This window comes from Polypterus senegalus, chromosome 6 (assembly GCF_016835505.1).
Source record: "Polypterus senegalus isolate Bchr_013 chromosome 6, ASM1683550v1, whole genome shotgun sequence".
Taxonomy (NCBI): Eukaryota; Metazoa; Chordata; class Cladistia; order Polypteriformes; family Polypteridae; genus Polypterus; species Polypterus senegalus.
The window spans coordinates 21,962,512-22,997,500 of NC_053159.1; the positions used below are offsets into that span (position 1 = coordinate 21,962,512).

Below are 1,034,989 nucleotides of genomic sequence, written 5' to 3' on the forward strand. Positions count from 1 at the left end.
TAGAAATCATAGGACTGTGTAACAACTTTTTAGCACAGTTTCACATTCCATATGAAAGCCAATGACGTGCTGCCTAACAGAGTCAGTGCCCACGTGAAGGCTTTACAACAATGGTGAGTACAGCCATCATCATTGCCCTTTTTTTCTTTTTTTTCCATTTTGTCATGGTACTGAATACACGTGACACCAAACAGACGTGTCTCTCTTTGGTTTGTTAGGTGGAAAACACCCAAATTCCTTACTCCTCGTCGCTGCATTATATGCTTTGCACTTCTGGATGATCTCTCATTTATACACACATAAGCCTTCCCCTTTGACTTAAGACAAACTTAAACCTGTTTGATTTTGTTGGAACAGGTTGCAGACTAGTTGGAATGAGTTGCTGGGTATGTCAGACTACACGACAGAAAAATAATTAGAATAGGTTTTAATTGCATCCATCTCCCTATGATTATTTAAATGAAGTCTGCAACTGGAAGTTGCCTGAAAAGTCCTGTAATTATATGGATGAGATGGACAATGTGGCTTAGCCGTTTATTATTAACATACTGTAGAGGGATACTAACTGCAATTTTCAGCATACCTAAAAACAAAATGCCTGACAATAAAAAAATGAAACACGCTTTCACCTTGCTGTAATGTCTGGAATGAAGATGAGTGTCATTTTCATTCTTTATATGATGACATATGAACTGCATTGTAATTCTAGGTGTTGAAACTGACAGAATCCTGAAAACTAGATTGAAACAAGCCAGACATTCTTTTCCTTTTTGTAATGCAAATGACTGATGTAATGAGTGTTCGCGATGATCACAAGCAGTCATAAGTCTTTTTTACAGCCTCAAAGTGATGGGACGTCACCTGCCAGTGTTCACATCTTTGTCACCTCTTTGGTCCTCTTTTAACAGGAAGGACGTGAGTGCATTTAGAGAACTGCTGATTTCTGTGATTGCCCAACATGCTTTTTCCTTCACTTTTTCATCACAGTGCCAGCACCTTTTTCATGTAGCACCTTTCCTAAGTTATCTGGGCAGAAAAGAGAAAGGTTATAATTTATGGCAAGTTCTCATTTTTCTTTTTGTTGTTTTCAATTGTAGCTAATTATTCACTGTAAGCAGAAACATTCAAAGCAGCACAAAAGAATGTAAATGATTAACAGACCTTTAGAGGTTGTGTAAGATGAGTAGCAAGTTTGTATTGGGGCTTCTGTTTTTTGGTATACACCCTTTTCTCATTTTGACATTAAAATTATGCTTACAGTGATTGATTTAGTGGCATTAATCTTGGGAATCTAATCTAAAACTTTACATTTCCTCATCCCGAAATGGGACTCTGAACCCCACATATATTATAGATCTGGATTAAGAACATTTCATTTAATACTATAAGTTAATAAGGTACTCTATATGAGGGCGATGTCCTGTTGAGATAAATATATGGCATATTTCATAGCGCACCAGGTAGCAAAACACCTTCATTTAATACTTCACTATGCATATTGAGTATTTTCATTTTGCTTTATTTTCTTAAAGCATTTTTCTCAGTAGACCAGTTTGGCACACTGCAAAGATAATCAAATTATTAAAAATTACTAAAAATTATACAATTATATAAATATATATACAATTATATGTTTGTTTTCTTTGGAAGGCAAAAATACCTGCACAACTCTAAGGCTGAGAGTAGTAGGGGTAGTATATGAATATTCATAATTTGAGGCAACAGAATTCTTTATGCCTTGCGTTGAGTTCCAGTCATCAATAGCAACTGTTAATTTACTAGAAATACAATTGTGCAGCACTTGCTTATAATGTGTAACTAGTGTAAGAAATATCTCCAGTGCATCATGTATTTAATGTACAGAGTGTTTGTTTCGTGGAAGTCATTAGATATCTGGACTTTTGGAAATCACCCCTATTGACAATATGTTCACATCCTTTGATCAAGTGCATTATAAATACTAATTTCCCATTAACATCTAGGGTGGAATATATTTTAGATACTAATCAGGAAAATATGTTGTGTACAGAGTATAGTGAAATCCTAATTTGTATGTCTAACCAGCATGCACCGTGTCAGCACTCTATGCAACTACGATAAACAATTATGTATTAAAAACATAATTTCTTTGCATTTAATAGAAAACACACGTCAACTTGCCTGATGTAATCTTTTCCATTGTTTCCATGGCACTTTTTCAGTTATGCTTCCAGTACCAAAAACCTTGTGTAATAGTAAGTAGTATTGGTAAATTACTTCATACACAGTTAATTAGTCCATTACACTTTAAACTTTTAGTATACTGAGTGATTGACTAACTTTTTGTGTGACTTTAGATAAAGTTAGGCAATGCTGAAAAAGAGACCTTTCTATTAATACTGTATATCAGGGAAGGAAGGGAAATCAGTTATTTATACGATACAGTACATTTTTCATCTGTCTGTGCAAATCATACTATAATTCATCTTAGAACTGTGCATCGTATACATCTTTCTAGATTGAAATGATCCAAAATATATTAGGGACTGGACTGTAACTGTGAATGATATCATCTAGCCTCATTAGGTCATAAACTTAAGGTCAGTGCATAATAAAATCCATTTTGAGGGTAGATATTTGATTACCTATTAGATTTACAATTATTGTTAATCCTCTAATGGCCGAAAGGCTAAGCAATAAACTCACTGTGCTTTCATACACTCAACTGGCAGTGAGTTAACTGGTTGTTTAGTATAACACTGGTCTTGCTTAACTATAAGAAACCTAGTGTACCTTCCATTACCCAATGAAAAAGTAAGGTCTTTTCTAAAACTAGTAAAAAAAATCATTTTTTTCTGTATTGAAAGAAAGTTTTTAATTTCTTTTATTAATCTTGTTCCGAAATTGGTGTGGTAGGTCTCCACTCTGTATGGTGTTTCTTCTGGTATTTTAATTTGTATGAGGAACTTTTTTATAATGAGTCTTTTTCTTCTATAGCTCTCGGAACTGGGTAGGGGTAAGATTTTTAAGTGTTGATTATGATCCAGTGCATCTTGACTGTTTTTAATTGGGTTGTGTTTTACATATTGTGATGTGGTCTTTACAGGATTGTTTGTTTGATTGTTTTATTACAGCTGATTAATTATATTGCAATTTAGGAGATCAATGAAACAGAATTATTCCCTTAATGCAATTCAGAATTCAGAATCATGGGCATGCCAAGCATTGGGGGCAAGGCAAAATACAGCCTTGAACAAGATGTTAGTCCACCACAAGGCGTGCTTATACACATGGGGCCAATTTAGACTCATGAAGTAAATTTCCACACCTGTCTGAAAAGACATGTATTAAATTTAGAGTACCCAAAACCAAACTCCACTCAGGCAGTGACTGCATTCAATAATGTAAATGATGAGGCAGCAGGACTAACCATTGTCTAACTGTGCCACCTACTGTATTAGATTAATAAGCAGACAAATCATTGTAATAATAATAATAATATTAATAATAATAATAATAATAACAGCAAGCCAAAAAACAGATATGCCTCATATACATATATAAATAATACTTTATATACATACAGTATGGTCCTATAACTTTGGACATGTAGTTATTGTTGTTTGTAACTTCAGGATGTAAACTTAATCTTCATATAATGCTGTTTTCTTTTTTTTAATGTTTGGTGAGTGCCTGAAAGGAGGTGATCAGGCTGGATGATTCCCCATTTGTCTCTTTAGAATGAAGGTCACTATAATGTATTATAATTGTTGAACGGGGTTGGGAGTGTGAGCATATTAGAATTTGAAATGTGCCTTGTTTCAATATTGAGGAATGGTTGCCACTTTATATTATGCTATCTCTTCATTTCTTAAAGATTCAGTGAGTGCCTGAGGGGAGGTGGTGAGAGTGTATGATTCCCCAATAAAAATATGGAATTAAGGTAGGTGTGAATATTTTCCAATTTGGGATAGGAATAGGCTTATCATTAAAAACAAAAATGTGTGATTTTAAATTTCAGAAAATGCAATTTCCTTTTATCTATAATGATTTGAGGGTGCCTGAAGGGTGGTATCTAGAGTGGATGATTACCCTAAAAGCATTTAAAATGAAGGTTAATGTAAACAACCTTTTGAAAGGGGTTGTGAACGTACCATAATTTGCCGTGGTCTTATTGAAAAGGGTGTGATTTTAAGCTACATATACTATAATTTTATTAGTGAAGGTAAATATTAATATATTATAATTTAGATTGATAGTTAAGTTATGATTAAGAAATGTCTTTAAATGTTGCATAATGGTATTGGTGAAAATGGGTGGAAATTTATCATAATAAGGACAGCTATAGTCTTATTATTAAGTGAGGGGTATGACCTTATTAAGTTTTAAGTTGACCAGGGATGAGTAAGCATAATGTATGTAATTGTGATCCTGTGTTGGAGTGGTGACCTGTCTATGGCTGGCTTCCCTATAGAAACCAATGCTCTCTTTGACCCTGAATTGGATAAAACGGTTTAAAGAGGAAACCCTCTTTCAGTAATGTTTTGGTGAATTCCTGAGATGAAGTAGATACCCTATCACAATTTGGAATGAGGATAAATCTGAATATAATATTATTTGAAATTTGAGTGGTGTATGTATAATTATTGTTATCAAGCTTCATATAATGTTTTTTTTTCTGTAACAATTTGCAAGAACCTGAATGGAATTTACTAGAGTGAATGGTTAAAATATGAGATTCTGAAATGATGGTGTATATGAGTGTATTAAAATTGGGTGAAAGCAAGCATAGTTTATAATAATTAGGATAGTTATTATAATTACCCGGGGATTGAACCAAAACTCTTAAAAATTGATCTTATTTTCACTTATTTTTAACTGCCATCTTTATCCAAAGGGACGCACACAGAGTAAGTTGTTTCTTTGTAACTGCGTCGGCAGAACTTACAGGTCAATTGAAGCTTACTTACTGAGGCAGGGATTACTCTCAAGGGGATACAGATGCTATATATTTGGACTGCCTTTCAATATAAACACCAAAATAAATACAGTGACAATTCCTGCAATTATATAATTGAGAAATGTAAATAAAAGGACTCTACAAAGGTCTAGAAAGGATATATATATATAAAATCCCATATTATGTAAATTATTAGCTACCATTTAATATGTAACTGCATCACTCTATGACTCAATTTCACATCATATTCTGCTGACCAGAGAGGACACAGATAAGGAATTGTGTTTAACTTTACCAAAGAAGATATTTTAATGTATTTGTAAGGCATACTGAAGCTTCCTTCATTATCATCATCATCATCATCATCAAAGTGTGACACAGTTTGGACAGACAGCATGATGGAAGGTGTGTGCCTTTGGCTTGAAAAGAAAATAATTAGTCAATTAATCACCCAGTGCACACACTTATTTCAGCACCAGGCACTCCTCCTGCTCCCTTTGTAGTCACATGAGGAAACATACAGTCAGAGGTCAGGCTAGTTAACCGAGCCCTAGAGGTGTGTACTCCAAGCCTGTTTGTGAAAGGGCTGTGGGAACGAACGTGTGGGGCTCGCCTCCTGGCTAACAGGTTTTTTTTTTTTTAAAGACAGACAATCATATCCGCCTGACAGTGGCTAAGGTGTGGGAAGGTGTGTGTGTGTGAGGGGTGTTACAGTTAAATTGTGACGGCTGCTGACACACGAGCCTTGCTGGCGGCCACTATGGGAGGGATGCCCCTTCAGGCCCAAATGGCACCCTGCTGGCATACCGTGCAGTGCTGACTCTGTCAATTAAAGAGCTAAGGTGTGCTAAGGAGGAGTCAACGCTCAATCAAGCTCATTTTTCAGTCATCTCTGACAAGAGAAAAAAGTCCTGTTTTTTATCTATACTTCATACAGAGAATGAGGCAGGGTTGAACCTCATAGTACTTGCTTTTAAAAGCACTAAATACACAATAAGAGTTCACTGTTTGGAATTACTTTGTGATGATACAAAATATACAATATAAGATTAGCAGTGATTGCTCCGTAAGGGGAGCTGAGGTAGACTTGCTAAGAAAGGTACTATATCAAATATAATTGATTGAATATTTTATAAGGAGCTACTATTCATACAATATTAGTTGCAGGGAAAGAATCAATACTGGATTTGACATCAGTCAGTCACAATTTGCACTCACTCATACTGGTCTCATTTGAAATTATGAGAAAAATAAAAAAGCAGAAGGGTGGAAAATGTACAAGATCTACACAAACAGTAACCTGGCCTGGATTCACTCCCAGGATATTTAATGTGTGATTCAGCAGCGCAATCCACTGTGATACTCAGGCTAAAATATAACAACCATACATTTCAACCTAATTCAATTATATAGCACCTTTCACAGCACAACAGTTTACAGCACTAACCACTGAACCTCAGTGCCACTCACAAAGGGATTTTGTGAAATAAAAATAGACTGATATGTCTATAAGCAATAAAAAGAAGTTTATGAAATGAATTATGGGATAGTGTTTGCTGATACAAGACATTAGATTAAATTAGAACTAACTGATTGCCCCAAAGCACTTTGTGATGACTCTCCCCCTTAAAGAGACACTAATGAAAGTAGCAATTAAATTATGCTGCTTTCTGATAATTTAAAGTCTGAAAAATTCAGTATCAGATAAGGCTTCACAGATTGTTTTCTACAGCTCATTATAATAGTGCTCACTGTGAATGGTGCAGTATGAAGTGACAAAAGTTCATACTCTAAAAGTTACTATTTAATACAAAGGATATCTCATCATTGTAAGAGTGCCTTACATTAGTATTCATTGTAAACGGTGCTGTTTAAAATAAAGGCTGCTGAATAGCACAGTGGTTTGAGCTGCTCCTTTACAGCTTCAGGGAGTCCAGGGTGTTGAATTTTTGATCTGTCTCTCTTGAGCAATTTTGTGTTGGTATGTTTTTGCCACATGTACACCTGTTTCCCAGGAAACTAAATGTTAGGTTATTTGTTGAATCTAATACAGAAAATGTATAGTTATTTTGGTTTGCATACATTATGTCACACACGTGTGCATGGGAGGCAGCTAAAGGGCTTGAGTGAAGGCAGTTCTGAGGCATGTCGGGATGTGGCAGAGTGCATTGACTCTTTTTCTCCCTTTCCTGTAGACCATTCCTGGGAGATTCCACCTGGCTCTTTTGATGTCACTTCCGGGACCGAGCCAATGGAAGTAGACCTTACCAGCTCCAGTCCCTCTGATGTCACGTCCGGGCTTGATCCAATGGTTGATGAACTTGTGCCCGATCCTTATGACCTCACTTCCTGTCTTCCCCTTTAAAAGCCTGCCCTTTTTCCCTTTTCCCTCAGTCTTGATTTGGACTCAATGGTATGCACATCAGTGCTGTTTACTGTGAGAAATAACGACTTTTGCAGCCAGGATACCAGAATATATGGGTGGCTGCCCCAAACCTTCATCTGAGTATGTCTCATCTTTGTGACAATTGATATTGGTAGTAATGAACAATCCATTCATCCTTCCTTATTCACTACAGATCTGCAGGTAGCAGTATTTGATCTTGGCAACATAGTACACTTTATACATATACTGTACACACACACACACACACACATATACACACATACTTACTCTTACCAGGTCACATTTGAAATGCCTGCCCACCGAATGTGCTCCAGTAAAAATCAATGCCAATTAGAAAAAGATTTGAATTCTAATTGATAAAAAAGTGTTATATAAAAATGATAAAATGAAGATTAACTGTGTCAGACATGCATGTCTGTGGACCACTGCCGTAGGTATGTAATACCACTCCAGGGTCGAGAGGGGGCACTGACAGTAACATTCTCCTATCTTGTTCACATGGCAACACAAAAAAAGCACCCAGTGAGGGCAACTGACTCTGCCCCTTTCAATCTAGAAGCCATAAATCCTGCTACTTTGTGGAAGAGATGTTCAGTTTTGCACTGAACCAAACACAGGAAGAAGTTCCTTTCTGACTACCTTTCAACCACCTAGCCTGATAGCAGTCCTCTTTTGATGCTTTCCTGTTGGCGCACATAGCAGCCCTCATTTTTGTTTGACTTAGATATAATACTTTTGTTAGAATTAATGGGGATGACCATTTTCCAGTGACGACTTGCAATTAGTTCCTTTACGGATCCACAACTGATTGCTCTGAAAAATTCTTTTGGAAAATTCCCACTTCATAAAATAAAGACCGATTGATATATAAAATTATATAGATCTCAGTCTGAATGGTAAAAACATAACCTAGCATAACAGTCTTAAATCTGCTTACTCTAATTCAGGGTTCCGATGGGACTGGGGCTTCATTTATGAAGCTAGTATACAAAAAAAAAAGAGACTTGAAACATGCATGTGCAACTTCCCACACAAACGTTGGGATTTATAAAAGAAAAGGTGATGGGGAACATGCGTATATTTACAGTGGCTCTGACCTATGCATACGCAACATTTTGGAGGAACTGGAAAATAACAACACTCTTCATCAAATGGGTAAAACCAGCTAAATTCATAGTAATACATATCATCAAACTCTTACTATAATGTGTGTCAACATGACAAAAATATTACACCTCAAAAGTCATGAATATAATACACAGACTACATTTTAGTTCCCTTTTATGAGGGCCAATGCTTTGTGTTTGTAATGAAGAACTGTTTTGGTTTTTTGTCAGTTAATATTGGCTACTTATTGTCACTTCTCAGGGAACGTTCTGACAGGTCAGGAATATCTCAGCCGTTAACCAACTGGTGAGGTGCTACATTCAGGTTTCGTATGCTGTGGGTGCACATACATAAAACATAAAATGTTTTTGCCAACATAAAAAAGACAATTTGCAAAAGTGGCCGATTTTCCTAATGTAATGGGAGAAATTTACTGCACTCATATTGCAATAAGTGCACCTAACCTGAATTAAGCTGCTTTTGTTAACCGTGATTAGTGACATTCCATTAACACAAAAGTCATCTGAGATGCCAAGATGAGACTGAAAAGTGTTGTGGCTCAGTGGCCTGGGTCAACTCATGATTAACTTATTCTGAAACAAAGTAGCTTTGGCAGCTGTGAAGATGTATATGGTGTTTGGTTTATTGGTAAGGTAACTGGCTAAACCCTCAGTTTTTCATATGGCCTGTACTATTCATTGTAAAAGCAATCATGTCATTGCATGTGCCAGGTAATAGTGGCTACCTGCTCAGACGCCAGCACCTTACACCTTTCTCTGACCCCCCGAATGCAGAGGAGAGATGCTATAATGCTGAGCATCATCTTGCATTCTCAGATAATTCAGATAAACGTGAATGCAGGTGGCGGTGTCACAATGCATCAAGTGGGAAGTGTCTGCTGTACCAACAAATGAGGTTCTGTTGCATCGTGATTGCATATTTATAAGGTTAAATAGCATGTTCTATATATGGATATTTTAGGGCAGTGTTTGAGGCACATTCATGTAAAACACTTTTACAAAGTGATTGTGATTTATAAAGGGTAAATTGCATAAACATATCAGTATGCCAGGCTTTATTAATGTGATTTTTTTTTTTTTGCTATACACATTTTCCTGTGGTGTGCGCATATTTTTACATTAGAGTCAACACAAAGTTTTGCGAAAGAGACCACTGGACCGTAACCAGGCAACAACCAATCCTGGATGGAACTCCAGTTCATCACAGGGTGAATTCCTGCATTCAACGGGGTCCAATTTAGAATTTTCAATTACACCAATATGGACATCTTTGGAATGCCTGAGTAAACCTGAAATGCTTGCAGAAAAAAACAATGTAGACATGAAGAGAATGTGCAGGCTCCCCAGAGATGGCAAGCAGGCAGGCAGGAAGGCATCAGTTGTAGAATCTCTGTAACAAGAGTGCTATCCACAACATCTCCACACTTCCCACTCTGTGTGATGCTACTGTATATAAATTAAATATTGACTATTTGGTATCAGAGAGGTTTGTAGCAGTAATCACAGTGAATGGTGCTTTAAAATATATGCATATGATAAACAACATTCTCTAAAAGCATCAAGCTGGGCTCACATCACGTGTTTAATATTTTGAGACAAGTAAAAGAGTAACATTTGTCCAATTATTGCACTGAAGCAGTTAACCAGAATAATTAAGTAAATGAGTGCCTGTGAAGGTAAAAAATGGAAAATCTTGTCCACCTCCCCTGAAGGATTCAAGGCTAATAGGTATTAGACACAGCTTTAATGAGCTGATTACCAGCTGCTCAGCTATTAAATGATGGTCTCTAATGAGATGAACACAGAGGTTCCCTGTGCCTGACCATCAGGAAAGTACTAAAATCCTTTGAGCCCCATCCTCCCTCCCTCCTGCTCTTCCAGGTGGGCATTGCAAGTCAATGCCTAAATTCACAATGGTATTGTTCCATGGTTAAAAAAGAAAAGCCCAAACTGAGTGCCATGGATCAAGGATGGCTCCTGTCATGTCGTGTTAGGTTAATTACACCCGATGTTAGAGAGAACAAGGCTCTGAATGATCCTGTGCTTAAGGGAGCACGTTTTGTCTTGTGTTGTTCACACCACTTAACGGTTTTGATCTTAAATAATGCATAAGCCAGTCAGCTGCACAAGCCAGGGTGTCACGGGGTGCAGGTCACCCTTGAAATCAGTAATGGAGCATTGCATCTGGCAAGTGTGCGGCACCAGCTACTGTACTAACACATGGCCAACCCTCCGGACAGTCTGCCTTGTGTGAATGTGAATGACCATGTTTATGTGTGTGTGTATGTTTGCACTTGGTGTTGACTAATTATTTAATTAAAGAACATACACTTTTTATTATTGTTTATGCAAATAAGATTCACAAGTTTACAGACTGGCTCTAGAGATAAATATAATTTATTATCATTTTGAATAATAATGTAATTCCTATTTAAGGAGAAAAAATAGAAAAATGGCTGAATTGATGCTACTGATAATAATCAGAATAACAATTACATGTATTATTAATGAGCATTTAGAATGAATCTGAAATAGTGTATTGTAAAAATAAGTTCCATTCCCGTATGACTAATTTAGAGTTACACAGCATTCACATTAAATGGTGGATGGATGAATATTGTCATTACTTTGTTTTATACTTTTGTACTGTACAGGGTAGCTTTCTGCCTTGTGGTGCTTCCCTTTGACTCTAAACTGAACAAAGGGATTAGTAAATCAATGAGTGGTTGTGTTATTCAGTGACACAGTTGTGACACTGGTGCCTCAAAGGTCCAGGGAGCCATGTTCAATTTCCAGTTCCTGCACTGCGTGAGTGTGTGTGGGGAGAGGAGTTTTGTTCTCCTTGTGACCAAATAGATTTTAACTGAGTACTTTAGTTTTCTTCCACTTCCTAAAACTGTGCAGGTTAGATTGATTGTTGCCTTAAAATTGACAGGTTATCAGTGAGTATGGATGACGAGGTGGATTTCCATCCAGGATTGGCTCCAACCGTGCACTTTATGCTGCTTTGAAATGACTCTAAACTGGATAAGGGATAAGAAAATGAATTCATTTTTTCTACAGCATTTCTTCACATTCATGTTTATACTTATTTCTTTTTTTACAGTTTTTCAATTTTAATTTTAACCAGCGCTTTGTTGATAATGGAAAACAAGTTTCCAAATCCGACTTAAAAATAAAATTGATAAAACACTCTTTAAGAAGTAACCCATACACACAAGCAGAGCCCCCTTCTCACACACAATAGGTTTAAGTGTTACTTGATACATATGGTGTAATCAGTTTTCACAGAGGTGGGGCTTTGTGTTTTGGTCACAGAAATTAAAATAGTACAATATGTAGTTAATGAAAAATATGGATCTGACTGAAGAATTTTTTTTTTATTTTTGGCCTCCAGAAACAATCTTTAATATGGCAGGTCCACTTCTGCCCTGTAGGGGTCAGGACAGTTGGGCTACTAGCTCAGATTTTTTTCAGGGCTGCCTTACTACACAGTATTCTTTAAATGAATTTATTTAGCTAAGTTTTTTTTTATTTTTTTTGCACTTTCAAATTAAGAAGGAAGGCTACATGTTTTCATTATTTCTTCATTTGTAGCAGTGTTGGGCCTTAGTAGCTCACTAATGGTCAAAATAACAGTCAAGATTAATTCATGCTTTTGTGAAAACAATTCAAAGACAGATTATATGGATGGTTGAATTGTTTTTTTAGTTCAGAAATAAAGGAATTGATACATTATATACTTTAGTTCACCAAAAGTCAAAATACAGCAGCACAATTAACATTTGGGCATGTAGACCATTAAGTAACATTTTTTGTACATTACAAATGTTTTCATATTTCTGCAATTTACTAGGGTAAGTAATACAATCTGCCCTTTCCTGTAGTGTGCTTTTTATGACAATAACTGTGATGAAGTACTGAACTATCAAAATCAGTTTTGGTGGTAAAGTGGTTAGTGCTGCTCTTGCCTCTCATCACCAGGGATCAGAGTCCAAATTACAGCACAGTCACTAACTGTAAAGGATTTTTACCTCAGTCCTGCATTCATGTAGGTTTTCTCTTGGATGCTCTGGCTTCCTTCTATATCTTAATGATGATCTTATTATGATGGATGATATCAGTAAACCAGTTAATATTTCACATAAAACTTTTAAGAGAATCACCTTAAATCAGTCTATGCAACTTTAAATGTAATGTCAAATGAAATAAGCAATAGTTTTTGTGTTATATTTTATACTGTACATTTCATAATAAGCCATCAAAGAATAAAAAAACAATAATTCATATTGTCTTACTACCTGTTTATTACCTGTATAGCATTTTGCATAATGTACCAAATAAAGAAGAGTTCTTGAAAGTAGCCATAGAGAATAAGCAATGACAAATCAGCTCTTGTACAACATAAAACATTGTCTAGCAAACCATAATAGACGGCAGTTTTAAGAAGCAGCTATAATGTAATGAGCAATAGTCAACGTACAGTGTCTATGTACTGCAATGTATAGAACACTTTGCATTGTGCGTCAGATTTTAATACAGTTCATAGATGAATCAGAAAAGTGTTTTATACATAATGCCTTAAAAAGGAAACCTTATCAACCAGCACTTTAAAAAGCAGTCTTATTTTGAAGAGTCCCATTATAGTTGGTCATATATTTTACAACTGTGAAAACCAGTAATAAAGAATAACTAATAGCTAAGTTTATGTTATTATATAATAAGCCATATCACAAAATAGTTATAGTAGCAATAATATAAAACAAGGTGCCCTAGCCCTGGTATAATATATAGTAATATAAAAACAATAACAAATATTAAATCAGCCAACTTCTTTATATTTTATATAGTACTTTGTAATTGATGTAAAGATATTTATAAATAGGTTAATTGATTTTTATTTTGTATAACACCTTGAATGCAGTAAACAGTAAAAAGCAAGAATGAATCTAATAGCCTATATGTAGTTTACATTTTATTTAGAAGCTTTCATGGTGAACTATGTCAGTTTTCAACACAGATTTAAAATATTTTTAGAAAAACAGGTCCTTTAAAATGTATATGAGAAAGGCACCACATATTGGTGTGAATATTTACACATCACTTCATCTATTTTCTAACCTGCTTATCAAGTTCAGGATGATAAAGGCCTGTATATAGTATGTTGTATGTGGCGTCTTTTATGGTTAGCCGCATAAAAAGCACTTTTCAAAGTAGCTTTAAATGTAGCTTTTATGACCAGAAACTATATGAAAGATACTATATAATATCAGTGTGATTAAATTCTAATTAATTACAAACAAGTCAGCCCATACACAGTTTATTGCAATAGGCTTGTGTGGAAATACATTTTAAAAGCAGCTTTAAAAGATAATTAGAAGCACAAGCCATTTAATGTACGATAAAGTACATAAAATGAGCGAATCCATTCAAATGAATTCCAAAGTAATTAATCTATATGCAGTATATAGAACAATTAATCAAAAAAAGGTTTTTCAAATCAGCTTTAACAAATAATTGTGAACATGAATGGAACTATATAAAGTATTTGTGGCTGCCTTGTAATGTACTATTAAAGGAGCTCCAGCTTTCAGCAGAAGGCCTGGTGTTCCATTCTCATCGACAGTGCCCTATGCACATATTTTTTTGCAGTGATGTCTTTAGACAGCTGAGGAATTCCGGGTTTCTGTCCTGTAGTAAATCCCACACAACATAACGCCAGGCGACTTACGGCGCAAGTTTGGTATGGTCCTGTAAATGCTGCTCTGTTTTCATTGTGGAAAGGCCTCAGGGTACATATTTCTGTAATTAGGCCTTTATGCTCAGCACTTTTGCAGCTGTGATGACATTTGGGTGTCGCCCCCTTGTTTCTCACGGTCCAGGCTGCCAAAGCCATCCTGCTGCTGGTCGCCAGCCAAGGCGGAGGTCGGTGTGTCAGCCCCTGTTTCTTGTGTACACACTGAAAGAAGGTGCTTTTTTAATTCCTGGCAAGTGGAAGTGAGCTGTGATGACTTGTCAAGGTCATCTTTCATGCCTTAGCTTACGATACTCAAGCTGACAGGAGGAGAATAGATTAGAGAGAAACAGGCCTCCCTCCTCCTGTCCCTGGCTCTTTTTTTTAGAAATCCCACACACACACTTCAATTCTTGTTTTAGACGCTCGGTTAACCAGCACTATTTCCTTTGATTTCAGACTCTGTGTTAAGACTGAGCTTGCTAACGTGGGGGGGGCTAATGCGTGACTACTGGCAAAGGTGCGCATTGCCAGACACTGTTCTCCAGTTGTATGGTCATATGTGAGAAAGGGAGCAGAAGACTCCAAGGCGGCATTCCTTGAAATAAAACGGGATTAGTAAAGACAGCATGCTAACTGGCAGTCTGCTTGTAGGGCTGCTGGTTTCCCACGCGAGCGCTGCAAAGGAAGTCTAAGGGATTTCTGCAGGCCCCCCCCACCCCTTGCCTCAGCTGCCAGAACATACCACCAGCTTCACATGCTGCTGTATGTATTAAGGCAAGAATGACTCCTGGGGGAACACTGGGAATCCAATGTAGTGTTCAGAATTGGAAAATCCAACACTTTAAGATACAGAGCAGGAACTATTTCTGGAAAATGTGTGCAACAACTGTAGTTGGCTCAAACAAGAGTGTACATATAGTATGATGTGCTGTTCTTAAATTTGACCACACTGATAAGAATGGGCATCAAGATGTTGCAGTAATAAGCATTTCTGCCTTACAGATCTAGAATACTAGGTTAAAATCTTGGCCTAGTCACTGTGGAATATGTGTATGTGTTCTTCATGTCTCCATTGGCTGTACTCTGGTTTCTCTCCAACAAGCCAGGGATATACATGCTAGGTTAATTGGCTACTATAAACTGGCCTGAATAAAGGTGGGTGTGCCCATGAGAGTGACCTGCATTGCACTGGGTTAAGGAAATGAATGGATAAATGAATAGATCAAGGCTTCTTTAAAACTAGTCTGTGCTGATACCAAGTATATTTTCCTAAGAATATATATAGGGAATTTTTAAAGAGGCTTTTTTAGAATATATTCTTTGTAAATATCCTGCATTTATACTTACTCTTAATCAATAACAAATTAAACGATAATGCATCCATAAGAAATTGTACCAATCGATAAATCAATTAATAAGAAATGCAGAAAAATATACTGTATATAAATAAGATAAATACAGATTTTCATATTTTCTAACCATATTATTCCAAGTTGTGGAAAATATAAATTAGAAGTCATTCATTCATTTCCTATCCATTAATTGTCTGTGCATGCACTGTCCTTTTATTGGCTAAGTGAGTTGTAGCTTTTCCCATCAGGTTCAGAGGCAAGGAAGGATCCAGCTCTGGATTGTGTGCCAGTCTTCCACAGGAAAGATTCACGCACAGATACATAATTACTCACACCAGGCCAGTTTGGAGTTGCCAGTTAGCCAAATAATCAGATTGTGGAAGGAATCTGAAATACAAACCGGTAAAGACATGGAGAACATGCAAATAAAACACAGACAGTGATCAGGGGCCTCATGTATAAACGGTGCATTCACACAAAAATGTTACGTATGAATGTTTCCAAGTTCAAATCTCGATGTATAAAACCTAAACTTGGTGTAAAGCCACGCACATTTTCACAGTAGCTCATACCCTGGCGTACGCAAGTTCTGTGCTCGGTTTTGCAGACTGGCGGCGCCCAGCGTCAAAGCAGTGCTGCTGTTCCAGTGTGGTTTCCCTTTCTTTTTCAGATCCACATCCCTGACGCTGCTTTATAAATACACTGAAATGAACCGATTATTGTTTATTAGTTTAATGCATCTGATTGTAATTAACCTGTAACATTATAATGTTCCACGGAATGGTCAAACTATTCTAAATGTAATAGCTGCTTTAGTGTTGTTACTATCACTGCACCTTCTTCTTCTTCATTCAGCTGCTCCCGTTAGGGGTTGCCACAGCGGATCATCTTTTTCCATATTACTCTCACTGCACCACTCGGAGTATTTATATCACTGGATCTGAGCTGTACAGCAGCTGATCTAAAAGAGAATTATCAGTATACAGCATCAAGCACACGCTGCCTCAGCCATGCTGTCTATTGAACTGCTCTCACACGGCAAATGCTTCAGAGCCTTTCCTCGCGGTTCAGAAACAGTTTCATCCCAAGAACTATAAACACACTCAATCAGTCCATCAAGTGCTCCTTGTAAAACTGTTTGTACTTATAAGTATAATCACCTCACTGTAAACTTGCGATACAGTTATAATATTGCACAACCTGAGCCACTTTATAAATTGCGTATTTACATATGATGACAATATCATTTCTAAGATGAAATGCAGCAAAATAAAACTTTAACTTAATTTAAATAATCTATATTATTAATAAATAAACATGTGAGGACACGGTGTCGCAGCGCTAGCAAGGAGCTGACGCTTCATTTATGGATTGTTCCTGCCTCACACTGTATTCTTGCTGGGACTGGCGCGACACTGGATGGATAGAATAATTTAACATGTACTACGAAGATATTTCAATGTTCCTTAAAAGTTTTGCAGAATCAGCATTCTAAGCTTACAGATGGCTTAACATCTACTACAGAGCTGATTGTGTGGCGATTGGGTATTTGGAGAAAGAGAAGTAAGGACAGGAATTGGGAGTTAGTACGTTTGAAAGAGACAGTACTGCTACAATAAATTATTTCATCAAATGTAACACACAGCACAGCAAGCATCTTGCGTGAGGCATGAACAATCACTGTGCCACAGTGTTCCCATGTTTAATAACATGTTTTAACTCCTATCGTCATAAAAATGATATCACGTATACATCTTAGTAGTTTAATTATTCAGAGAGCTGTAATATCATGAATGTCATGGATTCTTTGTCCTGTCAGAGGAAGAGAAAGCTGTTTAAGAAGCACGTAGTGATTCACACACATACAGCACAAAGATCAAATACAAAACAAAGCATTTAACGTGCTACTTTAGTTATGACAGGATTTGAGAAACTAGTAAATTAAACGATTTTAAGATGAAGGTTATGATGTTCTACTTTAATGACAAAATAAATTACGTGATTAAAGTGGAAATTTAGAGATTAACGTTGACATTTTGTGCTTTTTTCCCCACTGTGTGTCTGTTTTTTTTTTCTCTGTACCCTAATAAGCTTTCACGTCTAAGATGGTGGGCTACAACTCGGCTTTTCACGGCAACTTTGATATCTGACAAATTCTTTTTTATTTCGGGAACTGTGCGATTTCGCTGAAATTCTTCTATTTCATCCTGTGCTTTTTCACAGAATGCTGAGCTTAAGGACTATATATATTGATTTGGTTATTCAAAGAGGCGTAATTCTGTGAGGAGACGGGGCGGGACAGCAGGCGCGTGCACGTGCGTTACTTTTCATGCAGAGTTAAAGATGCTAACATTTGCATTGGGTGTGACAAGGACGGATAGGATTAGAAATGAGGACATTAGAGGGTCATCTTAGGTTGGACGATTGGAAGACAAAGTCAGAGAGACGAGATTGTGTTGGTTTGGATATGTGCAGAGGAGGGTTGCTGAGTATATTGGCAGGAGGATGCTAAGGATAGAGCTGCCAGTGAAGAGGAAAAGAGGAAGGCCTAAGAGAAGGTTTATGGATGTGGTGAAAGAGGACATGCAGGAGATGGGTGTAACAGAGGACAGAAATGCGGGAAAAAAGGTGAAAAAAGAAGAAGAAGTGGTATGTCCTCAGTATCATAACATTTAACAAGAGAATTATACCATTGCAGTATCAACATTTAATAATACAGTTGAAAAAGATGCAAAGAAATTATTGTTTATAGCATTGCTCAGTCAATAGAAATACTCGGTTAACTGACAGCTTAATGGAACATGTTATGGCTCACACAGAACAGTATTTCAAGTAATAGCCATTACAAACAGTAAACTTCATTGAGAATGTTATGTCACACAAAATGTCTTGTGTTTGTCGTCCACCTCCTTTTCCAAATTCCTGGTTTGGTTATATAATTAATCATCTCACCTCATTTCATTTTCAGATTCCCATCTTGTCTAAAAATTTGGTCACTACTTGAAAATCTATTATTTTTTTAAACACACTGATCATGATGTATATCTTCAGAACTTTGACCTTCTTGTTTCATTTGCATTGTTTGCTTTTTAGTTAATCACTGAAATTTAAGGCAAAATGTATACTATTTATTATTGATAGTCTGTGGGGTAGGAGGGTAAGGTTTAAAGCAAATACATTGTTTTTTTAAACATCAATCAAAATACAGCTTCTAAAGGAGTGTTTGCTCAATCACTACATGGAGGTAGACATATTAGCACTTTTGAAATTTTAGTGTGATTTTTCACATGAATTAAAAACGCATTAAAACATCCATACATCCATATTCCATAGTAGTAGCTATAGATATCCTAGCAACACTGGATGAAAGATGTGAGCCAACCCCGAACAGAACTACAGTTTATCATAGTGTGCATTCCTTAACAGAGGGCCATTTAACTATTTTTTCTATGGTAAAGATGGTGCTTTATGAGTAGAGTTAAATTTTTTCTACAATATACTTCGCATTTCTCAAGATGGAGCATGGGCAGGTTAAGTATGCTATGGTTCACTTGCCCAGAATAGCTTAAGAGATGTGAGGCTTTCAGTAATAGGCAGGGAAGCACGCTTGAGACCCACCTGCCTGCCTAAAGTAGGTGCAACAAAAGGCAACCTAGCTTCCACTTGAGAGGCTGGCTTGGGCCTACACGAGACTTCTTTATTGTTAAACTTCAAAATATACTTTGAAATATTCCAAAATACTCACAAAATGCTCTACAAGGAAGGGGAAAGCCATCAGTCCTTGTCTAAGTTTAGAGCAAAGCAACATAACTTTTTATAAATTTATTCACAAAAACATCACAGAAAAACAAGAGCAAAAAGAGGAATAAAAGAGTTGCCTAAAGGCAATTCACTTCACTTCGTCTTTGTTAACCTAGAACAAGTTCACTGTTAATGATATCTTTTCAGTTGGTTGTAAAACTGAACATTTGTTGTGTTTCAAAGTAAAGCTCTACATTTCCAATTCTTAACAAAGAGAAAGTTAATTCCGGTACAGTCTAGGCATAAAACAGAAACAATTTATTTCCTGTGTAAACGAAAATCACACAAGGAGTGCCCCAATGGACTTTAACAAGCCCCTGTTTTGACCATTTCCCCATCCTTGACTCTCTAAGAAGACAAAACAAAGCTCCCAAAAAAAACATATTGGAAAAAAATGGAAGAAATCTCAGGAAGAGCAATTTAGAGAGAGACCCCCTTCCAGGTAGGTTGTGCGTGCAATGGGGTATCAAAAAATGAGGTAAACATGATACACGAGGCAGAACATAAGTAATCCTCTTCCCAGAGCTAGATGGCTAGTCTATCATTGCCTCAGAAATAAAATACATTAAAAACATGACACATGTCTGACAGTGGTGTAAAGATCTTTGTAGTCTATACTAGCATGAATATAGTGTGCATGTGCAGTGCACATCGGGCAGAAGACACAGATTGAATAGCCACAATCGCCTCCTCAAACATTTTGTGAAATGAAATGCCTGTCCTTTAAGACATTTACAAAATTTAAATACTACTTACTTAAAACAAATATGTAATTAAAGTAATGAAAATAATTAAGTCAGTAACTGAATATAAACTGTAACACAATGCATTAGTTTATTACTAGGAAATGTAATTAGATTAAAGTAATGTGTTACTTTGAAATGCATTATCCTCAAATCCAGGGGTAATTTTGTGTAAGACAATTAAAGAATTAACTCTACTGTTTATATAGTCCAGAAAAGACACTCTGTACCAGACACCCCATAGAACTATCCTCACAGAAACCTCTTACAAATGAAATCAAAAAAGAGGTCCAAGAAGCACCTAATATAGTGCCAAGCAACTCTCCAAACATACTATGGTAGGATCTTGTGTTTACCACTGCACTCCCCACAGTCAGTCTTTATTTTAATTACTTCCAGTGGTCTCAACAATCCAAGCATCTGTGTTGCCTGCAATTAGTGTGATTAGCCACGCTGCTGCTTTTTCCATCTGGGCTTTCCACTTGAAGCAATGAAGAGAGGACCCGCAACTGCTAATCGAATGCTAGGTTTTGTTTGACTTGAGAGTGGAGGTGACAGCCTGTCCATCACAGGCACTGGCTTAACCCGGTCACTTCAATGTGGCCTGAGTCTCTAGTGGCCCAGATATGCTCCTTTCCTCACAGGCTCATTGACCTTGGCTGGCCCCTGACCTCAGACTGAGGTCATACCTCACAATGAGATTGCTGTTTTCAGAATTCACAGGTATTCAATCTAGCTGTATTGCTCTAAAATATTCACAAACACACATTTATAACATATATGACCTTTTCTTTCACTAACATAGAGGAGAGACTCACACAAATAGGAAAGATCAAAGTAACAAAAATTAAAAAACAGAAAGAAAACTTTGGCTGCCACACTGAGTCTGCAAAGCTTCACCACACTTCACTGCTTATTAAATTCCGCACATCCCAAATACCAAAATGAAATGCTCTATCCTCTCTCCTTTTATCTTCCTCTCCAACTCTCCTGCCTGTGCTGGATGCATCTCGCTCAGCTTTGGCTTAAAGTAGTTTTAAATATCCTTTCTCCAGCAAAAGCCAATCCAAGCCCTAGAATGAATATGAAGTTTAGCTAGAGGTTTCTATTGGATCCCTATATTTTCCTTAAAGAACCGAGTCTTGAAGGCAGCTGTCTCACTGTGAGCTTTAATGGGGAAAATTGACTTTATGCTCTCCTGTGTTGTGCTGCACAAATATATGGAGCAATTTTTTAATATTTATGGGTGGCAAGAGACTTTAAAACAAGAATCTATGAGAGAAGTCAGGCAGTCTGGGTCAGCAAATGTTAGATTAACTAAAGCGACCTGAACCACTGGGGTAAGTTACAATCTTAAGTCTTTAAGCCAGCAGGAAAGAGATCAAAAGAAAACCTTAAAACAAATTAAGCAAATCTATTCAAGAAGCTAACCTTCTTGTGCTTATGAGTCTTTTTCTTTGAAATAACAAAAAGGGTGACAGTAAATGATCTACATCGCTGTCTTTTAAAGCTGACTAATGTGAGGACACAAAGCATTTACAACACACATCCAACAAATGTACCCATGACATAACATTCAGGTGCATTCAGGGATGAACTTAACTGGTATGAAAGTTGGAGTATTTCATTTTTCTTTCTTCATCCAAGAGCCAGTTATTTCATTTTTACCTATTAAATATTTTTATAACAATGAATTAATAAATAACAGTGCAAAAAGAATGCAATGACATGTGTTAGTAGACTACATTAAATATATGCTTTTTAACAGTACCTTACAAAGGAGTTAAAAACGGAGCACAAATAGGCTTGTTGTGGCTGAATAGCTTTCATATCAAGTATTGTGAAAAGGGCATCAATTGACGTGTGTGAGTAACATTTATTAAAATTTCTTAAAAATAATAGTTTTGAAAGTATGAGTAGAGTAGTAGCCAATAATTTCCAACTAGTAATTGTAACAAATTGACTCCAGACAGTCACAAAGGCTTGGGGCAGCCACCCGTAGAGTATGATCCTGGCTGCAAAATGTTTGAAAAGTGAGTTCTTTACAAGACAGAGTCCAAAACAGAACTGATTAAGTGGAGGTAAGATGGTGGTTTTAAGGGCTAGGTAAAGGAAATGATGTCATCCACACTGGAACCGGAAGTGACGTCTTCAGGACTGGAAATAACATAATCAGTGGGGCCGGAACTGGAAGTGACATCATCCTGGTGGGATTTCCCAGGAATGGTCTGCAAGAGACTGAGAGAGACAGTCAGCACACTCCGTCACCCCCTGGTCTGACGTATTATTACAGTTACTTAAGCCCTTTAGCTGCCTCCTAATCGCACATGTGTGAGCTTATACAAAATAATCTATACTAGTATAAAATAACTATTAATATTACGCTATGAACTGAGAAAAGCAACTGAAAAATGTTTCCATTCTAGCTAATTAAAACAGTGATTTGTTAAAATTATATAAATAAGTAAGAACTTAGAAATGAACCAAATCTTTATATAACAGGAATACAAACAGTGAGAATAATCTTAAAGTTTTTAACTCCAGTTTGTAGATAACACGGAAGCATAAGCGGCTCTTTGGGTACAGTTTAACTGTAGCACATGATCAGTTTGTTGAGTGTTATACCATTAAGTAATCAACACAGAGCAAAGAAATCCTGTTCTGTCCTACCTGTTAGAGGCAAGCGTTTTCTGATCTTCTTCCCACTGATCAACTGGAATGTCATTTCCAAGAGTGTACGTAGGGCTGGCAGGGATCAAGGTCTTAGCACCCGCTTTGACTCTGTACACGGATAAAAATCTGAAGAGCATGTGTCCAAAATCGAAGGTCACGTGTCTTATACCCTTGGGGTTTCACACAAGTCATATGTCTGTCTTAAATAAATTGTTTAACATTGATCAGGTGTGATCTGGGACTAAAAGATTAGAGGCTGTCTGCCAGAGATCAGGGGTTCCCCACCTCCCAATGCCACAAGATCCATTTTTAAACCTGTCCTATGTTTATATCAGTTGGAGCATCTGCACCATTTCTATGTAATTAATTACTTCAAACACTGTTCAGCATCAGGTTGGTTGTTTACAATAATAATCTGCAGATAATATTGATCAATCAGTTTAGTCTTATATACAGTATGCTTGCATAATTGCTTTCTCCTTACATTTATTTGAAGATTAGTAACTTTTTGTAGTCTAATGTTTAAGCTTACTTAAAGCAGCAGCAGATGGGGATTTTTGTGTGAGCTGCTTGTGAGCACGCTCTGCTATCCCAGGCATCTGACTCACTTGTATAGGGTCTAAAAGTGGTTCTTAGATGAGTAAAAGAGGAAAATGTACAAAATGTACATGCTCAAACAACTGCTCTCTATTTAAAACCGAAACAGCTTACTAATTTGTAATTGAAGTCATACAGAAAACTTCTTCGTTTTAAGATGGATGAGCTTGCAGATTCGCCAGTGCTTTTCAATGAGAAATTTGAAATTTTAAAACTTCGTACAGCATGATGTGTCTGAGATATCTCAAAGAAAATCGAATTGTCTCAGCAAATTTCTTTGAGGAATAAGCATGCAACATTTCAGCAGAACTGGTCTATGGATGGGCCTGACTTGTTTCAAGCAGAGATGCTTAAATGGATGGAAGGACCCACAGATAGACAGACAGACAGACAGGGCTATCGCAATAGGTGCTCGTTGCATTATATGCGAATGCACATAAAATGCAAAGTATCACCAGTTGCAGATTAGAGATTGGATTAGAAATTTTTATTGTCATATACACTGCAAGAGTTTAGTAAAATTGTTATGACACAATTGTGGTGATGTACAAACAAATGCAGTAAATAAATAAGAGTAGCAGAAGATAAATAAACAGCATAAATAAATAATAGTTTAAAAGGTAACATACAATACAAGTACACATAAACCAGCAAGTGGGTAGAATACAGAGTGCAGGGAAGATATGATTGGGTAACTGGGAGCTTAGCATAGATACATTATATATATATATATATACATACATTATAGCCTGGGTAAGAAGCTGTTCCTGAATCAATTTGAGTTAGTGGTGAGGCCTTAATAGCACTTCCCAGAAGGCAGAAGTAAAAAACAGGGGATGAGCTATATGGCTGTAACAGAGATGATCATCTCTTCTCAGACATCTTGCTGAGTAGATGGTATGAAGCTATGGAAGATCAGCCCCATTGATTTTCCAAATTGTCCAGACAGTCCTTTGGATGAGATTGTGGTCCTGCCAACTCAGACTATCATAACATACCAAGATGCAAAGTTCATAAGTGTTTTAGTTCCTAACCCAAAGATCTTCAAAATAATTTCTTTCTAGATGCCCTCTAAAAATATGTTGGGTTTATATTGGTCAAATGCTCATCCTCCTGGCTGTCAGCCTTAATTAGACAAAATCATTTCTTTTTCACTGGCTAGGAGCAATCTAGACCTCAGTCTTCCATGGCTTACTCTGTTTTCACAGAAGGCAGCTTCATTTCTCTTTCTATAAAATAAACTCCCTTTAGAAGTCATGCATCCTGGAGGTCTTCAATATACCCTAAACCGTGTGACTTTCTTTAATTTTTTTGCAGGTGGCTACTGTTCTTGCACTACCAAGGTGTAGCACTTCCCGCCTTCCCACACTGGCGTGTGGGTTTGCTAAATGTAGGCTCCCCTTGAGATTTTCTACAGTCCTTTAACACCTTGATGAAAGTGTTGTCCCAGCAGCCTTTTATAACCCAAGTACCCCTTTAAATTAAGTACAGTGTAATATATTGTATATACAGCATCCACTTGTGTTCTCATATAGACTTCACAACACAAGACCATTTCAGAGTCACCATATGACTTAATTCACACATGTTGTAGACGTGAAAGGAAACCATTACAACATGTGTCAAAGGTACACATTTTGAGCAGACAGTAGCTGGTTTGGTATTTGTACTTAAACATTTGGAACTGTGACACTACTAACACATAGTCACAAAATAAAATTAGAATAGGATAGAAGAGAGAGCAGTGTGGTGTTGCAATGGCTTAAGAATCCAGTTTCCAGGGTTGGAATCCAGCACCTGGTCATTGTCTGTGTGCAGTTTGCATGCTCTGCTTGTGACTGATTTTAGTTTTCCTCCAGGTGCTTGTTTCTTTCCTGCATCCTCAAAAACATGTTGATTTGTTTAATTGGTAATTCCAGATTGGCCCACGGTGGGTGTAGCCATGTCGGGCACAGAATAAATTGTTTCTAGATGTGCTTGATAACTCAAAATTGGATTAAGCAGATTTGAAGTTGTTACATTATTTATAATATAACCAGTAATGGCACACTGCAAGAACACACTCGACTTAGTGTAGTTTTCATCCTCTTTCTCTGTACGTTTAGCATTCGTTTGCTCAGAGGTTGATGCGCTTGCTACTTCCTGAGCAGCTCTTCTTTTCTCCACCCTTGTGACCCGCTTCTTCTCTTCTTTCGTCTGCATCTTTCTGCGTTAAAACTGATTAAGTCAGTGTTTGTGTTGCAATTACTTAGTACATTTTCTTTTATTTTTCACTTAAACTGGAATCTAAGTCTTCAATCTTTCTCAAGAATGATTTAAGATATGAAGAGGTAGGGGAAGTGATGGCAAAGGTAGTAAGAATGAGAATGGAGCCCATACACATATGCTGAAGAGCCCCCACTGGCTGCTGCCAACAGTTTTCTGTCCATCCATCCATCCATCCATCCTCTTCCGCTTATCCGAGGTCGGGTCGCGGGGGCAGCAGCTTAAGCAGAGAGGCCCAGACTTCCCTCTCCCCGGCCACTTCTTCCAGCTCTTCCGGGAGAATCCCAATGGCGTTCCCAGGCCAGCCGGGAGACATAGTCCCTCCAGCGTGTCCTGGGTCTTCCCCGGGGCCTCCTCCCGGTTGGACGCCGAACACCTCACCAGGGAGGCGTCCAGGAGGCATCCTGATCAGATGCCCGAGCCACCTCATCTGACTCCTCTCGATGCGGAGGAGCAGCGGCTCTACTCTGAGCCCCTCCCGGATGACTGAGCTTCTCACCCTATCTTTAAGGGAAAGCCCAGACACCCTGCGGAGGAAACTCATTTCAGCCGCTTGTATTCGCGATCTCGTTCTTTCGGTCACTACCCATAGCTCATGACCATAGGTGAGGGTAGGAGCGTAGATCGACTGGTAAATTGAGAGCTTTGCCTTACGGCTCAGCTCCTTTTCACCACGACAGACCGATGCAGAGCCCGCATCACTGCGGATGCCGCACCGATCCGCCTGTCGATCTCACGCCCATTCTTCCCTCACTCGTGAACAAGACCCGAGATACTTGAACTCCTCCACTTGGGGCAGGATCTCTCCCCCAACCCTGAGAGGGCACTCCACCCTTTTCCGGCTGAGGACCATGCTCTCGGATTTGGAGGTGCTGATTCTCATCCCAGCCGCTTCACACTCAGCTGCGAACCGATCCAGAGAGCTGAAGATCACGGCCTGATGAAGCAAACAGGACAACATCATCTGCAAAAGCAGTGACCCAATCCTGAGTCCACCAAACCGACCCCTTCAACACCCTGGCTGCGCTTAGAAATTCTGTCCATAAAAGTTATGAACAGAATCGGTGACAAAGGGCAGCCCTGGCGGAGTCCAACTCTCACTGGAAGCGGGCTCGACTTACTGCCGGCAATGCGGACCAAGCTCTGACACGGTTGTACAGAGACCGAACAGCTCTTATCAGGGGTCCGTACCCCATACTCCCGAGCACCCCCACAGGATTCCCGAGGGACACGGTCAATGCCTTTTCCAAGTCCACAAAACACATGTAGACCGGTCGGGCAAACTCCCATGCACCCTCCAGGACTCTGCTAAGGGTGAAGAGCTGGTCCACTGTTCCGCGACCAGGACGAAAACCACACTGTTCCTCCTGAATCCGAGGTTCGACTATCCGACGGACCCTCCTCTCCAGAACCCCCGAATAGACTTTTCCAGGGAGGCTGAGGAGTGTGATCCCTCTATAGTTGGAACACACCCTCCGGTCCCCCTTTTTAAAGAGGGGGACCACCACCCCGGTCTGCCAATCCAGAGGCACTGTCCCGATGTCCATGCGATGTTGCAGAGGCGTGTCAACCAAGACAGTCCTACAACATCCAGAGCCTTAAGGAACTCGGGCATCTCATCCACCCCGGGGCCCTGCCACCAAGGAGTTTTTTGACCACCTCGGTGACTTCAGTCCCAGAGATGGGAGAGCCCACCTCAGAGTCCCCAGGCTCTGCTTCCTCATTGGAAGGCATGTTAGTGGGATTGAGGAGGTCTTCGAAGTACTCCTCCCACCGACCCATAACGTCCCGAGTGAGGTCAGCAGCGCACCATCCCCACCATATACGGTGTTGACACTGCACTGCTTCCCCTCCTGAGACGCGGACGGTGGACCAGAATCTCCTCGAAGCCGTCCAAAGTCGTTCTCCATGGCCTCTCCAAACTCCTCCCATGCCCGAGTTTTGCCTCAGCAACAACCGCAGCGTTCCGCTTGGCCTGCCGGTACCTATCAGCTGCCTCCAGAGACCCACAGGACAAAAAAGTCCTATAGGACTCCTTCTTCAGCTTGACGGCATCCCTCACCGCCGGTGTCCACCAACGGGTTCGGGGATTGCCGCCACGACAGGCACCGACCACCTTGCGCCACAGCTCCGGTCAGCCGCCTCAACAATAGAGGCACGGAACATGGCCCATTCGGACTCAATGTCCCCACCTCCCTCGGGGCGTGGTTGAAGTTCTGCCGGAGGTGGGAGTTGAAGCTACTTCTGACAGGGGACTCTGCCAGCCGTTCCCAGCAGACCCTCACAACACGTTTGGGCCTACCAGGTCTGACCGCATCTTCCCCACCATCGAAGCCAACTCACCACCAGGTGGTGATCAGTTGACAGCTCCGCCCCTCTCTTCACCCGAGTGTCCAAGACATATGGCCGCAAGTCCGACGACACGACCACAAAGTCGATCATCGACCTGAGGCCTAGGGTGTCCTGGTGCCAAGTGCACATATGAACACCCTTATGCTTGAACATGGTGTTCGTTATGGACAATCCATGACGAGCACAGAAGTCCAATAACAAAACACCCTCGGGTTCAGATCGGGGCCATTCCTCCCAATCACGCCCTTCCAGGTCTCACTGTCATTGCCCACGTGAGCATTGAAGTCTCCCAGCAAAACGAGGGAATCCCCAGAAGGTATGCCCTCTAGCAACCCCTCCAGAGACTCCAAAAAGGGTGGATACTCCAAACTGCTGTTCGGCGCATATGCACAAACAACAGTCAGGACCCTTCCCCCACCCGAAGGCGGAGGGAGGCCACCCTCTCGTCCACCGGGGTAAACCCCAATGCACAGGCTCCCAGTCGGGGCAATAAGTATGCCCACACCTGCTCGCGCCTCTCACCGGGGCAACTCCAGAGTGGTAGAGAGTCCAGCCCCTCTCAAGGAGATTGGTTCCAGAGTCCAAGCTGTGTGTCGAGGTGAGTCCGACTATATCTAGCGGAACCTCTCGACCTCGCACTAGCTCAGGCTCCTTCCCCTTCAGAGAGGTGACATTCCACGTCCCAAGAGCCAGTTTCTGTAGCCGAGGATCAGACCGCCAAGGTCCCGCCTTCGGCCACCACCCAACTCACACTGCACCCAACCTCCTTGGCCCCTCCCATAGGTGGTGAGCCCATGGGGAGGAGGACCCACGTTACCTCTTCGGGCTGTGCCCGGCCGAGCCCCATGGGTGCAGGCCCGGCCACCAGGCTCGCCATCGAGCCCCACCTCCAGGCCTGGCTCCAGAGGGGGGCCCCGGTGACCCGCGTCCGGCAAGGGAAAGCGTCGTCCAAAGTTTTTCTTCATTGGAGGTTTGTTGAACCGCTCTTTGTCTCATCCCTCACCTAGGACCAGTTTGCCTTGGGTGGCCCTACCAGGGGCATAAAGCCCCAGACAACATAGCTCCTAGGATCATTGGGACACTCAAACCCTTCCACCACGATAAGGTGACGGTTCAAGGAGGAGTAAACGGAGTGGTGCAGGATCAAACTCGCAACTTTTTGATTTCAAGGCGAGAACTGATTCCATTGCACCGCAGAGGCAGCTACAGTTTTCTGTAAAAAAATAAAATTAAATTAAAAATAGGAACAACCTTGGAGGTCAATCATCACCCCGAAAGCGGATAGTAGACGTCACGAGGTACAGTATATGTATACCAAATTTCAGGTCAGTAGGTCAAACAGTTTGCAAGCTACAAGTAATTTAAAATCCTGGACAGACAAACGAACAGCCACGATAGCATATTATATGTAAAGATTTAATAGCCATCCATCTGTCCATTATCTATACAAGGCTGATCCAAACCAATATCCATTCATTTTCTTATACAGAGCAGTGCTACAGGGAAGCTGGAGCATATACCAGATACTGGGAAAAAGGCAGGAGCAATTCCTGGACAGGGTGCCAGCCAGTAACATGGTGAGCACAGAAACACAATTTAAGTGTAACCAACATACAGACTCCATGCAAGGAGCACCCAGGACTTGAACTACCGGTGCTCTATCCAGGGTTATTTCTTGTCTTAAGCCTGATCATGAGAGGGTAGGCTCTGTTTCTCAGCCACCCTACAATGGAATAAATACAATACATAATAAAATAAAATAAAATAAAATAAAGCATAATCTGGTCTGGCACGGTGGTGCAGTGGTAGCGCTGCTGCCTCGCAGTTAGGAGACCCGGTTTCGCTTCCTGGGTCCTCCCTGCGTGGAGTTTGCATGTTCTCCCCGTGTCTGTGTGGGTTTCCTCCCGGTACTTCCTAGTGTAATCAACCTGCTATATCCCAACCACAGAGTCATGGGAGTCTGATGGAGCCAATCCCAGTCAACACAGGGTGCATGGCAGGAAACAAACCCTGGGCAGGGTGCCAGCCCATGCAAACCCAGGTCTCCTAACTGTGAAGCAGCAGTGCTACCCACCGTGCCGCATAATATAATATGACCTATTTAATCCAGTTCAGTGGGACTGGAGCTGATTCTGGCAGCATTAGATGCAAGGCATAAGCTAGCTTTGGGTGGGGAACCTGTCCATTGACTAACTTATAAACACACCCACCAGGGCCAGTTTATACTGTAATTGTGAATTAACCTAACATACTGATCTTTAGAGAGATGGAAGGCCCCACAGACAAAATCCAGAGAGATGCTGGGAAAATACTGATTTTACTTTTCAGGGTTACCATACAATTGTTTTTTTCCGGAAACATTCTCTTTATAGGTGCCTATTCGAGCATCCGGGCAATTTTACTAAACTTTCAGTTTGTCCATTTTTTTCACGTTGTGGCCCATCATTCCCAACAAGTCTTACTTTATTTAATTCCCCTCATTTCCATAAAATGATTACATACCGTATTATTTTGAACGAACATCAGATGAACCTGCAGTGGCAATGCCATAAATGAGTGGTTCTCAAATAGTGTGCTGCACATATCACACAGAGATAAATTACAATGGGTAACCCAACCTGCAAGACTTTTTTTTGGCTCAGGAAATATGGTAACACTATTACTCAGACAACAAATAGATACTAGAATAAAATACAGGACACTGGATAAAGGAAGAATCAACAGGATGACTACTCATGATGCATTTTAGTCAGCAGCCACTAATACACCCTGAGGCTAGTGATGACAGTATATGCATGCATGTACACAATGACCATATACAAGGATAGAAGTTCTACAGTTAACCGAGGCAAAGGTCCTTTGAGATCAGCTTTAGCAACTTTAAATTACTTAGTGGGTGTGTCGAGCATGATTGGTCAAAAGAAGTTGCATGAAAAATATGTCAGAGAAAAAGAAACAAAAGTTCTGTTTTGTGCCATTATTTGGAAGTGCTTTAACAATGATGTCTTCTATCAACGTTAGATAAACTGAGATATAAACCAACAAAATGTACTTCTCTCCATCTGTATATCTTTACATGTTTTAAACACTGCATTCATGACATATTTGCATTAAAGAAAAGTGTCAGCCAACAGTGTGGTGGAGAATTCTAGTGTTACCAAATCATTGAGGGGAGCTTTTAAGTCAGCAAAGAAAGAAAAATAACAATTGCAGAAAGTCACATTGGTGTATCAGTAAAAACACTTTTGAATTAAAGTGCCATGCTAATTACTGATCTATCTATCTATCTATCTATCTATCTATCTATCTATCTATCTATCTATCTATCTATCTATCTATCTATCTATCTATCTATCTATCATAAAACCAGAGGATCTTTCATTTCCAAAAAATTTTAGCACTGGGCCAATGAGAGCAGCCTGGAGTTTCACACAGGGTCACTTCTGCATTAGCACACATAATATGTTTATAAGTGAGGCAAGAATAGAATAACCCATAAACAAAGTTGGAAGAAATTCACAGTGCTGCCAAAGATAATTGCATCAACACCGTATGAAAAATAAATTGGCAAGAACTGGGAAGAATACCAGTTAATTGGTGTGGAACTTCTGACCCTCTTAAATGGCCCGCTGTCCAGGGCTTCCCTTTTAATAAACAACCACGTGGCGTCGTAAGTGTCAGAGCGCTCAATGCAAGAGCCTTGAGACGCATTTAGAAGCACACAAGTGTAGAAAATCTGCAAACTCTTTGAAAAATCCCTGGTGAATTTGGGGCTTTAGGCCACTCATGGGCCTTGTGCTTCCCTTTCATTTTGTGCAAAATTGCTACTAATCTCTGACCCTTCAATAAGCTGCATTCAGACTTCATCAAATGCTAAAGAAATCGCATAGTCTGTTGGCTGCTTGAGGAAAGGATGCAAAGCCATGGGAACACTTTGTTAATTGTCCCTTTAAAGAATATTAAGCTTTGCCAGGGCACAGCCCTCTTGGCAAACAGACCGTTAAACGTGACAGTCCTTTGTGAAGAACACAAATGATGTCAAGGCTGCGTATTGCTTGTGATTCACAACTTCAATTACTGGTCATAATGAGTCCAATTTTTAAATCTGTTTATTTATTTGTGTAGCTGTTGATCGATTGGTCGGTTGATTTATTTATTGCTAAGGAATGTTGTGTGGTACAAGAACCAGCATGCTGACAACAGGCATTTTGCACATGAGTGTCTTGCTAGATGACGTCAAAAGACAATGCAACATTTTATATGAACCTCCATTATAGAGACAGACTCCTTATTGTCAAGAGTTGGGGGTAGGCTGGGAATCCTAAGTTTAATAGGCATTGTTCCGCATTATGTTTTAAGTCACGACTTGATGTGATGTACCACCTTCCAAGATGTAGAATATTTGTTTCTTTTTCTTTATGATGTTTCTACATCTGTTAGTTTTGACTTGTATATATCTAGGCAGTGGCAGCTGGTGAAAAAAATTTGAGCAGGGGCTCAGTTTTTGGGGGAACAGACTGACGCAGCACTTATCTATTATATAGTGCCTTTCATATCTATCTATCTAGTCATTCCACATGCTCTCATGGTACTTATAGTGCCTATGCACATCTTGGTCTGTCCTGTACCAGACCAATAGAGCAAATTCAGGCTAAAATTTATTATATCCTTTCAACCATACTGCCCATTCTGATGCCAGCCATCCCAGTTCTACTGTGCTCCAAAATGTCAGTCCATGACATCCACAGTCCCCTTATTCTTCCCATAACTTACCCTATAGATGTGGAAAAGAACAGGTGCATCTGCTGCCCAAATCTAGTGCTATACCTGTTTCTAAATTGCCCAATCCTCTCTGCCAGCTTGTCCAGTTTCCCATTCTGCCAAAACCCACATGTCTGCACCCCCACTTCCGTAATTTTCTAATAACATACTTCTGTCTGTCCTACAACACATCCATAGCATAAGTCCAATCCAAATCTTCGTCTAACAGAGTGCCCAGCACTTTGTCATTTCCACTGTATTCTATAAATCCACAATATTTAAGTCCTCTTATTTTTATGAAGTCTTGCATCCCAGTTTATCATTTACCACATGATAGAGTCATCCATCCATCCATTATCCAACCCACTATATCTTAACTACAGGGGTCTGCTGGAGCCAATCCCACCCACCGCAGGGTGCACACGCACACACAACACACCCACCCACCAAGCACACACCAGGGACAATTTAGAATTGCCAATCCGCCTAACCTGCATGTCTTTGGACTGTTGGAGGAAACCGGAATACCCCGAGGAAACCCACGCAGACACGGGTCTCCTAACTGCGCGGTAGCAGCGCTACCCACTGCGCCACCGTGCCGCCCTGATAGAGTCATTCCCCACCTAATTGTATTCTTCTGTGCAAGATTGCCAGGCTTACCTCACCTGGGCACAAATTCACATTGTAAGATTCACGCAGTCCCATGTATTAAAACATAACCCGCCTTCCAACCTGTCTTGTACTACATCCACAGGACAAGTCCAACCTCAATCATATTTTCTCTTTACGATCAGGATACCTATATTTCCTTGAACATTTCACTAAGCCTACCAGAATCATCCATCCATCCATTTTCCAACCTGCTGAATCCTAACTACAGGGTCACAGGGGTCTGCTGGAGCCAATCCCAGCCAACACAGGGCAGGAACCAATCCTGGGCAGGGTGCCAACCCACCACAGGGCACACACAAACACCAAGCACACACTAGGGCCAATTTAGAATTGCCAATCCACCTAACCTACATGTCTATGGACTGTGGGAGGAAACCAGATCGCCCAGAGGAAACCCACGCAGACACGGGGAGAAAATGCAAACTCCACGCAGGGAGGACCCGGGAAGCGAACCCAGGTCTCCTAACTGCGAGGCAGCAGCGCTACCACTGCGCCACCGTGCCACCCCAAAAGAATCATTTTCATACTATTGTCTAAAATAGATGATTGCGTCTACTTTCATGCCACTTGCATTTTTCAGAAAGATATTTCAGGTCTCGTACCCCTGTTGTTGTCTACAGCGATTCGACACTTTGAAACAGCAAATAGGGAAAACAAAAAAAGGCATTACTTATACCACATCCAGTTAGCCAACTTTGTTCATCATAGCAAGAGCAGAAAAACTGGTGTGTAAGCTCTTTCTCGATCACTTGCCTGTTGCTGAATAATTATATCAGGTCAGTCAGGTTCAAGCTCCATTATCTTCTTTTTTTCTTTAAGTAAACAATTTATGGAGGAGTATTTGATTAAAGAAATAACTGAATTTTCTTTGATTTCTGAAGTTCCTCTTGAAGTTGCCATCTCCATAAAGTCGCGCTCACTCATCTATAATTATGTTAATGGCAGGTGTGAACTGTGAACCATTGATGTGAAATTGAAATATAGTGCATCAGCGATTGTTCAATCACATTAGATTAAAAAAACCTAAACCAATACTAATTTGCTGCCAATAAATGTGAGAGTTTCTGGGGCACAGAAACCTGCCTATCCTGGCAGCACTGGGTCCAAGATGAAAATCAACCTTGATTATAGCTCACTGCGTGTCATGTACATCATTGGGATATAGGAGAAAAATCTCAGCAGACATGGGGAGAACATGCACGTTCTATACAGACAATAATTAGGTATAGAATTTGAACCCAAAAAACTGAAACTGTGAGGCAGTATAACTAAATAATTCACTACCTTGGCAATGAACATTGTTGAGTGAAATATCCATTTTTGATGTCACCTGAGAGTAGAGACACTTTAAAGACCTTCTCCCAGTGTCAAAGACAGCAGCTAGGAGCCTGTGATTATCCTTCTTTTTTTTGGTCAGCAATCCGCTCTGTGAAGTCATTCATGGCCACCTTGCCTGCCAGCACGCCTAATGCTCCCAGCACAGCCGTCAAAGCTCAAGTCACTCCGGCTTCTCAGAAGGATTGACCTCAGGAGCAGTTTGTTTCCATTGAGCCTAAAGGATATGGATCATCTTTCATTTCTCTCATCACTTGCTTCAAAAAGGCTTTGAGGTGCGAATGAAGGGAGTTAGCGGTTGCTCCCTGATGAGGTTTTTCTTTGGCTTCTCTTCTAGCTTTCTGTCATGTTTTTTTTTTAATCCACAGAAACTACAGGATGTATTCATAATGTATTAGAGTGCACTCAACTGTGTCTTGGTTGCATTCATTGATCAGCGTTCTAATAAGTTTGAGTGACTTACTCATAGCCCACACCTTTGCTTTGAATTCCTAGGAACTGCTGTCTAAATCTTGGCACCCTGCAGATGTTTACTTCTCAGCTGCCCCTCAGTTTTTATATACAGTCTATATACATAGACTTATGGAGCACAACATTCATAAACCAGACTTGACCTAGTTCAATATCTTCCAACACCTGGGTACTCTTGCACACCGTCAAGTCATTTGAGAGATATAATCCATCCATCATCTCTTAGGATTGTCCCTGAGTCTTCTTGTAGCACATTGAATGTGTTTACAAATAATACAATGATAATCTCTATAAAATTAGCAAATAGTGAGCTCTGTGAAACAAGCCACATAAAATCTTGAACTTTGGCCTATAATATGTCTGCCGTGAACAGTCTGTTAAGGCATATACAGTACCTTGGTGTCACAATGGTTAGTGGTACAGCTTCAGAAATCCAAGAGACTGGATTCAAATCCTGACCTAGTCAGTGTCAGGTTGGAGTTGGCATCATTAAATTCCATGAATGGTTAATCTGGGAATTTCCCAGGCCTTGAGAGTTAATATTGCTGACAAGGCCTGGAATTTATCTGTAATCACCATAGTACTAACATCATTCTGAAAAGGAGAAGAGGTTTGACAATATTGAATCCATCCAAAAATTATAGTCCATAGAGTGAAGAGAAAAATTGCACAAAGGATCTGTAAGTCCCTTCTACCATGTTAATGGGATTCATGATTGAGCAGCAACGTGGGAAACATTATTCAATAAGAAGAACACAGAAAGACCTGGATGACTCTCAACACTGTTAGAAACTGATGGGTCAGAAATAGAACCATCCAGGAAGCAATAGATCCTGATATAACTGGGCAGACCCATATACTACAATAAGAACCACAAATGTCAACTGTGGTGCTGAATCAGGACCTGGAAGATTTGTGAAACATGCTAGAGGAGAATGTCATGCAGTTGGAAAATAGCAGGATGATGACACGGGTCCGAGGTGTGAAAAACATCATCTGATCTACCAGAGATAGCTGAAATCAAAGAATTATTAAATCTGCTTATTAAATCTACTTTCAGAGGCATGAGGGCTAGACAGGGGACTAGTCCATTGACAGGCTGATGACAAGAATTTGTATTCAAAAGAGCCACAATGATGACACTTTACCAAAAATACATTACATGGAGGTGGTCCTCATGATACCTGGAACATCAAAGAATTGCTTTATGATTTATGGAGGAAAGCTTTGGTCACAGAGAAGCAATATACCAATCTACAAAGTAATGATGCCAGAACCCTTTTAAACAAAATTCAATTTTAAACTGTGTTTAAAGTAATCTGCTTTGTCTGGCTGTTCAGTGACAAGAAAGGTCACATCACTAGAGGCAGGCTATCTTAAACACTAAAAGGGTGAAAGTATGAGGAAAGGCAGCCTGTTGCTTGTTATCAGCATTCAGGTATGACAAAAAAGCTCTAGCCCCTCGGGGAGCCTGACATCACTCGTTTTTTTAATTTACAAAGCAGGTTGTTCCAAGGCTCATCTTGGCTGTTTTCTTTATTTTTCAGTTCAAAGAGATCTCACCCTTTCACAATTGTTTAAGTGAAAAGTTAATGAATGCATAACTTTACTAAACGGCTATCGTCACATATGCTCAACACAAGGAAGGTTCATAAATCAACAAGCAGTTAGTGGGAAAAAACCAGGATCCATGGAGGAACAGTGGGGCAAACTTCTGAAGCAGCAGCTTGAGCGCTTGAGTTTATTGTGCAGCCCAGTGGTGGAGGAATTCATCACGTTGTCACCCTTTTTTATCAGGCAGAAACAAAGCCACAGCCTTGAAATCAACTTTGTGTAAAATTGGCGCTCTGTCCCGCTTACAATGTGGGACAAAAGCTGGGGGCTGGTGGCCCAGCAGGAAGTTAAAGAAGCACAGCTGTGACCAATGCCAACACAGCTCTTCTCAATATGGAGTGACCCTCGCTCTCCAGCAACCTGCTGCTCGGCTCAGCTCCCAAAAGAAGGGCCGAACAAAACCTTTGTCATCCACTCCAAGGCTTTGCCCAAATCTTAACCATTTCATTGGGCTCTCTCTCTCACTCTCTTTTTATTAACCCCCTCCTTTTTCCAAAGTAGACATTCGGCTCTGTTAAGCCTTTGAGTCAACAAAGGGCTGCTCGAAATGTGTTTGAGTTTCTACATCGGCATGTTGGGCCACAAACGCGGATAATGTTTCATTTATCCAATTCACTAATGGTATGTGAATTGCTCTGCACATTTCAACTGACTTGTGAATATCTGAAATTTAAAATGAACAAAGACAACTGAAAGAGTTTAATTTATATTTTATTAAAGATAAAGTTTTCTTAATTTTGTTTTCTGATCCTATGATAATTGGCTGAAAAATTAAATCATGTGATATAGCTGATAGATAGATAGATAGATAGATAGATAGATAGATAGATAGATAGATAGATAGATAGATAGATAGATAGATAGGAAAGGCACTATATAAAAGATAGATAGATAGATAGATAGATAGATAGATAGATAGATAGATAGATAGATATAGTCAATTATATACTGCAGATCATATAAATGTTTTTTTCACCATAATGTACATTCCTTTGAAAAGAAAGGGATTCCTGTGTCTTTGTGGCAGCAGACACACATTCAGTCTCATACATTTATTAGACAATTTTTATTTCAAAGTTCTCCTCTAGGGTCTTGCTTTCTCTCTATGCCACAGTGATCAGAAAAATAAGGTTCAAAGGTCTATGCAGTTTCTTTGTAGAATTATATGAGTCGGGTGGTCTTAGATCAGCTTTACTACTGTCCAGTGTATTTCTTGTGCTGGCTGTCAGAGATTAATACTCACTGAAGTCACATCTGAACAATTTCTGCATTCTCTGACACCCTTAGTCACAATATTGTATTTAATGTTGGGAGTGCTAGTGAGCCCCCAAACCCCAGACATAGATGACCCAACACAACTTTGGGCTCAAATACACTAGTATTTAATTCCAGCATCTCTTCAAATCCAAAGAATAGGCAAAGAATGAACACAGCCATTAACCTGAATCACAAACAGTGCTTCCTTATGTACTCTCCTCACACTGAGTATCACCCACTGCCTCCTGACTCTGACTCTCCTTGCTATGACAGCAGACTCCTTTTAAGGTACACCAGGTAGCACTTCTGGTGATGTGATGTGGCCAGTTGGAAATACTTCTGGGTCATAAGAAAGCCAGGGAGGTCCTCCCTTGGCAACACTCTCTGTCGTCCCCAGAGATCCCTACAGGGCTGCACTTCCATACTCCAACTCCCATGCAGCCCTGCAGGTGTCCAGACTGGGACTCTATTTGAGGGACAATGCCATTTAGTATAGTGGGGGAAGAACTGCTCCCTGTCATTCTCACTTGCTGGTTCCTGTAGTCTTTGGGCTTCACAATCAGAATGGGAATTATAAGGCGTTCTAGCTGGGCATTACCCCTATTTAGTCCATCCTTCCATTATGGCATACAGGCTGGATAAGAAATCGACCTCTATCCTGGGTGGGACTACCATCTATCCTCTAGGGCATTTACGGTGGCGCAGTGGTAGCACTGCTGCCTCGCAGTTAGGAAACCTGGGTTTGCTTCCCGGCTCCTCCCTGCGTGGAGTTTGCATGTTCTCCCCATGTCTGTATGGGTTTCCTCCAGGCGCTCCGGTTTCCTCCCAGAGACATGCAGGTTAGGTGGACTGGCGATTCTAAATTGGCCCTGGTGTGTGGGTGTGTTTGTGTGTGTCCTGCATTGGGTTGGCACCCTGCCCAGGAATGGTTCCTGTGTTGGCTGTCATTGGCTCCAGCAGACCCCCGTGACCCTGTGTTTGGATTCAGTGGGTTGGAAAATGGATGGATGGTGTATCTCTCATTCTCACAGGGATCTTCAGTGTGCTATGGGTAATACTAAAATGTGCAATGACCCATAACTATAATGGTCATGATGTACAAACACTGTACCTTTGAACTGAATGGCACAGTGAAATAATGAAGTATTTGTCTGGTTTCAAATGAAGCATTGGTATTTTCATCACAAGGTGAAATGATTTACTTAATCAATTCCTGGATTTTATACCCTTTGCACCAACTTGTTGTCTGTTCTTGAAGCAAATAACAATCCATACAATCCAGTCAAACTTAAAAAAACAAAATTCAACCCCAACCCAAGAGAAAGAAAGGAGAGCCAACAACCAAAGCAAATCTTTAAAAGCAGAAAGGAAGTGTATCCATTTCCCTAATATAGATGTTTATTGTAAAATGTTATTGATTAGATCCTGCCATATTTTTAAGTGAGAATTTCATTTTTTTAAATTTCAAATAGTACTGAACACCAGTTACCCACCGACTTAAAAGAGATGGGGTGAAATTCTTCCATCTGAGCTAGATAAGTTAAACTTGCTGTCTGTTCTACTGACTTTTTGTGATTATATCCAGATCCACATTTTATCATTTACTGCATTTACATTTTAGTGTGTGACTTTAATAACATTTTTATTTTGTATATTGGTTAAGGTAATTCTCATTAAAATTTAAAATAAATTATATAATAGATGTTAAAACACATTGAGAAGTGTTTTACAAGAAAAAAGAAATGGGCTAGAGCAGTCAGGGACCTTGTGTTGATGGAGGAACCTAAACTGGTGACTGAATAGCTCCTCTGAGCTTTGGAGTGGATGGAGGCAGACTGTGTGAGTTATATAAGCTTTAGAAACAAATATTCAAAAAGTGTTATAACAAGACAAAGGTCACTAGGAAATAGAAGGAAACCAGGAAGACTTCTCCAACTCATCTGATGACATTAAAGGAGCACTGCTTCGGACATGTGAGACCTTGATCGTTAGAAAGAACAGGTAGTTCAGAAGTATCTAAGGTCCTTGAACTGAAAGAGAGAATTTAGGTTTGCAGAGCTCCAGGGACGTCTAGAGTGCATCTAATACAGAAAACACAGGATTGTAGAAGGACATCCATATTTTAAAACCTAAGCCAAGTGAAACTTAAAGAGCCTGTTTAGCTTCACAATCAGGAGGAGAGTTGAGGAAACAGACATAAATTAAGTAACAGTTGTGTGTGAAAAAGAAAGATAGAGAAAAAGAGCAAGCTACCATACTAGATCAATTATCCAAGGGTGACCATGTGAGTAGAAATCAAGTGAATTAATGTGTATATGTTGAAAATAGATGGTGTAGTTGTTAGGGATGTTGTCTCTCAGTTCCAGCAGTTCCTGAATTAAGGTCTTGCTTGTTGTTACTGTGTGAAACATGCATGCTCTCACTGTGACCTTATAGGTTTGTCTCTGTTTTTCCACCCAAATACTGTGCTAGGTTAATTTGACAATTCAGATTGGCCCTGTAGATTATAAAGTATAGCACTCACATATATAAACATCCCTTTTTAAATTGCTTAACTGGTTCAGGGGCACAAGAGGCCAATGTGAAACTTTGGAACATTGGGTGTAAGATGAGAATTAGCACCATAATATAATTTTTCATCAAGTGTTGTTTTATGCCTAAAACGTGTCCCTTGTACTCTTGCAACCCTGAAATTAATACCACTAAAAATTGATGGATGGTATGACAATATAATATAATCAAATATGGTGAACCATTAGTTGGTGTTGCTGCTTCATGGATCCAGCATCCTGAGTTTGAACTCATTAATTGTCTTTGTGGAGTTTGCACATTCTCCCCATGTCTGCATAAGTTTTCCACACATATCCATAATGATATGTAGGTTAGGTTAATTGCTGACCCTAAATTGGGTCTGTGTGAGTGTTGTTGTGTGTGGGATTGAGTCTTGTAATAGGCTGGTGCCCCGTCTAAGATTACCTCCTGTTTTGAGCCCAGTGCTACTAGGATGGACTTCAACCCCTGTGACCATAAATTGCATTACTTGGGTTTAGGAATTTTATGTGGCAATAAAATGTTAAGGCCCTGTCCTTCAGTGGTTATGTGTTAAATACACATATCTAAATAACCATATATTTTAAGTAAGCAACATAATTAATTTTGAAATGTGACATGGGTGTTTACAGGTACTGTAGCTGATCTTGTCTTTAATTATTTTTAATTAAGCATGTTAATGTTGGGGTTAGTGATTTAAGAAAAAGTGTGTGTGTTTTTTAGGCCTAGCAGGATTTAACTACTTTTGGAGGGTGTGAGTGTTTCTGATATTTGCACTTTATGTCTATGGATAGATAGATAGATAGATAGATAGATAGATAGATAGATAGATAGATAGATAGATAGATAGATAGATAGATAGATAGATAGATAGATAGATAGAAAGGCACTATATGATAGATAGATAGATAGATAGATAGATAGATAGATAGATAGATAGATAGATAGATAGATAGATAGATAGATAGATAGATAGATAGATAGATACTTAATTAATACCAATGGGAAATTCACATACTCTAGCAGCAGCATACTGATAAGAACAATATTAAAGAGTGATAAACTTATCTATGTGTGTGCATTTGGAGGTTTGGTGGGTCATGGAGTTTTTGTATTTAGAAATTCTTTTTGTGCTGCATTTTATGTATGCCAGTTTTTAATTGTGTATAGCATACTGGGCTTAAAAGTGGGAGAGTGTTTTATGGAACTTAACTGAATTTAACTGAATTCTAAGTGTGTACAAAGACACAGGGGGAGGGCAAACATTGATAAATACAAAGTCATATTTTGCTTTTATTTTTTTGAAATTCTAAAAAAAGAGAAAATAAAGATAACATTTGGGGAGAATAAGAAGACTGCTGAAGTTACAGGCCAGTGTGTTTGCCTACACAACCCAAAGAAAAACATCGTGTTAGGTCCTCAGGCATAGCACTTTAAAGAAGACCTTTTTGCTTATACATTTTTTTTTCTTAAAGTTTATAGATTTTTGATGTTGCAATTCATTTTTATTAGCATGTTGGACATTTTTTAATTATTGGCATTGAAGACAAAAATGTTATTTAAAGAAGACATACAAATACTATTTAGATGATATATTTAATTATGCAAATGAATCAGGAACATTAACCAAGTTAGAAAATGTAAGCATAATACCACATTCAATTGCATAAGGGGACTAAGTTTAAAAGCTGGAACATTTTATGTTTGTTATTTATTTAATTAATCAAATATAAGAAATCACCTGTCTTTTTATTAGATTTTTTTAACAATGAGCTATATTCCAAAATAAGAGTGATACTTGAATATTATTACATGTATTTGTAATGTACCGTATATACATAAAATACATGCTTTTTCGTAAAATTTTACAGTGTTTTGTAGTTATAACCTGAATACACATATGCTAATGGTGGATTCTATACAGTAGCTTTCAAAGTACCAGCTTCCGACTGAAGTGATGTAAAAACCGTACTTTTGATACTATTGTTAATTGTTGGTTGTGCAGCGTCTGTGACTACTTGTAGTTTACATTCCTTAAACAAAATTTTGGAAAGAAACACCTGATGGAGAAGTGAAATCTATGACATATATATGAAGGCGAGGTTCTGCTTCAGTTTTACTCTACAGGCTTTTCAATAACTTGTACAAAGAATTTGTTTTGACATCAGGAGCAGCCATTGGGCATGTAATACATAAAAATATACAAGTTGAAATAATCTCTATCAAGGTAAATTTGAAAAGATAAATCAATCAATAATCCATAACAGAATTTTTTCCTGTTTTAAGTCAGACAATTTAAAAAATTCTCAAATGCTTTTAGATGGAAGTTTGTGAAATTAAAATCAAATGTGTGCAGCATGCCATATTTGAGATACTTCATCTAAATCTTCACAACAAATTTCCAAGAATCCTTACATTTCACCAAAATCAGACCTCTGAAAAGTGGGAAAGGCAAACAGGCATGATAACAATAATTTGTCATTTCACATTAATTTACCTCAAAATGTAAAAAAGAGGAACATTTAACCAAAATGGTCAATTACTCATATTTTGCCAGTAGATTTGTTTCAGCATTTCTCCTGAGCCAGTCCTCTGGAGTTACTATGGCATATGTTATGAAAGTACTTAGGAAAAAATGTTCAAACATAACACCAGAGAACATTGTGTAAGCTGCATAAGTAGCACTTTATACATTACTCAAAAAAATAAACAGGCAAAGAAGAGAACTATGGTCAGCCGCCACGATCAGGCAGACAAAGCGCCGAGTTACAAATATTAAACACTTGTTAGCAGCTCTCCTGTGCGGTGGAAGCCAGTCCTTTCAGTGTGCACAAATGCTTGTGAAAAGGGCTCCCTTTTATTAGCTGGTTTAAACTGTCTTCTGGTGATAGGCTCCGGTATAAAGAGGAGCCATTGTTGCTGCCTTGATTTATCCACCACTCTATGGACCCTAATGAATAATTCAATGTTATCATTCAGTTTGACATTTGATTATTATGTTTTTATCCTTTTCACACGTGATGCCCCATGGCTGATAGGGGCAGTGTGAATAGGCCTCAAAGGAAGTAATGTATGGAAAACACAAAACAAGAATGGCTGTTGTCCACCACTCTGCTGTCAGTTTGATAAATATAATGTGTCACCAATTAAAAACTCATTGCTATTCTCTAATTCAGTAAGTGCCTTGTTAACGATCCATTGGTGGGGTGGCTTCCATAGACTGCAACAGCTCCAGCTACCAGCATTGAAAATAATAGCAGGACTGTTTTTTTCCCATCCTTTAACACTACATCACAGCCCATTGGGATGTAAATAAGATATTCATTCGACATCACTATTTTCGATGGAAAAAAATGACCATCACCATCTTTGATTTCATCTTTTTTTCCTCAAGGAAAACAAAGAATTGTATAGTTTCAGATTTTATTCAAGAAAACTTTTCTTCTCTTTTTTGGTGGGGGGGTGGGTGGTTGCTTTATGATGCAAATGGTATTGACACAACTCGGTGCAAAGGTGCTATAGCCGCATTTAAATCCTAGCAGGAGTCCATAACAAAAATGCCATTTAGCAATCTGTTTCAGCGAGAAAGTCAAAGGTTTGGGTCTTTTTTCTTGTGCTCAGGGGGGCGCACTCTGGGAAGATGGTTTTTTTATCTGCTCTATGATTGTCCTTTTGTTGTCGTTTAACAAAACGTTCATAAATAGTAGAGGGCAAACACATTTGGCTATTTAAATGCAATCCTATCAGTTAGGGCGTTCCGAGATCCTGCTACGACATATTTATAGATTTTTCAGTCTGAATTCAGCCATTAAAAATGCTGCCCAATATGGGCGATTTTATCATGCTCTGTGTTCAGAGATGTGCCACTGTGGCTTAACACAGAGCAACTGAAGCATGATTATGTTGACTGTTTCGCTTTATTTAAAAATCCTTTTCTAATTCTATTCTAGACAAATATTTGCAAAAGGATGCATTTTTTCTACTTTCGGAAGTGGTTGTCCGTGTGGTAACTAGGCAGACTTTTTTTCTTTTTTAAGTAGTGTATAGGAGCCAGTGGGGCCTTTTTATTGTGATTGGAGGTGTTTGAGGTTTGGGGGTTGGAGTTGCTTGGCATCTCATTGCCAATGTTTCACATCTTTTGCGCTCTTGGCTTCATTCCAGTTCTTCTCTGTTTTCCAAAGCTTGTGTTGCTTAAGCTTTTCTTTTCCCCCATAACCCACTTATAGTGCCTTGTTGATTGCTCTGGTATTATGTTTTTGCATCTCATTACAAGTGCATTCAATGTAAATTGGGTAGCTTCGTTGAAATTAAATCTATAAAGCTGTCACATATATTTAACTTATTAAACTGAGTATCTGAAATACTGGATCATCCATTCATACATCTTCTGAATCTGCTTACAATCATCTAGGATGATATGGGCTGCAAAGACATGTATCGATAGTCACAGATTCTTCCACACAAACCTACTCCATCCTGCACCAGTTAGCCATGTGACTGCTTGGCTTTGAATACCAAGTGGAAAAATCATAAAAAATCTGGTTAAGGGAGATGACATATAAAGTCCAGATGGATGTTAAACCCAGAATTTAAATCAAGGTCCAAATAATGTGAGGTGGCAACTGCTCGACCATTCCTTTACCCCTTTTCATTTTAATATTGAATTTTAGAAATACAGCAAGTATAAAAGTTATTTGTAGAAGTAGTAGTAGTAATGGTCAAGATGTTTTTTTTAAATAATTACATAAAAGGTAATAGATGGACAGTGTACTGCCACGAGTTGGAATTTGGCAGGCAAAAAGGGTAGGAGAGAAAAGGACATGGAGATGGAACCATAATCAAAAACACTAGCAGAAGTCAAATTTAAAAGAATGGATGAACTGTGTGTAACAGAAAACCAAAACTAGTCTTTTATTTTAACAAACGTCAAAATTATTTTTTGCGTATTTACAATCTGTTTTAAACAGTGTTGTACAAGGGGGGTGCAGGGGGTGTGAACACCATCAGAGGAGGTGACACCCAAATTACTATCCGTAAAATGTTTGTGCTGTGTTTCTGGCTGAAATCACCCAGTGTGTCCCCACCATCCATTTGAAGAACTGATTTAGTGTCTGTGCACCATTAATAGGGGGGATTACTTAGCTGTGTTAAATGGTCAGGTGTCTATTCATCAGTTCACCTGTGGAAGTCTTAATTCAGCCTTGGTTACCACACTGGGTGACACCAACCCTAATAATGCTACTGATTGATTTACTGGTTCTGGTACTCACAATGCTGAGTGTGTAAGAACCTGTCAATGCAATGTAGCCACGAAGTTGTGGCACCCATAGAAGAACAATATGGCATCACAATATTATAATATTAGAATTGAAGAAAAAGTCCCAAAACAAAGCAGAACTACAAAATGAAAGAGAAATTAAAATCAGCATGATTCAATACTCAAGAGGAAAAATGCAAAACTTCAGAAAAAAAATTATTACCAAAGATACATATTAATAAAATAATTTCACAAGTTCATAACAGATAGATTTTTAGATAAACAGATTAATATAAGCGGATATGAAAGGCACTTTATAATAGATAGATTAACAGCTAATGCCAATTTAAAAGGTCACTGTATCTGATTATCCCTTTGACCAGAAACTGTGCAGCTTTTATGTTTCTCATGTGTAAAATACAGGAAAACAAGGGATGTTCTTGTTAAGCCTGTCAATGGGTATTGTCTATTGGATATCCAAAAAGTGTAGTCAAATTTTATAAGACTTTTGAGTTTTTCAAATGCCAAAAATATTCTTGCACACCAAAAGCCTCAAGGACTTTCTGAACAATTACTTTTTGTGTTGTGTATCAATGCAGTGTAAACTTTACAGGCTGGCATTCCTATTCCTGTTTCCCCCTGTGGCTGAGTTGACTGCACACAGAAATAACAGACTACCATTTTTTCCACCTCTTTCCTGCTATACGTAAGATAACTGGATAAAATTAAGTGTGTTGGCCTGCTGTATGAGTGTCTATTTATGCGCAGCATTAATCATGTGGAAGTCATGTGATGGGAGAAACAAAAGAAATAAAAGAAGGAGCTTATCATTGGCACATTGCTCTAGCATTATACAATCTGCTTTGGAGAAAGCCTCTAATTGATTTTTTTTTTGTGTGTTTTTCTTATTTTTAGCATTTTGTTGATATTGGATTCTATGGTTTTGAATACTTTTTTCTGTGCTTCGACTGCAGTTTTGTGCCTTTTGCCAAATGTCTGTCTTTTCCATTGACGTTTATGTATAATGGACTTGTTAATTAATGATCACTGCCAATACTTAACTTTTTGTTTTTTTTGGTTCGTTCTAAAATGTACCTGAACCTAAGGTGGCAGGCACTGTCAATTACACTTTACTCTGCAGTGTGCTATGCTTTAGTACTGTGTGTTTCTGCCAAAGAGTGGAGTGTCATCTGTTTCTACCAATAAGAGAATATACTGGCTAATTCTTCTCTTCCCCATTTTAGCTATTTGGTCTTGAGGAAGTGTGTCTGGAGGATTCAGTTATTGCCGCCCACTTCAGCTGGTTTTCCCATTAAAACAGTGACATATGCAAGTGCCCGACTATAAGACAGTGGACTAATGTAAGTATGAAGTATTCAATCCCTGACTTGTCATTGCAATTGGATGTAACTAAAAGATTTACAGTACATTTCTTGTAGCAAACGTCATCTGAATATTCTAGTTTCACTTAAGTTTAACTGAGAAGCTTTTTTTTTAATGATAAAGGAGAGTTAACTAGTTCCAGCGCCTTGCAGGCTTTTTATGCTTTTCCTCCCTATACAGAGGATTGATTTCAAAGGTGTTTACCTGGAGCTGGAGGAGGTTTCTCCCTCTGTTTCACAGTATAGCTGAAAGATGAAATATAACTGATGGATCTACACTCACCTAAAGGATTATTAGGAATACCTGTTCAATTTCTCATTAATGCAATTATCTAATCAACCAATCACATGGCAGTTGCTTCAATGCATTTAGGGGTGTGGTCCTGGTCAAGACAATCTCCTAAACTCCAAACTGAATGTCAGAATGGCAAAGAAAGGTGATTTAAGCAATTTTGAGCGTGGCATGGTTGTTGGTGTCAGACGGGCCAGTCTGAGTATTTCACAATCTGCTCAGTTACTGGGATTTTCATGCACAACCATTTCTAGGGTTTACAAAGAATGGTGTGAAAAGGGAAAAACATCCAGTATGTGGCAGTTCTGTGGGCGAAAATGCCTTGTTGATGCTAGAGGTCAGAGGAGAATGGGCCGACTGATTCAAGCTGATAGAAGAGCAACTTTGACTGAAATAACCACTCGTTACAACCGAGGTATGTAGCAAAGCATTTGTGAAGCCACAACACGCACAACCTTGAGGCGGATGGGCTACAACAGCAGAAGACCCCACCGGGTACCACTCATCTCTACTACAAATAGGAAAAAGAGGCTACAATTTGCACAAGCTCACCAAAATTGGACAGTTGAAGCCTGGAAAAATGTTGCCTGGTCTGATGAGTCTCGATTTCTGTTGAGACATTCAAATGGTAGAGTCAGAATTTGGCGTAAACAGAATGAGAACATGGATCCATCATGCCTTGTTACCACTGTGCAGGCTGGTGGTGGTGGTGTAATGGTGTGGGGGATGTTTTCTTGGCACACTTTAGGCCCCTTAGTGCCAATTGGGCATCGTTTAAATGCCACGGGCTACCTGAGCATTGTTTCTGACCATGTCCATCCCTTCATGACCACCATGTACCCATCCTCTGATGGCTACTTCCAGCAGGATAATGCACCATGTCACAAAGCTCGAATCATTTCAAATTGGTTTCTTGAACATGACAATAAGTTCACTGTACTAAAATGGCCCCCACAGTCACCAGATCTCAACCCAAGAGAGCATCTTTGTGGTGGAACGGGAGCTTCGTGCCCTGGATGTGCATCCCACAAATCTCCGTCAACTGCAAGATGCTATCCTATCAATATGGGCCAACATTTGTAAAGAATGCTTTCAGCACCTTGTTGAATCAATGCCACGTAGAATTAAGGCAGTTCTGAAGGCGAAAGGGGGTCAAACACCGCATTAGTATGGTGGTCCTAATAATCATTTAGGTGAGTGTATTTCTGTCACCTGCTCCAAATGAGCAAACCATTTTTACTGAAGTAAGCCGTGGATGGATTAGAGCCTGAATAGGCACATACAGGACAAATGCACCTTCAGAGGTGGTCATCCTCTCATTGCTAGTCTCAGTGTTCTGCCACAAGGAAGATGGCATATCAAAAGTCAATTCAAGCATTTAAAACAAATCCACTAAACCAGAACAAACTCAAAGTTTCAAGCAGTAGTTCAATACCTAAGTGCTAAGAAAACTAGTAGAAATAATTGATTGCTGGATTTTTTGATTTTTCAAATATCCACAATTTTGGATGCCACATAAAAGGTAATGCAGGCTTATAAAGCATCACTAAACTGATGCTATGATGTACGGTCTCCAGAAGTCATGCGTGTAACAATGGCTTGTCTCATCATAGCAACCAGCAACAAAATAATTAGACATAATGTAAGTAAAAGCAAATTTGTTTCAGACAACATATTTCTACAAAATAGTTACATTTTTATATTATCTGAAGTTCATACCCCATAAAGAAAATATTTTGAACTTCAGAAAAAATGTAAATGTCCAGTAAAAATATGTAATTTGTCCAATCATAGCACTCAGCATTTAGGTTTTTTGATTAAAATAAAAACAAAGAGTTGCAATTAGGACCTCAAATTCCTATTATTTTTACTTTTCTTTTTTATTTTCCTTTTGTCACGATTATGTTTCATTTTTATTTTATTTTGCCTCTTGTTTGATTGTTTTTATTTGATGTTGTTTTACTTAGGAGTTTTGTTTCATGGAAAATGTTTCATGGTTCTTTTTGTCTAGTTAATATTTTTTCAGCTCTTGATTTTGTTGTTACTCAGCACCATTTTGTTTTCCATGGGCACTGGCAAATTATTGTCATTTGTTTATGGTTTCTAACTAGATTGCTGTATTAGGATGATGGGAACTGTGTGATGCATAATGTCATAATCACAAAGGTATAAACAACAGCATTGTGTACCTCCGTGTTGTCCAAGATCATAGCTATTTCCAAAAGAGTTTGCCATGTTTTTTTTAAATTAATTTTCTTGAATCTTGAACTTTTGTTTATGCATCTGTGGAGTTTGACATTTTCTTCAATGTTTTGGATTTGGTGCTCTATATTCTTTCTCGGGTGGCACGGTGGTGCAGTGGGTAGCTCTGCTGCCTCACAGTTAGGAGACCCAGGTTCGCATCTCGGGTCCTCCATGCATAGAGTTTGCATGTTCTCCCCGTGTCTGCGTGGGTTTCTTCTGAGTGCTCTGGTTTCCGTCCAAAGACACATGCAGGTTAGGTGCATTGGCGATTCTAAATTGTACTTGGTGTGTATGCCCTGCCCAGGGTTTGTTTCCTGCCTTGCGTGCTGGGATTGGCTCCAGCAGACTCCTGTGACCCTGTAGTTAGGATATAGTGGGTTGGATAATGGATGGATGGATATTAAGGGAAATTTCTAGGAACGTTTTCTACCATGTCTCATTACTAGAGCCTGGTGCACAGTTTAGTCTTCCTACTTTTGACCCTTGTTTGAATATTGACAGCACTTTTGTCTCTCAGTCCTTCAGTTTCAATTCTAATCTTTACTGTTGCTTTGCATGGGTACAGCTTTAGATTGTTAAACTGTCATTTTAATCTTTTGTTTTGTATTTCTCTGGTATTTCTGACTACTCCTTTTTATCTCAACTCACCATATAGCAGTCCATTTACTTTTGTTTATTTTTGAACATGCCAGATTACTTCTTGGCCATATAGATCAGTATTACAAAACAACTTGACAGTTTTGGGTAAACAAATTTATTAGTTAATTTCCAAATTGTTCCAGTGGGACCTGTCATCTAGAAGAGAGTTTAGGCACAGTTCTCCATAACATGCAAAAACAACATCGGTGTTCCTGAAGCCAGAGGATGCATGTGGAAGGATGGACAGGAGGCAGAGCTTAAGCCTGGTTGCCAGATTCGAATGGTCTCAATGAAATGAAGGATTTACAAAAACCTCTGACCTACCTTTGTTGAGCACACTGCTTTCCCTGAGATGAATGTAGAGTGTGGCTCTGCTGATACTTGTCAGTCAGTGTGACGAGACATGTGTAATCAAAGTCTTTTGGTTCATTAATATTGGAGATGTCCAAGATTTAGTTAACTTTTGTTTTCTTGAATTGAGAATTTCCTCTCGTTTCCCCTTATAGTGCAAATGGACAGTCTTTTGGGAAGCATTTCCTTTTTTCTTCCTGGCCATAGCTTGGCAGGCCTGGTTTACTTACTTTATGTATCCTGTTACCTGTTGTACTAATGTTTCACTTTATATATGAGTGAGTTACATATCTCATCTTGAAGTGGAACATGCTCTTTTCTCCTTTTTTGCCAAGTTTAAATCGCTTTCAAAAATCAATAACTGGGCCTGGTTGAAAATTCGATTTTTCCAGTATGGCTGTAGTTTTTCATCTTGATTAAGTATAACTGGTGGTCTACCAGTTTCCATTTCCTGCTTTACTTATGGTAACTAGTTCCACTGAGATCAACCCAGGATGAAGCTGAAAGTTAAAATTGCTAGTCTATATGATGAGGTATTGAATGCCATTATACCTGCCTTTGTTAAGTTTGGAGCTGGCTGCGTTTTAGCTATGTTTTAAATGGTCATTCTCATTGATTTGCTAAAATGAATGTTTTTAATTCTATAAGTCATATTATAGATCTTTTCATATGTGTAATACCAACAGACTGGTTTAAATTGAAGTAAGTTTTCATTATATTTAGTGCATTTCTGTAGTATGGTGCTTTACAAATAAAATTAATTCCACACTTGTATAGGTGGGCCATGATAGCTTAGGTTACTTTGCTTAGTATCAGGCTAAAGCTTACCAATCTAAAGCTTTAGGCACTGTGTCCCAATTTCTCCTATAGACCACCAAAGCACCCTTCAGATTTTTTTTGTGTCCATTTACCATTACTGAATGAAATATCTGGTTAGGCCTGTCTCACATCATTTACTGATGACTTATAAAACACATTGGGGGTGTCACTGGAATTCTTACACACCTAATGTGTGTTTTATTAGCTATGCACTGGCACAAGAATGCAAAAAATGCTCGCTGATTCAACAACGCCTTTGTCACAAGAGTGAGGTGGCACGGCAAGTCTTTTTTTTTCCCTTGCCCCTTGCCTGGTGGTGTAAAGAAAGCAAAGCCATGTCCTATTTGGCTGTAGAGCGGCTCACAACCATTGTCCAGGCAGCTGAGGATCTTGACACAGATGCTTGTGCCTAATTAAATTAGATATACTTGCTTGCCTATTTCAATGTAAAAACCATACAAATTGGAACCTTATTTTAACCAGAGCATTGGCTCTTTTCTCATTTGAACTGCTTTTCCAGCTTTGTGCTAAAGAACAAGGAATTACAGGCATAAAAGTGAGCTTCTTACAGCAGATGGCGGCCATTATGTTCCCATTTTGAACAAAACGATTCTTTTTGGCAAGATCCAAATGTCCTGACAATGCACCACTAAGCAGGCTGTCTAGTCACCAGGAAAAAAGGAAAACCGAAACAACTGCAAGACATCAGGCGCAGAGTCTGGTGTTTGTAAGAGATCAATCATTAATTAGCAGTAGTCATAAATCAGTCGATTCATCGATATTTTGTTATATTACTTTGAATTATAACTTTTTTTATAATTGTTTGCTCAGCTACCTAATGGGTGAATTTAAATATGCCTGCTCAAGTCATTTTCTCTGTTATAAAACATCACAAAAGTAATTGGATGATGTGATGAAGGCATTGTGTAAAGGATATTGTCACAAGCAATATTATGAAATCAAACAGTAATCAAGCAAGGAATCTTTACATAGTACTTTTAAAAGTTTGAATTGCAACAAGCTGTTTTACAAAATAGTTGTAAGGCACATGACAATAGAGTTACCATTTTGTCATTAATCGAACTGTTTTCTTTTCCTGCTTTATACCAGTTTGGAGCCTATTGTAAAGGTAATAGGCACATGGAGGGAAGCAATCCCAAGTGGCATTTTAGTAGATCCAGAAACAAACACATGGACTTAAGCAGAATGTGCAGACTTCATAGAGACAGGTGGAAATTTGAACCGAGTGCACGGAAGGCTTATACAACACCATAATTTACAAACAAGAGTTATATGTCCAAAATGAGCTTAATGTGTAAATATAATATAATATAATATAATATGGTGGGCGGCACGGTGGCGCAGTGGTAGCGCTGCTGCCTCGCAGTTAGGAGACCCGGGTTCGCTTCCTGGGTCCTCCCTGCGTGGAGTTTGCATGTTCTCCCCGTGTCTGCGTGGGTTTCCTCCGGGCGCTCCACAGTCCTAAGACATGCTGGTTAGGTGGATTGGTGATTCTAAATTGGCCCTGGTGTGTGGGTGTGTTTGTGTGTGTCCTGCACTGGGTTGGCACCCTGCCCAGGATTGGTTCCTGCCTTGTGCCCTGTTTGGCTGGGATTGGCTCCGGCAGACCCCCGTGACCCAGTGTTTGGATTCAGCAGGTTGGAAAATGGATGGATAATATAATATAGTTCATGTTGCTATCTCACAAATTCTCTGTCCTGGGTTAAAATCCCAATCCTTGTCAGTGCAACAAGGGTTCTCCCCAAGTCTGCAAGGGGTTTTCTCTCACATCCCAAAGTGACAATTCTAAATTGGAATTGTGAATATGAATGTGCATGAGGGCCCTGATAACATAGGCCTTTTGTGACCCTGAACTAAATTTTGTTAGTTTCACAATGATACATAATCATCCTTCCATCTATTAATTTTCTGTCCAGCTTAATCAAAATATTACAGGAAGTCTGATTGTATCTGACGTCAGTGGATGCAGAGTGCCAGTTCATTGCAGAATACTATACTATACCATACCACACTATACTATACTAGTGTATACTATACCATACTATAGTTCCTTACAGTATACTGTGCTATAATATACTACACTATACTGGAGTAGGGTCCCAGGTTTGAATACCACACCTGTTTTTTGTGTGTGAAGTTTGCAGATTCTCTCCATGTCTGACTGGGTTTTCCTTTAGGTGCTCTGATTTATCTCTCACATTTCCAGAGGTATGTGTAACCCATAAATTAGTGATTCCCATTTAGCTCAGTTCATGGTCATGGGGAGGCCTGAGCATATTCCGTTACCAATCAGGTGCAAGGCAGGAGTGAATCCTTATTTTAAATCAGAGTTCCAATCTCTGAATGTCACGAAAAGCTACCAAACATTTCTATATTGAAAGAAAACAGAAGTCTATTTAGAATATATCTTAAAGAGAAAATACAAGCCAAGCCTACTTTCTTATGAGTTTGTATAATTCTGCAAAATGCACTCTTTTCTGAAAAAAAAAAAAAAAGACATGCAAAGAGCTATATAAAATAAGTATTAGTTGATAGTGCTGTTGCCACTTCACTGTATTGGAATGAGCATTTTCTTAAAGTAAATTGGTTAAATAAATGAATAAATGAATGAATGATGGTAAATGTTTGTACATGAACACATTTAAGTACCATGAAACTCCAGCAAGATGTTTATGACTGGTATACCTTGGAGTGGCCCTGAGGTCACTAATAATATCAGAGGCAGGTCTGAGCATCCCTGTACATAGTCCCGATGAGTGCCACAAAAGACAAAGTGATTGTAATGAATACAACTAAAGAATAAAGCAGTGCTTCTTTCCAAGTCTCAGCTACAAGAAAGCAATTGGCACACTGTTTCAGGCTGAATAATTTCTCCAGTTTGTGTAAATGCATACATCCATGTTGTTCGTTTGGCCTACTTAATGAATCATGTTTAAAGAAGCACTTTTTTGCTAATAGATGACAGTATTATTAGCTGCTCTAACAAAAAAGCTGCTGCTGCGACTTTTGCCTTCTCAGTTCTGTTAGAATTTGCTGCTTGGTCTTTGAAGTCCCTGGTCTGAAAAAAAGACAAAGGGTGCTTGGCTCTCAACCCTGCTTGCTAATGTGATTGCAGTCCTTTTGAGGCAATTCCACCTTTAAAGAGAGAACTGAGAGAACTAAGCTGCCTGCTTATCGCCTGTCACTATATAATGTTGCTCCTCTCCCCCAGAAGGTCACTCTTGGACTGACACCGTAACCCTGAGGCCGGACTCAGCTTCTCCATCTTTAGAGATGCAGAGAGATGTCAGTGGTGTGACCACAAGTTTATTCATTAAGTTTCCTTGAGGTAACAGGAAGGGGACCTGAGAGGATAATCTCTGAATAATTGGGTCTGATGCTATTAGAGATATTTTTAGGATGTGTTGGTGGTCTTGCATTATTTAATTCCAGATGGACACTTCAGTTTTGTTCAGTTTAACAGGATTCTATACAAAATGAATGAGATAACAGGCTGTCAGTCAAATGGTTTTGACTGGCCAATTCAGCCTTAATGACTCATGCTTAGTCACTATCCATTAAAGGAAATGACGACACCACTGGTCTATGTGCCAATGCTGACTTTAAATGTTTCAGCTTGGAGTAAGCAGTGTGCTGGAATGGTCAAGTAATCAACAGCACAAGGCGAAAAAGCATTCTGAAAGCAATCAGGACACATTTTAGAAACAAATGAGGTTGTGCATTGCCTTCCCCAAGAGAGTCCTGAGGATTTTGTAATTGGAAGCAGAAAGCACACTAACATAAGCATATAGCCCAAAATAAATTGTAACAAAGGATCCATTCATTTACTTCAGGAGCTAGTCCTGGACAAGATGCCACTCTTTTGTAGATAATGCTTACTCATACATTAACAGGCTAATTAGTCAAAATTATATAAAAATATTGCATCTTTATACTTAAGCCATGTTAATTATTACTGCTTAATTATTGGTAGAAGCAACACACTTCTTTCTTCAATTAATAATGAACATGGGTATAAATATTCAAAAAATGTCCTTTAGGCTTTTTCATTCCAATTTTTTGCTGACCATGCATCTTTATTAAAGTTTTAGGTAAAAGTGTTCACTATGAAAGAGGCTTTCTACATTATTTAACATGTTGAGTGTTTTGCATTAACTTCCATATTCATTATATTTTGTTGTGAACCTTTTTGAATTGTCTGCTATAAAGACTTAGCATTGGCACATCTCATAAGGTTTAGGGTGTCCTTCGACGAGCTTTCCATTCTGCATCTGAATGGGTTAATGAGCAATGAATGGAAGTGACAAAAAGTCAAAAGAAAAGAAGATGTGAATTTGTTAACTCTAATTCATATCACCCAATTTGAGATTCCTGTTGTTTTAATGTAGACAACCAGTGTTCATATTTGTGGAATTGTGAATATTTCAAAATTCACCTGTTTTCAAAACGCACTAATCAAGTTTAGGGATGCAGGTACAGATATTATTCCAGCATGACCGGACACAATGCAGGAACCTACCCAGTCCATCATGGGGCACACACACACACTGGGCCAGTTTAGAGTGTCCCTTTAACCTGAGTGTTATTGTACTCGAGAAGGAACCTGAGCCTGCACTGACCCAGGGAGAATATTCAGACTCCACACAGCCAGTGGACCTATGACTCTGTAGCTGTGTGGCAGCTGTACTAATCACAATATTACAATTATGTAAATATTTCCATTCGAAAAGCTGGCTTGGTCTACAAAATATCTACCAGAATATATTGATTTCATTTATTTTTTATAAATTCAATGATTCCTACTCAGGTTATACTGCAACCCAGCCCACTGTCTGTGTGGACTTTGCATGTTGTCTTTGTGTCGGCATGGGATTTATCTCTAAACTCTCCATTTTATCTGCGTCAGCTGAAAGACTTTCAGAGTACACTAACTGGTGACTCTAAAGTGGCCCTATATGAGTAAGTGGTATTATATGTGTGAAAGTGCACTGTGTTGGATTGGTACTTACATCTACATTTGTTTCCCTCTTTTTGCTTGTAGGATAAATACAGTAGAGACTCTTTGTGACTCTGTATCAGAATTAGAGGTTTCACTACTACGTTTATTTGTTCTTTGGGAAGTAAACCTATTCCAGCAGACTCTGATGCAAATCAGGAAATAAGCGGCTTGATTGCATCTTGGTTTGTATGTGAAGCCTGTGCCAATGCAAATGTCAGTAAAGGAAGCAACAGTGATATCATGGTCACTGATTGGATTCTGTGGTTGCCATCACCTCACTCAAGTTCTGGTTCATGGTGTTAGCTGAAAGATGTATTTAATCCATGTATTCCTGCAGCATTGAGGGAACACATAAAATATAAAGATATTTGCTTTCACACAAAGATCATAAAATAGTATGCTTTCTGGTTTGTGATAATGACATATTTTTCACTACACAAATATTACAAACACATTGTGTTTCACAATGCTATGTGTTTTAAGATATAGATGTCAAATTAAGATATACAGTTTTTCATCATGATATGTGTTTCACAATCTAAGCCAATCTAAAACATTAATATCTTCTAAGAGATGTGTTTCATCATACAATGTGACAACCATATGATATGTTTCATGATACATTGATAACAATATGATGCATTTTATTATAGCATTTGTTTCACAATACAAACCCTAAGTGCCATACCCTAGGACATGTTCATCACCCCATATTTTTATCACAACGTCCACTTTATGCTTATCTGTTGTCATGTTTTCCACTTGCATGGCAGTAAATCTCAGGCCTGTTTAAACTCACTGACCTCATTTTTGAAACATCTTCAAAGACATGACATTACTGTTATGATTTCTTTCAAACAGGAAGGTATATAACATGAAAATCCTCCCAAAACTCAATAAAGCTACTACAATTAATTCAAACTAAGTTTAGAACATTACAACAATGCTGTAATGCCCTCCTCCGGTGGCATTAAGTAAGTTAGCTAATAGAGTACAAACAAAGTCACTTCTCTGGAAATAAATTTAATTTGATTTTTGGAGGATTTGTTTTCTAACTTGTATTACTGAGCAATGATTTCAGTGAGCGTTTTCGCGATTTCAGTTCACACGAACAGTACTTTGTGCTGCTTACGTCACCATACTCTTACAACGTTAAGAATGCGCCTGAGAATATCCAAATGGAATTGATTGAACTACAGTCAGATTCTATTCTGAAGGTAAAATACAACGAAGTTGGTGTGCCAGGCTTGTATGCTTACCTGCCACCCTTGTATGTGCAGATCCATATGTTGGCATCGAGAGTACTGTCTATGTTCGGAAACACTTACATTTGTGAGCAATTGTTTTCGTTAATGAAAGCTACCAAAACCCCACGTCGCTCAAGACTTACTGTCGAGCACCTTTCATCCCTCATAAAAGTTGCAGCTGCACAAGATTTCAAGCCTAATATTGACAAACTGGGTACTAACAAGAGATGCCAAGTGTCGGGACAAAAGAAATAAATCTCACACTGTAAGACTCCTATATAAGCAATGAATATAATATAATGAATATAATATAATAATATAAGGACCTAGCTAAGAGGCTAAGACTCTAATTGTACGCTGTTGTAGAGATTGTATGGAAATAAATTGCTTTTCTTTAAACTTTAAACATTAAGCGTTACATTTTTTAAAGTTTTCAGTATTGGAAAGAAAGCTACAGTAACTTTGCATAATAGTATAATAGTATTTGTTACAGTGCGGCATGCTGATGCACTTATGGCAGTCAAAGCGGCCCACCAATGGTAGTGAGTTTGACATTCCTGCTGTACATGATGGGTTTCTTTATATTTTTACACTATATTATTTATTTGTGTTTTGTCTAAAGCATCTAACCTGACAATCTTTGACAGTCATTTTGTCTATTTTATTATATTACAAGTTGCCTATGATCTGCTTCTTGCAACTGAGAGGGTGTGGCAAATGTTTGCCGACTGGCCAACCAATCACAAGCGCTACCTGGTAGGTGACCACCCAAACAATCAGATTGCGATTCAGACCTATGGATGGAATACTCCAATCTACACTGTTTCAAGTAAGCGAACTAGCTGTTGTGGTACAACATCTGATGTGCTGACGTCCGCGGTTCAATCACCAAAAGGGGAAGCAAATGGGCGTACACCTGATGAGCCCCAATTGGGGTGAAACACGTGCTGTGTATTCTTTGTATAATTTGACAGGTACTCTATAACATACACACACACGCACACATATATTTATATAAATATATATGTGTGTGTGTGTGTGCGTGTACAGTATATATAATATTTCAGTTCTCATTATTGACTGAAAACTGAGTATTGTAAACATTTTTAACCACCTGTGAATGTCTATTATTGACTACTTCTTTGCCAAAAGACACCCAGTAGCAGATCATTATACATAATCCACATGACTGCATAGTGCCATTTTGAAGGAAAGGAAACTGATTGTTCTGTGGCACTACAGGAAAAAAACAGGATATTTTAAAAACAGCACAGAATATGTTAGAGATTTCATTTTTGTTTTCACTGAAGTATATTAAGTATTGTACAATCTTTTGGGCACTCTCATATCTTGGTCACATAATTTACTAATTTGAGTCTATGTCCTGTTGTCACAAATAATGTGATTATCCATAGTATGTTATTTGTGCAGTGGTGCCTAGTGCTGGAGCCTCACAAATCCTGGACAATGGCTTTGAATCCCACACCTAGCTTCTATTGGTGCAGAGTTTCTCCCCATGTCTGCCAGAGCTTTCTCCAGTTACTTACATTTGACTGCTGACTGGTGACTGTATAATAACTCACTGTTTTCTGATGCCCTGTCTAATTCTGGCTCCTGCCTTGTGCAGACTGTGGCCCCATATCATCATGGATTTCATTAAACTTGTATAAGAATGTTATGCAATGATTTACTCCTACTTCAGCACTGAATTAAGCATTCATATACATTATTGAGCAGTGAAGAAATTTTTGCTATTCTATTGTGAACAATTTAATCAAGGACAAAACACATCTTGTGTATGTAAACATTTTCCCATTCCCATGATTTACTGTCTTTTATACCCTCTTTAACTTATCTCCATACTTGTGCCCTATTTGACATGATTTGATACCTGGTTTTCTAAGTTTACTGCCTAGCATTAATATGGCAGCTCATCTCGTTCTTACAGCACCTAATCACAGTTTTGTTGAGGTATCAATTTAGTTCCCAATCTCCTTCTAGTTACTCCCAAGTCTATCATCTGATTTTACCAATTTATGAACCAGAGGTCACAGCTCCTAATGTTGCTTTCACGATTTACCACCCTACTCAAGACTCCTGAAGTTGCGTTGACTTTGTGTTACATTCACACAATTTACTATCTTAATCTCACCCTTTATTATGTGTTATTATATTGTTCTTTCAAAGTATACCATGCACGAGACCTACTGTCTCATTCCATTGATTTACTATCTTTAATTATGTTTTTTTCTCAAATACACCCCAGGGGCATGGAGGTTTATGTTCATCCATTTATCATAAACTGCTTTTTTCCATAGTCAGGGTAGCAGAGAGTTGGGGCTTACTCCTGTAGATATATAGCTACACATTATATTGGTAAATATTTGTAAATTTTGTGTCCTTTGCGGATTTGTATTAATGGCAGTGCATTAGTGCCGTAATAACTCAGTACCAACTTTTAAATTTACAAAACACCCTTGCTATTGATATCAATTAATTTTTTTTCCATTGACATTGCCATAGTGGATAGAATCTGTGGCACGTCTCTTTCTTTTTTTTTCTTGACTTTTCTAATTTTTTGTCCTGTTGATTTTTATATATTTATTAGGGATGTCTGTATATTGATAGCATATTTCTGAAACCGGTTGCCATTTTCCTTGCTTCTTATGAAAGCCTCTCCATTGAATGAAGATTGATTAATTAATTGAGTGTTAACTATCCAAAAACCATCATTTATAATCTCATTAAGAAACTGTAAATCTAATTTTCACAAGGGCTTTATTCATAGAGTCCCAGGAAAATTAGCAAAAAGCATGATAAGAGGTGCCACTACAAATACACTCAAAAGTGTAAAATTAAAGGGCTTAAAAGACTGACCAAAAAAAACAGAGCAACCAAAAGGGCTGCCCTGCTAAGTTAATATTAGAGGACAACTTCACAAATCCACGTTGGGGAGCGCACAGAATTATAAAGCAATGATGGTTTGTAATTCCGTGAATTTAAACAAAGGAAGAAACGAATAAAAATCTATTAAAGTGACATGTGAATGGGCAAACAGACTGGTTATTGTTTGCAGGCAGGCTGAAGAATTTTGGAAAAGGAAGAAAGGGAATAAGGAGTTGGGCCTGGGGAGGAATTTACATCTGATTGGAGTTTAATGGGCCGCATCAAGCCTGCCATCTGATCTCTATGGAAACCAATCCTTTTGCAAGATTTTCAACAGGCTGAAATGTTCTTTTTTGTTTGCCCGAAATGTGTCATGTGAGCCCAATGGGGTTAGAGCTTGTATGTATCAATTTGTTTCTGTCTCAAGGCCTCTTATTGCCAGGCTATGAATATATAGGGTATTGAGCCTCGACAGACAATGGTCCCAGCTGATGTGGTCACCACGGATACACAGCCACACTATAGGTTGGAATGATGACATATGGTCTCATCATGACCTAGTTGCAAGGTCCCCAATAGCCTGCCACGTTGCTTGACAAAAAACCCTAAAGTTGCCTATTTATCCATGCTTACTCATTTCATGGTAAAATAAACTTTTTATAAAGTTTTAAGTGAGGATGCACAAAAAGTAAAACGCGACAAGAAAAGCCACCATGTAAACTGGAAGAATTCATTATGAACTGATTAACAAAAGGGGGCCGTCCACCTGCTTTAACATTTCTTACACACATACGGTTTAATGGATAAGAGAAAAACCCAGATGCCGCTAGTGTTTTAAAAATATGGAGAATGGCTTTAGTGAAGTGTAAAATAAGCTGAGAAGGGAAAAATGAGAGCATCTAGATAGATAGATAGATAGATAGATAGATAGATAGATAGATAGATAGATAGATAGATAGATAGATCATGGACATACCCATTATCATCAGTTCAATTTAGAGTTGCTGATTGATACAGTGTAATGCACATGTTCTTGGGTGTAAAAGGAAAATCAGAGTGTCAACTCAAATGCCCATGGAGAACAGGCAAGCAACACACATGCAATGACAGTGACAAGGCTAGTACAGGTATATGAACATATCTACTTGACATGCAAGATATTAACATAACCATGATGCCACACCAAAAATAATTACCTTAAGAATATTGTTGATTGCATATTATTAAATGAGAATAATTTTCCTTAAAGTTTCATGAGACCAGGAGAACAGTAATTTCTTAAATGTGATTATGTGATACAATACAAGCACCAACGTTTAATTTATTTTTGGCACAAAGCTATGTGTTTAAAAGTGCCCATTGGTGTACAAGTGGTTTTCATTTTTGGCCTGTTTCAAGATGCATTTGGAAGTGGTTGAAGCATTAACTTTGGTACAGTTCTGCTGTGTACTTAATTCTGAAAAAGTGCTGGTGATCAGTGTCTCATGACAGCAGTATCTTCAGCTTCACACCTCATGTTTTCAGCAGATTAAATGAAATAGACATGAGGAAAAAGACAATACAGTGTAGTGCTACAATATTTTCATTGTGACATTTTCTCACATGCTTGGCCACTTCCTGGCATAACTGAGCTTAGCATCCTTTTGTGGCCAAAAGGTCACCTAGAAAAGAAGCATACTGCCCAGTAATGTCCCTAATCGCAAGTACCAATCTTTTTTTTGTTTATTTGCATTTACATTTTAAGGTTATGATATGAATTTTTGAACACGTGGACCGGTTACTCTTTTTTTTAGCAAAACTGTTCACAGTAACACATCATTACATTTTGTTGTATCTTTTCAGCACAGTTGCTAGCCATAGTGCTTTTTTTGTTTATACCTCCATCTATTTTCACACCTGCTTAATCCAGTCCAGGATCATTGGGGCCTATCTTGGCTGAATAAGGTCAAAGGTGGAAAAAACACTGAAAAGAATGGCAGGGCCCACTTATGCACATGGGACTAATATAAAGTCTCCAGTTAACTAAACATGTCATATTTTGGGAGGGGCTGAGTTTGGAAGATCCTCCAAAATAAAACCTTGCAGACATAAGAAAATTATGCAGTACATACTTCACTTCTTCATCAAGCCTCTGGAATAGGGTATAAGATGTGGACAGTTGGGTAAGTTTCTTTTAATAACATTTCTGATTTGTATATAGGAGAAAAGATGTATAGCTGTGAAGTTAAATTTTGAGTGTAATCATTCATTAGTTGCAAGTATGTTGTCTATATAAAATCTCTAAGGATCTGAAGACCTTTCCATAGGTTGTATGCATGCATTCTAAAATATATATTCACTTTAATATACTTAGTGACATCATTTTCAGCACTCCTATCTAACAGGCCCGTGTAGTTGGATTTAAATCGTGGCTCACTCACTGTTTGCATGTTCTCCACATGTATGCTGGGATGTTCCTCAGATACTCAAATAAGTGCTTTTTAGGTTAACTACAAACATTAAACTGGACTTGTGACTGGCCAAGGTTATTTCAGGTCTTGTACCTGTTGCTGCCACAGTAGCTTATGGACCCCGTCAAGATTGAAATATGGGATAAGCTGGCTTTAAAAAAGGACTGATAGTTTATTTACAGATTTATTGCAAGTTGGTAAAAGAACTCTACTACTAATATGTTCAATTTGTCGGCAGTGAGGCACTACTTGGAAATGTATATACGTATTTGTGTAGGCTGTGTGCTCAGTCTGTGTGTGTTATGTACATTAACATTGTATTCCCAGCATTACTCTGGAGATTATTAAGATATTTGAATTCCTTTCCAACAACTAAAAATATGTAAATATAAATAACTAATTAAAGAATTTTCCTTGTAAGGTGTTGTGGATGTTACATTTTTGCCCATACAGTGTGTTTTCAGCTTTTACTTCAATCAAATCAAAATATTAAAAATTACAATATTATTATATCATGACCTAGTTATTGTAATAATTTCAGATTGTTGGGTCCAAATCAGATGACGTTATCCTAATACTTAGAGGTTACAGTATTATTGTGTTTTAAGTATTATGATAATATCAGTTTGTTGAGTTCCTGGTAAAACCCATTCCTACCTAATACAAATAGTGAAGTAAGAAGTGCAACCTCTATTGCTAATACCTGTAGAAATAAATAGATCACAATGACAGCCATTGTGCTGGGTGCTTCCCTTTGTAAAATGAAGGGTGGCCTCCCATTGCAGAGCTTTCATGAGGATTGAACACCAGTGCCAGGATAGGCTCCTTTTTAGAAGCAACAGCCTCACTCAATTTCTCAAGTCAAGGCTGGGACCACAATGATACCATCTGAATAAATCAGGTTTCACAGAGCTACCTTGAAGGGGTCAATCAGGACTACTCCATTCTGTCCAGTGATGACTCCAAGGTTCTTACTTTATCCATTACTTTCCTCAAAAGCCCAGTCCTGAACATGACTAAACTGACTGCTTGGGGTGACCTTTCTTTTCATTTCTTTTTGCCCTCATCTTGCAATTTCAGAATTAACCTGCTTATGGATGCTGTGATATGTTGGTCCCTTGCGGGGACTATTACTATTTTACTATAGGCAGTTTACATGGAAGAGAGTATGGTGTGAGTGACAATGAATGAACAGTCTTGACAGAACTTGTCATTTGCTCCAATAGTTGATTAGAATCAGGCATGACAAGTTTAAACATTATTAAGACATCAAAGAGAATGCATTTACAAAGCTTGGCTTTGTTAAAAGTCTTCAAAACAGACACTTTCAGATCATCCTGCTTCTTCAACTGTAAACATGAAGTCTGATTACTGGCAAGGCAGTGGCACAGAGTTTAGTGTGACTGCCTCAGAGATCCCCAGATCCTGAGATTAAATTCCTTAACACGATTACTGCTTACATAGACTATGCTTGTTTTGCGTGTTCCTCAATGTTTTTTCTCAAGCTCTTCTCATTTTCTTCTCCACCCTAAAGATGTGTGAATTAGGATAATGATTATAATTTCACACCTTGTGAGTAGGGGTATTAGGCCTTAAATGGTTTAAACTCCCTGGTTGGTTCTCGCATTGCATCCCAATGGCGCTGGTGTAGACTGCAGCCCCCTGGTGACTCTTAATTCATTAAGCAGGTCTGTGAATATTGTCTTATGATTGTGAGAAAGGATGCATAAGTGAATGGACCATATGAATGGACTGAATGACACCCTGTTCTGCTTTGCACCATTTGCTACTGGGATAGGTGCCAGTAACCAGTGACCTTGAATTTAATTAAGCAAGGTTGAGAATCTTACGTAATGTAAGTCCCATTGAGTTCTAGAAGAGAAGAAATATATTAGATTCTGACTGCAAATCTGATAACAATGCAAAACCATCAATCACTTGTGGACTCCAGGAAGCACAGTGAACATTGGTTTGAGACTAGTTCCAGTTATGAGATACTGGAATTGGGAATCTTTTTTCCCCAACTCAAGGTGCCATCTTTTGGATTAGATCTCCTTTAAAGATCTGGGCACTAGTGACAATACAGAAAAAAAATGAATAGTACCCTTCCTAACTTGAGGGCTGGCACTCTTTCACCTTTTCTGAGGCTGAAGAATTAAAGCCCGGGACCACCTCTCTGCCCAAAGGCCCATCGCCAAAGGTGGCCTTTTCACAACAGTCCACAAACCAGTGCCAGTTCTCATATTCTGAGGGACAGAAAGCGCCAGTTTACGGATGAAGGGCAGACATCATTGCCAGTTCTCAGATAAAGGAAGGAATTCCAGTGCCAATTCCCAGATAAACGGTAGACCCCAGTGCCAGTTTTCAAATGAACAGAAAGGCTGCAGTGCCAGTTCTCAGAAGGGTGCCAGTAGCCATGAAGATAAAGCCTTTTTAAACAATTATCCCATAATTCCTGCTTCACATGCAGAAACAATTTAAACAGCAGACAAAAGAGACTTTTACTTTTAAATGTTCAACTAAATTGAGACTGGCGAGTAAACCTAGACAGTGAGAAGAATGATTCCTTGCTAAAGAAGGCCCAGGATGCTCACCAGTAAAGTCAGGTCATTAAACTGCCATTGCTAATGTGATGCTAATCTTGAAGAGGAAAGTTCAGAGTAATATTAAAGTTTACTGACCCAGATGCAGCCATGTGCATGCCTCTTATATTTACTATATTGCATATAGTTTATTTTTTGCTACACATGATAAGTGAAGACCTTTTCTAACAGTTTGAAATATAAGAGGTGCTTTATCAATTAATCATTCATTTTCATAAACCCTTTTCCCTTGGATGGTCCCATAAAGCCAGAGCTCATCCAGGAAACACCAATCACAAATCAGGAATCAACTCTAAATGGGATTCCAGCCCATTGATGGGTACTCTAACACATGTATACTTAACCAAAGAGATGCCGATTATATTTAGCATATGACTTGGACATTTGGGAGTCACTGAGGTACCAAAGGAAAACCAGCATGAAAAACATGCAATACTGGCAGTGACAATCACGTGCTACCTCCTCATCATTCACTGTCCAAACCTGCGTAGGCCATTTTTGGGTCATGCTGTGCACCAGGTACAAGGTGCTGATACAGTTTCAGTCCATAAATGATGCACTTACAGGACGCACACTCCCACAATCAATTACTTATAAAACGCCAATTTAGAGAAGCTAATCAACCTTACTTGGGAAAAACCCATATGGACTGATCATGAATGAATCCCTCAAACTGTGCCACCCCAACAAATAATAACAAAAAAATCTGCATTTTAGTGAGACTCTTCCATGGTGTGTTGCATCAACTATATGCTTCTTTTGGTGAGATGTGGTCCCCATGGCCATGCCTTCACTCCAAGATAAAGCTCTAGGACTGTCAAGAATTTGCCAACCTCACCTCAGTGAAAAGCAATATGGCCAAGTTAGAAGCAAAATGAGGAGAAATGTAATTTTCAGATCACCCAAGCTATTTCTAACGATAAACAAAATATGAAGGAGACTATTGAATCAAGTAGTTTAAAAAGTGCCTGGGGCAACCAAACAGTCTTGATGGCCTGAATTGCCTTCTCTCATTTGTAACTTTTGTAATGTCTCTCTTTACAGTATCTCAGGGATGACTATGCTCTTAATTTAGTTCCCAATCTATGTACAACCACCCCTGGACTGAACCACTGCACAGTCTCAGCTTGTAGGATTCTTAGATGGAACTGTGAGCCCACTTCACATTCATCAAAATCTAGAAACCCACCTGGTTTACAGGAATCCATTACATTCAGATCTGACCTCCTCTAAACCTTGCAGTTAGCTGACTAGGCCCTCTGGACCTCCATGCTACCACCACACTATAGATATCAGGCATGTCACAAGATTGTTTGCAACTTGTCATCCAATGTTGCCAGTGCCAATTGGTAGCAAAACTGTTGTCTGAGGCTTCTCCTCCTAGATCTGAGGCTGTATCTGCGACTCTGAAACTTTATATCCTGTTGTCTCCAATGTGTAGACTGTACTTGATGATGAGCTCTGTGCAAGAACAAAATATTTGGTACTGTTCTAGTTTATTTCTGAGGTGCTAATGATAGGTGGGTCATCTATCTCTGTGAAGAGGATTAATTGTTTCTGTTTTGTGTACTGTATTTATCCCATTTTTGACACCCATTGTATGTCCAACCTACCAGGAAGGGGGTCTCTGTCTTAATTGCCAATATTTCTTCTATATTATTTCCTTGCAAGTTTTTTGGGGGTGTTTTTCTTGTCTACTTAGAAAGTCAAGGCTGGGGGGGCTGTCAAAAACAGGGCCTGTCAAAGCATTCCTTGTGTGATTTTGGGCTATACAAGAAATAAATTGTTGTTGCTGTTGTTTTTGGAGTGGGCAAAAGAGAAAATTGGTGAACTGGTGATATAACTTGAGAAAACTGTTCTTTTGTGTAAAAAGTTATGATAGCATCCATATAATGATTCTGTTTGATCCACTTTTTTCTTTACAGGATTGCAGAGGGAGACAAGCTTATTCCATCAGCTTCTAATGCAAAGCAGGAAGCATTAGAATCCATTACATGACACACTAGAACTCACTGGACCTTACATAGTATTGTGAATATTACTACTTCTACACAGGTCCAAGGACCTGTGTTCACTTCTTGATTGGTTTCAGTTGGCCTGTTCTCTTTGTGGACAAGCAGGTACGATCCTACCTTGCCCTATTCTTACTTATTTCAGTATATTTACATCTACCTTCAGTCTAAATGTTCTCCCTTGCCACTTCAAGGTCCCCTCTAATTACAAATAGAAAGAACAAACAGTTCTGTATTTGAAAAATGACTGAGCCTTTTATATTGTCAGTTATAAAACCAAGTCCCAGTCTCAACTATCAAAGACATGACAGTTTTGATATCAAAACCTCATACCCTCACCTCCATGACACCTAAAATTAGACATTGAGACTTGTCAGTCATTTTAATGCTTGCACATTTTCAGTAGATAGATAGATAGATAGATAGATAGATAGATAGATAGATAGATAGATAGATAGATAGATAGATAGATAGATAGGAAATGCACTATATGATAGATAGATAGATAGATAGATAGATAGATAGATAGATAGATAGATAGATAGATAGATAGATAGATAGGAAAGGCACTATATAATAGATAGATAGATAGATAGATAGATAGATAGATAGATAGATAGATAGATAGATAGGAAAGGCATTATATAATAGATAGATAGATAGATAGATAGATAGATAGATAGATAGATAGATAGATAGATAGATAGGAAAGGCACTATATAATAGATTAATAGATAGATAGATAGATAGATAGATAGATAGATAGATAGACAGATAGATAGATAGATAGATAGATAGATAGATATGAAAGGCACTATATGATAGATAGATAAATAGATAGATAGATATGAAGGGCACTATATAATAGATAGATAGATAGATAGATAGATAGATAGATAGAAAGTCGTACACGGAGCTGCTAGAAAGGCTGCCACTCGCGCCGGCGCCTGAGTCATATCCTCCAGTAATGCGAGGAAAGTCAATTACGTGAGGGTCAATTTGAGCCCACCACCAAGAACTTTTATCAAGTACAGTAGTTTTCACACAGGACTAATAGATGACCCCTCGTATGTTTAAACTCACTGTTTAGTCTTGTGCACTGATGATTTCTAAATCGCTGTAAACAAAATTGTCATTTAAATAAATGAACTGATATTCTGTCCTGAATGCATGTGAAAAAAATGAACATATCTCCCTAGAGGTTGCTTTGAGCACATTTTATTTTCTTTATTCTCATTATGCCCAACTGGACATCTGCAGATGTAGCATTGTAGGATGCAGAGAGTCAGAACAGCAGTGTGTTCAAGGCAGGAACCAATCCTGGACAAGATGCATGTTCACACTCACAGACTGTGCCAATTTAGAGTCACCAGTTCACCTAAAATAAACATCTGTGGATACTGAATGGAAATCAGAGATTCCAGGGAAAACCAAACTTATCACAGGCAGGGACTGGGGTAGGCCTCAAACCCAGATCTCATCAAATATGAGTTAAAGGTTTTAAACAATTTGCCATCCCAACATCAATGACATTTCCTTTGAAACGGTAATAACTGAGGGAGCGGCCCCAAGATCTTTAGTAAAATATAAGATAAGCAAGACATCTCACGAGCTGTCTCGCACGCTGCGGGCCTTCCTGAAGTGCTGTCGAGAGATGTAATTCTCACGGCTTTGTTATTTTCTTTACACTTTAGACACACTCGCTCTTTTCAGCCCATTCATCCCCCTACACAATGCTGGAATTCATTGCTTAGAGAGGAGGATAACTAGGCCTGTGGACAGGGGATTCAGACCAGCCATAGAAGCGGCAGGCCATTGCAAGCTGTACTTGCATTTAATCTGATTAGCATGAAGTGGCCCTGTGTGAAGAGAGCTCAAATAATTGACACAATAAAATAGCATAAGGGAGAAATAGCCACTGTCAATCAAAGCAAGTGTTTTGTTTAACAACAATTCATATTTAGGAGGTGGGGGTCTGGGGGTATCTTAAACAACTGGTTAGCAAGCCGAATTAACATTACATTTGTTATGAAAACAGAAGCAGAAGTCATCTAAATAAAATGAGGGCTGAAATGGATTTTTTTTTGTGAGTTTGATGTCTTTACTTTTTCTTTGGTATATGTGAGCAACTTTTAGCTTTTAAAGAGGTAGTTTCCACATCCATCTGTGAAATTCCAACTTGAGACCTCCAACTTTCCCCCAAATTCAGATTTCTATTAGACAGCAAAACATAATACCACAAGCTCTAAACCATTTGATCTATTTCAGAGATGGGGAAGCAGAATCTGTTCTGGCATCAATAGGCACAATGCATCAAACAGCCCTGGGCAAGGTGCCATTCTATCCCTGGACCAACTCACATACAAATCACACTTGGACAATTTGGAAGCACCAATTAACCTAAAGGAGAATGCAGAGAACACACACAAACACAGAGAGAATGTGCAAACTCCACACAGACAATCATCATATGTGGAAATCAAAAGCAGGATTATTGGTCCATGGGGCCGCACCCCTAACAACTGTTTCTCATTGCGGCACTGTGCCAAAATGCATACAGTATATAAAAATCCAAAATGCTTCCCAAACAGCAGTTTAAAAATGCGCAACGAGAGCACAGGTCAGTTACATGACTATGCTACGGTCACACTGTACACTGGAAGCTGAATTGCCTTGTAGAATCATCTTATCGCACTATAGTATCTGCTTGATCCCTTGTACATTGTAAACCTAAAAATGCTAATATTTAGCCAATCACAGCACAGGAGGCAATAATACTGCAAACAAAGCATACAGTAAGTGATAACATTTATGGCTTGGCAAGATGCCGCTGCTCATAGCTACACCAGGCTGAGTATAAACCATTTGGCCATGTTAGCTATTTATTCAATTATTTTCTTATTCTTTTATTATCCATCCATCCTCCAAAACCACTTTATCTTGAGCAGGGTCTTGGGGAAGATGGAGCCTATCCCAGCAAGTATACGTCCAAGGCAGGAACAATCTCTCCACTGGGCGCCAGTCCATTGCAGGATGAACACACACACACACACACACACACACATATACTCATACCCCAGGGCCAATTTAACATCACCAGTCCACCTAACGTGCATGTCTTTAGATTATGGGAGGAATCGAGCACCCTGGGGAAACCCACATATACACAGCAAGAACATGCAAAATCCAGACAGGGAGGACCTGGCCTCCTTCTTGTGAGACTGCAGTGCTACAAGTGTGCCACTATGGCACCATTATTATTATTATTATTATTATTATTATTATTATTATTATTATTATTATCATCTGCTTAAGAAGCTACATTTATTAATTGGATTAAACAGCTTTTGATATCAAATGGTTGATATACTTTATAGTTTTGTACTTTGGGAATCCATTAAGAATAAAATGACAGTAGTACACTGTTTTGACAGGAGAGGCTAAGTTTGAGAAGACATCAATAATCATAATAATAATTCATTACATTTATATAGCACTTTTCTCAGTACTCAAAGCACTATCCACACAGGGAGGAACCGAACCCACAATCTTCCACAGTCTCCTTACTGCAAGGCAGCAGCACTACCACTGCACCATTCACCTTCTGTACCGTCCATTTCCAGTATATGGTTCCAAAAACTTGACAAGTTTGTTTAGCCTTTTTGCCCCCTTTGTTCTCTTAATTCAAAATTGCTTTGTTCAATGATCTTAGAGGGCACAAGAACAAATGTCTTTTGGTTGATTTTAAGTTGTATGTATTATGTTAATTAACCAGAAAGATGGTTAACCAGAAAGCTGGTTAAATTCAGGCAAGCTGTTGTCACCTACTGTATGTAAAGATAAATAATGTTCTAAGTTGCTTTTTTTCTGCATTATCCCTTCACTTGGCCGAAAGGTCATGTAGTTTATTCTTGGTTGTGTTTATTTTGAGCAGGAACCAGGATCTCTTCTTTTATCTGGTAACAAACCCCCAAGTGAGATTATGCACCAAGAACAAACGCTGACAACACCTTCAACAAACCAAGTCCAGCGATGAGTTGAACAGTTTTGACCTGAAATAAAGTCAAATAAAGCACAAGATGAAGATCCCACTTAACACAAACTGATTATCGGGCAACCTCCTTTTTTGAAACCCAGTGATGCCAAACTCAGTACCCACTATAATGACTTATGTAAAATAAGCAACACATATCTTTCCTTAGCCAACCACAACTACTGTATTTGCCGCTTTTAGTTGTGACACAAGATAAATGGAAGTTGATTTAAAAACGTTACGCTTTTATATTGCATTTTACACTGACAAGAAAATTGTGTGCCACTCTGATAAACAATCGATCACTTAGCTAATATGTTTTAAATTATGACACAATAAAATTGTGCTGAAATTAAGTGCACCGTGTGCATATGCGTCGCATTGCAATGTAGTTAGATTCCATTTCATTTTGGCACAAATAATCTTCCATAGAAACTTAGTACACTTATTCTTCAAGGAAATATGTTGGAAAAGTTTACTTTAGGGATCTCATATAGACAATGCTGTAGAAATTTTTGAAATATTAAAAACTCTCAATTTAAATGTACAATATTTAAAGCCCATTTAAAATAGGGAGTCTGTTCTGTGACCTTAATTGTATATGTCACACATCTGTTAGCTGCTGCTGATGACAAAACAGATACCAAATAAAAGTGAATGAAATCCAGGCACAGAAATAACATATTTTAACTAGTCATATGTTACTTTTTTCAGATATGTTAGATTTAATAAATATGAACTACAATTAGCCATTGACTCGTCATAAAAAACAAATAAAAGCAGTGCATCAATCATTGCAATTCTTGTACCACTTCAGCTGAAATCTGCTGTCCCAGAAAACTATTTTAGCCTCAGCTTAAGTATGTTTTTTAAATACATACCTTTATTATAAAATGCTACCAGAATATGTTTAACTACTCTACTATTACATTTAATTACATTCTAAAGCCACATTTATCTTTGAATATGATTTATTGTTGTAAACACATTTGGTAAACAACTATTAGATGAAATAAATAAAATTGACCAAACATCCAAAACAGTAAATTAAGTCCATGAATGTGCCTGCATATTATCCTATCCAATACATTTTTAAATTGTCAGTGAATTAGTTTAAAAGTGTAATGCCTTTGTGGAATAGACTAATATCAATGGAGGATAGAGACTTACTCAAAGAGGACAGTGGAATGTAAAAAGAAAAAAAAAACTTTTTTCTGGAATGTTAAGGTGGAATGTCTCTTCATCAGAGAGCCAGGAAAATTGTGAAATTTGAAAAGTAGAAAAGAATTAAAGACTGGAAAGACTGACAAGATATTGAGAACAAGACATCTGGGAAATTCAGAGCAGAGTAAATAATTAAAAGCAATAATAGATAAACATTTTATACAATCTTAAGTCAGAGGATTTATGAAAAGCAAAGTGTAGGCAATCAAATAAACGATGATTTATGAACTGCATGAAGAGCAGTGAATGTTGACACAAATCGATGACAGTTGGATAGAGACTCTTTTATTTTGGGTGCTTTCACAAATATTTTATATAACGGCAGGTGCAGAAGTCAGTATCTCAACATATATAGTGCATTGTATATTTGTATATATCATAGATCGATTATTATTATTTTATAAAGTTGATGTTTTCACAAATAACAATATTTATTTCTATAGCACATTTTCATACAAGGCATATAGCTCAAAGTTTCTTTACAAAAAGTTAAAGAAAAAAATCACAAGAAAAAAAAGAAAAACAAATTTCAACAAATCCTTCCAGGGATTGTCCTTCCGTCCCGTGAGTGCTACGCAGGCGCGGAGTTTCACACACGCCCCGTCCATTTTGCAATGCACGATGGGATTTGTAGTTTCGTTTTTCCAGGTAAAAGATGATTTTCTACTCCAGACTGTGCGATATCTTCTTCTTCTTCTTTCTTACTATATAAAAGCGGTCGGGATTGTCCTTCTGTCCCGTGAGTGGAAAGCGTAGCGGTATTCCGCTTATCACAGACTTACTACTTGCAGCTTGCGGTACGAAGCGACATGATGTGAGCAGAGTTCTGGTGCTCCCATCATTCCCTTGCTTTTGTGCGCGATGCGCTGGAAAAATAGACAAAATTATGTCTCTGGAAATAATTAATGTTGATGGAGTACAAATGCCTCACCGTGTAGTAAATATCTGGGGGGTTCAAAAGGGCGACCTCAATATTGAAAAAAAGTTTAAATTTCATCACAAAAATAACAGAAACTACAAGTATTAAAGTAATACCGCTCCAATGCAATATAACCAAATTAATGAGTTTGTATAAAATACCAAATTGATCTACATATTGAATTGCCTTAAGAAGTGGTCAACTTAAAAGTCGGTCGCCTTAAAAGGCGGGTCAGCCTAGTTTGAAATAAAGTCTGTGCATAAATGAATAAAATACCAGAAACTGTAAACAAGAATAAATCAATGCGCATTTAAATAATACAAAAATGCAGGTAATACATAAAATGGAGTCCTTAATCAAACCCAAATCAACTCTTTCTTTCTTATTTTTTATATTTTTACATATTTCGTTCCGAGGAGTCCTTGTTTGAGTTCTGAACCAGTCATTTTCTGTGTGACGTTTGCTCATTTTTATCCCACATCCCAAAGACATGCTGGGTGGTCTAGTTGGCAACTGTAAACTGGCCTCTGTTTGTGCGTGACATGGTCCTGATGGACTGACACACTGTTTGTTTTCTGCCTTGCATCTAGTATGGACAGGACAGGCTGCATGCTGTCTATAAATTAATCTATTTATCCATCCATCCATTTTCTAACCCGCTGAATCCGAATACAGGGTCACGGGGGTCTGCTGGAGCCAATCCCAGCCAGCACAGGGCACAAGGCAGGAACCTATCCTGGGCAGGGTGCCAACCCACCGCAGTAATCTATTTATGTATAACAATATTCTTTTTATAAATTCACTTTGAAATGTATCTTTTTAAAAAATCAATTTTTCCTTCAGCCATCCTTCATTTCGCCCACTAAATCTATTTTAGCACCATGGAGGGCAAGAGCCTATGCTGACAACATCAGACACAAGCAGGACACCATTCACATCAATCTTTATTTAATATATTTTCCTTAATTGTTTTTCTAGTTTTAATTTATTAATGTGTTTTTTTTCCACTGGACAGTGATTTAGTGTTTAGCACTGGAGCCTCACTGCTCCAAAGTTCCATGTTCCACTCTTACGTCTGACCATGTCTGTATGAAGTTTGCATGCTTTCTTCATGTCTATAGGCACCTTCTCCTGATTCTTTGGTTTCTTTCCACATTCAAAAAATGTTCAGGCTAGGATGTCTTAATAGTCCCAGTTCAAGTGTACCCAGTCTTGCCTTTCTAGGTTTCTGTCCTTTAATTCTGGTGTGTTGAGTTGTGAGGCAACTGTAAAAACCAATGTGCTATGATGCTTCTTTACTCCAATTTATTAAATAAAGGTAAAATTTGAGGTGCTACCCAAACATCCTTAAATTCATGGTGAAAGAGTGTAAGGTTCATTAGCTTAGCCAGGCACAACACAGTCCACAAGCAAGTGACGCTGGAAAAGTGTCCAACATTTCTCTTACCATTCTTAGCTGATTTGTCTTAACTCACACATCCATGCTCACTTCCTGCAGTCACCCCCCACCCCTCCCAACGAATGGCCTGACAATCAATACAAAATGAAAGGAAATTCTCCCCATTCCTTCATGATGAATAGCAAGGCTGGCAGTGCTTGGTTGCTTCCATTGAGGAGTTTTAAAGTCCCCTTGGTGCGGAGGTGGCAGCATTTTCAGACCAGGTGCCTGTCTGAAATACATGAGACCACATTACAAGACACTTTTGTGGTTTCCCTTTCATTGATGGAGGCTTTATCTTTCCAATATATGAGCCCTCTTTTCGACCTGCAAAGTAACAAAGTCATCCAAAGGACTTATAATGATCATTGCTTCATATACACTGTTAATATTTTTTTCCAATATTATTTTAATTTTTTAACCTCTCTTTTGAAAAACACCAAAAGAAAAAGTGAAGTGATTGTATATTTCTTCTGGACACAGACTGTGGCTGTTTCAAATTTTCTTGTGTCCAGTGTCCTCACTTTTATTAGACTAGTATAAATGGAAAAGAAAATTACTTGATAGGAATTCCAACCATACAACATCAGTTCTGAAGGGCATACATACTCATAAGTGGTTACTCCCTTATTTATTTACATTTACATTTACGTATTTGGCTGAAGCCTTTGTCCAAGGTGACTAGGAGTGCATGTGTTATGCTTTAGCTATGGTCTGATTCCAAACTTACAGTATATGTAGGGGCTATGCTGACACCTATCTATCTATCTATCTATCTATCTATCTATCTATCTATCTATCTATCTATCTATCTATCTATCTATCTATCTATCTATCTATCAACAAAAATGCACATCCCTCATTTCTTTCAGGACACTCAAATACCAGCTGACTACTTACAGCTCTCCTGAGTGACGGACAGAGAGCTTTTCTGTTCTTCAGATTTACAATGCATTGGCAAATAAGAGCATATTGATTTTCCCAGGCAGAATAAAACAAAGGTCCAGGGTCTGGGAACCCTCGTTGTCTATGGAGCAGCACCTATGGCAGTTCCGCTTGACAATTTTCAATGCTCTTTGCTGAGGGTGCATAGGGTCCAGGAGAGGTGGTCTATTAAACAAACGCCCCTGAGCTGCCAATCACCTGCCACTGAATGCCACGCGTTCCCAGAGAGTGAAACCAAGTGTGAGAAAACAGGCGGAAGTGCTTTATTTTGGCATAAATGATGGAAAGGCTCTAGTGTGGCAGCCTGACCTGAGAGAGCGTTCCCCTTTTCAGAAATTTATTTACAGTCTCCCTGAAAGCACTGTTTGTTTTGGCTGTTGTGTGCTGTTCTCATCGCCTGCATTGTTCATTTCTTCGACAAGGGAATTTGCTGATGAAAAGAAGGTTATAAATTCAGGTGGCCATGTGGTGGGTAAATGGGGAGCACTCTTTAGTGGAGAGGCTACAGAGTGTCACTGCAAATATCAGCAGCTCTCCTAGAGTACACAGGAACCTCATTCAATCAGCCTATGGTGTCATGAAACTACATACACTGAGAGAACACAGGGGAGCAGCCTACATCCTCCACATCAGATGATCAGAGAAACACTACATAAATATTTCTGAGACTATGCTCTAAAGATGCTTGACAGATGCAGCAGGAACAGTTTTTCATCTATCTATCATATACTATTCCTTATTTATCTATTTGTGCCTTTGTTCATATCTATCTATCTATCTATCTATCTATCTATCTATCTATCTATCTATCTATCTATCTATCTATCTATCTATCTATCTATCTATTATATAGTGCCTTTCATATCTATCTATCTATCTATCTATCTATCTATCTATCTATCTATCTATTATATAGTGCCTCTCATATCTATCTATCTATCTATCTATCTATCTATCTATCTATCTATCTATCTATCTATCTATTATATAGTGCCTTTCACATCTATCTATCTATCTATCTATCTATCTATCTATCTATCTATCTATCTATCTATCTATCTAACTATTTTACATATTCATTTTTATCTATTTCTCTGTCCAAATGTTAATCAGCTGATTGGAAACTTCTAATGCATCTGTCAGTCTTTTCAAAGGATAATGGTCAGACACACCTATATAAATTCATTGTCATTCTATCCACCTAAATGTGTGTGAGAGTCAACCACAGCAATTAAGTAACTTTTTAATTTGAATCAACTGGCAACAATCTATATTTTAAGAGTTATTTTTTTTAATGTCTGTTAGAGGCAACTAAAAAATGAAGTCTCCATCAGTCTTTCAGTCTGCCATTAAGGTAATTTCAACTTTTTCAACATGTGTCTTTCTAGCTAGTAATGTTTAGAGATGGCCAGAGAAGTTTATTATTCATCTAACTCATCTGGAGTTTATTAATCGGTTGCAGTGACATTTACATTAACATACTTGAAAGTATATTTATATAATGCATGTAGAGTAAAATGTAAAAGAGAACTTCTGGAATACAGTTACAGTAATTGCTGTATAATTTATGGCCCTGACCATAAAAGGCACTGTACCCACTGGTTAATACTTTGATTATGAAAACATCAGAGCATCTTCATCCATCTCTTTTGTTTCTTCAGCTGATGCAGTAGGTCCACTTTTCTGTTTGATGGTAACCTGTTTTAGCATGTGACTTGGCATGTTTCTTTGGGCCCCATCTATCATTCATTGATTGGCTTGCACAAGTTCAGTTTCAACAGATTATTGACTGGGGACACCTTACCCCATGAGAGTAGTGTGTCTTTTGTCTGTTTTTCAAGAAGGCATCCTGGGGTATGAAACACTATGCACCATTGGAAGTCCACAGGGAAACTACTGGGCTTATGGCAGAGACTAACATCTAGATCTCAGGAATACATGATTTATTACACTATCTTCATGTGCTGCAGATAGCAGGGCACTGTGTCACCGTGCTTCCGAATTGCTGACTCTGTCAGCAGCTGCACGCCAGTAAACAGCACAAATGTTTCCTTCAGCATTCTCCTGTTTGCCTTTCTCAGGCCCTCACAGATCACTTCTACCTTTCAGCACAATGAGCCATGCAGAGGGTGTGTGCTGCCCCGGTTTGTTTTCTTAGAAATCTTATCATGCAGTCACTCCACACTGATTTATAACAAATCCCTACAAAGCTGAGAACAGACCCACATCGTCCGGCCAGTCAGAAGAGGTGTGTGCTGCTCTAGAAGTGAGGGTCTGAGGAAGTTGTAAGGTCAGCCGTCTTCAGGACACCAAAGTGATGACAGGCTGAGGAAGCAGAATGGAGTGCAGTTCTTACATGCCCTGCTTTTCTCTCCCCTAAATTTTGGCAATTCTTATTTGGATAGATGGGTCTCAGCAGTTTCAAGTGTGTGGCTGCTGTTGCTGAACCATGAAGCCCCTTCTCATGTAACCTTTATTGGTGCCAAGCAAGATGGTGTGAAAGGTCAGACAGTTTGTACATTTAGCACTGTATTGATTCTTAAGTTCTGACTAGACTGTTACTGTTTGGTGCCTTCAGATCCACTTTTACTAAAATAACAGGTAGAGGCCAAAAGATTATGGAAACCTACCGTTGCCAGGAAAACACATTGCAGTTGCTTCCATACAGGTGAAAGTTAAAGATGTAATTCACAACCAAGCAGATTCCCTGTATTTGGCCATAGGGGTAGGGGTAGGCTGAAAAATTTGAGATCTGTGTGCATGCTGATGCGCCTGAATGCCGTACAGCACCATTCAAAGGATTCAAATTTTTACAGGACTCTGATTTATTTACCACATCTTAATGCCCAGGTTGATTTTCTGGTAGCATCAGCTGAATGTATGATTATGTAATATATTTGTAAGTCATACCATTGCTGCAGTACTTTAGTACTTTATGCACTTAAGATGAAAATCTCAGAAGGTGCATAAGTGAGCCGAAAGAATTAGTTTTCCATGTTGCTGTTTCTGTCCAGTTATCTACATTTTTTATTACATGATATTAAGTGGGGCGGCACGGTGGCGCTGCTGCCTCGCAGTTAGGAGACCCGGGTTCACTTCCCGGGTCCTCCCTGCGTGGAGTTTGCATGTTCTCCCCGTGTCTGCGTGGGTTTCCTCCGGGCGCTCCGGTTTCCTCCCACAATCCAAAAACATGCGGGTTAGGTGGATTGGCGATTCTAAATTGGCCCTAGTGTGTGCTTGGTGTGTGTGTGGGTGTGTTTGTGTGTGTCCTGCGGTGGGTTGGCACCCTGCCCTGGATTGGTTCCTGCCTTGTGCCCTGTGTTGGCTGGGATTGGCTCCAGTAGACCCTCGTGACCCTGTATTCGGATTCAGCGGGTTAGAAAATGGATGGATGGATGGAAGTGTTCAGTAATGGTAAAATATAGCAATCCCTCCTGCACCACACTGCACATGCTGGAATTGGCCATATTTTCCTTTTTTAAAAATGCTAAATATTTGCTAGAATGTTTCCATTGTGTTGATAATAATTATTTTCTTTCTAATTGTTAAATATGTAGAAACATAAGCAGATTATGCCAAACCAAAGATTATACCATACCATACTCACTTAGATAAGTAGATCTCTAACAAAAACAAAGGTCTGTTTTGCTAGGGAGGTGAGCTGCATTTTTAACGTCTGATGTTACAGATTAAATGTAATTCTGTATCAGGCTTGTAGTAACCTCACTGATTCACCGATTATTCCAGTTAATGCCTTGCAACTTACTGCGTCCTAATCTTACAAAGACAGGATGGACAGTCTACCTTTTAATTAATTTTTGTTGTGTACAGTATATTTTTTTCATTTTACTTTTAATTCTTAACAGTGCAAGTGTACACAAAACAAGAAAAGAAATAGTGCCCTCTCAGGTGGCGTGATAGTGCAGATGCTGCTGTTGTCACCACAAGGATCCAGCCACCTGTCTTCGTCTATGTGGAGTTTATGCACATTCTCCCTGTGTGGTTTTCCTCTGGGTTCTCTGGTTTACCTCCCATATTTCCAAAGAAGTGTGTGTTAAGGCTAATTGGTGTTTCAAAATTCAGCCTGTGTGACTGTGGATGCAACATGGACTGGAGCTGAATCCATGATTGGCTCCTGCCTTGTGCCTAATGCTGCCTGGAATGACTGGCACCCCTAAATCCTAAACTGGATTAAGCAGATGTATGATTTTTATGTTGTGTTATAATTCACTCTAATGCAAGTGATGAATCAAAAGAAAGCCATTCTTTTGATACTTTCAGTTTAATTTGACTGTATATTTACTTCCAGTCATAAAGGAAAAAGTGCCAAGTAATTAATTTATTTCATGTATGTGACAGTTTAATGCAGCATAGTCAAGAGCAACAAATTCACATATCAGGGTAGAACAAGTATTACAAATAAAAACCAAGACAGAACCAAGTGTTGGTCATTTTAACCACAGGAATGACTTTGTCAAACTTTCTGAGGTCAACTACCTGCTCATTACTTAATGCCAGTAGTCTTAATGTTTAACATACCACTTTACCCCAAATCCTTCCATTCATCCATTCATTCAACCATCTATTCATCCATCATTTTACTAAACACACTTAACCCAATTCAGGGTCACAGGTAGCCTGAGTCTTTAACAGCAGCATTATGTTCAAGGCAGAAATAATTCCTGGATAGGAAATGATTCTTTCGTAGCTGATAGTCACTCATCCATCTATTCCATCCCCTCTACTGGTGTATGAGGTCTCCATAATGGTTTTCCACAACAGATAGCCTGCTGCTTTCCACCCATGTTAGACCACATCATATCAGTTCTTTCTTCACAGATTGGCGCCATGTCTCTCTGGGGTAACCTCTTCTGTGCTTCCCTTGTGATGTCCAATGTAGGTAGAGCTTCGGATTGTATGCAAAGGATATTGCTTAATCATCTCTGTCTTCTCATTTTGATAATTGCTGAGAGAAGTTCTCCATTGCCTGACTGGAGCAGGTCTTTGTTTTTCATGATATTTGATTCATCTGAGATATTTTGTCTGGTAAACACTCAGTTTTAGCCAGATAGTCTTTGATGCCTTCCAGCATTCTGGGCCATATAACAGGACACTGGGCACATTTGTTTTTTGAAATTTTTAAAACTTTTAATTTTACCACACAGGTTGTAGTGAAGCAAAGCCTGGGTGGCTTTAGCCAGTTTTACATTCAGTTCTTTTTCACTGTCCCCATGTTGGACTGTGCTTCCCAGGCATGTAAACATTTTCACTTCTTCAATGATTTCATTATTAACAGCTGCATTCAACTGATATGTTTATTTTTGTGTATTTAGCTGAGTTTAGGGCTGATACTGCTATCTATCTTGGAGAACCTCTGAGTTTTCTCTTGGATGTTTCTGTAGCAGTTGGAAAACAGGCCAATGTCATTAGCAAAGTCTCTCTTCTAATACTGATATCAATGTCCACTGGATACTCCTGTGGTTGTCATCTGTTGATTCTTTCATAAGCCAGTTCATTGCAAGGATGAAAAGCAAAGGTGAAACGATGCTTCCTTGCTTGACTCCGACGTCTACAGTGAATCTTTCTGTCATCTGATCACCGCAGACCACATGTTCAGTTTTTGAGTCATGGGGATCTGTAGTCTGTTCTAGTAGTATCAGACCAAATACAGGGACCAAAACTGAACAGGCTGGCAGTCTATGACTCATTTCCTTAACTTACCACTCCAACACATGGCCAAAGTGATGCCTACTTCAGAGGGATTGAGCACAAGACAGGAGAGAACTTGGAACAGGCTTCCAGTTCTTCATCATCTTCTGACTTTGCAACAGGAAAGGAGAAATTCCTAGGAAATGATGACTGCCAGGCCATCACAAGGCACATTTACCCACATCGGACCAATTTAGAAATGATCATTAAACTAACATGAATGTCTGTGGTATGTGAAGAAAAAACACACAAATATGGGAAGAATGTACAAATTCCACATAGAAAATAACCTGGGGTCCAAGACTCCAACCCATTCTTCTGAAACCATTGGCAGCAGCGTTAACCACTGAGCCACTTCACCTTCTTTCACCTTTCAAGTCAAATTTCATTTACTTTTTTTATTCATTTTTTAATTGCATAATGTCAAAGGAGACATTAAATGGAGTTTGCAGGTCTGCTCCTCCGCAACAAACAAGCTCACCAATAAAGAATTCAAACCTTCCAGGATGTGTGTCCAAGGAAAGCAGGATGATCCTGATTTTCTGTGGACGCAGCTGCCTTGTCTCAGCCCTGAGCTCCTGCTGATGTGTTTGGCAAAGGATTCAGTTTGTTGACGCTCTCTAAGGCCGGCTCTTTCTGCATAAGAATCATGGCAATAAAATCTTCAGTAGCTGGGCATGCCAGCAGGACGGCCTGCATCACGTCAGGCGTGTGGCTTGCAAAAAGCATTTCAATTCAAATTCTGCTCCCACCAGGGACAGCAAGTGTTTGTTGTGCTTGGAAAGCCATGATAAAGGAAGAAGGCTGCTGTTACTGCAAATGGATACTATGTGTGCTTATCAATAAATGAACACAGCACAGGGCCATGCCAACAATGATCCTGCTCATAAGGACAGGTGATTTAGGACCCTGCCAGTCACCTCTTTCATTCTTGTGCTATTTTCTCCAGTTCCCATTTATTTTAAGTCAGGATCTAACACCCATCCTGACAGTAACATTCACAAGGTAGGAGAAAGTCCAAGACAAAATACCTTATGCCCCATATTGTTGCATTAGGCTCTGACTCCTTGCCCACCCAAAATTACATAAAGCAGGCCCATTAAGTGGGCAGAGAGCAGGTTCAATATTTTAATATACAGATGCCGGTCATAAAATTAGAATATCATGACAAAGTTGATTTATTTCAGTAATTCCATTCAAAAAGTGAAACTTGTATATTAGATTCATTCATTACACACAGACTGATGTATTTCAAATGTTTATTTCTTTTAATTTTGATGATTATAACTGACAACTAATGAAAGTCCCAAATTCAGTATCTCGGAAAATTAGAATATCAATTAAGACCAATGCAAAAAAAGGATTTTTAGAAATGTTGGCCAACTGAAAGGTATGAACATGAAAAGTATGAGCATGTACAGCACTCAATATTTAGTTGGGGCTCCTTTGGCCTGGATTACTGCAGCAATGCGGAGTGGCATGGAGTCGATCAGTCTGTGGCACTGCTCAGGTGTTATGAGAGCCCATGTTGCTCTGATAGTGGCCTTCAGCTCTTCTGAATTGTTGGGTCTGGTGTATTGCATCTTCCTCTTCACAATACCCCATAGATTTTCTATGGGGTTAAGGTCAGGCAAGTTTGCTGGCCAATCAAGAACAGGGATACCATGGTCCTTAAACCAGGTACTGGTAGTTTTGGCACTTTGTGCAGGTGCCAGGTCCTGTTGGAAAATGAAATCTGCATCTCCATAAAGTTTATCAGCAGCAGGAAGAATGAAGTGCTCTTAAACCTCGTGGTAGATGGCTGCGTTGACCTTGGACCTCAGAAAACACAATGGACCAACACCAGCAGATGACATGGCACCCAAACCATCACTGACTGTGGAAACTTTACACTGGACCTCAAGCAATGTGGATTCTGTGCCTCTCCTCTCTTCCTCCAGACTCTGGGACCTTGATTTCCAAAGGAAATGCAAAATTTACTTTCATCAGAGAACATAACTTTGGACCACTCAGCAGCAGTCCAGTCGAGACGCTTCTGACGCTGTCTCTTGTTCAAGAGTGGCTTGACACAAGGAATGCAACAGCTGAAACCCATGTCTTGCATACGTCTGTGCGTGGTGGTTCTTGAAGCACTGACTCCAGCTGCAGTCCACTCTTTGTGAATCTCCCCCACAGTTTTGAATGGGTTTTGTTTCACAATCCTCTCCAGGGTGCGGTTATCCCTATTGCTTGTACACTTTTTCTACCACATCTTGTCCTTCCCTTTGCCTCTCAATTAATGTACTTGGACACAGAGCTCTGTGAACAGCCAGCCTCTTTAGCAATGACCTTTTGTGTCTTGCCCTTCTTGTGCAAGGTGTCAATGGTCGTCTTTTGGACAACTGTCAAGTCAGCAGTCTTCCCCATGATTGTGTAGCCTACAGAACTAGACTGAGAGACCATTTAAAGGCTTTTGCAGGTGTTTTGAGTTAATTAGCTGATTAGATTGTGGGACCAGGTGTCTTCAATATTGAACCTTTTCACAATATTCTATTTTTCCAAGATACTGAATTTGGGACTTTCATTAGTTGTCAGTTATAATCATCAAAATTAAAAGAAATAAACATTTGAAATACATCAGACTGTGTGTAATGAATGAATCTAATATACAAGTTTCACTTTTTGAATGGAATTACTGAAATAAATCAACTTTGTCATGATATTCGAATTTTATGACCGGCACCTGTATAAGGACAGGGTGACCTGGTGTTCATTTGGTTAGTGCTGCTGCCTCACATGGTGCCAATACTGCTGCACTTTTTCTCTGAGCAGTATGCATGTTCTGCCCATGTCACTGCTGGTTTTCTCCCACACAAAGATTCCAGTGTCAGACTGTTTTTAGATTATGAATTGGCTCAGTGTAGGGGTGTTTGCCTTGTAATGACTGGGTTCCCCATTAAGGGGGAACTCCTGCTGGAATAGACCCAATGCCACATAAATAAATTATTGAAGAATAAAACTTAAAATTAAAAGAGTAGAGTTACTTAACTATTTACACAAAATTCTGTTTTAAGTTTAATGTCTTGAAGTGTATAAATAAGCTGATGATGAGCGTTCCAAGGCTGAACATGTTTTCATAGTTGAAATCAACCCTACGCTAATTTCACAAATGATCTCTAAAGAACAATGTGGGCAGTTGAAGTGAGGAGCACAAAATACTCATTACATTTGTTGATGTATGCATGGAGGATAGAAGAGCTTAAACATATTAAATATGGGCAGAGACACTTTCTTAATGCCCTCTATCAATGAGCAAAAAGATGCAACAGGTCAGAGTTTTGGCAGATAATACCTGTATAAGTGGCCTTACAATAGAGGTGCTTCTTGGTTAAAGATTTGCTTTTCTAACAAGGGACGACCATGCCAATTTAGGTTTAATGCTTTTGGGCTTTCTCCTCTGTCTGTTTCCTTCCAGAATGAAACCAAGAACACAGAGGCCATGCACCCTGTCACCAAGTAGTCTAATGAATGTGACATTGAAGCCATCCATACAACATTATCTTATAGGTCTTCAGATCTGATTCTTAATGAGCATTCATAGTTGCTTCTGGAACGAGCTCCAAGATGCGAAACAGATTTGAGCTGATAAATATAATTTACCCTTCTGCACAGCTCCAGATTCTAGAAGACTCTGCAAAATGGTGATCTCAGAGACCTAAAAGATCTTACTTACTGAAGTGTCTTTCTTACTCAGCTTACTGAGTCAAAGTGACTCTACTCCATTGTGCCCTTGAGCAAGGCCCTTAACCTGCAATTACTCCGTCCTGGGTATGACGTTAATCTGCAGCCAGCCCTGCATGTAGGCCCTCCAACCTGCAGGGAAAAACCTGGGAGTTGGTGGCAGAATTGGCACTCCAGCTACCATAAAAAACCTCACACTGGCTCCATTCCATCTGAACTAGTTTGGTGCTAGGTGTCACCTGTTGCATGGCTGCACCCGGGTCCTCATCCTGGATCCTGAGTTGGTTTGTCATGTGGTGGGTGCGGCAATGCACTGTATCAGCGCATGCTCCTTACCTCCTCCTCCTCCTCCTTACTGAGTCAAGAGTCTTGGTGGGAGACTTCACTGCTTGTGTGAAAATATTACACCTGGATACCTGGAGGGATACATCAGAATCCAAGCAGTGAAATGAAATGTTATTTGTTTTTTGTACGAAATTTGGGTTGCCCATAGCAGGTGGCATTTTCAAACTTGTAAAGGAGATCCTTGGGTCAAAGGTCAATGATTACTGTAAGAACCACTCTTAGAAAGTTAAAGCCTTAAGTTAAACTCATATTAGTGGTTGCTTAATTTGAATAGAATAGAATTTTGTTTCATAGCTATATAGATTATGGTATAGCCTTTACCCCCTCTGGTTAACATGAAATAGAACCTTCTTGGCTATATCTGTAATACAGTGTTTTAATTGAGTCAGTTTGGAAGTAGTCTCATTGCTAGCATGGACTTATAGACCCATCTTCGTGTGTTGTGAATGTAGTGCGGCTGAATGCATGTTAAGGAGATGCCGTTGGATCATCTGCTGTCTTTCTGTTGCTGGTGAGCTGCCTGTTCTGCTTGTCTTGCTGCCTGATCATTTCAAAGCCTGTACAGCAGCTGTCCTTTTGCCACATAGCATCTCTGTCGCTCGCATTGTGAAGGGAGTGGGGTGGGGGGGAGAGGGTTATTTTGGCTGAATGCACGCTAAGGAGAAGCATTCTGATCATCTGCAGGCTTTCTGCTTCTGGTGAGCTGCGGGTTTTGCTTGTCTCTTGTCGTTGTTTTAAGAGCTGGGAGCACATGAAGCGTGTCTGCCAACAGCAATCCAACAGCTGCTAGGTTATGTGTCTGTGAACTTATTTTAAATGATGTCTCATTGCCTTGTCTCGCGTGACATTGTAAAAACAATATTTGTCCTTTATTTCTGGCCCGGGCTGGTTAAATCTCTTTCTCAGGACATATAATGCTGCTTGTGTTGTCGGGGGGATTGGGGTGGCTGAATGCATTCTAAGGAGGTGCCGTCGGATCATCTGCTGTTGCGCTGCTATCAGTCTTCCGTGCTGTACTCCGCCCTCCCTCAATCGGACCTAACAGTCACTTAAAACAAAAAAGGCTTCAATCTGGCTGGGATGCTACAATACTTTTGAATTTTACTGCTTTCATACTCTTTACCTTTCTCCGCATGTGTATCGTGCCATCGTTTGTTTGAACCTTTCGAATTCCACTGCTTTCATAATCTCTTATCTGCCTTTTTTTCTCTCCAACGCTTTTGAGTCTCTTTTCTCCGCGCTACTCTTTCTTCTTTGCTTAGTCGACATTTCATCTAGAATGCATTGTCCTTATAAGCTTTATATGTGCTGAAAGCACAGGATCTGTGTGTGCTACGTGCCTTTACACGACTGAGTGTTATTTGATATTGTTTGCGTCTTGTGGGTCTTTTAAGTGTCTTCCGAAAACATCCGAGAAGATCACGTATTGTCACCCTGCTTTTCCTTTTCAGGATTTTTTTTTTATAATAGAGAGATATCATTTTTTTATCTTTTTTTGTATGACCTTTTTTACCTTTCATTTTTACTAAAGCTTTTAAAAATACAGATATTGTTTCTGTGGAATCATTTCAACGTGTCATGCTATTGCCAGAATCCCATGAAGCAAACTAAAGCTGCACAACTTTGGTGATTTTGGGTAAACGCAGCTACAATTACCAATTAGTTTTTGTGTTCTGAATTCTCGAGAAAGCAAAGTCTAAAAGTACAGTACTGTTCGTCAAGGGGATGTAACTAAGAGACTGTGATTAGGTCTAAAGCCACTAGATGGAGCTCTACCCTGGTGTCCTCAGACCAAACAGAGCCTAGTCTTTGTGCTAGAATTAAAAAGAGACCAAAACTGCCCCTGATTGTGGTCACAGATTGAGGTTTAAGGGGCTCTTTAGGCCATTGATTAATGAGTATACAGTTAGGAGGACAGATGAAAGCAAGAGCTTGATTGTTGAGGGAAAGAGAGGCAAGTGACATGCTAGGCAGAGTGTTTCTAGTCTGTTGTGATTGTGTTAGGTACCTCACATTGACATTTAGAGATTCTGAGGCTAAGGATCTCTGTTGGTATCCCGAAGGTTGCCAGTTCGAATCCCTGTCAGTGCCAAAAAAGAGATCCTTCTCTGCTGGGCTCTTGAGCAAGGTCCCTAACCTTCAGTTGCTCCAGGGGTGCTGTACAATGGCTGACCCTGCGCTCTGACCCCAAGGGGTATGCGAAAAACCAAGTAATTTCCTTCGGGATTAATAAAGTATAATAAAATAAAAAATTAAAAAAATCTGTCTAGGTAGGCCATTGAAGCTGTCAGGTTTAGTGTTTCCTTATTGTTAGTCTTTCCTTATAATTATTTATTCTTTATCATTATTTCTCTTTTCTGTTTATTTTTGTAATAAAAACCACCTATTTTTATTCCTGCTTGGTCTTTTTGGTTCTTTTAGGGGTACGGTGAGAGCTGAAGAGAGCCCCCAACTCTCATGCCCCATTGGATCAACACAGTGTTTTTACTTTTGTAGCAAGTAACAGATTAATCTTAAAAGCATATAGATTAAACAGGCCAAAATATAGTAAGGACTAAATATCACCAATCAAATAAAAAGACAAAACTCAAAATTACTTGACGTCCAAAAATCAGAAAGTTAAATTGTTTGAGAAGTGTCTTAGGAACATCACATTAAGGACATGAGAGTTGTTCCTATAACAGTACGAAATTTGTGGGTGTTCCTAATGGATTGTATCTGTGCCAAAGTTATTGCAAATTATATGCACAATAGATTAGAGACTATATAGACACACACACACACATATATATATATATATATATATATATATATATAATGATCTACCCAAAATTAGAAACAAAAAAAAAATCAGGATTTTTCTCGAAATAACAGGCCTGCTGCCAAACTTGAGAAGCAGATTTGGAGGCTTGCATAGGTAAAAAGGAGCCAAGATTGAATTAAAAATGGAGGCAACCATGAAACTCTCTGGCCCAAAGGACAAAAACAAAGTTCATAACTGTAAACCAACAGGTACCAAATTCAAGTCCACAGTCCAAAAAACAGAATCTAAACTCCACGTAAAGTTCATAAACTGTACAATCATAAAACTTTTCACGAAATTCAGAACAGGAGTTGAAATCCAAAACTCCAAAATTCAAAAACAACACAGAGCTAGATAGACCTGAGCAAACATGAGTACACTACACTGGCCTATTTTTGCATGCTATTCAATTTCTGAATTTACCATTTAAGAATTGTGTCCACAATTGTGATGTAAAAAGAAGGGAAGATATTGGAATCTGCCAAGGGTGCATTTGGTCCCGTATTTGTGGTTAACATAAATGTGCTATTAAGTTACAGTTTGGAGAGTATCTGTTTTGGGGACTTGGAGGTTTTATCTCAGTTATCTGCAGGTGATTGCTATCCATTTGACTTCATATGACTTTGAGCCCAGATGTGTAATATAAAACAGTTGGTCTTTACAAGTGGCTTGGGAGCCACACTTCCAACCGAAGGAGTTAAATCTGGGTGTCTACTCTGCTCATTGTTAATTTGCATTATTAAGACTCAATGTATCAACCTCCATTGAATAAGATTAATTAATAAGGAAAGTGACAAAGAGAGTTAAGAACTTATAACTGTTGAAAAATTCACATATTTCCTAATTTCTCATGATGCAAGTCTCACACTGCTGTAATGTTGTAAATATAGAATAAAACAATAGAAAAAGACTAGCTAATTAAACAATTAGGTCAAATAAAAGTTAAACTATTTAGTAGGAAACAGGATGGAGCACAAACCTGCAGGCACAGGGGGTCACCCAGGACTGAAATAGGAAGTTACTTGAACAATGTGATTGCATTGTTAGCATCCAAGGAAGTTTCCTCACAAGTGGGAGATATTCAAACACCATGACAGGGCAAAAAACTTGACAATTCTGGAAGTTCTCAGGATTGAGATATGCGTTTCAAGTACTTTGTACCTCTAATGAGGATGCCTTTGGGTCGTCCGCAATGGAATTTCTACTGGATACACCATACTAGGACTTGATCCTTTAAGCCAGCGTTTCTCAGCCTTTAACTATTTGCGACCCGAGTTTTCATAACAGTTTTAATCGCGCCCCCCTCCCTAACATTTTTATTATACCTACTTAACTTTTATCGACATTTATCTAACTCTATATTTACTGTTCTAGTATCAGAATGTAGTTTAAGTTAATTTGTTTTGGTTTCAACAGATGTTTTTTTCATATTTTTGATTCTTGTTTTCTTTTTTTCACATCTTCGCGCCCCCCTTTTTGTTACTTCACGCCCCCCAGGTTGAGAACCACTGCTTTAAGCATACCCAGGACTTTCTGGGGGGATGAAACCTGAGGAATTGTTAAAATGTTGCAGTAGGCTATTTCTATGTATAAAGAAATCTTGTTACTACACCAACCAGTAAAGAAAATGAGAAAGTAGGCAAATAACATTTTTTTGTAGTTGATTGCAACAAACAGTGAATAATACTGTAAATGATTTGACTGTTTGAAATGTAGCCTAGTATTTCCAATTTCCCAATTTATCCATCCATCCATTTATTGTTCAAACCTTTTTAACCTATTTCAGAGTCGTGGGATTGTAGCCCATACTATTTGTGAGTGAAAAGTGTGACCCCACACCCTCGACTATTGACAGATGCGCTATCCCACACTGCACCAGTTTAAAATTGCCAGTTATCTTAACTTGCACATCTTTGGACTGTGGGATTAAATACCTGGCAGACAAGCAGACCCTGCAGAGTGTGCATAATCCACAGAGCAACTGACCAGTGTTAAATGAACACTTGAAATGAGTACTCCAATGTATACACTTTTATGAGTTGTTTGAATCAGCGTTTGAAGTGGAAAAAAGAAGAGGCATTACTTTAGGTGTTTCTGTTTCTTCAGGCCAGGCATGTGGCACCCTTATTCATATATAAAAATACAAGAGATTGGAGCAATTTTTGATAGGAGACTGGAGAGACGTCCCCATAGCTGCAGTTACCAGTAGATAACTACTGGTTAGCACATTTGACATTGTAGTACTAACAGGTTGTGAGGAATGCAGGTATGGAGTACTTCAAGAAAGAGTGACCATACTTTAAAGACTAAAAAAGAAGTCTTGGTTGCGTATACTGGTGAGCACCTGCTAACACCAAACAGTCCCTGTGTGCAGATAAAACTACATACTCCTAACAGCAATATATAGAAGTGCCAGTATAGAGTACTAGTGAGTGCTGGCCCACTTCAAGTACTGATGTGAGCACTGTAAAAGTTTATTAAGAACTGGAGATTTTACTGTGCAGTGAATGGGCCAGAATCTGGTGTTTAGAGGCAGCAACACTAACCACCACGCCATCCGTATTAATGGTTTATTACACCATTAAATCGTCAAGTAATTTGTTTGACCTGTCGTGCATGTCTTTGAGGATGTGGAAGGAAAATCAAAGTATCTAAAGGTAACTAAGTGTAGGATTCAAACCCAGTATGCTGGCTCTATGAGGCAGCAGCCCAACTCATTCTACCACCCAAGGTCCCAGTTTTGAATCTCATATCTAGCTCTTGTCCATATTCTCACTTATGTGTGTCGGGCCCTCCATCCACATTTAAAAAAAACATGCAAATTAGGATAATTAATGACTGCAAACAGGCAATAGTTTGGGTGTTTTCGTCAGTGTGCCTTGCAAAATAGATTGTGTGGCCTGTTCATGATTTTTTATGCTTTGAGCCCAGAGTGCTTCAAGGAAACTCTTTGGCCAAACTGTGACCCTGAATTGGATAACGTGGGATTGAGAATGGTATATTATATTAAGACTCTTTGTTCATTGTTTCATTGCTGAAACTCCACAAGATGCCCGTGGACAAATGTGTCATACAATCGAACACTTGCCTTGCTTAGTAGCCACAAACAACGAGAGTGATTCCTTAGTGGCAGCTTAAATACCAAGCATTTAAATACTAGTAAAACCTTTGACCCGCAAATGGCCATTACTTTCCACTTGGAATCTGTAAAATGCTGTGAGCCTAAACTGAACTGAGCAGTGACTGGGAAAAAGTAATGCACAGTGAAAAGTGAAACGTGAAAGGCAAATGCTTTAGGCCAAGTGACATGCAACTGTCTCGAAGAGCAACTGTCTATGGCATATCAAAATCTCCTGATACATGACACCCGGGCCTGGCAAATACAAAGTGATAGATGTTACACAGTTGGGGATAAAAATAAGATTGGTCGCATGGGAATTATTAAGAGACAGAGGCAGGATGTGTCAGAAAGGCACTGTCTGAGGAATATGAAGTGGCAAGACAGCCACGAAAAGTAGTCCCCTTGTAAAAACAGTTATAAAGCAGCAAGATTCAATCCTGAAATGAATGTCAGGAAACCCATGCCTTCAAAATATTTGAATGTGGTAGTAAGGAAAAAAATGTAAAATGTTTATATAACGTGTATAGTTACATCCACACACACATACAGTATATTTATATGAAATATGCAATGCCTATGGATTTGCATATACACTTCCATCCCATATATACCGGTGTAAACCATATACTGTATATTTATGTGTAGGTGTATATATATATATATATATATATATATAATTTTTTAATTGTGATTTAATACTGGAATTTATTTCAAGACATAGAAACTGAAGTATTTCATGGCTGAGAAACAGAACACCACGTTTAAAAATAACAAGCGTTCATTTCCTGACTAGAATGTGCTTCAGCAAGTGTCACTCTGAACAAGGAGACAGGTGCCCGGCTGAGAAGCCTTTTCAGCATGCCGCCGCCTTGCCCTGCCAAACTATGCTGGACACTTCCTTTCACAGTATAAAGTGTCCAGCTCTCATTTGCTGCTGGTTTTATGTATTCGCTCACTGATTTGAACCTGTAAGTAGAGGCTGGGAACAAACAAGGCTCAGTCATAATGTTCTTTACTGCACTGTCTGCCCCTGACAGCTCTGATCATGCCCTGCAGTGATGCCATGTTTCATCTGAAATGAGCCGATGTACTTCCTCATTAGTCAAAATTCCAGCATACCAATGACAAAGTGTTACTACATAACATAAAATTCTCAAACATTCCTATCCAGTTCATTGTTGTGGAGATGAAAAGTTCTTATAAATTTTAAAATTGAATTCCAGGTCTTGTGTTAATGTGGGTCCACATCTACCTGGTGGCCTACTGTGGTGCTTGCCCACATCTGGTTTTGAGTTTTCTTGGATCTGCTGGTTTTATATATTCTCTCAATGGTCTGGACCTGTTAGAAGATGCTGGGAACAAACATTTCTGTGTCACAGTGTTCCTTATTGAACTGACAACTCTCATGTACACTTTAATGTTTTATGGATTTCCCGATCATTTCTTGACCCTGAGGGCAATCTTAAAATGTAAAGCTTTTTTCTCCTGTGGGACAGCATGAATTAGTATAAGTGTATGGGAAACATTAAGGGAAGTTAGTTTCACAGTGTCTGACTTCTGAAAGGTGACATTTGTTCCTCAGGGGTAGAAAGACCTCTTTTCTGGTAACACAGCTATAAACATCACTCTATACTGTGCATCTATCCATTTACTTCTAGAGTTAGACAAAGTTTTAGCTTACCTCAGTAACACAGGGGACAAAGAAGGAACCTACCCTAGATGAGATTCCAGTAATAAAATAATTCATAACATTAATTAACAAAAAAAAAATTTATATATTACTGAACAGAATGTTAATATATGTACATTCAAGAAATTGTACAAGCCATTCAATGATAACACTTTGTATAATGCTTCTTTAAACCTTTACAAATTCAGTGACTCACTGGTTGTAGATATTTTTGCAGTACCTAATCTAAAGCTGAAACTATTCAACCAGTATAAAGGTTTGTAAAGGTTTATTAAATGAAAATAAATCAAGTTTTTATAAATTATTACCAAATAAGAGAATTTTTGGATTGTATACAAAATGCAGAATTTTATCAAGCAGCTTCAATAGCCAAATGGAAAAGTAATTTTTCAAAATACAAGAGTGTTCAGTTCGTAAATTGAATGGCTCACATATTGCGTGTCCCTGATCTGAATAGAACATCCTATCATTGTTGTGGAGTCTGCATGCTCTCCTGTGTCCATATATGCTTTCTGATTTTCCTCCCTCATCAAAAGACATGCATCTTATCTTAATTGGTGACTTCAGGTTGTTTCCTGTGATAGGAAGGTACCTTGTCCAGTGCGTGAAGGATGGGCTCCAGCCTGCTATGATCTTGAACTGGATTTAAACAGATTTGAGAAGGGTGCTGTATGTCAATATGAGGGAGTATGATTCAGGGTGTATAGTTATGGCTTGTCGTGGACTGGAATCTCATTTTAAAAGTTTATGGCATCATTGTTAGAAAATCCCAACCTGGTCACCATGTGTGTGAAGCATCTCCTTGTGAGAGAGCAAGGCATTTCCTACATATAGTATTTTTGTATGTTAGGTTGATTTGTGACTCAAAGCAGCCTACTAGGAGTGCGTGTGTCAGTGTGAGTGAATGTGCCTTGCTAAGGTTATGTGCCTGCATTGTACTGGAGGCTGCTGAAATAGACCCCAGCACTAATCTTTGACAGCTAGGAAGATGGAAAATGAATGGCTGGGTTAGTTTCTGTCTTGCACCCATTGCTGCGAGGCACAGCTTAGGCCTGTAGTGTTATGTATTGAAATAAATGTAACAATGATTGGTAGTATTCCCAGGCAGAAGGGGGCGCCAGAGTGGGGTTAAGAGATCTCTTGAACAAGTGGTTATGTTACGTTCTTAGTAAAAAGCCTACTGTGCAGTTAACTTCTGGCCTTAGTGTTTGTCATTGAATATCAGCCTCAAATTACCTAACACAGCATGTAGGAGATGGGAATTATGGAACCAGCCTCTCATTTTATGGACTACATTAACTCTCAATATATAAAAATCTATTCTTACACCTGCATAGTCACCATCCTCTCTATGACTCCCATTACACTGTGTATATCTTGAACTCGAATTTCCACCATGGTATTATTTTTTTTGCTTAATTAAATGGTATTTATTGTATAATTTGAGTAACTTTGTAAAGCACTTTGTATTTGAAGTTGGTCTTTAGTACTTGGGTGTTGTACCGTGTTAGTCATTATGAATGTAGAGAAAAGCCAAGCAACATGACACCTTTTATTGGCTAACTAAAAAGATTACAACATGCAAGCTTTCGGGGCAACTCAGGCCCCTTCTTCAGGCAAGATGTAATCATTACATCTTGCCTGAAGAAGGGGCCCGAGTTGCCTCAAAAGCTTGCAAGTTGGTCTTTAAAAAGAGGGCTATGTCCATCAATGATTAACTGATTGATTACTTCTCAAGGCCTTTATCCCAGAAGCTGCGGTGTCACTTGAAATGAATGCCATAAAATCAAGACAGCTGAAGGTAGGTACGATTTTATATTCTGCATCTTGACATAGATCTCATTTTGATACTTTGTGAAGAGCACATCTAAATGTGACCGACAATCAGGTTCTCTTTTGATATTTATGGGATGCAGTGTCTTCCAGATTTCATTCCAAATGAACATTATCTTCACCCCCTCACCTGTCCTTGGTGACAAATGTGCCCCACGATGAACTGATAAGCCTCTCCAGAGTTGCGTCTCACTTTGTTCCCAGTGGCTTCCAACATAAGCACTGACTCTTTGAGACCCTGGAATGAATAAGTGAGTTGGAAATTGGATAGATGGATGGATGAATTTCAGTTTCCACGCGTCAAGCTAACTATTCATTCTGTTTTTATTTTCTCCTTCTTTCAGAGTGATATCAAAGCAATTTGACAAACCTATCCAATAATTTAATGGTTGTTGCTATGTAAAATCTGAAGACTTCATGAAATCATCTGATTTTTCTACTTTGTATAAAATGATGGTGCCGTCCTTAAGCTATCGAATGCTAGTCGCCAGCTTTAAAAGCTGAGACACCTTCACTACTGAGCCGTGATTAGCTGATATCCAAAACAGAGTTGAAAAGAAAACAATCAATAAAGTCCTGCAAGACTCCATACATTATGGAAATATGCAGTTCATTATGAGATACTGGACATATTATAGATGTGTACAGTACATGAAGCAAGTCTATCGTTACATTCCGAAGACACATTAGCTCTTGGTTAAGAAGCCATCATCTCTAGACACAGGCTACATGTACACAAGTGAAAAGACAGCCCAGTTACACCTCACAGAGCCGGGGTGCACCCAGCTCATTTTTCATGGGTCAAGTGTCAGGGCTCGGCTGCAGCTTTGTCTTATGCTGGGGCTGCTCGCCAATGTCATTCATATGAGAAATGGTTCTAGCTTCTATGTGGCTTCAGATAAAAATAGATGAAGATGTTGCTAATTGATTTAAGACACGCAGGAATGGATCTCAGCTTCTCACTAGGTCATTCTTGCTGGCCCCAGACATTGCAAGAGAAGTTTCACCTGGCAATGTCATTCTGTGAGATTGGGAAGCGCATTTGAGTGCAAAAAACTACTAAAGGTTATACATGAAAGAGGGACAGAGAGAGCGACTGGCGACTTTGGTAAAAAATTATTTGTTATAATTGCTTTCCAGTTTAAAGCAAAAGAAAGAGCTAAAAGGCTTACAATGAGAAAATGAAATATTTTAACAAGAAATGGCACAATGTTTAGTGTTAGTGTCTAACAGCATGAGAGAGCTTGGGTTCAAATCTAGCTTAAGTATTGTTTGTGAGAGTTTTTTTTTTCTAACTGCACTAGTTTGCTCCCACATCTCAAACTGCTACTTATTAGGTTGACCGGAGGCCATGGAGTAGTGTGGCCATGTGAATGTGTTTGTATCTTGTTATAGACTGGCATTTCTTCCAGGTCTGAGTGCTGTCTTGCATCCAGCACTGCTGGCATAAGCTGCACTTGAATGAAAGACCCTATACTTGAGTAAGTGGGTACTTAAAAAATGGATGCAATATTAATAATTGTAACCATTTTTGTGTGTAATAAAAAAATGTTATCACATCAACAAGACAGATCATGTAAATTATTACATTATATTATTGATACAGTGATCATCCAGCTCCCTCACAGCACCAAGAAACAGATTTCAAACTCTGAGTCAAGTTGATTAGTATTTCTAAACTGGTCAAAAGTGAACAAGAGTGCATGTAGTATGCATTACAAATAAGTACGTTTGACAATAGTATAATATTATATTATTAATAGCAATAATATAACATATACTATGAGCCTGTAATTTGTTATCAGTGCTATGAAAGAGTAAATTGAATATACTGTGGTGAGTGGCTGGGGCTACTGCCCAGCCGGGACGCCCAGGAGGACAGGAGGAGGGCTTAAGCCTTCCCCAGACCACGTGGGGCAACTGCCCTGGTACCTTTGGGGGCCACGGGTACAGAGCTTTGAAGCTCAACCCTGTAGGGGCCTGTGGTCACCGCCAGGGGGCGCCCCAATACCTTGGAGAATCAGGGACACCCGGAGTGCTTCCGGTTTCACAGCCGGCACTCCAGCCACACTGGGGAGTGCCGGTGGAAGATTTTCAGGAGGCACCTGGAGCACATCCGGGTGACTATAAAAGGGGCCACCTCCCTCCGTTTAGGGGCTGCAGTCGGGAAAGGCAAAGGACAGAGCTCGAGAGGAGAAGCCAGGCGGCGGCCTGAAGAGAAAGAGGCAGTGTGGTGTTGGCCTGGACTTTGGAGGAGTTTGGGGTTTGTGGTGCACATTTGTAAATGGTGACTGCAAATAAATGTGTGGTGGTGCTTGAAACAATGTCTGCCTGTCTGTGTCCGGAGCCAGTTCCACATTACTTATATTCCAGTAGCACAGTACAATGCAGGAACAAACCTTGGATGGGATTCCAAAAGCAAAATAAGTGGACCCTTTTTTGATGATTGTAGTTTTTCAAATGTAAATAAATGGTCTAATAATATAAAAAAACAGTCTCTAGCTTGCAATATCTCAATACAGAACTAATGTTTCCAAATATACAGTGGTGTGAAAAACTATTTGCCCCCTTCCTGATTTCTTATTCTTTTGCATGTTTGTCACACAAAATGTTTCTGATCATCAAACACATTTAACCATTAGTCAAATATAACAAGTAAACACAAAATGCAGTTTTTAAAATGATGGTTTTTTATTATTTAGGGAGAAAAAAAATCCAAACCTACATGGCCCTGTGTGAAAAGTAATTGCCCCTGAACCTAATAACTGGTTGGGCCACCCTTAGCAGCAATAACTGCAATCAAGCGTTTGCGATAACTTGCAATGAGTCTTTTACAGCGCTCTGGAGGAATTTTGGCCCACTCATCTTTGCAGAATTGTTGTAATTCAGCTTTATTTGAGGATTTTTTAGCATTAACTGCCTTTTTAAGGTCATGCCATAGCATCTCAATTGGATTCAGGTCAGGACTTTGACTAGGTCACTCCAAAGTCTTCATTTTGTTTTTCTTCAGCCATTCAGAGGTGGATTTGCTGGTGTGTTTTGGGTCATTGTCCTGTTGCAGCACCCAAGATCGCTTCAGCTTGAGTTGACGAACAGATGGCCGGACATTCTCCTTCAGGATTTTTAGTAGACAGTAGAATTCATGGTTCCATCTATCACAGCAAGCCTTCCAGGTCCTGAAGCAGCAAAACAACCCCAGACCATCACACTACCACCACCATATTTTACTGTTGGTATGATGTTCTTTTCTGAAATGCTGTGTTCCTTTTCGCCAGATGTAACGGACGTTTGCCTTCCAAAAAGTTCAACTTTTGTCTCATCAGTCCACAAGGTATTTTCCCAAAAGTCTTGGCAATCATTGAAATGTTTCTTAGCAAAATTGAGATGAGCCCTAATGTTCTTTTTACTTTACAGTGGTTTGCGTCTTGGAAATCTGCCATGCAGGCCGTTTTGCCCAGTCTCTTTCTTATGGTGGAGTCGTGAACACTGACCTTAATTGAGGCAAGTGAGGCCTGCAGTTCTTTAGACGTTGTCCTGGGGTCTTTTGTGACCTCTCGGATGAGTCGTCTCTGCACTCTTGGGGTAATTTTGGTCGGCCGGCCACTCCTGAGAAGGTTCACCACTGTTCCATGTTTTTGCCATTTGTGGATAATGGCTCTCACTGTGGTTCGCTGGAGTCCCAAAGCTTTAGAAATGGCTTTATAACCTTTACCAGACTGATAGATCTCAATTACTTCTGTTCTCATTTGTTCCTGAATTTCTTTGGATCTTGGCATGATGTCTAGCTTTTGAGGTGCTTTTGGTCTACTTCTCTGTGTCAGGCAGCTCCTATTTAAGTGATTTCTTGATTGAAACAGGTGTGGCAGTAATCAGGCCTGGGGGTGGCTACAGAAATTGAACTCAGGTGTGATACACCACAGTTAGGTGATTTTTTAACAAGGGGGCAATTATTTTTTCACACAGGGCCATGCAGGTTTGGATTTTTTTTTCTCCCTAAATAATAAAAACCATCATTTAAAAACTGCATTTTGTGTTTACTTGTGTTATATTTGACTAATGGTTAAATGTGTTTGATGATCAGAAACATTTTGTGTGACAAACATGCAAAAGAATAAGAAATCAGGAAGGGGGCAAATAGTTTTTCACACCACTGTAAAGGCAGGGTGCCATGGCAGCCCAGTACTTGGTGCTGTTGCCTGATGGATCTGACATCCTGCACCTGGTCATTATCTTTGTGAAACTGACATATTATCCTTGTGGGTTTTCTACCAGGTCCTCCAGTTTTTCACCCACATTCACAAAGATGTGCAGGTTAGGTTAATTGCCATTTTGAGGTAGATATGCCCTGCACTCTTAAAAATAAATGTGCTGTTGAGGTTCTTCAGAGTGATGCCTTAGGGGTAGCCCAAGAGAACCGTCCAAATTAAGTTTCCAAAAAAATCCTTTATTAATTTACATCCCTAAAAGGTTCAATAAATGAACATGAACAGGTTATGGCAGTTTTGTGAGATACAAATGGGATCCTGATTTTAAAAGGAGTCTGACTGTATACAGTAATACAGGCTAAGTGCACGTTTTCTTTACTTGTTTGTATCAAAAGCAAAGAGCCCTCCCAGAAATACATGATTCTTTGCCAAGAAATAATTCGACAAGGAGCCCCAAAACCCAGTAAAATGCCATTACAAAACCATTCATTCTAAGAGTGGCGGTGGTCTGGTACCCTGTCTGAGGATGTTTGCTGCCTTGCACCTAGTGCTTGTTGGATAGGCTCTGGCCCCAAAGGACCCAGATCTGGACTTAACATATTTGAGAATGTTGTATTATATTACACATTTCATTAATCATATAAAAGTTCAAACTACAGAGAGACCATAAGGATTGTTTCAAGGCCAAGGCATCAGCTTTCTCACTTTTCCAGAGCAAAAGCCAAACATGAGTTCAAAATTCCTAAAGTGCTGCTTCAAGCACCGTTCTTTTGTTAGCCTTTTACATCAATTTACAACCATCTCTAAAAATATATTTTGCATAAAAAATTACTCTTACTTAGTTTGTGCCCTCAATAATAAAATTTGCTTTAAAGCAGAATTTTAAATCTGCACTTTAGTCATTTTCTTCATAGTTTTGAACATTTGTGTTTCCCTTTTTACTGTTACCGACCCTGCATGTCATCCGCTTGAAGCTCCTGTAAAGAACCAAATGCCATAAACTGTTATTGGTCAAAGACAAATTTGTGCTTATCTCAAGAGCTGAAGACAACATAAACGGGGATTTTATAAGTAATAATAATTTGTTACATTTATATAGCGCTCTTCTCGGTACTCAGTTCTCTTTGCTGACTCCACTTGTCCCCATAGGCTCTTTCAGCTCTGTCCTAAGTGGCGTTGCGAGTCGACCTGCCATCACATCAGAGACTGGCGCTTTCAGAGCTCCGCGATACGCTTCGGCTCCCAACGACTCTGCATTGGAATAAGGTTAGGTTAGTTGGGTTAGGTCAGGTAGACTATTACCCCAGTGGGAAATTTGCTTGCAGAAGTAAAGTACAAAACATAACACATTGTTACACAGATATACAAGCAAAGACACAAAAACTGACAACTAGTGTTATTACAAGTGCATATAACCAAAATTATATAAACATTATAAATATGGCTCAGAAAACGGATGGATAAGAGGGAGAAGAATAAAAAGGTGTTTCAGCGCCTATGTTCTTGTTAACTGCGTGATAAATGTTCAGAGTGCAAAGGCTTGTGAACTGCTAATAGCAGCCAATGGAGTGCTAACTGAATGTTACAGTATAATGTTTATTGGCCATTAAACGTTAGACAAGATTAAGGATTAATCTATATTAACAAATAAAAACTTTATAAAAACTTTAAAATCAGATTGTTTTATGTATTTATTTTTGTCAAATTAGGTCGCTAGACCGTAGGTAATATTTAGGTAATCATTGACTGGTCTGTTTAATCAAGCACTTCTGTCCTGTTTAAATTACAATGAAAGAACAGCGCGATATTTGTTTTGCGCACTACTGTGCACTAATGCACCTTATTACTGCACTTTAAGGAAGAAGTTACTGAATTTAAAAGACTAAGGGATGTGAAATGCCCTCGTGTGGATAATGGGTGTAATGCAAGTGTGTCTCGACTCCTGGGTCTTCTCGAAAATAGTTCGAAAGTTAAAAGATGTTTATACTGAAACAGTCAAACATAACAACAATACCACAAATAACAGCGGCAGCAACAACAACATCAACAGTAATAATGCTGCATGTATGAAATGTCCCTCCTACTATTTTCTGAAGTCGCTTTTTATTTGGAGAGCGTCGGGGAATTCAAAACGAATCAGACACAAAGTTCTTTGCTCTCATACCTATCCAAATCAAGTTTCCAAGATATATGTATGGATAGAGTCCTTGCAAATATTGTCTTCACTAGTGCCGTCGTATCGCACCATGCGATTCCTGCAAGTTGTTTGTTGTTGTGAGAATATACCAAATAAATTGAAAAAGCAAAAATGGATAGAAGAATAATAGCCGTTTTCCGAGTCCGCGTCTCCAGATATGTGCATGTTGTGGGTAATGAAGACTTTATAATATAATATAATATAATATAATATAATATAATATAATATAATATAATATAATATAATATAATATAATATAATATAATGCAAATGCACTCATCAAAAAGTTATATTTCGAATGTCATAAACATCCCGCTAGTCCTAAACCATGGCTTATAAAGGTATGTATGATCGTTTTTAACAAGGTGCAGTGTTTCGCTGTGCAGTGTGTCCCATGCTGCATTTAAAAACCTTCATAGGAGATACTTTTCTGAAAAAGAACACTCGGCAAACTAACCCTCTTTACGCCAACGTCATGTTACTGCGGGCTAGGCATCTTCACGGAGGGATTCTATTCGAGTGAAGTTCCCGGCAGTAGAAAACAAATCTAATTAAGCATTTTGGTGTGATGACCCTGACCTCCACTGAACGCAGTGCTCATGCTCATGATCAGTTTTATTATGTTTCTCGCCAGAGAACTTAGCTCCTAGCTCCAGTCTTTAAAAAAGTAAAGAGGAAAGACGCTTAACATGTGTGATAAGAAATCACATTTGGAGGGACGGGATGAGGTTTAGTGGGGTTTGTAGAAGCGTTACACAAAAAGATACGCAGAGATCTTGTAAAAGGTATGGAACTGATAACCTAAAAAGATGTCAGATTTCCTGAAAGACGGGACAAAGTTGGCATGGCTTTGGGGAATAGATAGATAGATAGATAGATAGATAGATAGATAGATAGATAGATAGATAGATAGATAGATAGATAGATAGAACAAACTGAAATGCACTATATAATAGATAGATAGATAGATAGATAGATAGATAGATAGATAGATAGATAGATAGAACAAACTGAAATGCACTATATAATAGATAGATAGATAGATAGATAGATAGATAGATAGATAGATAGATAGATAGATAGATAGATAGAACAAACTGAAATGCACTATATAATAGATAGATAGATAGATAGATAGATAGATAGATAGATAGATAGATAGATAGATAGATAGATAGCAGAGCGCTTCTGCCTCCTCACCCCGGGCACTAAACGGTTGGGTAGTAAGGGTCTAAAGGGGTAGGGGGCAAGATGAATTTACTGATTGGCTGCCCACCAAGCCGCTAGCCTCCGAGTTCGCTTCTTTCTCACGACCTCGACAACGCATAGGCATTAAAAAAAGCGCTCTGTGTATACGGGTTGAAACAGCCTCGATGAAGTACGCCACCTTTTCAGGAGGCACCTGGAGCACATCCGGGTGACTATAAAAGGGGCCACCTCCCTCCGTTTAGGGGCTGCAGTCGGGAAAGGCAAAGGACAGAGCTCGAGAGGAGAAGCCAGGCGGCGGCCTGAAGAGAAAGAGGCAGTGTGGTGTTGGCCTGGACTTTGGAGGAGTTTGGGGTTTGTGGTGCACATTTGTAAATGGTGACTGCAAATAAATGTGTGGTGGTGCTTGAAACAATGTCTGCCTGTCTGTGTCCGGAGCCAGTTCCACATTACTTATATTCCAGTAGCACAGTACAATGCAGGAACAAACCTTGGATGGGATTCCAAAAGCAAAATAAGTGGACCCTTTTTTGATGATTGTAGTTTTTCAAATGTAAATAAATGGTCTAATAATATAAAAAAACAGTCTCTAGCTTGCAATATCTCAATACAGAACTAATGTTTCCAAATATACAGTGGTGTGAAAAACTATTTGCCCCCTTCCTGATTTCTTATTCTTTTGCATGTTTGTCACACAAAATGTTTCTGATCATCAAACACATTTAACCATTAGTCAAATATAACAAGTAAACACAAAATGCAGTTTTTAAAATGATGGTTTTATTATTTAGGGAGAAAAAATCCAAACCTACATGGCCCTGTGTGAAAAAGTAATTGCCCCTGAACCTAATAACTGGTTGGGCCACCCTTAGCAGCAATAACTGCAATCAAGCGTTTGCGATAACTTGCAATGAGTCTTTTACAGCGCTCTGGAGGAATTTTGGCCCACTCATCTTTGCAGAATTGTTGTAATTCAGCTTTATTTGAGGATTTTTTAGCATTAACTGCCTTTTTAAGGTCATGCCATAGCATCTCAATTGGATTCAGGTCAGGACTTTGACTAGGTCACTCCAAAGTCTTCATTTTGTTTTCTTCAGCCATTCAGAGGTGGATTTGCTGGTGTGTTTTGGGTCATTGTCCTGTTGCAGCACCCAAGATCGCTTCAGCTTGAGTTGACGAACAGATGGCCGGACATTCTCCTTCAGGATTTTTAGTAGACAGTAGAATTCATGGTTCCATCTATCACAGCAAGCCTTCCAGGTCCTGAAGCAGCAAAACAACCCCAGACCATCACACTACCACCACCATATTTTACTGTTGGTATGATGTTCTTTTTCTGAAATGCTGTGTTCCTTTTACGCCAGATGTAACGGACATTTGCCTTCCAAAAGTTCAACTTTTGTCTCATCAGTCCACAAGGTATTTTCCCAAAAGTCTTGGCAATCATTGAAATGTTTCTTAGCAAAATTGAGATGAGCCCTAATGTTCTTTTACTTTACAGTGGTTTGCGTCTTGGAAATCTGCCATGCAGGCCGTTTTGCCCAGTCTCTTTCTTATGGTGGAGTCGTGAACACTGACCTTAATTGAGGCAAGTGAGGCCTGCAGTTCTTTAGACGTTGTCCTGGGGTCTTTTGTGACCTCTCGGATGAGTCGTCTCTGCACTCTTGGGGTAATTTTGGTCGGCCGGCCACTCCTGAGAAGGTTCACCACTGTTCCATGTTTTTGCCATTTGTGGATAATGGCTCTCACTGTGGTTCGCTGGAGTCCCAAAGCTTTAGAAATGGCTTTATAACCTTTACCAGACTGATAGATCTCAATTACTTCTGTTCTCATTTGTTCCTGAATTTCTTTGGATCTTGGCATGATGTCTAGCTTTTGAGGTGCTTTTGGTCTACTTCTCTGTGTCAGGCAGCTCCTATTTAAGTGATTTCTTGATTGAAACAGGTGTGGCAGTAATCAGGCCTGGGGTGGCTACAGAAATTGAACTCAGGTGTGATACACCACAGTTAGGTGATTTTTTAACAAGGGGGCAATTATTTTTTCACACAGGGCCATGCAGGTTTGGATTTTTTTTTCTCCCTAAATAATAAAAACCATCATTTAAAAACTGCATTTTGTGTTTACTTGTGTTATATTTGACTAATGGTTAAATGTGTTTGATGATCAGAAACATTTTGTGTGACAAACATGCAAAAGAATAAGAAATCAGGAAGGGGGCAAATAGTTTTTCACACCACTGTAAAGGCAGGGTGCCATGGCAGCCCAGTACTTGGTGCTGTTGCCTGATGGATCTGACATCCTGCACCTGGTCATTATCTTTGTGAAACTGACATATTATCCTTGTGGGTTTTCTACCAGGTCCTCCAGTTTTTCACCCACATTCACAAAGATGTGCAGGTTAGGTTAATTGCCATTTTGAGGTAGATATGCCCTGCACTCTTAAAATAAATGTGCTGTTGAGGTTCTTCAGAGTGATGCCTTAGGGGTAGCCCAAGAGAACCGTCCAAATTAAGTTTCCAAAAAAATCCTTTATTAATTTACATCCCTAAAAGGTTCAATAAATGAACATGAACAGGTTATGGCAGTTTTGTGAGATACAAATGGGATCCTGATTTTAAAAGGAGTCTGACTGTATACAGTAATACAGGCTAAGTGCACGTTTTCTTTACTTGTTTGTATCAAAAGCAAAGAGCCCTCCCAGAAATACATGATTCTTTGCCAAGAAATAATTCGACAAGGAGCCCCAAAACCCAGTAAAATGCCATTACAAAACCATTCATTCTAAGAGTGGCGGTGGTCTGGTACCCTGTCTGAGGATGTTTGCTGCCTTGCACCTAGTGCTTGTTGGATAGGCTCTGGCCCCAAAGGACCCAGATCTGGACTTAACATATTTGAGAATGTTGTATTATATTACACATTTCATTAATCATATAAAAGTTCAAACTACAGAGAGACCATAAGGATTGTTTCAAGGCCAAGGCATCAGCTTTCTCACTTTTCCAGAGCAAAAGCCAAACATGAGTTCAAAATTCCTAAAGTGCTGCTTCAAGCACCGTTCTTTTGTTAGCCTTTTACATCAATTTACAACCATCTCTAAAAATATATTTTGCATAAAAAATTACTCTTACTTAGTTTGTGCCCTCAATAATAAAATTTGCTTTAAAGCAGAATTTTAAATCTGCACTTTAGTCATTTTCTTCATAGTTTTGAACATTTGTGTTTCCCTTTTTACTGTTACCGACCCTGCATGTCATCCGCTTGAAGCTCCTGTAAAGAACCAAATGCCATAAACTGTTATTGGTCAAAGACAAATTTGTGCTTATCTCAAGAGCTGAAGACAACATAAACGGGGATTTTATAAGTAATAATAATTTGTTACATTTATATAGCGCTCTTCTCGGTACTCAGTTCTCTTTGCTGACTCCACTTGTCCCCATAGGCTCTTTCAGCTCTGTCCTAAGTGGCGTTGCGCGAGTCGACCTGCCATCACATCAGAGACTGGCGCTTTCAGAGCTCCGCGATACGCTTCGGCTCCCAACGACTCTGCATTGGAATAAGGTTAGGTTAGTTGGGTTAGGTCAGGTAGACTATTACCCCAGTGGGAAATTTGCTTGCAGAAGTAAAGTACAAAACATAACACATTGTTACACAGATATACAAGCAAAGACACAAAAACTGACAACTAGTGTTATTACAAGTGCATATAACCAAAATTATATAAACATTATAAATATGGCTCAGAAAACGGATGGATAAGAGGGAGAAGAATAAAAAGGTGTTTCAGCGCCTATGTTCTTGTTAACTGCGTGATAAATGTTCAGAGTGCAAAGGCTTGTGAACTGCTAATAGCAGCCAATGGAGTGCTAACTGAATGTTACAGTATAATGTTTATTGGCCATTAAACGTTAGACAAGATTAAGGATTAATCTATATTAACAAATAAAAACTTTATAAAAACTTTAAAATCAGATTGTTTTATGTATTTATTTTTGTCAAATTAGGTCGCTAGACCGTAGGTAATATTTAGGTAATCATTGACTGGTCTGTTTAATCAAGCACTTCTGTCCTGTTTAAATTACAATGAAAGAACAGCGCGATATTTGTTTTTGCGCACTACTGTGCACTAATGCACCTTATTACTGCACTTTAAGGAAGAAGTTACTGAATTTAAAAGACTAAGGGATGTGAAATGCCCTCGTGTGGATAATGGGTGTAATGCAAGTGTGTCTCGACTCCTGGGTCTTCTCGAAAATAGTTCGAAAGTTAAAAGATGTTTATACTGAAACAGTCAAACATAACAACAATACCACAAATAACAGCGGCAGCAACAACAACATCAACAGTAATAATGCTGCATGTATGAAATGTCCCTCCTACTATTTTCTGAAGTCGCTTTTTATTTGGAGAGCGTCGGGGAATTCAAAACGAATCAGACACAAAGTTCTTTGCTCTCATACCTATCCAAATCAAGTTTCCAAGATATATGTATGGATAGAGTCCTTGCAAATATTGTCTTCACTAGTGCCGTCGTATCGCACCATGCGATTCCTGCAAGTTGTTTGTTGTTGTGAGAATATACCAAATAAATTGAAAAAGCAAAAATGGATAGAAGAATAATAGCCGTTTTCCGAGTCCGCGTCTCCAGATATGTGCATGTTGTGGGTAATGAAGACTTTATAATATAATATAATATAATATAATATAATATAATATAATATAATATAATATAATATAATATAATGCAAATGCACTCATCAAAAAGTTATATTTCGAATGTCATAAACATCCCGCTAGTCCTAAACCATGGCTTATAAAGATGTATGATCGTTTTTAACAAGGTGCAGTGTTTCGCTGTGCAGTGTGTCCCATGCTGCATTTAAAAACCTTCATAGGAGATACTTTTCTGAAAAAGAACACTCGGCAAACTAACCCTCTTTACGCCAACGTCATGTTACTGCGGGCTAGGCATCTTCACGGAGGATTCTATTCGAGTGAAGTTCCCGGCAGTAGAAAACAAATCTAATTAAGCATTTTGGTGTGATGACCCTGACCTCCACTGAACGCAGTGCTCATGCTCATGATCAGTTTTATTATGTTTCTCGCCAGAGAACTTAGCTCCTAGCTCCAGTCTTTAAAAAAGTAAAGAGGAAAGACGCTTAACATGTGTGATAAGAAATCACATTTGGAGGGACGGGATGAGGTTTAGTGGGGTTTGTAGAAGCGTTACACAAAAAGATACGCAGAGATCTTGTAAAAGGTATGGAACTGATAACCTAAAAAGATGTCAGATTTCCTGAAAGACGGGACAAAGTTGGCATGGCTTTGGGGAATAGATAGATAGATAGATAGATAGATAGATAGATAGATAGATAGATAGATAGATAGATAGATAGATAGATAGAACAAACTGAAATGCACTATATAATAGATAGATAGATAGATAGATAGATAGATAGATAGATAGATAGATAGATAGATAGATAGATAGAACAAACTGAAATGCACTATATAATAGATAGATAGATAGATAGATAGATAGATAGATAGATAGATAGATAGATAGATAGATAGATAGATAGAACAAACTGAAATGCACTATATAATAGATAGATAGATAGATAGATAGATAGATAGATAGATAGATAGATAGATAGATAGATAGATAGATAGATAGCAGAGCGCTTCTGCCTCCTCACCCCGGGCACTAAACGGTTGGGTAGTAAGGGTCTAAAGGGGTAGGGGGCAAGATGAATTTACTGATTGGCTGCCCACCAAGCCGCTAGCCTCCGAGTTCGCTTCTTTCTCACGACCTCGACAACGCATAGGCATTAAAAAAAGCGCTCTGTGTATACGGGTTGAAACAGCCTCGATGAAGTACGCCACCTTTTGGCGACTTATATTTTAACATGATTTGGTCAACGGAAAAATGCTACTAATTCATATTCTCAAGAAATGCTATACACCAGTGAATGTTATAATATGACAGCTCTCACCTCTAAAATGTTTTAACTGTAAAATTACAGACACATGAAGCCATTTTACATTAGATCTGTCTCCATCTCTTCCGTTAGCATTATCGTTGTTTCGCACGTTTTTTATTTTATTAATCACTCAGTTTCTCAGTTATTATGGGTACTGTATATATGTATGTCCTTATGTTAAGTAAACAATATCTTGGTTATGCACTTTTCTCTCACTGTTTAGTAATTTATTTTTTAGTTTTCGAAGGAGAGAGCTATATAAGAATAAATAATAATACACATAGCGTGTATATTGATACTTCACTTATTTATTTTTACGTATACCATTAATAATAACTTTATATTGCAACCATTAATAATATTACATTACATTTTCACTCCATCTTAATCCCAATAAACGTCGCGTATCATATAGGAAACGACCTAGGACAGGCCGCCAGTTTATGACAGGGGTCCATTCACACTCAGAGGGGACCCGTTTAAAATCACTAACTGACCTAAAACGCACATCTTCGGGATTTTGGAGGTGAAAGATGAGTTGTACCGCTTTGGTACAGAGAGAACAGAAGAACATGCTCACTCATGACTGACGGTGATTGCGGACACAGGACATTGGATACGTGAAGCAATAGCGTTGATAACAGTGAATGTGATATTAATCTTGAGAGGATAAAAGCGACAAAGAATTTTCCTAAGTATGAAGCGTAGACAGATACTCTTTTGCTGTGTATATAGCACTTCGGATCAGTGACTATTGTTAAAATCATTACATGGCCTAATAATTGAATAATTTCGGTGAGTCCGACTTTGTTTTATGAACCCACCACTGGTTTATCCTAGTAGTTGTTGAGTGAAGGGCTGATAGAAGTGAAATCCTTGGAATTTCCGTATTTACTCGGCTTTCTGTTTTGACAGAAAGTTTATTTTTTTAAGTGTATTAATTCGTTTGTGTTTCGAATATCTAATTTAGGAAGTTGCTTAATATGTGCGTGCTTTAACGGGTAATCACATAACCGTGTCCTACTGCGTTCATGGATTTAACCAGCTTTAATCTCAGTCACATGCAAAAAAATACATTTGGTTTTCATGAATTGCACGAAATTGCACTAAACTCGGTCGTCGTTCGTTTGGAGTCTGCACGTTCTCCTCTTATCTCCGCGTGATTTCACACCCACATCCACCAAACACTGGGATAGGTTTGTTGTCAGATTCCAAAGTGGCCATTCAGTGGGTCGTGTGCGTGAGTGGGCCCTTAGATGCCTTAACTTTGTGTAGAGATGATTGCTGCCTTGCACCAAGTGTGCCAGGATAAACTCCTGCCAATACAACCCAGGACTAGATTACATGATCTGGAGAATGTTCGGAAAATGGATTAGTGGATGTAAATAACTTTATCCAAATAAAAATCACCAACAAAGCTTTACTAACCCTTCTTATATTCCGAATTTAACAATGAAATGCTTTCGCTGAAAAACTCTTAAAAGCAGTGCATTAATTTATTTGTAACTAAGGCAAAATCTTTGAGTGTCTTGCCGATGAATACGCATTTCATTTTTCAAACCCAACGATCCAACCCTTAAAACCCGGTGTTTGTAATTCAGAGCCGAGGAAAGCCATAGACAGTCGTGCTGCTCTGAAGCGAGTAAAGACGGACTCAGCCATAAACTATAGTCCTGTGTCTATCACAGGATACACTCACTGACCAGATACCGACACTGAAGTAAATAGCACGTAAGATCACCACGAAGCGAATTGGTGTCCTTGGTAATGAGAGACAACAGTCTTAACAAAAAAAGTGTCAGCAAGAGGCGCGGTTAAAAGCAAGCAAGAAAGAAAGCAAGAAAAAAGAAAGAAAGAATAGGACGGTGAGTCATGTCTTGCTGTTTTCTAATTCGCTTAATCCAAACCAGGGTTGCGGGGTCTACTGGAGCCTATCCCAGTTAGCATAGCGGGAGCAAACCCTGTACAGGGTGTCAGTCCATTGCAGGGATGATTAAATAATTTTTGAAAAAATAATTAAAGTAAACGAGGTTGCAGTGACGCTCCGCCATCCTGTTAACACATGTACAAGATAATTTTATTTTTATTCACTTTTGGAAAACTTTGACAGCACAACTTGCACTTTTGCATGTGTAATTTAGAATTAAAGCATGTGCTCTGAGGTATGATTTCACTATTGTGCCCAAATATACACACTCTAAAAACATATGTTTCAGGCTAACAACAAACATTAACACAACAGTTTGCTATTAACTTTTGAGTTATGTCAACGTCAAAATTAAGTAGATCCAAAACACGTAAAAAAGTGTGTAACAGTGAGAAAGGTAAATGGAGTTTTCCTTTACATTTACACGTATGTTTAATTACCACTTTTTAGTAGTATTAAGTTTTTAAGTTAGCTACACAAAAAAGGTGTCCAAAGTATTTTTTTTTTCTCAGTATGTAAAGGTATTTCGTGCATCATCCATTTTCTAAACCCACTTATCCTGGTTAATGGGCAGCTGGAACCTATCCCAGCAAGCAACAGGCAGGAACAATCATAGCGTCAACACGAAAACTTTATGGTATATTTAGAACCATTCGTGTATACCGGAATGTCTTTGGACCGTGGGAAGGAATCATTATGGACACGGGTAGAACATACCAAGCTGGCTTTGAGAGCACTCTGGACGCGAAGTCTGGCAGTGCTACCACTGCGCTATTTTGCCACCCAAGTTATGTATCATGCAGATAGTAAATATAAACAGGAATGTAGGTTTCTAACTTCACAACATTTTACACTTTAAGTTGTTTCACAAAGTTTTATCTCATTATTTGTTAGCATTTTCAAGTTAGAATGTGACATGGAGATAAATCACGTAGCCCGACCAACCTTCGTTTCCACAACATAATTTGTTTTTTAGTTAGTGATATATTGAATTGGAGTTCAAATTACTTATAATTTTGCGGTGGGCTGGCGCTCTGCCCGCGGTTTTTTCCTGCCTTGCGCCCTGTGTTGGCTGGGATTGGCTCCAGCAGACCCCCGTGACCCTGTAGTTAGGATAAGGCGGGTTGGATAATGGATGGATGGATGGATTACTTATAATTGCAAGTTATTGTAATTACTATTATTATTGTGTCTGCGAAATTCAGAAAGTTTGACACAATCGTTAAAGTTGAATTTTTACACAGCAACCATGCATTTATTTAAGTTTTAGCTAAAGGTCCCCTGACTTCGTGCATGTCACAAACGCACACACGCGCGCGCAGAGACGCATGCTCGGGCGCCCGACATCACGCCTGGAATGTGCGCTGCAGAAGAACTGCTTACAGTGAAAGAGGAGAGCGCTACTGGTAACAGAAGCCCGCACACCCGCAGTAAAGAGGCACACGCACTCGCTGTGCCGGCAGAGCTAGGAACGCGACCTGCTCCTTACATTTCGTGTTCATGGGGTTAGTCGTACACCTCAAAACTGACAAGTAAAGTCTAGTGGTATTAGAAGAGATGCTTACAAGTGGGACTCACACTATGTGCTAAGATTACATTGAAAAGAAATAGTGTATTGAAGAAAGTTGACATTTCTGTTTAGCAAGAGGCTTGCTGTGGGAGGTTTGTGTAAAGCGGGCATTAAAAAGTGTTTGGGCTTCTACCCAGCCTCATGTCTGCAAAAAAGCCCTGTTATGTCACTAATCAGGTATTCAGGGTGGAACTGGGCAATTGAAAATACAAAGGATGTTAAGGTTTCGTCCATCTTCTCCATCAATGTGGCAATCTGTTCGCGACATTAACCCCGAAGTTGAGTTCCCAGGATTTTCAATGGGGCTTTAGAGCTGTTAAAAGATCCCGCTGCATACTAGATGAGACCTTTTCACACTTTTAATTACCTTTCGCAAAAGAGAAATATTCTCCCGCCTTTGTAGCTTAACTCTATTATACTCTGTAGGCCTGAACATTTCCCGCCATTCCCAATAGTATGAAGCAGCATGCAGAAGTTTTAGACAATATCGCAATGCTGTGCAACAGCAGCTTCCTCATCAAGCGCGGAATCACATCTGTACGAGATCTTCCAAATAACCGGGATTTGAAGCTGGATATTTAATTTAGTGACAATTACCTTTTTGTTTGCATAGAATTGTCATTTCTAACTAAGGGCCAATAATCCTGATTGCAACTGACACCCTGGAAGCGTATTTAATACCCGTGGACATTTTTCAATAAAATGCTTACAGATCTAAAGGTCTCATCCAAGTGGCTTATTATTGAAGATTGTCACCGCGTGATTGATTCGTCACTGGACATTTTACGTGGGCGTAATTATTGATATTCATTCCCCCATTCTATTGAACCCACACCTGAATTCACATCCAGTAATGACAGAAAAGTTCGCTATATTTCAAATATTTTATTTCTTGTATCACCTTTAAACAAGGCGTTAGGGCACAAAAAAAAACTATAGAATACAAATAAAAAAGACTTTGGCATTAAACACCCATTTTAACAGGTTTATACAAAACTATATTCTCTCCAGAATAAAAACTTTTTTTAATATAAACATTTTCACGAAGAATGAAAATTGAACATACAGTAACACGGTCCAAATTTTGGACACCAAATAAATAATTAAACTCTCATAAAAGTCACTATAAAGAGCAAAGTATTCCTTAAAACGGAACTTCTTCCTCGCTTTGAGGTCTTGTTTCTGAGTCCATTTACCAGGGCCTCCAAACTGACTCGCAGTTGTCCGGACCCGTGCTGACCCCCATGGGACTGACCGCCTGCGATACGCCTGATAGACTGGGCCCAAATGACGTCATACCCTGGATTGGTGATGCCACGGTGGGTGCACTGTTGCCGTGCACCGGGCTGCTGTTTACAGTCATCGGCATATTAGCATTAGGATACAGCGGAATAACCGGTGTTGTCGTGGAGGCAAATGCAGGGTTAGGGATGAGGAAAGCGAATTGTCCATCTGTAGCAGGAACCAGCTGAAAACCTCCATACACTTTGGGTGATACGGCCTCGGCTGGGCTCAGTTTGCAAGGCATTGACACTCCGTTCATCGGGACAGCTGCTGCGGGAGGAAGCTGCACGTGCAAAGGCTGCGAGAGGTGGGCTGGCTGCTGACCGGCAGCCTGTGGGTAGTTGATGGAGATCATCTGGCCAAGGCAACCCGACAAGTGGTTGAGAAGACGGGACCTGATCTCTGTGTTAACTCCTTCGCAGGTGGACAGAAAGCGAGTCACTTCGTTCATGCACTCATTGAATCCAGCACGGTATTTTCCCAGGACTGTGGGGTCTGCCGTGAGAGCTGCTGGAAAAGAGGAAAAGACATTTGTTAAGAATCTTCATACATACTGATAGATTGATAGATACTTTATTAATCCCCAAGGGGAAATTCACATACTGTACAGATTTGTTTGCATTTTTGAGATGTAAGAAAATGTAGGAAAAAAATAATTCTGACAAAGCATACAAAATGGTGTTTATTTTATACAATCTGTCGGAGAATGACACGTTTTAAAAGTGCATTTTAAAATTAGTACGCAGATTAAAATGAATGTAGTACAGCATGTGTCTGTAACAGTTTTGTCTGGCTGTAATATGTAAGAGAATAGTCCTACAAATAGATTCTAATCCATTTCCTGAAACCATATGTATCCCATCCAAAAATCGCAGTGTGTCGGAGCTTATCCTGGCAGCAAGGAGACCCCACTCTAAGAAACGTTCAAACTCTATAATAAAGTGTCCGGTTCAAGGAACATGAAACAACATTTTTATTTGTGGCGCCACGGAGCCACCGAATTAAAATAAATGTGGTGTTAATAGAGGGGATACCTACCAGTCATCTGTGCACGCTGCAGGTTCCTCAGGTGTTTCACAGTCATTTCAAGAATGTCCGCCTTTTCGAGTTTTGAGTGTCTCGAGCTCTGTAAACGGATAACAAATTTGGACAGATGGTAAGTAGCAAGAAACGGAAGGGTTTATTGACTTGTATTCTCTCCCAAAACAATTTCACTTAAACATAAACACGGGAACTTACATCTTTTTTAAGAGCATCAAGAATTAAAGTCTTCAGTTGACCCAAGCTTTCGTTAATCCTGGCTCTGCGGCGCTTTTCCATGATGGGCTTTGAAGACTGCAAGATAAAAAATAAAAAGGAAGGTAAGTAAATGAATGAACGGACTTCAGTTTCATCAAAATGAGGCAGCACTGCACACTTCATAAGTTTAACGCTCGCTCAGACTTGAAGACATGTCCGATCGATAATGTGAATCCAGGTGCCATTACCTTTCTGTGTTCGCTGGCACTCTTTGGCTTATCCGGGGTGTGCGTAGCACTGGCGGGGGCACCGGCCACCGGGGATGCGTTCACCTTTTCCATGCTGTCAGTGGGCATCGTGAAAGGCGAAAAAAATCTTTCGGAATATGGGTATCCTTAAAACGTTGGTAACTGCTGGTCAAGTAACAACGTGTGGCAGCTTTGTGGCTTCAGGCGGCGGAAAGAGTCTGGCCGTCACTCATCAGTTTGAACCACAAGTACGCCAATCCTAAAAGCACGATGCGTGTCTGCGTTACTCTGCAGTACGCCAGCCGCGCGCCTCGCACTATTTATAGCTCGCTCGCCAGCTACCAGTTCGTGTGAAACCTTGTCTGCATTCTTTCCCACACTCACTGGGGCCAATCAGTGAGCGGACTCACCCATTGGGCGCGGGGCAGGCTGCTGATTGGACAACACCCCCGCGGGCTGTCAGTCACGCGCTGCTCAATCAGCCCTGAGGGACAAACAACAAAGCAGCCAGTGCAGTCGGCCCGGCGAACTACTGATAAGAGGAATGTGTTGGCTTTTTGCTAGCGACTTCTTTCACTTCGCCGCAGCGCACCCTTTATGCACCGCTGTCCTCTCGAGTCCAGAGGGACAAATGCATATACAGCAATGGGGAAAAGAACAGATATAATACATCACAGTTAAAGCTTTAAATATTTACAACCCTCATCATTACAAATTAACGTCTAGTCAACCTCAGAGTACAAAGATATGTCCAGCTTTTAAAAGTCACCTATCACGATGCAAATTGCGATGTGACTGTCTTTCATTTCTTTGGCATGATGACTATTCCCAAAGGTTGTCTGTTAAATTCGGAAGTAATTAAAGAAGATACGCTTTTGAGCTGCATAATCTATACACTTCTCCAATTTGTTAACAATGTCCATGAAAAAGCATTTTATATCAGCAACTTGAAAACGGGTCCCAAGTTTATTGTGAGGAGAGCACCTGTTGATTCTCGTCTGTCCATTTTCTCAACCCCGCTTGATACTGTTTTACCTTAAAAACAGACTTCATAAGAATTTTACACCTCTTCATTTTTCCGGTACCGACAACACAGAGTCCGAGATTATTCCGAAGGCACAGGGAACAAGGCCCAAACCAACCATGCAATATAATTTATGTCAACTACAACGATTTTAAATAAAATTTCCTAATGGCTAAATACATCCTGTTTACGTGTGTCCGTGAGTAGGCTATCTCCAGCAAAAGGCAGGCATCTTATGTAAAGCGAATTTAGATGCATCTAAACGAGTAAATGTCGTTAAAACGTATGGTCATCGTTACACCTTTTCTATTTACCGTTAATGTTTATATAAATCTTAGATTTAAACTGCATATTAATATTATTATTTCGACCCGCTGTGGCTTGGCATAAAGACTACTAGTTTCAATGGATGAAATCTAAAAAATCTTGATATTTCTTTATAGTCGTATACTCGCTTTAAATCAGTTACTTTGACATTTTATTATGGAGATTATCATTATTATTGTTGTTTTTGTTGTAGGATACCCAGTCGGTGTATATTCGCGAGGGTTTCCTCTGCGGGACTACTAAAACGAAAATCACGCTAGATAGTTTGTCTGGCTTTCCCTCATTTCAGGTAAATCTTCTGAGGCAGTTTTCCTTTTTCTTACTTTTTTTCAAATAAAATTCAGTAACAGAACAATTTAACTTTTTTTCTGCTTCTGTTTTACTTAATTAATAATTAAGAATGATTTCCCCGCTGAAAAAAGAAAACAAAGTCAAAGAAACAGTGTTTCGGCCTTATAGCCTTAATACAATTGAAACGTTTTGCTTTTAACCTTTTCTTTTTTTTTCATCGTGGAAATAACCAACTATTTTTCCTTTTTCAGTTTCACGTTGACACAACCGTTCACTAACTTCATTTCATTAATGACTAAATGGACAATTCAGATTTCTTCTATGATACGTCTTACTTTTAACGTAACAAAAATTACTTCAATGTATACCGTATGTGATAATTTGTTCCGAAGTTTCGATTAGAAATAGTTCATCTATTTATTCTTATTACACCATCTGGTTTAAAATATAATGCACATTAACGTACAAAATCGAATATAGATTCACATAAAACCGAAATTCCAATAATATGCGTTTAATATATTTAAACGAAACAACGTGCGTCCCTGGGGCCGCTACTGTATTCGGCTGTCGGATGCCATTGTTGATGCTTGTAACTTAGTTGCTCTTCTGCTCCAGCTGTTTTGCTTTGCTTTTTTTGAAGTCTCAGCATCGGCACGCGAGGCGGTTCACAGCAGCACGCTGTCAGCCAATCGGCGCACGGCGACCCTCTGTTAATCTGCCTGCGGTGAGCGCTCATTGGCCGGAAAGATCTTCGCACGTCAATCATCGCAGCAAGGAGTCTGCATCTGTCCGCGTGCCAGCCTGGCCGCGCGCGCCTTCTCCGTGCACTTCTGTCTGTCTGGAGCACGTGCCGCGGAGCAGTGGAACGCGCGCACACACACACGCAAGCACGCAGGCAGCCAAGAAAAAGCCTGGGAAAACCACACCTCCTCCTCCTCTCCAGAAATAATCTCACATTGTAAATACCGCCTAGTCGCTGTCTGATTAATGTAAACAGAGACTTGCCGGATCCGTTTTTTTTTTCCTTCCTCCCGTCAGCTAAGAGACTCGAGTCGGCGCGCAAGCGGGGTTGGTCCGGGGCAGTACTGGCGCGTGGCGGTCCGACCCCTTGCAAAAACATTAAGACCAAGGATTACGGCGTGTTTAAGATTGTCTTTTATTAATTTATTAGGTATGGCACATTGAACAAAATATTTATACATAGAAAATTTTATATTTTTGTTTCTTACATGGCCAAGAAAAACTGTTTTCAAAAGTGACCTAAAATGTTTAAATGGTTCCGAAGCGATTCATTTTGTTTTGTAGAAAATGTCACCTCCACAACTTTTCCATTGCTATCTTAACGAGATTTCCATCGCATTGACTTATTTACATTTTTGTAACAAATACAGCCTTTTAAAACCATTGTCACCACATTTCAATTATGCAAAGGCTTAACATATTTACAATAAGTATTTGTGTATCTGGAACGACGAGACCTGCGTGAAGTAGAAGTATCTGGATGACATACTAGGACAGTTTAGTTAACAGCGAAACAAACGAGCCTGATGGACTGAATGGTTTCCTCTCGTTCGTCAAATTTCTTATATTGCAATGTTTGTATGTATTTGTTGTTTTATTTTCTAATTGGCGATGCATACAGCTTTTTTCACCACATCGAATCAAATAACCTTTCTTAAGAAGTACAAATTTTCTTTCACTACTTCTGCTAAATCTTTTTTCTTGTTTTCTTTAAGAAGGAAACTAGCATTACAATTAATCAATGTTTGGAAAAAAATAACAAAATAACCATTTATGGTTGATAGATTCTAATTATTTTATTTTAGGAATACGTTGTTTCTATATGGTGATCATCACAGAGAGAGATAGATTATAAACTCGCATTTGAAATAACATTTGCAAGTTTTACTTTCTCACTAACATAAACTCCTTTTCAACGTTTAGTCATATTTCGTTTCAGCCACACGTTCCCCTCAATGATAATAATAATTGTCAAGGAGTTATTGGGTCTTGTGCTTCCACACAATAAACAATGTTACCGTTTCAGGCACACAGACTGACTTCTTAGACCATATACAGTATTACCTTTACAGACTTTAATGAGGTGTAGTCTCAATGCCCCAACACATTAGAGGACGGAATCAGACTCCCGAGTTAAAGAACTCCATTGAAAATAACATTTACAGAGCTGTTTAGTTTGATGTCCGGTCGCTTTCTGATCTGGAATTTGCACATTCTCCTTATGTCCGCGTGGATAAATGTCAAAGCCAAATATATAATGTTAGATTAAATTAGATTAACTGGCGATTTAAAGATGGCGAAGAGATAGTTGACGAGTGTGTCACGCGATGAACAATCTTACTATATGGGAAGGAATACAAATATGTGCCCGCATCAAAGGACATCGACTCCGCGACAAGCTGTGATTAAAAAAAGGTTCTTTTCTTAAATTGGGTCTATGAAGTGCTATTCCTAATTCACCTTATCCTTAAATGGATAAAATATTTTTTTTGCCATGATTGGTTTATTTTCTTATATATTTATACTAATCAACGAGAGCTAGATCATTTTCTGGAGATACGAGGTGTAGAATTTATACAGATTTCGGAGATCAAGCGCCATCTGTTGGAAGCTCAGTATAGTTTCAAATCTGCGCGTAATACTTCGTACCGTTACTAATACTGTATTCTTTAAACAGATAAAACAGTGCGATCATTCTATAATTATGGTTTCCTTAAACCATGAAGCATAAATGCTCATACACCTTCAACGAAATACATTATTTAAGAAAAACGAGTCACAATGACAAATCGAAAATTTGCAGCCTCTTTCGCAAGCGTTATTGTGCGGCAGTTTTAAAAGATGACAGTACATGAAGATAGTAGGCCGTACAAGTGAAATGCACGGTATAATGTAACCTTAAAGCAAATACATGAAAGCTATAAACACTCTGGATGGTGTCGACAAATCCTACTCGGATGCCGCTGGTTCAGGCGGTATCTAATTTCATTCTGTAATTAAATAGTTTTTTTTTGTTTTTTTTCAAGTGGTTTAATATTACAAGTCAGGTTGAATTCCTTGCACGTTTCAGCAATTCTCGTATCTCTAATCTTCTCAAATCTCTCCCAAAGCTCAAGGCATATCTTTAATCGAAAAACAAATAAAGTGCGTTTTACAGCAGGTGGCGCCAGTTATCAATCATCAAATACAATATTGATCCAGAGCGCAGTGGCGCATCCCAGTTATTTATTTTTGGAAACAATTACCGAACGTATCGCTAAACCCCTCGAAATAAAATGCACTGTCAGTTTACGGCGCGCTGAATAGAGATTTTATTTAAGTTATAATTTGTTAGCAAATTTTTCATGTCAACAAATATACACAATATTTGCGTATTTCGTGCATGTATAAACTGGAGAAACTAGAACCGTTTTGCACATAATTAAAAGGCACTTTTTCTTTTTTTTTGTAATAAACATATCAATGTACTACGAGGTGTAAGAACGAGCACGGATCATAGTGTATAAAATTGACGTTTGTGAGTCCTGCACCCCACAAGCCCCTTGATGTATGGTGTAAATCAATAAAATGTATTACAGCACCAGGTAATCTTAGCGGTTTATAGAGCTAATGCTCAGAATTAGTTAACATGTTTAATAAATGTACGAGTGTTCAAAAGCTATTCATGCACAACGTTTTGGAATAAGAAGAGTTTTCTTTATTTAAATCATTATATAAAAGAAAAAAGCAATTATGAAATTGTGCGAAAATCAAACATCACTGATAATAGTCCGTTATCATAGAGTAATCTAATCTAACACGCCAGATAGCGCAGCTGCATGGCTTCGACGTTCTGGGATTGAACTCCGAGCTTGATGTTGTCTCTACGTTTTTCCGTGTCGTCATGGGTTTCCATTATTATTAGACTGACGCTTTCATCCAATATTTGAGACGCAATTTGTTACATTTCTTTTGCTTCTATTTTTTTTTCAGTCGGAGCACGGATAAACTGGCTTGCTAATGGTCGCACGGTGTGAGTTGTGAGATCTGAACCCACAACCTCAGGGCACAGGGTACTTCTATAGCTGAAATGCTTGAAGTTATTTTATTTTACATTTTTCTTAGGTTATTAACAAAACATGCTTTTCTTTCATTCTGCATACAACCTTAACATTTTTTTTACAAAAGTGGTTCCTCAAAGCGATGCAAAAGAGAACCGATTTTGTTTCCCAAAGGAATTGTCTGCACATGAAGGTTCCAGAAGGAATTTTTATTTATTTAGATTCGTAGCAGGTACCAGAAATAACCATGAATAGATGATACTAGATTCGTAAAATTATTGCATTTTTATATTTGACGCCAGAGAAAACTTTATTTGTCCCCAGGGGGCCAAGGCGACCTACAACATTTGAGATATATACAGTTGGTTGCATGCCTTCTATGTTTCCAGAAGTAACACATGTAGGTGAAGTGACTTGCTCATGGTCGCACAGTGTCATATCCTGGTTTAAGTTCCAAAGTCCAAAGCCTTAACCACTACGATTGGGTTGCTGGTTTTAAAAGGACTGCTACATCGGGTAAATTCAGCTTTCTCTAATCTGTCGCGTACTATACATTCAAGATTTATGTTTTGTTCACACTTTTCAAAGCTCATGCAAAGATCCAACTTATTGCAAGGAACTCTTATCAGAGCGAAATAGTTCTTTGTTAAGCAAAGGTTCTAAGAAGAACTGCACGCCCCAGTGAAGTAGAGAACTGCATGTTAATAGTGTACTGTATACCTCCCGAGCAAACCTGCCGAGGTCGGAACGTTACACCTAGTGTGATAAGTCTTGTTGAGCCTATACTACAAACGGTATGTATTAAAATATACACATTAGTACACATCGGACATAATTATCGTAAACCGACCGATTTCGAGACGTTTACAAGAAATGACACGATTTACTCCGTGAGGTTGAAGTACATAATAAATAAGAATTGCTGCGTCAAATATTTGAAATATTAAGAGTGATTCGATTTAAACTTCTAATATTCTTATTTTAATAGAAATTGGCAAGTTTGTACCCGCTGATAGTAGTCTATACATACAATAATGGAAGTTTTGCTTGACAAAGAATCATTTAAAGAACCGTTTAATTCTGAGAAGAGTTCTATACATATGAAGTTGGTTCTTTGTGCTTTGAAAAACATACATTATACAGAAAAAAATACATACATTTTTAATGTATGAAATCTAGCAGGACACTAACAGATTAAGAAACCTTAACCTGCGTTACGTACGTATGTACCAAGAGTCCTTTTTGATCTTTTATTGAATTTATTAAAAGCATGTAACATTCCATACAATCAAGTCAAACTTAACAAAATGAAATTCAATTCAACTCCCACCCATGAGTCGGAGAGGAATGCCAACAGTCAGAGTAAAACCTTCTAATATAAATGCTTATTTTAAAATGTAATTGACTGGCTCCTACCTTGTCCTTTTGAAATTAACACCAAATGGTATTTCACCAAAGCTGTTATCATCAATTCATGATTATTTATGAAGCCTATTTCGGATATTAATTGAAGGTTCTTTCTGGAACCTTGACGTGGATGGATCTTTTGGGAACCAAAAATAGTTCCTCTATGGCACTGCTCTGAAGAACCACTCAGTACCTTAACTTTTAAGTCAAAAACAGCAACATATTAGTAATCAGTTACCTTGAAATAGTCTAAAACGATATCCCACATGCTTAGGTTTGGAATTTGTCAGTTTTAATATTCTAGGTGTGACTCTTAGAGGGCTAGGACATGTTCATGATCGGCAACCTCGAAACTTTTTTGAGGTTTCTTTTGACAAGGAATAATTTGACCCTTCGTATAACAATAGGCGGTGATCCCCTCTGGTTGGCTGATGATGCCTTTACAACTTCAAGTCTGATTATTTTTGCTGAATAAAGTCACTCCTTATAATAATGGTGTGATTTCCTGCTGCAGAATATGGTCCAAAATGGCCTAAAAAATATTTTTTTTTTTGTGTGTCTAGAGGGCCAAAACATACGTGGTGCAAACATCATGAGGCCTTACTGACACCAAGACAAGTCGAATGGTACATCATATGAGGGTTTCTAGTACCGGTGAGTCAGGAGCAACCGGCCAAAAAAAAAAAAAAAGCACAAAAGCACGAGTATGTATGTATGTATGTATTTAACATGTACTATACTCTCTTAAAAATATCGGTTCTGTATTGGCACTTTACCGGGTTGTGTGGCTCCTCTGGCTTGACAAACAACCATTTCTATCTTGGAAGGGTTCTTTGCCTATGAAGCTAACTCATAGGCTTTGAAAAGATTCATACAATTTTGGCAAAATATATAGCTGGCAACCTAGCAGAATGGTGATAGATCAAGAAAACCTGAACTTAGCCTGCTGTATTCGTGTATACAGGAAGAGTCCTAAGTTCTTCGCAAGTTCTCTTCGTGTGTATGAGCCTGTTTCCCTGCCAAGTCCAGGAGACATTGCGTTACTTGCCAACTCTAAACTGGCCCAGTGGAGTGAGTGTGGGTGTGTGTGCCAGGCGGTTCCTTAATCTCTATAGATAGATTTATGATCAGTTACAATGACAACGATTAAAACACAAATGGACATTGAGGGAAGTGCTGCCTTATTTATGGTCAAGATACTTTAGTTCCCGGGATCAGATAATTATCCGTGTGAAGTTCCTTTCTACATACGTTATTTCTCTTCAGTGACATGCGGATTTTTAACAAAATAGCTAAACTTTAGAACCGCAGCAGGAATCATTTAATATGTTGGATGAATGTGTCGCTTGGCGAAGCCTCTATCAGTTGTTTAAAGTACAGTAGTTATCAACAGATTGTCTTTAAATGAGGTAAACGTACCTTTTGTGAAATTTTAACTTTTTGATTCTGTGTACTTTCTCTTCTTGTCTATGTGGATGCGACTGAGAAGACCAATTAATTGTAAACCTTTTACAAACCTGACTAAATAAAACCCCTTTCAGTGTTGCTTCGTGCCATAGGTTAGATTATTTGATAACAGCTGGCTACTCCTGTGCCGATTAGGGCGGGCTCCTGTCTTGCCGTCGACGCCGCCATTGATTGGACTTCGGGTACCTGAAATTCTAAAATTAGAAAGGACTGAAGAGATAATGGGAGAGAGGAACGGACGAAAAACGTCGAAATCGACACCCTCGTCTCTGCCGTAAACAGTTTGTTGTGCTGCAGCGGTGACGTCATACGCGTTTTGAGTCGGAATCCCAGCCGGTTTGGTGTCGCTGTGGAAGTTGTGTGTTCTTTCGGGGGCTCTATAGGTTATCTTCCGACATAATCGGTCTCTTATGAGTGCGAGTGGAACGCACAGTTTGACTGGACCCCAAAATGGGTAAGTGGGTTCGAAAATGAACTGACAAAAGCAAGTGACATGACAACTGTGAAATTCACGAGCTTATATAGCGAAATCTTCATTGAATACCATAATAAAATAAAGGGGGCAATGATGCCATAGGCCAATGTTGGATCCCAAAGTACTTGAAATGAGGGTTACAAAAAGGACTTGTATTTATTTAGATCCATAATGGGTAACATCGATGACCGGATGATAAGAGATTTGTGAAGTGTCAGTGAATTCCTCCTGATTTTAAAAGGCTGCATAGAATAACACAGTCTGACTGCATGGATACTTGATATGCCTACTTTATACGCTCTTAAAAATAAAGCTGCCAGAGTGGTCCTTCAGAGAGATTCCATACGGGAACCGTTTTTGGTTTTTAAAATACCCATCCACATGCAGGTTCCAGAGAAAACTATTATTTATTACATCTATAGCATGCACCAAACATTAAATAACCATAATAAAAGGTTTGTGAAATACCAATTAACATGCTTTTAAAAGGACACATACGTTCAGTAACAGAGATGAAGTCCAGGTTTTTTATTCTGTTAGTTTTCTGAAGACTACCATAAATTAAAGATTTTATTCATTTATATTTATTTAACTGAATATTGGAAAGTTTTCGAAGCGCACTGAGTTAATTTCATATGCAGGGAACCCTTCACAGTATAAAATGCTGCTTTGACAAGCAATAGTCCTATGAACCACACAACCCCGTGAAGAACCATAAAGTGCCCTTATTTTTATCATGTACATAAAATATTTCTACATATTAGGAACCTTTTAAACACTGTTTTAAAGCCCAAGGAAACAATTTCTTATTTTAAGAACTCTTCCCCGAATAAAATGGTTCTTTGCCAAGCGAAGATTCTACGAGGAACCTCACAGTCCGGCGAAGTGCAATTAAGGAGCCATTATTTCTAAGAATGTAACATATAATTCCAATGAACTGGTCGCAAGCATTTAAATAATACATGGGTATAATAATAATAATATAAACCTAATATGTATTGCATTGATTTCGACACCGTTTCTATATATAAATATATAATCCTGTCCCCTTTAACGATCAGCACTCGTTTTCTGATTACATCTTGGCTGAAGAAGGTGCCCGAGTTGCCTCTAAAGCTTGCATATTCTAATTGTTTTGTTAGACAATAAAATGTGTCATTTTGCTTGACTTCTCACTACATCCATAATGGCCAATGGTTTTATTATGGTTATTTGATGTTTGGTGCATGCTACAGATGTACAGCACGCTAGTACTAACTTAACGACATATATTTGTAATTCTCGATCAAGAGTATAATCAGTGAACTATTCGAAATGATTTCGTAATGTAAAGAAAACGAAATTATGATTTGATTGCACTAAGCGTTTAGCAAGACATATATTCCAGTTAAAATTATACAATAAGATAAGAGCTTTAAATAAGCCGAGCGAATATGTACAAGTTTTACTGCCTCTTCTAAGACTCCCGTAGTTAATTTTTAACAAAGAAAATAAAGCGCCCGCAAGTTTTGGACGGGAATGCGCCCTCTGTGGGGCGTGGCCAGCTTTTCGCTCAGAGCCCTGAAGTGTCGCGCCGCGCTTGCCGGAGCTCGAGCCCCTTTCGCTTTGAGTTTCCGTTGGCAGGACTGTCCCTCCGGCCAATACACAAACCTTCTTTCGGAAGGCGTTTTCCGCTTGTGGCTTTCACGGAACATTCCGTATTTTTAATCGACCCAATATCATGGTCTGGCTGCGGTCTGCACCAGCTGAACATTGATCACTTGAAAAATGTACCCGCAACAAAGTTCAGATAGAGACATAAAAGACGTGTTTGTTAATTATTAAACTTTTATTTTCTTATAAGTTTCGATTTGATATACAATGCAGCAATTTCAAGCTAATCTTGAAAGACGGACGCCTACACTGATTTCAAAGTGTAACACTGGCCTATATTCAGATGTGAAGTTTATAGTTTCTTTGACAGCGTAGCAGTGAAAAGTTTTCTGGAATCTGAAATGCTTGCAAAAACATGAAAGGTCACAAAACATACAGATGAGACCTATAAACTCGAGGCGTGTGTGCGTGCGCGCTTTATGCTTAAAATATTGGAAAGGATTTTCATTACGGTTATTCGTTCTTGCAGCAATCGGTTTCACGAACCCCTTTTAATTGCCCATTCGTATATGTTCTGACCGCACATTATGTCACAGAGAATCGTAAAGTGTCCCAACAGTAACGGTCACAAGGCCGGACTCAATTTTTCACAGGGTGCCATTCCACCAAGACACGAGTGGCCGTCCGTTTTATAAGCCGACTTTTTCCTGTATGAGTTTGACGGATTGGTGTGTTTGGCAGCATCTGTTACAAGCAGCCAACTCTGGACAACAAACCAGTATAAAACACAAACAGGCAAACAAATAAATTAATAAATAAATAATGGTGACCGACTGGATCTTCAGAACGATAGGAGAACCATCCATATGAAGGTTCCAGAAAGATTCTTCATTCATTTAGATCCTTAGGAGGCTCCATAAATACACATGATGGAAAAACGGCAGATTTATAAATACCAATGAGTTCGTGATTTTAAAAGGACCCCATGCTAAATTCGGATTTTCTTGATCCGTCAGTATCCTGCTCCATAGCTTTCGCTCTGTTTTGTCTTCATACTGGGCACCTTTGACAATGACATTTGTAAAAACGGGCCACTTGGTTTCCACAATCCCATCAGGTTAGACGTTATGCAGAGATGTACTGTTTACAGCTGCACACCTACTGTTTCTTTAATTTACGTAATCTTTCTAATCTAAGAAATGCTGTTTCAAAGTCAGAATTGGAGATGCTTGTTCATTCTTTTATTTCCTCACGAGATGATTGCTGTAACGCTCTCATACAACTTTGAGCAAGTCCTCTCTCTCACGTCTTCAGTTAGTCCATATTGCAGCTGCTAGGCTCCTAACTCATGCTAGCCAGAATGATCATATCACTCCCATTTTGTACACACTACACTCGCTCCCAGTGTTTAATAGAATTCATTTTAAAGTTTTGGTACTTATATTTCAGAGCTTTGCTTGGACCGTGAGGATTGTGCCTTTTCAGTCTGTGGCACCAAGACTATGGAATAGCCTGCCTTATAGTCCTCCGGCAGCTGAGTCTGTCGATTCCTTTAAAAAACAACTGAAAACATTTCGTTTTAAACAGGCTTTTTATCAGTGCTGAGTAGTTCCTGTTTGTTTATTTATTTTTTTATTGGTTTTGTTTATGTAACTGTTGTATTTGTATTGTATTGCTGTTCAGCGCTCTGTGACCTTTTGTCTGTGAAGGGCGCTATATAAATAAACTACTACTACTACACCTCAGCAAACGTACCTGATACCATTAAGTGCAGCCAATGTGGAAGGAAATAAATAAAGCACAGGTTTTGAAGTAAAAATTAAAAAAATAAAATCGTCATCCCTCTTTCACAATAACCCCAATTGTTTTTCAATGAAGCAGTCTTTAAGCAGATTTTTAATGGTGCCGTTACCCATGTCTGAGTCACAGTACGGTGCAGTATCAAAAAACATGCATTACACACAGGAGACCATTTCAATGGACAGATTAATACATTTCAGTAAATGGTTTAAGATTAACGCTGACAAAACTGAAAACATTCCCTAGTGTTTATTGTTATTGGCATCAATCAACAGTGATGGTGATATGAGCAGGGCCTCTGCTAACTGTATTGGACTTGATGTTCATGCAAAGTTTACATGAAGTGAAAATGAGGAGGCCAACAGCTAGCAGACTCGTCCATTCCACTGTCACAGTCCACCAGCTGCTGTTCTTAGTCAGAGGGGACTGGGCGGTCTCGTGGTCTGGAATCCCTGCAGATTTTATTTTTTTTTCTCCGGCCGTCTGGAGTTTTTTGTTTTTTCTGTCCCCCCTGGCCATTGGACCTTACTCTTATTCTATGTTAATTAATGTTGACTTATTTTATTTTCTTATTGTGTCTTTTATTTTTCTATACTTCATTATGTAAAGCACTTTGAACTATTGTTTGTATGAAAATGTGCCACATAAATAAATGTTGTTGTTGTTGTAGCTGAAGAAAACTGGTCCGGCACCAGCAAGGAACGCTTTCAAAAAGTGTGGCACTGCTGCAAAAAGTAACTAAAAGTAAGGTACAGGAGGCCTTGACACATTTTTGTCATGGTCCGGGATGGGTGCCTTAATATCACGGTGGAACAAATAGGGGTAACAATTTGGAGATTATATCTGGAATAGTTTAGATAGTAAGGCACTATCATAAACTAATCATATCTGTTGTCTCTAACAAGTGAATGATAGATAGTGTGGCGGTAGAATAGGTAGTGTAGGTAGAATGCCCAGAGGGGACTGGGCGGTATCGTGGTCTGGAATCCCTACAGATTTTATTTTTCTCCAGCCGTCTGGAGTTTTTTTGTTTTTTCTGTCCCCCCTGGCCATTGAACCTTACTCTTATTCGATGTTAATGTTGATTTATTTTTTTATAATTATGTCTTTCATTTTTCTATTCTTTAATATGTAAAGCACTTTGAGCTACTGTTTGTATGAAAATGTGCTATATAAATAAATGTTGTTGTTGTTGTTGTGGATGGCTGGGTAAGGGACCTGGCTGAGACACCTTCACAATGAAAGGACCTGAGGAGAGAACGTGCACAGGGCATTATCTCCCCTGTTTGCTAGATGGCAGCTCCCTGTATTGCAGCAGTGCCTCAGATTCCCGCAGAGCACTCTGGGAGTTGGAGTTTGGTGGCTCAGCTCTGTTGGGTTCTCTGTGGGGTGCCACCAGGGGTGCAGCAGTGACTATGGACTTCATTGGGCTCCCACCTCACCCAGAAGTACTTCTGGACCATGCTAATGTGTATATATATATATATATATATATACACAGGGTGGCCCACGAAAAAGTAGCCCGCCTTCCTGCCAGAGTGGCGCGCCGATTGACTACCCTCATCACGAAAGCTGTGTAGACGTAGTGCAAACGTGTGAGTACGAGCTGAGCGACGTATTCCATTCCACAATCATTTTCAGCACTTTCTGTAAAGAGTGAGTAAAGATTTTTGCATTTCAAGTTCTTTCTTTACGGAAGGACACCTTTTTTCGCCAGGGAGGCGGGCTACTTTTTCGTGGGCCACCCTGTACTAGGGGGGCAAGCCCCCCTGGCGCCTTTGGTGCCCAACCCCCAGTTGCGGCCAGAATATTAGTAAAATCTGTAAATTTACAAAAGAAAAATGATTATTTACTGAAGACAAAATCAAAAGTTCTATAAATATGTAAAAGAAAAATGAATTATTATTTAACGGAGTAAAAGTGAAATGGGAATGAAATATTTAATTTCTTACCGATTGGAGTATTCTCATTAAACTGAGGTCCACTATGCTCGATGAGCTTTATAAGAGACTAAATAAACAATCCGTTTGTTTTAACTAACATTGTTATAGATAAAAAAAAAAAACTTAAAAAAAAAATGACTCTAATAAATAACAGGAAAAATCACATGAAAACTAAAGGGGTATGCAATGGGTCATCGTAACTCAACCGTCAGCTAGCTAAATTACCTAAATACAAACATTGGTGTTATGAATAGATAATTTTTTTAAATAGTTTGTTCCTGTGAAAGAAAGTTTACTCGATAAAAAATTAAAACCAAGACTTTCTTGATATTTTAGCTTATAATTTAAAAATGTAATAAGAATCTGAAAATCTAACAACATCACATTGAAGTTCGCTAAATTCTGAAAAGAATGATACCATACATATATATGTAGGTTTTAAAATAAGCCCAATTTAAAGTGTGACAAAAAACGTCACATAAAAACATTGCACAAAATTGTTGCACTTTAAGGCTTAGGATTTTATATACTGTATAGAGAGTAGATATACAGTATATATTTATATACAATCTATATAATAGATATTTTTAGTACGTGTGCTCACAAAATTGCACACATTTTTAGTGTAAATAGCTTTTGAACGTGAGTAATAATATTACAGTTCAAGCAATTGCTCTGAAGTACGCTAAGCACTTAAGACACTCCATAGTGAATTCTGTCATCCTACTTTTCTTTATATTATCATTGTAATGAGATTCCTATTTTTTTTCCCCTTCATCTCAGAGTCGTGCTGATCGGAGTAACCGGTCACCGGTCCTAATTGTCCTGTGCGAGTGAATGTGTATGTAGTTGTGGTTGTGCCCACTAATCTTCCATACAGCCAACCATATAAAGACCTGCAGAATCCAGCTCTGGGTCAGAGATCCTAGTCAGTCCAGAAATCAGCCCTGGTGCCAGTTTGTTGTCATGCCAACTCACACTGGGAAAAATTGGGGCCACAATTTAACTTCACATCCGTGTCTTCAGGCTATATTAGGAAAATCAATGCAGACATGAGAAGAACATGCAAAGTAAAAAATGGAAAGTGACAGGAATCGGATTCAAGCCCAAATCACAGAAGCTGTAAGTCAGTAGTTCTAAGCACTGTGCCACCTTATTAAGGCATCCATCTATTCATTTTCTGACCAGCTTGACCTAATTCAGAGTCCTCCTATCCATCCATCCAGCTCCTATCCATCCATCAATCTTTGAGTTATCAGACATGTTAAATCTACTCCAGGGTGGTGGGTGAAACAGCCTTTGCCTTTCCTATCGGACACGAGGCCAGAACCACTCCTGGTGGGGTGCTGGATAAAGGACATGGAGAAATGAGCACAATCGACACAGCCAGGATTTGATCCCATGTCTCTGGAGCTGTGAGGCATCAGTACCTTCTATTCTTCTACCTTTCTCAACACCTACTAAAGAAAGCTATTCTTTCTGCAACTACACAGAGTGAGACCCATACAGTGTTAAAATAATTTGGACCTGTTTGTCTTTTTGCTGAGGCTTATATCAGTATGGAAGGATGGCGTCCTGCTGGGCAGCAAGCAGGCAGGTGGAGAGTGAATAGATTGTACCTTGATGCTGTTCAGCGTCATTCACGTTTATTTTATCACCGACATCTGACATCTCCTCCTTCAATAACCATTTTTGTATAAGAAGGCACAAAATGTTCAATTTGCCTTTGGTAGAAAATGAATGCTTGGTCTTTACATTTGGATGAATTGTGACATGTCATAAGAAGATGGCAAATAAAATCCTTTGCTTTGGATTTTGGATGTGTGTGCCTGTGTAATGGAGTAGCGATCGATTTCTTTACTTCATAAGACTTACTTTGAGGTCCAAATCCGGTGCTAATTTGGAGAAAAGACCTCAAAGAAGAAGCTAATTCCAGCAGATCTGGTGGAGGACTGCTAGCTTTTGTTCATCTTGTACCGGTGGCCAAACTGTTTGCCGAGTATATTGAATGTGCCAGCTGTGTGTGCTGCCCCTGAATCTTGTGTTTGCCCAGGGATTTTAAACTGGCCCTGCAAATCTGCCCTGGAGTTTATCCTGCACAATCCCCAATCCGCTGCCCCATCAAGCCTTGGGATCAAGGGGCAAAGTGAAAAGAAAAATGAGGACTTCAAGGTAAACTAGAGACTGCGGGCCGGAATCTGTCCGACAGATTATGTGTCTAAATCCAGCTTTACAGGATTAATTAAAGTTATCAACATCGGCCTAATTAAACAGTGATTAGTCAAGGAAAAGGCGGTCCGCATTGGAATTCTTTGTCCACATGAGTTAAAAAACAAAGTTTACAGCCTCACTGGGACTGTTAGAGATAAGATTATGTTCTAATGTGGGCAGAAAGGTGGGCTTGTCGTGTTATTGGCTGAATACCACGTGTACAAGGACCGCCAGAACTCACTATTGATCAGGTCTGAATACTGACGAGGAAATAAAAAAATGAATGTGACAAACTGAGCATTTTGTTACAAGACATTTGGAAACTGCACACTCGCTGAAACAGTCTTCTATCACGAGTAACATCTTTGGGAATAATTTGAACTCGTGGAGCTTTTTTTGGGGAGGGTCTGATAATTGAACTCAAGGGTCTTCATGGTTGGTCCCAGAGGGCCACAGCTGCTGTGGCTTTTTGTTCCAACCCAATTTCTTCCTTCATTTCCGATAATGAAACTTGTTTTTTAATTTTACGACTTATTAGTGGAATAAATAGACCGGCTTAATGTCTGAACAAATTATTATTAGAGTAAGACTGGATCAGGAAACAAAAAGGGATTACATTTCTTTTTTGAAAGAACGAAGGCAGACTCATGCTGTAAATTCAGGAAATAGGTTTTTTTAGTTAACTAGTCCAGAGGTCCAAAATCTACATCTTTGTTTCTTTAGACTAAAGCAGAGATAGAAACCAAACTAATCAGAGATAGTCCTAACCAAAATAAACATGAACACACACAAAGATAGCCTTTTTAAGAGAATATCCAAATGCTGCTGCAACATCATCTTAAATAGCCTCCCACATGACGATGGCACAGTCATGTGGTGGCAACCATCGCAGTTACCAGCACACAATATGGCCGTGCTCATAAGAAAACCACACAAAATGGCGATGCAATCAGCAAATCTGGGTCCCAGAATGGCAGCAAAATAATATCATTGTTAAAATGATAAAAAAACAAGCAAGTAACAGGAAGTATGCATATTTATATAAAAAAATACAGTTCTGTGCAAAAGTAAAGACACCCCGTGTAAATTTTTGACTTCTTAAACATTTATGAATTGGTAATCATTAGAATTTCATGCAAACAGTGCCTACAGATAAAGAGATATAGTTGAACAAAAACAAAGGAATAGCCACTGTGGCGGACAGCTGGGGGTGGTACCCAGCCGGGACACCCAGGAGGACCAGAGGAGGGCTTGTGCCTCCTCCAGACCACGAGGGGGCGACCGCCCTGGTTACACTGGGGGCCACGGGTGCAGAGCTTGGAAGCTCAACCCTGTAGGGGCCCGTGGTCACTGCCAGGGGGCGCCCCAGTGCCTGAAGAGCACTTCTGCCACACCAGGAAGTGCTGGGGGGGTGGGAAGAGACTGGGGACACCCGGAGGGCTTCCGGGTGCGCAGCTGGCACTTCCGCCACACAGGAGAGTGTCCGCGGAGGAGTGTTGGGGAGCAGATGGAGCCCATCCGGGCTGCAATAAAAGGGGCCTGCTCCCTTCATTCGGAGTCAAGAGTCGGGTGGAAGTGGACAGGAGTGTGGAGACAGAGGAGTGGAGGCGGCCAGAAGACAAGCACTGGAGAGTGAGGCCTGGACTTTGGGAGACTGGTGCTGGAGGCACTGGGTTTGTGCCCGGACTTTTAAATTTGTAAATATTGTAAATAAATATGTGTGTGCTGGGTGACAAACCGTTGTCCGTCTGTCTGTGTCCGGGCCACGTTCCACACCACTCATTCCTATATTGTAAAGCCTACAGTGCAAATTAAAAGAGCAGGTTATTGTTTCACAAAAGATCTGTTTCATCCAAAAATGATGATGATGTTAATTAGTTCAGAAAAATAATAACATATACAAGCACCAAATGTGAGAACATACAAAGATGTTAATCAAAATTTCACAAGTAATAAATTATCTGGACCCAATATGTCAACGTATATGTATTTTGTTAATTATAAAAGATGTTGGCATTGGGAGCAGGAGGGAATGGATCCGGGTGATCTTTGGTGCCCAGGCCCTGATTTTTCCCTGTCGCCTCCAACTCTTTGTTCAACTTGCATGAATCTCCTCGGGGGACAAGTCAGTACCACCCGCTCTTCTATCCGACATTTTTATACCACTTGCACAAAACCTGAAAATGAGACCCCCGTCACCCCTTCCCCAACTCTTGGATATGACATCCACATATAAATCACGCAAAACACCGAAGAGGAAACTGCTCTTCGATGTGCAATAATATTTATAGCAATTTCCTTCAAGGCTCAGTGGTTTGGGCACAACATTTTCACCAATGAGTAAACCAGCAAATAAATGCCCAAGCCCTGGATTGTACGAATTAGAGCTAAATGGGTGGTATGCCAAGAAAAAGCCTTTGTTGTCCAAAAAGCATATTAGAGCAAGACCACAGTTTGCCATTGAACATCTAGAAAAGAGCAGGCCTGCTGGAACAATGTGATCTGGGGAGATGAATCAAAGATGCAGTTGTTTGGTCACAGTAACAAAAGACATGTCTATCACAAACCGAAGATGACATTTCAGGAGGAGATCCTCACACCAGCTGTGAAGCATGGTGGATGCAGTTTAGTGGTTTCAGGTTGCTTTGTTGCCTCAGTACCTGGGCATCTTTTAGTCATTGAGTCAACTGTGAATTCTGCATCATATGAAAGTGTGCTTGAGAAGAGCATGAGGCTATCTGACCAAAAGTTGAAACTGAACTGGAAATGAACCTCTAAACATGATAATGATCCAAATCACAGCAGCAAACCCACCAAGGAATGGCTCAAAGAAAGAAAGGAAGGTCATAGACTGGCCTTAGTCAAAGCCCTGATTTGAATCCTAGTGAAATGTTGTGGGGGATTTGAAATGAGAAGGACATACAAGAAAACCCACAAACTCGGTGCAACTGAAGGGAATTTGAATGGAGAAGTGGTCCAAAAGTTCACTGAGTCAGTGTCAGAGACTGGTGGGCAGCTCTGCTGTTTCTTCTAAAGGGAGAATACCAGCTTCAATGGCCAAAGGTGTACTTACATTTTCCCAAACAGATCACTACATCTATTTATATTGTTGTTAAAGGCCAGTTTTCCTTGTTTTTTATTATTCAGGCATATCACCTTTATCTGTAGGAGCTATTTGAATAAAGATCTACTGTTTGTTTGATTGTTCAAATATGTTTTAAAAGTTTCCATGTTGTGTACTTACTCCTTTACAGACTGTGTACAAAAACATAAACCAGAATACCAGTTAATGTTTTCCTTCTGCACATCAGTCATTCTTTTGTTGAAGATTTTTACCTTCCAGGATATCATCCATATGATTTATGGCCCAGAGCAAATTAGTAATTCTCAGTCCTTCACTTGTTTCATGTCTGTTTCTTTCCAAATGTTTTATTAAAAAAAAAGAAAAATACTCCATGATGAATACATTTGTACGTCAATGGGACCAAGTAAGATTGTTAACTGCTGTCTGCTTTGTCATTTGCAACTCATTATTAAAAGACTGGCCGTCCCCAGCAGCTTCACCCTTGTAGAAGTGAAACAGGGCAGCGAGCAGCGCCTGCCGGGCTCCCTACTCCTAACATCACACTTCTCCCTTTCCTTGGCCCGCAGCCTCTGTCTTGGATTAGCGCAAATAAATCGCTCCTGTAAACAAACTATGACACTTTGTGCAATGAGAGAAGTTGCAAAATCAACCGGAACGTTCAAGCAAATTCTAGAACAAAAAAACAGATCTAAATCCGTTAAGTAGTTCTCTCGTGAAAAGCGGACAGACAGACGTTGGATTTTATATATATAGAGATGGATGTTTAAGAAAATCGGAAGTAGTTAAAAACAATATATTCTGAAACACTGCTGCCTCGCAGTTAGGAGACCCGGGTTCATTTCTCGGGTCCTCCCTGCGTGGAGATTTGCATATTCTCCCCGTGTCTGCGTGGGTTTCCTCCCACAATCCAAAGACATGCAGGTTAGGTGGATTGGCGATTCTAAATTGGCCCTAGTGTGTGCTTGGTGTGTGGGTGTGTTTGTGTGTGTCCTGCGGTGGGTTGGCACCCTGCCCAGTATTGGTTCCTGCCTTGTGCCCTGTGTTGGCTGGGATTGGCTCCGGCAGACCCCCGTTACCCAGTATTCGGATTCAGCGGGTTAGAAAATGGATGGATGGATATTCTGAAACAAGATGGTGTTTGTTGCTTTCTGAAACAAAAGTGTACGCGTTAACACAGAGTTTCCCAACCTCGGTCCTGGGGACCCCCTGTGGCTGCAGGTTTGTGTTCCAACCAGCTTCGGCTTTTAATTGGACTCCTGGGCTAATTAAGTGATGTGTTATTTCTCAAGTTCTGTGTTTTGGGAACAATATAGAAATTAGAAAACTAAGTTTGGTAATATATATATATATATATATATATATATATATATATATATATATATATATATATATATATATATACTGCAAAAAATGCAAATGCAAAAACTAGACAGAAAAACTTTAAATGAGAGTTGTTTTGCTTTTATTTAGCAAAAAAATCTGCCAATGAGGTAAGCAAAATTTACTTGGCAAGAATTCTCAAAACATGCTAAATAATTGTAAATACAAGTTTTTTGACAAGTCAATAATTCTTACAATAAGAAAAAAAAGATTTAACGTCATGATATAAGTACTTTTCACTTGCTTAGATTTCATTTTTTGCAGTGTATATAACTAATTAGTGGGTCTGATGCTAAAGTAGTTGCAGCCTTTCATGATTCAGTGTTGTTTGCCAGCGTCTCTGCTCTGCTTATTTTTAATTGTCATTAATAAGATACAACAAAGGGGGAAAACTACACAGAGAAAGGGCGAAATATAATGAAATCAACAAAAGAGAGTTGAGCATTTAAATCGATAGCAAAAGCAGAAATATTTCTAAATGTCTTATATTGTGCTTTTCTGAATGTAAAATAAAAGAAAATGAATGCCAGCTAATTAAATGAGATCAGTGTTATTAGGTATTGTTACTGATTAGGAATCTGGTTGGAATGAAAACCTGCAGCCACAGGGGGTCCCCAGGACCGAGGTTGGGAAACACTGCCTTGACATACTGGACTGTATGTAGTTTTCGTAAAAAAAAGTTTAAGTAATCTTTCTACATTAGTGGTTCTAAAAATCTGAATATGTCATGTATCACATTATATAATAGATAGATAGATAGATAGATAGATAGATAGATAGATAGATAGGAAAGGCACTATATGATAGATAAATAGATATGAAAGGCACTATATAATAGATAGATAGATAGATAGATAGATAGATAGATAGATAGATAGTTAGATAGATAGATAAAAAGATATGTGAAAGGCACTATATAATGATAGATAGATAGATAGATAAACTTAGGAAAATAGGAAGATAAATAAATACACACGTACACACAATGGTCTGAACACACACCAGAATGACTAAAAAACGACTGAAATGACTGAAAAAAATCACTTCTGACTTGGCTGTCACATATTTTGCACACAGATGTTTATGTATCAGAAGAACTTAAGACCCTAAATAGGTGTTCCACTGGCACGGGAACCCGAACACAATCACAGTGACATTTTCCTTTTGTCTAAAGTGAGACATATTGTAACTTGTTCTTCAGCACTGCCATCTTGTTGCCTCTTTATCATTATTCATTGATTTTTTGCCCTGTTTTCAGGTTCAAAATGATAGGAAACTGATGCTTAACCCATCAGCATTGGGTGCAAGAGGGGCGCAAACCCTGAACTGGACCCCAGTCTGATTTTGAGGTTTTAGGATTCTTATCATTCTGTTTTTCACTTCCTCTTTCTTTGGAGTGTTTCATGGGTGTTCAGTGTTTTGCATAAGAACTCCAGAACCCCCAGTTACAGTGTCATTATTTTGAGATGATTAAGGTCTGAATTCAGGTATCAGATTTATTTTTTATAATCAACTCCATAAATGTTAAATTGTTAATTATTAGGGTCAACAGGATCCATTTCAAATGATGCAGTCACCAGGAACGTTTATTAATAATTAGATATATATTTATGCAAGGCATATGATTTTTCCATAAAACCTATAACATTATATACTATGGTTTTCTTAAGAGCGTTATGAAGATTGCTTTTCATGCCTAATTTGTATTGAAGTGTGAACCAAAAGAAGACATGCAGAAAGAATCAGACTACTTTTAAGGCATCTACATGCCACTCATTCTACAAAGAAAGAGGAGAAAAGTAAAATCACGTAAATTAGAAAATGCCCGACTTCCGGCTTCTGCAAAAGCACCCGCAGCACTGAGGCACTTGACTTCAAGATGACTGCAAACATTCAAAGTCTCCTTTTGGCCGATGGCTTTTTTCAGGCTGCCATTCCAAAAGCCTTACAACAACAATGCTGGATTGCCTTTCCAGACAGATGTCTCCCTCTCTGCCTTGCTCGCTCCTTCTTTCATTCATTTTTTTAAGTATCAAAGGGCTACCCGACTGCATATTTTCTGACTTAAGATAGGAAACATCTTGAGAAAGCAGCCGAGATGAAAGGAAAGCGACTAAAGCAGTACTGTGTCCAGATTTAACACAGACCAGAAGCCCATTCTCTTGAGCCTTCAGTGGCTGAAGAAGTTCCTTTGAGCTGAATCTTGTTAATTTGTTGGTGGATAATGGAGCTGAGTAACTACAATCCATGTGCGGAAAGCAGAAAATAGAGTCAATTATATCTGTATTAGAGAACCTTGCCAACCAAATCTCCTTACACGCTTTCCATGCACATTGCACTTAATTATGTTTACAGTGATTTATCCATCCATGCGTCCACTTTTTGTACCCAGGCACTGCAGAAACAAGTTGAAATTAAAATCTTCTGTGTTTGAATATACCGCCTTGGGAAAAGGATATACTGGAAAAGGGAAGAGGATCTGAATAAGTCAATATTAATATTATATCTTATATTAAGCAATTCAGGGTCTAACATCTATATACGTACATATTATACATACATACATATATATATACACACACACACATATATATACTGTACATATGTACATATCTATATATATTGTAAAATAAAAGGACTTTTATTTCTCTTCAGCTGGAGGGCACGTCTTCCCCGTAATCCCCCCAGCCACAACACAGTCCCAAGCACCAGTAACCACCAGTACAGCACAATCACTTTTCTCTTCCTTGGCACCAGCTCCACCACTCCTCCCCAGCAACCTTGTCCTCCTCCAGCCGACTCTCGCCGATGAGTGGTGGTTGCCGGCTCCCTTTTATAGGTCACCTGGAAGTGCTCCAGGTGTTTGATCACCAAGATCCGGCGGCACTTCCAGGTGTGATGAATCTGTTGCCCACACGGGCTCAGGAGTCCCAAACACAGCACCCCCTGGCAGTACCTGCGGGACCCAACAGGGCTGCCCTCAACTCCAATTCCCAGGGAGCCTTGTGGGAAACCGAGACACTACACCAGCCCAGGGGGGCGGCCATCTAGCGTCCAGGGGGAGGTATTGCACTGTCCAGGGCTGCTCCCCCTGAATATAGTGTGCAGGGGCATCCCGGCTGGGCATGGACGCCAGGCGCCTGTCACAATATATATAGATATATATATATATAGAGAGGGAGGGAGTTAAATAGAGATACTATATATATAAATATGTTTGTATAATATGTATATACAGTGTATATATAGATATATATATATAGAGAGAGAGAGCGAGAAAGAGAGAGAGAGATACTTTGATATATACTGTGGGGTGGCCGGAATCCTTATCCAGCCAGGATGCCCGGTGTGTGGAAGGGCTTGGGGAGAGAGTATTATCAGGACGGTTTCTTCCCTGGGCCAATAAAAGGCAGCCCCCTTGGTTTCCAGTGGATCAACAAGTTATGAGCATAGGAGTTCAACCCTGTTGGACCGCGTGGGCACAGCTGGGGGCGCATAGATCTTTCCAGGGCCTTATTTGGTCACGCTGAAGAAGCTCATTAAGCACCTGGAGTCCTTCCAGGTGCCCTATACAAAGGGGCCAGTCCCACCATTCGATGGCCAGATTCGGGAGGAGAAGACAAAGCCTGAGGAGGAGTGGAGGGAGAAGGACTGGCGGCAAGAAGGGACTGCTGTGTTGGCGATTTGTGCACAGTGTGTTTTGTTGTAAATCAGCTGGGTGTTCTGTGGAACCTGTGTCCTGCCTGTGTATGTCCGGGTTAGGGCAGCTATACGCCCCCTGGTGGCGTCACTATACATATATTTATATATACAGAATATAAGTGAAGGTCTGTAATACAGTTTGTATATTTCAAGCTAGTAGTCCATAAAGGGAGAAAATGAATCACATATCTTAAAATATTTTTTTATTCCCGAGCTTTCAACACCTACCAGGTGTCATCATCAGAGAAAAATGATAAGACATACAGGAATCAAAGACAATATAGAGCAAAAGAGGGGGTGGGATGTGTGTGTTTGGTGATAAAGTCTTATTTATTATGTGCATGTTCTCCTTTTTAAGCCTGCTTATGCTGGGTTCATGTCCAAGTGTCTGTTGATGGCGTTTTCATTTGAGAGCCACGATTCAGCCAGTTCTCTGGCACTTTTAGCTTTGACTTTTACTTGCATCGTACCCCAGTTAAATGTGTGTCCGGTTGAAAGTACAGGGTGGCCCACGAAAAAGTAGCCCGCCTTCCTGCCAGAGTGGCGTGCCGATTGACTACCCTCATCACGAAAGCTGTGTAGACGTAGTGCAAACGTGTGAGTATGAGCTGAGCGACATGTATTCCATTCCACAAAGAATCGCAATAGTGGAGGCGTACGTTCTCACGGGTTCCATTAAGGAAACGCGGGATATTTTTGCAACAAAGTTTCCTGCCGCTGGTGTCCCAGCAAAGCGCGCAATACAGCAGTTGGTGAGAAAGTGGCGTACGACAGGGTCAGTTGCAAACGCCAAAAAAGAATCACTTTACAGAATTACTTTCTGTAAAGAGTGAGTAAAGATTTTTGCATTTCAAGTTCTTTCTTTCTTTATGGAAGGGCGCCTTTTTTCGCCAGGGAGGCGGGCTACTTTTTCGTGGGCCACCCGGTATATATGCATATGTATATAGATATAAACATACACAGACACACACACACATATATTTATAATATTCATGCATATTAATAAAGTATCTATCTATCTATCTATCTATCTATTATATAGTGCCTTTCATATCTATATATTATATAGTGCCTTTCATATCTATCTATCTATCTATCTATCTATCTATCTATCTATCTATCTATTATATAGTGCCTTTCATATGTATATATTATATAGTGCCTTTCATATCTATCTATCTATCTATCTATCTATCTATCTATCTATCTATCTATCTATCTATCTATCTATCTATCTATCTATCTATATGTGTGTGTGCATGAGGACCCTGTCCAGTCTAGGGACCCTGACCTGGATTAAGCAGGTTTGAAAATCTTATAATAGGTGGTTAGTAAACCATTTTGAATTTCAGCGTGAAAGGAGGAAGTTATATTTTTGACATAATAACAATCGACCTGGCTGACAGACTGGCACAGCGGTTTAGGGCAGTTGCTACATACAGTAACTCTAGCAGACCGGATTTTCACCAAGTCTGCGTGGAGCTGTTTTATGTTTGACTATTTTGAGTTTCTCTCCCAACTCCACAGACAGCCTAATTGGCATCTGTCACTTGGCCTGAGTGTCAATGTGCGTCTTACAATGAGCTGGCATCCCATCCAAGCTTGAATCCTGCTTTGCAGGTCTTGCTGCCTGAGCAGGCTTTTAATTGTAGCCCTAGACTGGTGAAAGACGACTAAAATGTGTAAATACATAATCATTCATTTCTCTTACTGTAAGTATTTAAACCAGTGAAAGAGTGGGCTGACAACACATGATTTTCAGGAAAGCTTCTTTAGCTTGGAATTTCATTTCAATTGCTTATTTACAGTATGATCCTTTACGGCCAAACTTTATTTTTAAAAATTGCTATTTGTACATTTCATTTTGAGCTTTGCATTTCACATTTTCTCACAATTGCTATCCAACTTACAATAGTTATGTTGAATTCAATCTTGAAGTGTAAACTCATATTGCTCAACAATAGTTTCCAGTGTTAAATGTTACTTTGTGAAGAAAGTAAAGCAGATTGTTAACCTTTTATTTGGTAGGACACAAAATATAAGTTTAAGGAACATTGTTGTATATTTAAGCAGTGGCCATAACCAAGCAGATTTATCACAAGAAATTGATAACCAAACACAAAGTTGCTCAACAGTCCTGATCTAAACTACCAATACGTTGGCCAATGTTATCACTACTGCGTATTGTTAATAAGTATTTTTAATACAAAATTGCTTTTCCTTCACGTAAGTAAAGTTCGGACATGGAGACAGCGCAGTCCATCTCTTTATGAGTGGCTGTCGAGATGTCACTCGCCTGTCCAGGAGCACGGGATGTGTGTGAGGTGTGGTGGATCAGCTCGTGTCTTCAGTGATTTCATTGGTGTGGGCCACATGAAACACAAAACTTTAAATATAAGATAATAGTGCAAAACTATATTCAAATATCATCAGATCCAGACATCGCCGACCTGATGTGCTAAAAGAGATTCATTCGGATGTAACTGTTTGTTCAGCTACAACTGATGAAAGTACAGTAAAGGGATACGCTAATAGGATAAGAAATGACTGGAGAAAGATTTGCGTCATTTGTTATTGGCACACTTTACAGTCGTTGCCATCCATTTGCTCTTTATTTTGTGATCAAGTCCAGTTAATGAAATTTTCTTTACGTTATGGACAAACTATTTGATTACTATCTTCAGAACTTCACAGTTTGATTGATTGGCAAGGGTTGATCTCTTTGGGGATTTCCCATCTAAGTTTTATTGCTCTATTTTAATGATAAAGGATTATATTTCTGGATCAATGCCACATTCACATTTCACGCCTAACTAAATCTTTAAGATTGTTGGATAAAACCTGGCTAATTAACATTTAATGTCATACTTTAACTAATTATGATTACATTCTGATAGTTTCTATTGAATAAAATGAAGTTTTGTAATTTAACAAAAGATTCAGCAGACACAACGGAGAATCTAAACCCCACAATAAGTGAGCGGGAATGTGGTTTTTTTTTTTATCAAAAACTGGAAAAGTTCAATTCTTTTTGCAAGCACCAGTTCAAGAATTTTTTTTTTTTAGAGTCTGGTTAAGAATTTGCTCATTTTGAAATGAGCATGCCGGGTTTTTGCCAAATAGACATGAAGAACCACATTAAAGAGGACAGAGCTGCTGGGTGAGAGAAGACTGATGGAGTTTTAATTTTAGCACACAAGGCCTGCACTACTGTAATGTTTGCATGATTGTTCCTTTGGCTGAATGCTGTTTAATTATTTGTGTTATGTTTTCTGGATGAAAAAAATTGCACTGTCAAAAGCACATAAAATGAAGTTATATTTTTAAAGCATTTTGGTTTATCATGGCTCTGGAGATGGGAAACAAACTTTATGTTAGACCAGGGGTGTCGAACTCCGGGCCTGGAGGGCCGCAGTGGCTGCAGGTTTTCATTCTAACCCTTTTCCTAATCAGTGACCAGTTTCCACTGCTAATTAAATTCACTTTCCCTTCATTTTACTAGCCCTGTTTTTAAGGATTCAGCCCTCTGACTTGATTCTTTTCTTCATTAAATGACAGCCAAACAGAAATGAGATGTTAAACGAGACGACAGACGGCCAGCTAAACTGGGGCTTCAAACTCCGACTAATTTCACTCCAACCTGTTTCTTAATGAGAAGCTGATTCTTGCTGTTCATTAAACCCGTTATTTAATTCTGTGGCTTGTTGCTGCTCTCATTCTGCCTCAGCAGACATTTCTAAAACTGTTGATTTTCTGTTTTTTTCTAAGAACACCGTCAAAATGTTTTGTGACCTGAGAGACCTCAGGCCTTACTGAGACAATCACCTTTCTTTATTTCTAAATATTGTGTGATGGGTTATGTGGCGGCTTGTTTTGTGTCTCACTATTATTTGGCTGCTAATTAAGGAAAAAGAAAATACTAAGGGGTCTGAGTCAAGTTAATTAAAATGAATGCTAAAGAAGTTAATTAGCCGCAAAAACTTGTCACTAATTAAGAAAATTGGTTAGAATGAAAACCTACAGCCACTTCGGCCCTCCAGGCCTGGAGTTCGACACCCGTGTGTTAGACGCTTTGGCAAGTAACAAATGCACCGTACTATGGACACATGACAATATGACTATTACTACTACTACGAGTCAAACTTACAAGGTACATTGTGATATATGGCCGGCTGTTCATCTTGCCCAATACCCCCACGCCACCAGGTGGAGCCCTCCCTGCAGCATGGAGGTGCCCCGAATGTCAGCAGGGAATTATGGACATTTCAGTTTTCCTCTACAGCCCTGCTGGATACCACGGGGGCCGCTAGAAGGGGCTGCAGGGAGGAACTGCGATTATATTTGCCCTACACCTCGGAAGTACATCCGAGTCACATGGACAAGAGGAATGACGTGCTTCCGGGTTGAAGAAGAAGGACTTTATCTGACCCAGAAGTGTTCCTAGTCACGTGGACAGAGAGAGCGAAACACTTCTGGGTTGAGGACTATAAAGGATTGTGGGAAATCCTCAGACGATGGGCTGAGCTGGGTGGAAGGGTGGCAGCGCGTCTGGGAGTGGTGGATTGTGATTATTGATTTAGTATTGATTATTTAATGAGTATTGTGGAGTGGAGGGTGCTTTGTGCACTGTTGTTTATTAATAAAGTCAACTATTGGCCTTTTACCTGGTGTCTGACGTCTTGTCCGAGGGTTCAAGAGGACGAGAGCGCCCTGTCACAACAAATAAAAAGTTAATCTGCTTAGTGCAAATTTGAACTTCAGATATTTATGATATATATCATTTATATATATTGTATATTTGACTAATGAAAACTGAGAGACCTTTTCAATTGGTTTTGCATTCATTTATAGACATCTGCAATTATAATTTGATTAATCAAAATTCAAACGTACGTATTCAGCAGTTAAAATTTGAATGAAAGTCATCTTTATTTAGACTTTGGCAGCAATTGCAATGGTAAATACGCTATATAAACCAAACTGTGTTTCTGTACCTGCTTGCAAAGTAGTAGAAACGGTTTATGCTGCTGCCACACAAACCCACCTTTCCTGGATTCAGTCCCAGTGCCGGATCCTCTCCAAAGTTTGCAGTGGTGTGCCCCGAAGAGAACTGTGCCAGATCATCTGGGGAGCCCCCATTGGCCCAGTGTAAGTGTGCCCAGCATTGGTTTGGCATTTTGACCAGGACTACTTCTTGCCTGGCACTGACCTTGGTAGTTCGGCATTGAATGAAGCAGGTTTGGAAATGTTACATTTTAATACGTCACATTCAAACACGTTAAGTGTATAACTAATTCTTACTTAAAATACAATTAAATATAGTTCTCATTTGAATTTTCTCAGCAATTTATTGAACCCACTTAAACCAATGTAGTGGCCAGTGGAAATGAAGTGGTGTTAGAACTTACTCCAGCAGCACTGGACAGAGGACAGGGAAAACACCCGGGGTGGGCAGGGTGCCAGTCCGCCGCAGAGCCACCTCATGCACATATAAACGGGTTCCACAATTTGGATCAGGTATCTGCAGTCCAGCTTTCTGAGTAGTTTAATATCTGGAATTACGGAGATCTCGAATGCGAGTTTTGACTAGGCAATAATTCTCTACACATATCAGGAATAGGAATTTGCATGGGCAGTGAATGGTAAATTGCACACCATATTGGCTGTTGGTAGTGCACATCAATCAATCAATCAATCAATCAATCAACATTTATTTATATAGCACATATTCATACAAAAAATGTAGCTTTACAAAATGAATAGAAAAATAGAAGACACAATAAAAAATAAACATAAGTCAACATTAATTAACATAGAATAAGAGTAAGGTCCGATGGCCAGGGTGGACAGAAAAACAAAAAAACTCCAAAAGCTGAAGAAAAAAATAAAATCTGTAGGGGTTCCAGACCACGAGACCGCCCAGTCCCCTCTGGGCAATCTACCTATCATAAGTCAAACAGTCCTCTTTGTATTTAGGGTTTTCATGGAAGGACCTGATGATGATGATGGTCACGTAGACTTCTGGCTTTCAGTCCATCAATGTTGGTGTATCATGGCATATCTTTAATATTCACATTTGAGCTTGTACTCACACGTTTGCACTACGTCAACACAGCTTTGCGATGAGGGTAGTCAATCGGCACGCCACTCTGGCAGGAAGGCGGGCTACTTTTTCGTGGGCCACCCTGTATATATATATATATATATATATATATATATATATATATATATATATATATATATATATATATATATATATATATATATATACATTAGCATGGTCCAGAAGTACTTCTGGGTGAGGTGGGAGCCCAATGAAGTCCATAGTCACTGCTGCACCCCTGGAACCCAACAGAGCTGAGCCACCAAACTCCAACTCCCAGAGTGCTCTGTGGGAATCTGAGGCACTGCTGCAATACAGGGGGGCTGCCATCTAGCAAACAGGGGAGATAATGCCCTGTGCACGTTCTCTCCCCAGGTCCTTTCATTGTGAAGGTGTCCCAGCCAGGTCCCTTACCCAGCCATCCGCCACACTATCTATCATTCACTTGTTAGAGACAACAGATATGATTAGTTTATGATAGTGCCTTACTATCTAAACTATTCCAGATATAATCTCCAAATTGTTACCCCTATTTGTTCCACCGTGATATTAAGGCACCCATCCCGGACCATGACAAAAATGTGTCAAGGCCTCCTGTACCTTACTTTTAGTTACTTTTTGCAGCAGTGCCACACTTTTTGAAAGCGTTCCTTGCTGGTGCTGGACCAGTTTCCTTCAGCTACAACAACAACAACATTTATTTATGTGGCACATTTTCATACAAACAGTAGTTCAAAGTGCTTTACATAATGAAGAATAGAAAAATAAAAGACACAATAAGAAAATAAAATAAGTCAACATTAATTAACATAGAATAAGTAAGGTCCGATGGCCAGGGGGGACAGAAAAAACAAAAAAAAACTCCAAAAGCTGAAGAAAAAAAATAAAATCTGTAGGGGTTCCAGACCACGAGACCGCCCAGTCCCCTCTGGGCAATCTACCTATCATAAGTCAAACAGTCCTCTTTGTATTTAGGGTTTTCATGGAAGGATCTGATGATGATGATGGTCACGTAGACTTCTGGCTTTCAGTCCATCAATGTTGGTGTATCATGGCATATCTTTAATATTCACATTTGAGAACTTGTTAAAACACAAGTCCGGAGTGCGTGAAAATGTTACACTGGACATAAATCAACTTCTACCTTGTAGTGTGGAGGACTGAAGGGCACATTGCTGCCTAACACGATTTTTCAGAAATGTTTTGCATGCATCTGCAGGGGTTTGGATTTAGTGCTTCTTTTCTCATCGGCTGATGATGTATGACTGGCTCTGCTGGGCATCTTATAGCTTTCTTTAATAATTTAATTACTTATTTAGTCTCATGCGGAGAAAAATGAGACGATTCAGGCTTGAAAACTTCAAAGGAAAATGTTATCACAACTTCCATGTCAGACTCAGAGTTATTTTGCGTGCTTTATGCTGTTTTTTCTTTTCTTCTTACCCTTAATCTTATTAGTTTTTTGTTCCTTCTTCTACCTGCTAAAAACTTGCATCAATTATATTTGCTTCGCTTTTCAAATCACTCCTTGTCGTTGTGCCATCTGTGGGCCATCGTGTCCACAACAATACCCTCCTTTTAAAACCTCTCTGACTCCACGACTAAAAAAGAAGACCCCTTCGACCAATTCATGGCTTTCTTCCCTTTCAGAAGTCCGCTGATGAGGTTGGCCTAATCAGATTAAGTCAACTCAAATCAGCGACAGCACTTTGCTTTCAATCTAAAGGGGTTTCTGGCGGACCAAATACTTCTCTTGTGTGCACTTTCATCGCAGCAGCCAAACAAAAAAAAAAAACCCTTTTGTAAGCAGTTTCCAATGAACTCCTTAAAAAAACACACTCTGAAAAAGATAAAGGTTACTTAGAATGGGTCACTACACTGAAATACAAGAGAACGCACTTTAAAGCAAAGCACTGATGCATTGGGAGGTTTGACCAGTGTCACTAAAAAAGACAAATCGAATTTCCAAATAACTGGAACCTTTAATTTGATTCCGAAAATAAACATTTTGAGAAAACTAGTGTTCATTACACCTCCTAATGCAATAAGGTCTTGCATTTACTTTAATTGTCCCTAATTGCAATGTTTAGATTTAATGAGGTTGCATTGAAAGACAACGTAAATGGCCGCAATCACAATTTCATACCTTACAATTAAGCAGTTGAATTTTTAAACCTGTAACATGATAACATTAGAATTATTTTTGGTCACTTTATACTATCAGCGCACAAACTGTACACACGGAAGGCAAGTGTATTTAGTGAATCAACATGCCATGTAGTGCCGTTCACAACTCAAACAATTATAAGTGTCACCCATTATAAAGCCCATTTAAACCAGTTCAGGTTTGGACGCACCCAACTCCAGATGGGACCCCTTCTCTCTGTTTCGATGTGTGTTCATTTATTATTCTGTACTTTTATTTGCAAAGAATGTCCCCTCTCAAATGAAGGGTGTGTACAGGTGCTTGCTCTGCATTGGACTGGGTCACATTAATAGTTCATCCATCCATTTTCCAAACCACTGAATCCAAACACAGGGTCACGGGTGTCTGCTGGAGCCAATCCCAGCCAACACAGGAACCTATCCTGGGCAGGGTGCCAACCCACCGCAGGACACACACAAACACACCAAGCACACACACTCTACGGCCAATTTAGAATCGCCAACCCACCTAACCATCATGTCTTTGGACTGTGGGAGGAAACCGGAGTGCCCGGAGGAAACCCATGCCAACTCCACGCAAGGAGGACCGGGGAAGCGAACTGAGGTCTCCTTACTGCGATGCAGCAGCGCTTCCACTGCGCCACCATGCCACCACATTAATAGTTTATTATTACTAAAGCAGGCTCTGGAAACGGATGGACATGTTGACAAGTTGTCAAGATTGCATGGGGCAGCCTGCTTAGAGTCTGCATGTTCTCCTCATGTCTTCTCTCCAACTTAATATGTCTTTCTTCCATATCCGAAAAGTTTGCAGGTGTTACTCTAATCTCATTTGTTATCGGAGAGCCTAGATGTGTGTGTGTGTGTGTGTGTGAGTTGGAATGAAGTAGTCTGGCATCTCATTACCTGGATTAATTTTGGTAGGGCTGATTTGGATTGAATGGGCCAGAAAATGGATGGCACTATAGATGTATATGCATCTTTGTACAGACGTATTGCATGATGGCATGGTGGTTTTGTGATTTAACTGTGCAATACTTCGCATTCACAAAGCCGTAAACCTGTCATGAACGTCATTACAGATAGATAGATAGATAGATAGATAGATAGATAGATAGATAGATAGATAGATATGAAAGGCACTATATAATAGATAGATAGATAGATAGATAGATAGATAGATAGATAGATAGATAGATAGATAGATAGATAGATAGATATGAAAGGCACTATATAATAGATAGATAGATAGATAGATAGATATGAAAGGCACTATATAATGATAGATAGATAGATAGATAGATAGATACTTTATTAATCCCAAGGGGAAATTCACTTAATAAATAATAATTACAATAATTAAAATAAATAATTGCATTCTAACGTCCAAGTTTAAAAAGCAGTATGACAAAACCTACGACTCCTGGCTCTGATCTTCGTTCAGTCACTGTTTTCTTGGTAAAGCACTTTGAGTTATATTTTTTTTTGTATGAAAATGTGCTATATAAATAAATGTTGTTGTTGTTGTTGTTGTTGTGGAATTTAATTAAATGCAGTTAAATGTATTTTTGTATAGCAATCTTCAATAAATACAGTCTCAGAGTACTGCAACAAGTTTACAGGTAAAATACAAAGTGTAAATTTTTTAAATTTCACAATGTACAAGGATAAATGATAAAGGAAAGGCAAATTAAAAATTACACGCAAACTACAGCAAATACAAACTGATCCAATACAACACACGTTCATGGTGGCTTATGGGTAGTTTGAACACGCATAGTGCAGAACTCTTAGTTGAAGCCAAGGTCAAATAAACATGGATGTCCACCGCGGGGTAGCACGATTGTTGAACAACGCAGCTTAGTGAGTGAGATTTTTTTGGGCAGATGGTGTGAGACCTGCTAGAAATTCAGTGAATGAAGTGTAAACAGAATGGCTCAACAAAAAGGTTCTGACTGGGTAGAAATATTTAAAGTTTAATCTGGTTGGACATCAACATCATGCACTCAAACATTCATCAGTGAAGACTGAAGGATTACGTTGTCCACTGTTGCTGCACATTTGGATATCAGCTATGGATCTGCACCTGCCACACAACAAGATGAGTTGGGGTACCTTTAAAGTTTGCTCAAGATGGGTACCCTAACAATTTATTCATCTACCCAGGCAACAGCACGTGGAGGTTGTGACCTAACTATGTACTGAGATCTGTTATGAAGAAGATCTGAGTGTTTGGAAGCAGGTTGTCACTTAAGATGAGACATGGGTCATTCACTTTGAGCCGGGAAGAACGAGGCAAATCATGCCGTGGAAACAGTAAAGAAGAAATTCAAGTGACAGCCCTCTGCCAAGAAAGCCACAATGACCTTTTGAGACATGAAATATCCTATTCTGGTGCATTTTCAAGAACCTAGACAATCAGCACCCAGTGCAACACATTGTGCTGTACTTAGAGAGAAACTGAAACCTGCAATTCTCAGCCAAAGAAGAGAAGAACTGTCAAGAACCATCTTGCTGCTCCATGACAACACACATCCTCATGCCGCGGCTGCAATGGTGGAGGCACATCCCCTTCCCTTTACAGCCCTGATCTAGCAGCATGCAACTATCACATCTTTGGCCCACTTAAAGAGGCCCTATGTGGTCACAGGTTCACCTCTGATGATGAGGTTAAGAAAGAGCTGCAGAGCTGGATTCAATAGTAGCTAAAAAGCTTCTTCTACAAAGGATTGAAAACAGCGATATGACTGACCTGCAGGGAGACTATGTGGAGAAGTGACAGCACTGTTATGTGACCGGTACTAAAGGGTGTCTTTACTTTCTCCCATTCTCCCATATATGTGCATAAAGCTATAAGTTAAGTTATATGCACAGCAAAACAAATCATATGCAAATTAGCGTAACTGGATTATAACAGAGGAATGAAAAAACTCCAGTCAGCAGCAGCCCCAAGGGAATAAGCCACTGGGGACCTATGCTAAATGGCTGCCAACCTCCTCCGGGACGTTCTATAATGTTGTATAAGTTTGTGCGCGACAATCTAATATGACAACAATATTCTTTCATTCTTGGATCCCAAGCCTCCCAAGTATCGTTGGTGTCTGGAAATTAAGAGAATTGCATTTGATGTAAGAATTAAGCCAGGAAGCTTTTCTTTACACAAAGCGTTCTAGAAATCTGGAACAAACTACCAAGTCATGTAGCTGAAGCAGAAACTTTGACAACCTTAAAAAATTATCTTGATGAGATCTTGGAGCAGCTTAGATATTAGCTAACCACATGAGCTCGATGGACTGCGTGGTCTCCTCTCATTTGTTAAATGTCTTATGCTCTTTCCCATGATTAGGAGAACAGCTTGGCAGTATAGCTTTGGCCTCAAGTGCTCCAGCAGGAAACCAAGTCCTCTCCATGTCTGCTTGGGTTTTCTCTGGGTATCCCACTTTTCCTCACATATATCAGCATAGGTTTATAGCCTCATTAATGTCACAGGTACAGAGTACAGTGAAATTTGTATTTGCATGTGCTAACCACAGTGGCGTCGCTCGAGTTCGTGCCGCTCGGGGCGGGTCTTCAATTTGCCGCCCTCCAACATATCTGAATATGTTAAACTAGTTAAATAGAAAATTAAAATGACGTATAGAGAAAAATTGAGATACATTTTGCATAGGTTTATTCATATATAAAGAAACAGCAATAATTTTTATATACATTTATAAGCATCAACTAGACAAGAATATAGTATAGACGCACTGATAAGCCGTGTTCTAATTATTAGTTTAATATAATTACGCTACGAAAACCAGAACCAAAGTAGGGTACAAGTGATAGAGCAAGAACGCATTCGGATTAATAACGAAATTATAAATTGTAAATTAGTTGTTTATCTTCCTAGAAGTTATTATCGGTGTAACGTTTATTTTTGTCATTGCCGTATACATTTCAACTGCTGTGTCTGATGCAGATGGACAGTCTGAATATTATTTTTCAAGCATTTGTGGTTAAAAATCAGAGAATTTGACTTTTTTCATACATGAGTGATATTTTTCCGAACCCTGCTGCTTACACACGAATTGTACTGAGCCTTGTGGCCAATCATGCCGCCCCCAAAAAATGTGCCCCCCGGGGCGGACCCCCCCCAGCTACGCCACTGGCTAACTATTCTCCAGCACCAGGATCAGTTAGTATTATTACCTCACCTCAAAACTTCTGTCTTCCTTCAAAAAGTCATTGATAATAGACAAATTGCAGGTGCTCAAGAAGTGAGTTGCAAAATGGATGGATGAACAGATATTTTTGTCTGTCCATGACTGAGAGCATTGGAAAACATGGCTGTAGTTTTGTAATGCTTGTGCAAAATTAAATTTGAAAGGCAAACATAATAAACTGAAACCTTCTTCCACTCAGATGCTTGTGCTTGAAAGGTTGAGTTTAAGGGGGGTTTACAGATTAAAGTGACAACATACTTGACAATATAATTTAGCCATTAACTGTATGCACTTTGTTAATTTTTCATTCAGAAGACCAAAGCATTTTCTGCAGCATAAAGCAATCTAGACTTTAAATGCAATTTCCCTTTTCTTCCCATTCTGCTCCATCATTATTTTCGAGCTGTTTGTAGTTTTTAGTAATCTGATTCACCGTCTTAGAACAGGCTCCCTGAAACAATGGGAACAGCTGACAAAGAAAATTCCTTTTGTTTTCCTTAAGTGGACCTCGCTGTTTTGGAGCTGGCTTGAAGCTTAATGTGTGAATGGGCGCCACTGGCTCAATAATATGGCATGATGGATCTGTAAAAGGCAGTACAAATAATTTGATTACCTTTGTGTAAGGCAAATCCACCACTACTGAGCTATGACGATGGCAGCCGGCTACCCCATATCAGGGCTTCTGGCATTGGCATGAACTGCCACTATTATATTGTCAAAAATTAAAATTCTTGTAATCCAGTTGCAATGGATCAAAGAAAGACTAGAGAGAAGAAAATCAAATTATCACAGGGGGAAATTGGAGTTGGTCTGTCATGAAGTGAGCAGTCACTCATACATTCATTTTCTTCCCGCCGTGGTCCCGTTATCCACCAGCAGTTATACTGGCTACTGCATACAGGCCGTCATTAACTGCTGCCTCATTGGTTTTATGAGTGGGTTTGTTTATTGTTATTAGTTTTCAAGGTTGACTCTTGAACTGGAGTTTTATTATTTCCAAATGTGTGACGTCAAACCTTATCAAAGAATGGATGTTTTCAAGGAACATTTGGTATAAAATCTGTAGGAGTGGGTTTAATTTAGTGGACTGCATTTGCTGAATTTTGGAATACTGTAAATTAAACAAATAAGTGGATATTTATCATTATGGAGTTGAGATAATTGCCAATACTGTGTATATCATTGAATTTTGATAATATATATATTTTTTTTATTTTCAGGGAGACAATGATGAGCATTGTAAACAATCTTATGATGTTTTCTCATATAAGGAGAACAGCAGACGTTTGGAGGTAAGGTGGTTATACCTACTGTGAACCTCGCCCCGGACACAGACAGGCAGACACGTTAATGTCACCCACAAACACATCTTTATTCATCTTTTCCTCTTTTATAATTCCGCTCACCAACCCCAATACTCCTTAGTCCAGGCCACTCCAATGCTTTCTCTTTTCTTCTTCTCTTTTCTTCTTCTCTTTTCTCTCTCTCTCTCTCTTTCTTTTCTTCCTACCGCCTCCTTCCTCCTCCAGACGTTGCCACTCTTCCACCCGACTCTTGTCAATGACTGGAGGGAGGTGGCCCCTTAAATGGGAACCCAGATGGGCTCCAGCTGCTTCCCGGCAATCAGTCCTAGCCACACCCCAGTGTGGCGGAAATGCCGGCTGCGCACCCGGAAGCCGTCTGGGTGTCCCCTGCCGTCGTCTTCCCCCCAGCACTTCCTGGTGTGGCGGAAGTGCTGGGCTCCCGGGATATTCAGGCACCGGGTCGCCGCCTGGCGGTGGCCACGGGTCCCTACAGGGCTGGGCTTCCAAGCCCTTTACCCGAGGCCTCCTGCATAACCAGGACAGACGCCCCCTCTCGGTCTGGAGGAGGCACACGCCCTCCTCTGGTCCTCCAAGGCATCCCGGCCGGGCTCCAGTCCCGGCCGAGGACCACACAGGATAAACCGGCATCGGGGCGCCGCCTGGCGGTGGCCACGGGTCCCTACAGGGCTGGGCTTCCAAGCCCTCTACCCGAGGCCCCCAACATAACCAGGACGGACGCCTCCTCTTGGTCTGGAGGAGGCACAAGCCCTCCTCTCGTCCTCCTGGGCGTCCCGGCCGGGCTCCAGCTACTAATCATGGCATCAGATTGTGGCAAAATGTTGAATGTTGATTAGCACATGCATGTAAGAATTTCACTGTACCGTGTACAAATGACAATAATGAACCTATAAAGACTCTGTGGGCTCTATCAGTGACTCCTGCTAACCCAGGAGCTTGTCTGAGTCAATATAGGACATTGTTTGATATCTAATTGTGTCACACTTTTCAAGCATCTTGGCTGCTCTTATGCTTTCCATTTAAGGTTACAGCAGACTGCTGCGTTTATTGAGAAACATCTGAGCATGATTACCACACGGTGTGACCCTGAGTGATACATTTAGCCTGCCTGTGCTCCAATCGTAAATGCAAATTGAAACACTTCTATCAAACAGTGAACTTCTAAGGGACCTTGAATACAGACGTCAGCCAAATATACAGTAGTAACAAAGCTGTGTCTACTAATAGCTGTTCTGTCAAGGCCTAGCTGGTCAGGATCTGGCCCACTTTTACATGTCCCCCAACCGCCATTGGACCCACTCAGCAGTACCTGAGGAAGTACAAGATACAAGATACAAGAAGTTTATTGTCATATACACAGTAAAAACCATCCATCCATTATCCAACCCACTATATCCTAACTACAGGGTCCCGGGGCCAACACAGGGCACAAGGCAAGAAACAAACTCCAGTCAGGGCACCAGCTGACCACAAGGCACACACACCAAGGACAATTTAGGATCCCGCAGGAAACCCATGCAGACACGGGGAGAACATGCAAACTCCACGCAGGGAGGACCCGGGAAGCAAACCCAGGTGTCCTTACTGCGAGGTAGCAGCACTACCACTGCGCCACTGTGCCAGCTATGTTAAAACCATGTAATGAAATTCTTACTTTGCTTACTCACCTTCATATACAAAGACAGAAAGACAAAAGAAGTATAAAAACAAATAGCAATTACAATTATAAGAATAGAATAGGGTCGACTCGTCTGCCCACCTTAGAATGCTTTCATTGGGAAAGCAGGGTGAACATGATGATGATATGAACTCTTTACCTTTGTAAAACACTTCCTAATATTTGTATGATCTGCACCCTTTGCTAGCTGCCAAATGTGCCCCTCTATTCTCATTGAAGGAACCATTTTTAATAGCACAGTCTCCCTTCATAATTGTAAACACTTCCTACATGTCACTTCTTCAGCTTGTTCTTAATCAATTCCCTCAGTTTCTCCACAGTCCCGTATGTCAGGAGTTTGGAGGGCTGACCATTTTTATCGAATCACTTTGACACTCCAAAATCCCATTCCTGCTGTTAACAACAGTGTCATTTAATTAAATCTTCTGTTTCTGCTTTCATTCATCTGCATCAGGAATTCCATCCAGTATTTTCCAATTTGAGAAAATTAACAAGATAAGACCTTAGAATATCAGTAGCACCTCGGCTTTGGTTTCTCATATTTCTTCCTAAATATTACATTCAGGTATGTTATGATACACACATTGCAAGTCCAGGTTGTGCTGAGTTCCAGTAGCTGTGCAACCAAATGCCTCCTCACTATTACTAGATATTACTGTTACTTAAGGGGTTTTCATGCGGCACCCACCAATGATCTGCACCATCTCAGCGTGTTTTGTAGGCACAATACACTTGCTTCTACTGTATATTCCTACTGCATGAGAACATAACAGGAGAGATGACTTGTTCAGGTTGGTGAGTTGTGAGATTGCTCTGACAATCATCTGAATTTATAAAGTAACCATAAATTGTGAACATCATCATCTCATGGTGTTTTACACAGTAGATCCAGTCCATCTCTTTCCATATATCTCAAACTGAACTGAGATAACAGATGAAGTGATAGACTCACGGTGAATAGTCTGGTCTGTGGTGGGATTGCACTGACAATCATCTGATTTTACAGTACTGAACACTCATGAGCAGCGAGTATTGTTTCTATGAACATTGTTTTTCTGTTTATGGTCATAGAGTGACTACAATGACAGATGTGGTGACAGACTTCCTAATCTGGTCAGTGGTGGGATTCATATGACAATCATTTGGTTTATGAAATAGCCATAAATAGTGAACGTCTTATCAAGATGCTTTATATCATTGACTTGTTAAGGGTCACTAAGCTGGTCAGCTGCATGGACTGATCTGCAAATGTTTCATTAGTGAACAGAATCTCAACGTGTTTTTGTGGTTCCAGTCCACTGCTTTCCATATGTGTACAGCGTGACAGTACTGACAGGTGAAATAATTTCCACAGTAGCGGGGATTTGGCCATCAATCTTCTGATTTTTATAAAACAAAGTTTCAAGGCAATTCAAAGGTTCAATCCATGCCTTTGCATGTCTATAATGTGAGAGCAGTAACGGACGAAATGGCTGCTTCATGGTCATATAGTCAGTCAGTAGTGTAATAAGGATTGGTTTGAAAATCTTTGCTATCTGTATGGGTTACCTCCAGGTGCTCCGGTGTTCTTGCTTCCTATGTCCCCAAATATGTGCCTGTTAGGTTAATTGGCAACTTTAATTTGACACTAAATGACTGTCATGTCATGTTATATTATGTTATGTATGTTATGTTATGTTATGTTATGTCTGCGGTGTGCTGGCGCCCTGCCCGGGGTTTGTTTCCCGCCTTGCGCCCTGTGTTGGCTGCGATTGGCTCCAGCAGACCCCTGTGACCCTGTAGTTAGGATATAGCGGGTTGGGTAATGGATGGATGGATGTTGTTATGTTATGTTATGTTTGCATAGTGAATTGCATTTCAAAGTGTTTTACTTTTCTGATAAATCAGTTCACTTGTTTCTATGTTTCCATAATATGAGAGCAATGACTGACTTAGTGACTCGTTTAAGGCCACAATGACTTTCAGTAGTGAGGATGGACCTGACGGTCTTCTGGTTTTATAGAATGCTCGTATTTCATGAACATCTCAAGGTGCTTTACACGTTCAGTGTGTTCGTTTTGTGGGGAAAACCACAACACCTAAAGAGAAATCGACACAGGCAGTGACTACATCAAGATTTGAACCCAGAAGTCTGGTAATGTGTGGCAAGAATGCTAACATCTGTACCATCTCTGCCATCTTCTATATGTAATAAATGTCTCTGTTACTTGCACACATCCTGTTATTTATATGCCTCCATCTACACGGGTGCTTCTGAATCTCCTCAGGATTTGCTCTCAATAATGTGTTTCATATTAAACAACAAAGAATTCAATTTTTTGGGCAAAAATGACACAATTATTAATGATAAAATGTGAGTTAAAAATAATTGAGCCAAAATGACTTTTTGAAAGTTATAAAAAACAAAACCAATTAAAATGAATTATTAAAATATTAATTTCATTGTTAATCTTTAATATTATCACAATAGGACACCTAATCAGAAAATACCTTGATAAGACTGAAGACTCTCAAGGTGAAGGCCTGACAGAAATTTAATGCAAATAGTGAATGGAGCTGATGGCAACTACTGGATCAGAAAGATGAATGACAAAGGTGCTTGAATTAAAGACATGAAAGGAATTTGGGAATTAGGATTTAGACATGGGGAACAATTAAAAGACAATTAAACAAAGGACCTGAACCATATGAAAGGAGTGGACATAAAGACACAGAAAGTCATCGTATTAAGAACATCAGAGGCTTTAAGGACGAAGACCAGACACACATAAAAGAGAAAAGGAGGCCAGTGACACCAAAGGCTCACAGTTAACAGTTCAGAGAAGGGTTCTGAGAGCATTGAAAGTGTCATCTGTTGGTCAGTCATTGGCTATGAAACTCAGCCAAAGATAAGATCTTTTAGTTGCCATGTGTACAGATACCGACCTACAGGTACATAGAAATCCCTATGTGGGGAATCACTTAGCCAGTTTATTACACACAAACGGCACAAATCAGACAACACAGAACACGTATACAGAATGTGTGCAATGGACGAACAATACTGAGATACTGTAAATATAATTTTGTAAAATATGACAATGACACTAAAGTGTGTAATTTACTAAAATGTGTTACAGAAGAGGCCTTTGTAGGCATAAGAGATCTCCGAACTCCTTCCAAGTTTTATGACTGGTTGGGCTATGAACTTGGGATATGTTACCCCAGCCTGTACGTCCTAACCGACCAGTCTTATTGCAGACTGTTGTGGTAAAGCGTGTTAGGGGTCCAAGGTGGTACAAGTTTTAAAATAATGTTTTGGCTCTGTGGGTGTGGGTGAGTGCTGATGCGGGGCAACCACAGGGTGTTTCTTGAGAAGGAGCAGGAGCAGGAGCAATCAGAACAAGAGAATACAAAGAAAACGAGAAAGTGTGATGAAGAAACAGAGTGAACAGAATTAACTTGATGCCAGGGTGACCATGGAAGGCAGAAAAGCAGATAGGGGAAACCTTGTGGAGGAGCAGGGAGGGAGTCACACCTGAAGTAGATGGGATCGATGTATTGCATGTTGAAGAGCAGGAGCGACTGAGGAACTCCTAGGGATGCCATGGATTTGTGAGGCATAGGGAAGACAAGAATTGGATCAGTGTATCCAGGTGGATGCTGAAAGGTGGTGACTGGAATCGCGGGGAGTCACTTTTGTCAGGGTGTCGGCACAGCTGAGCAAACTTAGAAGAGGGGTGAGTGAGGAGAGATGAGAGTGAGAGAGAAAGAGCACCGGATAAAGAGTTTAAAGGCGAATGTGTTTGAATTTTATAGTTGTTTTAATGGAAAATGTTATTGATATTTATTTGACTTTTGAACTTCCTCACAATGCACTGGATTTTATTGAGAATTTTTTGTTTATGAAGAACTTGCACTGCACTATTTATTGGACTCTGTTTGTTTTGTAATAGAAACCAGCATGCTCTTTTTTAAGCAGCCTTTGCTTATTTCAGTCCCCACTGCACAAGTCCAGCTCAGTTTCATGACTATTGATGACCCCAGTTCAAGTAGGCGATGCCAGCTGCCAGCACCCTGTACATCACAGCTTTAAGAAGCAGCTGGTAAACCTGCTACCGTGACTTGTGAGCCTTGCAGGGCTCTGTGCCCAGATATTATATTTGCTGCCATGGCAGATGAAGTGGAGCATCTAAGATGGTGAGGAACTGCAATAATGGACTGTGCAGCAGCTATTGAGCAGAGACTCCATGATAATCTTTTCTTATGATTCACTGTAGGGCTTTGCTGAAGTCTTGTTATGTACCAGTAAGTCAGTAATAGATGCACTATGTGTGTCCCATATTCTAGGGGTGTCCATAGTGCTTTGAATGTCATACTATGACTTACTTTAAGGTCCTGTTACCAAGAACCAACAGACACATTTAGATCCTAGACTCTATTCCAGAGTGTTTCCAGGCATTTATGTGATATTCATAATAAAAAAAGGATGGATTTAAAGAAGCTTCATGGTAGTGCTGGGAGATATACCGGTTCATACCGAAAACCGTTTTTTATTTTTGTTGTGATATGGATTTTTCTAATACCGCAACACCAGTTTAAATAGCCTAAACAACATTCGGAACGTGGCGCAGCGGGAAAGTGTTTAAGAGGGGACCTTTTTCACTGCTACACCGCTAAACACGCATGCAACAGAGTACATGCGTTAGTGGAGGTATTGAGCGGTGAAAATGGACAGAGAATATTCCGAAACTGAAGCTGTAGCAGACGATAAAGTTGAACATGATGACACAGAAGAACTTTTGCTGAAAAAAGGAGCCGTGTCTGTTGCCTGGAGATACTTTGGTTTTAAAAGGTCGGATGTGGACCAAACAACTATTTACTGCAAATGCTGTCGAGCTAAAGTTGTCGCCGGAGGAGGCAACACAAACAATTTACTGCACCACCTTAGCCACAAACATGCTTTGGAGTACCATGAATGTATGGAACTAAGATTGGCACCCTCCACGTCCTCAGGTAAAACTGAAAAAGCTAGAGGACACTTGAGTCAGACGTCACTTGTAGACGTGTTTGCTAGAGGTACTAGATATGACAAAAAAAGTAAGCGGTGGATCGAGATAACCAGCGCCATTACAATCCGTGTAGCTAACGTGTCAGTGGACAGAGATTGTTAACATTAACAGAAAGTGTAGTTGGTTTACAAAAAGTATTTATTATTTACAGTAATCCCTCGCTATATCGCGATTCGACTTTCGCGGCTTCACTCCATCGCGGATTTTAAATGTAAGCATATCTAAATATATATCACGGATTTTTCACTGGTTTGCAGATTTCTGCGGACAATGGGTCTTTTAATTTATGGTACATGCTTCCTCAGTTTGTTTGCCCAGTTGATTTCATACAAGGGACGCTATTGGCGGATGGCTTAGAAGCTACCCAATCAGAGCATGTATTACGTATTAACTAAAACTCCTCAATGATATACGATGTGCTTCCCGCGTGGTGCTTGATTGTTTGCTTTTCTCTGTCTCTCTCACTCTCTCTGCACCTGACGGAGTGGTGTGAGCAGAGGGGCTGTTTGCACAGAGGCTGTTTGCTTAGAAGATATGGACGCTCCTCTAAAAAATGCCGCTTTATCGCGGTGCTTCGGCATACTTAAAAGCCCAAAAGCACGTATTGATTTTTTGATTGTTTGCTTTTCTCTCTCTCTCTCTCTCAGACATTCTCTGCTTCTGACACGCATTCTTTGAAGAGGAAGATATGTTTGCATGCTTTTAATTGTGAGAAAGAACTGTCATCTCTGTCTTGTCATGGAGCACAGTTTAAACTTTTGACTAAAGGGTGTTATTTCATGTCTAGAGGGCTCTAATAATGTTAACAGTGTGGGAGAGTTTATAAGGGCTTAAAATATATAAAAATAATCATACAAACATATGATTTCTACTTCGCGGATTTTCATCTATCGCGGGGGGTTCTGGAGCACAACCCCCGCGATCGAGGAGGGATTACTGTATTCCTTTCTAAGACATGTTCAATGCAATGCAACTTTTGACAAGCACCTCTGGATATTTTACTCAATGCCACCTTGGATGGTTGAAAATATGTTGTCAAAATTATAGTTTAAGTTGTCTGGAAAATGTATTCAGTAAAAAGGTTCTCTGTTTTGACTTCATCTGTCATGCAATGCGATTCCTTCTCTTCATTAGTGCCACCCCCTTACACATCACATTATGGGGCCATGCAAAGCTGTATTAATACTTGTGTGCACATTCAAAAGTTTTTTGTACAATGTACAATTCTCATGACGGTGGAATAGGTTATTCGTAGCCAGTCTACTGCAGTAATTGCAGTGGAAAATGTGGTTAACATCCAATCATGTTTGGGGAAAAAAATACTGTTGAATACTGTGAAACCGGTATAATTTTGAAAAATACCGTGATATATAATTTTGGTCATAACGCCCAACACTACTTCATGGACTCCACAGCAGAAACTCCAATTTCACAAGTACATGAATTAAAAATACTAAAGGCATTGGGAATCTAAGTTAAAATAATATTAGAAAAATTACCAATGATGGCGTAAAAAACACTTGAAAGGGTGACCTGTGGACTTCGAAAACAAATACGTTAATGACACCTGATGGATTCTGTAACACATATTTTGATGCTGTGGTATTGAAATTAATGACATCAGAGGGCTTAAAGGCTGAAAATCAACTTGAAGCAACCAAGTGGGACAATAGTGACAGCTTACCTAAAAACATTCAATTTAAGCAATTAAAGCCACTTATGGGCTGCATACCATAATCTATAAATTAATAGTTTCTTGATTTAAACACATGAAAGATGATGGGGACTTAGGCTGTCAAAAACACAAATGATCACCATGGTGGATCCGTAGACTTCAAAGAGACGTACACTATGGACTTAATGCCACTTTATGGATTCCTTAACAGAAGCTGTGATGCTGTATGCACTTTAATGAAGAACACCAGAGGTCTTATTGAATAAAAACGCCTGAAGGGAACACAGATGACAAGACAGAGTTGGAGTGTTGGGCTGAAGACACCAGATGTGATCATAGTGGGGACCCAAAAGGCAAAAATAGAGTGGACCTGTACATTTCTATGACATGCAAGGAATATAATGGAGGTCACCAGATGGATTCCAAAAGAGAAGCTGTAATGATGTGAGTATTTAAATTAGAGAGTTAAGGACTTAGTAAACTGAAAGCCCACAAAGGCGACAGTCAAAGAATCCATTGTAATATAGTTATACTGAGGTTACTAATTAACTAAGTCCTAAATACATTGCATGCCATTTCAGAACATCTTAAAGTGAGTGACAACATCGGAGGCCTGCACGGGTCTGAATAACAATCTTTGTAAACATCCTTCGAATGCCATCCTGCATGCCGTGAGCCTCCTAGACATTTTGAACATGCCGGAGGCTGTAGGCCCCCAGAGCTGATTCTGTTTTTATTAGGATGCACACAGAAACAGTTGAGGGGAAACAAAGCCTTTTTTGGAATTCTATACTCTTTTGCTGTAATTATCTCATTTATAGACTATTTTCAATTTAAAGGAAAACAGAACAGAATAGCTTAGAGGAGTGGAGTGGAGTTGGGAATAATTATTAAAGTGAAGATTCTGTGCACCCTTCAGAGGAAAAGGCTCAGCAGGTCTTGAATTACGGATTATATTTTCATCCCTTTCATGGTGAACAAAAGTTGCGTTTTATCCCTTCAAAAACCATAAAGGTTCCGAAACTCCTTCACAAGCCAAAAGTGCGACGCTTGTGAAAGCACATCTGTTGCCAATATAGCGTAAGTCTAATGAACACTTGACAAATGAAATATATTCCTCACATTTTTCACTTTTTCTATGCATCTCATAATAAAACATTTCACTCTTATTAGCGTTATTTGCATTTTTGTTGTCCACCTGCACAATAAATTCAAATTTGCAGCTTCCTCTCCTGTTTTAAAGCTGCACATTCCCTTAACAGGGGATGACATTGCTATGGATACTAAAGAAAGCAATAAATAAAAAGTGAAATTTATAATTTAGGTTACGTTTGTTTTTACGGTTTTACCTCATTCTTTTGAGCTGCCTGAAGAAAGAGAGTGACACTGGCCCTTTCGGTAGCGTTAATGCGTCACTATGCTGAAAATGCCTTCCTTTGAGAAAAAAAATCAAAGCAATTTGTGCCTTTATGGGTTTTGTTTTGAATAAATAATGTCCCCATACTTCTCTTGAAAAAGTATAGAATTTTTCTTTTTATTGGCTAGCGGGGAAAAAAGTGACCCCCCATTTAACAATGCCCCTTTTATAAGCTTTGCATTGTACGAGATGAGTTTTCTTGAAATCTGACTGACCAGCTCCCCAGGAACACCAACAGATGTTATTTGTGCCCTGTGAAAAATAAGGGCTTTTATTGTAACAAAGGAACGGAAAACAAGCCACACATTCAGCAGCAAGAGCAATTTTAGGAAGCTGCTTTGGTTAACAAATGATCAGGGTAGATATCACTGGCTGCCGATTTGCTCTGCAAAGTCCCATTGTCGAGGCTTTGATATATTGGCAATGGACTATCAGTTCCCACCAGTACTTTTCAGTAGTAATGAGAGCCTTGTCGATGAGCATTAACCCATCAGCCCGGTGCTGGCTACCTGCATCGACATGATGAATGTGTGAGCGCCTCTGGTAATAAAGCCCATCCAGACCGCCGGGGATTAGGAGTCAAGAACCTGACTCTTGTAAAAGTCTTGTAGTTGTCACTCCAATGTTAACTTTGCCTGTAGGCACTCAGTGCTGGCTCTGCTTGGCAGACTCATTTGGTCTTTCTTTTGTTTGCTAATTAACTAATACCTTTTATTTGATTTGCATATGTTCACTGAGTGAGCACTTTACAATGTAGGAAAACAGTCCCATTTTAGTCTATCAAGCTGTTTCTACATACAATACTAGTCTTCTTAGTTATTAAAATCATAAAGCAGTTCATAACATGACAAAGAATAGAAAATCACGGTTTTCTGCTGTTAGTGACATTAATTAAACCATATTGAAATCTGCATAATACAGCTGAGGCTGCTGGGTAAGAGCCAATACTGGCAGCAATGGCAGGGAATGTCCAGAGCCTGGTATGAGTGAGTGTGCCCTGTCAAGTAAAAGCGTTTCATCCATAGCTAGAGCCTACCTTTCACCTTCTGATGTTTCGATAGGCTGTTGTTCCTTGGCACCCCGAAATATTTTATTAATCTCATTCACTAAATGGATACATCTCTACATATGTACAGTATAATCCAACGTCTGCCTGTCTGTCTTTCACAAGAGAACTTCTTAATGGTTATAGATCAGGTTTTTTTTCTATAATTTGCTTGAGCGTTCTGGTTGATTTTTCTACCTCTCTCATCGCTCTAAGTGTCATAGTTCGTTTGCAGGAGCGATTTATTTGCGCTAATCCAAGACAGAGGCTGCGGGCCAAGGGAAGGGAGAAGTGTGATGTCAGGAGTAGGGAGCCTGGCAGGGCCCTCCTCGCTGCCCTGTTTCACTTCTACGTGGGCGAAGCTGCATTTTAATAATGAGTTGCAAATGACAAAGCAGACAGCAGTTACTGTAACAATCTTACTTGGTCCCATTGACGTGCAAATGTATTCCTTATGGAGTATTTTTCTTTTTTTTAACAAAACTTTTGGAAATGAAGAAAGAAATGAAACAAGTGAAGGACTGAGAATTATTAATTTGCTCTGTGTCATAGATCACTTGCAGTGCCGATTTATTTGCGAGAATCCGAGAACAGATGCAAATGGCCAAGGGGAGGAAGGGGGCCCTCCTCACTCACGTGTCACCCTCGGAGCATATCTTACATCCACTTAGTTAGCAAACGAGAGAACTACTTAACGGATTTAGATCGGGAGCCGCAGGGGATGGCTATTAATATAATATAATACTAGGCTGACGCGCCTTTTAAAGGCGACCGACTTTTAAGTTGACCACTTCTTAAGGCACTTCAATATGTAGATCAATTTGATATTTTATACAAACTCATTAATTTGGTTATATTGCATTTGAGCGGTGTTACTTTAATACTCGCAGTTTCTGTTATTTTTGTGATGAAATGTAAACTTTTTTTTCAATATTGAGGTCGCCCTTTTGAACCCCCCTGATATTTACTACACGGTGAGGCATTTGTACTCCATCAACATTAATTATTTCCAGAGACATAATTTTGTCTATTTTTCCAGCGCATCGCGCACAAAAGCAAGGGAACGATGGGAGCGGCAGAACTCTGCTCACATCATGTCGCTTCGTACCGCAAGCTGCAAGTAGTAAGTCTGTGATAAGCGGAATACCGCTACGCTTTCCACTCGAGGGACAATCCCGACCGCTTTTATATAGTAAGAAAGAAGAAGAAGAAGATATCGCACAGTCTGGAGCAGAAAATCATCTTTTACCTGGAAAAACGAAACTACTAATCCCATCGTGCATTGCAAAATGGACGGGGCGTGTGTGAAACTCTTTGCCTGCGTAGCACTCACGGGACGGAAGGACAATCCCGACCACTTTTATATAGAAGGATATATAATATAATATAATATAATATAATATAATATAATATAATATAATATAATATAATATAATATAATATAATATAACATCTGTTTTCTATTCTTTTACAAGGAATAAAACTCCAAGTCAGAATACTCTACTAAGGAAATCATACCTACTACGCTACCTTGCATAGCTTGCATTCAGGCTACAGTATGCAGATGTAATCATAACATTTCTGCTTTCCAGTCAGTCAATAGCCTCCTGTGGTCAGAGTTTTTGTAATTTAAAGGGACAAAAATATTTTGCATTCACTGGAGAATATAAGCCCAATGTTGAAAAAAAAGTTTTAATTAGATAGCTAAATAAGCAAGAGAAAAAGATCAAAAGGCCACATCACATGCAGCACAATAAACAGTAAATGTTGCTTAATGAAAAAAAAAGTTCTTAGATGGTAAAACAATGTGAGAATTAGCTATGCTACAGTATGTTATGTTACAAGCAGCACAGTACTGCAGTGTTAGGGCTGCTGTGTCATAACAAGGATTCCTGGGTGCTCCCGGAATGGAGGTTGCTTTTTCTCTCCTTCTCCACATTGGCCTGCTGTGGGTGCTCTGGTTTCCTCCCACAGTTCAAAGACATGCTGCTTAGATGGAGTGATGATGCTTATTTCACCCCTGATGGGAGTTTTCAGCATGCGATGTGTTGGTGGCCTGTCCAGGGATTGTACCTGCTTGTTGGGATAGGCTGCAGATTCTCCGCTACTCTGGATGAGTGGGTTTGGAAGATGGATGGATTCATTTTATGTTATGTTATCTCATCTTATGTTTCACTTGCCTCACTAACCTGAACTAGGGTGTCTTTGGGATGAGGAAGGAAAGCAGAGTATATAAAAGAAACCCACATGGCCACAGGGAGAGCATGCTCAGTCCTCACAAACAGCAAATGGGCCACGGATTGAATGCAGGTCCAGGTCCATGAAGCAAGGAGATAGAAGTGCTAACTGCTGTAGTCCCCACCAATGTTCTTTTTGTTCTCTTAATAAACATTATTGGGTTTAAAACTGTAACGCTATGTTGTACTATTAAGCCTTTTTGATTGACTCACATAGAATTACAGATGATTTGATGTAATGGGGAATTTTGTTTATTTTATCGCCAATGTTATTTTTATCAAAAATGTTTAAGTCTTATTTTTAGAACCTGACATTAATTGAACAGAATAACCTGTTCTGTTGATTGGCCAGGTAAAGCAAGTTTCTTTAGATAGACAGCATGTGTCTGACGTTACCCAGTTATGCCCTCTAACCCACCTGACTGATTAGTGCCAAAGCCCACTCGACCCGACTAATAAACAGGCTTACAATTCTCAATAATTCTTCCTTTTCATGAAATGCTGCCCGCCCCCTCAACATCTCCCCAACAAAACCTCAGTGTTTTCACCTTTTTGTTTCATGTTAGGTCATGATAGGTCAACAGTTCTGAAACACATTTGTCTTTCCGGATTCTTGCATAGAAAATGAACAGATCCTGGGAACCAAGCAATCTGTTTGTATGGGGCAATAATAAATTTATAGTGCCTCCTGCATTCAGCCTGGAGCACAGTAACCATCAAACTCAGCATTGCTCTGTCTCATTCAGCACCAATCCAGTCATCTTACATATGACAGAACGAGGACGGTCAAAAAAAAAAATCATTTTGTTAGGGTGTGTAAAGTTGGTGACATCGTCCATCTTCAGGTTAGTCCAAGGTTGCACCAGGCCATTGAAGAGCGCACCCACAAAGATATCTACATGAATTCCTACAGGGCCAGTCACCAACTAACCTAACATGCATGTCCTTGGGATTTGGGGTTAAAAACAGAATTCCCAGAGTAGAACCCACCATAACACAGAGAGAATTTGAGGCTCCATTTGTTCCCTACCTACAAACCAAGACACTATTATGGCTTCTCTGAATTATGTTTGCCCCTCAAAAAAGAGCCAATGTCTCCAAAGTAAAAGGGTCAGGATGTTTAATGTACTGTGTCTAAATTACTAGGATTATCTTAAATTATTTGTTATTTTGTGTTTTGTTTCCATTTTCACATATGGACTGACACATGTTGAATCACATTGTGCCACATGGACATGACTTTTCTTGTGCACGTGGCACCTGGAAGTAATAGTAATAGTATGGCTGTGTTTAAAGGCAAAGGTTGATAATACAATCATAGTTACTCCAAACTTGGATACATTTGTGCAAAGACAGTTCAGTAAATTTCGGCATTCATGGGATGGCTTTTTATTATTATTATTATTATTATTATATTATAAATAATATTGAGCAAAATGATTTGCGCAAAATTCAATCTGCAGCGAAAATCAAATGGCATTGACACAAGAGGAAATGGACTTGTTTCCTGCCTGGAAGTGTGTTCATGCATTAATTCTGCATGTTACTGCCTGCCATTTAGTTTTTAAATGAAAGATCCCTTGTGAAAAAAATAAAAATCACTCATTTCTTGTCACTTGTAGTCTCTGTGGCCATTAAAGATCCCTGGGCATCCTCTAAAACAGAACAGGAGAGTCCCGAGGCTTTGGAAAACATCTTGTATCACTCCTGTCCCAAAGGTATCACGTCCTAGTGAGCTGAATGACTTCCGGCCTGTTGCTCTGACGTCACATCTGATGAAGACCATGGAGTGGCTGCTGCTTCACCACCTGATGCCACAGGTCCGCCACGCCTTCGACCCTCTGCAGTTCACATACCAGGAGAAGGTGGGAGTGGAGGATGCCATCATCTACGGTATATGCTACACCGATCCCTCTCCCACCTGGACAGAGGCAGTGGTGCTGTAAGAATTATGTTTTTGGACTTCTCTAGCGCCTTCAACACCATCCAACCTCTGCTCCTTAGGGATAAGCTGACTGAGATGGGAGTAGACTCACACCTGGTGGCATGGATCGTGGACTATCTTACAGACAGACCTCAATATGTGCGTCTTGGGAACTGCAGGTCTGACATTGTGTGCAGCAATACAGGGGCACCGCAAGGGACTGTACTTTCTCCGGTCCTGTTCAGCCTATATACATCAGACTTCCAAGACTCGGAGTCCTGCCACGTGCAAAAGTTTGCTGATGACACTGCTATTGTGGGCTGCAACAGGAGTGGGCAGGAGGAGGGGTACAGGAAGCTAATCAAAGTCTTTGTTAAATGGTGCAACCCAAACCACTTACACCTTAACACCAGCAAGACCAAGGAGCTGGTGGTGGATTTTAGGAGGCCCAGGCCCCTCATGGACCCTGTGATCATCAGAGGTGACTGTGTGCAGAGGGTGCAGACCTTTAAATATCTGGGAGTGCAGCTGGATGACAAATTGGACTGGACTGCCAATACTGATGCTCTATGTAAGAAAGCTCAGAGCAGACTATACTTTCTGAGAAGGTTGGCATCCTTCAACATCTGCAGTAAGATGCTGCAGATGTTCTACCAGACGGTTGTGGCGAGTGCCCTCTTCTACGCGGTGGTGTGCTGGGGTGGCAGCATAAAGATGAAAGACGCCTCACGCCTGGACAAACTTGTTAAGAAGGCAGGCTCTATTGTAGGAGTAAAGTTGGACAGTTTAACATCTGTGGCAGAGTGACGGGCGCTAAGCAAACTCCTGTCAATCATGAAGAATCCACTGCATCCACTTAACAGGATCATCTCCAGGCAGAGGAGCAGCTTCAGTGACAGACTTTTGTCAACGTCCTGCTCCACTGACAGACTGAGGAGATCGTTCCTCCCCTACACTATGCGACTCTTCAATTCCACCCGGGGGAGTAAATGCTAACATTAATTTTATTTTAATTCTTTTCATTTTTATTACTATTTAATTTAATATTGTTTCTTTGTATCAGTATACTGCTGCTGGATTATGTGAATTTCCCCTTGGGATTAATAAAGTATCTATCTATCTATCTATCTATCTATCTATCTATCTATCTATCTATCTATCTATCTATCTATCTATCTAAAAAGAGTAGCGTTTATCTTGATGTCCTGGTTAAATTGCCCATCATGGTATCGTCCATTTCTGGCCCCCTAATGATCCCCTGTCTCTAACTGTCTCTCACCTCTTCATCACCTAATAAGCTAATGTGTGGCGAGTGCACTGGCACAATTATGGCTGCCATGGCATCGTCCTGGTGGGTGTTAGATATTGGCGGTGGTTGAAGTGGGTTCCTATTTGTCTATGTAAAACACTTAGAGTAGAGAGAAAAGCCCTATATACATTTAATTAATTATTATTTCTAGTAGTAGTAAGGTCACAGCCTATGTAGTAAGCATGTTGTCTTTTATAAGTCTATAGGATCAGGACTGTCACATGTACAGAGTACAGTGAAATTCTTACTTGCCTGTGAATCAACATTCAGCTACATTTAACATGCGTTGTTCCAATTGCATACTTAACTGGTGGCTTGGTATAAGAGCTAACTGACTCTGATTTCCACCTCGTGCCCAATTCTGCCAGCTTACAAGCTTTCTCTGGCTAGCCAGGCCACCACTTCATATCTGCTCCGTGACAGGTAAAGGTCAGCTCTGCGGTGGCAGAACATAAGCATAATGTGCTAAACGTTCAGATGTGAATCATGAGCACTATCTGAAAGTGAGCCATAACCAAAAGAAGACATCTGTAGGCTGTGTAACTAATTGAAATTACAAGATTGTATGTGTGATAACCTCTGCTCAAGCTTTGCAGTGCATCACCAAAGGCCACAGGCACTATAATGGTCTTCTCTCTGAAGCGCCATCTGCTCTGCTTGAAGACTAGCGAGTGAATGATGTTGTTTCCTCTTGCAGCGCAATTTTCACACATCTGGGCTGGAAGGGAAGGAGTCAGAGGCAGACTCTCAGTGACACTGGCCTTCATCCTGGTAGTGTTCATCCATACTAATGAGGGAAATGGATGCTGTATTAGTAACCGCTCCACACTCCCCACAATTCACCCTGGGTACTTGTGAAACTGCCCCCGGAAGAGACTCACTATGGGGGTCTAACACCAGGAGTTACTGACTATTGTACAGTATTCTATTTTATTATTTGTAAAGCATATAGGATCTAAAGAAGCACATAAGGAGCCCAAAGCACAAGGACCTGCACAACAAGGTCATCAAAACAAGCAAAGAAACCCAAAATGGATGGAACAAAGTCGTAACCCAAAATCATACCCCCACAGAAAGTTATAATTAATAACACATCAAATAACTCTCACAGCAGGACAAAGATCAAGAACTGACAGAGGGGTCTGCCTCTTTTTATTTCCCCCTTCTGCTTGATAAGAACCAATAACAATAAACAGAATAAGATGGGGATGCAGTAGGACATTAATGAGGGAAAAGTAAAGTTCAAAGCAATACATTATTCCAGGGTAGATGTCCAGTTCGCCAGATCCGACTCATGAAATATCCTTTTGATCAGAATCCGAAGACGCTCTTCTTGACAGTCCTGTTAGTTTTTCTCTGGTATCGGCGGTCCTCTGCTGCAGCCCAAGAGCAGTAACAGTAACAGGGGGTCATTAGCATTTACAGTAATGTGGAGCAGTTTTCAGCACTGAGGACAGCTCATTGTCCCTTTTGTCATTGATTGTATCCTTGTCCTGCTTCGTGCCTGATATGCCCCTTAACACTTCATGGTCGACAGGACAGAGGGTTTTCCTGAAGTTCAGAATGCAGGCACACATTGTCATTTTTCTTTTATTTGTTGCTTGATTTCAATCCTAAAACTGTAAAATAATTGATCAAATTCTTAAAATATTTGCTGGTCAATATTGTTTATTTCTGGGCCAAACTAAAGCAACAGGAATGAATTACATTGGAATTCATTCTTGTGGTTACCCATTCATTGTATAACTTAATCAAAAAAGGGCAGCATAAATATTTACAATTAACCTAACCACAAGGGCAGGACATTGACTCAGGTGTGATGGCTGTTGCTTCACACCTCCATAATGCTGGCTTCATATTCCAACCTGGACATGGTATGTGTCAAGTCTGCTCGTTTTCCACGTGCCCATGTCAGCTCAGTGTGTGTTCCTATCAGATCCCAAAGATGTGTAAGTTTGTTTGACTGGCAGCTCTTACACTGTATAAGTCCTGGGTGGTGTTTGATTGTGCCCAAGGATGGCCAAAGCTGTTAGGATAACTTCTGGCATCTTTGAAAATGGAAGGCAATACGTGAATGGAGTGACAGCACAGAACAAGTGTACAGCACAAAAGACAGCGCCCAGTAATGAAAAAAGATACATACCTCAGCACTTTATTGGGTTCTTAATTGAACGAGTTCAGTTCACTGGATTGTTTAACCCAAGGAAACCTAGATTTCCAACCATCTTTATTAACGAGTCAGTATACCAAGAAGGAGGTTCAGAGGTTAAAGGACTGGTGCAAAGCCAATAACCTGTCTTTGAACGTAGACAAAACAAAGGAGATGATTGTTGACTTCAGCAGACCTAGAAGTGGCCACTCTTCACTGTATATCAACGGCTGAATGTAGAGATCGTCATGAGCTTCAAATTCCTTGATGTTCACCTGGTGGAGAACCTCACTTGGTCCCTCAATAACAGCTCCATAGCCATAGAAAGCCCAGCCGCATCTTTACTTCCTGCAAAGGCTGAGGAAGGCCCATCTCCCATCACTCATGCTCATCACCTTCTACAGAGGGACTACTAAGAGCATCCTGTGCAGCTGCAGCACTGACTGGTTTGGGAATTGCACTGTCATGAATCACAAGACTCTGAAGAGGATAGTGAGGACAGTGGAGAAGATCATCGGAATCTCTCTTTCCTCCATCATGGATATGTGCAGTACATTCTGCATCTGCAAAGCCACCAGCATTGTGGAGGACCCGACGCATCCCTCACATAAACTATTCACTTCCCTGCTGACTGGAAAAAGGTAATGAAGCAGTCAGGCCTTCACTACCAGAATGTGTGATAGTTTCCACTAAACCCTCACCATTCAACGAGATCATGTATTTATATTTACTACTATATTTATTTTCATACTGTTACTTTCTTCCTTCTTCCAGTGTCATGTTTACATCTGTTCCTTCTATTAAGATATTGTCACATTATGGCACAACCTGCTAATTTCTGTACCTGTACATATCATTAACGAGCTGTCCCTCGTGGCCCTGCCCATGTAGTAGTGAAACAGGACAAATTTAAAAATCATAAAAAAATAAAAATGTAATAATTTGTATTGAGAAGAATTTATATTGATAGCTTTCGTATTGGAGGGCCTCTTGATATACAATATTTTTGGTTTTACTATCAGGGGCGAGAATGTAGTTGTGATCTCTTTGCCAAAAATATAAAAAGTTGGGAAGGTATCTCTTGCCAAGCAGAAGGTAGGTACACTATAACGCCAAACTTAGTCACTGTATCTGATTGAGTTCACCTCTGATGGGAGAGCGTCACCCGTGTGTGGAGAAGAGCACATGGTTGTGATATCTCTGCCAATGATCAGCTACCCTCTAAAACAGACGTAGCTCTGATCTCTCTCTCTTAAAAACGTCAAACGTTACTCTTTAACAATCTCTAGATGATAACGTCTTCTGAACAAACAGGTATCGCTAGCTATAAGCAGAGGCTTAAGCAGAAGCAACGCTCCAACACGCGGTGAGAGGTACAGCGACTCGAACAGAGGCTGGCGTGGCGTGCGTGAGAGTGAGGAGGGCCCCGCCCCCTCCCTACTCCTGAGGACCCAGGGCCCGCCCCCTCCCTACTCCTGAGGACCCAGGGCCCGCCCCTCCCTACTCCTGAGGACCCAGGGCCCCGCCCCCTCCCCTCGGTCTGCAGCCTCTCTTTTGGATTCATGTGAATAAATTGAGGCCTAACTAAAGTATAAAACTTAGCGCGATCAGAGAAGTCGCAAAATCAACTGGAATGTTCAAGCAAATTATAGGAAAAAACTAAACTAAATCCATAAAGTACAGTAGTTCTCTCGTGAAAAATGGACAGACATACAGACAGACAGACGTTGGATTTTAAATATATAGAGATGTGTCCAGGTTGGGGCTGCACTGTCTTCGTTTGTACCCCTGCTTGTCTTTGCACTGTCCTGCAATGTTTGCACACCCATTTTATGTTAAAATGTGTATATTTTTTCTGTAGTCTTATGTTCTGTGTAGCACTGTAGTCCTGGAGGAACGTTGTTTCGTTTCACTGTACAATACAATACAATACAATTTATTTTTTGTATAGCCCAAAATCACACAAGAAGTGCCGCAATAGGTTTTAACAGGCCCTGCCTCTTGACAGCCCCCCAGCCTTGACTCTCTATGAGGACAAGGAAAAACTCCCAAAAAAACCCCAGTAGGGAAAAAATGGGAGAAACCTTGGGAAAGGCAGTTCAAAGAGAGACCCCTTTCCAGGTAGGTTGGGTGTGCAGTGGGTGTCAAAAAGAAGGGGGATAATACAATACAATATAATAAATACAATACAATACACAGAACAGAACAAATCCTCAATACAGTTTACAAATACAAATTTTAGAAGTACGTAGCAGAATTTAACAATGGATGACATCACATAATATGATTTGGATTTGTTTATAATCCTGGAGACCTCATCCATCAAGCTGCCTCCCCCATTTGGCCAATCCACAGCTGAAACAGTGCTGAGCCAGCCAATCCGATAAAAGGACTGTGGACAGTACTAACTGCATATGGTTGAAATGACAATAAAAGGCTCCTGCTACTACTACTGTAACTAAGGCTGCCTCATGTGTGGCTCTTCATGGATCTGAAGCATCACACTGACACAAGTAAAGACCATGGAGGCACAAGTCTCAAAAATTCAAAATAGCGCACGTCAATAGCAGACGTGCCCCTGGGTGCTGTAGTGTGTCTCCATGTCTGATTACGCTCAGGGGACAGCATCTACCTTGAAAAATGCCAGAGAAAGGCTTCATGATGGTCAAGTGGAATATCAAAGAACCCAAACCAGCATCTATTCAAAGGAGTAATGCTTTGGGTTTTTGAGACAAAAGCAAGCCAGTTGATGTAGTGTTACAGTTTAAGCTCACTTGTGATGGGAATGTACGGTTTGCTTGCTGTGAAAAGAAAACACTCAAAAACAAAGTGAAATAGGGTACCAAGGGTGACCTCATTTCATAACCTTTGGATAGACAGAGAAGGAAAAAAATAGACATTTGTGGCAAGAAAATGATTCCACTACAGTCTACAACAGTGTGTCTTTTGGTGCGCTGCTCCAGCATTTATTGGCCACGTCTTGTCTGAGGAGTTTTACTGGACGTGGTCAGAAATGGGGCCACTGCTCTTCATCGAGCTTGCTGTCTTCTCCTCCAAGGGCAGAAGAGTAAAAGGAGTAAAGAAATTGTGTTTGCCTGTTCAGCATTTTATTACTGTTCAGCACGGCTCACAATCACTAATACCCGCCAAGTCTTTTTGCATCCTTGAACTGGTAATCAATGACCAGCTGTCCTTCACTGTCCATGTTACGAAGGTTTCTCGATCTTGCAGATTATTCTGTACAGCATCAGACCATATTTGGCAGAATTTGCATCACACCTCCTGCTCCAGGCTTTGGTCTGGTCATGTACAGTATGTGTTACCAAGCCACTGTAGATGATTGAAAATGCAGGTGGTAAAGTTTTCTAGGCCTACAGGAGAACACCATCAGCTCACCATTTAGACACGAGGTTTCCTTCTGATGCCTTCCTAAACCAGCCTGGCTTCCAACATTTCTCTGTTAATTATTTCTAAGTAGACTTTGGCAGATTTCCTCATTTCTTTCAAGACACAAAGTCCTTAGAAGTGTGCGGTCACAAAAGTGACCCAGTGCTCTCCGTGGGGCAGCAGGCCTCCAGGCTCTCTTATGAACAGCTCCACTTTGTCCTTGCAATAAACCCGCGTCTGTGCACTGCAAATGAATGATTTTGTCGAGCGGTACAAACAACCTCTGTGCTTTCATCTAAATATTTGGCCTTCAGTCCCCAAAATAAAATATTCTGTAACACAAAAAAGGTGCCTCCGAGTAGGAATGTAGAAAAAGGAGGAATGCTATAAATTATCTTAAAAGCAGTAGGATTACTAATGCTGAAACATAGAAGCCATCTTGTTAAAAATGTTTACCCAATCTTTTATTTAATCCTGTCTCCTGAGACATTAACATGCCTTATTGAAGTGAATAGTCTTCTTCAGGATGGTTCACCATCAGGAGAAGCCCTCCATGTCTTTATCGCTGTTTTGACGGTGCTCTCCTGTGGTCATCTGGCACAGTGGTTAACACAGCAGCTCCAGAGTTCTGAGTTTAAATCCCATCCTGCTCGCTGTCCATGTGGAGTCCTCCCTGGCCTGTGATGCCTCTTCCTCCAAACATTCAGTTTTCCCTTGTACCTCACATGACCAGCACTCCTGATGGTACCCAGTGCAAAAAGAGACATGCTCTTATCTTTGAACTGGCTTAAACAGGTTCAGTGATGGATGGCTGGAATATAAACCAAGGTGCAAAAAATGGCATGGAGGATCTGACTGTTGGGCAAACCTCAGATCCAGGAGGGATAATGCATATTTCATCCTGGACAGGTTTTCACCCTCACATGGATTCCGGAGGGTTCATGAGAGTTTGCCCGACCACTCTACATGTGTTTTGTGGACTTGGAAAGGCATATGATTGCATCCCTTGGGGGATAATTTTTGGGTATAGGGTACTGGGCCCACTGGTTCAGGCTGTTCAGTCCATGTACAACCAGAGTGAAAGCGTGGTTAGCATTGCTGCCAGCAAGTCAAACTCATTCCCAGTGGGCTTGAGACTCCACCAGGGCTGCCCTCTGTCACCAATTCTGTTCATTGTTTTTATGGAAAGGATTCTTAGGTGCAACCAGAGGTTTGGTGACCTCCAGATGATGTGGTCCTCCTGGCTTCATCATGCTGTGACCTCTGATGCTCACCGTGGCAGTTTGCTGCCGAGTGTGAATGGCCAGGATCAGGATCAGCACCCTAAAAGTCTGAGGTTATGTTTATTAGCCGGAAAAGGGTGGAATGTCCTTTCTTGGTTGGGGCTGAGGTGCTGTCTTATATGATGGAGTCTAAATATCTCAGGTTCTTGTTCATGAGTGAGAGTAGAAGGGTATCTACAGACAGATTGTTCGATCATGGTGGAACTGAAAGTTGAGCCAAAAGGGAAAGTTTGTGATTTATTGGTCGACCTCTATTCCATAGGTCATTAATGAAAGGCCTAGAATACAGATACAAACAACAGAAATGAGCTTCCTTGGCAGGGAGCCCGGGCTCAAAAGGAACACAAAGTTGAGCCGCCGCACCTCCACATCAAAAGGAACCAGTTGAGGTGATTCAGACATCTGATTTAGGATCCACCCTGGATGCCTCCCTGGGAAGGTGTTTCAGGCATGTCCAACCAGGATGAGACCTCTCAATGAAGACCCAGGATACACTGGAGAGATTATATCTCTCAGCTGGCCTGGGAATGCCTCAGTATCCCCCAGGAGGAGATGGATGGGGAAAATGGATGTCTTTCCTCAGAAAATTGCCCCCACAACCCAGACAAGTAACAGAAAATGAATGGAAGGATGGTGCAAAAAATGTGGAGTTTGGGACCCTCTAATTAACCCTTTGGATCCCCTGAAAGTCTGAAAATCAAAATTGTGGATGTTCATAAACTCTAAAAACATGTTATGGTGTTATAAATCTCTTTGTGTTCATTAGTGGATTTGTGATACAGCAATGCTGAAGTCAGCAGAAGGCCTTTAATTGGTGGGAAGGCAACTTTCTGGGAGTTTGTTTCAGGCTGGGCGGGGCTACATGAATGTGATGGGTGGGGCCGTATTCTTGAATAGCAGTACGTTTGGTTGAACCAGGTAATCGATTGTCATTTGGTGGGCGGGTCTTTGTTTTGGAGTAGTAGTAGGCTGGGAGGGGCCAGACGCTGGAGTGACAGTAGCACATCAGGGTGCGGCCCTTTGACAAGCCTTGAGAGTATTTAAGACAGAGGGTAACAGACTTAAATCAATGGAAGCATCACGCAGACATTAGTAGCACTTACTTGGGGTGATATGACCAGTGTTCCTGTTGCCGAGGAATGGTATGAGGCCGTATTTTCATTTGCTGTTATAGAGATGTCTCCTGTACAAAGTGAAGTAATCAGTTTTAGGCTCTCAGAGTACGATGTTGTTGTTTATTTGTATTAAATAAATAATTATATTACTGGTTAAACTCTCATTCAGTGTGTGCCTCAGTTCTTCCACCTTGGTACTCGCTACAATATACTCAAATACAAATTCACAAAAAGGTCATTTTTAGGTTTTTATCTTTTATTTTAGCATGCTTCACTCTCAAAATAGCATTTTTTTGCCTTCTGTGTGTTTAACTAACCACAGTAGCAGCACTGGTCTGTACCAGGATGGTGAACTGGTGCGTGGCACACCATTACTGTAATGTGTATGATGAAATAGCTCTGCACTTCTGCAGTATGTCATCGAGAGTGGATATGTTGTGTGATGCTGGAAAGAAGTATAAGGTGACGAGGCAGATTGCATATCCGTGTGTAATGCAATTTGTCTGCTTATAATATTCATATTCTATGTTCTGTGGTGGGCTGTCGCCCTGCCTGGGGTTTGTTTCCTGCCTTGTGCCCTGTGTTGGCTGGGATTGGCTTCAGCAGACCCCGTGACCCCGTAGTTAGGATATAGCGGGTTGGATAATGGATGGATATTCTATGTTTTAGCATTCTCCTTTACTAATTTATCATATATTCCACAGTAACACATAAAGATTTTGAAAATCAGCCAATAATGAAGCACTAATGGGACCCCAATGGAGTATTTCACACAGAGATATGCAATAAACCCCTAAATCAGTTCATCCACATCCATAACCTAATGATATGCAAAGTTTAGACCTTATCCATTGCCATTTACAAGAACAAAGCAACAAAATCCATTGTATGTGTTTTATTTCAATGTAAAATAAACTTTGATGTTGGTGTGGCAATTATGACCAATTTAGTCTAATAATAAATATATGCTAAACAAGCGCCCCCTTAGGGTTCACTTCAGGGCAGATTGTAAATGCCAACAAGGTTACAAATGTTATTAAAAATGAACATTATTTTATTATAAAGGAAAACAGCAGAGACAGTTTCGAATCACCAATCAAACAGCACATTACATATCCCCAAGTATGTGACACCATTCATGAAGAGCTGGAGAATACAGAATGGCTTGGTGGCACACTGGTTTGTTCTGCCACTTCACAGCTCCATGAGACTGTTTGGAGTCTGACGAGGTCACGTCTGTGTGTAGGCTACACTTCCATATTGGTTTGGTTCACACATCCCAAAGATCTGCAGGTTATGTTGGCCACTTACTCTGAATGGGCCTGATACGGGTGAGTGTGCCCAGTCGTGTAATGACAGGCACCATTCAGGGTTGGCCTATGCCTTGAACCTGAGATTACGCACACTCTGCACTGTAGTGCCACTTGTTTTCCACACCTTATTATTTAAAAAGAAGGACACAGTACGGCAAAACCAATCCAGCAAGGAGTTTTAAACAAGACAGCAGTTTATCAGAAAACAAATAATTTTATAGAAATACATTTTAAGAAACCTTATTGAGGAAATAATCTCTAGCGTAGAGGATGAACTTTGTTAATTTTACATGTGGCTTCTTGAATCAACCTGTCCAGGAATGCTGTGTAAAGGTGACGTCAGTTGTTTGCATATCCCGACTTGAAATGTTCAACTATAAAAACTTTAACTCATTACATTTTGTAATCTTATGAATATATATAGATTTTTGAACCAAACTGTCTGAGGAGTTGACCCTGAACTAGACAAGCGTAATAAAGGAGATGAGGATAACCAATTATAAAAATCAGGAGTGGTCTCCTCTCAACATTCTCGTTTACTCAGATATGAGGATGGATATTTAAGGAGTAAACTGCAAGACAGTAATTATATTTTTTTATTATGTACATTAAAGAACCATCAACAACAAATCAAATCAAATCAAATTAATAATACATTCAACAATTATTATAAAAGTAAAGTTGAATAAATCAAACTCTGCGGTTGCATGAATAAAAGGTAAAGTAGCACTTTCGGTTGGCGGAAACAGCCCAAAAGTTGATAGAAATCTACGTTTTGTACCTAATACTTGTATGCAAAATTTGGTTGACCTAAATGAGAGTGTACTCAGATTATCGTGTCTAGACACACAAACACAAATAGACAGACACACAGACAATATTCCAAAAATTGTATTTTTGGACTCAGCAAAGTGTTGCGATTCCTCAAAATGCTGACATCGAATTTTTGGATGATTATAATATTTTCCCTATATTTCATAAACGAGAAAGTAATACGCTGTAATTTATTCTATTGTTTTAGTTTCTAATACATACGGCTTCTTGAAACAACTTGCCTCTGTGAAAAGCCCAATAAAAAAGTAATATTGACTAATTAGTTACACTGTGCTTACTTGAAATGTCCACTTATAAAATAGCTGTAATTATATCATTTTTATTTTGCGAATACATAATGACTTCTTGAAACAGCTTGGCAAAGGCGTTCTCTATGAAAGGTGATATTGATTGACTGGATGTCTTGACTTAAAATGCTAAAGTGATTTATTTTTTGAATACGTAGGGGTTCTTGAAACGACTTGATTTTCTCTGAATAATAAAGGTGACTTGAAATGCTCAATGATGAAAAGCCATCCATCCATCCATCCATTATCCAACCCCCTATATCCTAACTACAGGGTCACGGGGGTCTGCTGGAGCCAGCCAGCCAACACAGGGCGCAAGGCAGGAAACAAACCCCGGGCAGGGTGCCAGCCCACCGCAGAAAAGCCATCTTTTATTTCATTTTTAATTTTCTGAATACGTATGGCCTCTTGAAACAACTTGTCCATCATTGTTCACAACGGTCTGCTCCTCATCATTTACACAAAAGAACCAAAGTTAAAGGAATGCACCACTCATACAGCACAGAGCCAGAGCCATTCATGATGGATCGTTTCATGTGATATACAGTAGTTTTTAAATTAAAGATGGAGTTTATTGTTCTTGTTAATCACATGAAAAGGCGCTAATGGAGAGTGGGCCTCATTTTCGTACACCCTATGGTGCTAACTGAGGCGGTTAATTGCTAATTGGGTATTGGGGGGTTAATTTAAAGGCTAAGTGTCACTGCATCTTGTATGTATTTATAGCTTCAGCCCAGACTTGCAAGTGCCCACCAAACATCAAAAGAGAGCCTTACCACACAAAGTGAAAAAGAAAATTAAAATGTGGGCAGACCCTCATTACGGACTCCAATTACAGAGGCACCTGATCTGACGACGACTAGCAGCCAACTGGCCTCTTTCCTTTCCTGAGCTCTTATAGCTGCTAATGCATTCAAAATGGAAAACGTCTGCATGTGTGTAATGGTAAACTGAACAAAATGCAACCCACTGAAACGCTTACAGTGTCATCCTCGCTTTCTTTCTTGGTAATTATTGTTTTATATTCATTAGATCTTCTCCGCTCCAGAACTCTAAACTGGACCAAACAGATTTGAGAATGGACAGATGAGTAGATGGGCCGATGCTCTGCACTGCCATAACTAAGACAAGTGTGGTGCCTTAATTAGAATGACAGAGCAAAGGGGTGCAAGTAGGAAGAAGGCAAGTAGGGCAAGAAAACTCTTCGTCAGAGACAGGCCAGAATAACGAGAGAGAAAACCAAACGAAAACTCCAAACTGCAAAACAAGAATCAAGGTCAAGGAACGTGTGGTGCCACAACTGGGAAAAAAAACAGATAACAACAAAAGAAAATAAATTGAACAAAGACCAGGGGCCTCGTGTATATATAAACGGTGCGTACGCACAGAAATGTTGCGTAAGAACTTTTCCACGTTCAAATCGCGATGTATAAAACCTACACTTGGTGTAAAGACACGCACTTTTCTACGGTACCTCATACCTTGTCGTACGCAAGTTCTCCGCTCGGTTTTGCAGACTGGTGGCGTCCAGCGTCAAAGCAATGCTGCTGTTCCTGTGTGGTTACTCATTATTTTCCTGACGCGGCTTTATAAATACACTCAAAACTTACCGCATATTGTTTATTAATGTAATGCATCTGATTGTAATTAACTTGTAACAATATAATGTTTCAGGGAATAGCCATAGTATTCCAAATACCATAACTGCTTTAGTGTTGTTACTCTCACTTCTTCTTCTTCTTCTTTTTCTTTCAGCTCCTCCCGTTAGGAGTTGCCACAGCGGATCATCTTTTTCCATATTACTCTCACTGCACCACTCAGAGTATTTATATCACTGTATCTGAGTGTGAATCACAGCAGCAGCTGATCGGAAAGAGAATTATCGGTATACAGCTTTAAGGACACGCTGTCTCAGCCACTGCAAAACGTTTCAAAGCCTTTCCTGTACGGACCTCGCGGTTCAGAAACAGTTTCATCCCAAGAACTTTAAATGCAGTCAATCAATTGCACCTTGTAGAACGGTTTGTACTTATAAGTACAATCACCCCACTGTAAACTTGCACTACAGTTATAATATCTCACAACCTGGGCCACTTTATAAAGCGCGTGTTTACATATGATGATGCTATCATTTTTAAGGTGAAATGCAGCAAAATATGTTTATTATATTATACAGGTAAAACTCTAACTTCATTTAAATAATCTATATTCTTCACTGTGACTGGCGTGAAGGATAGAACAATTAAACATGTACTACGAAGATATTTCAATGTTCCTTAAACGTTTTGAAGAATCAGCGCTCTAAGCTTACAGATGGCTTAACGTCTATTACAGAGTTGATTGTGTGGCGATCGGTTACTTGGGGAAAGAAAAGCAGTGACTGCAGGGGCGGCCACAACAAAATAGATTGAATATAAAACAGAAAGAGAAAATAACGACAAAGCTAAAAACGCAGCGGTAAATTTTGACAAAAGTTAAACGCTTGTGTCATGAGTTTGAGGCGGCTATGCAGTGTCCGCAACGGACGTGGCCTTCCACCGTGCATAAGCTAACATATTGACATTGGCGGGCGAAGGGGCCACCGATTCTTTCTCTGCCTAGAGCCGCCTATGAGTACTGCTGCAATAAATAATTTCATCGAAGGTTGCACACAATCACTGAGCCGTGAAACCCATGTTTAATAATGTGCTCTAACTCCTATAATCATGAAAATGATATCACGTATACATCTCAGTATTTTAGTTATTCAGAGAGCTGTAATATCACGAATGTAATGGATTCTGTGTCCAGTCGGAGGAAGAGAGCCGGTTTAAGAAACAAGTAGTGATTCACACACACAGAGCACATAGAAGATCAAATACAAAACAAAGCATTTAACGTGCTACTTTAATTACGATGTGATTTGAGGAACTGGTTAATTAAGCGATTTTAAGATGAAGTTTATGTTGTTCTACTTTAATGACAAAATAAACTACACGATTAAAGTGGAAAGTTTTTCCCCACTGTGTGCCTTTTGTCTCTGTACCCTAATAAGCTTTCATATGACACTCAGACGGTGGGCCACGACTCGCCTTTTCACGGCGACTTTGATATGTGACTTCTTTTTTAGTTTGGCATTGTGTGACTTTGTGAACTTGAGCTTTCAAGTTTCTCCAACACGCTATGTCACTCGATCAACTTCATTTTGTTGATTATACCACGGTTTATTTGAACAAATAGTATGTTTTTCCTTTGCCTCCACTTGGTATTCGCTGAAATTCTTATATTTTCCCCTGTGCTTTTCCCATTGTCTTTTCACAGAAGGCTGAGCTTAAGGCGATTTATATTGATTTGCATATTCAAAGAGGCGTAATTCTGGGAGGAGTTGGGGCGTTACATAAAGCGCGTGCACGAGCGTTAGTTTTCACGCTGATCGGGATTTATGTAGCGGAAGAACGTGGAAGTTGGAGTACACACAGATTCCAGCATCTGGATTTTTCTGTGCGTAAGCACATTTCGGCTTTTGTGCTTACGCCATGTTATAGTGCGAGTTCTACGCACGGCGTTATACATGAGGCCCCAGGAGAAGACAGAAAAAGCTGTGGTCAATGAAGGGTAGAAGCCAGTAAGATTGTTAGAACTGAGTCACCACCAAAAACAGAGACGACAGGAAAGTCCCAACTGCCTACAAAGATCTGCAAAAGCTGACACAATGTACGTTTGTTTAAAAAATTCAGAAACTAAAACAACACAAATCTTATATAGCACTAGGCTGGGGATGTCACACTTCAGACCTTCCAGTCGTCATATGATAGCAATGGAAAGAGTCAACGTGGTGCTGGTTTCTAAAACTTCTAAAGGTCTCCAGTGTCTCAGCTCTTTCAGTCTTTCAGTCATACGTGAATCATCCTAGCAGCTCTTCTCTTCTCTTCATTTTCTTTCTGGTTACTCTGATATTCCTGTCATCCACAAGGGCAAGCTAGAACTTCTGTAGTTTGTAAAAGAGGAAATTTAAATAATTAAAAGCAAAAGATAATACATACCAAAGACGCATCCACTGAGAATATTACTTATCTGCATGTTTTACATACAGCACAAAGAATGTACACTTACTGAGCAAATTCTTAGGACCACTATACTAATGCTGGGTGGGCCTTCTTTTGCTCAGATAATAGCTTCAGTTCTTCATGGCGTAAATTCCACAAGATTTTGTAAACACTCCACCACTGAAGAGCACTGAACTCATTGTCATGCTCATGAGTCCAGAGTGAGATGACTTTTACTTTGTGACATGGCGCATTATCATGGTGGAAGTAGCTAGCCATGGGAAGATGGGTAAATTGAGACCACTAAGGGATGACTGTGGACAGCAACAATACTCCAAGAGGCCGTGGAATTCAAGTGATGATTGATTGGTGTTAACCATCCCAAAGTGTGCCAAGTGAACATTCTTCACACCTTTATGCCAGCAGCAGCAGCCTGGACTGTTGACACAAGGCAGGCTGGCTACATGGGCGCACGTTGTCAGTGATTAATTCTGATCCTGGCCTCAGTGGACCAGGCTACATGTTTCCAATCTTCAGCTGTCCAGTTCTGGTGAGCCTCAGCTTTCTGTTTTTCTCTGCGGGGATTGGAACCCCAGGTGGTCTTGTGCTGTTGTAGCTCATCCACCTGAGGGTTTGATGTGTTGGTCATTCAGAGAGGATTTTCTGTTTATGACAGTTATACAGACTGCTATTCTGAGTTACCGTAGCCTTTATGTCATCTCAGACCATTCTTGTCATTCTCCTCAGACCTCTGTCATCAACAAGGTGACTTCATCCATAGACGTACCACTCATTGTTTGTTTTTTGTTTTATGTAACACTCTGAGTTAACTCTAGGGACTGCTGTGTGTGAAAATCCCAAGAGATCTGCGGTTACAGAAAAACTTAAACCAGCCTGTCTGGCACCAACACTCACACCATGGTCAAAATAACGCTGAGAACACATTTTATCCCAATTCGGGTGTTTAATATGAACATTAAATAAAGCTCCAGACCTGTGTCTGCAGGAGTTTATGCATTGCACTGCTGCCACATACTCGGCAGCTTAGATAACTGCATGGATTAGCAACTGTAAAGGTGGTCCTAATAATTTGCTCAGTGACTGTATAGTATAAAAAGTCAAGGATAATGTAACAGGCTTACTCCGACATGCTTCTCACAGCTCCTGGATAACTAATTTGGCCTGGTAAGTGTGCCTTGTGGTGGACTGGTACCCCAACCAGCGCTGGTTTCTGTCTTGTGCCCAGTGATGCCACCCAAGACCTCAAACTGGTTAACATGGGTGTAGTAAAGGTCGAGTTAATGGATAAGGTTTCCTTACATTGTTAAACATAATGCTAGATTTTATCACTGTAAAAAACATTTAGTTAATTACACATACAGAATATATTACATGCTGTAACCATGATTTAACGTTATTCAAATCACAGATTATTTTTTTATTGAAATTAATATAACTGGGTTAAAACAAATTGAAATGCTAAGGTATTACCAAACTAAAACCTGAATTTGGTCTAACCTAATATAATTTTATAAATCCAAACCAAATTTTCATTATAATGCTGCCTTATATTTTAGCTTAATGCAATCTAAAACTCAATTCATCCCTTTCCTCAACCTGCTTATCCAGAGCAGGGTCACAGGGCAGGTGGAGCCCATCCCAGGAAGCATAGGGTGCAAGGCTGGTACAATGCCTGGAGAAGGAACGGGCCCATCGTAGGGCAAACGCACACAAATGGGCTGATTTAGCAGCTCCAGTTCACCAAACCTGCATGTGTTTGGACTGTGGGAGGAAGTCAACTTGGACACAGGGAGAACATGCAGACTCCACCTGCAATGCAAACCCCAGCACTACCACTGTGCCACCATGCTGCCCGCAACCTAAACATCTACCCAAACTGAAATCCTTAAGTGGATCTGCCCACATTGTACATTTTATATGGCAACATCCAACAAAGTACTTGACAAACAAAATTAGTTTGCTTACAAAACACAGCAATAATGACAACATATTGTTGTCAAATCAATGTCATTGTATTAAAGCTTATAGTGTTTGGTGTTAGCAATATACAGTATGTTTATATTTTTTGACCTGCTCACTTGTAACAAAATTAGATTTAAAAAAATAATAATGCAGGGTTACTTTTGGAACAAATTATAACACAAAGGTCCCTCACTTGTAGCATTGATGCAGTTATTAACACTTAAATTTTTCTCATGCTTAAAAGATGTTATATTAAAGGTGAGGATTTCAGTAGTCTTTTGGTTCTTGTGAGAAAATGGAAGGAAATCACAACTCCAGAGACCCACCACCTGACATTTGTAGCCTCGTGACGAAGGGGAATGACAGCGTGGGCATGTCTTGTTTGTTCAAAGTAAATAAATTTGGTTAAATCAACATGATCTCGTTTTACGGTGAACAAACCTCACTATATTAGGTTACATGAAAGCGAGCAAATAAAAAGAGTCAGCTCAAACTGAAATATGGTCTTTAAAATAAGAAATACCAGTGTTAACTTTTAAATTGCACTGTATTTTAAAGACATATTTAAACACAACTGCAATCCCTTGTCAAAGAGTTAAGGATATTCCAAAAAAAGTTAAATATACAGTAAATCTGCCATTAGTAGCAAGAATTCAACTGCTTAGAATTAAGATTTTATTAAAGTGGTATCTTTTTAAAGAGATACTCCCCCCAAAAATGGCCTTTTTCATATGTTACATGACCCGTGTGGTTTGTATTTACTGTATAGCTGAGAAAACCTTTAATGTTGTGTGTTTTAATGGAGATAACAACCTTTCTGACGGAGTTTGTGAAACTTTTGCCCAGAGAACGAGGAGAAGACGTGGCTTGGTGTAGTGCCCTGATAAATTAACTTAGGAAAGCTAAATTAATTCTGATAATAGACACTGAAAAATCACCACTGTAGAAGGTTAAGGCAATTGTCCTTTTATCTATTGTAATAAAGGCGCTATATAGGCGCCTCTTGAACCCTCCGATGACACGTCAGACACTTGATATAAGTCCAATATTTGTATCTTTTATTATAATATTGTGCACAAGCACCACTATTCCACACTACTCCAATAAGCAATACAATAAACAATCAGTCCTCCACTCCTCCCAGCAGCTCTGTCGCACTTCCTCCCAACTCTGGCTCGGGTTGCTGGGGTTACCCATCGTCCTTTTATACTTCTCGACCCAGAAGTGTTTCTGTCCCTCAGTCCATGTGACTCTTAACACTTCCGGGTCAAGTGAAAACTCCTTTTCCTTAACCCGGAAGTACAACATTGCTTCTGTCCCCTCAACTGGGAAGTACTTCCAGGTTATAAGGCAAATAGAAGTCCCTGTGCCTCCCTGCAGTGTCCCCTGGCAGTCCCATGGTATCCAGCAGGGCTGTGAAGGGAAACTCCAAGATCCATGATGCTCTGCTGGAACCCGGGGCATCTCCACGTTACAGGGAGGACTCCACCTGGCGGCTTGGGGGTATTGGCCGGGATAAGCTGCCGGCCATAGTCCACACTATATATATAAAATTATTTTCGCGTTTGAAACGGAAATTATGTATGACCACGCAAAACGGAAATTACGTATGACCACAAAACATAATACAGGAACTAGTCAACAGCTTTGTATTTTCGGGTGGCGTCCTCTCTTCTCGCACTGTTTGTGACACTTCAAGGGCCCTGTCGGCTCCTGGGAGAGTGGAAATCTTTGCGAATGAGTGTAATCGGCGCCATCAAAGCAGGACTCTCTTTGTAAATTGTGCTTCATGACTACTTACTGGCCCTTAAGGTGAGTTCAGGTCACTAAAACCCTGCAACATTCAAAGTTGCTTTTGTGATTAATTCTTTTAAGAAGATGGAGGGTTTACATCTAAGAAGATGTACCGACCTCTTCATGCTAAGTTTTGGACTTGGGAATTGTTTGGACCTTCTGCCCGTTAAGCACGGAAGGGCAGCGTCCACATTTCTCAGAATAATTTTTCTCTTAAATCACAGGCACGTAGTGCAAGGTTGTCAGGCAGAAATTTGCAGGATCGCATAGAAAATGTATTTTCTATACCACAGCAGTCGTGTAGCGCCTTTCACAAGATATCTGCTACCGAGAGATGATCCAAATACATTTTAGCTGCTGTTAGTGCTACTTACCTGTTGTGTTATAGCGCCTTTAAAATGTACTTTACCTGAAAGCACTCCAGTACTGCTCAATATATCTTTACTTCTTACATGTTAATGTTTTACTGTTTAATAATTTATATACTACATTTTAGTTTTTTCCCTTGCACTCAGTGAGCAAAGCCACTGGGTAATCAGCTAGTATTTTATATAAAATAACAAAATGCAACCAGTAAGACATGGTTCAGTCAAGGATACACTCCCATGAGCAGTACAGCAGTAGATCTATTGTGTAAAAAACACACACGTAAAAAAAGTCCATCAAAGTAAAGAAGAAAGAGACAGAGGCTCAGAGGGCTATGTGACAGAAAGGCCCCGTGCGACTCATCCTACATTAAAATAAAAGCAAAGGTCAAGTTTAGACCAGTCAGGCTGATTTCCAATACCAATAATGAATTTGTGTTAAATTCTAAAAATATCTTATCTTTTCCTCAGAGTGACAATTCCATGTTTCCCGAGTTAAGGTAATGTTAGACTTTGCTTTCCCACTGAGTTATGAGAGATGGATTAGAATTCTTCCAGTTCAGCAAAGTGAGTCTTCATGTGAGCAATGCAGTGGAGGACACCGCAGTCGATTCTCGACGACATAACGTTGTCCCGTCTGCTGTTTCTCCAAATGGTGCTCTAACAGGATAAGGCGTGATCTTTCAGCAGAACAGAGGCTATCTGAGAGATATGTGAAGATGGTAGGCCAAAACGGTCTGAGCATGGGGCAGTCCTAAAACATGACCTATGAGATGGGCACCTGCTCACCGCTGGCACAATTTACATCTTCTCTTAGATTTATCTTAGACAGTTTTAAATGAGACATAAATGTCCAAAGTACAATTTAAGGGTGAATTATTGTCTTTGCACAAATTTGAATGTGTTTTCTGAGAAGACTGACTTCCTGAATTGTTCCATCTTACCTTCAGATCAGCAGCAGTACAGATGCTATAAATGTGACGCTCTCTAAAAGACTTCCAAAAGCATAATAATGGATAGTTTAGAGAAAGTTGGATGATACGGTCATTATGTACAGATATATCTGGTCCCAGCTTTAAAGTATATTCTAGCAGGTTTACCCAAAACTGCACCTTCCCCAAACGTTCCTTCCAAAGGTGTCCCCATTAGAAAACAACAAGTCACTAAAAATCGTTCAGTTGTTTCTGGATTGCCACAGACTTCAAAATCCATCATGCTGCTTTGTCAGAGTCTGGCAGCTGGAAGGACGCCATCCATAATGAAATAAGAATTAAGAATCGTTCTTGATTGAATGTATTATGGCAATAAGAGATTTCATTCTGCCACTTCAGTACCTCCATCAGTTTAATTAATAATTAATAAGCAAGGCCTGCTGCTAATTGTATATGCTTCATTTGCTCTAATTTTAACTGACCTGCCTTTAAATTTCTGAACCTTTGTTTCATTTTGCCTTCAGCAGCAGCCAAGTAATATTGGAACACAATACGAGACCAACAGATGACCACCTCACTCAGGGATCAAAATTCAGTTTCTGAAGGGGCGCTATTTTCACTCCAGCCACTTTTTTAATTACATTCCGTTAATGACACACGTTGTTTAATTTTGTGGCTTGTTAGCAGGGCCGGATTTAGACTTGATAAGGCCCTAAGCTATTTGAGACATGGGGACCTTAATAGGTCCAGATATTCTATGTAAGTGCCAAATATGAATTTTGGGGGGGCCCCCAAGAAGGCGGGGGCCCTAAGCTATAGCTTGTGTAGCTTATACGTAAATCCTGCACTGCTTGTTAGCACTCTCATTCTGCCACACCAGACATCTCTAAAACTGAACACATTAAACATGTCTTGCGGCCCAAAGCAGATAAATATTTCTGAGGCCTTCACTTTTTTCCTTTCAAATATTTTATCTAGATAGATATTGTCTGATGGACACAAGTATAAATGGGATTAAGTTAGATTGTCATCTGTTGGTCTCTTGGAAAAAAAAAATGAAACAATCCCTTTCAATTAACATGAAGCAAGTGTATTCAATTCATTGTTGGTTACTAATTAGGAAAGTATTTGGGTCACAGCCCAACAGGCCATGTTGCATTTCTAGTAGGGATGGACCTCAGGTCCCCAGTCCCATGGGCCTTTACCATCATACACCCTTCCTTGAGTGACTCGGCCAGAGGTGTTCAGTCTTTGGTCTGTGTCCGAAAAACCTTTGTGGACCACCAATCACCCCACCTGATCCAATGCCATCTGCAAGACCTTTTCTGTGGCCTATAATGAAAAGGTGTCTGAGGGTCCAGCATATGGACTGGCTTGCAAAACCTCTGCAGGCCACCGCCATTCGCCTACACTGAACATGCCCATAAACTGAGCTCTAAACATCCAGAGCTGTGGCCAGCAGTGTGGTGTAACTGAGCTATATTGTAGAGTTACAAATAATAACTTAGATAAATAACTCTCAGAATGATCTCTGTTTAATATCATTACTCAGTCAGGCAATGCAGGCAGGTACCCATCAGACAGTGAAAAACACAAGTATGGAGCAAATCTTCTTATATAATACGTTACCGTGGCTGTTTGTTTGTCTGTCCAGGATTTTAAATCACCTGTAGCTCGCAAACCGTTTCACCTATTGACTTGAAATTTGGTACACGTATACTACGTGACGTCTGCTATCCGCTTACAGGGTGATGATTTTTATTACTCTTCTAATTTTCATTTTATTTTATTGTAGAACCAGCTCTCAGCAGGGCAGCCGTGTGGCGCATGGGTATGGGCGCTGTTCTCGTTCCCTACCACCTTCGCTAATCATTCTTGAGGCAGATTGAAGACTTAAGTGCCAGCTTTAGTAAAAGTTTAAAGAAAACATACCAAGTCATTGCAACACAAACACTGACTGTTTGCAGTTTTAACGCGAAAAGATGCCAATGAAAGAAGAGAAGCAGCGGGCCGCTAGGGTGGAGAAAAGAAGAGTTGCTCAGGAAGCAGCAAGCGCATCAACCTCTGAGCAAATGAATGGTAAAGGTACAGAGAAAGAGGATGAAAACTAGGATTGCTCAAGGCAAGTGTATTCACTGCACATTATCATCATGCAGTACGCCATTACTGGTATAGAATAATAATGAATAAATCAGTTGTTCTACCTTACATAGTTCAATTCTGTCTTGTTTTCTCCTCCTTCATTAATAACATCATCAAAGTCCAACTTATTAGACAGTTCTCTCTATGGCAGGGGTGGCCAACTCTGATCCTGGAGGGCCGCATTGGCTGCAGGTTTTTGTTCTAACCAGTTGCCCAATTAGAAGCCGGTCCTCACCAAGAACAGAACTTATTTAATTTCATGGCTTGTTGGTGTTTTAATTCCGCCATGTCAGCTCATTCATAAATCATTGATTTTTTTTTTCCTTTCTAATGATGCATGTATCATACAAGTGATTTGAAGCCTAAAACTGATGAGTAATTTCCAGTTCTTCACTTTCTCTTCAGTTTCCTTCTGAATATTTAATTAAAGCAAATAGTGAATGATGAATACACATGGGTGGAAATGGAGACAAGCTAGATGGTTCCTGTGTCATGTGCATCTTATTGCTAATAAGGAGCAGTTGATTAAGACTGAAATAAGCAATTAAGGGTTCCACATCTTAACAAGTGAGACAACTAAAATAAAGCACTTGAGCAGTATGTGCTTCATCAGCACTTCTCATGAAGCAATTGGGTTGGAACAAAAACTTGAAGCCACTACAGCCCTTCAGGACCGACATTGCTCAAGCATCTGAGTGTTAAATAGGAAAAAAAAATTAGATGAAGCTAATTAGCAGCAAAAACTAGTCACTAATTAAGAAAATAGTTAGAATGAAAACCTGCAGCCACTGTGGCTCTCCAGGATCGGAGTTGGCCACCCCTGCTCCATGGACTTCATGAAACTCCGATGTCTAGTTGGTTTCATTTTCATGAGTGCCCCCTACCCTTGAATCCCTAGCCCTGGGTCTGACCATCAGCCCATTTAGGGATTCATGTATGCTCTGAGTTTGACAAATGTGCTAAAGATGGAGGTTTATAGGGTCACTATAGGGCTGTAGCTGTCACATGGACAGAGTGCGGTGAAATTCATACCTGCATGTGGTAAATCAACACAAAGTGCAAGGATTTATATCTCCCTAATATGGCATATTACCATTTACCCTCTCGTTATGAATCACTTTGCACATTGTATTTCCTCAGACAGCTGACAAAGTTTGGCATTCAGAGCTTTTCCAATTCTGTACATCCATTGCAGAGATCGTTCTGACTCTTCCATATCCATGTGGTCTGGTAGTATGGACGTCCTAATAAGGAAAAGTTCACTGCATACTCTTTACAGATGACTGCAAGTCCACTGTACCCTTAACTAGTGTGGACCCTTCACACCCTGCTCTGACTCCTTTCAATTGCTACCCACAGGTGGATGACTCAGATTACTTTAAAACTTCACGTTTCGGGGACGGCTTCATGTTGACTGCCGTTGGGCTGCTCAGCAATTAACATGCCATCAGTCATCGTGTGCTTAGCCATGTCCTCTGTCCTGTGCTACGTTTAAACTGTATTTACATTTACAGAGCATCTGTTTGACATTATCCACTATTTGTATGCCTGTAATTTATGTAGTGCTTGTTGTGTATCATCTGTCTGTGTTGTGTATTTAGACTTTGCACTGCTGATCATTTTGGTGCCAGTATTTATATTTTTATGTTATTGTCACTTTCCTGTAGCAAAGCTGTACCAACATCAGTTTCACCCTGCCTGGTCATATTCTCTTCCATTCTGTTTGATTGCAGGAGGCAGCCTGATAACCTTGAGGGGTCTGTGCACCCCCTATGTCCCCGGCTCATCCCTCAGGTGAGCTGCTTGTTTATGGGTAAAGACACATCAAAAAAGCCCTGTTTATTTGAGTTGCATGACAAAAGTGCATTCCTAGCCGACCTTTGTTAAAGGAATTGGACTGTTACATAGTCACAAAGACAAAATAAAGTTACGCCGCTGTTCCTGGGGCGAGCCCAATCGCACTCGGAGACGCTCTGTTCTGTCTCTTTGTACGCACTTATCAAAAATCTGTTTTTTGTTTAGACCCAACGTTTGAGTGTCTGCTTCTCACGCCAGGGCTGGAGACAAGGGGAGTCGTGTGGTAGCAGATCAGAGGCTTCTAGGCTGGCTGTGATGGAGCCAGACATTATTAGCCACCTCCTTCATGTGAGACACCAGTATGAGATACATTTTGAAAGAATCTGAGGAGGTTCAGCTTCATCTGGTCATTCTACCGTGTCTTAAGAGAGAAGTCAAATTTAAAGGCTCAATGCAGAAAGAGCTGATGCAGGCAAGGAGCTGAGCTGCTGCCTAGCATTCTGTCAGAAGGAAAGGACACTAAGCGCATAGCAGATTGACAGATAAGCGGCAGGCTGACTTAATCAAATTCAGATAACAGTGCTTGTGTGTTAAGCCTGCATGGGTTTGCAGCACTTAGGGTGCAATGTTTGTCGGAATCTTAGGGGTGATTAAAAATTGAAAAAGAAATGGAGAAATTGTGAAGTGAAGGTAGCAAAATAAAATGCAAAAATGAAAGCAGCAGCAGGGCCCAAAGCTGTAACCAAGGACTACTTTTATCCATCTGATTTTGGACATGGCTGCCTCCTCTGTAGACATTTTCCTGGCCTCATCACAAGGCACACACAGAAGCATCAAGCAAAGGTGGACCTTCAAACAAAAGTGAAATAAAATCCAAGCTAACACCCAACAAGGTACCTTCACCTTCTTACTGAACCAATCAGGAGCCACTGGTGAGCTTCAAGTGTTTGTCTTTGGGGGTGTGAGATGAAGTTGGAGTACTCGTTGGAGCATTTGAACCTACAGTAGGAGCTCCATGGAGCTGAGAGGTAACAGCTCAGAGTCCTGTGCTAAGGAATACGCAAGGGATATGTTACGTGTGTGAAGGGTGCCAGTAAATTATATACAAGGTTAAGAAAAATGAGCAGAACCCTCAGATACATCTGAAGCTTCTTTACGGAATCTTTTCAGTCACTTTCTGGATCCATTGTATCCCCATCAGGTGCCAGGAAGGATACGATCCTGGATAAGGAGTCAGTCCGTTGCAGCGTAGACTCATTCACACTCACAGTGAGCCGGTATTGATCAGTCAGTTCACTTGAAATGTCTGGAATAGCAATGATAGCTGAGGTCACAGGACAAAACCCATGTGGACGCAGACACACAGCGTAAGAAGGTCTGCACTTTAAATTTAGCCCCTGCTTCTAGAGCATTGAGGAGTCTTATGAGATGAAAATGTGGCATTAATAAAGAAGGCCCAGATCCACACTCCAGGGGAATTGAGCAATGCCAGCTAAAGTAATGCCAAATCTTTGGGGTGTAGAAGGGAATCAGAGCACCCAAAAGACAGCAAAATAAGACTGTGACCAGCTTCCAATATGAGCACATGTGTCTTCACCTGTGAGGCAGTATGGTTATGCAAAATCACCTGTTGTCCCTCAGGGTCATTCTGTTTTCCTCAGTTAGTATTCAGAACACAACTCTGTTACAGTAAGCAGGCTGAGAAAATGGCCTGCCAGCCCTTCACAAATGTACCAGGCTGATGTGAGGACAAGCGAGGACATTGTAGCTCACACACAAGCAAACTAACTCATGTTGTTTAGTCGCTCATCAATGGATCACACGCATCTTTTGACTGTTGCAAGGAAAGATGATAAAAATCCTATTTAGGGGACCTAAGTGTGAAAGGGTCTGAAGAGGTGAGTTAATGAGGGGAAAGCAAAAGGGATGAAAGAATTTATCTAACTTACAGTACATAGGTTGGTTATTTTGAAATAAACGTAAAACATGCAGTACACACAGCAATAAGTAAATAAGTGTCCAACGTGGTCAGATATTTGTTTGATACAATTTTAAGATCTGTTGGCTTATACAAATGAGCACTGAATAAACCAACAGCACTAAAGGCAAAGGGCAAGGTTGTTAAAAAGGTGCAAATGGCAAAGGATAAAAGTAGAAGTGTGGGTCCAGTGGAGAGAACTAGGCCAACTCACGTCACAAATGGCACATCAGTGATATGGGCAAAATATTCCTCATATGAAGAATCAGAAACAAGATGGAAACAGCTGATACATAAAGACTTGACAAACAAGCATAGAGCATTAAACAGCGGAACATTGGAACAGCCATGAGGAGAACAGGCCATTCAGCCCAGCAAACTCTCCATCCATTTCAAATTGCTTCACCAAAATGACATGAAGTTGAGATCTGGAGGTCCCTAAAATCCTGTTCTCCAGCACAACACCTCTATGACTCTATGGGTGAGTTCAAAGTTTTTAACATTTGTGCAAAATTTGCCCTTAGCAAGTTTTCATTGGTGTTCTTGTTGAAGAATTTATTTTAAAGTAGTAGGTGGGATCCACTGAACTGATTCCCCTCATAATTTTGGACACTTCATTCATGTCTCCTCTTAATCTCTGTTTGATTAATTTGAAAAGGTTCCACTTCTTCAGTCTCTCCTCAATGCTCATACCGCTCTGTGCCATAATCAGCCCAGTTGCACTTCTCAGGACTCTCTCTAGCGCTGCTATGTCATTGTTTAATACCAAGGCCAAAACTGCACACAGTACTCCAGATGAGGCCTCACTACTGAGTTACTTATCTTAAGCACAACCTCCCTTGACTTGTATTCCACACAGGTCGCCAAATATCCTAACATCCTATTAGCCTTGTTGACTGCTTCTGTACACTGCCTGGATGTAGATAAAGGCAATGACTTCTAGGTCCTTCTCATAAGGCTGTGTATTCAAATACCACATTTCTACTTCCTTCATATAATACTTTACTTTTAATTACATTAAATGTAATCTGACACGTATATATCCAAACTTGTTCGCCATTCAGGCCCCTTTTGATTTTGCATTATCTTCCCTTCCACTTACTTTATTAGCAGACGTAACCAGCTTTTTGATTAAATACAGAAGTGTTACCAATGAGGGTGGCATGACACCATGGCACAAGAGAAAACTAATGTGTTCAAGGGAAGGAAGCAAGGAAGAAGAAGAAAGCATAGCACATGTGTTTTGGTCGTGTGAGACTGCAGAAGAACTTTGGCAAATGAAGGAAACGAGATGGAATACGTTGCTTAAAAGAACTAAAGGCGTGGAAAACTGAAGAAGAATCACCAACCTGCAAAGTAAGCAATGGGTGATGCTAAATGTAGGAAACGAAGATTCAGGAGGGGCAAGAAACAGCATTATAAAACAAAGTACCAATTAAAGGAATATTTTCAGTGTAAAGGCAAAGCAAAATAATACTTGATAAGAAATAGATAGATAGATAGATAGATAGATAGATAGATAGATAGATAGATAGATAGATAGATAGATGTGAAAGGCACTATATGATAGATAGATAGATAGATAGATAGATAGATAGATAGATAGATAGATAGATAGATAGATAGATAGATAGATAGATAGATAGATTTGAAAGGCACTATATAATAGATAGATAGAATCCCAAGAGGAAATTCACCTACTCCAGAAGCAGCATACTGATAAAAACAATATTAAATTAAAGATTGATAACAATGAAAGTATAACAGACAGACAATAATTTTGTATAATATTAACGTTTACCCCCCCAGGTGGAATTGAAGAGTCACATAGTGTAGGGTCTCCTCAGTCTGTCAGTAGAGCAGGACGGTGACAGCAGTCTGTCGCTGAAGCTGCTCCTCTGTCTGGAGATGATCCTGTTCAGTGGATTCTCCATGATTGACAGGAGTTTGCTCAGTGCCCGTCGCTCTGCCACAGATGTCAGACTGTCCAGCTCCATGCCTACAATAGAGCCTGCCTTCCTCACCAGTTTGTCCAGGCGTGAGGCGTCCCTCTTCTTTATGCTGCCTCCCCAGCACACCACCGCGTAGAAGAGGGCGCTTCGCCACAACCGTCTGATAGAACATCTGCAGCATCTTAATGCAGATGTTGAAAGTTTCATACAAATATGAAGTTTTAGACGTATGGTTTATTAAACACAGGATAAGATGTTCCTATCCATTGTGTGATCATTTAAATAATGCTGGTGTTAATGACAGTGTAGAGTGGTTGGCACGGATGTTACTCAAGTGGGCATCCTGTTGCCATGATATTTCGTCGATTAGCCCACTACAACTTCTGCCATCCCAAAATTGTGTCCACCTCATCTTCAGCAACACTACTTTGCAGCCCAACAGAGGTCATCAGCCAAAGTCACCTGCAGATTTGATAGTTTGTTTTAAGGCCTGGTCCCAGATCCCCAGGTCTTTGAAAAGCCTGAAGGTATTGGCTGACATTAAAAAACCGCTGCATCCCACTTCCACTAGGCAGAGTTTAGCTTCAGCCCTGATGTTGTACTTCAGTATCAAGGACTGCATAGTGGAACTTCTTACGCTCAGATGCCTCATCCACTGATTCTTTCCAGGGTACAGTGAGCTCAATAATGTAAACTATACAGTATAAGAAAAATGACCACAAATAGGAAAAGTCTAAAGACTAACAATTTAAATGTGTGATGTAATATGGTGACGGCAGCACAGAAAGTTTGTGTTTCGTGTTCTTTGTTATAGTGGATCCAAGCATAGTGTGAATATTCTTCCACAACTAACAGGACCACTGTGAAACATTTAATGAAGTCAAAGAGACCGATAATGCACTGTGACGTGTCTTAAGCAATGGAGTCTAGACAAAAAAGTGTTTTAGATGTAGCAAGAGAATCCGAATATGGGGGAAAAAGCACAAGATAAAATAACTGAAATTAAGCTCAGACCTCCATTATGGTTGAAACATCCAAACACTGTAGAATATACACACTGAAAATGACAAATTATTGTAATGAATTTGAAGTGGGTGGGTGTAGAGAGAAATGAAGAGAACAGTCCAGAGGGAAGAGCATAAACCCGACTGGACTTTGTGAACATCAAGTGCTGACCGTTTTTACAGCATCTAAAGAACCAAAGAAAGGCCAGCAGTGTGGCCCCCTACTGGCAAGGCTCTTGAGTTGTCATCTCAAAGGCTGCCGAGCAGCACACTCCCTGGTGAACCCGCTAAAGGACACACAAACAACTGCATGAAGAATGTCCTGGGATACTGTGGTGCTCACCATGGAAAATGCACTTTATAAAATAATATGTGGCCACAAAGAGCAAGTGCCCATTTTGGACTGACTAGCAATGTCAGCGATTTTATTTGTTTAATGGGTTGTGCATTCCATCAACATTGACATTATTTAGAAGTGGTACCAAAAATATCAATGTTTTAGCTCTTTTGCAGAGTAAATACAGAAGGTTATCAAGCAAAGGGCAGAGAAGGGGCACAAGGCAGATGCCAGCAACGCTACGAAAGCAAACACCCGCCATTCCTCTAGAATTCTCTTTATTCCATATACTGTCCAGTATTCCTATGTCAGGCTTCAAAGTCCACCAAAAACGTGGCAGCACCCTCTGCCAAGTCTTATTGAGTTGAGAGGCAGACTGTGAGGTTGCTTTTACTTCAACCTTTTAAATCTAAATTGAAAGCTTCAGTTTCATCCATTTAGGTTTGCTACATGATTTTCCATTACGGGGAAAAACAGAAATTAAAGCCCATTTAAGTAGCATTAGGCACAAGGCAGGCAGCACACATGAACTGTGTCTTTTGTGACAAATACGGTCTGAGATTCTTCAGGCAAGGAAGACATAGGTCGGTGAAGTAGAAATACTCACTAACCGTGGCACCAGAGAGTGGCAATGTGTTGCATGTTGATTGGCACATGCCTGAAGGAATTCACTGTGCTCTGTACATGTGACAGTAATGAACCTGTAAACATAGAGACATCACAGAGCCCACTCACCCACACCCAGGAGTCTGGTGACACAAATTCACCCATCGTGCTCTGTGATCAAGTGGCATCTCACCCTGGTTGGGTTCCTGCTTTGTGCTCAGGGCTGCCATTTCTAGATAGGCTTCAGCCTCTCTTTGGCTGTAAAGCTGGGATAAGCAAGTCTAGGAAGTGAATGGATAGATGGAAATGTGCCTAATCTGACATTTGTGCGATGCAGTCATATGGGGATAATGCAATTCCTCCTCATACAAAGCCTATCCTGGGAACATTGGGCATGAGGCAGAAACCAGCCTTTAGAGGGGTGCCAGTTCATCTCAGGGCATACTCACACATACATCCCGGCTTACTCAATTGAACTGCCAATTAATCCAATGTGGATGTCTTAAGGAGGCAAGAAGAAAACAGAGACACCTGGAGGAAAACTCAAACAAAAAAAAATTCCCAGTGCTCATTCAGGGTGCTCAGGAAGACACTACTAGACGTTCCAGAACAAGTCTGATACTGTATGTTGGGAATTCACACAATAGAAATGCAGTATGGATAGGATGGAGCTTTATTTTCTGGTTTTCCCCCCATGTTTCCCTTTTAATTTGATTAATAATAATAATAATAATAATAATAATAATAATAATAATAATGAATTGTTACTCTCTGTCAGGTGGACTGCAGTTTGTCAGACTAAAGATCTGTGTTACTGATACAGATGTGAGCGACACTGGAGCATCACAAGGACCAGTTCTGTCTTCACTCTGTACACCTCCGACTATAAATATAACAACAGGTCACATCACTTCAGAAATTCTCAGATGATTCTGCAATTATGGGATGTGCTGATAAAGGGGTTGAGATAGAGGAGAGGAGTTGGGTGGAGAACTTTGTTTCTTGGTGCAAAAAGAATTGTCTTCAACTTAATTTAACATCAGCAAAATCAAGGAACTGCTTATTGACTTTCACCAAAGAGCCTCTGTGTCTGGTCACTATTCAATGAGAGAATGTGGGGACTGGGCGGTCTCGTGGTCTGGAACCCCTACAGATTTTATTTTTTTCTCCAGCCTTTGGAATTTTTTTTTGTTTTTTCTGTCCACCCTGGCCATCGGACCTTACTCTTATTCTATGTTAATTAATGTTGACTTATGTTTATTTTTTATTGTGTCTTCTATTTTTCTATTCATTTTGTAAAGCACTTTGAGCTACATTTTTTTTTGTATGAATATGTGCTATATAAATAAATGTTGATTGAATGTGGAGGTGGTCCACTCCTACAAGTACTTGGGGGTCCACATTAATGACAGGCTGGTCTGGTCTCATAACACAGAGGAACTGTATAAAAAAGGACAGAGCAGACTCTTTTTCCTTAGGAGACAGCGTTCCTTAAATTTGGGAAGTGACATCCTTCACATCTTCTTTAACTATGTATGTAGTGGTCAGTGTGATTATCTACACTATGGTGTACTGGGCCAGTAACATCACTTCAAGAGATGCCCACTGAATCAACAGGCTAATAAAAAGGGCAAGCTCAGTTATGGATCGTCTGGAGAGAATGAAAATAAAACTGAGTGCCATTATGAACAAAGTGGCATGTCCACTTTCAGCCAATGAATTATACATCAGAAGTGTGTGAAGAAACACTAGGGGGGCTTCTTTATACCAACAGCAATTTGTCTGCATAACACTTCACTGGGACTGGGACAGCCAAGTCAGAAGATTTTCTCTTTTCTTGCATTATAGTCATTCTGGTGTGTGTTCAGACCAAAGTGTGTGTGTACAGTATTTATTTTTGCTTTTACTTAGCTACTTATTTGTCTATTTATTTATTTAAAGAGCTTCTAGAAAAAATCAGATTTCCCCCTGGGGAAAAATAAATTATCTATCTATCTATCTATCTATCTATCTATCTATCTATCTATCTATCTATCTATCTATCTATCTATCTATCTATCTATCTATCTATCTATCTATCTATCTATCTATCTATCTATTACATACACGATCCATACATCCATTGTGTTGACTGCAAATGTCAAACGCTGACTTTAAGTTAGCTAGGAACTATATGATAGATAGATAGATAGATAGATAGATAGATAGATAGATAGATAGATAGATAGATAGATGTATATAGTGCCTTTCATATCTATCTATCTATCTATCTATCTATCTATCTATCTATCTATCTATCTATCTATTATATAGTGCCTTTCATATCTATCTATCTATCTATCTATCTATCTATCTATCTATCTATCTATTATATAGTGCCTTTCATATCTATCTATCTATCTATCTATCTATCTATCTATCTATTATATAGTGTCTATCTATCTATCTATCTATCTATCTATCTATCTATCTATTATATAGTGTCTATCTATCTATCTATCTATCTATCTATCTATTATATAGTGCCTTTCATATCTATCTATCTATCTATCTATCTATCTATCTATCTATCTATCTATCCATCTATCTATTATATAGTGCCTTTCATATCTGTCTCTATCTATCTATCTATCTATCTATCTATCTATCTATCTATCTATCTATCTATCTTTTATATGGTGCTTTTCATATCTATCTATCTATCTATCTATCTATCTATCTATCTATCTATCTATCTATCTATCTATCTAAGACAGTAGAAATGTATCAGAGTGGTCTTTTAGGCTATCTCGGTGGATGGAAGGTAAAAGGTGAAAAGAGTCAACAAATGAGTCTGACAGGCCCCACTGTCTCAGATAGATAGATAGATAGATAGATAGATAGATAGATAGATAGATAGATAGATAGATAGATAGATAGATAGATAGATAGATAGATAGATAGATAGATAGATAAAAAGAACTGGATTAATTTGATAAAGCAATGAATAGATGAACAGTAAGATCACAAGTCATATCTTTATCAATATTTATTTCTGTATCTTTATGTTTTCATGTTGTGTGGTAGGTGGCTCAGTGTTTCCTGCTTCTGCTGATCAGCATTTGATTCCTGGCCTGGTCATTACCTGTGCTGAGTAACTGGCATCCCATGCTGACTTTTTCCTCTGTGCCCAATGATGTTTGGTAGGCTTAGTTCCTCACATTATTGTAACTAGAAATAAAAAGGGTTCAGTAAACGGGTGGGTGGTAATGATGAGCAGCAGAATGTTTAGCAAACTGGGCTCAGTTCCTTTCCATGTTCTCTCCATGTCAACTTTCTCCAGGTATTCCAGTTTACCTCTCACTTCCTGACAACAGGTTTGTGTTAGATTAATGGGGAGCTCTGACTGGACAGGAGGACATTGTCCTTGTAGCCTTATTATTCCAGTGTCTTCCTACATCCCAAATGCTTGAAGGGTGATTGTGGGTGTATGTGTGATGGATTGACCATGTGGGGTTTGTTCCTATCTTGTGTCCTTTGAAGCCAGGATAAACTAAAGCTTATTAATGATCCTATGAGGTAAAAGGTGGGTTCACAGAATGAATGGATGAGTAAAGTATTGGTCAATACATAAGCAATGTTACTTCATTTACTCTTAATATAAGTTTAATTCTTGTTTAGGGTGCCCGATTGAGTCACACCTCTAAAAATCGGCCAGATGTTCATATGACCTTACGCACTTACCCAAGAGGTCTGAAGGCCCGGTGGCACAGTGGTAGAGCAGGACAGAGGCCAGGGTTCAAGTCATGGGTCCTCCTTATGTGGAATTTGCATGTTCTCCCCATGTGTTCCTCCCACTGTCCATAGACATGCAGGTTAGGTGACTTGGTGACGCTAAATTGACCCTAGTGTGTGCTTGGTGTGTGGGTGTGTTTGTGTGTGTCCTGTGGTGGGTTGGCACCCTGCCCGGGATTGGTTCCTGCCTTGTGCCCTGTGTTGGCTGGGATTGGCTCCAGCAGACCCCTGTGGCAGTGTGTTTGGATTCAGCAGGTGGAAAGATGGATGGATGGAAAAGAATATTCAGATTTTCATACTAAAAGTTTAATGGTGCCTTAATTGAACCAGGAAGGGAATCGCTGAATGAAATCCAACTCTGCATGCCATACTGTCAGACGATAAGTAAAAGAGCAGAAACGTGCAAACTGTGGTCCAATCAGCTGACACAACCACTGCCAATTGGCCACTTGCTACCAAAGCTTTTCTTTTCGTTGTGAGTTTCTTTGTGATGTTTTGCGGTAAACACTGGGCTGTTAAATGCCTGCTGTTTTCAGTTAAACAAAAGACAATCACCTTAACGTGTCCGTAGATTACTTTCAATTGCCAGACAACATCTCGCCTTGATGTTTACATTCAAAACAGAGAAGCTCATAGTGCGGCCTTGACAGCACACACACACACACACACCCACACACGCACACACACACACACACACACACACACTCCTCCTTCTAAATACTGCCTGTCTACTTGTGCTGTGTGCATCTGAAATTGGAGCATCCAGCTTCTCGTGGACTTGCAGGTCAAGCTGTATGTTGAATGAAGAACAAGAGAGGCTCGGTTCTAAATGAGAAGAATGTTTTATGTATTTGTAGTTACAAAAATAACAGTAAAGTGTTGAAAGCACACACTGAAATGGCACCAGAATAAGCTTACTGGCTCCTTCTCACCAGAAGTGATTGAGGCCCAGTCACATGGCAGGCACCTCGTTCTTTAGAAGCTGATTCAGCCGATCACCATTAAATGTGGTGCCTACAAAAAGTGTCCACACCATTGGAAGCCTTCATATTTTAATGTAATACAATGTGAAATCATAGTGGAGTTCATTTGGCTTTCTGCCACTAATTAATAGAAGAACACTCTTTAATGTCAAAATGGAAACAGATCAGTAGTCAAAATTAATTATGAATATAAAGCAGAAAATAGTTGATCACCATCTTTAATATGACATTCCAAAAGTATCACTGCTGCAGCCAGTTAGTTTCAGAAGTCACAGAATTAGTTCACCTGTCTGGGGGTTCAATTGTCTTAAATGCACTTGATCTGGAAGGGGAAACTTGTGGTGGGTTAGTATGGTGGTCTGACCCACACATAAAAGACGAACACTCCAAGCAACTCAGAGAAAATGGAGTTTGAAAAGCGCAAGTTAGGGAAAGAGTGTGGCACAGCCGTAGATCTGCTTAGAGTAATCCATCCACAACAGCGGAACGATTGTGCAGCACAAAGACTAGAGAGGGAGGCCACCAAGAGACCCCTGAGAACTCTGAAGGAGTTACAGGCTACAGTGTCTAAGACTGGAGAGACTGTGCAGACAACAGCTGCTGCCTGGGTGTGTCACCAGGAAAGTGACAAAGAAAAAGCCACTATAAAAAAAATGCATGTGACATCTCAGCCAGAGTTTGCCAGAAGGTACATGGCGAGCTTTGTTGGGCTGAATGGCCTGTTCTCATCTAGAGTGTTCTAATGTGAGTCTCGGAAGTCACCTAAAAGAAGGTTCTTGATTAGACACAACTTGAACTTTTTGGCCATCAGATTAAACCCCATCATTGGCATAAGTCAAACACTACACATTATCAAGAACAAAACATCCCACCGTGAAGGATGCTGGTGGCAACATCAGGCTCTGGAAAGCTTGTGAGGGCATAATGGAGGAAAATAAAGGAGAAATGCCTGATGCAGTCTGACAAAGATATGCTTTTCAGCAAGACAACAATATTGACATCCTGGAGTGGCCGAGTGGGCTTGCGAGTGTCGTGGATAAAAACCAAGATCCAGGCCTTTAAAGACATCTAAGGGCTCGTTTATACTTCACGCTCAGAATGCGTACGTGCATGCAGCATGGCTGCCACGCGTTCCCAGCGTTCATTTGACGTCTCCTCTGAGCAGGTCCTCAGAGATTAATGCGACGCGAGTTGCAGTACCAGCAAAATATCAGGGGGGCGCAGTGTGATAAAAGTCAGAACGTGACGTCAGAGTCTCTGCTTACTATCTACATGTGACAGAAAGCCGCTATGAGGATCCCACGAGATTGATGTGCGTGCTTCGATGTTTGATGAATGGTTCGATGTGGTAAGGCAAAATGTTGACATACAAATGCATTTGTGGTGCTTTTATATTTAAGTATCGCATATTCCTGATCTTAATGACACGATACATTTTAAAAGTCTCACATACCATCTTTTCTGCTGTCTTTTTTTTCTGGGGCTTCCTCCTGACCTGACAGCAGCGGCAAACAGCAATAGATCACCACACTGAACACATTAAATGTATGATATTCCAATGCTCTGCACATTTAGAACCCTTAGATTTATACTTGATATCACTTTCATGATGAAATGCATTAAAGTATTGTGAATAAGGCGCTATATAGCGCCCGACCCGGCACAGACCACGCAGAGGCACATGTTTACACTCAAGGGTTTTTATTTTATTTCTTCAGCCGTGGGCACATGTCTTCCCCGTGTCCCACAGGCCCAACACAGTCCAAGCACAAAAACCCACACAAACCAAACGCTTCCTTCCTCCACCACTCCTCCCAGGCAACCTCGTCCTCTTCCTCCCGATTCTGGCCCTGATTGCTGGGAGGCAGGCCCTTTTATACCCCACCCGGAAGTGTTCCAGGTGCCTGACCAGCTGGTCTTAATTGCACCTCCGGGTGGGGCTGATAAACCGTCCAGTGTGGTGGCTGGTTCTCCGCAGCACCCCCTAGCGGCCACCCCATCTCCCAACCGGGCTGCTGTGGTGGACTCCATGTCCCATGGAGCCACGGGGGAGATTGAGGAGGGATCCACGGCCTGGGAGACTGCCCCCAAGCGCCCCGGGGAAGGTACTGCAATGTCCATGATGGCTCCCCCGGGACGTATGCAGCAGAGGCGTCCCAGCCGGGCATGGGACCTGGCTGTCCGTCACAGTATCTTCTTCTTCTTCTTCTTTCGGCTGCTCCCGTTAGAGGTTGCCACAGCGGATCATCTATTTCTTGTCCGCATATTGATTTGGCATAGTTTTACACCGGATACCCTTCCTGATGTAACCCTCCTCATTTATCCGGGCTTGGAACATGAAATGCATTAAAGTATGTATATTACATTTTACAGATAAATCGTTAATTTCGTTTAAATAATGAATACTGTTAATAATTATACACATGGGGGTTGACACGGTGGCAGAGCGGTAGTGCTGCTGTCTCGCAGGGAGTTACGTTGCTGGTGTTCCCTGCCTGGAGTTTGTATGTTTTCTGGGTTTCTTCAGTGTGCTCCAGTTTCCTTCCAAAGATATGCAGATTTGGTGGCACTAAAATGACGGCAGTGTATGTGAGTGCTTGTATTCAACTTGCGATGAGCTGACGCCTTGTTCAGAGATTGTTTCTACCTCTTGCCCAATGCTAGCTGGAATGGACACATCCCTGGATTGATGGATTTAATCATTAAACATCCTTTTCAGAGATATTGTGGTAAGGTATCATCGGATTTTAATGGGTTTTCCAGGTAATTCACAACACAGCAAAGCCAAACCTGTTCTCACTGTGATAATATCTCGCACTGCCACTTGGTGGATTCTTCCAGATTTACGTAACATACACTTGCAAGTATAAACAGTAAAATTCTTGTGTAGCAGGAGCATCCGCTGGAGTATGCGTCACATCACATGAAGTATAAACCTGACCTAACACAGCCATCAGCAGTGTGTCTGTTTGCAGAAAGAGTGTCAGCCATGTCGAGAGGTTTACTTACCTCGGCAGTGACATTCATGTCTCTGGTGACTCTTCCTATGAAGTCAGTAGATGGATTGGGAGAGCATGGGAGGGTCATGAGGTCGCTCCCAATATCTATGCAAAAGGATGAAGGTCCAAGTCTTTAGAGTCCTGGTGCTTTTTGTCTTGCTATGTGGTTGTGAGACATGGACGCTATTCAGTGACCTGAGACAAAGACTGGACTCCTTTGGTACTGTGTCTCTTGGGTACCGCTGGTTTGACTTTGTGCTGAATGTGTGGTTGCTCATGGAGTCCCATTACCACATTACCCCTGAGGGAGCGTCAGTTACGTCACTACAGCCATGTGGCGCGATTCCACAAGGGTGATCCAGCTCGTAAGATCCTCATTGTTGGGGACCCGAGTGACTGGACCAGGCCAAGGGGATGCCAGTGTAACACCTGACTGTGGCAGATTAGAGGGTCATTTCTGGAGGGTGGGACTGGACCGTGTGTCTGCCTGGGGCTCGCTAACTGGGATCCCGAGCTGTTTCGTCATGTGGTGGGTGCGGCAACGCGTCGTACCAGTGCATGCTCCAGATCTAAATCTATTTGAGAATTTGTGGCTGGATTTGAATAAAGGCTGTTTGCTCATGAACTCCCGAGGAAACCTGAAAAAGCTTGTGTAGAAGAATTAGAAAAAATGGCAGAGTCCAGAGGCCTCATGTATAAACGGTGCGTACGCACAGAAATCTTGCGTAAGAACTTTTCCACGTTCAAATCACGATGTATAAAACCTACACTTGGCGTAAAGCCATGCACTTTTCCACGGTACCTCATGCCTTGTCGTACGCAAGTTCTCCGCTCAGTTTTGCAAACTGGCGGCACCCAGCGTCAAAGCAATGCTACTGTTCCTGTGTGATTACTCATTATTTTCATGACGCGGCTTATAATAAAGTATCTATCTATCTATCTATCTATCTATCTATCTATCTATCTATCTATCTATCTATCTATCTATCTATCTATCTAAATACACAGAAACTAACCGCATATTGTTTATTAGTGTAATGCATCTGATTGTAATTAACTCGTAACAATATAATGGTCCAGGGAACAGCCATAGTATTCCAAATACCATAACTGCTCTCACTTCTTCTTCTTCTTCTTCTTCTACTTCTTCTTCTTCTTCTTTCAGCTCCTCCCGTTAGGAGTTGCCACAGCAGATCATCTTTTTCCATATTTCTCTTACTGCACCACTCAGAGTATTTATATCACTGTATCTGAGTGTGAATCACAGCAACAGCTGATCGGAAAGAGAATTATCAGTATACAGCTTTAAAGACACGCTGTCTCAGCCACTGCAAAACGTTTCAAAGCCTTTCCTGTACAGACCTCGCGGTTCAGAAACAGTTTCATCCCAAGAACTTTAAATGCACTCAATCAATTGCTCCTTGTAGAACGGTTTGTACTTATAAGTACAATCACCCCACTGTAAACTTGCACTATAGTTATAATATCTCACAACCTGGGCCACTTTATAAAGCGCGTATTTACATATGATGACGATATCATTTTTAAGGTGAAATGCAGCAAAATATGTTTGTTAAATTATACACATAAAACTTTAACTTCATTTAAATAATCTATATTCTTCACTGGGAGTGTCGTGAAGGATAGAATAATTAAACATGTACTACGAAGATATTTCAATGTTCTTTAAACGTTTTGAAGAATCGGCGCTAAGCTTACAGATGGCTTAACGTCTATTACAGAGCTGATTTTATGGCGATCGGTTACTTGGGGAAAGAAAAGCACTGACTGCAGTGACGGCTACGCCAATATATATTGAATGTAAAACAGAAAGAGAAAATAACAACACAGCTAAAAATGCAGCGACAAATTTCGGCAAAAGATAAATGCTTGTCATGAGCACGAGGCTCATGAAACACATGTTTAATAACGTGCTTTAACTCCTATCATCATGAAAATGACATCACGTATACATCTCAGTATTTTAGTTATTCAGAGAGCTGTAATATCACGAATGTAATTGATTCTGTGTCCAGTTGGAGGAAGAGAGCCGGTTTAAAAAGCAAGTAGTGATTCACACACATAGAGCACATACGAGTAGAAGATCAAATACAAAACAAAGCATTTAACGTGCTGCTTTAATTACGATGTAATTTGAGAAACTGGTTAATTAAACAATTTTAAGATGAAGTTTATGATGTTCTACTAAATGACAAAATAAACTACGTGATTAAAGTGGAAATGTCGAGATTGAAGTTGACATTTCGTGCTTTTTCCCCACTGTATGCCTTTTTTTCTCTGTACCCTAATAAGCTTTCATATGACACTCAGACAGTGGGCTACAACTCGCCTTTTCATGGCAACTTTGATATGTGACTTCTTTTTTATTTCCGGCACTGTGCGATTTTGTGAATGTGAGCTTTCAAGTTTCTCCAACACGCTATGTCACTCGATCAACTTCCTTTTGTTGATTATACCACGGTTTATTTGAACAAATAGTATGTTTTTCCTTTGCCTCCACTTGGTATTCGCTGAAATTCTTATATTTTCCCCGTGCTTTTCCCATTGTCTTTTCACAGAAGGCTGCGCTTAAGGGCGATTTATATTGATTTGCATATTCAAATAGGCGTAATTCTGAGAGGATTTGGGGCGTTACATAATGCGTGTGCACGAGCGTTAGTTTTCACGCTGATCGGGATTTATGTAACGGAAGAACGTGGAAGTTGGAGTACACACAGATTCCTGCATCTGGATTTTTCTGTGCGTAAACACATTTCGGCTTTTGTTCTTACGCCATGTTATAGTGCGAGTTCTACGCACGGCGTTATACATGAGGCCCCAGATGTGCAAAACTGGTAGAGATGTTTGCATACGGACTGGTTGACAAAGGTGCATCTGCTAAAGATTGACTTGCAATCAATTGTTTTGTGGTTTATATTTGTTATTAATTCAGACCATTTCACTAAGATCTGTTTTTACTTTGACATTCTAGAGTCTTTTTCTGTTGATGTCAAAAAATCCAGATTAAATCCACTGCTGTAAGTCAATGTATAAAAATGAAATGTGAAAACATCCAAAGGGTGAATGCATTAAATGAGGGTGTGTTAAAAATAATCCACACTCCAGCTGTAGAATTTATTTTAATCAACTTTCAGAAAAGACAAATACATAATTTTTCGACTTAATCTCCGTGCTTTTCAATTCACTATGTCCATCTCTCAACTATCTTTCATATTCCTTCATTAAAAAAATGTTTTAGGCTGAGCTGCGAGCCACGAATGCATTGCTGTCTTCACCTCTTCATCAGACGTGAATCTTCATCCTTGTAGGGCTTCTTTCGAAACCCAAGTCTGTTGTGGATTATTGCATCGGCAGAGCCTTGGCTGATTTGTAAGTGATTTGCCACATCATCTACTGTCACTCATCTATTTAACAGAATCATTTCACGGAAGTGGACAGGCGTCCGGCTCCTTCTTCATGGCTGACACTTGTGCGACCTTCTCTATCCATTCATACACACTTCTTTGTGACAAAACACTTTCTCCATACTGTGCACAAAGTCTTCGATAAATATCGGCACCAGGCACTCCCTCAGACCACAAAAAACAAATCACTGCACGTTGCTCTTCTTTCATGCAGATCACAAGAGAGGCAGCCATTGTTTCTCACACCACAGTTACAAATGACCTGACGTAACACGTTCAGTGACTGGGGAGATGGGGACCTCATACACAAAGCACTGTTAAGACAGTGCTGCCAACAGACGTTTTAATATAACTGGAGTGTGGATAATTTTTGATTCCCCCTCATATATGCACATATTAGTTTGACCCAGTAAGGGGCCAAAGTGAATGAATTTCTAATAATGAAACTCCATAATGTTCCACACACATGTGGCTTAAACATATCAGTAAGCCCGTTGTTAAGTTGGGGACTCTGTGAGTGTGCAGGCCAATAAAACTGCAGGTGACTCTGGGCTCGTCCACCATTTCTGAACAGTTTATGTGACTGTGTATCAAATACTCGGACTGATCACTTCATATGAGAACACAAGTCACTGCCAAGCCTAGTCAGGGCTGTCCAAGTCATTTCTCTTCTAAACACATGGAAACCAACCAAACACTTCTTCATTTTGTGTCACAGTGGAGCCAAAATTCCTCTCTTCCTTCAATTCTCTGAAGTCACTTTCATCAGTGCAGTGTCACAGGACAATACAGCTAACGTTAATGAGGCTTGAGGAAGACGCCGGTCCTGAAAGGGACACCAGTCCATGGCCGACTGACCGTATCTGCTTGAAAAGGGATACTCAGATAAACCCTACACAGATGGGAGAGAACATGCAAAGTCCTGATTAGGCCGTAATTAGGTCGGCAGTGAAACCAACTTCCTCAGATGATGAAACAGCAAAACTAACCACTTCACCACAACACCAGACAGTGATGAACTGAAAGAAGGCTGACTCTTATTTTTCCATTTTTTTTTTCTTTCTATCAGAGGACTGGTGCCATGTCCATGTCTTGCACCAGTCCTGCCTGATTATGCTTTGACTAGTGTAGGAAATACCCTGTGATAATCAAGGGGTGCCATTAGTGCTCCATTGTTGGCTGAACACAGAAATTGAACTGTGGTATTTTAATGTTTAATATGGAGAATGGTGTCAGTTAAGATACGCATACTAGAACAGTTTTGAGCAGGCCATTCACCCCAACAAGCTCGCCAGCGCTATGCACCTAATTTCTTCAAAATAACAGCAAGTCTAGTTCTGATGGTAGTTCTGATGGTGCCTAAAGTCCTGCTGTCTACCACACTTCTTGGTCGCTTATTCCATGTGTCTGGGTTTCTCTGAGTAAACACACACTTTCTAATATTTGTACAGAATTCTCTCTTGTCAAGTTTCCATCTGTGTCCCCAGTTTCTTGTTGAAGAACTCATCTTATAGTAACAGCTGGAACTTTCTGCACTAATTCCCTTCATAATTTGAAACACTTTAATCAGGTTACTTCTTAATCTCCATTTGCTTAAACTGAAAAGGCTCAGCTCCTTCACTCTTTCCTTATTGTCTGTGCTCCATGGCCCTTAATCAGTCTAGCCACTCTCTTCTGGACTCTCTTTAGTTCTGCTATGACTCTTTTGTAATATGGAGACCAAACAAGTGTACATTACTCCAGACTAAACTCAATTTTTTGTTTTTTATTGTTTTTTTATCAGTATGCTGCTGCTGGAGTATGTGAATTTCCCCTTGGGATTAATAAAGTATCTATCTATCTATCTATCTATCTATCTATCTATCTATCTATCTATCTATCTATCTATCTATTATATAGTGCCTTTCATATCTATCTATCTATCTATCTATCTATCTATCTATCTATCTATCTATCTATTATATAGTGCCTTTCATATCTATCTGTCTATCTATCTATCTATCTATCTATCTATCTATCTATCTATCTATCTATATAGTGCCTCTCATATCTATCTATCTATCTATCTATCTATCTATCTATCTAACTATCTATCTATCTATCTATCTATCTATCTATCTATCTATTATATAGTGCCTTTCATATCTATCTATCTATCTATCTATCTATCTATCTATCTATCTATCTATCATATAGTGCCTTTCACATCTATCTATCTATCTATCTATTATATAGTGCCTCTCATATCTGTCTGTCTATCTATCTATCTATCTATCTATCTATCTATCTATCTATCTATTATATAGTGCCTTTCATATCTATCTATCTATCTATCTATCTATCTATCTATCTATCTATCTATCTATCTATTATATAGTGCCTTTCATATCTATCTATCTATCTATCTATCTATCTATCTATCTATCTATCTATCTATCTATCATATAGTGCCTTTCACATCTATCTATCTATCTATCTATCTATCTATATAGTGCCTTTCATATCTATCTATCTATCTATCTATCTATCTATCATATAGTGCCTCTCATATCTATCTATCAAATCAAACCAAATTTTATTTGTCACATACATACTAAACATAGGGCGGCACGGTGGCGCAGTGGTAGCGCTGTTGCCTCGCAGTTAGGAGACCCGGGTTCGCTTCCCGGGTCCTCCCTGCGTGGAGTTTGCATGTTCTCCCCGTGTCTGCGTGGGTTTCCTCCGGGTGCTCCGGTTTCTTCCCACAGTCCAAAGACATGCAGGTTAGGTGGATTGGCGATTCTAAATTGGCCCTAGTGTGTGATTGGTGTGTTTGTGTGTGTGACCTGTGGTGGGTTGGCACCCTGCCCGGGATTGTTTCCTGCCTTGTGACCTGTGTTGGCTGGGATTGGCTCCAGCAGACCCCCGTGACCCTGTGTTTGGATTCAGCGGGTTAGAAAATGGATGGATACTATACATACGTACAGTGTGATCTGTAGTGAAATACATAGTCAATCAACTCCAATGAATGTGCCTTTAAGAAGAACATAAAAGGACAATAACACGAGACTTTATAAATACAGGGGGTCCTCTGGTTACAACGTTTCGAATAAAGGTAAGCATTTTTTTACACTCATTCTTTCTGTTACTACAGTACAGTGTACAGTACAGTATATTTATGTCCTTTTCTTTTATCTCAGGCTTAGATTTTGTGTTTTTATGTTCTAGATTATGATTTTGCAAATGTGTTAAGATTGGTAAGTGACTTAGGCTAGAGTGTGTTTCAATTTACACCAAAATTCGGGTTACATCACTGTTGTAGGAACGGAACTGTGTCGTAACCCGAGGACCCCCTGTATCAAAAATCATTTAATAGAATTGTAAATATGGGATAATAAATAATAACTAAATCAGTAACTTAATGTAAAGGAGTTAACAATAAAGCCTTGTGTATTTCTAGAAACGTTGCTTATTCAAGATGCATATGGACCCCAAACAGAAGCTCCTCCTCAGTCTCGCTGAACTCGTCCTTGGGCAGCGTTAGCATTTACCTGACCACAGTTTAGAAATGAGGTCGCTGTTGGGATGGCTGGAATCATTGATAATTTCCTTTGCCCTATCTTCAAACCTAGAGAGTGCACACATAGTGACAGAGCCTTGTGGTCCTGCTACTTGCTGCTCTTAATCCAGGCAGTGATACTTCCTGTCAGAACAATTCTGTGTTGATGTACAGAAGATGGTGACCAGTCTACTACATCCATACAACATCCTTAACTCTGCAAACGCAAGGCACACCACCCCATACAACCCCAATTTGAAAGAGTGGGACCAGTGCGGAAAATGGTAATAAACAATAATAAGTGGTTTGGATATCTCTTTATATTCAAATAAAAACAGTAAATAGACAAGGTACTTCATGTTTTACCTAATCAATTGTTTTTTGAAGATATACATTTTATTCTAAAACCGATGCAACAACAGAGGTCCTTTAGGACTAACAGTGATGTGACAAGTTGAACTAACAAGCTGATATGAAACGGGTGAGGCACTCATGTTAGAGCGTGTAAGAACTCTCCAAAAAGCCTAGTCCTTCAAGAGCAAGAATGGGTCGCAGCTCGCCAATTTTCCCAACAGATGTGTCATAATAATCCGGCACTTTGAGAACAACATTCCTCAATGACAAATCTGTAAGATTTGGGGCATGACACTCTCTACAGTGCACAATATAATTGAAAAATTCAAGGAATACGGCCAAATCTTGATGCCTAAAGTGCAAGGTTGAAAACTACTTCTGAATGTCTGAGATCTCCGATCCCTCAGAAGTCACTGTTTTGAAAGCCGTCATCGTCTGTAATGGATATCATAAACATGGATTCAGGAAAAACGTTTGTAAATCTTTGTCAGTCAACACCATTCGCTGCTACATTCACAGATGCAAGGTAAGGCTGACTAAATTTAATCAACTTGGGTTTTCAATGCCCAAATACTCAACCCGTGTTATTAAAAGTGGCACAGTGGCGAACATTCAACTGTCCCAACATTTTTGGAGCAGATTTGACATAACTGTATATTTTCAAAAAACAAACAAGTACATTCACATGAGGAAAACATCAAACTATGTGTTGTTGTAGAGTTTTATTACAGGGTGAATAACAGCAACAACAACAACAAAATAAAAATGGGCACTTTTGCTAAGATTTTAAGAATTGTTTTTTGAATGTTGATTGATGAAAAGAGCCCACGCTTTTATTTTACAAGTGATTTATGAGAGACTTATTTTTTTACTTTTTAGCACACTTTTTAACTTAATGTAAGTGTGGTTTTTAAAAAGTATTTTTTAGTACTTTTTAGTCTTGGGTTTGTTTTAGTATCAATTTGTAATCAATATTTTAACACTTCCTTTAATATTTCTATCCGTTACTAGCACTAGCACCATCTATTGGTTTTATACCTTTAACTATTCTTCATATGAAAATTCCATCCATCCATTTTCTAACCCGCTGAATCCAAACACAGGGTCACAGGGGTCTGCTGGAGCCAATCCCAGCCAACACAGGGCACAAGGCAGGAACCAATCCTGGGCAGGGTGCCAACCCACCACAGGACACACACAAACAAACCCACACACCAAGCACAATTTAGAATCGCCAATCCAACTAACCAGCATGTCTTTGGATTGTGGGAGGAAACCGGAGGAAACCCACGCAGACACGGGGAGAACATGCAAACTCCACGCAGGGAGGACCCGGGAAGCTACCACTGCGCCACCGTGCCGCCCTTCATATGAAAATTTCCTTTCTTAATTAACATGGATTAATTGATCAATTAGTGAGACTGATTATTCACGTATTGTCATCGGAAGTGAGTTAGTGTGCAAAATTTCAAGTCATTTGGACAATAGGAAGTGGGTTAAATATCGATTACAAGATTTGTACCAGACAACAAACAGATGAAGTTAAAATAAGCGTGGTAATAATAAAAACACAAAAAAAAGCAAGGAAAACTCTCCACCAAGTGCAAATTTTACATATAAACAAATTATTTAATCATTAAAAATATAACAAAATAATCCAAAATATCCAAAAAAGCTAATTAATAGTCAGATATACCAAATACAGGCATAGAGAGTCCAAATCTTTAGTAGGCCGTTGTGTGTTTTTTGTCCTTCCCTTCTGGTTACTCACTGGCATGCTTAAGGCATTTGTCCTTTTGTATTTGTTAACATTTCTTTTTGTTCATCTTGAACTGAGCTCTAGCTTTATTTATCATATGTTTTATTTGACTTAGATTAACTGTTTGCCCTGGCAAAGAGGGCTCGTGCCCCTGAAATGCTCAGGCTGATGCATATTTTCTTCCTCCTGTACATGTTTTTATAAAGCCTGATGTGGACCCGTCCTGCCAGATGGCTTTTCAATGTTAAAGCCTCGACCACCTGTACAAATTCTGGATTATGTAATGTTTGTCGATTGTAATTATTTTGTTAATAGACTCTATTCTAGTTTGGCAAATTCAGTTGTTGGTTAATGGTTTCTGGATATTTGAGTTGGTATGTGACTCCAATTGTGAGTTTTTTTCTTTTTAATTAAGATAATAAGATAAAGCATGGTAGAGATTGACTCAGTTAACGCAGGAGATTCCAGGAAACAAGAGAGAAGAGCTGCATGCTCAGCCTCCATTAAACTGTGACAGCCAATGGAACCTCATTAACGGACTTAAGAGCTCCCAAGAAAATGAGCTGCAAAAGTAAGTGGACTTGCGCTAAGAGTTAACAAAGAAAATCACCAGCAGGATTTGGTACCTAATGTGTAGGTTTAGGCTAAAAGGCCAATCCACAAGTACCCACAATGTGTTTTATTCTTTCCCAGAGTTGTCTGCACATCTGACGCTGAGCAGCAATTTATTTAAATGTATCTTTGTGGATTTAGACCTCCATGCTCGATTTTTCACCTCAGTCTGGATATATCGCTTAGATGTTAAGATCTAGATTCTTTTAAATATCCGTTTCTCCCAAATAACTTGTAAATCTGATTTTTCTTTTAGGTGTTCATGAGGAGGTAAAAGCTAATCCTGGTAGTATTTTGTGCAAGCCAGGGGGGACACTGAAGGCTAAAGTGCTGTGGCCACTTTATTTAACCTGCACATCCTTAGGGCAGCAACCAGGCCAGGAGTTGAATTCAAGTCCCCAGATCATTGAGGAAAAACCATACTCATTATGCCAGCAAAACTCATCTTCTTATTTTGCATGATTGCTTTATATAAAGTTTTCAATTCAAAAATTGGCAGTGATAACATGTATTTGATCTGGTTCTGATTGTGTTCAGTCATGGGATAAGAGACCAGTCCCCTACGTGCAGACTTATTGCTGATGGCATTGAGTTGTGTAGCACCAGAAAAGAGGAACCTGGAGAAATGGAGGAGGCTTTGGAAGACAGAGGATTGAGGATAAATAGGAAGAAGATGGAATATATGAGGTCTAATGATGATCAAGATTCAGAAGTTAGCCTGCAGTGCAGGGCTGGATTAACCATTAAGCAGATTAGGGCATCCAGGGAAGTGGGGGGGCACCACAGAAATTTTCCATTGCTGGATTTACCATGGACTGTATGGTGCAAAACTACAAATGGTACAGCTGAACCATGTTTCACAAAAAGAGGCTCCCACATTAAATGAAATAAATTCATACTTATATATACAATAATAATAATAGAGGATAATAATTCAATGATATATATCACTCTTGGGAATACAACAAAGAAGCAGAATCTGGTAACTGCCACACCATGCCTCGCGTTCTTGTCTTGGTCATTTAGGCTGTCCTGTTCAGTCATCCAATGAGACTGTATATGGGGGCACAAAAATCTTTTAAATGCTTTGGGCCTCTAAAGGTCTGCAGGGAGAGCCATTGAAAAGAGTGGTAGCCCAAGATGGAGAATTGGATTCAGAGATAACTCACAGAGTGCAGTGTGGATGGAACAATTTGAAGAAGGTATCAGGAGTTTTGGGTGATCAAAGAGTTAAGATGAAGGTTAAAGGTGAGGTTTTTAAGACAGTAATAAAACCAGCAATGATGTGTGGAGCCGAGGCATGAGCTGTAAACGGAGTGCAGGAGGAGAAGTTGGATGTGGAGGGAGTGAGAAGGTTCAGATGGATATCTGGAGTTACAAAAAGGACAGAATAAGAAATGAGACAATCAGAGGTACAACAAAAGTGGGGGAGATATCTAAGAAAGTACAGGAAAGTAGTGTGGACATGTAAAGAGGAGTAACAATGAATATGTGGGCAAAACAGTGATGGGAATGGAAGTGCAGGGGAGCATAAAGAGATGGAAGCCAAAGCCGAGGTGGACAGATACAGTAAAAGAAGATCTGAAGAAAGAAGAGTTTGACTGAACAGAAGGTTCAGAACTGAGCTGTTGGGAGAAGGTTCATCAAGCACATCAACCCCACATAAAAGTGGGAAAAGATGAAGAGGAAAAAGAAGAAGAAGCTTCAGAAAGTTATTGAACTTTTTTTTGTGGAAACCTTATGTGATTTTTTTTTTGTTGCAGCCTTCTAAATTGAATTTTTTTTCCTCATCAACCAACACTCAATACACGTACATTGAAATGAAGAATGTACATTTATTAGATAGATAGAAATTAGGGTTTTCACATAATTCACATAATCCAGCAGCAGCATACTGATACAAATAAAAAATCTAAATGCAGGTAAAAACACAATAACTCCGGGTGGAATTGAAGAGTCGCATAGTTTGGAAGAGGAACGATCTCCTCAGTCCGTCAGTGGAGCAGGACAGTGACAGCAGTCTGTCGCCGAAGCTACTCCTCTGCCTGGAGATGACACTGTTCAGTGGATGCAGTGGATTCTTCATGATTGACAGGAGCCTGCTCAGTGCCCGTTGCTCTGCCACAGATGTTAAACCAAAAACTGAAATATCACATTGACACAAGAGTTTAGATCCTTTGCTCTGACACTTGAAATTTGGCTCAGGTGCATCTCATTTTATTTATCATGATTGAGATGTCAACCTGTGGTCAACTCATTTGATTGGACACAATTGGGAAAAAGACACACCTGTCAATAGAAGGTCCAACAACTTTGAAAGAGAGCACAATCCAAGCCATGCAGTGGCCTCCATAATTCTTAGATGAAATAAGTTTCGAACAGCAATGACCCTTCATAGATCTGATCATCAAGCCAAACTGAACAGCTGGGGAGATAGACCGTGGTAAGAGAGGTGACCAAGAATATGATGGTCACGTATATATATATATATATATATATATATATATATATATATATATATATATATATATATATATATATATATATATATATATATATATATATATATATACGAGGGATGTTCAAAAAGTTTCCTGTACTATTACATTTTCATTGGAAATGGCGAAGTCAGGAGAAGCAGTCATTGGCCGCGTCTGAGAGTGTCATGTGACTAGTTCTGTCTGCCAAGCTGGCTGCCCTTGCGGTTTAGTGTAAGAGTTGTCACCCTGTGGTATAGATGGCTGCGAAACTTATAAATTGCACCAAAGAGAATCAGCGTTCTGTTATACGCTTTTTGTGATAAGAAGGTGTGCCGGGGGGCACAAATTCATCTCTGCATATGTGATCAGTATGGGGATAAAGTCCTCTCTCGTAGAGTCGTCTATGAGTGGACAGAAATATTCAGAAATGGTTCAATGTGTGACGGAATCAGAGCGTTCCGGATGTCCAGTCACAGCATCGACCTCGAGGAATGAAGAAAGAACCCTGGAACTGATTCATGAAAACAGAAGAATATCAGTTAAAGAGGCTGTAGGAGAGCTGAATGTGAGTGTTGGATCTGCCTATGCCCTGATTCATGACAGCCTTAGGAAGGTGACTATGTAGAAATGTGATACAATTTGTTTTTGGAGTTCTTAATAAATAGAGTTAAAAAAAAGTGCCGAAACTTTTTGAACGTCTCTCGTATATAGTTTACTCTACTGTATCTATTATGAAATTAAGCACTAAGGTCTGTGTGTCCAGTCCATCAGGGTATTCTGATTGGTCAGTTTGGCTTTGGTGACATAAATGAAAGAGAATGTGCAAATATGAGACACTCAAGGAGGAGTAAAGGCATAGGAGGCATGCTGAGAGTGTCACCTTCAAGCACAGGAAGTAGAAAACTGGACAGGAGGTGAGAAAGGCACTTCAAAAATAATGACAGAGTCTGAGAAGCAGGCTTTCTGGGAATGAGCTCGAGAGAGAGTGCCGGTGAAGAGACGTTTACACACATGGAAATACAGGGGAAGGGTGCTGAAGGTATATGTAGAACTGAGGTGACAAATATTTTTATATTAGCTGTCTTCGATCTTGTCTATATATAGTGAAAAAAAGGTTGTGAATCAGTGGGCCCTTGTGTAATCAGGTTTATCAGAAAAAAATAGAGAAAATAACTAGCAGGTGAGGGTGCTAAAAAAATGAGAAATGAAAGAAAACCTCCTGAGTGTTAATCTCAGTTGCCATGATTCTGTGTAATGATTATCTCCTTCTGGTGCCAAGTGAAGTTAAAGCGTTGGTCTCCAGGAAGTAACATGGCTATGCTGCAGAAACAGAAGTGCCATTAATCATCTATCGGCTATTGTTTCTCTGAACTGCAGATGGATAAGAATGTTGTGTTAGCAAGAGTGTCTCCTCTTGTCCTGGTGTGATGTTGTCCAGAGTCCTAAAGATGTCTCCTACTTGCAAGTGCTTAGCAATATACAGTTTATACTATGAATATATGTGCATATACGCATATACAGTAGATAGATAGATAGATAGATAGATAGATAGATAGATAGATAGATAGATAGATAGATAGATAGGAAAGGCACTGTATAATAGATAGATAGATAGATAGATAGATAGATAGATAGATAGATAGATATAAAAGGCACTGTATAATAGATAGATAGATAGATAGATAGATAGATAGATAGATAGATAGATAGATAGATAGATAGATAGATAGATAGATAGATAGATAGATAGAAAAATCTAACACTGAAATTAGGTTTTTGTTATTTCTATTTCAAAGTACTGAAGCTCAGAATTACTGTTTTAATGTGGTGTTGTTTTTGCTGCTACAATCTGCAATCTTGCATTAGTATTCAGTGCCTTTGTTGTGGAAGCTCATAGTTTATATTGATGAAAATCAATTGCCCAAAAATTGGTCTCCATCAATGAATCATTCAAATAACCTCCATTTCTACTACATCAAAACCTCCACAGTTAAGGGATTATCATTCATACAGTAAAAATTTGAAGTATGGCTATGAATTAGGATACCTCAGTCCAGATATCAGGAAGTGGATTTAACGTGCAAGCACCCCAGTACTGCCTAGAAAAGATTGTAACACAAAACTCTGCAGAAATCTGAAGAACCTTTGTAGGGGAACTCACAGAGAGTTCAATAGTCACTTTGAAGGAGTTGTGGGGTTTAGAAGATGAGGATGGCATAAGGGTGCATCAGTCAAACATACGCAGATCTGTGTCTAAGCCTGCATATAGTCTGTGCAGTGTTAGGGCACAAAAGAAGCCATTGCCAATAGACAAGGAAAGCATATCTGAAGTTTGCCAAAAACATTAGAGTGGCCGAACTGTGTTATGGACAGATGATATTAAGTTAGGGCTTTTTGGCCAAACATCAAAGAGACACTCTTATTCAGTCTCCATAAAAAAGAAGCTTATGTGAATGATCCCAAACACAAAGCTAAAACAACCTTGGAGTGGGTCAAGAACTGAAAGGTGAAATGTCTTACAATGGCCCCGTCAAAGCTCTGCTGTCAATCCAACTCAGGGTCTATGACACTATTTAAAAATTTCAGTACACAGGCATCATATGATCACCCAGAAAATGGGCCAAAACTCACTCCAGAACAGTCTACATAGGTGGGCCATCCTTTTTCCAATTAACTTACAGCAATTATTGCTGCTGCAATAGGTGGCTTTGCAGAATATCAAAATATGGAGAATACTTACAGAATCTGCATTTGTCCTCCCCTAACATTAAACAATTTCCTGGTAAAAAAAATTAGCTTTGAAATTAAAAATATTACAAAGAACCAAATTTCAATGTTGGAGTTTTTATTCTGTACAATTAAAGAATTGGTCAGGGGTTTGAATGTTTTTGCAAGGCATTCCATACACATTTCAGGGTTAATTTAACCCTGGAGGTGTCACAGTGCTCAATGCCCCATTACATACTGGTAAGACCCCACTTGTTTAACCACTGCTATCTTAACAAGGCCAAAGGCTCATTCGGACAATCCTCTTGACCATCTGTCACTAGCAAGGCAAATACCTGCAGGGTGGGGAGTTAAGGGGGGCACGTCAAAGGGCGCGCTAATCCTGTTATCAACTCGGAGCAGCAAAGGAATGCTGATGGGTCAGGCAGGAAGGAGTGGAGAAATCCTTAGAAGGGAGAATGAATCATGGAAGAAGTGCACATCCATCCTAGTTCCTTTGAGACTGTGAACCACAGTTTCTTCCAATGAATTTTCAGGCTTTGAAGGTTAAAAATTAAATGTTATTGCTATAGTGGCTGTGTAATTGCAGAACATCACTCAAGACATGGGGTTCAGTTCCTAGCTAACTTAAAGCCAGCGTTTGACATTTGCAGTCAACACAATGGATGTATGGATCGTGTATGTAATAGATAGATAGATAGATAGATAGATAGATAGATAGATAGATGTATATAATGCCTTTCATATCTATCTATCTATCTATTATATAGTGCCTTTCATATCTATCTATCTATCTATCTATCTATCTATCTATCTATCTATCTATCTATCTGTAGTGCTTATAAAAAGTATTCACCCCTTGAAAGTTTTCACATTTTATTTTTATACAGTAGAGTGGTTTTAATTGATTACAAATGTTAAACACAAAGTAATTGATTGAGTCAACATTTACTCCCTTTAATATCCATCATCCAGCCCACTATATCCTAACTACAGGGTCATGGGGGTCTGCTGGAGCCAATCCCAGGCTACAAGGCAGGAAACAAACCCTGGGCAGGGCGCCAGCCTACCGTAGGTCACACACACACACACAATTTAGAATCGCCAATCCACCTAACCTGCATGTCTTTGGATTGTGGGAGGAAACCCACGCAGACACGGGGAGAACATGCAAACTCCACGCAGGGAGGACCTGGGAAGCGAACCCGGGTCTCCTCACTGCAAGGCAGCAGTGCTACCCACTGTGCCACTGTGCTGCCCTCCCTTTAATATGACACCCCTAAATCATCATGGGAGCAGCCAACTGACAAAGCAGATAGAGAGACCTGTGCAGAAAACCTCAGGGCCAAAACAGTGACTTGATACATGGGACCAGATATTTTCTGTTTTATTTTTGTAACTAATGTAGAGCACTTTGCAGTGATGTGTTTTCACTTTGACATTAAACAGCAATATCAAGAAAAACAAATTAAACCAACTGTGATTCAATGTTGTAAACACAAAAGGAACCTCCAAAGGGTGAATACTTTTTCTGTATGTACCGTATGTATATATATATATATATATATATTTTTTTTTTGTGAGTATGGCTAGGTGTGTTAATATACCCTGCATTGACTGGGACCCTACTGAATTCGTTTTGCCCAGTGCCCATTGTAGGCAGACATAAAATTCTAAATCAAATGAGCAGGCACAGAAAACTGAAGTATAATGTTTTGGTGGCAGCACATTGACTAAAAATATGGCCTCAAAGCTTCAGGTAACCTGGGCTCAATTGCACTCCCTTCCAGGTTCCCCAGTTTCTTTTCACATCTCATACACTTGCATGTTGGGTGCGGTGAAACCTCTGAATTGGCCGATTTAGCATGGAATCTCATCCTAACTAAGGAGAATCTTTGGCTCCCTGTAATCCTGCAACAGACTACCCAGGATCACAAAATGGATGGGCAGTGTGGCCAAGTAGCTAAAGTTGTAGACTTGAAGCCCCCAGTTGACTAGTTCAGCTTACACTTCTGAATCATTGCACAGCTAAGAGGGAAACACTTCTCAGACTAGCCAGCCAATTGTGAAAACAATATATTTAAGAAATTGTGCTCCAGCTTTGTAAATGTAACATATGTGTTCACTCTAAAAGTGTATAATATGAAATAAAGAGAACCCAGGCACTAAGCACTATAATGCTGCATTTGTATCTGCCACTCAGATATCTATCCATTCCTCCATTTTCCAAACCCCATTTTTCTGAGCATGGTTGTGAGGAAGCTGGAGCCTGTTCCAGCAAGCATTGCGCACAAGATGGGAACACTCCCAGTACTGGGTGCCAGTCCTTTACGGGGTGAACACACAGACACACATGCTAGGGCTAATTTAGCCTTGCCAGTCCACCGCACTTGCATGTCTTTGGACTGTTAGTATAAACCTGAGCACCCTGAGGAAGCTCATGCAGACACGGGGAGAACATACAAAGTCCACGCAGTTAAATCCAGGATGTGAACCACTCAGATGTATACAATACAATAATCAGTGGGCATGGTGGTAGAGTAGTGTAGTGGATTCCGCTTCGTCTTCTGTGATCCAGAGTTATGCCTTTGATTGTACACTTTGAGCGTGGCAGCATGTTTGTTTTCCTCATGCACTTCTGTTTTATACCCACATGTCAACATACTGTATGTGCAGGTTAAGCTAGTGGGTCAATCTAAACTGGCGCTGTAATGGACTGGTGCCCTTTCAAAGGCTGGTACTTGCCTATTTGGGCACTGGACCCACATGACTCTCAATAGCCGTGTTTGATAATGTCATATTATGTTATATTATTGGAGAGGATCCATCCATCTAGTGTTTTAGCCCAGCTCTGTGTTGTGTTGCCTGTCCTGACAGCAGCTGGTGTGAGGCAGGAATCAGTTAATCGTTCATCATTAAAGATTATTTTTCTCGTATAGCTTTATTAAAATAACTTGATTTTTTTAGTCTTTCTCCTCAATATGGCTGAATTACAATCAGACTCTCAGAGCCTTTCAGAATTCACCACAGTCATACATTGATCTAGTCGGCTATATAGTGTCTTCAATGATGCCTTTCTTCTTTAAAAGCCGTTGAAGCTATGTAGCCTGTCACTGATGCCCAACTGGGCACCACCGTCATGTGTCTTTCACAATCCCTTAAGTCAATGACAGGTCATGGCAAAATGTCATTTTTTGGGGGTCACTCTTCCTAACTTTTTATGTCAGGATGTCAGTCAGTCATTGTCCAACCCACTATATCCTGACACAGGGGTCTGCTGGAGCCAATCCCAGTCAGGAACAAACCTTGGGCAGGGTGCCAGCAAACCACAGGGCACGCACACACTAGGGCCAATTTAGGATTGCCAATCCACCTCACCTGCATGCCTTTGGACTGTGGGAGGAAACCTATGTAGACACAGGGAGAACATGCAAACTCCACGCAGGGAGGACCCGGGACGCGAACCCAGGTCTTCTTAGTCCGAGGCAGCAGCGCTACCACTGCGCCACCGTGCCACCCTTGTCACAATGTCATGGTGTAATATTTAATGTCAGCTTACAAGTGTATCCCCATAAGCCACCATTGTAGGCCTCTCCATTGCACAGCTTACTCTAAGGGGGTTTACTCAGAGCCCCTTGACCTTAGAACCTGGCCCTCTGGCCTGAACCGATGGGAACTCTGAGGAATGTCCAGATTGCGCTCATTAGTCCGGCCACCTAGGGGCTGTGGCATGAGGCAGCCTGCAGGGGATAGCCTTGATCTGTGATGTATGAGCTACAGCGACAGGGCAGCTAGACACTGAGAGCCTGGCCTGCCATTTTGGGTACAAGCCTCCCTGTTTCAGTTAAGTGAACCTAATCATTTTAATTATCCTCACTGCAAGACACCTTCCCCAAAAAATCAGCTCCACAAATGATTAACCCATTCACAGCTGCATGCTGCGGCCTAGCAAAGGACAGAAGCATCTCAGCATTACTATGGTGTGCCCTTTTATTGACAGCTTGACAAAATTATGGCTTGATATTTAATTAACCAAGATTTTATAAATGCAATCAGCATATAATATGCACTTCATCTCTATCATTAATATTTTTGGCCATTACAACCAACACACTTAAAACCGTATTACCATTAGTGGACTTTTCTTTTAATATAAATAATGCCTTTGGACGTTTTACATTTATGGCACACCCAATTGTAGATACATCTAGCACAGAGTTGACGCTGTGGCCAGCTTTGGTTCAAAGCACATCCATAGATATTATTGTCTGTGTCAAGTCTGTGTCTATGTGAGTTTAACTTCAGCCATTTCCATTTTCATCCCCTACAAATCTGGGAGTTCGGTTAAATGGTGACTCTACATTGGCCTGTGTGTGTTTGTGAGGGTGAGTGGGCCCTGTGATGCCACCTCGTCCAGGGGCTGGTCCTGCTAAGATAGGTTCTGGCTCCAATAGATCAAACAAGTTTGAGTAAATTATGTTTTATGTCCTAGGGCTGTTTGTATTTTATTAAAAGTTAGAACATTAGAACAATCTAGACAAGAACAGGCTATTCAGCCCAACTAAGCTCGCCAGTCCTATCCATTTAATTCTTCTCAAATAATATCAAGTCGAGTTCTGAAGGTCCCTAAAATCCTGCTGTCTGCCACATTACTTGGGAGCTTATTCCACACGTCTGTGGTTCTCTGTGTGAAGAAAAACTTCCTAATGTTTATGCAAAATTTACTCATAACCTTATGTTTCCAACTGCATCCCCGTGTTCTTGATGAACTCATTTTAAAGTCACCGTCTCGACCCACTGGATTAATTACCTTCAACATGTTAAACACTTCAGTCAGGTCTCCTCTTAACCTTCCTTTGCTTAAACTTCTAATCCCCTGTAGCCCTGAATCAGCCTCGTCGCTCTTCTCTGGACCTTTTCTAGTGCTATTATGTCCTTTTTTGTAGCCTGGAGACCAAAACTGCACCCAGTACTCCAGATGAGGCCTCACCAGTGTGTTATAAAGTTTGAGCAGCACCTCCTGTGACTTGTACTCCACACATCAGGGCGCTATATAACCTGACATTCTGTTAGCCTTCTTAATGGCTTCTGAACACTATCTGGCAGTTGACAGTGTCCAGTTCACTACGACTCCTAAATCCTTCTCATAAGGTGTGCGTTTGATTTTCACATCTCCTATTGCATATTCAAACCAAACATTTTAATTGCTACATGTAATAATTTACATTTACTGACATTAAATTTTATCTGCCAGAAATCTGCCCAAACCTGTATGTTGTCCAAGTCCCTCTGTAATGATTTCATGGATTCCAGATTATCTGCCAATCCACCTACTGTATTGTGGTGTCATCTGCAAACTTAACCAGCTTGTCACTTGTATTTGTATGCATATCATTTATATATATTTGAAGGTTATTTGTGTTTTTATCAAATGCTATGTTGGGTTTTTATTTTTAGAATTAGCAAGTTGTGCAGTGGTTAGGGCTGCTGTGTCATAGGTCAAATATCCAGGATCTGAACCTCATGCCCAGTCGCGGTTTGTGAGGGGTCTGCATGTTCTCCCCGGGTCAGCATGAGTTTTCCCTCTGGGTAATCCGGTTTTCCTCTCCCATGCATGTCAGTTAAACTGGATATTCCGCACTGGCCTACGTGTGTCAATGGGCTCCTCGATGGAATGGTTTATACCAGGGCTTCTGTGATTTAAGAATATTATGTTTTAGAATTATATTTGTTAATTTGTGCTTATTTCTAAGATTACACAGGTGTACTTTGAAAAAACTGTTTTGATTATTTTATATGAATTTTATATATTTTTGGATGCTGATTTCAAAAATGAAACACAAAAATTAATCTGTTTTCACAAACACACTTTAGCTGTCTATTATATTTTTTGAATATTGTTGCACTACAATTAATTAAATATCCATCCATCCATCCATTTTCAAACCCGCTGAATCTGAATACAGGGTCATGCTGGAGCCAAACCAATCCTGGGCAGGGTGCCAGTCCACACACACACACTGGGGCCAATTTAGAATCGCCAATCCACCTAACCTGCATGTCTTTGGACTGTGGGAGGAAACCCACGCAGACACGGGGAGAACCCAGGAAGCGAACCCGGGTCTCCTAACTGCGAGGCAGCAGCGCTACCACTGCGCCACCCTAAATTTAATATTTTTTAAATAAAATGTATATTGTAAACAAAGCACAGAGACATCCTCAGGTATATTATGGCGTCAAAAACAATAAACATGGAGTAACGCATTGTGCAAGAAATGTCCTTCCAGGCACAAGTCCCTGATCAGACTGAAGAAAGATGGTGGTGCTGCCTGCCACTTATGAAGCCGGTGAGGTGGAAGGTACGGGTCCAGGAGCTCTGAACCAGAAGGGATGTCATGAGCTGATGATATGTTGGTTTCTGGATCTGCAGAGTGAATAAACATATAAAACAGCGCCAGCCCTTGGCTTGGAGTGGAATTACAAGTTGACAGGCCCTGAAGCTGTTTCTCAAGCACACATGCGTGACAATATTTGAAGCAAAACGTTTACATTTTTAAGCTATTAACTGCAATGAGCACCGTTAGTTCATATGTGGGGACTTTAAAGTTCTGTTTATCTTACTTGGGTCAGCAGTCAAGGCAGGCAAAATCCCGACATGGGGCAGCAGAGTGAAAATTTACACTGAGCTCAGAAGGAAAGTCCAGCTAGAAAAAAAAAGCTACAGCTTGGAGGCAAAAACCTCATCAGAGTGTGCTTGGAGGATCCAGATAAAGTGCTGCTAGCGCCCTGTTTTATTACACTTGGTATAGTGAAGCAGATGGTCAAAGCCCCATTAAAAGATGGCGTTTGATTTGTGTCTTCTGTCTTGAAAGTTTCTGGGTTTGGCTGAGCAGATATTTAAAAACTGATTTCTGATGAAGAATGTGATGGAGCAATGACGAGAGGCCTGGGTATAATTCAAAACAATAATTTTTACATTTTTTGGTAACAATGAAGATCCAGATTATATCAAAATTGTGTAAAATGAATTAATGTTTAAGTAATTGTATTGCAACATGAGTCTCAAAGTTCACTTTTTGGATTTGAACGTTAGGGTCCACATCCTCTCTGTGTCTGAATGGCTCCAGCTACTCCGGTTTTTCTCCTCATCTTAAAGTTGTGACTTTGGTTAATGGGATAATGTATATTGTAACTACCCTTTGCTAAGTGATGCGGGATGAGGGAGGACTAATGTGGGTGAGGTTGGATATCAGACCCCTGCAGTATTCAGTAACCATTTCCTCACTGTGGGATGTCGGAGTATTGGCATATAAGGATGGAATGACAATGCATGTGTATTTATGTAATCAATTTGCTAGTGTAAAAATGAATAAACGGGAGAGAAAATAAAGGATAACTGCAAAAGGATAACTGATAAAAAGTCCTAGCTATTATGGAGGCTGTTCCACATCCTCCCATGCCTCCTCTCTGGTTAATTGATTCATCTTGTCATAGCAGAGCTCTGTATTCCTCTGTCTCAGGTTTAATCTGAATGGCAGCTTATGGGAATCCCATTCTTTAAATATCCATGGGACAGAAGAGACAGGACTTCTGGGACTGAAGTGGATGTGACATTAGTGCATTGCACTAATCATCCAGGCTGTGTGCGAAACAAGAGAGTCCATTTCCTGTGACACTGACCTCAACAATGCCATGGGCATGTTTCCAATTTGTCTGCATGTGACGCTGGTAATGATGTTCTTTATATATTGAAGTCCCTAGTAAATCATGTTGTTGATTTATTCTGTGACAGATAGGGGGCGCTGTCGTCCCCTTGAACCCTTGGATCAGACGCCAGACACCAGGTAAAAGTCCAATAATTAAATTTATTTGGACTATATTGTGCACAAAGTACCCTCTGCTCCACAATACTCATATACTGTACAATACACAGTAAGCAATAACAATAATCAGTCCTCCTCTCCCAGACATGTTGTTCCCTTCCTCCCAACTCAGCTCGCCCGTCTGGGATCTCCCACAGTCTTTTATAGTCCTTGACCTGGAAGTGCTTCTCATCCTCCCAGTCCATGTGATTCTTGGCACTTCTGGGTCAGATCAAAACTCCTCTTCTCCTCAGCCCGGAAGTATATCATTTCTTCCGTTTCCGTGATTGTGAATTACTTCCGGGCCATATGGATAGTATAAGTCCCTGGGCCTCTCTGCAGCATCCCCTGGCGGTGCCCACGGTATCCAGCACGGCTGTGAAGAAAAACTCCAAGGTTCATAATGCCCTGCTGGAATTCGGGGCACCTCCATGTTGCCAGAAGAGCTCAATCTGTCGGCGTGGGGGTATTGGCCAGGATGAATGGCCAGCCATATACCACAATTCATCACTGTGCAATGTAAATACCGTTACCTCCTGTACCTCAATCCAGCAATATCATCTATTTGCAGAGCCACAGCTCCATGAAGTCAGTGCAGATTTTAGGACACAACGTCAGCAGTTTCATAGCAGCACTTTTAGAGCAGAGGTTAAGTTTAGGGTTTAGTGTGGTTCATGGGTTTAGCAAGAATGGTGAGAGATAAGAATTAGTGTGGTCAGGGTTTAGTCATGTCATGTGATTTTCTGACCCACTTAATCCAGACCAGGGTCATAGGGGTATCTGGAGCCTATCCCGTTAGGGTATAGTGTGAACATGAAATGGTGGAACTTGGACATCCAACCACACCGACATCTGAACCCACCCCATCCTTCATCCCACAGCAGCACAGTACCCTCTGGTTTAGATAGATAGATAGATAGATAGATAGATAGATAGATAGATAGATATGAAAGGCACTATATGATAGATAGATAGATAGATAGATAGATAGATAGATAGATAGATAGATAGATAGATAGATAGATACTTTATTAATCCCAAGGGGAAATTCACAAAATTTACTCGTCCTTGTGTGAGTTTGTGGGTGCGAGAGTGAATTCTGCAATGACGTGACACCTTATCTGGAGACGTGAGCAGAAGCAGCCCAGATTAAGCTTGGTTTTTGAATGTTACATTAAGTTCAATGCTACATGATCTAGGAGTTATTACATGTAATAGGGTTATTGGGATAATGCATCCTTCCAATTTCCCAATTTGCTTTGTGCTGCACAGAAATATGGGGAGATGGGGATGAGGAGGCAGGGGTTCCTTGTCCAGGGAACTTGAGGGTGGCGCTTCTTCAGAACAGTCAGTCACATCAGACTTTTGAAAGAAGGACGTGAGGTACTCCATAGTCACTGTATGCTTTCATAGTAGGAGTGAACCGTTAGTCACGTTCTTGAGAATGTAAATAAATATCATTATCTCATGCCCCACTATTATTTAGAAGAGGGAATATAAGAAAAAAATGTAAAGATGAAATCAGCCATTTCTTTATCTGATTCATGACTTCTCTTTCTATCGCTAAGCCCCTGACTATGACAGATGAGGCAACATTTGATTTCATCTTTACACATAAGGGCCTGGAATGAAGCAAAGGAGCTGGAGCTTCATAAAGATGTGCCTGTAATTCCAACAGAAAAGGAGGAGCAGAGTTTTACTTCTAACATATACTGCTGTTAATGATGCAATTATTTAATTTGTCTCATCAAAATGATTCCGGGTGGCACAGTGGTGCAGTGCTTGGTTTTGCCGCCATGCAGATCCAGCTTCCTAGGTTTGAATCTTATGTTTGGATGCCATCAACGTGATGTTTTATTTCAGGTGTCCTGGTTTTCCTCCCATATCCCACAAATATAAATAGCAATTCCAAATTGGCCCCATGTCAGTGTGTGTGTGTGTGTGTGTGTGTGCTTTGTGATGCACCCCCCCCCATCCAAGTCTGCCAGCATAGGCTGCAGCCCCCCACAACCCTGAATTTGATTAAGTTGGCTTCAGAATATTACGTTGTTAAGTTGTATTATTCATAAGATGTGTGCTAAATGAAAGATTAGACTGAAGGAAATGAACAAAAAAGTGGGACTCAAAGGTGGCAGGAAGAAACCCCTTGACATTTTGCAAATTCCATCCTCTGCATGCTGCGTGCGAGGTAATCAATTTGTTTCATTCGACATACTTTTCGTCTTCATACAAGGGATAAGCTACTTCGGTGCATGGCCGGCAATTCTCTCTTTCTCTTTTCTCTGTCTGCTTTCCTTACCCCCTGGCACACTTTGATCTCCGCTGTGCGACTATGGCCTTCTCCCACCATGGGTGCCTTATAATGAAAGGGCATGTTCATGGAGGGAACAGCTACCCCTTCAGCTTTAGGACACGTTGAACTCTTCAGGCAGCTTGTAGCCATTATTCCATCTGCTCCAAAGCCAGTATTGCTCTGTGCCCCCCTGCATGCCATTTTTAATCAAAGTCCAATCCAACAAATGAAGTTTTTACAACAAGATCTTAGGGTATTTTGTCTAAGGGACCAAGGACAATGGCCAGCCCAGTGGGGAGAGGCCGACCCATGGAGGCTACTGGAAAACTTTAACACTCATCTGCTTCCTCTCCTGAAAAAGAAAAGACCCAGCATTGTGTGATTTTCATCCTCCCCATCTCCCCCCTCTTTCTTTCCACCATTGAAATTATTAAGACTGCCACCACTAAAAATTCCACAAGTGTCCTCATAGTCCTCCATTTTTTTTTCTCTCTGAATCCTAAAAAATTATGTCAGGCTTACAAGCAGCTCAGAGCGCAAAGTCATTCCGTGTCCAATTTTGAAGCCTGCACTAGTGCATCCCACTTTGTGGATGTCGATATATAAGACGTCTGGCATTGGCCGTCATCCCGTTTCAGCTGGGACCCTGCCCTGGACAGTCTTCACCTGTCTACTGCTCAGTAGAACTGAAAGGATGCCACATTCTCCAGAACAGATCTACTGCTGCTGCCAGGGTTATGCCCACCTCTCTGCCACCCTGTAAAAAGGATGGACAGGCACAACGCTCAGAGTCATTTCCTAGTTTGTGCCTTATTCTGCCTTGTCACTTGGTAAGTAAAACACATTTTTTCAGAAAAAGGATAAACAGGTATTATCAGTTCATCTAAAAAGGTAGGACTATCAGGAAAATCTACAAATGGACCAGGTTCACTGTGCAAAGGTCCTTTTTCTTACAGTACCACCATAGAGCCATAAATAACAACTACAACAAAACAAACAACTCCACAAATACTATAATCATTTTCTTGTTAGCGTCTATTATTTCTTCAGTACTGTGTGTTTTTAGAGAATCTTTGGGTACTGCTGGTTTGACTTTGTGTCGATTAAGCAGCTGCTCACAGAAACCTGAAAGAGGCACATTACCTGCTGTGGTCCCCAGCCGGGACGCCCAGGAGGAGGAGAGGAGGGCTTGTGCCTCCTCCAGACTGCGAGGGGGCGTCCGTCCTGGTTATGTTGGGGGCCTCGGGTAGGGGGCTTGGAAGCCCAGCCCTGTAGGGATCCGTGGTCACAGCCAGGCGGCGCCCCGATGCCAGTTTATCCTGTGTGGTCTTTGGCCGGGGATGGAGCCCGGCTGGGACGCCTTGGAAAACCAGAGGAGGGCATGTGCCTCCTCCAGACCGAGAGAGGGCGTCCGTCCTGGTTATGTTGGGGGCCTCGGGTAGGGGGCTTGGAAGCCCAGCCCTGTAGGGACCCGTGGCCACCGCCAGGCGGTGCCCCAGTGCCTATTTATCCCGGGAGCCCGGCACTTCCGCCACACCAGGAAGTGCCGGGGGGAAGACGACAGGGGATACACGGACGGCTTCCGGGTGCACAGCCGGCACTTCCGCCACACAGGGGTGTGGCCAAGACTAATTGCCGGGGAGCAGCTGGAGCACATCCGGGTTCCTATAAGAGGGGCCGCCTCCCTCCAGTGATTGGTGGATGTCTGGAGGTAGCGAGACAGAGCTGGGGAGAGGATTGGAGGCGGCCAGGAAGAGAAGGCACAGAGACTGTGGGCCCTGGACTTTGGGGGATTCAGTGCAAGAAGCACTGGGGTTGTGAGTGCACGTGACTTTTGAATTGTATAATATTGTAAATAAACAGTGTGTTGGGTGAAACCATGTTGTCCGTCTGTGTGTGTCCAGCCCAGCTTTCACACTGCATTGTGAGGGAGCGTCAGTTACGACACTATGGTCCAGGTAGCCAGATTCCCCGAGGGTTATTGTTGAGGGCGCAAGCGGCTGGACCAGGCTAAGGGGACGTCCATGTAACACCTGGCTGCAGCAGATACATGGTCATTTCCAGTAGGGTGGGACTGGACTGCGTGTCTGCCTGGGGGCTGCCAACTAGGATCCTGAGCTGTTTCATCGTGTAGTGAGAGCAGCAACACGCTGTACCAGTACATGCTCCCCAACCAGACCTGACCTGTCTATTAAATAATCAATGAGCATACAATCCACATCAGAACCTGCCAGGAAAGCCTCATCAGAAAGCTGACAGAGATGAGCACAGCAGTTATCTGAAGCCCTTTCAGCTCCCTGGTCTTTATCTTCTTCTGTTACTGCCAGGATGAGCAAAACTTTGAAGAGTTGAAGGCAGCAATATAAAAGTCCCAATGGTGAGCAAGTTGTAAACATTAAATTAGTTTTTACATATTAGAATGTAATCTTTAAGCTCAATAAAGGCTGCTCCTACCACACAACGAACCACCTGGCATGGGACCTCAGTGCAGCGGGTGACACCTCAGCACCACACTGAACAGTGTGAAGTTTTTTTTACGGTGGCTGGAGCACCAGTCCTGCCATCAGTCCCTATGTTTTCCCAGTAAGTTGGAGGACCTGCTTGCAGGGCTGGATGCAGATTACTGTTATAGTCAGGATGGAGCAATTACAGGTTAAGGGCCTTGCTGAAGGGCCCAACGGAGTACAGTCACTTCTGGTATTTACCGGATTTGAACCGGCAACGTTCTGACTACCGGTGCAGATCCCTACCCTCAGAGCCACCACTCCATCCATGCTTTGTGCAAACTCAATATAATATTAACAAATATTAATAAAAAAGACTGTGCTGTGTGAGAAAGGCATTAGGGAGGTGACAACTATTGAAGCAGTTCTGGGGCAATTTAAATAGAATTCTCTGACAATACTGTCTATTTTTCTAATCAAAAGATTTTTTTAAATTAAGTTAGCAAATATTATACATAAAAACTAGATCTTAGAGAATCCACAAATTGGAATTAAAATTAGAGCTGAACAAGTATGAGCAGAAGTCACAGTCTCAGAGGCCAGCTTATGGCCTGCTCTTGCTTAAAGAGGGCCCACCCCTTTGGGCTCAATATATGAAAAAGAAAAGACAACAGCTGCAGGAATAAGACGTTAATAAAAATAAATAAATAAAACAATTTAAAATAAACTGAAAAATAGCATGTGAAACCCTAGCTATGGCAAGTTTGTTATGTTTCAATGAGAGTTTGCTCCCTGGCGTATGTTTATTTTCTTTTTATTGTTATTCATGTTTTCAAATTATTATATTTCATGTGTTTTTTTTCCATTTTCCTACTTTTTGTTAATATTATTTTGCATTTACTTATTGTGTATCAATGTTATTTTAGTATTTTACTATTATACTATTTTTATGCTATTTTATTTTACTATTATATGCTCCTTGTGTATTATGGGTGGAGCCCCAACAGGCAGGGGCCATCATGAAGCTGTTGCTGACGGATAGCGTTTCAGGTTCAGGAGATGGACCCTCAGAGCATCATTACAAATTCTGGAGTGTGAATTGCCACTGAGTGTGTTTATATGCACACACAAATCTGGGTTAAGGTGCAGAACTCAGTTAGGCAGTTTCTTAAAAGTCTCCATTTACATACGCAAATAAACTTCCTTGGCAAAACGCAACATCATTAAGCTGTGCAAAAAAGAGTTTAATGTCATCATCGGCTGCCATGAATCATTAAACGAGCAAGGCACATGTATTCTGTGATAATTCTCTTGCATTTTATAAATATGTTTAGTCCTTCATGTACATTCACCCTCTTTTACATCCCCGACTGGAGACCCTGATGATTCACAGTATGGACACTGGCACTGTGTCACCAAATCACAATCTTTGAATATATCTATATATATCTATATCTGATTTAAAATTAAACTGACACTTTACTAATGCGTTTTTGTTTCCAGATTGTATGCAGCACACTCTTTTCTGCGATCCTGTGCAACTGAGTCCCACAAAGGATTGGCATACTGGTGCGTGTGCTTCTGTCTTATACCCAGTGCTGGTGGGATAATAATAACAATGCAGGTATTTTTACTTATATAGAATAAATACTGTTATGTTAGGCTATGTAGGCCTATAAAGGCTGAGGAAAACCCACAGTCCCTTGCGGTTCATTGAATGCACCAGGTGGGAGGTGAGTTTCTCCTGTTTTTTGCTGTTGTGTTAATTTCAGTCTTCTGCTGTTTTGTGACCTTTGGCTCTGTTTTTTTTTTATTTTTCCTTTTGCATTTCATAGTTCAACTGTAATTGTTGTTTAAATTGCATATTTAGAAGGCTTTAACTTTTGCGCCTTCTGTGCTCCTCAGAGCTTCACTGTGCCACACAGACATTTTTGTAAAATATAAGTCTTTATTTACAAAAGATTCAGTATTTTGTTCTCTTGTTACTACCTGGGGTTTGATGGTTTTTCCCCCTCTTCTGGGCACTTTGAGATACTTTCATGTAGTGCCTTACATTTCTATCTATCTATCTATCTATCTATCTATCTATCTATCTATCTATCTATCTATCTATCTATCTATCTATCTATCTATCTATCTATCAGCATTTCTTATCATAACCAATATTTTTTGGTTAAACTGTCTTATGAGATTTTTAGGTAAAGAAGACAAAAGTTTCAATATAAAGTAGCTGTACCCACTAATCACAATACCAGAGAGTGGCAATGTGTTGAATGTTGATCGGTACGTGCAAGTAGAAACTTCACTGTACTGCATCCATGTGACAATAATGACCCCATAAACCTGAAACTGCACTTTATTTAATAGTAAACACAAATCCTTGTAACTGATGCATGCCTTTCCATTGCTTTTATATCAATGATAATGAAATCAGAGACAGAGAGGAGCAGAAGTCATTTTGTACTTTGGAAGCAACTTTAACAATAAAGAGATGCTGTAGCAGTATGACCTGCAACAAACTGTCCATGAAAGACAGACTGCAAATATTAAAGAGCAGAAGAAGATCTGCAAAGGTGAGTGGGATAAAATGTGTGCAGGATTACAAAATGGCCACAAGACACATTTGGTGTGCCCTCATTTTTGCTAAAGAAGTGAAGTGTTTGCTCAGCCCCAGCTCTAGGCGTTCGTGCGAGCTCACATGCAGCTCTGCCAGCCTCGAAGCGGGCGCACATTTAAAATAAAAAATGGTGAGCAAACACAGGAGCACAAGAAATGAAATACAATGTTAACAAAGTTTGAGTTCTAAAAGCTACACCAGTATTTCAACTGTTTTAAATTAAATATTGAGACGCATCATTAATGCAATGTAACAGTAGATAGATAGATAGATAGATAGATAGATAGATAGATAGATAGATAGATAGATAGATAGATAGATAGATAGATAGATATGAGAGGCACTATATGATAGATAGATAGATAGATAGATAGATAGATAGATAGATAGATAGATAGATAGATAGATAGATAGATAGATAGATAGAGGCACTATATGATAGATAGATAGATAGATAGATAGATAGATAGATAGATAGATAGATAGATAGATATGAGAGGCACTATATGATAGATAGATAGATAGATAGATAGATAGATAGATAGATAGATAGATAGATAGAGAGTGCTTTATTTGTACTAAGCTTTATATAGAATCCTGACTGTGTCCTGTAACTGAGCCTGTTCTTTTAGGTTGCATGTTGAATTGTTTGGCCAGTTTTCAAGTGATATATATTAATTTCTTCATTTTCCAATTAGATTTTAAAGAGACCTTTATTTACGTATTATATTATAATCACAGTCACATTAACAGACAGCAGTCCACAACTTTCAGGCTTTTCTTCTCACATTTTACCACTAGATTTTAATTTTCTGTACGACATAAAACATTTACACCCCAAATTTCTTTAAATACTGTGTTGGGTTGGTGCCCTGCCTGGGGTTTGTTTCCTGCCTTGTGCCCTGTGTTGGCTGGCATTGGCTCCAGCAGACCCCCCGCGACCCTGTAGTTAGGATATAGCGGGTTGGATAATGGATGGATGGATTTCTTTAAATATGTCTGTTCTATTAGTTACTTTCTATTATACCAATTCATACTTGTATCTGTTGTCAATGAGCGGCTCAAACGTTACGTGTCTGTGGTTAGCCCTCCTCTATCCTTATTTTTCCATGTGTTTAAATTGGCTTTTTTAAAAAAAGGTTGCCATGTAAAAATTCCTTTTTATTTTTCTTTGAAACAGAAATTCCAGATATAAAAATGATTTCAGTGAAAACAACTCCTAGTTTTTCGAACAATAAAGCAAGACAGATAAAGTACTATCAGACAGATAGATAAGGCTCTATAAAGCAGAGACGTGAAAGGCACTATATAATAGACGTACTTCTCTAACAAGTCTTAGATGGCACATTTACTCTCTTTATCGCTAACTGGTAACACCACCATCACTTTTTCGCTCTGCGTTCCTCCTGAAAAGGAAGCGTCAGGCTTTGTCTCGAAGCAGCAGCAGAGGAGGGTCTGATGTGATGGCCGGGCAGCAGTGAATCAGTTAACACACTTCAGGGCCTCAGGTAGGCTCCACATGGGTTATCCCTGACCGTAATGGTCTGGCTACTTCATTAACGAAGAGCAGGCGACATGCAGAGCTTCAAATCCTTTTTCTTTGAAAGGCTTCCCCCAAAGTGGTAATGGCGTCATGTGTCAGGAGTGAAGATGGATGTATTAAACAAATCACCACGCTGACTTCTGTAAACAACAAAGAAAGCCTTCCTGATCTCCAGTAAATACAAGTGTGTTTTGGTAGTTTCTAGCTTCGCTCATCTATTTATTTGTTTGTTTAATGCACCTTCAAATGTAAGGAAGAGCACAGATTTCTGGTTCAGGCTTTGCTCATGTTGCTATACATGTCTGTCTCCCTGTTACCCACTGTTTGAAAAACTGGCTCAAACAACACATGAAATTGTTCCAGGGGTACTCGAGCCTGTCCTACAGCATCACACAACTGGGACTGGACACCAGTCCAAAGCATAGCTGACACCATTGGTGCCCCCACAATTTAGAACTGCCATTTATATGTAGTGCTTACATATCTGGGATGTGTGAAGTAAACTGGAGTTCAGGGGCAGGCCTGGGGAGAGCATGCCAACTCCACACAGGCAGTGGCCAAATTCAAACTCATGGCATGGATTTCAGAGGCAGCCATGGTGTCACTCGTGGATGAAAGGATCGTACAAAATTATTAATAAAGGAGGAACAGTAAAACAAATAGGAAAAATAACAGGAGAAAGCCAGCCAGACAGTTAAATCAGAGGAGCACGTGTACAATTCTACACGTTACGTCCAACAAGCAAGCATTATATAGATAGATAGATAGATAGATAGATAGATAGATAGATAGATAGATAGATAGATAGATAGATAGATAGATAGATAGATAGATAGATAGATAGATAGATAGATGTGAAAGGCACTATATGATAGATAGATAGATAGATAGATAGATAGATAGATAGATGTGAAAGGCACTAGATAACAGATAGATAGATAGATAGATTATATAGTGCCTTAATGTTGTAAACAGCATCGAAAGAAACTTTAAGGGCAAATCATTCAGATTTGTACAGCTGGACCGCTGGTGGGTAAAGTGCCGAGTTTGAGGTCACATGGTGAGGGCTGCCATCTGAGCAGCTTTTATATGAAAACAGTCCAGTCATTCCTGCCTATGTGAGTCCCTCCCTGGTCAGTGTCCTGGGTTCAAATGCTGGGCTAGCCACTTTTCTTCTTCTCTGCTTTGGTGGACTTCTCTCCAGTGACTCCAGCTTTGCTTTCAAATCTCAGACACAAATATTTGGCTAACTGACCATTCTGAATTAACTCCATATGAATGAGACATGGACGGCAATGGAGTATTACTACATTATTCTTAGAGTGCTTTATTTTTTATTATTTACACAGTTTTCATTTCATATTTTTCTTTCTGTCTTTATTATTTGAAGATTTGGATTGAGGGGGTCTCAAAGCTCCTTTTGTGACACTAACAGTAAACTTCATTAGTTTGCAACAGTTGTGTCTTCCTGCATGGCCCACAGAGGAGAGCGCTGGCTCCACGCTCAGCGGGACGGCACCCCGTGTCCTGAGGGGAATCCACGCCGAGGGGCTGCTCTGCTTCAAAGGCCTGCTCCCCCCCTCCAGCTGTTTAATGGATTAGGCAGGCCCTTGGGCACCTGCATTAGGTATTCACAGCACAAAGCAGGCCGGCACTAGCAGCCCAAGATAAATTTCACCGCTAGTAAAGCGCCCCGGTGGACCTGCTGATGGAAGTCTCATCCGAATGGCAAGTGACTTTACGATGGCCCTGGTTGATGTTTACACCACACTTCTAAACTTTCTCTTGATGGGACGATAACATGTGATTAGTCCAATAAACCGCTCAGCGTACTCATAAATAAACCTAGCTGTGAGATTGTCATGGAAGAATTTTTGGCAAATAGCCGTTTCAGCCACCAATGTACCCCATACTGCTTTAGAAGATTAAGAAGGCCTTAGGGGTGGCAGGAAGGCTGGGCTGCTTTACCCCTAATGATCTCTCACTGATTGGGATGCTTTCATTCCAGCCCTGCCCTGACCAGGTGAAAGTTACTGCAGGCCTTTAGACTTTCTTTAATTGGGGCTGTTAGCTCCGTTCCTCTTTCAGCAAGAAACAGAAGGCCACCACATTTCACGTTGCCCATTACGATGGGCTTCGCAAGAGCTGTCCGCTTTCTTTGTGAACTTTGGAACTCATCACGCCACCACGTTCAGACAGAAAGAAATGTGTGTGCTGTATGTTGTCGATCGGTCACTTGGCGGGCACAGCAGGTGAGCCAAGCTGCCGTCCAAGACAAGAAATGAAACGGCTGACACAGCATAAATATTCTAGGCCATCAAAGCCTGCTTTGGGAATTAAGTGGACGCACTGACACAGCTGGACGTGATGGCCGAGCCTGCGTTTTAACATTTGACCTCTGGGCAATGCCAGGCAGTCTGTGCAGCTGCAAATGCCGGTGACTCTGGACATGGAGTGTGCTTTTGAATGAGCATCTGAAACTCTAATATCCGCCACCCGCTTCTTCAACACGACTTTGTTGATTGTGCACACACAGAGTTAGGGCGGCCGCCGGAGTTTAAAGTGACATTTAGAAAATGACAAATGGAGGATCGCGTTACAGCCATCTGGGAGATGTGTACAGACTGCCCAGTTCACTGACCGGGAGGGCTGTAGGAGAACTTTAGAAACTGGAAGACATGGCAAAAAAAAAATATATATATATATATATATATATATATATATATATATATATATATATATATATATATATACTGTATATGTGTTTAATTCAAGTCAGGGCTGGGATATTAAATGAAGAGCAGAGAAGAGAAGAGAAGAGCCTTCAGTATTTATGCACCTTAACACTGAAACACACTGGCACTGCAAAAATTGTTGAAGCATTTTAAAAAATGACTTGACACATAGCAGTTTTAAATCTATTATGATAAAGCTATTGTTATCTTTTTTTCTCTGTTGTGCTGGTGGCTTTTTACCAGCAACCCACTGGGTACCTGAAGTCTTATTGTCCAATGGTTAGGATTTTATGAAGTACTAGCTATGGCACCTGTCAAAGACAGGTAATGGAATATATTTACAATATTTGATATCTCTAGCCTTACGTGTACCTTCAGCGCCCTTCCTTGGTGTCCTCCTGTGTCTGAAGCTCTCTTGTCCAGTGCTCCCCTCTCTCAAGTGTGTTCCCATGAAGCCTGCTTCTTTTCATGGCACCATGCTCGCCTTCTGTCCTCCTTCACAGTTGGCATCTTGGAAGGTGACTCTCAGCGGGCCTCCTACACCTTTTCTCCTCCTCATGTGTCTCACACTTGCACTTACTCTTTCGATCCCATCTCCAAAGCCAGACTGATCAAGAGTGGTATGTACCTCGATGTCCTGGCTAAATTGCCCACCATGGCCTGGTCATTCTAGCCCCCTAAATACCCTGTCTCTTACCGGATAACTATCTCTCTCTCACCCCTTGACCACCTAATAGCTAATGTGTGGTGAACGCACTGCTACAAGAATTGCTGCCATCGCCTCATCCAGGTGGATGTTGCACATTGTTGGTGGTTGAAGTGTCTCCCCCATTATCTATGTAAAGCACTTTGAGTCACCAGAATAAACGCTAAATCTACGTAATAATGATAGTTATTATCATGCTGGCATACCACTTCTTGAAGAGCAGGTGCAAGATGACAGGAGGCAGAGAAAGACAACATCCCAAAACCAGGCCCAAATGGAAGCCAGAGGACATATCATTAGAAATATGTTTGCTTGATCTATTTTTTTAATAATACTAGGGGGCTTCACCCCCTGCTCACTTTGCTCGCCAACCAAGGCCTACACTATGCGCCAGTCACTTTGCGTCTCTGTAACTTGCGAATGTGGATTTCATTTTCACCAAACAACAAATCTTTTTATTCTCGCGGATACGCCTCTTCATTGGGAAGAACCACTACTAGACAATCTACAAGTCGCCGACTTAAAGTTTACATCCGAACAATATATTCGATCTCTTTTCGCTGTTCCGTTATTTCACCGAGTAATAATTTCTGTTTGTTTGTGCTAATGTGATCTTTACTGTCATTTTTTTTGAGACTTTTGAATTTTACTAACCTGCTCTGCACGTGTATTGCACCAACGTTTTTGAATTCTTTATGATGTTCTACTTGGCACAAAGTCTTGTTTCGCAGGACGTGACAGTATCTCTCTGAAAAAGTCACGTCTCGTCCCAGGCTAAAAAGTCTTGTCTCGTCCCAGGATTTATTATTATAATAGAGAGTTCTGTAATATTTGTAATATTTATTTGATATTGTCGTGGGTTTTATATTAAAACACCAAATACACATATTCACACATTTTAAATTTTGTCTTTATATTTAATTAGCCATGTCACCTGATATCTCTTGCCCTACGTGCGCTGTCAGCGTTTATCCCACGCCATTCTTTAGTATCCTCGTGTATCTCAGCCTGTCTTGGCTGACGCTTCCTCTTTCAATCACATTCCTATAAAGCCTGCTTCTCAGACTCTGTCATTATTAGACGCATAGCTCGTCTCCTGTCTGTTCATCAGATCATACATCTTCAATAATCCATAAAATTCCCTGAAAATCAGGAAGGCTAAATCTAATAAATATATGATGCATTAAATTGAGGTTAAAATTCCAAAGGCAGGCTTTTCTTTCCTTTAAAACACGAGCCCCACTGCTTCCCCCCTTCCTATGCTGCACCACAAGGAGATGTCCTACCAACAGGTGCAATCACCCATTGATTCCTTCCTGGCTTGGGTTCCCATTGCCAGGTATTTGGCATCCTGAAGGCGTCGCACTGAACCACACACTCATCTTCTCTCCTCCGTGGGAGACCCGACCTAACAGGCCGTTCCTACTCCCCAGCATTAATCAATAGAAGCGTCCCTTCTTCAGCCCAGGCTCCTCACACTGAGGCTCACTCTGACCACCTGCCTCCATTCGTTGTTACATTGGCTCCCCAATCCTGCATCTTGTGCTCTCTTTCTTTCACTCACGTTAACCTCCGTTCTTTCCTTTCTCTATTTTCTCTCTTTCTTCCATTTTCCGCCCCTCCTTCCATGCAGATGCCATTACCTCGGATGCATGAATAAGGCACCTGACTCATTCGCATGACCAAGCGCACCCAATTGCAGTCCACACATCCCCGGACATGATTATTTATTTAAAATCCACTCTGCACCATGGACCACTTGTCACAGCTACCCTCTGTGAAAACATCATTTGTATTCTTGTGAATACTGGCCATCTTTGAAGGCAACTCTCAGCACTCCTCCTTTGCTCTGTGACCTCGTGTGTGTCAACCCCTCTTACTTGGCACTTCCCCTCCCATTCACGTTTGACTAAGAAACCAAAATGAAACTGGCCAATTAGACCAAAGGCAAAATGACCAATCAGAGTGCTTGTACACACACATATATACACGCACAGAAAAACAGACAGTACGAATTTTAATATATTGTAAAATCAGATAATGAAACACACTTTTTACCCTTATATTAATTCACTTGCTTTTGAAGACTCAGAACTTGTTTCTTGTTTTTTCTTTTTCTTAATCAGCAGTCAGACAATGATGATATCTAAAGCAAGCAAGCAAACATGACAAGCCAACCTGGCCCAATTTGCACCTGTGTGTCCATTAGGTGAGAGCATGAAGTTCTATCCGCTTTATACTTCTTGTCTTTGCAGGCACCTCAGGTTGCCCCTCATTAATATTTAGTGACAGAATGTCGCTCCGTACGTTATTCACTTTGTTGTTGTTGAAATGTTTCAATTTAACTCATTTTCGGTAAAAATAAAAAATGGTCACAGTCAGGATTTGAACCTCGCACCCCTTCTCGGTGTGCTTGTGTATGTCAACCTTTCTTCTTCTTCCTGTTTTCACCTCATTTCACTGACCAATTAGCACAAGACTGACCAATCGGAACATAGCCAAACTGACCAATCAGGCTGCTCAAAGGGACTGGACACACACACACTGACTCAGCCAGTAGTAATTTGTTAAATAATAAATACATTTACCAAAAATAACACAAAAAGCGTCTAAAAGTACAAAACAAGAAACAAAAGGACAGGCAAAATATGACAAAAAATAAAACATAAAGGAGCCTTCAAGACCCTGGGCCTGGTTGGTTAGGTGCAGGGGTCTACTAAGAAAGTACATCAATCCTTGACTTAGCCACAACGCACATTTGTTTAATGGATACAAAACTTTATGTAACACCTTCACATTTAGTTCATTTCAATTTGAAAGAATACGTCACCTTCTGAATGTCATAGAATAGGAACAGAAATGGAGGTCCTACAGAATTGTGCCTCTGCCAGTATAAGCTTTTTGCTGAAGATGTCCACCTTTGACATCCTGAAGGCGCCTCTCTCGCTACTGCAACTCTTCTTTCTTCAGCAGGAGTTGTTCTCTCCCCAGCTGTAGCCTCACGTTCTCCAAAGCCATCAGCTCCTGATGTCACTCACCCACATGCATTAACCTGAGTGACTGCCGTGCAGCCCCCTGACTGAGCCTGGTGGGACAGGGTCCTGGACAGTCGGCCAGTACTCAGTGGTATGCAGTACTGGCACCTTTTCCACCTTTTCTAGAATCTTCATAGGGCACCCCCAACATGCTCTTCGATCAAATATGGATGCATCCCGGCACTCGAAGTCCCCCATGATCTTTAATTAACTGTCATTATATTACGACCACTGACGTGTCACCACACCAGCACTTTCTCTTAGCCCACTGGGACAGGTTGGGTTGAGGTGGATGGAAACCCATTGTGCACCCCTCCAGATGTCCCCTCAGTCATGGTGTGCCCAGGACTTAACCTTCTTCTGAGGTGAGATGAACTTCCTGTGACTGCCCACCACCAGGTTTGAATCTTTGTCTTCTCACATCTGCACCCTTTCTTTTGGCAACACCAGAAAGGTTGTGACATTTTTTTTTTTTGACATTGTTGCCAGATCTTCTTTGAGCACTGCATCTCTGCAATCTTGTCACATGTTGTTTTCCTTCTCAGTGTTGCTAAGACTTTCATTAGTCTTAGAAAACAACACTTCTTTATTTGTTGCCACTTCCTCCACAAGTTGTTTTATCTCGTCCTTTGTGAAGTGCTGCTTCCTATTTTTTTTTTTTGCATGGAAGCCACATGATGTTTTGAGCTCATTTACAGATTGTCAACTAATAGGCTAATTCAATTACATTAATTTGCTCTTTATTTTATGTATTTATTTTGTCATTTTGAGTGTTTTAATTCATTTGTTATAATTGTTTACATTTGCACATGGCTGGTGTGACAAGGAGAAGAGTCTGTGTGTCTGTCTGTGTGTCCGCCCAGTTGCTTTGTCTCTGTTATTCCAACAGGTGGAATAAAATGCATTGCATTTGTCATTTCAAAATATGGCGCGTCACAAAAATTAACACTATTTACTGTGAATCCCATATCAAATGTCATATAACAGAGACGTATGCATTGCAAACATTAACGCTGAAGTCTGCTTTGATTTCAACCCATCTTAGACGAGTAGCACAGCTAGCGTACTGTACATATAGTTAACAACTGATGGTGGGAGCGATGGTTCTGTCATCAACAGCCTGTGCTTGTCTGATGTGGACGCTGGGAGGATCCAACAAAGAAGAACTAATGTTAAAACTAAACTAGCTAACTAAAACTAAAACTAAAAACTTGTTCTTTAAATGTCGATTAATGAGGGGCTTCAGGAGTCACTAGCAAAACTCACTCGCTCTTTAACTACGCTGCTCGCTGTCTTGTTCGTTATTCACTAAGATAATTTTGATCATTTTTGGGAAACTCACCCCTGAATGTTACACCATGGGTAGATTTTTTTTTTTTTTTCAAATGCCACTGTTATTTCAGTTTCACAAACACATTGAGTAAGCAGAATCTTAATTTACTACGTACTAATCCATCCATCCATTTTCCAACCTGTTGAATCTGAACACAGGGGTCTGCTGGAGCCAACACAGGGCGCAAGACAGGAACCAACCCCGGGCAGGGTGCCAGCCCACCTCAGGGCGCACACACACACACCAAGCACACACTAGGGACAATTTAGAATCGCCAATGCACCAAACCTGCATGTCTTTGGACTGTGGGAGGAAGCTGGAGTACCCGGAGGAAACCCACGCAAACACGGGGAGAACATGCAAACCCCACGGAAGCGAACCCGGGTCTCCTAACTGCAAGGCAGCAGCGCTACCACTGTGCCACCGTGCCGCCCTATGTACTAATCATTCAATGAATTAATTATAACATACTAGGGGGCTGAACGCACCCCAAGGAGACACGGTCCCTCCCCCAAAACCCCCTCTTAAATGGTGATACAATGGGAAACAAATACAGTTCTTTTTTACCTCCTCTTTGCTCGATCAGCTGCTTGGTTACTGCTGCTGCTGCCATGTGGTCTGCATCTCGTGTGGCGCTTCAGACATGAACATGCTGCCTGCACAGCAGCTCTCCTACTCTTCATCTTTTATTTTCATCCCCGGCCCTGGTTAAATCTCTTGGCACAAAGTCTTTTCTCACGGGACTTGAGTTCTTAATATTAATATTTTTTAGTTTATAATTTAAAAATGGAATAAGAATCTGAAAATCTAACAACATCACATTAAAGTTCGATAAATTCTGAAAAGAATGATACCAAACATATATATGCAGGTTTTAAAATATGCCTGATTTAAAGCGGTTAGGTGCAGGAGTCTACTAAGAAAGTACATCAATCCTTGACTTAGCCACAACGCACATTTGTTTAATGGATACAAAACTTTATGTAACACCTTCACATTTAGTTCATTTCAATTTGAAAGAATACGTCACCTTCTGAATGTCATAGAATAGGAACAGAAATGGAGGTCCTACTGAATTGTGCCTCTGCCAGTATAAGCTTTTTGCTGAAGATGCAAAATTTTTAAAATATGCCCGATTTAAAGCGTGACAAAAAATGTCACATAAAATCGTTGCACTTTTAGGCTTAGGATTTTATATAGAGAGAGTAGATAAACACCTGTTATAAACATTCATAGAAAATCTAACATTTTTTAATATTTCTACAAGAAAAAAACAATATACATCTACAGTACTGATTGCAAATATTTTAACATCTTACACAAAAAGTACATCTATATAAGTAAATGAACAATCAATTATAAATATATAACAACAACAGACATGTCTCACCCAATCTAAAAAAAATCATATAATGTTTATATAAACCAGGGAACAAAATACAAACTACAGTCCAGTAAACCTAAACGTGTTCAAAATCAAGACATACTAAACAAAACAGATGTGACCAAAAAGATCACCATACAAATAACATGAAATAAACACACGCTAAACAATGTGAGCCACACATAAACCTAATAAGTCTACAGTAATTAGGATTTATAGCTTCGGCCGACGCGTTTCGAGGAGTCGCTCCTTCTTCGTGGCCCAGCTACCATTAAGAAACTACTGTATTGTACACAAAGAGATGCTCACTGAAGTTGATCCACAGTAACTTCATTCCCCAGAAAAGGACAAGTCGTCCATTACCTGTCACCTGTTATTTAGGTAGAAAGCTCCTGATGATGGTTTGACAAAGAAGGAGATGTTACTGTAATCACTGCTTCTCCATCGATTTCCTCCTTGTCCGTGTTAGGACTCAGTTTGCAGTGTATGCTCTGAGAAAAAGTTAAATAAAAAAAGAAACTGAAAAACGGGCTGTTGTTTGTGGACAACTGTACACAAACGGATTTCATAAAGAATTGCTTTTCTGACTTTAAAACCTGAGCAGCAAAATGCCACTTAATTATATAAAGAGATCTAATTAGAAGTAAAATTGATTTTTTTTAAGAGTAACAGTCAACAGAAAGCAGACACGGGTGCAAGTGACTTGGAGCAGCTGCCACATTCTGCTTCTGTGAAGGTAAATCACCGATATTGTACATTTTTAGATTGACATAATAACAGTAAGAACATACAAATATCGGTCTATTTAATTAAAATAGAAGTTCAATAAATATCAGAAACTGGTTAGAGCAAAAAGGTGAACCCACTGTGACCCTTCATGGACTGTGATGTCTAGTTTGGGTTTAAGAATTTATTTTCTTACTTTTCAAAGCATTTTCTTGTTTTTTTTATATTATTATTATGAATATTTCAAGCAAATTGCGTTTATAATAAACTATAACTATTATTTTTATATTTAAAACTACAAATAAAACACACTGGTTTTTAACTATGACGTAATCTACTAATTTCTAAAGACGTTTTCTATTCAAATAGAAAACGCCATAGCCCATTTGCCTTACCTTTTATTTTAAATTATCTAACGAGTGCACCCCGAAGAGACGCACTTACCGCTGTATTGCTCACTTGAATCCTTTATATTTGTCTTCGTGCACTGTTTGGTGTTTAAATAAATAAACAAATAAAGAAATGTAAAGAATTCTGATGAACACAGCGCACATCCTCCTAACAACGGGGCTGACGCCCGGCCGGGTACTGCAGTGACGATAAAACAAAAAAAACACGCATCTTCCTACGCATGTGCAAGAATTTAACCACTTTCAAAAGTTAAATGTGCTTCTGTTTAATGTATTCCATTCTTTTTTGTGGCTGTTGGAAGAATTTCAATGAGTGCATAAAACAGAATAATAAAGGGATATAAAAAGCTGCCTGCATGATACTTTTAATTAAAACAACATTCAGGAATGCATGGTTAAGCCGCATATTAAAATACAATGTTGGCATCCTGGGTAACCTTTGTGAGAAAGTGCAAAGTTTCGTAATAAGTGGCTGCGACTCCGCCGGGAGGGCTAATTACAGGCATGGAGCGCACGGAGCGCACGGAGCGCCGCGCCCGAACTGAAGGCTCCGTCTGCCGCACAGCGGTGCGCCGCAACTCGGAGTCACTCAGCGGAGCGTCTGCAGGGGCGGCGCACGGCCTCTCTGCAAAGTCGCCCAGGCTCCGCGAACATCCGATCACTGCAGAGTTGCAGGAGACTTGAAAATGCATCAGATTGGTGCAAAGGTCTCGCACCGGGAACATTCCAGAAAAAAAGTGCAAACCCGGACAGGTCATGGTGTAAACTCGAAGCGCGGTTAGAATCCTGGCACAGAACCGCGTGGAGTCACCGAAGTAAAGTGAGCTTGACGTCTGACATTCGCTTGACACTCGGACTTCAAATAATGCATACAGACAAGCTGTGAGAAGATGTGAATTTTTCCATAGTTGGTTTTAATGACATTACTACTTCCGTTTCAGAGATAGAAAGCTTCTTGAGTCCGACTGTCAAACAAACCTCGAACATCAAGCTAACTTACCTAGGTGGTGGAAATCTGTGGAAGCCAAAGGCTTGTGAGCCTCATAGTCAGTGAGTTTGTCATGTTACTGTAAGTCTAACTGTCTACGTATGTTATATTCATCTTCCAACCCGCCATATCCTAACACAGGGTCACGGGGTCTGCTGGAGGCAATCCCAGCCAACACAGGGCGCAAGGCAGGAACAAATCCCCAGGCAGGGCGCCAGCCCACCGCAGGGCACACACACACACACCGTGCACACACTAGGGACAATTTAGAATCGCCAATGCACCTAACCTGGATGTCTTTGGACTGTGGGAGGAAATTGGAATACCCGGAGGAAACCCACGCAGACACAGGGAGAACATGCAAACTCCACACAGGGAGGACCCAGGAAGTGAACCCATGTCTCCTTACAGCGAGGCAGCAGCGCTACCACTGCACCACCGTGCCGCACATATATTATATTATATTGCTCACAGACCCTATTCAAATCCTGCACATGGTATCTATCTATCTATCTATCTATCTATCTATCTATCTATCTATCTATCTATCTATCTTATACAGTGCCTTTTCTATCTATCTATCTATCTATCTATCTATCTATCTATCTATCTATCTATCTATCTATCTATCTATCTATCTATCATACAGTGCCTTTTCTATCTATCTATCTATCTATCTATCTATCTATCTATCTATCTATCTATCTATCTATCTATCTTATATAGTGCCTTTCCTATCTATCTATCTATCTATCTATCTATCTATCTATCTATTATACAGTGCCTTTTCTATCTATCTATCTATCTATCTATCTATCTATCTATCTATCTATCTATCTATCTACTATTGCTGTCTGTTGCTTTACTTTTAGGAATGATACTCAGTATATTCAAGTATAGAAACACAGACTAGACAAGTGCACCAAACTAACCACCAAATGAGACAAGCTTGTCTTGGGACGGAGTGCAAGGTTAAACAATTATGCCAAGACTCGAAATCTTGATCAGAAAGAGGTTTACAAGCATGAAGGATAACATCAGAGCAATAGTATTAAGCCCAGAGAAATCAAACAATGAATCATAGAACAAATTCTTTTGTTGACTACAAGCTCAAAGTCCCGTTGCCTGTGAGGTGACTTTAAACCTTATCTGGAGGTCCTTTATATGACCGGGAGTGGCCTTCCTTTTGTTCAGGTCACCAGACTAGAATTATAGTGGCATGCAAACGTTTGGGCACCCCTGGTCAAAATGTCTGCTACTGTGAATCGTTAAATGAGTGGAAGATGAACCTATCTCCAATAGGTATAACATTACATATGAAACATTCTTTTCAGCATTTTGAGCAAGATTAGTGAATTATTTTTGTTTTGGACAATTGTAGAATGAGAAAAGGAAGGGAGCACCATGCAAAAGTGTGGACACTCCAAGACATTTGAGGTCTTAGATAACTTTTACTAAGGTCTCAGATTTTAATTAGTTTGTTGGCTTGTTCACGGTCATCATTAGGAAGCCCCAAATTTCAAACCTGTTATAAACACTCGACTTCTCAGATCTTCTCCCAGCCATGGGCTCCTCAGCTGCGTAGGTAGCACTCTGAATAATAAAATAACGGATGTCCACAAAATAAGAGAAGGCTATAAGAAGATAGCAAAGCATTTTCAGGTAGTTGTTTCCTCAGTTCATAATGCACTGAAGAAATGGCAGTTAAAAGGAACAGTGGAGGTCAAGCTGAACTAAAATATTCTGAGGGAACCTCTTGTAGGATTACTAGATTGACTCCCAAAGACCTTCAGGAAGATTCAGCAGACTCTGGAGTGGTGATGCACTCTTCAACTGTACAGCAACACCTGAGCAAATATGACCTTCGTGGAAGAGTCAGCAGAAGAAAACCTTTCCTGCATCCTCACCACCACAGTCAGCACCTGAAGTTTGCAAATGAACATCTAAATAAGCCTGATGCATTTTGGAAACAAATCCTACGGACTGATGAAGTCAAAATAGTATGTTTTGGCCACAATGTGCAAAGGTATGTTTGGAGAAAAAAGAGGTCTGAATTCCAGATGAACACGTCTCCAACTTTTAGTCATGGAAGTGGGCTGATCAGGCTTTGGGCTTGTGTTGCAGCCATTGTCACAAAGGAACATTTCACTGGTAGATGGAGGAATGGATTCAACTGAACATCAGCAAATTCTGGAAGCAAACGTCACACCATCTTAAAAAAAGCTGAAGATGAAAGAGGATGGCTTCTACCACAGGAGAATGATCTGAAACACACCTCCAAATCCACAAAGAAGCACCCCAAGAGGTGCAAGCTGAAGGTTTTGGCATGGCCCTCACAGTCCCCCCGGCCTAAACATCATCAAACATCTGTGGATAAAGCTCAGAAGGGCAGTGCAGAAGCCCTTTGCAAGGACGAGTGGGTGAAAATCCCCCAAAATAACAATTAAAAGATTCCTGTCTGGCCACAAAAAGCTGTGGTGTTACAAAGTACTGACAATGCAGGATGTCCAAACTTTTGCTTTGGATAATTTGCCTTTTTGGTGTTTTTTTTTGAAACTGTAAATGATGGAAATAAAAAAGTAATCTCACTTAAAACACTAGAACAATTGAGATAAAAACAGGCCACTCAGCCCAACAAAGCTCACCAGTCCTATCCACTGTCACACATGCGCACCTATAGGGGGGCTGCCAAAGGGTCCAAAAAACAGCGAAAAGTACGAAGTTTAGAGGCCTGGGGCCTCATGTATAAACGGTGCGTACGCACAGAAACGTTGCGTAAGAACTTTTCCACGTTCAAACCACGATGTATAAAACCTGCACTTGGCGTAAAGCCACGCACTTTTCCACGGTACCTCATGTCTTGTCGTACGCAAGTTTTCCGCTCGGTTTTGCAAACTGGCGGCACCCAGCGTCAAAGCAATGCTACTGTTCTTGTGTGATTACTCATTATTTTCATGACGCGGCTTTATAAATACACTGAAACTAACCGCATATTGTTTATTAGTGTAACGCATCTGATTGTAATTAACTCGTAACAATATAATGGTTCAGGGAACAGCCATAGTATTCCAAATACCATAACTGCTTTAGCGTTGTTACTCTCACTTCTTCTTCTTCTTCTTCTTCTTCTTCTTCTTCTTCTTCTTCTTCTTCTTCTTCTTCTTCTTCTTTCAGCTCCTCTTGTTAGGAGTTGCCACAGCGGATCATCTTTTTCCATATTTCTCTCACTGCACCACTCAGAGTATTTATATCACTGTATCTGAGTGTGAATCACAGCAACAGCTGATCGGAAAGAGAATTATCGGTATACAGCTTTAAGACACGCTGTCTCAGCCACTGCAAAACGTTTTAAAGCCTTTCCTGTACAGACCTCGCGGTTCAGAAACAGTTTCATCCCAAGAACTTTAAATGCACTCAATCAATTGCTCCTTGTAGAACGGTTTGTACTTATAAGTACAATCACCTCACTGTAAACTTGCACTACAGTTATAATATCTCACAACCTGGGCCACTTTATAAAGCGCGTATTTACATATGATGACGATATCATTTTTAAGGTGAAATGCAGCAAAATATGTTTGTTAAATTATACAGATAAAACTTTAACTTCATTTAAATAATCTATATTCTTCACTGGGAGTGTCGTTAAGGATAGAATAATTAAACATGTACTACGAAGATATTTCAATGTTCTTTAAACGTTTTGAAGAATCGGCGCTAAGCTTACAGATGGCTTAACTTCATTTACAGAGCTGATTGTGTGGCGATCGGTTACTTGGGGAAAGAAAAGCACTGACTGCAGTGACGGCTACGCCAATATATATTGAATATAAAACAGAAAGAGAAAATAACAACACAGCTAAAAACACAGCGACAAATTTCGACAAAAGATAAATGCTTGTCATGAGCACGAGGCTCATGAAACACATGTTTAATAACGTGCTTTAACTCCTATCATCATGAAAATGACATCACGTATACATCTCAGTATTTTAGTTATTCAGAGAGCTGTAATATCACAAATGTAATGGACTCTGTGTCCAGTTGGAGGAAGAGAGCCAGTTTAAGAAGCAAGTAGTGATTCACACACATAGATCACATACGAGTAGAAGATCAAATACAAAACAAAGCATTTAACGTGCTACTTTAATTACGATGTGATTTGAGAAACTGGTTAATTAAACGATTTTAAGATGAAGTTTATAATGTTCTACTAATGACAAAATAAACTACGTGATTAAAGTGGAAATGTCGAAATTGAAGTTGACATTTCGTGCTTTTTCCTCACTGTGTGCCTTTTGTCTCTGTACCCTAATAAGCTTTCATATGACACTCAGACAGTGGGCTTACAACTCTTCTTTTCACGGCGACTTTGATATGTGACTTCTTTTTTATTTCCGCACTGTGCGATTTTGTGAATGTGAGCTTTCAAGTTTCTCCAACACGCTATGTCACTCGATCAACTTCCTTTTGTTGATTATACCACGGTTTATTTGAACAAATAGTATGTTTTTCCTTTGCCTCCACTTGGTATTCGCTGAAATTCTTATATTTTCCCCGTGCTTTTCCCATTGTCTTTTCACAGAAGGCTGCGCTTAAGGGCGATTTATATTGATTTGCATATTCAAATAGGCGTAATTCTGAGAGGAGCTGGGGCGTTACGTAATGCGCGTGCACGAGCGTTAGTTTTCACGCTGATCGGGATTTATGTAACGGAAGAACGTGGAAGTTGGAGTACACACAGATTCCTGCATCTGGATTTTTCTGTGCGTAAACACATTTCGGCTTTTGTGCTTACGCCATGTTATAGTGCGAGTTCTACGCACGGCGTTATACATGAGGCCCCTGGAAACGAGTTCTAATGCTTTTTTCTCCTCTTCCCACAGACCAACAGACGACTAATCTTAATTTTCCTTTCTATTCTGAAGAAAACAAATCCCCTACCTGGTTTCTGTCCTCCACCTATAACGACACTTCCGACTCCCCGAGTCACTTGCACTTCCTTTTCCAGTCTTCATGTCATATCCACCAGTCATTTTATCTGCCATGTTTCCTGTCTTGTCATTTTAGATACGAGTGTATGTATAATCCTGGTTGTCAACTGTTATTTTTCCAAGTGACCCTCAGTATCAGTTGTTTTTTGACTTCTCCACGGCAGGAGATTATAGGGGGCAGCTTCTCCAAGACTTTAGGATCTTTTTTATCCCTTTATTTCGTGACACCACAACAAGTGGAGTTTTCAAAGTCTCTAAAGTCCTTTTGTCTACCACACTACTCAGTCGCTTATTCCAAGGGTCTGTGGTTGTCTGTGTGAAGAAAAACTTCCTGATGTTTGTGTGAAATTCCCCCTTCACAAGTTTCCAACTGTGTCCCCGTGTTCTTGATGAACTCATTTTAAAGTCACTGTCTCGATCCACTGCACTAATTCCCTTCATAATCAGTCAGGTCTCCTCTTAATCTTCTTTTGCTTAAACTGTAACGGCTCAGCTCTTTTAATCTTTCCTCCTAATTCAACCCCTGTAGCCCTGAATCAGCCTAGTTGCTCTTCTCTGGACCTTTTCTAGTGCTGCTATGTCCTTTTTGTAGTCCTGGAGACCCAAACTGCACCAAGGACGCCAGATGAGGCCTCACCAGTGTGTTATAAAGCTTACAGAGGTGAGACAGCTTTAATGTTATGCTCTGTAAACAGCTGATCATCTTCTACTTCCTTAGCTGTTCACCCGGGGTGGTAAAACCTTTGCCTGCCACTGCACCTTTAGCAAACTCGGATGTCCCTGCACCAATTGGCCTTGTGATGTTCTTCTACCTGCTCCATGAAGGGGACTGCACTGTCCTTCACATTCCTACCTGGGATTGTCTCCTTCTAGTGGCCAGGAAATCTTGCAGCTTCTTGCCTTTTCCCTTTAATGTCATATCTCCATTGTTTTTTTTTATTTTTATGAGAACTGACCATACAGCCTATCAAAGCTCATCAATACTATTCAAGTAATTCCTCTAAAATAACATCATGTCAAGTTCTGCAAGTCTCCAAAGTCCAACTGTTTATCACACCATAATGTCTGCAGGGTGGCCTGCCTCTAACACAATGAGAAAACATGACACAAGACCGCCATGCTCTTTCCCTTGTGCTAGTCCCCCCGCCTAAAGCCCTTTGTAGACACCCAGCTCGTATACAGCACTGCTGTCCCTTTCAGTCCCATACTGGCTCATGCAGGACATCGACTAATTAGGGACTGTACTCTGTCTTGAGCAAATGGGTGATGCCCTTGACAGTTGTGGAATCTCCAAAAGCGTTTGATCCTGCTGTAGAGGATTCTTCATAGACCTGATGATGTTTTTCTTATTGGTCTTTATGTAAACGTCACCTTGGGCGCTGCTCCTTATGAAGATTCCCTGACATGTGTCAAGTGTGCCCCAGCAATCAGCAGTCACTCTTCTTTTAAAACACCTATGGTTTTGTCCGTCATAATAGCAGAGCCCACCCAGCCTGTTTCTACATTACCTTGGGCATACTGAACGTTTTTCACCCAGGATGTTGGCTTAGCTAAGGGCTCTCAACAATATGTCTGGCTGTGTCTGTGAGACCCTGTGTAACCTGTAGAGCACCTGAGTACTCTTCTAATGGCTCCAGGGTGCCCTGCCTGTGGTCTCTTTATTAGCCTACATTAGAAATTGCAACACATCCTCTAGCTAGGCAGTATTTACCTTCCTCTTTAATAAATTCATATCATTAAGTTATTTATGGACGGGCTTACCTGTTTATTCAAGCATTCATTTATTTAAGTTAATTTAGCTATTTAGACATGCAGCAATATGTTGTGTGGGTTCTGTGTGTATTTGAATTCTGTGGCACAGCAGTCTCCCCTTGGAATCAATAAAGTATGTCAATCTGTCTTTCTGTTAGGGTGTCAAACTCATCCCAGCCACTTTGTGAATTATTCACCAATTACTATTTACCAGCTACATTACTTATCGAAGACAGGTACAAGTAAAAAAATGTAAAAATATTTGATATCTCTTGCCTTCTGTGTCCCTTTAATGTCCTTCAGTATCCTCATGTGTTTCAACCTCTCTTGTCAGGCATGTCCTCTCTTAGTCTTCTTCATATAAAGCCAGCTTCTCACACTCTCATTTTATGGCATGTTGCTCACCTCCTGTCCACTTTTTGAATACCACCAATGAGCCCCCAGTACCCGCTGTGAAAACATCATTCAAATTCTAGCAAATACTTCCTGTCTTTGAAGGTGACTCTCCCCCTATGTCTTTCATTGTGCCCCTGTGTGCCTCTGCCCGTCTTGCCAGGCACTTCCTGTCTCATTTGACCAAAGCAAAACTGACCAATCAGAGGGACTGAACACTCTTTTATATTCACACACACACACACACACACAGACTGTAGCATTTTATTATATGGTAGATAGAAGCGGCCTTCCAGGATCTGAGTTTGACACCCTTATCTATTATATAGTGCCATTCATATCTATCTATCTATCTATCTATTGATTATATAGTGCCTTCATATCTATCTATCTATCATATAGTGCCTTTCATATCGATCTATCTATCTATCTATTATATAGTGCCTTTCATATCTATCTATTATATAGTGCCTTTCATATCTACCTATCTATCATATAGTACCTTTCATACATATCTATCTATCTATTATATGGTGCATTTCATATCTATCTATCTATTATATAGTGCCTTTCATACATATCTATCTATTTATTATATAGTGCCTTTCACACAGTATCTGCTGTTATATTGCATTAATGATGCGTCTCAATACTTAATTTAAAACAGTTGAAATACTGGTGTAGTTTTTAGAACTCAAACTTTGTTAACATTGTATTTCATTTCTTGTGCTCCTGTGTTTGCTCACCATTTTGTATTTTAAATGTGCGCCCGCTTCGGGGCTGGCAGAGCTGCATGTGAGCTCGCACGAACGCCTACAGCTGGGGCTGAGCAAACACTTCACTTCTTTAGCAAAAATGAGGGCACACCAAATGTGTCTTGTGGCCATTTTGTAATCCTGCACACATTTTATCCCACTCACCTTTGCAGATCTTCTTCTGCTCTTTACAGTATATTAATATTTGCAGTCTGTCTTTCATGGACAGCTTGTTGCAGGTTATACTGCTGTAGGACCTCTTTATGGAAAGGAGTGCATCCGTTACAAGGATTTGTATTTACTATTAAATTAAGTACAGTTTTAGGTTTAAAGGGTCTAGCTGAGCTATCCATCTACGAGTGGTTGAAATCAAAATAATCAACTAAACCCCAGAATTAATGTTTGCATCTCATCATCTATTGGAATATACTTTATAATGGTGAGGAACATCACTCTGAGTACTGAACACAGATTTTCCACACAGGGAGAATACGGAAAGTCCACATAGGGAACACAGTCTGGTAGGTGAATACATGAAGAACATGCAAACTGTATGTGGGCAGAGAGGAGCGCAGAGAGAACAAACAAACTCTACATGGCACACAGACACTCTAAGTACTGAACACAGGGAGAACATGGAAATTCTACATGGATGGATACACGACTTAGGAAATATACACAGGGAAAATTTAGAAAACTCCACAGCATGATACGCAGTCTGAAGAGGAATATAGGAAGGACATGTAGATTTCTCATGGAGGGACACATGGACTGACAAAGAGAGAACATGCAAACTCCACAAGGAGGATATGTGAACTAAAAAGTGACTACAGGGAAAACATTTTCTTTCTTCAATGTAGCACTTGAACTACACCCTTGGCAATGCTGGCACAGTTCTTTAGTTTATTATAATTTATTCTGTCAGTATACCACAATGAGTGATGTATTCCTTCAAATATGTTTGTCAAACCTGAGTGCAGTTTTATATAGCGCCTATGTGTAGTGACCAACACCTGTTGATACCAAAAAGCTGTAATACAGTTGTTTTCATATTTTAACACCAGCTGAGACAGTCACTCAGAAATGGGCATTGAACCACCAACAATGAGCGCCAAAGCCTTAACAGTGGATAGATAGATAGATAGATAGATAGATAGATAGATAGATAGATAGATAGATAGATAGATAGATAGATAGATAGATAGATAGATAATTTGTCTCAATGGGAAAATAAACTTTACAGATTTTATAGCACAGTCGCACGTTCAGCTCTGATTATTAAATTGATCCGAATTATTTGGTGTAATATACGAAATATAAATGTTAAACTTACTAATAATATTACTGTCCTGGTGTGCCTTTAGACAGGGCCCGACACAGATCGTGTCATCCTCTTTATATGAATGTTTCAATTCTTTAACCAACATAAGCTCACTCTTTGCTCCCTTTTCTCTCCTGCTGATATCTTTATGAAACAGCAGATCCACCCGTTGTAAGTCTCTTGCACACAAAGAGTTAAACATGGTGCCTGTCCGGAGTAAAGAATTTCTCTTATAAGCTGCACTCCTGGAGCCTGTAATTTTGTTATGGTGGTATAAATTCTTTTTCTTAGATGCCTGCTGATCTCCTGGGTTCATTTTAATGTCATCTCACCATTGACAACGTGCAATTTACTAGAGGGCATGTCGTCTCTTTCAGCCTCGTGAACTCTGTCAACAGGGATCTTTAAACGCTATCATTCACTCCGTGATGAAAACCCCTGGATCTTCTGATAAACAAAACAAATTATCTCTGGCCATAATCTGACGTGTTTTCTTTTTTTTTCACCTTGTTTGCTGAGTGTAACGCTTCTCGTGTATAACAAAAGGATCAAAATCCTGTTGCCGTGTCGCCTGCGGTACGGAACCTGTGATTTATCGCATTTCTTGTCTCCATTTTCAAGAGTTCACGGGACTGGTTTCGTGTAACACCAGTCATATCCCCTTCGGGACGCGAACTGGAGTCCCACCCTCCGCTCCGCGGTGCCGTGATAAAGGCCGCCCGCTCGTCCAATCGCGAGCTTTTCTATCCTGAGTGACAGCCGGGCTTTTCGCGGTCAGCGGGTGCTCGTATTCGCTTCGGCAGTCTTCGTTTTATTTAGCCCTTGTTTATAGTGACCAGCATCCCCTTAGACCTACAAAGATGACAGATTTTTTTTTTTACACTAGCTAATTCTGAGAGGTCGGAATAAGACCACCGACATAAAGATCCAAAGCCTTACCCACTATCTATCTATCTATCTATCTATCTGTCTATCTATCTATCTATCTATCTATCTATCTATCTATCTATCTAAGGCAGTAGCAAAGTATCAGAGTGGTCTTTTAGGCTGTCTCTGTGGATGGAAGGTAAAATGTGAAAAAAGTCAACAAACGAGTCTGATGGACCTCACTGTCTCCACAAACTAGTGACACTGCATATACATGTAGTGAGACATGAGAACTGAACAGTCAGCCTGTGTGAAGTCCACCTTCATAAATCAATGTGCGTCTGCATGGCTGTGTATTTGTTGAACCGTCTCTGTCATTCCATGAGGTGGCACATCACAAATATTTGTTGTAATAAAATTTCATTGAAATTTTCATTCCAACAGATGGCACATCTGAAACATTTGTAGTAATTTAATGCATTGAATTTGTTATTTCAACAGATGGTGCATCACAAACATTAATGCTATTTTTACAAAGCACATACCATATGGCATACACTCACCTAAAGGATTATTAGGAACACCTGTTCAATTTCTCATTAATGCAATTATCTAATCAACCAATCACATGGCAGTTGCTTCAATGCATTTAGGGGTGTGGTCCTGGTCAAGACAATCTTCTAAACTCCAAACTGAATGTCAGAATGGCAAAGAAAGGTGATTTAAGCAATTTTGAGCGTGGCATGGTTGTTGGTGCCAGACGGGCTGGTCTGAGTATTTCACAATCTGCTCAGTTACTGGGATTTTCACGCACAACCATTTCTAGGGTTTACAAAGAATGGTGTGAAAAGGGAAAAACATCCAGTATGCGGCAGTCCTGTGGGCGAAAATGCCTTGTTGATGCTAGAGGTCAGAGGAGAATGGGCCGACTGATTCAAGCTGATAGAAGAGCAACCCACAAATCTCCATCAACTGCAAGATGCTATCCTATCAATATGGGCCAACATTTGTAAAGAATGCTTTCAGCACCTTGTTGAATCAATGCCACGTAGAATTAAGGCAGTTCTGAAGGCGAAAGGGGGTCAAACACGTATTAGTATGGTGGTCCTAATGATCCTTTAGGTGAGTGTATAGTATTGACATACTGTATTTGTCAACCCAGTAGATAGCACATTGCAAACATTTGCAGTAATACAATTTATCACTACATGTATTTGTGATGCATGATTTTTTGGAATGACATTGCATTTTATTAATACATTCATTACACAATACAGTACATTCCTTATTCTCCCTGTGTATATCTCCATGTGGAATTTCAGTTCAATACTCAGGGGATGTGCCCCACCATGCAGAGTTTGTTTGTTCTCCATGCTCACTCATATTTCACTTTTCATCTTCCTTTGCTTTGACCATCAGATGAGGTGTCACCTGCTTGTTTCAAAATTCAGATCGCATAGGAAATGAGAAGACAAAAAGCACTCAGTGGAAGGCCAGAAACTCAACATGACTGAGACTATCAGGTGCTCTCCATTGTAACCCACAAATCATTGTCTTCGCCCTTAAGACCCCTAAGAGCCAGTCTTAGCACTCAGTGACTTTAAGGAGCTGCACCTGACAAAAGACAAAGCAGAAAGAGACAAGAGTGAATGAGGAAGACAGAGCTAAAAAATAAAAAGGACACTGGCAATGAGACAGCCCAAGACGAACATCATAGGACACCATCTGCTGATTTTGATGAGGCTGACTTCTCAGCTGCTGTGCTTCTCTCTTTATGAAAAATGACTCTCACACCATCTCATGGCAGCACCAGCATACCTGGCACATCTGCATACATGCATGGACACACCCAGATGGGCCACAGCAGGGGATCCTGACAGTCATAATGGTGACATCACAGCAGCCCAGTAACGATGGAGACAGAAAAGAATCTGCAGCCAAACATATCTAATAACATTTAACAAAACTCGAGCATCAGCATCTGTGAAGCCTCACAATGCATGTTCCTTTTTCTGATCATGTAGCCCTCGTGTGGGATCTGCATGTTGTGTTAACCCCAAGACCAGGTGCCCCCACATGACATTTGGATGTTCTTTTATTTGTAGCTGCTCTGTGATCATGAATCCTTTATGTGGAGTTTTCTTCTTGTATTCATCTCTCAAATTGTGTACCTCCATGTGATGTCTGTATGTTCTCCCTGTGCTCATCTCTCCTATGGGGAATCTAATATGTAAAGTCTGCATGTTCTCTAGTGGAATTGGTAAGCTGTGTTCACCTTTCAGGGTGTATACCCCAGGGTGTAGTTTGCATGTTCTCTACCTGCCCACCTTTGCCATCGTGTACCCCTTATATGCAGTCTGCATGCTGTGTTTGGTCCTGCACGTTTTCCCACGTTCATCTCTCCAATCTCATGCACATTTTGTGAGGTTTGCATGCTCTCCTTGTCTTTGACTGCAGATGGGGTACCCCTGTGTGCAATATCTGCTTGTTCACTTCTTTCATTATGTACCCTGTCAGGGATGCCAGGGGCAACGACCCGGTCGGGACGCCTTGAGGGACCGGAAGAGGGTCAATGCCCACCCTGGATCACGTGGGGACTGCCTTCCTGGTTGCTTTGGAGGCCACGGGTAGAGGGCTTGGAAGCCCAACCCTGTAGGGACCCATGGTCACCGCCAGGGGGTGCCCCAATGCCTTGGGGACCCTGGACCTCAGCACTTACGCCACACCAGGAAGTGCTGAGGGGAAGAAGAAAAGGGACACCCGGAGAGCTTCCGGGAGAACAGCCGGCATTTCCGCCACACTGGGGCGTGTCCAGGGAGGGATGCTGGGACACACCTGGAGCTCATCCGGGATAATATAAAAGGGGCCGTCTCCCTTCAGGCTGGAGTCGGATGGAATCAGGACAAAGTAGGAGAGAGAGAGAGAGAGTGGAGGCGGCCCGAAGGAGAAGGCATTGTGTGGCCAGGACTGTGTTGGGGTTTGTTTGTGTGCACTTGATCTTATTGTAAATATTGTAAATAAACGTGTGGTGGTGGAAAACAACATGTCCGCTTGTCTGTGTCCGGGCCGCGTTCACATACCCCTTATTGGGACTCTACATGTTGTGTTCACCTCTCAAACCACTACTTGGGAAAATTTGGGGTGCAAACGGAGTCACCACATTTATTGTCCGAAGACCAAACAAGTCAATACAAAAGAAAACTCTCTTTGGCACACTTCCCCTTATGCGAGTTAATCAAGGCAACAAAAGAAAAGTACAAAGTAGTTGGCCTGGATAGTGGAACTCCATCTGGTGCTCAAGATAGTGATAATGCCCCCCTCTCGGGTGCCTGGCGGTTAAACTGGATGGGGTGAGATCAGTTGCCCTCACTGGGAAGTCTGTCGGCACTGTGGAGAAATAAGGAGATGAACGTGTTAGTGATAGCGCCCCCTCTCGTCCTGGAGGGTTATTATGTACCTCGACTCAGCCTATGAGGAGGTCCTCCAACACGCATGCATGAGACCCCCATGTGGGTGTGCAAGTTATCCCATGATCATCTCTCCAGTCCCACACGCCTTACATAGAACTGGAATGTTCTGCTTGTGGTTACAGAGTCCTATGTGGTGTCTTCATGCCCTGCCATGTTCACTTCCCAGGTCACAGACTCCTGCTGTGAAATTTGACTACAGATGGGGTACCCCTGTGTTGAGTTTTCATGGTGTTTACGTGTTCACTTCTCTCATCATGTACCCCTTATATGGACTCCACAGATCATATACCCCAATTTGGACTGTGCATATTATCCCACGTTTATCTCCAAGCCTGTACACCTCACATAGAGTTTGTATGTTATTCTTGTGTTTCACTGCAGATGTGGAGTCCGGCATGGCATTGCATGTTCACCTCCCAGGTCCCAGACTCCTGCTGTGGAGTTTGCATGTTCTCCTTGTGGTTGACTGCAGATGGGGTTTCCCCGTGTTGAGTTTGTATATCCACTGCATGTTCACCTCTCCAATCATGTACCCTTATATGAACTCTACATCTGTTCATCTTTCCATTTGGGGTGTGAATGTGGCCCCGTGTTCATCTCTCCAATCCTGAATGCTTTACATAGTGTCTGCATGTTCTCCTTGCGTTTGACTGCAGATGCGGAGTCCTGCATGGAGTCTGCACATCATTCCATGTTCACCTTCCAGGTCACAGACTCCCTATGTGGAGATAGCATGTTTGTCTTGTTTTTGGCTGCAGGTGTGGAGTTCTGCTTACCGTTTCCATGTTCTGACATGTGTTTGGCTTCTAGAAGGTGGACCTGCCATGTGAATTCTCCTTGAGTTCCCCTCCTGTGTTGTGTGCTCCTCCATTGGATTTTGTATGGTCTCCCTGTACTAGTGATCTGCACTGGCAATCAGAAGGTTGTTGGTTCAAATCCCAATAACGCCAGAAGTGACTCTTCTCTGTTGGGCCCTTGAGCAGGGCCCTGAACTTGTGATTGCTCTGCCCTGGGTATGACGTTAACCTCCATCTTCAAGTAGGCCCTACATCCTGCTGGGAAAAACCTGGGGGCTGATGGCAGAATTGGCACTCCAGCCATCATTAAAAACCACTACATCTGAACTAGTGTGGTGCTGAGGTGTCACCTGTCATATGGCTGCACTCGGGTCCTAATCTGGGATCTTGAGGTGGTTTGTCATGTGGTTGGTGCGGCAATGCACTGTATCAGTGTGTGCTACCAACCTCCTCCTCCTCACTCTGTTCAGCTCCCAGGTGGGATACTTCTTTGTGGAAGTCTGATGGGTCCATTCATGGAAGAAATCATTAGAAATAAGTTGAATGTCTACCTCATGGCAGAGCTACAATAGTAAGGGGACTACAGCAAAGGCAGGTTCATGAAATGAATGGAGTCAGGGATCTTTGCAGTGCTATCTGTTTAAACTAATCTGCGTCTTTTATGTGTATGCATTGTGCAATTAGTCATTTGTAAAGTTTGGATTCATGTTTTACCTGTGGACTTGTGACAACTCTGGAGTTAGTGAAGACCCGCTATGTAAAAATAAACTGAATTGAAAAGAAATGGCGCTCGACTATTGGCATATGCACTATTCCAAGGGAGTGTAATCCCAGCACTGTCACTGGCTTCCCACTAAACATCGGGTACAATCCAAAATTTGAATGTTGAGGTATAGAGCTTTACATGGCAGGTCACCAGCCTATTTAGTGGGTTTAATTAGCTGACACACGCCATGGAGAACTCTTCTGATCTGCTGGAGCCCATCTTTTGTTTATGCCAACTCATAAATATAAAAGTTTTGCTGCACGTTCTTTTAATTGTTTTGCTCCAAAACTCTGAATGCTTTGCGTTTCTCAATTAGACAAAATCAGACGTTTGATGTTTTGAATCTAAATGACGACTTACTTATCTGTTCGAGGGTTTTAATAGTCACCCCCTGACTTGTTCATGCTTTGTCTGCAAATCTGTTAGGGTCCTGTTTAATGCTATGCTTATGTCATGTCGTTTTCTAATCCACTACATCCAAATCAGGGCCTCAGAGGGCTCAGGTCTATCCCAGCCAGCATAGGGCATCAGGCAGGAACAAACCCTGGATACCCTGGGCACACTGGACGAACCCACTGGGCACAGGGCAAACACACACACGCGCTGCACACACACACACACATGCACACGCACACATATGCCCTTCACACACGCACACACATGCACACGCACACACTTACGCACACACACGCGCTTAACATACGCGCACACACACGCACATGGGACACTTTAGTGTCGCCAATTCGCCAAACCTCAGTGTCTTTGAAGAGGGGCAGGAATCCCACGGGAGAACATTCAGACTCCATGCAGGGAGGACCGAGATGCAGATGCTGGTCTCCTGACTGTGAGACTGCGCCACCCGCTCTCTCTTTATGCATTGTCATTGTTTTGTTTATTTTTGGATTTTCTGTGTGTGTTGTCAACATAAAGTGCCACAGACGCTAAAGCAGTGCTGACAGAAATCCCTGAAATCCTTGAATTCCAGTGAGCGCCCTGGTTTGTGATTTGTCGAAGCTGTATGCCTTGTATGTCTAGGAATCCTTCCCATGTGACGTGTCCATCGTCTCCCTTTGCTCAACTGCACGTCCACCCAGCAGGCATGTGTTCCAGTTTACAGTAAATGGAGGATGAGCCGATCGAGCCTCTCGCAGTGGTGGCTTCTGCCACATGCCGTTTGGAGACGTGAAATGGAAACAGAAAATTCTGAAAATGGAGGGATGGATGGAGTTTTAGAACAATTAACCTGGAATTGCTCCATTCTGTATTACTGTAAACAAATTCCAATGGGACAAATCCTATTGATGTGGTACTGGAAGTCTCCACTTTCCAAAATACGAGTCATAGCCTTTGTGAGCATATACCCGTTATAAGAAGCCATTTTTAGAGTGTTAATGAAATAAAAAAGACTTAAAATGCAAAGCCCACCTAGCACTTTAGGGTCTAAGCACATATGTCTTCACACTTCCAGCCCCTTCACGTCTGCTGTATTCTCTCATTTTACAGTCGCTTGTATTAAACATATCAGAGGTGGGTTTCCTCAGTTTATGCGCTTAAGCTGCCTGAAGAGCATGAAGTGTTCACGTCTCCGTCCCCCAGATGCTGAATTGATTAACGCCGATCTGCATGTTAGACCCCGTGTCAGAGTGACTGGAAATGCAAGGAATGCTAGCCTGACGCTCAGGAGGAGACCTTGTAGGGTTTATTGAATCCTGGGAGCGTGGAATTAAATCATTTGAGATCTGCTGCGCCGTCTCATCACCATTAAGCCATGTGAATCCCTTCTGAACTGCCATTCCAGACAAAATAAATGAGACGTTTTAGACGCCGGGTGTACAATGAGTGGCACCAACAAGAGGACGGACAGACGCGTCTGGGAGACTTATGGCTGTGGTCGCTCAGCGTGAAATATTCCAAATATGGCCAGCTACACTGTCTACTTATCAGCAGAAATTGTATTTATTTATTTTTATTTATTTTAGTTTCCACAAAGGCAGTACTTATTATATCTGACATGATAATGATGATCAGGATAAACATTTACGCATATGTGGAATTTTCTGAGCATGCATTCCCATCACAAAAGTGCAGAAATGTTGAAGCCTCCATCAAGGCAGCAGCCGACCCCTGGTAAGATGCCACTCAGGCTGAGTCTTGTGCTCCATGACTGCTACATCACTCAACCATCAGATCTTCCTTTCATCTCAATGTTTTGGGGATGGCGCCCCATAATGACCCCATAATGGAAAGACAGGAAAGAATGAACGGATGGATAATATATCTTATATGATATTGCAAAGATTTTCATAAAAACCATAAAACTGGAAAAAACTGAATCATAGCTAAATGGAAGTACAGTCCCGCAAAAATACGCATTGTATGGTGGCAACCACCTCACCATCTGGTGTGTTCTCACTGTGCCCTTGTGACTTTCCTTTTACTGTCCAAAGACCTGCCCTCAGCTTGATTGGTCCTGATAAATTAAACAGGGGTTTACGGGAATGTCCTCTAATGCCTGGCATGCCCTCCAGGGTTGATTCAAGAACAAGCCCTAGGAAAGGTGGCTGGACCTAAAATGAGCTTAACTTGTTAATGCAGACACTAAGAACCACGCCCGCTAGCCAACTCTGTTCATTCTTCTACACACTTACATTGCAAACCTATTTTTTTCCTTATGAAAGTATGCTAAATATTTGAAAATGATCTTCATATTTTGCAGTTTTGCTTCTTCATACTCTAGTGAGTTTGATAGCTTTTGTCCCTCGAGTGTGCTCACTTGCAGCCAAAGCCGTTGTTTGCTTAAATCACTGAAGGGGAAAGTGTGGTGTAATAATCACGGGGGTGGCCTCATGAAAGCTGTGGTCAAATTTTATCACAAAGCAAACAGCAATAAAATCAGAAATGCATCAATAAAACAAAAATGCTTAGACTTGCCTCAGGCTTTGTTATCCGCTTCTCTGTGACGCTGTTTGTGGAAATGCCATAAAGCTTGAGCAACGCACACCATAAAAGTCAAGGATAGCAAAGAGCAGGGCATTTATTTACCTGTGTAGCGTTAAGGAAACATTACACTAGATATTATGTACTGGATATATGCATATTTTAACATTAAGCATATATATATATATATATATATATATATATATATATATATATATATATATATATATATATATATATACAGTATATAGACTAGCTGTGCTACCAGGAGGTTGAAATCTAAGTAATTAGCGTAGACATCGGTGTTACAGTAATATTAGCAGTGCACCATGCAATGTATATGTCACTGCTATGCCATTTACTATAGGATTCGTAAAAGGAGTGTTAATGAATGTTTGTGGTGTACCACCTGTTGGAATGACATATCCAATGCATTTTATTACTAAAAATGCTTGTGATACGCCATCTGTTGGAATGACAGAGACATATCAACCAGATGAACACAGTGACAAAGAGACACTTATCCTTTTATTATATACTGTACTAGCTGTTCCCCACGGCTCCATAAAACAGGACAAGCTTTACAAATCAGTAAAGAAACAGGTATCGCTAGCTAAGCGGAGGTAAGGTACCCTCCAACACGTCGTGAGAGGTAGACCAACTGGAACAGAGGCTGGCGCGTGAGTGAGGAGGACCCCACCCCTGACTTCTTGCTTCACCCTGCCCATCGGCCCGTAACCTCTGTCTCGGATTACCGCTAATAAAGCGCTTCTGCAAGCGAACTATGATACTTAGCGCGATGAGAGAGGATCGCAAAATCAACCGGAATGTTCAATCAAAATATACTGTAGAAAAAAAACCCGATCTAAATCCGTGAAGTAGTTCTCTCGTGAAAAGCGGACAGACAGAGAGACAGACAGACGTTGGATTTTTATATATATAGAGAGAGAGATGTGTAGAGAGATGTGCGTGTTAGCATTAAGCCAATTTTACACACACATATATATATAATATATATACAGTTAATTCACATTGTTCAGACCCCTTCACTTAATACACACTTTATTATGTTGTAGTTTTAATTTTAAATGGATACATTTGCCATTTTTTGTCCATCAGTCTACATTCAATAACCCAGAATGACAAAGTGAAAATTTATTTTCAGAAGGCTTTGCATATTTGTTAAACATCAAAAACTGCTCACATATTTATGTTCCATAAGCATTAAATACCTTTGTGGTGGCACTCCAGATCCTCGTCAGGTTCATTTAATTCTCCTTGAGTTGTGTCTAGGACTCGATTGGAGTCCACCTGTGCCAAACTCAATTCATTGAACATCATCTAGAAAGACACATCTGTGTATAAGTCAGGTCCCACAGTTTACACTTTCTGCACAATTTATTGTGTTGTAAATTTCATTTTAAATGGATACTTTTGCTATTTTTTTCTTATACATCCACACACAATATCCCACAATGACAAACATGTTTTTAAAAAGTTTAACAAATTAATTTAAAATCATAAACTGAAATCTTTCATTCAAGTAACTTTTGAGACCCTTCATTTACTACTTCGTAGAAGCTCCACCCCTCCACCCCCCTCCGCAGTTTTAGCCTCAGGTCTTCTTGTTAAGTCTCTAGAAGCTTTGCACGCCTGGATTTATGTCGTTTATCCAGTTCTCCCTTGCAGATCCTCTCAGGTTCCATTAGGCTGGATGATAAGCGTCTGTAAACGGCCATCTTCAGGTCTCTCCACAGATGTTCTTTGCGGTTTAAGCCTGAGCTTCTGAATAACGTGCAGATGTGGGGCTCACCACATAACAGAGGGCCCCTGCTCAAAATGCAAAAAAATAATCAAAAACGACGTGCTGTTGTTGTATCTTTTCTCAACTTTAGAAGTATGCATTTCCTGTGATTTTTGTAAAGAATTTCAAGCTGGCAGTTAGTCTTATGGACTGTCGTGTAAATGTCTCTTTGGTGTAAACTGTGTCCACAATATCCAAAGATGAAGACCATTCCAGGTCAGGCCGTGGTGGTCCTGGAATACATGAGTGTTGTTTTGAGTGGAACCCACGAATGTGCAGTGGAGTCATTTATAAACAGTGTCAGAGGAAACGAGTAGCTATTGGAAAGTAAGAATGGGAACAGGGTTAGAGAAAGACGCGCTTTCTTGTCATTTCATTTCATTTCTTTTCTTTTTTGAGCTATGAGGCATCTAAAGAGCGATGTGTTAGAGCCACATACAGGCACACAAGCGGTATCTTTTGCTAGCAGTAGTGATGACATAAAACCCAAGAGAAAAGAGCCACGCAGCGCCACCATTCAATGAAACTGGCGAAAAGTCAAACATTTTCATGTTATATTGCATTCCATTATAACTCACAAACAAAAACATATATTTGTTGTGCTGTTAAAAACGAAACAGATTCGAAACAGATTCGTTAATTCGAGTGATAGAAAGCGGTACACTGCAGAATGTACATTCTGAAGCGATAGAGTTACAGTTTTGTTAAGAAATGTCCGCGCGGAGTGATTTGTTTCTGGGTATGTCACGGGGTGCAAAGGAAGCGGGGACTGAGGATGCGTAGAATGTCGGCGCACTCGGTGCACGTAGGAATAATAAAACCTACTGTATAAGCTCCCGTCTGAAATGTCAGGTCAAACTTTTAAGAATGACTAACACTGCAGAAAGAAAGAAAGAAAGAAAGAAAGAAAGAAAGAAAGAAAGAAAGAAAGCAAACTCTCGTAAAACGGTTACATTAACGGTTTCTGAAAATCAACGCGCGTTTATTTACATTCAGCCTTTTAATAATAATAATAATAATAATAATACACTTTATTTATATAGCGCCTTTCCCATGCTCAATGATATTAGCTGCCAGTATCAGCGAATGGCTTCAGTCTGTAAGACGGTTTTATGAATAGCTGCTGTATTATTGCCATGGTCTCGTTGTATGTGCTAAAACAGCGAGTTTCTGTAAAATGCCATACCACGCCTTTTTCTAAGACCACTTAATCCTGAGCAGGGTTGCGGGGGGAGTGGCAGTATTATTTATAATTTGAAAATATCGACACTACCTGGGTTTTAGGTCATATTTCTGGTCCACCTCATAAACACTTTTTCGCATATTCTGTCCCCAAAAACCCAAGATTCTGACGCGAAACGCTTTCCTGTATTTTAATGTATGAATCTGTAAACAGCACGACACTGTTCTAAATTGTTTTTCGAGAGTTTAGTTTCATTCAATGGCTTAATGTAAGCAACTTAGTGAAACTTTACTTGAAGTATTCAAATATCTATTAATGACGATTTACTACCCTCATTTGAATAGTTTAAGCAGTCCAGTGGTCTTCTTGATGGCTGAAGTATGGTCAGCTCAGCTGTTTCATTACACTCTTAAGAGCACTGGCACTAAAATGGCACTTTACACGACCACGTCTTTGTTAACCATCGACCATTCCATTCTGGACAGGGGTCTTTGCACGTGGGGTTTGTTCTTCAGAGTTTGAAAACGTTGCTAATATGTGCCCTCTTAAAATGATGGTGGGTTCTTCAGAGCGATGCCACAGCAGGGCAGTCCATTTTGGTTCTAAAAGACTCGTTCACTTGAAGGTATAAGAACCTCTCTTTATTTAAATAGATAGATAGATAGATAGATAGATAGATAGATAGATAGATAGATAGATAGATAGATAGATAGATAGATAGATAGATAGATAGATAGATAGATATGAAAGGCACTATATAATAGATAGATAGATAGATAGATAGATAGATAGATAGATAGATAGATAGATAGATAGATAGATAGATAGATATGAAAGGCACTATATAATAGATAGATAGATAGATAGATAGATAGATAGATAGATAGATAGATAGATAGATAGATAGATAGATACTTTATTAATCCCAAGGGGAAATTCACATACTCCAGCAGCAGCATACTGATAAAAACAATATTAAATTAAAGATTGATAACAAAGTATAACAAACAGACAATAACTTTGAATAATGTTAGTGTTTACCCCAAACCCCCGGGTGGAACTGAAGAGTCTCATAGTGTGGGGTCTCCTCAGTCTGTCAGTGGAGCAGGACGGTGACAGCAGTCTGTCGCTGAAGCTGCTCCTCTGTCTGGAGATGATCCTGTTCAGTGGATGCAGTGGATTCTCCATGATTGACAGGAGCCTGCTCAGCACCCGTCTCTCTGCCACGGATGTCAAACTGTCCAGCTCCATGCTTACAATACAGCCTGCCTTGCTCACCAGTTTGTCCAGGCGTGAGGCATCCCTCTTCTTTATGCTGCCTCCCCAGCACACCACTGCGTAGAAGAGGGCGCTGGCCACAACTGTTTGATAGAACATCTGCAGCATCTTACTATTATTATTATTTAGATGTGTGACAGACTCCATACAGTAAATAACCATGAATAAATAGTAACGGGTTTATGAAACACCAACGGCTGCTGGACTCTTGCTGCATAAGTAGAGTATCACAGGTTTTCCTGGCCTCCCATACATTCAAGTTTTCAGGTTTTTCCACATATTGGGATTTTTTTTAAAGCACAAAGAAGCAACTTTATACGAAAAGAACCCGTCCCAGAATGAAATGGTGCTTTGTCAAATAAATGTACGACAAGGAACCACACAACCCAGAAAAGTAGCATGAAGTGCCATTAAAGAGCCAGAATATTTAAGAGTGTGGATGCATGGTAGACCTGCAGCAGGCGAGCAGATTAAGAAGACCCGATACAGTACCTATGAGGTCGGTCATGTAGCGTAGACCCTTCTCAAGACCTGGACTCAAGCTCAGTTACCGCGTGCAGTAAGAGTCCTTCAAAATCACAGCATCGACCCTCACGTCCGCTCCACAGCTGACGCTGCCTGCTCACTTAAATGTCCCCCCAAAATCCACGAAGTAAAGCATACATTCAAACGGGCCCGGAGTGGCACAGATTTTGAAATGCAGACGGTGGTGCATTGGACAAGTTGAGCTTCAGGGCGTGAACGCATTTCAATGATTTCGTTAAACTGCATTTACATCACATCGGAACTTCTGGTTTGAAAAAGAACGCGGGGGTCTAATCAAACTTCTACGTTCGTGACTTTTACGAGGGCTGTTAGGAAGCCGAGAGAGGGCGTGCCGAATCAATTTTTTTCGTTTCGTCTTCTTTATTGTTTAAATTGTTTTCTCGAAACAACGCAGTCATTTTCTCGATATCGCGAAAAAACGAAATCTAACCGTTTTCCTGGTGGTTTAACACACGACAACAGCTGATAACAACGATGATAGCAAGTGATGAAAGACGGTGTGACCTGCACGAAATGTGTGTCTGTTTGCATTCTGCGTTTCTACTGGCGATGTCATCAAGTTGCATGATTTGGGTCTGCTTTGCGTCACTTTGTGTCAAAACTGCGGCGGGCTAACGTAGGCGCGATTGCAGTATCTGAGAATCAGATCGGATTATTTTTGGACAAGCCAACCCCCATTGTGAGTTTATCACACAGATCCCCAGCTTTCATTTTGTGTGTTAGCTGACACACCGTCCCGGCTTGAGGCCAAATAGGGTTAGTATTAGATATTAATATTTCAAACTCCTGAACTTCCCAAAAACGACGTTCGTAAGAATATGCATCATGTTTTGAAATACCAAATTATTGTACAGCGCTTGATGAAAAGTACACAAAGTAAATAATATAAACGAAGTGTTTAGCATTGTCACCTTAAGTTGCACACCTTAAGAGCTTAACTGAAAATGCGAGTGGACGTTTGCAGGCGCTCAGGCGATAAGCAGATAAAGAGCACCATCTAGTGGCAGTAGCCTTCCAAACATGTCAGGTTACATTATCTTAGCTCAGTTTTTTTATTTTAATAAATGCTCAGTCACTTTCTCGTTATGGCTAATTGAGTGCACACTGGTGGATTAAAAATTGCAAATGTACCCATTTAAAATTGGATCTACAACACGATAAAATGAAGGGGTCTGTACGCTTTCTAGATCCACTGTGTAACTGTGTATTGATTTATTGAGTGGGGCTGGTACTGCAAACGAAGACCTAAAGTGCCTAAATATAACATAGGTACCCTTCTATAAAAAGCATTCAAAAGTAACTAAAAAAATAAAAGGAAAAAGCCATGTAATAGCCCAATCTCTGTTAAAATATCACAAATGTAAACAATTCGACAGGAAATAATGCACGGGGTAAATTTTAGGACATACGATATTGGAACAAAATAATCATCTGTAATAATTAAATAAAATAATAAAGAAATAAAACACAAGTTTACTTTCTCGGCTGCATTAACTTGAGGATCGCGTGAATTCGGGATGATATAAAATTAAACTTTTACACGGGCTTCTTCTTTCTCCTACTCCAGATATCTGCGCGCTTAGCGGCTTGGAGAGCTAACGGCTCGACGCGTTAAGAGATGGGCGCTAAATAATAACATGGCTCCTATTTTCAGATATCTCTTTCTATTAATTCTAGCAATTGATCGAATTATCAGGTACACTCTTAAACATAATATTTTTAATGGCACTTTACTGGGTTTTATGGACTCTCATAGAATCGTTACCATTTCATTCTCTGAGGGGTTCTTGGCATATAAAGTTGATTATAGCGCAAATGTGGTCTTTGAAAAGATAACAGAAATCTTTAATATGTAGTTGTTTATAACAGGATCCTGACAGATCACGAAAACCTGAACTCAACCCGAGTTATTGTGTGCAGCGATAGTCCATTTAAACTGATGAACCCACTGATATTTCACAAGTCTGCTATCATCTGTTCATAGATATTTAAGGAGCCTGTTGCAGATCTTAATTACATTTTGCTTGTTGAACCTTCATTTGGTATTTTTTGAGTTCCTCTATGAAAGCGCCTTGAGCATGGGAAAGGCGCCATATTAATTAAAATGCATCATCACTGTGGCACCTTAATTTTTGGAGCTCACTAACGGATCCATTTTACACACATAGCGTATTTTCTCCTTTGTGGACGAAGTTTGGTTTCGAGTCCTCCGTCCGGTTTTAACTCCATTGCTCTCCTTTTTTAATTGACAAGGACAGCTGAAAGAATGTCGGCTCCTGAAAAGCCTCTAACGTTCCCACTGCTGTCACTTTGGTGTGTGTCCAGAGAGAGGTGCTTACAAAAGGAGCCACAGAGCAGTTAAACAAAGGGGGCCGCGTTATGGAGATCATGGGTGCGCATCACAATGCGGGCCACTTACACTGCCTCCGTCACTGGCCGCCCTGCACTGCCACGGCAATGAGCTGCGCGGTTACCGGCCGAGCGGCCATCGCGAATCCTCCTGCTGTGATGGTCACCGTCACCGTATGCTGCACTCGTCCATCCATTTTCTGAAACGGCTACATTTCATTTACATTTTTACCTAAATAATTTTTATGCGTCATGAATGGGTCGTATCGTTTCCACTGAATGGCAGAACAGTTGGCGTTATTTGGGGGTTAATTAAAGTTTGGTGTCCGGTCCTTCTGTATGTGCGGGGCACAGCGGACTCGTCCAAGGTTGACTCAGTCTGCGGCCATTGTTGTCGGTGGACTGGCGTGTTTATGAGAACATCCTACGTGGGCGGAGAAGACGAGCGCAACCCCCGTTTTTATCTTCTTTTCTGTCCATATTGTTACCGAAAAACAGGCGTAAAGTTAATGGCCGTGCATTTGGCACCTCGTCACTATGCTGTGAAAGAGCAACAGATACAGTACATAAATACAAGACGTGAGGCACTATATATCACTTTTTGTGCCCAGTGATAGAAAAATACAAATAGCAATATGTATATATAATTGATAGATATTCATCATTTTACAAGAAAAACTGACATAATGAAATAAGCTTAAAACCCAGAGTCTTTATTCCTCACTACTTCTCTACTCTGCCTATTAAAATCAAACAATTGTTTGAAAAAGATAACTAATTTTACTCCATCACTACTTTCCCAACACTCTGCTTATTTCACATATAAAGAAATAACTTTATCATATACTCCTCCCTGCTTGGAGTTTGCATGTTCTCCCCGTGTCTCCATGGGTTTCCTCCCACAGTCCAAAGACATGCAGGTTAAGTGCATTGGCGATTCTACATTGTCCTGTTGTGTGCTTGGTTTGTTTCCTGCCTTGCACCCCGTGTTGGCTGGGATTGGCTCCAGCAGACCTCAGTGACCCTGTAGTTAGGATATAGCGGGTTGGATAATGGATGTACACTCCTCGTTTGACATTTGCCTGAACTCACCCCCCTCAACAGAACACCGTACCCCTCCACACCCCCAAGTCTACATAATCACAGGTCTCCATGTCTAGATAGATAGATGTAAAGGTGTTATATAATAGATAGATAGATAGATAGATAGATAGATAGATAGATAGATAGATAGATAGATAGATAGATAGATAGATAGATAGACGTGAAAGGCACTATATAATAGATAGATAGATAGATAGATAGATAGATAGATAGATAGATAGATAGATATGAAAGGCACTATATAATAGATAGATAGATAGATAGATAGATAGATAGATAGATAGATAGAAAGGCACTATATAATAGATAGATAGATAGATAGCAAGGAAAGACACTATATAATAGATAGATAGATAGATAGATAGATGTGAAAGGCACTATATAATAGATAGATAGATAGATAGATAGATAGATAGATAGATAGATAGATAGATAGATAGATAGATAGAAAGGCACTATATAATAGATAGATAGATAGATAGCAAGGAAAGACACTATATAATAGATAGATAGATAGACAGTTAGATGTGAAAGGCACTATATAATAGATAGATAGATAGATAGATAGATAGATAGATAGATAGATAGATAGATAGATAGATAGATAGATAGATAGATAGATAGATGTGAAAGGCACTATATAATAGATAGATAGATAGATAGATAGATAGATAGATAGATAGATAGATAGATAGATAGAAATGAAAGACACTATAAGGATGTGCTTCTTCTCCCCCACTTGTTAAAACAAGTAGAACATTTGTGAATATTTCCTAATATACTTTTAAAATGTATTTGTACAGTATTTCCTTTGATTTCTATCAGTTTCTTTATTTTTGAATGCTCATGTAATGTCGGTAGTGCTTGGCTTATTTCTTTAGTTGGTCCCTGCCGTTACCTGTATTTTGTAAGTTTGTATTTATTATTTTTTGCTTTGTATTTCTTCTTTGTAACTGTGATTTGTTTTACTTAAATACTTTAAAGCACTTTGTGCTACATACTGTTTCTGGTATGAAAATGTATGTCTCTTCTGGTTCTGTACACCTGCTAATGCCGTATTTATTCATTGTTAATTCCCATTATGGTTTTCTTGAATGCACTGAATTGGGTTTTTGCATCTTTTTTAATTATAGAAATTGTTTTCTGCTATTAGAAGTTATATGCATAGTCTTTGCTGCCATGTTGTGTCACTGTCACTTGCTGTGGTTTACAGTCCTGGGAGTTCCACGGCCGATGCCATCAGTGTGTCACTATAAGGACTGATATGTCACACGCGTCGCTGTCGGATACTCAAATTAAAACATCCTTTGTGCGCACTTTACTGTTGCTATTTAGATGTCCCAATCCCAGACTTTTGCTCTCCGCTCTCTTGCTTTGATTCCTTGATAACTTCCAGCTGTGACCACAAAGAGGACGCACTTTTGCTTTTGATTCTTTGATTATCTCACGTTTTCCAGTGCTTTGCAGATTCATGTAGTTTGCATGTCCTCTCTGTTTCCTCCTGGACTTTCTATGGCTGTTTCTCTTTCCTCTCACATCCTAAACACCAGCGTGGCAGGCTGACGGGTGACTGTAAAATGGCGTGTTCTGAGTGTGCGCCCGCACTAGTGGACCAGCGTCCCATCCGGGGTTGGACTCCTGCTACCTGAATGCTCTCTGGTGTCTCAAGAGTCTATGGAAGTCAGAGGAGAAGTGTGGCACCTTGGTTGGTGCTGCTGTCTTAGCTGAGGGGCACTGGGTTATACTGCCAGTCTAGTCCCTGGCATCCACAGGGACTTCTCTCTGGGCTGTCCACCTTCCTCCCACATCCTGAACCATAAATGGACTTGTTGTGCAGCCTGGAATGGACTGACACGCCATTAGGGGTTCGCTCACAAGCTGTGTCTAAAGCTGCTGGAATACAATCAAGAGGTGGGCTGCACAAAGTAGAGTAGGCATCATATCAGACACCTGACTAATAACTTATTTGAAACCCAAGCTAATAAACATTTAAATGCAGTCAGACTGGAAGGCACAATGTAAAGGCGGCCTGCGTGTTTTCAAATGCTGGTCCAAACTGCTCCTTTTGTTTAATCCAAACTCACAGTCCTGGAGAACTGAAGGCAGCACGAGGTGGAGACTAATCATGGATGGGACACCACAGTCTAAATTCAAAATGTCACCAAATAACATAGCGGTCACACGTAGGACTGCAGGAATTCTGAACAAATCCAATTCAGTCTGACAGCTCACCAGTGTGCCTGTCCATAAAGTGCAGTGTGTGTGTGTGTGTGTGTGTGTGTGTGTGTGCTGAACGTCTGCCTCTAAGACCCCAGAAGACGATGTGTTCTGCTGACTCGGCCTTTGCAGCTGCATCTTTTGTACCCTTCCTGTGCCGAATCTTTTCTCAATTAGTCAACATTTCATCTCATCCTAAGAGCTTAAAATTAAACAACTGACCCCCTTAACAAGTGTTTTCTATTCAGCTACTCACTACAAATGTACCCACAGCTGCCCCGGCTGACCTCATAACAGAAAGCGTCATGTCCCGGGGTCAGGGGTCACTCCTCCCTCTATTATCCGTCAGAGCGCCTTGTCTCCCAGCACCTTGGAGGAGAATGCAAGTCATGTGTTTGCACTATTAGTTCACTGTGGCATCTTGCTTTCTCAAACTAAAAGGCTGCAATGGGTGAAAAGGTGAAACATACATCTCTGGTTGCTTAAGCAAAGGGCAAGTGTGTCTGCCGCCTCATTTTTCACAGCTCGGTGAGCGTGAGGAGAAGGCAGAGGCAACGTGGCGGAGTGGTCTTTGAGGCTGTCTTTGTGGATGGAAGGTAAAAAGGTGAAAGGTGTCTGGCGGGCTTAACAAATAAGTCTGGTGGGCCCCACTGCCTCCACAAACGAGTGCCACTGCATATCCATGATGTGAGAGACGAGAACTGGTCAGTCAGCCTGTGTGAAGTCCACACTGCTTGCTATCTATCGACCGACCTTATTAAATTAATTTGAGTCTGTGTGTCTGTATTTGTGTGTCTGTCCAGTGGCTATGTCTCTGTCATTCCAACAGATGGTGCATCACAAACATTAACACTGCTTTCATAAACCCCATACCAAACAGCATATAACAGCAGCAGGATGTTAATGGAGAAAGTTATAGACATAATTAAATAAGGGTTCATTCTGGAACTGTCATATGATTGGTCATTTTGGGAAGTACAGTATCTCTCTGAAGAACCACTTGGACACCTTTATTTTGAAAAGTGTAGGAGCAGAAGCTGCCAATTTACCAGTCAGACTACATCTCCATCCTCACCTGCAGCACAGAGTCCAGGGTAGTAACTAATCAAACAAGATGGCGAGCACAAGCAGCCAAAATGAGCTTCCTGTGCAGAGTTGCTGATCTCACTCCCAAGGACAGAAAGTGCAGCTCAGTGACAAACCAGAAAATCCCAAAGCAGAACTGCTGCTTCTCCAGATGAAGAGGAGTCGGCCGAGGGGGTCTGGGCATGTAGAGGGAAGGACCACGGGCAGGCTCCATGGTAGGAGGCATTGCATCTCGCGACTAGCCCACCAGCATCTGGAAATGAGGAACTGGAGACAGTGGCTGGAGATGTGATGCCGTCTGTCTGGTTAAGTGCACAACTACGTCCACCCAGATGAAGTAGTTATTAAAGTGAAGTGAAGTGAAATCACCTTTATCACCATCTACAAGGCGCTATAATAAAGCACAAACTGCAAGATTAAACATCCATGGCGTATTGGAGTGACTTTATGATCTGGAGTAAGACACATCAGCACACACCCGCACTCCAATTGGTGCACATGCATACCCGCTGAAACGCGGATCATCAGGTCAGGGGGCACGAGCCCCTCCAGCAGTATAAGTACAAAAGGAAATGGAACCACTTAAACTTACAAGAAGAACAAAAGAGCATAATTAAGAGTTACTTACATGAATACTTTATTTAAAAAATTAACCACGCACACATTTTTTCCCGAAAATTAGCATTAGAAAATCAGGTGCGTGTCATACACAAGGAAATGTAATCTACTTCTGTAATGTTTACTTCTTCAGCTTGGGCTCGCTCACTCGCTCTCTAAACGCTTCCTATACAATCACAGCGCGCATCGTACACGGGGAAAAACAATTTCCTCGATTTTCTTTGTAAAAATTAGGGTGCGCATCTTACACGAGGGTGTGTGGTACATGAGTAAAAACGGTATCACCATTAGCAGCAATCTACTTTTATAGCAAATAAATATTAATAAAGACTGATGTTCAGGAGGGTATAAAAGGCACTATATAATAGATAGATAGATAGATAGATAGATAGATAGATAGATATGAAAGGCACTATATGATAGATAGATAGATAGATAGATAGATAGATAGATAGATAGATATGAAAGGCACTATATGATAGATAGATAGATAGATAGATAGATAGATAGATAGATAGATAGATAGATAGATAGATAGATATGAAAGGCACTATATAATAGATAGATAGATAGATAGATAGATAGATAGATAGATAGATATGACAGGCAGTATAAAATAGATAGATAGATAGATAGATAGATAGATAGATAGATAGATATGAAAGGCACTATATAATAGATAGATAGATAGATAGATAGATAGATAGATAGATAGATAGATAGATATGAAAGGCACTATATAATAGATAGATATGAAAGGCACTATATGATAGATAGATAGATAGATAGATAGATAGATAGATATGTAAGGCAGTATAAAATAGATAGATAGATAGATAGATAGATAGATAGATAAATAGATAGATAGATAGATAGATGTGAAAGGCACTATATAATAGATAGATAGATAGATAGATAGATATGAAAGGCACTATATAATAGATAGATAGATATGAAAGGCACTAAATAACAGATAGATAGATAGATAGATAGATACAGTACCTTCCCATATCTATCTATCTATCTATCTATCTATCTATCTATCTATCTATCTATCTATCTATCTATATATCGATCATATAGTGCCTTTCATATCTATCTATCTATTTATTATATAGTGCCTCTCATATGTATCTATCTATCTATCTATCTATCTATCTATCTATCTATCTATCTATCTATCTATCTACCTAATAGACAGATAGATTTGAAACCTTATATAATAGATCAATATATAAGTCACTATATGAAAAATGTAATTAATTTGCCAGTAGGTAATATACTTTGCTGATGTAATTAAAATATACTAAAGAAGTTAATTAATTTCTTAATGAATGATTTCCTTACTCCATCTCATTAAAATGTTGTCGGTACTGAATTTCACTGTAGGACGTTTAGACTTTCAGTTGGCCTGCAGTACGTCTGGTTTGTATTAACACCCAAATGTTCATATATAGCGCCTATAAAAAGTATTCACATCCCTGGAAGTTTTTATATTTTGTTGCTGTACAACATTGAATGACAGTGAATTTTATTTGACTTTATAAAACTGATCACTTGAAGAAGTCTCTTTAATATCAACGTGAAGGCAGTTCTGTGCACAGTGGTCTAAATTAATTAGAAATAATAAACCCCTACTAACTGATCACACGGATGTTCGCCCTCTTTAGTTTAACACCCCTAAATCCTCACTGGTGCGGCTGACGGAGGTCACCTGTCCGGGTTTCAGTTACTTGTGGTCCAGTTTGTGGTGAGTCAGTATGGTGGCCTAACCTACACAATGAAGACCAAAGGACACTACAAGCAAGTACATGAGAAGGGAATTGAAAAGTACAAGTCAGAGGATGGAGATGAGAAAATGAACAAGTCACTGAATATCCTTGGAGTTCAGTTATAATGTCAGAGTCCAGATGTGCAAAGCTGACAGGGAGGCCTGTGCACACGCAGACTGCAGGCTTCCATGGCTGCCATTTATTAAATACTGATTTGAAATGAGTGAATACTTACTGTATGTGATCAGGTACAGCATTGTGTGTTTAATATTTATAATGAACTAATTTAGACCACATTGCACGGATCTGGTTTCACTTTGACGTTAAAATGTCTTTTTCTGTTGATCAATTCAAAAAAGCCAAATTAAGATCATTGCGATTCAATGTTGCATAACACTAAAGTGTGAAAACTCCCATGGTGGTGACTACTCTATCCAGGCCCTGTAAATGTAGGACGTGATTTGTACTGATTATTTACATCTAAATCTTTAAAAAGACGATTTAACTTTGCAGATGAACTCCCCCTCCATGTCCCATCCTTCCTGATTCCCCCTTATTTTCCAGGATGCTCCTTCCTCCCCAGATTCAATAGACAGGTGACATGGAGTGACATGGGTGACATGGAGGAGCTGCCTGAGCGCTTTACTCGACTTTGTCCCTTCCTGTTCTGTAATACAGTGACAGTTGTCTTTCCTCCTCGGATGCTCCTCATTTTTTATTCTGACAGATGTTTTCATGAATAAAACTTAAACTGGCTACCTCACTGAACATGACCTCTTGTGTCTCTATATTTACTGTATTTTTAAATCTATACTGTATTTTTGATGATGTAAATCATTAATTAATGGGCTTGGTTGAATGTCTTTTTTAACTCTTTCTTGACACTGTGTCAATTTAATAAGCACCTTTCCAAATAAGTGTGAGACACCCCCCCAGAACAAATACGTTTCCTGGCCAAGCCTCTGAAACTAATCTTAAAGAATGTATTTTTTCTGCCTTCTCCTAATCAAACCACCCCGTTGCTAAATGGGCAGGTTGGGTATCAGGCGTTGGCTGCTAAATCCTCGGCCTATCTCTCTAATGGCTCCTTAAAAGACAATGATAATGCTTAATGAATAGTTAGCCGCCCCCCTGGCCTCACTTCATTAGCCTGCTTGGGCTAACTGCCCCCCGAAGCAGTCACTCCCCAGCACATCCCCGCCCCGCCATCTCCATTCATGCCAAGCTCTGACAGATGGGTGGAAGGCCCTTTTTACAGAATGACAGCCTGCTTCAATATGGCACTGTCATGGCTTTAATTGATCCCTGAATGGGTGCCCGGGGTCTCCCCATCAGTTACCTCTGCCTTTAAAGACGTGGCACACAGTTAGTGTAATACCGGCATTGCTAGTATGTTGGATATTTGTACCCCTGGGGTTACAAACTCGGCCATTCTGTTGAAGTTTTAGGTGACCCCTTGTCTATCCATATTCACGTAGACCAGACAAACTGGAAATTCAAAGCATCTACGATAAGTATAAATGGTGGGGTCTTTGTATTTTTTTCAGAGATTTGAATGTAGTTGTCCATGAAGTGTCTCTGTGTCACAGATCCAAATCGAGGCTATGGCCACCACTTCTCCATCATTTTCTGTCTTGTCTTCGCTTTCTCAGGTCTTCTGTTCTGCTGACTTGAATGTGTTGTGCACAGTGTGTCATGGCACTCACCTCGCAGCACTTTTGTATTAAACAATTTCTTGTATTAGGAATTTGTTCGTTTTTTGCATACCCCTTGGGGTCAGAGCACAGGGTCAGCCATCGTACAAGCATCCCTGGAGCAAATGCAGGTTGAGGGCCCAGCAGAGTGGAATCTCTTTTGGCAGTAACGGGAATGCAAACCAGCAACCTTCCAGATACCAGCGCAGATACTTACTTGGACATTTTGCTGCTGTCTGCATGGAGTTAGTCTGTGCTTCCCGGTGACTTTCTACTCCATGTCTCCAGAATTTCCTGTAAGGTTGATTGGTGGTTCAACTTGATGGTTGTTTGGTCAGGTTGATTGTTTGATTTGTCCTCAGTGAGTGAGGGCACATGCTCGGCGGTCTTATCTGTCTGCTCCCTTTACTGGGGAAAAAGCAGAAAAGGCAATGCCAGTGGATGGTAATGGCTCTGGAAAGTTCTCTATGTTGGCACTCAGAAGTAACACTCCATACAGATCAAGCAGTAAGTCCTAACTTTAATACAGCTTAAGGTGCCACTCCTGTCCCTTTGGCTTATTCTCAGGGCACCTCAACATGTCCTCCTCTTAACCCAGGACTGACCTCATGGCAAAGCTTTAATGGAAGCCCAGCACTCATGTCTGAAATCTTAGGTTCAAACCTCAAAAAAATTATGATATATTCCCTGCTCTGTGCCCCAATAAATACAAGATATCGGCAATATACTAATAACCCAATTGTGCTTCACTCACTTAGAATATGGAACCAATGTAGAAAACATTTTAAGATGGAGGAGCTTTTATCTGTGGCACCTCTGCAAGAGAACCACTTCTTTCAACATTCACAAACATATGCAGTTTTTAATATCTGGAAAAGATTTGGGATTAACTTGCTTAGAGATCTTTATATAGACAACGTCTTTGCATCCTATGAACAATTACATTCCAAATTGAACATTCCAGCTACACATTTCTTTCACTATCATCAAATTAGGAACTTTGTTAAACAGAACCGTCCCGATTTTCCTCATCTTGCACCCTCATCCATGCTGGAAAAAATATTGCTCAATTTCAAGGACTCAGACACCATCTCTGCAATATATAAAATCATTTTACAGTCCCTCCCTTTCAAAGATCCAAGAGGACACTGGGAAAAAGATCTCTCAATTAATATATCAGAAAAGGAGTGGAAAATAGCAATGCAGAGAATTCACTCGAGCTCCATATGTGCAAAGCATACAATTATACAACTCAAAATTATATATCGAGCACATCTGTCTCGACTAAAACTCTCCAAAATGTTTCCAGGGCAGGATCCAACCTGCGAACGCTGCAATCAAGTCCCAGCCTCACTGGGTCACAAGTTCTGGGCCTGCACCAAATTAACGTCATTCAGGATGAAAATGTTTAATTACCTCTCAGACAGTCTTGGACTTACAATCCCCCCTAACCCATTATCAGCTGTGTTTGGTGGTCTTCCAGAGGGGCTTAAAGTGGAGAGGGACAAATAAACTGTAATTGCATTCACTACACTTCTGGCACACAGACTTATTTTGCTAAACTGGAAGAATCCTAACCCTAACCCTAACCCTAACCCTCTTTATAAGTCAGTGAGAAACTGATGTGTTATACTATTTGAAATTGGGAAAAATCAAATACTCAGTTAGAGGATCCGTAGAGACTTTTTTCAAAACATGGCAGGATCTAATCAGTAATATTTTAAAATAAGCTCATAAAGCACAGAGAATTTATTAATTTAGGTATGTTTACAAGCCTTAAATTTCACGCCATTTGGCTTGCTCTCTCTCTCTCTCAGGGGTGGGGATCGATTTGTTCTTAACTCAATTTTTCTTTTTGTAAAAACTTGATTGCTTTGTATGGATTGCAATAAAATTAATAAAAAGGGAAAAAAAAGAAACTTCTTAACTTGCTTCTGTCACAGAAATGTTGGAAAGTTTTTCTTCATACAAACAACCAGAGAAGTGTGGAATACGTTACTAAATAGTGTGGTGGACAGCAGGACTTCAGGTACTTTCAGATCTCGACTTGATGTGAATAAGATGGACGAGCTTATGGGATGCATGGCTTGTTCTTGTCACAATTGTTCTAAAGTGCTATTGAAAATTTTCATTTATTATTTTTTCTTGCATTTAAATTGTTACGTAAAATGAAAAGCAATGTGTGAATGGAGACGTGTGAATGTTTCATGGCCAGATACGTTGACAGTGTTTAACTGACTGGAATGAAAGTCGCCTCGGTGGGTCCGACTTTGTGGCGCCTTAACACACAACTACAGACTGTGGCCTTCTGTATTGCACAGTCATACTTGAGGCTGTCATCTGATCGGATCTCTGATCTTCTTTCCTTTTACCCACCATGCAACAGTAAGCTAGAATGTTGGAGAACATACAAATCCAAACTAAACGTTACTTTGGAAAAAACAAATGTGGGCATGGGGAAGATGAGGGGTTCTCCAGGCTAGAAATCAATGTTTCTACACTTTCCCAGATTGATTTCTACATATATCATCAAATTATTCTTGAGGATCTGGAGTGTTAGGTGACAGGCTGACATCTTCCAAACCAAGCAAAATCTTTTGAAAGGATTCAAAACTTGCACTACCAGTTAAAAACAATTAAAAACGGTGACGTTAGTTGGACTATTAAGGTAGGCCTGGTGGGAGCACTTGGGCCTTGCCCTCTTAAAGATAACGATTATGTAACCACACTTTACTGGATTGTGTGGCTCCTCTTAGATCCATTTCATTCTCTAAAGGTTCTTTGCATATGACGTTGGTGCTTTGGGAGATGAAAAGGTTCCTAATTTATGGACAGATCAAGACAACAGCACTTCACCTGTGTTACTGTATGTCACAAGCAGGGCCGGTGCCACCATTAAGATGAAGTTGGCATTCATCTAGGGCGCAGATCATAAGGGGGAGGGTGGCGTACTAATAAGCTTGGCCTAGGGTGCAAGATAAGCGAGCACTGGCACTGGTCACAAGGGTACTTTTCTAATGAAGAATCCATTGGTATTTCACAAATCTGTTATCATCTACTTATCGAATGGATCTGAATAAATAAGGGTTCTTTCTGGAACCTTCATGTGGACGGCTCATTTGGGAACCAAAACTGGTTCCTCTGTGGCATCACTCTGAAGATCCCCTTTGGCAGATTTCATTTTGAAGTGTGTGGGGTGGTCTGGTGCCCCTCCCAGGGTTTCTTCCTCTCTTTTCCTCCCCTTTTTGCCTGAACAAAGCTTCAGTTCTCCACGACCGTAAAATAGAACTGAGTGGATTCTGAAAATTAGATGGAAGCGATAAGAGCGTAACTCAATAAAAATCTTTGGGCTCACTTTGCATTTCTTGACTGTGAGGCTGCTAGTTACGTAACATTATAAAGATCCAGCAAATCGATTCAAATGAAGGGAAAAGAAGTGAGTTCAAACAGCAGCAAGCATTAGTTAAGATAGCACCTGAAATAAAAACCAGCAGCCCTTGCAGCCCGCTGCGATCTGAGTTTGACACTGCCCTGCCACCCATTTGATTAATAAACATTGGAACATAAAGCATCCTTGGATGAGATGCCCAAATATTTTGTGGCATGGATGCCACATGTGAGGCTGGTAGTATGGCTGCTCCTATAACTACATTGGACATCTGGCCAGAGGTAAGTCCTTGCCCTTGGCAGCCATCCATCCATCCTTTCACAAATTCTTTAAGTGCCAACAGGCATAGCTGTATCGGGGGGGTTTGGGGTCGCACCACCATAAATGTTTTTTGACAGTACCAACTGATTGACAGTACTATGACTCAAGTACTTCTCACCATTCCTTAAATGAAGTCCTAGATACGCCCTTGGTGCAGACAGGAATTACTTAAGCCTCCTCTAATGTTCACCATCTGTCTTGAGACCACCTAGGGTATATTTAAAAACTGTGACCATCAAAGGAAGGAGGACCCAAGGTGTATAGATAAGCATGTGATGATGATGTGCCATTTTGCTCTGGGGTCAGGCCGACTTCTTCCCCTTCTTTGTGTTTCCTTCTTTTAGACCCCGGGTAGAAGTATGTGCACTTTGGAGCAGCTAGTGATGGATTAGACAAACAAAGTGAAGCAAGAAAACTAAAAGGAGCTCATCAATTTAGTTATTGACGTCCACCGAGGCTGCGGCCACTCATCAATGTCTGTGACTTATCCAAAGTCAGCACTAAAGCCTGACAAAGCTGAGAAGGCCCCGTTTCGGATGGGCCGCGTCAGTGTGGACTTTATGATTTTGTTTGCGAGGCCTGATATTATCAGCAAGGCAAACCTCCACTGAAGTCGATGTCGATTTTTTGGACAAGCCCTTCGATAAACAGAAGTGTCCTGGAATATTTTAGAACGGCTAAAGTGAAATTTGCTGACAGGTATCTGTCCACACCTTTATTACACAGGACCAGCTTTCCTCATTAAGTCAGAAGATTTTTCATTCGGACGAAACAACGATCAGACAGGTGCATCAAGCATAGCGGTGGGTAGCTTGGGCAACAGCGGAGCAGCGAGTTATACTTTAACTCAGATAAAGACACACATTAGGGAAGCCCTGAAAAGCAAACATGTGCCTTTGTCCCACTCTGAGGCCGACAGTGACAATCCTAATGATGCGCATGGAAAGAGGGTCAAAAAGGTCTTCCAGGAGTTTGGGTGAAGCTAATTGAGACATTCTGGTCATTGAAATCATCATCATCATCATAATAATAATAATAATGGTCTGTGTCTGCGGTGGGTTGGCGCCCTGCCCAGGGTTTGTTTCCTGCCATGTGCCCTGTGTTGGCTGGGATTGGCTGCAGCAGACCCCCGTGACCTTGTAGTTAGGATATAGCGGGTTGGATAATGGATGGATGGATGGATGGTCTGTGCAGGTGCCCCAGGAAACAAATGGCTGCCCAGAATTATTTTTTATAAAGCATAAAAAAATGTGAGGGCAATAGACCGTTCATGCCAAGTGAAGTCAAGTCAGGATCTGAGGGTCCCCAAGGTAAATGATGCCTTTAACTACACTGCACTAACTAAATGACCACTCATTCCTTGTATCGACAGTCCTCCATGTTTGGTACTACATAAACAGCCCATAAACAAATGGATGTGAATTTCCCTGGTCACCTCTTGACACATTTTTGGTTTTTTTTTTTGTCTCCTAAACGCTGGACTGAGGCGTTTCTGAGATTCCCACTTTTGCTTGCTGTACATTTCCAGACGGGCCATCTTTATAGTGGCGTTGAGCTGTGAGGCCTTATTTTAGTCATCCTGTTATACATGGAATGAGCAGACTGGATGAAGATGTCTGTCGTGCAGCTCCATGTGCATCCAGCTGGTTTTCCTTGTTCAGGTGTCAGAACTCAGCTGCTGTCACATTTGAGGTGGGAGAGTAGAAATGGCAATTTCGGTGTGTGTTGGTTTTACTTTTTTTGGAGACTCTAAGAATAGTAAGGCCTTACAAATTCTTCCTTGTTTTTTGACCCTCTTTGCATATTGACAGCTTTGTTCTCACTCATCAGATATTGACAACTGTCAGGGTAGAAGCCTATGGAGATGCAGGAAGATGGATTGAAGGGAGGGTGACACACAGAAGCATCATGGGTGGGGCTGACTCATCAATTCATGGGCTGGGGGTAAAAAGATTTCTGGGGAAGTCTTACCAGGACGGATCACTTACCAAAACATTGATTTTGTGTCCTGGGCGGATTGCTTTCTCATGCCCTGCTGAGGATTAAGATCATTTGTCTTGTATGACAAGTACATTTCCATGTCTATAACAATCTGAAGCTTACATATTCATGTTGGCCAGAGAGTTCACATGGGGATAATCAGAAGTGGGTTTTGTGCCGTGCTGCCTTCATGCGCACAGGGAGCACTGATTATCCATCCAAGGGCCACTTCTCGGTCAGATTCAATTAATTCCCATTTACTTGAACAATTAGTGTTGATTTGCAAGTGTGAGGCTCATTGGAAATTGGGATTTAGCCAACCCAACAGAAAGAGGTAATTGGTTTTAATGGATGGCCTGACACCTGTGTTTAACGTCATGGGTGCTTTCAATGTGCCGATGGAGGCTTTCCTCATGAAAGTATTGAATGGACTTTCTGTTGAGCCCAGAAAACGTCTGCCTTTCATGCCAACATGCCTGTTTGTGACAGCAGTCTCTTGTCTGCACTCATATACACTCACACATCCAAAAATCAAAAGATAGCCTGTCTCTGTCCTCTCATTCGTGAGCCTGCTGAAGCTGCTACATTCCTCCATTTGCCCCGAGGTTCATTTACACGGGAATCCCTCATGGATGAAGCAACGAGTCTGCACTGCATATATACAAGTATATATTTACATGTACATTATGTGCTGCAGTACATTTATTATATATATTAGAACAATCGAGATGAGAACAGGCCATTCAGCCCAACAAAGCTCACCAGTCCTACCCACTTATTTCTTCCAAAAAAACATCAAGTCGAGTTTTGAAAGTCCCTAAAGTCTTACTGTCGACCACACTGCTTGTTAGCTTATTCCAAGTGTCTATCGTTCTTTGTGTAAAGAAAAACGTACTAATGTTTGTGCAAAATTTACCCTTAACAAGTTTCCAACTGTGTCCCCGTGTTCTAAGTTAACTCATTTTAAAATAACAGTCTAAATCCACTGGACTAATTCCCTTCATAATTTTAAACACTTCAGTCAGGTCTCCTCATAATCTTCTTTTATTTAAACTGTTAAGGCTCAGCTCTTTTAATCTTTCCTCCTAATTCATCCCCTGTAGCCCTGGAATCGGCCTAGTCACTCCTCTCTGGACCTTTTCTAGCGCTGCTATGTCATTTTTGTAGACTGGAGAGCAAACCTGCACCCAGTACTCCAGATGAGGCCTCACCAGTGTGTTATAAACGTTGAGCAGCACCTCCTGTGACTTGTACTCCACACATCAAGGCGCTATATAACCTCACATTCTGTTAGCCTTCTTAATGGCCCCTGAACACTGTCTGGAAGTCGACAGCTTAGAGTCCACTATGACTCCTAAATCCTTCTCATAAGGTGGACTCTCGATTTTCTGACCTAACATTTTTACTTCCTATGTGTAATACTTTACATTTACTGACATTAAATTTCATCTGCCCACAAGTCTGCCTAAGCCTGTATGCTGTCCAAGTCCTTCTAACGGATTCCAAATTATCTGGAAATCCACCTATCTTGGTATCATCTGCAAACTTAACCAGCTTGTTACTTATATTCCTATCTAAATCATTTATATATATATTAAAAATAGCAGCGGCCCTAGCACTGACCCCTGTGGAACACCACTCTTAACATCGGCCAGTTCTGATGAGGTTCCTCGCACCATCACTCTCTGCTTCCTGTGTCTGAGCCAATTCTGCACCCATCTATAAACATCACCCTGAACTCTCACTTATTTTAATTTGATGCCCATCCTCTCATGTAGCACCTTATCAAATGCTTTCTGAAAGTCCAGATAAATAATATCATGTGCTCCACTTTGATTGTATCCTTTTCTTTCCTCCTCGTAGAATTCCAGCATGTTAGTAAAACACGACCTCCCTCTTCTGACCCCATGCTGACTCTCCAGAATAACTCCTGTCCTTGCCATGTGTTGGTCAATCTTATCCTTAATAATTCCTTCCATTAATTTTCATGGAAGGAAAATATATATTGTGATATATATTATGAAAGATGCCCAGACACAGACAGACATGGAGACAGCCAGAGGTCCAAAAGCACAAACGTTTATTTCTCATAACACTACACAGCACACAATTTAGCCTAAACACGGCTCACAGTCTTTTTCTCCTCAGTCTATTGCCACCTCCACTCCACTCCTCGCAAGCTCCGTCCTCTTCCACCCGACTCCGGCTCCACGGACGGAGGGAGGCGGCCACTTTTATGGCCCACCTGGATGTGCTCCAGGTACTCCCTGATGATCTTCTGGCAGCACTTCCTGGTGTGGTGGAAGTGCTGCCCTTGCACCTGGAAGCAATCTGGGCATATCTGGTTCCTGTTGTGGCGGAAGTACTGCAATCCATGGCTCAGGAACCATCCAGGTGCCCCATGGTGGCGGCCATGGACCCCCACAGGGATGTATCCCTCTGTATCCGTGGCCCTGATGGAATCCCGGGAGGCTGCCCTCCTACGTCCAGGGGAATATATTGCCCCTCTCCTGGTCCTTCTGGGTTCCAGGCGTCCCAGTGGGGCAAGATCCCTGGCCATCTGCCACAATACAGTATATATATATATATATATATAAACTGTATCTCTATACAATATATATATATATATATCTTGTAATGACAAAAACAGAAACAAGGCACAGGTCAAGATTTGGGGGAATTCCCCATAAAATGTCCAGTGACCCAAATAATCTTTTGAAACTGAAATTGCAGTCAATGAGAGTTAAATCATACATTTGACAAAGTAACACAAGTTTGGGGACATTTATGGCAGGAAGTGGAATTAACGGAGGAAGTGACAATGATGATGATGGATGGAGGTGACGACACAATCAGGGAACAAAAAGGAGGTAATCTTTAGTGGACAGGAGATGAAGGCATTGGTGGGAAGATGGAAAACATCGGCGGCTGGGAGGAAGCCAGAAGTGACATCATCTTACAGATGTGGAATGGACGTTACCCTGGTGGACCTCCAAAGATACGTTCATCAACCTTTGTTTTTTCTGCTGAAGAAGGGAGAAAGGTGCTAGTGCTCTGTTCAAAACCCCTATGTTTTGTTCTACCATGCTCCATCGGACCTGTTGGATGCCCCCTTTAAGTGTGGAAATATATATATATATGGGGAGGGGGGGTGTATGACATATGAAGAGAAATGAGACTTAAGGATTTTGGGTCACAGATAAGGAGAGGATAAAACAATAAAGGAGCAACATCTGTGTGGCCTTGAGCATCAGACTCCATAGTGAAGTGCTCAGGTCTTCTGATGCCAGACTGAGTGTCCTTGTGTGTCATATTCTATGGTGGATAGAGGAGGCATGCAGATGGGCAAAGCTTGTCTGGGGTAACAGCTCTTTTTCTAGATCAACTGGCACCTGCCTGAGGAGAAGACACAGTCACATGACTCTCAGTTGCAACCATAAATGTCTTCCCCATGTCCCTTTTCACTTAGTCCTTAAAAACTTGGTAGAATGATCACATGTTGGAATATCTCTGCTAGCATGTATTGTGTATTGTGGTCACTGCAGCAGCCTAAACCCCAGACAAAACTCCATAGACACACATCTTAGGTGCAAAACTAGCATTTTTATTTCACAAAGTACTTTTAACAGGCTTCTTCTCCACGCTGTCAGCACAGCAATACAATTCGCCCTGTTTTCTCTACCACTTCTCCAAGGCGAGTGTTGTCCAGCTCCTCTCCTGAAACCGACTCCCCAGGTGAAGTGGAGGGCCTCCTATTAAGCCAGAACTGTGAAGTACTTCCGGTGCCAACTGCTTCTCTAAAGAAAGCACCTCCGGGTCGCGAAAAATGCGAACCTTCACTTCCCAACAGTGCCCCCTAGAGTTTCCTATGGAACCCAACACGGCAGTATTATGGGACCACAGCTCTCATGCCGCCCTACAGTCATCCATACTAGGGTGCGGCCACCTGGTGTATAAGGGAACATCTTGCACATGGGAGGCAGTCAGGCAGTCTCCCATTGTCCCATGTATGTGCTCTCCCAGTCAGGAGGCTCCATCCATTTTGTCCTTCCTGCATAGTGGCATCCCTGGTGAGTATGTGATTCCCATCCATAGCTGCTGGGGTGCCAGTCCCTTCTGTACCATTCATTATGTTACCCTCCTGGCTAGATAAGTGGAGGGAGTCCATCCTGTCTGGGACACCAGCCCATTTGTTACAGTAAATACACAGTATATGAATATAGTTTATATAAAAACTATTCACTCCCTGGGAAGTTTCCACATTTTGTTGTTATACAACATTGAATCTCAGTGGATTTCATTTGGCTTTTCTGATACTGACTCTTCAGAGACTCTTCAAGGTTCAAGTGTAAACAGATCATCCCTCAAAGTGGTCTAAATGAATTACAAATATAAAACACAAACACATTGAACACATAAGTGTTTAATATGACACTGGTGCAGCCAACTGGTTTTAGAAGTCCCAGAATGAATTCAATGGCAATCACCTGTCTGAGGTTTCAGTTGATTGTTCTACAAATGCACGTGAATGAGGAAGGGTCACATTAAACACACCTGTCTCTCTCTTATAATTATATTCTATATTCCCCTTTGGATAATTAAAGTTTATCTGATCTAATATTAGAAATTAGATTCATTGTAGTGTGGCATGCGGCTGGTGGTGGAGCCCAGCCGGGACACCCAGGAGGACCAGAGGAGGGCTTGTGTCTCCTCCAGACCACGAGGGGGCGACCACCCTGGTTGTGTTGGGGGCCACGGGTAGATGACATGGAAGCCCAACCCTGTAGGGGCCCGTGGCCACCGCCAGGCGGCGCCCCGGTGCCTGAAGAACCCTGGACCTCAGCACTTCCGCCACACCAGGAAGTGCTGGGGGGAAGAAGACTGGGGACACCCGGAGGGCTTCCGGGTGTGCAGCCGGCACTTCCTCCAGATGGGGGTTTTTCCGCGGGGGATTGCCGGGAAGCAGCTGAAGCCCATCCGGTTTGGGATAAAAGGGACCGCCTCCCTCCATTCATTAGCAAGAGTCGGGTGGAAGTGGATGGAGCTCGGAGAGAGGAGTGGAGGCTGCCAGAAAGGCAATTTGTGACTGTGAGGCCTGGACTTTGGGTGATCGGTGCTGGAGGCACTGGGTTCGTGCACTGATTTCACTGTAAATATAATTGTAAATAAAGGAGTGTGTTGGGTGAAACAACGATGTCCGCCTGTCTGTGTCCGGGTCCAGTTCCACAGTAGGTAACCAGAAATTTGAATTAAGCTCATTCAAGAAATGGATGAATAGATAGATGCAAATACATTAAATTGCCTTTGATTTGAACCATTATATATTGGTGTCAATGATAAAATAACCTTTCATTAATAATGGCACACAGTTACAGAGCCTCCCACCGATTGCTTTGTCAACGTCGCCACAACTTACTGTACTTTCCAGGACTACAGGATATGTTTCTTTAGCTCAGATTGTGTTCTGTGTCCGAATTGATCACTGCAAAGCCCTAGGGTCGATTTTATGGAGGTTGGCCCTGATGCAATTTTGACATTGTATTGGTGGCAGAAGTGGGATTATTCTTCACTACAGATAGATACATTAAATTGGAAGGACTGAAAGGCAGATTTGAGAATTTAACATATTTCATTAAATGATGCACTGATATCACCATCTTGCGCTAAAATTGGTGGTAGCTTGAAAAGAGGCAGCTCTGAGGTGGCGTTGAGTAGTGTGAGTTCAGTCACACATTTCAGACTCTTCACTTCAGTGCTGGTGGTTTCAGTGAGTTTGTAGGAGTTTGCGCTTCCTTCATTTTGTCAATGCTTCATTATGTGCTAACTTTTGAACCACCACGTCGTCCTTATAATAAGCCTTGGCACCCCACCTTATAGAGGCAGATTCACTCTGTGAGTTCAACACCATGTGGCATCAGAGTGCCAGCTCCAATGTCTGTGTTTCAGGACATATTTATAATTTTTACATTTTGGGGAGTATAACAGTAAAGCAAACAACTCCAAACATCCATCCCTCTTTAGCCCTGATATAAGTGCCTTCAATGGGCACACCAAAAAAACCATTGACCGTTCATAATTTACCTCACATGAGTGTCAGACTCCCAAAATGACTAGGAGGACTCCCTGGCTTTATTGAGAGGCACGTGCTGAATGTGCCAGAAGGTTTGATCAATGAGCCGTAAGAGAAAAGAGTGAAGGAGAAAAGCCAGACTAACATCTGTGTCTCAGCACAAACAATGGCCTCCAGTATAGACAGGATGCAGCGGCGGCTCGGCCCCATGACTTGAGTGCATCTGTCCGGCAGCTGTCTTGTGCTTGGGACTTTACAGCAGAGGACTCGCTGCAAAGCTGAGGCCAAAGTCAGAACAAGGACCCTCTTCACAAACTAAGAATTCTCTAACAGAGTTCAAATATGCAACAATAGGCACATCCTTGAAATAGGAAATGAAAGGAGCATCATAGCTGAGCCACTTAATGAAGACAGGAAACTACGGATTTATTTATTCAGAACACTTAACTCCACCATACTAAAATATGAAATAAAATATCACACATAAAAATTAACCTCTTCATTATAACAGTAAATTAAGTAGACCTCTGGGTACAGCTGAATGAGATACCAGCCCTTCAGAAGACACACTTCCGCACACTTTGAGAATCAGGTCTCAAGCACTAAAGTCTATCTTTGGACTATGAGGTGGACGTCTATGATAACATCAGACATGCGTACAATCACAGTCCATCTCTGCACTGAGATTCTCACTTCTAAGCAGCAGCAAGTTTATAGATAACTAAATAACCCACAAGCCAATTGGTGAAGAAGGGTGGCACAGCAGCTAGCGCATCCTCATCACAAACCCTTCAGCTGGCACTCTTGGTGGAGTTTGTAAAGTACTGTCTTTACTTCGTTTATTGGATCTGCTTTGTCCATGGACACAATATAATATAATATAATATAATATAATATAATATAATATAATATAATATAATATAATATAATATAATATCCATCCATCCAGTTTCTAACCCGCTGAATCCGAATACAGGGTCACCGGGGTCTGCTGGAGCCAATCCCAGCCAACAAGGCAGGAACCAATCCTGGGCAGGGTGCCAACCCACCGCAGGACACACACAAACACACCCACACACCAAGCACACACTAGGGCCAATCTAGAATCGCCAATCCACCTAACCTGCATGTCTTTGGATTGTGGGAGGAAACCAGAGAGCCCGGAGGAAACCCATGCAGACACGGGGAGAACATGCAAACTCCACGCAGGGAGGACCGGAAGCGAACCTGGGTCTCCTAACCGCGAGGCAGCAGCGCTACCACTGCGCCACCGTGCCGCCCATAATATAATATAATATAATATAATATAATATAATATAATATAATATAATATAATATAATTTTCTAAACCACTTAATCTAGACCAGAGTTTGGGTTGCTGGAGCCTATCCCAATTAACCTAGGATGCAGGAACAAACCCTGGACAGGATGATAATGTTGCCATTTCATATAATATAATATAATATCCATCCCGCTATATCCTAACTACAGGGTCACGGGGGTCTGCTGGAGCCAATCCCAGCCAACACAGGGCGCAAGGCAGGAAACAAACCCTGGACAGGGCGCCAGCCCACCCGCAGGACGCACACACACCAAGCACAATTTAAGATTGCCAATCCACCTAACCTGCATGTCTTTGGATTGTGGGAGGAAACCGGAGCACCCGGAGGAAACCCACGCAGACACGGGGAGAACATGCAAACTCCACGCCGGGAGGACCCGGGAAGCGAACCCTGGTCTCCTAACTGTGAAGCAGCAGCGCTACCCACTGCGCCACCCATAATATAATATAATATAATATAATATAATATAATATAATATAATATAATATAATATACAGTAACACTGCACTGACGGTGTGCAATAATGACAGCTCCACAAAAAATGGGTCATCCAATTTAATGCTTGTAACTCCAACAAAAATAAACATTCTTGGGCATACTTGACCTCCAAATAATTGGGCAGAAATAAACTAAATAAACCAGCTGGTTAGGCACTGGTATTGGGTCAGTTATTCAGGAGCTCCATCTAGTGGGTAGCTCTTGCCAAAAATTGATGCCTACTTCCGTGAAGTCCAAACTTTTAAGGAGAGTGAAACAGAAGGGCGGAGTCAGTTGCACTCAGTAGGCGGTTTCTCAGCAGTGGTGAGATGGAGTTGACAATGTTAGTGATAGCGCCCCTTCTTGCCCCAGAGTGTTGTTACCTACTGTACATTGAAACAGCTGATAAGGAAATCCTCTGACAAACATGTGTGACAATAATATAATATAATATAATATAATATAAAGTTCAGTACATTGAATGATCAGTGCTGCTGCCTCTCAGATCCACCATGCTGGGTTTAAGACCCAGACTCAGTTGTGCTCTCTGAAGTCTGCATCATATCTTTGTGGGTATTTTCCAGGCATTCTGAATTTCGTCCTACATCGCAAAAATTACTTACTTTAGGCCCAGGCTACTCAACACACAGCTTGTGGGCCACATGCGACCCTCAAAACATTTTTTATGGCCCTCAAACATTGGTAGTAAAAAGTGTCTTCAATTCAATGAATCGCTTTTAGAAATTCATGTCGATATCGAGTGAGGAACACAATCCTGGTCCAGTAATATTATTATTTCATATAATTGATTTAAATATGGGGCAGCACGGTGGCACAGTGGGTAGCGCTGCTGCCTCGCAGTTAGGAGTTCCAGGTTCGCTTCCTGAGTCCTCCTTGCATGGAATTTGCATGTTCTCCCGATGTCTGTGTGGGTTTCCTCCAGGTGCTCCGGTTTCCTCCCACAGTCCAAAGACATGCAGGTTAGATGGATTGGCGATCCTAAATTGTCCCTAGTGTGTGAGGGTGTGTGTGCCCTGCGGTGGGCTGGTGCCCTGCCCGGGGTTTGTCTCCTACCTTACACCCTGTGTTGGCTGGGATTGGCTCCAGCAGAACCCTGTGACCCTGTAGTTAGGATATAGTGGGTTGGAAAATGGATGGATTTAAATATGCTATTGGATGGTATGGCAGCATGGATGTTAACCATACTACTTTACTGTGCCAGCAGCTTCAGTTTTGAATCCCACATCAAGATGGTGCCCGTATAGAGTGTGCACATTCTCTCATGTCTGCACAAGCTTTCCTGCCACATGATAAAGATGTGTTTGGTTTATTACGAGGTGTAAACTGAGTTGGGTCTGCAGTCTACTGCCACTCCAGGGCTGCTGTTTGCTTTGCGAGTGTTGGAGTGTAGATATGCTAGGGCTCCCTTCACCTTTCTGTTGAGCTGCAAGTCTCTTGAGTCTCTTATAATAGAACAGAATAGAACGCAATGGACTTGGTTTGCGCCAACATTGTGCCTAATACTTCTGGGATTGGCTCTGACCCCCATTGACTTTGAGTTTGATTAGGTGGGTTTGAGAATGAATTAACATAACATAACATGATATGACATATCCTGAAACCACCATAATCCATTTCCAATTAATATAATATAATATAATATAATATAATATAATATAATATAATATAATATAATATAATGTTGGGGATCAGTTCTGCTCCAGTCACTGCTTTTTAAAGTTTACTTTTTTTAAAGTTTTACCCACCATATAGTTCTAAGCAAACATCGGATGAACCTGCAATGGCAATACTGTAGAAGACAGGTTCTCAAACGATGCAACACATACTGTACATTATGGAAGTGCTTACAAATGCTCAACCCCGCTCTGACGTGGAGTAAAACTCCAAGGCAGACCCACCCCACAAATGGTAATTCTAAGCTTCTATCTATGAAGACCTGACATGGACTCAACACGTCCAAGCTCAGGTATTGAAGACAATGCGCCATCTGAGGCACCTGCTTCTTAATCAGGACGTCTTTTGAGCCTTACCTACACACTAACGTTATTGATCACACTCCTGCCTCATATTTGTCCTTTTTTTATTGGTTTATTGTATATATACGTGAATGTCTGTGTTATGATTTGCATGTTTGTAGCTAGAAATCCACAAAGGGAAAAGATGAGTCACATATCTTAAAATTGTTTTCTACTCCTGAGCTTTCAACCCCTACCAGGTGTCATCATCAGAGTAAAATGTTTAGACATACAGGAATCAAACCTTTGTCACCGATTCTGCTCATAACTTTTATGGACAGAATTTCTAGGCGCAGCCAGGCATGAGGGTGTACGATTTGGTGGACCCAGGACTGGGTCACTGCTTTTTGCAGATGATGTTGTCCTGTTTGCTTCATCAGGCCATGATCTTCAGCTCTCTCTGAATCGTTTCGCAGCCGAGTGTGAAGCAGCTGGGATGGGAATCAGCACCTTCAAATCCGAGACCATAATCCTCAGCCGGAAAAGGGTGGAGTGCCCTCTCAGGGCTGGAGGCGAGATCCTGGCCCAAGTGGAGGAGTTTAAGTATCTCGGGGTCTTGTTCACAAGTGAGGGAAGAATGGAGCATGAGATCGACAGGCGGATTGGTGCGGCGTCTGAAGTGATGCGGGCTCTGCATCGGTCTAACATGGTGAAAAAGGAGCTGAGCCAAAAGGCAAAGCTCTCAATTTACCAGTCGATCTACGTTCCTATCCTCACCTATGGTCATGAGCTGTGGGTAGTGACCGAAAGAACGAGATCGCGAATACTAAAATGAGTTTCCTCCGCAGGGTGTCTGGGCTTTCCCTTAAAGATAGGGTGAGAAGCTCAGTCATCCAGGAGGGGCTCAGAGTAGAGCCGCTACTCCTCCGCATCGAGAGGAGTTAGATGAGGTGGCTCGGGCATCTGATCAGGATGCCTCCTGGACACTTCCCTGGTGAGGTGTTCTGGGCACGTCCAACCGGGAGGAGGCCCCGGGGAAGACCCAGGACACGCTGGAGGGACTATGTCTCCCGGCTGGCCTGGGAACGCCTTGGTATTCCCCTGGAAGAGCTGGAAGAAGTGGCCGGGGAGAGGGAAGTCTGGGCCTCTCTGCTCAAGCTGCTGCCCCAGCGACCTTACCTCCGATAAGCGGAAAAGGATGGATGGATGAATGGAATCAAAGGCAATATATAGCAAATAAGGAAGGGGGATTGGTGGGTGTAAGGGGTGGGGGGAGTAATAAGGTGGAGTTCGGAGGGTGTCTTATTTATTATGTGCATGTTCTTCTTTTGAGGCCTGCATATGCTGGGTTCATGTCCAAATGTCTGTTAATGGCATTTTCATTAGACAACCATGATTCAGACAGCTCTCATATGGCAAGCCAAATGATCATTTAGAGCTATCTCTAAAATATTTAAAGATACTGTACCTGTAAATCTTTTATAGATATCTTTAAATGTAATTAAGATATCTGTAAATCCGTTAATTATGCCATTTTATGTGCATATATCAGAGATTGTGGGTCCTTTCTTCTGACCGCATTGTGATGTTTCCGATGTACTGTACGTGTTGCGAGTGTGTTGGATGTTTGTCTCACATATACACCTAGGCATGTGTTGCAAGGTATACTGTGTCCTTTATCTCTGCTGCTGATTTACTGCTTTTGGCATTAAAGAGAACTGTAAATAATCAATGTGGACCTCAGCATTAACATTTGCAGTGCACTATACAATGCATATGTCTCTGTTATATGTTGTATGGTATGGGATTCGTAAAAGCAGTGTTCATGTGTGTGATGTGCCATCTGTTGGAATGAAAGAGGCATAGCAAACGAATGGGGGCACAGACAGACACACAGCCACTTATCATTTTGTTAAATTGGATTATGGTTGTGTGTATATTATGTCATAATAGAATAAATGACATAGTGTATGTCACACCTTGTATATGGTTAGTTTGTATTTGAGATTTCAATTGTTTCTATTTAGCCGTATTAAATTTAAAATTTGAGTTGTCCTAATTAGCCTTACTAATTTTTCTTTTCTCCGTATTTCTTATTTTTACTCTATTTGTATAATCTGAGTAGTCAACCCAGTGGCGTTGGGAGGGGGGCATCAGAGGCTTAAGCCCCTTGGTCTGTTGTGCCCAGTCCCTGATTATATTCCTGATTGGCGGTGGTAAGCCCCTGGTCTTTTAGATCATCATATATGAAATACTCGTAGCCCCTGATTAACGTTAAACTACATATATAAGACACGTGTGAAACCTCGTGTAGGACCCCCACTCCATATTCATTTAAGATTGTGACAACAATCACAGAGGGGCAAATGCCAATGAGTGAACCAGGTTGACATTTCGCTGTATGCGATATGTGTATAACTGTATGTGAAAAACAGAATAGTTTGGTAAAGGAGTCAGGACTGGGGGCTTCATGAGAAGCAGAGGACGGGCCTTTTTTGGGGTCCCACTCAGCCCTAATTCTGAAGTCTTATTAGACGGTGGCCACATTTTCCCTTCTGTGACCTTTTCCTTTTTTTTTTGAAGGTTGGTGAAATTTGTGATTTCTGTTGGCATTGATTCCTCTGCCATCCCTAAAGCCCCTCTGCTGGGCCGTGCAGGCGGCTGCGCCTCGTATATTTTATGATACTGTATCACTCCCAAGCTTTCCTAAAGCTTCAGGCAATAAAAAAGCAGGGCTGTGTTTGAGAAGATAGCACTATTGTGCAGTTTGGGGTAAAAAAGTAAACCTTAAAAAGGGTCTCCTGTGCCGAGGATCAGGCTGAATGAGCAGCACACACACTGAAACAAAAGGCGGCACTTAAACCAGCTAACTAACAGGAGGCATTTAACAAGAGGGTAATGGCCGGCACTTCAAATTAAGGAAAAGCCGCAGCAATAAACACCCAGAGTCCATTGTCGCAGTGCCACTCTCCCGTCCTAAAACAATGCGCTCTGGTGACAATACATATTCATTTATCCCTGGGAGAAGTCGGAGGATGCCCCCCACCCCAGCCTCCCGGCCCCTTTGACTCCATATGGTTGTGTGTGGGTCTCAGGCCTGGCTCTCACAAGGAGCACATGGCTGACATCTGGAAACAGAGGCGGCTCACAGCCGTCGTTACCGTAGTTACACTGTAGCCCAGTGGGAGACGGGACAGGCATACAGTGGCGGAGCGGTCTCCCAGACGACGGCAGTCAAAAGGGGCACAAAGCTCTTACAGTACTGGCTAGTTAAAAGCCTTTGCGGCCCTCAGCTGGAATTCCTGCTGGCTCCGTCTCTGCTGGATGGTGGAAAGGTCTCATTTCATCAAAAATCCCAGTGACTTTCTTTCTTGAGAAACTGGGGGGTGGGAGTGATGTGCCAGCTGTAATGGTGGACAGGAATGAATGGGGAGTGTTACAAATGAGAGAAACGTGATAAGCGTCCACACATCCAGACTGCGCGCTCCAGTTTGATGTTCCAGTGAGACGCAGTGGTGTAAACGGGGAGGAACGAGAAGCTTGTTTATCGCTGACAGTCCCACTGACTTACGGTGGGCTCATTTGGCATGAAGCTTTATTTTCATATTGCGCCCTCCCTTCTTCGTCAATCTGAAATTGAGCATCAATTGCAGTGTTCTTGTCTCCCTAATTATTAGCCTTCTTTTCCAAGTGCCAGCTCCATTGGGTCGCATGTTTTCGAAATGCCCCCTACTCGGAATTTATTTATTTTGCTAGACAGCCTCGGCCCCTTAACAATCCTCAATCCACTGATGGCACTGTTTCAGGGCACACCTGATGGGACATTGCTACTAACACTAGGCCCATGGCACTCGTGGCACGCCATCCTATGCTCCTCCCTACCAATAACGTAACCTCTAACTCAGAGTCATGGGGGGCCGAAGCTTAGCTTAGTAGCACTGGGTGCAAGTCAGGAAACTGCCATGCATGCATCTCACGTCTTCACAAATGTATTCAAATTTACAGCAGCCAACTCCTAACATGCAAGTCTTATGAAATGAGGCTACCAAGATGGGGAGAAGGTGTAAACAGCATGTGGACAATAACTGGGCCCACAGTTTGAACCTTTGATCTCCGAGGCAGCCTGAAATGAGCCAATCCAGGCATAGCCGAACTCAGTATGCTCTTACTTAATGCAAAGCCCACCCGTCCACCAATCCACATCGTGACTCGTGACTGAGAGGTATGAGCTATGAGGAGACATCAAAGGAATTGAACTCTTTGAGTTTAAGCAAATGGAGATTACGAGGTGACGTGATTGTGCTGAAATATTTCAAATATGAAAGCAATGAGAACAGCGGAGCCAGGCTGTTACTTTAAAATGAAATCGGCAAGAACACACGACGCGGTTCATAACTCATTATGAACAAATTCTGCATAAACGTTAAAAAGTATTTTATCACACCAAGAACCACAGATACATGGAAGAAATGACCGAGTAGTGTGGTGGACAGTACGACTTTAGGGACCCTAAGGTCTCGACTTGATATTATTTTGGACACATCTACTTGAAGGCTGGCCAGATGCCCACCATGTGCATCACTCAGTCTGTGGAGCTCATTTGGTGGTCTCGTAACTCAGGGGTATTTTTTATCATTTCCAAAGCCACGAAGGTGTTCACCATAAAGACAGGATTTACTGTAGTCATCCATCCATCCATTATCCAACCCGCTATATCCTAACTACAGGGTCACAGGGGTCTGCTGGAGCCAATCGCAGTCAACACAGGGCACAAGGCAGGAAACAAAGCCCGGGCAGGGCGCCAGTCCACCGCAGAGCACCACACACACACACACACACACACACACACACACCAAACACACACTAGGAACAATTTAGGATCACCAATACAACTAACCTGCATGTCTTTGGACTGTCGGAGGAAACCCACACAGACACGGGGAGAACACGCAAACTTACTGTAGTCATTTGCTCCAAATTCCCAATGAGCCTCATTTTCCAATCTCAGTGCATTTCCCTCAACTTGCCCCACCATGTTTTTTTTTTTCATTTTTCATTTTTATTACTATTTAATTTAATATTGTTTCTTTGTATCAGTATACTGCTGCTGGATTATGTGAATTTCCCCTTGGGATTAATAAAGTATCTATCTATCTATCTGTTTAAGTGGAGGATTCACAATTGAGATGGAGGAGGTCTGATTAGCAAGCTGCAGGACCACCTTAATGCATGGGCATACTGGGCAGTTGCCCGGGGGTGCCATGCTAGTCTATGTATGTTGTGACTTGCTGTCAATAAATAAATCCTATACTATACTGAACTATAAATATTTGTTATTGTGTTACAAGTGGACATTGGCGTTCACCTCTGATTTAGTATGACGGTCACCTCTGTAACCTCACGTGTATGTCTGTGTTCGGATCTCGCGCACTATATCACGTAAAAGCGTATACGTTAACGTCACTTCAACTCAATTTTCTGCAATCAAATTTTGCCGATGTTTGCGTTGAACACTTGATTAATAATAAATAATTCATTCTGTGCCATCTCCATCTGTGTGGTTTACTAATTGAGTATCATTTATATGTTGAACTGTTTGTGTTGATTCATCTTTGCTGTACATGTTTTTTACTGTTTAAACACTGATTTTATTGTAACAATACGATACAATAAATACAAGTTTAATTTTATCCATCCATCCATTTTCCAACCCTTTGAATCCGAACACAGGGTCACGGGGGTCTGCTGGAGCCAATCCCAGCCAACACAGGGCACAAGGCAGGAAACAAACCCCGGGCAGGGCACCAACCCACCGCAGGACACACACACACACACACCCACACCCCAAGCACACACTAGGGACAATTTAGAATCGCCAATCCACCTAACCTGCATGTCTTTGGACTGTGGGAGGAAACCCACGCAGACAAGGGGAGAACATGCAAACTCCACGCAGGGAGGACCCAGGAAGTGAAATGCGAGGCAGCAGCGCCACCGCGCCACCCTCCATCCATTATCCAACCCACTATATACTAACTACAGGGTCACAGGGGTCTGCTGGAGCCAATCCCAGCCAACACAGGGCACAAAGCAGGAAACAAACCCTGGGCATGGCGGCAGCCCACCGCAGGGCACACCCACACACACACCAAGCACAATTTAGAATTGCCAATGTACCTAACCTGCATGTCTTTGGACTGTGAGAGGAAACCGGAGCAGACATGGGGAGAACATGCAAATTCCACGCAGGGAGGACCTGGGAAGTGAACCTGGGTCTCCTAACTGCGAGGCAGCAGCGCTACCCACTGCGCCACCATGCCACCCTTAATTTTATTGACCATTTCAATTTTTATTCCTGTGAATGATTGTGTAGGTAGGAACACCAGTGCACTGCTTTGCCCGAGGGCCTATAATGCTGTTAAGATGGCCCTGGCAAGCTGCATGGATCGCCATTGGCGAGTGGACATCCAGCCTGGTCCGTACTGCTTGTATAAAGTTCAGATCGACTGACAGTTTGATTGCTCCCTCAAGAGCCTCATAAGGGTGCTTATTCTGAAAGGCACTATATAGTAGCCGGCCTTCAAAGGGGCCTCATTTGCCTCCACTTAATTTTTTAGTTTTTCCAGCTTTCTGGCCGCCTGTTTTTCAGCCTGCAGGTGCCGGTGAACACATTTAACTGTCAGGCATGTGGACAGACGCCATACTGACACCATAAAGAGTAAATAAAGTGACTTTAACACCGTGTGCCATTACAAAAAGAAAGGCAACGACAAAAAGAAAAAAGGCGCCCTAACAAGAGGCGGGCACTGCTCCTCTCCGGCAAGGGGCTGATAGCCACCCACATCCAGGGCCTGACCTTAATCCAGGCACAAAGGAAGGTCGCAGCTCGGCTCAAGGGTCACTAACCCCTTTATTAGGCCAATCAAGGAGAGCACACTCCTGCTTTTCAAATGTTTTTAAAAACTATTCGAAAAGAAGAAAAGGAGCAAAAACAACTGGGTCAGGACAGCAGCTTTTGTTCTTGAAATTAAAGAAAGAGAAAAGGAAAACTTGAAATGAAGATTGAATGGCTCCTTCTGTCCAATTACGGAGGACAAATGTTCCCGGCGACCTTTGGGGGTCAGGGCTGGACTCTCGCTTTTCAAGGCGGCACACTCTGCTCTTTTGTGTTCTCCTCAGATGAACCTCACGAGTGTTTATCGAAAGGGGCCACACTGGTGAATGGATTTTATTCCCAATTTCTTTATGAAAATTCCCGGTTGGACAGAGGGGACAGTGTGCTGCCTTAGCAGGCCTAAAAGTTAGGCGTGGATACGATGAAGAAGAGATTAAAGTGGCCACGGAGACAATGCGTTTTACTCACTTTAAAACAGGTTCACCTCAGCCTGCCATTTTCCAGTTCCAGTCCTGGATGGGTCACATCAAAACTCCAGTCACACATATCCTTCATCTCAAAGCAGACATCTCTGGGGTGTGGTGGACAAAACTGGAAAACAGAGACACGGCACTAGAACAGTGAATCCTTGACCAGCTGTACTTCTGTACCACCACCAAGTAATAATAAAAGCAATGATAGAACATATTTGTCTCATACACCAAAAAACGTTAAACTGACAGTAAGAAAGTGATGGAGTTGCTTGTTGTCCATACTCTGGACATTTCACTGTCAACCAAAGCGTCTCCAGATTGGTCGCCATGCCATCTTTTAGCATCACTAGTACTTCTGTAAGTTTACATAATTTGTTCCAAGTCAGATTCCAGTTTGCTTTGTGTTTAAAACTGCTGCCACCTGCTGGCCTGGAGGAGATGTGCTGCCCTCCTGCCTCACCTTTGCTCCTCTTCTCTATGTACTGTAGTTGGTGCCCTCTTTGTGAAATGCCACCCAGGGCACTCATTACACTTCAAGGAGTTACCAGCCCATGGTTGTCACTTCTCACACTGCCAGTGTAAATATATGTATTTCTAGCTGGCTCCTTAATGGACTGCGCCCAACCCTGTGCCATATTGGTGGCTCTGGTAATCCCTTATGAACTCCATACATCAATAAAACATAAAAAAATAAATTGCTGTGTATCTCCATCTTCAACGTTTTAAACTGTGCCTTACTTTAAGAGCTTAGGCTGGCATTACATTCCTCACGATTCCAAAATTAACTAAAGATCCTGCTACCAAAGCTGGTTAGGCAGATCCAGACCAGCATTGCTCTGAAATGGCACAGAATGCATACCAGGTACATCAGAGGGGACAGGTCCTTCAGGGCTCCTTTTTTCACCCTGTCCTGCTATAAATACAGACCCTCCCATCCTACCAGCACTTGGACCCTCCTTCTGCCCAAACCACGAGGATGCCGCTTGGCTGGAGTGCTGCGCTCATCCATTTCTGACCACAGGTTGCTTCTCCTGCCACAGATTAACTGGAAGGTCACTTCCTCTTGACTGAGTCTCAAAGGATTAACTCCGCGAATTAATCAGCTACTTGTTAGGTTAACAGGCAGGGTGCAATCACATTACCACTGGCGCTGCAGGGTGAGGGAGGCCATCGGGCTCAGCTTTGCATGTTCATTAATGCGTGAGCGTCCCGAGCTACACCTGTGCCATGGCAGGCTTGTGTTAGTTATTACACTTGGGCGCCCACAAGCATGGACTTCACTGATGTTGTTTTCCAGGATCGCCTCATAACTTCTCTTCAGGACCAGTTGGACTTTTCTGGCTTGTATTGTCAGGTGGGTTGCCAGCTTTTCAATATCTGGATATACTGAGGATGAGATAAGCAATCAGTCCATCTGTCTGCCCGGCCATCTAATATTAAATTGGCTTAATTCAGATCAGAGCCACGGCGCTCAAGGCAGGAGCCAACCCCAGACGGCATGCCAGTTCATCACAAGGCAGGATATGTAATCTGTATGATCTCCTGCATATTATGGCATTTAAATTAAGTGATGAACTGCAGTTGTTTGAGAATAAAAATGTGAAATGTTGATAGCTTGTGATAGGACAGCCAGGTGCCAGGCAGCCTTGAAGGTGGCAACATTTATGAACCGACTGGAAGTAAAGCTGTAGGGCAATCAGTGGCTGACACCTAAAGAGTAGACATACTGTACATGGCAGAGAGAGGAAGAACATTTCAAGTGGTGGTGGTACTGTGGCATAGGGGCGTTAGGGGCTTAGGCTGACTCTGAGTGGCATTCGCATCAGGCATGTCCATCCTGTGCTTGTTGGGGAGACAGGAGTGGTGGCTTTAAATTAGCCTTCTGTGACCACAATGGTGATTGGGGAAAAAATGTTGAGATGGACTCAGTGAATGTTCTGTTGTTATAGACCAGGAGTAGCATTCATGTTAAGTCATTTCATTCCTATCTTAATTTAAGTAGCCCTTATTCTAGTTTGTTACGAGTGAATTATCTAGATGTAAAAATAACATCTATTCACCAAAACTTATATATGTTTTTCAAACTGCCATCACAAATGCACTGTACTAAGTTTGTTCTTGCATTGCAATTGACGGCTACTTGCAGATGCACATCCAGCTACCTACTCCATGTTTGGCTCCTCATCTAGGCAAATGGAGGCTCTTCTTCTTCTTCTTCTTCTTCTTTTTCTTCTCCTTCTTCGAATGTATGGTGGATGGCAGACCAACTTAAGGCACATTATTGCCACCAACTAGACTGGAGTGTGGTGCAATGTTTAACGGAGAGAAAAAAACTCATTTGCAATAAACAGGTCTGAAATGTAAATTCTAAAATACACTTTCTTCACACCCAGTGTGATGTTTTTGTACCTCCAATGAATTTCACGGATCTTGAAGTTGCTGTCTCTCTTCCTTGTAAACCTTATTCTGTACCAAGACATGTTCAGCTATTTTATTTTGTTGATTTTTACAATTTCTACACAATCCTGAATTATTATCACCGACTGGCTCGGTTTTCTCAGCCTTTATTGGTGTTATGACCAACTTTTTCTCGTATTAGTGTCTTTGCAATCCAAGGGGTAGGATATTCGAGCAAGAGAGCATTCCCTCTTGGTGAACCGAGCACAATTGTCAGAACTGTTGATGGGGGTACCCCAGGGTTAATTTAATGTGGCGGTCCCCCCTTGGTGAATCAAGTACAATTATCAGAGTGGCAGGGGAATCAAGGGCGATCCACTTCATGACCCTCTTACAACCTACCGAGACCAACTAATAGGACTAACAATAGCAACTCACAATCCACCGGTGGCAGCCTGCGACCCACCACGACTGCTTTGGGAAAAATGGACGGTTAAGCATCGTGTGTCCTAATCGTAGCCTTGTAAACATGACTTCTCCCCTCCTTTAATCTCCCCACACAACAAAGCCAACAGTATTGTGCATTTTATAAAGATGGCCTACTGTTACAGTTTTTATTCTATACGTCTTGCCAAATGTGCCTGTGGTTTCACTAACCATTCCATTTCTCCTCGACTAAGTTAAAGTTTTACATCAGTTTTCTGTTTTTTAAGAGTTTTCTTAGATAAAAAAATGTTTGCTGTCTTGCTTCCTTTCACCCCTTTATGTGCCGAAGCCCATATGAAACCTACATGATATCCTTAAATAATGTATTCTAAAGAGTGCCTGCTTAATCTCAGTTTTTACTTCTACAATCTCCTGACTTACCACTCATCAGTACTGATAACAAGTCTACACACATTACTGCTCTATGTCTCTGAACGTCTTCAAACACAGTGAAGCTAAATTTAGGGTCGTTATTTCTGCTGCATATGCTGAAAGGGGATTCCTTTACTGGACATTAAAACCTGTAAAATATACAGCAGTTTGAGCATTACCAATTATAAGATCCTTCAAACCATCTGCAAATAAATTCAACAAACCATAATAATTCTTACTAAAGTATTGATTCGCTATTACATTCATAGGTGTTTGACGTCATTTCTTTCTTACAATCCCAGCTCAATTTCCAGCATGACCACTGCAGGACTCAAGACGTTTAACCCAACTTTTCATCTTAGCACTCTGTGAACCCGTCCACCCCAAACTGTTTTTATTGTGATGCCCCCAAGTGTCTTCTGGATTCTGGAGTTATGAAGCAGAAGCACTGAGCACTGGGAGACACCACAAAGCCCTCTTGCTTGCCCCCCGTATTTCTACTTCTGTGCTAATATGTAATTGTACTGCAGTGCCTACCAAGTTAAGATGTAGGCCTCCCTCCTGAACCCATCTGATATCAGCTTGATGACAAAAAACAGCTGCACCAAGGAGCACTGATCTAAAGGGCATGAAAGCTGGCATAGAGTTGGGCAGCGCAGCTTGGGGACTTCAATTCTCATCTTTACTTTACACCTCTTTAATGGAGACAATTGCATAGCGTGTACTTGAGATGCCTCTTGGGAAGGGTGTTTTATTAAATAAGAGTCATCTGTTTGTACAGGCTGTTGACATATGTGTTAGTCATGATTTATTGGCATTACCACTGAGTCAAGCCCCCTGGATATTGTAACAAGCGGCTCTGTCTTGGAGCATGGGAGTCAAGTGGTGTTTCAGTGACACATCTGCCTTAGCACTGTGCAAAGTGCTTCTCCACAGTAGCCATGTGCTCCCAGGAACCTGCCGTCAGAGTTAGATTCAGGGATGAGAACCCTGTAAGTGGAGTGCCAGGATCACCTTAGAGTGCTGTCATACAGTCAAACAGCCCTTAGCAAGGGGCATAAATCGCTGGCTATCGTCGGCATTCCACAACATGATACTCATTTGTGCTGTGTTACACATGCACACTTGAAGACCACCATCCAGTCTCTGAAAAGGTAAGCAATACAACTGTGGGATGAGAGGGGGCGCTGTCGTAAACCATTTCTTCACTCTCCACCTCAGTTCCAAGAAGACGTTCAAGGGTAGTGCCTAGAATGCCCAGAGAAGGCTCCATCCCCTCTGCCCAGAACACCATAAATATAGGTGGTCCCCTGAAGAAGGTGATTTCAACCTGGACCACAATGGTGACAGGACTTCCACCGAAGTGCTGTACCTTTTGGCTGCGAAAATCCTTTGCATTCAGAGTGCCAAGGGCATCACTTTTTTTTATTTATTTTTGTATTCAATTAAATGGGTTTGCCTGGTGGGCAACCCAACCATTTTTTGGCATCCTCAGAATGTTCTCCCAGTCACACACCACTCTGTCCCTATGAGCAAAGATGGTGGTAATCGCCCTCAAGAGAGATTTAATTAATATGACAGAATGCCAGCAATTCAGCCCGTTTGAGCCAGGGGCCACTTCTGAGACCCACCTGTAGAAATTGGTAAATCGTGAGCCGGGGAGCGTGTTACATCTCTTCAGTTAGTGAGAAGTGTCATTGTAGGCACTCATTGATGACATCCCAGATCCTTGTCAATGGTTATAACAGTCTTTATGTAATCACCTCACTGTCATAATCATAAGGCTACGCATGGTCTGATACAAGGACCACCAGCAATTTACCGTCCTTCAGGGTCACTCCAGTGTTTGTACAATTGACCACCATGTCGTATAGGCCTTCTTAATGTGCTGGGCGGGTGCATTACAACAATTTACTGTACATAAGATTAGGCCTTTCAGCCCAACAAGCTTGCCAGTCCTATCCACCAGCATAACCTCCCTTGACTTGTACTCCACACTCGTGATATAAAACCTCACATCCCATTAGCCTTCTGGAGTGGATAGCGACCGGTCCACTGTGACTCCTATCCTTCACAAAGAGGGACCTTTCAAATTTCAGACCCCCCCATTATGTATCAAAATCTAACAGTTTTACTTCCTACATGTCATCTTTATATATAATACGCTACCGTGACTGTCTGTTTGTCCGTCCAGGATTTTCAATCACCTGTCGCTCGCAAACCGTTTGAAATATTGACCTGAAATTTGGTACACATATACTACGTGACATTTACTTTCTGCTTTCGGGATGATGATTGACCTCCAAGATTATTCCTCTTTTTATTTTTACCTTATTTTATTGTAGAATCAACTCTCGGCAGCGGCCAGCAGGGTGGCACACTCTGCACAATCTCTACCACCTTCGCCGTCACTTCCCCTACCTCTTCATATCTTAAATCATTCTTGAGGCAGTTTGAAGACTTAAGTGCCAGCTTAAGTGGAAAATTAAAGAAAACGTACTGAGTAATTGCAACACAAACGCTGGCTTAATCAGTTTTAACGTGAAAAGATGCCGAAGAAAGAACAGAAGAAGCGGGCCGCTAGGGTGGAGAAAAGAAGAGCTGCTCAGGAAGCAGCAAGCGCATCAACCTCTGAGCAAATGAATGCTAAACGTACAGAGAAAGAGGATGAGAACTAGGAATGCTCAAGTCAAGTGTAATTCACTGCATGTTATCGTGCAGTGCGCTGTTACTGGTACTGGTATTTACTTACTTTAATTTTCATTGACCACAAATCTACCTCAGCCTGCATGTTGTCCAGGCCCCTCTGTAACAATTCACCTGATTCTACAGTATCTGCTCTTCCGGCTGGTTGAGTATAACCGCCAAACTTAAAAAGATTATTGCTTATATTTTTATCCAGATTGTTTATGTATATTAAAAAGAGCAGCGAGCCCAGCACTGACCCCCGAGGGACGACGCCACTTCTAACATCATCTAATTCTGAAAAGGCTCCTCACACCATAACTCTTTGTTTCAGTGTTTAAGCCAATTTTGCACCCACTTACACACAGTGTCCCAAAATCTCCCTTCTTTAAGTTTAATGGCTAAGCTCTCATGCCAGTTTGAGTGGGCTCATGCCATGTGGGCTACAAGATCCTCAAAATAAATAAAAAATTATGAAAAAAATGAAAGAGTCCTGCTTCTAGGCAGGCCTATCGAGTCCTCTTTAACCCCTTTAACTAGTCAAGCACACTACGTAACGTAAATGAGTCATTAATACATTTCTGTTGCTTATGTTTTATTGAATTATTTCCTCATTAATTTACTTCAGAGACACTTCACGCAACATGAATTTAGCCTTAAAATAAAAACTGTCGCTTTTACCCATCAAAGTTGAGGGGGCGGGCTCTAGCGGGTGCTGTGTTTTGATTGGTGGGTCGCTGGTACTCCATTTATAGGCAGACAGCACACGTCACATGCAGACCCCTGAGAGGATGAGCAGTTCAGAGCTGGCCTGTGGTGCCACTGGAATAAAGTGATGAAGAAATAATGAAATAAATACATTAAGAAATATGCAGCAGAAAAACATTCCATGACACTTTGAATTGTTTATGCTGACTGGTCATTGTGATTTTATTTATTGTCTCGGTTCATTTATTTGTTTGCATGTTTACATATTTAATTTTGCCCAAAATATAATAAGTGTTTTTTTTTTAAATGTTAGCACACCTATTGCATTCCTTTGTTTCCTCGTAGGAACTACTTGCTGTTCTTGTGTAATGGCTGTTAAATTCTCGGCTAGCCTTGACATGACATGCTACATTTCTGCACTTCCCTCAGTAAAGCCAGGTGGGTTTTGAACAATAATTCAAGCACAAAGGCCCCTTTACCCCTTAAGACCGCCCAACCACTCAGGCCTAACAAAGCCTTGTAAAGACCAAGGTTCATAATATCAGATGCACCTTTCTGATCATGTTGTTTTCTCATAGAATTCAGACGTATTAATGTACCTCAACCTTCCCCGTCTGAACCAATGTAACATTCCAGTACTTGCTATGTGATGCTCAATAGTTTTCTCAATAATTGCACCCATTAATTTACACATGATACATGTTAAAGTTACTGGCCTAGAGCTACTTGGATACACCATATCATCTTTTTAATCATAATGGGATAGTATTTGCTATCCTACAGTCCTCAGGAAATTCCCCAGCATGTGGAGATTTTTGAAAAATTAAGAGTTGATGTATTGTCACCTGAATGGGGCCACCAGTGAGTCCCCAAACTCAATAGCACCTCCTGGTTTTACATAGTAATCGATTTTAGCAAATACCTTTCATGCAGGTTATTCTCAAGCACGAACAGGAGCATGATTTATTTTTCTTTTCTTCCTTCCTCTTCCTTTTCTTCTTCTCTTCCTACTCCTCCAGGTTCCCCTCTTCCTCACTCCGACTCTCTGAATGGGTGTAAGGTGACTCCTTTTATACAAGACCCAAGAGTACTCCCGGTGCCAGGGCAGAGCCCGTGGGAAGCACTTCTGCGTCAGGCGGAAGAGCCTCATAGTAGAGTGATGGACAGCTTCTCTTGGCAGCACCCTCTGGTGGCACCTAAGGACAATGACAGGGTTGTCCTTTGTGACTACAGGTCCTATGATACCCTGCAGATGTCCAAATTGGGAACCGACCAGAGAAACACTGCCATCTTCCGTGTTGGAGGATAAAGTGTCCCAGTCCATCCACTACACCCTGACTTCCCTGACTGGGATAGGAATCATTAGCTATCCCAGCCAGGATGCCTCTTTCTTTACACTGCCCATCCATTATGGCCTCCTAGCCAGCTAAGGCAACACTTTCCAACCCAGCTGGGGCACCAGTCCCTTCCATGTCACCCCTCACAGTATGTATCTACAAACTCCTTCAGCACTGGAGGATAAATGTCATCTGATACTGGTAATTTCTTGGATTTCAGCCTGTTTAATCTAAGCAGCACTTCTCCCTCTACAATTTCCATACAATAAGGACCTCCTTGTCCATCTCTGTTGCTGTTTCACAATTCAAATCTGTCTGATTCCTGCTTTTCTAGAAGTGAACACTATGCAGACCCCCAAGTGGTTGCTGTCACCTCATGCTGTTCAGCTCTCACCTTACGCTTTATGGATGTTTGACAGCTCCTTCTGGGTATATTCACAAGCTTGTGTGATGGAAACATTACTTTTTTATGTGTTTCATTTTTCACTATATAGCCAAAGTATGTGGAAACTCCTCCAAATTATTGAGTTCAGGTGTTTCATTGTTAACAGGTGCATAAAATCAAGCACGTTGTAGCTGCCCAATCTCCATTGACTGACTGAAGAGCTGAGTGACTATAAACATGGCACTGTTATAGGATGCCACCTGTGCCACTAGACAGTATGTGAAGTTTCTGCCCTGGTCAACTGTAAGTGCTGTTACTGTCAAGTGGAAGCATCGAGGAGCAAAAACTGAAACCCACAGAGCAGTGCTGCCAAGTGCTGAAGTCTCCTCTGTGGCATCACTCACAACAGAGTTACAAACTGCCACTAGAAGCCACTTCAGCACAAGAACTGTTGAGCTTCACAAAGTAGGTTTCCATGGCTAAGCAGTAAATCACTGTCCACAATGCTAAGTGTCAGCTAGTGTGCTGTGCCACTCTGGAGCACTGGAGAAGTGATGTCACTTCACTATCTGGCAGTCTGATGGACGAATCTGAGGAGACTGCTACCTTCTACACCACACAGTGCCAACTGTAAAGTCTGACGGAGAAGGGATAATGGCCAGGGGTTGTTTTTCAGGATTATGGGTACCCTTGGATCCAGTGATGGATACTGTTAATACTACAGCATACAAAGGCATTTTACACAACTTTATGGTAGAAGTCTGGGGAAGGTCCTTTTTGGTTCCAGCATAACTGTGCCTCTCAGGTCCATGAAGCTATGGAGGAACTGAAATGGCCTGCACAGATCCCTGACCTCCACCCCTGTTGAACCCCTTTGGGATGAATTGGGACACCGATGTTGAGGCAGATGTTCTAGTCCAACATCAATACGTGACCTCATAAATGTTCTTCTTTTGGCACAACTTCCCCCAGACAATCTTGAAAAAGTTTTTGAAAGCCTTCATAGAAGAGTGGAGGTCACTGGCATAGCAATGGATTGTGTGGAGTGCACAAAACACAAGGGTGTACAAGCTTGGTGGGGCCCGCTCGGGGCCATTTAGATTTTTAAAAAATTTGTAATAACTTAACTAAAACAGTGGTTTCACAGTCTCGATTCAGTTGGCTTCAGCGTTCAATGTCTTGTTACCATCAACTCTGACCTCGATGGCTGACGACGACTTGTATGCTTGCTGCCGATCTTCTCGTTGAACGATACAGCGGCAACATTTCACCGGCGTTCTACGCTCAACTGTTGTCATTTCGTTCATGTTTTCAGTCCATCCTGTCAACCAAGTCGACTGTTTTCGAAGTAGCTGAACTGCTGCTGATAGATCACTGTGCACCGTTGTCTACTTTCAGTGACGTTTGCACGGCTTGCATGTTACTGCTGACTACGCCAGTGAGTGTTGCTGTGAGTGAACGTTCGTTCTCCAAGTTAAAACCCATCCTAAATGACCTCAGAAGCACCACATCTCAAGACAGACTGAATGGCTTGGCTGTACTCTCAAATGTAAACGAGCGCGGCAGACATCTTGACGTGTCAAACGTTGTTGAGACTTTTGTGCAGCAGACAGCACGCAAGTGAATATATTAAGGTTCTAGTGGTATTAGATGTAATATGATTTGTCAGTCAGTTCCACTTTTGTAAGCTTTAACAGTTTAACAAATCTGTAATCTGTTTTATTGTGTACCTTAGTATGGCTTACTGTGCATTAGTGTCACTACCGTGAGGATTTGTGAGCGTCACCACTTTGTGATGTCCATTTTCTCAGAAGTTGTGTAAAACAGGTCGATTGTGTAGAAGTATCCCGTCAGCCGGTGTTGTCGTTTTAATTTGTTACAAACTGAAATGGCTCATTTTATAGCACAGAATAGTTTCTACTTTGTACCTTACATTATATTTTAATCATCTTATTTCTCAAAGTTGTCTTGGAAAAGTAAGAGGGTCCACATTTTACATCCATGTATGTACTACTATTACCCATTATTATTTTTGCTAACTTGTAGCGGCTTTAATAAAGCGATTTAAAAAGTTATTTGGTTTGTTTGTCACCAGCGCGTGATCTGATAGTGACGCGGTCCTGGAGGCCACTGCCCAGCTGGCCCTTAGGATTTAGTTGAGAATAAATTACTAAGAGTTATGCCAGACAGAAGGGCAATGCACAGGGGTGGCTATGCCACTGGTGGGGTTGGTTACAGACGTGGGTTTGGACGATGCCATATTAATGCCCACGGTTAAGGAATGGGAGATCCGACAAGCTCATGGAGGTGTGAGGTCAGGTGTCCACAAACATTTCACCATCTGTATGTTCTTGTTACTTTCTATCTGACAAAAAGGTTTCTTGCCAGCCGCACTCTAAAGATGGCGCAGGTCTTCATCACTCTATGTTAGATCATTCAGTGTCCTCTGGGAGACGTGATGTATATGTCTTATCTTGTCTTTTGTCTTTTCCTAGTTTGAGTGGTTTAAGCTGAACTGTCCAGTCCTCATGCTGTCCTCCTTCTATAATGAAAGAAGCTCAAAACGAACCACTGCACTGTGATTATTTAAAAGATAAAATCCTCAACAGTTGAGCAATTTAAATTGTCAGAGGAATCCCTCCTGACCATTCTGAGAGATTAAATGAAAAGGCCTTGCAGTGAGCCCCCGCTGACCACCTTGTAGGCCTGCAGCAGCAGCAGGAGTCACGGCCGAGCTCATGAGGACGAGCCACAGGGTCCACGCTGGAGATTTCAGAGGACGTGAGGTGGGTCAGGTGACAGAGACTCACAGTTTCAAGGGCAGATCGAGAGTCAAGGGATTTCCATAGAAGAGGCAGTCACATGTGACCGAGGGGGCTAATCCCCCTGCTCCGCTGCAGCCCAGGCTGTATCAAATATATTTAAACAAGTGCATTTCACGAGCACTTGATTTCCCAAATTATAATAATTTATCCGTAATTTGTAAAGGCCCCCGGACGATTCCTCAACTGTGAGACAACGACCCCCTCAGATATGCTTTGACAACTTCCCAACCCCCGGACCTCCTTTTCATTCATGTCCCCCCTCACACAGGGGCTGATTTTTTTCCCATTTGAGGGATTAATAGTGGGTGTATTGAAACTTCCCTTGGAAGAGAAACGGTATCTTTTTTTTTTTTCCCTTCTTCTTCTTCTTCTTTTTTTTATTATTTTTTCTGATCCTATAAGATGTGGCCTCTGTTCTTTTCCTCCAGAAAGGGGGCTTTCACTCTGAACAAACCACCAGGAGCTCAGAATGAAGTGCCTCTCAATTAAGGGTTTCCCATTGAGTAGTCTAACCAATTTACTGCCATGAATAGATTGGACCTTCATGAAATATTAAAGAGCAGACAGATTTCCCACAATATTTGTACACCTCCCTTTGTGAGGATTTCTCCCTCCATTGAGCCAGAAACTGTTAACACATCCGCTTGGACACACAGCTCCACGGCCTCATTAAAGGCCTCTCCCAGCCCTGTCAGATCCCTGGAGGAAGAGGAGTCTTGGCTATTCATGGCAGGGATTACAGGAGTTTTAATGGCCACCTGCTCGTCTCCATTCTCCCTTTGTGTGAACGCGGCCTACCCCAATGGCCAGTGGCTGAAAAATGCCAAAAAGAAAAAAGAGAGAGAAGGAGAGGAGGGCAGAAGAAAGCTCTCATGCAATTCCTCTTTTTCTTTCTTTTAGATTCTTGAAAATTTCAAACGTATAATTAAAAGATATATTACTGTGGGCTCCTCGGACGATTTATTGAGTGACCTAAAGACCTACAAACAATGCCTGGGAGGGAGGTTGGTCATAGCGCGTCATAAAGTAGAGAATGACAGTGGTGGTGGTTGGGGGCTGGGGGCAGATTTATGATTTTCTGTTCGTTATTCATTATTGGGTGTCTTATATTTTATGATTTTCAGTGATCTTCATTACTACTGGAAACACTAAGGACCTGGTGGCAGCTCCTGGCTTGGGACGCCCCTATCTGTGCTGGTGTGCCCCGTGAAGGACCTCCTATGATTTCTGAGTAGGATCTTCCCTGCCAGCAGGTTGTATTAGTGGGTTTAATGTCAGAACATGAATGAGTGCATGGACGAGCTGAAAAAGCTGCTACATCGAAGTGCTCTCCCCGTGTCTGCGTGGGTTTCCTCCCAAAGACATTCAGGTTAGGTGCATTGGCGATCCTAAATTGTGCCTAATGTGTGCTTGGTGGTGTGCATGTGTGCGCCCTGTGGTGGGCTGGAGCTCTGCCCGGGGTTTGTTTCCGGCCTTGTGCCCTGTGTTGGCTGGGATTGGCTCCAGCAGACCCCCGTGACCCTGTAGTTAGGATATAGCGGGTTGGATAATGGATAGATGGATAAAGGAGAGCAAACACTGAATGGGAAAAAAGTTTACCAAATAATAATAATAAAAATGATAATAATAATAATAATACAAGGGTGGCACAATGGTCAAAATGTTACCTTGCAACAACGGAGCAGGTGTTCAAGTCCTCGGTGTCCCTTGATGGTGTCTGCATGTGGGTTTCCTCTCACAGTGTAAAGATGTACAGGTTAGGTGGTCTGGCAATGCTAAATTGACCCCTGAAGTGTGCCTGTCCAGGTGTTGTACCTGCCTTGTGCTCGATGATCGCTAAGATATACTCAATCGGCCATGTAACCCTGCCCTGGATAAGCATTATAATAATATGGCTACAGAGGGAAAAATTCTTAAGAGAGTGTAACTTGAAAAAAACAGCAATAGAATATCAGTCTATTACAGGGAATAATAATATTAAAATAATATATTACTCTCAACATATGAAATTCTTAAATCATTCAATCATTTTTCTGAATAACAATAAAATAATTATAATAATACATGACATTTCCAAATTATCCTAAAAGCTACATTTTTCCCTGGGGGCAAATAAAGTTCTATCTACAGTATCTATCTATTGTGGTAAACCAGCCTGAACACCGACAGGCAGACACCAGCAGTTCCAAAATGCAGACATCTTTATTTACACTATTTACAATAGTCCAGCACACAACCCAATGTCCCTTAAGGACCGGCCTTCCAGCTGTCCTTCCTTCCTTCCTTCACTGCCTCTGGCTAATGACTGGAGGAAGGCGTCCTCTTTTATACCCACCCAAACGTGCTCCAGGTGCCCGCTGGCAATCTTCCTGTGGCACTTCCGGGTGTGGTGGAAGTGCTGACATCCAGGGCTTCTCAATCCTCCGGGTGCTCCCTCGCGATGGCCACAGGCATTTACAGGGTTGAGCTTCCATGCTCAGTTCCCGCGACCCCCATACAAACCAGGGTGGCTGCCCTCTTGTGGCCCAGGGGAGGTATAGTCCCTCTCCCGGTCCTTCCAGGCGTCCCAGCCCCCAGCCAATCACCACACTATCTATCTATCTATCTATCTGTCTATCTATCTATCTATCCAATCATATTCTAGATTCAAATTTTATAAGTAGAAGGACCCTGGGCCTGGTAACTCTGCTGGGAACATAAAAGGTATCAACCTGGGTAGGATAGTAATTCATTTCATAAGAATAAGAATAAGAATCAGAATCAGAAGAAGAAGAGGAAGAATATGACTGCATGGATTCAAATTCTTAAGAGAGTGTAACTAGCATGAAACAATTACAGAATGTCCATCTATTACATTATTATTATTATTATTATTATTATTATTATTAAATAAAAAGCAGCAGCACCCCATGAGACTACATAATTAAAAAATAAAATAATGTAACAATGTAATGAGCTTTATCCAGTTCAGGTCTGCAAGGACCCAAGGTCTCTCCTGATAAAACTGGGCACAAACCTAAAGCCAACCCTCCATAGGGCACCATGCTATGCCAGGGCACATCATCACGTTCAGTGTTCCGGGCGTCATTCCTGTGCCCGGTCGTTTTCTGTGTACAGCCTGCAGGTGCTTTTTGGTGGGCTACGTCAGTGTGGGTTTCTGTGTGAGTGGGCCTTTTGATGGGCTGGCACCCTGGTACCTGCCTTGCTCCTGATGCTACCTGCCCCCGTGACCTTGAATTGGTTCTGGGCACGTCATATTATGTTGTGATGAGGGCCCTTACTCCATGCGTCTCTTTTTCTGTACAGCTTCCAGCTCCTCCAGGTCTCATTTAGCAAAATCCAAAGCATGAAATTTGCCAGCAGCCCAGAAGCTTGTCCCTGATAATAAAGTGCCAGCATTTGGGGTCTCACATGATGATGTGTGGGTGTGAAGGGGATGGTGGATCACTTGAATTAAGGCCCATTTCTCCACTGATGTCCCTTCAGAGGTGTTCAGATCTGTTTTGCTCACCACTTTAAATGAGCTCTGCCGGGTTTTGATCTTTGCCAGTGGGGTGGCAGCAGAGGCCAAAGGCCGACACATAAGGTGGGTCAGTGCAGGCCGGACCATCCACAGCACATCACAATCCTAATTTTTTTAGGATTAGGAATTGTAGTAACTGTGCACAGCTAGTTGTGTGGTGCAAAGTGGCACACTGTGCACTTTTTAGCAGCCCCTCATTCTAGAAGGGTCCATTTGGCCTCAGCCTCCAATCGTCCTTTATTTTTGTCAATGAAATTTGTAGACCGGCTGAGAAGAAATAATTGCTGGGCTGCTTGAATGAGGCTGCCATGAATGCGCCTTTCTGTCTCTCGTTCCGATGACTTTTTTATTTTTCTGAATTGCTCTTCAATGCGCCCGTATCTCTTTGAGCCCCAGCGTCAACAATAATGTGTCAACCATCTTGTTGGTGGCAGGCCTTTTCATTTTTATGAGCGAGGAAGAGATCTGGAGCACATTCTTTCACGTGCTTCACATTCTTCACGCCACTGAGATCCTTTATTTTTTTTTTTTTGCTTGCGTTTTTTTTTTTGTTCGTCCGTCCTCCACTTGCCTTGAGAGCTTCCCGGCAATAAAGAAAAAGAAAACCTTTCTGCGGAGTCTCGGGCTCGAAGCTGTTTATTTTCCATGGTTGTCAGACGGCCATAGGGTAAAATTGACATCAGTTATTGGCTGTTGTGCAGGCTTTGTTGCGGCAAAACAGCGGGAAATCGGGTTAATCGTATAATTCTGTGTAGCGTGTTTTTCTGAAGGCAATGACCAGACGTTCTGTTCCCATCATGTGCCCTTGTGTTAGCCATCCTCAGCGGAAGAGCCAGCTGAGAGCTGAAATATCAGAATGAGAAATGGGAAGCCAACATGGTGGACGCTTTTGAGAGTCTGAACAACTTAAGGCAGAGCCGGCCTACCCCGACTGTTTAGGACCTTGGGCAACAAACAGCATGGCACGCGCTTAGTGCTCCTCTGACTTGGGCACAACACCCAGCCCGCTCTGTGCCTCTGCGGAGTCGCGATTTCACCTTCATGGTGGGGAACTTAAGCCAACATCAGATCCTGAAGAGAGAGGGAATGAATGGCAGCCACCCAACAAAATTGTGACTGGGGGGTCTCACACTGGACAGGCCCTACAATTTAGGTGAACTAGGCGGTCGTCTAGGGTGGCAAAATTTGTGTGGTGCTGGGCAACCCTTTTCCTTTTAAACAATGCTGACCCAGACTTCCAAACACGTGGTGGACTCAACACCACAACTGCCATTAAGCCGGTTACATCGTTTTAGATGATTTCCACGTACCAGCGACGTTTGGTCTTAACATCTGACGACCTCTTTGAGCCCTTCACGGGTGGTCTTCCAAATCCCAGGGTGCAATGCACTCCATCTCTTTATTTTCTTCAGGTGCAGGTATTCATAGCTTTACTTTTGTTTTAGCACTGAGTTCCTTTCAGCAAGTTTGTTCTTTATCTTAATTTTTTTGTCTTTCTTTTGGCATTTGGTCAATGCAGATTCTGGATACATACAGATATTTTTCAGTGCTTTTCTTCCTTTCTTTTGTACATATTGTAAAAGCCAGCCCTGACATAGACAGACGTAGGACACAAGTTCAAAGCACACAGGGCTTTTATTTTCTTTTATACCTTGTGGGCAACGCCTTCCCCGTTCCCACAAGCTCAACAGAGTCCAGCACAAGGGCAGCACAGCACAATACAATACAATAAGTCTTCTTTTGTCTTTCTTACTCTCCTTCTGGCAAGCTTTGTCTTCCTCCTCCCGACTCTGGCTCCCAGAGTGGTGGCTGCTGGCTCCTTTTATAACACACCCGGACGTGCAAAGGTGCTTGGCGATCTGTTTCTGGCAGCACTTCCGGGTATGGTGAAAGAGCTGCTCTGTAGGGCTGAGCAGCAGCAACAGCACCCCCTGGCGGCACCCACGGATGCCAACAGGGCCGCACCAAACTCCAACTCCCATGAAGCCCTGCGGGAGTCCCAGGCACCACTGCAACCCAGGGGGCTGCCACCTAGCATTCCGGGGAAGGTGCTGTTCTGACCAGGCCTTCTCGCACAGTCCATACAAGAGAGAGGCGTCCCGGCTGGACAAGGGCCCTGGCCTTGGCCACAATATATATATATACGGTATATACTTTATCAGTGGAGAGTGAACTGGCTCAAATGTGCAAACAATGGATTTAAAAGAAATTGTTTAGAAATTCACAAAAATGAAGTCTTGAATATCACATACTGTATATACACTCACCTAAAGGATTATTAGGGACACCTGTTCAATTTCTCATTAATGCAATTATCTAATCAACCAATCACATGGCAGTTGCTTCAATGCATTTAGGGGTGTGGTCCTGGTCAAGACAATCTCCTGAACTCCAAACTGAATGTCAGAATGGGAAAGAAAGGTGATTTAAGCAATTTGGAGCGTGGCATGGTTGTTGGTGCCAGACGGGCCGGTCTGAGTATTTCACAATCTGCTCAGTTACTGGGATTTTCACGCACAACCATTTCTAGGGTTTACAAAGAATGGTGTGAAAAGGGAAAAACATCCAGTGGACGAAAATGCCTTGTTGATGCTAGAGGTCAGAGGAGAATGGGCCGACTGATTCAAGCTGATAGAAGAGCAACTTTGACTGAAATAACCACTCGTTACAACCGAGGTATGCAGCAAAGCATTTGTGAAGCCACAACACGCACAACCTTGAGGCGGATGGGCTACAACAGCAGAAGACCCCACCGAGTACCACTCATCTCCACTACAAATAGGAAAAAGAGGCTACAATTTGCACGAGCTCACCAAAATTGGACAGTTGAAGACTGGAAAAATGTTGCCTGGTCTGATGAGTCTCGATTTCTGTTGAGACATTCAAATGGTAGAGTCAGAATTTGGCATAAACAGAATGAGAACATGGATCCATCATGCCTTGTTACCACTGTGCAGGCTGGTGGTGGTGGTGTAATGGTGTGGGGGATGTTTTCTTGGCACACTTTAGGCCCCTTAGTGCCAATTGGGCATCGTTTAAATGCCACGGGCTACCTGAGCATTGTTTCTGACCATGTCCATCCCTTCATGACCACCATGTACCCATCCTCTGATGGCTACTTCCAGCAGGATAATGCACCATGTCACAAAGCTCGAATCATTTCAAATTGGTTTCTTGAACATGACAGTGAGTTCACTGTACTAAAATGGCACCCACAGTCACCAGATCTCAACCCAATAGAGCATCTTTGGGATGTGGTGGAACGGAGCCGTGCCCTGGATGTGCATCCCACAAATCTCCATCAACTGCAAGATGCTATCCTATCAATATGGGCCAACATTTCGAAAGAATGCTTTCAGCACCTTGTTGAATCAATGCCACGTAGAATTAAGGCAGTTCTGAAGGCAAAAGGGGGTCAAACACGTATTAGTATGGTGTTCCTAATAATCCTTTAGGTGAGTGTATTTGTCATTTACCTTTTAAAATTTAAAAAAAATTTACTTTAAAACTAAAATCAGACTGTTAGAGGAATGAAGGTCAGTAGGACCACCAAGACAGAATACATGTGTGTAAATGGGAGGGAGGTCAGTGGAAAGGTGAGGATGCAGAGAGTAGAGTTGGTGAAGGTGGATGAGTTTAAATACTTGGGATCAACAGTACAGAGTAATGGGGATCGTGGAAGAGAGGAGAAGAAGAGAGTGCTGGCAGAGTGGAATGGGGGAAGAAGAGTGTCAGGAGTAATTTGTGACAGACGGGTATCAGCAAGAGCGAAAGGGAAGGTCTACAGGATGGTAGTGAGACCAGCTATGTTATATGGGTTGGAGACGGTGGCAATGACCAGAAAGCAGGAGACAGAGCTGGAGGTGACAGAGTTAAAGATGCTAAGATTTGAATTAGACATGACGAGGATGGACAGGATTAGAAATGAGGACATTAGAGGCTCAGGTCAGGTTGGACGGTTGGGAGTCAAAGTCAGAGAGGCGAGATTGCATTGGTTTAGACATGTGCAGAGGAGAGATGCTGGGTATATTGGGAGAAGGGCGCTAAGGATACAGCTGCCAGGTAAGAGGACAGGAGGAAGGCCTAAGAGAAGATTTATGGATGTGGTGAGAGATGACATGCAGGAGATGGATGTAACAGAACAAGATGACGAGGACAGGAAGATATGGAAGAAGATGATCCGCTGTGGCAACTCCTAATGGGAGCAGCTGAAAGAAGAAGAAGAAGATCCAGCAATGAGCCTATTTATCGTGCTCTATGCTCATGTCTATGTGTGGCTCATAGATGACTTGTCAGATTTCGCAGATTTAAATCTTTCACCTCTTCATTATCACAGCCTAGGCATTTGTTATATTCATATATTATTATGTACTGTTCATAAAGACCCCCTCCAATTTCCTCCAGGCCGCGCACTTTAAACTGCCGGGGGTTTCAGGAAGAGACCAAAAGAAACTGAACCACAAACCTGACGCTGAGAGAAAACACAAAGCCGACATTTCTGTTACTAACTCAAGAGCTCAACAGCACAAGGTAACTGAAGCTTAATAATTCATCTGCGTCAGAAGAAACAAGACACGCACAGGCATGCGCACATAGACCGCTGCAGGTACTCAGCCCCATGCACTTGTGTCTGCTACGATGGCCTTCTGTCATTCTGACATTTGTATCACTATACAGCATAACAGCAGCAAAACAGCTTTAAATAAGCATTGCAGTCTATGGATCAAGAGCTGCGTTTGGGGTGGCAAGTGGGGTGACCGCCCCAGGCCCTGCGCCTATAGGGGTCCCCACTTTTGAGGTCCGTGTGCCCCATTCGAGTGGATTTGTCAAGTTATATTCTCCAGTATATGCTGTATATACCTGAGATGCTTCTAAGAGGAACCCTTTTAAAATCCATCTTCCAGGTCAAATTCAGTGCATGTACATCTTTGAAAACATTCCATAGTCCGAACATTAATGCACAAAACATGTATCGCTAATAATAACCGGCTGACATGACATCAGCGTGAGTTATGACTATGACATCCTGCATATCGAGACTCAGAGCATACTTGCAATTTGGGTACATTTTCTAGAAGAGCGCCGCATTGCATTTCACACTGTCGTGGTATTGTCATGAATTACGAATTGCACTTTTTTTTTATAGGTTATATTGTTATATTTTGATAAAATCCATTTGTTATCTTGCAAAATTTGGTTGAATGCTGTAATATGTTATATGTTAACATTATTTTTATTAAATTAGCATGCAGGTTTTTACAGTCCACACATACCGGTAACTGCGTTTGACATAACCGGCCTTGCGTGGGGTTGGTCAGCCCTCAGCCCCGCACACCCCTAAGGCCGTCTCTGCTATGGAGAGTCCATCCATCCATTTTCTAACTCGCTGAATCCAAATACAGGGGTCTGCTGGAGCCAATCCCAGCCAACACAGGGCACAAGGCAGGAACCAATCCTGGGCAGGGTGCCAACCCACTGCAGGACACACACAAACACACCCACACACCAAGCACATGCTAGGGCCAATTTAGAATTGCCAATCCACCCAACCAGCATGTCTTTGGACTGTGGGAGGAAACCGAAGCGCCCGGAGGAAACCCACGCAGACACAGGGAGAACATGCAAACTCCACGCAGGGAGGGTCTCCTAACTGCGAGGTAGCAGCACTACCACTGCGCCACCGTGCCGCCCGCTATGGATAGTCAATGTGTTAAAATGCTGCGGCTCTATTCTGCCGTGTTCGCGTTTCCAATTAGTAGGGAATATTAACTTCCTTTGGTTATTTATTTAGACGCGACGTCAGAAGGTGGAAGCTGCAAAGCCTCTTCCGTGTTTCCGATGGCATTGCTAGGCCGATTTGTTGATTTGGGTGTTTTGAGGACTGAAATCTCTTCGTTATCCACTCTCATTATGGCAGTACTTTTGATGGAGTGTGACACACCACAGCCCCGCCACCAGAAAATCTTAGGCCACTGACAGTAATGGCTAAGTCCCTGGGCCCCCCGGCTTCATACTACGATCATTTTGCCTCCCCAAGCTGATCGAGTGACGTGCCTATGCTACACTCAAGGTTAACGTCAATCACATTGAAAGTTGGTGAAACCGTTATTAAATGTATATAATATCGTATTGCATGTCGTGTCTCAATATGCGTAGGGGGCCTGGTAGCTCTGAATTAAAAATACTAACAGAGCCAACTGTTCATTTTGCAACGTTTTTATTTCTGTATGTGTATCTCATGTGATGATATTGTAAAGTTATGTTGTCACTTAAGCATTACATTAGAGAAGTAAATGTTCATTATATTAGAATGGGAATAGGCTTATACCTACATTTAGATTTCCGACGTTCATTTCTCTGTTAAGTTGTAATGTGTTAGGAAGAAGTGTTTATAAAGTTAAGCATTCAAGATCTGGGAGGTTATGTGAGAGGAAGTAAGATTGTTCATGTTTTGTTTTGGCCTGACCATGTGCCAGCAGCTGCAGAGACTAAAGCTTGTATTTGGAACAGAAATCTGCCTCCATCCAGTTCTTTTTCTTCTCAAAAAGGATTCCATCCATCTTAGAAGAGAAACCTTGTTACAATATCAACGATCACAGTGCCCACCTTCGGATCTTAACATTTGCGTCATACACGTTCTTGACGTGAATCACCTCATCCTTCAAATGATGTGACAGATGCTTTAAATATTTTGCATCCAAATTTGCACAAGAGGCTAAAGTCTCCTCCGTGCTCGTGCTCCCAAAATTGGACAAAAAAGACAAAATATGTTGTTTAGGCTTTCAAAACGCCTTTTCAAACGACATTAATTTAAAAAAACGAAGGAATCCGTCGTAACGTAAAACGTGTCTCTTCTGAACTTTACTTCTGGATCTTGGGATTCCTGATCATCTGCTTCTGCATCAGATCCGTCGGACTCAATAAGACGTCTTGGTGTTTTGCGACACCGACCTGATTTGAAACTGCAGGGATTTCCATTTTATTTGCCGCAGCTTTAGCCTCCCACTGCTCGAGGCCCCCTAACAGGTGTCATGGTTGCCTCCCCCTGGCGTCGGCTCTGCACACAATTTACTTCATAAGCATAATTCGCAGTTTATATTTTCATGAATATAGCGGCCAGTCCTTGTAACCTTACATCGACTCTTTCAACTTCGTTGTACCCGATGAGCAGAGATCACACACAGCGTCTGCGATAACGCATCGTTCACTTAAACGACTAGTCCATCGATGCCTTCGCATGCCATTGTGTAATCTCATGATACAGAAAGGCTTATCCTCTGAAAAAGCTTAGATTTATTTTTAGCACATGCGACACACATCTACATGTTCATTAGGGGTCTCTTTAGGGGTGTTTTTGGCTGTAGACCAGGGGTTCTCAAACTCAGTCCTGGGGACCCCCTGTGCCTGCAGGTTTTTGTTCCAACCAGCTTCTGTTTTTAATTGGACCCCTGGGCTAATTAAGTGAACTGTTATTTCCCAGATTTTGTGTTTTGAGAACAATATAGAAATTAGAAAGCTAAGTTTGGTTTAAAAATATTTCAAATGTACAAAAAGTTATATGGGCATAATGTATTTTTTAAACAATATTTTGATCTTGATTTTCATGTACTTTTCCAGGTGTTCAAATTGTTTAATTAATCCAATATTTACTAATTTGTGGGTCTGACACTAAGGTAGTAGCAGCCTTTCATGATTCAGTGTTGTTTGCCTGGGTGTCTGCTCTGCTTGGTTTTAATTGTCATTATTAAATTACATACTGCACAGAAAAAGGGCAAAATATAATGAAATCAACAAAATGTGAATTACAAATGTAATCTATTGCAAAAACAGAAATATTTCTAATAAATGTCTTATAAATGTAAAAAGCATGCTGCTGTGCTTTTCTGAATGTAGAATAAGAAAAAAATATATATCAGCTAATTAAATGACATCAGTGTTACCAGTTGCTGTCACTGATTATGAAGCGGTTTGAAACGAAAACCTGAAGCCACAGTGGGAGTTTGTGGACCCCTGCTGTAGACAGTTTCTTGTAATCAGAAGCTTGTTTTCTGTCAGATCAGGTTAAGGAGAGCGCCATCGCTCCTTGCCTTCCAAAGTCACCGCCCCTACTTTGAGCGCCGTCTTCACGTGGCCTTGGATTGGTTTAGAATTGTGACACTCAGTGAGGCGTCTGATGGTCTCCTCCCACTTTTAAGCAAATTCACTCACGCTTGTCTCTGGCTCAGTAAGACTAAGAAAATTAAGACGGCGCCACAGGAGAGCGCGAGTCGTTTTTAATAATGTTAAAAACACAAGTAAACAAAAAAAAAAAAATACTAATAATTCTTTACATTTATATTGCGCTTTTCTCACTACTCACAGTTCTTCAGAGAGTGGGGAGCCACTTCGGCCACAATTAATGTGCAGCATCCACCTGGCCGATGCGACGGCAGCCATTTTGCACCAGTTCCAGGCATTATCTGTTAGGTGGTGGGACAGACAGCCAATTAGAGATAGGTGATTAGGGGGGCAGAATGAGTAGGCTGTGGTGGCCAATTTAGTCTGAACTTTGGGATATACCCCATGTTTTATAAAGGATGCCCAGGGATGACCACAGAGAGTCAGGACCTCGGTTTTACATCTCATCTGAAGGACAGTGCCGTCTTTACAGTACAGCATCCCTGTCACTGCACTGGGTCATTGGGGTCCACATTCAGACCACAGGGTAAGCTCCCCCTGCTGGCATCACCAACACCTCTTCCAGCAGCCACCCAAGCTTTTCCTAGATGATCTCCCATCCAAGTACTGGCTGGGCCTGAATATGCTTAGTTTCAGGTGGGTGACCTCTTCTGAAATTGAGGTGGTATGACTAGAAACCCTTAAAACCAAACTCAAATAATTTTTAAAGGTTAAGAAACAGTCTGATAAAAGTGAAAATCATATGCCAGATAGAGGCTGGGGTGCAGCCTTAGAGATCTGGCCCTTTGAATGTGTTTAGAGTTTCTGACATTTTACTGATGAATGAATGAATGGTCCTACAAGTAACAAGCAAATCCTAAGTAGGCCAAGCCTTATCTCACCAGTAATGTGACAGATATGAAATGCTAGTATAAACCCTTAACTTTCCTTGGGCCATTACCTTGCTCCTTGTTCCAGATGACCACCATAACCTTCTCTTGAAGCCCTGCTATGCTTTTTCTTGGACCCTCCATGATTTTTTTTTCCTGAAGATGACAATTTGGTTCAGTGAAAAGTCCAAGGTAATCATGTCAGCCAAGAATCAAGTCACGTGCCATAAGGCCACAACCACACTAGCTGCCATAATATGATGAAACATTCCATTAATCTTAGCTTCATTCAACACCTTTCAAAATGAATGTTGTGGCAGCTACACAGGTGAACTGAGAGAAATAGGCCACTGACTGAGGCTGCTGCAGGTCTCCTATATTAGGTAGGTATGCCCACAGTTACTCAGAGAACTGGCAGATGACACAAGAACGTTCCGTTCAATACTCCATCTCAACAAGTTATACAGGAGACAGAAGGTCAAGCAGACCCTCTGTCACCATACAATCTAATAGCAGGATGAAAGCATCAGATGTAGCATCTCCTGATTACTAGAGGGCAGGCAATGCAGAAACTGGCAGGGATGCCTGATCTTTCATTAGTTGGAAGAAAAGGTGCAGAAGAAATCAGGACACATGGATTCAGATGACTAAAGAGTTGCTGACAAGACTGTGGGCATCCTGAGGGTGTGCAGACAATAGGAGCCACTAGAAGGATGATGCCTCAGCTACCATTATCACTCAACATGGACGTTTCCGAAAGGTGTTGTATGGTGGAGGGTAGAGCTGGAAAGAGAGAAGGAATAAGTGCTGGACTGGCTGGAGGAACAGAAGGCCGAAGAGAATGTGAGAGGGTCATAGGTGGTCAAGAGGTGGGAAGGACTCCAGTACTCTGGGCACGGGAATGGTGGGGGTAAGCGGATATTTACATCTTATGGACTACAGTTTGTTCGAGGAATACCCTCTGGTCCCTCATTTTGGCTGTCTTGGTTTAGGGATGACTAAAGAGGAATAATAATAATAATAATGATAATAATAATTCAAAAAGGCAATTTAAATATAACACAATCATCACCACCATACCCAATATGCACATTAAGTATCAGTGCAACATTTATGGCAATATAGAAAAAAAATATGCTTGTAAGTTACTTTGAATAAAACTGTCAGTTAAATTATGCATGTAAAGATTCTGAAATAAGTTTAGTTCAGGTCAGGATTGCTGGGGACCGGAGTGTATCCTGACAGAACTGAACTCAAAGCGGGTAACAACCATGGACTTACTGGGTGCCAGTTTAGTGCCAGGCCCACTTCTGTATCCAGCAGAGTCACCAATTACCCCAACCTGCATATCTTTTTGAATATGGGAGCTGGAGTAAAATCCCCATTGACAAGAAGGAAAATACACAAACTGCACCCAGACCACTGGCTTTGTGTGTTGGAAGCACTAAGCACTGTGCCACCATGCTGCTCCTTCAGCTAAATCATACATGTTAATTTCAAACGCTCTTCTCCCCTTTGAATTCCATGCAAAGATGAACACTGGCCCACTCATAAAAGAGCATGGACATTCCCACGAGAAAAGACAAAAAGAGATTAACATAGCTCTCAAACGGCAACGTTAAACATCCCATGGCAGAGTTCTAATTGAGCTCCTCTGAAAAGACGCTGGCGCTTCATCAGCCCCAACAGGCACTGTTACACACAAAAAAAAATGTCACCAAAATATGCTTTAGAAAAACTCCAAGGGCTTTAGCAAGTTTGTGAAATGAGGAAAAAAAAAGGCCCTACAGGGCAGGGGAACCCCATTCTGTGGATGGCAATCTTGGTTTTCAAAAGATAGCCCCACACATAAAAGGAGACATACAAAGCACACGGTCAAACCAGCAGGGACTCAGCAGAAGGACGTGAGTTTCAAGTGATCCCAGACGAGGCGCCGCTAAGGAGCTGCCCTCACCAACTTGAGAGTGTGTTTAAGGAGTTAGTTAAATCCGCAATTAGCATCAAAATAGTCATAAACTCCCCAGTATGTCAACATCGGTTAATGTCAGAAACGGGAGTTTGAGAGTAGAGTGATAAAGGCGGCTTTGTTTATAAATAAAGCATTCAGTGCATTAATAAGAGACGATCCGCGAGGATTTTGCCGGTGTGTGGCCTGCGCTTCTAGCATAGTGAGACAGCTAAATATGGCTGTCCATGAGCCTTGGGGGTCGGGTGAGTACTCGCCAACATGCCCAGCGAGCTCGCTGAGAGATTCTCCTTTGTGTGCAGATACTGATGGGCACTGATATCCTTTCAAAAGAGGACAGTCGACAGGGCTTCCCACTGATGGCCAGGCTTCATTTTGAGGCTGTAAAGACCGTGGTGGAGATAGTAAATTTACAAAATTCACTATTGCTCTTACATTTTCAGTTTAGATGTCCTGGGTTCAAACTCTGGCATGGTGACTGTCCCTGAGGGTGGCCTTAGGGGTGTGTGGGGCTGAGGGCTGAGCAACCCTACGCGGGGTCAGTTATGTCAAATGCTGTTACCGGCATGTGTGGACTGTAGAAACTTGTGTGCGATTTTAATAAAAATAATGTTAACACCAGATTTTCTCATTACAGTATTCGCTACATTTTTGCAAGATAACACGCGGACTTTATCAAAATATAACTGGAGAAAATAACTTGACAAATCCACTTAAACGGGACCTCAAAAGCGGGGCCCCCTTATGCGCGGGGCCTGGGGTGGTCACCCCACTTGCCACCCCCAAACGCCGCTCTTGGGTGTCAGCATGTTCATGCTGTGTGGGCTGCTTTCCAACACGCTCTCCAGCTTTCTTCCTTGTTATGGTTTGCTTTTTTTCCATTTTTCTGAGGTCATTTGTGGTGTTTTTTTTTGAAAGATAGGCAATCCGATTCTTTAATTGTTTTGAGCATTTCTAACGGTTTTAAAGGTCCTAAAAATATTTTGTGTCTTGCCATGCTTGGAGTGCCCGAGGATTACTGTGTGTACCAGGAAACTGATTAGGAATTTATACCAACAGCAATAGGTCTGCATAGTGTCTCACTGGGACCGGGGCAGCCAAGTCAGAACTTTGCTTTCTTTTGAATTGTCTTGCTTTATAGTCTATAGATAGATAGATAGATAGATAGATAGATAGAAGAAAGGCACTATATGAAAGATAGATAGATAGATAGAAAGATAGATAGATAGATAGATAGATAGATAGATAGATAGATAGATAGATAGATAGATAGAAGAAAGGCACTATATGAAAGATAGATAAATAGATAGATAGATAGATAGATAGATAGATAGATAGATAGATAGATAGATAGATAGATAGATAGATAGATAGATGTGAAAGGCACTATATAATAGATAGATAGATAGATAGATAGATAGATAGATAGATAGATAGATAGATAGATAGATGGCAGCATCCAATATGGCTGTGGCACCACGGATACCCACAGGGCATGCTGGGAGTTGGAGTTTGACGCAGCCTTGTTGGGTTCCATGTGGGTCACTAGCTGCAGAGATGGCAGAGCCCTGCTATACTGGGTTTCCATCACACCTGGGAGTAATTCCAGTTAACCCTGACGAGCCACCAGGAGCAGTCCCAAGTGTAACATAAAAGGAGCTGCCTCACTCCATTCTGTGAGCCAGAGTTGGGTGGAAGAGGGACGAAGCTTGCCAGTGAAGGAGTAGTGGCATAAAGGAGAGTAAGAAAAGGAACTGTGTGTTGGTGCTTTGTGCTTTGCTGCTGTGGGGAGCGAGGGAAAAGCAAATCCGTACTTGTAAATAAAACGTGTGCTGTGCTGGAATTCGTGTCTCTGCCTGTTTGTGTTGGGTTGGGGTGGCTGGAGCAATATATACTTATTGATTGATCTGTTTAGGTATTTATTTATTTAAAGAGCTTCTGTAAAAAAGGCAAATTTCCCCCTGGGCACAAATAACATTCTATCTAAGTAATATGCTGAGGCCTACAAGGAGGTGAAACGGAGAAACAAAGAAACGAAACGTGCGAGATGAAATCGAAAGTCAAATTCAGAAGGTCCTAACCAGAACACAAACCCTACAACTAGAGCCTACTTGGACTATTTTTTTTTTAATCTGTACCTTTTCATATTCATTTTTAATGCATAATATTTCATTGTATTGTGTCAACAACTGATAGCAACCTCAGGCGAAGTGTTGGGGTGCCACCCTGTTTACTTATAAGAACAAAAACAGAACAATTTTTAAAAGGTTTGTCGGCTCTTATAGCATTTCATTAGGGTTCCTAATTAACTACCTTCATGTAGACGGGTAGCCCTCTCTTTATAGCTCTTGACTGGAAGGGGTGGGTTAGCTGACCTCACTGAACGGTTTCTCTTGGCTGTGGATGGAAAATCAGAGAAGATGGTTGGCAATCGTGCCCCCTGGTGTCCCTGGCTGGTAGTGCTTACCCTGTGTAGGTGACCCTCTGACACGCGGGCGTCACAACTGCCCAGTACAGGCTGCACACTGAGCAGCATTTCACTGTATACTACTGTGTGTGTATCTGTGGGAAATAAAGTCTAAATCTCCAACTACTGCTAAGAAGAAAACCAGGATTTGAATCTACGGCTTCTTGACATATCGTACATGCGTTTACTGTATATACGTTCATTTTTTTAATTATCTTGGGTTCAGATTAATTAAGAATCTAATGTTAACATTTTTATTACTGTCTTGATTTTCTGCATTTATGCCATGCTGTTTGCAGTGATTACTTTACCATGACTGACGCTCTTGTGACATCACAGGAAATTCCCTATAAATATGGCGACTCTCGCATTCTTAGTTATCCTTTGGTGGAGACAGAACACTCTTTCTCTCATTAGCAACACTTTTAAATCCACGAAGGTTTTAGAACTAATCTGGTTTATTTGGTTTTGGCCATTTCTGATTTGCGTATACCTTTGTTTTGATCCTTTGTTCTTGGTTGCTTGTTCTCATTTTGATTTAGGTAATTCTGACCCTCACTATTCCTCTGACCATGACCTTGTTGTGTCCTTAACATTTAAACTGTCACTAGCTGTGCTACCCATCTAAGGATCTGAGTGATCATCCAAGACCACAGCATTAACATTGGCAGTGCACCATCTATTGGAATATATTTTGTAATGAATGTAGTAATAAAATGCATTGTATTTGTCATTCCAACAGATGGCACATCACAAACATTTGTAGTAATGAAATGCATTACTAAAAATGTTTGTGATGCACCATCTGCTGGAATGATAAATGCAATGCATAATGCCATCTGGTATGGTATTCATAAAAACAGTGTTATTGTTTGTGATGACAAACACGCAGACACTTATCGTTTTATTAATCCACTGACTGCTGGACCATTTACTACTGGGACACTGCAGTACAGGCCTATGTATATGCAGATCTATCAATATTTGTAAAACAATGTAATGAAATGTATTAGAAAGCAGCCATAACTCTCTCAAAATGTAAAAAAAAAACTTAAGTTACTTTATTTTGACCAGCAACATGACTGAAAGATGCCATTTGAATGAGAGTCCTTGGCACCACGCAGAATGCAGGGTAAGGCTGGGTTTATACTTCACGCGACGCGACGCATGCTGCAGCGGACTGTCCTGCTACACCAGCGTTGTACTGTTTATACTGGCGCGCATACGTTACGTAAGTCTGAAAGAATCCACCAGGTGGCAGTGCGAGATATTATCACGGTGAGAACAGGTTTGGCTTCCCTGTGTTGTGAATTGCCTGGAACATCCATTAAATTCCGATGACACCTTACTGTAATATCTCCGAAAAGGATGTTTAATGATTAAATCCATCAGTTCAGAGATGTGCCCATTCCAGCTAGCTTTGGGCACGAGGCAGAAACAATCTCTGGACGAGGCATCAGCTCATCCAAGGTGAATACAAGCACACTGACATACCCTGGCGTCATTTTACCGGCACCAAATCCCCAAATCTGCATATCTTTGGAAGGAAACCGGAGCACAGTGTGGAAACCCAGCAGGAAAACACACAAACTCCAGGCAGGGAATACCAGCAACGTGACAACCTGCGAAACAGCAGCACTACCGCTCCGCCACCGTGTCACCCCCATGTGAGTAATTATTAACAGTGTTCATTATTTAAACAAAATAACGATGTATCTGTAAAATGTAAGATACATACTTTAATGCATTTCATCATGAAAGTGATATCAAGTGTAAATCTAAAGATTCTAAATGTGCAGAGAGTTGGAACATCATACATTTCATGTGCACAGTGTGGTGATCTATTGCTGCTTGCCACTGCTGTCAGGTCAGGAGGAAGTCCAAGAAGCTCGTAGCGATTAAAAACTGGGATGACATTTACGACGGTCTGCTGTATTGATAAAGTAAACTACGACGTTGAAGTGGACATTTCGAGATTAAAGCAGTGGCTCAAATCCAGCGCTGTACATTATGTTGTTGTTGTGAAGCTGCAAAAAAAAGATGATATGTGAGACTTTATAAATGTATCGTGTCATTACGATCGGGAATATAAAAGCATCATCTGTATGTCGGCATTTTGCTTCACAACATTGAACCATTCATCAAACATCGAAGCGCACACATCGTTCTTGTAGGATCCACAAAGCTGCTTTCTGTCACATGTAGATAGTGTAGGGTACAGCCCGGACACAGACAGGCAGACATGATGTTGATCACCACACACGTTCATTTACAATATAATACAGCGCACCAACCCAGTGCCGCAGCACCAATCACCCCTTAAGTCCAGGCCTTCGCACAATGCCTTTCCTGTCTCTGGTCCGCCTCCACTGCTCTCCTTCGAGCTCTGTCCTCTTCCACCCGACTCCAGCCATCGAATGGAGGGAGGCGGCTCCTTATATCCACACCCGGACGAGCCCCAGGTGCTTCCCGACACTCCTCTGCCGACACTCCCCTGGGAAACCATCCAGGTTTCCCCGTTCCTCTTCCCCCCAGCACTTCCAGGTGTGGAGGAAGTGCTAAGGTCCAGGGCTCCGAAGGTAGCGGGGCGCCCCCTGGCGGTGACCCTACAGGGTTGAGCTTCCAAGCTCCCTACCCGTGGTCCCCAAAGCAACTAGGGCGGTCGCCCCCACATGGCCCTCCACTGGTCCTCCCGGGCGTCCCGGCCGGGTCGCCTCCCCAACTGTCTCTGACAATAGTAAACCGAGACTCTGACGTGCCATTCCAACTTTTATCACACTGCGCCCTCTGACTTTTTGCTGGTACTGCAACTTGCGCACATGCTGTGTTAATTTCTGGGAACCTGCTCAGAGGACACGTCAAATGAACGCAGCCATGATGCAGGTGCGTACGCGTTCTGAGCGTGACGTATAAACGAGCCCTTAGAGGTGCACACCTTAGTTTGTGCTCACTGGGTGGCAGAATGTCCTTGTAGTACTGTCCTGACAGTTGTGACAAGTTGGGTGCTGTGTGATGAAGAAAAGCCTATCTGCATCAGTACCAGAGCGCTCAGGTTCTGCCTCATTGTCACTATCTCGATCACAGCCATTGTCATCAAAATATTCTAGCTGTTTCAAAACATCAGCAACTTTAAACCTTTTTTGCGATCAAAAAACTATGGACTGTCTATTTATAGCATCATTTTCCGCAAAACTAAAAAAAAAAAAAGATTCATTACAATAATAATAAAAACTGCAAAAATATAACAAGTAACAACTGCATGCCTCATTGTTTTGTTGAAGCTCCATTGCTACCCTAAGTTTGCCTCTTGCTGTTTTAATTTTCTTTTCTTTGTAAACTGTGTTGCTTATGTTAACTACTTTCTTTTATGATTTACCTTTTTTTCCATGAAGTTTTCTCTTTGTTAGCCTGCCCCCCTACAGCCTAGATGTCACCATTTCCTGTTTGGTACCCTTAGAGATGCCATCTGTGGGAAAGGCCTGCAAGTGATGAAGAGAAGACGTGGCAGTCAGACTGGCTGCTGGGTTTCCATTTCGGTCTCTGATTCAGTTGTTATTTTTGTATCTCGCTCTTCAGTGAGTGCAGTGGCAGAGTGCTGGGACACATTCTCAAGTAAAATGCAAGTATAAAAGGCAAGTATACATTTAACAAATTAATAAATATGGAATTAGTGCACATAAAGACACAGATTTGTTAAAACACGCAGAAAAATAAAAACAATTCATTCTCTTTTATATTTCTCTATTATCTTTACCTCATGTAATACATAACATCGTCTAATGCTTAATATGCAGAATTCTACCACCTTAACCAATCAACTACAGCCACCAGGAATTTCGTTTTCAGTAAACCTCGATTAACCGTCACTCGATTAACCGCCAGTCTCCATTAACTGTCAAGGCCAAAAAGACAAAAAGAACCATAGCGCACACCAGCGGCCACCTATTACTGTACTACTACTGGTGTGCGGTACGCTGCGAGCAGTGCACACTGGAAGAACTCTCTCTTGTGTTCATCCCCAGCATCACAGTGTCAGCTACATACCTTCAGCTTTAAAGCGTTTCCAAGCTTTTCCCTTTTGTTATAATTAATCTACCATACATTGTTATGGCCGATGAACATACTGTATGTGTGTGGGGTTGGAATTATCACAAAAAAATTAAATTATTAAAACATTTACAAAAAGGCAAAATTGCTTCAGTTTATTTCTTCAACTTAGGGAGTAGGAAGAACAGTGAATGATATAAAGCGTGAAGCCGACCAAATTGAGAAACGTGTCGAAAATGGAAACCACTGACGGTAATGTTATTCTGCATTAATGTTAAAGTTCTTCTGCACTGTAATTTTCTTTTTAAATTCTGTTATATTATGTTTTCGGCGGCACGGTGGTGCAGTGGTAGCGTGGAGTTTACATGTTCTCCCCGTGTCTGCGTGGGTTTCCTCCCACAATCCAAAGACATGCAGGTTAGGTGGATTGGCGATTCTAAATTGGCCCTAGTGTGGGTGTGTTTGTGTGTGTCCTGCGGTGGGTTGGCACCTTGCCCAGGATTGGTTCCTGCCTTGTGCCCTGTGTTGGCTGGGATTGGCTCCGGCAGACCCCCGTGACCCTGTGTTTGGATTCAGCGGGTTAGAAAATGGATGGATGGATATATTATGTTTTGTTAATATAATGTGACGTGCAGGCAGCTTGTGATGTGCTGTGTGGGAGCAGAAAGGGTGGAATGAATGCTGTGTAAGTGATAGGACTGGACGAAGGGTGGACATGAGCGACAGGAGCAGTTAGGAGAAAAAGGAAGGTGCGGAGTAGGGAGTCAGGAGACGATAAGCAGGAGTGTTTGAGGTATAAAAAAAGGTAGAACGTGAGTGGCAGGAGACAAACTGATTGGTAGGGAAAAGCTCTGCAACCTGATAACGGAGTATAAGACAGGGCGCCATTTATAACGGAACGAAGACTCCAAGTAAAACGGAGAAAACTCCAGTACCTCAGAGTTGTATTTACTCTTTACGCTGCTCATTATAATATTATATGAATCAATTAATTTTGTTTAAACTATATTATATTTTGTCAATGTAGCTTTGTTTTGTAAATAAATGAGACAATTTGCTAACTAATGTGCTTTATATCATTTTTAAAGTAGCTGTTCTGTTATCCATCTTTTATCTTATCCATTATGGCATCAGTAACAACCCCTGACGGATGATCGAGGATTTACAGTACATGTCGACTCTTCCATTATTCTAAACATCTCTTCGTTAATAGGGGTGTCCTGCGGGTTTTCCCATTGATCTTGTCGCCACCTCATGATTGGGGTGTTTAGGCTCTCCCACAAGTTTGTCTTCACTTTTTAAAGGGTTGTTCATTACTCATTTGTTTCATTTTAACTGAGTAATGATGTTGGAAGCTCCTCTAAGATTAAGGAAAAGCCTCACATGCCAAAGCTTAAAACAGCATTTAGTTAACCCTTTAGTTACCTTCAGTTCTTTTCCTTATGTTTTAATAATTCATTGTTACAACATCACTTATTATAGATTGTAAAAGATTACATATTAAATAAATGTTCCATACTGAACCCCCAGTCATTCTACAGCAGCATCTGTGCTGGGGAGTCTAATCAGAAGACAGGATCTCCCCATCTGTTGATTCCAAGGCTCCCAGTATCTCAGGTGACTTTTTAATGGACAGGAGATCAACTTGACAGGAGAGCAGTGGAACTGACTGAGAAAAGGAGAAGAGAAATTGAATAGAGGAGGGTTGGTAGTGGTTCATTGTATTGCTTGTATTGTTGTACAAATAACCAACAAACAGAGTGTCAATATGCACAGCTTATCAGCAGCTCTAGTCAGGGTATGCCAAACTAAACTCGAGCTTTCAGCCGGGATTTGAAAGCTGAGACTTAAGGGGCATCTCTTATATAAGCAGGCAGATCAATCCGTAGCTCTGCTGTGCTGGAACTAAAAGCTCAACCTCTCCTGTTATTTTATTTACCCTTGAAATCTTAAATTGGGCGAAATCTTGAGATCTCAAAGTGCGTTTTGGTTTGTATTTAATGATACGTTTCGGTAGAGTTCTGGCTATTTATGGCTTTCTGTGTGAAAAGCAAGATTTTAAAATCAGCCCTAAGCTTAACTGGAAGCCAGTGCAACGACTTCAGGACAGGAGTTATGTGGCCAATGTCAATTTATTTATGGAGTACATTCAAAACTACATCAGTAATGCTGTAGCCAGCGTGCTTTACAATAGAACACACAATAAACATAAATAGAATATAATATAATAAAACAATACAATAACAAATAACTAAGAGAAGGTCACAGATTGCTAGAGAGTAGAAATATGTCTTCAGTCTCGCTTCGAACAGTTCAGTTGAAGGGGACTCCTCTAAATAGCACATTGCAGAAGTCAGTCCAACCAGAAATCATTTTTCATGATCCTACATTTTTAGAAAACGTCTTAATTTTCCAATTTTTTTGCAACAGATAAAGCATGAGTTGGATAGTTTTATCATGCCTGTTTTAGATGACACGCCTAAATTATGTAAGAATCAGCACAGAAAATGCATAGAACCATCCCATGGCTTTGTTCAAACAACAGTAGAATACATTTAATGCAATCTATATTTGAATGAATCCTCACAATATTCTGTTTGACCTTGCACTTAATGGCTTTATAAAGCAGAGTTTCATGTGTGTAATGAAACTACAACCTTAAAAATGATGTATGAACGAGTCCGAATAGAAGAGTTGTCTTTGCTTTTGTGCCACTTGACCATAAACTCCTTCCATAATGTTAACACAGAATAACTGGAGGAGCACTTTTGGATTCTGGGAGCGTCCATCTTTATATCGATTTGTATTTGTTTACGCCTTGGCTGCCTTTACAGCGCCAGCATCTTGTGTTTGAATTCTGCTTGTTGTTTGTGTGGATTCTGAGTTTGCATGTTCTCCTGTGTCTGGATGGTTTCCCTCCCAGTTTTCTTCTACCATCCGCAAAGAAATGCAGGTTGGATCAAACAGGGGCTTTAAGCTGATGCCTTCATCTATGGTTGACTTCTGTCTGCAATTGAAGGCTGGCATCTACCCTGGGGCCGCAAATTGGATTAACTTCTGTGGTTCATCACACATGTCTGCTGATACTCGTGACAGGTTAAGTTATTCCCATAGGGCCGCATTGGGAATCACTGGGACTTGAACTGGCAGTCCAGGGGTTTTCTGGCTGACACAGTAGCCATTAGGCCATGGCATACACTGCAAGCCTTGTATTACAGAAGATGTGAAACAACATCTTCCCAGAGTTAGTTTGTGAATGATAATGATGGGAAAATGGTCTATAAATGGTAAATAACCCAATTACAAAAGGCTTCATTTGGCCAATTTGTGGCACCTTTAGTTCATTGTTGAAGGAGTCGAGTGCGTTTTAACTTGTGTGGATATTTGGCGACATCTACTGGACATTATTTGTTACAGCAATACATTTAAAGCCGCGTTTTTCTGTCGTCAAGAACATACAGATCGTTACATCAGGGAAATGTGTAGGCTGTAGACTTTACAAAGCAGAAAAGTTTTGGTTTTTTTTTAAACCTAATAACAAAACACATAAAGCAAATGCACTTTTTATTTTTAGGGTTTTGCTTTTGCTTGAATCAAATTTGTCTTCTCTGTACATTATAATGGAGGAGCACTTCAAACAAAATTCACACTCCATTTCATAAAAATATGAAATTCCAAAGAAAAATCTATCTGTTTTTAAATAATTCTCTTACATAGACTTTTTTAAAAATAGAAACTGCAGATCTTGGAGGTCACAGAAGAGACTGACCCCCAGCTGGCACCTCTTCTACACACATCTGGACCAGCATTGGCATCCCTTTGTAGGATTTGTGAGTTTTTACTGCCTTCTAGTGGTCACTATTTAAAAATGCTATATTGCCATAATATGTGACAGAAATTCATTCATTCTTTCTTCAAACTTGCTTCTTATAATGCAGAGGTGCAGCAGCTGGAGACTATCCTGGCAGCACCGGGCACAATTCTGAAGGGGCAGAGCTCACGCAGTCTTGGCAGAGGACAGCAGATACTACGTTAGATGTAAACTGCTGTTTTATGTTTGTGGGTGTGTGTGTGTGTGTGAGTGTGAGTGAGTGAGAGAGACAATAAAGGCCAATAATATCAGTGAAGGACTTGATTGAGGCAGCTGTGACCAAACAGGGGACAATCTGGAACAGACACCATGCCCAGAGTGACACCAAACACGTAACAGAATGAGTATTTATTAAGTAAGCGAGGGTGAACAGGATTAAACGCAACACAAAAGGTATGACAAAATCACAAAGACACTCTGGTGGCTTTTGAGCTCTCGTGATGGACCTACCAGACTTACACAATCGAGTGCAAATTAAAGAACTCCTTTCTAACCCCCAGCCTCTTCTTCACCTTGCTCCTCCTCCTCTTCCTCCTCCATGTCAGCTGAACCCTTGGATCTGCTCTTCTTCCAACTACAAGTTCAGCTGACTAAGGAGCTTACGGGCCCAGAGCCAGGAGGACTCCTAGTGCCGGGGTCTCCAACTCCAGTCCTGGAGGGCCGCAGTGGCTGCAGGTTTTCATTCTAAACCTTTTCTTAATCAGTGACCAGACTTTGCTGCTAATTAACTCTTACGCCTGAATTTTAATTGACTTGCTATTTAAGTCTCAGACCCCTTAATTATTTAATTTATTCTTAATTAGCAGCCAAACAATAATGCGATTCAGAATAGCAATCAACAGATGTCCATCATACAACATCTGAAAATAAAGAAAGGTGAAGGCCTCAGTAATGTCGATCTGCTCAGGTTCACAGAAAAAAAATATAACAGTTTTGGAAATGTCTGCTGTGGAATTACATAACTGGTTTAAATAACAACAATAGCGGTGTGAGTGAAACTGGTTGGAGTTTGAGACCCCATATTTGCTGGTCACTTCACTTCTCATTTCCGTTTGGGTGCCATTTAAGGAAAAAAGCAATTCAGAGGACTGGATATCAAAAAACAACTCAGTTGAAATGAAGTGAAAAGGAGTTATCTAACAGCAAAAACTGGTCACTGATTAAGAGAGTTAGAATTAAAACCTGAAGCCAGAGCAGCACTCCAGGACCAGTGCGGAGGACCCCTTGTTCTACTGGTATTCTTTTCCAACTGGCAGAATACACCTAAAACTACAAGTCCCAGAATCCTTTGCGTAAGCCTGGCAAACCACAGTAAAGTCCTGCTCCTGCCCCCTAGTGGCTTGAGATTGTATGACCCGTTTATTAGTATATCCTTACAGCTGAGGGGTCTATTGGTTTGGCCACACTACAGGGTGGGCCATTTATATGGATACACCTTAATAAAATGAGAATGGTTGGTGATATTAACTTCCTGTTTGTGGCACATTAGTATATGTGAGGGGGGAAAACTTTTCAAGATGGGTAATGACCATGGTGGCCATTTTGAAGTCGGCCATTTTGGATCCAACTTTTGTTTTTTCAATAGGAAGAGGGTCATGTGACACATCAAACTTATTGGGAATTTCACAAGAAAAACAATGGTGTGCTTGGTTTTAACGTAACTTTATTCTTTCATGAGTTATTTACAAGTTTCTGACCACTTATAAAATGTTTTCAATGTGCTGCCCATTGTGTTGGATTGTCAATGCAACCCTCTTCTCCCACTCTTCACACACTGATAGCAACACCGCAGGAGAAATGCTAGCACAGGCTTCCAGAATCCGTAGTTTCAGGTGCTGCACATCTCGTATCTTCACAGCATAGACAATTGCCTTCAGATGACCCCAAAGATAAAAGTCTAAGGGGTCAGATCGGGAGACCTTGGGGGCCATTCAACTGGCCCACGACGACCAATCCACTTTCCAGGAAACTGTTCATCTAGGAATGCTCGGACCTGACACCCATAATGTGGTGGTGCACCATCTTGCTGGAAAAACTCAGGGAACGTGCCAGCTTCAGTGCATAAAGAGGGAAACACATCATCATGTAGCAATTAAACTTGTAAATAACTCATGAAAGAATAAAGTTACGTTAAAACCAAGCACACCATTGTTTTTCTTGTGAAATTCCCAATAAGTTTGATGTGTCACATGACCCTCTTCCTATTGAAAAAACAAAAGTTGGATCCAAAATGGCTGACTTCAAAATGGCCACCATGGTCACCACCCATCTTGAAAAATTTTCCCCCTCACTTATACTAATGTGCCACAAACAGGAAGTTAATATCACCAACCATTCCCATTTTATTAAGGTGTATCCATATAAATGGCCCACCCTGTACATTGCCTTTAATATTCCATCACTGGCCCAGTGTGGCAATGATGTGTTTTGATGGCCATCCCAACATCTCTACTGCAAATGTATTTATTCTTCTAGATATAATGTAAGGTAGCGTGAAGGTGTTACACAATTATGGCAAGAGTTTGTAGGTGCAAACCGAAGAGACAGGCGAGCTGAACCTACATATGGGGTCCAGGCTGAAATGGAAGAACCAAATCAGGTGTGATGCCAATGAGAAGATGTGACAGACAAACACAAGCCTTCATGGTCATGATTGATTTGATCTTTCTAGATGAGGTAAAGGAGAAAGGTTGGAAAGATATAAGGGAACTACATCAAGGATCATCAGGACTGGTGGGGATCAAGACCTGGAAATCACAGGAGTCAGCATACAAAGCAATGTCATAAGAGAAGCTCAACGTCAAAGTGAAAAATGAAATCCAGACACTAGTGAACTGTGGATCCCTAATAAGAAGTCCCTAATGACAAGTGCCATTACTGCAGTCAAAGCTCCAAAGCTGATCAGATCCTCATAGCAAGGCAGCAAAATGGTAAAAACTTAGAGATAAATAAATAATGTTTTATTATGATTTAGAATGAAATCGTGACTCTTGCCTTTATTGTCTACTATTCATTATCAAAATCAGCCTGTTACAATTCTTAAGAACATACAGTTCCGTGTGTATTATTATAAATTTATTGTGGTAATTAGGATCATTTTTGACACCATGTAAAATATCCTTCCATTTACTGAAGTTTAATCGAGTTATAGGGTGCCTGCCCAGGCAAAGGAGTAGCCAAGGATTTGTGTGTTTCTACTGCCTCCTGGTGGTCACTTTTTAAAGGCAGCAAGCTACCAAAATGTCAGCACTCACTGAGCAAATTATTAGTTAGTTACAGCTGCCTATCCGTGTAATTATCTAATCAGCCAACCATGGGACAGCAGTGCAATGCAGAAAGTCAAGCAGACACAGGTCAGGAGCTTCAGTTAACGTTCACATCAAACATCAGAATGTGATCTTTGATTGTTGGTGCCAGAAAGAGTGATCAGAGTATTTCTGTAACTACCGATCTCCTGTAACTGTCACACACCACCGTCTCCAGAGTTCACTCAGAAAGGTGCGAAAAACAAAAAAAAAAAATCCAAAAAGTGGCAGTTCTGGGAATGGAAAAGCCTTGTTGATGAGAAAGTTTAGAGGAGAATGGCCAGAGTGGCTCAAGCTGATAGAAAGGCTACAGTAACTCAGAACTGTGGTGAGCAGAAAAGCATCTCAGAACACACAACACGTCTGACCTTGAAGAAGACGGGCTACAAGAGCAGAAGACCAAGTCAGTCGCCACTCTTGTCAAACGAGAACAGAAAGCTGAGGCTGCAGTGGGTACAGAGGCTCACAAAAACTGAGGAGCTGGAGACTGAACAATCACAGCCTGGTCTGATGAGTCTCAGTTTCTCCTGAGGCACACAGATGGTAGGGTCAGAATTTGGTGCCAGCAGCATGAATCCATGCACCCAGCCTGCCAGTCTAGGCAGGTGGTGGTGGTGATGGCTTAATGGTGTGAGGAATGTTTTCTTGGCACACTATGGGGCACATTAATACCAATCAATCATCGACTGAATGCCATGGCCTATTTGAGTGTTGTTGCTGACCAGAGTGGTGGAGAGCGTGGTTTTGAGAGGAAGGTGTACAGGGAGAAGTAACTGTGTGTACCCAGGATCTCCGTCTGCGTAGGAGGCATTAAGGGCTTGTTGCTTTCCCCAGTGTTTGTCCGCTTATAACCCCCGTTGTGATTATTCCTGCTGTGTCAATGTTTGAGTTCAGCGTTTGTGTAAAGGTCCCCAATACACAGAGCGAGTCAGAGAGAGGAACTGAACAGATTTATTTGGGATTAATAAAGTGTATCTATCTATCTATCTATCTATCTATCTATCTATCTATCTATCTATCTATCTATCTATCTATCTATCTATTATATATTGCCTTTCATATCTATCTATCTATCTATCTATCTATCTATCTATCTATCTATCTATCTATCTATCTATCTATCTATTATATATTGCCTTTCATATCTATCTATCTATCTATCGACCATATAGTGCCTTTCATATCTATCTATCTATCTATCTATCTATCTATCTATCTATCTATCTATCTATCTATCTATCTATCTTATACTACCTGTCATATCTATCTATCTATCTATCTATCTATCTATCTATCTATCTATCTATTATATAGTGCCTTTCATATCTATCTATCTATCTATCTATCTATCTATCTATCTATCTATCTATCTATTATATAGTGCCTTTCATATCTATATCTATTATATAGTGCCTTTCATATCTATCTATCTATCTATTTACAGTCCAATGCCACAGGGGCACACTTTGTATATTGCTGTAACTGTGCCAGCTACTTTTTATGGACATGCTGAAGTGCCCGACGATTATTATGAGCTCTCAAAAAACTGGAAGATGATACACAAAGATAAAGACTTGGTTTGGGATAGCATGGGATCAAAGCGCTTAGATCAGAAGTACAGGATGTCAGTCAAACTTCAAAACCAAATATGCAATCCTACCATTAGAGCCTGCTTGGAAAAATGCAAACTATACAAAGAGAATTGTCAGATGTCTAATAGTGCGATCGTCGTGATATTTAGAAGGCCTCTTCTGCGACATCTGAAGTTCGCCATCATGTGACATTTCAACATAGTGTAGCATAAATTAAAATCAGATGATAATGAAAAATATCTTTGTTAATTTAACTCCAAATGAAAATTAAACATTAGAAACTGAATCCTTATGTGTAAAATCTCCAAAATACACAAATTTCTACGCATTCAAATGTCAAATTTTGCCCTACCTGCTGGCCAAGAAGTGCGCATCATCTTACCATACTTTTGAGATTTTAACTCACAGTTTTTTACTTACTGTACCCCTCCAGAAGTTTCTGGTCTGAGTGTTATTTCTGGCATCTTCCGATTTGGTAATTATTTTAGATGATTGGTAATGTTGATGGAGATATTGAAGGGACGTGTCAGCATGCAGCTACAAAGGAAACAAAAGTTAACGATTAATTCCACACTGAAAAGGAGAGAAGGTTAAAGATGCAACATTTCGGCTGTTTAGCCCTCTTCAGGTGTGCAACTGAAAAGAAAAGGGCAGGTAGCAAATATAAGAGTGGAAAAAGCCAGTGTTGTGATGGCGGGAGTCCCAATAGCACTTCAAAGGTTACCCTGTAGGAGGCGATCATACTGTCAAAACCCCAACTCAACTCCAAGTAGGGCCTGGAAAAATCTTTATAAAATAAAAGGTTATTTCAACAAAAAGCACAAAGCAATGAGGAACACAAAGGAAATGCCTGTAGAGACATGGTAATTCAAAATAACCAAAGTCCTAATTCAGAATCCAAAATCACAGTCAAGAAAGAGACCACAGCTTCAAAAAAATTCAGGAAACATGAAAAGTAATAGCAAGGTACAGAAAGCACAAGAAACACTCCACTCCTTAGCACATTTACACTTATAATGAACCTCCAGGAACCATGGAAGGCCCTCCCATAAACAGGGTGGTGGGCCGTTCCTGGTGGTAATTGGCAGGTGGCCCTGCCCCTTGGGGAACCACTCACAAAACACATGGGACATAATCTAAGTCAATACCACTTACAAATAAACACGCAGAAAAATAGACATTATACAAAAAGAAATGATACAAAATTAGACATGACAGACCAGAAACACGACTTTGAACCTCAGCTGGGGGGACATGTTGGTTGAAGCAAGTCAGCCAGAGCAGATGATAGGAGAGTAGATGAGAACAAGCTGCCATTAGAGAAGTTAAAGGGAGAAATTAAAAAGCTACCCCATCATTAAAGAGTCAGTCAATCCAATCTTTAAGGGGTGCATGTTCTTGACACCGACTGGGACTCCGCCAACATGATGATACTGAGAGGGTGTTGTTACCGCTAGGCGCTCTTAATGAAAGTAAAAGTGCAAACGCTACCTACACGAAGGGGCTTGTGCTCCTTAAAGTCTGCGGCAAATACACAAAGGGGCACGCGTTCTGGATACTGAGGGGGAACTACGGGTCATCAAAGTCTAATAATACTGACTACCCATTGCAGAAAAACAAGGGGTGCAGCCCATTCACCCTGCCTAGAGCTCCAAATGAGTCATTAAGACCTGGAGAAATGTGTGATCCCAGGATGAGAATGTTAGAAAAGTGTCTTTGAAGCCCTGTGAAAGAGCACAAGAGAGAGATCAGTGTGGCTGTAATCAAGGCATGTGACATGAACTACCACAGGCTTTGTGACATCTTTGATTTTAATGGCTCGAATGTACTCCCTGTTAGCCGTCTCCTTGTTTCTCTCATGAAGATGAATGGAAATGTCCTGCAAGATACAATATGCACAAAGTAAGAGTTTGGATTGGTGAGAGTCCTGTTGATTAATATTGAATTTACCAGGCAGACCAGATAGAAGGGTACAGTTGGTGACATATTTGCAAGTGACACAGTTGATCAATCCTCATATGGCTCAAAGTGCCTGGTGGGGAACAAGACCCTCCTCTGTGAAATGCGCTGCGGATGAGAAGTTTGTGTATTTTAGTTGGTCAACAGAAGAATTTCAAAGGAGGGTTAGGAAGAAAGGCCCATGTGGAAAGATCTGTCGGCAAAATGGAGATATATGGAGTGTCTGGGTGGAATGGAAGGAGCAAGTTGCTCTCAGAGTGGATGTTACGTGCTCTTTCTTTTTCAGTTGCAGACAAGATGGAATACACACGTGTGGATGAGAGGGAGGTCTGTGGAATGGTGAGGATGCAGGGAGTAGAGTTGGCGAAGGTGGGTGAGTTTAAATACTTGGGATCAACAGAACAGAGTAATACGGAGTGTGGAAGAGAGGTGAAGAAGAGAGTGCAGGCAGGTTGGAATGGGTGGAGAAGAGTGTCAGGAGTGATTTGTGACAGAGGGGTATCAGCAAGAGTGAAAGGGATGGTCTACAGGACGGTAGTGAGACCAGCTATGTTATATGGGTTGGAGACGGTGGCAATGACCAGAAATCAGGAGACAGAGCTGGAGATGGCAGAGTTAAAGATGTTAAGATTTGCATTGGGTGTGACGAGGATAGGCAGGATTAGAAATTAGAATATTAGAGGGTCAGCTCAGGTTGGATGGTTTGGGAGACAAAAATCAGAGAGGCGAGATTGCGTTGGTTTGGACATGAGCAGAGGAGAGATGCTGGGTTTATTGGGAAAAGGGTGCTAAGGATGGATCTGCTAGGTAAGAGAAAAAGAGGAAGGCCTAAGAGAAGGTTTATGGATGTGGTGAGAGAGGACATGCAGGTGATGGGTGTAACAGAACAAGACATAGAGGACAGAAAGATATGGAAAAGATGATCTGCTGTGGCAACCCCTAACGGGAGAAGCCAAAAGAAGAACAAGACCTAACGAAGGCTGAAAATTGTGCCTTTCCATTTCAGAGTGACAAACCGAGCTGCCAGGCTTAATGTGTAATTGTTTGCCCAACTGTGGTCTTTTTTGTCACAATCCTGTGTCATCTGCGAAGTACATGGCTGCCTGGACCAATGCCCACTTCCTAGATATGGTAGGCTTACCTTCCAACAGAGAAACATTTCCAGTCCATTGCCTTCCTCTGCCATCACTAACTTATTTGGTTTATGGTGCCAACAGCTGCAACTGTGCTATGATGCACCAGAGGGCAGCAGACAGCAGCAGGGTTCCAATGAGGGTGGCACCACAGAGTGAGTCAATGCCGGTCTGACCCACCTAAACATCAGAGAAGGCGAGGCGTCTTTGGGCAGCCGCACTCTTGGCACGCTTCTGGGGAATTGGAAATCAAATCTACCTTCGTCTTGGTATTAAATTAGTCCGCACTCTCTCTCTCTCTCTCTCTGCCTCCTCTCATTACTCTGGCTGCCAATTACAGAATTAAGGAGAGGGCATTAGTCAGGACAGCATTTAACCTCCTGGCATTGCATTTATGTTTTAATTTTAATAAAGCACTCAGAGATATATTGTGCAATGTGCTGATTGGGGCAATGCAATTAATAAAGGCTCAGGCTGGAGCGGCCAGTGTTGCTTTCTCTTTCTTTCTTTTTTTCTTTCTGGAGTCAATCTATAAATTGTAAGAAGTAGCTGCGTAGCTCCGAGCGAGCGAGCTCAGAAGGCTGCCCATATCCTGACAGTCAATTCATACATTTTCAGTTGTGTTCATGGAGGGTGTCCTTGCCACCTGTGCTATCAGTACAGTGCCAATAATAAGAGTCTGTAAACCTTTTATCGGCCGACATTGTCTACTGTCAAAATTCTATCCACTTTGCACAAGTATAGTAGTAGTAGGGGCAAGTTGAATTCAGTACCAGACAGTCTCATTCTCCATGGCAGTATTCTGTCAATGATTAAAATGGCAGTATTTTGTTTTACGTAGGGGCTAGGAGAAAGGGGTTATAAAAAACACAAGTCTGTCCTTTGTGTCGTTGAGCCAAAATAATTATCTAAATCGTAGTCAATAATTCAAATAGATATTCCGTTAACCCTAAAGATGGTTGAATTGCCATGGATTCACACCATGAGGCATCTCAGTTTGGAGATTTTTACTGTGGTAATTGCTGCTGGTCAGTCATGAATCCATGAACACGCTAGTAAGAGAACTCCGTTAGTCATTCACACAGACAACGCATCTGAACACTGTGAGCGGAACTGAGGGCTTCCTGGTGACATTAGCTGACATTACTTTGTGCAGCGATGCCACTAGAGCAGTTCAATAGAAACACGCACTAAAAATGTTTTGAGATGTATCCGTAAACTCGGACAACTTAGAAATGCCGATCTTTATCTCGTCACACCCATGATGTCAGGCACCACTCTCTTCCGGTTGTCCAAGCATAGCAATGATATGGCAATCATCAATAAGTACCTAAACTTGGGGGCACCCACTTTCATATCTCAGCGAGCGTTCTTTCTCTGGCTGGGATTCGAGTTCATTTTAATGTCACTTGTGTTCATTTTCAGTTTGTTAATTTAGGTACTTAATGTTTGTACTTTTGTTTCTATATTCTTTTTTTGTTTCTATGTAGCCTGTATTATGTCCCAAGTGTTTTAGGGGTGGTTCATTAGGAGGCGGGGCCACCTGCCAAACGCTGCCAGGAACTGCCCTCCACCCTGCCTATTGGAGGGCCTTCCATAGTTCATGGCGATTCATTTCAAATGTGCAAAAGGCAAAACAGACAAAAGCAATGAAGCGACCAAAACCCAGACAAGAGGCAAAATTCAAAGTCCAAAACCAGGCAAGAAGTAATCACACAAGAAATCCAAAATGTCAATAAGGCTCACAGCAAAAGGCTGACGTTTTATCATATCTGCTGATTAAGTCACGGTCATGACCCTGGAGACCACGCCCATAGAAACATAGGACACGACCCTGACAACGGTTAACAAAAATGACTTCCACGACAGGAAAAAGGCTGTAAGATCTCATAATTTCAGCCTTAATCGTGACGGGAGTGGAATGTTTTAACGTGCTTATTGTAGATTTATGAACCTGTGCTCTGTTTTTTGACGTCATCTTGGGATTCTGTATCGGGACTGCACTTGTTCTGGATTGCTTTGCCTTCACTGGCAGTTCCTTTTGTGCTATAAGGAGGTTCTGATGCTACAGAACATTGTTGATTGAAATAAATATTTTATTTTTGAAAGCTTCTTTAAGGCTCCTTTTGTTTCTAGTCAGAGTTTTGACGATGATTCCCCCCTAGAAGGCAATTTCAGGAAGTATTTTTGGGACTCTTGAGTCATGACACCCACAGGAACAAAAAAGACACAGATTATGTATAACTCTTAAAACACCATTGGAGCTAAAAAGTAACCATTATTTTCAAATTTCCACATAGTAAAAATAAAGTGAATAGGAAATAATGGCATACAATGTCAACAAAAATGAAATATTAACCAGGATCTTAACATTCAGGGCAAATTGACACACATAAATGCCCCCTACACGTCTTTTGGCATTCAGACAGAAAAGTGATGCACCCAAAGACCCACCCATGCAACCACAGGACAAACATGGAAGATCCAAGATGTGGAAATCCCATGAACTGCAGGCAAACAGCTTTGAAAGGTGGAAAATAATTCCTAGGAGATAAGTAATTAATTAATTATAAAGGTAAGACGTGGTCTGGGATAAGCAGGGCATACACCAGATTAATCATGCTCAAGAACGATTTGTTCTCATTAAGAGCTAAACAAGGTCAGATCACAAGCTCAAATTCTTATACTTTCATTATCCAAAAAATAAAAAACATTTGGTTTGCAAGAAAATTTTGGGTTAAAATGAACGTGGCAACTCTTGTGTGCCCGTGATGGCCCAGGTCGGCTACACGCCCCGTAGTTGCTTCTGGATGTACCCAAGGATGAGCCGGGCAAATGAGGACACACACAGTCAGCAAGAGGTTGACGCAAATGTGCAAAGTGCTTTTATTAAAACCAAACAAAGGTGTCTACAGTGCAGTACATCAAAATGAATCTTCAATAAATAAATAAGTAATCCATTAAAACCAGGTGCCAAAAAATGGAGGTTAAAATATTCTAATAAACAATTCCACTAAAAATGAGGTAAAAATCCCAGTTGACGAGCCCCAATGCTTCTCTCGAAAATTTGGAGTGTCCTCAGCTTATCAGGTGCAGTCATCCAATAGATCTCGGGTTCGAGTTCCTACCGCCGGTCCTTCAACATCTGTAGGAGCCCCTGCTGAACCCCACTCACATCTTCCTCAGCCAGTACTTCAGTGTCAACAGGGAGATGCCACACAACGGGGCCGCTCCTACTCCTCTTCATTGCTCTAAGTTCTTGGGACATACCCCTGACCACCTGCCTCCTTTCCTCACCACGCAGGCTCCTCACCATCCTTGCTCTTTCTTCTCCCTTAACCTCCAATCCTTCCTCTTTTCTTTTCTTTGCTCTGATCTCCGTTCCTTGCTGTGCAGGCTCCCAATATAGCCCTGACTGGGTGCAGGTACTGAATGTACAATCAGACACGCATCCCAACCAGCCTCGGTGCAGGGGCAACTCAGTACCATCTTAATGTATGGGCACAATGTGCACTGGCCGGGGGGCTCCAGAAGCATAGGAGCCCACAATGTTTCTGAAGCCTGTGTAAGTTTCTGTTTTGCTATCAAAACCGGAGCCCCAGTGCACTACTTTGCCCGGGGGTCTATGGTGCTGGTAAGATGGCCATGTACAGCTGAGCGAAGCCCACACGCTCTGGGACTCGATTATTTATTTCAAATTGTGATTCGTCTCAGACCTCTTTTCAAAGTGCCTCCACGTTTCATCTGCTCAGCACGGTGACATTACATACAGCTGATGTGGGTCAGCAGACCGGTGACAGTGCACAGCAATGGTAAACACGGCTTAAGGCTGAGTCCGCATGTTCTCGTTGTAGAACTCAATGAAAATACCACCACCGTGAAATAAAAAAGATGGCTTTGCTTTTGTCTTCACTCTGCTCACTCCTGCTATTTGCTTACAGTATCTGCTCCAGCATAATCCAGTAGAAGACAACAAAGAAAAATGGACTTTTTCAATAAACCATCTCCTTTTCCCCTAATGGGCTTCATTAGATGGACCGCAAATAGCCAACATTTAAAAAAAGCAATAATCAGAGCTAAATGCAATTCTTCATTTTAGTTTTTATAGAGTTGAGATCTTGTTTCCGCCTGAATGAGAACTGAATTCTGAGGAAGCAAGTGTCCCACTGTTGTATACAGCTAGAAGCCATCTGTGGACACGCAGCCATGTTGTCTGGGCCATGTGCTGAGAAGACTGGTGAATGGCTAGATAGAGCGTATAAGGACAGACATGAAGAAAGCTGCGCTGGTCATGGATACACTAGAGACAGAAAAAAAAGATTCACAGGAGATGAAATAAAGCTGGCCTGGGGTCCGTCTAATGAGCAAGGCAGCTAGAAATGCTAAGTCAAAATAAACATGGATACACTGTGACAACGGAAAATGGTCATTGTCTCTAAACCTGTTTGTGAACTAACTCTTTTAATTTTCCATTGCTTTTTGAATACATTTTCCTGGACTTGTGGTTCGCTGTTGTTCATTGTGATAGAACTGGGGTGCCCATGCGCCCCAAACACAAACACACACATACAGTCCCAGGTTCAAATAAATGGGCGTTTATTATACGTAATACCCCCAAAAAGCACCAAGCACAGTTTTCTCTCCTCTATATCTCTCCTTTCACCACCGCACTGCCCTCCTGCAGTTTTGCTCTCCGTCCTCCCGGCTCTGACTCACCTGGACAAAGGAGTACAGCCCCTTTTATTGAAGACCCAGGAGTACTTCCGGTGCCAAGACTGCTGCCCATTGGAAATACTTCCGGGTCACATGGAAGTCCCATATAATAGGGGGTCCATCTCTCTGCAGTCCACTCTGGCATCACCCACAGGCATCAGCAGTGCTCTGCTGCCAGACAACAACTCCCGGCATTCCTTGCTGGTTTCTGAATGAACACCAGTTTCCAGGGCTGCTGCCATCTAGTGTCCTGGGGGAATGAACAGCCAGTCTTTCCCTGACCTTCCATTTCATCCTGGCCAGGGAAGGTATTGCAAATAAGTCCAGTTGGGGCACCTGTGCTTCTGTTTGGGGCTTCCTGTCCAGGTAAGGAACCGTCTCCTTCTGACAGGCTGTGCGTCCATCCACTCTGGCAGTACCTTTCGGATCTGGCACCTTTCAGTCCCTTGAGCAGGATGCTTGTCTGCCTGCTAGGAGCCTCCTTTCCAGGTAAAGAACCATGACATTTCCTGTTTGGGATGCCCATCCATCCTGTGTGCCATTTACATCATATCTGAATACTTCCATCAGATCCTTCTTCTACTTGTACTAATTAGAGTTCTGGAATTTCTGTATGACATGAGCTGAAGAGGCCTTCAGTGTGATGCCACATGCATCATTCTGTTTTGGCCATCTGCCTGCTTACACCACTCAGCATGGCTGCTGAGTCTTTTCTATCTCGGCAGGCTGTGTTCTCCATTCTTTTGTCCGCTTGTCCGTCCTGACTAACAATCCACGTGCTGCATGGTCAGCGTTCGTGATTAGAGGTCCTTGGCAAAGTGTGGTTTTAACTAAATAATCAGGTCCTGGAGCATGCAGGCTTGGGGTGCTTGGCTGATTGTGTATTCACATGCAAATACAAGTAGATCAGTCAGGTGTCTCACTCACATCCCATAGTAGGCTGAGGACAACACCTGCACCCAATCTGGCAGTTTATAAGGAGCCTGCATGGCAGAGAGGGGAGCTCAAAACAATCAGAAAAAAGAACAACAGAAGATCAGATCCACAATAAGATCGAGAAGATTAGAAACAAAATGGAGAATGGAGGTTACTGGAAGAAGAGAGAAGCAGGACGGTGAGGAGCCCATGTCCTAAGGAGAGGAAGTAAGCCGCAGGCCTGAACTCGAGAGTCGGGCTGGAGAAGGGACGCTACTTAGAGCCACCAGGGAGAGGAGAAGGAGCAGCCCTGTTGTGTGGCGTCTCCCGGTTTAAAACCAACAGACTGTCTATGGGAGACATGCGTGGGGTTTGGAGGAGCGTCCCATGGATAGCAAAGGATTGGTGGTAGGACCCCAAACCTGCAGTTAATGGAAGACTTCATTTGTTGGCAGGCATCTCTTCATGCTGCAAGGTCCTGATGGGATAAGCTGAGGAGACGCCAGATTTTAGAGAGAGGCACTGGGGCTTGTGTCTGTATTAAGGAAAGAAATCTGCCTTATTTTAGGGAAAATATTTATTTGTTTTTAACCTTCACTGGACACTTTGTTGATTATGTATTTACTGAAGAACTTTTGCATTGCACTTGCTTTTGAATGCCGTTTGTTTTGGTTTGGATTTTATTAAAAGTGCTGAACACCAACCCCTTGCTGATTGTGTGTGTGCTCATTTGCCTGCCTCATCTCGCTTCATGACTATCGATGGTTCAAGAGGATCCCAGAAGCCACCAGGGAGTGTGGAGCTGGCATAGTGGATTTTCACTGTTACAGCACAATTTTGGCTGCAGAGCAACTTTGGTGATAATATTTTCCTGAAAATCTCACCAAGGTGATTTGTTTAGCCCTTTGTGTATTTGGTATGGCGCTCATCAGCACTACAACTGCCTTGATTCTGCTCATTATTGTTGCTGTGAAGCCCATGGGATTGCACAACGATCACAATATGTTCATCAAACCTCCTGGCGTTATTTTTATGTGCCTCGCTCATCTCCCAGTAGTCCTCCCTCAATACCGTCTTGAAGGCTATGTGTTCATAATCTTAAATCAAATGAAGAACCAGCTAAGACTCATGGAATTGACCAGAGTCATCTAGGACCTCATTGGGGAATTATTACTTCTGGGCCCTCTGCACTCTCCTAGTCATGCTAGATGTGTTTCGTTAAATTGTTGTTCCCTTACGAACAAGACATCATGCCTTTATGAACTAATTATCCAGAAAAACCTCAACTGATTCTCTTGATTTGTGAGATGTGGCAGCAGCCAGGAGTCTACATTTAAATCTGAGGACACCTTCAGGGAATCATTTTTTATCCAAAAACCTTTTGAAGATGGACTGGCTGCTGTATTTTATAGTAACTTAAAAGTAAAGAAGGTCTCCTTCTTCGATGCGACATCCTTTGAGACAAGAGTGTGAAATGTTCACCTTCTCTATTCCACTGTCAATGTGTTAAAACATCACCCCCTTAAAATCTCTTGTAAGTGAATTCCTTACACCCGTTTGCTAGATCTGGCTGTAGGATTTTTAATATACATATTGATACTAAGAGTACTTTTGCCAATTAATTTTTAACTATTCTTTAATATCCTTATATATAATTTGATACTCTCCGTATGTATGGTGTTCGCGTCAATATCCCGTATGTATGGTGTTCGCGTCAATACCTCGACTCGACAAGTTAGAACCGTGCAAGGGGACTCTGCCTCTGTAGTTAGAACATAACGTGGCAAACGCAGACGCAGTATTGCATGATTGGCTAAGAATGTTCGAATGCTTCAGTGACGCCATTGGATGGCCGACTATAGTAAGTCGGTGTTGGTTCGAGCAGATAACAGTAAGTTTGGTTGGTTTTTGGAACGTTGGTTTGGTGAGGCGTACTTTCCAGGACTAACATCGTTGACTGACTTAAACCCTTCGACAGCTCCGGAACCGTCAGTAATTCAGAACGTATCGCCATTTGCTTGGTACATCGAAATCTATCTTTGGGCAGTTCGTTTTTGGCATCCGTCCTTCTGACATCTGTCGGCAAACTGAGTAATGACGACTGGGTATTAACAACGGTCATTGTTTAAATTTTAGCCGATCTCAGATCTCAAATGACCACGCCAACATAATTATTACTCCGACTCTGATTAGAGTCGTAAAATACGGTTTGTTTTGAAAATTTGTTTGCCGGAAAAAATCAAATGAGATGCGCCAAAGAGCTGAGTTCACGTCTCGCAAACCCCGTTTAAACAGGAAGCTCTTCATTACATCGGCTGAAAAGGTCAATTTTAAGCAGAAATCAGTGCCATGATAAAAAATCATTTCAAGGACTTACAAAAACAAATAATTATTTGCAGAGAAAGTATGGATTTTCACAAACATTCACGATTCGATCGGGCTCCCAGTCACTAGTTTTAACTAAATATAACATGTTACTTTTAGTACTCATACTCACGGTCACACATTAGATCTAATTTGTTCTCTTCATGGACCCCAGAAAGCGTCTGTAGTAGGTGGCGTCCATCAGGGGTGTTAGTGTGGTGCTTCACAAAGATTGCTGCAGGACTCAGTTCTACAGGAGTAAACACCAGTAGCGATGGTCGGTAATGTCCTAAAGATTATTCAATGGTAATGCACACGTAAAATGAAAAGTAAAGGCAATTTGAAAATTATGTGGTTAAGGATAGTAGAGAAAAGCTGACGCAATATAACACACATGAGATGGCTTATTAGTAGTTTGAACAGAGACAGTGCAGCGCTCAGCCATTAGTCTAATTGAAATTGAGGTCACATGAACATGGACACTCCGCAGTGGGATTGCACCATTGCTGAACAATGCAATGTAGTGAAATGTGTTTGGGCAGAGGGAGTAAAAACTGCTGAAATTCACTGAATGATGTTGAAGCTGTTTGGGTGTCCATCTTACTCAAACTTTATGGAACCTCAGGTCATCATACACTCTGACATGTGCAGCTCCATAGCTGATACTGTATCTAAATGTGCAGCCACACCGGATAACGTACTCCATCAGTCCTCTCTGATGAAGGCATTCACCATATCGATGAGGACTTGTGTGCACGATGTTGATGGTTAACAGGATCGAGCTTCGTCAGTTATACTTGTTCTTCCCACTTTGAACCTTTCTACCATTTTATAAACTGTTTGCTGAGTTCCTGCTGTTTTCACTTCCATACTGAGCCAACATCCTTTGGTGAATTTCAGCAGGTTTCAGTCCCTCAGCCCAAAGAGATCGGACTACCACGTGTTGTTCAACAATGCAGTCCTGCGGTGGAGTGTTGGTGTTCATTTGACCTTGACTTCATCTAGACTAATGGCAGAGCGCTATGTGTGTTCAAACTACCCATAAGTCATCATGAACTTGTAGTATTGCATTAGCGTCTTTCTGTTGCAGTTACTCTCCACCTACCACCCAGGTTTATCCTTGGTCATCAACTATAAGATGCCCCATGATTAGGGCAAAAAAAAGGGAAGTGGTTTTCACGGGGTATCACAAAAAGGCAGTGACAAAGCCAAACAGACAAGTTTCCTTTCACAAAGTATCTGAAGAAAAAAAAAAAACGCAGCAGGAGCAGTCTTTCTTTTTAAACTTTTGCACGGTGCTCTGTGAAGGCATCCTTCCCATCAGCCTCAGCGCAATTCTTCAATTGTCATTTCCAAGGTTATAGATGAATATAAAATAAGGGTGCAGAAACTTTTTATATGTACTCAAGAACGGCGTTTGAGGGTGGCAAGAGGGGCGACCACCCCAGGCCCCACACCTAAGGGGGCCCCGCTTTTGAGGTCCGTTCACGCAGATTTGTCAAGTTATATTCTCCAGTCATATTTTGATAAAGATTGCGTGTTATCTTGCAAAAATGTAGCTGAATACTATAATGAGAAAATCCAGTGTATGTTAACATTATTTTTATAAAATTTTCACGCAAGTTTATACAGTTCACACATACCGGTAACAGCGTTTGACGTCATGTCAATAGCATAATTCTCACTGGTCGTGAAACGGCATTGTTTTACAATTCTTTTTATAGTTTCGCGGGTTTATCACTAATTATGAGTTAAATGCAGCCTGGGATTGAGCTAAGGTGGCCCACCTCAGTTCCACTGTTTAAGCTTCTTTTGGTCTTGATGGTACTGCTCTCTCTGGTTTCTTAGTTGGAATTTCTGATTCTAAACTAATAAAGTGTAATTTTTGTATTTATTTCCCAGAGTCTTACTACAGTTGATCTATTGATCCATTCACTTTTTCACATCCCCTGCAGTCCTCCCCTTACTTGTTCCTTTCTGATCTCTCCTGTCTGGCTGACATGTTTTCTCAATATAATTACACCTGTTCTGATACAGGGCGGCACGATGGCGCAGTGGGTAGCGCTGCTGCCTCGCAGTTAGGAGACCCGGGTTTGCTTCCTGGGTCCTCCCTGCGCAGAGTTTGCATGTTCTCCCCGTGTCTGCTTAAGTTTCCTCCCACAATCCAAAGACATGTAGGTTAGCTGCATTGCCGATTCTAAATTGTCCCTAGTGTGTGCTTGGTGTGTGTGTGTGTGTGTGTGTGTGCACCCTACTGTGGGCTGGTGCCCTTGCGCCCTGTGTTGGCTGGGATTGGCTCCAGCAGACCCCCGTCACCCTGTAGTTAGGATATAGCGGGTTGGATAATGGATGGATGGATGTTCTGATACACTTAATTATTTTGCCCCTCTAGGAATTATTCATTCTTAATTATTTTGCCCCTCTAAATCCTTAATCAAGAGTTATAATCTTAAATATTCTTAAATAATAATAATTTTAAATAAAAACTCTTAATTATTTTGTCACTCTCTCATCCAAATGGTATACCCCAGAACTTAGGGTGTTGAAAATGACTGGTCATCAACTTAAACGGTGTTTTTAAGAAAATGGGTCTTGCTGCCCACTCTGTGGCTTATAGTGACCATATGTTTCAATAAAGCCCACTCTTCTTTTTAGTATTCCACTATAAATTGAATTATTTCATGGCGGTGGTATTTTCATGGAGTTCTTCAACAAGAACATTCCATTACAAATGAAGGCAGTGGCAATCTCAAAAATCTTTTTGTCTAGAATAAGCAGATTTACATCCCCCGTATCATCTATTCCTGGTTCTCTTGGGTAATGTCAAGCAATCATATTTTAAGGATAGAGTCCATCAGCAGTTCTCATTAATTCAGTTTCTGAAGACAGTCTCCATGATGTTTCTAAGTGTGTGTGGACTGATTTTGTCACTACTGACGGTTTCTGCACCACTGAATTCACATCATGACCCAAATCCTCCTGTTCATGACTCAGTCCTGCTCCTACCTCTCTTCTCAAGTCCTGTGCCTCAGCTATTGCTGGTCCCATTTCTCATCCTAATTTAACATCTCCAGCTTTTGACTATGTTCCTTCTTCTTTTAAAACTGCTGCTGTTACACTTAAACCTAAGAAACCTGACCTTGGCCTGTCCTGCCCTGATAGCTTCAGGCCCGTCTCCAACCTCCCATTCCCAGTAAAATTGCATGAAGCAGAGGTCACTAAGCAACTTCAGACTTACTTAGCTAAACAGGATCTTCATGAATCTTTTCCGTCGCATTTTTGCATCTTACATGGCGCTGAGGCTACATGCTTAAAAGTCGTTACTGATCTCTTTTTAACCTGCTGATGCCGGACACACAACATTCTTCTGCTCCTTGATCTTAGTGTGGCCTTTGACTCTATAAATCATCGTGTACTTCTTGACTTTTCAAATGGCACACAGTTCTCTCCTGGTTTAAATCTTATCTATGTGATAGAAAGTCGTAACGATTAGCAGACATAAGTCTTCTTCTGCCCCTGATGCCCAAGGTGTACCTCAGGGTTCTGTTTTTGGTCCTCTTCTTTTTCTACTATACTGTATATGCTCCCCTTAGGAGAAATTATTTGGCAACACAGTCTCACCTTTCACTGTTATGACAGTGTGATGATACTCAAATTAATCTTAATTCCAGGTCTATCACCGACATGCCACCCAGTTGTCTCCTGGAATGCATTTCTGATTTAACGATTTGCCCAGATGCTAATTTTCTTAAACTGAATGCTGATAAGGCAGAAGTGTTGTTAGTTGCCACCAAGCGCTGATTGCCTCAAAGATTTCAGACTTCAGCATTTTCAAGTTGTGTGTGATTTAGATGTTCTTTTTAACTCGTTTTTGAGTGACTCCTGAGCTCACTTATTAAAACTGCTTATTATCGCCTTTGAAAATCACATGTCTTTTCCAAATACTTAATAGAAGAGACACTGAAACACTTTTGCATGCTTTCATTACTTGACTGCTATAACTCTTTGTTTGCTGGCCTTCCTGTTAAACACTTACTAGATTGCTATAAATCCACAAAGCAGCTGCCACACACACCTGACGAAGAGAACACATCCCTCCTGTCATTTACCATCTTCACCGGCTGCCCACTTCCTTACATATCAAACATAAACTCACTCTCATTATTGTTAAAGTTTTGCATGGTCAGGTCCTATGTATCTTGCCCACCTCCTTCATAAAATGATCCACGAGCCCTTAGGTCCTCTGGTGCTGACCAATTAATGGTCCAAACATGCTTCGGGGGTGACAGATGGCCTTCTTCTGGAACTCCTTACTTCAACATCTATATGACTGCTCTTCACTTTCTTCTTTTAAAACTTTTGAGACACATTGAGGGTCCAGCATTATTGCTAAAAAAACGAAAAACAATGGGATGATTTCTTATTCAAACTCATACTCAGTGACAAAATAGAGTCAGAACAACAGATTTGAAAATAATCAGGAAACCAAGAATCAAGGGCAAAACGTTAACAAGCGAAAAAAATATGGAAGTCTGCCCTGCCTAAAAAGCACCAGGAGGTTGGTGAGACCAGTAATGCAATGGTTCAATCAAAGGCTTTCCTGAAAAGTTCATCATTACTTACTTTTGCTCTCATTTTAGGGATGATTTGCATGGTTGTTGCCACGCCAGTTGTTTCCCATGATGCACCAGGTGTTGGGTGAGGTTGTTTTTTGTTCTTTGTTGAGCGATTTATGTATGCTATTGTTACTTTTGTTGATAATTTTTTTTCCCCTGAGTTATGTTTCATGTGTTTTGTGGGTGGTCCCCCAAGAGGTGGGACCACCTGCCAATCAATACCAAGTCCTATAAATCCAGAGGGTCTCCCACAGTTCCTGGCTGTTCATTGTGAATGTGTTCTGGAGTTGGTGAGTCCTTGTGCCTTTACTGTGCTTTTTGTGAATTTTCTATATTTGGACTTTTTTTGCTCTGTACCTCTAAATATTTGTAGTGGGATTTGTCTCCTTCAGATTTCCTTTGTGTTACAAGCAATTCCATGTTGCCTTTTGTGCTCCACAAAGCTTTCTTTTGTGCCTCTGTACAGTTTGTGGAAATAAACCTTTTTATTTTTATAAAGATTCTATGTGGCTCTTTTCATGTTAGCCAGGGGTTGTGATGGGATTTCACCCTCTAGTGGGTACTTTTGGAAGTGTTTTTGTAAGTTTTTTGGACTCTCCGGTGCTTTGAACTCCCTGTTCATGACACCAGGATTGTGCAAAGGGTGACATTATCGCCATGAAGATATCAAGGTCACTGCATACATTTCTAGATTATCCAAAATTGATTTAATTAGCAATGTTTGCAATTCAATTTTTTTGTAACTCCTAGTAACAGAATCTAGCTCTGGACTTTTGAGTTTGATTTTGGTTTGTCAATCAGGCTTCGTAGGCTCTCTTTCTGACTTCCGATATCGGCCCTTGCCTATTTTATTGACTGTGTCCTTTTTGGCTGGTCAATGCTCATACACATTTTACTGATTACCTTTTTAAATCAGTATAACCAAAGTCAAAACAATAAAACTGATAAACCCCTAGAAAAACAAACCTAATAAGAATCAAATACATAAAAAGTAAATCAAACTGATGGATGAGATGGCAAAAACCCAGAGTTACTACCACCCTCTGATCACAGGCTTATGTTGGTGACATCAGTTCAATTCCATATTTTCCTTTATGACTCTCCATATACTTGTTCTTTTGGTGGGCTTGGTGCCCAATCAGTATTTCCAATTGACAGGTCTCCCTCCACTACCACATTTCAGTGGCTCAGGGAGAAGCCTGCTTTGTTGAATGAATGTATGTGAATGAAGGTGAGCTTGGTGGGAAGGGTCCTTCATTTCCTCTGATTGATCGCAGCACTCTTTACTGTAATTAGAAAGAATTCATCAGCATTGAAACTTAAGATGCCTCAGCACTGGTCAGCATTTTCTTACACTGCCTGAAGTAAATTGAATTTCGTTTCATGCTTCACTAAGCATCTCCTTCTCAGGAACACTGCAAAAACAGGCGTCTGCTGCGCTTCTTGAAGACTGAAATATTCAATTCATGACAGTTAGCAGCCAAGGATTTAGAAGGAACAGGGAAGCAAACTGCAGTTAGAAACACATAATGTGAAGCTCTGTCAGGCCCTGATCACAAACTGGAAAAACTGAACCAACCAGAGAGGCCTTATGATCAAAGCTAGCAGGATTAGCTTTACACGCATGTCGTTTTGTGGGTAGCATGAGTGCCTGCTTAAACAGAAACTAGTTCCTAGAGAGTGCATACCAATAATGGGATGCCCTTAGATGTTTGGGCACTATATTGAATGGATTACATTGTGTCTGCTAGGTGTCAAGAGGCATGGGTAAGCCATTGAATCCAGAGTTGGCCTTAACAGTGTGTGGGGCTGAGGGCTGACCAACCCCATGTGGGGCCGGTTACGTCAAACGCTGTTACCGGTATGTGTGAACTGTAGAAACCTGTGTGCAAATTTAATAAAAATAATGTTAACATACACCAGATTTTCTCATTACAGTATTCAGCTACATTTTTTCAAGATAACACACACACTTTATCAAAATATAACAATATATTAAAAAGGTGCAATTCATAATTCATGACAATACCACAAAAGTGTGAAATGTGATGCGGTATCATGTGGAAATTAGGAGGCGCTCTTCTAGAAAATGTACCCAAATTGCAAGTATTTTCTGAGTCTCGATATGCAGGATGTCAGTCATAACTCACGTCGATGTCGTGTCAGCCGGTTATCATTACCGATACATGTTTTTGTGCATTAATATTCGGACATGTTTATGGATAACAAATGAAATGTAAGTTTCAGTGTTTCGACAGGAAGTGTGAAATTAATGTAGAGGTATCATCATGAAATCTCTTACCGGTTTCCAGGTTCCACTTTTCTTGCCTTCCGATTGGAAAAGTCATTGATGACATCTTTGTAGTCTAATCTGGATCTGCAATGTCTTTTTCTATAGATAGGAGAAGCCAACCCAGGCACTAGTGGGCTATACCTATTTTAGGAAGGGGTTATACTGGCGACCCTTTTCGAGCGATGAAGGTGGACTATGGAATGTTTTCAAAGTGTACATGTACGGAATTTGACATTGAAGATGGATTTTAAAAGAAGTTTCTCTTAGAAGCATCTCAAATATATATATACTGGAGAATATAGCTTGACAAATCAGCTGGAATGGGACACGCAGACCTCAAAAGCAGGGCCTCCTTAGGCGCAGGGCCTGGGGCGATCGCTCCACTTGCCATCTCCAAACACCGCTCTTGGTAGAACCCCATTCGGGCTGGAGTTCAGGGCTTGCAATTGTTCCCCTGCTGTTGATGCTTGTGATCTCTCTGGTAGAGCATCGAGAAGATTATCAGACTTGAGTATCTAGAGGAAGGAAAAGTGGTAACAAGGTTTACATAAGTGAAGGATCATTACTGAGTCTCAAGGGTGTTAGAGAAGAGGTCCGGCACATTCCTACCCCATTCTCAGTGTTTTATGCTGTTTTTGAGATAAATGTATTAAATTTCAAGACTGACAGTAACATGTAGTGCTAATGAAATTGCTCTACCAAGTGATTTTCTATACACAAAATTATTGTAATGATTTGAACTCACAGTATGTGGCTCACAGTTGCTGTAGAAGTTACATAACACAAAAAAAAGAAAATGATTCAGCTTTATTGTCATTGTACAGGTACAACGAGTTATCGCATACCCCTTGGGGTCAGAGTGCTGGGTCAGCCATTGTACACCACCCCTGGACCAGTTGGAGGTTAAGGGCCTTGTTCAAGGACCCAATGGAGTAGACTCCCTTCTGGCAGTAACAGGATTTGAACCAGCAGCGTTAAAGATTCAATCAGTATCTATGATTGGGATTAAAAGTCTAACAAATGAAAACCATATTCCTTCTCAACTTTCTTGTTTCCAATTCAGCTGTATGATGGATGGTACACCTGGGCTAGCATCTCTGCCAGGATGAGTCGCAGTCCATTACCTGGATGAGTGTCAGGAAGGAAGGAGACTTCCTGACAGCTGGAAGGACAACATCATGGAGCAACTGGAGACGACTCTGTATCATAAATGGCAGCATCCCAGGGCTTTGGTACCCAAATGGACATTCACAGGACATGCTGGGAATTGTAGTTCATGTGGAGCAGCTATGTTGGGTACATTGGGTGCTACCAGGGGGTGCTGCAGGGGTTTATGCTCCCTAGTTTCAAGGAGTTCCTCTTGACCTGGAAGTGCTTCCAATGGAATATGCTCTAGCACAGGATACTCCCAGGTCTGTCTGCCTTCCCCCAGGTGAGTTGGAGTTGGGTGGAAGAAGAGCAAAGTTCACCTGGGAGGTGTGAAGGAGAAGAGAGAAAGAAGAAGAGAAGAATAGTGGTGTTAAAAAGAAGCCTTTGTTCTTCTCCTTCTTTCAGCTGCTCCTGTTAGGGATTGCCACAGTGGATCAACTTCTTCCATATCTTTCTGTACTCTGCATCTTGTTCTATTAAACCCATCACCTGTATGTCTTCTCTCACCACATCCATATACCTTGGCTTAGGCTTTTCTCTTTTCCTTTTCCCTGGCAGCTCTATCCTTAGCATCCTTCTCCCAATATACCCAGCATCTCTCCTCTGCACATGTCCAAGCCAACACAATCTCGCCTCTCTGACTTTGTCTCCCAACCATCCAACCTGACCTGACCCTCTAATGTACTCATTGCTAATCCTGCCCATCCTCGTCACACCCAATGAAATCTTAGCATCTTTAACTCTGCCACCTCCAGCTCTGTCTCCTGCTTTCTGGTCAGTGCCACCGTCTCCAACCCATATAACATAGCTGGTCTCACTATCATCCTGTAGACCTTCCCTTTCACTCCTGCTGATACCAGTTTGTCACAAATTACTCCTGACACTCTTCTCCACCCATTCCACCAATGCCTGCACTCTCTTCTTCACCTCTCTTCCACAATCCCCATTACTCTGTACTGTTGATCCCAAGTATTTAAACTCATCCACCTTCACCAACTCTACTCCCTGCATCCTCACCATTCCACTGACCTCCCTCTCATTTACACACATGTATTCTGTCTTGTTCCTACTGACCTTCATTCCTCTCCTCTCTAGAGCATATCTCCACCTCTCCAGGGTCTCCTCAACCTGCTCCCTACTCTCTCTACAGATCACAATGTCATCAGCAAACATCATAGTCCACGGGGACTCCTGTCTAATCTTGTCAGTCAGGCTGTCCATCACCATTGCAAATAAGAAAGGGCTCAGAGCTGATCCCTGATGTACTCCCACCTCCACATTGAATGCATCCGTCACTCCTACCACAGACCTCACCACTGTCACACTTCCCTCGTACATATCCTGTACAACTCTTACATACTTCTCTGCCACTCCCGACTTCCTCATACAATACCACAGCTCCTCTCGAGGCACCCTGTCATATGCTTTCTCCAGGTCCACAAAGACACAATGCAACTCCTTCTGGCCTTCTCTAAACTTCTCCATCAACATCCTCAGAGCAAACATTGCATCTGTGGTGCTCTTTCCTGGCATGAAACCATACTGCTGCTCACTAATCATCACTTCATTTCTTAACCTAGCTTCCACTACTCTTTCCCTTAACTTCATGCTGTGGCTCATCAATTTTATTCTCCTGTAGTTACTGCAGTCCTGCACATCCTCCTTATTCTTAAATAATGTCACCAGTACACTTCTTCTCCACTCCTCAGGCATCCTCTCACTTTCCAAGATTCCATTAAACAATCTGGTTAAAAACTCCACTGCCATCTCTCCTAAACACCTCCATGCTTCCATAGGTATGTCATCTGGACCAACGGCCTTTCCATTTTTCATCCTCTTCATAGCTGTCCTTACTTCCTCCTTGCTAATCCATTGCACTTCCTGATTCACTATCTCCACATCATCCAACCTCTTCTCTCTCTCATTCTCTTCATTCATCAGCCTCTCAAAGTACTCTTTCCATCTGCTTAACACACTCTCCTCGCTTGTGAGTACATTTCCATCTTTATCCTTTATCACCCTAACCTGCTGCACATCTTTCCCAGCTTGGTCCCTCTGTCTAGCCAATCTGTACAGGTCCTTTTCTCCCTCCTTAGTGTCCAACCTCTCATACAACTCATCATACACCTTTTCTTTAGACTTTGACACCTCTCTCTTCACCTTGCGCCTTATCTCCTTGTACTCTTGTCTGCTTTCTGTATCTCTCTGACTATCCCATTTCTTTTTTGCCATCCTCTTCCTCTGTATACTCTCCTGTATTTCCTCATTCCACCACCAGGTTTCCTTTTCCTCCTTCCTCTTTCCAGATGTCAGGCCAAGCACCCTTCATGCTGTCACCCTTACTACTTCTGCTGTAGTTGCCCAGCTGTCTGGTAACTCTTCACTGCCACCCAGTGCCTGTCTCACCTCCTCCCTAAACTCAACCTTGCAGTCTTCCTTTTCAACTTCCACCATTTGATCCTTGGCTCTGCCCTCACTCTCTTCCTCTTCTTGATCTCCAGCATCATCCTACAGACCACCATCCTATGCTGCTTAACTACACTTTCCCCTGCCACCACTTTGCAGTCTTCAATCTCCTTCAGATTGACTCTTCTGCAAAGGATGTAATCTACCTGTGTGCATCTTCCTCCACTCTTGTACATAACCCTATGTTCTTCCCTCTTCTTAAAATACGCATTCACCAGAGCCAGTCCATCCTTTTGGCAAAATCCACTATCATCTGACCTTCTTCAGTCCTCTCCTTGACACCATAACTACCCATTAGCTCCTCGTCTCCTCTGTTCCCTTCACCAACATGCCCATTGAAATCCGCTCCAATCACCACTTTCTGTCCCTTGGATACACTGTTCAGCACTTCATCCAACTCACTCCAAAAATCTTCTTTCTCACCCATTGCACACCCAACTTGCGGTGCATATGCACTAACAACATTCATTATCATACCTCCAATTTCCAGCTTCATAATCATTACTCTGTCTGACACTCTTTTCACTTTGAAAACACTCTTGACGTGCTGTTCCTTCAGAATAACTCCTAACCCCATTTCTCCTCCCATCCACACCATAATAGAACAATTTGAATCCACCTCCAAGCTTTTGTTAAGGTAATTTATTATAATAAACCATTGACTTGAACTCAGGACTTGTGTCTGTGCAGTGGGTCTGGGGTTTGGGGCACTGCAACACCCCCTAGTGGTCACAACTGTTTCTTTCTCTGACTTTGATCTCTGATTTACAATTAGGCCTTAGTGTTTAGGATTTGATCTCAATGGTTTCAACTTGTTTCTGATTTGATAAACATTTAATCTCCTAGTTCTTTTCTTACATTTGGGCAGAAAAATTAATGTGGTTATGGTAAAAGGTAGCAAGAGTGTATGGTGAATTGGGTCCACCAGAACCTAACTTCATTTTTCTCCATAGGACCACCGCTTCAGTATCTGCTTATTCTGCTTCCATGACCATCACAGATAAAGAGAATTGACTGTAATTGCTAACTGAATAATATAATGTCATTTAAAGAATGAATTGATGACTTATAGAAGAAAGCAGCTTTATGATAATTAACAATTGTAACCTCCAAAAGTTCCAGCAAGGTGATCAATGATAAGAACTTCAGTTAAGTGCTGGCCAAATGTGACAGGGAGGTGGAGAGTTGACCAGAGACGATGTGAGGCAGTGTGGACATGTCAGGGGCATTGTTTTAGTTAAATGAGATTCAAATATCTAAGACCAGGACACTTTACATTATACGAGCCCAAAACCCAAGGAAGGAAGCTTTGACTGAAAGGGACAAGTAAATTTATGACTGAAGGAAGCTTACGACTTAATTCCTTCTATATGTGTTGTTTCTTGTTTTTCAGAAAATGGAGAGGATGCTTACATGCAGGAACAAGGCAACTGAACAAGAGGCATGGGTCATGCTGTTTTTTGGTGATGTTACACCCCCACTGGTCCATGAGGTTTGCCACGGACTACAGAGCCGCAATAAGTAGAGGATTGCATGCCGCAGATTCTCTTTCTACAATTTTCCGTCCTGAAGAGATGCCATGTCTCTTTGTCTCTCAGCTGCTCCATTCATGGAGAAGGCCATTCCATCCAAAGGCCATGCAGCATTATGTCAGACCAGAAACCAATCAAAATATTAAGACCGAGAGCCACCTGGTACTTTATTGTATTAATATTATTCTGCCAACACTCTCACTTCTACTGTGTATATTTTGAGCATATTAGCTGTAATACATGATAAATAAATATATAACTTTCTCTCCGGTCTGTTCTGGTACTCTGTCTAATTACCTGGGGTTATAGAGTTAAAAGAAAGGGGAACGTACAGCAGCAGTCAACTCTGACAGCGACCAGACTAATAAAAATAAACACACAAGGGTTAAGGATTTGAAGCCTTTGGTTATGAATAGTATGACTGAGGTACACGTGCCACATAGAAGAGATTAAGACACCAAGCAGCAATGCAAGAACAGAGCTGCCTGAGAACTCAACATCTAGCAATACCAGTTTGTATGGTGTGGATTGCCACAGCTTGACTTACCTTTGCCTTATCATACAAGAACATTTAATTCGACACAAACAAACAGCTTATAATTTTTTTTTAAATATAGTGTGGCAACTGCACTGCAGCCTTATAAATCTCAGGCAACACCACACAAACACAAGTCCCAGATTCAAATAAGTAAATAAGTAACAACTAGCTGTCCCCCACGACTCCAACTGCGAAGCAGTGAAAAAGGACAAACTTTAAAAATCAATGAACAAACAGGTATCATTAGTTAGTGGAGGGGAGGTACAGCGACTTGAACGGAGACTGGCACGTGAGTGAGGAGGGCCCTGCCCGGCTCCTTACTCCTAACGTCTCACTTCCCTCTCCCCTCGGCCCGCAGCCTCAGACTCAGATTAACACAAATAAATCGATTGTGCAAGTGAACTATGATGCTTACTTAGCATCTTCTGCTTGTCTTCTGGGTGAGACAGGAGAATCTTCACCCAGTTTTCTGTGACACCATAGCAGTGGCATCCCATCCAGTTAAGGCACCAAGCTCCATCCTGGCTGGTACTCCTGCCTATGTGGAACGTCCATCACAATCGATTAAACTTTTGAACATTATAATATTAAAATGAGCTAACTGCCTGCTTCTTCTGCTTGCTTTTCTCTTCCCTCTACTGTCAGGGACTAAGTGCATTAGCTAAGTCAGCGGTGAGGAGGACACTCACCTAGAACTGTCACAACAGTGTTACATAACATAAACTGGGTGCTGTATAGAATTTATATGGTAGCACAATACAAAATGAAGTTATGATTGCAAAGAGTTAATATGGTATCATGTGACGATGCGGGTTCGCTGCATGCTCCCATCGTCCATCCAGGAGCCCTTGAACCCTGCACCCTCGGTAATGTTACTGATGAGCCCAGCAGTGAGGCACAACAATGGAACAAGGGGATAATGCAATAAGTGCCAAGTGCTTTTATTTAAAACCAACAACAAAAAGAAACAGTGTTCATATAAATAGTACAGTGTTTCAAAAAGTCTTCATTAAATAAATAATCCATAAAAACAGAAGTGAAGTTGAAGTTAAAATCCAATAAAAAAAAGCCTTTCAAAAACAGCGAGGTTAAAACAATGCTGGAAACAGTCTCTTTCAAAAAACAAAGCCCGGTGTCTTTTTACCTGGCGGCTCCCCTGCTTCTCCCATCGGCCTTTGCAACAGGAGAGTCGCCATACCTGCAGCTGACCTTCTTTCCACATAACTGATCTGGTGGCCTTCCGATCCCTGGTCCTGGTTCAGCTCAACTAGATCAAGACTTGGCTTCCCTGGTGACCAGGATGCTCACGTAAGGGAATTCGCCACCCAAGCCTCCCGACTCCCGCTGCCTTCTTGGCCTTACACGGTCAGCCATCCTTCTGCTGGTCACTCCGTTCCTTCATAAAATGCTCAGCAGGAGCGACCACTTCCAACTGCCCTAGGTGTTGGCCAAACACCCCTGCTAGGGCTCACTGTCCAGCTGCCTACGAGCGATCATTTGCTCGCTCTTGCTCTCTCTTGCTCACACCATCTCTCTCTCCTCGCTGCTTCTTGCAACCTCCATTCTTCCTTTTCTTTCTCTTTCTTCCCCTCCTGCCCTAGCCTAGCTTCTATTTATGACAGGGACGTGATTCACCTGTGGCAATCAGCAGCTCCTGGGAACAATTACAGTAAGAATGCGGACAACTCCTCACCTGTGCACTTAAGTGAGACTCGTCTGCACCACAAATCACCCCAGGAACCACTTTAGCCACACATCACCACACCCACTTGCTAAGCCGCGAGTGCGGTGATTGTTTATTTTAAAAAGGGCCCTTTGACATGAGCTGTGGACCTGCTATACCACATGTCACAGTATAGAATAAAATATTGGCTGTGTAGAATTAATATGGTATCACAATATAGAATAAAGTTATGGGTGTAAAAAATGTATATGGTATCACAGTATAGAATAAAATATTGGCGGTGTAGAATTGATATGGTAGCACAATACAGAAAAAACTGCAGCCATTACAGTATACCCTGAAGTACCGTTAAAAATCAGAGGATAAGAGAGTTAGACATTGCACTGTGGGCCCACATTAAATCAGATTTGTGCAGGTCAGAGAAGGTACAGCGTTTCTTTTGAGGCGAGCCTTCCCTCGATACAACACTGTCTGAATGCTTCAGTGCTGTTTTCATTCATTTATTATTTTAAAAATAGGCAGCACTCACAGCAGAGAAGAATGGCCCCCTTGGAAGAAAGCTACAAATGGTCGGTGCTGGTTGAATGGATTTATTTCTGTTTTCCATGTGGCAGCCAACAGTGCGAATTCTCGCAGGTGTTCTCATGGAATCCAGCGGGCTGGTGGTGAAACTTAAATATTTAATCGTGCTTCACACTGAGTGGAGAATATGGAGGAAATCCCATCCCATCCTCTGCGCTGCATTGTTCCTATTAATATCAGGCTGTGCCGATCTATTTAACAGCGTGCGGCCTTAAAACGGCGCTCAGTCACCTTGCTGTGCTGCATAAACACACAGCAGCAAATGTTTCCTGCTAATGGAGGATCCGCCGGGACTGCCTTCTCAAAAATGCAATGCGGCAAATCTGGCAGACCAGCCACAGTAGTCGTTGGTATAATGAGAGCTCAACATGTAGCCTGGTGCCTTCATGTCAATGGGGTCCTCAGCCTAATGCAGCAAAATGAATCATTTATTGCTCTTCTTTCGATAATGTTAAATCACTTTTGAGTGACATTGTTTGGATTTCAGCTCCTCCTGGGCAGTAATGGCTAACTATGGTATCTAGCAAGTGTCAGCCTATAACTGTTTTGTGTGTCTATAACCTCTTTTAACCTCACTTCACCTGGAAAGATAGATGGTAATGAAGGTGAATATTGTCTGGGAGGAAAGGCGGGTCATGCTGGGCCACCATTTTATGTAAAGGCATTTGTCATCATAATTAGACAGGTGCGGGTCACACAACCGGGAAAATGTGAGGCACAAGTTGTAATGATGGCCCTGGTACAGCAGCATAGAGTGGGATGCCTGCCAGCTAACTTATGAGAAGCTGAGCTGAATGGAGTCACTGCCGTTAGGCACCTGTGTCTATGAGAGCCTGTCCTCAGGCCAGTTAGGATGATACCTGGTCTGTCACCTTCTTCTCTGTGGACAACTGGGGCCTCATGTATAACGCCGTGCGTAGAATTCGCACTATAACATGACGTAAGCACAAAAGCCGAAATGTGCTTACGCACAGAAAAATCCAGATGCAGGAATCTGTGGTTACTCCAACTTCCACGTTCTTCCGCTCCATAAATCCTAGTCAGTGTGAAAAGTAACACTCGTGCACGCGGCTTCTGTCCCGCCCCAACTCCTCCCAGAATTACGCCTCTTTGAATATGCAAATCAATATAAATCGCCCTTAAGCTCAGCCTTCTGTGAAAAGACAATGGGAAAAGCACGGGGGAAAATCTAAGAATTTCAGCGAATACCAAGTGGAGGCAAAGGAAAAACATACTATTTGTTCAAATAAACCGTGGTATAATCAACAAAAGGAAGTTGATCGAGTGACATAGCGTGTTGGAGAAACTTGAAAGCTCACGTTCACAAAGTTGCACAGTGCCGGAAATAAAAAGGAAGTTGTCAGATATCAAAGTCGCCGTGAAAAGGCGAGTCGTAGCCCACCATCTGAATGTCATATGAAAGATTATTAGGGAACAGAGAAAAAAAAGGCATACAGTGGGGAAAAAGCATAAAATGTCAAATTCAATCTCGAAATTTCCACTTTAATCACGTAGTTTATTTTGTCATTAAAGTAGAACATCATAAACTTTATCTTAAAATCGTTTAATTAACCAGTTTCTCAAATCACATCATAATTAAAGTAGCACGTTAAATGCTTTGTTTTGTATTTGATCTTCTATGTGCTCTGTGTGTGTGAATCACTACTTGTTTCTTAAACCGGCTCTCTTCCTCCGACTGGACACAGAATCCATTACATTCGTGATATTACAGCTCTCTGAATAACTAAAATACTGAGATGTATACGTGATATCATTTTCATGATGATAGGAGTTAGAGCACGTTATTAAACTTGGGTTTCAAGGTGCAGTGATTGTGCGCGACCTTCGATGAAATTATTTATTGCAGCAGTACTCATGGGCGGCCCTGGGCAGAGAATGAATCGGTGGCCCCTTCGCCCGCCAGTGTCAATATGGTATCTTATGCACGGTGGAAGGCCACGTCCGTTGCGGACACTGCATAGCTGCCTCGTGCTCATGACACAAGCGTTTAACTTTTGTCGAAATTTGTTGCTGCATTTTTAGCTGTGTCGTTATTTTCTCTTTCTGTTTTATATTCAATATATATTGGGATGGCCACCCCTGCAGTCCTTGCTTTTCTTTCTCCAAGTAAACGATTGCCACACAATCAACTCTGTAATAGACGTTAAGCCATCTGTAAACTTAGAGCGCCGATTCTTCACAACATTTAAGGAACACTGAACTATCTTCATAGTACGTTTAATTATTCTATCCTTCATGCCAGTCCCAGTAAAGAATATAGATTATTTAAATGAAGTTAGAGTTTTATCTGTATAATATAATAAACATATTTTGCTGCATTTCATCTTAAAAATGATATCGTGATCATATGTAAATACGCGCTTTATAAAGTGGCTCAGATTGTGCAATATTATAACTGTAGTGCAAGTTTACAGTGGGGTGATTGTACTTATAAGTACAAACCGTTCTACAAGGAGCAATTGATTGAGTGCATTTATAGTTCTTGGGATGAAACTGTTTCTGAACCGCGAGGTCTGTACAGGAAAGGCTTTGCAACGTTTTGCCGTGGCTGAGACAGCGTGTCCTTAAAGCTGTATACCGATAATTCTCTTTCCGATCAGCTGCTGCTGTGATTCCCCACTCAGATACAGTGATATAAATACTCCGAGTGGTGCAGTGAGAGTAATATGGAAAAAGATGATCCGCTGTGGCAACTCTTAACGGGAGCAGCTGAAAGAAGAAAAAGAAGAAGAAGATGGTGCAGTGAGAGTAACAATGCTAAAGCATTTATGATATTTGGAATACTATGGCTATTCCCTGGACTATTATATTGTTACAAGTTAATTACAATCAGATGCATTACACTAATAAACAATATGCGGTTAGTTTCAATGTATTTATAAAGCCACGGCAGGAAAATAAAAGAATAACCACACAGGAACAGTAGCACTGCTTTGACGCTGGGGGCCGCCAGTCTGCAAAACCGAGCGAGAACTTGCGTACGACAAGGTATGAGGTACCGTGGAAAAGTGCGTGTCTTTACGCCAAGTGTAGGTTTTATACATCGCGATTTGAACGTGGAAAAGTTCTTACGCAACATTTCTGTGCATACGCACCGTTCATACATGAGGCCCCTGGGGTGTCAGAAATACACATCATGACCACCAGACTTTCAAAGAGACAGGATGTCACACATTTTGGGGCAATTCACATTAACCACTAAATCTAATAATAGTCTGGATAAATGGAGAACATGTGCAGCTCCCAGCTCATCTAAACTGCACCAGTCGGGTCTCAGCATACCACTATGTAATTGGATCCTCAGCTTCCTGTCGGAGTGCCATCACGTGGTACAGCTGAGCCCCCATTTCACCTCCACTATAACCCTGAACATGGGCACACTGCAAAGCTGTGTACTGAGTCCCATCCTCTGCTCCCTCTTCCGACGTTTGCCAGCTAGGTGCGTGTACCAGACTGCCTTCTGCATTGTTTGGCCAAGAGGTGTCCTTAGGGAAAGGTCTGTATGGTCTTTAATGTCAGTTTAATTTTTTTCTTGGGCCTCTGTTATCATCTTTGTCGATTTTGTGATGGCAGGCTTCAAAGAATAACATGTTTGCATCAAGTTCTGTTTATTTTTGGGGGGAAACAGCAGCAGAAGCTGTCACAATGCTTCAAAAAAGAGGCTTTGAGCCAGTCAAGGATTTTTACCTTAAAGTGCTCAAGCGATTGCGTGATGTAGTGCAGAGAAAACGACCCGAATTGCGGTGATCAGGAGAGTAGCTTCTGTATCACGACAACGCAGCATTGAGTGTGTGGCAGATTCTCATGAAAAACGGGATGACAATGGTCCCCCCCACCCAAGCCCAACGGACCTTGCACCCTGCGATTTTTTTGGATTTCCAAGAACAAAGAGAGACCTTAACACTAGAATTACCAGAGCCTACGAAAAAACTCATAGATCCGTCCCACCTTAAATCGCTGCTCATCTCTCTGTCAGCGCCTTTTGTCCTTTAAAGAAAAACGTTTTCAGGATGTAGAGGAGGTCAACAAGCAAACAACGGAGGCACTGAAGGCGATCACTTTGCAAGAGTTTCAGAACAGTTTTGAACAATGGAAAAAATGGTGGGACAAGTCTATTAGGTCTCAGGGAGAGTAGTCTGAGGGTGATTAAGTTTTAGAAATGTTCAAGAAATATACAACTTTTTTTCTTTCTCGTATATGAAGTATAGGGAAAGTATTGTAATTGTCCAAAAATTCATGTCAAGATTTTGATTAATCCCAATGTTTTAGACCTCCCTGACTTTCTTGTATATGATGTATAAGGAAAGTATTAGAATCCTCCAAAAATTCCATTTGATGAATGTCGACGTTTTAAGCCTCCCTGAGTCTGAAAATATTCCATTTTTGGAATTATGTCTGTGCGTGTGTGTCTGTCTGTGTGTGTGTATATAAACACCATAACTTGAGTACGCTTTCACTTAGGTCAACCAAATTTTGCATTCAAGTATTAGGTACAAAACATAGATTTCTGTCAACTTTTGGGCTATGTCCACTAACCGGAAGTGGTACTTTACCTTTTATGCAAGCAGCTGCAGATTCTGATTTATTCAACTTTACTTTTATAATAATTGTTATTAATTTGATTTGATTTGTTGTTGATGGTTCTTTAATGTACATAATATAAAAATATCTCATTGTCTTACAACAGTGATGGTGAACCATTTAGAAACCAAGTGCCCAAACTGCAATCCAAAACCCACTTATTTATCGTAAAGTGCCAACATGGCAATTTAACCTGAATACCACCTAAAACTGAACACTAGCATAACCAAGGAGCTGGTGGTGGATTTTAGGAGGCCCAGGCCCCTCATGGACCCCGTGATCATCAGAGGTGACTGTGCAGAGGGTACAGACCTATAAATACCTGGGAGTGCAGCTGGATGGTAAATTGGACTGAACTGCCAATACTGATGCTCTGTCTGTCTGTCTATCTACTGAGCTTTTAGTTTAGAAAAGCCACTCATACATTAACGTATTTTGTCTTAAAAGAAAAACATAATAACGGAGCTTTCAATGATACAAACAACTTTTTGTTGAAAGGTAAAAGTTTGCATTCTGTATGCTTTTGAACAATTAATGTGCTTTTTGCTGTTGTATGCATGCTGATAATTTGTCTAACCTTGGCTCATACTTTGTAAGCTTGAGAGCAACACATGCAGCACTCAGGTCATCTGTTAGTCTGTTTCTGGTGTCAGATTTGGTTTAATTCAAGCATAAGATGTTCCAAACAAAGTAAGGAAAGCAATCTCAAGTGCCTTCATTGACTTAAGATTATTTGGCAGAGAATTCCACACTTTAAGGATTTCATTTTCATAACTAACTGTGCTGTCCTTTGTCATCCCTTCGATCCTCTCAAGTGTTTCACGCAGGTCTTCCCTATTAAGCTCCCCCCAAAGCTTCCATTATATATTACGGGGTCGTGGATCAGGTGTGGCGATTAGCAACTCCCGGCAATAATTACAGATGCGGACATCCCCTCCAACCCCACCACGGGAATCACAGACTCAAAAGGCTGCAGTCCGTGCCGCACCCTCAAGCAGCATGTGTGCCACCCGCCTTACCCCAGACAGGAGAGGGAGGAAGCGCTCCCATTGGGCTGCTGGGCAGAGGGGCGGGTGATGTGAGAAAAGTCCTCCGGCGTGAAGAGGGGGAGCGGTGAGGGGAGCAGCCCGGCCCCACATTCCTCTGGCTTTATAGTAACAAACTCTGTGCTCGGGCGACGGCACGCGTGCCCACTGAGAGGGCTCTGAGTGCCCCCTTTGGCACGCGTGCCATAGGTTCGCCACCACTGTCTTACAGTTTACTTCTCAAATATCCATTCCCATATCTGAGTATATGAGAAAGTCGAGGGGAGACCACTCCCAATTTTTTTTTAATTCTTTTTATTTTAGGGTCCCACCTCGTTTGCCACCAAAACCGTCATATAATTTATAGAATACACAACAGTGATTGTGCTAATTTCCAATAATGACGAATCAGCCTAGAGAGCAGAGGTAAAAATCTGGGAAGCCGAAGGAACTCATCATTGATTTCAGAAGACCAAGTGATGAGGATCATGCTCCAGTGTTCATCAATAGGGACAGGGTGGTGTGTGTATCAGGCTTTAGATTTCTGGGGATATATATTACCAGGGACCCTTCATGGACAGCTAACATCATGACACTGCTGAAGAAGGCTCAGCAATGCTGAAAAAAGCTGACCACCCTCGACAGGTGCTGCTGACCTACTGCCGTTGCACCGCCAAGAGTATTGTAACCCATTATATCTGTGTGTGGTATCTCAGATACACAGCTGCTAATCGCAAAGCTCTACAGCGGGTTGTTTCGAGAGCGCAGAAGATTACCAGGGAGCAGCTTTCAGCCCTTGGCGCACATGTGCCTCAGGAAAGCCACCAGCATCCACATGGAATCCACTCACCCATACCACATGAACTTCTCCCATCTGGCAAACTCTTCAGGGCCTTTCATGCATGGACATCAAGGCTCAGTCACAGTTTCGTCAGGTGTTCCCAGTAGAGCATTTTGCACTAGTCCTCCTGTTTTGTCACATGTGACATGTGAAAAGTCATTTAAAAGAACAGAACCAAGATATGAAAGTCTAAATGTAAACTAGAAGACTAGCTGAGGTCAACGTAGGATCAAAACTCCAAGGCCCAAAACATAAACCAAAGTAGGTGGTCCAAGACGCATGTTAAGAACTATTGTGAGCCCTAGAAATACCGAGAGATGATAAACAAAGGAAGAAGACAACGTCAAGGTAAAACTAAGAGTTAAAAATGTGAGACCAATCAAAACTTAGAAACCAGTACCGGATAGGATAAAACGTTGTCAAAACTCAAAGACAGAGCAAAGTCGTAAAGAAAACACAAATTCCTAAGTAGCTGGCCATTTGTAAGAGTTGTATCCACTGAGGGATGACTCTGTGAGCGATTGCCACTTTATTTATACTGTCACATCCTGGACAGATGATCAAATTCAAAGGGTGGCAACCAAAATGACGATGCATACACAAAAAGAAATATAATGATAGCAAAAAACATCTTCGCAAATTTAAACATTATACATTAGTAAAAAATATGACAAAAACAGGCCATTCAGTCCAACAAGCTCGTCCATCCTATTGACCTAGATTGTTCAAATCACATCAAGTTGAGTTCAGAAGGTACCCAAAGTCCTACAGTCCATCACACTACCTGGTCTTTTATTCCACATGTCTGTGATTCTCTGTGTGAAGGAAAACTTTGTAACATGTATGAAATTTACTTTTAACAAGCTTCCAATTGTGTGCCTGTGGTCACTCTGTGGTATTGAGTTGCTTGATTAGGAAAAAAATGAAATTGGGAGGCGGGTGCCCCCTTTGTGTTCAAGCAGGGTCATAACTCACCATTGATTTAAGTGGGAAAGAACCGAAATTGAGAAAAAAATGAAGGAGTCTGAATACTCTTTGAATGCATCTGTACTTATTTGGTAAGCAATCTCTGTTGGATGTTGCAAAGAAATGTAACTTATGTTCATCATTTAAGTGAATTATAACACTTCAAGACACCTGAAATGGTCATTTCCTTAAGTGTGTGGTGGACTGACTGCCCTTAGGTCTGAATCTGAAAATTTCGAAGCTATATACACCAATGGCTAAGGCTGGTGCTGCTCGAAATGTGAAAAGAAAGACATTTCAGGAGAAAAAAGGAAAACTTTGTAGGACGCCTTTCTCGGTGATACCACAATTCACGTTTACATTGTCTTGCAGCCTTTTACAAGTGTCCTTTAGTTTTTGCAACAATTCATGGTAATCGCAAAGCAAACCTGTAATGTTCACGGGAAAATTAATAAAGTCCTACTCATTCCTAGACCCACTTACTCCAGTTAAGAAGAGCAGGGAGCGAGAGCCAGACCAGGGTCCACTCATACACACACCCACACTCACACTGAGGCCAGTTAGCTTTCATCCCACCTCCACAGAGTTTGAAACCCTAATGTTAAATTTAAGGGGGATTCCCCCCCAATTTAGTTAAACCCTCATTTGTAGTTCAAGATGCTAAGATGTTCACCAATTCATTTGTTTTTCACAGTTAGACCACTATATACATGTTTTGTTTATGGGAGTATTTAAATATGTAATAGAAAGGACGTGTATCAAAAAGAGGGAACATGTTACGTCTGTTTTGGCGTCTCTGCACTGGTTGCCCATTTTGTTCAGAGCTAATTTTAAAATTTTACTTCTGATGTTTAAGGCACTCAGTGGATTTGCACCATCATACATCTCAGAATTCTTAACCGAATTTGCCTCATATGGAGATTTATGACCATCAAGTGCAGATCTTCTGATTGTTTCCAGAGTTAAACCAGAAAAGTGATGAAGCAGCTTTAAATTTTTATTATTATTATTATTATTATTATTATTATTATTATTATTATTATTATTATTATTATTATTATTATCATTACCACGCTTATTTTAACTTCACCTGTTTGTTGTCTGTTACAAATCTTGTAATCAATATTTAACTCACTTCCTATTGTCCAAATGACTTCAAATTTTGCACACTAACTCACTTCCAATGACAAGACATGAACCAATAATTAGTTTCACTAATTGATCAATTACTCCATGTTAATTAGGAAATGAAATTTTCATATGAAGAATAATTAAAGATTTCACCAATAGATAACGCTAGTAACGGATAGAAATATGAAATTCCCCTTGGAATTAATAAAGTATCTATCTATCTATCTATCTATCTATCTATCTATCTATCTATCTATCTATCTATCTACTGTATTATATAGTGCATTTCATATCTATCTATCTATCTATCTATCTATCTATCTATTATATAGTGCCTTTCATATCTATCTATCTATCTATCTATCTATCTATCTATCTATTATATAGTGCCTTTCATATCTATCTATCTATCTATCTATCTATTAAAGGAAGTGTTAAAATATTGATTATAAAATGATACTAAAACAAACCCAAGACTAAAAAGTTGAAAATAATATATATATATATATATATAAATACTTTTTAAAACCCACACTTATATTAAGTTAAAAAGTGTAATGTATGACAGACTTATTTTTTACTTTTTAGTACACTTTTTAACTTAATATAAGCGTGGTTTTTAAAAAGTATTTTTATATATATATAGGCAGTCCCCGGGTTATGTACAAGATAGGAACTGTAGGTTTGTACTTAAGTTGAATTTGTATGTAAGTCGGAACAGGTACATTATTTTAATAAATGCTATTGTTGACCGACTGTAACCAAGTGCTCTGCCAATGAATGATGGAGTTTCACCTCTCTGACTTTTTTATTATTTACACTTTATTTTCAAAGGTGATGGTTTTTCTCTACTTTACTGTATCACCCGCTCTTGCATTAGATTTGTGTTTCAGAGACATTCTTGAAGGGTGAAAACAAAAGGTTAAGATGAGCTCTTCTGCACAGCACTATACACGCTATCACAGCAGGAAGACACCCGTCGTCAACACGTCTGATGTACTGACAAGAGACAACTTCCTGCTATGTACGTAACAGTACAAGCAGGCTTGCCATTGAGAATGAATGGGGGTAGCGAAGGGCGCTTAACCATCCGCCCACCACACAGTCGCCTCCACTACAGAATGCTGCCTGCATCATCCGCCCACTGAGAACAAACACGGTGCAACCAAAGGCAGGTAGTGAATCGCCCACCTCCGCCCAAGTTCAACAGGCAGCCACCCGAGGCACACTACAATGCTACCCCCCACCGCCCCGTTCACCCTCAATGGCCTCCGTTCAGCCACAACCGGATCACCGCTTGCAGCATCACCAGCCGCCCACCGTGAAGGAACAGGGCAGCTGTGTGTGGTGGGCAGGCAGTGAACCCTCATCCAGCCTCCGTCCAGACATCAGCAGCCCTAACAAGCCCCTATCCTGCACACGAGCGATAGCTGTAGCCCCGGTGACTATGGACCCCGGGTCACCACTTGCCGCCCACTGACAATGAATGGGGTGCGGCCCCCACCAACCCATTCATCAACCAGAGCTGCCCGAGGGACACTACACTGCACAAGCAGCGAAACCGCCCCCTTCCAGCCACCGCTTGCAACGTCCCCAGGCCGAAGATGATTGAGCGGCAGTTACTGATGTGCCTGTGTCGCGTCCCCCAGACAGATGAAGGAGCAGCTGCGGCCCCGTTCGTAAGTTGTATGTCGGATGTCCGTAACTTGGGGCCTACCTGTATATTATTTTTATGCTCCAAAGATCTGAGTCATACTACCGTTCAACATACAGCAGGCATCTTCTGTTCAGAGTTTTAAGACTAAACGTAAAGAGTTACTTTCTTTATTTAATATTTCATTAACTTTCCTTTCAGATGTAAACATTTACAGCATTTCTTTGTATTCCTATTGATTGTACTCTTTGCACCTTAATGTTATTGTTTTCTTGTCTTTTTATATTTGTGAAGCACTTTGTGTTCTACAAGCTGGTGGTAATAGTGTGATTAGTTTAGATTATTGGATCAGTCAGTCATTTTCTAACCCACTTAGTCCTGAACAGGATCACGGAGGGTGCTGGAGTTTATCCCAGTTAGCACAGGGCGCAAGACAGGAGCAGACCATGAACAGGGTGCCAGTCCATCGCAGGACAAAAACACACACACAAACCCAAACCACATACTAAGGCCAATTTAGGACCACCGTTTCACCTAACCTGCATGTCTTTGGTCAGATCTGTTAAAGTTAATTAATTCTATGTGGATTAATTATAACCTTTAATTCATTAATAACCCCAAAGAGGAGTGCATTCTTGACTCGGCCTCTTAATACCATCATTTGAATGCCACAATGTCCCCTACCACGGCTGCTGACCGTCATGTACGTCCCTTTACGGCTGCAGTTTTCCTGACACACAATGACACACAGCACACCTCATCTCAATCTGGTTCCTCTAACGTGACACTAATGTCAGCCCAAGCAGACCCCTGATCTCGAGAGAGTAAATCACCATCGGTATTATTTTAGGTTTAAAGTGGTTTCTTTTAACGATCTCTTTGAAGGTCAGCTTTGCCTGCTTTAACACATCATGGGGTGTCAGAAAGCTGTTCTCTGACTTCCAGGCCATAAATGTCTGCAAAAGAGTAGAAAGACTGAAGAAAGTCACATCACTTCACTTTCATTCAGCTCCAGCGTAAGTAGTTGGGCAATGGGAATACAGAAAGTCCTCTTTTGGCTTTGCAGTTAGTCACTTGAAGAAAAGGAGACGCGATCTGCAGAACTCTTTGTAACTGGGGATAGTCTTGTGAATTCTGACAGTTTTGAATAAAGATCTGGCAAGTGACATCACTGTCCTCATCTAAGCAAATCGCCAACGAGGCATAAAAAGCACAGCTTAGACATCTTCTGCCTGATCTACCAGCAGCGTTTACATCTGCAGTACAAGCGAAAGAAACTCAACTCTAACAGGGGAAATGATCAATGGCTGGCTTGTGTTGTACTGCTGCAAAATCAACTGGACTGGAACATAAATAATACAAATAAAACCCAAATAAATCATTCACTTTGAAATCATGCCCGTGAAATGTAATTCTGCTAATAAATCAGGAAGCCTTTTAAAAAGGAGGCACTGCAGTGCAGCGTGATGAATATAGATTAGTTAATACATTTAACGGCTACACTAAATTATCCAGAAATATTTCATAAGTATGTCTGTAAAGAAACGTGTCTCCTCTTAGGAGGTTTAATCTCAGATTTGAAGCTCCAGTCAGTCTTTCCGTGTGCGGGCTACACAGGATGTGGAGACTCGTACTTACAGTATTTACTCACATGGTGTCCAACTCCCTGGGAAGGTTTTTAGGCTCATAATTTGAACCTTTACATATCCCTTTCCTATTAACAATGGCTGACATATTATTAGAGAAATACGGTACTAATAAATAGATTTTTGTTGAGATTAGGGGCACAAAGAGTAAAAAGCCATTCTAAAGGCCCACAAACCAGGCCAGGCCTTTCAATGGCCTGTCTAGAGATAGGCCTCACCCCAGGCCTATCTGAAGGTTTTCATCAAGGACCTCTTTACTTTTGGTCGCATTCCTCCCCCTCTCAATTCTGACATGTCTACCTGGTCCTGATAGTGAGAAGCACCCCCATAACATGATGCTGCCACCACCATTGTCCACCGTATTAATGGGATTATGCAGTTGATGAGCAGTGCCTGATGTTCACCACGCACAGTACTAGAGTTCTAGTGTAGAGCAGTGGCTGCATCCCTCAGTCCAATCATGTTCTGCATACTTACAGTATTTCAAGACTTCAGGACGTTGTCTAGCTGGCCAATGTTTATGAGTGTAACTTCAGATGGAAAGCCTCAGAGGAAGGCCCTAACAAAGAGTCATATAAGAAAAGAGCATGCAAAGATAACTAGAGAACTTCCGCTGACAGCATTATGGGTAAGCAGACATTAACAAGGAGCAGAAAGCCCTTCAAGAGGAATTCTGTAGGGGCTCCAGACTAAGTGGGGGTAGGACGGCAGTGCCATGGGAGCTGGTGGGCCAGACACTCCAGCCCCCTCCAAGTCACTAAACAGTACCAGAGTGTCTCAGTGAACAGATACCACTGACTGGGAACTTCATGGTGGTGGTCATCTTGCCTGGTTCTTTAAAGTTAAGAAAGGACTCTGCTATTGGGGGGGTTGGGGTGGGGGGGGCTGTGGACAGGTGGTTTTTAGGCTTTACAGAGTATCTCCAGATGTAGTATTTGGCCCGATGGCTACCCTTGAACTTAGCTCCATTCTGAGCATGAAGGTGTCTTGAGTTGGTGCACAATCTCCATGGTTGTACTTGAAGAATAATGTAGAAAACGAAGGAGACTACTAGCTGGCAAGAACTGGTCAAGCTGTCCCAGTTGAGAGTTAGGACCAGTGGAGTAGTGTCGTTTTATTTTCTTTAATTGGTTATTTTAACTTTTTGTACTGTTTGTCACCCTCTATCCACGGCACACATGCTTTACATATAAATTTTGAATGTGCTATACAATGCAGCCACACACAAACGTACATAGCAATAGGAAAAGCAGTGCCCAGCATTACTCCACACCCAACATAATGGGCACCAGAATGAACCAAAATATATTTAATACAAAAGGGAAGAGATGAACACATCGTAACATTAAACAAACTGAAAACCAAACTCTGTAACCTGTCTGAATCCTCTAAAAGGGCACATAAGACATTTGACAAACGAGAGGAGACCACTCAGTCCATCAGGCTCACCTGTTTAGCTAACTGCTAAGTGGTCTCAGTGTCTCATCCCAATACTTCTTAAAAGATGGCTAGTTTTCTACTTCAATGACATGACTTGGCAGGTTGCTCCAGATTCCCACAATTCTTTGCTTAAAACGTTCTTCCTGGCTTCAGTCTTGAATGCGCTTCTTCTTAATTTTCATTGGTGTCCTTAAGTATGTGATCCATCATTAACTGGAATAGAGTATGGCTGGATCTACTTATCAATGCCTTTGAGAATTTTGATGACCTGGATTAGGTCCCCACGCAGTCTCCTCTGCTCGAGACTAAACAGGTTTAATTCTCGGAGTCTGTCAGAGTATGATATGTCCTTAAGTCCCAGGATGCACTTGGCTGCTCTCCTCTCCACAGTTTCAAGTGCTGTCATGTATTTCTTGCAGCGTGGTGACCAGAAATGCACACAATACTCAAGATGTGGTCTCACTAGTGCATTAAATAGTTTGAGCGTAACGTTCCTTGACTTATATTGAACAGTTTTTATGACATAACCTAATTTTTATTTGCCTTTTGAATCATTTCTGCACATTGCTCAGATGATGAGAACGTGGTGTCAACAAGAACCTCTAAATTATTTTCAGAGGTTGCTACCTGTAGCTCACTGTCTTCCATCTTTTATTTATCATTGATGTTCCTTTTGTCCATGTGCAGCACTTTGCACTTTTCTCTATTAACCTGCAACTGTTTCCCCAGTTCTGAAGATTATCTAAGTCTCCTTTAATTATTTTTGCTGCCTCCTCAGTATCTGCTATCTGCTAGTAAATCTAAAAAGGGTCCCAGGATAGACCCCTGAGGTACTCCACTGATGACCCCATTCTCCTCTTATCTGTACACTTTGTCTATTGAGATCCAGTTTTGTAGGCTGCCTCTGATGGTTGCAGTTTCCAGTCTTGAAATTCATCTTCAGTGTGGGACTGCATTTGGACTGCGTCAAAACTCGAAATAAATGTTCTAATCTGAGTTTCTATTCAGAAGCCTAATCAAATAAGTCTAACAGATTGGTTTGGCAGGATCGTCCTCCCATAAATCCATGCTGGCTTTTATTTAGTATACTACCATGCCATGGCACCAGTCTCAGCCTGCCAGGGAGGCCAGCTCACCTACTTGTCCGCCCACTAAGCCTTCACTCCATCTGCACACCTCACACGTCTGGACACAGAGGTCAGATGTGGGTCAAAACGAAGGCAGGTGTCCACAATGTGCAGAGCCACTGGGTGCCAGCTCTACACCTTACTGACATTTAGCTTTCATTTTCAGGCTACTGTCTTTTTATGTTGTGTTGACCGATCACTGCTTAAAATTTAACAACTCGGTGGCAAGTTTCATTCAAACAGATTTTTGAACCTAGTTATGATTATGGCACTCTAGTCTGATCACATCAATCTTAATAAAAGGATAAGTGTTCTTCCAGTTGCTATATCTCTGTCATTCCAAAAGATGGTGCATCACAAACATGTTTAGTAATAATATGCATTGCATTTGTCATTCCAACAGGTGGTGTATCACAAGCATTAGCACTCTTACAAATCCCATACCAAATGCATATAACAGAGACTTTTGTGTTGCATAGTGTGCTGCAAACGTTAACATTGAGACCTGTATTGATTGCTTAGAGTTCAATGCGTCTTAGAAGAGTAACGCAGCTAGTGAACACATAAGTATATAAGAAATATTACAAATTAGAGGAGGGCATTGAGTCCATGTAGCTCACTTGTTTAGCTAATAGCTAAGCTGTCCCTAAATCTAATGATGTGACTTCTTAGAGGTAACCAATGCCTTCTGCTTCACCTTAATGTCTCAGTAGTTTGTTCCAGACTCCCACAACTCTTTGACTGAAGAAGGGCTTCCTGGTTTCCACCCTTAATGCACATCCCCTTGATTTCCACTGGTGTCCTATATTAAGAACATGACATCTTTAAGAGGCGATTTCTATCCACATTGGGATCATCAACCAAGTCCCCTCAAGCATACATTTCCTTCAATGAAGCCTTAAAACAAGACATTCCCATTCAAATGGAAAATGTGGCATTGTCTTCTAGTGTGAAATGTAAGCCTAGTGACCTTCCCAGTGTGTGTCCTATATAGAAGGCTGCAGAGATAATGGCCCCCTTTCAAAGCCTTCTCATTAACGTGTGACGTTGATATGGACTGGTATCCTCATTATTGTGTCAACTGTCCCACTATACCTGCAGGGTGATGCTCCACCACATCTCCTCACTTCTGTGTGCCCTTCACAAGGGGCTTTGCCTACCACTTCGGAACTGAGAGTCTCAACAGTTCATATTTCAAAACTCGGCCATATGCCAAGTGTCCTCACCTCTAAGTGTCCTTCTGAGATGTTTAAGTGGGTTAGTTTAAAGCAGTGGGCTTCTAGTTCATTGACGATCTCCCTGAGTGACCAAGCACCGGATATGCTTAGCTCAGCAGGCTCCACCTTTACAGCGGTCTCTGCTGTCTCTGAAGCAATCTGATTAATCCATCAGCACAGGTCACCTTGTCCTGGGGTCGGGGAACAAAATGATGAGCTGAAGCCTCAGTACAGGACAATTCGTACTGTAGAATTGATTCGATTCTGCTTTTTAGCTTTTAATTTTTGTTGATGAAAATAAAAGAATGGATTACAATAGCTGTAAATCACACTATTGTAATTAAAAGATTGCCATCTTTCTTCATTCCAATTCAAGTCATTTTAGCGTAGTGCTCTTCCCTGAGTTTACAGGCTCAGGGTGCGTCCACACAAGTATATTTACAATGCATTAATGGCGAATTGAGACACCGCCCAACATTTACAAATAATGATATATGAATGCACAAATGGCACAAAACACACATTATAATAAAGCAAAGTCTATTAATTAACATTGAAACCTAGATGTGAAGGTCAATTGACAGCAGAGGAAGACAGCAGCATCCTTGAACAAAATAAACCACAGGGAGGTCCACAGTCAATTAAAACAGACAAAGCCAGTGACAGTCACAGTCCAGGGGCTTCATGCATAACGCCGAGCGTAGAATTCGCACTATAACATGACGTAAGCACAAAAACGGAAATGTACTTGCGCACAAAAAAAATCCAGATGCATAAATCTGTGCGTTCGCCAACTTCCACGTTCTTCCGCTACATAAATCCCGGTCAGTGTGGAAATCAACGCACGTGCACGTGCCTGCTCACCCCAACTCCTCCCAGAATTACGCCTCTTTGAATATGCAAATCAATATAAATAGTCCTTAAGCGCAGTGTTCTGTGAAAAGGCAATGGCAAAAGTACGAGGAAAAATAGAAGAATTTCAGAGAATACCAAGTGGAGGCAAAGAAAAACGTACTATTTGTTGGCTTAAACAGTGGCATAAACAAGAAAAGGAAGCTGATCGAGTGACATAGAGTGTCTGAGAAACTCAAAAGCTCAAGTTTACAAAGTCTCACAGTGCCCGAAATAAAAAAGAAGTCACATATAAAAGTCAATGTGAAAAGGCGAGTCATAGCCCACCGTCTGAGTGTCATATGAAAGCTTATTAGGGTACAGAGAAAAAAAAATAGGGACACCCAGGAAAAAAAGCTTGAAATGTCAACTTTAATCTCTAAACGTCCACTTTAATCACGTAGTTTATTTTGTCATTAAAATAGAACGTCATAAACCTCACCTTAAAATCATTTAATTTACTAGTTTCTCAAATCCCATTGTAACTAAAGTAGCACGTTAAATGCTTTGTTTTGTATTTGATCTTTTGCTCTATGTGTGCGAATCACTACGTGCTTCTGCGCTTTGTTCTTCCTCCGACAGGACACAGAGTCCATGACATTCATGATATTACAGCTCTCTGAATAATTAAAATACTGAGATGTATACGTGATGTCATTTTCATGATGACAGGAGTTAAAGCATGGTATTAAACATGTGAACACAGTGGCACAGTGATTATTCATGTCTCACACAAGATGCTTGCTGTGCCATGCGTGACCTTCGATGAAATAATTCATTGCAGCAATACTGTCTCTTTCAAATGTACTAACCCCCAATTCCTGTCCTTACTTTTCTTTCTCCAAATACCCAATCGCCACACAGTCAGCTCTGTAATAAACATTAAGCCATCTGTAAGCTTAGAACGCCGATTCTTCAAAACTTTTAGGGAACATTGAAATATCTTTGTAATGTTTAATTATTCTATTCATCTATCCTTCCATTGTGGTGCCAGCCACAGCAAGAATACAGCGTGAGGCAGAAACAAACCGTGAACGGAGCTCAAATTACTCGCTAGCGCTGTGGCACCGTGTAGTTAAAGTTTTATCTGTATAATATAATAATTATATTTTGCTGCATTTCGTCTTAAAAATTATATCATCATCATATGTAAATACGCGCTTTATAAAGTGGCTCAGGTTGTGCAATATTATAACTGTATCATAAATACAATTACCTCACTGTAAACTTGCAAGTACAAACAGTTCTACAAGGAGCACTTGATGGACTGATTGAGTGCGTGTATAATTCTTGGGATGAAACTGTTTGTGAACCACGAAGTCCGAACAGGAAAGGCTCTGAAGCGTTTGTCGGATAAGACCAGTTCAAATAGCGAATGGCTGAGGCAGCGTGTGCTTGATGCTGTATACCGATAATTCTCTTTCCGATCAGCTGCTGTACTCCTGTGATTTACACTCAGATACAGTGATATAAATACTCCGAGTGGTGCAGTGAGAGTAACATGGATAAAAATGATCCGATGTGTCAGCTCCTAACGGGAGCAGCTGAAAGAAGAAGAAGAAGGTGCAGTGAGAGTAACAGCGCTAAAGCAGCTATTGTATTTAAAATAGTTTGACCATTATGTGGACCATTATAATGTAACAGGTTAATTACAATCAGATTCATTAAACTAATTAACAATATGCGGTTAATTTCAGTGTATTTATAAAGCCGCCTCAGGGATGTGGATCTGAAAAAGAAAGATAAACCACAGAGGAACAGTAGCATTGCTTTGACGCTGGGTGCCGCCAGTCTGCAAAACCAAGCAGAGAACTTGCGTACAACAGGGTATGAGCTACCGTGGAAATGTGCGTGGCTTTACGCCAAGTTTAGGTTTTATACCTTGTGATTTGAACGTGGAAACATTCTTAAGCAACATTTCTGTCCGTTCCCACCGTTTATACATGAGGCCCCTGGAGAGCTGAGCCAGTTGGACACCCACCCATTTCCTGGGCATACTGTCTGCTGGACCATCTAATCTGATGACAGAATCTTTCCATGCTTTGATTCTAAGGCTCCCAGTATCTTAGGTGTCTTTCCCATTGACATGGCATCAGCTTCAAAGTAGAGAAGAAGCACCAAGTGCCACTGTAGGACAAAGAGAAGAGAAACAGAATAGAGGAGAGTCAGTAAGACTCCATAATTATTATAATACTTGTTTGTTTTTGTGCGTATGACTAAGGAACAGAGAGGCACAGCTAATCAATGTCTCGGATCAGACTAAAGTAGCGAGTCTTAAGCATGAGGCCGAAGGGACATCTCTTATATAAGCAGGCAGCTTTGGTGTCCTCCAAATGAAAGCTCAACCTCCCACTTTTTGTTGATCCTTGGAGTCTCCAGTAGGCCAAAATCTTGAGATCCTAGTGTACACTCTTGCTTATAGGTAATCGTAAGGTCAGTGTTGAAGTTTGAGGTGGTGAAAACTTCAGTAGGACTGAATATTTTTCAAAGGCACTGTATTAGGGTGTGTATGATTGACTGTAACTCCATAAATGGGTAAGGGCCTCAGCCATTTAAAGAAGAAGGAGGATTTCTAAATCAGTTCTAAGATTAACTGGAAGCCAGTGGAAAGACTTAGGACCAGGGGTTATGTGGTTGTACATTCTAGTTCTCCTAATGATTCTGAAATAACTGATGGCTGCATAAAGAACGATTTACACAGCCAATGCATTGCAGTTTTCAGGTCTACTAGAAATAAATGCAAATTTTAACTTCTAATTAACCTCCATATTTAGAAACCATCTTCATGTTTCAATACGTTTTAGAAATAGCTGGTTTTAGGTAGTGTTATATCCTAATTTTGACAGAATATTGACACTGGGCCACTAGTGGTGAACAAATGGTGTGAAGAGGACAGTAAAGAAGAAAGCCATATGAAAAGAACATCACAATCAGCCTATTTTAAGCTTTTATGGAAGATCCTAAGTAGTGATTTGTTCAACACTACCATCAGATGACCAAACAATGAAATTTATCATGGGACAGGTTTGTTCACTTGACTTTGGGACACTTGCAGAGTCTAAGCCAAGGCACACTGAAATTGCTCAGGTAACTCATGGTGGCCATAGTACACACCATTACCCATTTATGGAGTTGCAGACAAGCACACACACTTACTACAGTGCCTATGAAAAGTATTCACAGCCATTGAAGTTTTCACCACTTCAAGGCTGCGCCCTGCCTTAACGGGTGTTATTGATAACGGACTGAGCTGATCAGAGATGTGGTACAGAATAGAGAATAGAAAATAGAGCTTGAGATGATGTCTCTTCGTTCGGATTGCAATGTCAGTGAGATATGAAGAGATTTTAGATGATAGCGTGTGGTCTTCCAAAGGGAATGACAGATACAGCTGAATATCATCAGCAGATAACTGATAGGAGAAGCCATAAGACTGAATGGTAGGGCCTAGTGAGGAGCTCTATAGAGAGAAGAGAAGAGAAGAGAAGAGAAGAGAAGGGAAGAGAAGAGAAGAGGGCTCAGCACCAGTCCTTGGGGCACCCCCATGCTTGCCTAGTGCAGCTTTTACATCTTTCCTTGCCAGGACACTTCTGCTCATGACGTAGGGCTCAAACCACCTCAGGACAGTCCAAATGATGCCAAAGTCAGACAGGGTGCAAAAAGGATCTGGTGGTTGATTGTGTCAAAGGCAGAGGAGATATCTAGCAGGATGAGGACAGGAGATAGCCATTCGTAACACGCTGACAACATTAAGTAGAGCTGTCTCAGTGGAACAGTTCCTCTTGAAGCCTGACTGATTAGGATTGAACAGTCTGTTTTTCATGATAGAGCCTAATGCTGCAGTGCCATCAGGCTACAGTTGGACTACAACTAAGAAGTGTAGTAAGGTTTCCCAAAAATAAAACATTTCCACAAAGGAAAAAGGTTTGGGGACCGTCCCTGTATAATGTCTGTTGGACAAAAACAAAATGCAAAGACTTTGTAGTGATCAGAAAGCATAAATAGCGATTGACAAAATAACATTCAAAGATGGTGTTTATATACAGAACAGAAGTGAGTTGGCAGGAGATGACGTCGAAACTGTGAAATGGATACGACGTCATCAAAGGGGGACCGGAAGTGAGGTAAAGATGGAAGTGATGTCATCAGATGGATCTGGTAGTATCGTCATTGGGAAGGGCCGGAAGTGACGTCTCGGTGGCCATCTTGGAACCCAGAAGTAAGTAATGTTCTATTTTTCTTCTTTTTGTCTGATGAGAGAGAGAGACGTTAGTACCAAACATCAACCCCTGGTCTTGCGACCTTTCACTCACCTTAGGGCTTGTTGACTGCCTCCTAAATGCAAGTGTGTGACATGAGACATGAGGAGAACATATAAACTCCACCCAATCAATTCAATTCAAACCTTGGAGGCAGCAGGACTAACCACTATGCCACTGGTCTTCCCTTCATGTGTTCTTCTCTTTGTTAGTAAAACACTTTCTTTTATAATTTTAGTTCCTGTGGCATTTAATCAAGATAACTCAAGAGTGTCCTCTATCCTTTACAACAAGTACTACAGTGTGATAAAAAATCAGGCAGCAGACCAAAAACGTTTTGGGGACGGCCACCCCGTATACTGAAAAAATAGCAGAGCAAAGAAAATATGTTTAACAAAGCAGAGTTCACAACTGAAATGACTAACAGGTTGAGACTGCTCTATAAATATGGTGGGTAGGAGGAAGAGAGATGGAATCGGGACAGTCGGAACAGGAACTAATGTGGCAGGAAGGGGAATTCTGGGTAACGGAAATGATGTCATCAGGGTTGGCTGGAAGTGATGTCAACAGTGAGTGGATCAATGGTGATGTCATTAAGAGTCAGGGTCCTCGGCTGGGCTGCAGAGGGATAAGAGGATCAGGTGAGAGCGCCAACCCCGGTATGGCTGACAGGTAACACTATTTGACCCTGTAAACCGCCTCCCATGTGCATGTGTGTGACAACAGTTATTCATACGGTGGCACAGTATGAACTTTCAAAGTGGATTGTCTCCCCTGAAATCTTAACTTGATTGATAAACTGGATGGGGCTCAATGGTCTGACCCTGTTGAGGCTTTTCTTGAGTTCTGACATGAAGCCATGGTCAAATGTTGATTATGTAACCATCTGAAGGAAATGCTGCCGGGCGCTAAGGAAGAAGCCCTGACATTAATCATAAGCCCATGGTGGTTCAACTCTGACCCAAAGCTCAAGAGACTTCAATAGCACTTGGCCCCCCTGCTAAAGCCACTGCCCACTGATACCTTGCTAAGATGCAGACACTTTAAGACATCAATTAATTTGTCTGAATCATGCTGGTTTGCCTGAATACTTTTCTGAGAGCCAATCCAATTAAATTAATTTGAAAAGGTGTGGGTCAAGTGTTCTTCATGCCCGGCCATTAATTAGAGCATTCTCGCTATCAAAGGTTCAGCAGGCTGGGCTGTAATCTTCCCTGTAGGCTCAGCTCCACAAATGTTTAATCGTTTTCTCTTGTATTTACTGTCGGCCTCGTTTGTTTACTCGAAGCTAACTTATGCGGTTACACGAGACCGAGACCGCAGATAAGCAGCCAGGGTCTCCCCAGGGAACCATTTCAGATGGATTTTCAAACAACTGATGGCAAATTTAAACACACTTTGACAGAGTTAAATGAGGACTTTCTTCTCCTGTTCATTTTATGAATTTGCAAACATCCGTCCCAAAGCGCAGCGACGCCTCACCGCACAATGAAGGAACCTTGGAAATTCTGTTTGCTTTGTAGAGCAAATAAAGTAAGGCAATCAGAAAGGAGCCGACTTTCTTAACTGCTAAGCTCATTTAACTTTGGCAGGGCCAGGGTTGAGTAGACATTAGAGGCGATGCCACCAGGTGTGTAGCAGGTCATGGCCTGGCAAGATCCAAGTGTGGAGCTCAGGTGACTCCTGACATGAAGACATTAAGGAGAAACTCAGCTGAGGCTGGACTGGTAAAATATGAAGTGCAACTGTGGCCTGGAGAGCAGGATGTGAGTGTGGAATTGAGGACAGAGATGTGGACTGAATTAGGAGCCAAGTCGGTCCAGCTACAGAAGATCCAAGTGTGGTACTCTGGTGATCATTAAAATATATGGTGCATGATAGAAAAAATGTGACAACCTCAGTTTGGGCCCGGTGTTTAACGTCTACTGTAACTGTGGAATTCAAATGAGACGTGAGGTGGGGTGAGGACTTAAAGATATGTGAGAGGTCAGATGGTACTTGTACGCAATGAGCTCAATTTGGGCGACCTGGGGCCTCATGTATAAACGGTGCGTACGCACAGAAATGTTGCGTAAGAACTTTTCCACGTTCAAATCGCGATGTATAAAACCTACACTTGGCGTAAAGCCACGCACTTTTCCACGGTACCTCATACCTTGTTGTACGCAAGTTCTCCGCTCGGTTTTGCAAACTGGCGGCACCCAGCGTCAAAGCAATGGTACTGTTCTTGTGTGATTACTCATTATTTTCATGACGCGGCTTTATAAATACACAGAAACTAACGGCATATTGTTTATTAGTGTAATGCATCTGATTGTAATTAACTCGTAACAATATAATGGTCCAGGGAACAGCCATAGTATTCCAAATACCATAACTGCTTTAGCGTTGTTACTCTCACTTCTTCTTCTTCTTCTTCTTCTTCTTCTTCTTCTTCTTCTTCTTTCAGCTCCTCCCGTTAGGAGTTGCCACAGCGGATCATCTTTTTCCATATTCCTCTCACTGCACCACTCAGAGTATTTATATCACTGTATCTGAGTGTGAATCACAGCAGCAGCTGATCGGAAAGAGAATTATCGGTATACAGCTTTAAGGACACGCTGTCTCAGCCACTGCAAAATGTTTTAAAGCCTTTCCTGTACGGACCTCGCGGTTCAGAAACAGTCTCATCCCAAGAACTTTAAATGCACTCAATCAATTGCTCCTTGTAGAACGGTTTGTACTTATAAGTACAATCATCCCACTGTAAACTTGCACTACAGTTATAATATCTCACAACCTGGGCCACTTTATAAAGCGTGTATTTACATATGATGACGATATCATTTTTAAGGTGAAATGCAGCAAAATATGTTTGTTAAATTATACAGATAAAACTTTAACTTCATTTACATAATCTATATTCTTCACTGGGAGTGTCGTGAAGGATAGAATAATTAAACATGTACTACGAAGATATTTCAATGTTCTTTAAACGTTTTGAAGAATCGGCGCTAAGCTTACAGATGGCTTAACTTCAATTACAGAGCTGATTGTATGGCGATCGGTTACTTGGGGAAAGAAAAGCAAGGACTCTTGGGGCGGCCACGCCAATATATATTGAATATAAAACAGAAAGAGAAAATAACAACACAGCTAAAAACGCAGCGACAAATTTCGGCAAAAGATAAATGCTTGTCATGAGCACGAGGCACATGAAACTCATGTTTAATAACGTGCTTTAGCTCCTATCATCATGAAAATGACATCACGTATACATCTCAGTATTTTAGTTATTCAGAGAACTGTAATATTACGAATGTAATTGATTCTGTGTCCAGTTGGAGGAAGAGAGCCGGTTTAAGAAGCAAGTAGTGATTCACACACACAGAGCACATAGAAGATCAAATACAAAAAAAAACATTTAACGTGCTACTTTAATTACGATGTGATTTGAGAAACTGGTTAATTAAACGATTTTAAGATGAAGTTTATGATGTTCTACTAAATGACAAAATAAACTACGTGATTAAAGTGGAAATGTCGAGATTGAAGTTGACATTTCGTGCTTTTTCCCCACCGTGTGCCTTTTTTCTCTGTACACTAATAAACTTTCATATGACACTCAGACAGTGGGCTTACAACTCTTCTTTTCACGGCGACTTTGATATGTGACTTCTTTTTTATTTCCGGCACTGTGCGATTTGTGAATGTGAGCTTTCAAGTTTCTCCAACACGCTATGTCACTCAATCAACTTCCTTTTGTTGATTATACCACGGCTTATTTGAACAAATAGTATGTTTTTCCTTTGCCTCCAATTGGTATTCGCTGAAATTCTTATATTTTCCCCGTGCTTTTCCCATTGTCTTTTCACAGAAGGCTGCGCTTAAGGGCGATTTATATTGATTTGCATATTCAAATAGGCGTAATTCTGGGAGGATTTGGGGCGTTACATAATGCGTGTGCACGAGCGTTAGTTTTCACGCTGATCGGGATTTATGTAACGGAAGAACGTGGAAGTTGGAGTATGCACAGATTCCTGCATCTGGATTTTTCTGTGCATAAGCACATTTCGGCTTTTGTGCTTACGCCATGTTATAGTGCGAGTTCTACGCACGGCGTTATACATGAGGCCCCTGGTGATTAAAGTTAGATCTGGATCAATCGTTGGCATCTCCATTAAGAGCAGGTGAAACATTGCCCTCACCCTTCCAGCAGGTGGTGCTGTTGTTCAAAAACTAATTACAGTAAATTGTCACTCTTTGCAGATTTAGTTCCTGCTATTATAAAAGTGTAACCCGTTTTGCAACACCCACGGTTTACTCGGGCCTATTCACAGCTAGTCACAGCAGAAAAACAATTCTGAGATGCCTATCACTTAGCAACGAAACATACAATTGATCAATACACTGCCATAAAGTAGGAGTTTCTAAACATAAAAGTCCCAGAGACTGTAGCAAAAGGCCCCACGATTGGAAGGATCCATCAGTCTTCAGCTTGAAGCAACAAGGGGAAAACAAACAATCTTGACAAATATAATTTTCTAACCCACTTAATCCAGACCCGGGTTGTGGTACTGGACTCCAACATGCATAAGGCACAAGGCAGGAAGAAACCCTCGACAGTGTGACAGTCCATCACGTGGTGAACATACACTGGGGCCAGTTTAGTGTCATCATTTCACCTTAACTGCATGTCTTTAGAGTGTGGGAGGAAACCCACAGAGACACAGGGAGAAAATGCAAACTCTACACAGGGATGTGAACCTTGCTCTCCTTACAGCAAGGCAGCACATTACTACACTGCCACCGTGCCACTGTGCCACTCAGAATCTTTGTAAGTAAAATATCTATTAATCAAAAATGCTCTTCCTAACAAAAAGCTCGAAGGAGCATAACATACATGTGTTAACGCTAGGGGTTGCTGTTGCCCCTTTAACCCCAACAGACAGACGCTCAGGACACAAAGTAAAAGCATCCAAAAGACTTTTAATAGTTTTCTTCTTTAAATAGTGCCTTTCAAGAGCCACTGCCACCATAAACAATTAAATACTGTAAATATTAAATCAACACAATTCTGTCCTCCACACCTCCGGGCAAGCTCTGTCTTCTTCCTCCCAACTCCGGCTCACTTGCTGGGTTCCAATCAGTCCTTTAAATAAATGGCCCCTCTGGTCCTTTCACAGCTCCTCCTGGCGGCACCCACGGTACCCAACAGGGCTGAGAAATCAAACTCCAAGTCCTGCGGGAATCCAGGCCACTACTACACTCCAGGGAAGCTGCCATCTAGTGTTCTGGGGGAGGCAGTGTCCAAATTTATCTGCTTTCCTCCATCCTTCCATCCTTTGGGTGTCCCAACCAGGTTGAGCTGCTGGCCGTCCCTCACACATGGAAGAAAGCAAACGTGTCCCAAAATCATAAATCCAGAAAGTGAAGCCAAAAACACAGCATTAAGGTCAAAAATTCCAATATTTCCACAAAGCACAGCAATAATCAGAAGAGAAGCCCACCAACAAGACTAGCGCATTCCATACAAGGTTCAGGACAGTCTTTTGATGGAACTGGACAGGTGGCCCCGCCTCTTGGGGAACCAACCACAAAATGTATGGAACATAGTAACACAGACATGGATACACAGAAACATCAGTGTACACAAAACTGACAGAAAACACTACATATTGCAAATAAATAACATAAGTAGCATTATAAACAAATGGAGAAAATGACATAGCAACGAAACGTACTGTATACATGAAACAGGGGAGAGACCCTGGCAGAAACATTATGAAAAACAGGTCCATTTGTGTTAGACTGAAGGTGTCAATGTGAGTGGTGTAGATAAGCCATTCATGATGGGTACAAGGGTTTGCAATTGTTCCCCACAAACGAGGAATTCCCGGTACATGCATATCAAAAGTTTGCTCTGACCAAGTCCGTGCCCTTTGTGCACATCAGCTGTCGCTATTGCTGATTGGACAGTATAGTGGGGTCTTTGGATCAGCCCTGCTCGTGGTCTCTGGTGGAACATCTAGAAGATGACCAAACTCAACAATAAAAGAAGTATAAGTCGTAACAAGGTTTCCATAGGGGAACCTGCATAAGGGTCATTACTGATCCTCAAGGGTTGAGACTCTCCCCTCATCTGTACCCCCCAACAATGCCTGAGTCGGTGTCCTGCCAGAACCTAATTCCATTTTTTTCCATGAGACCAATACTTCAGTATCAGTGATTTCTGTACTCACAGAGGTTTTCAAGAGCGTAACCCCTGCAGATAATGAGGAATGACTGTAAGTAGTAAACTCACCTCGGTAGTCTAACGTATTATTAATATTGCAAACTCAACTTAGTTGTCATCAGAGCCGCCACCAAGAGGAGGCAACCATGACACCTGTTCAGGGCCCTGAACAGTAGGAGACTCTCTTGTGCGAGGCTAAAGCTGTGGCAAATGAAATGGAAATCCTTGCAGTGCTCAGATCAGACCAAGACGTCTTATTGAGTCCAACGGATCTGATGCAGAAGCAGATAATCAGGAATACCAAGATCAAGAAGTAAAATTCAGAAGTGTCACATTTCGTGTTACAATGGATTCCTTAATTTTAGAATTGTCCAGGTGTTTTGAAAGCCTAAACAGCATATGTCTCCTTTTTTTTCCAATTTTAAACTTTAGGAGTATGAGCACAAAGGAGATCTCAGCCTCTTGTGCAAATTTAGATGCAAAATATTCAAAGCATCTGTCACATCATTTGAAAGATGAGGTGATTCACGTCAAGAACGTGTATGATGCAAATGTTAAGGTCCAAAGGTGGACACTGTGATCGTTGATATCATATCTTGAGATACACATACATAAATAAAAACGTTGCAAAAAGATACATTGACTCTGTTAGTAATTTTAATTCAAATCTACCAGACCCTCCATGCATCATGAGACACGACATGCGATATGATATTATATAAATTTAATTATGGTTACGTGAAATTTCAATGTGATTGACGTTAGGCTTGAGTGTAGCATAGGCACGTCACTCGATCAGCTTGGAGAGGCAAAATTATTGTAGTATGGAGCTGGAGGGCCCAGGGGCTCAGCCATAACTGTCAGGGGCTCGAGATTTTCTGTCGGCGGGACTGTCATCATAATCACATTTGTCCAATTTTCCTTGATATGCTCAGTGTACTTTCTAAATTTGAAAAATTCTTCTTTTTGCAGTTTGTGAAATTTACTTTGTTCCAGGTCCTTTCAGCCTGTTTCTGGGTTGACCTTGGGCCTGTTGTGAATAGTGCAGCGCAAAATAGTGAAAAACATGATGGTCTCCAAAAAGACCCACAAACCTGGTCAGAATCTTCACTTTGGATAAATGAATCTATTTTTCTCAGGCGTTTCCATATCCATGGAGTATTTTTGCACTCTTTTTCCAAGTGAAGTAATCTGTTTTTAATGTCAGCTTCTTGAATTAAAGTTTACTTTTGCTTTTATATATTATTTTGCCACCACTGTTATGTATCTATCGTTGTTAGGACAGTGACTTGTGTTGCTAGGGGCGTGTCCTCGGATGATGTAACCATCAAATAATGACGCAGCAGGTTAAATGGTCACCTTTCAGAGCACTTCCTCATCCAAGTTTGTAGATATGAAACCTTTTTGTTGATTGTATTAAGTTCCATAGCATTTTCTCTTTAAACATTTTTAGGTATTGACCCCTTGCTTTGAATCCTTTGAATTTTTCGATTCTTCCATGGGTTTTGACATTTGATTCTTGATCACCCAGTTTTGATCTTTTTTCTGCCTTTTAACTACATCTTATTTCCCAGTCCATTTCAAATTTACTTCCTAGTTTATGCTAGCATAACACACTGGCATGCCTGGAGGTAGGCCTCACCCCAGGCAGGATAACCCCAAACTCCACAGGCTGGCTCTGGTGTGCACAGGCTCAAAAAATAAGAACTGTTTTTGAAGTTTAAAAAATTTTAAATGTCCCAAAACAAAAATATCCCTCAAGAGAAAGGAAACATGTGATTGGGAGTCTGAGACGTGCCAAAAAAAGGGTGAGGCATTAAAAATGCTCTACTAAAGGCAGGCAAGGACCTTTACCATCCTGTCCAGAAGTAGCCCACCCTAATCCAGCTCATTCCTGAGTCAAACATATACAAAAATGCCTTGCAAGGGAGTGGAAACTGAAAACTCTGGCTTGTAAAGAGAATCCCAAACTGGAATGTTTGTAACTGGAGAATTTATTCACCAAAATTGAAGAAATAATAAAAAGTTTAAGAACAGCAGCAAAGATGTTGTGATGGTGCGAGTCAACTCCATGCTACCGGTTGCATCCCAGGATCCTCTTCAACCCACCACTGCCCATAACGTATCCGATTGATGAACCAGTGGATGAGGACAAAATATAGCAAGGGATAGGTGCAATAGTGCCTTGTTGATTTCATTAAAACAATCAAAATCAAATAGTGTCCAAAGTGCAGTGCAGATCTTCATTAGTCAATAAATTAGTAATCCAATAAAACTGTTAAAAACCTGTGAGTGTGAAAGCAAAATTTAAACTTAAAATTATCGGATTAATGTTCCTTCCCCTTATAGACAAGCCCAGCACAACTCCCTCTTCATCTCCCCAGCTCACCCTTACATCAGTACCCACAGTCCTCACCAACCCAACCCCTCTCTTGGCTACCGTGAGCGGAGTTGTCCTCTTGTCTTCTTTCTCACTCACTCTGGCGTACCTCAGATACCTAGAGAGGACCACAACTCAATCACACTCACCCCGCTACAACTACTTCTTTAGAATGATCTGCCACTTGAGCACCAGTCCTTTGCTCCTTTTCTGGGCTAACGACTATGCTGCCTTTTCCCCTAGCTGGCTGTCTTATCTTGCCACTCCATCGGAATGCTGTTCCCACGTCTCTACTTCTATTCTACTTTTCTTGTATCCTTGTGTCCTGTGTAGGCTTCCTTTTACACAAATGCTCCTCACAGGACAAAAGTGCAAATGCGCCACGCTTACTGAGGAATTAATGAGGTACCTGCCTGGTACACTCACTTGCACGTGTCTTTACGATCAAGCAGGCACCCCCAAGCTGTCTTCTGAGTGAAGTGCACTTGTGCCCAATTAGAGCCTGCACTCTTGCAGGGCATGATTATTTATTTAAAATCAGCACAGCACTACGGACCACATATGACAGATGTGCCTAAAAGGCAATTCCATGCACACAAGGTCCTAAACCTTTGTTCAAAGAGAAGGATCTGGAGGCAAAAACCGAAAATCCTAAACAAAAAACACAACACTTGCAGAGCGCCAGACAACTTCAATACTCGACCACTGAGTCTCACTTGATTGGAATAAACAGCCAGAAGGAGGAGCCAGCAGTTGTGACATCAGAGTGGCCACACCTCCCGAAGCTCCACCTACAAGTCACTGGGAATGGAGACACATGTAGGGGAGCAGAACACAGATAAATGATAAGTAAAAATAACAGAAATAACATAAAAGAATGAAAAGTAATAACTCAAAATTTACAAAAAAAAACAAAACAAAATAAAATAAAATACAAATTGATATGTAAAAAAAAACTTAAATCTCTGGACTGAGAGTCATGTTCAACAACGAATCTTTAGAAATAATGGTATTTATTAGAATTTAACAAAAGAAGAGTAGAAATAGCAAGAAGGCAAAAGAGTGTGTCTAACAAGTAACCCACAACTAACACACCTAATCTGTAATACAGAAATCGTTAGCCAAAGACAGAAGCAAAATCTTGTGAAACTGGAAAAAGATCAAACTCCCAATGATGCCCTTTTAAACAATCAGATAAACCATGAGGATCCTACTCATGTCCTGAAATATAATGTTCCCGCAGGGCCAGACGCCATTCTTGAATGTCTGGGGACAACTCACTAAAAAGCTGGTAGCGAACAGGCCTACAGGGGTTTTGCCGAAAAATCTGCCTCCTGTCTCCTCCAATCCATGCTGTTTAACCTTTTGGTGTTGCAGTATTTCATTTCTATTCATGGTTTAGACCAGTGAAAGGCAACCTTTTTTGAGTTGCGGCGCAAGTCCAACAATTTTGTTTCGCGGGCACCTGAGGGACTGCCCATAAATAAAGTCATGATGACACAATCTATGGACAATTGCCAATAAAAACAGTTAATTTTACAAGTTTGAAAGACATTTTATTAATAAAGGAATCAAAGGATAAATCTTAAATTTAATTAATGTGAACGTTGAGATTGTTTTTCAGTACATAAGAGGTTGATGCAAGGATCAATTTTCGAAAGACAGACGAGCATTTCCTTGTCGATCATTTGAAGTCTCTCGCATTTCTTAGACTTCATTTCCGTAAGTGTTCCGTTATCTGTTTTTCCAACATAAAATATATTTTTTTAAACATTATCTTTTAAATCAACCAAAAATTCAAAAACATTAGCAATTTTAAATATTTTACAAAAGTTTTCATGACACCCCTAGAAAATTCCACGGCGTTGCCCGACAATGGTTTAGACAGTGTGAATTGATGCACAAGACATCATAAAAAAGGTTTGGGGCAGCCACCCCATATACTGAAAAAAAGGCTAAAAATGAGCAATTGGTCCTTACAGACTCAAGTCCAAGACAGAACTGAAGTAACAGACAAAACATGGTGTTATTAAAGCTGGACAGGAAAAATAACGTCATCGGGACATGAACCAGAAGTGATGTCATCAGGCCCAGACCTGGAAGTGATGTCATTAGGCCTGGAACTGAAAGTGATGTCATTGGTCCTAGGTGGAATTTCCTGTAGTTGGTCTGCAGAGGAAAAAGAAAGGATCAGTGCACTCTGAACCCTTTAGTTGTCTCCCATGTGCATGTATGTGACAACAGATATGTAACGTAAATATGAAAAGACAGGAAGAGAGCAAAAGAACCTTAAAAAAATTTTAATGCTGAGAGAAAATAAAAAGCTATAACTGCTGTTATCATCTCAGGATCTCGGCAGCACAACATAACTGAGGCTTATGGCTTAAGAGGTGGATGCTGTGCAGCCTGGTCTGTGGCTCTGCTGTAGTCATGTCAGAGTCAGGCATATTTACTGATGCGGGCATGCTGAGTACTGAAATCTGCATCTCCTGTGACTCTTTGTTATCCAGTCTCTTAACAGAGTACCGTTTCACCTCCTGTTGACGGCGTGTGACATACCATTTACTTTAAACACATATTTTGCAATTCACATTTTCTCTAATATAACCGCCAAATCATTCAACCTTACATCAACTCTGACACTGTTGCTGTAACTGTGAACAACAGCGAGCCCACACAGCACCTATGACTTACATCATTCACCTCTGCCACTAGCCCAGACTACAAATGTCAAAGTTGTAACAGAAAGGGAGGAAAATGATGAAGAGTTGGAGTGCCAAGAAGGCCACCCTGTATAATTGGATGCAGCAAAAGACAACAAAAACACACAATTATTGTGGAGTCATCTCTGCAGACACAAGTTCAAAACAGAACTGTCCCAAGATAGCGGGGTTTCTGATTTTGGGCCATTCTGACACAAAGAGGAGGGTCCAGTTGGATGAACACCAGATGTAACATCAATGGTGTTCTGGCCATCAATAAAATGATCTGCAGAGGGAGGAAGAGAGCGAGGCATTAGGACACAGCGCCAACCCCTGGAGTCAATTAAAATGAACTCTAAAGAAGTTAATTAGCAGCAAAAACATTTCACTAATTAAGAAAAGGATTAGAATGGAAACCTGCAGCCACTGAGGCCCTCCAAGACTGAAGTTGGGGTCCCCTACTTTATATAGACAGAGGGGAGGGAGCCTCCTCCATTACCACCAATGTGTGGCCTCCACCTGGATGAGCAACCATTCTGGTGCCAGTGCACTCGCCACACATTAGCCATTAGGTGGTGAAGGGACGAGAGAGATAGTTAGTCAAGAAGGGACAGAGGGTGATTGGGGGCATAATGACCACACCACTGTGAATGAATTAGCCAGGACATCAGGAACAACCCACTCTTTTTGTGTCATGAGCTGGGAGTCCCTAAAGCACATAAGTCCCATAAATACTTCCAACATTGTCCTCTAGGCGGGATTACCCTCAAAACCCCAACTGGAAACAAAAAAGAGTCTTGAAGAATCTTTACAAAATAAAATAATTATTTTTAACAAAAATGTTCTGTAGCACAAGAAGCTCCTCTGTGCACAAAGGAATTGCCTGATGAGGCAAGGGAATCCACGATAAACATAGTCCCAATGCGGAATCCCAAGACAAAGTCAAAAACAAGTTAAAAAATCCAGGAAATCACAAAAATCACAGTAGAAACACAAGTAAACACTTTACTCCCTAACGCATTCGAAATGAGCTGCCAGGAATTATGGGAGACTTATAGGGCGGAGGGCAGCTCCTGGCTGTGATTGGCAGCAGGCCCCGCCTCTTGGAGGACCACCCACAAAATGCATGGGACATAACCAAGGCATTCGATTGTCACAGACAAAGACAAAGAATAATGCAAATAATAAACAAAAGAAACACTGACATAAATAAATGGCACAGAGATAGACAAACATGACTTTGATCTCCAGCCAGGTGAGAAATGTTGGCATAAACATGACATTCTGAAAGATGACAACAGAGAGTCAGGACCTTAATCTGATGTCTCATCTGAAGGATGGCAACAATATTTACAACGCCGAGTCCCTTGTGTCCCTGTCACTGCACTGGGGCATTGGGGAATTATCTGCACCAGAAACCTGCTGGTGTGTCCAATTGCTTCTCCTGAGTGACTGGGCATCTGCATGCAGAAACAAGGCACTGAAAAGTTTGTGAATGTCAGACATTTGTGCTCCATTTTATAATAAATATTTAAACCAGAAAGAAATCTGCCACAGAGAAAGACCTGCAGGACAATCAACCTATCTAGAAGCTGAACAACACCTCCTGTCCTTTAGAAGGAGTAGCTGGGAGAGATGCTGCCGTGACTTTTGGGAACACCAGGGGGCAGTGGTGCCACCAAGCATTTCAGGGAGATCACATTTTCTCTTTTATAAGGTGGAACGCTCATTCAGCTTAGTGCTTCCTGAAAAATTGTTGGTAGTCATGATAGCCAACTTTAAGATGACCACTAGTGTTAATTTCAGATTGTCTGAGGAACACAAAACTAAATTTTCTTGAATTTAGTGTCTTTAATCTAATAATGATGTTGACACACTACATTAGTTCAGATGTTTTAGAGCTGATTTTCGTTTGTTCTCGTTTCTAGCCCAATAATATTTGGCCAGAACTGATGGATTCCACTTGCCCTGATCGTTGCAGTGTCCTGGTGAAACCTTTCTCCACGTTCAGCAATGACTGCACCAAAACTGACAGGAAGAAGTCCAAGTGTGATGCAGAAAATGAATCTTTGGCAACATGTTACACTTCATGGCTTTGTATGCTTGAAGCGTTACCAACCAGTTAATTGGACTTTGCAAGAAAATTGTCAATAGCATCCTTGAATGCCGTCCATGTAATTTGTTCCAGCCCCTCTAGCAGATCTTTAAACCTCTTGCCATTGGTGACATGTCTGGTGTGTGTCCCAACAAAACGTCTTTCTTGAGCTTGGCATCAGCTATTCATGGAAACATCTGTCACAAATATCAACATCCTTCACCTTCCTTGTTTTCCAACAATTTTCATCATTCCAAGTTTTATATAAAAAGAAGGTAGAAACATCTTTATTGGCTCGACAAGTAGTCTATGTGCTACACTTTACGAAGCAGCCAGTTCTGTTTAATGTAATAAGACTCTTTAGCATAGTGTTCCCGGCAGTACTTGGTCTATCTGAGCTGAATTCCTGTTGTAGCAGTGACACCACCTTTAGATCACCTCAGATGTTTCGGACATAGATGTTCTACTGGATATGTAGTGTGGCAGATGTACCTGGCCGGGACACCTTTGTGATGGAAGGATTGGGGGAGAAAGCACGCTCAGGGCATTATCAGCTCCACTAGATGGCAGCCTCCGTGGGTTGGTACACCACCTCGAATTCAGAGATTGTTGGGGACTGTTGGGGACTGCAGAGCCATGCTTCATCGGGCTCCCTCCTGAGGCCAGAAGTGCTTCTGGACCAAGCCTATAGGACATCAGAACTACTCCTGGGTATTACATAAAAGGAGCCAGCTGCCACTACTCTGGGAGGAGCAGGAGCAGTGGAGGCAGGAGAGAGAAAGAAAGAATTGCTGTGATTTTGTGCTTCTTGTATTGTGTTTAGGTGGGAAATATTTGAGAAGAGTTTCCCACAGCTAAATAAAACCCTGTGTGGTGTGCTGAAATTGTTTCTGCATCTGTCTGTGTTGCGTTTGGGGAGATGGAGTGTCCCCCTGAGGCCACTGTAGACTTAAAATATGAGAACAAATCACAAAAATAGATGATCACAAAGAACTGATTCACAATAGGAAACTTTATAGGTGATCAATAGGCCAAAATCAATGAGAAACACTCAAAGTGCTTTATCACATTGTCCAAGGAGATCAGCACCATCTCGTAACTTTGGGAAAACTGGTTCACCATTCTCAAGAGCGTTTTTCACGTAACTGTGTCTTCTCAACATCCATTAAAATGTCCTAATTCGGCGATTCTTTTCAATACTTTTATTATTTACCATTTTTTTAACCATTTTATATGTTTTTTTGTTGGGCAGTTATTCCCTAACTCTTTCAATCGAGGTTTAGGTAAAAGCCTATGATTACAGGATGCTTGTTCATTTGACTTTTCTTTGAAAAATGGTAAACCAACCACGGACAATGAGCTTATTACTATGTTATAAATTACAAATGGTAACAAAATCTTTTCCAATCCCTTTACAGCAGGGGTGTCGAACTCCAGTCCTGGAGGGCTGCAGTGGCTACAGGTTTTCATTCTACCCCTTTTCCTAATCAGCAAACAGTTTTCATTGCTAATTAACTCCTTTTCCCTTCACTTTAATGGCCCTGTTTTTTAAGGATTAAGTTCTCTGAATTAATTTCTTTCTTCATTAAGTGACAGCCAAACAGAAATGAGATGTGACACGAGACAACAGATGACCAGCTAAACTGGGATTTCAAACTCCAACCATTCTCGTAATGAGACGCCGATTCTTGTTGTTAATTAAACTCGTTATTTAATTCCATGGCTTGTTGCTGCTCTTGTTCTGCCACAGCAGACATTTCCAAAACTGTTGATTTTTCTATTTATTTTAAGAACACCACCAAAATGTTTTGGTGACCTGAGAGATCAACCTGACCGAGACCATCACATTTCTTTATTTTCAGATATTGTGTAATGGGCACAGGTGAGCTGGTCACAATGGCGGCTTGTTTTGTATCTCGTTTTTGTTTGGCTACTAATTAACGAAAAAGAGACAACTAAGGGGCTTGAGTCAAGTAAATTAAAATGAAGGCAAAAGAAGTTAATTAGCAGCCAAAATGGGTCACTAATGAAGAAGATGGTTAGAATGAAAACCTGCAGCCAGGACCAGAGTGCGACTCCCCTGCTTTACAGTATGCTATGGTGGATGATGATTGGTGATTCTAAATTGGCCCTAGTGTGTGCTTGGTGTGTGGGTGTGTTTGTGTGTGTCTTGCGGTGGGTTGGCACCCTTCCCAGGATTGGTTCCTGCCTTGTGCCCTGTGTTGGCTGGGATTGGCTCCAGCAGACCCCCGTGACCCTGTGTTCGGATTGGAAAATGGATGGATGGATGGATGGTGGATGATTAAACTCCTAAAGCTCCTCACTAAAGTACCTGTTACTTACTGAACCCAAGACTAGCCAAGCTGTGTAATAAAGGGTCAAAGGTCTGGGTGGGCTAAGTTCCCACACATTCACTCCTGTGAGAGGAGACCCCTGTCACCTGAAGAACCAGGGGAGCAGCTGGCCTCAGGTTCAAACCCAGGTGACTCTACAGGTACGAGAAGCACAGCTCTTATCGGAGCCATAGAACTCCAGTTGTCAGCTGTTTCATTTCACTGAAATTCTGTTACAGATACCTGCTATTCTGTGTGTCCAAATCTGCCAAGAGAAGCATTGCCTCCACAAGACCATGACCTCCCTATGTGACATCTTTTCTCTCTCATCATAACACACTTCACAGATAAAGATGAAGAATGGTGTTTTGTGTATCTGATGTGGTCAACAGTAAGAGGCAAAAAACGGAAAATGGAGGACGCCACGGCTCACATGCACCCAGCACAAATGACAGAGAACAGAACTTGGAGAAAAACACCAACAGAGCAGATGGACAATTAAAAAATGACTCCAGAGGGCAAGCAAGCAGACGGATAAGTATGTAGAAGAGATATCTGGACGACTTAGCTATTGGCTAAACAAATAAGCTTGAAGAAGTGAATGGTCTCCTAACATTACGTTTTAATGTTCTTTGCCCAATTCAGGGCTACTGGTGGGCCAGTGTCTATCCTGGCAACATCCAAATTCCAGTTTACTGTACACAGTTTACACCCCATGGTTAACCTAACACCCCCAGTTTAGGGTGATGTACAGTGAATACTAGAGGGCCCACACAGAGAGAACATGCAGACACCACACAGCCATTAATGGGGCTGAAATTTGAACCCCACACTCCAAAGATGTGAGACAGCAAAGATACGCATAAAAAGTTCTTAAAAGCCACATATGGATCTCCTGGAAATCCCATTGAGCCTCTGGCTGTGAAAGAGCACTAAGAGATGTGAGAAGCATCCAGCTCATGTTGGAAATCACTAATTTTAATTACAGTAAGTGGCTCTTTAACACCATTAGTGCACTTTGGTAAATTAACTTCAGTAGTCAAAGGCGGCATAAATGCATAAAAAAATAAATAAACTGATGGCCGATAAAGCTGTCTGGGGAATGAAGCCCTCCTTTTACTCACTTGCCCACCCTCCCCTCCAAGAGTCATTTCTAATTGTCCTTCTGCTCTCTTGGTGTCTCTTTCCAAGTTCTGTTCTCTGACACTTGCGAGATATGTTTGTGAGCTGTGATGTCCTCCCTTTCCCTGTTTTTACTTCTTACTGTTAGAAGAAAAGACAGCGAGAAGTATGAAGGGTTGGAGCATCACAGGGTGAACCCCTTTTAATGGCAGATGGTGTGCCATATGAAAATGGAAAAAAAAAAAACAAAGGATAGATCTGGCCAAATATAATCGACTACTTCCGGTGGTGCATGGACTTAAATACAGTAGGTCCTGAGTAGGAAGAGGCAAAGGGAAGTAATATCAGTGGTCCCCCATCCTGTGCTCTTCAGAGCTGAGGACACGAAAAGGAAGAATGTGACCGATGGTACCAACCTGTGGCTTGGGGTGGAATTACAGTTAGTACAGAAGCCCTGAAGATACCCCTTATGCACACGTGTACGACACTGTTTGCCTCCCTAAAATGCGTATAACACCATACTTAATCTTAATCTGTGAGGTTTGTTCCAGTGAGATGGAAATGATCTGTAACAGACAGCGGTATTTACTATTTCTGGGGCAGCCATTTTAATCCCTTTGTCTTGGTCAGGGTCGCATGTAGCCAGTGGTAATCTTGGCACCTTTGGACACAAAGAAGTAATCCCCTCTGGATGGAGTTCCACTCAATCACAACAACACAGACCTTATTTAAGTCCCCTCTGGGTAGGGGAATCATCACCATCTCAGTGATCCTGTTGGGGTTTGCTATGAAGATGCTGTTGAAGTCTACCAAGATGGCTTGCAAAGACCCACTTACCAAGTCTGGCACTAAACAGCTACCGATAAGGGCATTAAGGGATGAGATGGCTGTATCAACAGCATTATTTTCAAGTGACCAGGTGGACACTCAAGGGCCTGGAAGAGCTGATTTAGTGGGCAGGTGTGAGCTTCAAGCCAGGTCACTGGTTCTAAAGAGAGGAAAGGTCACCAATAAGTTCTGCTTCATTCCTGAGCGCAATGTGAAACCAGTAAAGAGCTTGGGTAAGGTCTGCAGCTTGAGGGACACAGCGTCTATCTGATAGGCCAGGCAAGAGTTAAAAGCCACAGCAGCAGAGAAGCCAGGCAAATTCAAGACTTCCATGGATCCTCTGGTCCCTCCTCACTTAGGAAGCTTCAGTCTCTACAGTCTTCAAGGAGAGGGTCCTGCAAAAGTGGAGAGCATAGCACAAAATCTGAGCAGCATCACCCTGTATGGCAAGAAAACGTTAAAGCTGCCCAACAGCAGTTTGTACAAAGGTCAAGGTGACCCACCCAAGGGAGAGGTTACATTACTGGGAGTCTCGATACTAAGAGTCTGCCTGGCTGTCATCGAGGTAGGGACAGGAAGTGGATGGCAGAATAAGCAGGATGAGTGGAGGATGAAAAATCTTGGCTGAGACACAGTGGGGTTGATGGAAGAGGAAGAGCTGGCTCTAGTTGTACTTCAATACCATGATATTGTTAGCTGATATATAGAGCACTCTGTGGTGGAAATAATTTAAGAGGAGATTTATAAAAATAAAATTAAACACTGAATGACAACATTCAGTTCACACTGAAAGGCACTATATGGCATAGACATCGAGAATTGAATGGCTATGTTATTCTGTGTAGTACTCTGAGAGATGTAAAAATAACATTTAAAGCTGAATGACAATATTGTTAAATATTTCATAAGGAACTTTGAGATGGTGCTTGTGCTGTATGCTATCGATGTTAAGAACTGAACGCCTGGGTTATCTTTTTGCAAAGCAATTTGAGACAGAATTAACTATATAAAATTAGTATTTAAAATTGAATGACAGTATTGTTCAATATCTGAGGTGGGTGGTGCTCACACTGAAAGGTGCCATATGATCGAAACAATAATAAAATACTTAATAGCAGCATTTGCTGTGAGAAGTAAAATTAGAAAGTGAAGATTGCTTTTCCTCTCTAAGAATGCTTTGCGGTGAGCTTGATTCCTGCACTTACTCTGAAAGGTGCTAAATAAAACAAAGATTGACTATTTAATGTAAGTACTGTGAACACCATTTAGCTTTTTCTGTTTATGAACGATGGAATAAACCTGGACTGGCTTGTTGAATGGCAACTATACTGTAAACAGGGCTCAATTTCCAAAGGGCAAAATGCAGAATTTAGTTCTAGAATAATAAATAAATTTTGTATACTGTGTTATAGTAGGCACTTGTTCTGTCAATCTGAATATACTGTAAGGTAAAGTTTGATCAATTGATGGGTTTACTTATGCAGGGATAGATAGATAGATAGATAGATAGATAGATAGATAGATAGATAGATAGATAGATAGATAGATAGATAGATATGAAAGACACTATATAATAGATAGATAGATAGATAGATAGATAGATAGATAGATAGATATATATGAAAGACACTATATAATAGATAGATAGATAGATAGATAGATAGATAGATAGATAGATAGATAGATAGATATGAAAGACACTATATAATAGATAGATAGATAGATAGATAGATAGATAGATAGATAGATAGATAGATATAAAAGGCACTATATAATAGATAGATAGATAGATAGATAGATAGATAGATAGATAGATAGATAGATAGATAGATATGAAAGACACTATATAATAGATAGATAGATAGATAGATAGATAGATAGATAGATAGATATGAAAGACACTATATAATAGATAGATAGATAGATAGATAGATAGATAGATAGATAGATAGATAGATAGATAGATAGATAGATAGATAGATAGATAGATAGATAGATAGATAGATACTTTTTCCCAGAATGCTGAGATTACAAAGTAAAGGAAGCCCCTTGCTGCAGAGCTAGGCACATCTGCCAGCAGGGAGTTCACATGCATGCTAGAACCTCACGCCACCCTCCGCCTTGTCTCTGGAGCAGTTTGGTGTCAGGAGCAGGCTAGGGAACTCACACATCCGCAACAGCTTTGAAGATGTTTGAATGAGACCTGACAAGATCGGGGTGGAGTGCTGGGCTCAAGGGGTCACAGTTTACAGATGACACATTCCTCCAGTGTGGGTGACGCATTATGGGATTAGACAAATAGGATGTGTTGTGAGTCACATGCCTGTCACTGAGTGAGGTCTCTTTCAGAAGTGAACTGAGCGGACCGCATTAACTCTTCTGGGTGGTGCCCCCACCCCTCAAGCCTCATTTTCATTTGCTAATACATAATTCATCAAATCTGCTTAATTCAATTCAGAGGGCAAGCGGCCAGGGCCTATATTGGCAGCAACTGGAGTAATTCTGGACAGAGCACTAGTTCAGTGTAAGACCCACTCACACAAACACCCACACTGGCCAGTATGGAAGTGTCATTTAATGTAATATGGGTGATTGGGATGTAAGAGGTAAACCCGCTAACCCAGAGGACAGCCACACATGTACAGAGAGTGCATGCAGGCGCCACTAAGACAGTCATTTGAATCAGATCACTGGAGCTGGTAGGCAACAGCACAGACTACTGAGCCACCACAATAGAAAAGTCAGCATGGTTAATGGTGTGCCCATGGCACTGACTGGCCTCAGACAAATTCAGTCTTTAATTGGTCTTTTCTGAATGCCCAGTAAAGTACAATCCAGAATACAAATACACCTCAGGTCTGACACTCTGCTCCCCCTGCACCACTGAGTTATGAAATATTTCATTTGTTTGAGGTTCTTTTTCTTTTCTTTCAACTGTTGAATTTAATTTGCAGAAATAGATTGATGGAAATGCAGGGCCACTTAGAGAGATTAAATGCAGCCATCGACCGCTATTTTTTTGTAAAATACAATGGAACACTGATGTATGTCTACCACCAAGGCGCATTCTGATAGCTTTTGGAAAAGCAGGAGTCATTAATTATTACTTCATTCGTGTGTGTGGGTCGCTGTGCTTTGAGTCAGTGAGGGCTGAAGAAATATTTACAGAAGAATGGAGTCGGTATAAAAACAAAAAGACGTCTAAAACATCCCTGAAACAGAGACACGTCTTCATCTTCATCCTCTATGGGCCTCTTGAGCCTACCAGCAGCTGGCCTTCCAAAAAGTTATTGAGCATCTAAATGATGAGCATGTGAGCTCTTTGTTTCAGTAGGAGGTGACCTAGCGCAGCACAGTCCTGGGTTCAAGTCCCGTCTCAGTCACTGTCAATGTGGCAATGGCTGGCCTCTGCTTTGGGGTACACCACTCTTGGAATGATGGGCTGCAGCTCTCAGCATCTCTAAAAGTGGGCTCAATGGATCCACAGGTCGAAGGGTCTGAGAATTATTTAACTCACTTGTATGTATTTCTACATATTCAATTATCAATTGTCTTACCCACTTCTTTTACATTCATTTTTTTCCCTCATAAAACAACATTCAATATCCCAGAATGACAAAGTTGAAACAAATTTGTAGATATTGTTGAAAATGCATTAAAACACAAAACTGGAATAACACACTTACACAAGAATTCAGACCTTTTGCTTTAATTTGTCTCAGGTGCATCCCATTGTATTGGTCATCATTGAGATATTTCTACACCTTGTTTGGTGTCCTCCTTGGTCAATTTAATAGATTGGACCTGAAGAAAGGGAAACACCTCTCTATTGAAGGTTCCACAACTGCTAATGTGTATGAGAGCAAAAACCAAGCCATGAAGTGGAAAGAATCGCCTGAAGACCCTAGAGACAGGCTTGTGTCGAGGCACAGGTCTAGCAAAGGCTATAAAAAATTCCTATAGCATTAAGAGTGCTGATTGGCTTTCATAATTCTTAAATGGAAGAAGTTGGGAACAACCATGACTCTTCCTAGAGCTGGCCACCCATCCAAACTGAGTAATCAGAGGATAAGGGCATTGGTAAAAGTGGTGGCAAAGAATCCAATATTCACTCTGGTGGAGCTCCAGAGAACCTTTGTGGAGATGGGAGAAACTTCCCAAATGACAACCATTACTGCAACATTCTACTGATCCAGGCTTTATGACAGAGCAGCCAGACTGAGGCCTCTCCTCAGTAAAAGACAAATGAAGACCTGCTTGGAGTTTGCAAAAAAGGCACCCAAGGGATTCCCAGATTGTGAGAAACAAGATTCCCTGGTCTGATGAAACCAAAATAGGCATTATATCTCGAGGAAACCCGGCAGCACTCATCACGTGTGCAATACAATTCCAGTGGTGGAGCATGGTGGGGTTGTTTTATAGCAGCAGGGACTGGGAGGCTAGTAAGGGTCGAAGGAATGCTAAACAGAGCAAAGTATGGAGATATCCTTAATAGATTTCTTCCACAGAACTCTCTGGATCTCAAACTGGACTGAAGGTTCATCTTCCAGCATGACGATGACTCCAAGCACAAAGCAAAGACAACACAGGAGTAGCTTAGGGACAACTCTGGGAATGTCTTTAAGTGGCCCAGTCAGAGCTCAAACTTGAACCCAATCAAACATCAAAGACCTGAAAATAGCTGCCTACGGGTGGTCTCCAGCCAAACTGACAGAACTTGAGTGGATCTGCAGAGAAGAACAGCAGAAAATCCTCAAATCCAGTTATACAGAGTTTGTTGTGTCATACCCAAGCCGACTCCAGGCTGGAATGGCTGCCACTGGGGCTTCACCTAAGTACTGAGTAAAGGGTCTGAGTACTTGAGTCACTGAGATATTTCAGTTTTTTATTTTTCATTTAAATGATTTTAGCATAATGAAGCAATATAATAAAATGATAGATAGATAGATAGATAGATAGATAGATAGATAGATAGATAGATAGATAGATAGATAGATAGATAGATAGATAGATAGATAGATAGATAGATAGATAGATAGATAGATACTTTATTAATCCCAAGGGGGAATTCATATAATCCAGCAGCATCATACTGATACGAAAAACAAAACAAAAAAAACAATATTAAATTAAAGAGTAATAAAAATGCATGTAAAAACAGACAATAACTTTGAGTAATGTTAGCATTTACTCCCGCGGGTGGAATTGAAGAGTTGCATAGTGTGGGGAGGAACGATCTCTTCAGTCTGTCAGTGGAGCAGGACAGTGACAGCAGTCTGTCACTGAATGTACTCCTCTGCCTGAAGATGATCCTGTTCAGTGGATGCAGTGGATTCTTAATTATTGACAGGAGTTTGCTCAGCGCCCGTCACTCTGCTACAGATGTTAAACTGTCCAGCTTTATTCCTTCAATAGAGCCTGCCTTCCTAACAAGTTTGTCCAGGCGTGAGGCGTCCTTCTTCTTTATGCTGCCTCCCCAGCACACCACTGCATAGAAGAGGGCACTTGCCATCACCGTCTGATAGAACATCTGCAGCATCTTATTGCAGATGTTGAAGGACGCCAACCTTCTAAGGAAGTAAAGTCGACTCTGACCTTTCTTACACAAAGCATCAGTATTGGCAGTCCAGTCCAATTTGTCATCCAGCTGCACTCCCAGGTATTTATAGGTCTGTACCCTCTGCACACTGTCTCCTCTGATGATCACGGGGTCCATGAGGGGCCTGGGCCTCCTAAAATCCACCACCAGTTCCTTGGTCTTGCTGGTATTCAGGTGTAAGTGGTTTGAGTCACACCATTTAACATAGTCTTTGATTAGCTTCCTGTACTCCTCCTCCTGCCCACTCCTGATGTAGCCCACAAAACCAGTGTCATCAGCGAACTTTTGCACGTGGCAGGACTCCGAGTCATATTGGAAGTCTGATGTATATAGGCTGAACGAGACCGGAGAAAGTACAGTCCCTTGCGGTGCTCCTGTGTTGCTGACCACAATGTCAGACCTGCAGTTCCCGAGGCGCACATACTGAGGTCTGTCTGTAAGATAGTCCACGATCCATGCCACCAGGTGTGAGTCTACTCCCATCTCAGTCAGCTTGTCCCTAAGAAACAGAGGTTGGATGGTGTTGAAGGCGCTAGAGAAGTCCAAAAACATAATTCTTACAGCACCACTGCCTCTGTCCAGGTGGGAGAGGGATCGGTGTAGCATATAGATGATGGCATCCTCCACTCCCACCTTCTCCTGGTATGTGAACTGCAGAGGGTCGAAGGCGTGGCAGACCTGTGGCATCAGGTGGTGAAGCAGCAGCCACTCCATGGTCTTCATCACATGTGACGTCAGAGCAACAGGCCGGAAGTCATTCCTCTGACTAGGACGTGATACCTTTGGGACTGGGGTGATGCAAGATGTTTTCCAAAGCCTCGGGACTCTCCCCTGTTCCAGGCTCAGGTTGAAGATGCGCTGTAGAGGACTCCCCAGTTCCAACGCACAGGCCTTCAGCAGTCATGGTGAATACTCTCTGAATTGACTGTAGATTGCTTTTAGGCAATAACATTCTAACGGGCCATACTAGAGTTTTCCTGCACGTGTGCAGACGTCTGTAACATTAACATTTATTTCCTGAATTAATCTTGTTATATAATATGCTACCGTGGCTGTCCGTATGACTTTCCAGTATTTTAAATCACCTGTAGCCTGCAAATCGTTTGACCTACTGACCTGAAATTTGGTACAAATATACTACGTGACGTCTACTGTCTGTTTCGCTGTGATGATTGACCTCCAAGGTTATTCCTCTTTTAATTTCTATTTTATTTTATTGTAGATTCAACTCTCGGGAGTGAGCAGCAGTGTGGCTGTGTGGTGCATGTGTACAGGCACCGTTCTCATCTCTACCATCTTCGCCGTCACTTCCTCTACCTTGTCATATCTTAAATCATTCTTGAGGCATATTGAAGACTTAAGTGCCAGCTTAAGTGAAAAATTAAGAAAAACGTACTAAATAATTTCAACACAAAAACTGACTTAATCAGTTTTAACGCAAAAAGACGCGGACGAAAGAAGAGAAGAAGCAGGCCGCTAGGGTGGAGAAAAGAAGAGCAGCTCAGGAAGCAGCAAGCGCATCAACCTCTGAAAAAACGAATGGTAAACGTACAGAGAAAGAGGATGAAAACAAGGAATGCTTAAGTCAAGTGTATTCACTGCATGTTATCGTGCAGTGCGCCATTACTGGTAATAATTATTATGCAAGTTCACGTACCATTCATGCTGTAATAATGTGGATTTTAAAAATATTTCCTGACTTATACTTTGTTTTTCTTTTTTCTTTTCTCACCATTCTGGGTTTTGAAATACTCAGGTTCTAACTCTGAGGTTAGTTTCTTTTTATTAAAATGTATTTAAAGTAGTTACATTATTTTCATGTTTTTCCAACACCATTTTCTGTTTTCATGGATGCCACCATTTTGTAGATTCATTGCCATGATGCACTGACCCGTTGCTAGGGGGTGTAGTTTTAGAGGTTGTGACCTGTGACTCAAGTGTGTGACATTTTAAAGGTCTCTGTAAATTACCTTCCTGGTATCTGGAAATGCAAGAACAGAAGAAAATAACCCAAAAAAGCCAAAAATCAAACTAAAACAAAACTCATTAATGAACCTCAAACCACTCTTCTGGGATCCTCTATCTGACCGCAATATAAAGATTTAATATTTTAGCCAGGATTCCTCCCCTGGCGAAGGATTAAAGTTTTTCTTTTATGTCTTTTATTTATGTAACCCCCTTGGCACCACCCTTCCTTTCTAAGCAGTGTGCGAGGCCCTGAGTTCTTTAGTATGGTGTCACCACCCAGTAGTTGAATTTTCAATATTGGTCACCTCTAACCATTTAGCTTATAACAAATCACAACTTACACCTAGTTTAGAGAAAACACAACTTTCTCTTTGTTTGACATCAACAACAGACAACCAAGCATTTGCATATTATAACTATGTACAGCACTAAATAAAAAAACAACCATATATCGTCCTCCCAACACTACTGGTGAGCTCACCCTTAGCACCTATAAAACAGCACTGGCCTCTTCACTTGAGTTTCACCTCAAGCCACATAACAAATAAACCAAACAAATTAAAAAACACACACACAAACACAGAGACAGACCTTGGGTGAATGATCTCCTCGTGTGCCTCCTTTGGCCTTTCATCTCACTCCTGTCTTGGATCGGGAAAAAAACTCACCACCGTCATTCTCTTTGTTTATTCCCCTCACGCTCCGTCCACCCCTGTTCCAGTGCTCCTCTCTCCCAACTATCTTTGCCTCCTGGACACCATCTATCTGATCGTGCCTGTTTGGGATTCACGTTCACTTTCGTCCCCCTAAATTGTTTATCGACTTTGGTTTTCTCCTTCTCTCTCTCTCTCTGCGCACCAACGTTTTGCCATACGTCTCTTTATCCCCTTTTTTTCATTTCAGTATATTATAGCTTACTCGTCCTCATCAGCTTTAGGTTGCCACTTCTTTTAGTATTTTGTTAAAGCTGTCTTCTTGTATATATCTGTCTCACTATCTGTCAGAGTTCTGCTAAAGTTATATTCTCTCTTCTTACGGCGCTCAGCTCTATTCCACATGTCCTCCCTCTCCTCTCCTCACTTCCATGTATCTCCAGTCCTCCCTTTTTTCCCCTCCAATCCCATCACTGTATCTACCTGACACAGCCTAAGGATGAACCAATGAGAGAGCACTGTCATGTATTAGGGTAGGCTTTTTGCCTCTGCTCTGTTTAGGGTTACTACTCACAATCACACTTATTTTTAGTTATGGGATTCATTTTGTAGACAAAATACATTCTGCCCTGTGTTTTTTTTCTCTGTCTCTTAAAATCTACCCTGGTTACATTTATGTTAATGTTACTTACAGTATCATCATTTTCTTTTTTTGCTGTTTTCCCTATGCATTAAGTTCCTTGTGTTTTGTGGGTGGTTCCCCAAGAGGCGTAACCATCTGTCCATCACCTGAAGGGAGTGCCCTCAGCACTATAAAGGCAAGGGTGACCCGCAGTACCTTGAGGTTCATTGGAATGCACTTGGGCGTTAGTGAGTGTTTAATGTGATTTTTACGGTACTTTGTGATTTATTGTATTTTTGCTCAGTTCTTGACCATTCTTTGGGTTTTGTATTGGGACTTTTTTTTGCTTTGATTGCCTTCTGTTTTAGGAAATTCGTTTTTGTGCTCCACTGCTTTATGTTCAAAGTGTTCTTGTGAGAAATCAATCTTTTTATTTTAATAAAGATCCTTTGTTTACCCTTAGTATTAGCTGGGGTATGACATATTTTTATGTTTTTTGGACTGACGTGCTTAGCAATTCTTTAATTTCATAACAAAAGGCAGAGTGAGAGCCTGGCAGCAGTGTCTCAAGGAATGCTGGAACATTTAAAAATATAGTACATAAATAACAAATAATAAGCAACCCTAAGAGAAACTACATAAAAACAAGAAAAATAATAACTCAAAATCAACAATAAAACAGTAAATTCACAAAAGCCAGGGAGTAAACCTTGGCTGAAGCATAACAACTGTGATGGAGAAGGTCAAAAGGATTTCAATAACAGGCATTATTATTTCTAATTATACTTGGTAATTATTATTATTCTGTCTGTACAATTTTAGGGAGTTTAAATTCATTATAGATTAACAAGTGTGTGGCCTTACTTCATACGCATGTTGATTTCTCATAATTATCAAGTACCCACTTCAATAGATGTTCGCAATTTCAAAAAATTCATCGCTGTGATTGGAATTCTTACGGTCGCCGCCCGCAAGGCTTTGAAGTCTTTATGGTAATTAGGGGAGTGGCCGTACACATGACAGGGCATGCTGAACTGAAGCTTACATGCAATGCCACTTCATTTTAGCCGCTAAGTAAGAACTGGTGCAAGCCTGCTGAGGGGCTGGGGATTTTGGAATAAAACTGGATATAAATCCATCCATCCATCCATTATCCAATCTGCTATATCCTAACTACAGGGTCATGGGGGTCTGCTGGAGCCAATCCCAGCCAACACAGGGCGCAAGGCAGGAAACAAACCCCGGGCAGGGCACCAGCCCACCGCAGCTGGATATAAACATGCAATAAAATATTACAAATGCTAAAGTGGGAGAAGCATTTTTTTTTAAATTTTGCTGAAAATCCATGCCTTTTGGCCTTAAAGTAATATTTTTTAAATCATTTATTTTTGATATTTATCAATGTGCATACCAAAATATTTAGTTATATCATTTGCAGATTATTATTGTCAGTTATAAATTTTACTATATGTTTACAATAATGTAAGTGTAACTGCTACATAGAGTTTTCCTGAAGGTAAATGGGAGTCCTCATGAGACCAAATTTGAGCTTTTAGGTCATCAGTCTAAATGCTATGTTTGAACACAACACATTATCAAAAACACAACATCCCTGCTGTGAAGCATGATGGTGGCAGCATCATGCTGTGGGTCTGCAACTCTGCAGCCTGCCCAGGGAGGCTTGTGATGGCTGAGGGGAAAATGCATGCAGCAAAACCCTGGCGGAAATCCTGATGCAGTCTGCAAGAAATCTGTGCCTTAAGCAAAGATCTGCTTTCCATCAGGGCAATAACTCCACACATAAAGCCATAACTGCCCAGGAATGGCTTAAAAACAACAATGTGAATGTTCCAGAGTGGTCAAGTCAGGGTTCAGATCTCAATCCTGTGGAGAATTTGTTGTTGGATTTTTCTGGGGGGCAAACATAATGCTAAGGAGGCTAGTTTGTCATATTTATCCGCAAACTAAATGATTAAAAATCACTGGACTGTTACTTTCAAAAGATTTGAATCACAACATGGCTTCTTCAGATCTTAATATATGCCATAGAAAAAGTCAGACTGGGATGGTGTTACCTTCATCATTTTCTCACTCTATCCAACGAAGGAAAGAAAAAGCAGTGAGAAGAATAGAGGAGAATGTTAAATTAATATCCCTGTTTTGATGGCATGGATTATTTATGATAAATCCCATCAAGTAATTTCATAACTGAACTCTTCGACCTATTAGACAGGATGTTATGAGCTTAACTGAATTTTATCACAGTTTTCATTTTAAGATATGGGAGGAACATCAGAGTACCCCACATGAGTAGCAAGTGTAAACTCCACTCAAGCAGTGGCAACTGCCACATATACTCACTGGGCCAATTCTTAGGACCACTGTACTAATACTCAGTAGGACATCTTTTTGCTCTTAAAACAGCCTAATTTCTTTATGGCAAGGATTCCACAAGATGTCGGAAACATTTCATTGAGATTCTGGTCCATGTTGACATGATTGCATCACACAATTTCTGTAGATTTCTCAGCTCTACATCCATGCTGCAAAACTCCCATTCCAACACATCCCAAAGGTGCTTTTTTGGTGTCAGGTCCGTTGACTGGGAAGGCCACTGAAGAACACTGAACTCCTTGTCATGTTCATGAAACCAGTTTGAGATGACTTTTGTGTTTTGTCTTGGTGCATTATCGCTCTGGAAGTGGCCATTAGAAGATGGGTAAATGAAGGAAAGCACTTGGTCAGCAACAATAATATTCCATGGTATTCAAGCGATGACTGATTGGCATTGACAGGCCCAAAAAAACATTCTTCACACCATTAAGCCACCACCACCACCCGCCTGGACTGGCAGGTTGGGTGCATGGATTTATACTGTTGGCACCAAACTCTAACCCTACAATCTGTGTGTCTCAGCAGAAATCGAGATTCATCAGACCAGGCTACATTTTTCTAGTCTTTAACTGTGCAGTTTTGGTGAGCCTGTGCCCACTGCAACCACAGCTTTCTGTTCCTGGATGGCAGGAGTGGAACCCAACATGTTCTTCTGTTGTTGTAGCTCATCTGTCACTTACATTCATTCCCCTTCCCGTCGAAGACCTACATATTGAGTCTAAAAGGATGTTTCTGCACTTTGCTTTTGTGCTGTGTAAAGGACCGAGGAGACAGTAGCAAGGGTTGGGGTTTTCCGGCCCCGTATATTGTAAATCACAACAAAAAAACTGGTCAAAAATTATAAACAAACAGTTCATAATGCGCGACGCCGCCTCCTGGCGTCGCGGCCATTTTATTGGGGAGGAGCCGGAAGTGGAGGGATGCCGGGAAGGACCGCAAGGGAGGATGGGAAGGATGACGTCAGGGCAAGATGGCGGAGGAAGGGCGGAAGTATCGCACTGCGGTCAATCCAGGCCTATGGTGCAGGAAGGTCTTTCTTTCTATGAGGAAGCAGAGGGAGAAAGTTAATACCCCGCCATTCCCTGGCGGCGAATGGTTTCCCAGGTGCTATCGAATCAATCCGCCGCCTCCTACTCGCGCGTGCGTGACACGATCCCCCCCTTAGCCCAGGACCGTCAGGTCGGGCGGACCTAACCGAGAGGTCGTGAATACGAGAGAGGGCATCGGCATTGGCCTGAAGGGTGCCCGCCGATAAGTGACAGTGAACTTATACGGCTGTAAGTCCAGGAACCACCTGGTGACCCGCGGATTCGACTCTTTGTGTAGGGACATCCACTGAAGTGCAGCGTGATCAGTCACCAGAGCGAATTCGCGACCCAGCAGGTAGTAACGGAGGTGGGTCACTGCCCACTTAATGGCCAAGGCCTCCCTCTCCACTGCCGCGTACCGGGTCTCCCGGTCCATCAGTTTCCGGCTAAGGTACATCACAGGGTGCTCGACACCATCGGCGCTTTGGCTCAGCACGGCACCCAGGCCTGTGTCCGGCGTCGGTCTGGAGAATAAGCGGGAGCCCAAAATCGGGCGTCCGTAACACAGGTGCCGGCGTTAGGGCCTTCTTTAGGTCACTGAACGCGTGTTCTGCTTTGTCGGTCCACACCACGTATAGGGGAGCGCCCTTTTTTGTCAGGTCAGTCAAGGGTGCTGCTCTTTCGGAGAAACGAGGAACAAACCGGCGGTAGTAACCCGCAAGCCCCAAGAAAGCCTGCACCTGTTTCTTGGTACTCGGACGGGCCATTCTAAGATGTCTTTAACTTTGGAGCTCTGTGGCGCACCTGTCCTTGTCCCACGAGGTAGCCTAAATATTTGGCCTCCTTTAATCCAAAAACACTTCCGGGGTTTATGCGGAGGCGGCTTTAGCCAGTGTTCGGAGGACAGCTGCGACCTGCAGTAGATGCTCCTCCCAGGTGCGGAATAGATGACAACGTCATCCAGGTAAGCGGCGCTATAGGACTGGTGGGGCTTCAGCACTCTATCTACCAGGCGTTGGAAGGTCGCGGGGCCCGTGCAGCCCAAATGGGAGGACCTTGTACTGCCAGTGCCCGCTAGGGGTGCTAAAGGCCGTTTTCTCCTTTGCGGATGCCGTTAAAGGAATTTGCCAATACCCTTTTGTCATGTCAAGGGTAGTCAGATACGAGCGTACCCAGCCGCTCAAGGAGGTCGTCAATGCGGGGCATGGGGTAGGCATCGAACTTGGAGATCTGATTCAGGCGTCTAAAGTCGTTACAGAACCTCCAGGAGCCGTCTGGCTTGGAGACGAGGACAATAGGGCTGGACCAGGGACTATGGCTCTCTTCAATTATGTCCATGTCCAACATACGTTTCACCTCCAGTTCGACCTCTGCGCGTTTTGCCTCCGGGAGTCGGTAGGGCCTCTCGGACGATTACCCGGGCTCCGTGACTATATCGGGCTCAATCAGCGGTCCGGCCGGGTGACTCGCTCACTACCTCGGGGATGGCTCGGAGTGTTTGGGCTAACTCCTGCCGCTGCTTGGGGTCAGCTCTTCGCCGAGGTTAAGGGCAGTTGTGCTTGCGAAAGGGAGAGTGACCTACGGGGCTGGGAGCTCCTCTCTATCTCTCAGGGCTTTAACAGGTTGACATGATAGATCCTCTCACTCGGTCGACGATTGGGCTGTTTCACCAAATAGTCGACGAGTCCTTTTCTCTCCTTAACCTCGTAAGGCCCTTGCCAGTGGCGAGCAGCTTCGGAGTGGGAGGTCGGGACGAGCACCATAACTTCGGTCCCCGGCGGAACTCCCTGAGGACGGAGTTGCGGTTGTAACACCGGCCTGCGCTGCTTGCGCACGAGTCACGTGCTCTTTTAGGAGGGGCCTGATCTTTGTGAGTCGGTCGCGCGTTGCGCACGTACTCAAAATGTTAGAGGAGGGAAGAGCCTCGCCTCCCAGCCTTCTTTTAGGATGTCGAGGATTCCCGGGGTTGTCGCCCGTATAGTAATTCAAAGGGGAGAAGCCTGTAGAGGCCTGGGGTCCCTCCCGGTAGGCAAAAAGCACGAGCGGGAGGAGCTGGTCCCAGTTCCTGCCGTCCGCGCTGACTACCTTGCGGAGCATCTGCTTAAGCGTCTGATTAAACCGTTCGACCAACCCGTCAGTTTGCGGGTGATAGACTGGCGCTTTCAGGTGCTTTATCTGCAGTAATTTGGCTACCTCCTTGAGCGTATCCGAAGTGAAGGGCGTACCCTGGTCCGTGAGGACCTCCTTGGGTATGCCCAGCGTGAAAACAAATTAACCAGTTCCGTGCGATGCTTTTATTTTTAGCGGGCCGCAGGGGAACCGCCTCTGGGTACCGGGTGGCATAGTCCACCATGACTAGGATATACTTGTGGCCACGGGTTGAGGGCTCCAGGGTCCCACCAAATCGACCCCTATCCTTTCAAAGGGATGTCCACGAGGGAATAGGGACTAGAGGAGCACGGTCCCTCCTAGGAATCTGGCGGGTCTGGCACTCGGACAGGATTGACAGAACCGCCGGACCTCCTCATTGATCCCAGGCCAGTAAAAGCGGAGCTTAATCCTCTCCAGTGTTTTTCGGCCCGAGGTGGGCGCCTAGGAGGTGAGCATGTGCCAACTCGCATATCTCCCGCCGGAAGGTGCGCGGAATTAGCAACAACTTCCGCACCTCGCCTCATGGGTAGCCACTCGGTACAACAGATCATTCTCAAGGACAAAGAAGGGTTCCGCGGTGTGGATCCGTCCGCTGTTGAGCTGTTAGGCAGAACGACGCATTCGGGCAAAGCGCGGGGAGTCATCATTCCACTGCTCCCTCTTAAAGGAGGCGGCGTGGACCGAAATTGATGGTCCAGGCGCCGAGAGGGTCTTGGGGCCTGGGCCGGGAAGAGTTCCCTGGCTAGTCCCTTCTCCGGCGGAATCTTCGGGTCAAGGTCCGTAGCCACGAAAGGTCCCCGAGACACCAGCGCCCATAGGGCCTGCCCTTGTGCACGGCGTGGAGGCCGCGGGAGGGGTGCCTTTTCCCCTCATAACAAGATCCAACGAGGCCCCGGGGCGCCGAATGGCTTACCGCTGATTCTTTTAGACCAGTCTTGTCCCAAATCACTGGGAAGGGGGTCAGGTAACACAGCGACCGTCATTTGGATTGGTTCCCCTTCCAGGTGACATAGCAGTGAGCGAACGATATGACCTAGTCCCCCATGCACACAGGTGACCAACAAATGCTGTTTTAACCACTGTTGCGGTAAGACAAAGCGGCGAGCAACAATGGTAATGTTGCTGCGGAATCAAACAAAGCCACCACGGCGTGCCCATTTAGCAACACCACTCCCGTGATTCGACTCGCCAAGGGATGCGGCGGGTACAATACCTCTCCGATGATGTCCAGCTGCAGTCCATAGGCTCCGGGCGATGTGATGGGGCAGTTTGGCAGCAGGTGACGGTCTCGCCACACTTGAAACAGCGCGGCGGACCCGGCCTCTCTCTGGCTCTGGCTGGCGCTTCTGCAGCGCGTCGAGGGGGCTCGGGGGGGGCCGCCCGTCCCTGTCGGTTCCCGCGAGCAGGCTTTTCTGACCCCCAAAGTCGGAGGACCGCCAACTGGCGCTCCAGGGCGTCGAGGAGGCCCGACATGTTCTGATAGGCGTGTCCCCGGACCTGCTGGGCGAGGGAACTGGGCATCGCATTGACCAGGCCTTCACAGGCCACCCGCTCGACCACTTTCCGCCCGTCGGGCTCTCTGGCCGTAGCCAGCGGCCCATCTTGCCCCAGAACTCGACGCCTGGGCGCGGCGGCTTTTCAGGGTCAAAGACCCAGTTCCGCCATTCGCCGCCTGCTGGCCGGGCTAATGCCGTAGCGGGCCAGTATTTGGGCTTGAGGAGGTCGTAATTAGCGGCCTCCTCCTCAGGGAGGTCATAATAGGCCCAGCGCTGGTCCTTCAGGTATGGCGCCAGATGGGCGCCCACTGGACCGCTGCCACTCGTTCCGGGTGGCCGTCCTCTCAAACATGCCCAGGTAGGCATCGGCGTCCTCGAAGGCCCATCGGAACCAAGGATGAGGCGGCTGCCTGGGCGGGTCTGGTCTCGCCCGTTGGGCTTCCACTAACCTGGCCTTCGTGGCCTCCAGCTCCCGGGGGGTGGCGGCTTGCGCAAGCTGCAGCGCCTGGAGCTGGTCATTCATGGCCTGCAGCACCGTGTTGAGGTCCTGTCCCTCCGTCATTCCGGGATCTCTCTATCCTGCCGACTACGCCACTTGTAAAGGACCGAGGAGACAGTAGCAAGGGTTGGGGTTTTCCGGCCCCGTATATTGTAAATCACAACAAAAAAACTGGTCAAAATTATAAACAAACAGTTCATAATGCGCGCCGACTCCTGGCGTCGCGCCATTTTATTGGGGAGGAGCCGGAAGTGGAGGGATGCTGGGAAGGACCGCAAGGGAGGATGGGAAGGATGACGTCAGGGCAAGATGGCGGAGGAAGGGCGGAAGTATCGCACTGCGGTCAATCCAGGCCTATGGTGCAGGAAGGTCTTTCTTTCTATGAGGAAGCAGAGGGAGAAAGTTAATACCCCGCCATTCCCTGGCGGAATGGTTTCCCAGGTGCTATCGAATCAATCCGCGGCCTCCTACTCGCGCGTGCGTGACAGCTGGCATTGAATATATGAGGTTCACCAAGTGTAGTGCTCCCCAAACCTTTAACATTGTTGTGTCTCCTCTTTACACTGAATATGAAAAAGCCGCATGTGAAAATAAAGCATTCGCTTCTGAAGCACTCATCCTACAGAAGTACGACACCCAAAAATTCATTCATTGTTCAAATCCAGGCTAAAGAAACATTTGTTTAATCAGGTTTATAACTAAATCCTCGAAAATCACAATGAAGTCTACAGGACGGACCTGATTATTAATTACCTGGTGCTGACCTAAGGACTTTAGGTTTTTACTGCCTTCCTTGTCGTTGACATGTTAGACCTTTCTGTTGGTGTTTAAGACCCATTGAAGATGCCTTGTGACAAAACTCATTGTAAAATGCACTTTGTACATCATTTTTGAATATATTATATTATATAATATTATATTATATTATATTGATGCAGGTTTGATTGCCTTGCCTAATGTCAAATATGGGAGTTTTGATAAATTACACATTTTAGTATTTGTTAACCACATTCTATAATTCACATATTAATTATATATCTTTTTTTATAATGGCAGGCTTTTGGCACTGATTTCCGAGAGCCACCTAGACACCACCCTTGCTATATTATTTACATTTTAATGTTGGAAATTCTACACTTTATTATTATTTCCATGCTGTGAAGAGAGGTAACCCAATAGGTGGGACTGGAAAAATTCATTCCTGACTGAAATAACACAAAACAGCCCTCTAGTGTGACAGCTTTATCTCAAACATGAATCTTTCTGTTTGCATGAACTTTATTTTAAGCCTGGATAATTAAAGATGGGCAATACTGATGATGAAAGAAAAGGAAGCTTTCTGAAGTCCGGGAGTTTGGTCTCCGTGAGTCTCTTGCTTTATTCTTCGAGATGAAAGCTTGCAAGTTCAGGGTGAGTGGGCACTAAAATGGGAACCTTTGTGAAAACGGAGAGGACAATAGAGGCCATCCCACCTGTCAGAACACTGCATATAAACAAAAGTCTTGTTTGGAAGTTTCAAGAAGGCGTACATGATCTTGAGACAGGTTCCCTGAAAACAATGAGCCCTGGACAATGACATGTTGTTCCGGTGGCATTTGCCACACGTTGAAGTCTCAAGGGGGCTTTTTTTCTTCTTCATATTTAAGTGTAGACAGCCCAACAAAAGCAGACGGAGTAAATCTGTCTAGTACAAAGGCAGCTGCCAACAACACCCATGTTTGTTAGAGTCGCTCCCTCATTTGCCCAAAATCTCTTTGTGTTTGCCTCTCACAAGCAGCTGCGAGAGAAGAAGGGAAGGTACACATTTAAAAATGCGGGCTCTTTAATGGCATTTTATGGTTCTTTATTGGGTTGTTTGTCTCCTCGTAGAACATTTGCTTGACCAAGCACCACTTCATTCTCAGAAAGGTTCTTTACATATGAAGTTGGTTCTTTGTTCGTGTTAAAAATTTCTTAATATGCAGAAAAATAAATTGAATCCTTTAATGTATGGTAGGCTTCCTAGCAGCTCATAACAGATTATGAAAACTGAGACTTAGCCTGTGTGATCCTGTGCAGTGAGAGTTCTTTTAAAATCAAGACCCAGTTACCCTCTATTCATGGATATTTACTGTAAGGAGTCCATTGCAGATCTAAATACAAAAAAGGTTCTTCCTGGAACCTTCACATGGATAATTCTTTTGGGAAGCAAAAATGGTTCCTCTATGGCATCACTCTGAAGAGCCTCACTAGCGCCTTCAATTTTTAGAGCGAGGTCATAAAGTCGTGTTTGATCCCAGTAAGCAGTGCCTTGTGTTATTGCAGTAATGCCTGTGCTAAGTCCATGTTACGTGACTACACTGACAGGAACACCTGAATGCTACGGCACTGTAATGAAAGACAAAAGGCTGAGTCGGTGGCCTCGAGACCACCTTTAGTTCATTACCCCTGCACAGGTAGTGAATAGCATTGTGAAGGCATAGCATTCAGTTCTGAGAGCACCTGCTCAACAGCCTGACAGAGTTACAATGAGTAAAGTATATTTAAAAATGAGCTCCTTCTGTCCACGGAACAGGACAATAACAGAGACAGAGTCAGAGAACAGGGACGAATATTACAGTAAGAGGATTAGGGACGATGTGGTGAGCCACTGAAATGGAGATGGCGTACAGTAGCAATGCCTTAAACGTTTACTAATAATGGATAATTTAAATACGATGGTAATGTTAGTGAACTTGAGTCTGCGATCATGCATAAAGGTATACATGATTTGTAAATGATGAGCTTAAAGCCTTCTTCGTATTCAGCCATTTTAGTAAGAGATTCTTTCAGTATTCTAGTATTACATCTTGCCTGAAGAAGGGGCCTGAGTTGCCTCGAAAGCTTGCATGTTGTAATCTTTTTAGTTAGCCAATAAAAGGTGTCATTTTGCTTGGCTTTTCTCTACATTCATAATGGCTAACACGGTACAACAACCTAGTACTACAGTATTCTAGTTACAAAAGAATAGGCAATTAGGGGAAGCGCAATAGGAGTGATAAGGACAAACTAAAATATACAGACAGAACACCGGCCAAAGAGCTGAATCTGCAGTTTTTATGAAGTTTATACATGTGAAGAAGTCGGTAAGTTCACAGAAAGATCAGGGACTGCCAAGAGTGCTTAGTGATAAGGAAGAAAGGCTGCTTGGATTAAACGATTCCCCCGGACCAGATAACCTTTATCAGAGAATACATAAGGAGGTTAGTGAGTGTAGCCATCAGCGCCAGTAAATAATATCCCATTATTTAAAACAGGGGATGGCGGCTGATCCAAGTCAGTATAAGCTGGGAACCTTCATATGCACCACGGAGAATTTGGAGGAGGTGATTATTATAACATCAAGTCACGGCACTTGCAGATATTCTCAGATGATTTACAAGGACAATGAGACAGAGGATAGGAGTCAGATGGAGAGCTTCGAGAACAGTCTGTAACTCAACATCAGCAAAACCAAAGAAATGATTTTCAATGCACCAAAGACCCTCTAAACCAGCTCACTACTCTAGGAGAACATGTGGAGGTGAGGCACAGCTACAAGGACTTGGAGGTCAACATCAGTAACAGGCTGGCTTGGCCTAGTAACACAGAGGAACTACAAAAGACAGGACAGATTAGACTCTTTTTAAGTAAGTTATGCCCCTTTAATGTTGGAAGTGATATTCAGCAGCTTTGTGAAGGCCAGGGAGATTTTCCATGCTGTCATGAAGTGGGCTGGAAACATCACTTCAAGAGAGGCCCACCAAATCAAGAAGCTAAATAAAAAGTTATGGAACAGACTGTCAACTCACTGGAGTAGAGGAGAGAATGAAGATAAAACTGACAGCCATCCTAAAGAATGCTGCCCATCCGCCGTCTGACACACTAGCATGGAGAACTTCCATCCATCCATTATCCAACCCGCTATATCCTAACTACAGGGTCACGGGGGTCTGCTGGAGCTAATCCCAGCCAACACAGGGCGCAAGGCAGGAAACAAACCCCGAGCAGGGCGCCAGCCCACTGCAGATGGAGAACTTTCACCCAACAAATTGTTTAGCAGATGCATACCAAGAAACATTACAGGGGTTCCCTTTACCAATGGCAATATGTCTTTATAGTGCCTTACATTTTCCATGGCTGCTCTTTTGATCCTCGCTCAAGTTTGCCATTTATTTATTTGTTTATAATTCTATCTATCTATCTATCTATCTATCTATCTATCTATCTATCTATCTATCTATCTATCTATCTATCTATCTATCTATCTATCTATCTATCTATCTATCTATCATATAGTGCCTTTCACATCTATCTATCTATCTATCTATCTATCTATCTATCTATCTATCTATCTATTTCCTGTATTTTTTTAAAACATGAATGGCCTCTCCCACTCAGTCGGACATGTAACAAGCCCACCTCCATAGGTGTCCCTCATAGTCAGTAGAGCTTGTATCCAGTAGCGCGCAGGGTGACATAAACTGCATCTGCTCCTCTGAAAAGAGGCTGAAAAGTGCAATCCGCAGTATTGGCCTGTCTCCATTAATAACAAATTGGGTAAGTTTCCAAAAAGGGAGCAACACAAGGGTCTGGCCTAAAGTTGCGGAAAACAAAATGCTATCAGATGTGGTGTCTGCTTTGTAAAATTAAAGTAAACCACTCTTGGCAGTTGCTTAGGCTATAATATAGCAGGAGTGCCAATCACAGTGTAGGTAACACATTTCTGATGTCAGGCTTTCCAGGTCAGTGTCATGTCAGATGATTCTCCAGGAGTCTCTGTGTAGATGATTCTGAGTATCCCGAAAGTTTAGAAGTCAGTCACGATCTGAACAGCAAAGAGAGCTTGACAGGCGGAGGGACCATTGAAAATGCACGTTTGCAAATCCCTTGAAATGAGAGAAGACAGTGGCTGGATGGATGGTTGTGGGCACCGCCCAGTAGTTTGTGCCTGTGGTCCTCCCACATTTAATGCTGAGGTCATGGACTTTGCCTCGAGGACCTTCATGGTTTATTTAGATATTTTTAGGCCATTTCAAGGTTTAAGAAACATTCCGTGCAAAGGCATGGCACTAGATTTTAAATCTAGTTTAAAGAGAAAGCCTATGCGTGTTTAAACTAGCTATGCTAGTTTAAAACTGCATGGGTTCAGGACATAAAGCCAGCATTTCAGTAAGCAGGCAGTTCCCCGCATTTGGTTTAGTTTGAGAGGTACAGGCTGCCCTTATTTGTCTGTGAGAAATAGAAATTTGTGATGTGCCAAATTCCAGCTGCCAATCAGTTTTTATTTCCTACTGAGCCTGTTGTAACTATCAAGATCTAAAAATATCTTTCATTCATATGGAATATTCATAGTGCCTATCACAATGAATGTAATCTAAAAATAATACTAGATGAGGTGCCATTTATGGTGATTACAAATGCAGACCATCCATAAATCCATCCATTTTATGAACCCAATTTAATTAGAGGGTGTGGGAAGCCAAAAGCTGTCATGATTAGACAGGACAGGCGGACAAACAGATACATTATTTAGGATCTTTTCTAGGGGTACCAGCAAATGTGTCCAGGCCATTTTATAATATCTTTGTAGAATAAGCAATACTTTATCTCTTTTAATGCTTGCTTTGCTTTACTCAAAGGCATAAGGCATGCAGATAGACAGGAGACAATTGCTTTTCATTGGATCACTTTTCGGGAAGCATACAATACTTTTCCAATGAGATATAAGGGAACCAACAAATTTGTTGACATCTGGGATAGATAGATAGATAGATAGATAGATAGATAGATAGATAGATAGATAGATAGATAGATAGATAGATAGATAGATAGATACTTTATTAATCCAGAAGAAAAATGGAGGGTGTGACGGGCGGCCTTGACCATTGCCTGGCTGGGACGCCAGCTCATTGGAAGTATGGGAGGAGAGAGTACTCTCCCTGTGACACTACCTCCTGGGCATCTGTGGCACCACAGATTCCTGCAGGGCACGCTAGGACTTGGAGTTTGGTACCACCCTGCTGGGTTCCATGGAGGCTGCCAGGGGGAGCTGCAGAGCCCTACAATGGACTTCCACCACACAGGTAATACTGATGAGCCACCTGGAACACTCCCAGGAGGTGAATAAAAGGAGCCACCTCACTCCATTCGGGGAATCAGAATCAGGAGGAAGTGGACAAAACTTGCTAGGAGAGGAGTGGAGGCGGACAGAAGAGTGAAAGAGAGAAAGAAAAGACAGTGCTTTGCCTTGCGGACATGGTGCTCTTGCGGGGAGCAAAGAAAGCGCTTCCTCACCTTCAAATAAAGGTGTGCTGTGTGGTAATTTGTGTCCTGCCTGTCTGTGTCGGGGTTAGGGTGGTTGTATGCACCCCGGTGATCCACAAGGGTTACTGCAGCAGACAAAAAAGTGTGTGTATGTATACTATATGTATATACAGTATAACAAGAATTATGGTCTTAGTTATGCTAATAAGGTACAAATACACATATAACAAGAATTATGTATAAGTATATTAGCAAAATGTAGATAATTTGTAAGTGTAAAGTGTTTCAAAGTGCTCATGTGTATCACTTACAATTTCACAGTACAGGATGCAAGTCATTGGCAGAGTACACAGAGCGTCATTGTCTGTTAAGATGCTTCTCTTTACCATACATTCCACATTACAATTATCACTTCTTTTTATATTAGAATGGAGTAGCTCATGTGGGAGCCATTATTTTAAACTTATTCTCTCAGTCCCCCTTGTCTTGGACCTGAGGTTATCACTTCCACTTGTACTGTACTTCTCTCTTTCACCCTTTTTTGGCTCTAGAAAAGTGATACCTACACTCACAGCCACAGTGCCCTACACCCTTACTGGAGCTTTAAAGTGCACTCGCTAACAACTGAGCTTTGCTTCTTCATTGAGCTTCGCTAAACTTTCTTCTTCCATTTCACACCTGACTGTAGACGCTGATTGTGATCATATCCCTTTTTTCCTATCCTGGACCCCCTTCCTTCTTCAGTCATTTGTCCAACCTATTGGCTAGTGCTGCTGGCGTGTGGCCCAGCAATCATTTCTGCAGCATCCTTCATTTGCATTAAGCCACATCTAACCACAGTGCAGAGCGTGTACTTTAGCGGAATATTAATAAATATCAACAATTAAAAAAAACATGCACTAGCTAATTTTCTTTTTTTAATAATTTCACCAAATTATAATCAAATTATTCAAAGTATTTTTGAGATTTTGTGGAATTTAGCTTTTCTGTTCTACTGTAGGAGGGGTTTTAATACCAAATATTAATATATTGAAATATCCACCAACCACGATATACAATCCCCCCAAATTTCAGCTTTTTAACTAATGAGTGTTTTTGTTGATGAGTGAGTGTCCCAGTCTGTCAACTCTGCATTCAATTACATACGATAGATAGATAGATAGATAGATAGATAGATAGATAGATAGATAGATAGATAGATAGATAGATAGATATGAAAGGCACTATATAATAGATAGATAGATAGATAGATAGATAGATAGATAGATAGATAGATAGATAGATAGATAGATCCAGTCCTATCGCTAGTGATAAAAAATTTTATGATAACTTGAATATCAAGAAGACTAAAATTTCCTCACTCTTATTCTTATATTTGATATATGATTTATTTTAACTTAAACTGCTGTCCTAAAACTCTTTTACATTTTACAGTTTCATTTTTAGTATATTTGCATTTATTTTATTACTCTGTCAGCATTATATAAAAGGTCTCTATTGCGTGAAGATTATACTGTATGAGCTGTGAGAAACACAGGTAGGGTGCAATGTGTTTGACCTTAGATGATGGAGTGAACCACCAGAGGGCAGCACTGATTCAAGATTTTAACTGTTTTGATTTCTGCCACCACCTTATCCCCAGGAGGTAAAAGTCCTCATTCCTCCATTAAAGATGGAGTTCAAAGAAAGAGGGCAAAAAAGACACTGAAGTCAAATGTTGAGGATGATAAGTTTCACAGCTATGATCATCCCCATTATTTAATTAATTGTACATTTTTATTACATACTTTATAAGATTCATGATTTATTTTTACATTTCAACATGAATAAATTTAGCAATACTGCTTCGTCATGTTTCATTCTACTAACCTGGCACTGACTGGCATGCTACGTTGTCACACTGCTGCTGCTCTCTAAGGTTCAGTCTGCGGTCTGTGCCTGCCAGCTTAGACTTTGGCTCATAGTAAAGGACTTAAAAGGATTGAGCAGTTAAGATAATTAATGGACAGATAGATGCCCTTTTCCTGGGCAGCTTTTAGCTAATGGACAAGTGCCAGTAAAACTTTATCTCCATCTAAATTGACTTTGCATTATCAATAGGAATAATAGGACCTGGAAGCGCTGAGGGGTCACATTTCCCACTTAGTGCAGCAGAGGAAGCGTTTCATTCACTCACATGGTAATCACTCTGAATAATTCAGAAGTAGACAGAGCCCATTAAAATAATTTCGGGCCTGTTCTAGTACTTCTCACACGTTGGCGAGGGAGGGAGGTCACAGAACCAACAAGCACAGCTGAGAGATGGGTCAATCCAACAGCGGGCACTGAAAGAGATATGGTGGAGGTGTTGATGGACAAGGAGCAGAACTGCATGCTTGGTCTGAGTTGCTCCTGGTTTCTCTCCACTCTGTAGTCTAACTGCTGTGTCATATGGCCATTCCACCTTTACTGTGATTTCTATAAGCATGCTCAGTTCTACAACCTTTGAAGAAGTTGCTGTCTTGCATCCAGAAGGGCTCAGTTTAGCTGATCACTATCATTGCCAGACGAGGGGGCGCTGCCGTTGACCATATCTCTTGTTACTTTCCACAGCTTGGAGTCATCACCTGGAGACGACGCCTAGCCCTACTCCCACCAGGCGTCAGAGGCACTGCTCCTTCCAGGAGCCCGCCAATAAAAATGGGAACTCAATGATGGAGATTATCTTTTGACCAGCCAGAGATTACTGAGACTGAGCTCCCTAAGCCAAATCGACTCATAAAGACATGCAAGGAGCACTATACCATATTTTCTGTTAATTGTGTCCCACAGGTTGTTATCATTCTGTTACGCCTTTTTTAAACAGGGCTTGGCAGGGCTGGCACCCCAACAATTTACGACACTTCTAAGATATCTTCGCTTTACACTGCCAGCAATTTGGGAGATTTCTGAATTCTTCCACAATCAGCAGCATAGCTGAAGTTATCCATCCTTTATCAAACTTATTCAGTCCAGTTCGGGGTTTGAGAGGCCTAGAGGCTATTCCACTAGCAACAACAACACTTTATCTCTTGTATAGCCTAAAATCACACAAGTAATGACTCAATTGGCTTTAACAAGCTTTACAGTATATTGTGACAGCCCTTCAGCTTTGACACCCTAACAAGAAAAGAAAAACCCCCAAAAAAAACTTTGTAGGGGAAAAAAATGGAAGAAATTATGAGAAAGACAATTCAGAGGGAGACCCCCTTCCAGGTAGGTTGGGTGTGCAATGAGTGTCAAAAAATGGGATAAATACAATACAAAAAATACTAGCATGGGGTGTAGAACAGGAACGAGTTCATTGCTGCACTTTATCAAACATGGCCAATCCAGAGTCTCCAGTTAACCTCAGAAGCATTTGTTTTTATCAGATAAAGTGAAGTCCCTGAAGAAGAAACACAATGAAGACCCCAGGAGGACACATAAACTTGAATGAAGGACCTTTGAATCCGATGTGCTAACCAGCAGCATTTTTGTCATGAAAACTATGGTGGGGCAGTGCCAGAATTTTCTTACATTATCATTAATTTACCTACCTAATAATGTCTGTCTCTCATTTTCCAGATGACTAGCGAAACATAAAAGTTTATGTTGCAAACAGAACAATCAGAAAATGAGTTACGGGTGCCTGGTTTGTCTAGATTGGCATCGAATCATTGTGATATCCTCTGACATCATCTGACACAATACAGCCCTAGAGATTTTAACACAATGAGGAAAAGTTGAGATCCTCTCACAACCACCTATTGTAAATCTGTTGGATCTAAAATACCAAATTTAAAGCAACAGCACCTCAAGTTTAGACTCGAATGGCTTTGAGGTGAAAAGGGCCTGGGAAGAACACGCAGACGAGACACTGCACCACTCGAGATGCACACTGCTGTGACGAGGTGTTTGCTGGTAGGTGAAAAGCCAGCATAAACTTCTTACATCCAGACTTGTTCTTTCTGCACCAAGGCTCTGCTCTTCTTTGAGACAGACGCATTAGACTGCTGGCTTGTTTTTCCACAAAATGAATGAAACACGCATAGGCTTCCTAGGTGGCTTTTTCAAATTTAGTGCAGTTCACCTCAGGGTTCACCTGAGCTGTCTGGGTGTAGATAGTGACGAGTCCACTATGACTCCTAGGTCCCTCTCAGAAGGAGTATTTTCAACTTCCATTGTGTTTTCAAATCTCACATTTCTATTTCCTACGTGCAATACTTTACATTTCCACCAGTCTGTCCAAGCCGCCTGTATTCTGTCCAAGTCCCACTGTGATGATTGAATGGATTTTCTGTTATCTGCCAATCCACCGAGCATGGTATCATCTGCAAACTTAACCAGCTTGTTGTTTATATTCGTACTGAGATCATTCATGTATATTAGAAACAGCAGCAGCCCTAGCACTTACTGTACATCAGAGGCATAGTCAGAAATAATATATAAATATAATTTAATACATTGGATTTGATTTTATAGAATTTATCAATATATACAGCTTCAGGGCCATCATGATAGCATTGGGCTCTGTGATGACATCGGTCCTTCTCAAGGTGCACTTCTATATTGTCTAAGACCACCAAACACATTTTGGGTGTGGGAAGAAACACAGAGCATGTGAAGAAAGGCCCGGAGCGACCATGAGAGAACATGCAAACTCCACAAAGACGGCAACCAAATCCAGTCTGCTGGAGCTGTCAGGCAGAAGCTCTAATCACCATACCACCTCATAAGGGACTAGGCCCATATTGGTTAGCAGTTTATAAAGACAAAAAAAAAAAATACATTGGTAGCTTCTCAACAGTTGTAGCTCCATAAACAATGTAGAGGTGAATTAATGGAGACCTAATAGCTGATAAAAGATAGCAATTGGAAATCTACAGGCAGAGATGTGCTACAGCTTCAAAGTAGCCGCCATGTTCTGCCTATGATTTTAAAACGCACCTGGTGCTTTATTTTAATTGTGCAAGAGTCATGTATTTCTAATGTAGTCATTGTTGCCCTAGCAACTAAGAAGCTGGACTTGGAACCACAGGGTCAAAGGTTAAAACTCCTCCCTCCTTCAATGTACTCCTGAGCAAGTCGCAGAACTGCCTGTGTTGCCAGTAAGAATATACTGATCTGTGCAGCATACTGGAGATGTTGTTCAGCTTTTAAGGTGCTATAATCAGCATTGTCACCATGCTTAAGGGGCTGAAACAATAAAGGTGTCTTAAAAAGAGATTTATTTGCGCTGGCTGAGTGTAAACAAGGTTATTTTCCATATCCAATATGAGTAAACAGTGGTCTGCAATGGCAGAGTAGTTATACTTTCAGCGATGACCGGTTAATTGAGAGTATTTCACTAAACTAAAAAAAAAAGCTTAGCCATCCCTACTTAAATACAGGTTAGGAACTACTTTTAAATAATCACATTGGGTGCCTAATGAATAAAATAAATTCTTCAGATTTCATTCGATTCAGCTTATTTTTGTATAGCACACTTCACTGAGTAAAGTTGATAAGACAAATCCTCTGGTACAATGCAAGTATAAAAGGCAATTGCTGCTATGAATGGAGTTTGCTCTTGAGCAAAATAGCAGAAAGGCTTCCAAAATAAGCAAGAAAGCAGGCTGCCCAGCAGAGGCAACTTTAACTTCAGCCAGGCATTAAGTAACACCTGCTGGCTTCAGCTAAAGCAGGCCCAGAAATAAGGAGCTGAAAAAAATTTCAAAATCTCTAACAAAAGTCCCACAAGGAGAAGGATAACCACAAACCCTTAGTGTATATAAATAGTGCAAGCAAAGAATCTTTATGAAAAAGGAGATTTATTTAAAAAACAGGCTCCAAACAGAGGCATTAATCCATAAGAAACAGAGTCCAGTAATCAGAATCCTTAATAGTGTAGGTAGGTAGGCTAGGATCATGCTCTGATACAGTGTGTTGCTGCACCCACCACATGACAAACCACCTCAAGATCCCAGATTAGGACTCGAGTGCAGCCATGCAACAGGTGACATCTCAGCACCACACTAGTTTAGATGTAATGGAACAGTGGTAGGTTTTTTATGGTGGCTGGAGGGCCAATTCTGCCACCAACCCCAAGGTTTTTCCCAGCAGGTTGGAGGGCCTACTTGCAGGGTTGGATGTAGAATAACGTCATACTCAGGTCTTAATATGGATGGGACATTTAACACTGAACCTTGTATCACTTTAGTTACACCCACTGTTTCGAAGCAATGCATTAAAGCCTGTAGCTAAGCTTCATTACCACGTGACTAAAGGTGTCTGAAGTTCTGAACGTCAGTGAAGCATCAACAGCACTCTAATGGCTTCAAAGCTTTGCCACATACCATCTGCTATAAAAATTGAATTTGAAACTACCAGTTGTAATTTATACAGAGAGGATATTGAAGTAAATATGGCGTCCAGAAGTGTGGAACTTATTATCCAACAGTAAAGCAATACCATGCTATACTGTTCTTCTGTATTGGAACTTATAATAGATAATTAATATTCTACAGTAGTCAAGGCTGCTGTAGGTACATTATCTAAACCCCATTATGACTGTTTTTCCTCCTTGATGCAGTATTAATCTTTTGAGTGGTTTCATAGCAAAAATCTCCTGATGTGAAAACATTGTCACATAATTATGAATCAGTGGTGGCTTATAATGTATTTGACTAGTCACCTCGAAGTGCCAATGGATTCTTGCTCTTTACACCACTATTGCAAAGCTGTTAAACTGCATCAGCATGAAGATAAGTCGCCAGTACTACTAGTTGGCATTACACCATAGAAATGAGCAGCTTTAGTACCATCTGTAGGCCAGCTGATAAGTCACAAATGAATTCCAAGTAATCCAGCAAGAGTGAGCCATCCTTCTCAGGATAGTGAGCTACCTAAAAGAACAACGTAAAGGGCAAAGGATCCATTGGAACTCAGCACAGGGTGCTACAATATTCATAATGGCAACAAATTGCATCTTTAGGACAACACACCTTTAAAGATTATTTAAGTGTAGAAAATTGTCACCCATACTAACATGTATATCTATAGCAGCATTTTAATGATAAAGTGATTATCTTGAAAACAAAAGGAACACACAGAGCATGCTTAGGCTTTTAGTACACCAGTCCAGTTGAAACCGGGCAAGGTCTTGTGTGTGAGCTCCTTTCACAGGCTGGCTCAAGCTCACGGCTGTGATGATTTCAGTAAACCACCAGATGTCACTATTTTAGAAGCTTCTGATCTTCACTTGCGCATCACTCATCCTTAATACAATGCAAAATAACAAAAAAACAGAAAATAGAACACCAAAAATAGCAATACTTAGAACAACGCCACCGATTTCCAGTACTAGGCCCTTGAACTCGGTTTAAATAGCATGAGGGAGGGCCAAGGAGTGGTGACATCAATGTGGCCCCACCTCTTGGGGGCTCCACCCACAGAGAACAAGGAACTGAACTACGTTTAAAAGACCAGTCAACAGAAATAGCAGAAAGACATTAGAAATATTCATTTAAAATTAACAAAACCAACAATCAAACATCTAAACATACATTAATACCTAGCCAGAATAAATTTTACAAAATTGCCAAATTTACATTTAGTATATAGATTTGTTAAAATACGCAGAAAACAAAGTAGAAACTTAAATAGAAACCAACAAAATATGTCCATTAATTAATTGCTGTAATATGGAGGAGAGGAAAACAAAAACTTAGCAGCATCCCTGGAGAAACTGAAACCTCTGCAGGGTCCACAGTCGGTTAAAATAGATAAAATCAGACACAGTCACAGTCCTGGAGACCTCGGCCAACTAGGCACCCACTCACTACTGGCATTCTACAGCAGGATCTGTGCTGGACCATTCAGTCTGATGACTGAACCTTTCCATCCCAGGATTCCAATACTTCCAGCATCTCAGACGACTATCCAAGAGAACAGCCTGGCAGTACGGCAGTGGCACCAAGAGGCAGAATAGAGGAAAATATGTAATCATTTACAATAATTGAATTACTTATATTTCAGATACATTCTGAATGTTAAATAAAAAAGTAAGTTAATTAATTAGTCTTTATATAATGACTTAATAGAGCACTCGAATGTTACATAGATAGATAGATAGATAGATAGATAGATAGATAGATAGATAGATAGATAGATAGATAGATAGATAGATATGAAAGGTACTATATAATAGATAGATAGATAGATAGATAGATAGATAGATAGATAGATAGATAGATAGATAGATAGAACTTTTTGTCCCACTTTAAAGATAAGACAAGAAAAAAATTTAAAGCAATGAGATGATAAGGTGTAACAAAAGATAACATAATTTACAAATATTATTCTTTCGTTTGATTATGAATGATATCAAATGTATTTGAGTATATTTTTCTTCAGTTTTTGTTTTAAATAATGTATTGTTCTACATATATTGCATCCATTTCAATTTGGTTCCTCCCCACCATCTGATGCTGCTATTAGAGGGTCTGTTTCCACACCACCCTTATAATGTGATTACTGAATTGCTTTTGGGATTCCTTTGGTCATTAATAATAAATTAAAAGTGGACTGACATGAAGCCAAAGTGAGACTAATTAACCTAACATGCAAGTCTTTGGGATTCTTCCATCCATCCAGTGACGTAGCGTAGTGGGGGCGGCAGGGGTGGCCCGCCCCAGACGGCACTAACAGGGGGTGGCAAAGAAATACTGTATATTTTAGTCTTTTAAATTGAAATACCTAAATAAGGGGGTGGCAAAATTTTCCTCCGCCCCGCGCGGCTAACACCCACGCTACACCACTGCATCCATCTATCCATCATCTGCCAGTTTAATTCAGCTCAGGGAAGTGCAGGCCACAACCCTTCTGTGCAGTGGCGACTTACACATATAGCAGCAAATTAGAACTCCCTGGTATTCTTAAAGGGTCTGTAAATCATTGGAGTGCGAGTATAGAGGTGTGAGTGAGTGGGCCCTGTGATAGAATGACGGACCTTCAGGGGCTCTGCATGGCTCTTCATTGGACCAAACATACTGGAAAACGTTATGTTCTGTAACTGTCCTAACACCCATGTTTTAGGAATGTGAGAGGAAAACTGAAGAAACAGTGGAAAACTTTACACACCCCACAATTGTGAATTATATAATTGGAATGAGCCTACTTATGTTCTATTTTATTATAAGTAAGGATTTGCTGTACGCATATTTGCAGGTCATTTCAAGTTGGTTCCTGTCCACCACTTAATGCTGCTCTGAGAAGGTCTGCCTCCACACCACCCTCCAACGTGATTACTGAATTACTTTCGGGATTCTTTTATCATTAATACAAAATTAAAGTAAACTCACATGGGGTCAAAGTGAGAGCCGCCAATTAACCTAACATGCAAGCCTCTGGGATTCTTCCATCCATTATCCGCCAGCTTAATTCAGTTCAGGGTTGTGCAGGCTTCAGCAGGAGCTACTCATGCATATGGCACCAAATTAGAGCTGCCAGGTAGTCTAAAAGGGGCTGTAAATCACTGGCATGTGACTGTAGGGGTGTGCCAGAGTGGGTCCTGCAACAGACTGGCGACAGCAGAGCTCTGCTTGACCCTGCATTGGACTAAACATGCCCGAGAAGTTTATGTTCTGCAATTGTTCTAACACCCATGTTTTAGGAATGGGTGAAGAAAACTGATGAAGTAGACTCCACACACTGCACAATTATGAATAACATTAAATGGGGTTGAGGCTATGTTGGTTCTATTTGATTATAAGCAATGATTTTTTTGTACATATATCTGCAGTATATTTAATTTCAAGTTGGTTCCTGCCCACCACCTGATGCTACTAGGTCTGTCTCTAAACCACACTGCAACCTGATTCATTAATTGCTTTCGGGATTACTTTGCAATGCTCATCTCAAGTTCATTTCTTGTTCATTTGAATGACACATTCTGGAACTGTCCTGACACCCATGTTTTAGGAATGTGACAGGAAAACTGAAGTAGCGGAAGCACACACGGCCTGTAAAGACAGCGCCCAAATCGAGATTCCAATTGAACATCCAAGATCTGTTAGAGTAAAAAATGGAAAAAGAAAAAAATAAATAAAAATACATTCATACGGAGACAGTCTGAACATGCAAACTGTTCATAAGTAACCGGGTCGGGAACATAACGTACAGTATGTCTGCCCAGAACAGCCCTAGTGAAATAAGTCGGTGAAAAATCTGGCAGGTTTGGAAACTGTTCAGTGACCGTCGCTTGCCAGTCCAGTTTATGCCATTTTTAAAGGACGTCGCACTTGCGCAAGAATCGCATAATAATATGAGGTTTTTTTCCGAGTTACAAAGTTACTTCACGTAGACTTGTGCGATTTCGGAATAATCTTAAACTACAAAGATTAAATCGTCGCAAGCTCCACCCCGATTCGCGTCTGAAAGACATTTCTAATGGATAATAAAATCCATCGGCCCTCATTATTATTGCTAATTGTAATTAAGAGTGCCAGCTCTTGACAGGCTTCTCAGTTGTCCACAAGTTTGTAATCGGATAGAAACACCCTATTATTTTCTATGAATAGCTGAACAACTTGTAAAATTATAGCTTGCGGTAGTGAAAATTAAAGCCTATAAGGCATCTCTTTGAACCGCGCAGCTCTGGATTTACAAGCCGCTGCAACTTGCGAAAAGAAAGCAGGAAAAAGGGAAAGAAAAGGAAGCAAACTGCAGAACCAGGAGCTTTGAGAGGCAGATCACGTTCCCCGGTGCTGATTACCCATTAACCCCGTATGAAGATTATGTCTTCTTCATCATTTGTCTATTTTTTAAATATGTGCGACGGTCCTCTTCTTGGTTTTGTTATGGGGGGTGGCGGTGGTATAAAATTCCTTCTCTCCGTCTCTCATTCTCAGCAATGAAAGAGAAGTCAGCTCCGTGGCCCTTTTCCACCGGTCTTATCAGCAATTCAGATTGCATGCAAATCAGTAGCGTCACTCCAGTGAAAGAAATCGAGAGAGAGGGAGAGAGAGAGGGAGAGAGAGAGAGAGAGGAGGAGGTGGGGGCAGGACGAGGAAGGGGGGACAGGGAGAGGGAGAAAGAGAGAGCGAGTGTTTCACATTCCTGTTGGGTTGCACGATTAAGTCGTTTCTTTTCTTCCTTCTCCCAGCTGCTTGAGGGGAAAGTCGGGCATCGGCTTTGAGATGCGCAGGGTCTCCTGAAAAAGGCCAGGGCTCGTTCTGCATGCGGACCATCTTCAGAGGATTTTAGTGCAACTTGAGCAGCGCTCCGGTCACCCCTCCTCTTTCTTCGTCTTCTTTTTATTTCTTTAGTTACTTTTGTGTTGTGGCGCGGGGGCCCAGAGCTCGGGAGATGAGCATGGGTGGAAAGCGGAACAGTGCAGGCTGGTGCGCCGTCCTGCTGCTCGTCCTGTTGCTCGGGCGCTGCCATGCAAGCTGCCTGGAGAAAGAACTGGAGGCGAGGGAAGAAGAAGCCAACATCGTACTCACCGGCACTGTAGAGGAAATCATGAACATGGACCCGGTACACAAGACCTACTCGTGCAAGGTAAGCAAAGGTAACGAAAGCGACGGGAGTCAAGGGGCTGCTTCTGGACGCACATCTGCTTACAGACAGACGGGCTGCGACGGACCCTTTTAAACGTACCCGTGCCTCTGTGCCGCGCAACTTCTCACTGTCCGCTCTTTTCAGCACCAAACCGGCGGCGATAAAGAAAGGACAAGTGTAGCCAAAACCGACTCTATTTTACAAACTTTAAAAAGCTTCTTTCCCATAATTGTTTAACTCGCCAGATCTTGCGAAATAGTTACTGTACACTGGGCGGTGATTAGTCCGATTCCTGCAAGGTGCCGACGGAGATCTTGATCTCGAGTTAGTGAATAGCCATTCAAAGATAGCCAGTGAGTAGATGGACCCCCACCCAGGGCAAAGCTTCTCGGCAAGGCAAGTGTAAAGAGATGCTCTGACCGGCGCCACCGCGGAACTCATTTAAAAGTCTCGGACGTAGAATCAACACGATCTTCCAAAAGTTAACCATCATGTTTAACGCGATTGCTGTTTTATGTAAGAGTGAAAAAAAGAGAAATCTAGTAGAGTTAAATCATCCCCTCGTGTGAGTGAATCCGTGATGAAGTGCACACAGTCGGAATTATTCATGCAGTAACGTATCACCTCAAGAGCCCTGGAAGAAAACGGAAGGGCTCCGCATTGCTTGACTGAACATTTTCTATTTTGTCAGATTCTTCGGTAATGTATATTATAGCGAGCTGCTTACTTGAGGATTACACCTGCCAGCATTACTCACTCATTCAAGGATTTATGTCTTAATAGTGCATGAGTAACAAACTTAACGTACTTTCTACTTGTGCATAGGAGGAGGCATTTTGCAGCACAATGACTATGTATAAATGTGACTGATTTATGGACACATTCACACATAATGCATGCATTTAACATTTGTAACCAGCAAGGAAGCTGTTTAATTATCTAAACTCATGAAACTGTAGGATATGAAACTTTATTAAATAGTTTAAAACATAATTTGATAGCTCTGCTGTTCATGTCTGCCCAAATCGAACAAGTCTTTATAGGAGGCGTATGTACTGTAAATAAACTGAAATATTTTGAGACAGCATCAATATTTCTTACTAGAATCTCTGTCCAGTTAGACATTGGCCATGCTGTTAAACCAACTTCTTCATATGTTGTAGGAATTGATTTCTTTAAGGATTCGTGAGGTGACCAAGGGAGAGAGACTAGTGTGGTGCCATCTAAATGTTTTATGATGAAACGGTGAAAATTCTAACGCCAATTTGTGGATCGTTGGTAATTAGTAATATAGTCGCATGACATTTGCATTCTTAAATACAAATATACTGTATATACATCTCCGTCCATCTAAAAACAAATCTGCTTAATACCGAACCATATATGTACTGACTTATTGTCACATCTTTTAGGTGGATACTGCACATAGTGGTTGAAATGGTTTCCCAATTATGCTAAATAAATATGTAACTCACTATATTACAGTGTTATTCTTTATATATGTGTGTGTAATATATGGAGGTGAAGGTCCGTGAGACGATTTGCATATTTGTAGCTGGAAATCCACAAAGGGAGCAAATGAATCACATATCTTAAAATAGTTTTTTATTCGTAAGCTTTCAATTTCTACCAGGAATCATCATCAGAGGAAAATGATTAGACTTACAGGAACCCAAGGCAATGTATTGGGGGTGTGGTGGTTGGGGTTTTGGATGGATGTGAGGGAAGGGGGATTGATAAGGTTCGGTTCGGAGGGAATAAAGTCTTATTTATTATGTGCATGTTCTTCCTTTTGAGCCTGTATATAATGGATTCATGTCCAAATGTCTGTTAATGGCGTTTTCATTGGACAGAAATGTTTCGGCCAGTTCTCAGGCACTTTTAGTATTAGCCTTAAATTTAACTTGCACTTAGTGACATTTAAACGTGTGTCCGATCACACTTATGGACATGAGCCCAGTATATGCAGGCTTGAAAACACGAACATGCACATAATAAATAAGACTTTATGACCATCACCTTCTGAATCCCACCTCATCAGCCACCCCCCACCATCTACCTACCCTGCCCTCCTTATTTACTGTATATTGCGTTGGTTTCCAGTAAGTCTAATCAATGTCCTCTGATGATGATTCCTGGTAGAAATTCGAAAGCTTAAGAATAAAGAACTAGGATTCATTTGCTCCCTTTGTGGATTTCCAGATACAAATATATCCTTATAAATAATTACCACTAGGGGGTGCTTAGACAGATTAATCCATAGATTCTAATTGTTCTTTTTTGTGATGTCCTCCGCCCAGGTAACCAACCAGTGCATTATACAGGGCTGATATGAGATATGGATGGATTGACTTTGAAATTAGACTGAGATGTCTCTTGATGAGTAAAATGGCCTCTGAATGCCAATCTTGGGTAGTTACTCCTAGAGGGTGGAGCAGGGTGATGTGGCAAAGGAGGAACAATGGTGCAAAAATAACTGGAGTTGCATTGTCCAAGCAGATACTGCAAATTAATGGTCATTGACTCTATCTATCTATCTATCTATCTATCTATCTATCTATCTATCTATCTATCTATCTATCTATCTATCTCTCACCTTTCATAACTATCTCTTTTAAAGTGCCTTACATATTTATTTATCTGTATTTACTGTATGTATAGCTATGCTGCTGGCTTAAATGGATTTCCACATCTTCAGTTTTCTTCTCACATTCCTAAAACATGGGTGTTAGCACAGTTACTGAGCATGACATTGTCTATCAGGTTTGGTCCAATGCAGTAACATGTGGTGCCAGTCCATCACAGGACCCACTGTCACACTCACCCCTATACTTGCACACCAATGATTTATAGACCATTTTCGAATACCTGGCAGCTCTGATTTTGTGCCATATTTGTAAGTGGTCACCACACAGAACGACTGTGGCATGCTGATCCATGAGCTGAAGTAAATTGGTAGATGTATAGATGTGTGGATGCATGGAAGAATCCCAAAGACATGCCTGTTAGATTAATTAGTCTCACTTTGACCCTGTTTGAGTCCACTTTTATTTTTTTTTTTAGTATTATTAGAGCCTCACTGTCCACCAGTCTATCGCACACCAATGATTTACAGCCTTTTTTAGATTACTTAACAGCTCTAATTTGGTGCTGGATGTGTAAGCGGCCACTAGTGTGGTCAGGTTGACCTTGAACTGAGCCAAGCTGCCAGGTAATGGATAGAAGAAACCCAGAAACTTGCATATTAGGTTAATTAGCGACTCTCACTTTGGCCGTATGTGAGTGCACTTTTAATTCATCATTAATGAGCAAACGTATACCAAAGCAATTCAATAATCACATTTCAGGGTGGAGTGGAGGCAGACCCTCTACATGCAGCATCAGGAGGTGGGCAGGAATAACCTGAAATGGACTGCAAAAATATATAGAACTGATCATCATTTGTAATAAAAGAGAACAAAAATAGTCTCAACCCCATTTAATTTAGTTAACAATTCTGCTGGTAATAAAACAACTATTTTTAAATTGTATTATCTTTTGTTGCATCTTACCATCTTGTTGCTTTGAATTTTATTATTGTCTCTTTTCTAAATTGGGACAAATACCATCTATCTATCTATCTATCTATCTATCTATCTATCTATCTATCTATCTATCTATCTATCTATCTATCTATCTATCTATCTATCTATCTAATGCTTTTCATAATTCTTATACAGTGCCTTTCATAACTCTATTTTATAGTGCCTTTCATATGCTATTTATTATATGTGTGCTGCTGGTTCACATCTTGGGTTGGATTTGAATTCCGGCTTGGTCATTAGCTATGCTGAGTTTTCATGGTCTCCCTGTGTCAGTGTGGACTCTAATTTTTTCTCCTACATCCCAAAGATATTACTTGTTATTTAGCTGGGGACTATGAACCGTGCTTGTCCATGTGTCTGTGAGTGTGACTTGCAGTGGACTAGCGCCCCTCTAACAGAATAGCTGTGGCCCCTTGCACCCGTGAACTGGACTAAGTGAGATCAGTAATTGATGGTTGAATATGTGTGAGTCGTGAAGTGTACAGATGCATGCACTCATAACATAAGCTTGGTGGCAGGACGCAACAGGAGAATCCCTACTTACTGGCCTTTGCAAAAATGTGATACCAGGAGTGCAATCCAGATTGGTCGGTTTCAGGTCAGTGAGGGGACGCTCCCAGTAAGTTTCCTGAGTATAATCATCCTAAAGGACACATGTATGTTTACGGGTAATTCTTGCATGAAAGAAGAGAAGTCTTGGGCTCTCTGTGTTAATAAATAGCATCAGGGGAACCAGCAAGCAGAATACCGTGTCTCTGTTGATTGTTGGAATGCAAAAACAGCCCGGGAGCCGGCTGGACTCATGTGAGTGTGCAACAGACGTCAGACATTGTGGTTTAGTAGTTAGAGTTTCTGGCAGGAACCATTGATCTGGAAGTGTCTCTGGGGTTTGGAAGTGAACTTGTAGTTGACCGATGTCTTCCAGGACTTATTGAACTTATGACTGGTGTTGTTACAATTTATAGTACATTGATGTATTTGGCTCAAGCCTTGCTCTAATGTGACTTACAACATTTGAAATACAATTGGTTGCATTTCTTTTGTTTTTCCAATTAAAGTATTGGGAGGTGAAGTAACTTGCTCATGGTCATACAGTGACAGTATTGACATTGAAACCCACAACCTCAGGGTTTGAAATCCAAAGCTCTAACCAGTATGCCACGCTGGAGGAGGGTGAAGGGTGAAAACAATCAGAAGTGAGGGGAGAGAGCTAGAAACTGAGTGAGAGGGTAGTTGGGCAAGTGGATTTCAAAAGGTAGAAAAGGAAGCAATGGAGCCCAATAAGGAGCTTGTTGTTTCCCCCATACTTTTGCTTATTTATTATTGTCCCATGTCTTGTGTATATTGGGGTTCTGCAATTGTTTAATTTTTGGAGTGGGGGTATAATGAGGTACTTAGTGACACTCAGTGATTGTAAGGAAGTTGGTGTTGTAAGTTACATGGCCAGTCTGAATGTGCCCACTGACCGTGTGTGACTTTTCAAAGTCCATTCCTTCCCTGGAAGAGAAATAGGCAGTCACTGAAGCCATTGTGCGCCGATCGTGAAAGACTTCCTTCATCATTAAGAAGCTCTTTTTGCTTATTAGTATTCTCCAAGCTGCATCTAATGAAACTGTCAGGATCGCGGTTACCCACGTAGGTTCACTTTTTGACAGGTGATCGATCCTGGCGCCCAGGTTGGTGCCATGCCCGGCCTTCTCACGACCGTGAAGTATCGCAAGAAGCGCGGATCTCTGCCGATTGCTTTCTTACTCCAAGTTCGGAACGCCCAGCCATTGGAGCGACTTTTACTCCTAACTAAAACGAACGAGGATTCCTCGACAGTGGCACAAATTACAGAATGTGATTAATATGAAAACCGCGACGCTAACTAAAACGCCCCAGGCGTCAGAAAAAAAACACGCATTAGAGTCGCCTGCAAATCCTTAAACCTTTTTTTTTCACCTGATTGGATTTAATTCCGCTACACAAGTCTGTTAATCCCAAACCAGATATTTATTCTAAGCACAGCCTCAGATTGGAGAAATGCTGAATGCTTCTTCCCTGAAGTCCCCCTTTGTTTGCCAAAGTCCAATTTCTGTGCATTCATGGACAAAAAAGAGGAGCTGCATAAAGATTGATTTGCAGCGTGAAAATGAAATTAGAGAGGCTAAATTGGACGTTACAGGGCGTCATTTAGATAATGCGGTGTAACTGACCATCTCCTTCATCCCCCAGTCGCAGGGCAGAATATACAGAAGAGTTGTCAGCGCTGAAGGCGCAGACAGTACAATGGCTGGGGAGCCTATAAACAAGTCTCCATTGTTTTCCAGCGCCTCAAAAGTTTCTAGCACGAGGTGAGGCGCTTTATACAACCAAGTCTGAGCGCATTAGATCGTCGCGCATGCAGCCACCAAATAGCGAAGTGGGATTGACCCTCGGTTGAGGCAACGCAGCACCGGCTCACAGACATGTAGGCTGCTTGTCAGAGTGAATCGCTCGCGCCGCCCGGCTTCTCTACATCCGGATCCACAGCCTGAACGCGGCCACCAAAGGAGGATCTCAAGTCGTTTTATTAAGCTGTGGTAACTGCGACAATACGATGTGGATGTGGGTCATCGACTCGGTGGCATTTGGACACCGTGACTCATGGAACGGAAAAAATGTTGGGAATTTGGAAAGTTTGAAAAAAGAACGAAGGTTTTCAAGAATATGAACCCCAGGGTCACATCCTGTGCGTTATGGAGTGGGAGAATGGCTAAGTGGAGCTGGACCGTATTATCTCAATTTCGATCTTCTTTAGAGTGGTCACTTTTGTTTTAATGGTTATGAGTAGTGTCATCAGGACCTTTACTGGAGACTTGTTTTAAAAAATTAAATGTTTATACTTGCCAGAGTAGACACACTGACCCGTCCACTGTGACGCCCGCGTTAAGAAAACCAGTGTGATGGTTCAGTAAGGATGAAGTTTGTTTTATTTAAAATAAAATCTTGCTCTATCACAACTACCATGACCTGAATTAGTGGTATAGGAAATGAATGAATTTATGAGACGGCGGGGCCTTCCTCAGAATATATCAGTTATGGAATAATAGATAATTCCAAAGAATCAATCTATCTATCTATCTATCTATCTATCTATCTATCTATCTATCTATCTATCTATCTATCTATCTATCTATCTATTATATAGTGTCTTTCATATCTATCTATCTATCTATCTATCTATCTATCTATCTATCTATCTATCTATCTATCTATGATCCCCTGTAATTTTATATTTTATAATAGCTCAATTTTTATCAATCTGTGAGTTGCCCAAATGGGTCGTCAGCTTAAGTTAAAAAAAGAAGAGAAAAAGAATTCAGTTATCACTTTAATGTTTTTAGGTGACAACTAATTGCAGATTTCAGTTCTGCGCCAAGTCAAAGTGACATTGTTCTCCTGCAAACTAGGGGGAAGAAATGACTAAGTCCAGTTACGAGCAGAAGATGAAAGCCTGTTCAATACTATGAGTCTCATATGATATCAGCGAATACGCACAAGTTCCTTATATGCCCAGGAGCGTCGCCTATACTGAAATCTTCCAATTCCATGCCATCCTCGCAAGATTCATCCCAAAAACAGGAATCAAGCAGGAATGCTGAAAGAACATACAGTCCGATTTTCCGATGTATTGATTTACTTATATCATTAAGGTTAGCAACGGCATTTGTGCGTTATATGTAGTGAAGTACAAACAAACGAAAGCAAGAAACCTTCCAAACTCTAAACATATTTGACACTTACAGAAGGACATCGTTCAGCTTTTTAAATGAAGATAACATAAACCTTGTTGCTTCACAAAAATCATTCTAGTGTGTTGAAACATATTGCATGTTGCATATTGAACTGCCCAATAGAAGAACGCGCACACAATTGCTTTGCAGCTCGTCTCACTTTTTACAATAGATGTGTGCACCAAAATTGTAGTTGAGTCAGCTTACCAGGAAACTAAAACCAGTGTTATTTCCGTTAACGTACAACGAAATACGTCGTTAAAGAAAAAAATAGTTAACAAACTGAAATTAAAATGAATAACTGCCTATAAACCTGAACTAAACGAGGAAGAAACTAGTTTTTGGAGCTTTAATTTAATTTTCATCACACTAGTCTTTATGCGTAATGTACATGCGAGTTTGCAATTACCGGTCTGTTTATCCAACCATCCATTATCCAACCCGTTATATCCTAACTACAGGGTTATGGGGGTCTGCTGGAGCCAATCCCAGCCAACACAGGGCAGCGGTCTGTTTATTAAATATTTAAAAATGCTCAGACGTAAATTAAATTGGGAACAAGCACTGATTCTTGCGCATGTGCACATATCTCTCGCTGCCGGCGGCTGTCTGTGAATTTCATTGGTCTTTTCATCCATCACTCAACTTTTCCTTCTAGTACTGAGAGCAAATGTTAAAGCTTCATGAGCGGGCAATGACTTATTCTGTGGATTTCATTGGCCACTGAAGCCTCGCTGACAGCGAATGACATGTAACTTGCACAAACACGAATGAAAACGCGCTTAAATAAACACATACCATGCGTTACTTTGGAAGGTACATTTAGTTTGAAAGTTGAAGTCATGGACGATTTGTCGTCTTTGAACAGCCACACCACGCTTCAAATTCAGTCTGTATTTAGACTGAAAAAAGTGTCATTTTTATATGCCAAAGAAGGTAGGAAGTTCATCTATTGAACCTTATTTCCAACAGATATTGCTTGTTTATTGATGGCATCTTTGCTAAAACAGATTAAGCAGAAGCGAGCCGACGTTACACAAACACGTTTTGTTTTAACCATGATATTAGTGCTTATGTTTTTAATGTGTCGAAGAGCGCATTCCTGGCTCACTATCGTGATGGATTTGTCAAAGTGATATGCATCATAGATTGCAAATGAAAATGAAAAGAAACAATCTTAATGTAAGCATACCAAAACTGTATTATTTGTTTCATGTCTTTGTTCCTCCTTGTTTCTTCATCAAACTCAAGACCTTCACTTTTAAATTTGTGTAAATTTTTATATTACTTTTATCCTTTGTTAATAACGTCATGTTTGCTTTTATGTTACTGTATTCCTTTGACCATCTGTGAAGCATTTTGAGCATTAGAATGGTGTTGTATACATGTTTTATTATTATTATTACACAGCTCAGGGTTGATTGGTAACTTGTTGATTGTCTTTAAGGAGTTTGCATGTTCTCCCCATGTGTATGGAGACAGAGTGTGTGTAACTTTACATATTTTTTTATAGCTGGATATTGGGAGTGTATCATTACGCATTCTCAATTGTCAAAATCTGTTTTGTCAAAGTCTGTGCTGTTAAATGACACCTGCCTACCATGAGAGGATTTAGAAGTTCATGTTCTTGCAAAGCCCAATATTGTGGATTTTGTCTGGGGAAAATATTAAAGCTTGATGATGCAGGATGTTTAATTTAATTGTCTCGGGAAGAAATTTTACACCTAAACAGACTAGACGGACGGACTATTTGAGTCTAAATATCATGGCTTCAGCCATGTGGAGAGCGTGACACAACCCATCAAAAGAGAATAGGGTTGGAGATCTGCAATGGAGTGTACTACGTGAAGCCATCACTGCAAATTCTTTATTGTCTGCTGTGGGGTCTACTGGGAGCAACTCTTGTCCATTGTGTTTTCAGAAGGAAACTGTTTAATTTTTTTTTTATTTTGCTGTAGGTTAACATCTCTATTTGACTTTTCGACTGTTTTTTTAAATAACAACAACATTTATTTATATAGCACAGTTTCATACAAAAAATGTAGCTCAAAGTGCTTTACATAATGAAGAATAGAAAAAATAAAAGACACAGTTAGAAAAATAAGTCAACATTAATTAACATAGAATAAGAGTAAGGTATGATGGCCAGGGAGGACAGAAAAAACAAAAAAACAACAACAACAAAAAAAAAAAAAAATAGGTCTGATGTGGGATTTTCACAGAATACAACTGTGTTAGATCTGATAAAAATCACAAAATTTTGTTTAGTTGCAAATTTTTTGCTAGGGCTGGCCAAATCGACTATTTTAAAAATTAGGCAAAATAAAGATAAAAATGCTTTACTTACTGATATTTTACTGATATTTAAGGCACTGGTTAAAAGCAGATTAAAAGTAGAATTTGTATATTATGAACTTATTGATGACACAGAACACTTTTAAGTGCATATGGATTTTTTTAGGTGGTGTTGTGCTCTTTGGTTAATAGGGAATTAATTATGGCCTGGTGGTGGAGACTTTCCTTCAGAAATCAGTTGTTTGATTGATGGTCTTTGTTTTTTCTTGTAATGACTTTCAATTTTTGTTTCTTATATTTGATTTGATGTACAAGTGTTGTTACTGTTCTCTTGTTTAAAAAAGGAAGTTTAAAAGTTTATCCCAGCAAGAACCACACATAAGAAAGGGACAATCCCCGGACAGGGCACCAGCACCAAGCAGGGTGAACACACACGCATACACATTGGACGCAATTTATCAATGCCAATCCATGTTTGGACTGTGAGCGAACAAGAAAAGTCCATGTGGGGAAGACCCTTACTGGGAGGCATCAGCACTCCCACTGCACCGCCATGCCATACAATATTTTTTTTAAAATTACCATACATTGTTTTTAATGGGCTAGAGGAACTTATTGGGAATATTGTCATTTAGAGAATGGGAGGCCATTTATCATAAAGGTTGAAGACCAGCATGAAGGTTTCATCAGGAGATGATAGCTGTGTCAAAACATTTTGTCTAAGTAAAACGTTTATTAAGAATGTGATATACTGTATTTTTTATAGCGTTAGTCAAGATACAGTCATTTGGTGAGAATGCAAATGTATAGAAACTGGATACCGTTTGTTAAAGAGTGTTGGTTTTGGGAGTTTTATGAATGGGTGCACCAGAAATAGCCAGTTTTGTTAAAAAAAGGAATTTCGTTTAAAACATGAGGCTTTTTAAAAACCTGTTTACATCAAGCTAAAGAGATCTTATGGTAACGCGGACGCAAAGAGAACTGGAAACGTTTGTCAAAAGATAGGCCTTCTACTAAGAGAATGTGTTAATCGGAAATTGTTTTTTTTTTTTACTAAATCACTGAATATTTTTGGACCACTATATTTATCTGGTACGTGATAGGTTTCTTAAAGCTTTAGTCCAGACAGAATCAAGAGTGCAGATATACAGAAAACTGGAAATCATTCAGCAAAAAGTTAATGTTTTAGGAGAATCTGTGTAATCACGTAGAGTTTTGTATGTTTACTGAGTTACTTTTTTTGAATCTGAGTAATGTAACAACGATGGAGAGCTTTAGAGAACAGGCAACCTTTTGTTAAAAACTGACAGTTTTAAAAGCATTTTAAATTTTTCTGTGAGTGCCTCTTACTTTCTTGAAAACTGCAGATTGCTTTATAGTAGTATTTTTTTTAAAATATGATACTGATTTTTATTGGAATAGCGTAATTTTGTGAGATTGTGTAATTTTAGAAAATGGAAAACCTTTTTATCAAAATAGCAATTTTCGGAGCTTTGTGAATGCTTTCATCAAAGACAAGATGTTTTATAAAATGACAAACGTTTACTGCAGACGTAGCACATTCTGCACTGTGTAGAGTTGCTGCCGTATGGATCTGGAGTTCTAAGCATGAGTCCAATGGGTGCCACTTGTAGGTTCTTCCAGTGTCATTGTAAGTTTTCCTTCTGTAACTCCAGTTTTCCTCCCTCATCACACAGGGACGAGGACTTGGTGAACTGCTGATTTTAAATTCTGAGTGAAATTGTGTGTGCGCAAGTGTGCCCTACAGTAGACTGGCATCCTGTTCAGGGTTGCTGCATTAGGCTTAGTCTACATGTGACCAGGAATTGCATTAAGTGGCTTTGACAATCTTAGGTTGTCTTAATTTTGGCAATGTCCTTTAGAGACTGGAACTCCACATGTGTAGACTTGGTTTGTTAAGGGCTTCTGGGACTTCTTGTTCTTGTGTGTGTCTGTGTGTCTTGAGAATGGCGCACATTTCAATAACCTGTTTTGATTGGGGAAGAGGAAGAAAGAAATTTAAGGAAATGGAAATGTTTAGTCTAATGATGGTAGCATTAAGAATGTGATGAACGCTTTCATTAGAATCTGGTCATTATGTTAAAACTTTAGGGTTTTTTTTTATAGTATTTAATGATAACGTTTGTAAAAAAGTTCAGTTTTCAAAATCAAGTGATTTAGTAAAAATATTTATAATAAAATCGATCATTTAGAGCACAGGGCATCTTTGGGTGCATCTTTGCTCTCTGCTACATTTTGTACCTTGTTGTCTTTGCAAGAAGTGGGATGTCTCTTTTATTCTGAGAAGGGATGTTAAATGAGAGCTCAGTGCTTTTGCCAGCCCTTCTAACAAAGCTGGCAGAGGCTGAGGGATTCTGGCATTTTACAAAGCGCACTGCTGTGTTGCATGTTCTGTAAGAGTTTGAAATTTGTCGCCATTTGTTTAGTGGGAGCTTTTCATCCCAGAAGTGAATGGTTTGTAAGTTTCGAGTGTTCATTTTTTATCACACTGAAGTGACTCTCGGTCATTAGAATCCACTTTTTAGTAACAGTGTGATTGAGCAGGTGGCTCAAAATTCTTCTAAAAGATGCTGTCTGATTACAGAAATGTAAACTTGAGTGCTGATTATGTTTCTTAATCATTAAACATTGTAACCAATGCTGACAGAATTTGGGGATTTGAGGGAAAACTTAGAAAATGTAAAAAAATGAAACACATTTTTAATAAAGCTTCCATATGTTTTGATATATACAGGGTGACACAGAAAAACAGGAACTTTTGAAAAACCCAATAAAAGTAGAAGAAATCCAACAAAAACAATTTATTGACAGCAGTTGAACCAATACAACTTGCCTTTTAAGAGACAGTAATCCAAATTATCAATGTCTGAAAATTACGTCCTGTAGATGGCGTCCTCCTGTACATATGCATTCTTCCATTCTGCTGTTGAGGTTCCCCATTGATCGCTGCAACATGTCAGATGGGATACCACGAATTTCGTCTTGAATTCTTTGTTTCAATTCATTCAGTGTCCTTGGCCGAGTCGTGTAGACCCGACTCTTAAGGTAGCCCCACAAGAAAAAGTCACAAACGGAAAAATCCGGTAATCTTGAGGGCCAGGGAATGTCACCGAATCTTGACATGACACGGTTACCGAACAATTCTCCCACAGCTGCCATTGATTGCCTTGCAATTGATTACTAAATTATTAAATGGCGAGATTGTTTACACCTCAAGGTCCCAGTTCCGCTGTGCTGCCAACTGTACATGGCTGCCACTACGCATTTCAAAAGTTTCTGTTTTTCTGTGTCACCCTGTATATACTCTATATAATTTTAGAGAATCTCACTTTCTGTGAGTAAACTTATCTCTGCTACAATTCCTCCATTAAAAGAGAACATCTCAATGAAAGCAGATTTTTCCAAAGGAAAGTAAACATGTTTAACAAAATATGTTAGCCTTGAAAGCATTTAGTAGATATTTTGGGTGAACAGCAGACTTTGTCACAAAAGTTTATTGAAGATGGGTATATTTTTTAATTAAGAAATTCTAATTTATACATTTCAAGTGCTGTAGAAGAATGAAGTTTTTTAGAGAGTCATTGGATCAGGGGTGGCAGCTTTACAACAATCGGGTGTTTTATGTGCCCTCTGATGAAGTGGTGTCCCACCCAGGGTTGGTTTCTCGCTTCTAGCCAATACTACTACAAAGGCCCTGAACTGAATTAAGCAGGCTGCACACTGGATGAATGAAAAGGGTGAATGGTGATACTGGTTTATAAAATATAGTTGTTATATACTATTGTGGGCCTTTCCAGAGACTTTCTACATCCTCTAAAAAGTGCTCCTTGTTAAAACAGTGGAAGCTTTGTTAAATGTGAACATTTTAAGTGCATTTGGATAAGAGGGCAACCATATTGTTGTCATTTCATTCGGTGCACATGACAGAACGCTCCTTCACATTGGTTGATTTTGTTTCAGTTTGGTTTAAATTTGTGGAAGAAGCTTCTTCAGATTGAGTGCGCTGAACAAAATTGGGTAATTTCCAAAACTCCTAATTTAACAAGCATTGGTGAATCTTTTCAAATCACTTTATCATACCACAGAGAAACATTTTGTGCAGCTTCAATTCACTAATTAATTTACCCTTTCAAATTTATCATAGTGGAAGATAGTTCATCTTTTAAAGATGATACCTAACATCAGAACTAATCCTCAGTACACGTTTATGATGTCAACAGAGGCCCATGCATGGGTCTGATCATTTTAGGTGGCGTCATATTACATGAATTCTAGTCAGCTTTGTTATGATGTTCCAATACAGTTTCACATTTCCAAAGCATCACATGCTTGATTCTCTTCCTGACCACGAGTAACCTGCTGCTTGACCATGCTGGTGCTGTATGAAGGGTTAACAGATGTGGTGAGTTCAGCTGCAATCTTGGCCCTTTTTTCCATTCATATGTAACACATGCAACATCAGACAAGTAAGCTCCTCTTCTTGTTTGCGCAGATCAAAACACCTGTGTTTATCACTGCATTCTCTGCATTGTATGTCCAGCTGAGTGCTCATTGGCTCTCAGCTCTCGCACACACAAACTGGAACCCAAAGACTTAAGACAAAATTGGGAGAGTCACGGACTGGTTGGACTTTGGATGTCAGACTGCATGAGCGCCAGCCCCAGGAGCCCGCCATGCTACTGCCCCCCACTTAGTAATGTTATGCAAAAATTTGTGTCTGAAAATCAGTGGAAAAGTCATGTAATGTGACAGGGCCTTTAGACATATTAGCAGGTTGTGTCCAGCGGCTGTGGGGCATCTGTTGGTGAAGAAAGATTCACGGATCTTGACTTTGCTGACAATGCTGTGATCTTCGCTGATTGGAGCGCTCGAGACTGAGTGAGGAGTCTGAGTGTTTGGGCTTGTGAGTGTCCTGGATAAAAACCAAGATCCAGGCCTTTAATGACCTCTTGGGCACAGCCGTCAGCAGTGTGTCTGTTTTTGGAGAGAGTGTCGACCTTGTCGAGAGGTTTACATACCTTGGCAGTGACATTCATGTCTCTGGTGACTCTTCCTATGAAGTCAGTAGATGGATTGGGAGAGCATGGGAGGTCGCTGGAAAAAGGTGTGTGGCGCTCCCGATATCTATGCAAAAGGATGAAGGTCCAAGTCTTTAGAGTCCTGGTGCTTCCTGTCTTGCTATATGGCTGCGAGACATGGACGCTATCCAGTAACCTGAGACAAAGACTGGACTCCTTTGGTACTGTGTCTCTCTGGAAAATCCTTGGGTACCGTTGGTTTGACTTTGTGTTGAATGAGCGGTTGCTCATGGAGTCCCGATTGAGGCACATTACCTGCATTGTGAGGGAGCGTCAGTTACGACACAACAGCCATGTGGCACGTTTCCCAGAGGGTGATCCAGCTCGTAAGATCCTCATTGTTGGGGACCCGAGTGGCTGGACCAGGCCAAGGGGTCGCCCACGTAACACCTGGCTGCGGCAGATAGATGGTCATTTCCGAAGGGCGGGACTGGACTGCGTGTCTGCCCGAGGGTGTTGCCAACCGGGATCCTGAGCTGTTTCGTTGTGTAGTGGATGCAGCAACGCCCTATACCAGTGCATGCTCCCCAGCTTGACTTAACTTGTACACACTTTACATTTGTGGCTGAATACTTTGTGTCATTGTGAAATTTCAGTTATTTTTTATTTTAATAAATTTGCAAACATTTCTAAAAATGTTTCCTGTTTTCACTTTGTCATTTTGGGATATTGAGTGTTGATTGATGAGGGGAAAATGAATTGAAATGATTTTATCGTAAGGCTGCACCATAACAAAATGTGAAGAAAGTGAAGAGGTCTGAATGCTTTCTGAATCCAATGCACATATAATATGTGTATTTGTATATGTGTATATGATTATGTTACATGCCATGTCTAGTTTATTTGTATTTTTTGTCATGTAAGTGCTAATTTCAAATACTCTTTACACATAACAGTAAACCTGACTTGAATTTAGACTGTCTAGTTCTCCTAACCTGCACATTTTTAGAGGGGTGGGGAAAACTGGTGTGGGAGAACATGCAGACTCCACATTGACCTTTCTTTTGTTCCAGATTAACCAAGGAATTGTTTGAGCCCATCTTCAGATGGCAGCTTTTCAGAGATGCGTTAGAGTGCCAGGGAGGAGTCTCTTCTTTAATCTAACAACTTGTTGAAAAATGTTTCTTTTTACATTTTCTTTTTTACAGTTCTGTGAAAAAAGTACCTCCTCCCTGATATCCTCTATTTCTGTATAGCTCTGCATCTTTAAACAAAATGTAATATTGGGGAATCGGAGTAAACACCATTTATACATTTCTACCTAATAAAGTTATCCAGACCTGTATTGTATGAAAAGCTAATTGTGCCCCCTTGTTCTCTAACTCTAACAGCTGACCAAAGTTAACTATAACACAGCCAGACCTGAATGTCCTGTAGAATGTACACTTCACAGTGTACTGACCCTTATTATGAAAGTGAAGTGATCACCACAAGGTTTCAAAAGGAACCCTAGGCCTTGATCAGAGGGAATTTCAGAAGACGCATGGAAAAATATTTGTTGAAACTTAACAATCAAAATCAGGTTGCAAACATATTTCTAAGATTCTTCACTGCACCATACTAAGAGGCATTATCCCCAAGTGGTGAACATTTAGAACAGTGGAGACTCTTCCCCGGAATGGCCACTCTGCCAAAATTCCCCCAGGACAGAGTGATGACTTATTCAAAATGTCACAGAGTATCCCAGAAGAACACCCAGAGAATTGCAGGCCTCCCTAGCCTTGGCTAAGAACAGTGTTCATAACTCTATGATAAGAATGAGACCAAGTCAGAAATTGCGATTCATGGCAGATTGTCAAGACAGAAGGCAGAAACCTTTGCAATCCAAGAGTAATATCATTGCTCATTTTTCATTTGAAAGAATGACCTGAATGATTCCATAGCATTTTGAAATAATGGTTTATGTATAGACAAGTCAAAAGTAAAGCTCTTCGGACAACTCGAGTCCAACTACCTTATGTCTGGCATTTGGTAGTATGAACATCATACCTATAGTAAAACATGGAGGTAATAGTGTAATGGTGAGGGGATGTGCTGAAGTCTTGGGACCCGGAACACTTGGCATTATTGAAGGAATGATGAATTCTACACTTTACCAGAATATTCTTAAAGGAAATATCCGTTCACCTGTTTGGGCCCTGAAGCTGAAGTGAAATTGGGTTAAGTAGTAGGACATTGACCCAAGTCACAAAAGCAAGTCAGGAGAAAGGAAATTCAAGTATTGGAGTGGCCTCATGGAAGTCCTGACTTGAACCCAATAGAGATGTCAGGACCAGAAACGAGCAGTTCTTACCAATGTGTCTGAATTAGCACTGGGAATTGATTTTTTTTTTAAATATTAATCACATAAATATGTTTAATTTATTGCAATTCATCGTACCTAACATTAAAACATGTAATTATAAAATGAATACATAAATCATGAAGTAAAAACACACTGAATCACAAAATTAATGTAGAATCAACACAAAGGAATTTAAAAAAATAATAGCATAGTTTAAACTTAAGCAATGACCCTAAACCTGAACCTTTTACAAAATACCACTTGAGCAAGTACAACCTGAATTTGAATGCCTTCCTAAAAGGCAAGTTGAAAAGAAGGCAATTAGAAAACGAAGCAAATGTATTATCACATTGGCATAGCATATAAGACACCAACGTGTCAAAGTAAAAAAACGGTCGAAATGACTGTTGACTGTGAATGCACCACTAAAGCATCTCTTAAACATACATTAAAACTTGTGTTAAAACTCTGCAAATACTATTCCTCAGTTGTTCATCACCATCAGCAATTGAAAGTTATACTCTACAGAAGTGCTGTGTTTGTGAACGGCAACCTCCAAGCCACTCTTTTGCCGGCCCCTTGTCCTGCTCCTTCGGATACTTTAACACGTCTAAGAGATTTAGTGCTTTTGTGATTGGTAGAATCGTGGTGTTTATTGCTGCTATAATTTCTGCAACCAAGTGATGAAACAATGGGGGCAATTACTTTTTCACATGGGTGATATTGAATAACTTTGTGCCTTGAATAAAGATAGTAATGATTTATAAACTATTGTGTGTTGTGTTCAGATTACCTTTCTGTAATACTGCATATTGTTTAAGGGGTTAAGGCCGTTCACTGTGTAAAATATGAAAAAAAGAGGATATTAAGAAGGGGCAAATTTTTTACAGTACAATTTTTTCTTTACTTTGAATTTTCTGTTTTATTTGTACTTTGGTTTGGTGCCCTTGAATATCACAGATGATAAGCTGAGAAGTAGGAGATCTGATCTGTGTGATGCCCCACAGTCCATGGCATGCTGGCTGCTGACCACTCAGGGTATCACCACTTGTCCCATGAGCACATTGAAGCCAAAGGGCTGCCATGGAGTTAATCTTTTCACCGGCACAGTAGGAGGTCTCTGTCTCACCATCTGTTACAGTATTTCTCACCAGGAGGCAAGCACAGCTTTTGCCAATCCTGCCTTCCATAAACTGAATTCTCGCTCGTTTTATGTTGTTTTGGATTTTTTATGGCAGCCTCCTCACTCCATGAACCCGTGGTCATGCAGAGTAGGGCACTTAGGCCATGTCAGACTGCTGGTGAATTGTTAGTTGTGAGCTGAGAGTTGTGGATTATGAGTCTGCAGGTGCTTGGCATGATAAGAGGGGTGGTGGGGGAAGGCTGGTGTGGTCAGCGGTAGCATGGCTTTCTAAAATGGAGGTGCGTTTTAGGTAAATGAGCATGATGCATGGGGTTAACTTGAAAAGCGTCTCCAACCAAGGCTGATATATGGGCTTTGGCTTGTCACAATCCTGAAAAAGCAAATTGAATGAATGAAGTGCTTAAATTTTACCAAAGTAAAATAATAAACAAATTAATTGGGCATTGTACTTTATTTCATCTTCACTAAGTGGAAGCACAGAGCTCTGTGACAAGTTCTCAGGTAAAATGCAGGTATGAATTTTACAAATGGCTAAATATAGAATTAGTACACAGAAAGTTACAGATTTGATAAAACACACAAAAAATAAAGTAGAAACCAATCAACGTAAATGGAAGGCAACAGTATCTGGTCATTAATTAACTGTTGAACTGTGGCCAGTTGAAGTACTTGATTTGGCACTGTGATTAATGTTGCTTCCTCATGCCTCCAGTGATATGGGTTTAAGCAGACACTGAGTGTTCTTGTATGGGTTTTTCTTCAAGTATTCCAATTTTCTCCTGCACACTGACTGGAAGGCTTCATAATTTAGGATCTGCCCCCCTGTCAAGTCCTTTATGTGATGATGAGCTGTTGGGTGGTTAGGCATTTGGGACCCAGGAAATAAGTTCTAGGAGCTAGTCTCTTTAGAAATTACCCCGTTATAGCCACTTCTGACCCCTCCTGCTGTGCTGTCATGTTGTTATAGTAGGACACTAATGAAATTATCCCACTATTACCACCAGTACGTAGTGTTTAATCCCTGCATCTATAAATCTTTGTTTTTCTAGCCACAGTGTTGAAAGTTGGGTGCACAGGTGTTTCTCACCTTAAGTCAGTTTTTTGACATATACGTTTTGGCCTTGGCAGTAGGGACAGGCGGGGTCAGAGCAAACATAAGTAAATATATAGAGAAATAGCCCTATGTAGGGAGTGATTGTGATCTCATTGTTAGCATAATTTCTTTTCAATCAAGAGAGCGGGGTTCAATTCCCACCCATTACATTTCATGTTTTCCTCAGTTTTTGTCATGGCTGCAGGCCATTCTGGGTGGAGCTGTTTTGTCTTTGTGGTTTTCTCTCCAGTAGTAATAATGGTTCTGTACTAAAGAAGTACAAGTAAGAATTTAACTGTACTCTGTACACATAACAATAATGACCCTATAAATACAACACACCTGACAGTAATAATGTATGGTGGTATTTAATTGTGATTACTTCTTATCTATGTGCTTTCTCACCCAGCAGTGCCAGGTAGCTGAGCTAATTAAAATAGTAAATCAGGACCAAGACCCATGTGTGAACTCTTCATTGACTTAAACCAGTTTAGAACCTGTAGGATATTTAAATGCCAATCCTGTGTCAGTTCTTTCCATGTTATGAGGCAACAAAACACCTCAGAAGCAGCAGATGACCTTCCTAGGCCCTAATCCCTTTTCATTTTCAATTACCCCCTACACATGTTCAGAGGGTGGGGAAAGAGGTGGACACCAAGCACTTTGATGACCAAAATGGACGCGGACCAAGGCTGTCGGATTTCCTCCGTTTACAAAGTTATTTGCTTTCCGCCCATTTTCTGTGCAGGGCTTTTTAAGGTAAAAAAAAAAAACTCAAAGGGAAAAGTCATGGAAGTACACTGAGGGAAAAAACGAGGGGTTGGGGTGGGAAAGGGTAAATGAGATCAAATAAATACTTCAGAATAAATAGAAACTTTTACAACATTACTGCATATGGTAAACACTAAAACTACAATAAGAACATGATGTTAAAACATTTATTATCCTGCCGGGGGTAACACCCTGTCTGAGTGTTGTGCCAGCTTTCCCATGACTCTGCTCTGGATATGTGAGTTTAAATAATGGATGGCATAACAAAAGGTATTCTTAAATAGATATGTAAACCAATCGTTGAAATGTGTAGTCATTCTTTTAAGAAAATTGAAATGACTCAGAAGAGATACATCGGGGAGAAATCAAGCTCAAGCTTGAAGTGATAAACCATCTACATTCTCTGTCCACATATCCACTTTAAAGTGCTGGGGTGCCAGTGCCAGTCCCAGTACCATCGGGAACACGCCGTAGTGTGTCTTGTACCCGAAGTGCCAGGAGTTGACCTTGACACTCAGTAAGCCTGGACTGGACTAAGTGGGGCTCAGAAAAACGAAGCAAGGAAAGTCGGAGCCTGCTGAAAGAGTTAAAGCTACAATGAATAAATACTATAAGACCATATTGTTCCCAGACGGGGTGCCAGCCTTTTTCACAGCACATTCCTGCACGCTTGCATATTGATCATTTATACAGATGGACAAAAAAGGGTGATGGACTCTATATAATGGACAAATATGGCAAATGTGTTGTTAGTTTTTTTTTTTTTCCAAGTGAGAAGACAGACAAACGTTTTGAGGTATATTCCCTAATTATGGCACTAGAGTGGTGACATGTCAGCACTGTCAGTGAAATAATAATTTCGCTGTGCTTTGTACATGTGATAATAATGACCTGATAAACCTGTAATTCATTAACTTATTCATTCATTTGTTGAACCCACTTGACCTGTCATTTCTAGTTAGAGGCTGTACATGTAGAATCAGGACACACAGAAAAGACCCCCTTCCTCCCGTACCCCCTGTCTAGACAACTGTCCATTGTTGGAAAGACCCACAAACACACTTATATTGACTACTCACTCACTTGCTTGTACACTCCCCTACTTGCTCACTCTTTTGTTTACTCACTAGCCTACTCACTCACCTGTTCTCTGACGCACGCAGTCATTGGCTCGGTTACTTACTCACCTTCTTGCTTGCTCATCTGCCTATCATTCACTCACCTGCTCACTCCATCACTTGCTGACTCGCTTACTCGTCAGCCTACTCACCTGTTCACTCGCTGTCTCGCTCACTCCCTCCATTACTCACCTACTCACTCACCTTTCCTTTCTATCACTCACTCCATCACTCGATTGCTTACTTGCCTAGTGACTTGTTTGCTTACTCACTTGACTCTCTTGCTCACTCTATCACTCAGCTACTCAGTTCATTCACTTATATGCTCACTTGCTTATTTGCCTACTCGCTCACTCACTCCGCTCTCTCATTTACCTGCTGCACTACAAGAACCAAAGCAGGGTGGGACGCCAGTCCATTCATGCATATACCTACTCTTGTTCATTCTCTTTCTGTGCCTCACTTAGTCCAGTCCAGGATAACTGAGAGGCAAAACCTATCCCTGGCACAATGGGTACAAGGCAGAAAACAGTCCTGAACCGGGCAAAGTCCCCAAAACACTCAGTCTTTCTTTTATATATTTTTTAACTTGTTAAGTTCTTAATTGTTGTGAGGACCAAGCACCTATACCAAGCAGCACTACCAAAACTTCCATCAGTGGATACACTCATACCCAAGCTAATTTGGGAGTGAAGTGCCTTGAGAAAATCTATCTATATTGGGATAAAATACAGAGCATACAGACAAGCAAAATGCTAAGACTCGAACCCAGGTCCCAGTAGCACTGTACCACTATGTCAATCAATGTATGTGTATACTTTAAATAAAAAAAGAAGACAGCAAGTGTGAGAACATGGATCACCTAGACTGACTGACTGTGTCTCATTTTCCACCCTCAGGTCAGAGTATGGCGATATCTGAAAGGCAAAGCTGTGGTCACCAATGACATCCTGCTTGAAGGAGGAAATAAGGTGATGATCGGAGGCTTTGGGGACCCTGAAATCTGTGACAATCAGGTGTCCACCGGCGACACACGGATTTTCTTTGTCAATCCAGCTCCTCGCTCCATGTGGCCTATCCACAAGAATGAGCTCATGCTCAACTCCAGCCTGATGAGGATTACGCTGCGCAACCTGGAGAATGTGGAGCACTGCGTTGGAGGTGAGTGAGCAGTCCAGCATTGTGGCCTCACAGGGCCTGTGTGGTGGTTTTCTGAGTGGTTTATCGGTCATTTAGTTCTCTGGCATTAGGTTTAGATCCTCCCAGTGATCTTGTGTTTTCTGGTAGCATAAATGAAAGCCAATCTATGCTTTCAAAGTTTTGTTCAGGGGAGGGGTGGCACACTGAAGATCTCACAGTAAGTAATTCAGGTAGATTGAACAGGGGACAACAAAAACTCTGAAATGGTTTAGTTTGCTTCTTTATTTTTGGTACTCTGCCTGCTATTATCACGCCCAGCCACATGTGCTTTGAGTATGAGTATCAAAGTGCCAATCAAAGAAATCAAAGGGAAATAATGGAGGTTTATCTCCTCCTGACCAGCTCTGGGAAAGTATGTCTCCAATGGCAGGGGGCATCTTTCACAAAGGTGAGAATTAAATCAAATCTAAAAAGCGGTGTCCAGCTCATTATGGCCTAAAATGAATGAATGAGTGAGTGATAGTGTATCATGTACTGGAATGATTTGTTCATAAAATTAATTAACAAGTGTTAAGTGGGTTTATATAATGAATGAATGATTGATTATGGGTTTGTGCCCAAGGATCCTGAATTGTAGTAATTGAGCTCATAAAATGAATGAATGAAATGTACTGAAATTAGTGGGTTAATTACATTAATCAATCAGTGAGTGTTACATGTGTGTACATGAGTGTATCTCTTGTGCTGTAGTAACTGGGTTAATACAGTGAATTTATGAATGAATAAATAAATATTTGCATGAGTCTCATTCATTAAATTCTGTTCTATTGTAAAGTGAAATACATGTATGAATAATTTAGTAGAGTGGATAAGTGAAAGAATGAGTGACTGAATGTGGGAGTGTGAAATAGCGTTAAAGTAATCATTCTGTTGGCTTGTTGAGTTAGTGCTCTGCTAGTCTTGGTCCCTGGATTTGTAGTAAGTGGACTAATGGAATGAATGAATAAGTGAATAAATGAATGAATGAAGGAATGAATGTGACAATGAACATGATTATCGTGTTTTAAGTGAAGTGTATTCATTCAATGAATGTGAGCGAGTGAGAAAAGGGTTGTTCTTTGCTGAATGTGATTGTATCAAATAAATCAATGAATATGATTGTGTACAAAGTTGTTGTACATGGGACCAAATCATAAGGGCATGAGTGTCCCATACTGGAAATAGTGGGATAGTAAATGAAATAACGAGTGCCTATATTGAGCTGAATGGTTGTACAAAATGAATGAATGAATGAATATTGATGTGCATCCATGGATCCTATACTGTAGTAAATGAGCTCATAAACTTAATGAAGGAAGTATACTGGAGTTAGTTGGCTTATAATAACATTAATCAATCAATGAGTGTTATGTGTATGCAAGTCTCTTGTACTATAGTAAATGAGCTTGTTATAATGAATGAATGAATATGTGACTGTGTACATGACTAATCTTTATCAAAACTAATCAGAAATTATAAATTTGAATAATATGAATAAAGTGAATGAGTGAGTGAATAAGTGACTGAATGTGGTGTGTACATGAGAATATTAAAGTAAACTGTGTGTTAGTTTGTTAAGAAAGTGCTCCGCCAGTCTTGGCTCCTGAGTTTTTAGAAAGTGGGCTCATGTAATGAGTGGATGAATGTGATGATGAACAGGATTATTCCACATTAAATGAAGTGGGTTTGTGGAATGAATGAATTGAGTGAATGGGTACACTAAATAAATCCCTAAATATGAGTGTGAACATGAATGTCCAGTATTGTAATAAGTGGGGAATATATGAAAGAATGAATAAATGCACACAAGTATCCTTTATTAAAGTAAGTGAACAAATGATTGGCAGTGGTCTTGTGAATTAGAGGGTCAGACACCATCCCCAACGTCTGTTCTCCGCACTCACACAAACGCCCACACCAGGTTAATTTTAGAGGTGTCTATGAACCCAACATCTTTGGATTTGGCAGTGAGCTCCTTCAGATTCAAATGGATATGATGAGAACATGTAAATGCCACTCAGGACCAGATAGGGAACTGAACAAGTTTCCTTGAAGTTGTGAGGCTACTACCCTAATCAGCTGGTATTGCACACATCCAGCTGTGAAGAGCATCATCCAAAGCAGTAACATGGGATTCCCACAGTCTGAATGCTGTTTTGGACCCCGAACCTCCCTGGGCATTCAAGTTCCATCATGTCATTCTTCTGGGATATTGGGAGATCTCAGGGATGTGCCTGCTAACAGACTTGCATTTCACGACTTAGTCGTGTTGAAGCAGGTATTATGTTGACTGTGACAATGAACATTCTGATTCACTGTTGCCACGGAAACCACAGCAGCACGTAAGGGATCAAAGGCGGGGGGCACAAGCTGGGAGGGGGCCTGTTTGCTTTTTGCCATTGAACCTGAAGTAACAGGCTGCCTCCATCTTGGGGCATTGTACTTGGAGCTTCTTAAAACAGAGCGCCCCTCTCAGGTGGACTTCAGTGATTCACTGATCAAGGTTATTGAATGACATTCGACTTAATTTCCTAACATTGTTTTGGCACCTGGTGACAGGAAGTGCAGCTGAAGAACAACATTACTCCTCATATATCTTTGTTAATAAGTTTTTAGAAGTGCACAGGTAGCACTACAACAGCTTAGTGCTTGGACCTGAATTCACTTCATGCCTGGAATATGTGAATTTGCTTATCTCCCTCCGTGTTCACATACACTTGTCTCCACAGAACAAAGACTTGTTGATTGGATTGATGGCTCTAGTTTAGCCTTTTGTGAGTAGATGTATATGAGTGTGTTTGTGTGCACCCTGAATGTAAAAACTGCAAATGGGGATTTAGACGGAAATCATTACTAAGGTGTAAGCAATAGAGACGGCAAATCTCACTACTGCCCTTATTATCACCCTGATTTATTCTTTTTAATTATTTTTTTGGGGAATGCACTTTATAATTCCATTTGAAGGGTGCTATATAGATTTTAAAAATAGAAGTACTGTTTCCTTGACATTCCTTCAAATAATGTACAGTATCCATCCATTTTCCAACACGCTGAATCCAAATAGGGTCACGGGGGCCTGCTGGAGCCAATCCCAGCCAACACAGGGCACAAGGCAGGAACCAATCCTGGGCAGGGTGCCAACCCACCGCAGGACACACACAAACACCAAGCACACACAAGGGCCAATTTAGAATCGCCAATCGACCTAACCTGAATGTCTTTGGATTGTGGGAGGAAACCCACGCAGACACGGGGAGAACATGCAAACTCCACGCAGGGAGGACCCGGGAAGTGAACTAACTGCGAGGCAGCAGCGCTACCACAGTGCCACCGTGCCGCCCATGTACAGTATATACTATTTAAAAGTAAAAATGAAACTTCCCCTCTGTCTTTTATACACACTATAATGTTTGAGGGATTGTATACACTTTTTATATTTGATATGCAAGTTTGCACATATTCAGTATTTGTACTATACTGTATGTATTTATGAAAAAGCTCAAGAAGCTAGATTCCTGTGGCAGATTTTTAAAGGGAGGGTACTTACTGAGGCTCAGGGGCACGTTGGTGATGGAGTTGCCCATCAGAGTTTAGGGGGTGAAACCTCATGTTAGTTGAAAATCTTTCATAGCCATCCTAAAGGTTTGGGGTATGATGTGGAGTGAAGGTTTGTGTTGAAGCTGATTGAATGAGACAGAGCGCTCAGCTGAAGTCACCAGAATGTGCTCCGCTTTGCATAGCTTACTGTATGAACACGTAGTGGAGTTCCCTTTAGCCTATACTGCTTTAGAGGGCCCTTGTAATCACAGTGAAAAATGTGCAGCCTTGGATGGGATGTGGTGTGATAACTTGATAATGCAGGTAGAAAGCTTCATTTTGACCAGCTTGTCACATATTTGTATTTGTAAACAATGTGATGCATAGCTAAGGCATTGGTTTATCTGTTTAGTGTTCAGTACTGGTGTTTATTTTTCAATCGGATGCATTTTTGTGATCTATCATGGTTCTGCCCTGGGCTCAAGTGTTTTTTTCTGTTTCTTTAACTTTTTGTTGTTTTTAAAGTATTTATTGTATATTTAATTCCATTTGTGGTAGTGTTGTCTATGTGTTATATTTACATAATATTGTGATGTTTATTATTTTGCTATGTTCTAATATGTTAAGAATATATGTGGATTCATTTAATGTGTGCCCTGTCCCTTATTTGTGGAGCCCAAGGAGGCAGGGCCACCTGATTATGCAGCCACACCCAATAGTATATATGGAAAAGCTGCTATGGCATTTTTAAATTAGATTCCTGTTTCCATTGTGCTATTCTCATTTTAATTTTTTGGATTTTTGATATCTTTACGCCTGCATTTATTCAGTGCACCTTCTTCTGTTTGGCGATATTCAGATTTGTTTGCTTTAAGCCTTGCCTTTTGTTAAATAAATTGGTAAATATTCAAGAAAGTTTTGTTTTCATTTGGCTAGAAGTTTTTATGTTTTTTCCCTCCTCTCCTTTTTGTTATTGTGAACGTTAGAACATGTTTTGAACTTTGAAATGTTATGACCTGGGGCCTCATGTATTACGCCGTGCGTAGAACTCGCACTATAACATGGCGTAAGCACAAAAGCCGAAATGTGTTTACGCACAGAAAAATCCAGATGCAGGAATCTGTGCGTACTCCAACTTCCACGTTCTTCCGCTACATAAATCCCGATCAGCGTGAAAACTAACGCTCGTGCACGCATTATGTAACGCCCCAAATCCTCCCAGAATTACGCCCATTTGATATGCAAATCAATATAAATCGCCCTTAAGCGCAGCCTTCTGTGAAAAGACAATGGGAAAAGCACGGGGGAAAATATAAGAATTTCAGTGAATACCAAGTGGAGGCAAATGAAAAACATACTATTTGTTCAAATAAACTGTGGTATAATCAACAAAAGGAAGTTGATCGAGTGACATAGCGTGTTGGAGAAACTTGAAAGCTCACATTCACAAATCGCACAGTGCCGGAAATAAAAAAGAAGTCACATATCAAAGTCGCCGTGAAAAGAAGAGTTGTAAGCCCACTGTCTGAGTGTCATATGAAAGCTTATTAGGGTACAGAGAAAAAGGCACACAGTGAGGAAAAAGCACGAAATGTCAACTTCAATCTCGACATTTCCACTTTAATCACGTAGTTTATTTTGTCATTAAAGTAGAACATCATAAACTTCATCTTAAAATCGTTTAATTAACCAGTTTCTCAAATCACATCGTAATTAAAGTAGCACGTTAAATGCTTTGTTTTGTATTTGATCTTCTATGTGCTCTGTGTGTGTGAATCACTACTTGCTTTTAAACCGCTCTCTTCCTCCAACTGGACACAGAATCAATTACATTCGTAATATTACAGTTCTCTGAATAACTAAAATACTGAGATGTATACGTGATATCATTTTCATGATGATAGGAGTTAAAGCACGTTATTAAACATGTGTTTCACTTCGATGAAATAATTTATTGCAGCAGTACAATCAGGGGGGGCTCTAGGCTTGTGGTGGCACTGGGCAGAGGAAGAATCGGTGGCTCCTTCGTCCGCCCATCAGTAAGGTAGCTTATGCACAGTGGATGGCTACGTCCGTTACGGACACTGCATAGCTTTTGCCGAAATTTGTCGCTGTGTTTTTAGCTGTGTTGTTATTTTCTCTTTCTGTTTTATATTCAATATATATTGGCATAGCCGTCACTGCAGTCAGTGCTTTTCTTTCCCCAAGTAACCGATCGCCATACAATCAGCTCTGTAATAGACGTTAAGCCATCTGTAAGCTTAGCGATTCTTCAAAACGTTTAAAGAACATTGAAATATCTTCGTAGTACATGTTTAATTATTCTATCCTTAACGACACTCCCAGTGAAGAATATAGATTATTTAAATGAAGTTAAAGTTTTATCTGTATAATTTAATAAACATATTTTGCTGAATTTCACCTTATAAATGATATCATTTCTGTTTCTGAACCGCGAGGTCCGTACAGGAAAGGCTTTAAAACATTTTGCAGTGGCTGAGACAGCGTGTCCTTGAAGCTGTATACCGATAATTCCCTTTCCGATCAGCTGCTGCTGTGATTCACACTCAGATACAGTGATATAAATACTCTGAGTGGTGCAGTGAGAGAAATATTGAAAAAGATGATCCGCTGTGGCAACTCCTAACAAGAGGAGCTGAAAGAAGAAGAAGAAGAAGTGAGAGTAACAACGCTAAAGCAGTTATGGTATTTGGAATACTATGGCTGTTCCCTCTACCATTATATTGTTACAAGTTAATTACAATCAGATGCATTACACTAATAAACAATATGCGGTTAGTTTCGGTGTATTTATAAAGCCGCGTCAGGAAAATAAGGTGTAATCACACAGGAACAGTAGCACTGCTTTGACGCTGGGTGCCTCCAGTCTGTAAAACCGAGCTGAGAACTTGCGTACGACAAGGTATGAGGTACCGTGGAAAAGTGCGTGGATTTACGCCAAGTGTTACATCGCGATTTGAACGTGGAAAAGTTCTTACGCAACATTTCTGTGTGTACGCACCGTTTATACATGAGACCCCTGGAGTTTAATTTGAATTTCCTACAGTTTGTCCTTGGCATCTTAAAGCAATTCAAACTTTGTTTTATGGGTTTTAGAAGTGAAGGAAAATCACTTTGTTTTTTGAATCTGGTGCATTTTTAATAGTGTTCAAAAGTAAACACATTTTCCCATAGTGCTGTCTTGTTTTGGGTGCTACTATTTTGAGCAACTGTCATTCGGGAAGCATGATGAGTTCTTCCAAAAATTGGTCCAAGTGACATCTTCAGCGACAGAGTGTTCATTGTCCCAATTTGCAGGTGCAATTTCATGCCTATTGTTTTTTGTTTGAGCATTTGAAAGTATCTCTGGTTTTGAACTCTTCTCTGCCCCTCAACAAAGATTTATATCAAAAATTTCTGGCTTTGCCTCAGTTCATTATTTTAAGTTTTGACATTCTTGCTCTGATATTTTTACTTACGATTTTTGTCTCATATCCTGGGCTGTGCTACTAAATCTTGTCTTACCAGTTTTAATCATGATAAGTTTTTTTTTTTTTTGCTATTCATCTTTTGATTCAATCTCTTTTCATGATGACTGCTGTTCTGTCCATATACAAAAGCCTTAGCCTCATTTTGGGCCTGTGGAGGCCTGAAACCTGGCATTTTGAGTTTGGAGCTAGTCTGCCTCAAGGGCTTCTGACTCTTTTGTTACAATTTTCTGCCTACAGTTTTTGTCTCAAAATCCTGGATTATGCTACCATATCTTGTTTTATTGATTTTTACCTTGGCAAAATATTTTTTTACAGCGCTCCTACTGATCCCATCTGTGTTTACTACTGCTCTGTGCAGTCAGTACATAAAAGACCTAACCCCATTTCAGGCATGTGCAGGCCTTAAAGTCTGCCTTTTCAGTTTGGAGCTTGTCAGCCTTGAAGGTGAAGCCTATTCAGTAGGCTCAGACCAGAACTAAGTGCAGGTCTGGCCTTTTGTGTGATTCTTTTGAAAGGCCTACCACCCATTTTGAGCTTCATTGTGGCACAAGGCCACAACAAATTCATTTTTTCCTGTGCTGCCGTTTTTGTTTTCTTTTGTTAAGTAGCTATGCTGTTGTTAGGCATGACGACCAGGAGTGTGCAGTGTGTGCACTTTCTCTTCATCCAAGTTTGTGAATACAACCAAAAGGAACATTTTAGTGTCTAGTTCATGAGCTTGATTCATTTTGGCAACATTTTTTTTTTTTTGTATTACAATTACAATTTTGGATTGTATTCTGGGTTTTATCATTAAATTCTAATCTTGCTGGTTTTTGTTCTTGGCTTGCTTTCTCATCACAATCAATCTCTTGTTTTTCTTTTCTCTTTAAACTGCTGTCACCCAGTGCAGTCATTTACCTGCCGATGCTCCAGTTCCATATGGACAAAAATGATCTATTGCGATAATCGCCCATCTGGGTGCCAAACCTATTTTAAGGCTCGACAGCTAGGTTATCGGTAAACTAACACTGACCAGCCCTCAGCCATGCTAGCTGCCTCTGCTGCTTGTGTAATTCTAGCTTGCTAGGGAACACCTTCCTTTGTTTGATGTTTGCCCTACCACTCGGATTTCCGGTGCCTCTCACACACTGGAACTTTGACAAGGTGTGCAGAGCTGAGCAGTTTGATATAATGTGCTCCAAACCAATGCCCCCTTAGCTATCCAAGGTTTGCAAGATAGCTCGAAGGACACCTGCTGTGAAGTGCGGTCTGTACGGAGACATGCCAGGGAGTTTCTTATAGCACCTCTATGCGCAAAGAGTTGTGAATCTGGAACAAACTACAGAGATATGGAGTGCAGGATGAATCCTTGACAACCTTTAAGCAGTATGTGGATGTGATATTGGGAAAGCTTAGCAGTTAGCTAAAGAAACAAGCCTGATGGACTGAATGATCTCTTCTCCTTTGTCAAATTTCTTATGTTTCTAAGGAGCTGGGGAGGTTGATTTGGGGTGGCAGTGTGCGATTGAAGGAATCCAGTTACTGGTGAGAGGGAGAAGCAAACAATGTGAGTGAGTTTGTTTAGGGTGGGGACCACAGCACACTCACGTTACCTGGCAGCAAGGTTCAATTATGTCTGCAATAGATGGCGCTTTCAGCTACGTTGCTTTGTGTATATTTTGTATCATTGGGTACCTCTAATAGCTGGTATATACTTCAGTGGTTACCACAGTTGGGTTGCACTTACAAGCCATTTTTCAGAGAGAGTGTAGTCTTAAAATACAATGAGTTGGTGCACGGCAGGTGTGCACTCCAACAGATATAACATCCATCACCTGCTGACCTTGAGCTGCTGGTGGGCACATGATGGTATAGAGGCTCTTCATCTGGCAATAGGTACCCCTTCAGCCAGTACATGATAAGGGTTCAAGGTTTAAGGTTAACTTTTATTTGTGAAGTGCACAGCAGAATAAAATGGCACTACCCGTCCTTATCATGAGCAAGCATAGCTAAGAGAATCACCAACATAGATACGTGTTTATATACATACACCCTACAACATAACACAATCCACTTCATAGATTTAATTTAACGGACAATAAAAGAAGTAATAATACACAGATTAATTCTGTAAACAGACCAATCATTTATTTAATAGTTTAATGGATTGTGTATTTCAGTACCGCTTATAATGGGTAAAAGGGCAATCCATCCATTGTGGGTAGGATTGTGGACTCTGATAATGTTGGCAGTCCTGTTTTTGCTGTAGAATTCCTCAATGAAGGCGGAGATGCCCCAATGATATTCTTATCTACTCTCACCATACTCTACAGGGAAATCCATTGTGAGGCAGTCCAGTCCTAATACTAGACAGAAATGCAGGTAGTCAAAACACTTTCTCTGCTGCCCCTGTAGAAGGAGGTGAGGTTGGGACTGGCGAGGTTAACTCTTATCATACATCGCAGGAAGTCCGGTCACTTCTGTCCTCTCTTGACTGTGGAGGTGAAGTGTTGTGTCCAGGAGAGATCATTTGTTATCTCCACTCCCAGGAACATTGTGTTCCTGCTTGACTTCACAGCGTAGTCTTTGATAGAGAGGGGAAGGTGTATGGTGTGGTTCTTCCCGAAGTTGACAGTGATCTCTTTGTTTTATCAGCATTCAGGGTTGGGTTATTGTTCTCACACCAGTCCACAAGTTATTTGACCTTCTTTCTGTAAGCAGTCTCGTCATTGCCAGTGATAAGGTGTATCACTGTTGTGACATCTGCAAACTTAATGATGTGGTTCATTTCATACCTAGCGCAACAGTCATGCGTTATCATGGTGAAGAGTAGATGACTCAAGATGCATCCTTACAGGACACCAGTGACCAGGAGGATGATATTTGACTTATTGTTTCCAACTCTGACTGAATGAGGTCTGTCTGTTATACAGAGCTGTGTTCCCAGGCCCAGGAGAGCTAATAATGATAACAATAAATTATATTTGTATCGTGCTTTTATAACTACTCTAAGCACCTAATATAGATATCAGGGGAGCCACTTCAATCACCTCCAATGGGCAGCATCCAACTGGATGATGCAATGGCAGCCATTCTTTCACCAGTATGCGTGCCACACATTACCTATTGGATAGTGAAGAGGTGAGAGAGGTATAGTTAGCCAGTTAGAGAGAGGGGATGATAAGGTGGCCAGAATGACCAGGCTCTGGTGGGAAATTTAGCCAGGATAATCTAATCTTTTTCAAAAAATGCCAAGGGATCTTTTTTGACCACAGAGTATTATAACCATGGCTTTACATCTCATCTGAAGGAGTGAACCAATTTTACAGCATAAAAAAGCATGGTTATCCTATCATTGCACTGGGCCATTGTAGACTATGGGGTAAGTACCCCCCTTCTGGTGCTATATAAATATAATTAATTGTTATTATTGTTTTAAGAATATATGCAGTTTCATTTGTTGTCTGCCTTGTGTCTTATTTGTGTAGCCTAAGGAGGTGAGGCCACCTGATTATGCAGCTACATACAGCAGTATCAATGTAGAAGCTGCTACATTGACAGTGGCTTCCCATTATCTATGTAAACTGCTTTGAGTATGTTAGGAAAGTGTTATATAAATATGATTAATTGTGGGGTTTTTTAAATCCAGAGTAAGACAGGCTGGCACCTGTTACGCGGTCAGCAGGCAGACAGGAATTTAGCGGGTTAGCAGCAAAACAATGCACCTCTGATTCTGGACTGCTAATTGAACTGGCCAGTTAAACTGAAGAATGCTCCGTCTAATGTTACTTTGTGAAAGGTGCTATATAAAATGAAGCTGCATGCACACCTTCTGTTCAGGCTGATCCATTTCCAAGGTGCTCTTGGTTTTCCTCTTTTTGGCAGAACTCTGGAAATTCCATTCTTTTGAGTTCCCAGGCACTGTCAGCGGCCACATGGAAACATGAGCTGAGTCACAAAGAAAACGAAAAGCATGCAGCTTCCTGTGAATTACCATTCAGTCGTTATCAAATAAAGTTGGGTTAAGCCTTATGGCCCACCTGGGGCTTGTGGTAACTTTAGTCTGCACCGGGGGGAACCTGAAAGGTAAAAATATCAAAATAAAAAAATCATTTAATGTGGTTACAGAGCTGTGGTGTTTTGTTTGCATTTGAACTGCTTTTTGTGGCAGGCAGCCCCCTTGCAAACCTGCTGGGACATGCAGACTGAGAGAATGTTGGAGGACAAGCTGGCAAGTCAAAAAAGATGTAAGTCTGCTGACCCACAACCCACTCCCCCCAACCTACCACTGTCATCAATCACAGCAAAGACCAAGAAGGAATGGCACCCAGTATGGTGTACTAAGTTGAACTGGGGCCAGAATCTAAAAATGTGTGGATAGTTGGGTTAAATGTTGGGGGGTTGAGAGGAGGGGGTGTTTTAGGTTGAAGGAAACCCCACTAGTGGCCATCAGCCCCTTAGGTCACCATTCTTCATATCCTTGACCACAGTCAGGTCAGGTCAGGTCGGGTCAGGATATCCACACTCAGTCGTAAATTGAAAGAGAGGGGGCAATGGCAAGCAGGGGGTGCAAATACTCTCAAGCATCTGAAAAAAAGACAGACAAACATGCAATGCCAGCCTTGTTTACACACTCAAGTCTTTGATCTCTCCAGGTCTGCCATTTCAAAAGGCTTAGCTGTGCTGCTTACTGGTTGCCTTGAGGGCACTGTTGGTGGGCTCAGTGTGCAGGACACTATAAACAGCAAATTTTAAAACTGGATTGTGGGCAAACTTCTGGTATGGAAATCCAAACTGACTCCACATCTGATTTACTTTGAAAGATGCCACATAAAAGACATGTTTTTAAATATGCCTTATTGCTTAAGTACCTAAATACGAGACAAATTTTTGAGAGTACTTGCTGCAGAAGAACAATTCATAAAAGAAAAAATACAATGTAGTCAATTTGTTGTGATAGGCTGGCATCCTGTCCAGTATTGGTTCCTGCCTCTCTGGACTCCATGGGTTAGGATGGATAGATACCAACTTGAAAGGCGATGAAATGCTACCATGGCTTAGGGCGGTATAGTAAATTAGTTTAATTTTCAGTGGTATGTGAAAAAGAATAGCTGAATGGGTCACTTTCAAGAGAAAGACTGGTATGATTGTGCTGATTGTAAAATGTTGTTCAGAATTAAGACACTAGATTAAATAAAGTTTAATTTGCACTAGTGGCTACTATGTATAATACGGAATGGCAGCATGGATCAAGGCACTATATGGGATTAACATGCAATTAAAACTAATGTGGTTCTACACTAAGAAAGATCGACTGTTGATTGATCTCATTATGAAATGCTGCCAGGGCTGAAAGTACTGTAATTAATAAAGCTCAAACAGTAGTAGCGGTCACTGTGTATATAAAAGAATATTCACATGGATCAAGGCACAAATTAGATTGACACGGAATTAAAACTAGGCTTACTTTGAAGAGGTGCTAAACTAAGAGACTGATGTGTGATTGTGTTCATTAAAAATGTTGCCAGGGCTCAAGACACTACACTAACAAGTTCAATTTGCAGTAGTGGTCACTGTGGAAACAGAAGAATGGCAGCATGGGACAAGGTGCTATATGCGATTAACACTGAATTAAAACTGTAAAAGTGCTACACTAAGACTGACTTGTGGTTGTGCTCATTACAGATAGGTAGATATGAAAGGCAGTTTATAATAGATAAAACTTGATCAAAGGAGAAAATTCATCTTTTTATACACACTCAAGAAATTTCATGAGTCAGGCTGAAGGTGCTATACTGAATAAAGTGTGATGTGTTGTAGATCTCACTAATGTGAAGTGCTGTATTTCATAGATTAACGGAAAGTGTCAATGTGCAATCCTTCTGACCATTTACTGACTCGCTTGTCCAATTTAGGGTGGCAGTTGGCTTTGCCTAACCATCCTCATTGAGCGCATTACAGGAAACAACATTTGCGATGGGTGTCAGTCCATCGCAGGGCACATTCACTCACATGGGGCCACTTTAGCGTCTGTAAATCACCCCAGAGAGACATGGAGAGAATATGCAGGCTTTACCTATCTGGAACTTTAATCCAGCCTCCTGAAACTATGGTTTGGCATTGTTAGCCACTGTGCCAACTTCGCACACTGATTACAAAAATAAGTTTATGATGGTGCTAGGTATGCAAGGTTACTGTAGTTACAAAGATGCTTTAACTGATTGTGGCTCCCTGGCCTGGGTTGGTTAAATAAAAATGACTGAAACTAGATTAAGCCAGTTCATTTAGAGGATGGATGGATACATACAGTATATGTGGTGCTATATATATATATATATATATATATATATATATATAAAGCATTCATTTGTGGCCATGTTCTGCTTTGTGGTTTAAAGAGCTTAGAGTATCGATGTGTCAGATAATTTATAGGTGCTCTATGACAGATTAAGTGATGTGTTACAGTGCTGAATATAACGGGTGTTGTATAGTAGAACATTGCTATAAATCAGAGGCAAATAAACTAGGGTGCACTATATAGACTGAAAGTAAGACTCCTTTGTAGAGAGAGCCATGACCTTCAGGCAAATACCTTGTGATAGAGCTGAGTCGGCGTGCATAGTGACCCTGAGATGCATGCTCAGGTCTGACTCTCGCTCCTGTTGGCTCACAAGGACACCCATTGGCACGCGGATCGTACAAGTCGAGACAGCAGCACAGTGACTTTTTGTTTCACTTGTCAGTTCCTCTCCGCCTTAGTCAGATGAGTAATTTAGGAGATGAGCTGGCAAAGATCCACTTGTATGTTTATAGAACAGAAACAAAGAATGAGGCTGATGTGTGAGCGTGAAGAATACGGTAGGCTTGACATGTCCACCTGGTTACTGGTCCATGCATGGAGGTGGTGGTCATTTGATACACTTGTCATGGAGGATTTCAAACACTGCTCACTGGGTCCAATAGAGTGACCCAATCGGTTGCCTCTACAGAAAGATGGACAGGATAGCTGCGTCTTTTGTACTTAGCAGGCAGAATAAGAGGGGAAAGCTGCTGCCCATTATACTGACCTATCCGTAAATTTTCAGAATTTTGGGGAAAAATGACCTCTGTATTGCGAGAGTCTGGGATAATGGGAGAGCCTCTGTCCATTATACTGATTACACCACAGTGTACAAAAGGTTCAACTAAGGACTCCTAGTGGGTGATGGACTACTAATAGAGAATAAGTAGGTAGCCACTGACAACTGTACTGACCTCCGCATGGTGAGAGATTGGGCAAGAAGAATGCAACTGGCATCTCCAAATTTCTCTTGACTGTTTGCCTCCAGTGTGGGTGGACCCCCCGTAAATAAAGAGAAGCCACTAACCTCACCATCAATGTGAAAATATGTAGATGATGAGTTTGGATGAGACTGTCTGGGCAGGCAGCTAATGGCCATTCAGCTGACCTCACTAAATTAGGAAAGATGTTAAAGTAGAGGGGCACAAGTGGCCAAAAAAGAGCAAGTCAATGCACGTGATGTTCCCTAAATTTTTGAAAATGTTCATGTAGAGACATACTGTATTTTGTGCAGGAAATTGCACCCTTATGATAAAGAGTAAATCAATAGGTGTCTACAGCAAAGAAGGTGTTCACATGCACGCCACATCAACTGAACCCAGGTTTTCACCACCTAATGAGATATGAGGGGTCAAAGCTACTCCTTTTCACAAAACTTTGAAAAAATGTGAATCAGTAATAAAGGGATATGAAGTGTTAAGATTTTTGATCACAAATATGATATTTCTGATGTTTGATTTGTTACTGGTGGTCCTAGCTACTCCCAGAAGGTTAAAAATTATGCATTTCAAACATAATCATGTGGGGTATTGTTTTAGACTATTTCTATTTATGAATGTTATTTTTGATCATTTCCTAGGGATATAGCCCTCTGTGGACCTCTATCAGAGGGTGAAAAATGGCAAATGTCTAATAAATCAAGAATATTTAGACTTTAAACATACATTACGCACACATTTTAATATTTAAAATGTTTGATGTAACTATTCTTGTTTATTATGTACTTCTACCTCATGAAAAAAATTGTTACATTTTTTCTAAACACGGCGAATTAAGGTGGGTTATGCTAATTCACACTTATTGAGTTTTTGTTTCATATCCTCAACTGTGTTGCTTGTGCCAATGGTTGTCGCTGCTAGTTGTGTATACTGATGGCAACACTACTTACTGACGTCATGTGACAGGCAAGTTTTTAGATAATCTCAAACTTGTTATTTATGAAAAGAATCTTGAGGAAAAAGGGACTTTTGGCTTTTCAAATACTGAAGTTTGCTCAGTTGTTTTGAACTTGACAGACAATTTTATTTTTGACTTCCTGGTTGTGAGCTTTTGCTACTTAGTTTTATTTATTTTCCCCCACTGGCGGCGTCTTTTCATGGTCCATTTACATTTTTGTCTATTGGGACATGCATTTTTTTCATGCTTAGTGTTAATTGATGATGTATGATTATAGAAAAGATAAAGTAGGCATGCCGTTGTAGACTAGTGTACAAGTTGCTTATTGTTGATTTCCACTTAAGAGAGGCAGCACTGATTGGCTACACTACATTATTCGAAAGCGGGCAGTTTTTTATAAGGAGTAAAAATTTGCTTCCGTCTTAATGATTGTCGTTTTAAAAAGGAAGTGCTAATTGACTATGAGTTATTAAAGGAAATGATAAATTCTGTGTACCTCATTGTCATCAAGGGAGTAACTAGTGCTGTGTGGGCAATTTTTGCTCTGTGGAGTGTTAATTGACTGGACATCTTCATAGGAAATGAAAATGTGGGCCTGTCACTTCATGTTTACAGTACAAGGCGCTTACCTCACTTGCTGATGTTCCCTCAAAAACGAAGGTGGTGTTGGACTATGCATATTAGAAAATGAGAAAGTGTGTCCTTCTTCGTAAGTTGTATACCTCTTAGAATATTTGTAGCAGGGGGTAGCAGCTTTGAGCCTCCCTGAAATATAAATTTATGACAGTTTCAGCTTATTGATCTGAATTATGACTAATGTACTTTTCCATCCCTTTTTAACAATTGAAGTTTTAACTGACTGCTCATTGTTAAAAGAAGGTGAAAAGTGGGCATGCTTATTTTATGAATGATTTTCACTCAGCAGAGTGTTACTTGACAAAGTACCATTATTGGACTTTGGACATTTGGCATGTTTTGTTGTTAAAGTTGTACAGTCTGCTTACTTCATCATTTTTATTCAAAAGAGAGGTAATTAACTGCCTATTGTTTTAGGAAATTGGAAAGTTGCTGTGTCATTTTGCTCACATGGTGTAAGCTGCTTACTTCTTGCTGATCTTTCTGCAAGGGGTGCCTACTCAACAGTCGTCATCATTCATGAGTCTAATAACCCTCCTACAACCCTAAACTTAACCATAGTGTGAGGATGTTTTTTTTATTGGCTGCAGACCTCCAGCAGCTACTGTGGCTGTAGCCACATTACCTCATGATGTCATTCAGGGGCCTGTGGCTGGAGATAGAGGTGAGGTAGATTTGAAGGATCATCACTGACATCTAATGGAAAGGACACTAAACGTCATAGGATATGTGCAACTTGATTTGGCTTCACAGCAGAGGGAATGGAAAAAGATGATCCGCCGTGGCAGCCCCCAACGGGAGTAGCTGAAAGAAGAAGAAGAAGCAAAGGGGAGCTCAGTAGACTCTATTGGATTTTTCACTCCGAAAGATTTTTAGTTGACAATGAATTACAATAAGAATGTAGGCATGTCTTTTTGAACAAGTGGTACAACCTGCTTACTTTTTACTGGTTTTTGATTAACTGACAATTAATCAAGTCAGATTGTTCATTGCTACGTTGTACATAGTAAAATAAAATTCTTGCAGTGTGGCATGTCTCTTCAGAACAGTGCAATACCAAGAACTGTTGATTGACAGCACAATGCTACATGAAATTTGGTGTGTTGTTTTACGTACGTAGCGCAATGATTTTTCTCTTAAAATAGTTTTAATTGAATGAGAAATTGGGAAGTAAACAAGTGTTTTATTATTTGCAAGTGGTTTTTTACTTCTAAATGACTTTTGATCAGCAGAGTGTTACTTGTATATTTATTAGTATAGGAAATTATAATGGTCGTACGTCATGTTGTGGTACAGATCACTTAGGGTTAGGGTTAGGGTTCTTATTGGCCTTTTTGGTAACTATGTATTTCCTGAAACTTGTTTGCATTTGTCTTTGGGTTTGGAAGTCGACAAATTTGGGAAAAATGTGAAAAATATGAAGGACAAGTACATCCACCTATGGTATACAATGTGTAGCAAGAGGATCGATGGTTCCTGAGTGTAGAAACTGCCTGCATTTTAAAGGACCATTCACTTTTCTTGCGTGCTACAAACACCGCCAACTAGTGTTCAAGCATATCACTGCTTTCAATGATGTAACGTATGTGGAGCCTCTGCGCATAGCCATGGTGTAGGCTTGACACACTTTAGAGGGTGAACCACACTGAATTGTTGAGATTACTAAAAATGCCAGTATCCCCGGCTCAATATGTGACCCAGAGCAGGTCATTTCATTTTCCAAGACTCCACTTGGAGAAATGCTACCACAGTTTGTAGTTACTTTGAAAAACATCATTGGGTTCAAAACAGGGAAAAAGACTCTTCAACTGTACTGTATCTGTAACAGGCACATAGTGACACTACGGATGATGCCTTGTGCCTCATCTGGTCACTGGCTTTGTGAATGTATCTGCTCTACCCTGGTGATGCCAAGGCCTAGCAGGGCATAACTGTGGTCTGGGTCAGCCACAGGGTGATAAAGAGGTGTCCCCTACTAACTCAGCCTGGACTTTTAAACCACACTTCACATAGTATACCATCTCAGTGTGCAAAGAAGCTTAGCAGCAGTGCAATTCAAACTAACAGGATAATATAAAGAGTAAGATTATTCAGTAGAGGGCAAACTACATGGAAAAAAGAAGCTCTATTCTTGGGGACTAGAGTCAGGAGGTACACAGTTAGAGCCTAAAGCTACAAATCTAACTGACTCAAGTGTAAAAGAGTTTGTGCTCTTCGTTATTTGAGGCTCTCATGTTCTCATCTACCTCCTCGGCTGCCTCAGTTCAGATGGAACAGAGGACTTTGTCACCTGCCAAAATCCACTAAAAGCAAGTCCCCACCTGCCAAGATGGACGGTGCTATGCTGTACAGGCACAGAGGATGTGGAAGACAGAAAAGACAATTTAAAGAAATGATCAAAGTGAGTATGTGGCTTCTAGCGATTTTTTTTTTCTTTTTCTTTTCTTTCTGTTCTTTCGTCTAGTTTCAACTCGGCAGCCATCCCACTCATAACATGACACATTAGTGAAACAGGACTAGCGTAACATTTAGCAGGACAAAAATGAAAAAATACACATATAATAACAAAAGCGCGAGAGGTGTGGGGGGTGCCGATGAGCTGCGGAATGTCAGAAATTCCTTTTACAGGTGCAGACTGGAATTTGCTCTTGTCTGTTGTGCTTGGCACAGCCTGCTTCATGGAGGGAAGACAGAGGATGGCTTCAGGGTATGCATTCTTACAGTATCAAAGCATCAGAATGTGCCGCTCTTGTATCTGGAAGGCGATGAAAATCCTCTCAGGATAACGAAATCACCTTTTCTATCCTGAATCACACTTTGATTCAGTGCCTGAGTACAGTTAAAGCAGGTAAAGAGCTCCTTGGGGAGAAAAGCAGCCCGCAGAGCAGAAGGTGAAGCTCGGCCAGTTCTTATCACCTGGAAGTAAGTGAATCTGCTCACATGTCAATGCTAAATCTTTTAATTTATGTTAATAACACAACTATGCATGCTGGGATAGGCTCAAGCTTCCGCCCAACTCCACACTGGTTAAAGCAGGTTTTGAAAATGGATGGATGGATGGATGGAATGAACACAGGATGTGGGTGCTTAATCAAGCCTTTTGGCAATAGACTTCTTTTGCCCACATGGCGACCCCTGCCCACCTTGAGCTGTGATTGCAGTGTCAGTCTCTGTGCTGTGAAAGGAAAAAAAAACATGGAATGCATTTATTTACAGTCTCTACTTTAAGCAGGTTCATTTAATTAACTTAAAAGCATCTCCTCCTAGTTTCACTTACAAGGCACTGCAGTTTGCTGACTAATGAATAGTAACCTTCTTCTGCACGTCCCCTTCCCCCCACCCTCCATTTTGCCAAAAGCACTTTGCTAAAGTGGCATGACCAGAAAAAAAAGGAGCTTTGAAAATCTCATCAGTGAGAGTCGGAGCCTCTGAAACAGTAAAGCTCTCACGATTGTTGTTCAGTTTGTTGAGAAGACTGGGCTGAGGCCACAAGTGAGTGCCACAAATAGGCCCTGGGGCCATAGTTGGGTAGTCAAAAACAAGATGAAGCTGCAATGGAAGTAACTCTTAAATTTAATGAGCCGACCATAATGAGAATAATAATAATAATAATAATAATAAGTGTTTGTGACAAATTGGCTGGGTGCTTACCTTGTGCCCAGTGCAACTGATGTACATTTCGGCTGCCTAGGATCCAGTTATTACCAAAAACAACTGGTAAAAATTAAATGCATTTATCATTATCATTATTACTGTTCATGGATCAAAAAAAAATAGATGATGATTATTATAAATTATCATTAATAACACGATTATGCAATACAGCAACAACAACAACATTTATTTATATAGCACATTTTCATACAAAAAGTAGCTCAAAGTGCTTTACATAATGAAGAAAAGAAAAATAAAAGACAAAATAAGAAATTAAAATAAGACAACAGTAGTTAACATAGAAAAGGAGTAAGGTCCGATGGCCAGGGTGGACAGAAAAAACAAAAAAGAAACTCCAGACGGCTGGAGAAAAAAATAAAATCTGCAGGAGTTCCAGGCCACGGGACCGCCCAAAACCCTCTGGGCATTCTACCTAACATAAATGAAACAGTCCTCTTTGTAGTTAGGGCTCTCACGGAGTCACTTGATGTTGATGGTCATACAGACTTCTGGACACCGGAAAAGGAAACAGAAGAGAGAGTAGGGGTTAGTACAGATTTTAGAGCCACCATGAATAGTTATTATAATGAGATGGATAAACAGAGTACTGTATCAGGATTTTAATTACAGTGAAGTTATGAGAAGGCCATGTTAAAGTAATGTGTTTTCAGCAGTATTAGCCTATATTATTCCTATTGGATATTCAATACAGGTTCCTACTTTGTTCATACTTACACACAGAGAGCTGTAAATACATTAAATGATGAAATGGGAAATCAGAGTTTATGACTTCTAATTAGGAGGTTTCACCTGGAATGTCCCCCACAAGTCAGATTCCTACTCTGAATGTTGGGAGAGCTTCCCCTAACCCGACTTCAAAATTCAAGATGGCTGCACCGTATAGCAAAAGTTAGTAAAAGCAGTAGTATTGTACTGTTTATGAGCACTTTTGTCTATTTGTATCTATCTGTGGACATGTTGCTGCCTCACCACTGGTGTGATGCTACTCCCAGCTCTGACATGTAGCTTCTGAGGCAAATAGAACGCAGCATAAGTTACCAAGCAGTGGGGTAGACAATTGAACTTTAGAAACCTTCATAGTGTGACTTTATGTGATTTTTGGAGAAATTAAGTGGATAAGATTGACATGCTTTATTGGACAGAATGGCCTGTTCTCCTCAAAATATTTCTAATGTTCTGTGGCTGCTGAGACTCACTTTATGATTTACTATTAGAATAAGTAGATGAAGTTTATGACATTGAATAATGGCACTAATAAAGAATGATCATCACGATTATTTATTAATTCTATAAATGTATCTATTAGTGAAGGGGATTGTTAAGGATCAAACAGAGCTGCGGCCTGTCCTACCAATAATAGAGGCAATAATAATAATATCTTGCATTTTTATTAGACTGTTGTCATATTCAGGTGTTGTGCCTTGTGTCTGTTACTGGCAGTAATGATTACATCTCTTTTTGGCTTTTAACCCTTTTCTTTCCTTCACTAATAGTTTTTAAGAATGAATTATTAGTATTGTTGCTGTTAATAATAATAGAAAATAAGAAATTGTATAAACAAGAGGTGACCACAGAGTCCATCAAGTGTGTTTGTTTGCTAATAGCTAAGCTGTCCTGTTATCTCACCTAGATACTTCTTAAAGCTTGTCAGGGTTTCTGTTTAAAATCCACGGCTCAGTAGTTTGTTCCAGATTTCCATAACTCTTGGTGTAAAAAAGTGCTTCTTGGCATCAGTCCTAAATTCATTTCCCCTTAATTTTCACTGATGTCGTGGAGTACATGATTCATAATTAAGTTGAAAGACTTTGCTGGATATGTTTTATCGATACCTTAAAGGATTTTAAAGACCTGGATTAAGTCTCCATGCAATCTCCACTACTGAAGACTAAACAGGTTTAATTCTTGGAGTCTGTCAGAGTACGACATGTCCTTAAGTCCCAGGATGCACTTGGTTGCATGACTTCAAGTACTATCATGTCTTTTTTGCAGCGTGGTGACTAGAATTGCACAAAATACTCTAGATGCATTCTCACTAGTGTATTGTATAATCTGATAACATCCCTCGGTTTATTTTCTGCTTTAATAGTTTCTGCACATTGCTAACACATTGAAAATGTTGTGTCAACATAAATCCCTAAATTCTTTTCAGTGGTTGCTTCCTTTAGGACATTGTCTCCCATCTTGTATTTACAATTGATGTTCCTTTTGCCCACATGTAGCACTTTGCATTGTTTTCTCAGTTATGCAGCTTGTCCAGTTTTCCTTTAAATGTTTTTTCTGCCTCAGTGTCCACCATTCTTACAATTTTAGTATAGTTTGTGAAGGTCACAAATTTACTAACTATACTGGAAGCAAAGTTATTAATATAAATCAGAAAAATTCCCAGGACAGACCCCAGAGTGGGATTTCATATTGGATGAATCATGCATATCACTTTGTGATGGCATGCTCCTGACCATGTGTTGTAACACAGACTTCCCTAGAGTATCACTAAAGTTCTTTCCCTGTACGCAAACTTACAGCTACCGATTCATGGGAATGACAGTTATGCTGTGGCTGTCCTATCTTCTTGCAGTGTCATTCTTATGGTTCAAACCAAAACATTAAGCACCAGTTTAGATTTTAAAGTTTTACCCTCTGTTTGGTGACAGTAACTTAGCCTAAGTTGGGACACAATGAGAGAAGAAGAGAACATGAAGAGAGATGTGTTACGGGCTCTCAACCACCATCAGTAAATGCCATACAGTAGCAGTACTTGATATCACAAGGTGCTGAAGTCTAATCTCACATCTGACTCACAATATGACAGAGGTAGTTGCTTATAATGTCAATGTTGAGTAAATTGTCTTTCAGTGATGGAGATGGTGTTTTCCTCAAAATATGCTACATAGAATTATAGTTAACTAATTTACTGCTAAGAAGGTCTATGCTCCCACATTCTAAGCAGTCTATTTTTCTTGTGTAGGGTTATACAAAGTAGCAGAAATTGGGAAGGGTGCCAGTCCAGTTAGTTCAAAATCGAGTTAATGTGGTCTTTCATGTGAGTGACTTGTGTGCCCCTTGCCATTCAAAAGCCAATTTCCTTAATTTACACAGAAGCTGCTAACAATTGGAAACTATTATTCAGGTAGAGATACTTTAATCACTAATCTGAATGTCAATTGAAATATGAAAGACAATTAAAGGGAAAAAGCAAAAAGGACAGCCTGTGGAGCAGTGCCAAAGGTCAGATCCACCTATTACATCTCTGTTATTTAAAAGTTTTAATACAAAATGCTAGTCACATTTTATTTCAATACTTCAATCCAGACTCTTTCACTTTTTTCACATTTTATTCTGAAGTAGCCTTGTGCTAAAATCTTTTAAATTCATTTCCCCCTCATCAAATCACAGTCAATACCCTAAAATGACAAATTGAAATCAGGATTTTAAACGTTTGCAATATTTTATTAAAAAAAACAAAATAAACTGAAATACGACGTTGACACAAATATTTAGACCTTTTGCTACGACACTTGAAATCTGACTTGGGTGCATCCCATTTTATTGTTTGGAGTCCAACTGTGGCCAATTCACTTGACTGGACATGATAAAGAACGGTACAAACCTGTCTATAGAAGACCCTACAGTTAAGCAAATACTAAGCCATGAGGTTGAAGAAATTACTTATAGACACAGGATTGTGTCGAGGCGCAGATCTGAGGAAGGCTACAAAAAATTCCTGCAGCACGGAAGACACCCAAGAGCACAGTGGCCTTTTTGTTTATTTATTTATTTATGTAGGTATGTATGTATGTATATATATGTATGTATATATGTATGTATGTATGTATTTATTTCTACTTTCACTTTGTCATTCTGGAGTATTGAGTGTGGTGCCAAAATCATTTAAAATTATTTCTCCCTTCATCAAACAAGACTGCAACAGATCAAAATGTGAAAAGAGCAAAGGCACTGTCTGAAGGCACCATAGGAGGTGTAGGTAATGGCACTCCTGATTAAGAGCACTTGGGTTCCTTGGTTCAAATCCCAGCCCAGTCACTGTCTGTGTGGAGTTTGTAATTCCCTCTGAGTCCAGATGGGTCCAACTCTGGCTACTTCAGTTTTCACACCACAGCCCAAAGTCATGCAACAAAGGCAAACTGGCCCATCGTGACTGAATGCGGGTGAACCTGCCATGCATTTGGCCTCTTCTTTCCTTAAGCCTTGTGCTGTTAGGATAGGCCTCAGCCACCCAATGACAATAAAATTGATCAAAGGAAAGGCTTATGAATATTACAGCTGCTATAATAAACTAGAAAATGAATGCAGGGATAGTTTTGTATCATGTGTCTTTGATTCTTCTTATTTTATTAATTGCCCAGTTTCAAAGTATGACCTGGAAATGAGAAGTTACAATGTGACTCTTGCTGCTCATTTTTTAAATTTTGTTTCATTTTGTTTTAAGCGATTTTACACAGTTGTTCCCAAATAAAATGCACCTTCAGGTGACTTCTGCGTATCACATTGTGAAAGCTCAATGAAGCAGCACGGCATGCGAGAGGCCTGCCGGGGAGCCTTGTGAGTGCAGCCTACATTTTCTCTCTTGGTTTCTCTCTCTTTCTCACTTTGTGTTATCGGTGCGTCTGAAAGGTAAACGACCTGACGGCGCTAATATGCCACAGAATTACTGAAATGCCAGAGGAGCTTTGGCAGGCGGCAACAAAGAGAAACTCCGACTTGTGCGCGTCAGATGCCAACTTAGCAAGATGGGTCTCTTTAAGGATTACGGCGGGTCCTTTTTAATTAGGCAGTGGAATGCAGAGACTTCCCGAGTTATTGTTCTTGAGCTATATTAGTCCTGAAATGCAAGAGCCAGAGTGCAACCTCTGTACTCTTCTAACCTCACACTAACACTCTTTGTACATCAATTCCCACGATCCTACTGGGTGCAGTGGGGGGGATGCTGGCCAGCCTCCACCAAGTTACCTGTCTGGGTGGCTTTCTGTCACTGCGGAGGACCAATCTCTTTCTTTCTTTCTTTCTTTCTTTCTTTCTTTCTTTCTTTCTTTCTTTCTTTCTTTGACAAACAAATATGTTGGTGGTTAGTGGTGCTACCTCCCATACTATGTGGACTTTATCCATTTTCTTCAACTTTGTAGATTTTTGCACGTTTCCTCATATTACAGCGGCTGAAATAAACAAATGCCACTTTCAGCTGTGAAGAGAAGTGTCACACACTTGTGGTTCCTAATCACAAAACATTGTTAAATACCTCACAAATGCCCAGTACAGGGGGGTAAACCAATAAACTGTGGCTATTCAAACAGGGGTAAATGAAGACTCCTTATAAATAAATTTATTGTGAACAAAAATGATCTGTACCAAAGAGCACAATGGCATTGCAAGGGATGCCTGAAAAAGTAAAGGCAATCCAAGGCAAATAAGTCGCAATACACAAATCCAGAATGCAAAGTCAAAAATGGAGCATAAGGTCAAAAATCCAGAATATTCACAAAGGAGCAGAATGGTCACAAGTGAATCTCATCATTGCCCCTGCAGTCAATGAATCACAAGGGACCTTGGGTTTTTCTCAGTTTTAATTGTGCCAAGTGCAATTCCTTGACAGTGATGGACAGGTGGCCCAGCCTCTTAGGGAACCACACATGAAACACAAGGCACATAGAAAAAGATACATAGGCATGAACAAATGATCAATAATATTAACATAAAAAATGAACAAAACAGACATAAAGTAAAAAATTTCACCTCCTCTCTTAGAGGAGACTCTAAGCTGCAGGTTTGACAGGTCGAGTGGCAGTAAGAAAACCATTGCTGATAAAATAAGATAAAAAGGCTTGCCTTGACTGGGAACCACCACCAGTCTCTTTATACAGGTCAGCCTGCCTTCTCTGCGGGTATATGGTTCCAGGAACCGCAGATATGCAAAAAATGGATATGTGCAGCACTTCTATAAAAGCATAAAGACAATTGACGCATGAAGTGAAGACAAGGTCTGATACAGGAGGACTGAGGATTAGCTAGGTTTATGTATGTTGTGCCTCAGTAGCATCAGCCTGTGCATGTTGTTTCTTGTGCATATTTAGTGGACAGCGCTGCACATGGGAATAGCACATGTTCTTTTTTGAGAATATGCTTGATTTTTTTTTTTAATAATTTCCTACAACAGTGGGTCAAAACCATGGATGCCAAACTTGCAGGTAAGGTGGGCCAACTGCACTTTGAAATTAACGCATAGAACAAAAAAAATTTTTAAGTAAATATGCTTGGAACTTAAGCTAAGTATCCTCTAACGTACAGAGCTCCTTATACAGTCAGAACCATAGGTATTTGAACAGTGACACAATTTTCATAATTTTGGCTCTGTACGCCACCACAGTGGATTTGAAATAAAGCAACCAAGATGTGATTGAAGTGTAGAATTTGCGCTTTAATTTAAGGGGTTTACCAAAACAATTGTATGAACCATTTAGGAATGACATTTTTTCTGCATAGCCTCCCCATTTCCAGTGGCGCAAAGGTATTTGGATGTTTCACTTACAAGCTGTTCCATAGCCAGGTGGCAGCAGTTCCCTCGTTATTTCATTAACAATTAAGTAAGTAAAAGGTTTGGAATTGATTCCAAGTGTGGGATTTACATTTTGAACTGTGAACTCTCAATATGAGATCCAAATTGCTGTCCATTCAAGTAAAAACATTCCATTAGGGTGAGAAAACAAAACAAACTCTTTAGAGAGGTAGCAGAAACACCAGGAGTGGTCAAATCAACCATTTGGTATATTCTTAAAAAGACGGAGCACACTGGTGAACTCAGCAACACCAGAAGGTCTGGAAAACCGCAGAAGACAGCTGTGCTGGATGATTGCAGAATTCTGTCCTTGGTGAAGAAGAACCCCTACACAACATTTAGCCAAATGAATAACACTCTCCGGGAAGTAAACCTATCATTGCCAAAGTCTAAAATCAAGCGAAGGCTTAATGAAAGTAAAGACAGAGGGTTTACCACAAAGTACAAACCACTGGTAAACCTTAAGCATAGGAAAGACAGATTAGACTTTGCCAGAAAACATGTTTTAAAAGCCTGTCCAGTTGTGGAACAATTTTGTTTGGACAAAGGAAACTGAGAACAATATATACCAGAACGTTGGAAAGGAAAGAGAAGAGTAGGGGGAAGAAAAGGAATGGTTCATGATCCGATGAATACCTAGGTATTTTGGAGGCAGTTTTATGACTTGGGTATGCCTGACTGTCAATGGAAGTCAGTCATTAGTGTTTATTGATTATATGACTGCTGGCAGAAGTAGCATGATGATGTGTACAGGGCTATACTATCTGCTCAGATTCAGCCAAATGCTGCAAAACTGATAGGCCAACGCTCCACAGTACAGATGGACAATGAGCCAAAACATACTGTGAAAGTAAACCAAGTGCTTTTCAACACAAAGTAGTGGAATATTCTTCAATGGCCAAGTCAATCAATTGACCTCAACCCAATTGGACATGCATTTCACTTGTAAAGACAAAACTGATGGCAGAAAGTCCAACTAACAAGCAGCAACTGAAGACAGTTGCAGTAAAGGACTGGCAAAGCATCACTAGAGTGGAGATGATCAGGGGTTCGGGTCTCTGAATGTAAAGGATTTTCAACCAAATATTGAAAATTACCATTATATTTATGATTATGTTGATTTGCCCAAATACTGTTGAGCCCCTGGAAATGGGAGGCTATGCATAAAAATGGCTGTCATTCCTAAATGGCTCTTACAATATTTTTGTTAAACCCCTTAAATTAAAACTGAAAGTATACAATTCAATCACGTGAAGTTTACTTTATTTCAAATCCATTGTGGTGGTGCACAGAGCCAAAATTATGAAAATTGTGTCACTGTCCAGTTACTTGAAGACCTGACTATATAACTCGTGCTGCAGAGATGTACAAGAGTTTGTGTGTCACTAAAAGGTAAGATACACATGCCAGTCTCCGCTGGTGTGAAACAAATAGAGGATGTCACCTTTTTATCCATTTACATAATTGTCTCCATGAACTAACCGGAAATCACTAATAATAATAATTCTTTACAAGTACAGGATATTAATCAATACTTTACTGCAGAAGTAATCGAGGATTCTGTCTGCTTGTCAGGTTGATGCTGTACAGATACAATCTACCAACACCTCCCGGTTAGAGGGCCATAGGACGCTACCTAATTTGGGATTTGGGCTTCTATTAGATTTAACTAAGCGGTTTTATCTACTAGAAGGTCAGAAACAGCCACAGGATGTACAGGATTTTAGCTGTTTTCTCTTTTCACGTGACTGTAGAAGGAGAACTAGTGGTCTCACCTGGTCAGAGATGCCTTTAGGATGTCCTCTAAAAGGTCAGAGACTACCGCAGGATGTTTTTTCCCTGTTCTGTGTCTGTAGAAAAGTACAGGATTTGTTCTGCTTGTTGGTTAGAGACAACTACAGAAACAAAGCTGGGGGTCTCAACTGTGGTCAGAGATGGTCACAGAATGTCCATTCTGTGTTTAGTTTACAGGGTCGTTGAAGGATTGTGCTTTGTTTAAAGGCAGAAATCAGTCACCATTTGTTAGAGTTTTGAACTTTTTGTAACGTGCAGTTTTAGTACACGTGTCTGTTTTGTAAGTGTCACATTCAAGAGTCCTTCACTGTGAGCCCTATCAGCCTTGTGCTGGCTGCTTTCATATTGCTCTTCTTCTTCCTGTGTCCACACCTCGTCCTTCACTGCAGTGTTTGTTTTGGAGGCTGTGTCTGTCTTCTCTCACTGTTTTATATTGTAAGCACATTTCTCAGTTCCTCGCGGGGTTTCTGCTGTAATTATAAATTGCCACTTAAACAGAATCAGCTTGCCATATGCATCTCGCTTTGTTTAGACAATGAACGGCGGTGCTGTTGTCACCGGCAGGCAGTGGCTGGCTGGGGACGTGCATTTAATAGTAGAAGTGTACACAAATGAAAAGTTTTTTTTTAATGCTCAGAGCTCATTTCTCCTAATTTAGTTTTGTTACATCAAAATTACTCTGTCCCCTAAAATATAATGCCATCTCAAAGCCACTGGCCAGTCCCATTTGCTTTTTGAATCTGATCTCCCAATATAGCAGCATCACCCTTAAGAGAAGATTCAGCCTCCCATCAAATTCCAGACTGTGGTGGGGCGCACCCTATGCTGAGTTGGCCTCACTGGTAAGTCTTTGGGATTCAGGAGGAATGCTGGTGTACCCAGAGAAAATGCCAAATAGACAGTGACTTGGCACCCATTACACTGAAGCAGAAGCCCTAGACACAATGCTGTGGTGGGCACTCCCGCTATTCATAGATATGGCACCAAGTGCAAAGAACTTTACCAATGCTTAGTGTATACTTATTAGAAGAGTGTAGGGCTTTTAAATTCAGCAGTTTGTCATCTCCTTTGGCTGGGAGAAAGGCTTGACTGGCCTCTTGACCAGCTAACCCTTCTACCATTAGGCCAACCACAACGTTTGTACTGTACAAGGGACAGATGTAGACTGAGCTTGCCATACACACTACTGGATTGCTCTCCCCGATGACAGTCCCCGACTCATTCCAGTTAGCAGGACTGTCATCTTCCTTCAATTAGCTGTTTGGGTTTCTTTATCAGTGTTTCTTTCAGAAAGTATTCAGAACCCTTTAACTGTTTGCACATTTTTATCTTCCCTCATCAAGCAACACTCAAAACTCCAATAACAAATCAGAAACATGATTTTTGGAATTTTTGGAAATGTCTCTCTATTATAAAAAAAATCTTGGAAGGGAGACTAGGGAAATGAGACGTGATCTTCTCGGATCTTCTTTTAAGACAATTTGAAGTCCCGCGAGAGACACTTTAACGTCACGTGAGACAAGGCAGTAAAACAACATTTAAAACAAGTTCACGGACATCTAACCTAGCAGTTGTTAGAATGCTTTTGGCAGACACGCTTCATGTGCTCCCAGCTCTTAAAACAACAACAAGAAACACGCAGCTCGCCAGCAGCAGAAAGCCAGCAGATGATCCGACTGGTACTTCTTAGTATGCGTTCAGTCAAGCACTACCCCACCCTTTCACAATGCAAGCCGCAAAGAGACAAAAGGACAGCTGCTGTACAGGCTTTTAAATGACCAACATGCAGTGCGACAAGCAGAACACGCAGCTCGCCAGCAGCAGCAACAAGTCAGCAAATGATCCAACTGCTACTCCTTAGCGTGCGTTCAGCCGCCCCCACTTCACAACGCAAGCAGCGTTATACGTCCTTTGAGAAAGAGATTTAACCATGCCCTGGGCCGGAAATAAAGGACAAGTACAGTATGGTTTTTACAAAAGTTTTAAAGTAAAAGTGTAAATAATGCATATGCAACAATTCCCATGAAAATCTCTTTAAATTGTATACCTGGTAAACCAAACCCCGGGGTGGGCGAGTGAAGCGAACAGGGGGTGGAGCCCTCTAGTATTAAAAATCAAAAATGGAACTGTCTTACTGACACAAGTATTCTTTATATATATTATATTGGTTTTCGTCAAACCAGAGAATTTGTTTCTCACAGTCTGAGAATTGTATAGGTGCCTTTGTGCAAACTCCAAGTGGCTTCCATGTATTGCCTGGATTTTCTGCCATAAAGCCAAGATTGGTGGAGTTTTGCAATGGTGGTTGTACTTATGGAAGTTTCTCTCATCTCCACAAAGGTTAACTGGAGCTCAACCCGAGTGACAATCAGTGTCTTGGTCACCTCTCTTACCAAGGCCCTTTTCCTCTAGTTGTTCAGTTTTGGTTTGTGGCCAGCTCTAAGAGGAGTCTTGCTTGTTCCAAACTTCCCCCATTTGAGAATTGTGGAGGCAACTGTGCTCTTGGAAACCTTCAGTGCTAAAAAATTTTCTGTAGCCTTCCCCAGATCTGTGCCTTGGCACAATCCTATTTCTAAACCTTTGAGCTCATGGCCCAGTTTTTACTCCTCCTGTAGACCGGTGTATGTCTTTCCTAATCGAATGCAATCAATTGACTTGACCACTGGTGGACTTCAAACAAGGTGTAGAAACATCTCAATGATAGTAAATAGAATGGAATGCTCCTGATCCAGGTATCATAGTGAAATCTGAATGTGTGTGTGATATTCCAATTTTTATTTTAAATATATTTGCAAAAGTTCCTAAAATTCTGTTTTTGCTTTGTCATTTGTGGTATTGAGTGTTGTTAGATGAGTGGAAAAATTACTTCAAACGGCTTTTGCACCAGGAGGCAACAGAACTAAATTTGAAAAACGTGAAGGGGTCTTAATACTTCATAAAGGCACTGTATATATAGCATTTTATTTTTACGAAGTCAAGGTCAGAAAGAGAAGAGTTTTGAGATCCTGATTAATCTAATGATGATGTGCTGCATGTTGCTTAGCAAATGTAAATAAGAATTTACTCTGGACATGTGACAACAATGCCCCAATAAACTTACAATGACCCTATTAACACAACAAATCAGGGCAATATAAAGGCCATTTAACATCAGAATTGAGGATGGGCTTGTGTCAATAATGACCTCATAAACCTTCATGAGTTCAGAAAGACCTCAGCAGGCCAAGTGGTATGTTGCGGTAATTCAAAGACTTTGGGTTATTTGACTTGAACTGGCTACTTGTGCTACTGCCAACTTGTGTGGCTCTCATTAAGGCTGGAATAAGGTGTTATAATGGAAAGAATGGGTAAATGAATAAGAAGATAAACTGAGGGTTGTTCAGTTTGGGAATTTTATTTTCGAAATTCAAAACATTTACTGAACCTTCTGTTTTCCATTGATCAAGCAGTAGACACAAAGCAGGAATCAGCCTTGAAAAGGATACCAGTCCGTTACGTACACTTTCTGGTCCAGTTTAAAATGGATAATGACTCTGACTCTTGCAACCACTGAGGATGACTTCAGCCACTGGGGAAGCATATAAAAGGGTGTCAATCCAACCATCACCATCAAAGTGTGGCATAAGCCAGCTACCCTTCTAAGGATTGCAAGCCACATAAGAGAACAATGAAATGAGAAAAATCCATTAAGTTAGCACCAGCTCATTGGACAGCACTGCAATAGTCAGTCTGACCTACCCATCATTGAGATGTAACTAGAGTAAAGCCCCCAACACATACAAACTCCTAACAGGATGTGAACGGGCTAGATTCGAACTCAGGTCCCCAGAGCTGTGGGACAACTGCACTAACCTCTGTGCCACCCTGATAAACTAGCATTAAATTACATTAACAAAAATATATACATGTGTGATATTTAAATGACAATCATTTGTCCATTCTCTACATCTAAATACAAAAATTGAATAATTAATAACATTCTCAAACAGTAGCCTAAATAATGATAATAAATGTGATTTGGATTAAGTGTCTATAACAAGGGCTGAAAAATGATTGTAAATTATTAATGACTCTATAAAAAATGAATGAATAATGCATGCTTAATATGAATAATAGATTAAATATTTATTATTTTAATAAAGGGCGTACTTAATGCTTAAAGTCAGTCCCCAAGGGTGGTAGACTTTGGGTAACCAGTTGGCATTCAGCTTGATGAGTGTATTGAGCCTGAAATAGGGATACCTCACCTGTTAACTGGCCAAACCCAATCACAATGTGCAGCATCTTCTCTGCCCATAAGGCCCATTCTAAATTGCCAGGTTATTTGTCGGGTTGTGTTGTAGCTTGATGGTATGCCCATGGGTGGAGACAAGTGGCAAATGGTAAAAACAGACTTTTTGAAGATCATTTGGTAACCAGCACCACTGTAAGTGCTCCGATTGTGGTTGCTTAGCAACAAGTCAGGCTCTCAGCAGCAGAAAGGGGCAATGAAAAGGTGCCCCTAAATATGGGTGCAGAATAGGGGCCCAGAGTTCTTTATGAATTCCATGCGTTTAGAATGCTCTGTCCCGGTAAACTTCAGGTTATCCCTGATGACTTCACAGGATATACCGAGCTGCTTTAAAAGGCCTGACATGTAATTATACCTCCCAATGTTTCTGTCTTCTCCAAGATTGGCTTCCACCTTGTGTCCTTTTGTGCTAGAGCAGGTGCTGTCTCTCTGCGTCCCTGAAATGGACAGATGGGCAATGTCAACGTGCCTAAGATCTCTCTGGAATCTGCAGCTCATGCCCTCTTTCTTTGCTGTCCACCAGGTTTCACAGAGGAAAGACCCAAAAGGATGTTCCCATGTGATACTTTGCAGGGCCATGTGGAGGACAGTCCTGTCTCGACAAGCCCTGGCCATTCATTTTACAGTTCTGGCCTCTTGATTACAAGCACCGTACCCCTAATGACAAAGTCTGAGCTCCACAAGCCAGAGCCTCCAGGCAGTTTGACCAGATTCACTGGTAGTTGGGTTAAGTGGCTAATTAAAGGCTACAAGGAAATGGATGATAGGCGGCTCATTTAGATGTGACGGGATAGCAGCACTCTCCAAAAACCACTCTCGGACTAGCGGGTGGGCCTTTTTGTTTTCTTTTTTAAATGCCTTGCACTGTCCTGCCTGGAGGACTGAATGTCAGCAGCATTAATGATAGCTGAGTGACCTGCATGGCAGCACAAGCACTGAGCACCTTGCACAAAGGCTTGCCATCTTCTTATTCTCTGGCTTCCTAAAACAGGACCTTTTCACCTAGTGGCTCTATTTCTCTTGGTTAGTAGTCTCTGCTGCTACTGTATCTTGTCTTGTTTGATACAAAATTGACTGTAGATATGAAAAGTAGTGAAATTATACATTAATGCCAGAACTTGTGTGCCATACCTTTCACGTGACTCTGTCACTATCACAGAGCTAAGGACACAGAATGACATACAAGACATTGCTGTGCCTTTGTGGCTATTGAGGAGGAGGAGTTAACTGGCCAGGTAAGGTCAGCTGCCAGGTGCAATAATCTCTTTCTTATTCAATCAAATCAAAGCCCTTCAAGTGTCATGTGCCACGCAACATACTGTATGTGCTTGCACAGTAGGGATTGGGCACCACCGTCCAACGTAATGTAGCATGCGCAGGTGTGGGTCATATTTGGTAGGGGATGGAGGTTAGGTAGTGACATGGACATGAGACTCTGTGTCCATCCAAATCCATCGATGTGCACCCATTAAACCAGTCTCTGTAAAGGGCACTTAATGCCCTGTGTTTGACAATCCAGTATACTCATGGGGGATCACGAAACAATAGGGGCAAAATGTCAACACATTTTATACATCCTCATCCACTATATGAGCACTTTTGGATTGGTGTCTGTCTGTGTGCGTATGTTTGTGTGTGTGTGTGTGCGTGCCTGTCTCTCTGAGCCTTTAGCTGCAAATTCATCTGTCTGTCTACCCTTCTTTCATCTAAGCCCATGAGTGTGTGTCCATCTGTCTGTCTATGTTTGTGAGCCTGCCTGAATGTCTTGCTGAGCCTGTATCCATCCATCCGTTTTACAACCCGCTGAATCCTAACTACAGGGTCACGGGGGTCTGCTTAAGCCAATCCCAGCCAACACAGGGCACAAGGCAGGAACCAATCCTGGGCTGGGTGCCAACCCACCGCAGGACTGAGCCTGTATTTGTGTACCTATCTGTTTATGTGTGTGTGTGTGCGCACCAATCTCTTTATATTTCTGCCTGTCTTTCTGTCCATCCATCATCCTGCTTCTCTCGCTGTCTGTGTGTCTATGTGACAGGATTTGAGGCTGTGGACCCAATAGCTCAATGACAACTCCCTCAATCCAAGTGAAACCTGGCACAGTTGTTAGCACTGTAAAATGCTATAAGCATATTGATTTTGAGGAAAATCACTTGAGTAGACTCTGCTCCACGGAGATAACGATTTAGTGCTTTTTACGCACATTTGTGTCTCAGCTGCAGTACAATTGAGTAAAGAGAATATAAAAAAACAAGATATGATTCTTCAATTTCATTCTGAATAATGAAACTTTGGACTGTTGTAGTTGACTGCTCAAATTGCGGCTTTATGTGGAGAAAACCACGCGTGGTCCACTTGAGAGTTTGAATTTTTTTTTGTGTGCAAAGCCCTGTGCTAACCGTGTATACAGTGATATAGCCGTGAGAGGCCAGCCTGCTTGGACACAAGTTGGCCACGAGCCGCTGGTTTGCTTCGGAATGCAGATGCTGAGCTGCCTATTCATCGTCAATTGAGCCATGAGAGAAACTGAAAGGGAGAAAGTCTGATGACTGAAATCCTGTTGTCTCGGCACACAATTCCAGAAAGAGATAGTTATTACTGCTAAGCCATTTTAGGCCTGCCGTTGGCAAGGCAAAGGCAAGGCTCCAGAGGTAAAGAAAGATAAAGCTTGGTGCCGGAAGAAGAAAATTACAGTCTGCAAGATGTAGCGATGGGCAGCATTGAGGTGCAGCAGTCAGTAGCAGTGATAACAGAAGTGGCCGTATTTTCATGGGTGCAGAAATTTGGACTTGCGTTTCAGGCCAACATTGTGCCGCAGCCTCATAGATCTAGTGTCCTGAGCTTGAGTGTTTTGCCTGGTATCTGTTCTTGTGGAGTTTGTGTGTCCTCCCCTGTGGCTTCTTCATCTTTTCTCCTGGTGGTGCACTTTTCCTTTTATTTGCCAAAAAATGTGTATGTTACGTTCTAGATATACAGGGGCTTCAGAAAGTACTTGGACCCTTTCACTTTTTTCACATTTTGTTAGGTTGCAGCTTCATGCTAAAATCTTTTAAATTCAAATTTTCCCCACATCAAGCAACACTCAACTTTATTAAAAATAGTAAAATAAACTGAAATATCAGAGAGACATTAACGCTTAGGCTTTGTTTATTTCCATCCCTCATGTGTCTTCTTTGATTCCTGCTTTGAATTATTACATATTTTCTTTTTTTAAATAAACCTCAGTTTTATTATGTTGATCATTCCGGTCATCATTTGGGTTTGGGGTTGACTCATGTATGTCAGCTACTATTCTCAAGGTTAATTGATCCTGTGTGAATGTCAGTGTGGCAGAGCCCTGGAGTGGACTGGCACTTCATTAGACTCACTTAGAGAATTAAACCTGTTTAGTCTCGAGTAGAGAAGACAGCATGTTGGCCTAATTCAACACTTCAAAACCCTCAAAGGCATTGATGAATTCTATCAATTTAACAGTGAAATATATACTCAAGAACGCCGGTGAAAATCAAGTGGAAATATATTTAGGATAGAAGCAAGGGAACACTTCTTTACTCAGAGAGTTGTGGAAATCTGGAACAAACTACTGAGACATGGAATTGAACCAGAAACCTTGAGAACCTTTAAAAAGTATAGTATATGGATGAGATATTGGGATAATTTAACTATCAGATAAATAAACAAGCCTGATGGACTTAATGGTCTCCTCTTGTTTGTCAGATTTATTATCTTCCTGTGTTCCATCCTGCCATGAGTCCAGTTCTGCCCTGAACTGGATTAAGCAGGTTTCAGAATATTCTGTTATATTTGACTTGCATCAGCGATGGCAGCTCCACAAACCCTGTGTTTAAATTTCAACATGCTCACAGTCTGTGTGGAGTTTGCATTTTCTCAAGATGTCTGTGTAGCTCCTTTTCTAGCTACTCCAATTTCCTTCCACCTCCTCAAATCTACTTAATCCAGTCCAGGGTTGTGAGAGAATGGAGCATTGGGAACAAGGCAATAATCCGCTGTGGAACAGCTGCCCAATTATGCTAACCCTCATACTGGATTCAGGTTAGATTCGCCTACCGACCAAACATGCACCTCTATGGGGATGTGGGAAGACAACTCTCTCACACACAGTGAGAATGTGCAAACTCCACGTGGACATTCAATTTGAACCCTGGAGACTATGAGGCTGCAGAGCTAACCACTGTGACGCTGCACCCTGGGCCTCTATATTCAAAACTTTTTCGCTTTCTTCCTTTGTATTATATTAAACTAGCTGAAATACCCAGCGTTGCCCAAGAGAAAAAGAAGGTGTTTTTTTTTAATAGTTTGAGAAAAATATCATAAAAAAAAACCACAACTTTAAAAATAAAAATAAATTAAACAATGAAGACTCACTAATGTGCTTGTCTTGCGGTCTTTAATGCACAGTATGTTATTATCCAGTTGACGCTCAGAACTGGCCAACTCTATTTAATTTCAAAAACAACAGGGGCGTGGTGGTGCTCAAATATAAAGAATGCTGGCAATCCCCTCCAGTTCGCCGTCTGATGGTCATTCAGAGTGTCAACATGCATACAAGACCGCAAGATCACCCCCCACCCTACCCAAATGGGAGTGGGTTAGGGTTGATTTCACCCTACGGTATTTTTAGATGACCAATTAGAAACATGTGTACCAAGTTTCTTGAAAATCGCTCCAGCCGTTCGGAAATGATGCTGGAACATACATACATACACACACACATACATACATTGACTTTTATATATTTAGATGTTCTCAAACTCACTCCAATTTTAGATGCATTTTCTTGAATCCATCCTACTTCCACCACATGTCGTCCTCTTTCCTAGAAGGATGACTTTCACTTCTTGTGTGGTCACGCAATCAAAAGGGGAGGGGTGGGGGGAACGACATTATAGAGCCCACTGTGAAGCAAGCAGCTCAGATCAATAATTTGAATCATAAAATACCAAGAACAAAAGCTTCAATGGCTTGCTGCTCACTGAGAACGATTTATGACAGAACATTCAAAGGACAGTCAGAATCTGGGACTGGGGGCCTCCATCTTGCAGTCACCTCACCTCAAGGTGACTTTCAGAAGGGGTTGGCAGCTGTGTGAAATCAGAGTTCAGCCACTGCCTGTTTGTTCCCGAGACCTCCAGGTATCCAGTGTGAAGGTGCGAAAAAGCTGGGGTGCCAGTTCATATCTAAGATCAGGTACTGAATGTCTGTTTGTCTTTGAGACCATCCACCTCACCTTCACATCCACACATCTTGCCAATTGAAATTCAAGTTCAGCCACAGACTCCTCTTGTGTTCCCAAAACCAAGCTCCATCACTTTCAGGAGTCCAGCATGAAGGATGTGAAACTACTGGGCTATCAGTTCAAATCTAAGGTTGTTCATTATTCTCTTGACATCCAGAGTCCAGGTGACCTTCAGAAGAGGTAGCATAGAGAATAAAGTCAGTAGGCCCCCCGTTTGAAATCCAAGTTCAGCCTCGGTTTCACATGTCCTAACCACCAGGTGTCCATCAGAAAGGCATTATGTACAGTAAATTATCTACATTTAAATAGCTGCCATTACAGCCACTGGCTCCCTGTACATGCCTGTGAGTCATGTTCTCCCATCCTGCTAATTCAAATCCAAGATCAATCACTGATAGCTCATCTCATTTTCAGGTGTCCGGCATGAGCGTTGTGAAACTGCTGGGCTGCTTGTTCAAATACAAGGCCAGTCACTGACTCGCATGATGTCCCTAAGTCCAGGGGATCGCCAGGTGACATTTATAAAAAGCATTGTGAAGTGTGTGTGACTACAAACTCCCATTTCATGTCAGTGGTCAGCCAGAAATTCACTTTGTGTCTATCAGTTGTGTCCTAATCTCTAGGTGTCCCTCATAATGGGCTTAATAAAGGCTCTCCAATTAACCACTGAATCTTTGCTTGTCTCACAGATCAGGCCACCTCTCCTCTTACTGTTCTTAGTATGACCTATAAAACCAATGACCTCCCAGTTCAGTCATTGTCTTCACGTTCATCTCAGTCTTGACATCACTTTCTGATGTCTTTTGGAAGACATTGGGAATCAAGTAAGCTGCCAGTTCCCGTTTTCAGTTTTACTTTTTCTCTGTTTGGGTCCCTGAGACCAGTTAGCTCCCTTCCATGAGACCATCAGAAGAGTATGAAACCAATAGGCCCCATTTTGAAATCCAAGTTCTTTCTTTGTATCTCTTGATGTCTCTGAGTCACGTCCAAACTTCTAGGTGTCCTTTAGGTGATATATAAAAGATCTGAAATTCATAAACTGCTACAAAGGAGTGTGTCTCTTTGAATGGTCACCTCACCTCTGTCTGTCTTGTATAAAGGGTATGAAGCTGGTAGACAGTCAGTTCAAATTGTAGGTCAGTCACTGACTCTCTTGATGTGCCCATGTTCAGGTGACATTTGGAAGAGGCAGAGCTCTGGCCGTGACTCACTTTGTGTCTCTCGGTCTTTTTGTAGATTCCAGTAGTCCTTTGGATGGTAATGAAGAAAGGATTTGAAATCCATACACTGACACTCAGAGGGTGTCCCTGAGTCTGGTCACCTTCCTTTCAGATGTACTACGTAAAGGATATGAAACCAGAGGTCTCTCAGTTCAGTGTCTCTGTTTGTGTCTCAGAAACATGTCCTAACTTCCACATGTCATTTGGAAGGAGTTGTAGTAAAGATTTGAAATCGCTTCATTCTCTGATCAGCCATGGAATGCCTTGTGTGTCACTAAGTCAGAATTTAATTTCCAACTGTTGACTTGAGCCTCATTTCAGAAGATGTTGGACAAAGCATCTGATATCAACAGGCTCTCGGTCAGTCGTCATTTAATGCCCCATGTTCAAGTGGCACTCAGAAGAGGCACAGGTCAACCAGTGGCTCACTTTGTGTGACCTCTCCTCCAGGTGTCTTTTAGTAGCTGCTATATAAACCCATAGAGCCCTACTTCTGCCAGTGACTCCCTGTGTGTCTCAGTACTCTGGGTGCCCCATGTAAAGCCATATGCTGCCATTGCAAATCAGAGATCAGTCAAGCGCTTTGTTTGTGCCCTTCTGTCATGTCATGTGTGCTCGAAGGTGCTGTTTGATGGAAATCTGCCCAGACCCTGAACCCCTGTGTGTGTGTCCCACTCAGATGTTATAAACTCGGAACACTGTTAGTTTGAATCCTGTTAGACACCATCCTAGGAACATGTGGTCATGTAAAGGGTATGAAACCAGTAGGTTGCTGGTTCCAATCAGAAGTCCAAAAATGACTGTCATTGATTCCCTCAGTTGTGTCAAGAAGGTGCTATTTGAATGTTTAGCCATCAGTAGGCTCTGAGCCCTGCCACTCTTCACATTCGTCACAGTGCCATGTTGTCTCTTGGCACACACCTTCATCATTCCTTGAACACTTGGAATGTGACAAGTGACGGGTGTCAGACACATTTTTGTTTTTTTTTTTCCTTACTGCTAGTTTGGCTTCTCGTGAGTTTTCGTGGTGTCTTTCATCGATAGCGTCTCTTGATGAGTTGCTATTGTACTTCTGCTTCTTTTATGTTAAAGGCTTTGTGTTGCCGCTTTGTCTTGAAAAGCACTGCGGAAAATAAAAAGCCTTCTGATGGATGTGTTTGCAGTTGGGGGACAATTAGTCAGTACGCCTCACTCCTTTTTGTACAATTTCTTTCAGTTTGCTGTTTTTGTTGTTGCCATAAATGCACAAAGTGGGTCCCAAACAATGCAAGGCAAAGCCTAGCAGTCAATCACTTTGAAAGGAATCGGACAAAATCCGAAAATTTGGCTTTCCGAGACTAACGTCACGTTGTGCTGCTCACAATGGAGCTCTTCGCTCAATGGCTTTACTTTCCAGCTGGTGCAAATCCAAGCATGTGTGGCTTTGGGCAGTGTGGTATTTCTTAACATGTTGACCCAGGGACTCCCACCTTGCCACATAGAGTGCTAGTTTTAACTGGCGGCCAGTGTTAACAGAATATGATTCACAATGCAATGGCTGGAAGTAGTCTAGGTTAGGTCACCCACAAAACTCCAGTCCCAATATATACAGGAGCATATACAGAAGGGAAAGAACAAAAAAAAGCTAGTGCAGGGGTTTAACTTAGGCCAGGATACCAATCAATGTCATATGAAATGCATACACTCCTCAAATCAGGCTGACTTAGATTTACTGGGATTGTAGGAGAAAAGCTAAAGCAGGATCAAATTGGCACAAGAAGAGGGGGAGGAGTACAGGGATGCACTGTCATCCCTGGCAAGACACTTCAGTTTACCATTGGTGGCATCAGTTTGAAGGTGACATGTAAAATGCACCAGCTTTGCAGCAGTTTTTCCTGGCTGTGACAAAGTGACATTTCTTTGTTGATGTTGTCATATCAGCATGAGTTGAAGTGCCATATCATGTTCATTGCTTTGTGGCATCTCTTAGGAGGCTTATTATGAAGAATGTTACATAAAGAGTGTTGGTTGTGGTGTTACACACTGTGTCTACTTGTGTTGGAGGTCACTATAACCATTTATTGTACATTAACTTTCTCAAACCTGTTTAATCCAGAGTGTTTGAGCAGCATTAGAATAAATTAAAGACTTCTGCAATCAGTCACTTGCTACAATCCAAGATCAAGTTCTATATTTAAAATATGAAGGTTTACGACAGGCATACAAAATAACAATTTAAAAAGCTTACAGGGTGGAAGTGTCCACACAGTGTCTTTACCATGTCTATAGAGACAAATGCGGATCTTGGAAAGGTAGCACAAATAAAACGCATGTTGTGAATGTTTCACATGTACCATCATGCCACCAGCATGGCACCTGATTTTGGTTGGCCTTTAACACTTGCTGCCCTTATTAAAGTGTCATTTACCCACATGCTGGGAATTTTCTGTCACACCTGATCAGAAGTCGATACTTTGATTAATTTCTTCTCCACCCTTCCAACCCTGTCTCCACTTAGCAAGTCTTTACACCCCTTCAGTTGTGAGCCATTCTCCTTAATTTTAACTACTTATTCTAGTGCCCTTCTCTCTCTTGTACTTGGCGTCTCTTCTCATTCTGCCTTAACTTTTATCCTGTTACTTGGGCTCCTCTCCTTAGCCTTCTTCCAGTGCTCTAGTGTACCCTGCAGTTGTTTGCTGTCTTGTGTAACTTTTTTAACTTCAGAATTTGCACTTCTGCCCTCAACATTCCAGTACTTGTCCAATCTGCCTAACTCGCTTTTTTTTTTGTTGTTGTTTAAAGATGCATTCAAATATGACTGTGAGCATGAAGCATCGCTGCTCCCAGAGTTCTAGTATTATTGAAATCTGGGTTACGTTTTCTTAGGGCACACGTAAAGTTCAGTTTTCATTGCGATATCTTGAATAGAACACACTGTAGAAATTTTTAATTTTTTAAAATCTACCGTTGAACAGCACTGGTAAAGCTGCAAACCTTTTTTTTTTTTTTATTAATTTTATTACAATCCATACATAGCAATCAAGTTTTTACAAAAAGAAGAATTATGTTAAGAACAGATCGATCCCCACCCCTGAGAGAGAGAACAAGCCAAGCTGCGTAAAATTTAAGGCTTGTAAACATACCTAAATTAATAAATTCTCTGTGCTTTATAAACTTATTTTAAAATATTACTGATTAGATCCTGCCATGTTTTGAGCTGCGAACCTTTTTAGCTTAAAACAGAGAAAATGACATGGTAAGTACAAGAAGACACTCCATGAAAATCTGCAGTCATCCCCCACCCAATGACGAGAGCCAGCTACAGAGCCCTGGCTGATAGAATACAGCAGCAGATAAGAGACGAAGTTTGAGACCAGGCCCAGCATGTTCACTTTAGGATGACATTCATGAGGTATTGCCAATTTCTGAAAAATGTTTAACACATCCTCATAGACAGAACTTGATTTTTTTTTCTATTTTGAGATAATAAAGAACATTGCTTTCTCACTGAGTTAAAGATGGCCGATTTAAATTCTTCCAGTTAAGCAGAATGAGCCTTTTGTGTAAGTAGTGTGGTTTTGGATAAGAAACCCTTTTTTATAGCACATTTTTATCTTTTCAGGCATTATTCCAAACTATTAATGCATTAGGAGTGATTTTAAACCCAAGGACATCCAAAAGATACCCATGTTTTTGCCTAAAATGGTTTAAGTGTAGGACATTCCCAAAACTTGTGACCTACCAGTGTAGGTGCTTCATGACTTCCCTCACAAGCTGGATGTTACCCTGTGAATTGCCCTGGACTGACAGCATGAATCATCTCAATTTTAATATTTTCTCCATGGTGAACTGCTAATGGTCAGTCACAAACCCACGACATCTTGCTCTTGCAGCATGAGGTAACTGGAGAGCTCCTAGACTCGGTCACACAGATACTTCTCCTAGACACTGCGAATGGAGTACTTTATGCTGATGTCAGTTGAACTCTCTCTCCCTAAACCCCCACCTTTTCTGCAAATCTTACACTTGTAATCAAGTGTATTGCCGTGGACCTCTACCACAATGCACCTCAGTTCACAGAGTTCCAATCTGGTGAACTGCCAATGGTCAGCCATGAACCCACAATGTCTGGCTCAGAAGCAGTCCCCTTACAGTGTGCGTAAATAGGAGAGCTCCATTAGTGCAGAGACCATCTCTGAACACTGCAAGCGGAGTGCTTCCTGGTCATGTCAGCCTCTACTTTTTCTGCACAACAACGTTACTATAGTTCACCCAACCACAGTGCAAATCCCATCCTCGTCGCCAAGTAAATTGTTTACTTACACTGTGAAGCATCTAATTTAGCAGAATTATACTGTGGTGAACTGCCAGAAGTCAGTCGTGAAGCCACAACATCTGGCTGAGGTGAGGGGTTCTCTTAGCTCCCACTATAAAGAAACCACTTCTGAGCTAGTTATCGCAGGTTTATGACTAACCAGCGGCAGTTCACAACAGTGCAAATCTTCAAACTGAGGTGCTTTGTGGTATGTGTTCATGGTGTTACACCCTGGATACAGTTTAGACTGTTTATAATGTGCAATATAAATAGAGTTTCACTTGACTTGACTAGACAGTTTAGCACAAGAGAGGTGAATGAAGTATAATTTTCTTTTGAATTCTGGCATTCTTGGTACATATTGAACTGGAATATATTTCATGACTGGCTGAATTCCTTTTATTTTCTGAAATTTCGATGAAATCCCTTTGCTATTGCTGGTCTCTGTATTACATCTTTCCTGAAAGAATGGGCGAGAGTTGTCACGAAAGCTTGAATATTGTACTGTTTTTAGTTAGCCTATTAAAGGTGACATTTTGGTTGACTTTGCATTACATCTATAATGGTTAACCTGGTACAACACCCTAGTACTCCCTAAGATCATTAAGGGATAAGTTCCTTAAGGGGTTTTTTGTATATACCCAGAAAATGCTATTTGAATCTTCATCCAGATTCACCAGTATCACCTCCAGGGTGGATGTAGATGATAGGTGAGGAAACGGGCTACTCCCTCCCCAGAAGAAGTTCATAAAGTTCATGGGTGTACAAAGCCCCCAGGGTGAAACAGCGTCCTTTACTTTTGTGTCTTCTCAATAAGGCTGGCCAGTGCCTGCGCCTCTGCCCCGGGGCCTTTTTTTAGTTTTTTGTTGTCCTGGGATTCCTGGCTTATCTTATCAGTCCTTGAAGAGCCCACACCTTGAAAGAAAGCAGTGGCTTGCAGAATCCCCCCTGGGTTTGTCCACCGAGGCCTGTTTGGGTTTCCAATGAGCCTCAGCAGCCACACATGAAAAGAAGGAGGCGACCCCCAATCTAAAGGACTTGAAGTTCATTGAAGGGGGAGATTAAGACGGCCTCATGCTGCGAAGGAAGAATTGGCGCATTGTTCGGGTACGGTGGAAGCTGGTCCGAGTGTGGGAGCTGTGCCGCTCATTCCCTTCCTCTTCTCATTTTTCACTTCCACGGGGGCGTATTGTCCTGCACTATATAAAGGAGCGCTCAATACGGGTTTTTGTTTATGGTGGTAGACAGCGCTGCTTTTTTTTTTTTTATCTTTTCTTGGTCTCAGAAAACATCTTAATGTTTGTTGGGGGAGGCAGGGGCGCTTAAAGTGGTACCAATCAAATTAGGTAATGGCTCTTAAAGCGCTTTGTACTTGCCAGCGCACAGCAGACTGAACGACGAGGCTCTCCTTCTCCAAAGGCCTTCTGTCCTTCATTGTCTTGATGATATGAGATGGGCCCCCTGCTCCCACCCTGTCCCCCTCCTACTTTAATTGGAATTGCATGCCACTGTGGCCCAGCTGATTGCTATCTCCAGTCAATTTCACATCCTGATGCTAATCTGTGGTTGAAATGCCACCGTCCAAGGGGTCAGTGATGGTCACTGATTGGGAAGAAATGGAAGACGACGTGGTGACAGCGGCAAAAGCCGGAGCAGAAGTGGAAAGTCCTGGTATACCTTGTTTTTTACTGTGGCACAACTAACAAGGTTAGTTGCCTGCTCACTCAGTATTTAAGCAGCTATTGATGTAACTATTCATGCCTGTGTGGACCTAATACATGACAAAACAAATTCGCTGCTGATGCCAGTGTCCACCCAGTGCCAGTTCTCAAATTTTACAGATGTTATTAGGCTCCAGCTCAGTATCAACAATACAATATAAATCTTTGACTACACTATAATACCACCAGGAAACTTTAGCTGACCGTGCCTACGTCACCCAATAATATCAATTACCTCTGCCAGCATGAACCAGGTGTCATTACCAGACTCTACTGCCATATTATCCCCATGCTGACTCCTTGGCTGTTGCATTACCTGTGCCCTGTCATTGCCAGCTTTTATGTAGTCCTATGCATCTCCTAAAGGAATCCAGTGATGCCCACTAATTATCTGTACATTGTCTTTCATGCCGTCACCCTTGTACAGACTTTTCAATCTATCATATACCAGATATTAGACCAATATCAGTCCAATTCCAGCTGAGTCTATAATGTCAACATCACTCCAGTGCAATCTAAGCTAAATATGCCAACATCAGTCCAGTACCAGCTGAGCCAACTATGTCAGCATTAGGCCAGTGCCAGCACAACCTGATATGCTCATATCAGCCCTGTAGAAATACAATATAACATGCCAGCATCAGCTCAATGCCAGCATAACGTATTAGGCCAGCATCAGCCCAGTGCCAGCACAATATGCCAACATCAGTGCCAGCTGAGCCTACAACACTAACATCATCCCAGTGCCTTTTCCTATCATGTAAAACAGTGTTAACTTCCAAATTGATACAACAGCCGTGCATCTTAAAGACTGCTTTTATTAATCTATCATCCATTCAATGCTAATGCCTCCATTGTTGTGTATGCCAGTCATTCCAACAGAACCTGCTGTTAGGTTAGTTGGCCAAGCCAACATTCTCCAGGGATCATTAACCTAATTTTAATATTAGTGAAAGTGCCAACTGGCTGGGTTTACTATCCAATTTCACCTAACATCAACAATGCCAAGTTATTGCTCACTCACTAAGCATAATGCCCTGCTTATCCAGCTTCAGTCAAATGATGAACTCTTAAACTGATTCCATTTAAAACATTTTAGTTTCATTATGACGCCAGTCATTCTCCATTCCATCATCATTCTTGTGCTGGCCCTTCCCCTAACTACCAGTTCAACATTCGTTCAATTCTAGTTCTGTTTTCTCTGCCAAAATCGGCCCAGTGCCAGCTGCTGGGTTGTAAAAATGAAACCTAGTTTGACCCTTTTGCTAGCTCATAATGGTGCCATCTCCACAGTCAAAGGAGCAGGTATCTATGCCAACATAATTTCTCCAACTCTTCTTATGTCTGTCCGAGTCAGTAATGAGTCAGTTTAGTTTACCATGCCTATGCAAACTGGATTCATCTTTGTCTTCCTGTCATCAAACCAGTGCCAGCTTTTAAAGTTTTAAAAACAGTCTAATCATCCCACTGCCATGCCATGTCATTGTCAGCTTACCAAGTGTAATATTAAGGCTAATGTAATTTAACTAATGCTATTAATACTAGCCATGTAGTTCAAGTGCCAGATGAGTGCCAACTCTCACAGTGCTATGTCATCCATCTTTTCCAGTACTACCCAGTGCCAGCTCCTTGATGACCAGCATCACCTTCAGTTCAGCTCTAGGGGCTCATTTGGCCAATTTGTTTAATGTCAGTCAAGGACTGACTTGTCCAAATACCACCCACTTCCAGACACCCTCTTTCTTAACTTCACAGTTGCAAAATGGCAACATGCCAGCCATACCAGCTCTTAAACTGCAGCATGGGTAAAGCAGTCTATTATAAACCCCTTGCCAACTACCTTCACTGCAATAACTGACAAGCACGCTATCATCACATTAGCTCCCATGCTTTGGCTCTATCAGATAAGCAATGTGGCATCAGCGTAGCCCATACAAAGGAAGAACCGATGCCATCATCATCCAGTGTTAATGTCTCCCACCATTAATTTATATCTGCGTCCTGACTAAGACTGAAGCTCTGGATAGTGAACAACCCCAGCTCAACACAGACATGCATTTTGTTTGAACTTAGTTTGTACAAGTCTGTGACTTTAAGAAACTGGCATTACCATCCGTGCGTTGGCAATGGAAACCTACCTTATTTTTTTCATTTCAGTGCTTGTTTGAATGGATTACCTCATGGAACTACACATATAAAGAAAGCAAAGTAAATAAACACAGGGTTGTGATTTCCTCCCCTGGGAACCTGATAATTCCGTCTATGCCTGGCTGTTCACCTTGACTGACATGACAGAGCTGTGGCTTTTCATTGATAGGCTGATGCCACACTGTGGCTTTGTCCAATTCTGGATGGGCTATGCAGAACTCCTGGCAGCTCTTGTCAGGAGTTTGCCCGTTTTTAAACAGGTGCTGGGTTATCCTGACATGAGCACACCACTCACAAACACGATGGCCGTTTACACATAGTGCAACTCTGCATTGTGCCATTTCAAGGCATTTCGCATCTTCATCACAGCACAGCCATGTCTATGTTGCTACAGTAGTGATGTGGACCCAACATTAATTGAATGCTTAAGGCCACACTAGGATCAACCAGTAATGCTTGAATGGTAGCCTTGTGATTATCTATAGCACAATTCAATTGTGAACTCCATTCCAAGGTGGCTTTCCATCTCACTATGTTATGGTTGCTTTAATATTTTTACAGTGTTGACAGTTATAATGTGAGGCACTTGCTCAGGGTTACTGAGGGAGTCAATGGTGGGTACAAGCATGCCAACTTCTCCCTACATATTCCCATTATGGTAATCTAAAGGTTGCACCTTGAGGTTTTACTTTATATAGTGCCTTTCTAAAAGTCTTCTACAGGACAGTGCACTTGCTATATTATTACAGTGTATTCATGGGTCAATGGAGGAGACTGAAATGAATCATGAAGTGAATTCAGTTTATTTTTATATAGCACCTTACACAGTGGACCTGCTTGGGCCTACAGTAGTACAAAACTATCCATCCATCCATTATCCAACCTGCTATATCCTAACTACAGGGTCACATGGGTCTGCTGGAGCCAATCCCAGCCAACACAGGGCGCAAGGCAGGAAACAAACCCAGGGTGGGGCACCAGCCCACCGCAGGGCGCGCTTACACACACACCAAGCACACACTAGGGCCAATCTAGAATCGCCAATGCACCTAACCTGCATGTCTTTGGACTGCGGGAGGAAACTGGAGTACCCGGAGGAACCCCATGCAGACACGGGGAGAACATGCAAACTCCACACAGGGTGAACCCAGGAAGCGAACCCTTGTCTCCTAACTGCGAGGCTGCAGCGCTACCCACTGCGCCACTTTGCCGCCATAGTACAAAACTAAGACTGTGAAAACACTCCCATCATTTTTAACAATGTTCTGCTGCATTGGACAAACTCATGGGGTAGATCTTTTTGATATGTCTCGCCTGGTGTCGTTTGTGTGCTTATCATTCGGTGTTTGGGCTGGCATCCTATTCAGTGTGACCATTGCTGTTCAAATAATCCCAAGCTCCTTCAAAATCTTGAATGGAATAAAAAATGTTTTGGGTCTTTATTTTAGGACTGAATATGAATGACTGTGTGGTTGGATTTTACCGGTTCATTAGATGGATTAGCACTTCTTCAGCTGTGCATTCGCCTTCAAAGGCCCAAGTGCAGCTGAGCTGAGGACTGGACAGGAGGTACTGTAGTGGGACTCATGGCTTCTAGAAACTGGTTTCCAGCACCATTTAGGGCTTTCCGGATTTAGACAACAATCCTCTGATGGGGCTTTTCATTACTTGTAATTATGGGGTGTTTGAAGGTCTGCCAGGCCTATTTTTTCTTGAAGGGGTAAAGTGTTAAAAAGAGAAGGCAGGTGTATCCTCTGTGGAGGGGCCAGGTGTGTCTTCAGAGGCAAGCTCTTTGTAGTTTTAATACCCAAAAGAACTTCCCACTTCCACTGACGGCCCTTTTTGATTTTCTTTACAAACCAAAAGCAGTTTAAACTTTTTATCTCTCAAACAAATCATCAGCGCTGTTTGGCTCTGCATGACTGGTCACGCTACATGAGCAGGAGGACATAACAAATTTATTCCCAGGAAATGAAGAAGGAAAAAAAAAAAATCCGGTGAACTTATTCTCAAACTCAGGTGTTCCCCATGCAGGGGAGCTCAACGTCTGCCCTCTAACCTTTGTTTTTTTTATCCCTTATCCTGAAAATGGCAAGAAAGTCTGAATGCAAAATGCACCCACGGTGTTTCATGATAAGCGGGTATTGGAGAAATAAATTGATTTTTCTCTGGCACTGAATGTATCTGAAATGCATTCCGAGGCCTCATCTCTCTTTGCACAGTGGAATATTAATCCCTTCATTGCGGGGGCCTCAAGTCAAGAGTGAAATTACATTTTTTTTTTTTTAATGCTGCATTTTTTTGATGTCCTCAGAGCACCGCCATTCATTCAAATATGCCTCCTGAAGGCTCCTGTTAGCTCTTTTTATGAGGGGATTTAAACCTGGCAAGCGGGGGAGTCAGCTGTTAAAGGTCAGTTACCAGAGGGCTCCTCCCCCTCTCTGTCCTCACTGCCAAAGTGGGTGGTGCCAAGCTAAGTAATCGGTGCAATTCTAGCTCCCATTTGGAAAGGTAATTTGGGGAATCGGCTGTTAAATGTCAGTTACCAGAAGGGTTCTTCCCTTTCCATCCTTGCTGCCATTGTGGGTGTAGCTAGGCTAATGAATCAGTGCCTTTGAGCCTTTAACTTGGAAAGAGAAGGCAGGGAATTGGCTGTTAAAAGTCAGTTACCAGAAAGCTCCTCCCCACCTCTTGTCTTCACTGCCACAGTGGGCGTGGACAAGTGAATTAGTTAGTGCTGTTTCAGACAACATTTGGAAAAGTAAGGCGGGGAATCAAATGTTAAAGATCAGTTACCATTAGGCTCCTCCTCCTCTTTGTCATCATTGTCAAAGTGGGCTTGGCCAAGTGAATTAGATTTGAAAAAGGAATGCCGTCTGTTATGAGAAGCCTCACTGCCAAATTGCATATGTATGGATGACGGTACAATTATACTAATAAATAAAATATATCTGAAAAAGAAAAAAAAAAAGAAAAAAACAAACACATACTTTACTGCCAGTCTGAGAAAAATAGGTCCAAAGTAGCATGAATAGGCCATGTATCAGTCTTCACTGCCAGAGTGTGCGTGGCTAGTTTAATTAATCATTGCCCTTATTTGGAAAGGAAAGGTGGGGAATTAACCATTAAAGTTTGGTTACCAGAAGGCTCCTCCCCTTTGCTGTCCTCACTGCCATGATTGGTATTGACTGGCTAATTAATCAGTGTAGTACCAGCCCCCATTTGGAAAGGAAGGCAGGTAATTAACTGTTAAAGGTCAGGCTCCTCCCCCTCTGTCGTCACTACAATACAATAGAGGGCGTGACCATAGCAAAATGATATGTTGGTTATTTCTGTTTATTTTTTTTTCCTTGGGCTTTTTAACAGACATGATGAATACATGTTTTTTCTAGATCAAGGATTCAGAGAATTTCATTGGTTTACTAATGTAATGCTTTATTTTAAAGCTGATTGTTTTTTATTTACCATATTGCTATCTTGGATTCTGATTTTTTTTTTTATTTGGGTTTCCTGTTTCCATTGGAATAATTTCAGCATTATGTGTGAGACGAGGTGCTGATGATGTCTTAATTGGTGACGAGATTAAAAATCATCCAAAACTTCCCTTGGCATCTGACTTTAGAATCCCTAAATTCTTTCTCTGCATTTTGTTCTTGCGATATATTTATTTTTGATCTCTCGATATTTGACTTCATGTTCTCATTTCTTGGTTTCTTATTCCCATCTTGCATTCTTTATATTAACAATTTGGCTGACCATTGTATGGAAAGTCGCCACTGCCAAGCTCTGGTGTTACCTAGCAAATGCCTCCTAGGTAAGGGTGTGCTTAAAGTTTCATTTCTGCTTCTGATGCATCTGTAGGATGCTAAGATTTCATTATAATTGGAAAAGTGATCATCATAATACTGTAAGTACTACCAGAAGAATCACAATATACATCATCCGGTTCGACAAAATGTCTTCATATGACAAATGAATCTGACATGGGTTTTTTTTTTATTTTTAACTTAATGACAGGTAGACACGTGTAGACACGACAGAAAATAAACACCTTTCTTCTTGTATGAGTAGCACAAAATTTGCTGGAAGCAAAACACAATTTATTTACCAAACTCTTTATAAACTAAAGCACTGAGTTTTGATGTAAAGTCAGTTTTGTGCAAATCATTCTGCTCATTATTCTCACAAACAAAAGGATTACACACAGACAGGAAGTTCATCACACCTTTACAGATCATAGTGTTCATAATACAATAAACATTTACTACATGTCTGCTCAGGATAGTTGACAGTAATGCAGTACCCACAAAGATACACACACATTCACACAAAAGTGTACAAAGAGTGCTACATACAGTAGATATGTAATATGTACATTACTTGTGTGTGTGTGTATGTATGTTTCCACCACAGAAAATAAAACATTTGTTTTAAACTATCCTGCCTCTCTGTTGAAGTCAGAAACTATTCAGATAAATGGATTTTCAGAGGCTGCTGTGCCTGGCCAATTTTTTGCAATTCCAGAAAAAAACTGCTGTGGCGTTAACATAATAATGATGAGACCCCCCACCCCAGTGTTCAAATGCTGCAAACCATTACTTATACCTGCGACTGGCAGGCCGCTTGACACATCTTTATTAATAGGCTTGTGGTCAGTGGGTGAAATATCCTGTGAAACACTGAAATCTTAATCTGGCACTACAGAATACAGAAATGAGATGTGGAGAATATTAACACAAATATACGAAACAGATCATGTGCAAATCACATCAGCATTATGCAGAAATTCCATTTTTTGTGACATACAGTATATAATTGAAACACTGTCTGTCAAAGACCACTATATCTTTGCCTGGGCCATTTCATTTCTCTCCTAAGTTGAGCTACTATTTCTAAAGTGTGCGCGGATCTCCTGTCATCCCCTGATCACTACTGCTGACTGCTAGGAATTGAAGTCCTTTTGGACTCCTGAAGCTGATGCAGTTGCTGATGTCATTGCTGCACCATGTCAAATTACATGACTGGAAATCACAGGACATGTCATATTTAGTGACTTTCCAGTACAGTTGCGCTTGCCCTTTTTTCTGACAGCCAATAACATGGTGCCTGACGTAGCTAGTGCAATACAAACGCTTAAGAGCTACTGTGAGTCCAGTCACAATTTCTCTCTCTCTTTTTTCCCCTCATTCTATCATGGCATGTAAAACATGACACACCAGATGGACAATCATCTCTTTTATTTGTGAGGTCTTAAACACCCACATTCCATGTTCCTTATTGCTAGATTCTATGCATTGTACTTCCAGATGATCATTCATTGGTTATCAGCTCTCACACACATAAAGTCAGACTCTGTGATTAGAGATTCCAAGCAAATAAGTCTGATTTTATCAGAGCGAGTTGCAGAATAGTTGGACTGACTTGCTGGATGTTACGTGCCTGGCTTCACCGCCAACTGCCTCTGACTCAATAAGATTTTATAAATGAAGGCTACAACTGAAAATCATCGGAAGAGTCCTGCTATATGAAAGGGCCTCAAGCTTTCCCAAGAAAGTCTCTGTCCTCTTTATGGCACCATCCTGATTTAAAGGATTTGGACTGCTGTCGCTCAAACATCTAGCCCCAACCAGTGTGCCGTCACTTAGACTCCCTGCCCCACCAAGCTTGCACTCAGAGGGTTGTGCCTCCCACAATGTGAAGCAATCACAGACTGCCATCTTTCAGTCCAGCCTGTAAAGGATTCTGTTGCAATATTTTTTTGCAAACTACTACTGGGCAGTGAATCATTTCTAATGGTATGCGACATGACACACTGGTGTCTCACTGTTTTTTAAGCCTAAAAATGCCCCATAAATTTTTTTCTCTTTTATATTGTTTGGTTCTGAGTTGTGGGGGTGTTCTCTTACTCCATTGGTCCCTGTGTGTTTCCATGGAGTGAATACATGTAAGTCGATCATGGCCTTCAATCCTGGGATGGTCTCGCTTCTGTACTTACAGCTGCCCATGACATTGAACTGGAAAATGTGTGCTCAGGAAATGGAGAGGTTGGTTGAATGGGTGAAAGACTGAAATTAAGTCAAGAGAGAACAGCACTCGGTGAAGGAACAATATACAAATACCCAGTGGGAGACGACTCATGAACCGCAAGAGAAAATGTCCAGTGGGAAACTTGCATGCCGGCAATGACAAACTTCTTACTGATGAAAGAAGTAAAGAATGAATGAGTGATGCAATGCATTGTGGACAGGTGAATAAATGTTCAAAAAGGGGTAGAAATAGAAGCGTGGATGGGATGGGGGTTTTGCAGTGGTCAATGTGTGTCAAGCCTTTGGTGTTGTCTCTGAGCAGTTTGGAAACGCCTGTTAATTTGACGATGTGGGGGCACAAAACGTGAAATGAAAAGTACATTCAAGGAGACCGATGATGATGAAGAAAGTAATAAATGTGAAAAGAATCTGAGGCCTGAGTGGTCTCCTTGGCCCAGGATGGCTGGCAGGATACTGTTCAGTCATGTTTAGGGGTGACCGCTGTAACCTAATCTGCACTCCCAGATAGGATGAATAACTTCTGACACACATAACAAACAATAGGCATATTGTGAGCTGCCCGCTTGCCTTCAAGAATGCTGTTCTCAAAGATTTTTCCTTTTGGTTCTTCAAATTCCAGCTTCTTAAAGGGCCTTCTAAAGCAAAGAGAAAATGTCTTTGATTTGTGAGAGGCTGCTAATGAGCTGACCCATGCGTCAGCCGGAACACTGTTGTCATATTCTGGATGCACTTCACCCTTCATTGTACAGTCACAGGTTTAAAGACAGGCCCACGTCCATATTGAATGCTGTCTTGTATTTCTAATAGAAGTGCTTTGGTAAGGTACTATACATTCTAAACACTGCTTCCATCAAAATAGACTTGAAATCTTACAAGTTAGGGGCAGTTGCTTTTTTGGCATGTAAATTCTGGTGAAGCCTACCAGAATATTTCTATATGAGTGCAGACTTCTCAAACTTTAGCGTTCACAAAACCTCATTAATAATGCCTGTTGCTCTTTTGCTAATGAGTAGCGAAACATGCAAGTTCAGGCACCTTTCGTGTTGTAAAAAAATCATTTAAACAGTGCACTGCCGGCGCCTGGTCTGTTACAACTGGCATCAGATCATTGTGATTCCCTCTGAGATTTAAATGTTAAGTAAAGTAACAGCCTAACAACTACCTGCAACTCAGGCAAATATTGACAACCTTTAAGAAGTATCTGGATGAAATATTGGCACAGCTTAGCTATTAAATTTTTTATTGTTCTTATATTTGTGTAAGGATTTTCTTCTTTACCAAAACATGTCCTAGGTTCAAATCATTTTTGTATTAAACTCCTTCCAGGCATCTCCTTCCAAAAACTAGCACACCACAGTATTTTTTTTCTTTCCTTCACTCTTCCTAAGTGAGCTTTGTCCACCTCCTTCTGACTCTGACCCTCTGTATTAAGGTGAGGTGGCTCCCTTTATGCCCAACAGGGTCAGTTGGAAGCCCCCAAAGTAGGGATACCTGCTCTCGACAGCTCCCTCTGGAGGCTCCCATGACTCCCAGCAGGGCCGCCTAATGGGACTAAAATTCCGAGGTTGCCCCACAGGTATGCAATATAGGTGAACCAATAAAAGGATGCTGATACCTAGGGCACTATGGGATTATACAGCCCTGAAAGGTGGTCTCCCCTTCTCTATTTTATGGTAAGGGTACATCTTTTACAACTGGGAAACAAGTCTATCCCTGCCTTCTATTAAAATGTAAAAAATATATTTTCTTTTTGTTGACCTTGTGACTGCTATCAGATGTGCAGTTCAAGTTGCACAGTGCATGTCATCTGTCTGTTGTGACCGTGTGATTCAGACTTCTCCCCTTTCACCGTGAAGCAGTTAATTTTTAATCTGTAGGTGTTGCAATTTTTTGAGCAGCAGATTGTGAGACTCTCACTTTACTTCATGTTTAAATACATTTGTCAGATAAAGATGTTGTTAATGAGTATTACAATGATCTAGTGCCAGTCAAGACTGTCCAGCCACCAGCATCAGATTATTTGATTGTGATGTAAACTTGCATGTTTTGCTAGTCTTTAGCAAAAGACTGACAGAAATGATTAGTTACTGTAAGTAAGTTAATGTTTATGTTGGTGAATAAAATAGAAAAAAATCCCGGGATGGCTCCACCACCATTTTCATGCCACACATGCCACTGAGAGTTATAGTCCAGCCACGATAGACAGTTCATATTTGGCAGGAGACAGGAGACCAAATGCAATTCAGTTAACACCGCAGCAAGAGTGACATACACCGAGATAAAAGGCACAAAGGAGAGAAGTTTTCCAGTAGGAACACTAATTTCTAACAGAAGACCAAGATAGAAATGCCTCCTGTTCACACCTCAAGTTAGCCTACTGTAACTATAAAGGGAAAGTCGGAGAGAAGCTGCCTCTTAACTCCAACCTTGGTGATGCTGGACAGAAGACAGAACTGGAAATGCCTGTCACTCACACCGCTGCATTTTCCAATTTTGTCATTGTTAGACCATCTGTGTCGCCGTAAAGACATAATGAGGTGTGTGCCCCTGCTTTTATTGTGCGCAGTAAAGATAGCCAAAGTACATTATCAAGTGTGAGATTAAAGAAAAGTAAGTAGAGACGAATAGGGGCCCTAAAAAGAAAAAGCAGTGACTGTCCATTCTAGTGGAACATCTTTTACTCTGGAAAGCAGGACTGTCTGCTCACAAAACCGGCATGATAAACCTCCTTCTTTGGGGAAGAAGTCCCCTCTGGGACATGTGTGCCCTTTTCTAGGATACTTTGTTGTGATTCTCTGCAAAGTCCAAGGACAGTGTTCAGGCCCTGGGATATATGGACAAGAGTCTAATGGAGATGTCACTTCATTCAGTGCTGTCAAAGCTTGTCAGCAGCAACAGCCTCAAATACAGGGAAAGTTACTTAGATAGCTGTCAAGTACTATTTTTATTCTCAAATAATGGTATTTGTGATACCTTTTTTTAAATATATGCTTCACAAAGTTAAAAAAGCAACACTAAAAGCTTTTATTAGAGTTCAGAACACTAGTGTCTGTCATTCTTTGGACCAGAAGCTACATTCATCATGCATTTCCCTCAGTAAATGTTACAAGGAAAAAAAGGAAGCAACAGCCTGGAGAATTGAATCAAAGATGAAGCGTAATCTGCGAGCCAAATGGTCTGAAGAGCAGGGCTGTGCTCCCTAAACTCCTCACATCTCTCTGCTTGCTTTCAGCACAACGAAACAGACATCTGTAGGGATCAGAGGAAGAGGATTGGGGTAGGATCTTAGGCTCAGCCATGTGGGAGCCTGTCTACAGCAGGTTCACGCCACGCCCACTGCAGTTTGATTCCCCCCCAGACCTTACGACCTCATATCTCTCAGCCCACCTGTAGAGCAGAAAAGCAAGTGCCAGCCTGCTGAGCTAAAGGAATGCTCTTTTAAAATGAGCCGCCTCATACAGTGGGATGCTGCGCCGCTGTCAGATCTCCTTCAATCTGATGCATTCTCTTTTGTCTTTTGAGGAATCTCTCCTAAATTAGGACACCTTAGGGGCCGATAAGAGCTAGAGGTCCTACTAAATGGCCAGTTTCTTCAAGCATACAGTGCCTGTAAAAAGTATTCTCCCTCTTGGAGATTTTTACACTTTGTTTTTATTTTGATGCTAACTCTATTAATGTCAACTTGAAACCAGATCTCCACAAAGTCATATACATGAATTGAGGCTTCTGCTCAGTTGGCAGATGTCTATAGTTTTATAAAGGAGTTAAGTTACTTTTGGCCGATTGGTGTGGGAAACCCAGGAAAGTGAGAAAACGTTCGCCCCTCAAAAATGTGTCCCTCACAGCTAGTCCTGGGTTTGCTAGTTATAACAGCATCTGACAGAGCTTTCCTCCATTTACTCAAATCCTCCATCCAAATCCCAAAATTAAATTTTTAAATCCACCTTGAGCCAGTGTGGATCTGAACCAGTGATGGACTAGTGCACCATCCAAAGCTATTGCCTGCCTTTCACCCAGTGCTGCCAGTATTGGCTCTGTGACCAGGCCTGGGTGTGAACACGAGAGTGGTAACTATATGCAAGTGTTGTGGCCGTGAGCACATTATGATTTGAATTGAGATGATTGTGACTTGATGTTGAATTGTAACTCTGTTACCTGAGGTCTTACCTTAACCTTAACACATACATGACATTCATTTGTTGAAGGTCTCAGATCGTACCTGATAGTTAACCATGTATTCATTTTTTAAGATCATGTTTAAATCGGTTTCTTGTTGGGTGCACCAGTACTCCTAGTTTCTGTTGTCTAATCAAGCCATATTTGTGAAGAGACTTCGGCCTTAAGAAGTGAGCAAGATGGTCTTCTTGAGTCTTTCTTTATTTGTAATCTGTTATGATTGTCCATGTTTGTTTTGATGCTGATGGGATACTTTAAGTAGTAGAGCTGTCAGATTGAATATTGATATTCAATTATAATTTGAATTTATTTCAAAAAAGGCTTTATTTGAAGGCAAAAGCTGACATTTGATTGTAAAAGAATGGGTGTGTTTTACCTGCACTAATTTTGGCAATGTGTTACTCCAGATGTACTGTGCTAAGCTGTAGTATTTGTAGTTCACTTCCATTTTGAAGCATTTTGTAATTTTAAATGCTTAGCTTGTTATCTTTGTGAGTAATACTTCCAGACACCTTCACAATGTAGTATTTTATTTGTATTTTTCTGTCCCAACTTTGATCTACAAGTGTACCTGGAGCACACACTTTTCTGGGGCCCTGAAAGTATAATTTTGCAACTGATGCTGTCCCATTCACTCTTAAACCTGAGATCCCTGACTGTTGTTTAATGCTAAGATCTTCTCATTAAAGCCAGTGGAAAATCCTACTTCTGATTTTCATTTTATTACAACACTTTAAAATCTCTGCTTTAAAGAGCCTTGTCAATGTTAGCCAACACATTATTTCCCCCAATTAACCTACATTTTATGTGGGTACTATTTGACACATAATGCCTAAAACAATATTCTGGCCACCTTTATTTAAAATATTGTTGCATCTGTAAAGGAGAAGAAAAAAAAGTAGGCATGTTGTATAGACTCTGACTTAATAATGATACGATTTTCTGAGTGATCCACAGAAGGATTTGGACTTCAAATCCTGAGGTTGTGGGTCCAAACCCTGCTAATGACACTGTGTGACCATGATCAAGTCAATTGACCTGCCTGTGCTGCAATTGGAAAAGCAAAAAAGAAATGTAACTAATCGTATCATGAATGTTGTAAGTCGCCTTGAATAAATGCATCAGCCAAATAAGTAATAAGTACGGTTATGGTTGACTTTCTGTTTGGATTGCTGCTACCCACTGGATACCTCCAAAAAATACCAGTCTGCCTTCGACCTACCTGCCTCATGCTGGCTCTTTCACTTTGCTTGCTATTCTCACATTCTTTCGCCAGTCTTACTAACTGACCCATATTACTCTTGATCCTTGTCAGGTCAACAAGCCATAAAACCAGCCCCGAAAAAGAGCTTAAATCCTTACAAGCCACACTCTTACTGGCATTGCGCTCTGATACATTATAATTAATATTTTTACTCTTTTTGTTTTTTACTCTCCATGCTATTGCAAATCGTACAGAAACAATGTTGCATGCATCTTGTTTGTAGCACTCAGCTGGTGTCCAGCACTACAGACATATTATGATTTGTATTTAGATGACAGTTTCCAGAGTACCACTATTCTGGATTTTATTTTTACTATTCAGGATTTTATTTTCTTGCTGTTTGTTCTTGCCGTGGCCACCTCTGTGGTTATTACTATAATAATAAAGTATAATAAAAGCAAGTAAAAATGTATATGTAACAGTCAGAATCATTAAGCCAAGTCTGAATATATTCGAACATTTGCCTAATTTTAATTACAATATTCAAAACTTACTTTGAGATTTGACAGCCCTAATAGATTGGCTCCAGAAGTGGACTTGGAAAATAATGGGGGGATATTTCTTAATGAGTAAGTTAAGTTTTCTGAGTTTAAACCCTTTTCTTTTGAAAATATCAAAGTCCCCATTATATGCTGTTGCCAGATTGTGTTTATTGGGCTCCCACAATTTATTAACTTCTTGAGTCCTTTGGGCCTTTATCACACACTTGGCAATTCGTTAATCGTTTCCACCACTTCTTTGCTGCATTATTAATCTTGGTGGTTCCTTACCTTGTCATACAAACTGATTTTGGGAAAGGGATTTACATCCTGCTGACTACCCCATTTTGGCACTCGTACTGTTCCAACCTTTCCCACACAACTGCAATAATATAAATTTATATGTAATTTGTTTTTTTTTATTAAAGCTGATGATCTAACACCAACACTAGAGAGTTAGTAATGGAACACAGTGCACCCTAACTACTTCAAGGAAGTGGCTGCTTAAGATCAGACTATCCAAATGTCTTAGACAGAAATGAAACAAAATGGAGTTGGCAAATAATTGACATTTTCTTTATTTTATTTTTTGTTTTTGTAAATGTATGCATCTATTTTGAGAATTTGTTTTTAACTCCAGAAAGAATGGTATTTGTCTTTCTTTAGAAGGTCTTTTAAAAATCATAAAATATTTTGCATTATTTTACTATGCCAAACATATTATGAGCACTACCATTTTAATGCGATTGTGCTAACTGTTGCTATGGCAATCTTAATCACAATGCCCTGGGAATGTGGAACATATGATGTCACTGGAATAACGTACATTTTGGCTCGTACATGCCTGGATCATCAGTAATTGGGATAATTTTGTGTTTTGGCTAATGAGCATTTTTGAGTGCAAAATTATCTTATAAATCTCTGCTTCTGGTTATTGGAGACTATGGTTCTTGTTTAGAGTTTTGGTTCTTTACAGTTGGAGTTCTTGTTATTGAAACTTGCTCAGCATTTGCATCTTATCTCCAGGTCATCTTACTAAAAATATTCACTGTAGCATTCTTGAGTCAGTACAAATGGAGCAAAATGCCCATCTACACTTAAAAGCCACTGTGAACTCCTTGGCTTTTTGAGATTTAATTTGCTTTCAGTGAGAGCTGCACAAAGGGGTCCTTAGTCTGGAGAGCAACCTTTCACCCCAAAATAGAAACTCCCTCTATTTGATGCCATTTCTAGTTGTTCATTCCATAAAAATAGATTTTGTTTTAAATTTTGCTTCTTTTAAACACCTGAACATTTCAGATTTCAAGTGTGACATATCCACTAAAGCCAAAGCCATTTATGGCAGTGTGTTTCAGAGTTTCAAGCTAAGGACACACCTAATCAGAGATATAGATAATTTAGTGATAACCCATTGACACTTTCCAGGCATCTATAATCTCCTGTCTATCTGTTTTCTTTTCATTCTTTGTTTTAGCTCATTCAGCTTTGGATTATGGACCTCCCTCTTACTTGTCTTGCTTTCCTTTTCTTAAGAACACTGTAGGATGGCAAGTGTCAACATGGAAAAAGAAAAGAAATTAAAGACTGGGGAGTGAAAAGAGTAAAACGGCCAGGAAAATTTTTGGTGAGAGGTCAGGTGCAATGTTAGAGACTCAGAAGAAAACATTAAACTAAAAATCACAAAAACACATTTGTTGTCCACAACAACCTTAGAACCTTAGAATCTCAATGATATTTTGGGTTTCTTTTCATAACGACTACTGACATGAGTTTGTTTGTTTGTTTAATCCAAGACAAGGAATGCTTGGTTATGTTCATCCATCTTTCATTGATGAAACAAAATGACCTGATACGTCATGTGACCTCTGTCAAATGACTGGTAGTTTAGCAGAGCCAGACATATATATGTCTGGAGGCAATCATGAGTGAACTTTAGTTAAAAGTGGATGGGACTTATTAGACACCTTACTGAGTGTCACATTTCCAAATCAATCCAATGTCTTATGAAGGCAGCACTCAAAGTAGGGGCAGCAATTTTAAACAGCAAAAAGCGATGGTACTCTCATTAACCAGATCCGACATAGAGCAAGCTCCTGAGTATGATAAACTGTCTATAGTCAAAGTCTCCTAAAACACCCCTATGTAAACTTACAAAAATGTGTCTCTTGTAAGGAGAGCGCATTGCATGTGCTTAACATAACCTGTTGCAAAGGGAAAACCTTTCTGTAAAATCAGATTATATATATTGGCATTCAAATAATACTTATCTAACTGCTCGCTGTTGTTATGCTATATAATGATGCAACAGTCAAAGTGACAGAGAGAGATCACAACAGACAGAAACACTCCTCAAACATGTGGAGCACAGTAGCTGCAGTTGTCTTCGTGTGTGTCTGTATCTGCACTCATTACAATGTACGGATTAATCAGTAAGCTTCAATTACCTTGTGCTACTGAGCTCTTCAATACATAAAAGCAATTTTAGCTTTTTATTTTCTCTCGATGTCAAGTCTTTCTTCAGTTTCTTTTGCTGTCTCCCTGAAACCCCAGCTGTCTGAAATGCATGGACTAGAAGAATTGTGAGCAGGGTTTTAGGAAAAAGCTGTGTGCGTAAAGTCTTTTCAGTGTCCGACGTTACTGCTATTCTCTCTGCAGATCTTTTAATGAGCTGTTCACAGACATTTATTCTCATTCAAGAATCGCGTCAGGCCCCTCGAGACTACATGACCGTCAACAGTAAACAATATGGCTATGACTATGAAATCAATGCAAAAAATAGAGGAGGGCATAATGTTAAAGTCTAAGTACTGTACACATAATGAACGTAATATCAAACATTTCCGTAAAACAGAAACTTATTCCTCCAGCAATTTATTCCTCCATTACAGATTTATCAACCAATTTTGTACAGGTATTTCTCCAATTGCCCCTTAAATTGTTTAATTGCATTCACTTTCTCTCTGATGGCCTTCATGAGTCTCACCTAATGCAACCTTCTTGTGCAGGCAACTTCTAGTCCTGCAGCTTTAATTGTCTATTGAATCTTCTTCTTCATTACTCTTCTTCCTTCAGCACTGACAATTTGAACCAATCAGATTAAAGTACAGTGCATTTCAGATTAGCCTTGCACTGTCGACTGCTGGTCCCAGACTGACGGAGGTGTGAAATGCCCCCCTCTTGTTTGTTTGGCTTAAACCAGCTTCTCATTAAGCTCCAGGGAGCCGTGGATTCCGCAGTTTACTGAAAGGCTCTTTGAAGTGATGCCTCTGTTTGGTGAATTTTTTGTGCCAGAGTGTTTGTTTATTATTTTCTGTCACATTAGTGTCAAAACCTAAAAGCCATTACATTTCCTTTGGGAGAGGTACTCGTACTTTATCAGTGGGTTTGGGCTTTGGGAATACAAATTAAATACCTAAGATTCTTAACAGTGTTTTTGTAAGAGGCAAGGCAACATACAACATCTGAGATACAATTGGTTGTATTTCTTTTTTTACCAGCTGGGACACAGGCAGGTGAAGTGGTCACACAATTTCAGTAATGAGATATCAACCCAGAACTTAAAGGTTTGAAGTCCAAAGCCTTAACCACTATGCCACTGCCTGCAAAAATAATCAGCAAATCCAAACTGGCCCAATGAATGTGTGTGTGAGTGTGCCCTATGATGGATTAGTACCCTCTCTGGGCTTGGGTCACACCAATACAGAGAGTAAAGGGAAACGATAAAATGAAAATACAAAACAAATTAATCAAAACTAAAAATGAGGAGATAAGGGTCTAAATAATAATCAATTTTAATACAGGACACAATTTCAAAGAAAAAGTTTTTAAAATACAAAATTTAAACTTCAAAAGGTCAAAATTATTGTTGATTGGTTAAATCTGACCAAGCGTTTTTGAGGTGAATTTGCTGCATTCCCTGGTGTTCTTGTTTGCTACATTTTTCCCTGAAAATTCATATTTTTTCCCAGCACCCAATGATGCTTTAGGAAGCCAGTGAGACATTACAGAGGTGTAGATGCCAATGCTGGCCGGTTTGAGTTGCGGGTGCCTAGAACTTTCCTGTATGTATGCTGTAAATGTACTCCACCTCACACTTTACAGCACTCCCTGATATTCTGCATGTATTCTTGAATAATTTAAAGCATATACACACATGCATGATGTCACTAACTGATCATCAAAGTATTTTCATTTGAGGGGTATATTTATTGTTCATACTGAGAATGTTATGAAAATATCTTGTTGCTCAGTACTGTGCATTCAATGCAGGATAAAGCATGCTATACTCCTTACTATGTAGCACAGATTAGGTAGTGACAGGGATGAACTCGAAACAGATAATGCTGATCCCTTGCATCACAGACTCTGTGGGTATTATTTAGTCAGAGTGATAGGAGCTCAGGAAATGCAGGGAGAGATAAAGGACTGAGTATATATGACACATTTGCCTCTCAACCCAGGACCCAGTTTTGCTCACAATAATCAGTCCTGCATAGCTGGCAGATGCCTCACAAGAATTTAGGGACACTTAAAAGACCATTGTACAATTATAATCCACTCAAAACTAGTTCACTTTCTCCTTCTCCAGTAAATTTATTGCATTTTGATGAGTTTGCCAAAATTCCTGAACATTTCTGTGTTTTCTCCGAATTCAAGTTGAAGTGAATTCAGGCAGGCTTAATCATCAGCAGATAAAAGTTAAAAGTAAAATACAAAGAATTTTAACATAACCAGCACTGACCAAAAACATAAATTCAAAACCTAAATAACAGAGCAAAGAAGCAAGAAAAGCAAAAACTAAACTACCAAGTGGCCTTCAAAAAGGAAAATTTAAAGGCAACACACAGTGAACCACACTAACTAACACGACTCTGTTTGAAGAGTGTCAAAACATATGTGTAGCTCTCAGGTACTGTAGCATGACTTACTTAACAGTTCCTGAGGGCAATTACCTAATCAGGGCTCCCGTTAACATACTTAATTAATACATTAAAAATAAGGAAAAATACATTAAACTAAAACAAACTAAAAAAATGAAAACAATAAACTCAAATTAAAGTGAAATTACAAAGTGAAAAACCAAAAGAGGAAATTCACAAATGAATATACACTAATACCTTGTTACAAGTGCTGCCAGGATAGGCATGGTCATCCCATGAATCTCGTCTGTGTAAGCAGGTTTGAAAATGAATGCACAGATAAAGATTGTTTCATATTAGTCTTTCTTTTAGTCTCACTTCCTTTTGTTGTCATCCAGTTAACTATGTAATTTTGTTGGATCTTTTTATCCCTTCTTGAAAGATGATCCTACTGTCTACGCCATTTAAGAATTCATGTTTTACTTGATGATTACCCACAAGTTTGAATGACATTTTTCTTCTTATTTTCATCTGGTTATCCAAAACAACACTAGACTTTGGGAGAAGAAAATGATGCCACCTCCACAAACACATACACTTCAAAGTTTCTTAAAAATGCTTCTGCAGGTGAGACACAAGGTGTTATTGTTTAGCACCTCACAGGATTACCGTTAGTGGATCTCCGTCATCTCCCCAGATTCCCCTTGTTGCTTTCACCAGATTGTTCAGGTGCCCAAAGTTTCGAATGCTTAGACTTCGTTCAGATCTTTCAAAAACTTGAAATTCCTCGAGGGCACCTTTTTCCCTTATTGTGAGGTTGTCTTTGAGAACTTATTCTTTTGATTAATAAATTATTTTTGTAATTATTCTGACTTTTTTACCATCATTATGTGACACTATTTTGATTATTATTTTCTTTTGGGTACTGCTATGCAGCGATGACATTAGTTCATTGCCTGGTCAACAATGCCTGTTGTCAAGCATGTGAACTGTTTAAGATGGTGTTGTCCACATGTTTGGATGCAAGTCAAATAAAAGTGGTTAGCAATTTTGTGTTTGTGACAGATGCTGAACTGTTAGTACCAGATAAGAGCTCTTTTCAATATTTTAAACCATTGATTTTCAGGTTTGTTTCCATTTTAACGCTCCAATTTCTAGTTTTTCCTGGCCTTTAGTTCCATGTAACAATTTTTTACACTTTTGTGTACCCCTTAATAATACTTCATCTTTGACTGGTCTGTTGCTCTCTTTGTCCATCTGCTTCCATACCTATTAGGGTAGGATGTCTACTTCTTCTTTTATGCATGTGTATAAGCTATCTCCTTTTCCTCAGGTCAGACTTTTCCTCATCTTCAGATTAAAAGCTTAAAAAAATGGAAGTTTCAGATATACTTTTAACTGACAAATGAGTAATTTGGGAACAAATGGAGCCTGTTTAAATACACTGAAACAGCTTCAGTTGACTTCAGTGTAATTGGTGTTGCCTGGCAACAACCGATGTGATTGACAGCAGGAGGTGTGATAAAAGGCGTGGTCAGGTGTGAGATTTGACAAGAGCTTTTCACAAGTGTGAGCTCACCCTCTTTAAATGCTTAGAGTTTCCAGACCAGGACACACCTATATAATGAGGGACCAGGAAACTTACTGATAACATAATGATAACTGGCAGTGTTTTTTAGATTTTTGACAGGAACACAATTCTTCTAGAATTGCATCACTTTGATAGTACAGCTTTCAGGGTAGATGGAAGGGGAGAGAGAGCATTAATGATGAGGTTATTTTGGCACCATCCTATTCCTTTTGACCTGGCCTGCTAATGATCACATTTCACTTATGGTAGTATGTTTATCTATAGGCTGGGCTGCAAACACCTTAGTGGATGTACCCAGATGACTTCATATCAAAACACACATGCTTGTTGGCTTGTTTTCAGGGAAGCTGTAATGATTTTCGGCTTACCGCTCATACACCATTCTCTTGGTATTATCCTGCTAGTTGCTGGACACAGTCCCGGTGAGGAGGACTGATTGAAATGAAAAGCAGATTGCCCTGTACATGTTCCCAATGGCTGCCTATTATGTCAGCTTGCAGTAAGGGGTCTCTGACCCACAGAACATCTGCCTCGCTTCACTTTGTAATTCTTTTGTAGCAGCTAGATGTTACAAGAAAGCATTAGTTAAATCTACTTAGAAGCCATTTCCAATGGGGTTGAGCCCACCCAGCCTTTCTCAATTCTCCACTTCTACTGGTTGGGTCACATTAACCAACACTGGATGGGATTAAAGAATAGCATCTAGCGATTTGTTAAAATGAGCTTCAATTAACAAGATTAAAAAAAAAACTGATGTGTTTTAAAGTTTTTTTTTTCTAACATATGGAGGAATTATACTTAGAAATGATATAAATATTTTATTTGTTGCTTATTTACTTAGTTAAGGTGACCATCCGTCCCCGTTTTACGGGGGCAGTCCCCTTTTTCGGACAACTGTCCCCACTCAGAAACATGTCCCCGTTTTGTCCCCGATTTCAGCTGGTTCACTTTTTTGAATGTATCTCATGACCACGATAATTTGAACTCGGCGCGCGTGCGCGGTGTTTTGACGCCGGTTATGCTTTACTGCATCCTGCAACTTTGCCGAGAAATCATGTGATAAGCTTTCAATTTGTACTCTGTAGTGACTAGCCCCCAAACAATCCCCATGTCCCTGGATTGGCCCAAAAAATTCTGGTCACCTGAACTTAGTGAGCAGATTATTAGGAGCACTATACTAATACTGAGTAGGATGTTGGAAACATTCCTTTTACATTCTGGTCCACGTTGACATGTTTGCAACACACACTTTTTGCAGATTTGTCAGCTGCTCATTCATGCTGCAACTTTTCCCTTATACCACATCCTAAAGGTATACTATTGGATTCAGATCTAGAGACTGGGAAGGTCACTAAAAAGTACTGAATTCCTTGTCACTATAACTTTTGATTTGTAACATGGGGCATTATCATGCTGGAAGGAGCCATGGTCAGCAACAATACTCAAATAGACAGTGGATTGCAAGTAATGATTAATTGGTATTAACATGTCCAAAGTGTGCCAAGAAAACATTTTTCACACCATTCCACCTTCACCACTACTACCCTGGACTGTTGACACATTGCAGGTTGGGTGCATGGATTCATGCTGTTGGTGCCAAATTTAGACCCAACCATCTGTGTGTCATAGGAGAAACTGAGGTTTATTAGAGCAGGCTACGTTTTCAGACCAGTCTTCAACTGTACAGTTTTGGTGATCCTGTGTCCATTGCAGCCTCAGCTTTCTGTTTTTGGTTTGACAGGAGTGGAACCTGACATGGTCTTCTGCTGTTGTAACCCATCCGCCTCAAAGACAGAGGTGTTGTGTGTTTTGAGATGCTTTTCTGCTCATCACAGTTGTGCATAGTGGTTATCTTTGTTAATGTAGCATTTCTGTCAGCTTGAGCCTGTCTGGTCATTATCCTCTGACCTATCTCATCAACAAGATGTTTTTGCCCACAGAATTGCTTCTTAGTGGATGTTTATTTATGGCACCATTCTGAGTAAACTCTAGAGATGGTTGTGTGTGAAAATCCCGTGAGGTCAGAAGTTACAGAAATACTCAAACCAGCCAGTCTGACACCAACATTCACGCCACAGTTAAGGTCACTGAGATCACATTTTAATCCTATTCTGGTGTTTGGTGTGAACATTAACTGAAGCTCTTGACCTTTATCTGCATGATTTTACCAATTGCACTGCTGCCACATGATTGGCTGATTAGGTAATGGCAGAGCTAAGCAGCTTTACAGGTGTTCCCAATAATTTGCTCAGCGAGTTTACAAGTTTAATGTAAAATTGCATCTTTTGTTTAAAATGCAGGCACTCCATTATCCTCTGACATCCCATGAAGATTCATCTTATTTTATAGCTCTAAACTGTCCAAGTCCTCTCCAGGGTCGATTCCTGCATTTTGCCCTATGGCATTGGCACCCTTTGACTCCACAACTTGTTTATGCATGTTGAGGTAAATTGGTTGAGCGTTACACATTTACCTTTTGAAGACTGTTGCCTCACTCAGGTAAACACTAGACACAAAACATTTGCTCCCTATACATTCTATAAACAAAGACATTTCTGCTGTGAAGAATGACGTCAACTGGCAAACTATTGAACAATCAATCTTAATTTTGTATTGCACCTTTTAGTCTTCATTCCCACAAGAGATCTACAAACCTTCTAAATAAACTGTCCCACTCATTACATAAAAATGTACTAAACACAAAACAGAGAGTCTAGAAGAGCATCTGTCCATCCATACATCCATTTTCTAAACCCGCCATGTCCTGAGCAAAGTTATGGAGAAGCTGGAGCCCATCCCAGCCAGCCCAGGGCACAAGACAGAAACAATTCCTGTACAGAAACATCAACTAAATCAGATCTCACTTGCTTGTTTTGAGTTTTCATTATAAAACAAAAATAATGCATTATTTCATTTTTTAATTTATTACAAAGACTTAATATAATAAAGCAACCAAAAGGCAGATGACATTTACAGCCTTGTCTGTGACTGGTTTTACGAGCATGACATTCAGTTTCACTGTTTGCCATCTGCAGATGTGTGTGTGGTGACGTCTTCACTACCCTTTAACAACAGTGCCAGGCAGCATTCTGACTGCTGATCAGGGTGTGCTGCTGCATCATGTCAGGGCCATGCCACCCTGGGACATGTCCAATGCTTGGTGCATTCTCACAGTCATTTTTCTTGTATGCCAGGATAATGTCATCTAAATGTATGGCTACAAACAATAATGTCCAGTAGCTGCTAAACAGTTTGTGGACAGCATTGAGAACAGCTGTCAGCTGCTGCAGAAGCACACTGGGCAGGAGCCCAAACTGTACCCTTGGGGCATGGTGTCTTCTGCCTTTTGGGATTTGTCTTTTTAGTTTAGTATTTGGGAATTCTGTCATGTGCTGACTTACCATTTGGCTATTTGCTACCAGCCATTTGGCCATATGTCAGATTGGTCAGTGAAATAGTGTGTGTCTGGTATGGGTCATCGGAATACAACTAACTGCCTTTATGGAGTAGCACAAACCAATATTCAAGTCTTGGCAGTCTTTTTTCAGGGTACCGTGAGGGACTTTTGAAGTGCTGCTAAGCTGCTATCATGATGTTCACTTCTCAGCGGCTTGGAAAAGTCACACAGCTGTGCTCCTGAAACTCCCAGAGGGACACCTTCATCCCCCAACCGCTCATGGATCATGTAATGGTGCTTTGCATTGTTCATTACTTCATGGGGAAGCACCAACAAATTAACGGCAGTGATCGATCGATACTTCACCAGGGAAAGCTTGTGTCGTGTACTGAGATGGAAGAAATTGGCCGTAAAAGGAAAGTACGAGACCCACTCCTTCTGTAAAAAAATCAAATGGAACATTGGTCATACATATGAATGACCTTAACTCTGTCAGCCGTAAATCGACGCATGACGGTAGGCACTTATATCTTGATATTTTTCAGAAGATGACAGAAAATATTAGAAGATAAGAAATATGATAAATGAGAGCAGACCATTCAATCCATCAAGATTGTTTGTTTAGCTAGTGCCTAACTAAACTGTCCCAATATGTCATCCAGATATTTTTTAAAGGTTGTCGGGGTTTCTGCTTCAACTCCATGTCTTGGTAATTTGTTAAAGATTCTCAACTCTTTGTATAACTCTTTTGCTCTGTCTTCTATGTAGTATGGTGACCAGACCTGTACACACTATTGCACATGTGGTCTCACTTGTGCATTATATAGTCTGATAATAACATTTCTTGATTTTTATTCAAAACTAGCTGAAATACCCAGCATTGCCCAGGATGGAAAATAAAGTGTTTTTTTTTTTAATAATTTGAGAAAAATATAATTAAAAAAAAACACAACTTTAAAAATAAAAGTAAATTAACAAGCAATGAAGACTCATTGATGTGCTTGTCTTAGAGTCTTGTATGTATGTTATCATCCCGTTTTCACTCGGAACTGGCCAACTCTATTTAATTTCAAAAGCAACAGGGGCGCTGTGGTGCTCAAACATAAAGAATGCTGGCAGTCACCTCCATTATGCACTCTGGTGGTCGTTCAGACTATCAACTGGATGAGAACATGCATATAAGGCTGCAAGATCACCAAGAAGGGGGTGGGTTAGGGCTAATTTCACCCTACAGTATTTTTAGTCGACCAATGAGGAACATGTGTACCGAGTTTCATGAAAATCGCTCCAGCCGTTCAGAAGTGATGCTGGAACATACATACATATACACATTGACTTTTATATACAGTATATAGATTATAGAATATAACTTAACAGAGATTTAGAATTTTTCTCATTTATCAATAATTCTCAAATCTACCTAATTTGGAGTTTTTAGGGGTTGGAAATATATTATTGTTATATCCCAATGCTCGTGCTAGGCAGAAGTCACTTCCTATGGGTAGGAGTAGTGAAGACACATTAATTTTCATATGAAATGCCATCCCACCGGTCCCTTCTCTAGGTGCCCTGTGCCTGGGCACTGGCTCATGTCTCTAGTACAGCTGCACTACCCACTGTAACAGGTTAGACTGGAGCACACCGGCCAGGGTGTAACCAGAGGTATTTCTGTTTTGTCTCCCACTGTAAGACAGCTGACCAGTTTAAATGGACAGTAACCGCGTGACCTTTTCTGCCCTGTTATACTACACACAGTTTCTTCTTGGTTGAAATGGCTGTAATTGGAAGTTATTTCTTGTTTATTGACTCCAATTACAGACTTCTGTTTGTTAAATGGACTGTAACCGAGTGACCTTTCCCATCCTTTACCCCAATTACACAGTTTTGGATTGTTTAAATGGAGTTTGATTGGGTGGCATTTCTTTCTTTGAATACTCAAAATACACACTTCTTGAATACTTGAATGGGTTGTAACTGGTTGGTATTTCCCATTCTTTGACCCTAGTTGCACAGTTTTTATGAATTTAAATGTGCTTTAACTAGCGATCTCTGCTACCCCTGTTGCACATTTCTCGCTGTTTAAATGAAGTGTAACAGGATGACATACTGTATCTTGTTCAATTACCCAGTGTCTTCCTGTTTTAAATGTGGTTAACTGCTTTGCACTTCCATCTCTTATTACAGCAATTTAAATTCCATTTAAGTTTAAATGGACTATAACTGAGTGGCATTTCTGTTTACGTTACTCAAAATGTACACTTTTTGCTTTCTTAAATGGATTGTAGCTGGTTGATACCCTCCTGTTGCGAAACCTGATTATACAGTTCTTATTAGTTTAAATGGACCTTAACTGGTTGGCCTTTCCTTCTGACTTTTCCTTGGATGGCACTGTTCTAGCTGTTTTTAAATGGATTGTTAACTGGTTAACATTTCCTATTCCATTACCCCAGTTATGCAGCTCTTACTCATTTAAATGAGTTGTAACTACTTTATTACACATAAACTGTAGCTAGGTGATACACTCCTGCTCCTTTCCATGGTTCTAGCTGTTTAAACGGACTGGAGCTGGTTGTCATATCCTGTTCCATTTTCCCAATTACACAGTTTCTTGTGGCTTAAATCAGCTGTAACTGAGTGACATTTCCTGCCCCAGTCACACTGTTCTAGGTGGTCAAAATATGCTTAAATTTTGTAGCATTTCAAGCTCCTATTACAGCTGTACCTTATTTAACTTGTTCCCCTTACGCATATTACAGTGTTTAAATGGTATGGTAACTGTTTGACCTCCATCTATACAGTTCTTTTTAGTGGAAAGGGGCTTTAACTTATTGCCATTTTATCTTCCTTCACTTCAATGGCACAGTTTTAGCTGTTTAAGTGAAGTATCGCTGGCTGACACTCTCCAGTTCTGTTATCCCAACTGCATAGGTCATGCAGCTCTTACCCATTTAAATACATTTTAACTGCTTAGCACTTCCATCCCCTATTACACTCTTACTGTATGTATTTCCTGCGTACACTGTAACTGGTTGACTCACTCCTGCTCTTTTACCCTGATTTCACACTTCTAACTGTTTAAATGGATTGTAACTGGCCGACTGTTCCTTAACCCCCTTACTTAGTTTCTGTTAGTTTAAATGAGCTTTAAACTGGTTGGCATTTCCACCTGTTTGCTAAACCGTTCAAGCTTGTTAGATGTAATATAACCGGCTGACATTTCATGTTCCACTACCCCAGTTTTACAGCTCTTACTCATTTAAATGTGTTTTAAATGCTTAGCACTTTCATCTCCTAATACACGATTGTGTATTTCCTACTTACGCTGTAACTGGTTTACACTCTCCTGCTCCTTTACCCCAGTTAAACAGCTCTGACTCATTTAAAAGAGTTTTAACTGCTTAGTGCTTCTGTCTCCTATTATGCATTTCTTTCATAAACTGTAACTGGTTGACACTCTGCTGCTCCTTTACCCCAATTACACAATTCCTATTAGTTTTTAAATGGACCGTAACTGGATGGCATTGCGATCTGTCATTACTCTGATTAGACAGTTTCTTGTGATTTAGATCAGTAGTCACTGAGTGACATTCCCCACTCCATTCGTACAGTTCTAGGTGGTCTGTAATTTGGTGCCATTTCAAGCTCCTATTACAATTCTTCCTTATTTAAGCTGTCCACATTCTGCCTCCTCTTACCTTTATTACAGTGTTTGAATGGACTGTAACTGGGTGTCACTTCCGACACTCTGTTACATCGACTGCACAGTTGCAGACTGGGTTGGATGGGCTGTAAATAACACTATACTGATTTACTCAAATGTATGTGCATTTTCTCTCTGGTTATAACAGAGCTCACTGGTTTAAATGGTGCAGAGCTAGGGATGCTGTGGCCCGTTTTACTGTACATATGATCTGGTTGTTTTTAATAACTGTGCCTGAATGGTTACTGTTTGTTTTCCCAGTAGCATAGCCGCCTTGTCTCTTAACTGGTGGAGTTCTGAACCATTGCCAACCTCGATCAACTTCCCCTCTACTTGTACGTCCGTTTGCAATGGATACAAATACATTGGAATCAAAAATCCTGCAAACCAGCAAATGTTTTCATTAATCAGTGTATTTTATTGTGAGTGGATTCATCAAATGTTACACCAACTGTTCAATTGAAAATGCACGTGTGTGTGTTTGTATGTGTGCTAATGTGCAGAATCCAAGCTTGTCTCCTCATAATTCACAGTTAATGGTTTGGTCCATTGCTCAACTTCAGTTTATTTCCAATGTTTCACTATTTATAATAGTGTATTTTATGGTGAGCAACAGTTTTACGCTACTTTTATGTTCATAAGTTGAATAAGTAAAACAAGCTGACGAGGGGTCAGGCTTACAAGCCTGATGTTCATCCTTTTTTATCATTTCTAATTTTTCCTTGTGAAGCAATAGTTGAAAGCATATGACGGAAAGATGTACCTTAATATATCATCCAGAAGTCCAAGTCAGGGTCGCATTGGTCTTCTTTATCCATGCAGGAAGTGGGGAACTAACTCAGGACTGGATGCTAGTCCATTTCAAAGACACACTTCTTCAGTAAATGAATAAAATTTATTCTTTCACTTTTGTCATTTTTACATTTGCATTTGGAAGTAGGGTGGCGCAGTGAGTAGCTCTCACTTCCCAGTCCAGGGCAGTTTCCTGCCTTGCACCCAGAACTGCTATTTCCATCCTGAATTAAATTAGATGGCACTTACAATGTAATGTGAGGCTTTCTAAGTAAGAGGAGGTACAATGGAAGTACAGATGAGCCTGTGTAGGTTTAAAGGAGACGAGAGGCTAGCCAGCTTCCTCTTCCCTATCTGCTTTCGATCTTGTCGCTAAACGTTAGTCACGTCATGTCTTCGCTTTGTCTGCTCTCCTAATGAATCTGTTCCCAGTCAGATTCAAGCCAACACAGAGACAGGAAATTCATGATTTTACACAAACAGCCACTTGCTGCTCTTGGCGACTGCCAAGGGCTGGACGGTGGCCAACTGAGATGTCTCGCCTCCGATTGGTTACATTAATATCACTGAGATCCTTAACAGCACTTGGATCTCAGTGTTTTATGGGCCTCTGGGAAATAGCAGAGTTTTTAAAAAATGAAATACCCATGGTGGATTCCCCACCAAGATGGCCAAATGTGGAAGTAATGAACATAGCTGAAGTGTTCTGAGGCATAATTATCACGTTCACGCTAATGTGCGTTTGTGTTTTCACTTTCAGATTGAGTTTGAATGTAAAACAGTAAGGGGCCAGATAAAAACACACCTCAGCTCTCATTAACTTCACGCTTTTAAACAGAAATACCCGCAGGTTAAGTTAAAAGATGACTCCAAATTAGAATGAGAGCGCAGGTCTGCCCTACCAGAGAAGGATTGGTTCCTGCCTTGCTTGCGTCATCACCCTGAGCTGGATCAATGGATTAGAAAATAAATTAAAGTTGCAGTAAATTTAATCATAAACATTTCTACTTAAATAAAAACCAGCATCCATTATGTAATAAAACACAATTTATAGTGCTTTACAAGTACCAAGCTATGCTGTTCACTCAGACTTCCAGTCTTACACCTTTCATGAGACATAGGCAGCCCTTATTTATTTTAGCTCCTTTTCATAGTCCACACAATCAAAGCAAGTAAAAAAGCAAACTCCCTTTCTTCTGTATAGTGCCTTTCTGTAGTGAAACCTGTCACAAAGTGCCTACATTTAGTAAATTATTGTAGGTAATATTTTTTATAATTTTTATATATTTTGTAATATTGTAGGTAATATAATAGTTGGCGTCCTTCAACATCTGCAATAAGATGCTGCAGATGTTCTACCAGATGGTTGTGGCGAGCACCCTCTTCTACGCAGTGGTGTGCTGGGGCAGCATAAAGAAGAAGGATGTCTCACGTCTGGACAAACTTGTTAGGAAGGCAGGCTCTATTGTAGGAATGAAGCTGGACAGTTTAACATCTGTGGAAGAGCGACGGGCATTAAGCAAACTCCTGTGAATCATGGAGAATCCACTGCATCCACTGATCAGTGTCCTCTCCAGGCAGAGGAGCAGCTTCAGTGACAGACTTTTGTCACTGTCCTGCTCCACTGACAGACTGAGGAGATCGTACCTCCCCTACACTTTGTGACTCTTCAGTTCCACCCAGGGGGGTAAATGCTAACATTATTCAATGTTATTGTCTTTTTTTACATGCATTTTTATCCATCCATCCATTTTCTAACCTGCTGAATCCAAACACAGGGTCACGGGGGTCTGCTGAAGCCAATCCCAGCCAACAAAGGCAGGAACCAATCCTGGGCAGGGTGCCAACCCACCGCAGGACACACACACCCACACACCAAGCACACACTAGGGCCAATTTAGAATCACCAATCCACCTAACCTGCATGTCTTTGGATTGTGGGAGGAAACCCACGCAGACACGGGGAGAACATGCAAACTCCACGCAGGGAGGACCCGGGAAGCGAACCCAGGTCTCCTAACTGCGAGGCAGCAGCGCTACCACTGCGCCACCATGCCGCCCGCATTTTTATTACTCTTTAATTTAATATTGTTTTTTGTATCAGTATACTGCTGCTGGATTATGTGAATTTCCCCTTGGGAAAAATAAAGTATCTATCTATCTATCTATCTATCTATTAGCTTCTCATGTAAATATTTACGCAGATTGATGACAGGCTGGTTGAACAAGGAGTCCATCCTGTGACTTACATGTGAGGATGTCCTTGTGCTTCAGTCTCCACAAACAACACATTGGCAAAGGATTTGCTAAGGCTTTGTTTTATAAAATTTCTTGTAACCAAGGGCTGCCTTATATAGTGCCTTACATGGTGCTCTGTCATAGCGGTGCTATGAGGGTTGGTGCTTCAGAGGGTAATCCTCAGGTCTGTAGCGCCAAGCCCCTGATCTTTTATTCCATTATATATCTGATGTAATCTTGCTAACCTGTTGATCAGATTTATCCCAATTTATGAATTTTACACAATAAGAGAGATTTGTTCCTCCAGACTCTTTGGTTTTATATGTATATATTTAAGAATGAAACGTGTACAAAACCTCAAGAATAATGGACTTCAATTTTATACATGTAAGAATGTGTGGGGGTCTAAGACCCTGATACCTGAAAATCCTCCTTTTCTGTCGTGATAAAATCATTTTGATGTATATAGTGCCAGTCAGTGTTTGCACAGTGTAATAAAAGTTTATTATACATGATTTTGTTCTGTATAGTGCCTTACTTATCTCTGTCTTGTTCTGTATAGCTCTTTGGACAGCCAGCTGCAGCTTCTGTGGATTTGCCCACAGTTTTCACCATGCAGCCCATTACAAACAGTGTTGTGCCATTAAAATACGACGCCAGAGTGCCCACCACAGTCTGTACTATTCTTTGATTGTACTGTCAAAAAAACCTTTATAATGAAAATGCAGTGACATGCAATTTATAGTGCCTTTCGGACAGAATATATTTGCAAGTTGACATAAACATATTCACTTAGAAATTAAAGGAAGGCCATCCATACATGTTTTATAAGATTTTTCTCCCCTTTTTTATTTTCCAAGATGGGAATGGCTGGTGTGAAATCGTGCAAGCTTTTAGAGGCATCTTCACCCAACATAAATGTAACTGTCAGATTTGTCACGCTGCCTTTTAAATGATTCCAGATTAGCCTCGGCAGGGCGTAGAAGAGAAGAAAAGTGCTTTTAAAGTTCGATGCTATCTGAAATAAAATGCACGTCTTAAAATGGTACAGGGGCTGCACGAGCCACGGCGGATTATTCATTTTCTGAGTTGTTGGAAGGTGTCTGTGAAGGGGGGAGGCTGTCACTTTCGCTAGGAGGTGACATTAGAAGGAAAAGGGAAATCCGACTGAACTCACGGTAATTGTTTTCCTCCCATCTGTCAGAGGCAATTGATTATAAAGGCTACATTTGTGGCTCTTATTTAGCTGGAGGTTTGGCCGTGAGGGAGACACGGTCAGGTCAGATGGTGGAGATGCTTATGGCAGTTGGCACTGGTCTGAGGAGGTGGTCTTAAAAATGCTGTTTTTTATTGGCACTTTGCTGGGTTGTGTAGTACCTCATAGCTCCATTGCTTGACAAATGATCATTTCATTCTGAGGAGGGCTTTTTGCATGTGAAGTTGGTTTTTTGGGCTTTGAAAAGATTCCTAATACAGTATGTCAAAAAAAAAAAAAAGAATGTATAGTAGGCTGTTATGCTGTTTACCAACAGATCAAGAAAACCTGAACTTAGTTTGAGTTATTGTATGAAGTCCTTTTAAAATCATTAAGCCACTGGTGTTTCACAGATCTGCTATCTTTTTATTTAGATTCATAACAGGCTCCATAAATAAAGTATCTTTCTGGAACCTTCGTGTGGATAGTCCTTTTTGGGAACCACCCTGAAGAACCACTTTGGCACTTTGGTTTTATTAGTGTGTGGTGCTGGTGGGAGTGGAGTGTCATAGATCGGATGTGTGTGTTGTGAGTGGGTCGTAGCAGGACTGGCTCCTGACTTAAGGCCGAGCCTGTTGGATGAGCTCCACAGTTCTGTGGTTTGAATAATGGATGTATTGACTGAGAATGGAAATAAAAGAAAAGAGACCTATGGATGTGAAGTATGTGTGCAATTCTGCAGGTGGACTTGGGGGAAGTTGTTTAGGCCAGCGTGCCCCCCCTGCACTTTGAATGAACCTGAAGATGGCTGGTTCAGTTGGCCCTGTTACTCACAAGTCATTAAACTTGCCTGTACTTTATCGGTTAATCATACATAACCTTGTGGTAGTGTGTAGGAAGGTACAAAATAAAATAGAGCAGTAGTTCCCAAACTCTGCTCTATGAACCCACGGTTGCTACAGGTTGATCTCATTGATTGATCATTTAATTAGCTGGTCTTCTCTTATTCTGTCTTTAGAAAAACACAGCAGTATAATTATTACATTTATAAGCCATTTACATATATTTCTATTTTTGCAACTGCTTTGCATGCATTTTGTGTGTAGTTTGCCTCTTTCATTTCATTTCATTTTTCATTAAAAACCAGCAGAGCAGACACCCGGACAAACAACACTGAATGATGAAAGGTTGCGACTGTTTCAACATCAGAATCTGCTACGTCTTTCTGAACTGTTTTTGCTGCCTCCACTGTATCTGCCATTGCTCAAATTTTAGTGTCATCTGCAAATTTCACAAGTTTACAAACTATACCAGAGTCAATGTCAGTAATATAACTCATTTAAAAAGTAATGGTCTGAGGACAGTACCCTGAGGGACTTCACTGATGACTCCATTCTACTCTTATCTGTACTCTTTCTCCTAACGGTTAACCAACTTGAGATTCATTTGTGTAGGTTATCTCTGATGCCTAACGTTTTAGAATCAATCCAAAAAAGTTTACAATCTAATCTAATATAATATTATTAGTAAAGACTTACACCCAATATGAATCAACTTGTTGAAAAATAAGGAAATCCTAATGCAACTTCTCTGGGTCACATATTGCCACTTTGGCTGAGTCAATCTGACTCTCTTTTTACATACGGTATATAATAAGGATGGTGTACCTCACACCTGCCTACTGCCAAACTGCTCTCCTCAATTACGGGCACAGCTGTTGTATTTGGGTAGCGCTGGAACTTCTTTAAATATGAATAACATACTAACTGGTAAACTTGAGTGACCTGCCGTTTACTTTTCTTTCATTGCCCATTTGCCTGCCGCAAATGCTGCTTTATAATCAGCTGATTAATAAAAGGTAACCTTGAGCGTCCTGCTTAATTAAAGTCCAGCGCTGCTATCTGTGCTGACATCCACGCCCACATAGTTGTTTGCCCACAGAAGCAGTAAAAGCGCAGTGGCTCTGTGTTCTGTTGGCTGCAGTCAGCTGAAGCGATACTGAGCTGTGACATAATTGGCACACTATGCCATGCACCGCCTCCTAATGCCATCTTGCAATCTGATTGGTGCACTGGGGCTTTTTTCTTCTTCTTTTTTAATATGAATGCTGCAGACAGGCAGTTGAAGAATTGAGCTTTGTCGTTGCTGCCAGCTCACTGGTTTTGTCTTGGTTCTCCGGGAAGTTAAAAAAAAAAAGAAAACAGTGGATATTGTGCAAATAGGAGATCCAAAGCACAATCCATCTTTGTGCTCATTTTCAATAAACAAGCGACCTGTCCTTTATTGAGTATGTCTGTATTTGAAGATGTAGTACAGATGTTCACCTTTTACATTTGGACACAGACAAGGTAGGCGGCTTGCCCAAGGTCACTCTGTGAGTCAGAAGCAGGAAGTGAATTAGAGGATTTGTGTTGTACGCACCAGCACTGTAGCCTCTCAGGCACGGTGTCTGCCTTTTTACGTTTTTACAGTGTAATCCAGAATCATTGACAGTCAAGTTCAGCCTCATTGTCAGAATTTAACCTGGCAGCAGGGGACATGAAGAAGCAATCCAGTTCTGATGAGGTGCCATTATATGGTAGTACAAGGAGCAAGCAGCCGTCCACCTGTCCATTCAGCTAGTTTATCATCTTGGGACAGGAGCTTAACTCAGGATACGGGGCACAAGACAGAAACCAGCTTTTTCACAGGGACTTACACATTCACTCCAAAGAGCGATAATTAGAGAAATAGTTATTCTATATAGCAACTTTTATAGTCTGTGCAAAAAAAAAACAAAAAAAAAATTTTTTCTGATATACCCTTGAATATGATTAAAAATGTGAGAAATAATTTAATTATTCACAGATGATGTTGTACAGGATGCATTGGTGAATTCCCCTTGCAGCACAGCGAGCCCTGCGCCTCCACACAGAAGTGCCTCATCTCTGGACGTCAGAGCACACATTTGCCTGGGTGTTTGAACTCTTTGATCCAGACTTCCAGCCATCCATTCATTTGGATCAGATTATTTCTAATTGACATTTTCCCTAAAAGCTGTTGAAAGAAAGCCTGTAATGAGTAATCTGAGCTAATACTTTAAAGGAGAGAGATCTACTTCAGTGCTCTGCCAGAGAGCAAAGAGCAAGCGTTGCTGCGGTTTTCCTATGCAGCATTGTTTTACACAAATCCGCACTTCCAACCTGCTTATCCAGTTCCAGATCATGGGGATGGGAGGCCTGTTCTGATAGCACAAGGTGGACACACCACAGGCCATTATTGGGCATCCTCATGAATTTATAATAATGCACTAGCAGGTCTGTGTATGGTTAGTGACCTGGAGCACTTGAAGAAAGTTGACATGGATACAGCGAGAACATATCAGCTATAGATGAAGGATCAGGGACATCAGAGACATGGAAGTAGACAAAACCACCCTCCTTCAATGGATCAGACAACAGGACGTACATAGTTTAATATTTGTTTCATTTTTTGATTCTGCTATGTCCAATGCAGGGTGCCAGAGGATTTATATATTATATTATATTATATTATATTATATTATATTATATTATATTATATTATATTATATTATATTAGTATACAACCTACCTAATACAATTCACAGTTTAAGAGTACCAGAGTCTATCGCAGTGGCACATGGTGCAAAACAGGAACCAGCCCTAGCCAGGTTCCCGGTTCATTATAGAGGCCACTCTTACAACATGTCCAATTTTGAGTTACTAATTAGCCAAACCTGTCCCTGTGTGCCTGAAACAAAACCCGCACAGACACAGGGAGAACACCAAACCAGGGCAGTGAGTTTATGAGGCATCAGTGCGAACCATTGAGCCACTATCCATTATTTTATACTAGCTGTGCCACGGGATGAAATCTAAGTAATCGGTGTAGACCTCAGCGTTCATTTTTGCAGTGCACCATCTATTGGAATGTATTTTGTTTGCATGTAGTAATAAAATACATTGTTTGTGGTCATTTCAACAGGTGGGTGTATTACAAATATTACATCTATTGGAATTACAAATGCAATGCATAGCTCTGTTATATGCCATTTGGTGTGGGATATGAAAAAATAGTGTTAATGTTTGTGATGCAGCATCTGTTAAAATTACAAATGCAATGCACTTTATTACTATAAACCTTTGTGGTGCACTTCTGTTGGAATGACAGAGACATGGCAACCAGCCAGACACACATACACATGGACACTTGTTCTTTTGTTAAGGTGGATTGTTATTATGTTATATTATATTGTAATATAAATTGCTTAGTCCCTCCCTTGTTTTCGATGCTGCCTGAATAGGCTGTGGTCACCAAACTGTTTTAAGGCTGTTTGATACTGAATTAATTCATTTTCCAAAACCTGCTTGCTCCAAATTAAAGGCCACTGGTTGCAATAAGCTATGATGACAACCTCAGGGACATGAGAAAAGCAGCGAAAACTGCATGAGTTCCCAATCCAGGTCTTCAGAATTCTCAAAAGTATCGATAAAGTAGATGTAAGAGAATTCTTTTATCTTAATGTAAAATCTGTAAATCACATACTCAAGGACATTTAAGGCTGAGGCCAGAAAGCACGCCTTTACAAATCTGAAACAAACATGTAGTTGAAGCAAAAACCTGGACAACCTTTGACAAGTATCTACTGTAGATAAGGTATTGGGACAGCTTAGCTATTAGCTAAACAAACACGTCTGATGGACTGAATGGTCTCCTCTTGTTTATCAGATTGGGTGCCACCACCAGCATATACTAAGAAAGGGCCAGTTTAGGGTCACCACTTAACCTGACATGAAATTCCCAGAGAAAACTGTGGATTGATTAGAATTCAGCTTGTGTAAAAGGAGCCACTCCGCACCGCAGATTCTTGGCCGTTTCCATCTCTCTTAACACTCTCCTCGTGCAAGTCAGTGCTTGGTTGTTTCTGATCCTTTTATTCTGAATGTTCATTAGAAGACCTTCACACCTGCTCTCTCTTCCTGAGGTAGTTGGGTGTCTCCAAGGGCTTAACTGTTAACTGCTTGTAGACTGAACAGTCGTGTACGGCTGATAGAGCACTTCTCTTGAACTTCAGTCTTCAAGCCACCCATTAACTGCTTTAAATCTTTTCCATTAGGTTCCCTGGCATTGCACACATGCATTAGACTTTCTAATTAGAGTTTATTGCATAGCTTGTAGGCATTTGCGGTTTCTCTTAAATCCTTAATGTTTCTATGTCGGGACGCATCACTATTCATTTGTCAGTTTTTTCAATTTGTAGGGCAGCAGTTAAAGATTTGCGGCCGCACTTCCGTGAAAATCCTTCATTTACAGAGACCCCCCCCACCCCCACAAAGACACACACACACCTTAAGTAACAAGACAGCTCAAGATAAAGTGCAACTGATACTTCTGTTTAAACTGTCACGTCACATAGTTGAAACTCAAAGTGTTGTCACCATCCATAGCACGAAGGAAGGGGGTGGGGGATTATTAGAGTGACTTCAGCTGCTTCTCAGGGTGACAACAGTGACACACACAGGTGGCCTGGTGCAAGATGTGTGTATCTGAAGGTGGCAATGCCAGCATGAACTGAGGCCTGCCTTCAGTCACCTACTTTTTATCACTCTTTTTCCACCACATACATTGATCATCATACCACCTCAAGAGTCCAACATCCAGAGTTGAAGTTCTGTTTGTTGTCACTGTAGGATTTCCTTTAAGTTTACTCCATCATTCCCATAGATGAGCAGGTTATATTAACTGTTGGTGCACTGTGATGGACTGTCACCTTGTCCAGGGCTGTTTTTCTTCTCCCAGCACTTCCAAGATAGACTCGAACCTCCAATGGTCCTAAATTAAGAGAATGTCAATATTGTCATATAACATATTATGCTAAAACCCATTAAATTCCGTTTAGGCTTTTTGGGGGTAGGGAGCAGAACCCTTGTAAGGACTGAATACAAGACAAACATCAGCTGTGGACAGGGTGCCAGTCCATACACACAATGACATGGGGCCAGTTTGGAGTCACCAGTTAATTTAACCCGTTTGTATTTATGTGGATGGAAAGCTCGTGCAGATACAGGGAGAAAATACAGACTCTACATGGGCAATGTCTGTGATGTGGATTTGAACCAAGGAGGATCAATCCATGAGGCAGCAATGCTTACCACTATGCTATCTGGATAACATGTCCATATTATGTTATATTTCATCCATTTGTTTTCTTAATCCACTTTTCCAGGGCATGGCCACTAGCCATTACACCCTTCTTTCTTTTGTGGTTCTTGTTGCCTTTCTTCATCGGACATTCCAGCCCTGTTGTAGATGCCGGATGACATGATGTCTGGATATACGAACGTACACTGCACAGTTTAATATGGAATTTTACAAATATGGATTTGTTCATCGCAAATTCCTGCCCTCCTGTTGATGCTGGACGACGTTACACACAGGCACAGATGCTGGACATTTCATCGCTTTATATACAGAAAGAAGATTACCAGTGGGAAACCTGGTACTGCACTGGTTGGAACAAAGTGCAGAAGTGGTAATCTAAACTTCACTGCGCAAACCCACCATGGGAGTAATTTTGCATATCTGTGCCAAGTCTGAAAAATGCCTCCTAAGGGCACTTCCCTAATAATGTGCATGTGTGGTCACTAAAAAAGTTCCCTAAGTGGAAAAACTTTGCAGTAATACGTATGTCGTTCCTGAATACAAACAGGCAATCTGTGCAAAATTTGCCAGAGACAGGTTCAGCAATGTGGATTTTCATACCGAACTAAAAGACATTTAACTTTTGATATTATATTTATGCCATGCCAAAGAGGAGTTGTTAGCTGAAGTCTTTCTTTCTTTCTTTCTTTCTTTCTTGATAACCTACAAGATTATGTGTGAATTATTTTCACTCTGTTCATTACACTTTATAAACGCAGTATTGTTGATAGATACGCCTGGCACTCCACATTCTCAGGCAACTTTCCAGCTCTGAAGGCTCAAAGACACAGTTTGCCGGCGGTGATTGCTGTATTTTGATTGGCCTGCTCAGAGGCTCTCATACCAGCATTGTGCTCCTCCATCAAACACCTGCAGTGTCTCCAAGCGAGCACTTGTTGAATGTTTCTTCTGTGATTATTTGTCCTGTTAAGATTGTGTCTAAAGTGACTCATAAATGGTCTTCCTGACAAACACCAGCTGACATGTGACATGCTGGGACTGATAAGACCCTTAAGTGGCAGCGCCATAGGGTTAGGGTGGGGGTGGGTGCTGGCACTGGGCCACTCTCATTTCTTATGGATGTAGGAAGTTGGTTCATTGCAGTGAAACACAATGAGCAAAAGTGGAGGGCCAGACTTTCTTTGGTTTATGTAGTGTGACAGGTCTAAATTGTCTCAGTGTTTTTCTTGTATTTGTCACGTGACCAGGGAGGGCAGGTCTTGGTGTTTAGTTAATACACCACAACAATGTCCTGACTGTGTCACTCCTTCCACACCTCAAACATAAGACTTGGGCCTTCCTCATAATTATGGCTGCAATTCTTATCAAGCAACATAAAGCAGGATTGATCAATATCACATGTATACCTTTAGAGTGGTTGTTTGTTTGTCAAATGCCTCCAACATATGGATGACCAAGATAAGTGAAGAGGTTAGACTTTTCAAGAGATAACTGCAGTGATGTCTACACTAGACAAAGGAAAACTAGCGCTCCCTGTCCATTTTATAAGACACATTTGATACTGTTTCAAAAAGAGGGGCCCTATAGGTAACCCTCATGCACCCAGGAGGCACTTAATATTAGCAATGCCATCTAGACAGATCCTCACCATTTATATCCTATGTTTGACTACTTTTAAAGTCTATTTCAACTCCTACTGTTGTTCCTTCTCATAGTGACTACCTAATTAGAAAAGTGCCATTTTGAATGGACTCAAAAATAAAGCATTACAGATGTAAATGTGGAAATACAGTAGAATGAAGCAAAAGTTGAAAGAATTATTGTGCACCATCGCTTTCAACAGCAACTTGGGATCCGCTCATGTGGCATCATGGAGGGTGACCTCAGTAAAGGTGAGAACACATACAGAAAAGGGGGAGACATTACTGAAATAATCAGGTTGTTATGCTAATGTTCTTTTTCAATGACTGTTTTCAGTGAATCATACAAGTGTATCAGCTTAACAGGAGTGCTACTGTGCATGCATGTCCTTCCTGCGTGATGTTGTTGGCGTCTTTTGTTTTGCTGATAGATATTTAAAGCACATGCACAAGAATCGCCTGACTCATGAGTCTTGACTCGTTTGATTTGTAAGCGAGTCAGTGCTGAAGAATCGGTCAAAAAATTCTTATCCATTTGATTCATGAATGAATCACTACCCGGGAATCAATTTAATATCTCTGATTCATTTGATTCACAAAAAAATCATTATGAGTTGCACAATTCTCATTCACTTGTGACTCTTTAACGAAACGTCTTATTTTGATTATGCATCTTAAATATGTTATCATGTTTTGTGTATGGAAACAGGACAATGGCATAGGAATTATCATGTTAAGTATGCAATTAATTATATATAAATAATTATATATAAAATCAGTTATATATAAATTATAAACATTGATATTATTTATATACACACAAATACTATATATCAAAATAATGTATGAATTATAAAAATGATATACAGTATTTGTGATGCAGTAAGAGAGGACCCCCCCACACATCCTTCCCTTATATGCCAGTCTGTAAATGAATCAAAGGAATCGAATCACATAAATGGGTTGTGAATCAAAATGCCCATCAATAGACTCAAAGAGATAAGAGGCAGGGGGTGTCACTCAACAAGCGCAAAGCGTGGAAGTGGTGGGACTTCCAGGCAAAACCAGAAGTGGCTTCCCAGTTCATCTTGGAACTCGTCCTCTGGTCTGCAGGTGAAAGTGAAGCAGGCATTAATGATCCTGGTCTCTGAGATGCTTGGTGAGATAGGTTAATCTTGGTTGAGCCTCGTGGAGCTATATACTGTATGTGTGTGTGTTTGTAAATATAAAATATATATGGATATATAAAATAAATGTATATATCTCTATATATATATATATATATATATATATATATATATATATATATATATATGTATATATATATAAAATCCAATGGCTGTTTGTCTGTGTGTCTGTTCGTTTTTTACAAGAGAACTACTTAACAGATTTAGATTGGGTTTTTTTCTATAATTTGCCTGACCATTCTGGTTGATTCTGTGACTTCTCTCATTGCGCTATGTATCATATTTTGCTTGTGGTACTGATTTATTTGTGTGAATCCGACAGACACGCAACAGGCCTAAGGGAGAACCTTACCTTCACTTAGCTAGCAAACGAGAGAACTACTTAACAGGTTTAGATTGGGGTTTTTTTTTTCTATAATGAGCTTGAAAATTCCGGTTGATTTTGCGACTTCTCTCATCGTGCTAAGTTGTGTTGTGGCACTGATTTATTTGCGTGAATCCGAGAGACAGGCTGCGGGCATAGGTGAGGGGTGGTAGGGCCCTCCTCCATACACAAGCGCCAGCCTCCGTTCGAGAAACTGTGCCTTTCACCAAATGTTGGAATTGACCTTGCCTCCGATTAGCAAGCGATACCTGTTTGTTCAACAGACAGTATAATCTAGAGATTAAGAGTAACATTTGACGTTTTTGAGAGAGAGAGATCAGAGCTATGTCTGTTTTAGAGGGTAGCTGATCATTGGCAGAGATATCACAACCATGTGCTCTTCTCCACACACGGGTGACGCGCTCCCATCAGAGCTGAACATGATCAGATACAGTGACAGCATTAGACATTATAGTGTACCTATCTTCTGCTTGGCCAGAGATACCTTGCCAACTTTTTACATTTTTGGCAAAGATATTACAGTTACAGTCTCGTCCCAGACAACAAAACCAAAAATATTGTATGTCAAGAGGCCCTATCAGTATAAATTCTTATCAAAACAAAATATAACATTTTTAAAGTTTGTCCTGTTTCACTACTATGCGGGCGGAGCCGTGGGGGACAGCTAGTAAAATAAATAATGAATATATAAAATACAAACTCAGTATAATTAAACACCATTAAACACATGTGAGAAGTGAACCAGAGTACCCAGATCTTACTATCAACTCAATTATGTAGTGCCTTATCTATCAATTAGTACATCTGGTCACATGAAAATATATTTTTATGTATGTTTATTTGTTTCATGTAATAGGAAAGCAAGCCAAAAACTAAGAAATTGTGACAGTCCCCAGCAGTAGAGCAAATTGTTTCATTTCTCTCTGTATACCTGCAGTGCCTCTTCTGCTTAAATGCGCTCCGCTGGCTGTCAGCAATGTCTTTTCATTTTTCTGTCTGTTCTCCTCGCCCTTGTGCAGCATTTTTATTTTTCATGCCTCACTGTAATTCAACGCCAAAATAAATAAAACAAAGTTCTTTGCCTGATTGAAAGATACATTGCCTAGTGAAAAGATAGCAGACGACCAATTGAAATGCGGATTGCACAAATAATCCATTTGGAATGCCGGCCTTTTTTTTTTTTCAAACAGCCCTAAAGCGACATGCATTGTTTTGCTCAGTACAGAGACATATTAAGACGACTTTATTTGCATTTTATTGAAGTGATTATTTAATTCTGTCATGATGAACTATTTGCTTTTCTTTCACTGAGGTCAAGCTTTAATGTACTACAACGCCCATGCCAGAAATGCCAGAGAACATTGTCCACAACAGCTGGCCCCAATATCTGTGTGTGCCACTGTCAAAGGAGTGAAGTGGAGTTTTCATCAGAGAATCTCAATCTTCCATAAATTAGTATTACTTAATGTGGCACGGGACCACTCTGCGAGTCCTCAGTGCCTGTTCTCTCCCTTCAAGAGTTCACAGTCAGGGCTGTGTGCGATAAGTGACCAGACGAACCAAAGAAAAACCCTGCCGGCCAAGTGACTAATGGACTTCTGATTCCAAAGGGTTCTCTTCGTCATAGCGGCTTGTTCCGTTTCAGCTTCTCAACCTACTGGTGGTCGGATCTTTTTCCACTTGTGTGACTCTTGAGAGTTCAGTAGCGCTTGCTTGATCAAAAGCTCTTTTCTTATTAACTTAATCCATGGTATTTTTGGAGACACACTCAGTATGCTAGTTCTCTCTCATTATCACAAGTAAGCCATATGGTCTGTTTAAACTTCAGGCTTAGAAATGTGTATTTTTTCAGACTTCTCATTTGTATTTAAGTAAGGAACAGACATTAATGCTCCAAGGCTCATCTATGTAAGTCTGAGAGCTCTATATAAACCTCTCGTTTGTGCTTTAGACCCCACTGATAGGGTGTGTTGAACAATCTGTCGGTTAAAGCCTGTTGCTGATCATGTGATGAATGGACAGTACAGGTTCATGGCTGAAATGAGTCTTAGATGTAGACTACTAATGAATAAGGGAAAACACTTGTCTGTTAGGAATCACATTGTCATTTTTTAAATGTATGGTTTTCTTGAAAAGGAATGCAAATGTTAATCTTGGCAATTGCAGCCCCCACCCAGCCCGTCATCCACCGGGATTGTTTTATTAATGCCAGCCAGAGACGCGCACGCTGCGTACACAACATAAAACAAATTGAAACGGTTGGGATTTACTGTACTTATTGCTTTAAGTGCAATCAATAAATCCCTTTGGTTTTTTTTGGCGGCTGCTGGTGCTGAATCTCAATAAAGTGAAGGGCTGCCAGTAATGAAGATTGCTGACTAACGTGATTAGTTTCTGCACAGGCATTTTTTTTTAGAGGGACAACAGTATATTCCTATCAGATTAAGGAATGGCATGATGGTGAGGGCGATTGCGGTTTTCCATGACCTTCTGTTGAGAGCTGGCAGTGCTGCTGAGCTGTCGGTAAAGCACCTGATGGACCTTTGGGGGCAATTTTACATTCAGCCAGTCTGCTTCATCCATTTTAGACTGCCGAAGTGTCCAGATGGGACCAGGCATAACCCAACCATGTAGAGGTGCATGTTCATCTCAAGACAATTACAAGAAGGTTTACTTATAGAGCACCTTTTCACACATTAAGTTAGCTCATGGTGCTTTACAAGTAGTAAATGTACTTCTTGCTTTAAAAATATTGAAGAACTTCAAATGGAAGTAGATCAAGCAGGAGACTTGTCTCAAAGCCACTCTAGTGTTGTCTTGGTTGTATGCTTTGGGCCATTGTCATACTGGAAGGTGAACCGTTGGCCCAGTCTGAAATCATATGCACAATGGAGCAGGTTTTCTTTAAGGACTTAACTGTATTAGGCTTCATTTATTCTTCCCTCAATTTTCCCTGTCTCTGCCACTGAGAAGCAGCTCCATAGTATAATGCTGCCACCTCCATGCCTTGCTCTAGGTTTGGTATTAGGCAGGTGATGAGAAGTGCCTGGTGCCAGACATAGTGCTTAGAGTTCTGCCTAAATTTTTGTCTCATCAGATAAGGAATTATTTTTCCTCATGCTGTCATCATCTTTTAAATGCCATTTTATGCCTTTAAAAGTGTCAGTTATTGGCAGTAGTGTAATGTCCACCAATCCATTTTGTGCAGGCAGTTAAGTCTATCCCAGTAGTATAAGATTTATGGCAGAAGCCAATTCAACCCATCTCAGACTGGGTAGACAGTTACCTCTGTAAAAATATCTGCTGAATTAAGCCCATTATGACTTGCATGACCTGATATTACAATCACAAGCAGCTTTTATGGGAAATTAATTTCTGGAAGTCATAAGCTTGGTTTTGCTCCACCAAACTCTGTGCTGCCACCTACTGGCATGCCACTTCAATATACCGAACAGCTTGCCTGTGTCAAGTTAGTGCAGCAGTAGATGAGAACCTTGAAGAGGTGGGCAGATTGGGATCAAATTGTTAAGATGGGAATGTCTTGTTTTGTCTTTTGTGGAAGTCACAATGCACTTAAGGACAGATCTGAGGCAGCTGTCTCAAAGTGACGTGTGCGATGCAGGTTGCTTCTTGAAGATCAGCTGAGCATACTATGGTATGCTTTGATGTATGTCAGTGAAGATTCCACACTGGCCAGGAAAAAAAATCACTTTTTGAATTTAAATAAGAATATATTTACAGTTGCAATCAGAAATATTCCACCCCCAGAGAGTTTTTTTTCTCTCCAAAGGGCTAGATTTTGCTTTGGATGACTTCAGTTGAGTTCTATGTAAAATCAACAGAAAAATGTATGATGTAATATTCATAAGTAACTGGATATTTTATTAATATAGCCATGTCACAATTATTCAACCTCTATGTAATATTGTTTTTAAAACCTTATGCTAGATTTTATGGCCTAAAGTCGAGCTAAAACATAATTAAGCTTCTGAGAATTCAAAACAACAATCCTTAATTGGCTTCAATTATGATGCATATATGAACTCCACCCATGAAGGTGTTGAAGGTGAGTTGTAATTATTGATAAGAATAAGGAGCTTTCACAAAAACTGGCAGAAGAAATGATTTAATTGCCCCTGAAGGGCATGTGGTATAAGAAGGTCTTCTAAAAATTGAGCATTCCAAGAGGCACCATTGGAAGCATTTTAAGGAAGTTGAAAACTTCATGGCACATCTGCAAACTTTCCAGGCCAAGGGAGAAGCCCAAAATTTCACCAAGAGCCTGTAACAACTTAGTCAGGGTAATTAAAAAAAAAATCCAGTGTTACTGCAAAACACCTACAGGATGATCTAATGAAGGCAGGGACAAGTGCTTCAGTGGCAACTATTAGGACAAGCACTAAATAAACAAGGACTTCATGACTGCACTCCAAGATGCACTCCACTCTTGACCATAAAGAACATCAAAGGTCAACTAGAATATGCCAGGAGAAATTTGGATAGGCCTGCAGAGCTTTGGGAAACAGTTCTATGGACTGATGACACTAAATTGGACACATGGACCAGCGGTATGTTTGGCATGAGAAAGGCCAGGCTTATGAATACCATCCCCAAAGTCAAGCATGGAGGTAGGTCATTGATGACGTAGGAATGCTTTTCTTCTGCAGGAACTGGCAGTCTTGGCCGTGTAACTGGCATCATGAATTCCCAGAAATACCTGGCCATTTTAAAGACGAACGTAGTGCCTTCTGTTCAGAAATTGAATCTTATTGATCATTGGACTTTCCAGCAAGACAGTGAATCCAAGCATACCTCCAAGCTAACCAAAGCTTGGTTGAGAAATAGATCCTGAAATGGCCTGGAGTGGCCTTCTCAGTGCCCACAATTAAATCTCATTGAAAATGTTTGGTTGAATTTAAAGAATGCAGTTGCAGCATGGAAGCCATCAAACATCAATGAGCTAGAGGCTTTTGCATATGAAGAATGGGCAAAGATTCCAGCAGAGAGTTGTCAGCACTTACCGCAAATGGTTAGAGGTTACATAGGCTAAAGGATGGTCCACAAAGTACTGAAGTTGGGGCTGAATAAGTGTGCACATGTACATTTATGAAAAGAGCTATATTTTTCATTTGAACTCAAACTTAATTCAATTTATGTTCTCAAAATAACTCTAAAAAGTGTCAATAAATATTTTTTGTTGTTATCATATATTTTCATTAACCTTGATTCATATCACAATAATGTGTTTGAGATGAGGTGGTTGAATGTTTCTGATTGCAATTGTATCAGCCAATGACTGGATCGTTATTGCAGTGATTAATATGTTTCAAAGGGCCATAATTCCTTTAACTTTAACTGATGCAGTGCATGGCTTCCAATTACTTACACTGTCATGTCTGAAGACATTTCACGTGGTTGCGGAAAAGATGTTACTGCATTTTAGAAATGGCAAATTATTGGCTTGCATCAAGCAAAGTAAATAACAAAAGATATTGCTGAAATTAATAGAATTAGATCAATGCATTACGAAAACCTAGAAGGACAGCTGTAAGCTATCACTTTCATGGAAGAAATGTGGTCAGAGAGAAAAAATCTTGAATGGTTGCAACCAGAGATTATTAAAACACTTGGTGAAGTCAAGTTGTAAAATATTGAAAGTAGAGTTTATGGCTATGATTACTAATAAAAGTAAGACTATTTCCACACACATGCACTGTGACAAGAATTTACAGGACTGTGAATAAACAGCTGTGTGACCACAAAAGAAAAACACACTTGTTACTGAGGCTAATCGGGGAAATGAATTACCGTATATACTCATGTTTAAGTTCTCCCACGGATAATTCAGGACTTGATTTTACCGTATAATTTCTGGTATTTTCTAATGTCAGTTGTATAAGTCGAATGTGGAAAACTCACAGTATAAATCCAAGAGATTAATATGCTAACGCCCACCTGAGAGAGTAACCATGGAGCGCATGGCCTTTTTTTTTCTATGTATTGTGCCGATGTGACCACACAATAATCCGAACTGTTCTGAAGCGACGATTGTACTGTTGTGTGTTTTTTGTATCTCACAACCTCATACAGCTTTATCGTAAGAGCATCCCTTATCTGCGGTTTTAAATTAAAAGTCATTGAAGTGGCGAAAGAAATTGGTAACTGCACTGCTGCAACAAAATTTGACGTGTCTGAGAAAATGGTGCGAGATTGGAAGAAGCAAGAAGATGTAAAAAAAATAAAATAAAAATGTAAGTGTCCCATTTTTGAATGGGCGCATAAGTCAGGGTCTGATTTTATGATCGATTTTTCGGGTGTCAAGACCCGACTTATACGTGAGTATATACGGTCATTTTGCTAGAGAGCAAAAAGATTGGACTGTGGAGAAGTGGAAAAAGGTCATATGGTCGCCGTGTCCAGATTTACCCATTTCTTGATCGATGGGCACATCAGGGTAGGAAGAGAAGTGCATGAAGCAATAGACCCCTCATGCATAGTGCCCAGTGTACAATCCTCTCAAGGCAGAGTTATGATCTGGTTTTGCTTCAGTTGGTCTGGTCTGGACTCAGCAACGTTAGACAGCAATAAAATGAAGTCTGCTAAATACGAGAATGTACTGAGTGACGAGGTTATCCCATCAATTGATTTGTTCTTGTCTGACGGCCTAGGCATGTTCCAACATGACAATGCCAAGATTTGTTGGGCTTCAAATTGTGAAAGAGTGGTTCAGAGGGCATGAAGAATCATTTAGATACATGAATTGGTCACCACAGAATCCTGATCCCTTAGAGAGTCTTTGGGTTTTGGTGGAAAAGACTTTACAGAGTGGTTCAACTCTTTCATTGTCATTCCATAATAATGGTGAAAAAGTAATACAGATCTGGATGAAAATAACCTTTGAGACATTGCATAAGCTCATCGACACAATGACACTACAAATGTGCACCATAACATAAGCTAAAGGTAGTTGAACAAAATATAAAAGTTGTTTAACTTTTTTGTTGGCAAGTCAGTGTATATAAAGTGAACAATGCAATAACACAACATTCTAAAACCCATTTAATCCAATTCAGGGTTTCCGAGAGCCAGAGGCTATCCTGGCAGTAATTGGTGCAAGGTAGAAAAAAGTTCTGGAGAGGGCAGCAGTTCATTATAAGGCCCACTCACACACACCCTCATACTTGCACAAGGTCAGGTTAAAGTTTTCAGTTAACCTAACATGCACATCTTTATACATTTGTCTGTGTCATGAGCCATTGTGTGCTTTGCTCAGTTTTTACCACAATCCTCCAGTAGGGCCAGCTCTCTCTGTGCTGCCACCTACTGGCTGGCCTCTCCAATACACCCCATAGCGTCTCTGTCAAATTGCTGTAGCAGCGGGTGAGAACCATAAAGAGGTGGGGAGATTAAGATCAGTCTGTTAAGACGGGAATGTTTTATTTTGTCTAGAGTTTGTAGTCAATACTATCAGAGCATCTAAGGGCGGTGGGTAATATTAGTGCAGCCGCTATACCTCAACTCCAAGGCAGTTGGACTGTGCCGTCCTGAATCACCTTGGCCGCATACTGTTTATGAAATCTAGACAGCGTATGACTGTGGATCCAACCATGAGATAAGACAAAGCAAAAAGAGTTTCTCTTTATATACAGAGACACCAGGCATATTGGACTCTTAACTGGTCTTGAATTATGAACATGTCCTGTTAGCTGTGCAAACCAATTCAGAGGACCCTTTTAATAAGTCAGTCAAGCAACTTACATTTCATAAAAGTGGCCTTCATAGTGGGTATCATTTTTTTTTTTTTTGCTGTAAAAACTATACTGAAAGTAAGAGAAAGTGGATTTCTTATACACTTTCAACAATGTCCAAATCCTGTTACGGGCTTAAATCAAAAGCAATTTAATGGGGATTTTGCAACAGTTGTGATTTAAGCAACAAGTGTGTCCATCCTATTTTTAGAGATTTTCCAAAATAACATCAGGTTGAGATTTTTAAGGTCCCTAAAGACCTTCTTAACACCACATTACTTGCTAATTCATTTCAATGGAGAGAAGTACAAGTTCATTGCTGCCTCCATCACAATTACTATAACTGCAGCCTCCCATCAGCCAACACACCAGCGTGACTGGCATAGGTAGCTCTTTCTTTTACGTGACAATATTATTGTTATTATTGTGATGTACCACTGGCATTGCACTGCAAGTCTGGGCGCCGGCGATTGATTTCATTTCAGTGGGTATTAATCATGGGGGGCTTGAGGCACATGTCCTCCAGCCAGCACTTGTGTCCTTCACTGGCTCAATGTCAAGGTATGCTTTAAAGTCTCCTCTCATTTCTGTGGAGACTCGCTGCCTTGCGCAGTTTTGTAATGGGTTTTGGATTGCTTTGTAAAAGGTAAAGGTGCTATATAAATTAGGTAGGTCACAGTGACCTTAGTGAAAGGACAGTATGAAGCATGGATTAGCAATTATACAATACTGAATAACAGTGGATTTAAGTTGGCTTCTTGTCACATAAAGAGACACTTATGTGTCAAAATATAAAGAGATTTCTGCAGAGTTGGCTTACAAATTTAAAACACAAAAATAATTGATAATATAACTATTCACCCCACCTTTATGACATTCCTAAATCATCACTGGGACAGCCAACTGGTTTTAGAAGTCACAGAGTTAGTTGAATGGAAATTACTGGTCCTGGGGATTCAGTAGATTGTAGTATAAATGCAGCTGATCTGGAAAGGCCAACTTAGGTTGAGTCAGTATGGTGAAGAAGATTAGTAATGGAGGCCAACAAGAGGTCCATGAAAACTCTGAAGGAGTGACAAGCTACAGTAGAGGATTGGAGAGAGTGTGCTGATAACTGTTGCTGGGTGTTTCAGCAGTCGCAGCTTAATGGGAAAGAGGCAAAGAGAACAAACACATGCACAGTTTGCAGGAAGGCAAATGGGAGGCCAAAGTCAGGCTGAGGAAGGTTATATGGTCTATGGTTTTCCTCCTGCATTCCAAAAGATATGGTGATTCTAAACTAGCCGAGTGTGCTGTTGAGTGGGGTCTCTGATGGACTGACTGCTTTGTGCCCAATGTTGATCTGAGAGACGTCGGCCCTGCACAGCCATTAGTTGCATTAAAATGTCATGTGATTACATTACTTCGATGTAAACAAGCAACAAGATGTAAAGTATGAGTACATGTGTGTTAACGTATTGAGTTAAAAGAGTGCAGGAGCATTTCTTGGGGTTGCCGTCCCCTTTGCTTGCTCCGTTTGGCCCACTGGCAATGCTTAATCTTACCTCCATAACGAGTGAAAAGCAGAAAGAAGGTCCTTCTGGTATAGTGCACCACCTCATGAGCACATCTCCAGGCGATGTGGCCTGGCACACCTCTGCCATTTATTAGAGTTATTTGATAAGAGTCTGCATTGATTTATGAGGAGCTCTTCTACCTCATTCATAATAGAAATCACTGAACGATGCATTGATTGATTGAACGACTAACATGCCGCTTTAGTCATTGATTTTTACAAGTGCCCATTATAGCTGATGCTTTGTCAAGTCAAGACTGACCAATTGTATGTTACTGTGTTTTTTAAAAACGCTGCACTTTTATACTCTTTAATGAAAGCAACATCCCAGCAACTTCAACTCTGACCCACCACCCATCTTTTACACTTCATTCCATAGTGAACTCTCCTGCATCTTTCTCGTACATACCTAATGGGAAAGGGGAGCAGGGCAATTGGGCAGGGATGATTATAGTTAGAATACATTAGGTGAGCTTATTGTGTCACTAAGAGCGCTAATCATACAGGCAGAAGGGCTAATTACGGACAACACACGATCGAAGAAGCTTAATTGTGGGAAACACCCAGCTTTGAGGGCACCTTCTGGCGCTGGGCATATTGATGACTGGGGATACAACTGACGGAAGAAGACAATATCGTCTGATTATAGCAAATTGCCTTAGGCTCAGAAAGAGGAGCCTAATAAGTTGAGGCCAGCTACATACATAGAGGGTATTTAACAGCATGGGTTGTTATGTTGCTTTTTTATGGGGCTTGAGCTCAGGGGAACGAATCACTCTGTTTCAGTACTGGAGCCCTAGTGCTTGTTATACAATCCCGCAGGACTTTTCATTGTCTGAGTCCTATTGCCTTTTCTCCTTGAGAGGACTCAGATACTCGTTGTTGAAGGATTGAAACCCTTTGCTCCTGTCTGTTGTCACACCCTACTACTCTTTTGTCAAGTTTTCTCTTTTTGCAGTCAGTTCCTCCATTGCTGTTTAAAGTGGTGACATCCCGTTGGTCTTTTTCAGTTTTGGAGACCTCGCTTAGTGGTTGGAGTATAACACCCTTAAATCCCAATTCTGTCCATTCATCCCCCATCTCCGCTTCACAGTGATATTCTTCAAGGAACAATCCACCTAGAAATTATTTATTTTGTTATCTGTTACTTGCCCCGTGTTGTTTGTTGTGATAGCCGAAAAGTTTTTAATGGGGAATGGAGATCAAAGTTTGTGATTATGCTTCATAAGTATCTTGAGATTTTTTGTCAATATATTATTGTCTGCTGTTTTTCAGCATTGACCCCCATTGAAGCCCTGTGTTATCTTCCTTTTAATATCCCTGTGCTCCAGTTGAGAAACTATAATTTTGTGGTTTTGTAGACTTCAAAAAATGAAAATATACACTTTGATGGAATCAGAGCTTCACAGGGACCCACCCCCACTTTATTGCTTTAATACGATTGGGGCTTCTTGGGGGAAACACCCCGCCCCCACTGTAATGCTTCAGTGTTATCAGGGGGGAAGTCGTGCTTAGTGCAGCGTGATGGTTTGGCGCACCAGGGAGGTGAGCGATTGTACAGTGCACCGGGGAGGCTGGAGTAAGATGGGGGTTTTGGAATTTTCCAGAACCAGTATGGAACCAGTACTGAAGTCCAATAGCTGGCATCAATACTGAAGTAAAAATTTTAGTACTGATCCAAAAGTACTCTAAACCCGACAAAGCTCTCATTTTTAGGCCATTTGAACCATATGTTATTTTTGCATTTGGTATTTAGTACACAGAGTAAACCAATAAGTGTCTACAACAATAAAGGACATGAAGTTCTGCATGCCACATCAACCGACCCTAGGGGTACACCTCCTAATAGTATACGAGGGGTCATATTATTACTTTTACTCCTTTTTATAAAACTTGGGGGAAAAAAGGGAATTAAGAATATAGGCAGGTAGAGTGTCGTTTCATGCTATTTCATGGTTGCTTATCTCAAATATTATAATAGTTTTGATAATTGATTCTGTACTGGTGGTCCTAGCCCTCTAAGAGCCATTTATGTAATGTTAAAAATATTACATTTTAAATTTAAGCATGTGGTGTGTCGTTATAGACTCTATTATAGGTAACTAGGGATCTAGCCCTCTATGGACCTCTGTCAGTGGGTGAAAAATTACAACTTTTTTCTACTCGCCAGAAAATTTCAACTTTATACATTTATACTGAACCACATATTTTAATATTTCAAACTTTGTTTCTTTTTCCACTTCCACCTCATGAAGTAAATCATTACACTTCTTACGAAAAGTCCGAAATAGGGAGGCCTATGCTAATTCAGACTTTTTAATACATTTTCATTCATATTAAATATTCTGTTTTATGGTCTAATTTAAGATTTCTTAAAAGCTTTAGCCCCATTTTGGACCAGGCTTTAAAGCCTGCCTTTTGAGTTTAGGACTAGGCTACCTGAGTGTGTGGTCTATCAAGTAGGCCCAGACCAGAGATAAGGCAGATCTGGCCTTGTTGTGTGTAGTTCTTGAGGCCTACACCCCTTCTGTTATGTTATGTTCTGTCCTGTCCACCATTTGTTCCTTAATGCTCCTAGAATGAAGCTTTGGCTCCAGGCCACCCTAAGAGAATAAGCCAGTGTAGTACATAGATGGATGGTTTATTCTGAAATGAAAAGTCACCAGTAAGCCATATGTGGGGGTCAGTGAATGTCTCTGACAGCTGGTCAACTCTTGGTGTGTGTGAAGGTGTGGGAGGCTCTCCACTTTTATTCCTTGATATCATTCATCCCCCGCCTCCGTGGGAGCTTTTTGTGTGTGATAGACTTCAATGCAGGAATTTGGCAAGTAACGTCTTTTTTTTCTCTCTTCTTTTCTTTTTTATGTGCTGCCCTCCCTGGACCTCAACACCCTTCTATTTTCCAGGTAAGCTTTTATTATAAAATTGACAGCATGCATAGAAAGAAGCTGAAGAAAAATGTGTTTCTTGTAAATAAGGACTTGCTTAAAAGCAGTCTGTTTGCCTTTCCAGATGTTTGCTAAAGGAAAGATGGGAACAAAGCGTTTGTTAAAGAAGGTCTTTTGCTCTTTTGTATGCATGCCTGCTGCTTGAATGAATGAATGGGACAGAGGGGTCACAGTATAATGCTGACGCAGGAGCACACCCGAGGGTCCTCAACCAAGACATTCTGTGTTTATTGGGCTACAGCTTGGGGTGGCTCAGATGCTGTCAACATGTTGGCATGGTATGCTTGTGCTACCCTCTCACTTGTAGAGGTGGCACACATATAGGCAGAATACTGGTGTTTGATGTTCATTTTACATTTTTCTCAGGTGTCGTTTTGGGGGTTTGCCAGTTGAGTCATCAAATCCTACAATCAGATTTTTATTTAGAACTTACATTTTGAAGTTTATTATATATTACCGTCTTTTCCAGTGCCATTTTGTTTTGGTGATGGGCATCTTGATTTTGTTGGTGCGCCCATATGAAGGTACCCCCCCAAAAAAGTAAATCAATATCTGAGATTGGACTAAATAAAGTGAATTTACTTTTGACAAACTTGATTACAGGTTTCTTGACACAAGTTCGGCCTTTTCACTTTGATTTTTGGTTTGCGATTTAGCTCTGACAATTCCCTCTCTTAGCTTATGGCTTTGATCCTTGGCTTTGCCCATTTTACTCCTCTTTCTCCTGATCCTCACTCTCTATAGTAAGCTGACTGCCAATTTTGTAATCAGTACAGCTGGAAGCTAATTTGCTTTAGTAAAAGGTACGGGTCAAACAGCAGCTGACGTTTTAATTCTTTGATTTCATGAGAGTTAATGCCTTCAAGCAGGGTGTCCATCATTTTGGTTTGGCTGGCTGTTACAGAAGAACAAGAGTAGAAGAATTGGCAAGCTGTACCCAAGTTAACTGGCCATGAATCAGTAGGAGATGTTGACTTGAAAGGGGCTGAAGCACCAAGTGTGTGGCTTGGCTAGTAAGTGGCCTGTTCATAAGAGGGCAGTAGTGGTAGGAATCCTGTTTTGTGGCTTTGAGAGGGAAAATATTTGTGCTTTCATTCTTTTTGTTTAAACTGCTGTTTAATGGAGGTTTGTGTTTTAGGACAGCTGAGGTTTTGCTAGCAGTTTATCATTAATCATTAATATATAGGACTTTAAAACAGGGGTTCAACCTAAAGAAAACAAATCCCTTCACCTAAATCAGTCGTTAGCTGCATTAGTGGCAGAACATAAGGCAAGAAAGGAATTGACTGACACAATATAACCAGCCTGCTCAACTGGTCAACACATGGTGATGGGCCCGCTCAGCAGGTCAACACATGGTGACAAGCCCACTCATCTGGTTAGGGTTCCCTCAGTTTGCCTATATGAAACATCAAGCTATTTGTTAGAATTTGGCTCAGGCACATGACTGGCGCCATTGTTCCTCACTTTGTTTTTAATCTTGCTGTTGGGCTCTCATTACATTTTCCTCTTGTCACAAGGTATGTGATTCACTACTGAGCCAGACAGCAGCCTCTCCATTCACTTTGAGACGCTTTTATCAATTCTAGTAAATCCCAGTAAAATAATTCATACGAGAGACTGAAGAAACTGAGTAGTTCCCAGAGGCATCCATTGGCATTTCACACCTAAAACGTGATTTAGTAATCACTAATGAAAAAGATGGATTTAATGTAATAAAATATATCAAAAAAATCACTTGGCACTCTTAATGTTATACAGTAATTTTACTTTTACTATTAGCCTTTTAACTTGCTTCTCCAATTACTCTGGCAGTCTGAGAAAATTCTTTTCTCAGTAGTTCAGTGTATCCCATGCTATGCCGATTTTAGCACTTTCAGATCTGAAGTTGAAGGGCAGTCAACTCTGCTACAAACAAAACGTGCAGACCATTGAAATGCCCATTGCTATCCAGCACTCTTATTCAAAAGGTGATAACCATAAGTATCCTGCTAACTGAGGCATATCACTACAGGGCCAAAAACATTCATGCATACTGTTGTGGAAAACACTTGGTAAATAAAGAAAACTTTTGATCCATCATTACCTACAAACTCTAAACATGGACGCCCTTTATTTACACATACAGGTGAGGTACCACATGCTCTTGTTAATGCAACATTGCAGACTGAAGAAACCTAAAAGAGCGCTGTCTTTTCATTTATGCGCATTAATATAACATATTTGAATATTTATTTTGCAATTTTCACCAGTTTATAGATAAATAGTATGGTCCAGAAACACACTTCTGCTTTTAAGTATTATGTAATGACTCAAAATAGTTCATCATTAAGAGTCTTGGATGATACCTGGTTAAAGAAATGACTTCTTATATGTAAACTGTTATCAGAGAATAAAATATACAATTAAATGTTATATGTGATCTGTGATATATGATATAAAGTTAAATGTTATGTATGATCTCATTTACAATTTTGAATTTTCTGGTACACATGTCAATATGTCTTCGTTAAACAGGCAAGCAGTTTGAAGAACCTTTTTTCTTACCCACTTGAAAACAGCTTGTTGCTCGCCTGCCCACAGTATTTCATTGTGTAGTGTGGTCCACAAATGTGCAGAAATGGCATTGATTTGCAGGTTGCATGTAATCTGTTGTACAGATCTGGTCAAATTGACTCCCTCACTGTGGGGCACAGGATGAGGCAGATCAGGTGTACAGCAGATTCGGAAAGTATTCAGAACCCCACACTTTTTTAACATTTTGTTTTGTTGCAGCCTTGTGCTAAATTCATTTACATTTATTGTTCCCCTATATCAAACAACACTCAATACCCAAGAATCACAAAATAAAAGCAAGATTTTGGAAGTAAAAAAAAAAAACAAAGCTTGGCTCATTGTAGTTTCCACCTCTTGTTCTTAAGGACAGTTAACTGTATTCTGCCATCTTTTCTTTCACATAAAATCCTTTTCTTTGGTTAGTCCAGAAATAGGCTGCCTTTTGTAGCTCAAGTAGTCTATGAAAGCGAGGAAGCAAAATGACCCATTTGTTCCTGTGGGACTTTGCTGCTTTCCATCTTTCTTTTTGTAATGTAACCTTTTGAGACCCTGGGCCACATATGGTGTATTTAACTTCATCACCCAGCACTGTGGGCGCTCTGATGATCATTTAATGTGCTGATCACAGAGAATCTTGGCAGACTGGCTGAGGAGTTATACTGGTTATGTAGTTAGAACAATGGCGCCTGCTGTTATCATACCCACCTCACCAAAAAAATAAAAAGTCGTCTCCCACCCAAAAAAAAAAAAAAAAAAGTAAAGAGACTGTTTGTTTTTTATCCAGCAGCTGTTACACAGCTTAAAGGATCATATCAAGTGAGAATGCAGGGGCGCGAGTTTATCTTTATGAAAGCAGACTGTGATAAAGAAACGCTGCTCCAAGGAACTTTCAAATGGGGAAAAAGTCTATGAAAGGAATCATTTCTGTAAAGAAAGAGAGCTACACTTTTTAGTGCCATGCCCATCTCTTGACATGCCAGGTCTAGCTTTGTGTGGCTCACTTTATTCATCGAAGGCCAAGTTTGACACACTGCTTTCCACAGATGGGTGACTGAGGTCACCAGTGGGTCACAGAGTGACAAGCATGTGGCCATGCCAACAAGTGTGAACAAAATACAAACTCAAAGAAAGAAAGAAAGAAAAAGATGTCTGTTATAAAGCTAGACTGCCTAGATATTTCCTTATTTAGACTTAATTTTATATAGTGCCATTCATGACTAATCACCATCCTTGTAATCCATATATTCATTAATTTAGTATTGCCTTCCTCTTTTTTGAAACCATACCAGCAACGTTCTGTTGATGTTTTATAGGAGTACTGGAGTCGCACTGCACCTCCAGACTCCACCATGTAAACTTTGTCATCTGTGTTGGTGCAGTTGAGAAGAGAAACTTAGAAAGTAGTGATAAGCAATTTGAAAAAGATGTGTTCCTTATGAGCGCCTCTTTTCAGTGAGTCTTACTAATCGATTCAGCAGAGCTCAACAGGAGTGTTGTAACTCATGTGTGATGTCATCAGTGTCTTTCGTAGGTAGGTAGGTAGACATTTTAAACCAACATGCAAGTACCACCAGTCTCATTTATTATTCTCTTTCACTTCACCAACGTTTCTTTTGAGTTTGAACCGAATCCTTACTGGAGAATGAGAACTCCTGTCACTGAACATTCTTTTGTTATTCATATAACACAGTAATGATACATTTATTAGAATATTACAAAAATGTGAAAGCAGTAGGCCATTCGGTCTATTAAGCTTGTCCATCCTATTCACCTAGATTGTCTAAAATAATATCAAGTAGAGATATGAAGGTCTCTAATGTCCACCTCTCTACCACAATACTTTGTAACTTATTCCTTCTGTCTGTGGTTCTTTGGGTGAAGAAAATTTACAAGCATTTGAACAAAATCTACCCTTAACATGTTTACAACTGTGTCCCCATGTTCTTGTTGAACTCATTTTAAAGTATTAGCCTGGATACACTCTACTAACTCCTTTAATACATTTAAACACTCTTTTTACTTAAACTAAAATGGTTCAACTCCTTCAGTGTCTCCTCATAGCTTATACCTTTTGGTCCCAGAATCAGCTTAGCCGCTCTTCTCAGGACTCTCTCTAATACTGCTACAGTATGTCCTTTTTGTCATATGTAGACCAAAACTGTCCACAGTACTCCAGGTGCTGCCTCATTAGTGCATTATAAGTCTCAAGTCCCACCTCCCTTGACTTGTTCTCCATGTACCCTGATACATAACCTCACGTCCTATTGGTCTGCTTGATTGCTTCTGTCCAATGTCTTGATGTTGATAGCAATGAGTTCACTGTGACTCCCAGGTCCTTTTCATCAGGTATACTTTCAGGTTTCATACTTCCCATTGTGTATTCGAATCTCACATTTCTATTTCGTGTGTGTAACACTTTACATTCACCTGCCAGATGTTTACCCAAGCTAAATCTACATTATCTGCTTGCAGATATATTCTTGTCCAGATTGGGGCAGGGTCTCCAAAATTTCAAAAATTCGTCAGTAGCATGCGAGTAGGGTGTACTTACCGACTACATCGCTAGGTATTTTAAATAAGTCCACCGAGTAGCATTATGCTGACTTGATCACACTGAGGTATTACTGACATTTGTGCATGTGACTTTGGCACTTTTTTTTTCCCAGCCATTAAAGCACATTAGGTCACATCGAACATTAAGACACCGAGGATAACATTTTTTGACATTGAACTTCTTAATAAAGAATTTGTTCTCCGTAAACAGATTTTTAATCAGCAACTTTCCATTTAACTGCTGAAGTGTCTGCATGAAAACATATGGGGGAAAAAAAAAATCCGAAGCAGGGGCTCACATAAAACTGCATTTTGCACCATGAAAACGCACCTGCACTACACCATGACAGAACACCTGCACATACTGCGTTGTCGGTCAAAGATTGTTTTGATCAAAAACAATGTAGTTGTTACTTCATACCCGGCAAATTAACCAAATCTCCCTCCCTGTACCTTCTTTTTGTTCCTGAAATTAAAATTAAGACTGAAAGAAAGACAATTTGCTACCATGTTAAAAATCCAGGAAAAAATGCAGGAGGCTCAGAGAAAGTCACATACAGTAATTCTTGTTCATTTATTATTCTCAAAGGTATTGTCATATTTTAATTATGCATTTTTAATATGTTGCCATGCTTTGTGCTTTCAAACAGGACAGTGTTATATGATGTGAGTTATCAGCTTGTATAATATAGGATTTAATTTATATTAATGTCCGTCATTTGATTATACTTTTTGATTAGTCATCCAAAGGTGTGTATTTTTTTTTAAAACTGCTGCCAGCCTCTGATCCTTTTGATGAATTAAATTAAACAATTGAATCTAATGAATTGGTTAGTTTGAAAGAATTGAATCAGTAAAGTGAATTCAAACGCCCATCACAATGAGAAGGTAGGCAAACACAGGGCAAAAAGAAACCCCCTTATTTAAAGGTGTGGGGCACCACATCCACTTAGGCTTTTCCCTCACCACTACATTTTCATAAAAATGGCGTCTTTAAATGACAGTGGCCTCCGTCCACACTAGCGTTTTCACATCGTTTACAAAAGTATCAAACACTCAGACATGCAAAAATGCATATGAAGTAGACCTGGGGTTCTCGGTTATCGGACCAAAGTGGCTGTAGATTTTCATCCATAATTAGATAATGAAACTTGGTATTTATATATATATATGGTTTCTTAGAGCTTTCATTCTTCCAAGAAAAATCTTTATACTGTAGATATTTTTTTTCAGTTTTCATTTTATAAGAACATTATCCATACAATTAGGTCCATAAGTATTTGGACAATGACACAATTTTCATAATGTTGGCTCTATATGCCTTCACAATCGATTTGAAGCAAAGCAACAAAGATGTTGTTGAAGTTTAGGCTTTCAGCTTTAATTCAAGGGGTTTAACAAAAATATTGTACGGGTTGTTTAGAAAAGGAAGACATTTTTATACAGGGCCCCTCTATTTTCCAGGGCACAAAAGTATTTGGATAAACTAACATAATCATACGTTTAACGATCATTTTCAATATTTGGTTGAAAATATTTTACGGTCAATATGTACCTAAAGCCTGGAACCCCTGGCCATGTCCAAGTGCTGGGTTTCCACTCTAGGTTTGACTAAATGTTGTGAAGGGTTTCTTCTTCACCGAGAACAGAATTCTGCAGTCATACAGAACCGTTGTCTTCTGCAGTTTTCCATACCTTCTGGTGTTGTTGAGTTCACCAGTGCGGTCCTTCTCTTTAAGAATGTACCAAATGTTTTATTTGACCAGTCCTTGTGTTTCTGTTATCTGCCTGATGGGAATTGTGTTATTGTCCAAGCCTGATGATTTAAATTCCGGACCAATCCAGATCAATTCCAGACCTTTTACCTATTCAATAGTTAATGAAATAATGAGGGAAATGCTCTTACCTGGCTATGGAAAAACTTGTCAGTCAATGTCCATATACTTTTGAGTCCCTGGAAATGGTTGGAGGGATATGCAGAAAAATGGCTGTCATTCCTAAACAGCTCTTAAAATATTTTTGGTAAACTCCTTAAATTAAAGCTGAAAGTCTATTCTTCATTCACATAATGATTACTTTATGTCAGATCCATTGTGGTGGCATACGGTGCCAAAGTTATGAAAAGTGTGTCACTGTCTAAATACTTCTGGACCTGACAGTATGTTTTGTGCTCCAGAATAGATTTATCCTTCCCATCTTTTTCATTTATTTCAAAACATTGTATTAACACAGATACTTCATGATTTATACAGGTTTAAATGTAAATTTGTTCTCTTGAAAGCTGTTGGCACCTTTGTAATAATAATTAACTGATGGTGAGTTAAGAAAAAAGGTGGCAACTAAACCCCAAATGGAACTGTGTAAAACTAAAATAGGCAATTAGACAGAACTTGATTTGTCCCCAGAGGGTATTTCTGTTTTCTGAGACCAGTCCAACCTATCATTGATGTGAACCCCCAAGTACTTGTAGCAGTGCACCACCTCCACATCCACTCCCTGAATAGTAACTGGACATGGAGGCCCTTTGCTGTGGCATACTTAATAAGCGGTTCCTTGGTTTTGCTGGTATTAAGTTGCGGACAATTCTTTTTGCACCAAGAAACAATGTTCTCCACCCGACTCTGACCCTCTGTCTCACTGTCCTTATCAGTACACCCCATAGGTACAGAATCGTCTGGAAATTTCTGCAAGTGACATGACCTGGTATTTTATTTATAGTTGGAGGTGTACAGAGTGAAGACAGGACTGTTCCATGTGGTGCTCCAGTGTTGGTCACATCCATATCAGAAAGACAGTCCTTGAGTCTCACAAACTGCCGTCTGCCCGACAGATAGTCCATTATCCAGAACACCACAGGCTTATCTACCTGTGTTATCTTAGAGCTTACCCCATAACAGGGATGGCTGGATGGTACTGAAGTCCTCACAGTGCTGCCAGCTTTGTCCAGATGAGAATAATCCTTGAGAAGCAGATAGATAATTTCACCCTCCATTCCAGTCTTTGTCTGATAGGTAAAGTGCAGTAGGTCCAAGTGGTCTAACACAAGAGGACTCATATAGTCCAGAACTATTCTACCTCAGAGGTCTTCATGATATGAGGCATAAGTGTTTAAGGGTTCATGCAAGTTAACTAAAACTCGTCCCAAAAAGTTTTTGCTTTAGCAGTAAACAAATAGGTTAAAACAATAACCTGCAGACATCTTGTATGTAACTGAGGAGCCCTCATGTAGACGTTTGCTTACATTAGGCATATGAGTGCATTTGCTGAAAAATCCGTGAAGGAATGGTGATGGTGCTGGCCACAGGATTTATTGCAAAACTTTCCTATGCAGCAAAACTATCCTATGCAGCAAAACTGTCCTATACAGCAGGGGTTCTCAAACTCGGTCCTGGGGGCCCACTGTGGCTGCAGGTTTTTGTTCCAACCAGCCTCTGTTTTTAATTGGACTCCTGTGCTAATTAAGTGAACTGTTGTTTCCCAGATTCCCTGTTTTGGGAAAAATATACAAATTAGAAAACTAAGTTTGGTAAAAAAAAAAAAAAAAGTAGTAAAACGTACTTAGCAGTTATATGTATTTTTTTCTTTTTAACAGTTTTTTCATCTTGATTGTCATTCTACTTTTCTAGGTGTTCTAATTGTTTAATTAATCCGTTATTTACTACTTTGTGGAGCTGACGCTAAAGTAGTTGCAGCCTTTCAAGATTGAGTGTTGTTTGCTTGGGTTTCTGCTCTGCTTATTTTTAATTGCCATTATTAAGATTCAATGAAGGGAGCAAACTGCACAGAAATATAATAAAAAGAGAGTTAAGCATTTAAATCCATAGCAAAGACAAAAAATATTTATAAGAAATGTTTCTTATAAATGTAAAAATCATGCTGCTGTGCTTTTCTGAATGTACAATAAAAGATAAATAAAACCAGCTAATTAAATGAGATCAGTGCAATCAGGTGTTGTCACTGATTAGGAATCTGGTTGGAACAAAAACCTGCAGCCACAATGGCCCCCCAGGACCGAGTCTGAGAACCCCCTGCTATACAGCATTCAGACTACCAATGCAATTTAGATGCATACAATACAACACAAGTGCCATGAAAAGCAGCTCCCTCCTCTGTGTCCACTGTATTGGGATATGTTTTTCTCCAGTGAAGGGTTACCAGCAGGGAATGAGTTTGATCCAGTAAGAGAAGGCCTATGTAATAAGCACTTTGAAATCAAAGTGCAATTAGAGTGCATTTCCAAAACACTTTATTTTCACCCATCATTATCACGACCGATTCTGCATTTTCAGAAGTATATGGCTCGAGAGAGTGTTTTTAAAGCAGAAAACGGTGACAAATGTCTGCATTTTTAATGAAAATGTAGTGCAGAAGTAACCTTTATTATCTACATGCTGGAAAGGACCTATCACCTGTAACCTTCCTTATACCCCTCCTTTTTCATTACTGGCCACGCCTTCTCTTAGCTTCAAGCTTTCTTCTGCTCTTAGTGAATACAGACCAGCTGTTGAAGTAGCCAACACTCTTGAGATGTCAGGAAGCTTTTGGAGCAAACAGACCACCACAGAGAAATGTTTTTTCTTGTGACGTAAGGTAGCATAATTACAGAAGCATACAGAGAGACTGAGCTGTTGAACTTCTCGATGAGGGTCCTCACAGGGTATTTTTAAGTAAGCAGGATGAAATCTCTTTACAGACCCAGGGGTCATCAGCTCAGTCTGCTGTATACAAAGTGGTCTGTGAGCCTCCTTTGACTTGAATTGCTGACGTGTTACTGGGTAAATTCCCAAGGTTTGTACCCTTAATGACTTCCTTTACCATCTCATGCAGGTTGTCCTCATTGCGCTTTTGAACTTTTGCATTGTTGTTCTTGGAGGTGTATTGGGTTCTTCCTTCCTCGAATGGTGAAGTGCTGTAAGGGGTGACATGTTTGGGAAGCAATGGGGTGGCTTCTCTGAACACAGGGCAGTTAAACTGTGCTCTATTTACATTTTCTAAAAAGAATGTATGGGAGATTTGAAATAAAAAGAGGGTCTCGATTCTTTAGTCTTCATTGTATGTAGTGCTTCTCTCAATTCGTACTGTTAGAAAGCAACAAAAGTATTTCATTTCAGTGAGGTTGCACCGGTGTTTTGCATTTTCACACGTTGGATAATAAAGTGTTAAGAGAATAAAATGGGGGCCCAGTGTGGCTCACTCTCCTCCTCCTCCTCAGTCATAATTAGATTAGGGATGCAGCACACAAAATAGGATTTACAAAGAGAAAAACAATCTTTATTCGGCCTCCCACGGTCCCTCTCCCTTTTTGTTTGTGCTTTTGCTGGGGATGGAATTCATAATTTGTGTCAGCAAACAAAGTGGCAGGATGGGGGTATAAAAAGGAGAAAAAAATGAATGCCTGACCCACAAGACCCATTGTGTCCTGCTGTCTGTCCAGCTGGATTCTTCCAGCCTGTGTTCTCTTATCGCTGTTCTGTTCAAGACTGAGTTGTGTAGAGGAAATGTGGAAGAACCGGAAGGAATGTGAATTAGTGAAAGAGAAAGATTTCCAGTTCCAGTGCAGAGGTGTGACGGCACCCATGAGACAATCTAGGATGAAATCGCTTCACCGGGACGTACATAGTTGACAACCCATTCAGGGCTTACTGTAACCACTGCTCTCTAGGATATGGTGATGTTGAACCCAAGGAAAGACACTATATAAATAAAATGAATCAGCTGAGGCTCTTGTTTCTCCTTTATTACTTTCCATATTCTAGTCCTGCTTTTTTTCTTAATGTGAATCCTTCACTCTTTCTGTCATTCTTGTATTATAACTCCATATTATCATTTTCATCACTCAGTCTGTTATTCCTCCTTAAGTAACTGTAATCACGGTAAAGCACATGGTGATGTTGAACCCTGTGAAAAGCACCATATAAAGAAAGATGAAATAACTGAGGCTTCTGTTTCTTTCCCTTTCTCTCTACATGAAAGGTACTATACAATTAAAGACAGTTCAAAAATGTCTCTGCGTTTCTCCATGTGGATCCTTTATTTTGTTATCAATCTCATCCTCCTTTGACTCCCTTATTGCTGTCATCCTCACTCTTCCTCTGTTTCCTTGACTATCACCTAATGATATTGCCCTCAATGAATGGCATTCAGCATGGCTTCATGTTTATCATTGTTGTCTTTCTCACTCTTCCTCCATCTGCTTGACTATAATGGAAATATGACGATACCAGTCGCAATGAATGGAATTTATGAAGGTGAATAAAGTGTACCTCCTGCTTCTCTTTCCATTCCTGTCCATATTGTACCTTACTCCTCCTTAATCTTCTTATGTTGTCTTCCTCCTTTGCTTGACTGTAATCACTGTGAAGTCTGTTATGATTTGTTCCATATGAAAGGCACTATACAATAACTGCTTTTTTTCCATGTGGATCATTCACTGTTTTTGCCAACCCCATCCTTCTTTGACCATCCTTATAGTGTCTTCCTCACTCTTCCTCTGTCTGCCTGACGATCTCATGATGACATTGATTTCAATGAACAGCAGACAGTATGGTGTAGTGGTTAAGGCTTTGGACTTCAAACCACAAAGTTGGGGTTCGGTTTCAGCTACTGACACTGTTTGACTATGAGCAAGTCACACACCTGCCTGTGCTCCCACTGGAACACAAAAAGAAATGGAACTGATTGTATCTCAAATGTTGTAAGTCACCATGAATAAAGAAGCAAGTCAAATTAGTAAATGTAAAATATGGGGACTATATGAGTAAAGCCTAACTGATATCTTTTTGCTGTTTCTCCCTATATTCTCGCCTCTTTACTCTTTATCATTCCCCCTTTCCTTCCTTGACCACTTTACATCTGTCCTTTTCACACCATGTCTTCCTCCTTCTTTTGGCTATTTTCTTTACTCTGTTCCCCTACCGTTTCTCATGATTTCCCCTCAATCCCACGACCCTTAAGTCCGAGACACACTGCACATCTTTCTTTACAGCCGGAAGCGCAGGTCCCCACTGGCCACTGCCAGCAGCCTCCGAGGCGGGAGATGCGCCTCCACATGTCCCTGGTCCGCCCACCGGCGCCTTTCCAGATGTGTCACCCGGGCCGCGTGTTTCTGTGGGCTTGTCCCAGCCTGTCCTGCATTCTTCTTCTCAAGGCTGCCGTGATGGTGGAGGGAATTATTTCTGTGTATTAGTGCAGGATGACAAAGGAGTCACACAAAACTGGCCTGACATTGAAGAAATGGTCGTAAAGATGACAGGATCACAGCCAACAGCAACGAGGACCAGGTTTCAAAAAAGAAAAAAGGAGAAGAAAAATGGCTTTTGAAAGAAAGCTTAAAGATGAGTAGGGAGGAAGCAACTGATGTGTACCTCTTTCTCCTCCTCCTCCTCCTCTTCTCAGCCTCTTGCCTTTTATTGACCGCCTCAAATGCTACGAGCTTTTAAATCAGAGTTTTATTAAAAGAAGAAGGCACCCGGGGATTTCGGTTCTCTCACCCATTTTCTGCTTCTTCTTCTTTTTCTCCAATTGTGATTGTTCAGGTTGCTTTGGCGGGCACCCCTGCTGGACCTGATGAGCTCTCGCAAACAACATGCTTTTTATTTGGCTGTTGCTGTGTGCTGGGAACTTTGGCCACTTTCCCAGAATCCACTGCCACCCTAGAACATAGGTGGCCATTGTGTGGACTCCCATACTCTTGTGATGTGAGTCAAAGCAGGAGCCGCTGGCTGTGATGCCCTGCCGTGGCTTTACTTCTCTTGTGGGCAGTGCCCTCCTCCTACAGCGCTCTTGTATTTCTTGTTTTTATAATGCCTGCGTTTGTTGTCCCCAAATAAAAAAGCATGGCATTCAAAGGCAAAGTAAATAGAAATTGGGGGGCAGCCTTGGCAATGAGCTGTGGGGTCTCCTGCCATCAGGAATGCCAGCCTGCCAGTGCCCAGATGATGGTACTGCTGATCTTGCAAGGCACTATAAAAACAAAGAACTGCCAGTTTGATTAATTGATGTGACCAGATGGGTTTATGAACACAGCCAAGCTACATTTCCTCATTTTAACATTAAAGAGTGGTGATGGCGGCTCACGTGAGTTCAAAGCTCTCTTAGATGTGCCGTTGAGAGCGGGCACCCGGCCTTTGAAGGCTCAGCGTTGGAGTTGAGACAAAAGAACAAAAGACGAGCCTAAACTGTACTTGAAGGCTACAAAAGCTCCAAATGGCAGAGCAGCAAGTGCGGCGGTGCTCACTCTCTTACCCTTGCACTGTTTCCCCTCTCACTCCTTTATCTCCTGCTCTGCTCTGTGCCTGTTCTTCACTTTCTTCTTCACATCATCGATCTTCTTCTCTTCTTTTTACCGGATTGCACGAGGTACTGCTTAAAACAAGAGTGAAATGGTCGTGAAGAGTAAATAGAATGAAGGATGAATGGGAATAAAGGAAACAAGGAGAAATATAAAATGGAAAGAAAGAAAGAGAAAGAAAGAAAGAAAGAAAGAAAGAAAGAAAGAAAGAAAGAAAGAAAGAAAGAAAGAAAGAAAGGGGTAGAGTGGGAGTAATCAAAGTAAGGAATCCATTACTGACTAGTGAAGCATGCAGACCTACTGTCCTAAAATTAAATGTAAATAAAAATCAATTTAAAGTTAAGGAGCTGTTGCTACTTCTTATGTTTTCTAAACAGATACCTCTTTCAGTTCCTCTAGAAGACAAAATGTATTTAATTACTTCTGGTGGCTTATCGATCACATTGCTGAAACCACTTTACTGAGTAGTGGTCTTCAAAGATGTTAAATCAATGCTTTGATATGATCGGACGTTTGGCTGTTTGAAGATCTTCTCAATTGTCAACGTGTATTTCTGTCTCAGGGGCATTCTTGCATTCTGATACCTGGATTTTGTCATCCATGCCTATGAGCCTTCATTTTTGTCTGCTGCTCACTTGCTATGTATTCAGGATATTTCAGTGTGGTTCTGTGTCTTGTCTTATTATTCTTTCTCATTCTTTGTTACTTAATCGCCCTCTGTGATGTGCTTGACTCTGAGCAGATGTTGCAGCTGTTCTTGTTCTTTCTGACATTATGGTGGGTATCTCTTGGATTCTCAATCACTTTGCCATCCTTCATGACCAATAGGTTGCTGCTACCTAAAATTTTATATTCTTGTCTTCTTATTCATTTTCATTCTTTGTCAGTTAATCGCCTTATGTGATTTGATTTATGCTCGGCAGATATCGCTACACACATGAACATGGGTCACTTTTCTGTCCTTTACTTAATTATAATAAAGTTCAATGTTCCATAAGCAATGAACACAGTACTGTTTGATTATGAAGTCTGAACATATACACAGTGTCCTGGTGGATGCTATCCTAGTTTGGCTAGTAGAAAACTTTGTTTGCATTGCCCATGGCTGTGTAGATTTCTTTCAGGCAGTCTGGTTTTCTCTCACCACAGTCTGAAGAAATGCAGGTTAGCCGGATTGACATTCTGATTTGGCCTTAATGTGTCTGTGTGTTCACCCTGTAATGAGCTGATGCCCCATCCATTTATTTTTCCTGCCTTATGCTCAGTAATTGCTGGGAAAGGCTCCAGCTTCCATGTGATCCTGCTCTGGAGAAGCAAGTTTGGAAGATGGATGGATGGATGGGTGGTTGGATGGATATTCCTCCATAATATTAAGGAATGAGATGGGTTGCAATAAAAAGGAGTGAGTGATGCATTACTGGAGAAAGAGGGAAAAGGAAAATTAGAATAAAGAGAATGAGGGACAGGGAGATTGAAATAACAGTGACAGGGAATGACAGATAAGTGACAATGGGAGTGAAATGTGAAAAGAGTGAGAGCCAAATAACAACAAAGTATAACAATGAGAGGAGAGGCCTGTCATGTTTACTGCGTGACGTTGTCAGCCCTGTGTATCATGTCAGCCCAGTACAGAAGCTGTGAACTGAGAATGAAAGAGTAGTGGAATATGGTGCCTGGGTCAGCGGCGGAGTGGGGGGTGGAGGAAGAGGCTGACGCTTAACCACAGAGTCAACCTTTAAGTAAACTATCTGCTTCCTTTCATAAAAATATTATTGTAACTGCCTGGCCCCCTTACCGCCCCCTGTCAACTCCTGGATTTAATAGCCAGAGTGTTAACAAGAAGTCACTTGAAGTTCATTTCAGGGCCTACTGCCCTCTTCCTCCCATCTGTCATCGATTTTCCATCGCCTCAGCGGAGAGGGACAGACCCGGTGGGCTGAAGGAGAGGGGTGCTTGGTCATTGCATTCATTTTGTTCATGATGAGCAGTCCTGTTTTGAACACGGCATTCACACCAGGTTTCTAGCATTTTACCATGACAGTTCTTTAGTTCCCCCCTTTGATCGATTCATTCCTGGCTGAGCCTCTGGTGAACAGAGGTGTCATCAATGGTGCCTCCTGGGCGAAATCAGCAGTAGCTTCCCTCATACTGATGGAGGGGATGGGCTTCCTGAATCAGTAATATTTAACAGTAGGGGCTGCCTAAAGTGCTTCTGTGGATTTGTGAATTTGAGACAAGACATGAACAAAGGCTTTGATTGGCCACGATAAGCCCTTCACTGCACCAATGACAGGAATTTAAAAATTTGTTATGTCATAACAGTGTATTCTGATGCATGGAGTGCTAAAGTATGCTGTCAGTGTGTTTAGCTGTATAGTCAAGTTGTTTGAAGGGCTGTTTGGAGAGGGTGATCGGGACCAAGGTAGGAATACAGCTGCAGGGCTGGAGTGTGTTGCAGAGTTATTCGGTGGTGGCACATCTATCTAACTGGCATGTGCAGTTTCTGTTAATGCCATCAGTATCTTCAGGTATCTCAATGGTTGTTAATGGTTGCGATGAACAGACCATTAAGTGCCACATTTACATCCTCCTTGTCTCCTTCATTTCTGTTTTCTCACACCCACTGCAGTAATTTGTTCCTATCTCTGCTAGCACTCATCATTTTTCCACCAGCTACTTGTTTTTCCAAGCTAGTTTAGTTATGCCTTTTTCCGCAATAACATTTAACTTGCTGATGACGTGTTTAGTGTGGGACAGACATACTTCCAGTTCTGAGTAATGCATCTGCTTCCACACTAATTTTAAATTGCATTAAGAGCAAAAATAATAGTGTTATGTGTGACTTTATCATAAGCACAGTCTCTGAGGCAGGGCATAGGGGCAGCTCCCCACCAGTCTCAGAGTAAACATTAGCGATGGTAAATATGAGTTGAAAAGTCTTTACCGGATGCATTTGAGTCCATATGTTGCCCCGGGCTACTTAGGCTACGTTCAGACTGCAATTAAAAGTGTCTTAATTTTGAATTTTGGCTCATCTCTTCTTTTTCTTTTGTTTAAATGTTCAAATTAATTGTGTTAGCAACTCAAATTTGATATGAGTGTGTACTGATATCTACCCGTAAATTGGTAAAATTAATTCATCATACAGAGACACGCTAATAGACAGCCATCAATACCAGCTACATGCAGACGGCAAATTATTTGCATTGCAGGACGTTAGCCAGTTTGTCAGTTGACAATATCTAGTGTTCAAAAATGTATGGCGTAGAAACATGACTGCCAGATCTGCACTTAGAAAGGAGGGCTCAGTAAAATGCATACATTTCAGAAAACAAATGTCAGTTACACCTGTGTTTAATTGGTGTGAGTTTAGTGTAATATTTGAGCTACTGAGGCTACTTCCCCGTCTCCCTTTGTGAGAACATTGTTGGAACATTTTTTAAGTTTCTCTCAAATAAAATAAAGCAGCATGCTGTTGGATTTGGATTTAAATGAGCAGGACACACAATAAGCTGAGTGAACATCTTTATTTGTTTTTTTTGGATCTGCCCAAGGTACACCGGCGACCTTCCAAAAGCCCAAAGACATGCAAGATAGACTGAATTGACCTGATGTGTATGTGTGGGAATGTATTCTTTGTGTCCTGAAGAGGGTAACATATGAACAATCCCCAAATACAAATTAAATCCAGGCAGGACAAAGTATTCCAAACTAAGGGGCTTTATTAAAAAATACTAATGACAAAGAAGAGGATAACAGCATTAAAAAAATAGAAAACAAATGAAACCCTGGCCACCTCATTGGTGCATATCCCACATCTTTAACTCTTGCTCTGTTATAGTTACACTTAACCAGCCTGAGATAGAGCAGTAGTCTGCAGCTCCACTGGTAGTCAACAGGGTTGACTGTTGTGATGTTTAAATACTTCCTTCCTGCTAACTGTAGACCACAGATGGTTTAGATGGAGTACAAGCCGAGCAGGTTTAAACTATTCAGTCCTTATAGATTAACGTTATCTAAGTTAAAGTTGTTAATGTACCTAAAGTAGAAGTCAAGCAAGATGAGTGTGGCACCTCACAACATTACAACCTGGATAGATAGCAATTTCACTTGCTGGAAATCTAGACACACAATGCACACCCTCTCATGACCAATCCTATTGCCCTTGAACCAATCCTGGCCAGACACAACCTTGATCTTTCTACATGTGGCCATGGGCCATGGCAAAACATGTCTTTAGACTCTTTCAATCCTAATCTCTGGTTAATAAGTCTGTTCTGGTGACCCCCAAGTTCCCGCTTTAGCTTTTTCTGACCTGTAATGTGGTGACCAGAGCAGGCAAGGAAATTCTTGTCTATTAACTGGAACTTCCAGTGGAAAGTTATCTTGTTTATACTTGAAGTTTTTCTAATACATGCTTTATCACACAAAAGTGCTAACATATACACATTATGAAACCAGACATACCAAAAAATGCTAAAAATCCAAAGAGTTCATCCTCTTATCACTAGTTCTTCAGTCTGCTTGGTAAGATGCCTGTTGCACCACAATACAGAGGACCTTCCCTAATTCTGCCTTAACCTTTCTCATACAATACCTCTGGCTTCATCTGCTCCTTTGTCCACCAACAACCCAATTCTAAGTTCACTGATCTGGTGATCTGCAGGGGTTTTTAAATTCCAGCTTAATGTAGGGTTTCGGACCCTTGGTCTGTCCTTCCAAAAATCCTCTGGTAGTTCCCAGGTGTTTCCAGTTAAAGTACCAGATCACCACCAAGTCACCTGATCATTATACTGTATTACAGGCACTCCTGTGGAACTCCTACACACTGCGGACCTTCTAATATACAGTAGTACCTTACTGTTCTTCCATTAGTATAATGCCCTTGTGTGATGATGGTTCAACCAAACTGTCATGACTCTGTAAGAAATGAATGTTAATGCAGTCTTTAGGAGAGCACTTTATAAACAGACTTGGGTTCTGAATCCGTGCCCTAACTGGGTTGGCCTTCACACTTGCCATAGACTGGAACCCTGACTAGGGTTAGCTTCAACTTGGGTTTGTTTCTCTTAGGAAATGTCAAAAATGGATTTGCTCGACTTATCTGATCCTTGTCTCATAAGTGTCCTGCCCTAACTCATTTTGTACCCGTTAGGGTTTATTCCATCCTGCACTGTAGCTTGCTTTCCAGTGCAAAGTGCAAATATCCATTTAGTAGCTCAGGGGCACAGATGATTGATGGACAGGAGATTTCAAAGAGTGGTTCTTAGTCCTTCTCCTGTCTTGCTCTTCTGCCTTCCACTCTCATGTCCAGTTACACCAATTTTGGGTACATGGTGGCAGGTACCTTGCAAGCAGACAGCCTGAACTGGATGGGCTTGGCAAAGCTGGATTCCATGGTCTGCTTCTCCAGTCCCAGAGTTTTACTAACTTTTTCTTCTCAGCCATGTCATTGTAGATGAGAAATTACAGACTTCCAGACAGGATGAGCCCAGAGGGAATTTTGGAGACAAGAGCAAAAGGGGAAGGCGAGAATGAGAGAAAGCTGCATGGAGAAGGCCTTTGGCACACATGGAGGCAGAGCTCAAGTGGGATTTGGCCTTCGTGGAAACGGCCTTTTGAATTAATTCCGAGGGGAGTTTTGGGGTGCATACGAGGGATCTCGCTCCAGTCAGAGGTTAGAAGCGGCCAGCGCACTTCCTGAGTCCAGCTTTCCCTGGGCAACTGAGAAAGGCTGCTTTGTTCCTTTCTGCTTGCCGTTCTGGTCGGTCGAGTTCAATGCTAATTAATCGGCCTTCTCTTTAATGTAGGAGAGCTTGACACGGCAAAGCACTTAGAGCATATGAAAAAAAAAGATTAGCCATCCTAAAGCTTTGGTTGAGAGTTAGAGCTCCGTTTAAGGAAGGCATGGCACACTGCTGAAAGAAAAGCAAGCCCAGTGCCAACTAGGGACATTAATGACTACATGTGTACAGCAAAGATGGAGAAATGACAGCCCACAAGGGTAATTAGTAACAGGTCAGAAGAAGAAACATAGGCTCGTTTTACTGGTTTTGACATTTTAGGCTGTCTTTTGTTAAACCAGCAGTAATATCAAAGTTGAATTAAAAAAAAAAAAGTTGATTACCATAGAAGTCCTCAAACACTTTTTTGAATGCATCCACAGCAAGTGATCTGTGAAGCCGGGTTATACTGTATATTATCAAGTTGATATCTTCAACCTAAAACACTAATTTCTCTAATTGCTCTAATTTCAAAACAATTAACAAATAATTATAATAATAACCATAACAATAATTCCTAATATGGGTTGGCACCCTGCCCAGGATTGGTTCCTGCCTTGTGCCCTGTGTTGGCTGGGATTGGCTCCAGCAGACCCCCGTGACCCTGTATTTGGATTCAGCGGGTTAGAAAATGGATGGATGGATAATTCCTAATAAAAGTATGCAAATACAGTAAATCCTAGCTAACAGTGGATTCCAAACCCCCCGTATTCGCTGATCTTCTTCTATAAAAGTGTAACCTATTTTGTGACATCCGTGGTCTACTCATGCCTATTCAAGGCCATGCGTAGTGGCGAAAAAAATTGTGAGAGGCCTGTTATACAGCAGCGACACGGGCTCCACTGAGTGAAGCTTGTTCTTGCAATTTCTTTTGTGTTAACTCTCCATGTTCTGATAATGTTTCACATGTTCTTAGGGTTTTTTTTTTTTTTGATAAATATAATAAATTTCAGGAATGACTCCAGAAATGTAATTACCCGGAAATGCCATTAGAGGGCGATAAGAGGCCATTGCTTGTGCCGTTTGCTTGCACCCTCTTGTGCCTGTTAAGGTCTTTTTTGGCTTTGCTTTAAATTAAATGGGGTGCACCATCAGTTTTTTTTTTCATTTCAGGCACTGGGTAAAGTAATTATTACTGGAGGACTTCTGTAACTTTAGTCTCATTTGGATCACTCAAATGTTGAAATTTTACTGACATGTCAGTTTTTCGAGATTATTTAAACTTGGGTTTTTTTTTATCGACTATTTTAGAGAAGCTGAAAGTCTCTGTAATTTTTACTGAGATGTGAATGCACAGTCTGTGAAAAGTTAATGACATGATGGATTTGAGGAGAGGAGAGTTTGGGAGCATGCGCTAATACAACTCATTGCCGCACCCACCTGATTTGGACGGGAGTAAAATTACAGAAATCCTTCGGTACACCACTGCCTATTGTAGAACTGATCCCATTCAAAAGTAGTTTAAGACAGCAATGAAGCGATGAAGCCTTTGCTTTTTCCTAAATTATCTATCTATCTATCTATCTATCTATCTATCTATCTATCTATCTATCTATCTATCTATCTATCTATCAATTAGATGTCATCAGACTGTTATTTTTCATGATCCTCCTCATCTAAGTTTCAATAACAAAGGCAGTATCTACAGCAAAAGATTGATTTAGGAAGTCCGGATTATTTGCCGCGTTTCTTTAACTGATTTTGACTTTGCCTGTTTCAATTTCAATGTCCCATTGCTATGTCCTTGTGAAGCCTTTTTTTATCTTGGATCTTCGTTACATCTTTGTGGTTTCAAAACACCCAGGCCTCTGAACTGGATTAAGCGAGTTTGTTGCTGTATTTTTTGGTTTAAATGCATTAAGGCTGCCATGTTCATTCCTATTGAGATTTCAGTGAGACACCAATTGTTTCCTTTATTTTTCCTTACTTATCAACTTTGCACTGAAATGGGCATTTTTATGCAGCCGTAGCCCAAATAATGCCATTGCAGGTAAGGCAGAATTGTGAAAAAGAGTTTTATTTTAAAAATAACAACACAGAAGAGTATGAGCTATTAGAGACAAGTGGGTGCAAAACATTATTTGTGGCTGCAAGGTTATGACAAATGTGTGCTGAGATTTTCCAGGTCAGGAACTTTCAAAGAAAGGCAGTTGTACTCACTATGGCACAGAAGAGTGGCAATGTATTGCATGTTGATTAACGTACAAGACTTTCACTGTACTGTATGCACATGGCAATAAAGGCACTCTAAACAATAGGAGCAACATCAAGCCATCAACAGTCACAGGAGCTGACCTAAAGAATGGCTGAAGTCCTGTCTCTCTTGATAAGTGGCTGTACATCTTTCTCCTTTCTCTGGCCACTCATCCTCATGCCAGTTGATCTCATGGCAACACTAATTTGACTGACTCCAAGCTTAGCAGCAACCCACCAGTGTCTCCTTACAGGTGTACACTACTACGGTGTGTATCAGCCTTGTAGGTCCGGAAGCTTTCATTTGAGTCAAAAAGGAGCTCATCCAGCAAATGAGATGGTGGAAGTCTCTTTGTCATCTGCCTGTGAAAAATCTTTATAGAGGTCCTCTGCGCCAACTGCCAAGGGCCCTCTCCCCTGCTATGTATTTATATGTAAATTGCTAAAATTCCTCCTGGCAAAGACCACTGCATATTGCTGGGGGCATCTCACTGCCAGCTGTCACTGGAAAACATCCAAAGGGTTAAGAATCTCTGTCAGCTGCCAATAACATGTCTTTAATTTTGAACTCCATGCCAGAGGGGAGTTACTTCTGTCGAGCACCAATAACAAAATCATCATAGATGAAGTTTCTGCCAACTGGCCTCGAGTAGCCCATCCTATTAAGTGCCATTGAGAAGCCTCAGAAGGTGAAGAGCCAATCAAAAGGAGATGCCTTTGCCAACTATCGAGGAAAAATCTTTAAGGATGAACTCTGCCAAGTGCCACAGAAAATCTCCAGAGGGGAGCTGTCTTTGCCAACTAATTTTTAATGAATATTCATTGAGATACTGGCAATTGGCATACGTGAAAAAAATCTGCAGGAGTCACTAGTTGTACCAGTTATCACTGAAACGTTTTCCACTGGCTAATGGAAATTACTAAAGGGCAAATTGCTCTTTCAGCTGTCACTGAGAACTGTCTAGCGCATTAGCTAGATGGATAAATAGCACTTTATTTGACCCAAGAAGGAAATTTGGCTTTTTACAGAAGCTTAGGAGCATGACAAACACAGAGAAGAACTACAAAAAAGAAGAAAGAACTTAAGAGAGCAGCCAGAGTATCATAAAGGTGTTTTGCCGTAGGTGTGAATGAGTCCCAGTAGCATTTCTTGACACACTTCTCTGCCAACTACCTATGAAGCATCTGTAAAGTCAAACTGTCTTTGCCAGCAACCACTGAAAATTTCCAAGAGGTTGTCTCTACCATCTAACAGCGAAAAATCTAAGATTAAGTCTGCCACAAAAATCTCCTGAGGGTCATCCACCCTTGCCAACTATCAATTATATACTGTATACTCACATAGGGACTCTGCCAATTGCCTTAAAAGAAAAACAAACAAACTACAAAAAAAACTTGACAGTAGGTACCCTTTATGAGGAGGAGGAGTCTCAAACTTAACAAAATGGGCATGAGGTCTCCTAAAAGGACTATAAAAGCAGGGCAACAATAAGGAAACTCACCCCAAATCCAATCTTTCTCACAAATGTTAGCTGCAGGCTTGTGGCCTAGTAGGTCCCAGACATATGTCAAAAATATACCAAAAGCCCCACAAGATGGAGGATGACCATAAATCCCCATGGTTGTGGACAAAAAGGCCAAACCAAGAAATAGAAAAAGCTCAAAACAGCAAAGATAAGCAATCCTACCGCAATCAAGTCTCAGTAACCAATCTGTCAACATAATCCAACAACAGAAGCAAGAAAAACAGAAAAATCCAAAGAAAAATAGCAATTCTCACAGAACTCCAACCCAATAATTTCTTGATCTGAGTTTATGCTGCTCAGGCCTTAAATAGCCAGAGAGAGGGCTCAGGAGTGGTGATGTCAAGGTGGCCCCGCCTCCTGCAGCCCCACCCACAAAACACAAGGAATGGAGGCAAATTTGAAAAAACAGCACTTAATAATAGACCTAACAGAAAACACACAAAAATACTTCAAAAACAGCAAAAATAATAAAATATGGTACATTAGTTTAGTGTGTGACTGAGACTGAGAGAAAGAGCATAACAGATGTCAATGAAACGTTTTTAAAATGGAACTCATCATAATAAATGGCACTGAAAATCTTTGTGGAGGAACTCTGCCGGTTTGTAATAAATGGAGTTATTAGAAGGTATCTGCAGTGGTGACTTGCTCTGCAGAAGGTGACTTATTGTTCATCAGTGTGAGCTTTGGATTGAAAATTTTGGTGGGACCACAGAGACCTGGAAGTAGAATGGAGAGAGAGATGATGTTGGAAGAGGCAGAGTCCTGATGGGGAACCATGCAAAGACGGTGTATGTTTGTGTATTTGTGTGTGTCTGTATGCGTGTGCATAGCGAGGGAGAAGGAGAAAGAGACCATCGGGCTTGCAGAGCAAATCTTATAATATTAACACCTCTGCTTAAAAAGCATTTGCTGTGGAGGATCCTGGCTTAAAGATGTAGTTTGAGATGGAGGTGGTGGAGCGAATGTACAGGCAGTGGATGCAGCAAAAAGATTGTTGGAGTTGTATGAAAGATCAGGGTGGTAGCAGTTATGTTGGAGAGTATTTCAAGGAAAGAAGTGTCCTTGTCTGGAAACAAGGGAGAGATGCTGCATTTCACAAAGCATTAGTGTGCCAGCACCAGTGATGCTAAAATTCCAGAATAATAATGACATAGATGTTCATTTTGTGTGATTTTCTCTCAACATATTGTCAGTTCAGTACAACTGGAAAAAGATTCTTAAAAGATATATTAACTCTGAAAGAAATTGTATATTCATACATTTCCAATTTTTCTTCAATGAGCAAACTGATAAGTCATGCTTTTAAATGAGTAATTGAGGTGATAGATGACAATAATGTTGACTACTCCAAAATAGTGAGATATACAAGTTCATAGACCCAGTAGAATTAACCAGTGTGTTATGTACAACCTTCAATCCACGAAAATAAATTGATAGAAGCTGAGGTGTTCAGACTGCACAAGTGTCCACGTGAGCAAAGGTGTTGTGAGAACAATGTGGGGTCCAAGGGCAAGAGACTAGCGATGTAAGGTAGAAATAAAATTTGTCAGGCTCCAGAAACAAGTATTTTTTTCCCACTGAGATTCTGCAGGGGCAAGCTCAATCTGACTGGAACCAACTGAAACTCCAACAAAGGGTGCACCCTTCTGCCGTTGAGAATGTCTTACCGGCAGAGCTCTGTCTGGTAATGAGGTGTGCAACATCCTCTAGAGAGTGTTAAACCACAGAAGGAAAGTTTCCTTTGCCAGCCACCACTCAGACATTGTTTGCCAATTTGCCATTGAGGCCACCAAGGTGTCACCTTGACCAATCTTTGAAGTCTTCAGGCTAAAGAAACTAAAAAAAGTGAGATGAAGGAGAAAGCAAAGTGAAATACGCAGGAGCAAAACTGAACCAAAGCGTGGGTTTGGAAGTGGGCAGTCATTACCAGCATAAACTGTCATTATGTCACCATGTGACTGTGTAAGCTGCTCACTGCTGGTTTGATTATTTGGCTATCTGAAGGTGGCAATGCCCTTGGGAACTCAATGACAGACTCGGCAGTTTCCCATACCGCTTTATATATTCAGCAGCTCAAACTAAAATCCCGATGAAAAAAGGAAAGAATGGCAGGAGTCATAAAGTAGTGACTTGCATCAGAGGCAAGGGACTGTGGCATATTCCGCACACCACTTAACCTTGACCACATCTCCTCATCATTTTGCTCGCCTCTGGTTGCATGTTCATAGGTAGGAGAGGATACTGCCAGTCTGATAGCCAATTAGCGCCATCTTCAGGGCTGTGCTCTAGACCCCTAGTGTCTTCTTGCTGAATGTCAGCCGTTCTCTCCATACAGAGTGGCCTTTCTGCTTTCCACTTTGCCTGTCTCCTTCCTGACAGTTTTATTTCCTTGATGGATGATGTCAGAGCGCTCTGCGGAACCACTTAACCACTCTGCACGGGAGTTTTTATATTAAGGGTGGCAGCCGGGACATTGTGTTCAATTAAGCTCCGAGAAGGGGGAAGTTGTCCTTCTAATTAACCCGTCCTTTCTTCTCAGACCATCCAATTACAGTGTGTACCACGGCAGCTTTGATTAGCTGATGACAGTGGAAGGATGCCACACGCCCCTGACTTAATTTCCTAGAGCCATTAACAAGCCCCCTACCTCATGCCATCTCACAGAAGATGAACCTCAGACTGCCTTTTAAAAACAATGTCAGATTCATCTGATGCATGCGTGGTATTATTGCAGTCTTTTGCCATTGCGCTTATTATAAAACAATATATAAAACAAAGATTGATTGATGTTTGATAGTCATAGCCAGACTGGGAAACTGTGTGCTCTGTTTCATTTTAGTTAACATCAATCTTGTGTGCCCTCTTTGTCCATTTCAAGTTATTGAAGCTGGAGCCTGTTCTAGCAGAGTCTGACCTCCAGGTGGGGCACATGTACACTGACTCACTTAGTCATTGGTGGTGTACCCCTCTTTTCTCATACTTACTTCTTACTACTTACATCTTGGAAGCTTTGGGAGCCAGGCATAGACGGGATACAACTCCATCACAAGAGACCCACACACACTCATTCACACTGACCTTAATTGTACATAGAGGGTGGCACACTGGTTTGGACTCATGACTCATGGCCCCAAATTTGGACACTTATGTGTGGAGAGTGCATTTTTTTCGCTGCGTTTGGGTCTCCAGGGTACTTATTCCAAACAGGTGCCATGTTTATAGGGTCTGTAGGGTCTTGATTGTAAAATTCTTACTTGCATGTGCTAATCAACACTTAACACATCTTCACTCTCATGCACCACAATTACTGAGTATAAGGATCTTACCTCAGAGTGTTGTGCATGAGTAGGCTCTGTGCCCACACCAGGGTTGTTGTTGTTTCCTACCTTGAGTCTAATGTGACCAGGATAGGCTGCAGCCCCTCAGTAATCCTAAATTGGATTAGGTATGTTTAAACATAGACTGATAAATTCTTAAATTACGTATGTTTGTGATGGCCTACAGTGCCCTGCCTGTCCCGTTTAATTGTAAGTTCACAGGGCTGGACAAAGTGGGGTGGCAGGGTCCATGAGTCTTGAAAGCACATATGTCAAGTGCCAAGGTTTCACACACTTGTGTCTTACTGTTTTCAGATCACCAGTATTCTGCCTGTGGTGCCCGTATAGACTGGTGTATCCTGAAAACTACAGTGCCACTGTAGAGTTATGTGTTCAGGAAACTGTGGTGCCTGTATGTAGTGATTTATACTGGGAACTGAGGTGCATCTACACAGTGATTGATAGCAGGAATTGTAGAGGCTATACCAACTAATGTATACTGGGAACTGTGGTGCCTCTATTGAGTGATGTACAGGGGAATTGTAGAGGCTATACCAACTAATGTATATCGTGCAGTGTCTCTGTATAGTGCTTTAGAATGGGAACGGTGATGCTTCAATGGAATGATTTGTGCTGCTAGCTGTTGTGTCTTTGGTGTGCACCTGGAACTATGGTGCCAGGATTATGCCACATGGCCCGGTTCACTATTTGTGAATTGTGCAGTCGTAACTGATGAGTACCACTGTGTGTGTGTGTGCCAGCTCATTTCCCTCACTTTTGCATCATTGTTTAGCAAACTGTGCCTTTCTTGTCTTCAAGTTCTTCTGGTGGCCATTCACTTAATTTTTTTTTAATCATTGCCCTCAGCGCGATGAAGTATGTGTTTTAGTCATCATGTAAATTCAGTCATGTCTGTGACACAGAAGGGGTCCTCAGCGGTGTCATGAGGGGTTTTTGTAGATTAAAGATTAGCCCATGTGGACAGAGCTGTAGCTTGGAATCTTGTTTTAAACAGTTGGGCTTTTGTTGTGCTGGTGGTGGTGGCGTGACCCATGGAGCCCTCTTATCAGGGCCACCTCCCTCTGATGAACTGTCTGGGATTCCAGCACCACAACATCATCCCTTCAAACTGTGTGATATCACTGCTAAAATAATATTTACCTCCCCAGTACCACCCAGACAGTCTTGTCAAACTTACCAGGCTATGGTAATCTTCACTGGGTTTGAACCTATGCCAGTCTGACTTCTCAGCTGAAAAAGAAAAAGAAAAGTAAGATACTAAACCAGTGGACAGCACAGGACGATTGAGCTGGCACACCATGCCCAGCCACCAATATACTAAAGCTTTAAAATGTGCCTTCTTAAACATGTAGCCTGTCTACTACAGTAAAGGATGAGGGGCAGGAAAAAAAGGCCAGTGAAGACCACCTCTCAGCGACACTGGGGCTGGACAGTGTGCTCGAATGAGCAGGGTTGAACAGCTTTGCTATTACTGACCAAGTGACATTCTCTGTTAGTCAAACACTTCAGTGTTTGCAGCCAACAGATGTGCCACCTTCTGGAGAAGGTTATGCAAAGTGTTTTAAAAGGCATAAACTAGAAAATGGGACCATAATTGGACATTTCTGTTGAGTAGCTTGAGGTACTGTAGACATACTGGAACAGAAGAGTCTGACAAACAGCCAGCAGCTGGACTGTGACTTGTGCTCTAGAACTCCCTAAGCAGGTTAACGGTCATCCTTGGAGCTGTGTAGTCACACAAATGGCATGTCTTTATTTTCAGGACATTGGCAAAGTCATTGGTTTTAGTGTGTATATCTTGCAGTAGAAAACAGGGCCTCCTGAATGGACAATTTTGTTACTCTCTCCTATGATCGTCACCTCTCTAAATCTATTATACAGTTCCTTTATTTACTGTCATCTGGTGTCTATGGACGGTTTTTACAGGAATTTTCCTATTCTTGAAAATGTTTTTCTTTTCCATTGGTTAGATTCAAGTTAAAGGATTACAGATTAAAAGCTTTAGAGCTTTTCAAATTTCCTTTTCTTCAACATGCAATTATTTTAATGCATATCCTTGTTAAATTTTAACTGGCAGAGGGCGACTTAAATTGTTTTTTTCTGAATGTTATGTGTGAAACCATGCAAGCACTTTAGGTGCTGTCTGGTGATCACTTAAAGGCTCCTTAAGCTCTTGTTATCCTTTCTAACTTCTCCCTGCTGTCCTTTTCCAGTACAGTATAGAGTTAAATAGTCAGAATCTGTCCAAGCAACATCAGGAGCAAGGCAGGAGGTGACAGAATACTTGTTTATGGCAGTGCCCATCTATGCACACATGATAGGCTGGTGGAGTGGACTTTGGAAGGAAACCAGAATCCTGGAAAGGAAACCACGCAAACTCCACACAAAACACCCAAACTCCGACTGGGATACTAAAGCTGTTAGGCAGTGACATGGCCTGCTGTGCCAATGTGCTGCCCCTTGTCCATTTAATTCTGGGTCACTAGTAAACCTATCCCATCCTGGTAACAAGTCTAAATAGAAAATGTGTCCATTTTAAATTTTGACATGGGCAGGTAGAAAATCCTGTTTTTAATGATCCCCCAGGGGTTGCCTGATCCTGCGCTGTGCACATCTAAGGTAGTGTGCTGGGCACAAGAAGTCATATTCCTTATTCATGTCCTAATTTTCCTAGAAAGTATACCCTTATTTCCTATTTCTTATCTTCTTTCCAGTAATGCTCTCTTTTAACCCTTTCAGCCCTGGTTTTAATTTAATAATATCTGCTCTTGCTCTTCAGGGAGTGAGTATTACTGGACAATTTCTCAAACTAGGTCAGTTTAAGTTTAAATTCTATGTCAAATTGTCATTCTGCATATGTCTTACGTCATGCTCTGTCACTGGGTAGTGCACCAAGTTTCACTTCTTCTCTTCATTTTATTGTGATTTTTTTTCTCCTTTGGGATTTAAAAATCAATGCAGAATGTCAGATCTGGGGACAGCACATGATGCTGGGCTGAGCATTAGTGAAATGCTACACAGGAATGTCCCAACTGTATACCTGCCCAGTCTCTGCTGCTGCTGCTTTGCTAACCTTCCTCTCTCTTTCTCTCTCCTATTTGTTTTTTTTATTTTTTGCACACTTAAGAACATAGGATGAAGGCTGCCGGTGAGTACTGTCCAGTCCACTCATCTCCTAGTCATCGTTCTCATTACTGTGCCTTTTTCCATGCATACCATCCATAGGTGACTGAATGTGCCAACCACAAGTAGAGCTGAATGGTAGAAAGTCAAACCCTGCATGTGTCTGACCAGCCTAGGAGTCATGTGCTTTGTTTCTATCACTCATTTATCCTGAATTTTCTTTCTTGCACTGTTTTGTGTACATTTTGCATTTCAAATGATGGTCAATTGTTTCCTCTGCTAAGACACAAATGTCATGACCCACCAACAAGTGACATCCATGCCGATATTTTTTTGAATTGTGAGTGTAAATTGTCTCAGGTTTTTTCCCCTAAGGTGAAGCCTGCATATTTTCAAAACAGCCTTTATTCAATAACAAACATACAAAAAATCTTAAGAATTGATGCTGCATTGTCTAATTAGACTTTGGATGTTCTTAAACTCCTCTAGATCTGTCAAACAATATTGGTCTCTTCTTAATGACCTCGCCTGTTTCAGACTATTAATAAAATTATTAGTGTGATAAAGACTGGTCATTATAGAGGTAGATCTGTTTAGACGTGACACCAACCTGCAATAGAGTTCCATTATTAAAGTTTGAATTTCTTCTGTCAATAAAAGCGTAGTGAAACGCAAGGACCCATAGTCCTAAAATAAAATGCTTTACTTCTGGAGCCTCGCTTTATCGCACTGTTCTTATTTCAGCAATGTCATTTGGTCCACGTTTAGTAAAGTTTGATTTTCAAAGAGCAGCAAGGAAAATACTTCTACTTGATTATGAATCCTGAACATGTATGTGCCATGTCCTGGAGGATTATTGATAGATGGGATTGCAGAGACCATGCTTTTTTTATAATAAACTTTTCTGGCAACCTGTAAAATGGCCAACATGTTGCCGTGGCCTAGAATTTTTGGAATTTCCAGAACACATTAGGCTCTATTAATGATTGCTTGTCTGTGTTCTTCCGTGTCCTGTCTACTTATTCTTCCTCATTCTTCACTTAATTGCCTTCTGTGATGTGCTGGAGGCTCAGCAGAGGTTGCTGCTCTTCTTTGTGTTTCTTCCTATTAAGCTGTTGCTTATGACATATTAGGCATGGGCAGTTTTCTGGACACTCGGAAGATGTAGCTGCTGTTCTTTCCTTTTTTTCTTCTGTGTTACTGGGTCTGTTGATCACTTTGCTATACTAAACACAGGAACACAGTTCACTCTGGGAAGGGTACCCTTATTTAAAATTTGTTGAATTTCCTGACCAGAGTAGGTCATAAGCATTTGATTAAGACCAAGATAAAGGTTCTAGTTGTAATGGTTCATGAGTAATCACGTGATAGACAGCATTTACCTTAGCACTGTATACAGGGGTGGGCAAAAGTAGATTTAACAACCTGCAGGTTATGATTATTACAATAGCTTTATTAGCTCAATAGCTTTATTAACTTAATTCAAAAGAATGTAACAATGGTGTAGTGCGCTTAGGTACAATCTCGTAAGTGCTCAAATTGCTGGCCTTGCGTATTCACAACTGTAAACTTAACTTTTGCCCACCCCTGTATATTACACTCACTGTGCTACCCATCTAAGACAGTCATAAGTAATCAACATTGCAGTGCACCGTCTATTAGAATAGGAGAGACATGCATGCTTCCATCAGTTTTAAGAAGGAGCTCATTTATTCCTGAAAACCTCATTGTGGAGTGAATTTACATAAATCAAAGAGCAAATTGTTATTAATTTAAATAGAGAAACATTTGTAATCTTTCCCCGGCCCCAATATTTGTCTAAATAACACTTAATTACATGGAGATGAACGGAATTTGTTTAATAACATTAACCATCGAAATAAACCCAAATAAGGCATTTCCCTTCATTAAACAGCATTAAGTAGAGTGCTTTACTTGGACTTGGACTCTTTTTTTTTGGTTTTTCAAACTGGTTCACATTTTTCTTTGGTTTTTCAAACTGGTTCACAATTTGTTTGGAGTTGTGACACCCAGAATAATGTGTAAAGCTTTGAAAGCAGCACCAATGCCAAGGTGAGTCAACCATACCACGTGAACGTACAACTGTACCTCACTGCAGCCTGCAGCAGAGTTGCTTGTTTGGCAGGCTGCCATCTGCACAGTATTTGGAGGTGCATGTCTCCCAAAATCTAGTCCCATCCATCCAGCCCTGACCTGTTTGGAGGCTGCAGTGAGAACAGTGTCTGAATGTAGTGGTATCAGCGGTGGAAATAAGTGTAACTGGAACTGCATGTCACTAATGTCCATCCCTGCCCCTGATATCTAGCCCTAACCTGTTTGGAGGCTGCAGTGATGACAGTGTCTTAACTCAGCATTAGCCCTGAGAATAACTGAAACTGGGACTGCACATCATGAACACTTATGGGCCCATTCTAAACACCCAGGCCCACCCTTGTTTGTCAGACTGCTGTGAAGTGAAAATCGAACAACTGCATAGATGATTGGGTGTTCGTTTGTGGTGTACATTACAAAAATATCTCACTTTCCTCTAGAATTTTCCTAAAGCAATTGTTCCTAAAACATAGGAAGCCAGCACTTTAGGTATTGACTAAGTAAACATTGAGCAGATTTGCATTGTCCTTTTGTTTTCTTGTTTAGTTTTGCAACAAAATTTCTATATATAATCTTCATTTGGATCTTGATCTTTGTTTGTCCGCGAATGAATTAGAAGAAGAAGCACTGGATGGCAGTAGAGAGACAGCTAAAACATAGGCATTGCATTAAAAATCTCCTCCAGGCTTATACTTCTGAAGACTGTAGTACTCCAGTCACACCTCAAAACACAGACATTCAAACTAAATGAATTGTTGTGCTTTAAATTAACTAAAGAGATCTTCATTTAGAACTTGATCTTTGTGTGTCCGCGAATTCCACGCATGCGTAGACCACCTTCCAGTTCAGTACGATGTTGTTACTCACGAATGTCAACAATGTGCTGGAATAACGAAAGGGGTGGTGGACAGTGTTACGCTGGTTAGCTCCTGAGGCCTGGTTAGAGAGTGAGATTGCCGAAGATAAAAGGTATGTGCCTACGTAACATATGAATGAAAGAAAGACAGTGGGTAAAATGAATGACAACGTAACAGCACGTTTTGGAAATTATTATTGTTACGTTGTAGCCGGCGAGTGCTGCGTCTCACAGTTGTACCGTGGCTTGCTCACATGTCAGTGAAGTGACCCCTATTTATGCTTTAAAGAGCCTGGATACCAATGTGTCTCCCTTTTATAACCATTGCTCCGTGTATATTGCTTTACTATTTGGATTGCCACAAAGCAACCTGCGAGATTGTGAGAGGAAACGACAGCGTCGTGAAAACAAGACAGACTGTGAATGGACAGAAGCAGAAATGCTGCTACACCACCACATAATTACGATTCGGACAGTGATTCCAAGTAGGCCGTTCCTATCGAATCAATGTCCAAGGGTTTTCTTTTGTAATTTTGTTTCCCTTATAAAAAATCATAATGCTGTTCGACGAAGGGCCCAGTTCACGACTGGCAGCCGCGTTTAAACAGGGATCCCTTCACAGACAACTTTAACACGCACAGTGTAGTTGGGCGTACATGGCTATTACAGTATATTGGAGTACAAGTAGCCATTTGAGTTCTAAAAACTGGTGAAGTAAAAGTCAAAGTAAACCGAAATTGTTACTCTCAAGTAATGTAGAAGTATCACCCAAGCTTACTCAAGTATTGCTCTTTTTTACTCAACAACACTTTCTCGCTTTCTTTGGGTGTGTGTGAGTGTGCTCTTTTCTGAGGTGGCATTCTATCCAGAGTTGCCTTGCTGCTGAGATGTGCTCCAGCTCCCCATGAATCTCTTTTGAATTACTGGAGCTCAAAAAGTGGTAGTCTTTAACCTAACTAGTTATATAAGAAACAGCAGCTGGGGTAGCACCCACAAGCAGGCCACCAGGCTCTTAGTTTACTGTCATTTACCTGAAGGGCTGTAGTTAACTGAGGACTGAGGTCTATCATCTTTCTAAGAAGATCTTTGTGGATTAATTATGAAGTGGAATGAAAGCAGAATCAGTGAATGCAGAGCCTGTCATGGCAGTCAGGTTGTAAAACGAGCTCCTGGGAAGATAATCCACTTTAAAGACAACTAATATTAGTTATTGGCCTCCTGAGAATTGTAAAGACAAACCATCTTTTCATTTCTGGCAGACACTTTAATAGAGACAAATGGCTGGAGGAAGCCATCAGAACATAACCACTGCCGTTAGGTCGTAAATCAGTAACCAAAGATTGAAATTTGCTTGTAAGGAAGCGGCCATTACCTGGTGTTTGTGCATTCAGCCTGAAGTCTGGAGTGCATGTGCGCTTTATCCCAGTACCAGGAGATTTTTTTGCTGTAAAGTGATTTTGAATTTCTGTTTTCTAGTAGATGAAAATCCTGAAAGTAAGTATATACATATTGGCTGGAAGTGTTAAAATTAGGCAGATGGAGGCCTTTAAATATGTTTATATTGTAAGATCAAATGTATAATATTTTTGTTATAACACTAGACACCCAAAAAGTCAGTTTCTAAAATTTATAAAACAAAACATAACATTTACAGTCAGTCAGTCAGTCATTATCCAACCCGCTATATCCTAACTACAGGGTCACCGGAGTCTGCTGGAGCTAATCCCAGCCAACACAGGGCGCAAGGCAGGAACCAATCCCCAGACAGGGCGCCAGCCCACCACAGACAAACCCACCTAATCCAATTCAGGGTTTTGTGGAGCTGGAACCAGTCGTAGCAGCATCAAATGCAAGACAAGAACCAAACCTAGACTGGGCGCCAAACAGGACCCAGGCACACGGGCAGTCATATTTGGCCAGTTTAGAAACGTCAGTTAACTGAACAAACAAGTCCTTGGGGATTTGGGAGGGTGAGAATGAGTGTAGCGTCTTCTGATTTTCTTTGAAAAGAGTATTTGAAGCCCTGTGGCAGAACACTGACAGAGAGATCAATGTGGCTGTGGTCAAGGGATGTGACATGATCTACCATAGGCATCGTAAGATCTTTGATTTTAATGACTCGATTGTGCTCCTTCAAACAATCTGCTAGCTGCCTCCCTGTTTCGTTCATGTAGACCACTACAAGACATCCTACAAGAAATGAAGTAAATAAGATTTTTGAACTTGCAAGAGGCCTGTTAATTAAAATTGAATTTACCGGAGGGATGAGGTATAGGGTATTGCTGGTGACATATTTGCAAGTGACACAGTGGCTCCAAATACAGTTTAAAGTGTATGGAGTGAAATGTGGCTTTCCAGTGTGAAGTGAGCTGTGGATGAGAAGTTTGTGTAGGTTAGGTGCTTGATGGTAGGAGATCAAGGGACATTTTAGGAAAAAATGCTCATGTGGAATGATCAGTCTGCATAATGGGGAGATTGTGTTTGATGACACAATGAGGTCTGCTCCTGGCTTGATTAAAGGCCCTGTCCACAATGTGAGAAGGGTATCGCCTCTCTCAGTGAAGAAGCTCCTCACTCTGAGTGCTTCATTACAGACGTCAGCCTCATCACTGCAGACCTGGTGGAGCATTTGTCCATCCCAAGTCAGTAGAGTTTTATTACCCAAGGAGCACTCTGGCACATCCCTACACTTACTTAAGGCCCAATCTGTATAGTTCAGTAATGTGGGAGCACCAGGAGAAAATCTGCACAAATACTGGGACATCAAGACACTCCACATAGACAGAGACATGGCTGGGGCTCAAACCCAGGTCACCGAGGCTTTGTGTCAACAGCACTAACCATTGTGTCACCATGCCATTCATCAATCACTCTTTATTTTACAACAGTGTATGGTAATAAACAGACAAAGTCTTCTGCTTAGGCAGAGAGAAGCAGAGAAGTGTAAAGGGATGCAATCTGCTTTATTCATTTTAACAATGCCATCTTTGTTATGCAAACCCAACGCTGATCCAAATCACCTGATGGTTTTGGACAAATTTCAAATACAAGGCAGGACAGCCATCCCTTTCAGGAATGAGATGCAAGAGGCTTGCCTGTCACAGCCAGCGCAGATCTACCTCAAGAACAAAAGCCATTTGATTTAATGGTCACCTATGTTCCTTGGCAATCTGAGTTACAACATCTGTTTCAGAGCAAACAGCAAACTGAGTGCTGACCCTTTAATCTCCTCTAACATCTGGTATGAATATTCCACCTCATGAGATTCTGCTTTGGGAGCTGTCAGGAAGCATCAGAGAATCGAGCCCTGGCTGGGACTCCCAATTCTGTACATAAGGCAGATCATTTGACTAACGTTGGGGTGGGAGAAGTCAATCAGAAACGGGTGGGGGGGCTTTCAATTTAAATAACCTCTAGCACTGGCAGCTGTGTGAAATCCCTCTCAGGGCGGGTTTACAGCTGTGCCCTGCGGCCGCTGTCTCGTCTGGTGCTGGTCTTGTCATTTAACTGCTCCGCTCTGATATCCTGGCAGCGGCTTCATACAAGGTGGCTCTCATGCATGGAAAGTGGCTTTGGATCAGATTAGCAGTGGGGGGCCGCAGACACCTTATGGTTTCCATTTCACTCCCACATTTGCTTTTTCTAGTGGGTTTAATGATTTCATTACCTCACACTTTCACCACCCTTTGTTTTCTGAACAATCCATGCATTTCTTTATCCATGCACTATCTGGAGTCATGCCATCTTGGTCATGGACATGTGAGTAGGACAAATAGGTAAATATGTAAGGCACTATATGAGAGATAAATATGTATGGCACTGTATGGTAGATAGATATATGAATACCATGGAGATCGATGGTCTGCCAAAGCCTCATGTTCACACAACCAACACCTCCATCACTGAAAACCACATGAAAAATCCAGTGTTAATGAAAAAGTCATTACATCAATTACATTCATTAGGAGCTGTAATTGTTTTTGCAGGTGTTCTTCATCACGGCTTCATTTCCAGTACATTCTTTTCCTTTCCTGTATGTTATGCTGTTCTTTTGAAAATGGACAGAGGACTGACTCCCATCTGAACTGTGAGGGGAAACAGCACAGTGTCATCAACCAGTCTTCCCTTGAAACCTAATGAGCTTCACATTCCTGGTGGCCTTAAAACAGTTTAGAGAACAAAAATTAGAGAAATAAATGCATACAGATGCAGAGAGAGATTTCTGTAGGTGTGATTAACACTTTTACATGTGTAGATAAACAGAAACTAATATCTTATGGATATTTTGAACATGTTTACATTGTAAACTGTATTTATCTATCCATTGTCCAACCCACTATATCCTAACTACAGGGTCACGGGGATACTGTATATAGTTTGGCATAATTTGGTGTCTTATGGATCTGGCAACCCAAATTTTAACCCCATTCTATGCCACGTCACTGTGTCTGTCAGGTTTGCATGGCCTCCTTAGGTCTGTATGGTTTTGCCTACATATCGTCCATTTTTCACTGCACGTCCTTCTAGAGTTTCATGTGATGTTCACTGATAATTCTGAGTTTGCCTTCTTTGTGAGTGTTGTTGTGGGCACGGGTGGGTGGTTTGGTGGGACAGCTGCTTCTTGCCTTGTGTCCAGTGTAGCTAGGATAGGCTATGATGCCCAGCGATGCTGGACTGAATTAAGTGAATTTTATGTATATGCATATGAGCACTTTCAGTAGCTGTCTCTCAGAAGTACTCCGTGCTAAATATTATATGTGAACAGATGCATGGGTAGATCTTGGTAGCTGTTTATAAAGAGTTAGGATCGATGGATAGATAGATAGATAAATAGATAAGTACTGTATAACAGATATGTAAAGTGCTATAAAATAATGTGTAATATAGATGTGTAAGGCACAATGTGACTGATACTGATATAAGGCACAATAGATAACATTGTGTGGATTTCTCTAAGAAGCTCATTAATGCATCAGAGCAGATATGTGAGTAGATTTTGGTAGCTGTTTTTAAAGAGTATAGATAGATAAATACCAATTAACTGGTATTTAAGACACTATATAATATTTAGCTACGCACAACATAATAAATAGATGTGTAAGTTCAAATTGTTTATTGCCATATGTAGTCGATACAATGAAATTCTCACTATCATGTCTCCTTTGAGCAGGTAACAATAATGCAACACCAACAAAGACACACACAGACACACACACAAGCATAAATAGCATGAACATACTGAATGTAAGTATACAATTATGTTTGCAAGTGTTCATTTTTTATGTATGTGTGTATTATAAAACAAGATAACTAACAGCGATAAAATGTTGGGGCACTGGATGAGTGCACAACCCTCTATAACTGGACGGACAAAGGTGGTGAAAAATCAACAAAGTGCAACAACATCAACAAGAATATTTATTTATTTAACACATTTTCATACAAATGAGGTAGCTCAGAGTGCTTTACATTTTGAAAATAGAGAAAAAAGACAAAATAAATAAGAATTAAAATTAGGGAACACTAATTAACATAGAATAAAAGTAAGGACTGATGGCCAGCGAGGACAAAAAAAATAAAAAAAAAAAATCCAGATGGCTGGAGAAAAAAATAAAATCTGCAGGGGTTCTAAGGCCACAAGAGCACCCAGCCTTCTACCTAACATCATTGACCTCAATCAGTCCTCATGGTATTCAGGGTTGTCATGGAAGAATTTGATGATAACGGTCATGGTGCTTTGGTTAGGTGGTGCTGGCGCAGATCGCCACCACAGAAAACCGGAAAAAGAGCAGAAGAGAAAGTAGGGGTTAGTACGGATTTTGGAGCCACCATGTATAGTAATGATAATTAATTGATTATACAGAGCTTCATTATTCAAAATAACAGCCGTCTTTCCAGACGCAAGATCAAACAGAGTCTGACATTCTTTTGTAGTGATGTCCTTTTTTATGCAAGTCTAGGAGGAAGAGGCGTGTTCAAGTGATAGGAAGTGGGAGTGACGTTACTGCTTTTAGCGTCACTGATCTGTAGGTAAAAAGACAAGAAAAACATTAAATGGCAGTGTTGGTCTCGACTCAGAATGAAATTCCCATTTAAGCCCTGAAGTTGTCTATATACTGTACACTCACCTAAAGGATTATTAGGAACACCTGTTCAATTTCTCATTAATGCAATTATCTAATCAACCAATCACATGGCAGTTGCTTCAATGCATTTAGGGGTGTGGTCCTGGTCAAGACAATCTCCTGAACTCCAAAGTGAATGTCAGAATGGGAAAGAAAGGTGATTTAAGCAATTCTGAGCGTGGCATGGTTGTTAGTGCCAGACGGGCCGGTCTGAGTATTTCACAATCTGCTCAGTTACTGGGATTTTCACGCACAACCATTTCTAGGGTTTACAAAGAATGGTGTGAAAAGGGAAAAACATCCAGTATGCGGCAGTCCTGTGGGCGAAAATGCCTTGTTGATGCTAGAGGTCAGAGGAGAATGGGCCGACTGAGTCAAAGTGATAGAAGAGCAACTTTGACTGAAATAACCACTCGTTACAACCGAGGTATGCAGCAAAGCATTTGTGAAGCCACAACACACACAACCTTGACGCGGATGGGCTACAACAGCAGAAGACCCCACCGGGTACCACTCATCTCTACTACAAATAGGAAAAAGAGGCTACAATTTGCACGAGCTCACCAAAATTGGACAGTTGAAGACTGGAAAAATGTTGCCTGGTCTGATGAGTCTCGATTTCTGTTGAGACATTCAAATGGTAGAGTCAGAATTTGGCGTAAACAGAATGAGAACATGGATCCATCATGCCTTGTTACCACTGTGCAGGCTGGTGGTGGTGGTGTAATGGTGTGGGGGATGTTTTCTTGGCACACTTTTGTCCCCTTAGTGCCAATTGGGCATCGTTTAAATGCCACGGGCTACCTGAGCATTGTTTCTGACCATGTCCATCCCTTCATGACCACCATGTACCCATCCTCTGATGGCTACTTCCAGCAGGATAATGCACCATGTCACAAAGCTCGAATCATTTCAAATTGGTTTCTTGAACATGACAATGAGTTCACTGTACTAAAATGGCACCCACAGTCACCAGATCTCAACCCAATAGAGCATCTTTGGGATGTGGTGGAACGGGAGCTTCGTGCCCTGGATGTGCATCCCACAAATCTCCATCAACTGCAAGATGCTATCCTATCAATATGGGCCAACATTTGTAAAGAATGCTTTCAGCACCTTGTTGAATCAATGCCACGTAGAATTAAGGCAGTTCTGAAGGCGAAAGGGGGTCAAACACGTATTAGTATGGTGTTCCTAATAATCCTTTAGGTGAGTGTATATATATAGACAAGCACTTTTCATGAAAGATAACCAGATTTCATGAAAACAATAATAAATGTCAAAAGTCCACACAGATTTATAATATAACTCAAACCTAACTAATCCAATTTGGGGTATTAGGGAGCAAAGTCTACCCTAGCAGCACTGGGTGTAAGGTAGTGCTATACACAGCACACACACACACACACAAACACATACAAACACACACACACACCCATTCACACAGGTTCAATATGAATTGACAAGTTAACATAACCTGCATGTCATTGTCAGACATGGGGAGAAAATAAAGAGTACCCATGGATGACAAACAGGTATAGGATTTGAACCCTGGACAATAGATCCATGAGGCAGCAGTCCTTACCACTGCACCCCTCTCTCACATAGTGCTGTTTCTGGCAAATGGATAGGCTCCAGCTTTCATGCAGCCCTGTCCTGGATAAGTGGGTTAAGAAGATGGATGGATGGATTGAGAAATTAATGAAATAAAGTTTGGAGGTGGGGCAACATGGTGGCGCGGTGGGTAGCACTGCTGCCTCGCAGTTAGGAGACCCAGGTTCGCTTCCCAGGTCCTCCCTGCGTGTAGTTTGCATGTTCTCCTCGTGTCTGCGTGGGTTTCCTCCAGGTGCTCCGGTTTCTTCCCACAGTCCAAAGACATGCAGGTTAGGTGGATTGGCGATTCTAAATTGTCCCTAGTGTGTGTTTGGTGTGTGTGTGCGCACCCTGCGGTGGGTTGGCACCCTGCCCGGGGTTTGTTTTCTGCCTTGCGCCCTGTGTTGGCTGGGATTGGCTCTGGCAGGCCCCCGTGACCCTGTGGTTAGGATATAGCAGGTTGGACAATGGATGGATGGAAGATTGGAGGGCCCCTCAACCACAAAGATTTAGCAGTACCTTCTGGTAACTTCCAGCCTATATTGCATTGATTGAGCATAAGATGGTAGAAGACTTAAGAGTTTGGCAGATTTTTTTCTTCTAGAATATATTAGAATTGTTGGTGTAGTTTATGGTGAACATTGTGACTGTGAGAAATGAGTGGAGGAATCATTAAGCCCAAGCCATTAATCAGTAGCTGAGAACAAAAGTGTAAATTTAGTGGAGTGAGTGTTAGCATAGGTTCAGATGAGATTGATATAAAGTGTGAATTCAAGAAGACTATTGTACAAATAGCCATATTGTTTTTTTAAAGATCACTGCATGAAATACTGGGGACTTTATCTATCAGATAAGCAAATGAGCTGTGTGGGCTGAACAGTGAAGGATGTTCTAATGCTCCATCTAGTCATACCCCAGCCATATTGGACAATGAGTGTGTTCACTTGCAGACACAAAACCAGGGCATAGTGAGTAACCTGGTTAAGGCAGAAACCTGGTTTCTAAAAAACCTCGACAAGTATGCATTTCGGGGTTCTTTGTCATAAGAATGCACTAAACAAAAAAGGTAAACATCATCATGCATCTCCCAACCAGTATGGGGAAATAAGGCCACATTTTGCTTTACTTTCAAAAAAAGTAACTAAAAATGTTATTTATTACAAAATGAAACGTGTTACTTATGTGTTAGATTTTCTCCATTTTTATGAGAAACTGCATGTTTGACCGGTCTAATCAAGCTCTTCCACAGTGTGTTCTTGTCAACTCAATAACCTGCTTGCTTGCTGCCAGGTGATTGATTCACCCAAAAGTTGACCTGCCATGCATAAACTTCACACTGCTGGCGTAGAGCATCAGCAAATTGATTTATAAAGTTTCTCTTACTACCTTCCACTAGTACCATTTTCAAAAAAGAGTTGGTTGTCAACAAATGTGAAGTGGAGGGAGCAGTAAATGAACTTGTGGGTAGATGGACAGAATCTTTTGTCAGCGGGCGGCTGTCATCTTTAATGCGCATCAAACGGCTAACGATGACTTTGTCCCAGGCTCGTGATGAACCTGATTAAGTAATTCACAATCCAGGCCTGTAAATGATGCCTGTCATGGATTTATTTGGAATATAACACATACATTTCTTGCTCTTTGCAGATTAATCATTTAAAGTGCATCCCTGCTCTTTTTTAGTTCCTGAGACAGCAATGCATTACGTCAGAGAAGAGTCACAATGCTCCTGTGTGTTCTGAATAAGGTCAGCACACAGGCTGCATAAGGCCTGGCACAGTCTGATTCTCCTTCCCTGACTCACCTTGAAATTCCTTGCTTCACCACCTTATGTCCTGTTAGAAGTCCCTTTTTTTCTCATGAAAATTAGAGGTGGTATGATGGAGGGAAACATGGGCAGCACGATCTCTTCATCTGTAGGAAATGTGATCTGCTTGTTTTAAGATTTCACGGGTCTTCTTTTCACATCTGGTTTTTCCATTGACCTGTCAGAAATATCTCATGTTACCTTCTTTCATACACACCCCTCACTGTGACAATTATAAAATTCATCAACCGATTCCAGGGCAATGCGTCACGGGAAATAAATACCTACAGTTTTAGCCTCAGGATTAAATAGATTGCACTCTCTGGAGTTCTTCTTCACGCTCAAGGACTTTATATTGATTTTGCTGGCCGGATAAATACTTTAGAATGAGGCATACTTGTGGGCCAGCTTTCTTAAAAAGTGCACATATGAGGTCCAGATAAATCTGCTAATCAACATCTGAAACACAAAATAAGGCTGTTCCTTTTTGTACCGCTTCAGGACACCTTTAATCAAATTGGGGCACCCTAGTATTGCTGACCATGAAAGTAGCAAGGGGGCCTGGAACTACTGTAAGCAAAAAGCAAATGTGGATGTATGTTAAAAAATAGCCAATTTCATAAGCAAGTGACATTTACATTGGCATTCCTTCCATTTTTTCAGCATGCCAGCCAAAACTATTTTGTGCACCTGATTTGGCAAAGAGGCCTTATTTTATGTGATGTTAAGATCATTCACATTAAGTGCAATAATAATTTACTTTTGAATGGTTCTGGGGGAACCAAAAGCAACATGTGTTCCCCATTATTATACCTTGTGTTATCCACGGTTGATTGGCGTGTATCTGATGCTATAGTGCCACACTCTGGCTCTGTGTGATTTGATAATGGATGACACCAAAGAAGACAATGGATGGATTGATAACAGCTAATTTTCATGAAGTACATCGGTGGTGAACATCACTTAGGGGGGTGGGCTTGTGTATTGCAAAACACACTCACTGTGGAAAAACAGCATTATTGTCAAAAATGTATGTACAGTGGTGTGAAAAACTATTTTCCCCTTCCTGATTTCTTATTCTTTTGCATGTTTGTCACACAAAATGTTTCTGATCATCAAACACATTTAACCATTAGTCAAATATAACGCAAGTAAACACAAAATGCAGTTTTAAATGATGGTTTTATTATTTAGGAGAAAAAAATCCAAACCTACATGGCCCTGTGTGAAAAAGTAATTGCCCCCTGAACCTAATAACTGGTTGGGCCACCCTTAGCAGCAATAACTGCAATCAAGCGTTTGCGATAACTTGCAATGAGTCTTTTACAGCACTCTGGAGGAATTTTGGCCCACTCATCTTTGCAGAATTGTTGTAATTCAGCTTTATTTGAGGGTTTTCTAGCATGAACCGCCTTTTTAAGGTCATGCCATAGCATCTCAATTGGATTCAGGTCAGGACTTTGACTAGGCCACTCCAAAGTCTTCATTTTGTTTTTCTTCAGCCATTCAGAGGTGGATTTGCTGGTGTGTTTTGGGTCATTGTCCTGTTGCAGCACCCAAGATCGCTTCAGCTTGAGTTGACGAACAGATGGCCGGACATTCTCCTTCAGGATTTTTTGGTAGACAGTAGAATTCATGGTTCCATCTATCACAGCAAGCCTTCCAGGTCCTGAAGCAGCAAAACAACCCCAGACCATCACACTACCACCACCATATTTTACTGTTGGTATGATGTTCTTTTTCTGAAATGCTGTGTTCCTTTTACGCCAGATGTAACGGGACATTTGCCTTCCAAAAGTTCAACTTTTGTCTCATCAGTCCACAAGGTATTTTCCCAAAAGTCTTGGCAATCATTGAGATGTTTCTTAGCAAAATTGAGACGAGCCCTAATGTTCTTTTTGCTTAACAGTGGTTTTCGTCTTGGAAATCTGCCATGCAGGCCGTTTTTGCCCAGTCTCTTTCTTATGGTGGAGTCGTGAACACTGACCTTAATTGAGGCAAGTGAGGCCTGCAGTTCTTTAGACGTTGTCCTGGGGTCTTTTGTGACCTCTCGGATGAGTCGTCTCTGCGCTCTTGGGGTAATTTTGGTCGGCCAGCCACTCCTGGGAAGGTTCACCACTGTTCCATGTTTTTGCCATTTGTGGATAATGGCTCTCACTGTGGTTCGCTGGAGTCCCAAAGCTTTAGAAATGGCTTTATAACCTTTACCAGACTGATAGATCTCAATTACTTCTGTTCTCATTTGTTCCTGAATTTCTTTGGATCTTGGCATGATGTCTAGCTTTTGAGGTGCTTTTGGTCTACTTCTCTGTGTCAGGCAGCTCCTATTTAAGTGATTTCTTGATTGAAACAGGTGTGGCAGTAATCAGGCCTGGGGGTGGCTACGGAAATTGAACTCAGGTGTGATACACCACAGTTAGGTTATTTTTAACAAGGGGCAATTACTTTTTCACACAGGGCCATGTAGGTTTGGATTTTTTCTCCTAAATAATAAAACCATCATTTAAAAACTGCATTTTGTGTTTACTTGTGTTATATTTGACTAATGGTTAAATGTGTTTGATGATCAGAAACATTTTGTGTGACAAACATGCAAAAGAATAAGAAATCAGGAAGGGGGCAAATAGTTTTTCACACCACTGTATGTTATATATAAATATTAATAAATTAATATAATCTTCTAATATAATAATAACAACATAACATAAATTCTGAATATACAGCAGCTTACCAGCAGACAAACATGGTGGCTTAGAGGCACAATTCAGGAAACACAATATAGCGAATGCCGCAGACAAAGAAATGCACGGTTACAATCCGGAAGATCATCAAATAGTCGAAACTTCCCCCCATATAAAATCATTGCTTTTAAAGCCTTACATCAGTGTCTCTTTGAAGACCACTACTTCACACAGTTTTATCAGCGACGTCATCAATGACAGGCTTATTTGTTGATGTTGATAACAAAAGAAGGAGTTTCCAAAATAGAAAAGTTCTGCTTGCTCTAGATGATCCACCGGAAGTAATTAAATACATTATGACTTCTAGAAGAACTGAAATAAACTGTTTAGAAACATAAGAAGTAGCAGCAGCTCCTTATCTGTAACTTTATTTCAGTCACATTTTATTTGGACCATGAGTCTGCATGTTTCACTAAAATTCAATTAACTTTTGTATGGCATACTGTGTACTAATATAAGTAGATATTAAGGCAGTTGTCAGAAACACAATGATCTCTTTTAAAAAACATTACATTACTAAGTAGTGTGATGATTAGTAGGTTTTTAGGGACCTTCAGATCTTGACTTGATGTTATTTTGGACAGTCTAGCTGAATAGGGTGAAAGAGCTTGTTGGGCTGAATGGCCTGTTCTTAACACACCTTTTCTAATGTTCTATTGTACATCTGTCATAACTGGAGGATGTTGTAATAATAGCTCCATATGCTTTTTTAAAAAGACTGTACCAGTACGAGAGTAGCTGCTTCTGATATATTTAAATATGTACTTAAAAGAATATTACAGTTAAACAGTCCTCTGGTTATTGGTTAAATGATTATTGCAGAGCACCACTGAAACAATATTACCACAATACAGAAATATCTCCTTAATGATTATTGTGGTAAAATGTACTAGAAGAAATGTTACATTAATACAGCAGTGCCATCTAAATGACTCTTACAGCAATACAGATGTAGGTGCTTAATGACTATTTCAGTTACATGGCCATATATGCCTAATGAGTATTACAGAGACTGCTTCAGGAGCGCTATGAACTTAATACAGCTGGATCAATGCAAGTGTTTGTTTAAAGAATATTTAAACAGAACAGGTTTAAGGAATATTACAACAAAATCTTTCAAAGAATAGAATAACGGCAGAGGACTTTTGATCATGAACTGTTACAGAAATCTGTCTGTATTCACTTAAAGAAATGTGCAGCTGTAACTGCTCAGCACATTGAAAGCAAATGAGGCATAGTGGCTGATGAGATGGAATGGATTCTGTGGTCCCTGAGTGCAGCACCTACAGTGTCTTTATCTGTAATATAATTTAATACAAGTCAAAGCCAAAGTGTGCAAACCATTTGTGATCCTACTTAATTCTTCTAGCATTCTGGTGATTGTGCGGAATCCTCAACACTTTGTCGATCACACTCGATTCATTGAGGGGGACCACCCCACTTCCCCTGCTCAGACAATTGCGCTAAATTCACTTATGACAGCCATTCCTCCTTCCCTCCTTGGCACACCAGAGGGTGAACCGGGGTGAACTAGGTCATGACACCACAAAAGCTGGGAAACAGCTCTTACATTATTGTGGTCCTGGAAATGAAATTGCAGGTTTAAAAATGGATTGCTGGGACTATGTTCCTGATGGTTCTGAGTAAGGCTTTAGGTCTCTGCATTCCAGAATGAAGCATCTTATCTTATTTATCTTATAATGTCTTATCTCATCTTCTCCTCTCTCATCTTATCTTATCTTATATTATCTTATCTTATCTTATCTTATCTTATATTATATTATATTATACAGCAGCAGCATAAGCATCTAAAGCTGAGACAGGATGGGTGATTTCCACGGCTGGCTAATGTATCTCTTATATTGCTGGTCAAATGAAGATGAGATGATGTTGCATGGTTAATGGTTGTGTGATGTTTGATTAAGCTAGGCTGACTGGCATGGCTGGCTCATGCTGGACTGGGCAGCTACTACAGTTATGGTTACCGTATTTCACTTTAGAACAGCACCAGACAGAGTTTTACTTGAGCATAGGACTTGATGTTTTCTTGGAGGAAGCAAGTGGATAGGACTGGCGAGCTTTGTTGGGCTGAATGGCCTGTTCTCGTCTAGATTGTTCTAATTCTAATTCTAATTCTAATTCTAAAGAGTAGGCTTGGAAGTGACCATGTTCACCAGACTTTTCTCCATACTTGTCCCTCATGAACTGCTTTTAGTTGGGACAATTCATTCAGTCGTGACCAGTTAGATGAGTATGACTAATGTTTCTGGTGACCTGCCTGGGGTGGGAGCAGATGGCAGACTGTTGGCATATAACAAGTCTAGCTCATGCATTATGGTACAGTAGGGGGTGGTATTTACCTTATATGATGATGAATAAATAAAGAATGTTATTACTAGTTACTGAATAAATATACATCTATTGTCATACCTTCCTTGTAGAGAAATCTTTATGGCAGCAGGAAAAGGTGGATGAAAACAGGACAGAATTTTGTTTGGAATGACTGGGAGTCAGACTGAAAAATCAGACCACTAACCTTGCAAGTCTAAACTTCACAAGACCCTGACCAGGTTTCCATTTTACTGGTCAGTCAAGCGTTGTTGGAGCAACTTGGGACTCTTTATCTGTATGATAGTTCAAAGAATGTTCTGAAATGGACTAGTCTGAACTGGATTGCTGGTTTGTGTGGAGACAAGCTCATTTTGTATGTAATGCTGAGTGGAATTCAAGGAGTGTGCGTGGCGGGTGAGTGTTTACTGATCCCTGCTTAAATTGTGGTCTGAAGTGTGAGGCACAACAGCTAAACCTAATTACCAAAAGATACTATTTCAGTGTGATTATTGAAGGAATTAAATAATGATGGCATGGATCTTTCGTCAGAGAAAGCGCTCACCACAGACAGTAAACCTAAACAAAGGACGGATGACACAATAGAATTGTAGCTACGTGAAGAGCGGGGCCTCTTTGGAGAAGTTATGGACTGATCCAATTCCCAGGGGCTCTCAAAAGGAAAATATTCCCACAATATATTATTTATCAGAGTTATCCTATGCTAGAATGGATAGAATCATTGAACATATTAACCTAACCTAACTTAACATTCTTAAAGCTCTTGAATCCAATTCAGAATCACAGAGGGTTGGAGCTCATCCTGACAACACTAGGCACCAGGCAGGAACCACCCTTGAACAGGGAACCAGTCCTTTGCTGTGTCCGCATGCACACTTACTCACACAGCTAGGTTGGCAATTCTTTGGGTAAGTGGGAATAAGAAATATTTGTAGAGCACCATGTGGCTGCACCCATCCCAACTTGGCACTGGTGGTGAGCTGCCTAGAACTGCTTATTTTATTAGCACCTTCTCCTTTGATGGAGGGTTCGCCCTTTAAAAATGTCCATGTTTAACGCAATTACAACAGAAGAAAAAAGAAAAATCTTAAGTTTTTGAAAAGGTTAGCAAATACATTATTGAAAACCACTTGAAATAGTTCAAGCCAAAAGCAAAAGGTCACCTTGACAGTTGGCAGGCTCTAGAAAAGCCTTAATGGGCACTAATAAGGAGCTCGAGCAGACTTTATTAGTGTATAGACAATTTGCTCTCCAATGCACAGGCATGAAAGGACAAACTTCAAATAGACAAATCTGCAACCATTTTATATGGCTATTGTGTCTGAAGAGGCTGTTTGTGCAACTGGCAAGTCTTATCAATTCAGACTGGAGGACAGTGGTAACACAAGCTTGGAAAATGTCCCCTGCTGGCAAAGGCTGTAAAGGTGCTGCATGACAGTAGTGTCCAGTGGCAGTAAACCCCTTTGATGTAGATTGGTAGACCTGCGGGACTTATCACTTTTATGCCCTTTTCATTTGTTTCAGTGATGGCTAAGATGGGAATAACCCTGGACAGAGTATCACTGTGCCCACTCATACCCACACAGAGTTGCCAATCATTCAAATTCCACACAGTCAGGGAGCAGGCACAGGGTGAAAATTAAGTAAGCTGGAACTGTGAGGCAGCAGACTACCCACTAGGGGACAGCACTGCATTTTTAACAGCTTTACACTGTCCAGCTTGCTTAATCCAAGTCAGGCTTGCTGAGCACTGGAGCCTATCTGGTCATACTGGAAACAAGGCCAGAAAGAGCCCCACAAAGGGAGCAAGTCCATTCAAATAAGCGCCCACTACCACTCATTTAGGGCTAACTTAGAGTCACCAGTTCATCCAACTTACATGCCTTTGGAAATGTGAGAAAAAAAACAAGAGAACCCTGAGGAAGGCATAGGGAGGACAAACAAGTTACACACAGTGCAAACAGGCATGGAATTCAAACTCGGGAGCACGAGGGAGTGACACTAAGCACTGCATCGCTGTGTCACTCAAATCATATCATATCATGTCATATTATACAGCTAGTCTCACAGTGGTAGCAACAAGGAGACCGGAATTTACGTCCTGAATAGAGTTTGCATGGTTTCCCAGTGTTAGATTAGATTCTCTAGTTTCCTTCCACAGTACAAATACAACCTATTATTATTATTATTACATGTAGGTTTAATAATAATAATTATTTACATTTATATAGCACTTTTCTATACCCAAAGCGCTTTACATACAGTGGGGAACCACTTCAACCACCGTCAATAATCAGCATCCACCAGGGACAATTTTGCGCAAATAAGCTGACCACACATTAACATAAGCTGAAGGGTTGAGAGAGACAATTTGTCAATAAGAGATTGGGGATGATTAGGGGGTCAGAGTGACCAGGCCATGGTGTTTGATTCAGTGTACATCCTATTGTTTTTGATTGATGGCCATGGATCTTTTGTAACCACAGAGAGACCTCTGTCGTAGCACAGTTTCCCCGTCTCCATAGTGGACACTGGGATCTACACATGGACCACAGGGTTAGCACCCCTTAATAGCCTTACCAACATCTCTTTCAGCAGCAAACCAAGCTTTTCATAGTGGCTCTCCCATCCAAGATCGGTCAGTGTGTCTGTCTATTACATAGTGCCTTTCCTATCTATCTATCTATCTATCTATCTATCTATCTATCTATCTATCTATCTATCTATCTATCTATTATATAGTGCCTTACACATCTATCTGTCTATCTATCTATCTATCTATCTATCTATCTATTATATAGTGCCTTTCCTATCTATCTATCTATCTATCTATCTATCTATCTATCTATCTATCTATCTATCTATCTATCTATCTAAAGCCAAATGTCCCAAAATGACTAACTGACTGACAAACAGGAAATTTTTGCAGACAGCCTAAGGAAAAATTGTTTTTAATATTTATTATGCCCACAAAAGTCCAACCACTCCAGAAATTTAATTTAATCATGAAAAAGCAGAGAAGACAATGATGATGCTTTGAATATAATAGTTGGAAAGAAACAGTGATCTTCGTATTGGCCTTGCAGAATACCACTGATGGTAGCATGTCTGACTACAAACCCACCATGTATTGTACAGTAGTTTGAATTCTGCCTTTATCCTTTTTATTTAAATCTTATTTATGTTTCAATACAAAATACGTAAAGAAGAATACTTATCATACTCTGTAACTGCAACAAAAGAGACGATAAGAGACACAACAGCTGCATAGCCTTCATCAGGTGTGTCATACCTGATGAAGGCTGCACTGTCTACACAGCCAAAACAAGGCGTCTCCTACCTTCTTTTCTTTTCAGTGTTGGGAATAATTTTTACCTTTTCTTTTATTTATATATATATATAGATAGATAGATAGATATTTACTTTTACATTTACATTTATTCACTTAACAATTTTTTAATCAATGCAACCTAAAGAAGAAGTCAACATAATCAAGTAAACATCAGCCTGGGGACTGTTTTGAAACAAGTGTTACAGGACAAGGTTACAAAACTGGCCATCAGCACTAAACTAAACAGAATAAAAACAAGACTAGTCACTCTTCTCTGAGCTAAAAGAACCACACATCAAAGCCATTATCAATTACACAAACATTCGCCAAACACTTCCTAAGTTAGGAAGTCAGCAGCTCAGGTGAAGGTGGGCAGTTTACTCCACCAGCTAAAAGCTACACATGAAAAGAGTTTGGATGGAGATTTGTCACCACACAGAGGTGGCATCACTAGATGTTGTTCAATAACAGACCTGAGTGGTCTAGAAAGGGCCCAGGACCTCATGAGTGCCTTCACTATGTAGTGGAGTATCAAAGATTTGAACTTAATATTTGCTGCTACAGGAAGCCAGTGTAGTGATCTGAAAATCTGGTGACAAGCGCCCATCTATGATATGCAGGAGTAAAACATTAAAGGGTTATTTCCACGTTAAAAAGGAAAGAAAGTTAAAGACAAAGCGTTTAATAGTTTAGCCTTGATCAGGTGTGCAACTGAAAAGGAAAGAGCAGGTAGCTTATGTAGAAGAGAATGTAGGGAACAAAGTCAGGACAGTTGAAAAGAGAAAAGGGTGAGAGAAGGTGAGAAAAAGCTGTCATTGGAGAAGATGGAGGGAGAAATTAGTTAGTTGGTCATTAAGACCTGGAGATATGTGTGGCCCTAGTGTGAGAATGAGCTTAGCCTTTTCTGACGTCCTTTGAAAAGTGTCTTTGAAGTCCTGTGAAAGAACACAAACAAAGATTGTTGTGGCTGTGGTCAAGGGATGTAATGTGTTCCACAAAAAGCTTTTGTGGTCTTTGATTTTAATGACTGAAATATGCTCCCTGAACCAGTCTACTGTCTCCTTTTTTCACCAATGTAGATGACTGAAAGTATCCTGTAAGAAATGCGCAAAAACAGATTTGCAAGAGGTTCTGTTATTTATTTTTGAATTTACCAGATGGAATATATACTGTACATATACTGTAAATCTTACATACATAATACACTACTGTATTCCTTTTTTGTCTGTGCTTCATATTGTGTCGTATTACTGTTTCTAACCTGTGGAAAACAACTACATAAAAATGTCATTGACTTGGGTACACATGACAAGATACTTGACCTTGAACCCAGATCCTTGAAGCAATGAGATCACACTACTAAACACAACACTGGTTAGCAATTCTGTGAGGTTGTTGTCCCAGTTTGTTTGTGGCCAGCAGCTAAAACATCATAATTTGTGAGCATTTACGTGAAGTATAAACCACAGTGATGTCTACCATATAGTAAGCACAGACGTGAGCCATTAAATGAGCTGTGAGTGAGCAGAATATCAGTTTTCAGTCCTTTTTTCTGTTGCAGTCGTAAACCTCACTGTCCAGCAGGGGTCTCCACTGTCTTAGCAGAGATATTCTTTTGACAGAGCCTCACAATAAACTTGTGTTCTGCAATCCTGAACCAGATAAGTGAGTTAGAAAATGGGTGGAAGAAAGGAATAAAGAGGTGCAATGGAAATGCTGGAGCCACGCAGACAAGGCCTTTAGTTTATTTTTACTCCGTTCAATAATGAAGTCTATCATGATCTGACGTTATCAGCAAATCTCTTCCTTTGGCACAGTCTTCACAGTCAAGAGAGGTGCAGAGGTCCGTGGGCTTTGTGATTTAGCTCAGTTGTGCACATTGGTCCCCTTTCTGTCCACACACTTGAACAGCAAAGACACAGTGTTGACCAAACGAGTTCACATCAGGTTTCAATGCTGGACTGCCAGCACAGAGTAATTGGCAAATCGCACTTGTGACAGAGGCAAGTTAAAACAAATTAGCTGCCTGTCTCTGGCAAGCGCTGAACCCATCAGGTCTTTAATTAAATGCTGGAAGCTGCACATTCTCTTCCTTTGCTCCTCTCTGCTGCGGCTTTTAGGCCCCGAGTGCTGCAATTTCCTCCAGTTTCAGCAGCTTGTTACAACTTGAAGCTGTCCTCTCCATTCTTTCCAGGTAGGCATTACGAGAGCTAAAATGTTTCCAGAGCCAAAGAAAATATTTAATCAAGCAAAATCACAGCTCTTCAGATATGCTTGACTCTGCAAACCCCCTAATTTTGCAATTTGTTCATGAAGCACAACTAAATCTTGACAATAAATAAACATGAATGGCCCCTTGTGTATGACAGAGAGGGATCTACTCTGCCCAGTGCTTCTCCATTATAGCTCTGGTGGCCATGGCAGTCTAAGCTAGCGAAACTGAATGTCAGTGTGCAGGTGTCGCTGGAGAGGCTGTCACCTTACTTAGAAACTTGGTGCTGCATTGTACTCTCAAGTACTGGAAGTTGCGAATCGCAAAATCGCTTCAGCAGCCAAATCAGTGATGAAGGACCTGTAATCTGTGTATTCGTGGTCTTTAATCTAATTAGGGATACACACCAACAAAGGGACTCCTGTAACGAAGTATGTAACATATAAAGCAAACGGTGCCTTGGAGTTTAACAAAGCAGGAAAAGGATGAGAATACGAAAAAGTGCAATCTGGAAATATGCGACAACACTGCCTATCTACTATATAGTTGCTTTCATGTCCGTCTGTTATATAGTGCCTTTCCTGTCCATCCATCTATTACATGATGCCCTTCATATCTATCTATAAAGTATATATTCACTATAATCTTATATTGTGCCTTTCATATCTATCTATCTATTGTGAACGATAGGGGGCGCTCTCGCTCCCTTGAACCCCTGTCCACGACTCCAGACACCAGGTAAAAGTCCTCAAGTTGACTTTATTTTGTCGCCACAGTGCACAAAGCACACTCTCCATCACAATACTCATTAAATCACAATAATACAATCCTCCAGCTCCCAGACGCGTTGCCACCCTTCCACCCAGCTCATCTCGCCGTCTGGGAGCTCCCACAGTCCTTTTATATCTCCTGACCCGGAAGTGTTTCTGCCCAACAGTCCACAAGTCCTTATTCCTTCCGGGTCAGGGTAATTAGTCCTTTTCTTCAACCCGGAAGTCCGTCGCTCTTCCTGTGACGAACCTCCGGGTCACAGGGCACAAAGAAGCCCTCGGTCCTCCCTGCAGCTCCCTCCTGTGGCCCCCACGGCATCCAGCAGGGCTTTGCATAAAAACTCCAATGTCCATGATGCCCTGCTGGTCTTCTGGGGACCTCCACGCTGCAAGGAGGGCTCCACCTGGCGGCTTGGGGGTATTGGCCGGGATAAATGGCCGGCCATCCTTCACACTATCTATCTATCTATCTATCTATCTATCTATCTATCTATCTATCTATCTATCTATCATACTTCCCTCTCTGGGATAACAAAGTCTACCTAACCTAACATACTATCTAACTGGTTACACTAGGTGGCATCGTTAACCAGAGAAAGGACCTTTTGGATAAAAATTTCAAGGCATTGAGTAAGGAGATGTTAAAATGTAAATTCATCATGGTCAGGTGAATGGCAGTTAATGGAAAGGTAGCACACCAGTAGTGACGTGATAAAGGATACTCCCCACAGGTTTAGACTGGGGGGCTCCCATTTCTTTGTTCTGCAAGTGTCAGAAATTTTTTTAAAAAACCGAGTAGCTTTAGCGGGGATAATTTATCTCAAAATGACTCCCAGAAAGCTTTAGATACAAGTGTGCTGTGTTGCTTAATGGGTAAAACTTTGCACTTTGAACAATAAGGATGTTTGTGGAACTCCAGAAATAGTTTTACGTCTTTGCAGTTGTAAAGTGCTTTTTGGTGGTATTTGTTATAGAAAGGTGCTATACTATATAAAATAATGATTAAGAAAGTGTGCATCATAATGGATTATTCACATACAAATGACAGAGCAGGTATGTACAGTATAGTAAACAGAATTACATGATATGGTGTAAGATGCCATTCCTAAAATGGGAATCAGTGCTGGGACCACATCTGCTTTTAATTTTGAAAAGGTTTTAGACAATCATGTGAAAAAAAAAACAAGTTCAGTTAGTTAAGTCTTCTAATCCTCTCACTAGCCTGTGCTTTATTTGTAGACATATGGAAATGGTTTCTTTTAGCTGTGCAGTTGCAAAGTAGACTAAAAGTATCTTCACTGGAGAAAGCTACAATACCTACTGTATATAATTTACAGTACCTGTGCGCTTGTTCAGTATCCATCCATTTTCAGACCCACTCATCTAAAGTTGGCAGCTGGAGCTTTTTCTTTGCCCCCCAGAGCACAGCACAGTACAGAGCACAATTCACAGTCCTTCCACCTCCACGCCTCCCTTGCAAGCTTTGTCCTTCTTCTTCTGTCTCCTTTTATTCTACTCCTGGGAGTGTGCCAGGTGGCTCCTTAGTATTACCTGGAATCACTCTCAGTTGGGGTGGCTGCCCTCCAGGGCTCTGTCCTTGCAACCAGCTTGCATCCTGGCTGGGCAATGGTAGAGGGTGTCCATCACAACATATATATATATATATATTGGTATTATCATCGCACATCATAAACAAGAAACCTAAAGTCTCAGGAGATTGACTTTTTAAATTGAAAACCCACCTCTCTCTCTCATTAATTGGTCAAGAGTCCTGCCCCAGACTTCTGGAGTTATTGCTCTAAATCTCATACACTGTCTCATTAGGTTAAAATGATGGCGGTAAAGTGGCACAATGGAATTAGTTCAGTTTATCCTTATTGCATTTTGGTGGTCTTTTATGCCATCCAAGGCTTGTTCCTGCCTGGCAGATAATGCTGCTAGGATAAGCTCTGGTTCCATGCAACCCTTACTACAGTAAGTTGACCTGTGAAGGCTGAATACCAGTCCTGCAAGAATATCAGAAGGAAAGGAAGTAAAGAAAGCAAAAATGTGTTTTAGTTGTATTTCAAAACGATTCAAAGAAAGCAGTAAAGAAAAAGAAATTGTATTTGTCAATAACGCAGTAACGTTCATTATGGAGTGCCCTACTCTTTAGTGTTGGACTATGTGGGTGCTGAATAGCCTTGTCTTAATTCAGACATAGTGTTTACTTTCTTGTGGAACTGCTACCCCCTAGTGGCCAGTATGTTCAAGCACATTTTTGTGACAGTGCTGAAACACTTTAGTAGTATTAATATCTTATGTAAGGAGTACTGCAAAATTCTTACTTGCTTAACCAACAAATGGGCCCCACAATAAAGAAAAATGGGTTAAAATACAGGACTTCAGTTTAATTAATGAATTTTTTTTTTACCTTACCTGATGTACTCTTTCCTCTTCCTGTAAATGACAGGGTAGAGTGGTGGTTCTGAGGCTAGGAATCTACGCTGGCAATCAGAAGGTTTCTGGTTCAAATCCTGTAAATGCCAGAAGTGATTCCACTCAGTTGGGCCCTTGAGCAAGGTCCTTAACCATTAACCAACTGCTCTGTCCTGGGTATGACGTTAATCTCCAACCTGCAGGAAAAATCTAGGGGTTGGTGTATTAGCTGGCACTCCTGCCACCGTGAAAAACCTCACACTGTTCAATCGCATCTGAACTAGTGTGGTGCTGAGGAAGTCACCACTTCCATCCAATCTTGGATCCTGAAGTGGTTTGTTATGTGGTGGGTGTGGCAACGCGCTGTATCAGCGCATGCTCCTAACTCCTTCTCCTCCTTAATGACAGGATGCATTAATATAAAAAGCCAACTGTGTATTGTCAAACCTGAATACAACTTTTCTGACATGACCAACTATGGTCACAATAGTTGCAACTTTCTGATTTCCTTCAGCCCACTGGAGGCACAACTAGTTTTTGGCTGACTCAAGTGATTCCAATTTTATTACAAGGATTCCAAGATTCTACTTTATTTAATACAGTGCTTTTCATGGTGACTATCATTACAGGGTGCTTTACAAAGTATATAATGAGACACATACAAGATTAAAAATGAATTGTATGTCAAAGTTGACACAAACAGTTAAAGATGTTAGAAAACAGCCTTGAGCAATGTGTCAGAAGTTCCCTGACGAACAGAACTATTACAGAATTCCTGTGCTTTGAAAAACAAGTGACACTCTAGTCATCCTGAAACGGATTGAGCCTTTCTTTACTATAATCCTGTTGATATTTCCATGTGGTCTTGTTTAACAGCAGTAGTGATTACCATGACAGGGCACTCTAAGGACAGTATCCCCCAAATCACTAGTCAGAGAGGCCATCCACAGCTTTCTCCATGTCGTCCTCCTCACTAACTCGTTCACACCTGCCAACTGCTTCTCAGATCTCTGGGATTCCGTTTACAGACAGTGGTGAGCATCATTTACAAAATATACCGACTCTAAAAACTACAGACCCGAGGAGCTCATTCACTTCCAGGACAGAGTTGTAGGATAAGATTCCTGGGCATTGTAGAACTCACTCATTCAAACATTCATGGGCACTGACTTATCATAAATATGGGGTATTGGGAGGAGGAAAAATTATAACCTACAGAATAAATAATAATCTGTCAATAATAATAATCCTTAAACCGGCATATTTTAGGAGACACAAATGTGGAAAAATAAAATCAACACAATCAATACAGCAACAGGACTGCAATTAAGAGCTTTGACTGCATTGCTAAATGTGGGTTTAATTCACAGTATAAACATCTCTCAATGGTCTTAGGTTAGAATGTGTGTTAAAACTTTGCAGATTCTGTCTTTCATAGCCCCCTACCATCCACGTGTGACCTGATTGATGACACTCTTCACATTCACTCCTGGCACACTATACGAGTTCTCCATAGTTGGTCTCTTGCTGGAGAAACTCTGATGTTGTGCTTTGATTGGAGGTATTATTGCCTTCTTTGCATACACAGGGTACAGCAAACAGGAATTATAGGTAAATATTTAAAGCTAATCATTATACTTCAATTTCATAAAATTTTGTGATTATATCAGGCTGGTCACTTTATTTCAGGGACCTAATTTTAATTTCTGTGTTTATGAGGCTGCATTGTGAGGTTATAGATATGTTGTAGGCTTCTACATGCAGATCCAGCTGTGAGATTTCCACTCAAACCAGTGTGGCCAATGTGAGCTGACATTTTTATGGCAAATAATTAACATTCTTCATGTCTCAGGAATTCATTGTGGGTTTAGTAGCCTGGAGCAACTTATGGACTCAAATGTTACTGACATGGACAATTCTGATTTTATCATTGCAACATTTCTTTAGCATTGCTCTAAATTGGTGGAGCCGGTCTATGTATGCCCACCTCAGTTGAGATGGCACTTATGCATACAAGAACAATTTACAGAGTTCAATTAAATGTCTTTCCATTGTGATCTTATTGTGTTTGTGCTCCTCAGCCACCACCTAAAATGTAAATCATGTGGCTCCTTCTGCTGGCAATTTCCGTGTTTCCATTGTATGGATAATTGCAAACTCTCATGAAACTGGAGGGTAAGGGGTGCAGGAGGCAGAAGTGACATTAAAATGGTACAGGAAAGTGGATTAGCCATTCAGGGCCCGAACGGAGGTCACAGTTCCATACTGGCTATCAGAGACTTTCAGAGGACACAACTCTGTCATTGGAGGGTGGACTTCAAAATGCAATGCTGCCAAACACATGCAGGAGAAACACGCTTATAGGGGCCTTTGTGGCTCCTGTGAGACACCAAAGGGCTGACTCTGAGGATGCCTGAGCGATGTTTGAAGCTCTGACAGGAGGTCTGCACAGTTCTTCAGGGCTTTCCCTCCAGGGATAAGTGGAACATAGTTGTTCTTAGATAAAGAAGTTGCCTTGTAGGTCTGCCCCTTAAACGCCACTTTGCGTTCATGCCAACTCCACAAGAATGGATAATCGAGAGAGAAACTAGACTGGACGGAGAGAGGAACACAGTAATAAGACTGGATTAGGACTGGTGGCAGGAATTCCTTTTGAAAAAGTAAGTGAATCATAATTCTGTCTCTAATCAATCAAGTAGAACAGTCAAAGTATATTTCAGGAAGAGTTTCAGAACCACAATCTTCCCCCTGGCTTGACCTGTGACTGTTGGTACTTTGGTCACTCCGCCACATAGTATGTGTTTTTTCTTATACAGTGGTGCCACTTAGACTTTTAATTGTCTTTTCTTTTAGCATTTTACACTCTTAAAAATAAAGGTTCCAAAATGGTCCTTCAGAGTGATGCCGTTGGGAAACCATTTTTGGTTCCAAAAGGAACCATCCATATGAAATTTCCAGAAAGAACCCCAAAGAAAAAAATTCATACAAAACAAAAAGAAAAATTTTCCCAGATGTAAAAGTTTCTTTTTTAAGTAATGGTTCTAGGAGAAGCCACACAACCCATTAAAGTGCAATCAAAGAAACCATGCACTCCTCCTGTGTTCATCCCTCCCTTGTCTGTTTTGACAATACATTGAACCCTCATTTATCACAGTTAATCCATTCCACACTCTACTGTGATAAATTAATTTTCGCGAAGTAGGATTCTTTATTTATAAATTGAATATTTTTGCAGTTAGTGTTTAGAAAACCTGTTTACGACCTTCTAAATATGTTTTTTAACATTATTAGAGCCGTCTAGACATGAAATAACACATTTTAGTCACCATTACACTCGTATTACCCAATATATTAGACAAAATAAGAGAAAATAAGACATATTAGACATTACAAATATCATATTAGATAGATAGATAGATAGATAGATACTTTATTAATCCCAAGGGGAAATTCACATAATCCAGCATAGGGCTGTGTGATATGACCAAAATCTTATATCCCGATATTTCATTTCATATCCCGATATCATGATATAGTACATTTTCTTTGTATTCAGTGAATAGTTTATATAATCACCACTCCTTTTTTCATTTAAATTAAAAAAATCAAAAATGAGAAGTACTCAACTTGTAATTATTTCTGTTCTTTTATTTAGAACATTTGAGCAAATGTTTGACTTAGAATGTAAACATAAAATGTTAATGTATCAAATATAAAACACTTTTCAAAAACAAATTACTAAAGGCCCAATATAAAATACTGCTATATAAAATGCCTGACATAAACAAAATGTGAACTGTAGCAGCAATAACTCTCACAACATATATTAAATATAAAAGGATCAAAGCACTAACAACTAAACTATATAAGGCCAATAAACCCTTTAAACAAAATAAATACAAGTCTAACATTCACTGTCAAAACCAAATGTAAACATTGTACTTCAAACTGTAGCAGCAATAAGGCTTACGACAAAAATATATTAAATATATAATATTAAAATAATATTTTTTTAGGCTACATTCTAGTAAAATGTTAATTTGCACATCGTAGTGTGGCAAATCTCCGTTAATGAGTTACAGCGGATCGCCCCGTGCGTGGGACTGGACGGCGCTAACGTGTTGATGCCGTCCAGCCCCAAGCACGGGGCGATCCGCGGTAACTCGTTAACGGAGATTTGCCGTGTTAATGCAGTTGTGGCGTAAACGTAATTTTAACAAGATTAACGCTGACAGCAAACGCTGAAGGGAAAATTATGCCTTAAGCAAATTGTTTTGGTAGCAATTAATCTTCCAAGCTTTTAACATGCTCGTTTAAATAGTACCTTTACAACTGTAATATCCTACGTGGCCTGCCTCTCAGTTGTAAACTCTCTGCATGCTCGCTCACGTGCTTTTTGCGGAGGTAGTAGAAGAGGTTTGTCGTGTTGGAGTCTGTGGTAGCGATTGGTTTGCAGCATAATTTGCACAGTACCATTTTCTGGTCCGTGTCAAACTCTTCAAATCCAAACCATCTCCATACTACAGAGGTAGCCCCTCGTTTAGGAACAAGGTCCTTCTGTGTGGAGCTACCTGGTGTTGCCTCGTCTTCATCAGCTATGCTAGTGTGTCTGCATCCACGTGGTGGCCATCAAAACGATGAAAAAAATATTGCCGTAAACAGTTTATTTTGCGACACCACGAAACAAACGATAGCGTAATGTGCAGCGATAGACGTTTTCATATTGTCATCCGATATATATCGTTATATCGAACAGCCCTAATCCAGCAGCAGTATACTGATACAAAAAACAATATTAAATTAAAGAGTAATAAAAATGCATGTAAAAAAAGACAATAACATTGAATAATGTTAGCCTCCCCTGGGTGGAATTGAAGAGTCACATAGTGTGGGGGGAGGAACGATCTCCTCAGTCTGTCAGTGGAGCAGGACAGTGACAAAAGTCTGTCACTGAAGCTACTATTATTACTAGGCTCACCCGCCTTTTAAGGTGACCGACTTTTATCCTCAATTTGTGTGCTCCATGTGTACATCAGGCATGTAAGTGTAGGGAATGAGAACATCAAAGTGCCCATTCATAACATCTTCCGAAAACCTACGTTTTTTTTTATCCCCTCAAGTGCCTGTCCAAAGTCGTACAATGTCAGCCCGAATCTGTACCGCTAAAGAAGGAGTTTCATGCACTAAATAAGCTATAGATGAGAATAAGCAAGCACCGAGTCCCCTGATATTTACTACGCGGTGAGGCATTTGTACTCCATCAACATTAATTATTTCCAGAGACATAATTTTGTCTATTTTTCCAGCGCATCGCGCACAAAAGCAAAGGAACGATGGGAGCACCAGAACTCTGCTCACATCGCTTCGTACCACAAGCCGCAAGTAGTAAGTCTCTGATAAGGGGAATACCGCTACGCTTTGCCCTCACGGGACGGAAGGACAATCCCGACCGCTTTTATATAGTAGATTACTGAACTGTACATTTAATTACACACACACACAGTTCTTACACACAACCACTAACCTATGAAGGCACGACCTCAGTAGGAGAGTCTTCAGGTGGTGCAGTATCTTCAGCAGGTGCATCGTTAACTTCTTCTGCTGAAGGAGAACTAAGAGTAGGAAGTGGGTGTCTGGGTGCGCAGCTGAAGAACATCTTGATAGGCAGTTGCTGGCGCTGTCTTTTCATATGTGTGAGGAGGCTTTTGTAGGGTATTTCCATCTTTGATCATATCCAAGAGTTTCACCTTCTCCTGTATAGTAAGCATCTTCCTTCGGCACTTAGTTTTATTGTCAGAAGGCTTAGAAAAAGCAGCACGTTTAGGAGCCATCGTGGGGCTTAGATAAAAGTTCTCAGAAAGCGCATGCGTAGAGACGTAAGCGTGTATGAGAAAAAATCGCGATAGAGTGAAGCCGCGAAAGTCGAAGAGTGATATAGCGAGGGATCACTGTACCACATTTTTGTTATATTTTTTGAGTTGTTATCTCTTGTGAACCCCATCCTGTTGAAAGCTGGTGCTAATTTGGTGTAAACCTGAATTTGGTTTGTTTTCTTAACGTTTTTAGCGTTTTTTATCATGACAAAATTTTTTTTATGTTGTTTTTTATTGCAACAGAGTTTGTGCTGGCTTTATTCAATTTCTTCTTGCTTGCTTCATACCTACAGTAAGTTAGGCCCCCTAGCTGATATTTATTCATATAACTGGAGACCCTCCACAGGACTGGTATTCTTGCTGTGAATTTACTGGTAGATGTAGTAAATAATAATTAATTTAAACCTACAAAAAATGCTTTTCATAGATAATGGGGAGTCGCTTAAACTATCACCAGTGTGTGGCATTCACCTGGATGAGATAACATTTATACATCTATTTATGCTCATCACACATTAGCTATAAGGTGGGGAAGAGGTGAGAGAGTTAGTCAGTAAGGGACAGGGGATGATCAAGGGAGCCAGAATGGACAAGGTCCTGATGGGCAGGCTAGCCAGGACTTTGGAGGACACCCTACTCTTTATGAAAGATACCCCGGATCTTTTATGACTGCAAAGAGTCAGCATCTCGGTTTTTACATCTCAACTAAAGGATGGCACCATTGTTTCATCACAGTGTCCCTGTCACTGCACTGGAGCATTGGCATCTACACACAGACCACAGGGTAGGCACCCCCTGCTGGCCTCACCAGCACCTCTTCCAGAAGCAACTTAAGCTTTCCCTAGTTGGTCTCCTATCCAAGTAGTGGCTAGGCCCAAACATGCTTACCTTCAGATGGATTGCCTGTTCTGAAGTGAAGAGTAAGTGCTTCCTGGTGGCCTCACCAGCACCACTTCCAGTAGTTACTGTATATTGTCACAAGTCCATCCAGCACACATATCATGGATAAGAGACAAGATCCACACGGCACACAGATTCACCAGGAGAGGCAAAGGCATCAGACTAGTAAGAACGTTCTCGTGTAGCCACTGGAGGTGCCAAAGAAAACATGATTACGCAATTTGGTTAAGCCTCCAAGGCCAGGGTGACAGTCTACTCGTTGGCAGACGTCAGGAATGTGCTGTGAAGGGCACAACAGCCTTTACTCCTCCAGCTAAATTTAGCTTATTCTCACCCTGTACTGGCTGTGCCTCTTGGCGACATTGTGGTTTTAGACTTGACTTGCTGTGTTCATTTACATACCTTATGTTGTACGGCTTAGTGGTCAAGGAGTGGATCAGAACTGCAGAATTCCCCTTGGTTGCTTGTTCAACCTCCATGTTATTAGCAGTACTGGTTCCTTTGTAGCATTTTACTGGAATGTGTGCTTCCTTTTTGGACAAATATCTTTTAAAGGGTTCCTGATATGTGGACAAGCCAGAAATCTTTAATGTATAGCAGGCTACCTGACAGGACACAAACAAGTCAAGAAATCTATTCATGGTTATATGTGTGGAGCCTGTTTGAGGTCTAGATAAATATAAGATCTTTCTGGATCCTTCATATGGGTGGCTCTTTAGGGAACTAAAAATGGTTCCTCTACAGCACTGGTCTGATGAACTACTTCTGCAACTTTGATTTTATATTAGATACTGTGTGAATCCGAATGAATGACTTAACATAGCAAAGTGACAAGCAACAACTGTTCTACTGCCCTTGTAAACATGCTGTTTATTGGAGAATGCCCGTCCATTTTCTGACCTGAACGAACAATTTAGGATCACAATGACTCAAAAGAAGAAAATGAAGAGGAGGTAGAACCCAACCATGGATAGGGCCAGAGTCCATTACTATTATAGAAAGTCACTATATAAAAGAAAGTGCATCATAAGTCTTAGAAATGTGCATTATAAAAGGCACTATAAAACCAAAGACTGAGTTTGATTTGAAAGTCTTAAATATTGAGACTGCATCTGCATTGTTTAAAGGGAAACTCTGGCAATGGACATGCCTTATAAATACCAAAAATATGAACAGCTGAAAGGATTTTCTTCTGCTTTGTCGATAATTTGGTTTAATGTCCGCCAATCAGAAGACATGAAAGCTCTTGCAGAAAGGTATAGAGAAGTCACAAAGTTAAATCATAAGAAACAACACAAATTTGACAAATGGGAGGAGATCATGCAGTCCATTGGGCTTCTTTGTTTAGCTAATATCTAAGCTGTCCAAATATCACATCCAGATACTTCTTAAGGTTTTCCAGGTTCCTGTTTCAGCTCCATGTGTTGGTAGTTTGTTTAATTCACACAACTCTTTAGTAAAGATGTGATTCTTGATGTCAGTCCTAAGTGAAGTTCACCTCAATTTCCACTGGTGTCCTTGAGTATATGATTCACTCTTAAGTTGAAAGAATTATCAATGCCTTTAAAATTTTGAGGACCTGGATTAGGCCTCCTCTGCTCGAGACTAAACAGATTTAATTCTCGTGAGTATGCCAGAGTACGACATGTCCTTAAGTCTTAAGATAAACCTGGTTGCTCTCCTCTGCTGCAATATCTTTTTTATGGCGTGATGATCAGAACTTCACAGTTTAGTTTCTCTAGTGCATTATATAGTCTGAGCATAATATTCCTTCATTGATATTCAATGATTTCCACAATATGACCAAACATTTAATTTACCTTTTTAATCACTTTGGCATATTGCTTAGATGATGAGAATGTGGTGTTAACATAAACCCCTAAATCCTTGTCAGAGGTGGCTTTCCTGTAGGACAGTGTCTCCCGTCCCGTATAATTGATGTTTTTTTTGCCCACACATAGCACTTTATACTTTTCTACATTAAACTGCATTTTTATCAAGTGTTTGCACAACTTTGACTCTTGTCCAGGTCTTGTTGAATTGTTTTTGCTTCCTCCTCGTTATCTGTCATCACTCCAATTTTAGCATCATCTGCAGATTTTAGAAGTTTACTGACTACACCAGAATCAATGTCATTAATATAAATCAGAAAAAGTAGCAGTCCCAGATCAGACCACTGAGGGACTCTTTTGATGATCCCACTCTCTTCTTATCTGTACTTTTTCTTTCCTCCTGTTGGCTAACCAGCTTCAGATCCAGTCTTGTAGGTTACCTCTGATGCCCCTCTAGTTATAGAATTACTCTTTGGTATGACTGTGTTTTGACTTTTTGAAAGTTTAAGTAAATGTAACTTAAAGTTCTTAAATATCTTGTCATATAGAGTGGATTAATTTAAAGTTTCCTCAGTATCCTCTAGCAATTCGTGTTTGAATATGATGCTCGTTTTTTAAATGTATGTGTGTGTTTTTATAATAGTAGTTGACTTGCGCATGAGAAAAGACCTGCTATTTAAAAACATGCCATTAGGTGGCAGTGACAGACAAAGATACAGGCATTTAAATTGTTGGGGTGGGGGGACAAAAAGGAAAGCATTATTCCTCTCAGTGGTGCTGGAGCAACACATCGCTGGCTTTAACCCCAAGAAGAGCTCAAGATTTAATTATGTGCTTAAATTGTTCTAAGCCTTTGCTCAGCAATAGGCCTTTCTCTTATAAAGAGTTTTTTTTTCTCTCTCAATGGTGGATGTTTAGCTGCCATATTCCACTGCCTGTTAACTGAGCCTGCTAAGTCCAAGCCTTGTGGTTTTGCAGAACTGGATTTTATCAGTACTAATGGCATGATAATCAGCTAGTACAGCTCCATTTTAAAGTCGCCATTCAGTATATGTCAGTTAGTTACTCTAGGTGAGCTGCCCATGCCCACAAGGGGAGAATGTGCCCACTCCACATGGACTGTCAGTGTCTGCAGTTCAAGTCACTGAGTGAGGTAATGGGACTCATCCTAGCGGCCAGGGTTACAGGAATCACGACTTGACTTTCAAAGACATCACTTTCCATTAGTGAATGGTATCATTTTCTTTTTCTACAGCTTATCTCTGTTATTTACTGCAGCCATTTCAGCTAAGTAGTTAAAGCATTAAGCGTTAAACTGGTAGTGTTTAAGATTAATTTGCATCTCCTGCTCTCCCAATGGGCCACATAGATGATTTTATTTCTTCATTTCAAACTGCACAACTCCTATTTACAAATCCAAATTACAGTGCAAAAGTATTGCTTTTAAAATAAAACACAAAATAAGAGAGACACACACACACATATGGAGAAAACTGTTTTATAGCTCTGTGCTTGTTGGCCCCTTGGGAGTGGATTAGTATACAAAATTGATATAAATCATAATATAATGTTAGTATGAATAAATGGTTCTGCAAACTGTATCTATTAGCATCAACAACACTATCTCTTCATTTCTTTAAAAACAACTCGTCGGAAGTGCAGACTGCCAGCTGCTGTGAAATCGCTGAGGCTTCATTCAATTCGTCATCACCCTGCAGCCAAATTCATGCATCTTTAATCCTAAACGATCGGATAATTGGCTTCTAATTTTGTGATTGGTGGCTCAATGCTGGGGGAGGGATGAGACAGGGGCTATCCATCTCTAGACAGGGTCCCATCTGGTTTATCCATCTTCACAGTCGTCCTGCTTGACCCAGCAGCTGCCCCATACGCTTACTTCTGCTCATACTGTAGCCATAGCGGTACTGCAGCTGGTGGCAGTCACCCTGCAAACCTGATCAGGATAAGTGGGTTTGAGAATGGATGAATGGGCTGAGGGATAAAGTATGGGGCAGGTCAAGATGTGGGCAAGGCTGGGTGGCTAAGTGTTATCATATAAGGAAGGTTTGTCATTAGTTCTGTATGGTTTGTCCAGCAGTTGGCAGTAATGAATCATTATTTAATCTCCAAGTTTGCCATTGTCTGGAAACAGAAGAAGAAGAAGCGTGGGATTTAATGGGGAGTGGGGATTTGATGTTTTGCAGTTTTCCTGTGCTGTATAGAAACACATTTACACTGCTCATACATATGATAACCCTAAAGAATCAAGGCAAACAAAACCAGCCATCAAAGCCACACATACTGTATACTAAGGTACTTTAAATGACACATTATGTGCTTGCTGGGAGTATATTGCTATATTACACAACTTTCTAAGACCACTTTGATACGACTACACATATTACATAATTGAATTCGAAAGCCCCATATGACTACTCAGATCTGATTTATTTATGGTGCTGAATGATATGTGAACAGCCTTCAAGTCCTGGCCTGGCATAACATACTTACTCTTTTCGACATCTTTATGTTTTTTGGTATTGATATGCTGAGTAATATCTCTGCGTTCTTCATGGGGAATAGAACATCTACCTCCACATTATCAGTTTGTTGTTCTCTGAATTAAATGCATCTTGTTTTTAAAGTTTAAATTGTGAGAGACAAACGTGTAGTCATATTGGTAGATCAAGCACATCGCTAAAGTAAGCTGTCCTGAAACTAAGCGCCTTTATCTCACACCTGGGCATAAGCTTCACTTCATTAAAACAGAACATTTAATTTGCCTGATATTGCCGGTTTTGAATAGAATTGATATGATTGGTTTTTAATACATTGAATGCTTGCTACTAAGTGGTGTTTCTACAAATGACTTGCATACTGCTCTACTGATGAGCTTTTAGAAAGGAGACATGTTTAAAATATGTGAGGAATTAAAAAAAAAAAAACTAAGACACAAAAATTGGACAAGAATATGGGATGTATGATAACCCTTATATGCTAATTTCCATCCCAGGGATCTTGTTATATGCAAGCAGTTTGCCCCTGCCCGTTAGCGAACTCTTAGTCTAATATGGTAATGCTCCATCACGTGTGTTGCACTTTAACCACAGTTTGTGGGACCCCGTAGTGGAGCTCTCAGGCACAGAAGCATCACAGGGTGGCTGCTCACTGAGATTAACTGTGGCTGCCATTTGTAACCGCATTCAGCGCACATTGATCGATAAGCTTATTGATGAGGTTTCATTTCATGGTGGGAGATGGATGGCATTTGCCCTGTATTCCAACCACACTCCTCATTACTCACAATACTGATGTTTAATGGTTTTGAATGCAACTGCAAAAATGTTTTGTTTCCTGATGGCATTTGACAAAGCAGGGTATGAATGAAAGATGTCATCCAAGTCAGAGTAGCCAATTTAGATCTACTGAGAAAATAACTTCTGGGCACTTCAGGTATACAAGGATACCAGTAAGAGAACTCTTAGGTATTTACACTCCAGCAGATCAACTGCCCTGTTCAACCAAGTGGGGGCTTCCTCCCACTTCTTATAACTCTGAATTCTGCAAAGCAAACATCCTCCTGTTTAAATCGTAATCATTGTAGCTGACTGTGAACCCAAATTGTAGAGGATGTCCATTTCTAGGGTACTGAGAATTAAAATCACCCATCGGTTATATCAGCTGTAGGGAATGACTACCCTTTCACATAACATCCTGGGAGAACAGGCAAATATCACACAGACAGTGACCGGAACTCCAAATCCCCTGGACCTCAATAGAGACCACACTAACCGTCTATACAGCAATGCTTCTCTCAAGAGGAAGCTGAAATGAAATTGCCTTGTGCAGCACTGCCTTCACACGGGTTCAGTATTCAGCAGTCCTGTGCTAGTTAAACTGGGCATGTTACTCATGCTAAGGCATCATATGTTAGAGGGTTTTGTGCCCATCTTTATTTTACATTTCTGTGTATTGATAACAAATAAATAAGCCTCACTCTCTCTAGAGGCACTGTGCCTCTCATTTCCACATTGATTACTGTGTCTGAATAAGATAAGCAATCAAACATTTGAATGCCATCATAATTATACATCCACTGGGAAAAATGTCATTGTTTTGGTGTTTTTAGTTGTTTTTTTCTGCTTAATGGAGGAATTTAACTTGGAAACATTTATCAGACACTTCCAATTATTATGTATACTCCAGGCAAAGCGATTATGTATACTCGAAGCCAAATGTTCTTCAAGATTTCCTAAGGAATATTAAATAGAGCCTATTAAAGTAAAATGATTATGAGTTGCTAGTCATGCTGGAGAAAAAAATGCAAGTAATTTGATGTAAACCCATTAAACATCTTAAGCAGAAGAAGGCAGCACAATTGGGAATAAGCCTGTGCGGCCTCATCATACGACGAGCAAAGTGACCTCACGATGGGGAAATTAAAATGCAACGTGCCCAGGCAGAAGGAAGCAGGCTCTCCTCCGGCTCAGTGGATAATGGCTACTGCATACTTGTGGGCTTTTCTCCTGACTTTTTTTTTTTTTTTGTATATACAGCAATTTATAAGCACCTTATTTATTTGTTTTGTGTTTGTTTGCAGTAACCCTGAATTGGAAAACCAGTAGAAGTAATCAATTTAAAACAGACCCCTGGGTGACTTAGCTCCTTTACAGGGAATTGCTCATACTTTTAACAGTGCAGCATGTGGACATGCGGTTGTTTAATGCAGCACGGTAATTCCCACTCTTCCCACTCCCCATGATTGTTTCATCGAGCAGGACAGGGTCTCCCTGGTTGACTTTTTCTTATAGACACATGATAGGTTCATCAAGCAGTATGTGGGTGGAGGGAGGGGATATCGTGAAGGCCCCTCGCTGTCTTGTTCCCCAAACCGTATCTCTGCCCCATAATCAATGAACTGACGTCAAGGACAATGAACATTTTGCTATGTGCTGTTCTAAACCGACTGTTTATGAGCAATTTTAATATTCCTGGTAACATAACAATGTACATTGAAGTACTTCTGAGCGACCAGGAATAACATGCATTCACCCATCTACCCTTACATCTATCCACTTTTAGAGATGATGGTTCTTTAATGGCACTTTACTGGACCATGTGTTTCTTTGCACAATAAATTGGAATTGAAGAAAGATCCTAATATCTGAACAAAACAGACATCTTTAATGTACACTAGCAGATCAAGAGAGCCAGAACTTAGCCTGAGTTATTACAGTATATGCAGGAAGAGTCTGTTTAAACTCAGGAATCCATTGTTACTTTATAAATTTGCTATCATCTGTTCATTGTTATTTATGAAGCCTGTTACAGATCTAAATACCCAAAGGATCTTGTGATGAACCCATTGGTATTTCAAAAGTCTTGTTATCATCCGTTCATAGCTATTTATGGAGCCTGTTATGGATCTATATCAGTAAAGGATAGTTTTGGAACCTTCCTGTGATGGTTATTTAGGGAACCAAAAATGGCTCCCCTATGGCACTGCTCTGAAGAACCATTGTGGCACCATTATTTTTAGGAATGAGTGTAGGATATCATTTCATTGTAATATAAATCATACATCCATCCATTTTCTAACCCGCTGAATCCGAACACAGGGTCACGGGGGTCTGCTGGAGCCAATCCCAGCCAACACAGGGCACAAGGCAGGAACCAATCCTGGGCAGGGTGCCAACCCACTGCAGGACACACACAAACACACCCACACACCAAGCACATGCTAGGGCCAATTTAGAATCGCCAATCCACCTAACCTGCATGTCTTTGGATTGTGGGAGGAAACCAGAGCACCCGGAGAAAACCCACACAAACACGGGGAGAACATGTAAACTCCACGCAGGGAGGACCCGGGAAGCAAACCCGGGTCTCCTAACTACGAGGCAGCAGCGAACTTCTAGTATTTCATAATCCAAATAGAACAATTCATATACTACACTCCTTTTCATAACTACAAACATCTCTATATATACAGTACAGGCCAAAAGTTTGGACACACCTCCTCATTCAATGTGTTTTCTTTATTTTCATGACCATTTACAGAACTCCATCACTCTCCTTCTTGGTCAAATAGCCCTTACACAGCCTGGAGGTGTGTTTGGGGTCATTGTCCTGTTGAAAAATAAATAATCGTCCAACTAACCTGACTTCTGCACAACACAACTGCTGGTCCCAACCCCATTGATAAAGCAAGATATTCCACTAAATAACCCTGATAAGGCACACCTGTGAAGTGAAAACCATTTCAGGTGACTACCTGTTGAAGCTCATCGAGAGAATGCCAAGAGTGTGCAAAGCAGTAATCTGAGCAAAGGGTGGCAATTTTGAAGAAACTAGAATATAAAACATGTTTTCAGTTATTACACCTTTTTCTGTTAAGTACATAACTCCACATGTGTTCATTCATAGTTTTGATGCCTTCAGTGAGAATCTACCAATGTAAATGGTCATGAAAATAAAGAAAACACATTGAATGAGGAGGTGTGTCCAAACTTTTGGCCTGTACTGTATAATATAAAATGTTTTTAGATGTTAAAGTGTCGGCGGCATGGTGGCACAGTGGGTAGCGTTGCTGCCTCGCAGTAAGGAGACCTGGGTTCGCTTCCCGGGTCCTCCCTGCGTGGAGTTTGCATGTTCTCCCCGTGTCTGCGTGGGTTTCCTCCGGGTGCTCCAGTTTCCTCCCACAGTCCAAAGACATGCAGGTTAGGTGGATTGGCAATTTCAAATTGCCCCTACTGTGTGCTTGGTGTTTGTGTGTGTCCTCCAGCAGACCCCCGTGACCCTGTGTTTGGATTCAACGGGTTGGAAAATGGATGGATGGATGGATGTTATAGTGTCTGTAAAATGAACACTCCCCCTTGTAAGTTTTCACACTTTATTATTACACAACATTGAATCACAGTGTATTTCATTTGGCTTTTTTGATGCTGTCCAAAAGAAAATGATGATTTAATGTCAAAGAAAACAGTTCAGTGGGCTGAATGAAATAGGAATATCCATCCATATATATATATATATATATATATATATACCCTCTATATCCTAACTGCAGGGTCACGGGGGTCTGTTGGAGCCAATCCCAGCCAACACAGGGCGCAAGGCAGGAAACAAACACCGGGCAGGGCGCCAGCCCACCGCAGGAAATGGGAATATAAAACACAAAATAACTGACCTTGTAAGAACTCACCTCCTTTAATATTGTATCTTTGCTATGGCGGCGCGCACGGATGCAGCGGCTCAGTGCTCTTCGTGTTTAGTGTGTATGTGTGTGCTAGTATTACTACTTGTTTTACCTTCATCTTGTCTGAGCTGACAACATCTACAGCCGACAGAAACTTCTCAAGATCAGAGTGTGCAGTAAGGGGAGTGGTTCATCAGAGTTTCTCTGCACCCACGACCTTGAAGTGTTTAGTGGCAGCGTTCTGTATTATATTAAGAACTGCACAGACACTGTCACAAAGGATAAACATATCCGGGTCTACCTCAATCGGAAGCCCTGGATGACCAGGGAAGTCCAGAGGCTGCTGAAAGAGAGGAACACTGCCTTCAGGTCTGGTGACAAGGCCCTCTACAGCACAGCCTAAAGGCACAGCTGTGAGGCTGTGGAGAGGGGCATCTGAGAGACCAAGTCAGACTATAAAAGGAAGATCAAGGAACACCTGGATAGCAACAACGACAGGCAAGTGTGGATGGGTGTCCAGCATATGACCAACTACAGGACCAGTCCCAGAGCTGTGGGAGGTGATTTATTGCTGGCTGAGGAATTGAACTACTACTTTGCCCGGTTTGAAGTGGATCCACCAGAGACAGCCAGACCCCATCTAGATACCAACAACAGCTTCATCTTCACAGTCGGGGAGCACGAGGTGAGACGCACGTTGCGGGCTGTCAATCCACGGAAGGCAGCTGGACCTGATGGCATCTCAGGACGTGTGCTAAAAGACTGTGCAGACCAACTGGCTGGGGTCTTCACCAGGATATTCAACCAGTCTCTGTCTCAGTCCACTGTGCCATCCTGCCTGAAATCCTCTGTCATAGTGCCTCTGGCCAAGAAACAGACCATCGCCAGTCTTAATGATTACAGGCCAGTTGCACTGACCCCACATGTCATTCATTCCTCCCATGCTTGATCCACACCAGTTTGCCTACAGAACAAACAGGTCTACGGAGGTCGCTGTAGCCACTGTTTTTCATGCTGTTCTGTCCCATCTGGAGCAGCAGGGAAGCTACGCACGGCTGCTCTTCATAGACTTCAGCTCTGCCTTTAATACCATCTTACCCCACAGACTGGTGACCAAACTGTCAGACAGGACTTCCACACTCCACCTGCCTTTGGATCAAGGACTTCCTGAGTGATCGCACTTAGAGGGTTAGAGTGGGGCCCTACTTCTCCACACCCATCACCCTCAGCAGTGGCTCCCCACAGGACTGTGTGCTGAGTCCCCTGCTCTATACCCTGTACACCCATGATTGCATTCCTGCCCACCACAGTAACACCTTTGTTAAGTTCGCTGACGATACCATGGTAGTAGGGCTCATCTCTGAGCCACTTGTAAGAGGTCTGTTTTCACTTTGACATTCAATAGATGTTTTTCTTTATATCAGCATCAAAAAAAGCCAAATTAAATGCACTGAGATTCATTGTTGTGTAATAATTAATTGTGAAATCATCCAAGGTTCTAAATACTTTTTTAGGCACTGAATATTAAATAAAAGCAACCAGAATCCTGAACATCCCTACAGGCCAACAAGGAGATAGTGAAAGCCTTTCACAATTTCTTCAGAATAGTGTTCTTGTAATGGAGAAGCAAGGCAGAGAAAGCCCAGGTGTACCTCCAGCAGTACCGCTACCTATCACCTCAGTCACTGCTACTGGGTGGGCTGGCAGGGATCCTGGGAGCCAGATAAGTAACATTTAATCTGAGGAAAATAATTAAATACAAGACAGAGTGATGGATTGTCACCAGGCCACTTAATGTAGTGATAGGTAGTGTGGCGCTTGTTCTGAGGTATGAGACGCAAAGAGCTTATTAACCTGAATTATTGTAGGAGAAAATTAAATAAAGATTGGTGCCTTGATTGATTGATTGCTTTTGCAAACCTGCTCAGAGCTGCAAGAGTGGAAGTTCTAAAGCTGAGGTGCATCATAAAGAAGCCAAATGAGGGATCCTGCTGTGATTGATTGATATTTCTCATAGAGGTGCTGGGCAATGCTGGAAAGCAGCTGGAGTTAGAAAAATCCTTCAATTATCAATAAAAATTTCAAATTAAGTTTGTCTTTTTTTTGTGTAAATCAGCTGTACAGGATTAATGAAAATTAGTCAGCAGTAATAATATCAATGAGCAAGATAAAAGAGAGACATAACAGTAATTGATAGAGCAGGACAGCACAGTTCAAAGTGTGCTCAGAAAGTTGGTGGATGGAATAAATATGAATGTGAATATGCAATGTGAATCCATACATACAGTATAGGTGCGGTGTGTACGTGTGTGTGTATGTATGTATGTATATACTGTATATACTGTATATATATATACACACATACATATACATACACACAGGCACACACACACTCATATTTATGTATATATATATATATACAGTATATATGTATGTGTATTTATGTAATAATACACACATATTTATATTACTCTTTAATTTAATATTGTTTTTTTTGTATCAGTATACTGCTGCTGGATGATGTGAATTTCCCCTTGGGATTAATAAAGTATCTATCTATCTATCTATCTATCTATCTATCTATCTATCTATCTATCTATCTATCTATCTATCTATCTGTAAATAAATATCGCTCCATACATCTATTTATATTGCAAAGTTACAGACAGGATCGTTGTGACACTAGTGGATAAAAGGCAGCCATCAGCTGACAGTGGTATGTAAGCCTACTGCAGGGCACGCTAATGTCAGGCCAGTTCAGAACTATCAAATCAGATTCATGTGGCAAACATTAATTTTTTGAGTATGTAGGAGGAAATCAAATGTGAATATATAATTATGTGTATATATATATATATATATATATATATATATATATATATATATATATATATATATATATATATATATATATATACAGTATATAATCCATGTAGACAGATTGGGCTTGGAATTAATCCTAATTGCTTGGATTTGTGAAGCAACAGCATTATTGCCACAATTTAGATAACTGCAATGAATAAAGCTGAGCATGTGTTTGTCCGATATGCAAATCAATATGCTTATCTGATATCCCAGTCTGATATTCATTCCAAAATATTTCCCTCAGGGAACTTTATTTAGTGGCTGCAGCTGCACTTTATTAGAGAAGGTACACTATGAAGCACTTAGGGATCTGATGCAGTCACATAATGTTGCTCCCCTCTGTGGGTTTAGTCAGGGAAGTGTTGATTTGGGCGCAGAATTTTACTTAAATTGGGAATTTATTTAGTAACCGCACCTGTGCATTGTTCCAACCAGGACTGTGCCAGTACCACTATGAGTACAGTATGTTTGTTGGAAAATATAGATAGAGTGTATAATAATATATGCTTTTTATAAATTATAGTTTTATGTAATATAATCCGTACATATAAAATACTAAGGTCTATCTTAGTATCTTATCTTAAGGTACCTTGATTTTAGACTAATGTCTGAACCCTGATCATCATTAAACCTCATATATTCTTCCGATTTATCTTTGGCTTGAAACTGGCACCACATTGGGCTGGTTTGCCTCCCTAGTTGCTAGATTCTATGTGAGTCATTAATAATATATAACATAATATAATATAACTAGTAACGGCACACTGCATGACTTGAGCATTCGTAGTTTTCATCCTCTTCCTCTGTACATTTAGCATTCGTTTGCTCAGAGGTTGATGCGCTTGCTGCTTCCTGAGCAGCTCTTCTTTTCTCCACCCTAGCGGCCCGCTTCTTCTCTTCTTTCATCTGCATCTTTTCACGTTAAAACTGATTAAGTCAGAGTTTGTGTTGCAATTTATTAGTATGTTTTCTTTAATTTTTCACTTAAGCTGGCACTTAAGTCTTCAATCTGCCTGAAGAATTATTTAAGATATGAAGAGGTAGGGGAAGTGACGACGAAGGTGGTAGGGATGAGAATGGCGCCTGTACGCATGCACCGCACGGCCACCCTGCTGGCCGCTGCTGAGAGTTGATTCTACAATAAACTAAAATAAAAATAAAAAGAGGAATAACCTTGGAGATCAATCATCACCTCGAAAGCGGATAGTAAACGTCACGTAGTATATATGTGTGCCAAATTTCAGGATAACAGGTCAAACGGTTTGCGAGCTACAGGTGATTTAAAATCCTGGACAGACAAACGGACAGCCACGGTAGCATATAATATATAAAGATGGTGGCACAGTAGTACAGTCACTAGAACTATTATGCCTCAACTCCATAGCCTTGTATGAGAATCCTTGCTTGTGTAAAATATACTTGTTTTTTCTTCATTATCTACATGGACTTTTTTTAGATACTGCCGGTTTTCTCTCACATCCCAAATATGTGAAAGTTAGGTTTACTGGTGACTGTAAATATGCTCTGTATGAGTGAATTTGGGTGTGTGCATGAGTGTTCCCTGTGTTAGACTGGTAGGATTAAGTAGGTTTGGATGCATATGTAGTATACTTGGAAATGTCTACTGTAAATGTTTGTGTACTGTATATATTGTTCATGCTGTGTATATATATATATACTGTATATATATATATGCATTATTTATTAATTTATTTACTGTTTATATGCAGAGGTTTTTTTGTTTTTGAAGGAAGCACAGCTTAAAAGGCTCCTTCATACAACAAGGCATCAGTCGGTCAGTGTGTCTCTGTAGCTGAACAGAAGCTGTATTTCAAACTGACACCACATTACAGGATCAGAAATGGCCTGACTTTATGGAGATAATGGTTCACTGTATAAGAAGGTGGGCAGGTTTGTCATATGAAATGAAGTAAAACTGTCAAAGAAAGGAGAAGGTGAGTGTGGCTTTTAGTGAACAAGTCAGCACCATGGACAGCTGCTGGGGTGCATTCACGGCCCTAGGTGGAGTAGCTTCTCTTTTTGTTACATGAACTGTTTACAGACATATGCACAAGTCCAAATAGAAAAATGTTGTAAAGGTGCCAGTGAGCAGTTCTGTTTTGTCCCATGTAAAGTTTATGGTTCGGTGGGCATCTTCAAATGTTTATTGTGCTAATTCCCAGTGTTGGCAGCCCTCTATTCTCTATACTGAGATTGTGCAGATTAATCGAGAGAACAACAGGGTGGTGCTTTCTTTCCTGATCCCTTTGCACAGTAAATTGCAGGAGGCAACATAGCTCGAGCTGTACTAAGCACAACTGTTATGGGGGAAAAAAAAACTTTGTGAGCATGTTGCTTGTTGGCAAATCTGCTTACACTACACAAGGAAGGTAACAGAATGCTGCTATTCTGTAAGGAAGCAACGTCTCCTTTTCATCCTGAAGAAGTGGCTTTGAGTGTCCTTATCTGTGTCATGAGAGCAAATTAAGAGGCATGGCTTAGCGGCTAGGAAAAGGTGACAAAGTGGCAATAGATGCACTGTGCTCGACTCTGGAGTCTCTGTGTGCTCCTGTGAATGCGCATATCACTCAGTCCTTGTCAATACTCTTAAACTGCTTTACTGGGAAAGGCATTGATTTTTTGATATTGCATTGACTGAAGGATGATGGGTACCTGTGTGTACTTGTGCCTTTATGTGTGTGAACGCTGATGTACGTGTCCGCTCTTGGATGCGGAAATGTGTCTTGAGTGTGCAGAGTACAGGTAGTGACAAAAAGATGGGAATCAAATATTTAAAGCAGCTGCTTCCGTGTGTGTGTGTGTGTGTGTGTTGGGTGGGGGTGTTCTGACCTAATTTCACAACCCAGTGTGCTCCTAGTGAGTGTAAATTCTAAACAGGGATCAGCCAATAATTTAAGCTAGGATGGCTAGAAGATGTCATGGCATTGATTTTTTTTAATAGTGGGGGGATGTGTTTGAAATGGCATTCAGCCAAAGGTGAATTCGGTCAGAAACACATCTCCTAGGTTGTGATGCCTATGCATTCTGTTTGTGTGCAAGACAACACAGAGAAGTAACCAAGGAGCAATTCCCTGAAATTTTCAATCCAGATACTTGATCTCACAGTCTCGTATTTGAACCCCATGTTGAGTGCCGACATTCCATTGGCAAACTAATCTATTAGACTGAATGGTCTCCTCTCTTGGAGAATTCCTTATGTTGTTATGCTCAGTCAGAATCGTCAGGAACAAACCATCGAGAACTATCCAGAGCAAGAGACCAAAGTCAGGGTGCAAAGCTCTTTGTACTCATGCACCTTAACCTAAAGTACAAAATAATTCACAATAAGTAATACACTTCCCTGAGTTGTTTAACTTATTGATAAAATATCACAATGTTTTATCATATGGTCAATGTAATCTTTTATTGCTGATGCTGGTCCAATTGACTGTGCAGTGTCCTGATACCCTTGGGTGTATGTATAAAACAGCCAATTTCATTTCTTGTAAGTATGTTTTATTTTAGCAAACTATAAAAAAAAACTCTGAAATTTCTCTCCCTTTCTTCTCCTCCACCTCCTCGTCTACCCCAGATGACCTCTCATCCTTCCTTCTCTCTTGACACCAAGCTTTCCTGACTGATGAAGACAGGTCTCTTAGAGCAGGATCTGGGACAACAAAGGCATGTAAAGAGTGCTGTATAAAAATAAGCCAAATTTAGTTGAAAGGCATACTCTACCTCCCTTCCCGGTCAGACACACAGGCCCCCTAGTAGCTCTCTTCAGTGGCTCCAGCATGACTGCTTGCTACAGTCACAACTCCCATGTAGGAGCACTGCCAGAGGTGTACTGCCACCCACAGTCCTCCATTATTCTGTCCTCCTCTATAACCTATTAGGTCACCAGATCATCTGCAGTCCCCTTCACAGTATCTTTATCATATTTGTGTGTTCCTCTATGTCTGAGGGGTGTGTCGATCAACACAAAAGTGCAAATGGACCTGTGTATGTCTGATTGTTTGTGACTGTCAACTGGATGTCCACTCCCAGTGGCCTACTAGCTCCTGTCCACAGCACTGTATCTTCAAGTACATACAGTATGTTGGGGCACAGTGCAGGTGTGTGGTTCCAAGTTACAAATCTGTGAGAACATCACAAGGAGGAGGCAGCACCAGACAGCACCAGACCTACCAGCCGCCATACTTTACCCCCTGTCTGCTCAATCCCATCCTATGAAGCTCATGCCCCGGGGAATATGTCTGATATCTTAAAGATAAATTTAACCTCCAGAATATGTTTTGAAATTAAAAACAAACTTTCTCATTAATCACAGCTTCAAAACAGTTGTGCCCCAGCGGTAGCAGCAGCAGCATTACTCAGCAAGCTGTCTAAATGGAAATGTTCAAGCCTTCGCACGCTGTCGCAAGAAGACTTTGGAAGAGGTGTAGCAAGATCCTCACCATCATCTGCTTCTACCTCTAAAACAGGGTTTCCTAACGGCTGTTTGGAGGACCAGTACCACACCCTAGAATATTTTCCAGTCAGCAAAATTTTGGGGAATTTGCAGGTCTTGTTTTTTAGTCAATGTGAACACTTTTCAGATGACATTTTAAACAATAAGTCTGTCTTATTTTTTCTGGATGCTCAAAGACCTAAAGAGCCATCCACTGTCTCGACATGAATCATATTAAATCTGGATTCCTGAAACTCCAGTGGGGAAATCCTCTCCAATTTCATGTTAGTAAAACTTGACGCTCAGAACTCCAAGGGGAACTCCACTCTGCAATCTGATTTTAGTAAATATGAATGCTGGAAACTTGCAGGTATTTCAATTTAGGTTAAAACATCTGGACTCTAGAAACTCGAAGGAGGGAAGCATTCTCTGAGCTAATGTTAGTAAAACTGGACACTTGAAACTCCAAGGAGGAGTCATGACTCTGATCTAATGTTAGAAATTCTTGACTTTGAAAACTCACTGAGGGGCTCTGTTCTGTGATCTAATGTTAGTAAATTTGGATGGTTGAAACTCCAAGGGGGACCCAGCTCTGCTATCTAATGTTTGCACATTGTATATCAGGATGCTGGAAACTCCATTGGGGACACTTCCACTAGCCCCAAACCTTCCAACTTAGGTTAGAAAATCTGGACTCTATAAAGTCTTAGATGGACAATGTTCTCCAATCTAATGATAGTAAAATTCAAAGGAGGGCCCTCACCTACCATCAAATGTTAGTAAATCGGCATGATAAACTCTCGACTGTATTAAGAAATCAGACTTAAAAGAGTAACATCACTTACAGTATGTATTTCCACTTCAGGTACTGGTTGGGCAAATTATGATACAGAGTAAGTAAGTTTATTATATTTTTCACCTCCCCGGTCTTTAAAAATTTTCTCAGTCTAATGCTGGTCTGCAAGTCAAAAAGGTTGAAAACCCCTGCTTTAGAGGGATGGCTTCTTCCCATTCCCAGGCTCATATCTTATTTAAAGGAATTAGACACTGTTCAGGCATTCCCTGCAGCACACCTACAGTACACTCCAGTCCCTCTAGTACATTACTGTGCATGCAGGGTGCTTTTTGGTTTGTGCTTAAAAACTTTGTGATAGGTCAGCTTTATCCGTGACCCCAGCTGCAAAGGTGCTTCTCCCCACTGACTACACAACTCACTTTGTACGTCCAAGATGGGGCTGGTGATATGGCCTGTATTCCAGAACCGTCCTCCAACCCGTCGACCCCAGAGACACCATGAGCATTTTCTTATTGCACTGAATGAGCACACACCTGCATTTTTCTGCAGACTCGCACGGAGATTTGTGAAAGCACAGCATCCTGCTCAGCCTCGAGTGAACCTCCTGTAAAAGAGCAGAATGGGATCATTAGAAAGCCCTGAGCAGCTTATTAGAAGGGGGCCTTCATCTGATGCTGCTGATTGATTTGCCGTGAAGAGAAGAGAAAAGCCAAAGCACGTGCATCCAGTTAAGTTTATGTGTCTGATTATTTGTGTGCATGGCAAAAGTGAAAACATTTAGATAATGAAATGTAGCAATTGTGTTAGGAAGAAAAATTATATAGTTATTTACTTTGGCTAAATAATCAGTTAAAGGAAATCTCTGGTTTAGTGATGAGCAAATCCTGCAAAGTTTGTTTCGTTGTGGGTTCGGCAAAAACAAAGAAATGTTTGGGAACTCTATCATATTATGCAAAATGCATTGAAGTTAAGGTGGAATGAGAAACTGAACTTGTTTTGAGAAAATTACAATGGTGTTCTGGTTTTACTTGACTCTGTTGGCTAGGCAAGTGTCTGCAAACTATGCTGGACTGTTTATTGTATTGTGATGAAAAATGTGACCTTAAGCTGTGAGGCATCAGTGCTAATCTCTGCACCACTGTGCCTCAAACAACAAAAGATGCAGACGGAATAATAACCACAAACAAATTGCAATAAATGGCCACTAACTAGCAATAAGTTTTATATATATATATACTGCTCAAAAGAATTAAAGGAACACTTTTTAATCAGAGTATAGCATAAAGTTAATGAAACTTATGGGATATTAATCTGGTCAGTTAAGTAGCAGAGGGGTTGTTAATCAGTTTCAGCTGCTGTGGTGTTAATGAAATTAACAACAGATGCACTAGAGGGGCAACAATGAGATGACCCCCAAAACAGGAATGGTTTAACAGGTGGAGGCCACTGATATGTTTCTCTCCTCATCTTTTCTGACTGTTTTTTCACTAGTTTTGCATTTGGCTACAGTCAGTGTCACTACTGGTAGCATGAGGCGATACCTGGACCCTACAGAGGTTGCACAGGTAGTCCAACTTCTCCAGGATGGCACATCAATACGTGTCATTGCCAGAAGGTTTGCTGTGTCGCCCTGCACAGTCTCAAGGGCATGGAGGAGATTCTAGGAGACAAGCAGTTTCTCTAGGAGAGTTGGAGAGGGCCATTGAAAGTCCATAACCCATCAGCAGGACCAGTATCTGCTCCTTTGGGCAAGGAGGAACAGGATGAGCACTGCCAGAGTCCTACAAAATGACCTCCAGCAGGCCACTGGTGTGAATGTCTCTGACCAAACAACCAGAAAGACTTCATGAGGGTGACCCAAGGGCCCCATGTCCTCTAATGGGCCCTGAGCTCACTGCCCAGCAGCATGCAGCTCGATTGGCATTCGCCATAGAATACCAGAATTGGCAGATGCACCACTGGTGCCCTGTGCTTTTACAGATGAAAGCAGGTTCACCCTGAGCACGTGACAGAAGTGAAAGGGTCTGGAGAAGCCATGGAGAACATTATGCTGCCTGTAACATCATTCAGCATGAGCAGTTTTGTGGTGGGTTAATGATTGTCTGGGGAGACATATCCATGGAGGGTCACACAGACCGCTACAGGCTTGACAAAGGCACCTTGGCTGCCATTAGGTATCAGGATGAAATCCTTGGACCCATTGTCAGACCCTATGCTGGTACAGTGGCTCCTGGTGCACGACAATTCCTGGCCTCATGTGGTGAGAGTATGCAGGCAGTTCCTGGAGGATGAAGGAATTGATACCATTGACTGGCCACCACACTTTCCTGACCTAAATCCAATAGAACACCTCTGGGACATTATGTTTTGGTCCATCCAATGCCACCAGGTTGCACCTCAGACTGTCCAGGAGCTCAGTGATGCCCTGGTCCAGATCTGGGAGGAGATCCCCACAACACCATCTGTCATCTCATTAGAAGCATGCACCGATGTTGTCAGGCATGTATACAAGAACACAGGGGCCATACAAAGTGCTGCATACAATTTGAGTTGCTGCAATTAAATTTTGGCAAAATGGAATAGCCTGCCACATAATTTTTCACTCTGATTTTTGGGGCGCCTTTGAATTCAGGGCTCTGTAGGTTGATCATTTTCATTTCCATCAAACGATGTGGCATCCTTTCGCTCCTAACACATTACCCAGTCTATATCAGTATAGATATCCAGGAGGATTTCTTTTTCCCATTGAGATCTGATGTGTTTTCAAAGTGTTCCTTTAAATTTTTGAGCAGTTTATATGTATGTATATATATATATATATATATATATATATATATATATATATATATTGTTGAGGATGCCAGGGGCGACGACCCGGCCGGAACGTCTTGAAGGACCGGAAGTGGGCGTGCGCCCATCTGGGATCACGTGGGGGCCGCCTTCCTGGTTGCTTTGGGGGCCACGAGTTCAGGGCATGGAAGCCCCACCCTGTAGGGGCCCGTGGTCACCGCCAGGAGGCGCCCCAATGCATATATATATTTGTGTGCACAGATTTCCTATCTTTAAGGCACACACTAGATGTGCCACAAAGCGGTGGTGTCAGACTAGCTCATTTCAGTGTTTGAAGTTGTGGCTCCAGGCACAGCTGAAACATTCGTTTTTGTTTCTGATCCATCTTTACAGATGATTCTCACTTTTTTCTTTCCTTAAAAAGAAAGAAGTGCTTTGTAAACAGCAATAAATCTTTTTTTTATTATTATCATTTCACAGGGTCTCATTTGTTTTCTGACTCAGAGTGTTAGGGCTTCTTTAAGGTTAATTTCATCTCTTTGCTGCACTGCGTGGCTAATTACACATGCATTCAGCCGGTGTATGAAATTAGATATCGGTGTTATATTTGGTGGCGGTCCTCGTAATGTTTTCATTATAGTCAGCTAATGTACTCCTCAAATAAAAATACTGCACATTTTGCTTGGTGTAAATCTGTTTGGTGTACAGTTTGGGTAGTGACATCAAACCTGCGCAAAGCAGGTCGGGCAGCAACATAAAATGTGATGTGGAGTACACTTATAGTACACATGTCTGAAATTTCTGCTTATGACTGCTACATCTCTGTAATGTCATGCTTGCCTCGGAAAGCACCATGGAGTGCCGGGAAAAAAAGTGTGTCTAAGTTGATGTCATGGTGAATTTTCAGGAAAGTTCACTATTCAAAGCTATTTTATAGATCGATAGATAGTGTGACCGTTTGACAGAGTGTACACAGCCAACAAGAATGGTTGGAGCACCAATTGAGATACTCTGTTTAATTGTTGCCCTTTTGAACCAAAGAAAAATTAACTAAAAATATGTTTAGTGCTTTTGCGCTCACAGGTAATAGTGAGATCACAGTCGGACTGGGCAACCTAAACAATCTGAAAACATGTTGGGTTAAAGGGAGTGCCATCTCTTTTTTCCATTTGGCTTCAGAATGAGCTGCCATCCTCCATGGGTGGCTCATTCGGAAATAATCCAGTGTTTGCAGTGTCAGCGCTACCCAGTGCGACTGTGGAACTTATTTCACAAACACAAAAATGAAAACCAGGGCATTAGAGAGCTTACTTGGGTTATGGTTCATTTAAAATCGTCAGTTTATGTAACATGCTTGTCTCTGGGATGAGGGAGTCATCCGGTGAAAACCCAATAAAACACTGAGGGTCCAGGGGAGAAGGAGCAAACTCCAAATGAACAGTGACAGGACTGGGATTTGAACCTTTGAACATTTATCCTTGCTTGAAACTCTTTACAAGGGACTCCCAACTCCAATGGCCAATCTTCCCACTGACTGTACATGTATGCTGTGCATACGTTCATTTAAAATGCAACTAATTGGCCCAATAAATACTTGAATGAATAAATAAATAAATAAATAAATAAATAAATAAATAAATAAATAAATAAATAAATAAGGAGCAGAACAGTGCCATACAGCTCTAGGTACATAGGTTCAACTCCAGGCATGATCACTGTCTGTGGGATGTTTGCACATTCTTCTTATGCACATTAGGTAGAAAGGTGACTCTAAATTGGCCCAATGTGAGTAAATGCTGGTCTATGTACATGTGAGATGCTCTGAGACATTGGCTGCTGATCTAGTGTTGGCTCCTGCTTGATTGTACTTGGATTGTCTACATCATTCCATATTCCAGTTCTGGATGGCTGGATAGATGAATAAACAAGCATTTAGCAACTCGACAGCAACTCTGCTATCATGAGCTGCCCTGACATGCACGCAGAGTGCATTTTGAAGCAGGCTGTCAATGCTGGAATTTATGAAGTGTTTGCTGTGTGACATGTCCTTCTGACAGACATGGTTAACTAAAGCCTACAGCTCTGGTGGACAGGACCAGATTGCATTTTTTTCTTCTGATGTCCAGATATTGTAGCATATGGGTCAGAACGCCATTTTGGTTAAATGCCAGGTGTTTTCTGTGGGCCAATTGACCAAGTCTTCTGCAATGGCCAACCCCCTGTTCTTCATTTTATCCCCAATTTCCTACTTTCTAAGAAGCTTCTGAGCCATCTGTGGTGTAAAAATAGATACTAGCCACTTTGGAACAAACCGGTGGCCATAGGAGGAATTGGCTAATGGCAACGGTGTGGCTGCGCTGGTTGGTAGGTTAGTGTTAGGACATATTAGCTTGCGTTTTATCTGTCATCAATTTCAATGGTATAAACTAAAGCCAATGTCCAAGCTGGGGTCACTACAGCTGTGACCAATATGTAGAAGTACACACTGCAAACTCTCAGCATCCAGTGCCTGTCTTCCTCAGTGGCATGACTGACTTGTTGGCAGGCCACTGCAGGTGCAGCAGAGTGGAACTGTGGCTGTCCCGTCAATTCGTACTGTCAAGCAGATGAATATTGAAAAAGATGCATTTATTAATGCGGTTGTAAAGACATCGCTCAGATTAGATTGTGCTCGTCTCCGTGCCGCAACCTTTTCAACGCACGACCGAACTTGCAGTTGTCACTCGAATGAAGATGCACATTTCAGATTGTCCCTTTTCTTCTGGGCCTTTTGCTCATGCAAACTCAGTTCATACCCTGCTGCAGCATATCAATCAGTGTCCAGGCATATAGACAAACCAGTCTACAGTGCCTCTGCCATATGCTGTTACTGTGGGCACTTGTGTTTCTCTTTCTTTCACTACACTTCTTCCAAAGGCTTCAGATACCATCTTTTTGCTGATGTTTGGTCACTTTACATCAGGAAGTGCTTTACAAAACCTTCAAGGCTATAATATTTTAGCAGAATGCCTGGTCCAGATCGGGATTGCAGGGTAAAGTGGGAGCTGTGGAGCAGAGGACAGTGAAGGGAGTCCTGGAAGAAAAGATGCTTGGGATTATATCAGGCCAGGAAACCACGGTGGATAGGAGATGTGTTAGATCATAAGTAACAAAAGAGGGCTTAGGTAAAACAGACACAGCAATATTATTAGGGAAAGAGGGGTTATTTAAAAGTTATTTTGCAAAATGTGAGGTTCAAGAGAAGTCCTCTAGAGCAATGTTTCTCAACTGCCGGTCTACAGAAAAGTACTGGTCCACAGAATATTTTTTCAGGGGAAAATTAAATTATGCTCTGTTTGGATGCTCAAGATCCCAGCTTTCCCCCACTCACCAATCAAATCATATTAAATCTGAACAATTGGAACTCCAAAAGGTAGCCCACCCCACTCTCCAACTGAATCATATTAAATCTGGACACTTGAAACTCCATCAGGTAAAACCCAGCTTTCCAGTGCCCTCCAACTGAAATGTATTTAATCTTAATGCTCAAAACTACAAAGGAGAAACCCCAAAATTTCTCCCACTCTCCAGGTGAACCATATTAAATGTTCACTTACCAGAGTCCTCCGTGGGCACACCGCTCTTTGATCTAATGGTAGTAAACCTGGACTGTTGACTGTCCACTATGTAAAATTATCAGATTTAAAAAGAGTAACGGCGATTATGTATTCCACTGAAGGCTCTGGTTAGGCAAATTATGATTCATGGTAAATTTTTATATTTTACACCACTGCTCTCCAGTACTGTATCTATGGGAATCACTTTCATATGATAAGAGGATGACCTACCTGGGAGATGCTTGGCTGTTAGAATGAAAACTCGGGATGAGTGTTATGGAACATTGGGTCCATTATAGGGAGCTCTGATCCAAGACTACCAGAGGGTGTTCCTCACCCTGAAAATTATTAGAGAGGCCTACTGTAGAGCTTGTCCCTGGCTAAAGCGTAAAGCAATGCTCCACCCAAAAATATTTTTATATAATGTAGTGTAGTAAATATAAAAATATCCATGAAAAAATTATGTTACATGAGTCAGTTAATCCACATGTTGATTTGTCCAGTCAAATGCTCACAATATCCCAAATACACATATTTTTACTCAAATACTGTTATATAAACTGCTTCTGGAAAATGGTCTTGCCTTCCGTTGTTACATTTATATTCATATCCACTACTGGATTGTTTAGCACCGGTCCGTGAAACCGCACGGGTGAACTGACCTTCTTTTCTGCTTGTTGAAGCATCTCGGATATGCTCTGATATGAGGCAGATTCTCTTCTGATAACACTTTTCTAAAACTTTTAATCTTTAGTTGTTCATGTCTCTCAGTGCGTTTTTTCTTTTGATATCACATGAAGCTCAGTTTTAACCAATCAATAAGCTGCTATGACCAATGAATGATGCAGAGAGGCGGGTCTATAATTGAAATGCTTGGTCGCATTTGGGTGTGTTCCATTTTCATTTACGAGAACAGTTTCCAGAAAAGGTTTATTTAACAATACTTTAGTAAAAATACATGCGTTTGGGATGTTGGCAACATACGACTAGATGACTTAACGTGAGATTTTTTTCATGTGAGACTTTTTTACATTGTTTGCTGTTGTCTAGAACTGGTCACCACAGGCTAATTATATATTATATCAGAAATTTTGTTATCTCTGTCCTGCATGAAAACATACACATTTTTCTGGGTCATCACTACAAACTGCATAGGGTAAGTAACGTATAAAAAAGTGATGTTTAGTCAGTCAGTCATTATCCAACCCGCTACAGCCTAACACAGGGTCATGGGGGTCTGCTGGAGCCAATCCCAGCCAGCACAGGGTGCAAGGCAGGAACAAATCCCGAGCAGGGCGCTAGCCCACCGCAGGGCACACACACACACCAATCACACACTAGGGACAATTGAGGGTCGCCAATGCACCTAACCTGCATGTCTTTGGAAGGAAACTGGAGCACCCAGAGGAAACCCACGCAGACATGGGGAGAACATGCAAACTCCATGCAGGGAGGACCCGGGAAGCGAACCCAGGTCTCCTTACTCCGAGGTAGCAGCCCTACCACTGCGCCACTGTGCCGCCCAAAAAGTGACTTTTATGAGTGGAGTATTTCTTTAAATGCACCTTCCAAGTCTAATCAAGTTTATTGCCATGTGTAGTCAGTACAATGAAATTCTTTCTTGCATGGCTCCTCAGAACAATTGACAATAATACAACACCACAAAGACATTCACACATACACACACACACACACAAAAGGATATATATTGTAAAATATACAAAAGAAATAGAAAAAGAAAAACAATAGAAGAATACAATAGAAATTCAACATGTCTAAGCACAACCCACAATGAGACAAAAAGATGTACTCTGAGACAAAGCTGTCATTTTGTGAAATTAAGTGAGAAATAAATGCTGTGCGCACCTGTGGTCTTAGATGAGATTCTGCTTTGGGTGCTACCAAACTTTGTGTGCGCTGATGACGATGTTCTTGCCCCAGCACATTTGTGCTACCTGGTGGGAATTGTAGTCCCTACCTCAGCGCTGTTTTTTGAGTTTAACCCTACCATTATAACCTCTCTTCCCATTGTGACCTATAGCCTATATTGTAAATGGAACAAATGGTAAGACACATGCAAAACATCATGAAAAATGTGTTCAGACATTTTTATGTGAACAGTGAACAAGCAGACATCCAAAAAGAAAAGGTTTACAATTTTATTTTGATAAATTGGTAGATCATTAGTTGTAGATGACACTTCATGATAGATAGATAGATAAGATAGATAGATGTGCACACAGCCTGGCTTTGTTACAATATTTTCTGTTGTGATTGGCTGTTCATAAACGTTACAACAATAAGTTGGTCCTTGAGCTTGGAGTCAGGGGTTGAGTGTCCACAAGGGCTCAACTGGCAGGAAGAAAAGGTGCCAGAGAGAAAGTTATGGAAGGTGAGAAGGAGGACTGCTTAGTTAGGGTACTTTTGGTGTGGAAATGGACCTTCTAGACTACGCAACAGACAGAGAACTAACCTACAGTGTGTAAGGAAGTCCGAAGAGCCTGTTAGTGCACCTTTTTGTTCTTCTTTTCATCACCTCACTTATGTAATAATCTGCTCATTAAAATGTGTCTTTTGGACAAATCTTAGCCTTTTTGACATGCATTCCTAAAGTAAGCCTACCTGGAAAGAAAGTAGTGCAGCACAATGGTGTGGTATCCCTAAAGGTGAATGCACTTCTCCCACTACTGAGTGTTCCAACCTCCGGATGCCCTCAGAAATAATAAAATGTTTTGTGAGTCATGCCACTGCACCACCTCATTAATTACAGCATCGTCTGTGTCATAATATCAACCATTCTGGTGTTTCTGTTCATCCCAAGAAAGAGTAAGAAGTCAAAAGGCACCAAGTGTGGCGATTAAGGATGGTTATGGAACAGTGTGTAGTTACGTTCTTGCCATGTTTCCCCTGTCACTTGCTCTTAGTGTGGTTGAACATTGTCGTGATGAAAGAGGACTCCGATGGACAACTTTATGGGACATTTTTCAATCTCATCCTTCAGCATGAAAAATTGGTGGGTCTGGACTACTTAAAAAAATCATATCTGGCCTTTACTCCTTCATAGGTAGGCTCACTTCCCTCAGTCACCCCTCAGAGGGTCTGCTAGTGTTCACACTTGGACTTTAATGTAATTGGAGATATTGGTATGTTCCTGATAATGTGTGAATGGGTGTGGGCCTTTGTCAGAGTATGCATCGGCATGGACTTGTTAATGCTCATGTTTTATAAATATAAATTAATTTTCCTTACATAATTTAGGTGTGTGTCTTAATGCACACCACATTCAGATGCAGATGTCTGCGTGTGCATGTGCCTTGCAGAGGGGCCGAGGAGTTGGCCTCGATTCAAGATGCGGCAGGGATAATTCTCAGCCTTCTAATACTGGGTGTCTCTTGGCCAGTCAGATACAATGCATGGGCTAAAAAAATATGCAAGAGTATTAGAAAAATCCCACACAGTGCTCGATATGAAAGGCACTATATAGAAGACTGATTTTGTGTGTGGGTGGCTGGACATGTGTGTAGGAGTGTGTCTTCTCGTGCTTGTAGCCTTGCAGGCATGTGTGCGGCTGCACATTGGGGTCACTCTGTGTGTTTCTCCACCTCACCTCTAATGTATGGTTCATCAGCTTCAGCTCTTCATTTAATTCCTATTTTCTTGTTTGGTTACATCTGGAAAGCCTCCTTCATTCTTCCATTCTTTCTTTCTTTCTTTTTTTTAACCAGAGGCTAATAAATGATCACTGCATTAATGAGTACCTTTCACAATAAAACCTTCTGCTTTGTGATTGATGCTGGGCTGCTGGTTCAGTCATGGGGAGCTATAGCTCTTTCGTAAGAGTGTCTGACTCCCTTGCTATTCCTATGAGCAGATTCTTCTTAAAATTAAAGAACTACAGTAAAACTGTCACTCTGCAATTCATCTCTGCTTGTGAAAAGCTGTAATTATGGTTCACAGATAAATGGAGGTTTATTTGGCTTTAGACGCTCAGTGAACCTTAACATTTATTAATGTGGGTTTATTTTTAATCAGATGACAGTGTTCAGCTCTCTCAAGGGCTGCTGACATGGACATGTAATTACCTTAAAAATCCATTAGGTAAACTGTACAACATGTACATCGGCCATGGCTCTGACTTTAATGAAGGCCACGCCCGCCCCCATCATACATAGCATAGCTTCATTATGGCTCTTAGGCGAGACGCTGCTCCTTTCAATTCAGCTCTGTCTCTCTGGATCTTTCTCGTTTTCAGTATGGCATATTGACAGCTAGATAGAGGCGGTTGGCGACAACACTTACTTTATATAGAAACCTTCTCCCTGTCTATAGTGTGAGAGGGCCTGCTGCACTATCACTCTATTCAGAAATATTATAACAGATAAGGGTTAATCTGAGTAGGGTCTTATATTAGAAGAGTAAAACCATCATTAACCATGGCAAGACAGAGGAAAATCAAAAGTACACCCCCGGCTAAAGAAGCATTAGTTTATTTCAGCAAATGACTTATTCTTCCACTTCTCAATAATACAGTGAACATAAAAGGTTAAGGCTTTGAATTCAGGAGGGCTGTAAACTTGACCCATTACACTGTTATCACAGAATAGCCCATCTTAGTGGTGGATCTAAAGCCAAGAAGTGGCCTCAACAGCTACAGTGTAGAGCACCTGGCAAAAGACCTGCAGTTTCATCTTAGGAAATAAGCAATGGGGACTACTTCTGATTTGTACTTTCCAGAGTCCCAAATTTACTTTCAGAGGACTTATTCTCTTAAAAATAAAAGTTATGTATTTGCATTTTACTGGGTTGTGTGGTTCCTCCTAGAACCTTTGCTTGACCAATATCCACTTCATTCTCAGAAGTGTTCCCTGCATATGAAGTTGGTTCTTTGGGATTTGAAAAGGTAATATGTGGACAACATAGAAATCTTTCATGTATGATAAGATACAACAGATATAAAACCTGACCTTATCCTGTGTTGTTGTGTGCAGCAAGAGAGAGATAGAGGGAGAGGGGTTAGAAGCATGAACTGATAACAGCACATCACCTCACCCACCACATGACAAACCAACTCAGGATCCCAGATTAGGACTTGAGTGCAGCCATGCAACGGGTGACACCTCAGCACCACACTAGTTCAGGTGGAATGGAACAGTGTGAGGTTTTTTTATGGTGGCTGGAGGGCCAATTCTGCCACTAACCCCCAGGTTTTCCCTGCAGGCTGGAGGGCCTACATGCGGGGCTGGATGCAGATAAATGTCATACCCATGTTATAGGGACATGCTCAAGGGCCCAGTGGAGTTACTTTTGGTGTTTATGGGATTTGAACCGGCAACCTTCCAATTGCCAGTGCCCTAGCCTCAGAGCCACCACTCTGCCCCAAGCAGTAAGCATCTTTTTAAAATCAGGAACCCATTGTTATTTCACAAATCAGTTATCTATTCATTGATATATAGTTTATTAATTTATGGAACCTGTTATAAATAAATAAATAAATAAATAAAAGTTCTTTCTGGAAACATCATGTTGATTGTTTCCCTATTGCATCGCTCTGATGAACCACTTTGGCACCTTTATTTTTAATAGTGTACATGCTGCATAGTGTGTGTTATAGATTACAATAATAAGCGAAGAAGCACACTGCAAAAATCACAGTTAAAATTATTTTTTTATGGTAGTTATTGTTGGACATTGGTCAAACTGTTTTTGAAGGATACAGTAATCCCTCCTCGATCGCGGGTGTTGCGTTCCAGACCCCCCCTGCGATAGGTGAAAATCCGCGAAGTAGAATCCATATGTTTGTATGGTTATTTTTATATATTTTAAGCCCTTAGAAACTCTCCCCCACTGTTTATAAATATTCCCCGCAGAGTTATACAGCATAATCCCTTTGTATTCTCTTAGATATTAGGTAAGATTCATTGAAATTATGTATATAAACACACTGTTTCTATACAGTAAAACCTAAATATTATTTTAAAGATATCGAGTGCCTCCGATATCACATATGTTACAGCTATTATGATAAAAAGGCCACCAGCAATAAATGCGTACAATGCAAGAAAAATAGTATACAGTAAATGTGTGCACAGTGACACTAAACGTACATACATGTACTAAGTACTGTAAGTAGAAAATTAATTATGGTTACTCCCCAACAATGACACGATGACTTGTCCGATAACAATGAGTTTAGTTTTACTCCACGATTAAGGAGAAATTTACAGCCCTTAAAGGAGCCACTTCAGGCGATTGTGTAGCACTGCCGTTGTTCTTCTTCTGACAGTCTTCAATCCAAATCCCTAAAGCAGATTCCATCCAGACTACTGCCTTATTACATCCACTTACAACTCGTTTTGCACCCTGGTTAAAAGGACACTGTGGCCGTAGATTTTATATTCCTTTCCTACTTTTTAAATAAAAAGAATTGTAGTCTAATTGATGCTGTAATGGGGTTCTACAGCGGTGTAGCTTTTCCCTTCCTTCAACAAATCCAAAACGTTTACCTTTTCGGCAATTGTTAAGATCTTCCGTTGGCGCTTGGGCACGGCCCCTGAAGCAGTAGCAGGAGCAAATCGTTTTGGAGCCATAATGAAGGGCTTGACTATGCACAAAGATAAACACAAAAGAGCACAAAAGTTAACTCTTTACACAGCAAAACACGTTGATGCTGAATGAGCGAGACGAGACTTCCTGGTTAACACTGCATTCAGCACACGGGAACTTAACTGCGTGCTCTGATTGGTTAGCTTATCAGTCATCCTCCAATACCTTCCCTTGTATGAAATCAACTGGGCAAACCAACTGAGGAAGCATGTACAGGAAGTAAAAAGACACATTGTCCGCAGAACCCAAGCAGCGAAAAATCTGCGTTATATATTTAGTTATGCTTACATATAAAATCCGCGATAGAGTGAAGCCACGAAAGTCGAAGCTCGATATAGCGAGGGATTACTGTATTGGATCAACAAGACAAACATGATGCATCTTGTTTGAGAGAGACTGGTGTATTTTTTTGGAAGTTATCCTTGTATAAAGGTCTCAGCTTTCTGGGTGGCTGTCCTGTTTGTTCTAAATGTTTGTGTCTCTGCTAGGATGTTGTCATCCAGGAGCTCAATACAGCACAAAAAGACATGCAATTTTCTGATAAAAACTGAAACATGAAGATGTGAAAATCGATGCTGAATTTCCACAGAAGCCATGCTGCAATCAGCTTTTCTCAACATTTACAACATCTCAGAATCAGAATCTGAACTTAACTTGATAGTGAAGTTTTGGGGCCACTTATCATTATTTGTAAGTAAAAAAGATCCACAAAATGTTTAGAAGCAGTAAGTAGTTGTGCTTTGACGGTACACCAATCAGTGGTGATATATTATTAGTATGAGTATTATTGTTGTGTTACATACCCTGTAATTGACTAGAATAGATGAGACTAATACATTAAAAATGCATTAACATAGGAAGGTAAAGAAACAGTGTGGATGACAGCATGTTGTATACTCTCTGGAGGATGAAAAACAAAAAAAAAGGTGTGAATATTTAGATATGAATAGAACATTAATTATACTGTATGTTAGTAAATGTTACATGTCTGTAAATAGCTTGGATTTTCTTCCGGTGTGCTTTCCCTGTGCACACCCTAAAGATGTGGAGATTCAGACATTTGTCAGCTCTAACCCTCCTTAATATAAGTGACTAAGGGTGTGTGCCCTGTCATGAACTGGCGCCTTGGCACAAGGTTGGTTTCCTCCTAGTGTCCAAAGCAATTCAAATAAAAGACTATCAAATTCAGAAAATGGGCACTCACACAAACACACAGTTTATTTAGCATCTGCTCTTTGCTTTAAGACTCCCAAGTGCATTAGCCCTTTCATATTTAGCTTTTAAAATTCTACTTTGATTTAGTGTTTTTTGACTTACTGTCTGCTTAAAGACCCATGACTTGTTTCACCCACCGGGTTTGACTAAACCATTCTGTTAGGAAAACTAATCCTGCCTGACAGACCAACCCTTTAAAACTAACAGAATAACATAACATGAATACTATGTATATAAAAAGTACAGTATATATGCGCATTGTGTTTTTATGGTCCCAAGGTGCAAAGACATGTACAAACCCTGCACACATTAAAGTCTTAACCAGTAAACCCCAAGAGATTTCCAAATGAGTAAGTACTAATTGGGCTCCTGAACGTCAGCATATTTTACTCTGTGTGTATATGTATATAAGTCCAATAATTTTCTTTATTTGGAGAAAACAGTGCACAAAGCACCCTCCACTCCACAATACTCATATACTAAACAATTAATCCACAATAACCAATAATACAAATCCTCCTCTCCCAGACGTGTTGTCACCCTGCCACCCGACTCAGCTCGCCCGTCTGGGATCTCACACAGTCTCGTATAGTCCTTGACCCGGAAGTGCTTCTGAACCCTCAGTCCATGTGACTTCCTAGCATTTCCGGGTCAGATCAAAACTCTTTTCATCCCGGAAGTACTTCATTTCCTCTGTCGCTGTGACTAAGACGTACTTCCGGGTTATAGGAAAAATAGAAGTCTCTGCAGCCCTGCAGCCTCCCCTGGCAGTCCTGAACTTTACCCAGCAGGGCTGTACAGGAAAACTCCAATGTCCTTGATGCCCTGTTGTAATTCGGGGCACCTCCACTCTGCAGGTAGGGCTCCATCTGGCGGCCTGGGGGTATTGGCTGGGATGAATGGCCGGCCATATCCCACAATATATATATATGTGTGTGCATGTACACACACACAGTATAGTTGTTTACAGATGTGGACAAATCTGTATTTATATATATATATACAAAGTATGTGACACGATCGAAAGACACATGAAGAGGAGGAAAGACATAGGAGGCAGGTTGGGAGTCACCTTCATAAACAGGATGTATAAAAGTGGACAGTACGTGAGAAGGCACCTTGAAAATAATGGCAGAATCCGAGAAGCAGACTTTACGGGAACATGCTTGAGAAAGATCAAGAGAGGTTCAGGCACATGCAAACACTGAGAAAAAGCGCTGAAGTTTTATATAGTGCAAGAGACACCTGTTAAACACATATTTAACTGAGACACGGTGCAAGTAGAATTCAAGGCTAATACTAAAAGTGGCAGAGAACTGGCTGAATTGTGACAATCAAACAAAAATGCCATCAACAGACACTTGGACATGAACCCAGCATATGCAGACTTAAACAGAACATCCACATATTAAATAAGACTTTATAACCAAAATCCTCTGACCTCCACCTTATTAACCCCCCCCCCTCCTTATTTGCTATAATGCTGTACCAAATGTTGTACCACCTTATATTGCTTTTGATTCCTGTATGTGTAATCATTTTCCTCTGATGAAGACTCCTGGTTGGGGTGGAAAGCTTAGGAACAAAAAATTATTTTAAGATGCGCGACTCATTTTCTTCCTTTGTGTATTTCTGCATACAAATATATATGTATATTTAATATCAGATGCACTTAGGCCCTGAGAAGTGAGACATTGTCAAGGCCTCACCTAGTGGGACAAAGTGAAACCAAAGGTGTAGAGAAGAAATGATGGTGACAATAAGCTACGGAGGAGGATTTTCTAAGTGGATCAGGAGTAGTCAGGGACAACCTTGTGTGTGAGGAAGCCCTCTGTGGCACGAGGTCTTAACTGCTTTCCTTTACCTTTAGTACTTTATGTTCTTCCTAGTCTTTCACTTTAAATGAAATGTCTTTTGTTTTATATTTTGTTGTATGTGCATAAGGCAGGACCTTTCCATATAAGAAAGAACCACAAGCCATTATTACATATTAAGCTTCACTGAAGTTCTTGCTTGCCTTTCAAACAAAGTTTGAATCACATATGAACTTGAGTGGTATGTGTTTATTATTGTTTAAATTTACTGTACTTCTTACATTTGTTACTGTTAAGGTGGAGTTTAGTTAAAGGATATTTTCTACACACACACATACTGTATGCATGTATGTATATATAATTTAAATGTGCATCTTTGTATATATTTTAAATCTATAGATACAGTACTATATATAAATGAGTTGCATGAGCGGGTGTGAACATGCTGTAAGTGTATATAATGAAAAGAAATCTTCAGAGCGCCCAATGGTATAAATGTTCACTCTATAATTGTGTTCTCAGAAGGATTTTAATAAATGTAATGGCATGTGTTTGAAATGTAATGCAAGAATTGTCTCCATTAGCAGGAGCTGCCGGTGAATCGTGGGATGTGCATAGGCTTCCAAGTGGGTTTTTGTGTTTTGCATTCACTTTTATATGTCCTCACTAATTTTGCTCTCTGTTTCCAACCTGCATGCCAGCGAGCGTGAAAATATCTCCTTTGAGCCTGCTAATTAAAAGGAGATAAAAATAGCAATGTTGTGTTTCTGGTGGGGTCGGCTTGATACTGGCAGCTGGAAGATTGCTGTTTATTTGTTTATTAGAGGATTCTGCTTGGGCAGTTCACTACATGCAGTGCAGGGTCAGCATGCTGAGGTCCCAACCTGAGGACGTCTGGTCTGGCAATGTGTATTTTTTTTTATTATTAATCTAGAGCTGTGATATAAACAATGCAGACTTCCTTCTTGTGAGCTCAAATTAAAAGAAAGGAAAGGGCTTGTTGGAAACTCAATAAATAAACTAATTCATTTTTTTCTTATCTGTGTCTGAATATATTTTGGCAAACAGCCCTGCCAGGCCTGTCACCTGCCTTCCTTCTTTTATATCCTATGAACACAGACATTGCAACCAGTAAGTTGATTTTGGGCTTATGGTGAAAGAATCTATCTCTAAGTGCCAGAGGTGCAGTCCATCTTCATATCTCTTTCTACACTGATCCAGAGGGACGGGTCCACAATACAGAGTAGATCCCCAAAAATGTCAGGGAGGGCCATATATTCATGTCAAATGGCTATTTGATTACGAGACCAATACAAAAACCTGTTGTCAAATGTCTGTTTTTGAAGGCACAAAGCCAGTGCCCATAATTGGGGAGGGCATAGTCACCAGTGGGTAGGTGCCAGGTATTCAATGAATACCTCAATTCAAGGCGCCAGTGCCTTTTATAGGCATGGAGCTGCAGCTGTGTGAATAGAAGAACATATAATGGGGTCACTTGTAGTGTCCTTTGACGGAAGTGAGGTGCTATTTCTGTCGAGTAAGAAGATCACAGGTACAATATATTTGTGTCAAACATAAGGTGTAAAGCTGCTACCTGAATGGAGGAAGTACAGTACAGAGTGCCATCCATCTGTTATGGTGTGAAAAATCATAACTAATTGAAAAAAGGAAATGCAGTACAGAGATGCTGGTGCTCTATTTAAGGTGCAATCGTGCTATTTGAACATAGCAAGAACAGAAAAGGGTGTGACAACACCGCCTGGAGACCGGGGGTATGTGTTGAGGAGTGGCTTGTGTATTAAGAATTTATGCAGAGTTGCAAGATTCTAGGTTCTCTGTGAATGGAAGAATTATAGTACAGAGGCACAAACCTAATGTGTCGGCCATGAACCCACCACCTGAACTGAAGGCATACACTATGGGTTAATCATGTTGCTGTGCTGAATATGAGGCCACTGACAGTACAGTACAGAGACTCTCATGTATTATGTTAGACAAAACCGGATGACTTTGGATGCCAGAATTTTGTGTAAAGTACAATGATGTTATTCTAGAGAAGAAGGATTAAACGGATACAGTAACGTCTTCTCCTTAAAACAATTTTCCACTTTACCACAGTAAACAAACAAGGCCTATTGTTGCAGGCTTAAAGCCTCACTGACAGGAGATGCAATATTGTGAGTTATTGTTATTGTTCATGAAATCCAAAAGTGCTTAATGAAAGCAATGATTCTTTACTTTAAGTGGAAAAGCAGACCCTATAAAAGACCGTAGTTCATCTAACTGAAAAACATCTCTCAAAATTTGTCATTCCTCACAGGACTATTTTCTTAGGCAAGACGGGTAATTGCTTGGACAACAGCTGTGGTTTGTAGGGCTACTAATGCTCATTTCAGTGAGACAAGCAATTACCTAATCCCTCATATATGCTCCCCTATGTCTCCAAGCTGGATTTTTGGGTGGGATATAGTACTGTACGTCAATGTAATGAATTTTACACATGTCCTCACATTCCACTCTGATTTTTTTTAAACTGACAAATGCTGTACCACCTGCATTAGTTAAAAAAAAATAAATAAATAACATAAACACAAAGTCATAGTGTAAAAAGATCCGTGTGGGGCCTTAAAGTGTGATCTCGCCTACGTGTTACTTTTTAAAGTACCTGCAGAATCTGTTCACAGACTATCCACAACTGGGACACAGCCTTGGGCCTTCTGGAGGGAAATGGTCAACTTTAGTAATGACATGCCCCCTGCCGTATGTAGAGCTTTTATAGGCATTCTAAAATACATTGGACCCAATGTGACACCCACCTGGGCTCCATTGTGCAACCTGAATTGCGTTACCTTTAAACTGTTAGCAGCACATACAGTGTGTATGTGTATGTATATATATGTACACTCACCTAAAGGATTATTAGGAACACCATACTAATACAGTGTTTGACCCCCTTTCGCCTTCAGAACTGCCTTAATTCTACGTGGCATTGATTCAACAAGGTGCAGAACGCATTCTTTAGAAATGTTGGCCCATATTGATAGGATAGCATCTTGCAGTTGATGGAGATTTGTGGGATGCACATCCAGGGCACGAAGCTCCCGTTCCACCACATCCCAAAGATGCTCTATTGGGTTGAGATCTGGTGACTGTGGGGGCCATTTTAGTACAGTGAACTCATTGTCATGTTCAAGAAACCAATTTGAAATGATTCGAGCTTTGTGACATCGTGCATTATCCTGTTGGAAGTAGCCATCAGAGGATGGGTACATGGGGGTCATGAAGGGATGGACATGGTCAGAAACAATGCTCAGGTAGCCCGTGGCATTTAAACGATGCCCAATTGGCACTAAGGGGCCTAAAGTGTGCCAAGAAAACACCCCCCACACCATTACACCACCACCACCAGCCTGCACAGTGGTAACAAGGCATGATGGATCCATGTTCTCATTCTGTTTACGCCAAATTCTGACTCTACCATTTGAATGTCTCAACAGAAATCGAGACTCATCAGACCAGGCAACATTTTTCCAGTCTTCAACTGTCCAATTTTGGTGAGCTCGTGCAAATTGCAGCCTCTTTTTCCTATTTGTAGTGGAAATGAGTGGTACCCGGTGGGGTCTTCTGCTGTTGTAGTCCATCCGCCTCAAGGTTGTGCGTGTTGTGGCTTCACAAATGCTTTGCTGCATACCTCGGTTGTAACGAGTGGTTATTTCAGTCAAAGTTGCTCTTCTATCAGCTTGAATCAGTCGGCCCATTCATTCTCCTCTGACCTCTAGCATCAACAAGGCATTTTCGCCCACAGGACTGCCGCATACTGGATGTTTTTCCCTTTTCACACCATTCTTTGTAAACCCTAGAAATGGTTGTGCGTGAAAATCCCAGTAACTGAGCAGATTATGAAATACTCAGACTGGCCCGTCTGACACCAACAACCATGCCACGCTCAAAACTGCTTAAATCACCTTTCTTTCCCATTCTGACATTCAGTTTGGAGTTCAGGAGATTGTCTTGACCAGGACCACACCCCTAAATGCATTGAAGCAACTGCCATGTGATTGGTTGATTAGATAATTGCATTAATGAGAAATTGAACAGGTGTTCCTAATAATCCTTTAGGTGAGTGTATATGTGTATATATATATATATATATATATATATATATATATATATATATATATATATATATATATATATATATATATATATATATATTTCTTGTAAGTCAGCCTACCACTAGGATTTAGAGAGAGTCACACATATGTGCCAGTGGATCACCCTCCAAACTTACCTATAGATGACATTCATGCATTGTCCCCGAACCTAAGCTTCTTTCTGACAAGAAGAAAGAAAGGAACATATTTTTTATTAAGAAAGCAGGTGAACAATCAAAGCAAATACTCAATAAGAACAAAGGGTTTGAAAACCCTTCTGGCCTTCTTAGTTGCCCCTTGCTTAGTTCACTTCTAGCCTCTTTACCTATCAAGCCATTAGCACTAGCTTCCTCCAAACCCCAAGCCCCCCACAGATGGAATACATGGGGCTTTTTAAGCCTGGATCTGGAAGCCTTACCGGGCAAGCCTTTATAAGTACTTTTGGCTTACCCAGCCAGCACTTGCACATAAAGCCTTACAGGTGCCCCAGAGGAGCTCACATAGCGGCACTAGATTTCCTTGCAGATTCCCTGTACAAGAGACTGTGACATTTTTAGTAATGAAATGCATTGCATATATCATTTCAATAGATGACACATAACAAACATTAACAGTGCTTTTACCAAATAGCATATAGCAGAGACATAGAGTGAAAGCACTGGGTGGACATAGGTTCAGAATTGTGGGGTGCCAACCTGCTAATCCCCATTTAACTTCAACAAAAAAACAAATAATGACATTACAAACAAAAGTATCAGTTACTACTGTTAGCGATCAAGGTTACAAAATTAAGCTTGAGATTATCCTGCTGTATCACTCTCTCATCCCAGGTCAAGATGTTGGGCTCCCATTAATATGGCTACAAGGCCAGAAGGGGCGGGGCTTGAGAGGTTATGGGGGCGTGGTCATTTGTCATCTGCCTGCGGTCCTTCAGAGCTGGAGATGGAAAGAAGATTTTTTTAGAGATTGCTATGTATATAAAGCTAAATGTTTACGTCTACAAAGCTACATGATCCTGATATATAATAGATAAATTACTGAAGCGTTTTACAGTGTGCACTCAGACTGAAATATTCACAGTGCGTTAAGAGTCTCTTTCAAAATGATTACTCTTCAAGAGTTTTTAAATTGTTGAGATAATTTAGGGCTACCCTATCGGTTCATACTTCTACTCTTAACATTCCCATGAATCCTAAAGTCTCTTTGCACCCTTCATCTCCTTCATTAATATACAATTTAGATTTAATTTTTTCACAAACACTTTGGGACTGGTTCAGTTTAAAAACTGATGCATGAATAGAACAATGCCTTTAGCTGTGCTTTAATTTTTTGTCTCCAAAAGGGGGATCTATGACCTTCCATCTGGATCGTGAACCCTTTAAGCAAACTTTTTTAGGGATAGGCATTGACAGTTCATCTGCTGGTTTGCACACTTTTCCCCAGTGATGGCGTTATTGTGATTATTGAGAGCTTACAGTATAGATTTGGGAACCTCCTTTTCCCTTTTTTTTCTTCTAGAGTATGATACTGTCCTTGGCTTTACATTCTCCCAGCTAGATTTTCCCTTTTTACTCAAGACAACCCTACTTGAGCATCATACGGGGGTCTCCCTGTCCCTGTTTGTAGCTCTTCAAGGTAAATGTTCATACTTCTTTCCAGTCAATATAACCCCATTTTTAATAGATTGAGTGACCTCCCAGTCCCTATATCTAGCTCTGCTCTGCATATTCAGGGGTCCCTTTCCACCCCTATCACCTTTAGCCAGTATAGGCCTATTTGGAACATTCTTGACCCTTTCCTTAGCTTTATGCTGCAAACCTGGCTCAATTTGTACATTTTAGGTTCTGTCTAGCCACATGCACTCCAGAGACAGTAAAATAATGAATAAGCGCAGCTGGCTCCCTTTACAATAGGGCTTGATTTAAACATTAAAGCAAAGCCACAAATCAAGTCAGATGTTCACTTAAACGTGTCAAGTTCTCTTATCAGAACCCCTGAACGAGCCTTTATTGGAGAAAAGTCATCATATTCAGTTTGATATATATAAACTAGAAAAACCTGCTGAATGCATCTTTTCCTTTAAACTGCTGATGCAGCAAAGATGAATAATTTCCACTATATAGTTGATATACAATAATAATAATAATGGAGCCTATAGGGCAGACCCTGACAGCGAGCTATCAAGCGGTGCTCCTCTAAATCTGTCCTTAGTTTTTATGTCTTCACAATAGTGCCCTTGATTTAGTTACTTTCTCCAGTTCACAATGCACTGCATGAAAAGGCTTTGAAGTGAGGAAGACTCTTATCTTTCCAGCTTTTGTTCACTCTGTGTCTCATCTGCACTTATCTCTAATTTAGTAGATAATTCATTAAATAAAGAGCAGAGCACCGTGCCATGTTGGCAGTGGGGCTGAGAGTTCGTAGACATCTGTGAATGTGTCTCCGCAATAGATTTTTAATTTCTGCAAATGTTACAGCTCATCGTTTATGTCATTGTTTAGATGCTTATTGGGCTGAGTTGTGTCTCTTCCAATAGCCTGAAGTAGCGCTCGTCCTTCTTATTATTGTAAGACAGGAGGCAGATTGCTGAAACCTCATCTGAGTCGCAGCAGAAGTCCATTTCATTTCCGTGATGGATGTCACAACAGGACACATGAAGCAGAGTGGAAGAAAAGGCTGTAGATACAAGCAGCAAATGTGAACTATGTTAATAAAGTGATTTTCTCAATAGGATTTGGAAAACAAAGAGAGCCCTGTGTGTGCGAGTGAACACTTGGGAAGGAGGGAGTGTTTGTGAGTACATGAATAAGTACACGCTTTGATAAGAATGTGACACATGGGGGCTTACGCCAACATTTACTGTCAGTGTTGAGGTACTGCCAAGTGCGCTGCTTGTTTTACATATCAGGGCCTTTTCCAGCTCCTCTTAGTTTTTGTCAATTTTAATTTCTTGTTACTACTTGTATTGTCACCACTCACATTTTAAAATAACTGTGTTGCACGTTGATTAGAATATGCAAGTAAGAATTTCTCTGTTGCGGTGGGCTGGCACCTTGCCTGGGGTTTGTTTCCTGCCTTGCGCCCTGTGTTGGCTGGGATTGGCTCCAGCAGACCCTCGTGACCCTGTAGTTGGGATATAGCAGGTTAGATGATGGATGGATGGAATTTCTCTGCACATGTGACAATAATGACCTTATATTTTTCAACCTGGAATTTCAGTAAGATGTTGTATTTTAATCATATTTGTTTCACATGCAATCTTATGATTATACAGTGCCCCCAAAAAGTATTCACCCCCTTGGAAGTTTTCACATTTTTTTTGTTATAGAATGCTGAATTGCAGGGGATTTACCATAATTTGACTGTTTTGACACCGACAAAGAGACTCTTTAATGTTAAAGTGAAACCCAATTAGTGGAATACATTAATTACAAATGTCACGTCATTTTCTAGCCTGGTTAATCCAGACCAGGGTTGCTGTTGGAGGAGGGATGGGTGGCTGATAATTAACTACCCATCCATCCATTATCCAACCCGCTATATCCTGACACAGGGTCACGGGTGTCTTCTAGAGGCAATCCCAGCCAGCACAGGGTGCAAGGCAGGAAAAAACCCCGGGCAGGGTGCCAGCCCACTGCAGACAGTTAATTATGAAACTAAAAATCATTGATCACAAAAGCATTCTCTTCCTTTATTATAACACACCATATATCATCAATGGTGCAGCCAACTGGTTTTACAAGTCACTGAATTAGTTTAATGGAGATCACTTATTTGGTGTTTCAAGTGATTGTGGTATAAATGGACCTGATCTGGAAGGGACAACTTGTGTAGAGTCAGTATGGTGGCCTAATGTACAGAGTGAAGACAAAAAAAAACTCCAAGCAACTCCATGGAAAGGGAATTGAAAAGCACAATTCAGAGGATGGACAGGAGAAAATAAACAAGTCACTGAAGATCCATTCAAATTAGTCATTAAGAAATGTAAAGAGTATGACAGAGCTGAAAATCTGAAATGAGCAGGCCGTCAACAAAAACTGAGTGATTACGCAAGAAGACGACAATTAAAGGATGCCACCAAGAGACCTCTGAAGGACTTATAAGTTCTAGTGTCAGAAATTGGAGAGACTGTGCAGGCAACAACTGTACGCTGGTGCTTCACTAGTCACATGTGTATGCGAGCATGGCAAAGAGAAAGCCACTGTTTAAAAAAAAAAAAGGCACATGACATCTTGCCAAGGGTTTATCAGAATGCACACGGGAGACTCTAATGTCAGCTGAAAAATAAAATTCTGTGGTGGCTTGACCAAAATTGAGCATTCTGCCCATCAGACTAAATGCAATTTTGAACACTGCATATTATCAAAAATGCACTATTCACTCAGTCAAGCATGGTGTGGGTAGCTTCGGGCTGAGAGGATGTTTCTCTGCAGCAGGCCCTGGAAGGCTTGTTAGGGTAGAGGATAAAAAGTAATGCTGCAGATTACAGGGAAATCCTGGAGGAAAAACCTGATGCAGTCTGCAAGAAATCTGAACCTTAGGAGAAGATTTATATTCCAGCAAAACAACAAAGCCAAAGCTACACAGGAATAGTTTAAAAAACAACAATGGGAATGTCCTGAAAAGGCTGAGTTAGAGTCCAGAGCACCATAAAACTGAAAATTTGTGACTGGACTTATAAAAAAGCTATTCACTCATGATTCCCATAACACCTGTCAGAGCTTGAGCAGTTTTGCAAAGAGGAAGAGAGGGGACAAATAGCAGTGTGCAGATGTGTAAAGACAGAGGTAAGTGCGCACACAGACTGATGGCTGTCATGGGAGCATCTACTAAACATTGAAATAAAGAGGGTGAATAATTATTTAATCAATTATTTGGTATTTTATATTTGTACTTGGGTGGCATAGTGAGACAGTGGTAGCGCTGCTGCTTCACAGTAAGCAGACCAGCGTTCATGACCTGAGTTCATCCTGCATGGCGTTTACATGTTTTTCCCTTTTCTGTGTCAGTTTCCTCTGGGTGGCAAGTCCAAAGACCTGCAGATTAGGTGGATTGGTGATTCAAAATCGGCCATAGTGTGCGTTTGGGGTGTGTGTGTTCTCTGCAATTGACTGGCGCCCTGTCCAGAGTCTGTTCCTGCCTTGCACCCTATACTAGCTGGGATAGGCTCCAGCCCCCTGAGATGCTGATCTGGATTAAACAAGTTAGAAAATAACATTTTTGCACTTAATTTAGATCACTTTGTACACATCTGTTTTCTCTTTGGCCTTAAGGACTCTTTTTCTGTTGATCTGTGTCGAAAAAGTAAAATTAAATTCACAGTGATGTAATGTTGTATAACAACAGAATATGAAATTTTTGAATCACATTAATAATAAAGTTTAATTCAGTGGCTGTACCAGTATTGGGCCCCTCACTGGCCCACCTCATAGCTTAGTTTTTGTTTCCCTCAAATCAAAATTAGCCTATACTGGATACATGCATTTTAATATTTTAATCTTCCTTAATTAAAATATCATTTGATTTTAAGTTTGCACAGCAAAGTCAGCAGTGTTAACTTTATCACTAAAAATGTTCATGTAAAAAATCAGAAACTAAGATGGATCAAAATGTTGCCAGTCACAGCTACTCAAGACACATGATTATCAACTAGTAACGTACAGAGGTTACATTAGCACTCCACTTGAGCTTTGTTCCTTGGCCTTGCACCCACTGCCTAAATGGTATCCAACCATTCTGAGAATGATGGATTGTCTACGATATATAGAGTATACAGTAAATCTATATATAGATATATCATCCCTTGACTCAGTTGTGTGTGTTTCTGGGGATCATGTGGACACTGCTGGAAACTTGTTAAGGACTGATTTCACATAAATGGTAGAAATGGTTCACAAAGAACCACAGACACATGGACACATGGAATAAATTATCAGGTAGTGTGGTAGAGATTAAGACTTTGGAGACCTTCAAATCTCGACTTAATTCTTATTTTATAGAACAGACAAAATTGTTGAGTTAAATGGCCTGTTCACGTACAAATTGTTCTTATGTTCTAAAACAAGGGATGGTTTTGTGGTTAGGATGAGGAAGAAACAGAGAGAGAGAGAAAGATAAAGAGAAAGATCGAACCAAGACAGGGTGACTTCCAGTACCTGGCCTGAAAGATGGGGACACACTTCAGATCAGGAGATGACATCTTCTTAGAATGGCTGTTGAAAGTGTCCACATGTGGGGTGTTCCAGAGTTGTGCTTCTCTAGCTCGGACCTGGGCATCCACTATAGCAACAGGTTTGTGTTCTTGCCTGCTTCATAATCATTGTCATTTCACTTTAAATTGATCTCATTGTGAAATCAGCTGGTCATTTTTTTTTTTTATTTAATTTAATTTAATTTTTTTTTCTGATCTTATTTGGCATTCAGACAACCACAGCACTGTGAAATTAACTTTCATACAGAAATATTTGTATTTTTGCCATAGCTTTAATGAGAAGTCGAGCAAAATGACACCTTTTATTGGCTAACTGAACTGATTGCAATATTGCCTGAAGAAGTGGCCTTGGCTGCCTCAAAAGCTTGCATGTTGTAATCTGTTCAGTTAGCCAATAAAAGGTGTCATTTTGCTCGAATTCTCATTGCAGCCATAATGGCTAACATTGTACAACACTCTACTACTACTGCCATGGCTTTAAATATTTAATTCTCTTTGTTCTTTTTCCTATTAATTTGCATGTTTTACTATGCAGTTTGCCTCCTTAATTGTAGCCTAATAATGACAGTTAACAATGAAATTATTAGACATGGGGGCAAATGAATACTGAAAGACTGTAGCTACCTCAGTGCCAGATCCACTTCTGTGCCATTGGGGGAATGACATCTTAAATAAGCAGACTGAAAATCTTAATGATAATGGCAATGAAAGTTTTTAAAAAATATACAGAAAAATGGAATTATTCCCAATATGTAACATATATACATGCTTAATACAACCAAATAAAACTTTTTGCAAACCCATTTTTGTCAGCTCTGGATTGACACTAAAAACAGAAACTGAAATTACCAGTCCAGTAAAAAGCAGCAAAGGGTTGGGACAAAAACCTGCAGCCACAGTGGGCCCACTGGACTGACCTGAAGAATCACTGCTCTAGAATAAGGAGTTTGGGGGGGACCCACTAGTGGATCATGTTAAGGGCTTTCTTTCCACACGACATGCAGTATACTCACTGAACTGCCAATCTGCAGTAAGAACTTTCTGGAGTTTTGCTTTACACTAGCAAGGGAGAAAACAGTCTGATAATAATTGTGAGTGTCTTGTTCTTTATCATGATATTGGAATAACAAAACACGAGGTTATTGGTGCAATGGTAAGTCCTTCTTTATCTAAAGTGTCATGTATTTGTAAACTTCTGTTAACCAGACATGCCTTATATCCCTCTTTTATATATACTGTACATCTTGTTGCTTTTTTCCACTGGACCTTCTAGTCCTTATATCCCTCTTCCTTTGTGCTTCTTGTTGCCTTTCTTTGTCAGCCATTTCACCCTGTTGTGAAAGCTAGACGATGTGAAGCCTAAATGCACAGACGTAGCCCGCATGGTTTATTAACTTATGCCAGCCACCTGCCTTTGTTCATCAGGCATTCCCATCATCTTGTGGACAACACACGACATTATGCCCAAGCAGGGGCATGGACGCCAGCTGGCGGTTGTCTTATTGCTTAATATATAAAGTGATGAGGACACAGGGGTTCAAGAATAACAGAGGTGAAGGCTTAGTAGTCCTTATGGTTAGAAGGGTCTTCCTTGACTTCAGTAGTGGCTTTGTGGTAAGATAGGAAGGAACACCAGGGCAGTGCTAAAACCACCACACTATCTGCTAGAGGCCAATATGTCTATAGCCGGGATGTTAGATGGTCAAAGTCTCTGTGGTATGGTAGAAGGAGACCAGAGTTATTGCATCTATCTAGATTCACCATTCTTTATTTAATAGGACAAGAGCAGAAGAAATCAACCCAGATTTGTCTGGAAGCCCCTTCTGTGTTCTCTATCATTTAAACATGTAGCATTAGTAGTAGAAGAAATAGCATTATCATCACTATTGTTATTATTATTATTCTGCATTTCACTGGCACTTTTATATAATTTAACTTACAAGATAAGGGCGCAACACACTTGTTTGTATTTTTAACAATTTGGACACCGTTTAAGTGACTTGCTTAAGGTCCCACAGTGAGTTTGTGCTGCAATCTAATTGCCAGCTGTGTGGTTTAAAGTCCAGTGCTTTAGCTATTACTATTTAACAAAATGTGCTCTGACCTAGTACATTAGTTCTAGTTCATAGTCATGTGCACACGGTACAATGAAATTCTTAATTGCATGTTCCACACAGACTAGTGACAGTAGTACTGTACTGTACAAATAAGACAATGAAAACAAATACAGAGAGTGAATACAACAATATACTGAAAATCAAATATGCATAAACCTTGCAAGCCATATGACCACGTGATAATAAATACTGTGCTGGATTTTAGATGTCTGGATCATGTTTGGGTCAGAACAGACCAACAGTTTGGTCTCCTGTAGAGTAAATGACAACATTAGATTATTAAGAACTTAATCTCTCAATGACATCATCATATTAATAGTGGGTAGAAAATTGTTTACATTTTATCCAAGTTCAAGTATAGGTACTTAATGTTCCCACTTTCTTTGTAATGCTTTTTTTTTTCTTCAGGATACTTAATGGCTACACCAAAAACTAACTGTAAAGAGAAAACATACCAATATTGAATTAGAAATGATCAGAAGTAACACTCCACATACATCAGTAAATATTAGTCATTCAAAAACAGGGACTCACAACAGATTGTGTGCTGGTGCAGGTCAATTACTGCAGGTACATCTGGACCAATCATCTGGTAACTACCAGTAGCTATATACTCAAGATATACAGTTATTGTGTCTGCTCTCTATTATATAGTGCCTTTACAATCTAGCTATTATATAATGTCTATACTGTCTAGCCTATCATGTAGTGCCTTTATTTTTATCTTCTAATGAAATTGTTTATCATCTATCTATCATATAATGCCTTTCCTCCTTAAAGGGATGATAATGCTGCTGACGATTTACCTTAGAACTATAGCAACATGTGTTTTATGCATGTATGCAGTATTCAGACTGTACAAAACGCAATTTAGACGTATACAGGTTTGCGACTCAACAAACACCATTGAAAGCAGCACCTCTGTGTATGCTTTGTTATCGTAAAGGGTGACCTATCAGTGAATGAGATCTTTTAATGAGCAGGATCCAGTCAGGGAAGGGCCATGTAATAAGCACAGACCAATCAATGCACAATTAAAGTCTGCGTTTTCATATCTCTTTCTCTCCACACTGAAACATTGAGTCAGCATTTTCAGAAGTATATGGATCTGGAGAGCATATTCAAAAGACTCCATTTTTAGGGGTTAAAAACACTGCGGTGGTGTGGATAAAAGGTTAAAACAGAGACTAATGTCTGCATTTTTAAAAAGGTAGCAGTGGGGGCATTGCTTTAATCTGGCCCTATCTATCTATCTATCTATCTATCTATCTATCTATCTATCTATCTATCTATCTATCTATTATATAGTGCCTTTCATTATCTATCTATATATTATATAGTGCCTTTCATTATCTATCTATCTATCAATCATATAGTGCATATCTATTTATCTATCTATCTATATATTATATAGTGCCTTTCATTATCTATCTATCTATTATATAGTGTCTATCTGTCTGTCTATTATATAGTGCCTATCTGTCTGCCTATTATATAGTGCATATCTATCTATCTATCTATCTATCTATCTATCTATCTATATTCTTAAAAATAAAGATGCCAAAGTGCTTATTCAAAGCAAATACCATTGGGGAAACAATTTTATTTCCCAAAAGAACTGTATGAAAGTTTAAAAAAAAAAAACAACTTTCATGTAGATCTAGAACAGGTTCTATAAATAGCCATGAATAGATAACAGATTTGTCTAATACTTATGCATTCCCAATTTTAAAATAATTCTTGCTGCATATAATAATACAAGCTAAGTTTATGGTTTATTTGATTGGTTATATCCTGCAAAGGTACCCTAAGTAGATGTTAAAAGACTTATGTTTTGTCCCTATATTAGGAACCTGTTCAAAGCCCAAAGAACCCTTCCCAGAATAAAATGTTTCTTTGTCACGCAAAGGTTCTACAGGGAACCACACAGCCCAGCAAAATACCATTTTAGGACCACTATGAGTGTCAAGTATTTTTCCTAAATGTAAATTGTTGTCATTATTGATTATATGTGATGTTTGCTTTCCTTTTATTTTTCTTTTTAGGTTATAACAAATGCATTTTAAAAAAAAATAATATATCAATATATTTCTAGCCAGCTACCTTGCTAAGTCAGCTGTTCTGTTGACTACCACACTTACACACATTTTGGTATTTTATTTCTCCTTCCATTAGTAATGTTTTGGCTTTGGCTAAAAATAAACAACGTATGTAGGTTTTTTAATAAGTTAAAGTTTATATGCAGTAAAAAATTGTATGTTGTGACAAAGCTGTTCCTGTTAGGTCTCAGTGTTAGTCTAAGTCGTGTCTACTAATAATGGTTAAACTGCTAATGTGCCGGTCACATCTGTCGTTTTAATGCAAAAGCGCCCAAGTTTCGCATTGAGAATAAACACCTGTCGTAGGGATTAGTGGAAAGATTGGATCTCCGCTAGAAAAGATCAGGGAATTGTCTTTGTGGCATCTCCTTTTTGTATTTCTGTGTCGATTTCTCCCAATGGACACAGTGGAGGAGAAATTCCCAAAAGCTTTTTTCTTTTCAGTGTCTCCGTCTCTCCCTCATTCTCTCGCCTTGCTCGCCCCCTCCCCCACCACCCCCAGCCCCTCAAACACCTCCCCGTGCGCGCGCTCTCTCTCTCTCTCGCTCACTCGCTCGCACTCTCGCTCGCGCCCCTTCTCTGAGCCGCCGGGAGACACAGGGAGGGCTCGGCTCTGGACGCACGTTGCCACAGCCTTTTGTTTTCGGGCAGAGAGCTTAGTGGCGCTGAGGGTGTCCACCAACTGGATTGCATTGCCCCTCTTATCCCACTGTACGGAGTAGGAGTCTCTAATGCTCGAAGCCGGCCACTTGCTGCCTGGCGTTTAGTATAGCGCCCACACTGGAGACATTGCATCCGAAGTTGGGGCGACGAGCGTTCGCGGTTACGCGGAGCAGAGCAGAAGTTAAGAGGGGGGCACCTGAATTGAAGAGGGATATAAAGAACGCATATATCGCTTGTGCACAACCCTGGTCTTTGGTCAGAAAATGAAGAGATTGCATAAATAAGAAAAATACCATTCAACTTTCCCCTGCGGATGCCTTGTCAAGCTGACAGATTCTGAAAACTGAAATCCGGGCAGCATGCTGAGGAAGGCTGTCTGCGGAGCTTCTTTATCGGGTTGCGTTGAGTCTTCTTATGGGAGAGGGTCCCGTGGAGGCGATGATGTTCTTCTTGTCCTCATGATACTGGCCAACGAAATCTGCTCAGACTTGAATGTAGCGCTCGGGTGCCGATGACCTCCTTTCGACTGGACTCCCCCAAGGATAATTGGATGAGAAAACTAATAAAGAAGTGAGCAGATTTATCCTTATACGTTGAAAGAAGAAGAAGAAACCATATGGCTTTCGGTTTATGGAGCAGCTGGGTCCTGTAGCTCCTGTAATTACTCTTGCACTGGTAATATACAGCTCCTTTATTTTTGGCTGGAGGGGATTTACAAGCAAGAACATCGTGAATATGAGCTTTTGCGTTGAAGCTGATATAAAAAGTGAAACAACACAATAAATCTGTAAATGTGTCTTTGTCCGTCCCTTAATTTCTTAAAGCTCAACTGCCCCACTGCCATTGGTGGGCCTCTTTATCGACATCATTCACCCTCATGTTTCGGGAGAGGGTGCAGTTTTTCTTATGGCCCATGATATCTGTCATTGCTTGATTTGGATATAGGAAGAAATATTTTATTATTATCGAAGGTTTTTCTTTTCTTTTAATGACCCCAAAATAACGAAAAAATCTGGACTAGTTCTACAAGAAAGAATTGAGTTATGGGCACATGTCGCCCACCACCTTGAATGGTGGATAATGCTTTCTCAGCCTTGGATGCCCATTGGATTTTGGACTGGGATATTCTGAATAGCAATATTCATGGAATTTTTTTGGGGTCGTTCGTGGCTGCCTAACCTCCTCTGGATGCTATGATTGAAGGAAATGTGTTGCTCGGAGACCGGGACAAGCTTCATGGGTTCTCTGTTTTCAAAAGAATTATACTGACGCGCCGAGAGCGGCTGGTGATTTTACAGTGTGCTGTTGCTACTGCTGCGTTTTCATCTTTTCTTTTACTCGTTTTTTTTCTCCTGGGAACACTGTAGGATCCAGTTTTTCAAGGGGGATGACCAGCTGTCAGTACCCAACCCCATCTCCGGATCGGGACAGGATGTACCAGCACAAAGTGTCACTGGTGGTCCGTTATTTCATGATCCCCTGCAATATTTGTTTGATTCTACTTGCCACGTCCACTCTTGGGTTTGCAGTACTACTCTTTCTAAATAATTGTACGTCTTAATGTTATACTTTTTATATTTACCATCTTAGTCTTTAAAAAACGTTTTCGAAATGAACAGTTTGAGATTTTGCAAATTATTCAATTAATACACCACAGACATTGCATTACTGGTATAAAGTTGCCCAACTGCCCCAGTTCCGTCAGAAATTTTAAATTAACTCAGATAAATGATTTAAAAACACAGTTGCACACGTATTTTATATGCAGGTCTTGGCGTATTTTGAATTGATGGAAAATGCCTATACGTCGTGTGCTGGGTGTAATTATCGGATTTAATAGAAGCCTTTCAAAAAGTACGGCTTGCTAAGACGCTTTTAAAAAGACGCACTGTAAAGTCGAACTAGTTAAGCAGTAGAAATAGCATTACAGAAGGACCCACATGAAGTGAATTGCCGCCGCATCTAGGATTTTAATCAACCGACAAGCTTTTTACGAAACGCAAAGTGCAAATGTGTCTTTGAAGTTCTTCAATCTTGAATGTTGTCATTCATATTTTACTTGGCCTGTAATCCCAAACCGCCGTTCTGATTGGCTACTTTTGGAATGACAGCCTCTGTGTGGAAGAGACTGAACGTGTCGGACACGCCTACCGGAGTATAGGGCGAAACTTCTACCGTTTCATTCCGTTATTTTACAGTTTGGGCAATCTGGATGCGCAGACACTGTGCTAAAGTGCATGAATATATTGTTAATTATCACAAGGAATAAGAGGTTGAGGGCAGCGTGTAACAAAATATGTCCATAGGGCCAGAGCCCCTTTTGGTATGCGTTTTGTGCAGAGGTTTTCTAAAAAGCCTCCAGAGCCATTTGGATGGATTGGCACCCGTGCGAGGCTGCTTTCTGCGTTGCTGGCTTTTCGGACAGGGCTGAGTTTATCCGTGTGGTCATTGCTACTTAGTGCAGTGTTTAAGTGGGCACAGAAAAGTGATAGGCGGTGAAGCAGGAGTAGGAAACAAAGATGATTTGTTCTGCTTGGGATGGCAAACGTTGTCATTTCGTATACTGAGAGTATCACGAGAATATATATATATATATATATATATATATATATATATATATATATATATATATATATATGGTACGGTACTCTGTTTATGGTGATACAGTAACTTCGATCGAATTGCAGGATATTTGGGGTGAGGTTGGTGGGTTTTGGAGGGATCGGTTGAGTCCCATTGAAGATTCCTGAAGAGGTACTCGCTGGTTAGCTAAGAAAACGTGTCGGTACTCAATGTTGAAATTGGAAGTGGGGCCGATACGTATATATAAGATCGATAATATTAAAAGACAGATGAAACGTTAAAGACTGGACCGAAGTCACTTCAGGTTCCCCCAGTCATGCTACACTGAGCTCATGATCGAATCTGTAATAGAACGCGGAGGCTTTCCTTGTGTCTGCAGTTTATTCACGATAGGTTTTAGTTTTCAGCAAAAAGGGGGGCGGATTATTCAAACGAAAACTTGCTTGTTTTTGCCCAGAGGTGTTGTAGTTTTACTAACAGTGTGACAAATTCCTTCTCGTTTTCTATGATTATTGTATTTGCTATTCTTAAGACGAAGAACTTGTGGATCTCCTGTAGCACGGCACAGTCTACTTTATGTTTGACGTGAATAACTGAAGCAGCTGCCTGTATATTTTTTCCTAGATGATTTGGGCGGTCTATTTCACATGTGAGTTTCGGTATTCAGTGTTATTCCCGTTCTCCAAGCTAGTGTTAGGACAAAAGTTAAACTGCTCTATTTCACAGATGTCAGTCAGGAAGTCGATCTGCCTGGACCTCGCCCGAGATTTGAATGAAAAGTGCTAAGGAGCAACTTTGATTTGCTTTCCCACGTAAATGTATTCAAATCCAATTAGAGTAAAGGCGCCCTGTCCGATAAAGCAGATTCAGAATGGCACACTCTAGGATCGGGGCTGACATAGAACATTAATTCGGCATAATAGAATGGATATTGAGATATGGGCTCTTAAGAAATTAAGTCGAATTTTATTGTGTGGCGTGGCTCAGTGCTGAGCTGTAAACCACAACAGCGAAGCTTCATTCTTCACAACTGACTTCATGGATGGCTGTAACGAGTCATTTTAACTTGCCGCGGCCTAATTCTAAAATATGAGAGAATGTGCTTTTATTTGTAAACAGCTTTGGCTAAAGAAATCGTTTGGGAAATCAGTAAATGGGTGGAAACACGTCGCATTAAAATGAACTATAACGAAGGAATATGTATTTCATGGCAATGTATTTCTAGGACGGTGAGTGAGTACATGTTTAACCTGCAGCAGCATTCTCAGCTTGGTCCGTTTCATGGCAACCCATCGTGCCTTATATCTGACTCCTATAAATCAGAAATTAAGTAGTTTTCCGTATACATCAATAAATGTTAGTCTTTGTAAAGAAAGTATAGGGACACAAACCAGATCGTGTGCTATTGCAAACCAATTACAGGACGTACATCTGGTGAACTACAAGTAGCTACATAGTAAATATATACAATCATTGTGTCCGCTATCTATCATATAGTGCCTTTCATATCTATGTGGCTGTCTGTTTTATTATTACCTTTCATGTCTATTTGTCTGACTGTTTTATTATGATATAGTGCCCATCATGTCGATCTGTCTCTCTCTCTCTATCTATCTGGATGGCTCTTTCATTTATTTATTCATGGATCCTCAGAATAAATGGATGTTTCAGATTCATCATTCACGGTTCCAGTAAATGGACGGTTTAAGGTTGACGAAAATGTGTACATTACAAAATTGCGATCCGTCCAGAGTCTGAAATAATAAGTTATTTCTGGAACTGCTTAATCTTTTAAACTTTATTTCAACTAATTTACATTAATATGATGTAGGTGACACATATCAGCATCGAACATTTTCCACGGCTTTTGACAAAGCGGGCATCGCCAGCACGGCTCTAGATTTGCCAGGCGAATCGAATGGAGATTTTGAATTGAAAGGACAACATGACGGGGTGGGGGCTTCGGGCTTAAAGGGGCTTTGTTTGCCTTTTCTCGCGTGTGTGTCAGTTTGTCCATGGGCGGATCTTTTTTTTCTTTTTTTTTTTTTCTTGCTCAGAGCAGAGTTTCGATGACAACATCTTGACGGAAGCATCCATTTCAGTTTAATCCGAGCTTGCATAATATTAGGGTTATTAGTGTACTGTATATTTGTCTAACGCTTTTTATGCAGGATGACCTGTTTATCAGGGTTTGTTAACATTTTGTTTTTCTTCATTTAAAGTACAGGCGGGTTGAGTAACCCGATCACGGTCACTCTTAGAAGCAGATTCGGAATCTCAACCAGCAGCCTTGTGACTTAAAGGCCAGTGACCGACAGTCCGTGCAGATATCTCATACCCCATGCCTTCCACCACACGACACCCGTTCACTGTCTGAGGGAAGTCCTCACGTTTACTTGCAGATACTTCAGTTTGTTTCCCCATCCTAAATCCCCGTATTTTAAGATGATACGCTCCTCTAAACTGGCTTTATATCGCGTTAAAGTATGTCCTGATAGATTCGCCCCGGAATGATGATCGTTTCCTGTCTTTTGTCTGGTGCTGTCGATATAGGCAACAGCAATGCGCGATCATGTAGTGGACAAAGATTCATGGAAAGCTGATATCTTGTCACCATAATTATGCGTTCACATCTCAGACTGGATTGCACTTTCATGTTATTAAAAGATATCTCCTTGTTCATGAGAATCTGTTCACCCGTGTTTGCATACCGTACAGTCTTGCATATTATGTGAAATATCATCTGATAGTGAATGCTATTTAATGCTGCTGTAGTCACTGATAATATCGTTCAGATCTCCCTTTAATGTAAAAACACGCTAAGATAACGGATGATTAAGCTATCTATCTATCTATCTATCTATCTATCTATCTATCTATCTATCTATCTATCTATCTGTCTATACGTAACTGTCTATTTCTCTATAGTATTCTAAAATATACTGTATATTAAAGTGTGGACCCAAAACGTGCATATAAAATTGACATCTATGTTGTTATGGTCATGTGAAAAAGTAAGTATACATAAGTATATGGTTTTTTTTTTTCTTTTTTTAACATGTGGAAGTATCAAGACTTGATCTTCATTTTTAGATAAAGGTAAAGTAATTGAAGAAAACAATGAAAATTCACCAACAAATTTATTCACCAAAAATAAACTGGTATGCCATTTTCATCAATGGAAAAATTAGCTCCCCCCTTGGTTGTAATAGGTATTGCCCCCTCAAGTAGGCGTTTTTGTAACTAGTAGACTCTGACATCAACTGGCAGTTCTTCCCACTCCTCCATGCAGAATTCCTTCGGCTGTGTGATGTTTTTAGGGTGTCTTGTGTCCACAGCACAGACCCCCACTAACCACCACCACCACCACTGTATCTCTAAAGGATTCAGACCCCGGCTTTAACCTTGCCATTTTAGAATCCTACATTGCATTTCAGTCATTTCTTGGCATATTTCATAATATGTTTAGGGTAGTTGTCATGTTGCAAGTTCAACTTTTGGTTGATCTAATGGTTTCACATTATCCTCAAGCTCCTTCTGGTCCAATGATAAATTCCTAATGGATTCTAAGATGGTGAGCTGCCCAGACCCTGATGCAGCAAAGTAGCTCCAAACTAGATCTTTTTCCACCACAATACTTTACAATTGCTATCAGGTTCTTCCTGTTAAGTACTGTCTTGGTTTTCACCTTCTGACACTAGCTAAATAATCCTATCTGCCTTGTCTGTCCAGAGTACGTTGTTCCAGAAGTCCTGGTCTTTGCCTACAGTAGGTATTCTCAGGCAGATGTTCATTTTTCCTTGATGTTCTTTCTGGACAGATAAGGTTTCCTTCTGGCACATCTCCCATGTAGTTGTAATTTGTGCAGCTCTTTCTAAAATTAGATTCATGTACCTGGAGGTCCTGTGATGAAATTCTGTGTTTCTGAGAGGCTTCTTTAGGCATTTTGCATTCTGCTCTCGGGGAGAGTTTCCTGGGACTGCCTTGCTGGGACAAGTCTTCTCCAGTTGTAGATGATCTTTGGGGTGGTGGAATGGATGATTTCCAGTTGTTTGGAGTTTTTTTTTTAAATCCCTTCCAAGACTTGTAAGTGTCTATAATCTTCATTCTGATGGCCTCAGAGAGTTTTTTGATTTAGGAAGGGTGATAACAAATACTTCAACAACACAGAACAAGCCAAGCTACATGACTCAGTGTTGTGTTTCAGCTAGGGCTCCTACACTGGCTGGGGTTCAGCTCTTTGTTTCATGTCTTTTGTGTTACTTTTTGAGTTCTTTATTTGTGTTAATGTTACTTTAGTTAATAATTTGCATTGTTCCTTGTATTTTCTCTAAGCATTTGTTATTTGCCTTGTGTTTTGTGGGTTGTACCCCAAGTGGTGGGACCACCTGCCCATCAGCCCTGTAAATGTGAGGGTTTCACTGCTGTTCCCTGGCGGTTCATCTCAAATCTGCTACTGAGTGATGAGACTTTATTGACATTTGTCATGGCTCGACTAGGGTTCTTCTCCTGGATGGAGTTCAGATTCAGGTTTTATTTCTATTTTTTTTTTTTCATTTTTGATTTATGTTGATGATGTGAATTATTCTTTTTTTTTTATTTTGTTTACGTACGTAAGCTGCAGTGTTATATTCCTTATGGTTTGTGGGTGGCCCTTCAGGAGGTGGAGCTACCACCAAGAACTGTTCTCCAACCTATAAATCCTGAGGGTCTCCCACAGTTCATTTTGAATGTTCTTAGGAGTTGTGAGTTTTCTCTTTCTTTACTGTGAATTCAGTGCATCTCTTTCATTTTAACTTTCTGCTTTCTTTCTTGGCCTTGCTTGGCGAATCTGTTTTGGAATGTATTTTATTTGGATCGCCTTCATGTTTGGAGCTTTTTTGTGAAATAAATCTTTTATTTCATAAAGACCCTCCATTTTCTCTTATGCCTAGCTGGGAGTGGACAGTAATCCCCCCACAAGTGGAGCTCTTGATGGGTTTAAACTCAAGTTCATCACTGAGGTTTAAATAAGACTCGTTCAGATGAGATCTTTCTAATGATGTTTTAATCATTCACACCTGATTCTAAGTGATCATAAATGCAGGAGAGTTCTTACTTTTTACATGTGAAAAAAGTTTACATTTATGTTTATACAGATTATAACATAGACTTCAAAATATCAATGTGGCATTATGTCTGTTATATTATTTCCTTTGTGTGTAGATATTGTTAAAATAAAGATCAAATTTTGATATGTCAACATATGTTAAAAGAGGAAAAACAATTTCATGGGGTGTACTTACTTTTTTACATAACTGTACACATGAATATTAATTTTTGAAGTTGCTGGCTTGGTGTGTTTCATAAGAACACATTGGATTGAACATACCATATTTATAGGTGTTTAAGCGGTTAGGCAGGCCGTTTGTTGCCTGTATCTGATGCACATGGTCCACATGGTTTTCTAGGTAATGGTCAATCCCTGACCCAAGACTTTGATTTCACTGCAGGGTCACGGGGAGCAGGATGTTTAACATAATAATCATGTTCAGTTATTTCATTTAGATTAAAGTTCCTGAAAATGGACATGTGTGATTCCTTGCTCGTCTGGCACCATGGCATATTATCTGTAGAATACAACGAAACGGGCTTCTTTGCTCCGCCTTCGTCATTTTTCCTCATTATTGGCTAACAGCCAGGTTTGATAATCCGACCGCTGATATAAATCGAAACACTATATTTGGTACTAAAGGAGAGGCAGTTTCAGCTCTCTGCTCGGCAATTTAATTTGTGTTTCAAAATATATTTTCAGCCGCTTGTAGAGTGATTGATGAGGTCAGAGTTGTTTCGAGGAGCGGCAGTGTGGGCGCGCTGCGCCCGTCGGTGTGCGCGTGCGCGCGTGCGTGTGGCCACCTCTCTGCGCGCTCATGCTCCTGCGCCCCTTTCTGTGCTTCTAGGGGCACATGCTCTGTGGTTTGCGTGTTTTTAGATCCTTCAGTGACACACGAGTGTGTATGTCTTTGTCTTACTGGCTGTGTTTAACACTCATGGTTCATTGAGTCATGTTCATGTTTGTGCATTTTCAAGGTCTGTTTTCAAGTATTCGATTATGTACTGCACATGCATATTTTGTTCTTTGAAGTGTATTTGTGGGCCCCTGAGTATGTATGATGTGGTGTGGTGTGTAGGTGTGGGGCAGCTTGCTCCAATGTGTTTCTGTAACGCGTCTCCATCCGTGTTTGTCTGCATACTCTCCTGTGAATTTTACATCCAACTGAGATAACACACCAACCCCAACCACCCCCCCACTCCACTCCTTGGAGGATTCTCTGACGGCAGTTTTTTAGACAGTTCACTACAGAAATTCTGAAACGTGGCAACCCAGTGACCTCTAGCTAGGTGTTTGACAAGCCATTTTAAGTGTGCTAAATTGAAGGGTGCCAACACAGAGGGCTTGTCACTTTCAGTAGCACCCTGGCACTGCTTTCTCTGCCTGCGTCTGTTGACCTAAAAAAAGATTTCAACTTTAGGGCCACCATGGGAAATTATTAATCCAGTAAGAGCTAAAAGTAAAGTATAGTGCGTGTGTTTTGTTGAGGATGCTGTAGGCATGTCTTCTTTTAAGATTTCTTGGCAAACCAACAAAATCATTAAAAACAGTTATCTTGTGAACAACTGTGCTCTAATAAAATAACAAACAAGGGAATGTAACTGAGTCCTATTCAAAAATAACAGTGATAACGGAATGTAATTACACGCACTAGTAGTGTACATAAAATACATTTTTAATACCATTTTACAATTATGTGGTTGAAATTTCTTTCACAGATAGAGAGCAGATCGATAAATTAGTGTCAGAGAAATATTGAATCATTCTAATCTTTAGATGATGCAGCCGGGAGGTTGTTTTGAGTGTAATGGAAATACAGAATACACATTTAGTCACAGTTTCATAAAGTGCAATCTTTCATAGATTTCTACATCAGTGAAGTTGCTTTTATTGTTTAGTTTTATGGACACAAATATCATGTCATTTACTTGATTTGATTTCAGGGAGCAAACTAATTTGTAGTTGAAGTCACTCAGAATGTTTCAACATTTTAAGACAGATTATATTGTAAATTTGCCAATGTTTTTTATTGATAGATTTTGAAATTTCAAAAATGTGTACAGCAGAGTTGGAGATATCTCAATGAAAAGTGAAGTGTCTCCACAAGTTTTCATGAAGAGTGTGTACATATTTCAATGAAATCGGTCAGCTAGGAGCTGAGACAAACAGATTTGTTAGGACTATAGTAGCAGAGGGCTTGTTGAATTATATGTTGTGCATGTAAAAGGGTCTTCACAATCATTGAAGTAAAATCTGTGCATAGTGGTCTATACTGTTTTATATATTATGTTTAATGACAAACACATTACTTAATATAGTTCATTTTCTGATAAACTACCAGGGGTACCCAGTGATGCCTAGAGTGGTGGCAGTTACTACATTTTAGATGGTGCAGTGCATGTCAAAGCCCATTGGAGTCCTCAGTGGGGTGAATGGATGTCGCCCCATGTTGTCCATAGCTGATAGTCGGTATTATTAGACTTGTACAATCTGTAATATATTCTTAAAGGCTATCAAGAGTGCACCAGGCAAGCACAGGGGTGCCCCAAGGGTGCTGGGTCTTCTCATCTTCTCCCTATACACCTTCTCAGTAGGCCTTATCATCCAGTCCCATGGTTTCTCATATCCGTGCTCTGCTGATGATGTGCAGCTTTGCCTGTGGTTCCCTCCAAAGGACCACATTAAACAGCTGGAATCTCTTCTTGTCCAACTGATATTGCAACCTGGATGAAGGAGAACCATCTTCAGCTAAACCTGGCAAAAGTGGACCTTCTTGTTATTTCAGCCTTTCTGTCTGTTCAGCACCCCATCTCTGTTCAGGTCAGCTTGTTATCACTAACACATGCCAGCCATGGAGCGGTGCTTGATAAAAAGCTGTCTTCGCTGATTATGTTGTAATGGTCTCCTGGTCTTGCAGATTCATTTTATACAATATCCATAAGATCAGACCATATCTGATGAAGTATACAGCAAAATGCCTGGTCCAGGCTTTGGTTTTGTTACGTCTGGACTACTGTAACTCTCTGCTGACAGGAGCACAAACATTTGTCACCAAGATGCTGCAGATGATTCAAAGTGCATTGGCAGATCTGGTGTTCAAACAGAGGCCACGTTGCTTATCTTTTCTGGTCACTACATTGGCTTCCTGTGCCCCATATTAAGTCCAGAATAGTCCATGCATCAGCACCTAAATATATGGAGAACCTTTGCTCCTTTTTGACTGCTCATTTCTGCTGATGAATGCTGCTTGGTGAAGGTATCAAATCTCCAACCAGACTCTTTTCATGTAGGTGGGACTAGCTGCCCATCTTTATCAGGAATTCTGTCTCCCTCAATGTGTATAAGAAGCATTTGTAGAACCTCTTGTTTGGTGAATTTCTTGTTAGCTTGGCTGTTAGGGTTTTGTAACCTCGGAAGTGTAACTAGCTTGTGTTTTGATGACAAAATAAAATGACAAGACCGAAAGAAAAACAAAAGTAAAAAAATGAAAGTGTAGATTCTATCTAGTTCTGACTCACTTATTCTGTTTAAGAAGCATGTGAAGATTCTCTAATAATGGTGAGCTTCCGTGCAATTTAAAGATGCAAATTATTCATAACAACTGGAAAACTAATTTTAAACAAAACACAGCGTCAGAAATTAATTCTGTGACCCAAAAACCCATATTTGGATATAACCTGTTATATTAAAGAGTTCAGGTAGACATGCAGAAAATGAATAATGAATATGGATTATAACATAATGGCACATACCGGGGTGTCGCGTGCCCTCTTCCGCTCACGGGAGTGAAGCAGTTCTGCTGTCTTGTTACGGTGTGTTACTGAGCAGATTGTAGACACATTTTAAGTAATGAAGCAAAGTTAATCTGTGTTTTTATTTAATTTTGTAAATATTATTGAGCAAGCATATTTTAGTGAGTCATGCAGCAAATGGCTAACACATATTTTGGCATACAGAATGCTCTATGGCAGCTGACGAGGGTGCCAGCCAAAAAAATAAGTTTGAAGTGCTCTGATCAGAGGGCAAGCTGTCCACCTTCTACATTCAATTTGCTTTCAGCATGGTAGCTCAGCTTAAGATTTAGATTTAAATTTCAATTCTGATTCACAGGGAAGCAAAGTTGCTCTTTGGGGTCCAATTTCAGCTTTTACCATCACAATGGGTGGCAGAGTATATTTGCTCAACAGACCTTTGCTTTAAATCCAGTTTCCTGGCTCAATTCAGTGTGCAACACCTCCCATCCATTTTGCAGGACCTCAACAGACACAGAATCAGTCAGAGAACTGACGGGTGTTTATAGGAGAAGCATCTGTCTGCAGAGCCGCAGCTGCTATTTTGCAGCCTGGACTTGGGCATATTTTTGTGTTTTATTGTTGTTTTTGATATTTTTGAATGACAGGACAAATACCATTGGAGTGAATTCCATTTAAACAAATTTATTTTTGGTCCTGGCCAATTTCCTATAGAACTAGTGTTTTTAGAGAAGTCCATTTTATCTGCAAAATTCATTACAACAGAGTCATTTTAGGCAAAACTTTGAGGTCATACACTGTACTTCTTGTCCAGGTTCCTTGAGGCACGGCCTGAACTCACTCAGCACATGGATTAGACGGTGGGGGTTAATTTTTTGCTTGTCCTTCAGCAAAAGTTGTGACTGCTGAGCTTCCCTTGAGTTTACGCCACTCGACTATTTTCCTAAATTCACAGTTGCAGATCTGTGGGCATCAGTGTTGAAGGATGCTCACCTGAACTTCAACAGCTTTGTGTTCACCAATGACAGCGAGCTTGTCTACAGTGAAATGTGCCAAGTGTTTCTCAGGCTTGTGAAGAAAGTGATAGTGACAATGATGATTGAAGTATTGCCGAGCAAAATCAGACCATGTCTGGCTTTCGGAACATTTTGGTTTCTCTCTCCTGCCACTGATGTTCTAAGTTGACCAATTAATGAAACAAGTTGAGGACCTTTTGTTGAAATTGGTTATAGTTAAAACTGTGCTGGCCAAAATCATGGATTTTTTTTTCAAAATAAACCTTTTTTTTCTATCCAAGACATCAATCTTTATTGCAATTCCATTATAACAAAATCCCCGTTATGACAAATTTTTTTAGTTCAGTTTACTTTTCAAGTTTCCGTGTAATTTCTGTTAGATTTCTTTATTATTTAGTATTATATTGCATCTTTACCTGTAATGCCATTCCATGTGTTTTGCAAGTGGAACCCTCGAAGAGGTGGGGCCACCATGACATCACACCTGAGGGACCGCCCCCCCATCTTTATTTGCTGGTAAAAGAGATGGCTTCCCTCAGGATGTCATTGAGTGCTGTTTGAAGGTGGTGTTGGTCTGAAGTGTTTTTTTCTTTTGATTCTCCTGTTTTTTTGGATGTTTGTCTCTTTTCCTTGGATTCTGGGACTGGTTTGTTGATTCGAATTGGTTTTCCTTGGGTTGTCTTTTCAGGGATATTGTTTTTGCCCCTTTTTTCCCTTATTAATTTTGTGATTCTTTAGTTATTTTTTTGTGATAACTTCTTTAGAAAGTTTTATGTTTTGGGCTTATCTGTTCAAGCAAAAGCCTTGACAGTTCCCCCTTCTTGAACTGCATTTTTGTTAATTTTGAATTTTTAAAGTATATCTTGACCTTCTGGGCGGCATGGTGGCGCAGTGGTCCTCCTTCCGTGGAGTTTGCATGTTCTCCCCGCGTCTGTGTGGGTTTCCTCCTGGTGTTCCGGTTTCCTCCCACAGTCCAAAGACATGCCGGTTAGGTGGATTGACGATTCTAAATTGTCCCTGGTGTGTGCTTGGTGTGTGGGTGTGTTTGTGTGTGTCCTACGGTGGGCCGGCACCCTGCCCAGAATTGGTTCCTGCCTTGTGCCCTGTGTTGGCTGGGATTGGCTCCAGCAGACCCGTGACCCTGTGTTCGGATTCAGCGGGTTTGGAAAATGGATGGATGGATCTTGACCTTCTAAAGACTGCTCCATTTTTAGGCCCGTGTGGGCCGCAGCCTGCACGTAGTAGTTGGTGCTGGCCAACTTGGGGTGAGCCTTACCTGAGCAGGCTGATGAAGGTCCAGGTGTTATGGAATAATGTGTGTTCATGTTTTATTGTTGTTTTATTAATTTTATTTTTTGTCTCATTTTTAAGCATTTGTTGTGAAGTATGTAATTATGTTCCATTCCCTTAAATGTTCTTATGTTTCTTGTTCTTTGTTGATCGAGCCCCTGATGTTGCAACTTATGAGCCACTGGTGGCATATAGATCTGGGTAGCCAATACCATTAGCCATTTCCAAAAGGAAGAAAACACTCCAGGTGTCACATTTTATTTGTAAAGATTCCTACCTGAGTATATGCTGAATAGTCTGAATACATTTTTGATAGGGCTCTGGGGTGGTGGCTTTTCCTTGGGATAGCAATTGTCATTTTGGAGAAACTACCTACACTGAGTTTCACTGCAAATTCAGTTTTGCACAAATCATTTCACTCATCACTACCTGTAAAAAGCAAGGCCTGCTGGGAAATGACGTACTTGGTCTGCTCTGCTCATTGTCATATAGACAACGTGCCTTGGGAAAGCAGCTGAGGTGACCAGATATAGTAGACAACAATAGTAGACAATATGGTGTAATTACCTCCAGCACTAGCTGATCTCTTATGCTGATTCTCATGCCACTCAGCCTATGACATCAGAGTGCAGCAGTTTTAATGTCACAGTGTGCAGAGTTCAGATCTCCTGGTTGAATGATAACTCATTTTCAAAGTACAATGACAGAGTGCAGTACCATCACAAATGTAAACTTAGAATTAATATTTCATCCAGATATCCTGAGAAACAACTCATCCTAGTTGACTGCATGCTATGATGAGCCCACAATGTTCTACTCTATAGGCTCAATAATTGAAACTGGTCAAGGGTGCAGTCGGCAGGGCGTCAGCAATGTAGCCCCAGTGCTGCTCATACAGTCTCTGTCTGTGACCAAATGCTGCCACTGAGTTTAACCCCCCCATCCTCCTCTACCATGCTGTCATGGTTTTAGCTGAATTTAAGATGACAACTTCATTTTTGTTTTTCTTTTCTCCTTCCAGATAAACCTGTTCATTTCCCACCAACTCAGCCACCGGATGGTAAGTGAGCTGCATGGCCTTTCATCTTTTTCCCCCTAAAGTTATTTTGTAGTTTTAATGTCAACAATATCATTACCAACTTTTGAGAAAATGTTTGGCGGAGAACAGAAAGGTCATTGTACTACAGAACCTGGAAGTCGATAGCACTGTGCTATTTCAGCCTGAAGTAAAAAGGTGGCATTGAAGTTCTGATTCCTTTCTAATGGACGTATTCATTGTGCTCAATATAATGGCGAGAGAAGAGTGACCCACGCTTTCTGAAAGTGTTATTGCTCTTCATGGTGCCACATTTGTTTGTTTAAATTTCATGTGGTTTTGTAAACTTCATTTCTGGTTTAGTGGTATCATCACTTTGTGCAGAACCATAGCGTTGAGATTTGTGACCTCAAACTTGATGGATAAATCACTAACAAGTAATTCAAGTAATATAGTGATTTTCACACTGAATTATACTTTGAAGGAACATGATGATGATTTAGTTTGCTGCAGGAAATCCACGGGGTAGAACCTGAAATAAAGTCAGGTAGGGAAGATGTGCAATGGGAACCAGGAAGTTTAAAAGAGCAGAGGTGGCTTCTCAGGGAAAGCAGAATAAACAAATGCTAAAAGGTTAAGGAACATTACAAACAAACGAGTTGGAGTTTTGGAAGCTGAAATGTCATAACATGGCCGTATTTTTGTTTTTGTGCTAAGATGCGTACTTGCCTGACTCTGTTAAAGCTGTTTTATTACAAGGACTCATTTTGCTTCTACTTCTAAGGAAGCACACCTTATGTCTTGAGTCTTTACAAGGTCATTGCCTGGCACCAATATGGCCATTGGCTATTTCAGTTCCAGTGAATGTACCCCAAGTAACTCATTAAAAATGTCCAATTTAGAAGTGAGCACATTTTTCATGACAGCAACTTATGCAACCATCACACTAAGTATATTATTGCACACAGCGCCCTGCTAAATACATCAGCGCTCTACGTTTAATCACTAGACTCATCAGTCCTGTTCACAACCCACATGATCTGAATAATCAGACGTCCTGTGGTGTCAAAGCTCACTCATATAGCTGTCATGATTTATGGCTTTGACTCTCAATTTTGCACATTTGTATATTAATTCGTTTTTCTTGCACTTGTTTATTGTTAAAAAAAAAAAAAACTCGTCACACTGGCATTTTTGTGCTTGTTGCTTGCAATCTTTTTGTTTAAACACTCTAGCCATTGCCTACCACGTGAATGCCAGCATAGTTACAAGTGACAGAATCAAGCAACACTTTTAAAGGGGATGGTATGGTGACACATACATTGGTGTTTTGGATTCTCTCTACAGAAACAGTTTATTTAGGGGAACACAAATCCAGATAGTGTAAGGGCCTTTATGCTTGCTGTCTGTTGACTTGGGTTTCTATTTCAGTGTTTTGGGCATTTGATGATCAGTACTTTTGACTTCTTCCTGTCTGATATTCTGCCTGTCCCTGACTTCGTCCCTGCTCTTTCCTCCATTTTATCATCTCCCTTAGCACTGGAAGAAGCTAAAGGACTCTTTTGAGTTTCCCACTAGGCGCATTATCTGTTTCATTTATGACTTTGGTTTACATTTCTGGATAGTCGGATGTTTTCACACTCCTAGTCTAGAGGTGATTTGTTACTTTGTTTCAGTTTCCAGTTAGTTTGATTGCAGCTTGCACTGCATGCATTCAAGTGAACTAAACATATCAATAAACACCTCGTGGAAATGTTGTGGATGTTTCATTGCAGCAGAAACATTTTTTCTAAGCGAAGAAGTCATGGAACGTTGACAACAATTGTGAATCTGCACCACTGCTTTTTATATTTGGTTGTTTTAATCAAACACAACTCTAGGAGCAACACGGACATTGTCGATTAACTGGAGAAATAATTTAAAAGAATGTACGGTGATGCATAATATGAAAAGAACACATTTTAAATAGGCGAGTGTACGAAAGATGGCAAGCTTTGCTAACGGCACACACTAATGTGTGTGTTTTTCATTTAGACAATAGACATGTCAGGTGAGTTTCATTTCACTGCATTATGTTGTGTATTTACTCTCTAGTAACCAATATATGAACCTCAAATTACAGCTAGTGATGTTCAGACTGAGTCTTTGGGTTTTGGCTATGGTGTCATTTCAACAGTTCTCTTCCTAAATAAGGATGATGGAGATTGGCATGTGGGTTACACATAAGACTTTGGAGATGTCATCTCTTTAGTAACATGGCATGCTTGTAGTAGCTCCCACTGAAAATGCACAAGGAGTAATAACAGTTTGTTGAAGCCTAGAGTTCAGATGAGTCAATTGAGAGAAAAAAACTTAGGCCTTGTCATTTGAGGAACAAACTGAAGGAGGATGGATATCACATGCTGTCGCCCACAGTGCAACCCAACTAATAAAGAGGACTGCCATATGAGAGAGCGGCTGTGAGAAATACGTTTTGGAGTTCCCCGATTTTTGCTATGTTGCTGTCTTTTTCATCTGTAACATTTCAAAAACATGCTAATGTTTTCCCTATCCATGCCCCTGAGAGAGTTCTATAGTCTTTATACTCAACATCCTCCATAATATCACTCTGTTTAGCATATGTGTGTGCGTTTGTGTGTGTCTGTGAGCCACCAGCAGCCGAATTAGCTGTATATTTCAGGCAAACTCATTAAACGAAAAGGAAACGAAACTGTTGGCAAACCACAGAACTGTTAAGTCCATGGCAGATAATAACATCTGTTTTTCTGACGTGTTTATAAATATTTACGAGGCTTTTGAAGTTTTAGCTACCTTCCAGCAAGGAAGGGGGTCACGTTAGGAGCAGAACAGATTGATCTGCATTTAGGTTCTCAAGGCGCTTTGTAGTGTGTGGTTTTTTTCTTTCTTTCTTTCTAAGTTCCTTCCTTTCTCACTTACTCGCGGGCTGAGTTGCGGAAATTAGAATCTAAATGATGTCAAGGAAAAATCTCCATTGTTTAATTCATACTGAGGACTCCCTACACCTTTTTTACCTTCCTGCTCCACTTGAGTCAAAATTCAGTGATTCGGATGTTTGAGATGTCATTGCGAGACTCCGAAGACAGGCTCAGGCTTTGAGCACTATGCAGTGTTTATTGAACTCTTTGATGTATTAAAAATATCACTGAAGAGGAAGAAAGGTTTCAATTAGCAATGTTTTTTTAAAAATGTTTTACCCGTTAGGTACTAATTACGACAGAAGGAAAATGGCTAATTAGCAGCATATGCCAGGCCCCGTGATCGAATTTAGACACCTGCAGTTATGCTTGCTGTGAGTTTTCAACCATTCTGGTTTTCTAACTTACAAGACATTGCTGATTTCCATTACATAAAGATTTTGAATATCATTGCTTCCTTAGCAAACAATGTCTTCATAAAGACTCCAGTCAAATGGAGCGGTGGGTAGAGACGATGGGAGGTAGAACACTAAAGTTAGCCTGATCTGGGGGTTCATATTTTCAGCACATCTGACCTGGAGCTCAACGTCTCTTGACCAATTGAGATATCTTTATGAGCGGGCTGGGTGGTTGGAAACTGTTAACTTTGCCTTTTATCATATAGCCCGTGGTCCAGTGGTGGTTGGTGGTGCTGTCTTAAAGCTGTTAATGTCAGGAGTCAAGTCTTTTAGTGTGGTGTCTTTTCTGTGGAGGGTGACTTTTCTGTTATTCCTTCCATATTTCAGTACTACTTAACTCCCTGTATTCAAGTGGACCACCATGTCAGCACTATTTAACTCCCCATATTCAAGCAAACACTCTGTATCACAGTGCCCATCACATCTGAGCCACTTTATGTCTTATATCCCTGTGTCCTTTGAGACCAGGCCATTTTGCTGTATGGATTGCAGTAACTACTTTAGCAGCACCACCATTACTTCATGTATCAGGCTTAACCATACAGATGAACCACTTCATTCCCTGTATTCCATCAACCCTTACAATGGGAGCTTGTTCCTTCTCTTATCCCAGTGTATTATTTACCAGTGTGCCAACAAGTCATTTTTGTGAGTACCGGGAGATAGACGTGGGGCAGGAAAAAAAGTCAAAACCAAGAAATCAAAAGTTATGATCTTGCCAAGATTTGAGACAAAAGTTATACATAAAGATGTTAGCTAAAAAGGTCAAAACAAAAAAAAAATCAAATGAGAAAAGTTTTAAGCAGTGTAGAAAAAGGTGAATCTTTGAATTATGACTTTTAACCCATCATGACGGTTACCATGTGTCATGAGTTCTAATTACATGCAGCTAGAAACACAAGGTGCTGTTCTAACAACAGATTTCCAAAGTAGCGATAATTATTAAAATACAAGAGGGTAGCCAAAATGCACAAAAAGTTAAAGAAGAATGTAAAAAAATAATGTCAAAAATTAAATCTATGACTTTAAAAGCATAAGAAAATATAAAGAGAAACCCATTAGTGTTCTGATGTAACTGGGAGAGAGCAGAAATAAATAGTAAGGGGTCACACAAGTCAGTGCCGGAAGACCAAAAAGCTCAGTAGTCAAAGCCAAAAACAAACCCTTAAATTGAAGTTAGAATGGTCTATAAGGTTATTTTCCAAAGAAAAACTACACATTTTCATGCAAAATCTTAAGTTAATCTTGGACATCAGAAGTGCTTTGCAACAAACTTTAACTTGTACCACTAGTGACTTCATGGTGACATCATGGCTTGTGGCTTCCCTAGCAACCATGTAGCAACCACTCAGCAAAATGAAGGCACCCATTCTAAACAAAATGGTGCCTGGGAATGATACAAAAATAATACAATGACTTTAACATTTCAAGAAATTATTATTAAAACTGAAAATAACACACTTCAAAATGTATGAAAAAGATCAGAGAAACGTAAGAGCAAGGTCATAAAAATATAAACCAAATGTACTTTATAACAAGTGGCCTCTTCTGCTACCCAGGGCAAGGGTCATATTGACAAAGTGAAGGTCAAAACTAAGAGTAGCAAAAATGTAAAGTCAAAAGTATCAGGACACAAAGTCAAAAACCAGAAAACTGTTAAAGTAAAGTCTTAGAAATGTTTTACTGTACAGCATGTGGCACTGCATTATAAAGTGTCACAGAGGTGACATCACATGGCACGACTTTGGGAAGCATACCCCTTATCAACATATGGCATCTACGCAATATGTCCACAAAATGGAGATGACTACAGAAAAAATAAAATGAAAGTATAGAAAAAACAAAACATAACTGTAATGAAGTAAGAGTTTCTTCCAAAGCAAAATATGTGAGGCTTCCAAAAGGAGCTAGAGAACAGGCCAAAATCTTACCTGGTGCGCTCAGCAGAAGCAACTTTGACTTCAGCCCGACCCCAAAGTGAACCTGCTGGTCTTCAACTGGAGTAGGCCCAAAAATGGGGAGCTGAGGAAACAACTCCAAATGTCACAAAAATAAAGCAAAAGCCTGCTCAAGATCAATGACAACCTCTGGCTTATGCACAGAAATGGCAAGAAAGAAACTTGCCATTAAATAAAAATAATGATTTATTATAACAATATCAAAATAAATAGAAAATCACAAAAGAGTAAAAAAGAGGCAAAATGTAGTTGCCTTAAATGGATTCCTAAGCAAACAACTCCCAATTAAAAAGCAAAAAAAACAGTAGATCCATACATCAATAACATTGCTTACAGTAAGTCCACCAAACATGAATGAGTCCTGCTCCTGAGCCTTTTCAGTCAATTTAAATAGCCAATATCAGGATTGTCTCACCTGTTGGGGCTCCACCCCAAAGAACATGGAACAGCAAAACATTTAAAGAGACGGAACATAATTGTAAAAGTAACTGAAACTATGTAAAAATAAAATACAATTATTCATATACAACATAAAAAAGGCAATTTTTTGCAGTGTGCTGGTTTTACAGCAGCTACTTCCCAAAATTCCCAACCATGCAAGCTTCTTAGTGGCATGTAAATTATTTGTCATTTATGTCCCTAGAAATGATGCAAATTCTTCTGCAGACAGTGATATCCAAAGTAGTATTCATTAGTGCCAGAAAGTTAAGTGACAAGGCAAAGGTTTTGACCATCATATTGTCAATTGTCAATTGTCAATATGACCATCATATTTCTCACATGACTACCACACACAAATCTTTACATCTTTCCTTGCCACAGGTGGACTTGCTCCTGAGATGTAATGCATTGCACTTAGGTGGGAGTACTTAGCGCTACTATGTCATAACTCCAGGGTTCAAATCTCTGCTTTTCCCTTTGTGTCTATGTAAGTATTTATAGGGTCATTATTGTCACATGTACAGGGTGATTTTTTTACTTGCACGTGCTATACAAAATGCCACAGTACATGTCACCTCACCACTTACAGGACAATGATCCATTAGTGCAATTACCTCTCTTTGAAATTTCAGAAATAACCACCTGAACTTGAACTGCTACATTCCAATTAGGTGGCCGATGGGTTGTTTGGCCCAGTTTGAGTGAGTATGTGTGACTGAATGTGTCATGCCCTGGACCGCTAGAGTATACTTTGTCCACAAACCCAGAGTCTGAATAAGTGCATTTAGACCTATGCACTATGTTTAGTAATATATACAGTGCTGCTTGGTTACAGCCTGACCTAGCTAAAGCTTCATCCCTTGTGCTCCTTCTCCTTTCTTGGTGTCCTGGGTATTTGACTCTGAACAGGCCTCTTCTCAGTGACCACTGCTTCTTACTGACTGCTCTTCAAGTCAAGTTAAGTCACTTTAATTGCCATATCACTTAACATGAATGTACAAGTAAATGAAAAAAATTGTGTAGTAGAGCAATATTAACACAATTGAGTATACTGAAAATAATACATTTAAATATGAAGTCACCGATCACACACTGCAAAAATAACCACATTACAGCACTTAGACATGCTTAAATTTATACTCTATACAATACATAATGACAACACAAAAAAGATGTGGTGTAATGGAATGTGTACATTATATATCAGCAACATGGATATGTGCGTTATGGGATGGGGTGTTGTTAACGGTTAGTACCAGTCACTGTACAGAGTTCAGCTCTTAACAGTTGATGGAAGAGGCTGTTCTGGAGCCTGCTGGTCCGGGACCTGATGCTATGGTATTGTCTGCCTGAAGTTAATGGTGAGAACAGTTCATGTCTTGGTTGACTGGAGTCATTGATAATTTTCCTAGCTTTCCTTACATACCGCCTAACATATATGTCATGTAGGTTAGGAACGTCATCTCCAATGATTTATCGGTCAGATCTCCCCTCTGCAAAGCTTTACGGTAGATCTTCTTTCCCACCCTTCAACTTGTTGGCCTGTGTTCACTTGGAAGACCTCACAGGGACTCGCTGCAGATTTCATGTTATCCCCCTTATTAGATGCCTGAAGGGTGGAGCACAAAAAAGCCGATATTGTATTATAAGTTGTGTTTAATCAAGAAGCCAAATCTGACAAGAGAGAAAGAAAATATGGGTTAATTAAGCTTCCTGCTGGCGTTTAATTTCAATATCTTACCAGTCGTGGTAATTATAGCCTGTTCTTAGAAAAAAGAGAGAGAGAGAAAGCATCGAGAGTGTGAAAAGCGCTGCTATTTAAAACGAGGACATTTGTAAGGGGAAAAAAAGCCCCATGAAACTGAAAGATTTGCATCGCAGAAAAGACTCATTTTGAATAGTCTTATTAGAAACATAGCATTTTCCTTCATAATAATTGCGGCGCACTCCCTAATTAGTCTTTATAGAACGTGCAATTGTGCATCGGCCTTTTAGCAAATAAATATCTAATAAAATCAGGTGTTTCCACTCTTTTGAAATGGAAATGGAAATTCAGAAAGCGGAAGCCTTTTGCTTGCCTCCTAGCTTAACTGCTGACCTCAATTTATGTGCGTTACAGATTTGATCTTATCTGGGTTTCAATATACCTGGGGTACAATTTACATTAAGATTGAAAAGCAATTTAGATTGGCACAGTGTAGTTTGTCTTGTTTGTGGAGCGATTCAGGTGAATCTTTTTTTTTTCTCTCTCTTTTTGCCAGTGGGGTTGGGGGTGTTTGAACTTGCTTTGCTCATTGAGCAGGCTCAGAAATAATGCTTGATAATGAATTCAACTTTTACTGCATCTCAACGGTGAGCCACCAGCCCCGGGAGCAGCAGAATTAATTATTGCTGCAGCCCCGTATCTTAATTAAATCTTTTCATGTCAGGGGTTTTGAGAGAAAAACGGTCCAAACTGGAGATCATCCTTCTGGGAGACGAGCAGAAGGGGGTCACTGTATCAGTAGTATCGGCACAGGCGGAGTGGGGGTCTCAAGAGAGGGATTAGCCAGCGTTTTACACGGGATTAGAGAATTACCTGAAAGATGGCACCCTTTTTTTTTTTTTGAAGCACTGCTGTCTTGATTTGTGAGAGCAAAGAAGCTGTGATTGAGGGAAGACTCTCTTCACCTGCGCCCTCCACATCAAGTGGCTTTTTCACTTCGCAGCAGATTAAGGCAGTGAGAACCCTATGGGGATCAGTGAGCACCAGGTTTGCTAGGGAAAGAGAGATCATCAGTGCATACGGACATCTGTCAGACTTACCAGTGTGCCATGCCAGAAGTCACTCAGTGAAGAGCGGGATTCTGACCACCGCTTACCTTTGAATAAAAAATCCCAAAACTAAACTGGCATGATATATCGTGGGGAAATAAATGTTCAACATGTCAGCAGTTTTCTTGTACACATTATTCCAATTCAGCTATGCACATGAAACTTAGACCAGACAGTGGTATAAGTGCAATAAAATGACACAACCAAAGAAATCGTTACATTCCAATCCATAAATAAATTATATACCATAAAGTGGAATAACACAAGGAAAAAAGTAATAAACATTGTAGGTAAAAGCATTAAAGCAGCTAATCCTACATATGAGTTCTCCTACCTGTGCTAATACGAATTAGCACTCTGAAAATGTGGTACCCACCTCTGAATGCAAGATAGCAAATTATTTGTTCCAGCAGTCACACAAGAAATATCTTGGAATGGTGCAATGCCCCGGATACCTGCAGCCACGGGCCTCTTCCGTCTCCTGGGACATTGACAGTAATAACTAAGGATGGAATAGTGCCGCTTGTCACATCCTTTTTGGAGTTTCGACCCACATTTTCCCCTGCACCCTCTGGGGTACCCCCTTGGTGATCTAAATGTGATCATCTGATTTTTCCCTTTTGGGTGCTTCATGTGTGATCTTCAGAGAGGGGTGGGGCTCAAGTTCCCCTTAGTGATTCATTGTCAGAGCAGTGGGCCACCCCCTTTGATTATTCAACTATGACGGTCAGAACAGGAGGGGGACGCTCCCCTTGGTGATTTGAGAACAACCGTAAGAGTGCTGACTTTCCGAAATGCACTCATGACCTTCTTTCTATTTAAAAGAATATCAATTCGTGACCCACTGCTTGAGAAACTTGGGATTAGGGAAAATCAGGGCACAGCAACAGTTATTGGTGTAAGAAGTGCGTAGTGCGTTTATTCAAACAATCAAAGTAACTGTTCAAAAAGTGCTGTACTTCAAAGTTTTCTCCAATAAATAATCCAATAAAACAGTGCAATATGAATGATAAAAATCAACAAATAGATCCAATAAAATAAGTTAAAACCAAGAATAAAATCACACAATCTGGTATGGTGAGTTGTATTCTTTTATTAATTTTTTACACTTTTGTGACAAGTTTTTGGGACTTCTTGGTGGCTGTTCTTGAGTTTCAGAGTTTGAGAAATTTGATTAAAGCATTTATTTTGTCCTATCTTGGTTCCTAAATAAGTTACTTTTTAGTGTCGTCTTGCAGCACCTTTTTGAATATTGACAGGTGCTGTGTGACTTTCACATTGGTCTCTACCAACCTACCAGAAGTCATCAGAAGCTTTCTCACATGGAATCATATAACATACTACCTTTTGGCAGCCCTGCAGACCTATTTCTTTAAAGGGTTGGATGCCTGTAAGAGATTTTACCAGAGAAAAACAACCAAACTGTCATCAGTGGATTGGGGAAATCTGGGTGGGTCCTTGTTTGTCCTTTATTTCACTGTTCTTTTGCTGACATTCTTAAAGAGCCTCCCTCCAAGGGACTCTTCTTATATTTACAGGACCACAAGCAGCTTCCTCATATCCAAAGGGGCATTTGTTAGCGCTGCCAGTTTATATTAACTACACACCTGGCACGTTTTGAGCCATTCCTTTGTTTTTTGCCACTTTAGCCCACTTTTAAGTCAGATGCCCCACATTTTTTGGAACCACTTACATGCTGGGTATACTCTCCATATACTGAATATGGGTTGTTCAAGGTGTCCAAAGCAGGGCAAATTAATTGATTTTAACTTACACGTTCACTCTAATATTTTTCATTGTATAGGCAGATAGATAGACTTTTATTTTTTCCCCAAGGAGAAGCTAAAACTTTACAGAAGCACCAAGAAACAAAAAAAAATATATATATACACATATATGTATACACACGTTTTATTATTTTTTATTTATATATTTTATATATATACAATGGAACCTCGATTCACGAACGTCTTGGTTCACGTACAAATCGGTTTATGACCTAAAAGTTTGCCAAACTTTTGCCTCTGTTCACGACCACACACTCGGTATACGAACAAGCCAGTTTCCCTTTTGGTTTGTATGTGTTCAGTCTCTCCCTGTGTATTTCCTGTGCAGCGAGAGAGCTCGACACACACACACACACACAGGCGCACGAAAGAGACACACACACGCACACCAGAGAGAGACACACACACACACAGGCGTGGGAGAGAGACACACACACACAGGCGTGGGAGAGAGACACACACACAGGCATGCGAGAGAGACACACGCACACACAAGAGAGAGTTGGACACATTGTGAATTTCCCCTTGGGATTAATAAAGTATCTACCTATCTATCTATCTAAGGTAGAGAATGCAGTTAAAGAATGCACTGGGCTTGTTTTTGTTTTCATTTCTCTTTACAGCAATCGGTTCGTAGCGTGCATTGTTGCAATGTTACTTTTCTTTGTGGCTTATTAAATTCTGGATTTTTCAAATGTTCATTTTTTTTACCTGTGCTTAAAACTCATTAAAAAAAGTGTTTTTAGCGAGCGGTTCTTAGCGCTATAGGACAAACTATTGCAGTGTTAGTTTTCTCTGTTGTTCAAGGCTTTCTCAGTGTTATTCAATGTTTTTACATTTAGTTTATTATTACCCTGTGCATTCTATGGTATAATTAACTATATTTGTGCTTAAAAACGAAAAAAAAATATATATTTACATACAGTTCGTACGGTCTTTAACAGATTAATTGTATTTACATACAATCCTATGGGGGAAATTGCTTCGGGTCACGACCAAATCGGTTTACGACCAGAGTTTTGGAAAGAATTATGGTCGTGAACCGAGGTTCCACCGTATCTGGGTCTGTATCGAAGGAGTGACACTTCATAGGAGTAACATAAATACCGTATTAAAGGAGTGACATTTTATTGGAGTGACATAACGATGGAGTGACAAATTATGATAATTTTATTTAAAAAAAAAAACAAAAATTCTAAAAATCATCGTCGCCTCACCTACCACACACAACTGAAAGTTTGTTCGCCAAAAAAACTGTTGTCGCCTCACCTACCACTTGGATGGTTGGTTGGATGGTTGTTACTCCTTTGAAATTTATATAAGAGGTTTCACTCGTTTGTTTTGGGACCGATATATATATATATATATATATATATATATATATATATATATATATTTGCACATAATGCCCTACTTACAAACAATTTCTCAGAGATACTTTAATGTCCCACAACCCCACGACACAAGGAAGTGAGACAAAAGGACAGCTGCTGTTCAGGCTTTTAAATGATCGATGAGCAGCGCGACATGCAGATCACACAGCTCGGTAGCAGCAGCTGATCCATTCACATCTCCTTAGCGTGCGTTCAGCCCCACCCTTCACAATGCGAGTGGCAGAGACACGAAGTGGCGAGCGTGAAGCACTCCCCCGAGTGGGGGTGAGCAAGCGAAGAGAGTAGGGGGCAAAGCCCCCAAGTATGTGGGCTTGAATAAGGGAGCTGCTGTTGTCGATCCTGGGCTTGTAGGTGGGAGTAAAACATGATCAGATCTGCTAAGTTAAACTGCAAGTTAACATTAAAAGGCATTGACATTAGAAAAGAGCAGGGCAAGCTGCTTGAGTCCACAAATCCAATATGCTAATTGAAGTTTGCTCGTTCCAATGACCCCCTGGTTAAGTCAACAGCATTCTAGGGTCAGAATGATTCATTCATCAGAATATTAGTACAGAGTGAATCATTTCTGATTCACATTAATCAGAATGATGAAACTTATCTCCCTGGGTAGTAGCATAGATAACATAGATTGATAGAAAGTTATGAAAGGCATTAAATAAAAGATAGATAGATCGATAGACAAATAGATGTGAAAGATACTATATTATGGATAGATAGTGTAAAGCCTTTTTAGTGTGTTGTGCAGCCACACTGTTGAACTGAAATCCATCTGTAAAGAATTCCAGTTCATCCAAATCTGCATTGTTTCTATGGCCGTGCGCTAATGGCTTGTTTGACATGTCTCATTCGCATCACTGCATGCTATTAGGACCTGGCACTTAGAAGGCTGAACACACCAAGCAGCTGTATCTTACAGACTATATTGAACAAATCACATGGCCAGGCTATGTTATGAAACTTGCACAGGCTTGTTTTTAAATAATGAGCAATTTCAATGATTATGAACATTTCTTATTTTTATTAACATTATTACAATTATAGATCTGCTTAGAAATGCACTGTCTATTTGGAATCGTGCCATAGAATGTGCAGCAGACATTACCCAGCATCAAGAAGCAGAAACAGTTTGATATAAGAAAGAGTTTCATGAGAACAGATGGGTTTGTATTTTTTATGTCTTGCTAATTGAAAGGAAGCAATCGAACCTGTTTTGTATGCAGCCATTTCCGCCGCCTTATGGGAAAGCTGCATCTGTCTGTTTTCCAAGTAAGAACTTGTGGTAATAGTCTCAGGAAGCTAGTGGAAACAGCAATTGAGAGAGCAGCTCGCTTTTCATGCAGAGGTGGTAATCAGATCTGAAAAGGAATCCTGATTTGTTGTGATTGTTGTGATGTTTATTTCTGAATCATCAGTGTTGAATTCAGTGCCTGAGGTGTCACTTCAATGGTAGCTTTGTTTCACTTGCTCTTCCCTACTGCCATTTGCTTTCCGTTTTTCTTGTTTACATGTGGCTAACCATCATTCTTGCTGACTTAATGATGAGTAGTGACCCTTCAGCACAGTTGTCAGCTGGCACCATTCCCACCTCCCTTTCACCAGTGATTGCTGACATTGCTACCTATGTCTGTGTGAAATGGGCAACAGAAAGGCTGTGTGTGTGCTCAGTGACATATTTTTGTGCTCTCTACCTCTGATCACAGAGACTGTGTTCCCCTTCTAACAGTCCAGATCAAGTCAGCATCTTCTCTTTCATTACATTTTTATAATTCTTGTGTCTCATTATTGTACAGCATTTCGATTAAATTAGCCTTTACTGATCATCTTTATGGCTCCATTTCTGTGGGTCCATCCACTTCTTTGCCTTTATGGAGCAGTGACTCCCACGTATTTCATTAATAATATGAAGTCATTTACTGCAGCCATTTTCTGAATACAGTTTTTCCATGGTGAGAACTAATCGTGCCAGTCCAGTGAATTGAACACTCACATACACACCCAAACTCGATCATACGAAAACAGTCTATTAACACTACGTGGAAACTTCACACAGATAGACGCTAGGCTGGAATGTGAACTCAAGGCACCCAATTTTTGAGGATCACATTTTAAATCACTATGCCAACCATAAAAATGCATTTTTTATGCTGCATCCAGGGACTAAAATATGGTCTAAGGGTTTATTATATTATATTATACACTTATCCAGAGCAGTGTTGCAAGGAAGCAGAAGCTTCTCCCAGAAAGAAAATGGCCAAAGTAGCAAAAAAGTCCCTTGGCCAGGGCACCAGAACATCACAAAGGTGAATACGCACATAAGGGCCAATTTAACTTTATACTATACCAGCCAAAGATTTTCTTGGGTATAAATGTGTATAACGGGTTAAGATAAGAATGAATTTTTTTGTGTCTTTTAACTCTTGTCCCTTTTGTCATTGCTGGCTGTCATATCTGTCATTTACACTACCTATCTACAGGGTGGTCCTGATCTAATTATGCAATTATGAAAAGGCGAACACATTGCACCCGCTGTTCGACTGACAACCGTCTCCCCGCCATTTTGGAATGCAGGGCAGGTGCTGCCATCTATCGGCAACAAAAACAATTTTTTGTGAATTCTCTATGTAATAAACTTAATAAGGTATAGTGTAATGAAAATTGCATAATTAGATCTGGACCACCCTATACTAAGTTCTGCGCTGTCATGAGTCAAGAATTTGTTCTTTTTGTGTCTAATTGGATTCCATACTCGTGGTACCTCCTTGCTGGGCAGCACCCATGAATGCTACTTCTCTGCATTTCCTAGCTTATTGTGGTTTCACAAATGGATGTTTAATCCCATATTAATACACTAGATGGCTTGTTGAACCATTGATATAGCATGTAAGCTGTGCAAAACAGCTTTTTTTTATGTTGTTTTCCTCTATTCAACCCAAATGGCCTGACTGGACATAAGTACTGAACTCAAGCAATCCAGGGCTAAGGTAATCGAAGGGCTTGTGGACAAAGCTAACAATCTGAACAGCTTTTTTCTCTCTCTGCCATCTTCTTCCCGTGAACTAGCCCACCCCAAAACCATCCCTGCTACCTGCCACTTCAATTGCAGTGATCAGTGATGAGTCCAGTTCTGAAGTGAGTGAGGAGTGAGAAGACAACTGAGTAGACTGTACAGAGTAAAGGCATCTATCTATCTGCTCCAATTTGCTTTTTCCCATCTGGACAAAGCTGACAGCACTGTGAGGATTATGCTTTTTGATTCTTCCAGTGCCTTCAGTACCATCCAGCCATCCTTGTTAAGTGATGTTAACTGTTAACTTGGAGATATGCGGGTAGATGAGCCTATGGTGTCCTGGATAATCGACTATCTGTCCGTCAGACTGCAGTTCATGAAGCTCAAAGACTGTGTCAATAATATGGATGTAAGCAACACTGGAGCACAACAAGGAACAATTATGTCTCTTATACTCTTCACTCTGTACACCTCAGACTACATAAATATAACACCAGGTCTTGACATTTGTAGAAATACTCAGATGACTCTGCACTTATGGGGTTTATTGATAAGGGGGGTGAGACAGAGGATTCCAGTCAGGTGGAGAACTTTGATTCTTGCTGCAAACAGAATTGTCGGCATGTTAACATCAGAACAACCAAGTAACTGGTTATTGACTTTCAGCACACCACAGAGCCTCTATGTCTGGTCACTATTCAGTTGGTGGAGTACTATAGAGGTGGTGCACTCCTACAAGTACTTGCAGTTCCATATTAATGACAGGTTCGACAGACCTCGTAACACAGAGGAACTATATAAGAAAGGACACTTTTTTTGGACGCTGCTTTCTTTTAATGTAGGTAGTGACATTCTTCATATCTTATACAAATCTGTGATGGCCAGTGTGATTTTTTTTAAGACTGTGTGCTTTGGAGAAAAGCACTCCCGCCTGGACTCCAAGACTACCTTCTTTCAAGGAAGTGCAGGAAAATCTTTATTACATAGCAGTGCAACAAAGAGACTTGACTGTGGTGCAAGTGTTTGAACCAGGAAGTGCATCAGTTTATATTACATCTCTTATCGTCTATCCAAAGCACTCTCCTGTTAACAGTTCTTCCCACCATTACCTAAAGACCATCGCCTGACCAAATCTGGCTATCATTACTTCATAGCCTGTGCAGGTGTTCGTATCATTTTAACAAAACTTTTTCATTTCCCAATTACACAATTTGAATCAGGAAGACACATATATGGACTACCACACCACTCAAAATGTATGTTGCTCGATGTAATCAAATGAGGATCTCTCAAGGTTGAAATCTTAAGCAGCAGCATTTCTAAAACCATAGCCTCCTTGTATTTTCACAGTATACTTTGTCCTGACTTTCATTGCATCATATTGGTGATTGAGCAAGCAAATGAAAACCTAGGACCAGGCTGCCACATGCAAAAGCAAGTTTAGCTTGAAATCCTTCTTTTCATTATGCTTAATAAAAAGAGATATGTTTTTACTTATTACTGTATACAAGTCATCTTATATTAAATTACAAATACCATATGTGTTGTGCAGGGCTGGCAACAACACTTTAAGAGAGGCCCAGCAAGCTGATTAAAAAGATAGGCTCAGTTATGGGACACACTTTCAACAACCTGGAGATGGTGGTGGAAGAGAGAATGAAAACAAAACTAAACTAAATGCCATCATGAACAATGCTGCATATCCTCTGTCTGACACACCAGCATTGAGGACTCAGCCAAAATCTATCTGTGATGAAACTTTTGAGAACTTCACCCTCAACAGAGGTACTGGAATCCACTTCTGGAGTGCTTGATGGCTGAGTGATCCATGAAACCCAGTTAAGCTCAGCCCAAAAAGACTGCAAGCTGCCACCAAGTGGGTTCATCACTCTCAAGTACACTCCATGGGTGACAGCAGGGCCTTCAGCTGTATAGCGCCCAGACTCTGGAATGACCTACCGAAATTAATCAAGTCAGCTGACTCCATGAATTCTTTTAAAAAAAAGCTCAAAACTCATCTGTTTAAGAAGGCTTTTAGCTCCACTTGACTTCATTCCCCTTCTCTCAGTTTACCTCTCTGTCGAGATGCTCATGTAACCTGTATGTGTGTGCTAGACCATCAATTCTGTTGTCTGTTAGGCTTTCTCTGAATTTACTGTCTTAATCTTCTTTATTTATTTATTTGGTTTGTACAATGCTATATACTGTATACCGTGCCGTTCTTTCTTATATTCTGTAAGTGCCTTGAGCATGGGAAAGGCGCTATATAAATAAAATGTAGTATTATTATTATTATTATTATTAAGTGAGTGACAGGCAATGACCAGAGCAGACTTAAGCATGCTTGATCATTGGCACTGGAATGTAGAATATTTCTTTGGTGGGAAAGAAGTGGAACTCATTTGTAGGACTAGCCTAACCACATATTATTGGCTGTGCATGCAAGCATCTTAGGCAAGTGCGTAATCTCTCACCTTTTCTGGGTTTGCTCTGTGGAAGAGGCTGTTGGGGCTAGTGTGAGAATAACCTCAAGCTCCTCCTTGGGTTCTGTACAGTTGCTGTTTGCTCCTGTAAACAAGTGGGTAACCCTCAAGTTGAAGAAAGGAAAACGTTGACTGCTGTGTGCATATATACACCGAACATCTTTCAGGTGAACTCTATTTATCTTTTAAGTGATACTGAATCTTTAAAGATACATTGTAAGTTTCCATTTACTGACTCTGAAGCCTTACATCTCAATACGCATGTGGGAATGACAGAGATACCCGAAGGGCTGTAACTAGAAGGTCTTCTTGATCTCAGTCTGAACGGTGACACCTAAATTGTTTTGATTTAATTTGAAAGTGAAACAGATGAGCAAATGTCCTTTAAAAAAAAGAATAGCCCGGTATAGGCAAGCATCTGTTACACGGAGTGTTGTAAGATCAACCCTAAAATGTTAACCGTAACTGAAAAGTCAAAATAAAACGAGATTTTCAAAGCCAAAAAGTCTTCCTTTCAAATTTAACTTTTCTGTTTGTAGCATGCTTAACAAGACTTTTGGAATTTGTCACTGTAACTGGTTTTAACATTTTCACACGTACTTGTGTGCCACCTTTAAAGGCGCAATCATGCTGTTGTCACATGGCTCAGAGGTGCATACCACATTATCAGACAACGTGCCACAATTCAGTTAATAACATTTAAAACAGGTCACTGATATCAAATACATTCATTGGAGTGTTGTGTGATCTGAAGCTGTACGTACTCGACACTTAAATAAAGAGATGTGACTCAGACTAGCAGAGTACCCACTGGACATACCTAGAAAATCAAAATGGGCAGTGAGGGTTTGCTGGGATTAAATAGCAGATGCCACCTTTAAGAATGAGTTCACCTCCCACTTCCAGAGGAGCTTCTTCTGCATATCTGGAGAAGTTAGCAGAGATTTTGGCAGTGGAGGCCGCTGTGGTTTGAAGATTTTTGGTGCCTGTCATGTTAACACCCCCAGGGCCAGCAGTAAGTGAAGTCAAACAAAGAGGCCGTCGATGCACTATTAGCAGAAGTATCTCCAGATTTAACTGAGATGTGTACTTGAAGTAGAGCAACCAAATGCATCCTGGAACTATAGGGCATAGGACCGGTTCAGAAAGATGTATCTGTTTAGTTGTAACAGTGGATTCTGTGTGTGGACCTAGTCCAGGTCCTCAGAAGATATCAATAAAACAGATTCAGCTGAATTTTTTGACTAAATTGTCACAAGAATGAGACATACTCAGATAAAGGTTTGGGGCAGCCACCCGTATAATCTGGTATCCTGGCTGCAAAATCTTTGTATCGAAATACAGAGCACTGAAGTGCATACAACCGAGTCCAAAACAAGACTGAGGGAAAAGGGAAAAAGGGCAGGCTTTTAAAGGGGAAGACAGGAAGTGAGGTCATAAGGATCGGCCATGTGTTCATCACTCATTGGGTCAAGCCCGGACGTGACATCAGAGGGGCCAGAGCTGGTAAGGTCTGTTTCCATTGGTTCGGTCCCGGAAGTGATGTCAAGAGAGCCAGGTGGAATCTCCCAGGAATGGTCTACAGGGAAGGGAGAAAAAGAGTCAGTGGACTCTGCCACATCCCGGCATGCCTCAGAACTGCCTTCACTCAAACCCTTTAGCTGCCTCCCATGCACACGTGTGTGACACCATATATTGTACTTAAGGACCAATGGTGGAAATTAAGGAGAAGTGTAGTTAAGACTGAAGCCTGGAATCATAATGTTGTGGGAATCAGGAAAAAACACTGTGACATGTAGCTAAAGCATTAACCTTGTCGACCATTATGAAGAATCTGGATGAGATATTGGGATACCTGTGCAGTTAGTTAAACAAACTAGTTTGCTGGAATGAATGGTCTCCTCTCGTATGTCAAATCTCCTATATTCTTACCTTCTGGAAATGACAAATGCATGGGAAAGCATATAAAAATTAATGTATTATTATTATTAAATACACAGAAAATTTCAGAGCTATTGAGTTTTGCATTGATCTTGGAGATAGTGGGACTGACTGGATTAGTGGGTCTCTTTTTTAAAAAGGTGGACAATGTCTGAGAGTTTGCACTCCTCATCCTCACTGGAACTGCTTGTGTCAGGTACTGGAACAATGACTTCATTGGACAATTGGACCTCAGACTCAACCATCTGCCATGGTTGGTGAAGACTCAACCACCTCTTTGTCCTTGCATGTTCAATTGAGGGATCATGGGAGTTTGTCAGTTCTGTCTGCATGTGTTTTATGGACTTGGAAAAAGATTATGTCTGTGGTATCTTGTAGTAGATACTACTACAAGTGTATGGGAGATAGATAGATAGATATATATATAGATAGGATACTGTGTTAAAAATATAAAAAATACAGGGGTTTGCATTATAGATAGATAGATAGAAAAAACAATATTGTAACACTAACAACTTTTTGTGTAGTTATTTTATGGTGGATAATTTCTTTTAGTCTTTTCTAAATGGTTTGATTTGTTTTAGAAAAGCTTGTTTTTGTTTCTGTTCCTTCTTTTTCACACTTTGTTTATGTAATGCTATACTGTATGATGTATCAAGTGACCACAATCTTCACATCCATTATGTCATGTCAAGTGACAGTATAAATATGGTGGTGATTCCATTGTGCATTATCCCTTATTTGGATAAACTTCTAATTCTTCAGCAATAGTTAGCTACTTTCACTAACAGGCCCTGATTTCTTTTTTGTTTCATTTTATTGAACTTTCTTAGGTCTTCAACTTCTGATTCTCATTTTATTTCCATGCTTTGTTTACCTGATCATTTTGTTTCTTTAAGCTCTGACCTGGTCCATTTATTACTTTGATTCTTGTCTCATGATTTAATCTTGGTCATTTTCTCATCTCTCACAACAGTCCCCGGAGCCATATCTCATAAAAACAATTTTATAGACAGATTGATATGTAAGAGGATGTATTATAGAGAGCTAGTAAGATTTGAAAGGTAGCGTACAATGGATAGATAGATAGATAGATAGATAGATAGATAGATAGATAGATAGATAGATTGTATTTTGTCCCAAATTGAGAGTCTTTATTTGCAATGTGAGAGTTGTGTTTCTGTATATTTAAATCAGCTGAGAATATTCAGCATTGCCATTGGTCTTGTGTCGTGTACTGCTCTTTTTATGGACAGGAGTATATGTTTTGGATGGGATGCTGATTTGGAGCCATAGTCAGCTTCTCTGCTGTTTACAGATGATTTTCTCATCTTGGCCTCATCATACTGTGATCGGTGTTGTGTACTGGAATAGTTCACAACTGAATGTGATACAATTGATGAGATTCATGACGATGCTGATGTAAAACTAAAATAGGAACATCATTAACTAAGAGTCAGACAGCCACTTCTTGCCTTACACTCAGCTGTTCTTGTGTTCTGTGTACATCACATACTTGTGTTTTCTATTGTTGTCATTGTTTATAGTTCCTTTAGCTTTTGACACCCCTCTTTCAGTCCATACATTCCTTTTGAATTATATTGGTGTCAGCGCTGGGATCTGCCTTATTGCATTTCTGTTATATTTATGTCTCTGTGGTATTATAAGTCCGCCTCTCACATTTTCCTTTGTCCTTGACTCCCTTTGTGTCATATTTCTATCATACACTGATGTCTGACAGGGGTGGTAATCCCCTTTTGTGTCTCACCTCAGTTATATTCATGTCTGCCCTTGGGCCCTACCTTGTGTTGTTTCTGTCATTCACCTACTGTCCCTTTTCTTCATTCTGTTTTTCCTTTGGGATTTTGACCTTAATCTTGTTATCTGTATTGTAGTGGTGGGGGTGAAACCTCAAGATTTGTCCTGTGACCTCATTTGTGATTTTCCTTAAGCCTGGAGGGTGTGCTCCTTCTTTTATGTTCCTTATGGGCTGGCTAAGTGTGTTGGAGGTCAGGTTCCACAGTCCTTGTTCCCTGCACATACGCTAGTTTTGTATTTCTTTGACTGCATCAGGGATTTCCTTTCCTTGTAAGTGTCAGGAATGCGTGGTTGATTAATGTAATGTGTGTGCTTTTGTTTCAATGCGTTATTTAATTTTTTTATTTCCATTTATCATTTTCCATTGTTATTATGATTAAGCCATTGTCCGGAACACATTAATATTCACTTTTGATGTTTCCACTTTGTTCTGATGTGTTAGTAATTTTCATTTCCTGTTTTGATTTTTTTTTTGTTTTCAATGGGCATTTGTTTCTGCTTGTTGTCAGGCAACATTTGGGTATCTGTTGGGGCATGGTGTCGACATAATACTTTAAAAGAAAATAGACATCATCCCAAATGCAAAGACCTTAGACACAAATGAAAATCAATTAAGTAGAAGAATTACATGCTTTAACTCTTGTTTCATTTTGTGCTTTTGGTGCTGGTTTAATCCTTGTAATGTGACAAAAGAATTGCAACGATGGCTGTGTATGGACTCTGCCAGATGTCCCCAAGTACACTCCTCTCTTAACAGAAAGACCTTACAAAATCTCTGCCACTTGCTGCCACTTTTATTCCTTAGGAAATCCTTTTTTTCCAACTGCAAGTTAGCAGGACGTTTTGCTTTTTGAACCAAGCTGCTCTGTTTAGGAGACATTTGGTTTTCTTTGAAAACAGAGCAGCTATACAGAATTTCAGTAAGCTTAGCCTGGGAGCATAAAGAAGAATTCAATCTCTTTAGACGTTCTCAGATTTTATTGTGCTACTAGCCGATGTACCCAGCATTCCCTGGCTTTAGTTGTACAGTACTAAGGTAAGAAAGCAAATATTTGTGTGTTTTTGTTAAATGTTGACCTTTTGGTTACAGCTGGCTAAAATGCTAAGGCCCCAGCTGTCATCTGCACTACCTCTCCATTAATTTGTCTGCTGTCATGAGTCAAGAATTTGTTCTTGTTTGTCTGATGGGATTCCAGAATTTTAGTAACTCCTTGTTGGGTTGGCACCATGAAGGTTACTTCTGTGGATTTCCTGGTTTATTGTGGTTTCACAAATGCATGTCTAATCCCAGGTTAATAAACTGGATGGCTTGTTGAATAATTCAGTGCATGGACTGTAGAAAGCATCTATGGTGTCCAGGGAGTACTAGGGTTCAAAAGAATTGCTACAGATCTTATTGGTATTACAGGAGACAGCATCAGTGGTGCTATTCGATAATGTTCTGATGATGTTTCAGAGCTGAGTCACTAAACAGTGAGTTAAAATTGCTATAAATCACAGTGCTGTATTGGCATCAAAGCCAAAATGATCATAAAATAGACTAGAATAAATGTCTACCATCAAGAACCAGTAAAAGTTACTAACACTGTGCTCTGTCATTCTTTTTCTACCATACTCTGAACAGCAACTCAGTGTGCACGAAAAAGTCATGTTTCATTGTGGCTTATCTCCTTTGCCCAATATTGTTATATGGCTGACAGCTTTATCCAAGACAATGTATACCATTTGAGACTCGATTGATTACATTTCTGTTGTTTTTCGTTTCCCCAGTTGGAGCACAGGCAGGTGAAGTGACTTGCTTATGGTCACACCGTGTCAGTAGCAGTGTTGGAACTCACAATTTTAATGTTTGATATTCAAGGCCATAACCACTACCCATACTGTCTTGGATTTACAGGTATATGATAGACTTGGCTTCTTCAAAAATATAAGGTATTGCTTTGATAAAAAAATATATTGTGTCATTAGTTCATTTCAAACTTACTGTCATGTGTACGACATGTAATAAAATTCCCATCTCCACGTTTCACCAACATGGAGCAGGTCGCTGCTGTCCTTGTCAGACGGCCCAAAGCTCACTCCATTGGTGTGTAATATCTGATTTTTACAACCCACTTATTATACAGTATCACAAAATAATAGGTAGGGGTGAGTGAGATAGCAGAGTTTCTTGTTACAGATAGTTTAGTGAATTTGATGACTCTGACGAGGATGGACAGGATTAGAAATGAGAACATTAGAGGGTTGGCTCAGGTTGGACGGTTGGGAGACAAAGTCAGAGAGGCGAGATTGCGTTGGTTTGTACATGTGCAGAAGAGAGATGCTGGGTATATTGGGAGAAGGATGCTAGGGATAGAGCTGCCAGGTAAGAGATAAAGAGGAAGGCCTAAGAGAAGGTTTATGGTTGTGGTGAGGGAGGACATGTAGGTAATAGGGTTAACAGAGCAAGATGTAGAGGACAGGAAGATATGGAAGAAGATGATCTGCTGTGGCAACCCATAACAGGAGCAGCCAAAAGAAGAAGATTTCACATTGAGTTGGAAGAAAGGAATATTGCTCCTTAAGGGTTTTGCTGTGCTGTATACTCCTGTTGGACCTGTATACTTTTCAGAAAAGGGTCTAGATGAAAACAAATGAGTAAAAACTGTCTTTTGGAGGTTCAACATGGCTAAACACAACTCAGAATGAGACGAAATAACATTCTCAGAGACAGAAGCTGTAATCCAGCAAGACAAAAAATTGTTATCCAAATACGAGAAGAAAATACCATACCTGTGCTTTTACAAGAAATCCCACTTTGGTCACAGTAGAAAACTTTGTGTACACTGATCATGGTGTCCTCCTATCAGACCCAGCGCCCTTCTGCTGCCTGGTCAGTACAGCAGACACCCTCATTAATGCTGTTTTCATTTTGCTGTCCTCTCATTATAACCCCTCTCTCTATATACTCTCTACTTAAAGTTGGACCAGCAGCAACACACATGCAAACTTTCGTGAAAATCATGTGATTGGCAAACAAGCAAACAGAAAGGATGCGATCTGAGGGTTGAAATTAGGTCCTTATTGTGCAAAAGGAATAACTAACATCAAACAAAGCCAATAAAATCAAATTGTGTTGCAAAATGGGCCAAAAAAAAGTTTGTGTTTCTTGAGCGCTTTGAGTAGTGAGAAAAGCGCTATATAAATGCAAAGAATTATTATTATTATTATTATTATTATTATTATTAAATAGTGAATAGTGTTTGTATTGCTAGCTGCCCAATCTGTCATCCGCACTACATCTCTATCTGCTCTTGGGAGTCGGGAATTTGTTCTTTTTGTAACCAATTGGATTCTAGAATTACGGTACTGTATCTCCTTGCTGGGTTGTTACCATAAATACTGTCAGGTCTGGCTTATCTCTTAGATCAAGGTGGACAGTTCATAGTGCTTAAAGCTGACAAAGTAAGAGTTAAACAGCAAGCCTTTGATTCTCCATTGCATATCACTGCACTTCCACTCTTGATGTAGTCTTACCCAGCACCCCCTGCAAAAGTGCATAATACTCCTTGTTATTATATAATAGATAGAAACAGCAAGTGGTGTTGTCTGGGTAGGTAATGTCAAGCTCTGGTCATTTTGTCCACTAGTCTGGCTTCAGTCTGTACTGATGTTTGACTTGCTCTGAGCCAGCAGGTGGCACTGATGTGCAAACTGTAGCACACCAGGAAAATAAAAACCACTAGGACCCCCCAGGGTTACAAAGTAGCCTGCCTTATCCGTACGGGACTAGAGAATAACCATGCAAAATTTGGTCCAGATTGGTGTAGTATTGTATAGGAGACAGGCAGACTGACAGACGTTTTATTTTTTTGTGTATGTAATCATATCAACAAACAGACATACAAATACTCACAATTTCATTTGTATAGATAACATTTACTTGACGGGGACTTTTTTGGTGTTGATCAATAGAAAAACTCTGTAATGTTAAAATGTGAAGACAGCTGTATAGCTCTTTACTAAATTATGTGCATATAGCAAGTCAGCACATGGCTGCTCAGAACTGTATTTTAGGTAAGCCAGTACCTTGCAATGCAAGTGAGCAGAATACCCAGTTTCACCATTGCTAATGCAATTATAAATGTTTCTCTAATAAACAATTAACATTTAAACATGAGTAATTAAGGGTAAGATACAGGGAGTTGACCATCAGGAAACTGAAGAAATGGCTGCTGAAAATCGTGCTTTGTAGTCATATGTGGATAATAAATTAAAAATCAGTCATTTCAAGCAGTAATGACCATTAGCAACACTAGTCATGTCACTTTGATCTCTTGATAAGAAAGATGTCAATTTCTATTAAATGCATGAACATTTCTGGGTGTGTCCAGACTTTGGACTGTTAGTGTGTACTCACTACACGTTCAAAGTTGGTTCTTGCTTTCTGCCCAGTGCTGCCAGGATAAGCTCTAGCTTTCCACAACCCTGAGGTTGATGGATTAAGAAAATGTATGGATATACTCCAATAGGAAGTACAAATACATGCTGTCATGTTCATTAAATTGGCCCAGTCTGAATAAGCACACATTACACATTGACATGCCATCCAGAGTTGTTACCTTCCTCGTGCCAGGAGATGCAATGATAAATGCTGGCTTCCTGCCCCTGATGAAAGTACAGTGTCGTCTTGTGTTAGACTGCCATTGAACTCAGCAGTTCTTTGAAGGCAGCAGCGTCTCAAAAAGAGCGCAGATCTGCAGGTGAACTTTCAAAATATCTCACAGAGAACGGCAGCCTGTGCACTAAAAATAGAAAAGTTGTTAAAATGGTGTATAATCTGAGTGCCTGTGCTGTTCTGCAGGCGGGCAAGTTTACATGTTGACGGCACCTTGCCTTCACCACCCTGCCCCCACACATGCTGTTTTAATGCCTGATTTTTATGTACAATTTAAAAGTATCTCTCTCTCAAGTGTTGTTTTTAGTAGCTTTACTCTGTTCATCTATGAAGATGCATCTGGAAGGAGCAAGTTTGTGTTTTTTATCATCTAAAGATACAGATGTACTGTATCCCCAATTAAATTAAAAGAAGACGTGTTTGACAAAATGTCTTCTGTTCGAGAAGCACATAATTGGGTAGTGTATTCTCTAGAGACTTGTGTTATTTTTCTTTTTAATGCTTCTAATACCTGCTAACAAATGAGATGGGGCCCATCTGGAGACCGTCTTACATGTGATTGTCAGGGCGGCCGCCAGAAAATCTCCGACGAGAATCTCTCGCCAAAGAATGAAAAGCAGCCAAGATCAGATCACATGGACAGCCACCGTGTCCTCTTTCACTTCTTTTTCTTTTTTTCCCCTTCTACAAAGATATATTATGATACTCAGCCATGCCGGTTAGCCTTGGGGGGGAAGATAGGCGGATCATATGATGGAAGGGTTGATCAAAAGAATGAGGGAGTGGGGGGATATGTGTCACAGTTGGCTTTTATTTCTCTGAAGAAATCCAAAAACGGTAAGATATTCTCTTTAATACGATTTTTAGCCACTTCCCACTCACCCTTTCAAAATATCTTTTAAAGTGTGCCATTTTTCCCAATCTGCTTGCTTGCACAGATCCAGTGATCACAAAAATTAGCCGAGGGGGCTTTTGAGAAAATGGTCACTGACCCCTGTTCCCAGTTTCTCCCAGCTGCTCTTCCTGCCATGTGTGTCTGTTCAATGGACTGGAAGATTGGCCAGAATTTAGACTGCGAACAGGAATGTGTGCTATAAATGTTTATTTTGTTATTTGGAACAAACAAAATTTAAGTGGTCCCCTCTGCTGTAATATGTTAATTCTGTGGGTTAGTAGCAGCCTGTCATTGCCATCACTTGTATACTGTTATATACATTTTCTCTGTTAGTGAAGTGGATGCCGTGAGGCCATCTTTAGCTGACAGATTGAGACTGTGTCGGATGAGCCTTTGAAGATCCAAGGCTCAGAACGCATGTGCCAAAGACAAATTTGCATGCCACCTAGATAATCAGGCTTGCGTCAGGGAGTTTCTGTGCTGGAGCCTGACAAGCTCCTTGCGCGCAAGTTCATACTTCTCCTGCAGCACCCAACTCTGCGTGATCTATTATTCGTATGGCTTTTAGAATTAAACGTCGGCTCCATCAATCTTAAAGGAGATGTTCAGGTTGGCATATTTTATCATCTTGTGGGTTGCCACCAACCTCCCACTTCCCAGCCATTTTGGTCTGAAGACAAAGCTTAGGTTGCTGCTGGAAAAGGTGTCGGTGAGGCCATCAGGGGTGCTTACACGGTGGTCTGCACGTGGATATCAATTTACCAGTGCAGTGATGGAGACACTCTGCTGAAAAATGGTGGTGTCGTTTGGATGAAACAGAAAACTGAGTTCCTGACTCTCTGTGGACATAAAAAATGCCTTGGCATCTTTTGAAAGTGTAGGGTGTACCTTAATGTCCAGGCTGAATTGCCCACCATTGCCTGGTCATTCTGGCTGCTAATCATTCCCTGTCTCTTATTGGCTAACTTTATCACTGTTTCACCACCTAATAGCTAAAGTGTGGTGAGCATATTGGCCCATGAAAGGCTGACGCACATCCAGGTGGATGCTGCACATTGGTGGTGGTTGAAGTGGCTCATCATTGTCTATGTAAAGTGCTTTGAACAGTTAAGTTAAAAAAGTACTATATAAATGGAATTAATTGATTATTATTAACCCATCCATTAATACTAAATGACCTCCATATTGCCTACTTGAGTATCATCTTACTGTCCTGGACAAGCTGGTAATACAATGGATTTGCCCCACATCTTTGGCCTTTGTCCCCACATCTGTCTTCAGCATTTGATATAATGAGACCAGATTTGTCCCTTTACTGTATCTCTTATAATACCAGGTCTGAACCCTGCTTTGGCTGCTACAATGCCAGATTTGCCCCATACATTTTCACCATGTTTGTCCCCTACTTGGCTTTTGTATGACTAGACACCGTTTCTCTACATTGGCTGTTATGACATTCATACTGCTGCAATAATTGACCATTAAATTAGACATTCCTCTGCTTTTGTCCTATATGAAGCCAGAATTGCCACCAGCAGACTGATGTGACACCGTATTTATTCTAAGCATTGGCTGTTATGAAAAGGTATCTGAAACCTGCATGGTCCATAAAGATGGTAAAAATGGACTTCTGGGACACCAGACTGACACTGTATTTTCTTCTTGTTATGGCTGTTATAATAGACTAGCTATGCTTATGTGACAGAATAAATGTAAAAATATTTGATATCTCTTGCCATATGTGTACCTTCAGAGTCTTATGTCTTTCTTTGGTAACCTCATGTGTCTCAGCCTCTCTTGTCTGGGTCTTTCTCTCTCTAGCGCATTCCCGTAAAGCCTGTTTATCAGGCTCTGTCATTTTAAGGCGCGTTGCTCACCTCCTACCGTCTTTTTGACTACCACCAGTGCTAGTTGGGACCTCTTTTACCTGCTGTGAAAACATCACTTGTGCCCTTACAAACAAGTCCCATTTTTGAAGGCGACTCGGGTTGTGCTCCTCATTTTTATTCAGAGATCTAACATCACTCGTTAATTTATTCCCTTTGTTGTCTTTGAAATCCTCCAGCTCTTTTTATCCATCCATCCATTATCCAACCTGCTATATCCTAACTACAGGGTCACGGGGGTCTGCTGGAGCCAATCCCAGCCAACACATGGTGCAAGGCAGGAAACAAACCCCGGGCAGGGCGCCAGCCCAACTCAAAGCTTCTTTTTATTCAGAAAAATAATAAAAATTGTCTCAATCAAGAACTGAACTTCACACCTCTAAAGTATTGTGTCATCATCCTTACCACTGAGCCAACCTAAGCCAAACTGACCAATCAGATTGTACAGAGGGAGCAGATGGACAGACAGAAACAGACACAGACAGACATCAGTGTTTTATTTTAGTAAATTTTTCACTGCAATGACTTTTGTGACCCCCATTTGCCACATACCTTTGGCTGCTATGGCATCTGATCTGTCCTCTGCATTAAAAAGCTGTTATGACACAAGGCCTTACCTCTACATTTCCTAATTTAACACCAAACTCATTGCTTTGGCACCATGTGTGTCATTAATGATGAGGAGAATGATTTGCGTAAAATTGAATTTGCGACGAAAGGCAGTGTTTTGTATCATACAAAAAAAGGAGGGGAAAGAAACAGTGTTTGATTTCCAGCAAAATCTGTGCCATAGACACAAGAAGAAAGGCATTTAATTCCTATTTCAAAACGTTTATTGTACATGCTTTAATTCTGCATGGCCTGCCTGTCATTTAGTATTTAAGTAAAGATCTCTAGTGGGGGAAAAAAAAATCACTGGACTCATTTCTTGTCTCATGTGGACAATTTCTTGAGCTGGTAGTTGGGTTCTAGTAGTACAACCCTGTACTGCTTGAACTTGGTGGTAGCTGTTCTAAGTGAAAACAGAAGTTGGGAAGTTAAAAATAACCAGCCAGAGGCGAAATCTGTGAAGATGTGACATTAATAAATTAGGCTCGGGATGTGAATCAAGGATTGAAACTGGAATACAGTACAGGGGAAACCTAACTAGAGCCAACCTGAGTAGACGTTAAACCAAGTCAAAGAACAAAAGAAGAATTTGTGAACCAAAATAAACTAATAAGAATGATCACTAAAGATTTTTTAATAGGAATCTGAAATCTTAGATGATTGGGGTAATGCACCCTTATGCACTTGCATTGATGACGTCACACGTTGCACACTCCTGCTGGTCTTGCCTGGCAAATTCAGAGCATCCATAATCAAAAACTGTGATGCAAATTCAGAGCATCCATAATCAAAAACTGTGATGCAAAAACAATACGGCGCTGAGAGAGAATGCAATTAATTTTCAACATCACATTCAAATAAACATAGACATAGCCAGTGGATTCCTCGGTCTTTGAAACCCTAGAAACAATGTTAAAAAAAAAAAATTTAAAGACTTTGGAATAGTGAGAGAAAATTAAAGTAACCATTCAAATCATGATAGATCACACTTATGCCAGTTATGACAAACATTTTGGCAACTGCCATCCTAAAGATGCACTGGAAATAGCAAGGAAACATGAAACTCCATGACTCTTGGAGAGTGCATATCCTCAGCCTCTTCTGCAGGCATTGTGAAACAGAAAGCAGCAGTGGAATTGGTCACATTGGCTTTCCATGTACTTAGTTTTTTTCCTTTGGAGACAACATTAGAAACATTAGAAAAACATTTGATAAGAACTGTCTATTCAGCCCAACATAACTCTCTAATCCTGTCCACCTAATTCCGCCAAAACAATGTCAAGTTGCATTTAAAAGGTCTGTAAAGTCCTCCCGTCTGACACACTACTTGGTCACTTATTCCACATGTCTGTAGTTCTCTGGGTAAAGACAAACTTCCTAATGTTTGTGCAAAATTTACCCTTCACAAGTTCCCAGGTGTGTCTCCATGTTCTTGTTGAACTCATTTTAAAATAATAGTCTCAATCCACTGCATAATTTCCCTTCATAATTTTAAACACTTCAATCTTGTCCACTTTTAGTCTCTTTTTGCTTAAAAACACAATGTGCATGATGGTGCATTTTGTTTTTTCTTTGTGTGAAAAATACGCAGCTTTTTTAAAAAAATGCATTGTGCTCTTATGCAGAGATGTGGACAAGAGTCACGAACAGAATTAACTTTACTGGCTTGTGACAGATTACATGCTTCATAAAATCACATGAGAAACAAAGTTTTGTGTTAGTTTGGTAAAACTGTATGTAAATCCTGTTTTACTTATCACTATGTCCAATATGTTGGCCCCCTGCACTGGTCCGGCAGCAGGTCCTTTACTTTTCTTTCTTATTAATCAAATATGACCTTGATTGCTTTCCTTCTTGATTTAACCCTGATTTTTCCATCTAGGGCTCCATGCCTGGTCCATGCTTCGCCAAGTGTGCCTGATAACTGCTTTCCTAACCCCCGACCGTGCAGACAATTACAGTATCAGAAGTGTGTCTCAGATCTAGTGGGTTATTCACACAGACGTCTAAGCACTAGCCACTAATTAGTCATTTATGATATCAAATAAAGTGTGGCTTTGATATCAAGCTCTTCACAGAGATGCTCAAGACTGCCTCCTTCTCAATATATCGGGACGCTCAGTTTAGGTGTGGAAGCCAAGAACGCAGTAAACAAAGCTGCGGTCCGTATAAGAGAGTGCAGTGATTGGTGGAGAGCTGGGAGGGTGTTACATTTCTATGACATTAATGAATACAAACTAGGCAAGTCTCTTTTGTTTGCTGTGTATGCAGACGCCTGTGGGCAGCGCCTCACATGCCTGACTTCTTTTCCCCCTGAAGCTGGTGTATTAGACTAAAAGGATGGAGGCCATTAAGAAAGAAAAAGAATGAGTGAGACTTTGTATTTCCTTACCACATCCTGGATAAATACTGTAAATAGGCATGAGGGTGTGTGGATGTGTTGCTCAGGACACCTTTGTCCATCATCTTCCACTACAGACTACGGGTACCTGTGGAGTAATCATCTCACTAAGGGGGGACTAATTTACTATTCAATTAGGGTTATGGTGAGTTGCCTTCCTGCTCGAACTGGTTCCTGCCATGTGGGCAGAATGGGTAGCAGTATGGACCTGAGTTGGATTAAGTGGGTATGAGAACACATGTATGTGTGTGTGTGTGTGTACGTGTGTGTGTGTGTATATATATATACATATATAAAGACACATGCTCAAGACCACAAAGAGTTAGGGAGTCAGGTGACAACCCCATTTTAAGTAGGTCAAAATGAAAATAGAAAAATAATTAGTATACGACGGTGCAAAAACCACATCACAGCTGTAGCAAACAAAGCTAAAGGGACCTAACTCTCAGGATGATCTTTAGGTGCAGAATGACCAGGGACTCCCATTGGATTGGCTCCTTTTGTGCTGGTTCTGCATGAGACAGAAGTGTAAGTAACATCAGTGACCTTCTGGTCTAAAAGCCTGCAGACTATGAATGAGGAATTAGAAAGCATTCACAATGGCAAATATATATGTATGTGTGTATATATTATATACAGCATATATATAATATATATATGTGTGTGTATATGTATATATATATATATTTATGTATATACTGTATATATGTATGTATATGTGTATATATATATATATATATATATATATATATGTGTGTGTGTATATGTGTGTGTATATTACTGTGCAAAAGTCTTAGCCACTTGAGATAGTACACAAAAATATTTGCCATAGATGTTTATTTTATATCTTATGCACTAGCATATCAATAGAAAATTGTGTATTTTACAGTTCCAAATGTTCTGTTTTTTTTTTAAAGAGTTGAAAATATCTGAATGCTCTTAAAAAAGATCCTCACATAGTAATAGAGCAATTTCCAATTAAAAAACATGACTGCTTGATGAAGGTGCTAATGATCAGTGACATCACGTGAAGGTTAACCAAAGTGATGAAATGAAACCAAGAAAGCCATGAAGTGGAATAAAACTGGGCAGGGGTGGCCATCCTGAAAAGCTAATGCTGCAGTAGATGTGGCATTTTAACCTGCAGATCTTACACCAAGTGATATATATTTTCTGTGAAGTTACTGATTAATAAAGACTATCCATACTAATATTTTTAAAGACATTCCCACTTTACAGAATTCTTTCACAAGTATGAGCTCATACTTTTGTACAGCGCCGTGTATTAGTATATATTATATGACAGATAGAAAGACAGAACATTATTTGTCCCCAAGGGAACTTTGGCTTTTTACAGAAGATCTTTAAATAAATATATAAATAGACAAATAAATACAAGTATATACACGTACACACTATAGTCTGAACATGCACCAGAATTACTAAAAAGAAAGAAAAATTAAAAAGAAAGAAAAACTTCTGACTTGGTAGTCCCAGTCACCCTGAGACGCTATACAGGCATATTACTGTTGATAAAAAAGAGCCCCCCTATTGTTTCTTGACACACCACTGCTGAATAATTCGTTGGCTAAAAGTCCTCAGTATTAGTGTGTCACAGAGATGATGTGCAGCATTGTTCAAAATGACACTCAGTTTTGTCTTTATTCTCTCATTTTCTACTTCCTGCAGGGGGTTCAGAGTCCATATTATAATTGAGCCTGCCATTTTAATTAGTTTGTTGATTCAGTGGGCCTCTCTTGAAGTCATGTTACCAGTCAAACACACCACAGCTTACAAAATTGGACTGGTGATCACAGAGTTGTTGAAGATGTAATGGCTGTCAGTACACACACATTAAAGGAGTTAAGTCTCCCAACAATAATCTTCTACAGTTCCTCTGTGTTAAGAGAGGACCTACCAGTGCCCTTATATATCCTAAAATTATGCAAGTTAGCATAAGTACAGACTCCAAACTGATGAGGTATAAGTGAGTGTGCCCTATCCAAGGCTTAGTGCTTGTCATGAACCAGGACAGGTTCCAGGTTCTCCATTTTGAAAAGGATAAAAGGGGATTAAAGAATTGATGGATACATAGATAAATCTGTACTACTGGAAAAAACAACAACTTTCCAATGTGACGTTTCTCCTTCCTTGTTTAAGAATACAGCTTTAAATATCCATGGGACTTTCTCTAAATTTTAGCAGACTCTCAGTTGGGACAGAACAGTTCAGATACGAAAAAGAAAGCACATGTGAATGGAAAGAAAACCCCTCATTCCTTAACCTCACATAATCTGCTGGTCTCCAGACTGCTGTTTCCCAAACTTAAGTGGGTTTGACAAAGAATGGATGGATGAATGGATGAAGTAATCTGCTGAGAGGAAACTTTTTAAACAGAAGCATCACACCAAAGCACTGAAAAATAATCTCTAGATACCTTGTTCCAAGGATCCTGACATAATTTTCCAAGAGGTCACCATCACTCACTTTGAAAGGCTAATTTGTAAAAATCCTTTGTCATAGGAATCGCAAAGAGGCCACATTTCTTAGGTAGTAACAGAGATCTTCCAGGGCTTCACCTCATTCTTGGTCAAATATAATACCAGGCAGAGGGAAGCTTCTGAAGGAGTGCCCCAGTTGAATGAAACATTCCCAATATAGGCAGAATGATGCTGGATTAGGAATGGAGGCTTCTCTCACTGAGGCCTTCAGCATCCGGTTTTGGCTTTCATAAGTGCTGACAGCAGGGAGGGCTGTAAAGAAAAACTATCAGTCGGGCTGTCACAGATTGCATTAGGCTGGAAGTCACTCGACACAGTCCAGCGTGCTGTGACACCGGACATCAGAATCACATGACTTAGTGTACGTGGGAAGAGAGACAAATTGCTCTAGACTGCAAACCAAAATGTGAGCTCTGCTGCTTCATCACTCCAGTTTGTTTGGATAACACCTAAAAAAAAATAACAGCTTTAGACAGCCGCCACCAATCCAACAGTCTATGGTAAGCTGTTCTGCTGAAAGGTCAGAGGGCTAATTGGGATGAGTGGATGCTTTGGTGCTTCACCACAAGGTTGACGCAGCTTGATAGGGTCCAAGAACTGTGCTGCCGGGGCAGCAGGTAGACAAGGAATCGACAACAGTACATCCTGGAGCTTGCAGCTCTTGGGAGTTCAGAGTGCTCCAGATTAATTACCATGGCCCCCCAGGGGGGCTCTGTCAGTGACGCTGAGGCTTTGATAAGACAGCAGAAGACATATTGGCTGAGAGCTCCTGTAAAACACACCAGAGGCTCTCCCCCCTCTGTCCAGACGCTGCTTGAGGATGCCCATAGCACTGCAAAAATAAAGACTGCTGTTTTTAAATTTGGGGATGACAGTGGCACACCACGCTAAAATGAAAGGAGTGAAATAATTGGGTAGCTTACGCAGCTTGGAAGATATACTGAAAATAACAATCAAGTGTCCATGTAAAACTTAAAATATTGCAGCTTCATATCAGCAAGCAATGAGCTTTAGTCCAATACTCATTTCATGTGATGGTATTTCAAGATCCCAACCTAAGATACTAAATAATAATAGGTATCCATCTAGGTGTCTTATCATATAGTGCCTTTTCTATCTATCTATCTATCTATCTATCTATCTATCTATCTATCTATCTATCTATCTATCTATCTATCTATCAAAGCTTCTTAGACACATCTTCAGGAACATAGAATATTTTTATCTATAGTTTTGTTGGAAATATGAAGAAAACACTAATATTTCCGTTTACCTTTTTCATAAAATGCCACTATTCTTTAATTTGAACCAATCATGTAAAGGACCATATTGTTGTTATTACTTATTTATCACTGTAGCTTGCTAATGACTGCTGAGGTGACTCTGTCATGACCACTGACCTAAGGTTTTAACCTAGCACCTTGCAGAGATGCTGTGCCATTTCCTCTGTGTGCTCCAGTTTCCTCCTAGACATGTAGGTTAGGTGGATTGGCAATCCTAAATTGGCCACAGTCTTGGGTTGGGTGTGTGTGTGTTCACCCTGCATTGGACCCTCTCCAGGGTTTGTTCCTGCCTTGTGTGCTGTATTAGGTGGGATAGGCTCCGGTATTCCCTCCCATGACCCCATTCAAGACTAAGTGAGTTAGACAATGACTGACTGGCTATTAATTACTAATTGCAGTTTAAAAGAAGAAGCTCCATTCCATTAAAAGGACTTAAACAGTATGCTTTAAGGTGAGAAGTGTACTGTGCCTCAAATATGGTACTATATATACAGTGGGATCAAAAAGTATTCAGACCCCTGCACTTCCTGTACACTTTATTGTGAGGTAGATTTAATTTTAAATGGATACATTTGCCTTTTTTGCCCGTCAATCTACACTCAACCCCTAATGACAAAGTGAAAATATGTTTTCAGTAAGATTTACAAATTTATTAAAAATCAAAAGCTGAAATTTTCCATTTCTCTAAGTATTTAGATCTGTTCACTCTCTGCACACTTTGTGTTTTAGATTTAATTTTAAATGAATGAATTTCCCATTTTAGCTAATAAATCCACACTTATAATGACAAAGTGAAAACATGTTTTCAGAAAGGTTTGCACATTTATTTAAATAATGAAATCTTTTATTTACATGTACATAGTCAGACCCTTTGCTGTGGCACTCCACATTGTGCTCAGGGGTATCCTTTTTGCTTTAATTCTCCTTCAGATGTATCAACAACAACATTTATTTCTATAGCACATTTTCATACAAATAATGTAGCTCAAAGTGCGTTACATGATGAAGAAAAGAGAAATAAAAGACAAAGTAAGAATTAGAATAAGACAACACTAATTAACATTGAATAAGAGTAAGGTCCAATGGCCAGGGAGGACAGAAAATCAAGAACTTGATTGGAGTTCACCTTTGGCAAACTGAATTGACTGGTCATCATTTAGAAATATTACACCAGTGCGTAGAAGCTCCCATAATTCACACTGCATGTCAGGATAAAAACCAAGCCATGAAGTCCAGGGAACTCTCTGTAGACTCTACAATCAATTTATGGTGAGTCACAAATCTGTAACAGATCTTCAGAAGCCCTCTGCTGAGATGGGAGAACCTGTCTGAAGGATAACCATCTCGGCAGCACCCCTTCAATCAAGCATTTAAGTAGGGATGGCGAACTACCACTTGGAGTTTGCCAAATGGCATTTAAAAGACTCTGAGAGCAGGAAAAAAAAGATTCCCTGGTCTTCTGAGGCAAAAATTGAACCCTTTGGGTAGAACTCCAATCCCTGTGTATTGGTGAAGATCAGGCACTGGCTCATCACCTACCTGATATCATCCCTATGGTGAAACATGGTGGTGGCAGCATTGTGCTATAGGGGTGCTTCACAGGGACAGGAAGACTGGTCAGACTTTAGGGAAGGATGAATGCCACCAAATACAAAGCTGTCCTTGAAGAAAACCTACTTCAGTGTGCACATGACCACAGACTGGAGTAACGGTTCAACTTTCAGCATGACAATGACCCTAAGCATGTAGCCAAGACAATGTTGGAGTGGCTTCAGGACAACTCTCACAGTGTCCTTGAGTGGCAAAGCCAAAACTCATATTTAAACCCATTAGACCGTTTGTGGAGACATTTGAAGATGGCCGTTCACAGATGCTTAACATTTAATGTAACAGAGTTTGAGAGGATCTGCCAGAATGAATGGGATAAACTGCCTAAATCAAGCAGTGCAATGCTTGCAGAAACTTGCTTACCCAAAAAGACTTGAAGCTTGAATTGCTGACAAAAGGGGCTTCCATTAAGTACTGAATTCAAAATCTGAATAGTTGTATGAATGAGACATTCAGTTTTGGATTTTAATTAATTTGCATACTTTTCTTAGAACATATTTTTACTTTGTCATTATGTTGATTAATGGACAAAAATGACAAATTTGTCGATTTAAAATTAAATCTACAATACAATAAGGTGTCCAGAATGTGAAGGGGTCTGAATGCTTTCTGAATCCACTATATTGCACCCTTGAATGTTTTCCGGTAGAATGTCTAACAATAAAAGATATTTGTATTTTTATACTTTTTATACCAGTCTATAGTGAGTGTTAGTCAAATAAAGGACTGGCATCATGGTAGGACATGTCAGTCCAAACGTTTCTCATTTCCCAATAGTGTGATACCCGATTTGGGAGGTGGCTGAGAATCCCAACTAAAAACAGCTAATGCTCATTAAACCGACATGGTGTTTTGCTACACTTTAATAGTCACTTTATTTCCATCCACTAGCATGAATTTTAAAACCTTCTGCTTTCTGAGTATATGTGGTGTACGGTGATATTTGTTGTTTTAAGTCTGTAATTCATGTATAAAACTTGGTGAAAGTAATCTAAGAACATTTCTTGACTTCACTTTGGTGTGTCTTCATTATTTTTAAGTGGTCCAGAATACAGAAGTCACTTTAGAATCAAGTACGGACACCTCTCAGAAGCCTCAAGATGTAAGAAAGAGTTGTGAAGGATCGTGTTTCACATCACCAGAGTAGATGTGCGCTCCATGGTTTTGAGCACCAGGCTGCTGCTTAATGGTTTCAGGCAAGTTATATGTTAACGGACCATTTAAAAAAAATCCCTTACAAAATAAATAGCAGGGAACTTAATGAATATTTATGCTGTGTTTCTTCACGGCCTTCTGAAGAGTTAATGCCGGCAGATGAGGGTCTCAGCTGGAGACTCAGCCTCCTGCGTCTCTATAGCAACGCTAACCCATCCCTCATTCACAATTCATGCTAACCTTTTGGTTCGGCTTGAACTCTCAGTGTGCCTTAGTCCTTCAGCACCCATAGATTGCCATCACTGGGCTGTGTGGAGGACAAGTGAAATGTGAGCATCAAACATACATTACTCGTTGGCTATTTTGGCAGAGAGAGATTTAGGGGTCAAGCAACACAAAAGCTTAAGCAAACTTCCGATTTTTAGTAGTCTGCCTATATTGACAAGTCCATGGGAGCTTCCTTTAGACCACTTGGAAAACTTTTTAAAGGACAATTCATCCTTTTGGATTAGAATCTAATTTTTATTGTACCTAACCATCTGAAAAGCTCTTAAATGTTATTTTCAGTTAATTGTCATGATTTAAAATAAGGATTAGTAACTGATCACATAAACAAAGCTTTTCTTTGTCTCTTTGTTTGTTTCTTTCTTTCTCTCAGTTTGAAATAAAAAATACTTCACTTTTTTATTAAAATGTTTGCACGTAAGGTGTTATATAAACTGGGCTAGTTTTGCAGTGGGGTATGTAAATAATCCCATCTCTCCGTAAAGCGTATTTCTTCTTGACTTCACTAAAAAACAAAATGTCTTAAATGTCTGTTTTTTTTACAAGGGAGTTGCTGTATTTTCATCCATCCATGCCATTATCCAACCTGCTATATCCTAACTACAGGGTCACGGGAGTCGGCTGGAGCCAATCCCAGCCAACACAGGGCGCAAGGCAGGAAACAAATCCCGGGCAGGGTGCCAGCCCACCGCAGGCTGTATTTTCAATTTCGTCTATTTTTGTATTGCTGTCATCACTGAGTGTAGGCACAGAGTGGTGGATGCAAATACAAACTTTACAAATTCCTAGTTACGTAATGAGTACACTTGAAGACATAGACAGGAAACAAAATGGTTAAAAACTGATGAAAATAAATGGAGGCCAGCAGTATCTGTCTATTAATGAACTACTGATCTATAGCCAGTTAACAATGAAGGAAAGGAAAACAAAAACTTGAGTCAGTAGCATCCCTGGATAAAATAAAAACGCCCTCTGGAGGGTCCACGATCAGTCAGAATGGAGAAAGTCAGGCACATTCACACTCCTGGAGACCTCAAGACAAGTGGCTAACCACCCACTACTAGGCACTCTACAGTAAAGTCTGAGGTAGACTGTCCACAGAATCTTTATATCCATTGATTCTGTGGCTCCCAGTATCTCATAATGACTTTTCCATAGGCAGAAAAATAGCTTGGACATATAGCAGTGGCACCAAGTACAATAGCACGACACCCAGTGTAGCTGTGTTTACCAAAAACTGCAGCTTTAGTTTGTTTCATGGGATTCTGGCAATAGCTTGATGCACTGAAATGATTCCACAGACAAATTATCTTTGCTTTAAAAGCTTTAATAACATTTCAAAGTTAAACAGTTCACAAAAAAATTGATATCGGAAAGAAAAGAAAAGTTCTGTTTAAAGCTTATGTGTCTTGTTTCATTCTTTAACTGTATGCCTATCCCATTTACAAACTGCATATGGCTCTTTCAGTCCATCCCAGCTAAGAGCCTATTCCAAAACACACACTGACTTAATGAATACATTGTATTGTAGATATAGCTGAGAAAGTTCTATCACATATTAACTTACAGGGGGGAAAGGTTATACCATAATCTGTAGCCATGAGAAAAAATTATATCCATCCATCCATTATCCAACCCGCTATATCCTAACTACAGGGTCACGGGGATCTGCTGGAGCCAATCCCAGCCAACACAGGGCGCAAGGCAGGAAATAAACCCTGGGCAGGGCGCCAGCCCACCACAGGAGAAAATTATATTCTATTCAAATTAAGCAAGGAGTAATATGAGTTTAACTTAAGCAATTAACTTTCTAAGACACACAGTTAGAGGCAGAATAGAGGAGGGTTTCACAACAGTTCATAATTATTGTCTTGCTTAGATTAAAGTAGGGAGTATTCAGCCAGGATTTAAAAGCTGAAACTGAAGGAGCATCTCTTATATGAACAGCCAGGTCACTCCACAGCGTTAGCGCCCTTTAGCTAAAAGCTTGGCCTCCCACTGTTATTTTGTTGATCCTTGGAGTCTCTAGTAGGTCAGCAGCATGAGTTCTTAATGTAGGCTCCAGTTTGTAAGTAATGACAAGTACAGATAAGTAAGCAGGGCCTCAGCCATTTAAGACTTTATACTTTATGCAAGAAGGAGGATTTTGAAATCCTCCCTAAACTTAACTGGAAGCCAGTGTAAAGATTTAAGAACAGGGTTGTGTAGTCAGCCTTTCATGTTGCTGTAATGATTGAAATGATAATGAGCAAGCTGCACACAGAACCGTTTGGACAGTCAGTAAACACATGGCAGTAATCAATCCTCCTAGAAATAAATGAATAAATTAATTTCCATCATATTCTTCATGGTTAGAAACCATCCTAATTTTCTGAAAATTTTTTAAGTGGAAAAACAGGTTTTAGATAGTTTTGTGATGTTTGTCTCACACATGTCTGAGTTGCATGCTAATTCTGTACTTTAAAATTACTTTAAAAAATTATAGAATATTGCTGCACTGTGCGTCATTCCACTCAGGAAGCAATATTTCTGTTTATGTATTTATTTTTGTATTCAGAGACAAGTAGTTCTTATCCATCCACTCTTGTAATTAAGTCACACAATTACTTGAGGACATTGGAGAAATGTCATTTGGTATAAAAAAAAAAACAATGAATCAGTGAGGTGTGTTTTGTTTAAGTTCTATTCCTGTGATGAACCATTAAAAAATAGAACTTTCATTTTCCTTATTTACTACACAGTCAAACTAAACACTCTCTATCATTGTCATTTGAGAACATGTTTGTTATGGTAAGCACTTGTGGAATGGAGGGGTGCTCTTGAGCTGTCGCCAAACCCCAAAAACCAGCACAGGTTTCACATAAAGGGTTTTATTAGCAACAAAATAATAAGTACTGTAATAGAGGGGAACATCAAAGTACAACCAAAACTGAGAAAATAACAGACAACTCTGTCGCCGTGTTCTCCATGCTAACGTATGGCACATTGCTAGCCATTCAGCTCAGCAACTGCTTGGCAAAACCAAACACACAAAATAGTGGTAGCCACAACACAAGTAAAAGGGTGCCATGCAAGAATGTCTCTCACTGTTTTTTTAATAAAAAATAAATGTAACAATTTAATTCATTGGTGTCCCAAATATCCCAAGTTATGCACCAATGGTTTTTAGAGAGCAAAAAATTTTTTTTTAAATATAAATCAGATCTGGACACTTTTGCTTCATTTAATTCATTTTTCTTTCTTTCTTTCTTTCTTTCTTTCTTTCTTTCTTTCTTTCTTTCTTTCACCATAGGTGTGACCAAGTCACAAACCAGTAAGTGCTAACTTCACCCTCCTTACTTTTTTCTGAAGCTATCATCCAAAAAAAGACATACACGTGTTGCAGTCTTTTTGCAGAGTTCACATCCAAGCTTTTAACTTTGGCTTCCTTGTGTATTCTCACCACGTCTCTGAGGTCAGATACTGCTTCTGTAACAATAAACTAAAGCCTGAATAATTAGACGCACCCCTGCTGAATACAGACTTCATCCTCCAGGACAGAAGAACAGGCCTTCATAATAAAGATTAACAAGACAGCAAGAAGCTGAGCCTGAATGCAGCTGTAAAGCTTATATTTAAGCCTATGATGCTTTCACAGCTTTGCAACCATGAAACAAGGAGATGCACACTCACAGAGATTTGTATGTTGAGGCACAGTTAGGTAATGAGGTGGTCTGAGTCATTTGATTTTTTTTTTTTTGTATTATTTTGTAATTATTTACCCCTGAGCCACCCAGAGTCTTGGATTGCCCTTGATCATCTTTGTTTGTCATTAGTAGTTCTTATTAGCAGTGATGAGTACACATGTATCTAACTAAAGCAACAACATATTAAATGTTAAAGTAGGACTATCATGACTTATGTTGTCCTTAAATTCCCATCACACCACGTGTTTTTTCCAGAAATGTAGCCTTCATTTGCAAAATCTTAATGAGACATGGAGTATTACTGTTGTTTTATCATGAAAAGGGGTTGGCTTTGGGGGTAAACTTTCCTTAAAACAAAACCCCCTTTTCAAACACACATGGTCTATAGTTGTAGACCCACATTTATATGTCAAATCTCCATAGCTACTTTCATTTCCCTATTCTTACACTTGCCAAACTTTTCCTCACATACAGTTGTAATACACTTGCAGCTTGGACTGTGGTCCACTACTTTCTATTCAGTAGTTCTTTCAGACTTCTGCCAGATATGACTGACACTGTTGGAAGCGTCCTCCCTTACCCCTGATTGATCTAGCAGTGAAAGGAACTCGGTTTCCAGCCCCTCTACTGTAGGCGTTGTGTTCAGAATGAAAATGCCACGCTATAAGGTTTGATAATTGGGATTAGGAACTAAGAGCAGTATATGTAGCCAATAACCAAGCTTGACTCAAAGCCAAGATGAAATCCTAACGTTGAAGTGAACAGAAAGTGGTCAGAAAACTTTTAGTACACACAAACAACTCACAAATCATCAACTTTAATAAAACCCTTGTGTGTGTCTTCTGCGGCAACACAGCACGTGTTCAGTCTCTTCCTGTGCATTCCCTGTGCAGAGAGATACACACACAGGCGCGTGCGAGTTACGCACGCACACACACACACACAGGCGCGTGCGAGTCACACACAAACAGGCGCGCGCGAGTCACGCACACACACACAGGCGCGCCCGAGTCACGCACACACACTCACACAGGCGCGCGCGTCACACACACGCACACGCGAGACAAACAGGCACGCGCGACAGACAGACAGACACACACACACCGACGAGAGACAGACAGACACACACAGACACAGAGGCGTGCGCTTAAGAGACACACGCGAGAGACGCACACACAGGCACGCGCGTGCATTGTTGCAATGTTACTTTTCTTGGTTGTTTATTAAATTACAGATTTTTCAAATGTTCATTTTTCCCCTGTGCTTAAAACTCATTAAAAAAAGAGTTTTTAGCGAGCGGGTCATAAGGCTATAGCGCAAATTCTTGCAGTGTAAGTTTTCTCTGTTGTTCAAGGTTTTCTTAGTGTTAGTCAATGTTTTACATTTAGTTTACTATTACGCTTTCTATGGTATAGTTAACTATATTTGTGCTTAAAAACTTAAAAAAATATATATTTACATACAGTTCATACAGTCTGGAATGGATTGTGGTCGTGAACCGAGGTGCCACTGTATTACTGTCAGACAAAATTACAGGCATTTCACGGAAATACAAACCAGTATTACTGAGAGAGAAAATTAAAGGCACACAATACAGTGACACATATTACAGCCACATACAAGGTCCCTTGCCATTTAACATAGACTGTTCATACAAATGTTTATGCACTACTGTTCTAGCACCCGTTATTTTAACGGGCTTAATGTCTAGTACTTTTAATATATTTCTAAGAATTATCCACAAACTCAGACAATATGGAATTCCCAGCTGGTGTCCTTTATACCTTTAACCTCTAACGCAATGCAAAGCAACACCCTATCAACCATCACAACAAGCTTGCACTCATTAGCTGTGACAAATAAAGCCAAATTAGCACAAAGTATATTTTAGACCTCTGAAGTGGCTGAATCCAATAAAATCAACATCAAAAGTTGATTTCAGGGCCTTAAAAAAACAAAAAGATTTAAAACAAAAAAAAATGCATGGAGAAAAATGAACTAAAAATAATAAAGAATACAGATTATAACAGGTGGTAGAATATGGCACATGTGCAGACAGAAAAGCAGGATTAATAAGTTTTAATCTTTAAGAAAATAGCTAGTGTCATAAACGAAAGAAAATAAGTGTTGTAATTCACACCGTGCAACATGGATTGTCCTGTAGTTCTGTGAATTAGATGAAGATCACCAATACTTTCAGTATATGCCCCTTTGTGTAGGTGGCACTTTTCTTGCAATTAGTGTGACATCGATCTCTGATCAGCTTATTTGTCTTATATACAGTGGAACCTCGGGTCACGACTGTAATTCGTTCCAAAACTCTGGTCACAACCCGATTTGGTTGTGACCCGAAGTAATTTCCGCCATAGGATTGTATGCACAGTAAATACAATTAATCTGTTCCAGACCGTACGAGATATATGTATATATATTTTTTGTAAAGATTTTTAAGCACAAAAATAGTTAATTATACCATAGAATGCACAGTGTAATAGTAAACTAAATGTAAAAACATTGAATAACACTGAGAAAACATTGAACAGAGAAAACTAACCTTGCAGTCTCTTTAAAAACAAGCCTGGTGCATTCTTGTACTGCCTTCTCTTCTTTAACTGCCTTCTCTCACTCTCACTCTCTCTCTCTCTCTCTCTTGCACTCTTTCTCGCTCTCCCGCGCTCTCTCACTCTCTCTCTCACTCTCTCTCTCTCTCTCTCTCGCTCGCTGCAGAAGGAATGCACAGTGAGAGACTGAACACGTGCGGAAATCATTGCCGCGTACGAACCGGTAGGGAAACTGGCTTGTTCGTCACCCGTGTGTGTGTTCGTGAACAGATGCAAAAGTTTGGCGAACTTCTTGGTCATAACCCGATTTGTACGTGGTCCGAGATGTTCGTGACCCGAGGTTTGCTTTGTAGCTATACTTGGAGATGTCCCCCTTTGGTTAACTGCGCATAAATCCAAGTCCTTTGCCCAAAGCATCATTTGCCTTTTACTCTGGGACTCATAAAACTGTGTTTTCCTGTCTCTGCAGCTGTCTCTCTGGAGCTCATAAAACTAAGTTATGCTTGATCGACCAATTCTCACACCCTAAGCTTAACAAATCAGGGAAAGACACACACACACACACACTGACTCTATCCACTTAAGTACTGGTCAAAAATGGCACACCCTAGTCCTTGAGGATTACTTAGACACATGGAGGCTAACACACTTTTGGTAACACCATTCACCAACCAATGATACTTTTCCCCCACCTTGATAGTCTTTACTGGGGTATTCCCTCTCAGCCTGTTATTCCTGTGGGAAAGAAAGCAGCTATCTGCCAAACCAGGTGCCCTGTATCTACATCTTTGTTCATTCAAGATATATTCCTAAGCAGTTCACAGTTATTTACAAGATCATAATATGCAGTGGCTCAGGAGACTGGGTTTAGATCAGGGCACACTGGTGCTGCCTGTGTGGAGCCTACATGTTCTACACAGGAACTCATGTCAATCTATGCAGACTGGAGACTCCAAGTTGGCCCTTTGTGAGTGGTCATGCCCAGCAACAGACAGGGGCTGTTTCTTCCTTCACACCTAATGCAGCCAGGTTAGGCGCTGGCTTCCTGTGACTCTTGGGTGCAGTAAATGGAAACATGACTCATTATATCCAAATTTTAAACTGAAAACCTTGAAAACGTTTGTTGAACATTTTGAGAACAAAAGTTTAGTAAGACCACTGCATCTGATTATGTCAGTGCTGTACTCCAGGATGCCACTCTTGTTTTATTTGAATGCTTCCACTGCAGGTTTAATTCACTAAGTCCACACAAAATCTCTGTGTGTCAATGACAGAGATAAGACTGAAACAGCAGGCTGACAAACGCGTCTAATCCGAGCTTTTAATTAAACGCTGCTTGTCTGCGGAACACCAACTCTCCTTTGGCACTATTATTGCACAGAAAAGTTTCAGTCCTCTCACTGATCCAGATACCATAGGTGATACGTGTGACAACAGGAGCCCAGTGCAGAGCCACACAAGCATCTCATTCTGCAAAATTATCATTTTTGTACCCTCAGTCTGCTCTGGTTGGCACAAGCAGGACCTTGTAAATTAGAGAGTGACCGCCATGCATGCAGTGCTGTCAGTGGATTCATTTGAAGTGAGCAATTTACTAGAAAGCTCAGAAACATGTCATCCGTTCAATGTGTGTATTTATATATTTATTTTGTTGCCTTTGGTTCATTGACAGAGATTCCAGTTTCCAGCTTAGTTCAGCAAGGCTTGTTTGTGTGGTAGATATTTCTTCAAACTTGACTGGCCTTATCCTATGTGCTTTAGAGGGCAGGGTGTGAGATGATCAAATTTTCTTTGCAGTTTACGTTTCTTCCTCTCAAAATGCTAAATGTTCCCTCCGGGACTTTGGTGAAATCCACTCATAAGTGGGGCTGCTCACTCATGGCCTCGAGACGACAATTTTCTTCAGTGCTTTTAAATTGCAGTAGGTCTTCTCACTTGCCGATTACAGGGGGTAAAAAAAAAAACGCTCACTGCTGCAGCCGAAGGGCTGTCTCCAAAATAAATGCATGAAGGGAGCTCTTAAGAAAAATGTGCAAATCCCTTTGTAGCTGAAGGGATACCCTGAACTTCTTTTTTGACTCAGCATTTATATAAAAGTAAGCAACTACACCATAAAAATAAAAAATAATAAAAAAGAATACTATATGAATTTTTTTCCTCTTAAGAGTCCAACAACACACCATCAAGGTGATTCACAGACTGGCATAAATGTGGGTGTGAAAGGGACTGTGATCTGTGATGGACTGGCATCCTGACCAGGACTAACAGGATAAACCATGTTCAGAGGATGCTTTCATGAATCACATCAATCGGGGTCAGCATGGTTGAGTTTAACAAAGCTGTGAAACTGCAGCACACAAAATGGTGAAAGGGGTAAGCAGGTCTACAGATACCAACAGGATGTTATTGGCCTCACCCTAGGCAGCCAGACTCCAAAGTCAACAGGCAGGCTTCCAGACCAACGGAGACTTTTAAAAGTTCAAAACAGTCCAAAATACACAAAAAACCAACCTTCAAGGGTATGTGAAATCAAAAACCATTGCGTATTTTTTAATGTTACCTTCCCCACATAATTTGTAGTGAGGTCTGAGGAAAAAAAAACAATCTCATGTTTTCAGAGAATGAGGGAAACAAGTTTATGAAATGACAGAACCCAACGGCAACCCATGTAGTAAAGTGGCAAAAAATGTCAATTTAAAAAAGAAAACAAATTATTGCGTTACTTGTGTTGTATAATCCACGTCTGTTATTCAGTTGTATGCTCAAAATGTGCAAAACTCTTGTATTTTTTGCTAAAATATTATTAATGGTTACTTTTGGAAAAACCAGCATACATTTTAAACAGGAAAAACGTTCCAATAATACTGTGCTTTTGGATTTAAGACAGAACTCTTGACCAATGAGGGGGCGATAGATAAACAGATAGGAAACATGCTATATAAGATACAGTAGATATAGAGATAGGTATGTAAGGCAGTATATAGTAGTTAGATAGGTAACTTTATTAATCCCCAAAAGGAAATACTTTTGCTCCAGCAGCTACAAAGAGAATACTGAAAACATTAAAACCAAGGTGCACATTATTAGACGGATAAATAAATGTGAAAAGTACTATATTAAGGTAAATATTCAGATATGGAAAGCTCTCTATATAATAGATATAAGATAGATATGAATGACACTATATAACAAATATGAAAGGCACTGAACAATAGATATAAAGTGTGCTATATAATAGATAGAAGTGAAAGATGCTATAAGAGCATCTTATGCTCCAGCAGCTGCAAAGAGTATACTAAAAACAGTAAAACCAAGGTGCATTCTATTAGATAGTTATATAAATAACAACACTTTTTAATAGATTAGTATAATTGCAGATTAATATGAATTGCTGTATATAATAGATATAAGAAAGCATTACATAATAGATAGACAGATATGAAAGGCACAATGTAACAAACATAAAAGGCATAGTATAATAGTTATAAAACATACTATATAATAGATAGATGGATAAAAAATGCACAATATAACTGTATAATACATAAAAGCATGATATACAATAGATATGAAAGTCACTATATAAGACAAATGATAGATGCTATATAAGATAGAATTGTGAATTTCCCCTTGGGATTAATAAAGTATCTATCTATCTATCTATCTATCTATCTATCTATCTATCTATCTATCTATCTATCTATCTATCTATCTATCTATCTATCTATCTATATAGATAGCTATGGAAGGAACTAGATAGGTACTGTAGGTGTTTTTAATAATCCCCAAAGGGAAATACAGCTGCTCCAGTATCAGTAAAGAGGATAAGCTCATGCTGAAAACAGCAAAACCATGGTGCACGCTATTTTACAGAAGTGCAAGACCCAGAGATGTACATTCAATACACCCAATGTATATTTTATATAGAGGGTCCTTAAATAAATGTCAGTATTGATGATCACTTCTAGTTCTGCCTAAAATAACCTGAAGTGTTAAAACACTTTGCTCATAACTGTTATTTAGATGATATTTGCATTCAACGTGTATGTCAACACCAGAGGCAGTGATCCAATTTCCATTGGAAATGAGAATGGCCAGGAATTCAACGGAGGCTTGCATGTCCGTTACTCTCACGGCTGCCACTAGAGGGCCACGCAAGCAACTGTTAAACTTGTTGCACAGGCCTACATTCTTTACTTACTTCATTTCCTTACTTTTCTCAACGTCCGGTTTATATCAACAGAGTTAAGTGTCTGTGTGATGGGGTGACTTCAGCAGTGCTAGGAAGGGGCAGAGTTAAAAGAAGAGGCAACCTTTCTGCTCTGTTTATCCTGCAACACAAGTAGCCTTTTTAAGCAAAAAGGAGAATGCATATCCACTGTTTGAGTTAACTGACTAACTGCCTCTGTGCAAGTGTTTGTGAGCAGACTCAATGATGCCAGGGTAAGCCCCCAAATTGGATCAAGTGGGTTTGGGAAAGTTTTAAGATGCTGAGAAGTCAGATAGGTGAGGGCTAGGTAAGGGGGTACACCTGCCTCATCATGAAGTGTCCACCTCCATCTGTCCTTCCTCAGAGGCTCTCCCTGGCTCTGCCACCCTGGTTAGTGTTTTTTTTTATCTTTTTATCTTAGCCATCACCTTAGAGGATGCTAGGTCAATGGGAGGTGGAGGGTGTTTTGAGTGATTTTTCACCCCTCTGATTTCTTCCATGGTCATTCTCTTTGCTTGTGCTTTGAGATTATCAGGCCTTAATGCTCTTTGAGAGAAATTGCCCCAGTGCCCGTTTGTTCTGCTGCCGTTGGGTGCCTTCATCTTTCAAAAGCGCCTTTTGGAGAGCATTCATCCAGTTCAAAAACAGAGGAGTTGACCTTTAAAATCCAGCACATATGAAGTCAATGCTCAGCATCCAGCAGAAACGGCTAAAGCGTTTAACAGCGTTGGCAGGGTGACTGGCTAGTTTGGATCACTCGGTCTGATGCTTTATTGGCCTCTCATGCCTTTCAATGCAACAGAAAATATTCTCAGGTTTACCACTCAAAAAAAATTAACAGTGCGGCCTCTCATCAGTAAGTGAATGGTGGCAACTTTAAATGAGGAGTGAAATCTCAACGGAGAGAGCTGACCAGTCACGGGCACTTGGCTGCTGCCTTCCTTGAGATCAGCTTCAAGCTTAGTCGTATGAAGAGTGACAGTGGGAAAGAAAAGGGCAGAAGTCAACTAGAATAGAGTGGAAGTGCCATTGTGACCAGCAGTCCAACATAACATATTCTTTAATCCTTTTAATCCAAATCAGGGCTGTAAACGACCAATAGAGAGTGTGGGCAGGGGCCTTTCATCATTAGCTATAGGACAGATGATCAATGGAGAATGCTCAGGTGATGGTTCATTCAATACAATGAAGCAGACAAGCAGCCTTTATCATATAGAGCATCGGCCCGAGGCTCTTGACACTAAATACAGATCAAGATCTGTTGTTTCTGAATTTTTTTTTATTTCAAGCATAGTGAGGTTTAGTGACGTCCTGAAGGTGACACATTGAGTCAGATGTGAGGGACTGAGTCGGTTTAGACTGCAGCTGCATGGCCGATATGCCACACTGCCTAACTACACCATTAGTGACATGGGTACGGCCCAGTGGCCAGAAAGCAGTGACCTAAACTGCTGTTACTTTAAATTCAATTCTTAAATGAGAACATGGGGGTGTAAATTTTGCTCAAATGTTAGAATGTTCTTCGCATAAAGAAGCACTGACACATTTAATAAATTAGCAAGTAGCATGGTGGACAGTAGGACTTTGGAGCTATTTTAAAGAAATTAGATGGATAAGTGTTCTTGCCACAGTTGTTCTAATGTGTCATCGCTATATGTGAAGACCATTATGATTTGTTATGTGCCCATTAAGATGAAATTTACATTTACATTTCCTTGCTTAGTAGACACTTTTTTATATGAAGAGATTTTCATAGAAGGTCGACATAATGAAGTAAACATCAGTCATATATTATATATAATGTATTATATATTATATTAACTTTGGTGGGCCTGCCCGGGATTTGTTCCTGCCTTGCTCCCTGTGTTGGCTGGGATTGGCACCAGCAGACCCACGTGACCCTGGGTTAGGATATAATCTTGCCTAAAGAAGGGGCCTGATTTGCCTCAAAAGCTTGCATACGTGGTGTAACTGAAATGGATGCAAATACCTTTAAATTAAAGTCTGCAATGTACAGTTTAATCACATCTGAATTGTGTGATTTATAATTTTAAACTATGAAGCAGAGGACTAAATCAAAACGACAAAACCCTCAGCGTTTTATACCAGTGTGTAATGTTATTTGGTGTGCACACAAGGGCTGCAATGGCTGATGAACAAAGGCAACAAGAAGCACAAAGTAAGAGGGATGTAAGGTTAGCATATCTGGCGGACAGAGGTTCCTAAAGGCACAATTTGATTGAAACAGACAGACTTACCAATGTAGCACTGTGCCCATTTTAACAAATGGACATTTCACTATGCTATGATTAACATATTTGTGGTAAGCAACCTTGAAATAGCATAAAACGAGACTCCACATGCAGACTAAATATGACGCCTACCTGAAGGCTATCTGTAACAAACCCAGCAGCACATATTCATGATTTGTGCTATACAATGGCAGCACATTCCTCATAAATACTCTTTTGATTAACACTTTTTTTGCATGGCTGATTATGTTGACATTTTTTTTTTATTTTCACATGGGTTTATTTTTGCTTTTTGCGCCCCAACCCTACCATAATCTGTTGTCTATGGGGGAGGAGCAAAAGCTTTAGATTCGTCAAAAATTTCGATCTCCGGTTTTTGACGTTTTAGGGTCCCCTGATAAATAAAACATTGATATCTCGTTGATGGGTGTGTATGTGTGTCACAGTTTCTTGAGGATGGTCTACAGCTAAAACAGCTGGATGGAAAAATGCCAAACTCGAAACTTAAGCCTGCTATGAGATGACAATATGTGGATTAGTTGAGCCACATAGTATAAGAGAAAGAGGCACTCTAGAGGAACCCTCAAATTCCGTAATTCTGCAATTAATTATGAATTCTTCTTGTCAATTGCTATCATAATGACTTATTCTATGATCATAAAGATCAGCATCAGAGTTTTAAATACTGTAATTACTGAAATGTTATAGAATAGATCGGGTATCTTGGTACCTGAGGCGCAAAGCCTACTGACACTCACATCTGAATTTTTTTACATAGTGCTCTACAGTCCCAAAAAGTTAAAGAAACACTGCTCCATAGAACAGGTCAATGTGCTCTGTGTGGGACTTCATAGTGGCTTCTAAAGAAGGTGACTGGTGAGATGCAGTAAAGTGAAGAGCATATGTTCACCCTTTAAATGACAAGTTGATGGAGGATGATGTCATTCAAACACTCCATGCCTTTGTGCCTGTGAGGTGTCATCCTAACCAGGACCTAGGGGCTGTTAAACAGTGAATAGGGAAGCTATGGAGAAGTGGAGAGAATGTCCATCAAAGTAGGACAGAAGCCCCAAATTAAGAGCTGTATTGTGCATGCCACCACGGTACACCAGTGCCGTGGAGCTTTCAATGGAAGCAGCTCCATCTTCTACCTCCTTCTTGTTAAGGGGTCTCACTTTCAGCAAATCAACCTTGTAGTGGAGTTCAGGGAGTCTGATCAATGAGCATCCATTTTCCAAATTAACTGAATGCAAATAAAAAAAAGTACTGTAAGTAGTGTGTTTCTAAACGGGGCAGTGGGATCTGCTGCATTATGGTATGAAAGCAGGTTGGCACGTTGATCTTGAGTAAATTGATATTATAATGGCGAGAGGGTCCATCTGCTCATTATGGTGGGTGCCTTTTGGGAATTGGAGAGTGTTATTCTACAGCTGTTCCTCATCTGCTGATGCACAGTGGCTTCAACCCAGCCAAACTGGGAGGAAGGCAAGAGGGGCTCTAAATGTGCCCCCAGGAAGCCAGACTCGCTGGAAAATTAGCTTGGCTTTTGTTATCTCCAAGTCAGTGGTTTTGCTAATGAGGGGACTGTCGTTACAGTTTTAGTTCAATTTCCCTGCGCAGAGGCGGACGCCTGAATCCACACGAGAGGTCAAAGGGCACTAATGCTCCCATCAGCTTGCTTGAGCTGTGTACTGAGATTGCTTTAATGACATCATTAGTGATGCCCTCGTTCTTTTGTCTAATGTTCTGCACATTTCACAGAGAATGGAAGAGGGTCTTCAAGAGAAAGTGGTACAAGGAAATTGAAAACAAGATAAATAAATAAAGCAGACCATCTGGTGTCCAGGGCAAGGTGACCCTAATATAATAAAGGGAGAAATAAAAGAAGCTCTAACCACAGGGATTTTTCAGAATAGAAAATTGATTTAAAGAAAAAAAAAGCATAATAAACTGAATAAATGAAATGCGTTAGTCAGCTTGACCTAGTCCATGGTGTACTCTTCATTGCTCCTCTTTAAGTTTGATGATGTGCTTTTTTTCCTTGTGAATGATCTGGATTGCACCCATCCTTGATGCCAAGCATTACTTTCATCATTCATAAGCATTCTTGCCCTGCTCTTATTCAGAGCGACTCCAGCCCAACTCTCAGGGAATTATCCAATGAGGGCCTGAGACCAGCAAACAAAGCAGGAGTTTTTAGGTAATTCAGAAGGTCTTTGGATGGCTGTACTTTGTGAAATATCCTTAACCTTATTAAAACAACAAAAATATTACTACAAAGTAAAGAATAATAGCATTTGATATCATTTATAATGAATCGTCTAATAATGAAGATGAACAGGTATTCATGAAATGTCAGCAAGGATAGTTTGTAGTAACACCAAATGTACTTGATAACACTGATGCTACAATTTCTAACAAAAATAATAATAATTATAATGATGATGAATTCAGATGTAATAAAAGCCATAGTATTTTTCTAACCTGCTTAATTCTGAACATGGTTTTGGGGGTGCTGGAGCCTATCCAAGCTATCAAAGGGTGCAAAGCAGAAATAATCCCTGGACTGGGCACCAATCCATCGCATGCTAAACACACACTAGGGCCAAGTTAGCACTGCCAGTCCACCTAATCTGCATGTCTTTAGGCAGTGGGAGGAGCCTAGAGCACCTGAAGGAAAGCCACGCAGACACAGGGAGAACATTCAAACTCCATGCAGGGAGGACCCGGGAGGTGAACCCTAGACTCCTTACTACGAGGCAGCAGTGCTATCACTGCAGCGCTATGCTGCCCTAAAAGCCATTGCTGAAAAATAATAATAATGATTATGAGGAGTTAAAATCCATCCATTCCCTGATTCTGCTGAATCGAGCTCATGGCAGCTGCAAACATCTGATATCAAATAAATCCAACCCTGGACAAGGAGCTAGTCTATGACAGCATGCACTCGCATGCAATGATAATGGGTGGCAAAGTGATTAGTCATTCTGCCTCATGTTAGGAGACTGGGATCAAAGTTTGTTTCGGTTGTATGTATTTCTTTTTGAAATTTGCATCCTCTCCCTGCATCTGTGGGGTTTTTTTTAAAGGGAATAACACACTCAAATATATTTTTTATATGTTTCATTCCCCATGTAGTTTGTAGTGATGGCTGAGAGAAATTTTTAAATCTCATTATTTCATGCAAAATGGAGATAACACAATTTCTGAAAGAATATATGACTATGGAGAGCAACACTGGACAACAACAGCAACCGATATCAAAAAAGTTCATGACAAAATCCTGAAGTCATCCAGATATATGCTCACAACATCCCGAACACTTACATTTTTACAAAATAATGTTCTCGTGAACTAAAATGGAAGATGACGAAACCCAATTGAGCACTTGAATTGAAGACCTCCCTCTCATTCATTGTTCAAGAGTTCAGCACAGCAACAGCACATTCATTAGCTAACATTGCAGTTTATGTGATATCAACAGATCAAAGTTCACTGAGAGACACATACAACTGAAGATTAAAAGTTAAAGAAAAGCGAGTGAAAACATCAGGAAGAGAATCTGCCTCGTACTCGTGCATATTTGAGATCCTGTAAGGAGCAGAAGGTCAGTTTACCTGGGCAGCTTCACAGACTACTGCCAAATAATCCTGAGGCACTCCAGTTGTGGCTATGAATGTGAATGTAACGATGGAAGGCAGGTCAACAATTCAAATGCGCTGTTTTCGTTCAGATGGAGTTTTTTGAAAATTGTTTATTTAAGAATATTTTGGAAAAAGTACATGTGTTTGGTACATTGTGATCTTGAGACTGGATAACTTGATAAGTAGATATGGTAGATTTTTTCATTAATGTTTTTGATACTCTGTCCTGCTGTTCAACATTGCACTCTATAGATGCCTATTATATCAAACTTTGTTATCTCCGTTTTGCATGAGTTTAAAAATTGTTCTCCCCCATCACTATAAACAAAATGGGGTAAGTAACATATAAATATATTACTATTTCCCTTACCCTTCCAGGAAGTTGTGTTCAAATTCCCAATCACTATTTGTGGATTTTGTACGTTCTCCCTATTTTAGGTGATATTAACAGGTAAAACATCACCACCACACCAAGTGGTGGATATTTCGTAGTGCATGATTGCTATTTAGTTTCAATAGTTTTACCAAATATTCCCTTAACTCTGTGGCACCATGGCACATTGTAGCAAGGAGGCCAGGATTGAAATCCCCGGTGTTTCCTGCATTGATTTTACACGTTGTCCCCATATCCTACAGACCAAAGACATGTAGGTTAGGTAAGCTGGCTTTGTTACATTTGCTCTTGTGCATGTGTGTGTTTACCCAGCGATGGACTGGCACCCTGTTCTGGTGTCATTCCTGCCTTGTGGCCAATTATTGCTGGCAACCTGTCCTAGGGAAGTGAGGTAACAAAATAGATAGATGGATGAGCTTACCTTGCAAAAATATTTCATGTTTAGTAAAAGATAATAAGCAACTCAAACAAACATAGAACTGGAGGAAAAGAAGGAAACAGCCCCACACAAGATGCCTGCTAATTGGCCATTCTGAATTGGCCCCATATGAGTTGGCACAGGTGTGTGATTGTGCTCTGTGATGAACTGGCCCCATGTCCAGGACTGCGCCAAGGGCTGCTGGGTTAATCACCAGCTCTCCATGCTCATGAACTGTACACCCTGCTGGAGAGTGAACGGATGTAATTCACTCCATGGCACTTCCAGGAATAAACATATTTGATAATTGTCATGGGCGGCACGGTGGCGCAGTGGTAGTGCTGCTGCCTCGCAGTTAGGAGGCCCGGGTTCATTTCCCGGGTCCTCTCTGCATGGAGTTTGCATGTTCTCCCCGTGTCTGCGTGGGTTTTCTCCGGGTGCTCTGGTTTCCTCCCACAATCCAAAGACATGCAGGTTAGGTGGATTGGCGATTCTAAATTGGCCCTAGCGTGTGCTTGGTGTGTGGGTGTGTTTGTGTGTGTGTCCTGCGGTGGGTTGGCACCCTGCCCAGGATTGGTTCCTGCCTTGTGCCCTGTGTTGGCTGGGATTGGCTCCAGCAGACCCCCGTGACCCTGTGTTTGGATTCAGCGGGTTAGAAAATGGATGGATGGATAATTGCCATTGCATACCGACACATTTCCGGGATTCACTGTGTGTCAGGTAATCTTTGGTAGTGTGTTGGTTCCAAATACTGTACTTAGAGTAAATAATAATATATACAGCTGTCCGATTATGTACAGGTTGTTAAATTGCATAGGGAGCTAGATACTGTACTGTAATTATTAGTAACACATCAATGATGCTACTGGATGGTGTAATTTTTGCCTTATTATTTGGAACAGTTATATTAACAAGGAGAAATTCGGGTCTGGAGCAGCTGTGTTCTCTTTTCACCTTTTAATGTAGGAAATATTACATGATAAACAGTCAGCGACTTAAATGTGAATGTGTAATACAAAATGTCTTTAAAAGTTGACTTTACTTGCCAAACCATTCATTTAGTTAATATGTTTATTTGAATTAAAGACTGCAGGTAGGTGGGAGCTGTCACAGCACCATTAGCACAAGTCTGGAATCTACAATAAATAGATGGAGCGCCTGTCCATGTCAGGGCAAATTAACACACACCAACCTTCAATGAAATTAGGGGAAATTAAGAGTTGAGAGTCAGTTTAATCTGTGCGCTGACATAAAACATGCAAACCCAAATAGAAACCTATACCCACCCAGTTTGGAAAGGATGTTTGGTTGTTTCTGACCGCTTATGCACAACTTTTACTACACACAACACAAACAACAATCACATTACTGAACAGGCACTCTATTCCACTGTTGCCTCTTGGCTTGACAGGCATCACCTGCATCCCTTTAAAAAATGTGTTATGTTGTGAATCTACCTCCGTCTTACTTTACAATATCTAATGCAATTCCCCTTAATGAGATGGAGCTTTGTTTAGCATCATGAGGTGGGGCTACAGAGTCTATCGTTGGATGCAACACCGGCAGCAAGCAGGTAGTATCATGACAAAAAAATGGCATGCTTTTGTGAAGCTCCAAGTCTTAAGCTGTTGAGTAAATTATGGACCGTCCCGTTTGAAGGTGGAGAACAAAGTGTGTCTCATGAATGGCTGGTTAGCAATGACTGCTGTCATTAGCAGTGAGAACAAAGTCCTGCTGTTACTACTCTACATTCATGATCAGAATGTTTTGGTGGTAATGTTGTTCAAGAACACTGTTAAAGTTCACGGGACTAGAAGACTTTGCAAAACGTATCACTTGCACTCAAAACATCTGCTAACATCTGGCTGTTACAAAACCTATTCCTTGTTTGCGAAATCTATCGCTCACTCTCAAAATGTGATATGCATGCTTGCAGAACGTATAACTCATGCTCCAAAAGTGATACAGTCATGGCCGAAATTATCAGCACCCCTGGAATTTTCCCAGAAAATGCAGTATTTCTCCCAGAAAATTGTTGCAATTACAACTGTTTTGGTATACACATGTTTATTTCCTTTATGTGCATTGGAACAACACAAAAAACAGAGAATAAAATTCAAATCTGACATCATGTCACACAGAACTCCAAAATGGGCCAGACAAAATTATTGGCACCTTTTCAAAATTGTGGGTAAATCGTTTTATTTCAAGTATATGATGCTCATTTGAACTCACCTGTGGCAAGAAACAGGTGCTGGCAATATAGCAATCACACCTGAAGCCAGTTAAAATGGAGAAAAGTTGACTCAACCTTTCTGTTGTGTGTCTGAGTGTGCCACACTAAGCATGGAGAACAGAAAGAAGAGCAGAGAATTGTCTGAGGACTTGAGAACAAAAATTGTGGAAAAAATATCAAGAATCTCAAGGCTACAAGTCCATCTCCAGAGATCTTCATCTTCCTTTGTTCACTGTGCACAACATAATCAAGAAGTTTGCAACACATGGCTCTGTAGCTAATCTCCCTGGACGTGGACAGAAGAGAGAAATTGATAAAAGACTGCAACGAAGGATAGTCCGAATGGTGGATAAACAGCCCCAATCAACTTCAAAACATATTCAAGCTGTTCTGCAGACTCAGGGTGCAACTGTGTCAGCTCGAGCTATCCGTCGACATCTGAATGAAATTAAACGCTGTGGCAGGAGAGCAAGGAGGACCCCACTGCTGACACAGAAACATAAAAAAGCCAGACTGGAGTTTGCCAAAATGTACTTGAGGAAGCCAAAATCCTTCTGGGTGAACGTCTTCTGGACAGATGAGACCAAGGTAGAGCTTTTTGGTAAAGCTCAGCATTGTACTGTTTACAGAAAACGGAATGAGGCCTACGAAGAAAAGAACAACACAGTACCTACAGTCAAACATGGTGGAGGTTCTAAGATGTTTTGGGGATGTTTTGCTGCCTCTGGCACCGGATGTCTTGACTGTGTGCAAGGCATGATGAAATCTGAAGACTACCAAAAGATATTGGGGAGCAATGTAGGGCCCAATATCAGAAAGCTGGGTCTGCATCAGAGGTCATGGGTATTCCAGCAGGACAATAACCCCAAAGATACCTCTAAAAGCACCCAGAAATGGTTGAAGACAAAGCGCTGGAGAGTTCTGAAGTGACCAGCAATGAGTCCGGATCTAAATTCGAATGAACACTTATGGAGAGATCTCAAAATTGCTGTTGGGAGAAGGCGACCTTCAAATCTGAGAGACCTTGAGCAGTTTGCAAAAGAAGAGTGGTCAGAAATTCCATTCGAGAGGTGTAACAAGCTTGTTGATGGTTATAGGAAGCACTTGATTTTAGTTATTTTTTCCAAAGGGCATGCAATCAAATATTAAGTTGAGAGTGCCAGTAATTTTGTCCAGCCCAGTTTTTGAGTTTTGTGTGAAATTATGTCAGATTTGGCTTTTTTTCTCTTTTTTTTGTGTTGTTCCAATGCACATAAAGGAAATAAACATGTGTATACCAAAACATTTGTAATTGCAACAATTTTCTGGGAGAAATGGTGCATTTTCTGGGAAAATTCCAGGAGTGCTGATAATTTCTGCCATGACTGTATGCTCACTAGCAAAACTTATCACTTGCACTCAAAATGTGATCTGTGTTTTTGCACATGTCGCTCATTCTAAATGAGATGCTTGGGCTCAAAATGTGATATATGTTCTTGCAAAATGTATCACTCACTTGCAAAACGTATTGCTCACGCTCAAAATGTAGCAGGGGTTACAGAATTTATCTCTTATATAGTGCCTTTCCTATCTATCTATCTATCCATCTATCTATCTATCTATCTATCTATCTATCTCTTATATAGTGCCTTTCGTATCTATCTATCTATCTATCTATCTATCTATCTATCTATCTATCTATCTATCTATCTGTCTTATATAGTGCCTTTCTTATCTATCTATCTATCTATCTATCTATCTATCTATCTATCTATCTATCTCTTATATAGTGCCTTTCCTATCTATCTATCTATCTATCTATCTATCTATCTATCTATCTCTTATATAGTGCCTTTCCTATCTATCTATCTATCTATCTATCTATCTATCTATCTATCTATCTATCTATCTATCTATCTATCTATCATTTTAGAATTTTCCACATAATCTGCCTATCAAAACCTTGTGCAGGTATTTTTCCATCTGTGTAAGGCATGTTAGAGACAAGAGCCCAATACAACATTTGTATTTATAATGAGGATAATGGGGTGGTAGTGAATGATGTATGAATGATGATCCCTGCGCTTAAATTCCTGACTGTAATAATGACAATAATGTTGGTGCCCTAAATGTTTGTTTATGCTATTTAAGCTGACATGCTGATGCAGAGGATAATATTTCTAACCATCCCAGTTCTAATATGAACATAATAACCATGTTGGTTGCTGATGTTTTTGTAAATTACATGACTGATGCTCTAAAAATATTCAAATAATAACACAATGCTCACAACAGACATTTTATTAATAAAGAGGATGTTGACATCAATGATCGATTATATGCATAACAATGCAGTATTGTTAAGAATGGCATGACAGATAGCAATAACAGTACAATAATTAACAATACAAATGTGACTACAATGGGGAGAGCAGTGAAAGATTGACAGCAGTGATACTACTGCATCCCCAGCCTTCGAGTCCTTGTTCAGTTCTGAATGGTCTTGAGTATCTTGGAGTTCCTTTAAAAACACAGAGCCGCTATTAAACATAATGATGATAGTGATGGTAATTATGGAGAGAGAGAATGACAGATGCTCCAAAAATAAAATCAATTAAAACAGTAACGCTAATCACAACCGTCTGAATATTAAGAACTTTCACAGAGGGCTTGTAGTGTACTGATTTTTCCTTCAGTCTATTTTTATGCCACCTCTTTTTTGTCATATATTATCTTGCGCACCTTCAGTCTTTATAATGCACTCACCTCCTTTTTCCATGATCAGATTTTTATTTCAGCCATGTATGGCGCACCACTGGACATCGAGCAATCAGGTCTACAATAAGAGGCCCCCAAGAGGTAGTCACCCTGTGGTGGCCAGGGGGTCTTACTATCAATGAGTTTGTCTTTGTCTTACTCCCTAACCTGCTGCCTCATTGCTTGAGAGTGCTGGTTTTACTGTGCAACTTGGAAATGTTCTGTGTTGGCATATTCCTCTCATGTTGAGATTTGTATTTTTTTCTGAATACTTTGGTTTCATCTGGTTGATTATGAGTCTAAATCAGAGGGGTATGACTGACTGGACTGGGTTTCCATCCGCAGCTACATCATGATAATGTTGCCAGGAAAAGCAAGCTCAGAAAATAAATGAATGAACAGAGGATTGCAGCAGTAGGCATATAACTGCACTTGGCAGTTGAGTTACTTCCTGTCCATCATAGGTTTCTGCTTTCTCCATATGTTGACAAGGTGGACTCCAGGTCTTGATAACTTTATAATGGAAGAAGTATGCTTACAAAGATTAATAAATGGGTGGGGTACGTGCTTTGTATATGAGATGGTATTCCCAGCAATGAACTGTCATTTCACCCTGCATTGCTTCATGTGTTACTGCGGATGCTATTGTGATAGGCTACAATTCCATGTGAGCCTTAAGTGGGTGAATCGGGCTAAGAAAATAATGGATGTGTTGTCATAAGACAACCTATATTGATAATGCGTGCTCTGTCAGCCAAAGCATTAAGCCATGGGCACTTCCCTTAGTGATTTGCACAGTAACTGGGATTGATTCAGATTTTGAAACTGCAGTATTTTGCAGGTTATCAGTTACAGCGCTTTGGTGTACACTAAAGGTTAAATTTCCACCGGCAGTGGTATACAGTGCTTATAAAAAAGTAATCATCCTTTAAGGATTTCACATTTTATTAATATAAAACATTGAATCATAGTGTTTTTCATTTGGCTTTTTATACAAAGTAAACACGGATAATTATAAATATAAATCACAAAAATAATCAATCACATAAGTTATTCACCCCTTTAACGTGACACAATTTTTATCCTCACTGGTGCAGCCTTCAGAAGTCTCTGAATTAGTTCAATGGAGACCACCTGTCTGAGGTTTCAACTGATTTTAGTGTAAATATACCTGATCTGGAAGGTCCAATTTGTGGTAAGTATCGGTCATTATGGTGGACTAACCTACACCATGAAGACAAAGGAACACTCAAAGCAACTCCATGAAAAAAGGGATTAAAAAGCATAAGTCAGGGGATGGAAACAAGAAAACATCCAAGTCACTGAATATCCTTTGGTGTCCAGTTAAATTAATCATTTAAAAACGGAAAGAGTATGACATAGCTAGAAAGATGATGAAGTGGACTGTGAACAAAAACTGGGTAACTGTGCAAGAAGAAGATGAGTGAGGTAGGCCATCAAGAGAACTCTGAGAACTATGAAGGAGTGACAAGCTACAGTTGTTGAGATTGGAGAGACTGTGCAGACAAGTGTTGCCCAGGTGCTTTACCAGTCATAGCTTTATGGGTGAGTGCCAAAGGGAAGTCACTGCTAAAAAATGCACATAACAAGGCCCATGGGAGACTCTGAAATCCGCTTGAAGAAGGTTGTGTGGTTTGATGAGACCAAAATTGAGACTTTTGGCCATTAGACTAAATACCATGCTTGAACACTGCATGTTATTAAAAACACCCCATCCTCACCAGTGTGGTTTGTGGTTGCAGCATCATGCTGTGGGGATGCTTACACTTGTGAGTGTAAAATGAATGCATCAAAATACAAGGAAAACCTAGTAGAGTCTACAAGAAACCTGCATCTTGGAAGAAGGTTTGTTTTCCAGCAAGACAACAACACCTAGCATAAAGCCAAAGTTACACAGGAATGGCTTAAATAAAACAACAATATTAGTATCCTGTAATCCTGAGTCCAGATCTCAATTCAATTGAGAATTTGCGGATGCTCTTGAAAAACGCTGTTCATTCACGATCCCCATGCCACCTGGCAGAGCTGGAGCAGTTTGCAAAGAAGAAGAATGAGGAAAGATGGCAGAGTGGAGATATGCAAAACTGATAGAGCGAGAGCTTTGAGTACAGACCGCCTACATACTAACCTGAAGGGGGTGAATGCTTATGAAATCAATTATTTGGTGTTTTATATTGGTAATTAATTTAGACCACCCCGCGAGAGATCTGTTTTCAACGTAACGTCCATCCATCCATTATCCAACCTGCTATATCCTAACTACAGGGTCACGGGGGTCCGCTGGAGCCAACACAGGGCACAAGGCAGGTAAAAAACCCTGGGCAGGGCACACGCACACACACACACACACACACACACACACTAGGGACAACTTAGAATCGCCAATGCACCTACCCTGCATGTCTTTGGACTGTCGGAGAAAATCCACGCAGACACGGGGAGGACATGCAAACTTTACACAGGGAGGACCCAGGAAGCGATCCCAGGTCTCCTTACTGCGAGGCATCAGCGCTACCCACTGCTTCACCATGCCGCCAGTGTAACATTAAAGAGTTTATTTCTGTTTATCATTGTCCAAAAAAGCTAAATTAAATCCACTGTGATTTAATATTATATAATAATAAAATTTGAAAACTTCAAAAAGAATTAATACTTTTTACAGCTGCTTTAGGTAGACCTCTATAATGGGATTTTTTTTCAACTGGGGTTTGAAGTGGCTGGCAGTTACTGTAAATACATGCAGGTTTAAGGGTGTGTTCATTAGGGTGCAGCCATACTTTGCTTTGGCATTTTTTTGTAATGTACACCACACAGTACCAAGTGAGGTTTCTGTTTTTAAAACTACTGACCTCCATGTGTGTATTAAGCCACTGTGATCGATCATGCTGCTTGGGCTGCCCTTAAACCCCCTGTAACATGACAAGGCTGAGCCCCTGGAGTATTCTGCATGTGCCCATCTACTTCAGAGTAATGGATTCTCCCAGCTGTTGCACTACTTCATCAGCAAAGCAAGGATGCCATTCCTTTAACACCTTGTTTCATCCCCTCATAGGCCGGAGTGCCAGGGTGCCAGAGCAAATGAGAAGTTGTTATTTTAAATCTTTTTGTCTTGCTTTAGTGACAGAGGTGATTGAAGAGCTTCTGTGTTGCATCTTTTTTTTTGTGTCGGGCAGGAGTGAGGGGGGTGTTGAGATGGGCCAAGAGGAATATGAAGAAGAGCTCTTTACGATAGCAGTGGCTGTCTGCCGTTTGAATAATTTAATCTTGCAATGTGCCTGCCACGGCAATGGAGATTTATTCATATATATTTCAGGAAGTTGTAATCTGTTCATAGCTCGGCTGCTTTCCTTTGTGTTTGAGATGAAAGGTGACAGAATCGGGACTGCTAATATGTCTGCATTATTAATACTGCCCGCCTGCTGAAAAATAGGCATGTTTGTCATTCTGGAGAAAGGAGACAGTAAGCGAAGAAGAGCGCCTTGCCCAATCTTCCCTCTAAGTCAGTGGCATGGTTATTTTTTAATTAGCACTCTGACGACTTGACTCCTCCATGCCAGAAGAGCCTTTCAAATGCAGAGCTTTATAAGCAGGTTATTATTTAATACACATGTTACGTATTTTAATTTTTAATTCTAATCTTCCACTTTCCTGTCATCAGTCACGTGTTACTTTACCTTCCTAACTGACTGATGTTGGGTGAATTTAGTGCTTTCTCGGATATTTTGGTTATCTCCTAAAAAAAATCTAAGCAAAAGGATGATTTTTATGTGTGACCTCTGATGCCTTGGTGGTGGATGGTGTAATTTAAACGCATGGAGTGGGCCGTCAATCTCCAGATATGACTCGATGACGCTGACTAAATCAATTGAGAAGGTTGAGGGTTCAGTCCAAACCCTGGACTCGTTGTCTAAATCCACTTAATCTGCTTTTGCTCCAACTGTACTCTGCAGTGTGTATGTAAAGAACATCATTACACTTATGTAATTGTAAAGCACCTTGAGTGGTGTTCATTGTAAAATGTCTGTTGACCCTGAATCCCACTATAGGTTCACAAATCCAGAGCTCATCGCAGCAGCACTGGGCAAAAGGCAAGGAAAAACAACGTGCCAGGACACAAACTTTGTTTTTACAATTAACGCAATTTGCCAGGTTTGGAGTGTGGAAGAAAAATTCACGCATACAATAGGGGGCTTCAAACCACAAGATAGCGAGTTGTCCGGGATTTGACTTGGCCCCAGTCTACAGTTGCAGTGAGACAATCGAGCTAACTGCTGTGCCACCAGCATATGCAGGCAGTAGGCAGAATTTTTTTTTTCAGATCATGGTCAGGTTTTTACATTCTGCCTACTGCTGCAAAATTGGCCTCTGATTGGCAGCAACAAAATCTACATGACCAGCAAACCCATCATGGGATGTTGTATAAGATGAGCATCCCTAATCCAAAATGCCTGGGACCAGAACTATTCTGGATTTTGCAATATTTTCACATAATGAGGTATCTTGGGGATGGAATCCAAGTCTGAAAATAAAATGTAGTTATGTTTCGTATACACCTTATACACAAAGCCTGATAGTAACTTTATTTTTTAATAATTCTGTGTATTAAAAAAGTTGGTGCACAGCAGCATCAGTGGATTACCTATATCAGCTAATAAACAACTGTAGCATCAAACAATGAGAGACTTTCAGTTTCCACCTACGATACTGCAGTTTGATTAAAAGGTTACTGTACACAGAGAATAAGCAATAAACACAGTGAGTAATGCACATAGGCCTGGCAGAGACGATGGTTGATAACAGAATGGTGGACCAGAAGTTCAGAGCCTGTGTTCCCTGTAAGCTGCGAGGGTGCTGCGTGGCACTTTAAAACTGATGTGCAGGCGTTATTGCGCCACTCACTCACCGTCCCGCTCACCAGTTTGGAAGTGCCATGTAGCTGTTGTCACACCTTTACCCCTTTCGGTAAACTCCCAAAACTCAGGAGTGGCCTCTCTCCGCTCGTTGTTCATGTGTTGGTGCTTCGGTGGATTGAAGAACTTGGTTATAAATGGTACGTATCAGCTCATGTGTTATTCAAATCCGCTCATTGGTTTAAAAAAAAATACTAGAGGGGAACATTGGTTTCGAGTTCCTCATTGGCCAGTGAGATCTGGTGTGAGATTTTCCACAAGTGGCATGACGTTGATGCTCAAAATGTTTTGGATTTTGGACCATTTCTGATTTTGGAGTTTTGGATTAGGGATGCTCAACCTATATATCTGCAGTGTGTATGCAGTTTGCACATTTTCAGTTTCCCTTGACATCCCGATGACATGTATGTAATGCTAATGCTGTGAGTTTCCAAGTTGCAAATTCCACGTAAACGCCCTACAACCTTGGAGCTATGACATGAATTACAATTTGGAGAAAACAAGGCTACTCAAATTCTCTAAGCTGTGACGTAACGCTGACTTTTTGCCCTAGTCAATTATATATAATAAAAAAATATAACCTGGTCATCCAGAAATTGTTGCCATTTATGTGATACACATTTAATATGTTTAGGTTGCTACTTATTTTCATTTTTAAAAAAATCAGTTTATCTTTAATTGCTTTTATGCAGACCAGGTAACAAACCAACAGCCACCTTGTGTTTCTCTGAAAATGTATGTCAACAGACTGAAGTGGGAAAATGAAACGTCACAAGCTGGAGCTCTGAAAATTTTGAGAGGGAATGCAGCACACTGTAATTGGCAATGTCAGTTGTTTCAGTAGGCTTGATGTTTCCTGGTTGGGCTCCTTGCTTCCAATAAGCTGAGGAAGATGGATATATGTAGTGTGATGCCCAAGAGCGTGTGCAGCCACCCTAACCCGACACAGACAGGAAGACACAAGCTTGCCACACAACACACGCTTTTATTTACAGGTGGGAGCGCTTTCTCTGTTCCCCACAGCACAGTACAGAGCCACAGCAGTATACGAGTAGTAAAGTAAACACAGTCCCTTCTCTTTGCTAGTCTTCTACCTCCTCCCGACTCTGGCTCCTCGAGTGGAGTCAGGCAGCTCCTTTTATTCAATACCTGGGAGTGCTCCAGGTGGCTCATTATGATTAACTGGACCCATTCGGGCTCCCCCTGGCGGCCCTCACGGAACCCAACAGGGCTGCACCAAACTCCAGCTCCAGGCGTGCCCTGTGGGAATCCGTGGTGTCACAGCCACCCAGGAGGGCTGCCCCCTAGCGTCCCAGGGGAGGTAGTGACTCACAGTTGCTCTCTCCCCAGGTCCTTCCATCCAGTTGGCGTCCTGGCCAGGTAATGGCTGAGGCTGCCTGTCACAGTAGGTATTATAAGTTTTGACTCCTGGCAACATGGACTCTTCTGGTCTGTGTTTTGGAGTTTGTGTGTTCTCTTTGCCTTCACACAGGTTTTTTTGCTGTTACTTCATTTTTCTTCTACATCCCTATATTAGAATTAAATGGTGCTGAAAATGAACACATATTCCTACATACAGCTTGTATTTTATACTGGACAATGTGCTTACCTTTACTATTTAACCTAGGAACCTTTTACAGTATGGAATCACAGTAGTTACTGCCTCATTGACATAGAGGTTCAATGTCCCAGCATAATGTGTTCAAAAGTTGTGATTTTAAATCGCCTCGTTAGGTTTCTCCAGGTTCTCCTTTTCAATCATGTTAAACAGTGTGGACAAGAGTGTGAGTGTGCGGTGAACTAGAGTGTCACCAAGGGTCACAATTTGTAAGCGTGTGCTGGACTAACCCAGCTCAGAAAATGAATAGGTTGTTGTGTCCTTGTTTAGCAAGTTGACTAAATCCAAATATAAAGAAGGCATGAACTATATGACAAAATATGTCAAGTATAATACTGTTATGAGACACATAGTCTCACGGGATTACTGTGAGCAAAGCACAGAGCAAGAGATGAAAAACATGAATCAAAAATCTTGGTTGAAGACAGGCAGAGGTCGTAACCGGGGATAACAAAAGCAAGATTGTGGGGACAAAACCAAAGGGCAAAACTGGAATCAAAAGTTGAAGATCAGAATGACTTGGCCCTAATGGCTAATTTAAGCATGATGATGCATCACGTCACTAAGCAAACGTTGTATCAAACTCATCTGATGAACTTGACAATGAGTTCATTGTTGTTCAGTGTCCTTCCCAGTCTCCACATTTGAGTCCAGTAGGACACCTTGAAAATGGGGTAGATTGGGAGTTTTGCCGCATGAATGTGCAGCTTAGAAATCTGCAGATATTGTGTAGTGTTAATATGGAGCAGAATCTCAAAGAAATGGTTCCAAGATCTTGAGGAATCCATGCAGTGAAGAATTGAGGCTGTTTTGAGGTCAAAATGAGGCCCAACCACTATTTGTATAGTGGTCCTAATAATGTTCTCAGTGAGTGCAGGTTCCAGTGGCCGTGTATATTAGGTTAACTGGGGACTCACAAGTGTCCCGGACTGAGTGAAGTTTGCATGTGTGTGCTCTGTGATGAACTGGCGTCCCGTCAATGGTTGGTTCCTGCCAAGATAAGTAAACACTATCTGTGTCCTCAAGCTAAAAAAGAAGGTTTAACAAAGAATAGATTGATGTTCATTGTAGGTCAATACCCTACCCTCACTGTTAGTGAGTACAGTAGAAGTTGCAAGAAGAAAATGAATGAGCTGACAAGAGGGTACAAAGGCCAAAGTTTCATGTTATTATTAGTATAGAAGATTATGTAAGGACCACAAGAGAGTCAATGGACAGTCCATGTTTCTTGTCTTTGCTAACAATTTCTTGGTGGTGGACAGAAGTGGAATGATGTGAGTTTCTACATATTGTGAATTTGTGTGTTATGTATAGCGGAACTCAATTTGATACACATTTTTTTAATTTATTGTTATGTTAATGACATTTTTCATGTTTAACATTATTTTGTTTCCATTTTCTGCACCACATTGCATATCTGGCTGAGGGTGCCACCATTTTGTGAGTTGTTGTTGACAACTGTGCTGTATTACCATTATATGGCAACATTATGTTATGTCACATCATGACAGTATAAAATATAGTGGTGCCTTCTCCTCTGTGTCCAAGTTTCTCGATTAAATTCTAAAACAACCTTTGCAAGCTTCAGCTATTTAAAGAAGTTGAAGCTTTACATGCTTTTTCAACCTTTTTTGTTTCAGACTATTAGTTTTGACCTTGGTCTGTTTTTTGACTTTGATAATTCTCGTCCTCTTGGTCTTGTTTTTTTTTGTAATCTTCCTTTCCAGTCCGTTTAATTTTCTGTTAACTTAATCCTTCAAAATTTTGTTTATTCCTGTTTCTAGTCATTGGCTTGTTTCTAAATCTCTCTCTCTCCTTTGTTCCCCTTTTCTCTGGAAATTTGTGCAACTTTCCTTCAGGTTTATTAGGTTTCTAAGCAGTGGACATACTTTCTTCATTGGGAATAAAGCATACATGGAGCTTAGTTAATAATAAAAGTCTTTCTTGTGTTCCTTAAAAAGTCCCTCTGTCACTTCTTGGAAGCACAAAAAGCTTGATAAAAAGAGTACAGCCTTGCTCAGGCACACTGATTTCTCATGGCTCAAAAAAAAAAAAGAATAAAATAAACTGCTGCGTTTTACCCCGCAGCATTAAAAGATAAAACTATTAGATAGCTTGCAACCAATCAAAAAATCTTGATGTGCTGAGTGGATGCAGCCTTTATCTCCGATTTAATAATGAGGAGGCATACATGATGGAGCTGTCCAAATTTCAGCACTGCACCGGAATGTTCCAGCACGTTCTACGCTCCTGGCTGGATGTCTTATCTAAAGCTTGCACTTGGCAGAACATGTCATGTCTTCAGTTGAGAAGCTAAACAAAATGGCGATCCTAAATAAAAACAAACGGAAAAGAATTTGGACATCTCAGTGCTCAGCTCTTGTTTACATTTTCAAACCAAGCTGGTGTGAGACAAGGCCAGGGAAGAACATATATACAGATACATCTCCACTGGTGACTATATCTATATATAAAGTATACCCGCTGGTCACTGTGGGGGTAAGGGGCTGGAGCCTATCCCAGCTACCAAGGCAGGAACAAACCCTGGACAGGACGCCAGTCCATCACAGGGTGAACGCACACACACCAAGTGCACACTAGGGCCAGGTTAGTATTATCAGTTTACCTAACCTGCATGTATTTGGACAGTGGGAAGAAACCCACTCAGAAACAGGGAAGCAAATCCAGGCCTCCTTACTATGAGACGGCAGTGCTCTACCACCGCACCACCATGCCGTCCATCAGCAGTAATATGCATGAATAAATTTGATTAACTTTGACTCAGCTCTTTTTGAGTGATGCATTTTTGCCCACAATATTATCATCACTCTTCACAATGAAATTTTTGAAACAAACACCATGCCGTCTGGTTGGACTGATGGCAAGCTATGTGTAAAATTCCTTGAAATCGGTTCAGATATTTTTACTTGATTGGCAAATAAACAAACAGACAAATAGACAAGATGTGATCTGAGGGTTGAAATGAGGTCCTTTATGCAAAACAGATAAATGCCATCATAATGAAGATTCAAAAGACATATAAAGGCCATTACAATTTTAATATAGATGTATACATACAGTAAATCCTCACTATCCATGGATTCCGTTCCACATGATTCGCTTATCTGCTTATATAAAAGTGTAACCTATTTTCCAACATCCACGCTCTACTCATGCCTATTCATGGCCATGCGCAGTAGAAAAAAAATTCTGAGGGGCCTGTCGTACAGCGGCGACATGAGTTCCATCAAGGGAATCTGTGGTCTTGTTCTCATGCCTGCTGTTGTGTTAACAAGTCTCCATGTTCCTGTAATATTCCACGTGCCTAGTTGATTTTCAAAACACGACATTGAGATTATGATAAAGGGTAGCAGAAGTATAGTCAGTGGTGTACAATTAAACCCAAACCTCATTTTTTTCCCTATAGGATCAGTGCCTCAGCATCCATGTTTTTTTTCCTGATAACCCCTACGGATAATGAGAATTGACTCTGTGTGTGTGTGTGTGTGTGTATTTTGTGACAGATGGTCATTGTCGCTGCCCAGCCGGGAAGCCGATATACTGGAAGGAACAGGGGAGCAGATGTGCACAGGACACTGCCTTCCCCAGACTGCTAGAGGGCAGCCCCCCAGGTTGCTGTGGCTCCACATATTCCCGCTGGACTTCATGGGAGTTGGAGTTCGGGACACCTTGGTAGGGTTCCATGTGGGCTGTCAGGGGGAGCTGCAAAGCCCCACATTGGGCTTCCACCACACCTGAGGATGATTCTAGATCTGGTCAGGAGGAAGAGGGATGAAGGTGGCCAGTGGAGGAGTTGAGGCGGAACAAGGAAGAAAGAAGGACTGTGTGTTGCTTTATTGGAGCTTCTACTGTGCTGTGCAGTGGGGAACGAAAGTAAAAGTGCTTACCCACAGTAATAAAGCTGTGTTGTGTGGCAAGACTTGTGTCTGTCTGTGTTGGGGTTTGGGCAGCTGCAGTGCCCTCTGGTGACCACTATATATATATATACACACACACAGTATATATATACTTGGTTTTGTGCTGCTGCTGCCGAGCTGCATGTTCTGCTTGTTGCACTGCGCGTCGATCATTTAAAGCAGCATCTGTCCTTTTGTCTCACTGCCCTGTCTCGTGTGACGTTAAAGTGTCTCTCATGGGACGTCAAATTGTCTTCCGAGAAGTTCATGTCTCGTCTCCTTCCAAGATTTTTTTTCTTTTATAATAGAGAGAACATAGATATATCTTATATATAAACATCTCCTTGTGGAAGACGATGTCGGCAAAGCAAAACCTCCAAAGAAAGAGTCACTTGCTTAGTGGCTAATACAGGAGTGAGGTGAGCACATCGGCAAATGGTATCCCTTTTACTTTTCCTCCCGCCGCTAATACACAAGAGAGGCAAGCACGCTGACAAAACGAAACCTCTAAACGAAACTTTCAATTACCTGAAATCTCGCCATTTCATTTATTTTTTTTTCTGATGATTTCTAGGACCCCGTGCTTTTTACATTACTTTCTTACACAGCTAGTATACCTGTATTTATATATATACAGTATATATCTGTGTGTGTGTGTGAGTGTATTTAGTCAGTATAGATGCATGTGTATTCATATCAGAGTAGGTGTAATTTTCATTTTTTAAATTCCGTTTTCTATAAGTAGCAGGCTACTTTACCTGCTGAGAATGCCTTTTTTGTTGTTCCCTTATTTTTTAATTAGATATACCATTTCATTTCATGCTGTAACTAAAGCTTGAAAGCCAGGAGCTTCGCTCCAGGTAATTTTGGAAGACTTGTGGGCAAATCCTCGGCTTTGATAACCTGGTGGCTGGTGCAGTTTAACAGATTGGTTTGTGTTATTTAACTGGGGTGTCGAGTACACAGCTACATGTCCTCAGGATGGCTTTTTTTCTCCAATAAATAATTTCATTTTTAATATGTGCTACAAGTTGCAAAAGTATCTGATCCTTAAAGTAAGCCTCTTAGAATGAGGCATCAGTCTTTTCTGTCTTGAAAAGAGTAATAAATGGGATTATTTTAGGGCAGTCTGCAAGGAGGGTTTATGAAAGCGAATCTCATCATTTTGTTCAGTAAGGTGCAGTTGGCTGTGCTGCAAAGGGAATAATCTGTGTCTGGGAGAAGAACACAAGCATTACATAAACCAAGCCACCATGATCCCTAACACCCATATTTTTATACTGCAATTTATCAAAGAAATTGCTGAGGTTTGATAACAGCTGACACACAATCCCACCTCTCCACTTCTCACCATATTCCAAATATGCCTTCACATGAAAGGTATGAAACCACCTGCTATTTGTGTTGAGTCATTACACCTTTGAGGCAAGACAGTTATGTGCAAGGAGAGAGAATCTACAAACCCTAACACACACACAAGAAACTACGGAGAGGCACAGACCAGCATACTATTGTCGGTCGATCCCTGATCAATCCCTCCACCTTCTGTGTTCACGTTTGTCCATTATAGTGTCACAAAGATCAAGATTCTGTCCTGGCTACACTGGACCAAGACAGGAATGAACTGAAGTTAGAGTTCCAGTCTGTCACTGAGCACACTCATCCATACTGGGCCAGTATAGACTCACCAGCTGACTTGAACAAAATGTCTTTGGGATGAGGCAACCTGAAGAAAACCAATTCACACATGGGGAGAACATGCAAATATGACAAGCACAATTACAGGGAAGACATGTGTACCCATGTCTAAGTTAAAATTGTGCGGGTCTGACTATACATGAATGTGCTCTCCTATGAACTGGCGTCCCAGTCAGCACACTTTCCTACTCTGTGCCATATCAGAAGATAGATTGGTGTTATAACTTTTCACATTAAACACCATCACAATGCTATTTTAAGTATGATTTTACAGCAATAGAATAACATCCACAGTGGCAGTTTTAAGTTGTCTTGCTCAGGGTAAATAACTACTTGTATCTTCTGTTTATCTATGTATGTATTTATTTGACTTGCTTTTTATAATTCTTTGACAGCACTGCAATACGTTTTTTCCAGTCAGTAATGCTTTCTTGATTTCATTTGAAACATTGACTTTATGGTTCCCCAGACCGTCTCTCTTTGCCAGTAGGCCAAATTTTTTATAAGACACACAGGCATGAATTCCACCGCCTCCTCTTCATTTTGATTTCATACCTGACACTTCACCATACTTGGTTGGCCACCTGAGAGTGACTATTAACTGTTTGCAAGTAGTTGCCAGCTTAGAATAACTGCTTTTGGTGTACTTCCACCTAGTGGTTGCTAGCCAATATGGCAGAAATAAGTAAGCGACAAGCCTGCTGCAAACCTGATTTTGCTAATATGCAGCTCCGTCCACATGACATACAACATGTTGGCAGTGGGCTGTTTATATTGTACATGTATCCGTTAGGTCTTAACCCCCACCCAGATATTTCATGGGGAAGGCCTGAGAGCAGCATGGAGGCTCTGGTCTTTAATTTTTAAATGGGAAAAGACCACCTATGAGACCCTATAGCGTTTTTTATACCTTTATTCTGTCCCTGCCTTGTATGTGTAAATTGCTGAATCTAGGTCATGTATTGAACAAATGAAGAAGGCTTTGCCTGCACTGGGCACTTTGCAATGGAGGCTTCAAAACATATCAAATATGTCAATTCTTCAAGCCAAGACAGCTGTGGAATATTGATCTGCACCTTCCATGTTTCAGACTCATGTTTGTGAAAACGAGATCTGGAAATACATGTTTTATCACATATTGCTGGTACTCTTTTTCTTCATTATCTTTATTTGCTTGTATGAGTTCTCACATAAATACAGAAGTAAATCAAACAAAGCCAGACATGTAGCACAAAAATTTTACTGCGCTTTGGTCTTTTGAGAGAAAGCCATGCCCTCATGGGGGGTGAAACGTTATTATGAAGGAAGGCTAAGTGCTGAGCTATCATGCACTGCTGGTCTTTTTTTAATGGCTGAATTTAGTAATATTGGTGTTTTTCTGTTTAGAAATGTAATGTATAAACTATTTTACAATGTGTGTGGAATTCCAAGATGCAGAACAGTACACAACAACTGTCTTGACTTGATTAATGGATGTATTTGGTAAGTTTTTCCTCTGTGTCCTACAATGTAAACCCCAGTGCAGGCAAGATATTTTTTTAATTTATAGAAAGCACTTAACTTTAGAACACAGTTTTGCATGGCAAATAAATATGTTTCTGAAGAAACTACTTTGGAAAATAGTAAGCTTTTCCATAAACCTTTGGGTTGTAAGAGGAAAATGAGAGGAGTATTTGTGCATCATCAGCATAGAGGTGGTAGAAGATGCCATAAAGAGAGAAAGCATTGCCTAAGGACTGACTGTAGAGAGAAAGGAGAAATGGATCCAACAGTGATCCTTGAGGCACAGCTGCAAATGGTTTCTGTGCAGAAGATACGGAGTTAGATACAGGAGACATGAAAGGATCTTTCAGAAAGGTAGTGACTTGAACCAGGCTGAAACAGAACCATATACTGTTAAGTTAGTCGAGGCAATGATTGGTATCAAGAGCTGAAGGATATGCACAGAGGAGAGAGAAGCTGCTTAAGCAGATCTAAGAGCATTTGTGACTGAATGTACTCTTGGTAGAATGACTCTTATGGAATCCAGACTGAGAAAGATCTAGTAGACTGTTGTCAGAGAGAGAGGAGTTGTTTGTGGACTATACATTTTAAATTCTTGGACAGGAATGGCAGAAATGAGAGAGGATGGTAATTCTTAATTCTCAGTAATTCTTTTGAAATATGTTTTGATGTTGACCCCATGTTGACTAGGTCAAATGTCTAGGAGGTACTGAGATTCTACAGTGAGTCAAGGAGAAACTCCATCCATCCATTTAATAAGTCTACTTAGTCCAGTTTTAGTGTCTGGATTTATCGGACGTAAGCCTTTGATGAGACACAAGCCCACTGCATGGCATACTAATGCACCAGTTATCCTTATAGGCATATTTTGGGATGCTGGGTATCAGGACAAAATAGTCATGCATACATGTGAAGGGCATACAGTAAACACTCCACAGAGCCAACGGGTGCACAACAATTCAGACCCAGTCTACTGAAGCTGTTAGTGAGCAGCATTAAATAAAGCACCGCCATGTTACCATGGAGCACAGAAAATACTTTGGGAATTTGCAGAATTCATTAAATTCATTAAATTCTATGTGCCAGAATGTGTCATACCAAGAATTCAGATTAATCTAAAAAAGGAGTTGTTTTTGAAGACCTTATAGCTGGAATGAGGCTATGTAAGGTCGCAGCTGGGCTACCAAGTCGGAGCTGAGAGAATTTAATGGTTGGGACTTAAAGTAGAAGAAAAATGAATTAAACAAGAGTTTTCATCCATTCAAATGAAGCATAAACAGTACACGTTCATTGCACCTTTCAGAACTGGACATTCATTGAATTTAATTAGAAAAATTCTGATATGACTGGTTAGGCAACAGGTACAACTATGGTTACTCATAATGTTCTTTCTCCCTTCCCATCAGTCTTTTTTTAAGCCTAACATAACTGAACTGAAGATGTGATTATGGCCAAGTGGAGCACTTTAACCTGCTATTTCAAAAAAACAAATATTGAACCTAAATAAATTCCTTCACGGCTTCATCACAATACCGGCACAATTAGCAATGATCGAAATTACCCATAACACCCACCTTGTGGTGCCCATCTCCTTTCAGTGAAAAAAGAGCTTGCCCATCTGCTGACTTATATTGCTGGATGAACTGCCAATAAAACCAAATTAAGTGAGGTGATCCAAATTGAGTGAGCATCCTGGTACCACAAAGAATCCAAAGTCATAATCCTTTTCTTCCAAGCAGTACAAGGAGTTTGCTGCATATGGAAGGACGACATGATCCATTCTGTTCAGACTTCTGGCCTTGCTATTGCTTTATACTATCATGATTGAGATTACTACTGTTTCACAGATTGTTTGTTTAACAAGGGTGTTTATGTATATCAATGTTGCATTGTTTAATAATTTACTCTAACCCTACTGTATAATCAGTGAGAAGCACTATACAAACATAACTTCAATAGAAAAAATGAATTCTTCAGACATTGGCGTACAAGGACATTTTTCTTAACATCCAGGATCTCCCACCCCATTGATGTTGCTCCCGTGGACCTGTCTTGCATGAACACTAGTGACTACGGAAGTTAACAGGTTGTAATTGTGAATGAAATAAGTGAAACCATCTAAATTCCTGAGATAGTATATCCACGAATGTCACAAGTTCAACGTGTGACAGTGCAAAGACGGCAAGGTCGCGTTGCATTTGCTGCCTGACCTGAGCTGTGAGCTATGAGAAAATCTACAGAGCTCTGAAAACACCTAACCCACACTTTCATGGCACAAGCCAGCTTGTCCAATGAGCGGATTCTTTAATTTATGGAAGCAGATGGGCTTCTGTGCTGCTGAGAGAACTTCTCAAGATACTGGACGTAAAAACATATTTCATCCCAAACCAAGTGCAAAAACAAACCAAAATGAAACGGAGCATTTGTCAAATGCAGGCAACTGTTTAGCTTCTGTTGGCCAAAATGCTGTTACTATAGCAACCCAAGGAGCTGTCATAACAAGCATCACAAGTTGCAACACCAAAGGTGAATGGCATTTGCATTACAATTCACAGGGCAGCGATAAGGGTACAGTGCTGATTAATTTTCCATCTGCAATTTCTCTCTTTGCTCCAGCCAGCAACTCATGTGCGGCAGGCATAGAAAAAGATGTCACGCTCTGCCGCTTGGCAGCACTTCTGAATACATCCACCGTCTGTCTTATTGACGTCAATTACGTACTGGGGAGTCAACGGCTTACACGGGAATTAAAAGCATATGGGTTGCCAAAAAGCAGCAGCTCGCCTCATGGGATGCCAACTACCCTTACCTACTGCTCACTACCCAGCGGTCACTATTGCCTTTCACTGGCTCTGCTTATACCCGCTAGTTTCTCCCAAAGTAGCTCTTTTTGTTTCTGTGGTCACAGAGCTGAGTGTCACCTAGAACTTCCTTTCTCTGCTTCACATCTAAATTACTTCTCACTCTGTGCCTCTCCTGTCTGTTATCTAATTGGTCTGCTAGATAAATAGATAGATAGATAGTTATGTAATGTAATGGAGATGGCTGACTATAAAAAGCAAACTACACACTTGCATTGAATGCTGATATAGAATAGAATTTGAATTGGTTGGAACTAAATTGACTTGAATCCCACTTACTATACTTCCTAACCCGACCAGCAAGTTCATCTATAATGAGGAACAGCAGTCAAACAGTAATATGTCAGACAGAACTTAGGAATACTTTTAATTGGAAGAGGACTTGCCAACTTACCTATAAGTAGAACACCAAAGAGGCAACATATCCCAGAGTACATTTCAGTGAGTCCAGTCAAGCCATCAACAAAATATCTCCCAGTATGAGGACAGTGTTAGAGGAAACAACTCCCAATTCCACCTCCTGGTGACACCATTGTGATTTGCTCTACCTGGAATCAGAAAATAGCACAGTACTGTAGTTACAGTATCCTCACTAAAACAATAATGTTTTATAGTATAAAGAGACAATGTGCCTGGAGCATTAAAACTGGGATATCGTTCAGCATGGAAACCATACCATGTTACCATGTCAGTATTAATATGCCATGCTTGATAGTTGTCTGATCAGATTGTTCTTTGGGACTTGGTGTGTACTGATAATGGTGTCCTCCCATCAACCCAGGCACATTCTGGCAGTCTGATGGGAATTGTAGCCCCCACTTTGCCACTGGTTTGGGTTGTCCCCCCATTATAGCCCATCTCTATACGCTCTATAGCTCAACAGCTATGCTATTGTAAAATTTCATGAAAATTGGGTCGGCCATTTTTGTGTGGTTGAAAAAGAGAGAAACAAATACACACACAAGCAGCTTATAGTTGTATTTATATAGACAGGCTATACACAATGTGGCAATAAGTAAGCTTGTTTTTAAAAATTATATTTCAACTTTATAAATTGCTCAATTTGGCTGGTACCGGTACCTTAAAACTCATGCGGCCTCCTGCCTTGACTCTATTCCAGCATCTTTTAATTCATAAATGATATACTGTACAAATTCATCAGAACATATTGGCAGGTCTACTGCGATAAATGCATAAGGGGGACCATCTCAACAGTGATAGGCAATTAGTATCTACCCAAATTCAGATGTTGTTAAACTGTACAAAATGATTCCCTGTAGCTTGTCAGGCATCGAAATATGAGTGTGGCGCTATTAAAGAATTACACACGAAAGGCTTTTTCACCAAGTGAGCCCTCTGCTCTGATATACTCTGTGCACTTGCACAATGGAAGCCTGCATCTAACTAATCAGATTATCAACCATTAATTTATATAGCTCCTCAATAACTCATAAAGCACTCTTTCAATATACAGTTCAAAACAAATCAAAAAGGTATAATAGAATTTGGATACAGCAAGGGCAACATTTACATTAGTTTAATTAATTGTTTAATCTGTAAAATCCCATAAATCCCAGACCACCTCCAGAACCCACCTTAGGTCTCCGGTTTCACATGTTAAAACATGAATTGCTTATGTTTTGTGTTTAGACACGGTTAGAACATGCAAACTCCATGCAGAGAGGACCCAGGAAGTGAAACTCTGGTCTCCTTACTGCAAGGCAGCAGAGATTGTTTCAAAACATAACGAATATTAATTTTAATGTCCATGTCCTAAAATGTTTAAACAGCATATAAACAAGATTTTTGACATGGCATGTATGATGCCAGTTGGAACATGATGATGCTCCAACCACATTTTGCATATTGCTGTTATGTTTGGACTGTTGGAGCACAATAAACCAGAGCACAAGTCAAAGTGGACTGCCTATCTGTAGAAAACAGCATTCAAAGGTGCTTTACGACTGCACAGGTATGGTGCCAGGTGTAAGTGTATTGTTAGAACAGCTGAAGTGATTTGTTCAGGGTCATACATGGTATCAAAGGTGGGGCTGAACCAGGACTAAAGAGTTAATGCCTTAGCCATTAGGTCATACAACATGCCAAATCCTGTTAGTCACTCTAAGTGTGCAAAAGCTAAAAGAACAATGCAATATTGGATATTGAATTAGACTTTCAATTAGAGATCATAGACAAATGGTTGATTCAATTAATGCATGTTATATAAATATGCTTATTGTGTTTTTCTCTTAAAAGATACTCCACGCAAGAACGCAATTTCTTTTTTTAGTTACCTACTACTGTGGTCTCTAATAATGGCTAAAAAAACAGTTCAATCTTATGTTCTCATGGAGAATAGCAATAATGTTTTTCATAGAATGGCAGTCTTATGGTGACCAACGCTGGACAGCATAAAAAATATGTGTGAAAAAAATCTCCTTTAATGTGTGTCACATAATCCAGCCTTATGCTCAAAACTTCTACAAAAAAGCATGAATTTGTTTTTTAAATATTGTTAATTAAATACCTCTGTAAATGAAAGCAGCGTACAAACAGGAAGTCCGTTCACACAGGCTCATGCTTTTATATTGAAGATCTGACTCTAACCTTCATTCATCGGTCAAGAGTCCTGTAAATTTAAACATTCTAAAGCTCCAAAAGCACTTGTACGTGAGACAAAATCTCCAAAGTGTTTCCTTAATCCCCACATTTAGTGGATAACAGGGTACTCCAGTACTATAATATGGCACTACAACTGAAGCTTTTCTACAAAATGCTAGCTGCCTTTTCACAACTCCCTTCAGCATTCATGAGCCCGACTAAATAAAACAGTGATCTTTAGTCAAGAATTAACCTTCCGATTATGGTGTTAGCAGAGAAGGGAGAGGGAGGCTGTTAATTAATGCAGCTTCACGTTTTTGCCCCGAAGCTACATTAAAGATGACAGAAATTAAGACATTTGCACAAACTCCTCTCTTACCTTGGACTGATCCGATATCTTAGAGGAGGGCAAAGCGTTTAATTTGCATAACACCATGGCCGATTGCAGACAACAGCCATGCTCTGAAGGTCTTTGTCTCCTTGCTGTTCTTTGTGCCACCTGTCTACAAGGGCAGAGCAGCTGACCTGAGGCGACTGGACTAATTAGCACTCTAGGAGTCCGCGCCTGAGGACCTGAACATCACCATCATACTCTTCTTATGCCCGGAGCGATTCTTAGCACCTAAGTGGATATATCCTCATTTTAACAGTTCCTCATTCTGTTTTTCTATCATTTGCTGATAACAGTTCTTGTTGGTACTCTATGAAGATGAAATTTGACTTGATTATCGGGGGGTTGGGGGTGGAGATTACAGTCCAGATTCTTTGATGTCCTCTGCTGGGGGTACATCTCTGGGTCCACAAGATTTCTAGTATTTTTAATGGTTTTAACTTTAAATTATGTGTTAGTTTTGCTTTAGTATCCCTGTACTCCAAATGTTTTCCTAAATTCCAGGGGAAGGGTTATTTAAAATTTCATCTGATATCATTGAAGAGTGTCATAGTCTTCTAGTGGCTGCAGCCCCAGAATCTCTGAAGCATCTCCGAGTTCTCCAGTTCCCACCAAACATCCAAACAATATGTGTGTTAGGGTCACTGGTGACTCCAAATTGGCCCTGCAACAGTAAGAGTAGGTATCTGCCTAATGTTACATGTGATTAGTCTCATGGGAAGAAATGTGATTCTCAAATGAGAATACATGTCTGGGGACAACACATTGAAAAGAGCAACAAAATCCTCCTTGAAATATCTGCCCCCAATTCCACCAGTTTGAGAAGTATAAACCGTCGCCAGGATTTTAGTGAGAGAGCAAAAGATACTGAGCAAAATATCTGAGGCTGAGAGGAAATGCTAAAATTGCTGTTATCAATTCAGGAGCTTATTAGCACAAGGTAACTAAAGCTTACTAATTTTTCCGTATGTTGTAATGAGCACCGCAACAGAGAAAACAGACACACACAGACCACTGCAGCTTCTTGGACCCTCATTTGGAAAGTATTTCTGTCTGCTACAATATTTTCTGTCATTTTGACTATTGCTTCACTTAATGGCAAAACAGCAATTAAGTCGAGTTTAGATAGGTATTGTAGTCTATGGATGACCACATGTTAAAGTGCTGTGACTATTTTGTCATGTTTGCATTTACTATTAGGCAGTTTTGTTAATTTTCTTTATTGATTCATTTAGGCGTGCAGTTAGAAGGTTAGTGTTGTGCAGCCTCATCCATGCTTTACTGATGTCATTAAGCAGATTTGATGATTCAGGTATTTTGAGTACTGAAATCTGCAAGTCCTGCGGCACTCCATTATCTGCTCTCTTAATGGCAGTACTTTTGATGTTTGAGTGTGACACACTATTTACTTCAAATAGAAATTTTTGCTGTTCATATTTTCACAAGTAAAGCTGCTATTTCTTTTAAGCTTACATCGACTCCTACACTATCACCGTAATGCTGAACAAAAGAGAGCACACACAACACCTTCGACAACATGTTGTTCACATTTACCATTCATCTATTGATGCTGTTGAATGTATAATCTGATGCTACAGAAAGGTTTCTCCCTTGCAACAGGTCATGTTTATGTGTTCAATTCACATAGGACACACATTTATATGTCTAATAGGAGTTTTGTAGGAAACAGTTAGACTGTAGATAGTTCATTGCAAACAGAAGCTTGCTCTCTGTCAGACCAGTTTAACGAGCACCTCTGATCTCTGCAGTTCAAAATCACTGCTCCAACTTTGAATGCCACTTTCATGAGGGTTAGGGTTAGGGTCAGTGGTTAAGAAATGTGTTACTCATTGAGCTGTTTTATAATTCCCACCCAGTTTTAAGCAAAATTTGCTCATGGCTATCTCCAGACGTACATATAAGTCTGGCTTCAGTTAGACTATAAAAGTGACAGACTGGAAAACCCTACTATGGTTGGTTCTTGCCTTGTTCCCAATATTATCAAAATCATCTCTATCTTTCATTTTAAGTGAACTCAGCAACAGTAGTGGAATGCATACAACTCTGTAATGCTTAAAATGGGGTTTTGATGGATAATATCTGACTTGGTTTTTGTAGTGTTTAGCCTCTTTTATACATGTGTTTTTTATCTGTTTTCAGGGTTTTGCATGTGAGGTTTTCATTTCTAACTCTAGTTTTCACTTTAGTTTTATACATGCTGACATTTGCTATCATCATCTTGTTTGTTCTGAGGCAAAGGAAGATCAGCTGGAAGTCAGCTAAGCTTATCATCAGAGCTACATACAATGATAACCTTCAATCTTCATCAGCGGCTTGGTGAAGATCTAAGGTGTGCCCTATGTTCCATGCCAGCATCCCTCAAAACACATCCTAGCAGGGTGTAAGATCAGCCTTACTCAAGGGAATTATTCAGTACTTGGTTGCACAACCAAGTTCTGAAGTTCCTTGCTGCAGCCCTGGAGATCAAACGAGTTACAATCAATTCTATACCCCCAAGAATAACTAATTATTGGAAAACAGTAGCTTTCATCTGTGATGGGGAAAAAACAGGCAGAAATGTCTTCTCACTCCTAGACATAGGGCAGATACACTCAATTGGGAGGTGAAGGTAGACATTGCCAAACAGCTTGCCTTCCCATCAGAGATTGCTGTTAGCTCTTTGAGGCCTGACCAATGCTCTGGTCTGCTTCAGAACATATAGTTTACATCTTTGAGCTCACTGTACCCTGGGAAGAATCAGTGAATAAGACGCTCAGGCCCAACAAGTTGCACTTTGCAGAGCTTGCCTCAGAAGCACGACATCACAGCTAAAGGTTGCCCCTGTAGAAGTGGGATACAGAGGCTTTGTGTCAACGTCTATAGACCAGGCTGCTCAAAGGTCTGGGAATCTGGGGCTAAACCTTAAAGCAAACTATCCAATCTACCTCACATATGACAGAAAAGAGTGGCCAGTGACTTTGGTTTAAGAGGCATGACCTCAACTGGGCTCCAAAATAGTGTTGCTGAGGATTAAATAGACAAATAAGGGGACAATTCTGGGATAATCAATGAAACATCAAGGAAGGAGGATTCCCACTCTTTCCTATCATTTACATCAAGATTGTCACTTGTAAGTACTTGCACATAGGATAGTAACATCTTACCCTGTGTTTAATGAACCTTACTTACTTGATACCACTTTGTCAGAGTAGTATCACATTCCCATCCTCATTGTCGTGGGAGCCAGGGTCACCAGTACTTCCTGTAAATATATGACACCACATCGCAATTTCGCTATCCCTTGGTGAATATTCCAAACAACTTAAAAAGCTTTACCAAGTTAGCTTCTTTACTAGGTAGGCCCTAGTGTTTGTTTCAGCCCAGACTTCAAATCTCTTCTAGATATCCCTGTTTATATTTGTACTTTGGTTTCATATGCATAATTCCAATTGTCTTCCTGGTTTTGCCCTTCTGCTACTTTCTGACCATGTTTTTCTAGTTTCCATTTCATCTCTTGGTTTTCCAGTTGGCTCATAATAATTCATGGGTATACTTTTAGCGTCCTTAACAGTTTTATGAGTAAGTGTGCACAATGATGGGCTGATAGCCTGTTTGGGGATGCCTTTTGACTTGCGCAGATTACTCACAGAATAAGCTCTAGTTAACCAAAATGACGACCATGTAAAAAAACAGGATAGTTGGAGGCGTTTACTAGATTTTCATTACACTCAGCAATAGACTTTAACTTCTCACAATCCTATAATGGACAAACTGGGTTCACAAAATAGAAGCATGATAACAGAATCAAGTAGCACAACAGCAGAGCATCATTACTGCTGCCATCTCGCCTCACTCGAGTTCTACTCCGTATTCAAGTCCGCTTCCTTCTGCAGTCTTAGACAGTTGGTTTAGTTATTAAGAAAGAGTATGAACTGTTAAATGTGTATTTATGTGCCTTATAAAGGATGTTTAAATTCTGCCTTTTGATAGTTGCTGCCAGGTAGAGTACAACATTGAGACAGAATTAACATTATCATGGCCCAATACATACATACAAAATCTGCTATTGGAAGTTTGTTATTTTTATTACAAGCAATATAATGATTGATAATAACACCCATGTGCATTAGGGGTTTATAAAATAATAAATGACAGCACTACATATCTGATTATTCCATATATTGTAATTCATATTAACTGAGTGCGTAGCAAGAAAGCACATTTTTATTCCTCTTAGATTTCATCATCTAACTGCAAAAAGACCCATGTTGCATGATATCTATCATTCATCTTCTGAGCCTGCATAGCCCATTAAAAATGGGATATTAATTGCTGTCATTTTCCAAAAAAGACATTCATTAACACTGGCACATTCACTGGCTAGCACATCAGTATATATGCACTGGGACAAACCAAATGCTTCATGATGACACACACAGTTGCTGTTCTTTGTGCTTATTAAGCCCAGAATATTAAACAATCAACATCATCCGTAAGACTCGTAGAGTGGGTACTGCTTCCTTTGTTTTGGAATGATGAACACCAATTACGTGTACTCTGCCAAGAGAAAGCAAACCAAATGGGTGATTCACAAAACATGTGGAAGAATGAATATTAAATACATACTCCACCCAAAAATTATATTTTTATATTTTACTTACCCCATGTAGTTAGTAGTGATAACCAAGAAACAAAATCTCATGTTATCATGTCATATTCTAACCCACTTAATCCAGATCAGGGGTGTGGCATTGGCTGGACCCTCTCTCTCACCCATCATAGGGCACAAAGTAGAAACAAACCCTGGTCTAGGCACCAGTCCATCACAGGGTGAACACACACATACATACACACACACACACACCCACCAGGGCCAATTTAGCATTCCCAACTCAACCAACCTGCATGGAAGCCGAAACATCTGGAGAAAGCCCACACAGGGAGAACATACAAATTCCATGCAGGGAGAACCCAGGATGCGAACCCCAGTCTTCTTACTGAAAGACAGCACTACCACTGTGCCACTGTTGCACTGTTTCAAAAACGTCCATTAAAAAAATCTCATGTTAATCCTTTTGCATGATTCATATGTCAAGTCATCCAGTCATAGGCTTACAATGTCCAAAAAACATGTACAGTATGTTAACTAAAATATTTCTAAGTAAACTACTTTAGGAAATCATTCTCATGATCTAAAACAGAACGTGCTCAGTCACAACCAAGCATTTGAATTGAAGACCCGCCTCCCCCTCATTCATTGGTCACAAGTCGAGCGCAGTAACCGCTTATTCACTGGTTAATACTGTGCTTACTGTACATGATGTCTCCATTGCACAGAAAGTCATAGACAAATATATGGAAACATCACGTTCATTTTTTTTCTCTGCCACCTTTACAAACTACAGTACATGGCATAAGTAACATATTAAAAAAAATCACTTTTGGGTGGAGTGTTCCTTTATCTGATTCCAGACCATCTGGAATAACTCCATATCATTTTTAATCATTATGAGTGATCGGGTAGGAAACGAGTCAACTAAAAGTCAACTAAAGAAGTCGTTAAGAAATTGTTGTGCCCCAAGTTAGGTTTTCAGAGGCCAGCTGACAGACACAGTTGTGTTTCAGAAGTCACTTGAAAAATGTGCCCCTTTTCATTTTTGTGCAGGTCTATTTTCATTTCAGTCAATGTACACCATGAATTTACCAATTTTGCTCGTTCTGTTTTGTAATATGTATCTTTCTTTATTTTCTCATTCTATTACTAGGGAGTGTATATTTGTAAATTGTTCCCAATGGTATAACATGTCAATTAGCTTGGGCACAAGCAAGTCATGTTTGAGTAAATGGTGACTCTGTTGTGGGCTGGTGTGAGTGGATGTGTTTTGAATGCACCACGTGAGGCACTGGCACCCCATTCAGGGCCAAATCCTGCATTGTGTGCAGTGCTACTAAGTTACACTCTGGTGACTGATTGTTGGCTTAAGCAAATTCAGCAAGTTATGAATCACTCCATAACAGTTCAGTGATTTGAACTGAGGGCCGCTTTATCTGTTTTTATGCCACTCTGGCAGCGTTCCCTTTATCTGCAATGACTGTGGACAAAATTATGACAAAGATGAAACTGAGGTGGCACACTTGCACCCGAAACACTGCCAGAGGTTAAGCCAAGAGACATTTAAGTCTTCCCTTGCTTTAGAAACAACACACATACTGTATCTACCACTTTGTTCTTTTCTTGATTATCCTTCACCACACTTTAGGCCTTTAAAATTATGAGTTACATCAATGGGTGTTGTGTGAAGGGAGGCTTTGGCAGGCACAGACTGGTGGGCATGCCTTCTCTACATGGCCGAGTAGGAGTTAGTTGTTTATGTGTGCTCTCAATTAATGTGTAGGAGTTGGCATTCAAATGGTAACTGCAATGTAGGCGTGAAAGCAAAAAGTCATGCAAAGGCCAAAAAATATTAGGATCCACATATCTAACTGTAATGGCAGCTAGAAAAATAAAACGTACTGTATGGCAAAGGCACAGTGAGGAAGGCTTCCATGAACTAATGTAAGGCAACCGTAAAATACGGGTCAGGCTGACAGAAGGCAAATGCAGCAGTCTGTGCCTGTGGTCATATGTACATGTTATTTGTGAGGAGTGAAATTTTTGCATGCCAGTAACTTTGGAGTAGGCACTCTTATTAGGATGAATTGATTTAAAAAATAGCAGTTTCATACATTTTGAAGAGGCTGGAGTCGTGTTTAACTGTGCTGTCTCGTCACTCCAAACAGCCATGTTCAATTACCAGCTAGGCCGCGGCTGTTGTGTACGTGGTGCCTACTCACCTGGAAAACTGACTACAAGTTTGGTCTACGGTCTACAAAAAAGACACAGCAATACTACAGAAAGTCCAGAGGTGAGCAGCTAGGCAGACTGGGAATGACAGGTATGAGTTGTGAGCAAAAAGATGGTTTAGGCAAATGGAGATTAAAGAGTTGACATGACTGAAGTGTTTGAAAATATGAAGAGAATTAGTACCGTGGATTGAGACTATTAACTCTTGCGATAAGAGACGCAGTTGGAAACGTGTTAAAAACACTGTGAATGTAAAAAAATATACAATGAATATATAGGTTGGTCCAGATCTGATTATGCAATGTTCATTACAGTATAACTTACTAAGTTTATTACATAGAGAATTCAGAAAACATTATTTTTGTTGCCGATAGATGGCAGAACCTGCCCTGCATTCCATAATGTCGGGGAGACGGTTGTCAGTCGAACAGCGGGTGCAATGTGTTCACCTTTTCATAATTGCATAATTAGATCTGGACCACCCTGTATAGTTAAATGAAAATAACGCAGAATGACCAATATTTTATTTACTTATTCAAAGATTAATTTTGGAATTATATATATGTTTAAAAAATTGTTGAAGAACAGGGGCACCCAGCGCTGCCCAGGGTGGAATTAAGTGTAGCTGTGGTCACCAAATAACTATGGCCTCAAACCAAACCCATCAATGGGAGCAAATTTACATACCTGTGCCAAATTTCAAAAATGTCTTGGAAAAATATTTTACAGCTAAACATAGCCTAAGTCTTCCAATGTAGAAGTATAAATGGGGTCAATGGCCTGGGTTTAAATACCAGATAAATACACATTCAGCTTTATATATAGATTACAAGATTTAAGAAATAGACTCTTACATTTTTCCCAATTGTATATGATTGTTACTTATTTCCATAATAATTATTTCTTTTTTTTGAACGTATTTCCATTCTGATTTTCTTCCCAGATCTCTTTGTTATATAATGCTCTCTTTATTCATCTCTTGTTAATTTGGGCACAGATAACAGAGATACGGCAAACCTTAAGATGTTCAGCATTCAGACGCTGACCAGAATTTTCTTACCTTGTTTCTTTCATTGTATTTTTGCAGTGTGTCGAGGAATGCTGTGTGGCTTTGGAGCCGTCTGCGAGAAGGATGCCACTGACCCCTCTAAAGGAACCTGTCACTGCAAGAAAATAGTTTGCCCTTCTGTTGTGGCACCAGTCTGCGGATCTGATTATTCTACCTACAGCAATGAGTGCGAGCTGGAGAAGGCTCAGTGCAACAATCAGCGAAGGATCAAGGTGATCCGAAAGGGGCCATGTGGTAAGTGGCTACTTTAAATGGTTCCGACATGAATTTTATGGAGCTTTTATGGAAACGTATACGAGGGAACGATGCTTGTTAGAAAGGCTTGCTGGCAATATTTTGTGATCACACTGCAATATTGAGTGCTGTTAACTAGGATTTAAATGAACTTAATCTATTATTAACTCTTCCAGTAACACATAATAGCTCTGCAAATATATTATGCACTTCCACAAATTATATATTTCATCATTTAGTTTACTTACTTCAGTTAAGTGGGCTCTTGGTTTACTATCTGTCATATAAAAGGTATAATTGCTTACAGAAATATGTGATGTGGTTCATAGCTTGATTGAATGAGCCCATCAAGCACATCAGAATGCACACAGAGCCTTTCCCATTTAGGACTCCACAATGAACATTGCATGATTCTGCCAACTGTTCTCAATTTAGAGAAAAAAAAATCATGTTAAACAATTGTCATAAATTAAGGGGGAAGCTTTGAGGCAGAGTGGTTCTGCTCACTTATGGCACCCGAAGGTGGTGATGCGTTGCACTTTGATTAGCACTTGCAGGTCATAATTTCACTGCATTCTATATATGTGACAGTAACAACCCTATAAATGGACCCTTCTTGAAGGTAGGATAGGAGTCCTCGAGCTCCTGGGAACTTAATCAAGCATCCTTTGGCATTCCAGGCCTAATCAATCCTAATCACACAAAGTGCATGTAAAAGTGTGTACATAATAAGTAAATATGTGACACAAGTGTGCAGCAGCTTAACACTATCTGATACTCACACCAAGATCATTCCTGATCTGGAAATGATCAGAAGAAATACTTCACAAGAGAAATCAGTAATTGGACTGATACATCGATAGGTTTATAGATAGTTTGTATCAGTTATCTGGAGATGGGTGATTCGTATATGATTTTCTCACTTGTTTGATTGGAACAGTATTCTTACAATTCAAACTCTGCTCAACAACAGGCATACAAATGGAAGTGTGTCTGGAAAAGTGGATGTGATTGATGCCAATAGGTGAGGAGGGCTGGGGAAGGGAGCATTCACATCACCAAGCTTTTTATCACTGCCTCGCTGTCAAGCAAGGAGGAAAAAAAACTGTATTCATTTTAGTGCTTCGATACAGCTTCTCAGAATGCAGCTCATGGCCCTGTGGGAATTCTCCTGCTTGTACGGTGCTTTACTCCACAGATTACGGGTTGTGATCATTTTAATGTGCTTGCAGTTGAGCAGGAGTCATCTCAGGAGAAGGGGAAGAGAAACATGCCGGAAGCAGGCAAACCAAAAACACAGTGTGGTGGGGGGATGCAGTGGCATATTAACAGGGGTTGGAAGAGGAGCTGAAAAAAGGATTACAAACAAGAAAGAAAGAAAAAGTTTGAGTTTTGAAATGAACTTTATTAATCAGCAATCAACAAATTATTTGAGGTCCATTGAGGAAATTACCAAACTGACATTCCTCCTGATTATTCTTTTTTTCCCCGATAACACTATAAATAAATAAACAATCATTAAAAGGCAAGTTAAGAACACTAAAAACAGAATTAACAACATTCACAAGAGATCTAAGACAGAAATGAAAACCACGGAAGACATTCTCTTGCTCTCTCTCTTTCTCTACACAGGAAGGACATTTGCCCGTAACTGAAGGATTAATCAGTGAGACATAGGAATTAACAGCAATGATGCCATGCAGTACCTGCCATTGCAGATCACCAGTTCTTTTGTTGTGCTCAGTTCCGGGGACGTGCCAGCACACATATTTTACAGAGCTCTTTCCCCCACAGCACCATCCAAAGAAGTCAGTCTATGCTGTACACGGAGTGCATACATGACTTCAGTATCCACAGGTTTCAGGATAGCCAGTGCCACAGTCCCTTCAGGAAAGCCTTCACTAGACTCAGGTTCATCTTAAAGAAAGAAAGAAAGACTGACTCAGTGTTCTATGCAAGTGGCATTTCAGCTGACGATGGGCTTTTCCTCCACTAGGTGGTCTGTCTTTTCCAAACTCCTCCTAGTGTCTGTCAATAATTCATCTTTACTTTATTTTTATTACATCTATTTATTGTTAATTTCACTCAATAGAATTTCAGTTTGGTATTTTGTTAAAAATATTTTATCAGTAACACCCCTTATGGCAGTACATTCTGTGAAAGGACCTGTAAGATTGTAAATCCAAGCATACACGATGCCATCTCTCTGCCTGATTTGCAGTCGTCAACTGAATTTCAGCCTCATCAGCCATTGTTTCATCTGCAGCATAAGAGAGATTGCGATGCCCAATTGCATCTTACCACTGGGCTGTCATACAATCGGAAGAATTTCTGCCATGTCAGAAATTTAAGTTGTATGTCTCGAATTGTGAGCAGTAACCCAGGCTGATTTTATGATATCTCCGTCAAGTTTCCTGTTTTCATGCTCATTTTTACTTTTTTGATTTCAAAAAGCTATCATATATATAGATAGATAAATCACTGCACTGACCGAAATTACGTCCACAAACACATGTATCTGGGCCCCGACTGACGCTTATGAACGCTCTCAGCTGTTTGTTTACAATCGCACAAGCAGATACACGTGACCGCATTCAGGTCGTAACGCAAGAAGTTGGTCGTAAATCAAAACAAAAATTTTGGTTTGTATTTCAAGTTGTTTGCATGTCAGGCCGATCGTATATCAAGGGTCGACTGTATATATATATATATATATATATATATATATATATATATATATATATATATATATATATATATATATATATATAGTGGAAACCCAGGGCACATATTACTGTCCCAACCCATCACAGACAGGCAGAGACACAAGTGCAGCACACAACACACTTTTATTCACAGCGGGGAAGCACTTTTTCCTTGCTCCCCAGAGGACAGCACAGTACAAAGCATCAAAGTACACACTTCACAGGGCTTTTCTTCTCTTCGCCTCTCTCTCAATCGTTCCACCTTCATTCCACATATATATACACACAAGGTGAGTCAAAATTTTGAGTCAAAATGATGTTAATACTAATTTATTATTTTTATTTCAGCCACACCTTTCCAGGTCTATGGATAGGTTGTGGTGTTCCATTGCCATGGCCTCCACACTCCCCTGTTTGATACCCTGTGATTTCTGGTTATGGGGTATGATGAAGGAGCAATATATAGCAGGAAAGTTTATGATATCAATGACCTGAAGGACAGAATACAGACTGTGGTATCATCTATTCCCTGCGAAATGTGTGTCCGGGCATTAAATGGTACTGTTGCTCGGTGGTTTTTGTGTGTTGAACATTGTTATAATTAGGTATTAATATTATTATTTTTTTTTTTTATTAATTTTATTACAATCCATACAAAGCAATCAAGTTTTTACAAAAAGGAGAATTGAGTTAAGAACAGATCAATCCCCACCCCTGATTAGGTATTATTATTAAATAATTCCTCCCATATAAGTAACATTTCTCGGACTGCCTTCTTCCATCTCTGAAACATTTCTAGACTTCGTTCTGTTCTTACGTAACACAGTACTGAAGTATTGGTTAATGCCCGAGTCACCTCACCTATAGATTACTGTAATGCTATTCTATCTGACATCCCACAAGAACTTATCCATCGCTTACAACTTCTTCAAAATTCTGCTGCCATGATAATAACCTGCTGTTCTAAATCCACTGAACGTATTACACCTATTGTCTCTCAACTTCACTGGCTCCCTGTTAGCTACAGAATACAATACTAAATACCACTCGTAACATTTAAAGGTCTCCACAACCTCACTGATCTCCTACAGTCTGACACTCCTCTCGCTCACTCAGATCCTCATCTGCAGCTCGACTTTCTGTACCATACGCCAGACTCAGTGCTATGGGATCTCCAGCGTCTCTCTTAGTGCGCCTCAACTCAGGAATTCTCTTCCCTCTCATATACGTCAGCTCGAGTCAATAACACATTTTAAAACTGCCCTGAAAACTTATCTTTTCAAACTGGCATACCAATTGTGAATTTTGCACTGTTACTGCCAGTTATCTTTGTTTGTTTGCTAATTATTACTTTTTTTCTCTTGTTTTCATTTTACTAATTAATTTAAATTTTTACTAATGTTGTTGAATTTTATTGTAGGTGACCTTGAGTGCTAAGATTATAACATTTTCTAATGGCCATATATAGCCAAAACAATTGTTCAGCCTTACCTATGAAATGTAATCCCCTGGGATCTGGTTTGGAGCGTACAGCTGTTTGTACAATCCCAAGCAGCACATGCATGAGGCATCTTTATCATTACTTCACTCCACGACAGTGCCACTCGCAATATGGCGGCGACGTTGACGTACGATGCTGCTGGTAATGTGGCATCTAGTAATTCTATGTCTATGGCGCTAACGACGGGTGCCTTCCTGCTGTGATAGCATGTGCAGTGCTGTGTAGAAGAGCTCATCTTAACCTTTTGTCTTCACCCTTCAAGAATGTCTTTGAAACACAAATCTGATGCAAGTGTGGGTGATACAGTAAAGGGAAAAACCATCACCATTGAAAATAAAGTAGAAATAATAAAAAGGTCAGAGAGAGGTGAAACTCCATCATTCATTGGCAGAGCACTTGGTTACAGTCAGTCAACAACAGCATTTATTAAAATAATGTACCTGTTCCGACTTACATACAAATCCAACACAAGTACAAACCTACAATCCCTATCTCATACGTAACCTGGGGACTGCCTGTACATATATATATATATACAGTATATATATATACAGTATATATAGGGTGGTCCAGATCTAATTATGTAGTTTTCATTCCGCTGTAACTTATTAAGTTTGTTACATAGAAAATCACCAGAAAAATCCCGGACCATCGATAAGTGTGCAAACTGACAACATGAAGAATCGTCTTTGCATCGAACTGGAATTGTCCCTACATAAATCAAAGTCATCCAGACAATCTGGATATGCATAATTAGATCTGGACCACCCCGTGTATATAATATATATATGTATATATACACACACACACACACAGGGGTGGGCAAAATAAGGTTTACACTTGTGAGTATGTGAGACCGGCAATTTGAGCACATACAAGATGGTAATTGAGTGCACTGTGCCATTGAGACATTCTTTTGAGTTAATAAAGCTATTTTAATAATCCTACCCTCCATGTATTTTCCCATACAAACAACTGTAAACCTACTTTTGCCCACCCTTGTATATTGGAATGCCAGACTCTTTTTCTAATTAGTTTGCAGTACTGAACTATTGCGGAGCTGCAACCTTTTTTAAGGTTTTTGATAACATCAGATTACCTTGTAAATTTACTCACACGTGTATGTTTTTGTATGCAGAGTTAACCTGTTAACTTGACAACGGAAGGTGAAGTTGGATTAGGTAGCACATTACGTTGGTCAAGAATAATCAGAACACAAAAACTTTTTCAAACTTGGTGTAGGCCTATCTCGTTCATGGTGTGCTTCTGTATACCCAAAAAGCAGCCAGCTGCTGATTTGTATTTTTATTCTTGGGAAGAAACTGACTGATAATTCATGTGTCCTTGCACAACGCATGCTTCAGGACTTTTTTTAAACTGGCCAGCTCAAATGACTTCTTAGTCTTTTTAATTGCTAGGATTTATCTTCGAAAAAGCTGATATAGGAATTCACGTACTCTTATTATATTCATGTGAACAGCAAAGTGGTTATTACACTGTATGATTGAGCCTATTTATGAGGTTTTATACTGTAATTGAAAAAAAAAATCTAGAAAGGAAACCAGCCCGTCCTCCAGGATAAGGCTCGAGTATAAATTCTGTGGCCGCGTGCGTTAACTCTTCAGTGCTGAATTATCGGATTGGACTCGGCAGCTCGTAATGACATATTGAATTAGCAAGTCGCTCCCCCTCAACTTCATTCACCTCTCTCACCTTCTAAAGAAAACGATACATTTTAGAATAAACCTGCTTGGAATCATTTTTTATTGTGCCTTCTGAAGGACCGCGAGTGTTGCTGAACAGAGATAAGCCAAGATTAGTGTTAAAGCCGGGCTCGTTTCACAAACAGACTTGAGCCTCCACTGCATAGTAAGAAGCACCAGTCAGGCGGGGTCATTTTTTTCCTGCTATATATTGCATTTTCTAAAGTGCTAAAGGAAATAATTAGTCGCTGGGAGAGCAGGAAAAAGTTCAGCGAGTCTTGGGGCCGTTAAATGTTATTTATTTTGTGTCTGGTGTAAATCATGGGCGCCCGACGGTACAGACATTAACTTCACCTATAAAAAAAATAATAGCGTGTGCGCTGAAACTGACGGCGCGTTGAGAATGGATCTCCTTTTATTGGCTTTTCGTTAGCAGAATGCCACAGCATCGTAAGTGAAATTTAAACTGCTGATTTACACACCGGCGAGTCGGAAAGTCACTCGAGTTAACTTTGACGCTTCTGTGGCTCTTTAATGGCGATTGTCGCACCACTGGGAATGGCAAGAGTACAAACAAAGAAATAAAGTTATAATAAATGCGCCAGTAAGGAAAGAATGCAGTAGGAATAGGACCCAAGGGTCGCGACGTCAGCAACATTTTGAGGCAGCCGGTGTACATTGATGCCTAATGACTAGAGGGCGACTTTTGCCATACTGTATATCCTCTAACACTAGGATGTAAAACGAGGATGACAACTGGTCTCCTGTGCTGTAACTGCTTTAAGTGGGGCGTTTCATATACGCAGATGATTAAATGGAAGTAACAGAATTTCAGTATGTTTATCAATACAATATGCAGGGACAGTCATTGCGGTGCACTTTGTTCTTTTTATATCCATATGTGGGATTTTTTTCTCAGCATGCAGAACGTGCTGTAGTGTTTGTCACGCCTTCGATATTCATCTGTGCTTCACGGATGAAACTTTTAAAAAAACACGTTTGGTAGCATTAATATCAGCGATGAGGAGCAGTAAACAGTAACAACATTAGCGCTAATACGGGAGAAGAAGGCGGCATTTTTTCAAATGAACATTCACATCCCGGAGAAGTCGCGTCTTAGTCGTCATCTTGGAGCGTTTCTTTGTGTCACTTAGTATTGCAAGCTACAATAGAGTAAATAAAAATGAGCCGAAATGTGTTAGATTCGGCTACAATAATTTCGTTAAAAGCTTCCAGATGTTCAACGATAAAGTACAGTTGTTACCGCATCAGAACACAATTAGGTTAAATATCCAAACGAAGTGTGAACAGTCGGACTGACCACCGAGCAGGTTTGCCAGGTCCTGCTTTTACAGCTCGATAGAGTTCAATGAATTACGTTGTGTTTCGTTTAGACTGGGCGGAGTGGTGGCTCTGAGACTAGGGATCTGTCAGAAGCGACTCTGCTCCGTTGGGCCATTTAGCAAGACCCCAAACCTCATCGTCCTGGGTATGGCATCAGCGCTCAGCCCAACAATCAGGTCCTCCAACTTCAGGGAAAACTTGGGGATTGATGGGAGGATTGGCACTCCAGCCACCGTAAAAACGAACTCACACTGTTCCTGTGTCGTGCTGAGGTGTCACCAATCCAGGTAGTTCAGTCGTGTGGTGGGTGCGACAACGCGTTATCATACTGGACCCCAATACGCTGTATAATATCGAATCCCCTTGAACTGAATCCCAATGAGTACAGTGTGTTTGTTGCCAGGTGCACTCTAATAACACCCCAAAACCTGCACGCCCTCAAATCGATATTTACTTGCACAGCGCTTTCAAATAGTCAAACTGTGCGCGGTAAAACAGTAATTCTGGCTTTAAGGGAAGTGTTTAACTGAAGCGGACTGGCACAAGTTGGAACCAATCAGTGACCGCCACGTCATGAGGACCAAGTCGCTCAGTTCCTAGGGCCCGGGCTTTTCACGTGGACGTCTTCTTATCAACGTTGAGGTTTTCACGTTAGTACGGGTTTCCAGTGATCGGCTTCAGGTTTTTTTTTTTGTTTTTTTTTGAAAAATAAATAAGTGAATACGGTAAACCTCTAATTCCTAGAGCTTGTGGCATAACTGTTTAATATCTGGAGAAGTGAAGAGGAAGGTAAAGCTGTGGCGCTAATTTTAATAGTGTATGCAGAATTTCTGCTGTTGTAGGTGAAGCGTGGCACACATGCTTATAAAGTTAGGAGTGGCATGGAAAGGTTAAGGTTTTTGATCTACATTGTTGATATGTTATAACTGTTAAATATAGAAAACAGTTTTATGTCTGTTATGTGCAAAATAATGTAGTTTTTAACAAGACTCAATAGACACACTTGCACTAGCCCATGACGGCATTTACTATGGCTGTTTTAAAGTGAGTGTCAGCAAAATTACTTCTTATTATTTACCTAGGTAGATGAAATTCTGTTGTGTTTAACAGAGGTGCAGTGTCTGTGTCAATAGAGATACACCAGACTAACATTGTGGAACATTTAATAAAACTCCTAAAAATGCGCTTTTTTAGTTTAGCTTTTTGAAGGTACATTTTAGTTCTACTTCAAATAGACTATACATGTTTAAAATGATCATATTCTTAATGATTCTGCAATCATTCCTAATCTCTAGTCTGCTTTCTTTTCCATTTTTTTTAAACACCACCTCCACCTGGTCAAGGCAGTGTGCCTGTGATGCTCAAATAAAGGCAGATGTATTAGCTGTCCACAAGACCTAGAATCCTTTGGACGAAGCCTAAAAACAATAAGGGACATTTTAAGTACATTTATGTTGGGTATAATGCCCTGTGGGGGCAGGGTGGTCTTTTGGCCTTAGAACTCCTGTAGATTGTTTTTTTCTCCATCTTATCTGGAGTTTTAATTTTTTCCGTCCTCCTTGGCAGTCTGACTGCTCTAACTTTGAAGTGCACACCAGAAAGTTTTATAAGGTCAAAAAAGCTAACCCAAAGTCAAAGTACAGAGCCAAGGTCTAATCACAAATTTCACAGAAGAAAGAACATAGTTTGCAAATAAATTCAATCTCGGATGAAATAAAGCGGCAAGAGGTAGCCTTTATATAGCTGCACTGATGCTGACATCATCACAACATCCCAAAGCATCGTGGGGTGTGTTACCAGAGTAACAAGCATCACAATACAATCAAAATAGTGCAGGAAAATGACATTATAAAAATTATATAGATATTAAAATTATAATCTTTTAAATAAGGTCTATAAATGAAAAACATATGTCCAAAGCAGATTCTTAGGGTTTAGAAAACCACAGAAAAAATGTATTATTCATTTTTAAAGCTTCAGGAAAGCCTCCCAAAAATTCAATATAAATGTGAACCGAATTATAACAATAACCTAATCACACTTGTCTTTAGAGACTTGCCAAATGATAAAACCCTTTTTGTGATGGCCAATGGTGTGCTGCCTGAAGAAAGCTACAGTGAGTTCATCAGCGATCCCTGCCTTTTCCATTTTTCCAAACTGTTGTGGTACATAAAACCTTAGACATCAGACAGACAAGCTTCTCTTATGTTCGTGAGGTCCAGAATATGCATGTTCCTTATTCCTTGTCACTGCATGCTTTGAAGTTCTGGGTGAGCATTCATTGGTTATCGGCTCTAATGCACGTTGAGCCTGTGCTCAAGAACATGCTTTGTTTTTCTCAGAACAAGTCATGGACTAGTTGGAGTGAGTTGCATGGCATGTCACATAACATGACTAGCTTCACGGGAATTTGCTATCTAGTGCATCCAGCTTGCTAGATTATCTGAATAAAGGCTACAACTGAAAATTGCTGGAGAGGTCATGTAATGTGACATGGCCTTTAGCCTGGCATTAGCATTAAGATGGAGCATTGGATAAATGAGTATGGTCAAGCAAGTAGAATACCAGAGATGGTTGTTTACTTTCATTAAACCTTAGTGCCAACACAGACACCCATAAAATGATGGTATTTCTGCATGGGAGGCTCATCAGGTGATGTTTGAGTGGTTGCAGCAGGATTAAGAGTGGAGCTATAGTCTAAATACAGTAAATGGCAGTTTGTTTCCTGGCTCTTTGCACATAATCCGTTTCAGTATTTTCTGATTACATTGAGAAATTTAGTATGTAACCTTTATATACATGTGTGAATTCTAATATGCCTGTGTTATGCTTGAAGTGACAGTAGGTAACATGCCACTAGATCTTGCCATCTGTGTGTGTGAAAGAGGAAAGTTAAGGAAGATAAGATAAATATTGCAGCAAAAGTAGGTCTTGCTTTTATTAAGACTTTTTGATTTGAAATACATTTATAATACATTTTTTCAACATTTAACATTTTATGACTAACACATTTAATTAATGAGATTGTTGTGTGTGTTTAAGGTCACTATGAAAATTAGTGTTCTGTAGAAAGCTGTAATATAATTTGAACCATCCATCTGTTTTCTGACCTGTTTATCTGTTTAAGGTTCTCAACGAACCCATGTCTGTGCTAGTATCCCTGAATAAACAACACACATGTTCAATGAATTTAAATTTAGATAAATCGAAAGGCTATCTAAGCAAATAAGGTGTCTCAGGATTTGGTCAGAAGTCTCCCTTTTTTTTGCATGTTCTAGCTGATCTCATCTGTTTCTTTGATCCTTTTACAACTTTGATTGTTATTCTTCTGCTTCTTTACTCAGTCTGTTAAATTTGCATTTTAACTATTTTACTTGTGGCTTTCAAGTTTGGTTTGGTAGAGACCTCGTCATTTTTTAAGCTAAAAATAAGGACTCAAAAGAAGGAAAAGGCCTGACTTTAATGGTAGTTGCACAGAATAACATTTAGTAATACACATGCAAATAAAACATCAAGACAAATATTCAACATAAGGACAACAGTAATCATCCTTCCACCTCAGTGCTAAACCAACCAACAAAACAAAGCCTACATATCAATTAATCAGGTGACCCTTCCAAGTAATAGAGCAATACGAAGTGGTGAAGGGCAACATTAACAAACTTTGAAATGGTTTAGCAAGTAAAGTATCCCCAAATGTTGCTTCTCTTAAGGTTGGTTTAAAAATTGTAAAAAAGAATAATGTGCTAATTTTACCTAAACATTAAATGGTAATGTGACAATTTGCTAATTGGCATTTGTGTAACAAAGTAGTAGTTTTAAATTCTAAAATTAAAAGCTGTTTTTCAAAAATGTACGTGCAAGACACAGTTTGCAAAAAAAAAAATAGAAACATGAAAACTCTTGACTGTTTCTAATAAAACTAATGCAGTACTAGTAAAATTGTGTTTTTAACTGACAGCTTAGCCATTGCATGTTACTTTTGACTTTGTGGATATGCAGAGGCTAATTCTTCTGGTGAGAAAACATTCAGGGTTGTGAAGTCTTTGATAAAATAAAATACTGAATACTAAAATGCAACATAGGGTTTTTAAATGGTACAATACCAGCATTTTGGGAATTTCAGTACTGAAGGTAAAAGTCAACTTTACTTTCGATCTTTTTATTACATATCTGTAAAGTTAATAACGTTTTGGCACTAATATTGTGGCCTCTGTTGACAAGGATGGGAAGCTCTAAGTAGGACTTACATACATACATTCATTAAGAAATGAAAAAATAATTTGTGTGTTAGATACCCTAAAGTGCTTTTACATATTTAATATGAAAACTTACAGATTAAAAGGAGCAGGAAGTATAAAAAACAATATACTCTATCTGCTTTTACAATGTATGGTGTTCTTAAAACATTTGCCACTAGAAATTAAACAAAGCTCATGAAAACAAACTGTAAGAGAAACAAAGGATGAGGAAAAAAGAGAACAGAAAAAGAAAAGTATTACAGTACTAAGGAAAAAATTCACGGATGTGGGGAAAGGTGAAATAAGAAAGAAAATTACCCATGCTGTTAGCATCCTGTACATAAAGTTTAAAGATGCACATCCCTTCTCACTACCTATACAGATTGATATGCCCTCACACCACTGCATTTCCCACCACATTCGTAGGGTGAAAGGAACCTCAATGCCCATCCCCTTTCTCTCTGTGTAAATGGATTAATGAGCCCACCACGTTACCACAGTTATTGTACAAATCTTGCTTCTTTCAGATGTGCCAAAAGGTTGTTGCTCATTCAACTTAATTCTCCTACTATCACTCAGTAGAACTTTTTCTTGAAGTTCAATGGCATCACAGCATAATGGGTCCAGACCTTGCCATTAGTCTGTACTCTGTGAATGTGTCACAGTTTGTAAAACATCAGGGTGATAGACGTTGTACAGGTCTGCTCTAGTACATTATATTACTTGTTGGTAGAGTGTACTCAGACCGCTGTATTGAGGAGATGAGTCTGAGTGCACAAACATATATGGCTGCCTTCTCAATAATCTGCTTTGAATTTCCACAGCCTCGAAAGATCCATGTGCCAAAGTGAACTGTACCTATGGCAGCAGCTGTATCCAGTCATCTGATGGCCATTCAGCAAAATGTGTTTGTCCAACATCCTGCGCCCTGCAACACGAGAAGATTGTTTGTGGCAGTGATGGAAAAGATTACAGAAATGAGTGTGAACTTAATAAGTATGCCTGTGACAACCAGAAGAACATCAAGATGATGTTTCAGAGTCCCTGTGGTATGTACAAAAGTTAGATTTTTTAAATCAATTTCTTGTTGCATTTTTTATTTACTGTACTTGATTTAAACAAAGAAAGGTTGGAGATGTGGATGAATAGATATGAACGTCTGAGTGATTTGCAGGGTATGTGCTATAAACAAAGCATTGTGGGGTAGTTTCATGATACATCATGAAACTAAATCATCTGGGACTGTAATCTGCCATACAGAAACCATGCTGGGTGGGATACTTAAAAACTAGTATATGACAATATGGGCCTTTATGCTGTGTAACAACCTCATAAGTGACTCATGATAGGATTTTTGCAATGTACATTATACAGTGGTGAGTTAAAACAGCACAGCATGCTTGGGTGCCTACAGATTAAGTGATGCAAGATTTCAGAAGCTATAGGCTATCCTAAGGAGTGCAAGCTATGACACTTCAATTTACACACTGCAATCATACTGGCTACTCAGACTGCATTTTTGAGGTAGAAGAAGCCACACTGCAGTTCTTACAGACAATTAGTCAGGTTTTAGGCTATCCTGTGTAGACAAGGATATTGATATGGTTAGTTCATAGGTTTCTGGATAGGTAGGCCAGGTCAAGACCATTAGTACTGTTGGCCTGGGTATAGATTATGTGTGGACGTGGGTTAGGCATAGGTTTCAGGGTTAGGTGAATTAGAAATGACCACCAGTGGTACTGGCCCACCTACAGTGTCAGCTGCACGTCTTATTTTTAATAGGTGGAAAAGGGTTGAAGTTGCAGGTACTCGGCCAAAAAGAAAAATGGGAGTGACTAAATCATTTCAATACAGTGGGTGATATCTTGCTTACAGGTTAGTTTTTCAAAGAGCATAAAGCCATTGGATTATTTGAGCATTTCTCATCCTTTTTGAAACAACGTGGGTGTAACTTTTTACCATTGGATGTGACATGGTGTACGATTATATAGAAAATTGACCCTGTGGCCAAGTCATAGCCTCAGACAGAATTATTTCATTACCGATACTGAATTTCATTCAACCTATCAGTCATTTTTTATGTGTCTCCTCTCATGTTATTGATTATTGCAGAAATCTTTAGAAACCAGGTAACTTGATTACAAGTATATCTATAAATAAATATTTCATTTGATTTGTGTAACATGTGCCAGTAACAATTTGTATGACTTGTTGGCCATTGTGGTATTAGAAATATGATAATCTTGGTTATATTTCTTGACTAAATGTCATTTTTTCACAGGTTTATTTTTTAAGAAGCCTTATGTTCCTTTTTAGAGCACACTGATTGAGTCCCTTTCCCCTTAAATTATAGTTTCAATTTTACAAATCTCCATAAGCCCATATAGCTTATACCCTACTCTCAGTTTGTTAATTTCCCTTTCAATGAAAATTTTTCATTTCCTTTCAGTTTGGGTCTGCCGAAGGTCTTCCCTACATTATTTTCTCTTTCTGATACTAATGAAGCACCTCTATGTCTCTTTCTTCTGAAGGACAATTTAGGATGCCTAATGGGGGCTGAACAAAGTGTAGAGTATGAGCTGTAGAAATGCTCAGCTACTACCTAAAATCATTCACAGATGGAATCATCCACAGAGTGTGAATGGTTTTGTATGCAAGGAAGGTAGTCTCTGACTAGCAGACTCACTACTCCTTTAGTTATTTTTAAACTGAAAGTCAGAGAACCTTATTCTATGTTGAAAGCTGTTTTTTGGTTTTAGAAATTTGATCATTTTTATCATTTGCACATCCTGGGGAATATTAATCTTCAGTCCGTGGCTGAATTGAAAGACTCTTGGTTTTCAAATTTTTCATTCACCAAGCCACACAGAAACATGTTCTGATGTGGGGACATGGGGCATGATATCTGAGCAGGGATTGTATCAGGATCCACTTGCTTTGAAACTTGTCCCCTTAGCTTTCTATGGAAGATTCACCCAGCAGAGAAGATTTGATCCAAAGATGCAGAAGCACAACATGAGCTTGTGGTCCTTCAGGTAAAGAGAGCAAGGAGTACTATCCATTGATTTAAATTAGAAGCTTAGTGTTCTTATAATTATTCATCCCCCATTCCACTAAAATGTGAAACATTGCCAAGTTAAGTAGTGGGGCTTTGCCCCATCTCAATTCCCAATTCTAGGTCCAACTGACCTGGCAAGGAGCTGATTTTTAATCCTTACAGTGATGTTGCCAAAATGTGCCTTCTGATGGCTCTTAAAATTATTGTATTTCTGATCGCTAGATATTTTTAAGGAGTCAAAAACACTGAAATTACCAGGCTGCATGTCTTTTAGTATCCTGAAGAAGCCTTTATGGTTTCTTTCCAGTCCACCACATAACCACATAAGCTATCATGTGCAAACCTGGTGAGATATCTGACCCTGATAGTCTGTTAAAAGTCTTTTTTCCACTATGGCACATAATCATTACTAAAAAAAATGAATGGAGTTGGTAAATCTAACTCACTGAGTTACATGGACGAGACTTAAACTGAAGGTCTTTAGGTAAGGTAACTCATGTTTTAAAAGAGTGGCAGGTACCTTTTATCATAAACAAATGAATAATTAATGGATAAGCATGGGTGATGGTCTTGGTATATCTGGGATTCACATATTTTATCAAGTGAGTCACACGGTCGTCACGTAATTAATGATATCTTGAAACAGTTTTCCATTGGGTCAGATGGGTGAGGCACCTTGACTCAGGAATACACTTGCCGTCAACTAGGTTCGGACCTTAATTTGGTAAGTCCTTTACCTTCTGAGTTACTTTTGAAAATTAAGAGCATATGTCCAGCAGGGAGCATTAGCTCACAAAATGGACCAGGTTTAGCGTTTGGGAAATACACTGAGGAATGGTCATTCTGCATACAAAAATACCTCAAAGTCGCAACTTTGAGTAAAATAACAACAAAAAAATAATCACAACACAAATAATATTTTTTTTACTTACTGTAGCTTGTATTAAACAATCATTCAGTGTTCCATCTACATCAGGCTCTGCCTAGAGACTCCACTGAATATGAGCAGAGTGAATACTGTACTGGTGTAGTAGTTAGGATGTTCTCTTTCTATTTCTGTCCTCCTCAGTTCCTTACCGTTATCTTCTCCAGATGCTGTCAGAGTGAGTTTTGAATAGTCAGTTTCCAGGAATAAAAAATCATTTACCTAGAGTGTCACACGATCATTTCTGAAGAGTAGGATGTCTCAAAGGCAAAAAGCTGTCATCTGCTGAAATGAGATTTTAACTGGGAATCTTATGAGTTTTAAATGCTTTGCCTTGTGTAAAACATGGCTGACTTTTAAAAAAGAGAAATTTCCTAGTGGCTTTTCTGAGTTCAAAGATTCATTTGCTGCAGATAGATCTTTACTCATGTTGTACTACACCCACTGCTTTATTCTCCACAGATACCTGCAAAGACCAACAGAATAATTTCAGTATCTCTTGTCGAGTAAATCCTCGGAGTCGGGCACGCATGATCTTGGAGCGTCCAGAGACATGCCCCCCTAAAAACGACCCATTGTGTGCCTCAGATGGAGAGACTTACGAGAATGAATGCAGGATGATGCGCTCAAGTCGGATTAAAGGGGTAGAACTTCTCAAGATCCACTCTGGCCGATGCCAGCCTCAGGGTAAGTAAACCTCAGAGACAGATGAAATGTGCTTGTTTAGTTTGGGGGTATGAGTTGGGGTAAGCCTGCAAGGAATCTAGCGCCTAAGCAAATGGCAAACAAGCAGAACGTTAGAGCACATTCGGGAAATTAAAAGCATGTGAGGCTTTGAAATACGTTTTGTCTTGGTGGAGTGCATAGCTGTCATAGTACATTAAAGTCACTCTAGCTCACTAACAATAAAAAGCCTGTCATGGTAAAAAGCCTGTCATGGTGGCAGGGACTTCCAAGTGTAAGCTGCTTTCTTTTAGTTTTCTTTGTAGTAATAAAACGTTTTTACTTCAGTAATTGTGACTATAAATTAAAGTTAAAGGTTTATGAGTTCGTGTCAGTTACTAGTATTGTATATTCAGTTTCCTAGTGGTTAGTACTGCTGTCTCTCACGGACCAGGAACCTGGGTTTTATCGACTCCAAATAGACAGTGATTGGGATGGATCTGTTAGAAAGAATGACAAGATAACATACCACCATGCTTTTATCAGTCTTTATTCAGTTAGTATTTTCTATAGCACTTATTATTTTAGGATAGTTTCTTGACAGTGGACTTGACACTGCTGCTTCACAGCTTCAGGACCTGAGTTTCATTAACAAATCCTAGTCCATGGTGTTGTGATGCAGCATTCCTTAATTGTTGCACCTCTATGCTATCCAAAGTCTTAATTCAGACTTTACTTTCTGTAGCACCATTTACGTAGGAAAAGCATGGTGATGCAGCATTTATTGCTGCTGCTTCAGGACCTATGTTGAATTCAAACTAGATAGATATATAGATAGGTAAAGCACTATATTATAAATAGATAGATAGATAGACCATGTACTATGAGCATTATTTAAAACTTGTCCCCATTTAATAGAGCTATGGCCTTCTACACTCATCACATCCAAATATTTAACAATGAAAATATTAACATATATTTCACATACTCCAGCAGCATACTGATAAAAACAATATTAATTAAAGAGCAATAAAAAAACAGTGCAAGTAAAAAAATATAAAAAAATGCAACGTGGAGAGTGCAAGGCAGGTATAACAGCCTATAATCTTGTATAGTGTTAACGTTTACCCCCCCGGGTGTAATTGAAGAGTCGCATAGTGTGGGGAAGGAACGATCTCCTCAGTCTGTTAGTGGAGCAGGACGGTGACAGCAGTCTGTTGCTGATGCTGCTCCTCTGTCTGGAGATGATCCTGTTCAGTGGATGCAGTGGATTCTCCATGACTGACAGGAGCCTGCTCAGCACCCATCATTTTGCCACAGATGTCAAACTGTCCAGCTCACCAGTTTGTCCAGGCGTGAGGCATCCCTCTTTTTTATGCTGCCTCCCCAGCACAACACTGCGTAGAAGAGGGCGCTCGTCAGAACTGTCTGATAGAACATCTGTAGCATCTTATTGCAGATGTTGAAGGACGCCAGCCTTCTAAGGAAGTATAGTCGGCTCTGTCCTCTCTTGCACAGAGCATCAGTATTGGCAGTCCAGTCCAAATTATCATCCAGCTGCACTCCCAGGTATTTATAGGTCTGCACCCTCTGCACACAGTCACCTCTGATGATCACGGGGTCCATGAGAGGCCTGGGCCTCCTAAAATCCACCACCAGCTCCTTGGCTTTGCTGATGTTTAGTTGTAGGTGGTTTGAGTCACACCATTTAACAAAGTCCTTGATTAGGTTCCTATACTCCTCCTCCTGCCCACTCCTGATGCAGCCCACGATAGCAGTGTCGTCAGCGAACTTTTGCACATGGCAGGACTCCGAGTTGTATTGGAAGTCTGATGTATATAAGCTGAACAGGACTGGAGAAAGTACAGTCCCCTGCTGCGCTCCTGTGCTGCTGACCACAATATCAGACCTACAGTTTCCGAGACGCACATACTGAGGTCTGTCTGTAAGATAGTCCACGATCCATGCCACCAGGTATGAATCTACTCCCATCTGTGTCAGCTTGTTCCTAAGGAGCAGAGGTTGGATGGTGTTGAAGGCGCTAGAGAAGTCCAGAAACATAATTCTTACAGCACCACTGCCTCTGTCCAAGTGGGAGAGGGATTGGTGTAGCATGTAGATGATGGCATCCTCCACTCCCATCTTCTCCTGGTATGCAAACTGCAGAGGGTCGAGGCCGTGGCTGACCTGTGGCATCAGGTGGTGAAGCAACAGCTGCTCCATGGTCTTCATCACATGTGATATCAGGGCGACAGGCCGGAAGTCATTCAGCTCACCAGGACGTTATACCTTTGGGACTGGGGTGATGCAAGATGTTTTCCAAAGCCTCAGGACTCTCCCCTGTTCCATGCTCAGGTTAAAGGTGCGCTGTAGAGGACTTCCTATACACATTGATCAAAATGGAAATGAATCCCTAGTCACTGTGGAAGAAGGCAGCAGCACAAAGTACTGTGCTACCATTTTGCTCCTCTTTTATAGAGTACTTTTTATGCTTGGGTGGTATTATGACAGATGTTGATGCTTCAACATCACAAATTAGGGGATTAATGTAACATTCATACATGTAGTTACCAAGTGTTCAGTTAAATCACAGTACCTGGTAATTTGAGAGAGCAACACTAACAGCTGCACCACTTTGCTGCTCCTTTGCTTTATTCAGTGGTGAGCATGGGAAAGGCTCTATATAAATAAAATGAATTATTATTATCATTATTAACGTGATGCAGTGCTTGTATGCTGGGATGATAAAGTGATGTAGCCATTGTCTTTCATCTCTAGGGAGCTGTGCTTGATTCAGTCTTCACTCAGACAAAAGTTAAACCTTCTACCTTATCATCTGAGACTGCAGCACTAACCATTGGGCTACAATTCTTCCCTTTGTCTTCATTTCATCTTTATTTCGTTATCCTATTTTTACCCTATCCTTATTTTTTAGTCTCATTTATCATATTTTCTATCCTATTTTAATGTTGGAGAGGCACATTAACACTGTGATTAGAGTGGTTACTTTTCTATTCCACAAAAACAATTCCTAGACCATGAACAGAATCTACAATTTGTCCCTTTGGTTACAGGGTGCAGCACAAGCCACCTTCAGTCTTTATTCAGCCTGTATGTTACAGAGCACTTTTCACATTGGGAATGTATAGTTTATGCAGTGGTAGGTACTGCTTGCTTATGGCAGCAGATATGTGAGTTTCAAACCTTACATAGACACTGATCAAAATGGAAATTGAACCCAAGTCTCCAAATATTTGGCCAGCAACACTAAACACTGAACCATCATTCTGCCCACAGCATTCTGTCTGTCTTTTTCCATATAGCACTTTTCATTTTGAGGTGGTATGAAAGTGTAGGCAATGATACTGCCACCCCTACGTGGAGTTGAGTTTGGTTCCAGCTCCACATGGATACCAACAAGAATCAAAAACAGAATCAAACTCCTGGCATTCTGAGGCTGCAGATCTCAATACTGTACTGCCATTCTTCCCTTACCCTTAATTCCATTCTTTTCAAATTTTACCATTAATGTTGGGGTGTTTATCCCCAGTCTTTCTGCCTCATTTGGTCCTACTAGTAAATTCTCAATAGGTCTCGAGCAGTTATTTGTGATGTGATTGCCACAACACTACTAAAGAATAGTTTATTAATTTCAGGACCAAAAAAATCTTTCACCTGGCCTTTCCTCCATCTTGGGCAAGACTCAATAGCCTCTTCTTGTGAAGGTTAAATGTGCAGTGTCACCTCTGTGGTTTAATCTTATTTTTCTTTTCTTTCACTTTATCAGATAAGTGCACAGAAGAATGTAAATACAATGCAGTTTGCCTTAACCGAAGACTAATGCCTCGTTGCTCCTGCGATGGCTTTGAGTGTGATGGCTCATTCCGACCCTTGTGCGGCCGGGATGGCAAGACCTATAACAATGACTGTGAGCGCAAAAAAGCTGAATGTCATCAGAAAAGGGATATTTATGTCAAGCACGAAGGACCGTGCGGTGAGTGCCTGAAGTGAAAAGCATCCTCTTTTTATATTTAGATGTTCTATAACTGTTTTTGATCCTATTGAATTTCTCACTGTGTTTCTCACTGTCCATCTTTCTGTATGTGTTTGTCATCATAATGCTAATGTGGAAGTTAAAAAGTATAAAACGTTGCCTGCTTGAAATCTCATATTTCAGCACATGATATCACATAATACTCTCTCCTATAACATCCTTATTCCATACATGGTAGTGCCAGTCTGCATTTCTTTTCCATGTTTTCATGCCAGCCGCCGTCTTCTGTGCATGGGTGTGTCACCTTTGAGCTTTTTAATGTTGTTTGTTCCCCCGTCTGTGTTTCAGCAAAGCATTGAGTCACACTGTCTGTCATTTTGAGAGCTGGAGCTGTCCTGGGAGAGAGCACCACCTTTGACCTTTCTCGTGAGGGCCTTAAGGAGATTATGGGACTCGTTAGGCCTTCTGGAACTTGAATCTCACATGGGGATGGTGGGTGGGAAAGGGAGAGAAGAGGGCAGTGATGGAGCAAATTGGCAGATGGCCTTTAATGGGCCATTCAGAGGTACGGTATGATAAGCTGCTTCCGTAAGATAGTAGATTGTGAAATGTTTTGGCTAGGTTCTTGGTGAAGGACATATTTGAGCTCTTGCCTATTGTGTCCATTCAAAACATGAACAGCTGCTTCTCAAAGGCAAATTTTTTATAATGATTTCAAAATTTCCACCAAACTCTTATTTCATTTACACTAGATTTTGTGTTTAAATGTGCCTTTCTGCACGGAGTGCTTGTATGTTTGTTCTTTTTTTTCAAATAGTAAACAGTTAAATGGTCTATGTTTCTAAATAATGCAACCCTCAGTATTCAGCTTTTAAAAACTCCCCAATAGCCACTGCAGTCATCTTGCCTTGAGTCTTTCTTTTTATCTCTAGACTGTCTTGACTAGAGTAACACATAAGGTATGCTATTTGATGGCCAGATGTTTATGTTAGGCATCTGTTTACTGTAGGATATTTTATTGACCTTTGTGTTCATTGTCTGTGTACCTGTTATTTCTGTCATACTTTTAAAGTAGAAACCATAACCTCCAATAAGATATCAACTGTAGGTAAATGATATAATTTAAAACATTTTTATGAGTTGCTTCTGATCTATAATAATGCTGAGCATGAGAGGTCATGAACCTCTTTCTCGAATCAGTTTTGCACATGCAAGGTGAGAGCAGTGTATTTTGGAGTGGAGGGGCTTATTTGGCTGGGATATGAGTCCGCTGTGGTACAGAGACATTAGTTTATTTTTGTAAACCTTCTCATTCCATTAGAGAGCCACAGGGACAAGAGCAAATCCAGGCAGAACAGGATGCAAGCCAGGACAGGGCATAGGTCCATAGCAAGTCACTCTCTGTCACTCATTCACTCGCTCATACAGAGCCAGTTTAGAGCCACTTCTTAACCTAACCTCTAAATCTTTGGGATATAAGACACAGAAATGCATTGGATTATATACATACTATATTAATGTTGATCAATAAAATTAAGTAAACTGAATCAATATAAAAATAATCTACAGTTTAACTTTTGCGGAGGTCCTAATTAAGTCTAAAACAATGTTGCCTAATTTTGGCTCAAGCACAGTAAGCAAACACTTATAGTGATAGAAACTTTTTCAGAATTAGGTGATGTTAAAATGATGTTCCTCAAGTATAAATGCAGGGGTTGCTGTCCTTTTTAATATATATAATTGATCTGGTTAAGAATATAAACAACAACTTGGTTAAGGTTGCACATTATATCAAACTTAGTAGGACGGCAGATAATGTACATTCAACTTAATTATTACAGAGGGACTTAGACAGCATACAGGGCAGGATAGATTTGTAGCACACGAAATTTAATGTAAGTAAATGTGAAGTGTTACACATTGGAAGTAGAAATATTAGATTTGAGTACACAATGGGAGGTTTCAAACCATGAAAGCCCACTTTATGACAAAGGTCTAGGATTCATAGTAGACTCATTGTCTACATCAAGGCAGTGTATAAAAGTGATGTTAGGTCATATAGCATGATGTTCAGAGTACCAAGTCAATGGAGGTTATGCTTAAATTATATAACCAACTGGTGTGGCCTCATACAGCACAGTGTGCTGTTGTGGTCTCCATATTACAAAAAAAGACATAATATTGTTAAAGAAATTCTAGGGGACAGCAGCTAGGGTAGTTCTGAGACTGAGAGTTATGAACTATGATGAGATTGAAGGAGTTGAATCTTTTGCACAAATATGAAAATGTTTTTCTTCATGAAAAGAAAAATATCCGCATATAATAAATTAACAAGCATGGTGGTGAGAGTAGGACTTAAGGGACCCTCAAAGCTCAATTCTATTTAAGGCAATCTTAAATAGGTTGGACAAGCTTATCGTGATGATTGGCCTGTTCTTCTCACAGTTATTATAATGTTTTAATGTTCTAATACAGAGTGGTGTCCACACGTGAGTGCCTAGTGGCTAAGTGATTAACCTAACCCAGCCATGCTCAGCCCATAAGCCCAAAAGCACTTTGGAACCACCCTCTGTTGGTTGACTTTGGGGTGTGGAACATTCATTCTCTGGTAGGGAAGGACCCGGAAGCAATGTAGGAAGTTGAAAAATACTAGCTAGGTAAAGTGGGATTCAACACTGAATACAGCATTGGGCCTGAAACCATGGTTCTCAGTCAAGAAGTGTCTCTCCTACAATAGAGCTGCCCCACGAGAATGCTCACACACTTCCTGCTGGATGCTGTGCACTGGTGTTTGTTTTGATGAATGAGAAGAGTGCCTCAGTTCTGTTGTGTACACACTGTGGGCAGCCTTCATTTACAGCATGTCTGCCATAATCTAATAAAACTTGCATCATGCATCTAGGAACCACATAGCATCATAGCAACCAGACACAGAAAATGCACATGAGAAAATAAACATACAAAATGGCCATTAAATAATAATATCAAAATAATAGCAAAAGTAATAAATAGATTTTAGAAAACAAAAAAGGACCATTATTTACATAACCCTAACAATAAGATGTTTTTCATCATGGTATACATTCTGGAGTACAGATGTTAAAAGCATTCTAAATAGTAAAGTGAGTGAAACTATTTACAACAATGTTTCAGAAGAATTTTGAAGCTGAGTGTAAGTTTAAAGACATAGTTGCTAGTTGAAATTAGTGGTTCAAAAGTATGAATTAAATGTAGAATAGTAATCAAATAATTTCAAGAACATGTGAGTAGAGCGTTACAGTACTTTATTAAGAGGGAAGTCTTACAAGCAAATGCCTGAGCAATGCCTAAATGTGTTGCTGCCTTCTTTATTGTCCAAGCCCCATCAGCTATGTGATTTCTTCATTATTTTTTAATGCAAGACCCACTAGAGCACCATAAGTACTAGAGCACCTTAATCAGAAAATGTTATCAGAATCAGCAAAGCCCAACCTGGTTTTAGACAATAGTGGGTATGCTTGAGGGACGCCAGACTATGGCAGTTTACGACAGGGCCATCACTAAAGGCCACGCCACATTAGACAATTTTTCCAATGATTCTCAGTCATAGCCTTCATTTGCATAATCTTACCAAGTTGGAGGCAGTTGGCCATGCACTCGCATGAAGACCATTCACATAATGTGACATACCCAGCATGTCAGTAAATTGACATGGCCTGGCGACGAGATCAGCAACTTCAGCCAACAAGTCTGACATACTTTTTTTTTTATCAATATGTTTTTGCATGTTTTAATTTCTTCTACTGCTGCATAATGTTTTCTTTACTGAATTCATTCTTTGGTTTTTTTACATTTTAAATGCCCCTCTCCCCTAAATACGAGTCACAACAATTACATATCTGAAAGCAGAGTAATCTTTCTTGTTTCACAAATGACATTACTTTACAGTGTGCTTTGTGAGATGACATTCCTAAATTGCAAAGGTTCAGCAATTTTTAGTTATTTTAACTATTAGTTTTAGCAGCACATTAACATTTTCATGGGTGGCGTTGTGAGATAGTGACTGCTGCTGCCACCTCACAATTCTTGGACCCTGGTTCAATTCCTGCCTGAATTACCTGACTTGTGTGACACTTGCATGATGTTCTCCCTGTGTTCATGCAGATTTGCACCACTTTTCTTTTTACAGCCTACAGTAATACACTTTGGGTGATTGCTGACTCAAAAATGACACTGCCTGCTTTTCTATGTGATTGTGGTGAAATGGCATTTATTCCTGGGTTGGATCCTGCTTTACACCAATGGCTGCTATGATGGTCTATAAGTCACCATGACCCTTAGTAGTGATAATAACAATAATTAAATGCATTTATATAGTGCTTTTCTAACCTATTTAAAGCATTTTAAATAGACAGTGGGGAACCATTTTGATCACCACCAATGTGTAGCATTCACTTGGTTGATGCCAGGGCAGCCAGGTATGTGCCTCTGAACTCACCACACTTTAGCTATTAGGCGATAAAGGAGTGAAAGGGACAGTCAGTCAAGAAGGGATGAGATGACTAGAGGAGGCCCAGAATGACCAGGTTATTAGCAGGTACATCAGAAAACACACTTTTTGAAAGATAAATAGGAATCTTTTATGACAGAGTGTGCCAACTTTTATAGCACAGTGTCCCCATCACTGTGCTGGGGCATTGGGCTCGACACACAGACCAGAGGGCAAGTGCTTCCTGCTGGCCTCACCAACAACCCAAGCCTTTCTTCATGGTCTCCCATCCAAGTACTGGCTGAGCCTGAGCGTACTTAGCTTCAGGTGGATTCATCTGTCCTAAAGTGCAGGTAGTATGGCTAGTGGTTAGGAATAATTCATTTTGAAAAAAGAATGGGGGAATTAATATTTTTATTAGGGTGCTTGCACTTAAATGAATACCACATTTCTAAAACAGAACAAAACTGAAAACATGTTTGAGTTAGAATTTGCCAGATTTTTTTTACACTGAAGAAGATGTGATTAAAAGCACTTCTTTTCAGCTTTTGGGTTTTTCCTCCATATCCTTCATTCAAGTCTGTTCACTAGAAACAAAATTGATGAAAAATATGTTAATATGTTCATTGTTAAATATTTGGTTGTGATGACTGTAGAAGGCCCAAGCTCCATTAAATGGGAACAAGTTTAAAATAATGCTCATAGTACGTGATCTATCTATCTATCTATTATATAGTGCCTTTCACATCTATCTATCTATCTATCTATCTATCTATCTATCTATCTATCTATCTATCTATCTATCTATTATATAGTGCCTTTCACATCTATCTATCTATCTATCTATCTATCTATCTATCTATCTATCTATCTATCTATCTGCCTTTGGTTTCCCCTATTTTCTTTATTGGAAAATGTTGCATCTTAAAAATGTTGTATAACAAAATATGCTATTGGCTAATAAAGGTGAGTAAAAGTAGGCCAAAAATGATCATCTTGAAGCTGCTGCCTTCTCTTAAAGCTTTCAAGCTGTTGTATACAAGATCACATTGTGTTCTGAGTGTGCAGATTTCCACTTTTCTTAATCTATTTTAAATCAGTTTTCATGCACTTTCAAAGTAGGGCTTCTTTAAAGCAGAGGATCGAAGACATTGTGTTGCTCCTTTCTCTACTTATTCGGCCAGCCTCCGTCATTAAAGGGGTAAGAAAACATCTGCATTTTCAGAGCCCTGCTGTTTGAAAGTACCGTTTCAATCCCCCACCTCAACCAACCTGCCAGTTGGTGTTTTCCTATTCCAGACACCCCAACCAACTTCCCATTTTCTACATTTAATCCTGCATGGCAAAAAGAAAGTGCTTTGAAAAGATTAGTATCTTCAGCATTCCTTCCATCCGACCCCCACCCGCCAGTACCCGCCAGTTGGATATGCGCTTACAACGCTTTGCCTCATGTGATGAAGAAAGCTTTTTATGTGCAACAAAAAAAGCAAAAGTGAGAGAGAGATGGCAAAGTGAAGAAGGGGAGTGAATAAAATCAGCTTCTCATGATTGTTTTTCACGGTTTCTTCTGATTTTGACAGGTACCAAAGACATTTATTGTCCTTCAGGCAAGAATGTAAGATGGAGTCAGCTGTATCTTACTGCCTTTGGTTTAGGAGTTCAGGACAACAGATGTGGGCATTTAGGCAACTTGGCTAAACAATATTCTTATACCAGTTGGATACAGTTGCCCATTGATCTTTTTTATATTTTCTTTTTAAATGATAAATGCTATTGCTTTTGATTTCTCACAGCCCCTGAACAGTGTTCTATGTCATCTTCTCTGTTTCTCTCCTCAGTTTGGCATTGCCCCCTTTCATTGTTCACTCCTCCTCACCACTTGCTGCCAATCTTTCTCTCTTGTGGCAGTTCTCTGCTGCCAAGCCCAGCCTGGCTCTCACACAAGCCCACCTTACCAAGCACAAGTGCACCTGCTTCTCAACCTACTACCATGTTTGATGGCCTTATTCCAGATCAAAAGCACCTGTAGGATTACTTACTGCAGCTGCTTCTAGCTTACTTGTGACTCTTCCACTGCTTTTAGGACATTAATAACTCTAAGCTCTCCATTTTCTGATCTTGGTGACTCCATTACAGAGTCGGACATATTGAGTGCATGGCAGAAACCAGGTGTGGATAAAATGCAACTGTATTGTGTGCACACACTCACACTACATCAGTTTTAGAGTTTCCATTTCACATATCATTTACATATTTGTAATTGGGGAGGAAAGTAAAGTATGCAGAGAAAAGAGATATACACATAGAGGAAACAAGAAAGTGAATGCAAGTCCCTGGACCTGTGAGGCAGCATCCATTGTATCAAACAGCCCACTCCCCACAAGCATCTTTGCCGTCACTAATTACATGATAAATACTCAGAACTGACATAAAACGTAGCTGGCTGGTATGAAAAGGCACACAGCAAGTAAACAATCCAATATGTTTTGCATTTTATAAGAAATAAAGATCGTCCACCTTTCCACCAAGAACCTTTATAATTTCTATATACGTTATTCACCTCTTTGGTAGTTGTTTTCATGTTGTACTGTTATACAACATTGAATTGCTGTACATTTAATTTGGATTTTTGACACTTATCAACAAAAAAACAGACCCTTTAATGTCAATGTGAAAACAGATCAGTGGTCTAAATTAATTACAGGTATAACGCACAACATAAGCATTCACCCCCTTTAATATGACAGACATTGGTATAATCAATTGATTTTTGAAGTCACATAATTGGAGATCACCTGTCTGTAGTCAAGGGGTTTCAATTGATTAAAGTATAAATGCACTTTATCTGGAAAGTCTAACTTGTGCTGAGTCAGTGTCGTGGCCTAACCCACACAAAGAAGACAAAACAACATTCCAAGCAATTCCATGAGAAGCTGACTAAAAAGCTCAAGTTAGGTGATGGAGACAAGAAAATATCCAAGCCACTGAAGCTAAAGAGCCTGTAAAGATAGCAACTGCTGATCAGGTGCTTCTCCAGTCACAGCTTAATGATAGAGTGGCGAAGATTAAAGTCACTGTTAAAAAAAGTGCACATGACATCTCAGCTAGAGTTCTTTCAGCTGACATCAGAGTCTCCCATGTGCCTTCTGGAAAATATTCTGTTTTTTGGTGAGACTAACGCTGAGCTTTGGAGTAAGATCAAAAATACACCATCCCCAACGTAAATCATAGTGGTGGGAGTGTCATGCTGTGTGGATGCTTCATACTTCATGCAGCATGTATGGGAAGGCTTCTTACAGTAAAATGAATGCAGCAAAACATGTAGAAAACCTGATGGAGTCTGCAGGAAACCTTTACCTTGGGAGCAGATTTCTTTTCCAACAAGAGAACAATACTAAGCATAAAGCCAAAGGTATACGGGAATGGCTTAAAATCAGCAATGTTGATGTGCTGGAGTGGCTGAGTCAGAGTCCAGGCCTCGGTCAAATTGAGAATTTGTGGTTGGGCTTGACAAAGGCTGTTCATTGAAATCCCCGTGCTACCTGACAGAGCTGATCAGTTCTGCAAAGAACATTGATAGGAAATTGCAGTGTCCACATGTGAAGAGCTGATATAGTGAGAGACCTGTGCACACAGACTCAAGGCTGTAATTGTTGCCAAAGATGCATCTGCTAAATACTGACTTGAGGAAGATGAATACTAATGTGATCATTGTGTTTTACAGTTTTAATATTTTAGACCATTTTTCAGCATATTTTTTTTATCACTTTCACATTAAAGAGTTTTTTTCTGTTGATTAATGTCAAAAAAACAAATCCATTGTGATTCAATGTTGTACAATAATAAAATGTGAAAGCCTCCACTGTATATAAAAGCATTGCAGCTTGCCTTTGTAGAACACTTTACTGCTTTGTTCTAACTGCTAGCTTACCTACAGCATTCTACTCTAGCAGATATGTCAATGGCTAACTTTACTTTCATCAAGCAGGACATTGAGAGGTAGGTGTCCTTGTAAGCATCTCAAGACCCAACATCTGAAATCTTAGGAATGACTGGACCTGTTCATTTCTCGCTGCAAAGGTTTGCGTGGCATTCCATTTAGGCCTGGCAGAAACATTATCAATTGAATTGAAAGACTTAACCAATTCTCTGTGAAGTTACACATGTTTGCTTGAGAAATCAACACTGGCAAGGTGTGACGATTTTATTTCATATGGATAATTAATCCAATTATACCTCTTTTTAGATGTAGTCGAGTGGATCATTATAATTTCATTGGACAATGATTGATGCATTATGTTGCAGCTGCTGTTCATCTCAGACTCGAACATTTGAATCATTGAATACTTATGCAACTCACATTTCCAAGTAAAGCAGTCAGTTTCTGAATGAAAAGAAAAACGACAACGAGAAACCAAGTTCTTCATATCAGCTGTTAGAAAGAGGGCTGTGGTTCAAATCAAGTAGAATGCCCGGGTTAAGCTGATCTTGGATCTAACATTATTAAATTGGTCATCCGTAACTGACATTGCTGGACTGATGCTCTACTGCTGTAGATTTTAAATTTAAAGACTCTTCCTTACACTGATATTCCAGTGGTTTCCAGTATCATACATTAAAAGAATTATATTAGCATTTTGGTCTGATTTATATTCCTGATGTTCTTTCTAAACAATCTTATGATGGTGTGCTATGTGAAGAGCACAATATAAATATAAACAGTTGATAAACTAAACAGTTCATCTTTTAGAGCTGTGGGAGACTGTGTTGAAATCACTGTTTCTGTAGAGCTGGCCCACTCTCCTTATTTCCATGTAGACTTAAACAGAAACTCTTGCTTTTTTCCTTTTTCATAAAGTAGTAGGCTACAGGTTTAGCGGGTTGGTAATTCTCATTTGAATAAGGATTAATTAATGGAAGTGTTTGAACTGGTATTCCCATCCAGGTTTGGTTCCTGCATTATTATCAAGATAGACTGTATCTTCCTGTGAATACAAAGTAGGTTACAATTATACATAAAATGTACAGTATGAATCTTGTGGCTTCTGGGATGGCTGTCTGTTTTCAGTGGAGTCAAGTTACATATTTTACTGTGTACTTGGATAAGAGCAAAGCAAAGTAGATATTCTGTTGCATAATCAGAAAACATATGAACTGTGACTCAGAGGATCAGTTTTATCACAGCAACACAACACACTGTGATCATTCTATCTATAGAAGTGAATTTATTTCTAGTTGTAGTGTGATATTTATAAGACAAAGCACCTTCGTAGGTGAAAATCCACCCTGTAGCCAAGAGTAAAATTAGACACCCCTGCTGTTCTTTCATCAGTAGCTGTAACTTTTTTCTAGGTGTAGACTGTATACATTTGTACACTTGACTTTTTCTGAGTCCAGTGTGTATAACAACAGGGGCACTGAAGTAATTTTGAGCCTCTGGCCTGATGTGATGTGTGTCAATTTGTTATTGTCATGAGAATGCTGTACTTCTACCTGCCAGTGTGGGAGAATTACATTGAGTTTTTCCCAGTCCCCTTGATTCTTCTCTGTTTTCCGGGATACACAGAAGATCCACTTCCCGAGCACCATCTCACTTATTTGGCTTACTTTATCCGACTGGCCCTGTCAAACAACTATAACTAGTCACTAGTCTACTTGTCTTTTCACATTTAGTTAGCCTTCTGGGCTCTGGATTGTGACCTCGCATAAAGCTGTGTATTGACAAGAGGGGGAGTGTGAGATTTTGTGAGAAAGTAACTTAAAGGAGTAACAAACTCGTTCTTTGCAAGTTGTCAAGTTTTCGTCAGCCCTTGTTCCAGAGAATCACTATTTGATACGATCATTTCTCTCAAGCTTTAAATTAGTTTAAAAAAATAAGTAATTACAGGATACTTCTCTGCTGGACACATCTGACGCTGAACTCGCATTTCTGAGACTCTACCCAGCATGACTTCAGTGTGCTCTGTACTTCCATGTTGAATCCACTATCCTGTCATAGTCCAAAGGCATATGTCAAAGTCACTGCACTTCCAACAAAAAACATCATTGCTTTCTCTGTAGTGCTCATATTTCAACAACATTTAAGAGAAATGCCCTTTATAAGAACTGAGGTTTCTGCCATGTTTGAAGTGAAAAGCATAGCTTTAGCAAAATATGGTTTCCCAACAATGAGAATAGAGTAAAAACTAGCAAGACCTTTATTTTATATAGGTCTTTTCTATAGTTAACACTAACCAAGGGTCCTTTACAAGTGTAAGCCTATAGTTGGATTGATCCAAACTCATTCGGCCACATAGTCTGTCAGATGAGGAGCAAATGAAGATGAAGTTCAAACATACAAGTATAAAGGTCAAAATCCAAACTAGTGAAACACAAATGAAGCTGATCAAAATGCAACATGGGTAAAAAATATATCAACAACAAAACTTGAAAGGTGCTTGAGCCATAGTGGAGGACCAGGTATCTGTTTTAATACATTAACACAGATGTAAAATGGCTGCCAGATAACTAAATGTCCCATTGTGCATGGTGGATGAGTCTAGAGGCTAATTGTGTGCATTGGGTGTTGACATAGATGCACTTCATGAAGTAGGTATTTTCAATAATAGATTACTTAAGTAAGGCTTGGCTAGTGGCAAGTTGCATGTGGTTGGTTTGGATATACAGTAAATACAGTATTCATGAGCATGAGCATTTGATCTGCATGTGATGGATGTTCAGAGATAAACAGAATATGAGAGGTGTACTCAGACCACACTGGTAATGTAATGCGCACTGCCATTGACCACACAGTTAGACAGTGGAGCACGTGTCAAAAAAACAAACACAACTGAATGTGCAAGATGTGGCCAGAAACAGACAGCATGTAGGAGGCCTAACCTCAGTCAATATATGGATATGACCAATTTACGTATAAAACAAGTGATTAAACTGCATGTAGCAGATATGATCAGAGAAAAACTACACACAGATTGTGTGGTCACAGACAAAATCCATGTGAAAATGTTGCTACAGACACAGTTTATTTATCTCCTGATCTCTATAGTGGAAGAGTTTAAGTGTAGGTGGTCCATTTGAACAGAAACACAATATGTGGGAGACCTTACCAGAGAAATATGTCTGAAATGCTCAATCCAAAAACATGTCCATGTCATAGATGTGATTGCTGATAAACGGCATGTGGCTGGCCTGGGCAGAGACAAACCACAGGTAGAGGGCGAGGGCATGTGCAAACTGCATGCAGTGGGTGATGCCACTTAAAACTGTGCTCAGAAAGAAGTTGTGTATGGGATATGTGGACATTGTTAGAGAAAATGTCATGTAGCTAGCATGCTAGCAGACAAACTGTACATTTTGAATGTTGTCACCTACAAACTATATATAGGAGGTTTGGGGATGAACGAACTGCAGTTTGTGGATATGAACACAATTAATCTGCATGAGAGGAGTTGCCTCATGTGAGATAGCGTGTGCAGATATGTGCATGAGTGCATGGTGGTTTGTGTCCCGGATGGACTTGCATATCTCGGGGTGCAAGAGGTTACATAGAGAATGTCTATGAGAGACATAACATCATGCCTTGACGTGTACAAATTGAAGAGAGATGTTGCAATGGATTAGATTAATTTTGGTGGCTTTTTTTATTAAGCTCTGTCCGGCAACAGAAGTAATGAAAGGGGAGTGCCGGACACACCTCTGTACTCCTTGGTGAGAGGTTTGGTGATTACTCAGGAAAGATGGTACACAACTGTCTGCCTCAGATGGCTATGGAGAGCTACTTATCATTTTTTCTCAATGCTGTTTTTAAGTACTTTTTCTAAGACACCACTCCATTTGCTCTTCCTTTCTACACCAATTGTCCATGTCCATTTCTCCTGGCTGTTCTGCATGTTGACTCTATGAGAAATGTTAGCCTTTGTCCTGTGTACCGTCTCTGTACGGGGCTTTCTCAGTTGAGTTAGACATCATTGAATTATTAACATTTAGCTTATGTATCAGCCTCTAAGATGTGTGGTGTCCTGTCAAGCCATCTTGGGACTGACAGGGAGCCGAACATATTTGTAGTGGATAGTTTGGTCAGTGGAAATGTTAGTGTGGCCTCAGGTGTGATTTCATCCTACCCTTGATGTGCTACCTCACTTTGGAGAGGTTCGCATTTGTTTTTGCTTTGAAGCATTATGGGAAAAAATAAATAGTATAAATTAGAAGGAACTCAAGGTAGCAAAATAACAATCCTCTGAAAAGTTAGTCATATATCATTTAGGCTCTCCAATCTGGTATATGGCCAGCCCTCTGTGGTTATGGGCTCAAATAAGCAGAAGTAATTTCAACCAGCACCACCATCGCTTAGCTCAGAGTGTCTTAGCTTTGCACTGTAGAGGCAAGTTTGTACAACCACTAAGTTCCCATTGTGAATTTAACACTGAAGCCATAAAGTCAGATAAAGTCCTTATCAGCATTTAAATATGCTTTTATAAATTGATGTCACCCAGCAGCTATTTAGGGGTTATATTTTATGATCAATGAATTAATGAAAGAGAAAAAGAAAATAGCACCTCGGAACCCAGAACCCACATATCTTGACTAATCTTGTTACATTTATTCTCTTTCTTATCAAGCATTCAGGTGGGAGCCAAAAAGAACAGATCTTACCTCCCATTTGCCACCTGGCTCATTGTGGTCTTTTCTGGTCATATAGCACAATGATCTTGTGATTCCAGTATCCTTTCATTTTATTTGATTCTTTTATGCCTGTTCCAGGGAGTGTTGTTTGTCACTTCAAAGCGTCTCCTTATGGAATGGGTCAAGGCTGGGCTGTAAAAATCTGAGACGTTAGACACCTTCCAGTCACCTAGAGGTACCAATTGCACGGAAGGCACGGAGGAGGACCCACACTGTGTACGTTAATGTTTCTGATTATCAACACTCTTAAAGTCAATCCTGTACTAAACTATAAATAAAAGAAAATTAAATTGGGACAGGCAGCAGATACATCATTCAGTGAAGCCATAAATTATACATCATTTTACACCCTGTGTGCTCCCCCGCAGCGCCTCTCCATCTGCTTGTTAGCTGTCCATTCACTTCCCATCGCAGAGCTCGCCATTCACGGCTTAATGCACCCCCAGCCCACTAAAAAAAAAGAAAGGATTTTTTTTTCTTTACAGTTCAAAAGAGTATCTTATCTGTCTTGCTGTCATTTGTCTGAGCTTCACAACAGCACAAAAATTCATACATCTCTATGCTTAGACACAAAAAGAGAAGCGATATATACACAAAGCTGATAAACAGTTAAATGAATAAACCCTGACTAATTTAGCAAACGGTAACATCAATAGTGATATGATGGATCTAAAATGACATTTACACTGTGCATGTGAGAGTACAGGTGCAAACAACTGTGGATGTGTGCAGGTCCATGACTTTGTGCATATATGCATACATTTATGTATATGAAGTTGCATGTGTATTTTTGGCTGTGAGTTTATATATGTATATGTTTACAGCATATTGAAATAAAGTTCATAAAGTAGCTGTGTGTTTATTTTATGAGTAGGTGTGTATGCTTACATGTAAAACTGCATGTGTGAGGAGGGGTAGCTGACAAGTATGTGTATATATATGTTTTTGTTACTTTGTGCATGTATACAGGTGTTGGAATGCATTTATATGGAACTGCATGTCCTCCCAAATTTATGCATTTTTTCATGTGAATTTCAAAGCACGTATGTTTATATGAGCTACGGGAGTGAGAATATGTATGAGGTTGAGTTTATATGTGTGTTTATGTGCATGCAAATGTACAGATGTAGAAGTACCAGTGCAAGATTGTGTGATTGTGTGTTTGGAGGTATTGGGAAGTCAATTGCATGTTTATATCTGTGCAAGTTTGTTTGAGCAAGCACGTGATATTGCATGTATAGTCACGTGCATGAGGAGTGGTTTAGTGTGTGTGGGTATGCTGTGAGTATAAATGTGTACCTGGTGAGCTACAAGTGCAGCTGAAAAGTGAGTTTGTCGCAAAGTAGTTTTGAATGTATTTACACTTGGCCTTAGTTGACAAAACTTTATATTCTTAAACAACTGAAGGCCGTGGGTCCCCAGAGGTTTATTTTCTCTTGATTTGCATTTCTGGAATTTTGTTTTTCTTTCCTCCATTGTCATTTGGCAGTAGCTTCTTAAAAACTACACAAATTGTGCCGTCATTGTTTATTAGAAACAATTGGTAATATTTTTTTCGCAACGTTTCAGTTATTCTTCCTCTTTTGTTTATTTCATGTATTATTTTTAGTGCTCTTTTGTTTTTGTTATTATTGTTATTTCAGTATTATCTTACTATCTAAACTTTATATATCATTTTGTATAAAGCACATTAAGCAGAATTTAATGATAAAGTGTAGTACATAAATACATTTAGCATTATCACTATGTACCCTTCCATTTTCTAAACCTGCTTAATCAGAGCAGGGTCATGAAGAAGCTAGAGCCTCTCAGCAAGCATTGGGAACCAGCCCATCACAGGGTGAACACACACACACATACTTAAGGGGACAATTTAGCATTGTCAATCCACCTTTGGAAGGAAACTCTCTCAGACATGGGGAGAATATCCAGACTCCACACAGGGAGCACCCGGGATTTAAACCCTTGTCTCCTTGTTGCAAGGTGGCAGTCCATAAGCGTGCAACTGTGCCTGCAAATTATTATTATTATTATTATTATTACTACTACTACTACTACAATTTTTTGGTGTCTAAGTTTACACCTGTCTTTGTAAGTATGTGCTAATTTGTTTGGGCATGCATAGGTATGCATTTGTATTTGCAGGTCTATATGAATCTTTATATTTTAATTCAATTCAATTTACTGCCTTTACACCTCAGGTAACAAAGAACAGTGTTTGTTGCTAGTCCTGCCGGTTCAGAAACACATTTGGACAGGCTGTTGTGTGCTGATATGTGGTTGCATCTGTGTGCACAAGAGCCTGAAGCATCACACTTGGTCTCTTATTTTCCTTTTGCTCTTGCCACATTGGTTAATTGTCACTTCAGACTGGCTCAAGTTAGGGGCATATTCATCTTAAATATTCAGCTTGGGAATGCTAGTTCAACCCTTGAGAAGGAGTGTGTGATAAGCTAAAAAGAAGAGCACAGCAACACTGAGTTAGCTATCTGAAAGGTGAATTTTTTCTTCATTTTATTACATATTAATAATGCCCTTCCAAAAATCATATTCCTATTTTTCCAACTAATTTCTCCTACAGATTAGTTGGAATGTCTGTCTCAGGTGTAACTGGGGGTTTAATTATTTTCTGTTTTGATTTTTCAGACCAGTCTGGTTTGTTAGGTAGAAACATAGCTGAGAGATATTACTGAAAGTTCCACCCCACTGCCTTCCACCAAATTGAGTAGAGCACTAACTAGAAGTTTTTTCATCCTCTTTTTGCTTCTGTAATTATTCTGACCGTACTGGCCATTTAGGAGTATACAAGTGGAAGGCATTCCCTTACCACCCAGCTATCACATCACCCTGTGACCACCCTGGCCCCATCACACATATTGAGCTGAGGTGTACCTGGGTGCATTTTAGCTTCTGTTTGGTTGTTTTGGCAATATGGTCAGTCTGGTCAGTTAGGTGCAGATGTATCTACAGTATATTCAAACTCCCATTCCCGCTGCTTTGCTTCCTGGTATAGGTATAGGAACTAGCCTTGGTGAAGTATAACTGGCAGGTTCTATCACACCACCTTCTTCAACCCTTAATTTTTAATAAAGTTTTACAGATCAGTTTGCCTAAAGTTAACCAAGTGACGACTTCAAATTCTCATCACTATTCCAGTTCCTAATATAGTTACGCATTACTAGCCTGGAAACACCTTCACTTCCCACCCCATCGCTCTCTCTCTCCTAGGATAGTTGTTTTTTTTTTTCCTGTGAGTTCACATTTAATAGAATAGTATAGAGTCTTTAGTCAGTGTTACATTTTGTCACAATGTGATTGCTGAGTCAGCACTAAGAGAGAAAGTGGAGAAGGTGAGGTGGTGGGATCCCATGGGATATAGCAGGCTTATTAGATAGAGAAGCAGTGGAAACATGACTGATACGGGTGCATTAGTTAGATTTTGACAATGTCACTGTTAACAGACTGTGGTGTCACCCCTCACATCATTTCTCATCAAATTTGAAGTTGTGTCTAAAATTATTTTTTCACACACAGCATAGTAGTGGGTGTTGCTAAGGTAATCCTGTCAGTCATTGCTGTATTTTGCACTACAAATTGTATTCCAATAAAAAAAAAAGGAATCTCAGGCTTAGAAAAATTCAAAAAAGCTCTGAAGTCTGTTTCAAAGGAAAAGTGTTTTTGCCCTGAGGAGGACAATCCTTCAGAAATCCTGCTTTATATCCACTCACGATGTGCAGGTGGCACAGCTTACACTGTTAATTTTAGCATGATAGAAATAGATGCATTGCTGCAGGCTGCCTCTCAAGCCAGCTGGTGCCAGTCAGCAGCCCATCAGGGAGTTGCAGCCTGGCAGGTGAAATCGAGGCGCCACCCTGAAGGGATGGTGACCCTGACCTAGCACATAATGTGCACCAGAAGAATATTAAGCTGGGATCAGGACTTGTGCAATTTAAAAGTTTGATGTGTGTTTCTGTATTTGCTGTTTAGTGCCTTGTCTTCATGGCTTTGTCCTTTTTTCACATTCTTCTAACTAAAAAAATAACTTTTTTATTATTAATATAGAAGTTAATTTTGTGTTTTCCTAGTTGCTGTGTATGAGCTATGATCCCTTCTCACATTTACAATAATGTAACTCTAGGGTTAAAACGCATTGGTTCTGAAGGAAATTGCAACTCAAATGGATCTAAAAGAATTTGAGTATTCTAATGTCATCGACCATTTTGAAAATGAATAGACTTTATTGTATAGACAGTCTTGCCAGGTCCGTGTTTTATCTGCCCGGTTAGGCTGTTTTTGATCGGTGTCAGCAGGGAAAACATGGGCTTTCAAAGGTTGCAATTTTTTGAGCTGATTTTTAAAAATAACTCAGTATTTTGGGCACTTTTTCAAACCCCCCTCCTCTGCCTTATTAGCATCATCTAAATGCACCATATTTTATCATTCTAAAATCTCAGAGGGGGACACCTTTCCTGTTCAGTGGTATATATCCCATTCTATCACTCCCAAATCCCCCCCAGTCTTCATTTGTATGTACCAAATACATTGCTCTTGATGCCACCCTATGCTTTCTGGTGTGTCACTTTGTTTATGCCGGGTATTGGGCTAGTTTCTGCATTTTTACAAAAGACAAACTGTCAATTTACATTACTCAGTATTTTGGTCACAGCAGTCCAAAATAAGAAACCTGATTTTATGTACTTCCTGACAATAATAAACACAATTATAATGCATTTACACCTGTTCATTCATGCATTTTCTGTACACATCTTCCACAACAATTTTGCTGTGAGCTAAAGCTCATTCCATCAACGTCAGGTATAAAGCCATTTCAAGACACTGTCATGGGCAGATTGACAGAATGCATCAATTTAAAGTCACACACCTTTGGCATGTGGGAGGAAACTGGGAGTACCTGGAATAAATGTGGAATAATATACAAACTTGGGAATTAATAACGTAAATCATATCAAAAAATCTCCACATGGACTCAGGCCAGGCATGGAACAGAATACAAGATGAAGATGAAGATTTGTGTCAGCAGCGCAAAGCACTGTCGGTATGCTGCCCTTCACTTTCAGTTTCCATCTCCCTGTATACTCTTGTGCTGAGTCGTGTTACTTCTTGTCCACCTGCAGGTGACTATTGTTACTTTGAATTCTTGAAGTCATCTCTTTGCAGATGTATGTGTATGCACAAAGAAGAGTAATCTCTTGAGGGTTAAGTGTCTGGATTTGAACTATGAACTAGAGCTTTTCATGCTGATGTCAGAGTAGGTCACCTGTATGGATGACAAATATTACTAGGATTTCAGTGTGAAGAAGAGATTCTGATGAAGTGGGAAGTTGTGTTTAGCTGGGTACAGGATATAACAGTACTCAAATGACAACCAACCCCTCCCAGACCTTTTTGACAATTTATGTTCATTTTGTTGTTATAACCCGATGACCCCGATTGGATTTAAGAAGTGGTTTGAGAATATTCTTATTGCTTTAAATTGTTTTCTTCTTGGCACTGTAAAGTTTCTTTTGTTGGTACATTCTATGATGCATTTAAAATAAAAGGAGAATTAAGTATAGTCTTTCACCTCAAGCTGTAGTCTGCACAACACTGAACTGGAATCAGTGGAAAATATGTGATGATTTATTGGTTGATTGATCACCAGATACTTCAATTTTTTCATATCCTTAATACATACCATACATGTTATATTAAATAATGGCTATACAGTGCATCTGGAAAGTATTCACAGCGTATCACTTTTTCCACATGTTGTTATGTTAAAGCCTTATTCCAAAATGGATTAAATTCATTTTTTCCTCAGAATTCTACACACAACACCCCATAATGACAACGTGAAAAAAGTTTACTTGAGATTTTTGCAAATTTATTACAAATAAAAAAACTGAGAAAGCTCATGTATATAAGTATTCACAGCCTTTGCCATGAAGCTCAAAATTGAGCTCAGGTGCATCCTATTTCCCCTGATCATCCTTGAGATGTTTCTGCAGCTTAATTGGAGTCCACCTGTGGTCAATTCAGTTGATTGGACATGAATTGGACAGTTCATGTCAGAGCACAAACGAAGCATGAAGTCAAAGGAATTGTCTGTAGACCTCCGAGACAGGATTGTCTCGAGGCACAAATCTGGGGAAGGTTACAGAAAAATTTCTGCTGCTTTGAAGGTCCCAATGAGCACAGTGACCTCCATCATCCGTAAGTGGAAGAAGTTCGAAACCACCTTCCAAGAGCTTGCCGGCCATCTAAACTGAGCGATCGGGGGAGAAGGGCCTTAGTCAGGGAAGTGATCAAGAACCCGATGGTCACTCTGTCAGAGCTCCAGAGGTCCTCTGTGGAGAGAGGAGAACCTTCCAGAAGGATAACCATCTCTGCAGCAATCCACCAATCAGGCCTGTATGGTAGAGTGGTCAGACGGAAGCCACTCCTTAGTAAAAGTTTGCCAAAAGGCACCTGAAGGACTCTCAGACCATGAGAAACAAAATTCTCTGGTCTGATGAGACAAAGATTGAACTCTTTGGTGTGAATGCCAGGCGTCACATTTGGAGGAATCCAGGCACCTCTCATCACCAGGCCAATACCATACCTACAGTGAAGCATGGTGGTGGCAGCATCATGCTGTGGGGATGTTTTTCAGCGGCAGGAACCCAGAGACTAGTCAGGATAAAGGGAAAGATGACTGCAGCAATGTACATAGACATCCTCGATGAAAACCTGCTCCAGAGCGCTCTTGACCTCAGACTGGGGCGACGGTTCATCTTTCAGCAGGACAACGACCATAAGCATACAGCCAAGATATCAAAGGAGTAGCTTCAGGACAACTCTGTGAATGTCCTTGAGTGGCCCAGCCAAAGCCCAGACTTGAATCCGATTGAACATCTCTGGAGAGATCTTAAAATGGTTGTGCACCGATGCTTCCCATCTAACCTGATGGAGCGTGAGAGGTGCTGCAAAGAGGAATGGGCAAAACTGGCCAAGCTTGTGGCATCATATTCAAAAAGACTTGAGGCTGTAATTGTTGCCAATGGTGCATCGACAAAGTATTGAGCAAAGGCTGTGAATACTTATGTACATGTGATTTCTCAGTTTTTTTATTTTTAATAAATTTGCAAAACCCTCAAGTAAACTTTTTTCACGTTGTCATTATGGGGTGTTGTGTGTAGAATTCTGAGGAAAAAAATGAATTTAATCCATTTTGGACTAAGGCTGTAACATAACAAAATGTGGAAAAGGTGATGCGCTATGAATACTTTCCAGATGCACTGTATATGCCATAGTGTGTATGAATGTACCCTGTGATGGAATGACATACCATCTTTTGGGTGGCAACTAATACATGATGGTGCCAGGATAGACTCCAGCTGCTGTGATCCCATAATAAGTTAAAAATGAATTAATGGATTGGTTGATTTCATTTGGAAAATAAATAGATAGATAGAATAAAAGCTTAACTTGAACTATTCATCTTATGAAACTTTTAATGATGGACTTCATTCATACAGAAACTGTGTCCCTTGCAAGATATAGTTCTACTTGGTTAAGGGAGAGTGTAAAACTAGCATAAAGGCACACCTGAACAGACTGTTCTGTACTTGTACATTGGAATAAAGGAAATGTGGAAAGGTAGCAGCTTAAAGTAGTTTAATCAGCAAGGTGAGTGCTGTCAGTTATGAGCAAATGATAATCAGGCATATTCAGATGTGTCACAGTCAAACTGTGTGCAGCTGACACCTCCAGAGAGGCATGAAGTGATACAACACAAAGTTGCCTTGTGAACATTTCAGGCCTAATTTAAAATTATTAATGTCAGTCAGAATGGTTATTCATCCTGAGTAAACACATCTAATGAAGAGAGATGTTTCTGGAATACCGTGTTCCAGTCCTGTGTTTAGTGTGCTTTATTATGGAGGACTTGTGCCAGATTGTTGTTTTAGCAAAGCAATTTTGCTGCTATTGTAGCTGACTAATGGTGGCTTGATCTAGAATCTGCTATTTCCTTTCCTGCATCCGAGGCCAGCTTTATTCCTAGTGATATCTCTATCAGTTAAGCCGCAATTTATGCAATACACCATTGCTTTTAATAATTTATTTAAAATATGAACTGTAGGGGAACTGGCCTAATCAAGGAGACCAAGTGATTTATTTTATTGAAGATAGCATACATGTTATACAAAAATCTTAGTTTGACCAAAATGGACTGAATGAGTTGGTGCTGGCACTGCTACTTGACTGCTTCAGAGACACTATTTCAGTGGTCACCCTGTCTTCAGTCTGTGTGGGAGTTTTGTGCTACCCCTGTGTTCCAGTGGACTTCTTCCATTTCATCTTACATCCAGAAAACGTGAAGACCAGATTTATCGATGAGTCTAAATTAGCTCAGTGAGTGTGCTTTGTAATGGACTTTCATTCCTGTATGACAAGTTCTTCCATTTAACACACTACTACCTAACACAGGACACGGATCCTCACAATTGTTTATTGGAAATATCACTTTATGCAAGTGGATGGATGAGTGATGCACTCAAAAGGCAGCGCAGTGGTAGTGCTGCTGCATCATAGTAAGAAGACTAGGGTTTGCATCCTGGATCCTCCCTTCATGGAATTTGCATGTGTGAGAATCCTCTGGGTGCTCCGGTTTCCTTCCACAGTCCAAAGATGTAGGTTAGGTGAATTGGTGATTCTAAATTTCCCTGTGTGTGTTTCCAATCTGCGGTGGATCCTGTCCACAGTTTGTTCCTGCCTTGTGGCCTGTGCTAGCTGGGATAGGCTCCAGAATCTCTCACAACCCTGGTCAGGATTAAGTGGGCTAAAAAAATATGTCATTAAACATATAATCCTCCTTAGTGGGGCTATAAAAAGCACAGTGTTTGTCTTGACATCCCCTCACTTTTAGCCCAGGCTGAAGTGAATAATTGCTTAGGTGGACAGACAGTAGGTGGAGAAGTTTATTGACTGATTGATTTTTTATTTTCTCAGGCACATGCTCATTCACTGAACCTTCATTTAATTAATTGACCACTTATTCATATTCCTGTTGAATAACTGTTGTTCTAAACTCTGCTAGCCTGAAATTTTACTAATGTAGGCAATAGATTTTCCAGTGGTGTTTCTTCCAGTTAGACACTGTCCAGTAATCTAGATTTTCTCGGGTGTGATAGGCTTGAAATTTTTCCCACCAAGTTTCCAGTGAATGTGGTTCAGTGGATCTCATTTGAAATCATTACTTTAAATTGAACCTTCTTCTAAAGAATAGACAGTTTTATCTTAAATTCCACCATCCCATGGTGACCATGACAAAATATTGTTAACAGAGTGCCTACTGCGAATGCCTTTAATCTGTGAATAATTACTCTAATGATAAAGCTGCAAGCATTGGCTTACAAATGAGATTGTGTGGCAGCAGCCTCAAGCTGCAATACTTACAGTTAAAAGTGTATTCATTTATTTGTTTGGTGGGTTTCTTCTTTTTTTCTTGTTAAGGGGGAAGTCTTCTTTTTAAGTGTACAGTCATCTAATAGCCTGTCACTTGAAGACGAAGTAAGCATCAAAGCCCCGCCAGGACACCATTACTCCATCTGAAATTGAAATTTCCAATGAACCGGAGGACTTCATTTTTTATTTTAATGACAGGCACCAGCTGAGGTTTATTTAAAATGCTGTGTGCGCTTTAAGTGCCAAGTCCTTTGCCACTAGACGTTTCCAGATGTATCTGGATCTTAAAGGCAGAATGTGCCCGGTGCAATATAAAAAGTTCAAGTCCAAAATAACCTACTAAAGGTACTGTTAAAAGTGCTGCACGTGTTAGCTGGACAATTGTTGGGAACATGGATTATTGAGGAGAGGATGAATTGGGACACCAACAAGCCTTCATTTTGATTGCTTTACAGCATCTCTCTGGTTGTTGATCTGAAAGGAAACTGTGTCACCTCACCTTGTAGGTCATTTGGTCTGCCCGATTTATTTATATACCCAGGTTACAAAATCAAGATGGCAAGGAGGTAGAACATTTAAAATGCCTAGAAAACAGAAGGGAAGAGATTAGGTAAGGAAGAGGACAAGCATCAAACACCACCATTTTACTTTGTCAGGTGTCCACAGTCTTTCTTGCTGGTTACATCTGAGAACATTGCTTTCCCACATTTATTTGTTTACCCTTAGCAATCCCAACAGTTAATCTACAGTATTTTTATTTTATATAGTATGCAATGGAAATAAAAACCAAAGGTGAAGGTTTAGGGCACAGAGTGGTGCTCCCCATATTTTGTTGCACACAAAATATTGGGTAGTGTCACAAAAAAAAAAAAACGTCTATAGAGACCAGTGTCTCTAACCAGACTTGGGAGAGATTGCAGTGGTGCTAGTTATGAAGTCCATGAGGCAGAAGGGGTGGGTTCAGGAGCCCCAAACCCAGAAGTGAAATCATTCATCACTGGCCCGTGATTCCCTGGATCTGCAGAGGAAAGAAAAAGAGAGATGTTAGGATGCAGCACCAGCCTGCAATATGGGTTGGAATTGCAAGTCGACAAGCCATGAAGTTGTCTCCCAGGCATGTGTGTGTGACAGCATGGGGCTCCATCATAAGCCCTTACAGAGCTTACAGGATCATAATGCAATATCAAAATCAGCAGTTTCTGTAAAAATCCAATGAAAACAGGAGATATAAGAAGTACACAAAGTGATAGACAAGACTTGTGCAACAAATTTACAGATTTCCAGGCAGACGTGGCATGTAAGTACATATCATAGTGGTGTATTTTTTCTCTAAATGTTTGCGGCTTTGAAGTGTAGGATTTCTAATCACAGTTGCTATTGTCAGGTAAAATTGTTTGATTATTAAACAGAGATGTGCTAATTTAGTGGAGAGTAAAAATTGGTAACATCTAGCGTATATGGTGATTATTATTTATAGATTGTACTCATTGAATAAGTTTCAGTAATACTTGTTATTTTAAATTAAAAAAAAATGTTTAAGGAGAAGTCAATAAGCCATTTCTTATGTGGGCACATTTAAGACTCAGTACACAAATAAACTGAGTTTTGTGGAAGGTGAAAGACGAGCAGATTTTTTCTGGCCATGTCTAGCCTGGAAGAGTAAAGGTGGCTGAGATATAAAGAAAAGCAGGTTGGTTCTGGCCAGCGATGCAATAGAGGCTAAGTTGTTCCTTAGTCTGGACTGAAAAGCTGAATTATGAAGAAAATACAATACATCCCCACTGACCCAAAAGGTGTGTTGAGGACCACTGGTCTGGCTTACAGTAAGTGCAGGGCTAATACGCCATTCTGTGTCTCTTAACCCATACATAGAAAGGCCATGCTGTCTGTCTTTTCCTCTCTCTCCTTCCATCAATTCACAGTAGGGTTGTGTGGTAAAAGCCCAATTATTCAATCAGTATGATACCAGCATTTCATTAATTTCAGTAACAGAAGAATATTGGTAGTTTTTAAACACCCCTCTCAGTCATTTATTAGTGCGATCACAACTGCCAAACACCCCCTTCCCATTACCCAAACTGCTTTTTAATGAAATATGTGAATTACATCTAGCTCAGTTCACCAAGGGGGAAACCCTCTGTTCAAATGCATATATTAATTTAAAGGCACTGAAGACTCCGAGGGGGATCTGCCCACTCCTTGCATGGATTTGCAGAGCGTAGATAAACTGGAAGGAGTGTGATTGGGCAGTGGTGACTGGAGGCGCATGATTGTGTGGCAGAGCAGGGACTTTGTACCAGGCCAACATTAAACAAAAGTCCATGTTGGATCAAGAGACAAATACTGGACCAGAGACCACCATGACAGAGAGCCATAAGCATAGTGAATGTTTAAGACTTCTAGAAAGATGAACTACTTATGAACCAGGTTGTATTACTTTGCCAACACTCATTTTACTCTGCTTATATTTTGGAAACGATTAAAAACCCCAAGTTAATCTCCATATGAATAAAAGTACACATTTTCACGCCTGCTTGTTTCAGTACTCTATCTTGTTGCTTGATGTTTTATGTATATTTGCATATTTGTAGCTGAAAATCCACAAAGGGAGAAAATTAATCATGTATCTTAAAATAGTTTTTATTCCTAATCTTTCAGCTCCTATCAGGAATCATAATAAGAGGAAAATGATTAGACTTCTAGGAATCCAAGGCAATGTATAGCAAATAAGGAGGGGAGGCGACATGGGGGTGGTAATTGATGAGGTGTTCCAGAGACAACAGCAAATAATTGACTCCAACCTGCCCCCCCATCCCATCTGGCACACACTTTCATATGTCATTTGTTTGCTGGGGTGCCTGGCGTCTCCTACGTAAGCATTGTCTGATGAATGTCTTTGGGTAGCCGTTTGACGTGGGCAGTTGATAAAGATAGCGCCTTTCATTGTTTTTAGTCTCCTTGGCATTACACTGGGTGTGAACTCTTCTGAACAGAGTCTTAACACAGCTTCGTTTATGCGATGATGAATGTTTCCTAGCAAAGTGTAACATTTTGTCTGCATAACATTACTTATGATAAACACCTGTAATAAGGGTGGCGTTATCTCTTTCAATGGATATGTCCAGGAAATTGATGCATCTGTTTATTTGTTTTTCCATAGTAAACTGGATGACGTTGATGTGGTCATGAAAATCCTTCAGCTGGTCATTTTTAATGTGATGAATGTGTTGTCAGTATAGCATATCTAAAGTTTTGGTTTATACTGAGTCAGAGCCATGCTATCAAATTGTGGCATTGCCAGCTCCTCTAAGAGTCCTGATATTGGTGATCCCTTTGGCATGCCTTCTTTTTGTCTGTAATATTTCCCATTAAAATGAAAGTGAGTTTTCTAGCAAAGTGAAACTAGATGCATTATGTTGTTTGTGGCCAGTTTTTGTGTTGTTGTGGTGGGGTCGTTATTTAGCTTTGTTTGTAGAGTTTCTGTGGCCAGATGAATTGGAATCATAGTGTACAGTGACACAACATCAAATGAGACAATGATTTCATCCTCAGCAATAAGGGAGTGTAATCTCAGAGATACTATAAGTAAACTCAGTTTGTTTTATGAGCTGACTGTATGATTTTGTTAACAAAATGTTATTTCTAAAACTTATTAACACAAGTGGCACTCAGAATGTTTGGTATTAACAATAGTATGCACTAAATGAGCGATTCAAGTCAGTTGTTAGAAGCTGGCTAGCTGTCCTGCTTAAAGATGGAGTGCACCTACTGTGAAGCACTATGTGCTTCAATGCTTGGGATATTTAGTGTTGGTAAAGGAATACATAAGGGATGTCTAGTCATCTTAATAGAGGCTGTATATTTAAACATCACTATTGATATTAGCTGTTGTATGTCTAATGATCATCATTTCTGGTGTCAGTGATGTTATATTTGAGCTTCTTTAAAGTTGGTGTTAGGAGGTGTCATTATGTTCTACTTGACATATTGGAACTTTTATGTACTTTTATAACTGTAGCCAATTTTGTTTGAAATCAGATATCTGAAGTTGGCTGTCCAAAACATTAAGCTTTAATTACACATATTAGTATAGGAACTGCCATGCATAGAATGCATGCATGAATTTTGTAATACTTGATGCTGAGAGATGCATATATAACTGGATATTTGAACATTTCATATTATCTAGCAATGCTATGGATTATGCCTATAATGTTTGTTGAGAGGTGAGATACAAGAGCTTCATCAAACTTTCTTTTAGGTGGTCTAATTGTGCTTGCCATAGGTGGGTTATTGGAATATTTTCATACAATGTTATTAGTATATATTTTGCTCAATATTTATATTAGGAATGAAATACCAGAAATTTGTCAGACCTGATGTTAGCAGTAGGTTGCCTGATTCCAATGATGCCTGATGTTAAAGATCGATGTGTGCTCCATAACAGAGATGAGATATCTGAACTTTGTCACACTTGGTGGCAGCAGTGGTACTGTATATGTAGCATCCATAATGTTTAATGTTAGAAATGAGAGGAAAACATTTATGAAAATTATGTAACATGCAATGCTATCCTCATCTGTACTAATGTGAAATATGTGGAGTGTAAGAAGTACATAAATTAATAGTACTTAGTAAAACAAACTATCACGTATATTAATATCTAAAAAGTGGCAATCACATTTTTAGGGACGTACTGTAGCTGAGGGATTAGTTTAACAAATTCAAACTTCACCCCTAATAATCTTAATGAAATTGACACAAATGGGTGATGCAACATCAAACTCAAAGAAATAATTTTAATTTCCATAGATGAGAAGTTGGGTGAAAGTAGTGGTTTGCCACACACCAATAGCATACTGTTATGCACAATTTCCTATTTCATATAGTAAAGTTCTTTTGGCATCTCCACATAATGCTTTGTGATGGAAGTGTCTTCTAAAGAAAGGTGATCATAACAATTCTTTAAAGAGCTGACCCTCCCTAAAGTAACTGACAAGCTAGGAGTCTTTAAAGTAAATCCTCTATCTGAAAGAAATTGACAGTTCTTTCCATCTGGGGAAGGCTTATGCTGCACCATTCCAAACAAAGTTAAGGGAAAAAAGATGTAGGATGTCCTGGAAGTTCACTTAAAAAGTTCAAGATTTCTTTCTTTTTCCTTACTCACCTGAAAAGATTTTGACAACCCGGCATTACTACTTCCAAGCTGCAATTTTTGACTGCCAGTAACAGATGGCTGAAAAGTGGGCTTTATCTCTCTGAGATCTCATTTTGTTCCACTTAATTAAATTTGATTAGATGTTCAATTTTGTCTTTTTTATTATGTCTAGATTTCAAATTAAGTGACTGTTTTCTTTCTTTTTTTTTTCTTCAGTTGTTGTTTCCCCTCCTACGTCTTTTGAACGCAGCCGTTGAGCCAGCTTGTACTTTGAACAGCGAAGAGCTTTATAAAGAAGGCGCGTGCAGAGAAAAAAAATCAATTAAATTGAAAATAGTCTGCACTGCTTTTCAACAGCAGAGGAGTTCAAACAGTTTCCACTTGCATGTTATGTAATGCGCCTGCAAGTTCTGCCATTCCCCCCACCCAACCCTATACCAAAAAGGCACAGGCACAAGGAATAGTTTCTTCATGCAGCATGGGAGAAGCATGAATTTCTCCTATCAAAGAGCCACAGCGACTCCATAATGACCCGAGTAATTTTCAGTGTCATTTTCAACACTCCGATGAATTCATTGATTGCCTTCCCATCTAATTAACTGATTATAAGAAAATGCCAAGAGGCACGCCCCTGAACGGAACAGGCTTCATTTGCACGCTCAGCTAACTTTACATGCCACCGCGCTTGTCTCTGAAACGTCTCCTGACTAACATATTCTTTCCTCTTTTAAGCAGACCTTGATGTTCCAAGCCCATGCCACAAAAAGACATGTGAGTTTGGCTCTGTCTGTGTGGTGAAGAATAACGAAGCTGTGTGTGAGTGTCCCGATGTGTGTACCCAGCCACCTGACACCATCTGTGGTGATGATGACCAGACGTATGGCAACAAATGTGAGATGGAAGCAATGAGCTGTGTGTTCCAGAAAGAAATAAAAATCAAGCACAAAGGACCCTGTGGTAAGTGACCCATGATTGCTGCTCTGATCTCTCAGACTCATTGAGCTACTTAGATTTTGTCAGTCATGGAGCACATGTTACATGCAAGGTCTGGTGTAAATCCTATATTTAAAAACCTGCATAAATATCAATGAATAATTAGGAGGAGGGGAGGACTGAACACAGAGAGAACACAATAAAGGAAGTGGCAAAATATAACCAGCTGTTTCCTTCAGAGTTCTTTACTCCTGAGTGATGAATGGGGTGCCATCCCCACTTTCCCACCCTTCAGTTTTGTATCTTTTGTATCTGTTCCTTGGCACCGTCACCAAACTTATCTCTGGACTTAGTTAGTTGGGTTGGCCTTATTAATCTGGAAGTTTTGTTGTGGCCAAGCTTTGAAATCAAATCTGTATTCGGGGTGGTCCACTAAATCTGTAGGGCCAACAAATGAGAGCATCTTCTGGAAGTACCTGGTGACCTGCACCTGTGTGCACAGAGAAGCTTTTAAAAGAGTCAGCTCTCAAGGTATTTTGTGAGTTACCAATTACCATATCTTAGTAGCAGGTTCCCTGACGTGCCACCTGTGACTTGCCTCCTTCCAGGTGTCTGAGGCCATACTTTTTCTGCTTTTAGAATGTTAATTTCTGGTTTACCAACAATAAATTTGCAGCTATCTCCATGAAGGTTGCTATTTACCCATGCTGATTTAAAAAAGTATGCTCTGACTGTTTCTCTCCTACTCTAAGGCTCTTGACAGACCGATTACTTGTAGAAGTAATAATAAAATGATCAATGGGAGAATACATATTTGAATGGAAATTTAGAATGCATGCCTTTAACTGCCATTACAGCATATCATCGTATATAAGAGCATATGGTCTCGATCCTATACTCAGGTGTATATATATATATCATTATATATTGAAATTATTGATGTAATAGTGAAATAATACTGCTTGAAAATAGGTTGCTTCAATTTTTTATTTAGTCTTGTTTACACTAGAAAGCAATGATTGTGTCTTCATGTTTGCATCCACATAGACGAGAAGAAAAACACACAGTGGTAACAGCTCATAATTCATTGTAAGCAATTTTTAAACATTCACTTCTAATAACTATCTGCCTGTCATGTTTTTTTGAGCAGAATCTGGGAGGAGTAGGTAATAACACAAAATTTAGAAACCATGTGGACCGTATGAGGTTAAGCTTAGAGTTAGGCTTTAGGTTAGAGGGTATTGCCCGAAGGCATCCATGGGTACACTGTTTCCTTTATAATTTTTTTTTTATTTTTAAAGGTATATACACCCATTCCAAAAAATGTTCAATAAACTGCCCAAAGCCCTCTCTATTCTGTCCTATCTATGGTTGTTCTGTCATTTTTAATCTCTCTTAGTAATCCCACTCATTTTTTACTCAATTTTTCAATTTCTGGTTTGGGTTCAAAAATACCGCCCCCTACTGGTCGAACTTCAAAGTTATTCAAAAATTTGGAATTTAATGAGACTACCACATCTATTAATTCTAGCCCTCTCCCGGACACTATAATTAGGCTCATAACACATTCTTTATTAGTTCTACAAGGTTTTTAAATTCTAAAAATTAAACCTGGCATCATTTGAAAAATATTTTTCTTTTTCTTCAAAAAACGGCCTTCCTCACTACATCAGATCAAAACACATACACTAAACATATATTAAACACCCAAATCCTAAGAAAAACTACCAAAACTCCACAAAAGACCAAACACCACCCAAACATCAGGGACCCCAATAGTACACTGACTTTTAGCCTTAGGGCCCCAGTCCAGTGAGGTTAAGGTAAGAATAAAAAAAGGGGAAGACTATAAAAATACAGTACAACACCAGACACCATCTTAACATTGAGTACCCCAGTAGTCCACTGACTTTTAGCCTTAGGGCCCCAGTCCAGTGAGGTTAAGGTAAGAATAAGTAAAAGAGAAAACTATAATAATACAACAAAAAACCAAACACCATTAGGCTTTTACCAGCTCCTAATATATGACAGCATCAGTGCATTCATGGTTATTCCTTCAGAACATGGTTCAGTGGGTCTTAGACTGGGACTCCATTCACAACATTTGTTTCCAACTTGAAGGTGTGACTTGCCCACCTCTAAATACAATACATTCACACTCCTTCTGTTTTCCTGGTCTCTTTCCACAGTTCTATACTACCTCCCTCTTACTTGAAACTTGGTGCTGATTACCACCCGACTCTTGATTCACTTAACAACTGACACTGGTGGTTATTTGGTCCAGGCACTTTGTAGGTTATGCCTGAAATTATTATGGTGGTTGTACAAAATTCCCAGACTTCTAAGCTACAGTGCACTCTGCTGGCCCCTGATGTCACTACACCTACACCTCAACAACCAGCAAAGGTGATCATTTAAACCAAACCATGTAGTTTCTATTTGAGTCAGGGAGGTTGTTTTAAAATTCCAAGTCTAGCAAGCCACACTGTCCTGTGGTAGCTCCTGAAACCCTTTCTTCCACTGAAACAAGCACTCATCTAACATTTTGTCTCTCTGCCTTCTGTAGTTTGCAGTGGAATACTAAATATGCGGTGGGAGTCATTTGCTGCTACCTGTCAGCTTCAAGGAATCCACATGGCTTTTTGCCAGTTTCTCAGGAACTCTTCTTCTGAAGCATACTCAGTAATTAGAAGGCTTATTGTTCCCTGCAGACTTTGTCTGCCCACAGGATCATTTAAAGTGGCTCTTAATTTCCTAGGTGTTCCCCTATTCGTTCTTCCCCACTCCCATGCCATCTTGATGCCCCTTTTGGTCCTGGAAAAAGTTGCCATATGAGAAACTTATCACAATACATATTTACAAACAAATGATAACATATTTGTTGCAATGTACAATTTTATATGGATATTTACAGTATGTAGCTGTGCATGTGTTTGTAACTGTTCTAGTAAAAATGGAGGTCAGCTAACACACTGGATTTGCCTGTAGGCACGTATACTAATCAATTCTTTCTTTAATGTAATAAATGCAATACCTGCTTTTATTGATCACTCTGAGGGATGCTATTTTGACTTTTTCAGGAGCTGTGCTTCAGGCAGCCCTGTTCTTATCTGATTCCAAACTGTATCTTATGTTTTACACTGTGTTTGATTTTCTTGAAGGTGACCTATCCACTTACTTTTGTCAACACCTGTAAAATAATTTGGTTCACATTTTACACTTGTCATATTTTTATGTAGTTTAGAAAATCTAAAACCTTCCTCCTCCTCCTCTGTTATAAGCTCTTTGTGATTAGATCCTTTGTCAAGCTTAGGAACAGATTCAGAAAAACACAAGAAGCTTTCACCAAGTAGCTGATGATTACTTTCTGTTTTTAGCACCAGTGAGCCATAATAGTTTGTGAACCTTCTTTCTTACATGACAGTGAAAAAAATAGTTTCTAAAAACGTTTGTTGGTAACAGATCGATTTTGGGGATAACCTCAAGAACTAACATTGGTCTTCAGTCTCCATGCTTGACAGCTTGCAGCCTTTTAAAGGCAGGGCTATTTTCAGAGGCCCTCAATGTCAAAGGAATCATATTTATCTTGCATGCCAAGAGTGGATTACTTAAAAAATTTAACTGCACAGAAGCTGTAATGTGTTTAATGGAGGAATATCTATTGAAGTCAAACAATTCTGAAATGTTATTTGAGAAAGAAAACACACAGGTCAGGCACTAGTGTCCTGTAGGATTTCATATGACTTCAGATGTGCTACAGGTCAGTGTTTCCAATGGGTTCAGTTATGTGTTCAGATGTCCACAGCTCAGAAACTTCTGTAAAGTGGGACCAGGTATGTCTTGAAAGGCGAAAGGCACCATAGATCACAACCTGTTTTAAATAGGGCTGGGCATGACTTCAAATGGTTGTCAGAGTCAGCACTATTCTCCAGTGGAGTCATGTCTTTCCAGATTGTCCACATACTGAGAACTAACATCCAGTGGGTTCAGGTGCGTCTTCAGATCATTCCAGAATATCAGCAGAGATACATTAGGCTGAAGCTAGTGCCCAAGGGTCTAATATTTCTACTTTGGTACAATTAATTAGAAATTATGGATGTTTGGTATATCTAGAGCTCTTATCTCATATCTGTATATCTGTAAATGTCACATAGGTCTGAGGATTGGGCAATCAAGATGTCAGCAGAGATTCAGTAAGCAGTAGATGAAGACATAAAAGGTCATAAGATCTTTTTTAAGTGGATCTGTAATATCTATATTGCCTCCAATCCCATTATGGAAATGGAATATCTGCAAAGCAGGTGTACCTTTGGCAGTTGGACCAGTCTGAAAAAACAAACCTTTCAACAGGTAGCAGACTTTTTTAAATAAAGGAACACTGTAGTGATAGAATCAGGTGACTTTTAACAACCAAGAGATTCTCTACTTTTGAAGACACCTAATTGAAGATTTAAGTGTGCTTAAAAAGGCAAATGTTCTCTAAATTGATGAATCTTTTGTGTTTTATAATCTCTATATTTTTTTTGTTTGAATGTTTTGCCATGGAGGCAATTTTTGTCCAGAAACAAGCTCAAAAGCTTTTGTTTACAGAATCATGGAACATACCAAAACAGGCCAAAATAAAAAAATAAAATACAATTGTTCATTTACACAAGCTTTTGGCTGTGGAAAAACTAAGCTCGATTGACCACTGAGCATCCGTAGTCATTTCATTACAATGTCTGGCTCAGAAGCCCATGTTGAAACTCCAGCCTGGTCACTATCTGTGTAGAGTTAGCGTGTTTGTGCGAGTTTTCCTTTCAGGGCACAAAGACTTGTGTTAGGGTAAGTGGCATCTCTAAATTGTCCAAGTATGTGTGGGGGTGTGCCATACAGTAGTCCTGCTTTGCACCCACTGCTGCTAAAATAGTCACTGTATCCGAGTGCCTCAACTGAGGCACTCAGGTTAGAAAATGTATGGCTGAATTAAACTTGTCTCAAAGAGATTTGAATTTTGTAGGCTGTACAATTTCCATAGCTACATGTTGGACTGATGTGGTAGGGCAAATTTCCTGAAGTACTGCATGTGTATTTGATGTGTTATGTAACTTTTGATTACTAAATTAAACTCATTAAATGACAGTTAAGCTACTTGGAAGCTGTATAAGCAAAGCAAAAATTGGGATATTTAGTGGCCCAGTTTATTCATGCTCATGGGACATCTTGAGTAGGGTGCAGTACTGAGAGGAATATCCTGCAGAGGGCAGCACAGTATATTACTGTTTAGATCCCTTATTCGGTTCCACACGACTTCTGGCCACTCTTAAATTGTGCATGGATAATATTGAAGTATAGACGAAGGATAAGAAATGCAGGTAAAAAAGGAAATAAACACTTTTTTTCTCTGGAAAATAACCGTGTTAGTGTCAGTCACCTTTGCTAACTACTCTGTAAGGATAATCTCTGTGCAGTGAGGTGTTTGTGCTTCTTTGCTGTTTTCTTTCCTATTAATATTCTCTCTGCTTATAGGCTGATTAGCATCATGCTGGGATGCTATCCTCCTGCACTTGTTGCGGGGCAGAGTTAGACATTTTAAATCACAGACAATAAGAAAAATAAACATGTATTTCTATCCAGCATAAATCTGAACCAGAACCTTATAATTAATTTGACACGTCTATGTCAAATGGAAGAGTGAATAAGCCCTAGTATGTGCGGTCAGAATTTCTGGGGTGGCTGCATACTGAGAAGAATGAAAGTTAGTATTTCTCATTTGAGGAGACTGTCTCACCCTTACACACTAGCACCCCAATATGAGTTGTTTAACCATGTTTTAGATCTCCGGTAGTAACCCAGTTAGGTATTTGTTTCACACTACATTTTATGAAGGATTGTTGTTTTACTGGTAGAGTCAAAGAAAAGTACTTCCCAGACCACAAAGGAGATATAAGGAGGGAGAATGTGAGCAGACATAATTTATAAATGTAAATGGTTTGAAATAATGCTTTATAACTCCAGAGATCACAGCCTGGCTGCTACCTGAGTGGAGGTTTTGTTTTCTCTATTCATTTAGGTTTTCTGTAGGTTCAATGGTTTTTTTTTTTTCCCCCACATCCCAAGCACAAGCAGGTTACAGAAATTCAAGGCTCCAAAATTTTCCAGTTTAACCAAGTGTCCTGTAAGATGAACTGATGTTGCTTTGTAAGTTGGTTCCTGCCTGCCCTAAGTGCTGCTGGCTTAGGCTTTAGTTTCTCAGCATCTTAAAATATTAACACCATCCTATTAATTCATTAATTCATTATTAATTAACACCATCCTATGGCACTTTATAAGTATAGATTTACTGTGTAACTTGTTACATTTATTTTTTGCTTTTGATATACAGGTAGATTCAGTTACTTGATCAGAGTCAAACCATAATATAGGTTTTTGAAACTAGTCCTAATTAGAACCCATTGTCAGAAATCCATCTCTAATATTAGTTATTATGTTCTTCAAGCAGCCCAGTTTCCTCCATTGATAGCTATCCTTCATCTACATAGGAAGGCCCTACAAGGACTGAACCAGTAACAGCCCAATGCCATTGTAATGCTAATATTTTAGTACTGTATGGTGACAGCTGTGTATTCTTAAAGTGAACTCATTGTCCAAATTGTATGTTAGCTAAACTTTGAGCCAAGTTTTACTTATTTATTTGTAGTATCAGTCAAAGTACTTGACAGCAACCTTGAAGTGTCATGGTGCTGAAACCTTAAATATAACAAAGCCTAGGATCAGAGCAGTATTAGTTATTAATCCATAATATCAGCAAACCTTTTCAACAGCCCAACATTTGCACAGTATCAATCCAAAATATCAGGTTACCACTATTATCAACTACCTATGTGTGTGATCTGACTGAAAGTCCAACAGTTTGCCATTTTTTATATGTCCTAAATATCAGCCGAATAATGCATCATTAGCCCAGGATAAGTCTAATGGTTACTAGAGATTTATAATGTCAGACAATTAATCCATCAACAGCCTGATAATAGTTGTGTGAGAGCCAGCAATTCATTGCTTTAATCTGATCATCCATCAATAGGCTGCTATTAGTTCAAGGAGAGTTAATTTGAAACAGCCATTATATATTATGTTGGTCAGCTAATCCTTCAGTGGTTTGGTTCCAGTGCAATGAGAGTCTGACATCCAAAATATCAGGCAACTAACCCACTAGTAGCCCAGTATTGGTCTAGTACGCAGAAGACAGCCATAATGTCACCCCCATAACCCATGACTAGTCCAAAACACAATACTGTAAGAGCTAATTGTTTAATCGGTCTGTAGCCCAATATCAGTCCAGTGTCAACTTGTTATCCATAATGTCAGCGTATTAATTGATCAGAAGTCCAAAGAAAGTCCAATAATTGCCAGACGTTAAGGATGACAAGCATCTAAAGCCATTAATGGCCCAGTATTGGTCCAGTGATGGATAGCTATCCATTATGTGAACCAGTTAATTAACCAGTAGCCCAAAATCATATCATTAAGAGCCAGACACCCAAAATGTCAGACAACTAATCCATCTTTTTCTCACTATCAGTTTAGTTAGAAATAGCCATCCATAATGTCAGACAACTAATCCATCAGCAGCCTGAGATCAGTCCAGTAAGAGTCTTGCATCCATAATGTCAAGTACCTAATTCATCATTAGGCTAGCACCAAATCAGTTTTAGCTGTCAGCCACCATAATGTAACCATAGCACAGCTATCCTTGCCATCATTGTGTTTCCATTTTCAGAGGTACCTTTATAAATGCATAATTCCAAACTGCCTTGATCACAGTGTTTTAAAGTACCATGGACTGCTGTTGAACTTAAATCACTTACTCGCATACCATGTTTTACTAGCTGTTCCACATTATACAGATATTCAAGTCAGCAGGAATTCCATGACTGGCTTTTTTCCCCTTTGCCCTCTATTGGGATTGGAAATAAATGTGTGAATAAATTAGGCAAGTTTATGGATGCTGAGGTTTTTCACATCAGAGACCAGGCAGTGAAGTAATTAGTCCAGCATGTTTTGTTATATACTCATAAAACTCAAAAATATAAAAAAATAAAAATAAAAGCTCTCTGTGAGTCATGTCGTCAGTACATCAATATAATCAGCTTCTATAACATCCTAATGCTAGTTTTCAGCGGTTAAGAAAAAAGCAGTGCATTAAAAGTTGACTTGATTGAGCAAGCCCAATTTCAAATTACAAACAAATAGCTCATATCTTGCCTGAAGAAGGGGCCTGAGTTGCCTTGAAAGCTTGCATATTGCATTTTTTTTAGTTAGCCAATAAAAGGTATCATCATTTTACTTGACTTGTCACTACATTCATAATGGCTAACACAGTACAACACCCTAGTACTACAAACAAATAGCTCCTTATTTAGCTTAGAAAATCCCTTGAAGTTTTCAGCTGTAGTCCTGTTGAAGTTCACTAGTACCTCATCTAGGTGTCAGAAAGCCTTGTACCAATTTCACTTCAGAATGTACTTATGTAGGTATTAAAATCAGAGAGTTTGTGTGATTTGAAGCATTGAGAAAACTGTAGTCCCAGAACACTATGCAAAATACAGTAAATCATTTTTAAGTTTTTTTTTTAGCAGTTCAACATTAAAGCTATAGGCATAGATTCTTATCCTTCGAGAACGAACTGTCTCACTATAAGGGGATAAAATCCTTCTGCCAGTAGATATGCAAGACAGAAAAGTGACATGCGTCCCTGTCCTGTATAGCTCCTGCTACATTTTACTGCTTCTTCCACCCATACTTTAGCTCTCTGTTAGCAGGTGTTCTCTGTAAGCTGTGATCCGGGCATCACATCCCTCTCTTTTTAAGAATACCTCCTGCGCAGCTGCCTTCAAACCACTCATAACAATGGAGCCAGTTTAGCACAGATTACATAAGAAATACTTCGCTACTCATTTTAGTGCATGGGTACCACAGAGCCATATTGTCACTATATACCAGATACAGCATTCAAATCACTTACATAATATTATGTAGTTTCCCCTCATGTTGCCAGAACAGCTCTGACCTGTCGAGGCTTGGACTCCACAAAACTTCTGAAAGTGTCCTGTGGTATCTGACACCAAGACAATAGCAGGAGATTCTTTAAGTTGCAAGATGGGGCCTCCATGAATTGGACTTGTTTTTCTTGCACATTCCACAGATGCGCGAAAAGATTGAGATTTGGGGAATTTGGAGGCCAAGTCAACACCTTGATATTTTTGGCATGTTCCTCAAACTTTTCCTGAACAATTTTTGCAGTTTGGCAGGGTGCATTATCCTGCTGGAAAGAGGTCATTGCCTTCAGGGAATATTGTTACCATGAAGGGGGCGTACATGATATGCAACAATCTTTAGGTATGCGTCAAGGTAACATCAACATGAATGCCAGGACCCAAGATTTACCAGCAAAACATTGCCCAGAGCATCACATTGCCTCCCCCTCCTTGCCTTCTTCCTGTAGTGCATCCTGCTGTCCTCTATTCCCCAGGTAAAGGACACACATGCACCTGGCCGTCCTCATGATCTGAAAAAAAATGTGATTCATCAGACCAGGCAACCTTCTTCCATTGCTCCATGGTTCACTTCTGATGCTCATATGTCCATTGTAAATGCTTTTAGTGGTGGGCAGGGTTCAATATGAGCACTCTGACCAGTCTGTGGCAATGTAGCCAGCTGCAATGCACATTGTTTTCTGACACCTTTCTCTTATGACCAGTATTATATTATTTAGCAATTGGTGTAACAGTAGCCCTTCTATGAGATCTGACTAGTCGATTTAGCCTTCACTCACTACATACAACAGTGAGATTTGGGCACCCCTGACACCATCGCTGGTGCACCAGTTATCCTTTCTTGGACCATTTTTGTAGGTATTAAACAATGCATACCAGAAACAACCCACAGGATCTGCCATTTTGGAGATGCTCTGATCCAGTCATCTAGCCGTCACAATTTGGTCAATGTCACAGTTGCTCAGATCCTCGAAAAAACAGAGAGCTGAAATTCTTTTGAAATAAGTTTTTCTTTTGTTAGTTATTTTTTTTCAGCTTGTAGCACACACTACAAGTACTCTGTTACATTATCTATCTATCTATCTATCTATCTATCTATCTATCTGTCTGTCTGTCTGTCTGTCTGTCTGTCTAATGTAACAAAAGATTTTCAGCTTCCTAATACCTATAGTGTGGGACAATATTTTTTCATATTTTCTAAATATATTTCTTTAAAGTTATACAGTTTATTTCTTTATTAAATCCCTCTCATTTTGTTATTTTAGGGATGCTGGTTTTAAGTTATTTTTCCATAAATTCTCTTATAAGTATATTTTCTTCTTGTATGCCAATGTAGTAAATGATTTTTATGTTCTGAAGCACCACCTTGCAAACAAGATTATTTCAGTTACAATAACTTTATGTCTGTACTAATTTCACCTTTTCTTTCATTTTAAGTCTAGTTTCAGTTTATGTTTATGAACTTGCATCAGTTATATTTTAATTTTTATTACTGGTGACTTAACCTCAATTAGTTTTTATACTTAGACAATCAATTCAGTTTAGTTTTCATACTCCACCCTCAAATTATATTTTTTTCCTTGTTACTTTACGTAGTTTTTTTGCAGTGATTCCAGTAAAACAAATTAATCACAAGTTTTAAAGGAGAATGGAAATAGCAAAGTCAATCGAGGCCAGCAGGTGGTTAATGCTGAACAAAAGCAAACGATATTATAAAATCCACAAAAAACATTTCCATATACTCGTGTCACATAATCCTCTTGTCAGTTATCCAGTTACAGTATATGCTCACAATGTCCAAATTGCATGTATTTTCATTAAAATATTGTTAAATAAAATATTTTCAAAATATCAGAGTTGTGCACAAACATGAAGCTTGTTCACATGGAATCAAGCTTTTGAACTAAAAATCCATCTCTCCACTTTTTCATTGGTCAAAAATCTTAGAGAGGATCAAGGTGCTTATTTAGACAGCTCTAGACACCTTAAACTTCAAATCAAGTACTTTATGAAAGAAAGAATTAATTAGAACTTGCTGGGCATTCCAACAAACCATTCGCCCTTTTCTGTTTGATTGACTAAGATGACCAGACAGCAGCATTCTGCATACACCAATTTAAAGTCTGTTGACTGACAATGCCAGTCATTTTACTTTCTTTGGTAAATTTGTTTTGTCAGTGTGTCACAGTCCTCAACCTCTTCATAGACATCTTCAGTCTAGGAGTACTTTTAAATTTGTACCTTTACAAATTGATCTTTACAAACCTGACTGATTACACTGATTGTGTCATTGTCCTCCTCAAAATAATAAAAAGACAGCACATTCCCATTTACAGCTAATTCTTTGCTGTTGATCCTTGTTTAAGAGCATGCTCTATCCACCTAACTGAGAAGTATTATTCCCATTAGGTTATGTAGCCACACAGTGCATTGCTAGGTAGTCAGAACAAATAGGAAGTAAGTGGTAGGCTTCAGCAAATTTTCATTTACACCCATTTTAATTTTATTCCAGTTAATTTATGAGTATATGATTTTAATTTCAGGTTTTTTTTACATTGAGCTCTTAGTTTTGTTTGATTTTATTTCGAGTAACAATGTGCTTTTTTAGTTATTTCAGTTTTTATTAACGTTAACAACTTTGTGTCATACAATGGAGTGCTATTTCATGTGGCAAATTTTACAGCATTAACCAACACTAGAAAGAAAATGCTTATGTGAATCTATCTATCTATCTATCTATCTATCTATCTATCTATCTATCTATCTATCTATCTATCTATTATATAGTGCCTTTCATATCTATCTATCTATCTATCTATCTATCTATCTATCTATCTATCTGTCACACTGTTAAAAACAGTTTTAGGATGCTGTCAGTAATATTGATTTTATTTTATATATTAAACGGGTTACCTAATGAGGTGTTTGCAAGAGCAGAGTTGGCACCAGAGGGGTGCTGGACAGGGTTAATAACTGACAGGGGCCAAAGAGAGAGAGTCGCACATCAGCCCAAATAAATTGTACTGCCATTGTTGGGTGGGGAAGGTTCTGCCAGTGAACAGTATTCCCCGTAACTGCAGGTACAAAGACACATAAGCCACGGAGGACTAACCAGCAAGTGTCAACAAATATATCCCATGTAAGTCCGGAACTTGAAGTCCTCGTTTTTTAAAAATAAGCACCACTAGATGCCTTTGTGAGCAAGTAACCTTTATATTATATAAGGGATGACTGACATGGCATAAGCATAACCTTTGGATGGCGATTTAAAAGATGATTTCAGGCATGGAAGACGAAAACTCTGAACATATACAGTCGGACTTCTGTATCCGTGGGTTCTGCATCCATTGATTCAATCAACCACAGATCGAAAATGTTTGGGGAAAAAATAATCCAGAAAGTTACTAAAACCAAAACTTTAGTTTAATGCACGTCTAGCACTACACTGAATCCCCTGCAATGAAGTGATGTATAGTTTGGGAGAGATGGGGGCGAGCAAATGCACCAGCCCTCGGCTTTCAGTCCTCAAGGCTCAGCAATGATCCTTCCACTGTTTCACCTACATAAACCTTGTTACAATTTTAACATCCAGTATAGTCAAGTTTGGTCATCTTTCTTGGCGTTCTACCAGAGATTACAAGCTATTGTAGCAGGGAGGATCTCACTACACCATCCACATTCGCACACTGGAGGAACAGTTGTGTTGTCTGTGGTTTTCTTGCCCAATTCAGCTATTTTTTGATCAGCATCTGCGGGGAGGGGAAAAGTGGCCTTCTGCGGGTTCTGGTTTGGTTTTTTTTTGGGCAATTATTTTTAAGCCCCCCTCCCTCCACCTTACCCAGTATTTTCCTTGCTAATGTGCGGTCCCTGGCGAATAAAATGGACGAGTTGCGACTTTGGATCACCGACAATAGGAGAATACTGGACTGTAACATCATGATATTCACAGAAACATGGCTACACAGCGGTATACCTAACGATGCTATAGAGCTAGTCGGGCGCCACATTCTCCGGGCGGACAGAACAGCTGATGATTCCGGTAAGACAAGAGGCGGAGGATTGTGCATTTATATTAACAAGGCTTGGTGTACAAACTCTGTCATTGTTGGAAAACACTTTTCAGCTGACCTTGAGTATCTCATGGTTAAATGTAGACCATTCTATCTGCCGAGGGAGTTCACCTCCACTATAATAACAGCTGCATATATCCCACCGGATGCTAATGCTAAGCTTGCTATGAAAGAACTCTATGCAGCCATTAGCAAACAACAATCAGCTCACCCTGAGGCTGCATTTATTGTAGCAGGTGATTTCAACCACTCCAACCTAAAGACGGTGCTACCTAAATTTCACCAACATGTCTCCTGCCATACCAGAGGGATAAAACCTTGGATCATGTTTACACTAACATTGTTGGAGCCTACACAGCTACACCCCTCCCCCACCTGGGACAGTCTGATCACCTTTCTTTGTTTCTCACCCCCAAATACTCATCACTTATCAACCGTGTGAGACCAACAGTGAAGACCATCAAAGTGTGGCCAGCGGGGGTTGACTCTACACTCCAGGACAGGTTTAAGGACACAGACTGGAGCATGTTTGCCTCTCAGGCCACCTTCGACTCACAAATAAACATTGACTACTACACACACTCAGTACTGGAACACATCAGCACCACAATTGATAGTGTTACCACAGAGAAGCGGATCACAACGTACCCGAATCAGAAACCATGGATGAACAGGGAAGTGCGGCTTCTGCTAAAGGCACGTAACAATGCCTTCAGATCAGGTGACACACAGGCCTACAGTACTTCCAGGGCAGAACTGAAGAGGGGCATCAACAAGGCCAAGCTTAGCTACAAACTGAAGGTGGAGGGGCACTTTGTCAACTCTGACCCCGACGATGTGGCTGGGCATCCAAGCCATTTCTGAGTATAAGTGCGGCACTTCCACACAGACAGCCATGGATATGTCCTTCCTCAATGAGCTGAACGACTTCTACGCCGCTTTGACAAGGACAACAAGGAAAAGTCCACCATAACCCTACCCTCTGATGACTGCCATACCATCACACTCACCCACACGGAGGTTCATAACGCACTAAGCCGCATCAATGCTCATAAGGCTGCTGGCCCTGATGGCATCCCTGGACGTGTCCTTAGAGCATGTGCTGAACAGCTGGCAGGGGTCTTCACAGATATTTTCAACCTGTCCCTTGCCCAGGCAGCAGTGCCAGCATGCTTCAAAACCACCTCCATAGTGCCAGTGCCGAAACACTCATCACCAATGTGCCTGAATGACTACCGCCCTGTAGCACTCACGCCCATAGCTATGAAGTGCTTTGAGCGACTGGTACTGGCACACCTCAAGACATGCCTGCCCCCCACACTGGATCCTCACCAATTTGCCTACCGTAACAATAGGAGTACAGAGGATGCTGTATCCACAGCGCTTCACGGTGTACTCTCACACCTGGACAATAAGAACACCTATGCAAGATTGCTGTTTGTTGACTTCAGCTCAGCATTTAATACAGTCATCACTTCCAAGTTGATCACTAAACTTGTGGATCTTGGTATCAATAATTCTATCTGTAATTGGATCATGGACTTCCTGACCAACAGACCCCAGCATGTCAGGTCTGGCCATAACTGCTCTACCACCATTACACTCAACACTGGCGTTCCACAGGGCTGCGTGTTGAGCCCGTTCCTCTACTCCCTTTTCACTCATGATTGCAGGCCCATGTATGGATCCAATTCCATCATCAAGTTTGCAGACGATACCACGGTGATCGGTCTCATCAGTGATAACGATGAGTCTAATTACAGGGAGGAGGTAAAACACTTAGCTGCGTGGTGCGCTGAAAATAACCTGCTCCTGAATACCACCAAAACCAAGGAGCTCATTGTGGACTTCAGGAAGAAGAAGGGAGACAAACACCACCCCATTCACATCAATGGCATGGCTGTCGAACGTGTTTCCAGCTTTAAATTCCTGGGGATACATATCTCGGAGAACCTGTCATGGACAAACAACACCTCCAGCCTGGTCAAGAAGGCCCATCAGCGCCTCTTCTTCTTGAGGATACTGAAGAAGAGCCAACTATCTGCTGTCATACTGGGCAACTTCTACCACTGTGCGATAGAGAGCATCCTGACTAACTGTATTACAGCCTGGTATGGGAATTGCTCTGTTGCTGACCGCAAGGCACTGCAGCGGGTGGTGAAAACCGCACAACGCATCATAGGGACTCCACTTCCTATCATTGAGGACGTTCACAAGAAGAGATGTTTACGCCGAGCTCGTTGCATTCTTAAGGACTCCTCTCATCCAGCCAACAAACTCTTCCAGCTCCTCCCCTCCAGAAGGCGCTACAGGAGCCTTCCAACTAAAACCAGCAGGTTTAGGAACAGCTTCTTCCCCACAGCGGTCACACTTCTGAACTCAGTCCCCCGTTGAACCTTAACATCCACACACTTAATCCTCTACACTACTCCTCCTCCCTTCCTTGTACATATCTGTACATACCTGTGCACACACAGCACACCTGTACATTGTACATCATATATTGTACATCTGTATATACTGTATTACAATACTCATAGTATTACAGCACATACATATCACATCTGTATATTGTACATCTGTGTATATATATAATAGTACTTATATTATTACTGCACATACATTACACACCTGTATGTTGTACATCTGTATGTATATGTGTATATATATATATATATATATATATATATATATATATATGTATATATATATATATATATATATATATATATTTATATATATATATATATGTGTATATATATATATATATATATAGTACTTATAGTATTATAGTACATACAGATACATGTATAGGTACATAAATGTATATTGTAAAATATGTATATTTGCCATCCGCATTTAGAACATTTGTATATCTATTTATATATATCTATATATCTATTCCCATCTTCACTGTGCTCTTAACTGTACATATCGTATTTAACTGTATATATCGCATTTAACTGTAAATATCGTATTTAACTGTACATAATATGCACATATTATATTTATTGTACTTCTGCTCTTTGCACTTCTGATTAGATGCTAAACTGAATCTCGTTGCCCTGTATTTATACATGTGTAATGACAATAAAGTGAATCTAATCTAATCTAAAATAAGCATTTTCTTCATTATTCAGATACCACTCACCCTGGCCTTCACACCTATACAGTATAAGTATTTTATCGTTCTAAATTCTCCAAGAGGGAACCACGTTGTTTGATGGGATGTACCCATTCTATCACTTATAAATGGTTTGTACCTAATTCACAACTGGCTTCCCAGTTTGTCAACGTTGGGTATTGGGCTAGTTTTTTGCACTACTACAACATTTTTAGCTGCCCTTGGGCTGTAGATTTTTTAAGGATTTGGCAACCCTATACTACCTTTAGCTACATAATCCAACATTAAAAGCACACAGTAATACCCACATGTCTTTGCCATGTTCATGGCAAGACCTGACCCTGTGCAAAGATGAATGTTTGTGCGGGCAGAAATGGAAATATCTCTGAGATCGATATGTAAAGGCAAACAAAAGATGGGGGAAAAGCTGGGAGATTCTGCAACTGTGCAGAGTCGCGCATCAAATGTTTGAACAATAAATATTCTAGCGTGCACCTCCATTGAGCTTTCTGTGCCCAAGTATAAACAGGTCATAAGAGGGAGTGTAAAGACCTTTTGAAAAGTGCCAGGTCTCTTACCGAATTGGGCCATAAGGTCGGTAGAAATGAATCAAGCATTTGTACAATAAAGCAGAAAAATGGTGAAATTTGTGGAAGTTTTATTGCTGCTGGTGCTATAATCTAGAAATAATTTAATGTATATGGGAGGATGTGCGTAGACTATATGCAAATACTATGCTATTTTTTATAAGGGACTTGAGCATCCTTAAGTATAAGTCCTTTACACTTGGGAGGTCCTGAAACTAATCCCCTGTAGATACCAAGGAATGACTATAGTAAGAGTGACGGTGATATTATTGTGAAGGGGGAAATATTAGAGCCACTCTACCTGAAAGACAGTAGAAGTACTAATGAAGGCATGGGTTTGCTTTCTGTTTTTTTATTTCTGTTGTTAATTTGTTTTCTCCTTATAGTCATTCTTCTGTCTTGTTTGATTAAATAAAGCATGCTCTTTAATTTTTAGTGATCAGATTTAGAATGGCTTTCTGCTTTCTTTCCTGGCTGGACACAAGACTGTAGTAGACAGTCTTCTGATAGTATTCACTATTCAAATGACTGTACAAATAAGAACTGAAGTTAGTGTATTATTTTAGTGTTTTTGATCTCAGCAAGTCTCATATCAAGAAAACAAAGCAAAGAAACTGCTCCCCAACTGCAAAGCCCATATTGAAGTATTTATGTATTGCACACTGGAAAGCAGGGAGTCCTTTCATTAGAAGGTGATATTTTTACCTGTTATCACTACCCATTGAATTCGGAGAGTGGCAGAGAGGAGAGTTCTAAATTAACAAGGACACCTCTGTACCCCCACCGCTTTTTTAATATGAGATGCTAATAAAAGTGTTTATCTTCTGAGCTCAGGAGGCATCTGAATCTAAAATGAAAGTAGACTGCAGTGCCGGGGATGTGGGCTTGTCATTATTAATATTTATTTTCATAATGTTGACACACTTGATGACCTTGTCTCGGAGGCCTAAAACTGCCCAACTGTAACAGAGATTTAAGTCTGAAAAAGTGGAAGAGAAGATACTTGTAGGTGGAAAATGAGTAGTTTACTGTGTACACACACCCTTTTGATTCCTTTATTCCACTTAGTTTCCATCTGCTCTCTTTTTATTGCATATATGCTGCAACAAGACATCAGATAACATGTTCATATTTTGGCAATACAACAAAAGCAGGCTTGGTCATGAAACTTGCAAGGAAGGTGGTCACAGGACATGATCCTTGAGCCTACTAAATGTTTCCCAATTGGTATGTGGGGTGTGCTCCTTCATAAATAAAGTTGTATGCCATACTTCAACAAAGTTCTGATAATATGAGCCAATTAGTATTGATGTGATAGTGACCAGGTTATTAATAAATTCTAAACAAAGTGGGTTTCAAAGAATGCTCTAATTTTAAACTTATTATAAACAATACGTTTTCCAAATTTGCAAAATTCACTATCAGAATTTAGGAAGAGTTCAACAAAGCACATACACTGGCCAGTGGGATTGTGGGATTGTGGGGCTTGTGTACATATACTGGGTTCATTCCTCTAAATTATTGAGGAAGCTTAGCCAGATTGAGCCCTTCGTAATTTCCTCTCCTCTGGCTTTCCTTTGAACATTGGAGATTTCAAAGTATTGTATCACAAATCTTGTGATGTATGCCAGAGATTGACGAGTGAATACATGACACACAGGGAGATGTCACCCCTAGAAATCCAAGACTATAATATCAAACATTCAGTCATGGAGAGGATCCTACAAAAATAGCACAGCAGCTCACTTAGTCTGTCAAAAAAGGAGGGAAAGTGACTGGCATTTTAGCAGAGGGTTTGAAGTGATTGTCTAGTGAGCAGGCAAAAAGGGTGGCATTTTTAATGTTAAAAATGAAAAAAGAGATAAATGCCTAATTTGAATAATGAGAATCATTTAAAGCTGGAAATGGCAAAAAGCAGTAAATCTGTAGAACAACTGGCTCTGTTGTTTGATGGTATTAGGCTGTAGGCTGAGAGATGTGGTGCTGCCACAGGAAATAAGCTGTTTCTAACAACGTCACACACACACACACACACACAGTGTATTACTGCACTTTTTGAAAAAGACTTTTTACCACCTTAGTGCTACAACATTGTTCTACAAATTTGTCTACACCAAACATGTTTGTCTATACAGATATGTTTAATATTGCTCTTATTGACTGTTACTTTTCTTTTAAGGCTATGCATATTGTGGTGTATACTTGTGGGAACACCAGTACTGTTTTTTTTGGGACTATGAACAGACATTGATGGACTACTCTACTTATGGGCATAAAGTATGCGTAGTACTTGTACCCGGTACAAGTGAAAAAGATAGAAGTACTTAAATGGCTGTACTGGTGTACATATAAATACCTTTTTGAGTCAAACAGACACGCATAGCTGTACTTGTGGGAATCCCATACACTGCTACATGTATGGGGATGTATAGACTAGTGTAGTGCTATGCTTTTCAGAGAAAGTCAAATACATGAATTTTGGGAATGTACAGTAAGCTAAGACATACTAGCACTCACTCACACATAGGCACATCACTATCATTCTGGCTGAAGAGCAATGAAGGAGAATGTGTCTCTCACAGATGAAAGTCTTCAAGTGAAAATAAATGGACTTGCCACTCTTAACTCCAGATGTGATTGAGCGTTTGCTAAAGGGGTTGCTGAACAGTGACACCATTAAATCAAGAGAATGCTGTAGTTCTTTGGAGGGAATGAGAATCTTTTCTTTTTCTTGATAACTTTGGTGAATGCTCCCCCATATTTTGTATTGGACAGCACTGACTAGAAGGACATCATATTAGTCCTTTAAATGATTTTTAACTGTGTTTGGCTGGCAGTGACATCTGTTGCCTTTGTGTATATTTATATTAACAATCACCTTGGGAATACGTGATGATAATTCAGTAGCAGCAATCATTCCAGGGTTCTTTATTTAGGGCTTTGACAAGGAGCTTAACAATATCTGTGGGAATTGTTTAATACCAATAATGATCAGACCCAAGGAGACCAGTTCTCTCAGTGAACAGTTGGACAGGTCCTCATTTAGCACTTCTAATTTGGTACTGGGATTGTCATCTAGTAATTGAACCATCATGCTTAATAGTAGTGTACACTTGGTATCTGTCCCATCTATGTAGATACCACATCACTTCATCTGCCAGGTCCAGAATTTGAGCAGCAGTTTTCAGAGCTCAGATTAATAATTCATCTAGTGTGCCCTCTAGAGACCAGGAGGACACTTTGTTATTGGATGCTGGTTGCAAACATCCAGGATTTCTTTCTGTCCAGCAAGTTGCCGTTAATGTGTACTTCAAGCATACATATTTTATTTTATTTACACTGTACTTGCTTTCTATTTAAAAAATCCTTAAACACTCAGCTTATCATGTGAATTGCTTAAAAATGCTGTGCGCCCCAATATGCTGCCAAGTTAACAGCTTTACACCCCAGGAGCTGGGAAGCGGCTTCTGAGCTTTCATAGCAGATGGTTTTGGCCCCTGTGAATTTATTTATTTATTTTCTCCTCCTGACTTCATGTGGAGCTTCATGTGGTGGAACAAAACACATGCTCTTCTCCCTAACCATTTCTCTCTGGTGTTCCTTTTTTCCACAGAGGCCTGCGGCAAGTGTCAGTTTGGGGCTATCTGTGAAACAGCAACAGGAAAGTGTGTGTGCTCGACAGAGTGTGTACCTTCCAAGCAGCCAGTATGTGGAACAGATGGCATCACCTACCCAAACGAGTGTGAGCTCCATGTGCACGCTTGTACCCAGAAGAGGGACATCCAGGTGGCAGCACAGGGCGAATGTAGTAAGTAGCAATAAAGTTTCAGTTGGTTTTAACCTTCCCACTAAAGTGCCCACCAGCCTCCCAAGAACTCAAAGCTGTTTTAATAGAACATTTATTCCAGAATGAATTTAATTTGAAAGATAAAATGTTAAACCATTTTTACGGTAACCATAAAGACACATAGAATATAAATCCCACAACACTCACATTTCAGTGACTCCTGGTTACTTTATGCTCACATTGCCTTTCTTTAATAAGAGAAACCTGCCTATGCTGCATTACTGCAGGTGCCTGCTTACTGGTATTGTCTCCTGTGAGAACTTTGTTGTCATCATCATGATGTCATTGTACATGTATCATCACCATCACCACATTTACTCTAAAAAGTGATACTGAAAATGGTGAAGCATGGTGTATTGAGTGGCACTGCTATCTTTTAGCTCTCTTAGTACTAATTCATGTTTTCAGGTAGAATGCTTTCATTACTAGAACCTCTTAGTGGACATCTGCTTGATTTAACTGGTGTGGTAGACCGACTCTTAGGTGAGTGAGTCCATGGATGAATTAGCACTGGAAAACATGGAAGGATCTTCAGATAGATAAATGGGTGATTGTATGAAACTGATTTGTGATAGTATGAATAAATAAATGAATATAGGTAGAGAACAGATTGGTGGGTGAATAGATGGAAAGATAGACAAGTGGATAATCCTGCAGATGAGGGAATAGTTAGATAAATAGAATGTTAAATTGATAGTTGTGTGAATGGATGTGTTCATATTTTTAGTAGATACATTAACAGAAGAATACTTCAGTGGATGAACTAAACAGATTTCCAAGTAGAAGAATAGATACAGCACGCAGATGGGCATAAGGATGATATACAGAGGAAAATTACTGTATAAATGAGAACATAAAATTAAGGAATGGATAAATAAACAGATGAGTTCTAGAGAGAACAGCAGTGCAACAATTAGTGCTATTGCCTTATGAGTACAACTTTCAGATCATTATGTGGGCAATGCATGACAATCCTGTGCATGTGTGTTCCTTTTCTAGCTATTTTCCTCCAACATCAGAAAGATATTTAGGTTAAGTTGATTAACAGCTCATAGGTGAGTGTTGGTGTGACTTCAGCCTGTGACAGACTGGTGTTACATCTAAAGCTGGAGGCCTCATTTATACCCAAAATCTAAGGGGTGGGCAAACGTGCTCTGCAACCAAATATTGGAGTAAGCAGATTGAGAAAATACAGATAGATGGAATGATAGGTAACTATCAAAATATACTGGTGGGTAGTGGGTATAAAACTTGGGTGGTTAAATCAATGTTCTAGTAAAGGTAATATGTAAGTGTGTGATGAAAATGACTGCAATAGACTTGTGGATAAATGTTTGAATGATTGGTTAAAAGACTTGTTATTAGGTGGTTTGATTGGACTGAATTTTAAAACCATTGAATAATTAAGGAATAAATATGAGATCAGTGAATGAGTTAATGAAGAAGCAACTCAAAAGATCAATTAATTTATTTTCAACAATATAATTAGAGGAATGGTTACAAGATTGAGTCAAGTTGGTCGAAACAGAAGGTAGCATGGTGGCTAACTGAATAAACCAGATATTGAAGTGGTAGAGCAGGAAAATAGATGGGAGAATTACAGATACATCAATGGCTTGTTGGGTGGTTGCTAATTGTGAAATAAAGGAAGAAAAGATGAATAAAAACAAAACATTGGGAGTAAATAAGTGAGTAGCAAGGTCCTTAGGTTGAGGAATGAAGAGAGAAAGTATAAATCAATGTATTGACAAAGTGATTGGTGGGTGCATACATATATAAAAGACTAGTTGGATGGACAGGTAATTAGGTGTTTTGAGAGACTAATTGGCAAGAAAATGGAAGAATAAATGGGTAAGTACGTATGGACCTAAATAAGAGTGATTAATCTACTAATTTAGATACAACTAAACACATATTTAAGTAGATTATGTCAAAAATGTGGATATTAAAATCAGAGTGGTAGAAGGATTAATTGGTGGTGGGGCAGGTAAATTGAATGGATGGATGAATGAATGGGCAGAGTTATGACTGAATTCTTCCAAGGACCATTAGTTGACTGGTTGAATGAGATGTAGTGTTTAGACAAAGAAAGATTGAATGACTGGAAATGTTGAATATTGGAGAGGGAATGGGGGGGGGACTCAGGCAATTCAAAGAATAGGTATATACTGTACATATTGATTAGATATAAATTAATATAGTTAAAGTGACAAGGAGCTATATTTACAGTATATGTGATTAGTTAGATGTACAGATGCTTGGTAATTTAGACAGAATGGCAAGTATCTGGGTGAATAAATAAGTAAATATGTTACTAGAAAGACTGAAACATGGAGCTGAGTGTATTGATGAGTTAAAAGATAAGGGATCAGATAAAATAATTTGTGAAAACAAAAATAGATGTGTTCAAGAGGTTGGCATGGAATGTTTGATAGTTGCATTGGACTGTGGGCTTGACTATTACCATTGAGCTACGAGGCAACTGCTGAACAGACCAGTAGGTCAAAAATTAGGATTTAATGCTGAGAGAAAATGGAATACTGGATTGTGAATGCTTAAATGATCAAATTTTAAGGTAAATGTTTATGATATCAAAACCTCTCAAATTAGAAGACTTACTGTACATCAAAATCTTATTTTTATTTGTAGCCTACAGTCTCAATCTTTCCATTTTCTATTTAAACAGGGACCTGTGGTGGTACACTCTGCTCCTTCGGTGCCAACTGTGTTGACAATCGTTGCTTATGCCCCCACTGTGAGCATCAACCTTTCTCCCCAGTGTGTGGCAGTGATGGCATCACATATGACAACTTGTGTGAAATGCAAGTCACCTCTTGCCAGCTGAAGAAGACAATTGAGGTTGCCAAAGCAGGCCGCTGTGATGAAGGTATAACTACTAGGTTGTATTAATTGTTATATTAACTGATGATTGAATTATCACTATAGCACATTTTCCATGTGGATGGGTGGTTATGTGAACTGGGAACTAATTTGTGGATTATATTCGATAGCCAAATGCTTTGTAATTGTAAAAAGTTGCAGCAAAAGAAAGAGAGAGAGAGCTGCTGCACAGGAGTCTATAGGAATCTAATACTCTATGAGCGCCACTCCCTCTGACTGGAAGTAAGCAAAAAAGGTTTAGTTGGATGCTATTTTTAAAATTTGCGTTCTTGCCACTAATATTGGAATGTTTTGGGAAAATGTCTTTTACTGGTTGAAATGTCTCAGTAGATGTTGTAAAGGTTCAGTTTATAATGATATGGCCCCTGAGTGCCAATTTATAAGCTCGTCTGACTTTTTAGGTGTCACGTTGCAAACTTTGAATTCTTTTTTTTTTCCTTTTCTAGATATTTTTTTTATTTTTCTTCAAAAACATTTGATCCTATACATCCCAAAATAATGCAAAAAGATTTTCATGCCCCGTGTCAGCATTTCCTTGTTAGACTGTAAGCCACCAGGAGACGTGAACTCATGTGAAAAATCTTCATCTGCTTCTTAATGCTTGGTGCTTGTTTTCTACTTCATGTTTCTCACTTCAAAGCTGGCTAAATCGGTTATCGAAAGTGCCTAGGAGGGTACAATTAGTTACAGTGAGATTAGTGTTCTCTTTCCCTGTCCTTCCCTTGAATGTAGTCGCCAATAAAATGAAAATTAGATACCTAAATATGGCTTTTGAGCTGAGTGAGCATTTACTTGTGTAACATACAGTATATATGTGTGTGTGGGAGTCTTTCTATATTTAGCTATTGTAGGATTGCAAGTCTGTAGTGAGTCAATGTGTGGGGACCTGACTTAGTGTAGATAAGAAGGTGTTTAACAGCCTATATATGTATTTGCAGGTCTTTGTGTACATATTCATATACACTATGTCTCTATTAATACATTGAGATATTAATGTGTACATATAACACCGGGTAACATGAAAGAGCTGCTGCCTGAAAGCTTTGTGCTTGGAACAAAAAAGATTCAATAAATGAGCAAGAGCTCAGTGGGTTTGAATATTCATTTAGGTCTCTTTGTGAAGTTTGCACATGTTTTTTGTCATGACTATATAACATTATCCATGAAATATCCAGCCATCTACAGTATTTCCTAATCTGGGTTTCTAGTTCAGGTTTTGGCAGCCAGTGCTGATCCTGGCAGCTGTAGTGGCAAGGCAGCAACTAGCTGTTATTCAGTGCCAGTTCATCTAAGGGCACAATCACACATACTGACCAGTTTAAAGATGGTCATTAATACAACATGCACATTTTTCAGATATGTGTGGAAAACCAAGTTCTGTTCAAAGAAATAGATCATCTAACATCTTGTAAGTGAGTTGAATTATATGCTAAGCAAAATCAAAATATTATACTGGCAAAGGTCAATAAATGAAATAAACTAAAGTATTTTTAAGAACATTTAAAGTTAGTGCAGTACTTACAGTCAGTAAATGACCCTTGATGTTTTATTTTAGATGAACTAATAAGAATATTTTTCTTTTTGAGCAGGACCAGGGAATGTGACATAGTCAGAAGGCAAAGGTTCAAAAGCAGATGATAAAGAAATTCAGCATCAAAACAAAAACGAGAGGCTAACATTAAAGTTGATCCCATAGCAAGCAAAGGGTCAGCACCACAAAAATTAAGAACTACTACATTCAACAAAAAGGATTTTTATATCTCCTAATTCAGATCAGGAAGTGCTTAAAAAGAGGAGCTTTTAAACTTTGTGGAAAAGCCCCTAACAAGGGTACTGACATTATGATGGGAGAAACAAATACCACCCCCCATCAACAACCAAAATGGTGATGATGCAAAATATTACACAACACAAAAAGTAACCAATAATTCAATAAACTAACTTTAGAATTAGATTTATTGCCTTGAAAATGAGTGTAACAAAATACATTTAATGCCCAAACACCCATAAAATATTTGTAAACACCATAATTCTTTTTAACTATCTTCAGCCCAGATCCTAAAACAGTCTTTGCTCTCAAGAAAGATTGCAATGATCATATTGCCCACAAGCTCATGCATATAAGCTCACACTAGCTACTATATCTTCTGTAATAGCTGCAGTGAACACAGCAATGACACTCAGAGAACAAAATGTAGTCAAAAGAATAATGAAATTAATTTCTAATCATCTACTAATCAAAAAGGTAAAATTAACATAATGACAATGGGCTTAATGATTACCAGCACCTCACACTTCCCATATCCCTGTAAGCTTTTCTCTATATACTTTTTTTAATGCTACATTCTAAAGTTGTAGTATGAGTGAATGTGCCCTATGATGGAGCTGCAGTCTGTCCAGGCCTGGTCCCTGCCCTGCACCACCAAAAATCAGAAACTGGGTTGGGCAAATTTTGTGAATGTTTGTGTATATATGTAGAACTCTGCTTGCATATCTGTATGGTGCAGCACCAACATGCAGTATGTAGCATTGTTGCTTTGAAGTACTAGGACTGCTGTTCACGAAGGATGAGTTCTCTATAGGCTTCATATGTTCTTGCAGTTCAAAAACATATGCTGAGTTTGTTTGATCTTTAACTATTACTAGTTATTGCAAATGTATGTGATGTGCTCCCAAATCTTTCAATAGGCTGTCTAGAATATGTCTTTGCACCTGAGAAAAACCCTGACTGGCTAAAACCAGAATCTATATATATAATTCACTAAGGCAAGACACCCATGGGAAGGCAAGACACCCATGGAAAGCACGCTGGAAGGGGCGTGGATTCACTAAGCCGCCGACAAGTAAGACACCCATGGCGCACGCAGGAAGGAGCCACACCCACCAACTCTAAGACCATTGGATACGACGACAACTCGCAGAACCACGCCCACCAACTCAGACTCGACAACACAGGAAAAACGGCGTCATTTATGTTTGTATGTCGTAGAGTCCACATGCACCTTTGAGCCACGTTGACTGTACATAGAGGCATGTTTCTCGCAGAAGTGAATCGCTATATGCAGCGTGTAAAACAGTTTGTGAGGGGTATCTCATGGAATCCTTAGAACAATCCTTTAAAACTGAGGTTAAAACACAATGAAGGAAGCAGTCTTTAAAAATCAATAAGCATGGTCTTACAGTTGGTGGGTGGGTCTCTGTTAGTTGCTCTTGCGAGCGGGCACATGACCAGGCAGTGTGTATGCTTCGAGAGCGTGGGTGGATGCGACAGCACCATCTAAGAAGATTCATATTTGTCACGGATGTGAATCACTGTAAGCAGCGTGTAAAACAATTTGTCGCGAATGTGAATCGCTGTATGTAGCGTGTAAAACGCTGTATTGTATGTTGCCCTCTCCAGAGTTACATCTTTTCATTCACCTACAGTCGTATACACAATGAAGTAAGCAGTCTTTAAAAACCGAGCTAGCATGACGGAGGGCGCGGAATTGGACGTCCTTCTCCTCTCCTCCCGTTCCATCCTCCGCGCCTGAGCACCGCATGGACGATTGTGGTTCGTTGGTTCGTTCCGTGCATTGTTACAATGTTGCTTTTCTTGCTGATTTATTACATTACCGATTTTTCAAATGTTAATTTTCTCCCTGTGCTTAAAAATTATTAAAAAACCGGCCTGATTATGCGGCGTATGTTACGCTGCAGGTTGGCTAGTTAATTATAATAGATTAAGAAAATGCATGGTTGGATGTATACTACATACTAGCCATCCTCTGTGCGAATGTAATAATATGTGTTGAGAAGAATTTATATTGATAGCTTTTGTATCCAAGTGCATCTTGATTTACAGTGTTTTTGGTTTTGCTATCAGTGGCGAGAATGTAGTTGTGATCTCTTGGCCAAAAATGTAAAAAGTTGGCAAGGTATCTCTGGCCAAGCAGAAGGTAGGCACACTATAACGTCAAACATTGTCACTGTATCTGATCGTGTTCAGTTCTGCTGGGAGAGTGTCCCCCGGCATAGGGAGAAGAGCATATGGCTGTGATGTCTCTGCCAATGAGCAGGTACCCTCTAAAACACATTTACCTGTGATCTCTCTCTCAAAAACGTCAAATATTACTCTTTAACGATCTCTAGATAATGTTGTCTGCTGAACAAACAGATATCGGTAGCTAAGTGGAGGCAAGGTACTCTCCAACACGTGGTGAGAGGCAGAGCAACTCGAACGGAGACTGGCGTGTGAGTGAGGAAGGCCCCGCTCGGCTCCCTACTCCTGAGGTCCCACCTCCTCCTCCTTCTCCCATTGGCCCACAGCTCATCTCTTGGATTTGCGTGAATAAATCACTGCTGCAACCGACCTATAATACTTAACGCAATGAGAGAAGTCACAAAATCAACTGGAGTGTTCAAGCAAATTATAGAAAAAAACTTGATCTAAATCAATTAAGTGGTGTTCTTGTGAAAAGCGGACAGGCAGACAGACAGACAGGCAGATGTTGGATTTTATATATAGAGAGATATTTTGTAATAGGACAGCACTCCCAAGCATTTCTCAAATACGGAATGGAGTTCTCTGCACTCTCAAGTCTCTCCTCAGGCCTAACTAAAAACACTTCTTTGCTCCATCTGTGTACTTCACCTGGAATTAAACATTCTCTGAAAACTGACTAAAATCTTTGCTAATATTCCAGTTATTAAGGGGGTGTCTCCCTAATAAGGAATAAAGTATGCAAAACAGCCAGATACTGTATATCATAATAGTGGGTTATTAACCAATAGAACAGGCTATAAAATACAAAAAAACAAGAAATATTTCTGGGGTTACTACCTGCTTTTGGAAGTCTTTTAAACCACAACACTAGCACAATTCTCAGACCCATTTCCATAATAAGCTTTACATTTTAGCAGAGCTTTCTTCAATTCTTGCTTGGGATTTGAGTGGCAAAGGTAGAAATATCATGCATTCGAACGTAGTGCATCTGGTCTGTTGTAGAGAAATTGATGTTCAGGCCAACTTTATTCTCACAGATTGGTTCATGGTTAGTCAAGTCACAGGTCTAGGCAGTCACCACTGTCCTGATTTTGAAAACTTTATAAATATTTGGATTTATCTGATATGGTCAAGTGGATTGGAATTATCTGCTATCAGGGAAGTGCAGACACAACATTCCCAAAAGAGTTTGCATTTTCTTCTGTTTAGATATTGTAGCTTCACAATAGCCAAATAGTTAGGTAATATTTTGCACACTGTTTATTTATCTTTCTTTTTATACACGAAAGGCCTATCTGCCACTTAAAAGCGAACAGGGATGTTGGCACCTTTTCTGTTCCCAAATAATGAAAAATTTACAGCAAATTGACTTGTAGCCATGCATGACAGGGGTCTTATTGCCTATTTCGTTTCACACCTGGGCAGGTTAAACTTACGGTTCTTTTGTATGACCTGACAAAGCTGACTGATACATGCGACCTTATTTACTGGATGCCATTTTTATTTCCATCATTTACAGGTACAAAATACCAAAAAAATTAAAAAGGGCCTGAAGTAAAAGTTTGGGCATCCGACACAGTCAGTACTTAGTAATGTCCCCTTTAGCAAGTATCACAGCTTGCAAATGCTCTTTTTAGATAGCTGCGTTCATACTTGGGGTATTTTCACCCATTCGTCTTTGTTTAAGGATTCTAATACTGCAAGATTCTTGGGCCGTCTTGCATGAACTGCTCTTTTGAGATCTATCCATAGATTTTCAATGATTTTTACGTCGGGGGACTGAGAAGGACATGGCAAACCTTTAGCTTATGATTTTTGTGGTATTCAATTATACATTTTGAGGTGTTTTTCAGATCATTATCTTGTGGTAGTACCCATTGTTTACAGATCGTGTGATGTTTGCCTCCAGATTTTGCTGGTATTTTTTTGAAACCGTTCTTTCCTCTACCAATGACATGTTCACTGTGACATTGGCTGTAACACAAGCCCAAAGCATGACCGATCGATCCATTGTCATACTGAATAGTTGGAGACATGTTCTTTTCCTGGAATTCAGCACCCTTTTTCTCCAACCATACCTTTGCGTATTGTGGCCAAACATTTTATTTTGACTTCATCAGTCCACAGGATTTGTTTCCAAAATGCATCAGGCTTGTTTAGATGTTTATTTGCAAACTTAAGGTGCTAAATTTTGTAGCTAGGATGCAGGAAAGGTTTTCTTCTGAAGACTTTTCCGTGAAGGTCATACTGCAGAGTCTGCTAAATCTTCCTGAAGGTCTATGGCAGTCAAACGGTGTTTTTTTATTTGCCTTTCTAGCAATCCAATGAGCAGTTCTTTCAGAAAGTTTTCTTTATCTTCCAGACCTCAGCTTGACCTCCACCATTCCTGTTAACTGCTATTTCTTAATAACATTACAAATGGATGAAACAGCTACCTGAAAAAGCTTTGCTATCTTCTTGTAGCCTTCTCCTGCTTTGTGAGCATACGTTATTTTATTTTTTAGAGTACGATAAGTTTACACCTAATTTCAAAATATTAACATGGACCACCAAATCTTTGGTAGACAATCTGGTGAAAAGGAATATTGTAAATTTGTATATCCTTATACATGCCAATAATAAAATCAGTGCCCCTTTATTAAATGCCATGTCTACTTGGCACATCAAAGCCCAGGACTATTGTGAGACTTGACAATCACTTTGCATTTTTCAGTTGAATGCAAGCCTGGTGGGTGTGGTTGCACCACAGTTTGAAGTGGGAGATACCTAGTGATCTATATATCATAAAATGAGATCCCCCACAGTGTAGACGATCTGATCCCAGCTGACCTGCAACCTAAACACTGTATGACTAATGATGGAAGGAGTGAGTGTGTGCTTGATGGATCATGTAGAGAAAATGTCTTAAAAATGTTAATTAACTAACACAATGTGTATATATTAAATTGAAATGAAAATGATAAATGCTACCATGTTAATTAGCTTGGCCTGTGGGCAGAGTAAGAGCATCTTTTTTTTTTTTGTCTTTTTTTTCCCTTGTGTGCCACAGATTAGAAAAAGTGAGTGAGAGCTAGGGCTGGGTAAGTGACCCAGTGCTTGCTGTTGCAGATTAGAACCAGCTAACTGCAGAATGGCTCACCCTGACGCAGGTCTTCAAAAGATTACTTTCTCCTTTATGTCTAATTTAGTCATTTTTTTTGTGTCAAGTGTTTCTGAGTTTAAATTTTACTTGTCGGTTGCCATAGTCTTATTTTCTCTTGCAACAGAGAAATCTCATGTACCTTGACACAGTGCAGACAAGCATCACATGTTGGATTAGGGAGTCTCTGTATGGCATTGCTGACTAGTGTGTGTAGTTATTTGGAGGCATAATCTCATTAAATGCAAACATTATGCTGTGTGGCATCTCCAATCGATGCTGTATTGATTTCCTTATTACAGCCGATGTTGTGTGTAAGTTATGAACAACGAGGGCCGCTGGCGATGTGTAAAATATAATGAAAGTAACTCTTTACTGGGCCGAATGCTCTTTTCCTGTAGTCTTTCCTCCATGGTCGCCAGTCGCTGCTATTTCTTCTGCTTGACATGTCTGCTCCTCTCTTATTACTCCAAGGCCCAGTGTGACATGCAGGACAAGACAAATGACTGTGATATGCCAACTGAGTGAAGTGAGTTAACTAGACACCAGCTGCAGCCTGCTTCTTTTTAAGCAAGACATACGATACAGTAAACATTACTTTAATTTTTGGGGCCGTCAGTATTCTCCATTATTGTAAGAATATGCCTTTGATTATAATATATAGAGCTAAAAATGCACCTTCTCTTTTTCAAGATGTGACCTACTACCCTCAATTGTATTCCATCTCCTAAAGAGCAGCATGGGTATATGACAAACTAAACTGTTAAACGTTTTCATTGCAAGCCTAACTCTTTATTGTAATGCTGTGCTGTCTGCTATCTCTCCTAGTATCTCCATCCCGCATAATAATGCAAGCTATCACAATTCAAAGTGATAAACACTAAAGACGTCTACAGATATAAAAATACATTATCAAGTTTCATTCCTGTCATAAACAAGGGCTTTTTTATAATACTGAATAAACTGAGTACAAACCAAAGTGCTTAGTTGTTTAATCAATATCTTCTACAACTTTGGGGAGAATGAGAATTTTAGCCCACCTCAATTAATGCATACTTAACTTCTACAAAATATCATCAGGTCAAGATTTGAAGGTCGCCACGCTGCTACTGTCTACCACATTTCTTGGCATATTGTTCCACAATATGTGTCTATGTTTCTTTCTGTGAAGAACAACTTTTTAACGGTTGTTCAAAGTTTACCCTTAACCTGTTTCCACCTGTTCCAACTTGTTCTGCTAACAACTGGTATCCATAGTATTAATTCCCTTCATTATCTGTAACACTTATATCATGTCTTCTCTATCTGCCATTTGCTAAAACTGAACAAATCCAACTCTTTCAGTTTTTATTCATAACTTATACTCCACAGTTCTGGAATTCGTATAGTCACTTTTTTCTGGACCTCCTCAAGCACTGCTGTGTATTTTTTGTAATAATGAGACCAAAAATGCACAAAGTATTTACCGAGGCCTCCCTAGTCCATTGTCATCATCACCATCATCAAGTGTTCTGTCTTTAGACATCATCTAACCTTGTCATTCTTTTACTTCCTCTTTGTCTCCTTCCCAGGAATATTTAACCACTTCCTTCATCAGGCAATTGCCTCACAGCACACATCTAATCTATATTTTCTTCTTCTTCATGGCTGACAGAACGAGTCTACGCTCTTCTTCTACTTTGACATAGGACCTCTTCATTTGTTTTTTTTTCGATCCAACCTATTTTCATTGCTCTTGCCAGATCCACATTTTGAAAGTTTATAGTCTCTCTCTGATTTTCTTTCTCATCATCCATGACTCACACACATATGTTGCTATATTTCATATGCAACTTTGTTTTATTCTCATCTTCAAGCCTTTATCAAAGCATTTAGCTACTCACTATTTTCTTTCTGGATTCTTCTTTGGCTGTTCCAGTCCTAGTCCTTATTTCTTTACAACAATTTCCTCATCCCTTTCCTGTATTTTGTTATTTAACTTCTCAAAATTGTTTGATGCCTCATTTTAGCGTGTCTAAAACTTGTAATCCTTCCTTTGTACTAGGGAATGCTGCCTTGCCATCTGTAAATCTGCATGACTTTAACGTTTATCAATTGAAAAGTGTTGGAAACAAGATGCACACCTACCTTAAACCTATTCCAATCACTTCCTTGTCTGATTATACAGCATAATAGAAACCTCCCTTAATTTGTTCAAAATACAATATGATATGTGACGACTCCACTGTAGCTACAAAGTTCTTTTTATAAGTTGTACTTAGATGCTGTTTTATATTCAGATATAGCATTTTAATTCATATGTGTAACACTATATTTATTTACATGAAACTTTGCCACATTTTGGCCAAGTCTGAGCTATCTCCAGGATCATCCCTAATGATTCCAGTAACTCGGAGATACCTGCAGTTTTACCTACTTTAGAGTAATCTATAAATTTCATTATTTTGTACTCATATTTTTATCAGGATCATATAGGTATTATTTAAGTAATTTCCTTCTGGATTAATAAAGTTTTACTGATTCTGATAAATTAAAAAGACCAGCATCCCCAATGCTGATCCCCAATCATCTAATCCAAAAGAAGAAGATCATAACCCCGTATGCCAATTTTGCCCCCATTTCATCTTGAACGTATTTTGGTCTGATCATTAGCTTCTCATATGATACCTTATCAAAAGGTTTTTGTAAATTGAAGTTAAATCAAAATGAATTGATTAAAATTGATGATGATTAAAAATCATCTTTCCTGTCTAAGCTTATGTTGACTGTTCTCTATTTCTCAATCTTTGCGTGAATACTGTAATTGTGTTGTTCATTAGTATTGCCTACAATGTATGTTAAGCTTTCTGGACTATACGAAAAAATGTTAAAGGTTATTTCCACACAAAATAGGAGAGAAATTTAAAGAGACGACATTGCAGCTGTGTAGTCTTTATCAGATTTGCAACTGAAAAAAAGTGAGAATGGATGAGAAAAGCTGCCATTAGAGAAGATGAAGGGACAAATTATAAAGTTAGTTGGTCATTGAGACCTGAGATTTGTAATCCCAGGCTGAGAAAGAACGTAGCGTCTTCTGTTTTTCTTTGAAAAGTGTTTTTGAAGCCCTGTAAAAGAGCACAAACTGAGAGATCATTGTGGCTATGATCAAGGGATTTAAGTGTTCTACAATAGGCTCTGTAATCGAAGGTCTTTGATATTAGCAACTCAAACATGCTCCCTGATAAGGTCTGCTAACCTTATTCCTGTTTCACCTGTGTAGATAGCTGAAAACATTCTACAAGAAATGATTAAAATAAGATTTTAGACTGGCAAGAGGACTGTTGATTAATATTGAATTAACCAGGCAGTCCAGATACAAGGGAATTGGTGATACCCCAGATACAAAGGGTATTAGCAAGTGGCAGTGGCTCCTCTAACAGCATACAGTACCTGATGGGGAATGTGGCTCTCCTCTGTGAAGTGAATTGTGGGCAAGGTGTTTGCATATGTTAGGTCGTCAATGCTAGGAGATCAAGGAATGGTTAGGAGAAAAGGCTCTTTTGAAAGGATCAGTCTGTAAATTTTGAAAATTTTCTTTGATAACTTGTGGGAGAGATAAAGTATTAGTGAGGAGTGTGAGGACCAGCAGGTTGTGGGTTTCATTATTGGCGTTCCTCTTATAGTCAATGTTACAAACTACTCCTGGCTTGATTGAGAGCTCTGGCCACAATAAGAGAAGTTAATCTCTATTAATGAAGAAACTCTTCATTCTGAGTGCCTTATTACAGTCAGCCTCACTGTTGCAGAGGTGGTGAAGTCTAAGGAAATGTGAAAGAGGCAGAGAGTTTTTAGTATGCTAGGGATGGAATGAGCTGTAGAGAAGGTAACAGTGTGAGTCAGATGGTTTGTAATAGACAGAGGTTTTAAGTCCTGGAAATCTCAATAGAAAGACTGATATCTAAAAATGGTAAAGTTGTGGTGGTAACATCGGCTGTAAACCTGAGATATGGATGGAAACTAGTACAATCAATAATACATTCCTATGGCTGGCTTCTGAAGAGGCAGCACCAACACAATCATCGATGTATCTTTTTTACTGGCCTGGTACAAGACCTAGCTAGATTGAAAAGAAATGCTTTTCCTCCAACCAACATTGGTATAGCTAGGTTCCATTCTAGTATAGAGTGCAACTCTGCTGACCTGGTGAAAAGAATTGTTATCAAAAGAGAAAATATTGGGGACAACAAACAGTTCAGCTAGTCTGATGACGGTGCTCATGGGATTACTGGCCCATAGTTGCTTGGATCAGCCTGATCACATGTTTATATACAGTATGTGACAGCGTTTTCAAGTTTCAAATCTTTAGTTCAGTCTGTTTGATTTCAGCCTTTCTAATACTGGTAGAACTTTTCTCTCACTTTGTTTAGCACCTGCTTAATAGTCCCTGAAGATACAGAGAGTTTATTAACTTTAATTTATCATCTTATATGTGAAAACTTCAGAAAAGGAATACTTTACCCTCAAGACACTTCTTGCTGACTTGTATTGGACTTATAATAGCTCACTGCAAAGTAAAATAAAAAAAGTAAATAATTAATCACCATGTTCTACTCCTAATGAACAAATATATAACTGTAACTGAAATGCTAAATGAATGATTCACCCCCTTGAATCAAAGCAAAGCAAATTTAAAAAAAAACATGAATCATGGCGTGATTGTCATGTGCTGCTTTTAAAGTTAGCTAAAGTTCAAACACTGCATATTCTCCTCATTTTTAGATACATTTTTTCAACACACTTCAAAGAAATGTGAATTGACTGTATTAGCGACTATAGCATGTCCAAGGAACAGTTACTGTAAGTTTGTGAATGACTGGCCAGTAATGGACTTGTAGTCTGTTCATTGTTGGTATCTGCCTTGTACCCACTGATGGGCTGTAGCACTCCATCATCCTTTATTGAGATACATGTGTTACAAAGAAATGAATAACTCATCACAGCCACCAGATTATGGCCCCGAATGTACAAATTGTTTAATTAAAAGTGAAATTTTTAGAAAAGAATAATCAACAATCACAATGTTCTGCTCATAGAAAGCAAGAGAACCCTTAAATGAAAGCATTAAGTCATTGCTTCACCCCCCCAAAGCACCCCCTTATTTGATCATAACAACCAGTTGACTCAGTGCTCCAAATAAGTAATGAACTATCTGCAATTCAAGACTGTAAAGTCTACCCACATACCCATTATACCCTAGCTAATGATAATCCTATTAAAATAATCCATTCATATGTCAATTTTCCAATTACAATGTGTATTAGTCCATTGTCAGTGCGGCCAAAATATTGCCTGACTGACAACAGGCAGGAACCAGTCCTGAGATGGCAGCACATTATAAGACACACTCCATAAACATTGATGTGACAGTTCATAATCTCCGCAGGCTAACAGTAAGTCTTTGGAATGGAGATAAGTGAGGTACCCAGAGAAAACCCTTACAAAAACAGCATGAGCAATCAAATGCTGTGAAGAAATTGTCCACACTGACCAACATACAAGTACTGTAAGACAAAAATGGCACCTGCCATGCTGCTTCTAGCTGAATCCATGCAAAACAAAAAAATGATCCTCACATAGCCTTTTCTGTTCCTAATTTGTAAAAAAAAATTCAAATCATGAATACTTACTGAAAATCTTGCTTTGCTAATGATAAGTCACACAGAATATGCAAATAGTACATAGACTAATAAACATTTCATCACTGTATGGTTCCCAATGAGTAATGCATAAACCTGCAGACTTAAAGAGAAAATGTGGCATTTAGTGCCCTCTGGCTGCAGGGGTCTGGATTCAGTACCTGCTTATTTCATTGTCTATGTTAAGGTTTTGCATTCTCACCTTGGGTTTTCTTAGGTCTCCACTGGATGATATTCAGGTTGACTTGGTTGACTTTAGCAGAGAAGAGGTTAGGAAGTGTTGGCATGGCTGTGTCACTGATTGTGCCTAATCAAATTCAATCATGTTTGAGTTAGATTTAAAAGTTAGAACAAGTTTGAAGGACAATGGGTAATCCATAGAAGACACCTGATGTCCAGTGAAAATACCTGATGTGACGATGATAAGCTACAGCTCCCTTTGACCTGTATTGGAATATCAAGCTCAGAGAATGATTGAATGAGTGAATAAAGCAGAAAGTGAATATCTCTTTACCAGACACATCATTAAGTGAATATGTGCAAAAATTAAAAATGGAGTAATTAACACATAGTCAGCTTGCCCTGCTCCTAATGAGCAATAAAGTAGCTGCAAATTAAAGCCTTTAATGAATGGCAACCCACCAAGAACTCCAGCCTGCAGTGACTAATACTGCATTGTGTAATGTAATAAATTGATTACTTTGCCATACCTACCACTCTGCCAGCCCAATACCAGAATAAGTGTGTTTAGAAAGTGAATGAACAAATTGACCCCAAGACACCCTGACTGGCTTTTCATGAGTAAAATAATCAGTAACAACTGAAAGAGAATACATATGAAAAGCAAAACTAGTCCCCTTGTGAAGGCCTAGATAAAAACTACAGTGGATGCCAACTTGGCAAATGCAGTAAACAGACATACATATACATCCGTTGCTGCTGAGCACAAAACAAAGAGAAAAATGGGGAAAAGCTTCCATTCTCTGCTGGCTGCTAATGTAAAACCTTAACAGTAAAATTATTCTTATTCCAGTTATAATGTTCTGCCAACTAAATAAGTAAACTAAACAATGAACCACGCTCTGCACTGTTGTGTCAAAACAAAAAATTGTAAATTGTTGCCAATAATCCACATATAGTGCAGAAGATGAGCACAGCAGGTTGCTTAGCAAGAGCCAGGATTTAGAAAATGGGTTCATGCCACTCTGCCGCCTGAAAAGGAGGCTTTTAATGCGACTGCTTGGCATGTGCCTGTAAAATGCAACTTTCTTGTGAGCCATGTGGGCAAACAGATTCCATTGCATATTGACGTTTTCCTTCAGGAAGGGATTTATTTTTTTAACGTATGCTGCTTAGTAGGGCAGCTGTGTTAACAGGATTGTGGATAGATGTTTATCCGTAATTAATGTTCGACACAGGCCAGCGCTGTAAGATCTCTCCTACACACAGCCCCGTGAAAGCCGTTAGCCAGCTCAGACCTGCTGGGATTAGCTGGTGTTGTGGGTGGAATAAGCTCAGTGACAAGCTCAACGCGTTTGTGTAGCTCTGGTCTACTGCCAGTATGAAGTTTGCAGGCATGTGTGTGTGTGATTTTTATTTTTTATAACGAGTGCACAAGTTGACAAACATGTAACTGTTTGTTTATAACAAGGGGCTGACATATAGACACTTTTTCATTAAGTACCAGAAGTAATAATGTCAGAAGAAGTAACAAAACTGTCTTTCTTAGGTTGTGGCAGGGCCAAACATAATTCAGATATATGCGTTCTTCCCCTAGCTTGATTTATTGTGCAACTCTTTCAATACATAAATCCCTTTTTTCTCCCATGTTTATGTTCACCCATTGCCCACTAACTTAATAAAAAAAAATTTCACCTGCATTGAATCATCCTTAGTATTTTTTGCAATGGGACATAATTTCTGCAAGAAATTAAAACTAAAAGCTTTTGCATTAGTTGACACCAATTTGGTACTATAATTGCTGTCTTGTGAGTTGCCAGTCTCACACAGTCATCAAAAAGGGCCCATCACCAGTTGATTAAGAAACTGGAAGGGGCAGCATATTCCCACATTAAGTCTGGTTTCTGTAGAGCTGGCAATTTGCAAAAGTACAAAGTATGGGTACACCACTCCTGCCATAAAAGAAAATGCCATTGTCTAACCGGACAGGGGGTAAGTATCATCTTCATCTAAGCTATTGGGTAATGAATCCTATTAAAACAACATGACAAAGGGTAAGTACCCTGGTCAGACATGGGACAAATCATTCTACATAACCTGTGACAGGTAAATACCACCCTCCTCTAAGCTATTAATGGCTCTTTTCTCACCTGGAAGGGGATGAGTATTACCCTCATCTAAGCTGCCACAGGGCAAATCCTATTAATATAACTTGGTAGGGACAGTTCCCAGGCCTCGTGTGGAATGGCAATGAGCAGACCCTATTATCTAACCTGACAGGGGGATGCAAACTACCTTCACTTAAGTGATTAATGGGCAAATCCTGTATCTTGCAGGGCCGAGTACCATCTCCATCTGAACTGCCAAGAAGTTAGTAAATTCAGTTAGTAAAACCTGGCAGGGGACTGATACTAGTCTCATCTGAGTTTCCAAAAGACAAGCACAGGTTATCAAACCAGGCAGAATGCGAGTACCCCCTTATCTGAGCTGCAGAGGAAAATCCATTTCTAATCTTGCTGGTAGTAAGCACCATTCTAATCTGAGCTTCCAAGGTACAAATCTTGTTATTTAGCCGTATTTTATCACCCTCACTTGAACACCCTAGCACCCATTCCTTCTCTCAGTTGAGGTCACAGGAGGAAATCCCATGTGTGTGGCTTTTATGGGCACTCTGTGTCCTTATCTGAGCTAGAACAGAAACATCTGCTCACACGTTACCTACTTTTCCTGCAAGCTATGCACCTTCGGTGGAAGGTTCAGCAAAAGAAAATCTTCTTCAATTGAGCCATAATTATGCATATCTGTTTAGCCTTGGGAGGCGTGCTGCAGGCCTATAAGCAGTCTTGATGTGGCCCAAGGCAGTATTACATAAAATGCGTAAATTGTCTAATTAGACTTAAGGAGCAAGTCTCTGTGGACTGAGTGGTGGTATTTTACTCATCCCTCCTCTTTGTCATGCATTTCTTAATTGGGCCAACTTAACAGACACAACATCATACTGCTGATAGAGATCTGCTATTTTCGTCAAGACCTGGACACTTTTCTTAATGTCATTTAAAAACGGAGAAGTCAGTTTAGTTGGGGTTAGGAGGGGCTCATGGGAATTAAGACAAGGTGCTTGTATCAATGTCTTATCTGATCTGTTAACATGAAATTTTTAATGAGACCATTGGTTTCTCATTATGATACAGTAAAATCTGGTAGCTATTGAGCTGGGCGTATGTAGCATTGGGTACAGGCTTTCATTTCTTTAGATATATTATCATGCAGCCTTCATCAGTTGCCTAATCTTTCCACATAACACACTGAAAAATAACCTACTAAAATACAAAACACTTAAACATAACAGAAAAATTATACTTATTTTGACTTTTAATCCTAATGTGAGTCCTCCAAACAAACAGTTGTTAAAGCGTAGATCCACCAGTAACAGGAGCATAGTATCATTTCAGGACTTTTGCTGAGCTATTGGATCTTCAGCTGCGTCCAGTGACTTGGTCCAGAGAAAAAACACCCAAAGTGTGAAGGATTAGAATTCCAACTAAGACAGCAGTCAGGCATTAAACACCTTTGACAGACATGCACACAGCCTTGTGGTATATTGACTGCTGTCTTTATTAATGTATTGAGTTATTGATCACAGAAATAAGACCACTGAATGAGGTAGCACCCTAGACACTCCTCCTTCATTTTGGCAAGTTCTTTATTTTATAAGAGATCATATGTTTGACCTTCAGTACTACCTTGTATATCAATTAAATAGTTTAAAAATGATTTTTTTAATACTTCATGCTTTTCCTAGTATAAACTAGCATACTTTTGTATGTTTGTATAAGTGCAAGGTAAATCTTGGCATAAATATGCACGTCTCAAAAAATTGCATATATTTGCATAAAGATTTAAGATGTGAATCCCAGTGACATACTAGATACTGATTAGAGAGAGAGAGAAAGAGAGAGATGGTACAGTACTTCATTTGGCCAGCTCTGTTGTAAAACCTTCAAATATGTGTAGCTTATCCCTGCAGAATCAGGTGCAAGCAGCAACCAACTATAAACAGGGTGTGAACACATTCATGAGTACATCCACACTTATTCACACTGGGACAATTTACAGACACAGATCCGCCTAATGTGCATATTTTTGCAGTGTAAGAGGACCGTGGTATACCCAGTGAAAATCTAGCTAATCACACAAAGAACATGCAAACTCCACAGATACGCTAATTGTGGTGAGAAGTTCCCTGATGTTTTGAGACAGCAGTGCTGGCTTTTATACCACTATGACTAAAACAGAATGAGGCTGCCACGGAGGCTCAGTGGGTAACACTGTTAACTTGAGCTTAATTCACTGTCTGTGTGCAGCTTGTCGTTCTTGCTAAGTTATTATGGGTATCCTCTCATGACACCTCTAAAATTGTCCAACTATATCTTTGGACATGTGTGCATACCCTGTGAGTTGTTGTTTCTCTTTAGAGTTTATTTCTACATGCTATTGCTAGTATAGTCTACTCTAATGGAAAAAGTGAGTTCAGAAAATGGATAAATTAATAAGTGGGTAGACATCGCAATTTGAGTGCCATGCCCAGAAACTATACTTGTTGATCAAGCACAACTCAAAGATGAATATGTACTCTACACAGGTAGGTAAAGAGCTGTCAGCATTACACAGTACCCTGGTGGTTGAAGATGAATATGTGCTCTTATACTTTCCAGTGTAGTCTCTTAGGTGATAAACTTCTGAATATAAACTTCTGAACCCTTTAATATTATATCATAAAAGTGTTTATGAGAGCTGAAAGGATTAATTTGTCACACACAAGTCTTTTTGGTTGTTCATGTGTGTATAGGATGAGATGTGTTCTCTGTTTGGACATTATCACCTCCTATGACCATAAAATATCTCACCAATTCTGTCGTGAATTAGTGTGTCAAAAAAAAATAGTGGCAACCTGTTCTTTACTTTTTATTTGTATAGATTGTGGCTCTGGTGGTTCCGGATCAGGAGAAGACAGTTCCTGTGAACAGGAGCGCTGCAAACGTTTTGGGGGCTCTTGGGATGAGGACACAGAAGATGACCGTTGCATCTGTGAATTCTTATGCGACAACGTTCCACGAAATCAAGTGAGCAGGAGACTTCTTTGACATCATTTTTTCAGTTTGATTTTCTTACTCAAGGTAGTAAAGCAGCTCTTAGCAGCCTGTAAATCTCTTATCTGGAACCCTTACTCTCTGCCCAAATAAAACTTGAAGCAAAAAAGATGGTAGCTTCATTTGATGGTGATTTTTATTTCAGTATTTATGTGCCTGGACTTTTTTTATGTTATCATGTGACACTTAAAAGATACACCCTTAATGGGGACCTTCCAGTATGATCAGGAATCTCCTCCATACAGAGAGGAGAAACATAAGGGAGAGTCTCTCATGATATAAGAGTAACATCAAAGTAGGACATTCATTCATTCATTTTAGACATGTGTCATTTCTCCCATTAACAAGTAACTTCCACAGTAGACTATGAAGATCAGTCTTATATCTAGAGATAAACTATGAACAGCTTGGGCAATTACAGAAATTGACATAGGAATTGGTCTTTGTCACACAGACACCATTTAGTGATGCTGAATTTGGCCATCTGTTCATTTTAGACACCATCACACACAAAAAAAAAGAGGCAGAGATAGACCACCTTCCATATTGGTAAATAAAAAGAAGCTGTTTATTTATAGCCAGAAAAAAAGGGGTGTTTCATAGCTACAGATATGCGTCGGGGTCTCTGGTCTAAAAGAAACAATTGATGAAGGGAAGTAAGCAATTCACTTTAGACTCATTAGGGCCATCCATCCCAGAAGAAGATATAAAGATGAGAGTGGGACTTTGTTTGGAGTATAAAGGACAGACATCTGATTATTGACAAAGCATGAGGATGGACAATTTAAAGAAAGTGGCATAAGGGGTCACCTCTTTGGTAGCAAGAAGGTAATAGGCCCCTTCTTTAATGGGCAAGATAAATGCACACTCCTACTCTTTGGGAGTTTTAGATTAGATTAGATTACTTTACTGAGACAATGTAGTGGCAAGGACACTTCTTTTTTCTCAAAATTGTAATAAAGGAACATTTTGATAGTGCTACACTCCAGCAGCCATGAGAAATAACAGGTGACCAGCCATCTGTCCATTGCCTCAATCCACATAGAAAGGCAATAAAAGTTAATCCAAACCCAGATAGATTTAAGTGTAACTGGAAGCCCAGAAGACACTCTGAGACCTAGTCTACACTAAAAAAAGATATATTTTTATACATTTTGTTCTTGTTTGTAACTGTTAAAAGCAATTGTACTTTATTGTCTGTCCTCACAAAGAATTCTGGTTTATTTTATTCATGTTCTTTTAGCATTTCAATTTACTTCAGCTTTGCTCCATAACAAAATAGCCCTTTTGACTGATGATGCCTGATAAAAAAGATTTATGTGTTTTTGCTATTTCAGTGTAGATTTTACTAAATCATCTGGTAACACTAGTTAAAAGGAAAACTAAGTATTCAAATGTATCTGCTATAGTGTTGACATAGCCTAAAAAAACATCCATAGTACAAAGGCACTAAAGTGATAATTATAAATTTTATATAACACTTTTTACGAAGAACACATTTGCAACAATACATAAAGCAATAGAAAGAAGATTAAAAAAAAAGCCTACTCCATGTTTTCCCAAGATATAAACAAAAAGAAGGTAAATGATACCTCAAGATGAGCTAAGAGAGAGTGGCCTGGTGTATCAGTGCTATTTACTTTGACCCTCTTTCCTATTCTCCTCCTCCCAGCTCTGTGGAACTGACAGAAGGACATACAGCAATGAATGTGAGGTAAAGAAAACCCGCTGTGAGAAAAAAGAAGACATCCAGGTCCTGAGTCAAGGGCCATGTGGAGGTGAGTTTCAGTCTACCTCACTCAGTCATGTACCATCAACTGTAACAGAATTAATTCTAAACTGCATGGTCAATAAGTAGTCCCACAATATCTACAAGCCATTGTGCTAATTTACACATTACTACTAAAAACACGAATCGGCCAAAACAGCTTGGTAGTAATATCAGAGGAGCATAGCCATGGTGTTCACTGTGACAGCAAGTCTTGGCCAGACTGCCTTGTGGGAATGGTAGCCAATACAGAGTGCTTTGAAATGGTAGTCACGATGAAGACTTCTTGATTGATTGTGCAAACAGTAAACAAGAAAGCTGCTTTATAGATTTGTTAGATGCAGTGGCCTGTCTCAAAGATTTTCCAGAGTTTATCCTTGCAGCGTGTCTGCTTCTTTTAAAGACCATCCATAATTATGTGTTATTTATTAGTCTGCATCATTTTCAAGGTGACCAGCATGGCAAAGGAATTTTACATCATTAATTTCAATCAAAACATGGGCTGGCCAAGATGGATTACAGCAAAAAGCCGATAGCGCAAAAGGAAGTTTATGTGGCACCCGCCTTCCCGACAGGAGGTGTTGAGGCATTGCGGAAACCCTGGCTCAGTTGCGAATAATATTCTGAATTATGATACTGTGAGCCTCGCCAAGTGGCTGCTGTCTGTAGAGTAAAACACTCCCATCATTTACTTAGGACATGAGGCTTATTTATACTACCAGTAGGGTATCAGAGCAAGGTGGCCCACAATACTACAGCCACTTAAAGATATGGTACCCAGGTAATTTTCACTTATCTGTATTTTCAGACAGAAATATGTTCTGTACAGATACATCCCATTTCAAATTTTCATGGCCACACACATCTCTGGATCGTTGTGACCAATCTAAATTTAAATTCTAATATTCTTCCCATTTTTAATTGCTATGACCTTACCTCACTGCAGTCCTCACCAGGGAAAATGGTTTGAGAAAATGAGGTGAGATGAGTTGACCTTACCTTTAATCGCCCAGCCTATGTAGATTTTTTATAGCTCTGTCCATCTTTAATTCTCACAGCTACACCCATTTTTCTTCTAAATCTCAACATGTCCATCTAAGGAATCCTTCCTGTTATATTCCTCAGAACCACCAATTTGCATACACTGCCCTCAAAGACCCTTTTGCAAACAAAATTCCACCCAAAACAGCAAAATTGAGATTTTGTTGACTACTGTACCTGTACCTGTCTAAAGTAAAAAAAAGATTAGTGGAGGACTCAAGATTAAATAAACAAAGACTATCCCTGGTTTATTTACTGTATTCATGCGAAAAAAAATCCCTTTTTGTTTAATACTGTAATGGAACTTCAAGTGTTATGTTTTTGTCTGCAACTAGTAAAGAATAACGGCGAGATTACTGCGGAGAGGTACAATGTTAGTTGGATTGTGTGTCTCAAATATAATCATTACTACATTAGGCACATTTTGTATTATAATACAGTATACATGTCAATAAACAAGCAGTTATCTGTATCCACATTAGTCTTTCCTGTCTTGTGACGGTTAATGCTGCTAAAGGTGCCATATAGATTAGCACTCCGTTGTGTGGCACAAGGTTGTTATTGCTAATGAAAACTGAAATGACTAAAAAAGCACTTTGTTACCCAAAATAGAAACAAACAAAAACAAAGACTAAACTGAAATTAAAGTAATATACTCAGAAATTAACTGGAATAAAATTAAAATGGGTGGAAATGAAATCTTGTTGGAGCCTACTGCTTGACTTCCCATTCTTTTACTCTACATAGCAATGCACTATGTGGCTACATAACCTAATGAGATTAACATTTCTCAGTTAGTTGTATACAGCAGGCTCTTAAACAAGGATCCAGAGCAAAGAATTAACTGTAAATGGCAAAGTGCTGTCTTTTTATTATTTTGAGTAGGGCAATCATGTAATCAGTGTAGTCGGTTGGGTTTGTGAAGATCAATAAATGAACGGGTTGAGGACTGTGACACACTGACAAAAGAGACATTTACCAAAGAAAGTAAAATGACTGGCTATGTCAGACAACAGACTTTAAATTTGCGTATGCAGAATGTTGTTGTCTGCTCATATTAGCCAATCAAACAGAAAAAGACAAAAGATTTGTTGGAATGCCCAGCAAGTTCTAATGAATTCTTTCATTCATAAAGTATTTGATCTGAAGTTTAAGATGCCTAGAGATGTCAAAATAAGCCCCTTGATCCGCTCTAGGACTTTTGACCAATGAAGAAGGGGAGAAGTATATTTTCAATTGAAAAGCTTGATCCCATTTGAACACACTTCAAGGTTGTGCACAACTCTAATTTTCTGCAAATATTTTAATTACAGTAACAGTATTTTAGTGAAAACTGCATGCATTTTGGACATTGTGAGCATATGACTGGATAACTGACAAGTGAATTACGTGACACAAGTAAATGGAAATAATTTTTGTGAATTTTGTAATATTGTTTGCTGTTGTTCAGCATTGGCCTCCTGCTGGCCTCGATTGACTTTGTGATATCCATTCTCCCTTAAAACTTGAGATTAGTTTGTTTTATTGGCCATCACTACAAAAAACACTATGACAGTAACAGAAAAAAATATAATTGGAGGGCTGAGTATGAAAACTAAACCGAAATAATTGTCTCAATATAAAAACTAATTGAGGTTAAGTGACCAATAACAAAAATTAAAATAGAACAGATAAAAAGATCATAAACTTAAACTGAAACTAGACTTAAAATGAAAGAAAAGATGAAATTAGTACATACATAAAGCTAATAAAAATCCATTCCAACATTTGCATACAAGAAGAAAATATAATTATAATAGACTTTATGAAAAATAACTTAAAACCAGCATCCCTAAAATAATAGAATGTGAGGAATTTGAATAACAATCAATATTTTAAGAAATTAGAAAATATTAAAAAATATTGGCCCACACTATAGTTTTTAGGAAGCTGAAAATTATTTGTTGAATTAGACAGACAGACAGATAGATAGATAGATAGATAGATAGATAGATAGATAGATATGAGAGGCACTATATGATTGATAGATAGATAGATAGATAGATAGATAGATAGATAGATAGATAGATAGATAGATAGATAGATGTGAAAGGCACCATATAATAGATAGATAGATAGATAGATAGATAGATAGATAGATAGATAGATAGATAGATAGATAGATAGATAGATAGGAAAGGCACCATATAATAGATAGATGTTAGCTGTTGGCATAAAGGAGCCCCCGTAGTGTTTTTTGACACACTTCGGTTGAATAATTTGTTTGCTGAAAGCCCTCAGTATTTCTTTTTTGGTGTGGCACAATGGCACTCTGGTTAGCTGTGTTGAATTACAGGCCCAGATGTCATGATCTGGTTTAATTTTTATGGTTTTCAATCCATTCTCTTTGATGTTAAAACATTTTTAGGCCTTATTCTAGAGTTTTGGATGTCAGTATGTCTTGTAGTCACATTTATTTTTGTGATATTCACACAACACCAGTTTTTGATTTCTTTATGGGAGCTGCCATTTTTTTTTAGTTTTGTATATGATTGCTATGCTGTTGCTAGGCAAGGTCAACAAGAAGCGTGAGGCACTTAACATATTTGGGTCAAAGACATAAAAGTTGCATTGTTCACTTCCTAGCTTCCCTTGGTTTGGTTCTACTCAAACAAAAGGAATATTGTTCCTTTGAAATATTTCTAGTTAATGAATTCTGACTCTGCCTTTTGCCTGCGAATTATGGTTAATGTTTTAGCTTTGTTTATGTGTGTTTATTGGTTTTCAAATTTTTGCACTCTTTCTTAACTATGATTTTTGTTACACATATTAAGCATTAGTTATTTATTTTTTGACTGTCTGCTTGTTTCTTTAATTACAATTATTCTCCTGATTCCTTTTCAAACTTAATTCTTCTGATATCTTATGCAGTCTTGTAGACATGGGTTTTTCTTTGAGGTCTTCTATGATGCCCAGTGCCAGCAGTCCACGACATTCTTCTTTTTTGGGACATCCTTATAATTTGTAAACCTTGGATGGACCAGTAGCGATTGTGAACACAACAGTTTTGTGTTGTAAAGTAGTATAAAAGTGCATGCTTATTATCATAAAAGGGGAAAATTAAAAGTATCATTGTGCAGTTCCAATTAATAGATCTTAAAAATCGGTGACTTTGAGATTAAACCGATAAAACATTTAAAATCACCCTCAGCCATTGTTCCTTCTTCTCCAGTGAACCTCCCATCCCCATACTCCCTTTCAATAATTGATCAGCAGTCTCAGGAAGTAAAGGGTACCAGCTTTTATCGGTACCCGGCTCCTAGGAACCTCCACTGGCATCCTCTGAAAGCTTCTCAGAGCCCACGCTACAGATTTCTGTCTCTGTCAGCATCCTCAGACTCTCCCTGCTCATTCCAATCATCAACAAGACTTGATCCATCTCCTCAGAGCAGTACTCCTCGCTTGCTTCCCCCGAGACACTTCCACTCAACTGGCCCTCTCTCATTGAGGTTCTCCCATTGGCTTTCAGACATATTCCTTCCTTTCTCTTCCTTTTCTTCTTCCATGCCTCCTCTCCCTGGACTTGGATATTTTATACGGTAGTGTAAGCACTGCACTAAAGACACCTGGAGGTGTCAATGAAGGGTGGCTTTTCTGACACCTTTATCGCACATACATACTTAATGAGCCAATTCCCCCATTAACTGCTCCTCAAGCTCTTGCCTCATTTACACTACAGATCCAAGAAGCCCACTAAAAACTGCACTCCCCATCTCTGTGTGACATGTATAGTAACATCCTCACATCCATGAGGTATGGGGATTTGATACTACAATATAACAACTTGTCTAGCATGCCAGTTGACTTTAGTGTGACCTTTAGTGTAATGGACACTCGCCCTGTCCAGAATTGGTTCTTGTTTTTAGTAAGTCATTTTAAGTTAAAGTAAAAAGACAAGGTTTCCATCATACTGTGGAATTTTCTTGCATGTATGGGATTTTCCTGACTTCTGTATTTCTCACTAATTCTGAATTCTTTATTAAATTATTTTTTCATTGTGATGCCCAGTTAAACAAATGCTAATTCTAAATTAGCTCTGTAATAGTGTGTGTGTGTGTGTGCCCTGTGTCAGAATAGTGTCACACCAAGTATTGGTTTTTGCTTTTATGTCATGTAATCCAAGTAGGCACCACACAAGCTTCTAATCAAATATTCTATTCAGAAGAATGTTGGATAAATGAATGGATAAGATTATTTACATTTTTTTTATTATGTAAAGCACTTTGAGCTACTGTTTGTATGAAAATGTGCTATAGAAATAAATGTTTGTTTGTTGTTGTTGTTAACAGTGTGGTAGAGTGCTTATCAGGGCTACTTCACATCTCCATGAAAATGGGTTCAATTGTCAGTTTATTCACCGTCTGTGAAGGTTGCATGTTCTCTTTGTGTTTACTTAATGCCTCCCATATTTCAAATTAAGGACCTGGCAGCTCAAAATTCATCTGGCATAGACATATGTCTTGTGATGGACTGTTGTTCTTTCCATGGTGGGTTCATGCCTTGTGCCAGATACTGCTGGAATTATTCTTCAGCCCCCAGTGTTTGTCCAATGGAGGAAAGCTGGTTTGAAAAGTTAGTTTAGGGTAACTCATGAAACTCATGTTTATGTGTACTCATTTTGAATTGACACCATTAGTTCCACAATAATGTATAACCGCTGTGCCACCATACCACCTATTATTATCATTCATTTGTTTATCCATTCATTTTCTGGACCCATAGGAATAAACAGAATAACACAAGGTTGAAAAGAGTTGGAGCCTAGAGCAGCAGTATTTTGAACATGACAGAAAACGTTTATGAGTCATTGGTTCAGTTATAGTACATAATAATAATAATAAAAATAATCTTAAGAATGATATTTTTTTTATTATTCCCAGCACTCTGTTGCTTTTGTCACAGTGATAATATTTTTTCAGTCGGTTATAAGGATTATAGACAGTTATTTGTGTCTGTTACTGAATTAGTGTCATATGTGTAATTCTACTAAATTATTTAAGTTGATTGAAGAATATAAATTTAAACAAGGCTTTTCAATTAACAGGAATTTATTTTTCTTGCTTCTGTAATTATTACTGCTACTTTCTGTATCAAGTCCCACTGCTCTTCACTAAGAAACTGTAGCACATAACACTCATGAATATTTTAGTTCCCAGCACTACTAAAAGGAAGAAAAATGTCTAACATAAATTTTTTTCTGGTGTTAATTTAATGTTGCTAGTCATACTGTTAGCTTCTTTTTGTTAATAATGCTATTACAGAAAATAGTTAAATTACTTATTGCACATGTTTAATAAGTGCTTAACACTTTTTAGAGCAATACTGAGTGATGCCACCTCGGTTTGTTATTTAAAATATAATTAAATGATGGACCCATTAAACAAGACACCTTATTATATTTTTGTTTGTTTTTAGCTGCACCTGTTACATCAGCGCCGACAGCCATGACTCAGCATTGCAGTCAGACAGTCTATGGATGTTGTTCAGACAATGTGACGGCAGCTCTTGGAGTAGGACTGGCAGGCTGCCCCAGTAAGTAGAGAAACTCACTCCATGCAACATTATTCACTGGCAAATCCATCTCACTTCTTGTCTTTGAGAAATACTATTTTAGGATGAAGGAAAACACAACTTTTTCGGTTACACTTTACTGTCACATTTCCCACATACAGCCTAGAATCTCCAGGGTCCTGGTGAAGGGAGATTAAAACAGATTTACTCCCAACTTCACTTCAGAGGTAAATGATCTAAAATGGGATGGCGCTATATGTAGAGAATAGAAATAACGTGTTCTCCTAAAGCACAAAACAGCACTTTAAATTTTCATACTCAACTTAGAGGAAGAGCAAAAACTAAAAACAAAAAGACAGCCCCTAAATAAACTGATAATATTAATGTAGAATCACTCCACATTTAATTAACAAGGGCCCCCAAAATACAATCACAGGCACCCTCCTTTAATAAAGAAACACAAGGGGCCTCTTCACAGATGAAGCAACAGGAGGAAATGCAACCAAACAAATAAACATGATGCACTCACAGCAAAATATATCGTGAAAGTCTCTCAGACTGAATGGTGATGTAGGGCCCATCTCCTACTAGACCAGCAATCATGAAGGACATCTTCTATCGAAGTAATAATGAAGTACCCTCCAATGAAACAACCTTGAAGCACCTGCCAAGCAAGTAATACATCTAGGATCACCAAGCAGTCATTAAGGGAACCCCTTTCAAACAATAATCAGGTGTATCCTCTGTCAGAGAAGAATACAACACATATCCCCATCAAATAGTCAGGATGGTACTTCTAATCCTAGCAAGTAAATATGGAGTGCTCCCACTACAACAGACCAATCCTAATGATAGACATCATTTGGAAAAAAAAATGAATGGAGCACCTGCCAACAAAATCTCAAAAGAAGGAGCATGAAGAACCTCCTGCCAAGCAGGGAATATAATCATGAAAGAGACCTTGTCTTCCAGACCAATAACTATGAAGGATTTCCATTAGCTAAATGTTATAAAGGATCCCAAATCTTTAAACTAATAATGAAAACATATCTGAACAAATAATGATAATGTACCCAAGTAATGATGATGACAAACCCCTCTGGACAAATAAAGTGGAGGACTCTCCTACAAGTAATTTTCATAGAACAAATAATGAAGACCTCCCCCCAATTAACAGAGAAATTAATTCCAGACAAATAATATTACAGTCCCCTCCCACTAATAATCACACTTTTTTGAAAAACAGCCATAAAGAAGCAACAGAACGAACTACCCCTGCCTCCCTCTGGGGATCTCCATTTAAGCCTTTGAAGATCTCTCCGTCCCTCCCTCCCTTCTTTCACTTTACATGCTCATCAGTGCCGCTAGCATTGCACGGACCAGCTCTGACACAGTTGACGTGGTAGGCTTCAATTAAATCTTTTCCTCTTCATGTTTCTAAGTGGAAAAATAATAAGTACATTTAAGCTTCTTATATGAAATTAATATAAAATGGATTAGCATTGATTTAACAGATTTTCCAACTGTGTGTTTGAAGTCGGGCATGCATTACTGATGGCCAGTGTCACTGTGCTTAGATTCTAGATGTTCTTGTTTAATGTCGCACTTAATGCTAAGGACCTTCTATCAATTTAGACTCTTTTCAGGTCCTCATTAGCAGACTCTGAGAGTGTGTGAGACCGTGGTGTTGGTAGCCAGAATGTGAACAGCTGTGAACTTTGTCATGGCATCACAAGGCCATGAGATGAAATTGCATGGTCAGTGAATTAAGAAATTTACCTGACAAACAGTGAGCAGTTGTTACATGATCTTATTCAGTGATCAGTACTGGGGGTTGAAAGGACAACTGAATGACCAGTGTATTAATCCCCATCCTCTCCTTACAGTTCCTTGAACTTTCTATTTTCTTATTTTTCTTTTTTATTATCATTTATTAATACTTGAGCTGCTTGAAAAGGAAGAGCTGGTAAAACAAACACCTGCTTCTGGATCATTTTCACAATTATTCAGTTAAACAAAAGAAACTGCCAAAGCCCACAATCACCCCCCTCCCAAACCACAGACCTGAGTGCCATCATTCCTAAATGCTGTTCTCATTGAGGTGCTGAGAGGCATCAGGAAGGAGCAAGCAGCAATTATGAAGCCATGCGATCATGAGAAAGAAAGGTGGAGGAGAGGACAAGCATCCCTAATTTTAATGTTTCAACTAAAAAGCAACAGGGTCAGGCAAGTGAAGGGCTTAACAATCACACCTGACAATAGTGGCACTCTCCACTCTTGACCTGCAGCCCATTCCACTCATGTTGATTAACTACCAGCCGCTTTCTCCACCACTATATTTCTCGCCTTTTTGCTTATATTAACCACTCCGACCCAGAATGGCTATGCAAAAGTAAGTATACCTTGCATGGCATTTACCAGATAGAAGAGGTCATTTCCTGGAAAATGGGTCCTGGATTCAAACCTAAGATAGGGACATCAGAAATAAAGAGCAGCAGTTTACCTTTGCTCTCCCACACTTAAGTCAGATTGTGAAATATATTGGCATTCTTCTGGCTCTATCCCATCATTATTTAATAAAGGACATTGAAATGATGGGATATATAGTTGACAGAGGAATTCTAAATGCAGCTGACAGATATATAGGTCTGTAATCTAGGAGGACATCAGTTGGCCCAGTCAGTCTGGCTTGATACTGTCAAGGTTATTAGGTTATTAGAACCACTGGAAAACAGGAGGGGAATAGAGTGTATTTATACTGAATGGAACACATGCCCTCCCAACAAAGAGAAATTGCAATCTTTACTTAAAAGTGGGTAATATCACCACTCCGTCATGCCCCAGTATTGTGTGTCAGAGGTGAGCAGCCCTCAGTGTGCAGAACCGCTTCCCATTTACTGTTAACATTTTTGTGCACTAAACTCATGACATTTATACGGTTTTAAATTAAATGCGCAACTCTCAATTTTTTTTCTTCTGTCCTCCCATTTATATCTACTACATCCAAATCATTTTAACATAAACAAATACCTCCTCAAATCTGTAGCTTCCATATGAAACACGCGGGTTAAATATGTAGATACTGAGTCCTACATCTGGACCATTCTCAACAATTTGGCCATAACAATGCAAAGAAGTCCACAAAAAAGAGGTTGCCATTTAGTAACCTCAAAATTTTCAAAAATCATCCAGACAAGATTTAAAGAGGCCAAACCACAATTTCATGAGAAACACAGTCATGATTTCACTAGTTGCAATTAACAACTGTTATACAAAGCCATTTTTCCATACAGACAAGATTATATTAATTGTTTCACTTGTCTTTCAGGCACCTGCTTGTGTAACAAGTATGGCTCATATGGTGGAACATGTGACCCAACAACTGGTCAGTGTTCTTGCAAGCCAGGAGTTGGAGGCCTAAAGTGTGACCGCTGTGAGCCCAGCTTCTGGAATTTCCGGGGGATCGTCACAGAGAATGAGAGTGGCTGCACACGTGAGTATGATGAGCAGTGTAGTGTAGCTTAATGGGCACAATGAGAAACAGCTCAGTTCCACTTTTCGTGTTTCTTGTTCTTTCTATCACAATTTGGTGAAACTGTTCATGTAATTAGTAAAAACCTGATTCTTTCCTACATGAAGCCGCCTCATGTCCTAAATGTGCCAATGCTTAATATATTTACCATTTTGCGTGAGTTTTCCAAAGCCAATAGTGAGTTAGCTGTTTAGTGCTCTTCTTAAACCCAGCATTAGGAGACCCACAGTTTGGTAGCATTCCCCACCTGGCACCATATCGCTCTATAGTAACCTGACATAGTCATATTTCTGAATCTTATTCAGGTCAAGAACACATGCCATGAACCTGAATTGAACCAGCAGATGGAGCTTTTTCCATTCAGTTGGTATCACAAAGCTATCCAACTTTTAGAAGATCAGCAGGTGTCTCTTTTACCTTAGAGTTATCCCCTTCAGCAAATAAGTTCAAGACGCTGAAAGCTGCCCGTGTGCAGCTGTTGGTTTGTAGGGTGCTGCATCAACCAGTTGCTTGATGTAATTGTTTTTTATTTTGATTGCTTTGTGTTGATAGGCCATATCTGGACAGAAGGCATTCAAATCCCTTGGTTTAGAACACCAGTTAGAAATAAGGCTTAAGTTCATGTTTCTTTTGTTGGGGTGGTGCTCATCATACCATTTCTGTTCTTAATGATGTATAGCCTGCAGTTGTGACCCTGTTGGATCTGTGCGGGATGACTGTGAACAGATGACCGGCCTCTGCTCCTGTAAGTCTGGAGTAACAGGAATGAAGTGCAACCTTTGTGCAGATGGCAGCAAGATGGGAGCAAATGGCTGTGACAAAGGTGATTGGAATAAATATCTTTATTGCATCCCAATGGAAGTCTTTTTTTTAGTTTAGTATTTTACAGGAATGGCTGCTAGCTTTTTCTTCTCCAGCATATTTAGGTACATGACACAGTGTTAACCTATTATTTTACATTTGCTTCCCCAGGTCCTGCTCCACCAAAATCTTGTGCCATGCTGAAATGTCAGTTTGGTGCTATGTGCCAAGAAACTAATGGCACTGCACAGTGCAAATGCCCATCAATTGAATGCACTGATAAGAACAGAACAAAGGTAATCTGGCTGGTCTTTGTTATGGGTGAATGTGTGTAATGGGCTATTTAAAAAATGATTTTCGTGCTTTATATAAAGCTGTTTTTCTCCACTTGTAGAAATGAAATTTAATAGGCCCATCCACCTTACTTTTGATGGATTATCCACAGATGGTTGCTGTTTACTTGAAGAATCAGTTCCTTGGATGAATAGATTCTATAGATTATTGTGGGTTCAAGTAGAAGGCCCATGCTGCCACCCTTTTGTTACTTAAGAAAGCTTTTTGGTGTCAACCACTAAGTGATGTGTTCCTCTTAGTTCAAAGCAGGAGAAAAGGGGATGAGTATTAGGATGGCCAAACATCTAAATTTTGACTTGTCTGTGTTTTCAATTTCAGGTATGTGGTTCAGACGGTGTTACCTATGCAGACCAGTGCCAACTAAAGGCCATCGCCTGCCGCCAGGGCATGGATATCACCATTAAACATCTAGGGCAGTGCCAAGGTGAGATAACAGCAGTCAAGGGGTAATAATTTCAAGAGTGGTGCCTTTTGTACATGCTGACCTCTGAAATTTGTGTAAAATAAGGTCAAATGCTGGTGGGTCTGCGGTGGGCTGGTGCCCAGGCCAGGATTTGTTCCTGCTTTGCGCCTTGTGTTGGCTGGGATTGGCTCCATCAGACTCCTGTGACCCTTTGTTAGGATATAGCGAGTTGGATAATGGATGGATGGATGCTGGTGGGTACTTCCTTTTCTCAAAATCCACAGGAAAGCATGAAAACTTCAAGTGCCCCAACACCTGAAAAAGATCCCTGGGGAAACACCTACTCACCATGAAAAATATTAAAGAAAATAATCTAGTGTGGAATAGCTTCTTATAGCTTTTGCTCTGCAGTGTTAGCAACAGGTGTAGCTGCTGGAGATCATAATGCACCGTGATGCAGATGAGCTCTCTGGAGACAGTGCTGCATGAGGCCTACCTGAAGCAGGAATTTGATCTCTAAAACCAGATGCAGTAAATCCACTATTTATAAGGTGACAAGAATAGCCTTCTTTATCTTTTGTTCACTAATAAATGGGTCAAGTACGTGGTCAGTTTTGGAAGGGACAGATAGGACAAGTGGTTTCTTGGCTGTGTCTTTGAAATTACTATGAGTAGTGTCCATGTAATGGATAGGTGAGTATTCCATGCTGTTCTCCTCTCCACCTTGCTGCCAATAACACCTCATCATTTTCTCACTATTAACACATGTACTGTTAATACTATTTAAAACATAAAAAGTTTCACAAACAAGTAAATAGAATCAAGGCCATGTCTCCTTTATTAACGCATTTTTACAGTATTCTGAAGTTATGACTTAGGTGATCTTCTCTTTTTTCCTTTAAACTTGACAAGGGCTTAAACCTTCTCTCTCTGTGTCCACCACTTTCCACCTTTTCACTCTCAGCCCTTTACAGTTTCTTTTCATCTCATCACAATGCTGCAGCCTCAGCTTTTCCCTCCTCGCTGTTCCAGCTGGCTACCGCTCCAGGACCTTCCTTCAACCTTTCATTCCTTCCATCCTCTCATGATGCTTCAGATACCAGAGATTGCTAGGGGTAATACTGTTAGGGTGATTTCCTCTGTGTCATGTGCCATCTGTTGTTTTCCATCACTGGTACAAAACCTTCCCAAATAGTTTCTATTACCAGACAAGTGAATGTGTTGGCCTTTCTTTAGACACGTCTCTCACACCCCTTTAATTCATGCTCATTCTGTTTCTTGAGATGGATGAAAACCCTCAGGTTCAGAGACTGGCTAGCTTTTTTTACACTCAAATTTAAACACATTTGAGAACCACACTTTGAAAGTTTAGGCTCATCAACACAAAGTAGCCATGGCTGCATGACAATTTTAAATGGGGCTTTGCTTTACATCGCTGAGTATTCTTGAAAACCTTTGCGTTGCTACTGCATGATATCATATTCATATAAGTAATTACTTTTGGGAAATGACCTGGCCTATGGTTTGCAGTTCACATTCAAATTATTAATTTTACTTAAATATTGAATGATATTTCTTGAAGTAGCAAATTATATATAGTTGTTGTGACATAGTTTAATCCATCTTAACTTATCCATCCAATTTTTAAATGTGAACGTGATATTTTTGACACAATACATGGATAGAAGTGGATAAGCTATGTTGGTAAGAATGCCCTGTACTATTCCAGTATCTTCCGTTTTAACCTTCAGTGAGGGTATAGTGAAAGGCACATTTTTATAATTTTTTGACACATTTCATCATCATTGGTCACACTCGAAGACCCTAGGCGTCATGGTTCCAAGAAGCATTTACATCAATTAGTTCACAGGCCATTTAGCAATTTTGATAATTCATTACAGACAACAATTAAGAAGGACCACAGTTAACTACAGTATATTGGAAGTAATACAGTGCATTAGTGTATGTTCTCAGTGCTGGGTGGGACTGCTGCAGTACATTCTGTATTATTTAACTGATATTTATTCTATATTTTAGTACAGTCAGTGGCTATTTAATGAGTACCACTTAATTTTCAGACATCATTTCCTGTTTGGGACTATTAGTTAACTTACGTTTATTTTTCTATAGGGCTTGCCACCTTCTCATATGATAGGCTAGGGTGCCATTTCAGTCCTCGTTTCTGACTGACTATACAATTCTGAGCAAGACAGTTAATCAACTTATGCTTCAACAGTAAAAAAAATATATGGAGGTGATTATATTGTATCTTTGTAACTGTAAACGGCCTGGTGATGTTGAAAGGTGGTATAAAAACGTTTTTTTGTTTTAATCATGCATGGGATCATGTTGAATGTAACCGGATATGAACCTCAGAATGATGCGAGTTCAAACACCTATAAACAGCAGGCACAAAGTGGCCATATCCCCTGTGTTCTCCCAACATGGCCTCACTAAACCCTTAGATGCACTGCTGTACTACTGTAGTCATGGCTGAAGACAAAAGAATAAAAGTTTAGAATTGCTAGGCCAGCATACATACAGTAGGCTTGAATGTGCTTCTCTGGCTCTGTTGATGTTTTCTCAAGTAGAGAATCTAATCCTCCTACCTGTCAGTGCCAGCTTTCCATTACTATCGGGAGGGCTGAAAGAATCAAAAATCCCCTCAGCAGCAACTTGACAACTGCAACATAGTTTAAAATGGGGTATTCCTTTGGATTTTTTTCTGTGCTTGCACCTGTGAAATGGCTGCAATACCACATACACAGTTTAGAAGAAACTGCCTCACCATTGATGATCATCTTAACGGATTGCATTTACACTTTTTGTTTGCATTTTTGAGTTCATAGGAATTACTTAACACTTTTTAAAATCCCATCACTTTTTTGTGTCCAGCACCCAAATTCCCATATATAAAGTTCATTTCACCTTGATGTCTAGCTATGCAAGATGGTGAGCTTTTTGGGATACCCTCATAATTTTGGCTCTGTAGACCCAGCAGGTCCTCCTTTTTAGGCCATTTTTAGACCATATTTTATGTAAGAAATTACATCCTTATGATGAAGAGTAAACCAATAGGTATCTTCAGCAGAAATGGTCAGAAGTCCTTGAAGTTTTACATGGCACACCATCTATCCCCAGGGGTTCACCCACTAATGGAATTCAAACGGGTGAAAATTACTTCTTTTCACAAAATTAAAAAACAAAATTGCGATCATTACTATAGGGATGTGAATTGTCGATTTATAATATTTTGAGGTTGCTGATTATCAATTTGATATTTTTAATATCTGATTTTTTTACCTGTGGTGTTACCCCTCTATGAGCCACTTCCAGAAGGTTAAAAATGACCAGTTTTAAACATAACCATATGGAGTATCATTTTTGAATATTTCAAGCTCAGTGATTAGGAATATGGCCTTATTTTGATTTGTTTCTATTACAATCAAGAATATGTAGACTTTAAACATTTAATTATGCCATCTTTCCTAGTCATTGTTTTGTAAAAACAAGGAAATTATTTCTTTCCATTTCTTGTGGTAGTTTTACAATCAGTAGTGACATAAAATCCATTCAGCTATGAATTTTCTGAAACAAGATTTTCCATTAGAAAGTAGGGGGGAATACAGCTTATCCCAGCAGACCCTGGTGCAAAACAAGAGCTAGTGCCAACTAGTGTAGATCAGAGGACTCAATGATGCACTCTTTTGTTCAGACCAGTTAATATAACGTTCATGTTTTAAGATGCAAGAGGAAAGTGGGCAACTTAATGAAAAAAACATGGATGTGGGGAGAATATGCAAACTCTGTACACAGTGACCTGGGCTGAAACTGAACCCGGGTCTTAGGGTCTGTCAGGCTGCAATACCAAAGTACCACCTTCTCACCTAAGAAATGAATACTTTCTCCAGATTTTATATGACTCTTTTATACTTAGTACTATTTCAATGTATTGCACAGCAATAATAAATATATCTTGAATTTATAATGCACCACTTTTTTATTTAGAACTAATTTGTGGCCATCACTTTCAGCCATGTATGTCGAAAAGAAAAATCTCTTTTTATTTTATATAAGCCTCTACTTAGACGTCTTGGCATGCCAGACCATATTCTGACAATACTGGGTCATTTTTGAGATACACTCCCCGGACGGGACCCCATTCCATTGCAGGCCACACTCACTGGGGTCAACAATTAAACTAACATACATCTCTTTGGAGATGTGGGTGGAAAACTGGAATACCTGGACACAATGAGTACATGAATAATGGATCTGTGAGGAAGCACAACTTACTGTACCACTGCACCACCGTGCTGCCCTTACAATAAAATCATCTGCTCTCTTTTATATGGCACCTTATCACAGTTCTTTCAATAATGTTCATGTTCACTTGAAAGAATGATAACACCTGGTACTGGACTTTCAAGCACAATCATATTTGGACTAAATAATAATCTCTTCTGCTTTATATGGCTACTTTTCTAGTAAGTGCTACCACAAATTATAATTGTTTTCAATTGTTCTTACTAAACACATTTCAAGTTGTGAGCCCAGCGTAATATGCAATAATCGCAAATACAAAATGAATAAAAGAAGTGCAACATTTTGTATATTCATCTTTCATAGTCCATACTTATCTAAAGCTTTCAAGAGCAAACAGGTATACACAAAGGCATATAGTGTCTTATTATAGGGAGCACAAACATGGCCATCATTATTAAAGAGTTTGGCAAATTTGCATATTTTCCTGCCTATCCCGTAATTTATAGCTTTGCCATTGTTTTAATTTTGTTTAAATTAGACGTTTTATCCATCATTCATTCCTGCTTCCCCTAGAAACCATCCCTCATGCTGCGCAGACCACCGGTCCTCTGCCCACTCATCCTCCCACCCGTGCTGCCACCACCACCCCGTCGCTCAGCAGTGAGAACAATGAAGATGAACCAGTGACTGAATCCTCTCTGTCTGAAGTGGAGGCTCCTGCACCTGCCCGCACTCATCAAGCTACCACTCCACCCCCTGCTCACCTGAACACTCCGACCCCTGGCAGCACATCCCCCACCACCCCATCTCCAAGCTTACCCTTCGAGGAATCGGGCAGTGGAGAATCCAGTGGGGTAGATGACCTGGAAGCTAGCGGGGAGGCTAGCGGATTCGAGCCAATGGGTAAATCTCTTCCGATCTTTGGGATGGGGATTTGTTCTGATGCTGTTGTGCCGATTGCCACTGTTGACTTCTGTCCTAGTTTCGGATGTGGAGCTTCCTCTAGTGGAACTGCCGGCTATCACAACAGGACATTATGTTTTGTCTTTGTCTTCCACCTGACATCAGCAGTCTTATTTCGGCCTAGTTAACTTTTACATTTGCCAAACCAGGATCAGCCGGAGTTAAAACACGGATTATTTTATTCAAGGGCCTAAGACATTTTCAAAAATGTCAAGTGGAAGATAATGACTTTAAAACTAATGTACAGACAAGAGAAACTGACCTGGAAAAATGCAGGAGCTATTCTTGTCATGCTGAATGTTCTGCTTTCAAAGTGCATGATGAGAAAATGTTGTCTGCTGTGCACCTCAGTATCAAAGAGTGGCTAGTTGGAAGTCAGAGGTCAGTAAGCATCTGTCTGGTGACAAGACCATTCCAGTGGACCTGGAAATATTGAAGAAAGACCCAAAAGCGGCTGAGCACAAAGAGCCTCTTGATATGTGGTTGGTGACTGTGACCTCAATGCTTAGTGTCCTGATTGCTGGATAATAATTGCAACCCACCCCACCCCATCTAAAAATTTAACATTTTTCTTTAGAGCCAACAAAAGCTGTAAGCACATTAACACCCATCACTCTGGCAGAGAGGTCCTCCTGTGACAACACTGTCTTTGGATGCTGTCCAGATGGCAAGACAGCTGCCAGCGATGCAGAAGGGAGCAACTGTCCACGTAAGTGATACTTCTGCCTGTGTCCCCCTGATATGCAGAGGTGTTGATTACTCTGCAGGTGCCGAGCATTACCAAGGACTGCTGATATTTTGTAGCTAGTGACACAATGAATGTGCAATTATGTTTCATCAAACTTGTTAAAAGACCATTTATAATAGTGAGGAATGAAAGATATATTTCTATTAGCAAAAGGATATGGAAAAATGTTAAGTCTATTGCAGCACTCAGTGTGCTCAAGTACCTGACCTCCCCAGAAAACCATTGTTTCCTTCTGTTACAGTCTGCATATCAGACTTGAAGCATTCAACTTGATTACTGGTGTAGTCACCTGACCCCTGCGCTTCACGTTTCCCCTTTTACACTCCTTTTCTACCTTTTAGTTGATCCCTGCATGCCTTTATCCTTCCCCAGCATGCCCTCTTAGTTCCGCTCTCTCTCTGGGCCAGATTTCTTGGGGGGAAATGGTACCCTAATTGGAGGCTTATGCTACTTTTTTCTATCACTGCATCTTTTTATGTCATCCTTACTCTCATTAACACAATGTAGAAAACTCACGCCTGCCACAAAATTCGGAAATTCTTTCTGAACTGTAAGCACTCATCCCTGAAGCAACAGATTTAAAGATTTATTTACAGTAGGGATGCCCGGATACTCTAAAAAACCTTCAACCTTGCTTGGTGCCTAAGTAGAATTAATACCCATTTTTGGAGCAAAGCAAGAAAGTGGAATTACAAGAGTCTGTTTCAGTGGGGCCTGAGTGTTGTGTTCACTAAGGTTTGTAAATATGTTGTGTGTGAGTTAGGGTTGTGTGCTATACTGGTACTGAAAAAAACACATTTTAAAATGGTACAGAACCAGTATTTTGGGGTTTTTGGTATCAAAAGTAAATGTCAGCTTGCCAGTCAATCCCACGACACTTGCTATTACAGTTGAGCAAAAACATCTGATTCATAGATTTTATAAATAAAACCACATGCTTCAATGCAATTAGAACTTCACGCTGGACCAAACACTACCATCATCCCCCTATTTCTTTGACACAGTCATAGCTTCTCCAGAACCAACATAGAACTCTTGCTTTGACACAATGTTGACTTCATGAAGAACTGCCCTCTATTGCTTCGATGTAATCAGGACTTCACTGCTGTCAAGAGGGGAGGCGAGCAAGAGTGCAGCATAAAAGGGAGGCTGGAGTAAGACGGGAGTTTTAGAGTTATCTGTTTCAGTTTCAGGGATGAGGATCAAAAGTTGGTATGACACTAAAGTCAATATTTTATTATCGGTCCAACACTAGTGTGAGTGTTACTAAACTCACTGTTGGACTGTGCCTTAAGGAACAACAGAAGTGGAGGCATACCTCACCAGTGGAGCACTGACCCCAAAATACATTGTCAATGACGGCTGGAGTCCTTGATTTATGCAAAGGTGCTCACAGCTGTAAGGGTCCTGCTCCTGTCCTTCAGCTGGCTTACTTTTTCTTTGCTTTGATGCTATAAAAGTCCACTGAGCTTTAAAGTTTAGGTATTGTGGTGTTCGCCTGGATGCCGACCTACTCTGCGAGGCTCACGGATGTCTGGAAGGAAGTTACGTTACAGAAAGAGAGCAGATTACATGTTTTTTCTTCACTGTCAATTACATAGTGCTTTGCAATGGTGATTCAAGAAGAGTGTTATCTAAAACAAAGACAGTTTGCCCAGCTTAATCTGTACTTCATATATAGTACATATGAGTGTATGTGTACTGTTTCCCTGTTCTTTAAATACTGTTCAGAAGTTGAGAATTTTATATATTGGGCCACCTGTTTGTACGTGTAAGGGTCATACATTAGTACACAATAGGTCTCAAGCTGAGTGTGTTTATATTTGCATGACTGTGTCCCTGAGAGTAAGTGTCTGTATAGTCAGTAAACCTCAGTTTGTGCCTTTGTCAATGTAGTTTCGCTGCTGATAAGTGTGTGGAAATGTGGGTGTCTGCATACCTATACCAGAAATCTGTGTACAATATGTCTGCTGTGTGTATCTGATAATGCAGCACATCTCTCTGTGTGTTGGTTTATGGTGTACTGTATGTCTGTTTGTATACAGTTGTTCTCTTACTGTGTAAGTGTGAGAGTGCATCTCAGAATATATATTATGTGTGTACAGGTGTGTAAGTATCTGAAGTCTCCACATATACTGTTTGCTTTTCTATGGGTCTGAATACATGCTAAGTCACCTCCTCTGTACCTGTGTGCATGTGAGTTTGTGGGTTCTCACTGTATTTGTGTGTGTGCATGTTTGTATGTATATGTGTATCCAGCAAGTCTCATGTGAAAATATGTGTACATGAGAGTTTGTGTGTGTGTGTATATATATATATATATTGTGAGATGTGGCTGGCTTGTCATCCCGGCCAATACCCCCAGGCCACCAGATGGAGCCCTCCCTGCAGTATGGAGGTGCCCCGAAGACCAGCAGGGAGTCATGGGACATGTAGTTTTTATATAAGACCCTGCTGCATACTACAGGGGCCGCAAGAGGAAGCAGGGAGGACCGAAGACTTCTTTGTGCCCTTTAACCCGGAAGTTCGTCAAAGGAAGAGCGACGGGCTTCCGGGGTGAAGAAAAGAACATTTTACCTGACCCGGAAGTGATACAAGATCACATGGACTGGGGATTGAGAACACTTCCGGGTCAGGGTATATAAAAGGACTACGGGAGCTCCCAGATGGCGAGCTGAGCTAGGTGGAAGGGTGGCAACGCGTCTGGGAGTTGGAGGATTGTTTATTGTAGTTATTGTGTTCATTGAATGAGTATAGTGGAGGAGAGGGTGCTTTGTGCACTGTGGCAATTTAATAAAGTCAAGTATTGGACTTTTACCTGGTGTCTGGAGTCGTGGACAAGGGTTCAAGGGAGCGATAGCGCCCCCTATCTGTCACTATATATATATATATATATATATATATATATATATATATATATATATATATATATATATATATATATATATATATATATTAGCAAGTCTCCTACTCTGAGTATTTGTGTGCGGGCGTCCATTCATGTCTGTAAACTTGGTCATTCTCCACCTGCTTGTGAGATTTACATAAATATATTTCAGTGATAGTAGCTCATACAAGTCTTCCAGTTCTTTTGTTTAAAAATAAAACACTTCAACAACAATATTTGCAGCGAGGGCCTTTGATTCCCAGAGATTCTCCAGCTGTGTGAAATGCCGTTTAACAGTGTCGGCTCGGCCTGAAAGACTAATGTCTGATTTCATCTCAGATAACGGCTGTCTGAGCAGCAAAACCTGCTTTCAAAATAAAATAAAAGGGAGAAAATTGCTAAGTGAGCTTTGGTGTCAGCTGTAATAAGTGTTTGCGTGGGGAGCCCATTGTCATGCAGATGATTACTTCAAAGCCCAGCACACTTGTGTCAGTCACTCACTCCAATTAAAAGCACTGTGGATGTAATACCAATTACCAGAATCTTTAAGATAATCATACAAGTTGAAAGGCACTGCTGGCGGCCGGGATTGATGCGGCCAATTAGCTGCCGTGAGTAGGGCCCTTGGCATGATTGCATGCATGTCTAGCCATGGAGCAGTTAGAGACCCCAAGCTACATGAATCTTATGAAGGGGACAAGGAGTGATGGGATTGGTCCTTGGTGTCCACTGAAAGCACATCTTGGTGGTGTGTCTGAACTCACCCTTTGATTTCTTTGCCCTTTTTAAGATAATTCAAGGGCTTCATAATCTCAATAAGATGGAACCTACAGGGCTGACGTGAATGGGGCTTATCCTTCCAACTGCATGCTCGTTTGCCTGTGTTCTGCCTGTTGCTGGTCTGATCTTGTCTGTCTCTCTCTCACTCTAACCTCTCTCTCTCTGCTTAGTTCATTGTGCCTTCAGCTGATGACTAGTGCGGGATGGAGTGTGTGGTAAACTGGCACCTGTTTCTGATGTATAATCTTATCCAATCTCCCCCATCATACAGAATCACCCCTGCCACCTTCTGCCACTTACCACTCCTTGTCAGCCATCTCACATACCTTCACACTGGCACTACCACCCTTCTTTACCTAGTGCAGCTGGTAGGCAGTAGCAGTTTTTCTCAATTGTTTCAAAAGCATAAAAATATGATATTTGGTTCCACACAGCAACAAAGGAGTTTCAAGGAGTTCTGATTCTGGAGGAGATCGAAGGACAGGAAGTGTTTTACACTCCGGAGATGGCAGACCCCAAGTCTGAACTTTTTGGTGAAACAGCTCGGAGCATCGAAAGTGCGGTATGTTACTTATCCTTGCATTTGGCACACCACATATCACTTACCTGTGGTGGGCTAATTTGGTTTCTACTTTCACAAACTTTATTTCATGATACCATAAGGTACAAAAATATGTTCAAGAAATGGATGGGTGAATATAGTAGATGGATGACAGAAATGTAGATGGTCAGCATGAAATTAAATCAGAAATCTCAAAATGTTTGGTTATAGACTGTTCAAAGGAGCAAACCTGGGAACTTTCTAGCTAGAAAACATCTTGTGGTCTTGCATTCGAAAATCATTAACGTGACCTGTGTGGCCTCCGGGACTAGGACATGGTTGTGTGTTTAGGAAGTTTTCTATTCCATGTTTCTTGTTCCATGTTCCTTAATTGTTTCTGTGGTTATACAGTATATTTCCAGATTTTATGATTGTTTTGCCCATTAGATATGATCTTGGGTCTGTGTTGGCAGATGTTTTACCACCATTTTCATTTCTGACAACATTTTACGCCAGCTCTGCAGCTGGATCTTATAAAGTCTCATACAGATTTCCAGCTGTTTTTCTTGTTATGGCGCCAGCAGGTCAAGTCTGTGGCTTTTTGGCATATGCTTCCATGTCATTTTCTCTGTAGGCTTGTTTAAGGTGCTGGGCATTTCCAGATGTTATAGTTTCATGTTTCCAGATGTCTTAAAAGGCTCTGTCTGCAGGCTAAATATCCAGCCTGTTCAGAGACGTTTTTTGGCAGATGGCATGAACTGGAAATTTTTTGTTTCCTAATCTTTTCAGCCAGATTAGCTTAACTTGGTTTCAGGTGTTTCATATTTACAGATGTTTAAGCTGTTCTTCATGTGGACATCTTTTAAATGTTGACTGCTTATTCATTCCAGGCAGATGTCATGGAGTTTCATTGTTTTTGTTTTCTATCATTCTACCTGTAGCCTTATCTCAAAAAGAATATATTTTCCAGAGGTTTAAGCCGTTTCCCTGTAGGTCAAATGAAGATGTAGTCTATTTCAAGAGGTTTTCCTGTGGAAAGGATGGTCTTGTATTTCCAGATTTTGTTTTCATCAAACCTGAAGCTCAGCCACTCATGCTTTCAGTTTCTAGACTTGCTGATTTGTATCTTTGAATAATTCACTGATAAATTTTAGCCACATTTTCTCTGATTTACATGTTCTATTGTTTGTGCTAATAGATGGTCTCATTGCCTGTCTTCCTATATTGTGATGTCAAACTCTATAAACCGTCCCAGATGTTCCCCCTGTAGTCTGGTTTTATGTGTTTATTTAACATGTCCATTAGTTTAAACTGCTCTGTGTGAACTTCAGATGCTGTACATCTGATGGCGTTTCCCACTGGATAGACGATCCAAGGTGCACACTTTTTCTAGATACTTTATTTATTTTGTCTGTGGGATTTCACTTTTTGTGACATCGCTGGATCACCTTGGCTTATTGTGGCTTACAGTACATCCCCAAATGATCTCCTTCTGTCTTTCTGCAGCCTTTGCTTCATATATCGCCAGATGTTTTCTTCTTTTCTCCTTGAGGCCTTGTCTCAAACTAGAAATATGGCACCTAAAAATATTTTTTTATATGTTACTTGCCCAATGTAGTTTCTAATGAAGGGCAATAACATTTTTAATTGCACGTTTTCATGCAGAATGGAGAGAAAAACGTTTATAATATGATACAAGCCAGTAGTGGCCAATGCTGTACAATGGCAAACAATGTGAACAACGTCCATGGAAGAAGAAAAAAAAATCCTCACGTTACTCGTGTCGTATGAAATTCAAGTCAAGTCAGTCAAAAAATGCAAAACATATTCCTTTTCGCTAAAATATTTCTAAAAAAATCAGCTGAAATCATAAACAAGAAACTAAAGCCACATGGGATTCACTTTTTGAACACATGTTTTGCACATTTTGAGCATATGACTGGATAACTGACATGTGGTATTTGCGACACAAAAAGTGTGCGATTTTTTTTTCTTTTTTCCATAAGCATTTTTCACAGTATTTGCCTTTGTACAGAAATGGTCACTACTGGCTTCTATTATATCATCAATTTTTTTTCTCTCCATTCTGCATTCTTTTTCCAGAGGTTTATGGCAATTCTACCTGTACCCTCACATCAGCTAATGTACAGTATATTGCTGTTTTTTTTACATACTCTTGTTGTACACTGGTCTTTAGTCTTGTATATGTCGAGTTGTTTTATGTTCTTCTCCCTATTGTCTATTATGACATAATTCATATTTCAGCAGATGTTTATTGTGTCTTCCCTGTTGTACGCACATGTATCATACTACTAGATTTTGGGTGTTCTCCCTGTAGCCTGGTCTCACATGTAATATTTAAGCTGTTCTTCCCATACACTTGATACAGTTTCAAATACTCTGCATCATCAGGTGTTCTGTCTGTATCTGAATGTCAGATCATGTGTACTGTCACATAAGCTTTTTATGTGTTTTTTGCCATTATTAGTGCAGCTAGTCATGTAGTTTTAATACTGAAATGTTTTACACCTTCCTCCCTGGAGCCTGGTCTGAAATGTTTCACAGTGTTCTGTCTGTAGCCTGGTGTCAGGTCATTTATACCGCAGCTTCATTTATTTCCTTTTATTGAACCTTGTAGTCCAATATCTTTCTGTACAGTTGTTTAAGGTATTGTGTATTGAGATATTGAGGCAGGAAGTGTAGGTGTAGTGGTTAAGAGTTTAGACTTTAAACCCTGAACTCAAATCCTACAACTGTCCATGTGTGACGGTGAGCAAGTCACTTCACCTGCCTGTGCTCCAGTTGGAAGAAACAAAAGAAATGTAAGCAATCATATCATAAATGTTGTAAGTCACATTGGATAAACACATCGTCCAAATAAGTAAACAATAATAATTCTTTATTTTAAAGAAGTTTCTAACAACATATGCTGCTATATACGAAGTCTCTTTTCAGGTTTTACATAAAGTAACAGTTTCTTTTGCAGTAGCCCAGTGCTAGATAATTTACAACTCAGTACATTTCCTTATTTTCCCCATAACAAGATCTCTAACAATTCTGTATCTCCAGGTGTTTGTGGGCCTCTTTTTGTTGGCTGGTTTCTGCTGCCCTTTATATGCCTTTGTGATAGTAGCCTGTGGCCCAGTCCCATGTCTGGATGTTTAAGCTTTCTCTGTACAGTTTACAAAGATTCTGTTAATTTAAGCGTGATCCTTAACCGATGGCACAAGTGTCATATGCCAGTTTGTACTCCCATCCCAAGTTCCTTTTAGATGTTCAGTTTATTTTCAGATACTCTATATTTTCTTTCTCTATCTGGTTGCAAGCTTTACTATTTATTGAGTGCTGTGCATTCTTCATTTTTTTTAGTTCTCTGACCCAGTCCTGCTTTCAAATGTAATAGTCTTCCATGTTTTCTATCCTTCCTAAAGAATTGATCAGCTAGATATTATATGCTGTCTTTTTTCCATTGCTAACCTGGGGGTTGCTTGCTCCATTTGTAAGTCAGTGATGCAAGTTGGTATCTGGATCTCATTTACAGTTTTCTCAGCGTTGTAGGCAGCAATTCTTTGTGTCTCAGTTAACATCCTGATTTTTTTCCTAGAGAAGTTAGGGTTCTGATATGTCAGTTACTGGATCCCATTTTAACAAGTGGGAGGAAACTTTGAATCTTCAAATGAGTTATCATTTTGGTTTTAACTGTAGCTGACTGATCTGTTCCGGAATTCAGATGTGGAAAAGGACTTTTTAAGTGTGCGAGTCCGAGATCTTGGCCCAAGTGGTTCCATCCGCACAACAATAGAGACCCATTTTGACCCAGGTAGGACCAAGACAAGACTAACATGTTATTTTCCTGTGTTTTGTTCCAACTTGCTCTGCCTGCACTGTTTTGGCTAACCAATGATTTCCTTTCAAGCTACTACATACACTGCTCAGAACGTGCAGAAGGCACTCCTCAAACAGCTCAAGACTACGAACAAGAAGGCGATCTCAGTGAAGAAGCCAGAGCAGGATCATATCCGAATAATGGACTTTGGTAAAAATGATAATTCCTTTTTGAACCCTCTAGTTAGAAATGGCAGCAGCGGTCAGGTCCTGTTTCAGACATTTCTTTATTACTTCATCAGTTTTGAGTAGTGAGATGTAGAATGGCTAAAGGAGGAGCGTTGCTGCTAGAGAGGTTGAGGTGCATGGTACCATATATTTGTTGGGCAAATTGTAGGCATAAATACTAGATTTTCAAAACCTAATCCATATGTGTTTCAGGCTATAGTTTCTTTTCTTTTAGCCATTTCTTTGACTCATTTCAAGGGACATCAGTCCTCTAGTGGCAGGCATTTACAAGATGTACACTTTTAAGTAATGGAATCTCAGGTTTTGTTGGGTCCCAATTCCAGAATAACTGTCTCCACATATAAGGTGCTTTTTACATTTATGTGAGTCTCCTGTCCCTACAGCTCTGATTTTAATATAGAAAGAAGCACATGTGGCATCATTGGTCCTGTGTGGTCGAGCATAGAAGAACTCAATTTATTATAGTTCACACCAAAACAAGAGGCAAAAAATTAAGTAAATTCTCAAAAGTATTATCGACTTCCTGTGGTGGGCTGGCGCCCTTCCCGGGATTTGTTTCCTGCCTTGTGCCCTGTGTTGGCTGGGATTGGCTCCAGCAGACCCCTGTCAGCCTGTAGTTAGGATATAGCGGGTTGGAATGGCATAAACTTCCAGCACACACTTCACTCCTTCTAGATAGCACTTTCACAAAACTCCAGTTTATTTCATCTTATTTATAATTTCTACTGATATGAAAAGCTTATTAGAAGAGCATCATCATTAAAGGAGTAGTTTATGTTCGATCACAGTGCAAGTGTTAAAAATCCAACAAGTATCTGCTAGTGGGCCTCAGATGGCAGACTTTATACTAGTAATGAATATGTGCACATAGCCATAACTTGATGCTGTCCTCTAATGGTTCATGGTAGGAGAGAAGTTCTCAGGGTAATGTGCACTTATTGTAATGCATAGAGGCGAGGACACTTTTGGACTTCTACTTGAATCTTGAATCCAGTGTGGTAGAAATTATCGTCAGAAAAGTTGGAATGTGAAAGTATGTAATATCAAGTACTTGTAAGGGCATACAGGTGCAAGTATGAAGCAGACCAGTTACAAGTTTGTTAATGCTTAATGCAAAAGTTAGTTGTTAGTAAAATATATGATCGTATGAAATATTTGTTTTGCAATTTTTTTTTTGTTTTCATCCAATTCCCATGATAGACGGATTTTAGGAGAATGCAGAGTCAGCATATGCAGCTAGTTGGCCTTTTTAAATAGTATCCTCTTTGCAAAGTTGGGATACCCTGTCTTGTACAGGCTCACACCTAGGCAATATAGTGTAATATATACTGTAGTGTAACTAGACACTTTTTCATTTTCTGTGAGCCACCAGGTGGCACTGTTGTTCAAGCTGTACTGCAAAAGGAAGAAAAAAAATATTTCCAGGGTCAACATTTTGGGTCAGTACATAGTCTACGGTCTTCCACTGATCAAACGAGAGAAATGTGCAAATTTTAGCAGCATTTTGTCCACAGTGTGGATTTGTATATTGGACATACATACACACACACACACAGTTTTTTAAATTTATATATTAGACTAGCTGTCCCTCGAGGCTCCGCCCGCATAGTAGTGAAACAGGAAAACCTTAAAAATCAATAAGCAAACAGGTATCGCTAGCTAGTTAAGCGGAGGTAAGGTATGGTCCAAAACATGACCAGAGGTAGACCGATTCAAACGGAGACTGCTGTGTGAGTGAGGAGGGCACTGCCCAGCTCTCCACTCCTGATGTCCCGCTTCCCCCTCCCTTCAGCCTGCAGGTTCTGTCTCTGATTAGTGCGAATGTATCGTTCCTGCAAGTGAACTATGATGCAAATTATTGAAAAAAACCCAATCTAGATCCGTGAAGTAGTTCTCTTGTGAAAAGCAGACAGACAGACAGACGTTGGATTTTATATATAGAGCAATTTTCATCAAAATGGATTTTGTTCTGGTTTGTACATTTTCACAACTACAAGTGAACATTTTTAGATCTCCCAAATGCCCGGGAATGTCACAAAATGAGTGTGACTGGAGAAAGGAATGTTTCGGCGTCATTTCTAAAGCAGTTGCCCTCTCGACTCAGTTTCCGATAAGCAGTGGAAAATAAATAAATGGATGAAAAACTGAACTAACAACTCATTTTTTTATAACACTCTTGTGAACAGTTCTCAGTTAAAATACTAGTGTAAATTATATTTACTGTATTACTAAATACAGAACTAGTACCCATATAAATGCAAATTTGTCAAAAATACACAGAGAACAAATTAGAAACTGATTCAAAAGGAAACCAACAATGTTTTAGTGCTTTGCAATATTTCCTCCACCTAGATTACTGGTTTTAAGTAACACTAGTGTTCCTTTGTCTTCATGGAGGGGATTTGGTTAGGAGCTGAATTAATTCCCTTTTGTATATTGTTTCATTCCAGATTGGGTCCCTACGCCATTTGTTACTACCACTACCACCACAACAGCAGCCACTACTGTCCCACCAACCACAATGCGTGTGACTCTGCCAGCTTCTGTTACAAACATTGCCACCACTCGATGGAGGCTCACTACTACCCCTCGTGCCAACACCCGCAGGCCACCTAACAGAAAGCTTCCTGTAGCAGTCTTAACCACAGAAGCCCTGATGACCACCACACCCCCTACAACGACGACCAGCATAAGCTCCAGGAGGCCAGCCAAGCCCTGCAGTTCCCATCCATGCCAGCATGGGGGCACCTGTGAGAATATTGGAAAAGATTTCACATGCATCTGCCCAGCAGGACGAGGAGGGGCAGTCTGCGAGAAATGTAAGATTTAACATTTTTTTCTGTTCCTTGATTATTGTGGCACGAAAACATCAGTTCTTCTTAGGGAATTTAGTGTTGAACTTCATTGGCAATATTCTAAAAATTATGCTCATTATTTTTACAACGGTAGTTGTATGATGGCGGTAGTGATGTTATTTTATTATGTATGCTTGCTAGTGATAATAAGGTAGAAATACTGGAACTTGAAATTATTTAACACTGCATACCTGAATGGCATACAACTGCTATTTAGCATCTATTTAGGCAGCTCAAGACCAACAAGCGTATTTTTAATCATGATGTCAGTGATAATACTTGATCGAGTATCTGCTAGTGGGCTTCAATTGGCTGACTTGTCACAACTAATAAATATGTGTGGGACCCTGCAGATGTATCAGATACTTGGCATCAAACATTGTGGAATGAATTAGTGAGTGAAGTATAGCCGATAGACCGCAAGCGGGTAGGTTAATGGCACATGAACACTGCATGCTGACTATATTGCATAAGCTGGATGTGTCACAATGTCCACTTTCTAAAGATTAAGTTATAAGCAGGGCTTTGTTATCCACACACAGATGGTCATACAATCAAAACTCAGAAAAATTAATAAACGTCAAGCACAAATTCCAGTGTATCGACCATTTGGCTCTTATTTTCCTAGTGCTTTTTTAACCCATCATTACACCTTCTAAATCTAGAAGCCTGTTTCCCCACCCTGAACACACCATAACCTTTCTCCAGGTTCGGTTCCACACCTCCCAGATGATATACTGTATATTATAGTGTTGGTGGAGGGGATTTAGGGCTTATGATGCAAAGAAGACATAGTTGGACGTGGCAGCCAATGGTGTGATAAGAACAGGTCACAGATGTCAGGATGTCTAACAGAGAAAAGTAATTTGAAGGAAATAACCATAAGGAAATAGATTGTTGTACCCCTGCCTCTAACACGTCTCATAATCCATCACTCACTTACTTGGGTTTTGTCCTGGAGTCCATCCCAGCCCTCCTTGAAGCACTTATTATGCACATGTCATGTAATTAGGAAGGTGGAGTGCACACATGGACGTAATCTCTATTACCGTGCCTTGCAGGCTTTGCGAAAGCCGTAAATGTCCATGCACTTTGTAATTTTTTAGTGTTTGGGTGATCTGGACTTCTGGATTTTGAGAATTGCCTCAGTCTAGCATGTTGAAGAGTTTTGCCTGGTTTTTACTTGCATGGCTACCTGATATTTCTGATCATAAAATATTTGTTTTATTTATGTTTTTCCTGTCTTGGCTCTGCCTCAGTCTAAAGGTTTCACGCAAATCCATTCACAAAATATGTCTCATTTAGCCAGAAATGTATTGTGAGGAACTACAACACTGTCCTGCCTTGGTCTCGGCTTCCTGTATGGCAGGCAGGCAGTTTTGAAGCATCACACTAAATAGCTGTGGAGAGTGCTGTCAGTGCTAACGTTTAACACAACCTTTGACCCTTGAAGATGTGTAAGGACAAAATAGAAATGACTGCCACAGTGTTCCATAAACCTGGCTTCACATCTTGGCTCCGTCTATCTGTCTAGAGTTTCTACTTTTGATTAATTTCTGTGTGGATTCTGCACTACGTATCTAAATTTTCCTCCCATGTCCCAAACATGTAAAGATTTGTATAAACAGTGACTCTGACTTGGGCCAGCCTCACTATATACGAGTGTCCATGCGAGTCTGGCCTGTGTTGGACTGCCATACTGTTGCCTCCTGCCATCTGCTTGATTTGACCAAGATAGGCTCCAGACCTCATACTCCTATTTTAAGTTAGCCTAAAGTAAGAAGCCATGATGCTAGGTGAGTGAATGCCAGTTCTTGCATTTTCTGAGAACATGCAGCACACCCTCCATCAGTACTGATATGTGCATACAGTCAGATACAAAGAGCCAATGGAATGAGAGATTAACTTCGAGTAATAAATACATGCCTGATACTATTCATTACTAAGGACAGCACAAAGTAATGTAATTCTGCCTCTGTAGTACTGATGATTTTGTAAAAATTGGAAGACTCCGTCCACACAAGCGCCTATGCATGAGATTAGTGTCATGCAGAATTTCAAAATAAGAATAAAGGACCATCTCCCAGGAGCAAATTTACAGAAACAGAAACTAGAAAGGATGGAGTGATGAAACAAACCAGATTTCCATCCAAGGAGTTTTTGCGAAAAAATATTTAGCGCTTCAAATTTTAGCTGATGGAAATGCTAATTATCGATAAAATGTTGTACATGTCAACATAATATTTTTCCGTTTAACTTTAGTGCATAAATTCCATATCGATACTTCAGATGTCGCAAAACTACGTTGGAAACACTTTTTGTCGGAAAAAAAGGGCTTTAACGCAAATAAATGTGTCACATGATACATTTTCATCACGCAATCAAAACGAGAATAGCGGAGCGGTTCGCATGGTCTGATGAAGAGACTCGTTATTTCTCGTGATGAGCCAATGCAGTAGCGGATAGGCTGGGTCTCCTGCTACTAAAAGGGGTACCTGAACTCCTTCCACATCAACTGTAGCCTGGGCGTGTCTCTCAGGATGTCTAAATAATACAAAAACCACAAAGGTCATTTACTGTGCCAGTCAAAATATTTAATGAACCATGTGTTTCATTATCTAAACATTTTTTTCTTATTATTAAATGGCAGATTTTTTAGCATATATGAGAAATTCTCTCATTAATGTTAACTTTAGTTTTTTTTGATTAAACTTCGTTATTTTGTATTAATTCAAATTTCAGCTTTAATTAAAAACCTTAAGGGAAGCAGGTTACAGTACTAATTCAGTTGTTATCGCACTGAGAAGGGATGTTGAAAGGTAGGCTCACCTGTACAGATCCGATGCTGCAAACACAGCTGCATCATGGGCACTTCCAGGAGTGCCAACGCAAATGTCTCGTATCATGCACCTGTCATCAACAAGGGCCTGGAGAACAATAGATGGCCACCCTTTGCGATTAATGTAATCGCGGTAGCCTTCAGTCGGGGGAAGAATAGGCACATGCGTGCCATCCAGCGCACCATAAATCTGTGGCACAAGATGCACCAAGGAATTGTGGTATGAAACTTCATTGGCCTCCGCTACAGTCGGAAGTCTGATATAACAGCGCATTAATTTTTCTTTAATAGTGGTGCACACAGCATATACACGGTAGTTTTACTAACCCCGAAAGTTTCTCCAACTACTCTATACTCGGCGCAGGTTGCCAGCTTGTAAAGGGCGATGGCAATCCGGTTTGGGGTTGGAACCGGTGGTTGGTGACGACCTGTGATGGGCGCAACATCAGGACTGATGAATCCACACAACATCTCAAACGTCGGCCGTGTCATTCTAAAATGTTGCAGCCAGAGGTTTCTGTGAAGTGTCTCCCCACCACCTCCTCCCAGAAGGTCTTATTCCGTCGTCTCTCCCATACCCGTGAGTTTCGTCACACTGGGGTACTTTCTTCGAGCTCTAGGGCTATCGGACAAGCAACTGCTTCATTCTGCTGTCATCTTCGGATATTATGTACAATTCCAATTATTTGTGAAACTGAAATAACAGTAAGCTGGCAAATTTCAAAAAACTGTCTGAATAATCTCTCCATTGCTTTGTTTCTTTGTTTAGTGGAGGGGGTGTAACATGGAAAACAAAAGGGAGATAATTTGCGACATACACAAAATTATGTATGGAAACGGCTCAAGGGCAGATTTATTTTTGCGATACAACAAAACTTATGCGACAGTTTGTTTTGGGGGCGATGACGTCATCACGCACACCATTTTATCGATAAAAAGCCAGTTGGATGGAAATAGGCTGGAGATAGCAAATTCCGCACATTTTTTTTACATATATTCTGTTTGTCGATAACAAAACGTTGCAAAAAACTGGATGGAAACTTGGCTATTGACACTCGTGTTGCAGTTTAGCTAAAGAGAACACTTGTGCAAGAACAACTCTGGAACTGTGCCTGGGACAAATGTCAGTTTGCAGCCTAAATTTTGTCAGTTTTCTCACTTTTCTGTTTTTTTTTTTTATTTACTCAGACACTTTTCTCTCTGTATTTACACAGTGGTTAAATATTATATACCTGCATTTGGAGGAAAGTCTTACCTGGCTTTTAAAATGATGAAAGCTTATCACACAGTGCGCATTGCCATGGAGTTCCGCTCATCAGAAGCAAACGGCCTGCTTCTTTACAATGGACAGAATCAAGGGAAGGATTTCATCTCTTTGACTCTTGTCAATAACTTTGTGGAGCTCAGGTAGGTCTGCTTTGCTTGCTTCCTTACAACCTTCTTTCTTTGTTTGCATAAAGTTGTTTTTAGTCATCTTTATAAGAACTGAAGTTCTGTCTTTTTTGTCTGTTCAAGTACCACACCCATTTCTACAAAACGTTGCATTTATTTCCAGTATAATCTGACATTTATTATAGGCCAATTAAAACTGAGATACACTCACTAAAAGTTGCCATGTCTGCTGAAAGTTCCTTATCAGCGACGCCACAGCCCTGTTTTGGTTCTGACCTTCTTAAGTCTTTTTACACTCCTTCCTATTCGTGGACTCCCTTTGCCAGTGTTTTAACCTCACTAATCTAGCGTCTTCACTCACTCAATCCCTCCATTGTAACATTGGTCTCCTAATGCTTCTTCTTTCTGTCAACTGCCCATCAAGATCTTTTTAGGGGCAAATAATCATTTGCTCTCATAATGTCTCCTGCCCATCTAAGACTGGCTATTTTTATTAGGTGCACCACAACTTATCCTTCAGCAACGTTTGTATATTTTGTATAGAGCTCATGGTTGTATCTATGGCACCAAGCCCCATCTTCATATGCTGGACCGACAAGTTTTCTCAGTACTTTACACTTGAAGAAGAGTAACAAATGTTATTTTTAAAATGTTTTTCCCTTATCATCCAGGTCTCTAAGCCATATGTCAGCACAGGGAGAATTAGGGTTTTAAATAACCATACCTTACATTGTAGAGAGAGATTGTTTTTTCTGTAAGGCCAAATTAACTTTGAAGTACTGGCCTCCGAGTGTAAGGAAATTACTCAAAGTCTTGTTTCTTTCTTCCCTACCCTAACTGCAAAGATTTAACACCGGCTCTGGGACAGGCATCATTACCAGCAAACAGCGGATCGAACCAGGAAAATGGCACCAAGTGGTAGTGAATCGCAACAGACGCACTGGCATGCTCTCTGTGGATGGTGAGCCACTTGTGAGTGGAGAAAGCCCCACAGGAACAGATGGACTCAATCTGGACACTGACCTGTTTATTGGAGGAGCACCAGATGACCAGATGGCTGTGTGAGTAACCATTGTCCCATTTCAACTTTGTATACCATTGCTTAAAATCTCTTTTGTGACTTTGCCTGCAATGGCGTATGAAAGGTGGATTTTTTTGTGAGCCAAGCTGGACCTAGTTGATGTAAATAAACAGGGCACTGGCTTCAAGAGAGAAACCTCATGAGCAGAACACCCCCTGAACTGTCTACATGTACATAATGCAGGGCCAATGCAGTAAAAGAGTTCAGAGATTTACAAAGTGCTTAGTAATAGACTGCTAGTATTGTTTTTTGATACTGTTGATTCTTGAATTAGTAATAGGCTAAGTTCACAATACAGATCAAAGTGGCTCAATCCTGATGTTATTACTCCTGTGTGACTACGATCTGATCCGAGATGAGAGCAGAAAAAAGCTACATGGAAGCACAATGTTTTAGAGCCCCTTAGTTCCAGTTTTGTATGTTGTACTAAATCCACCTCAGAAATAAATACGTGACTTCCGTGTTAACACTTAAATTGGAATTGTTTGGTAATTTACAGGGCCAGCTGATTGTATGTTATTGCTTTAAATCAGAAAATGAAGTGCAACACATTATAAAAGTATTGAGCCCCATCCATTCTAAGTAACATAAGTGGTATGATTACTGGTGTAGGGAAGTAGGGAGATAATTAAGGGAATTTGTCAATGGCTCCTGCTTGCTACTAAACTCCCAAATGTGTTCATCAGTGCTCTAAGACATCCCCAAGATCATATCCTTGAGGCGTGATGTATCCCAGCATTACAGCACAGCATAAGGTTTTGCATGGCGAGTTGATGATTGATCACACTGTTAACTTGCCAATGTCAAACAAGTTAGACACTGGCACTACTTTGCACCTGCTGATTATTGCCCAAAGGCTTTCTAAAGGAGATGGCAAACCTTAAGCAAGACTTTGTCCAAGAAAGTCATGCAGACAGACCTTGACATAAGTACTCGAACATCCTTAACTTGTTATATTCTAAAATTGTCAAACCACTCGTTTTCATCAGCAACCTCCACATCTTGCTCCCACCAGTCCTGGCTTCTCTCGTCTGAGGCTGTGATAATTACACTAAAATCAACAGCTACAATCTTTCATTTTCGATTTCTCTCCCTTGGTAGACGAATTCACAGACGGTCTCCACTAAAAACAATTTGACTAATTAGCAAAGCAACCATGTAGTTGGAATTCATGGTGGTCTGTTAGGTCGCATTTGTTTTATTCATTTTAATCATGTGGGCCACATTTAGCATAAACGTCTTTACACACTCATGTTACATTTGGGTCTCATGCAAATCTTAATTTGAACGTTCAGGCACAAATCAGATATTAACCAAAATTTGGAATTGAGGTAGTTTTAGATGTATGGTAGTTATAAAGAAACGGTGAGAAAAGTCTAGGGAACGAATACAGGCAAGCACATGTCATAGACTTATTTAATGTGTTTTCACAATCTGATACTAAATGGATAGAAAAGTGGGTGAATTTACAGCTGGCACAACGATGCATTCTTCTGATAGATCACTTTTTTTTTCTTTCAGTGTAACGGAGAGGACTTCATCTACTTCTGGCCTTGTGGGCTGCATTCGTATGCTGGATGTCAATAATCAGCTCTACAACCTGCAAGAGAAAGGCGAAGATGTGCTGTATGGCACTGGGGTGGGAGAGTGTGGCAACAATCCCTGCCATCCTAACCCTTGCAAGAATGGTGCAAAGTGCCAAGTGAAGGAAGCTGAGATGTTCCACTGCCAGTGTGTCAATGGCTTTGTAGGTGAGTAGGTGTCATTTAATAAATCACCCAGAATGTTCAAAGCCTTTGCTGGTATTTGTCCTAATTTATGCCCATTTGGACTTGCTTTTTATGTGTCTTGCCATTAAAGTAAAAAATTTGAACATCCAAGTCCAAGTGACGTAGTGTCATATGCCATTCAGATCCTGCACTATATCTGTAGGTGTCTAATGTAGCCATCATTCACATGTGATCTGTTCTTATCTGATTTTAGGTGACTGTCACTCAAATCCACATCACGGACTTGTGACAGCCTGTTATTGATTTAGCGATGCCTCATTTTACTCCTATTACTTAATATTCATGGCTCATAAACATAATATTCATTTAAAGCAAGCTTCATCACAACTATTACATGATTGTTGAGATGTCCCTTTCAGTATCTTTTCCCAGATTTCCTTTGTTAACTAACTTCCCATAGTCTTGACTTTAGCTACTCCTTTTTTATTTGGTTTTGTATTACTATTTTTGTCATGTTTATGTTCATTTATACCAACTGTTGCTCATTTAAACAATGTCTAAGAGTTATCTAAACATCACCATGCATCAAAAGGCCATTTTAATTCAGCTGCTAGCTACTTTCATCCAATAAAGTATACGTGGTGCTGCCTGACAGTCAATAATGGGTATACAGTAATTGAATTGAAGATCACCAAATGTAAGTCTTATTCATCTGTGTCTGTCTGTCTGTCTGTCTGTGCTCATTCTGGATATGACTCAAGACGACAGACAGTCTTTCAAGTCTTAATTTCCAGCACCTGGTTAAATGATATTCAAATATGATAGACATTGGTGTCCTAATTCAACCTTCTATGATTTAAATTTCATGCACCCATATCTGAGTCTAAGCAACCATAAGAAAATAAGATCAGTGCTACTAGTTCAAATAACCATCATTCAAATCTTAATTACCAACTTTTGGTCATATGTACCATAATCATATTTTCTGAGTTTGCTGATTTATTCTACAAGGAGTTTTGCACATGTGATATTTTTAGTGGCATTGCTAATTTTTACTGTTTCTTTACTGATATCTTCACGATGCCATTTAGTATTTTGTTTTTCTCATAATAACCATAATTCTGTATGTCTCTTGACATGGCAACAGACATATTGTTGCGAGTCACACGATCACTAGCAGTGCAATGCATGATGTAATTACAGCGCCACCATTTATGTATTAGGAGGCCTGAATGAGACACAGGTGATCTGAGAGAGAATTAGGCACAATTAGGATTCCTAGCAAAGGTCTGCACTGCCAAATCTGGCCTGTCTTTCATCAAAACCAAATTACGAAAAGAAAAAAATCAAAGAGTTTTAATATACAGTAGAAACTAGCCAAACAAATGCACACTAATACAAAAGATATTCTGTTTTTATCTGCAAACTTGGATGATCATGAAATTTAAGTGCCAACCTTTATAGAAGCATCAAATAATTTGTAGTACCCGTCATCCGTCCAAGAAGTGTTGTAGTAACAGCAGCTAAGATGGCTGTGCCCATAAAAATAAATGTGGCATAGTTGGTTTAAAGATATACAAATATTTCAACAAACTCAAACAGGGTTTAATTCTGTAAATAATTAGTGCACATGTGTCAAAAAAGACAGAAATACGAAATAAATATTTGAAAACATCATAGTAAAAGGAGGGCGGCACAGTGACACAGTGGTAGCGCTGCTGCCTCGCAGTTAGGAGACCCGGGTTCGCTTCTTGAGTCCTCCCTGCGTGAAGTTTGCATGTTCTCCCCGTGTCTGCACGGGTTTCCTCCGGGTGCTCCAGTTTCCTCCCACAGTCCAAAAGACATGCAGGTCAGGTGGATTGGCGATTCTAAATTGTCCCTAGTGTGTGCTTGGTGTGTGGGTGTGGATGTGTGTGTTCTGCGGTGGGTTGGCGCCCTGCCCAGGATTGGTTCCTGCCTTGCGCCCTGTGTTGGCTGGGACTGGCTCCAGCGGACCCCCGTGGCCCTGTGTTCAGATTCAACGGGTTGGAAAATGGATAGATGGATGGAAGTAAAAGGAAGTCAATGTCAGAAATGAATTGTACAACCCAAAAAAAAACAAAGGTTACTTGTAAAGAACAGCAAAATAGGCCTTGACACACACTACACAGATGTCCCAGCATAAGCTCCCATCATTCAATTTTCACACAGTATACCTGTAGACGGTCATTTAGATCTGGTTACTCTTATGTGTTGAGATGACCCTCATTCAAACTGACATTGAAATTTGATTTGAATAAGGAAATATATGTAGTTTTCAATCAAGGAATCCTTACTCGTCCGTGATTCCGTCATTCAAGTCTGATCAGTGATTATCATTAATATCTGATCATTTGCTTTATTTACCAGCTCCTGAGTATATGCTGTTTAAATGTAATCTTCCCAAGTGTGTAAATCCAATTTTTAATTATTCAAGTGTTGTTCATCCATAGCTGAGTCAAACTGACTATCATTTAGGTCTGATCAATGTCCTCTATGTCTATGTGCTCCTAAATCGAATCTGCATTACCAGCTGACAGTGACAGGCCATTTAATGTGATCTGCATGCAGTAAGTGACCAAAAAGTGCAGTTTTCAGTATTTCAGATCTTATTTACAGTATGTTTCAGTTGATCAGTCATCACTTTCATTTACATTTTTCAATTGAAAAGTGTCTTAAGGGAAAATATTGAGCTTACAAGTCCAAAGAACTGCCATTTCCGTCCTAATCACCAACTGTTAGTCTCATCCATCCATCCATTATCCAACCCGCTATATCCTAACTACAGGGTCACAGGGGTCTGCTGGAGCCAATCCTAGCCAGCACAAGTCACAAGGCAGGAAACAAACCCCAGGCAGGGCGCCAGCCCACCACAGCTGTTAGTCACATGGCTTTTAGAAATTATTCATTCCATGTTTAAATCCAAGCAAAGGTCATTTAAATGATGTTGTTGTGATTCAAATATCATTGATCAATGTTTATATCTCGGCTAGTTTCATTCAAATCAAAGCCTTTATTTTTTCAAATACTGTAAATGTTAATTCAGAGCAAGTCATTACTGGTCAGGTTTTTTGACATTCATATCTCTACTTGTTACTCCAAACGCCTGATGGAAATCATTTTCATAGGTGTTATTCATTGGTCCCAAGAATGGATGAAATGTGATCCGTCATCACTTAGACTTTATCAACAAGCACACACAGCTCAACGTCATCTAAATCATCAAAATCCAAAACACTGTCATTCTGGTGTGGGTCATTTTTAAATGATAAGACTTTTTAACACTGCCATTGGAGTCTGTCCCAGTGACTCTCATTCACTTTATGTCCCCTGCTTTGTTTTACTGCATTCACCCATTTTTCTTTTAAAGGTGCAACCTGCGCCGATGAACACAACCCATGTGAGCCAAGTAAATGCCATCTATCCTCAGAGTGCGTAGTCTTACCAGAAGGGGGCTACAAATGTGAATGTCCAATGGGTAGAGAAGGAAGACATTGTGAGAAAGGTATTGCTTAATTATTATACAAATGATGTATGTCTGCATGATGTCTTGGTAGCACTGCAGTAGAAGCTGCTGCTTTACACTGTTTGGATACTGTGATGCCATCTGTGTGAAGTTTTGTGTTCTCCTCGTGCTCACGACAATTTCCTCTAAAGACTTTGATTAGTTGCTGGATAATTCTAAATTGGCCAAGTGCGCGTGACACTGCTGTCCAATCCAGAGTTAATTCCTTCGTTATGTTTGATGCTGTCAGAATAGAATTTAGGTTTTGCAGTCCATTATTAGAAAAAAATGGACGGATGTTTGATGTCTAATTCTCTTTTGCTTATCAAGTTTAAATAACTGTTTCATGATTAATAAATTGTATAAAAGACAAAAGGAAAAGCTCCATAAATGGAAGAAGTGCACATGTCCAAGGTTGAATCCCACCTTCCCCCAGTGCTTTCAACAGAGGTACTGGTTCCCTGCATCCCAGAACAGGATAAGCAGGCTGTAAAATGAAATAGAGGAATACAAGTGCTGCAGACCACAAACGTCATGAGTAAGGGTCTCCTGGTTTAGTGGCCAGTCACGCTTCCTTTTTAGCCTCGAGTCCAAATACTCACAAAATTGTCCCTGAAACTCTGATTCAGTTGATTTTTTTTATAAAAACCTCTAAATCTAACTACAGTAATAACACGAATTGCAATACAAACCAATTTATGATAATGTGGCAATAAACAAATACACTTTCTTGGTGGGGTGAATCACTGTACAAAACCAATCAGACTCCAGGGTCAGCTTTCATGTGAGTCTGTGACCTGGTAAACCTAGAAGAGCAGGCTTTGTTTTAAAGAGTATATTGCAGTTCAGATCAAGCAAATAACAAGATTATGAGGCAATGCAACCAAAATCAGTAATTAGGAAGATCATAAGGACGATTTGAAAATTCAGGATTAGATCTCCAAAAAATATTTTTTATGTAAACACCTTGATGGTGAAGCAAATGAATTTGATATAAAAAGGAGCCACCCACACACGGACAGCAGGAATAGCAGCCCTGGAATTACAAAACAGTAAGTGCCATCTTCTCCCTTCTTCAGACCAGTGGTGCTTCATAACCGGACTTTTGGGCTGTGGTTGTTGTTGCCATACAATTAAGAGAGTCTGTGGTGTAATGCCACAGCAGTGAAACATTTGGAAACATTATATGATTTAATCACAAACTCTCACCAACCCTTTGTGTGGCTTTCATATTTTTAATGCGGTTGGCTTTCTGTTTTTCTGTTTAGAAATGCCACACGACAGTACAAAAGCTTTCATCCCACAGTTCACTGGGGACTCGTTCTTAGAGCTGAAAGGGATGCAGACATACGGAGTGGAACTGCGGTGAGTGACGAGCTGGCATTAACATTTTTCTGATGGGTAGTCATTCATAGCAGATGCTCCCACATTTGGGAAAGATAAGCTAAGGGCTTAGCACTTCAGGGACTGTATGGTCACAAGTCCAAACAGGTCAATGAGATCACCACCTGGTAGCAATTATGAGATCTTTCTTTAAGGTTTCTCCATCACTGTCAATTCTCAGTGGGCATACCATGTTCTATTGTCTCTGTGGTATCTTTGTACTTTTTATGGTGTGAGTTCAATTTAACCCTCAGCTCTTTGTTATCTCTGTCTTGGACATTTATTATGATGTCTGCTTTGTTTACCGCCTGGCAGCCATACAAGCCTCTCTTGGTGAAGCCAGTCAGTACAGACCAAAATACGAGACTTGGACCATGAGGTCTAAATAGTAATCCTCTGTTGTCATTTGTGGTGTTGTAGGGAAAAGCTTATCGTGACAGTGACATTTCTGGCCAAAGACCTTACTGGAATGATTTTCTACAATGGGCAGAAAACCGATGGCAAGGGTGACTTCATTTCACTGGCACTCAATGATGGAATTCTGGAATTTAGATATGACCTTGGAAAAGGACCAGCCGTCATCAGGTGGGAGTTTGTATTCACTGATGGGATCCTAGTAAGAATGCAGGGTGAAGACTGACCTTTAGGATACAAGACTTACTCGTATCTAATTAATTTGTTAGTATTTAACAATGTATTATTGATCCATTAAATTTAATATTGTTATACTATATTTTAATGCATAGTATACACCATGTTACACACAAATAAGCAAAAAAAAAAAAGAAAATAATTCAGACCAGTAACTACAAAGACTTTTATGTTAATAATAGCAGTATTAGTGATAGCTGCTAAAAATGTACAAAAACAGAATTTAAAACTATTCAACCTTAGCTGGAGGTGCTGGGCTCCTAGTTATTTGTCTTATGGCCCTGTTTTATTTTAAAATTATATTTATGGAGTGAAGGCTTCCTTGCCTTGAAAGCTTCCATATTGTAATCTTTTTTATTTAGCCAATAAAAGGAGTCATCTTGCTTGACGTCTCGCTTGACTTCTCATTAGTGCAGAGGCTGAAACAGGTGCAAACACAGGGAATCTTTTAAAAGAAGATTGCCAATTTTGCTTTCTTGCATCCCATAAAAAGTCATTATTGAATCTCCACAACAAGCAGGTGTCCATACACTTAGCACTGGCAGAGATGGTACAGAATTTACTTTTGTATTTATGACGTTATCCTTGAGAATAGCTATATTTTTCATTATAACTGAAGACCCTTCCTTTAAATGTGGTAATCATTTTGCATTTGGATATGTTTGACATTTGTATTCCATCCTCCTGTGCAAGCCATGTTTTTAGATAAAGCATATGATTAAAAAAATGCCTTAACAGGCACCTAATCCAGGTTTGCTCTAGAACTATGCTTCTCAACCTTTCTGGTGTTGCTCCTGACTTTTTTCCATGCAAGTGTCTTTGTGACCCACTGGCTTGCTGTGAAGTGAGCACAATCACCAGAGAGCCCCTTATGTATTTCAAACGTGATTAGCAAAGCAGGGGGAGGATGGTGTGGGCTGGGGTGTTAGGTTGGTAATGAGTGTGATCATTGGGTGGTGACTCAGGGGGGGAGAAACACCGCTCTCAGAGACCCTGACGGTACAGACGTTCAGGTACTACTCTAGTTTATGGATCATGTTTTAGTGAAAAGAACAGTGGAACCTTGGAAACATTTACTCACAATTGGAAAGTTTCTTTTCCTTTCATGAAGATCTGGGTTCAGACAGTGTAACCCAATCCAGATGTTTGATTAATTTTTGTATATGTTTATTTCATGTTACGGATAATCAGGAGTAAAGAGAAGATTAAACCAAATGTCTGGAATGCTGTGACTGTAGAGCGCAGCGGACGAAAAGGGGAGATAAAAGTCAACAACAGAATCCAAGCCAAGGGAGAATCACCGGTAAGATATCTTTTCTTCTGGTCCAAAAATCTTGAACAATGTAAGAAATTTAAATTTCATATGTGGTTGACTGAAAAGAGACAGGTTTGTGGAATGAAATAAGAGCACACAGCCAGTGTTTGTGAGCCTGGACTTCTTCCAAGCTCGTCCTTACATACCTACCTGTATTTCTCATTTCCGTTGCTGGCTGCTAATATTCAGCAAAGGCAAACTAATTCGATTAGCTAAAGCCATCAGCTCCTCTTTTGAACCTGTGGACTCATTTTCATTAATTGTCTCTTTAACTGTACTTGGCTACATTTTCTCTCTTGAAATGATTTCCATATTTTCCATGGAACACTACTTTGTTTTTATTGTGTAATTACTGTAGTTACTTATGAAAGAAAACATACATGTGCCAAAGGCAGACAACTAAATTAGCCAGTTAAGCCCTATGTACAACGTATAATAATGCCCCCCAGTGAGCAGATGCTTTTGGTGCATGATACAGCTTTACACCCCTGCAGCTCCATATCTGTGTCCCAGCTAGCTTCACTATTTTTAGGCTTTTCTCTGGCATAAAAAAAAAATGATTTGGTTTAGTTACAGTATCAATACTGCTTTCTTCAGATGGTTTATTACCTTACAATGTCTCTCAAACTGTGAGGAGTGGATTTGACATGCAGACAATCCCTTTCCTGTCTCTATGAAAATTCATTTTTCACTTTTTGGCATCTCCTGAAAGGCTGCAGGAATTCAAATAGCAGTACTCTGCCAGTTTTGAGATGTTAGGTGACAAAACGCTCAAGCAGGTGCACAGTCACCATAATTAGTTCCTGTCTAGGCTTGTGAGGTCTAAGATTACAGTACGTTTCAAGTCAAACTTTATGTGAGGATCCATTTAAGTAAAGTTTGTGGCCTGAATGAAGTTTATTGATTTAGAGTCTGTGTGAAGTTTAAGGTTGTAAGCATGCTGAGGTTAAGGGTTTTAATACGGCGTAGGAATACAGATGGGGGAAAAGTGCGGTTACAGTAAAGACTACTGTTGAAATCTGAATTAAATTTTGGACTTTAAAATGTTTAATGCATCCTAGGTGGAATTTAGGATTACAATCAAGAGTGTGAATGAATATTGGTGATGTTTTCTGAGTGGTCTTCATGGTCTGAATTAAGTTTACTCTGAATCTTAATTATATTTGGAGTTAGCATTATGAATATGATGTTTAGTGTCCAAGTCAGGTTTAGTGTAACATTTGGGAAGAAACGTATAGTGGGGATATAGTTCAGGGTACAGGGTGAACAGAGTGTAGGGCTTTGTGAAGTTTTAATGTGAAAGTAAGGATTACATTTAGGATGAAAAATAGGGCTGCAATCCAAGTGATGGGCCACTGTTAACGGGGCAGAGAGTCGATTCATTAAGTAGTGCAGACTGGCATGACGCAGTGCCTCCATGTTCTCGCGGTTACATTAAGCAGAATACTCGACAAACGCTGTATTAATCTCCACATACAGTATATACATGCTTTCACTTCCACATTTGCTTTATTTTCTAGTAAATATATTTTACTTGCTTTAACTTAAAATTAACATCAACCCTGAAGTGTAATGCTGTGCTCTATTTAGTTAATGCTACATCTCTGTCTTTCTCTCTTTTTAACATCTTGGTTTTTCCCTGTCACATGTATACATACATATATATACATATATTGTTTTCTCTTCTTTATTTTCAAACCTCTGTTTTGTGCCGGACGGATTTCAGAAATCACGCAAGGTAAAGAAACGTATTTGACTTTCTCACTTTCACCAGTCATTTCATTCATTATTGAAGTTTTTTTAACCACATCCCAGTTCCATTACTCTCATTCTCAATTGGTAGCTGGTTCAGTTTGTGTAATTCCATGTATGAACTGACATATTTATCAAGAAGTTTGTATTTTTATCTCAGCAAGGCATCTGCATGTTATATAGTAAGACACTGTATATGTTTTGGACTTGCACTGGCTCTGCAGGATTGTGTTCACTCTAGGCATTAGCTCACATCCAGCAGTCATCAGTCAGTTTCATTACGGTTAAACATGTGATACACCGGAGAAAAAGTTCTCCTTAACATGGTGATCTGTTTACCTGTGGCTGCCCTTCCCTTTCTCTTCACATCCACTAGACACCATTCCCCCCTTTTGTCTCCATCATGAAATAATGGCATGCATTTCATTTAATAATCAACGATGATAAACCTCCTCACCAAACTGAGCTTCTCGACACACCTCAAGACAGTATTATTAAAAGCAATTCACATGGCTAATCAGGCAAGTTGCTGTTTTTAATGTGAGTATTTTGCAGAGGTTTAAAACTCAGTCAGAATGAAAACAGGCTGATATGGCTGGTGCATACTTGCTTTGTCACTGTCCTTCAGGATCACTTGCCACCACAGCCTCGCTAACCCTAACCCTAACCTAACCCTAACCCTCCAGAAATATAATATAAGCTTCTGGCCAGTGCAAGGCCAAAATAAGTGGTCATTCTGTCACCCGCTTCAGGTCACCCATGTGTTATGATCACAGAACTCATTCCATTTCGACATAACCTGTGTTGTGCACCATCTCCATGCTAGTCTCGCTGTGGCGAGTGGATTGTTATGTTCTTTCGTGCCGTTTTTTTCTCCAACCTGTGTGTGTGTGTGTGTGTGTGTGTGGACACAAGTCTGTTTGTTTCTGGCCTTTGAGGTATAAAGCAGCAGATGCTCTGCTAATAAGGAAAGCCAGCCATCCCTGCCAAGCGGAGGCCACCTGAGGCTGCACATTCATTTTGTGCATTGCTTTTCTAATTTTTTTTTCCTTATGACAACACAATGCTTGCCTTGGTCCAGTGGTTGCTGGATTTGTATCCAGGCATTCATCACAGTAGTCTGTGTCCAATTTTTGCTTTGCTGGCTCATGACACTCATTATAGAGAAAACATTTGGAAAGCACTGACATCCAGCTTCTAAGGCAGGGTTAGCTAGGCTTTTAATTGGATTGACACAGTGGTTGCCAATTTGACCTCAGGTAGACCCTAGGGGAGTTGTCCCTGTGACCTGTGAGTAAAAGAGCGTCACTGTGTCACTGCATGTCTCAAATAACAAGTAAAAAAGGTGGGCTCTAACACTTTTATATATACTGTAGCTATTGTTGAGAAAGAGCAAGAAACACTCCTTATCTAGCAGCTATGTAAGGTGAGAAGCAAAGAGTGGAGACTATGCCCGTATCTGACAGTTGACAACCAGGGGTCTTTCCAAAAAACCAGAAGTACATAACCGTATTTTGGGATAGTCCTGTGTTCTCTATAGGATTCCCCTTAGTCTTTAAGACTAGACTTCAGACTTGCAGCATGTCCTTCCCGACGTCAGCTAATGTTACTCCACAAATATATAGATGGGAAAGCAAACAGGCCCACTGACTTCTCTGTAAAACAATATATGTCCACTCTGTGTTGTGATCGATTCAGTTTTTATTCACCTATCAGTTTGCTAAATGGGTTTAATCCAATTTCAAAGTCACAGGGAGTATCAAGGTTGTGGTAGGAATGAAATATGGACACCAAAGTAGTAAATCACAAGGTACACTCACACTTAAATCTATGCCAGGTCAGTTTGAGCCACAGTTTAACTTAACATGCAAGTGAGAAGATTTTTCAACACCCAAAATGTACTTTATATTTTTCTAATGATAAATCCAAATTCAGCGTGACCTACTATGAACTGTATTCCACATCCTCTCAGAGTTCAAACAATACAATAAGCCGAAAGGTTAACAAATACTGTAGCTGGCTGAGACGTCAATCTTAACTACAGTGTGTGATCGTTCCCTATCTCCCTGTGTACAAGGTGGATTTTAGTTGGCCACCTCCTCCTCTCAGAGTCATGAGACTTTGTTCTCTCGCTTCACACTTTACATCTCAACCCTCTTATTGTGTTCCTTGATAACACTACCTGTCAGTCAGACATGTGATGTGTAGAGTCATGAATGGAAATCTTTAAAAATGCCTGACATCTGTTGGCTGGGAATTGTCTCCAGCATTTCACATATGGAGACTCCCTGCTCTCTCCACATAGTTCCCCTTAGTCCCAAAAGTAATCTTGCAGAATGTTCTTACCGACACCAGCTCTGGCTAGGCAGACCTCTAGATAGACTCTCTTCCCATTCCCCCCAGTAGTTGAGATCATTGTGATCAAATACTTTTCATTGTAAAGTAAGGTATAATGACCGTAAAACTGAATTAAATTCAAGCGAATAGTTTCTAATGACCTATGGCTATTAGCGGAGAACTTGGAATCCCTTCGATTTTTAAACCATGTTGGGCTGGATTGCATTGCTCATTTACTGTATGTGTTGACTCAGTTCAGTGTATCCTCTGTTGTTTTTGCTCTTTCCACATTGTTACTGACAACACAAATGTCCTGTTTCTATTTGTGACATGCAGTCCAATGTAGAAGACAGAATCAGTCTAAAACAAAACCAAGATTTTTCCACAGGGCAATCTGTAGAATTTGGATTTGACAACAACAACAACATAATGTGGAATACGTGGCCAGTTCTGTGCTTATTCAGCAGTAGATAAACTGAAGGCAAAATCGTATCTCACTGTAGCTGTCTGTGCACTAAATATACAGATATGGATCACAACCACTCTAAAACATGTCAGATTTTTCCGTGGCAAAAGAATGCTGTATCTTATGTGTAACACTAATAAGAAGGCCTTCCTTTGCCCATGTCCATATGATCATTCAGAAGTCATGATTAACACTTATTTCCTAGTGTAGGTGACAAGTCTAGTATGCTACATACAGTACATGATGTGTGATACATAGTCTTAAACTGCCAGACAATGTCATCCATTAATTTTCAAAACTTGCACAATTAAAGGAGTATTTGGTATCCTAAAGTGGAAACTAGGACACCCCAAACACCTATATTTAAATTCAAATATACCTTCCTAGCGGTTAAACTGGTATGTGTCATATCTTTGAGAATTGAGAAGAAACCAGAGCCCACAGCCAGTCGATCCAGGGTCCTCGGAGGGCATGATTCTACAAAATGAATCAATTCACCACCTATCTAAATGCAGGATTCCCAGATACTTCTTGATTTGAAATCTAAACCAGAACCCAACTTGTTGGCAGCTGAGCCTCGTCTGATGCAGGTGCTGTAAAGTGGAAAGCAGGCAGCCTGAGGCTGCCACCATGGCGAGCCAGGAACTTCTTGCACAATTAATGTTTTACACTGATGCAGAATCTGATCAGGCATTCTGCCCTCTCTTGTAGCTCACTTTCTATTCCTCAAGGCGCTGACTGATGAGAAGCACTACAGTGTGCCACTCGCAGCCACTCACAGATTCTCTGCCCTTCTATTTGTTTGCCCAGGACCAGCACACCGAGCTGAATCTGAAAGAACCTCTCTATGTTGGCGGAGCTCCTGACTTCAGCAAACTGGCCCGGGCTGCTTCCATTAACACGGGCTTTACTGGAGCCGTCCAAGAGGTACAGGCTTGTTTGTTCTTTGTGGAATTCTGGTATTGTTCAGAAAGTCTGAATTTAAGTCTTGAATCATATTTAAATGCTGGCTTTTTTTTAGCCTTTTGTTTGTCTCTCAGGGTTAAGGTCCTTCATGATTATTTGCTTTTTTCATTTGCCCATATAATATTTCATTTTTTTTTTAAGTTCATGAGATTTTCTGCAAAACAATCAATAATGTTACCTTTAGCTATTTCAGTTAGTAAAAGGCATTTGGTAGTGTTGAATTTTTCCCTTTGTAGTGTTAGCAGTGAGGGTCGATAGGTGCAAGTTAGATAGAAATACGTCTACTGAACAAACAGTTTTAAAAGTCAAATCAATTTTGTTTTTGTTTTTTAACCTTGGCTGTCATTTCTTCTTAGATTAAATTAAATGGTGTTGCAGTTCTGAAAGAATCCAATGCCAAGAAGTCCATAGATGTGTCCATCTATGAGGGCCATAGCTGCTCCAGAAGTCCAAGTGTTTGCCTTAATGGAGGAGAATGTTTGCCAAAACTCCATGATTATGAGTGCCGATGCCAGCATGGATTCCTGGGCAAACATTGTGAAAATGGTAAGCATTTGGAATGTGTCTTTTATCATTTTTGCCCCAAGTCATTCAAGGTATTTGCACTAGTGCTTTGCATATGATGGCAAATGGGAATGGACCTCATTACTTATAAGTTGGCTCCTTGTTCCCATTGTGAATATAGCTTAAAAGTATTTATCTAATTGCGTGTTGATTTTGTAATCTCTTTTTACCATCTACATTACTAAAAGTACTCTTTAGCAGTCATCATGGAGTGGCGTGATCCTACAGAATTTCTGTACCAAAAAGGTGTAATTAGGAGAAAACTTACATCCGTGTATGTTGTGTTTCTTAAGTAAAATAACTGAAGTTGAATCAACCATTTTCTGAGCCCACTGCTTTATATTGCACGTTCGCAGAAAGCCAGAGCCTCTCTCGGTGGCACTGGGAGCATGACTGACACTAATCATGAGCGTAGATGAATATGTTGCAAGCTTCAACTATACATTAAAACTCGTCTCAAACTAAACCTAAATCTGTAGTACTGTAACACAGCAGTGCTAACTAATACATAACCACTGCAACACTAATTGGAACATTACAATCTTAAGCTCTTTACACATGCATTTGTAATACAAGATACATATTCTTGCAGGTATGGCGCTGTCAGTTTTATATACTTTTGCGAATAATCCAGCACTGAGTTTTGAACCTGTCACTTGATTGTCTCAAGTACTTTTTCCAAGTTGTTAGCTCACACTTCCATAAATACAATGGGGGACTTCAGTGGCACATGTGTGCTATTTCTTAAAAGAAGACTGAGTGACTGTCAGGTTTAATACAGCAGTAGGCTATCTTTTAAATATTTCATGTATTATGCTTCAGATGCAGTATTTACAGTATTTTAAAAATGTGCACTAGCCAATCATAAACAATACAGGGATGTAAGAAAATCAAAACAATCATCTAGGCTAATAGCATATGCATTACAGCATATGCAGTTTTCTTCTTGAATTTGAAAGTAAATTAGAGCTTACCCCCTAGTTACTGTTTTTACATTAAATGCTATTCTAAATCTCCCCAGTATGAGTCAGTGTGAATGTTCCCGGCAGTACATTGGTGTCCCCTCTAGAGTTAATGGTGGCCTTGTGTCTATTGCTACTGTCATAAGCTTTTACTGTCCACCACCCTAAAGTTAACTAAGTCAGGTCAGATAATGAAGAGATGAATAGTTGTAAGGAAACGTTTGTAATGTTACCATTTTACTTAAAGTTTCTATTTTGTTCACAGTGGTGCAGCAGGTCATGCTACTACTTAATAGTCCTAGGTTCCCGATGAGATTACTGGCTGGGGGTGGCTGTTTAGTCCTTGGAAGACTCCATACAGAAAGACATGGTCATTCTGAATGGAGACTCTTAGATTGTCCCCGAGTGTGTGAGCGTCTCTAATGGATCCTGTCTTCCTGTACAGGGTTGATTTTGGCATTTGACCTTTACTGCTGTGGCTCCTCATAGTCCAGTGTTTCAGAAAACTGAACCATGAACTGAGTTTACATTAGTTTTGGTCAGAACCACTTCAGATCTGAATTTTTAATTTTGTACCAAGGAAGATAGATATAGGCTCCACATGCCCCACGACCCTGCCTTGAATAAGCGAGTTAGGAAGATGGATGGATGGAAGATACTTTGAAAATACACACAACCTGGTTGCAGAAGACTAAAGGAAACACAGAAAGCAACTTTACATTTGCAAAACAGCAAGGCCTTCTGTATCAACTCTCACTCTGTATGGTGTCCTTCACCCTAGACTGCAACTTCAGGGTTAATAAATAGCAAGGATACAATATACTGTAGAAGGGCATTTGGGAGAGGAGTCATGGGATGAGAACATCAAACACTAAAAATGCACATTTCCCCAAGCATATGGCTGCCATCTTTCTTTCTCTGGAAATGAGCACAGTTGGGTTCAAAAATTAAGACTTTTGAGGATGCCTTTCCCAGTGATGCCATAATACACCTTTATACTGTCTTGTGGTTTTTTAAAACATTATAAACCTTTAGTAACAGTTTATCACTATAATTATGATATGATGGCCACAATCCCAGTCACTTGCAAAGTAATAACTCATTAAATATTTTGAATATGTCAAGCCTCTTAGGTTAACATGCTTTATTCCTTCCATTCTTATTTGGATAGCTTAACTGTCATAAACCTGTAAAAAAATCACTTCTAGTAAAATAAAAATAATTTTAATCTTTTCAATTTAGCTTATTTGTATTTATCTACATTCTTTTATATTTTTCCACTGAAGCTATTTTTCTCAGTAAACCTGGGTTCTTGGATAAATATGAATAGAAATCTTTACATAACCTGCTAGTGAAATTGAATCATGGGAGTATTAGCCCTTTAATTGAATCTGTTCTGCCCTTTCGAAAACAAGGATATCTGTTGTTCAAGCAGCCTGTGAACTTGCATTTTCTTTTTGGTATAATGGGTATTTGTGAATTTATTTAAATGAAAGAATTATGAAAACATTATTAAATTACTTGAAGAAGTGACTTATTACTTGATCAACTGATAACTAAAAAGATATTGCATTTTTATGACAGAATAAATGTGTTTTTTAATTAACTAAAACTTTAATAGTTGACTCATTCATTTATAATTATAAATCAATTTTAGAACGGGTGGTAATAATATTTTCCATTAAAATATTTCAAAGCAGTAATTACTTGCACTTAAATATGACAGACTGTACCTGGATGTTTGAAATTTCTTGTTTAACCAAGCTGCTGAATGAAGAATCGAAAATAAGATAAGGATATGGAGATTTTTGAATTTTAGGAGGCAAAATTCCAGACATTTTCAAAATTTTATAAATTCCTCCCAGACAGTCCATGGCGCATTAAACATGAGGTCATATATGGGGAAATGAGGATGGTGGGCAGCCCTACCCAAGCAGGTCCAACATTTTGTCTCTCAGGATAATAAAGACACCATGCATCTGAGCATGCTTATTGACTCCTGCTGACTGTCTCTGAATAGAATTGTAATATTGAGTCTAGCTTTCCAGCAGAATAAGATGTGTCTCTATTTTCAAAATGGATTTTATGAAAGGAAGGGATGAGCATAGGGAGTCTGCATGAAGAAAACATGGAAAAAGCAATTGGTGTTAACTATAGCATAGCACTGTAAAAATGTTTTATTTATTTATGTTCTTTTAATTTGACAGCAATCATTGAGAAGTCAGCAGGAGACGCAGAAGCCCTAGCATTTGATGGCCACACATTTATCGAGTACCAAAATGGGGTGTCAAAAAGGTAAGTTATAGCCCAATAACATTTTGAGAGAAGCAGAAGTGAGGTATTTTAGAAGCATTAGAATGTCATAAGTTAAATAGTTCAAGGAGATTGCAAGATGCGCAGCAACTCCTCAATAGCTGAAATGTGTGCATATGTCACCCGGCCTATTTACAGTAAATACTTAAACACAATATCGTCTGTTTCCACACTTGTACTTTTAGAAGGGGTGGATAACACCCCTTGTTTTCACTTTACTGTTTCAGAAGGACACATCATCTTAGATTTACAGAGAATGAGGCATCATATCTCCTACTTAAATATGCAGTAATATGCTAATTTAAAATAATAATCAACAGTAGAATCAGTGATTATGTTACTACTAGTGTATTACTGCACAATGGCATACACATAATATGGGGTTATGACTTACTTACTTACTTAGGTGTGCATAACGTGTTTCGTTTTTCTGCTGTTTTGTGCACTCTGAGGGGTATGACTTGCATACTGTCAAGTTATGAGGACAAGGCATATTATAGCATATGTTCATTTACTGAAAGGTGGAAGCACTTTACCTGTGCACTCCCTAAGGGGAGGCTGATCATATTTACAGGGTTGAGGTTCACCATATACACACAGACAATCTGGGGTGTAGTTGGCTTCAAATGTGACACAAGAGGGTGTACTGATTTAATCATATCCATTCATGTTGTGGGGTGTAACTTGTTATTACATACACTCATGTGAGGGTATATGCACACTCAAGGGTGTGGTATGTCATATAAAGTCTGGCTATCATGTGTAGTCCCTTTATGAAGGCATGGGTTGTCATTTCCCATACTTGGATAATGAGAATATTGGTTATTATTTACTGTAGTATGTTTGGCATAGAGGATGTGTCAGAGTTATTGGCATAAATTATCATATGCCTCCAGTTAAGGAAATGGGTCTTCTTTTCTTTCACTCATGCAGTGTGAAGTGTGAGGCTTATTAAAACATCTTCAATTTACAGAAGTGTAGCTTATCATATCTACATATGTGTGTGCCTTCCTTTCACATGTGAATTCTGAAAGGTCTGGCTTATTATACACTCATTTGTTATTCATACACTTACGTTGTGGAAGCACAGTTTCTCATTTCGTACTCTTAAGTAGAAGTGTGTTGCTTGTTTTCACATGCAGTATGTAATTTCACGTCATAAACTGTCAACAACAGATTGCTGCCACAAACACTTTAGTATTTAGTTGCAGAACAATCACATGTTTTTCTGTTCGGAATCTCTTTCATGTAAAGTCCTTTATGTTTTTATAACACTTATTTTTTGTCAGGTTTCTGTTTCCCCATGCTTGTGCCTTAATGTCTCTTTGTAGCCTTTGTGTGATGGACTTGTTCATCCTTATCAGACCAAGCTCTGCTTCTAGCTGTTGCGTATGTCTGTCTCCTGTCTCTGTCTCACCTGTGCCTTTGTTGTCTGTCTCCTTGATTTCAAGCCAACTGACCAATGAGATCCCAGAGTAAGTAAACTTTATAAGGCATTGTGGGTAACTTCACTTTCTACAAATGTACCCTCTTTTAGGGCTCAGATGCTGCGACTACCTGTGAATTAGGTTTTATTTCTGTGCATCAAGAATGTATGGCACCTCTGCACGATAACCACCTTTTTCCACCTTCTCAAACATATGCAGTTTTTGATGTTTGAAAAACATACAGGATTAAATCACTTAGAGATTTGTACATAGGTAACGACTTTGCATCCTACGAACAATTACACTCCAACTTTAACTTTCCATCAACACAATTCTTCCACTACCACCAAATTAGAAACTTGTCTAAAAAAAATCTGCCCAGTTTTCCTCACCTCTCACCTACTTCTATTCCGGAAGAAAGATTGATCAGTCTTGGGGACTCAGACAGCATTTCTGTAATATATAAAACATTTTACAGTCCCTTCCTTTCAAAGATCCCAAAGTACAGTGGGTAAAGGATCTCTTACTCAACATTTCAGAAAAGGAGAGAAAGGCAGCCATGCACAGAATTCACTCTAGCATTCAACAATTCAACTTAAAATCTTTTATCGAGCACAAAATGTTTCCCGGGCAAGATCCAACCTGCGAACATTGCAATCAAGTTCCAGCCTCACTGGGCCACATGTTTTGGGCCTGCACCAAATTAACATCATTCTGGACCAAAATCTTTAAATGCCTTTCAGACAGCCTTGGGGTCACAATCCCCCCATATCCACTAACAGCTGTGTTTGGTGGTCTGCCAGATGGGCTTAAAGTGGAGAAGGACAAACAAACTATGATTGCCTTTACTACACTATCGGCACGTAGACTTATCTTGCTCAACTGAAACAATTCTAGCCAAGCTCTTTAAGTCAGTGGGCAACTGATGTTATGTATTATTTGAGACTGGAAAAAATCAAATTCTCACTTAGAGGATCTGTTCATAACTTTTTTTAAAACCTGGCAGGATCTAATCAATGCTATTTTAGAATAAGCACTTAAATTGGGGAAGAGGATTCTCTTCGCTCTTTTCTACTCTTAAAATTTGACTCCGGCTGTTGGCCTTCCTCTGTTTCTCATGGGTGGGGTTTGAATTGAATTTAGCTTTGTCAAGTTTGACTGACTTGTATGGAATGTTACTTGCTTATAATAAATTCAATAAAATGTTACAAAAAACAATGTATTATGCAGCACATGCAGGGTTTGATTCAAGTGCCGAAGATAATATCAGTGTCGATAATCCTGGGCATCAGCGTATGTGAGATGCACAAGCAGAATCAATAGCCAGCATGTTTATTATTACATGAGACTGCTAAAACTCTTGTTTCTTTAATTACTTGTAATAATACAAACTCAGTGTGATAAGCAGCACAAGCCATTAGAAGCCTCTCAGGGGAGATTCTGCTTGTTTGTTAAATGGATTTTCTTTGGATCAACCTCAAGATGAATCCATTAGGAAAAGAAAAATGAAATCTTATAGTCATTGCTGAGAAGCTCATGCATGGCCTTTTCCACTTGTACCACTACCCCAAGAGAACAACCAAGCCCTGGGCAGCCATGCAATCAAAATACCGCTAGAGTAATAGCTGCACTTTATACAAATCTTTCAGGGTTACATGACCAGCACTCGTCTTATTTGACCCTCTCACCACACGTCCCAGATCAGCAGGAGAAAGTATATTTACATATCAACAGGCAAGACTGTTTAATTCCCCAAACAATGATGTAAATAAAAAGGACAAAGACAAAAATGTCACAAATTAGGGTGCGAGATGCTATCGCTAGAGATAACCAGTTTCTATGATGGGTGTTCATAGTTTGGTTTACTCTCCTTAAAGTACAAGAGAATGATGAAATGCCAGAAGCACAATGGAGTACGCATGCAGCCGATGCCAATAATATAAATGATCTGTCCTACCAGCCCAAAGCACCTACAAAAATGTTCATCTTCAGAGACGCATCTCACTTGTAACCCTGGGTAAATTAACCTTCTTCCAGCAGGTGGCTCACAAGTGGATTCTCTGCGCTAACACACTGTTGCTGCTCCTCGCGCTGTCTCTTCCTTTCCAAGTTAAAATCGTCTTCCTAGTTGCACTGTCTTCTCCTTAAACGTGCAGTTCCCCATTTTTGGGTGAACCCTCAGCAATCCATTTGTTGAGGTACACCTTAAGAGACAAAGGGACAATAGTACATGTGGCACCCTCTACACACTGAACCATGACTTCTTATCAGCCATCAGTTTGGGTCACAGCGCCCCCTATTGTCATGCATTTATGAACTCTAATCAGACACACATACAGGGTGGTCCAAATCTAATTATGCAATTATGAAAAGGTGAACACATCACACCCGCTGTTCGACTGACAACCGTCTCCCCTCCATTTTGAAATGTAGGGCAGGTGCTGCCATCTATCGGCAACAAAAAGAACTTTTTGTGAATTCCCTATGTAATAAACTTAAGTTATAGTGTAATGAAAATTGCATAATTAGATCTGGACCACCCTATAGATACTGTGATGCCTGAAACATCTAAAAAAAAGTCTAAAACATTGCTAGTTGTGCCCTAATGTAAACATTTATTAAGTGCCATACCAAACATTCAAATAAAGTATCACCCTGTAGCATGATCAGTTTCACTGGCAAACACCTACCACTTCCCAGCCAGAGCCATCATTACGCTACTTCTTAAAGGATAACAAAGCAACCTTCCCAGCTATCTCTCTTCTCGAATATCACAGTTTTGCTGAAGCTTCTTTCATTACCATCAGCTGTTTTCTTGGCATCACTCTCATGATTAGGTCACTGCAACACCAGTCCTACTAGAGGTTAACAATTTCAGTTTTGAAATAAAAGGGTGTTGCACCACATAGACTATGACCTTTGAAAATAGGATCATGGTTTTGTGACCACGATGGTGAGATCTGGTGTAGCTCTGACTAGCTAAGAGCAAAGGAAGGACAGAGGCCTGCACCAGTACTAGCTAAAGAAACCAGGAAAGAGTGTCAAACCACCATTCTGTGCCAGTTTGACAGCTTGATGGACCACAATTACCAATGCTTAAAGGACCAGTGGAAGAAAGAAAATTCCTAACTATCCCACTAATTATTACATTTCTTTTAGACAGTGCTGGACAACATAAACATGCTGGCTTATGTTTAGCAGGTTAAGTGACTTTCTTAGGATAACTTAGATCTACAGATGTAGTGTTCAACCCTGTTGTTTACAAAATAAACCAATTTGTTGTAGAATTGACTATGATTAATGCTTCAAACTCAAATCACAGAAACACCACAACCAGTGCAACTTTCCTCAATTTTAAATGTGCTAATCAAGCAGCCATTGTAATAGGTACAGTACAAGCACATTTCATTTACTTGAAACAGAAATGCATGCAGTAAAAATGTCCCGACTGTACTGCAAAGCTTAATGAGCTTTCCCTAATAGTAGCGCTAGTGCCATTGCTGATTTCATCAAGGGCAGCGAAAAACAAAACAATACGTGGCTGTCTAACACCAGCCTATCGAGCATCACTTACAGTGAGTGACCCTTTATCTCTCCGGTAATGGTTTATGAATTTGGATTAGCAAACAATGTTTAAAAGCTCTCAACATTGTGGTCTATTTATCACCTGTGATCCATATGAATGAGTCAAATGCTCATCAAGTTGACATTTAAATTATTTAGATATATTAATACATTTACATTAATGTAACACATTTTATATAGTGCCTTTCATAATAATCACCAAGTCAATACTACATAGGCACACTGCATTTGTTTCCATCTATCCAGCCATCCATCCATTATCCAACCCGTTATATCCTAACTACAGGGTCACTGGAGCCAATCCCAGCCAACACAGGGCACAAGGCAGGAAACAAACCCCGGGCAGGGCGCCAGCCCACTGCAGGGCACACACACACACACACCAAGCACACACTAGGGACAATTTAGAATCGCCAATTCGCCTAACCTGCATGTCTTTGGACTGTGGGAGGAAACCCATGTAGACACGGGGAGAACATGCAAACTCAATGCAGGGAGGACCCAGGAAAGAAACCCAGGTCTCCTTACAGCGAGGGGGCAGCGCTACCCACTGCGCCACCGTGCCATCCTGTTTCCATCTATCCACAGTAAATGACAATTTCTGCAGATTAAGTGACTTGCTCAGTACGTGAGGGCAGAATTGCAGTTTAGTCTGAAGCTTAACCATTAGGCCACATTGCCATTGCTGTACTGTGTATGAACGTGCTGTCTAATGCCTTAGTGGTAACATTTCCCTACGTACACACCACTGTTCCACATGTTACCTGACAGTTAAAATGTACTGTGGCACCATCCTGGTGCATGATTGCATGACTTTATGCTGGTCATCACCACTCTGCAGCTCATAGGCCACAAGCATCCAATGCACGCCTCCTTTGTATGTCTTTGCATGTGCAGCCTGAAATGCCCTGCAGATAAAAACAGTATGCTTTTGTTGCAGACAATGTTACTTTTTACCAAATAATGAGTTTAACTGCTTAATCTACACTTTCAAGCTGAGGTGACCACCTGAGCGCTGAATCTCTGTGTTCCAAAGTAATTATAAAATAAAAGTGCTTTTTTTGCCTCGTAACATGCTGCCCAGATATGTTTAATGCCGTTTCAGTCTGGGTTCATTTTTTTAACCCAGCACACCCCACTATGCAAGGACTTGCAGTGAACTTAAACCTCCTAAATAAAAATGTGCAAAGAACATGCAATTTTTCCATGTTGGTGACTGGGCGGTTTTATTTTTGCCTTGGAAATACTCCGTTACATTACTCCTTTATCCCTGAATGTCTCTTAAACTAATGATGGAGTGTCTTTGAGCATGTCTGAGAACATCTGTATGGGTCTGCTGCAGAAACAAGCCATTATCAAAAAAGAGAGTGGGCAAGTTGGTTAAAGCCCAATACATGATTTCTATCTATAAAACTGACACTTATCTGTTACTTTCCATCAGAATGCTGTACTTTTCTTTATTCTCAGCCTGTGTTATTATTTTCACTTGTTGACCTAAACAATTTGATAACAGATTTGATTCCAAGCATGACATGAGCCTCAGAAGGCTGACATTTGACTGGCATCTAGAGCTGTGAAACACAGCCTTTACACACTGTGACTTGTGTACCTCATTGGAGTCCGGTGCCACCAATAACCTGTCTTGGCTGTGCAGAATGTGTAACGGGGCACAAGTAGTGTACAGAAAGTCAGGTGCCCCATTAAAACCAATGAATGTGGATTGGATCGTGGAACACTCAGTGCCACCTAAGCTGACTCCACTGCCTGTAGTCTAAGAACGCAGCTGATAACAGGCTTTGTGAAGATGTGGACTGGGAAGAGAAAATGCCCTTCCCTGTCAGTAGGGCTTAGGGGACTACACTAGGGAATTTAGGGGTGTCCTGTTACCTTGTTTCAAGCTGGGTGCACTGACTCTCACTCTGCCACTTTTTGCATGCTTTCACCTTTTCTGTGCATCTTAAGTCCTGAGTTGGCCAACGGTCCCTCAGATCATAGGTGAGTCCTCCCTGCATGGTGTGTCTTCACTCTCTGTTTCAGCTCCAGTCCTTTTCTAATGTTTACTCTGCAAATGACAAGTATGGGGTAGCAACTTGCAGAAACTTGCAGGCTTAATTCCTTTCACGGGATTTTCCTAGTATTCTATTACTTATGGAGTTTAATTTTGACTCTTCATGAGTCCCCACTGGAAACAAATGGTGTCTTTAATTACTTAAACTAGACATCATCTTTCAGTTTCAGAAGGGTGACAGCTGGTTTGCTAGCCTATGACTTCCTGTCACCCAGTAATAGAAACACCCGGTTCAGAAAATGGGTGGATGGGTGTAACGTTTGGCTTTACCCAGCAGGTCATCCTGACTGATCACTAATTAGTGCTAAGATGCTCTGTGCTAAGAATGGGAGGCAAACTGACTCAAACATATATCATAAATTAGAGAAGATTCTTCAGGAGCACACTATTGGCCAGTATCTTACTCAAACTAATCTCTAAGACAAAAAAGGACAATTTGTCACAGTATATGCTTCCACCTTCCACCATCTTTAGTGTATGTGCAAAAGAAAAGAAAGAACAGGTGAATAAGCAAATAACTTTGAATGTGCTTTAAGGAGTTAAAGGCCAGGTTTATCTGAAGTACATTTCTGCAGGTACTTCAGACATTAAAATCAGCTGGCAGGGCCATGATATGTACTAAAGAGCCTGCCTGGTATTCTGTGAGTTGTAGCCGAGAGAGAACTGGAGCTGGACTTGGCACTGCTGTCTATTTGTCTGTGTGATTCTGACTCCATATGTGCCTTGGTGCCGTGTCTGTGCTGTTTGTGCCTTGTATCAGTGTGCTCAGTCTACCCGGAAAACAGACAGCCATTCATGTTCTCCAGTGAGGCCCTGACAAAAAAGAGATGCTTTGCAAAAACCGCACCACTGCTAGATAATATATTTTCTCTCATGTCTGGATGAGGCTCGCTGACTGCAATGCTGTAAAAATTACTATGCCAAAGAAAGCCTAATTGACTCTGAATTACTATTGTCATTACTGTGATTGCTGCTTATGTACCAGACATCTTTACCCAAGGCGACCTGAACATCAGAATGTATTACAGTTGTTTACATATTTTTATAATTAGATTAAAGTAAGTTAAATGTCTTGTTCAGGGTCACACAGCGTGATGGATGCAGGGATTGAATGTACAACCTTGCATGTTAATGTTCTAATTCCTAGCCTCCGGGCTCACTGAATACTGTAGGAGACAAATCTGCAGATTATCTTCTCCAGGGCTGATGTAGTTGATGTATTTTATATATTAAGATTCTTTCTGGACAAAAAATAACAGATCATGTTTTGGCAGTGAAAATAAAAACACCAGAATCTTTCAAGCAGGAAATGGTGCACTCTTATTCAAAGTAGTGGGATATGAAAATGAAGATGACAAGCAAATCAAACAGGGGTACTACATGAATCTGTTAAGGTAGAACAAAAATACTTAATCTACATAACATAAAAACAACATAAACCAAGTTAAAGAAAAACAGAAAGTAGCATAAGCAGGTCCTAGCATCTGGAATGAGAGAGTGACAGTGTAGACGTAAGCATGGCAGGTTTCTGCATAGTGTCGTTTAACATACGTGTATTGCACATCTGTGTGTGAATCACATTTTCCTGATGTGTTGTGCTAGCTAACCAAGGGCTTTAAACTTCATACAAGAACAGGTGGAGACAGTCTGCTCTGGGAAGAGAGGAAGGAGGCTGAGGGAGTGCACCACTTCTACAATTCTCATATGGGGCACGGAGTTCATGGCTGAATGACCAGAGAGGCTTAGGGACACGCCATGGACATGTCTAAAGAAGTATACACATAGATTAAGTCACAAATTGTCCGTCTGGCCCTCACCTACTAATTTAAAGTCACTTCCATTAAGCCCTGACACACACAGGCAGACAAGTTCAGATTGTATCTCATAGCCTACGGCCTTTAATAATGCAATTATAATCTGCCTTTTTTTTATCATGTCCACCCAATGCAGAATGACCTTTGGTGGCCATGCTAGAGTATTTGTGGCAAAGTGAAGTGGCCTGGTGATATCCCACTCATGCAAAGCATCTTTTTGTTTGTTGGGAGTCGGGTTTACATTCCATGGAAGACACTGTGTGGCTTCTGTCCCATGATTGTTTGGAATGTGAGTCTCGTACCTATTGCTTGTCGGACGCTTTCGCTAAGAAATAATCTCCACAAAGTGTTTAAAATTCCAGCTTGTCCATGACACCTCACCACTTCCTTGTAGCCAGAACTTGTAGAGTTTCACTGCAAAGTAACATTCCACTCTTACGTGGATGAAGTCTTTTCAGATGTGCAAGAGACTTAGAGGAATGTGGGCTATTAGGATTTGGAAGTGTCTTGCTGTATCTGAGTAAGCTTAGGGGTTTGTAGGCTCCCATGCTTGAAACTAACAATGCCTTTTATCTCCTGCCTTCTGCCCAGTGAAAAAGCCCTGCTTGTGAATGCGTTTGAGATCAGCATCAAGACGGAAGCCACTCAAGGGCTCATCCTATGGAGCGGCAAGGGAGTGGAACGATCAGACTACATTGCTTTGGCCATAGTGGATGGACATGTACAGATGACCTATGACCTTGGGTCTAAGCCAGTAGTTCTGAGGTCTACCATTCCAGTCAACACAAATAAATGGATACGGATCAAAGCCACCAGGTAAATGTGGTAAATGTATACTCAATAAATTGACTGCCTTACAGCTAGTGTGGTTCTGCCCTAAATATCACAAGGACAGCAATATGTGGCCTGGAGGGGTCTGGAAGAGACAGAACTTTAAGTAGTGGGTCGCTGTCCACTAGGGGGCAGACTTGGATAAAGCCTGCTGAGATTAGGCGGTACAGCTATAGAGTGGAACTGTGGTACTCCTTACAGGCATACCCTAAACATGGATTTGAAATGTAAAAGCACACTAGCGTGTCAATATAATGTGCAGGTTGGTTGCATGTTGGGCCACAGTGCAGGTGTCCCCCAATTGTGCTGTTACGCCTCCTATGACCAAAATAACTGTGGTTGAAAGGTAATGAAAACGTAAGATTCAAATCAAAGAAACTCACACATACTGTTCTGTACTGCTACATTTCTGTTGCATGATTACCGGGCGCAGGTATTGTTTGATGAGCAGACATGTGACCTTCTGCCATTATTCCCAACCAAATACAGCAGTGGTTGTCAAATTCTGTCCCGGGGAACTCATGTGGCTGCAGGTTTTTATTCCAGCCAGTTTCACGATCAGTGTGTCATTTTACCTCTTTTTGATCTCAGTTAGTTAGCTAGTCCTTTTTTCTCTTATACATTTAGAAAAGAACAGCATTGTGATTTTTATATTTATAAGACATTTAGAAATACTAGTATTTGTACACTAAATGCTGAAAGGATGCAACTACTTCAGTTTCAGAGCCACTAATGTGTCATCAGTAATTAACAGAATATGTGGAAAAATGGCATGAAAATAATCGTGATCATGAAAATGTTCAAAATCAAGTAATAAAAAAACGCTAGCTTATCCCCATGTAGCACACATAAATTCTTTATACATTCTAATCAAAAAATTCAACACTGACCCCCAAAACACAGAAACTGGGAAATAACAGCATGCTCAATTAAACTGGAAAACCAATTAAAACCAGAAGTTGGTTGGAATGAAAACCTGTAGCCTCATTCGGTCCGCAGGACTGAGTTTTTAAACCACTGACATATAGAGTAGATCATTCAGGAGTGTCACGCTCAGATCCTGGAGTGCTGTGGCGGCTGCAGGTTTTCACTTTAGTCACTTTTCTAATTATTAACCAATTCCTGTTCCTAATAGAACAGACTTCTTTTGCTTTAAGTTGAATTACTGTGCCTTTAAAGATGCAGAACTTGCTTTCAGATTGCCAGTTAATTCAGGGGTCTCAAGACAGTCCTGAAGGCCACCATTTTTGTTCCCTCCAATTCAATAATCACTTTCTAAATCTTAATGTCAATGAAACATGTTACTTGTTTTTATAGTTCTCGTTTTGTCACTTCAAAATTTTCCAAAACTGCTGAGTAGCCCCATTTTTTTCTGTTCAAATCTTCTGTTGAAACAGGTATTGTGTGGTGGTCACATAGGTCCATATGGGATCAATTTATCTGGTCATCTGTTGGCTCACTTTGAATGTCATCATTGTTTGGCTTCTGATTAAAAAAAAAAAAGAAACAAAGCTTCTACATCCTAGAATGCAAGTCAGTTAAAATCAATGCAACAGAGTGTGGTCCATTAACAGCAGGCATTGGTTACTGCGGCCCTCCAGGATCTGAGTTGCACACCCCCGGTATATATTATGTAATGTCTCGGTTGTCCTTGATTTTTGTAGCATTATTCAGTATCACTCATGGTAATAGCACTGCTTTGCTTCCTAACTCCTTGGGAATTTTTACACAGTTCTCTAGGGTTAAGAGAGTCCGAAGTTAGCCAAGGTGGCCAGTGAGCCACCTAAACCTAGCACTCCAGTTGACTCCCAAATGCAGCCCGCACTCCCTCCCTGAAAGCCCCTTTGCCAGTGTGTGTGTGTCTGTGATGAAGTCATACTAACGTACTTTGGAGCAGCTGATGTAAAGACAGCAGGTTCGTTTACTTTGCCAGGACAGATGCTGATATAATCGAGTATACAGGACTGACCATGTGGACCCAGGTGGAGTGACTGCCTCACAATGTCTGTTTATTTCTTAGTACTAATATTTATCTCAGGAGAATACGTTTGCTTGATCTCTGCTGGTGGCCTCCTAGGTTCAAGACCCTACATTATACTAGGGTTTGGAGGAATTTTTCATGTCAGTAACTCAACAATATAATACATGGTTGCTTGTCTTGTTATCACTTGGTGCAATGCATGAACTGGCCGTGGTTGGAACAGTAGCCTTCCAGTAATCACACTTACTTACACTGAATGAACTTACAGTCACTAATCAGCTTAACTTGCTCATCTTTGGGATGTGGGAAGTAAAGTGGATTACTTGGTAAAAGGCTTTGTACAAAATGCAGACTGCACTAATTTAGAAACCTAAGCAAGAATCAAATCCAATTCCCTAATGGCTAAGGGACATCAGTATTAATGACTGCCGCATGGTACTATCCCCTGCTACTTCATTCATTCATTTTCAGGGCTTTGCGAGGCTGCAACCCATAATGGCAGCACTGGGTACAAGGTAGCATCCAGCTCATCATGCAGTGCCATTTCATGATAGAGCATACCTACTCACACACCCCTGTTTACTTCATCCATCCATATATTTATTTGCTTATAATATTTCCTTATTATATTTACTGTATCTGCGTATTCAGTTTAGGGCCAAAAGGGGGTCATTCCCTATCACAGCAGCACTAGGCACAAGGTAGGAGCCAAAAGTGGACAGCGGACTCCAGATAATCCTAAACACATAAGTGCATTTAGGGTTTGTGCTTGAGGAGGATTCATAATGCCAGGTCATGAAAACCCTTGAACGGTACACGAGCTGCAGGCTTTCAAGTGAATGGTACCCCATGTCTGTTACGAAACAAAGAATGGAGAGATTCCTGATGAATGCCGTTTCATTTCACAAGATTTTGTTCCTTGCAGGCTAAGCCACTGTTTATTCGGCAACCTATAAATAAGTGTTATTTCCATCTTTATCACTTCCTGATCGTCATGGTTGTGATTTATTGCCCACAGACAGATTGCAACGCAAGTTACGAGAACAGCTTATGTTAGGTCATTCTTATTTATATTGCCTGTGCTTAATCTGTTTATCTAGCTATTTTAGTTTTCTTTCAGAAAACCTGCTTCTGCTTAGACGGATGTCTGTGTGTGTTCAATCGCACATCAGAGCCAGGAACCCCCTTAAAAAGGGCTGCTGTTGCCACGGCAACTGTAAAATGTGGCAATGTGATATCACTGAGTCTCCTTGAAACTTTACTTTGGAAAGACGTAAATAGCAACAGAAAATGGGGTACTGGAAAGCACCAGAACAGGTGAGCTGTCACTGGGATGCCCAAAGTCCCAAAGGCATTACTGAAGGGATAGTGAAAAATATTAAAATGCCTAGCCAAATAGCTTGTCCATTTATTTTCTGAACCTGCTATTTTCAATAGGGAGTTATCCCAGCCTTCCATAGAAGCACTGGGGACAAGGATGGGAAGTCAATCCATCACATGGATATGTTTGCATACACAATCAGGCAGTTGTTAATCAACTTAATGTGCAAGTCTTTGTGACGGTGGAAGGAATGAGAGTACACTGAGATTACCCGCAGTCAACACATGCAGACTTTACATGGACATAAGGGAAGAGCTGTGAGACAGACTCGCTGAAAACCATGCTGCCATGTCACCTACCAGTACATCATTGCTTGGTATTCAGTAATGCCTTTTTTACATGGTACCCTCCACAGTGTTGTTTACACTTTAACTGATAAACCATGGGACACTGGGTATAATTTGCCGCCTTCAGGGGAACTCCTGGTACTTTGTTGCGGCTATTGTACGTTATTATCTTCAAACATTCTTCTCTGGTGTGCTGTTCAGCATACTGGTCTGACAGTAGGACCTCCAGATGGGCCTCCACCTGCACTGGCCTCTAACAGGCTCCCAACAGCTAATTTGTACTTCTTTCTTCAACTGTTCATGTTGCTAGCCAAGCCTTAATTGCCACCATGTTCCCAGCACAGCCACTTTGGGTCTTTTGACACATCTTCTGATCTGTCCCCTGAAATCTGCTTTCCTCAACAATGCACCTTATTATTGAGTGTTTGTATTTGAACCTGCAGGTCTCACTATGGCACTGCAAGGCCACCACAGCTGTGCCACTTGCCAGATTAACTTGTGCTGCGTACGGGGTTAAAATTATAGACAGCCTAAAAACGGGATGACGATAGTTGCATCAGGTGTGTACAAGAAGGTCAAGTACAGATGTGCCTGTTGTTTCAGTGCCATTAAATCACAACAGCCACCAGGAAGGCTTATCGTGACTCTGGATACTTGAGGTTCCTCGGAAATTGTCTAAGACATTTTTCTCAGTAGTCCTGTTGGTGAGTTTTTGTAAAAGAAAAAAAAAAGTGTAAATACTTTCACGGAGACAGACTCTCATCTGAAGGAATATTCTGGAAGGCAGTAACATGGCAGATGCAGTTGCTGAACACAGTGTTTATTTTGGCAATAACCCATATGGAACGAATGTGGATTTTATTGGTGTCCATGGTGGGCTGCATGTATGCGTTGTCACGTGTGATGGACTCATCTTCAGATGTTTAATTCAGATTTAATTGTCGTCATTTGCCTGGGATTTAAAACCACTCTGGATAGTCTCCTGGTATCTCCTCCATGCTCTTGAGACCATCTTGCGATAGCACGTATGGATGTGCCATCCGGGAGGAGCAGGAGTAGGCAGGTACCACCTTATGCTACCACTAGTGACAAGGGCAATTGTCTGTGGCCACCACATGTGTGTGTTTATATATGAATATATAATTATATATATATATATAGTATACACACACTTACATACAATATATTGCACCGTGGTTCTCTATTTATATCTCCACATTATATTTTCATCTTGTATTAGTAAGGTGACATATAAAGCTGAATAGTAGTTTGTGTGTGTTTAGCTGAACCTAACCAAAGGGGTGCACCATAGGTTACCTTTCATTTCCATGTTCAGTTGGTGCCCACACCCCAGGCAGCACGGGGTCCCCCTGCTAGATATTATATAGAGAGTCGGGCTATTAAGTTAAACTGAATTGAATATTTAAATCCAAGTCAGTTCTGCATTTTTCTCCATTTGTGTTTGATGTAGACGGTATTTACTGTGGGTGTCATCGGCAGTTTGTTTGCATGCCGAGTATGGAGACTGTCTATTCATAATTGTACTGTGAACAACTGGGGCAGAGTAAAACGCATAAATACTGTATGTGCAGTATAATTCTGTATTCTTCATCAGCATTTTTCATTGAGACTGTTTTGCCCATTACAGCTGTAATGCTTTCCTTCTCCACAGAGCCATTTATTTAGCCCAATGTGGCGTGACCTTTGGCTTCAGTAAGTTTGTGGTTATTGTTATTTGGAGAACTATAAATAAAATTGATATGTCTCCCACAGGGAACTGAGGGACGGCTCACTGCAGGTGGGAAATGAAGCCCCTGTCACTGGATCGTCCCCTCTTGCTTCAACCCAGTTGGACACAGATGGAGCCCTTTGGCTGGGTACAGTATCACCTCTTTTATTCAAAGGTTCACCTTTACTGTCGTCTCCTCTCTTCTCTCCATACTAACTGATATAAACATGGGCTTCTATGTCAAATCAGTCTGATATTTGGTACTACGCTTCCTCAATTTATTAAGAGCCTGAAAAGTAAACGGCTCTTTTATAGTCATCATTTGAAAATTTACAGCGCAAAAAAGCTTCCGAACTATTTATGTGTGCTTGATTTTGTGTTTTTTTATCTCCAGATACAAGACAAAAAAGTGTTTAGATGAGCTAAGGGCCAGTAGAGAACAGCATGCATCACTCCTGTGTTTAAGAAATCCTTTATGCTCATATGAGGCAACTCGAAGGGCTTTATTGTTTGTGCATTGAACTACCAGTATCAGTCCGCACGTTTACAGTGGACACAGGCAGCTAGAAGCAAATTGACCTTCGAACCCGTACCTTCATGGCTGCTTTCCAGAAAGCGTTTAGTAAAAATTGGCTGTCCTTGGAGCAGCTGTCTAATTGTTATCCTTCAAAAGCAGTATAAATATTCCTCACGGCCGTTTTATTGTTACTGCTTGTTTAATGTCTATTAACTTAAGCACAACAGTATTTTCGAGAAGAGCTCTCAATTGACCAAGCTCAACAGAAGAGGCCAACGATCTAAAGACAGCAGCAGCTGCTCCAGCACTCGCACTCCTCTTCCAAGCAGATTGAAGAATTTCTCCCCTGGTCGTCTTTCCTACTAAAAAGCCTGATCCATTCGTTTTGGCTGGCCTTATGCCCATGTTGTGTTTGTTCATCTCAGGCTTTGCTGTGCTCTTGCGCTAAATGATAGTTCTCCCTTTATTTGTACGTACATTGACAAATGGTCGCTTTTTTTTAAAAAGTTCCATAGAAAATAAAATATATCATCCTGGGCAAAGGACTTCACTGGCAGTTGACTTAAAGACATAGATAGAGATTATAGATAATATAAATCATTCAATGAAAACCAGTGTGTAGTAAATGAAAGGAGTCCTGAACTGACCTGGCAACATTTAAAGCAAGACAGACCCCACGTTAATGGGATACCAGTCCACCCATGGGCACACTTGCGTGCTCTCCAGTATGCAGTTATCCTGGGCTAACTTTGAAATGCCAATTAACCTAATGCATGTAACGTTGTGAGAAACCACACGGACAAGGAGGGGATGTGCAGACACCATACAGACAGTGACAGTGCAGGTGTTTTGAGGTAGCATTGCCAGCCACTGAGCCACCATGATTTCCTGGAGCATCCCATTGCTGTATAGCAAAATCAGATTCATTTATAAAAAGAATTCCAACCATAAAGACATTTAATTTTTATGCAATCTGTAAAGGCACCCCTTGATTGTAAAATATGACTTAAACTAATGAAGGTGCTCCATTTCTATTGAACTGGCCAGTTTCCAAGACAATGACTTTTTAGTGCTTACCGTTCCAAACGTAAATGCAAGCAGTTCTCCGTATGTTAAGCTAAGTAAACACCCAGACATCTAAACATTGGTGTGCTGTGTGCTGGTTGGGATAAACATCCGTTTGATAAACATCAGTAAACAACTGGAGAACTGATGTCCAATAATGGTATATTGTGCTTCTAGACCCCCAAAAGTGACCTCACAATGAATCATGAACATTTTAAAAGTGACACGACCTGTGCAGGATGTCACATACTGTGGGTTTAATTGTGGATTTATACTACTGAGAAGACATGGAGACCAGCGTAGAATGTGTCTGTGCACCGGGTGAGCAAAAGCTGAAACAAAAAGACAAGTTGAGGATCCTGTAGGATGAATGAAAAAATACTAGAAATTACAATGCAACACAATACAAAAGTCATAATCTAGTAATTCAAGAAAAGTATAGTTTAGATAAAAGGGCTCAAAAATGCAGGTTTTTCCAATGTGTTTGTTTAATGCTGTAATCATGATTGAATTGGCCCTGGTGTCTATTCGACAAACGGGGGCTGTGGCATGACAAGAGACGTGACACGTTTTCTGCTTTGTTGTTGTTTTATTCAATATGCTATTTTTTTCTTTATTCATCTCTCCATCCATTCATTTTCTCACCCTCCTCATCTAGACTAACACCATGTATGAGGCACGAACAGCCCTTGGACATAGCAGGATGAACAAACACACACACACATACACACACTATGGTTACTTTAACTGTCAATTCACCTAACCTGTGTGTCTTTGAACTGTGAAAACCAGAGCACCTGAAAGACACACAAAAGGACTTGGGGACCTGGCAGTACCCAGGACTTGAGCCCTGATCTTCTTGTTGTGACGCAGCAGCACTACCACTGTGCCACCATGCTATCCTATTCATCCTTTTTTTGTATTTTGGGCCATAGTGACACCTAAAGGTCTGTTTTGACAGTCCTAACACCCTAATACTGTAGATAGATAGATAGATATGAAAGGCACTATATAATAGATAGACAGATAGATATGAAAGGCACGATATAATAGATAAATAGACAGATAGATATGAAAGGCACGATATAATAGATAGATAGATAGATATGAAAGGCACTATATAATAGATAGATAGATAGATATGAAAGACACTATATAATAGATAGATAGATATGAAAGGCACTATATAATAGATAGACAGATAGATATGAAAGGCACTATATAATAGATAGATAGATAAATAGATAGATGTGAAAGGCACTATATGATAGATAGATAGATATATAGAATTAGTGACCCAGTAGGTGTTAAGCTTAGTGTCTGGCCAGCGGCAGACATGTTGATGTGTCCTCAGCAGCCCTGCACCTTTAACATTTAACATTAATTATCTCGAGCGGTTTATGACACTTACTCACACACTGCAAATTAAGGCTATGAAAAGTGCTGTTGGGTCAGTGCTGGCTGGCAGCGGGTCTTCCCTGCGTTTTGCGCACTTTAGAATAGAAGGGTTTAAGTGAGCACAGAGGACTCCACCGAACATGAATGACGTTTGCTAAGGCTAGGAGGACAGCTTGAAAGGCATATGGTAAGGACAGCCACACCTGTTTCAGCACGATGTTTTCAGATTTCTCCCGTTATCTGCATTTTGAAAGTGTAATGTTGGGTTGTGGCAGGAAACCAGTGAACACAGATAAAAACCACATGGGCAGCAAACTCGACTCGGACAGCCGCCTCACCAAGCAATGCACAGGCCCTCCTCCTGCTAATCAGCAGGTAACAAACACACGGTGGCAGTTGTGGGCTTTATTCCCGTAAGGCCATTTCTAACCACAGCTCTGTCTTTTTCTGTCTTTCTTCCAAACCCCCTTCCCCACCCTCGCCCAACAGGTGGTCTTGAACGACTGTCCATCGCTCGCAAGCTACCCAAAGCCTACAGCACAGGATTTATTGGCTGCATTAAGGATGTAAAAGTGGACAACCAGGAACTGCACCTCGTTGGGGACGCCTTAAACAATCCCAAAATATTACACTGTTCAGCCAAATAATACCTGGCATCACCCACGTGTCTACTGCTGTAATTATTTTCTATTTTTGTATACTTTTATTGCTTTTTATATTGGAAATACATTTTGGGGTGATTTTCTTTTTTTTTTTTTTCTTTTTTTTTTTGTTCCCTTTTACATTTTTTTTTTTGCAGAATTTCACTCTACTTCATCCTGAGTGATCCTACCGTTTGGAGGAGTGCCATCCACCAGATCCCCAGTGTGCAGTTGTTCAGCTTTTATCGCCATACTTGAAGGGTTCACAGTGACACTGGTGCTGGCGTCTTATTACTGCCTTTTGAATTTTTTTTCTCTGCCTTGCCATCTCATTCACCTACAAGCCCCAGGTACCTGTAGAGACAGCGACTTGGTTCCAGTAAGGAATTGCTGAAAAGGACCCAACACAAATCAGAGTTGGTTTTTTTTTGTTTGATGTTTTTTTTTTTTAACTAAGCCGTATAACAAAAATGAACGAAAACCATGGATCTGTGACTTTTCATTCCTAGCTGCTCACATTCTTTTCTGTGAGATAAACCCCTCTACTGACGTAGGCCAAGACATCCACTTTCGGGAAGGACTTTCTTGAATACAAACTAAACGTCCCCCACCTCCCCAAGTCACGCAAACTCGGCTCAGGAGGAGGAGCGCATGAATCAGATGGGTGGATGTCTCATAATATCTAATGCAGGAAGAGAACAAATGCAAGCACTGTATGTGACGTTTTGCCCATTTACAGCTTTCCGCCAACTCCTGTTTTGCCAAACCCTGGGCACAGGCTGCTCTGGCCCCATTCCTGTTTATAAAAATCAAACTTGACAATGTGAATGATGATTGCAGGGTGAGGAACTGGATACAAACAAGACGAGCAGGCCTAGCTATCTCGCTACCTGTCGGTCTGCCTCAACCTCTCCTTCTGTGCTTCATCCCAGGAGAGATGGCATTTAAAACAGCAAGATGTGGCTACTCTGTCCCCGTGGACTCTCAAGCGTCACTGTCTCAGCCAAGAGAGGATGATGGGACACATTTGTTAAGGTGTGTGTGTGTGTGTGTGTGTGGGTGTGTGTACGTATGTATGTAGACGAGGGCAAACCAAGAGGCATTGGCCCTGACTGCTGTAATGAGTGAACGGGGGGCGCTACTTGGTTGGGTGGGGTGGGGGACGTTTGGGGTAACAGTCTGGAACGAGACTCCTCGAAGAGCAACGTTCTCTCCTTGGCCTACTGAGGGAGTTTGCTATAGTTGTGTATTAAAACAAGCTGTGAATACGTGTCACATTCCAGGCAGTTACCGATGAGCCATCCTGAGGGGTGGAGGACACATTTAAAAAAAAGAAAGAAACTCACGGTAATGAAACTGTGCAGACGAGGAGAGTCTTTCTCATTTTGCCAACTATATTGAAATGTATGTTTGATTTTTTTTCTAGGAGGTACGTAACTCTGCTACTGTGTGTTTAACCCTGCATGGCGCTTTGTTCTAAAAGGACTTGAACCGGGCAAACAAGTTGCTATTTGCAGAATATAGCAATACATTTTCTAACAAAAATCCGCAGCCTTTGGAAGCAGAGGGACTGCACGGTTGAGCTGTACTCTGTGTGCATGGTGAGCGGCAGGCATGCCACTGGTTCCTTTTGGTTTTCCATCGTGTTCTTCACTTGTTTCTGTTACTACACTGCCTTAATGTTTTTAGAATCGCGACCCCACACCATCACATATTTCTCTGCACTTAATTCCCATTGGAAACAACGTAAGTAACAAGTCAACTGGCATCCACCAGTTAGGAGTTTACGGCCCCCAGACAGCAGTGACCAGTATGTGTTGTCTATCAGCATTGAACCCACAGCCCACATTTAAAGAATGCCAGCTATGTGACGAGCACCCTGATTGTTAGGTGCCACCTTCTTTAGATTTGCCCCTTTTCAAAATTGACCGCTTTGTTTAAGTGCTCCCGCTGATTAGCTGTTCATATATTTAAAGGAACCTGGCCAGGATGGTTGTTTCCACAAAAATATTAACAAATGTTCTTAATATAAATATGCATAGAGAGACTGATTAATATGTTTGGTCAAACGTAATGGTCAACTATAATGTCCTAACTGGAGTGCAGTGTAAATGGGGCATTCAAATCCATTAATGTAGTCGGTGGCACATTTGAGGACAACCTAATTCTGAAATCAGGGGAAGGCCTATAAAGACTTGGGAACAGCAGACCACAGTGACCCCAGACACTCATGTCAGCTTCTAGGCAAGCCGCCCTTGTGCCCGAGACCCCCCAGTTGGCCGTAGTTTTCTTAATCCATTAGGACACCTCAACACCTTCTTGGTTATCTGGACACAGAGTGGGTGTCATGACTCCCACCGGCCCATATTGCTGTCCAGTCAATACACGTTGGTTCTTCTCTCTGTGTCTGTGTGTCCTTGTCCCATTTGTAAATCTCATGGCCCTCCTTCCCCTGGTAACCCTTTATAACAATATATGTGCCACTACTTGGCTGTTAATATAGAAACATTAGGGGCACAGGACTGTATTTAGAGATAAGCCTGTTCAGGACCGTCTGTGGCACTGCCAGATACCTCCACATACAGCAGCCAGCTTTAGTGATTGGGCTACTGTGGGCACAAACCCTGTGCTAATGGATGTCCCCCATTTTCATATTTTAACTGAGGCAGACATCTTAAACTCCACAAACAGACTCATCACTGACCCCACTTGCATGTGCTTGTAGAGATGATCTTTGAAGGACTTACCTTGGAATGAGACCCACTGCCCAGGTTCAAGGACATCCTTCTTTTCTATCTGAGAAGGTTTAATCTTCAAAACTCAGTCAGAGCCTCCAAGCAGACATACCCCCAGTGTGTCGTCTTTGGACTGTGTGCCTCTTCCAAATACTGACCTGTGAAATCTCACCATCTTCAGCTCAAGGGCTCCATAGCATAGGACGTGTTGTGTGACTACAATCAAAAAAAGAAAACCAGAAGATCATTTGGATTGTGCTTACTAAGACATAACATTAGCATTAGAGAAGATCCCCACACCTCACTGCTTTGGAGAACTCTTAGATGGATATGGAATGACAGCACCTCTGTTAAAGATCCCTTTTCTTACACTCCGGGTCTTATTCTTATGCTGCACTCAGACTTTTAAGACATCCGGACGGTTGATCCAAGTTTGTCTTCAAACTGACCAAACCAATTGGGAGATGATTTGAATCAGAATGGCCAGTCAGTCCCCCCCTACTTTTGTTTGTAAAGCAATAGAGGGCACTTGTGACCCCACGAGCACGACAAGATCACGCTGTCCTATCAGGGCCAGCGGACACTCTCACGTTAGCGCCACGTGGCATCAATGGCCAGGCTGGGGTGTTCTAATAACAAGTCATTTTTCTCTTTTGTACCCTCATTTTGGTTTTATTTATGTTTTCATCACATGGTTTGTAGGTTTGGCCTTTGTAAACTGCTGTATTGAGTACCCGAAGGACAGTGCACAGTATATGAGCAGCATGACGTAACCATTACTAACTTTATTACTCGTGTCTTTTGTCAAATCACCATGGATTAAAGTGTAAAAACCTACAGTTGTGTGTGGACTCTTGTTTCATTTTGGATTTTCACCCTCTGCTTTATTTTATTTACATCCTAAAGCACAATGCCCTTCGTGAGTCCTTCTCTGTTCTCTTCTGGTTCAAGTCCAGGCTGTGCTAAGTCTTTTCCAGTCACATCTCTGATGTTCATCTGCCATGTCCAGATTCAGATCAACTGTCAAAGTCCTTGGAGTCCAGGCTAATGTCTGCCACCTGCAGAGTAGCTGGGGCCCTCCTAAAGGCAGTACCCAGTGTGGCAGGCGGCTGGGGTTCTTGCCCGGCTGGGATGCCCCTGCACTCTATTCAGGGGGAGCAGTCCTGGGTGATGCAATAACTCCCCCTGGACGCTAGATGGCCGCCCCCCCTGAGTTGGAGCGGTTCCTCGGTTTCCCACAGGGCTCCATGGGAATTGGAGTTTGGTGCAGCCCTTCTGGGTCCTGCAGGCACTGCCAGGGGGTGCTGCAGGTAGAACTGCTGAGCCCGTATGGGCAGCATATTCACCACACCAGGAAGTGCAGCTGGAACTCGGCAATCAAGCACCTGGAGCACTTCCGGGTGGACTATACGAGGGGCCAGAATTGGGAGGAGTGGTGGAGGAAGAAGGAAAGAATTAGTGTGGCTTTGGTGTTGCTGTTTTAGGGACTGTGCTGTGGCTGGGGAACACGGGGAAGACGTACCCCCAGCTGAAGAAAAATACATTTGTGTTTTATTTTTACGTGTGCCTCCGTATATATATATACTGTATATAGCGCCTTTTCACACCAGGTATACAGTATAAGGTGGAAATGCCAGCTGAAAGTAAAATATGAAGGCGAGGGTACTATGGAAATTCACAATAGGACGGACTTTGCCACAGACAGACCCATCTTGTATACCTAAGCAGCATGGCGTACAATCTAAGAACAGTCTGCTGTTTAGCGTTCTTGGAGCTGACCTGTAACGGGCATGACATATGGAGCTGACCAGATGGTGGCTCCGCTGCCCTTCTCTTTAACCAAAATTTCAGTAGGTCTCCTCAGAGGGTTGGTGCTTGGGTACGTGCCAGGCTGGTGTTCTGACAGAAATGGCAGGTTTTTCTAATTTTGCCAGGAGGCCATAAAGCATTAAGCTTTCATAAAAACGTGACAAACTCTCCTCTTTTAAGTCGGTGGGAAACCGATGTGTTATATTATTTGAAGTTGGAAAAAATCAAATACTCAGAGGATCCGTAGAGACCTTTTTCAAAACGTGGCAGGATCTAATCAGTAATATTTTAAAATAAGTTCATAAAGCACAGAGAATTTATTAATTTAGGTATGTTTACAGGTCTTAAATCTTACACCGTTTGGCTTGCTCTCTCTCAGGGGTGGGGATCGATCTGTTCGTAGCTCAATTTTTATTTTTGTAAAAACTTGATTGCTTTGTATGGATTGTAATAAAATTAATAAATAAAAAAAAAACGTGACAAACTATAACATAACTAAAGGTGCTTTTTATGAAAGTGTTTATAGTAGGAAGCTAAAGACATGAAATTGTGAAAAGCACCAGCGAAAATCAGGCCACACATCCTCCTGGGAACATCCATATTTAACAATAAATACCAGGGACCTCCATGGTGCCAGGCATTGGGCAGTGGCTTTGAAATGCAGCCAAGCCTGTCGTCCACCATGTTTGCCCTCCTGTTTTTATGATGATTTACGGTTTTTTTTAGCCTTTATGAGTCTTTAAAGGGTTTTGAGGGCACTGACTCCAGATCTTCTATTAGGTTTGATTTTTCACTTAAAGTGGTTGAAATATTTTTGCATTTTCCAGCAGCAGCATATTATTGTTTTGTTGGTAGCGACATCCCATTGCTTGTGTCAGGTGACGTCATCAGCTGGCATTGCCCATGACAGCCTGCCCGAGACTGTGGACACTTTCAGTCTCTCTTTATCATCATGTTGCGTTCAGGTTTAGTGATTTGGCTTTGGTTCCTACATTTCTCAGTTACACTTTTGTGGCTTGTTTGTTGACTGCACGTCACCTTTAGGTGTGCTGACTGAACTGGGGACAACCATATAAAGCTGAATTAGAAACGGAAGAGAATAAAGCCAGAGGTCGAAACCAGGAGGACTACATTTTGTGGACAAGAAGAAAGAGAGGATTGTTGACTTTAGGAAGGCCCATGCTGTCCACATGTTGGTCAAGAACACCAGATGTCTTGGTGTGCACCTGGCAGCTGATCCTGCCTGGTCATTTAATACCCGCTCCATAGCCAAGAAGGCACAGCTGGGTCTGCACTTCCTAAAGAAGCCAAGCCAACCCCCTGATTCTCCTCACATTCTACAGGGGGCACCAGCGACTCTGTCCTGACCAGCAGCATCTTTGACTGGTTTTGGTCCAACAACAGAGGAGATCATTGGGACCTTCCTGCCCTCCGTTAAAGACGTCTTTATAAAGCATTGCATCCACACAGCCTACAGCATTTTGGAGAACTGCTGCCATGGCAGAAGGTACTGTGGCACCAAAGCCAGTTCTAACAGGTTCAGCAACAGTTTCTACCCCTTGGAGGTCCGCGCTCTGAACTCTGTGCTGCCCCCTGCCTTCAGATCTGCACCAGGTAGTTTCTTTATATGCAGTACATTTGTTCCACTTGTTTTTTATTATTAGTTGTTGTTCTTATTTCTTATTATTTATTCACTTACCACTTCTTTCTTTCTTTCTCTGTTTACAGTATACTATTGTTCTGCACTTGTCATGTGTTTATGTCACATGGCGGTCCTGGAGATCGTTGCTTTGTCCCACTGTATGCCACAATACGGTGTATGGATGGTATGACAGTCCAGACACCTGACTTGACTAATAATCTAAGTTGCCCCTCCACGGACCCCAGCTGGATACCACCCTTTAACATCACGGCATTCCAACAAGGTCCCTCCCACCATTGCCCTCTGCTTCCTGTGTCTGAGCCAACTCCGTGCCCATCTACGCACCACACCCTGAACTCCCACCTCGTTTAGTCTGACATCAGCCCAGCATCTCATCTAGGACTTCATCACTTCCGTTGAAACTCGCACTCCGTTACATGCTGAACATTGTTGTTTACAGCTTCACGTCTGTTATATTGGAGGGGTTTCCAAAAGAGATTGCCCCCATTTTTTTTCCTCAGAAACTTTTTTCTTTCTCTACTTCTCCACATAATCACCGCCAACCTTGGTGCACTTTTGTAATCTGTGTCTGCATGTTTCTTGATGCTCTCGAGGAATGAATCGGCCTCTTTCAGCTTTGCCTGCTCTTCATTCACTGCCTTGTTCACGTCTTCTCAATCTTTGTAGCTTTTTCTATGCATGTTGGCCTTGATTTTGTGGAAGGTCAGGGGAGTAGGATGGGGCATCCAAAAGACTGACCCCAGCGGCACCAGTGAAGAAGAGGAAGGTGTCTGGGTGGCTCGATGTTCAGCAGCATTGTCCTGTGTAGGAACCAGTTGCTCAGCTTACTCTTGGAGGCAACCTCTCGAGATTTTAGGAAACTGTAACCCAACATTTCTTTTGTGTAGACGTCTGAAACCAGGCACACCACTTCAGGAGAGTTCTTGAAATCGGTGCTTGGCCACTATGATGAGCTTCCAGCTTTTTGAAGCTTTCTTCTGCCATTTGTTCTCATTGGAGAACTTAAGTCACGGGTTCACTTCTACCTTCATTTCTGGTATCCTTGATGATCTACAACCCTGAAGATTTCAGGACATTTTTGTAAATAGTTGAATAAGATTCCTGGAAAAAATCAACCATAGGGAACAAATTCAAAAGTCCGCGTGAATGTCCTTTTTGAAGCTTCTCTCGTATTTATCTGGACATCTCACTCCATAACCTTTCGCGTCTGTCTAGTGTTCCTTCATGTCTTTTTATTACACTATGGCCCCTTCAGACACTACGCTGCTGACTGCTTACAGCCTTTCTGGGGTGAGACTGAAGTGAGATCCAGGAAGGCACTGGGAGTGTAGGGGCGCCCCCTTGTGGTGGAGGTGTCAACTACAAGTCACTTCAGGCCTGTTTCTGAAGGTCACACAGGTGGCTCCCCAGGCGCACAGAGCCTTAATCACAAACTTCCACCTTTGGCGCTGGTGGCCGAGAGGAATGGCTGCCCAGGGATGCAATCCCGTCATGTAACTCAGCCCAGCGCCTGTTTCCTGCAGCAGCGTTCAGGAAGCTTTAACAATGTGCTCGTGCACTCGCTTCCTGTCTGGAGGTACGGAGTGACATGTGCCATACATCACATCAGTGACACATGCAGTGCTTCCTGCTGAAGCCAGGCGCTGGGAAAGTTTCAAGTGAAAGGGAAGCCGCACAGGACTTGACGTGAGCTCCCCAATCTCCCCCAAGCTGCTAACATGACTTTTACTTCCAGCTTTCCACTACGCTGATGTCATGCAGGGCTGCAGCTTGGCTTTCCCTCAGTGGAGCTGCTTAACCAGCTGGTGGACTCGGTGCGGGCGCAGGGCCTTCAGTGCACTTGTATTGGCACGTGTAGTCGAGGTCTGTTCGCATAAAGCTGTAAGTGACTTCTGTGTGCAGTGCCGTCCCAGGACACGGGCAGGGGGACAATCGGAGAGAAACAGCCCCCAGTTTGGTGTTAGTGGACACTTAGGAAAACAATCTCCAATGTTTACCCTCCTGGCACCCTCTAGGAACTGAGAGAAAATATTTAATGAAAAAGTTTGGTTGTCTTTTTACATCTCGTGCAAGAACCATCTGTTAGAAAAGACAATAGAGATGACTGTCGACTTGCTGCTCACTGCCACGGTGTGTTGAGGGCTCTGTGGAGGAGCTGCTCAGGAGCACCAGGCCTCTCAACACCAGCTCTCTCGAGGCTCCACTTCTTAAAGAGTAACTTTGGTATTTTGCAAGTCAAAGTTCTTTCTTCACATCACAGCATATATGCATTTGCTACGCAAAATTGTGTTCTAAAGTTACCATATATACCCGCAGATAAGTCAGGACTTGAGTTTACTGTATAATTTCTGGTATTTTATAAATGCGGCAAACTCACACTATTGGTCAAAGAGCTTACGATATGCTAACGTTAGCCCACCTGAGAGAAGAACCACGGAGCACACGGCCTTTTATTTCTATGTATTGTGCCTACGTGACCACACGGTAAGACCCGAACTATTCTGAATCGACGTTTGCACTGTTTTGTGTTTCTCGTATCTCACACCCTCATACAGCTTTATCGTAAGAGCATCACTTATCTACGATGGAGCGTTCGACCAGAAGAAAATATGGAGCTGGTTTTAAATTAAAAGTCGTTGAAGTAGCGAAAGAAATTGGTAGCTGCGCTGCTGCAACAAAATTCAATGCGTCTGAGAAACTGATGTGAGATTGGAGGAGACAAGAAGTTGTAAAAAAAAATTAAAAAATGAAGTGTCGCATTTCTGAACGAGCATACAAGTCGGGGTCTGATTTTATGATTTTCAGGTTTCAAGACCCGATTTATATGTGAGTATATGTACGGTAAGTGTTTTCTATGAATTCTGAAAAATCAAAACCTAAAAACGAGCCGAGGGGCAAAAGTTTCGATACAACAAGCCTCCCGCGTTTCCAGTGGGTGTTTGTGACAACCAAAGGGGTCTGGAAATCACCGATCTCCCGTTCCTGGAGGTGAGGAGGATGTGTTTTCTGTTTGCTGTGGCCAGGGGAACCACTTTGACCACCACCAAGACGCCACACCAGTACGCTCTTCACATGTTAGGTGGTGAAGGGTAAGGGATATGAGATGATGAGGATGTGATGGGCAAATTAGCCAGGACATCAGGGAATACTCCACTATTTTCACAAGATGCCCAGGGGTCTTTAAGGACCACAGAGAGTCAGGACCTCTGTTTTACATGTCTTCTGAAGGACAGTGCCAACTTTTACCACACAGTGTCCCCATCACTGGGGCATTGGGCTCCACATTCAGACCACAAGGTATGCACCCCTGATGGACTCACCAACATCTCTTCCAGCAGCAACCCAAGCTTTTGCTAGATGGTCTCCCATCAAAGTCCTGGCCGAGTCTGAACCTTCTTATCTTCAGGTGGATGGCCTGTTCTGAAGTGCAGGTGGGATGGGAACTGCAGAACATAACAGTACAGTACAGTATAGTTTATTTTTGTATAGCCCAAAATCACACAAGAAGTGCCGCAATGGGCTTTAACAGGCCCTGCCTCTTGACAGCCCCCCAGCCTCGACTCTCTGAGAAGACAAGGAAAAACTCCCAATAAAAACCTTGTAGGGAAAAATGGAAGAAACCTCGGGAAAGGCAGTTCAAAGAGAGACCCTTCAGTACATCAGGGGACCGGAGTATTCAAGCCAGTCCTGCCAGATTGTGCTGCCACTTCTATCCACAGGCCACAAGGCTTCTTGGCACCAACGTGTTTCTGTTTGCATTAATGGGTGTCAGTGCGTCGCCATACTTAACTTCATGTGTGACTATTGAGTTTAATCTTAATGATGGACGGCCTTGTTTTTCACTATGTGTGACACACGTGGTTGTGTACATATTTTAATGTGTAGTCACATATGAGCGCTCAGAGGACCCCATCATGACTCCTGCATTCCAGGAGCCTCATTTGCAAAGCTTGCACACAAAAAAATAAGAGGGTTGACATGTGGCTGTGCAACTTCAGGATTAAGATACGAAAAGTTGACGGGTGAGCGTGCATACGTATATCTCGAGCGACTCTGAACCAAGTGTACGTCACAGTATGGAGAAGCTGGGGGAGGACGACACCCCTGACAAAGTAGGGAAATGCAGCAAAGTGACGACTCGCACACAAAGCAATTCATTATTATTACAAGAATGTGTGTTGGCGTGGCAAACGTATTACACCTTCATAGTGACACACAGATGATGAGACTCTTTTTTGAGTTCCGAGGGCCAGTGCTACTTCCACAGAAGAACTTTTTTTGTTTTTTAGCCAGTTTATCTTGGCTAGTTGTTTTCACTTCTCTGAGAACTGCCCGATGGGTGAGAAATACCTCAGCCGCTAAACGACAAAATGACAATTTGTACAAGTGTCCGGTTATTCTAATGTAATTGGAGCAATTTAATGTACTCATAATACAACAAGGGCACCTAGCGAGAATGAAGCTGCTTTTGTTAACCATAAGAAGTGACATCCCATTAACACACAAGCCATCTGTGATGGCAAACATTGTATCGCTGTGCCCTGATTCAGCGTGTTTATTGTGTGGGAAAGACGCTTGGCAGACGTGATTGTAATGTACGTAGTGAATACCTTGTTGGTAAGGAAAATGGATGGAGCGTCCACTTCTCATATGGTCTGTTCAGTGCATTGTAACACCAGTCACATTATTACATGAGCCAGGCGATAGCAGCTACCCACTCAGACGCTTTTATTAGTCAGTTTTATTAATCTTTTTTTTTTATGTGTGTATATTTTCACACTCATGTCCACTCACCAATGAATCAGAATCACTTTATTGCTAGCATGTGAAACACACCAGAATTGGGTTTGGTTAGGTACAGAAACATGAAATACAAGACATTACCAACTCAAGACAACACTATTTCAACCCATCATTTACCTGACACTGTGCAAACTACTGTACAAATATAAATGTTTACTGAACAAAAACATTTACAAACTTCAATAGTACCCTGAAATAAATAGAAAAACTATACAAAATAATATAGATATCAGATAGTACGAGTTGAACAAGTATGAAGTATTTATGAATAGACAAACAGCACAGTTACAAGTTGTATGTTGTTAAAACAGTTAGCAGTAACCCAATGTAAGTTTATTTAGGATCTGAATACTTTGAGGAAAGAAGCTGCGGAGATGGCGTGTAGTCCACGGATGAACAATAGATCTGTACTTTGTCTGTGATGGCAATTTAATGAACAGGTGGCTGTTGGGGTGGGTGGAGTCAGCTGCCATCTTTCCTGCTGTTTTTTTCACTCTGGCAACGAACAGATCTTTAATGTTGAAACACAGCAGCCAATGATTTTCTCAGCTGAACAAATCACCCACTGCAACCAACTCTTAGAAAGAGTGGAAGCAGAGGGAAACTAAACGGTTATGGAGATGGTCACAATGCTCTCAATGATGGCTGAGTCAAAATTTAACAATATACGCCTTGACAAGCCAAGCTTCTTAAGCTGGCGAAGGATGAACAATCTCTGCCTGGCTTTTTTGATGATGGAGGTGCTATGCTTGTTCCATTTTAATATATTAGTGAACAGTTAAACTTGACGGCGGAAGTCAATCCTCATCTCCACCGTTTTAATAGCATTGAGCTCCAAGTTGTTATAAGAACACCATTTTAGAAGATGGCCCACCTCGCTTTGATAGGAAGACTCATCATTATTAGAAATTAGCCATGCCCCATGGCTCCGCCCACATATTAGTGAAAAAGGACAGTGTGGAGGGCCCTACCTGGCTCCCCACTCCTGATGTCAGGTTCCCCCTCCCCTCGGCCTGCAGCCTGTATCATGGATTAGCGCGAATATATCGCTCCTGCAAGCGAACTAAGATTCTTAGTACGATGAGAGAAGTTGCAAAATCAACCAGAATGTTCAAGCAAGTTATAGAAAAAACACAATCTAAATCCATGAAGTAGTTCTCTCGTGAAAAGCAGACAGACATACAGACAGGCAGACGTTGGATTTTATATATTTATATATAGAGAAAGATGAGACCCACTACGGTTGTGTCATATGCAAATGTTAAGATTATTTACACATCTGTCCATGGATCGACAGTCATTTGTATAGAGTGAAGACAGGAGGGGTGAATGAACCCAGCCTTGGGGGGAGCCTGAGCTAAGTGATGTTGGATTCAACAGATGGGGGCCAATCCCACATACTGCTTCCTAACTGTCAAGCAACTCATAATCTAGGCAGACACCATAGGCTGAGCAGAAATCTGCAAACAAGACCCTCACACAGGTGTTAGACAAGTCCATGTGATGAAAAATATAGTGGAGGCTTAAATGAACTGAGTCCTCCGCTGAGCGATGGGCCCTGTATGTGAACTGCAGCGGATCAAGCCCAGCCTTCATGAATGTTCTATCTGCTCAACATCCAGAAGTTAACAATTTAGTAAGTAAAAATTCCAAATACTAACTCAAAATGTTTACCTTTTTATATATTTGCTAATTGAACTGGGCTTACCAGACGGTGCTACCAGTGCCAAGGCTCAAGAGGCCCAGCTGCACAGATGTGCCATGTTTTAAGGTTAAATGACATGGCAGTCTCTCTGCAGTGGGTCTGCTATGAATAGCCCAAAGCCCATTCATACACTTAGTACAATTATTTCATATTGTGGACCGCTGTGCTGGAATAGCATTTCTTGTGGCCTCGGTGGAGGCAGGTGTACATGGCCTGCTGAGCGAGCGCTAGTTACAATGCGTGATTAGGTCACTCAGACATTTTCATGCTTTGCCGCTTATTAAGTACAATCACAGTTCAGCACTTCCAGACTTGTATTCTCCTTTCATATTCACATTCATTTTCTGCAATCCTTATTTTCTTTTACCAAGATTTGAGTTTAGTTCATTTTTTTCTCACTATTATTTATTGATTTGCTGCCAAGTTCGTTTTCCTCTTTATTGGCCACTTAGAAGAATTCTTTTTAAATAAAGTCAGATAAATTGACCCACAGATAAAGTAATGGATCAAAGACTGGCTCAGACAGCGAGGCACTGGATTTATTGACGTGAACCGACCTCTCGTCTTTCAAACTGTCTAAACACAAGATCTAAATAGCAATTAACATGCACATTTTAAGTCATTAACAAATGTCTTCTCCTGATTAGCTCCTAATTACTGTTTGACAGATTGCAGGCCCAGCAGCCCCGGGTGAGCAGTATTAGTGGTCTTCTATCCTTTGGCCTTCTTTTCGCTTCTGCTGACTCAGAGGTTCTGCTTTCTGACAGTTTCCATTGAATTGCTCCAGCATGGCTGCTTTTCCCAGGAAGCCTGAGGCATCTAATCCTTTGACCACACATGGTCTTGTTCTTGAGGGCCACCACTTTAGTCCGTGTCCAGTTCCAAAGCACTTCCACACATTAACCAGAATACCGCCCCCTTAATATCTAGTGTGTTCAGCATATCCAACAGGTCTCCTTCACCTCTGTGGCCTTGGCCCAGCATAGCCTTTCCATCACCGCCGTAACCTCATCCACAGGGATAAACCCAACCCAAAGCAATGCTTCAGGCACGGCCTTCTTTGAGTACGGCATATCCATCAGATTTCATCGTTACCATCAAGTGTTCTGTCTTTAGGCAGGCCTCGGGCACAATTCTCTCCTCCATTTTGCTCTGTCAGAAGGTCCCCTTTATACCAAGGTGCTCTGGTACCAGAAATATTTAGGAGCATCCCTGTGTCCCAACATGATGTTCATTATGGACTACCACAGAAATCCAGATACAGTAGACTGTTCCTTTCAATCAGGCTGTCCTACCACTCCAAGTATAGCTGCCTTAACATCTCCCAGTAGAACTAGAGAGTCACTAGATGGTACCCCCTTGAGCACCACATGCAGACTCTCTTAACAGGCTGATTGCTTTGAATAGATGGACTGTCCAAACAACAGAAGCAAAAGGACTGAACAAAAATGAGTAACCATTAGCAAGAAAAAAGCCAAACAGAAAACCAGAAAGGAAATTGCTGGATGATGTAAATTCTCTCATCAATGAGTTTTCACTTAATTTACAAATAAGATGAGAAGCTGCAATAATGCACAGACCCCCTTGGAACTCTTCCCATTTTATTGTTGTCCAGCATTGAATGGGTTTAATTTGTTGACACTGATCAACAGAAAAAAAGACTCTTTTAATGTCAAAGTGAAAACAGATCACTGCAAAGTGGTCTAAATTAATAGCAAATATTAAACACTAAATTGAACACACAAGTATTCGCCTCCATTACTGTGACACACTTAAATCATCTCTGGTGTAGCCAATCGTTTAAAAGTTTCAGAATTAATTACATGGGGGTCACCTGTCTGGGGTTTCCATTGATTGTCTTATACACGCACCTCATCTGGAAGGTCCAAGTTGAGGTGAGTCATTATGGTGGACTAAACAACATGATAAAGACAAAAGAACGATCAAGCAACTCTGTGAAAAGGTGATTAAAAAGCACAATTCAGGGAATGGAAACAAGAAAATCTCTTTCCATCCATCCATCCATCCATCCATCTAGCCATGTTCTGCTGTATACAGGTTTTGGTCACAAGGGCTACAGTCTAAGCAAAGATATCCAGACATCCCTTTTCCACGCCACCTCCTCCGACTCCTGTGAGCGATTATTCAGGTGTCCCCAGGACAGCCAAGAGATAAAATCTGTACAGCCTGTCCTGGGTTTGCCCCAAGGTCTCCCCCAAGTTGGACTTGCCCTAAATACCTCCCCAGGGGGTGTCCAGGAGGCATCCTATTCACATGCCCAAACCACCTCAACCCGTTCCTTCTGATGGTGAGCAGTACTTCTACTTTGAGCTCCACCTGAATGTCTGCACTCCTCACCATATATCCTAAGGCTGTGCCCAGACACCCTGCAAAGGAAACTCATTTCTGTAGCTTGTATCCACCATCTTGTTCTTTCAGTCACTTTCCACAGCTCATGACCACAGACTGAACAGTAAATCAAGAACATCTCATTTCAGCTGAGCTCCCTATTCACCACAACTGACCAGTACAACATCCACATGACTTGTGCTACCGCTCTGATACAGCTGTTGGTCTCCTGTTCCCTTCTTCCTCCACTTGTGAAGAAGATCCCAGGATACTTCAACTCCTCTATAGGAGGCACCTCTTCCACCAACCCAGAGAGGGCAAGTCACCCTTTTCAAACTGAGAACCTTGACTTGGGACTTGGAGGTGCTGATCGTCATCCTGACCACTTCACACTCAATTGCAAAACACCTCAGTATGTGTTTAAGTTCATAGTCCAGTGAAGCTAGCAGGGCCACATCATCTGCAAAAAGAAGAGATGTGATCCTGAGCACACCAAACTGGACACCCTCCACTCCCAGGTTGTGTCTAGATAGTGGTGACATGGGGCTTCCCTGATGGAGTTCTACACACACCAGGATCGAGTCTAACTTACTGCCGGTAATGCAAACCAAGCTTTCATTCCAGTTGTGTAGGGACTGAATAGCCTACATCACCTGGTACCTCATACTCGTGAAGCACCCCTCAAAGAACAATCTGTCTTTTCCAGGTTCATGAAACACATATAGACTGGCTGGTCATACTCCCATGAACCTTCCGGAATCCTTGTGAGGGTCCAGTGTTCCACACCCTGGATGAAATCTGCATTGCTACTCCTGAATCCATGGCTCAACAAAGGCCTTCCCAGGGAGGATGAGAAGTATGATTTACCCTTAAAGTTGGAACACACCCTCCGGTCCCCTTTCTTAAAGATGGGGTCTACCAGCCCAGTTTGCCAATCCAGAGGCGCTGTCCCCAGCCTCCATGCAATGTTGCAGAGCCTTTAAGAACTTTAGGCGAATATCATTCACCTCTAGAATCCTGCCACCAAGGACTTTTCTTTAAATTACCTCAGTGACTTTAGCTCCAGTGATGGGTGAGTCCTCCTCTGAGTCCCCTGACTCTTTTTCCTCAAAGGAAGGGATGTCGGTGGGATTTAGGAGGTCCTCCAAGTGCTCCTTCCACTGCACAACTACATCCCCAGGTAAGGTCAGCAGCACTCCATCTCTGCAATAAATCACACGAGTGAAGCACTGCTTCTCCCTTTCGAGGTCCTGGGCAGACCAGGCAGACCCAAATGTACAGTAAGGGTGTGCTGGGAACGTTTGGCAGATGCCCTCATCCAGGAGAGCTGCAGCTTACACCTCTGGGGACATTGAGCCCAAGTGGGCTGCGTTCCATGACTCTGTCGCTGAGGCAGCTGCACAGAGCTGTGGACGTATCCTTGAACCTGGTGGTGGACGTCAGCGGTAAAGGGAGTGGACAGACTGAAGAGCTTGGTTAGCTTGTGTCACTTCAGAGGCAGATGACATGTACTTTGGGAGAAGACCTGTTTCTTCAACAAGACAACGACCTCAATCTTAAAGACAAAGTCGCAAAGGAATGGCTTCAGAGCAGGAATGTTAATGTCCTCGAGTGGCTGAGTCAGAGTCGAGATCTCAATCCAATGGAGAATTTGTGGTTGAACTTTAAAAACGCCTGCACACTCACAATCCACGTGCATCATGACAGAGCTTGAGCAGTTTGCAGAGGTCTGTCACTCTGACATTAAAGACGCTTTTCTGTTGATGAATGTCTAAAAAGCCAAATTAAATACACTGTGATTTAATGTTGAATTAAAGTAAAAAGTGAACGCTTACACCTTGACGTAATTTGCTTCTAACTGTGATTGCAAATAATTCAGCTTAAAATCAAGAACGGAAGGCAGGAAAAAATCATCTTACATACTTGAGATCATTAGCCAAGATGGCTGCGTTACCATTCCTCACTTGTGCGCATGACTGTGCCATTCAACAATACTTCCTCTTGTGCTTACATTGGCATGCATGTTACCAGCAGGTGACCTCATAACAATGCAACAAACAAAGAACATAAACTTTACAACAAAGCCAACACGTAGCCGCTCTATCTCTCATTTACTGTGCATTCTTTGTTGACTCGGTTACTTCTACCAATCACCTTTTGTGAATGCTTTTAACTCCATCAGACATATTCTGTAAACTGTTTAATCTGTAATATCATTTAAGGCTTCTTTTAAAACAGTTTGCAGACATCACAGCATCCACACAAACAATGAAGGTGCCAGTGGTGATGCCATAGGTGTATTCATTTATTTGTCTGTAATTATGAGGGAAGACCTCCAGCTGCTTACATTCACAGGAAGCTCGTCACCACTGTCCCAAATTCCAAAAATGATAGTTTTATGCTTTAAAGCCTGTTGTTTGAGGAGTGGGTTGGCACCCTGCCCGGGATTGGTTCCTGCCTTATGCCCTGTGTTGGCTGGGATTGGCTCCAGCAGACCCCCGTGACCCTGTGTTTGGATTCAGCGGGTTGGAAAATGGATGGATGGATGTTTGAGGAGTTATGATGATAACAGCAGTGCATTAAAATGATCAATACATTCTGATGTACAGTTCATAAAGAAGAAGAACTGGTTTTAACTACATCCATTAAAATTGTTAGTTTTTAGACAATATGCCAATATTCCCTGGAGCTCCTGTATATGATTATAAAGCGCATCGGCCACACGTCTGCAATTATTGTCTGGTGGGATATGCATGACCAGATCAGAGGAAATTCTCAAGGCCAATATATTAGTCTTAGAGATATTGATAGGTGTTCTTAGTTGAGAGAATTCATTCTTGCGGTTGGCTTAAAAAGGTTAAACAGTTAAACAGATGACATGCCGCTCTGCAAATGAATTCTCTGCTGCCTCCTGCTGTCCCTCTGAGCCAGACAGTCTCATCAAATCCTGGTAAAGAAAATGTCTGAGTGTCTACTTTGTCATTCAGATTTAACAGTCATACAAAAATCTCTTTATTCCCTCAGGTATTTCATAGAAACATAGGCTAAATCTACTGTACACTGCAGTTCAATTGCAATTGGTTAACTATACTCAATATTTCTATAGAAGTGTGAAAAGCAATGCCACTTTGAATCAGAATGTATCTGACTGGATTTAGACCACTTTCTGATCTGGTATTAAATCCAGTGCACAGACACAGGCAACTTGATGGTCACCTAAATTTCAATCTGAATAGTCTGGAAAATTTCAGATGTCAATCTCGGTGTTGAAAATGACAATATCTACAGTAGGTGGTGGGCTTATCATAAGTATTATGGGCAACTGTCCTCACCCAGTGCAGCCCAATGGCTGCATGTCACATGACAGGAATGACATGCCTCAAGCACATGCTTTTCTGAAAGAGTCTAGCAGACAGACATTGACATAAGTAATCATATGTCCTTATTGACATTCCAAAATCATCCAACCACATTGTGGCATCAACACCCTCCACACTTCTCCTTCACCCGTCCTCACCGCTCTCTCTTGTCCACATCTACGTACAGATACAGCGTTCTAACATTACAGCCTGAATATGTGCATGTACGACACTGCTGATATGGGTGTCGTTCATGTACAGCAACTTGACATCACAAAACTACATTTTTAGATTTTATTATCAATCTTAAACTTACTTTTTGTCAAACATAATACTTTGGTTGGGGTAAACCTAACCAAAACCATAAAACAGCTTCTGGTAAGGTGGCCTAATAAACTAAGATAGCCTCTACCCCTAGCCAGTAAGTATTGTTAATGGAGATGTCTGTTTTTCAATTCTAACTCATGTAACATTTTCTTGGTCATATTCTCAGCTGCCTAAACATTCTTTAAGCAACCTCCTGAGCACAATAGCAGTGCGTTATAACACTCTTAGAGCTGCTTGATCCCATCCAGCCTCATTGGGTTAGAGCTCACCTAACACACAAGACAGGGACCAGCATTGGCCATGATGGCTGTCACTCGCAGAGCCGCAGAGAAGACAGCGGTTCCCCTTCAGAGTATTTTGTAAATAACACAACATTGAATTTACAGTCAGTTCATAAAGTTGCATGCAGTTTTTGTAAACTAAACTAATGGTTAAAGTTGGCATTTTTTTCTGCTGCCACTCACCCTGAGCTGAAATAATGCTATATTGTAGATGTCCAAACTCAATCTCATACGGTTTTTATAAAAAGTATTCAAGCCCTTTGAAGTTTCACATTGTATTCTTATATAACATTGAATTGCAGTGGATTTATTTTGGCTTTTCTGGCAATGACCAACAGAAAAATTGAAGTGAAAACAAATCTATATAAAGTGGGCTAAATTATTTAATTAATCATTTATCTATATAACACAAAAGAGGGTGAATATATCTTACTGGCCCTGTATGTGATCGGGAGGACAATGAAATATTATCCATCCATCCATCCATTTTCTAACCCGCTGAATCCGAACAGGGTCACGGGGGTCAGCTGGAGCCAATCCCAGGGCACAAGGCAGGAACCAATCCTGGGCAGGGTGCCAACCCACCGCAGGACACACACACAAACACACACACACACCAAGCACACACTAGGGCCAATGTAGAATCGCCAATCCACCTAACCTGCATGTCTTTGGACTGAGGGAGGAAATGGAGCACCCGGAGGAAACCCACGCAGACACAGGACATGCAAACTCCACACAGGGAGGACCCGGGAAGTGAACCCGGGTCTTCTAACTGCGAGGCAGCAGCGCTACCACTGCGCCACCGTGCCGCCCCTGAAATATTATGTTCCTGTGAATTCAGACCACACGTTATTAAATATTGGTAAGGCGTGAGGCAAGAGTTTTCTAATTAGCTAGGCACTGATTGCTCAGAATTAATGAAATGACACAATACCTCATACAGCGAATTGCCGCGCCACCACACGACAAACCACCTCAGGATCCCAAATTATGACGCAAGTGCAGCCATACAATTAACTTAGTAAACTTCAGAAAGATGCCAGGCTTCTCAGTCACGCAGCTATTCAACAGACAGATGCTCAGTGTGAGTGCCACAGAAGATGTCTTGGTTGGTGCAGCGCATTCTTTGAAGAAAGGTCAATGTGAATGGTGCCTGCAATGAGAGATGGTGTCATTTAGGTGGAAATGCTTGCACATTTTTCTATAACTGCATTTAACTCTCTGGCTGCGTTAAACTCCGAGTTTTCTAAAGTAGCAGTATAATTGCATTTGCATGTAAAATATGGCTGCCCATTAGCATATACGTACCTTTAACATCCAGCTACACACTCCTGAACACCAACAATCTGCTATATGAGTATTGTATTGCAAACCCATCAATGAAACTGTTTTATACTGTAGATACAAAGGAATTGATCTTGGCACCAAGATGCTAGTTGAAATTTTTCTGTTCTTTTTTCTGAACGCCTTAATCGCTGTGTGTAAATATTTGGTCTGCACCATGCTCCCAGTTTCTCTATGACACTGCATCAATAACAGCGCATCATTATGGTTGTTGATACTTGCTCTGTTCTTTCTTGGCTGTAAAATACGCTCTTGAAAAGTCCTTCAGCTCCTCCGGTGTTGTTTCTGATCCTTATGCTGGCAGAGTCATAGTTCGGCAATCTGTAGCTTTCTTATTCGGTAAGCATGATAACTGACGGTGTGCTCAGTGTATTTGTGCTAAACATAAACAGCTATCTTTTACATTTTTAGCTGTGATTGAGAATTGCTTTTTTAATATTATGTCACACTTAACTTTTAGGAGGTTCTCTCTCACTATTCCAAATATAGTCCAAAAAATATTGTGACCTCTAACTATATTCTTCTCTTTCAGTCTTTTATAAATTCGAACTCACAACGCTCTCAATAATTTGCTCTCCATTTGTGATTTCTCGTAAAAGTTTTAGTTATTAAATATTACATTTGCTTTGGGTATTCATTTTGCACTTAAGGGGGCCCTAATTGGCTTTCAGCACTTTTCCCTCCATGGTTTAGTGATTCTGTGTATTATAAACGTACAGTCCTGTTTTTAAGAGGAAGATGAAATTAATTTCTTAGTTACACACTTTTCTTAAAAAAGAAATAGAAAACATTCATTTTTTGTGCCAGGGACTGGTAAAACCATTTGCATTAAGTTTGAAAACTCATTATTTTGGCCTAATACAGGGTGCAGCAGAAATAACTCCCACATTTTGAGAAATCACTGTGGGGTCCCCAAAGCAGGTAGAGGGGTGCGGTCCGTTCCGTTAGGTACGGTACATAATAAAGTTTTCAGTCGTCACCATGCCGTGGTCGGGTGAGCATCAAGGCTTTGTAGTGGAGGCTTTTTTCAAAAATGGCGAATCTGTAGCTGCGACTCAGAGGGTGTTTCGCATGCGGTTGGTTCGGTTTACGTGCTAATGAAAGTGTTCCAGACCGCAAAACGATTTTGCTGTGGGTTCAAAGAGTAAGGGCAACAGGAGGTTTTCAAACATCGTCCTCGGTCCTTGGACCAACGAAAGGAGGCTATTCAAGAAGAAATTGAAGGAATTTCGCCCGACATGCTAGTGAGAGTGATGGAAAACTTCCAAGAACGGCTCCAAATGTGTATCAGCCATCAAAGGCCACCTTTTGGACGATATAATTTTTAAAACTTAAAGTAAAAAAACTTTTTTATATGTACATTTGGGAAATTTTTTTCAATCCCCCTTTGCAATGTGGGAGTTATTTCTGCCGCACCCTGTATCATTTTCTTAGCGCTGCTGGTGAAGTTGTTAATATTATTGTAGCATCTGCACCGAGTGCCTCAATGGATGAACGCTCTGCTCTTTACATGGCCCTTGGAGGTGGTCTACTGTCCTTTAAGGACTTGCTTGCCTTTTTCCACACCAAGTGGAAAACCATTCGACTTGTCAGACTTAGCATTTCTATAGGCAATGCCACTGGTCCTGGTCGTGGCAGCTCATACTTGGGTGACTCATCCCTGGCTGATGTAACTGTTACATTATAATAACATAACACATATTACAAAAGGAAGCCCTTTGGACACTCCTTCAACTTTGTGCAGAATAAGCCAGTAGTATAATTCAAAGAAGTACAGGGTCTTGGTGCCAAAAGAACTGGTATATAGAAAGTCATTTTTCAATTGTTTATCAGCGTCCTGGCTGAGCGGTGTTTAGCACTGCTACCCGCTAGTCCCAGAATGTTGTGTTCAAGTTGGGCAGCGTGTACAGTCTGCGTAACAAATGTAGCAAGATGATGGCTGTCTTGTACCCATTCCATGAAACCCATCCAGCGTGTCAGTGACGACTATCTTGTGTTTGTCCTGCCTGCCCTGTGGAAGTTGCTTTTGTGCAGTGTACACAGCCAACTGATTCACAACCTAATGACATCTGTTTTGTTCTTTGTTTTGTCTGTCATCCAGCTAAAAGTCAGCAGCTGTCTCGCCTGTCCTGCCATTAGGCTTTGTAGGCAACTATTACAATTCCAAATCCCCACTTCTGATCATAGCACGTCTTCAGTTTGTTTCCCCCTTGGCCTGTGTTGCCCCAATTCTAATGCACATTCCTGGGTTTGACTCGTGCGTTCCCTCTGTCAACCATTGTCAATTTAACTGTGGGTCTCTCTCTCTCTGGATTGTCCTTCCCAAGATGCTTTCCATTTTTTCCTATATGTGATTTTTTTTTTTATCTTATCAAAGAGAGTCGAGGCTTAGGGGCTGTCAAAAAACAGGCCATTCAGTGTCATCTTTATTAGCACGTTTTTGTAAAGGTGTTTTTTTCATGGGTGCTTCTTTTCTTGTGTATTTGTTTGCATGGGCACCTCCATCTTGATTTTCAGGTTTTCGTGGGCATTGCCATGCCATTTGATGCCAGTACCTCATAACTGCACAGTTAAAGAAGTATCCAAACTTTGTAACAATATAAAGGAAATACTTTACAAGAAAATGTCTTAGGGCAAATTTTTTATTGGTTTTGACTGTCGTTTTATTTATGACTTTGAACTTCGTGTACTCCCTTTAATCTGACAACTGGCTACAAATAACACAACACCACAAAGTCAGTCCCACAATTCTCTGAGGTGCCAACACTTTGGCGATTTATCATTAAACCCTGATTAAATAAAACAGCAAACACTATGAAATAAATGATTTACTTTCACAAAAACGCTAATCATCAAGATAAAGCTAAGTTGGAGCACAAAAGGTAATAAGGGCTTACCTAAAACAATAAGGCAATCCAATGGAAACAAGTCCCAATACAAGAATCCAAAGGGTGTCAAAAGGACAAAGCAAAGAGGTCAAAAATCCAATAACCACAAAAGCAAAGTAGAAATACAAATAAAACTCTCTGACACCCAAGTGCATTTAAATGAACTGCCTAGAACTGCGGGCAGTGCCAGTTGGGGATGAGTAGGCGTGAAGCACCCACACGGCACATAACACAGGCACAGAAAGCAAGCAGATAATTAACAAAAGTAACATTAACATAAATAAATGACACAAAAAGAACAAAAAAGGAAATAAAACAAGGAGCTGAACACCAGCCGAGGGTGAAACCCTGACAGTAATATAACAAACACCATCCAGTGTAACATGCCTACAATTTCTGACAATTTAATTGAAGTGATACATTTATGACTTAATGGAAATGTTCCAAATTCAGATCGCTCCCTTATAAAATAATAAGCGTGCATGTTTGATTCACTGGCTCTGACCCTTTCTTTTGTTACTTAATTAGAAATGTTTTTTTAGCACTCAGGTATTTAATTATTGCCATGTAAATGAGAGATCAGTGATCCAAGCAGGCAAAAAGAAAAATTATACCTTTTTTACTTAAATGCCCAGCTGTGTCATGATTTTATTCAGATTATTTTGTGAATATTTTCTATAAATTAATCATTTTTACATTATTCAAATTAATTTTGTTTACTTTTGGGTTTGCACATATTGTGTTGTTGATTAAGCGGTGGCACAGTAGCGCTGCTGCCTCGCAGTTAGGAGACCTGGGTTCGCTTCCCAGGTCCTCCCTGTGTGGAGTTTGCATGTTCTCCCCGTGTCTGCGTGGGGTACCTCCGGGTGTTCCAGTTTCCTCCCACAGTCCAAAGACATGCAGGTTAGGTGGATTGGCGACTGTAAATTGTCCCCTGTGTGTGCTTGATGTGTGTGTGTGTGCGCGTCCTGCAGTGGGTTGGCGCCCTTCCCTGGGTTTGTTTCCTGCCTTGCGCCCTGTGTTGGCTGGGATTGGCTCCAGCAGACCCCGTGACCCTGTAATTAGGATATAGCGGGCTGGATAATGGATGGATGAATATTACAAAAGAAAATCTTGAGATAAGACCAAAATATTTCCAAGAGATTTTTTCAAGTCCCGCCGTCCTCTGAATCATTTACGGTTAACGGCCCACGCCAACGGCCCTCTCACCTCTCATTCGTGTGAATTCTTTTGTCAGACACAGTTCCTGTGCTCTCTGCTCTTATAAAAAGAATAGAATAAGACTTATTATGTCTAAATCTTAATGAAGAATTTCATCCTGAAGGCAAGTACACAGGCAATGCTAGCACTGAGAAATGATGAAGTAAAATGAATTAACGCGAAAATTATCAATTGGCTACACTGCAAATTGGTTAAGCGCGTATCAATAGACTCTGCTGAAACAGTTAGTGGTGAAGGTGCAGAAGATGAAAACATCAACTTACAATATCCCATAGAATATCTGCAACTGTTAACACTGTCCAGTCTTCAACCAGCCGAATTACTGTTGAAAGAAGGAAGTATCGTAATGTTATTGCATAATTTATGTCTGAGTGATGGGCTATGCAATGGAACAAGATTAGTTGTATTGAAAATTAGTCGAACAATTCTGACATGTAAAATTTTAACAGGAGACAAGAAAGGTAATGTAGTACATCTTCTGTGGATAACATTAGACACCAAAGGAGATCTTGATATGCATTTCATATTAAAATGTTTACAGTTTCCCGTTAGAGTAGCTTTTGCTATGACAATTAACAAATCACAGGGACAGACATTTGAAAATGTCAGTTTATTTATTAGAGAGAAAGAAATGAAATTCACTCACGGGCAGTTATATGTTGCGTTGTCACGATGAAAGTCCAAACACGGAATCAAAATTCAAAGCAATATTGACGAAAAGTTAATTCCAAATATTGTTTTAACTGAAGTTTTACAGTAAAAGTGTAAGTTTAAAACAGTATTTTTGTGTCAATTTCAAAGCAAAACACAACAAAAGTGTATAACACAACAAATAACTCCACGCAACATGAAACATAATTTTCTTTCAATTTACTACTCGCTGTAATATAAAATAGTTAGGTCTATTATGCATATGTGACAATTCCCATGAAAATAACAATCTGTTTAAATTGTGCATCCACTTCCCCATACGCGAGCATGGCAGAGTCCCCTCGTGTGTATATATATATATATATATATATATATATATATACAGTATATATAAAAGTGCTTATTCGCCACTGCTGTTAGTCTTGGATTGATGCACAAGTAGTGCATTTCACAACTGGCTCAAACATCTTTAGACTTTATAATAAGCTGTGAAATTATTGCTGGAAAGTAAAATATTGCAGAAGACCTACCATCTTTAATCCAATAAATCAAGGTCATAGCTAGCCATATGCCACCACGAGGGAAATGAATCTTGTTGGTGGTCAATATTAAGTCTTACAAGGGTCTGAAAAACCCGACAGCTAATTTGTACCAATCACTAATATTTTAGAGGAAAATGATATAGCACTTATATATGACATGATGACGTTTAGTTAAAATTCTCTAATTTAGAGCTCAGTACTTACTAGTTAAGCAGAATAAATCAGTGCCTACTTCAATAAATCGACTTCCATAAATCACTTTGGGGTCTTTCTGTTTTTAGTCTGTTTAAATCTGTTAATATGGCTCAAGACATTCCACAACATTAGAAAAGAAAGATGGATTAATTGATATAAAATATGTAAAAAAATATCATGGTAGTGTCATTTTATATGCCCAACTTGAATATAAAAAGGTCAAAGGTACAAATTTACTATTAATTTAAACAAGAGATAATCAAACACAATGTATTGCAAACCGTACTGTTTAGCAATTGCTGCCTAACCTTGCCCTACAGTCAGAGCAGCCAACATACCTTCATTCTAAGCAAACGCTAAAATCCGTCCCAAAGTAAGTAATATGACTTCAAATTGCAGAAGATTATTACATTACATAAATGACATACCTCAATGTGGCTCCTTGTATCTGGTTCAACTACAGCCTTAATTCTGAGGGAGAAGGTTTGGAAAGGTGATAACGTTCCTAAAAAACAACAAAAAATAGACACAGAATAGTACATCAATTTCTGCTCAGGAGGATGTCTCATACACATTATTTGTATTTTCATCTTGGTGAAGTCCCATGACCCAAAGTGTTATGTTGTCTTTATAAAACACTGAACTATGTAATGAAACTAATAAACAGACCATTAGCAACTAAACCATTCACTTGCCCCGGTCCCTTCCACAGGAGACACCCAAGCCAAAAGCTTAAATTCTGTGCACTTTTCCTAATTGTCTGCGTACCTGATTAGTATCTCAGTATCTTAAAGGGGTGTTCCATTTTCTTAAATTCTGGGTTTATACTTCTGACTTGAAGGTATACTTGGTGTAAATGAAAGTTAGATTGTGGAAACAAGCAAAGAACTAGCCAAATCCCCTACATTATTTATCCTGTTATTGATCGTCATGGGAATAAAAAAAATCTATTCTGTCATCTGTCAGGAATACTTTGACCACAAGTGTTATGAGCAACTGGGGTTTGATAAGGAGCACCAATTTACCTGCATCATTCTGCACCATTTCTGTGACTGGTAAAGCTGAATCTAAAAGAAAACACCCAAGCAGCCATGTCTTACTTTAACTTTTTGCGGTAAAAGAAGCTAACCAAGGATGATCCTTAAAATTAAGCTGGTTAAGTACAAGATACCTGTTGTAAAAAACAGTGTTAGTGCAAAAAGTAGAAGGGTTGTGGATAAACAATTACTGAATAGGATCAACAGTTCCTGCCAGGCTGATTGTGAATATTGCTGGTGTACATGTCCATAGTAGTATTGACCCATTACTTTGTGGTTTATGTAAAGTTAATAATTGGTCTTTTAAACTGTTACGTCTCACTTACATTATAAAAGAAATCCACGAAAAATAAGGAAATCTTCCGTGATTCCAATAGCTCCATCTTTTCTTTGAAAACACTTAATACGTCAGAGCTGTCACTTTACACTACGAGACCCTCCACCCCACATAGGACCTTGAGACAACAGACCGGAATGAGATATGGAGATCTGCACAAAGACAAACTCTATACTTCTGTGCCTTAGTACAGCAAAAAGAAAGAGTTTAAAGATAGACAATGTTTAAAAAATCTTTTAGTTATATTGAGAATATGTTAATCACAGTTGCTAGGTAGTGAGCTTGTGTGCTGTTTCACTGATCTAGGCAAATTAAACAAGATGATTAAAGTATTTCTAACATCAGTTTTACATGTAAATCCACAGAATGTATTTTTCCCACTATTTCAGAAGATGACATTGGTGGTACACATTCCAAGCCTAGAATTCTGGTCATTATAAATCGAGTTGTATTTATTTCCGAGATATATGAAACAGGTTTTGGCTGTCAAGGAGTACATAAAGATGACCAAAACCACAATGAATAATTTTTTACATGAAATGACTTTTAGTCAAAAGTAACATGATAGTTCCATCATTTTTCTGCAAACAATGAGGTAGGTTAGAAAATGGTGTAAAGATTATAATCAATATATTGTTATCTACTTATACACGTATAACATGTAAGATGTGTACATATGCCTCATGAGAGAAAAAATGCAAATAAATGCCATTGCCTTCCACTTAATCATAACTGACTTTCCACAACACCCAGCGATTCATACATATACTTAGTCAATGTGGTTCTAAGTCAAAAACATACAATTCATTCCATCCAAATTATGAAGAACTCCAACTAATTTACTTGCGTGATGACAATGATATGCTTCATTGTACACATGCCAACTGAATGTGAACTTGAATTTGTGCTTTTCAGATTGACTCCAAAGAAGAGAAAATGTAATGAAAAAAGCATCCCTGTACATACAGTCATTGCAGTTAAGATGCATTTGGTGATATTAGACCCATCAAATATTAAGCAATTTGTAAAATGTTCCTATAACTTTTCCAAATAACAAATCCAGAACAATTTGGTTTTTGATATTCTCTCATACCCCAAAAATGTGCAGTTAAAGGTGACTTGGGACTTTGGCCTACCGTGAATAGAAAGCTTATGTGAGCTTGTGTCACTGCCTCACTTCTATATTGCCAAACATTTAATGATATTTTGAAAGACGTCATGAGGGCAAGTGATGTCCTTCCCAAATCAGCAGCTGTAATTTGTTAAATTAGGAAAGCCATGTAGCACAAACATAACTATTTAGTTAACATACTCAGCCTGTACTGTATATCATAGGGTCAGTATTGTTAAATGTATAAAGTACAGTATTTATGATCATACTCATATGTACAGGTTCGCATTTACATCCAGGTACTGTTTGAAATCATGACCCCCTTTGTATCAAAAGAGCACAGCATCACTAGTGACATTACTGCATTTAATTTTGGATTTGAGAGCGCAAGATAAGTAGTGAATCGATATGGAAGGAATTAAAAAAAAAAATATCAATATTTAGAAGAAAAAACAAAACATTCATATAAAACTAGTAAAAAAAAAACTACCAAAAACAGGCAGAGCATGGAAGGAACAATAAAAAAGAGCTAAAAAGGAAACATTGACTTTTAATTTACCAGAATGGGCCAGCAAACACAGTTGATACAACAAAGGAAGGAAGACCCATAGAAACGAGGAACTGACTCACTGATAGAAGATCACTGACTGGGAGAAACCCTTTAAACTCTGCAAGGAATTAAGCTGAGCTGATTGGTAAATAATTAATAAAATAATTCATAATATATCTAGGGTGGCCAAAATACAAAAAAGGGAAAAACATAAATACCTTAATAAAAAAATTAAATAGTAGAAAAAATAAACAAAAAAGTAATATTATTATAATATTAATAAAAACAAATAAGAAAATGTGCACTGTGTGGCAAGCAGCTGGGGGTGGTACCCAGCTGGGACACCCAAAAGGACCAGAGGAGGGTTTATGCCTCCTCCAGACCACGAGGTGGTGACCGCCCTGGTGGCTTTGGGGCCCACGGGAACAGAGCTTAGAAGCTAAACCCTATAAGGGCCCGTGGTCACCGCCAGGGGGCGCACCGAAGCCTGTGGAGCCCTGGCCCTCAGCACTTCCGCCACACCCGGAAGTGCTGGGGGGAAGAAGACCAGGGACACCCGGAGCGCATCCGGGTGCACAGCCGGCACTTCCGCCACACCTGGGAGGGCTGGCGGAAGCTAATCAGGAGGCACCTGGAGCACGTCCAGGTGTGCATAAAGGGGCCGCCTCCCTCCATTCGATGGCTGGAGTCGGGTGGAAAAGGACGGAGCTCAGAGGAGAGGAGTGGAGGCGGTGAAGAGAGGCATTGTTGAGGGCCTGGACTGAGGGTGACTGGTGCTGCGGCACTGGGGTGTGTGTGTGTGCACTTATAAATAATAATGTAAATAAACGTGTGTGGTGCATTTAAACAATGTCTACCTGTCTGTGTCCGGGCTGTTCCCCACAACTGCTATACAGATAATAAAGAAGTATAGACTTAAAAGCAGTGAGATAAAAACAAAATGTATATGAAAGTGAATAGATAGTAGAAAATATATTATCAATTAAATAAATAATAATAATAATTAAATACCTATACCATACCATCAATGAATCTTTAAAGGGATAAAACCAAAATATGAATAAGAAAACCTCTACATTTTGTGCTTTAGAGAATTTACATTTGTTTTGCAACGTATGACCAATGGGTATTCACAGTAGTAGAAAAATGAGATGAGAATGTCATGATTCAATGGACATGAACGCCAGTTTCAAGTTATGGTACCCGACAAATGTCCCAAACAGACAGTAGGATAAAATATGCTGTGTTATGTACGCTCTGTGAAAGCGGGCACAGGAGTTCAGCATGTTTAGGTTAACAACTATTCAGATCTTTTTGTTTCTTAGACCTATGACTGCAACCAGGAAGCCATAGGTCATGCTTATGATGAAACATATGTAGTCGGAGTGACCTAGAAATATTGCAACACTAATACACAACACCATGCTGTGCGAATAATTTGGTGAATTTTATAGGGGCTGAGCTGTTGCTATTAAGGTGGTCAGGCTAATGTACTGTGACACACAGAGATGATACAATGGCACAGTGCTGCGTGCGATGATTGCTCACCCTTATAGTAAAGGCTCTGGGTTGTGCAGAGAAACTATACAACTGGAGGACTGACTTCTTTTACAATATATATATATATATATATATATATATATATATATATATATATATATATATATATATATATATTGAAAAGAACGACTCTCAACACACTGAAAAAGGTTTGGGGCAGCCACCCATATATTGTTCCTAGCTGCAAAAGATTAAATTCAACACAACGATGTTGCTTCTTTGAGTTCCCAGAATGAACTGATTTAGTTAGGCAAGATGGAGGATTTTATAGTCTGTAACCCGGAAGTGAGATCAATCTGGGTGCCGGAACAGGAAGTGATGTCAGTCTGGGTGCCGGAACAGGAAGTGACTTCAGGTCAGGCAGGTTTTCCCGTATTTGATCTGCAGAAATAACAGACAAAGGTTTAGAGCACCCCGCCACCCCTTGGCATGGCGGGTAATCACCTTCACTTGGTCCATTCAGCTCGCTCCTAGTCGCACGTGTGTGACAATATATATATATATATATATATATACACACTCTTATCAACCTATAAAGATGGGTTACCCTCCAGGCAGTCATAAGTAATGCCGCTGGCTATGGACTAATTACTCACAGGGGTCAGACTCCATTCACAAAGACATGATAAAATTAGTAAAAGAACAATATGAATAATACAATTAACAATAATAATAACTAAAAATTATTTATAAAATAAGGAAAAAATACCTAATATTTTCTTGACACTAAAAATAAAAAACTGACACCACAGTGGATTAGAAAGATGTAGCAAAACATAGCACATAATCCCAAGCCACAAGAAGTAGAACCATGTTGTTGTTTTAAATGTAGAAACTGACTGTAATCTAGATAGATGGTAACACATTTTTCAAGTAGGAATCAATGAGACTTTGTTGTCTATTTATGTAGGGCAACTCAGAGGCTATTAAAAAGAGCAGGCACTTTAAGTGAAACTGAGGGATCCGGGTTGTAGGTACACCAGAAACACATATAAGCAGAACTACCGTGATGTCTCTGTAACAGAAGTTAAGTAGCCCCTGGCCTCAGAAGTGGCAGTACGATAGGGATGAGATTCGAATTGCAGTAAAGACAAGAGCAAAAGATTCCAAGATGAAGAGAGACAGAGAGAAAGAGGGAGATAGGGAGACTGAAATAATGCAGGAGATGATATACAGAATGGTTTTAAGGAGGCTGAGTCGACAAATCACTTAACGAGATAAACATGCACTCAAGATGCACTGTGATAGACTCTGAAAAGTATCAGGGTTTTATTTTTCTTTGTGAGTGTTTTTGTTACTTTGTGTTATCTCTGCTTTCGTCACTCCATTGTTGTTGCTTCATTTAAATAAAGTCATCAGTCGCTGCATGCACTTAGCTTTCTTGGATTCATTCTGAGTGCAGAGGGCTGTCACAAATCCCCATTTCTATCTCAGGTCTGTATTCATTTACAAATATGAGAAACTGCTGAGCATGCTTTAAAGATAATAGTACTGGTCACATTTTAAATGCATCCTCTTTTCTAGGGCTATTAAGTATTCTCTCATAACAGGAGCACTGTAATAAATCTCTGTTGTGGCTTGTCTGAAACAATTAGTCTCATTTCAGTGTTTTTGTTTTCAATTATACTATTATTCCAGAGACACCATTTTGTATTTTGTTTTGTTGTATGTTCATCATCATATTGTGGCTATTTTTGCATGGCAATGGTTGTATTATTTGTAGCTGCTATGCCCTTTGTCAGACATGTGAAGATCACATGATATAATGCGTCATCACGTTCCACCTATATAAGATAGTGGGGCACAGTAGCCCACTTAGCACACTAAGCCTAGTGTGGGGTGTTTAGTATTATTAAGGTTTAAGGAATTCACATTTGTGTAAATGTTATGCTATATCCAGGGTTTAATGTCTGCCTTATTACAGTCCTATTGTTTCTGGTCCAGTCTGGTCCAGTACTTATCTCCATACCCTTCAAAAACAGTTTGACAATTATAATTGCCTTAGAAATTGTTTCATTTTACAGGGATTTTTGTACTCTGTCTGTTTAGTCATGGGACTAGGCCTATTGGTTTGCAGGAGTAGTTTTTAACATACATAATTTATATAAATATACATGTATGAACACACAAGTGGGTATACACACACACTCCAAGAAATGTATAAGTAAAGATGGCTGGTAGCTTGTTTGCTATACCAGAGCATGTGCTGGATAATGAAGAGAAAGAAATAAACACACAAAAATCACACACACACCTAGATCTGTAAAGGTCATCATGGACAGAGGCATTAAGTCACCTTGTACCAATCTATCTATACAACTTGTTTATTGCAATTGACCCAGTATGTTCAGTTTCAAATGAAATAGTATTTAACTTAATTTAATGTAATGTCCTGTTCATTTTATTCTACATTTACTTGTGTGTATAATAAATATTATATTTGTTAATTTACTCATATAAGATTGTACAATACAATCAGATGTATTATAAAATCTTCTGTTAAAATCTTCCTGTAGCAAACTAAAGTTTAATTTACATGGAAGTATACTACTTCCATCCCATATCGATTTTTTAATAGGCATTTTGTGCATTTATGTTTATGTGTTTATTTTGCATATCCTACTATATATATATACCACCACCTACTCAAAGCATCATGATGCACCAACATTGATGGACTGAAAGCCAGAAGTCTACGTGACCATCATCATCATCAGATCCTTCCATGAAAACCCTAAATACAAAGAGGACTGTTTGACTTATGTTAGGTAGATTGCCCAGAGGGGACTGGGCGGTCTCGTGGTCTGGAACCCCTACAGATTTTTTTTTTTTTTGTTTTTTCTGTCAACCATTGATGGCCATCGGACCTTACTTATTCTATGTTAATTAATGTTGACCTATGTTTATTTTTTATTGTGTCTTCTATTTTTCTATTCATTTTGTAAAGCACTTTGAGCTACATTTTTTTGTATGAATATGTGCTACATAAATAAATGTTGATTGATTGATTGATTGATCCTTTTAGTTAATATTTACTATGTTCATTGTTCTTAGTATGTTGCGCTTAGGGAGCAGGGCCCCCAGACAGACCAGCTAGTTAACTGCCCCAATGCTATTTAAGAGCCCAGCAGACTAATTTTGACTATTGAAAGTACTTTGTTTTGTTTCCCCGGGTGGTGGATTTTGGTTTGTTTTAGGATACAATTTGGATTAACAATCTGCTTTTGCACTCTTTATTGCCTTGTTAAGACATGCCAGTCATGGACTACTTTTTTTTTTTCTAAAACCTTTCTTGTCCTTTAAAAATATTTGAAACACCATTTTGCATTTTTTAGGCCAAGTATTCCGTGATTACTCTTATTTCTTGTTTCAATGTGTTTTTATCAATGTTTCCCTCAGCATTATCTTATTGCAGAAAATACTTAGTAAATAAAAAAGAGACTTAAGCCATCGTTATATGTGAAATCCAAACATTGGAAGTCCTTTACTTAAACCAGCTGGTTGAGTCCCACATGCTCTTGTTAATGCAGCACTTCAGACTGAAGAAATCTAACAGAAAGGTTCCTTTAATCACCTTGGTTCATTTACATATAATGACCAATCAGCATACAGATAAATGGTATAGTCCAGAAACACAGTTCTGCTACTAAGTGTTATGTAAAGTCTCAAAATAGTTAAGTTAACGGTTAAGAGTCATGGGTGAATACCTAGTTAAAAGAAATGACACTTCTTATATGCAAACTGTTTTCAGAGAACAAAATATAAACTAAAATGTTATATGCGATCTCATTTCCTAATTTAAATGTACATCAACAAACAAATTCAGGATGTCCTAGTTTAAAAGGCTGGCAGTATCAAGCACTTTTTTCTTTTCTCTTACAGCTCTATCATTTTAAGTCTTTTGTATTGACTGTCGCTATGTAAGGTCAACAGGGAGTCTAGGCATGTTACATCACATGGCTGAAAGTATAAAAGCCAGCGCTGTACAATTCCTGGTTGTTCTAGTTTGTGAGTACTTAATGCCATTAATTGATTTTCTTTGGGTTTCTTTGGTTATGTACTTTCTCTGTATTTGACTGCACCATTAAATTCACATTTTGACTCAATTCATGAAGTTCTTTACTAGTTTGTGATTCTCCTGCTAAACCCCTTAACTACAACATTGGTTCCTCGTTCTGAGTTTGTTTTTGAGACTCTAAATCCACCTTTAGCATTGCTACTGCTCTGCTCCAGGGGCTTCAGTTTAAATTTTAGCCAGGTCTCTACAGGTCATTCTTTCCTAGTCTTTCTATATTACTATATCCCTGCTCTTCTGAGATGCAAGACCAAGTAACCAGTCCTCCCCAATGTGCAGCTGGAGTTCACAGAAACCCAAAGGACATTCTGACTGTCAGTTGGATTTCCAGTAAATTATTTGTCCAACTAAGTGCCAATCGCCCAGATTTGATCCTTTGGAGTCACTAACGCAAATGGCAAATATTACCTCCAGCAGTATTCAGTGTCTTTATAAAAACAAGCGTTTGGGCTACTACAGTCTATCCATGTTTTATTATCAGGACCCAATGAGTTCTGTAACTTCCCTCTCTGCACCTTAGTTCTAGCTGGACACCCCTTTAAACTTCTCATAGTTATTTTACATAGAATTAAAGAGTAGACAAAAATGTATTGTGTGGAAAGAAAAAATACCAGGAGATGAAGGTACAAAAGAGAGGCATGAGAAGGCTTAAACAAAAACAGGCATAAGTCAAAACCAGAAGACAAATAGATCCTTCTACAGTTATACTCGAAGGGAAATCCAAAATCAAAGTCGGGAGAGGAAGTAAAAGTCAAAACAAAATGTTGACCTCTGTAAAAGCCAAAATGGCAGACAAACAAGACGTAAACATTTTTATAAATGTACAGAAATAAAAACTATGTTGAAATTATTACAAATAGTGGCCAAATCATTAAAAGACAGAATTATAGCAACATTTAATACACCAGTGAAAACCAGTACTGGTTAAGAGGGATTGGTTCAATGATGCACAAAAACCTCGGACAGAAAGCTAGCCCATCTTGGGGTCCATTCATGCACACACTCAAGTGCCAAGAAAGGAATAAAACAAAAAAATTAGCAAATACAGCAGTTGTAAAAAATAGATAAATTAAGTATCAAATGTCCAACTGGAAAAAAAAATGGGTCTTACCCTTGGATGATGTGATAAGATGAAAATGGCAAGGACGTTGTCCTCTGTATCCTTGTGTGTTATGTGTTGACTACAACCTTCTTGTTAAGCTGCCTTGACTCCTGTCAGCAACTCAAGCTAAAGATGTTCGCCATTTCCTTCCTGTTGAGGGACAGGTCTTTGTAACCACAAAAGAGGGCCCTCAGTTCAGTACTGGATGCCAATTCCCCACAATATGGAATATCAGTAGATTTTTATCATCACCAGTTCATCACATCTTTAGGTTCCACATTTAAAAAACATCCGTAGAAGTCAATCTGCATTTATTTATTTATGCATTGTTCTGAGTGCTACTTAACTGTAAGGAGCATTTTAATTATTAAATGGCATCAATGAAATCACATAAAGACTTACACAGATGATAGCATCTGTTAGGCCAATTATCTGATATTATGGGTAACAGGGCAACTCATCAAACAGAAAAACAATTTTTATTGTATACTGGACTTTTCTTAAAAGATAATGCACAGTACTCTGTGGTTAATACAAAACACGTCAGGAAGGATTTTAATTAGAACTAAGAAATATGAACATACACATCTTCTTCTTAAATCTCTACACTACTTTCTTGTTAACATTAAAATTCTCCTTTTCACACATACAGCCTTAAATGGCCTAGCCATGTTCCACCCACTTACCCTACAGAATTTATTAACTATTTAAAGGGGGCGGCACGATGGCGCAGTGGTAGCACTGCTGCCTCGCAGTAAGTAGACCTGGGTTCGCTTCCCAGGTCCTCCCTGCGTGGAGTTTGCATGTTCTCCCCATGTCTGGGTTTGTTCCTGCCTGGCTGGGATTGGCTCCAGCAGACCCCCATGCCCCTGTGTTAAGATATAGTGGGTTGGATAATGAATGGATGGATGTGTTCTAGAGAGTTCATATACAATAAAGGTTCACATGGAATATGTGGACTGTCACCTAAGATGCCCCCTTGATGGACCATCACCATCTTACTTGAAAGATCTGTGCTTTTGAGAAAGAGCTCCAGAAACTCAAATTTCTTCACAAAAGTGAATTATCAGTAATATCATTAATACCTGAAGTATTCAACTATTTAAAATTAACAGTAACAAAATTCATACTACAACAGATGAAGTTTATATTCAGGTTTTCAAAGAAGAAATAAGGAATCCCAGCATCCCATCAACAAATACAACTGCAATAATGAATATATATAGTCTACTGCAAAAAAAAAACAAAAAACTAAAACTTCTCATATCTTAAAATTAGTTAAAAATTACAATGACACAGAAAAGGAAATTATTAGTTGTTGGTAAAGGTAAAGACACTGCATGGTTGTAGTTCATGCTGAGACAAATGACTTTAGAAACATAAGAACATATGCCTTGCAGAACTAATTCTGGAAATTTGTTTCCAAAGATAAAGCTCAAACCAATTTTTAATTTTTTTTTTCTGCAATTCTCACAGCATAGACAAAAAAACTGCACACTGAGAAATTATTATCCAGCCATACCGCATGGAGTGAACAAGAGGGTTTAGTTTCTCAGCCACTGAAAAGCTGTTCACTAAAAATAACTAATGAGACAAACAACAACTTCTACAGGAAAAAGAACAAACATGCTAGGAGCAAGACTCTTTGGAGAAGTTTACAGAACCCTAAAGCACACTATGTGGAGGGCAAACAAAATGAAACATACTGTAGAGCACAGGAACAACCAGCCAATTTAAAACTTTGCCAAAAACACAGAACAAAACATTCTCCTTTTAAAATAAGGCAATAGTTTTGACTTGGGACTTTAACACGGCAGAAATAATGGAATAAAGCCTAAGTGAGTGTGATGGAGACCTACAGATATGCTATACATCCTTCAGGACATACAGACATGGTAGGAAAGGGGAAACTGTGGCACTATACTCCCCAAATTATGTTAAGAATAAAAAATTAACCCAGAAGATGGGAACATGTCGGTACTTTTATTTTTTTCTCTCCAACCATCTTGAGTTTTTTTTAACTTTTTTCTGTCCTCCCTCTCCATCGGACCTTACTCTTATTCTATGCTAATTAGTGTTGTCTTATTCTAATTCTTACTTTGTCTTTTATTTCTCTTTTCTTCATCAGGTAAAGCACTTTGAGCTACATTATTTGTATGAAAATGTGCTATAGAAATAAATGTTGTTGTTGTTGTTGTTACTGCTGAGGTTTAAAATAGTAAGGAAGGTGTTGAGTAATTTAGTGGCTAGAGGTTGCAGTAGGGTACCAGATCGTGTTATTTCAAACAGCAGAACTATATTAAATCAAAAGACACATATGTGCAACAAAGTACATGCCTTGATAACTAAAGATTTCGACATTCCACTCAATGACTTGGAAGCCACTCTTTAGGAAAAAAGGACAAGGAAACTGAAATGATGTTCATAACAAATGACTTTTTCCTCACCCAGTTAGCCATAAGCCTAATACAGAGAAATTCCTGTCTAAATGGTGCATGTTCTAACAATACAAACAGAGTAAAAGAAACACAACAGAGATTACAAAACAGTGTTATCTAAAATACTGTAGACTTTGGAAACACACTGGTGCACACCAAAGCAAAGGCTTGTGACTTGTTGAACGCAGACTTTTTGAGACTTAGAAAAAAATAGAAAAAAAGTAGGAAATGCAGTAATTGTAAATAATAGATGGTGTCACCTTAAACACATTCTGATTCAGGACTCAGAATAAATTCTAAACCAAATACAATAAAACAATTAGAGAAAAGGATGAATAATGACATTATTAGAAACCTTAAACTTACATAATTAAAAGCTCACTCTATAGGATTTTTTTTTTATTGTAAAATTCAAATCCTACAGGAATACTTGAAACTGCAGTAAGTGTACAGAGCATTCTTGGTAAACTAATATTCATGCTGTCTTCACATCCTGTATTTGCTGAGTTCTGATAGAAATGTATGACTTTATAATATAAACTCATAAGTACAAACTGGTATTACTGATAGTTCAGTACAGTTCACCTCCAAGTAAGTGGAATGGCCTAGTCCAACTTATCATCTCACTGCAACCCACAAAGATGTCTCTGCTTCCTTTATGAATAGGAAGGTACACGATCCATGCAGAGTTCTGAGAAGAAAACAAATACATAAAACATGTAATATAATAAACATAATGTGATAAAATATGTAAATCTAATACTGTAACATCAAAGAAGAAGAATTTTTGTCTGTTTTCTTAATTAATACAACCCCTGCACCTGATTGGTTTTTCGTATTGAAACAAGTTATATACATTATTTATAAATAGTTAAATGTAATCCAGTAATGACATAATATGGCAGAAGTACATGATAAATAGAAAGCTGCCAATGTGACTTTAATCCACATCAACGGGGACAAAACAAATCCCAATAATTACAGGACAGTATACCCCACTTCTCTTCTGTGTAAAATTATATAAGCTTTTTTTATGGTTTTATATATTTTGTGCAATATATTAGCAATTATGTACTGTATTTTGTGTTTATGGTCTACATTGTATTGTTTGTTTGTTATTCAAGCATATATTATTTTATTTTGTTAATGTGTTTAGTTTATGTGCTCTGTTCCCTTAAGACTTTGGCATAAAATGGAGAGATGCCCTCTGTCTACACATTTCTAGGCAAAGGGTCAGATCCTCCGAACTGGTATTTTGAGTCATTGGAGAACATTTGGTTTGTAAGTACTTTTGTGAATTCCTGTTTTATGTTTAGGAAATGTAGAACTTAGGGGTTTACAAAGCACAACATCCTCAATGTCCAGACAATGTCAATAAGTGATTAAAAGGGCATAATAATGCTTGGGATATATTGTAAAAACTGTTTAATATAAAACAAGGGATATTATATACAAACTGTAAGCATAGTAGTCACCCAGCATCTGGAGTATTGTGTGCAGCTATGGTTGCGACAATACAAAAAATATTGCAGCTCTTGAAACTTAACAGAAGAAAATAATCAAGTGCATCCCAGGAGCAAAACATCTGTATTACTCTGACAGGCTAATGGAATTAAACCCTTTTAGTCTGAGAAAAAAGGCTACATATGGACCTTTTTCATGTCTTTATATTTCTGTAAGGCCTTTTATTATATTAGTCCATTGTGAAGTTAATCTTGGTGGCAATACCATTCTGTGCCACCAGGGGACATTCCCTTCAAGGCAGGGAGTCATTCAACACCCTGTAGCTTGTAACATAAACCCTGTTGTGGGGTTCAAGGTTCACATATCCCCTAAGGAGGCAACGTGTTGTAGCCTCAAAAGGGTACTGAGGAGGAAAACTAATCTGGTCTGCTCCAGTACATCTCTGTAGTGCGGCTAACTTGGAAGGACACTTGGTGCCACTTATGGGTGGGGCACCAGAAAGGATACTGGGGCATAGTACAAAAAAAGCCCTAATTCCTCTGGTCCAGTGAGCTTAGATTTATGAAGCAGCTGGTAACAAAGGCTAAAAAACCAGAGTACTGGAAGGTGAGCAGGGAGAACATGTAAAAGAGTATCCAGGGGTTAGTTACTACTGCTAAGACAGCACAGAGGGCATGGAGTGTTGCATTGTTTTGTTTGTTTTTTTTTTTTTAGTTCTTTGTTGTTTCCCTCCATTGTTAATTTAGTATTTTTTTAATAAACCACCTTTGCATTTGGTACTATAGTTCTTATGGTAATCATTTGGGTTTGGAGTCGACACAAGAGCACCCTTTACAGTCCATATCATCAAAATTCTTTCAGCTAAATGGTGAGCATTGCAATGGAAATGAAAGAGAAAATGTTGTACCTTTGAAGCCAGGACAGCTTCTTTAGAGTAGCTTCCACAAAAGTATTCTTGGGAAGAGTACAATTGGCCTAAGATCATCAAAACTTTGACTTTGCTTGTTATAAATGGTAGTAGACACACTCCTAGTAGGTTTATTTTATCTATGAATGCTGCTGAGTTCTTCATCTTGTCCTCCTTTTTGGTCGACTTCATATTGATAAGGGTTTGTTAAATTAAATCATTGTGTTTCATTTCTGTTGGGGCTGTTATTTTATCTTGAAATATGTGTTTAGGAATGTATATTCTTTTAAAATGTAGTACTGTTATCATAAACATATTTGTAAATGGGCATAAAAATAATGAATATATCCTACGAGTATAGAATAACAATTGCGGTTAAATCTGGTTGTACCTGTCTTGAACAGGTTTTATTGAGTTTAAAAACAGATGAATTATAACAACTCTTAGGTTTGCTGTCCATCTTTTTAACTTCTAGGCCACCCTGTCTATACTAATGTGTTTTAATGCTCCTGCTGGCTTCAAATTCTTCATATGTCCTTTGTCCTTAGGGTAAAAAAAAATTACCAGTTCATTTTTCAACCTATTGTGCACTCCTGGTGTCAACAAAGAGGAATGAGGCCACTGGTATGTTGCCTTTATTTATATAATGACCCTATGAGAAATGATGAGTTTATTTTACCAATTGATACTTTGTATATTTTTCCCTGCATTGGAGCTCAAGTCTCCATTCTTTTACAAACACACACACACAAATATATACATGCATACATGTGTGTACACCCCTGCTGCTTATGTTCTGGGGGAGCCATCATGGGCAGTCCAATACCTCCCCCCGGGACGCTTGGTGGCAGCCTCCCTGGCTGACGGTGATTCCTCAACCACCCGCAGGGCTCCATGGGAGATGGAGTCCTCCACAGCCTGGTTGGGGGCTCGGATGGCCGCTAGGGGGAGCTGCATGGGCTCAGTAGCCTGGCTGGACGAATCCTCAGTCCCACCCGGAGGTGCAATTAGGACCAGGTGGTCAAGCACCTGGAACACTTCCGGGTGGGTTGTAAAAAGGGCCAGCCACCACCACTCAAAAAGCCAGGGTCGGGAGGAGGAGGAGGAGGAGGAGGAGGACTATGCTTGTGGAGGAGTGGTGGTTAACGGAAAAGGTTGTTGCTGTGAAGTGAAATAGTGCTTGGGACTATGTATTGCCTGTGGGTCACAGGGAAGACGTGTGTCCACGGGTGAAGAAAATTAAAAGTTTGTGTTGCTTTTATACATGTCTCTGTGTCCTTCTGTGTCGGGTCGGGCGCTATATAGCGCCTTTTGTTACAACCAACATATAAAAAAGTGAGATAGACAGGAGTCATGGGCAAAGGGGAATGAGAAAAAACACTAATAATAAAAGTGCTTCTAAAGAAGTTGAGGGAATGTAAAAGAATTTTACCAAGATAATGTAGTTTAAAGAAGTGACAAACCTGTGCATATGCTCATTTTGTATACATGGGGAAAAGGAGTTAGAAATAAAAACAATATTCTGTTTTCTTTTCTATGTTTTATGGCAGATTTAAATTAAGTATTGTAATTTAAACTTATCTCTAAATGTCCATGCACTAAGGTCCACCAGTACTGACAACCTCATTGTGCCCCAAACTGTGCTGTGCTCTTTGGGTGGCAGAACCTTCAGCTTTATAGTGTCCAGACTTTGCAACAACCTCAATAAATTAATTCGATCAGCTGACTCAAATAGTACACAAACAACGTCAAACTCATTTGTTCTTGAAGGCATTTAACTTTTCAAATTCAGTTTACCCTCTCAGTCCAGGAGCTCAAGATGATTTGCATTTGTATCACTATACAGTATATGCTATTTGTTCATGGTCTTCTTGTTAAATTTGTATTTTTATTCTGGTTTATTTTATGTTGTTACTAATTCTTTGAGTTTCCTATACTTATGTTAATTTAATGTTTTCTGCATATTTTATTTGTATCCAATGCTGTATATGCCCTGTTGTTCATTTTGAATTTCTGTGAATTGCACTGAGCATGGAAAAGGTGTTATACAAATAAAATGTAATATTATTAGTAGTAATAGTACCATTTTCTCCCTTAAAGATAGCTACAGAAATTTGAAAAAACAAACAAACAAACAAATAAGTATCAGGAAGGCGTTGTCCACAACACATTATGTCTTATCTTGATTTTTATTGTAATAAACGGCCAGCAGTTCAAACCGGCCAGGATGCCCACAGTGTGGAAGGATTGGGGAAGGCAACCTTTTTGGGACATTACTTCCCTTATGATGTTAGATGGCAACTTCCCTACAGTGTGGCAGTGCCCTGGATTCCTGCAGGCCACTATTGGACATGGAATTTGGCAACATAGCCCTGCTGGATATCGTGGGTGCCAGTGCTAGAGAATCGGAGTAGTCCTGTCTCATCCATAGCCCGGAAGTACTCTCAAGTCACGAGGATGGAAACCCTTAAGTACTTCCGGGCAGAAGAAAAGTCAAGTTCTCCATCCGGGTCAAGGACTATATAAAGGAATGCTGTGAACCCAGCAAGCGAGCTAGAGTCAGGAGGTAGTAGACAATGAGGTGTGGAGGAGATAAAGAAAGAATTGTGTGTGATGTATTTACTTGCCTGTGTATGGTGGCTCTGGCGCTTAGGGCACCGTTTATAAAAAGAAAAAGAATTAAAATACTTCTTAGTACTTTCACCTGGTGTCCTGAGCATCTGTCTGTCAGGTTAGAGGAGCGATAGTGCCCTCTACTGTCACATCACGCATCACTGTGCAAGACTATACTAAAGTTTAAAAAAGTCACAGAGGAAGCCTTCAACGTGCTCCATTCATCTTAAAAAAGCACAGAGTAATCACGAAAATCTGTTTGTCAAATGTCTGTTGGCATTGTGTTGACCAGCAAACCCCTAGCTGCATGGAAGTCAGTGCAGCTACCAGATGCGCAGTGTGTAGTTTGAGTGTGCAGTATGTTATAATGGCTTGTCCTTTTTCCCCCTCAAAGTCATTTGATTCTAAACTCAAGCTGTTGCTGTTTTAACTTGGGCAGTTCATAACCAACAGATGTTTCTGAGCAACAGGTGGTTGTGAGAGTCTCGTATTACTTCACGTTTAAATGCATTTGTCAGATAATGACATTGTCATTGGGTGTAACAATGATCTGATGCCAATCAAGACAGCACAGGGACCAGAATCCCATTGTATGAAAACTAATTGACTTTTTGTGAAATGAAAGCTGCTTGAACTTGCATGTTTTGGTAGTCAAAAGTAGGTCAGATATTATTAGTTAGGTATGTTAATATTTAGATTAGAGAAATGTGTGCACATATAGAAAAATTCTGGTATGGCATCACCACAATTTTCATACCAAAAATTCCATTGGAAATTTGTGACATAATTTAGACGTACAAAATAGTCTGGGGAAACCCCTGGGTCTCCAAGTGCAGGGCCGATGGCCTCAGAATCTCACACCCTAGATTTAAATTTGGACTTGGGTATGATGAGTACATTTATAAAATGCCAAGCGGGGATAACTGCAGATACTGTACACTGTGGCTTGGAGCCACTCTGTAATCCTGCCATGCACTGTACATGTTTGAAACGTGCTGCACTACTGGCACATACCTTATGAAAATGGCAAATCATGACGACCCACGGAAAAGATCGTGTGGTTGTTGGTTTGACTTCATTCTCCACCAGGAGGTTCTTGCAGTTTCCTTAACTTTATCAGCGTTGACTTATGTTAGTTGGAGTTGTCCCAGTCAAAAAATGGGGAGTCCGGTCACCCTAAACCATGTGCTTTCGATGCCGGGCTTCCGAGTATCACAGATGTCCCACTCTCTGTCCAGATATCGAGACACGGTCTAACAAGGTTTTAAACTTAAATCCTGTAATTTAATGTCTGTCTTGTTAGCCACATGGTAAAAAAAAAACTGCCTGTGAGAGGACGAATAATGGAAAGTCAGACACTGTACATTACCCCGAGGACGCGGGCAAACAGTGGGCACCACAGATTCGCAAACGGTGGGCAACTCTGAATAAGTGACCCAAACACAGATTCTCTGGCTCTTAGACACTGGAGACTTCAAACATGAAAACTTGAAAAAGCGAACTTGTTGTTGCAAAGAAGCTAAGAATCTTTGAAGTAAACAGGCGTGTCACGTTGGCGCACGGATTTGAGCGGGATGACTTCGAGATGAAGGCGTGCTGTCTTTTTAAGAGAAGGCGCGCACGGCGCAGAGAGAGAGAGAGAGAGAGAGAGGAGACTGAGGCACTGACGGGCAGCAGGAGGAGTGGTGGTGGTAGTGGTGGTGGTGCGGCGAGCGACCGACCGACCGACTCAGCCAGCGGCCTCGAGCGCACAGCCAGTGCAGCGCTGCGATCCGAGGGATTGGCGGCGTCAGCGGCGGTGTCGTTCCCTGTAGCGACATGACGTCCCGCAGGTAAGCCTACGCACTCGCGGCTTTTTCACACTCGACCTTGCTGTGTGCGCTCGGGCCGTCTTTGCGCTGCCTGGCCCGAGTCGAGAGACACGCGTGTGTCTTTGCGCTCGCCGGTGACGGGGCGCTGTGATTTACATACTGGGTGGAAAGGTGCTAACGCCACACACGAAGGATAGACTAACTGCGTCCGGCTTTGTGGTGGAAAAGACGAGTTTCTAACCAATATACGTGACGCCGAGGAATTCTTTGACGAGCATAGCCCGGAATGCTACAAGATAGAGCGCGAGCCCGTCGGCCCGCTTATTTGGGGTCAGTCGTGCACAACTTTGCGCGTACACGCGCCTCAGAAAGAGTGTTTCGGAACTTCTTAGATACTAATAGGCATTAGCTGAGTGTTCCTTGCTGCCTGGAGGACAACGGGTAACCTTGTTACAAAACTGTTTAGCAGTGGTGCTTTAGTGGAGAAAGGGAACAAATTAGTGGACTACATAGATTTGGGCGTAATCATGTTAAAAAAAAATAGATTATGGTTAATCAAGAACACTGAGGAGCATTCAGTTTAGCAAATGTAAGGGGGTCGGCTCTGTCAGATGCCAGCCTAGATATGTAACATAGCATGCAGATGTGGACAAATAAACAGACAGTCACTCAGTTAGGAATCTGGGTACCAGTAAGGCAGGTTATGTCTTTGGAGTTCAAAACTAGGGGATGCTGGTTCAGATCCTGCTACTGAGACCGTGTGATGTGCCTGTGAAATGTTGCATGTCCCATTGGATAAAGGTGACAGCCAAGTAAGTCTACAATAAAGAGCAATTCAAACACTGTGTTATCAACAGTAACACGTGTAAGTTAGTAGGCATATGAAATTGCCAGTGTGTTTTTTTTTTTTTAATAAATAACAAATGTACAATTCTCCCCATTAAGAATCTGGGTGCATTCACTGTATTAGTATGGTAATAAATTAAGTTCAAGAACACAGTAGAGCAGTGGTTCCCGTACTCGGTCCTGGGGACACACTGTGGCAGCCGGTTTTTGTTCCAACCAGATTCACAATCTGTGATAATAATTGATAACAACTGATCTCATTTAATTAGCTGGTCTTTTTTACTGTTCTCTTATTTTTCATTCAAAAAAACGCAACAGTATGGTTTTTACATTTATAAGATGTTTAGAAATATTTCTATTTTTTTCTAAAGCTATAAATGCTTAACACTCGTTTGTTGTTTTCCTGTTATTTTCCCCTTTTCCTGTGTAGTTTGCTCCCTTCATTTAACCCTAATAGTGACACCAGCATAGCAGACACCCAGGATAATGAAAGCTGCAGTGACTTCAGTGTCAGACTCGCCAATTAGTAAATGATAAATTAAATAAGTAGAACTCCTGGAAAAGCAGAATGAAAATTAGGTTGAAAATATTTGTAACGACTTAAAAAACTACAAATTCCCCATATAACTGCTTATTACATTGTAATAAAAAATCTTCCAAACTTAGTTTGTAATTTCTACATTGACTCCAAAACACATAAACTGGGAAATAATGGCTCACTTAATTAGACTAAAACTCCAATAAAAAAATGGAAGTTGGTTGAAACAAAAACCCGCAGGCACTGTGGGTCCATAGGACTGAGTTTGTGAACCACTGCAGTAGACCATTCAGCTTGACAAGAAGAGAAAGGGACACATTTCGCTGTCCAACTTGCAATGATCACGAACTGCATAAGATGACTAAATAATGAATGGATGTTTGGAATGGTGTATCTCTATGGTAATTCAGATGTACAAAAGTCTTTAGCAAGTAAAACAAAAAGCTGAGACACACAGGTCTGTGGTAATCCAGGAAAACAACTGAGTAAACATGTCTTCGGTGGGAAATGTGAAAGATGGTACCGTTTCAAGCACATAGTTTTGTCAGTAAGTGAAAGTGACACACAGGCCTGTCAGAAGTCAGTCCAGACACACAACAGGACTTGCAGGTGTGTTTGTGGGTTAAAGGGACATCTAGCCCTGTCCGTGGGAATTCTGGACTCGCAGTTGTTTAAACAGGATACTGCTATTACTAATAATCATTCTTTACATTTATATAGCGCTTTTACAGGTTAGTGAATAATCTAAAGTCACGTGAAAGGAAGTGACAGGTTCATCAAACTGTGGTAATGTCCGTCCATCCATCCATTTTCCAACCTGTTGAATCCGAACACAGGGTCACGGGGTCTTCTGGAGCCAATCCCAGCCAACACAGGGCGCAAGGCAGGAACCAGTCCCGGGCAGGACACACACCAAGCACACACAGGGGACAATTTAGAATCGCCAATCCACCTAACCTGCATGTCTTTGGACTGTGGGAGGAAACCGGAGTACCCAGAGGAAACCCACGCAGACAAGGGGAGAACATCCAAACTACACGCAGGGAGGACCTGGGAAGTGAACCGGGGTCTCCTAACTGCGAGTCAGCAGCACTACCACTGCGCCACCATGTTGCCCCTATGGTAATGTAAAGAATGCAAATTAATTCACAGACCAAAAGTACAAAATTAATAAATATAGTGCCCAAGCAAGATTTTGGGGAGCGACAAAGCTCTGTCAAAAGACAGCCCAAGTATGCAACAGTACATGTAGATGAGCTTGTATGAGAGAGAAAGAATACCGTATTTTGCTAATTACAAATCTGGTAACATTTTTCCTTATTTAAAAAAAAAAAAGGAGAGCGAGAATACAAGATTTTTCTAATTATAAATCTGATAACATGGCTGAATTGATAGAGTAATAAGGCACAAAAATGATGGATAATCCAAGCTCATTGTGAAGGATCCAAATTTGGCAGTTTGGACAGATCTGCTGTAATCTAGATTCACAGGTCTTTAGTAAGAAGTAAAAACATAGTGCAACCAACATTTCTGTTTTAATCCAGACACAGAACTGAGTAAACTGGTCTTCACAAAGTAAATGTGGTAGATGAAGAATAACCCAGCATGCAGTGCAGCATACAATTTTGCTGATAAATAATGGTCAGGGCATATAGGTCTCTTAGAAATTAGTCCATGTACAAAACTGGACATGCAAATCCAAGTTTATATAAAGAATACACAGTTATGAACTTGGGCTCACAGCTAAGTAATATGGTCAAGCAAGATGTTAAGTAATCCAGTAGACTGTGAATCATGCAGGTATGACAGGAAATGAAAGGGACATACAGCTCTGTGGTAGATTTGCAAGGCACATGTAGCTTTTTAGAAATGAAATAGCAGATATAGTTCTTTTAAAGCATGAAGTAAGGTATGCAGATATAACTGCAAATGAAAGTTCACACAAAATCTAATAATCCAAGTGAATGTGCTGTGGGGAAATAGGGAGAAAGTATGTAATCCAAGAAGGAGTTGGAAATGAGGGTTTGCTAATGGGTATATATGGCACACACGTCTGCCAGAAGGCATTCAAGATACAAAACTGGGCATGTGGATTTGCTAATGTTAAAAGGGAAAAAAACTGTAAAAAATAACCGTGAAGATAACTTTATCATGATCCTAGACACACAACTGCACCCAAGTCTCCTCAGTAAAATTGTAGGTCAGCAATGACAACAGCAAATCTCAACACCTTTTACAGTGGGCAGTCCACATTTGCAATAGGATAGTCAAATGGATATTTAAAATACATTATGTAGTTTGGCCACTAGGTAATTCATTTATACAGTGATACATGCCGATTTGAAATTTCAATGTAAAAAAGACATGCGGATCTGGTTTCAAAGCAATTCAGATGAGAATTTATCTCTTAACAACACGAGAAGTAGATAATGAGGCTCCACCAGAGGGCAAACCAGACATGCAGCATTTCCCAAGCACAGGAAATAAGACCGTGTACAGAAATATATCCTATATGTATTCATTACATTTTACTTTTGCAGAGAGTAAGCCACGAATATCATGAAAAAAAATTGATGTGAAAGTCTTTCTGGACTAAAACAGTAGACAAATCAAGGCATTCCATGGAAAGGAACTAAGCTCTGCGCACAAAGTTGCTTTAGAAAGTTTTAGATGGGAATTTGTAAAGTAACTCTCTTAGAGAAAACAAAATCAACCATGCCACTGACACTGATACTTTTTTTAAGAAATAAAAGGATTTCTGTGTGAAATGTATGATGGACAGCTTCATAAGCCAAGATACTTGTTAAAGGATTTTTGTATGGATTTTGATACCACTGCAGTTTAATATTATGATGGAATATATTGTACTGATATAATAGAATTTACTGTATATACATAAGTGCTATTACTATTTCATGAGTTTTGAAGTCTAGTACAAGTGAGTAAAATAATAATTGGAAATATATTTTAGTATCCGTTTTTCTTTGCCTGTTATAAATTTTGTATGCAGTAGTCTGTAAAATGTACCATATATAAATTATCATCTCCTATAGTTAGTAAAACAGGAACAGTGTGATACAAATGAGACAAAACCTAAATGAATAACGTTAGCTGAAGACTGAAGTTTCTTTGTCCTTTTAGTGTTTTAGGCAGTAGGACTTTAATGAACTTCAGATCTTGATTGGCAGACTTAAAGGGTTAAATGACCTACTCTTGTCAAAATTGTTCTAATATTTATAGTTTTAACGTCAAATTTATCATAGCATTGATGCTGTCATGTAGTCCGTAAAGTTCATATTAGAAATTAATATAGTCCTTTAATATAACTTTTATTTCATATAGCACCTTTCTGTAGTGAACACTTTTTAATGACCGCGATGAAGTACAATTGCTTAGATTTACAGTATATTTTTACAGCTGATTGCTGAGGGTTACACAGTGAGTAAGAGGTGGGAACTGAATTGGTATCCTTCAAGTTTGAGATATTTTTATACTGTACTGTGATTGTTAGCTATTTTATGGACCATTTAAAGTTAACATTTCTTGACACTTGTAAAGATAAGTCTTTAAGTAATAATTTTATTCAGGGCCAGGTCAAATGTTCAATAAGTTTTAACATGGGAAATAAGTGTATCCCTTTTTCACCATCTTGCTGTGGTTAAGATTCACTGCAGATAGTTCTAGGTTTCTTAATCAGGTGGACTGGCACCAGAGAAAGTTAAATGGTTTCTGCTACTTGTGTTACTTTGACTATTAAGACTATCAATACTAGCAAACTTTCCTTTTTCAGACAGTATGACTGAATTGTGCTTTTGTTCTTTGGCTGGATTGAATGTTGATAATATTTTGAAAAAAATTTTTTGATTCTTTCGTTGCTGCCAAGTGTTGATCTCTGTTGATTTATGAGCAGAAAAGAGATTACACTAGTTTTGCTCTAGATGTGTCACTGTGATCCAGTTGACTAAACTGATATGATAGTTGGGGATTTAGGTCAGCATTACTTTCCAGAAGTTGATTCTTTAATGCTGTTTGTTGGAAGCAAATGGAATAATGAAATGACATCTTAAGAGGTGTAGGGCTCCTAATGAATGTTTGGCAGGTGGTAGATGACAATCTAAGTGAGCAGCAAAGACTGCAAAAGCAGCACATTTTGAAATGTTAATATTTACAGCCAATATTTTGAATATGCTTGTAAGGATCAAAATGTGTGCCTTTGATTTATTATTAGTTAATAATTGAAACCCGTTGTTAATCGGTAACAACTGGGACATCTCTTAAATAGATTTTGTCTAAGTATCTGTTATAGTAGAGTGTTTTTGTTTTACCTTTTTAATGGAATACTAATAATGTTAATTAAACTTTTTAAAGCTAAATTTATAAATACAGTAATTAAAAATTTCAGAATCGTAAATGGTTAAAAGAGCAATCCAGATATATGTATGTATGGATAAGTGTAGAGATGTTTACAGTGACAAATGTTAATGTGTCAAAGGTGAAAAAAAAGGCTATGTTTAAGACCCTTTTTGATAATGTTTTTACCAGGGCTGTAGAGTCGGTAGATAAATCCTTTGACTCCGACTCCTTAGTTTCTGGTACTTTGGACTCCGACTCCTCTGTATTTAATATGCTAATGTATTTTCCTTGTTGACTGAAGGAAGGCAACGTCATTTAGCCACAGAACTACTGGCTAGGAAGCTGGCTCTACTGTATTGGCCAGTTTTAACAAAAGACAAGAACCCTGAACACACATCAGGCCATAGCACACATCTCCACCATCATCATTACACTTGTTTACACTCATATTAACTTGTTAAACACATTATATCTGAAATAAAATGAAAACACTTTTTGTAATGTATCATAATCCAAATTACAATATGTGAATGTCAGGTTGTAAAATAGCTCAGCTGAACTTCACACTAGTAGTAACACAACTATGCACTGGGCTTTCTTCTTACATCAAAGAAAAACTTAATTATGACTGTTGTTTGTGAAATGGGACATTTGAACTTGCTTTATATTTTTTTCATTACAATTTAAATTTATTAGGAGTCGGAGTTGGTACATTTTTGCCAACCCCAATTCCACGTACCCGAAATTGTCTCCAAAACCCTAGATTATACTAGTGTGACACAAAATTAATATTTACTTTTAAGAAGTCTTGTACATATATTTAATACTAATAAGCTAAAAATAATGCATTAAAGTGAAACATTTCAAGATGCTTTGATTAGGTAACGAGATGAATAGGGGATTGAGAAAATAATTATTATGAAATCAAATAACATTGTCTTTCTTCATATTGAGTGTAAAAGTAAGTCATATAGTTCAATAGAAGTGCAGTTATCGAATGCACTGTGCCTCTGACAAAGTCACAGAGGTACTTAAGCAGTCCATCTGAAAATACTGGGTTAAACTAATATTGTACAATGTAGCATTTAGGTGGTGATATGAGAGGTGTAAGAATAATTGCTTGGCAATTTTATGACATGACAGCTGTTGTTGTAATTGCAGATTAATTTATAATTGGAGTAATATTCGTTTCTACACAAACAGAACAAGCTGAAAATTGACGCTTAATTAAAGCAAGATTTTTTTTTAATTTTTTTTTGTGAAATTGGTTCCTACTCTTAAGTTACCAATATTTATGCTATAAAATGGCAACTTCATACACTCTCTTTAATTTTGTTTAATAATGCTGATTACGTTTCTTTTCTACAATATAAGCTGCAGGTATGCATAACTGTTCTATAACTTCTCCTCTCTGTGCTTCTTCATTGCCAAAATCAAATGTGTTCAATGACGTCTGTATAAGTTAAGTTTGATCCCTAAAATTTGGCTTATCTGCTAAATGTTAATTAATTTTTCTATTTGTGTCAGGGCAATGTTTTTGTCTATCACAATTCGTTATTTATTCATATTTTGTAATATATGAAGTGTTGTTAGGTGCAACTCTTATGCTCAGAAGTAAAGCAGTGGCAATCAAAATGGACCAGTTTCTTTGCAGTTGGTATCATCCACACAGAGTATAGGAAAGCTTATATGCCATAAAATGTGTTGAACTGGAAGGCTTTTAGAGACCACCTTTATGGGACTAATAGCTGTAAAAATTGTGGCATACTGGACTCTTTCTTTCTTTTTTTCCCCCAGTAGAAGACCTGCAAAGATTTTAAAAATTAAGCTAAATGTGTACTGTAAAATTAATTTGGACTATAGTCTCCTGCTTATTTGTCAAGCAGTGAAAAGTCAGAATTCCATAGACAGAGGTTTGGTCAGGTCAGGTTGGGGAGAATGCACTGGTACAGCGTGTTGCCACAACCACCACACAATAAAACAGCTCAGCATCCTGGTTGGCAGCCCCGTCAGACAGACACTTGGTCCAGTCCCACCCTCTGGAAATGATAATTGTCTGCAGCAGCCAGGTGTTATGTGGGCATCCCTTGACCTGGTCCAGCCTCTCGAGTCCTCAACAATGAGGATCCTGCGAGCCGGATCACCGTCGGGGAAATCGTGCCACATGCAAGTAGCGCTGCAACTGACGCTCTCTCACAATGCAACGTGCCTAATTCTGGACTCCATGAGCCACTGCCCGTTCAACACACAGTCGAACCAGCAGTACCGAAGGATATTCCAAACAGACTACCAAAGGAGTCCAGTCTTCATCTTATGTCACAACATAGCGTCCATGTCTCGCAACCATATAGCAAAACAGAGAGCACCAGGACTCTAAAGACTTGGACATTTGTCCTTTTGCAGAGATATCTTGATGGCCACACACCCCTTTACAGCAACCTCATGACCCCACCATGCTCTCCCAATCCGACTACAGACTTCATAGGAAGTGTCACCAGAGACATGACTGTCTGCCAAGGTAAGTAAACTTCTCGACGAGGTCGACATTCAGACAGGCACACTGCGGATGGCTGTGGCCAAGAGGTCATTAAAGGCCAGAATTTGTTTTTTTATCCAGGACACTCACAAGCTTAGACAGTAAGACTCCTTGCTCAGTCTCTTGAGAGCCCTGATCAGAGCTTCCATTGACTCCGTAAAGATCACAGCATCATCATGAAAGTCAAGATCAGTGAATCTCTCTTCAACAACAGATGCCCCACAGCCCCCGGACCTCACGACCATGCCCAACACCCACTTCATGCAAACATTAAACAGAGTAGGAGCAAAAACACACCCTTGATGAACCACAGACTCAATTGGGGAAAAAACGCAGAGGTCCTGCCTCCCCTCTGCTTAGCACTCACATTAGCAGTGCACAGGCCGGACATGAAATCCAGCAACTTCGTGGGGATCCCATGAAGTCTCAGGATGTCCCACAGGGCAGGTCAAGTCCAACGCTTTACAAAAATTGACAAAGGCAGCAAAGAAGCTCTGCCAATATTCGCGTTTGTGTTTGATGAGAACCCTCAGTGCCAGGATGTGGTCGATGGTAGACTTCTTAGGTGTAAAACCAGACTGCCCCGGTAGGTGAGCAGTTGATCATGGATCCTATTGAAGATAACCCTTGCAAGGATCTTAACCGGCACTGAGATCAGGGTCATCCCCCTGTATTTTCCACAATCCAGGCAATCACCCTTCCCTATCCAAATAAAGACAAGTCCAGTTTTTCAGTCGGTTGGGATGACACCCGTCTCCCAAGTGGAAACAAAGATTGCTTGCAATGCCAGGTGGACAGCCTAACCACCATCCTGGAGAAGTTCATCCTAGATACCACAGATCCCTGCAGCCTTCCCTACTCTCAGTTGGTTCACCACCTGTGCAACTTCAATGAAAACGGGTGGTTCACAACTAATTGGAGTATCAGCCTCATGAACCGAAAATAAGCAGAAATAAACTAATTTAAAAAAAAAAAAAAAGGTCGAATAACATTGAAAACCCTTAAAGAAAGCAATGCAGTGCTTTGCAATTAGAGTGATTTGCCCTCTTAGTTGATCAGTATTTGGGTACATTCTGGTAAAGACATTGGTTGCAAGGAAAGTCTGCTTGCACCAAAACTGTACACATTTGTAGCTGCACTGATTACCATGCAGCCAGGGGTGTGCATGGTTAACACAAGGCCAACAGACATTTGACACACAGATTTTCTGATTACATAGCTGTTCCTTCTGCACCAGTACTCTGTGCTTTTTGTTTAAGACGGACGGAGCACATTTAAGGCTTCCTTATTGACTTTTTAAAATTTCAGTACAATCGTGCACAATGTTGCATGAAAATAAAGATATGACATAATGTCATGTGGACAATGTTTTCCTGATATTGATTTGCTTGTTTTTTTTTTTTTTCGAATTGCTGTGGTTATCTTTAAGGGAGCAAATGGTACTACTACTACTAATAATAATATTAAATTTTATTTATATAACACCTTTCCCATGCTCAAAGTGCTTCACAGAAATTAAGCACTCCGGTCAGGTTGGAGAGCATGCACTGGTTTCATCCACATAACGAAACAGCTCAGAATCCTGGTTGGCAACCTCCTCAGGCAGACATGTGGTCCAGTCCCACCCTCCAGAAATGACCATCTATCTGCCGCAACCAGGTATTACGTGGGCATCCTCTTTGGTCTGGTTCAGGCACTCGGGTCCTCAACAATAAGGATCCTGCGAGCCAGATCACCCTCGGGGAATCGTGGCATATGGACGTAGTGCCGTAACTGATGCTCCCTCTCAGTGCTGATCATGGGCCTCATTCGGTACACCGTGGACAGCTGCTCCCCCCCCCATACTCTCCCAATCCTTCTACTGATTTCATAGGAATGTGTATGAGGAATCGGTGTACAAATTAATGAGTAGTGAATTAAAAAAAAAAAAACACAATACTTGAGTGATTATTCTGTCTGATGTAAAATCAAGGTAGTTTTCATTAGCACCTATTTGTAATAAGCTATACATTATCACTGAAATTTGACTAGAAATCTTTCACATACGTACAGTTCATCCGGAAAGTATTCACAGCGCATCACTTTTTCCACATTTTGTTATGTTACAGCCTTATTCCAAAATAGATTAAATTCATTTTTTCCTCAGAATTCTACACACAACACCCCATAATGACAACGTGAAAAAAGTTTACTTGAGATTTTTGAAAATTTATTAAAAATAAAAAAACTGAGAAAGCACATGTACATAAGTATTCACAGCCTTTGCCATGAAGCTCCAAATTGAGCTCAGGTGCATCCTGTTTCCCCTGATCATCCTTGAGATGTTTCTGCAGCCTAATTGAAGTCCAGCTGTGGTAAATTCAGTTGATTGTACATGATTTGGAAAGGCACACCTGTCTATATAAGGTCCCACAGTTGACAGTTCATGTCAGAGCACAAACCAAGCATGAAGTCAAAGGAATTGTCTGTAGACAATTATGGTATACTTAATTATCTTCTATGAGTTATTAGTTTTCAAGTGTAAATATGAATGCAATATGGTACAAATGAAAACTGTGTCAAAAATAAACCTTGCATTAATTTTAATATGGCAGCACTGCTGTATACAAGTCAGAGGTGAAACGTGCATGTTTAATTTGATTTTACTGAAAATATCATTTATTAAATATTAATAATAAAGTGAGGTGCTGCATGTTTTCCACTGGAGCTGTTTAAGACCTAAAAGTCATTGCAAATTTTCACAAATCTGCACTTGTTCATTTAAGATGTCTGTCTTTTTATCAGTTATTGCTACAGTAGAAATTATCTTATCTTATTATGTTTACTTGTAGTATTTTTTTTGTTTGTTTTTGTCTTTTATTTAACAGTGAAATCAAGAAAAAAATATTTTTGCTTGAGGCATAGCACATGGTGACAAATTATGAAAAGTGGTTTATTGTATGTGTAGTTTAGTCAAGAATTCCATCTTTGAAAAACTTTGGTCATCCACTGACAGAATTATTTGGGATCCCTTTTCAACATTGCATTGAATAGTCATTGTTTAGTCCTCAGCTTAACTCCTCTGGGTTCATTTTGTAAAAAAAAACGGGAAGTTATAGCATCTCTTGTTTCAGTGCTTGTTTGAATGTATTTCAAGTCTGTTATTTTTTTGCCATTTTACTTAAGTTATTATCAGATCTCATCAATTGTTGTTTAGCAAAATATTCTAAAATGCATTTCCATATAATAACCATTGGTCACTTCAGTCTCCTGTATGCTCATAATGTTAACAGTGCTACACCATTTCCATGGATAATGTGTGTCATTTTGTAATTGTGTTGTGTATGTGGTTCTTTAGAAAGGCTCTCATGGCCTGCACTGTTTTGATTGTGCCAGATACAGTATCAGGTGTTTATCAGTTGAACAGTTTAGAATATTAAATATGATCGATTTTCATTTATACTAAAGAGAAGTTAATGAATAGGCAGATAAAGAAATAAATCATGAATCACCCTTGTAATTCTTATGATTTTATTTGATGTATCGATAAGTTTGGCAGCTCTGTCTTGTTTGGTTGAGAGAACTTGGGTCTCTAGTTTGGATGCATGTCCACACTAATTAAGAAACATCATGTTTTTCAGTTAAATGTAAAATATGGTCATGTTGTCAATATGTGGTTTACAATGGAAATTTTACAAATTTTTAAATGAATAATAGTATATAACTGACCATGTAAATTATCCTTTAGAATACAACATTCTGTTCCAGCATATGCTTCTTTAATTTTTACCATGCTGTCATAATACAGAAACCGCATATTAGCTACTAGCAAAATACCCGCGCTTCGCAGCGGCGAAGTACTGCATTAAAATTTTTATTAAGAAGAAAATTAAACCTTTTTAAACTGAGGGAAAATATGCCAATGATTACTTGTTAAGGATCTCTTTGTATACCATGTTGTCAGTTCGGCCCTCCGGTTGTAACATGACCAAGCTGTGCGCTGAGCTTACTCTTGAGTATGTAACTTACAGTTGGCCATGTGAACAGTAATCTTGTCTCAAATCTCACAGCTTGGATTGCTGCTGTCATAATCGGTTTGAGTTTCATGGTTTGTTTCAATGACGACAGTATTTGTAGGACTTGTGTTGAAGTGACATTCGGCATCTGTCAAGCGTTGTAAGCACACAACCAGTTTCATCGATAAAATCGCATCCAGCTTTTGAGAGTTTAAACATTCATAAACATCAAAGTGTCCACTACTGAAATCGTCACCTGTCAACCTAAGATGTTTAAGAGGCATTGGCGGTTTCGAAAAGTGTTAAATATTTGGCCATTTCGGTACACTTGAAAGCGACAACCAAACAATTCAGCGGGAGCCATCAACTCACATGCAGAACCATAGGTGAAGGGCTTAAGCATTTCACTCTTATAGTGCTCCTGTGTAGTATAATTATCTGCTGTACCATCATCAGTCCACACCTTGAACCTGTCCCAGTCATTCAATACATAAGACACAATGTTCCTCCGGATATCAAGAGTGAGCCTGATATGGCCGTGCAATATGTAACAAAGAGAATGGAAAAGGTAGGTGCCATCTTCGGACATGGAAACCACTCGGTAAGTGACAGTTCTTTGATCGATAGTGATCATCTCGATAGACATGGTAATCGGGGTTGGATCGATAAAGGAAATGGGTACCTGAGCAATGTAAAGTAAGTCTAAAATACCTATACAATAACTATAATTGTAATAAACAATAAAACAGCGGAGAAGCCGTGGATTAAACAAAAAGGCTGTAGTTATCAGTAGGGAGATGTGAATCCGGCAAGCAAGGAAGGGAATGTAGAGACCGGAGCGACGGACGGCCTTATATAGGCAGGCAGTCAACAACGTGGGAGGCGTTGAGATGGGGGACCCAATGCCACCTCACACGGTGACTGAGGTGCAGGCTATGGACGTATATATGTACGTAAGTAGGATTGGGAACCCGTGTACAAAATTTCTTGAAGATGGGCCCATAAGTAACAAAGACTGTTGAAAAGTTCAATATGGCGGCCGACAGTGGCATCATACCACCGAAACAAGTATGTACGTTGGTTTCGGTTAGTTCAGGGAAGCTGCCTACCAAATTTCGAGAAGATGGGGCCATAAATAAGAAAGTTCAACATGGCGGACGTTGTTGACCGTTATAACCATTATGCGTAGAATTTCGAAATGAAACCTGCTTAGCTTTTGTAAGCAAGCTGTAAGGAATGAGCCTGCCAAATTTCAGCCTTCTACCTACACGGGAAGTTGGAGAATTAGTGACGTTGGAAAGTTCAATATGGCGGCCAACAGCGGTGTCATACCAAAGAAATAAGTACGGATATCGGTTTCCGTTAAAAGTTCAATATGGCGTCCGACAGTGGCATCATACCACCGAAATAAGTACAAAATTTCAGCCTTCTACCTACACGGGAAGTTGGAGAATTAGTGACGTTGGAAAGTTCAATATGGCGGCTGACAGTGGCGTCATACCACCGAAATAAGTATGTACATTGGTTTCAGTTAGCGCAAGGAAGCCGCCTACCAAATTTCATGAAGATGGGGCCATGAATAAGAAAGTTCAACATGGCGGACGTTATCGACCGTTACGTGTAGAATTTCGAAATGAAACTTGCTTAACTTTTGTAAGTAAGCTGTAAGGAATAAGCCTGCCAAATTTCAGCTTTCTACCTACATGGGAAATTGGAGAATTAGTGATGAGTCATTGAGGACTTTGATTTTGATATCTATAATAATAAAAGGCAATGTTCCCCTTTATATTATACAATGGTGTTTAGTCTGATTTTCGTCTGTACAGTGATGTCCAAAAACAGTTATTGCATCGCAGATTCATAGTTAGAATGTATTAAAATAATGTAGCACACTCATGTTTTTGTGTTTCACCTGTGATTAAAGCAAAATCGCCCACTTCTGTTCATCACACTGTTATGACTAAGAGGTATGTCACTTTTCACTTAATTTGACTATATGGTGATGAGTTTAGTTTTGTCTGTTCTTTGTATGTGTTTGACTAATCAGTGCTGTTTAATTTAGCATTTCGCTCATCATTATTTGAAATAAAGAAAAGTAATACCATCAAGTCACAGTCTTTCTTTTTAAGACTAGCTCTGTTATTCAGCTTCCCTGTGAAATTTCCCAAGACAACAGGCCTCTGTTATAGTGCTCTTGGTTAATTAGATATATCAGAAGTACCATTTAAGTATCTAAGTACTTTTTTGTATACAATATTACAATATTTGCCTTTTTTTTTAAACTAGGGGCTAATGTTATTAGTTCACTTACCTTTAAATATGTTACATACAATTGGCCATAAGTAAAACATTCCTACCATACATTAGTTTCTGCTTTTCCTATTGACTGACTTTGGCTTCTGTTGATGATTAATGTGAAACACATTAGAGGAAACTGTAATATAAGAAATTTAAATATGTAATAACTTGAATAATGTTTAGCACTACTTTTTGCGTTTTTTTCAGTTGTACATTGAAGCTTCTTTTTTTAACATCCATCCATCCATTTCCTAACCCGCTGAATCCGAATACAGCCATGCAATAAAGTTGTAACACTGAATCATGTTTTACTTTATTAGAGAAAGTAATGATTTTTTTACAGGCTGTATATTTAGGCGATCCATGCAATCAATTAAATGTTTGAAATAATTATATGACATACTAAAATGCTTACACGGCATACTGAAATGCACCCCCTACCCATACCTCCTTGAATCAGGAGGACAGGAATTGGATTAGGTTGTTTTATGAATGGAAGTGCATGTAAAAAGGGAGTGGAATATAAATCTGTGTTTATAGGAACCTTTCTGTAAAACAGCAATGAACAGATTTTTCTGTGCTATCAGGAGAATAAAATGTGTCATGAGATTTTCAGAAGAACATCGCACCACAGCTTGAGTCATAGTAATGCTCGCACCTGGATGCTGCTTGCCAGGAAGTTAAAAGCATAAAACACACAAATTCACAACCTTCCCTCTCGATTGTTTTTTTTTTTTTCCTTTCTTTCTTTACAGTCATTAAATGAATATAATATGTGAGAAAAAAAACTTCAAAATACATTATATTTATTGTAACGGTCTGAGGAACAAAAACACTGGCAAAGTGAATAAAGTTCACTGACTATTTATTAACACAACAGATAGTATATTTGTTTCAGTATACAGTGTAAGCATTTCATTTCTGTACAATATTTGGTGTATGTACTGTGAAGAATAAATCAAGACGTAAACAACAATATACTGTGTACTGTATAGAAAAGAAATAGTATCATGAACTTAATGAGCAGTTTTTGTAGGTGCCAAACTTTTTGATACCCCAGGCAAAGGTGTAAAAATCATGTCCTTATGTAGGAGTTGTGACAATGTTCCGTGAGTGTAGTTTAGGGAATAATGAATAGAATGGGGAGACTTGGTCCCCCTTGGTGTTATGTGACTGCACTGTACACAGTGTCCATCCGCTGTCTCTTCTGAGCTGCACTAAGCACCATCAGTCTGGGCTTGTTATGGGTGTGAGGAATGCAACTTCTCCTGTATTCCTCTTTCCCTCCTTGGTAGCTAAACTTGAAGTGTATCGCGCACCTCAAGTGTATAACTTCATTTTACTTCAGCTTTGATGAACGTTCCATCTTCCGGAAGACTTTCTCAAAACATCTCCGTTTATTCGTTTGTCCATCTACGCTAATGTCAGGTGCAGCTGTTATGCTGGTGCCATTCAACTGGCAGAGTTCAATTGGCAGCATTTCTCTGCTGAACGGAAAAAAGACAGGGTGCCTTAAAAAAAGCCCACTTGCAATAACATTATTATTGATAAATATGATCAAATGAAAAAAATACACATTTTGGCTAAATTTCTTTTTTCAATGAAATCAGTCAAAGTGTTTTTGAGATTTTGGAGTATTTAGTTTTTCTATTGTCAGGTTTTTTTACCCCAAAATATTGAAAAATCTTAGCAGATACCTTGTTCCCTAGATGTACCATCCTTCTAAATGTCAGCTTTTTAACTTAACTGGAGATGGTGTTTTTGTTGATGAGTGAGTGAACGACCTGGTCAAGTTTGCACTCTACTGTATATAATGCAACTTTGATCAAAATTCTTTCCATATTCAGTTCTAATTTTTGTAGCTTTTTTTTTTTTTTTTTTAAATAGAATATCATCTTAAAAAAGAATTTGTTTTTGTTCTGAGCATTAGTGTATTGTAGAAATGTTTGGTTTCATGATTTGATGATTGCTGATTTTTATGTTGACTTGCTGATTAAGTGACTGGTCTGTAGCCAAACTATAAATTTATAATAGGGCCCAATGAAAATGTATTTATTTTTTCTAAATTATGTTTTGTTACCACTTTTTCCTGTATGTATAATCCACTGCTACAGCACAAACATTAGTGAAATGACACATTGCATTGATTTTAAATGGTACTTTCATATTCAGTAACAACTCTATATTCAAAGCATAAATTAAATTCCTAAATGTGTGAATAATGAATTAAACCTTGCAGTATTATTTTAAATACAATTTATGTCTCTAAATAAAAGTGTACATTCAACTTAAAACATAGGAATTCGCCAAGCTAGAAGTCCTTATATTTTATTTATTGGAGCTGTGCTTATTTGGCTTATTTCTGTCTCCGACACACATTCCCATTAAATTGCATAATTGTGAGAATTGATTCACTGGGCATTATATTTAGGGTAATGCTATCTCTACAACCCTTGGAAGTTCCTGTCCAAAGAAATAGGGCGGACTTTATTTGAGGTACATTGTAGATATGCTCCTGAAAAACTGTCACCCCGATTTATAAAAATCGCTAAGACATTGACATTGCATTTTACAGTTTGATTGTTTATCTTAATTTGTTGAACATTTGTCATGTTCGTGTGCTAGTAGTTTCAGCGTTTTCCCCCATTCGTCCCAAGCCACTAGCTAACACACAAACCTTTACTAATGTATAACATACTCCGAGGAGCAACAGTTCGTTTGCAAAGAACAGCATTTGGTAAAAGAACATGAAATGTGAATCATTTTTATGGATGATAAAAGGAGAGACTACTCAAAATGTCTAATGTTCATAAAATTTGTAATAATCTCTCCCATACTTCTTTATTCGGTGCATTTTCATGTTAATATATGAAATCTGTTTTTATGTGTCAGTCCCATGAATCCATCCATATTCTTGCAGAAGTAATAGGGCCTTAATCTATAATGTAACAAATAAATGAGATATGAGGCTGGTATGATGTGATATTTCTGTACATAATCTCATTTTACAGGCTGCTGAAGTTTTGCTAATGCCTACTATTGTCATTGTATTACCTGCCTTTGTTATTGCAGAAACCGGCCTAGACACCAAGATGCTTATTACCGTATAAGACCCAACCACCCCTATGCTTGATAATATTTGTGTTTATGGGCATTACTTCTTGACCTGTTATAAATATCTAAGACATTGTATTTTTTTTTTTTTGTTTTTTTTTATAAAGCCTTTAAATCCCTGTGAAATTGATTAGCAGTAAACAAAATTTAGGACTGCTTAATAAACAGATTTTGCTTGAATTAACAAAAGGCTCAACAAACTTAGAATCAGAAACTACTTTTTACTATTAAATCTTTCAGTTTAAATGGTAGTGAGTTTGTAGCACAAAGGGTTTCACAATTTCTTTACCATGTACTTCCAAAGTTTTGCTTTTGTTTTAAAACTAACTAGCTTCTAGTCTGATGCTAAATGTTCAGATATCATAGCTCAAATTTAAGATTTTAATACCTTTTTATTTATTTATTTTTTGCAAGAGTGTGTGTGTAGGGCTGGGTGATAAAAATAATGAAGATAATTATTGCAAAATATCTTTTCAGTAGGAACATAAAAGGTGCTCGATAGAAAGTCGACATAACTCATTCCATCCATGTTTTGACAGACAACATGAAAAGCCAATAAAAATGAGAATAGCGCCTTACCAAACCAGTTGTGGCTGGAATAGAGTTACGGCCATGTGAGGCTAGGCTGACACACACAGCATGGAGTGTAGCAGCTGGCAACAGGATACATGCTATTTCAGCAGCCGCACATGCCAGTACGTCAGGAATGGGCGTGAAATAAAACAGAAAATGATGACGGACATTGTTAATGAAAACTCTGGGGGAAAAAAATCAACAATACTAAAGAAGACATCCCAACAGACACAGCCCGATGCTCAAAAGACAAGGACATTGTTGAAAAGAAGGGTCCAAGGAATTCGGTATTGTTGGAGATATTTTGGCTATTTAAGATGCAGAGTAGCATGCACTACAAATTGTGTCAAAAACATGTTTCCACAAAGACAGATAATGCCACTGTTTGTGTGCTACCCTCTGAAGTAGTGCCATCCAACACAAGCGAGTGCTGAACTAATGGGGATTTCTTGTGCCTTTCTTTTTTTTTGCCTTGGAGCATAAGCTGACAACAATTAAGTGAATATGTCAATTTTGTTTATATTCTCCTTTGTTTACATTTGAAAGCTGCTTGAATTTGTACTAAGGATATATATGGAATATTTTTTGTATGTTTAAATACATTTTAAACATAAAAACAGAAGCTCTCCTATTGAAGCTGCAATGTATAATCTGTTGCAGTGTTCCTCATGAAGTGTATACTTGTGGTCAGTTTGAACAGACTGGCTTGGCATGTGTGCGCCTGTAGACTCTGTACCATGGTAGAGGTTTGGTGCCTTTTAGAAATAAATAATTTGAAGTGGCACACAAGATATTCAACATTATGCTCTCCATTTCAGTATTCTGCTCATTTGAATTTACTTGTGTCTTTATATATGCCTCCTCTTTTTGCAGTTTCTTATGAAATTTACTTTGATAATTAACACGTGAATAGAAATGAAAGTATGAAACCTTATGAAAAACATGGAATGATAGATGCTGGGCAGGCTTCTAATTAAAGGTAAAGGAAAAATCTGTACAGTAGATTATTCTAATATTTTCATTACGATTAACCTGAGAAGTATTGTTTTTTATTGACATTATTTTGCTTTTTTTGTGCCATGTATGTATTTGGGGTCTGTTCATTAGTGACACTTTTGGTGAATAATTCATTGGCGAAAGGTACTCGGTAACATTGTGTTGGAGAAAAGATGTATAGCATTGTTTATAATGGCACTCAGTTTTATAGTATTCTTTCCTCCACTACTACCTCCTGCAGATCGAGTTCGTCCCATAATGAAGACTTCTTAATTGGAGGTAGTGTGTCAAAAAATGTATCAGAACTCCTACATACCCCAGGCAATACACCTTTATGGCACCTCGCTTAATCAGAGGCTGATTTCTTCTAATTTTGCAATTCTTATGTGTGTTGAGGGTGGTGTTGTTTTTGTTGTTAAAATATCTCTTGAACTTCTGTAAAAAGTTACACTACTTCAATTCATTTTGTAATGTATGTGCCAGGTATGTTGGGCAATCTGATAAGAGAAAAATTAAAAGAAATAAAACATAGCAAGACAAAACATATTCAATTTTAAATAATACATTTTAGACAGCAATAGTTATTCTTACAATGTTTAATAAATTAAGACATTTTTGCTTATATGCTTATAATTGAAAAATAATAGTAATTTGCAATATATTGAAGAATTAAATTGCATAAAGTATAAAAATGAAATATTATATTGTGAAATAATTCTTGGGATTATATCATATAATGCAGACCCTGTCAATTTCTAGTACTACAAGCTATACTGTGTATAAAACTGTTGGATAGTGCTCTATATTACAGTTACTGATGAATGGGAAAGGTGGAGATTGAAGCTCCTATCCTACAGTAATTTAAATAAAACATTTTTTCAAAGGTGAATGGGATTTTGATATTGTTGCTTGTTAAAGTAATCCAGCACCTTGAATAAAATAATACCTAAAAATGGATTGTAACCTCTACTGTCAATAAAACTGGTATTTAAATATTAGAAATGTAATATTATTGCTTTTATCTGAGTGCAAGTTAATCTTAAATCTAAAATGACAGATCAGTATTCAACTGCCTTCCTGTGGTCCTAATGAAGACACTTAATTTACTATTGAACCAAATGTATGATATGTTCATGCTTGTATTGTGGATGTGCAGTTTAAGTAGTTTTGCATATGAACATTTACAAAAAATACAGCAATACTGTTTGTACAAAATTGTACAGTTTGGATTAATATTTGATTATCTGAGTATTCTGTATTACCCAATTTAGTGAGTATAGTTCTTGTTAAATACAGATAACTACATAAAGGAAACATCTATAAAAATCTGTTAACAGAGGTCTTGTGACTAAGATCTATCAGTAGAGATGTATTTGTCTTGGCATAAATTCCAAATGTTTCTCGAAACACATTTTACCATGAGAAATGTTGTTTTGTGATGGGATAGAAAGCCCTTTTTCCATTATTTTTAAAAGTGCTCCTTTGGATTCAGACCTGGGGCCTCATTTAATAAACTAAAACAGGAAAATGCTTACACCAAAAAATAAGTAAATTCATCAAACCTGGCACATGCACTTTTTAATCATTTTACCGTATATAGATCACTGTCACCTTATAAATATGCATACGTGAGCACACCTTCAATGCCACTCTGAAGCATCAATATATGCCGCATGCTAGATAAAATCATCCATATGCAATAACAACTGAAAAACTTCATTGGCCAGTAGTGTAGTTCCCTGCTGACCCCACCTCCTGCATTCAAGAATCTGGCTGTGCTCTGAACTTTGAGAGAGCAAGATCATGCACATTTCTGTACTATGGTGTCCGGGAAAGGAGGGACAACTGTGGTTGAATTTTAAATACCTGTTTAAATGAGTGGTGGCTCTGAGGCTAGGGATCTGCACCGGCAATCAGAAGTTTGCTAGTTCATATCCCATAAATGCCAGAAGTGATTCCACTCGGTTGGGCCCTTGAGCAAGGCCCTTAACCTGCAATTGCCCCATCCTGGGTGTGACATTAACCTGCATCCAGCCCTGCAAGTGCATCCTCCAACCTGTAGGGAAAACTTGGGGGTTGGTGGCAGGACTGGCACTCCTGCCACCATTTTAAAAAAAAAAAAACAAAAAAAAAACACACTGTTCCATTCCATCTGAACTAGTGTGGTGCTGAAACATCACCCGTTGCGTGGTCCTAAGCTGGGATCCAGAGGTGATTTGTCATGTGGTGGGTGTGGCAACACGCTGTATCAGCGCATGATCCTAACCTTTATCTCTCTCCTATGTATACATGTTTGCTTACAGTGGTTTAAAAGTCTGCACAATACACCTTTTGACAACAAAATATTTCCAAGTTATGAATGATTCTGTTCATTTTAGTACTTAATTAAACATGTAAAAAGTGTTGGGTTTTCTAGGTTCAATACTACTTGTACTCCTCATTTTTTCTGAAAGCTGGTGCAAGTAGAAAAGAAACATATTCATACTTTTTTTAAAAGATGTCTGGAATTAGACTCCTTAAAATATATTTACCACTTAGTATGTAGTTAGCCCTGTGATGCGAGTGCCTCTGTATGAGCAAAGCAGAGCAGATATTTTGTACAATGAGTTAAGGAAAGAAAGCAAGGGTTTATGTGTTTTGTTTTTTTGTTTTGTTTTTAAATGTTGACCCTGTTGTTATTGCTAGCTGTCCCATCTTTCATTCATGCTGCCTCTCCATCTGCTCTCATGAGTTGAGAATTTATTTTTTGTCACCAATTAAATTCCAAAATTGCAGCAACACCTTTCTGGGATGCAGTCATGAATGTTATCACGTCTGACTCATTCTCTTAGTTTAAAGTGGACAGTCTGTAGTGCTTAAACTATTAAATAAAATCCATAAAAGTAGAAGTTAAACAGCAGATCTTTGATTCTCCTTTGTGTTGTACTGCATTTCCACTCTTAATCAAGTAGGCCTGGCTTTTCCAATTAATCATTTTTCATTTAAGTCGTTCAATATTGATTCTTAAAGTCTCAAGATCGATCTTGTGAATCACTATTCTGCTTAACCTCCTTAGCATTGCATTTTTTGGCTTGAAAAATTGCATTCTTATTAAATTTCATCTTTCTGCTGTAAAATGTGCAAAACACTAAAAGTACTAAGTCTGAAGTCTAAAAAGTATAGCAATTATACAAATAATAATAGTAATAATGATAATAATATGAACAGCACACTATGTGTGAGTGTCGCGAGTGTCACGTTTGGATTCCCAGAATCACTTTCGGTTTCACTCGCCATTTCAATTTCACTGCCTGAAGATAAATTCACTTCATCATCACTACTGATGAGAGGCGTTTCTTACGAGACGCCTTTATGAGGCTAAGAGAAGATGTGTCTATACCATTGCCCGGGTAATGCTTGAGCCTGATGCTAACGCAAGACATGCCTATACTGCTGCTTGAATGACGTTCAGCGCTACCACTTTTGCAGCCTGAGTAATCCTTATGTTTTACATGAGACGCGTCCCTCGCATTCTCAATAGCAAGCCTGCTTGTACTGTTACGCACATACTGTAGCAGGAAGTTATCTCTTGTCAGTACATCAGACGTGTTGATGACTGGCGCATTCCTGCTGTGATAGCGTGTACAGTGCTGTGTAGAAGAGCTCATCTTAACCTTTTGTCTTCACCCTTCAAGAATGTCTCTGAAACACAAATCTGATGGAAGTGCTGGTGATACAGTAAAGAAGAGAAAAACCATCACCATTGAAAATAAAGTAGAAATAAAATAAAGGTCAGAGAGGTGAAACTTCATCATCCATTGGCAGAGCACTTGGTTACAGTCGGTCAACAATAGCATTTATTAAAATAATGTACCTGTTCCGACTTACATACAAATTCAACTTAAGTACAAAACTACAGTCCCTATCTCGTATGTAACCCGGGGACTGCCTATACTAAGGAGGTTAATTAATTAATGGAAATTTTTGCTTATCTTTGTTTTTGGCTTTCGATCCAGTAGATGGAACTAATGTGCCTGTTACAGCATTTTGCAGAAAAAGAACTTTACTAATTTGCATAAAATAGTGTGTCAACATCTTAGGCTGGGTTTATACTTCACGTGATGCATGCTGCAGCGGACACTCCTACTATGCAAGCGTTGTACTGTTCATGCTTGCACGCGTACTTTCCGTAAATCTGGAGGAATGCACTTGGTGGCAGTGCGAGATATTATCACCGTGAGAATAGGTCCGGCTTGACTGTGTTGTGAATTGCCTGGAACACCCATTAAGTGCTTAATGATTAAATCCATCAGTCCAGGGATTTGTCCATTTGGCACAAGGCAGAAGCAATCCCTGGATGAAACATCAGCTCATCGCAAGGTGAAAACAAGCACTCGCATACATTGGCGTCATTTTAGTGTAACCAAATCTGCATATCTTTGGAAGGAAACTGGAGCACACTGTGAAAACTCACCAAGAAAACCTGTAAACTCCAGGCAGGGAATATCAGCGACGTGACACCCTGCAAGACAGCAGTGCTAACACTCCCCCACCGTGTCACCCCTATGTGTGTAATTATTAACAATATTCATTATTTAAATGAAATTACCGATTTATCTGTAAAATGTAACATACATACTTTAATGCATTTCATCATGAAAGTGCTATCAAATATAAATCTAAGGATTCTAAATGTGCAGAGAGTTGGAATATCATACATTTAATGTGCTTAGTGTGGCGATCTACTGCTGTTTGCCGTTGCTCTCAGGACCAGCGGAAGCCCAAAAAAAAGATAGCACAGAAGACAGTATATGAGACCTTTAAAATGTATCATGTCATTACGATCGGGAATATGCGACGCTTGAATATAAAAGCACCACGAATCCATCTGTATGTCGGCATTTTGCTTCACCACATTGAACCATTCATCAAACATCGAAGCATGCACACCAATTTCGTAGGATCCGCAAAGCGGCTTTCTGTCACATGTACCAGAGTAACCAAGAGACTCTGACGTCACATTCCAACTTTTATCACATTGCGCCACTCGACTTTTTGCTGGTACTGAAACTTGCGCACACGTTGTGTTAATTTCTGAGAACCTGCTCAAGGACGCATCAAATGAACGCTGGGAACGCGTTGCAGCCATGATTCAGGTGCGTACGTGTTCTGAGCGTGAAGTATAAATGAGCCCTTAGAAGCATAAGTCAGATGTGTGGATTTACTACGGATTAAAACGGTGCATTGGTAAAGAACAACTGGATAAAAGCAAAGCCATTTGAAAGCAGTACAGCTCAGAAGTTAATATTGTAACACAACAAATTTGAGAAATCATTTATCCTGACGTCACCCATAAATGTAATCTCAGTTGACATCCAAAGTGGAGCTTAAACAATCTGCTCTGGAGATGGTGTTTAACTCCAAGCTTCCATTTAAGTCACCTTGTGCCCAAAAATTAACAGAATATATAGCAGCTTTTATCTGTAAAAGTAAGAGATCCTACACCATGCTTCACCTGGCAAGGCAAGCGGGCAATTATTGGAATTTTCAGAGCAGCCTGCGATACAAAATGGGCTTGTGCTCAAAGCAGCTGACCTGAAGTAGCTGAATAATCATTATCAGTCATGATGGCTGGTTCTTTTTCTTTTATATTCCATTAATTCAGTGCCACTGTCAACAAGCATCAGCTCTAGGTCATTGTTTTAAAATGCTTCCTTTATGAGGACTTTTGGGACGCATTTTTGAGACTGGTGAATTGCTGCACGTGAGCAGCTGAAGATAGGAGTCTTCCCGTTGTATTTTTAATTTTGAATAATTCAAGATTATTTTTAAATGTCCAATAGGGGAATAAATTTGGCTAACAGTTTAGTTGAAGACTGTCTATATGGAAATTCATGACACACGAATAGGTTATTATATTTGATTTATATTATTCGCAAGATTATATAGATATAGGTGTTATATTGAACATATATTTAACATTTAATTTCTTTCTGTAATTACAGTAATACTTAAAAGTTACAATATATTTGTGAATTAGGAAAAAAAAATAAAACTATAAATGTCTCTGATAAGAAAACAAGCTTTGCAATCATCCTTTCATCCTTAAAACTTTAAAGTAAAAATTTAAGAGATGTATGATAATTCTTTCTAAAATGTAATTTAGTTGGCAGGAGTACCAAGCTGTTGCATGTGATTCAATATGCAGTTGCTAGAGATAGGATAATTAACCATGTTGAAATTCATGACGATCATTACACCACTTCATATTTTAATTATCATTGTAACTGTATAATGTGTGATGAAATCATGCCTGCTTGGGCATCTAGTGTTCAAATTGCTCATGTCAGTAACATTTTATGGATTGCATGCTCATGTCTCAGTAAAGATTATGAAGCCTTTTACCTTTTATAAAATGTCCATAAAAATAACTCCTGGTTAAAATAGTCTAGTACGAATCAACATGTCATTAACATTCTGACATTTTGAGATTTGGATGGATGGATAAACTTATAGAGGTCCTCCAGTAATAATTACTTTACCCCATCTACTGGTGTAAAAGTATCCCATTCAAATCTGGGTTTATTGATATGTGCCATGGTAAGTGACTGTACATGTATTGTCCTGATGTATCTATGACTGTGTCTGTACCGTTTATTACAGACAGTGATCCATCCATCCAGTATATTTTGTTCATTCTAATTGCTAGCACAAGTCTTAAAAGATGCTATGTTTACATTCAACCTTATGAATTAACTGAAAGACTTCAATTGAAAACATTCACGTAAATGCATATGGAATAGAGTGATCCAATTGGAGAGAGTGGTGTACATTTTAAATAGTTACATCAGGGCTTGAAATTCAGTTTTTGATTATGGGTGTTCCACACAAATGTAGCAATTCCTGCCGAATTTCAATTTTAATGGACATTTTTATTTGGTAAGCAATCTCTCTTTCTTGTTATTTTTTATTAATCTTTTATAATTGTGCCTTATTTATTACTTTGGGAATTACCTTTTTCCCCCATTGTATACATTTTGTTAAGTTTGCATGTAAAGGATAGAATTAGTATTGATTACACTATGGAGCTGTGGGTTTGGCAATCATCTGTTCAGTGGAGCTACACAAGTGCATAGCTGTAGTCAATGATGAGCTGCATGGTGCCCTTTGCTTAAAATGCACTTTAGAAGAAACCCACACTAAACTTTCTTGAAGTGAAGGCTGAAAACAGACAAAAGTATATTTTTGTGCAAAAAACAATGCAATCTTTCAGGAAATTGATTTGAATTGTTTAGTGACTTCTTCTCCACTCCTCAGGCACCCTCTCACTTTCCAAGATTCCATTAAACAATCTGGTTAAAAACTGCACTGCCATCTCTCCTAAACACTACATGCTTACGTAGTTATGTCATCTGGACCAACGGCCTTTCCATTTTTCATCCTCTTCATAGCTGTCCTTACTTCCGCCTTGCTAATCCGTTGCACTTTCTGATTCCCTATTTCCACATCATCCAAACTGTTCTCGATATTTTAGAATAATGGGGATGTGCCGGACTGCAGTAACTACAGGGAAATAAAATTGATGAGCCACAGCATGAAGTTATGGGAAAGAGTAGTGGAGGCTAGGTTAAGAAGTGAGGTGTTGATTAGTGAGCAGCAGTATGGTTTCATGCCAAGAAAGAGCACCACAGATGCAATGTTCGTTCTGAGAATGTTGATGGAGAAGTTTAGAGAAGGCCAGAAGGGGTTGCATTGCATCTTTGTGGACCTGGAGCAAGCATATGACAGGGTGCCTCAAGAGGAGTTGTGGTATTGTATGAGGAAGTCGGGAGTGGCAGAGAAGTACGTAAGAGTTGTACAGGATATGTACGAGGGAAGTGTGACAGTGGTGAGGTCTGCGACGGATGCATTCAACGTGGAGGTGGGATTACATCGGGGATCAGCTCTGAGCCCTTTCATATTTGCAGTGGTGATGGACAGGTTGACAGATGTCCCCATGGACTATGATGTTTGCTGATGACACTGTGATCTGTAGCCAGAGTAGGGAGCAGGTTGAGGAGATCCTGAAGAGGTGGAGATATGCTCTAGAGAGGTGAGGAATGAAGGTCAGTAGGAACAAGACAGAATACATGTGTGTAAATGAGAGGGAGGTCAGTGGAATAGTGAGGATGCAGGGAGTAGAGTTGGTGAAGGTGGATGAGGGCCAGAATAGTAGTCCATTGCAGGGTCCACTCATGTATACACCGATATTCACACTGGGAATATTTAACCAAACCTGCAAAACCCAGAAAAAAAACAACACAAGACAGAGGAAAAACATTCAAAATACACATAGGTGCTGGATTTGAACTGAAAACTCTAGTTTGTAAAGTGGCAGTTCTAATAAGTCTGCACAACTGTGCTACTTACGGACATACTAGCTATATTTTAACTTAGACTATAAGTATGAATGCAGTTAATGTTTATTGTTGACTGACCAACTGCCTTTAAACTACAGAAAATTGTACAGGAAAAACAGTTTAGTATGGATGAAAATATTTTTAAAAACTTTTTCTTTTCTTTTTATTTTACATTCTCTAAATTTTTTGCTATCCTTGCCTTTTACCTAATATGAGTGGAAATTTCAAAGTGCAAAATTAAACAATTAGTTTATTTCTTTAACTTCTTTACAGTAGGTATATAGCAGTTGATTTTCATAGCCGTAGTTTCAAATACAATCTCCTGTGTACAAAAGCATTCTTTTGCAGGTGACTCAAGCTGCATGCAGGAAGCTAGAACTGAAGCAAGCATAGCCCTTGCATTGTTTAACAAAAAACAGTTAGTTGGCTATCTAGACATGAGAAGATGCATACGGTGAGTATGACAAAGCAGTTGTATTGTCCCATATGGGAGTCTGAGTTGCATAAAAAGACAAGCAAGAGAAAACTGGGCTAAAAGACCTTTATTCTGCAACTTGAAGGAACAATATTGGAGCTTTATACAAACACACAGCAACCTTGACAATTTCTTAGTTGTCTTACTCCAATGGTGGTTCCTTCAGATTAAAAAAACTCGATGGCATCTTCCTTGGGAGTGTTCAGTTCAAGGGAGGCATTAGAGGCAGCTAGAACAGAGCCATCCATGGGTGGTCTAGATAAGACAGAGAACAAAATGTCACATAAGTGAGCTGGCTTTGGTCCTCTTAACACTGTGTGATAAATTAATTGCATGCTATTGAGCATCCATCTAATCCCACAGGGGTAAACTTTTTAAGCTGTTTGAAAGTGTGTCTCTTATATATTTGCCTGTTTTCTGAAAGTGTTTTCTCTCTTCGGTATCGTTCATTCTACAAGCAACTTTCACAGCAGTATGAAGGAGATCGAGGAAGGGAGAATACAGCAGGTATTTGTATGCGCACCACTTCATGCGAGGTTGGGAGAGAGAGTGTGAGAGTACAGTATACAAAGGAGTGCATCTTGTGTTTTTATCTCAATGTAATTGGAGGCAAAGTGAGTGTGAGAGTATGTTAGTGGTACAGGATGCATGTTTTACTTGCTTTTGTGCTGCCCTATGTACCATATTCAGTATCGTGGCACAATAGCATGAGATTCTGTTAGCACTGCTGGGAATAAGGGGTAGTGAAAATACTTGGTGAACGTTTCTATCTTCCTGGTGTTTCTGTCTGAAAGTTTAAGAATATCTGCAAGAATATTCAGCGGTGCCTGAAACAGATCAACAAGACGAGAGGCTCCTCTTGCTCAATATAAGGGAAAAGCATTATTTCTGGTTTTTTTTTCCCTTCCATATTGTTTTAACATTCTAATTTCAATTTATCAGACATTGAATTTATGTAAACAAAGTGTGTGTGTGTGTAAGTTGAATATACTACGTGTCTTAAATGTTCACCTCTATAGGTTAGTGCATAGTAATGGCATCCTTGGCAGCTATTGTTTCTTAAGGTCTGAATATGTTTCTCTTGCACTTTATTCATGCATACTTGTCATCTAATCCAAGTGCTTATATGCATCACTATATCTGAATATTCCTGGACTCTGACAGGCAATGAAGTCTCCCTGATATGTGCTCTCTATATTTCTCTGTGCCTGAAATGTTGACAATTGTTTACATTTTCCAGTGTATAAAAGTACATGGAGTATCTTCACTTCTTACAAGTAAATTTATGCTACATGCACTTTTCCTTACATTTCCTCAGAAGGGACTTCTGCCGCCTGGTGTTTCTGAGTGTTAGCAAACCAGAGAAAATTGTATACATTTCTTGGTTCAGCAGTCCATTCTGTTATGCTTGACTCTGATGACATTTCTTCATTCTAGGAATTAACTATAAAATGCCACACAGTACATACTCCACTTAGATTACAGATGAACTTTTTGAGTGATGACTGAGCAATCATACCAATTAGAAGCAGGGCAGTGTTTTGGAGAAGCGGAGAAATTTGTTTGTATGAAAATGGCAAGACCTATCCATCTCATCTACAAAAGAAGAAAACCACATACAAACATTTCAAATACACACTGTGTAGAGACAGTTAAAATAAAACTATAATCACTAACATTTAAGTGCTCTACTAAAATGATAGATTTACTATTGTTTTTTATCAGGATGCTGCTGCTGGAGTATGTGAATTTCCCCTTGGGATTAGTAAAGTATCCATCCACCCATCCATCCATACATACATTAGCCTCAAGGAACTAAACCCTATCAATATATAAAAGGTTAGAGAACTGCCATGAAGCACATGATTTTAATTGACACATAATTATCTTTTAGCACCAGTCTATGAAGATAAATTTATAGAGACAATGCAATATCCTTGTGATCCTGAACTACAGAAGACAGTTTGAAAATGGATGGATGGATTTTATAGTATGATACAGTAGTGCAATTTGGGAATGTATTTTGCCGGGCACACATATTCCTTTGAAAAAAGGTTTTCGTTCATCTCATGGCCTTCCCGAAGAGCCTAATACTTCCATAGAACACTCACACCTCAGTGACAGAAAGACATGTAAACATTAAAAATATTAAATGCATAACTATTAAGACCAGTAGGGGCATGTTCATACTTTGGTTTTTCTCTTTATTTTCATTGCATCATTGCACAGGTTATCTGTGGCACACCAGTTAAATCGATTATATTCTATTGTCACTATTTATACTACTGCTGAGAAGTGTAGTGCTTTTAAAAATGCTTATTTTTAATACATAGATGTTTGAAATTGCATCATTGTACAAAGTAGTATATGTTTTTTCTACATTATAGGAAAATGCATAATACAGGAAGGCTGATCCTCCTCATTGCATAGCAGCCACTGTTCCTGTTTCATGCAGGAGTTCTGAATACATAGATACATGCTGCAAGCATCATGGAAGGATGTCCTCAATGTTATCTCCATCTCCGTTGCATCTTTAGGATTGCAATTTCCATAATTACCATCATGGCAAACTAGGCACCAAAATGCAGTTTACACGAGTCATCAAAATGTCTCCACATGATATGAAGTAAACCCAGTGATTTAAAATAAAAAAAATACTTAAATACAAGTACACAGATACTATATTGAAAAAACACGTATCAACATGCATCAATGAATGCACATATGTGTGAATCAGGCATACGGCAGCACATCATCAAAGCAAGAATCTCTCTGGAAACATTAAGACAAGTAGGGGCAGGTCGATCGATGGCAGGTTTGTTTTGTGTTGTTCAGGTTAAAGGATAAATTTGGTATATTTTAAGTCAAAAGTTATTTTTCACAATCAAAGAATGAAAACAGATTAAAACTTACCAAATATGTCCACTTTGAAGCAGCAGTTTTGATTTAAGAGAGTGATTTCAGTGTTTGAGGCATCCTTGTGATAATAAAAGGAAACTAGAAATAGTTATTTTGTCACAGATTCAAGAACTAATTTTCTTGAGGTAAGGTTACATGTTCACAGCCTCAGTTGTGCGCAGAGTTCTGACAACCCAAAAGCCCCCAGTGTCAAGCTATTTTCTGCTTATAATCCTAGTTTTGTCTCTTCACTTATGTTCTGACCATGGCTTATGACAGCAAACAAATGCATGCTCAAATAATAAAGTAGCAAATTGGTGCTGCTAAAGTGGCTGAAGTAAGGGTGGTCTATAATGGATTGCCACACTATCCATGATGTATGCCCGAATATTGCTGGCATAGGCTTCAGTTGCCCTAATTCTTTTACTTGTACAAGCTAACTACTTTTATATGTAAATAAAAATGCAAGTTAAGTTTATGGGTTAAATATTTAATTATATAAATTTTGGCTTTTTATAAGCAATTGTGAGCAAAGCAGGTCCTAAAAATAGATACTTTGTTTTTTTTTTTAGTTAAAAGCTTTAATTTGCTTTGTTCATTTAATGCCCTCCTCAGTGAACAGGCTATTCAGCTCCATTCTTGGCAGACATTTTTTACCTTGTTTTCTTTCCCCAGGCATTGAGGTGCATTTTCTTTGTAAAATTACTTCCTGATAATAGAAGTATTTTGGGTGAATTCTGTGTACAGTACAGAGTTTTCTATATGTTCACCATTATATGCTTTCATTCTTTCAATCTTCTACAGATCATATTTCCAAACTAATTTTAGCAGTGTCCTATTTTGGGCATATTTTGACCTTTGTTTAATTTTCATATGGCATTACAAACACAGCTTTTCTTCGTGCTAATTCAAGTTTATTATCATGCACAAAGAGTACAATACAATTCTCACTTCCGTGTATAACTGACAAATATCATACTTATGCTCACTGTTTAATTTAGTACATGCTTTATTAATGTAAGAGTTATTCTGAAAGAGTGACATCAACATTTTAATAATAATAAGTCTTTGCTTTTAATTTTTGTTCACTGTGCTCCTTTTCAGCTTTTCCATAACAGATGAAACTTGGACATTTTTCTTCTCATTGTTAAAAATATGAACTTTGTTCTCGAAGAACAGTACTTTTGTTCTTTTCTTTAAGTAAGTTCCTTTACACATTCAGTAACAAAACAGTGGGTAAACCTCTGCAATTTGTATTCTTAAGTACATTTTAAATACTGTACTGTGTTAAAAGTGTAAGGAATGGCTATCAGAATTGGTCCATAGAGAACAGCAGTTAGTTCAAGATGATCGCAAGTTCACATGCTTCCTAAATAACACATGTTTAAAACCATTTATTCAAATAACATTAAAATCATTTTAAACACCATTAAATGTAATGCTCGTTTAAAAAAAAAAATAACTTGGTTTTAATTGACTGCTGTATTTTCTTATGAAAAAACTATAACCATCAAGGTGAAAATGAGAAGGCAGTGTCATGAGCTTAGAACACTGCTGAGCCTAGCAATCCCTTTACATAATTTATGAGTTCTGCTCCCTCCCAACTTGTGTTGAAAAGCAGACCACTCTTGAATTAGGTTTTATTCTCACAAACACCCCAAAGGGAAAGAAAATACAATGGAATATTAGTCTACCTAAATGAGAAGTATTCAAGAAGTGAATATGTGTATACAGTATTTTATATAGTATCTTCAATTATGGTCACAATTCACTGTTAAAAGCAATCAAAAGCAATATAGCCTAAAGAAACCCTGGACTTAAATGCTTTCTTTGTTTCATGCTTACTTGATATCTATTAATCCCTTTTGAATCCTTATAATCTACAATTCAAGCATAGAATTAAAATTACTCTTATTTTTTAAAGAATAACCATCTCCAACTGCTTGTTGTAGTAAGGCTGATCACAACACTGTTGAACTAATTGATTAGCTTCTTGGACTGGTTCTTGACTATCCTGGTGCCCATAATTTGTTTTATGTAGTGAGGACTCATTTTATACTTCCTGTGGTTTTTGGTGTCCCTCATGGTTCTGTGTGTGTTCTTGCGGTGCTTCTCTGCTTATATACTTCCACCATGCTTACTTATCCATCAAAGTAGTTTCACTTTCCACTTGTTCATCAATGATACAAAGCCATACTTACGAATCACACTTGGCAGTAAGTTGGCTGGTGAAAAGCATAGTGCTTGTTACAGTAAAAAAAATCAATGTGATGTGCTTTAACAGTATTCTGAATTTTCAGTAGCACATCTTGGTTGGACTTGACTTCATGCTACCAGTTATTTAAAAAAAACTCCATCTATACCTCTCCTTGTCAAATCCTGAAATTTCTTTTCAAACTTCCATTCCCCTCTCTTTTAGATTGCCTTCATTCTTTCTTTATTTGAATTAAGTCAACTGATCATATGCAGTTCTAAATAAGTCCATCAAAGTACTGTGTTGGTATAAATGCAATGATCACATTACAGCTCAGCTTTCTTGACTGTTGGTTACAAAATCATAATTAAAAATGTAACATTCTAAATTCCACTTAATCCAATTAAAATGTTGGTTTTAGCAGATCCTACTAGAGCATTACACTGGACAGGGCACCAGTTCATCATAAAGTAGTTATAGAAGTGCTATTATTTAAAAAGCTGTCAGCATCACAGTCCCAGAATGACTGTATACACTACTTTTTCCATCTGTGAAATACAGAAATTACTGCTGTTAAGATATTTTTATTCCAGTATTCTTACTGTCCCAAAGTTTCATGACAAAACTGTTGATGAGGATTCATGAAACTTTGACCCTTGCATTGAGGAAGAATTCCAAAAAAAAGTCCGTTCTTCATATAACTATATACTTTGTATTAAAACTGATTTCCAAAGTGTACTTGTCTCCATTCTTGTTATCGTGTCTTTTCTACATTTTTTCTAAAGTTTGTAAACACTTCATTGCTATTTCTTCTCAAATAACTTTTCATTTATTTTGAGCTCCTTTATTTTTTGTTTAATACTGCTCTGTGATCTTGTTTGCTTTGTAATGTTTTTAGATAATGCATGGTTTTAATAGTCAGTCAAACATTTAATCTGGACTTACTCTGAAAGTCACTTATATGAAGGGACTCTGTACTATATAACTTTAAAATGTCAATGAACATTTTCAGTTTTATTTAGCACCTTATATATTTTGTATTGTTAAAAAAAAATACTTTTACTAACAATTTTTAAAGGATTAATTTATCTACAAATTTTATCTAGGATTTAATTTATCTAGGATTATTTAGGGCTGCCAGAAGACCAAGTCAGTTCCTGAGACATAAATTATAAGAATGAAATAATTTCTGTATTGGGCACCCTCACTCACAGACACATATTTCATGTTGCACAATCAATTTAGCCTCACCATATAGCCTAATCTGTAATTTGTATTCCGTTCTGTTATGGAAGGAAAACCTTGGGAGGGGCTGAAAGAACATGGAAACTCTGCACAGACAGTGACCCAGCTTTGATTTGAGCCTTTCTGGAGCTTTCAGGCAGCAGTGCTGACCACCATACTGTAGAACAGGGGTTCTTAATCTGAGGTCTGTGGGCCCCTAGGGGGTCCATTGATGTGTTTCACTGGGTCCATGAGGGTCAGATAAAAATTTACATGTATATTCACTGTACAGCCCAGTACTGTTGATTTAGAGTAGTAGTTGTTGTAGTAGTTTATTTTAAAGTTTAATAATACTTTGTGTATGTCATATATGTATGAGACAATCAAATCTCGATAAATAAAGTACATTATATTCAATGCATGCAAAGTTGTGTTTATGTAAATAATTATAGGGGAAGAAGGTCCGTGGCTTTAATCCGATTCTTAAAAGGGTCCGTAACTCAAAAAAGGTTAAGAATCATTTCTCCAGAAGAATAATACAGCAGTATTTATATTCCTAGACCATTTCACAGTGAAATATATATAAACTACTTTTGGTGGAGCAATCAAGGGTAAATATTGCCAATAAATAACCATACTCTTGAGCTGTTACCCAATGTTAATTATTTGCGTAGGCTGCAAAAAAAGGATAAGCATTATTCTTTAAAAATAATACTTTTGTGAAATTCGGTCTTTCAGGTGTTTTCTTATTAAATATTTTAGTTGGTGGATAGATCTTGTATTGGATGGCCGGCTTGGTTTTTGTCAAGGATAATACTGGAAAAGAGCACACATGACAAAGTATTCTGTGCCTGGCTCTTCAGCTGCCTTCCCTCGGGCCTGGAGTAATTCATGTTGTCGCTCATGACTAGGGGAGATTAATTATATTTGTTGTAGGTCATTAGTAATTGAGACAGAAGAACATGGTGCCATTTGTCAATATAATAACTTGGCTGTTGTAACTGGACTCTTAATTAGTATTAATTTCTAGCCTTGGGATAGCCTCTGAAGTACCATTTTAACATATGATTCTTTGCCTGTTCCCTGGGTTCAGCTATCTCAGTTGGTTCTTGGACAGTAAGGAAACTATTCAGCAAAACTTCCAGTTAAGTAATATAATTAGGACACCTTTCAGAAATGTTCTCCTGTTTTCTTTTATTTGTTATCATGGTAATTCTTTAAGAAATATTCAGCTGTTTTCTTTTATATGTTATGGTAATTCTAGTTAACTGTTCCAGCATATTAGAATTCTATAAGGAAATTATAAAACTATTTTAGTGCTCCTTCATTATTTTTCATGTTTCATTTGCACTTTTTATATTCTCATTGTTATTTGTCATTTTTTTGGAATTGTTTTAAAGTGAACATAAAGATAAGAAACGATCAGTATAATTTAGTTTTATAGTATTTTTCAATTTAATATAACTTGATACACTGAGGACAAGTATATTTTGCAGCATTAAAATAAATTCAGACCTAGACCTATGTAGCAGTTCTAATATCTGCAGTGTGCCATTTGAAATGTAAAATCAATGGATTGCATGGGTATATGCATAAGTAAACGTGTTTCATTCGATGGAATACCACATATGTTAGCACTTTTGCATAGTGAGGTTCCTATGCCAAATGCTGTCCCTGTGTTTTGGTTTTCATAATCTAACAAAGAGAATTCAGCTCAATATGAAATGTGCATTTCACATGTATTATCATATTAAGATCAACTTTTCGAGCACACTACATACTAAGATTTCTGTTCAACTCTAACTAACAGAAGTGTTTGATTGCTGATATATACTCAATCTAGTATACTGTATGTAAATATGTACATCAATACCTCAATATGTGGGTCTTGGGAACTGCAGGTCTGACATTGTGGTCAGCAACACAGGAGCGTCGCAGGGGACTGTACTTTCTCCGGTCCTGTTCAGCCTATATACATCAGACTTCCAATACGACTCGGAGTCCTGCCACGTGCAAAAGTTTGCTGATGACACTGCTATTGTGGGCTGCATCAGGAGTGGGCAGTAGGAGGGGTACAGGAAGCTAATCAAAGTCTTTGTTAAATGGTGCGACTCAAACCACTTACACCTTAACACCAGCAAGACCAAGGAGCTGGTGGTGGATTTTAGGAGGCCCAGGCCCCTCTGTGATCATCAGCGGTGACTGTGTGCAGAGGGTGCAGACCTATAAATATCTGGGAGTGCAGCTAGATGACAAATTAGACTGGACTGCCAATACTAATGCTCTGTGTAAGAAAGGTCAGAGCCGACTATACTTTCTTAGAAGGTTGGCGTCCTTCAACATCTGCAATAAGATGCTGCAGATGTTCTACCAGACGGTTGTGGTGAGTGCCCTCTTCTACGCGGTGGTGTGCTGGAGAGGCAGCATAAAGATGAAGGATGCCTCACACCTGGACAAACTTGTTAAGAAGGCAGGCTCTATTGTAGGAGTAGAGTTGGGCAGTTTAACATCTGTGGCAGAGTGACGGGTATTAAGCAAACCCCTGTCAATCATGAAGAATCCACTGCATTCACTGAACAGTGTCATTTCCAGGCAGAGGAGTAGCTTCAGTGCCAGACTTTTGTCACTCCCCCACACTATGCGACTCTTCAATTCCACTTGGGGGAGTAAATGCTAACATTACTCAAAGTTATTGTCTGCTTTTACAAGCTTTTTTATTACTATTTAATTTAATATTGTTTTTTTTTTTGTATCCGTATACTGCTGCTGGATTATGTGAATTTCCCCTTGGGATTAATAAAGTATCTATCTCTCTATCCTAATGTGATGAAAAAGAAGGAAGAAAAGCAAGAAGTTGCTGCTAAAATCACTTGTCATTCAGCTGTATTGTTGGCAAGCTCATCTACATTCTTTATTTACTCTCTTCCTATTCTCCAAAGCTCATTTTTACGTGAGCTCCAACAAAATTCTGTGAGGAAAAAAGAAGACTTTGTTTATATCACCTTGCTTTTCTACTTTAAAGATTTAAAATAATCATAAGATGTTTGCTTTTCCCATGTGGTTAATTTACATGAAACTTTTATCAGTATTCAAGTACTGAAGTTTTCTGATTATGAAAATTGCACAGTGTACTAATGTGTGTGTTTATATCATATAAAATAACATTGTTCTGCCAGCCTTTCTCTCGAAATTGCTGAGACACTCAAAATACACTTATAAAATGTGTATAAATTTAATTAGGCAAAATTTAGTCTTAATAGTTTCTTACTAGATATAAAAAGTATTTTTTGTCAATCTAAGAATTTTGTTTCACCTTTAACCTGCAGTCAAATTAAAGGAGAACAGTGCATTGCCATATAGTGTACCACTGAATTGAATTTTAATCTATACTAATAAAAGGCAAAGCCCTCACTCACTCACTCACTCACTGACTCACTCACTCACTGACTCATCACTAATTCTCCAACTTCCCGTGTGGGTGGAAGGCTGAAATTTGGCAGGTTCATTCCTTACAGCTTCCTTACAAAAGTTGGGCAGGTTTTATATCGAAATTCTACGCGTAATGGTCATAACTGGAAGCTGTTTTTCTCCATTTACTGTAATGGAGATGAGCTTGAACGCCGTGGGGGCGGAGTTTCGTGTGACATCATCACGCCTCCCACGTAATCACGCAGTACATAGAAAACCAGGAAGACCTCAAAAGCTGAAGAAAACATGCATTATATAATTGAGAAGGCAGCGAAACAATAAGAAGCGAGCGAGTGACATATACAACCATGTTCATGAGTTCTGCTACTTCGGAAACGAAGCACGATGTAAACCTACACTTTAAATTAAGTTCATAGACAGGCTGCCGCTGGCGTTTGTAATTTAGTGCCTGCCCATATAAGGCCGTCCGTCAGCGGCAATCCAATAGCAAACTCCCACTAAATATTCACGGGTGAAGGACTGTGCTTATGGAGGGGAAGATGAGATGGTCAGGGTGGTGTTTGACACAAACTCAGCGAAACTGCGAGAGAAAGTTTTAAGTGCCAGGACTAAGGTAACATTAAATACAGCCATGGACATAGCACGAGATGGCACCAGCACAGCTGGGAACCTTCGATGCATGTACACCGAGCGCTCACGTGAACTGACGCAGTGCACAGATAAAAAGGAACAGTTCCAAAGAGCGCTGAACAAAACCAATTACACAATTGAAAAGGCAGCAAAAATATGAAGCGCCTGATAAGCATATTCATAAATCCAGCTACTGCGGAAACAAAGCACACGGTGGAAAAGTCAATGTCCCGCTAAAGGAAGACAGTGTAAAAAAAAAAACCCGTGCATGCAGTGTGTCAGGTCTCAGATAAAGAAGAAGACGAGCTGTTTATTGATGCAGTAAGAAATGAATCGATGAATGAAACCTGTCATCTTTACAACGATTGACAAACACGGAATGTAACTTGAACACAACACATCCTACAAATACGAACTTGATTGAAAGAAATAATGATAATCAAATCCTTGATGACAGCAACACTCAGTAACACTCGCAAAACAAATACTGTATATTGACAGTCATGTTACGTTATTTTTAAAATGTTCCCTTTTCTTTTCTAGCTTTTTAACACACTACTTCTCCTGCGATACGCTATATATATATATATATATATATATATATATATATATATATATATATATATATATATATATATATATATATATATATATATATATATATATATATATATATATATATATATATATATATATATATATATATATATATATATGCCGATCTACATACTCGAATAATGGATACTTTATTCACCATCAATGATTGTTTTGGTAAAGCCATACTCTACTGTATTCATTAGATGAACGGTAAAAAAGTAACAGCGAGGGGAGGATGCAGGCTGTAGTGCGCGTCAACTCTATTTGAATTGCGCTCACATTTGAAAAATATATCTTTTCAAGTTCTATTTAGTCCATATGTGTCAAACTCAAGGGCAGGGCCACATCCGCCCGGCATGTAATTATATCCGCCCGAGATCATTTTATATACTGTATTATTGTTATTAAAGCCCGGTATATGAAGCGCTGGTAACACAATAAACTACAGATCCCATAATGCAGCGCTTCAGCCGCCTTGCCGAACAAGTTATTGCGGCTAGCTCACACGATGCTGAAGAGAAAAGTTGATTCTGAAAATAGAGCCTTTAAAAACCGATGGGAGGCTGAGTATATGTTTACTGAACCCGTGTGTCTCATTTGTGGAGCTAATGTGGCTGTAATTACAGAATTTAATCTAAGACGGCACTATGAGATAAAACATCAGGGTAACCTGAATGCAATGCAGAAGATACAGAAAACAGCATAATTAAATAAGAATCTGACACTTCAGCGGACGTTTTAACCCGTGCACAATCACAAAGTGATTTCAAGTGAAGCTGCTTTTATGGGAGACACAAATGCACCAAGTGCACCTTGCCCCACTTTCCCTGTTGCCAAGTAATGTTAAACCAAGTCGTCACTACGGTGTTCCCAAATACGCACTTTGCTGATAAACTGAGCGCACTGCGCACTGAGTTTGCACGGCGCTTTGGTGACTTTGAAGAACAAAAAAAGTCTGTCTACATGCGGCTCGAACCTTGTGCATGTTTGGTAGCACATATCTGTGTGAGAAGCTCTTCTCAGTGATAAAGACTAACAAAACAGCACACAGGAGTCGCCTCACTGATGAGCACCTGCAGTCCATCCTGAGAATCTCCACAACACAGAACCTCACACCAAACAGAAACGAACCTGTGGCCAAAAAAAGATGCCAGGCGTCCAGCTCTAAAATGACATATGAGCAAAGACAACTGAATGATTTGATTTGTTATTGCTGAAAGGAACACATTTTATTTATATTTCCAGGTTTTGTTATGCAGCATGTTCATATTTGAATTTGTATAATTTTGACAGGATATATTTTTATGGAGAGCAAAATCTTTTGAGATATTTAAAATCTAAGTTTATTTTTTATATAAAATTACATAAGAGTAAAGAAATTTGAATGTTTGTTCTTTTAACGTTTACTTTATTTCTAACTTGTATAATTTAGACAGGATATATTTTTATGGAGAGCAAAATATTATAAGTTGTTTAAGGTTTGAGTTGATTTATTCACGAATAATATTCCTGTCTGTTTTTACCATTCCTACCAAAGATATTTCTGTCGACTAAATAAAAATTCCTTCTATTTAAAATTTAAATAGAACTTGAACAAATACGATAGTTCATAATATCCACGCAGACTTGCACGTAAGAGCGGGAGTCATCCGTTTTAACAAACAGCGTATTGCACTGATACGAAATAGCTGTGTGTGTATATATGTAGATATGTATGTATGTGTGTATGAATTTATGTGTGTGTGTATATGTATGTGTATATATGTAGATATATATGTATGTATATATGTGTATATGTATAGATATGTATATATATATATATATTTTTATGTGTGTGTGTAAATATATATATATATATGACAACAACACTCATCACTCACAACAGTGACAAAACAATTACATTGACAATCATGTTACGTTATTTTCAAAATGTTTCCTTTTCTTTTTCATTGCTTCTTTAACACACTACTTTTCCGCTGCGAAGCGCGGGTATTTTGCTAGTCTATACTAATAAAAGGCAAAGCCCTCACTCACTGACTAACTGACTCATCACTAATTTTCCAAATTCCCGTGTAGGTAGAAGGCTGAAATTTGGCAGGCTCATTCCTTACAGTTTCCTTACAAAAGTTGGACAGGTTTCATTTCGAAATTCTGCGCGTAATGGTCATAACTGGAAGCTATTTTTCTACATTTATTGTAATGGTGTTGAGCTCGAAAGCAGTGGGGGTGGAGTTTCGTGTGACATCATCACGCCTCCCACGTAATCACGTGAACTAACTGTCAACGCAGTGCGTAGAAAAACCAGGAAGAGCTCCAAAAAGCGCTGAAGAAAACATGCATAATATAATCGAGAAGGCAGCGAAACAATAAAAAGCGAGCGAGTGACATATACAACCATATTCATGAGTGCTGCTACTTCGGAAACAAAGCAAGGTGTAAACCTAAAGTTTAAATTAAGTTCATAGACAGGCTGCCGCTGGCGTTTGTCATGCCCACGGGTAACGCGGGATACAAGTTTAATGAGAGGACGCAGGATATAAACGAGAGTTTTGATCACTTTGTAACTAAGTTAAAATTGCACGTGAAGGGCTGTGCTTATGCAAATTCCGAGAGACTGTGTTTGTGGGGAATTGACAGTTAAGGCGGGTGGGGGAGTCACGTCATCATCTCCCCTCCACAAGTTAATACACACGCTGTCTGTAGAGTTTCTCCACACTGAATCCTCCAGGCACTACTTACAAAAGGTTACATTGACAATCGTGTTACGTTATTTTTAAAATCTTTCCTTTTCTTAGCACAAGCACAGCTGAGAAGCTTCGATGCATATGCTCCATAACGTGTTAAAAAATCACGCATTTAATCACATTTTGCAATACAAGCAAAGGGAAACTTCTGTCAATGCATGATTTCATGGTACACCGATTACATTGATCAGCACTTCCCGATTCATTTTACCCTCGCACACCCTTGGTTTGAGAAGATGTATGAAAAAATATGAGGTTAACACAGAAAAACAGATCACCAATTGAAGCTTTATGAATAATCGATTCGCCATCAATAATTGTTTTGGTAAAGCCATACTCAGTGTATTCATTAGATGAACGGTAAAAAAGTGAGAGCGAGGGGAGGGTGACTTATTGAGGCACGCTGGCAAAACCACAATAGCACGCGGGCTCGATGTACTGTAGTGCGCATCAACTCGATCTGAATTGCGCGATCACATTCGAAAAAATATATCTTTTCAAGTTCTATTTAGTCCATATGTGTCAAACTCAAGGCCCTCGGCCACATCTGGCCCGGTAATTATATCCGGCCTGCGAGATCATTTTATATATTATTGTTATTAATGGCCCGGGGATATGAAGCGCTGGTAACACAATAAACTACAGATCCAATAATGCAGCGCTTCAGCTGCCTTGCCAAACACTTACCGAGTTAATCAAGTCTAGCTTATGATGCTGCAAGTTATTGCGAAGCTAGCCCACACGATGCCGAAGAGAAAAGGTGATTCTGAAAATAGAGCCTTTAAAAACCGATGGGAGGCTGAGTATATGTTCACTGACATTGCCGGTAAACCCGTGTGTCTCATTTGTGGAGCTAATGTGGCTGTAATTACAGAATTTAATCTAAGACGGCACTATGAGACAAAACATCAGGATAACCTGAAAGACCTGAATGCAATGCACAAGATACAGAAAGCAGAAGAGTTAAAGAAGAATCTGACACTTCAGCAGACGTTTTTACCCGTGCAAAATCACAAAGTGATTTCAAGAGAAGCTGCTTTTATGGGAGACACAAATGCACCAGTGCAACTTGCCCCACTTTCCCTGTTGCCAAGTAATGTTGAACCAAGTCGGCACAACGGTGTTCCCAAATATGCCCTTTGCTGATAAACTGAGCACACTGCGCACTGAGTTCGCACTGCGCTTTGGTGACTTTGAAGAACAAAAAAAGAAATTTTGAGTTGTTTCGCAACCCATTTGCTGTCGATGTGGAAACTGCACCTGTGCATATTCAGATGAAGGTGATTGAGTTGCAGTGTAATGGCACACTGAAGGCAAAGTACGATACTGCAGGGCCCGCACAGTTTATTCACTCCATTCTTGCAGAAATGCTCCAGCTCCGTCTACATGCGGCTTGAACCTTGTGCATGTTTGGTAGCACATATCTGTGTGAGAAGCTCTTCTCAGTGATGAAGACTAACAAACCGGCACACAGGAGTCGCCTCACTGATGAGCACCTGCAGTCCATCCTGAGAATCTCCACAACACAGAACCTCACACCAAACATAAACGAACTTGTTGCCAAAAAAAGATGCCAGGCGTCCAACTCTAAAATGACATAAGAGCAAAGACAACTGAATGATTTGATTTGTTATTGCACGTAAGAGCGGGAGTCAACCGTTTTAACAAACAGCGTATTGCACTGATACGAAATAGCTGTGTGTGTATATATGTAGATATGTATGTATATGTGTATATATATGTTTATATATGTGTGTGTGTATATATGTGTGTGTATATATGTAGATATATATGTATGTATATATGTGTATATGTATAGATATGTATATGTATATATATATGTTTATGTGTGTGTGTGTAAATATATATATATATATGACAACAACACTCATCACTCATTAACAGTGACAAAATATTACATTGACAATCAGGTTACGTTATTTTCAAAATGTTTCCTTTTCTTTTTCATATACTAGCAAAATACCCGCGCTTCGCAGCAGAGAAGTAGTGTGTTAAAGAAGTAATGAAAAAGAAAAGGAAACATTTTGAAAATAATGTAACATGATTGTCAAAGTAATTGTTTTGTGTAGTTGGTGGCAGCGTCACAAAGTTTTTTTCGTCTAGCTGCATCAGAAAATGTACCACAACGTCTGACACGCCTCCTTTTTACTGTTTTCTCACAGCTTGGATTGCTGCTGTCATATATATACACACATACATACATACATAACATATATATATATATATACACACATACATATATACACACATACATATACTTGTGTGTATGTTTGTATGTGTCTATATGTGTGTGTATAGCTTTGGTCACTGAGTGCAAGGGAAAAATAATAAAATATAGTCTATAAGTTATTAAACAGTAAAACATTCACGTTTCAAGAAGTACAGGTACATTGAGCACTACTGGAGTGGTTGCAGGTAAACTACATTTTAAAGACTGTGTAACACAACAGGTAAGTAACTAACAGCAGCTAAAATGTATATGGATCATCTCTGGTAGTATCCCTTTTGAAAGGTGCTACACGACGGCTGTGGTATAGAAATTACATTTTCTATGTGAACGCTCAAATTTGTGCCTCTGGTAATGTGCCTTACCGCATTTAAAGAAAATTAGTTTTGTGTCCTCTGCAGTGTTAAGAGAGAAAGGCTTTGGTTTGGGATAAAAGGAAAAAGGTGTAAAGAAAGGAAAGTTGCCTTTTCTTTTATATAGTATAGAGAGATGTGTTCGCTGACGCTATGATCGCCTTTTGGGGACAGTCGCGGTGGGTCTTGTGTAGACTGGTGAGACGCCCCGCCATTAATCGGCTGTGATGGCACTGTCAGTCCTCCACTCGTGCGTGTCTTCATAATCCGAGTGAGGACCTCATAATCGATACGCAAAAGAAAGTGTGAATCGCCTTAATATTATTTTGCCGTGGTGTAGAAAAGGGGTCCCGTGTTTGCACTTGTCTGGGCTATAGCGCAGGGGGAGGATGAAAAAAATTAAAAGTGCTCACTTTGACTTAAGGCAGAAGCGCAGTCAGCGCCTCAAAGGCCGGCACAGCTATGCGCGCGCTGGCTGCTCGACTTTTGCTGGGCCCACAGTACACACGCTCATGATATCAAAAGTCTCAGCGCTTTTGGAGGTCATTCATATATTATATATATATAGCAAAATACCCGCTACCAGCGGAGAAGTAGTGTGTTAAAGAAGTAATGAAAAGAAAAGGAAACATTTTAATAATAACGTAACATGATTGACATTGTCATGAGTGTTGCTGTCATATATATGCCTGCCTAAATAAGTCACCCTCGCTTCGCTCTTACTTTTTTACCGTTCATTTAATCATGGCTAATGGCGGAAAAATTATAAAATGGAAGGAGGATGGCTTTACCAAAACAATTATTGATGGCTTAATCGATTATTCATAAAGCTTGAATTGGTGATCTGTTTTTCTGTGTTAACCTCATATTTTTCATACTTCTTCTCAAACTAAGGTGGTGCGAGGGTAAAATGAATCGGGATGCGCTGATCAATGTAATCGTGTACCAGGAAATCATGCATTGACAAAAGCTCCCTTTGCTTGTAATGCAAAGTGTGATTAAATGCATTATTTTTAACGCTTATGGAGCACATGCATCAAGCTTCTCAGCTGTGCTTGTGCTAAGAAAAGGAAAGATTTTAAAAATAACGTAACACGATTGTCAATGTAACCTTTTGTAAGTAGTGCCTGGAGGATTCAGTGTGGAGAAACTCTAGAGAGAGCGTGTGTATTAACTTGTGGATTTTTCTGTGAGTATTTGGTGGCAGTCTGACGGTTGCTTCGAAGACGGCGTTAGCTGCAGAGCTCAGCTCAGAGTGAAATGGATGAATGGGGGGAGATGATGACGACTCCCCACCCGCCTTTAACTGTCAATCCCCACAAACACAGTCTCGAATTTGCATAAGCACACCCCTTCACCTACAATTTTAACTTAGTTACAAAGTGATCAAAACTCTCGTTTATATCCTGCGTCCTCTCATTAAACTTGTATCCCGCATTACCTGTGGGCATGTGAAACGCCAGCGGTAGCCTGTCTATGAACTTAATTTAAAGTTTAGGTTTACACCTTGCTTTCTTTCCGAGGTAGCAGCACTCATGAATATGGTATTATATGTCACTCGCTCGCTTCTTATTGTTTCGCTGCCTTCTCAATTATATAATGCATGTTTTCTTAAGCGCTTTTTGGAGGTCTTCCTGGTTTTCTACGCACTGCGCTG

General features: G+C 40.3%; 3 protein-coding genes across 14 annotated transcripts in view; 2 read left to right on the top strand and 1 right to left on the bottom strand.

Annotated features, from left to right (window-relative positions):
- Nucleotides 1–113,756: 113,756 nt before the first annotated feature.
- her9 (hairy-related 9) lies at nucleotides 113,757–115,795 on the bottom strand. 2 transcript variants are annotated; one of them, XM_039755566.1, is made up of 4 exons: nucleotides 115,493–115,795; nucleotides 115,245–115,340; nucleotides 115,044–115,131; nucleotides 113,757–114,512 (listed from the first exon to the last, which is right to left on the bottom strand). In XM_039755566.1, the coding sequence occupies exons 1-4, from the start codon at nucleotides 115,598–115,600 to the stop codon at nucleotides 113,914–113,916; spliced, it is 891 nt and encodes a 296-aa protein (XP_039611500.1). In that variant the 5' UTR covers nucleotides 115,601–115,795; the 3' UTR covers nucleotides 113,757–113,913. The 2 variants fall into 2 exon arrangements, with proteins under 2 accessions (XP_039611500.1, XP_039611499.1); XM_039755565.1 differs by having other exon boundaries at nucleotides 113,757–114,515.
- A 330,403-nt stretch (nucleotides 115,796–446,198) lies between these two features.
- Nucleotides 446,199–947,607, top strand: agrn (agrin). Of its 11 annotated transcripts, XM_039755567.1 has the most exons (41): nucleotides 446,200–446,674; nucleotides 468,720–468,981; nucleotides 596,582–596,602; nucleotides 692,822–692,860; nucleotides 780,742–780,957; nucleotides 793,276–793,500; nucleotides 796,897–797,121; nucleotides 800,885–801,091; nucleotides 829,582–829,803; nucleotides 850,209–850,403; nucleotides 853,129–853,329; nucleotides 871,300–871,445; nucleotides 873,145–873,250; nucleotides 879,736–879,852; nucleotides 883,160–883,324; nucleotides 884,043–884,186; nucleotides 884,336–884,460; nucleotides 884,837–884,942; nucleotides 889,761–890,090; nucleotides 890,728–890,859; nucleotides 895,000–895,127; nucleotides 898,812–898,926; nucleotides 899,023–899,142; nucleotides 901,631–901,999; nucleotides 906,089–906,281; nucleotides 907,112–907,327; nucleotides 908,869–909,098; nucleotides 912,466–912,600; nucleotides 913,869–913,965; nucleotides 914,404–914,568; nucleotides 915,826–915,937; nucleotides 917,676–917,687; nucleotides 921,315–921,431; nucleotides 921,827–922,016; nucleotides 925,204–925,291; nucleotides 926,761–926,784; nucleotides 932,284–932,316; nucleotides 934,795–935,019; nucleotides 940,457–940,560; nucleotides 943,882–944,068; nucleotides 944,192–947,607. In XM_039755567.1, exons 1-40 carry the CDS (start codon nucleotides 446,480–446,482, stop codon nucleotides 944,037–944,039), a joined length of 6,210 nt encoding a protein of 2,069 aa, XP_039611501.1. In that variant the 5' UTR covers nucleotides 446,200–446,479; the 3' UTR covers nucleotides 944,040–944,068; nucleotides 944,192–947,607. The 11 variants fall into 11 exon arrangements, with proteins under 11 accessions (XP_039611502.1, XP_039611501.1, XP_039611507.1 ...); XM_039755568.1 differs by lacking the exon at nucleotides 917,676–917,687 and having other exon boundaries at nucleotides 446,199–446,674; XM_039755573.1 differs by lacking the exon at nucleotides 932,284–932,316.
- A 41,142-nt stretch (nucleotides 947,608–988,749) lies between these two features.
- Nucleotides 988,750–1,034,989, top strand: part of ptpn11b (protein tyrosine phosphatase non-receptor type 11b) — a 175,451-nt gene continuing 129,211 nt past the window's right edge. The window contains exon 1 of the mRNA XM_039755580.1: nucleotides 988,750–988,934. Within this exon, the coding sequence (XP_039611514.1) occupies nucleotides 988,921–988,934 (14 nt within the window). The 5' untranslated portion in view covers nucleotides 988,750–988,920. The remainder of the gene's footprint in view (nucleotides 988,935–1,034,989) is intronic.

What these genes read in the sequence shown, in the direction of transcription:
- her9 (XM_039755565.1), bottom strand. Translation starts at nt 115,600, where the DNA reads ATGCCCACTGACAGCATGGAAAAGGTGAACGCATCCCCGGTGGCCGGT. An exon ending in TTGATGCTCTTAAAAAAGAT is followed by an intron (nt 115,132 to 115,244) that starts GTAAGTTCCCGT and finishes ATCCGTTTACAG; the next exon opens with AGCTCGAGACACTCAAAACT. An exon ending in GCAGCGTGCACAGATGACTG is followed by an intron (nt 114,516 to 115,043) that starts GTAGGTATCCCC and finishes CCTCTTTTCCAG; the next exon opens with CAGCTCTCACGGCAGACCCC.
- agrn (XM_039755567.1), top strand. Translation starts at nt 446,480, where the DNA reads ATGAGCATGGGTGGAAAGCGGAACAGTGCAGGCTGGTGCGCCGTCCTG. An exon ending in AGGACTGGCAGGCTGCCCCA is followed by an intron (nt 879,853 to 883,159) that starts GTAAGTAGAGAA and finishes CTTGTCTTTCAG; the next exon opens with GCACCTGCTTGTGTAACAAG. An exon ending in ACATACGGAGTGGAACTGCG is followed by an intron (nt 913,966 to 914,403) that starts GTGAGTGACGAG and finishes GTGGTGTTGTAG; the next exon opens with GGAAAAGCTTATCGTGACAG.